Source organism: Pleurodeles waltl, chromosome 3_1 (genome assembly GCF_031143425.1).
Source record: "Pleurodeles waltl isolate 20211129_DDA chromosome 3_1, aPleWal1.hap1.20221129, whole genome shotgun sequence".
Classification (NCBI taxonomy): Eukaryota; Metazoa; Chordata; class Amphibia; order Caudata; family Salamandridae; genus Pleurodeles; species Pleurodeles waltl.
In genome coordinates, this window is record NC_090440.1 from 872649715 (window position 1) to 873724464 (window position 1074750).

The window sequence follows — 1074750 nt, forward strand, 5'->3', positions numbered from 1 at the left end:
GTTACAGTTCTGTAGCCGGTGTGATGGCGGTGGATTGCTGACAGCAGGAGACCATCACCAGATCCATTGGCCATTGTACAATGGCAGTAGTGACACACTTGCACTGTACCGTAGCCATACGTGTCCACCTGCACAACACACAACATACACACTACTATCCATTGCCCTTCCACCACAACGAGACAGCTACATGGATAAAACACACATTGCCATACATCCATGATACAGCATACACACACTATTGATACTACACAGACATAAGCATACAACACAACCACAACAACCAATACTATGACACACCCATCTACATAAACACACATGCATAACAGCACAATTGCACACATTACAACAGCCACCTCACAACAACACACACCTGATGTTGCACACAGGTACACAACACACAATCCAAAAAACACAACCGACATCAGACGCACATGCATGTGGCACACATACAGACACAACCACATCACCGACTCCATCTCCCTCCTCACCGACCAACTAATCCAATCTCATACACACATACACGTACTGACTCACATACACAACTGGACTCACAATATCACAAGTATAGGTTCACTTGCCATGTGCACACGCAGACATGGTGACAAGTGTGATGCTATCAGTATTGTGATGCCAGCATTCATTTGGCAATGAATACTGACACCACAATAACAACTGTGTATGTGTGCGATATGTGTCTTGTACCACTGTGTCCCCCATCAATCTCTGATACAAATGTGTTACCGACATATGTATGTCAGAGGTATTTTAAAACAAATACCTATGGCATGTATATGTCTGCAGAGGTCCCAAGCTCATGTGCCACACAACGTACACAGTTCATTCAGAATCCGTACCCTCGAGTCTGGCCGACGTCAGGTGACGTCAGGTTCATGTGTCTATACATTAATCAGTACTCCATTAGGCACTGGTTAAAATATTACTGGTAAAAAAAAGTGCACCGTTAGGCACTGGTTAAAAAATTACCAGTTTAAAAAAAAAACATTTCTTTATTGTGTATTCAGATAGGATATACATAGTATATAACAAAGCGTTGTTGATATTGTGCTTGTACCTATTGAACACAGAGTCAAAACAAGCCCCTGGAAGTTAAGTTGACTGCATGTCGTTCCTGAAAGTCAGTTTCCTCCTGTCCCTGTTAATATCCCCTACACACTGCAAGTCTGCTCTACGGGAGTAGAAGCAGCATCCAATCCAATGGCATTCATGAACAAGTGCACACAGACTGCACCCGCACATTAGTGGTAGCGACAAATGTCACAATAATGGCCATGACAACAATAAACCAGAACACGAAATGGGAGGTATGCCAGTGACTAAGAGTGCACATTTGTAATGCCATGTGTGCTGTTGTCATCCGCCTCCTCCACAAGGAGGTGTAACCCCTCCAAAGTCTAATGCTTTTGCTTTTGTTGCTTAGAATGGAGAGGGAATAGCAAATTTAACCCTGCAGAAGTCCTACACTTTCCCTATTGTTGCATAAACCGGAGTGGAAATAGTATATCTAATATTTCAAGACTCTAATACTTCTCCTAATATTGGTATTTATCACTTTTTGTTTATTTTTTTAATTGTATATTATTTGTTTATGTATATAGTTTTTATTTTTGTAATAATATTTCTTGTAAATGTGTTTTTTATCCTTAAAAATGTGTATATTTTATTAATTTGGTAATTTATTTAATATTCTGTAACTGAATTGTTAATATTGTTATACTTAACTTAAATATATATATATATATATATATATAAATATATACATATATATATATATATATATATATATATATATATATATATATATTACCAACTGGCAGTCACCAGTAGGTTGTTATAGTTTGGAGTTAGGACCATATTTCCATACAAAAAGCGTTTTTTGACTTGCCTATATCTTTGACTCCGTTTGAGGAATCTTTACGACATTGCCCAACAAATGTGGCCAGGTGATTCTTGTTGCGCACACGAAATTTCAGGGTGATCCGTGAAGCAGGGGCCAAGGAAAAGGAGGCTCAAAAAATGTTGCATTTCCCATGTTAATTTCCATAGAACATGTCAACACATTTACAGTCCGAACCACTGGACGGAATTACACCAAATGTGGCTGACAGCTAGCTGCTGGTAGGCAGGTTGTGCTTTTTGTTATTTGGTGTAAATCCTTTCAATAGTTTAGGAGATATTTAAGGGCAAATAAATTTGTATATTTCTGGCTGTGATCAATCGCGAAATTCGCAAATTTTCACAAATACATGTGCGAAATAAGCGTTGCAATTTGCTGACCGCAACTTTACTAGGTAGTTGCGACCACCATTTTATTTCACGGGACACAGTCCCTGGGGGTAAAAATTCAAATAGAAAGTGCATAAGGGGTCAGGATGAAGGTACCCTAACCCCAGGATTGTGATATAGGTGTGTTTTAGAGGCAAATTATAGGTTTATTGTAATTTTGTATCATGGTGCAAGATATTTGTGAATTTCTGTCAATTATTCCCAAAATATTAGCAAATATGGAAAATTTGAAAAAAAAACACAGGCTCATTCATACACTAATTCATTCACTCATACATGCACTCAGAGGCTCAGGTGCCCACCAACACACCCACTCAAACACTCACCCACTCACTCACACATCCACTGACAGAGACAGGCCTTGTGGCCAACCTGCGGTGCGCATGGCCAAATGCAATGCATAGCACGGGGTTGGGAGGTTATAAGGGCTTGGCTGCGAGGCCTACCTGCAAGGCCGGGCCTTGCGACACACCACTGAAAAAATAAAAGGTTGAAGTAACGTTGTAGTTAGGTGAAATGTTCAGTAACAACGTGACGTTTTAACCTCTAAAAACCACAGAATTTCACTTGTTTTAGTTATCTGACGTAACTATGACTCATGCCCTAAGAAAACTATAACTTGCGCTCCTGTCATGCAGTTTTTTCAAATGAGTGATATCATATGTGGGGTAATTAGTAGTGTGTGGCAAGGGTGTGAGTTGTAGTTACCTTAGTACATGAACCATAGTTATTTGAGATAACTATACATATAACTGATGAATTTCTGTGTTTTTTAGAATTTAAAACATTACGTTGTTACTGAACATTTTGCCTAACTATAACATTACTTTAACCTTTGTGTTTTTCAGTGACTTTCTAGTTTTTTTTAATGTAACGTAATAATTTATTACCATACGCAAATCCAACACCCCAATGCACGTGGCCAACCACCTGCATACAGCCAATCCCATGCTACGCATGGCCTTTAGACGTGCATGTGCCTGCACCCAAGCTGTGTGGCCACACCCAACAAGGGCAGCCAACCCCACGCTGCACAGGACTTTCGGCTGTGCATGGCAGGAGGTTGGCTGCCTTCAGCTCTCTGTGCTGGGAGGGTTGATCGTTTCCCACGTGGTGTAGGATTGGCCTTTGGGCCTCGGGACCCCATCTCCTGGGGCCAAATACAGTTAAACAGGGGATTGGGCATGCTGCTCCCCTCCCCAAGCCTCTTGGGCCCCATCCCCCAGGGTACTATGGGGGTCATTATGACCCTGGCGGTCCTGCCCCGCCACACCGGCGGTGGCAGCCAGACCGCCGAAAGTGTGGTGGTGCAGGACCACCAAATTATGACATCGCAAGAGGGGTGGGACCGCCTGGCCGAAGCTTGTCCACCTTTGACCCGGCAGTCCACCTAACACCGCTCGTGGTATTTTGAGTATATTTTATTGCCAGGGATTCCGTGGTGGCTGTCCCCACTACAGGACTCCCCAACCCCCCACTTCCATGTAGGAGCCCCCCACCCCGACCCCTTCAGAAGCCCCCCACATCCCCAAGCAGTGACGCTCTCTCCCCGATCCCCGTTCTATACCCCCGCCCCGATCTGTACCCCCTGCTATCCACGCATGCACGCAACACAATTGCATACATGCAAGCACGCATCCAAGCAAACTCATTCACACACGCATGCACATACAGCCACGACATGCCCCGCCCCCTGCATACAACCCCGCATACTTGCACACAAACACACACAACACCCCCACCCTCCTCCATTCACACACACACACACCCATTCACGCATACAACACTCAACACCCCCCCTTCCCCTGTCGGCCGATCGCCTTACCAGGTGGTCGCGGTGGTTGTCCGGGAGGGAATGGGGTCCATGGTGCTTGGTCTGCTTCCAGCGTCCCGCCAACATAACACTGCCACACCGTCTACAATGTAGTAATAAGGCTGGCGGTGTTTTGGTGACATGGCATGGGCGACAGAGCAAGGTCCACTAGACTGCCAACAGCCAGTATGGCTGCTGGCAGATTGCCCGAAAAATAGTGGCGGAGAGCAGCCAGCAAGCCATAATATGGCGGTCATGTGGCAGGTGTGACTTCGGCGGTCTAAGAAATAGACCGCTGAAGTCATAATGAGGGCTTATGTATTTTAAAAGGGAGAGCAGCTAGATGGCCCTTGTCCCTGAGCCTTCTAAGGACGTGGGGACCACAACCACCAGGGCCACTTTTTTTGTTGTTAAAGGGGATGGAGGCTGCGTGGCCCCCTCCCCGCAAGCCTCATTATGCAATGGGGTCGCCATCTCCAAGGGCTGTATCTATTTTAAGGGGAAGTTGGCCACGTGCCCCGAGCCTTATTAGGTCCTGGGGACCCCAACCACAGGGCTGTTTTTATATTTTTAAAGGGGAGGTACATGGCTACCCTCTTCATACCCCAGGGCCTTTTTTTATTAAAGGGATGAGGGGGCACGAGCCCCTCTCCCTTAGCCTTATTAGTCACTGCGGACCCCATCCCCTAGGGCCACTACTTAAAATAAATGGCAAAATGACCTAAGGAGGGGGCTGCGCATCCCCCTCCCAAACAAATAAATGTGGGCCCTGGGTAATGGTGTCCCTGGCCTAAAACGGCCTGGCGAGGGGAACTGCAGGCCCTGGTGGATGGGGACCTAGAGCCGACAACAGCCTGGGGAGGGGGGCCACATGCCTCCCTCCCAATTAAAAATTAAAATTATGTCTGTACCCTGGGCCCTTGCCCACCCTGGGGTTTAAAAACAAAAAATAGAAGCACGGGAGCCTGAGGTTCTTTTTTTTTTTTTAAATGCTGCAGATTTGGGGATCCCCTGCAAATTCAACGACAAAATTAAAATAAGTTTCTGCCCCAGTCTGGGTCCCTCTGGGACCCCACCACTACGCCTAGGGAGTCATGGTATCCCTACCTGCCTCACCTATGTCTGTTTTTTTGCATTTGTTTAGGACTTGGGACTGAGCGCCGAACCCTAGGATGGCTGCCACCACTTGCTTGTTGATGTGGCGGCAGCCAATCAGATCTCAGCGGGAGATCCACAGAGGCTCTGCATCCGTAGATCTACAGCATTTTTTAGCATTAACTGCTCAAAACGTACTGAACAGATTTACACCAAATTACAAAAAGCACTCTTTCTGGACCAAGATCTAGCTTTCTGCTAAATTTGGTGTAAATCTGTTCAGCGGTTTGGGCTACAGTGATGTCTAAATTTTCTATCAAAAAATGAATGGGGGAAACACGTTTTGGGTCCCCTCCCTTTTTGTCAGCCCTCGCTCGATGGATCACCCCAAAACTTTCTATGTGCAAACTAGTCAAAAATAGAACTTTTAAAAAAAGAGTTCTGTGCCATTCACCAAACGAGGCCAAAGTTATTAGGAAAAAAAAATGCATTTCCTATGGAAACATGAACCTAGTTATAACTATGTGGTGCTGTCACTATTGTATGCTCTATAGCTACCATCCGATTGAAACGTGAATCTAAATATAAGTGGTGGTGCTGTCACTAGTGCATGTTCTATAGCTACCCACTCTGCTGCTCCATGTCATCCACTGAGAAATATTCAAACTGCAATAAGTGGTGTTCCAAGTGGTATAACTACATGTCTGAAAATCTGAGCCCTCCAGCTCAATGTGTAACCTAGAGGGTTTGAGGCAGGGTTTTGTTCCTGCCCATATGAACTGTTTAATCTTCCTATTGTTTGGAGTAGGCATTTGGATATAGGGAGCAGCAGCAATTTACCAAGGTTTTATCGGATTACAATAAATACCATTACGATACATGCCAACCTTCCCGATTCAGATGGGAGACTACAGATTTTAAGGCTAGCCTCCTGCCTCCCGATTCCTGCATATAAAAACCTGATTCCTCTGTGAGCTTCAGCTGACAGGGCCTGGTCTTGTGTAACTCGGAGTATGCACTGCCAGCAACCTGCTCCTGAAGGACAGTGCTCTGCACTTGCATCACGCTCTCTCTGTCTGCCATAGCATTTTCTCCCTGCTCCTGACAGGTAAGGAAAACAAGCATTTGCTATCCAATAGATTTTGCATTTGCGAGAGTTAAGGCTACTGGCGTTGTAAATGCATAAATTGGTCAACCCTGCCTCATAATTTGTTTTTCTCCTGCCACATAATTCCGCTGGCCCTGCATATAACTAAAGCACTTCTATTTAACTTCTTCCTCTATTTGCAGCAAAAATAAAAAATGTTTCCATTTAGCATCCTAATTCAAATCAGCCATGCTAATTCCAATAGAATGCCACTTTCACCACCCCACCATCAGAGCTGCTGGCCGGCTAACACAATTCCCCCCTACAAATGACACAAGACAGCCATGGAGCAGTAACAAGAGAAAAAAACTAGAAGGGTCACCCAAAAAAAATCAAGGATGTCAAGTTGGCCTGAATCATGGTCATAATTGCAATAAGGTGAGATTAATAAAACATATACAATCATCATGTAAACCCAATAAAAACAATTTATCAGAAATACACTTTTTGCATTAGACTATAATGCTCAAAACAGCCCCTAGAGAGCACCAGAACAAAAACAACATTTGGAAGAAACATGGTCATGCAACCATACAGTTAGCCTCTAGAGGGCATAACCACATGAAAACAGAATGGCAGAAAGTAATGTAGTGTAACTATATATGTAGCCCCTAAAGGGCGTAGTGCCTTACACATTTTAAGGCACATTAGAATATTTTTACAAACAAGGCCCTTATGACACAAACTACTCCCAGGTGTAAAACATAAATTACAGACATGAGAGAGCTTAAAAAGACACTGAATGGTGGGAGGGCTTATTATTTTGGGGTCCTCACTAATCTAGTGTGGGGACCCACATATGCCCTAGACAGGAAGAGTGTGCTGTGCTGAACGGTTTGGTGGTTGTCCCATTGTCCTGGGACCACCACAGGATGAGTTATGAGCAAAAATGTTTTGTAAAAGGAGTGCCCCGCAAAGCTTTATGGGGCGAGTTTCCTGAGTGCACTGAATATTATAGTATCAGCTCTCCCGCTGTGCCGGGACAGCCACTTGGTGGATTTCTGTGTTTTTTTTCTATTGAAACAGCTGCAGTTTGTATATTTTTCAACTGCTAAACCTGCGAATAATTTAGAAATGGGGTTGCAAATGTAAATAACTCTGATTCGGTAACAGTGTGATGTAAATGGTGCTTATGCAAAGTGCTCCAATACCTCCGATCGGGTGCGCGCTTCAAAATGCCATGGCTGCCATGTAGCACGAAGGGGAGAGACAAAAGAAAAATGTAAATGACTCAGACTCGTTAATAGTGTGACGTAACTGATATTCATGAAAAGAGGTGCAATACCCCCGATCTAGTTCAAGCAATATGAAACTTCAAAGGATCATGGCCGCCATGGAGTACGAAGGGGAGAGACAAAGGAATAAAGTAATGCACACACTAAAGTATATGGCTGATCATGCAATAATACATGTAACAGGGTCAGTCTGAAAGGCGTTCCAAGCAGCTTCACAGCAGGACAAATGAAAGGCGTTTACCTAGGAAATCAAGGGAATTTTGAAAGGCAGACTTAGCAAGGAATGAAAGTGATGGGCGTAGTTAAAGCCCACAGAATAGATCACAAGATGTGGAGAAGAGCAGCGCTTTCTGCGCTGCTAGGCTCACCCTATAAATGTACATTTGTGTCCCTAAAATCTGACCCTGCAGCAGCATTCTTGCAAATCACATACATAACAGTAAACCGAGTCAGACTCCAATAGAAGTCAATGGGGAAATACATTCTCTCAATTGTTTTCCAGAAATCTCACCCTTTTCTCTTCTAAACTGTTGGCATGTAAGCATTACCAATCACAATTAGCATGAGTAACAGCCATCTACATCTACAGATCAGCCTTTTTTTAAATTAGTCCCATGGCAAATGAAAAACCAGGAGGGGTAATAAATAAAAGTCACTTCAGTAGTCAAACGAAACATGCATTGTCAAAATTTCTTTCGGACAATTCAACAATAGTAAAATGAATGTTTTGCAAGAGGGAGTATACTTTACTACCCACAAGTCCCATCCTTTGGAAAAGGATGTCCTTTTTTAAAATTAATTTGTTTGACAATATCATTGAAAAGGAAATAGTAACACAGAGAGAACAATATAAAACATTCAACACCACCCCCCCCATCTTGCTAAGCTCCTCATACTAGTCATAGGTCTATCGAACTGTTTGAAAATCTAGTTTCACAAAATTTCCTCAAAATTCAATACAATAACAAAATGCATGGCAAACATAGTCATAAACCAACAGACATTTTCTGAAGATAAGAACATAACATTCAAAACAGTCCTCAAAGGAGGTTTACTTGTAGCCATGAATTCAGTATACAATACATGCAAAGTTCACAAACATGTTAAAGAAGACAAAGTATATATCACCTTGGAGCAGGATCCCAGAACATCATTCCATTCTATTTTAGAAAACATTTTGATTGAATCTGAAGGCCATGGTTAGATTACACTAAAAACTAGTCCTAAACTTTATTTGCTTCCCAAAGTACATAAAAATATGAGGGCTCAGCCATTCAGACCTATCATAACCAGTTTTAGTTTTGTGCATGAAAATGTGTTCAAATGTAATAAGTAGTATTTACAGACATTATTTGAGTCCCTTTGTACTTAAAGGGCAAACTTCACACTAGTAATGGTTAAAATTCAGAGAGCTCAAACCATTATTCTTTGTACACTAGACAAATATTATCCTTATATGTCTATTCCACAGCAAGATGGTACGTAGGTGGTTCAGGGCTCCTTCTAAATAAAACCGTCTCAAGAGCAAATTCTGTATTCTTGTTACAACCTTTCGTACACTCTCCACCACAGCTATTTTAAGAATTTTGGTAAGTATGTTTTAATGGCCAACTTTGATTGTGACCACTTATATAATAGCCCTTACTGGATCAAAGTGCACAAGTGTTTTATTGTAGATATTTTCATTGTGTGGAATCGTACACAGGATGTATTGGAATCAAAGTTTGAGACCCTTCAAGAAATTCATCTGCAGATTCAATTTACCAGTCATATGCATACTAAAGAGGTTACTATCCTTGATGTCAATGTTTCTTTGGATAACGAAAGATGAAAAATTAATTTTATAATAAAATGTCTCATCGTAATAATTTATTATATTATTTATGTTTTCATCAGAGAAGTCTCAAAGACAAGCTGCTAGGAATCATCTTATGAAGGTTGAAAGTTTAGTTAGTGTAGCAAATTCATCTTTTTCTGCGTGGTCACTCCAGATTTTGCACCTTTGTCTGTACAGAATTTTTGCTGGCTTTAGGACTCTGTGTACTGCAACACTGCTGAACAGTAGCAAAGTGTCTCTAAAACACATGCTGTGCACTGGAACTCTCTACTTGACCTATTTTTTATAAGTCCTTTGTTAATGGTGCCTTAAGTGCACCTATATTGTGTAACATTAAATGACAGGTGTTGGCTGCAGTGTATATTTACAAATATATTTCTGCCATGAGCACCACTATGCTCTGCCTAGGCTGCAGTTTAAGTGCACTGCTGTGACACATGGCCAAGAAAAATGTCTTAGCCATATAGGAAATTATACATTAATAAGTCCCCCCTAAAATTCTCCTTGAAGCCCACACGACAAGGTGCTAATATATAGACATTAAAGACCAGATAATTGAATAAAGATAGTGCATAGTACATAGTGAGGCTAGCGTACCCTCACAGTGATATAAAACCCAAAAGCAATTTCACTTTGTAGGCCTGGCTCGACCTTTCCCTCATAGGTCTAAAAAAAATCTTGATTTTCTACTGCCGCATAATAAAGGTCGAGAAAAATGTTAAAAGTTATTCAGTGGCTCCATTAATCGAAATGTGTACGCATGTTTGAAAAGTTTTATAATATGAGGCTAGGTATGATACTCCCAGAATACTCTTTGATTAGATGCAAATGTTTGCAGAAGCTGGTAAGCAACACTGATGATTCTTTGCTTTCAAAATAAATTACTCAGATTAAAGATGCAAGGAGGAAAAAACATATTTTGCTTAATTACTGTAAAATTGAAGGTACCATTTCTTTGAAGCATCATTTAGTAAATATGTTGATGCATGCTAGTACTTCCAAAAAATATTCATAACGGAAAATCACTGTATCCAGATTCAACAAGAATATGGGAAACATGAAAATAAACAAGCATTGGCACAACCAACCAATTCAACATTGGTTGCTAGTCTTTTGATTTTGTCAACGCATGTCTTGTTTTGACATTGCTTTTATAAAACATTACTGTTGTGGGAGCTGCCATGCACTCACCATTGTGAAAAAAACTGGCAAAAAGCAAAAACATTTTTGGCCTCAAAAAACATACATTGCCACAGTAGTTCCGAGTACTGAACAAAAGCTACTTTGTGAGCCAATATGCTCCCTGTAGAAGAGCAAAATGGTAACACTCACAGTAAAGCCAGCCGATAGATGGAGAGAGAGAGTGGCCCAATTCTTAAAGAAAGTCACAAAAGTACACCCATGGTATATGTATTTGCATTAGTGCAGGATTATGTCTTTCACGAATTCACAAACGTTTACAGAAGTAGACAAAGAGATAGTACTCCTGGAAAATATTTGTAAACTGTATTTTAGCATGAGCAAATATGCATGTGTAGATTTGCTCATTCAAAAATCTATTGAGCTTTTTTTGCAAGTTCACTTTCCCTCCAACCACTTTTTCCAGACCATGGAAGAACTTCCACTTCTGCCCTTGTCAGGAGTACATTTCCAACCTTTCTCAGTCTGATAAAAGTTTAGAGGAGAGCTGGTAAAAATCCTTAAAACATGCAATTTAGCAGTTTTGCACAGACTCAAAGGCATTCCAGCCCTGGAACTCTTGCTTACTGCTTCCTCCAGCCCCAGTAAGTAGATCTGCGGAAAGGTGGTAAAATAAGGACATTATTAGTATTCAAGCCCTATTATAGTATTAGCCCTGGCATAATAAGAGAGGCTATTATCAGATCTCTTATATAATGAGATTACTGCTATAATTTGTCACCGCACTACATGGCATCAAAAGGACAACTAGATTATTTTACAGGACAAGCAGATTTATGACGCAATCTATCCCATGGGCAAGTAGATATTTTATTAAATTCCACACCCTTAAGTCACAATAGAGGGAAAAATCAGTTTTGACTCTGTCAGGTAGGGGAATGGCCAAGAAGCACAAGACAGGCCTGCCTGGTGGCAGGTGAATCCCACCTTCCTGAAACCGGGGCACTTGGGTAATTTTATAGTATGGCAAAGAGGAAGTGCTGCTCAAAAAGGTGGGTGGACTGTGAGAAAATAGTAGGATTTGGAAGTTGAATTCTTGCAATCACTAGCTAATGCACAGGATATATTGGCCACATCCACCCCTACCCCTTCAGAACATTCCTGGACCTGGGGAGACTACATCTGAAGAAGAAGGACCTACTGGAAGAAGAATCCTCACTTCTTACTCCTGTAGAAGGAGAGGACTTACACTTGGACTCCAGAATGTGGCTGGAACTCAGGGACTGAAACTCACGCTACAAAGGTCTGTCTCTTTCTCACCTGTTTGTCTCAATATCACTTCCATTTCTCTTATTTTTCCTTCTTCTGACCTCACCCTTAGTTTCTTTTTCTAACCTGTCTCTGCTCCAGTCTCTAAACTGTATAACCACTTTGACTCCCAATGTGTTTATTTTTTACAACATCCCTTAAACAATGCAACAGCAGTCATAAAATTCAATAAAAGAGCACAAGCACTAAAAATAATTTAAGAAAAAAAACAATTCAACAGAACAATTAGTTAAAGCTTGATCCAAGTAAGTGCACACTCTTTTAAAACCATTAGAAATCTAGTCAGGTACACATAACATCTATGAATTGCATTTGAAATACAAATTGCATTGCTAATAATCTTGACCATATACTGTATTTTAAAAAGGTGGGGTTTTTAATTTTCCCTCACAGAGTCAAAACAATATACACAATCTAAAAGTATATGAACTTCTGTGCAATGCATCTGCAATTCACAACTGCACAATCATCTGAATTCTTGTCTCCCATTTAGCTCTGTCACTTTATCATAACTCTCTCAATTGTCTCCCTTCTTTCAGCTGCACTCTCTCACCTGTCTGCCTCCTCGTCTCTCTCAGGTGCCTTTCTAACCTGTTTTATTATTGAGCTAATCTCTCTCAACTGTCTTCTATTTGCTCTGAGCTATCTTTCCTCATTTTCTTTAGCACCTCTCTCACCTGCCTCCCCAGGCTCTGCCTCTACTTCTTTCTGAGCAGACTCTTTCTCAGTAGTCATTCACCTCTCAGCTGTCTCCCCACTCAGCTGTCTCTTTATTACTTGACTTATCTGCCCATCTCTGAGCTGTGTTTTTCTATGAAGACTCATCTACTTCCCTCCACGACTTAGTTGTTTATCACCGGCTCTCTCTTTATCACTTTTCCCACACACTTCAGTCCCTGTTGTCCTGTCTCTTTTAGCTATCTCTTTCTCATCTGTCTTTATCTATAGCACATCTCTCATGCTGTCATCCGTCCCCTCTCAGCAGTCTTTCCCTCTGTAAGGAAATGCCTCCTTGGCATGGTTACCCCCTGACTTTTTGCCTTTGCTGATGCCAAGTTATGATTTGAAAGTGTGCTGAGGCCTGCTAACCAGGCCCCAGCACCAGTGTTCTTTCCCTAACCTGTACCGTTGTATCCACAATTGGCACACCCTGGCATCCAGGTAAGTCCCTTGTAACTGGTACCCCTGGTACCAAGGGCCCTGATGCCAGGGAAGGTCTCTAAGGGCTGCAGCATGTCTTATGCCACCCTGGGGACCCCTCACTCAGCACAGACACACTGCTTGCCAGCTTGTGTGTGCTGGTGGGGAGAAAATGACTAAGTCGACATGGCACTCCCCTCAGGGTGCCATGCCAACCTCACACTGCCTATGGAATAGATAAGTCACCCCTCTAGCAGGCCTTACAGCCCTAAGGCAGGGTGCACTATACCATAGGTGAGGGCATAGGTGCATGAGCCCTATGCCCCTACAGTGTCTAAGCAAAACCTTAGACATTGTAAGTGCAGGGTAGCCATAAGAGTATATGGTCTGGGAGTCTGTCATACACGAACTCCACAGCACCATAATGGCTACACTGAAAACTGGGAAGTTTGGTATCAAACTTCTCAGCACAAGAAATGCACACTGATGCCAGTGTACATTTTATTGTGAAATACACCCCAGAGGGCATCTTAGAGATGCCCCCTGAAAACATACCCAACTTCCAGTGTGGGCTGACTAGTTTTGCCAGCCTGCCACACACCAGACATGTTGCTGGCCACATGGGCAGAGTGCCTTTGTCACTCTGTGGCTAGTAACAAAGCCTGTACTGGGTGGAGGTGCTTCTCACCTCCCCCTGCAGGAACTGTAATACCTGGCGGTGAGCCTCAAAGGCTCACCCCCTTTGTTACAGCACCACAGTGAAGCTAGTGGAGATGCCCGCCCCCTCTGGCCACGGCCCCACTTTTGGCAGCAAGGCCGGAGGAGATAATGAGAAAAACAAGGAGGAGTCACTGGCCAGTCAGGACAACCCCTAAGGTGTCCTGAGCTGAGGTGACTCTCACTTTTAGAAATCCTCCATCTTGCAGATGGAGGATTCCCCCAATAGGATTAGGGATGTGCCCCCCCTCCCCTCAGGGAGGAGGCACAAAGAGGGTGTAGCCACCCTCAGGGCTAGTAGCCATTGGCTACTAACCTCCCCAGACCTAAACACCCCCCTAAATTGAGTATTTAGGGGCCCCCAGAACCTAGGAAGATACATTCCTGCAACCTGAAGACGAAGAAAGACTGCTTACCTAAAGCCCTGCAGAGAAGACGGAGCCACCAACTGCTTTTGCCCCAGCCCTACCGGCCTGTCTCCCCACTTCAAGAAAAACTGCAACAGCGACGCGCCCCCAGGGTCCAGCGACCTCTGAAGCCTCAGAGGACTACCCTGTATCTAAAAGGACAAAGAACTCCCGAGGACAGCGGTCCTGTTCCAAAGAAACTGCAACTTTGCAACAAAGAAGCAACTTTTAAAGACCACACGTTTCCCGCCGGAAGCGTGAGACTTTCCACTCTGCACCCAACGCCCCCGGCTCGACCTGCGGAGAACCAACACTACAGGGAGGACTCCCTGGCAACTGCGACCCTGTGAGTAGCCAGAGTTGAACCCCCTCGAATCCCCCCCAGCGACGCCTGCAGAGGGAATCCGGAGGCTCCCCCTGACCGCGACTGCCTGCTTCAAAGAACCCGACGCCTGGGAAACACACTGCACCCGCAGCCCCCAGGACCTGATGGATCCGACCTCCAGTGCAGGAGCGACCCCCAGATGGCCCTCTCCCTTACCCAGGTGGTGGCTACACCGAGGAGCCCCCCACCCCCCTTGCCAGCCTGCATCACTGAAGAGACCCCTGGGTCTCCCATTGAAACCTATTGCAAACCCGATGCCTGTTTGCACTCTGCACCCGGCCACCCCTGTGCCGCTGAGGGTGTACTTTTTGTGCTGACTTGTGTCCCCCCCGGTGCCCTACAAAACCCTCCTGGTCTGCCCTCCGAAGTCGCAGGTACTTACCTGCTGGCAGGCTGGAACCGGGGCACCCCCTTCTCCATTGAAGCCTATGCGTTTTGGGCACCACTTTGACCTCTGCACCTGACCGGCCCTGAGCTGCTGGTATGGTAACTTTGGGGTTGCCCTAAACCCCCAACGGTGGGATACCTTGGACCCAACTTTGAACCCTGTAAGTGCTTTACTTACCTGAAAAACTAACAAATACTTACCTCCCCCAGGAACTGTTGAATTTTGCAGTGTCCAATTTTAAAATAGCTTATTGCCATATTTGCCAAAACTGTACATGCTATTGTGATGATTCAAAGTTCCTAAGATACCTGAGTGAAATACCTTTCATTTAAAGTATTGTTTGTAAATCTTGAACCTGTGGTTCTTAAAATAAACTAAGAAAATATATTTTTCTATATAAAAACCTATTGGCCTGGAATTGTCTTTGAGTGTGTGTTCCTCATTTATTGCTTGTGTGTGTACCACAAATGCTTAACACTGCCCTCTGATAAGCCTACTGCTCGACCACACTACCACAAAATAGAGCATTAGAATTATCTCTTTTTGCCACTATCTTACCTCTAAGGGGAACCCTTGGACTCTGTGCATGCTATTTCTTACTTTGAAATAGTACATACAGAGCCAACTTCCTACACCCTCTCTCTGACTCTCAGCTGTCTCTTTGTCACTATCTATGTGTCTATCGCTACCTGCTCTCCCCTGCCTCATTTCCTTTCAAATCTGATTATATCTTCTTCACTTCTGCCATGTGTCTCTGATTCTTTCTAAACTCCCATCTCTCTCACACACACACACACCCCTGGCTATCACTTAATCTTTCATCTGTCTCTCAGTAGTGTCCTTCCTTTTGTTATTTCCCCCTCCTTTTACTCAGTCTCTCCTCTCCACCCCCTCTCTGTAGCTCTCCCTTCTCTTTACTGTATGTATTGCTTTCTTCATGTTCTAAGGGGCAGCTGGGGCCCAGAGATGCCATTTTTACTGGGGTCTCCTCCACTTGCAACAATAAATAACGTTTAGGAAGTGTGTTACTTTCCTCTCAGACCAGGTGTCGCAAGCACAGTGCTTAGGGTCACAGGGATAGGAAAGGGGTCACAGCTGTGATCCCTGGTAATCTCTTAATGGTGTACATTATCATTGTTTTATAGAATTGTGTCAATGCCTGATTGATTCTAAGCTCAATGATCACAGGGGGTGTGGGAAAGAGGCGGACCTCTGGCTCAGCACCAGAGTGTCAAAGATAGTATTGAGAGGAGAAAACAAGAAAGATGGTACAGGCCACCAGCAGAAGGTTACAAATGAGAAATCCTTAGGGCACCATCTTCTGACAAAGAGAAAAGAGTCCCAAAACATTTCAGTGAGAAAGGTGGGAACCCAGGGGTGATGAAGTCCTTTGAGAGTGGCAGATGCTTTTACTGTAATCAATCAGGGCACAAGAAGGGAAATTCCTTGTGCCCCAGAAGTCACTCACTAGTGGTCACTCTACAGGACTGGTTAGTGTAGCAGATGAGAGTATGCCATAGTGTCCTTTGTTGGGGGGCGGACCAAGTAGGTAAGCTGATGATCCCGGAGAGTTCTAGGAACTACTTCTAGAGAGTCAGAGTAAATGGGGTCCAAATCAATACTCTGTGGGATACTGGTGCCAGCCAGACCCTGATGGTGAAAAGGCTGGTCTCCCAAGAACAGTACCAGGACGGCGGGGTCTGTAAGGTAAGGAATGTCCATGGGAGGGGGGTATTACCGCCCTATGACTATGATCTCATTAGAATGGAGGATGATAGTTGCCCAGAGGAAGGTAGCTGCATGTCCCTGCTTGCTCAAAGACAGTCCAAAGAAGTGAACTACTACAGGAAGGGACCAGTGTGAGAGAGCATCCTGGTTGCCCCACTGCAGACCTCGGAGGCTACTGGCCCTATGGTTAGGGTTTAGAGGCCCAAGAGGAAAATAAGGGTTAGGAGGCAGATACAACCCAAAGTGGGGGGACCAGTGGGTCATGGGTTAACTGCTCTGACAGGGGGGAACCTGAGAATGATGCTGGTAAGGCCATGCCTGTCCTGGAGATACTGCCTGTACTGGCAGAGATACAAGTTACAGGAGCCCTGGGCCAGGAAGCTCCCTACATGACATAGCCAGAGTGTGTCACCTTTGTTGAGGGCAGTGTGCACCACTGGAAGTCCTGGACTGTCAGTCAAGTCAGATGATGGAAATGAGAGTGATAGGAATTAATGCAGACAGTAGATTCTGATCCATTGTCTGCACTTTCAGAACTGGTCTGGGGTGGGGTGCAAGGGTGTGGAATTTAATAAAATATCTACATGTCCATGGGATAGGTTGCTTCATAAATGTACTTGTCCTGTAAAATAAGCTACTTGTCCTTTTGATGCCATGTAGCATGACGACAAATTATGGCAACAATTTCACTGTATAAGAACTCTGATAATAGCCTCTTTGATTATGCCAGGGCTAATACTATAGTAGGGCTTGAATACTAACAATGTCCTTGTTTTACCCTGTTTCCGCAGATCTGCATACTGGGGCTGGAGGAAGCAGTAAGCAGTAGTTCCAGGGCTGGAATGCATTCGAGACCGTGCAAGCCTGCTAACTTGCACATTTTAAGAATATTCACCAGCTCTTTTCTAAACTTCTCCCATACTGAGAAAGGCTGAAAATGTACTCCTGACAAGGACAGGAGTGGAAGTTCTTCCAAGGTTGTGAAAAAGTGTTTGGAGGGAAAGTGAACTTGTAAATGCTAAACAGATTTTCGAATTAGCAAATCTACACATGCATATTTGCTTGTGCTTAAATACAGTTTACAAATATTTTCCAGGAGTGCTATTTCATGGTCTACTTCTGTAAATGTTTGTGAATTCACGAAAGCCATAACTCTGCACTAATGCAAACATATATATCATGGGTGCATTTTTGTGACTTTCTTTAAGAATTGAGCCAGTCACTATCCATCTAACGGCTGACTTTACTGTGAGTGATAGCATTTTGCTCTTCCACAGGGAGCATACTGGCACACAAAGTAGCTTTGTTCAGTGCTAGGAGCTACTGTGGCAATATGTGCTTATTGAGGTCAAAAAATGTTTTGCTTTTTGCGAGCGTTTGTTAGAATGGTGCATGCCTGACAGCTCCCACAACAATAATGTTTTGCAAAAGCAATGTCAAAACAAGACATGCATTGATAAAACCAAAAGACTGACCACCAATGTTGGATCGGTTGGCTGTGCCAACGCTTGTTTATTTTCATGTTTCCCATATTCCTGCTGAATATGGTTGCAGTGATTTTCCATTTGAATATTTTGAGGAAATTCTAGCATGCATCAACACATTTACTAAATGAGTTTTCAGAGAAATGGTACACAAAATTTCACAATAATTTAGCAAAACATATTTTTCCTACTTGCATCTTTAATATGAGCATTTTATTTTGAAAGCAAAGAATCATCGATGTTGCTTACAAGCTTCTGCCAACATCTGCATCTAATCAAAGAGCATTCTGGGAGCATCATACGTAGCTTCAAATTATAAAACTTTTCAAACATGTGCGTACACATTTTTTTACTGCAATCACTGTCAGCAGTGCTGTGTGAGCTTACAACATTATTTACATTTATTTGGACTGCTCACCCTAATATTAAAGGCTTTGCGTTAATGAACCATAACTACAAGTTTGAATAGCATTAACATGTGGACACAAATATTACCTCAACTGTAGACAATTCTACTCTTTCTTGTAAACTAGCAGCCAAAAGGTTTGTGCTGCAGTGGGGCTGGGCCTACTTGCCCCTAGGACAAAATAAACATAAAAACGTATTGTCCTTGACCCCATCAATACGTCCTGGGCACGGGGTGTCTTTTGGAGGCTACTCTCCAGGCACAGTCTTTGTGTAGAGTGATGCTCCCGAATTGGAAGAACCCTGTAAAGGAGAACCATCTATAAGTGCAGACATTGGAACCAAATCTATTGTCTGCTTTGACAGTTCGAAAGTGGGACCCACTGACCCACTTGTTCCAGTTCTAAGTTTCCTGTGACTAAGGAAGGGAGTGCTCTGCAGAGTCTCAGACTGCTGCACAACCAAACCTGATGTCTACCTGACTCTAGCTTCCCATGCATGAGGGGGAACAACCTAAGTCTTGTTTTGCTGGAAGAAACTAGTTATCTGACCTTAGGTATGTCTCCTAAAAAAGGGAAGGAGCCAGCTACCTTTGCAGAAGGAGAGACTGTCCAGGAAGACCCAAGTGCAGCGAAACCCCAGTGACCATGGAGGCTGCCAGAGGAAGGAGGATGGAGAAGAGGGACCTTTGAGCCTCAAGTGTTGGCATGCTCTTCTATCTGAGGATCCAGGTGGGAAGCATTGAATGTTGGCTGACCAGTACGGCTGCAACAAGAACTGTAAGCATGGCTGACCTGTGATACTGTGGCCACTGTCGGGTCTGTGATGTTGTGACCAAACAAACTATGGCCGTGGATGATCCTGTGCCAATGTAACCCATGTGGGAGAGTTTTTTCAGGTTTATATTTTGTACATTAATAATGACGATTAGTATGATTCTTCACACTTGATTTTCCATATACATATTGGATTAACATACTTTCAGTTGGAAACACAATTCCTATGATATGCAGAAGTGTGTTTTTGAATGTTTTAGTTATGCTACATTTCTCTGTAAAGCCATTTTAAACAAGATGGGCACCCTCTCTACCGTTCACTCCCGCTTCCTCTAACCTGTGTACATCCTTTCCCCACAGACTCCATTGCAGGCAGTCAAACTGAGGTCATATTAGTTTATTTTCATTGCTGTATTATTTTGCTTGTGGATAACTTTTTTAAATGGTTAGGATGTAAGATTGCAACAATCCCATGTGTTTCTTCACTGGGTGTATTCACTGACAGAAAGTCTTATTGTTTAATGTTTCATATTTATTCGAACATCTCTGAATGACATTAGCATAGAGGATGTTGAATATTTTTTTAAGAACTGGGGTTTTGATGTGAAATTGCATTTGTCTTGTGATCTGATTTGCTAATGAAATTATATGTTTGCTCACCACTATGGTTTTGTAGCATTTCTAATATACTGTGCAAGATTTGTGTATGAGAATCCCTTGATTCTAGGGGTGAGCTGGATTTTAGAAGACTTTCCTCTTCTCCTAAGGATGCTGCCCAAATGAGTTTGTGCTCGTTTGGGACTTAGAATAATTTTTGAATTTGCATAACTTTGCATTGACAGCTTGTATGGTATATACTCTGTACCTCTTAGTTTGAGTTTTTGTAATAAAATCACTTAAATTTTAAATTGATCTACAGCTAAGTTATTGAGTGGACCTCATTACTCAATGAGCTGTTTTTCCTTTGCTAATTGATGTTTGGGGGAGAGGCTTAATGCAGCGACACACTGCCTCATGAAATTGAAGTTTAACACCATCTCTGATCCAGTAAACTAGGAGAACTGAATGAGGTTAATTTTGAGAAGTCCATATTTTGGAGCACGGGTTTGCTCCCATACCCAAAAAACCATGGCAACTGCCCTGAGGCGTCCAAAGACTGAGGCTTACCTGTAACCCATTGGGCCTAAAGAGACTAAGGCCCAACTTGAACCATTTTCACCAGGAGTCTAGTGCCCTGAAATGGGGCCTGTGCAAAGCTTAGCACTGAGATGCTGGCTGGAGTGTAGCTGTGATATGATCCATCCATGAGTGGCCACAGGAACTCCAGGTTACCTGTCTTTTTAACAAATCATTTTTTTTTTATTTCAAATTGAGCAGTCATAAAAAAAGAAGAAAACAGTTGCTTTCCAATCAGTCCCCGCTATCCCACCTGCCCCAAACCCCAGCAGTTAGAAAGAAGCAGGGACACCTGCGGATGCAGTCTCTCACATAGAAGACAAACCATAATAGTTCTACCATTTAACCCAAACCTTACAACATTTTTGAGGACAGCCTCTGGCAACATAGCTCGGTTTCTCCTGTTTAGCGCACCAGTCCATGCCTGATCGCCACAGTACCAGGCTAGGTGCATGGAGCACCTTCCAGTGTCTTTCAATGTCTCTTTTAGCTATCCACATTGCGAGACCATCCAGTGCTCAGTCGCACCTCCAAACTCATTCAGAAGCCGCAGAAGAGCCTTTTTGTTGTCAGCACAACAGTTCTGCCTAAGACCCTAGCGAGGGCCTAGAGACCTAGAGATAGGTTCCATCTGTTTGATTACAATACAGGGTGATCTGCGAACAATGCCACACCATGTGAAAAAATAGCATTGGGAGAAGAGCATTGGGAGCAACAAGGGTGGGACAGAAGACCGGCATACTAGAGGTGTAGCTGGGTTAGTCTGCACCGCACTGAAATGACAAGCTCCCAAAAAGCCATGCATGCCATCCGCCATTCCACGTCATCTAAATCATCAGCCCAAACCTCCCATCTCCACCGGAGCTGGTCCAGCTTCTGAAGAGCACTGCATACCAAGGAGCAATAACGCTGGGAGATCCTACCTCCACCCAAGCTGCCCATCAATAGTCTAGCTTCCAAGGGGCTATATTCAGGTAAGTCTGTCAGGTGTGTCTTGCAATGTCTAAGTGCATTCCTCAATTGCACAAACCTATGACATTGGATATGAGAAAGCTAGAAATGGGCATGCATGTCTGAAAAGAAGCGCATGTGAGTACCTGTCCAAATGTCTCCCAACACTGTATCCTCAATCAGGTCCCATTGGCGAAATCCCTCCATCCATGCTGTGTGCTCCAGCCACCGTCCCCTCCACATGGGGGTCTGCCGGGTCAATTTCCTGTCCCAGCTAAGAAATCTATTGGCGGCTCACCATACAAGAAAAAGTCTACTATTAAGTTCAGGAAAGTGGAGCGGAACGGGTCTACCACAAAGATAGTGCATCACCCCATCCACCAGGTTACCTGTGGAGTCAGAGGGATCTTTTTGTCTGCTCCCATAGGTTCTCTTGGCTCATCACCTAACAGGACATCTAGGCACTTGCAGATCCCGGAGGCTCATTTGAAAAGCCAGGTTTTGAGGGCCCTACAGAATTCTGAAATTGAGGTGATGGTCTGGAGTTGCGTGGGGAAGCAGTACGGAAAATCGGGGCAAAAGCAAGGCGAAAGTAGTGAAAACAAGGAAAAGCAAGGAGAGGGCACACAAAAAAATGATTAAAAAAGCAAGGAAAAAGTGAAATGAGCGAAAAGTAAGAAGGCCCACAAAAAATGGGGGAAAGCAAAGAGAAAGCAGTGAGAAAGAGGGAAAAAGAAAGGAGAAGGCACTCAAAAGACAGGGGAAAAGCAAAGAGAAGACAGGAGCAAGAGTGATGCAGCAGTACTGGGAGAGCTGTGCCTGGAACCTACTCCAACTAAAACATTTATTGCTGCAAAGAGGGGTACTGCATAAAGCAAAATAGATGGCAAATCAACGGTGAAGAACAAGAAAGCTGACTGGGATGCAGCTACCAGAAGTACCCTGTTCACTACACTGTACCTAATAATTATTGGATGTGTAGTATTTAGCTCTGTGTGTATTAAAATACTAAATCATTGGGTTAAGCAATTGTGTATTGTGCTTCTCTGTGATTGTTGAGTTCTGACCTCCCTGAGAAGCCTGAAACTGCTCGCCATTACTACCACCAAGAGTCAAGTGCTGATGAGGTTGTACTTGGCCCAGTTTGTACAGCCATAGTAAAACAAGCATGGTCATCAAAGGCAAACGACCATAACCCCCATGGTTGGGACCAGCTTCCCTCGTGGCCTCTCGAATAGGCTCTGAAAATGTTCAAGATGCTCACAGGAAAAAAACAAACTAGGTGAAGGAAAAAGATTCTTCAAAAGAACTGCCTGACAGCGAAAGGGACAGCTTCTGTGAGTTCTATACCTATTTCACACCCGAGTACACTATACTGTAGGGTAATCGTGACTCTGGAGGAAAGGAATTTAACAGGGAGATTACATCACAGAGAGAGATGAATTACGAGCCTCAGCACTGTTCTTCCATACGTGGCTGCATTCCAACACTTCTGTGAGCCTGTACGAGGTGTACTAAAGTTCCAGAGTTGACCCGTGGTTACAACTGATGTCTGTGTTCATGTTTGTTTTTTGAAAAGGTGACATTTAAATAGATGTAGACTTCTTCTGGCAGGCTGTCTCTCACATGTCTACCCATGAGCCTGCAAAGCTTAGACAGGTCAGCTCACTAATAAAACCAGGTTTCTGCACTAAAAAAACATCATGAAAAAAATTATCCGTGCGTTAGCCAGTAAGCATAAAGTATCACCCTCTGATCCTAGCACATATTATTAGCTCTGTGTAGCATTGGTATTTATTATTTCTTTTCTATTTATTTGTATTCATGTATTATTTGTATTTGCCTGTGCTTATTGCCTCTTTTCTCTTTTACCTTTTGTTAGTATTTAACTCTGTTAGTTCCATTCCGTTCCATTAACAGAACTCCTATGTTAAGGTTCTGTATTCTGTTGTGGGGCAGTTGGAGGCTGACTTTCATCTTGTTCAGTCGCTTCTTTGCCTGCCGTGGATCCCTCATTAAACCTTGCACTGGAATGATTTATCACGCTCCGCCTGTGAAGAATTTGTCCTTCATTACTCTACATATTTTGGTACAAGGAGTGGGGTGGAGAAAACCCTGCATTTCAAGATAATTTGCGGAGCAGTTTCACAACAGAGTTGGTGCCTGTCCAGGGATCCACCGACCGGCATATGTAAAGGCTTTACCCACAACCATTGGGATCGGTAACGTGTGCGCTTCGCTTTTTGTTAAATCTGCTTCTTATGCGTATTATAAGACTTACTTGTGTACATTTTACAGGCGCCGCCTGTCGCGAGCTCCAACTGCCGTGCTTGCGCAGCGCCTGTCTTCAGCATTTCTGACGTCGTGTCGTCACGCGCTGTTTCCCAGGATACTAGCGCGTTCACCCTGCTGACGTCGTAACATTGTGGTGGTCTCCTAGGATACTGACGCGCCTACACCTAGCGAGGATTTTAGAAGGAAAATCGTCCTGATTATACGGACTCGTCGGTGCATTTCTAGGAAGTTGATTTGCCAAATTACGTGCACCACGTGTATATTTGATTTAAGGAGGCCGGAAAATTGAAAGTGTCATTTATTTGATACACAATCCCATATTTTAACAATATAATCTGAACTAAAGTAAATTTAAATAAGAAAAAAAAAAAAAACTTTGGCATTTTCACAAAATTTTTACCTGCATTATTCTGCTGTCTCATCATGGCATCCAATAATTTGGTAGTACAACCTCCACCGTTTTTAACAAAGAGTGGCAAACCGGACATTAAGTGGAGAGAATGGATTCAAATTTTCGAGAATTACTTAGTGGCAATTGATGCCAATGACTTTCCTCCATCAAGGAAATTAGCTCTACTTTTTAATCACCTTGGTGTGGCTGGTCAACGTGTTTTGACAACCTACCCATGATCTCTCCACCTGATGAAAGTGGTGGTGATAATGTAACGTGGAACGCATATATTGAGGCGAAAGAAAGGATTGGGAAGCAGTTCTCGGATTAACACAATGTACTTTTGGAGAGATTCAATTTTGCAATGTACAAGCAATCTGTGGATGAGACATTGGACGAATATGTGGCTAATTTACGTGTGCTAGCTGCCAGATGTGATTTTGGCAATCAAGTGGACTTACATATTAGTGACCAGTTTGTGTTTCATTGTTCTTCAAAAAAGATTCAAGAATGGTTGTTAGCTTGTCGTAATCCCTCATTAGAGGAGACATTAGACATAGCTAAGGCCGTTGAGAGATCCATTGTTACTTCCAAACTAGTTTCTGGACACGTTGAAGTCATAGCGGTTAACCAAATGACAGCAGATTCTGATATTAATTATATAAAGGAGAGAACTACAAAATTTAGTAAGAATGTACCGATATGTTTCCGTTGTGGGTCACACAATCATTTAAGCAACAATCAATTGTGTCCAGCATTGGGGAAAAAATGCTTGAAATGTCAGAAAATTGTCCACTTTCAGGTTGTCTGTAGGCAACATAACCGTAATTACAAACCTGTTAACTATAATGCCAGAGTTAAAGTCAGTAATGTATATTCCAAATGTGATCAGGTGGAGGATGGTGGTGTAAATGACTGTACAAATATTCTATCTAATGTTGTGCTAACTGAGGATGTTACTACTGTTAGAAATATTAAGGGGCCCATTTGTCAGGTTGTTATTGATTCTATTGAAATTTCTGCCATGGCTGATTCTGGTTCACCCATCACCATCATTGTAGAAACCACTTACCGCAGACATTGGCCCTCAAAGAAAACACTAATTGATGCTGATATTAGTCCCAAGGCTTTTGGGAACCATGACATTAATCTTCTAGGATATTTTTCATCTACATTATCTATCTTGGGTAGGAGCACAGTGACTAAGATTTACGTAGCTGTGGATGGTAGAAATATCATAGGGTGGAAAGATCTTACTAAATTAGGCATAACTTTACGTCCTGGATTTGACAATCCTATAGTCTTAGGAGAAATGCCTTTAGAAGTATCAGAAATCAGCCTGCCCATTACCAACATTTCAGAATCTTTTACAATGAAATACCCTGAAGTATTTGCTGATGTGATTGGGGTAGTAAAAGGTTTTGAACATTGCATTAGGCTTAAGCATGGAGCCATTTCTGTTGCTCATAAAGTGAGACCTGTCCCTATCTCTGTCAGAGGGCAACTCAAAGATCTTTTAGAGAGACTAGTCAAAGATGGCATCATTACCCCCACTGATTCCTCGGAGTGGGTTTCGCCCATTGTTCTCACAAAAAAAAAAGGAGGGACTTAAGGCTATGTGTGGACTTAAGATCATTAAACAAAAACATAATTGTAGATTGTCATCACCTACCTCGTATACAAGAGATGATTGCTAGTTTGGGGAGTTCTAAATTTTTCTCCACTATTGACTTGCATTCAGCATATCATCAGATTGCTCTTAGTGTAGACTCTCAGGAACTCACTACTTTTGTGACTCCTTTTGGAGCTTATAAGTATCTCAGACTTCCTTTCGGATTAGCCTCTGCAGCGAGCGTTTTCCAGAAATTAATGGATTCTTTATTTAGTGATTTTGATAATGTATGTGCATTTCAGGACGACATTCTAATACACACCAAGAACATATAAGAACATACTATTATGTTAGACAAAGTGTTTACTATACTCAGGGACTACGGGATTACTATTAAAAAGGACAAATGTAAATTTTTGGTTCAGAACGTAGAATACTTAGGCCATTCAATTTCTGCTGATGGTGTTAAGCCTAAACAGGGGAACCTAGATGCTATCTTAAATGCACCTTACCCATCAAACAAAGATGAGCTTCGCTCATTTTTGGGCCTTTGCGAATATTACTCAAGATTCGTACATGGCTATGCTATGTTAGTGCAACCCCTTAGAAACCTCTTAAAAAAAGGCAGCAAGTTTGAATGGAGTGAACAAGTTATGGAAGCCTTTAACGCTGTTAAGAGACTTGTACTATCTGCTCCGGCCTTAAAGCCATTTATATCGTCAGCCAAATCCTTTATAGCGGTGGATGCCAGCATGAAGGGCTTAGGGGCAGTTTTTGGCCAGTGGGTGGATGGTCGTGAACATTCTATCGCATTTGCATCTAGATCTCTCTCAGATACTGAAGTCAATTACAGCACCATTGAGAGGGAGGCTCTAGCCTGTGTCTGGGCTGTACATAAGTTCAAGACTTACATTTGGGGTATGGCTTGTACCCTCTACACTGATCACAAGCCACTTGTTTTCTTAATGGAAGGGAATGGGCTAGGTAAAGCCTCTTCAAGGTTAGTAAGTCTGTTGTCCAAGTTGCAAGAGTTCAATCTAGACGTAAAATACATTCCTGGTGGGAAAAATGTGAGGGCGGACTGCCTTTCTAGGTTGCCTTTACCTTTGATTGATACTGAGTATGAGGACACTGAATGTGTCATTGGCGTATTGGAGGTAGCTTCATCCTCTGATGGTCTTTTTTCTGAACAGGATTGGAATTCTGCGATGTCTAGAGATTCAATTTTGTCTAAAGTGAAATTTCATATTACTCATGGTTGGCCCAAACATCAGAAACTTTGTGGGGAACTCAACACCTATCGTCAATTGGCTGCTGAGTTATCGTATGAGAACGGGGTGTGCATGAGAGGTCCTCTGTGCATTCCTCCCTATGATTTAAGACCATTGCTTATAAAGGCTGCTCATGAAGGGCATTTAGGCATTTCAGCCACTTGCAGAAGGTTAAAAGAAAAATACTGGTGGCCATGTATTGACAAACAAGTGTCGGATTTTGTTGATCAGTGCACCTCTTGTGTGGTGTCGGACAAGCACTGGAAATGCGAAACTAAACCCTTGCATAGTATCCCGTTTCCCAATGGTGCTTAGGAGAGTATCGCAGTAGATTTTTCTGGTCCTTTTAACACTTTACCTAGGAACATGAGATACATGATTGTTGCCATCGATTATTTTTCCAAATGGATATATTATGACTTTGTAGAACATACTGACACAGAATCTGTTATTGCATTCCTGTCATCTGTGTTTTACTTAGAAGGTCCACCGTTCAACATTGTCACTGACAATGGGGTGCAATTCATTTCTAGTAAAATAGAAGGTTTCTTGGTCAAATACAACATAAAACATTAATGCGTAGCTTTATACAGTCCTTCTTCTAATGGAATGGTGGAGAGAGCTAATCACATTCTTAAAGAGGGGATTCAAACAACCATTGCCACCAACTGCAATGTAAAAGACTATTTGAATGAAAAACTGTGGGCATATCTCAATACACCACATTCCACCACAGGTCTGTCACCGTTTGTATTACTTTGAGTGAGGGAATCTAGATCTAAATTAACACCATCATGGATGACCATCCCTAACAAGGATGTGAAGATTGATATTAATGAGTTGAAAAAGAAAGTCTCTGAGAAACAACTTATTCAAAAACGTAATTATGATTCTTGTAGAAACATGTGTGAGATAATAGTTAATGTGAATGACTATGTCCTGATTAAAAAACCTTGCAAAGTGCCCAAAGGAACTTCCAAATATTCTTTACCTGTAAAAGTTTTAAGAGTTTCTAAAACTGCTGTACTTTTAGAGGGGAAGGAGTGGTGGAATAAAAACTCTATTATTCCAATTTCTTCTTCACAAGCTGACATTTTTAAACAAGTCTATGCTGGACGTGAGGAGGAGGCTACTTCTAGCGCCACATTTATAGACAGACCTATCAACAAAGAAGACAAGACGAATCCCATGCAAAGTAATTCCAAGGATCAAGTTCTCGTTTCCCGTCATCAGGAAGGACTGGGGGTTCCTGATTTATCCTCGTCGGTTGGTCCAGCTGTAGAACCTCTGCATACACGCTGCCATAGAATTGTTAAATTTCCGTCTAAGTACAGTGATTATTGCTTATATTAGTATATATTTTCAGCATTTATATTTTTACATTTGTATGTATTACTTTTATTTAGGTATTTATTTATTTATTATGCATTCAGGTATTATTTGTATTTGCCTGTGTTTAGGTATTATTTGCATGTACCTTTGCTTAGCTGTTATTTACTTTTCATTGCTAATTTGTTTTTTTTTCTTTTGCATTGTGAAGGAGGAAGATGATGTAGCATTGGTATTTATTATTTATTTGTATTAATGTATTATTTGTATTTGCCTGCGCTTATTGCCTCTTTTCTCTTTTACCTTTTGTTAGTATTTAACTCTGTTAGTTCCATTCCGTTCCATTAACAGAACTCCTATGTTAAGTTTCTGTATTCTGTTGTGGGGCAGTTGGAGGCTGACTTTCATCTTGTTCAGTCGCTTCTTTGCCTGCCGTGGATCCCTCATTAAACCTTGCTCTGGAATGATTTATCACGCTCCGCCTATGAAGAATTTGTCCTTCATTACTCTACACTCTGTCCCCACCAATTCCCAAGTTTAAAACGTTTTAAAGATTAAAAACCACTTAAGATTTTTAGGACTAACCTAAAGAAAAGTACACAAGAAATTGACAGTTCTCAGCCTACTTCCACAACTGTTCCCAGCAGATCAGCACTGACATGATCCATCTTAATCCAGAAATGGGGTCTGGTGAATCATGGTAAGAGTCCCAAAGAACAAAAAGATCAATAAACAAATGCGCACGGCTCAAGAAAAGACGTCACAGGTGTTAACACGTCCTTCTATGTTAATTTATACACATTAGGACTCATTTAGGCTGATGAATCTTTTGACCCAGTGTTAAGACACCTTAAGACGAGGTAACTGGTCAATATGTCAAGCAATATATCAATGATATTATCAACATATATCACCACCACATATTTCAATTTAGTATTTTAATGTTTATCACCCGCCCCTCACCCGCACTTCTGCTTTTTTCATGTGTCTTCAAGGTGAATATCTAATCTAACCACTAATTGGCATCAGCATGTTGGACTTCATGCAAAACAATTTAGAACATAAATTTGGAAAACATCTAACTAACTCTTTAACCAAAAATACAGCAGTTGGTACCAAGAAAGGAAAAGCATATAGACAAATCACAGTAGCAATTGTCATAATTACCCTCCTCGGAATGAGTCAGCATACAGGATCAGTCTTCGTCTTCAGGACATCAGTTAGATCGCCGTCAATCTATTTCGTCTAAGGGAACAGGGGACACTTCCCTCATAAGGAGGAAAGTGTAATGGGGCAATCTAAGGGTGAGGGTGGTTTTATTAAGTCTCAAGTCATCAAACAGAGTGACAGAGTTTCTGGATGCAATTGATATCATTCCCTACCTAGTTCTCCCAAGTCTTCTGTGTCATGGGTTTTTATTCCCTTTTCGTAATACCTTCCCCCAAAATTCTATTGGACAGTTGCTTCACCCCACTATCTTTAACCTATCAAATTATACATTAAATAATGCACTTGTCACCCTATGATAATTTATAACACTTTGATTGGTCTTCATAATTGATGTTTTTCGTAGGTGGCATATCCGGGGTTACTTCATTTTCTGGCACGTTCTTCAGGTCAAAAGTTCTCTTTTCCATGGTCGATTGTCATTGAAAGTTTCCATATTTGTTGCAAAACGTACAAAACTTATACTAAAGCATCTAGCAAGCGGATGGGAACGGTGCATGACTTGTTACATAAAACAAAGAAAAGAACACATACTGGGTCATGGCCTTTTGCGAGTCAGCACACTGGAGAAACAGATAAATATGCTTTAATATGAGAGTTACACAGCTAAGTTTTCGACTCACGCTAACTTAAGACTTATGGATTCTAACAAATGCAATCTTAGTAAATGCAAACAATTATTTCTTATAGTCGACATTAGTATATGTGTACAATAGCAGTTTCACTTATAATTGCGTTAAGAATACATTCAAGCGAATAATATTTTGCGATCGTTTTGTATGCAGCATTGTTAAGTATAAGCATTTCACATCTAATATGTAATATTTAAACTATGCTCTCTCACAGGAAAAGCACTCACGTCACTTTCATACATTTAACCATATCCGAAGGACTGTATGTATTCAGTCTGTTACGGGGTAATATTCTGTGTATTCACCTTATGCATACTCTTCCTGGCCATTTAGACTGGAGTATGTTCTTACATCTTATACTGTTTTATGTGTGGATTCATATAGTAAATCAATTTGAAAATATAGGAATAAGTGACACGGGTGTTCTCTGTGGAAGTGCTGAGTTAGTAAGCTGAATGCGAGAGGATGTCAAACGCCATGCTTCCGCTATGGAGGTCAGCTCTTTGGTCATGCATCTTACGTTTTCATTAGCATTCTGTTAGATTAGAAGGATGTATCCCGTCATCAGAGAAATAATTTCAGACAGGTATTGCATTGGCTGATGTTAAACTTAGCGAGATTCTTATCTTTCACTCATGCCACTGCAATATTGCATTGAATGCTTCGTGACTACAGTGAACCATAAACTGCAGATATGACATGCATTTGAACAGAGCACTGTATCTGAAAACAAATGAAGTCACATGTTTTTGTTCAGAATTCAGGGCCCTTTAAATCGCCAACACAAATCAAATTGTCCACATAAGGAGAAAAAATGTTTTTGCTTACTTACCATCTATCTGTGCTTTTTCACTCTATACCTATATAATGCAAACAGTTTTGCCCCTTAACTGTGCATCACCAACAGCACATCTCATTGCACATCACCCGGTGCTCCTCTGGGATGCATCGCTGGTACCTCCTTTACGCTTATTGACTTATATTATTCCTGTGTGCACCACCATGCTCTTTTGATACAAATCACCAACTGCCCCCTGCGGCATTGGGTTATGAATGACAGTCGGCCTGTGTGCGTGGGTGCCCATTACATATTTTGGGCTTTTTGAAAGATGTATCTGTAGGTGTGTTGATATGTGTGCTTGCTTTATTTGTTCCGGTATGCTAGCAGGGCCCTTACATTTTTCAAAATTGTAGGAACGAGAAGTAGAAGTGAAACTTTTGACACTAGCGATACCATGAAAAGAGACATCGGTAAGATGATAATCTAAATGACTGTAAACCGAATAAAATAACACCAAAATCTCATTGAATTTGTCTCATGGGTCAAAAAAAGTTGTGGACGGCACATAAGGAATCTAAAACAACTCCTCCCTAAAAATTAATGGATACGCAGGAGGAGCCCCCTGAGGAGGGATGGTTTCCTAAACCTTTTACATCGCTCAGAAGCTGCTCATTTCAAATCTCTGAAGGAGTCACATTTGCAGTCAGTTCAGGTTCTAGGCCTTCTGACCAGGTGTGGCATTTACCACCATGTCAGTGAGACCTTAACTCATTCTTTAAATGTGAGCCTGACTAGCAGCGAGTGAGACGAGTTCTGTGAACAAAAAATAAACCTGTTGGCCTGTGATTGTTCCAATATTTTGTTTTCGTATGTGTTAAGCGGAACTCAAAACCTGCATACACGACTAGTTAAACTCAGCCGGCTCGAGACTCACTGTCGAGATCTGTGTCTGACCCGGAGTTAACAGTTTTTGTTGGATGCCAGCATTTCATGCTTCAAACTTCGTTAGTAGCAGATTGGCTGGGGCAATAATGCAAAAAAATAGTTGGTCCGATATCATCAAACGAAGGTTCCATTTTCATTACGACAGTGTAAATAATATCAAAATGCAACACTGTTTATTGCGTATAGCACAAGATTGCCTCCCTCACCTCAATCAAGAAAGGAAGGCATCTAGGTCTTAGCTCGCTCTCTAAATTGTGCGGTACTTCGTTTTAACTCAGCGGGTGACTTCGACAGCTGTTTGCGCTGACTACGCTCACACTTTTGAGGGGGTACTCTATCCGTACTCTTTCCTGCTGAACTGTACAACCAGGCTTAATACGTAACTGCTATAAAAGAGGAGGACAAGGGAAGTGACGTACTGAGCAGCGACAGAGAACTACTTTAGTGTCAGCACCGTGGCCAGCACAGAGTTCAACCCGAGCCGGTTGAAACGTCACTTCCACTTCAGTGTGCTGGCCCTTGATGCACTTGCGAAGCGAGACGGGAAGGAGCGAAGCGGTGACACTAGGAGGGAGTTGAAGGAAGGAGGGGTGGTTGGCATTGGCAACGGTGGCCGTTGAGTTCCAACGGGTACCAAGTGTGTCACTAGTTCCGGAGGCGGGGTGAAAAGCCGGCGTGAGCTGCAGCTAGACGGAGGTGGGCAGAGCGGAGGCGCGAGCCAGAAAGGAACGGCGCGAGCCCCGCGGTCAGATCAGCTCGAGGACAGCTGGGGAGATGGTCAGAGTGCCAGCGGCGACTGAGTGAAGCCCACCCCCACAACCTGACGCGCAGGGTCTCCCCATCCTCCTCAGCACCGGAGCAACCCCGAGGCCCGCGGACTCTGCCCGAGCCGGACGCCCAGATCCATGAATGGAAAGCGGAGCCGCAGGTGCGAGAGGAGGAGGAGGCAGAGTACGCTGGGTGGGGGGTAACCAGGGATAGTGTTTAGCTTAAGGAACACCTTCAGCAGTACACGGGTACCACCACATCACCCCTCCCTGCCCCTTCAAGCTTCGCCCTGCACTCTGGCAGCTCCTGATTCTTAGCGCCTCTTCATGGGTTCTGGCTTTCACATTGCTTCCCAGCCTCTCCAGGACCTTCCTTCATTCATTTGTTGCTGCGATACCCAGTTATTTCTAGGGCTTTCTTGGGCAAAACTATCTTTAGCGTGAAAAGCATTGCTTTTGTTTTCCTGGAGTTTCCCTTTTAGTCATGAATTGTGGTTGTTGTTTCTTGCGGGACTTTTCTGATGGAAACATTGGTCTTTTCTAGTTCATGTCGTCTTCGTATTTTAATGTTTATCACCCGCCCCTCACCCGCACTTCTGCTTTTTTCATGTGTCTTCTCTCATTGAAGATGTGGTTTTAAGACTGGAAAGTCTGGTCCCCAAATATGCAGACAAAACCCAAGGCCTGGCCACACAGCACTATGGCAACACTTCAGATGCTTTCCGTAGCCGACGACAGTGCTTACTATGTGTAGATCCTGAAGTAATCCTTAAGATGTGACCTCCAATGAGAACAGACAGCACTCTAGTCTTATGTCTAGGACTAGATATCATTCTTTGAGCATGGCCTCCAGAACCTGGTCGCAGTATTCCAGATGCAGGCTTCAGAACTGAAAGCAACACTGCGCTTAGAACTCTGCGCTCCGCAGGCGGTCCCACACCCAGCCCAACTGTAGGTTTGCAGGAAACAGAGTAATCACACGTTTTCCCTTTTACATTTAATTTTATTTCATGAGCTCCACATTCCTTTTCCTCTTTTCATATCATGCCACGTATCAGACAATTGTTAGGAAGTGATTTGCAGTATGGATAGCATAATCTTTTCTTTGCTACTTTTAGGTCATCCGGTATAATCGTCAGTAAAACTTCTCATGTTTGATGGCCTTTATGACTCAGCCGTTCACTTTCATGGCATTGCTTCTACCTGCCACCTGACAGTTTACTCTTTCACCATTTGTAAATCATGTCCTATTTTTTATTATATTTAAATCTGTATACCTTACTTCGTGCAAAGGGGCTATAACCGTTCTAATATCGCCCGGTACAAGACGGAGCGATTTGCGAATACTCAGTAACTGGTCCCCCAGCAGTCTCTATCCCAGCTTGCACCCCGACGTTGTTCAACTTCTTTGAATGTTTTGCGAGAATCTCTGCTTGTGAGGTTTTTCTTCCTTTGCTTAAGATAAATAGGGATGTTTGCGGTGAAGGGCAGTGTATGGGACCCCTCGAAGAATGACGCATATTGCCCAAATGGAATGTCTGATTTAATGAACACCCTAAATGACACGTTTATAAATAATATCCAGTGTAAATGGGAAAGACAAGTCAGGAATTAATAGATGAGTTTATTGGGAAATTGAGGAGAGCCGTGGTGCATAATGGTTTTAAGCTCAAGGCAGGATGTGGACATGTTCCATATACATATTTATCGTTTTTGTATCCGGTTTGTCCATTGAGGTAATCAAAATTGAAACCCTTGCATGCAAACATGACCTGTAGATTTCAGGTAATAAAATACATGTCTTAAAGCTTAAACATTCTACGCCTTGTCAACCTTTAAAGGCCTATTGGCTTTAACATATGCTTTTCTCAGTAAATAAGCCAGGCCTGCTGCCTTTTGTTATAACTCTTCGTAATAAAACCATGAGACCTCTGGTATCGGGCATAACTTGTTCAATTAGCCAATCAGATATATCACCTTTATCATTGGCTTGTTACCATAACCAGCGTATACCTACTGTATAGAGTGCAGTTCTAAAGTTACAAATGTATATCAAATTACAGTTGGCTCTAACAAGTTACCCTTAAATGCTTGTTTGCTTTATCATATTGTGAAAAGTATATGTCGAGTCGACTGCCCTTATTGTAACATTCTTGTCAAGTAGATCGTCTGAACTATCGGCTTGTCACAATAGCCTACTCAGTGCTCCCTTATTGAGCACAAGCTTTCCTACAAGGCAAAATGTGCAATATTAGCACTGTTTTCAGTGGAAGCACAGAACATCTGCCCTATAACATGCTGTACTCAAGAAAACCAACATGCTGGTGAAGCCTAAGCCCCTCTTCAGGTAGTTCTTTTAAGAGTTCTATTTGTATTGATCCCGTATGGCCTTGTAACAGCTGCATTGTCAAGCCAGACCATAAAAGGGCAGAGAAAACAATGTCTTCAGTGGTTTCTAGCAACTGTATTAATTGAATATGATATAGATAACCAAGATTGTGTATTTTCTTTTGTTATTCATTTGTTTATGATATAGTGCAAGTGTTTGGCAAAACAGTTAAAACATGCAAAGGTCTGTTTCTAGTCTGTGTGAATGTTTGAAGTATGCAGTGTATACAATAGAAAAAGATGGAGAAGGAGCAAGATAGATGGAGTTTTATTGGATGAGGACATGGCGAAAACATTAATTTTAGGAATAATGGTTAATATAAACAAGGTTTTATGCATTGATTCCAGGTGCATGGGTGTTTTTAGGAATTAAGGGCATGGTATACTGTGTAGCTGGGGCATGGTATGTGGAGGCCATTTATAGAAGGATAAAGTGTGTATGCATGTATGTAAATATCACGCAGTTCAGTTATACCTGTAATGAATGGACAGATGAGTCGCACCTTTTATTCAAGGATTAGTCTTAGTTTATTGACTCTTTTGTTTCCGTTTATTGCATCAAACAGTGTCGCCAGTTAACACGTGCGTCATTCTGGGGCATGTGGTTTCAATACTTAGTGCACAAAATAAAACATGAAAATCTTAAACATAAAGAATATTTTGAAACTAAAAATAATAGTGTTTTTAAAAAGTCACCTGTTCAATCAATATTACTCGCTAAGTGGTTTCTAACACACAACTGTTTTATAGCTATACATCCTCTATTAAGACCCAACATGTTTCGGTCCCCCTGGACCTTGATCATGGGTTCATTTTGTAGTCCTGCATCACTGTTTATATTCTTTGTGGATGTTTCCTTCATTTCTATTTCCCCATTCCTGGGATTTGTAGTTCCTTAAAGTGATCCTAAGTGCTCTATTTCATGAAAGTGTTTTTCATATGCAAACTAGCTATAAGTGATAGTGCTAAAACCATGCAATATTTCTAGTAAAAGTGCACTTTCAATAATTCATTATCTTATTTCATTTGTTGTTTGAAAATGGTTTGTTAATATCTTTTTTTACTGTTTGCTGCATATATTTTTATGAATGCCAAACAGCTCATGGACAAGAATAACAGACTCGTAACAATCAAGCATAAAATGACATGCAATTCACAATTTGTAGTTTACATCATCAACACATAAGAGCAGTGAATGCAAAAGGTGTGAGTTATGCTATAGCCAGACACCAGATTAAATATCAGAGCAATCGTAAATAACTAATCTGTTATGACATTGACATAATAATGAAAAATGAGCTTGGAAGCGGCAGACCCAAACAACTTTAGCAATTAGAATCTAAGTGTATATTCAGACTCTACACTAACCATTTAGGCTCAATAACGATGAAGACATGCATGGAAATCTGTAAACATATATGGTTACCTCATCCATTGGCAGAGGAAAATAAGGTGAAATTGAGGGTGGCAATTGAAAGTAGTAAACACGGTCATAGAAAGTGAATAACACTTAATATGCTGCGTTAAAAATATTGCATGGGTTTTGGAAGATGAAAGGGAAAAGGCCACTAGAGTGATGGAGTTAGACATTACATACAACCTGTAATTCCATGCTATATGTGGGATATAGGATGAAAACAGATCAAATGTTGGTATCCCTTGTCTAAAGAAATTAAATTGATGAAGCACGATAAACCTCAATCAGGCCACTGAGGCCGCCAGAGGGAAAACATTGGAACCCAATGCATAAACTTGTGAACCATGTGAATTCTGAAATACGCCATAAGACAATGTCCACTAACAATCATAAATTTGAGAACTTAATAGAGGATGTATAGCTATAAAACATTTGTGTGTTAGAAACCACTTAGCGAGTAATATTGATTGAACTGGTGACTTTTTAAGAACACTATTATTTTTAGTTTCAAAATATTCTTTATGTTTAAGATTTTCATGTTTTATTTTGTGCACTAAGTATTGAAACCACATGTCCCAGATTGACGCAGAGAAAGCAGGGTGGGCCATCTTGATACATTGGAACCTAAAGATGAGCTCACCACCCTGTCGCTTGTGAGTGACAATAAATACTATAGAGGCAAATTCCTGGAGTGTGGTAGTTGTTTGTTTTGGGGAGATATCTCTCTCTCGCTCTTTTTTTATATATATATATATATATATATTCGTTTTGAAAGGCAGGGTTTGTTATGCAAGGGTATTTTGATGATGGGGCACTTTGCAGGGAAGTGTTCGGAATGATGAGTAGAATATGTATGTGTTTTGGTAGATGCCATTATGTGTGCACCTAGGGATGTTAGAGTGGACATTGGTGTTCTAAGGAATAGCTAAGCATATAGAGTTGAGACATGCAGTACAGGCTAATATTCAGAAGGTATAATATATTGGATTGTTTTGAGGGAAGAAGCGTGGTATTGGGGGTGTACAAAAGTGAGTCGAACTCTGGCAGTATTTTTATTTTATTGCACCTGTTTTAGATTAAAAAATTTAATTTGTTGAAAGTCAGTCTGAGTCAGCGGCATGCGCGTGCCTTTTATGGCTATTTTTAATTTGACTGTCCTCTTAAGCAGTAGTGAATTGGATTACATTGACTCAGTTTGACTCCTGTGAAAGCAAGAAAAGTGTTGCACAGTTTTAAGTGTATTTAATCGTGCGTTCATTCTAAAACTTGGTGGACCTCTGGATTTAATTATGAGTCATGTCATGGTGTGTGTCATCCAGTGTTACTCCTTGTTTACTAGACTGCTCAGATTCTTCCTGTTGGATCCTTTCTTTTATTAAACTTTTTGAGTTTTGCTATACACAGCAGTAGCAAATCTTGGTGCATACCGGTGACTGTTGACAACAGATTTTATACTTTATTCCACTTGAACTTAAGTTACTGGGAAATATGCCAGAAATGGTCTTGCATTGGGCAGATATTTCAAGATTGTCTGATTTTATAAACCACTTAAGCCAAATTGATCAAAACATTTACAATCCAGCCTTTTTATTAAGGTGTCACCACTGGTTATTTCGAATCCTAATTCTTGAATTTGTTACATCTTGTAGGAACAATGGTGAGCCTGCAATCACAATAATGTAGATACATTTTCAAGCACAGTATCAGTTAGTGGAGGTGTTGTACTCCAATTCAGGATATATACTGAGGCTGTAAGCGGCGGTGTTTAGTACAGCAATCAGCTGCATTGCCTCTGAGCATGGGTGCTGTGCAATATTGCAATATTTTCAGCTTTATTTTGGTTAAAAAAACATAGAAAGCAACATACTATTACAAACATTCATAATAAAATAAATGAGATGAATAAAATTTGAATGACATAGAATAAAAAATATTTTGTTGCATACAGTACTTTCCATGTAACAGTGTTTAGAATCCACTTCCCAGACATTACAACTTTAGACCAATCCCCCTCTGTCCAAATCCTATTGATAGCAATGATTTGCTCACTGCAAAGACTATGCACAAGGTGGTATGACTCTTCAATACTCTTAGAGTATCCAGTTGCTTCCTAAATCCAAGGTTTTTGAATAGTGGCCAAATTAATTTCCTTCTCACTTTTTTGTAGGCTGTGCAAAAGAACAACACATGTGCAACATTCTCAACACATCTCAAAGTACATAAAGTGCAATTTCCTTCATCCTGTGGTCTCCATTTGGCCTATAGACATTAATATGAAATATCATAACGGAATTTCATATATAAAGTCCTGGCCTGATAAGGTTGGATTATCTAAAAAAAATAAAAAAAATCTTCAAAACATCGTGTTGATTTAAATAAAAGGAATTTAGATCAGAATCTAGCCAAATTTGGGTCTCTATTAGTCATATCTAGAATATAATTCCAATATACTTGTTTCAGTTGGGCATTTGAGCTTCATGTGAATGTTTGAGGCTGAGACCAATAAGAGGATAGACCAAGTTAACACCACCATTTCTGCACATGCCTAAGTCATGGAAAGGTTAGTCTATTGTCAGGACACATTACTTCTTCAATACCCTCTCTATAATGTACCAACTCCTGTTTCGACTATAGTTTCACCCAGTAGAGCAATGGGCAAAGATTTGCTATATGCTCTATGCGCTTGACATCCAGGTAACGGTACATAGGTGTTAAGGGGGTTGCCAAGGGTAGACCCAAAAGTTTTCGCATAAATTTGTTTCCTTCATTAGCGAAACAAGTAACATAACGTATTCCCCCTCCACAGCTCTGACCCATATAGCACAGCCGACTGCACCTTATGCTTGTATATTTCGAAAGCCGGTGTAATATGGCTGCTCACGTACACATTTCTATTTGTTAAGGATCTATGTATCAATACCATGCTGGGCTTGAGTATATGGGAATTCCACTACAACGCTGAATCATTAGTTACATCCAGGTACTCAAAATTGGGGAGAAGCCCTAAAGTTTGCCTATCAACCTTAATGTCCCTCCTAAATTTCCTATGGGGTTTTATTGCCATATAATTTGTCTTTCCAATATTTATTTCCAGCACCTTCTCAACACAGTGTACACTAAAACGATCCAATAAAATTTGTAAGCCCTTGGCGGTCTGCAAGATCAAAATAGTGTCATCTGCAAATAGCAGGGCAAGAACAGTGCTGCCACCAACGTTTGGAGAATCATGACTACATTTGCTCAGAAAGTCCACCACTTCATAAACATAAAACGAGAACGGGGTAGGCAGGAGCACGAATCCCTGCCTCACAATGCTATTTAATGGGATTGGTTCAGTCAGTTCACCATTCACACCCCAGTGAACTCTAGCATAATTGTCTTCATGCAGCCTAACGATCTGGCCAAGGATGTCCATGGGTACACATTAATTCTCTAGTGATGCCCATAGTGCCCCTCTTGGTACCAAAGCGAGCCCAGATTTTTAGATCTGTGAAGGCTACATAAATGTGTCCTCCCTTGATCCTAAAGTACTTCCGTAGGATACACATTAATCTAAATACTTAATCGATGGTACTCGTGTGTGCTCTAAACCCTGCTTGGAAGGTTGATAGGAGATTACTATTATCAATCCAGTCTCTCAGTCTATTGAGTATCCGCCTTGCGTAGATTTTCTGCATATGCAGACTGATAGGCCTGTAGTTTCCTGGTTCTTGTCTGCTCCCTTTTTTAGGGTCGAGCCTGCGTCGCATGCGCTTGTGAGACGCTTTAGTAGATACAAATGGGCTCGGAGCCCCGTCCATGTTACGTCAGTGTCTTTCATTGGTTCGTGGGCTTGCCTTTCAAAATCTGCTTGCTTTCATTAGTGGAAGGCACGCATATGTCATTCCTTTTCCGGTGGTTAGCCCTCCTCAAGCGCAGTGACCAAGTACTGAAAACATGCGAGTCTCGCTGTTTCCCGTCAGCGCTTTGCATGACATCGATCCTGTTACATAGTTAATTGCACTTTTGCCGGTTACGTAGATAATTGCACTTTTGGCAATAGGTTTCACTACGAGTGAAGTGTAGCAATGCGATCGCGTTTTTTTTTTTTCCCCCTACCTGCATGCTGTCTTCAACTGTCCGTACGAGTGAACTGTAGCAGCGCGATCACACTGTTTTTTTCCATTTAATGTGGCAAGAAAACTCGGTTGGGAGTTTACAACTGCTAATAGCTGTAACTCTGAGAAATGCGAGACCCTATTGCATTGCAAATGCTTGTTATATATAGGGACCATTATTTCCCCTTTCCATGATGCAGGTATTAATGCACCATATGCAACAGCATTCATGACCTTGTTCACATAAGGCACCCAGACTTCCTTATTGTGCTTATAAAGATCTCCTGGGATCTTATCCAGGCATGGGCTTCCCCTGTGGTTGGATACTGACTATTGCCTGTGAGGTCTCCTCTATACTATAATGGGTGCTCTTAAAATGTGAGGGTGCTGCAGGCTATAGTTCTACAGAGCAGTATAAATGACACACACTTTCTGCCTATGTGCCCAAAGTTCATCAGCTTAGTCAGTATCCCTATCAATTCTTCTGTTTTCTGTCCATTAGATTTAAATTCTTGGTTTTAGGAATTTGAATGAAAAATCTCAAATGCATAACTGAAAATTTAATCCCAAAGAACTCAGGAGGAACCCAGGACAAACGCCTCTTTTCTGCATTGCATCATGTATACCGTTCCCTTTCCATAGTCACTCGTAATCTCTTGTTTCAACGATTCACCTAAAAATACTTATGTAAAAATGTGCCTTGTCCAGATTGGGAAGAAGAGTTTGTGGACAAATCCTGAGGAAGCCAGTGTGGTAACAAAATTATCTATTAGGTCCAATTACTGGCAGTACAAATTGGGAGCTCTGCTTGGCCAGTCCAAACTTGGTTCTCTAACCACTGCCTTTCTTGAATACAGGGGGATTTTATTGAGGTAGTGTTTTTGGGTGAGATCGAACCTGCAGAAGCTAAGAGAACCTATTTGAAATTTGGTTACGGGACACTCCTGCTCAATTTCTTTTACTGCTAAATGGTTACATGAACCCAAAGAGGTTGATTGGCAATGTCCCTCCTGCTGTGAGACCAAAGAAACGGTGGAGTATGTAGTACTCTTCTGTCCAGCATATGCAGGCAGTTGAAGGAAATGGATTCTCCTGTTGCATGGCAAGTTGGGTATTAGAGATCATAGAAAGGCAATTAAGATTTTGAAATCTGACCCAAAGCAGTCCATTGCTTTTGCAATTCCCTGCTTCTTGTCGTCCACGTGGAGAGAAAGACAGAAATCAAGCACTTCCTCAGCAGACCACAGTTGCAAAATATAGCTAATAATGTATCATCTTCTATACTAATGGGCATGAATACAACTCGTTAGTAGGTGACTATATATTAAACAGCGTATAGAGCATTTATTTATTGGATTTTGTAGTTGGTACACATCTTTTATTTCCTCGATTGAATGAGATGGAAATTATAGCAGACCAACTGGGTGGTTTTACTGTATTGCACTAATTGTATACATTTTATGGATGTTTTGTTTATATGTATGCTTTTATGGCTATGTACCCGAATAAAGATATTTGTAATTATGCTGATTCACCTAATCTCCCCGTCTCTCTGTTAAAATTGGCAGCAGATTTACTATTGTGTTACCAACCTTTGGTCACCCCTGTCACTCCACATGCCTTCCTTATTGGCCACTCTATCTAGGATCTTGCCCCCCCCATTTTTCTGCCCTGGATTTTCTTGCAAGCATGTCCTTTATCTTTCAAATCCACTCTTTCTAGTAATCCCTGACCAATTTTGTCACTTTTTATGTTTTTACTGGGCCACTTAGTGGTTACACTTGATACATTTTACACCACCTAGCTTTGGGTCGTGAGGTTTTTGTAATGTCCTCCTTATGTATTGAAAATGTAACAATACACCCCAGTGTGTGGTTTAAATTGCTAAAGTTTTGTGTTGGTAATGCTATGAATGGCGAAAGAAAAATGTAAGAGGCAGACCCTGCTTCAAGGGCACAAAAAATGAAAAATATGGAAGAATTCTTTTTGGGTTGACTGATGTTGGTCTTGTGATGCATGTTTTACAAAAAGAAATATATTTCCAGCGCAAATCATGTTTTCTGTATGTGTCACCTTAAAATCCAGATAAGAAAATATTTGTTACATCTAGCAGGCACGTTCGAAAACATGCTGGACATTTATTGTGAAAATAGAAGGCTGATCTTTATTGAGAAATTCTTAGATTATCTTCATGAGTTTGATGTTATAGCAACTTTATCAGAGGAATGTTTCTTTTGAATCTGGCTTTCTGCATTGGGTGGCTTGCTTAAGGTAACCTTAAGGGCCCAATTAGGAGCTTGGCTGTCTGACTGTCGGATCGCCAGTTTGGCAGTCTGGAGGCCGCCACTAAGCCGGCGGCCTCCAGACCGCCATATTATGAATTCCCTGCTGGGCTGGCCATTGGAAACAGTGCAGCGGCATTGGCTTCGGCTCTCAGCAAGAGCTGAGGCCATAACCACTGCACTGTCGATGCCACCAGCACACTGTCTGCCACAGCAGACAGTGTGCATTCTGAGTGTGCTGACTGGGGACCTCTGAACTGCCCACAAGAGACATGGGCAGTGTAGGGCCCCCCCTGTGGCCATGTCTCTGCGTTTCCGCCGGCCTTTTCATGGTGGGGTCCCAGCTACGGAAAGGCTGGTGGAAAGGCAAGTAGTGATCCTTGCAGTGGCAGCAGTCTTGTGGCGGTTTGACCGATAGCATCATAATCTGGTGGTCTGACTGCTAGGGTTGTGAAGGTTGGACCGCCGTACTCATACTCAAGCCCTAAGTTATTGGTGTGGGGTTTCCTTTAATAGTACAATGAACTGTGAAGCAATGCCTAGACCTTGAAATGCATCAACTACAATCACCCTGTTACTACTGAACAAGTGTTCTCTCAGACAGTTTGTGCTAAAGCTACATTTTTAGATTGGATGGTGATGTCCACAGAAGGATTGCCTACTCGTAAGCGCCTAGCAAGACCTAAGAAGGCCCTGTACCAGTAAAAACAGTAGACTAAAAAGAGTGTGATGCTGTCTTGTGTGTAGCTGAAATTCTATACTAAAATGGATCTAAGAAAAGTTTGTTGTATGTGTTCGACTGCTTGGATACGTCTAAGTGTCCAAACCATTGTCGCTCCTTTTCTTTCCTCTTTGCCTTAAAAAATAAGAACTTCAGAAACAAAAAATGGGGTTTCACAACCTGGCACTTCTAAAGCACTAACAGTTATCTGGCCCTGCAGATGATCCTTCATAACCCATATATATCTGTATCATATTCATTTTTACCAGCACTGATCTCTAAAATACATGCACCAATAGTTCTTCATCATTCACTGAATTCCTTTACATTGACAATGTCATTAAAAGTAAAGCAGGATTTTCTATAATTTTGAGATAAGAATAATGATGATGATAATAATACAACTGGAATATTTTTAAGACAAAGTGTTTGTGAACACTGTTTCCAAGTTAGCTGCTAAAATTTTGGAAATGTCTCAAGCTTCTTGAAAATCAGATTATTTTTTATTATTCATGTCTTGTGAGGTATGATGTAAAAATTCTAAGAAACAGGAATTTTCGTATTGGTGATTATTTTTCTGTGTATTTGTCTTGGTTTGCCTAAAATACTTTGATTGGTGGCATGTCTTGTGCTTGAGTATGCTAGGAGCATTTTTGTATTCCTAATTCTGTTGGGAAACCGTGATAAAATATTCACCCAGAGGTTGATAGTAAGGTGATGCCACACATTCAATAATCCTCTTTCTTTCGAATGAAACCTAATAATTACCTTCCTATCCGAGCTTGTTCTTCTTGCCTTTAAAGATCACCAAAGATTCACAAAACTATATTTCTTTGAAAAAAAGAACGTGTTCTTGTAATAGCTTAGTGATTACAAAGTATGGTGCTGCCTCTTCATGATTTATTTTCCACTGCACACCAAACTGACTTTATATGTCATTTTTAATGGGGTACAACCCCCCTGTGACCTAACATGAATGTAATATTTCTTGTCATTGGGTATAAGCACAATCCGACTCAAAAATAACTTATCTTGAAATGCAGCCTTTTTATTTGTGTATTGATGCTAAATGTTGCTAATGTTGATTTGTCATAAAATGTTTTATAGCTTCCATGAGTAAACAGTCTACCTATCACACAACTAAGATCTTTACAGATGAGCTCTTCTAGTCAATGTTTTCAGTGCACCTTCTTTGCTTTGATCACTTGGTCACCCAGTGTACCATAACATGTTTTCCCTGTTGGTAAAATGGAACCTCTTTTCCTCACACATTGTGTGTCGTGTGAGACAAATTGCAAGGTAGTTGTAGGTCAGCAAGATGGCTTGTTTTGTTTTTTGTTTTTGCGCTATGCATTTGTTATTTTTTTAGCTCTGGCCTAAAGACAACTCTAGTTGGTTTGCCTGCCTCATTTATTAAAAAAGGATCATATAGGGGCTTTCGTCAGCTCTCTTCATTCACTGGTAGTCCCAAGTGGGCTTCACATTTTGCCTCTGCCCACCACAGTTTACAGCATGGGGCAGTGTCGGTCACCATCAGCCATTGCCTGTCTTTACTATGACGGACCCCATTTTGCTCTTGCATATGTGCACATATGCCTAAAACATAGTCCACTTCAGTGCCAGGACTAGTAGGGCAATTTCCCTGTTAATTTTAATGTTTTTTTTTTTTTTTTTTTTTTAAATGCATTCTTGTAATACTTCATGAAGAAAAAAAAAAAGTTTTGCCAACTTGCATGCAACCTTTTAAACAGCATTGTTTTTACTACTTAATTCATTTGCACTTTTAACCCTTTCCCTATTAGTCCTTTTCACCCCTAATGCTCAGCCTTTTTTGGCTATTTGAGGTAGCCTTCGCTTAGGCCTCCATAACTTTTTGTCCACATAAGCTATCCACGCCAAATATGCATCCTTTTTTTTCCCAACATCCTGGGAATTCCAAAGGTACTCGGGTTTGTGGATTCCCTTAGAGTGGACTGAGAAATTACCCATAACATAGCTATATTTTGGCTAAATTCTCAGCTATATTTTGTGTTTTAATGGGGGGGAAAACGCTGCAGAAGAAAGTGTGTGTTTTTTTTTTTTCCCTCCAAATGGTATCACGGAAAGGTTTCAAGTGATAAAACTACCATCTCCCCAGCTTTCGGGAACAGGTAGACTTGATTCAGAAAACAATTTTTTTTTTACACAGTTTTGGCATTTTACTGTGAGATTCTTTTCCTATTTTTTGTGCTTTCAACCTCATTCCAGATTGTGGTGGAAATGCTTATGGCACCCATGGTAGATCCCGGTAAGCTGTGCTTTTCTGAAAGCTAGGCAAATTTTTGAATTCAGCAAGGGGTCATTTGTGTAGATCCTTCAAGGTTTTCCCAAGGAAACTGTTAAAAAAAAAATATTGAACATTAGTAGGAAAAAACAGGCATTTGTGATCACGTTTTCAATAGTAACTTCTCGTCACAATTGCTGATTTACAAAAGCAGTCTACCGATACATCGGCTTGACCCTTCTGTTTGCGGGGACATATAGGGTTTGTGGTTTTCCAAAAATTCGAAGTACCCAGAGCCAATAACTGAGTTGCACCTTGAAATAGTTTTTCATTGTGTACTGGGTATAGAGCAATTCATATGGTATAATATAAAGTGTGGAAACATAGGCATTAAGGTAACCTATATATGTCAGTAGTGGGCACAAGAAATGGAGTTTAGAAGCAGTGGTTATTTGTACATCTCCGAAATTGTGTGTACCCATACTACCATGTAAATTAATCAGCATTTCTCAAAATATCTTCCTTCTTAAACACCGGCTTACAGTTGAAATCCACAAATGCCTTGAAATACAATTGGCAACAACACTTGTGCTACTATTCTTTGTTTCCCTAAGTCTCCTGATAAAAGTGGTACCCCGCTTGTGTGTGCACAGGCCTAGTGCCTACGACAAGAAACATCCCAAAATGCATCATGGATACATCACATTTTTCCACTCAAAACTGGCCCTTTTTTTAACAGTGTGCCCAGCTGTGGATTTTAGTTTATCCAGAACTGAGGGAAACCTAGCAAACCTCTACATTAGGTGACTCTAGGATGGGGTGACTTGTGCGGATCCCATGAGGTTTTGTTTACCCACAATGCCCTACAAACCCCAAGCTTCGCCCAAAATCACACATTTTCATTACATGTTTGGAATCCAGAGGAATCCACAAAATTCCTACCACCCAGCATTGGCTAAACTGTGCTGATACTAAAAGGCTACCCTTTTTGTGTGGCTGGGCCTATTGCCTGCAACAGGAACAGATCAAGCAAAGGACAATGGAAGCCTTTGCATGGGGACTCCTATTGACCTTTGTTGGATCCGTTTCTGTCACTGGCACTAGGCCCAATTGCACAAGTGGCACTATGTTTTTATTGGGCAATGCTGGGTGGTAGGAATTTCATAGATTCCAGCAGATTCCGAACCGTTTCATCACAGAAATGTAGGGAAAAAGTGTGATCCTATGTTATAATTTGGTGCAATAATGAATTCTTTGTTGTGAGGGTAAATGATGAAATGTTCATTGAACGGGCACTACGAAGTATGTCTTTCATATCAAATCCACGGGTGACAGACAAAATCCGATATGACATCTGATTAAATGAATTTTAAGTAGTATTTTCATGTCTGCATGCAGTCCTTCATTGGGAAAGCATGGACAGTGGATTAGCGCTGGCTGATACATATAAACGCTACAGGAATGTTATAGTTGGGTTCAGATTTTACTCGCACAAAATCATAGAAGTTACTTATCTCGAGAAACTATAACTCGTGCCCTAAGGTAAATGTAACTTGGGCCCCCGCCATGCATCCTTTTGTCATCAATAATTTTACTGCAAAAGTTGCAGTGATATTATTAATTCATTTTATAGGAGATGACAATAGTGATGTAATATTTGGAGTAATTAGCAGTGCATGGCGAGGGTGTAAGTTATAGTTCCTTGAGAAGAGTAAAATTTTAACTGCTGAAATGATATGGTTTGCGTGAAAAATCTGAACCTATATATAACGTCCCTGTAACCACTTTCTTTGTGTGAATTTCTAAGTTTTTTTTTTTTTTTCACTTCGATTCCCTCATAATAACATCTCTGTAACAGTTGATGTTTTTTTTTTTTTTTTCAGTGAATGTCTAAGGTTTTTTTTTTTTTTTTTTGCTTAACGAGTAATATTTAATTACCATATGTTAATCCAGCCCTCACCATGCACAGCCTTTGGCTGTGCGTGGCTGGTGGTTGGTCAGTGGGCCTGTCCTGCGGCCATGCCATGCCCTGCAGCGAACCCCCGCAGGCACCCAACCCTGCAGCACGCATGTGCAAAGGCGTGTTTGGTGGGCGGGTCGGCGTCTGGGCCTGGCATGCGGCCAGGCTCTGTGACCAGCCCCCCACATGCAACCAACCTGGGAGGGGTAGTATGCAGCCCCCTCCCTGTTCTGATTTCAGCCCCATCCCCCAGGGCCTGCCACATTTTTTTTGAGGAGGGATACATAGCCCCTCTCTCTGGGCCATAATTGGCCCGAAGACTCCATCTTCTGGGACCCATTGCTTAATTCATGGGATACGAGGGCACACAGCTTGCCTCCCTGGGTCAATATTGGCCCTGGGGACTCCATCCCCGGGGCCTATACAATTATTAATTGGGGAGGGAGGCCAATCTGCCCTCCTCTTTGGACTGATTTGGGCCCTGGGGACCCCATCTCCTGGGGGTTTGGCCACATTAATTGGAATGGGGCACACAACCCCCCTCCCTGGGTCGATATTGGGCTTGGGGGCTCCATCTCCTGGGTCCCAGGCAAAATTAGTGACGGGAGGAGAGGGTGCTGCGCACCAAGCCGATTACGGCCCTGGGGACCCCAACCCCCGCGGGCATAGCCAGTTGATGGTGCGTGCCCATGCCTTACCCAAGGCACTCGTCTCAATATATTGGAGGCTGTGGGGGAGAACCCCAATGCCCCCAGAGGCCCAGTCCGCTTCCTTTCTCCAGCGGTAACCCGCAGTGCTCCTGCTTGTAGGGAGCTGCTGCTCCGTGGGTGCAGTAGCAATTTTTTAAATCTGTTTTCCTGCCTGCCTCACAGTGGGCAGGGAAACAGATGAAAAGTCTGCTGCCAGCGGGCAGGAGCATTTTTCCTGCTCCTGCCTGCTGGGAGCAGACTTGCTGTTTGCTCTCGCCTGGCGGGAACTTTAATTTGCTCCAGCTAAGCGAGAGCAAACAGAAGCTTTCCTGTTCACATTACTGCAGGCAAGGAAGCTGCTATGTCCCGGGTTTGGCTCCCTAGGACCTAGCAGGAGCCTGACCCTTGAGGACGGGGTCCCCAGGGTCATTTATAACTCTGGGAGGGAACCCTTTCTTTTCATTACACAGCTGGGCCCTGGGGTATGGGGTCTCTAGGGCCCATCACAGCCTGGGGAAGGGGGGCCATGTGGCCGTCTTCTCTGTCTTGGTTATGGGCTCGGCTCTGGGGGAAGGGGTACCCAGGGCTGAACTTGGCTTGGGGAGGGGGCCACGGCACCCTCACCCCTATTCATATTAATACATACACACTCTGGGACCTGGCCCAACTAGGAGGGGCAAATTAAAAAACAAGCACAGGAGACCATGTTTGTTCGTTTTTAGTTTTTCAATTTTTGCTGTGGATTTGCGGATCCTTTGCGAATTCGTGCAAAAATTAAAAAACAAAACTTTTTTTTGTCCCCGACGTGTTCCCTGTGGTACCCCACTAACTGTTGTATCCACAGAGGATTCGTGTCCCTAGATAGCTATATTTCCATTTTCTTAAATAACTCCAAAACTACTGAACAGATTTACACAAATCACAAAAAGCATTGGCAAAGCCAGTAGGTTTCACCTATGCAAGATCTGTTGGCTTTGTCAGTGTTTTTGTTACATCTTGCACGAGCTACTGTGCAACATGGCTTAAAGCTATGATGTCGTCAATGCTGCCCGCATTATAGTGCTTTATTTTATTTTTTTTACGTTCAACCATGTTTGCTGTGCAACATGATTAAAAAGAATGGCAAAGTCAAAAGATCTTGGATAGTCTAAACGTATTGGCTTTGGCTATGCTTGTTAAGTCATGCTTCACAGCACTGATTTCTAACTACGCCCAGCTTAAGCATATAATTGAACTGATTTACTAGTGCATGTGGTGATATCTGCAGGATGAAACGGTTTGGTTATGCATGTCATGCTTTGATCTCTGGTTCCTTGATGCCTTTAGCAGCATCTTCACCACTTCTGCTCCTCTTTGAAATTCTTTTGGACAATAGTACCTTGCCAAGAGCAGAAGGGCCCTGTCTCAGTGGTGTAATGCGCCTTATGTTGACATTACCAAGACATTTGGTAGTTGTTTTGTTGTTGTAAAGGGAGCTTTGTGTGTCTTGACACTTTATTTTTGAGAGATTTTTGTGTTGTGTTTAGAGGATGTCCATTTGAGTAGCTAATACCCAGATAAGCACAGATGCACAAAAGATTCATAGGGCGATGGTGTGTGTACGGAGAGCCGAAGGGAGGTCACTGACATGCACCATGTCAGATGTTAGTCACTTCTTTAAGGAAAATAAATGCTTATGTGGGTTCTGTTTTATAATTAGTTCTGGTTCATGGACGCTTATTAGAGGTGATATTTTTGCCCCTCGTAGGGCGTTGCTTATAGCAGCTGATACCAAGGCCTGCCTGCCCTGCATCATACAGAGTTCAGTTGCAGGTTTGGCTTCTCTGCCTAAACAGACTGCAAATGTGACAGTCTGACGAAAGGGGATGCAGCACGTTTTGGTACCTGCCAACTCTCCCCAACCCCACGATCTGCATGCTAATAAGCTCTGGAACCGGGCGAATGTTTCCAAAATAACTTAGGACATGTCAGAGGTAGTGTTACTTCCCCCCTCAGGGTCTGTGGAACTGGAATAAGACACAATATCCACCGCTTTGTGCCAGCCTGACATAAAATGTAATACATGCGCTCATGTGGGATATTTCTGTTATGTGCACAGTACACATATTTTGGTGTCACCCTTATAGTAGAGGCCATTATAATTATGAAGCAGCGGAGGAGCATGGTATAGGGAAGGATTGATTAAATTATGCATCAACAGAAACAAATGATGCAGGGATTGTATAGCAGTATTATCTCTCTAAAATGTCCTTTCAACACATCGATAAAAATGCTGCTGTGCAACATAGCACAAGATAAATATAAACAAAGTGCTATGTCTCAGTCAACGTTAACTCCACCACATCGCTTTGTTTTTATTTACTCTTTTTTTTTTTTTTTTTTAACTCTCTCTATTAGAAATACAAACAAGACAAGTGTGTGATGTAGTCTCATCCTCCGTGTTGGTCTAATACAGTTGTGTTTCGTCAGTGTGCATCCTCCCGACCTCCCACTGCCTGTTCTCAAGCCCTTTCCCTTCCCCTGCTCCCAGACGTCTCCCAGCATGGCTTTTACAGTGTGTTGTAATCGTCAGGGTCCTCCTTGGTTGCTGCTGTACATAGCCCTTCCCTGTGGAAGTTCCATTTCCCCCAAATCTTGTGTCTTTTTTTTTTTTTTTTTTTTTGCAACCCCTCCCCTTATAAATCACTTTCTGATGGATACAACTACCTGTGGATTCCTCACCTTATGAATTCGATCCTTGCGCCAGCATCCGACGGAAAGTCTTCTTCCTAGCTGTGCACGTCGACGAGGACGTCATAATGGCACGGCTCCACATGACTCCGTCTGATGTCATCGTGCCAATAAGAGGTCCTCGTCGGCGTACTGACATCAGTTTTCCTTTTTTCCGTGCCTTCGACGCCAACGGTTTTTCTTCCTGGCTCGTTGTTAACTGTAACGCTATTTGGTGGTTACAATGTCACCTCTGAAGAAGTCCAGTTTCAAGCCGTGTAGAGAATGCGGGGGTCGGATGTCAGTGACCGACCCCCACTCTGACTGTATTTGGTGCCTTAGTTCGGAGCATGATGTGGAAGGTTGCTCTTCAAGTCAGAGCATGAATCCAAAAGCTCTGAAGGAGCGTGAGGCGAAGCTCTTTTTGGCTAAAGTTAAGAAGAAGGGCCATAAAAAGGATTCCTCCCATGCTTCTCCCAAAAAGCATAAGAAGCGGCGTCATCATGACTCTCAGCGCCGTCATGACTCTCGCCGCCGTTCGGAGCGGAGCCGGTCGAGGTCGAGGTCTCCATCTTCACAACGCCAGAAGACATGGGAGATGAGTCCTACTGTCACGCCTCAGCAGGAGAGTCCGGAGTTGTCACCGGCGCCTTCAGTTTTTGAGGTCGTTCAACGTAGCCCTCAGTTCTCGCTTGCGCCGAGGGATCCTGATGTTCAGCAGACATCTGCACAACAGTACCCTGCTTTCCCGGCTCCAGGGACGGATCCGGCCGCATTTTTTAATGCGATGTATGCCGTCTTTCAATCCATGGCCCCTGCTGGTGCACCGGCAGGTCCCACTGGGCCATTGGCGTTCAATTTGGGCTTGCCGGCGTCATACAGGGCTGCTCCATTCATGCCCTTCTGCCCTACAGAGACTGGCGGTTCGGCGCCTAGAGCCTCCCCTGGCAGGAGTCCTCCACCTGTGACTGAGGATCCGCCTGCACGTCAACCGACTCCTTCTCCGCACCATCCGGCGTCGTTGATGTCTCCATCCAGACTGGCTCCATCGCCTTCCAGCCAACGACTCCGAGAAGGTCATCAACCGACTCCGTGTCGGCGCCGGATGAGCCTGGGAGCCTTCCTGGTCCTGTTCGGAGTTCGAGATCTTCGGCGTCGATGGATTCTTTGTCGACGCCGGCCCTAGAAACACATCTTAGATCTCTGAGAGAGGCATTGAGACTTCTGGAGGAGGAGGAATATAGACAGCTTGAGGAAGGCGAGATCGAGCCTTCAGATGAGTTCCAGGGCCTTGCCACTGCAAGTGGTTTGGATACTTCCCCGGAGTGGGACATTGCGTCTCCGGGGGAGTTTACTGAAGAGGCTGCTTCCTTCCATGCAGTGGTGAGGAAGGCAGCTGAGTACCTGGATTTTCTGTGGCAGAAGTAAAAACTAACCTGCTCACAGAGGTACTTCATCCTTCTTCGTCCAGTGCTGACCCTTTGCTGCCTTTCAATGAGGCTTTGACTGAGCCTCTTTTGGACTTATGGAAAAAGCCAGTTACAACTCCTGCTGTGAACAGGGCACTGGCGAGGAGACATAGAAGTGCTCCAGGAGATCTGTTTTTTCTGTCACGGCACCCGACTCCGGAAAGCTTGGTAGTTCAGGCGTCATTTTCTGCGAAGACTGCCCCTGGAACATTCCCTGGAGTCCCGACTGATAGGGAATCCAAGAGGATGGAACAGTCTTCAAAGAAGATCTTTTCATCTTGCAGCATGGCCCTTAAAGCAACTAATTCTACCTGTGTGCTGGGCAGATACGTCCACGCCCTTATGGACTCTGCTAAAGAAATGGCGAAGGATCTGCCACAGGAGATGCAGAAATCGTTTGGGTCCCTTTTCTTGAATGCACAAGCTGCTGCACAGCAGATTATACAATCTGGCCTGGATACCTCGGATTCCATTGCCAGGGCCATGGGAACATCGGTGGCTACAAGGAGGCATGCCTGGCTAAGGTCCTCCTGGATTTTCTTCAGACGTACAATCCACCTTAATGGACCTTCCATTTGATGGGGAAAAGCTGTTTGGGGACAAGGCAGACTCTGCCCTTGAACGGTTTAAGGACTGTCGGGCTACAGCTAAGTCCCTGGGATTCCAGACCTCTACTACAACGCCTTATAGACCTTTTCGCAGGTTTCGAGGGTTCATTTGAGGTTCTGCCTTTTGGAGGTCACAGTCTTACGCCCAGCAACCTGCCAATCCGCCCTATCGTGCCTTTAGAGGGCGGGGTAGGGGTAGGGCTAGAGGGCCAGCCCAGCAGCTCTCTTCTTCTTTATCCTCCTCTGGTGGACAACAGCAGAAGCAGCCCTAGTTTTCCCCACTTTATCATCCATACTTCTCCTGTAGGGGGAAGAGTCTTTTTCTGCAGAAATGGAGGTCAATTACAACAGACTCGTTGGTGCTAGGACATGTAGAAAAGGGCTATGCTCTCCCCTTTCAGGAGTTCCCTCCTCCCTTCCCCCCCCCCGTCCCTCCTTTTGTTCAGAAGACCATCTTCTGTTGTTGCAACAGGAGGTCATAACTATGTTGGCAAAGGGCGCTATAGAGTTGGTGCCGTTGCAGGAAAGGGGTCAGGGGTGTTATTCAAGATATTTCCTGATTCCCAAAGTGGATGGTCGATTATGGCCGATCCTAGACTTGAGGATTTTGAATTTGTTCCTCAAGCAGATAAAATTCAAAATGCTGACCCTAGCGCAGGTGCTATTGGCGTTGAACGAAGGAGACTGGATGGTGTCTGTCGACTTGCAGGACGCGTACTTTCATGTTCCGATAATCAAGTCGCACAGGCAGTATCTCTGTTTTGTGGTCGGAACGCAACACTACCAGTTTGCTGTCCTTCCTTTTGGACTTACTTTAGCAACTCGGGTTTTCTCGAAGGTGATGTCAGTTGTTGCAGCACATCTCAGAAGGAGGGAAGTAGCAGTTTTTCCCTACCTGGACGATTGGTTGATCAAAGCCAAGTTTCCAGAGCTTGTGTTGTCTCATCTGCGAATGACAACCCAGTTGTTGTTCGATCTGGGTTTTTCTGTAAATGTGCCCAAATCTCACCTAGAGCCCTCTCAACGCCTCCTGTTCATAGGGGCAGTACTGGACACAACGATGTTTCGGGCCTACCCCCCGCCTCAGCGGGTTCGGGACATTCAGGTGCTGATTCCGTTGTTTCAAGTTGGAGCGGCAGTTCCAGTCCTCAAGGTCTTACGCCTGCTAGGTCTGTTTGCTTCTTGCATTATGTTGGTCACTCGTGCTCGCTGGCATATGAGGGCTCTTCAGTGGTGCCTCCGCATGCAGTGGTTCCAGCACAAAGGAGATCTCAGGGATCCAATAAAGATCTCCAAGGACGCTGTAGCGGATCTTCTTTGGTGGGCAGAGGACGGCAACCTTTCCCAAGGAAAACCGTTTTCTCTGCCTCCTCCAGTGGCCACATTGATTTTGGATGCTTCCACTTTAGGGTGGGGGGCTCATCTGGGGGACCTAGAGATCAAGGGTCATTGGTCTCCAGCGGAACAGATGTTGCATATCAATCTGTTGGAATTGCGGGCAGTACGTTTGGTGCTCAAGGCCTTCCTCCCTTCCCTTCGCGGTCAGTCGGTTTAGATCCTGATGGACAACACTACTGCAATGTGGTATATAAACAAGCAGGGAGGAGTGGGGTCGTACCTTCTCTGCAGAGAAGCCCTGCGACTCTGGTCCTGGGCTCAGGACCATCAGATTTGCTTAATAGCAAATCATTTGGGCGGAGTACTGAATGTACGTGCGGACGGTCTCAGCCGTCACTTCTCAATAGATCACGAGTGGCGTCTCCATCCTGATCTAGTCCTCCACATTTTCGGGATGTCGGGTACTCCTCAGGTGAATTTATTTGCAACTCGAGAACGCGCATTGCCTGTTCTTTTGCAGCCTCCAGTATCCGATGCAAGGGGCGTTGGGGGACGCGTTTCAGATGTCCTGGAGCGGCCAGTTGCTTTACGCGTTTCCTCCCATACCCTTGATTCCTCGAGTTCTGAGGAAGATTCGTCAAGACCGGGCCTGAGTCATCTTAGTGGCTCTGGACTGGCCGAGAAGGGTATGGTATGCAGACCTGCTTCAACTCTCTCAGTGCCCTCTGCTCCGTCTCCCTCTCAGGGCAGACCTCCTCTCACAATCGCAGGGGCAGGTTTTACACCCCCACCTCCAGAGCCTGCACCTTCATGCCTGGAGATTGAACGGGGCAACCTGAGTTCGTTTTCTCTCCCTCCGGATGTAGTGGATGTTATTCTATCGTCCAGGCGACACTCCACTAAATCCAGTTATGCTGGCAGGTGGGCAAAATTTGTGCTTTGGTGTGGAGAGAACCAAAAAGATCTCTTAAAAGCCCACCTTTCAGATATTCTTTTGTTTGCTCTTAGTTTGGCGAAGAAAGGCTGTGCGATAGCTACAGTTAAGGGATATTTGGCAGCTCTGTCGGTGTTTCTTTGCCTTCCGGACCAGCCATCTCTATTTAAGTCTCCAATTGTAAATAGGTTTCTTAAGGGTTTGGTGAATAGGTTTCCTCCTACTCCCTTTCACATGCCTCAGTGGGACTTAAATCTTGTATTGACGTTCTTGATGGGTTCGCCTTTCGAGCCCTTGCATTCATCTCCATTGAGATTTTTAGTCTTGAAGACTGTTTTCTTAATCGCAATCACATCTGCCAGGAGAATTGGAGAGCTTCAAACGCTTTCTGTTAAGCCTCCTTTTACCATGTTTTTCCCTGATAAAGTGGTACTAAAAACCAGGGCTGCTTTTCTGCCGAAAGTTGTCACTCCTTTTCATATAGGGCAGTCTATCACCCTACCTGCGTTTTACCCTCCTCCTCACCCTTCTAAAGATGAAGAGAGGCTCCATAGGTTGGACCCTAAGAGGGCCCTGAGTTTCTTCCTGGAGAGGACTAAGGACTTTCGCCTAGATGATCAACTGTTTGTTGGGTATGCTGGACAGCGAAAGGGCAGAGCGGTCCAGAAACGAACACTCGCCAGGTGGGTCATCTTGTGTATTTAGATTGGTTACTCTCTGGCAAAAAAAGTCCCTCCTGAAGGTATCAGGGCCCATTCTACTAGGGCTAAGTCTGCATCCTCTGCCCTAGCGAGAGGAGTTCTGTAAATAGATATATGTAAAGCGGCAACTTGGGCGTCCTTCCATACCTTCGTAAAACATTATTGTTCAGACTCTGAGGTGAGGATGGACGGTCATTTTGCTCGTTCGGTATTGCAAGATTTCTTGGTGTAATCAGGCGGGCACCCACCACCGAGTGCGGTACTGCTTGGCACTCTTTTCATAAGGTGAGGAATCCACAGGTAGTTGTATCCATCAGAAGAACAAGTTACTTACCTTTGGTAATGCTTTTTCTGGTGGATACACTAACTATTCCCCCATCAAACCAACTTCTTGTGAGCTTGGCTACCGCTATTCAAACCGGCCCCCCCCCTTCCACAGGAGTGTATGTAGCTCCTGATCAATGGCTCAGAAGTACAAGGCCGGGACCTGGTACGGATTGTTTTGAAGTATATAGAGGAACTGGGGTAGAGCCATCATTTGAAACCAAGCTGCCCTTCCCTGAAGTGACAACGATAGGGAGCACCATCGCTTGACATCCCCCTCTCCCCCCCCCCCCCACAAGCTGTCGTAGTGGGGGCTCTAAGTTCTGGGTGTAAAAGCTAGTGGCTGTTCCCATTATAGTGACACCCAAATATCGAAACCCTTCTGTGGCAATCCGGGCGTCACAGCCAGTCGGTAGACATGGGGCTGGGCCATATAATTTAAAAATTACTGACTTGTCCCAATTAATAGTGTAGCCTGAGTATTGACGGAAGAGCGTAAGTATGTGCATCATCCTGTCCTGGGAGGAATTTGGCTCCGAAATATATAGTAGTATATCATCGGCATATAGTGATATCCTGTCTTCCCATCCTGCTGACCACCACAGGCCTTTGAACAACGGGTCACCACGTATCCACTGGTTCCAGCGCCATTGAAAAGATCAAGGAGGATAGCGGGCATCCCTGTTGTGTGCCACGCCAGAGATTAAAGACCAGGGATGTGCAATGGTTAACGACCACCTGTGCCAGGTATACAGGAGCAGGGATGTGGAATTCCTATCGCGGGACATCTTGTTTGGGGTCAAGGGCAACACGTTTTTATGTTTACTTTGTCCTTGGGACAAGTAGGCCCAACCCCCTGCAGCACAAACCCTTTGGCTGCCTGTTTACAGAGATTTCTCTCCAAATTCTCTGCAGTTGAGGTAATGTGTTTCCAAAAGATAATGCTGTTCGAACTTGTATTTATGGTTCATTATTTGAAAGTCTTCATTATTAGGGTGAGTGCTGTAAATAAATGTTTTAAGGTCACACTTCACTACTGACGTTGGTTCCAGTACAAAAAAACAAAAAACGTGTACACACATGTTTGAAAAGTTTAGGCTAAGAGGCTAAGTATAATGCTTCCAGAATGCTCTCTGATTATATGCAAATGAAGTGTCATTTAGTAAAATGTGTTGATGCATGCTAGTATTTCCCAAAAATATTTCTAATGGAAAATCAGTGTAACCATTTTCAAGACGATTATGGGAAGCATGAAAATAAACAAACACTGACAAAGCCAACTGATCTGACATATTTTTATAAGTCTTTTAGTTTCATCAATGCGTGTCTTGTTTTGACATGGCTTTTGTAACACTTTATTGTTGTGGGAGCTACCAGGCCCTCAACATTGTAACAAACATTGGCAAAACCCCCCCAAAAAGTTTTTGAACTCTTAAAGCACACGTTGCCACCAGCGGCATAACAAAGGCCCCGCTGCCGCCCTCCAGGGGGCCCCTTCAGCACAGCACCTGCCCTGAGTGAGTCTGGAGAGGGGGCTCCTCCATGTTCTTTGCAAAGGGGCACCCTCCAGTTTTGTTACGTCACTGATTGCCACTGTAGTTCCTGACACTGAACAAAACTACTTTGTGTGGCAATATGCTCCTTGTGGAAGAGCAGAATGCGATCACTCACAGTAAAGCCAGCCGAAAGAGAGAGAAATAGAAGTTTAATAAAAACAAAATGTCTTTGTTAACACCAGACCTAATTAGGGACCAAGACCCACATGTAGGTAGCTTTTTGCATGTCGCAAACAGCGACTTTCGCTGTTTGCGACGTGCAAAAAGCACATTGTGATGCACAAACCCAGTTTTGCGATTCAGTAACCTGGTTACCGAATCACAAAACGGGTTTGCGACTCGCAATTAGTAAGGGGTGTTCCCTTCCTAATTGCAACTCGCAGTGCAATGTAGGATTGTTTTGTGAACGCGGGCGCAAACCAATCGCAGTTTGCACCCATTTCAAATGGGTGCTAACACTTTCGCAAAAGGGAAGGGATCCCCATGGGACCCCTTCCCCATAGTGAATGTCAATGTAAACATTTTTTCAGAGCAGGCAGTGGTCCTGCGGACCACTGCCTGCTCTGAAAAAATGAAACGAAAACGTTTCATTTTTCGTTTTTGTTATGCATCTCGTTTTCCTTTAAGGAAAACGGGCTGCATTACAAAAAAAACTGCTTTATTGAAAAGCAGTCACAGACATGGTGGTCTGCTGTCTCCAGCAGGCCTCCATTCGCGAGGGGGTCGCAAATTGCGACCCACCTCATGATTATTCATAAGGTGGGCATTTGCGAAGCCCTTGCGAATCACAGATGGTGTCAAGGACACCATCCTACATTCGGATTTGCGACTCGCAATTTGCAGGTCACTAATCTGAACCTACCTACATGTGGCCCCAAATTCTTAAAGAAAGTCACCAAAGTGCACCCATGGTATATGTCGTACCCATATAAAATATTTGTGAACTGTATTTTAGCATGGGTAAATACAATGTGTAGATTTGCTCATGTGAAAATCTATTGAGCATTTGCAAGTTCATTTTCCCTGCAGCCACTTTCTTCCCAACCCTGGAAGAAGTTCTAATTCTGCCATTGTCCGGAGTAAATGTCCAACCTTTCTTATTATGGGAAAATATTAGAGAGAAGCTGGTAAAAATCTTTAAAACATGCAGGTTAGTAGGTTTGCAGACTCAAAGGCATTCCAGCCCTGGAACTATTGCTTACTGCTTTCTCCAGCCCCAGTATGCAGATCTGCAGAAAGGTGGCAAAATAAGGAAATTGCTACAGTAGGGATTGAAACTCCAAGTATTCAAGCCCTACTATGGTAGTAGCCCTGGCATAATCAGAGAGGCTATTAATTGCTGCCATAATTTGTCGCCACACCACATGGCACCAAAGGGACAAGTAGATCTTTTTACAGGACAAGTAGATTTGAGAAGCAACCTGTCCCCTGGACAAGTAGATATTTTAATACATTCCACACCCCTGAGGAGACACTCAGTCTGTAAATTTTGGTCCAAACTTGAATTTTCATAAAATGTCAGCAGTAAATCCAGTCTATGGTATCAAAGGCCATCCTCGCATCAAGGAAGAACACTAGTGCTGCCTCTTATTCTGTGCGTCCTACCTATGACCCTGTGTAGGTGTAGCAGGTTCAGGGTAGTTCTGCTACCGTCATAAAGCCGGATTGTTCCAGGTGTATCAAGGAGAGGATCACTGTGACTAACCATGTGGCCAGTATTTTAGCTAAACTTTTACTTCCACATTCAGAAGCGAAATAGGCCTATATGAGGCACATTGCTCAGTCTGTTTCTCCTCCTTTGGTATCACCACTATGCTGGCGATTTGCTGATCCTAGGGCGATATACCCTTGTCCCTACTTTCAGGGTACATTGCCAGTAGGTGTGGTGCAACAGTAGATGCTGTAAGTTTATATAGTTCCGTTGGTATCCCATTAGGCCCCTCTGCTTTGCCCGAGGCCAGGTCCCTTATCGCCTGCACTATTTCATCCTGTGTTATGTCTTGCTCTAGTAGATCCTTATCTTGGCTGCTGAGGGTCAGCAGATTGATATCTGCTAATAATTCCCAGATGTCGATAGTCGGTGCCAGTGTGGTTTTGGGGTACAGAGAGGTGTAATGCTCTGCAAAGTTTTTTGCAATCTCTGGCCCGTCACTCACCCTTGTCCCAGTCTGAGTTTCAATCTCAGGGACCCATCTACTGTTCCTCTCTTTACTCTCCAGCCAGGCCAGTAGTTTACCCGTCCTATCTCCCACTTCATGTAGCTTGCGCTGCATGTCAACGTGGTGTGTGCGGACTGCTCCCATCATTGTGTCCCTATATTCTTTTTGTTTTAGCGCCAGCTGGTGTGCTCTGTCTGTGTCCAGTGTCTCCCAGCCCCACCTCTAGGTCTCTAATTTCTCTCTCCAGTGCATTTATCCCTTTCTTATGCCCCACTATCGCAGAGACCCCTTTCCCCTTTATGGCTGCCTTATAGGCCTCCCAGAATGTCTGTGCAGAGTTAACAGACCCTACATTTTCGTTGAAGTAGTTTGGAGTTGCTTCGGTCAAGTGTGAGCAGATCTGAGGGATTTTAAGGTACCATGGACTAATCACTAGCCTTTGTTCTCCTAGTGGAGCCTGATTGCTGTACAGTGCCCAAACTGGTGAGTGATCTGATATTCCTCGTGCTAAGTGCCTGTTTTCTCTCTAGTATGCTGTCTGATGTGGGAAGGTGAGAATGTAGTCAAATCTTGAGGGGCTTTCATGGACCCCCGAAAGAAACGTGTATTGTCACTCCCGTGGGTGGCAAGTACGCCACACATCGATTAACCCCAAGGCTGACATAAAATCTGCCAGCGAGTGGCGAGGTCGAGCATCCTGTCGTTGCAGCCATCTATTTTGTAGCACACAGTGTGTCCCGTTAAAGTCTCCTCTCATAAGGAGGTCGCCCTCCGGCAGCTGTAAGAGCGAGAGTGCTAAGTTCCTCATAGGCTTACGCATGTAGGAGTGGTGGAATGTACACTGAGATAATGTTCAGACTGTGCTATAAGTATGCTTTCTCTTGCGTCTGGCCCAGTCTGCAGTTTATATGGCACCTACCTCCACTCTTCAGATGCAAATAAGCCCTCATAGTTATATTAAAATAGAAGGCAGGGCGCAGTTGTTGTGTTTTTTTTTTTTTTTTTAAAGTAATTTTGTTCTAGGGTGTTATCTTTATAAGACTTATGGTTCCTGTACTGCTTGGTTCTGCTGAGCGGAACGTGCAGTTTGCTTAGGATCACACTTGTTGTCAAGTGTGGATTAAAACCTAGACGAACCCCTAGAGAGCCTGCACATGTGAGGTGCTTCAGAAGAGCGCATTCCAGACCAAGGAGTTGAAGCCAGCGTCGCTCCACTGCCTCAGTTTCATCACCCTCCTCATATGCTCTCCCCCCTTTTCATCAGCGTGCCCAGGTGATACAAAGAGCAGAAGCCAGTAAAGATGCATGAACAACCATTGCCACTGCAGTCTAGTGCTGCGGACAAAGGAAACTGTTAAACATATTCTGCAAAACATGAAAGCCAAATGCACAAGATATTTGGCATTGTTACTGTTTTTTTGTTTTTTTTAAAACTGGCTTAAACTAAATTAAAACAAAGTGCTATGGCGCGACCAATAATGACCCCTCTATAGCATTTTGTTTTTATGTGCAAGGCCTCCAAACAACATGAGGGGGAGTGTTGAAGGTGTCAAGAAACACGAGGAAGCGGGGTGGGAAACAAAGAATGTGCAGCAGGAGGAGAGCTGTGAGGTGGGTAAAGAGAACAAGTGGGGAGTTTAAAAAAAATTAAAGACAGGAGGAGGGTGGGTTGAAAAGATTGTAGGGTGGATGGGTGGCTGGCTGACATGAAGGGAAGGTGGGGGGGTATTGATACGAAGGAGAACAGGAGGAGGGTGGGGTGAAGAGGCCGAAAAGTAACAATACCTGCAGGAGCCTGCAGTGGAAGGACACTGGCCAGTGGAAGCAGTACTTGGTCCAGGCTCCACTGCAGGATGAAGACTCCAAGCCCAGGAGAAAGAAGAGAGGAGGAGGCGTTGACCAATAGGAAGCAAGGAAACAAGAGTGACCTAGGAACTAGCCAGTGGTAAGTTAAGGGAAGTAATGGGTGGGCTTAAAGCCCCTTTTGAGCTTTTTTTTTTTTTTTTAAATACAAGAGATTTCACAAGCGCTGTGCCGCGAAAACCTAAAAAGGGTTTTTTTCCGTCTAAGATCGACCTTTCTGCCAAATTTGGAGTAATTCTGTCCAGCAGTTGGGGCTGTAGTATCTGAAATTCCTATGGGAAATTGCATAGGGAAAACTGGAGCCTCCCACCCCCTTTTGTTTGTGGGTCCCTGCCTGATGAATCGCCCCAACACTTTCCAGAGAGCAGCTGAAGTGACTAGTACACAAAAAAATGTTGTGAAGATTTGTCAAACAGCTCCAAAATTATTAGCACAACAAAAAAGGTGTGTAGTGTTAGTGTTATATCTACATTCTCTCCAGTTCAGTTTCTGTAAAACCAAGCCTCTTCTTGCTTCTCAACCTGACCCTTTCAAGTTTCAAGAATGAAATTGACTCAAAGTTTCTTGGTTGTTCTCTTTCCATCACTGATAATAGCAAGCCTCACTGTTTCATTCAGCCATCTCTTCTCTAATCCCATTAAACATATTCATGCCATAGCTGGTAGGGGAAACTATCAGCTTAGTTTTGATGCATGTAATAAAACTATTCTTGTCGAACCAAGATCTCAAAAAAGTGACCCAAGCTTTAGTTCATCCGTACATGACTATGGTAGTGCTATTCTCATTGGCATTGCCAAAACTCATCATGTCCTGCTGTAAACCTCATTATGTACTGTAGCTCATTTGATCTTTAGGATTAGCTGCTCTGAACACATTTCCAGTACACAATGTGCCCTATGCTGGCTTCCTGTTTATGTAAGGGCATTATACAAACTTCCCTGCTTGATGCATACACTCGTAGCTTTGGACTACTCGCAATACTTGGTTCAGAAATTGAGATTCCCTAGGGGCTGTTGCCTCTGCTGCTTGGAATTCCTTCTGGAAATTATTGCCTTCCCCAAGAAACATTCTCTATATCAATTAATCTCTTGGTGTGACCCCCATAATATGGAATGCTGTCAAGCTGTTGCTCACTCCATATACACCATCATATCCTTTCCATCTGTCAGACGAGAACCTAAAAGATTTCTTCTTGATCAGTACTTCCCCATCCCCTCACGATCTTCATATCTATGATTTGAGTTTCACTCGTTTGTGCACATGAATCTTAACATACTTGGAAGTTTGGTTAACAGTTTATTTCATTATTTTACCCCTCCCACCCCACAACCCACCAGAATTATCTGTGTCCACCTTTGTCATCTCTGAATTAAACCTGTACGTGTATATATGAGGTTTTATTAGTGTTTGTTTGTTTATATTTGTTCAAATATTGCTCATTGTAGATACCATTTCACATATCTTTTTATCTCTACATTTTTTTACTCTTATGTACTGTTGAATTACATTGTGTCTGAAGTGCTCTCATTCTCCTCAGCCTTGTACACCCTATATAATAACACTGCATGAATAGGTTCTTGGGATTTAGTTTGGCTGTCTTTTATCCTTTGGCTGTTCAGCTGTCGTTTACGTTTTACTTTTACCCATCACAGTACACTGGATGATTCAGTGGATCAGCCCACTTTTGCCATTGCCTCTCTTACTCTGTGAGAAAAGGCATTTTGGCTGATTATGTGCACACTTTCCTAAAAAGAAGTGCACCACATTCCTAGGCCTGGTGCCCCCATAATTTACTTTACCAGTGCTTTTTTTTTTTCTTTCAGTTCTCCCTCGCTTTTAATTTTTTTTAGCCTTCCCTGTGTGTTTAAACTGCACTTTCAGGTTACATTATTTTAAAGCTAATAGCACATCAGGATAGGGAAATGGGTTGGCCCACTCCACTCAATGGAACGCTGCTTGCTCAAACAAAGGCATTTTTATTTATCATTTGTGCCCATTGCTTAAAAAGGAGTGCACTTCTATACCTGGGCTGGTGGATCAATATTTTTGCCTATTCTTTATTTTTTTTTTCATTTTCATTTTCTTTCTCCTTATCCTTGTATGTTTAATCTGTCTTCCAGTAACATTAATTCACAGCCTGTAGCACTTTTACTTTGTGCTAATAAGAATCATTTTACACTGAGCCTAGGCATGCAAGCATGCGTTTTCTGCAAGATGTGCTGTATTCAGTAAACTGACTTTGATCCCACCTGTTGCTTACAATAGGCTAAATGCAGTGTCACTCTTCTTTGCTGCCTCCTAACTGGTTCCCGCAGCCGATACATCACTACCGCTCTTTGCTGTGGAGCACTAGCCAAGTACAGTTTCCTTATGTTTTGATTGTTTCGATGTTGGTTGAAGGAACTCCTTTTTTTTTTTTTTTTATTGTTTCCTGCCTCGGCTCGTGTTCTGATGTACGTGTTTCTGCCCCAACGAGGTCTTCTGTTACACCACTACTGCGCTCACAGATACTCGCTCTCCTCCCCTGCTCGCTTGCGCTCACGCCACGCTTAGGCATGGCAGCCGCCATCTTCATGTTTCCGCCCCACGAGATGAGTCAGCGTTGCATAAAGACAGCAAGGGCCCTGGCATGCCCAGTGGCTTGGTGGCCTCACAAGTAACAACTCAGGGTCCTATACCATAAGGGCATGCCTCTCCCTCCTGCCCATTCACATCGCCGAGCATCATTCAAATGGCATCCTACTTGTAAAAATTATGCTGCCGGTCAAACTCTCGTCACTTTCTGATGTTTACTCAACACCATATATAATAATAATAATATATAGTAATAATAATATGTTGTCTTGTGGAACTATTTCGAGCCTTGGGTGGGGGCAAGTCTTTGTTAGCAACTACTGGCGCATTACATTATTTGAACATTAGGTAATGTATGAGCTGTGCTGGCGGCTTTTCATCTTTCTCTTTGATAGCCAGTAGTTTGTCCATTTCACTAATCTCTTCAATTTTCGGTTACATGCCTAATCTCCATGACTAGCACTTTATGCTCCTATCTGTGTTCAAATCTCATGAAGGCCCAAGGATGGAGCTCTGATTTATCTGTGACTTATATTTCCAGAGTGTGTTGCTAAGGCGCTATTCTTCATGTCCCTTTGGTTCAGGCACTCTTCGTATGTCAGGCCTCAACTGACACGTCTATGACAGACCCACATCTGTTTTGGTTGTGAGCAGTTCTTCCCCCTTCTGCCTGGGCACTAAAGCTTTGACCTTCTAGTCTACAATAGAATTCAGTTTCATGTGCCATATTTCTACAGCGCCATAACCCGTCTTAAACTTTGTCAATAGCAGTGTCCTGGTACCTATTTGATCCACCTGTTCTCTATAAAGTGAGGGATAATATTCGTGTTTATAGTGTGGTATTGGAAAAGCATGGTCCCAGCACTTATATTGCAGTGTGCTGTTGGAAGAGGGAGGTGCTAGCGGTCTGGTTAGTCAGTGGCTTTTAGTCCAAACCAAAACACAAGGGTAAAAGACATTATCATTTACAATGTCAATAGCTATAACCCTTGTTTCCTAAGGTGTGCATGGAAACTAAATATTTAAATGTATTATGTAAGTACACCTACTTGCTAGAAGAACCCACAATGTGCTATTAAATATTATATACGATGGTTAATTTAAAAAAGAAAAATATTGTAAGCTTATGGACGCACTGTATTTGTTTTTTTTCTTTGTGTGCACCATGGCTACAATAAAAATAATTCGGCTTTTTTTAGTGTGGTTGTCCTTTTGTGTATTTGGTGAGGAGTATGTGGTAATTTTTTGAATTCACAATTTGTTTTGGAGGTAAAAAAAATAGCAATGAAAAATATTTGGCTACTGAAAATAATGATTGACATGCGGTGTATTTGGCAAACCCTAGCATTAAGATAAATAAGGCATCCTTCCAGTTTAAAGATGATATTGGAAAATTCAGCAGGGGCCATCTGTGTCGTGTCTAACTGTAGTCACATAAGTTGTTTTTATAATACATGACAATGGCAGAGGATATGATGCCAGAACTGAAATGAATATTGTTAATTGAAATAAGTTCTGGGGAACGTCCACGTATGCTCAGTCTAGGTCAGATTGGGTGGAGATGGAAATGGTCAGGGGATAGTTTTAATTACAAAACGTGTACCAACTAATGTGCGGCTTATGCTCTCTTACCTTTTCAGTAAATGATAGCATGCAAAAATCTTGTATTTTGCCATTGCATTTAATGCCAGTTTTGATTAGGTATAATATGTAAACTGCTTTTTGTTCCAGGGCTAACATTTGTCAGGGTAATGTCTCATACCTGTGACTAGACATGGTCTTCTTCACTCTGACTTGATATGCTCTCTAGGGATGTATATGCAATGATGAGAATGAACCTTATTCCTTTATCAGAACATCATATGATAATGTCTACTATTGTACACACCAGAACCCTTAATCCTTGTAACCTTCACTCATGCAGTGCGGATGATTGCTATCCATGCAGACTTGTGTGCTTTTTTCCTTCTGGCCAGGATCATGGTTTTTCAGTACAGTACCGTCGTGGATGGGTTAATATAATTTCTGATGCCCTACTACTTTTGCAAGTACTGCATGCAAACTGCATAGCAAAGTTTAAATTTTGGTGCACTTGCAAATACTTTGCTGCGATTTTGTAGATATTTTTGTGAGTCTTATTAGAGGAAGGTGCTCAGCTTTGGCTTGACAAAAGACATGTTCTTCTTCACTGGCTTACTGGTGCCTAGTAGAGTGAATCGTGGCAAGATGATATTGAGCCTCTGTCCTGACTCTGGACAGGCCAGGCTAACATTCTGTACTGTGAGCAGCAGAACATCTGTTTTTTAGGTCGAGTGCTCTGACTTGTTATCTCTCTGAGGACTTTTAACCATGCCCACCGCAAGCCCATCACTGTCACTCGCTCGTTGACTTGCCTTTCAAAAGTCCTTTGTTATCGTTGGTAAATGCTTTACGTTTGCCCCTAATTAGGGCAGTTTTGTTACCACCTTGGCGATTAACCCTGTTACATGGATAATTGCATGTTTGCTGAAACGTTTGACTGTGAGCAAACTTGTTTTTCCTTTTGTGTCTCTCCTTCGCGCTCATGCTCATGGCAGCCATGGCGCTTTGAATCAGCTCGCTTATGTCAACTGTTTTACTTTTTAATTCATGTGGCAAAAAAAGTCCAGTTAGGAATTTACAAGGCTAATAGCTCTAACTCGAGCAAATGTGAGACCCTCTGCATTGCAAATGCTTGTTTTGCCTACTGCGCACTTCTGTACCTTGCAGGTTTTGTGATTTGTGACTTTTATTTTGGCTATTGTGTTAGTAGGGTCTGGCACTTCAATACACTTTGAAGTGGGCTAACACAACACCAATGATCAGCTAAAATCTTGGCATTGTTGCACCCAATTTATACCATCCCTATGGCCAGGCCTGGCGTTGAGCACGTTTCATGGTGGTCTTTACAATCATTCACCTTTCTGACATTTGATAAAGATATTTTCAAGGCAAGTAAAGCTAGTCCTAGATTTAAGAGCAGAAATAGTACTTCTCCCCTCGACATTATAGTTTTTCCTGTTTTTTTCTATGTTGTGATTATCAGGAACTCTACATGCATCAAATGTCAACAAATTAGTAAACTCCAGGCCCTCCTATTGTTCACTATCGCTGACACCTTTTTTACAACTGTTTGCCTGCAGTGGAATAATCTTGTGGGCCTGTCCTAACATACCATGTGTTCTTACAGGGCAGCATATGTTTTTAATCATTTCACTCTTTAGCATCAACCTGATCCATTGCATGGTTTTAACTAAAGTAACACAGTTCAGTGTTTGGGAAGCTAACTCAGTTTGTTTTGCTTTAGTATGATTAGTATGCATCATGAAGAAGCTGAAGGATGGAATGCCTTCTTGGCTGTCTCAGCACATCATGAGTGTTGATTGGGTAATCCAAATGAATCGTGCACTTTGAAAAAGTAGTTAATCCAATTTTTTTGTTCAGATTCTACTAATTGAAAGTATTTCAAAGTAATTGAATGCACCACTGGGAATTTTTGGGCAGTGCAGCCTTCCAGGACAAGCTTAGCTTCCAAAATATAGTGTGCTTCACTTGGTGCAGGTTATCAAGGAAGATCGCTAAATGCAGATACAAGGTAGATACCTCCCAATACACTTTATTTACGCTGTATTGCAGTGACTGTAGGGAGAGTGCATTTTTAAATAATTTTCCTCTCGATGATGATGCTGACCCACTATCTAAGATAAGGCTGCCCATCCTTAGAGGGATGTAGTCTGACTGAGCAGTTAATATTGACATATTTGTGAATATGGATGGTAGTGGCAGGCAGCAGTGGAGACAGACAGGTACTGCAGTGTTGTGGTGATAGTTAGGTGCAGTATTGTGTGTGTGGTGGGATTAAAGTCACTGTTCCAATGGCAGTTAGGGTCTGCGTGCACTGGCACACAAAGCAAGACTCGTCCTTAACTGAATGCAAGTTTAGGATTCTGAAGTTCTAAATGGCCATTACCCTAGAAACCGCAGGGAAACGTCAGCGAATGTTACTTGTTAATGTTTGTTACTTTTGTCCCCCTTGGGAACTTCCGGTCTAGTGTTTTAGTGGGAAAAGAGTAATTGTATTTGGGCTTAAACTCTTGTTCCGTAAGTGCCCACCAAGTTCGCCCTTATTGCCTTTTAAACATTTTACTATGCATTAAACATCAGGCAATCCGTTGTCTCTTAAATTCAAGATTTGATTCCCCTGTAGAGTGCGCAGACCTGCCTTAATTTTTCTAAGGCCATTATGATCTGGCTCGTCCCCCAGTAATGTCACCACCGTCTGCCTCTGATTCATTTCCTGCTTGGTCATTGTTTGAACAGCACCCCAGCAAAGGCTGCAATCTAAAATGCTCCTAAACTGAAACAAGCAGGAGCCCTCCGCCGAGCCCTATGCACGGGTTTGGGTTGTTGAAGTAACATACCTAGGGCACTAAAAAACCTCGAGATGAGATTTACTGGGGGGGAGGGGTTAAGGGGGGCGGTTGATGTAGATTTTCACGGTAAATTAATTTGGATTGATCATTAAAAGTTATTTTTTACGTTGCTGATGCTGTTCAGGGACTGTCGGGGGGGGGGGGGGGTTAGAAGTTCATATGCAGTTATTGAGGTTGTATGGTGGGTTAATGCGTCTCTAGTGGACACCTGCATGTTTTTGACACCTCAGTTTTCTTAACAGTGATTTGGTCTTTCATGATTACAATATATGTTAGGATGATGAAGATGAACACAATGCGTGTCAATAGCAAGATCTGTGTTTATCCAGTGTCAAAGCTGTAAGGTGTGGCAAGAAGCACTAAATAGACCAGCCTTGCCAAAGCCAATAGTTCTATCGTTGGCCAGCAACTTTTGTTGCTTTGGCAGTTCTTGTTTTGTTGTGTCATAGTTTGTGCAAAACATTAATGTTGGGAGAAGGAGCCAGACTATCAATGCAAAAAAAAAAAATTCTATGGCCAAAAATATTTTTTGCTTTGTAAAAAACAAACAAAAAAAAACATACATACTTGTTCTGTTCTGTCATAGTTTGTGCACAACCTTATTGTTGTGGAAGCAGCCAGACCATCAATCCCCCCAAAAAATATTGGCTAAAGCCAAAAATATTTTTCCCTTTTGGAAAAAAGCATAAATTACCATAGTAGCCGCTGATGCAGAAGAGGACTACTTTGTGGATGTTCTTTGTGAAAGCTATACCTGGCTGGTGAGCTGTAATCGGGTTGAAACCGGTCCTGTGTTGCTTATGTTCATTTTCAGAGAGGACAGGGCCTCATAGCTCGGGCTAGACTGTTCCCATTGGAGCAGGGGTAAGACCGATTTACATATGGCTGGGTCCAAACTGAGGTGGCATGTTGTGCAGAATAACAGCGGGTCGGGATGTGGCCCCAAGTAATTACGAGTGACTGAGATTAATTCAGGCATTCCATCCATCACTTTTTTTTTGCGTGCTTCCTTGTGAAAAGGCTGCATGCTGTAACTCAAAGTTAAATCAGCCAGTGGCTGAAAAGCCCTAACCCACTACCTTACGATGCATGCTGCGGTGGCTGGAAAAAATGTGAATGACACAACATACTAATGGATGACATCTTGGTGAAACCCCCATTATAAGTTAATATGTTCTACACACAATCGTAAAAAGATCAAAACGCATTGGCTAACACCAGACTTAAAAAAAGAAAAGAAAACAAAAAAAAAGCCAACTGGGTTGCCATTGGCTGCCAACCTCTTGCCTTTGCTAATGTTTTTTTAAATATGTTGGTAAAACTTTCTTACATGCAGTCAGACAGACTTGCACAGACAGAGGCACAGGCAGGCAGATAGACATTGCCTTGCACAGACAGACACACTTGAACAGACTGAAAGACCTAGAGGCTTGCACAGGGAGAAAGAATTGTAAAGATGGAGGTTCAAAGTTAGTTAGGGTTTGCAAAGTTAGATGGGTAGACAGAGTTGCAAAAGTTGATGGACAGACAGAAAGAGAAAGAAAGACCGACATACAGCTAGAACAAGAAACTGTAATAAATGGGAGAGATAAAATTAGTAATGTAATAGTTAAACATCTACCTAAGCAGGACATACAAGAGCACTGAAAGCACAATAGAATGCCATACAGTCAGGATTTACAGGATAAATTAGTTTATAAATATAACAGCAAACTAAGAAGCCATAGAAACAAGACATATGGACTAAATTGCTTTACAAATATAACTGTAGCCTGCGATTAAAATACATACCAGAATTAAACAGGAAACCAGTTAGAAATGCAATTAATTGCATGCCTACTAAAGAAATGACAACAGTTTCAAATGGATTGAGGTATTCTGAGAAATAGAAGTGGTCAGAAAAGAAATAAAAACAAAGGACACTCCAAAATAAAATTTCAACACCATTAGCAGGAGATAGGAACTGATAAAGCTGGAATTGGCCCTGTACTCCTCATGGAAAAGCTGGTAGAAAGTGTCCTGCTATCATATTTGACTCTAAGCACAAAGGCAACACCAAAGAAATGAAGTAGAAACAAAAACATAGGCACTGAAGAGAACTACTTTTCGTGTGGCTGTGATCCTTGTGAAAGAGCAACATGCAGTCACTTAAAGTTAAGTTAAATCAGTGGCTGAAGCGGGCTGAGCCCCTGCCCCATGCTGTAGCTGGTAGAAGCAAAATGAGAATGACACACCTACAGGATAATGGATGAAGACAGCTGGCTGAAACCCCCATTAAATAATTATCAAGACATGTTTTACCAGATCATGCCTCAAAGAAATTATATTCAAAGTTGTACAGTATTTTATTTTTCAAGTTGCAATTTTGTGCGTAGATTCTATTTTGAAAGCAATTGACAGTCTTGCTTTCAAGCTTATGCTTCTCGTTGGATATAACTCAGGAGCTTTCTAGGAGCATTATAAATAGTCTCAAGTCTTTAACTTTAGTGGAAGTGCAAACTGCAACCACTTCCAGTAATACAAGGTGCCCTGTCTGACCGCACTCCAGTGCGTTTGAGGCTCCCGTCTCCCTCCTTTTGCTCTGTTGCTCTCTTTTTACTGCTCAGTCAGGTTTGTTTGTTGTGTTGACAACTGTTTGGCACTCCTGTTTTCATGTTTGCTGTCACATTTTTCTGTTTTGATCGTTTTCGCTTTGTTTTATTTATGACACACTCACTCGTTTCTACTCTTTTCGGCTTGGTTTCTATATTTGCTTATTTCTGCTTGTTTCCACTCCTTACCACCTATGACTAATTTTTGACCATTTGCCTCCTTTAAAACATTTCACATATTTTGATCTGTTCACCTCATTTCCTTTCTCTACTGCTTTTTTTTGTGCTACTGTTGCTCATCTCAGCCTTGTTTTTGCTTTTTTATCCCACAATTTATTTTCAAATAATAGCAGCACACGCTGAAATCTCTAATTAACACAAGTATAACAGTACGTACAACAAAACAAGATAAACTATTGAAATTCTATGTAAAGAGTCCTCATCCAATCAATTCCGTTAGCAAATTCTTATTTAATTCTTCATGTACTTACTTCCAAATCCGTCACATGTTTATATAATGTTCCAATTTACATCAAAGGATCATCCGTGTCAATTTCCAAAATTTTTCATTAGTTTGGTCCATATCACACTATTCAATCTGTTATGCCATCACTTATCATTCGTCATCATCACTTGTCACTTGTCCCACATGTTATTGGTCTGTCACTGGTCTGTCAACACGTGTTTCGTCTAGGGAGTGCCCATTGACTTCTTCAGGACTTCCTATAATGTCATTTCCATTGAATACAAATTAATATTCATTATTAATGACTGCATTGACTTCCCACAACCCTTTGGTGAATATTACAAATTACATGCTCTTCATGTGGAAGCCGTGAAATTTAAATAAAAAAACTCGAAGTGAATGTGCCCAAAATGATAAAAAATTATTAATAAACTGTAATTTTGCATTATCTCTGCCCATAATCATTATTTTTAGCTCAACTCTCCAGTTTTAATCCAACTCATATGCTGTGCAAAATGCCCAAAGTGCAACGTTAGCAAAGAGTGTTAACCGATTTTGTAATAGCACCAGCACTAAAGTGTAATAAAATTCTGTGCTCAAGCCACAGCATCTGAAGGCATACCTGTAAACAATATCCAAATTCACATTACTGTCTCTTGAATTTCTCTTAAACCGATCAATGGTTTTAAGTTCGTTATTGAATCCTATCAATAAATCAGAATATTTAGTGCACACTCGTTGTTAATGAGTCCGAACAACTGCACAAATAAAGTGATATGTTGTCAGCTGTCTAGCTACTTCGAATCTCACCTTAAATTGAAACAAAGTGATGCCGCGAGTACGCCCGACATTATAGAAAAACGCCATGGTTTCCCTCGGCGTTTATATGTTCGAAAATCATGGAAATGGACAACGGACTACCAGACCCATAAAGATAGAAAAGGGACTCCTTTTTTCATCTTACTCCGACATTGTGTGCTCGGCTAAATCATAAGGACTATAAAACGATTACCCCCAATCTATTGGTTACAAAAACAAACTCATCATTCACATTTTCTTATTTTTCATGTTTTCAAAACAGTTGAGATTATAAATTAAAGTAAAACTTTTTAAATTGAAATATAATAAATTGTGAGCCACCCAAAGGGTATTATTTATCAAAACAGTTTATCTAAAGGAATATTATTCAGAATATCTATTTTATACCCTTGATCTACAAGTTTTTAATTTCAGTTTGAATATAAGAGAATATTAATCCTAGTCAGGGCACATTATATAATGTGCACTTTTAAAAATAATTTATTTTATTATCAGTCATGATGCTAGTCACAAATTATATAGAAAATCTTGTCTAATTCTGTTCGTGACTACATTCAGGTAAAGTCTTATCTATCCATCACCAAGGAAATACTCCATTTCGTAGTCTGAATTCAGACCTTGTTCAACTGCCCCTTGTCGCATTATCCAGATTGATTCCCTTCTGCGCAAAGTCAATTCTCTATTCCCACCTCAGGGATTTTGTTTGCATAAATAAAAACCCAAAAATTTAAATTCCTTATGGGTGCCTTGTTTTTCACATGCCTTCATATGGAAAGCAATTGGATATCGTTCATCTTCCTGTTTTATTGCTCTCCAGTGTTCCGAAATTCTAACTTTTAGGGGACGAATACTGCTACCCACATATATCTTTCCACACTTACAGGACAACATGTATACTACAAATTTGGTGTTTCAATCTATATGTGATCTAATACTATATACCTTGTCATTAATGTCCCGAAAGGTCTTCTTCGCAAGCCACGCCCATTTGCACATGGCACAACATCCACATTGATAGAAGCCTAAGCTATGTAAATTAAGCCAATTAGGTTTAGTTAAATCCGATAAATAACTCGGACTAAGAATACTATTGTGTGATACCCCTCCTATATGCAACCTCTGGCTTGTTACCAATGTATTTATGGAGAGTTCGTTCTTGTGTAAGTATGGCCCAATGCCTTTTCATAATCCTCAATAGTTTGTGTGAATTATCTGTATAATCCAAAATTATTCTAACTTTGTGAGTGTCAGTACCCTTACTCCCTTCATTCGTGAGACTATGATGCAACAGTGTCCTGGATCTGAATATTTTGGAGGCTTTATGTTGAGATCTTGTTACTACATCCTCCGAATAGCCTCTAATAATGAATCTCTGTCCCATATCCTTTATACATTCTTCAAAGTCACTGTTTCTACTACAGTTGCGCCTAGCTCGCACCATCTCTCCAAAAGGGATGGCTTCTATTTGGTGTTTTGGATGTGCACTCTTCGCATGTAATACGGTGTTACAAGACGTTGGTTTTCGGTACAGTCTACTCTCAATCTTATTATTTGCCACAAACAATTCTACATCTAGAAAGTCTATACAGGTCATGCTGTGTTTATATGTGAATTTAATATTAGCATCATTATTATTGAGATGGTCACAAAATCTTATTAATTTCTCTTCTTCCCCTGTCCATAGCATAAAACAATTGTCAATATACCGTCCCCAGTAAAGAATATCTGACTGCCACTCTACTGCTTCTGGACCCCACACCCATTTCTCCTCAAACCATACCATGAAGAGGTTTGCATCTGAGGTAGAAAATCTCGACCCCATTGCTACCCCTTGTTTCTGCTTATACCATTTTTTCTTAAAAAGGAAATAGTTATGGTTCAAAATGAGATCAATCATCTCTTATCATGTGTGTATGTTCCATTAAACTCACTGATCTTTTGTTGAGCATATGTTCAATACCTTGAATACCACATTCATGTTGAATTCTAGTGTATAATGCCACTACATCCAAAGTGACCATGGTCATGCCCGACTCCCACTGAATATCCGATAGTAAACTAAGTATATGTTTTGTGTCTTTGATGTACGAAGGAAGATTATACACAAAGGGTTGTAAAAATATATCCACAAACTGAGACAATCTCTCCGTCGTACCTCCTATACCTGAGACTATCGGTCTTCCTGGTGGAAATTCACATTGTTTATGTATTTTTGGTAATGTATACAAGCAGAGATATTTTGGACGATTCACCCATAGATATAAATATTCATCCTCATCTAATAAATTCTTATCCCACCAAATTTCTAAGTAGTCTATTTATCACGCCAGTTAACCACATCGTTGGATTGTAAGATAATCTTTCATAACATTCAGTATCCTGTAACTGTGTATAAATCTCTTTTTCATAGTCATCACGATTCATCACTACTATGTTTCCCCCTTTATCTGCTCTCTTTATGATTAATTTTTCATCATATTTTAACATTTTTAATGCCAAGTGTTCATGATAATTTAAATTAGGCTTCATAATAGTCCTCTTTTTAGTCTCTTCCCGATCCAAATCTCGCCACACTAATTTAAAGAATACATCTATATTATTGTCCACCGCTTGTCTGGGTATCCAAGTAGATCTTTGTTTGAGTCCACTTGTCACATGAACATCCGATGAGACATCCAGATCATGCAATACCATAGATGTGGTTGTTGGATATTCTTCATAGTCTGTGATTGACAATAACATCGTGGTATCATGTACATCCTGTATTGTTATCTCACTGAGAATCAGTGTGTTCTCCGTTGTTTTTCTTGCTGCTATCGGTTGGGTATTAAAGTACTTCTTCAATTTGAGGTTTCTGACATATTTATAAAGGATTTATTGGTTTCCCCCACCTTTTTACGTCCTTCTCCCTTTCTTTTCCTTACCTTCCCTCCTGGTGTGCTTCTTACCTATTTTCCCACTTACTGTGTACACCTCCACCCAGCACTACTACCGTCTTCTGCTCTTCTTTCCCTCCCAGGACCTACTTAATGGCGGTTGACAGTGCCAAAGCAAGCCTGTCTGTTCCTCGCCTCCACCCCATGCCAGCAAACCTGGTTTTGGTTCTCTCCCCAAACACTGCTTCTCTATCATGACCCTCTATGCTCTCAACCCCAACCACTGCTCACCAAGCTGCGGCCGTGCCACATTAAACAACATTATCTACAGATTCTCATGCACTCTCACACACCTTACTTGCACCTCTTCTGTACAGACTTGACCCAACACCTAACTGTCTCGCAAATCCACCAACCTGCCACTTACCGCAAAACAATCCATGCTGTCATGCATGCTCCTCAACACTAGCACTCTGCACTCTCACCAAACAGGCCATGGAAATCTGGGACCTGTTGCACAACCAGGCACTGGACCTAATCCTGAATTTTCCCCAAACATCACTACAGCCACCCCTCCTACCTACAAGATCATCAGGAAGTAAAGATAGCATACGTCCAGAGGCGGAATAGCCATTGTGTTCAAAGACATCTTCAGGTACACTATCCACACAGACATTTCTCCCCGGAACAATATAACACTTGTCTTTTAAACTCCATTTCACAGCAAACTTCACTTTAATCGGCATCCTCATCTACAGATCACCAGGACCATGCACCCTCTTCTTTTTCGCACCCCTCATCCTCAACTCCAGTTCCTTCATCCTCCGGGGGAGACCTAAACGTCCACTTGGAAGACTGTACTGACCCAAACTCTTCCTGAAATTCTCGAAGACCTTGTTAACTTCAGCATCACTCAACGCGTAAGAAGTCCCAGATACTCTACCCATATTTCTTCTGCATCCAGACTTCACCACCTTTGACAGCATCTCAGTCGATAAGCACACACCAATCACCTGGACAGGCTATTCCCATGTCAAGTTCATCATTACCATCTCTCGTTAGCACAGTCCCACCACCGCAAGCCTAGCCTGCAGGAACTAGAACAACATTGGAGAGAAAGAGTGGTCTTTCCCACTCATGGAACTTTGGCCCGAACACAGCAGCAACCTACTTGAATCAATCAGCAGCTTCAGCAACTGGATCGCCACTTGCACCGACACGCTGACACAACTCAAGCCCAACAAAGATACAAAATCAACACCTCAAACCACCTGGTAGACAGGGGAACACAGGATGATGAAGCGCTGCAGCAAATAGGAGTGAAGATGGAACACAAGCCCAGACAATGCAGACTGGGACACTGTTAAATGTGCTCTAAGAGGCTGCCACCAGAAGATGTGGTCCACCAAGCACACCACCTACATGGACCACATTGATACCTGCTCCAACAGCAGCAAAGATATTTTCACCATTGTGAGATTTCGCCACCCTAGTAGCCGCCTTCAACAGCATATCCACTTCTTAGGACTTCTGCAACAAGGTTTTGCTGTACTTATGCAACAAGATTGCCTCCTTGTACAGCAACTTTGACTCAGTCAGACCCAACATACCTCGTAACACAACTCGCCATCTTGCCCATAGACACAACTCTAACCACGTGGACCACCATCACCACAGACAAAACCTCTGCCACCATGCAGACCATCCACTTTGGGGCCCCAGACAATCCGTACCACTGTCACGCCATCACCAAAGGCTTTAAATTAATGGAAAAATGGTGTACTTATAAAAAATCATTACAGTAATAAACCACAGAAGCATTCTTCATTAAGAATACAAATTCAAATAAAAATTACTCATTTGTTCAAAGCATTACAGTAGTCAACTGCAAATTGTGCTCCATCTGTTGCCAAAGACTTCAACCCATCAGCACAGTGCTCATGCCAATACTGAATAGATTTATCTTGTGTGCCACATTCACGAAAACCCTGGAGCATGACACAGCCCCCCTGCTCAAAAAGTCCCCCGTGGACCGCTGCACGTTCACCATCAACAAACCCATCTACCTGCTACCTTACCTGACGAGAGTACTAGAGAAACTCCTCACCAACCATCTCAATGACTATTAAATCGCCAACATCACATAGTCCTCTTTCAGACCTAACCATATCACGGAAACAGCCCTCATCACTGCCAGAGATGTCATCCACATGATTCTAAACAGAGGGGAAACAGCCGCCCTCATCCTCCTGGACCTCTCTGCAGCTTTCGAAATGGTATCCCAACCCATCCTCATCATACACCTGCACAAGATTAAAATCCAGGTATCCGCTCTATACTGGATTTGCTCCTTCCTCATCGGAAGAACACAGTCATCCTGGCCCCCAACTTTTCAGGCAGCTGCAACCGCCTCTGGGGGGTACTGCAAAGAGCACCTTTGAACCCGGTCCTCTTCAATGCCTATTTGAGCCATCTCACTAGCATCATCCACACCCACAACACAGACATCCTTTCCTACACAGAGGATACCCAACTCCTACACTCACTATCAGAAAACCACCCAACACCCGGAACAAGTTTGCCCCCTGCGTGACCGACATCACCGATTGGATGAAAACCAACTGTCTCAAACTCAACACAGGCAAGACAGAACATGTGCTCTTTGGGAATAACCCATTTCCTTGGGACTCCATCTGTTGGTTGTCTGAACTTGGACCTACACCTACCCCTACCACCCATACCAGGAACCCGTGAAACATTATAGACCACAACATCAATGTGACCACCCAAGTCAATGCCATCACTGCCTCTGGCTTTTTCACTCTAAAGATTCCGAAGAAAATATTCAAATGGCTCTAGACCAACTCCCCTCAAAACCATCACACACAATCTGGTCACTAGCACATTGGACCTTGGGAACCCACTCTTCGCTGGGATCGGCAACTGCAAACCACCCAGAACTCTACAGCCAGAATCACACTCCAACTCCTATGTCACACACAAATCACACCGTACTTCAGAGAGCTCCACTGACTCCCAATACGGAAGTAAGCACAGTTCAAACTCCTCACACACCTTAAATGTGCATCACAACGCTGGCACAGCCTACTTAACTGTGGCATCTGCTTTCATTAGCCATCCAGACACCTCAGCTCAGCTAGGATTTTACTTGAACGCATCCCACATGTTCTTTAAACCAGTGTTTGTGTATGTAATTTTAGTAATAAAGATAACTGTTTTGTTTTTGGAATAACGTTTTAAAATGTATGTGTTTAATGGATGACGTGGAACAATTCTTTAACCCCTTCGCTGCCAGGCCTTTTCCCCCTCCTGTGCCAGGCCTTTTTTTGCCTATTCGGGGCAGTTCGCGCTTAGGCCCTCATAACTTTTTGTCCACATAAGCTAACCAAGCCAAATTTGCGTCCTTTTTTTCCAACATCCTAGGGATTCTAAAGGTACCCAGACTTTGTGGGTTCCCCTGAAGGAGGCCAAGAAATTGGCCAAAATACAGTGAAATTTTCGTTTTTTTCAAAAAAATTGGAAAAAGTGGCTGCAGAAGGAGGCTTGTGGTTTTTCCCCTGAAAATGGCATCAACAAAGGGTTTGTGGTGCTAAACTCAGCAGCTTCCCAGCTTTCAGGAACAGGCAGACTTGAATCAGAAAACCCAATTTTTCAACACAATTGTGGCATTTTACTGGGGCATACCCCATTTGTGCAATTTTTTGTGCTTTCAGCCTCCTTCCAGTCAGTGACAGGAATGGTCATGAAACCAATGCTGGATCCCAGAAACCTAAACATTTCTGAAAAGTAGACAAAATTCTGAATTCAGCAAGGGGTCATTTGTGTAGATCCTACAAGGGTTTCCTACAGAAAATAACAGCTGAAAAAGAAAAATATTGAAATTGAGGTGAAAAAAACATAAATTTTTCTCTACGTTTTACTCTGTAACTTTTCCCTGCAATGTCAGATTATCGAAAGCAATATACCGTTACGTCTGCTGGACTCCTCTGGTTGCGGGGATATATAGGGTTTGTAGGTTCATCAAGAACCCGAGGAACCCAGAGCCAATAAATGAGCTGCACCCTGCAGTGCGTTTTCATTCTATACCGGGTATACAGCAATTCATTTGCTGAAATATAAGGAGTAAAAAATTGCTATCAAGAAAACCTTTGCATTTCCAAAAAGGGCACAAGATAAGGTGTTGAGGAGCAGTGGTTATTTGCACATCTCTGAATTCCGGGGTGACCATAGTAGCACGTGAATTACAGGGAATTTCTCAAATAGATGTCTTTTTTACACACACTCCTATATTTGGAAGGAAAAAATGTAGAGAAAGACAAGGGGCAATAGTACTTGTTTTGCTAATCTATGTTCCCCCAAGTCTCCCGATAAAAATGGTACCTCACTTGTGTGGGTAGGCCTAGCGCCCGCGACAGGATATGCCCCAAAACACAACGTGGACACATCACAGAAAACAGAGCTGTTTTTAGCAAAGTGACTACCTGTAGATTTTGGCCTCTAGCTCAGCCGCCACCTAGGGAAACCTACCAAACCTGTGCATTTCTGAAAACTAGAGACCTAGGGGAATCCAAGGAGGGGTGACTTGTGTAGCTCGGACCAGGTTCTGTTACCCAGAATCCTTTGCAAACCTCAAAATTTAGCTAAAAAAACACATGTTCCACACATTTCTGTGGCAGAAAGTTCTGGAATCTGAGAGGAGCCACAAATTTCCTTCCACCCAGCGTTCCCCCACGTCTCCCGATAAAAACTATACCTCACTTGTGTGGGTAGGCCTAGCGCCCGCGACAGGATATGCCCCAAAACACAACGTGGACATATCACAGAAAACAGAGCTGTTTTTAGCAAAGTGACTACCTGTAGATTTTGGCCTCTAGCTCAGCCGCCACCTAGGGAAACCTACCAAACCTGTACATTTCTGAAAACTAGAGACCTAGGGGAATCCAAGGAGGGGTGACTGGCGGGGCTCGGACCTGGTTCTGTTACCCAGAATCCTTTGCAAACCTAAAAAATTGGCTAAAAAAACACATGTTCCTCACATTTCTGTGGCAGAAAGTTCTGGAATCTGAGAGGAGCCACAAATTTCCTTCCACCCAGCGTTCCCCCACGTCTCCCGATAAAAATGATACCTCACTTGCGTGGGTAGGCCTAGCGCCCGCGACAGGATATGCCCCAAAACACAACGTGGACATATCACAGAAAACAGAGCTGTTTTTAGCAAAGTGACTACCTGTAGATTTTGGCCTCTAGCTCAGCCGCCACCTAGGGAAACCTACCAAACCTGTACATTTCTGAAAACTAGAGACCTAGGGGAATCCAAGGTGGGGTGACTGGCGGGGCTCGGACCTGGTTCTGTTACCCAGAATCCTTTGCAAACCTAAAAAATTGGCTAAAAAAACACATGTTCCTCACATTTCTGTTGCAGAAAGTTCTGGAATCTGAGAGGAGCCACAAATTTCCTTCCACCCAGCGTTCCCCCACGTCTCCCGATAAAAATGATACCTCACTTGCGTGGGTAGGCCTAGCGCCCGCGACAAGATATGCCCCAAAACACAACGTGGACATATCACAGAAAACAGAGCTGTTTTTAGCAAAGTGACTACCTGTAGATTTTGGCCTCTAGCTCAGCCGCCACCTAGGGAAACCTACCAAACCTGTACATTTCTGAAAACTAGAGACCTAGGGGAATCCAAGGAGGGGTGACTGGCGGGGCTCGGACCTGGTTCTGTTACCCAGAATCCTTTGCAAACCTAAAAAATTGGCTAAAAAAACACATGTTCCTCACATTTCTGTGGCAGAAAGTTCTGGAATCTGAGAGGAGCCACAAATTTCCTTCCACCCAGCGTTCCCCCACGTCTCCCGATAAAAATGATACCTCACTTGCGTGGGTAGGCCTAGCGCCCGCGACAGGATATGCCCCAAAACACAACGTGGACATATCACAGAAAACAGAGCTGTTTTTAGCAAAGTGACTACCTGTAGATTTTGGCCTCTAGCTCAGCCGCCACCTAGGGAAACCTACCAAACCTGTACATTTCTGAAAACTAGAGACCTAGGGGAATCCAAGGAGGGGTGACTGGCGGGGCTCGGACCTGGTTCTGTTACCCAGAATCCTTTGCAAACCTAAAAAATTGGCTAAAAAAACACATGTTCCTCACATTTCTGTGGCAGAAAGTTCTGGAATCTGAGAGGAGCCACAAATTTCCTTCCACCCAGCGTTCCCCCACGTCTCCCGATAAAAATGATACCTCACTTGCGTGGGTAGGCCTAGCGCCCGCGACAGGAAACGCCCCAAAGCGCAACGTGGACACAACCAAAATTTTTGAAGAAAACAGTGCCTACCTGTGGATTTTGGCCTGTAGCTCAGCCGGCACCTAGGGAAACCTACCAAACCTGTGCATTTCTGAAAACTAGAGACCTAGGGGAATCCAAGGAGGGGTGACTTGCGGGGCTCGGACCAGGTTTTGTTACCCAGAATCCTTTGCAAACCTCAAAATTTGGCCAAAAAAACACTTTTTCCTCTCATTTCTGTGGCAGAAAGTTCTGGAATCTGAGAGGAGCCACAAATTTCCTTCCACCCACCATTCCCCCAAGTCTCCCGATAAAAATGATACCTCACTTGTGTGGGTGGGCCAGGTGCCTGCAACAGAATAAGGCCCAAAACCTGAAGAGATAGAAGGGAGAGGTATTTTTGCAATATATCATTTTGATGTGTGCACATACGTCCGTGATGTGCCAAACACTAAAATAGTGAAAAGAAACACACTTAGGTTATGTGAAGAAGACCCCTCACCCACCAACCAAGTTGGTGGCATGCTTCATCATCGGGGTCCCACCCGAGGCACCTAGCGTGTCACAGGTGTGCTGCGACGCCTGATTACAGCGGAGCAGGTTTTGTCATTTTTTACAACACATACTGGTTGGATTTGGCACGAGGGTGAGTGATGGTTCAGTGGATCAAATTTTATTAACAAGAGATTTCACAAAAATGAAATGCACTGCTAATAACTGAAAGGCAAAAAAGTGAACCAATGACTCACAGCTCGTGAGCTGTAAAGCCGCGACAAGGCACCAACCGCTTTACAGTCCATTCACACACCTTTCATACATGACACGCACAAGACCATTCACACCGCCAGCCACGGGCCCAGCACATTACAACACTCACATCGACAGACCGCGCCACTCAAGGGCCCATCACTTACATACGCCCACATGCCTGATACAAGAATCACACCAGCTGATGGGAGTGTGGACTGCCGTTTGGCTGGCACCGCCAGCCAAGCGCCACCCCACGCACACCGCCAGCCAAGCGCCACCCCACGCACACCGCAATCACTTTTTTTAATTTATAAACAACAAATAAACTACTAATTATAAAATAGGCACTAAACTACAAACACAAAACCTCAAACTAAATACACGACAGATGCCAACCGTGAAACATATGAAAATATAAAACAGACAGCTTACGCTCACGGTATTTCCCAAAAGTTTTTCCTTGTGTGGTAACTTCTAAAACAGCTGGGCACACACAGCCCAGGCTTTGAAGGGCATTCGGGGCAGTACATCCGGCTCTCCCTCCGGATTGATCTCCGGGCACATACTCTACATTTCTTTGTGGGCATGTCTTTTTTGGGAGTGGGAGGAATGTGATCTGGAAAGTGCCGATCTTTCAATCTAGCCACATCCTCCACCACTTCTACTCTAGGAACTCTTGCCGGTTCCACCACAATAAGGCTTTCTATCACCGACTCCTGAAATTTAACAAAAGTCATCCTTGACTCAGGTGAACAATCCTTGTATACAATAAAGGCATTAAAAGTTGCCAAATGAAATAAATGTAGGGCCAACTTTTTATACCACACATACGACTTACGAAGAGCAGTGTAAGGTTCCAACCTCTGATCTACTCTATCAACACCACCCATGTGCCTATTGTAGTCCAAAATGCACGCAGGTTTGCGCACTTCCGCAACCTGACCCCAAACAGCCACAGGGGAAGTACTCTCATCGTGGATGGTCGATAGCATGTACACATCCCTCCTGTCTGAAAATTTCATAGCTAACAGCTCATTATTCCGCAAGGCACTGCACTGTCCCCTCTCAAGTTTTTTACAGACAAGCTCCCTTGGATAGCCTTTGCGGTTAGAACGGATTGTGCCACAAGCAACAGTGTCCACCCTAAACAACTCCTTGAACAACTGCACTCCAGTGTAGAAATTATCTACGTACAAATGGTGACCTTTGTTAAACAGCCGTCTAGCAAGTTCCCACACAATTTTTCCGCTAACTCCAAAAGTGGCCGGACAACCAGGAGGGTCAATACTGGAATCCCTACCAGTGTAGACCCGGAAATTATAAACATATCCTGTACTGCTTTCTGACAGCAGATACAATTTAATCCCATACCGTGCCCTCTTACTAGGGATGTACTGCTTAAAAACTAAACGCCCCTTGAAAAGGACCAAAGACTCGTCCACACTTATCTCTTTGCCTGGAACATAGACCTCTGAAAACCGATCCACAAAATGATCAAGGACAGGCCTAATCTTAAAAAGGCGGTCACAATCAGGGTGATCTCGTGGCAAGGCTAAAGCATTGTCTACAAAATGCAGCATACGAAGAAGAAGCAAATACCGATTACGTGTCATAGTTGCAGGAAATATAGCAGTTGCCATCAAGGGACTAGTAGACCAATAAGAAGCCAGTGACGGCTTCCTGATCAACCCCATCAAAAAAGTCAAACCTAAAAACCTTTTCATCTCTTCCAGATATGTGGGAACCCAATGAGTAGCTCTAGACTGAGGCTTAAGTCTGGCAGCGTTGTCCCGCAAATATTGCTCTGCATACACATTTGTCTGCTCCACAATCTCTTCCAAAAATACATCGTCCATAAACAAGTGAAAGAATTGGACAGGCAGAAAGTTTTCCGTATTAACTCTACACCCTGGGAGACCAGTAAATGCAGGTAACTGTGGCTGCTCCATGTTTGGGGCAATCCAGGTGTCAGGTCTTCCAATGGGAAACCCTGCAGCCCCAGGCTGCTGCACTCTTGGCACATCAATGTCCTCCTCTAACACAGGCCCTTCATCTGCACTGAGAGTAGCTTCCTCATCAGAAGAATGCTCTTGGACAGAAAACTCACTTCCAGAATCTCCTGCTTCCTCCTCTGCCTCAGATGCAGAGTCAGTGTCGTAATCATGGTCTGAAGACGACTCAAAGAGCATGCGAACAACCTGCTGAGCGGTCACTTTGCGGCTAGCCATGATCCTAACAACAAATGGATTGCCAACAACAACTAGCACTAAAATAAGTAATGAACAAAGTGTAGCTTTATCACAAAGAGTTATGTACTACAAAAAACTATACCACACAGTTGCCTGAAATAGCTACTCACCAAGCAACTACTCTGCAATCACCAATGATATCCCACTAAAAAGAAAAAAGAAAAAAGCAATTTAGACATATGACAACACAAACACCACTGTGCTCAAATCTAAGGACAATGTCAAACACACAATACTGCATTTAGTACACCACCTACAAACATGTCAACAATACTCCTTTGGAGTAAATTGCGTTCACTTACCTAAAACATGCAACTATGCAAACCACTGGACAACTACTGCCAAAACCTCAAAGATCCACAGCAAAGGAAGCAAAAGCGTTGAACTAGAAGAAAAAGAAGAAATAAATTGTTATAATCACAAATACAAATACTTTGCCAGTTGACAAACACCCCACCACCAAGAACTTAGAAGTTGTCCCTGGTACCTAAGTGGATCCTGCCCCCCTCGGGGTAGATGGGCGTAAAAGAATTGGCCAATCGGACCCCAAGGGGGGCAGAAATGGGCAACACCTCTGTGCCCCCTTTCAGGGGGCGACCCTTCCCCAAGGGGTCGCCCCCAAAAACACACACAAAAAACGATATCCCTGGTGTCTAGTGGTTTTCGCCCCCCCCTGGGGGCAGATCCGCCGAAAAAACGGCCGATCTGCCCCCAGGGGGGGGCGAAATACAAATAAAAATTGCCCCGGGGGGGGGGGGGGCGACCCTTGCCCAAGGGGTCGCCCCCAAAAACAAACATAAAAAAATATATCCCTGGTGTCTAGTGGTTTTCGCCCCCCCCTGGGGGCAGATCCGCCGAAAAATCGGCGAATCTGCCCCCAGGGGGGGGCGAAATACAAATAAAAATTGCCCCCGGGGGGGGGCGACCCTTGCCCAAGGGGTCGCCCCCAAAAACACACACAAAAAACGATATCCCTGGTGTCTAGTGGTTTTCGCCCCCCCCTGGGGGCAGATCCGCCGAAAAAACGGCCGATCTGCCCCCAGGGGGGGGCGAAATACAAATAAAAATTGCCCCCGGGGGGGGCGACCCTTGCCCAAGGGGTCGCCCCCAAAAACAAACATAAAACAATACATCCCTGGTGTCTAGTGGTTTTCGCCCCCCCCCTGGGAGCAGATCCGCCGAAAAAACGGCCGATCTGCCCCCAGGGGGGGGGGCGAAATCCAAATAAAAATTGCCCCCGGGGGGGGCGACCCTTGCCCAAGGGGTCGCCCCCAAATTTAGTCAAACAGAAAATCCCTGGTGGCTAGTGGAGATTCCTGCTCCACGATCGCGGGCCCTGCCCGCGATCGTGGAGCAGGAATCTTGAGAAAACAGACACAGGGGGAAAGGAAAAACCCTTTCCTTTCCCCCCATGTCTGTTTTCTCAAACCCCCCGCCCCCCAAAAACGGAGAGGACTCACCTTAGAGCTCCTGCTCCGAAGACGCGCTGGAAGCAAATGGCTTCCAGCGCGCCGGCAACACTCGATGACGTCAGCGCGCTGAGCGCGCGCTGACGTCATCGGATTGCCGTGGGGGGGGCGGGGGTGGAAGGGGAAGGTCTTCCCCTTCCATCCCCGCCTGGGGGGGGAAGGGGGGTGCACGGGGGCGCGCTAGCGCGCCCCCAAGTTCCCCTGTGCCATGGACGAGATGATCTCGTCCAAGGCACAGGGGAACTGTAGCCTTGGACGAGATCATCTCGTCCAAGGCACAGAACAGGTTAACATCTGCTGGTAATCTAGTTTCTGTACTACTCCTCTAAACCGGTCTCCGTTTTTCTCATATGTTCCTTATAAAATTCAATACTTTCTAGAAATATATATGAAGGAAAGATGTCCTGATCTGCGTGTTACGGCGCACTTAATTCTCCGGTGGTGCTGGTTTGAGGCAGGACAACCATATTTTCAGAAAACAAGATTCTCTTTCTGTTTAAGCAAGAGAAAACCGCACTCTGTCGTTGTGCCAAAAATACCTTAACTTTTAATACATTAGTGAGATCATAAACAAACAGGAATCCCCTGACGCGTTTCGGTCTCACCGGACCTTGTTCACAGGTGTTTCCTGTGTGCTAATTTCGGCGCTTTAAATAAAGTACTCCAAGGTAACAGAAAAAATACTCAAGTTACACCACTTATCAAGGGTTACTCCATAACATCACTAAATATATACACTTTAACAAAGAAAAATTATTAAACGTTTTTCTATATGCATATTTACCAAATTGTAACAGTGTTTTAACTACAATCCAAGGTGTTTTTCACTAAGTTCCACATTGCATTCTGGTATATGTAGTTTATAGCATTTCATTGAATCAAATTATTTTTAAATATATGTCATAAAATCTTGTTTCAGCGACTAATGGAGACTTCAAAGCAATTTCTGAGGTGTGTTATATATATACATAAGTCTGCCTACCAGCATTTTTTTTTTTTTTTTTGCATAACTGAAAACAAATCTACTCTTTATCGGGTCAGTGACGACTCTAGAGCTGGAGCATTAACCTGGTAACGCTCCCAGACTTTTGTGATTTGATATGAAGTATTCAGAGGCACTGAGCAATAGCTTTGTTACCTTACCAAAGGCAGAATATATGCTGTAGGGCTGAGAAGTGAATTATATACACAAGTTCAGAACGTGGATCCACTGTATCCTCTATAGACTGGGGTTCATCCCTTTACAGTGCCGAATCAACTGCTCCTTAAGCTGTGTGCCAAGCTGGATAGGGTACTTCTCTTTTTAGTCATTGTAAAAGTTGTTTAAATAGAAGAGGTTTTTGTTGTTGAGAGTATACAGAGTTCTTTTAAAATTAGCTGCAGCCTTAACAAAAATGGTCCATGACACTCTGCCTTGTAGTTCAAATATTTTCTATTTAGATAATCTTCCATAGAAAACTTGAAAGTATTACTAAAAACAGTGAAACCAATGTAAAGCCCTTCAAAAAGATTTTGGGCAACTGGCTTTGTAGAAGAAACCTATTTGGGTTTGTGTTGTTTTGTGTAATCCTCCTCAGTCAATTGTTTGACATTGGACACACACTATCGTCTCATTAACTGCTCATCCCCATTTTAAGTTAGTTGTTTGGGATTGAAGTAGGAATCAATCTGGAGACAACAGGATTTGCCTTTGGGACTTGATGACAAGGATAAAATAGCATTATGTGCAAAGAAATGCATGTTTTAATTTTTCTTTCTCTTTCTTATGTAAGTCAGACATTTCTTATTGAGCGATCTTTCAAAGACACTTGTTCAGTATCCAGAGCTTCTAAAGTACACTTCTTAAATGGCAGTTTTGATTCTCGCCAGAGATCAGTGTTAAATGTAAAATTATCTCTAATTTACCGAAAGTCTGCTTCAACCTGTGTACTGTGCTGAGGAGGATCCCTTTAGCATTTCTTTCATAGCAACCTACTGTACCACGATGAATGATAATTCACATCATCAAGAAAAAGGTCCCTATAATAGGAAGGATTTTGCATACGTACACATGAATAGCAAAATGGGAGCTAGGATTTAATGTAGGTGATTATCTTAAACCAGGGGGTCTCTAACCTTTTTTATAGTAAGAGCTACTTACGTTTGATGTAAGTAGTCCAGAGCTACTATTATTATTAGAGTTTTAATACAGGCCATGTCTGACAAGATTACATTAGTGACCACCATATTCAAGATTACCAATAGTGATCACCTCTGTGCATCAGCCATGGTTTTCAGAAGAAATGTAAAAACATGCTTTGTCAGTGTTGAGTGCCCCAACAAGGGTCGTGGCTGCAGTGCCCCGGCACCAACTTACTATTAGTAATAGGTCTGCCCAAACATAAGCTTATGAGTTGTTAAAATACACACATTTCCCTCTCAAATAAATACTTTTCAGTTTTGGTATACATATATTAATGCAACCAAGCAAAAGCTTCTAATGTAGCAGGGTTGGGCTGCACACAGGAGAGCAACGTATGGATAGCTGGAGAGCTATCAGTAGCTCATGAGCTACTCTGGAGAAGCCTATCTTAAACCAGTGGAAGATGAAGCTAAAACATGGTTCAAGTCATGGTGCTGGAAATTAGGCAGTGCTCATCCTAGGCTTAGGCGGATGATTTCGACCGTGAGCAGTCGTGTTCAGCTCTGTTCCTTCCTGCCTGATAAAGTGATGGCAGGTTTATGCAATGAGCCAGTGCTGCGTCTGGTGGTACGGAGATGCAGCTCTGGTCACTCTGTTTCCTGGAGGCTCAAGCAGCACTAGTAGTAGCTGTGAGCCGGACAGTCTGGCGTGCTACATAGCAGCTAAGCTGTCATGGTGGGAGATACAGCTACCGAATTGCCTGGCTAATTGGAAAGCGGGCACACTCTGGGCTAGGCATGCCACCCACAATTGTGTGCTTGACTCCACACCGGGCGGAGGAAGAGGCTTTCAGCTGTGCCACACATTCCCGGCCGAAAACAAATTGAGCAAGCAGGATGATGAGAAAGCCAGGTCCAAAAGGCAGCGAGCCCCGGCAGTCTGGGAACGAGAATGACAAGGTGAGTGCTCCTACGCTATGACAGTTGGTGGACTTCGGCCTGCCATAGAAGATCTTTTTATGGCCGCAGGTGGGCTAAGTAAAGCCTCCAGTCCTTTTTAGGGGGGTCATGCACAGGACTAAAGCATGATAAATATTCAGATGGACAGTGTTCATGCCAGCAGTAGAGATGGGGTAACTGATAGTGAGGCCTGAAGGATGCCAGGGGAGGTCTGACCCTCTTCACACATTATGGCTGCTCCCTTTTGCATGATCTTTCTCTGGTTGGCCATTAACTATTGAAAAAGATGTATTGACTCAGCAACTCATTAGTTTACTGGTAGAGCCTGGCCCCCAGGTCAGTGAAATTTCTTGCCATTTAATGGAGGGGGGGTAATTTTACTGAAAGTTTTCCTTCAAGTTATGAAGCCTCTGATAGAGAAGGGGCCAGTGGGGTAATCAATCAGTCGCTCACAGCATCTTCCTCTCACCAGATTGAGAGGATTGCATCAGTAGGGTTTGTGCCCCGTATTGATTTGGTGACCCTGACTCCTTCTGCTGTACTTTCTGACTTTAATGTAAGTGGGCCAGAGGCTGAGTTTGCCCTTTGTTGCAGCACCTAGTCCTCAGTAACCTCAGCAGAAACATCAGAAGCTGCTAATGTGAAGTTACGTGGCTCAACAGGAGGTCTAAGGGGTAGTATCCCTGCAGTAATAAGGTTTCACAGCAGCAGAGAGGGTAATGCGGAGGGTAGAGATTCTTCCTCAATGGCTAAGCTGTGTGACAAGGGAATCTGAGGACAATGGCTGAATACATAAGGTGCTAGGTGAACCGTTGGAGCCGTGAGACAGATTCTTCATGTTAACTGAAGGATCAGACACCTCTAGCTTGGGAGAGGTGGTGGATGTAGACTGTTCATCAGCTGTAGGCAGCACTTAGTGTGGCGCATCCGAAAAAACGAGCCCAACAGTAATATCTAAGTGTGTGAGGTGCAATAGGAGGCCAAAAAGGCATAAGCCAGTTGGGAAAAAGGGGGAGAATGTACCGGCCCCTGGGCTGAAATGGGACAACTCAACAGGTGTATGAGGATCCATCTAATTGACAGCAGGTCTCTCCACCATTCATAAATCCGATGGCCTCATTGGGGGAGCTGACATTATGGCTTATATATTGCTCCATTAAGCAACCCCAGGAGGAGACTTGCACCGACGGTCGCAAGGAAAGAATGGCAATAAAGAAGTTGCAGGGAGCAAAGAGAAAGATCTTCACGGCCTGTATGGAAATTAGAGAAAGGATGACTGTGGTTGAAAACTGTGCTTCACCACTGGAGAGAGACGTGACGGGGCTGAAAAGTCAATCTGAGTCCCAGGAATCTTTAAATGTTGGATATACAATGGGAACGTGAGGACTTCGAGAACAGGCGGTAGAAAAACAACTTGTGGATTTTGGGCCTTGAAAAGGGGGTCGAAGGCAATTATATTAGCATATTTGTGGTTAAGCTGTTCAAGAGCGCCTTTCCCCAGCTAGCACCCTTGAATTGTGAACGAGAGATTCAAAGAGTCCATCAGTTCCCTCTTATGTTAAAAAAGTCAAAGTTAACCACAGGGAGAAGACACCTCCAGGCCCAAGGCTATTAACGTCCATTTCAGCTAATTTCTTCTTAGGGAGGCTGTCTTTGAGAAAGCATGTCCTGATGGCAGGCAGAATTTAGAGGGATATTCCTTTTTTTTTTTTTTTTTTTTTTTTTTACAAGACAGGACTTCTGCCATGTGACTGTGGAAAGACGATGGAGATTAAGACATCTTATCAAGCCTTGTCAGGAGAAGGGAGCTGAAGCTTATCTGATGAACCAAACTTGTCTCAAGATTATCTTTAAAAATAAGAGTCATGTATTTACCTCAGAAATCAAAGCAAAGGACTACTTAGATTAAATTGAAGGCTTAGTAGGAGGGGTTGAGCCATAAGGGTATATTGTTTGGCTTGCAATCGATAGCATAATGCTCCTCCTGATTTGGTCTCTTCTATTAAGTGTGATTTTATTTTATCTTCTTTGTTTTCTTTTGACGTTAGTGATATTTGTGAGGAGGTTCATGAATTTGTATTGTCAGGGCGGAGGGGTGGAGTGGATTATGCTCATGCAGTTGAATCACTAACTATATATATATATTTTTTTTTTTTAGTTTTCTCGAGCTCTCACGGGTAGCGGGGGGCTTTCAGATTTGATGAACACACAAGCTCGGAAGGAGGACCAGCATGAGAGTCATCACTCAGACCAACGGAGGTCTGATTGTTTCCAAATATGGAGGAGGGAGTGGAGGGACTGGCGGAGCAGGGTAGTGGGATCAGGAGGTGGGAGCATGTATGGGAAGCAGATAACGCAAGATGAGAAGGACAAATATTTGTTCAGAACGCAAGAGGTTTTTAGGCTTCTGTCTAATCATAGCTTTTTGACTGATGGAGATGGAATACTTAGCCTGGTAGGATTGGAACATGGACTTTTCAAATGGCACGAGTATCTAAATTTCTTGTAGCCACTCTTAGCATATGCGGCTTGAATAGTCAAGTGAAAAGAAGCATTTCGTAGAAAGGTTGAAAGTTCTATGAGCAGACAAGAAACCCACATAGAGAGCTCAGGAAAAACCTTCTGGAGTCTTTGGCCTTCACGTTTTTGGGATACACTACACAGGGCACCAGCACACACAGGTGGCAATTCTGGCACGTAGGAATGTTTGCAGTCTTAAATGTAGTATTTCTGACATATGGGAGATGGGTTATAGCTGAATGTCAGTTTGTTAGTGGAATAAGCTACACTTTGCTCTATTTATGGGCCTAGCTTAGATGACCCCACTGTATATTATTTTTTTGACTACTGAGCTGGCTGCTTCGTGGCCAACGGCAATCATACTGTATGGAGATGTAAATATAAATCTGGGTTGTGGGGCCACGTAATTTAGTAGAAAAGCATTATCTGGGTAGGAAGCCTAGGGTCTTCAGTGCGTTCCAATATTTAAACAGCAGCCAGGGTTTGGTGGACATCTGGCAGCAGGTTAAGGCTCCAGACCTTGGGTATACTGTTTTTTAATTTAAAAAAAAAAAATTTAAAGCTAGAAAGGGAGGCCTTAAAATTTGGGAATCTTTCTGGTTGTCCTTCTGAACCGCAACAAGACCCACCTGGTCAATATATATATTATGAAAATGGATAAGCTACATGTTATGATTATTGGCTGCTGTAATGTGATAAAATGTTATTTTTTACCCAAAGTTCTGTATTTTGTTTAGGGCAATTCTATTCCGGTTTGGAAAAAAAAAAAAAGATGGTTCAAGACTACAGAGGAGTTGTCTAGTAGTTTTATTTGGTCTTATACTAAGCCCACTAAGCCCAGAAGGGCTCTTAGGTTTTTGATGCTGTCTAGGGCAAGAGGTGGCTGTCCTGCCCCAGTCTTAAGATACTATCAGTAGGCGGCTGCCTTCCAATATTTGAAATCTGTTATTGGTGGAAGGCAGATTGATTTTCAGGTGGCAGACATGACCCTTCATACCCACCCAAATTATATGTATTGCTAATAGGGGATGACGCTAAGGCATGCTTCTCAAAAATAGCTGAGCCAAGCCAGTATAAACAAAATTAAATTCAAGACCCTACAAGCTGCCTTTAAGATCTGAGTGATCATTAAGAGAGAGAGATATTTTTTTGCACCCCTAGCTGGAGGTCTCTGTTGCTCTCAAAGATATTTCGTGACTCATTGTCTCAGGTGGGAAGCTAACTATCTTTAGATCCAGGATTTTTTGTCAAATAAATGTGGAGGAGCTCAGCATTGGTTGAGCTCATTCGTGATAATAATGATGACTGTAAGATAAGCCACATTTATGATTACTTGAGTGGCTTTATGTCTTGTGACCTTGCGAAAACACATGAGAAGTGGCAGAAAAGGCTAGAAACCACTGAAAGGAACTCTCTCGTTTTACTTGAACTTGGTCGTACTTTTCTTTTGTCAGTGGGGCTGCAGGCGCAACACTATAGGACACTTTCTAACTTGTATTATACTCTGGCAAAAACAGCAAGCTGGGGGAGAAATGTGGGTACCTGCTGCCCACACTTTCAAAGCCGAGAGGCAGATTTGGTACACATGTTTAGCACTTGCCCAGCACTAGACTCTCTTAAGCAAGAGATCTCTAGCTTTCTGAGGGTGGTCCTCCCTATGGATGTGGTATTGACCCCTCAACTTATTTTATTGGAGGTGCATAATAGCGCACAGATGGCATTACTTGGCAGTCTATTGTCTTTGTAGCCATGGCAGTAGCTTACGTTTGTATAGCGACAGCCTGGCTTATTACAGTACCCCCTACATTCCAGCAGTGGCTGGCAAGACTACTCTCAATGTTTAGCCTGTCAGATAGTTTATATCAATGGAAAGGCAAAAAGGTAAAAAAAAGGGGGAAGCAAATTTGGTGCTGCTTTCACGCTAGGTTTTGCATGAAAGCAGCACCAGGATTGCTGGGGAGCCGTTGCTGGAGTCCCAGTGAATGCTGGGATATCAATCATCAGGAGCAAAGGAGCGAGAGGCGGCATGAGACGGCGGGAAAAGTAAGGATTAAAAAAATATATATATTGTTTTTTGGTTTTCCCATCCCTGTTGTGCCCCCCCGTGGTTGGAAGTACAGCCAATCTGTGTTACATTGAAGAGAAGGGTAGATCAGATATATATGTGTTTTTTTTTCTCTTCTCTTTCTCAGAAGTTGCTGCCAGCAGAAGAGTTGGAATAGGGAAACAGCATTCAGCCATTGGTGCTAAATCAGTGGGCAGAAGTCGGAAGGGAACAAGATTTGCACATAATCCCTATTGCAAAATAACACTTGTAGCTTCTGATTAGTGTTCAAAGTCTCTCTGTCTGTTATTTCACCATAACCTTTTTTAGATCTTACCTACAGCTCACATGTGCTGTGTGCGAGTTTGTTATTTAAAAAACAAAAAAAAAAAAAGATAAAAACTTTAAAAGGGCTTGGAGCCCACACGTTACGTACCATTGGTTGGCATCAACTTCACTCTCATTTCCATGCTTCTCATAGCTCGGCGGGTCCTGGGATAACTTCCTCTTTTGTGTTTCTCCCTTCGATGTGAAGCATGGACCTAGCTGACCGGCCTTGACCTCCAAGTGGACATGCAACGGGACCTGCTTGCACCTTGATGGCCTCTGCTGGAGTGAGCTATTTATCCCCAAGAGGTGTCCCTCGTGTCCTGGAACTTTGGTGTGGCATCAGTGGAACTCCTTCTCAAAGTAAAGGAGAAATCCTGAAGTTTTGGGCTCTTGGTACCACAGCAACCGTCAGCTACACCCGGCAACACGAGCTCTGCACTTTGCTTTACAGCATTGACGGCCTGTGATGACAACCAGTGTGAATCTCCTGCAACTACCTTTGCGATGCCAGACAGAATCTTCACACTACATCGATGACAGTTTGCAACATCCAGCCTGCTCTCCGCGCTACATCGGCATCCATCCCCAATGCTGTTTCTTGCAGCCCCTCCATCGCAAATTGAAATCATCATGCTGGACTTTTGAAGGGAACTCTTTCATCAGGACTAACTTTGCCTCTCTATCCGGCCCACACTCCTTCGGGGTTGGCCTGACTTTGTGACTTTGACCCAGTTTTGCGCGACCAGATAACTTTGAGTGGTGCGTTATGCTTTTAGGTGCTATACCTACATGAAATCTTTAAAATTGCACATCTCCAGCTCTACCGATTGGATATTTGTCATTTTGGTCTCAGTTTATCAAATTTTACTTTATTCATTTTAAATTGGTGTGAGATTTTTCTTGTGTTTGTTTTCTCTTTATCACTGTTTGAGTCTGATATGAATACATTCACGCATTGTCTATAAGTTAAGCCAGACTGCTTTTGTTCCAAGCTACCAGAGGACTAAGCACAGGTTAATTTGCGGTTTGGCTGTGTTTTACCTAAACTGGAATTGTGGTTGCTGCTTGAAGGGTTTTACTCCCCTCATCCAGTAACCCAAATTCCAACAGCATCCTTCCGCTGTGGGGGGCTTTATTTGAGGTACTTCTTGGTTGCTTCCTTGTTGTTGCTTGACCTCACCACTTGCCACTTGCATCTGATGTGAACAATATGTATAAACTGTAAGCCTTTGATTGTTTTGCAGTTTTTTATTGCACGGATTCGACCCAAAGGTATCTGAGTGCTTTACATAAGCACCAGTTACTTGATACAAGGGCACATAGAATTTTTGAGAGACAGGAATACGAAGTGAATTGCCTAGAATCCTTGGATGTTGAGCCAACACCGAGACTCAAACCTGCTTTCCCAATTTCAAAGTCGGCAGCCCTGGCCGTTACACCACATCCTCTCCACAACGATTGCATTATTCATCAGTTAATAGTGTTGAAAAGCATGAAATATATCACAGACATATTTCCATTTACAGTAGTTTACTTCGATTTTGATAGCTCAAGTCTGTGCAGAGAAATAACTTGGGAGAAACTGCAACAGACAATATGGCTCTTAGCCATCCTCATACTGCAGGCATTCTCAGAGTGAGACTCTCCACTTCGACATGGCCACCGCATTTATGTGAACACTTTTAGGGACAGGCACAACAGTCCTTCTTTTGTGTTCAGGGCAACTGACATCAAGCTATTAAGCTTGCACATATGAACTATATTTGGGAAAGGTGGCACACTTCTGTAGCAGAATGATGAAGAGGCACAGTCTGAACATTAAGTGTCAACCACCACTTGCACTTAAAACCTCATCAACATTAGGTTCAAATTTAAGACCTCCCAAAATGGCCCATTTCATTAAGTGGGTATTGTCTGTATGTTATTCATTAATCAGTGGCACTTTACATTCTGGCTCTGTATAATAATGTATAAAATATCTGTATAATGACCTGAAAAATCATTGCAGCAAAGCATTGTTGGTTAAAAGACACTCTTGGATGGTGTTGGGCGTCACAGTACTATTTTGCCATCTATATTTAATTGTTTTCATTTCTAGGGGTAGCTTTGTGGACCGCTATACAGTACTTAAAATGGAAATAGCAACCATTGGCAAAGACAATAGGTGTCACATATGTGAGCACTATTGGGGTTGTCACTGTGTTTTAGTCATGTTGAACATCAGTATACCTGCTGTGCATCATGGCTGAAAGGAAACAAAAAAAATGCGCCATTACGCAGTCGGTGCTGGCTACATCATTGCACTTTTTTCCCCTTAATGTTTAGCTATCTGGCACAGCAGTCACACTGTTGCACAACATGCTAAACAAACCATTGACAAAGTCAATGGCTCTTTCATAGGTGAGACCTATTGGTTTTGCCAATACTTGTTTACTTCGGTACCTTTATCAAGAGTTATGGGCTCTGTTTATTTAATGTGTTTTAAATAATAAAATTGTCTTAAAACTGTTCCAATTTAGTGGCTTCCGAACTGCAGCTTCCTCTGATTGTTAAAGGTCCTATGGAGATGTGATGTTCATTAGTTACCTGCACCATTTAGCTTTGCGTCTTTGACAGCAAAGTCTCATGTCCTGCACAATTGAACTTTTCGTGCTTGCAGTATTGTTAGTGTGCACACTTTTTCAGCAGAACGTTTGCCTTCAAAAGTGGTTTCCTGCAACTTTGCTATTGGTGTTCAACTCTCCATGCCTGTGGTTGAGTTTTAATTTGTTTTTGATAAAGACATTTTTATTTCTTTCCAACAGTAAGACAGAAGATTTAGATGGTTAGGAGTCGGCACCTTATTTTCAGTTTGCAGGTACACTCAGTGAGCTTCGATCACACATATACAGCAAAAATATATGACAGGAGTGGCTGTGGGGGCTCACCCCCCATGAGCTTACAATATGTTGCCCAGCCATTTACCCCAGACTTTAGCATGTTTAAAGGGGCATGCCAGTGCTTCATAAATCATTTTCTCTTGTCTTGCACACCAGGCCACTCCCCCTTCTCTATCACAATAGGGTTATGTAAAGAAATGGCTCCCTGTTGCAGTTACCCCCCACTTTTTGCCTGATACTGATGCTGACTTGACTGAGAAGTGTGCTGGGACCCTGCTAACCAGGCCCCAGCACCAGTGTTCTTTCACCTAAAATGTACCATTGATCCCACAATTGGCACACCCTGGCATCCAGATAAGTCCCTTGTAACTGGTACCTCTGGTACCAAGGGCCCTGATGCCAGGGAAGGTCTCTAAGGGCTGCAGCATGCATTATGCCACCCTAGAGACCCCTCACTCAGCACAGCCACACTGCTTACAAGCCTGTGTGTGCTAGTGAGAACAAAATGAGTAAGTCGACATGGCACTCCCCTCAGGGTGCCATGCCAGCCTCTCACTGCCTATGCAAGTATAGGTCAGTCACCCCTCTAGCAGGCCTTACAGCCCTAAGGCAGGGTGCACTATACCATAGGTGAGGGTACCAGTGCATGAGCATGGTACCCCTACAGTGTCTAAACAAAACCTTAGACATTGTAAGTGCAGGGTAGCCATAAGAGTATATGGTCTGGGAGTCTGTCAAACACGAACTCCACAGCACCATAATGGCTACCCTGAAAACTGGGAAGTTTGGTATCAAACTTCTCAGCACAATAAATGCACACTGATGCCAGTGTACATTTTATTGCAAAATACACCCCAGAGGGCACCTTAAGAGGTGCCCCCTGAAACTTAACCGACTGTCTGTGTAGGCTGACTAGTTCCAGCAGCCTGCCACACCAGAGACATGTTGCTGGCCCCATGGGGAGAGTGCCTTTGTCACTCTGAGGCCAGTAACAAAGCCTGCACTGGGTGGAGATGCTAACACCTCCCCCAGGCAGGAGCTGTAACACCTGGCGGTGAGCCTCAAAGGCTCACCCCTTTGTCACAGCCCAGCAGGGCACTCCAGCTTAGTGGAGTTGCCCGCCCCCTCCGGCCACGGCCCCCACTTTTGGCGGCAAGGCTGGAGGGAACAAAGAAAGCAACAAGGAGGAGTCACTGGCCAGTCAGGTCAGCCCCTAAGGCGTCCTGAGCTGAAGTGACTCTAACTTTTAGAAATCCTCCATCTTGCAGATGGAGGATTCCCCCAATAGGGTTAGGATTGTGACCCCCTCCCCTTGGGAGGAGGCACAAAGAGGGTGTACCCACCCTCAGGGCTAGTAGCCATTGGCTACTAACCCCCCAGACCTAAACACGCCCTTAAATTTAGTATTTAAGGGCTACCCTGAACCCTAGAAAATTAGATTCCTGCAACTACAAGAAGAAGGACTGCCTAGCTGAAAACCCCTGCAGAGGAAGACCAGAAGACGACTACTGCCTTGGCTCCAGAAACTCACCGGCCTGTCTCCTGCCTTCCAAAGATCCTGCTCCAGCGACGCCTTCCAAAGGGACCAGCGACCTCGACATCCTCTGAGGACTGCCCCTGCTTCGAAAAGACAAGAAACTCCCGAGGACAGCGGACCTGCTCCAAGAAAGGCTGCAACTTTGTTTCCAGCAGCCTTGAAAGAACCCTGCAAGCTCCCCGCAAGAAGCGTGAGACTTGCAACACTGCACCCGGCGACCCCGACTCGGCTGGTGGAGATCCGACACCTCAGGAGGGACCCCAGGACTACTCTGATACTGTGAGTACCAAAACCTGTCCCCCCTGAGCCCCCACAGCGCCGCCTGCAGAGGGAATCCCGAGGCTTCCCCTGACCGCGACTCTTTGAATCCTAAGTCCCGACGCCTGGGAGAGACCCTGCACCCGCAGCCCCCAGGACCTGAAGGACCGGACTTTCACTGGAGAAGTGACCCCCAGGAGTCCCTCTCCCTTGCCCAAGTGGAGGTTTCCCCGAGGAACCCCCCCCTTGCCTGCCTGCAGCGCTGAAGAGATCCCGAGATCTCTCATAGACTAACATTGCGAACCCGACGCTTGTTTCTACACTGCACCCGGCCGCCCCCGCGCCGCTGAGGGTGAAATTTCTGTGTGGACTTGTGTCCCCCCCGGTGCCCTACAAAACCCCCCTGGTCTGCCCTCCGAAGACGCGGGTACTTACCTGCAAACAGACCGGAACCGGGGCACCCCCTTCTCTCCATTCTAGCCTATGCGTTTTGGGCACCACTTTGAACTCTGCACCTGACCGGCCCTGAGCTGCTGGTGTGGTGACTTTGGGGTTGCTCTGAACCCCCAACGGTGGGCTACCTTGGACCAAGAACTGAACCCTGTAAGTGTCTTACTTACCTGGTAAAACTAACAAAAACTTACCTCCCCTAGGAACTGTGAAAATTGCACTGTGTCCACTTTTAAAACAGCTATTTGTCAATAACTTGAAAAGTATACATGTAATTTTTATGATTTAAAGTTCCTAAAGTACTTACCTGCAATACCTTTCGAATGAGATATTACATGTAGAATTTGAACCTGTGGTTCTTAAAATAAACTAAGAAAAGATATTTTTCTATACAAAAACCTATTGGCTGGATTTGTCTCTGAGTGTGTGTACCTCATTTATTGTCTATGTGTATGTACAACAAATGCTTAACACTACTCCTTGGATAAGCCTACTGCTCGACCACACTACCACAAAATAGAGCATTAGTATTATCTCTTTTTACCACTATTTTACCTCTAAGGGGAACCCTTGGACTCTGTGCATGCTATTCCTTACTTTGAAATAGCACATACAGAGCCAACTTCCTACAGGTTAGCAGTGTAGGAGCCTTCCAGCCCGATGCAGTGTCTTTTGGCAACCATGAGGGCAGTACCCAAGAAGATTCGTTCCATTATTGTGCTCCCTAGACCATCCATGACTCCCAGTATCACCACTATCTGGGACAGCGTGACTTCCCAGCCCAGAATCTCTGTGAGCACCTTTAATAATGTAGTCTAATATTGCTCGATGGGAGGGCACGTCCATATCCTGTGATAGAAGTCTGCAGGAGATGTTGTACATTTGGGACAAGTAGGGTTTGGGAGAAGCCCTGCTGGATGCAACCAGTGGGAGAGAGGTACACTCCGTATAGGTAAAACGTTTGTTTGAGCCTTAGGCAGGATTGTAGTTATGACCCTCTGCGTCATTAGGGCTTCCATCCAGTCCTCAGCTTCCACTGGGCCCAGCGGTTCCCATCTAATTCTAATGTGTTACAGATCCCCTGGGGTATTACTGATCAACATCCTATATATTTGAGACACTCCCCTTTTCCTCATCGCCCCCATAAGTAGCTTAACTTCCAGCAGGCTATATTCTGGTAGTGGGCTCACGTCTGTGACGGATGTCTGCAGTGAATGGCGAAGTTGGAGATATTTGTAAAATTGAGTGTGTGAAAGTTGGTATGTTGCCTGTAGTTCCTGAAAGGAACACATATGCGCTGCCTGCTACATGTCCCCAAGTTGTGAAATTCCCAACTGGTCTCTTTTAGCAAACCCCTCTAACGCTGCTGTTTCCCATAGCCAAGTGCCCCTCCAGAGGGGTGTCTGTTGGGTCAGGGTATTTGCCCATTATCTCGCAGAGCCACCTGCCATGTGGTGGACACCGTTCTGGACCCCAGGGCCAAGTCTTTGGGAATCAGCAAACCATAGAGTATGTTGAGTAGTTGAGGAAAGCTGAGGGTGTTAAGTTCAATCTTATATGCCGGATCTCACCACCCCCCTGTGAACCAATTGTGTATGATAAGGAGTTGGGTCACAAAGTAATAAAGATAAAGGTTAGTCATTCCCAATCCCCCATCATATTGGCCTCTTTGACAGTGCTGCAGTGTGATGCGGTGTCTAGTACCTTGCTAAAGGAACAATGTTATGGTCTTATTCAGGGAATGGAACCAGGAGCGTGGCAATGGAAGTGTCAGGTTCTGAAAGATGTACAGAAATCAAGGGAAGATCATCATCCTAAAAAGTGCTATGTGACCCAACACATTCAGGGGGAGGGATCGCCAGATCCTCAGCCGCTCGCTGTGTTAATGGCCTCAAATTTAGGGACCAAGTTAGGTCCGGAAAGAGCACCACCTAGATATCCAAGTTTTTTAAACGTAATCGCGTAATAGGTACTATCTCCTGCCATGCAAAGCAGTCTGGTGTCCGTGCTAGGGGTACTAGTATCGATTTCAAAGGGTTCATTTGGAGTCCAAATGCCTCTTCAAAGCATCGCAGCAGGTGAAGGCTATGTGGGCCACTATTGACTGGGTCAGCCACGTAGAGGAGGACGTCATCTACATCCATATAGTGCTATGCAGTCTTCATGATCTCTATTCACCTCCATCCATAAATAGATAATCACTCCTAACTAGTTGCACCAGGGTGAACAGAAGGGTGGCAGGGGGCAACCCTGTCTGGTACCATGGCAAATGTGAAAGGCCTGGGACAGAGTTCCATTGATCTGAACCTTGGCTTTGGGGTTGACATACAGCTCCTGTACCAATCTGCGAAGCTGGGGTCCCAGCCCGGTCCGCTTCAGCACTGGTTGTAGATGGTTCCAATCCACCGTATCAAATGTCTTTTTGTTTCGAAATCTACAAAAAATAATGCAAGATTCCTACCCAGTTTTTTTTTTTTTTTTTTTTTTTTTTTTTTACAAAAGTCAACAAACCGGTGTGAACCATCTAAAGCTGGTTGTCACTTAGACTTACATTATTACAATGCAAGACATTATCAACACCAGTTCTATCGTGATAAAGAATTTCAACCAATGTTGTTAATAAGGGAAAATAAGAAAAAAAAAGAAAGCTTATAAATCATGCTACTAAATATAAACCTGAATCGGAGTTGGGAGATTCCCATGTTACATCACGTTAAGTATATCTTTACCATAGATGTCTTTTGCGAGAGACTGGGGTTGTGGATGGTTGCAGTTCATATACCTCTCTTAAATTTGAAATAGTGCAGTGATCTAATTCCAGGTGGGAATACAGTCATCGAGAGGCCTCTGGATAGATTGGATACTAGAGGGCTCCATTTATATTCGAAGTTTTTAAAATCATCTGCAAAGATGTCCACCATTCTTTCCGTGGTCAGTGCTCTCCAGAGACGGCTCTGCCAGTGAGTGATCGCTGGGGCTTCTTGCTTTTTCCAGGCCGCCGCTATCGCCATTTTAGCAGCATCCAGGCAAAGCCACATAATGGCCCCATCTGCGCCTGTTTGATATTGGAGAGTGTCATCTCTCAGTCCGAGGAGTGTGCAGTGGTCTGTGATTGCTATGGGATATCCCAGTATGTCCTTGATGTGGGCCAGGATTTAATTCCAAAAAGGGCGGATCATGGGACAGTCCCACCATATTTGTTTGAAATCATCTTGTGTTCCACACCCTCTCCAGCACAGATCTGATGTGGTCGGGAATATTTTCTTCAGTTTGGTAGGATAGAGATACCAGTCGTACAAAATCTTATAGTGGGCCTCTCTCAAGGCCATAGAGCGCTTGTGTCTCCGGATATCTCAGTGTAATTTCTCCCACTGTGTTTCAAGAATTTCTTCTTTCAACACCTGTTCCCAGAAGTGGTGATGGCCGGGCCTCATCATTTGGCCTGTGGTTGTTAACAAAGTATAGAGATGCCTGTAATTTTTCAAGCGAGGAGGCCATATCTGTCTTCAATTCTTCTCTTAGTTCTTTTTTAAGGTCACTCAGGGAAGTCATGAGGTCATCCCGTGTGAGGGCCATCTCACTATGCTGTGCTGTTCCCTCTTCCAGAGGTGAGAAGTAGTTGGAGACCCTGTTAGAGTTTTGTTTCTTGGGAGGCATGTGTAGGAATAAGTACTCCTGACTTCTTCTATGGTTAATTCCCGCTCTGCAGCTTCTCACGTGATCTACCGTAGTTTCCACTTATTGCTCCTACACATCAACTCCTTGCCTCATTCTCTTAAGGGTCTCTTTTCCGTAAGTTTTGCCGCTCCGCATTGTGATCTGGGCTCCCTTACAGCAAATTCACGGCTTCCGGGTGTCTAATACGTTTCTTCCGTTTGTTCTTCTCTAACCATCATTCCGAAGGGGAACTATTAGCAGTTCCTCATGTCCGATCTGGAAGTACTTCTAGATCAAAGCTATGAAGCCTGCATGCATATGATCTTTAATGGAATACGGGTAAATGTAGAGTTCAGATTTCTTTCTGCCTGTTCTGGAATCCCTGGGTCTTTTCATCCCGTGGTGGCACACTTTAATACCTCTGCACGGTCGCCATATTAGGGTCAGGCATTAGTGTGCCTGACCTTGCTTTTGGGGACCCCATAGGTGATACTCTATTCGCTGCCTGGACCAACTGCTGCCTGTTCCCCTGTTGCGGCTTGTTCTCGGGGGCAAGCCTCCCTCCGCCACCTCACCCACCTTCTCTGCTGATTCCAACGTCCAGTGTTCCTGCGCCGCAACCAAGGCCTGCAGTTCACAGTTCTCTCGGCTTCGGCAGAGCTATCATCGTCAGTGGGTGGTCCGGTTTGCTCTGCCACCCCTCACATCCCTTTTTAAGCACAATTTATGTTTCGATTATCGCTGAAATCCCAGTTTTGATCAAATGTTAGCAGAGCCGATGGAAATTGCGTCCCTGCGGTCATCTTGGCAAGCCCCGCCCTCCTTATTGGTATTTTTTATCACTTCTGTTATCAGTCATGAGTTAACAATACAACAACATAAGAAGTATAACAATCAGTGCAAATCGATAGTTCAATGAAGGGACGGTCTCATAGACATGGCCATGAGTGAAGGACAGCACATACATCCGAGGTCACATTGCCAAAAGAGCAGGGCCCCTTGCACTTCATGACACTCCGATGCCCAGGAGACCCATCGACCCACATGGAAGGGGACCATCTGGTAACATTGTTAGTCATCAAAGATCATGGTATTAAAAAATACAGTAGTGCCCCACATGACTCCCCTTCACTAGAGCCGTCCAGAGAATTGTGCTCATCCTCCTCTGTAAAATTATGAAGAAGAGACCCCCACAGCGTGATTGCCTCTGAGGCCTCCTGTCCCCCCGTCCCTGTGGGCTTTATGCATATGCACCTCTTCCATTACTCCCCATTCAAGGAGATCCCTCTGCCACAAGGCCACTTGAGGATCCTTGGCTGTTGTCCCTTTGGTCTAGACACCACTCCCAAAAGGCAGGCCAACTGGTTTAAGGGTATCGCTATGCAAGTCCTTTCTGCTATCCTTGGTACTACTGTTTTTGAGTATCCCTGAACCCCCGTGCAGGCCCAGGCCAGATGCAAAAAACGAGCATCTAGCTCCCCACATCTCGTACACCCCTCCATTCCTGTCTGGAGTTAGTCTATTGAGACGCCAGGTGGTCACATATGTACGATGCAAGAAATTAAAATGGAGCAATTTAAATCTATGATTATAGGACACTTTATTCACCAGCATACACGCTTGTGCCCAGTCTCTTGTCTCTCGCCTCGTGCAACACACTGGGGCAACACCTCATCACCTCTAACAGCTTTATAGAATAATTAAATGAGGTGTCCCTCCCCCCCCTCTCCCCAACGGAGGAGACCGCCCAACACTCGGGACTGCTGCGGGGCAGCGGGGAACCCACCCCAAACCTCCAGCGCCACACTTTCCAGCTTGGCATACTGCAGAAACTGGCCTGACACCACCTTGAAGGTTTCCTGAGCCTCCGGAAACTCGCTGAACACCTCCCGCACCCCCGTGTAGTACAGGTCCCCATCGGTCTGACAATCCCCGACCCTCCAACGATCTATAGACATGTCTGCATTGATAGCCGCTCTGTGTCGAATGGTGCCCTACCCAACACTTTACCCACAAATGCCTCCCAGAGTGCCTTGGTCTGCCTCACCAAAGAGGGAATCTTCTCCTTCAATCGCCCTCCCCTCCTCAATAATTGCGCCAATGTGTCAACGTCCAACATACTTAGGAACATCCTCTTCTCCCAGTTGTCTGACACTGTCAGCCATCACGCAGCATGTTGTATATTGGCCGCATAATAGTAGTGTTGCACATCGGGCAGGGCAGACTGCCATCTCCCATATCACATTTAAGAACCGACAAAGCCACCCTACTACGGCGTCCGTCCCAGATCAGAGAGATCAGCAGACTTTCTAATTTCTGAAAAACAGAGAGCGGGTCGGAAACATGGCATTCTGAACCAGATAAAGGCAACGTGGGAGAAAACCCATCTTCGCCACAGTCGTTCTGCCAACACAGACAAGGGCAGTATACTCCAAAATGCCAAGGACCCTTCGAGGTTTGTCATAACTCTGTCTTCATTGAGGTGTCTATATGTGTCCTCTGTATGGGTCACCCATATACCCAGATATCTAAAGCCTCCTATTTCCCAACACAGGCCGAGCTGAGGCAATCAATCAACGGGACCCGTACCAAGCTGCCCAATGGAAACCGGAGCAACTTCCCAACAGTGACCGGGAGGCCCAAAACCATGCCAAAGGTCTCAAGGAGCCCCATCAAAACTGGTACTGCCAGTACAGGTGTATGGACATACACCAACGCATCGTCCGCGTTCAGAGAGAGAACGTGTGGAGTCACCAATCTTAATCCCCCACCGCTCCATCTCCCCACGCAGGATAATTGCCAAGGGTTCAATGGCAAGGGCGAATAGTAGTGGCGAGAGGGGACAAACCTGCCTGGTACCCTTCCCCCACCTCTCACCTGGCATACAAGAGGTGCACCGAGCCACAAAAGACCAGGCCAAATCCCATTCCTCGCAGCACAGCCATAAGGTACGGCCACGACACTGTATCAAATGCCTTTTCCAAGTCAAGTGATACTAAAGCCAATTCAGAGACACTGTCCATTGTTTCATGCAATATATGAGTGAGTCTACGAATGTTAAGAGTGGTGCTGCGTGCCGGCATAAAGCCACACCGATCTTCATGTACTAGTGTGTGGACCACTGTCGATAACCGTGATGACAATACTTTACATAGTATTTTAACATCAGTATTAAGCATCGCGCGAGGCCTGTATGAAGACAGGTCGGTAGCATCTCTCCCAGGTTTGGGCAACAGACAGATAATACCCTCCTTCATTGTACGTGGCAGTATCCCACTGTCCCGAGCCTCACGAAGGACCTCTAATAATTTCCCTCTGAGTGACAGAATAGGCTCGATAAAACTCTGTGGGAAAGTCATCCCAGCCCCGGGGCTGTGGATCTGCTGAGGGCCTGGAAAGCTACTCCCAGCTTCTGCACAAGCCCAGTGGCCAGTCTGGATAACCCCACTCCATTTAGATATCTCTCAATCCGCCCCGGTGGACCCACTACCCTGGCACTGTACACTCCACTGAGATGCTCCATGAATAACCCCAGGACATCCTGACGATTAGTTACAAGATCCCCCATCAGGTGTACAGACCCGCTGAATAGAGGGGAGTTCCTGCTCCCGTTGTATCAATGCCAGGAGTTTTCCCGATTTGTCCCCCTCCATATGGAGTTACTGGCGATATGCTCTAAGCGTGCACCTGTCCAGGGAGTCCCATGTCGACTGCACTTGCCTCTGCACTTGTAGCAGCTCCTGACGCACCTCCTGCAACATCTCTCCAGAGCCCTGCCGAACGGCCAATCGGCATTCCTTTGCCCCCCAAGGTTGCTTCCAGTTGGCGCCACACTCCATATGTCGCACTCATACAAGCCCCACGCATGGAAGCCTTAAGTGCCTCCCAGCCTAATACTTTGGTGGTAGCAGAGCTCCAATTAGTCTCCAGATAATCCACAAAGGTACCTGCCAGAGCATCCTGGCATGCCGGATCCGTTAAAAAATCCGGGGAAATTCGCCAGCTGCATACACGCTGCACAGACGAACGCCATTGCAAATCCAGCAGCACTGGCGCATGATCAGCTAGGAACCGCCCCTATTGTATCACCTCCACCAAGGACTTCAGATCAGTGCCACTCACTAATATGCAATCCAAACGACTGCAAGTGTTATGCGTCAGTGAATGACATGTATATTCATGATTCTTTGTCTTTGGATGCAGATCCCGCCAGCTATCCCTGAACCCCAGATTGTGCATAACTGCTGTGAGTGAGTCCGACACCAGTGGTTTAGTGGCCAGTTGGGGCGGGTGCGATCCATCCCGCCATCCAGGATACAATTGTAGTCCCTGGCCCATATCACTGGTGTCCCAATACGGCCCTCCAATAACTTTCATACGCCTGAAGAATAATTTATCATCCACATTGGGTGCGTAAGTGTTTAGCAGTATAACCTCTCTACATCTAACATCCCCTGTACATCTCCCTCGCTATATGTGTGTCTGAAGGATACCCCACGTGTGTTCCAGATAGAGACCCCTCACGCATAGGAGGAGTAAATGGCAGAGTACTGTTGCCCCCTCCACTTCTTCCCCAACCGCTGAACCTCCTCTCCCACAAGATGGGTCTCCTGCAGGTAAGTTATTTGTATCTTATTACGAAGGAGGAATTAATGTATCCTGTAACGCTTAGAGTAGCTTCCTAAACCCCGGACATTCCAAGTTAAGATATTCTGAAATTGAGCGGCACTCAATATATCATAATAGTATAATGAGTTAAGGCTGTCCATAAATGAAATGATCATCCATAGGTAATTCACAGTGTTTCTGTAATCTTCTCAATAATTCCTGTGTCCAAGAATATTCATGTCACAATCCTTTCACATCGTCCAGTCAACACATGTTTCGTCTGGGCAATACCCCTTTGACTTCCTCAGGACATTCTACAACAAACATCATCCAATATATAACATTCCATTATTATATATATATATATATATATATATATATATATATATATATATATATATATATATATATATATATATATATATATATATTAATTTCCCCTCACCATCCAAAGTGGGCAATATATCATGTGAAAACCGTGATTCCAAGCACTGTGACCATCTCCAAATTCCCGACTATTGACATCAAGCCTTCCCATTTTAGCGTGCATGAACCAATGTGAGCAAACCCGCATAGCACATCCGTGTTTTTATACAAATATTCTACACCTCCCACCCCTCTCCCTGCTGGTAGGATCAGTACCCCACCTCTGCAACGTCTGATTGGGCAGAGAGAGAGACGACAGAAAGGAACATCAGAAATAAGTTGTACACAGCACATCTAGCAAGAATACAGTCAAGTGGCAGTGCCGACAACGCTTGCCTCCTCTGCAACAACTGTCTCCATTGGACCAATTGTCACATCTCGATGCGTCAATCTCTTCCTCAGGACCCCGGCAGCTCTGTGCTCGTCTCAGGCCCTCTGTAATTTCTCTCCTCCCGCTCCTCCTCGAGGCCCAGACAGCACGCAGGAACTCATCTGCGCGCCAGGCCCACGGCACTGGGCCAGCACACCGTGTGGGTAGAGGAGGTTGACTTCCTCAAAAGGTTGCCTCACTTGCCTCTGGCCCCTCCTGCGTTCCTCACACTCCCGGCTCTACGGCCTCGGCCGGCCCGACCAGGGAAGTCACCAATGGGCCGGCCCTCCAGGTCCTGGTTGCGGCCTCCAACTAGGCCACAAGCCCATCCAGCGTGCTCGCGTCTCTCCGCAGCCGGCATGGGCCCCACTAGACTCCAGGGCACTCAGTGGGGAGGGGGCCCAGCGATAGGCGAGTCCGCCCGTTGATCCCAGTTGGGCAGGATGAATTCAGGATTGTGTTGAGGACGCGAGGAACCTCTCAGAGGTGCGTCCTATCAGCCATCTTGCGTGGCCACGCCCCCTCAGCCAGTATATGGTGATGGGCCAAGGCCATTTGGTGCCGGCGGACACAGTGGCGCGTGCCACGATTCGCCATGAATCCACATTGGTCAGGATGTATGAGAAAGGACAACACCCGTTGAAGGTGAGATGCCAATATTGTGACACAGATTTTGATATCCTTGTTTATGAGCGAGATGGGGCTATAGTCCGCACATGTCCAGGAGAGGGGATGGGTCTTCTGGATCACCACTATGGTGGCTGTGTCCAACTTAGGTGGGAAAGTGCCCGTTCGGTCAACTTCTCCATCTCTCTACAGAGAGCCAGAAATATAGCTTTCTGATGGATACAACTACCTGTGGATTCCTCACCTAATGAATTCTCCCCATGCGTAGCATTTGACTGAAACTTCTCTCTCTAGCTCTGCACGTCGGCGAGGACGTCACAATTGCCCGACTCCACGTGGCTCTGTGTGATGTCATCGTGGCAATATGAGGTCCTTGCCTCCATGCTGCCGTCCGTTCCCTTTTTCCGTGCCTTCGCTAACGGTTTCTTTTCTGTTAACTGTTTCGTTAGCTCTTCGGAAGGGATACTGTGTGTATTTCCATGATGTCAGCTCCAAAGAAGTCGGGTTTCAAGCCCTGCAGGGAATGTGGAGGTCGCATGTCTGTGACTGATCCGCACAATGATTGTCTTTGGTGCCTGAGTTCCGATCACAACGTCCAAGAATGCGGATCCTGCCAGAAGATGAATCCGAAGGCATTGAAGGAACGCGAGGCGAAGCTCTTCTTTCGAGGTCCAAAAAGGAGAGGAAGCGGCACCATCGGTCCTCTTCTGGAAAATCGCCCCATAAGAAGCGGCGTCATCGTGACTCCCGACGTCGGTCCAGAAGTCGGTCGGCGTCGAGATCTCCATTGCCCCGGCGCCGCAAGACTTAGGAAGTGAGTCCCACGGTTTCCCCTCATCCTGCGACACCGCAGACGTCCCCGGCGCCATCAGTTTTTGAAGTTGTGGAGCCTCAAAGTCATCTGGCTTCACTGGTGCATCCGGAACCTGAAGAGTCCAGCCCGGCTCCGGCTCCACAGAGTTATCCTTCCTTCCCGGCTCCGGGTACGGATCCGGCGGCATTCCTTAATGCCATGTTTCAGATTTTTCAAAATATGGCTCCGGGAGGTGGTGCGCCGGCTGGCCCCAGTGGTCCCCTGGCTTTCGATCTCGGCGTTCCGGCTCCATATAAACCGACGCTGTTTATGCCATTTTGTTAGGCTGGAGATCCAGGTCAGGCGCCTATGCCGACAGCGCAGCCCTCAGTCGGATATCTGCGTCGGTTGCGGGTGCCTTATCCATGGCGCCGATGGATCCATCTGCGGCATCGGGTGGATCCGGAGAACCTATCATGACGCCTTCCCAGCTCCATTCACCGACACCACTGCGCTCCATGTCGACGCCGGGGCTCGAGGCCAAGTTGAGGTCACGTCGAAAGGCCCTTAGACTTTTAGAGGAGAGGGAATATCAGCAGCAATTCCTCGAAGAAGGGGAGATCACTGAGCCCCAGGGTGACTTCCCTGGGTTGGACACAGCAAGTGATCTTGACACCGCTCCAGAGTATGACCTGGCCTCCCCGGGTGAATATACAGAGGAGGCAGTCTCTTACCACTCTGTTATTAGGAAGGCCGCAGCATTTCTGGATCTTCCCTTACCGACGGCGCAGGTGAAGACCAACCTTTTGACTGAGGTTTTGCATCCTGCTACAGCCATGACGGATCCTCTTCTACCATTTAATGAGGCCCTGATGGATCCGATCAAAGAGGTTTGGAAGAAGCCAGTCACCTCTTCGGCTGTTAGTAGGTCGGTAGCCAGGCGTTCTAGATCTGCGCCTGGGGACCTAGAGTTTTTGTCCAAACACCCTTCACCAGAGAGCTTGGTGGTGCAAGCATCCTGTTCTTCGAGGTCGGCCCCTGGTTTGTTTCCGGGAGTACCATCGGACTGGGAATCCAAGTCGGATGGACCAATCGGCCAGGAAGGTGTTTTCATCTTGCAGCATGGCTCTAAAATCTGCCAATGCAACTTGTATTCTGGGCAGGTATATCCATGCAATATTGGATGCGACGAAGACTGTTCTTCCAGACATGCCCCAGGACTTGCGTGGTCTTCTTTCGGACGCTCAGGCGGCGGCTATGCAGGTTATTCAGACAGGGCTGGATACCACGGACTCTATTGCAAGAGCCATGGGGACTTCCATTGCCTCCAGACGGCATGCGTGGTTACGCACTTCTGGATTTTCATCTGACGTCCAGTCTACTTAACTTTCAAAAGCGGACTGTGCGGTAGGGGGCTTTAAAGAATGTAGGGCCACAGCTAGATCTTTGGGTCTGCAGGCTACTTCTACCCCATTTCGATCTTTTAGACGGCTGCGTGTTTTTGGAAGAGGTGCTTCCTTTCGTGGGAGATCCCAGCAGCCGGGGCAGCAGTCCTCCAGCCTCCCTTATCGTTCATACAGGGGGTGGGGTAGAGTCCACACAAGAGGGGCCACCCAACTGCAGCACCCTTCCTCTTCCTCTGGAGGGTTACCTCAAGGAAAGCAGCCCTAGTCCTCTTGCCATTGTCTCTCACACCTCTCCGGTAGGGGGGAGGCTCTCTCTTTTTCTCCCCATATGGGAGTCTATTACAACAGACTCTTGGGTCATAAGTTTGGTGACAAAAGGTTACACCCTTCCCTTTCGGGAGATTCCTCCTCCCTTCCCTCCCCGTCCTTCCTTTTGTTCAGAAGATCATCTCCTGCTGTTATAACAGGAGGTTCTCTCCCTATTATTGAAGGGTGCAGTGGAGTTGGTTCCAGAGCAAGAGAGGGGTCAGGGGTGACACTCTGCCAAGTTGGTCTATGCAAGTAGGTGGGCTAATTTTGTTCGTTGGTGTGGAGAGAAGAAAATTGATCCCTTAAGTGCCCATCTTTCTGATGTTTTATTGTTTGCATTGTCATTGGCTCAGCGTGGTTGTGCTGTGGCCACTGTTAAGGGCTATCTTTCGGCCCTTTCGGCTTTTTTATATCTTCCGGATCAGCCCTCTTTATTCAAATCTCCTTTGGTTGTTTGTTTTTTGAGGGGGCTTACTAATACATTTCCTCCCAGGCCTTTTATTATGCCGCAGTGGGACTTGAATTTGGTGTTGACTTTTTTTATGGGCTCCCCCTTTGAGCCACTTCATTCCTGCCCATTAAGGTATTTGTTTTTCAAGACTGTGTTTTTGGTTGCCATTACGTCGGCTAGACGTGTTAGTGAATTGCAGGCCCTTTCTGTTCACCCATCTTTCACCACTTTTTATAAGGACAAGGTGGTTTTGAGGACCAGGGCGGCTTTCCTCCCCAAGGTGGTGTCTCCGTTTCACTTGGGATAGTCCATAACTCTCTCGACGTTCTACCCTCCTCCGCATCCATCTAAGGAGGAGGAAAGACTCCATTGTCTGGACCCCAAGAGGGCTCTCAGCTTTTATGTCGACAGGACGAGAGAGTTCCGGCTGGATGAACAACTCTTTATCGGATACGTGGGGAAGAGGAGGGGGAAGGCCGTCCACAAGAGAATGCTCTCCAGGTGGGTCGTTCTTTGTATAAAAATATGTTACTCATTGGCAAAGAAAGATCCTCCTGAGGGGATCTGGGCTCATTCCACCAGGGCCAAGTCGACCTCATCAGCTTTGGCCAGAGGTGTTCCGATGGTGGACATCTGTAAGGCTGCGACTTGGTCTTCCCTCCACACCTTTGTGAAGCATTATTGTTTAGATGCAGAGTTGCAGAGGGATGGCCATTTTGCGCGTTCGGTGATGCAGGAGTTCCTGGTTTGACCAGACGGACACCCTCCTCCGAGGTGGTGCTGCTTTGGGACTCTATTCATTAGGTGAGGAATCCACAGGTAGTTGTATCCATCAGAAGAGCAAGTTACTTACCTTCGGTAACGCTTTTTCTGGTGGGTGTAGATTGTCGATGTTCTTTATATGTTTCAAAGGCATGTCAAAAGTGGCGTGAACTGACGTCAGGACGGCGGCGAGGACGTCTTATTGCCACGATGACGTCAAACGGAGCCGCGTTGAGTCGGGCACTTGTGACGTCCTCGCCACTTGCAGAGGTAGAGAGAGAAGTTTCCGTCGAATGCTATGCATGGGGAGGAGAATTCATTAGGTGAGGAATCCACGGGTAGCTAATGTATCCACCAGAAAAAGCGTTACCGAAGGTAAGTAACTTGCTCGTTAAGTCTCTTGAAATGTTACATAGTGCTCAGCCAGGAAACCTTTGGATCCTGGGGCTTTCCTTGAGGCCAAAGAAGAAATTGCAGAGTTTATTTCGGCACTTGTGATGGATTTATCTAGTATGTCTTTTTTGGAGGTAGATAGTGTAGGGAGACACACCTCATTAAGGAATTGGGCCAAGTTTTTCGGATCAACAGCTGAGGAAGCATTATAAAGTGATCGTTAGTATCCAGCAGAGGCTCTTGCCACCTCAGGGAGTGTGTGTACTGCGTTATTCTCAAGATCCTCAACTGCGATAATAATTCTGGATACTTGGTGGTGGGAAACCAGCCAATAGAGTAGTTTCCGATTTTTATCCCCCCAACCGTACACCCTAGGTGTAGTTGTGCGCCAGCCGTGCTTGGCCACATTCATAGATTGATTGCGTATCTCCTCCCGAATCAGTGTCAGTCCGCGGGCATCAGCCTCCCCCGGTTGCGCTGCTAGGGTAGTCTCAGGTTGGAATCCCTTCACCTCCAAGTGAGGGATTTGTGACATGCGCGACCACTCTTGGGAGCGCACAAATCCTTGGGTAAGGCCCCTGATCACTGCCCAGGGGGTTCTGGGCGATGAAACAGAGCCATCATTGATGTCAAAGTATGCCTGCAAATATTGAGTGCAGGATTTATTTTGTAGATACCAGGCATTGAGATGCCAGAAGGGATGGGCTTCTCTACCCGCAGGCCCAATACCTAGGAGAAGGTCAGAAATATCGCTTGGAAGAATTTGGATGTTAGTAAGGCACCACATTCACTGGCAGGTGTAAGAATAAGATCTATTCTGTATACAATGCGCTGCTAAGGTATGTGTGAACTGTCAGACCCTCAGATGCCAAAGTCTCCATACGTCACACAGCCTTGGAGATGCAAGCAAATCCATTATATGCCATGCCACGTGCACCGGGAGATGGAAGTGGGGGCCTGACGTATCTTTCTCAGGTCAGGGACTGGGTTGAAATGGCCGCCTGTCAGTGTTAGCCTATGGGGTAGGTCTAGTAGTAGTTTAGAGAGATCTCATAGGCAAGCCTGTGTTGCCACATGGAGGGCATAGAGATTCACTAAATTAAGCGTATATCCCTCTAGTGTGCCTATCAGACTTACATACCACCCGTGCTTGTCTCTAACAACCTTATCAACCACCATGGGGAAAGAGTGTCTTAGGAGTACGGCCATACCCCTGGTCCCTCTGGTAAAGCCGGCGTGATGTACTCTATCATAGGAAGGGGCAACACTCCCCCCCATTAGGCGAGTTCCTTGCAACATAAGAACATCTGGACTGTGCCACTGGGCAAAAGTGATGACTGCAGTGTGCTTTACCTTGTCCAGGAGGCCATTGACATTCCAGGACAGAACTTGGAAGGGTCTGACAATATCATGTGACCATATTATGTGGGAGTGTGCAGGAATTGGGGGGTGCAATTCATCCCTGCCCCGCAGCTTTGTGTCAAATCTTTGGGGTTCTCTAGTGGTGTGTGCCCAAGAAAACGTGTCTGCCTATTGTAGGTGTGTGCCCATATCCACAAAAACTCCAAAGAAAACGTGTTGAGCATATAACCAAACAACCAAAGGCATCAACTTGCCTTTCATCTTACATAACCCCCCAACTCCTGCTCCTCCCCATTCTCCCCCTGCTCAGAAGCATCTGCCGCCCGTATATAACCAACAATCTTTAGAAAACAAAAGAGCAAATTAATGGATTGTGGCTGACCCCTCTATAATGCAGGATAACAGATAGCGCTCAGATCACCTTTAAACATACACATCAGTTATATGTACTTCAATCAATCAATCAAGGATTTATAGAGCGCACTAATCACCCGTTGGTGTCTCAAGGCCCTGGGGGGGAGCTACTGGCCGTAGAGCCATGTCTTGAGGCGTTTCCTGAATGTCAAGAGGTCTTGGGTCTGGCGAAGGCGGAGTGGAGGGGAGCTCCAGGTCTTGGCGGCTAGGCCTCACCTTCCTCCGGTGGTAGTGCGGCGGATGCGGGGGATGGAGGCGAGGGCGAGGCTGGCGGAGCGAAGATTGCGGTGGGGGTTTGAAAGGTGAGTCTGTCGTTGAGGTAGGTTGGGCCTGTGTCGTGGAGGGCCTTGATGGCTAGGTGAGAGAAGGATCTTCCTCCGGCGGTGGTGCGGGGGATGGAGGCGAGGGCGAGGCTGGCGGAGCAAAGATTGCGGGTGGGGGTTTGGAAGGTGAGTCTGTCGTTGAGGTAGGCTGGGCCTGTGTCGTAGAGGGCCTTGTGTGCGTGGATGAGGAGTTTGAAGGTGATCCTCTTTGATACTGGTAGCCAGTGAAGGTCTCTGAGGTGGGGGGGAAATGTGGTCGCGGCATGGGATGTCCAGAATGAGGCAGGCAGATGTGTTCTGGATTCTTTGCAGCTTTGTTAGGAGTTTGGTTGTTATTCCTGCATATAGGGTGTTTCCGTAGTCCAATCGGCTGCTGACCAGGGTGTGGGTGACAGTTTTCCTGGTTTCGACTAGAATCCACTTGAAGATTTTGCGGAGCATGCGGAGAGTGTTGTAGCAGGAAGAGGAGATGGCATTGACCTGCTGAGTCATGCTGATTGTGGAGTCCAAGATAAAGCCTAGGTTGCGTGCGTGCGTGCGTGGGTGGTGGGTGAGGGCGTGGTTCCTAGGGAGGTGGGCCACCAGGAGTCATTCCAAGTTGAGGGGTTGGTGCCAAAGATGAGGATTTCTGTCTTGTCTGTGTTTAACTTGAGGTGGCTTGATTCCATCCAGCTGACGATGGCGTGAAGTCCGTTGTGGAGGTTGTTCTTTGCAGTTGTAGGGTCTTTCGTGAGGGAGAGGATGAGCTGAGTGTCGTCTGCGTAGGAAACTATGTTGATGTGGTGGGTTCATGCGATGTTGGCCATATAAACGTTGAAGAGCGTGGGGCTGAGCGAAGATCCTTGGGGAATGCCACAGATGATTCTGGAGGCTTCTGACAGGAACGATGGGAGGCGGACTCTCAGGGTTCTGCCTGAGAGAAATGACGAGATCCAGTGTAGTGCCTTGTCGCGGATTCCAGCGTTGTGGAGGCGTGTGCGGAGAGTGTGATTACATACCGTGTTGAAAGCTGCGACGAGGTCCAGGAGGATGAGTGCTACTGTTTCTCCTTCGTCGAGCATGGTCCTAATGTCGTCTGTGGCAGCAATGAGTGCAGTCTTGGTGCTGTGGTTTCTGGGGAATCCGGATTGGGAGGTGTTGAGTACCTTGCTGTCTTCCAGGAACCGGGATAGTTGTCTGTTTACGATTTTTTTCGATGACCTTGGCTGGGAAGGGGAGGAGGGAGATTGTCCGGTAGTTCTTGGGGTCGTCTGGATCTGCCTTTGGTTTCTTCAGCAGGGCGTTGATTTCTGCGTGCTTCCATCTTTCTGGGAAGGTGGCTGACTCGAAGGAGCTGTTGATTGTTTTGCAGAGGTGGGGGGCGATGATGATGTTTGCCTTATTGAAGATATGTTGTGGGCAGGGGTCCGATGGTGATCCGGAGAGGATGGATGCCATGGTGGTGGCGGTGTCCTCTATGTTGACGGGGGTCCAGGTGTGGAGGAGGTGGGTGTTGCTTGGACCGTTGGGTTCTTGGGTGTTTGTAGTCAGCTGGTGGGTCTGGCTTTTGAAGCTATTGTGGATTTCTTCAATCTTTCGATGGAATTGGGTTGCCAGTGAGTTGCAGAACTCCTGTGATGGCGGGGGTTCGTTGGAGCAGGTCCTGGGGGTGGAAAGCTCATTGACGATGCCGAAGAGCTCTTTACTGTTGTGAGCGTTGGTGTCGATGCAGTTTTTGAAGTGGGTCCTTTTTGTGGTGCGGATCAGTTGGTGATGTTTGCGTAGGGTATCCTTGAAAGCGATGTGGTTGGAGTTGGTAGGGTCAAGGTGCCAGGTTTTTTCCATTCTGCGACATAGCCTTCTGGATTCCTGTAGTTCTGGGGTGAACCAGCTGGCCTTGATTCTGTGGGAGGTCTTTGGGGGTATTTTGAGTGGTACGAGGGTGTTGGTGCAATCTTCTATCCAGTGATGCAGGTTGGTGGTGGCTGTGTTGTGGTCCGGGGTCCCAGGGAGTGGGGCCCGGGCTAGAGTGGAGATCAGTTGATCGGTTGATATTTTGCTCCAGTTGCGTCGGGGGGTTGTGTGCGGTGGTGGTGAGTGACTGGTTTCTGGTAGGAGAAGTGGATGCAGCGGTGGTCTGTCCAGCTGAGTTCGGTGGTGTGGCTGAAAGAGACATGGTTGCTGGCTGAGAAGATGGGGTCTAGTGTGTGGCCTGCGGAGTGGGTGGGTGTAGTGACGAGTTGCTTGAGGCCGAAGTTGGCGAGGTTTTCGATTAGGTTGGTGGTGTTGATATTGTTGTTATTTTCTAGGTGGAAGTTTAGGTCACCGAGGAGGATGTAGTCTGTTGAGGCGAGGGCTTGGGAGCTGATGGCGTCAGCGATGTCGTCGTAGAACTGCGGTCTGGGTCCAAGGGGTCTGTAGACCAGTGTTCCTCTGAGAGTGTTGTTGGCGTTGATGCGGATTTTGAAGTGGAGGTGCTCGGTGGAGTTGATGGTGTCGTGGGAGTTGGTGGAGACTTTTATGGTGTTTTTGTGGACTATGGCGATTCCTCCTCCTGGTCTGTTGATTCGGTCTCTTCTGGTAATCTTGTAGTTTTCTGGTATGTCTATGGCTACGTCTGGTTCTGAGGCGAGGAATGTGACATCGGGCGAGTATGTGGTCAGGAGGTCCCAGAGTTTAATTGCATGCTTGTGGACGGAGCGGGTGTTAAGTAGGATGCATCTTAGGCGGTTGTCTGTTTTGATTTGGAGTTTGGAGGTTAGGTTGCAGGTGAAATTGTAGGCTTTGCAGGAGAAGGGTCCTTTTGCGAGCCGGTGTGGACTGGAAACAGATGGAGGAGCGTCCTGGATTAAGGGCGTGGAGTTCGTTGGCAGTGTAAAGGTGTTCGGTGGCGCGGGAGGCGTGTTGGCCAGGGGGTCTGGCGATGGGCGCTGTCTTGGCGAGGAAGGGCGCAGACGGGCTTGCCTTTCGCGCGCCAGCGGTGCGTCCGCACTGCGGCCGGCATAAGAGGGGAGGTGGGAGGGAGTGGCAGCTGGGAGGAGGGAGGGAAACCTCCACTGGGAGGTTTCCCTCCCTCCCAGGTTAGCAATGAGCAGTTCCTGGTTTGTATTTCCAGTAGACATTAAATTGCAGGACTGCAGGATACGTTGGTGTTGCTACTTGAGTTCGCCCCGTCAGGGGAGCGCACTTCGGACGGCGCCTCCAGCACTGAGTTCTGGGCTATCACCTCAGCGACCCTCTCCACAGTGGTCGCTCGCACAGAGTTCCCTCGAAATTCCAGCAGAGAGGTGGATCTAGCTCGCTGGGGCGACTTGAGCCTCAGGGAACGTGGTTGTTTCTCTTGCGTCTTAGCCCTGTCTTCGGTGCTTTGCAAATTGCCCAGAGCTGATTCACAGAGGGGGAGCTCACCCAGGTCGGGCCAGTGGCCATTCCTTGGTAAGCCATGTCCAGGCCGAAGTCAGGTCTCAAAGAACCAGGTTTTATTATTGTAGACCACTCCGAGCCAAGCAGGGAAGAGGAGACAATATGGTATTTCCAGCACTCTGAGCTGACAGCACCTGGTGGGATTATTCAGTCGCAAACCAGAGCGACAGTCCGGTCTTCGGCATCCAGGCTTTGAACCAGGGCTCAAGGAACTCCTCCATTGGTTGGGTTTTCTGAGGCTTCAGAAATGCTGATGATGCACACATTATTGCTCCTTAATCAGTTTTGAGCATCCTCTGCATGGCGGTGTAATTCCACGATACGTGTCAGGAGGGTCGCTACCTGGGACTTAAGAGTTTTCACCTCATTCTCCACATCAGAGATTCGCGTTTCAGCTTCTATAATCCTGGCTGTCGCGTTTCGGAGGTCTTGCCGCAGAAGTGCAACATCCTCCTGACCTCCCCTATCTTATTTTTAACTGCCTCCTGTGATGCACTGCCTCCTGTGATGCTTGAATCGCCTGAAGGATCATGGCCAAATCGCCCATTGATTTAGGGGCTGTCCTGACTCCCCATGCGGGGAAGTGGTATACTGGTCCACACATGTTTGGGCCAAGGAAGAGCAGGTTGTCTTATCCTTCCCCATGTCTGTGGTGCTCTCAGTCTTAACACTCGTTCTTCAGCAGGTCAGCAGTTTAGCCTGCCTGCCACCTCTCTTGACCACACAAGCTGCTGAATTTCATGGACACTGGCGTGTTTCCTGATCAATGAACCACTGTGCTCGGGTGCTGGCTGGGGAGGTAGATAGGGTGACCTTTGAGGGCGTCCTTTAATACACCATCCAGACAGGGAGGTCTGGGGCACTATAGCACCTGTGTCTTTCCTTGGGGCCAGAAACTGTCTTGCGCGCGCCAACATTCTCCGATCGCACCTCTGAACCACTCTCGATCCGATTGCAAGAGCGGTCCCAGGGAGCGGGCTGGTTGCCACCTCTTACAGTACCACTGCCATCTGAAATTAGGACCTGAGAGGCCGTCTGTATCTAAGGTGCATGAAAACGTTTTCTGTCGAGGTTCCCAACGTGTAGTACGATCAGGCCTTCGGTATGCAGGTCTGCATTGGCCTTGTGCCCTGGTCTCGGTTTCATGAGCTCTGAGCTCACAACAATCCGCCACAGACCTCCCCCAGCAGATATTTGCTGAATGCTCCCAATGTATAGTGAGTTTTCCCTGGGCCGTAACTCAGATCCCAGTGGGGGGGCTGTGATGCCCCAGCTGACATCCAATGTTTTTTACGTTCCTTGTAGCAGGGCCGGGCTGGGCATCACTAATCACCTCAGCTCAAGCATTTCCATCCTTCCCTCTCATGTGCCAGGATTTAGACCATCCTAGCCCCTGTATTAGATTTGTATAGTATTGCTGTTAGAGTTTGTCATCGAGCCCCCTGGTAAGCCCAATCAGGGGCAGACCTTTCTGCTGCACAGTACATCCTCCATTGTCATCATCCGGGTGTCACAGCATCCCTCTTTTGACAGGGCCGGTCGCGGCTCACCTGGAGGTCAAGTCTTTCGATGGGAGGTCCAATCAGGTCAGGAGAGGTGGCGGTCACCAGGTCCCTCCACCGGGGGCCCAAACTTAGTGGCAGTCTGCTCGGTAGCACGTCAGGTTCCGTAACTCGGCGCAACCTCCCCTCGGCCAACTTCTCACCCTAAGGGCCATCAGCGCCATTTTGTTTTACTGCCTCAATCGGGGGACAGCTGCCCTCTGCAAAACCGGGCACCATCAGCGTGCTCCCCCGGAGCCACATGAATCCCGGGATCTTCCGATAGCCATAGGAGATAGGGAATGTTGGTGATCCGGGCACTAAATGAGGCAGATGACCGAGGGGTGCAACCGCCATCTTGACACCTCTGCCACACCTTGAGGTTTAGTTTAACTATGCCTATTAGAGGAATGCATTCCAGGTACTGTTTTAGATTTCCTTTGGTATTCATACAGGAGAGAAATGCTAGGTTGATGTTGCCAATGGTAGAAAACATATTCCTTTTCACTCATAGTTGACATTTTCAGGTGGCACCATGAAAGTGTATCTTTCAAGGATGTGGAATTCAATAAAATATCTACTTGTCCGTGGGACAGATTGCTTCATAAATCTACTTGTCCTGTAACATAATCCACTTGTCCCTTTGGTGCCATGTAGTGCGATGACAAATGATGGCAGCCATGTTATTATTTCAAAGCTCTCATTATAGCCTCTCTTATTATGCCAGGTATAATACTATAGTAGGGTTTGAATTTTAGCAATTCCTTTATTTTGCTACCTTTCCACAGATGTACATACTGGGGCTGGAGGTAGACAGGACTCGAAAAATCCACTGGCATTGTGAGTCTTATTTGATCAGGTCCAGCTATATTTAATATTTAATACTTACTTGTCCCTTCTGGGGAGTTGACACTGAACGTGTGTTCTGTTCAGTTGAAAATTGGAGGGGCAATAAAAGATGCCTTTAAATCTTTTTCTTATGTCACATTTGCTCTGTGTTCACACACAGAGGTCAAAAGTCAGTTTTTCTTTCAATTAATGTTCCTTCTAACTGCAGAGTTTCAGGACTTTGTAAGGTGAACTGTGTGACCTGCTGCTTAGAATGTAAAATAAAAGGATATAGGGTGTCCGTTTTTTTCTAACACACAACATTTAAATGACTTAGTAAATTGTGCAAACATTTAAAACTATATTTCAGTAGTTGTGAAAGCCCTTTTATATATTTCTGTGTGATGAAAAAATATTTTAATTGGATGAAAATACTTTACATGTTGATGTGCAAAGGGTATGTTTTCTGAAACCCAATTTTCACAGATTGTAATACACTATATAGTTTCATCAGTAAAGCTGCAAGCTAGTGGAGAGGTTTTTGGACATTTCTTGGAAAGTTATTGTGTGTAGATGACAGTATGTTACCACATCAGGGTTTAGTAATAGATTTATTAAAATTGAGTGTTTAACAAACTGAGAAACACTCCTGTCCTGATGGCAATGTTGTTGGTAAACTAAAGGAAGCTCTAGGTTATGTGGGCTAGACCTTGTACGTATGTGGGCTGGATTCTTGTGATTCATGCAGCAAACTTTAGTCTATTCAATCAAACAAAAGAGGTTTTTTTTGTACTGCAGAAATGCTGAGCTCACATATTTGAAGGTGCAATCATATGTGAGAATTAAGAAAAAGGCGACTCTCTAGACTATTTGCCTAGGATCACACAATTTGAGACCTATCTACGGGTCAAGTACATTACAGTTAGGTTACTCGACCTGCAGGTTGAGTAACATTTTTATGATTTTTCAAGCCCTGTAGCGGTAAGCAATAGGTCCAGGTTGGAATGCCCTATTGAGTGTGTGAAAACCTACTAACTTGCATGTTTTAGGGGTTTTCCCCAGCTCTCGTCTTGCCCTTTCCCATGCTAAGAAAGCTTGGAAATGTATCCCTGACAAGGGCAGAAGTTACATTTCTTCCAGTGTTAGGAAAAAGATAGTTGGAAGGAAAGTTAACCTGTAAACGCTCAACAGATTTTCCCATGAGCAAACCTACACATACACTTTTGCTAGTGCTAAAATGTAGTTCACAAATATTTTCTAGGACTACCATTTCCCGGCCTGCTTCTGTAAATTCTTGGTAATTCATGAAAGCTGTGAATCTGCACTAATGCAAGTGACATATACCTTGGGTACACTTTTGTAACTTTCTTTAAGAATGGGGACCCTAATTAGGTCTGGCGTTAAGCAAACTAGGTATTGGCTGGCTTCCTTATGAGTGACAGCATTGTACACTTTCTCAAGGAGCATATCCGTACACAAAGTAATTTTGTTCAATGCCAGGAATTCTGGGACAAAGTGTGCTTTTTGAGACCAAAAAATGTTGTTGCTTTTTGCCAGTGTTTGTTATAATAGTGAGGGCCCAGCAGCTCCCACAACAATAACGTTTTACACAAACCATGTCAGAACAAGGCACACATTGACAAAACCAAAAGGCTGATGACCAATGTTGAACCTACTGGCTTTGCCAATGTTTGTTTATTTTCATGTTTCCCATAATCTTATTGAAACTGATAACATTGATATTTCTATTGTAAACAGTGTTTGGAAATACTAGCATGCATCAACACATTTTAATAAAGGGTGTTTCAAAGAAATGGTACCTACAAGTTCACAGTAGTTTAGTAAAAGTTTTTTATCCTAGTTGCATTTTTTTGGTAAACATTTTATTTTGAAAGCAAAGAATCCTCAATCTTGCTTTCAAGTTTATGCAGATATTTGCATCGAATCCAAGAGTATTCTCGGAGCATTATATGTAGCCTCATATTGTTAAACTTTGAAAACATGTGTACACATTATTATACTTTTAAAAATAAATAAATTATTTTTAAAGTTTTATTGCATACACTTACAATATCGTACAAAGCCCCAGAGGGGACAGAGTCCCAACTTTTGTAAACAATTGTGCACAATAAATCAAGGAAAAAAGGAAGTGGGAGAATGGGTAGAACATTGGGACATTGTTAATCGTGATTGAAGAAAAACATATTGCTCTAATCAAGTCAAATGGGAGGAGGAAAGAGGGGGGATAAGAAAGAAGATATAGATAGAAATAAAAGGTATGAGAAGGGACATTAACAAATTGTCAGATTACAAGACCCTCAGGTGGGGGGGGAAGGGATAGTAGGGGGGATAAGCAATTCAACAAATGAATAACCCAGTAAGCGAGCTAGCCAGGTGGTGTGGACATAAGGATCGAAGCATCTGGCCCCCTAGATATATAGACTGGCTCTGTACGGGGTCGGCGCCTGAGTTGGGAACAAGTTGCAGGGCACCTAGACTGTGGGACGTCCGTGCCAGGCCAGATGTCTGTGCCATAAGAATTGTTGCCTCATGTGCTAGTGTACCCTAGGATATTGTGTTTGCTTGGGGGGGGGGCACGCCAGCAGAAGAGGAAAAGTGGGTCTTACATCTGTCGTCTGCACGCTGCCAGCTTCCATACGGCTCTAGTATCCTACCCGCAGCTCGAAAGTGAGAGTCTGTAAAAGGAGTCTGTTGAAGAGGATAAAAAGTAGGAGGGTCCACTATTGCTCAAATAGGATAAGATTGAGAAAAAGGAGAGAAGAAGAAAAGGAAAGAGGGGGGGAGCCAATAAGGAAAAGAGGGTGGGGGGGGTCACGCCAGCAGAAGAAGAAAAGTGGGGCTTACATCTGTCGTCTACACTCGGCCAGCTTCCATACGGCTCTAGTATCCTACCCGCGGCTCGAAAGTGAGAGTCTGTAAAAGGAGTCTGTTGAAGAGGATAAAAAGTAGGAGGGTCCACTATTGGGGGGAGGGGGGAAGGGAGGGGAAAAAGAAAACAGAGGAAGAATGGAAAAGAAGAAAGAGGGGGAGGGGGATGGAGAAAGGTGGGGTGAAGGAAGGGAAAGGGAGATGGAAGTAACATAGATTCAGCCAGGGTAGAGCTCACAGCCTCACACAGTGGTCGGACCGTTGGACAGTCAATCAGGATGTGCAAGACCTTCAAAAGACAGAATTTTAATCTTGCCTCGCGGGTACCTCTGTCCAGAGCTTCTAGAACATCTTCCCAGTCCTCTGGGTCAAAGGGCTGTTGTAACCGGGTTTGCCATTGTAAGCGCAGTTTATCCAGGAGAGGTTGAGAGTAGAGCTGTCGGGTGATTAGGTCATAAAGACCGGACATAACTCCTTTATATTGTCTCCACTGCTAAAGGGTAGGTCACTATGGGTGAGGTTTGGGACCCCCGTCGGGTCTCATCAGTCCCTTGGGAGATACAGTGCTTAAGTTGTAAGTATCTCAATTCTTGGCTAGGTTGTAGACCAAATTCCTCCCTTAACCTTGGGAAGGGTTTGATCACGTCGTTTTCCAGGATCTGAGAGAGAGTGTGAATGCCAGCCTCCCTCCACTGTGTCCAATTGAGCACTTCCCCACCTATCTGGAGACCATTGTTACGCCACAGGGGCGCCTGGGCGTGAATAAGAGGATGGGACCAAGCAATAGATGGGCCCTTCGCCAGGCTGCTCTGGTAGCTTTCAAGATAGGGTTCACTGAATCAGCAGATGGGAGGTCGTCGCGGTAAGGATCAAGTCCCTCATTCGCGGATAACAACCACCGTTCCACTGCGATCAAGTGTGGCGGGTCAGGCGTCTTGGACAATGTGTGGGACAACTGTGATAGCTGTAACGCTAGTGAATAATGCTCCACCGATGGAAGTCCCATACCTCTGTGGGAGCGACGGGCTAGGAGCTTGGCGGGCGATGATCGTGGTCGCATTGAGCCCCATATGAACTATCTGATGAGGGCATCTGTGCTTCGCAACTTATGGAGGGGCACCTGTAGGGGGAGAAGTCCCAGAATGTAGGTAAAGCGAGGTACCCTGACCTTCATTACCACCTGTACTCGACCCAACATGGACAGGCCCAGTTGGGTCCATTTTGCGAAGTCGAGTTTCATCCGTGCAATGAGGGGGTCAATGTTGTCCACCACCATGTGCGCCAGGCCCGGGTTGATTAGCACCCCCAAGTATTTAAGGTGTTTCGGTGTCCATCAAAATGGCTGCTTTTGTGGTTACCCGTGAGAGGGGGAGCGCTTCCCTTTTGTCCCATTTGATACGGTAGCCGGATAGGGTAGCAAATCCATTGATGACCTCCAATAAAGCTGGTATGGAACGTTCTAGATCCGTGAGGGTTAATAAGATGTCATCGGCGTATAGGTAAATTTTGGATAAACCTTCAGGGAGTGTGATGCCGGTTATAAGGGGGGGGGGGGGGGGTGGTCGAATGGCTGTGGCCAAAGGCTCCATAGCCAACCGAAACAAAAGGGGTGAAATGGGGCAGCCTGGCCGTGTACCTCTACAGATAGGCAAGGGGTCTGAAAGAAAACCCCCACAGGAGACTCTTGCCGCTGGCTGGTCGTAAAGTAGCTGCACTAGTGAGATAAATTTGTCTCCCAGGCCAAATCTCTCTAGGGCCGTGAGCAGGTAGGGCCACTCTGTGGTCGAACTCCTTTTCGGTATCTAAGGACAGAGCCAACGCCGTCTCCGGCTGGTCTCTCGAGGTCCATAGGGTGTGGCATAAGGTGCGCAATGGTTCCTAGAGGTGCGACCCGGTACAAACCCCACTTGTGTGTGGTGGATTAAGGACGGTATGACTTTGCGCAGTCTGTTTGACAGTATGCTTGCTAAGATTGCTAAGATTTTGATATTGCCATTTAGAAGAGATATGGGCCTATAACTGCCACAAAGCAGGGGGTCCCTCCTGGATTTTGGCATAACAGCTATCGTTGCATTGTTGGACATGGGACCTAGCGTCTGTGATGAGCAGGCTTCATTTAGGGCCTCGTGTAGAATATCTACCGCCTCTTTCTCTACCCATTTATAAAATTCTGCTGGAATCCATCCTCCCCGGGCGATTTATGGTAGGGAAGGTCGGAGATGACTCTGTCTAATTCCTGTCTGCCTATTTCCCCTTCAAGGAGGCTGCGGCTCTCATCTGATAGGGAGGGTAAGTCGAGGCCTTCTAATAAGGTTGTGGCTTGCACCGTACTGAATGTTATTTCTGGCGTGTAGAGGTGCCTGTAGAACGACGCAAATTTGTTTGCGATGGCTTGCGGTTGTGTTAGTATTTCCCCTGAAGAAGTGCGGATGGCAGGTATAGCAAGAGCAGCTGTTCTTTGGCGAAGCTGGGCTGCCAGCAGGCGCCCCGCTTTTTCGCCTTGTTCGTAGTGTCTCCCTTGTAACCTCTGTCGGGCATATTCGGCCTGCGTAGTATATAGCTTGTTAAGGGCCATTTGGGCACGCTCTAAATGTCGGCGTCCCGGTAGGGAGGGATGTGCAGTATATAGTCTAGTGATGTGACGGATATCGAGTTCTAGTGCTGCCTGCTGTTCTTTTCTGTCTCTGTTCGCCAGCGCGGCATCCCGCATGAGTTGCCCCCTAATCGAGGCCTTGGCTGCGGCCCACATGATGCGGCTAGACTCAACAGTACCTAGGTTGTCTTGGGCGAAGGTAGCTGCATGGTCTTGCAACTGTAACTTACCTTGGGGGGGATCGGTAGCGGTGGACTGCAAATCTCCAGGATTTGCAGCCCGGGGATACTAGGCCTAAACAGATGGCTACACTGATTGGGGAGTGGTCCGAGAGGCCGCCTTCTAATATGCTGTTATCGTGTGCGTGGGCCACGAGACTGTGGGATAGGAGAAAGTAGTTGAGTCGGGACTGGGTGCCATGAACCGGCGAGATGTAGGTGAATTCTTTCTCTATCGGATGGGTCAACCTCCAATGATCTACTAGGCCGTTATCCGAAAGGACATCGGTCTGTAAGGCTCTGTCTGCATTATTACTTACGTCCAGGGGTCCCGTTCTGTCCAGTATCGCGTCTCTAGTTATGTTCCAGTCACCCCCTATTGCATAGCGAGTTGCTCCTATCTCGGTCAGGAGCCGATTAATTTGTAACAAGAAGAGGCGTTTGGGACCCGTCAGTGCGTAAACGTAGCCCACACATAGTGAGGAGTCACCTATCTTCAGCTTGGCAAATACATAGCGACCCTCCGGGTCAACCCATGATTTGGTGACCACATGGGGGAGGGTTTTACGTAGCAATAATTCCACCCCGCATTTTCTCAGGGTGCTCTCCGTACTAGGTGAGGGTGGGCTGCAGCTAGATAGGACGGTGCCGACCCAATCCCGTCGTAGTTCATCAGATTCTAGTCTGCCCAGGTGTGTCTCTTGTAAGAGGGCAATGTCGGCCCGTTTGTTGTTAAGGTAAGTCAGAACTTTTTTCTGCTTTATGAAGTGGGTGAGGCCGTTTACATTCCATGATATAATCCGTAGAGGCACTGCTGGTGCCTTGTTCGAATCAGACATCTTAGTACCCTAAGGGAACGTACCTGAAGGTTTGGGCACAAAGGGCAGGACGGGGGGACGAGAAGGGGTAAAAGGGTAAAAGGGGGTAAGAAAAATAGGGACTTGGCTACGGCTCTAGAAGCGGGAAGGGAGAAAGGTGAGGTAGTGGAAGAAGGGGTAGTGGATATTTGGGGTGCTAAAAGTTGGGAAGGGGGAGAGAGGCGTCTGCGCAGAGAGGAACAAGTAAGCAAGGCTGAAAAGAGAAAGGAGAAAAGGGAAGGATAGCTAAAAAGAAAGAAAAACAAGAAGAAAAAGAAAAAAGTCAGGACTAGGGTCCCAACGATCTCGAACTGTAACCAGCGGGTCTAGAACCCAGGTCAATCGAGCACCAATGCTCGGCCAGCGGGCCCCACGTCGAGGGAGGCAGCGCATGTGCGGTGCCCGAGCCCCCCCTACGCTGATTCTTCCATATGCACGTGGGTCCAGGCTATGTGGGGGGGATGTGAGAGATAGACACGGGCACGCGGGAGGGGGAAGGGGGGTGTGTGAGGGTATCTGTTCTACGCTGCTATGCTATGTTGCCCTCAGCAGGCCTTCTTCTATACTTCCCTGCAAACAAACCCAATCAGGACATATTGACAGGGGAGGGGGGGCGGCAGTGGAACAGTTCTAACCGTACCAAGCATACCAAGGGCCGGGTGGGGGAGGGGGTGCATACCTTCCAGCCACCAGACGAGTCTGGTCGTGGGATGTGTTACTGTAAGGAGGGAGGTGGAAGTGGGGGGATGGGTTCCGGGTCTCTCCCAGGGTAAAGAGCGTGTGAAGGGTTGCATAAAAACAGGTGACTACAGGCAAGTGCAGTCATAAAAGAAAAGACAGACTATAAACAACAGCAACGCTGAACCGGGCCGGTCAGGGAAAAAGACCCACAACACTAGGATGTCGTATGAGTTCACACTCATCTCTCCGGTTGGTCTTCTCCGCAACGGGGTCTCTTTGGCTCGTCCATCCATAATGATCCAAGGTTCCTGGTGATGAAAACTCTAAGGGGCGCCAGAGTGCGGCCGGCCTCAGAAGGGGGCCGCTGTGGGCTTCAAAGGGGATCGGGATTTGTCCCTGTCTGACAACTGGGTGTACATCGCCACTGCTTGAAGTACCTGACCCCTGTCGTCATGCCTTTTTGTCAGTCTCTCTAGGTCTCTTCCCCTGTTTTGGGTATCCATGATCACTCCTCCCTCCGGGTTAGATGCGGTTTCTGGGTGACCGACTCCCAGGTATAGACCCCATGTGTCCTGGGGGGTCTGGGCTGTTGCTTCCATAGGTTGTGTCTGTTCCTGAAGTCTCTCTAAGAATATTCTCAGGTCTTCTGGATTGTAAAAGGTCCGTGATTCACTGTTCTTGGTGATCCACATCCTGGCCGGTTCGAACAGACCAAATTTCACATCCCGGTGGCGGAGGCGAGGGCGGAGGGAAAGGAAAGCTCTCCTATCTGCACTCTCTTTGGAGAAATCGGCTGAGAGTCGGATTTCCAGGGTGCCCAGCCGGAGTGGACCTTGCGCTCAGGCTGTCTGCAGTAATTGACGAGCCTGACCAAAAATGGTGTTGAACCATTACCTCAAGTCGTGAAATATGCCCTATAACAGACTTCTCCGACCAGTAGCTCTTGAGCTGTTGGTAGCTGTTAAGCTACTTGTAAGTAGCTTTTCTGTGTGCGCTCAAGCTTATCAAATTAGAAGCTTGTACATGTTTCTTTTAAAGGTAAAATTATTATCAAATGGGAAACTATAACAACATTTGTTTTCTGCATAAAGGGAGGGCAATATTGCGTACATAAAGCAATGTAGTACAAGTTTAGCGAGAACACTTTGTGCCATATTGGAGGAACATTCACTGCATTTCATAATCGGAAATCCATCAAATGAACAGCTGGGCCAGCAAATACAGAACTGAGCATTTTCAGGGAACTCCTTAAAAAAAAAAAAAAAAAAAAAAAAAAAAAAAAGAAAGGGGGGTGAGTTCTAGTAGGGATCCTTGAGACCATCAATAGCACAGCATGACAGATTAGGAGGTTTGGTCTGAGCTCCCCATTGTCAAAAGGTAGCCATGAAGGGGTTGCCAGAGTCGAGAGGTTGGGTTCTGTAAAGATGCATAGAATTCGCTAGTGGTGTCAAAAAAGCCAGGCTTTGGTCGTACGAAGTGTCTGTTGCCCCAATGAAATGCAGTTTCACGCTTAGCGAGTAATGAGGCAATGATGGTAAAGCGATGGATAGCTTTAAGGATGTCCTGCACGTATCTCGACAGTGGGTCAGGTGTAAGATCCAAGTCTATCATTTGGATCAGTAGGGAATAGAAACCTGCCAGTAGGGTTCAAAACGGTTGCACAACCATGTTAGAGGGGCAAAGTCAGCCCCAGGTGTGGCATTTGGGGCAGGCAGAGGATGTCTAGGGGTACAGGCACACCAGGAAGCTAGGTGTGACTGACATATGTTCTCTGCAAGAACTTATAATGTAGGAGTTTGTGGCGATGACTGACTGGGTGAGACAAGACATGTTTGGGCGCAACAAGCTGACCATACTTTGTCAGTGAGTGAGCATCCTAGATCGGATTCCCAGGAGCTGCTGAGTTTCTCATCATGCAGGGCAAGGAGGGCAATGCACGTTGTATAGTTTTGAAACCAATTGGCACCTGTCATCAGTGAGGTCAAAGTGGGGGTAACTCAGCAGAAGCCAAAGGGTATGTCAGAATGGTGGCCCAAAGCACACTCTGGATGCGCCGCATAACTAAGTGGTCCATATGATTGGGATTGGGGAACTGGGCCTCGCTAGATATGTCAGTCACATGACCCGCATGGAAGGTATCCCCAAAGGTGTGCAGTGCTTGTCATGTAAGAGTACGTTTTACTATTCTTTTTTTCCAAGTAATCGGTAGCCAGGGATTGGACGCCAACAGTAACAATGTTGAATCAAGGAGGTCACCACCCAGAAGACATACGTTTCCTCCATGCCCAGCTAGTTGTGGTCAGAGGCTGAATGTCCGTGGGGTCCACTAGGAGGAAGGCGGTGGGTGGGGGGGTGTAGGGCGGCCAGCCAAATCAATTGCAGGCTTTGCATGTAGAAGTCAGGCACAGCATGGAACAAGAGGTGGGCCAATTGGCATTGTGCTGCCAAGTAGTATAAAGCTAGTACCTTTGGTTTAATTAATATATGTATATCAAAATTGTAAAGCATGTATTTAAGGTGAAAATATGTGTATTTTTTCTAACTCTTTTTCACAGGCTAATGTTTTGGGGAAAAATTGTTGAACATGGAAAATATATTTAAAGCTGATATAAATGATAAATCATGCGCCGTTAAGAAGCCTTATTATTCAGATTATTACCGTTGTCCCAGGTCTTTGCAGCTATGTCTCTTATGTATTATCACCGATCTAGAGGCATTCTAAATTGATAAAGCCTTTTTTGTTACTGCTAGCAACGCTACCTGATGCACTGAGGTGATCAATGTTAACAATCTTGCATGGGTAGGTCACTAGTCTAATTGTATCTGATATGTTCACTATTACAACACTGATAATATCAGTATCTCATTGTAGTTTTCACTGAACAAAAATAGTTCTCACTACAGAAAACGTTGTAGACCCTTGCCCTATATGGTACACTAAAGTAATATGTGGAGAATGCAACAGAGAGAGCACAGAAAAAAATGATATAGCACTTATTTTGTCTAGACTGTGATTGCATCATCAGCTTGATGGTGGATAGACCACTGATGTGATAGAGGAGCTTCTACAGTTGGAATATGTATTTTTGAGGTGATCATTTTAGGTACTAGGAAAAATGCAGAATTACTTCTATGTTCTGTGCATTTGTACTTAATTTCCACCATTTGTATATTCTTGATGTCTTATTTTCTTTTTTCCTGTTTTTTTGGAGTCTGGGCTTCCTTTTGCGGTCTGGAATTCTTGTTGATAGGTGTCAAAGTGATTTGCTGATGTTGTATTTGGTTGGCTTATGTGTTTTTTATACATGAGTTCTATTGGATAGCTGCTGGCAAGGATAGATTAGATTAGTTTATTGTTTAGTGATGGATTGTAGTAGCTAGTTGATGGGTTGATCATGGTATGTAGCTGTGTATAGAATTTTTGTACATGGATGCGTGTGCCAAAGGACACTTCCCTTGTCTAATTCTTCTGAATTATACAGTTGTGTGACACCTGTCTTTAGGGGTTTGCGTTTTGAAGTATCTTTGTCCATTACTAGCTTTAATTCCTTTCTATCAGTATGCGAGTCTAGTGCGTTAACTTTTTCAGGATTGTTGGTATTTAAATTGATAAGAGGTGTATAGATGTCATTATAACCTATATAGATGTAAATTACTTGTAGTTATGTTGTGCTCATGTTGGTAGGATGGGTACTGTTGTGAGCCTATGCCAAACAGTTTGCTAATAATGTTACATTGAGCCAACTGGATAGCTTGGAGCCGTGTTGTGCACATGATGGTATCTGCTGTTCTTTAGTTTGTACCATTGGTGTGTTGGAGGTGTACTGAAGCTCATTGAATGCCGTGTTGTCCTGTGAATGAGAAGCATAGGAGAGGAAATGCAGTCTCTCCACAGTTAGAAACACAGTTCTTTGCCCAAGTGCACTTACCTCCAAAAGCACAGACGTCTTGCAGCACAGTCTTTCCTATCACCTGAGTAGTGTTAATATTTTTCACAGAAGGTACAAAAAGTTGCACACACAAAAAATAATGTATACCACAAAGGAATCACATGAAGGTACCATATCTTGGGCAAAAACGTCCCTGCAAACCTGCCTAGTACCCATGCGTTACCCATCATTGCCACTACCTATGGCGTCTGGAACAACATGCCTTTAATACCACTAACCATCAAGAAGAGGTTAGGTTCCCTGTGTAATTAAGCTAAAAGAAATGAATTAACCCACTCTTCCTCAGGTGCAATGTAAGTCCAAGGGTTCCCTACTTTGGAAACAAACTTCTCATCCCCATTGACCCATACTTTCCAGGTCTTTATAGACTTCCTCCAATTGGCTTGTGCCCTCTATATTTTTCAAAAGTCTTAATTTCATGCTCTCATCTTCTTTACTATGCAGCCTGCCACAACTTGTCTCTGCACCGCCATGACTTGTGCTCTCTGCTGTATGCCCAGTTGCAGTACCCACAAATGCAGTTAGAATGGAGATTCTCTTCCCTCATGCTCTTGGGAACAAAACAGAATGTGTGGCACGTTTGAAAGTAGTCCTTGAAAGGCGGTCCCCTGGATGAATAGAAGATGTGTTTACAAGAATCAAAATGATCACTGTGTACAAAGATAAACTATGTAATTACATTTATTTTTGTGATGCCATCCTAGGCAAAGGTCACAAATTCCTCTCCTCCAGTGGAGGACTTATAACCTACAATGCGATTTCTCATGCAATCATTTGTTAGCTAGTGGTCCTAATTCGCGAAAATCCTACTCTCTATTCGGCTGTTAACAAGTATGCGTCACCTTCCATCCCAGAACCACTGTTTAACAATTTGGCACTCTTGTCCTATTGCCCACAAACAACAGTAAGGCAAAATGTCTTAGCAGGACAGCTGTGACAAATTCTAATTTAAATTGGGGTGAAGAAGAATTGCCCTTTTTTGTTTGCAGTTTTTTCCAAGTATAAAAATTATTTTGTTTTGTAGATTTCAGTGTAATAAAATTCAAAATATATATATTTAGAAGGCACTATAATTGTTTTTTGAAGTGTTGTTTAAAGGTACAATTAGAAGTGTCTAATCATATTGCTGGACTGCTAAGAGGGTACTAAGAGAATTCTGTTGCAGCTGTCCAGTTTGCTGTGAGCGTGCGAACATTAAGGCTGGATTCTGTATTTTGATATCCAGGGACTGGAAAATATTTTGCTGCTGTGGTTTATTTGAAAGCAATATTTCGGTCTTTGAATGAGTAGCAAAAAAGATGTTTTGATTATCTTTTACGTGCGAGCAAAAATTGGTCTGAATGGGTTGGTAATAATAGTACAATAAAAAAAATGCCTGTTGCTGTTCCAGTAAGGTTCTTCGATGAGGTGGGAAAATAAAATAACTTTTTATTAGCCTCGTTTTAGCTATCCCCATATTTGTGTGGTAAACAGTTTTAGTTTATATTTAAAAAAAATATATATTTTCATGTGTTTAATGTATGTATTTTATACGTTCTTCCTATTTAGACATACTTTACTCCAAATAGATCCTTCTTTTCAGGCGTGGCGTTTTTCCATCTGGGTTATCCAGTCTACTCATCCGAGTGCTGGCTGAAACTGACGCCCACTTCAGGGAGAAACCTTTTCCATAGTTACATTCGGAGTCTAGCGGAAACCGAGCCAGAGATATTCGGTAGTTCGTATGTGGCTTCCATTGCAGAATCCGAATAACATTTATTTGTTACAGTAAAGTGGCAGCGTTCTTAAACTGTCCATTTAATGTAAACGTTATAGTTCACGGCTGTTTAGGGACATGAAGGCTTGTTTCATATGGTTCTTCATGGTTTTGTCCAGGGGTTTTACTAAATGGGTTACATTTGCTTGTGACTTTCCTCGGTTTCTTAGCGTGTTTAATGTATTTAAAGGAAACAAATAGTGTTGGTGTTTTTTACAGATTACATTAGTTTGTGTGAACTTGGTTGTTGACACCCAAGTCGGCAGGCTGCAAACTTAGTTCTCTGGTTATGCACCAACTTTTTCAAAATAACTTTTGTTTAGTATTCAAAGACTTGTATTTTCATTGTGTTCAACTGTGCACGTTATTTAACGAGCCAGAGAGATGCCTGCAGTTTTGCATTATTAATTGTCAAATATATGAATTATTTGACTGTTTGCACTTTGTAGGTTTGGCCTGGAGATAGCTTTGGCTGTTTCGCCAGCGTAACGTTTTCCAAAAAAATCATATTAAAAATGCGCACCTATATTTACAGATATTTTTGGTGCCCCTCTTCCTTAATTTATTTATTGAGCTGTCATTCACATTTTGCTTCTGCCCACAACAGCATGGACATGCGATCGACCCACTTGATTCATTGTCTGGTGCACTGTATCGGACAAAACCAAAGTAAACAGATGATGGACGGAATGAAGAATAAATCAAACATTCACCTACAGTCACAGATCTAGGTTTAATCCATAATTATTTTGCTCAACACGCCACCCCAGTTTGGACCCAGCCATATGCAAATCGGTCTGGATCCTACTCCACATGGGAATAGTACAGCCGGAACTGCCAGGTCAGATCCTCCCTGGAACGGAAACCAACACTCGGGGGACCGGTTTCTGCATTCCGTCCATCATCTGTTATTTCTGCACTGTGTATGACAGTATTTTTCCTAATCACATGCACACACCTTCCTCAAAATGAGTGTATGATATTGATAGTGCTGTGTAGCTACCTGGGTTTCTGACGCCTTTATTTTTGACATGTTTTCAGTTTTATTATATTGTACAGATTGTTATTGCATGTGTTCGCAAAGAATAAATAAAAAGGAAATTGCATGCTTGCCAAATCCAGACAGCAGATAATCAATTTTAGTCCCTTTTGTATTGTAGAGCACAAAGAGCTTAGGGCTATGTGGGTAGTTACTTATGTTCATGTAATGATTTTTGCCTATTTATGAATGAAACATTTATAGTAGAACAGCTTGATCCTTTTTGGATCTTTCAGACGCTTTTTGTATGGTTAGTCATACCGTGCTGTTACAAAGATTGACCGAAATTGGGGTTACTGGTTTGGCTCACGATCTCATTTCTTTCATAAAAGATAGAGAACAGATGGTGGTCTGTGGGGAGTCTTATTCTAAATCCTTTGCTCTCCCATGTAGGGATCCCCAAGGACCATCACTTATTCCCACACTCTTTAATATGTATGTGGCACCACTGAGTTGGTCCACTCCCATGTTTTTGCTACTGTGGCCTATGCCGACAATACACAAATTGTGGTGTCTGTATCAAAAATGTTGAGGAAGTTGCACTTAGATTTAACAGCTACATGAAGGATATCGCATATTGGATGTCCTGTAATGGTCTGAAAGTGAATTCAGGTAAAACTGAAGTATTAGTTTTTGGAAAGAATAACTTACTGGGATCTCTCTTGGTGGCCTCAGGCTTTGGGTTCACCTCCAACCCCAGTTACCAAAGTGAAGAGTCTGGGAGAAACTTTTGCTACTGATTTATCTTTTAGGAAACATACTAGTAAGTTGACATCAATCTGTTTCTTATTGCTCAGATGCCTTAGAACCGTATTACCATTCATCCCTTATTAGATGCAGATATCAGTAGTCATCGCTTTGGTTCTTTTTCGTATTGTCTATTGTAATGCTCTCTACATGGGTATCCGGCAATCAGTACTCTGTAAAATTTAGATGTTGCAGAATGCAGCTGCTCGTTTCCTAAAGAACCTTCTCAAATTTGTGTCGGTGACTAAAGCTTTGAAGTAACTTCACTGGCTTCCTGTGAAAAAGAGGGTGGCTCTTAAGGCTTTGTTTGGCTCATAAAACTTTCTTTCTCACTAAATTTACCCCATGTGCAAATAAAATCATTTGGTACACTCCAACTTGAAAACTGAGATCCTCTACTGCTTTTCTGGTTGCCGTCCCTAGGATAAAGAGCATTTCCTGGGATTTCGTAGCTTTGTGTATACCACCTGTCAGTTGTGAAACAAACTGCCAATTCACCTTAGAAGCCAAGCAAATCGTTTACATTTTTACAAAGCTGTGAACCTGGCTGTTTTCTCAGCAGCTTTAGGTTTCTGGTCAGTCATTATGCCGATTAGACTTTGAGTGCCAAGACAACTTAGGATATTAGGGCGCCTGGAAACTTAAATTCCAATTTAGTAAAATGGCAGTACATTTGGGGCCGAGAGGTGGGGAAGGTGACTGATACTAAGTGGGGTCAACTAACGATTGTACATTACCTGTAATAGCATAATGCACATATTTGTTTTCTTATTTGAAAAAACTGACAGTTAGTTTGCCCAGCATCAGAAGTTGATTAGCATCCAGGTTTTCACAGTCATCAACCCTAGATCTCAAGCTGCGTTAAACATAGCCAAGCAGGTTGATGTTGTACTCAGAGCTGTTGCTGTTCAGAGTGAGTTTTAGACATGAAGTCTTTGACTGTTCTGCATTTGAGGACTGTACATTGAAAATAGTAGTTGGTTCTGGTGTTTCAACTACTCTGATTTAAAATGTACCTCTTAAGTAACCTAGATGGAAGCAATATATGATCTTGTAGGTTGCATAAAAGATAAAGGAGATATGAGCATCCAAATTAGCCAATGAGGGTGGAGGAGAATGGAGTATTTTCTTTGATATTTGTCTTTTTGAGAAAAACATTTATCACACTATTTACACAAGGCTGCAGAAACTTGTGCAACATGTTTCTTCAGTGTAGATGTCAGCTCTATACATTGGCAAAGCCACCATGGCTGTTCCTGTCAGTGTAGGATACATTTGATGAACGGCTCCATCAAACATGACAGTCAGCTGTCAAACTTTTCCAAGTTTTTTTTATTTAAAAAAAAAAAAACTTCCAAAACTATTAAACACCACACCATTTTCTCCCTTGTTGTGGATGTCATTTAGTTTTTTAGTTTTTTTTTTTCCTGTCCGTCACTGCCAGGATACACCTAGCAGTGGCAGACAGTTTAAAAAAAGAAAAAATCAAAAAATCATTGTAAATAAGAGCAGACGTTCAGATGGCTTATCTTCAATGTTTGTCGGAGGAAGGTTATGCAGATGAAGTAAATGTTACTCAGTGCAGACCTGGCAGACTGCCCACCTCTGAATCAGGTGGGCATAATAAGAATTTTGTCAAAGAGGGTGCTCTGTTACCATTGTGACAGAGTACCCTCTCCACCAAACTCAAAATCAGACCCTACATTTTTATAGTGACTTTCATTTTTAAATTTAATAATTTAGTGTTCTAGATATCACCTTTTGGGCCGCTTTAAATTGCTAGACTCAACAGCTTGTATGGTATTGTTTTATGGAAAGCTACATTGCAGAAAATAACCTTTGTATTTTGTTTTTGAAGAAACCTCCTTAAAACGTTGCATTTTAATTGAACAATTATTCTTAATCATTCATAAACTGTATAAGTTAAAAGATGTTTGTACACAATTCACTACATTTGATACAATGTAGCTATTATGGGGTTTAAAGATTGCGTAAGTTTGCACTCTTGATTTACTAAAGACACTTTAACAAAGTTTGACTTTTGGCTAATGATGTGAGATGAGGAACCATCTTAGATATCCTTGTGTTAGTTTTAGGAATTAAAATACCTCAAAGTTGCATACTTTTTAGAAAATATTTCAATGTTTTCTTATGCTCTGTTCATAGTATGTTTTAGGATGCTACTATCTAAATTATCTTTAGGTGTGTACCTCAGGAGGACACTCAGAGTGTTGAAGGTGAAAAAGGAAGAGAGGTTTGCTTTTTTTTCAAGGTGTTAACCACTTCGCTGCCAGGCCTCCCCCCACCCCTTCAGGTGCCAAGCCTTTTTTTGGCTGTTTTGGGCAGTTCACACTTAGGCCCTCATAACTTTTTGTCCACATAAGCAACCTATGCCAAATTTGCGTCCTTTTTTTCCAACATCCTGGGGATTCTAGAGGTACCCAGACTTTGTGGGTTCCCATGAAGGAGACCAAGATATTAGCCAAAATACAGCTAATGCAATGGCATCAACAAAGGGTTTGCGGTGCAAAAAATCCTCATCTTCCCAGCTTTCAGGAACAGGCAGACTTGAATCAGAAAACCCAATTTTTCAACATAATTTTGGCATTTTACTGGGACATACCCATTTAAAAAAAATGTTGTGCTTTCAGCCTGCTTCCAGTTAGTGACAGAAATGGGTGTGAAACCAGTGGTGGATCCCAGAAAGCTAAATATTTCTGAAAAGTAGACAAAATACTGAATTCAGCAAGGGGTGATTTGTGTAGATCCTACAGAAAATAACAGCTGAAATAAAAAAATAAATATTGAAATTGAAGTGAAAAAAACAGCAGTTTTTCTCCACGTTTTACACTGTAACATTTTACTGCGATGTCAGATTTTTGAAAGCAATATACCGTTACTTCTGCTGGACTTTTCTGTTTGCGGGTATATATAGGGTTTGTAGGTTCATCAAGAACCCTAGGTACCCAGAACCAATAAATGAGCTGCACCTTGCAATGGGTTTTCATTCTATACCAGGTATGCAGAAACTCATTTGCTGAAATATAAAGAGTGAAAAATATGTATCAAGAAAACCTTTCTATTTCCAAAATGGGCACAAGATAAGGTGTTGAGAAGCAGTGGTTATTTGCACATCTCTGAATTCCGGGGTGCCCATACTAGCATGTAAATTACAGGGCATTTCTCAAATAGATGTCTTTTTTACACACTGTCCTACATTTTGAAGGAAAAAATGTAGAGAAAGACAAGGGGCAATAACACTTGTTTTGCTATTCTGTGTTCCCCTAAGTCTCACAATAAAAATGGTACCTCACTTGCGTGGGTAGGCCTAATGCTCACGACCGGAAACGCAACATGGACACATAACATTTTTACATTGAAATCTGATGGGTTTTTTGCAAAGTGCCTAGCTGAAGATTTTGTTCTCTAGCTCAGCCGGCACCTAGGGAAACCTACCAAACCTGCGCATTTCTGAAAACTAGACACCTAGGGGAATCCAGGATGGGGTGACTTGTGGGGTCTCACCAGGTTCTGTTTCCCAGAATCCTTTGCAAACCTCAAAATTTGGCCAAAAAAAACATATTTTCCTCACATTTCGGTGACAGAAAGTTCTGGAATCTGAGAGAAGACACAAATTTCCTTCCACCCAGCGTTCCCCCAAGTCTCCTGATAAAAATGGTACCTCCCTTGTGTGGGTAGCCCTAGCGCCCGCGACAGGAAATGCCCCAAAACACAACGTGAGCACATCACATTTTCCCAAAGAAAACAAACCTGTTTTTTTGCAAAGTGCCTAGCTGTGGATTTTGGCCTCTAGCTCAGCCAGCACCTAGGGGAATCCAAGATGGGGTGACTTGTGGGGCTCTCGCCAGGTTCTGTTTCCCAGAATCCTTTGCAAACCTCAAAATTTGGCCAAAAAAAACATATTTTCCTCACATTTTGGTGACCGAAAGTTCTGGAATCTGAGAGGACCCACACATTTCCTTCCACTTAGCATTCCCCCAAGTCTCCCAATAAAAATGGTACCTCACTTTTGTGGGTAGGCTTAGTGCCCGCGAAAGGAAATGCCCCAAAACACTATCTGGACACCTCAAAATTATAAAATACAAAACTACCTTTTTTTGTGGGAGGGGGCAACTGCGTTTTTGGTCTTGGGCTCAGCAGCCATCTATGGAAACCTACCAAACCCAGACATTTCTGAAAACTAGACACCCGAGGGAGTCCACGGAGGTGTAACTTGCAAGGATCCCCCAATGTTTTCTTACCCAGAATCCTCAGCAAACCTCAAATTTGGCTAAAAGATTACATTTTTCCCACATTTCTGTGGACCGGGACAAATTTCCTACTACCCAATGTTCCCCTCAGTCTCCCGGTAAAAATGATACCTCTCTTGTGTAGGTGGGCCAGGTGCCTGTGACAGGGAAGAGACAAAAGCATGTTGAAATGGAAGGGGAACCACAGCGGGTCCATAAGGGCAGTTTGAAAAAAAAAAAAATACATTTTTAGGCTGACAAGTACAGCAGAATCTTTATCGGTACAGTAGAGACAATGCTGGGTGGTAGGAATTTTGTGGATTCCTGCAGATTCTGGAAGGTTCCATCACAAAAATGTGGGGAAAATGTGTGATTTCCCAAAAAGTTGGAGGTTTGCAGGGCATTGTGGGTAAGAAAATGGTGTGGGGTGCATGTGAAGTACACCACCCTGGAATCAACCAGATGTTTAGTTTTCGGCTGTGTCTAGGTCTTGTGGATTTTTCTACATGGCTGCGTCCAAAAAGTGCAGCCCTCACCATGGGACGATTTTGAGAGTTAGTCAAGCTCTCATGGCCCAAACCTAAAACTAAAACCTAAAATAACCAAATGTCCTCTTGTTTGCTGTGGGATAAGATGCTTTAGTGTGCGAGGGGAGAGCTGAAAGACTGTTACCCCCTTCAGTTAGGGTGGGGGCATAACCAGGCCCATACCGGTTGCTAGCCAACACCCCACTATTTAAAAAAAAAAAAAAAAAAAATATATTATTCCCTGGCATCTAGTAGACTTTCTGCCTCCGGGGTGTGGATCGGGGGTAATTGCCCAATATGCCCACTGGTGGGCAGAACAACTTTGGCCCAATTTATTTGGGGTGGGGGTATGGCCATACCCTTACCCTCTTATTTTGGAGAAAAAAATCTTCCCTGGTCTCTGTTGGGCTTTCTGTCCCCCTTGGGAGCAGATGGGCCTTCCAAAAATAGGCCGATCTGCCCCCGATGATGACCAACAGTAATGTGCCCCCATGGGGAGCGACCCTTGCCCAAGGGGCTGCCCCCCTAAACAAAACACACACATACACACACGTAGTACCCACAGTAGTGGGGGCAGATTACCTTTCCAGCCCTGCCCTGGGGGGTGTCCTCGGGAGTGCCCCCTAGGGCCTATACCAGGACGTAGTGGTTATTGCCTTGGCGCCTGAGCGCCTCGCCACCGGATTTAACCACTACATCCTTGGCAGGGAAGTGGTTAAAGACTGATCTTCTGGCCCCTTCCTGCCATCTTGACCAAGGGAACAATTTGTGCCTCTCGAGAAGGGGTTAAAGACTGATCTTCTGATGGATACAACTACCTGTGGATTCCTCACCTAATGAATACTCCCATGGCGCCAGCATTCGACGGAAATCTTCTTACTAGTCTCTGCACGTCGACGAGGACGTCACTCTAGCCCACGCGACGCCGTCTGACGTCATACAGGCAATAAGAGGTCCTCGCCGACGTGCCGATGACAGTTCCCTTTTTTCCGTGCATTCGAAACGGTTATCTTCGAGGGAGCTACTGTTACCTTCGTGGTTACAGTGTATTGTCTGCTGCGTAGTCTTCTCTGCGGTAATAATGTCTCAGAGGAAGTCGGGTTTCAAGCCCTGTCGAGAGTGTGGGGGCAAGATGTCAGTTACAGATCCTCACTCCGACTGTCTATGGTGTTTGAGCTCCGACCACGACGTCTCGACTTGCGATTCATGTCAACACATGAATCCGAAGGCCCTCAAAGAGCGTGAGGCCAAGTTATTCATGGCAAAGTCAAAGAAGAAGGAGAAACATCATAAGAAGTCTTCTTCGCCAAGGTCTCACCGGCGTCATCGAGACTCCCGGCGCCGTAGAGACTCACAACGTCATTCCAGCAAGGAGTCTCGTTCGAGGTCACCTTCGGCTCGGCGTCGGAGGACTTGGGAGGTCAGCCCCACGGTCACGCCGCATCCATCGACGCCGTTGCCCTCTCCGGCGTCACCGACTTCGCCTGGTCAGGCGTCGGTGATTGAGGTGGTGCAGCCTCTTGTGTTTTCTCCGGCGTCGCAGACGTCGAGGCCGGCGTCGGGGTCGCCCTCGATCCAGGCACCCCAGTATCCGGCTTTTCCCACTCCTGGAGCCGATGTACCGCGTTTCTTAATGCGATGTATACCATCTTTCAGCAGATGGCTCCAGGAGCTGCTCCGGCTGGTCCTTCGGGGCCCTTGGCCTTTTCGTTGGGTGATCCTGCGCCTCTTCGGCCGGCACCCTTTATGCCCTTTCTCCCTTTTGGGAATGTGGGCTCGGCGCCGGTGCCGGCGTCGGTGGCCGCTCCGGTGGCTTCGGATGTTTCGGCCCCGGAGGTTGCCCTTCCGCCGAAGTCAGGATTTTGCCCTGTGACTCCGGTTGGTCCATCGGCTCCAAGACCTCGTCCTCCGGCTCCTACCTCGGCGCCGAAGCTGCCTGTGGCGCCGGACGCGGCGTCAGATGCTTCTGGAGATCGGCGCCGTTCTTCGACGTCGGCGGAGGCCATGTCGACTCCGCGTATCGAGGAGAGACTTCATTCGAGGAGGCGTGCTCTCCGTCTTTTAGAAGAACAGGATTACCAGCGAGTCTTAGAAGAGGGAGAGATTGAGGACTCTGGAGACAGACTACATGGTCTGGATACAGCCAGTGGGCTGGACACTTCCCCTGAGTGGGACCTTTCATCTCCAGGGGAATATACGGAGGAGGCTGCTTCCTTTCATGCTGTGGTGAGGAAGGCAGCAAGCTTTTTGGACCTGCCTTTGCCGGTGGCAGAGGCGAAGCAGAATTTGCTGACAGAGGTATTGCATCCGGCCTCTGCTGCAGCTGAGCCTCTCTTGCCATTTAATGAGGCTTTGCTGGATCCGGTGTTGGAGGTGTGGAAGAAGCCGGTGTCTTCCTCGGCCGTTCATAGGGCTGTGGCCAGGAGGTATCGAGCTGCACCATCTGACCCTGGCTTTCTCTCTAGACACCCTACGCCGGAGAGCTTGGTGGTGCAAGCCTCCTGTTCCTCAAAGTCAGCGCCTGGTTTCTTCCCGACGGTGCCTGGAGACAGAGACTCCAAGAAACTGGATGCGCAGTCCAAGAAAATATGTTCGTCATGCAGTTTGGCGTTGAAGGCCACCAACGCAACGTGCATTCTGGGGAGGTACATCCATGCTCTGATGGATGATATTTCGTCTTCATTTACGGAGCTCCCCCAGGGTCTCTTGGATGTGGTCTCGGACGCCCAGGCTGCCGCGACCCAGATTATCCAGTCTGGGCTGGACACGACCGACTCGGTGGCCAGGGCGATGGGCACGGCTGTGGTGGCAAGAAGACAGGCCTGGCTCCGAAACTCAGGGTTTTCTGCGGATGTGCAGTCGACCCTGCTGGACCTCCCGTTTGATGGGGACAGACTGTTTGGAGCCAAGGCAGATTCGGCCTTGGAACGATTTAAGGAGAGCAGAGCCACAGCCAAATCGTTAGGACTGCAAGCTCCTTCTTCCTCTGCCTCTTCTAGATTTTTCTGGAGGTTTCGGGGATTTGGGCGTGGCTCTTCTTCCTCTTCCTTTCGGGGGAGGTTCCAGCAACCCGCCTCTTCCCTCCCCTATAGGTCATTTAGAGGGAGGGGGAGGGGTGGGGCCCGTACCAGAGGAGCCTCTCAACAGCACTCTGCCTCTTCCTCGTCCTCTGGAGGGGTGCAGCAGGGGAAGCAGCCTTAGGCTTCCACCGTTTCCCACTCACTCCTCTCCTGTAGGGGGAAGATTACAGTATTTTCTCCACAAGTGGAAGTCTATCACAACGGACACTTGGGTTCTCGGCATTGTGGGGAAAGGCTACGCCCTTCCCTTTCGGGAGTTCCCGCCCCTCATCCCGCCCGCCCATCTTATTGTTCAGAAGAACACCTCCTGTTGCTAGAACAGGAGGTTCAAGTCCTCCTTTCAAAGGGCGCAGTAGAGTTGGTCCCAGAGCAGGAAAAGGGTCGAGGTTGTTACTCAAGATACTTCCTGATTCCCAAAAAGGATGGTCAGTTGAGACCAATCCTGGATCTGAGGATCTTGAATTGGTTCCTCAAACAGGAAAAGTTCAAGATGCTGACCCTAGCACAGGTGCTTTTGGCGTTGAACAAGGAAGATTGGATGGTGTCTGTCGACTTGCAGGATGCTTACTTTCATATCCCGATACTCAAGTCGCACAGGAAGTATCTCCGGTTTGTGGTAGGGTCGCAGCACTATCAGTTTGCGGTCCTCCCGTTTGGTCTTACTTCAGCACCTCGAGTCTTCACAAAGGTGATGTCAGTGGTTGCGGCGGAGCTCAGAAGGAAGGGGATAGCAGTATTCCCTTACTTGGACGACTGGTTGATCAAAGCCAAGTCCCCAGAGCTTGTGTCGCATCATCTGCAGTCAACAACCCAGTTGTTGTTCGACCTGGGCTTTTCGGTGAACGTGCCCAAATCTCACCTGGAGCCCTCTCAGCGCCTCCTGTTCATAGGGGCAGTACTAGATACAACATTGGGTCGAGCCTTTCCTCCGCCTCAGCGGATTCAAGATATTCAGGAATTGGTTCCAATGTTTCGAAATGGAGCGGTAGTTCCAGTCCTCAAGGTCCTTCGTCTGCTCGGTCTGTTCGCCTCCTGCATTCTGTTGGTCACGCATCCTCGCTGGCACATGAGGGCTCTTCAGTGGTGCCTCCGAAGGCAGTGGTCTCAACACAAGGGAGATTTAGAAGGTACTGTCAAGATCTCCAGAGATGCTGCTGTGGAATTGAAGTGGTGGATTGCGGGCAACAATCTTTCACAGGGAAAGCCGTTCGCGCAGTCGCCACCAGTGGCCACGGTCATAACGGATGCTTCCACCCTAGGATGGGGAGCTCATCTGGGGGATCTGGAGATCAAAGGGCTTTGGTCTCCAGAGGAACAGGTGTTTCATATCAATCTGTTGGAGTTACGGGCTGTACGTCTGGCTCTCAAGGCCTTCCTCCCATCCCTTCGTGGTCAGTCGGTACAGGTCCTGACGGACAATACTACCACGATGTGGTACATAAACAAACAGGGAGGAGTAGGGTCGTACCTTCTCTGCAGAGAAGCTCTTCGGCTATGGTCCTGGGCAAAGGACCATCAGATTTGCTTGGTGGCAAATCATCTGGCCGGGGTCTTGAATGTACGTGCGGACAGTCTCAGTCGCCAATTCTCGGCAGACCACGAGTGGCGTCTCCATCCAGATCAGGTCTGTCTAATCTTCCAGATATGGGGGTTTCCTCGGATAGATCTGTTTGCCACTCTAGAGAACGCGCATTGCCCGTTATTCTGCAGCCTCCAGTATCCGATGCAGGGAGCGTTGGGGGACGCGTTTCAGATAACCTGGTGCGACCAGTTGCTTTACGCGTTTCCCCCCATACCCTTGATTCCTCGAGTGTTGAGGAAAATTTGCCAAGACCGGGCCCGAGTCATCTTAATAGCTCCGGATTGGCCAAGGAGGGTATGGTACTCCGACCTTCTCCAACTCTCACTGTGCCCTCCGCTCCGTCTCCCTCTCAGGGCAGACCTCCTCTCGCAGTCGCAGGGGCAGGTTTTACACCCCAACCTCCAGAGTCTGCACCTACATGCTTGGAGATTGAACGGGGCAACCTGAGTTCCTTCTCTCTCCCGCCTGATGTAGTGGATGTTATCTTAGCGGCCAGGCGACACTCCACCAAATCTATCTACGCTAATAGGTGGTCTAAATTTGTTATGTGGTGTGGAGAGAGACAGATTGATCCCTTACATGCTCATCTGTCACATGTTTTGTCTTTTGCACTGTCTCTAGCGCAGAAAGGTTGTGCAGTGGCTACCATTAAGGGTTATTTGTCGGCCTTGTCAGCCTTCATTTGTCTTCCAGACCAACCATCGTTATTTAAATCCCCTATTGTTCTCAGATTCTTGAAAGGTCTTCTGAATCAATATCCTCCAAAACCATTCATTATGCCTCAATGGGATTTGTCCTTGGTCCTGACTTTCCTTATGGGGTCCCCTTTTGAGCCTATGCATTCTTGCCCCTTAAGGTATTTGGTTATTAAAACAGTATTCCTGGTAGCTATAACATCTGCAAGGAGAGTGAGTGAGTTGCAGGCCTTATCGGTTAAACCCCCTTATATAACGTTTTATGGGGATAAGGTGGTGTTGAGGACCAAGGCTGCTTTCCTTCCGAAGGTTGTTTCACCCTTCCATTTGGCTCAGACAATCACTTTGTCCACGTTTTATCCTCCGCCTCATCCTTCAAAGGAGTAAGAAAGACTACATCGCCTGGACCCAAAAAGGGCGTTGAGCTTCTATATCGACAGAATGAAGGATATCAGGCTGGAGGATCAGCTGTTTGTCGGATACGTGGGCAAGAGGAGAGGAAAGGCAGTCCACAAGAGAACACTCTCCAGGTGGGTTGTTCTTTGCATTAAAATCTGTTACTCTTTGGCAAAGAAGGATCCGCCTGAGGGCATTAGAGCTCACTCCACCAGAGCTAAGTCGGCCTCTTCGGCCTTGGCCAGGGGTGTTCCTGTGGTCGACATCTGCAAGGCCGCAACTTGGTCGTCCCTTCACACTTTTGTGAAACATTACTGTTTGGACTCTGAGGTCAGAAGGGACGGTCATTTTGCACGGTCAGTGCTGCAGGATTTCTTGGTTTGACCATTTAGGCACCCACCGCCGGGCGTGGTACTGCTTTGGGACTCTATTCATTAGGTGAGGAATCCACAGGTAGTTGTATCCATCAGAAGAACGAGTTACTTACCTTCGGTAACGATTTTTCTGGTGGATACATTAGCTACCTCTGGATTCCTCACGGTCCCACCCGCCTCCCCGTTGCCTTTTTGGTCTCTCCAAGCAATCCTTGAGTGTGCTCCTTTTGGTCTTCAAAGTTGCAATACATTTTGCATATATGATATTTGTATATATGTGTATATTTATATATAAATCTATATATATTGTGTATATACATGATTCGTATGTATAAATATATTTATTTGTTTAAAAAAAAAAAAAAAAAAAAAAAAGGTTATATTAAATCTACAGCTATTTTATTGCAATGTTGTGTGATTTACAATATTAAGAGATGTTGCTTTGCTCTTTCATTACATTGGGTTATTATTATTCTCATGCACGTAAAAAATGTTGGTACTGTCATCGGCACGTCGGCGAGGACCTCTTATTGCCTGTATGACGTCAGACGGCGTCGCATGGGCTAGAGTGACGTCCTCGTCGACGTGCAGAGACTAGTAAGAAGATTTCCGTCGAATGCTGGCGCCATGGGAGTATTCATTAGGTGAGGAATCCACAGCTAGCTAATGTATCCACCAGAAAAATCGTTACCGAAGGTAAGTAACTCGTTCTTCTGGCCCCTTCATGCCATCTTGACCAAGGGAACAATTTGTGCCTCTCGACATGGCTTAGCTAGAAAATTACAGGTTGGTTACTAGCTGGTGGCTCAAAAATGTTGTGTGAATCAGAGACTTGAAAGTTAGTCTTTTCTACTCATGGTCGCTAAACATTGCATGAGAATTATTTTGAGTGAATGCTGTACATTCTCACTTTGTGTGCTTGATGAGGTTAGATGCCCAAGCTGTGCCACCTGTATTGTTTATGTAAGACAAGAAGTACATGATATTATTTCGGTCTTGTGTGTCTATAAATATGGGGCAGCATCATGAGCAACCATTTTGAAAAACAGTTTTTCTTTCTCTTTTCAGGACCCATTGGGGCACAGCCCTTGTTCCTGGTGCCCAGGCGGCCTGGTTATGGCACCATGGGGAAGGCCATCAAACTACTGGCCAACTGCTTCCAAGTTGAAATTCCAAAGATTGATGTCTACCTCTACGAGGTGGATATTAAACCAGACAAGTGCCCTCGGAGAGTTAACAGGTAAACCCTCAGGAGCACATTTCATCAGTTTTGGATTGTATGTGCATTTGAGAGCAAATCGGCTGACACTAGTTGTTCTTATTTAAATCTTCTTTTTGCCTTTCTTTATTAAGAAATTCTGTGCAAATCACAAGGATTAGTAAAATTACATTAATCAAATTATAGTAATAGCAAATGCTGTTCTGTAATAATTTTACAGCTGATTAACTTCTTTGTCTTCCAAGATCTATTAGATCTCTCACTATGACATCAAAATATTCTTTTACTCTTATCTTGGTATGAAATTGTTGTTTACAAAGCCATCTGATATTCCTCTTCTCTGAAAATTTAAAACCTACCTTTTTTCTGAGTTGTCGTTTGAGCTATGCATTTAAACAAACTGACTTGTGCTGTGCCTTAAACCCAAAGGCAATATTTTATGTTTGAGCAGCATATACATATTTTATGTATGAATAGCACACGGATAGTACATTATCTGTGGTACTGTCATTTAAGCACAAGAGCCCACTCCCCAACAAAAATCGAACATTTGTGTTTGGGGTGGGGGTGGGGGCTCGGTCTTCTGAGACTGAGAACATATACCATCCCCATTCTAGCTTGCAAATATATCTCATAATAGATTTATTTTTACCTATATGGTTGACCAAAATGTACTAGAATACATTACTTTAAATGTCATGTATGCTATATTTAAAATTCAAATCAAACATTAACATGCATTTGCAATGCAATAGGTCTCACGTTTACTCGAGTTAAAGCTAATAGCGTTGTAGACTCTTAACCGGACTTTTCTTGCCACATAAACTGAAAAGTAAAACAGTTTCACATAAGCGAGCCGAGGGCCGCCATTAGCGCAAAGCAAACACACAAAAGAAAACATAAGTGGGCTTGCAGTGAAACGTATCGGCAAAAGTGCAATTATCCATGTAACCGCCAAAAGTATAATTATCCATGTAACAGAGTCGATGTCATGCAAAGCGCTCAACTACTGCCGAGCGAGATCACGCTGCCTATGAACTAAAGAGATAGAGAAAAAGTAGTCCAGACACCATACAGAAAACATGGAGCCTCGTATGTTTTCAGTATTTGGCTGGTGCGCTCGAGGCTGGCTAAAAACCTGAAAAGGCTTGACGTATGCATGCCTTTCACTAGTGAAACCAAGCGGATTGAAAAAGACAAGCCGACAAACCAACCAAACTGATGGGCAGGACATGGGCGTGATTACAAGCCTGTAGAAAGATAACAACAGGGACGGAGCGCTTGGCACCCAACCCTAAAAAGGAGTCCAAAATTTGTGTTCAAAATTCAGATGCACTATTCACAATGTATTTTCTTTAATACATGTGTCCACATTCATTATACAGCCACACTTGGAAAAACTGTGCCTGCCCAAATAATGGTTATAAAGGATTGGCCTTTATCATTCTTTTATTAATCTGTGTTTTCACTAGCTACGCAAATGATTTCTTGAGTTCATCTCCCAATTGGTATTGCAGCTACAATGGTTATTTGGAGCCCAATCATTTGTAGGCCTCATTTATGAAGACAATAAGTTTTTTTGTTTTTTTTTGGTGTTTTTTTAATTTATTTATTTTTTAAATAAAGTTGGATTACTATGGTGCACTTCCCGTACCTTGGTGTTGGAGAGATCTGAATCGTTCATCATTCTGTGATGGTTTTTTGTGTTAGAAGTTTTTATTAGCATTTTTATCATAGTCAACAGTACAATTCTGATGTAGTATCGGAACACAGTACAACTCAATAATTAGCATCAACTGTATACCCTTCCCCCCCTTTCCATATTGGTATTGCAGCCACAGTGGTTTGGAGCCTAGTAATTTGTAGGCGTCATTAATGAAGACTACGTTTTTTTTTTTAATAACAAAGTACGATTACTATGGTGCACTTCCCATACCTTGGTGTTGGAGAGATCTGAATCGTTGATCATTCTGTGATAGTTTTTTGTATTATAAGTTTTATTAGCATTTTTATCAGAGTCAACAGTACTATTCTGACGTAGTATCGGAACACAGTACAATTCAACAATTAGCATCAATTGTACAACCCCCTCCCCCTCCTTTCAGGCTTTAATAATCAAAAGTTATGTCTATGCACTATATACCAAAAAGCATCATAAGGAATCAGACAACTCTTACTTAATCACATCAGCGAGCCATGTTTGACATAAACCGCCTGCCTGTCCTCAGACTGTCCATGCAATTGTCAGTGAGCTATAGCTGCACACATATCTATGGAGGCAGTGTCCGGGGGATCTAATAACTCTGTGAGCATTGCTGCCCAGTCCTGTAAGTCGTTTGCTAGTTTGTTTCTGCGTGATTTGCCCATATGACTGTCTTCTGCATTCTCCCGTTCTGCCATATCTTTTAACTAATCTGATACCTTGGGCGCAATTGGGGACATCCAGTGAATGACAGTTCTACGTTTGGCCAAGACCAGGCTCTGAAGGAGGAACCTCCTACTAAGCTTCCTCTTTCTTCTAACCGTGAGGTATCCCAACAAACATCGTCCTAGATCTCTAGGGAGAGACCATCATGTGACCACACTCAGGGATTTAAGGACCGCCCCCCAAAGGTTAGCTAGCTTTGAATAGGAAGTCCACTCCTTGTCCGGAGTGGGCGGGGGGGAGGTCAGGGGGAGGGTGGCATGTTGAGGACCGCGCCGGGTATATAGCATGCAGTATGTATTGGGGTGAGATAAACCTGAAGCACCACATGATACTGTAGTAACTTAAAACTTGCATTTGTGGAAGTGGTCTTCACCCCCTTGTGGATTCGCTCCCAATCCTTAGCTGAGAGTGGCGTATCTAGCACTTCCTGCCATTTGTCATGTGCTGGTAACTTGACCAGGTGTGTGTGTGTGTGTGTGTGTGTGTGTGTGTGTGTGTGTCCAAAACAACTTCTCCTACAAAAGGAGTACGCCGTGCTCCTTTGGCTTACAGCAAAGCCACTTTATTTTAAAATGCGGAAACAAATGTTCATTCTTTTCCTGACGCGTTACGGCTAATGAAGTAGGCCTTAATCATAGGTGTATAGTTCCTCCAATTTGAAAGTGACCACATGGTAAAACAGACCACCCATATATCCTGTGGCCTTAAAGTCACAAGGTCCATTTGCAGTCTCTATACAACGCATTTGATCCTTACGTACAGCATTAAGCTTTGCCAGAGTAGTGTCAATTTGTTATGTTTCAAAATACTCTACAGATAGCTGGCTCTTTGTTCCATTGCCACGTATTCAAACAGTAGTATGCTTTATTTATATCCATTTCAAAATACACTGCTGTTCTTCCTTTAGATTCATGTTTCGAGCATGCGTTTAAGCTTGCTGTAAATTAATCAATTAGCCTTCTAATTGGCCATCTTCTTTCAGTGCCTTACGACGCATTCAGTCCACACGTAATCATTTGACATTTCCTTTGCAGTGAAAAAATTCAACTTCAAAAGTACTCTGCATATAATTGTCTTCATGCAGTTTTCCCAATTTCAAACAACAGTATCTGTTTGTCACATTTTCAAAACATACTCCGGCTGTTCCTTAACCCCTTCGCTGCCAGGCCTTTTCCCCCTCCTGTGCCAGGCCTTTTTTTGGCTTTTTGGGGCAGTTCGTGCTTAGTCCCTCATATCTTTTTGTCCACATAAGCTAGCCAAGCCAAATTTGCGTCCTTTTTTTCCAACATCCTAGGGTTTCTAGAGCTACCCAGACTTTGTGGGTTCCACTGAAGGAGGCCAAGAAATTAACCAAAATACAGTGAAAATTTCGTTTTTTAAAGAAAAAAATGGAAAAAAGTGGCTGCAGAAGAAGGCTTGTGTTTTTTCCCCTGAAAATGGCATCAACAAAGGGTTTGCGGTGCTAAAATCACTAGCTTCCCAGCTTTCAGGAACAGGCAGACTTGAATCAGAAAACCCAATTTTTCAACACAAATTTGGCATTTTACTGGGACATACCCCATTGTTACGATTTTTGTGCTTTCAGCCTCCTTCCAGTCAGTGACCGAAATGGGCGTGAAACCAATGCTGGATCCCAGAAACCTAAACATTTCTGAAAAGTAGACAACATTCTGAATTCAGCAAGGGGTAATTTGTGTAGATCCTATAAGGGTTTCCTACAGAAAATAACAACTGGAAAAAAATAATATTGAAATTGAGGTGAAGAAAACAGCAATTTTTCTCTACGTTTTACTCTTTGTAACTTTTCCTACAATGTCAGATTTTTTAAAGCAGGAATATACCGTTACGTCTGCTGGACTCTTCTGGTTGCTGGGATATATAGGGCTTGTAGGTTCATCAAGAACCCTAGGTAACCAGAGCCAATAAATGAGTTGCACACTGCAGTGGGTTTTCATTCTATACCGGGTATACAGCAATTCATTTGCTGAAATATAAAGAGTGAAAAATAGCTATCAAGAAAACCTTTGTATTTCCAAAATGGGCACAAGATAAGGTGTTGAGGAGCAGTGGTTATTTGCACATCTCTAAATTCCGGGGTGACCATACTAGCATGTGAATTACAGGGCATTTCTCAAATAGACGTCTTTTTTACACACTCTCTTATAATTGGAAGGAAAAAATGTAGAGAAAGACAAGGGGCAATAACACTTGTTTTGCTATTCTATGTTCCCCCAAGTCTCCTGATAAAAATGATACCTCACTTGTGTGGGTAGGCCTAGCGCCCTCGACAGGAAATGCCCCAAAACACAACGTGGACACATCGCAATTTGTGACATGATACAGAGGTGTTTTTTGCAAAGTGCCTACCTGTAGAGTTTGGCCTCTAGCTCAGCCGGCACCTAGGGAAACCTACCAAACCTGTGCATTTGTGAAAACTAGAGACCTAGGGGAATCCAAGATGGGGTGACTTGTGGGGCTCTGACCAGGTTCTGTTACCCAGAGTCCTTTGCAAACCTCAAAATTTGGCTAAAAAAACACATTTTCCTCACATTTCGGTGACAGAAAGTTCTGGATTCTGAGAGGAGCCACAAATTTCCTTCCACCCAGCATTCCCCCAAGTCTCCCGATAAAAATGGTACCTCACTTGTGTGGGTTGGCCTAGCGCCCACGAAAGGAAATGGCCCAAAACACAACATGGACACATCACATTTTTTCACAGAAAACAGAGGTGTTTTTTGCAAAGTACCTACCTGTGGATTTTGGCCTCTAGCTCAGCTGGCCCCAGGGGGGGCAGAAATGGCCTAAAATAAATTTGCCCCCCTCACCCCACAACCCCCCCATGGGAGCAACCCTTGCCTACGGGGCCGCTCCCCTTGCGTGACATTGGCGCAAAAACAAATCCCCGGTCCTTAGTGGTTTCTGCCCCCTTGGGGGCAGATTGACCTAAAATCGGCCGATCTGCCCCCAAGGGGGGCAGAAATGGTCTAAATACAATTTGCCCCCCAGGGGAGCGACCCTTGCCTAATGGGTCGCTCCCTATCTCTAAAAAAACAAACAAAGAAAAAAAAACACAAATAAAAATGATCCCTGGTGCCTAGAGGTTTCTGCCCCATCGGCCTAATAAAAGGCTTTGAATAATGATAAAATAATTTTAGCAGCCTTACAATTTATCATTTTTGGCACTATGATTAATTTCAGATGAATTGGCTGATACATAGATTTGAATTCTACTAGTGTAAAACGGATTAACATGATTGTTTTCATGTAATATTGTGGTGAAAGATGAGGCATGCCAGTTGTAAATATGGTGGGGCCAAGGGAGAGGAGGATTTGATAATGTTACCATAAATAATAATAATGTGTTGCCAAATGCCTGTATTTTGATACCAGATGAGGACCTTACAACAAAGAAGAGAGGGAATTGAATCCATAAGGCATCAAACAGTAGAGAAGTGTAATAGGATAAATCATAATTATAGGGTCTGTAGGAAGTTGGCTCTGTATGTGCTATTTCAAAGTAAGGAATAGCATGCACAGAGTCCAAGGGTTCCCCTTAGAGGTAAAATAGTGGTAAAAATAGATAATACTAATGCTCTATTTTGTGGTAGTGTGGTCGAGCAGTAGGCTTATCCAAGGAGTAGTGTTAAGCATTTGTTGTACATACACATAGACAATAAATGAGGTACACACACTCAGAGACAAATCCAGCCAATAGGTTTTTATATAGAAAAATATCTTTTCTTAGTTTATTTTAAGAACCACAGGTTCAAATTCTACATATAATATCTCATTCGAAAGGTATTGCAGGTAAGTACTTTAGGAACTTCAAATCATCAAAATTGCATGTATACTTTTCAAGTTATTGACAAATAGCTGTTTTAAAAGTGGACACTTAGTGCAATTTTCACAGTTCCTAGGGGAGGTAAGTTTTGATTAGTTTTACCAGGTAAGTAAGACACTTACAGGGTTCAGTTCTTGGTCCAAGGTAGCCCACCGTTGGGGGTTCAGAGCAACCCCAAAGTCACCACACCAGCAGCTCCGGGCCGGTCAGGTGCAGAGTTCAAAGTGGTGCCCAAAACACATAGGCTAGAATGGAGAGAAGGGGGTGCCCCGGTTCCGGTCTGCTTGCAGGTAAGTACCCGCGTCTTCGGAGGGCAGACCAGGGGGGTTTTGTAGGGCACCGGGGGGGACACGAGTCCACACAGAAATTTCACCCTCAGCGGCGCGGGGGCGGCCGGGTGCAGTGTAGAAACAAGCGTCGGGTTCGCAATGTTAGTCTATGAGAGATCTCGGGATCTCTTCAGCGCTGCAGGCAGGCAAGGGGGGGATTCCTCGGGGAAACCTCCACTTGGGCAAGGGAGAGGGACTCCTGGGGGTCACTTCTCCAGTGAAAGTCCGGTCCTTCAGGTCCTGGGGGCTGCGGGTGCAGGGTCTCTCCCAGGCGTCGGGACTTTAGGTTCAAAGAGTCGCGGTCAGGGGAAGCCTCGGGATTCCCTCTGCAGGCGGCGCTGTGGGGGCTCAGGGGGGACAGGTTTTGGTACTCACAGTATCAGAGTAGTCCTGGGGTCCCTCCTGAGGTGTTGGATCGCCACCAGCCGAGTCGGGGTCGCCGGGTGCAGTGTTGCAAGTCTCACGCTTCTTGCGGGGAGCTTGCAGGGTTCTTTAAAGCTGCTGGAAACAAAGTTGCAGCTTTTCTTGGAGCAGGTCCGCTGTCCTCGGGAGTTTCTTGTCTTTTCGAAGCAGGGGCAGTCCTCAGAGGATGTCGAGGTCGCTGGTCCCTTTGGAAGGCGTCGCTGGAGCAGGATCTTTGGAAGGCAGGAGACAGGCCGGTGAGTTTCTGGAGCCAAGGCAGTTGTCGTCTTCTGGTCTTCCGCTGCAGGGGTTTTCAGCTAGGCAGTCCTTCTTCTTGTAGTTGCAGGAATCTAATTTTCTAGGGTTCAGGGTAGCCCTTAAATACTAAATTTAAGGGCGTGTTTAGGTCTGGGGGGTTAGTAGCCAATGGCTACTAGCCCTGAGGGTGGGTACACCCTCTTTGTGCCTCCTCCCAAGGGGAGGGGGTCACAATCCTAACCCTATTGGGGGAATCCTCCATCTGCAAGATGGAGGATTTCTAAAAGTTAGAGTCACCTCAGCTCAGGACACCTTAGGGGCTGTCCTGACTGGCCAGTGACTCCTCCTTGTTATTCTCATTATTTTCTCCGGCCTTGCCGCCAAAAGTGGGGCCTGGCCGGAGGGGGCGGGCAACTCCACTAGCTGGAGTGTCCTGCTGGGTTGGCACAAAGGAGGTGAGCCTTTGAGGCTCACCGCCAGGTGTGACAATTCCTGCCTGGGGGAGGTGTTAGCATCTCCACCCAGTGCAGGCTTTGTTACTGGCCTCAGAGTGACAAAGGCACTCTCCCCATGGGGCCAGCAACATGTCTCGGTTTGTGGCAGGCTGCTAAAACTAGTCAGCCTACACAGATAGTCGGTTAAGTTTCAGGGGGCACCTCTAAGGTGCCCTCTGGGGTGTATTTTACAATAAAATGTACACTGGCATCAGTGTGCATTTATTGTGCTGAGAAGTTTGATACCAAACTTCCCAGTTTTCAGTGTAGCCATTATGGTGCTGTGGAGTTCGTGTAAAACAGACTCCCAGATCATATACTCTTATGGCTACCCTGCACTTACAATGTCTAAGGTTTTGCTTAGACACTGTAGGGGCACAGTGCTCATGCACTGGTACCCTCACCTATGGTATAGTGCACCCTGCCTTAGGGCTGTAAGGCCTGCTAGAGGGGTGTCTTACCTATACTGCATAGGCAGTGAGAGGCTGGCATGGCACCCTGAGGGGAGTGCCATGTCGACTTACTCATTTTGTTCTCACCAGCACACACAGGCTTGTAAGCAGTGTGTCTGTGCTGAGTGAGGGGTCTCTAGGGTGGCATAATACATGCTACAGCCCTTAGAGACCTTCCCTGGCATCAGGGCCCTTGGTACCAGAGGTACCAGTTACAAGGGACTTATCTGGATGCCAGGGTGTGCCAATTGTGGAAACAATGGTACATTTTAGGTGAAAGAACACTGGTGCTGGGGCCTGGTTAGCAGGGTCCCAGCACACTTCTCAGTCAAGTCAGCATCAGTATCAGGCAAAAAGTGGGGGGTAACTGCAACAGGGAGCCATTTCTTTACACAAGCCCCCCCCAGCCCACAGGCCAGGAGACTCAGCCAACGCTGGAAGAGTCTTCCTAGTCTGTCAGGCGAGGAAGAGTAGAGGAAATGGCTGGTTTGTTGCAGGGCCTACTCTGCCTTACATCCTCCTGTTCAGGTCATTCCCTCTGGGGAACTGACCCACTTCCACAGTGATAGGACCTAGTCTGAACTGCCTCTTGTCTGTGCTTTTTATGTCTTCACCCATTCTCTCTATTTTGAGGTCAGAGGTATCCACCTCTGCTAATCTTATCTTAGCCAGGGTCACCCCTAGCTTACCCAAAGAGGTTACCCAGAGCTGGAGTAACCCCACCATGACCAACAGGGTCAGGGGGCCTAACTTGTTATTTGGCATGGGGTCAGACCACCAGGCCAAGGATAGTGCAGCCATAAAGGCCAACACCCAGCAGAGGCCACTGACAGCTGTCAGTGCCCAGAACCACACCTTTAGCTCTTCACCTACAAGGGAAGGGGCTAAGTTACAGGCTTCTTTGGGTTCAGGGTGCCTGTCTGCTGTATTAGAGTGGGGGGTCACCACATCTTGTAGTAAACACCCTTCTTCCACTCTTTCTTCTGTTAGCTGAGGAGCCACCCACTCAGGCTTAACAGTTGCCTGACTAGCCAGGACTTCTTGTGGGTCAGGTTGGACTTTATCAGAGCCATTTTTGGAGTTCTCCCCTACTGGAGCAGAATCTCCTTGGCTTGCTGGAACCTTGGCTAAAGGTTGTCCACCTTTCCTACTCTGTTTCCTTTTCTTTTTCTTCTGGGGCCTGCTTGCATTTACTGCAGAGGCAGGACTTCCAGAATCCTTGGGAGAGGACTGGCACTGAACCAGTTTCTCTCTTGGGCTCTGACTAACCTCTGGGTAGTCATTTCCAAGGAGACAATCAAGGGGGAGGTCTGTACTGACTACTACCCTTCTCCAGCTAAGAGTGCCACCCACTTCTATGGGCACTAAAGCCACAGGCCTCTTAGTGACCCTATCTAGGCTAACTCTTACCCTGGCAGTCTCACCTGGGATGTACTGGTTTGAGAGCACCAGCCTGTCATGCACAATAGTGTGACTGGCACAAGTGTCTCTCAGGGCAGTGGTTGGGATTCCATTCACCAGTAGGTGGTGGAAGTGTCTACTTCCCTCTGGAATCTCCAACTCACCTGTTGGGCCCTGTTTCCAGTTGAAGGCTAGGAAGACCTCCTCATCTGAGGAGTCATCTCCCATGGCTACACTGGTTACCCCAGGAATTTTGTTCTGGGGTTTGTTTTTGGGACAAGAAGTGTCCTTGGTGTGGTGCCCAGACTGTTTACAGTTGTGGCACCAGGCCTTAGTGGCATCCCAGTTCTTACCCTGGTAACCACCTTTGTTTTGGGTTGTGTCTTGGGGTCCACCCACCTGTTCTGGTTTTTGGGGGCCTATAGAGGACTCTTTTTCTTTGTTTCTAGTGTTACCCACTTTCTCCTGGGGAGTTTTTGTAACCCCTTTCTTTTGGTCACCCCCAGTGGAAGTTTTGGTTACCCTAGTCTTGACCCAGTGGTCTGCCTTCTTTCCCAATTCTTGGGGAGAAATTGGACCTAGGTCTACCAGATACTGATGCAACTTTTCATTGAAGCAGTTACTTAAAATGTGTTCTTTCATAAACAAATTATAAAGCCCAACATAGTCACACACTTCATTTCCAGTTAACCAACCATCCAGTGTTTTTACTGAGTAGTCTACAAAATCAACCCAGGTCTGGCTCGAGGATTTTTGAGCCCCCCTGAATCTAATTCTATACTCCTCAGTGGAGAATCCAAAGCCCTCAATCAGGGTACCCTTCATGAGGTCATAAGATTCTGCATCTTTTCCAGAGAGTGTGAGGAGTCTATCCCTACACTTTCCAGTGAACATTTCCCAAAGGAGAGCACCCCAGTGAGATCTGTTTACTTTTCTGGTTACACAAGCCCTCTCAAAAGCTGTGAACCATTTGGTGATGTCATCACCATCTTCATATTTTGTTACAATCCCTTTGGGGATTTTTAGGATGTCAGGAGAATCTCTGACCCTATTTAAGTTGCTGCCACCATCGATGGGACCTAGGCCCATCTCTTTTCTTTCCCTTTCTATGGCTAGGAGCTGCTTTTCCAAAGCCAATCTTTTGACCATCCTGGCTAACAGGGGGTCATCTTCACTGGAGTTATCCTCAGTGATTTCAGAGGTGTTGGTCTCTCCTGTGAGGGAACCAGCATCTCTGACTATTATTTTTGGAGTCAGGGTTTGAGGGACCCTGTTCTCCCTAGATAGGACTGGTAGGGGGGAATTTTCCTCCAAGTCACTATCCTCTTCCTCTGAGTTGCTACCCTCAGAGGGGTTGGCCTTTTCAAACTCTGCCAAAAGCTCCTGGAGCTGTATTTTGGTAGGTTTGGGGCCCATTGTTATTTTCTTTATTTTACAGAGTGACCTTAGCTCCCTCATCTTAAGATGGAGGTAAGGTGTGGTGTCGAGTTCCACCACAGTCACATCTGTGCTAGACATTTTGCTTCTAAAAGTTGGAATACTTTTTAAGAATCTACAACTGGTTCTAGAATCTAATTCAAACTTTTACAAACTTTTAAACTCTAAAAGAAATGCTAAACAGGATCTAACACAAGGCCCTAGCAGGTCTTTTAAGAATTTAGAAAACTTTTCAAATTGCAAAAAATCAATTTCTAATGACAATTTTGGAATTTGTCGTGTGATCAGGTATTGGCTGAGTAGTCCAGCAAATGCAAAGTCTTGTACCCCACCGCTGATCCACCAATGTAGGAAGTTGGCTCTGTATGTGCTATTTCAAAGTAAGGAATAGCATGCACAGAGTCCAAGGGTTCCCCTTAGAGGTAAAATAGTGGTAAAAATAGATAATACTAATGCTCTATTTTGTGGTAGTGTGGTCGAGCAGTAGGCTTATCCAAGGAGTAGTGTTAAGCATTTGTTGTACATACACATAGACAATAAATGAGGTACACACACTCAGAGACAAATCCAGCCAATAGGTTTTTATATAGAAAAATATCTTTTCTTAGTTTATTTTAAGAACCACAGGTTCAAATTCTACATATAATATCTCATTCGAAAGGTATTGCAGGTAAGTACTTTAGGAACTTCAAATCATCAAAATTGCATGTATACTTTTCAAGTTATTGACAAATAGCTGTTTTAAAAGTGGACACTTAGTGCAATTTTCACAGTTCCTAGGGGAGGTAAGTTTTGATTAGTTTTACCAGGTAAGTAAGACACTTACAGGGTTCAGTTCTTGGTCCAAGGTAGCCCACCGTTGGGGGTTCAGAGCAACCCCAAAGTCACCACACCAGCAGCTCCGGGCCGGTCAGGTGCAGAGTTCAAAGTGGTGCCCAAAACACATAGGCTAGAATGGAGAGAAGGGGGTGCCCCGGTTCCGGTCTGCTTGCAGGTAAGTACCCGCGTCTTCGGAGGGCAGACCAGGGGGGTTTTGTAGGGCACCGGGGGGGACACGAGTCCACACAGAAATTTCACCCTCAGCGGCGCGGGGGCGGCCGGGTGCAGTGTAGAAACAAGCGTCGGGTTCGCAATGTTAGTCTATGAGAGATCTCGGGATCTCTTCAGCGCTGCAGGCAGGCAAGGGGGGGATTCCTCGGGGAAACCTCCACTTGGGCAAGGGAGAGGGACTCCTGGGGGTCACTTCTCCAGTGAAAGTCCGGTCCTTCAGGTCCTGGGGGCTGCGGGTGCAGGGTCTCTCCCAGGCGTCGGGACTTTAGGTTCAAAGAGTCGCGGTCAGGGGAAGCCTCGGGATTCCCTCTGCAGGCGGCGCTGTGGGGGCTCAGGGGGGACAGGTTTTGGTACTCACAGTATCAGAGTAGTCCTGGGGTCCCTCCTGAGGTGTTGGATCGCCACCAGCCGAGTCGGGGTCGCCGGGTGCAGTGTTGCAAGTCTCACGCTTCTTGCGGGGAGCTTGCAGGGTTCTTTAAAGCTGCTGGAAACAAAGTTGCAGCTTTTCTTGGAGCAGGTCCGCTGTCCTCGGGAGTTTCTTGTCTTTTCGAAGCAGGGGCAGTCCTCAGAGGATGTCGAGGTCGCTGGTCCCTTTGGAAGGCGTCGCTGGAGCAGGATCTTTGGAAGGCAGGAGACAGGCCGGTGAGTTTCTGGAGCCAAGGCAGTTGTCGTCTTCTGGTCTTCCGCTGCAGGGGTTTTCAGCTAGGCAGTCCTTCTTCTTGTAGTTGCAGGAATCTAATTTTCTAGGGTTCAGGGTAGCCCTTAAATACTAAATTTAAGGGCGTGTTTAGGTCTGGGGGGTTAGTAGCCAATGGCTACTAGCCCTGAGGGTGGGTACACCCTCTTTGTGCCTCCTCCCAAGGGGAGGGGGTCACAATCCTAACCCTATTGGGGGAATCCTCCATCTGCAAGATGGAGGATTTCTAAAAGTTAGAGTCACCTCAGCTCAGGACACCTTAGGGGCTGTCCTGACTGGCCAGTGACTCCTCCTTGTTATTCTCATTATTTTCTCCGGCCTTGCCGCCAAAAGTGGGGCCTGGCCGGAGGGGGCGGGCAACTCCACTAGCTGGAGTGTCCTGCTGGGTTGGCACAAAGGAGGTGAGCCTTTGAGGCTCACCGCCAGGTGTGACAATTCCTGCCTGGGGGAGGTGTTAGCATCTCCACCCAGTGCAGGCTTTGTTACTGGCCTCAGAGTGACAAAGGCACTCTCCCCATGGGGCCAGCAACATGTCTCGGTTTGTGGCAGGCTGCTAAAACTAGTCAGCCTACACAGATAGTCGGTTAAGTTTCAGGGGGCACCTCTAAGGTGCCCTCTGGGGTGTATTTTACAATAAAATGTACACTGGCATCAGTGTGCATTTATTGTGCTGAGAAGTTTGATACCAAACTTCCCAGTTTTCAGTGTAGCCATTATGGTGCTGTGGAGTTCGTGTAAAACAGACTCCCAGATCATATACTCTTATGGCTACCCTGCACTTACAATGTCTAAGGTTTTGCTTAGACACTGTAGGGGCACAGTGCTCATGCACTGGTACCCTCACCTATGGTATAGTGCACCCTGCCTTAGGGCTGTAAGGCCTGCTAGAGGGGTGTCTTACCTATACTGCATAGGCAGTGAGAGGCTGGCATGGCACCCTGAGGGGAGTGCCATGTCGACTTACTCATTTTGTTCTCACCAGCACACACAGGCTTGTAAGCAGTGTGTCTGTGCTGAGTGAGGGGTCTCTAGGGTGGCATAATACATGCTACAGCCCTTAGAGACCTTCCCTGGCATCAGGGCCCTTGGTACCAGAGGTACCAGTTACAAGGGACTTATCTGGATGCCAGGGTGTGCCAATTGTGGAAACAATGGTACATTTTAGGTGAAAGAACACTGGTGCTGGGGCCTGGTTAGCAGGGTCCCAGCACACTTCTCAGTCAAGTCAGCATCAGTATCAGGCAAAAAGTGGGGGGTAACTGCAACAGGGAGCCATTTCTTTACAGGGTCTTAATGATGTCATTCAAAAAGAAAATACAACATCCACTCTACTGCGAGAAAAACTGTTCACCATGAACCTCTACCATGATACAGACCCTTGTACTCATTCTGTTTTGAAGGGATTTTACCACAGCTAAAGGCACACAAGCTATAAGGAATACAACATTTTGTTGGGCCAACATTTTACTGTTATTAATTCAAAGAATACTATAGATGCTCAGAAATATGATGCTTTTAAGGCGGTCACTTTATAAGCTACTGCAAACCAGAGTTCAACATTTTGTTTCATCCTGTTTAGTGCCTATTACTGTCCTCTAACTGTAAACCAAAAATGGAGCAATTAAGCTCTTGATTTGGGCAATCTAAAAGACAGGTAAAATAAAAAATAATAAATGACCTTTTTAGGGGCGAGCGCAAAGCTCTCTGTCCCATGTTGTAATCTCTCTTTGGGTTTCTAACCACGCCCATGTCACGTCAGTCACTTGAATTGGTTCGTGGGCTTGCCTTTAAAAATTTGCTTGCTTTCATTAGTGAAAGGCATGCATACGTCATGCCTTTTCCGGTGTTTAGCCCTCCTCGAGCGCACCGACCAACTACTGAAAACATATGAGGCTCAATGTTTTCCGTCCGGTTTCTGGACTACTTTTTCTCTTTATTTAGCAGCACGATCTTGCTGGCCAGTAGTCGACTAACATAACCTCAATCCTGTTACATAGGTAATTGCACTTTTGCTGGTTACATGGATAATTGCACTTTTGCCGATAGGTTTCACTGTGAGTGAACTTTTATTTCCCTTTGTGTGTCTGCTTTGCACAGATGGTGGCCGTTGGCTCGCTTATGTGAATCTTTTACTTCACCGTTTATATGGCAAGAAAAGTCCGGTTAGTTATGTGAAACTGTCTTACTTTTCATTTTCAATGTATGTGGCAAGAAAAGTCCAGTTAGGAGTTTACAATGCTAATAGCTCTAACTGGAACAAACGCTAGACACATTGCAAATGCTTGTTTATATAGTGCTTACTATTGCATTACTATGTAAGCCATCTCTTCTTGGGAAACCACCTTTCACTGTAATTAACAGTTGAACAAAATCATTGTGAAAAATCGTCATAGAATTTAGCACAATATGAATCAGATCGACAATCAAAAAGACTGCTTCGCAGCACAGATTTGCGCTAACAGTTAGATCAAAACAAATCAGTGTCACCTCCACGCTAGAAAGAAATACAGGGCCTGTGCTTGGGAAGCCATTTCTGTATGGCTGTCTCCTCTTTTAAACTCTTCATTGATGTTAAGAAAAAAACTAAATATAATTTTCATGTAATCGAGCCTTACATGCAAACAACAATATTATATTATAATCTTTGTATATTTTATTCTACATCAGTCCTGGTCTCACCATACCCCTACCAAGCTGGACTCTAACCCCCGATCCCCCTCTCCCTCCACCCCCTGCCCTACCAACAGTTACAATTGGGCCTTTGCTGCCTGCCTGGTCCCCTCTTGCGCCTCTACTCAGTCTAGTAGCTGTGACTTTTTGGGCATTCATACAGAGTGTGAAACAAAGTTCCTTTTGTCCGCAACCCTCTAAGACATTGGTGGCTATCTAACTCCCCCATCTTGTAGTGCTGGTCCTTGTGTAGTACACCCTAAGGAAACGTTACAGCTGCACTAGCCAAAATCCCACCCGGATAGCTACCTTGCAGGGGTACCTGCATGCCTTCCCCCCCAAGTATCATCCTCCAGTCTTCCCAAGTTACATTTACTTTGTCGGACGTCTAGGTGAGGTAAAATGTGCATAAGCAGCGAGGGATATATTTGTTAAACTGCATGCTTGTGTAGGGGGGCCCCCAGTACTTTACACTCAAGAGGTGTTTCCTCCTTAAAATTCCAGCGGAGGTCCCCATTTCCCTGCCAGATGTGCTTTTCCTGTTGATTCCAGAAATATTGTCTCCCTGACAGTTCAAATTGTGTATGGAGTTAAAAAAATTGTATCATCTACCTCTTCTGCCAGACGTCTCCCACTTTTGATATTCCCAGCAGGCCCCACTTCCTGTGTCTCTCCATAAACTTCAGATGTGCTAGCAATGCTGATTCCCAGAGTGGGGTCTCTAGCATTATTCGACCCTTTCAACCCAGTGCTCTTGTTGCGTCCCTACAAAAATTCACCATGCCAGTCAAGTTGTCACGCAGTTTCAAGCTGTACATCCTGCTTAGATAGTCCACAAAGGCTTGTGTAATTTCAGCAAGAGTCTCAGCCTTGGATCTCCCCCAGGGTGGATATCCTGTGTATCCACCTCTGGCTCTCCTGCTTTCTGATACACCAAGTCAGCAGCTTGCTGGCTTTGTTTCTCAATGTGTACAACCTACCCTGCGTGCTTCTAAAGAGCTGTGTCGCCTCCTGTTGAGCCAAACTTCCTCCCTAAATGTCTCTAGTCCCAGTGCCCATTCCCTCGTGTGGTGAGATATGTATACAGCCTCCCCTTGTACCAGCTTATCCTTTAATTCCTGGAAGCTTTCTCTTTTTCCTATGTTTTCCTTGTGACAAAAGCTATCTTATACCATCTTATACACCTCCCAGACTGTCACGCTGGAGCTCACCGTCCCTACGTTCACCTCAAAATAATCTTCTGTGGCTTGCCTTATCAATACCCTCTCTGGTTTGGGCATGCTGCTGGGGCATGGTCCGAGATCCCACTTGGCATGTGTTCCATGTCCCTAAAGTCTCCCACCAGGTGGTACAGTACCAGCAGATAGCCGAACCTGGCCATTAGCCACATGAAGTTCAAGGCATAGCAGTATGGTCTCATCTTAGGATGATATGCCCTTCACAGATCGACCATCCCTGTTGCGTCCAAGAAGTCTCCCAATCGTGTATTTGCCATTTTGGGGGATCCTGAAACTATTCAGTTGGCCCATGTCTCCCGTTAAGGCCCCTTCCCACAAGAAACAGGGTAACCTCTTCCCCACCCCCCACCCCCAAGTCCTTGGGGGGGGAGGGGGAGAAGAGGAGTGCCAGAAGGCCACCACCAAAACTATGCCATTCCAATTGCCATTTACCACCACATAGCAGCCTTGGGGGTCCACCCGGGTGCTAGTAACCCGCAGAGGCAATGCTTTCCTCCTCAGGATACCCACGTCCCTCGAGGCCCTGGAGAAACATCCTTGGCCCGGGAGTAATGTAACGCCCAAGGTTGAGGAATCCACAGTTATTTCCCACTAAATTTTCCTCCTGCAACATAATCACATCAGGGTCAAGTCTAGCCAGGTATTTATTCACTATTCCCCCTTTCAGCTTGCTTCCCAGACCATTAACAATCCAAAGGATATTTTCAAAGGGAATGGCCCTCCAGTTCCATGTGTCAGGTGATCAGCCATACTTAGTCCTCAGGAAGAGCCCTTCTTTGTTGGTTGAATGGACGTGGTGTCTATCACAGTTAATGTTGTGCTGCTCCCTCCAGCCTTCAAGACCCCCTAAGACTACACTTTTGTGCTGCTGGCTTCAAACTGCCTGCTTTCTGTTTGTGGAGAACCCCCAAACTCCCAGTCCCACTTGTACTAGATGTGGGGGCGACACAGCACAACTTTTATCACAAGGTTTTGGCGTGCCCTATGTATATTCACCACTCTGTCAGCTGTCTTGAGCTAGAACCCCAAGGCATCATCAAAGGTTACACTATTGGGGCTGGTGAATGATCTGGGAGGCCTGAGATAGGACTGCATCCTGGTGGGGTTGGGCACCTTATAAACGAAGAGAGATGTGGCTAAACACTGGAGATCCCCAAAAGCCTTGACAATGAAAGTGTGAGGGACTGGCATGAATCAGTCTATAAAATTGAAGGAACCAATTTACTTACCTCAAGACTGCCCCAGAAACACCAGAAGATATGGGAGAAGTGGTGGGGCGTACTATGGTGTAGTCACTCCAACCATATGTGTCTCAAGGGGCAAGTTTGGTTGAATGGGGACACCTTCCAGCAGTGCACATGAGAACTTCTCCAAAGGCTTGTAATATGCGTGAGTAATATGTGCCTTTAAAATTCACAAAGTGTTATCAGTAAGTGCCTGCTTCCTCAACTGCCCAGGTGTCTGTCACTCCAACACTGTAAACATTTAACATGTGAAACACTCACAGCAATAATGAGGCAGTTCGTGGCTCAACTCCACCTGGGGAACTGTGTATGAGCCTTCAGAAACACCTCTCCCAGAGGGACCTCCTCCTCAACCAGTATTCAGTCAAAATTTCCCTTGCTCAGATTTTGTCTTGAGTTGCATGTTAGACTATCTCATCGGCTGTCAATGACGTTACATCAGGGGGCTGCTGCCCCGTCCGAGCTGCTTTAGAACTTCAATCCATTCTCTGATTCCTCTGCTTCCACCCCCAAGGAATCCCACTTGTTGGCCACGCCCAGTGTCTGTTTTCGTGTACAGTCCATCCCCCCGACCTTGACCCTTTCTGATTTTGCTGATAAGGGGCGCATGTGCGATCTCTGGCGCAGACGGGGCTCCTGCCAGCCCCTCAACTGGACCCCAAAACCATTGTCCAGCATCAACTATCCCATCAGCTTCCAGCCAGGCCCAAGCCTCCACTGCCATTGTGGAAAAAAGTGGGAAGCCCAGTGGTCAACAATCCTGAGCTTTGCCAGGAAGAAGAGTGCATACTTCATATTCAAGTGTTGCTTTTTGACCCCAAGAAAAGATTCCCATTGTTTCTGTACCGCCATAGTATAGTTGGCAAGGGATTCACACTCCCTTGGTAAGGATAACTGTCCTTGTTGGTCGGACGGCGCCAGAGCTCTCTTCCTATGTGACAGCCACCATTCGTGCTCAAGCCATGCATTAGAGTAGAGTGATCAGTGTTGTACATAATATTGAGGCTACAAATCCCTCCTTGGCTTTCCATTTAATTTAGATTTTGTACTGTCATGTCACAGTTGGTCAATACCCTGTTTGGGCCTCATTTTTATGTGCAAATTCTACTTGCCTTCCTCCCAACCCCAGTATTGTATTCATACCTCCCATTTGCTCTGATGCTTTTTGGGACAATCTTTGGCTTCTTAGATTGGATGCTCAAGAATGCAACAGGTGTCAGTTCCAGCCATTAAACTAGTAATACTGTGGGCTGTCTTCTGCCAGTTCTGTGCAAAATCCTTTATTGCCAATACTAGTCCTAGTCGCAGCAGGGTGGTCTCTACTCATGTGTAGCCTTTGTCATCGAGGATTTTCAGTAGTGCCAGTTTTGGGGGTCAAGTCAAATGGGTGGCCCAAGGCTGACTGTAATTCCTGCTATGCCGCCCCTAAAGGGGCAAATGATGCTACAGGACCAAGTAGTATGGGAGAAATTGTCGTCTTCCATCTGATATCCGAGGCAGGTTGGATCTGAGTGCCATAGCCGCTGCGAGTAAGATAGACTCTGTAAGATACTTGGATTGTATTGGGTGGTTCCTGGTAGAAATTGCTGCCTGCCTTGGAACATGGGCACAGATCTGCTCACCATGCCTGTCTCAGATTTGCAAATGCATCTGAAGTAGTTATGACAAGGGATCTGTATGTCCTAGAGATCGTAGCTCATCCCTGACAGGCCAATGGATTGGAGGCGGGTATCTCCTCCATGAGAGCCAAGTACTCATGACTGCTTGTCTGAGATATATGTACTAGTAGAATTGGGATTGAATCAAACCAAATTTCTCCAGCATCTGTGCAAAAGACATAACCTGGCTAGGAGAACATATCACCCTTGGGTGGATATCCTTAATTTATCCCATCCTCCAAAGCCTAGAATGGCAGCTTTCTGGGAAAAACGGCTTCTCGTGCATTCTTGTGTCACCCTTTTACATTTTTTTGCCCGATCAATCTGTGAGAGATAGGCTTGCAATAGATCAGGCACCTGCACCACTTTGGGTACTGGGGGATTTGAGAATGTTGCCTACTGTGGAGCTTGCAATTATCACCCATAAGTCAGAATTGTATGCTGGGTCAGATGGAGGGTCCTACAGCCATTTACCAAATGGGTGACTCAACATTATAAGTTAAAATTAGCTATGTCTAGTCATCCATCGTCTGTGGATTTATAGCATTTTCTCATTGCCACCCTCCTGAGTTTGTTCTTCCAGACGCGTGATCTCATTCAGGATGTGATGCCCCTAAGGAACAAGGGAGGGAGTCAGAAAGGGTAAGTCTGTAGAACACTTAAGAATTTAAGTAGGGCTATCATCTTGAACAATTGCACCCTTTCCACTAGGAATAGTGAAAGAAAGGACCAACCAGTGGACAGTGACCTTTGTAAATGATCTAGCAGAGGTAAGCTATTTTCTGCTCACTATTTGATTACCCTGACGTGTATAATGGTGCATATTTACCTGAAAGCTTGCACGATCAGTCTAGGCAACTAGATCGACTTGGTCACTAAGAAAAGAAAAGTCTGCATTTAGTCCAGTTGACAAAGCGCCAAATGATTCTAGTATTTGTATTGCCTGTGGTACCAATGCCAGGGGTTGCTTGGGTATATAAAGGAATTGTTGGCATATAGGCACTGTTAGAAATGGGGTCTCTAGTTGGCAGTCGGTTTGAATCCTGTCCAAGTAGGGACCCTCACTCTAGTCAGGATAAGGGAGATTCCCGCTCAGATAACCCCTGCTCACCCCCTTGGTAGCTTGGCACGAGCAGTCAGTCTCATCTCAGAAGCAATGTGTGAAACATTTGCACATAACACACAGTAATACAGTGAAAACACTACAAAGGACACCACACCAGTTTTAGAAATATAGCCAATATTTATCTGTGTAAAACAAGACCAAAACGATGAAAATCCAACATACAGTAATAAAGATATGAATTTTGTAAAATGTATCTTTAAGGAACTGTATTTTTAAGTCGATAGTTCCACCTGGGGGTATCACAGCATCGTGATCAACAAAACCAACAGTTCAGGCCAGCTGCGGTGTCGCTGGCCAGTTACAGTGTCGGGAAGATCCGCAAACAGTACCTTTTGGATTTGTAGGGTGTTGTGATCCTCGCTGTGAGCTCCAGGAAGCGGCGTCGCGGTGTCAGTTCCGGAGTCGGTGCGGGAGTTGTCGGGCCCTTGAAGTCACACGTGTTGCAGATCGAACTCCGGGCTGATGAAGTCAGGAGCGCTGGCGTGGATGGTGTCAGGGCTGCAGTGCGAAGCAGAACGATGTGACTTGCTGTGCTCACAGGTTACGGTGCAGGCAGCGGCTCGGTGACGGTGTCCAGTGGCGTTGGTGAGACCAGGGATGTGTGAAGTGGGCAGTGCGGTTTCCACAGGTCACGGTGCAGGCAGCGGCATTGTCGTTGCTGAAGCGTTGTAGTCGGTAGGCCCAAGCCAGCGGTGCAGGACGGTACTGTGCTTCGCAACCCTCAAGATCGGTGTCCATAGGCCACTGTGCAGGCAGGGATGCCTGGTGACGACACAGGAGTCGATGGTGCTGGCGTCGGTGAGACCAGGGCCGCGGTGCGAAGCAGGGCAATGCAATTCCATAGGGCATCAGCAGGTAATGGTGCAGGCCAGCGGCGCTGCAGTGGTTTCTCCTCTTGAACAGCACAAAACACACAGTTCTCAGTGCTGCAGGTCGAGGAAACTGAAGTCTTTGGTGTCCCTGAGGCTTCCAATAGGAGGCAAGCTCTACTCCAAGCCCTTGGAGAACTTTCTCAAGCAGGACACACAGCAAAAGTTCACCCTTTGCACTCTTTTCAGGCAAAAGCAGCAGTTGAAGGCCAGTCCAGCAAAGCAACACAGCAAAGGGACTGTACTCCTCCTCCAGCTGTTCTCCTTGCAGAAGTTCCTCTTGATTCCAGAAAGATTCTAAAAGTCTGGGGTTTTGGGTCTTCTTCATATACCCCCTTTCTTTCTTTGAACTTGGCACACTTCAAAGCAAAGTCTCAAGTGTTTGTGAGATCCTTCCTTGTCCAGGCCAGGCCCAGACTCCCACCGGGGGGTGGGAGACTGCATTGTTTGAGGGCAGGCACAGTACTTTCAGGTGTGAATGACCACTCCTCCCTCCCCTCTAGCTCAGATGGATCATCAGGATATGCAGGCTACACCCCGCCCCCTTTGTGCCACTGTCTAGAGAGGTGCAAAAGAGCCCAACTGTCAAAATGACCCAGACAGACAATCGACAAACAGGCAGAGTAACAGAATGGTTTAAGCAAGAAAATGCCTGGTTTCTAAAAGTGGCATTTTCAAACAGACAATTTAAAAACCAACTTCACAAAAAAAAAAAAATTCAATTGTGAATTCAGAGACCCTAAACTCCAAATTTCTATCTGCTCTCAAAGGGAATCTGCACTATAATGATATTTAAAAGCAGCCCCCATGTTAAGAGAGATAGGCCTTGCACAGTGAAAACTGAATTTGGCAGTATTTCACTGTTAGGACATATAAAACACACTAGTATATGTCCTACCTTAAACATACACTGCACCCTGCCCCTGGGGTACATAGGGCCTACCTTAGAGGAGCCTGACATGTTGTAGAAGGGAAGGTTTAGGCCTAGCAAGTGGGTACACTTGCCAAGTCGAATTGGCAGTTTAAAACTGCACACACAGACACTGCAGTGGCAGGTCTGCGTCATGTTTACGGGGCTACTAATATGGGTGTTACAACCAGTCCCGCAGGCCCACTAGGAGCATTTAATTTACAGGCCCTGGGCACCTCAAGTGCACTTTACTATGGACTTACCAGTAAATCAAATATGCCAATCATGGATAAACCAATCAAAAGTACAGTTTACACAGAGAGGATATGTACTTTAGCACTGTTTTGGCAGTGGTAAAGTGCCCAGAGTCCTAAAGCCAACAAATACTGGTCAGAAGATTTAGGAGGAAGGAGGCAAAAAGACTGGGGATGACCCTGCAAAAAGGGCCAGGTGCAACAGGCACACTTTTTTTCCCTCCATGTAGTTGACCAGCCCACCATCCTGCCCTACCTAGTATTGGTGCCAAGGCAAATAATAAAGGTGTTAGCAGACATCCCTGATTGGTGCCTCATCTAATAAAAGGGATCCAATAAGGCTCTCTTCGTTTTTACTCTGCTGTGTGATAACTTTGTAGCAAGGACATATAGGAGATGACGATTGGGCCGAATGCCATGTGAGTGAGGAGGACAACTAGGTAATGTCATGTGAGGTTAAGCCTATAAGCAGTGATGCTAGGGGTTCCTGTAACTTTTCCAACAAGGCTAGCACGTTGAACACTTACAGAATGTAGACATAGGTGGCTTAAAACCACTTTGGTCCAGATGGACCAAGTCTCTGATCACATTAAGGAGGTTTGCTAGGACTTTTGCTAATATTTTACCTCAGCATTAGTAAGGGAAATTGACCTGTATGAAACACATTTGTGCACCATTCGGTCTTTCAGAATAATCACAATAACTTCCTTGGTTAGGTCCTTTGGGAAGCCACCTGTCGCCTCCACATGTGTGAACACTGCATGTTGGGCAAGGGTGGTCGCCGGATATCTTTTAAGAATTAATCTGGGAATCTGTGGGGTCCAAGGTCCTTGTTTGATGACAGAGGTTTCTTAATCTGTTGTGGTGTTATTTAACAGGGTTCTCTCCCATTGTGTGCAGGTGTAGTGAGGACAAGTATGCGTTTTAGGCATAGGTCTTTAAAGTGGGGAGCAGGACTCCATGAGGGGGCTTGAATTGATGTTGAGGCTGCCAGATTCTCATCAACAAATAATTTGAATATGCACATGGGAAGAGCATACACATATGCCAAAAAACAACACAATTGTGATTGAAATAAAGGAGTGGGTGTGAGATCCTTTGTAATAGGCAATCTCTTGTCAGTCATGCCCAGGCTTGGAATAGGGGACCGCCAAAGAATCCACAATTTTTTCTGCTGCAGGATTACTCTGTTGACCCTTTTAGTGTGACGTGTTCGAAACAGCATATTGACAATCCTATTTTAACTGCATTTCAAGGTGATAATTGAACATAGAAGCAAAGTTCAAATTATTACAGATGTCAGAGTTGCCTTGTACCCCCATTTCTGATCAAACATTTTCAGCCAATCCTCATGTTTTAGCCAACAGGACATTGCATTTTGGGACTTGCAGTTTGGTATTTGACACTTTAAGGTTGAGCTAAAGAAAACCCCTATATTTCAAAGTACTTTTAACTAAAAAGTGACAGCTGACTAGGTGGGTCACACTGTCTTGGGACTAAGTGCCAGCAAGGTATGATAGTGTGACGAAATAAAAGACAAAAGTGAACATCAATTTTTGTTACAATTTTGTTGATGCCATATTAAGTCCCCTAAATGTTTTGGCTCCTTCGATTAAAGTATTTTTTTGCAATTTCATACATAAGATTTAGCTAAAGAAAGAAGTAAGACAAGATAGCGTCTGGAAAATTCTCACTCGAAATGTTTTGCTTCCTTGGCTTTACCCCCGTCATGTATGTATTGCGTGAAACTGAAAATCGCTTCTGCAACTCAACATTGTCTATATTTGCTAGAACAAATGCAGTCAAGCCTCTAAAAATCTTTTAACTTGTTTGCAGTATGTAAAATTAATAATAATTGTGAGAACTCACTTGTCATTTGGGGGCCCCTTTTAAATTATTGTACACAACAAGAGAAGGGGGTTGCAGCAGAAAAATATTGAAAACCATATTTCTGATGGATACAATTATCTGTGAATTCCTCACCTAATGAATTTTCCCCCATGCGACAGTATCCAACAGAAAGTGTTCTTCTAGCTCTGCACGTCGACGATGACGTCACAATTGCCTGACTCCCACGCAATGCCGTATGACGTCATCCAGGCAATAAGAGGTCCTCGTCGGCGTGCAGACGTCAGTTCCCTTTTTTCCGTGCCTTTGAGTAATGGTTTTTTCTTCGAGGCTCCAGGGAGCTACGGTTTCACTTTGAGTGTTACTATGTCTCAGCCACACAAATCGGGTTTTAAACCCTGTAGGGAGTGCGGTGGGCAAATGTCGGTGACAGACCCACATGAAAATTGCTTGTGGTGTTTGAGCTCTGACCATGAAGTCAAGGATTGCAGTTCATGCCAGTGTATGAATCCGAAAGCACTCAAGGAGCGGGAGGCCAAGTTATTCTTGGCGAAATCAAAGAAGAAGGAAAGACATCACCATCGTAGGTCTTACTCTAAATCTTAGAAATCGCACAGGCGTCATCGAGACTCCCGGCGCCAGCATGGATCACGACATTGTTCGAGTAAGGACCGATCCCGCTCGAGGTCGCCATCAGCTCGACGCCGAAAGACATGGGAGGTTAGACCGATGGTAACCCCTCCGCCTCGGACGACCCCTACTTCTCCGACATCTCCTCTATCTGTCTTTGAGGCCGATCCTCATCAGGATCCGGCGGGTTCACCGGTGCAGACGGAAATGCCCGAACCGACGCCGGTGTCACCTCAGGCGCCGACTCCACAGGGATATCCACGTTCCCGGCGCCAGGTACAGACCCTGCCGCATTTCTAAATGCGATGTTTAACATCTTCGCCAGCATGGCTCCGGGAGGTGGCCAGTCTGGACCTTCAGGTCCTTTGGCATATGACATGGGTGTTCCGACTCCGTACAGACCAACGCCCTTCATGCCTTTCCTTCCCACAGGAGGTGCTGGTTCGGCGCCGGTACCGATGGCGTCACCTAGAAGGCCTGGGACGCCGACGACGTCTGCTGCCCCGGCGCCGATGAGTTCACCACAACCTCAATCGACGCGGAAGAAGCCTACGGTGCTGATGGATCCGGCGTCGGATGAATCCGAGGGTCGACGCCGACCGAGGTCTTCGGTGTCAGCAGATGCCTTATTGATGCCAGGCTGCGCTCCAGGAGATTGGCTCTGAGGCTGCTTGAGGAGCAGGAATATGAGAAACAGCTCTTGGAAGAGGGTGAGATTGCAGAGCCCCTGGGAGACCTACAGGACACTGCCAGTGGGTTGGACACTTCCCCGGAGTGGGGCTTAGCATCCCCGGGGGAGTACACTGAAGAGGCTGCTTCTTTCCATTCTGTGGTCGGAAGGCGGCGGATTTTCTTGTCCTTCCTCTGCCAGCTGCTGAAATGAAAACTAACATTCTCATTGAAGTGTTGCACCCTTAATCAGCTGTGGCGGAGCCACTTCTTCCATTTAATGAGGCGCTTGTAGACCCGATAATGGAGGTGTGGTAGAAGCCTGTGACTTCAACAGCAGTGAATAGGTCGGTTGCAAGGAGGTATCGGGTGGCTCCTGGAGATCCAGCTTTCTTGTCAAAACATCGGACTCTAGAGAGCTTGGTAGTGCAGGCCTCATGTTCCTCCCCCACAGTTCCAGGATCTTTTCCAGGGGTTCCTTCATACAGGGAATCCAAGAGAATGGACCAATCTACAAAAAAGGCGTTCTCTTCCTGCAGCATGGCCAGAAGTCAACAAATGCAACCTGTATCTTGGGCAGATACATCGATGCCCTGATGGACAAGGCCAAGACACATCCTGGATTGCCTCAGGAGGTTCTGAACCTTTTGACGGACGCTCAGGGAGCGGCAACTCAGGTTATCTAATCTGGACTTGACACATCTGATTCCGTGGCCAGAGCAATGGGCACGTCCATAGCAACAAGAAGGCATGCCTGGCTATGATTGTCAGGATTCTCTACTGATGTGCAGTCAACCCTACTTGACTTACCCTTTGATGGAGATAAACTCTTTGGGACAAAGGCTGACTTTGCCTTTGAGTGGTTCAAGGAGAGTAGGGCCACAGCAAAGTCATTAGGCTTTCATGCCTCCGTCTCCACTCCTTCACGAGTATTCAGGAGGTTCAGGGGGTTTGGGCGTGCCTCTTCCTTTCGAGGGAGATTTCAGCAGACGGGCCAGCAGGCTGCCTCTACTCACCCCTATAGATCATATAGCAGAAGGGGTAGGGTTCGTACCAGAGGGCCCACCCAGCAGCACTCTTCCTCTTCTTCCGGAGGGGTGCAGCAGGGAAAGCAGCCTTAGTCCTCCATCAATCCCTTCGCATGCATCTCCTGTAAGGGGGAGATTGTTGCAGTTTCTCCACATGTGGGAGTCAATAACATCGGACTTCTGGGTCACCGATATTGTGGGGAAAGGCTATACTCTTCCCTTTCGGGAGTTTCCCCCTCCCAACCCTCCCCGCCCATCCTTCTGTTCAGAAGACCATCTCCTTTTATTACAACAGGAAGTTCTAGTTCTTTTGTCGAAAGGTGCAGTAGAGTTGGTTCCAGAGCAGGAGAGGGGTCAGGGCTGTTATTCAAGATATATTTTCTGATCCCCAAAAAGGATGGTCGGTTGAGGCCAATCCTGGACCTGAGGATTTTGAATTAGTTCCTCAAGCAGGAAAAGTTAAAAATGCTGACCCTAGCACAGGTTCTTTTGGCGTTGAACGAAGGGGATTGGATGGTGTCTGTCGACTTGCAGGATGCTTACTTTCATATCCCGATTCTCAGGTCGCAAAGGAAGTATCTCCGGTTTGTGGTGAGATCGCAACACTATCAGTTTGCGGTCCTTCCGTTTGGTCTTACTTCAGCACATAGAGTCTTCACGAAGGTGATGGCGGTGGTTGCAGCAGAGCTCAGAAGGAGGGGGATAGCAGTATTCCCTTACCTGGACGATTGGTTGATCAAAGCCAACTCTCCGGAGCTCCTGCTGCGTCACCTGCAGTCGACAACCCAGTTGTTCGATCTGTGGCCAAATCTCACCTGGAGCATTCTCAACGCCTCCTGTTCATAGGGGCAGTACTAGACACAACATTGAATTGGGCCTTTACTCCGCCGCAGCGGATTCAGGACATTCAGGCGTTTATTCCAATGTCCCAGAATGGAGCGGTCGTTCCAGTCCTCAAGGTCCTTCATATGCTCGGTCTGTTCACTTCTTGCATTCTGTTGGTCACTCATGCACACTGGCTCATGAGGGCTCTTCAGTGGTGCCTCCGCAGGCAGTGATTTCAACACAAAGGGGGTCTAGAGGAATCGATAAGGATCTCCAGAGATGCTGCAGCGGATCTTGGATGGTGGGCTGCGGTCGGCAACCTTTCTCAAGGAAGACCGTTCTCGCGGCCACCTCCAGTGGCCACAGTGATAACGGATTCTTCCACTCTAGGGTGGGGAGCTCATATGGGGGACCTGGAGGTCAAAGGTCAGTGGTCTTCAGTGGTACAGAGGTTTCACATCAATCTGTTGGAATTGCAGGCAATACGTCTGGCTCTCAAGGCCTTCCTACCTTCCCTTCGCGGTCGGTCGGTTCAAGTCCCGACGGACAACACTACCGCAATGTGGTTTATAAACAAACAGAGAGGAGTGGGGTCGTACCTTCTATGCAGAGAAGCTCTGCGACTCTGGTCCTGGGCACAGGACAATCGGATTTGCTTGGTAGCAAACCATTTGGCCAGAGTTTTGAACGTACGTGCGGACAGTATCAGTCAGCACATCTCGACCGATCACGAGTGGCGTCTTCATCCAGACCTGGTCCTTTACATCTTTCAGATGTGGGGGTTTCCTCGGATAGACCTGTTTGCCACTCAGGAGAACGCGCACTGCCTGTCGTTCTGCAGCCTCCAATATCCGGTGCAAGGAGCGTTGGGGGACGCGTTTCAGATGTCCTGGTTCGGCCAGCTGCTTTACACGTTTCCTCCCCCATATCTTTGATTCCTCGGGTTCTGAGGAAGATTCGCCAAGACCGGGCCCAAGTCATCTTAATAGCTCTGGATTGGCCGACAAAGGTGTGGAATTCAGACCTTCTCCAGCTCTCTCTGTGCCCTCCGCTCCATCTCCCTCACAGGGCAGAACTCCTCTCGCAGTCGCAGGGGCAGGTTCTACACCCTCACCTCCAGAGCCTGCACCTACATGCCTGGAGATTGAATGGCGCAATCTGAGTACTTTTTCTCTCCCACCAGAAGTGGTGGATGTTATATTATCAGCCAGGCGACACTCCACCAAATTTATCTATGCAAGCAGGTGGGCTAAATTTGTGACTTGGTGAGGAGCAAATCAAATTGATCCCTTACTTATCTTATGACATTTTGTAATTTGTGCTGTCCTTAGCGCAGAGGGGTTGTGCAGTTGTGACTGTTGAGGGTTATTTGTCCGCACTGTCAGCCTTTCTGTGTCTTCCAGACCAACCCTCCTTGTTTAAGTCCCCAATAGTTTTGAGGTTCATTAAGGGTCTCACTAACAAGTTTCCGCTCACTCTATTTGTTATGCCGAAGTGGGATTTGAACTTAGTGTTAGCATTTCTGATGGGTTCACCGTTTGAACTAATACATTCATGTTCCTTAAGGTTTTTTTTTTAACTGTTTTCCTGGGTGCCATTACGTCAGCTAGGAAGGTGAGTGAGCTCCAGGCTCTTAGTGTGGAACCCCCATATACACCCTTTCATTTAGGACAGTCCATCACACTTTCCTCCTTCTATCCTCCACCTCATCCATCGAAGGAGGAAGAGAGGCTACACCGACTAGATCCCAGAAGAGCATTGAGCTTCTTCGTCGACAGGACGAGAGAGTTCAGACAGGAGGATCAGATCTTCGTCGGTTACGTGGGGAAGAGGAAAGGCAAGGCTGTCCACAAGAGAACGCTTTCCAGGTGGATCATTCTTTGCATCAAATTGTGTTATTCTTCAGCAAAGAAGGAACCTCCTGTTGGGTTAAGAGCCCATTCCACCAGGGCTAAGGTGGCCTCTTCGGCCTTAGCTAGAGGTGTTCCTGTGGTTGACATCTGCAAGGCTGCAACTTGGGCATCCCTCCACACGTTTGCTAAACATTGTTTGGATTCTGAAGTCCGGAGGGATGGCCATATTGCATGGTCCGTGCTGCAGGATTTCTTGGTTTGACCATTCAGGCACCCACCACCGAGTGCGGTACTGCTTTGGGACTCTATTCATTAGGTGAGGAATCCACAGGTAGTTGTATCCATCAGAAGAACAAGTTACTTACCTTCGGTAACGCCTTTTCTGGTGGATACACTAGCTACTTGTGGATTCCTCACGGTCCCACCCGCCTCCCCGCTGCCTGGCTCGTCTTACCAAGATTTCCTTGGGTGAGCATCTGTATGTTGTTGATATGCATATACTGATGCAATTATTTATATATGTGTGTATAATTGTGTGTATATATATATATATATATATATGTTCGATGGCATGTGTAGCTGCAGATACACATGCTGTGCATATCCCGCCATCTAGTGTTGGGCTCGGAGTGTTACAAGTTGTTTTTCTTCAAAGAAGTCTTTTCGAGTCATGAGATCGAGGGATTCCTTCCCTTTCGGCTCCATTGCGCATGGGCGTCGACTCCATCTTAGATTGTTTTCCTTCTGCCATCGGGTTCGGACGTGTTCCTCTTCGCTCCGTGTTTCGGTTCGGAAAGTTAGTGTAATCTCGGAAAATTTGACGGTATTGTTTGCTTTCGGTATCGGGTTAGTTATAGCAGATCGACACCGAATAAAAAGAAGAGCTCCGGTAGCCCTTCAGGGCTTCTATCCCCCGGCGGGGCCTGGTCGGCCCGACCGCGTGCGTCTTCGAGGCTCATGGAACGGACCCCATTCCGCTTCTGCCCCGAATGCCACAATAAGTATCCTTACACAGATCAGCATTTGGTCTGTAATTTGTGTTTGTCCCCCGAACACAAAGAGGATACTTGCGAGGCCTGTAGGGCATTTCGGTCGAAGAAGACCCTACGGGACCGGAGAGCTCGAAGGCTTCAAATGGCATTGGCGCCGTCAGGACACCACGACGTCAAAGAAGAGGAGACTTTCTCCATTGCCGACTCGGACGAGGCCGAAAGTGAGCAGCTGGCGAAAACCGTGAGTAAAACTGCCCCGGCCAAAACTCACGCCAAAATAATGAAGGCCCAGTGGACGCCACCGCCGGCAGGCCATGGCTTAACCCGTAAACTCGGTGACCAACCATCGGCACCGAAAAAGGGCACACACGTGTCGAAGACATCTGACTCCGGTCGAGATACCGGCACAGAGTATACTCGGCACTGAGAAACTGGCTCCGACCAAACTCGACATCGAGATACCGGCTCCGAACAAAGTCGGCACCGAGAGATCGGCACCCCGAAACCGAAAAAGGTGGCTTCGGAGCCGAAAAAGACTGCGGAAAAAGTTTTGGTGCCGAAACACCCAGCATCGGAGCCAGACGAAACAAAGCTCTTATTCCGAAGAACAAGGCCTTTCAGCACAACTACAAGGCCATAAGTTCGGACAAGAATTAGAGATGGGGGAGCCAGACTATACACAAAAAGGCTCCATATTCAAAAAGATACAGGGAAAATAAGAACTCTTCCCCCTATTAAAATGAAAAGGAAACTTGCTTTCCAAGACACCGATAAACACCAAAAGCAAAAGTGGCTGAAGAAAAAACTCCACCACGTTTTTCAACACCACCATCGCCACAGCAGTCACCGCAACTGTTACCAATTGCAACACCCCCAATGATGCAACCTCCAACGCACACAGGGATGAGCCACGATGACCCAGATGCCTGGGATCTATACGATGCACCAGTATCTGACAATAGTTCTGATTGTTACCCGGCAAGACCGTCACCACCAGAAGACAGTACTGCTTACATGCAGGTGGTGTCCAGAGCAGCTGCATTTCACAATGTAGCACTGCATGCTGAACCTATTGAGGATGACTTTTTATTTAATACTTTGTCATCAACACACAGCCAGTACCAGAGTCTGCCGATGTTACCAGGGATGTTAAAACACGCAAAACAAGTTTTTCAAGACCCAGTCAAATGCAGAGCCATTACACCTACGGTCGAAAAAAAGTACAAGCCTCCCCCTACAGACCCTGTGTACATCACGCAACAACTAACACCTGACTCAGTGGTAGTAGGCGCAGCCCGCAAAAGGGCAAACTCACAGACCTCTGGAGATGCACCACCACCATACAAAGAAAGTCGAAAGTTTGATGCAGCAGGGAAAAGAGTTGCAGCACAGGCAGCCAATCAATGGCGCATTGCCAATTCACAAGCTTTATTGGCAAGATATGACAGAGCTCATTGGGATGAAATGCAGCATTTTATTGAATATCTTCCCAAGGAGTTTTAAAAGCGTGCACAACAAGTGGTGGAGGAGGGCCAAAGTATCTCCAACAACCAGATACGATCGGCTATGGACGCAGCGGACACAGCCGCCAGAACTGTAAACACAGCGGTCACTATTCGGAGAGACGCATGGCTACGCACCTCTGGATTTAAGCCAGAGATCCAGCAGGCTGTGCTTAATATGCCCTTTAATGGACAACAGTTGTTTGGGCCGGAGGTGGATACAGCTATAGAGATGCTCAAGAAGGACACGGACATGGCCAAAGCCATGGGCGCGCTCTACTCCCCACAGAGCAGAGGCACCTTTAGGAAACCACACTTTAGAGGGGGGTTTCGAGGCCAAAGCACAGAACCCTCAACCTCACAGGCCAGACCCACATACCAGGGCCAGTATCAAAGAGGAGGTTTTCGGGGACAGTATAGAGGTGGACAGTACCCTAAAACCAGAGGGAAGTTCCAAAGACCCCTCAAACTAAACAGTGACTGCAATGCCACAAATCCCCAACACACAACACCAGTGGGGGGGAGACTCACAGATTATTCCAAAAATTGGGAAGAAATAACTACAGACTCGTGGGTCCTAGCCATTATCCAACATGGTTATTGCATAGAATTTCTACAATTACCACCAAATGTGCCTCCAAGAACACACAACATGTCCAAACAGCATTTGGATCTATTACAACTAGAAGTCCAAGCGTTGTTACAAAAAGAGGCAATAGAACTGGTACCCAACCATCAGAAAGTAACACGTGTTGATTCCCTCTATTTTCTAATACCAAAAAAGGACAAAACTCTGAGACCCATCTTAGAACTCAGAACACTAAGGGGGTTATTACAACTTTGGAAGAGGTGTTAATCCGTCCCAAAAGTGACGGTAAAGTGACGGATATACCACCAGCCGTATTACGAGTCCATTATATCCTAGGGAACTCGTAATACGGCTGGTGGTATATCCGTCACTTTACCGTCCCTTTTGGGACGGATTAACACCTCCTCCAAAGTTGTAATTACCCCCTGAATCTTTACATCAAATCAGATCACTTTCACATGGTAACACTTCAAGACGTGATTTCCCCTGCTCAAACAACAAGACTACATGTCAACATTAGATCTCAAGGATGCTTACTTCCATATACCCATACATCCTTCACACAGGAAGTACTTAAGGTTTGTAATCCAAGGAGTGCATTACCAATTCAAAGTGTTACCATTCGGGATAACAACCGCACCAAGGGTATTTACAAAATGCCTTGAAGTAGTAGCCGCACATATCAGAAGACAGCACATACACGTATTCCCGTATCTAGACGACTGGTTAATAAAAACCAGCACTCAGAAACAGTGTCTTCAACACACAAAATACGTCATAGAAACCCTTCACAAACTATGGTTCTCAATAAACTACCTAAAATCGCACTTACAACCGTGTCAAATACAACAATACTTAGGAGCAACAATCAACACAAAAAAAGGGATTGCCACTCCAAGTCCACAAAGGGTACAAGCATTCCAAAACTTAATACAAAGCATGCACCCAAACCAAAAATATCAAGTAAAATTAGTGATGAAACTACTAGGCATGATGTCCTCATGCATAGCCATTGTCCCAAACGCAAGATTACACATGCGGCCCTTACAACAGTGCCTAGCATCACAGTGGTCACAGGCACAGGGTCAACTTCTAGATCTGGTGTTGGTAGACCGCCAAACACACACCTTGCTTCAATGGTGGAATCCTATAAATTTAAACCAAGGGCGGCCTTTCCAAGACCCAGTGCCTCAATACGTGATCACAACAGATGCTTCCATGGTAGGGTGGGGAACACACCTCAACCAACACAGCATCCAGGGACAATGGGACACTCAGCAAAAACAACTTCATATAAATCAACTAGAACTACTAGCAGTGTTTCTAGCGTTGAAAGCATTTCAACTACTAATAGCCCACAAACACATTCTTGTAAAAACAGACAACATGACAACAATGTATTACTTAAACAAACAGGGAGGGACACACTCATCACAACTGTGTGTCTTAGCACAGAAGATTTGGCATTGGGCGATTCACAATCACATTCGCCTAATAGCGGAATACATCCCAGGAATTCAAAACCAGTTGGCCGACAATCTGAGTCGAGATCACCAACAAATCCACAAATGGGAAATTCATCCCCAGATACTACAACCCTACTTCCAAAACTGGGGAACACAGCAAATAGACCTATTCGCAACAAAAGAAAACACAAAATGCCAAAACTTCGCATCCAGGTACCCACAGCCTCACTCCAAGGGCAATGCGTTATGGATGAGTTGGTCAGGGATATTTGCTTACGCTTTTCCCCCTCTCCCACTCCTTCCGTATCTAGTAAACAAATTGAGTCAAAACAAACTCAAACTAATACTAATAGCACCAACTTGGGCACGACAACCTTGGTACACAACACTACTAGACCTGTCAGTAGTGCCTCATATCAAACTACCAAACAGACCAGATCTGTTAACTCAACACAAACAACAGATCAGACACCCGAATCCAGCATCGCTCAATCTAGCAATCTGGCTCCTGAAGTCTTAGAATTCGGACATCTAGACCTTACACAAGAATGTATGGAGGTCATCAAACAGGCTAGAAAACCTACTACAAGACATTGCTACGCAAATAAATGGAAACGATTTGTTTATTACTGTCATAATAATCAAATTCAACCATTACACGCGTCCGCGAAAAACATTGTAAGCTACTTACTACACTTACAAAAGTCTAAGTTAGCTTTTTCATCTATTAAAATACATCTCACAGCAATTTCTTCCTATCTGCAAATTACACATTCAACTTCACTATTTAGGATCCCAGTCATAAAAGCATTTATGGAGGGTCTAAAAAGGCTCATTCCACCAAGAACACCACCAGTTCCTTCGTGGAACCTCAATATTGTATTAACACGACTCATGGGTCCACCATTCGAACCCATGCACTCTTGTGAGATGCAATACTTAACCTGGAAAGTAGCCTCCCTAATAGCTATCACATCTCTCAGAAGAGTAAGAGAAATACAAGCCTTTACCATACAGGAACCCTTTATACAAATACACAAACATAAAGTGGTTCTACGCACAAATCCCAAATTTTTGTCAAAAGATATATCACCGTTCCACTTAAACCAAACAGTGGAACTCCCAGTGTTTTTTCCAGAACCAGACTCTGTAGCTGAAAGAGCATTACATACATTAGACATAAAAAGAGCACTAATGTATTACATTGATAGAACCAAACAATTTTGAAAACAAAACAATTGTTTGTAGCTTTCCAAAAACCTCATGCAGGAAATCCAATAATCAAACACGGCATTGCCAGATGGATAGTTAAGTGTATTCAAACCTGTTATGTTAAAGCAAAGAGAGAACTGCCTATTACACCAAAGGCACACTCCACTAGAAAGAAAGCTGCCACCATGGCCTTTCTAGGAAATATACCAATGACAGAAATCTGTAAGGCAGCCACATGGTCTACGCCTCATACATTCACTAAACATTACTGTGTGGATGTGTTAACAACACAACAAGCCACAATAGAACAGGCAGTATTACGAACATTATTTCAAACAACTTCAACTCCTACACGGTAAACCACCGCTTTTGGGGAGATAACTGCTTACTAGTCTGTGCACAGCATGAGTATCTGCAGCTACACATGCCATTGAACGGAAAATGTCACTTACCCAGTGTACATCTGTTTGTGGCATGAGGCGCTGCAGATTCACATGCGCACTCCCACCTCTCCGGGAGCCTGTAGCCATTATAAGTTGATAAAAATAAAACTTGTACATTTGTAAATTTGTAAATATATCACTTTTAGTTACATTATGTACATACATACTTACTCCATTGCATGGGCACTATTACTATATACACAACTCCTACCTCACCCTCTGCGGGGAAAACAATCTAAGATGAAGTAGACGCCCATGCGCAATGGAGCCGAAAGGGGAGGAGTCCCTCGATCTCGTGACTCGAAAAGACTTCTTCAAAGGAAAACAACTTGTAACACTCCGAGCCCAACACTAGATGGCGGGATATGCACAGCATGTGAATCTGCAGCGTCTCATGCCACGAACAGATGTACACTGGGTAAGTGACATTTTCCATATATATATATATATATATATATATATATATTGTGGAACTGTGTACAGTAGGATGTTTATTTCTACTCGTTATGTTTTTCTATTGGTTGAATTAAATGATGGTATATAAGTTTTGATTGATGTGTTCATGTCAAATACGTAGTATCCGTGTTCACCTGTTCGCCTCAAAGGCACGTAAAAAATGGTGATAACTGACGTCTGCACGCCGACGAGGACCTCTTATTGCCTGGATGACGTCATACGGTGTTACGTGGGAGTCGGGCAATTGTGACGTCATCGTTGACGTGCAGAGCTAGAAGAAAAATTTCCGTTGGATGCTGGTGCATGGGGGAAAATTCATTAGGTGAGGAATCCACAGGTAGCTAGTATATCCACCAGAAAAGGCGTAACTGAAGGTAAGTAACTTGTTCGTCTAGGGTGTTTTGTAAGATGGGGTCAGAGGGTCATGCAAAGGCCTGATAATAATAGGCAAATTCACAAACTACTTATTCAGGGCAGGTTTAAGGTCACTATAATAATTTTGAAGCTGGCTAGTACATATGTCTAGCTTCATATCCATGGCTCAACCAATGGTGTAATTTGCCATCTTTGTCGCCCATTCTTGTTGCCATCCTGTTTAGGATACAAGACGTGTTATTTTGGATTCATTTAATCAGGTGTGTTGGCATTCATCTTCACCCATGTTAGCTGCTGGAGCTTTTCCTTCGAGCTGTCTTCCCAACATTTATTTTCCAACTCCTACACTTTGTTTCTAGGTTGACAATTTTTTTTTAGTTCTCTCTAATTTTAATCGAAAAACCATACTAACCATGCACCCCCGCACAACACCCTTATATGCTTCCCAGATGGTATTAGGAGAGGCTTCTCTCCCCATGCTGATGTGGAAATATTTTGTTGTTTCATTCTGACTTTGTAAAGTTGGTCTTAGTGCAGGTTACCTGGATTGGGAGTTGTTGTCTTATCAAGATTGCCACCTTGCTGGATCCACTCTGAATCTAGCATTGTAGACATCTGTTTATCCAGACCTTGAAAAATCATCGAAATGTTACTAGACCCGCAGGTCTAGTGACTTAAATAATCTACTTGACCTAAATGTGATGTACTTGACCCGTAAACTGGTTTCAAATGATGTGATCCTGTGCAAATATCTCTTATAGAGACTTCTAGTTGCAGATTCCTTTCCTTAGAATTTTCCTTGAGTGTCAGACTGGAGCCAGAGATTTTCTTCTGAGGAGTACCATTGTGCGCCATCAGGTGGCATCGGTCGACTCTACGTGTGTTGGCATTGTGGTCGCTGTGATGATGTTGCAGTCATATATAAGGGCCACCCTGGCACGCTGACGTCAGTTTCTTTTCCTTCCGCGCCACATGCAGTTCTGGAGAGAGCTTCCCTTAGTCATTTTTTGACTAGCTTTGACCTTTTTGTCATCATTTTGTTGACTTTTTGGTGAGTTGAGGGCTTTCACGGACAGTGTGTCTCCTGTCACTGAATAATGTAGGTGACAATCGGCACCTTGTGTGCTTGTGGTGTCTGGAGCGCGACCATGATCCGAAGTCATGCTCAGTGCCGGGCCATGAACCCCAAGGCTTTGAGGGAGCGGTCCCTGAAGCTCATGGCGGCCTGGGGATCGACTCCACATCACTCCTGGTCTTATTCATGAGGAAGGTCACGAGACTGCTCACGGGATCATCATCACTCTTCGTCGTCCCATTTAAAATCTTCGAGACACTCTGGTCATAAAAAGAAGTTGAAGAAGACCAAACATTCTTTGACTTCGCCCTGCCGCTCTACTGATGCAACACGGGAAGAACTTGACGCTCTAGGCCTCCATCTGCAGAGCCTACTTCTGGGTCCGGTCCGTACCTCCCCAACTTTCCAGAAGATAGAGCCACCCCTGCCCAGCTGAAGGAGTTTTATGAGGCCATGCGCCTCATCTTTGGGCAGACTGACATGCACCCCCTGTCCCTCCCCGTTGCGCCTTTGGGGCTCAAGGGATCGGTGGGGGGGGTGGGCCCTCTTGGTTTCTGTGCTGGCACTTCGGCTCTGGCCACTGAGGGCTCCTCCGAATCCGTTATCGGATGTGTGGCGACGCCGGTCTTGCCAGCCCGACCTTCCCTGGCGCCGGAAAAGACGTTGACGCTCCTGATGCCATTTGGGCCCAGAATCGACATCAACCCAATCCTGATCCTGGATGACCTAAAGCTGGAACGGCATCGCTTGATACCAGATCCGTCTTCGATGGGTTCTTCTCACCCCAGGTTGCATTCTGACCCTTTTTTTTACCAAGGGTATGGCTACAGAGAAGGTTTGGAGTGGTTGCTGGACCCTCTGGAATACCAGCTAGACGAGCCTGAATTGGACTGGGCACAGGAATTGGGCGAGGCTAGTACTCTGGCTACTTTTCCAGACGCTGGCATGCTTTCTCCCCCTATCGTGGCTACGAGGGCGGGAGCATCCTATTCTATGGTGATCAGCAGGGTAGCTGAGATCCTCGGCCTCTAGCTTCCTTCTGTGGTGGTCAGGACTAACCTCCTGCCTGGGGCTTCCACTTTGGAACCCCTTTTACTATTCAGTGAAGCCCTCACGGATGTCCTTTGGATGTTCTTCTCGGTACCGGTTCCAGTCCCAGCACAGGGACTCCAGCACAGGGGTCCTTTAAAAAGGACAATCACTTGCTGCCATTGGCCTGCGCTGAACAACCATAAATTCCTGTCTCAACACCCTACGCCTGTGAACTTGTCATCCGGGCTTCTTCCTCATCTGGTGCATTCCCATTTGCACCCCCGGATCAGGAATCAAAAAGACTCAATGAGCTTAGGAAAAAGATGTTTTCTTCCTCCAGTCTGGCATTGCGGTGTATGAACACCGCCTGCCTCTTGGGCCGCTACACCCATTCTATGGGAGACGGTTGCACAGGTATTGCTGCAGGTCCAGGAGTAGGCCAAGGCCATCATCTCCCAAGCCGTTGCTGATTGGATGGATGTGGCCAAGTTCATGATCCGTTGTGGGCTGGACACGACCGACTCACTGTGTAGATCGGTTGCGTCAACGGTGGACTTAGGCACCATGCCTGGTTGAGGATGCCTGGCTTTTTAAGGGATGTCCAACAGTCTCTCATGGACATGCCCTTCGATAGCACCAGTCTCTTCAGAGACAAAGCGGACTCGGCGCTCAAGCGTTTAAAGGAGTTCCGGCCTACAGCTCGGTTCCTTGGCCGTGCAGCAGCCCCTCACCCCAGCACAGTCTGTTTTTCGACCCATTCTTGGCGATGGAAGGGGCTCCCTCCCACTTCCTTTCCCTACCAACCCAGGGAGCCAGGGGCGTGCCCAGTCCACCCCCACTGCAACCTCCAAACCCTCCTAGTCAGCCGCATCATCCAGATCAGTTGGTGGCAGGATCCACCATCACCTGCCCCACTGGGAATCCATCAGGTGGACAGGTGGTTTTTGCAAATAGTCCTAAGAGGCTACTCCCTCTCCTTTAAGACTACACCTCTGCCCATGCCACCATCTTATGACTGCTTAGCGGAGGATCATTTGGCGCTTCTCTGCGAGGACGTCGGACTCTTGGCCAAGGGAGCCATAAAGAAGGTCCCTATGCCAGAAGTAGGTTGTGGTTGTTAATCCTGCTAATTTCTGGTGCCCAAGAAGGAAAGCGGCCTCTGCCCTATCCTAGACCTGGGGGTTGTGGGGGCTCTCAATCTCCTCCTCAGGAAGGAGAAGTTCAAAATGCTCACCCTTGCTCATGTCCTGTCTCCCTTGGACCCTGGAGACTGGATGGTAGCGTTGGACTTGCAGGACTCCTACTTCCACAGACTTTTACTTGCGATTTGCAGTAGGTCATGAGCACTTTCAATTTACTGTGCTCCCCTTCGGCCTTACCAGCACCCCTCGGGTGTTTAATGAACGTGATGGCGGTGGTCGCAGCGTATCTATGCAGGTTAAGAGTTTCAGTCTTCGCCTACTTCGACGATTGGCTGTTGAAGGCAAGCATGCCCCAGACTATCATCTCCCACCTTCAGACTATGCCAAACCTTCTGCATTCGCTGGGGTTCACTATAAATGTGGCAAAGTCACACTAGACTTCCTCTCAAATGCTCCCTTCCATTGGAGCTGTTCTGGACACAGTGCAGTTTTGGGCTTATCCTCCCAAAAAGTGAGTTCAGGATCTTCAGGCTATGATACAGATGTTTCAGCCTCTATCCTGGATTTTGGTGAGAATGACTCTGAGGCTGCTGGGCCTCCTGGCCTTTTGCATCCTGCTAGTGACACAGGCCAGATGGTATATGCAGGCTCTACAGTGGGGCCTGAAGTTCTGGTGGGCGCAGCATCAGGGGAATCTTTCTGACATGGTCCAGATCTCGGAGGGAACTGGCTTTCGAATCAGGAGTGGGTCAACTGCAGATCCCTCTCCCTTCATCACGCAGTTTTTACTGTAGTGACAGATGTGTTGCTCTAGGTTGGAGCGGCCACATAGGCGAGGCGGAGATCAGAGGCCTCTGATGTGGAGTCCAGACTCCAATCTATTGGAGCTCAGAGTGATCAGGCTTGCATTGAAAGCATTCCTTCCCTCTCTCAAAGGGAAAGTGGTGCAGGTGTTCACGGACAACATGTGGTACTGCAACAATTAGGGCGTAGTGGGGTTGTGTACCCTTTGTCAAGAGGCTTCGCACCTCTGGACGTGGCTGGAACACCAGGGCTTAACCCTGATAGTTCAACATCTGGCGGGCTCTCTGAACACCACAGCAGATAAACTCAACCGTCGATGCATGATCAATCACAAATGGCGTCTCCACCAGGTGGTGACGCAAGGTCTCTTTCAGCAATGGGGAGCTCCTTGGTTAGATCTGTTCGCCTCCACAGGGAACGTGCAATATCAGCTGTTTTGCGCATTGGAATGTCCAAGGTGGCACTCTCTCAGCGACGCTTTTCGTCTCGAGTGGAACTCTGGCCTCCTTTACGCCTTCCTGCCGATACCACTACTTCCCAGAGTTCTGAAGAAGGTCAAGAACAATCGGGCCTGAGTAATCCTTGTGGCAGCGGACTGGGCACAAAGAGTATGGTATCCAGAGCTCCTGAGCATGGCCACAGATCCTCCAGTCAGTGTACCCCTTCGGTAGGATCTTCTGTCGCAGCAGCAGGGGAAGGTTTTCCGCTCAAACCTGTCCAGTCTGCGACTTGCATGGAGATTGAGTGGCAGCAGTTGACAGCTTTCAACCTTCCGCCTAAAGTCTGTAATGTTATGTTGGCAGCCAGACATCCCTCCAGCAAAGTGGCATACGCCTGTCATTGGCACAGATTTGTGGCATGGCGTACCAACAAATCTATTGATCCCCTTACTGCACCTCTCTAATGTTCATCCTCTCTCCTGCCTGCTACTTATCTGCCATCTCAGCCTTTCTCAGATAGCCAGATCAACCTTCTCTATTCAAGTTGCCCATATTTGGGAAATACCTTAAGGGACTTGCCCATTTGTACCCACCTACTCAGTTCATGATGCCCCGGTGGGATTTGAATCTGGTCCTTATCTACCCTATGTATGCTCTTTTTGAGGCACCCCATAATTGACCCTTGCGGCTCCCCACTCTAAAAACTGCTTTCCTGATTGCCACCACATCTACTTGCAGAGTGAGTGAGCTTCAAGCTCTTTTGTTGAAGCCACCATTTTTATCTGTCCACCCTGACAAAGAAGTGCTTTGTGCGAGGGCATCCTTTTTTACTAATTTTGTTATGCCTTTTCATGTAGGCCAATCCATAATTTTGCCTACTTTTTACACACCCCCACATCCCTCTCATGAAGAGGAGAGACTCTGCTGTCTGGATCCAAAAAGAGCATTGGTGGTCTACCTCAGTTGTATCACAGATTTCCGGGTGGATGATCAACTCTTTGTGGGATATGTGGGTGCAAAGAAAGGACGGGTGGTGCAGAAGCGAACCATCTTGCGATGGGTGGTGCTCTGCATCAAAATGTGCTATGATTTGGCAAAGAAGCAACAACCTGCGGGCTGGCAGGCTGACTCCACCAGAACAACTGCTGCCACCCCAGTGTTAGCACCCAGAGTTCCTGTCCTGGACATCTGCCAGGAAGCAACGTGGGCATCCCTGCATACATTCACAAGACATTACTGCCTGGACAGTCAGGTCCGCAGAGACGGCTATTTTGGTTGTTCGGTCTTGCAGGAGTTTCTAGTATGATCTTGGTATCTAAAATACATATGACTGTTGACCTGCCTCTTAGTTTATTAACCACATTGTCATCAGGGCAGCCGGAGGAATGTTTCTCAAATTATGTTTAAAAACCATCACTTTTAATAAATACATACCTGGAGCATGAAATGGTAGCACACTTTTTTGCAATCAGCAGATTTTCCAGTGAAATGGGCAAACATTTTCACAGAAGTGGTTTTACTGATAACACTATTTAGTGCATAATGTTTGGATATCAGGTTTCTGCAGATATTTTTCATTTGCACATCACCAAGTAAAGTGTTTTTTTGCTCCTGTTTAAATCTTTGTTTTCATCACACCTCTGAATTACAAAAGATTTTTATTTTGTAATTCCTGATATATTTTGAAATACTTGTACTATTTATTTGCAAACTGTTTAAATGTTGTTTGTTAGAAAAAACCTGACATCTCACAGCCTTTTGTTTCACAATGATTGTCAGACGTCTCACTTGACAAAAACCTCTAACTGTAATCAGAAAAAGAAAAGTAAACACCATTTTCCAGGAGAAGATGAGAAACAATTAGTAAAAAGTTAAACTGACCTTTGGCCTCTGCCCTTGAATAGACAACAAATGTGTCAAGATAAAAAGTAGATCTGAAAAAGTCTTTATTACTCATTTACTTCCTGCAGCATCAGTTCACTCACCAGAATGGATGAGAAGCTGTTAAAAGTAGCTTGGCCTGATTATATCTGAGTCACCATAGCGAATGGGCGAGTAAATTTTTCGAGGCTAGGTATCTGTCTACAGAGTCATTTTCAAGCATTGCCAAGGAGGTATGTCTTTTGTAACATAAGTATGTCAACCTTGTACTGCTTTGCTGCCTTGAGGACGGCCCCCCTTTTGACTTTATTCAGCAGCCTATTGACATTCCATGTGAGACATTTGAAGTGTGTAGGAAGACTATCCAGAGGCTCTCAAACCATGTTGTGTACATATAGATAGGGATGAATAAGAAGCATTTGTTTGTCTGTTCACATGTCTAGTGCCTAAGTCAGATGAAACAATCAATAATTGTAAATGTCCTCCTCTACCCATACTTGTAATTGTGAAACATCTGTTGTGTGACTTTAAACGGCCAAGCAATTGCCTTCTAAGGATTATGGTTCCCTATGATTCTCCTACCATTATGAGGTGTTCTTGGAGGTTTTTCTAGGAACTCTAAAGTATGGCCTGTTTTTAAGAAATTGGGGACCTATCTGTCTGATGTGGTACTTCTCTAGTGTTCTGTGCAAGAGAAAATCTTTCTATGTACTTCGCGAGGTGATAATTTGTGGCATGGGTTGATCAGTGCCTTCAGTTTTTTTTACCACCTCCTTCCAGTGTCCTGTTATCTAGTGTGTGTGGTGCATCTTCTTGGAATATTCCTGGAGTATGCCAGTGATGACGGTCTGTATTGAGGCTGATACTGTTGGTGATATGACTAGTGCTGTACATGAAATGGCTGGTACCTGGATTGCTGATATCCACCTCTATAGGCAGATTTTCCTCTTCCACTATAAGGTTGAAGACGCTGCTGCCTGTGCTTCGGCAGGATTCCCAGGGATCTTGCTGTTTCAGAGTCGGTTTTATATGATGCAGTGCCTCATCTACATGATTTCCAAACAAATATTCAGAATCAAATGTCATATCCGGTATTTTACTTTGCATCTCTGGTCTGAAGGACGTACATCATAGCCATCCTTGTCTCCTTAAGACATCAGCTCAGGCACATTGTCTGAGGCGGGTACTTCATACATCCATAGATGTGTCAATAATAGTCATGAAAGATTCAGTATTGGGGAAGAAAATAATTACTTGCCTTTAATGGTAGTTCTCCAGTATTAATATCTTTAATAGGTTCACATGTAAACCACCCTGCTTCACGTGAATGGCTGACTTAACAATACTGGTCATTCCCATGAGTGCTTTCGAATCTGAAGGATGGTGGCCTTTCAGGGTGTGGTCTTCATTCTGATTCCCTCTGGTTGGCTGAAGTGTACCTTCTTTTAAAATGGTATGACTAGGCAACTTATCAACTGTTGGTACATCCTCTAGGCTATGTGCAACATGAGACCGCTATTATCATGGTACCCCGGTCTCGATGTGGGAAATGATTCAAGCATTTGAATCTATGAAATATATCAGTACTGGAGAACTGCCATTACAGGTAGGCAACTTTATTCTTCTATTACTTTAGCTTTACCTATCTGTCTCCACAGCTTATTACTGTTCAGGAAGTTCGGGTGGAAGGAGAAGCCAGATAACTTAATTGTCGCATGAGGGTCAAGTGGGTGAGAAAACAGGAACCAAACACAATCCTCCAAAACCATCCCTTGATATCACCCAGTCGGAAGAGTGATGGGAGGAACTAGCAAGGGAGCACCAGTCTAAGGAGCACTTATTACATATCCCCTCAAGCTCTCCTTCCTCATTGTTAATAAGGGCATCAGAATCTGAGGGTATTTTGGTCCTGCTGCATCTGCAGAGTGGGTTGCTGATCTTATCAATGACTGGCCTTGTGTATTGCTTTCATTGGCTGTGGACTAGCGGTCCTTCAGGACATCACAGCAGTGTTCTTCTGCACCGGGGGAGAGGGCCTCCTCCTGTACTGTGCTGTGCGATGTTGCTGCCTATTACCAGAGGGACCTCACTTCCTACTACAGCAGTAGTGGTCAGCACTCTGCCACCAGTCAGCTTCGGCGGCATATCTCTGTGACTGGCATCTGTACACCAGAGCTAATACTTCATTACTGTCCTGTGGGTCCTTCACTGTGCTTGTGCCCTCGAACTATGATTCTTCCCCTTTCAGAGTGATCACAGGCAAGCGTCTTGTGACATCACTATCATTTTCAGTGCTGCTTTGCACATCAGCCTTGCAGTGGCAGTGTTGCCATCCTTCTCAGCACACCTCTACTTCCGAATGTCCCAGTAAAGAAGAGTGCCCAGGTTTCCTGGGACTTTCCTGTTGCTGCACCATGAATTGAGAGGTGCTTTATGCAGTTTGACACTAGGATGATGTTGGTAGTTTGGGTGCACTGCAGAGCATGGTTAATTTGAGTCTGCCATCTTGGCCTGCCAAGATATCACTCTGCTGTCTCTTCTTGATATATGGAATAATGGTCAGCAGGTATCCAGACAAGCTTGAGTGAAGAAGTTGCTTTTCAATTGGTCATCTTTACCTCATTAACAAAGTAAAGTTATTTTGGGTGTGGAAGATGCTACGACACACTGCTCCATACAGTTTCTCTCTATCCATCTAGGATTTGTTTATATTTACATTTAAACTGGTTGACCACATAACATATTTAGACCAGATGTATGCTGCTGGTGCAGAAATACAGTACGATGATCTATTTAGTTCCTGAATGTATCACCTGCGAATGGCAACATCCCTCATATATATATTTAAAATTAACACCCATCTGACTTATACCACCCCAGACTGCTGGCCAGGCCTCTTTGCTTATCTGCTATCGCCAGCCACCACCAGTTGTACTTATTTGGTGTCACGATCAATGAGTAAAGGACTTGCAGAAACTGTCTTTTCTTTAGCCATATTCTTCTGTGATGCAATTTATTTTCCCCTTGCTTAAATGAAGTCTGTTCTCACATCTGGCAGTTGCTCTGCACTACGTAGTACACAGACATGCTCTATTAGAATTGTAGTTGCACAGAAATGTTTCATTGTTGCTGTAAATAACATACATGTTTTGCAGGGAGGTTGTGGATTCCATGGTCCATCATTTTAAAGTCACAATATTTGGAGACCGCAGACCAGTTTATGATGGGAAGCGAAGCCTTTACACTGCCAACCCCCTACCTGTGGCAGCAGCTGGGGTAAGGAAGCTGACGTGTGCCATAAAGGTGTAACAAAATTGGGTTTTAACAGTGGGTTAATTGATATTGTTTATATTTGAATGGTCGATTGTTGATGGTGAAAATTTGATATCTCAGTGTTGTATTTTAGAACCTTTCCTGTTGGGTGCTCAGACACATAGTGGGACTGTTTTTATCATGAAGAAGTGTGAGTTGAGTTGTAGGAATTTTGTTTCCACCCAGGTTCCAAAACTTCCCCTCCCAGAAATGTGTGGAAAATACATGAGTTCAGCCAAAGTTTGAGGTTTGTAAGGCATTCTGGGAAAGAAAAGGTAGCAGAATCCTTGCTAGTCACTTCAGCGTGGTTTTTCTTTGGTCTCTAGGTTTCAGATATGCTAGGGTTCAGAGATTTTCTTGGTTGTCTGCTGATTCAGAGCCTGAATACAACAGCCATTCAGCATAGCAAGTGAGAAGAAATAGTAATTTGACACCCCCTCCTGCCAATTTGTCACAACTATGTTTGAAAGAATAAAAATGTCCTCTCTTGTCATGGGGATGGTGTAAGCCCCTCTAGGGCAGAAAAACTATTAGGGTGTGGAGGTGCTGCCTGAAATCAGGATGGGCTGGTCCTCACCAATTTAAAATAAATAAATCCTGCCATCCGGTGAGCTTTCTGTCCCCTTTGCATAGATTATGAGCAAATCTTATCAGAGCAGCAGAGACTATTGGGGCTTTAGGGGTGGGTATTTTGCCCAATAAATACTGATAACTACCCAATTATTTTTATTTTTATTTTTATTTATTGTTTTGTAAATAAGTCCGGGTGTGGTGGTCTTTTGGGTCAGATTGCTGTGCTATGGCCATTATGGAGTGGGATTATGGTCCAATGCTTGGATGGGCCATCCTACTATTTTTATTTTCTTTTGACCATTTTCTTTGGGGTTTAGTGAGCTTTATGCACCTGGGTAGGCAGAGAGACAGTTGAGACTGCTCTCAGGTTGAGGCACAGCTAAGCCGAGTGGTCGGCACCACTCCCTTTTTTCTTTTTCTGTTTTTTTTTTCCCTGGCATCTAGTAGTGGGCTTCGTGTCCCTGTATAAAACCTCCCCATTCTGACCCCTGAGTCAGAAAGGCTGTATTGCACCTTTTGGGGTGTAAGCATGGTCCATCTCCAGGGTGTGTCACTTCTTTCCCCCTCTTTTTATACATATAGATTTCTGGTATCTAGTGAGTTTTTCTACCTTCCTACTCCCCTTCCCAGGCCTGATTAAGGGTAAACACCCCCCAGTAGCCCTCCCTCCCTCCACCACCACCAAGGAGTTGCTTGAGGTCTGTTTTGTTGTCCGGAGGCAGGGGTATGGGGAGAACTTAGCCATGGCTAGCGGGGCTGTGGGTTGGACTCTGCTTGGGAATTGTGGTGTCTGGCCAATCTCCAATCAGGGATCCACTTGGGAGATGTACTACTTGAAGGGGGATATTGTCATGTGGTACCTCTCCTGCACTTTACTGTTACAGCACCACACTGTGTGTCCTGTACATCTCACTAAACAAAAAAGAAAGAACTCTGGACCTGAGGGAATCTCTTCCGTACTGTTTTGATTTTCTTTCAAAAGAAAATGCGTCTGGTTCTTGCTCTAGAAGCATTTTCTCCATGTGTGCCTTGAACGAGGCATTCACATTCTCTGTGCTGCAGTTTGTGTGGTGGAAGTGAACATCTTGTCTACCAGACACTCAAGTGATTAAAGCCTTCAGAATGTTATTTCGTTACCTGGAATGTCACAGATTACCATAATAGGCATAGGTTTCGGTATTGGTTACCTTTCTGACAACTCCTTTGAGAGCTGATTTACAATATAGTATTCCTTCTTAGGCCCTCTTAGATGGAGTTATGTGATCGGTTAATCAAGGCTAGGATGTCGGAGAAAGGTGTAAGTTATTGTCATATGGCTTTGATTGCCTTTTGGTGTGTAGTGAGCGCATCGGACGAAGACACAACACATGCCTCTGCCGGGTGGCTCACGGCGAGAGTGTGAGAACGCAAGAACGCGATTCCCGACAGCCGACGGGACCGCCCGGTGGTAGCGGCAGGTGGCAGCACCCGCGAATCCCCGACAGCCGTGACAAGACAACCGGTAACCCGCCAGCGTCCGCAGCAACGGTAGGAGCTGGCGGCAGAAGGGCTTAAGGGGAGTTGGTGAAGGAGCTGGGGAGGCGCTGGTAAGCACTGTGACAAGGAGCGAGGGGGGGGGCTCCTCCCTTCTGCTGTAAACTCTCGGCTCTTGGGCCCAGCAGAGCCTCCCTTCCCCCTGTTCCCCTTTGCTGCAACTGCTTCACACTCCCACCCACCAGTAGGATTCCAACTGTAAGCAGCTTTGGGATCGTCTTGTGGAAGATTGCTACGAGGGAAACCCCACTGAAAGATCCCAAGTTTAGTTTGTGGTGCCGTGACGTGACAAGAGTGCGCGAGGAGGAGGGCCTGTGCTCGAATGCTTGGCCTGGAATCGCCTTGAGTCATCCCGGCGAGCTCGAACAGCCCGAGTGAACTTGACCACCAGGTAGGGGGCCAGGGCTGGGGGGGTGGGGGCCGGGGCTCGAGGCCCGAGGCTTGAGGGAAGTAAACTTGCACCAAAAACCACGCGGCAGCAAGGGCAGTGGACCGGGCCAGGTCTGAGGCCCTTTTTGAGGACTAGGAAGGAGGGGGGGACTGCCTGGGGAGCCCATTTATGCGACGGAGATCAGAGACCTGAGCTTAAGCTTTAGGCCACCTGAACCACCTGTAAACACTGGCTCCAAAATAGGCCCCCGGGCCCAATAATTTGACTGAGGATATATTAAAGGAGGGCCACACGTGCTCGTGCCCCTCAAACTCGAAGTGTGTCTATTTGGCCAGGGAAAAGAAAAGAAAAGCCTTCTAGCTCCTGGGCCCCTCATTTGAAAGATGCGGAGGCATCTTCCACTTTGTAAAAGCAAGGAGGAATAACAAAAAGAAAGACAAAAATCTACATAACGGGAGGATGAGGCCCGGGAAAGAAAGTGCTCTTCAGCCTCAACTTAAGAAAAACAAGAAATCAAACTCTCGTCCTCACCTACAACTCCAAAAGGGGAAGGGAAGTCAAAGACAAAACACCAATCCTTGATCTCCCCCATAGCCCCTTTTTTGTTAGGAAACAAAGATCAGGAAACGTTTTCAACAAAGCCGATTTCCTGAAAGACCCCTTGGATGTAATTTTCTCCCTACCCAATTGTGCTGCGACACTACCCCACCCAATTTCCCCCCATAAAAAGCAACTGTAGCCTGCTACATGAGCAGGATGACAAAAGCAGACTCATGGAAAAAGAGGGGACGGAGAAGACTACCTCTGGAGAAAAAACTAACCAAATGGAAGATAACATCAAAGAAAATGACTGGGGATCATTACAGGACCTGGAGTTATTGACCCTCTGGTCATCCTCACCTTCCCCTGAAACCTCCAATTTACCTCCACTGGAAAACCAAACCGAATTCCCCGATCTAGGTACTAAACCCCCCTTGGAGGTAAACGTTATTATTAAAGGAGCAGCTGATTTCTTTCAAAGTGAATCTTTCCTAGGGTTACAAGGCCATAGCAAAACAAATGCAATGAATCATCACTCACAATCCGAATATAACCTGGAGAAACACCAATGTCAAGATCGGGATCTGAGCTCTACCATGCTCAATTGTAAAAGGTCTTTCAATTACGATATGGGGGCGTTCCCGCAATTACATACAATTGGAACCTCAGAAATTAAAACAAATACTTCTCTTTCTAGAACCAGATCCCCAAATGCATCTCTTATATTAAAAAGGATAATAAGGGAAGATGAGGAGGACGACAATGAACAGCTAACGCTGGATACTTTAGCTTACCAGTCTTCAAAAATGGATGTCCAGGTGGACATACTGAATACTATGGCCAAATCCATAGCAGGCATTGATCAGAAACTGGCAAATTTAAATAATCTGATTAAGAGAGCTCAAAATTTTGCTGAAATTACAATAAATGACTGCACCTGTGAGCCAATAATCAACAAGTTGGCTTCCCTTCCAGAAGCCCTAAACTCATTGATTACGAACCTCAAAGACAATTTAAACATGAGACCTGATGAACAAACCACAACCGAAGTGCCACCCCTGGATCAGAGGGAGATAAGGGATTCCAGAAACTTGGGAGACAGAGCATATGGGTGCCTGAGGAAACAAACTGACAAAGTGGCGCAAGCCCAGGAGGAACTTAATGTGATCAGGTTGGAGACCATAAGGTAAATACAGGGCCCTCTATTCTCCCCGAATCAGTAAGGACTCTGTCTCAGCCAGTGAAGTCTCTTACAAAAAGACAAAAGAAACAACAAAGAAAAGCGAGTAACAAAAAAGCAATCATTCCACCGGGCCCAATGGTAAAGAAATTGCGTCCCACCCTAAGCCTGGACACAGAAGATGATCTGTCCAGGTCAAATGACTCCTCGACAACTATAAAGGGAATATTAACAACAAATAAACCTTTTCCAGTATTTAATATCAGAGCAGGCCAAACCACACGTATGACCCAAAATTTAAACGGAAAAATTGAAAACGCACAAACTTCTACTGTGGGGGATATAATAATTAACGACCAGCAAACTACACTAATATTATCTGAATTAGGCCAATCAGAAATGGCTTCTCAGGTTACAAACCTATACCAGCAGGAGAACAAAGACAAAAAAAGCCCCCCTAAAATAAGCAGGAGGTCATTTGAAGAAGAGGGCACAATAATCAGGATCACCAAATCGAGACATGCTTATCTCAAAGGGGCTCAAATTGGAACCCAACCAGCCCAATATCGGAAAACAAAAAAGAGAAATGTCAAAACCACCTCTGGAGGATGATTACTCAAACAGATTAATAACAAAGCAAATGACCATAAAGTCAAAACGGCCTGACAGAGTAGTAGAAGATCTAAGGCTCACCCAACTTGGTGAACAGGAGGACAAAATAGGCAGCCCGACCAGGTATGTCAAATGACTGTTTACAACTAATACTGGAACCTCAATACCAGTCTAGGGGGCGATTTGACATTTTTAACAGGGGAAACATATTGAAGCTACTACAAGTTACTACAACACTAAAAGATATAAAATCCACTGATATCGTCTCTATAGAGTTCGTCTTAATGGAAAAGACAAATAAAGGAGCCCCTAACGAAGCAACTTTGGTAACCTGGAGGACACCATTTCTGTCAAAAAGAGTGGCTGGTGAAAAATGTGCCTTTCTAAAATGGGGAATTAAGCTCAGCACCCCCAAGCAAATTGGTTATCCCGATCCGTTAGAGGAACACAAAAAACCATCAAATCAACAGTTCTTAGGTCGGCAATTGGAAAAACCGAGGGCTACCCTCTAGGGGGCACTCCTTTTAATATGTATCCTTTAGTACACTCTGAACTAGGCCAGATATCAGAACTAACTTATTTAGAAAAACGTCACTGACTAGTAAGTAGCAGGGCGCATAACATGCTAACAGACCGATATAATACCCCCTTTCAGGTCTGCTCATGGAATATAAACGGGGTCAGACCAAACACAAACCAAAAAGATCTATCAACCCTACTGAAGAATTTCCATATCATCCTCCTTCAGGAGACTTGGCTACAAACCCTTTTGAAATCGATGGATATATTGGGTTTTTCTCCCCAGCAATAAAGGAGAAAAAGTACAGCCATTCAAAGGGGGGCCTTTGCTACGTTCATTTCAGCAGGTCTAAAATTATTGTGTACTCGAATATATGTCGAAAACAAAGATTTCCTGGTAGTGAAGCTAAACGGGTGGCATAGGGATCATTCAAACCCCCTCCTCCTAATCAATGTTTACATCCACCCAGATGCCCAATCCAAAAAATACATGTCATCGAAATTTTGATAGATATAATCGTAACTGCCCATCAAGATCTAGCCCCCCTAGAGCTTCTGATAACTGGGGATTTCAATCAAAAATTATTAAATCCCTTTGAAAGGGATACACAAACCATTTTGCAAGATCACCTATGGGCTGTACCACAACAATCTTTGGGGGAAATCGAGAGAGGAAAAGCTGGTACGCCAGCACTCTCTTTAGTAAAAGACTTTGAGGCTCTTGGGCTTAGAATTCTAAATGGGAGATACCCTCAGGACACTCCGCCAGCACCTACCTGCTACGCTAACAAAACCCACACAATAATTGACTATACTGTGGTCTCACTATTCCTGCTTACATTAATTACAAAGTTTTTTTTATCATAAAATCAGATATGAGTGATCATGGCCAGCCATGCCTGGAAATAGGATATTATCCTCCTACTCATAACTCTGCACAAACCATGCCAGGAGACGTCACTACAATAAACTATAAAAATAACTCTGATGGTCCGAAAAACTAAAGGAATCTAAAGGGGTCCGATCAAGGGCAATTTTTGCACAATGCAACATGGACATAACCAGGGACCCAATTGGTCGTTCTTCCTAAACAATTTTGTGGTTCGTCTTCTTGTAGATCAACCACAAAAGAGATATCGAAACAAGGCGCGGGGTGCAAATACAAATATAAATATAAATTATTCAGCGCATATTATTAAATTAAGGAAATAAATAAATAAAGTACTAAAATTATACAAGAAGGACCCGACAAATGGCTGTATTAAGGCTGACTTAAAAAATCTAAATAATGCATATCGGAAACAACTATGGGAACATAAACACCAGAAACATCAAGACCTCTGGCAAAAGCCCTATTTCTAAGTAAAAAACAAAATACTCAGGGTTTTTGGAAAATGGTCAATGATTTGAATGAGGCCCGAGCACTTTGTTTAGCTCAAATATCCCGGAACCCGTCTGGGTTGACTATTTAAATCAACACTTTGATGAATCCAAGCTAGTTGATAAAATCTTAGAAGTGGCTACAGAAAAATTAAGTCCAGGGAAAATGATATCAAAATCCCCTTTTGTCCAAAAGGAAAATAAAGAAATACCTTTCTCAGCAACAGAAGTTAGCAATTTAATTAAAAAAAAAGTAGAAATGGGGGTGCTCCCGGCCCCAATGGGATCCCAAAAGATCTGTTTAAACTAGATTCGACTTACTGGTGTGAAAAACTTGCCCCTACTTTCAATCATTGTATACTGTCAATAAGTATTCCCAAATCCTGGAAAGGAGCGATAATTCACCCAATATTTAAAGGAGGTAACAAAACAAAACCCGAGAACTACTGACTAATACCTCTAATAGACGTAAAAGCCAAATAATACGCAGGTCTCTTACTGGAACACCTCCGTAGCTGGGCAACGGAAAATAGTATTAACCCTCCTAATCAGACAGGTTTTGTAAAGGGCCTAGGCACCGCTGCAAACATATTAACATTATCAATGATTATTGACAAATGCAAACACAAAAAACAGCCCTTGTAAATGTGTTTTGTGGACTTTAAATCAGCTTTTGATCTGGTCCGGCGACCTCTCTTATGGGAGAAACTAGCTTCCTGGGGAATACCGGAGACTTTATTAAAAGCCACACAGCAGCTACATATAGACACGTGGGTAATAGTCAAGGTAGGGGATGGCACCTTCCTCTCAAGGAAAATTATGACAAAGCAGGGATTGAAACAGGGCTGTGTGATGGCCCCATTCCTTTTCAATTTCTTTTTATCTGATTTATCTGTGGAATTAAACAGGGTAAACGGGCACTCTCCAAAGCTCGGCGATATGATTATTTCAAATCTGCTATACGCCGATGATGTAGTTCTCCTGAGCCAAACTAAAGTGGGACTACAGCAACTCATTGTTAAGATATTTGAATACGCATAGCAGAGTGGAATGAAAGTTAACCAGGATAAACTAAAGTAATGAGAATCAGTACAAAATCCTTAAAAATCAAATGGAACTCACAAAGGGGCCCTCTGGAACAAGTAAATCAGTACAGATACCTTGGTGTACTTTTTGACGAACGCGGCTCCTTTTTTTCCCAGAAACAGGAGTTATACATAAAAGGCCACATGCTATTATTCGCTTTCCAAACCCAAAAAAAAAAAATCCTAACCGGCCCTAGCTATCGCCCCCCGCTTAAAGTCATCACAACCAAACTAATTCCAACTCTAGGATATGGAAGCGAAGCTCTGTGTGGGAAAGACGCTACTATCCTAAATAAAATAATTACCAGGACACACCTCATTAGCACAAATTAGGCTGGAGTTTGGCTCCTTAACCCAAAGCATAGACAGAAAAGCCAGCTACATCAAAGCCTGGAAACAGTTACAGCTGGCAAAGGAAAATCCGCTCTGTCGTGCCCTTTGGAAAGAGATCAGCTCAAACACCGCAGACACAGGGCGCCGGTACTTAGACCAGGCACTAATCGACCTAGCGGCAGTGGAGTTATGGGACTCCAATATCTCTTACATTTATTTAATTTTTTTTTACATCGGATTGCAAAAAAAGGATCACTAATCATGGACAAGGATTTACTAGATAACACTCGTGGATGATCATTAATGATTACAAACTCTTAAAGCTTCAGCCGTACCTGGAGGCAGGGTGGACCAAGACAGATAAAGATCTTTTTATTAAATATAGATTTGGGATTATTCCGGGCAATGCCCACCTAGTCCAATGGGAACGCTCTCCAAAAATCCCACAGTGTAGGCTATGTGGTAACAGACATGACGATATAATTCATTTAGTTTGTATTTGTAACGTTTTAAGAACCGAACGCAAACTTTTATTGAAGTCATTATTTAATCAGAGGGGTATACGTTCTTGCCGTAAAGCAGTGATTGCCTGCCTCAAACCCCAGGACATTGTTTTTAATGCTACATTTTTGAAGTTTCTACACTTGGTATCACAAAAACTTCTAATGTTAGAGGACAATTAATATAAAAAATCTTTGCACAGGAGTGTGGAAACCCTTTTTAGATAACAATAAGTTTTGGTATGCTTTTTATCATCATATTGTAGAATGTAAAACTGATATTTTGTATTGAATATTTATTATTTTTTATAGAATAATGTGATGTATCGATGTATTGATTTTTATTAATTACCCATCAAGAATAAACTTGAAGTCATATGGCTTTGAGGATTTTTAGCTGCCTCTGGTTGCTTGTTAATAACAAGAATTTAACCTTGGTTCCAGTTACGTCAGTTCACTAACTAGGTGCAATCCTGGATGCTCCGGTTACAAGAATGTATTTTTGGGAGGAAAGATTATCATCTGTTGGTATGAAATGTCATAATCTACTTCAAACTGCTCATTCAACAGCGCACCAGATATAGTCTACTAGGATCGATGTTCTGTTGTATTTTTTGGGGTTCCTCATGCCATACTCTCCATGAGACCTCAGTGCCTAGACGGCCAATGATGTCAACTGCCCGGCAGTTAGGAAGGCAAACTCATTCCTTTCCCATTCTGCACTTTAGTCATTCCTGTGGTGGTGCCAGCTTTAGAACTTGTTAAAAGGCATCCCTTTCATCAGGAAATCTCAACAGAGACAGTCATGATAGATGCCTTTCTTGTGGAACAAAGTGCTTATATGAACCAACTTCAGGTTCAGGGAACATGGCCAGAAAAGAAGATGTCAACGTGCTTGATTTTAGAATTTGAAACCGGTCGATCTTGCTCTGAAGTATTTTCTTCCGCCATTAAGGTGAAGTACCTCATAAAGACAACAACAATGTACTTACAATCTGAACAAGCAGTAAGGGGTCACATTCCAGACTACTCTCCCTGGAATCACAAATGAGCTATAAATGACTTGTAACTATGGAATTGCTGACCACAGCTGTTAATTTTCCAGGCATACAGAATACAAAGGCAGACTTAGCAAGTTTGCTTTTTTTCTTCAAGAAAATCACGATTGGATGATGCACAACAAATCACTTCAAGACATCTTTCGCGATTGAGGATTTCCACCATTATATTTATTTGCAGACTCAGAAAAGAAGAAATGCTCAGGGTTTGTCTTCGGGTACTATCAGCTAGAGTTTGTGCAGAAGTTATGGAGATGCCTTTTTGATGAGACTGGTTAGGGATGTTTCTTTATGCCTTTCCTCTGAGCCTGTTGATTCCAGCAGGACTAATAGAACTGTCCTACGTCAATGCCAGAAAAATACTCGTAGCTAAGGAGTGGCCATTCCACTGGTGTTTTACAGATTTCTACACCTGTTGGAGGCTGCCAGGCAGACCAGATGATATCCACAAGTTCAGGATCAGATGTTGAGCTCATACAATGCAGGCATTTCGATTTGCCACATGATTGTATGGGCATTGGGAAAGAGGCAAAGGGGTGTGTCTACTAGAACATCATACTCTTTCAAGTGGAAGTGGTTTTATATCTTGACAGTCCAAAACAAATTTGCTTCATCCAGATGTCAGCAAGTGGTATTCTCTTATCTTACCAATTTATAGCGAGAGCTGGTTTGCACTTTCACAATCGGGGTACGCCTTGTGGTGTTTACTGCCTATAGGAAATCTCCTTCACAAACCTTTTTCTCTAGAATACCAGTGAGGAAAGATTTCTTAGAGGGCACAAGAGTTCTTTCCCCTACTAGGTGCTCCTTTACATCTTTGCAGTTTAACGTTCTCCTTTCTAAACCCAGGGGCTCACCATTTGAGCTGATACATAAGACAAGTTTAAGACATCTAACTTGGAAAAGTGCGTTCTTTGTAGCTATAACTTCACCTCATAGGGTCACCAATAGTTAAGCTTTATGTAGCCAGGAGCCTTACACCATATTCCGTAAGAAGACAGTAGTTATGAGGACTCATACCGGTTTTCTCCTTAATGTGATTTTCAATTTTACAGTGATTTACTCCTGCTTTCCTGGTTGCTGGGGGGTGTTGTGGTACTTACCTTTGTGCTGTCCTAGTACTCCCAGCTCCCCTCTACACACTCCACTTGTCCACGTGGGGGACCGACTCTAGCATTCCATTTTTTTAGTTTATGGTTTGTGCTCCCCCTATGGCCATTATTCCCTATTGTGATTTTCACCATATTGCACTGTTTTCTAACTGTTTTTATGCCTGTTTATGCATACTAGTGTATATAACTTGTGTATTACTTACCACCTAAGGAAGTATAACCTCTTCCGTAAAATGGTACACCACCACTGGTCCTGGAGGGGGCTACATGCCCTGTGCGATGTCCTGGGGAGTGCAAGGCCACTGTCTCTCTAGTGGGCGGTTTGCCCACTGCTTGGTCCTGGGGAGTCCAAGGCCACAATCTCTCTAGTGGGTGGTTTGCTCACTGATTGGTCCTGGGGAGTGCAAGGCCACAGTCTCTCTCTAGTGGGTGGTGTGCCCACTGCTTGGTCCTGGGGGGTGCAAAGCAACAGTCTCTCAAGTGGGTGGTTTCCCCACTGCTTGGTCCCGGGGAGTGCAAGGCCACAGTCTCTCTAGTGGATGGCTTCTCCACTGGTTCTGGAGGGGGCCTTGTGCCCAGTGTGCTTCATCCTTGCAAAGAGGGGGGTGAGTGGATGCCTTCTTCCACTGGTTCTGGAGGGGGCCTTGTGCCCAGTGTGCTTCATTCTGGCAAGGAGGGGGGTGAGTGGATGCCTTCTTCCACTGGTTCTGCAGGGGGCTTTGTGCCCTGTGATGCAGCACTCGGGGAATGCAAGGTCACAGTCTCTCACCTGGGTGTCATACCCACAAGATTTGCAGTGGGCAGGATGCATAACACTCCATGGAGGCAGTACTACAATCAATCTGCCGACGGCGATGGCTGCACTGTGGTGGCAGTGCCGGTGCTGGTGTCGGTGCTGCCAGTGGGGGGGGGAGGCTACAGCCCTTCCACTGCTGCCTCGGACGGCTGCCCACTCTGGCTGCTGATGCTGCCAGTGGTGCTGGTGGCGGTGCATGTGGCAGTGCTGCCAGTGGTGGGGGAGGCTCCAGCCCTTCACTTGCAGCCTCGGACGGTTGCCGCTCGGGCTGCTGCCAGTGGTGCTGGTGGTGGTGCATGTGGCAGTGCTGATGGCGGTGCAGGTGGTGGGGGGAGGCTCCAGCCCTTCCCCTGCAGCCTCGGACGGCTGAAGTGCCATGGTTGGTGATGGGGTCTCAGATCCTGTCATGGCACCAGGTCTCCTGTCCCTCCTTCCTGCAGGGGCAGGCCCTTTGCCCTTGGCAGCTGGTGGTGCCTCCTTGCCCTTGCTGTGTGGTGGTGCCTCCCTGCCCTTGCCGTGTGGTGGTGCCTCCTTGCCCTTCGCAGCCCGTGGTGCCTCCTGTCCCTTCCCCTTGGCAGCTGGTGCAGGCACACTGCCAGTGCTGATGGGTGTCTCCTTGGAGCCTGTCACACCTGCAGTAGCTGCAGAAACTACAGTGGCCGTGGACTGGGTGGCTGAGGGGCTGGCCTGGGTTCTGCCCACCCTGGCCCGAAGTAAAGGATTGGGAGGAGTTTGGGGGGTCAAAGGTGGAGAGGAAAAGCTTCTTAGGGACACTGGGGTGGGAAGGGGGTGAAGGTTTGGGAGTGGAGGAAGAGGAAGTGGTTGTAGGAGGTGTTTGCTGTGTTTGGGTGCAGGTGCATGGGCTGGATGCTGTTGTGAGGTGGATGGCTGTTGGGTGTCTGAGTGCTTGCGTTTGTGTACTTTGGGAGGAGGGGGCACAGACACAGTGGGAGAGGACACTGGCGCCGTGTGCATGGATGTGGGGGTGGTGACTGCCAATGAGGGGCGTGTACTGATAGGCGTGATGGTGATGGAGGCAGTGGGTGTGGATGTAGTGCATGCAGGTGTGAGTGTAGACTCTCCTGGGAGGGAGGTGGACGAGGCGGAGGAGGGGGACACAGTGGAGGTAGTGGATGTTGGTACTTCTGCATGTGGATGGTGTTTGTGTGAGTGCCTGTGGGATGATGTGTGGTGTTTGTGTTTGCCTGAGCCACTCCTGTGTGTTGTCTTGGGTGCATGCTGGTCTGACTGTGTGCTTGGGATAGGTTGGGGTTCAGGGCAATGGGATTGGGTAGGGGAAGTTGGAGGGGGGAGGCTAGAGACAGGGACAATGGCTGCCATCAGGGAGGAGGCCAGAGCCTGGTATGATCTATGTTGGCCGCCACGACAGAGTGAATGCCCTCCAGGAATGCATTTGTATGTTGCAAATGCCCTGCCAGGCCCTGGATGGCATTCACTATGGTTGACTGCCCAACAGAGATGGATCGCAGGAGGTCAATAGCCTCCTCCTTCAGGGCAGCAGGGCTAACTGTGGGAGGGCTTGAGGTGCCTGGGGCGAAGGAGATGCCCACCCTCCTGGGTGAGCGGGTAGGGGAAACACGCTGAGGGGCTGCTGGGAGGACGGTGCTGGTATGGGGTGGCAGCTGTACCTGTAGTCGGGGTGGCCACAGAGGTGTCCACCACCACCAGGGAGCTTCCATCAGAGGAGGTATCACTTTCAGAACTGTCCCCTCCAGTCTCTGCCGTGGTGCACACCTCACCTTCCGTCCCACTGGTGCCCTCACCGTCTGTGAATTCGGCCTCCTGGGCCCTGTGGGATGCAGCTCCCTCCGTCGCCAGTGCCTCTGCTCCATTGCCAGATGATGCTAATGCACAGAAGGACAGGATGACAAAATAAAAAGGGGGGGAAGAGACAGAGGATACACTTGGTCAATGCCAGCAACACCACCACCGTTGGCGTACACAACACACAAAGAGGACAGCCTTACGCACTAGGCGATGCACTACCAGTCACAATGCTAGTCACCAGGCCATGGACAGTAATACCTAACGCCAGTTGCAGCATACCTGAGACCCACAGAGCCCTGCCCAGTAGTGGATGCCCACTAGCTTGTTTGGGGGTGGAGTTCATCAGCCCCTGCCCAACATGGAACCTACCCTGCAATGTCGGGCCTGGACTAGTGGCACCAACAGGTGCACATCCACCACCCAGAGACCAACCCTCCAGGCTCCGGTAGTATATTGGGAACTTTACTCACCCCCTTGTGGTTGCTGTGATGCCCTCAAGCGCCCATCCAGCTCCGGATAGGCCACCACCAGTATGCGGAACATCAGGGGGTCAGGGTTCGACGGGCACCCCTTCCTCGTTGGGAGGCCATTCCCAGCTGGGCCTCCGCTGTCTTTCCATGCCCAGCGTCTCAGGTCCTCCCACCGTTTGCGATAGTGGGTGCTCCGCCTGTCGTAGACCCCAGGGTCCACACATCCTTGGTGATGGCACGCCATATGACCTTTTTCCGATGGGTGCTGACCTGCAGAGGAAATACACATAGAAGAAGAGTATCCGTCTTACCGTCCAGCCTTTTACACTAATGGCCCACCAAATCCCTCCCATCCCCTTACGCACATACATTGCCCACAATACATGCAGCACGCAGACCAGCACCCCTCAACCCTCCCCCCGCCTTACACAAGGCCCTCACATACAGCACTCCATGCATTCATTCCCCATGCATCGTGCTCACAGCGTACTCACATGTTGGTGTGGAGGCCCATACAGCATTCGGTACTGGTGTAGGACCCCATCCACCAATCTCTCCAACTCTGCAGCGGTGAAGGCAGGTCCCCTTTCCCCAGTGACACGAGCCAAGGTCGGTTCCAAACACAGGTAACAGCAGCACTTGCAGTGTAGGTCCTCTCTTGTTGAAGGTCAGGTAGCAAGTGAGTGAACAGATAGAAAATGGCGGTCACATCCGCGGCGGTGCATACCATCACCGCCGGCGTACATCGCCATTGGCTACTGTAACCCATAGGGCCCAATGATAACCAATGAGGAGGAGTTGCACAGCGGTACTCGACGGACTCCCGCAACGGCGCAAAACGTCAGCAGCATTACCTCATTTCCATCTGTCCATCCATACAGGACAGGTATCCGCCATTTCAGGGGGGGAGCAGGCCATGGCACCTAACTCACAGCAGACATGAGCACATTTTGGGACTAAACATCAACATACTGTTTCTGTCACAACGTGCAATGCATTGTACATTGAGGAAATGTCGGAAACTGACCTGTTGCTCATGGTTTTCCCCCCTAGATTACAGCCGCTGAGGATAAATAGGAGATGGAGCCCCTCCTGCCCCCCCCCCGTGTACAGGCCCCGGTGGACTTGGCAACAATGGAGTACAGGCACAATATCCTCACCTACAGACTTGATAGGGCCACAATCCAAGAGCCGTGTGCCCAATTGGAGCCAGACCTGATCTCAGCTATCCGTCAGCCCACTGGGTTTCCCCCTCTTGTGCAAGTCCTATCTGTGCTCCATTTCTTGGCAACTGGCTCCTTCCAAGTGACAGTGGCCTTGGCAGCAGGAATGTCACAGCCAATGTTCTCAATAGTGCTGACCAGAGTTTTGTTTGCCCTGATGAAACACAGGCATAGCTACATCGTATTACCCCAGGCGGAGGATTTGGCCACAGTGAAAGCTGACTTCTATGCAATCGGACATATCCCCAACGTTGTTGGGGCTATTGATGGTACACATATTGCCTTTATCCCCCAAACCCCCCCTCTCCCCCCCAGAGAAATTAACAGGTGTTCAGAAATCGAAAGAGCTTTCACTCTATGAATGTGCAGATAGTGTGCCTGGCGGACCAGTACATCTCCCATGTGAACGCAAAGTATCCTGGGTCTGTGCATGATGCCTTTATCCAGGAGGAATAGCAGCATCCCATATGTGATGGCTCAACTCCAGAGGCACCGGGTGTGGCTAATAGGTGAGCCCATGGTCCCCACCCAGTGTATGTTGGTATATGGGTGTGGGGTTGGCCCTAAGGGTTAGTGTCTGGCTAACAGGTATCCCTCGGTATTTGCAGGTGACTCTGGTTACCCCAGTCTCTCATGGCCACTGACCCCAGTGAGGAATCCCAGGACAAGGGCAGAGGGACGTTACAATGAGGCACATGGGCGAACAAGAAGAATTATAGAGTGAACCTTTGGTCTTCTGAAGGCCAGGTTTCGGTGCCTCCATCTAACAGGTGGTTCCCTGTGCTATTCACCCAAGAAAGTGTGCCAGATCATCGTGGCATGTTGCATGTTGCACAACTGTGCCTTATGTTGCCAGGTGCCTTTTCTGTAGGAGGATGAGGCTGGAGATGGGCGTGTGGCAGTGGTGGAGCCTGTGGACAATGACAAAGAGGAGGCAGAGGATGAGGATGTGGACAACAGAACATCTATCATTCGACAGTACTTCCAGTGACACACAGGTAAGACACTGTAACTTCACCTTCCATTGCAGTTTTGTGTTGTAAATTTACACTGGCAGCCTGCTGTTCCCACTACTTTGGCCACATACTGTACTCTTTGACATGTCTATTCACAGATATCTGTGCCCTACTCTGGCTCCTGGCGTATTGACTGCAGCACAATACAGGTCATACCTATGTATACATTACTGTACAGTCTAATTGCAATGTCTACAGAATGTTAAAGGAATACATACTTAGATCATTTGATTTACTACATACTTGTATTTTTTCAAAGGGTGTTTATTTAATTACTGAGAAGTAAATGGGGATGTGCAATGGGATTGGGTGATGGTGGAGGAGAGTCCAGGATAGAGTCCAGTCTATTTGTATCACAGGTGCATTGTCCAAGGGGGCATAGGAAGGGGAGCAATGGCAGCTCGAGGTGGACAGGGTGACAGAGTGGGATACAAGGGTGACAATCAGGAGAGTCTTATTTCCTGGTGGGGGTCTTGACAATGTTCTCTGGCTTCTGTCTGGATCGCAGGGACCGTTTGTGTGGTGGTTCTCCTTCTGCAGGGAGAGGGCTACTGGTGGCCTGTTGCTCCGGTGGCGGGGCCTCCTGTCCACTAGCGTCAGCAGAGGTGGAGGGCTGTTTATCGGTGTGGCTAGTGTCAGGCGCCCGTTGGTGTGCCACTGCCTCCCTCATGGTGTTGGCCATGTTTGCCAGCACCCCTGCAATGGTGACCAGGGTGATGTGGATGTCCCTCAGTTCCTCCCTGAGCCCCAGGTATTGTCCCTCCTGCAGCCGCTGGGTTCACTCAACAGGAATTTTTGCATTCACCTTCTGAAATGCTATCTTACTGTGCTTCGTCATCGTCCCTACTTCCAGTTCCATCAGGACCATGGGAAAAAGGTAATACCTGGGGAGGAACCACTTCAGGCTCCACTTCTGCCCTTGGATCTTCCACCAGAATCGTTAATGGTCCGTAGAGGCACTTCGGTGTCTCCTATCAGGAAGATGCCTTATTCCCAGCTGTATCTAATATCTTCTTCTGGGCCTCTGGATTTCCCCATTCCTCCTCCTATACGTTCTCCTAGAAGGCGTAAGAGGATAAGGTTGCCCTCTATTTTTTTACTTCTAGTCGCTATTCCGTCGCCTTGGATATTCCTGCACGACTTCTTGTACAGTAGTTTTACTGGAGTACTCACGTTCAAGGCAATCTCCTGCAGACAGAAATCCAGTTTTCCAGAATGTATTACATAGGAGTGCAGTGAAGGTAAATGTTCAAGCAGAAGTCCCTGAAACCTCAGCCTGTTATTATGGAGACACTGCAGCACTGTTCTGCGCAGAGACCTCTACTTCTCTCACACCCAGCTTTGCGGAACTCGAAGAAGATAAAAATCTTCCTAACACGCACAACCAAAATGACAACAATGAAGCCTCTTTAAAAATACAGACCTTCTGATCAGAGTCTGTGTTTATGCCAGGAACCTAAGTCACACTCTGTCATAGCCTCTGCCGTTGGAAGAAGCATATGTCGGCTTTAGAAACATTAGTATCTCATGATAGGGGGTGGATCCACATCAAACACATTAAAACACCTAGTAGCAATAGTAGCACAGCCTTCTAGAGTGTTATAATAGAGCCTTTTGGGAATCTTTGAACACCTTTGCGGAAGAGCTCCCTATAGTCTGTAGACTAGTTTATATGAAGCTAGTACCAGAGGGACTACTTTTGCCAATCAGGCCATCGGTGCATCTGTCTCTGAGTTCTGTCATAGCATTTCTTACACCTGAATCATGGCCATGTTTAACATCATTTAAATCTGATGTGCAACTTAAATTATGAACTTGCTGATTACTGGATCAGTACGTTTTGGATCCCACGTGGATTTTAAAAACATCTTTATTTATGTGTTTACAATGTGACACACGCATTAAAAACACAAGATAACAAAACAACTGTGACCTTTCTTCGTCAGTTCCACCAAAACGTTTGTGGTACTATCCCTTCTCTCCTGTATATGCCTTTATTCTCTCTGTTATGCAGAGTGACTTCCTGTTCCCCTTAACTGCCAATGATTTTGGATCCCACATGGCACCTGGATAACGAGAAGCAACTGGTGAAGAATAAGGCAAAAAGTCTAAAGGCTGTAGGTCTGTAAGAGGAAAAATATCTTTAAATTGTCGCAACATAGATGCCAAGACCACCATTCCCATCTGAGACAGATGGTTCAAATACCGAGTGGACTTTTCAGCCTCAGGTGAAAGGATAACAGCATTCTTCATACAGCAGGAGAGCCTCCAGAGCTGGAGGGCAACAGCAACAACCAGCTCATTTCCTCCTTGGAAGTCCCAGTCTCCTTCAAGACTCACTTGTCTACTTGCTCTCCTCTGTAGTCCACTCCAGTGGGAGGGAGTGTTTCTAATCATCCCAACGTGGTAAAACGTAACATCTGACAAATGGGGTCTTCAGATAATATAGAAGTGTTGCACTCTTTAATTTAAATCTCCTCCACCATCAGAGTGTCTGAAACCTGCACCAAAACATTAGCTGCAGTCATTATGGTTGTAATATTACTACTTCAAAACCATGTAATAAAGCCCCTTTCTTCCTTAATGAGGAAAAAGCATGCATTCAGATATGCTTGGGGGGCCAAAAACAAAGCCTCAAGCAAGAGTTCAGACCAATGGTCATCTTCGGACAAGCCAGTAGATGGATCGAGAATAAAAAATTTTGAAAGTTGGCTTTGCACTAGATGTATCCCCAGCTCCCTAAGACAGACTCTTGCCTTCGATCTAAAATCTGTACCTTGACCCTTTTAAAAAAGATCGACCTCTATCCTTATCTCGACAAGTGGTTAATAAAAACCCACACTGCCAAAGGGTCACTTTGTGACTTCACTTCTTTTATAGTACTCTTTTCTCATTTAAGACAGCAAGTCCACTTCCTCAAATCTTGACCGTTGTGCTCAAGCACTATGGGACGAGGTTAAACTACTTGGCCATATATTTAATCAACAAATACATAAATAGGTTGTCAACAATGACATCTTACAAGACAATTTCCAGGAATGGGGGTTTCCTTAGGTAGACTGGCTTGTTACTTCACAAGATGCTCAAATTTCGAATCTAGAGTATGGGAACCAGGATCATTGACCAAAGCCCTTTTGATAGACTGATCAAACAATTTTCTTAAGCCTTTCTACCAATTCGACTAATTTCAGCAGTGTTAATAAAGATGATTGCTCCCCTGTGGCTTATTGGGTAACAAGGTAGCTGTAAATCGCTTTTAGTGGAGATGTGCTCAAACAGGTTAAACATGAGAAAGCCTTTTTCATAGCATATTCCACACTCACTAGTTTCCACATGAACGGCAAGATAACTGAGTCACATTATTGTACACAAATTACCTGTACATAGTGGTATTGGGTGTATAATGTATCATAAGTGTTGCAAACCTCACAAATCCCTGAATTGTTTACATCAGTCTACCTACCATCACCACCACTCAGCTTAATGTTGATGTGTTGTGTGGGAAAGGAGCTTAGCAGGCAAAGAAAATGGCAGCACAGGTCGAGTGCTCCTCCGACTGAGAAACTGATCCTCCATAATCCTGGCGTCCTGGACGCAATGCATACCAGCAATGGCTCCTGGAGTATCACAGGGCAGCGCAGAGCCCTGTGGACGAACTGTGCGCCCTCAGACCGGAGCTGATCAGCGGGCCCTGGAGGAGGTGCGGATTCAGCGCCGGAAGAAGGGCACAGGCCGGGGCCGCTCATGGTGACGCTGCTAGGGGGATGTGCAGCACTGGCTGCAGACTCGCGGCTGTCGCCGTGGAAGGCGGGGCTGGCGCTCACGTAGATGGGGGTGCCCACTCCCTATCAGACTAGAAGTGCCTGGCTGATTATTGAGGCCTGCAGGCGGAGCTTGGCTGAGCTGGAAAAGCGCATGATGAGCCGCAGAGGGCCTGCTGGACACAAATGGGGAGAGTATCAGAGAAGAGGGGTGTGCTTGCTCAGATAGTGGACGGCCAGAGGGACCTGGTGAGAGCATGGTGAGCCTGCTCGTCATTAGCTTTTTTTGGCGCGAAGAGAGGATAGTAGGCCGGCAGTTGGGCCTTATGGCACTTGTGAAGCTGGGTAAAGGGAGGCCCCTGTGTTGGGGCAATGAGAACAGAGACCTGTGCCACGCTATTGGGGGTACCAATGTAGCTCTTGTGTGGCACACAGTCGCAAAGAGACTAGAGACTGTGTGCACGGGTAATAGTTGCAAATATGGGGAAAGCTGACCGGGTGCAGACCAACCTGCATTTTGACCAGTGGAAGACACCAAAGGCTTGCAGTGAAGGATCGCTGGCCCCACGGGAGACACAGGTGGGACCTGCTGAGGGGTCAGATACAGACTTAAAGCAAATACTGTTCTCAATGCAGCACAGGCTAACAAAAATAGATGGGAAGATAGACCTCATGTACAGGATGGATCGCATGGTTGAGAAGATGGACAATCAGGCGGAGAGACTCAATATGGTAGAATGGAGGGTGTCGGAGGCCAAAGATGAGCAGAATATGCTGGCAGCAGCGCAGAAAAAGGCAGACAAATTACTCCTTGTGCTACAGTCTAAAACGGAGGATCAATGTGAGAATCGTAGGGGTGGTAGAGTCGTCCCGCATTGACAACATAGAGCAATTTGTGGAACAATTGCTGAATAACTTGTTGGGACAGAGACACCTTTTCGACGATATTGGTGGTGGAATGTGCACATCGTTCCTTGGTGCTGCGTCCGGTCAACTGGGGCCCCCCGCGTCTCATAGTTGCGAGATTGCTTAATTACAGGGACAGAGAGCTGGGGACTCTGAGGCATGAAGGAGCAGAGATCTCACTATTCCCAGACTTTACTCAACAGATACAGGAGGTGAGGTGCCAATTTCTGCAGGGTAAAATATGACTCAGTGAGTTACAGATTTAATATAATATGCTGTATCTGGCTCGCCTCAGGGTACTAATAGACGGCAAAGCCTTGATGTTTGTGGACCCAAAGACACTGCAGCAATTCCTTGTGAAAAGAGAGGTGCAGGGGCGACAACTGCCGTGGCTGCCAGGGGACGAATATGAACAGGATACAGCCATGGATGGCATGGAATAAGGCTGCTGCGGCACATTGGAAGGGGCACTGTCCTTTCATACACCCAGTGGTGGGAGGAGGTTGATAGATGCATCTCATTGTTGTTGGACATCGCTGGAGGTGTCTAGTTCCCTAATCCATGACTTGGTTATGTTTAGACTCTGCTGCTGCCTCTGCCATTTGCCTGGGACTAACTGAGAGCCCCCCCACCCCGACTCTCAGTTTGAGGCCCCGCTCGTTCCTGCGCCTCATCCCTGGTGGTCTAGTGGCCATCACAAGTAAGTATTTTTTCTCTGTTTCTCTTTCCTCTGACCCATCCTGTGGCCCCACCCACCCCTCCCCGCAAAGCACCTTTACCGCCCTCCCAGCTGACCGCTGATCCTGCCCCCCTTCTTAACGGCAGCTGCAGCGCTGTGCTAGGGCAACTGCACTGACCTGGTCAGCATCTGCTGCCCTCTCTAGCTCCTCTGGCTGCTGCTGCCTCTGCCTTTTGCCTGGGATGAACTGAGAGCCTCTGGACTCTCAGTTCGAGGTCCCCCTCCACGCACAGGCTCATCCCTGCACCTCATCCCTGGTGGTCTAGTGGCCATCACTAGTAAGTATTTTCTCTCTGTCTCTCTTTCACTCTTGCATTTTCTGCCTTTTTTTCACTCATTTTTCCTTTTCTTTCCATCTCTCTTCCTTTCCTCTGCCCCCTCCCACCCGCAAGGCACCTTTCCAGCCCTCCTGCCTCCCAGCTGACCGCTCCCCCCCCCCTTTCTTAATGATGGACACGCGCAATAGGCAAGCCTTTCTGATGGATACAACTACTTGTGGATTCCTCACCTTATGAATTCTCCCAATGCGCCAGCATTCGACGGAAATTTTCTTCCTAGCTATTCAGGTCGGCAAGGACGTCACAATTGCATGGCGCCCCACGCCATTGTGGAAATAAGAAGTCCTCGCCAGCATGCTGACGTCAGTTTCACCATTTTTTACGTGCCTTCAAGGCAAACAGGTCAATACCAACTTCACAAGAACAATATATACCAATCCAATTACAAATATAAATCCCAATATTTGTTCATATCAAAAACACCAAAAACGTATATACATTTCTAGCAAAAGAAGTCTTGGTATGACCAGACGGGCAATGAGGAGGCAGGTGGGATTGTGAGGAATCCACAGATAGCTACTGTATCCACCAGGAAAAGCGTAACCAAAGGTAAGTAACTTGTTCTTCTTAAGGATACAACTACCTGTGGATTCCTCACCTTATGAATAGAATCCCAAAGCAGTCCTGCACTCAAGGTGGGTGCCTGACTGGTCAAACCAAGAAATCCTGCAAAACAGAACACGCAAAATGGCCGTCCCTCCTAACTTCCAAGTCTAAGCAATAATTTCGCAAAAGTGTGGAGGGAAGCCCAAGTTGCGGCCTTACAAATTTCAGAAACTAGGACACCTCTAGCCAAGGCCAAAGTAGCAGACTTAGCACTGGTGGAATGGGCCCTAATACCTTCAGGAGGAACCTTCTTTGCCAGTGATTAAAAAATCTTTTATGCAAAGAATGACCCACCTGGAAAGAGTTCTCTTGTGGACGGCTTTGCCCTTCATCTTGCCCACATATCCAACGAAGAGCTAATCATCAATACCAAAGTCTCTTGTCCTTTCAAGGTAAAACTCGGAGCCCTTCTTGGATCTAGGCGATGAAGTCTTTCCTCCTCCTTTGAAGGATGGGGAGGAGGGTAAAAGGACGAAAGTGTTATAGATTGACCATTATGAAAGAGAGTGACAACTTTAGGAAGCAAAGCCGCCCTGGTTCTCAGCACCACCTTGTCAGCATGAAAGGATGAAAAAGGAGGTTTCACACTAATAGCCTGAAGCTCACTCACACGCCTAGCAGACGTGATAGCTGTGAGGAAAACTGTTTTCAAAATTAAAAACCTCAACGTGCAAGAACGCATGGGCTGAAACGCTGAACCCATTAAAGTAAGAACCAAATTCAAATCCCACTGAGGCAGAAGAAACGGAGTGGGAGGAAACTATTTAGTCAAGCCTTTCAAGAACCTAATAACTATAGGGGATTTATAAGGAAGGCAGGTCAGGAAGGTACAGAAAGGTTCAATCTCCAGGCATGTAGGTGCAGGCCCTGGAGGTGGGGGTGTATAACCTGCCCCTACTTGCCTGGAGATTGAACGGGGCAATCTGAGCTCCTTTTCTCTCCCTTCAGAAGTGGTAGATGTTATCTTATCGGCCAGGTGACACTCCACCAAGACTGTCTATGCTAACAGATGGGCAAAATGTGTTGCTTGGTGTGGAGAGAAGCGAATTGATCCCTTAAAGGCCCATTTGTCTGATGTGTAGCTTTTTGCCCTTTCCTTGGCACAGAAGGGATGTGCAGTTGCGACTGTGAAAGGTTATTTATCAGCGCTGTCGGCCTTTCTGTGCCTTCCAGCGAAGACCACACCTCCTTCAGAGCAGCAACCGCCGCCCACTGCCAAAATATCGCAAGGAAGGAGGCATTCCAGGATCGCATGAACTCCTCCACACACAACTCTAAGGAACTCTTCTCAGTCATCAACGAGTTCACAAATCTCCTCCTCCTCCCCCAAAGCCACCAGCATCCCCCTGTCACAGGACCTCTGCGACAAACTCATCACCTTTTTCCACGGCAAGATCCATCACATCCATGACAGCTTCCTCCAGGAAAATCCTGGCACCGGAAGCTGGGACCGACCCACCCCCCAGAACCCACCCAGACCATCCACTGCTGGTCCTCGCTCACCATGGAGGAAACAATCCGCATCATGAACAGCACCCAATCCGCAGCCCCCAAGGACCCCTGCCCACCCCACATATACATCAGAGCCAGCACTTCCATCGCCCCCGAGCTCCGAAACAGAATGGACTGCTCCATTAACACTGGCACCTTCCCTGAGGACTGAAAACTCGCCGAAATATGCCCTCTCCTGAAGAAATCTTTGGCTGACCCATCAGAACCAAAGAATTTCCGGCCCATCTCGCTGCTACCCTACCCGGCCAAAGTACTGGAGAAAGCAATCAACGCACAAATATGGAATTTCATTGCTACCAACAACTCCCTGGACAGCTCCCAGTATGGTTTCCGCAGCAACCACAGCAAGGAGACCACCCTCCTGGCAGCTACCAACGACATCCGATTACTCCTAGACCGTGGCCACACCGCAGCGCTCATACTCCTCAACCTCTCAGCAGCCTTTGACACAGTCTCCCACAGCTCTCCACGCACAAGACTTCACAACATATGAATCCACAGAAGAGCCCTGGAATGGATCCACTCCTTCCTCTCCAGGAGGACTCAGAGGGTCAGACTTCCGCCCTACACATCCAGACCCATAGGAGTCAACTGCAGAGTCCCCAAAGGATCCTCACTGAGTCCCACACTATTCAAAGTGTACATGGCCAATCTCGTAGCCATCGTCAGAAGCCGATGATACACAGCTCATCGTTTTCCTCACCGAAGACCCGGACACGGGCAAAAGGAACTTCCACTCAGGAATGGAAGCCGTCGCCACCTGGATGAGAGAAAGCTGCCTCAAGCTCAACTTCGAAAAGACTGAGCTCATCATGTTCGGAAGCGCCATCTCGGCTTGGGATGACTCCTGATGGCCCACATCCCTCAGCACTCCACGTTTGCACCGACTGAGCACGCCTGCAACCTAGGCAGGCTCCTCGACTCTTCCCTATCCATGACCCGCCAGGTAAACTCAGTCGCCTCCTCCTGCTGGCACACACTCTGCAAACTTTGGAAGATCTTCAGATGGAACCCAGCAGACGTCCGCAGGACTGTCACCCATGCTTTAATCACAAGCAAGCTCGACTACGGAAACACCCTCTACCCCGGCACCTCGACTAGAAACATTAGAAAACTACAGCTCATCCAGAACACCGCTGCCATGCTCATCCTGGACTTCCCACACTGAGAACACAGCTTTCAACACATGAGGTCCCTCCACTGGCCCCCGGTCGAGAAGCAAATCACCTTCAAGCTACTCACCCACCCATACGCCCCTTTCCCCCTCCCCCCCTCTCCAGTGCCTTCAGACCCTAACAGGTAATTGTTATTAATCCTGAACAGGATAGGTGAAAAGGCTTTACCGAGACAGCCCTCAGCAGCGTCTTGTGCTATTACTGATGTTGTACAGCGGAAGGGCATGATAAATGTTTGGTCTCACTGGTCACCAGAGATCTTAGGCTATACACACTATTGACCGTTCAAGACGTACACACCTGCATTGACTATTGGTTAATATCTCGACGGTTGGCCCCGCACATAAGGGAATGTGAGGTACTCCCCTGTACATACTCAGATCACCCCCCTACTCTTATGGGATTGGATTGTGCTGTTTCCCCTCCTCCTGCCTTCTCTATGTGGTTCCTCCGAAATCTCTTCTTGATGAGGCTTTCCGGGTTGAAATGGGCCGGAACATTGAGGAATTCTGCAAATTAAATGTGGGTACAGGAGCAAAGTTTGCCACAATCTGGGAAGCCTTTAAAGTTTATATACAGGTGTCACAATGGCAAAACATGCTGGAGTGTTACGGTCGCTGCGTACCCAGCTCGGCCAATTGGAGGCTAAAATAAGCTGGAGAGAGGGAGGGAGCGACAAAACTGTATTAAGCTCTCTCCAAAGCTAGCTAGTAGAATTCCAGGAGACAGCTCAGAATGAGGTGATACATATGGGGAAATATGCAGTGGCACAGGATTATGGAGCGGGGGAGGGGACTGGAGCTACATTTGTAGCATTGTTGCATCCCAAAAGAGAGGACATCGTAATTTTTCAGGTACAAGACAATACTGGTCAAGTTGGGTGGCACAGAAGAGGTGTTGGGTAGATTTCATAGCCTATATAGGTCACGATTACAGTTTGATGATGCCACGGTTACAGATTACCTCGGACATATAGCGAGGCCCTGGCTCTCTAACGAACATGAGATCAAACACTCGCTTAAATATATACCATACGGCAAGGCGCCCGGCTCTGACGGCTAGACCGTTGCCTTGTATAAGGCTTATCAGGAGCTACTTATCCCTCATTTAGTAGCCCTATTTGAGGAGATTGCAGCTGACAGATGTTTCCAAACACCATGCGTGAGGCCTTATTAGTTGTCCTGCTGAAGCCAGGAAAGTCGGCTGACCAATGTCCATCATATAGACCGTTGTCTTTGATGAATGTGCACCAAATTGTTTGCAAAAATACTGGCAAACCGGCTGGCTCCTTTGCTGACTTGTCTGGTTGGTGTGGAGCAAACTGGCTATGTGCCTGGGCAGAGTTTATCCTTCAATCTCCGGAACCCTCTTTGGCTCTATACAGCACATAGACCCGGAGATACAGGCAGTCACAGTCTTTCTCGATATAGAAAAGTCTTAAGACTCAGTGGAGTGGGGCTTCATGAAAGACGTTCTGCAGCGAGTAGGAGTTGGAGATGCGTACCTTCAACTGATTACGGTACTTTACACAAAACCTTCAGCGCGCCTCTGCCTGAATGGTCCCTTCAGCCGAATCGCGTCAGAATGGTGCTGCTGAAGTGGGTGAATAAAAAGCACTGGATGATCTGCAATTGAGCTTCAGTGTTTTTCTTGGATGTTTAAGGACAGGATTCTCTGTTCCTGTTGAAGCCGCCCTGATGGAGTTGAGGGCCACTGTAACACAGAGAAATTGTGTTCGGAATATATATATATATATGTGTATATAAATACACACACATATGGAATGGGGATCCTTTGTGGATCTGCGACTACCTATGTAACTACAAATAGTTATTCTTATAGTTATACATATCTGAAGAAAGTATAACTTGTGCTGTAGGCCACAAGTTCGTTTCTTCAGATAAGTATAACTATAAATAACTTCTAATATTATGTGTTTTTTTTGTGGGCAAAAAGTCAATCTAACTATAACGTCTCTGTAACCTTTGTTTTTTTCAATGAAAATATATATAATTTGGTTGTGGAGATTTTCGTTTAAATCTCTCCAGAAGATAGTTGCTAATCTTCATGTAACAACAATTGTGGTCAGTATAGTAACGTATGAGAAACTTTCGCTGGAGGTTCTGTGCTACCCTGTGCAACATTTCTTCTAGACCTCAAGACTTAAACATAACTTTTCACATCACATGTAGCATCTCTATTCTTTTTCTTCAAACAAAAAGCAGGTATGTATGTGTAATTGGATCACTAAATTCTTTAGAGTATGTCAGCAAACGTGGTTATTTAATTCTATGCTCTTTCACCTGTCGATTAATTTGTGAAGTAGAACCAAGTGCGCCTACACAACTCCCTTTATCTACAATAATACGTGCTGCACATCAAACTTGTGGTATGGTGCAGGGTAGATTGACCTTTGCCTGCACCTACTGTTACTCGGTTTATACCTCCTTTGCTAATACTAAAACATTTGTTATTCCTTTTATCTTCATATTTCTGGTCACACCGGATTAGAAGACTCCTGCACATAGGCAGGATAAGAACACACGTTAGATTTTGAACTACGTAGGTTTAAAAGGACCCTTTTTAGTAAGTACAGCAGAAACAGAAACTGGTACCTGGATTTTGACAGTCATTTAAGATACCACTATATTCATGTTTGGCCATTTTTTTACTGAGAGAATGTACACTTTGGTAGGAGAGACAGGTTTCGGAATTTCTGTGTCACCTTTTAGATTGTCATTCCTAGTTCACAGCCACAGTAGCTAAGATAAAGAAAGCTTTAGTCTGCTACATGAAGGTTTCAGTAATTCTAGTATCAAGGAAGGCTTCATTTTTAACATGGTCAGGGAAAATTGGCATGTCAGGTGGGCTCTAAGTGTCAAATCCGGACGAGTTCACACTTTGTTTTTTCTACATTTGCAGGTTGATTTGGATGTTACACTTCCAGGAGAGGGGGGGAAAGACCGACCCTTCAAAGTGTCAATTAAATTTGTCTCCCGTATAAGCTGGCATTTGCTGCACGAGGTACTGACGGGACACACAATTCCTGAGCCCCTGGAACTGGACAAGCCAATCAGCACTAACCCTGTCCATGCAGTGGATGTGGTGCTACGCCATCTTCCCTCCATGAAGTAAGGTTTGCATAAGCGGCGTATAATTACACGTGCACTTGCTTTTGTACATGTACCATTACATGTCATTTTAATAGGCTGTAAACATTTACAAACACATTTACACGCAGTCTGCTTTGTATCTATGCACATTTTAAATGAGCCTATTGTGCATGTTGTTTTTTCGAGTTATTTAACTTTGTACTCGTAATATAGATAAGTGTTTGGTTGATTCATAAGTGCACAGTTCAAACATTGCACTCATTACCAGGTGGTTTCTTTAATAAGAAATTTAAGATTATGCAGATGATCATTTTGAATTGTTATCTGTGCATTTAGCAAGCAGGTTCTGTATGTTTAGCCCTATCATGTAATTTTGCAGTCTCCATATTTATAAACTTTGCCGTACTTTGTAAATTTCCTGTGCAAGCTCCGCTTCTTTGTAATGTTTCTTCATATAAACACTAATGACAAAACATATTTTTTTTTTCACGTAACCACATCTGGCTTACAGGTCGCAGAGTTTATGCTGGAATTGCTAGAACTGTTAAACGAATTACATTGCCATTACCGAAGTTATTGCTTCTTCTATAAGCACTACAGCTTGAGTGAGATGAGAGAACTAGCAAGGTCAGTTAATGTTCAGGGGGAAGAGTGGATAGAAATTAGTTTCAACTCACCTATTAATATATAAGGACAATCCAACAAAGCAGAGGCCAGAGAATTGGGTGATCGATAGGTCGCCTTCTAAGACAGTTGATGCACTTGTTGATCACCCAAATAAGCCACTTGTCCGCTCTGTATATTATAACTGTTCTAAACCTGGAGATTTAATAAAAAAAAATATAATACATAATAAAGTTTCTAAAGCTGTGGCAGAGCATAAGACTCACTCAAACAAAACAGGGTTGGATACCAAAATTCACTCCCTACAAATAAGTGTTTTCCAACCTATGATTTTGTAGGTTTTTATGATATTTTGAACTGACATACTGAAGATTATACAGAAACCGAAGGGCCTAGGTCAGGAAGGCTCATGGGATTTAAAAAGTATTCAATTTTATAACTGGCAAATAGTTTACACAGAGAACACAGAACTCACAAAGCTGCCATGCAAAAATATTAAAGCAGAGTAATACACTATCTGACTGTAGTATAACTCAACGCAATTGAGACCAAATAATATCCACAACAATTACTAAAACTTAACAGCAAACATAGTTTGCCTTCTACAAAGACTGACTCAGATCCATGGATGAAGAGGGCTCTCTACAAAGCCCTATCAATAAAGGTTAAAAGGACATTCTAATTAGGAGAACAAGGCAGTTAAAGCAGTGCTTCAAAAAACAATACCACTGACCACTGCTTACTCTTAAAGAATTAAAAAAAAAAAAAAAAAGATTTTTCCTTTGAAACACATCCAGTTTTCCTTCAAGGAAAATGGGCTGTAATTAAGAAAAAAAAAAAAGATTGCCTCATTTAAAAGCAACCATTGACATGGTGATCTGCTGACCCCAGTAATTTGGGATTACCAAATAGTGAATCGCAAACGATTATCTTTGTACATGTGGCCCTAGGAGACTTACTGTGTGTTTTTTAATGTTGCTTTGGGGGCTGCTGTACTTCTGCAACCTCATGCACAACATTAAAAAACACAAAAATTCTTGGTGGTGACACCAGGCTCCCAAAAATATGTAATAAGCCCTCGCTTATTGAGTGCTCCCTCTCTGGAGCAGTGAATAATAAATGAGCTGCTCCTGCCCCTCATTTATTATTCATTTTATTAAAACTTTTTTTATTTAGGTGTCCTGGTGCACACCCTGTGCGCCCCCCCACCCACACCTTTTTGTGTGTGTGTGTGGGTGTGGTGTGTGTGTGTGCGCGCACCCCCGAGGCTCCATGTCGAGTGCCATTGGAAGCCAGCACTTTCATTTTTTATTTTGCCTTTTTTATGTTTAAAGTGAGTGCCCTGCTGCCCGCCAGGGGCACCTACACCACAGTACATATAGTTGGGGGTTGTGAGGAAAGCCAGCCTTTTTTTTTTTTCTTTTGAACAGAGGGCACTCATAGTGGTGCGTTCAGGAGGTGGCTCACTCACTTTGATCCCTTCTTGGTAAAAGAAGGATTTTTGACTGCTTCACTTGCAAGAGCCAAGTTGTTTCCTGCCGGGGAGAGTGCGGGCAGGCAATGCCCGCACTCTCCTGAGCAGGAAACAGCAGTGTCTGTGTGGATGGGTTACCGGGACACTTCTTAAATCAAGCCCCGGGGTCAGGCTATGAGTTAGGAAGGCAGGCTGCATGCCCCCTCCCATAAGTATAAAGATATGGCACCAAGGTATGAGATCCTTGGGGGTTCATAGAAAATGATGGAAGGGGGGGTGTAGCCTTTGCCCTCTCCTCTAATTTTAAAGACCTCACGGGGTGTATGGTCCACAGTGCCTTGCAGGTGCACAGGAAGGGTCATTGTGTGCACCACTCCCGTAATTTTAAAGAAACAGCTCTGGTGAGGGTCAGCGTCTCAGATCTCAGAGAAGCTTGGAGAAGGGGGTCTGTGTGCCCCATCTCCTATTTTCAAAGATACCACCAAGGGAATGGGGTCCTCTTGGCCTCAAAAAGGCATTAGAAAGGGGTGGGTAGCCCTGGCCCACCCAGTTTTAAATTTTTTTATAATAAAAGGTATTTTTTCCAATGAGAGCTGCACGTCTTCCATGACAAAAAAAAAAGAATAAAATATGCTGTTTTAGCCCCCTCCCCGGTGCCCAGTGGGCTGTGTTGGGGATGTAGGGGACAGGGTAGATCTACCATGCCCCCTATATATTTATTTTTCATTTATCTAGGACAGGGAACTGAGCCCCGAGTCTTAAGATGACTGTAGGAGGCTGGACTGGCTTGTAGTGAGTACCAAGGGGTACTTACACCTTGCACCAGGCCCAGGTATCCCTTATTAGTGTAGAGGGGTGTCTAGCAGCTTAGGCTGATAGAAAAGGTAGCTTAGCAGAGCAGCTTAGGCTGAACTAGGAGACGAGTGAAGCTCCTACAGTACCACTAGTGTCATATGCACAATATCATAAGAAAACACAATACACAGATATACTAAAAATAAAGGTACTTTATTTTTATGACAATATGCCAAAAGTATCTCAGTGAGTACCCTCAGTATGAGGATAGCAAATATACACAAGATATATGTACACAATACCAAAATATGCAGTAATAGCAATAGAAAACAGTGCAAACAATGTATAGTCACAATAGAATGCAATGGGGGCACATAGGGATAGGGGCAACACAAACCATATACTCTAGAAGTGGAATGCGAACCACGAATGGACCCCAAACCTATGTGACCTTGTAGAGGGTCGCTGGGACTGTAAGAAAACAGTGAGGGTTTGAAAAATAGCCCACCCCAAGACCCTGAAAAGTGAGTGCAAAGTGCACTGAAGTTCCCCAAAGAGCACAGAAGTCGTGATAGGGGAATTCTGCAGGAAAGACCAACACCAGCAATGCAACAACAATGGATTTCCAGACGAGAGTACCTGTGGAACAAGGGGACCAAGTCCAAAAGTCACGATCAAGTCGAGAGTGGGCAGATGCCCAGGAAATGCCAGCTGTGGGTGCAAAGAAGCTGCCACCGGATGGTAGAAGCTGAGGATTCTGCAAGAACGACCAGGGCTAGAAACTTCCCCTTTGGAGGATGGATGTCCCACGTCGAGAAGAGTCGTGCAGAAGTGTTTTCCCGCAGAAAGACCGCAAACAAGCCTTGCTAGCTGCAAAGCTCGCGGTTAGGGTTTTTGGATGCTGCTGTGGCCCAGGAGGGACCAGGATGTCACCAATTGCGTGAGGGGACAGAGGGGGCGTCCAGCAAGACAAGGAGCCCTCTCAGAAGCAGGCAGCACTCGCAGAAGTGCCGGAACAGGCACTACGAAGTGGAGTGAAACGGTGCTCACCTGAAGTTGCACAAGAGAGTCCCACGCCGCCGGAGGACAACTCAGGAGGTCGTGCAATGCAGGTTAGAGTGCCGTGGACCCAGGCTTGGCTGTGCACGAAGGAAATCCTCGGTGAGTGCACAGGAGCCAGAGTAGCTGCAAAACACGCTGTTCCCAGCAATGCAGTCTAGCGTGGGGAGGCAAGGACTTACCTCCACCAAACTTGGACTGAAGAGTCACTGGACTGTGGGAGTCACTTGGACAGAGTTGCTGAGTTCAAGGGACCTCGCTCGTCGTGCTGAGAGGAGACCCAGAGGACCGGTGATGCAGTTCTTTGCTGCCTGCGGTTGCAGGGGGAAGATTCCGTCGACCCACGGGAGATTTCTTCGGAGCTTCTAGTGCAGAGAGGCGGCAGACTACCCCCACAGCATGCACCACCAGGAAAACAGTCGAGAGGGCGACAGGATCAGCGTTACAATGTCGCAGTAGTCGTCTTTGCTACTTTGTTGCAGTTTTGCAGGCTTCCAGCGCGGTCAGCAGTCGATTCCTTGGCAGAAGGTGAAGAGAGAGATGCAGAGGAACTCTGATGAGCTCTTGCATTCGTTATCTAAGGAATTCCCCAAAGCAGAGACCCTAAATCGCCAGAAAAGAGGGTTTGGCTACTTAGGAGAGAGGATAGGCTAGCAACACCTGAAGGAGCCTATCAGAAGGAGTCTCTGACGTCACCTGCTGGCCCTGGCCACTCAGAGCAGTCCAGTGTGCCAGCAGCACCTCTGTTTCCAAGATGGCAGAGGTCTGGAGCACACTGGAGGAGCTCTGGGCACCTCCCAGGGGAGGTGCAGGTCAGGGGAGTGGTCACTCCCCTTTCCTTTGTCCAGTTTCGCGCCAGAGCAGGGCTGAGGGGTCCCTGAACCTGTGTAGACTGGCTTATGCAGAAATGGGCACCATCTGTGCCCATGAAAGCATTTCCAGAGGCTGGGGGAGGCTACTCCTCCCCTGCCTTAACACCTTTTTCCAAAGGGAGAGGGTGTAACACCCTCTCTCTGAGGAAGTCCTTTGTTCTGCCTTCCTGGGCCAAGCCTGGCTGGACCCCAGGAGGGCAGAAACCTGTCTGAGGGGTTGGCAGCAGCTGCAGGGAAAGCCCTGAAAAGGCAGTTTGGCAGTACCCGGGTCTGTGCTAGAGACCCGGGGAATCATGGGATTGTCTCCCCAATACCAGGATGGCATTGGGGGGGCAATTCCATGATCTTAGACATGTTACATGGCCATGTTCGGAGTTACCATTGTGAAGCTACACATAGGTAGTGACCTATGTGTAGTGTACGCGTGTAATGGTGTCCCCGCACTCACAAAGTCCGGGGAATTTGCCCTGAACAATGTGGGGGCACCTTGGCTAGTGCCAGGATGCCCACACGCTAAGTAACTTAGCACCCAACCTTTACCAGGTAAAGGTTAGACATATAGGTGACTTATAAGTTACTTAAGTGCAGTGGTAAATGGCTGTGAAATAACGTGGACGTTATTTCACTCAGGCTGCAGTGGCAGGCCTGTGTAAGAATTGTCAGAGCTCCCTATGGGTGGCAAAAGAAATGCTGCAGCCCATAGGGATCTCTTGGAACCCCAATACCCTGGGTACCTCAGTACCATATACTAGGGAATTATAAGGGTGTTCCAGTATGCCAATGTAAATTGGTAAACTTGGTCACTAGCCTGTTAGTGACAATTTGTACAGAGAGAGCATAACCACTGAGGCTCTGGTTAGCAGAGCCTCAGTTAGACAGTTAGGCATCACACAGGGAACACATACATATAGGTCACAAACTTATGAGCACTGGGGTCCTGGCTAGCAGGGTCCCAGTGACACATAACAAACATACTGAAAACATAGGGTTTTCACTATGAGCACTGGGCCCTGGCTGGCAGGATCCCAGTGAGACAGTGAAAACACCCTGACATACACTCACAAATAGGCCAAAAGTGGGGGTAACAAGGCTAGAAAGAGGCTACTTTTTCACAATGACTGCCACCACATCTTTGTTGATATTGGGGCCGCCAGTCAGATCTTATCTCAAGATCCTCCATGGCGTGATATATACATACATTTTAAAACGTAATTTCTCAAAACCTCCTGAACTGATTTACAACAAATCACAAAAACCACACTTTCTGGATGAAGATCTTGCTTTCTGCCAAATTTGGTGTAATTCCTTTCAGCTGTTTTGGTTGTGTTGTCTAGTTTTCCTATGGAAAAATGAATGGAGAAAATATGTTTTTTGACCACCCCTGCTTTTTTTTTCGGCCCTGCTTGACAGATCACCTGGAAACTTCCAGGAGCTGAGGTGAATGCGCGTTTTTTTTTTTTTAAGATCTGTGAAGATTTTTCAAATGTTATTAAAGTTATTAGCAAACAAAAAAATACACGTAAGTCTAACTATAAGTACCCAGTGGCGGCTCCTTTTTTTTTGTTTTCCCCTGGAGGGCATCCTAAATCCCCAAAAGATGTGATGGAGTGAATTCACATGCTTATCTCCTCCACGACCAGTGGGGACTTGTGATGTCTGTGCACCTCAAGCCACGCTGAAGTCACAGATCAATGGGAGGGAGGGGATATCACAGGAACATGCATGAGGAAAAGATATATAAACCATCTACATAGTAACAGATTACATGCAAGAGGGAGTAATCTAAAATAAAAACCCTAGGCATAGGTTTCTAATGTTTCATTTGTTATGTTATATTTATTGTTTTGAAGCACAATATAGCAATTCATGAAGGATAAGTTGAAAGTCGAAAACATTGACAACACAAGCAGTAATTGATGGTTTTGTGCCAATATAATCAAGCTCAGCAGAGTTGCACAGCAGAAATCTGCAAAGAGTCTGTTACCTTGTCAGTTCATAATCATTAGCACCAAGTAACTGTTTCATATCTTGAGTTCCCAGTATGTATTAGTATTCAGAGTGAAATCTTGTCCTTCATCCTTCATTTGTATATTAACTTGTTCTTTATTTTTAACATTATTACCCTTATTGAAGTGGGATACTTGCTTATAGTATGTCCTCACAGAAGTGGTTGCCCTTCCTTTTCTTGGCCATGGAACGTCTCATGAAATCCACATCCTCCCTCATTCACAGTGGTCTTGTGACTGGTGGGTCAGTTAATCTATAAAGCATTTCCTTCCACTCCAAGAGATCCTCCTTTTAGTCTATGACCTTGCTATTATTCACATGTACTGCCTCAGCAGCCCATTCTGTCAAATCCCAAGTCCAAAGATCCAGATGTGTTGTGGAGTAAGTTCCCTGAGGTATTGATTAAATTGTAACATTCTTTAAAGCTGTAGTAGAGCACACATCATTATTGGCAATTGTAATATAAATGTTTTGCTGGGTAGGACTTATCCAATTCTTAACCAGACTTTGGTAATGTTTGAATACGGTGTCAGTAGGTTTTATAGGATAGCCAAATATGTACAAAACACAAAGCGTTTGTAATAAAAAAAATAAAAAAAATTACCAAGTGATTAATTGTAAAGTGCAGTAATCTATAAAACATGTACATTTCAGCAAATGGAAACCATTGTAAAGTGCATAAAGTTATACATCATCCTTGTAGTCTTTGGTTATAGGGTGTTAGCAAATGATTTGAGTTCGTTCATATGGATAAAAAGCTGCAAGTATTTTCTATAAACCTCATGTGTGTTGTATTGGAAAGCAATCTTTTCGCTTGGTATAGCTCTTAGTGTGAACTCATTGTCTATATGGTTGATGCCATCCAGCCTACAAAATTCAGTCCTCCTTAGGGCATTTACAATGTGGCAAGTGTATGGAATCCTAAAAATCTACATAAAAATAACAGATATTTACTATCATGTTTGACTAAATTTAAGTACCACAACAGATTGCATGTTGCACATCTGATCATATTATTCAACGGACCACAGATGCATCAGCAAATAGTAACTGTTAAAATCTCAGAGGCTAGTAGGGTATACAGAACCACTTGGGCCAGTGCTAAACTCTTCCCCTTCCCCCAACCAGAGCTGGCGATGTTGACTGAGGAGGTCATCTGGGAGTGGTGTAGATCAGAGGACTTTAATTTCCAGTGGAACCCCGCCTCCACATCGTTTTGTTGGTGTTGCAGGGCATATGCTTGGCGTTGAAGGCCTTCCTACCATCTGTGAAGGTGAGGCTAATACAGTTTCTAGCAGACAAAATTTGTTGGTACCTGGTACTACAACAAGCAGGGCAAATAGGTTCTTGGATAATGTGCCAGGAGGCTTTGAGCACTTGAAAGTGGCTGACTTGCCAGGGCTTTTCTCTAAACATCAACCACCTGGTGCCTGATCTGACAAACTCAGTTGTCTACACCTAGCGGATCATGAAGGCAGTTACAGCCAAAAGAGGTACAGGGTGTTTCCCAGCTGTTAGGAGAGCCTTGGCTTGATCTTTTCACTATCACGGAGCACCATGTCAGAGGGTTTGTGCACTAGAATTTCCTAAAAGGCTCTTGTGAAGTGGAGAATGGAGAGCAGGACTTGTATATGCCTTTCCATCTCTACCCCTCTTGGCTTGGGTTCTGCAGGAGGTCACGAGCACCCAGGGCCACGCCATCCCAGTGGCTCCAGGTTGGAACAAGAAGATTTGGTATTCAGAACCTCTGGGTTTGAGCATCTGTCCTCTGATCAAGTTGCCACTTCAAGAAGATCTACTGTTGCAGGAATAGCGCAGGGTCCTACACACAGTACTCCAGACTCTGCACTTCCATGCCTGGAGATGGAGTGGTTGTAGCTAATCTCCTCTCCTAGAGTTGTTAATGTTATTCTGGCAGCCAGGTGCCCATCTACGAAATCAGTGTACTCAGGGCACTGGTGCGACAAGCTTATGGCTTGGGGTGGCACGTGTCAGATTCACCCACTACAAGCTAAGCTGCATGAAGGGTTGTTTGTTTTGTTGTTAGCACACCATAAGATTGCTTTGCACACAATTAAATGCTGTTTGTCATCTTTCAGTTTTTTTGATTTTGGTGATCAACCATCTTTGTTTAAATCACCTGTTGTGATGAGATTTGTTTTGCTCCACATCATCTTTCTGCTGAAGTCTTTTTCACTGCCACAGTGGGAAATGAATATGTTTCTCACTTTTCCAATGTGCAATCCATTTGAACCGATGCACAGTTGTCCACTACGTTGTGTGACCCTGAAAACTGTCTTTGTGGTCGAAAGAAAGTCATCTGATTGCGTGAGTGACCTGCAAGAACTCTTGGTCTAACTGCCTTAAACAGCATTCTTTCCAGGCAAACTGGTGTTGCAAATTTGTACTGCATTTCTGACTAAGGTAGTAATCCTGTACCATGTCAGGCAAGGAAGGGTGAGGCAGTGCAGAAAAGAACTATGGGGGTTATTACGACCCTGGCGGTCGGTGGTAAAGCGGCGGTAAGACCGCAAACAGGCCGGCAGAAAAAAAAAATGGAATTATGACCGCGGCGGTGTCCGCCACTTCACCATTCCGACCGCCATGACGGTGAAGACTGCTGGGCTGGAGATTGCGGTCTCCAGCCCGGCGGTCGTCACTAGACCGCCGACGGTATCAAGACCCTGCATACCGCCATGGATCTCGGGTGGTTGGGAACCGCCATGAGATCCATGGCGATAGGCACTATCAGTGCCAGGGAATTCCTTCCCTGGCACTGATAGGGGTCTCCCCCACCCCGCACCCCCCACAAATCCTCACCCCACACCCCTAAAGGTGGCACCCCCCCCTCCCCACCCGACCCAAAACATGCACATATACACACCCCTACACGCACACACCCCCAACATGCACATATACCTACATGCACACACCCCCAACATGCACATATACACACCCCTAAATGCACACATACACCCCGACAACACATACCTGCACACATACAGACATGCACACCATCCGACCCCCACACATTTCCCATACACACAACACCCCCCCGCACGCATGCACTCACTCACCCCCTCTAAACTCTCACACGCACACCCCCATACACGCACACAACCCCTCCTCCCCCAACCGCCCTCCCTAACGGATGATCAACTTACCTTGTCCGTTGATCCCTCCGGTAGGGGACGGGATCCATGGGTGCAGCTCCGCCACCAGCACACCGTCACCAGAATACCGCCACACCGAATCATGGGACGTGATTCAGTGGGTGGTGTTCTGTTGGTGTGGCGGTGGAGGTTGAGCAACCTCCACTTTCCTGCCGTCCGCCAGAATGGCTGCTGGCGGCTTTCCGTACGAAAAAGGACGGCAGCCTGCCAGCGGTCATAATACGCGGCACGGAAGACCGCCACCACTGGCGGTCTTCAGCACGGCGGTCATGCGAAAAGACAACCGAGGTCGTAATGACCCCCCCCCCTATGTGTAGCAGGGTAGTCCTCTGCATAACATTCTGCTATGCACTTGCTAAGAAGCAGCCAACTTAAGGATAAGGGATAATTCCACTCTTACCAAGGCTGTAACTAGTGTGCTAGAATATGAGGTGCCTGTCCTGTGTATCAGTAAGGCTACTATGTAGTAGTTAGTGCACATGTTCACGTAGCTTTACTGCCTTGACTGCCAGGTCTTTCAAGATGAGCAGTTTGCCCGTTCAAGCCTGCAGGACATTTTTGTTTTAGTCATTTCACAGAATTACCACCTAAGGAGGTACTGCTTTGATATTTATTAAAAATGTGAGGAATTTTCAGTTAGAATTATCCATCAGAATTATTTTTATTTGTGCTACTTGTAAAGCTCATCTATGACCATGACTGGTATCCTGGTGCTGCAGCGACTATTTGAGATTGAAGAGAGGAAAAACGAAGAACCGGAGTATAGGGAACCCCCAGTCCAAAACAGAATCTAGTTGGGGAAATAGCCAACTCTTCAAGTCTTGCCTAAATATTAGTAGCTCCGAATGCGCTCTCATGTTGGGTGGAAGTGCATTCCACTTCTGAGTAGCTTTGAAGGAGAAATATCTACCCCACCCCCAGTCGAGCTCTTCGATATCTACCGCAATACCATAGAAGGTACATATCTTTGCAATTTGCATTGGAGAGGTACTGCTAGTGTGTAGTGCCCTGAACACAATGCACACTGCTTTAAAATTAATCCTTTGTTCAATGGGAAGCCAGAGCAGTTCCTTAAGGGCAATAGACGCAGGTGATTTGTGGGGTCTATTCAGTCAGTTTTGCAGCAGCCACATGGACTCTGTGGCGTTTTTTGATAAGGAGGTCTGGTGCCCCCAGAAGGATGGCATTCAGGGATGTGGAATTCCTATAGCCCGACACCCAGAACATATTGTTTGGGTTCAAGGGCAACAAGCTTTCATGTTTATTTTATTCTTGGGACAAGTAGGCCCCACCCCTTGCAGCACAAACCCTTTGGCTGCCAGTTTACAGAGGGAAACTGCCTGCAGTTGAGGTAATGTGTGTCCATATGTCAATGCTGTTCGAACTTGTATTAATGATTCATTAATGAAAAACCTGTATTATTAAGGTGAGCACTGTAAATAGACGCTTTAAGTTCACACTGCACTCCTGACAGTGGTTCCAGTAAAAAAAAAGAAAAAAAAAAGTGTACACACTTTTAAAAAGTTTAACAATATCAGGCTAAGTATAATGCTCACAGAATGCTCTTTGATTAGATACACATTTTTGCAGATGCCTGTAAGAAAAAGTGATGACCCTTTGCTTTCAAAATAAAATGCTCGTAAAAAGAATGCAAGTAGGAAAAAAAAACATTTAGCTACTTTGAAATTTTAGGTGCTATTTCTTTGAAGCATCATTTTAGTAAAATTTGTTGATGCATTCTAAAAATCAGTGTAACTGTTTTCAACAAGATTATGGGAAGCATGAAAATAAACAAACTCTGACAAAGCCAACTGATCTGACAATTGGTGTGAGTCTTTTGGTTTCCTCAATGCATGTCTCGTTTTGACATGGCTTTTGTAACACTTTATTGTTGTGGGATCTGCGAGGCCCTCACCGCTGAACCACCACTGGCAAAAAGCAAAAAAAGTTTTTGGGTTTCAAAAAGCAGACATTGCCACCAGTGGCATAACAAAGGCTCTCACAGCCCCTGCAGTGCAGGGAGGGGGCAAGGTGGACACCTCTCTTGGGGGGGGGGGGGCCCTGGGAACAGCACCTGCCCTGAATGAGTCTGGAGGGGGCTGTTCTTTGCAGGGGAGGCCCCTCCAGTTTCATTACACCACTGATTGCCAGAGTAGTTCTGAAACTGAACAAAACTACTTTGTGTGCCAGTATGATCCTTGTGGAAGAGCAGAAAGTGATTACTCACAGTAAAGCTAGCCAATAGAGAGACAAATAGAAATGTAATAAAAACAAAATGTCTTGGTTAACCCCAGACATAATTAGGGACCCAATTCTTAAAGTCACAAAAGCGCACCTACGGTATGTCTTTGAAATAGTTGATTTCATGAATTCACAAGAACTTACAGAAGCAGACCAGGAAATCTTACTTCTAGAAAATATTAGTGAACTGTATTTTAGCATGAGCAAATATGCATGTGTAGATTTGCTCATTTGAAAATCTATTGAGCGCTTACAAGTTCACTCTCCCAACCATTTCATTTCTTTCCTCAACCGTGGAAGAACTGTTACTATGCCCCTGTCAGGAGTACATTTCCAACCTTTCTCAGTATGGCAAAAGATTAGAGAAGAGCTGGGGAAATCCTTAAAACATGCAAGTCAGTAGGTTTGCAGACTCAAAGGCATTCCAGCCCTGCAGCTATTGATTACTGCTTTCTCCAGGCCCAGTATGTACATCTGCTGAAAGATGGCAAAATAAGGAAATTGACTCACACTGGTCAAGTCAATTTGCTAATGGGCACCTGGTCAAGTCAATTTGCTAATGGGCACCAATGGCTGAGAGTACAGGCAAGCCTTCAAAATCAACACATCAGCGTGTCTGGGTGGCGCTTATATGTAGCTCCACTCATTAGGTCCAGAGGCAAACAACATCAGTGCGGAGCCACACAACGCTACCTGCCAGTGCGCAAGAGTGCTGCTTTTGAGTTCATGGATCCATTCTGATACCTGTGGGAATATTAACAATTCAGATTCAGGTAATGAATCTGTGATTAGTTAAAGTATCCACCAGAAAAAAAGTGATACCAAAAGGTAAGAAATAGGTGCAAAAATGGACATTCAAGTCGTGTTTACAACCTGTGGCTAAAAGGTCACTGTCACCTTCTGAATTTTAAAATGGTTTCCGTTTGTTAAAATGTACATGTTTTTCAATATGAATTGAAACGCACTTTGAAATAAATCAATTCATAATCTTGTAAGACTGACTACACAGCACACCATTTTTGTACATATTTGTCTTTTTTTATAAAACGTACTGATATCATATCCAAACATTGTGAAGGTCTGACTAAGAATCAGTTAAGTATTACCTGGCAAGCTTTTACGTTGTATTTGCAAATCATGACTTATGTATTGTTGCAGCTTAAAAGTATGTTACGGTTTAATCAATCTCTTAGGAAATCCCCTGCACAACACACATGTACACAAGACCAGGTTCCATAGTGTTATTCAGGCTTTCCGCTATAATTACTGATCATACATGCAGATGTGGAACTAAAGTCTTGTGTGCAACGAAAATGTCGCTTCACCAGCACCCCGTCCAAAACTGCAGAGTTCCTCCTTTAATTCCGCTTTTGTTCAGGAAGAACTCCCAGCAACCGTCACTGTAGGGTTAATTTGAGAAATCAACTCATAAGTGGCTTTAATTTGTGCACCACCTTATCCCAACAAGTTTTTATGCTAGGACATATCCATGTCATATGGAGAAAGTGTGTGCTGTGTTCCTTATTATGTTGTCATAAGATTCTACATGAGGCTCAAGCGTGGCATAACCTTTTAGAGTTAATTTGAACAAACAGTGTACTCAACTCTCTGGCTTTCTTTAGACCCCTGAAATAATTGATACAAAACGTTTTGAGGCATTTTGTATTAGTTTCCATCATCAGAAATGTGTTGGTGAAAAAAACATTCGAGCTTAAGTTTTATCAATTTAATTTAAAGCTTACTAAATCATTTATTCGATCTAAATTGAGTATTGGTAATATCAGTAATGAGAACCACAGTGGCACACACTTCCCAGCACATTGAATGTTACCACAACAGGGGAGTGGGGGGGGGGGGTCAATGCTGTATAGTCCCCCTTGCATAACATTGCTAATTCCTCTCGCACGTCAAATATAGAGAGTAATAATAGCTGTTTAAAATATTTGCTATTTTCTGTCCCTAGAGAATGGGGATGAATAAAGCTACATATCCTAGACCAGTGTGCAAAAGTAGGCTGAACCGTAGCACTGTAAAACTGCAAAGTATTTGTAATGGGTTTCCACACAAATCTTCTCCTCAAATGAACAAGCAATGTGATACATGTTTATTGGCTTTGCCACTGTGTGTCTCGGCTACTGCTTTGAGGGTAGGTAGATCAACCAGGCCTTCTTTCAGTCATCACCAAGCATTCAAAGGTAATTAGCACCCTAGTGTGAGCAAATGCCCACTTTTGCATAGTTACCCTCATTTTTTTGTTGAATTTTATTGCCGTTTTTAGGTTGAGCCTGCAGGCAGATCCAGTGCTGTTTCTTTGTGACAAATTGTATCTTTAAACAAAAAAAAATCTTAAAAGGGTCTTGCAGAGCCTGCCTGTTACTTACCATTCATCATTACCATTATTTCTATCTGGCTACTAATTCGGCAGCGGGTCTCAGGCATCAGTTCCTGCATCACTTCCTTTTGTGGGGTGCATGGACGAAGTACAAAACAAATTGATTTCTCTTAATTAATGTCCGTCCGCTGCTTGTGCTAGGATAGACGCACTATGTCTTCTTTCAGAGGCAACTCTTGTGAGGAGATTACAGATGCTAATTTATTTGTTGACACTCCACTTCAAAGCAAATTGTAGGGAAAGTGAAAGTAGAAACGAACTGGAGACTCAGGCCTGTGACTGGACCTTGATTGCTTTAGACAACAACCTTTTTTCTATAAGATTCCCAGTTTATTTTGCCCTTCTGTTTTACTGTGCAAGTAACAGACAACGCCTTTAACATATGTAACATAAGAGGCGTTTATCTGCAAAGCTGTAGCTCTAAAAAGGCATATAACAAGCGCTGCATAGCACGGCTTAGCTCACAGTTGTGTGTACTCCTTCAGGTATCTTTTTCTCTGGGTTGGACCCTTGTTTTACTATGCTGTTACCAGAACTGTGATCCACCTGCACATTAGAAACGTGCAGTCCAACATATAATCTGTGATGCTCATCTGTATTGTGTTTTTTTTTTTTAAATAGGCGAGTGAACGAGTGGTACATTGGGAGTCACTGTGAAAGGTATCTTGCACAGGGTGAGTGGAAAGTGCTGGCATTTATGCGCAGGCCACTGTGAATCCTGCCAATTTAGAAAGTAGTTGTCATGTGTAGCTGTAGCTACACGTGCCCTGCCTACTCTTGCCATCTAGTGTTCGGTCCGGAGTGTTTCAAGTTGTTTTTCTTCAAAGAAGCATTTTCGAGCCACAGGATTGAGCGACTCCTCCTTTTCAGTGATAATGAGCATGGGCATCGACTCCTTTGTTAGATTGACTCTGGACGACACCCCGGAAATCTTTGGGGAGGAACACACCCAAGAGGAGCCGGAACAAGAGGAGGTCATTTCGATCCAGGACTCCAACTCCACCGTGCAGTCCGATATCAAAAGCCACGAGGTGACATCTGGGCAACCTGTGAGTACTGTGGCCCCTCCTGCCCACCCTTAGACTATTAAAAAGCCTCTTGCAGAGGTCGTCGAACTGCCACTGCCACCAGGCCATGGCTGGATTCGAAAAACTGTTTCGGCTAGCTACCCGGCCCTCCTGCTTTGCTCCAAAGATAGCCAAGATAAGACCAAACAACATCTTCGGCTTTGACCTCCGGCACCTCGGTCCGAGACATCGTTGCCATCTAGGTCCGAACTTCGACTCCAAGCTGATCAGCTACTACCTCTGCTTTGGTGCCTACTAAGTAGCACCGACCGAAATCTTTGGTGTAGAAAACCACACAACCAAGAACATTGGAGCGGAAGGACGCTAGCCAGTCTCCAGCTATGCCTTCACATTTTGGAGATGATGGGCACTTGGCAGCACCGCCTTCATGTCCAGGAGGGTACAGGGCGCATTATTGCTTCTCCGCCCGTACTTTTGATGAGGAAAAAGTCATTCCAAGAGGTGTTGGAGACTTCTCTACCTCCAAAGAAGGTTACAAAGGACAAGGCTACCAGCACACCTTACAAGTCTTCTTCACCTTCCCCTCCTCCTCCTGATACACCTTCTCCACCTCTTTCACCCGTAGCTTCTCCTCCACCTCCCTCCTCATTCACCTGCCTCACCTATGGCAGGAGATTTTACACCTCAGGGATCCCCTGTACATACTGGGGAAGATTTGGATGGGACACAGCAGGACCCAAATCTATGAGACACATATGACCCTGACCCCATATTGAGTAATGACCCAGAATTGTACTCCCAACACCTCTCCCCACTAGAGGGTAGTAAATCATACCAGCAGGTATTGGCAAGGGCAGCCTCCTTCCACATTGTAGAGCTGCTCAGGGACCCCATCAAACAGGACTTCCTGTTTGATACCCTTACATCTACCCATCGGGATATCCAGTTTCTACCCATGCTCCCTGGTATGCTTTGTCATGCCAATGACATTTTCAAAGATCCCATACGCCAGTCTAGGGTTATAACTCCTAAAGTAGATAAAACAATATAAACCTGCTACCTCAGATCTGGTATACATTAGTTCAGAGGTCCCTCCAGACTCTATATAGTAGCCACGACTGCACAAAAACATGCCAACAGCCAGGCCACAGGTGACCTTTCTCCTCCTGACAAGGAGGATAAAAAAGTTAGAAGCTGCCGGCAAAAGATTGGCTGCACAGGCAGGTAACCATTGGCATATCACCAATTCACACACCTTGCTAGCCACAATGGTTCTCCCAGAAGAGTACAGCAAAAGAGGGCAGCAAATTGTTGCTGAGGTTCAGACCATTTCTAATAACTCAATACGCTGTGCCCTAGATGCCGCAGATACAGCTTCACACAGCATTAATACCAGGGTCCTGAGAAGGCAGGTGTGGCTTCGATGCACTGGGTTTAAACCAGAGGTCAAGCAAGCGGTGCTTACCATGCCCTTTGATAAGGAGCATCTTTTCGGACCTCAAGTGGGTTCTACCCTTGAAGTTGGAAAAAAAACAGGGATACAGCAAAAGCCATGGGTGCTTTACAGTACCCCACACAAAGGAGCACTTTTGGTTACGGACCCCCCAATTCAGAGGCGTCTACCTCCCACCCAAGACAACCTTCACCTTCCTATTCTAAGGTTTTCTTTACGGGGGTCCTGTAAAGGTAAGTGCACCTTCATCTGAGGCTGTACCTCCGCTGCAAAGTAGTGACTATCTAAGTCCCCCCCACCCCACCCACTCCACACCTGTCGGGGGACAACTTTAATTTTTTTTATCCAGAATGGGTCAACATCACCATGGACCAATGGTTCCTTTCCATTATCCTACATGGTTACTGTTTGGGCTCAATACCCCTCCTTCTCCTTGTTCTCACAGACTATCCCTTGAGCACCTTTCCCTTCTCAAGCATGAAGTCCAGTCCCTTCTTCTCAAAGGGGCCATCAAGCCTGTTCCTTTACAACACCAGGGATCAGGAGTATACTTCCTCATTCTCAAAAAAGACGACTCTCAGGCCTATTCTAGACCTCAGACCATTAAACTGCTATATTCTCTCAGAAAACTTTCATGTGGCTACTCTTCAAGATGTTATTCCTCTTCTACAATAAGGTGATTTTATGACGGCCGTAGATCTATAGGGCTCCTACTTCTATATTCCCCATCTAGCCTGCACACTGAAAATACCTAAGATTTATGGTAGCAGGCAAACATTACTAGTTCTTAGTCCTGCCTTACGGAGTCACCCTTGCTCCCAAAGTCTCCACAAAGTGCTTAGCAGTAGTCGCCATACACCTCAAAATACAAAACATGCACATGTTCCCTTACATAGATGAATGGCTCATCAAAGCCAGCTCACTACCACAGTGCCAATATCACTCTCAGATGACAGTGGACCTGCTTCACATGCTGGGATTAACAATCAACTTACTCAAATCCCATCTCCAACCTCTCCAGATACAGCCCTATTTAGGAGCTATTCTCATTGCAGAGTTGCGGGCTAGCATACCCCAATCTGGCTCGGTTCAGTTTTTAGTTTCTGCTCTCCCAGTTTCAGGAGAATCGTACATACATATTCTGGAATATCATGCACCTGTTAGAGATGATGTCCTCCTGCATTGCCATTGTTCCCCATGCCAGACTCCACAAGCGACCCCTACAGCAGTGTCTGACTTGTACATGGTCTCAGTCACAGGGTCACGTGGAAGGTCTAGTGCTGTTAGACCATCCTACTCACTGCTCTCTGCAATGGTGGAACACCACCAACCTGTTGAAAGGATGGCCTTTTCTAGACCCTATGCCTCAGGTCATTCTGACCAAAGATGCATCACTGATGTGTTGGGGTGCTCACCTTTAAGACCTCACAGTACCAGGCTTTTGAGATCTCTGGCACAAATTCCTACATGTCAGTCACCTCGAGCTTCAGGCAGTATTTCTAGCCCTGAAGGCATTTCGTCATCACCTCTCACACAAGTTTGTCTTAGGCTGCATGGACAACATGACAGCCATGTATCACCTACAGAAACAAGGGGGGACACTGTCGTCTCAGTTGTCACAACTCTCTCAGACAGTATGGGAGTGGGCTCTCAACCACCACATTCACCTGGTGGCGGAGTATCTCCCAGGAACGGACAACTTTGCAGATCTGCTCAGCAGGATGCGTAACAAGTCCACGAATGGGAGTTCCACCCACAAGTCCTTCAAAAATACTTCCTAAAGTGGGGAAATTTCCAGCTAGACCTTTTTGCCACAGTAGAAGATGCAAAATGCCCAAGCTTCCCCTCTAGGTATCCACTCCCTCTATCCAAGGGCAACTCTCTATAGATGAACATGTTGGGGATATTTGCTTACGCTTTTCCACATCCCTCTCTTTACATTTCTGATTCGGAGGATCAGGCAGACATCTCTCACCATGATCCTCATAACTCCCAGTTGGGCGCATCAGCCATGGTTCACCACACTTCTGGGCCTCTCAGTCGTTCCCCACGAGAAGCTCCCCAACAAGCCGGACAATCTCACTCAATATCAAGGACAGATCAGGCATCCAGACCCCAAGTCACTCAACCTTACGATATGGCTCCTGAAGTCATAGAGTTTGGTTACTTAGGATTGTCTGCGGAATGTATGGATGGTCACAATCAGAGCATGTTATTCTGCAAAATGGAAACGTTTTGTATGCTACTCAAATGTATTAATGTCATTAAAGTTACTGTCTGAGACATTATTTTATATTTGCTCTACTTGCAGAAAGCAAATTTAGCTTGCTGTCCCATTGGCTTGCATCTCACAGCTATAGCTGCATAGCTACAGAACGGACAACATACTTCCTGATTCAGAATATCAGTCATTAAACCTTTCATGGGAGGCCTTAAAAGGGTCATTCCATCCAGAGTGCCTCCAGCACCATCCTGGAACCTCAAAGCTGTGCTTACCAGGCTCAAGGACCCTCTTCTTGAGCCACTTCATTCATGTCCTCTTCAATATCTTTCTTGGAAAGTGGCGTTCTTCGTCGCTTTCACGTGCCTCAGACATATTAGTGAGCTCCAAGCCCTAACCTTGGAAGAACCTTTCTTCCAATTTCATAGAGACAAGGTGGTCCTTGGCACAACCCAAACTTCTCTTCCAGGGGATCCTCATCAATAGTCATAAACATTGAATATTCCCGCCCTTGTGCGGGGACCCCGGAGCATATATAAAATGCACACATATTATACATGTGTAAAAACAGCAATGCAGGCTATAATGTTAAAAACAGGCTAAAATGCTTTATTTCTATGAAGTTTTTTTTTTTTTTTTTTTTTTTATATTATAAAACTACAATAGAGAATAAATATTTACCCAAGCCCCCAAAACTGGGCTTAGGAAAGTAAGCAGCAGCAAACTCTAGAGGAAAAAGAGAAAAAACTGCATTGAAAAACAATGAAGCATTCTTAGCCAATAGGCTGCATGCAGGTTAACACAGGAGAACCATAAAAACTTTGGCACCGTGCCTTTAAGACCCTGAGCACCTCCAGTATCCCACCATGCCTCAGGGGTGAAGGAAAGGTGACAGTTGGTTCACAGTTAGGTTAGTTCTTTTTTCCGGCTTCTTCTGAGAAGATCCTGGAGCATTGAGCTCTCAGTTTTTCTGAGTTTTTCTCAGAAAAATCCTTTAAAAAAGCGTTTTTTCCTTTTTCATTCGACAAATAACATCTTTGTCTGAGCTTGGCAATTTTTTCCTGACAGAAAAATGCCTTCTCTTTTTGTCAAATGCGCTGCTTGTGGGAAGAAGAAGGCCCATTCAGATCCACACTCTCTGTGTATAGTGTGCCTGCCTCAGAGTCACTGCCCTGACACTTGTAAGTACTGCAAGAATATGTCAAAGAGGACTCTGAAGGACAGAGAAAAGATCAGGCTACATGGGCTTCAGGAGAGGCAAATAACATCGTCCTCTTCACTTCCCAGACAACCAGCAGCCCATTCTCAGGAGAGAATGGCTCGGTCGAAGTCAGCAGGTAGGAAAGTACCTGTTTGTTCCCCGTCGACGTCGTCGCTACCACCGTCTCACCGGCATAAATCGCCGTCGACGGCGACACACCCGACGTCGAAGGAAACGGCGTCGAGGGAACACCATCACAGGGGCAGGTCTCCGTCGACGGCAGCCCGCCGATCGACGTCGAGCCACCGCCGGCGTGCCCGGTCGCCGCCAAAGGCTGTGCGCCCCCCGACGTCAAGAGACACGATGTCGAAATCGCCACGACGGCATGAGAGACATCCGCCGTCGGCTTCCCACCGCTCCACGTCGAGGCACACGACGGCGAGCAGATCGAGGTCCAAAGATCGCCGTTCGACGTCAAGGCACTCTGCGTCGAGACACTCAACGTCGAGGCACTCAACGTCGAGGCAAGAGCAACCGGCGGGGCGCCCTTCGACGTCGACACAGCCATCGACGTCGACACAGGTTTTACCTGTCCCACAGGGAATAGAACATCGCCCCACGCCAGACAAGGCTGCGCCATCTCCAGTGGTCTCCATACCGAGCGACTCTTCTCGGTCAAGAGCGGCATCATCTGGGCATGTCTCGCCCATCAATGTGGCTGGAGAGCCTTAACAGACCAGCGGCCTCCCCAGATTCGCAATATTCGCGAATGTACTCGCCTACTGCCTCCCTGCCAAGAACGCCATCACCGACAGCAAGAGAAGGACGGGCTCGTTCTGCTCCTCTTCAACCGGCCGCGAGGCCTAGGCGCTCTGCTACAGCGTCTCGCAGCAGGTCTCGTTCTCAACGACGATCCAGGTCTCGTTCACGAAGAAGATCACCCTCTTGGTCTTCGTCAGGTTCATCTGTCGGGCGTTACTCACCCACCCTAACAGATTCACCACCTGCTAGGGTCTCACCGGTGGATGACATTACCACGTTTAACGAGGTGCTGCTAAGAGGAGCGCAGAAACTAAACATAGAAGTTCCAGAGCCATCTACCTCCTCGTCAGTCATCTTTGAGACTCTACAACAGAGATCAGCATCAAAAAAGCTGCTGCCTCTAGTGCCTGGTTTGTTGCAGCCAACCATGGACACTTTTCTGGCCCCAGCCTCGCTCAAATCTGCCCCGGCTAGGATTCTCAAAAAATACAAGGCTCCCGAACAGGACCCTTTGTTCCTCAGGAAGGATCCGCCACGGGACTCGGTAATAATAGCTGCAGCCCGAAAGACCCACTCGGTGGCATCATCATCCACGGTCCCCCCGGATAAAGAGAGCAGGCATCTAGACTCTCTGGGGAGAAAGATATGCGGGACGGCGGCTTCGGCAATGAAAGTCTCCAGTGCTTCTGCACTCCTGGGCAGGTATGATCGTTCTCTGTGGGACTCTCTCAATAGATTCACAGAGAAATTGCCCAGAGAGGACAGACAAGATTTCCAGGAGATCCTGCAAGAAGGATGCCTGGTATCCAACCAGGTTATCAGCGCGGCAGCAGATGGGGCGGATTTAGCTGCACATGGGTACGTGCACGGAATCTGTGCAAGGAGGTCTTCCTGGCTGAGGCTCACTGGTTTAAAGCAGGAAGCACAACAACGCATCCTGAATCTCCCATTCGCCGGGAACTCTCTATTCGGTACCCATGCAGACGAGGAAATGGCCCGCATGAAGACCGAGGTGGATACCATGAGGGCAGTGGGCCTGGAAAGAAAGAAAGATTTCAGGCGGAGGTACAGGCCTTATGACAGGCGCCCTTTCCAGCAGAGGGTTCAAACCCCTCATTGGTCCCAAAGGTCACAGCAACGACAGGGACGCCCTCTTTTTCAACGACGGAACACAAGGGAGCGAGGGTCAAGTAGACCTCAACAGTCCACTCCGACAGCACCCACCAAACAATGAGATCTCGCTTCCCTCGACACTGTACACCACTCCGGTGGGGGGAAGTATTACAGCTTATCTTCACGAGTGGCACTCTATCACAAGAGACAAATGGGTGCTCAATATTGTCGAACATGGCTATTCTCTTCTTTTCAAACAGCCTCCACCACGCTTGCCACCAACCAAAGGCAATCCATCTCATCTCAGCTTGCTACGCAAGGAGGCTCTCGCCCTCCTAAAAAAGAATGCCATAGAAAAGGTTCCACCTGCGCACAGAGGAAAGGGGGTTTACTCCCGTTACTTTCTGGTGGCGAAGAAGGGTCGAGAGGGCGTTTTCAGGCCAATCCTGGACCTACGGCTGCTGAACAAATACATAAGGAAACAGAAGTTCAGGATGCTAGCGCTTCACCAGATTTTCCCTCAACTACATCAGGGAGACTGGATGTGCTCCATCGACCTGCAGGATGCGTATTTTCACATCCCAATAGCTCCCAAACATCGAAAATTCCTGCGCTTCCAAGTAGCGTTACAGCATTACCAGTTCAGAGTTCTACCATTTGGCCTGAAATCTGCCCCACGAGTTTTCTCGAAATGTATGGCAGTAGTAGCGGCGCATCTTCGAAAACAAAAGATATTCATATATCCATACCTACACGACTGGTTACTGAAGGCTTCTTCTCCGGAGCAGGCGAGAAGCCATCGGGACATTGTGCTCGGAGTTTGCGAGTCTCTAGGTCTTCAGGTCAATTACCAAAAGTCAACCTTGATTCCAACACAGAATCTTCACTACCTGGGAGCTATCATCAACACAGAACTTCAAAAAGTGTATCCTTCGGAGGAACGACTATCCTCAATAGACAGGAAGTGTCAGGACCTGTTGAGAGCCAACGCACCTACGGCACATCAGGTGACATCGCTGCTGGGCTCCATGGCATCATGCATTTTTATTGTCCCAAATGCCAGACTCCACATGAGGCCCCTCCAAGAGGCATTGGAGAGCAACTGGAGCCAAACGACAGGTCGCTGGGAGGACAGAGTGCGACTACCGGCGGTAGCACTTCAATCATTGAGATGGTGGATGCACAGACCTCACCTATCAGTGGGTGCTCCGTTTCACCAGGTACTTCCATCCGACACCCTAGTAACGGATGCGTCTCTTCAGGGATGGGGGGCTCATCTGGGTCCCCTTCAAGCTCAGGGCCTGTGGTCAGACAAGGAAAAGCAGTACCACATCAATCTGCTAGAACTCAGAGCGGTCCATCTGGCTCTCAAGTCTTTCATACCACTAATTCAGGGGAAAACTCTCCTAATACAAACGGACAATACAACCACGATGTATTATTTGAACAAACAGGGGGGAACGAGATCCCTACCCCTATCGCGAGAGTCCCAAGCGATATGGCATTGGCTCCTGGCCAGAGGAATGTCAATTACAGCGGTTCACCTGCCAGGTCAGCAAAACGTGGAAGCAGATTTTCTGAGCAGACACCTAGAGGACGCTCACGATTGGGTCCTACACGGCGAAGTCGCAGAATACATCTTCGCGCAATGGGGTCGGCCTCAACTGGATCTCTTCGCAGACGAAGTAAACAAGAAATGCCCAGACTTCGCATCCAGGTTCTACCGTCCGGGATCTCGAGGGAATGCACTGTTGATCGACTGGTCAGGGATATTTCTCTACGCTTTTCCGCCGATTCCCCTCATTCCGGCAGTGATCAGCAAACTTTACAGATCCAGAACCAGAATGATTCTTATAGCGCCACAATGGCCCCGTCAATTCTGGTACACAGATCTCCTCAACCTGTCGGAAAAACCTCACAGGAGGCTGCCGTGCAGACCGGATCTTCTAAGCAGAATGGAGGGCAGAATTCTACATCCCAACCTACCCTCTCTGAGCTTAACAGCATGGCTCCTGAATTCCTGCAGTATGGGCACCTAGGGCTCTCACTGGATTGTATGAACATCTTGAAAGAGTCCAAACGGCCTTCCACGCGGCGTTCTTACGCTTTTAAGTGGAAGAGATTCTACATATGGTGCTATCAACAAGGTCACAATCCCATACGGGCTCAGGAGGATGTCATACTGTCCTATTTGCTTCATCTAGCAAAGTCCGGTCTGCAGGTATCATCTATTAAGGTACATTTGTCTGCTATTACAGCCTATCGCAAGTCACCTTCTCAGGAATCCTTCTTTACGAAACCTGTAGTCAAGGATTTCTTAGAAGGTTTGAAAAAAGTTTTTCCGCCCATTCGGAGACCTTCTCCTCCATGGGAACTGAACATAGTATTGGCAAAACTTATGGGCCCTCCTTTTGAACCTATACATAAGGCCTCTTTACAACACCATACGTGGAAGACGGCTTTTCTAGTGGCCATTACTTCTGCGAGGATGGTCAGCGAAATCCAGGCCTTGTCTTCCAAGGAACCGTACACGGTTTTTCATGACAATAGAGTGGTTCTACGAACTCGCCCATCTTTCCTTCCGAAGGTGGTGTCAGAATTCCATATCAATCAGACTATATCTTTACCGACTTTCTTTCCCAATCTGGAGACTCCGGCAGAGAAAGCATTGCACTCCTTAGACTTGAAAAGAGTGCTGAAATTTTATCTGGATAAGACAAAATCGATTAGACACTCTAACCGCTTGTTTGTAAACTATGGTCATTTGAGGACAGGAGAGGCCGCATCTAAACGAACGATATCAAGATGGATAGTTTCTTGTATTGTTAATACTTACCAGCTAGCTAATAAACAATTACTAGCGAGGCCTAAAGCGCATTCCACAAGGGGAAAAGCGGCTAACGGCTGGCCTCCTTAACAATGTTCCAATATCTGAGATTTGTAAGGCTGCTACATGGAAGTCTGTGCATACGTTTACTAGACATTACTGTTTAGACTCAGATGCAAGAGCGGATGCCCAAGTGGGGCAGGCCTCTCTGAGAAATGTATTTGCATAATACGTATCTATTCCTGCACTTCTATCGGACAGTCCGCAGGGTTTAGGGATGGGCTTGCTAATCTATTCAATGTTTATGACTATTGATGAGGATCCCCTGGAAGAGAAGGATAAGTTACTTACCTGTAAATCCTAGTTCTCTTCCAGTGTGCCACAAACAGATACTTAATAAGTAACATTTTCCTTTTCAGAGATGCTTGTTGATGCAGCCAAAATCTGAAGTATTTCAGGCATGAGAACGCAGTGTGAACCAGAAAGTGGATTGGTTTTTTTAGAAATGTTTGTGAGTTAAGCAGAAGAGTATAACTGCATAAAATACTGTGAATAGTTGTTTCATTCCAAGGGCTGATATCCCCTATGTGATCCTGTGTATCTAGAATTCAAGGTGTGATAGTGGAGTGTGATATTGTGACAACCTGTGTACAAGGGATAATCCAACATGGGCCCTGTGCATGTATTGGGTAGGCCCCGGTTTCCCAGAAAAGTATGATTCTATAGATATCTGCCCTCTTCAGAATGAAACAAAGATAGGTTAAAGTCTCACAGTACTTGAATTCCATGGTGTGCCTTCACTCTGCTGGCAGCAGTGACATAACGCAAAACAATAGGGCATCTTCTAGAATGTGATGAGCTTCCCTGCTGAGTCTCCCATATCTCACAAACATTCATTGGCCTTGGACTAAACTGGGGCCCACTTGAAGGATGGGTCCCTTCTGCGACTAATTATTAAACTACTCCAACAACTTCAGCTAATATCGACAAAGATGCTAGCCTAAATATTGTACACACTTTAATATTTCCCAACCCTCCAATATTTAGACTGCAAGCTACTACCTTTTCAGCATCACTCTAGGCTTGAGATTTGATCCTGATGTAGTGAAAGCCAGCTCTCCTAGCAAGTAGAACAATGCACTATTGCAAATTTCATGCCCCAGAGTAGCTCAAGGAGGCAACCTGTCCATTCACGCTTTGTGTATTACCCCACCAGTAGTTTCCCCCGTCACTTAAAGCGTCTGAAGATGCAGTACCACCTCTGCAGTACAGCTGTTAAAGCCTGACATACCTTTTTTTTAAAGGTTTTTTTTTTTTTTTTTTGTAGCTCAAACTTGATCCGACTGTATTGAAGCATTTTACGTGGTCACAAGTTACATTACACAAGGTCACATTTGTTTTTTTAGTGTATGCTTTTAGGGAAAAAGGTCTGGGAGCTTAGTACTAGATTACAACTGTTCAAGGACGACTCTGTGTGTGTGTGTGTGTGTGTGTGTGTGTGTGTGTGTGTGAGTTTTGCTCTTCCCTCCATGCCACTCCACTGTAATCCACTCCTCAGTAATCCACTCCAATACAGTCATATCCCCCAATACACTCTAAGCCACTCTTATCCTATCCACTCCAACCTACTCTAATCAACTTTACTCCACTCCACTCCAATTTACTCCACTCTAATCCAATCTACTCTGATCCACTCCAATCTTCTCTAATCCATTCCACTCTAATCCACACCACTCTAATCTACTCTAATCCTCTTCTCTCTAACTCACTCCATTCTAATCCACTTCAGTTCCCTCTACCCCACCCCAATCCTCTCTAATCAACTCCACTCAAATCCTCTCTACTCTACTGTAATCCACTCCAACAACCCTCACATAGACAAGATTTATGGTCTTTGCCAATGCTTGTTTAGAATCAGCACACTGAGGCACTACTGTCCACTGCCCAGAGTATGTGCTCCCCTAAATGTATAGAAGTTGGCTAATCCCCCATTAGCATATTTAACTCTCCTATAATGCCTAAGTATGTGGTGGAGAAAATACACCCATGGCATGGAAAGTTAAATGTTACTTTTGGACTGTAGCACTTACTGTGTCATCTACTTATGTGACAAAAAAACATAGCTTCAGGTCTGCGTTTAAGTCTGACAGCTACATTTAAAAATGCAGTCTGAGCAATGCAAATCTCACTTTCTGAGAGATAAAAACATTCCTTTTAATGTTAATAAGTCACCACTTGGTAGGCTTTATACCCCACAAGGTGGGTGCATGATATTTGAAAGTGGGACATGAAGACATTGAATGTTACGATGTCTCTTGATTGAAAATCCCTGGCTGTCCTTTAAAGAAAATTAGAGCACAGATTAAAATATTACGTCTGCTACACCTGGTTTGGGATCATCTAGAACAATAGTTCAACCACTATTTTTAACATTTATTAAAAGTACAATTCAATGATGACGTCTGTTTTTTAATAATTAGCTCAGAAAACCCTTTTGTGAGTATCCACAAAGGAGGAGACTTCTCATTACCCTGGCCACACCTCTTGGTGGGCACATAGGCTCTGTGCAAGGCAATGTGGGTTTCCCTCCATCTTGGGAGTAAGGTGCACTGTGGGATTGTTTCCAATAGGGCAAACAGACACTGCTGCAAAAGTTGGTAGGGTTGCCCCTGGAAACTTTTACTCCTTGGCCAGGGAAGAGCCAGGAGTCACTCCCACCCACTAGCTGATGTAAAGCATAAATGTACGTTCAGGACCTGTGGAATAACAGGAGTACTGCAACTTCCGTTTGAGACCTGTGAGGAGACCCAAGGTGCTTGACTTGTTCCCACTTGTGCCCAAGACAAAGAAGTGGACTCCAAGGGTCAGTTGGCTGACCTATTGTGTCGCTACAGGGACACAACAAGCTTAAAAAAGCCATTTCCCTGAAGTGCCTAACAGACCAGTGGCAACAGGACCTGTGCTGGACATTACAGGGGTTTGGCTATGTTTAACTGGACTTCTCCTAACACCTCTGAAAAGTTGAGATTCTGGAGTCCTGGCACTAACCAATCCAGCTAATCTATCCAAGATGCAAATTTACTGGGCTAAAAAATTAGTTTTTGCCCACTTGGAAGTTCTGTGCAGTAGCAACTCCATTTCAGCTGGCCGTAGGCGGGAGGGCATCCAGCCTCGAAACTCATCACATACACCCTGCAACCTTGTCATGCTGGGGGATTCTGAGCTCTGAAAAGATGCTAAGTCTGAACATTGAGATTGGAATTTTGACGAGGTGAAGGCACAAAAACCATTTGGCTGACATGAACACTTGAATTTTCCTGCTCTAAGTTTTATCCCACCCAAACCATCTGCTTCAGTGAGACCAAACCATCTGCTTCAGTGGTACCCCTGCCCAACAGCTATCTTGCCTCGTAGAACTTGCCAGATACAGCATGCAAACTTGCTCCGCTGGAGAATTTAAACATCTATTTTAGAGACTACAGGATGAGCCTACTTGGTATATCCAATCCATGTTCCACCGTGGTCAGCCTGAAATCGTGCCTAAGTCCCTGTAAACTGCAACTGTAAAGTATCATTTACATTGTTTGGCATTGTTTCACTTTAAAACATTAACAATTCATATTTCTGGTTCCCCTTATTCGATTTTTGGTGTTTTGCATATTACATTTTTCTTTATTTTTTATAATTTGCAATGGCATTTTATTGTGTTGTGAGTTTGACTTTTTAACTGTTTTGTTACTTCTAAATGCCTTACACATTTTCCTTAAGTTAAGCATGCCTGCCCTTTGCCATAGCTACGAGGGGTTAAGCTAAGGTTTAGATTATTGAAACCTTTGAATGGACCTAAGAGGTTAGTGACTTTGTTACTTGTTGTGGACTTCCATCCACCCCAATTAATAATACTCTTTCTTATATTGGTGTTCAGCGATGTGATCCTGAACCTGTGTTTCCACTTAGCTTTAAGGTTTGAAACTAAAAGTCCCCAGATTTAACTGACAGCAGAAATTTATTTTTAATTGGCCTAAGGTCTTGATTGAATCACTTTTTAGTTCTTCCAGATTATTTTTAATTCCAATTTTTTCTCCTTAAGTCTAAGGGGAACATGGAGGTAGATCTGGCTACCCTGGCTAGTCTTACTGTGATGGAGATGAAGCCATGTGCTGTCAAGGAAGCTGAAGATGAGCCTGAATGCCAGGAAGGTGTACTACAAGAAGGCCTTCAGGGCTGGGGGGAGTCCTGCCAGGCACAGATCCACTCTGGGGATGAAGTGATTGAGAAAAGCCAAGCAGAGGAAGAGGCAGATAATGTTGTGTGTCAAAGAAGCTGCTCCTGCGCACTTCGAGGGCATGAAGTGAGGGCTCCTACAGCCAGAGCTCCTCACAGCTAGTAGCCGGCTGTCATGAACATTACGATTGTTCACATTTAAGTATATGCTATTTTTATTCTGTGCTTGCTTTAAGAGTTTTTTTGATCTTTTTTTTTTTTTTTTAAAGATAATGTGAAGCTTTTAGACAAAGAAATGTTGGCATCATGACTGCTTATTTTCTAGGCTGATATATGTTATTGTTTTCATCCGTGGACTCTGACATATAATCATGGATGCTGACTGTATAAGTTGACATGTTTCTATTGAATCTATTGTTTTTGGTTATAGGAGCTTATAGTGATTATGTGAATTGAGGTGATGCATTTATCACATTGTTAATTTAGTTCTGTTGATACTTTAGTGTCTCGAAATGCAGTTTTATTTTATGAATATAAAGAAAAGATCAGCGATCACATACTATTAAAAACGAGGTTTCTGACCCCAGGTTAGTGGGACTTTGAGCTAGGACTATCAAGCCAGAGTTCACACCAGTTTTCAAAACAGGCCAGCCCCATTCAGAGGCCGTGCCGAGAGCAATACTGAGAATTGGCCTTCAGCCCAGCACTGTTTGTCATTTTCCTGACAATGATGTGATAGAAAATAACTAAGTTGCTATATTTCTAGCGAAAACAGGCAGGCTTTGTGATTTATCTTGAGAAACTCAAAAATACAGGTTTACCATTTACTTCTGCTAAATTTTACCATAGCACTTAGAAACAGCTTAGAGTGTTAGTTAGGACGTTAAGAACCTGCTAACCACATTAGAAATGTCCTTGCTTTTTTTCGCTGACCATAGCAGTCACGGCTGCATTCCTTTTCCCATTATATGTGGTTACCGTTCATATTTTATGCACTAGACTAGGATTTTTAAAATAAACATTTTAAAGTACCTCTCCTGTTTTTAGTGTTATTTTGAGTGTGTTATTCTAGAATGAGAGTGTTTGGAGTTCCACTGTGTCCCTGAACTAATCTTGTGGGAATGATCATTACTAGAAACACTTCCTGTGTTTTACTTTCAGCAAATTTTCTATGGTTTGTTCTTCAACTGAATTTCGTATTGAGTCCTTGCACCATGGGTTAGCAATCCTACCTCTGTGGCTCGGGAGGTGCAAGGGAAATGTATCATTTTGGTGCTCACTGCCATGCACGGATTATCTAAATCTTTGAGTAGTTTTGATTCCAAAATAAATAAAAAAACAATCATTACAAATATATGGAGATGTCTGTTGTTGTATTCATAACGTCCATCAGGTTTTCTAGGAAATACCTGTTTACTGTAAGTTTGTCAAGCTTGACTCTCAATAGGGTTTCCCCATTCTGTGGTTTCTAAATTTTGGATCTCATGTTTATTGAATCTATTCACTGAAAATGGCAGCTCCTTTTGGAATACCAGTGAATTACAGGGTAACTTAACTCTCCAAAGACATAGGTGTCTTTTATTCTGGTGGTGCATTAACATTTGTTTTAAATGCATGCACCCCAAATGACTTTGAAATTTGTTGCTCATGGATGAAGCTTGATATTGTAGATGCAGGTCCTGGACATTTTTCCACATACACAGCTGCACCATTACCTCAATATTATCAAGCATATTGTGACTTGGAGGTAGCTCTGACCTACCAGGGACATCAAAAATAGTTTGGAAGTGACTTACATACAATAGCTATTACTATGTAGAAATAGTCCCATGGTTCATAATCTTGTGGATTTCTTGTCATAAATCAGTCCGTTATTCATCCATGAACTTCATATATTATCTTTAGGTATTCATTCATATATAAGTCCTTTTGCAGTTTTTGTGATTATTTAAATTATTTTTCATACTTAAAAATGTTTGTGATGTTACAAAAGGGTCATTTGAAACCTCAGTGATCTTTGATTTTTGTTTATTTTTATTTTCAGCCAATGTATGATTACAGATAAGCTTTTAACAACCTCAGTGCATTTCAAACCTACGGGGTCCTTCGTTGGGGGTGGGGAGAGAGATTCACTGTGAAAGAAATAAGCTATAAATTAGCATCAAATGCATCAGAATGCTTTATACAAGGAACAAAGGAATGTCCAGCAAACAGGCTCCAGCCATATTTATTCAGTACAAGTAGGTCCTATCTTAAATACAATGATGAAATCATCATGAACTACACTAAAAACAGACCAGAGAACTAACATCAGCATTGCTCCATTCGTGAGAAATCCTGTACTGAACTGCTATCAAACCCAAGGTGCAACTCCTCCACATCGTGCTTTATGAGCTGAAACTCAGATGAAAAAGATAACCTGAATATATTATATGAGCTGGCAAAACAGGACACACTCTATTCAGTACATACTTTCTATATAGAACCATAAAGTCAAGTGTGTTAATCGACAAGCTAACCAATTAAACAGCTTTTGCAACTCAGAATATCATATGCGAATGAATCTCAAACTAGTGTAATGTGAATTCCATCTCACCATGCTTTCTTTGCGGAATTTGTATTTCATCCATGCACCATGTAAATTTGGTTTGGACCCGTTTTTGCCACATTGGCTGATGTGGTACTTAGCCATCTGCATGGTCATGTGTACTATGCAGTAATAGCCACCATGTTGGAACATGCAGGAACATGTAAATTCTATCTGTGTTGTATAAAATCAAATTAATCTACCTGTCTCTTATGTAGAACACAGCTGTATAACTGAACAATGTCCTAGAGTTGAGAATTACATGTGAAATGGTGATATGGGTAAGTCATGTGTTTTATAGACGAGCATCTACAAGATAATTTGACTGCATAATCTATAGCTACTTGGAACCACAGTATCTACGAAGTCTGGTGCAAGTCTAGGTTTCAATAATTCCATTTCTAAGTCAACAACAGAAATCTTTTAAATAAAGGCACTTTGTTTGTCCGGACATATATAAATAATTACATTGAAATAATATCATAGCAGTATTCAAATTTAGGAAAAATCTCCATTTAAAAAACATTTTTAGAACCATTGGAAACAGTAACCAACCAGTTCAGACTCCACTCTATAAGGAATTAAAATCTAAGAGTAATTTCTTGTCACCCATCTCATAAAACATTGGATAATTTTGAAACTCGTATCCAAATATCTGCAACAGTTTAACTACATGATAAAACATCTTGACCAAATTACATTTAATGTATTTGGCTCAAAACAAAGATATCTCCATTCATGTGGCGGCCAAAGAAAGAGGTATTTTGATTATGGATACTGAGTCTTGTGTGGAAAACGTAAAGCTCATGTCAAAGGTAACAATGTGTATTTATTTACAATTGCTAGATGATCCCACAGTGAGTTTTCTTTAAATACACTAGATCAGATTTTAGACAAGGCGATAGAATGTGAATGGATTTTGAAAAAAAAAATAGTTTTTGCAAACCTCATATCCCAGTAGACCTTAGATGTATATACTTCTAGAGGTCCGCAAAAATGTAACTAATCCATTATTTTGATTAGTTTCCTCCTGTGAATCTATACATGAAACACTAGGTAGATTCCTAGATTCGTTTTTATATCCGATTGCTCAATATATGAAGTCCTATATTAAAGACACTGCCAAATTCCTGATCAAATTGACAACTATACAATTGACTGAATAACGAGATATGGCTGTGTGCAATTGATGTAAATGTTCTTTATATATCTATACCTCATTCGGAGGGTACAGAAGTTTTGGAACGGGTTCTATTACACACTGAAGAAGTAGGTTCCATTAAAAACTTATTATAACTAGTGCACCTCTCATTGTAACACAGTTATTTTGGATGGCAGAGGGATTTCTTTTTGTGAAAGAATTGGCTTCTGTGGGCTTCGTTGGGCCCCCAAGCTATCTCAATATCTTTATGGCTAAATCTGAAGAGGAGCGTGTATTTATAACAAAACAAATGGTCCTAAAATGTAATGACCTATTTGAAATATATTGAGGCTGTCTTCATCATGTGGAATGACCCCTCTAGTGGATTTAGAGAAAATATTGATACATTATGGATCAATTCTGTTTTATTAAATGTTTTAAAAAAACACCTACAACTTGGAGGCTGACAAGAACAAGAAATTAAAGATAAAAAGAAAAAGACCATCCCTCCTCTCTATTCCACCCCACTTATGTTGCTCATGACAATAATATGTACCTCTATCAATGTCCCTTAAACCCAATCCCATTCTTATCTTGTCCCTGTGGAAGGAGTGTCTTGTAGTGCTCAATAGTCAACATGGAGCCGCCATATCAGCAAAGCAAAATGGGGTAGTATGTGTAGTAACTTCAGATATTTAGGATATATTCACTTGTTAAATTAGGTTGAAAAAGAGTAGTATGAATGGGGACCATATTTTGTGAAACATGTCTGCTTTGCCTTTTATGCAGAGAGTTAACTTCTCAGTTCCGAGTAAATATAAAATCTTGCGGAGCCAATTAGTCTGATCTGGGATCTGGTCCGTGCCCCAGAAGGAGAGTATTCCATGACCGGCAGTACAAAGTGCCAGTGTGATTTGCCAGGCCCCTCTTAGATTTTCCTGGGAAGACGAGCCTGTCAATTAGACAAAGAATTACTTAGGCTGGAAGGTACAGGAGTTTTGTGACAAAAAAGTTGTCTTTGTTTAATATCCTTTCCCAGTACCGAGTCAGGTGGAACAGTTCCATTGGTGATGAGGCAGTGTCTCACGTGCCCCCAAAGTCCCCTCCAACACTCCTTATTTTGTTCTAAATACCACCTCCAAATTCAGGCTGTGGCAAGAAATATCTTCCCTGTCTGTGAGAGTGCATATCAGTTTCCCACCATTTCTTCTTGACAGATTTCTCCTTAAGGGGGATTGTGCCAGTAAAGAATATAATTCACATATTAAGCACTTGTCATTGCCTTTCGATAAGATCAATTTTTCAAATGTTGTCAGGGTTCTATGGGCGAATGGTTTTACTTTTGTTTGTGTACTCAGTGTAAAATCAGCAGGTATTAAATACCGTCCACCTCTAGGATACCATATTCTACTTTCAGCCTGTTTATGGGAATGATTCCCTTTAGATCAAATTGGCAGCCTATCTTTTTGCACCCAGATGTTTGCCAATTAGAGAAGTGATCTTCCTGGTGACCCAGATTGAAATCTAGGTTAGAGAAATTTTTTGATAAACACATTTTTTATTGTTTTAAAAGAGAAAGATAAAGAAAAGTGCAGAGCAGAAGGCACAGACAGTACAGGGAATTCCAGCTTCAACACGCCATCGACAATAATATTTGACAGTAATGCGGACCAGGAGGAAAACATCAAATCAGATCTTGTTACAGCAGTCAGTCGTGTTCTCACCCTGTTCTATGGCAGCAAATCCACCCAGCGTTCCCATATTTTCTCAAATTTCCGAGGGCAACCCCTGGATTCGTATACCAGTTTTTCTTGGTTTGCGCACCAGTCAACACCCCTTCTCCACTTTCGGAGCGACGGACCTTCGGAGGAGTTCCAGGCAGCAGCGATGTCTCTTTTGGTGACCAACATGGCTGTTGCAGCCAGGGCTCGCTTCGCCCGTGATCCTCCCATTTCCTCCATCACCCCTAACAGGACTAACTTCGAGGACCTCTGTACCTCCTGTCCCGGGGCCATTCCTAATTCTTGGATCACTTTGCCCCAATATACCTGTATCACTTGACAAGTCCAAACCATATGGAAAAAATCTGCAGGCTCACTCGAACATCGCGGGCAGAGGAGCGGAGACCCGCCCGGTGCAATCTGGACGGTGTCAGATATGCTCCGTGTAAGTTGTAGAATTGCACTGTGCGAAGTCTAACCGACACCGCCAGTACCCTGGGTGCCATCATAGCCCCCCTCCATTTCACTTCCTCGAGTGCCCCAACCCAAGACTCACATCTGGTTCTAACTGAGCCTAGCTCACCAGGAGCGTTGTTAATTAACATTTTATAGATTTGGGAGCTGCCTTTTCTACCCAGGTTCCCCATGAGTAGTTTGGCCTCAAGTGGTTTAAATTCCGGCAAAGGGCCTGCGGCCGGCAAGTGGACCCTCAGGGCATGTCTAAGCTGGAGGTATCTGAAGAACTGTGTCTGAGTTAGTTGAAAGTCCACTTGTAGGTCCTGAAATGATTTCATGGTAGGTCCTGAAATGATTTCATGGCCTTCCCTCTCCACACGTCTCCCACCAAGGAGATGCCCAGCAGGTCCCATTCTGCGAACCCTTCCAGCGCTGCAGTCGCGCTCAACCACCTCCCCCTCCACAGTGGGGTCTGATGGGTGACAACGGTGTTCCAGCGGGTATGTCTTAATGCGGCACGCCACGCCGAGAAAACCACCCTAGTTATCTCCTCCATGTCTCAGGGAGGGGTGCTCCGTATAGCATATCGAGGATACGTGGGAAGCCCAGGATCTCCACCTCTACCTGATAGGCCGGGTCACCCCACCCCCCGGTGAACCAATCATGGATCACTATTAACTGGGTGGCTAGATAATACAGATAGGGATCCGAGGCACCCAGGCCCCCGTCATATACCCATCTTCGGCAGTGTTGTGCTGCTACTCGATGCCTGGCACCCCTCCGGAGGAACAGCCCTGAAGCGCTTTCAAGGGCTCTAAACCAGGAGCGAGGGATTGGGAGGGGAAAGTTCTGAAATATATATAGAAGCCTTGGCAGGATCATCATCTTATATAGGGCCACTCGGCCCATCACATTTAGCGGTAGAGTCTGCCATCTCTGTAGGTCCATCCTGACGCGTTTCAACATCGGTGACAGGTTTCTGGCCCATGTCAGTTCAGGCAGGAGTGACACCCAGATGCCCAGATATTTAAAACTGAGCCTGCGTAGAGGTATTGTGTCCTGCCAGTCAAAACAGTCACGCGAATTAGCCAGTGGGAGCAGTATCGATTTGGTAGGGTTCATTTTAAGTCCCGATACCTGTTCATAGCGCCGTAGAAGGCAGAGACTTCGTGGGCCCGTTATACTGGGCTCTTCTATGTACAACAGGACGTCGTCGGCGTACAGCGCTATCCTGTCCTCTCGGGAGTGACCCCACTTCCAGCCGCGATATATTGGATCTGTCCTGATCATCTGGGCCAGAGGCTCAATGGCCAGGGTAAACAGAAGGGGGGGCTAAAGGGCATCCTTGCCGTGTGCCCCGGTGAACCTCAAAAATTGAGGACAAGGCCCCGTTGACCTGTACACGGGCTGTAGTGTTGGTGTATAACGCTTGGACCAGACGACGAAACCTCGGTCCCAAGCCCGCGCGCCGGAGCACTAAAAAGAGAAACCCCCAGTCGACCGAGTCAAAGGCCTTTTCAAAGTCGATGAGTAAAAGGGGAAGGTCTCGGGGCAGCCAGCGATGCTCAGCCAGAGCCACGTGTAATCAACGGATACAATGTCGAGTACTGCGGGTTGCCATGAACAGGTTAGAGATAATTGACACTGCTAGTGAAGGAAACAAAGTTTAACCCCTCTGCACTGTTACTTTATTCCACCCTGCCATGGTAGTTCTCCGGGACCACCAGGGAATATTCAATATATGTATGCCTGCAACTCCCTGGACCAATGTTTTTTGGGCTCCTCCCAAGCCTGTTCCACTATATAGTGTAATTGGGCATCCTGATAATACTGAATATTGTTAGGGACTCAAAGAACTCTCTCTGCCAAAGGCCTGTATGACAGTTTATGGCCAATTGTGACCTTCACCCCCAAACAAACCTGTTAATCCTTTTTTGCAGTGTCTTAATAATGAGAGAGCGTGGCTGTAAAGGAAGCGTCTGGAATATAAATAAGATTTTAGGTAATGTATTCATTTTAAGAGCAGCAGTCCTTCCAAACCAAGAAAGCTTATGGAGCTGCTCTGTGAAATTGTTGGGAAAGCAGAAAGCGCAAGCCGGAAAGCTTGGAAGTATGGGTGATGCAAGCGCGTGTAAGCAGCAGCTTGGTGTTTCTCAGCCAATGGAGCCGACAGAGACCATGAAATGAAGGGGCTTGGGGCGTTCACTTGTGTGGCCCGGCGGACGGAGCAGATCTTGCCGGTGCCAGTGACAGTGGCGTGGTTTCCCAACCTCGCAAGGTCAACGAGGCACATGAAGCGAGTAGTCAGCAGCAGCCCGGTCCTCCACGGAAGCGGCCCAGCTAGGAATGGGTGCAACTTGTGGAGCTGCTGGTGAGCCCAGCTCATGGCGTAGTGGTGCCGCAGTTGCTCCCTAAAGTCCTGAGGCCCCTGCAGCTCCCCAAGCCCCCCGCATTAGTTGACTTGGAGCTGCCAGTTCTGCTTGGTTAAGGCCTCAAGAGTCTGGTGGTCAGACATAGAGCACTGGAGTTGCGACAGTGCTGAGTCACTGAATCACTGCTGACCCATCACTGAACTCTACGGAGCAGAGCAGTGTGAGGAGAAACAGGCAGCTTTAGGCTGCTGCTTGCTCCCTTGTTTAACCTACCACCCCACCGTATTGTGCGTGTTGCATATCACTGTATGAAATAATAATAAAGCATAGCAGTCCATAGTAGTTACTCTCACCATCAGCAAATAACGCAGAGGTGTAATCAGAGTGCGCAGTAAATTTATAGCATACTTGCATGAACATGAGATCTGGATGGATACTGCAATAACCATGCCGGAGAAAAGGGCAAATCAGAGGAAATTCCCCAAGAATCCAAAAGTATCTAAGCAAACCAAAGAGGCAGAGGCAATGGAAGGGTCAGCCGATGGGGCACAGGGAGTTCAATCTGGCTGTTTAATCTCTCCCCTACTAACCTTCTTTGGAAATCAGAACCCCAGTGCAAAGTTTAATTTCTCAAAAAATCCAGGGGCAGCAATCTACATGATGCTGAGTTAAACTAGTTTGTCTTCCTAGTCCACTGACTCCTGAAAGAGTAACTCCAAAAAAGACCCAGAATGTATCAGGTTGACGCTGCTTATCAAAGAGTAAATGTGATCGAAAAATACGCTTTATATGGGAGGTCCAGAATAGTTCATCTAAAGCAGTGCCCCTGGCTTCAAGTGTCATGAGAACGGAGGCACAGATAAACGTTGTAGATTCCTCTTCAGAGCATAAATTCATAAAGGACAGCTCCCCAATTAGACTAAGTGGCTCTGTGAAAGATAAATCCCCACTTCAGTCAGGGCACTGGGACAGCTTATGTCACAGCTTTGAGAATTAAGACCCATGAGGGAACTCAGAAGCAATCAACACCCAGACTCAGCACAAGTTTGCACCATTGTCAGGAGTCGGAAATTTGCTTCCAGGCCCCTCGGAACCCTCAGGATAATTCCTGTCTCAGATCAATTTCACTATCAAGCAATGCAGATTTAATCCAGGCTATGAAAGTAAAAATTATTAACTTAGTGAATCAATACCTCTCATTGGAAAACAATGTGGAGGCCAAAATAGCAAACAGTGCTCAACAGTTCATAGCAAATGTGCCGATACACAAAGGCGGTCATGAGAATACAAAGGCAGCAAAAAATTCACTGGAATTGACCGACCACCAAAAAGTCTGGAGAAGATGTTACAATTAAAGTTCCCAAATGTAGTACATAAGTAAATGCACTTCAGCCACCATGGCCTATTCTGTTGGTAATAACTAAACCAACAGAGTCAGCCCCAAAAATAAGGGCAATAACAACTGCGCAGATGCATACACAGTCAGGACTAGGAGACATGCAAGTTCATTATAGTTCGCTGCTAAACATTTGGAAGCTTCGGTTGGAGCATTAAATATGCAATCGGATAAATTTGATATTCAGAAAATTGGTGGATGTAATAACTAGAGTACAATAAGTTCACTCACCATTATTAACCTGTGCATGTGATCCTATAATTGATAATTTAAGTATGTTGCCAACAGTTATTGCTGATTTTATAGATGTGAAAAAAACTGTAATGAAAAGGAACTGTCTAACAAGCATAGTTTGTATGACTTGCAAGTAATTGCCACAAACGAAGCACATAATAATGATCTATCTCAAGGGGAAAAACAACAAGTGATGGACGGAATGCTGAACATTGTCAAACACTCACCCCCAGTCATAGATCTGGGTTTAATCCATCGTTCTTTTGCTCACCATGCCACCCCAGTTTGGACCCAGCCATATGCAAATCAGTCTTGACCCTGTTCCTCATGGGAACAGTCCAGACCGAACTGCCAAGCCAGGTCCTCACTGGACTGGAAACAAGCATCCTGGGACCGGTTTCGGGGTTTCAACCCTAATCAGCCAGGCTAGCTTAAATCCAGTGGCATGGGAAGCACGGGACCCACGTCTGGGCATACCCTTCCCACTTAGGGCGACCAAGCAAAAACAACAAGTGATGGACGGAATGCTGAACATTGTCAAACACTCACCCCCAGTCATAGATCTGGGTTTAATCCATCGTTCTTTTGCTCACCATGCCACCCCAGTTTGGACCCAGCCATATGCAAATCAGTCTTGACCCTGTTCCTCATGGGAACAGTCCAGACCGAACTGCCAAGCCAGGTCCTCACTGGACCGGAAACAAGCATCCTGGGACCGGTTTCGGGGTTTCAACCCTCATCAGCCAGGCTAGCTTAAATCCAGTGGCATGGGAAGCACGGGACCCACGTCTGGGCATACCCTTCCCACTTAGGGCGACAAAGCAAAAACAACAAGTGATGGACGGAATGCTGAACATTGTCAAACACTCACCCCCAGTCATAGATCTGGGTTTAATCCATCGTTCTTTTGCTCACCATGCCACCCCAGTTTGGACCCAGCCATATGCAAATCAGTCTTGACCCTGTTCCTCATGGGAACAGTCCAGACCGAACTGCCAAGCCAGGTCCTCACTGGACCGGAAACAAGCATCCTGGGACCGGTTTCGGGGTTTCAACCCTCATCAGCCAGGCTAGCTTAAATCCAGTGGCATGGGAAGCACGGGACCCACGTCTGGGCATACCCTTCCCACTTAGGGCGACATTAGCAAAACAAAATGATGATGGACGGAGTGCTGACAATGCAAACACTCACCCCCAGTCACAGATCTGGGTTTAATCCATCGTTTTTTTGCTGCCCATGCCACCCCAGTTTGGACCCAGCCATATGCAAATCAGTCTTGACCCTGTTCCTCATGGGAACAGTCCAGACCGAACTGCCAAGCCAGGTCCTCACTGGACCGGAAACAAGCATCCTGGGACCGGTTTCGGGGTTTCAACCCTCATCAGCCAGGCTAGCTTAAATCCAGTGGCATGGGAAGCACGGGACCCACGGGACCCACGTCTGGGCATACCCTTCCCACTTAGGGCGACAAAGCAAAAACAACAAGTGATGGACGGAATGCTGAACATTGTCAAACACTCACCCCCAGTCATAGATCTGGGTTTAATCCATCGTTCTTTTGCTCACCATGCCACCCCAGTTTGGACCCAGCCATATGCAAATCAGTCTTGACCCTGTTCCTCATGGGAACAGTCCAGACCGAACTGCCAAGCCAGGTCCTCACTGGACCGGAAACAAGCATCCTGGGACCGGTTTCGGGGTTTCAACCCTCATCAGCCAGGCTAGCTTAAATCCAGTGGCATGGGAAGCACGGGACCCACGTCTGGGCATACCCTTCCCACTTAGGGCGACAAAGCAAAAACAACAAGTGATGGACGGAATGCTGAACATTGTCAAACACTCACCCCCAGTCATAGATCTGGGTTTAATCCATCGTTCTTTTGCTCACCATGCCACCCCAGTTTGGACCCAGCCATATGCAAATCAGTCTTGACCCTGTTCCTCATGGGAACAGTCCAGACCGAACTGCCAAGCCAGGTCCTCACTGGACCGGAAACAAGCATCCTGGGACCGGTTTCGGGGTTTCAACCCTCATCAGCCAGGCTAGCTTAAATCCAGTGGCATGGGAAGCACGGGACCCACGTCTGGGCATACCCTTCCCACTTAGGGCGACAAAGCAAAAACAACAAGTGATGGACGGAATGCTGAACATTGTCAAACACTCACCCCCAGTCATAGATCTGGGTTTAATCCATCGTTCTTTTGCTCACCATGCCACCCCAGTTTGGACCCAGCCATATGCAAATCAGTCTTGACCCTGTTCCTCATGGGAACAGTCCAGACCGAACTGCCAAGCCAGGTCCTCACTGGACCGGAAACAAGCATCCTGGGACCGGTTTCGGGGTTTCAACCCTCATCAGCCAGGCTAGCTTAAATCCAGTGGCATGGGAAGCACGGGACCCACGTCTGGGCATACCCTTCCCACTTAGGGCGACAAAGCAAAAACAACAAGTGATGAACGGAATGCTGAACATTGTCAAACACTCACCCCCAGTCATAGATCTGGGTTTAATCCATCGTTCTTTTGCTCACCATGCCACCCCAGTTTGGACCCAGCCATATGCAAATCAGTCTTGACCCTGTTCCTCATGGGAACAGTCCAGACCGAACTGCCAAGCCAGGTCCTCACTGGACCGGAAACAAGCATCCTGGGACCGGTTTCGGGGTTTCAACCCTCATCAGCCAGGCTAGCCTAAATCCAGTGGCATGGGAAGCACGGGACCCACGTCTGGGCATACCCTTCCCACTTAGGGCGACAAAGCAAAAACAACAAGTGATGGACGGAATGCTGAACATTGTCAAACACTCACCCCCAGTCATAGATCTGGGTTTAATCCATCGTTTTTTTGCTCACCATGCCACCCCAGTTTGGACCCAGCCATATGCAAATCAGTCTTGACCCTGTTCCTCATGGGAACAGTCCAGACCGAACTGCCAAGCCAGGTCCTCACTGGACCGGAAACAAGCATCCTGGGACCGGTTTCGGGGTTTCAACCCTCATCAGCCAGGCTAGCTTAAATCCAGTGGCATGGGAAGCACGGGACCCACGTCTGGGCATACCCTTCCCACTTAGGGCGACAAAGCAAAAACAACAAGTGATGGACGGAATGCTGAACATTGTCAAACACTCACCCCCAGTCATAGACCTGGCCTAGCAGTTCGGGCTGGACTGTTCCCATGGGGAACAGGGTCAAGACTGATTTGCATATGGCTGGGTCCAAACTGGAATGGCATGGGCAGCAAAAAAACGATGGATTAAACCCAGATCTGTGACTGGGGGTGAGTGTTTGACAATGTTCAGCATTCCGTCCATCACTTGTTGTTTTTGCTTTGTCGCCCTAAGTGGGAAGGGTATGCCCAGACGTGGGTCCCGTGCTTCCCATGCCACTGGATTCAAGCTAGCCTGGCTGATGAGGGGTGAAACCGGTCCCAGGATGCTTGTTTCCAGTCCAGTGAGGACCTGGCCTAGCAGTTCGGGCTGGACTGTTCCCATGGGGAACAGGGTCAAGACTGATTTGCATATGGCTGGGTCCAAACTGGAATGGCATGGGCAGCAAAAAAACGATGGATTAAACCCAGATCTGTGACTGGGGGTGAGTGTTTGACAATGTTCAGCATTCCGTCCATCACTTGTTGTTTTTGCTATCTCAAGGGGATCAAATGTCCAGCCAGTGGTGTATAGTGCCACGACAAGCCACGCCTGACGTGTTAACGCCAGCTGAGGAAGTGATCCTGCAACCAATACCAAAGCTGGAGCTTGCTGTGGTAACCCACACGGCTAATTTAGAATTGCCAGTAGGGAACTAATTTGTCATTGGGAAATCAACAAAGAGACAAAAGAGGCAAATAAGAAAAGCAAGAAATAAAAATACACCGGCTAATGTAAAGGTAACTTGCAGTCCTTACCCAATGTTTTATACATAAAGAGGTGTTGGAGCTATGGTAGAAAAACAAGACAAACAGTTAAGGTTAATTCAAAGAGATAATTTGATGATGAGTGATAAGCTCACTCATGAAGTTAGTCCGTGCACAGAAATGAATTTAACCAAACTGCCATTAGTCCAGGCCCAGGTCAGGGAATCCTTGGGTGTAACTAAGTTTCAGAACAAAAAGGTATATAAAGAAGTAATAACAAACAAAGTACTGCTTACACTCCCTCCGACAAAATATATATGGCAATCCACAACTGCAAACAACTCTGCAATTCTGGGTGCAGCTCCATATAGTAACAGAGAAATAGGTGTAGGAAGTGAAGAACCAGATCCCTCCCATCCAGTCAGATGGCAAGGTAAAACATGAGTCACTCCATCGAAGTTCCCCTGAAAACTTCCAGCTAAAGGTATTCTTAAATTCACCTCAGCCGACAGGAGATATAGAGAAAGAAGCTTCTGCATTCCAACATCGAATCACTTCTCCGACATGAGTAGCGATGGCAAGGGAAGCAAGGATGTCCTCCAGAGACCCAGACATTATCCTCAAATCATCCTCTTTGGCTCACAAGCGCAGAGACCCACCTCATATGGACTTGAATCCAGCCTGTCCAAAAATCAATTTAGTAGTACAAACACAAAATCCTCTTTGCTGGTGGATAGACCTAATGATCAAGAATGAGCCACCAGGGGCCCCAGTAGTTTAAGGATCAATTTAACCATGCATAATACCAAGTCATCACCAGAGCAAAACATTTCCCTTCTAAAATCCCCTGAGGCCGACCCATCAGGGACATGTAGTATCCGCCAAGATGTAAAGGCTAAGACGGTGAAGGATTTAACACCAACCCAAATATTATTCACTCCTGAATTGTCGTAATTTGAATCTTGCTCTAGGCAAGACTGCTGGTTCATGACAGTACTTATGCTTGTAAGCGACTATGCCAATCCTGCAAGAAATTGCAACTGTCGGCCCAACCCTCCTGGCTCCCAAGCAGCACCTCACCAAAAACCCAAATATTAAAAGGTGACGTTTGGCAGCCTTTACGCATGGACTCAAGAGTGCAACATCTCAGGGAGTGTCTTGGTTAAATGGAATTTACCCCTTTCTCACATGAACAACATGTCTCAATCAAACACACAGGCAATGAAGAAGATGCAGTAAAAGTATTAATAGGTTTTTATTAACAATACTGCAATCTACGATAAATTGCATGGGCTGCAGTAATAAGGATAATGAACAGTGCAAGGAACAGAATTGTAAAGACGAGAGTCATTTAATACAAAGACCCCCCCCAACATCTTGCAATAGTATAAAATGACATGAGATATAATTTATGTCCTAAAACCCTAACATGATAAACCTAACCTAAAGAGAGTTAGGTGTGATAGATATAATCTGCCAATGCTGTGTTCATGAGAAGAGGCCCCCAACCCTTGATACCTTGGAATGAGGTCTCTAGATCAGACGCTGTGGGAACGCGAAGGCTGGGCCAGCGTCAAGACGACGTGCAGCGTCGATGGCATCTGGTAGAAATCCCCCTGTCTTTGTTAGATGTATTTATACAAATCTGATCGGACCTCTGACGTAGGTCTGTTCCCAAACGATACATAACAAGACATGCTTGGGGTGGCAATTGCATAAACAATTCCCTCGAAGGTGCAAAAAGGGAAAGTACCTATTGTTAATATCTACAGGTTGTTTAAATTTGTCACTAGATAGTGACGCCTTAGCGCGGTGGCACTGATAACATGAAACTAAAACATTGGCCTAACAAAAAACAATGCAGCCATCTTGAAAGATATAATTAAATAATTGCTCTAAAACAGAGCCAGCTAAGTAGGGTAAAAGTCACTGGGTGACGGGGGCACGAGTCTACAAGCTAGAAGGCTAAGCTAACTCCTGCTTCCCATTAAAACAAGATAGGATTCACTAAGCTCTCCCCATTGCCGTAACCAGTATGACTCCATAGGATGACGCCACCGAAGGTGAATGAATCCAAGCTAAAAATGCTCTTGTCTAAAACAAGCTGAAATCATTAAAAACTAGCTAAAAAATCATATTTAAAAACATGTTAAGAAATAGCTAAAAACCTGCAAAGAGACATAATGTCAACCATGACAAGCACAGCAGGCCAAAGTTAAAAGGCAATCTTTGAATTTAGTGAGATCAGCCAAACATCGAATCTATTTAACAGCAGTCATGATCTTGAAGAGAGTCTTCGAAGCCATTAAATGGAAAGGCCCTCAGAAAGGAGGCCACATCGTCAGATGTTACATCGCTGACAGGATAGACAGACGGATCCATGGAGCGGTAGTGCATGTCAGTCTTTTGTGCAGGACCTCCTGCAGGGGCGGTACTCTCCACAGTGCGAAAGAGAGCCAAATTGTTCACCAAAGGCGGCTCATAAGTGGCCTCACGAATCCGCCTTAGTCTCAAGGGGCATGACTGTGAATGAACCCTCATTGGGGACATTAGCAGTGCTCGGTCTACAGAAGGTACCGGTGCAACTGCAAGGCACACTGTAGGCAAATGTTCGAAGAGGCACCACACACAGCGAAAGACTGGCGGTGCGCACCATAGGACTGGTCTGAATGACAATGACCGGTCACGCTCCAACTCTTCCAACAATGGAGCATCAAAGGACTGAACCATGCATTCACAGCACAGTTGGGCTGGTGGTAGTGGCTCCATTACTCCGCTTAGCTGGAAAGGCACAACCTCTGCGAATCAGAACCAATAGCATTAGTATTCCGCCTATTAACACCAAAATTATAGGAAAGCCACCAAACACACTTGAAAAGAGTGCATGGATGGCTGAAGGAATGACTCCGAAGACAGTCTGGAAGATGGACAAGAATCCAGACCTGACAGCCTTAAAGAAATGGACAGTCCCCATAGTGCTCAAGGCGTTGAATATTCTGGATACCAACTCTCCAAAGTGCTCAGAGAAGTTGGTATTTAATAGGGATTGTATCTCGGTTGATGACCTTGCTATCTGGAAAGCATATGTCTCTCTAGCTGAAGTCAATGGCACTTGTTTTTGAAACAATAGCGCCTTTAGCCTGCTCACATTTCTGCTGCTCTTATCTCTTGTGTTGTGAGGAGTAAAACATGTCCACAACATGTAACGACCTTAGAGACTGGAATTGTGTAGCCAATTCCTGGTTGCAAACCGCAACAGCTTTGGTTGCTCAGCACCACATAACTTCCATTTGAAAGTACATGAAATGCTGGTCGAATCAAAGGAACGGGAGTACTCTTCAGAAAACAGGCCAAGTGTGCAACCCCTGCATTGCAAAGGCCATGATTGGACACCTGTTTACATATCATTGAATAACTAACATTATTCTAGTATTCGCTTCTGCTAAAATAGACCTCTGTTTCATTGTTCAAACATTTATATTCAAAGGGCAACTCCCACTATTCTTTAATATAGCTATTGCCTAGCCGCACGTATCTGCCCACAGCAAGATGTTTCAGTCATTTCGAAAAACGAAGAGTGTAAATGGGCAGATTTATAATGCCATGTAGGAGCCACACCATTGGTGGACTTTCTGCACCTGTGAAAGGCAACTTCTCTAACTTTTCTATGTGACGCATGGTGAAACTTGCTTCCCTTTTAGCCATTGTCTGTTGTTCCTTGGATAAATTAAAAGCAGCAAACACGTCACTACCGTTAATATACTTCCAAGGAACGGAGCCATTTTTCAGTGTTTGTAATGTCCAACCTAACTGCATGATGGAACCCAGCTGACTTTGTCCATGGTATCAAAGGGACATGTCTGTCTGAATAATAGCAATTGCAGACGGCACTGTTTGTTAGGGAATAAATCCTGTTGGACAGGGTGTTCATGCCATTGTCGACAACAGCTAAAGTCTTTTCTAACTTTTCTTTGTCTATCTGCATTAAACGTGCAGCAGCTTGTATCTGAGAACTTCCAGATCTCATTATATATGGCATAGGTGAATCTTTTAGAGAGTGTTTTTCTCGGACCTAACAAGAAGTCCTGTATGTCTATATCTTCAAAAAGAGTGTTAAGATGTTCCTTAACTGTGGCTAACATGTTAATCTGTACCCACTGTTGGCACAGTTTACCCACACTGTATGTTGTAACTATACCTGTGTGCTGACCAGGACAAAGTGAGGGTCTGGCCGGCTAATTTTGAACCCCCCCGATGAATTAAAACAACGTGCCAGGCACCCATTTGTGGCTATTGGCCATACTAACCACCCGCCCGGGACTGGAAAGTGAAGAGTTATAGGTACCAGCCTGAACCATTGCATCTAGTTCTTCTTCAGGGACATTCAGGAAGGATTGCCAGTTATTAAATTTTGCCTGGGCACATTTATTTCTTTCATTTTTGCTAATCCCAGGCTGTATGTCTGTTGAACGGTGCTATTTAAAAATATAATTTGCACAGGAATAAGGCATGCTCTAGATAAAGCTTCCCTACCCTGTATTTGCCAATCTTGTGTTCCCCATACACTGTTTACATCAGCAGTGTTCTTCCAGTATTCGTAACCTTCAACTGGAAGATGGGAGACAAAGGAATCTGAGTAAATTAACTTTGTATTTGTTAGCAAAAATGTCCTACTTTTTGAAGGTGGTAATTTGAAGTAATAGGACTCTGCATTTTTTGTCTTGCCCAGACAAATAAGTAAATTCATCTGCAGAATAGTTTGGGCTCCCCACAGGTGGAGTTGAACAGTGTTCCCATTGTGTGTAGTTGAATACTGATCTATGTCTATTTGCACAGTGTATGTAGTAATGTCCCCAGTTGTTATATCAGAACATTTCCCCATAATTCTTTGTGTTGGTATACACATCATCACTTTCAAATACCGAATAGTCCTTCATTTCAGTTAACATAGAATCAACTGTCTGGACATTCCAATCATCATATACAACACCAGGTGTAATTACATCAGTCATAGATATTTTGAAGACATAAGGAATCTGAATGACCTCGGTAGGCCTGTATATATCAAATTGAATTTTGTCCCACACAGTCCCATCAGGAATTGGCACAGCTGAAATGTTCACAAGAGACAAGTCTCTTCGGACCTTATGTGAGGAATGATATGGAGTTAAGACTTCATCCACAGGCTCAACAGAGGAGCGTTCAGAAAGGTAATGACCATTTGTAAGCAAGAAGGAAACAGTCACAGAACCAGACCATAGAATTTTTTTAAAATAATGTCAGGAATAACCATGGATAGTTCCATGGGTGAATTAGATAGTTATTTTAAAGCCATATTTACAGCGTACGTGTCTTTGAAAGAGTTTCAATCGCAGGAATGGATGAAGTTGAAGAAAAGGCATTAGTAGCGATGAAGTAACGAGAAGCAGTCTCTGCAAACGCAGGAGCAGGTGCATTACGGTTGGATGGATCCACTTCATGTGGAGGCTCATAGGAGACAATATGGTCAGTTTGTGTTGTGTTGGAATAGGAGACAGCCACGTGTTAGACATGTGATATTGTTGAGGTGGTAACAGGAATCAGCAAGAGCTCATTTTTCACCCTCCCCTTGCTCAAGGAGATGTTTGTAGCTTTGGTGGCCACGCTTGTGTAGTCAGAAGTATTGTTTCTTCTTTGAAGAGGCTTGTCCTTTTGGGTAGTGATAGGTGACTGGGAACTTCCCAAGGGATCTCTGGGTCTACTGTGCAGGATCGGCCACATGGTGAAGTTTTATGTCATCAATGGAAATGAATTTATAGCTTTGGAGCCTGGCAGCTGTGGTAAGATGACAGTTCTGGTACCTTGTATTCCCAGGACTGGTTGCTCTGTTGGACGGCCAGATTCCTTCTTCACAGCGATCTTCTCATGAACCAGATCCCCAACTTTAGCAACCAAGACAGTAGAAGTTGTTGGCAAATCCCTTATTCCTAAGGTGGCAACACTGGCGGATGAATTATCACAAAATTGCTGAAGCTCCTGTAAGACAGTGAGACAATCATTTATGTCAAGTGGTGTATCTGCTGCCACCATACCAGGGCCATCAAGGTCTGGGACATACATATGTATCCCAAAGAGAACCTCATAGGGAGTGCATTCCCTCAAGGACCATCTTGGCAGATTATTCAGTGCTCTCTGGACCCCATATGGGTGATTAAGTTAACTGCAGCATGAACCTAATACTCTGGCTGATAAGGACTGCTTTAAACCTCCTCTCCATGACCGAATTTCCCTCAGGATGGTATGGTGCAGAGTAATGGTTTTCAACACCCATCGTCCCCATGTTGTCCCTGAATGCCTTGGAGGCAAAGGCAGGGCCCTGGTCCAAATGGAATGCTGCAACCGCATATGTACTGATAAAGATCAGCAAGTCTTTTATAACAGTTCCAGTGTCAGCCGACCGCTGAGGCCATACCCACAGGAATCTAGACCAAGAATATACAGCGACTAGAATGTATTTGTATGCACTGTCAGGTTGAAGGGGACCGCAACGGTCCAGGTACACACATTGTAGTGGCCTGTTGGACACTAAGAGGGATGTCTGCTGTGGGCGTTTGATGTTGGAGCCCTTAATTTGCTGGCAGATGTCACAACAAAGGACATATTGCTTTGTCTGTTTGTATAGACCTGGCCCCCAGAAGCATGTCTGTAAAAGTGTAATTGTGGCTGTGATACCAACATGAGCAGATGCAACACCCTTGTGTGCTGCTTTGATGAGATCTAATCTCTGGTCTTGGTTGGGAAATGCTCGGTCTCCAACCCCAGAAATTGTTGCGTAAGCAACCTTCTGTGCACTGCTGTGATATGAGTATTTTGTAGGGTATGCTTTTGTAATAGGCTTGCCTTCAGCCGAAGCTTTCACAGCATTCAAAATCTCATAATCCAATCTCGTCTGAGAACGAGTCACTGCAGCCACAGAAGCCGTAGCACCTGCAGATTTGGCTGCATCATCAGCCAAAGTGTTGCCAATAACGTGTACTCCTACACATTGGTGGCCCATTGTATGCACTACATGGACACAAGGTAGCTAGCCTTAAGATCAGCCACCCTCCCCCACAGAATTCTGTGTTTTATGGTGTTCCCTTTTGAATCTCTAAACCCGTTCAACTTCCAACGATTAAGATAATCATTGTATGATTGCACACAGTAGTATGAATCAGACCATCAGAGTGAGGAGCCCTGGCTCTGTATTTTCTAGCGCTAAGATAAAGGCTTTGAGTTCAGCCAGCTGGGCTGTGCAGTCCCCTATGGTCTGCGTGTAGGTATTGTGAGGGTGGAATACACCATCCTTCATCATTTCCGCTCACAGCTGCACAAGCGGCTGAGTATTGATGTTTGGTACTTACAGCTGGTTGTGCTGGTTCATCAGTGTAAATGACAGTGTGGTATCTGTCAAGATATGTTTTGAGGTGCTGGTTACTCGTGTTTGTATTGGAGAAATTCTTGTGTCTGAAGTTTTGGATCAAAGATGTAGTCTACATTGGTGGCAGTCAGGGAGGTTGCCCACTGAATGCAGAGTGGATGTAATACTTTAGCGTTAGGAACGCTTGCTTTGGTGACCGCCTCTAAGGCTGAAACTGGGGTAATGACAATAATGTGTCTCCCTTGGGCAAGTGGCCTTTCCTTAATGACAACCATCTGAACTGAAGTAAGAGTTTTTTCTGTGGGTGCGCATCGTTGTTCTGCATTGGAGTATAAATATAATTTATATGCTATGGGCACTCTGTCGCCCTCGTTAACGCTGACATAATTAAACCCGATGGCACCAGCAATTATTCTAATGACCAAATTTGTTTTGTTATCACGTGTGTGTGTGTGTGTGTGTGTGTGTGTGTGTGTGTGTGTGTGTGTGTGTAAGTGTTCTGCTTCTAACATATCCTGTTGCAATTCCCTAATGATGTGTGTATGTTCAACTGTCCAGTGTCTACTATAAAAATCAGGGCGTATTAAGTCATACAGTGGCTTAATACGTTGTGCATAGTCAGGAATGTATGGTCTGCCAAAGTTGAAGAAACCAAGTAAAGGATGTAGTTTCTTAATTGTATTTAGTCATTGGAGTTGAGCACATTTTTCTAGAAAGTGCAGGGCCAGGCTCTTGCCCTCATTTGATAGCTCGTACCCCAGGAACAATACGCTGAGAAAGGCTATTTTTGTTTTCCTAAAATTAAATTTTTAGCCAAGGGTTTCAAATCATAGATTCGACCCTGGCAAGATGAATGTTGAGGTCGTCATCTGTGAGATAGATGTCATCCACGTAAGACAACGCCTCTGGATCAGTATCATGTAATATTGATGTTACACGGGCTGAGAACAGCCCTGGACTGTTCTTGTAGCCTTGAGGCAAAGAGCAGAAGCGTTTTGTGAGCCAAATGAGAATGCACTCAGGTCCCGACTTTCGTGTGCTAAGTTTTGGCAGAAAAAAAACGTTGGAGACATCCAAGGTTGTTTTGTATTTTTACGCACTATGTTGTTAATTAGTGCTGTGCTATGTGAATTTTGTATAGCGTATGTGCGTGTTTGACTGTTTAAATGTCTATAATCTAAGACTATTCTGTATGAATGGTCGGTTTTGCAGCGGGAATACTGAGTTAGTCATTGCAGAGACGCAGGGCTCAATTATGCCCTGGTACTTAAGCTGAGTGAGGATCTCCCTCAGTGGTGCTTTTGCTTCTTGTTTAACAGGATATTGTGGCTGGGGTGTATACCTGATAGGTATTACATGACCAGGAGGATCCTTGTCCCAACCTACATGATTGCGGTACAACGCAGGTGCCAGTGCTAAAGCCCAGTTGACAGCTTAGGCATGTTTTACAGCGTCTGGAACAAGATCAAATAAAGAAGGCAAAATGACATCTTCCCCATGTGGGAGCTTACAGACATGCCAGTAGGATATCACAACTAAGTTCATCCCAGAATGTCACACTCATAGTGTGTTGTATCTCCCCCTCAATGTGAATGTTTAAATCATAAACCCTATTGGGTGGAAGGACACGCCCAACCTCAGTCCCAACTGCATTGAAGTTGCTAGTTGCTATCACATCCAGATGATACTTCAGACTCTGGCAACATATCGTGACCTCTGCTGCACTGTCTAGCAGTGTCACCGCCCATGTCTTGTTCTTTAGCAATGTTCTCAAGTGTACTGGCATTTTCAATTGACAGTGCTGCCACCTTTTTCTTTTTAAATTTTTTTTTTTTGTTTTGTTGTGGGGACTTGTCTTCTGTTTTGTCTGAAGACTGTGGTTAGTCTTTCTTGTTTCACGTATTCAGGACGTCAATCAGGACATCCCCCTCTCTCGCTACGTCTATCCAGTGCATACTGAAAGGAATGAGAGGGACGTGAATCAGTGTGTCTGTCAGAAGTTTTTATATTTTCTCTATTTCTGAGATAATATCTCCTGTCGGAGTTCTCCATGTGTGGAGAATCTACTCTCTGACTTTGTCTTTAAATTGTTTTTGTTTATCTCAGCACTTTTTAGAACCCTCCTGTGCTTGTTTAGTACCTTCCTTAGGGGTGGTAGTTTGTATTTCAGGCCTTTTCGGCTTGGCTCCCAAACTGTCCTGTCCTATACTGGTATATGGATCGGAAATAATTTTCGGTAGCTCTTTTTCCTGGTCCAACTGTGGAACTTCCTGGAGCTGCTGGCATATAGGAAGCAATGCGACCGCTTCCCCTTAACATTACTGAGTATTATTGAGGAGTCTGCGTCGAAGTTGCGCATTAGTTTCATCCCTAAATCTAGGGCTGGTACAGCCCCGTGCTCATTCTGTATTTGTTTTAACACTTCCAGTTAATTGGCACGTGTCGGGGTACCATGTGTGGTGGAGTATATTGCAGCGAAGACTGTACCCCAGGTGGCGCAGTCATCCACTGAGGGAACTGTCCCGAAAGGCAAGTACATAGTGAGATTCTATGTTTTTCCTGTGGTCCCGTATGGGGAAACACAGCTTTTAGCTGTTTTGTTTTCTGGGCTATCCAGAATGGTATTTTCTCTTGTTCTGTGGGCACTTTACCCGTGATAGAATGTACTGTTTGTGGAATAATCCCAGTAGTAGCCAATTGGTATCCAGCAGGTGCTGGTTGTGCTGGATGCGCTGGTGGAGTGTTCAGAGTTCGCATTACGAACTGAACAAGTCGCCTCTGTAATGTTACTAGCTCAATGTTTAAGTTGCGCAGATCAGCTGCCTGCATATTTTGTATAGCTGGGTGAGGTGTGTATGTGGCAAACATAGGCCATGTCGATCTGTCATTTCTTAAAGGACCTAGTCTCATGGGTTGTATTACATGTGATAGGGCGCCATTAAACTAGTTTTGATGTTCTTGATAAGTGATCGGTATTTCAAGATACTGGTATGCTTGGTACTGTTGTGGTACATTAGCTATTCTGTATTTGTGGAATGTGCGGAATCTTAGGTCTTCCTCAGGAAAGGTGACCCAAGAGTAAAATGTTTCTGCTTGGTAAGCTTCATTAGCTTCTACTATGAATGTGACATCCCCACCCTCATCTGTTAAGCCATGTACTACTAGGTGTAAGTTTAATGCTTGTCTAGCCTTCTTAGGAATGCCTATGGCATTAACCATATTGAATAATGGGTAACAGAGATGGAACACCAAATGGGGAGTAAAAAGGTCCTTTTAAGAGTTTGAGCTCGAACAACCTACAGCCTACTCAGGTGCTCCCTATTCAGCTGAGGAGGATCGTCCCTAAGTCCACCAACGTCTCCGTATAATGGCACTTAGGGTACCTGTTGTGTGTGAGACTGTGATAATCAGGGTATCCGTATATTAGTGCCTAAACACCATCGTTGGTGGCGCCGTGGCGTAGTTTGACTCTTGCTCTAGGCAAGACTGCTGGTTCAAAGATGACAGTACTTATGTTTTTAGGCTACTATGCCAATCCTATGACAAGTCGCAACTGTAGACCCAACCCTCCCGGCTCACAAGCAGCACCTCAACAAAAACCCAAACAGTAAAAGGTGATTTGTGGCCGGCTTTATGCATGGACTCAAGAGTGCGACATCTCAGGGAGTGTTGTGGTTAAACGGAGATTACCCCTTTCTCGCATGGACAACATGTCTCAATCAAACACACAGGCAATGAGGAAAATGCAGTAAAAGTTTTAATAGGTTTTTATTAACAATACTGCAATCCACGATAAATTGCATGGGCTGCAATAATAAGGATAATGAACAGTGCAAGGAACAGAATTGTAAAGTCGAGAGTCAATAATACAAAGACCCCCACCATCTTGCAATAGCATAAACTGACATGAGATATAATATACCTTCTAATACCCTAACTTGATAAACCTAAATCCTAACCTAAAGAGAGCTAGGTGTGATAGACCTAATCTGCCAATGCCGTGTCCATGAGAAGAGTCCCCCCAACCCTCATTACCTTGGAATGAGGTCTCTATATCAGACTCCGTGGGGACACAAAGACTCGGCCAGCATCAAGGCAACGTGCAGCATCGATAGCGTTGATGGCATCTAGTAGGAATCCCTCTAGCTATCTGTCTCTGTGAGATGTATTTATACAGATCTGGTCAGACCCTGACGTAGGTCTGTTCCCAAACAATAGATAACAAGACATGCTTGGGGCAGCAATTACATAAACAATTCCCTCGAAGGCGCAAAGAGGGAAAGCACCTAATGTGAATACCTACAGGTTGTTTATCTTTGTCACTTCATAGTGACGGCGTAGCGCAGTAGCACTGATTACATGACACTAAAACACTGGCCTAACAAAAAATAATGCAGCCATCTTGAAAGATATAATTAAATATTTGCACTAAAACAGAGCAAGCTAAGTAGGGTAAAAGTCACTGGGTGACGGAGACATGAGTCTACAAGCCAGAGGGCTAAGTTAACTCCTGCTTCCCATTAAAATAAGATAGGATTCACTACAGAATATGACTCACGCGGCTCGTATAACATCCTTAACAGGGTAACATTCTTAAACTCTTTCCCAATACATGCAAACTACAACATATAAAGTCTGCAGACTTGTTATCAGTAGAGTTTATCCCCAGTGATGGTCCTAAGAATCCTGGACAAACTTTAACATCATCGAGAACGGAGGATATTGCCTGTCAAACTTTGAGCCTTAAGGAAATGTTAGAAGCATGGGGTATTATAGTGCAAAAAAAAAGGAAAATCAACATTATCATTTTCCGTTCCTGCAAAGAGCATCGCCGTCACAGCCATCACAATTGAAGCTGTCCTGGGCTCACTCCGGTCTAAGGAGTGCTTAAGGCAGAATTCAGTGTGTTGAACAGCATAACCCAAACCTGCAGAGCAGAAGCATAGGTGTAAAATACTGGAGTTGGATATCCGCCAATTTAAAAGCACTGAAAAATGATTGACCGAATCCTGGCACGAGAAGGTTGTGGGAATTAAAAATCAGATATGCATATCCTTTCCCTTTCATGGAATATTGCAGGGGCTAAGCCATTGCTGCAAGAGGGTAAATCCCCTTCTGACTGAGAACAGTTTGACATCATAGCACTACAGGAAACATGGGCAATAGAAGAATTACCGCTAGACGGTTATGTCAATCACTTTGTCAAAGCAGAAAGAACTGAAAACTTTGGTAGAGCAAAGGGAGGGTTAGCTGGTGATGTATCTACAGCATTAAATGTTATCTCGGTGCAACTTCAATCCCCAGATCCAGAGCTATAACTAATTAAGTTGCTTCAGTGGCGCAAAAACAATTTTAACCCAGTTCTGCTGTTAAATCTGTATGAACATCCAAGCGCAAAGTAAAAACAAGCCCTGAACAAACTTATAATCTCAACACTAACAGACCTGAAAGTAGTAGACCCCACGTGACATCATATTAACCAGAGATTTCAATGCCAACCTCATGTACTCCAGATGAAGACGAAAGCCTAACATTAGCAAACGCCATTTGGAGTGTGATCCCACAACATAACCTGCCATTTAAGCGAATGGATCACCACAGCCAATCTCTTGTCACAGCTCTAGAGTATCTCGGTATGAGGGTCATCAGTGGGAGAACTACTGATGACATTTCTCCAAAATATATTTACTATGGGTCTCAATCACGATCCATATTAGATTATACAATCATCTCTCTAACAGTGTTCCCCCAATTAGTGAACTATTCAATCAATTTTACAACAGCCAGTGATCACAGCCTACAATGGATAATGTTAAGGCTAAGTCCCTTGCAACATGCGATACAAAAGGAGAGGCAGGAACAATAACGTCTGTGAATCTAAAATTCCTGAGGTGGTCCTCAGTTTCTTTACCAGGCCTACATGAGATGGTAAAACAATTATTGCAGGAAAACAATTATTGCAGGAAAGCAATAATACAACAAATAACGGATTAGTGTCCTGGGTGAAATTTTGTACTCCGCTGATTACTGGTGGCAGCTCGAAAACCAGACCTAACAGAGTTACCGGTACCAGGGGAACAAAAATCTCTGAAAAACCTTGCTAACTGAAAAAAGAAATAAAGCGAGCTGCTACAAACTTGAAAACATCAGATGTTGATGACATAGAGTGGGATAAAGTTAAGAAGCTGAACAAAGCTTACAAGAAACAGCTATGGGCAGGCAGGAATGCAACAAAAAAGCATTCTGGACAAAAGTTATTTACACCTCCAAAATGTCAAATCGAAGGTCATTCTGGGAAATTGTGAATGGCTTGAACAGGCCAGGTAGATCTCTTAACATCTCCAACGTGCAAGAGACTGATTGGGTATATTACCTGACAGAGACGTTGAGAGGCCGCCTTGTGCCAGCCGCATCACCAATAAAAGATGTTTCAGTAATAAATAATGAAGATGGGGATGCGAGTAGTCGCATGCAAGGAGTAGGTCTGGTGCGATCATGCAGTTTTAAGTCTGCAGCAGCGAGTGTACTTTTCATATTTCCAAGAAAGAATCGGTACAGTAATAACTAGAGGAAGAAGGGGTGGAACTGGGTGATGGAACACGTATATCTAGGAATATTCCAACAATTAAGCGTTTAAAGCAAGGGTGGGTTCTGGCCCCACCTCTTTAATCTATTCATGGCAGACTGAACACCGAAACTGGATCAAGTCAATTCACATCCCCCACACCTGGGTTCCCTCCAACTGAAGCATTTGGCTACGCAGATCACATGGTGTTGATGAGCCTAACAAAGGTGGGCCTTCAAAGATCATTAAACGAGTTGAAGAATTATGTAAAAATAAATAAATTGGAAATAAGTGTAAAAAAACAACAAAAAGCATGTCATTGGATCGAAAGGCGGGCTGTTTCAAAATCTGGTTGGATAGTCATCAGTTGGAGGAGGTTAAATCTTACAAATACTTCAGCATTTATATTGACAGCCGATTTATTTTCTGGACCAGCAACAGTATCTGCTAAAAAAAAAAAAAAGGGTCAAGCCCTGGTCATGGCCCTCCGCACACTAGCAAATAAGCTGGAGGGACCATCATTCAATCCATTGCTAACCATAATGGCAGCAAAACTTTACCCGTATTGTCCTATGCAAGTATTGCCTTACAAGGGAAAGATGCTGTTCTACTGATCAAACTTCAGACTTTTGCCTACAAGAAGGTGTTTTAAGCCCCCAAAGTGCATCTCCTGTGCAGGTACGTTTGGAATTCGGATTGATCAATGAAAATCTGGGGAGAACGTATGCATACATAAAAAAACTGCTATAAATTCAAACAAAATAAAGACCAATGTAAATTAAGCAGTGCAGTTTAGTCTGCGCTAGTCGATGCTCATAAGTCGACATATAATCCGACATATAATCAATATCAATATTTCACTTACCAGCAGTTCACGAGGATTCTTCCAGTGAAGCAGCCAATGTTTCCTCCAGAGGCATCCCAGAGAGGTCACTATGTTACCTACTCCCGCCTGTCCGGACTCTCCTTTTCCCTGCGCAGTGGGAACACAGTGTTAGATTTAAAGCCCCGATGGGCTCCAGCTGGAGCGGGCCTCCTCTCACAGCCCTGGCTACCCTAGGACAGGTAGTCCCTATTGCCAAAACTCCCCGCTCCTGTCAGGACTCTCCTTTTCCCTGTGCAGCAGGAACGGAGTGTTAGATTTAAAGCCCTGATGGGCTACAGCTGGAGCGGGCCTCCTCTCTCAGCCCTGTGTACCCTGGGACAGGTAGCCCCTATTGCCAAGACTCCTCGCTTCTGTCAAGGCTCACCTTGTCGGGGTGGGTGTCTTTTCTGTGTCCCTGCTGAGTCCTGTTCTATTTGGAACCACCAGGAGCCGCCCCCAACAAGGTCCAGCATACATAGCGGCTCTCTGGAGGCAGCGGGTTGGCCAAATAATACATCTGCCCTGGAATGGGCCCGGCTCCCCTCCACTTCACCTATTTCCCATGGCTAGAGTAGCCGCATCTGCCACCTTGATTTTGAGCGGCTGGCAAAGTACAGCACCACCTCTGCTCAGTGGATTCCAATCAAGCTCACAAGCCCAGGGGTGGGGGGGTCTGCACCGTCTTTCAAGGACGTCAAGAAGTGCCCCTAACCTTCCTACTAACCTTACCCAGTTAACTGTCAGCATTGTGCGGTGTGAGGAGCAAAAGGCACGTGCTATGTGGCTGCCAACTTGGCCCAGCTAACATTGCTATTTCGAACACAAAAACTGCAGCATGAAATTTATGTAGAACATTAGGAGAATCAACATTCCATTTCTTGCTGCAATGGTGAGATTAGAGAGCAAATGAAAATCACACTGCTGTTTTTCGAAAACCCACTGGTAACAATTCCCCAGAGTTTTCATCCAGAAACCCTTAAAGCACATTCTGTACTCAAACTACCCACCTTAAAAGGATAACATTTAATATGTTCAGTATGAAGACGTAGAAGATGACAAGCATACTATCAACAGACTCAGTGCAATTTGAAAAATTATCTCTTGAAAAAATCTGGTAGCACTAACCAATCAAGAGTTAGGTTTGTAGCTGGGGGAGATCCTACAAATGGAAAAAGATTTTTGAAGCCTTTGATCTACCATTACTTGCTTTTCAGCGCCCACAAAACATTAGAGAAATTGTTGCCAGCACAAAAAGGAATCACACTGAACAATAAAAAACAGGCACATACTAGTGTTGGAACCGTGTGCATTGTAATAATGTAAATGTGGGAAACAGCGTTAATGAACCACACAAAGGCTACAAGATTCCTATGATATGTTATGCAGCCTGTAACAACAAAAATTGTATCAATTGACTGAAGTGCCCTTGTGATGTGCTGTATTTGGGAAAGACTCCGCAAAAAATACAATTTAGGATGTCAAAGCATAGAAGCATTAGGAACGATAACAAAAAAAGTGTAGCTTTGCACTGGAATGAACATAAACACAAAATAAGTCAGTTTCATTTTTATTTGTTGTAAATTGTGGCACAAGAAGCAGGATTGAATAACTACAAAGCACTTCTACAAAGAGAGATTGCGTGGATAAAATTGTTGAACATGTTACAACTGAAAGGCATGAACGATGTGTAGAAATGGCATGCTTCCTGTGAAGCCAACAACAGCAAGTATGAAGATGGACTGATACTTTTCCACATGAAGAGACTTGTAAAATTTCTTTCATTGAGTATTACTACATGATAATTGTATCTTGTTCATTGTTGATATATGCTTACTCAACTCAGCTTTTGTGATCAGTACGGTGCACTGAACACTGTGTTTTTACATTGAATAGATAGATGCATTACAGGTGCCTGAGTGGTCCATGATTGGTAGAATTAAAATTGCACACTTTTCTCTAAGATGTATTTGACAGTTAATATTTAATATGCTAGCCAAAGCGAACATATTGTAAAGTTGGGCACATCTAACATGTTCTTCATAAACAATATGACAATTAACACATGTTATAGCAGGCACAGGCACTTGAGTACTATCTAGAGTGGTTGTAGCACTTGTAAAAACCCTCCTCAAGATGTCCGCCACCACATTACATGATGATGGATGCCACTATTTTCCCACCTTTCAGTGTTCATCTAGCGTTTTCAGTAGGATTACAGCAAAATTTACATACAGTAGATCAAGCCTTTTCCATTAGTAGGTGTGCATTTGGTAACTATTGCAGACTTGGGTGGTCATTACAACCTCGGCGGTCTTTTAAGAAGGCCGCTGAGGGACCGCCGTGCGGAAGACCGCCAGTAGTGGCGGTTTGCCGCGCGGCGTATTATGACCGTTGGCTGCCCTCCGTCGTTTTCCCGACGGAGAGCCGCCAACAGCCATACTTTCGGGCGGTGGGGAAGTGGAGGTTGCTCCACCTCCACCGCCACGCCAACAGAACACCGCCGAGCTAATCACGTCCTGTGATTCTGCGCGGTGGTGTTCTGTTGGCGGTGTGGTGTTGGCGGAGCTGCCCCCATGGCTCCCGTCCCCTCCCGGAGGATCGACGGAACAGGTAAGTCGATCGTCCGTTAGGGGAGGGGGGTGGGGGGTGTTGTGTGGGTGCATGGGGGGGTGCGTCTGTGTATGTGTGGGGGGGTGTGTGCGTGTATGCTTGTGGGGGTGATGCGTGTTTCGGAAATGTGTGCGTGTTTGTCTGTATGGATGTGTGCATGAATGTGGGTGTACGTGTCTGAGTGTGTGTGTGGATGTTGGCATGTATGTCGGTGTGTGCGTGTATGTGTGTTGGTGGTGCCTGCGTGCGTGTCGGGTGTGTGTCAGTAATGTTATGTTGGGGGTCGGGTGGGGAGGGGGCCCTGCCACCTTTGGGGGGTGGCAGGGGTGGTGGGGGGTGTAGGGGAGGGAGTCGGGGTGGGGGAGACCCCTATCAGTGCCAGGGAAAGAATTCCCTGGCACTGATAGTGTTTACCGCCATGGATTTCATGGCGGTTCCTACCACTGGAAATCCACGGCGGTAAGCCGGGTCACAATACCGGCGGCGGTATTGTCACGGCGGGCGGGCTGGAGACCCAGGTCTCCAGCCCAGCGGTCGTCTCCGCCCTGGCGGGCGGAACGGGGAAGTGGCAGATGACCATGGCGGTAACCGCCATGGTCATGATACTAAAAAAAAGACCGCCAGCCTGTTGGCGGTCTTACCGCCGCTTTAACACCGTCCGCCAGGGTTGTAATGACCCACTTGGTAATTGGTCACTAAGCACTTCTACTGTGATTCTTTGTGGTGAATCTTTGTGACTTCAGATTAAACTCTCTCCTAGTAACAGTCTATAAAACATATGATTTACATATATGACCTTTTCACATGTAATTCTCCACACTAAGACATTGTTCTATTATATAATGTTGTTCCCCCTGAGAGGCAGGTAGGTTAATTTGATTTCGTAGAACCAGGGTGGCTATTACCTCATAGTATATGTGATCACTATAAGGCTGTGATGTATCCAAACCCAATTTACATGGTGCATGAACGGAACACTAACTTCGTATGGGAAGCACTGAAAGATGGGAGGGAATTAACATTCAACTGGTTTACGATTCATTCAGATATAGGAATAGTTGTTTGATTGGTTAACTTGTTGATTAACACACTTGACTTTCTGATTCTATGCAGTATGTATGTATTCTAGAGAGGGGCTTTGCTTACAAGCTTTGTATAATTTGTTCGACATTTAGGGTATCCTAGTCATATGAGTTTTGGTCCATGAGGCACACACTTTACTTTGATTCTATACAGTACGTATGAAATATAGAGCGTCCTGTTTGCAGGTTTTGTATAATATGACCTGCTTTAAGGGTGCCCCAGTCATATGACTTTTGGTCCATAAGGCATGCTATGGGTGACATTACACCTTGAGCTTAATAGTGATTCAGTAGAAAATGTATCTTGACTGGAGCAATGTTGAAAGATATTTTCTATAGTCTGATTTTAGTGCTGTTCATGATGATCTCACCATTTTATCCAAGATGAAGATAGGGCCCATTTGCATTGAATAAATATGGTGTGAGCCTGTTTGTTGCACATTCCTTCGTTCCTTGTATGTAGCATTTTGATGCATTTGAAAGTAACTGATTGCTAGTTTCATTCACAGCGAATATCCCTTGAAGCTTTTCCTAATCACCAAATCGATTTTATTAGGTGATCGAAGGTATCTGGCTTCCTGGAGCTCATTGTTAGGTATTGATAAAACCGTATCATGCTGAAGGATACTAATCTCCGAAAATAGAGTCTATGTCCCAACCTAGGACTCTTGGCCGGCCAAAGGGATGAAAAGTATCCATCTGACAAGAGGACTTCTCTGGGCATGAAATTTTAATTTTCCTGCTCAGTCCTTTTCCTACTAAACCAACAGCTTCAACTAGACCCTGTCCAATGGTTCTGCAGTCATGTGAACTCTTTTCGGCAACTTTGCCCAGCTGGAGGATTTCAACATCCGTTTTAGAGACTAAGTCCAAAGGTAAAAATTTCTGACTAGGACAAACCTATTTGATGTATTTGACACACACTTCATCACAGTCAGCCTGAAATCTTGTCTAGGTCCTGATCAGTCGTGACCATAGACTATCAGTGTTGCTTTACATTTTCCTGACATTTTTGCACTTAAATCTATAAAAATTCATAGTTCTGGTTTCCTTTATTGGATGTGTGTCATTCTGGCGTTTTGCTTAAACCATTTTTCCTTTTTTATGAATTGGAGGGATTTTCATTGTGTTGTGTGTTTGACTTTTGGAATATTTGCTCTTTCTCATAGCTACTGTGGGTTCACCTTTGATTGGACCTAACAGGTTAGTGGCTTTATTAATTGTGGTGGTCTTTTGGCCACCCAAATTAATACGTTTGTTTTTTACATCTACTCTGTGACTGATGCAAGATTCCGTTCGGCAGTGTGTAAATGCTGCTCTTCTGTTTTTGTTGAGGCCCTGGCTTAAGCTGCACTGTGTCCTCTTCCTCCACATTTGAGCCTTCCCAAGTCATTTAAGTTCACGTTTTAATGTGGAAACTCACAAGGTGGTGGGGTCCCATACGCTTAGGGGTTACTAGACTCAAATTGTGACAGTTGGTGGTTGTTACCTGTGGTTTCCTGGGGGTAGTTTATTGATTGATCCAAACTGGGCACCAGTTACCCCACTAAAGAGAGCCTCATTGTCCTGTGCGTCTGGCCTCAGGTGAACTGCTTCACAGTAGTTTTTTGAGTCAGAAGCTTACTATTAAATGAAGTTCAGCCAGTGATCTTACTTTTAAAAAGAAAAAGGACCTCAATTCACACAAACCTATTATTAACATGACATAATGTACATAATGAAATCACGGCCTGGCTAGACCCTCTTTAACTAGAAGTCTGTTTAAGACCATTCCTCAAATTTTAATAGATTCAAACCCCTTTCCCTTGTGTTCTTTACAGCGCTCACAATGTAAAACCTCTTTCTGTTGTGTTTGTTGGGGAGTTCCAATGATAAATAAGGCCATTTTGCATTTATCAGCGAGGTCACGATGTAAACCTTTTGCTATGTATCTGTTAGAATTCTCAATGTAATCCTCCTTCTTCCTGTATTTGTCGGACAGATTGCAATGTAATACTCTGTCCTACAGAATTTGTCATACAAGTTACACTATGCAAGTCTTTAAACAGACTAACATAACTTAAGGAAAAGTGCGTAAAGTATTGAACAATACTAAAGTCATGCAGAACTCCAGTAGCACTGCCTGGAGAGCTAGCAAGCATTCTGAAAAAAATAAATATAAAAATAAACGAGCATTGGCAAAGCCAAAGGTCTTGCCTACGAGAGTGCACATATTTGTCAATTTTATTTACTCATGTTATACAGCAGCACAGCTGCAAGTGGAAAAAAGCACTATGACGTGTCAGGCTCACAACCCTTTTGTTCTACTTGCTGTCATGCAGGACAGCAGCCGTTGGTGCTCAACAGCATAATTAAAAAGCATTGACAAAGCCAATAGCTCTTTTGTAGGTGAGACCTATTGGCTTTGCTCATGCTTGTTTTCTTTACTTTCAGCCATGCTGCACACTAGCTGTGCTGCTGTATGACATGGCTATTTTTTTAAAGCTTTTTTTCTTAGTAAAGAACACGAGTGCTTGTTTCAGATACACAATGCTAAGCATTACAGGACAGGGCATTGTTACATTATTACGCTTCACAACACCCTTTTTTCCTCAGGCAGCGTAGTCCCCTGTTGAAGCTACATCCTGCTTGTTGGTATATATTTTAGTATTGCCCTGCCTTCAGTCCTCTGTGTGCTTTCCAGGGCTACCATATAACTTTTAAAAAATTGACAAAGCTAATAGCTCTTGTGTAGCCGGGACCTATTGGCTTTGACAGTGTTTCGTGGATAGACTGGAAATGTTATCAGTACAACATTGTCTGACTTCGAAAGCAGGATATTTTCAGCGTGGGAAAGTAAACAGATGAACAATAAAGTCTATTTGACTAAAATCTAATTAGATATTTGTGTGTCCTGCCCACCGGGCCTAATCTGGCAATATGGTGCCACCAACAGAAGCACTAGTACTGCTTTTAAAGGCTTTTGTTCTAGTGATTAAACAAGGCATGGCAACGGTTGTGGCTCAAGCCAGACCTCAAAGTCACCCAAATAAGTTGTGACCCAAAGGCATGAGCAAGTTGTGGAGAAGACAAGTCCATTCCAAGTAATGAGTCCGACATTTTGTCAGGACCAACACACAAGTTCAATAAATAAACCTAAGCTCAACCCCTAGTACATATGGCACAAAGCAGACTGGCTTAATGTAAGAAAATGCGTGTAAAGTATTTAACAGTACAAAAATCATTAAAAAGTCAAAACATAATACAATGAAAACCACACCACAGATTTCAAAAATAGATCAAAAGTTAATTATGGAAATTGCACAAGAAGTATGAAACTCCATTTAGGGGAACTAGAGATATTATTTTTAGGATAAAATGTGCCAAAAAAGTAAAGCTTCAATCAGAAGTCATTGTTCACAGTTCACTGGGACTTAGGTACAGTTTCAGGACAACCGTGAGGAATGGAGATCAGCTACACCAAGCAGATCACTCCGGTCAGAGATTTTACCTTTTGACTCAGAAATGGAATTTATTCCCTCAGCTGGGCAGGGATCAGGGGTTTTGGCAAGAAAACAGCAATGTGTGAGAATTCCAATCTTGCATTTGCCAAAGTTCACGCTAAAGTCGTCTTTTCGGTCAGATAATTTTCACACCTTGCTAGATCAATATGTCTACCTTCAGACTTAGTCTCTTTTTTGGAGCTCAGTATCTTCCAGTGGGGCAAGCTGAGAAGCTGTATCCAACGAAATCCTATCGAAATTAGACACGTTTGCCACATGGTCCTGCCGAAGCACCAGAGATCTTAGGAGTCCGAACTTTCTGGAGGCTCTTGGTCTCTTTAAAGGCTTCTAGGACCTGTCTACAGGACTCACTCCAGCAGAGGCCACGGCAGGGTCAGGCCGGGTCCAGCCGGGTCCAGCTGGCACTGGTCTGGAGGTCACTCTAGGAAATGACCTCTTACAGTTTGTTTTATCTCTATAGCCAACTGATCATTGGAGTCCACCTATCGGTCCTGGATACAGGTGGGAGCAGGTCTAGCCACTCTGGTCTCTACACAGACAGCAGGTCCAGTCCTCAGCTGTTTTCCCACAGGTATTGAGAGTGTTCTGATGAACTAGATGTGGGGTCCTAATTGTGTAGGATTCATAAGTTAGTAGGTGAGGGTGACTCCTCAACATTTGTTAACCAATGCTAAAAGAAAGTTCTCAGGGCAAACCTTCACAGTTTTGCAGCACATCCTGTTCCTTACTGCAAACTACCACACAATGCACTATTCCAAGTAAGATCAAACATGTCAAAATCCTTCTGCCCTTGCCAGGGGGTCAGTCTAGGCAAATGAGCAGTCCCCTTCTCAGCCACACCATACTGGTTCTGGGACCGATCCCTCCATTTGAGATGGTAAAAGGCTGCCTACACATGGCCCAGTAAAAAATAGACTTCTCTTCCCCAGGTACTCCTTTAAACTTAATTATGAATAAGCAGGCCTCTCCCTGGTCCCTCTCACGTGAATTAAGTTCCTTTACCCACACCCAACTGGTCTTCCTGAGCCGACATGAGCCACATTCTTGATAATAATCAGAATTCTTTTGATCTTGCCACCGAGGACAGTGGCCAAATCTTTTCGGGTTAGCGTGAGCAGGTCTCTTATTTGAGACTTTGAGTTCCATCTAGATTCAGAAAAGCGTGATTGGTTGGGTTGATAACTTTATGATGCAGGAGACATAGCTTGCATGACACTGTATCACTTTGCTGTAACCGCCTCATGTGAGTCTTTCAACAGGCTTTTTTGGCAAGAGCCTTTGAACATTTAAAGTGGTAAATTGTAGTGATACATTTGTATGGTGACCTGTGGGCCAGTTTACTGAGTGAGACTGCCGCATTGAAGCCTCTGGCGATATCAGGAAACACATTTTTCCAGGACAAGGTCTTTATTATCTGGTGGAGTGGTTTAATGTATGATAAAAGACTCTAGGTATTCAAGTGCCACTGATTGGACTAGGGATCTGACAGGAATAGATGCTGTCAGTGTGGATGTGGGAATCTCAAAGGGTGGATGGTATTGGTTTGTATGGGCTTGGTGCAAAGGTGAGGTTGTGTTGCTTCAGTAAATTGCTATTACGGGGTGGTCTGACAATGACCATGGCCTTCTGTAGGATGTGCTGCATGTGCAAAACAAAATGATGATGGACGGAGTGCTGACAATGCAAACACTCACCCCCAGTCACAGATCTGGGTTTAATCCATCGTTTTTTTGCTGCCCATGCCATTCCAGTTTGGACCCAGCCATATGCAAATCAGTCTTGACCCTGTTCCCTATGGGAACAGTCCAGCCCGAACTGCCAGGCCAGGTCTTCCCTGGACTGGAAACAAGCATCCTGGGACCGGTTTCGGGGTTTCACCCCTCATCAGCCAGGCTAGCTTGAATCCAGTGGCATGGGAAGCACGGGACCCACGTCTGGGCATACCCTTCCCACTTAGGGCGACATTAGCAAAACAAAATGATGATGGACGGAGTGCTGACAATGCAAACACTCACCCCCAGTCACAGATCTGGGTTTAATCCATCATTTTTTTGCTGCCCATGCCATTCCAGTTTGGACCCAGCCATATGCAAATCAGTCTTGACCCTGTTCCCTATGGGAACAGTCCAGCCCGAACTGCCAGGCCAGGTCTTCCCTGGACTGGAAACAAGCATCCTGGGACCGGTTTCGGGGTTTCACCCCTCATCAGCCAGGCTAGCTTGAATCCAGTGGCATGGGAAGCACGGGACCCACGTCTGGGCATACCCTTCCCACTTAGGGCGACATTAGCAAAACAAAATGATGATGGACGGAGTGCTGACAATGCAAACACTCACCCCCAGTCACAGATCTGGGTTTAATCCATCGTTTTTTTGCTGCCCATGCCATTCCAGTTTGGACCCAGCCATATGCAAATCAGTCTTGACCCTGTTCCCTATGGGAACAGTCCAGCCCGAACTGCCAGGCCAGGTCTTCCCTGGACTGGAAACAAGCATCCTGGGACCGGTTTCGGGATTTCACCCCTCATCAGCCAGGCTAGCTTGAATCCAGTGGCATGGGAAGCACGGGACCCACGTCTGGGCATACCCTTCCCACTTAGGGCGACATTAGCAAAACAAAATGTGTTGCCAAAGTTGCCCTAAGTGGGAAGGGTATGCCCAGACGTGGGTCCCTTGCTCACTGTGCCACTGGAATCAAGCTAGCCTGGCTGATGAGGGATAAACCCCGAAACCGGTCCCAGGATGCTTGTTTCCGGTCCAGGGAGGACCTGGCCTGGCAGTTCGGGCTGGACTGTTCCCATGAGGAACAGGGTCAAGACTGATTTGCATATGGCTGGGTCCAAACTGGGGTGGCATGGTGAGCTAAAGAACGATGGATTAAACCCAGATCTGTGACTGGGGGTGAGTGTTTGCATTGTCAGCACTCCGTCCATCATCCTTTTGTGTTGCCAAAGTTGCCCTAAGTGGGAAGGGTATGCCCAGACGTGGGTCCCTTGCTCACTGTGCCACTGGAATCAAGCTAGCCTGGCTGATGAGGGGTGAAACCCCGAAACCGGTCCCAGGATGCTTGTTTCCGGTCCAGGGAGTACCTGGCCTGGCAGTTCGTGCTGGACTGTTCCCATGAGGAACAGGGTCAAGACTGATTTGCATATGGCTGGGTCCAAACTGGGGTGGCATGGTGAGCTAAAGAACGATGGATTAAACCCAGATCTGTGACTGGGGGTGAGTGTTTGCATTGTCAGCACTCCGTCCATCATCCTTTTGTGTTGCCAAAGTTGCCCTAAGTGGGAAGGGTATGCCCAGACGTGGGTCCCTTGCTCACTGTGCCACTGGAATCAAGCTAGCCTGGCTGATGAGGGGTGAAACCCCGAAACCGGTCCCAGGATGCTTGTTTCCGGTCCAGGGAGGACCTGGCCTGGCAGTTCGGGCTGGACTGTTCCCATGAGGAACAGGGTCAAGACTGATTTGCATATGGCTGGGTCCAAACTGGGGTGGCATGGTGAGCTAAAGAACGATGGATTAATCCCAGATCTGTGACTGGGGGTGAGTGTTTGCATTGTCAGCACTCCGTCCATCATCCTTTTGTGTTGCCAAAGTTGCCCTAAGTGGGAAGGGTATGCCCAGACGTGGGTCCCTTGCTCACTGTGCCACTGGAATCAAGCTAGCCTGGCTGATGAGGGGTGAAACCCCGAAACCGGTCCCAGGATGCTTGTTTCCGGTCCAGGGAGGACCTGGCCTGGCAGTTCGGGCTGGACTGTTCCCATGAGGAACAGGGTCAAGACTGATTTGCATATGGCTGGGTCCAAACTGGGGTGGCATGGTGAGCTAAAGAACGATGGATTAAATCCAGATCTGTGACTGGGGGTGAGTGTTTGCATTGTCAGCACTCCGTCCATCATCCTTTTGTGTTGCCAAGGATGTGCTGCATGTGCCTGAATGTTCAGATGAGTTCTGAAGTCCAAGTCCAGTCTGTGAACTCCTGTTTGTTGATCCAGTGGTCTTTTGGGTAAACACAAGCAGTTAAAGGGTTGTGCCTGCCTCTGTGACTAATATATTGTCTGGTGTGTCTAGAGCTTCAAGCCACCCATCTTGGCAATTTTTCCCAAGTGGAATATGCATGATTAAAGAGAGGTTTGTGTTTTTTACTTGAGGAAGGATGTGGTGTCCCATTAATTCGTATAGATACAGTTAGTGATATGTTAAAAGGTGGCAAAAGGGATGTTTGTGTGGTTGAAGGTACTATGGCCAAGAGCTTCGACTGTAGAGCAGTAACTGCCCTGCTCATGGAAGGAAACTTTGAAACTGGCATTCCAAACTATGTCAGTGATCCCCAGTATACAAAATCTTTCATGACCTGGATATTTATTGTTTGTTTGTGTAGAGGGAGTTGTTGATTAGGCCAAATCTTTTATTTTATGTTCTATATTGATATCACAACAATGTCATGGGGATCAGATTGGAAGGAGAGACCCTTAGCTTTTAGGGTGATGCCATCAGACTTTGGTATAGATGGGTGTCCTTGAGCCTTGAGTAACATCTCCTAAACTGAGCCCAGATTTTTCGAAGCTATCTGCGTTTAGGATGATTCTGCATAAACACCAATTCTAAACCACAAAGAAGGACAAAGTCCTGCCACCAGGATGAGGGATCAGGGGCCTCTTTCTGAAGCCAAACCATAGCAATCCCCAATCTTGTGGTTGTTATGGCAAAGAAAAAGACCCCTTCGAATTCAGATGGAACGTTGGATACATAGCCCAATATGATAGTGTTGGGGTCCGGTCTATTGTCTGTTTTAAAAAGTCTGTTAATTAATGAAAAGACTGTGCACCAATATAGAGCAATAATATAATAAGTTGCAAAAATGTGAACAGTGTCTACCCCAGACATGTTAGAGTGGAAGCAGTTTGAGGAATCCCTTAAGCCCCATTTTTGTAACTTATAGGATGTATAGTATAAATGTACAGAGTTTTAAAGGAAAGGAATTGATCTTAAGCCAGGAGACATTCAAAATGCTCTGAGCCAGCAGACTGGTATGCCTAATATCAGCATACAGTGCAATTGGCGTGACCAATTAGATGGCCGAGCTGCAACTTTATTAGATATATCCCCAATACTATTAAGACTGAATAGAAGGTACGGATAGAACCGCTCCCTGAAACTATAATAAAATTCCGTAAGAATTTGTCGTGAGCCATACTTAGTTCATTTGAGGGAACGATGTGTCAAAATTTCCCTTAATTGGATGTAGCAAAAGTATCCAATTCGTGGGAGGTGGTATCTGCTATTTAGATTTGAGAAGATACAAAGAGACCATTGCGAGTGAACTGACCCAATTTCTACAATTTAAAACTACACCAACAATATACAAGATATTCTGAATACATTGATGAACATTGAGGTTATAGCCCAAGGAACTAAATTGATGGAATGGCAGAACATGACAGATCGAATATCCTGCCAGACCTTATGGAATACCACGATGGTTTTAAACTTAGGAGGTTTGAAATAAGCGGTATCACTCAAGCCTTTACCAGGCATAGTCTCCTGTGGAGAGATCTGATAGTCTGGAAATAAACTGGACAGATCACAATGTCCTGGGTTCACCATTAAAGATAGTCTGAAAACAAATGCTGACATATAGTAGTGCCAGCCCACCCTCGCTAGGCAGAAGCTGCAAAAATAATGGTTTTTTTAATTGCCATATCAATTTCTGCAAGCTGCTTTCAACTTTCTTGAAACAACTCCTTTGAAGAGCAGGGTTGGACCTAAATAGATAATGGTACTGCAGCAGGATAACCATCTTGATAATGTTTTATCTGCCAATTTGACCTAGATGTAATCTATCCCACTTTCTAAATAAAGAAGAAATTCTGTATATAAGGTTTTGTAGTTGAGAGAGTTGATACTTTGCATGTTAAAAGAAACATTCACGCCCAAGTACCTGTTGATGTAACATACTGAGCATAAGATTTTTCCAGATAAATGTGAGACACTATTTCGGTCTTACTGACGATTAGTTTATATCCAGAAATTTGCCTGAAGACCATAACCGCATCATCAGTCGCTGGCAGTGCCTTCATAGGGGATGATGATAAATTTGAAATATCATCCTCATATGCTAAAAGCGTACCCTCCCAGTTATGCAACTTCAATGAGGGAATAGTAACAGATGATTTAAGTACTCGTTTATATGGGTCTAAGTGGAGAGCAAATAGAAGCGGGGATGAAGGGCATCCCTGCCTCATACAGCGACTAATAAAATACTAATTGGCTCAGAAAGTGTATCCATACAGATGATCCTAGCAGTTAGAGAAGAGTAAAGCAGTTTACATTGTATTAAGAAACTAAGATCAACCCCACCCCAGACATGACCGCTCACGCCAGGAGACCCTGTTGAACGCTTTTTCAGCAACCAGCAGAATCATCCTGGTGGGACTCTTCAACTCACCTGCAACTTCTAACACTGATATACCTAGATTTATATGAGGTGTCGTATCCTGTGAAGGGATGAAGCCATGTTGAATGGGATCAGTTAGAGGCGTTATAATCACAGTTAGTTGATTAGCCAATACCCATATGTAGATCTTAGAGTCACAGGTAATTGATGATATGGGGGGATATGAACCACAACTGAGTGGGTCTTTATTCTGTTTGACAAATACCAATATAAACGTTTCTCCCCAAGGCGGCAGTATCATCACAAGGAATTCTGGCGAATTCACAAGATAAAGCAGATGAGGTGCGATGATTTGTTTGAACTATAAATAACATCTATTTTGAATTCTAGAGTGCTTAGATGAACAGAAGTGGGAATGCTCAGAGAGAAAACGTATTTTTCTTCTGCTGTAGAATAAAGCCTATAAAGAACAATCTCACCTACAGGGGTTCTTTATTAATATTTATGAACAGTGAATGTCTGCCTATGTGCAGGACTTTGTCTTGATGCTTTCAGGTCCCTTTCTATGGTACTGTAGAACTGCAACCTTTTCTCACTCCACATTCAGCAATTATCCACTTAATGATATCTGCTTTGCATATTATGACACTCTGGGGGTCATTCTGACCGCGGCGGACGGCGGTCGCCGCCCGCCAAGCGGTTCCCGCCGAAAGACCGCGGCGGTCATTCTGGCTTTCCCACTGGGCCGGCGGGCGACTGCCGAAAGTCCGCCCGCCAGCCCAGCGGGAAACACCCTTCCCACGAGGACGCCGGCTCAGAATGGAGCCGGCGGAGTGGGAAGGTGCGACGGGTGCAGTTGCACCCGTCGCGAATTTCAGTGCCTGCAAAGCAGCCTCTGAAATTCTTCGTGGGGCCCTCTTACGGGGGCCCCTGCAGTGCCCATGCCATTGGCATGGGCACTGCAGGGGCCCCCAGGGGCCCCGCGGCACCCCCTACCGCCATCCTGTTCCTGGCGGGAGAACCGCCAGGAACCGGATGGCGGTAGGGGGTGTCAGAATCCCCATGGCGGCGGAGCGCGCTCCGCCGCCATGGAGGATTCTCAAGGGCAGCGGGAAGTCGGCGGTACACCGCCGACTTTCCGTTTCTGGCCGCGGCTGAACCGCCGCGGTCAGAATGCCCAGCGGTGCACCGCCAGCCTGTTGGCGGTGCTACCGCCGACCTCCGCCATGGCGGTAATTACCGCCAGGGTCAGAATGACCCCCTCTATTCTTAATAGCTACATTTTGTTTGGTATTGCCACTTCTAATTGTGCTACTTTTATTAGTACCCATGTGGGCTTTTTGTTGGCATCAAGCCAAGAGACATCTACATGATATACCCTTGTGCGTCATACATTTGGGGCATTCACTGCTATTTTCAGATTAATCTTATTCATTTGTTAAGGGGTCATATAAGTAATGTGTATATATTTATAGTGAGGACCTTGTCCTTTTTTAGTGTCTATTGAATAACGATAAATATAGATTTTATTCTGAATCGATTAGATTTGTAATGCTTACTGGAAGGTACTTATTCAATTATTTATATTTTTTAAAAGCAAATCACACATTGAAAAAAAATGTAACACCTTTTGCACCAGAAAGTAAAACTTTTCTGTGTATTTAAGCCATCTAGATTGTTCCATCTTTGGGGCAGTGTTTTATCATTGATTTGAAAGACAGTCCATTTATTGGTCTTCCTGATTTGGGATATCTAAACGCTGTCTTTTTTCAATTTTACATTGGTTTTCTGTTTCAATATTTAGTTAGACTTTGATCGCAATCCATCCCTTGTGGCTCACAAGCTTCAGCAGTATTTTGTTTCAGAAAGATGCATTAACTCCATAAGTGCTCAGGCCTCCCTCTGGACTCCCTCAGTGCTGAGCCCTTTTTTGGCCTAGGGTTAGCCAAGACCTTTTGATTTTACCAAAATATATTGAATATACTTATAGGAGCTTTAAGCCAGTCCTCTTCTCCCATTGTTCTGTTCTTGTGTCTTTCACATTTTCCTTCTGCCTGCTACGGCATACATTATGGGGTAGGGGGTTAGCCCACTTCAGCTGTTGGCTAACTTCACTGTGAGTGACAGCATTCTGCCCTTTCAGAAGGAGCTCTTACGCAAGCAAATTGTTCCATTAAGTGCCTGGGACTACTATAGTAATGTATGCTTTTTGAGACCAAAATATATTTTGGCTTCTAGCCAATGCCTTATTTTTTAGATAATTGTTTTGGAACCTACTAAATAAAACAAGCATTGAAAGACAAAAGGCTGGTCCCCGAACCCCAGACCTACTAGCTTTACCAAAGCATGATTGATATTTGGAGCAGTTGATGCTTAAGCCTTCATAACTTGTTTTAAGATATCCAGTCCAAGTTTGCGTATTTTCCCCCACATGTTGTAAGTTCTAAAAGTGTCCAGGGTTTGTGGATTCCCCTGGAGGGAAACAAGAAAATAGTCAAAATAGTCAAAAAATTGCACAATATGAATGGAGTCTTCTGATGAGGGTGTTGTTAGAGACAGTGTCGAAGGCCACCGAGAGGTCGAGCAGGATGAGAGCAGCAGTTTCTCTTTGGTCCAGGAGGACTTGAATGTCATCAGTGACTGCGATGAGTGCTGTTTTGTTTCTATGGTACTTTCTGAATCCTGATTGAGTGTTGTCTAGAAGATGCTGAAGCTTGAGGTGGGTTGTGAGTTGCTTGTTGGTGACCTTCTCAATCACTTTGGTTGGATTGGGAAGCAGGGAGATGGGTTGGAAGTTGCTCAGTTCATGTTGGTTGGCTGTGGGCTTCTAAAGGAGGGCATTGATTTCTGCAAGTTTCCATTCATCCAGGAAAGTGGGGGGGGGGGTGAAGGGGGGGTGGTCGCTGATTGGTGATGTTACCAGGATGTCAATGTGGTTTTGGACATGGGTCCATTGGGTTCCTCGAGTGGATGATCCACTGGATTGCCTCTGTTTCGTTTCTGGTGAGGGCTGTCCATTCAGTCAGGTGGCCATCTTGGGGGGTGGTGGTAGGTAGGTTAGCAGTGAGTTCTCTGGAGTTGGGTTGGTGTGTGAAGTTGCTGTAGATGTTTGCAATTTTGCTGTGGAAGAAGTTGGATAAGTTGTTGCAGAAATGTTTGGGAGGCAGTGATGTTGGTGATCGTGGGTGAGGTAAAATCCTTAATGATCGAGACGATCTCCTTGCAGCTGTTGGAGCCTCCTTTGATGCTGTCCACTACTGCTTTTTTTGGTATCTCTTATTTGCTGGTGATAGCGTCTAATAGTTCTGTCTGAGGTGTTGTGGCTTACTCTCTATTTCCTTTCTAGCTGTTTAGTGTACTTTGGTGTCTCTGAAGACTTCTGTGCATCAGCTTGCCTGCTTGTGTCATCTACTATGCTTGTTGGGTTTGGTGGGTGTGAGGGAGTCTGTCTAGTTCTTGATTCAGTTGTTGATGTCCTAGTTGAGGTTGTCTGTACTGCTAGGTTGATCCATGCTGAGGTTGCTGAGCTAGTCTGCTTTTGTGATTCCTGCTGCGGCTTGAAATGCTGAACTTGATAGGGGTGTTGACTTGATGTGTGTTGATATGGAAGTGGATGATGGAGTGGTCGGTTCATGTGAGTGGTGTGGTGGAGTTGTATTTGATGCTGTCACTTGTGGTGAAGGTGAGGTCCAGTGTGTCTCCTATGGTGTGTGTTGGTTCTGGGATGAACTGGGTGAGTCTGATGTTGCTCAAGCTTTTGAGGAGTGCTGAGGAGCAGGGATCGTTTTAGTCCTCAAGGTGAAAGTTGAGGACACATAAGAGAATGTAGTCTCTAGATTCGATGGTGAGGTTTCTCCATGAATGGGATGGTGTCCCCTGTGGATGTGATGTTGTGCATTTGGTGGATTTCTTGTAGATGATAGTGAGTCCTCCTCCTGCATTGTGAAGGTCGGTCACCCTGTCGAGTGATCTTGTAGGCACTGCAGGGTTGAGCCAGGTCTCTGTCATGAAGAGGATGTCAGCTTCATTGCTACTCAGCAGGTCTCAGATTTCAGTTGTTGTGTGTGGGGGTGTGTGGCTGTCAGAGAGCTAGCAGTGGGTGCAGGTAAAGGCTCCTACCATGGTATGAGATGTGGCACAGCAACAGTTGGGGAAATGGCATCCGGGGTCTAGCGACCTAAGGAGTGCTGCAGCGTATCATTGGGCGGTGATCAGACCAGGGTTCCTGATGGTGGGCACAACCCAGACACAGATAGGCTTTTCTTTGGTGCACCCGCTCTGCGTCTATGTTGCAGCTGCCATAAAGTAGGTCCTGGGAGAGGGAGAGGGAGGAGGAGTGTAGTGTGCTGTGAAATAATTTTCTGTTCGTATAAGTTATGGAAAATTAAGTCCTCTTGCTTGGCTTCTTCTTTTAAGGATGGTTTTGTCACTTCCTTTCCAGATACATAATGGGAAATTCAGGGATGTCACTTCCTGTTTAGGTGGATGATGGGAGATCCAGTGATGTCACTTCCTGTGCTAATGAGTGATGGGAAATGAAGCCATCATGCTTGGCCTCTGTGCAAATCATCTGTTTTGAATAGGTTTATTAAAGGTTTGACACATGTTCCCTCAAACGATTTGTGAGGCCACAGTAGGCCCTTAATATGGTCTTCACATTCCACATATCATGCCTTTTGAGCCTACGCACAGTTGCTTGCTGCATTGCCTGACTTTGAAGACTGTTCCTCACTGCGATTACAACAGCTTGTCACTTGAGTAAAATGCAGTCACTTTCAGTGCAACCACCCTACACCACCTTCTTTCCAGACAAATTAGTGCTGAGCGGCCTTCTTACTGAAAGTTGTGAGTCTATCATGCATAGAAATAAAACCGTTTTTGCTCCCCCTGGCTGCTCAAAAGAGATGGGGAGGCTCCGTTGGCTGGACCTCAAAAGAGTTTTCACATTGATCGTACCAAAGACCATTGGGTAGCTGATCGTATTTTTGGTTTTCCAGAGCAAAGAAAGGGAATTTGCTGCAAGAGAGGGTCCTGTCAATGTGGCTAGTCCTCTGAATTAAAATCTGCTAGTCCAGAAGCAGTCCCCGAAGGGTCTGAGAGCCCATCCCACCAGGACCAACACTGGTACCACTTTGTTGGCACAAGACGTGCCATCCTTGACATCTGCCAGGCTGGAGCATGGGCCTTGGAGCATATGTTTATGAAGCACTACTGCCTTGACAACCAGATTCAGCGGGAAGAATGCTTCTCCGCCCAGTTCTACAAGAATTTAAGGTCTGAACTTTATGGTCTGAGTCTACTCTACAGACCCTCCACCTTGGTAAGGTACTGCTTTGGTATCTGTTATAAGATGAGCCTTCTTTAGTTAGAATTAGCCATCAAAAGAACAAGCTAATTACCTTTGGTGATGCTCTTTGTGGTGAATAATATTCCTGCAGATTCCTAACTCCCTGCCCACCTCTCCTTTCCAAGTCAGTAGTCTGTCTACTGTTACAAACAGTGGTTCAAGCTCTACCTCTGACACTGCGGAAAGGGTAAAAACAAGAAATCGATGCCATCATGCAAGGGTGCCGCTTATATATGTTCTGCTTCATCACTTCCAGAAGTGTATGGAGCAGGATTGGAGCTGCACTTACTCGCCTAACTGCTGATGGGAATACTGCTGTAAAATTATCCTGATCTAATCTGGGCCCTGGGATTTTCTGAGGTGAGGAATGTATGATTTGGCCCTGGCCTTGCCCAGCAGTAGGGAAATCTACTAACCAAAGATATTTCTGAAAACTAGATACCCTGGAGAGTCCGAGGTGGTATTAGTTGTGTGGCTTTTGCTACATTTCCAACCCAGAATGTCCTGCAGCTGTCAGACATAAGCTGAAATCATGGATTTTCCTCACATTTCTGTTAGAGAAAGTTACAGAACCTTTGAGGATCCACAATGTTCCTACCATTCAGCGTTCCCACTGTGCTCCCAGTGAAAACAGTACCCCACGTTTGCGTTTATCAATTGTGACAGGAACAGAAAAACTATTACCATATGAAGTCAACTTACTATCATGTACAGTCCCTTCTTTGGTCTGTTTCTTAAGCAGTAGGCTTGCCACATATGTGGATTATAGTTTTCATCTGGAGAAGTATGAACATGCAGGTTAGTAAGACTTTTTTCCATTCTCTTTAAGTTCCTGAGTTTGAGGAGTTGGAGAGGTGCATGCTTGTATTATCACCTATGTGAAGTGTTGCTTAGTGCAGTGATTTGTGTTACACTACTACCTTGAGCTTCTGTCTTTTGCTTACATGAGATCCCTACGATCTAGGCTAAGCTCTATCTCTTCATGTCTCTGTCTCGCTCTGACTCCTAACTAATATTGTGCTTGTGGCCTGTTGAACCTTTAGTAATGTCTCCCCATGATAGCCTGCTTATGCTCAGAAGGTCTTGTCTTACACTTTTAGCATGCTCACTGTGTTTTTCAGACACCTTCCTTGGGAGGTAATTTGGGTCCTAACCAACATTGTGAGTGCTAAAAATGCAGTAGTAAATACTGCTAAATCCTCCCCCTGCGCTCCTTGGTATTAAGTTGGACAGAATTACATGTTGTCTTGTTGGCCCATGCTTCAGACAGTATCAACATATTTACATCTGAAAACTGTGTAAAAAACCTTGGGAAGATTCTCCTAAAAAGCATATCTAGAAAGGCTAAGGAAGGTTTTCTATTTTATAATATGTGCATTGCCGTTGCCTGTAACAAACTTGTAATATGTTGGACAAATCATCCTCCATGTTCTGACAGAGAATGAGCATAGCAACAGGTCACAAGTACGTTCTTTGTGTACCTATTTACTTGTGTCCGGCAGAACCTCTCCAGTACTATTGACACTAGTCTCTCGAGCTGAAGTTTAAAGCTATCATAGCTTTTCGAGGGGAAGACCAGAGGATAGCGGAGGAGGATTGATGTAGCAAGAATAAAAAATCTCCTTGCATCAATGATATCGGCAAACAATGCAGGATATTTTCAGACCCAAAACAAATGCCAGAGTTGGGGCATCATGATACGAATTGTAGCAGCAAAGTAGCCACTTCCTGCCTTCTCCCTCTTCTGACACAGAACACTATTTAGCTCTGCAAAATGCAAATGCCCTTGACACATCCCTTGAAACTGAGATGGCTTCTATTAATGCTTTCCCCAGAAAGGCCTTCTGACTATGAATCTAGAGTGAACTTTCTGATGGAAGTCCTCCAGCTAGCTATATCCTCGTCAGAACCCCTGCTGCCCTTCAGTGAAGCGCTCTTGGATACAGTGAGTGCTGCTGGGGAGAAGCCAACATCAATCTCAGCTGTGAACCACCTGATAGCAGGGAGACACTGAGTTTCTGTGAGTTCATTCTCTCTCTTCAGAGAGCCTAGTAATGCAGGCACAACCCTGATGTGTTCCAAGCATCTCCACCCGTGAAGAAATAAAAAGAAATTTATAGGCAGTGATAAAGAAGGTTTTCGTAGCTGCCAGCCAGGCACTCTATTCCCTTAACACTTTCTACTGGGTAGATACTCCCAAGCCCTATCAGACATAGATTCATTGGTCATGCCAAACCTTCCAAAACATTTTGCCATGCTAGTAAAGAAAGAGCAGGCAGGGTGCCCCAAGACACATCTTTAGAACAGGTCTGGATAACATTGACTTAGTGGCGAAAGCCTTGGGCTCATTGGTGACCTTACCTATGGTTGACTGGCTCTGGTAAAATTAATTTTCTGGTGATTTGCATGCTGCAGTAACGGATATTCCATTCACTAGAATCAATCTCTTATGACACAAGGCTGATACCACTTAGAATAGATTTAATGTTGGCAGGGTGACACCCCAGTATTTAGGATTGGGTCCCCCTCCTGGGACTGCCGGTCGAAGGTTTTATGACATCTAAAGGGGCTTCAACTTCTGTCAGCATCTGCCCTCCCACAAAGGCTAGGAAGAATACCAGCTACGTTACCAGTACAAGGATTGTGATAATTGAGCCCAGCAGGCCTACTCCTCCTTGCCCTCCCCAAAACTACCTGAAAAGCTGCTTTAGTTTCCCCTGGAAGGAGCACGTGCGGCCTACTGGAGGGAAGCGTAGCCTCCTTTCTGCAAGCCTTGAGGGCCGTGACCTCAGCCCTATGGTCTTACACATTATAGAAAGAGTGTATGCCCTACCATTCCAGTGAATCCCTAACCTTCAGTAGGAAAAACACTTGTGGATCCTGCAGCAGGAGGCGGCAGCCCTGCCCTATAAGGGATCAGTGATGCTGTCCCAGATCAGAAAGTGGGTCAGGGGTGCCATGGTCTGCACTTACTGGTCCCAAAAAATGACCACACTCTTTGCTCAATCCTAGACCCCTAACTTGAAATTATACCTCTGTAAAAAAAAAAAAAAAAAAAAAATCTCAGATGCTGCCCCTGGTTCAGGCTTCACTAGCACTGGAAACAAAAGATCTGATGTCATCCATCCACATCCAGGGCCAATAGTTCCACATACGGATTCTGCAGTTGCACAGGAGGTGTCTGTGTTTTATGGATGGGTCCATTTTCTACTAGTGTGTGGTCCTCCAGCTGCAACCAACATCAGTGCCTTCAGACATCACCAAGGTATTGGTGGTGGTGGTAACCCATCAATGAAGGTCAGGGATCTCCTTCTTCCTATACCTAGATGACTGAATGCTCAATGCAAATCCTCCACAGATGGTGTATCATCACAGGAAAAACAACATTACCAAGGCTCACCTAGAGCCCTCTCATCACCTCCTGTTCATAGGGGCAGTACTGGACACAACAACTGTCCAAGCTTTTCCTAGCAATAGCAAGATTTGGGACATTCTGGGTCTGATTCCAATGTTACACAGAGGGATCTCAAACGCCAGTCCTGAAGGTATTTTGCCTGTTTGGTCTGCTGGCTTCCTGTATTCTTTGGGTCACATATGCATGCTGGATTGAGGGCTCTCTGTTTTGCTTTCTTCTTCTCTTGAAGGTGAAAACAATTTGTTGCTTGCTGCGCACAGCAGAATGTAAACCCTTAAAGACATGTCTGGCTTAGATCCTCGGTTTCTTTCTATGCTTGGCTCAGCAGGGCGGTGCAGTTGGATATCTTTAAGGGATACTTACAGCCTTATCAGCATTCCTCTGCCTTTTGGATAAGCCATCCCCTTTCAAATCACTAATCATGAGTTTATAGAAGGGACTGACTCACAAGTTTCTGCCAACTCTTTGTTCTTCTCCAATGACACTTAAACCTGGTTTGACATTTTTAATGGAGGCTCACTTTAAGCCTCTTCACAGTTACCAGTTGATACTGCTGACACTGAAGATGTGTATACCTGTGACCATTAACTTGGTGAGTTGCAGGAGCAGAGAATCCAACTGCCTGACATATACCTCCTTCTAGACAGGTTGGTCCTTAGAGCTAAAACACCTTTTGTTCCAAAGATGGTGACCCCTTTCTGTTTGGGGCAATCCATTACCCTTTCTACATTTTAGCCTCCACTCTTTACCTCCAAGAGGAGGGAGATTATAGCAGCTGGACCCCAGGAGAGCGATAATTTTATCAAGAAGCTGTCCAGCACCTTTTGAGGCATACAGGCAGCAAGAAAGACAAAGCAGTGCAGGTAAGTCTTTGTCCCACTTGAAAATCCTCTGTGTCATTATGTTACAGCCTTGCCAAAAAGGATCCTCCTGAAGGAATCTTTTCTTGATCCACCAGAGCAAAAACATGTCCGCTCACCGGAGGTGTTCCTGTGCCTGAGATTTGTCATGCTGCGACATGGGCTTCCCTTCACACATTGATTCTGAGGTGAGAATAGAGGGCAGTTTCACCAGTTCACTACTCTTAGATTTCATCACTTAACCTGATCTTTAGATTCACCTCCTAGGAGTGGTAGTGCTTTTGGATCTATTCAACAGGTGAGAAATCTGCAGGTAGTAGTATCCATCAGAAGAAAACATTACTTTCCTTCTGTAACATTTTTTTCTGGTGGATACTCCACCTACATTCAGATCCTCACTGATCCCACCCTCCTCTCTGATCAAAATGATGGTCATGAACTGCAGTAAAAAGTTATAAATTAGATTTTTGTCCTGCACTGCCTCAGATTGATTGCTGTTTCCTCATATCTGTCTCTAAGAGCAATGAATACGTGCACAGAAAATTGACATCCATGCTCCAGGGATGGTGCAATCTGGCTCCAGTGAGCCCCCAACTCTTGCAGGAGAGCTATAGCCAAGTTTCCAGAGACCGTTTAGCGCCTGAAGATATTCAACTGGTAAGGAATTTGCAGGTAGCTAGAGTATCCTCCAGAAAGCTCTTCACCGAAAACAAGTAACTTTTTCTTTGACTGGTATAAAGTGAAGGAGATTGGAATACACTAAATATCCTGTCCCATGTACAGGTTTTACGAGTTGCATCATGTAGTTGAAGTAGCTGGTCAATTTGATCAACTCCACCTATACTATAATTAAGTATACAGGTGGGTTTATGCATTTCAGCCTGTTGGCTCCAAAACATGACTGAATAAGTGCTCTTCTCATGAATTGTAGTAAGCACATATATTTGCTGTTCACACCTAATGGTTCCTTGCAATGTACTACACTGACCTTTTTGGAACTTTTTTTTTTTACAAACAAGTTCCTTATGGAAACCTTTGCCAGTAACTTGAATAGCCCCAGAAGCCTTAATGCCAGTGTTCAGCCACTCACTAAATAGCTGTACTCCTGTGTAGAAATTGTTCACATAAATGTTATAATCTTTATGAAAGAGAAGTTGAGCAAGATCCTACACAATCTTTTCACTAATTCCCAATATGGAAGGCAAACAGCAGAATGTATACTGGAGTACTTCCTCCTTCTCAGTTTGTATGCATAAATGTGACTTTTCGCACAACATATGTAGCTCGATCCAGTACTGAGCTCTCTTGCCTTGTATATACTACTTGAACAGCAGCCACCCTTTGTAAAGGATCAAACAGTCCTCAACCCCTGCATTCGTTAATGGAATTTAAATCTTAAGAACTTGGGCAGAGAAATTTCCCATGGAAAGACAGTTCGATGGCATCTGTCGCTGTAGATACGCATGTTCTGCAATAGCTCGCCATCTGGTGTTGGGCCGGAGTGTTACAAGTTGTTTTTCTTCGAAGAAGTCTTTCGAGTCACGGGACCGAGTGACTCCTCCTTTTGTCTCCATTGCGCATGGGCGTCGACTCCATCTTCGATTGTTTTTTTTCCGCCATCGGGTTCGGACGTGTTCCTGTCGCTCCGAGTTTCGGAACGGAAAAAATAGTTAATTTCGGAAGATTTTCGTCGGTATTGTTGCGTTCGGGATCGGCGTACTTAGAATCAACACCGCATCGAAGATCGAAGAGCTCCGGTGCCCTTCTGGGTAGTTTTTCGATCCTCCGTCGGGGCCTGGTCGGCCCGACCGCGTGCTGAGGAACGCCGATGGAACGGACCCCGTTCCGTTTCTGCCCCAAATGCCACAATAAATACCCCTACACAGACCAACACTTGGTCTGCAACCTGTGCCTGTCACCTGAGCACAGCGAAGACACCTGCGAGGCCTGTCGTGCGTTCCGGTCCCGAAAAACACTCCGAGACCGTCGAGCCAGAAGACTTCAAATGGCGTCCGCACCGACAGCCCAACGGGAGTTCGAGGAACAGGAAGAAGGTACCTTCTCGATCCAAGACTCAGACTCCGAAGGATTCGACGACACACAAACCGTGAGTAAGACGTCGAAAACCACACAAAGAAACATTTACAAGGCCCAGGGGACGCCACTGCCACCAGGCCATGGCTCCACCCATAAATTCGGTGACCGACCGTCGGCACCGAAAAAGGCCCAAACAGTGCCGAGATCGTCCGACTCCGGTCGAGACACCGGCACGCAGCCTTCTCGGGACCGAGAAAGTGCTGGAGACAAGCCTCGACACCGAGATGCCGGTGTGGACACGGCTCGACGCCGAGACAGCGGCACCGAAACAGATCGACGCCGAGAGGTTTCGGCCCCGAAAAGGAAAAAAGTCACCTCGGAGCCGAAAAAACACGCAGACAAAGTTTCGACGCCGAAACAAACTGCAAGCGACCCAGCTTCAGGCTCTTATACAGAAGAGCACTCGCTAACCTCCCAAATGCAAAAGCATAGGTTTGAGGAAGAGCTACAAGCAACTGATGTGGACCATACGCAAAAGCGTATCTTCATTCAGCAGGGGACAGGAAAAATAAGCACCCTTCCCCCCATTAGGAGAAAGAGAAGGTTGGAGTTCCAGACGGAACAAGCACCACAACCAAAAGTGGTTAAAAGAATTACACCACCACCCTCTCCTCCGCCCGTGATAAACGTTTCACCAGCACAAACTCCATCTCACTCCCCAGCTCACACCACCATGAGCCAGGGTGACCAAGATCAGGACGCATGGGACCTATACGACGCCCCAGTGTCAGATAACAGCCCGGAGGCCTACCCTACAAAGCCATCTCCACCAGAAGACAGCACCGCGTACTCTCAGGTGGTGGCTAGAGCAGCACAATTTCATAACGTAAGCCTCCACTCAGAACAGGTCGAGGATGATTTCTTGTTCAACACACTCTCCTCCACCCACAGCTCCTACCAAAGCCTGCCTATGCTCCCTGGTATGCTCCGGCACGCAAAAGACATATTTAAGGAGCCGGTCAAAAGTAGGGCAATCACACCAAGGGTGGAAAAGAAGTATAAGCCGCCTCCTACGGACCCGGTTTTCATCACTACACAGCTGCCACCAGACTCTGTTGTTGTAGGAGCAGCTAGGAAAAGGGCCAACTCTCACACATCTGGAGATGCACCACCCCCAGATAAAGAAAGCCGCAAGTTCGATGCAGCTGGTAAGAGAGTCGCAGCACAAGCTGCAAACCAGTGGCGCATCGCGAACTCCCAGGCACTACTTGCGCGCTATGACAGAGCCCACTGGGACGAGATGCAACATCTCATTGAACATCTGCCCAAGGACTTCCAAAATAGGGCGAAACAAGTGGTTGAGGAGGGACAGACCATCTCCAACAACCAGATACGTTCCTCCATGGACGCTGCAGATACAGCTGCACGGACAATTAATACATCTGTAACTATCAGACGGCATGCATGGCTCCGAACGTCTGGATTTAAACCAGAGATTCAACAAGCAGTTCTCAATATGCCTTTTAATGAAAAAGAACTGTTCGGTCCAGAAGTGGACACAGCGATTGAGAAACTCAAAAAAGATACGGACACTGCCAAAGCCATGGGCGCACTCTACTCCCCGCAGAGCAGAGGGAATTACAGCACATTCCGTAAAACGCCCTTTCGAGGGGGGTTTCGGGGTCAAAGCACACAAGCCAGCACCTCACAAGCAACACCGTCCACTTACCAGGGACAGTATAGAGGAGGTTTTCGGGGACAATATAGAGGAGGGCAATTCCCTAGAAATAGAGGGAGATTTCAAAGCCCCAAAACCCCTACTACTAAACAATGACTCACATGTCACTCACCCCCTCCACACAACACCAGTGGGGGGAAGAATAGGTCATTATTACAAAGCATGGGAGGAAATCACTACAGACACTTGGGTTCTAGCAATTATCCAACATGGTTATTGCATAGAATTTCTACAATTCCCTCCAAACATACCACCAAAAGCACAAAATTTAACAACACACCATTCCAATCTCCTGGAGATAGAAGTGCAGGCACTATTGCAAAAGAATGCAATCGAATTAGTGCCAAACACACAAATAAACACAGGAGTTTACTCACTGTACTTTCTGATACCAAAGAAGGACAAAACGCTGAGACCAATCCTAGACCTCAGAGTAGTGAACACTTTCATCAAATCAGACCACTTCCACATGGTCACACTACAAGAAGTATTGCCATTGCTAAAACTACTCGACTACATGGCAACTTTAGACCTCAAGGATGCTTATTTCCATATACCAATACACCCATCGCACAGGAAATACCTAAGGTTTGTATTCAAAGGAATACATTACCAATTCAAGGTACTGCCTTTCGGATTAACAACCGCACCAAGAGTCTTTACCAAATGTCTAGCGGTAGTCGCTGCACACATAAGAAGGCAGCAAATACATGTGTTCCCATATTTGGACGACTGGCTAATCAAGGCCCATTCGTTCATACAGTGCTCAAATCACACAAATCAGATCATACAAACCCTCTTCAAACTCGGGTTCACCGTCAATTTCACAAAATCCAAAATTCTGCCACGCAAGGTACAACAATACCTGGGAGCCATAATAGACACATCAAAGGGAGTAGCCACTCCAAGTCCACAAAGAATTCAAAATTTCAACACCATCATACAACGCATGTATCCAACACAAAAGATACAGGCAAAGATGGTATTACAACTCCTAGGCATGATGTCATCATGCATAGCCATTGTCCCAAACGCAAGACTGCACATGAGGCCCTTACAACAATGCCTAGCATCGCAGTGGTCTCAAGCACAGGGTCACCTTCTAGATCTGGTGTTAATAGACCGCCAAACTTACCTCTCGCTTCTGTGGTGGAACAACGTAAATTTAAACAAGGGGCGGCCTTTCCAAGACCCAGTGCCACAATACGTAATAACAACAGATGCTTCCATGACAGGGTGGGGAGCACACCTCGATCAACACAGCATACAAGGACAATGGAACGTACATCAAACAAAACTGCATATCAATCACCTAGAACTTCTAGCAGTTTTTCAAGCACTAAAGGCTTTCCAACCAATAATAGTTCACAAATACATTCTCGTCAAAACAGACAACATGACAACAATGTATTATCTAAACAAGCAGGGAGGGACGCACTCCACGCAGTTAAGCCTGCTAGCACAAAAAATTTGGCATTGGGCAATTCACAACCAAATTCGCCTAATTGCACAGTTTATACCAGGGATACAAAATCAACTCGCAGACAATCTCTCTCGAGATCACCAACAGGTCCACGAATGGGAAATTCACCCCCAAATTCGGAACACTTATTTCAAACTCTGGGGAACACCTCAGATAGACTTGTTTGCGACAAGGGAGAACGCAAAATGCCAAAACTTCGCATCCAGGTACCCACACAAACAATCCCAAGGCAATGCCCTATGGATGAACTGGTCAGGGATATTTGCTTACGCTTTTCCTCCTCTCCCTCTCCTTCCTTACCTGGTAAACAAACTCAGTCAAAGCAAACTCAAACTCATATTGATAGCACCAACTTGGGCAAGGCAACCCTGGTACACAACGCTGCTAGACCTCTCAGTGGTACCCTGCACCAAATTGCCCAACAGGCCAGATCTGTTGACACAGCACAACCAAAAGATCAGACACCCAGATCCAGCATCGCTGAATCTAGCAATCTGGCTCCTGAAATCCTAGAATTCGGGCACTTACAACTTACCCAAGAATGTATGGAAGTCATAAAACAAGCAAGAAGGCCATCCACCAGGCACTGCTATGCAAGTAAATGGAAGAGGTTTGTTTGCTACTGCCATATTAATCAAATACAACCATTACACACAACTCCAGAACATGTAGTGGGTTACTTGCATCACTTACAAAAATCTAACCTAGCTTTCTCTTCCATTAAGATTCACCTTGCAGCAATATCTGCATACCTGCAGACTACCTATTCAACTTCCCTATATAGAATACCAGTCATTAAAGCATTCATGGAGGGCCTTAGGAGAATTATACCACCAAGAACACTACCTGTTCCTTCATGGAACCTAAATGTTGTCCTAACTAGACTTATGGGTCCACCTTTTGAACCCATGCACTCCTGCGACATACAGTTCCTAACCTGGAAGGTGGCATTTCTCATCGCCATTACTTCCCTGAGAAGAGTAAGCGAGATTCAGGCGTTTACTATACAGGAACCTTTTATACAACTACACAAAAATAAAGTCGTCCTAAGGACCAATCCTAAATTTTTGCCAAAGGTTATTTCACCGTTCCATCTAAATCAAACAGTGGAACTTCCAGTGTTCTTTCCACAGCCAGATACCGTAGCTGAAAGGGCACTACATACATTAGATGTCAAAAGAGCATTAATGTATTACATTGACAGAACAAAGAACATCAGAAAGACTAAACAACTCTTTATTGCATTTCAAAAACCTCATGCAGGAAACCCAATTTCAAAACAAGGTATAGCCAGATGGATAGTTAAATGCATCCAAATCTGCTACCTTAAAGCTAAACGACAGCTGCCCATTACACCAAGGGCACACTCAACCAGAAAGAAAGGTGCTACCATGGCCTTTCTAGGAAACATCCCAATGCAAGAAATATGTAAGGCAGCCACATGGTCTACGCCTCACACATTCACCAAGCACTACTGTGTAGACGTGTTATCCGCACAACAAGCCACAGTAGGTCAAGCTGTATTAAGGACATTATTTCAGACTACTTCCACTCCTACAGGCTGATCCACCGCTTTTGGGGAAATAACTGCTTACTAGTCTATTGCAGAACATGCGTATCTACAGCGACAGATGCCATCGAACTGAAAATGTCACTTACCCAGTGTACATCTGTTCGTGGCATCAGTCGCAGTAGATTCGCATGTGCCCACCCGCCTCCCCGGGAGCCTGTAGCAGTTTGGAAGTTACCTTCAATTATCTATATATGTATCATCTCAACCTTAAATAGGTGCATACTTAGTCACTCCATTGCATGGGCACTATTACTACAATTCAACTCCTACCTCACCCTCTGCGGGGGAAAAACAATCGAAGATGGAGTCGACGCCCATGCGCAATGGAGACAAAAGGAGGAGTCACTCGGTCCCGTGACTCGAAAGACTTCTTCGAAGAAAAACAACTTGTAACACTCCGGCCCAACACCAGATGGCGAGCTATTGCAGAACATGCGAATCTACTGCGACTGATGCCACGAACAGATGTACACTGGGTAAGTGACATTTTCATTTTCTATCATAGTTTCTGGTCCTTTGGCATTTCTGAAGAGCTATCATTGAAAAACAATCATTGCCCCTGACAAATTGAAAGCTGAGTGTTGCTAGAATTGCAATAGAAGACCAGTAAGGCTGTCCTCCTGGTTTTCTCATTATTGCCACGAGCAGTGAACTGGGTATCCATAGGTGTGACTTAAAATGAGATGCCAGAGTGCCATGATGCCCCCCTCAAAAACTGTTAGGCACATACTTTTGTTGTTTTACCCAATTTCCATCAGGCAACACATCATCCACAAAAAAGTGTCAGGAACGTGAGTTTAAGACAGAAGCACCTTCTCAACAACTGTAAACCACAAACTTGTGAAAATTAATTAATCCATGTGAAATATTCTTTGCACGTTTCTCATTAACAAAAAGAAGAAAAAAAAGAGCTATTGAGCCGCTATTTTCTAGTTCATATGCCATGTAGGGGTATGGTTAAATTGTATATGTTTTATATCATTCTTCCCCACTCCTAGTGCATTGTTCCAAGGATATGGATCACCTGTACTCCATGACCTTTCTCGATAGTTTATTGTAATTGAGGGGCCTTATGTGCCTTCATTTTTTATTGCAAGGGTCCTCTTTCCTTGGGATGATGTGTCGGTGCCGGGGCGGTGTGGGTCTTTCCAGTTCTGGGACCTTGTGTGGTGTATTATTGGCTGATGAAATCTCTGTATCAAAAAATACATATGGAGCATAACAAAGTCGTCCAACTTTAGAGCGAAGAGGTGGGGTCACACATCAAGACTTCAAATCAATCACCAGCTCCCCTCTAATTTGAACAATTTGGGTGAGAGATGAGAGGGTTACTTGTTATGTGTATAATAAACGAGGGAGAGGAAGTGAAAGGACCAGACTCTGCATGTCAAGCCTTTATCTGATAGTGATGACCGACTCAGGAAGCTCTACTATTACAGTCATGACGCTGAACACTTAAAAAATTGTTTCTACTGATGTTCTTACACATTCCTCACCTTACGATGTATGTTTCCAGACTGGTCCAAAAATCTTTTCCCCCAGCAGTAGCTCTCCAACACTAACTGGTAGCACCATGCAGCTTTAACTGTGACTATTATGCAGCAACTGGCGTGATAACACCATTGTCTGCCTTTCTCCTCTTGATTCACACTGTCCCAGTGCAGAATCCTCAAGAACAGGCCACTTTTAGATCTACACAATTGCTTATGGTGTCTCGGATCGGACGGAGCAGGACCCCTCGGCCTGCATATCTTTTGCCTCTGTGCACCGAAAAGGCAAGAGGGAGCATGAGGCAAGCTGTTTCTGGCTAAGACCTGCAGGGAGAGGTCTGTGCAATTTCTTATGCATACAGGTTATTCCTGCAAGATCTGTCTTTGCATCTCCAACCCAGATGCCTCTTGACACGCTGCCTCCACTGGCCCTGGCCCCTTGGCCTAAAACAGATTTGAAGGCTGCTAAGGCACTGTCCCATTATATTGGAACAAACTAAAGTTTTGCTCTTAATGGAACCAATATAAGAGGAAATGATTAGTGCAGCGAGAAACAAAGTTATGGTCAACTTTAACAAGCTCAGAGACATGCAGGGATGGAGGATATATTTGGCTGTGACTCCATGCCTGTAGACCGAGCTGACAAAACTTGGCTGTATGTGCTAAAACTATTGTGTTTCTGGCAGCCTGACCCTCTGCACTGCTAATGCTGAAAGCCTCCTCGGCCGATATGTTCCTGCCTTGTGGGAACTGGCAAAGCTTACAGTGATCTATGTAGCAGGTCACATAAAATACCCATTTTTGGACATGGCCAGTGACACCTTGGATGCATCCAAACAGATCTTGAAGCTCAGCTGGACTCTGAGATCACAGATGCTGTTTGTGGGTAGGGCTGGCATGCTGCATCTGCATAATTTGGATGCACCTCACTGGCTTTTTGAAGACATCCAAGCTACATTCATGGGCATGCCTTGTAATGGCCAGTGGCTGTTTGAGGAGAAAGCCGTCTCCTCCTGTGACTGCTTCAAAAAGGGTAGAGCTATGGCTTGCGTGCTAGGGCCAGCATCCCTAATCTGATTATTCAATAATCAATCTATAGAGTTTTGTGGCTGTACCAGGGCTGATCAGTTAATGCAACAACACACTTCATAGCCTGTCCAGTCATCCTAGCAATTGTGTTTCTCCTTTTGGGGAAGTTGTGGAACTAGGGGAAAACCTCAGCAGGAGCAGCAGCAGATTTAGGGCCTCATTACGACCCTGGCAGCCGGTGGTAAGATGGCTGCAACACCGCCAACAGGCTTGCGGTGTTCCGCCAGCTTTTATGACCGTGGTGCTATAGCTACGACCATACTCCCGGCCCCTCCACTATAGGCGGGGATTATGAGTCCCCGACCGCCAGCCTGGCCAAAAGACTGGCGGTTAGGGGGACTTGGGGCCCCCTGGCATAGCCCCATCACGCATTTCACTGCCCGAATTTCGGGCAGTGAAATGCGCGATGGGTGCTACTGCACCCGCTGAACATCAGCATTGCTGCTGGCTCTATTACAAGCCGGCAGCAATGTTGATGTGACTTTTCCGCTGGGACAGCAGACGGTAACACTGTTACCGTCCACTGGCCCAGCAGAAAAGTCGAAATAGGGAGCCAGGAATACCATCAGCACTGGCGGTATTCTGGCGCCCGCTGCCTCTGCGGTCTTCTAAGAAGACCGCTGAGGTTGTAATGAGGGCCATAGTCTTTGTGGTATTCAATTTTGTCATGTTTAGGAGTAGATTATTATGAATGTGAATGGTGTGAGATGGAATGGTTGTGAAGTAATAACAATGGTATGTTGTAATGATTACAAAGGGGAGCATTTAAAGATTTGTATGGCAGAGATCCAGACACTGAAATGAGGAGCATGGAGTGAAAGCTACCTTTAGAAATTCCATGCAGAATATGTTAGCAAGGGGATGCAATTTCTATTGTTCAAGCTAGAGAAGGTTTTAGGCCAGACCTGTCTTTTCGTCTGTCCCTGATTACTGTCAAGGAAGGCCACTGACAGCCAGGTGCAAAACCTCACACTTCATTGTTCACATGTTGTGATTGCTCCTGCTTTTAGACCGTCCCAATGCTACCTGCTGTGAGAAACATCCCCTTACACAGAGGCTGTGTCGGAAGAGCTTTCTGAGAAGAGCACTTGAAAAAGAACCACCTCAAACTAGTCTACAACCCCTGTCTAGAAAGTCTCTAGAAAAGTGGGATCACTGTCTCCCAAGAGAGAAAAGACATAACCTGAAGTCTAGACTTTCTGGTAAAATAGCTGTGCATCCTTCTAGTGCCTAGAAGCCTGACTGGCTGCAGAGAGAGGAAAGGAGTAGTCCTTGTCGTGCAAGAGGAGAAACTGTTCGGAAGGACAGGCCCACAACCCCAACTGGAATAACAAAAAAATCCTATTTCAAGTATTTCCGTTGGACTTTGAGCTGAACATCAAGTGTTGGAATTTGTTCTAAGCATCTGACACTTCGCTTACCAGGCCTGCATAATATCCACTCTTGCCCTTTCTTGGATTTGGAGTTTAACCAAAATGAGAGAACTCCCTGTTCACATGTAAGAAGTTATTTCTACCGAAGGAGATGCATAACTTTATGCATCATTCCATGCTTCATTTATTGTACCCCACACTGATAAAAAGAATACAGGTTAGCACAGTTGGCTAGGTCTATCAATTGCGTGTGAAATATCACCCATTCGGGGGGCACATATAAAATGGCCAAATGTTTCCACTCATTTTTGGATGGGTGTTCAAAATAGATGAAATTAGGACCTTTGAATTCCAAAAATTGTAGATTGGACTGTGAAGTTCCATGGGACATCTATGTTTCCTGCTTTTCCAGTGTGTACTATTGCCCATTTTTGATCCCTTTAAACCACCAAATCGAGTCTTAATTTGAAAACACTTTGCTACATACACTAATCCTAAACCATGATTGAATCTCGAAAATCATCTTTGTGAAATCCTGAGGGTACACGGTGCTAGCTAATGGTATGTTTTCTTAAGCAAAAAGTAAGACCTTTACTAGTTTTAGTTACTCCAAAGGTTTTCAGTCTCCCTCTCAAGCCATCTAAAAAGTGGAAAAAACTCAACTTCATTTTGATACCACCACGGAGCAGCAAATCAGTGCTGGTATCAGTAGTTACTAATAACATCTGAGACAATGTAAGGCAGTTCTTCCCTTACTATTTCAGAAAATTGAGATATACGGTTTGACACATCCATTGACATAAAGTTAGACTACTGTAGTGCATTATGTTAGGGCTGGCTCAGTCACTCCTTTACTGGCTCTAGAGGGTACAAAGTGCAAGCCTTAGAGCCATTATCGTACTAAGGAAACAACTGTTCGTCCATGGGTCACAGACCTGCACTGGCTCCCGGACATAAACCACATCCGATTTAAGGTATCATGCCTCATTTAAAATGCCTTAATCATCAGGCACCTCAGGCCATTACCTCCAGATTACAACCTTATTTCCCTTAAAATAAAGATAAGGTACTGTTCGTAATTCCAAAATGGTGTCGTACTACACAAGGTGAAGAAGCTTTTTCTGGGCTAACATCACTAGTTTGGAATGCTGTCTCACTTAGCTTTAATCTTTATCTTTCATTTGCTGTATTCAGACGAAAATCTGTGACAAGGTTATTTGGTTAAGCAGAAGTAATAAGACCGGTGCCAGGAGATCCAAGATAGGTAATGCACATTGTATAAGTGCTGTTTGTTCTTGTTGTTGTGGTGCTACAAACAAGATTTCTCTCAGTACACATGGGGAGCTCTCTGTTGAATTTCAGGCTCATTGTTTAGGATCTTGAGTCATGATGCCAATCATCTCTAACCCAAGGGCATCTTTATAAGTCTCAAGTCATTCCCCTTCTCCTTTATGCAAAGATTATTTGAGTATTGATAGAAAAATTTGGCTCCGAGGTTCTAGCATGGCACATAAAGCTTCAAACCTGTTACCCTCCTTTCAGTCATAACAAACATTTAGAGGAAGCATCATGACAAGTGGCTGCCCAACATCTTTCCATCTCATGGTCTGTAATTAAGTCCGAGACATGGCTTTGTCCCAAGCATAGGACTAGGTTTTTGATAGTTACCACTGTTCCTTCAAACCCGTTTTTATTGATTTTGGAGAATACAGAGAAAACAAGTCAATTTGTACATGCATTTGTGGGACTACATGTGAGCCAAGATGGTGTTGCAGTCATAAGAGTAACATAAGAATAAAGAATAACAGCTCAGTATGGTGGGGGGACGATCCCGATCTGGGTGTGGAAGTGGAAAGGGTGCATGTGTAAGTGTCAGATGGATTCTTTACTGTGACAATCTGACATTTTGGGGCGGGAGACGGAAAGCCTTTGTGCAGACGAAACGCCAGCAAAGGAAGGTGGTGGGGGAGGGAGGGAGTAGGAATGCCACATCACAACACATCATATGTCGGGTGAATAGCCCTTCAAAGCGGGCAGTCATCATTAGAAACCAAGGTGTCATCAGGAAATAGCAAGGCATCCCATAGGTTAGAGATTGGGACCCGGAAAAGGCCCTGCGAGCAAAGAGGTGGACAGTGTTGGTGGTCACGGTGCCAGACGACAGATAGTGGAGAGTGTAGGATTTCCAATGCCGGGTAGTAGCTTGAAGCGCAAGGAGGAGGACAGCATGATCTAGGAATCAGGTAGTGAGCTTGGCCCCCTCAGATTGCGAGTAAGCCCCCACTAAGAGGACTCCAGGGGAGTGTCGGATTGGCCATTCTATAATTTGCGTGAGTGTAGAGAGCACACTAGGCAAGAAAGGCCTCAGCTTTTCACAGTCTCAGAGCATGTGTGTGAAGTGTGCTGGTGTCGCATGTCCAAGAAGCAACTTCAGCTCAAATTGTACATATTGTTGTACCAAGGTTGCTCTCTAGTAAATCCCCTGGGGTATGGAAAGTTTTAATAACTAGGTATTGAAAGGATTGAGATGCCCAGTGCAGACCATCTGGTCCAAATGCAACACCTTTTTTATGTCTTATACAACAGTTATTTATTATATACAATTTGTTTACACATATTGCCAATAAGAATGATTGTAATTATTATAAACAGCTCTGCAAGTAGTATTTAAACTAGGAAAAGGTTTGCTAGGCCCTTATCATATTCTATCACACATCCCTAATTCATTAATCTGTTCCTATTGTGTTATAACTAGCTGTCTAACCACACTATAATATCAGTATAGTCACATAACTGTGCCAAGTTATGTAAAAGATTCCGCACTTTCTTTATTCTTGTAATTCCTTATTTCAGTATCCCTTCAGTGACCAGTCCATGTGTCTAAGTCCTTCTTAAAACAGTGTGTCTTATGTGCCTTTCTAATGCATGGAGCTTTATGGGGCTAGAATGGGTCAAGTTGCTTTCTGCTCCTCTTTTGCCAGTAAGGAGAGAAAACAATAAATGTATTCAAAATATAGGAAGCACAGAGAAGCTTACATCTATGGTATCTCCTCTCCTTCAATCAAGATGGAATTTACACATCTCTTCTGGGAGACACATTTCAGCTGACTTGCTTATTAAAAGGTTCAGAGAATGGAAATTTGCCCTTCACTGCTCTGATAAGTGACCCTCAGAAAACATAATAATCAACAACATATTTTATTAGTTTGAAAAACCAGAATGGCTCTTGTTTGATAAACAAGCAGGCCTATTGCTCATGTCTAACATTTTAATTATGTGCTCCAGTGCATTCAATGCATGGGACAATGTACATGATAATATGTAACAAGTCCTTTTGTGTATGTGATATAATAAAAATACATAAAAAGCCATGTCATGTGGATGATGCCCACGTAGGCCTGGAAAAAAACTACCAGGCCCCCATGAAAGCCACTCTAAATGCAGCAGCCGGGTTATTCTCAGGAATAAGGTGTTTCAGTCACTTCACTCCCACGCTCACCATGCTAAACTGGCTCTCAGTTGAAGAGAGATGCATGCTCAAAACTGTGTGCATCACTTACAATGCTTTACACACCACCATCCCAAAATCCCTTGCCCAAAACTCCCCAGATCAGAGGGGCACAGTAGTTTATGCTGATCTGACTATTTACTACTGGAATCACACAGATTCAAAAAGGAAAAATGCAGGCTCATTCTGAGGAAATGCCTTCAAAATATGGAATTCCATCACACCAATCTAGGACAAATCACCCCAAAACCAAATTTACGAAAAGAGTGAAAGTACTGCTAGTTGTAAAATAGCTACCTTTCCCAGAATCATGATGAGCTCATTCTCTCAAAGCAAAATCAAATGCACTATCCATATATCCCTCGCACAGCAGTGACAATTTGCCAGGGACAAAAAGAGGTGTACACTCTTTGTACCTTTGGATGCCTAATGACTTCAGCTCTGTTTAATTCATCAAACGATGACAAGTGTGTTGGCTTCCTCCAGAGTGCTGTGACACTTACAGGCATTGACTATACATCTTAAATGAGGACATGCATCCTTTGAGCAGACCCACGCACACCAAATACAACTGTCTGTGCCAAGAAAAAATCTTACTATATTTACCTTTACATACTTAGGGCCTGATTACAACTTTGGCGGAGGGGGTTAATCCGTCCCAAATGTGACGGATATCCCACCCACCGCATTACGAGTTCCATAGGATATAATTGACTCGTAATACCGCGGGTGGGATATCCGTCACATTTGGGACGGATTAACCCCCTCCGCCAAAGTTGTAATCAGGCCCTTAATGTCTTATGTTCTGTGTAAACGCCATCAAACACTAATGTCTGTGTTGCCTTTATGTACAAGGCTGCGATACCTACGGGTCACATTTCTGCGTAATAAAACTCTATATAACAAGCATTTGCAGTTCATTAGGTCTCGCATTTACTTGAGTTGGAGATATTGGCACTGTAAATGTATAACTGGTTTTCTTTTGCCACATTAATTGGTCAACTCTGCCGCATATTTTGGTCCTTTCTGTCACATAATTCAAGTGTCCCTGCATATAACTAAAGGGTTAGTAGGATTACTGTAATATTTTTTTAAAACAAGGCCCTTGAAACACAAACTATTCCCAGGTGCAAAACAAAAGTTCCAGCCATAAAAGAGCTTACAAATACCCTGAATGGTGGGATGTGTTATTATTTTGGGGTCTCCACTAACCTAGTGTTTTAAAGGTGGTCCCATTGTCCTAGGACCACCACAGGCTGAGTTATGAGCAAAAATGTTTTATAAAAGTATTGCCCTGCAAAGTATTATGGGATGAGTTTGAGTTCTGCACATATTGTAGTATGTTGACTGTAATGCTCAGAACAGCTCCTAGAGGACACCACAATAAAAATAGTATTTCTAAGGAACATGGTCACGTAACTATATAGTTAGCCACTAGAGGGCATAACCACATGAAAATAGAATAGCAGAAACTAATGCAGCACAAGCATATATTTAGGCCCTGGAGAGCATAGTGCATTACACATTTTCAGGGTTGGCAGGCCTACTACATTGATATTACAAACAAGGCCCTTAAAACACTAACTGCTCTCAGCTGTAAAACAAACGTTCCAGCCATGAGAGAACTTAGACACTGAATGGTGGGAGTAGTTGCTATTTGGGGTCCCCACTAACTTAGAGATGATGCAGACAGAAAGAGCATGTTGTCATGAATGTTTCCGTTGTAGTCCCATTGTCCTAGGACTACCACAGGCTGAATTATGGGCAAAAATGTTTTCTAAAAGAATGCTTGCAAAGCATTATGGGGTGAGCTCCTGAGTGATGAAGTAGTATGTTGACTGTAATGTTCAGAACAGCCCCTGGAGGACACCACAATAAAAATAGAATTTCTGAAAAGCATGGTTATGTAACCATATAGTTAGCCCCTGGAGGGCATAACAAATGAAAACAGAATGGCAGAAAATAAATCAGTGCAAGCATATATTGAACCCCTAGAGGGTGTAGTGCATTGCACATTTTCAGAGCTGGCAGTCCTGCTGCAAAGATATTACAAACCAGGCCCTTAAAACACTAGCTATTCTCAGCTGTAAAACAAAAGTTCCAGCCACGAGGGAGCTTAAACAGATACTGAATGGTGGGAGGGGTTGTTATTCTGGGGATTAGTTTGGGGATCCAAAGATGATGTAGACAGAGCACATTGTTGTGAACGTTGTGGTGGTGGTCCACTTGTCCTAGGACCACCACAGGATGAGTTATGGCCAAAAATGTTTTTTAAAAGAATGCTTGCAAAGCATTATGGGGCAAGTTTCTCGAGTCAGTGAATGTTGTAGTATCCGCTCTCCGGCTGTGTCGGGAGAGCCGCTTTGAGGATTTCTGTGTTTTGTATGTAAAGCATTTATCAATTACAAATGTTTTTGTGAAAGCTATGGAGCGTCCAGGGAGAGCCAAATGAAATGACTCTGATTAGGTAACAATTTGGACACTGTGACCAGTGCTTTAATACCACTGAGCTGTGAGCGCCATGGCCGCCAAGGAGCACGAAGGGGAGAGACAAAGTTACAAAATAGTTTGCCCACAATGAACTATATTTGCAATCATGTAATAATCCACGTAGCAGGGTCAGTTTGCAAAGTGGTAACAAAACCTCCCCAAGGCGGGACAAACATAAATCATTTACCAATGACATCATGGGATTTTTGAAAGGCAAGCCCACGAATGCGTGAAAGTGATGGGCGTGGTTAAAAGCCCACAGAATACTTACAACAGGTCGAGAAGCACTTGCGCGCTCGACCTAATAAATGGTCGCAGCTGTGGTTGCTTCTTATGTTGCAGCTATGGGAGCAGTTGTTAACACTGCTGTGATAACTGGTTTGCTTGCAACTGTTGTCACAGCTGCTGTTGCTGTTTGTGGTAGCAGCTGTGGTTGATGCTGCTAGAGTGTCCGCTGTGGTCAGTCACTGCTATTACCCCTATTATGTTGGCAGCTGCTTTTGCTGTTGTAGTCTCTGCTTGAAAGAAGCAGTTGTCACAGCTTTTGTTCCTACTGTTGTGGCATATGGTGCTGTTCTCTGTGCTATTTTCACACTGTATTCACTTCCGATGCTATGCTGGTACCTTCTAATGCTGTCGAAATCCCTGCAATCTTAGAGACTTCATCCACTTTTGTGACTCCTGCTTTCCTGGCAGATGTAGTTGCTGATACCTCTGTTTTAAGGTTTGTATGTACTATATGCACTTTAATTCAACAGGTACCTTAGCACTCTGGCACTTTGGTCGTTGTTTTTTTATAGCTGCTATGCTCTCTCTGTGTGTGGATTAACGTAAGACAGTTTTCATGAACATTGTTGAATTAAGTCCCCTGGGCACCCAAGGTTCCTTGGTACTGTTCAATACTGAGCTGAAGTATATAGCATCTAAGTCACTGTCAACAGCTCTTTTTGAACTACTTGATCTAGTTTAATGCCTGTCTGAGTTGTTTGTGATGCTCTAGATAACATTTCTGCCCTGTATATGTATCCTAATTTAATTTGCACTTATTTGCATTCAGCTACTTTTCTTGTCATTTAGCTTCTATGTCTTTTTGTTTCCCTACTTACAATAGTGCATGGAATTGAATTTGCATCTCTGTATTTTAGCACTTTATTCTTCCTTAGTCTGTCTTGCTTGATTATTATGATTTTACCTGCCCAACAAAAACATTATTTAAAGAAATGCTGTCAGGGTGTTGATCACAGCTGGATAATTGTGGTATCTGTTTTGAAGATGAGTGCAGGTCTACCCAGGTGAAGTTGAGATCAGCTTTTATTCAGTTATAATTCATAGATAATAAAAACAGGAACCCCAGTCTCCACTCAAACCTCCAGCACCATCAACTGTCCAGCACAGAATGCTGTCCAGCTGAGGAAGATACTAAATGCCACAGGTGAAGCTGGGAGATACCAAACAGATCATAAATAATACAAATACTCCTAAAACATAGAATACAACCCTACACTGAAATACTACAACAAAACTCTACCTACAATATTGTTCTAGAAATAAACACAAGACTACAATAATCGACTGGGTTGAAGGCTGCAGAAAGATGACAACTAGAAATGTGGCAGTTTCAGTGATGTAGCCTGGTCTGAGGCCTTATTGGTAGTTCTGACTACATGTTCAATAATTTTCTCCATGAATGTAAAGTTGGTTGAAGGGTGGAAGGAGGTGAGGTCGGCCAGATCCATGGATGTTTTTTTTGCAGGGGAAAGATCCAGTCTTAGAGTTTCATGGTATTTTCCTTGGCTTTGTGAGGTTTTTGACAATGAAGAGAAGATATGTGAGAGATTCTCCTTGGAGCAATCTGATGATGGAAGAAGGAAGGATATCATCTTCATAGGAGGGTGGCTTGATACAGTTCAGGATAATGAAGACATCCATGTGTAAGAGTGGATTGAAAGAGGTCAATTTGATGGTAAGGTGGTGGGAGATGGCTGAAAGTGAGGTGGCAGTGAAACTGGTAATGTGTCGTCTTGGGGAAGGAGAGGTTGGTGGAGTTGCATTTGTCAATAGAATCAAGGACTGTGGGTTCTGGGAAAGGATTGGTGCAGTGTTTGATAGATGTGAAAGGGAATTTGCTTTTGTTGTCTGAATTACCGATAGTGTTCCGTAGTAAGAGATTTTAGCTGTGATGATGCAGGATTGGCGATTAGAGTAGAGTGTTTTGTGTAGAGTGCGGCCAGCCAGACTTTGGATCTTCTCCATTTATTTTCCTGGTACATTTATTTTTCCTAAGCTCTTGAGTACTTGGGGTGCATAGGAGTTTGGCTTGGTGAATCTGGTTTTCAGTGAAACATTATGTTCAAAATGAATTCTCATAGGGGTTTTTAGATGTAAAGGAGAGGATTGACATCTGTGTCATGCCGGTAGTATTTGGCAGATTGCAGTGCAAAGACTGAGAAGCGTTCCCTGCACTAAGGGATCCCCAGATGGAAAAAGGCTGAGATGGAATATCTGCAGATGGGATAATGCTCTTCTCAGTTATAAGTATCCCAATGTTCCCACACCCAAATTGATTGAGTTTAGGAACAATGGACATTATTTACCTGCCAGAAAATACAGGTGGTTTTGATAACTTTTAGAAGGTGCTGCAAGTGCATGCCTTACCAAACCCCCTTCTAAGGCATGGTGAAAGTACAAAATGCTCCTCTCTACCAGGCCATATCTTCTCCTTTCTTCATACACCCTTTCTCACTAGTCTCCTTTCACCATCCAGTCTTTATATGTCTATTGCTCACATTTAGTACGTGCTTATAGCAGGTGGTAAATATGAGTGGTTATCCCAACAGAATTAAAAATCCTGTGCCTAACTCTGCCCTGGTTTTGCACAGTAATTCCCTATTCCATGGGGGGAGGGGGTTACTTGAAAATAGGAGTAGTGAGGTACAGACTTAACTGTTGGATTTGTTAATTCCACCCACCCTGTAGCGTGACACCTAACTATATATAGCTTGTAACCTTGGCCTCAGAAGAAAGCCTATTATGTGCAGTCCGTCTTGATGAGGGGATGAGGTGATGAGGTATCTGTGTCACACAGACGCTCCTTTTGATGAAGATGTGACTACAAAGGGCGTCACTCCTATCATGGACCAAGAAACAAGAGGCCCTCAAATTCAGGGTGCCCTGTGTAGCTGTAAGCTTACGAAAGTTAGGACTCTTTGCTGGTGGCTCTCTGCACAATGTCTTGTACGGTGTACTAGGGATTTAAATTTTGGTGAGTAGGGATCCTTGGCCCAACTAAATGCTGAGACCCTTAGGGACTTGTAAGAATGGGTAGAAACATGTTGGCTTGAATAGGTGACACAAAACATTATTATTGTGGTTTCACCATATGTTTTTAACAATACCTGTTTTCCCCACTAATAAAGGAATAACCAGGGGGTAAACACAAGGTATTCTTATGAGTCTGGATCCTGGCCTTTTTATCCAGTAAATGTTCATCAAGAACTCCCCTCTGCTCAGAGGAGACAGACGGTTGAGTCCGCCCTGGTGGTATTGACTCTACCAGGGTGGGGAGTAGAAGCCAAAGACGAAGCATGACACTATTAGGTGTGTGAGGCTTCTACTTCCATAAATGGAAATTACCTTAGTGAGGCCATGTGAGCTCTGGAACTGACCTTAATAGGTGTTCATGTATGAAGAAACTGGGAAGGTGTCTTCCCCGGAGCAGCTGTATTTTTGTGTTATAGATTGGGAATAGGGGTGTTATGACTGCTCGTTTATGCTCCCCTCCACTCGTTGTGTTTTGAGCAGATCAGAGCATGTGCAGCATTCACCTATGCCAAAACAGCAGCGACCACAGCAGGGATCGCATTTGTTATGACAGCAGTGATAGCTACTGCTACCACATTAGGGACAAAGTACAAGCCAGTGGGGAGTTTCACTCTGCTGCAGTGGGAAGAAGAAAGTTTTCATAGGGTTACGTTTGAGGCCAGAGAGAATGTGAAAAGTGTCCAGTTTATGCACAAGGCGTTCAAGATCCAGGTGAATCGAACATAGAAATAACAAAATATCACCCACAAATTGGGAGACGGCATCTAGCCTATCCCCCAGTGGTATTCCCAAGGCTCCCCTATCGTTTGTAATTTGGTAGCTAAAGGCTTGGTTGCATAGACAATTGAATAAGCTTCGGAGATGCGGTGACCAGGCTTGACCCTGGCTGAGGCAAGAGGCGTACAGCAATTGGACTCACTGCAAGATCCGGTAGCCAGTGATAACTGCCACTGTTGTTGAGCTATGCATTGCTCGAATTAAGGGTGAACACTTCAAGTTTCTCCAGATGGACCTCCTCTCATCTTTTGATACAGTTGACTATTCTGTCTTGATGAACTATATCACATCATCACGGATTCCATGACCTGCCTTACTGTGGTTCAGGTTCTTTCTTTTTGGTCGGTAATCCCAAGTCGTAACCATCCACCTTTCTGCTCAAAAACGCTGCCAGACACTTGTAAAGTCCCTCAAGTGTCCAGCCAGTACCCCACCCCCTTTAACATCTACGCTCAACCGTTCAGAGCTCATCTGCTCCTTTTGATTTAAGGTACAGTCATGTGCAGAGGACATTCAACTCAACTTATGATCACAAATGTCATCCTTCGCATGGAGGAGTGTCTTTGCTATTCATTACTGGATGGTTTCCATCTTCCCAAGCCTAAAGATGACACAGCAGAGGTCCCTGTCAGTGGGTGTCAGACTCAGTATCACTAAACTGCAAATCAACCTGTTTCCTTCTCCATCAGTAGTGCTGCACTCTGCACTGACAGTGTAGATGAATAGGGATATGGCAACAAGACAAGGCATACAAGACACATTGCTGGTTTGTAGTCACACAGATCATCTTGTCATATAGAGGTTCTTGTAGATTTCTTGTACTCTCTCACTAGTAAAGGCTTATTTTGTGCTGAACAGAACACAAGTCTGCTATTACTCTCAGCTCTTTCATCAGCTTGAAGTACAGAGTTTTTTCCATTTACATCAATTTTGCATGAGTGTGGCATTCTATAGGAAATGAGACAAACACAAGATTTACTTTAACCCCTTCTGTGCCGCGGACGTAGTGGTTACGTCCTGCGGCACAGTGCTGCTGTGCCGAGGACGTAACCACTACGTCCTCGGCACACAGCCCAGAGGGAGCGCTCTCGCTCCCTCTGTGGGGTTCCCCCCCACCCCCCCAAGTCAGGGATGGAAGGGGAAGCCCTTCCCCTCCCACCCCCGACCCCCCCCAACCCCCCCTGTGACGTCAGCGCGCGAGCGCGCGCTGATTAGTCACAGGGTCTCCCCCATCGCGCTGGAAGCAGAGCTTCCAGCGCGATTGAAAAAGAAATGCTTTTGCATTTCTTTTTCAATCCCATGGGGGAGGCCCCGAGAGGCTTCAAAGGGAAGGAAATGTATTTCCTTCCCTTTGAAGTCTCTCACAGGTTTCAAAAGCTGGATTGCTTGCAATCCGGCTTTTGAAACCCCACTAGACACCAGGGATTTTTTTTTTTTTCTTGAAATTGGCAAAAGGGAGCGACCCCTTGGGCAAGGGTCGCTCCCAGGGGGGCATTTTTTTAGGAAGGCCTTTTCTGCCCCCCCTGGGGGCAGATTGGCCTATTATTAGGCCGATCTGCCCCCAGGGGGGGCAGAAACCTCTAGGCACCAGGGACCATTTTTTTTCTTTTTCTTTTTTTTGTGATGAATTCTTTTTTTTTAGGTGGGGAGCGATCCCTTAGGCAAGGGTCGCTCCCCTACGGGGCAATATATATTTAGGCCATTTCTGCCCCCCTTGGGGGCAGATTGGCCTATTTTGATAAGGCCAATCTGCCCCCAAGGGGGGCAGAAACCATTAGACACCAGGGAGTTTGTTTTTGCGCGCGAATGTCGCTCCCAGGGGGGGCAATTTATTAGGAAGGCCTTTTCTGCCCCCCCTGGGGGCAGATCGGCCTATTATTAGGCCGATCTGCCCCCAGGGGGGGGAAGAAACCTCTAGGCGCCAGGGCAAATTTTTTTTTTGTGTTTTTTTTTTTTTTCTTTTTTTTTTTTTTAGAGATGGGGAGCGACCCATCAGGCAAGGGTCGCTCCCCTGGGGGGCAAATTGTATTTAGACCATTTCTGCCCCCCTGGGGGCAGATTGGCCGATTTTAGGTCAATCTGCCCCCAAGGGGGCAGAAACCACTAGGCACCGGGGATTTGTTTTTTGGCGCCAATGTCACGCAGGGGGAGCGACCCCGTAGGCAAGGGTCGCTCCGGAGGGGGGGGTGGGGGGGCAAATTTATTTTAGGCCATTTCTGCCCCCCCGGGGGACAGATCGGCCTATTATTAGGCCGAACTGCCCCCGGGGGGGGGCAGAACACTCTAGGCGCCAGGGCAATTTTTTTTTTGTGTTTTTTTTTTTTGTTGTTTCTTTTTTTAGAGATGGGGAGCGACCCATCAGGCAAGGGTCGCTCCCCTGGGGGGGCAAATTGTATTTAGACCATTTCTGCCCCCCTGGGGGCAGATTGGCCAATTTTAGGTCAATCTGCCCCCAAGGGGGCAGAAACCACTAGGCACCGGGGATTTGTTTTTTGGCGCCAATGTCACGCAGGGGGAGCGACCCCGTAGGCAAGGATCGCTCCGGGGGGGGCGGTGGGGGTTGGGGGGGCAAATTTATTTTAGGCCATTTCTGCCCCCCCGGGGGACAGATCGGCCTATTATTAGGCCGAACTGCCCCCGGGGGGGGGGCAGAACACTCTAGGCGCCAGGGCAATTTTTTTTTTGTGTTTTTTTTTTTGTTGTTTCTTTTTTTAGAGATGGGGAGCGACCTATCAGGCAAGGGTCGCTCCCCTGGGGGGGCAAATTGTATTTAGACCATTTCTGCCCCCCTGGGGGCAGATTGGCCAATTTTAGGTCAATCTGCCCCCAAGGGGGCAGAAACCACTAGGCACCGGGGATTTGTTTTTTGGCGCCAATGTCACGCAGGGGGAGCGACCCCGTAGGCAAGGATCGCTCCCGGGGGGGCGGTGGGGGTTGGGGGGGGCAAATTTATTTTAGGCCATTTCTGCCCCCCCCGGGGGACAGATCGGCCTATTATTAGGCCGAACTGCCCCCGGGGGGGGGGCAGAACACTCTAGGCGCCAGGGCAATTTTTTTTTTGTTTTTTTTTTTGTTGTTTCTTTTTTTAGAGATGGGGAGCGACCTATCAGGCAAGGGTCGCTCCCCTGGGGGGGCAAATTGTATTTAGACCATTTCTGCCCCCCTGGGGGCAGATTGGCCAATTTTAGGTCAATCTGCCCCCAAGGGGGCAGAAACCACTAGGCACCGGGGATTTGTTTTTTAGCGCCAATGTCACGCAGGGGGAGCGACCCCGTAGGCAAGGGTCGCTCCCGGGGGGGGGGTTGGGGGGGCAAATTTATTTTAGGCCATTTCTGCCCCCCCGGGGGACAGATCGGCCTATTATTAGGCCGAACTGCCCCCCGGGGGGGGCTGAACACTCTAGGCACCAGGGCAATTTTTTTTTTGTGTGTTTTTTTTTTTGTTGTTTCTTTTTTTAGAGATGGGGAGCGACCCATCAGGCAAGGGTCGCTCCCCTGGGGGGGCAAATTGTATTTAGACCATTTCTGCCCCCCTGGGGGCAGATTGGCCAATTTTAGGTCAATCTGCCCCCAAGGGGGCAGAAACCACAAGGCACCGGGGATTTGTTTTTTGGCGGCAATGTCACGCAGGGGGAGCGACCCCGTAGGCAAGGGTCGCTCCCGGGGGGGGGTGTGGGGGTTGGGGGGGCAAATTTATTTTAGGCCATTTCTGCCCCCCCGGGGGACAGATCGGCCTATTATTAGGCCGAACTGCCCCCGGGGGGGGGGCAGAACACTCTAGGCGCCAGGGCAATTTTATTTTTGTGTTTTTTTTTTTTGTTGTTTCTTTTTTTAGAGATGGGGAGCGACCCATCAGGCAAGGGTCGCTCCCCTGGGGGGGGCAAATTGTATTTAGACCATTTCTGCCCCCCTGGGGGCAGATTGGCCAATTTTAAGTCAATCTGCCCCCAAGGGGGCAGAAACCACTAGGCACCGGGGATTTGTTTTTTGGCGCCAATGTCACGCAGGGGGAGCGACCCCGTAGGCAAGGGTCGCTCCCGGGGGGGGGGGGTGGGGGTTGGGGGGGCAAATTTATTTTAGGCCATTTCTGCCCCCCCGGGGGACAGATCGGCCTATTATTAGGCCGAACTGCCCCCGGGGGGGGGCAGAACACTCTAGGCGCCAGGGCAATTTTTTTTTTGTGTTTTTTTTTTTTGTTGTTTCTTTTTTTAGAGATGGGGAGCGACCCATCAGGCAAGGGTCGCTCCCCTGGGGGGGCAAATTGTATTTAGACCATTTCTGCCCCCCTGGGGGCAGATTGGCCAATTTTAGGTCAATCTGCCCCCAAGGGGGCAGAAACCACTAGGCACCGGGGATTTGTTTTTTAGCGCCAATGTCACGCAGGGGGAGCGACCCCGTAGGCAAGGGTCGCTCCCGGGGAGGGGGGTGGGGGTTGGGGGGGCAAATTTATTTTAGGCCATTTCTGCCCCCCCGGGGGACAGATCGGCCCATTATTAGGCCGAACTGCCCCCCGGGGGGGGGCAGAACACTCTAGGCACCAGGGCAATTTTTTTTTTGTGTGTTTTTTTTTTTGTTGTTTCTTTTTTTAGAGATGGGGAGCGACCCATCAGGCAAGGGTCGCTCCCCTGGGGGGGCAAATTGTATTTAGACCATTTCTGCCCCCCTGGGGGCAGATTGGCCAATTTTAGGTCAATCTGCCCCCAAGGGGGCAGAAACCACTAGGCACCGGGGATTTGTTTTTTGGCGCCAATGTCACGCAGGGGGAGCGACCCCGTAGGCAAGGGTCGCTCCCGGGGGGGGGATGGGGGTTGGGGGGGCAAATTTATTTTAGGCCATTTCTGCCCTCCCGGAGGACAGATCGGCCTATTACTAGGCCGAACTGCCCCTGGGGGGGGGCAGAACACTCTAGGCACCAGGGCAATTTTTTTTTTGTGTTTTTTTTTTTTTGTTGTTTCTTTTTTTAGAGATGGGGAGCGACCCATCAGGCAAGGGTCGCTCCCCTGGGGGGGCAAATTGTATTTAGACTATTTCTGCCCCCCTGGGGGCAGATTGGCAAATTTTAGGTCAATCTGCCCCCAAGGGGGCAGAAACCACTAGGCACCGGGGATTTGTTTTTTGGCGCCAATGTCACGCAGGGGGAGCGACCCCGTAGGCAAGGGTCGCTCCCGGGGGTGTGGTGGGGGTTGGGGGGGCAAATTTATTTTAGGCCATTTCTGCCCCCGCGGGGGACAGATCGGCCTATTATTAGGGGGGGGGGGCAGAAACCTCTAGGCGCCAGGGGAATTTTTCTTTTTTTTCTTTGTTTTTTTTTTTTAGAGATGGGGAGCGACCCATCAGGCAAAAGTCGCTCCCCTGGGGGACAAATTGTATTTAGGCCATTTCTGCCCCCCTTGGGGGCAGATTGGCTGAGTTTAGGTCAACCTGCCCCCAAGGGGGCAGAAACCACTAGGCACCGGGGATTTGTTTTTTGGTGCCAATGTCACGCAGGGGGAGCGACCCCGTAGGCAAGGGTCGCTCCCGGCGGGGGAGGGTGGGGGTTGGGGGGGCAAATTTATTTTAGGGCATTTCTGCCCCCCCCCCCCCCTGGGGCCGGCTGAGCTACAGGCCAAACACCACAGGTAGGCACCTTGCAAAAAACACCTCTGTTTTCTGTGAAAAAATATGTTGTGTCCACGTTGTGTTTTGGGCCATTTCCTTTTGTGGGGGCGCTAGGCCTACCCACAGAAGTGATGTACCATTTTTATCGAGAGACTTAGGGGAACGCTGGGTGGAAGGAAATTTGTGGCTCCTCTCAGATTCCAGAACTTTCTGTCACCGAAATGAGAGGAAAAAGTGTTTTTTGGGCCAAATTTTGATGTTTGCAAAGGATTCTGGGTAACATAACCTGGTCAGAGCCCCGCAAGTCACCCCATCTTGGATTCCCCTGGGTTTCTAGTTTTCAAAAATGCACTGGTTTGCTAGGTTTCCTCAGGTGTCGGCTGAGCTACAGGCCAAAATCCACAGGTAGGCACTGCTTTTTATAAAAAAATGTGATGTGTCCACGTTGTGTTTTGGGCCCTTTCCTTTCGTGGGCGCTAGTCCTACCCACACAAGTGAGGTATCATTTTTATCGGGAGACTTGGGGGAACGCTGGGTAGAAGGAAATTTGTGGCTCCTCTCAGATTCCAGAACTTTCTGCCACAGAAATGTGAGTAACATGTGTATTTTTAGCCAAATTTTGAGGTTTGCAAAGGATTCTGGGTAACAGAACCTGGTCCGAGCCCCGCAAGTCACCCCTCCTTGGATTCCCCTAGGTCTCTAGTTTTCAGAAATGCACAGGTTTGGTAGGTTTCCCTAGGTGCCGGCTCAGCTAGAGGCCAAAATCTACAGGTAGGCACTTCGCAAAAAACACCTGTTTTTTTCCAAAATTTAGGATGTGTCCACGTTGCGCTTTGGGGTGTTTCCTGTCGCCGGCGCTAGGCCTACCCACGCAAGTGAGGTATCATTTTTATCGGGAGACTTGGGGGAACGCTGGGTGGAAGGAAATTTGTAGCTCCTCTCAGATTCCAGAACTTTCTGCCACAGAAATGTGAGGGACATGGGTTTTTTTAGCCAAATTTTGAGGTTTGCAAAGGATTCTGGGTAACAGAACCTGGTCCGAGCCCCGCAAGTCACCCCTCCTTGGATTCCCCTAGGTCTCTAGTTTTCAGAAATGCACAGGTTTGGTAGGTTTCCCTAGGTGCCGGCTGAGCTAGAGGCCAAAATCTACAGGTAGGCACTTCGCAAAAAACACCTCTGTTTTTTTCCAAAATTTAGGATGTGTCCACGTTGCGCTTTGGGGTGTTTCCTGTCGCCGGCGCTAGGCCTACCCACGCAAGTGAGGTATCATTTTTATCGGGAGACTTGGGGGAACGCTGGGTAGAAGGAAATTTGTGGCTCCTCTCAGATTCCAGAACTTTCTGCCACAGAAATGTGAGTAACATGTGTATTTTTAGCCAAATTTTGAGGTTTGCAAAGGATTCTGGGTAACAGAACCTGGTCCGAGCCCCGCAAGTCACCCCTCCTTGGATTCCCCTAGGTCTCTAGTTTTCAGAAATGCACAGGTTTGGTAGGTTTCCCTAGGTGCCGGCTGAGCTAGAGGCCAAAATCTACAGGTAGGCACTTTGCAAAAAACACCTCTGTTTTTTTCCAAAATTTAGGATGTGTCCACGTTGCGCTTTGGGGTGTTTCCTGTCGCGGGCGCTAGGCCTACCCACGCAAGTGAGGTATCATTTTTATCGGGAGACTTGGGGGAACGCTGGGTGGAAGGAAATTTGTAGCTCCTCTCAGATTCCAGAACTTTCTGCCACAGAAATATGAGGGACATGTGTTTTTTTAGCCAAATTTTGAGGTTTGCAAAGGATTCTGGGTAACAGAACCTGGTCCGAGCCACACAAGTCACCCCTCCTTGGATTCCCCTAGGTCTCTAGTTTTCAGAAATGTACAGGTTTGGTAGGTTTCCCTAGGTGGCGGCTGAGCTAGAGGCCAAAATCTCCAGGTAGTCACTTTGCTAAAAACAGCTCTGTTTTCTGTGATGTGTCCACGTTGTGTTTTGGGGCATATCCTGTCGCGGGCGCTAGGCCTACCCACACAAGTGAGGTATCATTTTTATCGGGAGACGTGGGGGAACGCTGGGTGGAAGGAAATTTGTGGCTCCTCTCCGATTCCAGAACTTTCTGCCACAGAAATGTGAGGAACATGTGTTTTTTTAGCCAAATTTTGAGGTTTGCAAAGGATTCTGGGTAACAGAACCTGGTCCGAGCCACACAAGTCACCCCTCCTTGGATTCCCCTAGGTCTCTAGTTTTCAGAAATGTACAGGTTTGGTAGGTTTCCCTAGGTGCCGGCTGAGCTAGAGGCCAAAATCTACAGGTAGTCACTTTGCTAAAAACAGCTCTGTTTTCTGTGATATGTCCACGTTGTGTTTTGGGGCATATCCTGTCGCGGGCGCTAGGCCTACCCACACAAGTGAGGTATCATTTTTATCGGGAGACGTGGGGGAACGCTGGGTGGAAGGAAATTTGTGGCTCCTCTCAGATTCCAGAACTTTCTGCCACAGAAATGTGAGGAACATGTGTTTTTTTTAGCCAAATTTTGAGGTTTGCAAAGGATTCTGGGTAACAGAACCTGGTCCGAGCCACACAAGTCACCCCTCCTTGGATTCCCCTAGGTCTCTAGTTTTCAGAAATGTACAGGTTTGGTAGGTTTCCCTAGGTGCCGGCTGAGCTAGAGGCCAAAATCTACAGGTAGTCACTTTGCTAAAAACAGCTCTGTTTTCTGTGATATGTCCACGTTGTGTTTTGGGGCATATCCTGTCGCGGGCGCTAGGCCTACCCACACAAGTGAGGTATCATTTTTATCGGGAGACGTGGGGGAACGCTGGGTGGAAGGAAATTTGTGGCTCCTCTCAGATTCCAGAACTTTCTGCCACAGAAATGTGAGGAACATGTGTTTTTTTAGCCAAATTTTGAGATTTGCAAAGGATTCTGGGTAACAGAACCTGGTCCGAGCCCCGCAAGTCACCCCTCCTTGGATTCCCCTAGGTCTCTAGTTTTCAGAAATGCACAGGTTTGGTAGGTTTCCCTAGGTGGCGGCTGAGCTAGAGGCCAAAATCTACAGGTAGTCACTTTGCTAAAAACAGCTCTGTTTTCTGTGATATGTCCACGTTGTGTTTTGGGGCATATCCTGTCGCGGGCGCTAGGCCTACCCACACAAGTGAGGTATCATTTTTATCGGGAGACGTGGGGGAACGCTGGGTGGAAGGAAATTTGTGGCTCCTCTCAGATTCCAGAACTTTCTGCCACAGAAATGTGAGGAACATGTGTTTTTTTAGCCAAATTTTGAGATTTGCAAAGGATTCTGGGTAACAGAACCTGGTCCAAGCCCCGCAAGTCACCCCTCCTTGGATTCCCCTAGGTCTCTAGTTTTCAGAAATGCACAGGTTTGGTAGGTTTCCCTAGGTGGCGGCTGAGCTAGAGGCCAAAATCTACAGGTAGTCACTTTGCTAAAAACAGCTCTGTTTTCTGTGATATGTCCACGTTGTGTTTTGGGGCATATCCTGTCGCGGGCGCTAGGCCTACCCACACAAGTGAGGTATCATTTTTATCGGGAGACGTGGGGGAACGCTGGGTGGAAGGAAATTTGTGGCTCCTCTCAGATTCCAGAACTTTCTGCCACAGAAATGTGAGGAACATGTGTTTTTTTAGCCAAATTTTGAGGTTTGCAAAGGATTCTGGGTAACAGAACCTGGTCCGAGCCACACAAGTCACCCCTCCTTGGATTCCCCTAGGTCTCTAGTTTTCAGAAATGTACAGGTTTGGTAGGTTTCCCTAGGTGCCGGCTGAGCTAGAGGCCAAAATCTACAGGTAGTCACTTTGCTAAAAACAGCTCTGTTTTCTGTGATATGTCCACGTTGTGTTTTGGGGCATATCCTGTCGCGGGCGCTAGGCCTACCCACACAAGTGAGGTATCATTTTTATCGGGAGACGTGGGGGAACGCTGGGTGGAAGGAAATTTGTGGCTCCTCTCAGATTCCAGAACTTTCTGCCACAGAAATGTGAGGAACATGTGTTTTTTTAGCCAAATTTTGAGGTTTGCAAAGGATTCTGGGTAACAGAACCTGGTCCGAGCCACACAAGTCACCCCTCCTTGGATTCCCCTAGGTCTCTAGTTTTCAGAAATGTACAGGTTTGGTAGGTTTCCCTAGGTGCCGGCTGAGCTAGAGGCCAAAATCTACAGGTAGTCACTTTGCTAAAAACAGCTCTGTTTTCTGTGATATGTCCACGTTGTGTTTTGGGGCATATCCTGTCGCGGGCGCTAGGCCTACCCACACAAGTGAGGTATCATTTTTATCGGGAGACGTGGGGGAACGCTGGGTGGAAGGAAATTTGTGGCTCCTCTCAGATTCCAGAACTTTCTGACACAGAAATGTGAGGAACATGTGTTTTTTTAGCCAAATTTTGAGATTTGCAAAGGATTCTGGGTAACAGAACCTGGTCCGAGCCCCGCAAGTCACCCCTCCTTGGATTCCCCTAGGTCTCTAGTTTTCAGAAATGCACAGGTTTGGTAGGTTTCCCTAGGTGGCGGCTGAGCTAGAGGCCAAAATCTACAGGAAGTCACTTTGCTAAAAACAGCTCTGTTTTCTGTGATATGTCCACGTTGTGTTTTGGGGCATATCCTGTCGCGGGCGCTAGGCCTACCCACACAAGTGAGGTATCATTTTTATCGGGAGACGTGGGGGAACGCTGGGTGGAAGGAAATTTGTGGCTCCTCTCAGATTCCAGAACTTTCTGCCACAGAAATGTGAGGAACATGTGTTTTTTTAGCCAAATTTTGAGATTTGCAAAGGATTCTGGGTAACAGAACCTGGTCCGAGCCCCGCAAGTCACCCCTCCTTGGATTCCCCTAGGTCTCTAGTTTTCAGAAATGCACAGGTTTGGTAGGTTTCCCTAGGTGGCGGCTGAGCTAGAGGCCAAAATCTACAGGTAGTCACTTTGCTAAAAACAGCTCTGTTTTCTGTGATATGTCCACGTTGTGTTTTGGGGCATATCCTGTCGCGGGCGCTAGGCCTACCCACACAAGTGAGGTATCATTTTTATCGGGAGACGTGGGGGAACGCTGGGTGGAAGGAAATTTGTGGCTTCTCTCAGATTCCAGAACTTTCTGCCACAGAAATGTGAGGAACATGTGTTTTTTTAGCCAAATTTTGAGGTTTGCAAAGGATTCTGGGTAACAGAACCTGGTCCGAGCCCCGCAAGTCACCCCTCCTTGGATTCCCCTAGGTCTCTAGTTTCAGAAATGCACAGGTTTGGTAGGTTTCCCTAGGTGGCGGCTGAGCTAGAGGCCAAAATCTACAGGTAGTCACTTTGCTAAAAACAGCTCTGTTTTCTGTGATATGTCCACGTTGTGTTTTGGGGCATATCCTGTCGCGGGCGCTAGGCCTACCCACACAAGTGAGGTATCATTTTTATCGGGAGACGTGGGGGAACGCTGGGTGGAAGGAAATTTTTGGCTCCTCTCAGATTCCAGAACTTTCTGCCACAGAAATGTGAGGAACATGTGTTTTTTTAGCCAAATTTTGAGATTTGCAAAGGATTCTGGGTAACAGAACCTGGTCCGAGCCCCGCAAGTCACCCCTCCTTGGATTCCCCTAGGTCTCTAGTTTTCAGAAATGCACAGGTTTGGTAGGTTTCCCTAGGTGGCGGCTGAGCTAGAGGCCAAAATCTACAGGTAGTCACTTTGCTAAAAACAGCTCTGTTTTCTGTGATATGTCCACGTTGTGTTTTGGGGCATATCCTGTCGCGGGCGCTAGGCCTACCCACACAAGTGAGGTATCATTTTTATCGGGAGACATGGGGGAACGCTGGGTGGAAGGAAATTTGTGGCTCCTCTCAGATTCCAGAACTTTCTGCCACAGAAATGTGAGGAACATGTGTTTTTTTAGCCAAATTTTGAGGTTTGCAAAGGATTCTGGGTAACAGAACCTGGTCCGAGCCCCGCAAGTCACCCCTCCTTGGATTCCCCTAGGTCTCTAGTTTTCAGAAATGCACAGGTTTGGTAGGTTTCCCTAGGTGGCGGCTGAGCTAGAGGCCAAAATCTACAGGTAGTCACTTTGCTAAAAACAGCTCTGTTTTCTGTGATATGTCCACGTTGTGTTTTGGGGCATATCCTGTCGCGGGCGCTAGGCCTACCCACACAAGTGAGGTATCATTTTTATCGGGAGACGTGGGGGAACGCTGGGTGGAAGGAAATTTGTGGCTCCTCTCAGATTCCAGAACTTTCTGCCACAGAAATGTGAGGAACATGTGTTTTTTTAGCCAAATTTTGAGGTTTGCAAAGGATTCTGGGTAACAGAACCTGGTCCGAGCCCCGCAAGTCACCCCTCCTTGGATTCCCCTAGGTCTCTAGTTTTCAGAAATGCACAGGTGTGGTAGGTTTCCCTAGGTGGCGGCTGAGCTAGAGGCCAAAATCTACAGGTAGTCACTTTGCTAAAAACAGCTCTGTTTTCTGTGATATGTCCACGTTGTGTTTTGGGGTATATCCTGTCGCGGGCGCTAGGCCTACCCACACAAGTGAGGTATCATTTTTATCGGGAGACGTGGGGGAACGCTGGGTGGAAGGAAATTTGTGGCTTCTCTCAGATTCCAGAACTTTCTGCCACAGAAATGTGAGGAACATGTGTTTTTTTAGCCAAATTTTGAGGTTTGCAAAGGATTCTGGGTAACAGAACCTGGTCCGAGCCACACAAGTCACCGCTCCTTGGATTCCCCTAGGTCTCTAGTTTTCAGAAATGCACAGGTTTGGTAGGTTTCCCTAGGTGGCGGCTGAGCTAGAGGCCAAAATCTACAGGTAGTCACTTTGCTAAAAACAGCTCTGTTTTCTGTGATGTGTCCACGTTGTGTTTTGGGGCATATCCTGTCGCGGGTGCTAGGCCTACCCACACAAGTGAGGTATCATTTTTATCGGGAGACGTGGGGGAACGCTGGGTGGAAGGAAATTTGTGGCTCCTCTCAGATTCCATAACTTTCTGCCACAGAAATGTGAGGAACATGTGTTTTTTTAGCCAAATTTTGAGGTTTGCAAAGGATTCTGGGTAACAGAACCTGGTTCGAGCCACACAAGTCACCCCTCCTTGGATTCCCCTAGGTCTCTAGTTTTCAGAAATGCACAGGTTTGGTAGGTTTCCCTAGGTGGCGGCTGAGCTAGAGGCCAAAATCTACAGGTAGTCACTTTGCTAAAAACAGCTCTGTTTTCTGTGATGTGTCCATGTTGTGTTTTGGGGCATATCCTGTCGCGGGTGCTAGGCCTACCCACACAAGTGAGGTACCATTTTTATCAGGGAGACTTGGGGGAACATAGATTAGCAAAACAAGTACTATTGCCCCTTGTCTTTCTCTACATTTTTTCCTTCCAAATATAGGAGTGTGTGTAAAAAAGACATCTATTTGAGAAATTCCCTGTAATTCACGTGCTACTATGGTCACCCCGGAATTCAGAGATGTGCAAATAACCACTGCTCCTCAACACCTTATCTTGTGCCCTTTTTGGAAATGCAAAGGTTTTCTTGATAGCAATTTTTTACTCCTTATATTTCAGCAAATGAATTGCTGTATACCCGGTATAGAATGAAAACGCACTGCAGGGTGCAGCTCATTTATTGGCTCTGGGTTCCTCGGGTTCTTGATGAACCTACAAGCCCTATATATCCCCGCAACCAGAGGAGTCCAGCAGACGTAACGGTATATTGCTTTCGATAATCTGACATTGCAGGGAAAAGTTACAGAGTAAAACGTAGAGAAAAATTGATGGTTTTTTCACCTCAATTTCAATATTTTTCTTTTTCAGCTGTTATTTTCTGTAGGAAACCCTTGTAGGATCTACACAAATGACTCCTTGCTGAATTCAGAATTTTGTCTACTTTTCAGAAATGTTTAGGTTTCTGGGATCCAGCATTGGTTTCATGACCATTCCTGTCACTGACTGGAAGGAGGCTGAAAGCACAAAAAATTGCACAAATGGGGTATGCCCCAGTAAAATGCCAAAATTGTGTTGAAAAATTGGGTTTTCTGATTCAAGTCTGCCTGTTCCTGAAAGCTGGGAAGCTGCTGAGTTTAGCACCGCAAACCCTTTGTTGATGCCATTTTCAGGGGAAAAACCACAAGCCTTCTTCTGCAGCCACTTTTTCCAATTTTTTTGAAAAAAACGAAATTTTCACTGTATTTTGGCCAATTTCTTGGCCTCCTTCAAGGGAACCCACAAAGTCTGGGTACCTCTAGAATCCCTAGGATGTTGGAAAAAAAGGACGCAAATTTGGCTTGGTTAGCTTATGTGGACAAAAAGTTATGAGGGCCTAAGCGCGAACTGCCCCAAATAGGCAAAAAAAGGCCCGGCACAGGAGGGGGAAAAGGCCTGGCAGCGAAGGGGTTAATAACAAATGCTCTATGGTAAACATTCAACATACCAATGGCACAATACATTTCTCTTAGACCCAAAAGAATTGTCATGAGACTGGTCTAGTTCAGATGTCATATAACAGTTCTTAATGCTCCACAACTTGTGACAATATGAGAAACGAAGGTGCAAACAGGATCTGTATATAACACTGCAGAGGCCCAAGAAGTTGTAAAAGTACACCTCTGAGGGTGTGACAGGATCCCAGTATGCAGGTACAGGCAACATTATGGTGGCCAACAGGAGTCCCACACTCCAAATAAGTAAAATGTAACTGCCTCCCTGGTTATCGCTAATCTAAAGCATCTGAAGACAGTGTTTGGAGAGGTCAAATAGTTCCAAGGATGCAAGTGTTTGTGGTGATGCTGCAGAAGGAATTTCAAGAAACCTTCTGTGAAGAAGTTCTCAATGTGTGGCTTGAAAATAATGTCTACTGCAGAGTCAGGAACACAGCTGAAGTGCTAAGCCCAAGAAAAGCAGGGTCTGCTTCTTGTCAACCAGGAGGAGAGACAAGCTCCTGGCCGCGCCATGGATGTTAGTTTTAGATACTGTGAAGTGTTTGAATCCTTTCATTTTGGGATCCTCAAATCCTGTGGTAGATACTTAAATCCTGGGATCCTTGATTCCTATAGTGGATTATTGAATCCCACTGTAGAATACCAATCAGATGGTGCATATTAGGGTGCCTGAATGGGGACAGGGTTGACTGTACTGATGATGGAAGGATAACAAATGGGTAGCACACGTGAGAACCACAGCCCTGGGTGGCAAGACTCCAGTGCATATAACATCTTAAGTTTCTGTACTCTGCGCAAGGGGTAGAAGGAACAGTCAACTAGTCCAGTACCAGAGGTGGGTGGGGCTTAGGGCGAGCACTTAGGATACACTATGACAGTAGAGGAGATTCAGCCTCCAGGCTCACTGAGGTATGACAAGAAGCCTTGGATTCCTTGACTGCTCCATGTCCCCATGGTCAAGAACCTAGGATTTAACAATTAATAAAGACCTGTCCAGAGCAAAAATGTCATCTTTCTGCTTCCTCCAGTAGCACTTTTAGAGCAAATAATTCCTTCTCAGCACCCCCACCCATTCTCAGTTTTCCCATTGTCATACTGTGGTCATTTCCTTGACTGTGGCATTTCCTTTCATGTTTGTCCACCAACAGTGAAGTTACATCATACAGAACCTTTGCATCAGATTGATTGTTGGACATGGGCCTTTTTTGTAGGGCCATCCCCAATTTTTTTGCATCCTTCCTCCTATTGTTTCTGACCTGTTTTTGTTTTCTTTAGGACTCTGGACACTTTACTGCTGCTAACCAGTGCTAAAGTGCATATGCTTTGTCTAATTTGTATTTGTGATTAGTTTTCTCCATGGTTGGCATATTTGATTTATTAGCAGGTCTTTAGTAAAGTGCACTAGAGGTGCCCAGGGCCTGTAAATCAAAGGTTACTAGTGGGCCTGTAGCACTGATTGCGCCACCCACATGAGTAGCCCTGTAAACATGTCTCAGACCTGCCACTATATTGTCTGTGTGTGCTGTTTTAAACTGCCAGTTCAACTTGGCAAGTACACCCACTTGGCAGACCCAAACCTTCCCTTTTTCTACATCTAAGTAATCCCTAAGGTAGGCCCAAGACAGCCCCATGGGCAGAGTGCAGTGTATTTAAAAGGTAGGACTTGTGTATTTTACATGTCCTTATGGTGAAATACTACCAAATTCGGTTTTCACTACTGCCGGCCTATCTCTCCGATAGGTCAACATGGGGATTGCTGCAAAATATGTTTTAAGTGTAGCTTCCCATTTGGAGCAGATAGAGTTCTAGAGTTTGGGGTCTCTGACCTCACAATTTAAGAATACATCTTTTGGTAAAGGTGGGTTTTAGATTGTATGTTTGAAAATGCCACTTTTAGAAAGTGGGCATTTTCTTGCTTAACCATTATGTGCCTCTGCCTGGCTGCAGAATACATGTCTGCATCAGACAGACAGTTGGGCTGTTTGTGAATTCACTCTAGACAGTCAGACAAAGGGAGCTGAGGTGTGCCCTGCATATCCTGATGGGTCTTCCTGACAAGAGTGGTGGGAGGAGATAACACTTGCACCTTAATAGGGCTGTGCCTGTCCTTACACAATACAGTCTCCAACCCCCTGGAGTGTGTGTGGGGCCAGGACAGGCAGAGGCAGGGTTTTATGCACTACAAAGACTTGACCCAAGAGATGGCTAGTGTGTTACTTTTATTAAGGCAGTCCTCCAGAATTCTACGAGTGAGACTCCAGAGTGGACCAGACTTTGACCCATAAAAGAATGGGCGCCAAGCCCACTGTGTCTTCTAAGAAGCCTAACATAACTTTGTCATGGGAAAAAAAACTTGACATGAATCTAGAAAACCCTAAAAGCCTATTTAGGAACCTATTCTTTACTGCCTGGAGGGACCTTACTGAAGTGTACCCCCACACACCAGCTTCATAAGTTCTCACAGAGAGGCATTTGCTTTTGTATAACATGGTCAATTCTTTTGGGGGCTTATGACTCAGGTTCTTCGCAAACTTAGAGTGTTTCATACCCCGCCTCCATCGATTGGGACCTCTGAGTGATTAAAGGGTCCCAACTCAGACTGGCATTAAATAAGATACCCAGGTAACCAAAATTAATTGTTTTTATTATTAGTGTATCTCCAATAAAAAAACGTTTTAGAACAGGTGTTCTTTGGGTCACAAGATATAAGATTTTTTATCATTCACCTAGAGCAGTGTTTCCCAACCTTTTGATTTCTGTGGACCCCCATTTTAACATTGATGGAACCCAGGGACCCCCACTGAATCATCTTGGGAATCTGGGGACCCCCGCCTGAGTCATTACTGGAACCTGGGGACCTAATTTGTCAATATTTGTTCATATTTTTTTATTTTCTAGGCTCTTGCGGACCCCCTGAGAAGGCTTTGCGGACCCCCAGGGGTCCCCGGACCACAGGTTGGGAACCACTGACCTAGAGCTTTAGCCCCGGCATGAAACAATAGAACCCTTAAGTCTAAAACTGCTTGCAGTCCATTTTTATTGTGTGCTAAGAGCACAGCGCTTTCCACGTTCCCAGTACAGGAAATAATCACAAGCCAATTTTGGGTACATCAGGGGTACAATTACTCAAAAGGGCATTCAAAGCATTAATATAATATTGAAATAAAAAAGGGGCCAGAATGCACCCCACAGGTGACTGGAATGAGTGGCGTCTGATCTTCAAACTGAGAGTAACACACTTTCATATAGTCATCTTCATGGCGACCTTTTAAAACATCCAGCAAGGGGGGAGGGGGGCACCTGCATTGGCCATAATAACTTTTTTTGTTTATCCCTGTCCACTGAGTCAAAGGCACAGGAGAGATCCTTTAAAGCCATGCGTATGGTGCCTCTTCTGGCCCTGATGTATTTACCTAGGATCAGGAAAAGATTTAACACTTGCTCGGTGGTACCCAGGACTGGGCAAAACCCATATTACACTTATGTAAAAAAAAAAAAGTTTTCTTCTGCCTAGGCTTCTAATTTCCCGAGATAACCCTGCTAAAGATTTTCACAGAATCAAGCAACGAGATGGGCCGAGAATTAGGAAGGACGTTTCTGTCTCCTTTTTTTGTATATAGGGACTGTGACGGACTGTCTCCAAGTCTCTAGCTGCTCCCCAGTTATTAGGGCCCTACAAAATATTGCTGATCAAGAGGGCCCAGAATTCAAGATTGTGATTGAAGATGTCCCCTGAAACCTCATTTGGGCCTGATGCCTTTCTTCTTTGCAGAGTGCAAAATAGCTGTTCGCACTTCCCCTACTGAAATGGACTTGCTAAATTCTACTAGGGCCATCTGCGACGGTATCAACTAGCAGTGGTAGTGTTGTTTCAGAAGCTTCTGGGTTAAATACTTGTGAAAAATAGGAAACCCATTCCTGCTCCATTATATATCAATCTATACCTGAGGGAGTTTTTTTCAGTAATAAAGGGCCTGTTTACTATTTCCCAAAAGGCCATATTGTCTTTCAGGGATGCAGCACACTCCAAGTCATCCCAGATGTTAGCTCTTATTTCAGCCTTTCATTTTATTTATAGCTGCTTCATAATTTCTTGTAGTTACTCCCACCACCACAGGTTCTCTTGGGATAATGTTAGTAACGTATTAAAAAACTTTGTAAGTATTTGTATATTCCGAGTTAAACCAGACGGGGGTAGGTTGCTCTGTCCGAGGGTTATCAATCAGTAACATATCTGAGATTGATATACAGATCTTAGTAAAGTTGTTATGAATACTACCTGGTTCGCAATTATCGCTGAGGCAGCTTGAAATATCTGCATAATTATTACTGACCATGTCTTTAAAATTTTGCTAGGATCAACTTGTTGGCTCTTTCTGCATAAAACTTTATTGGAAGTGTAAATTAGAGGCAGAGACTCTCTGGAGATTGAGAGGACTATGGCCCTCATTATGACCTTGGCGGTCCGAAGTCTGCCAGGGCCGCGGTCTCACAGCCGACGGGCCGGCGGTGAAGACCGCCATCTTACGAGAGTGGCAGTTTGGCGTGTGCCAAACCGCCACATCCCAGCTGTTGCCGCCAGGGCAGTAGGACTTCCGGGCCAGAGGACAGCACCTCCGGACCGGCAATCCTCTTAAGACTGCCAGTGGTAGTACGTGTCGTGAAAATCTTGGCAAAAAAGCTGCTGGCTACAGGAAATTCCTTTCCTGTTGCCGGCAGACAACTCCCCCAACCACCTCTTTGGTTCCTTGACCCCCCCCCCCTTCATGAGAGCACTCCACTCCCCCACCCCCCTTCCCTGACAGTACCCCCCCACCCTCCCTGCATACAGACACATGCACCCCACATACACACATTCACCAACACACATACATAGATGCATTCACCAACACTTACATACACTCATTCACCAACACGCATACATACACTCATTCACTCACACCAACAGACACGCATTCACACAAACAAACCAACATGCACTCACTTCAACAATCACACACACATACACACACTCTTACATTCACACATGCATACACACTTACATTCACGCACACACACTCAACACCCCTCACACCCCCCTCCCATGTCAGACGATTGACCTAACTTGTCCGGCAAGGAGGTGGTCTGCCACGAAACAGGGCCCAGCACTTCCACCGCCAACAGTGCCCCGCCATCAGGACACCGTCACACCGTATTACTGCTCGTAATACAGCAGACGGAGTCCTTTTGCCATGGTGGTGACGGCTGTGGAACTGTCTCTGCTGTGCTGACCGCCAGCACGAATGCTAAAGGATTACCACCCAAATTGTGGTGTAAATCCCTCAATACTTGTAATATGGTGGTCTTCTGGTGCCCGCGGCTTCAGCGGTTTATTTAAAAGACCGTCAATGTCGTAATGAGGGCCTATATGTGCACAAGCAAGAGTGATAGTAATGGGATAATCATCACTCCAAGGGGAAGGACAGACCTTATAGTTTTTCAGCAGCAGAACCAAGTCCTCTGACAGTAAAATTTTATCAACAATACTGCCTTTACCCTACCTACAAAAGTTGGATTGTTCACAGAATTATGAGCCCTTAAGTCCATCAAAAAGGACAGATTGTTAACCAATATTACTCTGGTTAATGCTTCTCCATACATATTATGTGACAAATGGCCAACTAAGTCGCCCTGACCATTAGTGATTCCACAAACATAGTTCCCACTGAAACTACATTTGGTTATATTAAAGTCCCATAAACGTGAAGCACCATTCGGCTCTTTATGGATTAAATCAGAAAGAGCGAGCTCTAGCTCCTGAATAATGCCCAGAGGTTGAGATGCATAAAAGTTAGAATATAAATGTACTATAATTATATTAAATATATTTAAATAAGATATCTTCAATAGTTGATAATGAGGGTTAAAAAGCAAGTCTTTGACATTGATGTTCACTACTTGCTAAGGGCTCGAGTCAGACAGCCCCAACTCCCCCAAAGTTGAAGACACGGTGACCTGATTAAAAGACCCTGTATCAACTGGGGTGTAAACCACTCCTTCCCCAATCATGTGACAGTCAGACCTTTGGTGTTTGAAAGAATTATTAGACAAAGATCCAACAAACCCTCCTTTTGGAGGACCCCGCACCCTGGGATAAACAATGTACCTGCCCAGTTAATCGTTGGTGTCCAACTCTAAAAGGATGTGGAATATATTTTTAATTAGAATCCCAGAAACTTCCTGTAAAACTCTACTGGCAGGGTGTTTTGGGGGTGGGGGGAGAGTTTGGAAGGAGCCATCCCTATCGCCGCTAGGAGCAAATGAGAGATAAAAGTAACCCAATGGGAAAACAGGCACAGGTCAGGGGCTCCCTTAATCCTGCTCCTATAGCTCAATTATATCAGTTGATACCTGCATCTTACAATGATACAGTCCCCTTTCAAGGCTTTAGAAGGAGGCCCGACCCAGCCAACTCCTCACCATAAGAATATCACTGTACTTCTAAATAGCAAAAGCAAAATTTCTGGAGAGCCAGTGAGACACTTTGGGCCTCATTTCAACGCTGGCGCTCACTGACCGCCAGGGTTAAAGTGGCGTTTGTACCGCCAACAGGCTGGCGGTATGAAATGCCACATTTTGACCACGGCCAAGGCGGTTCCGGCGATCGCAATCCGCCAGCCTGTACATGGCGGTAGTCACTGCCATGGAAAGACTGGTGGTAAGGGGACTTGCGGGGCCCCCAGGCACAGCCCCATCACGATGTCAAAGACAGTGGAAAGCACGACAGGTGCTGGTGCACCTGCCGCACAGCCACATTAGGAGCCGGCTGCAATGTTACAGTCCACATACCCGCTGGGCCGGCAGGGATGTTGAAATGCGGCTGGTAGGTTTGCGGCCACATAGGTGGCTGTTTGGCCTCCGCCGCCCGCCAAGGTTGAAATGCTTGCCTTTGTTTTTAGGGCCATGTAATTCTCTGCAGCATGCGATGGACCTGAAAGGAACCCCACCAGCACTGCCATGTAAGGGGAGCAATCAGGTGACAAGTTTAAGGACTCTTGAACAGGAGGCAGACCAGACTGGGGGTATTCCCAAGGATGGCTAGAGAGTCGGAAGGCCTTTATGAATTAGGACCAGCCTGCGTTTGGGATTACTGGGCTCTGGCACTTGTCTCTTCATTGAAGCAGAAACAGGATTTTTCACTGGAGCAATAATAGAGCCAGTTGACCTCATTAAGCACTGCACTTGCTTACCAGGGTCCTTAGTTGTATTCAAACCACTGGAGTTAATTGTTGGTACATGAGGAGACGTAAGAGCTGGGGAAGCTAGGATGGACTTATGCTTGGCAACTAAGGGGGTCATTATGAGTTGGCGGACGGAAAAGGCCGTCCCCCAAACTCCCGTGGTCCGGTTACTGCCGCTGCAGTCCGATTTCGCGGGCTCCATTAAGAGTTTCCCGCTCGGCCTACAACATTGCTAAGTGCATGGGCAGTGCAGGGGCACCCTGAACCCCGTCTGCACCAGACTTTACATGGTGGGGCAGATAAGGGACTCGTAATCCCTGGGCAGCCCCTGTACTGGAGGAAAACTGGCAGTGCTGGCGGTCTGACCATGGCACAACCGCCACAGTCGTAATGTGGGTGTCGGACTGCCACCGCGGGCCTGGCAGTCTTAAGACCGCCAGGATTGTAATAAGGCCCTTAGTCTTTGCCTACCCCTTCTAAGGCACTTGGGGCCTGATTACAACTTTGGCGGAGGGGGTTAATCCTTCCCAAATGTGACGGATATTCCACCCAGCGTATTAAGAGTCCATTCAATCAATCAAATAAATTTGTAGAGCGCGCTACTCACCCGTGAGGGTCAATATTGTCAATATCATCAATATTGGGTGCATAGCAGTTGACTATTGTGATGGGTTGTTGCGCTATACAGCCCCAGATAATGGTGTATCTACCCTGTGGATCGTTCCTAGCGCCCAAAGGAACACATGGGGCGCCTTTGTGTTTTAGGATTGTTGTACTACGTGAGTAAGAAGAATAGGTGACATGTTTACTATAGTAGGACCAGCGAGTCACAAACGCAACCTGCGTTCCCGGTGCAAAGTGGGGTTCCAGTAGGAGTGCGATATGTATGCTGTGTCTCTCTAGGTACGCTAATATATGTTGCCTGTTGCACGGGTTGCCCAGTCCCCACACGTTCCATATCAAGCAATTTAGTGCGTGCCCATCTCTGGCGAATTGGTTTATTCCCTTGATCGCTGACATGTAGAGATGCTGTCAAGTGCTAGACTTGTTTTGGGAAGAAGGTGGTACGCAGCTGGTTAAGAGCGAGTGTTGTGTGCAGTTGAGATATGTGTTGATGTGACCCTGGGTAACTGTTGAACTCCCCTTCGAATCCCCCACCCCCTCCCCACCCACCTCAGCGCCCCAGTTCCTCCCGGAATTACCCACCCTTTTAAATCCCAATACATAACTACAAACTTTGAAACACTGAATCTCCAAGGGTAACGTGGAACTTCCCAGTGGGCGGCCACGTCAGAACCCCTCAGATACCAGAGGGTACCTGGGCATCGTATGAAGTGCCCAGGAATGCCTACTTTGACTAGCTGGTCATTGTTCCCAGAGTGATGCAAGGCGTTCAGTTGGCTTTTTATAGGTAGCTTTTAATGGTTGTGCCGAGGCGCCCTGAGGGGCAACTTCACTCCCAAGGCTATGATGGGGTCAGTCTTGGTCCGACATGGTAGAAGCCTGTTCTGGATAGCAGCTTTGTCTCCTCTGCAACTCTCGCCTGCAGCTTTGTTTCAAATAGTCATTGGCCTGTTGCGGCATGGCGATAATCATGCTTCTCCCTTTATGTGTGATCTTTAGGCGCGCTGGGTGTAGCATGGCATAGGGAATGTTTGCTTGTCTCATTTTCTGCTTGACAGCAGTGTACGTTTCACCCATTTCTGAGTGCTTCTCCTGGACAGGCTGGGCATCATTTTTGTCCATGGTTTCTGGAGGTGCTCTGGTAGATGTTTTGGCTCCAAACTGTAGCTTCAGCTGCTTAACGTCTGATTTCCCCATGCCAGCTGGAGTCAAGATCCAGACCTGCGATGATGTCTCTGCCACAGCGCAGAAGACAGGAATCCATTCAGACCCCACACCCCGCAGCCACTGTCCTACCAGAGCTGGTCCGCACGTGACTCCCTGCCTTGGAGGGGGGGCCCTTACCAGTCAGCGACAGGGAATATCGTGCACAGCGGAGAGCCGCTCAACTGTTTTGGCTCACATCACCCGTTGATGTGGATGCGGGTGGCAGTTCGTGCAGTTTCAGGACAGCTGCCTGGCCTGTCGTCTACTTCATCCACTGTCGCTCAGTCCCATTGCTGCTTTCCGTCGTAGCGCCACTATCGGAGTGTAGTGCTTTCCTCTTATTTAGTTTCTAAGCACTAACATAACACAACAGAAATGCACTTCTGAGGTCAAAGAAGACTTTTATTGTTGTTAATTCTTCCCCAACCACAATATTTATAAATGACGAATTAGTAGCTTTCAAGTCCGTGTTAATCAAACAAAATATATCAGTTTGCAATATACACAGCAGGTTATATTTATAAGATATTGAATGCAAAGCAAAACAAATACTTCACCGTGTGGGAACTATTCACAGCTTCATCTTTCTAAGGTCTGCAAGCTGATGACCCCTGTCAGCCGCGAGAAAGAGATTCATCTACCCACACGGGATTGCTGGCAGCTCGCGCCAAGCTCCAGCACGAGGTCCGGCAGATTCGAATCTGACTCTCTGCAGCCTGTTACATTCGTTACAAAGGTGTGCCCCCTCCTCTCAGACCTGGGAAACTGAGCAAGCCTTTTGGAGACTGGCCAGGTCTCCAAGACTACTCCTGTTCCCAAGCTCAAGCAGAGAGAACAACACCCATGTACTCTCTCTTATCATGTCTAGTCTACTGTGAGAAAAACATCTTGGTTCTCTTGTGCAAAAACACAGCTTGGAAAAATACAGCTTGGATTCTCAACTGCAATGTCTAACTCCACGTTAAAGGCAATAGGCAGCTAACCTAAATATCAAATGCAATGTCATGTTAAAGGCAATAGGCAGCTAACCTAAATATCAAATGCAATGTCTAGTGTCATGTCAAAGCCAATAAGCATCTAAGCTGAATACAAAATGCAATGTCTTATATCATGTCAAAGCCCATAGGCAGCTGAGCTGAATACAAAATGCAATGTATAATATCATGTCAAAGCCAATAGGCAGCTGAGCTGAATATAAAATGCAATATATGATATCATGTCAAAGCCAATAGGCAGAATATCTAATAGCATGTCAAAGTCAATAGGCAGCTAAACTGAATACATCATGTCAAAGCCAATAGGAATGCAATGTCAAAGCCAATAGGCGGCTAGACTGGATACAGCATGTCAAAGCCAATAGGCAGAATACAGAATGTAATGACTAATGCAATGTCAAAGCCCATAGGCGGCTAAACTGAATAAAACATACCATGTGCTACTGGTGAACATTGAGCAACTAATATGCGCAGTGGTGAAACACAAAGTCATTGGTCAAAACAAAATTTAACAAATGGCAGTACATTCCGCCCTTTGACCAATGAATTTTTGTTTCACATATCTCCGGTTTCAAACAAAAACAAAAAAACATCAGCACAAAAAAAACATTATCAGCAAGTCACATTTGAATGATCAAAACAATCCCTGTAAAGCAATAGAAGTGAATTAACACATTGATCTCATAACTTTTCACATCAGATACATCTACATAGAAAAGACTGAGCAATTTGTACTCTGAATGAGTCTCTAATTCAACAGTGTTAGCAATTTGATGTGGCATGAGTTCTACTCATGTAAAGAGGCACGGTCCACCTGAAAGGTTTTCTGGAAGGTAAGCAAAAGTCAGAGTTCCATACGAGAAGGGAAAAGAAAAAAAAAAAAAACACAGCTTAGTTCCAGTGGAAGAATGCAATCAAACAAGTTGAACTTGAACTGAAGGCGCAGTTTGCGCAAAATGGATCCATGGTGCTGGCACTTTACTCAGCCAGGTTCAGGTTGGGGATTCGGTCCCTTCCCCGACCCCACACGCACACACCGGAAGGGGGACCACACAGCACACTCAGGGACAGTGGCGAAACGTGGTAGGATCTGCAAAAGAAACAAGTATGACTTTTCTTGCAAATAACATTTTTCATTTAAACTGCACCCTTCCTCTTTCTTTCCCTGTTTTATAATCAGCAGGACGTTTTTGGGGCCCTTTGTTATATTCACTGCAGGTTCTGGAGGATCACTTGGGGCTTCAGCCCACACATCAGCACTGAGGTTTTTATCTGCTGCACCACAGCTTCCTTTTTCTTGCACTGTCAGAAGGGCTGGGGCAGACTCCTTCTTTAACAAACCTCCATTCACTGCACTTTTGCCAATTTGGGCCATTCTGTTTCCAATTTGTATGAATGAATCAGATTATTTTCTAGGTATCAGCATAATTTCGATTTTTCCTTGGTAATCTGCAGCAATCACTCTCCCTAAAACCTGATCACTTTGCCATTCCTGTCCTGGTAACGTTCCTCTCCCCAACTGCTCTGTGACTGCTTGCATGACAGATTGCTTTTGTGCGTGCTGCACAGTTTCTATCAAATCTAGGGGAATGTGCATCTCTCTCATCTCTGCCCACCTGTAAGTGGCTTTTTCTCTCAGCTGTTCACATTTCTGGGGCACCCACTTAGCCATCCCCACTAAGGCCTTGTTCTTGGTGTACACTTCTCTCTCTGCATTTTTCTCATTAACATCTGCAAGGTAATTGAACCAGTTAGGTACAAGCCATATGTAAAAACAAACAGCTAAAACATTAGCAATAAACCAAAAATCAGCGTAAAAATGACACATCTCACGTAGCTCTTGCTTTAAAATCTGACACACATTATACAACTCCATTCCTTCTCCTGTGCCAGAAAACAACATTTCAGTCAATGAATCATTAGTAAAACAAACATGCTTTTTATCTTCAGTAGACACGAATTCAAATGGTGCACACAATTTCACCGGTAATTCTTTTATCTGTGGTACTCTAGCCCTGTCTTGCAAGTACCAGATCCATTGTATGATTCTAGCTAGGGGCACTATTTTCTTTCCTTGTTCTTGAGTTACATGTACATAAGTATTTCCTTCTTGCACTGCGCAGAAACCTAAAGTCTGCATTATTTCATTTGCCAAATCACAAGCGCGCAGCTGCATATAATTTTTCACAGTGACCATATACAAAAGTGTTAGGATTTCTCTCAAATGAGGGCTATTCTTTTTCCAAAAATCAAACAAGCTAATGAAACTCGGTGTCTCTTTCCCTAAAATCTTTCGTTTTACTTGGGCATTTTGCAACGGTAACTCGTAAATCACATTCTGGTCTCTCTCGTCCGTGTTATCAGTTAAGGAATGCATTTTGGCTGCCAAAAACCCTGGCTCCCACGAAAACTCAGTGCAGCTCGGAGCTGTCTTAACCCCCTCATTACTGGAATGGGACAAGAAAGATTCTTCAAAAACAGCCCTTTTATAACTTTCAGTCAGGCTAATTTGCTCACGTAAATTCCTATTTTCATGTTCCAACTTCCTACATTTCTCCTGCATTTCTCTGTAAGCAGATAAAGGTATCCAGACCTTTCTGTCATCATTACTTCCAAAAGACACGTTTTCTACATATGTACAACAGGAATTATTTCTCAAAACACCATCAGGCATTTTAGCTACACATGCATTTTCTTCTGTAATTCCCCAAACAGAAAACAATTCACAGTTTTTCTTAGCACCATCAGGCAGTTTATCAACACATGTATTCTCAGACATGGTCTGCCGTGCTACTGTGATTCTCCAAAAAAAACAATTTCTGTAATTCTCCAAACAACAAAACAATTACACTTTTAAAGTGTGCACTTAGAAATCTACCAACTCGTCTACACCCTCTTAATCACCTCTTAATGACCGACCCCACGACTCCTGGTACCAATTGTAGTGCTTTCCTCTTATTTAGTTTCTAAGCACTAACATAACACAACAGAAATGCACTTCTGAGGTCAAAGAAGACTTTTATTGTTGTTAATTCTTCCCCAACCACAATATTTATGAATGACGAATTAGTAGCTTTCAAGTCCGCGTTAATCAAACAAAATATATCAGTTTGCAATATACACAGCAGGTTATATTTATAAGATATTGAATGCAAAGCAAAACAAATACTTCACCGTGTGGGAACTATTCACAGCTTCATCTTTCTAAGGTCTGCAAGCTGATGACCCCTGTCAGCCGCGAGAAAGAGATTCATCTACCCACACGGGATTGCTGGCAGCTCGCGCCAAGCTCCAGCACGAGGTCCGGCAGATTTGAATCTGACTCTCTGCAGCCTGTTACATTCGTTACAAAGGTGTGCCCCCTCCTCTCAGACCTGGGAAACTGAGCAAGCCTTTTGGAGACTGGCCAGGTCTCCAAGACTACTCCTGTTCCCAAGCTCAAGCAGAGAGAACAACACCCATGTACTCTCTCTTATCATGTCTAGTCTACTGTGAGAAAAACATCTTGGTTCTCTTGTGCAAAAACACAGCTTGGAAAAATACAGCTTGGATTCTCAACTGCAATGTCTAACTCCACGTTAAAGGCAATAGGCAGCTAACCTAAATATCAAATGCAATGTCATGTTAAAGGCAATAGGCAGCTAACCTAAATATCAAATGCAATGTCTAGTGTCATGTCAAAGCCAATAAGCATCTAAGCTGAATACAAAATGCAATGTCTTATATCATGTCAAAGCCCATAGGCAGCTGAGCTGAATACAAAATGCAATGTATAATATCATGTCAAAGCCAATAGGCAGCTGAGCTGAATATAAAATGCAATATATGATATCATGTCAAAGCCAATAGGCAGAATATCTAATAGCATGTCAAAGTCAATAGGCAGCTAAACTGAATACATCATGTCAAAGCCAATAGGAATGCAATGTCAAAGCCAATAGGCGGCTAGACTGGATACAGCATGTCAAAGCCAATAGGCAGAATACAGAATGTAATGACTAATGCAATGTCAAAGCCCATAGGCGGCTAAACTGAATAAAACATACCATGTGCTACTGGTGAACATTGAGCAACTAATATGCGCAGTGGTGAAACACAAAGTCATTGGTCAAAACAAAATTTAACAAATGGCAGTACACGGAGGCACAGTCGGGGCCGCCGGAGCGCCAACCACAGCACCCCAGTCTTACACCCCGACAGCTGCCTTACGCACCACCAACAGGCCCACCGCAGGCCCCCGGCGCCAACCAGTACTCACACTGCTTAGAGGCCTGTCATTCCCCTGCCGGCTCTCAGCCGCGCCGTACCTTCTGCCCACCCGCCCCACCGACTCAACACCAGGTCCACCTTGCAGCGGCTCCATGGGCCGTGCGGCCCCAGCACCCCAGCACACCACTCACCACCAGGGTCGGGGATTCTGTGCAGCTCCCCGATATCCTCCTCCGGGAGAGGTTGTCAGCGTCCTGCCGCAATGTTCAATGTCCTGGCAAGGGGACGTACAGGGGTGCAGCCAACCAAGTAGGCCCTGCACTCGCGCACCGGGATCGCGCCGGTGTTTCTTGTTGTCCTGTTCTGGGTATCCCCCAGGATTCTCCCCCGTTATCAGCATCCCCTGGACATCGATAAGTTAAACAGAACACTCCTTTTTGGTAGGATTATATCGGATTGTGTGCCCCGGCCGCGGGAGCCTCACACAAGTGCGACCATCTTGCGCTGCGGCTCCCTAGCGCCCCCCAAATCTGCTTTGACTGTTAGTACAATAACCATGCAGAAGGTCTATGTGCAAACTGGACACAGGTCGCCGTGCAAACCGGACACACTGCCTAGCGCTTGTGGCAGGATCCCCTATCTTAATTTACAAGCATAAATTTAACAGTCTGGCTACTGATTTCCTTCACTTGTTACATCTAAATGTTTCTCTGGACTACACAATCATTTTGAAAAAAGTAAAGAGGACTTTTACTTGACCATCATATAGAATGAAGTTAAATGTGTAGGCCACCTGCCACTCAAAGAGATCATCAATCTGGGATGCGTGAGTTAAAGACTGTGCTGCCCTGTCGCTCATATTTGATTGTTTATAGGAAAAGCACTTCAAACTGATTTCATGAATGTCCTAGCAAAAAAATAGTTTTTGGAAAGGCTTGGGAAAATATGTAGTTGATTAAAAAGTCTGATTTCTCTTTGCAGCTCAGTATTCGTTTTTCTAAACCGATGGGTTCTACTTTTAAGTCTATGTATAAACCCTTGTTTAAAATTTCTCTAGGAAAGTAACTTTTTTGTCAGGAATGGATTCTACAGGCAGAGTTGCCAGGAACATAGTTCTGTGTTCTTATGAGCCTTGCACAGTTTGCCATTGGAACAGAGTAGTTTTAAAGACTACACCCTTCAATCCTCCCTAATGTTGTGTAATATTTTCAACGACATAAACATCACAGCATACTTTTTTTTCTAAACCACCTCAGGCAGAAAGATTGCTTCACACAATGCATTTGAAATGGGATATTTGATATTATTGAGGCATAACTAAATACATTAGAAGTCAATTTTGGTACCCTCTGCACATAAATGGCCACATCCATCCAGCCTATGATAGGTCGATTTGTGTTCTGAATAATACACTGTTACTAAATTGCCAACCAGTCCCTTCTAGAAGATGTAGAGGTACGTCTAAGTGTGCGAAAAGCTCTAATCGCGTGCCCTTTTTAGGTTGAAGCCTACCAGACATAGCAGCTGTCTGGTTTGCTGTCCTCATCTTGGGGACATTCAGAAAGCTTCCCTGGGAATGCATTCCATCCATCGCTTACCATTGGCTGTGAGGTTTGTTGCTCACATTTTCTTGCTTTCTATTTGCTGGGTTTATCAAATTTAGGGGGTCATTCTGACTTTGGCGGGCGGCAGAGGCCGCCCGCCAAAGTCCCGCCGGCAGAATACCGCTGCGCAGTCAAAAGACCGCCGCGGTAATTCTGAGTTTCCCGCTGGGCTGGCGGGCGACCGCCAGAAGGCCGCCCGCCAGCCCAGCGGGAAACCCCCTTCCATGAGGATGCCGGCTCCGAATGGAGCCGGCGGAGTGGAAGGGGTGCGACGGGTGCAGTTGCACCCGTCGCGATTTTCAGTGTCTGCGTGGCAGACACTGAAAATTTTGGTGGGGCCCTGTTAGGGGGCCCCTGCAGTGCCCATGCCATTGGCATGGGCACTGCAGGGGCCCCCAGAGGCCCCACAACACCCGTTACCGCCAACCAGGTTCTGGCAGTCAAAACCGCCAGAACAAGGCTGGCGGTAAGGGGGTCGGAATCCCCATGGCGGCGCTGCTTGCAGCGCCGCCATGGAGGATTCCCTTGGGCAGCGGGAAACCGGCGGTACACCGCCGGTTTCCCGTATCTGACCGCGGCTGTACCGCCGCGGTCAGAATGCCATGGGAGCACCGCCAGCCTGTTGGCGGTGCTCCCGCGGTCGTTGGCCCTGGCGGTCCATGACTGCCAGGGTCAGAATGACCCCCCTTAGGCTTTCCAGGTTGAGTTTGTCCCTTCTATTGACTAAACCGTGTTTACAGAATCGTTCCCAGTTCTCCTTTTCTATAAACATACCTTTAAATATTGTTCTCATCTTGTCACATTTGCTGTGAATTCACAGGCAGAGGTCAAATTTCAGGCTTTGTCTCCCAGGGAGCTTGGTATTTACTTTCTTTTCTTTGATTTCACAGTAAGAGGATTTCCAGTGACAATCACGCTAGCTGTTGGGGGCAATTCTGGTAATTCAAAAGTGTGGTGGAAACAGATATTTTAATACCATCAAAACAGATCAATACACTAGATGATAACATCTCCACACATTATCGTTGGTGCGCTGGGTACTTTTATCAGTAAAACTGTATGTCTGTGCAAATTTAATTTAATTTGAAGGTATTGTGTCTGTAATGACAGTGCGGTACCACGCCATGCATACTCCACATTACTCAATCTCACTCTACTCTGCACCACTCCACGCTGTTGCACTCTACTCTGCACCTGTCCACAATATGCCACTCAGCAATGGGTCACTGCACTCTATGCCACTTCACTCTGTCTTCTCTACTCTGCATCACAATACTCTATTTTGCGCACTCTGCCCCACTCTACTCTACACCACAGCACTCTACTCTACTCTGTACCCAACACTCAATTCCAGTGCACTGCATGCCATCCATTCCACGTCACTGTAGTCTACTCTGCTCCACTGAACTCTATGCCACTGCACCCTTCCCCGCACCACTCCACCATTCCACTCTGCTACTTCACTCTACTTTGAAACAATATAATGTGAGCGACTCCACTCTATACCAATTCAATCTATGCTGCACCACTCCACTCTGCGTCACTCTACTCTGTACCATTCTATGCCTCCGCACTGTACTCTAACCACTGCTCTCTATGCCAATGCACTCTACAGCACTTTACGCAAAACCAATGCATTCCACACCTCTTTACTCTGCACCACTGCACTCTATGCCACTATACTCTACTCTGCAACACTTTGCACCACTGCACTCTACTCCACTGCACTGTACGCCATTGTACTCTACGTCACTGCTCTCTACCCCACTCTGTTCTACTCCACACCACTGTACTGTACACCACTGTTCTGTCACACTCCTCTGCACCACTCTACACCACTGCACTCTATGCCAGTCACTCTACACCACACTACTGTAGACCACTGCACTCTGACACTGTACTGCAACACTGCACTCTCTGCCACTGAAATCTATGAATCTCTACTCTGCCACTGTATCCACACTACTGCACTCTACAACAGTGCACTCTGACAGTAGACTCTGACTCTCCATTCCATGCCACTCTACTCTATTGGCCAGATGTAGGAATGCTTTTGCGCCTCGCAAACAGTGAAAATCGCTGTTTGCGAGGCGCAAAAGCCACATCGCGATGCCCATTCCCATTTTGCGAGTCGGTACCTGGTTACCGACTCGCAAAATGGGAATGCGAGTCGCAAATAGGAAGGGGTATTCACCTTCCTATTTGCGAGTCGCATCGCGATGCAGAATTGCTTTGTGAGCGCGAACGCGGTCGCAAAGCAATTCGCAGTTACCACCAGTGTCACACTGGTGGTAACCAATTCGCAAAAGGGAAGGGGTCCCAATGGTACCCCTTCCCCTTTGTGAATGGCCCTGAAAACATTTTTTCAGAGCAGGCGGTGGACTATTGGACCACTGCCTGCTCTGAAAAAATGAAACTGAAACGTTTCATTTTTACGTTTGTAATGCAACTAGTTTTCCTTTAAGGAAAACGGGCTGCATTACAAAAAAAAAAACTGTTTTATTGAAAAGCAGTCACAGACATGGTGGTCTGCTGTCTTCAGCAGGCCACCATCCCTGTGAGTGCTGCGACTCGCAAGGGGGTCGCAGATTGCGACCCACCTCATTAATATAAATGAGGTGGGCCTTTGCGGCCCCCTTGAGACTCGCAGATGGTGTCTGGGACACCATCCTGCATCTGGGTTTGCTACATCTGGCCCTAAATCACTACACTCTACACCATTGCAATCTACCCTGCACCATTCCACTTTGCACCTCTTCATCCTACACCACACCACAATCCCATTGTATTCTAAACCACTGTACTGTATGCAACTACACTCTGCATCACTCCACTCTACGCCATTTTACTTTAAGATGCTCTAATGTATTCTGCACCATTGCTCTCAAAGGCACTCCACTCTGCCGCTGCAGTATACAGATCTTCACCCTACTCTGAAATAATCTACTCTATGGCACTGCACTCTACTCCACTCTGCAGTACTCTACTGTACACCACTTAACTCAAAACCAATACACTGTACGCCACTGCACTGTATGCCACTATACTGTACTCTGCAACTCTTTATTGTATGCCACTGCACTGTCACTGAACCCTATGCCACTCTACCCTGCACCACTCTATTCTGTGCCACTGCATTCTATGCCACTGCACTCTGACACTCTGCTCTGCCACACTGCACTCTGCGAAACTCTACACTGCACTACTCTATGCCTCTGCACTCTACGCCACTTTGATCTACTGTGCACCACTGCACTCTACACCACTTCACCTCTCTACTCTATGCCAATGCAGTCTCCTTTACTATGCACCACTGCACTCTACACCACTCCAGTATAGCACACTCAACTCCACTCTCTACCACTCCAGTCTACACCAGTGCTCTCTACAGCACTACTCTGCACCATTCCACTCTACACCACTTTACACTACTCTGAAACAATATACTCTGTTCTAGTGCACCCTGTGCCACTGCAAACTATGCCACTGTACTTCATGTTACGCCACTCTACACCAATCAGCTCTGCACCACTCTACTCTAGGTCACTGTATTCTACACCACTTTACTCAAACCCAGTGCACTTCATGCTGCCTACGCTGCACCACTGTACTCTATTCCTCTGTACTCTACCCTGCAACACTCTTCACCATGCCACTGCACATAATGCACTTGACATCATTGTGTCCTACGTCACTGCACCTTACACCACTCTATTCTACTCTGCACCACTGTACTGTATGCCACTGCTCTCGACAGCACTCTACATCACCGCACTCTACACCTGTGGTTCCCAGTCTGTGGTCCAGGAACCCCTGAGGGTCAGCAAAGCCTCCTCAGGGACTCCGTGACTGCTTACAAAATTAACTAATATTAACAGATAAATAAAGTGTATAACATTAAAGTGAATACATGTACAGTAACATTTTTAAAAGGTGCTGTAAATGTCAAGGAACTTGAAATTGGAGGCTAAAAATGTTATTAGTAACTTCAGATCTATTTGTGGGAGCAGTGCAGGTGCATCAAACAGAATATAGTATGGGTGATGTGTGGCTTCAATTGAGTTTAGAAAATCCCCAATCTTCCTATTTAAATTTGTATCTTTTTTATTTTATTTGTTTGCAAATTAAATAAAATGTGTTGTCATTTGTGTATGTGTTTGATAGCATGCTTGTTTCTCTTTCTTTTGTGTATTGTTTTGCGGTTCAAATCATCGACAATGTTTAGGCCTGGGCCTACGACTGCCAGTGATGACTCAGTAGAGGGTCCCCAGATTTCTAATAATGACTCAGTGGGGGTCCACACAAGTCAAAAGTTTGGGAACCACTGCTCTACACCACTTCACTCTAAGACATTCTACTCTGCAAGACTGCACTCTCTGCCACTAAAATCTGTGCTACTCTCAATCTACGCCACTACACTTTGCATCACTCCACAACACTGCACTCTACGTCACTCTAATCTTCTCCGCACCACTGCTCTCTAAGCCAATCTACTCTACACCTCTGCACTCTTTCCTGCAAAAGTTCACTTTACCCTGCATCACTTCACTCTACTGTGAAACAATCTCCTCTGCGCTACTGCACTCTATGCCACTCCACTTCACCCTGCGCCACCCCACTCTACTCTGAACCACTCTACTCTTTGCCAAAGCACTCTATACCACTTTAATAATAAAGCAGTGCACTCTACGCCACAGCACTCTGTCAATCTACTCTGCACCAATGTACTTTACACTCCACCATTCTCCATGACACTATACTTTACAACACTCCACACCACTCTCCTCTATGTCACTGACTTTTAGCCTTGCTGAACAGCAGCCAAGCTGATGTACAACATGGCTAAAACATTGGCAAAACCAATAGCTTTTGCATTGACGAGGACCATTGTCTTTGCCACTGCTTGTTTAGAAATAACCCTGTTATTTGACTTGCACTGTAGTTGGTTGTCAGTTCAGATGTTTGCCATGCGTTATTGCAGATAATCTAACTAAAGAATCCAAATAGGGAGAACCAGATCTGAGATGTCTGCTTACTTAGTGGGCATGTACCTAAGCTCTGTACTCTGTCATCCCACCCAATATTATATTTCTTGTTGGCGAGGACGGTAACAATCTTCCCTTTTCATCCTGTGTTCCTGAATATTAATGAGGAATTTATGATGAACATACGTTGCTTTATTGTGATGTCAGTTCTCCATTATGGCATTATTCACTAAATTAATGAACGACCTGCTCTCCTATTTAGGAATCCTGGAGAATTGACAGACTGCTGAGAAGACTAAAGTCAAAATCCTAAGGCAACATTTAACTTCAAAACTAACATGTACACTGCGAAATCTGTTCCGACAGAGATAGCAGGGTCAGTCTGGAACTTGAAATTCACAGTACACTAGCCGGTACCCATCTGCCGAATTGCCAAATTGCTTAAAAAGAAACATGGAAGGAAAGTGGCTGCCGCCTTTGCATTGGTGTGTTCATAATTTTTATCTTTTGGACAGTCATTTGGACTATCTTAAAATAATACATGGCAACCAAGCTGGAGACAGCTATGCAACCAGGATATAAAATCTTTGGATAAAGGTCTTTCTACAGAAAGTAACAGCTAAAATAAAGAAAATATTCAAATTGAGGTGAATTAAAGAGCCATTTCTGACCACGTTTTCTTCATAACTTTTTCCATCTATGGCAGATTTTTGAAAGCAATATACTGTTACGTCTGCTGGACTCTTCTGGTTGCGGGGACATATAGGGCTTGTAGGTTCATCAAGAACCCTAGATACCCAGAGCCATTAAATGACCTGCACCTTGCAATGGGTTTTCATTCTATACTGGGTAAATAGCAATTCAATTGGTGAAACATAAAGAGTGAAAAATAGGTAGCAAGGACACCTTTGTATTTCCAAAATGGGTACAAGATAAGGTGTTGAGAAGAAGTGGTTATTTGCACATCTCTGAATTCCGGGGTTCCCATACCAGCATGTGAACTACAGGGCATTTCTCAAATAGATGTCTTTTTTACACACTGTCTTACATTTGAAAGGACAAAATGTAGAGAAAGACAAGGGGTAATGACACTTGTTCTTCTATTCTGTGTTCCCCCAAGTCTCCAGATGAAAATGGTACTTCACTTGTGTGGGTAGGCCCAGTGCCCACGACATAAGTTCTGGAATCTGAGAGGACCCACAAACGTCCTTCCACCCAGCGTTCCCCCAAGACTCCTGATAAAAATGGTACCTCACTTGTGTGGGTAGGCCTAGTGCCCGCCACAGGAAACGCCCCAAAACACAACATGGGCACATCACATCTTCCCAAAGAAAACTGACCTTTTTTTTTCAACATGCCTAGCTGTGGATTTTGGACTCTAGCTCAGCCAGCACCTAGGAGAACCTAGCAAACCTATACATTTTTGAAAAGTTGACACCTAGGGGAATTCAGAATGAGGTGACCTGTGGTTCTGTCACCAGGTTCTGTTACCCAGAATCCTTAGCAAACCTCAAAATTTGGCAACAAAAAAAACCCTTTTCCTCACATTTCGGTGCTGTAAAGTTCTGGAATCTGAGGGGAACCACAAACTTTCTTCTACCCAGCATCTCCCGAAGAAAATGGTACCTCACTTGTGTGGATAGGCCTTGTGCCCCCGACAGGAAATGCCCCAAAACACTACGTGGACACATCAAAATTATCAAATACAAAACTGTTTTTGCGGGGGCACCTGCGTTTTTGGTCCTGGGCTCAGCAGCCAACTAGGGAAACCTACCAAACCCAGACATTTCTGCAAACTAGACACCTGAGGGATTCCAGGGAGATGTGACTTGCGTGAATCCCCCAGTGCTTTCTTAACCAGAATCCTCAGCAAACCTCAAATTTAGCTAAAAATAAAAAGTTTCCCACATTTCTATGTAAGATCACCACACTGGCACAAATTACCTACCACCCAACATTCCCCTCGGTCTCCTGATAAAAATGATACCTCACTTGTGTAGGTGGGCTATGCGATTGGGCTTCAGAAATGATTAGAGAGACATGAAGGGAAAGGAAAAGCCTTTCCTTCCCTTTTCTTTCCTTTCATGCCTTTCCAATATTGCCCCCCCCCCCCCCCACGATTGGAAGAGAAATGCTTTAATTTCAGTGTGGGCGACCTCTGATTAGGTCAGTTGACAATTGTGTGCTGATGTCATCAGACGTCACTGGGGGGGCTCGGAAGTGATTTCCCCTTCCATTGCTGCCCAGGAGAGAGGGGTGGGAGGCCCACAGGGGGAACACTAGGGCTCCCCCCGTAGGCCGGGTGCAGAACAAGCTTGTCTCATCCTCGGCACTCGGCAACCATGGCCGAGGGCGAGACCAGCTCGTCCTGGGCACCCAAGGGGCTAGACAATTGAAGTTTGAAAAGCAACAACTCCATCACATGCACAAGCCTAATGACGAGGAGCTGGAATCCAAGTACAGATCAGCTGTGTCAAGCTCAATAAATGCTTTAATGGAACTGTAGTGTCAATCCCCCCCAAATAAGCTAGCAGAACCTAAAAGGCAAGCAATGCAATAACAAGAGAAACCACTATTGATAATCTTCTGTGCAACTACTGTGTTGCGCTGCTTGTTGCTGGGACCTCTCCTTCTCTCTAGAGAGCAAATCAGTCTTGTCTGTTTCTTCTTATGGCCATTGTAGTTTTGGATCCCTTTGAAGTCAGGGGAGTAGTGTCTCAAATCCTCAGAGCCTCGTGCTCCAATGTACCTCAGTGTGAACCTGCACCTTCTCTGTAGGTTTGTGTAGATATACATGCAAACTGGATGCTGAACACCGTCTTTAGGAAGCAAATAAATGTTTAAAACACAATGTTCTACTTCACCAAACACATGCAAAAACTCTCATAACTCGTTTTGGCTTTTCAAAACAATCTTGGAATGTTATATATATAAGCGTCTCTTTACTCCATCTCCCTTACTTCTATTTGAACATTTCAGATGTTATGTCCAGGGCTGCTTGAAGAGATAAAAAATGTTTTACTGAGTTTTATCCATATCATGAAAAAGACCTAGGCTAACTCCAGATACTTATCTCACAGAACTTGGGGACGTTTAGTCTATAATAGACATGTACTACCTCAGCCAATTTACCCTAATGGACACACTTTACATGTCTGTACTGTCACATTGCACTGGTAGGCATTTGTGGTCCTCCAGAATGACTACATTCATATACCCCTTACAAAGAGCAATACATCTTCATATCACCCAGAGTGTTTTCACTCAGTCTTTGTGAAAAACTAATCTACTTCAGATTTAGAAATGTCTGCTGCCTCAATGGACATCTCTTACATTGGCAGGAAACACCATCACAGCAGTTTCTGTCAGTGCATTTAAAGTGTGCTGTGTGGCTTCACCAACATAACAGTGCCATACAGCACACTTTCAATATATATATTTTAATTTTCAAAAACAAAATCCCAAAGCGGAATTATCTTTTTTGGCCCTTACTCCTTTGGTCCGTCCGAGGAGTACGTCAGCGACCAAGACAAAGTAGTAGCTGACATACTTAGGTTCTGCCCAACTCTGAATGAAGTGGGTGGAATGTCAGTTTTGCAGAGTGGGTACTCTAATAACGACGAAGTATCCTATCCATCAAAACTCTATATCAGGCCCTTTGCTTCTATGAGGGTGGATTGGAAAACAGTGCCTGCCAATGGCGTTGCATCCAATTTGGCCTCAGAGGATCTTCAGTGCTGTCCTTAAATGTGCTGTTGGTAGTGTCTTCTCATCCGCACTTACAGGGTCTGTACTCAATTCAATGCCTGCAAAATGTCATGCTGTAGAATAGTCTCAAATGTGATTCTTCTGAAGCACTGAAGGAAGGGATTGTTCACCTCATATTGCAGCATTAGGCATTAACATAGGGGCTTCAGATGCACCTGCTCATCATGGCCTTCTGCACACTTGTACACTTGTAGTTTAAGCAGCGGGTCTGAAAATGAGACAATATCTGTCTCTTCACTTAGAGCAATTAAAGCTCATTTCACTGCAAAAGAAAATGCTCATTTCAGAACAGAATGTAAATATGCCCTTGTGGAGACTTCAGGTGCCCCAAAACGTCTTGTCAATCCCTAGAGCCACTAGTATCACTGTTAAGAACTTTCGGTGAATCTTGTAATCCATGAAGTGTGACCATTCGTAAGAAAATATTGCTTCAACTGGGCTTGAAAGTGATAATTCTGGGTCTGAAATTATTTATTCCTCTTTCCCAGTGAAACATTTACAACCGTTACAGTGGATTAGGTTGTATCTGAACAAGCAGGCAAAGAGTCTATTCTGTGTGTTGGTCAACTGTTCAGCCAGTGCTGTGTGTGATTCGATGGATTAGGATGCATCCCAAGTAATTACCAGTGGCTGAGACTAATTCAAGCATTCCATCAATCACTTTTGTGTATATTTTAGTGAGTCGCCCTAAGTGGTTTCGGTATGCCCAGACATAGGTCCCATGCACACTTTATTACCGGAACTAAGCTATACCTGGTTGATGAGCCCGTTGCTAGGGCAAAACTGGTCCTGGGTTGCTTGTGTTTTGGTTCAGGGAGGACTTGCAGCTTGGCATTTCGGGCTGGAATGTTCCCATTTGAGCAGAGTTGAGACTGAATTGCATGTAGCTGGGTCCAAACTGAGATTGAATGGTATGCAAAATTACGATGGTTCGAGATAATGCTCCAAGTAATTACCAGTGGCTGAGATTAGTTCACACATTCCATCAATCAGTTTTTTTTTGTATGTACAGGGAAACAGTATCAAATTACACTTTTTGCAACAAATAAGAGAAGACTGAGTCACTCCTTCTGTTTACCTTGAGCAAATGAAGATTTTATCAGCTAGTAGGGTGTTCGATTTTTCCTAACACACACTTAAATAGCTAATACGCCAACTGTGTAAACATTTCAAAATATATTTTGGTAGTTGTGAAAACCCTTTTTTTGTACTGAGAGATGAAAAAAATATTTTAATAGGATGAAAGCAAATCTGAACACTTTACACTTTAGGAGCCTGTTCAATTAGCCTTCCAGTTCCTGCTTGTTCCAGACTGATCCAGTGACACCACAGCTGGCTGCGTTTTTTCCCCGCTGTGCTTTTCCCAACTGAGTACTTCCACTCATCGTTCTTCCCACCAACATAAGCCTCCCCTACCACCTGACCTACTTAATGCAGGCCTCAGCTCGACCACGCAGCAGAAACAAGCAGTGGGTGCGCCACTGTCACACCAAATGCACACCAAAGGCAAACCCAGCTGCACCTTGTTCACGCCCAGCACCACAACCCCTGGCCCTCCCTCCCCCTGAAGACCCTGGATGCTGCAACAAACACTGCCACTGTGCTGACCCACGCTCCATATTAGGACCTTTCACCTGCACCCACTGCCCCGTCACCTGCCAAGCACACATACACCAGCTCACCGACCAGCCCCACCCCACCCCAAACACACTGCAGACACCACCTGCTTGCATGCGTCCTTCTCAACACACGCTCACTATGCAAGCATTCCGCCGAATTATGAGACCGCATTGCCACCCTTGTGCCTGACATCGTCTTCCTCACCGAGACCTCGCTCATCTCCACATCTGTCGCAGACATTGCCACAGTGATCCCCGATGGATATAAAATCCTTCACCAGGACCACACAAACAAGCAGGGATGAGGAACAGCCATCATCCACAAAGAGATCATACCGTGAACCACCCACCACCTACAATACCACCATCCCCATGGAACATCTCAACTTCAAGCACCATGCAGACGACAAAACAACCACGACATACCTACCACCAGGCGCACGCTCCAGCTTCTGCAGCACTATCTTAGACTTCATTGTGCCCCTAGCCTTGGACTCCAAGGACTACATCTTCCTTAGCGACCTAAATTTCCACATCGACGACCCCACAACAGCATATCACCATGTTAAATACAGCCACATCACAGAACTCACATGGACTGATCACTCCATTGTCCACTTCAGCATCTCCAGGCCCCTCGCCTCCACCCCCAAGATGAACAGTGTCCCCACTCCGGAGGTGGAAAAAAATCTCAGAGACCAGCTGGTCGGATGCCCTTAACACCTCTAACCCCGCTATTGCCACCAACCTTGAACAGGGTGAACTTTAATGCCTGAATCACAAATTGCACCGACTGCATCATCCCCATCAAGAGCAACATCAGAGAAAATCCTCCAAACGGTGAGCTGGTACACCCAAGAACTCAACAGTGAAATGAGACAACAAACAGCTGGAGAGGAGATTGTGCGCCAACAAGGACACCTCCGACAGAGAAGCCTTCAAGACCTCCCTCAACCTCTACCACTGCCTGCTGAGGGCAACAAAGATGACAGCCATTGCCGCACTCATCAAAACCAGCACGAACAACAGCAAGGAACTTCAGCATCGTTAAAGACTTCTCCAACCCGGCTGCCAGCGAAAACAACATCACACCCTCACAGGAGCTTTGCAACAACCTCACCCACTTCTTTCACAGCAAGATCGCAACCATATACAGAAACTTCGAACCCCAACCCACACCTATACACTTCTGCGACAGACATGCCACCACTGTAACTGACACAAACCAAACACTAACCACCTGGAACATCCTCTCCACCCAGGACATCGCCTCCACAATGAAATCCATCCAATCGGGAGCTCCCATAGACACATGCCTGCACCACATCTTCAACCTTGAAAACCAAAGGATCGGCCAGGAACTCTCCACCCTGCTCAACTCCACCACAACATTTCCAGATGCCAGGAAACATGCTGGTGTCAGACTACTACTCAAAAAACCCTCCGCTAATCCCAGCAAACCCAAAAACTATCAGGCACTCTCCCTGCTCCCATTCCCAGCGAAGGTACTGGAAAACATCATCAACAAGCAACTCATGACATACCTGAAGCAGATCTAGCTACTCACAACGCCTCCCAATTCAGCTACCGCAGCAATCACATCACCTAAACTGCTCGACCGAGGAGAAACAGCAGCTTTGATCCTCCTCGAACTCTCTGCAGCCTTCAGCACTGTATCCCACCACATGCTGATCGAAAGACTCTACCACATCGGCATCCAAGGGGATGTGCTCTGATGGATCACCTCCTTCCTCAGCGGAAGAACCCAGATCCATCTCCCACCTTTCACCTCTGAACTCTGATCACCTGCGATGCCCCTCAGAGCTCATCTCTCAGCCCCTTGCTCTTTAACACATATATGACTCCACTGGCCAACATCGTCAAATCCCACAGTCTCAACATATTTTCCTACGCAGACGACACCTAACTCATACTCTCACTCACTGACAACCCCTCCAGACTGGATGAAGAACAACTGCCTGCAGCTGAACACAGACAAGACAGAAGTACAGATCTTTGGCAACAGCAGAAACACACGGAACAACTACTGGTGGCCATCAGACCTATGACCTGCACCCACTTCCTCTGACCATGCCAGAAACCTCAGAATCACCATTGACAACATGCTCACTGTGAAATCACTGATCAACGCTGTCTCCTCCACCTGCTTCCTCACTTTGCGCATGCTACGTAAGATCTTCAAGTGACTACCCCTATACACGAGACACACTGTTACATAGGCCCTCATCACTAGCCGACTGAACAACAGCAACGCCCCCTACATAGGAATTGCTGCACACCTCCCACAGAGACTTCAGGCCATACAGAACACCGCAGCCAGGCTCATCCTTGGCCTTCCCCGACAAACCCACATCACACCTTAACTCAGGCAACTCCACTGGCTTCTTCACAGAAGAGATGCCAATTCAAGCTGCTGACACACGCACACTAAGTTCTACACAACCAAGGATACACGTACATTAACCACTGCCTGAACTTCCACCAACTGTCCAGAAGACTACCCGCTGCGTCCCTTTCATTTGCCCATACACCCCACCTCTACCGTAGCAGAAGTGGAGGATGCGCCTTTGCTAACATTGCAGCAAAAGCCTGAAACAGCCTCTCCACGCACCTCTGGACCATCATCTCACTTTCAGAATTCCGAATAGCCCTCAATCAAGCCTCAGGGACCTGCAAGTGTCTGAATACCATACTGGGTGATTAGCTGCGATTTATAAGTCCTGATTTATTGATTTATTTGGTAATGTGCAAATGATAAATATATTTTCCAAAACCCAATTGTCACATCACAGATGATTAATAATACATTATATAGTTTTATTTGTAAAGCTGCAAGTTAGTGGGAAGGTTTTTGGCCATTTCTTGGAAATGTTCTATCTATAAATGACAGTGTGCTACTTCATCATGCCTTAGTAACATATTTATTAAAAAAGAGTGTTTAAACATAAACTGAGAAACACTCCTGCCCCTGCCCTCATGGCAATGCTCTTAGTAAAGTAAAAGGCAAATCATGGATCATGTGTAACCTTTATGTGGGCTAGATTCTTAGGGCCTCATTTATAAGGAAGTCACGCAGTGCAGCAAGTTATGCGCTGGCGCATAGCGAGCTGCCTAGCGCCAACTCAGACACGCTTGCGCCAAGGTTTTTGTGCAGGAAGGGACACTTACCTGCAAAAAAACTATATTAGGAGAATGCAGCACACATAGAAAGAGGAAGAAATGAGGAAAAATAGAGATCTTTCTTTTTGTTATGCCTTCCCTGGAATGGTGTAAGAATTTGGCGCATCCCCAGGTTTACAAGTTCTTGTAAATCTGGGGCTGCGTCAAAATCAATGAGAGATGCATGGGAACACCCATGCAACACTCATGGAACGCCTTCCCAGGGCAGAGTACCACAATGCAGCAATTTGCGCTGCATTGCACTAGTTCAGATTTTTGGAGCTACTCTGAACCGTGCAAAGTGGCTTTGCGTGACTTCATAAATCTGTCTTAAGGTTTGCTTCACTTTTGCACATTACTGCTTGGTGCAACAGGGATGCAACCAGCCTCATAAATAGGCCCCACATTATACATATAGCAAATGTTTAGTCTATTTAATCAATCAAAAGAGTTTTTTGTCCAGCAGTAATGCTGAACTCACATATTTGAAGGTGCACTCAAATATGAGAGTGAAGAAAAAGGCGACTCTGTAAAACAAAATGTTTGCCTAAGATCACACAATTTGACACCTGTTTATGAGTCAAGTACATTGCAGTTAGGTCGAGTAGATTATTCAAGTTAGTCAACCTGCAGGTCTAGTAAAATTTTTATGATTTTCCAAAGCCTGCTGTAATATGGTTCAAACATCTTCCTTTGTTCTGTGACCTATAGACATGTCCATATATTTTTCACTTCTACTTTTAGGGCAATTCAGTCCAGCTGAAGTTTTAACAGACTAAAGGCCTGATTTAGATATTGCCGGATGGGTTACTCCATCACAAAGGTGACAGATATCCTGTCCACCAAAATCTAAATCCCATTATTTCCAACGGGTTATCCATCGCCGCTGTGATGGAGTAACCTGTCCACCAATATCTAAATCAGGCCGTAAGTTGTTATTCAAGTTCATGCACCTTCAGTTTACCTGTTGGTTTGGGCACTTGGAATACATGAGTGCTGACAGGTTTGTAACTACAGCCTTGCCTCCTCTAACTCTTGATGTTTATGCTTGAGTACAGTGGCTCTGGGCAAGCATAGAGCAGGTCCAGCAATACCCAGAGGTTCCTGTTTGGAAACAATCATCTGACAAGACTCGGCAGAGTCAGCACTAGTTCTTCAACCTCTAACAGACTACATTCACATTATGGGTATACTGGCTGGAGGTTGTAGAATAGTTCTGCTCACTTGCCTTTTTGTAGAAACTTGTAAGAGGCCAGGAGACCTACTCCAGGCACAGATCGACACAAGTTATACTCCACAGTTCATTCTGCTTTTTTCTAGGCTCCTTTACACTCAGACCACAGTGGGTATGTTTCTCCTCGGACAGTCTCTTCCTGCAGGGTCATACGATCCTTCCTCTCTCTTTTAGCATGCCAGGCCAAAGGCAGATGCACCTCTCTCCAACAGGTAAAATCAGTGTCCTAAGGGCCTTGTGTAATTTATACCACCAAGTTTTTTCTTCCTTAGTTATATCTCCATTCATGTTCGGAGTATACTTCAAGACTGGTCACACCCTCCTAACTCTAACCTCCCCTCATGTTCTCCTAATAAAGACGGCCTTGTGTCATGGTATCTGTTTCATATATATATTCAGTTTCAGTAGGAAATAACATTAGCACTCTCCAATTTTGTTCATAACCTTTCGTCCACTCCCACTCTCTGCTTCTCTGCTTTTTGCAATATCTTCTATTTGGATAGGAAGCCGTACACTCCCACTTTTATGGGGCGGCTGTACCTTAACCTCCATCATGTGCTGTGTTGTCCAGCTGCAAACTCACAACAATATGGAGTCCTGCTACCTATCACCAGTTATACAACAGGCACATGATGTGCACAAGGCTTTGCCATTGCAGGGTCTTGGCAATATATTTAAGTGGAACTTTACACATGTGGGGCCTGTAGGCACCACACTTGGATTGGTCAGTATTGTCAGTCAGAAAAATGGAAGCAGCTACTGAGGCACTCTTCCCCTCAGATTTCCTACTGCATGTCATGTGTAGGGCGTCTCCCTGAGGTCTGCCCAGTTTATGTGCTCGTCCATAATGAAAGAAAACTCACTGTAGCCCTTTACTACCTACTACTTTCTACTACTGGAAAGGCATTTTGTTTTTTAAAAGGACTTTCACCCACTAGGTTTTATCAAGTGGCATGGTTCATCATTGAGTCTGCACCCACATATCTTCATGTACCTGGGTGGACTCAAACTTGAAAGTCAAGGGACCTCTTTTATGGGTTTTTTACGAGTATCTGAACTGATTAAAATTGCTTAAGGGAAGCTAAACTCTTATGCAATGTATTCTAAGGATCCTTTGGCAATGTTAAAAGAGAGATGTGATATATCATAGAGTATGCATTGCACTCAGACACCTCTCGGTCTACATGTTTCAGCCCTACAATCTTGCCTTTATGGTCAGGAGACTTTCTTCAGGACTGTATTAATTGAGAGATTCCTATAATTCTCTTCTAGGGTGAACCTCATCAATAGTTATAAGCACTGAATATTCACACCCATGTACAGGGACCCAGGAGGACATATTAGGTAGAGAACAGGTGCAATTATAGCCTTTTTTAACCAGAAAACTGCAATGAAGTGAAATGCATTGGTAGCAAATATGCTGCATTTGAAAGCATAACAGAGAAAACTGGCACCATACCTTTAAGGCCTCAGAAGACACTCTGTATCCCATCATGCCCCACAGGTGACAGCTTAGTACTTTTTTCCGGCTCCTAGTGTTAGGATCCTGGAGCACTGAGCTCTCCTATTCTTTGTCTTTTTGTCAAAATATGTTCTTCAAAAACTCCAGTTTTTTTACCTCAATCAACATCTCCTGTATTTTACCTCAATCAACATTGTCCAGTATATACTGTACAGAAGTTACACCATTCCTTCACTTTTTGTGAAATGTGTGGCTAAAAGAAAGCTCAGTGAAATAAACTAATTCCCCCAATGGAAAAAAATCCAATCACCCCCCACACTCGCAATCAATGAATCTCTCAAATGATCAATTTCAAAACAAAGGAATCTACAAATATATATTTAATATAATCCCAAATCAAAACCCAATATCATAATAATCACAAAACAAAACCATCAATAAAAACCATCTATAAAACCAATCAAATCCAGTAAAAGGGAGACAAAAAGAAGACATCTACAATAGTCTATTATAATTAAACTGTCCCAGTTATAGTAGACATAGGCCAATCGATTGCTGTCATCAATCCTTATTCGATACCGGCCTCCTCCTGTGGGTCCAGTAATATAATATAGCGTTGACGCATTTCAGTGGGCTTTCAAACCTTTTCACCACCTTCTTCAGGACTAGCTAATATGCTCCCAACAGTTATTAAATCAAACCTAAATAAACCAACAAAAAACATATATGTATATATACACACCCTTCAACATATCACAAGACCCCATATCCCACCTAAACCCACCCCAATATAAACATTTCATTCCCAAATACAACCCCTAAAGTTTAATCACACACCTAGATTCCTTTTATATCCATCGTCAATGAGAGAGATTTCATTGCCTATATTCAAAATCACTTTATACGCTAAAGCTCAGACAGATCCTCATTCTGCTTCTATTGTCTGTCTCCCTGAGACTCATCTGCCTGAGAAACACCACCATTGCCAGGAGCTGTCCAGGAGAGCTTTAAAGGACAGGGGAAAATATCTGACTGGACTGCAGAAGAGAGGTAAAATAGTTTAAGTGGCCTTGGAGGGTCCCAATCTACCTCCAAGAAGCCGTTCTCTCACTCTGAGCCGTGGCCCAGAGGAAAATCTCCAGAGAGACAGAAAAAAACGGTGATCCTGGTCGACATCGAGATGTAGGATATCGAGGTCATTGCAGATCCTTGTTTGTTCACCATCAGCGTTGATGTCAAGAATACTGTCTCAGCCAAAGCCACTCGACATCAAGGCAATCCTCGCCGGTAAGACCTTGACCTGCGTCGGAGCAGTGTCGTCACTCAACATTGAAGCAAACATCACTGTCACGGCCTCCATTGACGTCAAGGCATCGCTTGTCGATGTCGAGGCATGCATCAACAGCGAAGTCCCAGTTGAGCAAGAAACACCACCATTCGAGCTTGAGGCACCCTCCTGCATCATGGCTACATTCAGTGTTGTAATTATATTTGTGTTTTGACCACTGACTCCACGTTGCACTTAGCCTAACAGCACACCGTCACATTAGTGACCACCAAATTAATTTTGCCTACTGACTTTATTTTAGCATTAGCCACTGCCACGTTAAAAGCTGCAAGTATTTTTCCATGCTCATGTTATACAATGTGCCACTGTTTTTATTCTGCATGTTTGCATGTTCTTTCTCACCAAGGGCTTAGGCTGATAAGAATGTACTAGACTGATGTTTATGGTACAGCAGGGAACAGTTTTGTTTTGAGAGAGGGCACCTTGGGATCTTGGCCAATTCCCGATGTGTTCTTTTCAAAACTGACCTGAAGTAGCCAACATTTTTTAATAATAAACTTATGGAGTGGGAGGAGGTTTCTAGAATTCTCCTCTCTTGTTTGTTTAAAGTATATAAGAGGCCGAGACCAGATGGACCGGGGAGTGACTCAGATCTCAGACATGCTTAGGACGCTGAGGTGTGTCACCCTTCCCGTGAGGATAATTGATCTCTCTCTCCATGATCGATTCTTGGGTCTGGCAGTCTAATGCTGGTAAGGAGGTAGATGACGCAGATTACCCATGCCTCATGGTGATGCATTTTTAATTCATTATTTTCTTTGCATTGTACTATTGATACATATATTTGCTGTGTATATTGCAGCGGAGAATCATTTGTACATGTTTTCATTTAATTGCTGTGACCATTTTTAAATGTGTGCTTTCAGCATGCAAATCTCCTCTACGAACCTTGCAGAGTAAATTAATAAATGTTTCCTTTAGACTAAGAAGCACATTCCAGAGATTTTTATCAGTGCTGGAGTGTTTCATCTCAGTCATTAGTGAAGCAAAACAGATTTCGAGAGTCTAGCCCGTTCCGATGTCAAGGCTCACACCTCCGATTCAATCAACATCGTCATCCAGACCTGTGACCCCCACAGCTGCAAGCTTCATGTTGACCGCCGTCGACGTCAAGACTTTAAAGAGATGAGAGCCATTCACCATCACAAAGCCCAAGGTCGTAATCATTGGCTCAGACAATACCCTCAAATCCAGGAGGATGTTCTTTGTCAACTGACATTCACATTTTGTCAATGCAACCACTGAATATCGCATCTTGTGCACAGTCTGCACCACCTGAGATCCCAATGAACATCTCTCCATGATGGCTGAACAGTCTGCGATACAACAGAGTCTGGGATCAGACTATTCACAGCCATACTCTCCGTCAAGAGCTATTCTGTGATCACCATCCCAGAAGCCAACACCACCACCTGCGTCTCCTCTGGCTGGCTGCCCCCTCTCCTCAGAAGAGGAATGTCCCTGCACCTAGATCACCAAGGAGATCCAAGACACCTCTAAGGCATAGATTGAGTTCCAGAACAGCAAGGACCAGATCCACTTAAAGATCCCGGTAGTCGCACAGATCCCGGTTGCACATGGATGACATAGGTCTCCCACCTGGTCTACATTTTCTAAGTCTTCAGTGAGAGACTATTTGCGCACACTGACAGACACTCCACTGGCAGGAGTATCTCCAATAGATGACCTAACAACGTTCAATGACGTGTTGGTTTGAGGTGCATCTAAGGTAAACATAAACATTCCTGCATCTTCAACATCATCATCGGTCATCTTTGAGACATCCCACCATTGATCAGCTTTGAGACCACTGCTCCTTCTGGTCCCAAGCCTTCTCCAACCGGCTATGGTGCTTTTTCTATCCTGGCATCTTCTCCGAGTTGCTCCATCGCAGATCTTCAAAAAGTACAAAGCACCTGACCAGGATCTGTTATTCTTGAGGTCTGCCCCTCAACCAGACTCAGTTATCATAGCTGCGTCAAAAAAGACTCTCTGTGGTTGCCTCATCTTCTGTACCCCCAGATAAGGACACCAAGCTGATGAATACTTTGGGAAAGATAATGTGTGGCATGTCTGCTTCTGTCATGAAAGTGGCTAGCTATCAGCCTTTTTGGGGAGATACAGCAGATCTCTTTCGGACTCTTTCGGTTCACTGAAAGATTGCCTAAGGAAGATAGGCAAGACTTCCAGGAGATTCTATAGTAAGAGGATCTGGTCTCCAACCAGATTATCAGTGGGGCCTTCAATGCCTCAGTTCTGGCTGCTCATGGGTGCTCCCAGGGATTTAGCTTCAGAAGGTCCTCCTGGCTTTGCCTTACAGGCCACAAACCAGAGGCACAAAAGCAGATTCTAAACCTATCGTTCACTGGAAACTCACTCTTTGGATTGCACACGAATGACAAAATGCCTAAAATGAAAGCAGAGCTTGATACACTCAAAGCCGTCGACCTAGAAAAGCAGAAAAATTTCCATCGGAGATACAGGCCATTTGACCAATGACATTTTCAACAGAGGTTTCAAACCCCTCAGTGGGCTCCACAACAACACCAACAATCCCAGTCTCATTATCATCCTTGCAGACCGGCTAAAGGAAGAGCAACTAACTTTCAGTCACCAGCTTCCTTTGTTGTAAATGGTTCCTCACTGCGATTCAAGTCTCCTGCTTCCGTCGTAAAAGACCATCATGTCCTCAGCGAGCCCTCCTACAGGACAAAGTCACCAGTCTGCTCCAAAAGGAGACCATGGAGAAAGTCCCATGCTCCCAAAGGATGCTAAGAGTATACTGTTGCTATTTACTAGTAAGGGGAAAAGGCCTAAACAAAGAATTCAGACTCATTCTGGACTTACGACTACTAAACAAGTTCATACGCAAATAGAAATTCAGAATCCCGGCCATTCACCAGATATACCCACAACTCCATCAGGGGGACTGGATGTGTTTCATCGATCTCCAGTAAGCCTATTTCCACTTTCTATTCGCACCAAAACACCATAGGTTTCTGCCCTTCACAGTGGCATCCAAACATTACCAGTACAAAGTACTACAGTTGGGCCAAAAATCGGCACCTCGCACGTTCTCAAAGTGCATAGCCATAGTAGCAACATCCTTACGGAGAAAAATAATATTCCTATATCCCTACCTAGATGATTGGCTTATACAAAGTTCCTCCAAGACCCAAATAAAAAGACATTTCCAAATGTGCATTAACACTCTACAAAGGTGGGGTTTCCAGATCAGTTTTGCAAAATCCATACAAACGCCAACACAAAGACTCCGCCACCTGGGTGCAACTTTGGACACAAGGACTGCAAGAGTGTGTCCTTCAGAGGAGAGATTATCCTCAATAAAACTGAAGTGCCACAATCTCCTACGCACCCCGCATCCATCAGCCAGACAGGTGCTGTACTTTCTGGGATCAATGGCCTCTTGCATTTTCATCGTCCCTCATCCCAGGCTGCATATGAGACCTCTACAACAAAATATGAAAGATCAGTGGAGTCAGTTATCAGGCCACTGGGACGACAAATTGACTCTTTCACAGGAGGCAAAGCAATTGCTAACATGGTGGTCTCAGTGTTACAATCTACTGGTAGAGGTCCCCTTCCACCAGGACCCTCCCACTCAATCTCTCATTGCAGAGAGATTAGTAGAGTATTGATCCTTTGCAATGTTTTCTTTATGTCACTTTAAAAAAAACTGACCTGTTTTTTTGTGGGGCATGATGGGATACAGAGGGTCCTCTGGAGCCTTAAAGGCACAGTACAAGTTTTCTCTGTTATGCTTTTAAATGCAGCCTATAGGCTACCAATGCCTTTTACTTCTTAGCAGTTTTCTGGTTAAATAAAGGCTAAAAGGCTGTAATTGCACCTTTTCTCTCTTGTTTTCTACTTTACAGAAATGTTAATGTAAATTAATGATATAAATGAAAACTCAATTTCATTTTAGGCATTTTGTAGCCTATATTGTAGACTGCATATATGTTTTATATATGTATATGTATATATATATGTGTGTGTGTGCATGCATGTTAATATATATATATATATATATATATATATATATATATATATATATATATATATATATAGAGAGAGAGAGAGAGAAAGAGAGAGAGTACTCTGGTTAGTTCCCAAGTTTAGGTAGAGAGCAGCTCCAGTAAGGAGCGATACTCTAGATTTGCTCACCTCCAATTTTTGTTTATCTAGCAAAGTTTTTAAGCATAGGATCAGCACAGTGCTATCCACGTCGAGCTAGATAGGGACAAAGGGGGTAATTATGACCCCGACGGTGAGTGTAAATGTGGAGGTAGTACCGCCAACAGGCTGGCGGTAAATACCGCCACATTATGAGAATGGCTGGTTGGCTGCAGCCACTCATACCGACACTCGCCGGGCCGGAGATGTCAATCTCCAGCCCGGCAGCCAGCATAGTACCGCCGGTGGCATTATGAGCCTGCCTACCACCATGGTTTTCGTGGCATTAGCAACGCCATGAAAAACCATGGCAGTAGGCCCTACCGGTGACAGGTAATTCCTTCCCTGTCACCTGTAGGCGGCTCTCCCACCCCCAACACTCACCAGACACCCAGGCCCCCCTTCCTTTAAACTCCCCTACACCCCCTCCGATCCTCACATTCCCCCCTCTGATCCTCGTACTCAGCCCCCTACACCCCGCACACGCACTCACCAGCAGACACGCACCACGCATACACCCAATCACACACACTGACATACACACATTCATACATGCATACTTCCAGACATGCTTGCACACATTTTTACACACTGAAATGCAGACACACACTCACTTCACCTATCTTACGCGCATTCACTCATACGCATACACCTATGCAAACAAAACAACACATACAGACGCATTCACACATGCACTCACACACTAAGACACACACACCCCCAACACCCCACTCCCCTGTCCTATTTACCTTTGTCCAGGAGGTCTTCCCACAGGTAACGCGAAGGGGCTCTGCTGCCGCTAGCAGTGCCCCGCGAGCAGAACACTGCCAGGCCATATCAGAGGTCATGATATGTCTGTCGGCTTTCAACTGGCGTGGCGGTGCTGGTGGTAGCAGTGCCAGCTAACCACCGTCCGCCAGTATGATCACTGCCAGATTTCCTCCCTTCTTGTGATGGATGGTAGCCATGGTGATGGTATGTTGGCAGCCATCACTGCGGCGGTAGACAATTTTTACCACCATTGATGTAATGAGGGCCGAAGTCTTTTGAAATTTATACAGCAAAAACCTTTAATCATAGGATTGACACAGTGCCATCCTCGCCGAGTTGTAAAATTACGCTATTTCAACAGTCCAAAGCTTTAACTTCATTTGGTTACCTCATTAGAATACCTTCTACTTGGTGTAAAGTCTAACAGAAATACAATGCAGGCTCTTGTAAAAAAAAAAAAAAAAGGTATTTTTAGACCTTGTGAATCTTGTGATAAGCTCAGGCTATATTCTGAGGACGCACAAAAAGTTCATCTTTACTGTTTCCGTCCACTCCATCTTCCCAAGGATTGTAAATACTGCTGCACTTGGTCAAAAAATACTTTTAAAGGCAGAGAGCTTTTGCTTTAGAAGAAAACATCAAAGGAAATTCCATTATCAGGAGATAAAGGCGAGGGAGCATTTTCACTTCATAAAAGGCTTACAACAGGGAGCCTCCTAAAAAATGTAATCCTCTTGGGAAATCTCTAAAAAATTCAGAAGGGTCATGAAAAGAGACTTGCAGCAGATAAAAGTCCTTCGTCAGAAGTTGAACAACAAGAAGGGAAGAAAGACATTTCCATCTCAGTGAGAACAGAAAAAGTCAAACCAGAGCCCTCCTCACCTTTATTGAAGGCACCAACTACTTCTGCGGTGAGTAGTGCATCAATGGAACCCATACCGACAAAGCGTACATAGTAGAAAAAAATGTTGACAAAACCACCAATGTGGACAGTAGTTGACAACGTCATCTCTGTGGTATTGTTGTCAGAAACATCGACTATGACATCAACGACACAGACAACGACTGTTTCATCTACAAAGAAAATACCATAAACAAAGACAAAAACCTCATTGCACGTTGACAGCTTCGTCATTGGTGCCATCAATATTCATTTTTTACCACACACAACCATCAACGACACAGTTGACACAATCAACAAAAAGAATCTTCACCTTCATAGAGTACATTTTCTCCTCTACCTCCTGCACACTTAATGGATGTTGGGGAGTCTGAGGATAATAGTCCTTTTGGCCCTCCATATAGTCCCACTCGACAACCACATCAAATGTCAAGGTGAGAATGATAATGACACGTATTTGCAGAGGGAATACTCCTTCCAGGACCAACCTGAAAGGCCCAGATCCATCAAGCCTTTTGCAGAGCAATATACGAGGCATAGGATGTTCAAGAGTAGTACCAGGCTCAGATGATGCAGGTACTCATAGCTCTCGTCACAAATCATCATATATTAGCTGACAACTACAGGAAATTTTGGAGTCTGGTGGCTCTCCGGTAGGTTTCTCCACATAGTCCTCGATTCGGCCACACCATAGGAAGTTCTGGCTCACATCTAGAACAAATTCCACCACTAAGAATTCTTCCACCCATTACTGAAAAAGGATGTCTACAATGATGATGAAGAACAAGAGGAGGGTGAAATAGCCTGCCTACTTTTGCTGGTTCCGAATGGGAAGATTATGTGGCACCTCTTTCATCTGTGCCTACTTCACCGATGGCTAGTTTTCCTCTTGACAATATAGGAAGGTTTTATGCTCTCTTTGACAAAACGTAAAAGAGATTTGAACTCCCTATTCTGTAAAACAGACAGAATGTTTCCTTTATCATTTTAAAGAACAGCATGCAAGTCTGTTAAATCTATACTAAATATAGACCACATATGGGCAGAGGGTTTGAAACAGATAAAGAACCCAGCAAATATCGGCTGTGATTGTGCCACTTCTGAACAAGAAGTATAAGGTGCCAAATAGTTCACCGGCTTGCTTTATAGGACACCTGCATCCAAACTTCGGTATTATTGCAAGCTGGCCAGAGACATTCTAGGAACCCATCTGTCCCTTATTCCGCTCCTCCTCACAAGGAGAGAGTCAATTAGGCAGTGTAGACAAACATTGTTTGGCAGTGGCAGCTACCACCATTCGAGCTTCCAATCCCCTAACCATACTAGGCAGCTACAATAGACAGAGATGGTCAGATTTAGGAGCCTATTTTGAATTTCTGCCAGTGGACAAGAAGAATGAGGCTAAAGCGGTTATGCAGAAGGGTGAAGGAACATCGCAGAGATAAACAACACAGCCATGGATTTGTTTGCATATGTCTTTTGCCAGCTAGCAGACACAGCAGTCCTAAAAAGGCAAGATTGACTCAAAGTAACCTCCTTTTAGACTTGAAGTCAAGGCAAAGACTGTGGGTATTTCACACGATAGGAAGGCCTTGTTTGGCAGTTATGTATACGAAGCCCTCCAGACTATAAAGTCTGATACAGAAAATGCAAGATTGCAGGGTGCACTACAGCAGAGTAATTATCAAATTTTTCGATATGCTAGAGGACATATTGAAGAAACTTTAAGTCATACTGTTATCAGCCATAATATCAACAACAGGTTTACTTCCAACAATATACACAGCCTCCATGACCAAGCATGTACTTTTATTTTTTTAAATGCTGTTTATTGAGTTTTGTAATGAGGCAAACAATAAGAATGCTGCATGTAGAAACAGAAGACAGGTGTGTCAAATAGTCCATCAATAAGATCATATCAACACATTTAGCCCTCTCCCATCCTACCGAGCTTCTGTGGAACTCATCCATTTTAAAGCTATTCTGTATTTTGCTAGTGTAAGGCCCAGTAAGACCAATTTCCTGCTAAGATTCTTACCAGAGGGGGAGGGGATTAGGCTTAGTAATACTTATCTCCATTGAGATTGTCAAGTATCAGTCGCCATTATGCGGAGGGAGCCACACAGTCCCAGATCATGTGTATGAAGTCAGCTGTGAGCCTTCGGCACTGGGGGGCACGTGTCAGAACGTGTATGGTAAATTACATGTAAAGTCTTGGGAGAGAGTTAGGTTCGATGAATAAGTTATATGGTGTCAGTTTAAACCTAGCATTAGAGCTGGCTCTGCGGACCACCTCATGAACTCGTAGCCAGTCCCTCCCTGTCAGTGTGTCCAGTAGTAATCCCTCACACTTAGCCAGAGTCAGGAGAGGTCTCTTTTTTGCACTTGGCGGAGTAGTTTTTTTTAAAACAATTTTAAGAATCTGTTAGAACAAACTTTTACATGCTTTTAACCTATGTTTACCTGTGAGGCTTGAATTTGAAGGTCTTTGCTCACTTAGTGGGGGAATTCAGTCGTCTTTCTTTGAGTGAGAAAGCACGACACTGAGCAGTGCCATTTTGTGCTCTGTGCTTTCTAGTGTCCTGGAGGAGGGGTTGAGCACCTCGTATAATATGGCCACAGCATGGATGCGCAGCAGCACGCGTAGCGGCACGCAACTGGGGCTTCTAAAGCAAGCCTGTCTGTGTCCATCAATGTCCCGACAGCCCCGGCACAGGCTACTATGCAGGCCCTGCCCAGAAGGATGCCCAAGGATAGTGTATTTGGTGGCTGAACAACGAGGTATGAAGGTTAGGCATATGACTATTTGTACCCTTTCTTAGTGGGTTGTGAAGGCCTGGTCTCTTGCTTGAAGTGTAAATTATCTTTGCTGCCTCTAAATAGTATGGTCAGGGGTTTAGCAGACACAGTCACTACCCTGGGCAAATTCAATGCTGCTTTGATTAATACACGCCCCTTACACAAACACGCTCTTCATATTTACAATTTTAGGGTGGATAGCCAGCTAGATGCCCTTTTTTTTGACAGAAACATGGATGAGGGAGGACTCTTGTCCTGACCTACAACTTGTGATCCCTCAAGAATACACAGCCGACCAGTAGTACTGAATTTGAGTACAATCCCATATCATATGGTAGAAATCAGCCGAGACGGTGCTACAACAGGGGCAATCAGATTCTGGGCACAGACCTACATGGTGAAGCCACTGTGGGGAGAGATACGCCTCATGGAGGTAGTAAAGCTGGATCAGCCGCAGGCGGGAAGAAGTAGTTAGTGTTCTGCGGGCCATCAAGGCATTCTGCCAGTCATCATTTTCATGGGCCCTACTCAGTCCTCTTAATGGGATCTAAGATAAGCTAGGTCTCCTTGGGTATTAAGGATAAGTGTGTGATAGATTTGAGATATTTTCCCCTTTCCTAATGTAAGAAGTTTGGCATCTAAGAGGTTAAATTCCGGAATGGGGGTCAGTTCTGGGGACCTGGGTGTGAAGGGCGTGACACAATTTTAGGTATTTATAAAACTGCATTGTTAGTAAGTGCATACTCAAGCTGAAGGTCTCGAAATGACTTCATGTATGTACCCAACAAGACATTTCCCAATCGTGACAGGCCAATGATGGCCCACTGCGCAAAGCCCTGCAGTTTTGTGCTGTGTCACGGAGCCAGATGCCTTGCCAGAGAGGTGCTTGTTGTGTAAGTTTTGTCACCCATAGAATGTGTGCCAGGGCAGTTCTCCAGGCCAGCAGCACCATTTTGGTGATAGAAGCAGAATCTTGGGGGATCGGCGAACCATATAACGTAGATAGGATTCGGGGAAAGCTCTTGAGGGATGGATCTAAGCAATAAGCATGATCGGCCCTTCCACCATTGAACCAATTCTGGGTCACAAGAAGGTGAAACACCATATAATATATACATAAAGGTGTTAGACGATTTTAATACCCAGGTGAACAACATGGCTTTATAGAAACACTAGCGGCTTTTAACCTTTCAGTGTTCCCCATGGGCCCAACGCATAGGGCTGAGCATGCCATAGATGGAATATTGTCTAACCTTTCTGTTCACTTGGACACTCCGAGACACATACTTTGGTCTGACCATATGCTACTTCTCTTTTCTTGACCTCTACCAGTACCTAAGGAGAGCAGGGTAGACACTCAGGCATCTGCGAGGAGGTCATGAAATAGAGTAATAATTGCAGATCTCCAAATGGTTTTAATGTCCTTTAAACCAGTGCTCACAGGAGAGGTCGATGTGGATGATATTTTAATTAATAAATGGCTAGTGGATGCAGCTGAAGTGGTGGTGGCAAGAACGACCTCCTGAAAGGGTGAACAATCACGTTCAGCCCGCTGGTTCTCACATGATCTTGCTCTAGAAAGAAAAGAATGCAAAATGCTAGAAAGAACAAATGTACAGTGGCTTAACTGTAGGGATCCAGCTAACTTGTCGGAGAGCACAGTGTTGCCTATAGCCAATATGAAGTTGGTACAATTTCTATCTTCTAAGGAAGAGGAGCTGAAGGACCATCTTAAGAGATGTAAGTCCAGCTCTCCCTTTTATTCGTACCCTCCTTACATGTTAAAACAAATTGTTGAGTCGATTAGCCCAGTATACCTGGAGTTTTTGTTGGCCTCCCTACAGGCTGGGGTAGTGCCAGCCTGGTGGAAGAAGGCAAATGTATTTTCCCTGTTAAAGAAAGCCAATGCTGGCCCTAAGGTTTTTGCAAAATTTAGACAGGTCTGGCTGCTACTTCCCACCTCTAAGAGTCTTGAAAAGATTATGAAAATCCAGCTCTCTGAGTTCCTAGCTGCTGGTAACCTTTTGCATCCAATTCAATCTAGGTTCCGGGCACGACACAGCACTGAAACAGCATTACTGGAAAATACAGAAGCCATTAAGTCAGGTCTTGATTTAGGGCTTAATGTAGTCCTCATTTTGCTAGATCTGTCAGTGGCTTTCAATACTTTTTCTCGGGTGGTTGCCACCATCACCAAAAAAATGCTGAATGGAGTGGTGAGAGTAATGTGTGTGTATTAGTTTTGTAGTAAATGGCGTTTCAGAGAGAGGGAAGGTGAGTGACAGACATTTCTGAAGTAAGGGTCACAAACTGTTGCAGAGCCAGAGAGCCATAGGGAAAGTGTGGTTGGGCTGGAAATTAAGTTGAAAGTGTTTTTGTTTAAAATTGGAATGACTGTACGCAGATTAACCATTATTCCCAGAGAGGATACAAACACAGGGCAGGAGAGAAACCAGAGGAATAAAATTTGCTACCAAGGGGATTGTAGTCCAATATCTGAGGCATCATGCCCCAGATAGTGTTGTTCAAGACATGTTTAATCGTCAGGGAATGTAAATTCCTGAGAAGAAGTCAGTGTGTCTGGCTCATGCGGGCTTCTCCCAGGGACCCAGAGGGGTAGCAATCCTTGCAAGGAAAACCCCACCTTTTCAGACAGATAAGCGATAGACTGAACAAAATGGGTGCTTTATTGAAATACAAGGGACCTGGAGGAGTCAAATCATTACTATAATTAATGTTTATGCACTACCCCTGAAATTCTGGATAAGGTTGGGGCTGTATTGCTGGACGCAGATTCCCCCATATTCATACTGAAGGAGAATTTAAAAATGTCATGGCATCTAAAATTTGCAGAACCACCTGCTCACTGATGCATGCATCAAAAGCAACACACCAGTCTCATTTTGCTAGGGCATTGCACCTTACAGTCACATAAAGATTGAAGCACTCTAGAGACGGGCGGTAGGCCTACTATGTAGGGGCAAATAAAACATTTCCCAAATGGGACCATATATTTATTCCAATAACCTAACGTCCCTCAGTAGAGGCAAAAGGGATCTGAGATCTCTCACCAATGGCTGTGGTTATGGGAGCGAGATCAGGAAGGAGATCTAGGTATTCCCCACTTCCCGTAAGGGGGGAATAACTTGAGACTGATTGCATCGGAACTGGAAGACTCAATGGTTATGGGCAAGATTAAGGTAGACTCTGAAGCATACCTTAAAGAAAACGAGAGACCAGTGGATTCCCAGATGATAATATGGTAAGCATATTAGACAGTACTCTGGGATAAGATACACAATATTGTAATTTGTAAGGAAAAGCGTAAATTATAATAATAGACCAATTCAATAGAAGCCAAATTACTGCATCAGAAAACACATTGATTAATAGCCACCTTCCACCCCATCCTCCCCTGCTCCCAAAAAATAGAGACCATTGGCAACACTTAAACAGGAGTACCAGAACAGGATATACGATGTGGCATGCCAAACGTTTCAGCCAACACAAAACAAGCTCTGAGACTGGGGATAAGGCTGGCTGCCTCTTGGCCTGGCTTAGTAAAACAGAGGAAAACACTAGATGGGTGGAGATGATAACAGACAATAGGGATGAAGCTAGGAACTCTGACCTGAAAATAGCACACACTTTTGTGCAATACTACAGTGCCTTCTACGAGGCAGTTACTTTGTTCCAATGACAGCACAATGAAGCAATTCTTAAACTCACTGGATCGCCCATTGTGGGGAGAGGAGGAGATGGTGGGATGTGGGGGACGGACCAGCATATAGAGGTGGAGGAAGTCCAGGAAGCCATTAAGTACATGAAAAGTGGGAAGACACCTAGCCCCAATGGGGTGTCGCGTAGGCTCTCATTATTCTTATGAGACTACTGGATTTTGAGTGGCAGAATTGCCTGCGGTGTGGGAGACTGAGTCTGACCCACTACAGGTGACACCTGTCGCCCCAATCTGGGTTTTGGTCCTGCTAACTAGCAGTGCCTCATCTCGACCCAAGGGCAGGGATGATTGGGCAGCCGGGCGCATAACATAATTTATTTCTCAGGGAAATCGTGGTCACTCAGGTCTCAACCTTTTCTCTCAGTTACATTAGTCTCACATACACAATGACAAACAGAGGCAGTATATGTTTCAATAAGATTTTAATGAAGCGACTGCATCTTAGATAGCAAAGCATGTGCTGCAATAACCAGGACGATACAGCATGACAAGATTCAAATTGTCACAAGGAGAGTAAAGCATAGAAATAACGCTACTATATTGTCACTAGAGTCAATAGACTAATTCCTACCAAGGATATAATAGAGCACAGCATGTAAAGCTCTAATTCTGCCCTTGAGGTTCCTCTAGGAAGACATCATCCCCCATACCTGAGCAAAGGCCTAAAGTCTGCATAAGCAGCTGTAGCGAAGCATTCAGCAATCAGCATACAGTTGTGGTTCTCTGGCTGGAATCTTCCTCTAACATGTAAGGGACAGGGAAGTGTTTTTATAATAAAACAGCTGATGTTCTGAGAAAATGTCCCAACATAAGGATGTGTGTTGTTCTATGAATGTCAGAGACAAAACTTGTACCACGTTCACCGGCAACCTATCTTACTACAGCCTTGAAAGAAGCACAGAGTGAGCAAGAATGTCTTGTTTGAGAACGCAGTGCTGGCCCAGGCAAAAACAGCTAGATAGAGGGAAATAAAACAAGACCGCAAAAGTGGCTATTGTAAGAATAATAAAATGAAGCTGAATAAACAATATCTAGGTTAAAGTGCACAGCGGCAGGCCTAGTATGCTAAAATAATGTGCATGGAGCTATAACTAAAATGGCTTTACAACAGGGGTACCAGCGGAATTGTGTAAGAAACTTCCTCTGTTACTGCCACTCCACTTAGTACAGGCCTATTTTATATGGAGACCCAGGAGAAAGCATCTCTCCCCTCAAACTTTAGACGTGGAATTATTGCAGTTATCCACAAGGAAAGGAAATTCATTGATGACAGCACCTCTTACCGACAGATCTTCCTGCTCAATATGGAGACAAAAATCTTGGCATCAATCCTAGAAACAAGGTCTAGAGTGTTATAACTTCCCTTACACACAAAGATCAATCCGGCTTCATGCCACTATGCTCCACCAGGCATAATTTGTGTAGATTACATAACTGGCTGGCTCTAATACAGATCCAAGTAGAGCCCCTAGTGATAATTTCATCAGATGCTGAAAAGGTGTTTGATTCAATACATTGGCAGTTTATATTTGCATTGTTACAGCAGTTTTGATTTGGCCTGATCTTCTCCAGATGGGTGACTCTTCGTTATTGCAGTCCCGCAGCTTAGTCAAAGTTAATGGGCGATATCTCACTCATTTGCACGGAAAAGAATCATGTTGCTGGGATGTCCACCTTTCCCACGTATTTGTGATGTGCATAGAACCACTGAAATACTGGGTTAGGTCACTGGGAGAAATCAAAAAGATTCAAGGCAAACACTAGTTAAGTAGAAGAAAAGATGTCAATGTACACCGATGATATCCTACTATAAGCTGTGCAACCCCAAACTCCTGTCCCACAGATCTTCAAAATATTTGAGGAATACGGCAAATAGAGTGGATATAAAATGATTGGGAAAAATTCTTCCTTCTCTACACAATCTGGGGTTGTAACAGAATACATGAGTCCCACGTACTCCATGAGCTGGGTCAGTTGTTGGAATGCAAAATTCCCCTATTGCCAATATGTGCTCCTGGGAATTTCAAATGATATAGACCTTCCACGGGCTAAACTCATGTTATATACACTGGGACTGATAATAGCAAAAAAGTGACATAGCCAGAGTGTGAGGCTCTCCAAACGTCCCTACAAAAAGAGTGGCAAAACGGTATGGACCTGCATATGGGGGCTTAAAAAATGACATGAATACAGAGGATGTCCTAGTACATTTTTATCAAATTTGGAGATAATGGATTCAACATTATGGCATGGGGGAAGGAGAAGGAGCGATGGGCGGCTGGGAGAGAGTGGTGACACTTGTGTGTAATATTCAGGCGGGCATGAAGATATGAGACCTGATGCTCACGGGCTTCAAAATTTAAATAGGTAGTGGTACCTGGACACCACAAGACTGTGACATGCCTATTATCAGTGATGAGAACAGGGAAACTTAAAAATTAGTCCACAGATGAAAGAATCTCCTTAGAGGCCATTAGAAATTGAGGCACACCCATAAACGCTGATAATTGTGTGCTAGTGTGCCGCGTGGCTTGCAAAGTCAAAGTGTCCAAGACTTAGGACCTGATTTAAAGTTTGGCAGGTGGGGGCCATCTGCCAAAAAATAGGCCATCTGACGCACTTTATATTATCTCAGATATAATTCTCTTGGATTTTCTTAAGTATCATAGTAACATTATTTTTGCCTGGACGCATGTGTGCTTTTTTTTAAATTTGTTTATCAAAGCTATTTTTCACACAGTCTCTTTAGACAAACCCCTGTGATCCTGGACTTACAGTTCCTCAGCAGCTTCTCCTTTATTAGAACCTTTAAACTGTCAAATGTATAGTCCTGTGGTCTAAATGTTTGTTTCTTCGGCTAGTAATCTCAAACAACCTTCATTGGTGGCCAGTGGAAAACATTATTTCAGTCTGCCCTCATCTCCTTTTGTTCTAATTGCTACCTTGTTGAGTGCACTTAGTACCTAGCCCTTGGCTTACATTTTATGGAGGCACAGACGTGCATTGAGGGCAAACCATGGCAACGTGTCATGGCAAACATTGTTACTACTGTGTATACAAGATATCTGTCTTGTTGGCCATGGTAAAATATGCTTGTTTCAGAATGGCTACTGTACATTGCAATTTTCTTCATGCCACCTAATCTTCCTGAAGAACATGATGGAGACACACTTTATGCCCTGTGCTTGAACAGTATATATGTAACATGCAACAGGCATTAAGTGTTTGGTACTAACAGCAATCTTTGGAACCTGGGGGTATCTGATTTGCTTCTGAATTGATTTCCTCTATTTCTCTGTGAATCAAGCTTAAAGCAAACTGTATCGATGATTGAATTACTTTGAGCAAACCCTTGCTTTGGTATGTTTAAGTTGGTGTACTTTCCTGTAGTCACTGAGTGGTTGTCACTGCCCACGATAAGCATGGCATGCCACTTATCACAGAACATTTTTCAGAGAGCTTGGTATTTTCACAACCTGTGTTTACCTGAGGAGCATACAAGGGTTCTTACTATTGCTCTGAAAGTTTTCTGTTGTGAGGTGATTTAATTGTACATCTGTAGGTCAATGTCAGTTGAGCACCCAGACTCCTTTGCGCATGCTACACGTCTGGGAGCAAGCGGAAACAGGCCAGCCTATAGCCACAACAAGCAAAAATGTTTAGGTTGTTTTCTAAATCTTGACATCTCTTGTTCTCCAGTAGAGAACATCATTTGATATAAAAGTTCAACTATTTACTGCAGTCGCTGAGCCAAAAAATATACAGCATCTGCGTCGGACGGGTCTCAGATGACTGAGTAATCGCTAATGAAAAGCTACAATAGTAAAAAAAAAAAAAAAGTCTTGCTACATTTCTGACTTGTTTTTTGACGTAACCAAGAATCAAGATTGCTCTTGAATAGTTGTTTTCTGTGAACAAGATTTAAAAGTGTCTTTTTGACATCTGAGCACCAGCCATTATGTGCAGGGTTGTTCCTAAAGCCACTAGTGTTCACTTACTTCATAAGAAATGGTTACTTGCAGTGGGGAAGTAGGACTCTAACGTTTCTCTTTGTCAATTCTGAGTATGCTCTGCTGTTTTCTTCTTTTTGGTAAACTATTCTCGGTTAAGTTGTAAAATAATCTAGTTTTGCATCAACAATGCACAGTTTGCCACTAGTTGATTAACTGTGATTTTGGCATCCTCAGCATCCATTTGGTGATGTTGAGGATGCCGACCATGTTGGCAATCTGTACATAGAAGATGCTTTATCAAGAACCCATGTTTCAAGTAGTTTACTGGTCCTTTTTTTAATTCTAGATATACCCCTGTGGGCCGTTCTTTCTTCTCTGCGCCAGAGGGCTATGACCACCCTTTGGGGGGTGGTAGAGAGGTCTGGTTTGGATTCCACCAATCCGTTCGACCTGCTATGTGGAAAATGATGCTCAATATTGATGGTAAGTCTTATGATATTTTTCAATTAATATGTTCTTCAAAACCACCTGATGGAGAAGTACAGTTTTTTGTGTGCCTAATTGTTTCTTCTTCTACAGCCCCCTCTTGTTGGGCATTGGTTTTCACAGTGTTAGCAGTGTCAGTTTAGGAAATTGAGAGTTTCCCTCTGCATACCTTTTGTGGGCCTAGATACATACGCACGCTGGGCAGTTGAGCTTCATACTTATATAAATAACTCAAGCTCACCCACATAATCTGAATATATTTGCACTCTAAAGAATCTGTATAAGTATTTGACATCTTACATCACAAATGTTTATAATAGGTCACGTCTACTAATGTGTAAACGTTGATGATTTGTTATTAATTACTTACTGATCCAGAAATGCTTGTTGTCAATGTCTGGATAATTCTAGCAACAAAGAGTGCGTTCTTTCATTCAAAAAGTGTCAGCATAACTTTTACTAGGAGTATGTTTTGGTGCCTACAATGCATTCTTTAGATTAATCAGGCAGTTTCTTATGAGCATTTTGAGTATGTAGTCGTGTGCAAACGGTCAGTGATAGCATTAGTTCATCTGGCGAGAGATCTCGTTCAGATGTGTAAGTCTCTTGTATTATTCAAACACACTAGCAAATGTCACCAAAACAACTTATAGTGTAGTTTTAGAGCCGTATGCATCCACACATAAGAATAACATTGAGTGGCGCAGCTGCTTGAAAAGCTTCTGGAGGGAGAGGAGAAATAAACCACAAAGCCAGTAAACAAAATAGTAGGTGAGACATATTCAGTTGTCAGTGAATCTGTTTAACTCATCTCTAATTGGTTTTGAGAGAAAGTGCATCTGCTATGGGCACGGTAAGGTTAGCACCGGTCAGTAGTCTATGGATATCAAAAGTAAAATGTAGGCAAACTGATGCTATAATGCTAGTGATTATGCGGAACCTAGTTAAATATTGGTTTGTGTTCAGATGTTTACTGTAACATTGTTAACTTACTGGATAAATTAGAGTATTGTTGAAAAAAAGAATCAGCAATGTGGGGATAATGTCAGATGCGTTATTTATGTGCACTTCGGAAAATCCAAAGGCTGAATGTAACGGGTGATTATTTTAAATAGACTGAATCATGGGAGTTCTAGATTCAGTTAGCAGAGTCCCTAATTCATCATTTATGCATTTGGACATTTAGGGAGTCATTCCGACCCTGGCGGTAGACTACCGCCAGGGCCGGGGACCGCGGATGCACCGCCCACAGGCTGGCGGTGCATCGATGGGCATTCTGACCGCGGCGGTACAACCGCGGTCAGAAACGGGAAACCGGCGGTGTCCCGCCGGTTTCCCGCTGCCCTAGGGAATCCTCCATGGCGGCGCTGCAGGCAGCGCCGCCATGGGGATTCCGACCCCCTTACCGCCAGCCTGGTTCTGGCTGTTTTGACCGCCAGAACCTGGTTGGCGGTAACGGGTGTCGTGGGGCCCCCTAACAGGGCCCCACCAAGATTTTCAGTGTCTGCCAAGCAGACACTGAAAATCGCGACGGGTGCAACTGCACCCGTCGCACCCCTTCCACTCCGCCGGCTCCATTCGGAGCCGGCATCCTCATGGAAGGGGGTTTCCCGCTGGGCTGGCGGGCGGCCTTCTGGCGGTCGCCCGCCAGCCCAGCGGGAAACTCAGAATTACCGTGGCGGTCTTCTGACCGCGCAGCGGTATTCTGACGGCGGGACTTTGGCGGGCGGCCTCTGCCGCCCGCCAAAGTCAGAATGACCCCCTTAATGTCTTTGTTCAACTTTGGAAGGTCATTTGTCTCTGGTGGCTTAAATACTAAATTTGGAGACTGACCCTCACCTTGGGATTAATATTTATATTTAGTAATCCAACTTGAGTTGTATACTTCATTGTAGAAGCTGCCAGCTCTGACATATTTGTACGTGGAAATTCAGCAGAAAATGAGAGAAACAGCCAATGGGCCCTTAAGTGCTACATGTACTATTGCTAGTGTTCAGGACTCTTAGGCATGGATCCCGACCCCAGGCCTTCCTGTGAGCCTTACTACGAGTCCTCAGTACCAGAAGCTGAAATTGCCCCGCAGAGTCCTTAGGCTGTAATCTTCATAATATAGTTGTCCACAACCAATGCTCAGAAACAGTATAATAATGTTGTTGTTATTATTATTATTATTACTATTATTACACAATGATTGCAAAGCTTATTATAGGTATATGCCAAATAGCTGACAGGTCTCACCACTGTAGGCTAAGAGTAGAACGCCACCCACAGCAAGAGTAAACACTCCAGTAGCAGACACAGAAGAGAGGAGCAGATGGTAGTAGTGGGTTTCTAAAACATGTTTGTAGTTGTAGTAATCTGAATCGTAGAGGTGCAGATGTTAAGCAGGATATCACCAAGTGAAAACCGAAGTGAGTAACAAAAACAACAAAGATACATTTGAAGGGAAGACCAGGTGCGAACTGGTATGACAGCAAAGAAATCCCAACAAAACACCCAGTTGCCAGCCAAGATGTTCACAGTTGCATTCAGTTAATTTATTTCTCTTCCCAAGATGTTCACAGTTGCCCAGGTTTAAATTCTTTCTCTTCCAAACTTGACCTGGAAGTACTTCTCCACCTTCATGAATAGGGAAGTCACTGTACTTTCTGATGGGACATGTGTCCTAATGGAACGGGAAGGACGCTAACATCGCCGTATCTCTAAAGTTGCGCTGTGTGTCTCAACACTGTTCTTGTCCTCTTCTTATGCAAAAAAAATAGTAAGTCCTCCTTACAATCCTTACATTAGTGACCCTGAGTTTTTCCTCATTAGAAGAGCTCAGTGGCCCTAGCAAATATTCAGTCAAGGAAATCCTACACGGCTGTGTTAATGTGTCTGAATTATCTAAAAGCAAGCTTACCACCAAACGTGATTTGGTGGAATATATAGTTAGAACTCGTACTCCAGAGTCCTCTAAGAAATGACTTGTAAATGGAGGGTTACACTGACTGAGCGTGTGGTGATTCAGATGAGAAGCCCCCACTTATTAGCCTCACTGTGAATATGTTTTTAAAAACAGACTCCAAATACTTCCATAGAAAATGTTTACAGAATGATGGGTTCCCCACCAGGGAAGTGCTCAGTATTGGTTCTGAGGCAAAGAGTTGTGCTCCATGGGCATCCCTAACAAAGGAAATCAATATTATGTAAAGCTCTTAATGGAACTTGATGGAAGAGGTTCTGCAAAATTGCGATTTCTGCATGCTTTTCGAAGTACCTTTCATTACACTTTTTAAGTGTACGCCCAGTTCCCGGAATAGCAGTTCGAAACAGGAGAATCCATCTTGAACTCTCAACACTGAGTTACTCAATAATGCCTCACTTGGTTTTGTAGTTGATGACGACAACTTTGGGCATTTGCAGAAAAGGCCCATGGTAGATAGAAATCTCTTCAAATGATCTCATGGTTAGTGCATCTGTGATTCACCCTACACATGGAACTACGGTCACCTGTTTTCTCTTGACTCACTTTGCTAATAAGTGCAGGTCAGATAGTCCCACCTCTCTAGTGCCCTCTAACTTGCAGTATAAGGGGTAGGTCAAAAATGCAAGACGTTCTGCAGGCAGTGAACCTTGCATCTCAGGAGCTCAGCAACTTTTTCCAGAGTACAAATTTGAGCAGAATTTGACTTGTCCTCAGATCCAATGATAACAGTACAATCCTTATGACTAATGCCCATTGGGCAGAATTGATTCCATCCTCTGCCCCCCTTATCACGTGCCATATGCTGACTAATGCCTGCTTGCAGTCGCACATTCAAGTGACACTCAGGAGAGATGGCGCTCTGAGGTGCAGCACACACAATATGAGAACACACTTGGGCAATCCAGAAGCATCCACTGTTCACAGTTTGGAAGACCACGTCTCAGATTTTCTTTTTTTCAATACTTGTTCACATTTGATGGCTTTCCTCATCTGCACCACATTGTTTGATCAGGTGGTAAATAGAGTGTGGGCAGTTAAATTATACAGCAAGCCTGGTAGCGTTTTTTTCCCACCATGACTTCAGACCCACTTTTTGCTTCACAAGCTGTAAAACACTACTCCTTTCCAATGCGCCCCGCTCTCTCCTCTTACTAACCACAACTCTTTCCACCACTTTTCCCCAACTTACTTCCTCGATTCAACCGAACCACTCCTGCCCTCCACCTGTCTTTGTACATTTCCAGATGGAACTCTTCAAATACCCTCCTTCAAATTTCACATCTATCTCATACATCTCAAGCAATATGGATGAAAATGGCACTTTCCTCCCCTGCTCTCAAATATCCTCACCAAACTGCACCCTCACCACTTCTTTTTTCATTTCAACTCGGAGTTGCCTCCTATCTAGATAGTTTTACGAAACAAACTCAGGGTACACCTATTCTTCTGAAGGGCTTTTCTTCTTTTTGCAATGTGTCTTCCTGCTTTCCATGCCCTTTCTCTCCTCACCCTTATATGCTTTTCTGGGGCAGTGCTCACCAGACAGCTCCTGTGTGTGAATGCAGGTTCCCCGTGATCAGCGCCTCAACACTCCCGGATATTAGGCACTTAATACATGTAGTTAGTAAAGAAATGAAGAACTAGTCCCATGCAGAGCACTTAAACACACATAGTCAAACACAATATGTTTGTAAAAAAAAATACAAGTTTTATTGTTCAATCGGGTGAAAGGGAAGTTTATACAAAGAAAGGGAAGTGCACTTGTTACCAAGAGACAGATAGGTCCAGGTTTCCTTTGATGATATCATGAAGAAGTGGATTAATAACGCTAAATAAACTTAAGGCAGGGACCATGAACAGTTAACTTTTATTGGCATGTAAAGAGAATGCAGAATGCCTTCTTGAATGATGTTCTGTTGATGAGATGCAATCATGGGTGAGAGCCTGAAAACCCATATTTACCACAGAAGAATTCCTGGGAAACCTGTGCTCCAGAAAGGTGAAGAGGCCTCGTCCTAAAAGATGTCTATTTGACAGTGCAGCAAAAGAATACCTAATACAGAACTACTAGCAGGTAATCCAGTGCCATGTTACTTGCGTCATCCATCGATACTTATGTAGTCAAATTTATAAAAGTCATCCTTGGATTTGAGCATCAAGGAGTCTTTGACAGAGGCTTGCTACAATAAGTATGGTCTTAGGCAATAAACATATGTTGATATTAGTACAAAAAGCAACTTTTGTGTTGTTTTACTTTTTTGCCAATCTTTTTGACTGGTTGTTTTAATTTCAACGATGTTATAATTTATATTAAAAGCTGTATAGCATACACCAAAAACGAAATAGCCTAGAAGATCTCAAATAATGGTTGCTGTTGCACAACACAATGGTGCTCACTGTATTGACCTTGGAACGTTCAGAGGCAAAGGGGCTGATTTAGAGCTTGGCGTACAGGGTACAACAGTGAACCCTGTCCACCAGACCATAGGATTTCTGGTGGCTGAGCGCCAGTTGGCTCCAAGGATTGGAAGCTTACTCTGATAGCCTGACGGAGTAGGGACCGTCAGAATAAAGACATCATGCTGCTTTCTCTATTTAGAGAAGAAGCTGTGGTGTGTTTTTTTCTGTCTGTAACCACCAGGAAAGATCTAATCGTGAGGGACAGAAAAAACAATAGTGATCCCCATATCTATGAAGGAAACTGTCAGGGTTTGAGTCATTAGCTTTTTTTTTTTTTTTTTTTTAAGACACAAACCAGCTTTGCGAGTTTGTTCCTGAAAAACAATAAAATAAATCTAAAAGTTTATTGAACTTCCATCAAAACCAGTGGCAGCTGTTCACCAAACATTTGTACCATGAAGGGACCATAGAATGGTGATTCCTTTCAAGGCACAGAGATGACAGTCAGGCCGGTGCGCATCTCTAAATTTGGCAGTTGGGGTGCTATCAGGAATGCTGAGGTAATATCCCCCACCATCCTGTTGGAATGTATTCTGTTTGTCAATCGCTTAATCGGCCCCTAAATTACTATCTTGGCAAACACGCGACCCAAGCTGTATTACCTGCCTTTGGCTTACATAGTATTGCTGTAATGCTAACAATATCAAGTTGAATTGCCATGTCCTCAGTCCAGCTTGAAGACCAGCCCTATCTAGTTCCCATACCAACCAGTAGCCAACCCGAAGGCCAGCTAGGTCCAGAACGTAGTCTAGCCCACAATCCATAAGAGATTGGCCAGGCTATGCAGCATAACCGAGTCCCATTTAAATTCATTCCCTAGCCCTACCAGCACGTAAAATAGTTTTCTTGCCTGGGCCTAAACCAATCAAACCCCGAGCTGTGATCAGAGTCTGCTCCAGCCAGCTCACTCCCCTATATAGAACCATGAGCAGCCCAGAGCCTAGGCCTTAGTAATGTCTAGCTTCAGTTCTGCATTTCTTGCTAAGAAACATACTAAAATTCAGAAGTTAGTACTATCGAAATACCCATACTCTTACTGACACTTTCTTAATGTCTGTAAATGTATTGATGGTAATACTTATCCACATGTTGCCACTGAGTAGTCGGGACTGGAGTGGATTCCTAGAATTGGGTGTCATCCCATGATGATCAAGGCAGGAAACTTGCCCCACCATCAGCAGTTGGGCCTCCAAATATGAATCTTGGAAGTAGCTATAGTGTATATTACTTAAGGCACCCTAGATTTTTACAGCTGTATCGTTAACTGGCAATTGTTTAAAAACATAACTTTTCACTAGATCTTCCCATACTTGTGTAGGACAGCACTCATACCCACATCCACCATCAACTGGGCCTTTGCTATGGTAAGGTAAATATCACACTGTACAGCATTGTTGTTGCACTTTGCAAGGTACATGTTTTACTTGATGGAGTGTAGCTCAGTGATCCATAATTATTAAATAAATAAATTAATATATATCAGCACCCCGTAGCCATGAAAGCTGATTTTTGATTCAGTTCACCCCTGAGTGCAACTGGAATGGCACATAATGGGATGTTTTTGTGGAAGTAATAGGGAAGGGCTCCTCTGTTGATGAAAAATGGGCGAGGATGACTCTCAGACACCAGAATGGCTAATTAGTGGGCTAACTGAGTATGGAGTGCCACAATGGATATCTGCTTGGACGATCCTCATCATACAAGGTCACACCAGTTGATTTCTAGGAAGTCCAGAATATTAGACATCAGTGTACGTAGAAGTAACCCAGATCTACTTCAAGAGGAATTGGGTGTCTGACACAAAGTGACAACCAGCCTGAGCGAGGCATCTGTGCCTCAACACAGATATGTGGCCTGACTCATTGAAAAGCCTCTTATTTCAGAGAGGGTTGAAGCTCAAATAACTCTCCTAAGCCTAAGCTACCATTCTCCAGAAGTTACAAGTGGCTCCTTAGTGTACTTCTAACCCCTGCTGCTACACATTTGAGGCTCCACCATTATCTCTGCACACTGAGGTGGTTATATAGAATAATGTCATGGAAACATTGCTTGCACATAGTCCGTATTGTCTTTGGCATATACACAGCTACTTACTTTCTAATCCTCACAAATTGCTTTGAGGCTTTTTAGAAGTGATGAGCACTTTGCAGTAAACTAAGATGGCTAGGCAGAAGGGATGATTGAGTTCTTAAGACAGACAAGGAGCATCAAGCTAACTGACAAAAACCAGAAGAAAACCTCAGCAAAAGCTTTTTTGGCTCGAAACTGGCATGTGTTTAATGTTGCAGTCTGTTCTATAATCTGTGTACAGGGGATCATAGAAGTTGAGGCACTCTAACAAGTGCCTCCATGCTCTATTGCTGCTCTATCTGCTCTGTACAGAGGGCAGGGTGTGTGGATATTGCCGGATGGGGTATAGAAAGAAAGGGTAGGACTTCTTTGAGGCACTATAGCGTCCCTCTTACCAGGCTTTCATGCAGATCACAAAGATATTTTCTTTCTGCTCTCACAGAAGGAAAACCTGGTACAGGGAAGAGAGGGGCAGGACTACCTTCTTTTTTTGGATGACCTCCATACAAGGCCATGAGCTGATCCCACAGCTTGGTAAAGAGAACCATAACATTAGTATATTTATAAAGCTCACAGTACAGTGGAGTGGCGTACAGTGTGGTAGATTGGAGTGACGTAGAACATAGAGTCCTAGAGTGTGGTAGAGTGTAGTGGCATAGAGTGGCCTAGAATGGAATTGTGCAGAGTGGATTGGTGTTGAATGGAGTAGAGTGGAGTAGTGTGTCCTAGAGTAGAGTGTAGTAATTTAAGGTGGAGTGCAGTAGAGGGAGTTGCATAGAGTGTTAGAGTGGAACACAATTGAGTAGAGTGTTGTAGCGTGGCATAGAGTGGAGCCGAGTGCCATTCAGTGGCTAGGGTGGAGTATAGTATTGTTGAGTGCAGTAGAGTATTGGAGTTGCATAGACTAGTGTAGCGCGTCTTAGAGTGGATTGGCATACAGTGGAGTGGGGTAAAGTGTCATACAGTGGAGTGGAGTCGAGTGGAATAGTGTAGCATAGAGTGGAATAAAGTGTTGGAGTGCCGTAGTTTAGAGTGGATTAAAGTGCAGTAGAGTGGAGTGGAGTGTCGTAGTGTGTCTGAAAGTGTTGTAGAGTGGAGTAGCGTAGAGTTGATTAGTGTGTCAAAGAGTGCAGTGGAGTAAAATGGGGTGAAATGGTATTGAGAGAGTTACATATAGTGTCTTAGAGTGGCATAGAGTGGAGTAGAGTGTCGTACAGTGACACAGACTAGAGTAGAGTGTGTACAGTGGAGTGTCATTGGGTGGAGTGGAATGGTGGGGCCTAGAGTGTATAGTTTATCCTTACAATAATAAAAGACAGCCATATTGTTTAGACTGCATTAAGGCTGAATGTGGTAAAAAAGAATATGGCTGTCTTTTAATTCGGTAAAGGCTTTCATCACCCAATCATATACTGTTTTGTCATTGCTGTGTACTGCGGTGTAGCATGAAATTACCACGGTGCAACACATTCCAGTATATTGCTATAATGTTTTACTTATAACTTTAAAAGTACTGAACGTATTTAGATCTACTGCCAAAAAGGATCCTTTGCACATCATAATCTATATTCCTGCCAAATTTCATTAAAACTTGTTCAGCTATTTCAGTGCTACATCTGAGTAAAAGGTCTGTGGAAATTGCATTGGTGGGAATCCTTACTATAACTAATGCCACTCTGTAATATCCATGAAGCACAAAGGAAAAATGTTTAGGGTAGGCTAATACATCTCTTAAAGTTGCCTAACTCCCTAACTCCCTAAAGTATCTTTTTTGGAATTCTCATGTAGACAGTAACATTTAGTGAATGTACGTAAGGATTTCCATAGCCATGAACATTCTTGACCCAAGTGGCAGATGCAGCTTTACCTCTGAGGGAATGTGGTTTTGGTTTACTGGGTAAAGGTTTATTCACTAACTGATAGCAGCTTATAATACAGAAAACCATCCATCGGATTATGGTTTGTTAGATGAAGCTAACCTTGTCCGAGAGGATCATAATTAACAAATGAATGGTTAGTTTTCCTAACAGAATTGGTTTTATCTAAATAAAGTTTTAGAACTCTTTCAAAACTAAAGAGTGAAGTGATCCCTCCGCTGATGAAGTAGGATTGGGAAGAAATAATGGGAGAGAAATGGATTGATTTATCTAAAAAAATTAAACAAATTTGGGAAGAAAGGAGGGTTTAGAACTACTCTTCTGTGATCAAAAACTAAATTAGATGAAAGGACCTTTAACTCACTGACTCTTCTTGTAGATGTTATTATGATTTAAGAAAGCAACTTTCCACAAAAGATGCTACAGTGTGGCTTTACGGATATGCTCAAAAGGAGGAGCCTTAAGTTAAAAGGAATGAAATTCAACTCCCACGGGGGACGTTGCCTTTTGATGGGAGGATAGATTGTTTTTTAAGCCTTCATAAAAGTCTTTAGTGACTGAGCTCATGAAGAATGATTTTTGATTTTGTCTTGACTATAAGATATTATAGCTGCCAAATGAACGTCTGTAGAAGAACAGTTCAGCTTTGATTTTTTCCTGGCACGATAAGGCATCATAATTTTTGGCCAAAGTAAAAATCTCTTCCATTTGAAGGCATAAGAATTTCTGGTAGGTTTGATTTGTTTAGCCAACACTGTTTGACTAATAAGCTTGCTGAGTCAATATGATTCTGTCTTCCCAACTTCCTTGATGGTGTGTCTATTGGTCTGTAGTGGGTACCATAAAACTGCAAGAGGAGTTAGATCCTAGCAGAGAGAACAATCTTCTTACAGTTGGGTGTGCAGTAACTGGAGCTATTTTTGAAAAATGGAACTCCTTCTTATCCCCTGAAGGAAGCACTTCTGTTGTGGTGTTGAGAGATACTCCCGGTTAAGTTTGGATTTGAACTGGAGATTTTCACTTTTTCAAGTTTACTTGCAGGCCTAAGTGGTCTAATAATTCTACAGTGTAGTAGAAATCCTGTTGAGCTTGTGGTGCTGTAAGTTTTGTTTAGATATGGGTATGCAAAGATCTTTGTCCTGTGATGAAAGCTGCCACTATTGCTATGCATTGGGTTTTGTTGATTAGGAATCTGAGAAATGGTCTGTGTTTCACTGCAACTGGAATGTGAAAATAAACATACCTTAGATCTAAGGAACAGATCTCCTTTCGTTAGTTGGGGAAATATTTGAACTTTGACATATGATGTTTTTGTTGGCCTGCTTAGGATCCATTATTAGTCATAAATAAACATTGAATTTAATACTTAAACCACTTTTTATTACATTTGAACACAAACAGGGATTCAAATCAAATCAAATCATTAACATTTATAAAGCGCGCTACTCACCTGTGCGGGTCTCAAGGCATAGTTATGCTGCTTCTTTTATCACCAAAGTAAACAAACGTGATGGATGGAATGCTTAAAATAGTCTCTGTCACTGGTAATTACTACAGGCCTCATCCCAGTCCATCATTATTTTGCACTCCAGGCCACCTCAGTTTAGCCCCAGCCATATACCATCCAGTCTTGACACTGCTCCATTAGGAATAGTGCAGCCCGAACTGCTAGGCCAGTTTCTCCCTGAACCGGAACACAAGACCCCAGGACCAGTTGTGCCCTACTTAAGGCTCATCAGCTAGGTCCAGTGACACTTTGTGCATAGGACCCATGTCTGGGCATACTCGCTCCCCTCGGGGCGACACACTAAAGTAAGCAACAAAATGATATATAGAATCCTTGAATTACTTTCAGCCACTGGTAGTGACTCTGGGCTGCATCCTAGTCCAATGTTATTTTGCACACCATGACACCTACGTTTGGACCTAGCCAGTCCGAAGGTATTGGAGCACTTTACATGAGCACCAGTTACATTACACATGGGCACAATCATTTTTTGTTAGGCACTCGGAGAGTAAGTGATTTCACCTCAATCATAGGATGTTGAGCTGATGCTGAGACCTGAACCTGGTTCCCCAGTTCCAAAGTCAGTAACTCTAGTGATTACTCCACATCCTCTCCCCAATCCACTCTTTCACAACAATTTTCAAGACGTGGGACTATTCAACGACAAATGTACAGTTCTGGAGGAGCACACTGCATGTGGAAGTAACATGATAGGTCTTTGATATTTTTTTTCTTGCCTTGATCGGGGGAAATAAGCATGTCCCTCTATATAAAGTGCTTTCTATACCACAACTCTAAGGTGTGGCCGCCACAACAAATTTCAAATTGTAAAATGCAGGATGAGGTCAGAGAGTTCTTAAATTGGTAAGTATATGTAACTGGCAGCATTTGGAAAACAAATGTGACAGAAAAATGAAATGCCAAGGAAATATGAAATTAAACCTTTTTAAAGGTGCAAAGTCTCATATAGATGAAATAGGCACTGTAGTTATAAATTTGTTTAGGGGCTCTGTAGCCCCGGAATGCAGCAGAGAGGCAATTGGTCCCTCTGTTTATGGCGATCACCATCTTCAGGGCGCTGAGTGTAAAACTACAGTGAGTTCCAATTATGTTAGTTCTTTAATGACTAGGTAATATGGTTCCAGAAAATAAAGATAGCTGTGGTGAAGAGTTGGTTTACAAAAAAAAATAACATCTTCGCCATGGGATTCTCTTTGCTATTTATAAATGGTAGAATATCTCCGCGTATTTGTGAGATCGTAAAAGACATTTTAAGCCCTATCCTATAGCAGTTTCTGCCTTTAAAAAAATAATAATAATACTATTGGGCCAAGTTAAAACATATCAAAGTAGATTTGGTTGAACATGTCCTTGAAAAGTAACACTCAGCACTAAAAGGCAAAAACAGTAAATTGTAATCCAATACTAACTATACTAAACCGAGAAAACGGTACTTGCAGATTTAGGAATTTTGAAGACTGCACCATTCCTTCATATCCAACAGGGAATCATTTGGGCAGTTCTTGTTTTCTGCGTAGTGAGGATGACCCTGAACCATTTTGCCTTCCGTGAAGGATAGTTTTTGGCAAAGGAACGCCAATTTTGTTGCCTTGGATTTTAGCCCTTTTTTCTATGGGGAAATGTTTTAGGACCCGTTTTTTCCTGAAGGTGTTTACACACTCCTTGTTGCCTCAGCCACTATGCCTGTAGTTTTTGACATGTCCTGTCTCTAAAGAATAGGTGTCCATGAAAGAGGAGCACGATGTATGTGTGATCTGTCTTCCGGACATCAAGGACTGCAACTACATTTGTAGGAAAATAGTACACTGGTGGCTGAGAGTCAGGGAAGGTTGCATCTCAGGGCCTCAAAAGGGGAAATCACTTAAACAAAATCAATAGTCTGTTGTGTTTTTGCTTTGGATGCGAGACAGCCAGTATTTTCTCACACTCTCTGCTTTTGCCATCTCAGGAGGTGAATGGACAGCTTCTCAAAGTAGCTGCGCTCGCTGTTAAGATGATCTGGGCTTCAGTGCATGGAGATCTGAGTTTCGTTATTCATTGTTGCGGTATTCCTATGCATTAATGTCGAAGGGGTCACAGTGTTTAGAACTGATGTCTGTTGCATCTCTTTCACTGAAGACCTCCCCTTTTCAACAAATGCACTTTCTTGTTCAGCTGACTCACAATAGCAAAGAACACTGGCACTAGTTCACCAGAAGGAGGGCCATACCATCCACAGAGAATTACACCTCATTCCAGGCTCCTGTTATGCCTGTGACTTCTCAGGTGGTCAGACCTCTTTTCAAGACAGTGTCTGTCTCTTCCGAGAAATCTGAACAATCTCAGCCGGACCACCAGTTGACAAAGGGAGAGATTCCATATTCTTGGAAGATCTTCCACCTCAAGATCAAAGAGATCCTCAGCCCCTTTCCAAAGAAACTCTAAGGAGATTGGCCTTGAGGGGACATCCCAAGAAAACATCCTCGTCAGGACCTGTATTGGGAAGCTCCCAATCCCAGGAGGCAAGCATACTGCAGCAATTCTGCTGCTGAGATGGATACTTCTGAATCAGAGCCTTTCAAGGATTGGTTCACCGGCTTTAACAGAATCTGTCCGATTTATGATAATTCCAGTCATTTACCTCATTTTGTTCCACAAAATTGCAAACAGAGCTCCAAGGAAGCTCAGTATCCAAACTACGATGCCTAAAATCACTTATAAACAAGGCACACCAAATGGCAAGCAAGATTTACAATGCCTCTGGCATAGACATTTAGAGTCAATGACCGATAATTTCTTAAATTCTTTCTTGGTGAGACCAGCAAAACAGTGGATAAAGAAGTTGTTCACACCACTCAACTCAGATTCAAAATGTGTTATTGGAATCAATTGTGTTCCATCTCTTTGTTGACTGTAGTAACTAGTCCTCAATATCCAGCAAAGGATAAGATTGAGTATCCTCTCTCTGGAAGCTCAAATCATACGACTGGTATTGGATACTCGTGAGGAACATAAGACGTATAGCCATTTTTTTCCCAGTCTGCAGAACTCAAATGTACACAAATTTAGATGCTGTTTATTTGAATGGCATTAAAGGATTTTAAATGTTGAAGTACTCTCAGGAAGTCTCCCTTTTGGTATGCTACCGGATGTTGACCTCCCTAAAGAAAATGCAAAATGCAGAGATTATGCTTACAGATTCTCAGAATCTCAGTTTCTCTAGAGTTTGCTTTTTGATATATTAGTCTTGAGGAGTTCTGTATACTTTGCCTCCGATCCCTCTGCTTCTGAATTTGATCATCAAAAAATGATGGTTTTTGAAAACAGTGACTCATAACATTTAGTATGTGCTTTGGCCATTTGGGTTTCTCTTCACCTCAAGTGGAGTGGGTGTGGGGTGGACGGAATTGGAGGAGGCTTACTGTACTGCCCTGCCATTATGTTTAAATTGGAGGAATATAATTAGTTTGCAGGCTAGACAAATTACTCTTTCTATTTAAAATGTGCTGCAGCTGAATCTGTCTGGTTTTCAATGTTAACCCATCATATCCTCAGTGTACCCACAGAAAGGCAGTAGAGCTAAGGGTTCAGCATCGCAGGATAAAAACCCGTGATTTCTTCCTCCCCCCTCTAGGTATAGCCATCCCTACCAAATGAAACCAGGGATTATGGCTATCCTTTAGGAGTTTTGTAGTCCGTAAAAAAGATTTTTAAACCTCTCTCATTAGCCACATGATACACGGTCCGAGAAGGGAGCTAAAATAACTTTTGTGTCATGCTGGTCTAGCAAACCAGAGTCTATTCCCAGGGCCTATAGGAATATAGTGCATTCTATTTGTCACCCCTTTGCTAAGAGCCTTGAAATATTCTTCAGCCTTAGGCCAAAGCCCTGATGAAGAAGGGTGCATTTTCACCCCAGTTTTAATTTAGGCTGCCACTACTGAATGTCTGCCAGTATCATCAGATTTGTATTGCCATGGTTTAGGCGGGTATCTGATTCAGCTTTTCTGGTATAATTCTACACTCTCTGTGGAGAAACATAAGTAATTAATACATATTTAAGCTTTTACCTATTTAAAAAGTGTATGAACCATTAGGTTTTTCTAAACTTGGAGAAATGTATTGGTTGCATGCTGTGACCGTATTTTTGAGGCCAGTAAAGATGTTTAAGAACCAACCTATGTACCAGTAGGTTCGTTCTTAAAAATCAGAATCATGGTGGGTCGGAATCCAACCTATCACATGAATCTAGTGAAGTAGGTTGCAACTTGTGACTCACAACAATTGGAAGATGGTGACCACCTGGGGTCAGCAGACCACCATGTCTGTGATTGTTTTTTTAATAAAGCACACATTTTTAAATGAAGCCTTTTTCCTTCTGGAAATTGAGACTACATTTAAACTGAGCAGTTAACTTTTTTGTTTGTTAAAGTGGTAGCAGTGATCCCTGAACCGACCATTGCCTACTCTTCAACACATTTTTTTATATTCACAAAGGGAATGCATCGACACCGCCATTAGGGTGTCAGGAAAAACATCAATGTTTTGCAACCGGATTTTGGTTGTAAAACATTGATACATAAAATATGGATGCAGTATTTGGGGTATGCATGGCTTAGATGTTCAGGCTTCAATCCAGCAGTTCAACAAGCGTTCTTTAATATTCCCTTTGATAAGGAGCATCTCTTTGGCCCTCAAGTTGACTCCACACTTGAGAAATTATAGAAAGATACGGACACCGCAAAGGCCATGGGGGCTCTTCAGTCCCAAACACATGGCTTTTTTTCATTGCACAACATATAGAGGAGGTTATAGAACATCAACAACCTCTGACCCAAACACCGCCCTAACCAAAAAAGCCTCAACCTCTTGCTTTTGAGGTTCTTTCAGAGGGACATATAAAGGCAACAATTTCAGAGGCAGGGGTAAGAGCACTACCCCCCATGGCTCACCCTCCTTAGGCAAACACTGACTATATACATCTTCCCAAACACCATACCACACAGGTATGGGGCCGCCTTCAGTATTATCACACAGAATGGTCAGACATAACATCGGACCAATGGATCCTCTCCATTATCCATTATGGTTAGCGTCTGGAGCTTACTTCCACACCTCCAAACATTGTCCCTCACACACACATCTTGCCCTCCTAAAAGAAGAAGTACAGTCTCTACTTATCAAAGGAGCCATAGAGCCTGTCCCATTACAGTATCAGGGAACAGGAGAATACTCCCTATACTTTCTCATACCCAAAAAGGACTGCTCACTCAGACCCATACTGGATCTCAGACCCCTAAACCACTACATTCTCTCAGAACACTTTCACATGTTTACTCTCCAGCACGTTATTCCATTCCTTCAAAAAGGCGACTTCATGATGGCTCTAGATCTGAAGAACGCCTGCTTCCACATCCCCATTCACCCTGCACTCTGCAAATATCTAAGATTTCTGGTCACAGGAAAACATTATCAATTCATAGTTTCCCTTTTGGAGTCACAACTGCTCCCAGGGTATTTACCAAATGCCTAGTCGTTGTCGCAGCGCATCTCAGAAGACAAAAAGTATACATGTTTCCTTATTTAGACAACTGGCTCATCAAAGCCAGTACACTACAGCAGTGTCAACCCCACACTCAAACCACAGTAAACCTTCTTCACAAATTAGTGTTCACAACCAGTTTCCTGAAATCCCACCTACAACCTCTTCAAACTCAACTGTATCTAGGAGCCATTCTCAACTTGGAGCTAGGGTTAGCATACCCCAATCCAGCCCGTATTCACAGTTTCCAACATCATCTTCCTCAATTTCAGGAGACTCACGTTCACACAGTCATGGCTTTCATATGTCTCTTAGGAATAATGGCATCCTGTATTGCCTTTGTCCCTCATGCTAGACTCCACATGTGTCCACTGCAGCAATGACTGTCTCTTCAGTGGTCTCAGTCACAGGGTCACCTTCAGGATCTATTGTTTTTAGACTACCAAACTTACCTCTTTCTGCAATTGTGGAACTCCACCACCCTATTAAAAGAATGTCCTTTTCGAGAACTTGTGTCTCAGCTCATTCCGACCACGGATGCATCCCTAACTGGATGGGGTGCACATCTTCAGAAGTTCACAGTCCAAGGAATTTGGGATCTCAATCACCAATCCATGCACATCAGTTATCTGAAACGTCTTGCTGTATTTCAAGCCCTTAGGGCTTTCCTTCCTCAACTGTCACACAAAGTTGTCTTGGTTCAGACAGACAACATAACAGCAATGTATTACCTACAAAAAACCTTTCCAAAAGTGGGGAACTCCTCAAATAGACCTTTTCGCCACAGTAGAAAATGCAAAATGCCCAAGCTTTGCATCCAGATACCCTCACCCTCTGTCCAAGGGCTATACTCCGTAGATGAATTGGTCAGAGATATTTGCCTTGTGGTTTTCCACGTCTCCCTCTCATTCTATTTCTGGTTCAGAAACTCAGGCAGACATCTCTCATCATGATCCTGGGAGCGCCCACTTGGGCACGTCAGTCATGGTTCACAACACTCCTGGACCTCGCACAGGTTCCCCATGAGAAGCTTCTTAAAAGGCTAGACCTTCTCACAAAGGGCCAAACACAAATCAGACACCTCTCACTCAACCTTGCGATATGGCTTCAGAAGTAATAGAGTTTGGTTACCTCCAGTTGCCTCCTGAGTGTATGGAGATTCTTAAGGAAGCTCACAGGCCAACAACTATAGCATGTTACTCAGCGAAATGGAAGCGCTTTGTTTTTTATTGCCAATCCAAAAACACTGACCCCATTAAAGCATCTGAGCAAGATATTGTTTGCTACTTGCTTCACTTGCAAAAAGCAAATTTGGCTTATACTTCAATTGGATTACATCTTGCAGCTATAGCTATGTATTTACAAAACAGACAACTTACTTCTCTGTTCAGAATCCCATTTATCAAAGCCTTCATGGAAGGACTTAAAAGAGTAATTCCACCTAGAGTACCCCCAGTCCCATCCTGGACTCTTAATATAGCACTTACTAGGCTTATGTGCCCTCATTTTGAGCTACTTCATTCATGTCCTATTCAGTTCCTGTCTTGGAAAGTGGCTTTTTTAGTCGCTATTACATCACTCAGATGTGTAAGTGAGCTCCAAGCATTAACTTTAGAAGAACTTTTGTTTCAAATGCACAAAGGTAAGGTGGTCCTCCACACAAACCCAAGGTTCCAACCAAAAGTAGTTTCTCAATTCCACATCTATCAAACCATTGAGTTACTGGTTTTCTTTCCACAGCCTGACTCAGTGGCAGAAAAATCACTCCACACTTTAGATGTCAAAAGGGCACTCATGAATTACATTGACAGGTCTAAAGAATTCAGGAAAACACACCAGTGTTTTGTAGCTTTTTCAGTGCCACATGGGGTAATGCAATATCCAACAATGGCATAGCTAGGTGGAACTTTAAGTGCATACAAACTTGTTATGCTAAAGCAAAAAGACAGCTGCCACTAACTCGCAGAGCACATTCCGTTAGGAAGAAAGGTGCCACTAGGATGTTTTTGGGAAATATTCCTTTAGCTGACATTTGTAAAGCAGCTACTTGGTCTACACTGCATATTTTCACAAAGCATTACTGTGTAGATGTACTAGCACATCAGCAAGCCAATATAGGACAGGCTGTCCTAAGAGCACTTTTCCAGACAACTGCAACTCCCACAGGCTAGCCACCACTTTTATGGAGGGTCTGCTTTACAATCTATGCACAGCATGTGTATCTACAGCCACACATGCCATGGAACGCAAAATGTTACTTACCAAGTAGACATTTGTTTATGGCACATAGTGCTGTAGATTCACGTGCACCCTCCCTCCTTCCCAGATGCCTGAGCTGTTTCAGTTACCTTATAATTGTATATATTTGTACATCTGTACATACTCTTGCATAGACGTCTCTTTCTCTATACTTCTCCTATACACTCTCTCACCCGCCTGTGGGAAAACAATCTAACAAAGGATTTGATGCCCATGCGCAGTATCACCAAGAAGGAGGAGCCACTTGAACCTGTGACTCGAAAATGCTTCTTGAAGAAAAACAACTTGTAGCACTCCAAACCCAACACTAGATGGCAGAAATATGCTGAGCATGTGAATCTACAGCACTACTGCCACGAACAGATGTCTACTGAGTAAGTGACATTTTCCTTCCTTCTCATAAAATGGTATTAGTACTTAAGGAAAAGCATTTTAACCGTTGCAAATGCCGAATTGAAGCGTTTGCATCCACAAAATGTTTTGTATATCTCGCCCCATGTTAGTGTGCTTATTTGATTTTCAAAAATGTGTTTACCACTGGTATAATTTTTTTACTAAAGTTATCTGCTGCTTGATGTTAGGCCACACACTTCTATCTGAGTCGTCCTTAGGAACGTACATGTTAATACCACAGAGTTTGTTCCCTTAACATTATCTAAGAATGGAAAGTGCACTAAAGAAATCTAATGTTGTGTTCTAAAAGGCAGCATAAACTTTCTAAAACATTTGGCTTCAATCAGTTCTTATTTGCAACCTGCATGTGCACAGCTGTGGTAGAATTCCCTTGCCTTTGTCATGGCTAGATGGCTTTTTATGAAATGTTTCATTGTGCACTTTCACTTGTGATTAAAAACACTAGCAGCCATTTAACTGGTAAATTAAGAGCTGACTCTTCCGTGATTAAAGGCGACCATGGCTACTTTAATAAGAAATGTCTCTATATCTGACAGTTGTAAAACCTCTTAGTATAACAGGTTTTATAACCAAATTGTCTGTATTATAGCGCATTGCTTTATTTTTCCTTAAATGAATTTAGTTTCTTGTAACCCTAGTTCCTCATGGATAGTTTCTCAAATTACATTAAGCCCCCCAACACCCTACACCCTACCCCCTACCCCCACACCCCACCCCCCACCCCCTCCTTGGTTTTCAGGACTGCAGCTTCAATCCTGGGTCTTAGTGATTCATATATTCGCTACAGTCAAAAGCCTCACTGCCTATCTGATTATATTCTGAGCATGATGTGATAGTTCAGTCGCCAGGATTTGTAAATGGGTAAGGGCAGTGCTTCACCTTTTTAAATGTTAAATTACAATGATATTTTCAGTTAAATCTACTTCGAGTTATTTGAATTTGATTAATTGGAAATTTAAAAAAGACAGAAAATGTTGCCTGATGGGCCATGTTTTATGGTACTTTTTTTCTCAACAGAAGACATGTTTTTTAAACGTGTTTCAGAGTCTCATTTGTGTGTTGTAACAGTCTACATTTTTAGGGATTCTGAGAGAAAATTCAAGGTGAAAAATTAGGATTATAACTAAGTAACTTTTATGTGTTTCTCTCCATCATGGCATATTTATTAATATTCATGAACATTGAAAAGATTAGCAAGCTCTTCACCCCTCAAAGTAAGATAAAGATCCATACTGTAAGAATGGCAGAGAACGAGACAAGATTAAAGTAAACTATTTAAAACGAAGCAGAGACGGATTTGGATTGCACTCCGTTTCTCTTCCATATGCAAATGCAGTAACATTCTTAAATATTAATAGGGAAGCTGTGGTCTTCTAGAACAGTGGAATTAAATACTGGTTTGCCCTAACCCAAATTCAGTTCATAAATGTTTTACTGATGTATGGAACAATTAATGATAAACCACCAGCTATTAATGTACTGTGTCACAACAGTGCAGAGAACATTATAGCTATTCAATACCTAATTCAATGTGTTAGTGCTTTTCAGATTGTCAAGTCGTCAGAATTTGATTCGCCCTACAAACAAGAGGAAATAATGTTCTCTGTTAATGGTGTAAACAGAGAAGAAATGAGCATTGGCAAAGCCAATAGGCCTAGTCTTTGTGACCTATTGGCTTTGCCAGTGTTTTTTGGCTTTGTTGAGTAGCACCACACATGCACATGCCTATTGAATGACCTGTGTTCCTTTTCTTCTTTTATTTACTGATTCGAGATGGGGAACGGCATAGCTGAGTCGAACAATAACAAACTGGTTAAATGCCCAAAAGAGATTTGTGGAGCAAAGAGGAACGGTGGGGAGCATAGCAGGTGGGAGGGAAGCAAGAGAGAAATGGAAATCTCAAAGGGGCTAGGGAGCAACACAAGCTATTGAGGATGGGCACATGGAGAGCCAATAAATATATGCTAAAACATAGAAGGCAGTGATGGGTGGGAAAAGCAGTGGACAAGCTTGGAGAGGGATGAATGGGCATCACAGAGCATGCAGCAACACAGTTGTTTGGAGGGGTGAAGCAGCAAACGAGGGAGAGAGCTAAAAAACGCCTGCATACTCATGCAGTGCTGAAAGAAAAAAGTAGTTCTCTGAATGTGAGCAGTGGAAGAATACAAGTCATCAAAAGGATGGTATAGAAGCCATGCTCCAGGCGAGGAAAAACGCAAAAAAAGGAGACGAGCAGTCAAATAAGAAGCACGCATTGGGGAAGTGACAATAAAGCCAACCTTTAGTAATCAACAGACAGGTTTTAAACTCACTGTAAGTTTTTGGTATGGTCCACAACATATGGCTTTTGCCTAGAGACAGGAGGTGAGACCTAAAAACAGGCTGACATCTTGCAGACAGCCAATTCAGTATGCCTCAAGATCAGGTGGAAGTATAAATATAAGAAGGGAAAGAAAAAGGGTTGCAAAGACACACTAAAGTTAGCATGATTCCTTTCAAGAATTCTAGATGGAAACTTGGTGCTGTCCTTACTCGATGTAGTCTGGGATAGATGATAAATTACACAATGTATGCACATTATGCACAGTAGGTTGTACTGTAATACCCAATATTATTACAGATCAGCATATTTCCTCCTTGAAACACTGCGTGCAAGTGTACATGCTGACTTCAGCGATCAGGAACCAGCCTACAGTAATGAATGTTACAAAAACAAGCTTGTTCTGCAGACTAAGGCTTCTTTCCTTCCTACAGAGGTCACTCCATTTTATGCGGGCCAGTCAATGACTTTACTGACATTCTGCCCTTCTCTTTATGCCATCAAGGAGAAGGAAGGAAGACTAAAGCAACTGAATACTCAGGGCTCTTTTTTTATATTGACAGGAGTGGCAAGTTCCAGGTCGATGACCAACTTTTCCTTGGCTACTCCTTCTCCAAGAAGGGCAGGGCAATTCAGAAGTGGATAGTTTCCCTCTGGATTGTCCTGTGCATCTTGAGCTACCTCAACAACAAGAAAACTTTGAGAGGCATCAGAGGCCACTGTACCTGGACAGCAGCCGCCTCTTCTGCGCTGTCTAGGGGCACTCCTGGGTTGACTGTTTGCCATGCGGTTATCTACGCTTTGCACCATCATGTTACTAGAAATTACTTTACTGATGCCAAAGTCCGTAGAGATGGTCATTCCTCTAGATTGGCATTGCAGAAATTTCTGTTTTTATCATTTCCTCAGACATGCCACTTGAAAATTACTGCATGTGTGTTCATTAAGAAGGAGAGAAATATGCAGGTAGAAGTATCCATCACAAGAACAAGTTTATTACCTTGGGTGAAGATCTTTCTAGTGAATACTCTTATCTCCCTACAGATTACTCACTATCATGCCTGCTTGAGTGTTCTGAAGGCTGGTCAGAAGATTGCACTTTCTGTCAGCTTAGTCGGCCTCGTCGCCATATCAAAGGACATGAAAAAAATGACAATGAACTGACATTTGTGTATTGGGATGGTGCCATATACCACTCTGTGGTGTCAAATCCAAAGGGGAACCTGAAGATGTGATGGAGTTGAGGGACCACTTGTCAGTGCAGGAGAGTTCTTGTAGGTTTACAGATCCAGTCTGGAACCTGGAACAGACTCAAAAGATAAGGATGAGTAGCCACCAGAACGAATATTACTGAAGGTAAGTTATGTGTTCTTTGTTACAAAAACTCCTGATTTACCATTCAGAGGAGTAGGAAGGCTAAACAAAGACAGAAGAACTCACAGGGCGAAAACAAAATACAACTTATTTCAGAACTTGAGTCTTATTCCATAATATGTTGGGATAGCCTTGAAGCTGGAATTGAATTATTTTGTCAATTACTTACAACAAAGCCAGTTTATAAAACAGTCATCAGCTGTTCTTTTGTGTTTGAAAAATGTAGTAACTCCTAATTAATCTGTTTATGTCTGTATTTTTGTATGCATATCTGTTCACTCAGTTTTGCAGATCTACACTGAAACTATTGAGGCGCACCATGTGAGCCACTCCCAAGAAATTGAGCAACTGTAGGATCAGAAAAGTCAGATCGGCACTTTTTCCAAAGATGTACACAATTTCAGTTTATCCATTCTCAAGTATGTGTAGGCTTTGGCAACTGCTTCTGTTCCCTGTAAAAGTAACTTGCTGAAGGAATTTGAAGCAAATTTCCCTAAGATTTTATTCAGAGCTCCTGCTTTTGATGTTGCAACCGCCATACCAGCTCTCCAAGGAGGAGTACCCAGATCTTACTACTTTGGTTTAGTAGGAAACAGTGATAGTCCTTGAAAGACACTTGGCATCTGTATTATTGAACTATGAGGCCTAACCTGCTTATTTAATTTTTTTATACATTGATTGCATTATATTATCTAGGTCCTTGCAAGGATAACCCACTTTGTCTTCAAACACACATTTTATTGTAAATTTTCTTGAGAATAAATTCAGGCAGATGAACCCGAACATCACTTTACCATTATTAATCTCAATAATGCCCAACTACACTTTACAATGAGGTTGTGTGAGATCAGTAAGAATACAAAAGAGGATTGTGTCAATATTTTGAAGCATTTATTGATTGGTGTGTTTGGGCAAGTTCAAGATGCAAATTGTTTTTTAGCCCTTTCTATAGTCTTGTTAAAGACCAAACTGCACATCACTCTGTATAGTTCAGATTCCTCCCGTAGCAATTGAGCTCAAAGCGGATTCACATTCACCATTTCAGATATTGCAACTATATTGCATCTCTTTGCCTCTATTGATGGCTTATCGTCTGAATTAGTGCAGAGTAGTTCTGAGGACAACCCTCTGGTGGAATTTTCCCCAATTATTGGGCTTGTATAGTAGAGGAAATCCTTCTGGCAGGTTATACTCCATATTTTATAGTCCTCCACAAAACAACGTATTTTTCCACTACAACATAACTCTAAATCAGGCATTTACTTTGATTGTTAGCATAGTGTTTGACCGATTACTTAAGAATATTAGAATCACTGAAAATCTTTAATTTTGACACCAAAACAAGAGATGGTTGTGGTCAACACTGCAGCCCCCTATTTTTTTCCTCTCACTGGTGCCCACCTCCCTGGGTTAACCATCCCAAAACCCCATAAGAACTGAAATAATTGTTATCAGTGGTGGGGGCGGCCCACCATTATTTCAGTCGCTGTTCATTCATATATCAAAGGTAGTTCATATTTCCATTTAATTCAAATTGTTATCAAAAGGTCTGGTTCTTTCTTTCAGAAAGAGTTAATTTGCACAGTGAGAGTAAACGTTTTCTTTTTTATTGAATATTCCAAATAGTAGAAACAATCTACATTCAACATTCGCCTCAACAAAAAAGGGACTTCTTTAAAACTGTCAATTAAACAGATCTTACAAAGAACAGATTAAAAGGGTGACATATTTAAAACCCAGTCTTATTACATAAGGTAACAAACAACTTGAGGAAGCTAGGGGCTAACCTCAGAGAATACTAAGGCATGTATTGTGAAAAAGACATCAATAAGAACTCACTCTGGTTTAATCTTCGGAGTCTGTCAACATTTGCCAATCCTCTATAGTAAGTTATATGTGGGAAACAGATGCGACAAATGCACTTATGATTCATATGGTGTTATGTGCTCTGTTGTCATCATACTTCAAATAAAAGTGTATGTAACAGTTGTTCCAATTGGACCATAGTAATTATGCATGTCAAGGTTGTATATAAAACAAACCTATCCAATGTTTCTGTCTATTATCAATCATGATTTCCACATATTATCACCCAAACGTTCATCTAGTTCATGTTTACATGATCTGAGACCAATTGTTGTGTTATATATAACTACTGACCAAAATCCGAGTATTCTTTTTTCAATTACATCCACTTACTCCCAAACATATAGGACTTCCTTGAAGGCAGTCATATAATCTGCCCACGTGAGACCAAGACCTTCTTCAGCACCTACTCCAGAGCTGATGCCTCCGGCGTCATCCCCATTGTCACTCCTGACTGCAACACAGAGCCAGATGGGCATCATCTGGCGCAGACCGAGACCATGCCCTCTAGAGCCAGTGACTTTTGCCTTCGACAGGCCTGGAGAAGGAAATGAATAGGAGGGATCTGAGGACCCTTATGTATACCAGCAGCCTCTAAATGATACTGAAGACAGCTGGGGTGAGGACTGTCGGAGGCTAATGGGTTAGGCTCCTCATCGGTCACTTGCTTGGTTTCTCCTCCTACCATGGTTATGAAGGAGGGAGCCTCATTTGCTACAGTGGAGCGTAGGGCTGCTGAGGTCTTGGACCTTCAGGTACCCTCAGTGGCAGTCAAGACAAACATCTTGACAGTGGTGCTTCAGCCGGACGCCGCACCTTCCAAACTCGTGCTCCCTATTATGGTTTAAATTTCTTTATTGAATTTTCAATATGAGAAATTAAGGTTGATGCAGCACCCGCCAATCTGAAAGAAGAACAATCAACCAAAACAACCCCCAACACCTCTCCCCCCTCCTCCCAACCTCCCCCTTTCCAATAGAGGTATCCGTCATCTTCATGAGCAGCCATTTTTCGTAATTTGTAAGGGGTGTGTGTGCCTTCTCTCAAATCGAGGGGTGTCTCACCCAGTGACTGATCTGGAGGTAGCGCATCCTCTCTGTTTCAGATGGAGAATGGGTGTCCCTCAGGCTCTCAAAGGGCAGTAATCCCTCTTCATCAAACAGGTTTCCGATGGAGCTGCATGTTGGGGACGTCCAAGAATGAAAGGCTCCCTGGTTCGTACTCCCTTTTGATGAAGCCGGTACTGACGTCCTATTCAGGGCATGGTCCAAGCCCTGCACAGGGGCTCCTGTGCATTAAACAATTGCCACTGCCATTGCTCCTCTCCTAGGGACCCTAGTTTCCTTATCCAGAACTCCACCCTAGAGATGTTTGTGGTCCAAGCCTCCACCACTAGAGTCAACCCTGGTGCGTTCCCTGCAACTCCAGTGGATAGGGAATCCAAGAGGAGGCCCAAGCCATGAATTCTCAAGCTATTGTTGACGGGAGACACGCAGCAAAGTTCACCATACGATGTGGGCTGGACACAACCGACTTACTGAGTAGAGCGATTTCATCATTGGTGGCCCTTCAACACCAAGACTGACTGATGAACACTGACTTTTCAGGGAATGTACAAGCCTCACTTATGGACATGCCCTTTGATGACACTCATCCCTATGGAGAGAAGGTGGACTCGGTGCTTGAGCTCTTTAAGGACAGCAGAGCTATGGCCAAGTTCTTGGGCTTCTCCATGGCACTTTGTGAACCCCAGTCTGCCTTCGGCCTTTTCAGCACCACAGAAAGGGTTTGCACCTGGGTCCATGCCATCCCAGCCACCACAGCCAACAGGCTTTCCAGCCTTTTTGTAGCCAAGGACATGGGTCCCATAGACCAAATGAAGCAGATAGCCTGAGGTCAGGCCAATCCACAACTCCCGGCAGCTGCAGCCTCTATACTACTTTATTCTGATGGATACAACTACCTGTGGATTCCTCACCTAATGAATTCTCCCCATGCGTGGCATTCGACGGAAACTTCTCTCTCTAGCTCTGCACGTCGGCAAGGACGTCACAATTGCCCGACTCCACGCGGCTCCGTGTGACGTCATCGAGGCAATAAGAGGTCTTCGCCGCAGTGCTGACGTCAGTTACCTTTTTTCCGTGCCTTCGATAACGGTTACTTTTCTGTTACCTGTATCGTTAGCTCTTCGGAAGGGATACTTTGTGTATTTCCAGGATGTCGGCTCCGAAAAAGTCGGGTTTCAAGCCCTGCAGGGAATGTGGAGGTCGCATGTCTGTGACTGATCCGCACAACGATTGTCTTTGGTGCCTCAGTTCCGATCACGATGTCCAAGAATGCGGATCCTGCCAGAAGATGAATCCGAAGGCACTGAAGGAACGCGAGGCGAAGCTTTTCTTGGCGAGGTCCAAGAAGAAGAGGAAGCGGCACCATCGGTCCTCTTCTGGAAAGTCATCCCATAAGAAGCGATGTCATTGTGACTCCCGACGTCGGTCCAGAAGTCGGTCGGCGTCGATGTCTCCATCGTCCCGGCGCCGCAATTCTTGGGAAGTTAGTCCGACGATGTCCCCTCAACCTGCGACGCCGCAGACGTCCCCGGCGCCGTCAGTCTTTGAAGTTGTGGAGCCTCAAAGTCATCTGGCTTCGCCGGTGCACCCTGAGCCTGAAGAGTCCAGCCCGGCGCCGGCACCGGCTCCACAGGCTTATCCTTCGTTCCCGGCTCCGGGTACGGATCCTGCGGCATTCCTTAATGCCATGTTTCAGATTTTTCAAAATAGGGCACCAGGAGGTGGTGCGCCGGCTGGCCCCACTGGTCCCCTGGCTTTCAATCTCGGCGTTCCGGCTCCATATAAACCGACGCCATTTATGCCATTCTGTTCGGCTGGAGATTCAAGTCAGGCACCTGTGCCGACAGTGCAGCCCTCGACGTCGAGGGAGAGACCTTCGACGCTGGTGTCGGAGGTGATGGAGCCGAGAGGTTGGATGTCGGCATCGGATGCGGGTGCCTTCTCTATGGCGCCGATGGATCCATCTGCGGCGTCGGGTGGATCCGGAGAACCTGTCATGACGCCTTCCCGGCGCCATTCACCGACGTCGCTCCGCTCCATGTCGATGTCGGGGCTCGAGGCCAAGTTGAGGTCACGTCGAAAGGCCCTTAGACTTTTAGAGGAGAGTGAATATCAGCAGCAATTCCTCGAAGAAGGGGAGATCACGGATCCCTAGGGTGACTTCCCTGGTTTGGGCACCGCAAGTGGTGTTGATACCTCTCCAGAGTATGACCTGGCCTCTCCTGGTGAATATACAGAGGAGGCAGCCTCTTACCACTCTGTTATTAGGAAGGCCGCAGTATTTCTGGATCTTCCTTTACCGACGGCACAGGTGAAGACCAACCTTTTGACTGAGGTTTTGCATCCTGCTACAGCCATAGCGGATCCTCTTCTACCATTTAATGAGGCCCTGATGGATCCGATCGAAGAGGTTTGGAAGAAGCCTGTTTCCTCTTCGGCTGTTAGTAGGTCGGTGGCCAGGCGTTATAGATCTGCGCCTGGGGACACAGAGTTTTTATCCAAACACCCTTCACCAGAGAGCTTGGTGGTGCAAGCTTCCTGCTCTTCGAGGTCGGCCCCTGGTTCGTTTCCGGGAGTACCATCGGACCGGGAATCCAAGCGGATAGACCAATCGGCCAGGAAGGTGTTTTCTTCTTGTAGCATGGCTCTAAAATCTGCCAATGCAACATGTATTCTGGGCAGGTATATCCATGCCATAATGGATGCGACGAAGACTGTACTTCCGGACACGCCCCAGGACTTGCGTAGTCTTCTTTCGGACGCTCAGGCGGCAGCTACGCAGGTTATTCAGACAGGGCTGGGTACCACGGACTCTATTGCAAGAGCCATGGGGACTTCTGTTGCCTCCGGACGGCATGTGTGGTTACGCACTTCCGGATTTTCGACAGACGTCCAATCTACGTTGCTGGATCTGCCCTTTGATGGGGCAAAACTGTTTGGGTCAAAGGCGGACTCTGCGCTAGAGCGCTTTATAGAATGTAGGGCCACAGCTAGATCTTTGGGTCTGCAGGCTGCTTCTGCCCCATTTTGATCTTTTAGATGGCTGCGTGTTTTCAGAAGAGGTGCTTCCTTTCGTGGGAGATCACAGCAGCCGGGGCAGCAGTCCTTCAGCCTCCCTTATCGCTCATACAGGGGGCGGGGTAGAGTCCGCACAAGAGGTGCCACCCAGCAGCAACACCCTTCCACTGGGGGGTTACCTCAAGGAAAGCAGCCCTAGTCCTCTTGCCATTGTTTCTCATACCTCTCCGGTAGGGAGGAGGCTTTCACTTTTTCTCCCCATATGGGAGTCCATAACAACAGACTCTTGGGTCATCAGTTTGGTGAGAAGAGGTTACGCCCTTCCCTTTCGGGAGATTCCTCCTCCCTTCCCTCCCCGTCCTTCCTTTTGTTCAGAAGATCATCTCCTGCTGTTACAACAGGAGGTTCTCTCCTTATTATTGAAGGGTGCAGTGGAGTTGGTTCCAGAGCAAGAAAGGGGTCAGGGGTGTTATTCCAGGTACATCCTGATCCCCAAGAAGGATGGTTGTCTGAGGCCAATTTTGGACCTGAGGATTTTGAATTGGTTCCTCAAACAGGAGAAATTCAAAATGCTGACTCTATCACAGGTGCTTTTGGCGTTGGACAAGGAGGATTGGATGGTGTCGGTCGACTTGCAGGATGCTTATTTTCACATTCCCATTCTCAAGTCGCACAGGAAGTATCTTCGGTTTGTGGTAAGATCGCAGCACTACCAGTTTGCGGTCCTTCCTTTTGGTCTTACTTCCGCACCACGGGTCTTCACGAAGGTGATGGCAATTGTTGCAGCACACCTCAGGAGGAAGGGAGTAGCAGTATTCCCTGACCTGGACGATTGGTTGCTCAAAGCCGAGTCTCCGGGGCTTGTGTTGCGACAACAGTTGTTTTTCAGTCTGGGTTTTTCAATAAATGTGCCCAAGTCTCACCTAGAGCCCTCTCAATGTCTCCTGTTCATAGGGGCAGTACTGGACACGACATTGAATCGAGCCTTTCCTCCGCCACAGCGGATACGGGACATTCAGGCGTTGTTCCAATGTTTCAAGAAGGAGCGGTAGTTCCGGTCAAGGTCCTTCGTTTGCTCGGTCTGTTCGCTTCTTGCATTCTGTTGGTCACGCATGCACGCTGGCATATGAGGGCTCTTCAGTGGTGCCTCCGCAAGCAGTGGTTTCAACACAGAGGAGATCTCTGGGAATCGATAAAGATCTCCAGAGACACTGCAGCGGATCTCCGATGGTGGGCTGTGGAAGGCAACCTTTCTCAAGGGAAGCCGTTTTCGCAGCCGACTCCGGTGGCCATGGTGATAACGGATGCCTCCACCTTAGGGTGGGGAGCTCATCTGGAGGATCTGGAGATCAAGGGTCATTGGTCTCCAGTAGAGCAGAGGTTTCATATCAATCTGCTAGAGCTGCGGGCGATTCGTTTGGCCCTCAAGACCTTCCTCCCGTCCCTTCGCGGTCAGTCAGTTCAGGTTCTGATGGACAACTCGACCGCAATGTGGTATATCAACAAACAGGGGGTGTAGGGTCGTATCTTCTTTGCAGAAAGGCTCTGCGACTCTGGTCCTGGGCTCGGGACCATCGGCTTTGTGTAGTGGCAAACCATTTGGCCGGGGTCCAAAACGTACGTGCAGACAAACTCAGTTGCTTCTTCTCGAACGACAACGAGTGGCGTCTGCATCCGGATCTAGTTCTTTACATTTTTCGGATGTGGGGTTTTCCCCGAATAGACCTCTTTGCCACTCGAGAGAAAGCGCATTGTCCGTCGTTCTGCAGCCTTCAGTATCCGATGCAAGGAGCATTGGGGGACGCGTTTCAGATGTCCTGATGCGACCAGCTGCTTTACGCGTTTCCTCCCATACTCTTGATTCCTCAGGGTTTGAGGAAGATTCGCCAAGACCGGGCCCAAGTCATTCTGATAGCTCCGGATTGGCCACGAAGGGTGTGGTATGCAGACCTTCTCCGACTCTCACTGTACCCGCCGCTCCGTCTCCCACTCAGGGCAGACCTCCTCTCGCAGTCGCAGGGGCAGTTTCTACACCCCCACCTCCAGAGCCTGCACCTTCATGCCTGGAGATTGAACGGGACAACCTGAGTTCCTTTTCTCTCCTACCGGAGGTGGTGGTCGTTCTTTTATCGGCCAGGCGACACTCCACCAAGTCGGTCTATGCAAGTAGGTGGGCTAATTTTGTTCGTTGGTGTGGAGAGAAGAAAATTGATCCCTTAAGTGCCCATCTTTCTGATGTTTTATTGTTTGCATTGTCATTGGCTCAGCGTGGTTGTGCTGTGGCCACGGTTAAGGGCTATCTTTCGGCCCTTTCGGCTTTTTTGTATCTTCCAGATCAGCCCTCTCTATTCAAATCTCCTTTGGTTGTTCGGTTTTTGAGGGGGCTTACTAATAAATTTCCTCCCAGGCCTTTTATTATGCCGCAGTGGGACTTGAATTTGGTGTTGACTTTTTTGATGGGCTGCCCCTTTGAGCCACTTCATTCCTGCCCATTAAGATATTTGTTTTTCAAGACTGTGTTTTTGGTTGCCATCACATCGGCTAGACGTGTTAGTGAATTGCAGGCTCTTTCTGCTCACCCGCCTTTCACCACTTTTTATAAGGACAAGGTGGTTTTGAGGACCAGGGCGGCTTTCCTCCCCAAGGTGGTGTCTCCATTTCACTTGGGACAATCCATAACCCTCTCGACGTTCTACCCTCCTCCGCATCCATCTAAGGAGGAGGAAAGACTCCATCGTCTGGACCCTAAGAGGGCTTTCAGTTTTTATGTTGACAGGACGAGAGAGTTCCCTTTGGATGAACAACTCTTTATCGGTTACGTGAGGAAGAGGAAGGGGAAGGCCGTCCACAAGAGAACGCTCTCCAGGTGGGTCGTTCTTTGTATAAAAATATGTTACTCATTGGCAAAGAAGGATCCTCCTGAGGGGATCAGGGCTCATTCCACCAGGGCCAAGTCGACCTCATCAGCTTTGGCCAGAGGTGTTCCGATGGTGGACATCTGCAAGGCTGCGACTTGGTCTTCCCTCCACACCTTTGTGAAGCATTATTGTTTGGATGCGGAGGTGCGGAGGGATGGCCATTTTGCGCAGTCGGTGCTGCCGGAGTTCCTGGTTTGACCAGACAGACACCCTCCTCCGAGGTGGTACTGCTTTGGGACTCTATTCCTTAGGTGAGGAATCCACAGGTAGTTGTATCCATCAGAAGAGCAAGTTACTTACCTTCGGTAACTCTTTTTCTGGTGGATACATTAGCTACCTGTGGATTCCTCACGGTTCCTCCCGCCTCCCCGTTGTCTGTCTGGTCATACCAGGATCGCCTTGGGTGTGCACTTCAGTGTTTTGATTTCAATGTTTCTACTTATGTTTATAGTTCTGATTCAGATTGTTTTCAGGTTTGCAGTCCATTCATGATGGTATGTGCCCTCTTTAAAAAAAAAAAGAAGAGAATTGTACAGAAGTTTTTAGATGAAGATTCTCTATAAAGTTTATTCTTGTTAATCTTAAAGGGTGTAGGTTATCGATGTTCTTTATATGTTTCAAAGGCATGTCAAAAGTGGCGTGAACTGACGTCAGCACTGCGGCGAGGACCTCCTATTGCCTCGATGACGTCACACGGAGCCGCGTGGAGTCAGGCAATTGTGACGTCCTCGCCGACGTGCAGAGCTAGAGAGAGAAGTTTCCGTCGAATGCTACGCATGGGGAGAATTCATTAGGTGAGGAATCCACAGGTAGCTACTGTATCCACCAGAAAAAGCGTTACCGAAGGTAAGTAACTTGCTAATTTTCCCTCTGATCATCATGGGCATCCAGTGGGGGGGGTCAGGCTGTGCCCTCACCTGCACTACTGGAGGCCAGTAACATCGGACTGTTGGGTTTTAGAGATGGTTGAAAGGGGCTACTCCATCCCCTCTGTGACCAGACCCCGCCCATGCCACCCACATATGGCCATGTAAGAGGGGACGGCCTCTCCTTGCTCCATCAGGAGGTGCTTGCTCGCTTGGCCAAAGGAGCCCCCAAGATGGTACCCACATCAGAAGTAGGTCATGGTTGCTATTCCTGCTTCTTTCTGGTGCCAAAAAAAGGAAGGAGGCCTCCGTCCTATCCTAAACCTGCGCTTTCTCAATCTCTTTCTGAAAAAGAAGTAAATCAAAATGCTCATGCTCGCTCAAGTTCTGTCTGCCCTTAACCCTGGACCCTGGATGGTATAGTTGGACTTGCAGGACACATTTCCACATCTCCAACCTGCCTACTCGCAGATGTTACCTTTGGATCACAGTAGAGCACTTTCGGTTTGCTGTTCATTCATTTGGCATTACCAGTGCTCCTCTGGTGTTCACCAAAGTGATGGCGGTGGTTGCAGCTCATTTGCAGAGGTCAGGGATTCCAGTCTTTCTCTACCCCGACAATTGGCTGTTGAAGGCGGGATCGCCACAGGCAGTCATCTCCCACATCCAGACTACAGAGAATCTTTTGCACTACCTAGGGTTCACTATTGACATGCAGAAGTTATCAAAAATATCACGAACGACTGGGCCCAAATTAATCTCATGCATCCAGATTGGACATGGAGAGTCTTCCATCCCGAGCTTTTGAGCCTTAGCATTGGTCCCCCAATCAGGCTGCCTCTTCGAGGGGATCTTCTGTCGTAGCAACAGGGCAGAGTCCTGGACCTAAACCTCCTCACTCTTCATGCGTGGAGATTGAGTGGCAACTGTTGACAGCTTTCGTCCTTTCTAATGAAGTCTGCGATATTATTCTGGCAGCCAGGCATCCCTCCACCAACTTGGTGTATGCCTGCCGCTGGGATATATTTGTGGCATGGTGTGCTTCTACAAACATCAATTCTCTTTTTGCACCTCTTTCTCAGGTTCTTGTATTTGTTCTATCTTTGACCCTGCAGAGCTCTGCTTTAGGATACGGATAAAAGTTATTCATAGCCATTTCCGCTTTTTTACGGTTGCTGGACCTTCCTTCTTTGTTCAAGTCATCTGTTGTGGCTAGGTTTCTCAAAGGCTTGCAACATATGTTTCTTCCCAGGTCATTCATCATGTCCCAGTGGGACTTAAACCTTGCTCTGACTTTCTTTTGTGTACAACCTTCGAGCCCCTCCACAATTGTCTTCTTCAGTTATTGACCATCAAGCCTGCTTTACTGGTGGCTGTGACATCAGCCAGAAGGGTAAGCAAATTGCAGGCACTCTCAGCACACCCTCCCTACACCACTTTTTACTCAGTGACCACTGCATTAGCCTGCGGAGTACTTGTCCTGTTCATCTGTCAGGCAACAACGTGGGCTTCTCTGCACACATTTACCAAGCACTACTGCCTGGGCAGTCAGGTCTGTCGTGACAGGCACTTTGCCAGTTCGTTCCTGCAGGACTTTCTCGAATCAATCATCTTTGCAGGCCCACTTCTAGGGAGGCATTGCTTGGGTAGGTATTCTAAAGTAACATATCTGTGGCTGAAGTCTCTACCTGATGAACAAGTTATTCAGTATTGGATCTTTCATAGATTCACTTGCTTGAATCATTCCATGTTGTCGAAGTGGGAGTCCCACTGTACCTTAGGAAAGCAGTATGTACAAATCATTATAGGCTGTAATGTTAATGGTCCTCAAACTTACAGCCTATGTCCTTTTGAAAAAATAACAAAACTTGACTTATGACCAATCAGACGACAGCACCCTCTAGAATACAGATTTTCTACTGCAGGTCGTGTGAAGGGTGTCTTCCTGGGCTATGCTGGGTTTTTTTTTAGCTCTGAAAGCAATTTTTTCCTTCAGAAAATGTCTGATATTTCAAAAAAAGGGCCTTTTGCGTCCTTGTACAACCTGTGGCAGAAAAAGGTTACATATTGATGATCCTCATAAGGACTGTTTGTACTGCCTATATCCCACACACCAGGTGAAGGATTGCAAAATGTGTCGCACCTTCCCTGCTAAGACTCTGAAGGACAGAGAAGGCAGACTTCTTCTGTGGCTTCAATCGAAATCCAGAACTTCAGGTGAGGACAGTGACACGACTCCAAGACCCCAGAAAAGGTCAAGGTTATCTGACCAGGGGTGTTCCGAGGAGAGCAAAAAATCATGTAACAACTCTTCTAGGGATAAAAGTCTTACAGGGTCAGCCTCCTCACAACTGTCTTCACCACGTCACAAAAAAGAGTGTCATCATAGTTCTTCTTCTGAGCCTTCCATGTCACGTAAACCATCACTTCACCTTAAGTCAACAATGACTATACTGTCGATCATGCTATCAATGACCACCACAACATCTACCGTCATCACTGTCTCATCGATGAAACCTTTGTCATCAGTGACATTGACAACAACGGCCATAAAACGCTGATCTCCTCAGTGATGGTGAGTGCTACAGTAGATTTGACTTCATCACCGGCTAAGAAAAAACTCTTGCCGTTGACGACAGCCTCCAGCCCGTTGATGAAATCTTCAACCCCGCCGACTATTCATCCGTCGACAAAGCTATTGTCGACTAAAAGATCTTCATCAAAATCAACAGCAACTCCAGCGACAACACTGTTGACAGCAGCATCGTCGACGAGACCACCGTTGATGACACCACCTGTCAGAGTCACCAGATCCTCTGGGTCTGCGCACGTTCCCAACACGTCCACCACTGAACAGCTCCAAGACTCTGATAGATAAATCACAGAGGCTAAGAGAGTTCAAGAGGGGAAGAGGGGATTAGGAAGGGAAACAGCTGGGAAGGAGACCTGTAGTAAGAAAAAGGTTAGAACACACAATATGAAAATTATATCTCCTGAAATCAATACTAGACTATGATTCTAAGCATAGTCATTCTGAAAACATGAACAATCTAAGAATTCATTTTAAAATGACTAATTTTCAAGATGGCCGGATACATGTAAGGGAATCAAGATGGATTAAATGAAAACTTTCGTATTCAAGTACTTTCCTTTACATGAGAATCAGAAAAAACATTCTGACTAAATTTTAAACCAGTCATATAAATCCTTTTTTGAGAATGCATATTAAGACCATACAATAATGCATCTAGAAACTCTGATCTTCTGTGTACTCTTAAAATGTTTCAACACAAATTGCGCATATTGTAGATTTATATATATATATGTTCGATGGCATGTGTAGCTGCAGATACACATGCTGTGCACAGTCCGCCATCTGGTGTTGGGCTCGGAGTGTTACAAGTTGTTTTTCTTCGAAGAAGTCTTTTCGAGTCACGAGACCGAGGGACTCCTCCCATTTCGACTCCATTGCGCATGGGCGTCGACTCCATCTTAGATGGGTTTTTTTCCGCCATCGGGTTTGGACGTGTTCCTTTTCGCTCCGTGTTTCGGGTCGGAAAGTTAGTTAGAATCTCGGAAAAAAATCATCGGTATTGTTTGCGTTCGGTATCGGGTTAGTTAGAACAAATCGACACCGAATTTTGAAGAGCTCTGGTGGCCCTTCGGGGTTTTTCCGATCCCCCGTCGGGGCCTGGTCGGCCCGGCCATGTGCGACTTCAAGGCTGATGGAACGGACCCCATTCCGCTTCTGCCCAAAATGCCATAACAAGTATCCGTATACGGATCAGCATCTGGTCTGTAACTTGTGCTTGTCCCCCGAGCACAAGGAGGATACTTGTGAAGCCTGTCGAGCGTTTCGGTCGAGGAAGATGCTGAGAGACCGAAGAGCCAGGAGACTACAAATGGCGTCCACGCCGACAGGTCAAGAACGTTTCGAGGAGGAAGAAGAAGCTTTCTCCATCCACGAGTCGGATTCTGAAGAACTCGACGCCGAAGAAACACCCCAAACCGTGAGTAAGACGTCGAAAATCAAGACTCACGAGAAGTCCACAAAAGCCCAGGGGACGCCACCGCCAACAGGCCATGGCTTAACCCGAAAAATAGGTGACTGATCCAAGGCACCGAAAAAGGGCATGCTGGTGTCGAAGTCATCCGACTCCGGTCGAGATACCGCCACACAGCAACCTCGGAGCCGAGACAGCGGCTCCGAGAAAATTCGGCACAGAGACAGCGGCACCGAAGAATTTCGGCACCGAGACACCACGCCGAAAACAAAGAAGGTTTCTTCGTAGCCTAAAAAGACTTCCGAAAAGGTTTCGGTTCCGAAACATCCAGCCTCGGAGCCGAAAACTAGTTCCTATACAGAGGAACAAGGATTAACCTCCCAATTACATAGATTTGGAGAGGAGCTTCAAGCTGGAGAGCCTGACTACACGCAAAGAAGGCTTCATATTCATGAGGACACAGGGAAGATAACCACTCTTCCCCCAATCAAAATAAAAAGGAAACTTGCCTTTCAACAAAAGGACAAGCAACCACAGGCAAAAGTGGCAAGGAAAACAACCCCACCACCGTCTCCACCACCATCAATACATGCATCACCAGCAACAACTCCACCACTGATGCACTCACCAGCTCATACTACAATGAGTCAGGATGATCCCGATGCATGGGACCTTTACGATGCTCCAGTGTCTGACAACAGCCCAGACTCCTATCCCACAAAACCGTCACCACCTGAGGACAGTACATCCTACACACAGGTGGTCGCAAGGGCAGCCGAATTTCACAACTTCACCTTACATTCTGAACCAATTGAGGATGACTTTCTGTTTAACACCCTATCCTCCACCCATAGCCAGTACCAAAGCCTTCCCATGCTCCCAGGAATGCTAAAACATTCAAAACAAATATTTCAGGATCCAGTTAAAGGCAGAGCCATAACTCCAAGAGTGGAGAAAAAGTACAAGCCACCGCCAACAGATCCAATCTATATTACAACACAACTAACACCAGACTCAGTAGTTGTCAGGGCAGCTCGTAAGAGAGCCAACTCTCATACCTCAGGAGACGCACCACCTCCAGACATTCCACGGATGCAGCAGATACAGCTGCAAGGACAATAAACACTGCAATCACGATACGAAGGCACGCATGGCTGCGCACTTCAGGGTTCAAGCCGGAAATCCAACAAGCTGTGCTCAATATGCCATTTAATGAACAGCAATTGTTTGGGCCGGAGGTAGACACTGCCATTGAGAAACTCAAAAAAGACACCGATACAGCCAAAGCCATGGGCGCACTCTACTCCCCGCAGAGCAGAGGCACATTTCGGAAAACACCTTTTAGGGGAGGGTTTCGAGGTCAACCCACAGAAACCACAACCTCACAAACAAGACCTACTTACCAGGGTCAATATACGAGGGGAGGTTTTCGGGGGCAATATAGAGGGGGCCAATTCCCAAGAAATCGAGGAAAATTCCAAGGCCCCAAAACTCCTCAAAATAAACAGTGACTCACAAGTCACACAACCCCACCACATAACACCTGTGGGGGGAAGACTAAACCAATTTTACAAACTTTGGGAGGAAATAACAACAGACACTTGGGTCTTAGCAATTATCCAGCATGGTTATTGCATAGAATTTCTTCAATTCCCTCCAAACATCCCACCGAAAACACACAATATGTCAAAACAACATATAGATCTTCTAGGACTAGAAGTTCAAGCATTGCTACAAAAGGGCGCAATAGAATTAGTACCAAATCTACAACAAAACACAGGAGTTTACTCACTGTACTTTCTAATACCCAAAAAGGACAAAACTCTGAGACCAATACTAGATCTCAGAACACTAAATACCTACATCAAATCAGACCACTTTCACATGGTCACGTTACAAGACGTAATCCCACTGCTCAAACAGCAAGATTACATGACAACATTAGACCTAAAAGATGCGTATTTCCATATACCAATACATCCTTCACACAGGAAATACCTAAGGTTCGTATTCCAAGGAATACATTACCAATTCAAAGTGTTGCCATTCGGAATAACAACTGCGCCAAGAGTTTTTACAAAATGCCTGGCAGTAGTAGCTGCACATATCAGAAGGCAGCAAATACATGTGTGCCCGTACTTAGACGACTGGTTAATCAAAACCAACACGCTAAGACAGTGTTCACAGCACACAAAATATGTCATACAGACCCTTCACAGGCTAGGTTTCTCCATCAACTACGCGAAGTCACACCTTTTGCCGTGTCAAACACAGCAATACTTAGGAGCGACAATCAACACAGCAAAAGGGATTGCCACTCCAAGTCCACAAAGGGTTCAAACATTTCACAAGGTAATACAGGCCATGTATCCAACACAAAAGATACAAGTCAAAATGGTAATGAAACTCCTAGGCATGATGTCTTCATGCATAGCCATTGTCCCAAACGCAAGATTGCACATGCGGCCCTTACAACAGTGCCTAGCATCACAATGGTCACAAGCACAGGGTCAACTTCTAGATCTGGTGTTGATAGACCGCCAAACATACATCTCGCTTCTATGGTGGAACAGTACAAATTTAAACCGAGGGCGGCCTTTCCAAGACCCAGTGCCACAATACGTCATAACGACGGATGCTTCCATGACAGGGTGGGGAGCACACCTCAATCAACACAGCATCCAAGGACAATGGGACATACATCAGAGGCAGTTTCACATAAATCACTTAGAACTGTTAGCAGTATTTCTAGCGCTGAAAGCATTTCAACCCATAATAACCCAAAAATACATTCTTGTCAAAACAGACAACATGACAACAATGTATTATCTAAACAAACAAGGAGGGACACACTCGACACAGTTGTGCCTCCTAACACAAAAAATATGGCATTGGGCGATTCACAACCACATTCGCCTAATAGCACAATTTATTCCAGGGATTCAGAACCAGTTGGCAGACAATCTCTCTCGAGATCACCAACAAACCCACGAATGGGAAATTCACCCCCAAATACTAAACAATTACTTTCAAATTTGGGGAACACCTCAAATAGATCTATTTGCAACAAAGGAAAACTCAAAATGCCAAAACTTCGCATCCAGGTACCCACAAGATCAATCCCAAGGCAATGCTCTATGGATGAACTGGTCAGGGATATTTGCATACGCTTTTCCCCCTCTCCCTCTCCTTCCATATCTAGTAAACAGGTTGAGTCAAAACAAACTCAAACTCATACTAATAGCACCAACATGGGCAAGGCAACCTTGGTACACAACACTACTAGACCTTTCAGTAGTACCTCATGTCAAACTACCCAACAGACCAGATCTGTTAACACAACACAAACAACAGATCAGACATCCAAATCCAGCATCGTTGAATCTAGCAATTTGGCTCCTGAAATCCTAGAATTCGGGCACTTAGACCTCACACAGGAATGTATGGAGGTCATAAAACAAGCTAGAAAACCTACCACTAGACACTGCTATGCAAATAAGTGGAAAAGATTTGTTTATTACTGCCACAATAATCAAATTCAACCTTTACACGCATCTGCAAAAGAAATAGTAGGATACTTACTACATTTGCAAAAATCTAACCTAGCTTTCTCTTCCATTAAAATACATCTTACGGCAATTTCTGCTTACCTACAAATTACGCACTCAATTTCATTGTTTAGGATACCAGTCATAAAGGCGTTTATGGAAGGCCTAAAGAGAATTATACCACCAAGAACACCACCAGTTCCTTCATGGAACCTCAACATTGTCCTAACACGACTCATGGGTCCACCTTTTGAGCCCATGCACTCTTGTGAAATGCAATACTTAACGTGGAAAGTTGCATTTTTTATTGCCATCACATCTCTAAGAAGAGTGAGTGAAATTCAAGCATTTACCATTCAAGAACCATTTATTCAAATACACAAAAATAAAGTTGTTCTACGGACCAATCCTAAATTTTTACCAAAAGTAATCTCACCGTTCCACTTAAATCAAACGGTAGAATTACCAGTGTTCTTCCCACAGCCAGATTCGGTAGCCGCAAGAGCACTACATACATTAGACATCAAAAGAGCACTAATGTACTACATTGACAGAACAAAACTAATTCGAAAGACAAAACAACTATTTATCGCCTTTCAAAAACCTCATACAGGAAATCCAATTTCAAAACAAGGCATTGCTAGATGGATAGTTAAGTGCATTCAAACCTGCTATCTTAAAGCTAAAAGAGAACTGCCTATTACACCAAAGGCACACTCAACCAGAAAGAAAGGTGCTACCATGGCCTTTCTAGGAAATATTCCAATGAACGAAATATGTAAGGCAGCAACATGGTCTACGCCTCATACATTTACCAAGCACTACTGTGTAGATGTGCTAACTGCACAACAAGCAACAGTAGGTCAAGCTGTATTAAGAACATTATTTCAAACTACTTCAACTCCTACAGGCTGAACCACCGCTTTTGGGGAGATAACTGCTTACTAGTCTATGCACAGCATGTGTATCTGCAGCTACACATGCCATCGAACGGAAAATGTCACTTACCCAGTGTACATCTGTTCGTGGCATTAGTCGCTGCAGATTCACATGCGCCCACCCGCCTCCCCGGGAGCCTGTAGCCGTTTAGAAGTAGATCTTAAACATTTGTACATTTGTAAATATATTACTTAAAACTTTATTATGTACATACGCATTCACTCCATTGCATGGGCACTATTACTAGCATACACAACTCCTACCTCACCCTCTGCGGGCAAAACAATCTAAGATGGAGTCGACGCCCATGCGCAATGGAGTCGAAATGGGAGGAGTCCCTCGGTCTCGTGACTCGAAAAGACTTCTTCGAAGAAAAACAACTTGTAACACTCCGAGCCCAACACCAGATGGCGGACTGTGCACAGCATGTGAATCTGCAGCGACTAATGCCACGAACAGATGTACACTGGGTAAGTGACATTTTCCATATATGTATATATATATATATATATATATATATATATATAGTAAACACCATAAAAGGATTGTGCACCATGAATAACACAATATGGATTCAGGAAAACAAATCACATAACTTGTCAACTCGAAAATTACATGATAAATATCTTAGAATAGTGGCATACAATAAACAACATGAATTAAACTCGAGGAGAGAATCGTGCGTCTTGCCCATTCGAGTGTCACCATGTAAAATGCCAAGAAATGTTAGTACGCAATGAATATCAAAGTCAAATCATCATTAAACGAATCGCACGTCTTGCAGATTCGTAAACCACAATGTAAATGGCAAGAAATAACAGCTCACAATGAATAACAAGATCAAAGTACAATGAAATCGCGCGTCTTTTGCCGATTCTTAAGCCACCATGTAAATGTCAAGATATGGTAGCGCGCAATGAACAACAAAGTTAAAACACCATAAAACGAATCGTGCGTCTTGTCGATTCTTAAGCCACCATGCAAATGTCAAGAAATGGTAGCATGCAATGAATAACAAGATTAAATTATCATGAAACGAATCACGCGTCTTGCCGATTCGCAAGTCACCCTGCAAATGTCACAAACACTCAAGCGCATATTTCACACGTGCAAAGTTCTCTGTCAAGTCATAAAAGAATTAGGCCCAAGAACATGAGAGTTCTCGATAACGGCGTAGGGAGGCCAGCCCAACCACCGTCTTACCGCCCAGAACAAGGATCTCCAAATGAAGAATGAAAGTCAGATGTCTGGAAGATCAAATAGGCCACCTGGACAGGAGCTCAGGAAATAGCTGCTGCTCTGCACCGGGACCTCTGAATAGTGAGCACTTGGAGCTGGGCTGGCTCCTTTATATAGAGTCTTGGCCCAGCCCACAACCACACCCAGGCATGTTGCAGGGAAAGTCTCTTGAAGGCCCTGGAAAGGGACCACACTCTGAAAGCCTGCAGCAATACATTGCAAATGAACAGCATTTGTAAGCACATTAAAAATAAGTCTTCAGGATTGAACTCTGCAATGCAAAAGGTTAAACAACAACATATCAGCACAATGCATAAATTACATTGTTTTGAGAGTGCTGGGTTTTTGCATTCTAGTCGCCAATAGAGCGCGCACTGCCCTTGTGTTGACAGTACTCCCCTCTCCCAAACGCGCTCTAGGGCCTGGTTTGCCTGGATTAAGACGATGAAAGCGTCTCACAAGTACTGGAGCATGAACATCAGATGCGGAAACCCATGAGTTACTTTCAGGACCATAACATTTCCATGAGATTAAGTACCATAGATTACGCCCTCGTAGTTTAGAATCCAACACTTTCTTAACTTCATATTCTTCTTCTCCCTGTACTAGAACAGGAGCTGGATGAGAGTGGACCTGTTGGACTGCCCTTTTCGAAAGGGAAGTGTGGAAAACTGGATGAATCTGTAAGGATCTGGGCAATTGTAGTTTATAGGTTACCGGATTGATTTGCTGAAGGACTGTGTAAGGACCTATAAATTTGGGATTAAACATGTGCTTCTTCTTGAAGTCTATGGGGGTCATTCTGACCCTGGTGGTAATTACCGCCATGGCGGAGGTCGGCGGTAGCACCGCCAACAGGCTGGCGGTGCACCGCTGGGCATTCTGACCGCGGCGGTTCAGCCGCGGCCAGAAACGGAAAGTCGGCGGTGTACCGCCGACTTCCCGCTGCCCTTGAGAATCCTCCATGGCGGCGGAGCGCACTCCGCCGCCATGGGTATTCAGACACCCCCTACCGCCATCCGGTTCCTGGCGGTTCTCCCGCCAGGAACAGGATGGCGGTAGGAGGTGCCGCGGGGCCCCTGGGGGCCCCGCGGGCCCCTGCCAATGGCATGGGCACTGCAGGGACCCCCGTAAGAGGGCCCCACGAAGAATTTCAGTGTCTGCTTTGCAGGCACTGAAATTCGCGACGGGTGCAACTGCACCCGTCGCACCTTCCCACTCCGCCGGCTCCATTCTGAGCCGGCGTCCTCGTGGGAAGGGTGTTTCCCGCTGGGCTGGCGGGCGGACTTTCGGCGGTCGCCCGCCGGCCCAGTGGGAAAGCCAAAATGACCGCTGCGGTCTTTTGACCGCGGAGCGGTCTTTCGGCGGGAACCGCTTGGCGGGCGGCGACCGCCGTCCGCCGTGGTCAGAATCACCCCCTATATGTTTTGTGGAAAGCCACATTTTGTCAACTGGTTGATATTGCGTTCCCTCACAATGTTTCTTGTCATACTGCCTTTTGTAATTTTGTTTGGCTTTTTCTAAATGCTGCTGAATCAGTTTCTGGGTTTGATGCAAATGCTGAATGGTTTCTGACACAGCTGGAGTAAGAGAACTTTCTTGAGGAATTGTGATGGGCAGGGTGTCAGGATGATAGCCAAATAAACCAAAAAAGGGTGTGTTAGAAATGGGGTTTTTGGTTGGCAGTCAGGTTGCCCTCTGTCCAAGCAAGAACCCTCACTCTAGTCAGGGTAAGTCACACACAATCCAAAATCAGCCTGTGCTCACCCTCCGGTAGCTTGGCACGAGCAGTCAGGCTTAACTTAGAAGGCAATGTGTAAAGCATTTGTGCAATAAATCATACAACACCATAGCATAACACCCCAAAAATACACCACACAGTGTTTAGAAAAATATAGAATATTTATCTGGGTAATTGCAGGTCAAAACGATCAAAGTTGCAATAAGAATTTGTAAGGATATCACTGAAAAGTGATATTAAGGGGGTCATTTTGACCTTGGCGGACCGCGGAGGCCGTCCGCCAAGGTACCGCCGCTGAATGACCGCACCGCGGTCAAAAGACCGCGGCGGCCATTCAGACATTTCCTCTGGGCCGGCGGGCGCTCTCCAAAAGAGTGCCCGCCAGCCCAGAGGAAATGCCCCTGCAACGAGGACGCCAGCTCAGAATTGAGCCGGCGTAGTTGCAGGGGTGCGACGGGTGCAGTTGCACCCGTCGCGTATTTCAGTGTCTGCTTAGCAGACACTGAAATACTTTGCGGGGCCCTCTTTCGGGGGCCCCTGCAGTGCCCATGCCATGGGCATGGGCACTGCAGGGGCCCCCAGGGGCCCCGTGGCACCCCCTACCGCCATCTGAACAGGATGGCGGTAGGGGGTGTCAGAATCCCCATGGCTGTGGAGCGCGCTTCGCAGCCATGGAGGATTCACAAGGGCAGTGGTAAACCGGCGGGAGACCGCCGGTTTACCCTTTCTGGCCGCGGCTGAACCGCCGCGGTCAGAATGCCCTCGGGAGCACCGCCAGCCTGTTGGCGGTGCTCCCGTGGTCGGTGACCCTGGCGGTCACCGGCCGCCAGGGTCAGAATGACCCCCTAAGTGTCTTAAGTCTTTAAAAAGCAATAAAGTGTCTTTCAAGCACAATGTACCTGGTTTCTGGTGGAAAATCTCCTCAGAGGACCACAGGAGAAGAGATGCGTGGAAAAAGGGTGTGTGCGTCGATTTCTCCTCAGCACACAAAGACTTGCGTCGTTCTTTTCCACGCGGGGAAGTCGGGCGTCGTTTTCCGGCGCGCAGACAGTCTCTTTTCGTGGATCGCGGGGGTTACCAGATGTCCCGGGTCTGTGCGTGGATTCTCCTGCTTGTTTTCCGGCTGCGCGTCGTTCTGCGGGGCTGCGCGTCGAAGTTTCGATCTCACGGTAGGCGTCGCGTCGATTTCTCCTTGGAAGTCGGGCGGCGTTGCCCTTGCGAGGCCGTGCGTCAAAATTTTTGTCTCACGGCAGGCGTCGCGTCGATTTCTCCTCGGAAGTCGGGCGGCGTTGTCCTTGCGAGGCCGTGCGTCAAAGTTTCTCGCTCACGGTAGGCGTTGCGTCGATTTTCTCCTGGAAAGTCGGGCGGCTTTGTCCTTGCGAGGTTGTGCGTCGAAGTCTCGATCGTCCCGAGGGCGTCGTGACGATCAGCGTCGGTGTGCGGCGTTTTTCTCGCCGCAAAACAAGCTGTGCGTCGAAATTTTCGCCGCACGGAGCGTCCAAGTGAAAGGAAGAAGTCTTTTTGGTCCTGAGACTTCAAGGAACAGGAGGCAAGCTCTATCCAAGCCCTTGGAGAGCACTTCCACAGCCAGACAAGAGTTCAGCAAGGCAGCAGGGCAACAGCAAGGCAGCAGTCCTTTGTAGAAAGCAGACAGGTGAGTCCTTTGAGCAGCCAGGCAGTTCTTCTTGGCAGGATGTAGTTTCTGGTTCAGGTTTCTTCTCCAGCAAGTGTCTGATGAGGTAGGGCAGAGGCCCTGTTTTATACTAAGTTGTGCCTTTGAAGTGGGGGTGACTTCAAAGAGTGTCTAAGAAATGCACCAAGCCCCCTGTCAGTTCAATCCTGTCTGCCAGAGTCCCAGTAGGGGGTGTGGCAGTCCTTTGTGTGAGGGCAGGCCCTCCACCCTCCCAGCCCAGGAAGACCCATTCAAAATGCAGATGTATGCAAGTGAGGCTGAGTACCCTGTGTTTGGGGTGTGTCTGAGTGAATGCACAAGGAGCTGTCAACTAAACCTAGCCAGACGTGGATTGAAGGGCACAACAAGATTTTAGTGCAAAGAAATGCTCACTTTCTAAAAGTGGCATTTCTAGAATAGTAATATTAAATCCGACTTCACCAGTCAGCAGGATTTTATATTACCATTCTGGCCATACTAAATATGACCTCCCGGCTCCTTTCAGATCAGCAGCTGCCACTTCAACAGTGTATGAGGGCAGCCCCAATGTTAGCCTATGAAGGGAGCAGGCCTCACAGTAGTGTGAAAACGAATTTAGGAGTTTTACACTACCAGGACATATAACTACACAGGTACATGTCCTGCCTTTTACCTACACAGCACCCTGCTCTAGGGGTTAACTAGGGCACACATTAGGGATGACTTATATGTAGAAAAAGGGGAGTTCTAGGTTTGGCAAGTACTTTTAAATGCCAAGTCGAAGTGGCAGTGAAACTGCACACACAGGCCTTGCAATGGCAGGCCTGAGACAAGGTTAAGGGGCTACTGAGGTGGGTGGCACAACCAGTGCTGCAGGCCCACTAGTAGCATTTAATCTACATGCCCTAGGCACATGTAGTGCACTCTACTAGGGACTTACAGGTAAATTAAATAGTCAATCATGGATAAACCAATCAATAGTACAATTTACACAGAGAGCATATGCACTTTAGCACTGGTTAGCAGTGGTAAAGTGCCCAGAGGTCAAAAGCCAATAACAACAGGTCAGAAAAAATAGGAGGAAGGAGGCAAAAAGTTTGGGGATGTCCCTGTCAAAAAGCCAGGTCCAACAGGGTGTAACACCAATAGAAGTGTGGAATGAGTTATTGTAAGCTAACTCAGCAAACCAGAGCATAGATGTCCAAGAATGAAGTGCCTTTTCAGCGTAGGCACGTATGTATTGTTTCAAAGTCTGATTTACTCTCTCCGTTTGACCATCTGTTTGAGGATGGTGACTAGTAGATAGCGTAGATGTCACTTGGAGTGTTTTACACCATGTCATCCAGAAACTGGAGGCAAATTGCGACCCCCGATCAGAGAGGACAACGTTTGGCAGTCCATGATAACGAACCACTCTGTTCAGTAAAATAGTTGCCAGTTCACTAGAAGTGGGCAATTTTTTACAGGCAATGAAATGTCCATATTTCGAGAGACTATCTACTACCCCCAGAATTACTGAATGCTGTTGAACCACTGGCAGACCGGTAATAAAGTCTAAAGAAATGTGCTCCCATGGACGACTTGGGGTTGGAAGTGGATGTAACAACCCTTTTGGTTTTGAATGACTTGTTTTAATGCGAGCACAAACTTCGCAGTTGTTTACCATTGCTTTTACATCTTTTGTTAGGGTAGGCCACCAAAAATAGCGTTGGATCAGTTCAAGAGTTTTAGGAGTACCTGGGTGACCTGCCGTCGGTATAACATGCAACCAATGAAACACTATCTTGCGAAGTTTGGTAGTGTGTACGAACAAACGAGCGTCATGAAAGGGTAGTCCTTGCTTGATTGACCTTTTGGGATCTGCTTGGGCCCATGTTTGCCATTTTTCAACAGTGAAAGAGTTGCGAATTTCTTCAAAGAAATCTTCAGTTTTTACGATACATAGAACCTTGTCAGGAGCAATGATAGCTCTGGAGGCTTGAAATCCAGGCAACGTGGTAGACTCTTGATGGGACAAGGCGTCAGCTTTGCGATTATCTTTACCAGGCCGGAAGGTTACTACAAAATCAAATTCTGCAAAAAACAGCATCCAGCGTAATTGCCGAGGGGTCAAAAGTCTGGTGGAACTCATGAATTGAAGATTACGATGATCAGTATATACTGTGACAGTGTATTTGGCACCAAACAAATGATGTCTCCATTCTTTAAAGGCGTCAGGAATCGCCAGAAGCTCTTTTTCAGCAATGACATAGTTCTGTTCGGCTTCGTTCAACTTCCGAGACATATAAGCTACAGGATGAAGTTGACCAGTGTCTTTATTTCGTTGTGATAAGACGGCTCCTATTGCTACATCTGAGGCATCAGCTTCCACTATGAAAGGTCGATTTGCATCAGGATGAGCCAAGACTGGGGCAGTGGAGAAAGCTTTCTTCAAAGTCGAGAAGGCTTGATCAGCTTCTGGGGACCAAACAAACATTTCTTTCTTTCTTAGTAGCTTAGTGATTGGAGCCACTGTCTGGGAGAAATGATTTATGAATCTCCGGTAAAAATGTGCAAACCCCAGGAAACATTGTACATCACGTACAGTCTTTGGGGTGGGCCAATCAGATACGGCTTTTACTTTCTTTTCTGCCATCACCATACCTTTAGGGGTAAGAATAACCCCTAAAAACTCAACTGTGGTAACATGAAACTCACACTTGGTTGGTTTGCAATATAAATGGTGCTTTCGAAGGGCTGCAAGAATTTTCTTGACATGTTGGACATGTTCGTTTTCATTTTCAGAGTAGATCAAAATGTCATTGATGTAGACTATGGCAAATATGTCGAGGTACTCTCTAAGAACGTCATTCATGAAAAATTGAAATGCTGCTGGAGCATTACACAGACCAAAAGGCATGACGGTGTATTCAAAAAGGCCATATCTTGTCTTGAACGCTGTTTTCCATTCGTTACCCTCTCTCATTCTGACCAAATGATAAGCACCTCGAAGGTCAAGCTTCGTGTAGATTTTTGCTCTCTTTACTTGATCCAATAATACCGGAATTAGGGGTAAAGGATATTTATTCTTGATGGTGACTTTGTTCAAACCCCTATAGTCGATGCAAGTTCGAAGTTCTCCATTAGCTTTTGGAACAAAAAACAAAGGCGAAGCTGCAGGAGACTTAGAGGGGCGAATGAAGCCATTCTCCAAAAATTGATCTAGGTATTTTCGTAAATGTTAATTTTCATGTTCTGATAGGGCATATACACGACAGTTGGGAAGTATCGCATCTGGGGCTAGATCAATTTGACAGTCATAAGATCTAAGAGGAGGTAGAGTCTCTGCTCCTTTCTCATCAAATACATCTTTGTAAGATGAATACTGTTTGGGCAGCTGAATTTCTTTCTCCGCGGCAGTAGCTATGTAAGAGTTACAAACTTTTGGCACTTGAATCTTTTGGAGACATTGTTCGTTACATAGCGCAGATGAGAACATGATTTTTCATTCTGCCCAATTGATCTCTGGATTGTGATGAGTTAACCATGGCAAGCCGAGGATAATCCCATATTGGGGAGCATGGATCACGTCAAGAATGATTTTTTCTTTATGTTTCTTTCTTTGATTCTTATCTTCACAAATCATTGACAAGGGGATAGTCTGAAGAGTTACTGGACCTCCAGTCAAGAGTTTTCCATTGACGGCCTGGATGATTTCTGGGGTCTTCTTTTCAATACATGGGATCCCCCATGAACGAACCAATTGGGCATCAACAAAGTTCCCAGTAGCCCCAGAATCGACTAGAGCTTTTTTGAAATAGATCTTTTTCTTGACCTGAACTCTTATTTCCAGTTTAAGATGTCTGGATTTTGAAGGGTCCACAGTGACACCCAAGAGCAACCCTTCTCTGCATCTTGGGTGTTTTCGTTTTCCAACTCCACTGGTGCATTGGCTGCGACCTTCTGAACTGGACCTTGCTTGTTCTTTGGTTTGATTGGACAATCTTTGGCAAAATGACCCTTCCACCCACAATAAAGACATTGTCCATTTTATCTGCGTAGGTCCTTTTCATCTTTGGTCAAAGGTCTTCTGATGGTTCCAATTTCCATCGGTTCCGGTGTTCTCTCTTTCGGAGTTCTTGAGTCTCTGTTATCATGAACAGGCCATGAATATTTTTCAATCTTGCTGCGCGTTCCTTTACGTTCTGCTAAACGATGATCAAGCCTCAAGACAAGGTTTATTAATTCTTGACAGTCTGTAGGTTGTGGGTCGATTTGCGCTAAGATATCTTTTAGTTCCTCTTTGAGTCCCTTGTAAAACAAGACCGCTTGTTTTTCTTCAGGCCAGGATGTCTCGGCAACCAGCCGGTTAAAGTTGGCTAAATACGACACTAGGTCTTGATTCCCTAGGCGTAAATCTAATAATTCACGATCTGCTGACTGTGTTACAGTTCTACGATCAAAAACTCTCTCAAACTCACAAAAAAATTTCGCCAGTTGTACAACAAGGGTCTATTTTTACGCACAAGAGGAATTGCCCAAGTAGCTGCATCCCCAGCCAAATATGATAACAAGAAAGCTACTTTGGACTGGGCATCGGGGAAAGTATGTGGTCCCACTTGAACCAGGAAAGATTGCGCTTTCAAAGGGTCACCTGAGAAACGTTCTGGGGGAGCTAAAGGAATTGCGGAAGGAACATTTACGGAAATGTTTGTCGGATTACTTCCAGAAGCCTGAGAAGAAGTACCTGGCCAGGACACCCCTGTGGGACTTTGTTCCTTCTTCTCTACCTTATCTTCCAACTGACTCACTCTCTCAGCTAAGCTAGTTGTCAATTCTTTGGATGATACCACCTCTGCCTGGAGCTGGGTGATAGCCTTGACTAACTCGTCCAGCGTGGCCATGCTGAGAACATACACAAACCAGGAGGATAATAATTTGTGGGCTCACTATTCTGTCAGAGTCACCAGATCCTGGGGGTCTGCGCACGTTCCCAACACGTCCACCACTGAACAGCTCCAAGACTCTGATAGATAAATCACAGAGGCTAAGAGAGTTCAAGAGGGGAAGAGGGGATTAGGAAGGGAAACAGCTGGGAAGGAGACCTGTAGTAAGAAAAAGGTTAGAACACACAATATGAAAATTATATCTCCTGAAATCAATACTAGACTATGATTCTAAGCATAGTCATTCTGAAAACATGAACAATCTAAGAATTCATTTTAAAATGACTGAGTTTCAAGATGGCCGGATACCTGTAAGGGAATCAAGATGGATTAAATGAAAACTTTCTTATTCAAGTACTTTCCTTTACATGAGAATCTTCTGACTAAATTTTAAACCAGTCATATAAATCCTTTTTTGAGAATGCATACTGGGACCATACAATATTGCATCTAGAAACTCTGATCTTCTGTGTACTCTTAAAATGTTTCAACACAAATTGCGCATATTGTAGATTTTTATATATATATATATATATATATATAGTAAACACCATAAAAGGATTGTGCACCATGAATAACACAATATGGATTCAGGAAAACAAATCACATAACTTGTCAACTCGAAAATTACATGATAAATATCTTAGAATAGTGGCATACAATAAACAACATGAATTAAACTTGAGGAGAGAATCGTGCGTCTTGCCGATTCGAGTGTCACCATGTAAAATGCCAAGAAATGTTAGTACGCAATGAATATCAAAGTCAAATCATCATTAAACGAATCGCGCGTCTTGCCGATTCGTAAACCACAATGTAAATGCCAAGAAATAACAGCTCACAATGAATAACAAGATCAAAGTCCAATGAAACAAATCGCGCGTCTTTTGCCGATTCTTAAACCACCATGTAAATGTCAAGAAATGGTAGCGCGCAATGAACAACAAAGTTAAAACACCATAAAACGAATTGCGTGTCTTGCCGATTCTTAAGCCACCATGCAAATGTCAAGAAATGGTAGCATGCAATGAATAACGAGATTAAATTATCATGAAACGAATCGCGCGTCTTGCCGATTCGCAAGTCACCCTGCAAATGTCACAAACACTCAAGCGCATATTTCACACGTGCAAAGTACTCTGTCAAATCATAAAAGAATTAGGCCCAAGAACACGAGAGTTCTCGATAACGGCGTCAGGATGCCAGCCCAACCACCGTCTTACCGGCCAGAACAAGGATCTCCAAATGAAGAATGAAAGTCAGATGTCTGGAAGATCAAATAGGCCACCGGGACAGGAGCTCAGGAAATAGCTGCTGCTCTGCACCAGGACCTCTGAATAGTGAGCACTTGGAGCTGGGCTGGCTCCTTTTTATAGAGTCTTGGCCCAGCCCACAACAACACCCAGGCATGTTGCAGGGAAAGTCGCTAGAAGGCCCTGGAAAGGGACCACACCCTACCACACTCTGAAAGCCTGCAGCAATACATTGCAAATGGACAGTATTTGTAAGCACATTAAAAATAAGTCTTCAGGATTGAACTCTGCAATGCAAAAGGTTAAACAACAACATATCAGCACAATGCATAAATTACATTGTTTTGAGAGTGCTGGGTTTTTGCATTCTAGTCGCCAATAGAGCGCGCACTGCCCTGGTGTTGACACCACCATCGACAAGAACATAGTCAGTTGTACCAATGACTACAAAATCTTCGTCTACGATAAAACAAGCAACTTTACAATACACTGTGATGCCCACCTGTCCAGACTCTCCTGACCTCTGCACCACAATAAAAATCACAGAAGGTTACCAGATCTAACCTGCTTCCTGATGAAACATCTACCAGCAAGGTGTCAACTTTACTATCTAGTCATCTCTTAGATTGGGAAGAATCTGATGATGAAGGGCCATTTGGGAATTCACAGCTGCATGTTAAATATCAAGATAATGACGACGACGATGAGCAGCAGCAATATAAATCTTATTATACACTCCATAGACGTTATTACGAACCATCACAATATTACCAACCGCGGAAAACGGCACAGATGCCAGCTTCCCTTATTTCTGATCTTCAGTCCATGCTTCAGGACTACAAGCAAACTTTTCTGGATTCAGCTCTGGATCGACCACAACTACCTTCCCAACCACAACCTACCTTGCCAGCTACACCAAGAAACTTGCTTCTGCCCCCAGCAACACCCAGATTCACACCAGGCTCTACAATAGCTGCAACTTCTAGAGAAGACGACACCTCCGAGGAAGGAGAAGGAGAAATTATTACTCCACAGCAACCTATTGACGAGTGGCAGGCCTACAGGCACATTTTGCATGGGCTACCATGGGTGGCACAATACATGCTGCAGCCCATGAGGAACCCCTGGTGACCCAATGCCCTGGGTACCTAAGTACAATATGCTAGGGACTGCTCCAGGCACCAGGTCCAGACAAGATACTGGGGGAATCTTTATAAATCTGAACCAGTAATATGGTCCTGGTACATAAATATAATCTCAGATATTATAGCAGCTGGGGGCCCAATACCCAGTACCTGGAAAGGGGCTGAAATAATCCCCATTTACAAAAAGGGTGATGTGAGCTCCCCTTCCAATTATAGACCTATTAGTCTTATAGACAATCTCCAGAAAACCTTTGCTAAGCAGCTTTTGGACAGGCTATTGGATTGGGCTCAAGCCCATCAGGTGTTATCCCCACTCCAGGCGGGCTTTCGCCCGAAAACTAGTACGGTGGACCAGGTTTTCAGGCTGACGCTCCTATACTGGAAATATGTAGTCCATGCTAAGCAAAATGTATATGTCGTTTTTGTGGACCTCTGGTCTGCTTTTGACATGGTCCCCAGAGAAAAGTTATGGGATGTTCTGCATAGAATGGGCACTCCTGTCAATATAATCCATTTATTACAACGGCTACATGAGAACAAATATGCCCAGGTGTGATGGAGTATTCAGGGAGAATTAACAGATCATATTGCCATTCAGCGGGGGGTTCGTCAAGGATGTGTCTTGGCACCAACTTTATTCACCTTATTCAAAAATGAGGTGGTACAAGCTGTGTCTTTCTGTCAAAATGATGCCCCCTCCCTGAATGCGCAGAAAATTCCTATATAACTTTTTGCAGATGACTTCCTCCTCATCTCTAAGACCCCAATGGGTCTTCAGATTCTTGTTGACAGGTTTAAAACATTCTGTGCAGATTATGGTCTGGAACTAAATGCTAGTAAAACCAAATTAATGGTGTTTGGTTCAGGACCAGCAAGAAGATGTACCATTATTTTAGATGGGGCCCCCTTAAGCAAGGTTAGTTCAATAGACTATTTGGGAGTGAGGATCTCACACAATTTACATTGGGAGGATCAGATTAGCAAAAATGTGTCACTTCTTCAACATAGGTCAGGCGCTATCTTACGCTTTTACAAAAGTACTGCCACAAAAGTTTTCACCGGCCATTAAGATCTATTTGGCAAAAGCGCAGGGTGCTGCTGCCTATGGTGCTGAGGTGTGGGGATTTTGCAATACTAACAAATTGTCTGTGGGCAAAAATAGTTTTGCCAGAGCACTACTTGCATGTCCATGTAGCACACCCTTGATTCTGTTTTTTTAAAATCTTGGGTTTAATCGTATTTCTGATATGATAGCTCTGAGACACTTACTCTTTTGGGTAAGGATCTGGATCACATCAGAGCTTACCACCTATAGGGACTCCCTTCTTGACATCTTAAAAAGACCTAATGCAACCTCTATCCCATGGCTTAGGCATGTGTCAAAATGGTTTCGCACCTTGGGACTTGGGAGTTACTGGGAGAATCCACAGAACTTAGGAAAGGCTCAGAAACAATTCTTGAAATCCATCTATTGGTCCTATGTAAGAAATAACCATTTCCTTTGTATATCACATGGTCGATTGACTAATCAATTTCTTGATTTTAAGTGGTATTCCCAGTTTGAACCTTAATTAGATCTTATTCCCGATTCATTGGGCAAGAGCCTGTATGCCCGTTTTCGTTTCGGGTGTTTACCGCTGTTGTCTTTAACTGGTAGCTGGAGATGATCACTAACATCTGATCTATGTCCTGGTTGTAATGATGCTCTTGAATCTTTCGAACATTTTATGTTTTTTTGCCCACGATGCCCTTCCACGGCGTAAGTGGATTTGTTCAGTTTGCCGGAATATGGGCATAAGACAATGTGGCATCGCCTTAAGGACCTTGAAGAGTGATACTTGGGCTCTTTTAATCTATGCTGTTAGCAAGTTCCTTGTCGCCGCATGGCATAAACATACTCTTCTTTTAAAAATGTAGCAATTTGTAAATGAGAGTTTTTTTTATCTTATTGTAAATGTTGACCGATGATTTTAACTCCTTTTATTTTAATCATTTATTTTATATTAAATTTTTTAATCTTTGGATTATTGTTTTTTTTTTATTGCTTTGATGGTTATTTATGACCGAATGAAGCTTGTGTTAGCAATAATAATACTAGGGACTGACATGGGGACACCAGTATGCCAATTGAGGGGTGTGTAAAGTCCTAGGTTACCAAATTTAGAGGGAGAGAGCAAAAGCACTAGGGTCCTGGTTAGCAGAATCCCAGTGAAAACAGTCAAAACAAACTGACAGCAGGCAAAAAGTGGGGGTAACCATGCCAAAAAGAGCATACTTTCTGACAGGCTATCCCCATTATAAACTATGGCCCTCATTACAACCGTGGCGGTAAATGCCACATACCGCCGTGCTGACGGCCGCCAACATTCCGTGACCGTGGTGGTAACCTGCTACGGGTATTATGACCCACATAGAGAAATCCGCCACTATACGGACACCCACACAAGTCCGCCAGCCCAAAGGTCAGTGATAAAATGGCGATAACAAAACCCACACTGTTACGCCAACAGGAATATGCCCACAGTACCACGACCCACGAATCACTGCAGCAGTCTTTCAACCACGGTAAACCATTGGCGGTACACACCGCAGCGCTCAAAATACACACACACTTACAAAACTACACCACATTGGACAATTCAAACTACACACACCTGACACACATACACACACCACACCCACAACACTACAAAACACACACCCACATCACCCACAACCTTTACAACGAGAAAAAGAAATAGGAGCACCCACTCAATCAGAGGCACAAAACATCATCACCCATACACCATCCACGCACCCCACCCCACAACACACATCCCACACATCAACCCACACATCCTCACACATACCACTCACACCACATCCATGGCACCCCAAAGACACCCCAGGTTTTCAGAGGAGGAGCTAAGGGTCATGGTGGAGGAAATCATCTGGGTAGAGCCACAACTATTCGGATCACAGGTGCAGCAGACGTCCATTGCAAGGAAGATGGAGCTATGGCTGAGGATCGTGGACAGGGTCAATGCCGTGGGACAGCACCCAAGAACAAGGGATGACATCAGGAGAGGTGGAACGACCTACTGGGGAAGTTGCGTTTCATGGTTGCAAGACACCAGGTAGCCGTACAGAGGACTGGCGGTGGACCCCCACCTCCTCCCCCACAACTAACAACATGGGAGGAGCAAGTCTTGGCGATCATGCATCCTGAGGGCCTCGCAGGAGTAGCAGGAGGACTGGACTCTGGTAAGTCAAATCTTTACTACTATATCCCCAACCCTACCTGCATACCATCACAAACTCCCACCCCTACCCTCACCCCATCACTCCACCACCTCACACATACCCCAATATCACAACCCACCCATCCCAATACCAAGCCCTGCATGTAACACCAATGCATGGACCCCCATCACAGACCTGCATGTACACCCATCACCACAGCATGCCCAGTAGAGAGACTCACCCATCCTGCAAAACCACCATGAACACAAGGTAAAGCTCACAGGGAAATCACAACCATACAGGGAAACACACCCATGCACAAGATGGTATTTGCATCCCCACAGGACCCCTACTCAACGTCACCGGATAGGAGGTGCCAGTTACATCCAGTCCCCCCCATGAAGAGGCCCACAGTGACGACAGCAGGTCTGCACGCCTGGATCAGGATGACCAACCTGGCCCATCAGGGACCGCTGGACAGTCGGTTCCCCTGCCACAGTCCCAACTCACCACAGAGCCTCCCCCCTCAGGAAACACCACCACAGCACCCACCCAACTGGCCCATGCCACTGTCCCCAGGACACGTCAATCAGCAGTGTGTCCACCACTACAGGGACCCCAAGCAACCCCACAGACCCAGGAAAATCAGGGACCTGGGGTCAGTGGCAGTGGGCACACGTTTCAGGGGACAGAGGCACAGGACAACAGGGAAGCTGGGATTACTGCTGTACGACAGGGGGAGGACAGGCCCAGGGAACCCACTCTCCAGGAGGCACTCACCAACATCCTGGGAACATACCACCATTCCCAGGAGACGATGGGCCAGATACTGGCCAAGTTGCAGGAGACCCAGCGGCTTCAGGTGGACAGTACCTGGGGATCAGGGACGACCTCAAACTCATCTACACCATCCTGGTCACCATTCCAGGGGTGTTGGGTGACATTGTCAACACCATGAGGGAGGCAGTGGGACACTAACGGGCCCCCGACACTAGCCACACCGAAGAACAGCCTTCCACCTCTGCCGGCGCTAGTGGACATGAGGCCCCGCCACAGGAACAACAGGCCACCAGCACCTCACACCCTGCAGAAGGAGAACCACCCTGCAAACGGTCCCTGCGATCCAGGCAGAAGCAACAGAACATTGCCAAGACCCCCGCCAGGAAATAAGACTCTCCTGATTGTCACCCTTCTGTCCCACTCTGTCACCCTGTCCACCTTGAACTGCCATTGCTCCCGTGCCCATGCCCCATTGGACAATGCACCTGTGATACCTAGAGACTGGACTCTACCCTGGACTTTCCTCCACCATCAGCCCAGCCCATTGCACATCCCCCTCTACTTATGAGCACGTAAATAAACACCCTTGGAACAAATACAAATCTGGAGTCTGTCAAATGATTCAAATATGTATTAGTTCAACATAATCAAAGCATTGCAAGTCAAATGTACAGTCAAATATACTTCAGAATGACCTTTGGTGGGCAACAGTACACATAGCAGGAGCCAGAGTGGGCCATAGAGATCTGAAAATAGAGATGCCAAAGGGTACAGTAAGTGGCCATAGACATAGGGAAATCAGGCTGCCATATACAATGTCCAACAGATAACTGATAAGTTAAGTTAAGTTACTGTGTCTTACCTGTGTGTCATTGGAAGTACTACTGTATTACGTTGCTTCTGTTGTCAACATCTTCTTCCTCTGCCTCCTCTTCCTCACTGTCCACAGGCTCCACCGCTGCCACACGCCCATCTCCAGACTCATCCTCCTGCAGAAAAGGCACCTGGCATCTCAAGGCCACGTTGTGCAACATGCAACATGCAACGATGATCTGGCACACCTTCCTAGGTGAGTAGTACAGGGATCCACCAGTCAGATGGAGGCACCAGAACCTGGCCTTCAGGAGGCCAAAGGTCCTTTCAATAATCCTCCTTGTACACCCATGTGCCTCATTGTAACGTTCCTCTTCCCTTGTCCTGGCATTACTCACTGGGGTCAGTAGCCATGAGAGGTTGGGGTAACCAGTCACCTGCAAATATCATAGGACAAGTGTTAGACACACCCTAACCCTTAGGGACAACCCCATACCCAGACACCAACTTATACTGTGTAGGGACCTTTGGCTCACCTATTAGCCACACCCGGTGCCTCTGGAGTTGGCTCATCACATATGGGATGCTGCTATTCCTCAAGATAAAGGCGTCATGCACAGAGCCAGGGTATTTGGCATTCACATGAGAGATGTACTGGTCTGCCAGACACACCATCTGCACATTCATAAAGTGATAGCTTTTTCTATTCCTGAACACCTGTACATTTCTCCGGGGGAGGACATGTGTACCATCAGTGGCACCAATGATGTTGGGGATATGTCCCAGGGCATTAAAGTCAGCTTTCACTGTGGCCAAATCCTCCACCTGGGGGAATACGATGTAGCTGCGCATGTGTTTCAGCAGGGCAGACAACACTCTGGTCAACACATTGGGAAACATTGGCTGAAACATCCCTGAGGCCATGGCCACTGTTATTTGGAAGGAACCACTTGCCATGAAATGGAGCACTGACAGGACCTGCACTAGAGGGGGAATACCTGTGGGCTGGCGGATAGCTGACATCAGGTCTGGCTCCAATTGGGCATACAGTTCTTGGATTGTGGCACGATCAAGTCTGTAGGTTAGGATAATGTCTGTCCTCCATTGTCGCAAGGTCCACCAGGGGTCTATACACTAGAGGATGCTGCCATCTCATATTCAGCCTCAGCGGTTGAAGCCTATGGAAAGAAATGGTGATCAGAGGGTCATATTCACACTTCTATTGCACCAATGATGAATTTCTTCCTTTACAGAACCAGTATGTGAATCCAACAATCAGTTTCTGAGCCAATGTATGCTGTGACGCAGTTAGGTGCCATGGCCTGTGCCCCCCTGAAATGGCGGCTGCCTGACCTGTGAGGAGGGACAAGTGGAAATGAGGAAATTCAGCTGGTGTTGTGCGCCGTTGCGGTAGGCGGTCGATGACCACCGCGCAACTTCGCATTGGTTATCATTGGGCCCTATGGGTTCCAGGAGCCAAAGGCGATTTACGCCGGCGGTGACGGTATGCACCGCCGCAGACGTGACCGCCATTTTCTCTCTGTTCACTCACTTGCTACCTGTCCTTCAACAGGAGAGGACCTACACTGCAAGTGCTGCTGTGACCTGTGTCTGGAAGCGACAATGGCTCATGTGTCTGGGGAAAGGACCCCTGCCTTCACTGTGGAGGAGTTGGAGAAACTGGTGGATGGGGTCCTACCCCAGTACACGTTACTTTACGGTCCTCTAGACAAACAGGTGAGTACACTGTGAGCATGCTGCGTGGGCCATGAATGTATGGAGTTCTGTGTGTGTAAGCCAACTGTTTGGGGGGTGGGGGGGGCAGAGTTCAGCATGTAAGTTGGTCAATATGTATGCGTCAGGGAATGGGAGGGATGTGTTGGGCCATGTGTCTGATGGTCCGGACGGTTGACTAATTCACTTTTCTGCTGTCTTTCCCATGCAGGTCAGCACCCATCAGAAAAAGGGTATTTAGCGTGCCATCGGCAAGGAGGTGCGGATCCTGGGGGTCTTTGACAGGCGGAACACCCACTGCCGCAAAAGGTGGGAGGACCTGTGCTGCTGGGCAAAGAAGACATCGGAGTCCCAACTGGGGCTGGCCTCCCAACGAGGAAGGGGTGCCCGTCGCACCATGACCCCCTTAATGTTCCACATCCTGGCGGTGGCCTATCCGGAGTTGGGCGCTTGAGGGCATCACAGCAGCCACAAGGGGGTGAGTACAGATTCTGAATCCAGACTTTGCGCACGTTAAGTATTACTTGGGTGGGGGATGTGGGCTATGGGTGCCCCTAGGCCAGGTCGAAGATGGCAGGGTAGGTCCCTTGTTGGGCAGGCTCTGAAGCACTCCTACCCCAATAGTGTTAGTGGGCATCTACTACTGGTCAGGGTCCTGTGGGTTTCAGGTGTGCAGCTAATGGCGTTAGGCATTGTTCCCCATGGGCTGGTGACTATCTTAGTAACTGGTAGTGCATAGCCTAGTGCATAGGGTTGCTCCCTGTGTGTTGTGTGCGCCAACAGTGGTGTTGTTGCTGGCATTGACCAAGTGTATCCTCTGTCCCTTCCCCCTTTTGTGTTGTGTCACCCTGTCCTTGTGTGCATTAGCATCATCTGGCGGAGGAGAAGAGGCACCGGGGACGAAGGGAGCTGCATCCCACATGGGCCTGGAGGCCGAATCCACCGACGGTGAGGGCACCAGTGGGAGGGAGGGCGAGGGGAGCACCACGACATGGACAGGAGGGGAGACCACAGACAGCAACTCCTCCGACGAGGGAAGCTCCTTGGCGGTGGCGGACACCTCTGTGCCCATCCCAACAACAGGTACAGCCGCCACACCCTCTACCAGCACCGCCCTCCCAGCAGCCCCTCAGCGTGTTTCCAGTGCCCGCTAACCCAGGAGGGTGGTCATCTCCTTCACCCCAGGCAACTCAGGCCCTGCCCCTGTCAGCCCTGCTGCCCTCAGTGAGGAGGCTATTGACCTACTGAGATCCCTCACTGTTGGGCAGTCAACCATTCTGAATGCCATCCAGGGTGTCGAGAGGCATTTGCAACAAACAAATGCATACCTGGAGGGCATTCACTCTGGCATGGCGGCCCAACAGAGAGAATTTCAGGCTCTGGCCTCAGCACTGATGGCAGCCATTGTCCCTGTCTCTAGCCTCCCCCTCCAACTTCCTCTACCCAGTCCCAATCCCCTCAACCCCAGCCTATCCCAAGCACACCTTCAGCCCAGCATTCACCCAAATCAACACACAAATGTGGCTCAGGCAAACACAAGCACCACACTTCACCTCACAGGCACTCACACAAGCACCATGCCCATGCAGACACACCAACATCCACTGCCTCGACTGTGTCCTTCTCCTCCTCGTCATCCACCTCCCTCCCAGTAGGGTCTACACTCACACCTTCATGCACTACATTCTCATCCACTACCTCCATCACCAGCACGCCCATTCCAACATACCCCTCACGAGCAGTCACCACCCCCACAGCCATGCACACATCCCCTGTGTCTTCTCCCAGTGTGTCTGTGACCCCTCCTCCCAATGTACACAAACGCAAGCACCCACCCACCCAACCAACAGCCATCCACCTCACAACAGCATCCAGCCTGTGCACCGTGGCAACAGCTGAATTTCTGCCTCCCTCCTGAGGTGGTTGATGTCATCTTGGCAGTCAAGTATCTATCAACAAAAACTGTATACGCCTGTTGTTGGGATAACTTGGTGTGGCACCCACTAGATAGACCCCCTCCACGCCAAGTTATCTGACATTCTTTTATTTGTTCTTTCTTTTGACAAGCTAGCTTTGGCTTCGGGCATGCTTAAGGATTATCTTTCAGGCCTTTCACCCTTCTTACGGTTGCCAGATTGACCCTCGTTGTTTAAGTCACTGTTTGTGATGCAATTTTTGAGAGAGCTGAAAGGCTTGTTCCCCTTTCTCCCTTTCTAATGCCCAGTGGGACCATAATCTAGTCCTTACTTTTCTGATGTGCACTCCTTCGAGCCACTTCCCAGCTGCTTGTTATGGTTTCTTACTATCAAGACTGTGCCCTTAATTGCCATGACTTTGGCACAGTATGTGAGCGAGCTTCAGGCTCTCTTTCTTTTAATCCCCCATACATCTCCTTCTTCCCAGACATACTGGTTCTGTAGGTTCAGGCCTACTTTCTACAAAAAGTTATGTCACTGTTCCATTTTGATCTAAACATGACCTTATCGTGTAAGAAAGAGGGAAGGCTCCATTGCTTCGACCCAGTTTTTACATTGACTGTACCACAGTAAAGGCCACCGTGGATGATAAGGTCTTTGTGGGGTTTGCTGGAGCTTAAAAAGGTAAGACGGTGCAGAAGAGAGCCATCTCCTGCTGGATCGTGGTCTGCATAAAGATTTGCTATGCACTGGCCAAAAAGCAGCCCCCAGAAGGACTGTGTGCTCATTCCACCAAGCCTAAAGCTGCTATCACTCCATTAGCATGTTGAGCCCCTGACCTGGACATCTTCCAGACAGCTACTTGGGTGTCCCTCCATATGTTCACAAAATACTACTGTCTGGACAGTCAGGTTGACTGACAGGGGCATTTTGCCTGCTTGGTCCTCCGGGGCTTTCTGGTTTAAATCCATTCACAGACCCACCTCTTTATCTATACTGGTATGGTATTTATTCAAAAGGTGAGGAATCCGCGGCTAGAAGTCTCTGTCAGGCAAAAAAGTTACTTACCTTCGATAGAGACTTTATTTGGCTGCAGATTCCTCGTCAACCCTCTGATTCTCCCGGTTCTCTCTTTGGACTCGTCATGTTAATAGGATTCCAAGTCTAGGAATCTGCGCCCTGCTTCCGATCAGTATCTCTCTTGGGGCTTTGCGCCTGGGGATGTAGACAGCCTCGAAAGCAACTGACCTCAGCACACATGGGTGGCAGCTATATAGACTCCGCTCTTCAATTCCGTGGCGGAATGGTGTCAGTACAGAGCCGCACAGGACCACCTATTGTCATGTTGAGGTATTGCTGAAAAATCTTCTGAATCCAAACTGATGCCTGGGGAATATTCAAAAGATGAGGACTCTGCAGCTAAATAAAGTATCTATCAGAAAGTGCCTTACCAAAGGTAATTAACTTGCCTTTTGAATTTTGTAAAATTGTTCATGATAATCCTGATATTTCATGGCTCTTTCCTATTATCATCTTTTGGATATCTTCCAGTGAAATAAAAAACAGTGCTGTTGCTGGTAATTTCATTACTGGTAATGCAAATGCATGCTTTCTTTAGATGCAATATGGCCACTACAACTTGACCAAGCACTTATGCATCAGAACCTGCTTCTCTCATACATCTAATTTTTCCCCAAATTATCATTGGTTTTCTTTTTATCTTTTATGTAGTTGTTTCCCTTACATCTTATTTTTTTTCTCAGGAAGCTTGTCCTATATCACTCTGCCTTTAAGCAGTGCATGCGATGTCACTGACTATTTGCAGCATCTGATCTACATAGCCTTTGCATGTATTGCTTGTGGAACAGCCCTCTGTTGTTTTCTTGGGCACTCTGTGCTACTGTCACTATTAGAATCCCTCTGTCACTGCCTCGCTTACATGCTAAGTAAAGTTGCATCAGCTTGCAGGATGATGTTGTATTTAATCAATAGGAAGAAAGAGTCAAGATGTGAATATAGGGTTTTGGCCAACAGGTGAATTACAGTGTATTGCTTCTTCTGGTGAATTATCAACACAGTGACCCTACAAAAATGTTTTGAGTAACTGTGCTGAAAGTATCTCGTCTGAAATTGTTTTTCTCTGGCACCAGAAAGCATGTATAAGATGGATTCATTTGGCACACTCTACGGAAATTGTTAAAGCACCAAAGGCCATTTGCAAAGTAACCCGCTCTTGCATTGTTGACTCCATTGTACTGTTGAAGTGGGTTAAGCTCAGGTTCTTATCTGGAAGTGGCAGTCCCAAGCTGTCTCTGTACCATAAGATGAAACCAGCATTCTTGGGTGGGGTGCTGCAAAGCTGTTACATTGAGAGGTTGACCAAGCCTCACATCCTTTGTGTAGGTAGGGGGCCAAGCCTCCTGTAATCATGGTTATTCAGGAAACTTAAATGACAAACCCAGCCCATCTCCTACTATGGGTATTTGATGCAACCACCTTGAATCTGTCTCGATGCTTGTGAGGATGTCCTTGGTGGATGATGTTTTTAGGTATAGTAGTGTTGTTATCATGGTAATGAAAGGAACCTTCTTGCCACACCAGCAGCAAACTCAAAGACTCAAGGTACAGTTTAAACAGTATTGGAGGTGGTATAGAAAATTGAGGGATACCACACGGCACATCTGATCTGGTAGAGATGTGTTGACCAATCTTCACTAACTGATATTAGTTGGAAATTAAGGAGAATCATCTCGGGACCATGCTGAATTCTGTGATCCAGGTTTGTTACCTATGATGATTCACTATGTTCAAAGCGGCTGATAAGTCAAGCAGAACAAGATATGAGATGCCCCAAAATCAGCAGTCACTCTGTGGAAGTTAAATCTAAAAGCAGTTGGTATTTAGATAGCAGATGTTTATAGATGTAAGCATTCAGTTGATTAGAGACCCTTTCTGCTCAACTGCCTTCTTGAGTTAAGGCAAATTACAGACTTGTATATAGAAGGACACTAAGCTACGTTCAAGATTGGATTTGTTTCCAGTATTTCAGTATGAGACTGTTTTTTAGTGTTCATGAAAAACTCATTGAGTTAGTGTGCATTATATAAATTATTGTCTTGTTGATTGAAAGATATACATAAGTTTTAATGATAGAATGAGATGATAGTAGCTGGTGGGTTTGAATTATTTTATCGTTTTGGAGAGGTCATTTTTGGATATTGAAGAGAAAGTGATCAACATTTGATGTGTTTGCCATATGGAGCGGTTAGAAGTCTGGTAACCTGATTAGGAGTTCACTGTTATAGATCTACAGACAGTATTTCTACTTCATCATCCCAGCAGGCCTTCCTTTAGATTAATGTGTCTGAAGGTAGTCAGAAGCAGAAAATATGGCCTGAAACGGGTTATGGAAAACAAGTTGAGAACCCCTTCATGCCTTTGTTAAGGCCCTGCTACTTATTTGAACATAGAAATTATAATGAAAGGCTTTGTCTTAATGTAAGAGTCAACCCTATCCTTAAAACCAAATACTGATCTCTTCTACATAGAAATTATATCTGTATGAAAGAAAATGCAAGCATCAAAGTTAAGGTTATCAGAAATTAAACAACCCATTTACAACCTGAAAGAAAAGGGTGCAAAAGAAGAAAGCATAACAGCAACATATGAAGAAAACCATCTTGGATCTAAGAAACATACTAACAGTTGTGAGTGATTTCTAAGATGTTGGATCGCAGATCTCCTTGAACTTTCGTTTTGCAGGGTTTTTGAGGTACAAATAGTCCACAAAATTCCAGCTCATCAAGTTAAATAAGCAAAGTACGCTTTTGTACTTGTACTCAAAACTCTGACATACCAACATATGGCACAGATTTTTAGGGCAGTAATCAAAGCCTCAAAATTGTAATGGGAGATTCACAGGATTTCAGTCATATAGTATTATGCAACAGATACCTTGAAGTCAATGAGGACATTTTGCAACTTTGGAAAAAATTAAGTGTTCAAACCATGGTCGTCTTTTGCAGTGCCTTCATGATTAAAATGTTACTACTAAGGTAGGCTCCTTTTTGGTGACAACTATGCAGAACAAAAGAGATTCATTGCCAAAAATATATGGATTTTTGACTTTATGTGGATTGTTGGTGCTTTGTTTACATCGTTGTGCCCCTATGCTTTTCAAATAATATTTTTAGAAAGGTTTTGATAAATTATATTTCTAGTGAGTTGCTTAGTTTTGGTATTGATTTGCCCTTTATGATGTATTCATACCTAAATGGGGGGCCCTGGTATCACAGGAATAGGCAATGATTTGTATAGTAGTATATACATTATTTATTCCAAGAAAAACATTGAGAAAAAGAAACAACTTTGTTGTGACAGGGTCCATTGAAACAGACTTCTTTGTTCTTAGCTAAAGGAATAATTTCATGGAGACAAATGGCTGTTATGCACACAGATTTAGGAGTTACATTTTGTGACATCATAGGAAGCATTTATTCAATGTTTTTCCTTCAAGAAATATAGAGATCAATCCAGAGCTGCTCATGACCAAGGAGTCAACCGTTCATGTTGTGCCATACATCAGTCAAAATCGAAATACATCATCTGACATGTGTTTCAACTCCTCTGTAGGTTGTGCTTGGGGCTTTTCCAGTGCTGTAATTGGAACTGTACAGTTCTCATTATTAAAATATTTAGTCCATGCGAAGCACTGTCAACATGAAACGGTTGGGGGTCTCTTAAAAGGCAATACGGGTATGATGCGGTCCATCCTTCTTTTGCCCTATGATTGCATCCAACTGCATTGCAAGCCACTGGGAAGAAAAGCAGAATGCTAATGATCTCAGCACTACTGCACTATTGACGTTCCTCTGCACAACACACAGACAACTCATCAAATCAGTCAAAGCTCAGCACTATACCAACACCATCAGAGAAGCAGCCTACATAAGGATAAAGCTGTTCAAAGCAAATCAAACATTGCATTAACCTGCACTTGACTCTTCTGTTCCACAGTTGTCAATACTATCAACATCTCCTTCAATGGAAATCAAATCAAATCCGATACTACATCAAAAACATCAGGCCAACTTCTCCACTGACAAAAAGCCTTCCACATAGAATCATTCATAAAACCTCCCTCTCTTGTAGACCTCGCTAATATACTCAGCACTCTCTAAGACATCTCCTATATAGATTTTGTTAGTCTTGCACTTCATCAGAGCCCTTTCCAGAGAAGCTCTCACCCCTATTCACCTTAGTGCACACCTTCTTCTGGTAGAAAACCACATTGGTCCCAATACTCACAACCCTGTCATCATCACAAAGGTCACATCAACCATCTTCTACACAACCATCCCAGCATGAGAACACTCTGAACCTCTCAATTGCCTTCCACATCAGTGGCCCTCCCACCCTCATCTACAATCTGGAGCCTTGAGTACAATTTATTGGCAATGTCCTTTACTGGTTCTCCTACTTATCGAGCTGTCATCATTTTGTTCCCATGGGGAAGATGTCGCTCACATGCAGAGTGCCCAGCGTTCCATCCTGTCCCACATCATCCTCAACCTCGATATGTAGTCACTTGGGGCTCTACTTACTGATAGCAGCCTCAAAATTCACCTAATATGTTGCTTCCTGAAAGTTTCCTCCACTGCTGAGATCCAAAGCCTCAAACACTAACCATTTCCTCTTCCAGGCCTGAAGCTCCACCAAAACAGAATTCTTGCTATTCATTAAGAATAACAAGCAAGGAGGGTTTGGTTTCCAACATGGCCTTCAGGGCACAATTCAATAAACCATGCAGAAAGCAAACAGACAAACCACTTCATTATGCTAAAAAATGAGAAAATGTGTCACATGTTGCTTGGATGTATGGAAAACAGTGAAGCAGCTCAGTGGACGTCTCTGGAAGAGCAAGTGCACTGTACAACAAGCACAAGAGGGCCGCACCTGGGAACAAAGGACAGGAAGGCAAGGGGACTCACATTTGGGACCTCGAACAGTGTTTGTGATGATACTGCTTGAATTCTAAGCAGTGGGAGACATCTAGTCTGTAAGGTTTCCCATGCTGTGCAGCTGAGTAAGGTGAGCCATTCTGTGCTCCCCGGAGCTGGGCCTCTGCCCGTGCCCCTATTACCATATGGCTGATCGGGGCTTCGGGATTATGCGGCTCCCAGATGGTCTGCCTACATGCCCTGGGCAGCAAGAAGGAGGAACGGAGCTATCAGAACTCCTGAAACAAAAGGGGCTGATGACACCTCCACCAGATTGTTAGGTCTAGACTCTGTTCATCTCAATATGAAACATTTGAATGTACAGGATTTCAAATTTCTAAATTTCAACATCCTTTCAACAGAATTTCAACAGCCAGAGAGAGTTGTAATTTGCTTGCTGGAAATCTCGAATGCCATATATAAATGTGGCTTTGGTACCTGTGGCAAGTGCATAAAATGTTGTTTTTTCTCTGATTGGCCAACAGCTTGGTTGCAAACCACCTGCCATAACTAGAAGAGCTGAGCCTCAATAATTTAATAGGCATTTGCTCCAGGCTGGAACAGCTGGTTTTCTCTGCAGCGTCCCTGCTTCTCTTAACCACTTCACGCTTAATCAAATGACGGGGACACTATAGCTTATCTGGCACATGCCACCCAAATGTGAAAAAACAGAACTGTGTTTCCAGCTACTTCACCTCAGCAACCTTACATCCTTGTATTACTATGCCATCGCCTGCAGGTGCCTCGCCTCTCTTCAACATGATGAACCTTATGAGAGCTGACTAGTTGTCCAGCCTAGAGCAATTCAGAAAGGTACTTCAGGAAGAGCTAAAATAGATTTTCTCAGACAGGATGTGGACTCGGTTGGCTGCAGAACCCTGGAAGCGGCTGCCAGAATAGACTCTTTGGAAAAACATATGGAAATCAAATGAGAAACTGATGCTCATCAGCAAACCCTCCTCTAGGCTATAATTCTCAAATATAATGATCTTGAAAACAGGTCTTAGAAGGACAATATTCAGATCCAGAACTTTGAGGAGCTCACTGAGAGAACCAACCTGGAGGCCTTTGTAGCTGGGCTTCTCTCCACAATACTGAGAAATGATAATCTGGAAGTCCACATTAAAAGAGCTCACAGGGTTGTTCCCCAACAGACCATAGGAATTAAATGGCCTGGGGACATCTTAGTTAAACTTCATAACTTCAAAACCAAGGAGGCAATATTTTCCCAGGCCAAAAGCAAAGATTCCTTATCCTTTCAAGATGTCACATCTTCTTTCTGCCAAGACATCTTGCTGCAACAACAATTCAGATAATTTATGGACAAGCTCAGAGTGCAATGCATCAGACACAACTGGACCTTTCCTTTCAAAATTACCTTTGATTACAAGGAGAAATCTTCCTGAGGTTCACAAAGCAGCCAACTTTTATGAACCAATATCTCCCCGATAGACAGTGACAATCCACTAGGAGAAACCACAGACTGCAGAGATGAAGAAAACATAACACCCCTCAAAAGAAAACTCAAACAGCATGAGCTTTTGAAAGGGAAAAATCTCACACCACAGTGCTAAGGACAAACACAGCTGAACCTGCTAGATTATAGATTGAAACAACTGTGCTCTAAATTTGCATCTTAGGCGGGCCAGCAGAAGTCACTATAAAGCGTATTGAACAGATGATCTGGTGAGAAACATCCTATGTGACATGTAAATACTGTTGTTCTCATCTTTATTACTGATTGTGATTAATCTTGCATCCCCTACATTTTACATTATCTTTTTATACATCAGAATGTTAAACAGGGAGGTCTCTGCTGATTTCCAGGCAGGACCAGAACCTGAGCCTTCTCAGATCAAAGACCTATGTTATTTTGATTGTTATCCTTGTTCAGAGAATTAGATCTACTAATTTTCCTATGTACTTCTCAACTACCATGCACATACTGAAGCAGAAACTGAGGAAGGTCTGACCCTCCTCCTCGCCCAGTACTCAGTAAGAATTAGGTCCTCAATAGAAAGTCATCTTTCAGGATGCCACCTCTACATATACTACTACAATTGCATGTTTGTTTTTTTTTTTGTTAGTTTTTTTTTTTTTTTACCAATCAGCGCTGTATAGTACACATTGATGCATCTTTCAAGCTAATCTGCCCTAATAGTAAAGGACTCTATTCCCAAAATAAACACTGTAAAGTCTGGTATTACATCTGGTAGGTATACGTTGAAGTCATTGCCATACAGGAAACCCACCTACACAGACAAGATGAACATCACCTTAGACACATGCTTTTCTTTTTTTCACAAACCCTTAGGATTCCTGCTGCCAGACTATGAGTCTTATAAGGAGGATCGATATGCCATTGTGCTGGGACAGCTTCAGGGTAGGCTGATCACATTTGCCATGGTATGCACTCCCAACAGAGAACAGAAACAGTCCCTGCTCCCATTTCTCTACACCCTGGCTGGTTTTTCGAGGGGGAACATCATATTAACCATGGATTTTATTATGACGTGGGATCGCCATGCAGACCACTCTCATTCCTCCTCAGTGTGCTAATGCGCAAGACAGTCAAGGACTCCTTACACACCCTAGGCCTTTAGGATCCATGGAGGAATGAGCATCCACACCAAATAGATTATATCTTCTTTTCCACTCTCATAGGAGATACTTCAAGGTCAACTACCTATTTGTCAGTAAAGCTCTCCTTTCCTTGATGACAGATTCCAGGTTATGACCTTCTCCTACCACGTCCCAGTAGAGATGTCTTTTGCAGGAGGCACATCTAGACTCTCTCAGGGTCTTCAACAGTGCTCTGCTGAGACTGAGTACTTAGGGAAGATCTCCACTTTCATATTGCGGAATATTTTGAATTGAATTAACCAGGAAGTACTAGTTGCACAATTGGGATGGTTTTAAAGCCGGTTTGCAGGCCAATTGTATTAGAATGCACTCAGTTATGAAATAATTAAAGAATAAGAAAACATAAACTCCAGAGCTTGCATTATTAGCACCAGGGAAAGAACACAAAACAGCTCCAGCTAGACTCCTCTGAAGGATGGTTATGATGATGCGCAGCAAATTAAACGCTATCATAACCAACAAATCAGAAATGGCCTTATTACACTTAAAAAACAACATATGACAAAGGGCAGAAAACAAGAACACACCTGGCCAGACAATTACGTCAAGAAGAGGAACTAAAACTACTTTAGTAAAGTATCCACCCAATTTGGTCAAGTCTTCTCCTCTGCAGAGAATTAGTTAGAGGCCTCTATACCCTGCACAACTTGTGAAATTGTACCCTATGCCTAACCCCTTATGCTAGAGAGGCTGTGGCATACTCAATGATTTAAGGCACATTTGGTAGAATTTTCCACAAATCAAACCATTCTGGAACAAAATCCTAGCACATATGAAAAAGTGATTGGGGTATCCCATTCCAACTGCTCCTGAATTTATTCTCTTGTGCCTTAGCTCCTGTACCCTCTAGCACCAAACTCTATTGGATTGTTTAATAATGTGGCATTGCTTGGCGGCTGCTAAAGCCACACTTGTGGCGTACTGGAAGAAAGATGAAACCTCACTAATAACCTTGTGTGTTTTTTAAAGTCAGGGATATGCTGACAATGGATAGACTCACGTGTGATGAATGACAATTATAAACATTTTAGCCTACTTGGCATCCATTAATAGAATATCTTTCAGAAATGTGTTCTACAACTATCATGTCCCACATGCATAAGGTCCCTGAACTTATTTACTTTTTAACACTGCAGCATTCCGCCCTGATTTGATATACTGGTGACATGCATGCAAAGTTTGTAATTTCCTTTCATAGGGTGCCATAAAATATAGGCTGTATAAATGTATGTGATGCTCTTCTAGGTAGATGGATTCGAGATAACTTGGGGGAAAAGTAGGTAATTCTTACTTTGTGATGCAATGACTGAGAACAGAAATACAACATGTATTGGTGCATTAGCTACAGGATTGACTCTTGTGACGTGATCACAATATGTTGTATCATTTTTTTAAAACTCAATGAAAAACACTTAATAAAAAAAGAATAACAAGCAATAACTAGTCCAAACCTGCCTCAACAATATTAACCTTCTCCATGGTTTATAGGCTTCAGGTACTGTCTCTGTATGTGAAAGATTTAACATATCCTGTTGAGAAAAGAAAAATCCTGATTGTATAGCAAGTATGAAATGTTATTTGGTGGTTTTGCTGAGTCAAAAATAAATGCTAAAGAAACTGGAAAGATGAGTTTTCAGTGGATGGGCCTGGTTCTCTCTTTAAAGACAATATTTAAAAGAAATTGTGGAATATTTGTAATTAACAGGGAAGCAAAATTTTAAGTGGTGTCATGTGAGGCTGATATGCATGGTAGTGGGACTTTAGCTCATTTAGAGAGAAAGAAGTTTAACTTTAATGAACTAGGCATATTGACCAACATTTTTGCAGTTCATTGAAAGCTAATCTAAGCTCAGTTCTGCAGTATGCGATTACCATAGTAGAAGGTGAAGTAGATGGTAACTTCTGGCCAGATCAGATCTTGGGTTGAAAATCATCCCAAAAATATAAATCTCCTACGACCTTGTCTTGCTTAAAATCTATGTGCAGAATCCTCAAACTATTATTTCACATGCTTTTATTATTCACAGTGACGTTTCTCAAGAACTGACTTCCTTTGGACTGATGAAGTATATTACCGATCCTACACTTAAACATATTGTTATCTCAGATCATGTGTTGCTCCTAGGACCTTTTGGTATCTGAGTTCCTATATCATTAGAAGTAAGACCCCCCCAATGGGAAGTGGCACTGAAATAATGAACTGCCAGAACATCCATTTAATGGATGCATTAGTTGCATCCAAATAATTGCAGTCCAATTTCTTTATTGAACTAGGATAGGAATATCTATGCCAACTCTCTAAAATCCTTTCTAAAGTCATTCATCCCTGTTAGACCTGGCATCCTTGGTGTGGTTTGCCCCCTAACCTTTTGTGTTCAGGCCTCCTGTTTTGCTACTTTCATTTTTGCTGAGCTTAGGACTCTACTCACTTCATCATTGCTAACAATTGCTAAAGTGCTTGTGCTCCCTCCTTCAAACATGGTAAAATTGGCTTATACCCCACTGAAATATTTAATTTACTTAAAAGTCCCTAGTAAAATGGCACTACCTGTGCCCAGAGCATGTAAACTAAATGCTACTAGTGGGCCTGCAGCACTGATTGCAACAGCCAGTTAAGTAGCTGTGAAAACTTGTCTCAGGTCTGCCATTGTTGTCTGTGTGTGCAGTTTTAAACTGCCATGTCGACCTGGCAAAATAAATCTTTTTGCCAGACATAAACCTTCCTTTTTAATACATGGACGTCACTCCTAGGGTAGGCCCTAGACAGCCCTGAGGGCAGGGTGCAATATACTTAAAAAGTGGGACATGAGCATTTTAGTTTTGTGTGTCCTGTAGTGAAACACTCTTAAACTTGTTTTCTTTACTGCAATGCCTAGCTCTCCCATAGGAAAACAATAAACTTACCTTTTTATATTTATTAAGCTACAACCCCTAATTAGGACCAGGTAACTAATTTATTTTGGTTTCTTTTGAACTGTAATGAAAAATCCTAACTTATGGCGAAGTCCGATTTTAAATTACAATTTTATAAATGCCAGAGTTGTCATTTTCTTGCCTTAGCTATTTAGTGCCTGTAGCCTGTCTTTGGATCACATGACTGGTGTGTAGTTGACAGTCGGTGTTGTGTATTCCTCCTAGACAGCTACACACAATAGGGATCTTAGGTGTTGCTGGATGAGCATCATTGGCAGGATGGGACGGAGGAGTTGTGCATAGCCCCACTGGTTGTGTCCTGTCTCCACACAAAGGGCTGCATACCCACTGTAGGTAGTCTGTAGCCAAGGCAAGGAAATCAGGGCACCTGTGCACTTCAAAGCCTACCTCTAGAAGCTCCTCTCCACTTCAGAGTCACAACTGGGTATAAATACTGGACCTCAGACACCAACTCTTAAGTACACTTCTGGCCCTGTGGATACTCTGCCAGGACGAAGGGCTGCTGTGCTGCTGAAAGACTGCTGCCCTGCCAAATGAGGACACTGCAGTCCTTGTCCCTTGTGCAAATCTTTGTGGATCCAGCAGAACCGACTAATTTTCTCAGCTGTGCAGCACAACCGCAAAATTAACTGAAAGATTGCTGCCGCTGCGTGGATTTGAGCAGGTGCAAAGACTTGCTTCGGCTCAACAGCCCTTTCAGAAGCACTGCTGCAAGAGGAATTCTTGTACAGGCCCTTGTATCCTTTGTTGACAGCAGCCTCAATGACGATGCCAGACTCCACATCATAGCCTTGCAGATTCTCTGAACCGATGCATCGCCCCCAACTGTGCAAGGCATCCTCAAAGCCAGACTTCGCATTGTAACCCAGCTTTGACAGGATCCTCGACGGCGGCGCAGGACATCACATTGTAGCATCAGCGCACCTCAGAACCAAACGCATCACTTTGGCTGCACAACACATCTTTAATGTGAATCGCTGCAACACTCCAAAAACCAGGATTTAAGGTACCTTTTTTCAGTGGGCCTGAATGGTCCCTGTAGCCTGTCCGTGCTCCATCGTAGTTGGCCTGAACTTATGACTTTGTTCTGGTCCAGTGCGACCAGATATCAACAGTTAGCTCTTTGTGCTTTTTGGTGCTAATTTTGCTAAAATCTTTCAAATTAAATGGCATATCTCTGGTTCTACTGATTGGACTTTTATTGTTTGGTCTTGTTTTATTTATTTAAAAAAACCCACTATTTTTCTAACTTGGTGTGGGTTCCTTGCTGCGTGGTGTTTTTCACTTTATTACTGTTTGAAGTGGTGCACAAATACTTTACACATTGCCTGGAAGTGAAACCGGACTGCTCTGTGCTGAGCTACAAGAGGTTTGAGCACAGGTTAGTTTAGGGTTGGTTTGTGTTCACACCCCAGTCAACCAACAACCACGGGTTCTGACAAGACAGACAGTTTTACAAAAGACAGAAGAAGAAGCTGAGAAGATTGATTCCTCTTTAGCATTGTTTATTTAGAAGTGTAGAAAACTGATAATACATTCCTGGGTATTCCTCTCTGCGGTCCCAGACATAATTTTGTACATAATATCATTAACGTTGTAATGATCCTATGCAATCAATCTGTATCCGCAATTCAAACTGTGTTTCCTTTCGGACTGTTTCGAGTGTCAGAGAGGTATAAGGCAAGACTGCTTTGTTTTACCCTATCTTTTTTTATTTAAATGTCAGAGCAATTACTTGAAAATTTTAGGCACTTATCTAATTTTCAGGTTTTCAAATTAGTTTCAATTCTTTTAAGGTGCAACACATTCCGACGACATAACATTTTTTATTACTGGAGCGGAAAATCCCCTCTAAACTGTTATGAAATCAATAAGAAACAATGTAGGGTTTCTAGCTATTCATTAGATATTGTCTGAAATAAAACTTTTAAACATATATTATACTAAGGAAATTGCACCTGAATTGGGCAACAAAATCACATAAATTATCGGTTTGTATTGTGTGTGAGTGATCTGAATGAGATCATGCAAATTAATAAGAAGGCTATTCTACAAAGAATATCCAAGTTCAGTATGAAGAAATCACTTTGGTACTGGGCTTTAAGGATAAAAGAGAAGCCATAAAGATGTCCATTACTCTAATGGTCAGCTAGATACTACAAATGTTACCAGTAGAGTTTTATGAGTTCCTTTTCAAGATTATGTTTAAGAAAGGGTCCAGAATAACACTTGGGATAGTTCAGCTATATACAAATGCTTTCACTATTACTTTTCCAAATTTCCGCAAACCCCATCTAGCCTTCATAGCTCCACAAGCATCATAGTAGTTTGTGGATCGTGTGGCACATCATCAAAGTCCACAATGGCTTGAGACTGTGATGGGGAAATGCTACTCTATCTAGACAACTGTATGTATCATATATATATATATATATATATATATATATATATACACAAATATATTGTCTGTGATTAACTGTACAGTGACAGTAATTTGGAAGATTACAAGAAAACTGGTCCAGAAAATAAGTTGTTGGTTTCAGCTGTGGTTGTTAAATATTCAAAAATATTTGTACAGTTTCAGATTGATTCATAATCTATAGAGTAGTGAATATATATATATATATATCGAGAGAGGAAGAAGTCATTAAATACCATTTGAAGTGACAAAGGTTAACTTGAAGGTAACAGTTTACTCCAGGATAACAAAAGAGTGAAATTGGCTTTGATTTGACCTCTGAGATTGAAACTGACGCAGGAGAGGGGGTGAGCGCATGAGGCTCACAAGTTGGTGTGAGTATACATCTTTAATTAATTATATTTTTTAGGATTGGCTTGGCAACAAACACTCAAACTGAGGGGTTAAAATTAAATCAGACAAAGAAGGGGAAAAAGAAGATGAAAGCGCTGTAGCCGCAGCAGGGGTTTCAAACCAGAAACATAAGGGGAAGAGAAAGTGACTAGTGTCAATACAAACACCATCATCAACATTTCCAAGGCTATGTTGAGTAAAACCAAGCAGCAGATTTATTAATTAGGTTTGTCCTTTTGCCCATAGAGTTCTTTCAATAATAGTCAAAAGCGAGTAGATACCTACAAATCCATTTACAAATTAAAATTGGTTAAATGCCACCAACAAAAAGAAAACAAACAGTACTTTTCAACAGTCAAGTACGAATTCTGACCAAGAACAGTCAAAAATTTTAGCTACTCAATTAATGCAAAAGCTTAAAGAGCTAGAAAACGAAACCTTGGGTATACTACAACCAATCACAAAGCAAGATATAATTTACATCACACAATTTGACATCTACAGGAAGGCAAGTACTCCATTTAAACCAGCACCTACTTTCCTCCCAGTAACTGTTTTTAATGAGCTGATAGTCAGTGATGTTAATGAACTGCACAAGCATACTAGTAAAATTCATAATAAATTTAATCATTCACAGAGACAGTACAGTCACCTAATCAAGAAGCTGCAAACTGATGCGCAGACAGTAATCCGAAATTCAGATAAAGGGGGTAATGTTGTTTTATGGCCCCATGAAATGTATAAAAGGAGGTTTATAAGCAATTAAATAATACTGATTGCTATGTCGAGAGCAAACGAGAAGCCATGTGTCAAGTCAAGATTCAATACCATTCTGAATTGGTTGAGTGGAATAATTAGGACTACCCCAAAACACCAGTTTTTTACTTGATACTGAAAAAACATGAAAAGCCACTCCTACCTCCTGAGAAAGTGATTATTTTGATTAGAAACTGTATTTTTTTAAACTGTTCTAAATATGATGACTTTCTTTCTTCAAGAATATGTATGTTACTTACCATTGTATATTAAAAACACTGGTGATTTTCCTAAAAAGGATAAATGATACTCCATGGAATGATTATATATTGATGACACTCAATGTAACCTCATTATATGCAAGTATAATCATGGCAATGAACTGCATGAGGTTTAACATTTTTTGAGAGAGAGACAACTTAAACTGTGCAACCATACTAAAATGTTGCTATTCATGATCAAGTGGTGTCTTGAGAATAATTTCTTTTTATTTGATCAAGAGATGTTTTATCAGATAAGAGGCATGGCAATGAAACCTGTTCGCTCCCAGCTATGCTTGTTTCCTTATGGGATAGTGGAAGGAACAGTGCTCATTAATGAGTTAATTCGGTTCCATTAGCAAAACCAAGTTAATTTTTTGGATTTGCAAGTGTATATCCAAGATAATAGAATAGAAATGAGATTGTACAGAAAGGAAACAGTAGGTAATACAAACATGCATGCGCACAATATTCATCCTAATCATTTAAAAGCCAGCATTCCCTAAAGGGAGATGCTAAAACTAAGGAGAAATTGTAGTCATATAGAGAACCTCCATGGGTGTCAAAATGAGTCAGTAGCTAGATTTATAGAACTAGGCTACTCAAGAGAATCTTTAGAGAGAACAGTCAGTATAGTGAATCAGAAAAGTAGAGATACTTTACGCTTTCCAAGTGCACACAGGAAAACAACAGGGAAATTCAGTTGTGTTATTAGATTAATAACCTAATACAGCAATCAGGATAAGAGTTTACAAGCAGTTTTACAATGAAGAGCAGAATCGGGAAAAGAATGATGGCTGGTTGACGCCGCTGCCATGAGCGCCATAGCCGCTGCAAACACTCTCTCCTAGGTGTCCTGCTATCTGCCCCACTTCACCCAGGTCCTGGACTACAGTGGACAGGGCTTCTGCTTCCCAAGTTGGTTGCCCTATTTTAAAGCCTCTGCAGTCTGACACCATCGCCAGTATGCTTCAAGAATGCTAGGGGGATGGGCAGGCCTCCGGAAGAGTATCACCGATTGCTGAACTCCTGATGGAAGTAGTCGAAGCAGGGGAGCTGGGCTCATATTCTTTGCTGACTCCTCGCTCCCGGCGGGGTCCTGCAGCAATGTGTCAGCTGCTCTCAGCTATTGCAGCTACCTCGAAACAAGGTAACTGGCCAGTTTTGCTTGACTCCCACTCTAATTTCCCTGCTTTTCATGCTGCTGACGTGGATTTGATACAGAGTGTGGTGGTTGAGCACTCTGTTGGTGAGGGGGTTACTGAGACTGAGATTGAGATAGTGGGACTTGAAGGATTTTCAACAGCAATAGCAGTTACCTCCTCTTCCGAAGCATTACCCCAACAGGTGGCGGCCCCTGGGCATTGCAGGAGCAGCTACCCCAGCTGCTTTAGTTACTTCAGGCAACAATTACTACTTTGGTACTGTGCCCACTCAAATTGATACTGATACCATTGAGGGGGCATTGGGAAACTTTGTACTGTACTTAATCAGGCCGAGGGGCTCCTTGAAAAGCAAGGAAAGCAACTGGCTCAGAATGGCTGTGGCAAAGCTGAAAAAGGCTGCAAAGCTGAAAAAGGCTTCAACATGAATGGAAGCTCTCGGAATGACAATCAAGCTGTCCCACTATCCAAAAGCAGTCTTAAAGGCAGTCCTCAGTGGAACTGGGTTACTTCCAAGGGGAAAAAAAGCTCTAACACCCCAGTGATTAGTAAAACTTCCTTGGGGGAGCACAATCAATGGTTGGACACGTCCCCTGATGAGGCATGTCACTCCAATACTCCCCTCAGTCCTGATGTTAGCCTCTCAATTCCCCTGGCGGTATGCCACCGGGCCACTCTACACCCACTTTTCCATTTACCAATCCTGTGCCAACACCCAAACCATCACTATCTACAATTATACAATGAAGGTCCAATGATCAGAAGCACTGCAACACTATGCTCAAGTTAGAGCTGATAATCAGTTGTTGCAAAGTCTTTGTCCAGTGACTGTGAAGGTTTCAGCACTTACCACACAGGTGGTCGAGATTCAGCAGCGAGTCGCGGATACTGAAGAGGTTGGAACAGCCTCAGCTAGGACAATCAGAGATCATGAAAGCCAACTAGTGGTGGTTCCGTCCAATATAGAGGATTTGGAAATTTTCCCAACACCTTAACAATCTGAGGATCTTTGACATACTGGAAGGAAGGGGATGACCTTCTGTAGTTTGTCATCAAGCTGTTCATGAGAGTTTTTCTAGACCTGGCAGATTGGGATATAGACTTCCAAAGTCAGTACGCAAATTGTCTTCCATTAATACAGCATCCGGGAAGTACAAATCAAACACGTCCTTGTCCATTCCTGATATTTATGGGCAATTTTGTGCTAAGGCAGACAATCTCTTTAAAAGCTTGGCCTACTGTACCAGTTGTTATTGACTCAATGTTGGTGTTTGCTTGGTCGAACCTTTGTAATCTTACTATGGATCAGCATTGGAAGTTACGCCAGATGATTGACTCACTAAAATCTGCCAGGCACAGGTCATTCTTCAAGAACCTGTTAGACTTAAAATCATCAAGGACAGTCTGACACAGATTTGCTATACTGAGTCAGACACTGAACGGGTTCTCAGACAATGGCAGGGATTGTTCTCTCCCACTTGATTCAAAACAGCATAGGCCTAATTGTTATTGTTCCTAGTTCTTGCGTAATGCCTGACTTTGTGTATTTAATGTCTTCCTTTTTTCTGGGCTTGTTTCTTTTGTTTTGTAGTGGAGGGGTGTGGTGGGGGAGTGCAAGGGTAGAGACCTCACAGTCCTTGCTGTCCTGCCAACTGACAGCCTAGGGTTGGGATGATTTTTTCCCAGATATGAGGGGGAGGGGATGCCGGGGGGGAGGGGGATGTTTTGTTCTAATTTTGATTCCTGTTCAGATACTTTGCTCCAAGTGGGGAGTGGTGGGTGGGGGGATAAGCAAATGGTGGCGGGGAAAGAATGTTCACAAGTTCGATTTGAGTGGGTATCTAGTTGTGACATCTGCCAGTATTTGGGACACGTACATAAGATGGGCACAGTGGGTATTAACTGCTACAATGGATAGGTTGAAAGTAATGAGTTAGAATGTTGCTGGCCTCAATCGCCCTCTTATGCAACAACTGGTGAGGGAGGACATAGTACTATACAAGCCACAATTAACGTTCTTAGCTGAGACTCATTTGGCATACAAGGATCACTCATTATTGAAACATCTTGGCTGTAATACTATTATAAGCACTTCCCAGTTTGCATCAATTCGTGGGATTACTTTACTGTCTGCCAGGCGTACTGAGTGTAAGGTCCATAAAACTGCTGCTGATCCTAGGAGGAGGTGGGCAATCGCTCCGCTTCTTGGTTGGAAATATCCTGCATGCATGGTAAATGGCCTAAACACAGATGAGCTGGGGATGTTTGATCTGCTCTGCCTAGAACTGTTAGTTTGGTTGGGAGATCTAATACTAATGAGCAATTTCAATTGTATAATGGATTATTGGATGGACACCACTCATCACTTTGCTCACCACTACATTGTTGAAACAAGGGCATCTATTTTTTAAATTGCCCGATTGCATGGTCTGATTGGTGTATGAAGGGCTCTCTATCCTTATAGGCAGGTCTGATTGACGTATGGAGGGCTCTCTATCCTTTTAGGCCAAGGCATACTTTTTACTCTTCCCCTCACAGGCGCTACCCCAGAATCGATATGATTTTTGGTGGGTCACGGCTAGTTCGAGGCGCTCAAATGGAAGTCTGCCCCAAGATCACTTCAGACCATAATCAAGTAGTACTTACACTCCCATTAAACGATAGGAGAAGGGAAAGACACCATTTCACTTTTCCTCTGTACATCCTCTCCAACCCTGTTGATTGAAACTATCGGAGGCTACTCAGGAAGTTTTTAATGTCAAATTCTGGAAAGGCTTCTCCACATGTTGTGTGGGGTACCATGAAGGCATATGCATGTGGACATGTGTACGTGGGATCACTTTACAGTTTAATCTGAATAATAATAAGTCAGAGGAGGAGGGGCTAATCAAGTTGCATCAAGAAATAAGGAAGTTAGAGCTCTGGCATGCCTAAGCTATTTTAGCTAGTAACTCGGGGGAGTCAGCTATCTATCTTGAGTTAGTAGCCAATCAGTGTCTTTTAGATCAGGGATTTAGGGAAAGGGTTGCTGCCAATCATCATAAAAATAAAACACTCAAGTATGAGTATGGCAAGAATTTTGGCCTATTACTAACCCATCAGATTTCTGAAAGAGGATCTAGATGCTAAACCAAAGTATTAAAGGCAGTGATGAAGATCTTCATACTAGTCCTCAGGCTATCATTGAGCGGTTTACTGCTTTTTATCAGGATATTTATTGTCAGCCTCAACCAATTAGTCAATCTGGTCTCTTGGAATACTGACATGGATAATGTTTACCCTGTTTAGAAGACAGCAGGCGTCTGCTTTAGAGGAAGACATTTCTATGTCTGAGGTTGAGGCCGTAATAAGGGCTCTGCCATCTTGAAAGGCAGTTGGGAAGGATACCATCCCGCTTTAATTTTATAAAATATTAATTGATATTTTTCTCCTGGAATTTATGCATCTGATAGATCATATTGATAGAGTGGGATAGAGTCAGGGTTCATGGAATCTTACTAATAGCATTGTCTTTTTGAAGACAGACAAACCACCAGAGGATAGAGATTCTTGTCGGCCTATCTCCCAGGTTAATTCTGATGCTAAGATTTTTGCAAAAATTAGCTACTCAGCTTGCCCCTTTAATTCATAATTTGGTTTAACCCCTACTCAATAAGGATAGTACAAGTCACATAAATACGGCTATTGCCGTATTTGATATTGCGAAAAGATTGGGTGAAAGGGTCAGCATGATCCTATTGCCGAGAAGGCTTTTGACCGGGTCATATGAGAATTTCTTTGGGTAACTATGAGAGTTCTCAGTATTGGTGGAAGATTCATTAAGTGAGTACAATCTCTCATTATAAGAATTCTATGGCTAAACTAGTTTATGGTGGGAATAGCTCTTCAGCGTTCAGGATTTTTGTGGGGCACCCTACAAGGATGCCTGATTTCCCCTCTCTTGTTTGCGATATATATTGAGCCTTATTTAAAGTCCTATTAATCAATGCCAGTGATAACTTATGGCTTTGAGCTTAAAATTACAGCCTATGCTGATGACATGGCCATTTTTACATCAGACCCACTTGCAACTACTGATTTAGTTTCAAATGAAGCATACTTCTCTAGGTATAAATGAAATCTAAGTAATAGACACATATTGCTTACTTTTCAGCCAGTGAATCAAATTCCGGGGACAGTGTTGATGGCTGGGTAGTAGAGTTGATGGTATTTTTTAACTGAGCTATGAACCTTTCCTGCAATCAGTCACTGTTACTTTGCGCTTATGGAATCTACTCCCAATCAATATATTATGCGATTGCAATATCATAAAAATGAATGTTTTACCTAACTTTTTATATCTATTTCGAGCAATAATCAGGCCCCAGATTATTTTTTTAAGGGCTTTGGGGGTGCTATTGCTAGCTTTATATGGGGCTAAAGAAGGGCCGGGCATTCTATTGCTTGTTTGAAACTTTAATATAAACAGGGGTAGGGGTGTCAGCTACCTTACTTTAAGCTTTACATTCGAGCTCTTTTGCAGGCTGCATGCAGAATTTGCAGAATCTGTATATTCTGAACTATGAAAATGATCTGGCATGAGGTTCTTTTTTCATATACTTCCAGATCCCAATTACTACATGTGGATCCGGTTTAAAATTATTAATGATGATACTTGTATTTAGAGGGAAATCTGCTTTTACTACTTACCTACCTTGTACATACCTACACCACTTTGGGGGAACGTGGCACTTCCCTCAGTTTTTCATGATTCAGTGGGCAAGGCTTGGGCAGTGTCAGGGGTGAAGACTGCTGGGCAGCTGTATGATAGTAATTGGTCTTTTCATTTGCTTCTCTTCAGACCTCCTTTAATTTTCCCCATCAATTTATTTTAAATACTTACAGCTGTGAGATTTCTTTCTGCTTGGATGTAAGGATCAGATAACTCTTGAAGACTCTGACATCCTGTCTATACAGGGCACCAGGAAAGGAGTTGATCAGGGCATTACACCAGATTCTTGGTGCTTATAGCACCGTTTACAGCTTACTGTTGGCCTTCAAATGGAATAGGGTGCTCTACTTGGATTTTTCCTGAATGAGATTGTGAGTACTTTAGAGATTATTGACCATCCTGCCCATTCTGTTAATTTAAAACTTCAGCAGTTCAAGACTATCTGCATGCTTTATTATACCCCTGAAAGAATTTCTAAATGGACTACAAGCCACGGTTCAGACAAGACTTGCTGTCAAAAGTGCGGATTTCCTGCAGCAGTTATCGTACATACGTTTGCCTGCTGTCCTGCGCTTCAGGAATTTTAGTCAGGGGTGGTTAAATTATCAATATCCCATTTGGGATATGATCTTCAGTTTTCTATCAGAGAGATTATGTTGGCCTACAAAATCGAGCACAATTCCAGTCGCAGTTTGCTGATGTCAATCATAATTATTACTGCTTAGCTATGTATCACTTGGTCGTGGATATGCGTTGGGGCCCATCCATTTTTTTAAAGAAATCAGTCACAGTTGAAACGTTCCAGCATTATTGGCATTGTAGTTGTCTAACTCCAATAGAAGTTGGTTATAGTAGTCATTGACAGAAAGACCAAAGGTTCTAAAGAGAGCAGCTAACAAGGCCATGTACACGTTCAAAAGTGTAGCGCTTGGGAATGAGGCCTAAAGCACTCCACATGATAGTGACTATGAAATATGAGCGATAATGTGGAAGAGAGCAGTGAAATGTCAGCAGTGTCTGAAGCTGCTTACAGATTCAAAACAATCAAAGTAGTGTCACATTCTCTGTCCAGCGCTAATTTGATGCCATTTAAGGCCACAGTGAGAGATTTCTCTGTCCCATGGGCTGATCCAAAGCCAGCTTGAGAAAGATTGAAGATGTTGACCCTCTCTAGGAAGGATCACAGTTCAGTAGATGTTAGTAAAATATTAGAGATTAGGGGCAAACAAAAGATGCCCTTGTGGTTCTTCACTTCTCAATGACACGCTTGCAACTTTTTAAGAGGAGCACATTAGCCTGTTTAAAAGAAGACATGTGAAGGGAAATTCGCAAGTTGCATTTGTTCCTTTTGTCAAACTGATTGACTTCCAACCTACAAAGTGTTTTCCACATATTTTGCTTCATGGAGTAAGAAAGAAGTCTCAACCCCCACTGGAACACTGACACGCTTGCAACTTTTTAAGAGGAGCACATTAGCCTGTTTAAAAGAAGACATGTGAAGAGAAATTCGCAAGTTGCATTTGTTCCTTTTGTCAAACTGATTGACTTCCAAGCTACAAAGTGTTTTCCACATATTTTGCTTCATGGAGTAAGAAAGAAGTCTCAACCCCCACTGGAACAAAGAGATTGAGCAACCTAGATCTCCTCTGTTTCCTTGGTCTAAATATCGGTGGCAGTGAGATGAAGGTTTTCAGTGATTGATCTTAGGTTCTAGAATTATTTTACATTAAATATTGGGCAGTAGAGATACTTTTTTAGGAGCTGTAAAGATCTTCCTTTTTAAACAGTAGTAGGCCATTCTGATTTGAATAATTTCAAGCTGATTGCCATTGGCTCTATTGGATGTCTTGGCACCTAGGAGCAATTTAGATGATTACACTGTCTGCATATAGATAGCTTGAAAATATAAATATACTATTTCGCTTGTTGCGTTGAGTTAATTGGGTTATCACCTGTCTCTGTATAGAAAATGGGTTTCCGACTGGCCTTTTAAAGACCACATACTTCATATCACTCTCCTCAACTTCAATCACACAGATTCATGTTGAGGAATGAACAATTAAGAAAACTTCATGAAGTTCTTCTATTAAAAGAATTGGCAGAAGTTGATTTTTAGTTTTATCAGTGTGTAAAATGCCCTAAATTTCACAACATCCCACTTTTGAAAAAGATTACTATTTTGTGACACTTTCATTTACTATCTTATCAAGGCATGGTGGATGAGGCCAAGAGACACTTGTAACAAAAGAACAAAATGGAAAAGGCAAATTAACATAAGTCAGTGATATTTAAATGCTGAAAGAGTAAAACAGGTTTTTGTTAGTACTCTTGTCTCCTTGCCGTTTTGTTCAACGAAACCTAAAGAATATGAGTTCAAAAGACACAGTGAAGACCTTAAGCAGTGAATATAATTGAAAAATACATTATGTGGTAGATAACTTGAAATATCCTTAAAACCAAATAAATTGATTGTTTATGGGCAATGTTAAAAGCTGTTCTTAAAAAGGAGTTTGTTTTTCCCCAGTTTCTGCCACTGCCTTCTATAAAGCACAACCTGTTATCCAGTTCATGTGTGAAGTGCTCGATATTCATAACATTGATGAACAACCTAGACCTCTGACTGATTCTCATCGGGTTAAGTTCACCAAAGAGATAAAGGGTGAGTCAAACAGATGCTTGTTATTGTTTGCATATTGTCCTGTTGTTTTCATCACCTATACAGATTAAGCTTATTAGGTAGTTATTAAATTTGGTTTATGGTGTAGCTTCTTACTTTGAGATGTATAGGTCTCTTAAAAAAATTAATCACATGCACACATATACATACATGCTTTCTCTCACTCACTTCTACTGTCATCCTTACGGACTGGATCTTTAGAGATTTCAAACTGATTAGTGCCTCCTAAAATCATTGATCATGGTAGAAAGAAATTTCTTTAAACTGCACACTTGTGGACTAGAGCATCTTCAACATAGCTCCAAGCTTATCAGTGCCCAATTCAATTACACACCTCAAGCATACCTAATGCCTATATTTTCTGAACTTAAAAGGACCATTGTCTTCTACACAGTACCAGCCTAGACGCAACCTTGTAGACTAGCAACTTGAAGTAATACACCTCTTGCCTTACATCAGATCACACATCAGTATCTTCTTGCCTGTTGTGCCTGCAGTAAGGGCATATCTTGAGTCTTCAGAATTAGTTTCTTCAACTTGCTTCATGGCCTAATGTTCTTACATACATCAAGCATATCTACTACCTGTATTTTCTGAACTTACCAGGATCACTGTCTTCTACACATCACCAGCCTATATGCTGCCTGGAAGACTAGCAACTTGAACTAATACACCTCTTGCCTTACAGCTGGATAGTACGTCAATGTAAATATACCTGTTGTGCCTGCACTAAGGGCATATCTAAAGTCTTCAAAATTAGCCTTTATAAAGTCCTTTGCAGAAGAAACAGGTGTTGGGTGTTGTGGTATTACCAGGCTGCTTCATGTACTATCCATTTCATTTGGTACATATTGGTTCTCTAGAGATAAATAACAACTTCAACTCATTTCAACCACGGACTACAGTAGACTTTTGCTCAATCACTGCCCTATGACTCACTCTTTTTGCATGCTCTAACCTCTTTGATTTAAATGTTAGAAAGGTGCATACTAGCTTCCTGCAAAGCAATGCATTTGCAACATTGTCAAGGAGCAGACAAGAGAACAACCAATAAAAGTAATTAGCTATGGTTCTACACTTGAAGGTAGTAATGAACCCTCATGATTTACCTCATACATGACTTATCAAAGCACACATTGTTGTTAATTTGGCTTATAAATTGGACGAAATTGGGAAAATGTACTTCTGTGTCTATGCAGACGTTCTTTAACTATTGCTTGGGGATTGATCTTTTACAGTTCCACATCTTATTTTATCTGGACTCATATTTTCATTGGCCATCATGTAGACACCTTCAGAATTGTTGTTGGCTTTTAAATGGTTTGATATCTTAACCTTATCTTAGCACTGTTCAGTGATATATTATCATATTATTTAATATTATAAATCTTTTTTCGTTATTTCAAATGTTGTCATCAGTTTCTTGTAGGAAAAATGTTTACAGGCTTAGACAGTTTTATGCATTGCTTACAAAGAATTGAATTGTTACAACCTGTTTGAGACTTCTAGCTGCAGATTCCTTACCTTTGAATTCTCCCCAGGCATCAGACTGGATCTGAAAGATTTTTTGTGAGCAGTAGCCCTGGGCACCAGTAGGTGGCATCAGTTGCCTCCCCGTTTGTCATCAGCGTCGTCCACACCGGAAATGACAATTCAGTTCTTATACAGGGGTGCCAATGTAAGTTCTTTTCTTACTGCGCCATCCACCACAGATCCCAGAGAGAGCTACCCCTCAGTAATTTTTTGACTCGCCTTTTTTTACTTTTTGTCGCTCTTTTTTGAGGTTTCCTACTCCTGGTGTGTCAAGATGTCACGTAAGATGAATTTTAAGCACTGTGGATCCTGTCCTCCGACGATGTTGGTGACGGATCCGCACCTCATCTACTTGTGGTGTCTGGAGAGCGACCACTACCAGAAGTCATGCTCAGGGTGCCGGGCCATGCATCCGAAGGCTTTGAGAGAGCAGTCCTTAAAGCTGATGACAGCCCAGCACACAACTCTGCGTATGTCGAGGTCCTGGCGCTGGCTGCAGAGTCCCAAATCATCGTCGTCCCACTCCAAGTCCTCGGGGCAGTCGGATAAGTCGAGGCACAAGAGCAAGAAGTCGAAGCGGTCTTTGAATCCTCCTCATCCGACAGTTGATGCAACAAGGGAGAGTCGGCATTCGAGGCCTCGTTCTTCGGAGCCTGTGGCGGGGATGACTCCACACCTCCCTGGTATTCAGGAGCCAGATTGACTCCTGCCCAGTATAAAGAATTGTATGAAGCCATGCATCTCATTTTGGGCAGACCTGCCCAGCTGGCATGCCTTCAGGCCCATAGGGTCACAAAAGGGCCCCATCGGGTTCTGCACCAGCGGCTTCCGCCATGGTGCCATTAGGCTTCCAGGGATCCAGTCCTGGCTCCAGACCAGTGCCGATTGTACCACCTCGACCTTCCCCAGTGCTGGTCCTGATGCCACGCTCCTGGCGCATCCCTATTGTCTTCCACGACTCAAATATGGAGCTGGATGGGCGTCGCCCGATGCCGACTCTGACGCCAGCAGAAGCTTTGCCTCCTAGATCAGATCCTGAGCCCCTATTCTGCTAGGCTAGTCCTCAGGGAAGATTGAGAGGGGTTGTTGGACTCTTTAGAATACCAGTCCTACGAATAGAAAATGGACTGGCATGAGGATTTGGATGAAGCCAGTGGACTGGACACATCTCCAGATACTGGCATGCTTTCTGCCCCTCCCGAAGCTATGGAGGAGGGAGCTTGTTATGCAATGATGGTGAGAAGGGTGGCTGAGGTTCCGGACCTTTAGCTACCCTTGGTGGCAGTCAAGACTAAACTCTTGACAGAGGTGCTTCAAACGGGAGCTTTCACTTCCGAACCCCTGCTCCCGTTCAAAGATGCCCTCAGGGATGCCCCTGTGGGTACCTGGTCAAAACCCAGCACAGGGGCTTCTGTAAATAGGACAAGTACTTCTCATGGCGCCTTCCCTACCTCTCCCCCCGGATAGGGAATCCAAGAGGCTGGATTTATTTGTGAAGATGTTTTCCTCTGCCATCATGGCATTGCGGTCTGTGAACATCACATGCCTTTTGGGCCGTTATTCCCACACTTTGTGGAACACGGTTGCGCAAGTGCTACCACAGATCCTTGAGAAGGCCTGGACTGTATTGTCTCAGGCAGTTGTCAACAGGAGAGATGCAGCAAAGTTCACGATCCATTGCAGACTGGACTCGACTGACTTGCTTGGCAGAGCGGTTTCAATGACAGTGGCTTTGAGGCTCCACGCCTAGGGGAGAATGTATGGCTTTTCAAGGAATGTCCAAGCTTCCGTAATGGACATGCCCTTCAATGGCACCCGTCTCTTCGAAGACCAGGCAGATTTGGTGCTCGAGCGCTTCAAGGATTCTCCGGCTACAACCAGGTCCTTGGGCCTCATGTCGGCCCCTTTCCTCCCAATCTGCCTTTCACTCCTTTTGTGGCTATGGAAGGGGCTTCCAACTGCGCCAGTTCCCGTCAAGCCACTGTGCTACGCATTCTGCCCAGCCTCCGAATGGCCGAGGGCACAGGACCCATCAACCTTGTTGGTCAGGTGGTCAACGGTCTGGTCAGCCTGCCACCGCCCCCTCTGCAGCAGCCTTTAAAACCTCCTAGTTGGCCTCTCTACTATCAAGGGCACCCAGCTGAAGGCAGGATTTGCTGTTACCTGCCCCACTGGTGATCCTTTACTTCGGACAGGTGGGTTTTGCAGATCGCTGGCTCTCTTGACCAAGTGAGCCATAGAGAAGGTTCCGTTGCCAGAAGTAGGCTTTAGTTGCTATTCTCACTACTTTCTGGTCCCCAAAAAGGACAAGGATATTCCAGAACTTTAAGCCCTCAAACTGTTCCTCAAGGAGGAGAAGTTCAAAATGCACATGTTGGCTCAGGTCTTGTCTGCCCTGGACCCAGGAGAATGGATGGTAGCATTGGACTTGCAGGACACTTATTTTCACATCCCTGTCCTGCCTGCTCACAAATGTTACTTGTGGTTCACTGTATGCCACAAGCACTTCCAGTTTACAGTGCTTCTCTTCGACTTTACCAGCGCCCCTTGGGTGTTCACCAAAGTTATGGCGGTGGTTGCGGCTCATCTGCGGAGAACAGGGATATTATTCTTCCCCTATCTCGACGACTGGCTGTTGAAGCGGTACTCACCCCAGGCTGTCATCTCCCACCTCCAGGCTACCGCTGAACTGCAAAAGACCTGCAGTGGTGGTTAACAAACCGTGTTTGGGCCAGAGGCAGATCCCTTTCCCTTCCACTTCCCCAACCAGACCTGACAATAGTGACAGATGCGTCACTCCTGGGATGGGGCGGCCATCTGATAGAGATCAAAGGAATCTGGTCTCCAGCATAAGCGGGACTTCACATCTACATTCTGGAGTTCTGTGTCGTCCGACTGGCATTGAAAGCCTTTCTACTCTCTATTAAGGGAAAGATAGTGCAGGTGTTCATGGACAACACCACTGCCATGTTGTACTGCAACAAACATGGCAGGGTGAGGTTGTGGACTCATTGTCAGGAGGCTCTTCACCTCTGGACATAGCTGGAACAGCAGGGCTTATCTTTGGTGGTTTAACATCTGGCGGAGTGGACAAACTCAGTAAAAAATGCTTAGCGGATCACAAATGGCATCTCCATCCGAAGGTGGCGCAAGGCCTCTTTCAGCAGTAGGGAGAGCCTTGGTTAAATCTGTTAGCCTTTGCTGAGAACACGCAATGTCACCAGTCTTGCACGCTGGAGTTTCCAAGGTGGCACTCACTTGGAAATACTTTTTGTGAAATTCAGGCCTCCTGTACACTTTTCCACCCAAACCACTCCTGCCTAGAGTTCTCAAGGATATTAGGAATGACCGGGCCCAAGTAATCCTTCTGGACGGGACACGGAGAGTCCTATATCCCGAGTTGCTAAGCATGTCCATCGATGCTCCGTTCAGACTGCCCCTTCGGAAAGATCTTCTTTCACGCAGCAGGGGAGGGTTTTTCACCTAAACCTGTCCGCGCTCTGCTTTCTTGTGTGGAGATTGAGAAGGGGTAGTTGACACTTTTGACCTTCCTCCCGAAGTCTGTAACGTCATCTTGGCATCCATGCGTCCCTCCACCAAAACAATTTACGCCTGCCATTGGAAGAAATTTGTGGCATGGTCTGTTAATCCCCTTTCAGCCCCTCTTTCTGAGGTTCTAGTGTTCATTCTTTCCCTTGTCCAGCAGGGCTCTGCTGTGGGCACTCGTAAGGGCTATTTATCTATTTCAGTTTTTTTGCGGTTGCCTGATCAACCGTCCTTGTTGAAGTCTCCAATTGTACATAGGTTTCTCAACTGTCTAACTCATTTCTTCCCTCCATCTCCATTAATTATTCCCCAGTGGGATCTTATTTTGGTTCTGACTTTTTTGACATGTGCTCCTCTTGAGCCTCTTCACAACTGCGCACTCAGGCGTCTAACATTGAAAACAGCCTTACCTGTGGCAATTACATCTACCTGCAGAGTGAGTGAGCTGCAGTCCTTATAATCTAAACCAGGGGTTCCCAACCTGTGGTCCGCGACTGCATAGAAAATTAAATATTATTAACTGATTATGTCCCCAGCTTCCACTAATGCCTCTTTTTGGGGGGGGGGTGGGGAGGGGGGGGGGGGGGTCCTGGATTCCAATAATGATACAGTGGGGGTTTGGGGGTTCCTGGGTTCCAGTAATGATAAAGTGGGGGTCCACAAAAGTCAAAAGATTGGAAACCACTGATCTAAGCCACCCTACCCCTCTATTTAGCCTAAGTGGTGCTTTGTACCAGGACCTCTTTTTTGCCAAAAGTGGTCCTGCCTTTTCATGTAGGCCAATCTATCACCATGCCTACTTTTTACGCACCCCCACATCCATCTAAGGAATAGGAGGGACTCCACCGCCTGGACCCAAAAAGAGCATTGGCGTTCTTCCTTGATCGTACCAAAGTGTTCTTGCTGGTCAACCAATTCTTCATGGGGAATGTGGGTGCACAGAAAGTTTGGGCTATGCAGAAGTGCAACTGAATTAAGATCTGCTATGCACTGGCCAAAAAGCAACCTGAGGGCATGCAAGCTCATTCCACCAGAGCTTAAACTGTGACCACTGCGTTAGCATGCGGCGGTCTGGTCCTGGACAGCTGTCAGACAGTGACATGGGCATCTCTGCACATGTTTACCAAACGCTACTTCCTGGACAGTCAGGTCTGTATGGACAGGCACTTGCCCGTTTTTTCCTGCAGGATTTTCTCATTTGAAATTGGTTTGCAGACCCTCCTCCAGGGATGGTATTGCTTGGGTATATATTCAAAGGTAAGGAATCTGCAGCTAGAAGCTTTTATCAGATGGACAAGTATTTACCTTTGGTAGCACCTTATCTGGTAGGGCCTATATCCAGTTGCAGGTTCCTTACTGACCCACCCATCCTCCCCGCTCTGTGAATGGATTTCTAGTGCTCTAGTTTTGACACACCAGTGTTCTTCATGGCTCCGCGCTTCTGGCTTGGAAAGCCATGAAAATAAACTCATGTTGGCGCATCTGTGTGGCGTCGATATAGGAACTATGACATCATTTTCTATGTGGATGATGCCGATGACTAATGTGGAGCTGCTCGACACCCCCTACTGGTACACAGGGGTACTGCTCACGAAAAATCTTCCGGATCCAGATTGACACCTGGGGAGAATTCAAAGGTAAGGGATCTGCAGCTAGAAATAGTCTCTACCAGATAAGGCATTACTGAAGGTAAGTAACTTGTCCTCTAACAATACAACAAGAGAAAGCAGATCTTGTTTTTCAGATTATATTTGCTGTTCAGGGACTTAAGAACTAAAGTTCTTCAAGGTAGTTTTACAGCATACTAGATCTATATCAAATCATATTAAATATTGATAATGCCAACGCCTTGCCTTCTACTCACACGAGGTACCTACAGGTAAAGAGGCATCATTTTCCTTTGCATTCTAACGGTGAGCTTTTAGGGCACTGTGATTATAGGCCTGTGAGTGGGATGTTTGTAGAACACAGCTATGGCAGGAGAGTTTTAACCTATATCAAAAAGGCAGACTTGCATAGCTGAACAGAACACCCCTAATGGGCTAATTCCTCAGCAGCAGGCTTAATGAGAAAAGGTAAAGTGGAATGTTTTAACAACCAGTTTAAGGGTGAAAACTCTATATCATGGATAGCTAAAGGGGATGTTAAAGATAATCATTGCTTATGTGAACAAAGTCCCTTGCGTCCCAAACTGTTAATTGCCATATTACTATTGCTAGCATCTGTAACGTATTTCTTCCAGTCTGTGCTTTATTGACATAAGTAGTGGTTGTGATATTGATTTGTTGAGCCACGAATACAGGCATATCCCATTGCAGAAACAAAAGACCGCAGGTAGACTTCACAATCTTATTTGAGTCATTCTAGAATTCATTGCTGGCACCCATCGCAAAATACATCCTCTCATAACATTGTATATCTCTGCTCATGAACAACGTTGCACTGAATTTTACATACAATTTAAGTGCTTATCTGCAACAAATATTAACCAGGTGTATTTATTGTTTCCTTTTAAAATTATGCCAGACCTACTGAATAAAGTGAAGGGGAATACAAGGTTATTTTAAGTCCTTAAGACTTCCTTTTTTTAAAATAAAAAATCCAAAGAATGCAAGAGAAGTTTTCTTCAGGATATCAGGGAAACAACAATGCCACTGCCATACAACATATATTAACATTTAAATCTTCAGTTTAATAGTCCTGTCTCTCATGAGCAGGATCTCTGAAAACTAATGGCCTTTTCATCTCTTCTTCCTTAGAAAATGTAACGCTTCTGGAGAGTTTGTGCTTTTGTTCAGGATCTGAGTGTCTGCTTCTTCATCAGTGATTTTCTTAAGAAGACCTTTTTTTCAGTGTTTCCTTGCTATATTTGCTCTCCACCGCATGTATGTCTTCACTTTTGCCTAGTGTCTGTCCTGTGGTAGGAATACTATTGAAACGGCCTCCAAACACTATTATGTATTACGCCTAACGTGTTCTAAAGATGTGACTGAGTGACATTTTTCTCAGTAAACATCCTGGAAGACCAAGAAATGCCATGGCCATATGAAACATCTTCGAACATTGGAGGCCATCAAGTTGTATCCCTGCTCTAATGCTGACTGTGTTTCAACCTCCTAATATACCTAATATTTGGAATCCCACCATTTCAGATCTTGCTGTCCAGTCGCTGACCTCTATTCCCTCAAAAGACACATAGGAAAAACAGAATTGTCTTTATAGCATTTACACAATTTTCCAGTGAGAAAAACATCTCTAGCCACTTGCTGTACATCTAACCATATCACATTGAAAACATATTTGATGTCAAGGCTCCCTTTGCTGCCAAGGTATAGGCTGTTGAAGAACGCAATGTCACAAATATAATCAAAGTTGAGATATTCTTCTCAATCTACAAAGTTCATTTGTGCCACGGGATCCCATTACTAAGAGAAGTTCATTTTTTCTGCAGAGGAAGAACATATTGCTGCCCGTGTGACACAATAACGTCTGAAGCTTCCTTGTAATGCCCCGTAAAGGTGAGGATGGAAGCAACATTGCATCCAAAACCAAGAAAACCACTTAGTGAAAATGACCATTTTTTAGAAAGAGAATACCTTAATTTGTAACAGACTGTCCCAGAAAAAAGAGGACATCCTTTAATCTGGAGCCAAATCAAAACCAAAAGTTTTTGGCAGAGGCAGAGCAATACCACTGACCTGGTCAGTGCACTGCTCTGCCTCCCGTGGTCCCACCTTGCAAGTAGAGCTCTTTCCCTGGCTCCTCTGAACTCCTGACCCCTGTCAGGAGTTCGAGGCCCTCCTCCACCTGCAGGCTTCTGCCTGTGCCTCATCCCTGGTGTCTAGTGGAAGAGCTCTGCTTTCTTACTAGGCTACCTTCTGCCTCTCTCATCCTTTCTCTGCTTTGCGCTCTGCTCTGCTTCACTTATGTCCCTTTGTGCTCCTTTTGCTTTGGGCTACTCCCTTCTTCGTTTCTCTCTCACTCCGCTCTCTCTTTCTCACTTTCGCTCTCCCCCCTTCTCTCCCCTGCTGCCCCTTTTTTGCAGCCCCCCTTTTTTTGTGCCGTTTTTCGCCCCGACTCCCAGCTGTCCTCTCCTCCCCCCCACCTCCCTGCCTAATGGCGGCTGCTGTGCTGGCGTGCCGAAGGCAAGCCCGTCTGTGCCTCTGGCTCCTGTCCCCCCCACCGCCGCCACACATGTCTTTACTACAACGACACCACCCTCCGTGCTCTAAGCACCGGCTGCACTCCCACCTGCCTTCAAGCCTCCCTCAGACCATCCGCAGACCCTTCTCCTGCCGGAACTGCACCTTCACCAGCCTCCACGCCAATGACCCACCCACAAAGGCAGGACGCAACCATCTCAGATGTATCCTCCTCAATACCCGCTCCGTCTACAAGCACGCAGTAGAGCTATCAAATCTACTCGACTCAGCCTCCCCAGACGTCGCCTTCCTGACCGAGACCAGGATGAACCCCTCCTTAGCGCCTGACATCGCCATAGCCATCCCGGATGGCTACAAGATCACCTGCAGGGACCGCTCCAACAAACCAGGAGTAGGCATCGCCATCATCCACAAGAACACCCTCAGGATCACGACCAGCACCGAAGACACCTTCAGCACCACCTAACAGCTGCACTTCCAGATCCACACTGACCCAAACACCACCCTCCGAGGGGCCATCATCTACAGGCCCCCCAGCCCCCGACAGCAGTTCAGCGACTCCATCACCGAAGTCATCAGCATGCACGCTCTAGCATCCACTGACTACATACTCCTCGGGGACTTAAACTTTCACCTCGAGAACACCATTGACAACAACACTGCCACCCTGCTCGACAACCTCTCCGACCTCGGCCTCAAACATCTCGTCACAACACCGACTCACTCCGCAGGACACACACTCAACCCTATTTTTTCCACCAGCAATCAGGTCTCCTTCAGCCACACCACCGAACTCCACTGCACTGCTGCATCCACTTCTCCTTCAAGAAACCCACAACACACCACCCACAACACACCACCACCCACAACGGATCCCCCACCGAAGTTGGAACAAGGTCACCGAAGACCAACTTATGGCAACCCCCTCCTGGAACCCACCCATCGACGCCACCGACACTGATGCAGCTGCCCGCAACTTCAGGCAAAGGGTCGACACCTGCGCCAATACTCTTGCCCCAATCAAGAATCCTTCCAACAGACGCACCAACAGAAAGGCCTTCTGGTTTACCGCCGACCTCCACGAATCTAAGCAAACCTGCCGAAGACTCGAAAGAAAGTGGCTCCAAGATCAGACTCTGTACAACCACACAGCCTTCAAAAACGCCATCCGCAGACACCACCAACTCATCCGAGCCGCCAAGAGAACCGCCTTCAAAGACCGAATCAACAACAACACACACAGCCACAAGGAGCTCTTCAATGTCACAAAGGAACTCTACAACCCCAGCTTCAACGGCAACGATATCCCACCATCCCAAGACCTCTGCGACTCCTTAGCCTCCTAATTCCACCGCAAGATTGCAAACATCCACGACAGCTTCAGCACCCAGACCCCCCAGGCAACCACCAACACCATAGATTGACCTCCGACCAACCTCCAGTTCTCCTGGACCCCCGTCAATGACAAGGACACCATCAAAATCATGAATACCATCCACTCTGGCTCTCCATCTGACCCTTCCCTCACCACATCCTCAACAAAGCAAGCTCCGTCATCACACCCCAACTACGGAAGATCTTCAACAGCTCCTTTGAGTCCGCCACCTTCCCGGAGAGCTGGAAACATGCCAAGATCAACACCCTCCTCAAAAAACCTAAGGTGGACCCAAAGGTCCTCAAGCGGCCTATCTCCCTGCTCCCCTTCCCGGCAAAAGCCATTGAGAAGGCTGTCAGACAACTAACCCACTTCCTCAAGGAGAACTGCACCCTGGACCCTTCCCAATCCAGATTCTGGAGCAACCACAGTACCGAAACCGCCCTCATCTCCGCCACCAATGACATCAGAACCATACTGGACAGCGGCAAAACCGCGGCCCTCATCCTCCTGGACCTTTCGGCCGCGCTTGACACAGTCTGCCACTACACCATACGCTCACGCCTCAGCAAAGCAGGAATCCACAACAGAACCCTGGACTGGTTCACCTCCTATCTCACTGACAGAACCCATAGAGTCCGCCTCCCCCCATTTCACTCGGAAGCCACCAAAATCATCTGCAGCGCGCCCCAGGGTTTGTCCCTCAGCCCGCCCTCTTCAGCGTCTACATGGCCCTGCTCGCTAACATCGCCTGATACCACGACCTCAACATCATCTCATATGCCGACGACACCCAGCTGATCCTCTCCCTCACCAACACCAACCTCCACGAAGGAATAAAGGCCATCGCCGAATGGATGAAGAGCAGCTGCCTCAAAACTCAATACCGACAAGATGGAAGTCCTCATCTTCGGCTTCACCCCCTCCGAATGGGATGACTCCTGGTTGCCTGCCACTCTCAGAACCGATCCGACTCCCACCGACCACGCACGCAACCTAGGATTCATCTTGGGCTCCTCATTATCCATGACCCAGCAAGTCAACGCCATCTCCTGCTTCAACACCCTCCGCATCCTCCGAAAGATCTACGAATGGATACCCACCGTAACCAGAAGAACAGTCGCCCAAGCCCTCGTAAGCAGCAAACTGGACTACGGCAATGCCCTCTACGCAGGAACCACGGCCAAACTCCAGAAGAGGCTGCAATGCATCCAGAACGCCTCCACACGCCTCATCCTGGTCATCCACTGCCACATCACAGACCACCTGAGAAACCTGCACTGGCTCCCAGTCAACAAGAGAATAACCTTCAAGCTCCTCACCCACGCTCATAAAGCACTGCACAACACCGGACCAGAATACCTCAACAGACGGCTCTCCTTCTACACCCCGACCCGGCATCTCCGCTCCGCCGACCTAGCCTTCCCAACCGTCCCACGTGTCCACAGAACTACAACCGATGGTACCTCGCCGCCAAAACGTGGAACACTCTTCCCACCCACCTGCGCCAGACCAAAGACCTCCTTACCTTCAGGAAACTTTTCAAGACCTGGCTGTTCGAACAGTAGCAGCACCTACCCCTTTTTCCCCCCCTCCCCTCCTCAGCACCTTGAGACCCTCACGGGTGAGTAGTGCGCTTTACAAATTCCTGATTGATTGATTAATCGAAAAGTTCCTCATCCTGTTCTTTTTTAACAATTCAATTGTAGGTAAAACTTACAGTTCATCAACAATACATTACCTCAACAATATACTACCTCAGCAAAAGTGGGATGTAAAGTGAAGAAAAATGTCAGTCGAAGCGCACACCATTTGCCAATTACTGGTAGTGCAAATGTTCATAATAGCAGTTGAACCCTTACAGGTGTGAAGAATGTGTCAACCAGCATCTTGATCAGTATCTTCAAATGGCGCCACAAATGTGTGCTACAGGAGTTTATGAGCAGTAGTTTGGGAACCACTGTGCTAATACATACTTCAGAAGAGGAGACAATCTCCCCCCCAGTGTTCTACTTACTGTGGAACACCCAGATCTCCTATAAATAGGAGTATACATTTCAATTTTTTGTATGAATGGCAAAATAGTATCATCCAGGTAGTTTAACTGGATCAAGCTAAACCAGTCTTGCCTATCCCGGAATGCAAGGCTAAAGGCGGGGAACACAGTCATCAGATAAATTGTCATAAGCCAGCACCAAACCTGCAAAATGGAAAAAAAGTCACAAGTTAGAGGTTGAGGTCCACCTGTAAAACCACCATGTCAGCCGTGGAAAAGAAACATAAAAACTTGCTCAGGAAAATAATGAGCTCAATTTCTCTCCTGAATTCTTCTCAGGCACCCCAACATAAACTAGCAGAAAATCCATCTAACCATATTTTAATTCAAACTTCTCACTCATGCATACAAAGCCCTCCACAATGCCAGACCAGAATACCTCAACCAAAGACTCCACTTCTACACGCCCATCAGGCACCTCCGCTCTGCCGACCTTGCCCTCGCCGACGTCCCACACATCCGGAAGGCCACAGCCAGTGAAAGGTCTTTCTACCACCATGTCGCCAAGACCTGGAACTCCCTCCCTATCCACCTCAGAAGATCTCCCACGCTTTCACAATTCAGAAGGGACCTCAAAATGTGGCTCTTCATTTGATCCCCTCTGACCTTCGCTTAGTGCTCCCCCCACCCCCCAGCGCCTTGAGACCCTAGTGGGTGAATAGCCACGCTTTACAAGTACTTGATTGATTGATTGTCCCTACATTGAAAGTTAGCTAGTTGTGTAACTGGATTTCAGAAATCCGAAAACGGTCAAACTGTACACAAAACTTCACAGGTATCCAGCTGAGGTAGACTGGACAACCCATTTTACGAATGGCCTTGAAGACCAAGTGACCATCTATACAGTGAGTTCCCGGATTTGGCATCTCCTAGTCTTGTGTAACAACCAGAAGAAATGCAGCACTGCAAAGTTGGCTGGAGCGAAGAAGAATTTACCGTAAGTTTGCTCTGTCTTGGCCCATCCTCCATCCGAGGGTTGCAACATTACGCCGCACTGGGAGCCTGAAGACTTCCAGAAGTTAGAGTATTGTTATGTTGTAGGAGTTAGAGTCTGATTGATGCAGAATATTGGCGATGAGTTTGTTGGGCTTTTGAGAGGGGGAGGGAATACACACCAGAGGTCCCTGTTACAGTGCTGGGTTCATAAGCCTTTTGATTACATTTTTCAGCCTAAATATGAAAGGTTTGAATTCGCCAGCTAAGCGTTTAGTTGACATAAACCAATTACAATCCCTGAAAGGTACATTTGTTTGATGCAGGCAACGCATCGGTTGATTAAAGTTTGGCAAAGATTGAAATCCTAACGGTTCTCAAAACCAAACTTTGCTTCAGGCCTGAACAAGATGGGAGGGGGGACATCCTTCTCAGCAAGAACATTCGGGAAGGCATTATCAAACAGTGGAGTAGCGACGACGGCCGTCTCTAAGTCCAAAAGGATCAGTATTTATATTCCTTCACAATGATAGTGTAATACCAAGATTATCCTGAATGTCTTGGACAACGTCCACAGAACAAAAAAAGCGCCTTTCTAAATACTTAAGGTACATTAATAAGCTTCGGATTGAGGCCTGTGGCCTTTATCTACGTGCCGCTCATGGTATTTGTTCTAGGAGCAATATGTAGGAGCTGGATGTAGAGCTATTATCAGAATCCCACAGTAATGATTTGTGCCAAACACTGATGTCCTTCGGCTTCAATATTGGCAAAGGAACAAGGTTGGGGTACTTCTTCCCTAATATTTAACCTGTCATTGCTGCCTTTAGCCACAAAATATCAGAAGCTGAAGAGATATAAAGGCAATCTGTATTAAGCCGTGTAAGCAGAGATGACATCATGGTGACAGCCACACAGGAAGATAGCACGTGGCCGGCTTTCATGACTGGATAAGCGTCCTATGGCTAAGTCTGTTAATTCCCGGTGAACCTGGACCAGTCACTGGCCCTGAGCAGCATACTACCCAGTGAACAAGTGAGTGATCGTAAGAGACAGAGGACCAATCGTTCGTCAAATACAGACGATCCTTATCAACACCGTTTAGCCTCTCGGACCTTGCAGAAACCAACCAGAGAAGGGGAGGAGTTGGCATTGGAAGTAATAAGAGATGTTATCGAGCCACCTTAAATGAGAAAAATGTATTTAGTGGATTAAAACGGAATGAAACAAAACATTGATGCTTTATGGACCAAACGGGTAGAAGTGTATATTGATCATGTCCTGTGGATGCCCAGGAAGAATAGGGCGTGGTAGACTGTAATAACTGGGGGGACAGTAGAAGTATAGGACAGATTAGCAGAGAGAGGGCCAGTTACCATGTTCCCTTCTCCTCTGACCCTGCTACTATGCCAAAAACAATAGTTTTGAAATATGGAGACATACTGATGCAAGAGACGTGGAGAAATATTTACGGGACCAGCGGGCAAGACCTTTATGGACATAAGATCTTAATATGGCGAACCTGAATCTGAACACTTACAGTACACCCAAGTAAAACACTAGGCCCTGAAGCCCACGTTCAGGGCCCTAGCCTGTAGTCCTTTCACTACATTTAATCCTTTTTCTACATGTAATCCTTTCTCTAAATGTAAACATTGGATGCTATCCAAGGAGAATAAGAAAAATCGGTCTCTGGCATTTATAAGATGCTAATCGCTGAAGCTCCACGTCTAACATCCCAGACCAGAAGAAGTGGGAAAGGGAATTAAACAAAGAGTTATCCAGGATGGTCACTATGGCTCATAATAGCACAAACCTTTAAAACACAAGAAGCACTGAATAAAATAGCCTTGTATTGGTATATTACACTGCAAAAAAGTGGGAGTGGGATAAATGTAACTCCTAGACATGTTGGATGAGGTAAGATGTCAATAGAACCTTAGTCCACCTTTTTTGGATATGCCCTAAAGTGCAGCAGTACTGGAGGACTGTCCTGAATGATGTAGACAGTGTCTTTCAGATCTAGCTCCCCGCTCTCGACGTGTGCAATCCTGGGTGCAGACAACGACCAAACTTACTCACTGCACTCCAAGAACGGCAAATTAATGTAATTGTGTAGCGAAAAAGACAATAACTATCATCTGAAGCACAGTATAATACAGTGCTATTCATCAGAAACGAGAGAACTCGCCTGCCCCAAGTAACTGATAGCGCTGAGGGTAGTATATGAAAACTGACCCACCGCTATCACTTATGGAAGGCTTAATATGCAGTGGTAGTTATTATAATGGCATGAAAGGGAATGATTACTCTAGTGTTGGTTAGGGGAGGGTGGAAGTGACCAATCGTCATGCTACCACCATGCCTGTCGGTACTATGTAAGTAAGCGTGCGTCTATGTTGCAACCGTTATAATAACATATTTGAACCTACCAGTCTAGTTATTTTTACCTTTTTCTTAAGTCCTTCCTTTCATAAAATGATATTATTCCAAAGTGTGATATTAATAGCCTTTTATAATTATTCCACTAAAACTAAGGACATCTGCACCCCATCTAAAACATTCAGTCTTTGGCCTCCCCAATCCAGCAGGCCAGTGGTTCCAGAAGGGGTGGGGACAGGCAGCACTTCTGTCTGATCCCTCTACTCAGCCATTGGATTGGAAATGTCATCCTATTAATTCTCACTTTTGCCACAGGATCTGAATTGAGCAGCCAAGCACATGCACTGTCATGTCTACCAATTCCAAGCTTTTTCAGTACCCCATCTAATATGATGCAATGCCTTTTAAACATCTAGAAACATAGGGCCTGTTTTATATCTCGTGTTACAACAGCGATGAAGAATTCTTAACACCAAGACTCTGTTCTGCATATCTTTGGTTCAATCACAGCAGAGACTACTCCATCTCCATCATAATTAAACCCCTCCAACAGCCCGACGGAGTAAGAGCTGGTGAAGGTTGACCTTTAATTCTGTCCACCTTATTTAGCTGGGTGGAATTAGAGGTCAGTTTTCAGTGCCCGTCACCGCCTGGAAAACCCTGGCGGCAAGGGGCAGTGAAAACTACAAAGTACTCCCCTCCCATGCAAAGGGAGCATTATATTTTTTGTTTTTAAAAAGAAAATACCACTTTGGAATTTTCGTTTTGAAAATAAAACCAAAAACTGTTTGCTGTATGGCTCCATCATACTTGACGGAGCTGTACATCAAATTGGAAACAGCATTGACAGGAACCGCTGTGATGATATTTCTTGCCAGTGCTTCATAAATGACTACCAGCTAGGTAGTTGTTAGCTCTGGGATCCTTGGCGTGGTTTCCTCTGACTTTTGGTCTTCTGATCTCCTGTTTTGCCTACTTCATTTTTGCTGGCTTTACAACTCTGGGTACTTTACCACTGCTGGCCAGTACTAACGTGCATGTGGTCTTTCCCGAAAACATAACATTGGCTGATCCTCAATTGGCATATTTAATTTACTTATAAGTCCCTAGTAAAGTGCACTACCTATGCCCAGGGCATGTAAATTAAATGCCACTAGTGGGCTTGCAGCACTGATTGTGCCACCTAGTGCAGTAGCCCTTAAAACATGTCTCACGCTTGCCATTGCAGAGTTTGTGTGCACATGTTTAAACTGCCATGTCAAACTGGCAAGGCAACCCTTTTGCCAGGCCCAAACCTTATGTTTCAATACATATATGTCACCTTTAAGGTAGGCTCTGGACGGCCCCAAGGGCATGGTGCAGTGTAAATTTTAAGTTTTGCACGTCCAGATAGTGAAAAAGCTCTTAAATTTGTTTTTCAGTAGTGCAAGGTCCTTTTATTCAATAGGTTAACATTGGGATTGCCTTATTACATTTTATAAGTGTAATTTCCACTTGGGAAGAGATTAGACCTCCAGGTTTGTTGTCTTTGGAATCACAATTTAAAATCACAACTTATGGTGAAGTAGAAATGTAAAGTGGAATTCTGAAATTGCCACTGTTAGAAAGTTGTCATTTTTTTACTTTAACTCATCTAGTGTGTTCAACCTGCCTCTGAATACACGTCTGGGTGGGTGACAGCTGGGCTGTTGTGTATTCCCTCCAGACAGCCACATACAGTGGCAGCTTATGTGTGACTGAGAGGCCATCTGTATGTTGATAGGCCATATTGGGCAGGATGGGAGGGAAAAGCTGATACTCACACATGAATGGGCTATGTCCTGAGTACACACAAAGGGCTGCATTAACCCCCCCCTGTAGTGTGTCTGGAATGAGAGCAGGAAGAGCAGGGACTCAATGCACTTCAAAGACCTCTCTTTGAAGTCTCCCCCACTTCAGAGACACCACTGGGAATAACAATTGGCCTTCTTAACCCACCAAATCATTACCCTTCTGGACCTGAGGACATTCTGCCAGGAAGAAGGACTGCTGTGCTACTGAAGTGACTGTCACTCTACTGGACTTTGCTGGACTCCTACTCCACTGTACCTGCCCTGCTGCCTGCTGCCCTCCTTGCCTGGGAGTGAGAAAGGCTGGACCTGCATCTGTACATCCCCAGAACCAAAGCTATTCTAAAGGCTTGCTGGCTTGCCTCCTGTTCTGAAGTCTCAGGGACATCAAAGATTTCACTCAACCCTGCTACAGCCTCAGAACTCTGCCATCTGTGAATCCTATGTCTGCCAAGCAGTGCCAATCCAGTCCTGGGCCCTTAGAAGTGGGTTCTTCAGCCGGTCCTGGAAAGAATCCATGTATTGCTGTGATTGCGCTGGTTGAAACCAAAGCATCCCGTTCAATGCAGAACCATCACAGTTTCAGAAGCCATTGCATTGCCGGGTGCGTGGCTTGACGATGGCGCATCGCGTACATCTGGGGGGTTCAGCAGCAACGCATCCTTGATTGTGCAGTTCAGAACAGACGCATCGCCTGCATCGACTCGACTACTCCTCACATCGCTCCTCGCATTCTCCCTTCATGGTGTCGCAACCCCGAATCAAGGGACTGTTTTCAGTGGGCCAAAGCTGATCCCCATTTCTGACCTGTGCTCCATTGCCGTCGGCCTGACTTTTTAGACCTGACCCGGTCTAGCGTGACCAGATCACCCCAGTTGACGCTTTATGCTACTAAGCACTACAGCTAAGCTCATACTTTAAAAAATCATATCTTGACTTCTACTTATTGGATTTATGTTGTTTTGTTCTTTAAATAAAGCTCTATTTTTCTCACCTTGTTGATTATTTTTGTGTGGTGTTTTCAGTGATTTACTGTTTCACAAATACTTTACACATTGCTCCTACGCTAAGCATACCTGCTTTGTGCCAAGCTACCAGAGGGTGAGTACAGGTTAATTTATGGTGTGTATCTGACTTCCCCTGACCATGTTTGTGATTTCTATTTGGATAGGGTGCATACCTCTGCCAACCAGAAACCCAGTTTCTAACAGTGGCCATTTCATAATTTGGCGGGTGTAGGTATACTCAACACGACATAAATTACAAAGTAAATTATTTAGTTGTCCTGACTGCAAAACCTCCGTCTATCAAATTATAAATTGGCCCCATAATCACTAAAGAAGCCCTCCATGCCTCTGTTTGCCCATCCATTTATGCAGTCGCCTACTGTCCCATTGTTTGTGGTTGTGGTGGAGTTCCTATTTCCCTTTAAAGCCTTACATCCTCCTCTAATTCCCTCATTTGCTCCCATTTTTTCCCCAGCTATGTTTGTATTTGTACTATCTCCTTCCCCCGATAACTGATTGATATCCCTCCCGTAGAGTTTTCACTCAACTGATTACTGACTGATCCAGCATTTTCTTCAGAATACCAATCTCTGGCTTCTACAAGTTTTTCAGTTATTTGTTATCCAAGGTATTGGGTCTCCAACCCTTCTGCTTTTTCCTGGTCTCCCTGCCCTCTGTAATAACCAGTGGTGAATGACATGAGAACTCTATTGCTATGTATCCTGTTCCCACTATTTTGGTGAGTAACATCACAGTGATATATAGGTAAACCACCCCAGAGAATTTGTGGTGCACACCTGATAAGTGCAAATGTTGCCATACATCTATCAGCCCAAAGTTTTGGGCAAACCTTTCCAGCACAGTTTTGTTGTCTTCCCTCTAACGTTCCCCCTTGACTAATCCATCCCTGTACCCATCATGTCTGTTGTTTGTTTCGAGTCAAGGGTGCATAGTAGCAGTGGGACCGCCATACACTGGACACTCCACTGCAGTTTTGGAAGTCTGAAACACTGACTATTGTATATCTCTAACACGTGCATGTGCCTAAGATTGCTGCTTTGCAGTGGCTTGGTTTGGACCGCACTTTGTGTCTTTGTCACCATCACCCCTACTCCACGTGACTGTCAACTAATAGCCACCATATGCTAGAAGCTGGTATAGACTGTTGTCTGGGAATCAACCCTCTTCCGTGTCCTGTGTGTCAGTGGTACATCAGGCTTGTTTCTTCTTAGGTATGGGCCTTTCTGTCCGGCTCCATTACAAGCCGGTGTCAATGTTAAGGCCCTGTTCACTGCAGGGCCGGCGGGTGGAAAAGCTGTTTCCACTCGCCGACCCTGCGGTGAACTCTTCATAGGGCGGGCGGTGTTCAGGCCGCTCAGGCAGTATGAGTTTGGCTGGCAGCCTCCACCACCCGCCAAACTCATTATGGGGACATTATTTTAGCAAATTAGGCCTGCCGTCGTGGACATTAACCCAGTTACATTTTATCCAGCATCGCTTTATTTTTCTAAGCAATAGCCACATTTGTGGTGTTGTTTTATTTTTCTCTATCTACTTGTTCTTCCGCCTAGGAAAGCAATATGTTCTTATTAGGAAATTTTTCACTTTGTGCTTTCTTCAAGGCTACAGTCAGATAAGTTGCCGGCAAAAGTGGTACACTCTGTCTCCAACATTCGCAGAAACATACACGCTCATATGTGGGGACCATTTCTTAGAAGGTCAACAGTTTTATTATAAAAACACTCCTTTGTCCTATACACGTTAGAAGGAGATTCCAGCCAGATGACCACAACTGTATGCTGATTGCCTCGCTACAGCTGCTTGCTTAGACAACCGAAACCCTGACCCACATGGGGACAGTGTCTTTTTAGACTACAGGCTTCCTCACTCAGGTATGAGGGATGATGCCTACCAAGGGGGAAACATGAAGGGCAGATTAGGCTTATTATGCTGTGCTCGAACATAGCGTAGGTAGGAAAACTATATCTCACTTCTAGTGACAGGATAGTTTTTCACTCTCCTTGTTACCTTCTTGCTTTTATTGTGTTTTATCATCCTAGTTATTGCAATACATGCCATTCTATCTAAGATGCAGTTACTTCAATAAACCATTATTGAACTATATCCTGCCTCTGTTGTCTTTGCCTGTGTGAGACCAATGTAAGTGAGAGAAAGAAATGAGATCTGACCGACCACGATTCCCCAGCAGAGTCTTCTTTGTCATGCGACCGGTTGCTACAATCATCCCTGCCCTTGGGTGGAGATGAGGCGCGGCTAGTTAGCCGGAAAACCCGGATTAGGCCGACAGGCGTCACATGCTGTGGAATTGTGCTTAGTACCGCAATGCAATTCTGCTGCCTGAATCCAGTAGCCTCATTAGCATAATGAGAACCTACGCAACAATATGTCATCTGCTTTTCAATATAAAAGACCTGTATCCTAGACCTTAGGTCACATGTCTGTCACCCCCATCTTTTTGCCTAACACCTCAGCCTTGCCCACCACTTTTCCTGACAACTTATTTCCTATTAGGACTCAAACTTCCACCAACTACACCCTTCTCACACTTCTATACTGTGGGCCTAAAGCCATCCCCGTCCCCATTGCAGGAAACACCTGCCGCTCATCTCCCTGTAAATGTAACTAGGCCCAGAGCTTCTAGCTTGCTCTCCTAGTCGCTTAACAGCACTCATTCTTTGAGGCTTAAAATTACTCTTGTCACAAGAGCTCTGTATTTCATTTGTGTGCTTCATGTTCCCAAGTGTCTGGGTGTTGGTTGTCCTTATTGAAGTCATTGAAGTCTAGCCACATCTGTGTCTGTTTCAGCTTCTGCCTCTTTTGTAAGCCTCTTTGCTTTTCGGTGTCTGTGTCTTACTCTGTTTCCTCTCTTTCGGTGTGGCTTCTTGCTCTTTTCAGGGTCCTTCCCCTACCATTCCTCCAGATCTTTGATAAGCCTTTTTTTATTGATTGATGATTAATTGATAAATCTTTTCGATTATAGAATTATAATCATAAAAGAGCATAAAAACACAATAAAAAAACAAACACATCATAAACACCTTTAAAAAAACACATAAAACAGATAAAATCATGCAAAATCCTACGCATTAAAAATTCATGACCTTGTGCCAAGCCCGGGCACCCTTCAGAAATGAACGAATTGTCAAAGCCACCCTTTCAGAATTTAGCAATTGTGAAAACAAAACAGCTGGCTTAAACTGCTGGAAGCCCCAGGCCTTCAGGATTGGCAACAGAAACCTGCGTTGTTGCAATTCATAATAGCTACAAAGAAAGAAAAACGTGCTTCAAGGTCTGGGGGTGAACAACCATCACAAAGACATATCTGAATCATTTTGGGTCGTAGCGAGCCAGTGGGAAACATATCAGAGTACGGATAGAGCCCAGCTGAAAAATTGTTAGGAGAGATCTATCACAGGGGCGCCTGACAAAACTAAGGTAGGGCTCTGGGCCAGCCACCATTTTCAAAAGCAAGAAGCTGGTTTTACAAGAACATCATTTTCCCTCACTTTACTTGCATGAGTCAGAAAAGCTTCCTTGATGGATATTCTGTCCCTCCTAATGACACACCGGGGCTTGTTCAACATCTCTGGACAGACTAAAGACTAGGTAACAGAATGGATATACCTCAGCCAGAGAATCTTTAGACCGTACTGACACCCCAAACAATCCTCTATAATGTCCTTGTTCAGGCCCGTAGCATCCCCACTTCACACAGATATCCATAGTAACAGTGGGGATAACTTCACCTGGTACTGTATAAAAATCCAAGCCCAGATCTTCATGAACAAAGAACATCGGGCTGGAAGGGCCCACTCCCAGGAGTATTCTGCAAAACCAATTTTTTTGGCTCTGCTGTTACTAATCCTCCAGATGGCGGCTCTATACATCAGCACAGGGAGACACTTCATTCTGTATACCTGCAGTAACGGTAAGACTGGTTTACTTGCAATGGTGAGCGCAAATTTAAACAAAGTGCCACATGGCTGACTAAAGCGGGTACATCGATTTTGAAGACAGGGCCGCCAATTGCCACACTGGTCAAATGTGACACCCAAATAGGAGAAAGATGCCGCCCTTCTAATGGCCTTACCCTTAATTTTTGAATTCTCTTACCCACACACCATGTAGTGAGTATGAAATGTTCGTATCTAACCCCAACTCACCTATGAAATTAATGGGTCAGCTAACCCCTTAAGGCCATTTGCGGTACGGGCCAGTAAAACTGCATCATCCGCGTCAACAGAGAGGGGACAAAGCTGGATGTAACTCTTGCCAGGTCTTTCCCATTCATAATCAAATGATGATTTAATCCATTGACATAAAAAAGGAAAAGAATAGGGACAAGAACACAACCCTGCCTTACCCCGCGTGGGATATTAAATGGTTCCATACATTCCCCCCCCCCACTCCATACCCGACAGAGGCATTAGCCTCTGTGTGTAATGCTCTTAGGAGGTCAACCAGAGAAATAGGCATCCCAAGGGCTACAAGATTGTGCCAAAGCTTGGACCTAACTACATGGTCAAAGGCTCAGCTGAGGTCCATACAAGCTATTAAAAAAAACAATAATAATTAATTGACCCCTGTTTAGCCACCACATATTTACCAATCAATAAGTTCAAGTTCAGGCACTGCTCCATGGTGCCCTTCCCCATCCCTGAAACCAAACTGAACCAGGCACAAAATGTTTTTGGCACTGACCAATTCCTCTAGTCCCCGCAGAGTAACGTGCCCCAATATCCTTACAACAGAGTTTAACAGAGAAATGGGGCAATAGCACCTAGGGTCTTGAAAATCCTCCTTTTTAAAAACAGGAACAATTGTCGCAGTTTTACATGAAGGGGGGATTTCCACCTGTACAGCTGCATTTAAAACATTAGTTAAAGAGTGACCTCCCCTCTATAAATGTCCATGGGTATCCCATCGGGACCAGGCACTTTATTTGAAGGGCTAGCTAAAATGGCAGCCCGTACTTTGGAAACATCAAAACTGATGTCCAAAGGGAATTAAAGGTCTGCCACTTCATTGTTTCCCGACCCTACCTCACTTAGTGCATTGACCCCCAGAAAATGGGACACCCACCTCTTGGGAGAAATAGAGGAACCAATGTCTTTGGGTGCAGCCGCACCAAGCTGCTTCCCATTGACAATGCGCCAAACAACCCTAGAATCCCCCAGTTTGCAGGTTGATATTAATTGCTCCCAGGAAACCTCTTTTAATTCTAATTAAATTTTCCGGATAGCCTCCTTGTATGCCCTCCTTGTTATTACGATGTCTTAATTGCCTGGGTTAGAATTTAGAGCCTGCTGACACTGCCTGTGAGCCACCCTACAGGCCCTGTTAAACCATCCCATATACATAGGTCTCCTCCCACAAGACATTTCCCTCATGATGTTGTTTACTGAAGTCTTAAGGTCACAAAAAGCTTGCAACACTAATGAGGGTAATGGATCAATTTAGAGTAAGGGTTTAGAGATGATGGCTATGTTGGACTTAACCACTGATTCTGTCAATCTTAGAATCTGGAGACTATGCCACCTTACCATCAATTCCTAATCCTGTAAGGACAGATCTCTCGGGCCTGGTACCCCTTTTGGACTATTTCTAATAGGGAGGGCCAGCCTTACAGCAGTGGGGTTATGGTTGCTCTTGCATGACTGAAAAACTTGCCCCTGACTGGCAATACCTATTACAGACCTAGAAGTAAATAGGTCGTCAGTAATAGAGCCTCCTCTCCCTGCCCACAAAGGTAGAAAGATGGGTCAAAGAATCAGGCCCATTGGAGACCAAGTTATACAGGCCCACATCACCCAGAGCCTTCAATAGCTTTCTCCCCCTATAGTCAGAGGATACGGAGCATAAAGGCAACTCTTTCCCCCAAAAAAGAGTTACTGAACATTTGATTGAGGCTCAACTTTGCATTAAAATCTTCACCTAAAGTGACATGAAAACACTTCAGTAGGCTAAGCGATCTGGCCCCTAGAGTCGTTAGAACTTGAAAACCAACCTCAATCTGACACCCGTTGTCCCTGACTGAGTTATAGAAATGTAATATGAAAGAATGAAACTCCCTAGTAACTACCACCCAGAGAATCGGGATCCCACTGTGATTAAAAGGGACGGGAATCATTTGAAGGTTAGTGGCAAAATGAACCATTACAGCCATGCCCCACATGCTCTACCCCCAATAACAGGTGTTGTTGCAATATGGTAACTATCATAGCTCTTTCATGTACACCTTTCTTGGCTACAGGTCTCTTGCAACATAACCATATCAAATATTGTGACCATGTTGAGCTATTCTGGGTCCTGACACTATGACCTTACCCCTGCTATATTGCAAAGAGAATCTTCAGAGACGAGTCCAAAGTTTGCCCTGGCCCAGCCTTGTCGTAGTTTGACTCTTGCTCTAGGCAAGACTGCTGGTTCAAGGATGACAGTACTTATGTTTGTAGGCGACTATGCCGGTCCTACAGGTCGCAACTGTCGCCCCAAACCTCGCAGCTCACAAGCAGCACCTCACCAAAAACCCAAACAGTAAAAGGTGATTTGTGGCAGCCTTTAAGCATGGACTCAAGAGTATGACATCTCAGGGAATGTCATAGTTAAACTGAGATTACTCCTTTCCCACAGAACAACGTCTCAATCACACACACAGGCAATGAAGAAGATGCAGTAAAGTTTCAATAGGTTTTATTTAACAAAACTGCAATCTACGCTAAGTTGCATGGGCTGCAATGATTAGGATAATGAATAATGCAAGAAACAGTATGGTAATGACAAGAGTCATTAATACAAAGAACCTCACCATCTTGCAATGACACTAGATGTGAAATATGTCCTAATACCCTATTATGACATACCTAATCTCTAACCTAAGAGAGAGCTAGGTGTGTTAAACCTAATCTTCCAATGCCATGTCCAAGAGAAGAGCCCCCCAACCCCTTTTACCTTGGAATGAGGTCTCTAGCTCAGACTCCGTAGGGACACGAAGATTGGGTCAGCGTCAAGGTGGCATGTGGCATCGATAGCAACAATGGCATCTGGTCGGAGTCCCTCTGACTGTCTGTCTAAGTGAGGTGCATTTATACAGATGTGCTCGCCCCCTGACGTAAGTCTGTTCCCAAACAATAGATAACAAGACATGCTAGGGACGGCAATTTATGTAAACAATTCCCTTGAAGGCGTGAAGAGGGAAAGTACCTAATTTGAACACCTACAGTTTGTTTATCTTTGTCACTTGATATTGACGCCTTAGCACGTGGGCACTGATAATGTGAAACTAAAACATTAGCCTAACTAGAAACAAGGCAGCCATCTTGGAAACATATAATTAAATAAATGCGCTAAAACATACAAGTTAAGTAGGGTAAAAGTCACTGGGTGATGGGAGTACGAGTCTGCAAGCCAAAGGCTAAGCTAACTCCTGTTTCCCATTAAAACAAGATAGGATTCACAACAGCCTCCTTCGTCAACTGTGGGGAAATAGGTAATAAGGACCCACTCCCCATTCAGGGGACTCAACCTCAAGGACTTGTAGTCAATCAGTCATATCCAGAGTTGTCAAAGGGAGGAATCTATTGGATAGGGCTACCTGGGAGCATTCTAAATGCTACACACTCACAGAATCTCTAACTACGGGCCTGGGACACAAATGCCTATAAATAATAGTCAAGCGGGTGGATTCTAACTCCCAAGCCTCTACCTCGAGACACTTTACAGCTGCAAACAAGGCATCTAGCAAATGAGGGTGTGTTACAATTTATAATTATACAGTCCCCGGCTATAGTCTTCTTCTCTGTGCCCACCCACCACACCCTCCCTGCAAACAAAATATCTGGTGTCTTTTTCTTGGCCTGGGGTTGGCAGATGAGGTGAATTGCAATCAGGCATCCGATTTTGAACCAAAGGAGTTGAACTGGTGAAGTAGTACTTCTAACTGGATTCAAGTGGACTTGGGTGGCATTCTCCCGTGATAAAGCCACTTGTGGGTCCAGCAGGATTCCGGGGCCATCTTCTATTTCCAAAGAAAGGATACGCTCCACCAAACCGATCTCTTTTGCGATCACACCGACCGCGTGGGCTAGAAAAGATTATAAGAGTAGTAGCAGTCGAGGCCCTAGGAGCAGAGTCTTTAACGCCCCCCAGCTTTTTTTTCCCCATCGTGCTTTGGGGTGTTCCTTTGACTGCACACTCCTGTGGGAGACACACAAATAATATCCTGCCACCCTGGCTCCCAATCAATCAATTCAAACAAGACAGCAGATAAAAGAAATCAAAATTAAGCAGTAGGCTTACCCTGAACTGGTCCCAAGTAAGCTCCCAGGGCGACGAAAGGGGGTGGGCCTAGCCCAGCCGCTACCAGGCGATCATGAGCGAAGACGGGCCATTTTTTCGGATGCCCAGTCTCTAGCTTCATCTGGCATGCCGAAAAAGAAGGCCTTTTAATGTTTTAGCTGCAAATCGAAGCATATAAATCATCCACCTGGCTTATTTCCTTGAAGGACTTTTTGTGTTTTAGCACATGCCTAAGAGAATCTGTAAAGACCCTAATATGGGCTAATTAAAACATGACTTTGCTGATGTTCATAGCTGCCTTCAGGGCTGTGAACATTTTGGCTATCATTGCTTTGAAAGGGTGGGTATGAGGGATGGGACTCTGTGTTCTTGTTCCTCCACAAAGCATTGAGAGACCTCTTCTTTTGTAATATTGTCCAATGCCATTTTTTCATGAAGGCTGTGGCTGCATGCTTTCTGCCGCCTCTGGGACTACCACTACCAGGAGATTGCTTTCTGAGCCTTCAGCTTTGCATCTCCTCTAATTTTTCCAGGATTTTGGTGATTACTACTAGTTGCACTGCTTTCATGTTTAGGTCCCCTATCATATCTTCTTAGACTCATAATCTCTCTTCCTCGTTCTGACACAATCCACTACAAGGCGTAGATCCATACAGTGTTAGTCCCAACTTCTGATTTTGTTTTCAAGGGTCGCTTGAGCATCTTCTCTGTTCCTAGTGAACTAGCTGCTGCGTGTTTCAAGGGGTTTGTTATATTTATGTTTCCTATGACATATTTGTCCAACTCTCCCATTTTTGGAGGGTAATTTCATTTGTCTTTTGTCATGGCTGATTCTTTCTGCATAGGCTAATGCTTGGGCGGGTATTTCTGATGTATCAGATGCAGCTATCTATCTTCTGACCTGCAACAGCGTTCCTTCTCAGTTTGTGTTGGGGAGTGCAACTCCAGAAGGAGAATGGAGGCGGCCTCTCTGAACTTTTTTTTGTTTCATTTTGTACTGGAGGTGATTTCCTCCTCTTCTCCCTCACCATTCTCCCACTGATTTTACTTACTTTTCTCTCATTTGTCAAACTTTCAATACTCCGTGGCATGCGATGGCAAGCGTTATCTTTTTCCTTGCAGTGTTTTATCAGGCGTATTGTCCCTCTTCCTTGTGCCTAGCTTCATGCCACCACCTATGCCCCTGGCTAAATCCATCCCCATGGCCACTCTTGTTTTTATTGAGGATTCCGATAGATCGCTTGTCACCAGTTACACCTTTACACAACTCCCTCTCGTGGGCTGCCCGCCCTGCACCTCTCCAATACCCAGCACCTCCACTAGGTTACTATCTTATTTAGGCCTCCCCTGAAGGCCTTTGATGTCTGGGGTTACATTCTCGAACAGGACCCCTTTTTTCACTTAGGCCCTCCCCTCATTCAGCATCCACTCTCCCCTCGTACTTCCTATGGCCTCCCCCTGTCTCCGTTTAAGTTTGTCTGCTTCGTTCTCTCTGTATTCCTAACTCCTGGCGACTATTCGGATGATCAGACCTTGATTTCAGCAGCATCTTCACCTTTACCTAATTTCCCAGCGGCTAGCAGTTCTGTCAAAGAAGCCTCTACCCTGAGAAAGCCTCTTCACTGAGGAGGGGAAGGGCCCTGTCGCCCTCCGGCTGGTTTCTCACCCTGTCCCTGTTTGCTGTGACTCCGGACCCTAGTCGCCTCGGTGTAGGGAGCTTAAGCAAAAGGAGCACCAAGACAGCAAGGAAGTAACACAGCCGTTTGATCTGGGCCCGCTGCCTGCCCTACTCCATCTTGATTTACAATCCTCATAGCTATTTCTTGTCCTCGACTGGGGAGACTCCGGTCTTTCTGAACATCAGGCCCCCAGGCATTTCCGTTATCATTTGCTCACCTGGATTCATGTAGCTCGCTAATCTCAGGCCTTTCTTATCTGTACTCCTCAAGGCCTCTTCGTTAACATGGACCCCGCCCTTCCCCTAAATTCCATTTACCAGTCTATCTCGGGGCACCACACCTCCGTCAGACAGCGGGCCAGCCACACTGTCCTTCAGGTGCTGTCACCCGTCAGTATTGGATCAAAATCTTGCTCCCCCATCTCAACTCACAGCAGTGTTTATCGCTTTTTCCCCACACAATCGTCTTCAGTGCTGCCAGCAGTCCTTGGCAGCTGCAGCTGTTCTCTTGGTCTATTAATGACGTATTTGCCGCGTTGGTCTTTGGTGTTAGGCCGATCCCCACTAGCTCACACTCCACTTATTGCTACCTGGACTCCTGCTTATGGTGATCACTTGGCATTGAGGCAAATTCTGGACAGGACTGTAAAAAAATTCAGGACAAAGGGTCAAAGTTCAGGACAAAAATTCAGGACGGAGGGTCAAAATTCAGGAGAAAAAGTCAAGAACAAACGTCAGTTTTACAGACACACCCAAGAGAGGCCATACCCATTTCGCTATCAATGCATTTATTTACTCTTTTTTAACATAGCACTATTTATTCATTGTGATCTTTTTGTGATTGCCTCCTGGTATGCTACATTCAGGTGTCACATTATGTCCTTGTTCAGTAGTAAATTAATGCTCTTCAGCACTGTGTAAAGGCCATCACCCTTACCCAAATCTACCCAATCTTTCTTAAAGAGAAAGTAACAACATTTTGATTATGTTTCTCAACATTTAAAAACCTCTGGCAAACAGTTTGGGGAACATTAAGGTAATGAACCTTATGCTAATTTAAACAAATTGAACAAAAACATCTGGCTCACCCCAACCGCCCATGGACTTTCAACCTAAAAAAAATAATTAATGAGGCAGGGCAGATGGTGTGGGTGACAGTCTCACACCTAATGTCACGATGTGAGGTACCTAGAACTTGTCTGTAGTTTCACAGCACTAGAGTGTATGTCTGGGACTCTACATTTATCTCAGAACTGGGAGCCTGTGCTACCAATCAAAGATAATAAAAGAGAATGATGAAATTGAGATCAAATGGGAGGTTGTTGGTAAGAACCGGATAAATAAGGAAGAGAAGAACAAGGTTGGACAATTCCGAAAATCAGAAAGATGACTCCACAAAGACTACCAGAAGGTATTGGGTACCTGGGGGGTTGTCTCTGCAGACAGAAGAGAAACAGAAGAGGCATTGTCAAGTGGTTCAACAAGCAGCACCCACCCACCTTGGCAAACGCTCCTGATGCAATGGTTCGCTGTTCGTGCTTTTGAAGGGTGAGCAGGGGCCAGACCCCTTGCAGGGTTGTGCAAAGCAATTGCCTGCTTTGTCCATGTCTTGAAATGGTTTTGAAATTGAGCAAAAGCCAAACTAGTGATCTGGGTTATCCCTAAGTGTCAAATACACATAGAATCTTCAAGATATTTGAGATGTAAATTGCACAAACAAAATGTAAAAAAAAAAAAAATGTAGTTAGTGTTTGTTTAACATATGGCACTGTTTTCCCCTTCATATACCATTAGACCTCAGATTGAACTTGGGAGCCAGTTACCTTTTGATACCTAGTGGCCCTCATTACAACCCTGGCGGTTGGTGATAAAGTGGCGGTAATACCGCCAACAGGCTGGCGGTAAAAAAAAATGGAATTCTGACCACGGCGGAAACCGCCAGCGCCACAGCGGTAGCAACAAACACCGCAGTGGTAACCGCCAACAGCTAGGCAGAAGACAATATACCGCCCACAGCATTACACTGGGCCTATCTGCCAGCTTTTCCGGGGCAGTACCAACGCCATCAAAAGCACGGCAGAAACAGTACCCTGAAGTGAAATGACTCACCTCTCGACACTCAAGGAAGAACTACGATGCCATGGAGCCAGAGGTGCACATTTTTCCAATGCTGATGTACCTCCTCATACACCAGGAACACGAACACTGGCGAAGACGACCACTGGGAGTACTGCACCTAGCACACAAGGGAGAGGGGGAGGAAAAAGAGAGTGACACACACACACACGCAACACCCCCACCCTCAACCCCGACACCATAAACACAAACAGATGCAACAACATTCCATATACTCCACGTAACCCTCAGGAATAACGCAAGGACAAAAGGAATGGATTAAAATGAGTGTAATAGTACAATTTTAGATCAATACGTACTTAAATCAATAAACAGTATGTACAATATATACAAAAGGAGGGACAATGCCCACTCCAAAATGTCCTTGGCCCACGTGGCCATAACACATAGGCCAAGGCCACATTTGACTCCTGCCTCAATACGGAGAGAGCACTGCAGGGGCATCAGGTCGAAAAAACACAAGCACCTCAGGGAGACAGGTGATGGGGGTACCTCAGCCGGAAGATGGTAGAACGCCACTGGCCTGGAGGGGGCTCCATGCCCACTGCTTGGTCCTGGGGAGTGCAAGGCCACAGTCTCTCAAGTGGGTGGTTTTCCCCACTGCTTGGTCCTGGGGAGTGCAAGGCCACAGTCTCTCAAGTGGGTGGTTTGCCCACTGCTTGGTCCTGGGGAGTGCAAGGCCACAGTCTCTCTAGTGGGTGGTCTGCCCACTGCTTGGTCCTGGGGAGTGCAATGCCACAGTCTCTCTAGTGGGTGGTCTGCCCACTGCTTGGTCCTCGGGAGTGCAAAGCCACAGTCTCTCTAGTGGGTGGTTTGCCCACTGCTTGGTCCCGGGGAGTGCAAAGCCACAGTCTCTCTAGTGGGTGGTTTGCCCACTGCTTGGTCCTGGGGAGTGCAAAGCCACAGTCTCTTGAGTGGATGGCTTCTCCACTGGTTCTGGAGGGGGCTTTGTGCCCAGTGTGCTTCATCCTGCCAAGGAGGGGGTGAGTGGATGCCCTTTTCCACTGGTTCTGGAGGGGGCTTTGTGCCCAGTGTGCTTCATCCTGCCAAGGAGGGGGTGAGTGGATGCCTTCTTCCACTGATTCTGGAAGGGGCTTTGTGCCCAGTGTGCTTCATCCTGGATGGTGCAAGGCCACAGTATCTTACCTGGGTGTCACACCTACAGGTGTTGCAGGGGCCAGGACGCACTGCAGCCCATGTAGTCACGACTTCACACTGCTCGCCGGCAGTGGCGGCTTCTCAGTGGATGGCAGTTGTGCTGCAGGTGACGGTGCTGTCAGTGGTGGTGGGAGGCTCCAGCCCTTCCCCTGCAGCCTCGGACCGCTGCCCACTGGGGCTGCTGCTGCTGGCAGTGGTGCTGCTGGCGGCGGGGCAGGTGGCTGTGCTGCCCGCGGTGCAGGTGGCGGTGCTGTCAGTGGTGGGGGCGGCCCCAGCCCTTTCCCTGCAGCATCGGACGGCTGCCCACTGGGGCTGCTGGCAGTGGTGCTGCTGGCGGTGGGCAGGTGGCTTTGCTGGCAGCGGGGCAGGTGGCAGTAATGTCAGTAGTGGGGGAGGCTCCAGCCATTCAACTGCAGCCTCGGACGGCTGCCCACTGGGGCTGCTGCTGCTGGTGGCGGGGCAGGTAGCGGTGCTGGCCGCGGTGCAGGTGGCGGTGCTGTCAGTGGTGGGGGGAGGCTCCAGCCCCTCCCCTGCAGCCTCGGACGGTTGCAGTGCCATGGCTGGTGTTGTGTGCCCCTTCCTGCCGTTGGCAGATGGTGGTGCCTCCTTGCTTCTGCCAGCTGGTGTTCCTTTCCTGCCCATGCTGGCTGGTGGTGCCTCCTTCCCCTTGCTGGCTGGTGGTGCCTCCTTCCCCTTGCTAGCTGGTGTCCCCTTTTGCCCTTGCTAGGTGGCGGCCCCTTCTTGGCCTTGGCAGGTGGTGCTGGCACACTGGCTGTGCTGATGGGTGCCTCCTTGGAGCCTCTCACACCTGCAGTAGCTGCAGAAACCACAGTGGCCGTGGACTTTGTGGCTGAGGTTCTGGGCTGGGTTCTGGCCACCCTGGCCCGAAGTGAAGGATGGTGGGGAGGAAAAACTTCTTTGGGACACTGGGGCGGGAAGAGGGTGAAGGTTTGGGAGTGGAGGAAGAGGGAGTAGTTATAGGAGTTGTTTGTCTGCTGTGTTTGGGTGCAGGTGCATGGGCTGGATGCTGTTGTGAGGTGGATGGCTGTTGGGTGTCTGAGTGCTTGCGTTTTTGTACTTTGGGAGGAGGGGGCACAGACACAGTGGGAGAGGACACAGGGGACGTGTGCATGGATGTGGGGGTGTTGACTGCTAGTGAGGGGCGTGTAGTGATAGGCGTGCTGGTGATGGAGGTAGTGGATGAGGATGTAGTGCATGCAGGCGTGAGTGGAGACGCTACTGGGAGGGAGGTGGACGACGAGTTGGTGTGTCTGCATCTGGATGGTGTTTGTGTGAGTGCCTGTGGGATGAAGTGTGGTGCTTGTGTTTGCCTGGGCCACTTCTGTGTGTTGATTTGGGTGTATGCAGGTCTGAAGATGTGCTTGGGATAGGCTGGGGTTGAGGGGATTGGGACTGGATAGAGGAAGTTGGAGGGGGAGACAGGGACAATGGCTGCCATCAGTGAGTTGGCCAGAGCCTGGAATTCTCTCTGTTGGGCCGCCACGCCAGAGTGAATGACCTGCTAGACCCTGGATGTCATAGAGCATGGTTGACTGCCCAACAGAGAGGGATCTCAGGAGGTCAATAGCCTCCTCACTGAGGGCAGCAGGGCTAACTGGGGCAGGGCCTGAGGTGCCTGGGGCGAAGGAGATGCCCACCCTCCTGAGGGAGCGGGCACGGGAAACACTCTGAGGGGCTGCAGAGAAGGTAGTGCTGGTACGGGGGTGGCGGCTGTATCTGTAGTTGGGGTGGCCACAGAGGTGTCCGCCACCGCCAGGGAGCTTCCATCGGAGGAGGAGTCGCTGTTGGTACTGTCCCCTCCGTCGTGGTGCTCCCCTCGCCCTCCGTCCCACTGGTGCCCTCCCCATAGGTGGATTCGGCCTCCAGGCCCATGTGGGATGCAGCTCCCTCCGTCGCTGGTGCCTCTGCTCCTCCGCCAGATGATGCTGATGCACACAAGGACAGTGTGACAAAACAAAAAGGGGGGGAGAGACAGAGGATACACTTGGTCAATGCCAGCAACAACACTAATGTTGGCGTACACAACTCACAGGGAACAGCCCTATGCACTAGGCCATGCACTACCAGTTACAATGCTAGTCACCAGGCCATGGGGTACAATGCCTAATGCAATTAGCTGCACACCTGAAACCCACAGGACCCTCCCCAGTAGTAGATGCCCACTAACATAATTGGGGTTGGAGTGCATCTGAGCTTGCCCATCATGGAACCTACCCTGCCATATTCGCCCTGGCCTAGGGGCACCCACAGCCCACATACCTTAATGTAATACCTTAAGACGTGCAAAGTCATGATTCTGAATCTGTACTAACCCCCTTGTGGCTGCTGTGATGCCTTCAAGCGCCCATCCAACTCCGGATAGGCCACCGCCAGGATGCAGATCATCAGGGGGGTCAGGGTACGACGGGCACCCCTTCCTCATTGGGAGGCAAGCCCTAGCTGGGCCTCCGCCATCTTCCTTGCCCAGCGGCGCAGGTCCTCCCACCGTTTGCGGCAGTGGGTGCTCCGCCTGTCAAAGACGCCCAGGGTCCGCACCTCCATGGCGATGGCACGCCAAATACCCTTTTTTTGATGGGCGCTGACCTGCAGAAAAAGATACATAGAAAAAGGTATTAGTCCTACTGTCCGGACTGTTATACTCATGGCCCACCATATCCCTCCCATCCCCTTACGCACATACATTGACCACCATACATGCAGCTTTCTGCCCAGGGCCCCCCTCCCTACACAAGGCTTACACACACACAGCACTCCATATATTCATGCCCCACGCATCATGCTCACAGTGTACTCACCTGTTTGTCTGGAGGACCATAAAGTAAAGGGTACTGGGGTAGGACCCCATCCACCAGTCTCTCCAACTCCTCCGAAGTGAAGGCAGGGGCCCTTTCCCCAGACACTCGAGCCATTGTCGCTTCCAGGCACAGGTCACAGAAGCACTTGCAGTGGAGGTCCTCTCCTGATGAAGGTCAGGTAGCAAATGAGTGAACAGATAGAAAATGGCGGTCAAATCCACGGCGGTGCGTACCATCACTGCCTGCGTATATCACCATTGGCTCCTGGAACCCATAGGCCCAAATGATAACCAATGTGGTGTTGCACGGCGGTCATCGACCGCCGACCGCAACGGTGCACAACACCAGCAGAATTACCTCATTTCCACTTGTCTCTCCTCACAGGCAAGGCAGCCGCCATTTCAGGGGGCACAGGCCATGGCACCTATCTGCGTCACAGCAGACATAGGCACATCAACTGACTTACAAGTTCACATACTGTTTCTGTAAAACAAAAATTGCATATTAATCTGAGTATATGTTTGAATATGACCTTCTGCTCACCGTTTTTCACCCTAGAATTCAACCACTGAGGATGACTAGGAGATGGAGACCCCCCCCCCCGTGTACAGACCCCTGGTGGACCTGGCAACAATGGAGGACAGGCACATTATCCTACCCTACAGACTTGATAGGGCCACAATCCAAGAACTGTGTGCCCAATTGGAGCCAGACCTGATTTCAGCTATCCGCCACCCGACAGGTATCCCCCCTCTAGTGCAGGTCTTGTCAGTGCTCCATTTCCTGGCAAGTGGTTTCTTCCAAGCGACAGTGGCCATGGTATCAGGGATGTCACAGCCTATGTTCTCAAACGTGCTTACCAGAGTGTTGTCTGCCCTGATGAAACACATGCGCAGCTACATCGTTTTCTCCCAGGTGGAGGATTTGGCCACAGTGAAGGCTGACGTCTATGCAATGGGACATATCCCCAACATCATTGGTGCCATTGATGGTACACATATTGCCTTTGTCCCCCTCTCGGAAAAATGAATAGGTGTTCAGAAATCGAAAAAGCTTTCACTCTCTGAATCTGCAGATGGTGTGTTTGGCGGACCAGTACATCTCCCATGTCAATGCAAAGTATCCTGGCTCTGTGCATGATGCCTTTATCTTGAGGAATAGCAGCATCCCATATGTGATATCTCAACTCCAGAGGCACCGGGTGTAGCTAATAGGTGAGCCCATGGTCCCCACCCAGTTGATGTAGGTATATGGGTGTGGTGTTGGCCCTAGGGGTGAGTGTGTGGCTAACGGGTATCCCTTGATATTTACAGGTGACTCTGGTTACCCCTACCTCTCATGGCTACTGATCCCAGTGAGGAATACTAGGACAAGGGCAGAGGAACATTACAATGAGGCACATGGGAGAACAAGGAGGATCATCGAGCGCACCTTTGGCCTCCTGAAGGTCAGATTCTGGTGCCTTCATCTGACAGGTGGATTCCTGTACTACTCACCCAAGAAGGTGTGCCAGATCATTGTTGCATGTTGCACAACCTGGCCTTGAGACGCCAGGTGTCTTTTCTGCAGGAGGATGAGCCTGGGGATGGTCGTGTGGCAGCGGTGGAGCCTGAGGACAGTGACGAAGAGGAGGCAGAGGAAGTGGATGTGGACAACAGAACTACAATAATTCAACAGTACTTCCAGTTACACACAGGTAAGACACTGTAACTTCACCTTCCATTGCAGTTTTGTGTTGGACATTGAACTTGGCAGGCTGATTTCCCTATTTCTATGGCCACTTACTGTACCCTTTGGCATCTCTATTTTCAGATATCTGTGCCCCACTCTGGCTCCTGGTGTGTTTACTGCTGCCCACTACAGGTCATACCTATGTAAATATAACAGTACATTTGAATTGCAATGTTTACAGCTTGTTAAACTAATACATATTTCAATCACTTGACAGACTCCATACTTGTATTAGTTCCAAGGGTGTTTATTTCAGTGCTGAGAAGTAAATGGGGATGTGCAGTGGGCTGGGTTGATGGTGGGGAACTGTCCAGGATATAGTCCAATCTTTTGGTATCTCAGATGCGTTGTCCAAGGGGGCATAGGAAGTGGAGCAATGTCAGTTAAAGGTGGACAGGGTGGGACACAAGAGTGACAATCAAGGGAGTCTTTTTTCCTGGCGGGGGTCTTGGCAATGTTCTCTGGCTTCTGCCTGGATCGCAGGGACCTTTTGCGTGGTGGTTCTCCTTCGGCAGTGGGTGGGGTGCTGGTGGCCTGTTGTTCCTGTGGCGGGGCCTCCTGTCCCCTAGCGTCGGCGGAGGTGGAGAGCTGTTCTTCGGTGTGGCAAGTTTCAGGGGCCCGTTGGTGTCCCACTGCCCCCCTCATGGTGTTGGTAATGTCTGTCAGCACCCCTGCAATGGTGACCAGGGTGGTGTGGATGTCCCTCAGGTCCTCCCTGATCCCCAGGTACTGTCTCTCCTGCAGCCGCTGGGTCTCCTGCAGCTTGGCCAGTATCTGGCCCATGGTCTCCTGGGAATGGTGGTATGCTCCCAGGATGCTGGTGAGTGCCTCGTGGAGAGTCGGTTCCCTAGGCCTGTCCTCCCCCTGTCGCACAGCAGTCCTCCCAGCTTCCCTGTTGTCCTGTGCCTCTGTCCCCTAAACCATGTGCCCACTGCCACTGACCCCAGGTCCCTGATCGTCCTGTGTTTGTGGGGTTGCCTGGGGTCCCTGTAGTGGTGGACACATTACTGATTGACGTGTCCTGGGGACAGAGGGATGTGTCCGCTGGGTGGGTGCTGTGCTGGTGTTTCCTGAGGGGGGAGGCTCTGTGGTGGTTTGGGAATGTGGCTGGGTCACCGACTGTCCAGAGGTCCCTGATGGGCCAGGTTGGTCATCCTGATCCAGGCGTGCAGAGCTGCTGTCATCACTGTGGGCCTCTTCTGGGGGGGACTGGATGTTCCTGGCACCTCCTCTCCGGTGACGTTGTGTGGGGGTCCTGTGGGGATGTAAATCCAGTGTTATTGTTCCTGCGTGTGTCAGCTTGTGCATGGGTATGTTTTCCTCTATGGTTGTTATTAGCAAGGCAGCTTTGGCTTGTGTGAGTTGTGATTTGGTTGGCTAAGTGATTGTCACTAGTGTGCATGCTGTGGTGATGGGGTCCATGCATTGATGTTGCATGCAGGGCTTGGTATTGGGATGGGTGGGTTGTGATGGTGTGGTATATGTGAGGTGGTGGAGTGATGGGGGTGAGGGTAGGCATTTGTGATGGCATGCAGGTATGGGGGGTGATAGTAATAGAGATTTGACTTACCAGAGTCCAGTCCTCCGGCTACTCCTGCCAGGCCCTCAGGATGCATGATCGCCAAGACTTGCTCCTCCCATGTTGTTAGTTGTGGGGGAGGAGGTGGGGATCCATCGCCAGTCCTCTGTACAGCTATCTGGTGTCTTGCTACCATGGAACACACCTTCCCCTGTAGGTCGTTTCACCTCTTCCTGATGTCATCCCTTGTTCTGGGGTGCTGTCCCACGACGTTGACCCTGTCCACGACTCTCCGCCATAGCTCCATCTTCCTAGCAATGGACATCAGCTGCACCTGTGATCCGAATAGCTGTGGCTCTACCCGGATGATTTCCTCCACAATGACCCTCAGCTCCTCCTCAGAGAATCTGGGGTGTCTTTGTGGTGCCATGGGTGTAGTGTGAGTGGTGTGTGTGACGGTGTATGGGGTGATGTGTTGGGGTGTGTGCTGTGAGGTCCATGGATGGTGTATGGGTGATGGTGTTCTGTGGCTCTGGTTCTGTGGGTGCTCTTGGTGTCTCGCTGTCTCTGTTGTAGTTTCTTTGGAGTCGTAAAGGGTTGTGGATAGTGTGTGTGTGTTTTATAGTGTTGTGTGTGGGTGTGGTGTGTGTATGTGTGTCAGGTGTGTGTAGTTTGAATTGTCCAATGTGGTGGTGTTTTGTTAGTGTGTGTGTATTTTGAGCGCGGCGGTGTGTACCACCAATGGTTTACCATGGTTGAATGACCGCTGCGGTGATTCGTGGATCATTATGCTGTGGGCGTATTTCTAACGTAACGGTGTGGGTTTGGGTACCGCCAGTTTATCACTGACCTTTGGGCTGGCGGACTTGTGTGTGTGTCTTTATAGTGGTGGATTTCTATGTGTGGGTCATAATACCCGTAGCGGTATACCGCAGCGGTCGCGGTATGTTGGCTGCAGTCAGCATGGCGGGAAGCGGCACTTACCGCCAATGTCATAATGAGGGCCCTAGTGATTACTATCCACCATTCTCCCACTGATCTGCAGGATGGAAATCTCGGCAGAGCGTCCCGGTCCCTCCAAGCCCAGTTTGCTTTTTGGTCTTCTCTTCTGCTTTCTGTAGTGGGCCACATGGCACTAGTGAAGATAGTGTGCTACACCGATGATAGTATTATTTTGCAAACTTTCCCCTGCTCTTGCTTCTTTCCTTCTTCAGACTTGCCACACATCTGATTTGGTCGCTGGGGCGCCATCGGGTACCTCTTTCTACTCTAAAGCTACCTGTGAATGTTGGTGGATTAGGCCTTCTGGACTTAGAACGCTAGTATTCAGCTGCACAGGTCCAATGGATGGCTCACTGGCTTTTTGTCTGCCCCCCCTGCATGAGAATGGGTTTATCTGTTAGGACTTTTAAGGAGGGCTTATGCACTGCTCATTGTTTCCTACGGACCATTCTACAGATCAACATCCGTGGTTATCATGCACAGCTTTCTCGCTAGAACCTGTAAACTCACTGACACAAAGAAACCCTGTGCTCCTGCACTACCTCTGCTAAGCTTTCCCACTTGCACAAGGACGGCTGTGCTCAGAGCAACTTCATCAGTGGCATGCTGCAGGTGTCTTAAAATTGGGGGATTTGTTTCCGGACGGCGAGCTACTAAATTTCCAAACCCTTGTGGCAGACTATCATCTTCACCCCGGTCAACTCTTAACTTACAACTACCTTAAACAATCATTAAATGCCCTATTTCATGTCTGTTACCTAGCACTAATCCTACATGAGGTGTGCCAGAAGTTCTACACCATAGGGACTGGTGGCAAATTGATAGAATTGGTGTACAGACCTTTCCTGCAGCATTGAGACCACTCCAGGTCTTCTCGTCATACTACCTGAGTGTTTGATGTAACCAAACCTCTGCAAGATACGGACTGGACTAAAATAGTCGAGTTTCCCCACAATGTATTCCACAGCTGTCACTTTAAGTACATTCATAGAGCTTTCTTGGGAATGAATTCCGCCCGTTGCTTTCCACTGACTTTGTGGTTTGAAACTCACATTTTGTTGCTTTCAATTTGCTGGCGTTATTTATTTTAGTGATATAAGAATAAAAACTCCTTGAAAGGAAATATCATATTCTAATACCACAGTGTTGTCTTATCAAACACACACACACACACACACACCCCAATGAGTGGCCATAATAAAGGAATGTAAAAATATATATATATTTTTTTTAATGATAATCAATAAGAAATATAATAATAAATGCCCCCCACATAAATGCTATTAAAAAAAAGAAGTGAGGTAAAATTAATTCTGATATTAAAATTCCCACTAACTCACATACACATTAGTACCCACCATAAAATTAACACATACAAATTTATATTAAGAATATTTCATACCCAAACCCCGTGGTATCCCACACCCTAATAGCATCACTAGAAGCTCTGCACCCTGAACACTGGCATCAGAGGAAGATAACTCACAAGACACCCTCCTTTGTCTATCTCATACAGCTGTCCCACTTAGGTATCAACAAACCAATAGATTAGAGCACCCCGTTTGTCATCTGATATTGGCAAAGTCCAATGAGTCCAGCTATTACACTAGCGTCGACATGTTTCAATGGTCTTTACAATTTTTCTCCACCTTCCTCAGGACAAACATATGTTCTCCCAGTCCATTAGTTCATGTCTATTTCCAAAATACATCTGTCATGAATCAATCACATTTGGATCCAGAGAGTATGTCCAACTTTTTGGTTTCAGTACCAGACTCTCATTTCAATTCCTCTGGTGCATTGAATTCAGATCCTTTGTTAGGGCTGAGAAATGTGCCCCCAATTTGGTTCACAGTACCAAGTCTTTTTCCGGGGTCCTTCTTTTTGTCCCACCTTCTACCGTTTTAGGGTGCAGAGCTTTTAGTGATGCTATTAGGGTGTGGGATACCACAGAGTTTGGGTATGAAATATTCTTAATATAATTTTTAATGTGTTTATTTTATGGTGGGTACTAATGTGTATGTGAGTTAGTGGGTATTTTTAATAACAGAATTAATTTTACCTCACTTCTTTTACACTAGCATTTATGCGGGGGCCATTTATTATCATATTTTCCATTGATTATCATTAAAACTGTATACATGTATTTTTTTTACATTCCTTTATTATGACCGCTTATTGGGGGGGTGTGAGTGTGTTTGATAAGAGACTAGTGTAGTGTTAGAATATATTTCCCTCCAAGGGTTTTTTATTCTTATATCATTGCAATTTGGTGCCCTGTCCCCTTGGCGGATAGGTGGATTGTGGGTCTTTCTCTCTTCTTTTATTTGTTTTAGGCTATGCAGCTTTAGTTTGTCTCTTACCTTGCCAAAACCTTATTTACAGTATCCTTCCGAGTGCTCCCTTTTTGTAAACAGGCCTGTAAATCTTTTTCTTATCTCATCACATTTGCTGTGCATTCAAAGAACAAGGTCAAATGTCAGGCTCTGTCTTGGGTGGGAACTTAGTGTTTACTTTGCTGTCTCTGACTTCAAAGTGAGAGGACTTATGCAACAATCTTGCTGGATACTGGGGTTAGGAAAGAGCTTTTTTCTATCACATGACAACATTTAAATAAACCAGAATATATCAGAATTAGGAGAACAAATGAAGGACATTTTTGTTAATTCTGAACTGTGCTGGAAACAAATACCTTTATATGATTAAAACAAATCATTGCATTAAGTAATGCAATTTCCACACATCGTCTGTCCACTGTATAGTTTTATTTGAAAAACTGTGAGTCTGTGCAGTGTAATGGTCATTTAAATCAAAAACATGTTGTCTGTAATGGCACTGTGTTACCACACCATGCATAGTCCACTCCACTCCATTCTGCTCAGCACCACTCCACACCACTGCACCCTACTCTGCATCACTCCACTTTACACCCCTCCATGCCACTGCACTATGGGACACTGCACTTTTCTCCACTCCATGCCACTGCACTCTATGCTACTTCACACTACGCCTCTCTACTCTACTCTGTACCACTCTACTCTATGCCAATGCACTTTACGCTTCTCTACACCACTGCGCCTCTGCGCGCTATACCACTCCAGTCTAAGCAACACCGATCTGGTCCGCACAACTCCACTCTGCAACACTGCACTGTACGCCACTGCACTCTATGTTAATATACTCTATGCTAGTGCACTTTACTCTATAACACTCAACTGTATGCACCTGTACTCTACATCATTACACTGTAGTCAGTCTAGTCTACTCTATGCCATGGCACTCTACACCACTTTACTCTATGCCATCACACTCTATGGAGCTCTATGCAACTCCACTCTACCCTCCACCTTTCCACTGTACTCTACTGTGAAATAGTATACTTTATGCCACTGCACTCTACCCTACCCCTCTCCACTCTATGCCACTGCACTCTACTCTGAAACAATCTATTCTATTCTATGCCACTGCACTCTAAACTACTGCACTGTACTTCAATGCACTCTACACCACTGCACTGTAAACAACTGCACTGTAACAACTGCACTCTGACACTCACTCTGCAACACTGTACTGCATTCTGCACCAATACACTCTATTCCACTGCACTCTATACTACTCTACTCTGCATAACTCCATTCCACATCACTGCACTTTGCAGCACTATACTCTGCTCTGCACCATGCTCCACTGCTCCACTCAGCACCACTCTACGCGACTGCACTCTGTGCCACTCGAGCCTACTCTGCGCCACTGCACCACTATATACTACGGCACTCTCTGCCACTCTGTTGTATGCCACTCTACTCCACTGCACTCTGCCACTCTACTCTGCCCCATGCCACTCTATGCCACTGCACTCTACAGCAATGCACTCTAAACAACTGCTCTGTATACCACTGCCCTTTACTGTGCACCACTGTACTCTACGCCACTGCTCTCTGTACCACTCTACACCACTGCACTGACACACTACTCTGAAACACTGCACTCTCCGCCACTCTACTCTACACCATTCTACTCTGTACTACTGCATTCTACGCCACTGTACTCTGTGCCCCTGCACTCTGCCACTGTACTCTAGAGCACTGTACTAAACTCTGCACGGCACCACTCTACACTACTCCACTCTGCACCACTCTATGCCACTGCACTCCAAGCCACGTGAGTCTACTCTGCACTCTATGCCACTGCACCACTCTGCACTACTGCACTCTCTGCCACTCTTTTGTATGCCACTCTACTCCACTGCACTCAATGCCACTCTACTCTGTCCTACGCCACATCATGCCAGTGCACTCTACGCCAATGCACTCTAAACTGCACTGGCCTTCACTATGCACCACTGTACTCTACGCCGCTGCTCCTATGCCCCTCTACTCCACGCTACACCACTATGCCACTAACTTTTAGCCATGCTGAACATCAGCCACTCTAGTGTATAACATGGCTAAAACACATTGGCAAAGCCAATAACTCTTGCGTAGACGAGACCTGTTGGCTTTGCCAATGTTTGTTAGTACTATGAGGTACCAAGGTACCTGAAAGAACTGTGAATGTGTAAGTCCTTATTTTAAACATGCATTACACACATCATAATATAGGCTGCTACAAAATTTGTGAATACATCTCCGTTAAATAAATAAAAAGTCCTTCTAAAATACAGATTTGAATATTATACAGTTTATACCTAGTACTAACTTTTTTTATAACACTCCAATAAACCCACACACTTCACAGCTCACCTTGGAACACCCTTACAGTACCTCTCTAAAAGAAAATATCTTTGTCATCATAAAGCTTCAAATGACTCCTTTGATTAACCCCTACAGTGCAGGCGCACACTACCTCTGTGGTGCGGGTCACGACCAGTGACCGACATCAGGGAGGGGGTTAAAAAAATACCCCGGGAGACACAGAAGATCTCCCGTGTCTCCCCCAAGCCCCCTACCCGCCCCTTTGTGACGTCAGCGAGGTGCGCTGACATCACTGTTTGTTTTCTCCACCGGAGCAGGAAGCGGCCTTGCGGGCGCTTCCTGTACAGTGGGGAAAACTGCCCCAAACGGCCTTCCCGACGTTCGGGAAGGTCTTGTTTGAAAGGGGAGACTCTCCCCTTTCAAACTAGGCCTTCCCGAACTCGAGGGCCAGGAAAACCCCATTAGACCCCACCCCCTCACTCCTTCCCGGGGCATATATATTTTTTTTTAAAGGTAGGTTTACCCATGGGGGAAGAGGAGGGCGTGATCGTGCCCCGCCACCCCCAGGGGTGTATACGTTTAAAAAAAAAAAAAAATGAAATCTACAGGGAGTCGTCCGTGAGCAGGGCGACCCCCTGTGAGGGCAATCTTTTTTTTTAACAGCTGTATGGTTTATACAAAATATATATATATATATATATAGATATATATATATATATTGATCTATATATTTATATATATATTGATCTATATATATATATAGATATATGTATGTAGATATATATATATATATATATACATAGCGATCACTTTGGCTGGGACCGGCCGCCAGGAAAACCACACCCAAATATAAAAGTGATCTCTTTACATATATATATATTCAACACCAGTTCTCTTGCAGTTGCAGCTTGCGTCTTCAAAGCAATGCACATACTTAACTGACGCGTTTCAACTGTAGCCTTTAGGCAGCAATAAAAAAAAGTCAAGTAACTCTTGTGAATATGTTTCTGCTAGAAAAGGATCTGACTTTTGTCTAGTAGCAGTTTTGATGCCATAAAGTAGCGCAGAAGATTTATATGCCTACTAAAAGGATCAAAACTTTATTATATGTGAATAGCTGGATGGATTAGTAAAGCCAGCCATTACCTGCGCTATAATACAAATGAAATGTATGTGTGAGGGGGGCCATGGAGAGATTGAATGCACAATTTTTGCTGGGTGGTAGTGAGGGAATCGGAGGGGGAGGAAATGGGAGTGGGAGAACCAATAATGATTGTTAGACTGGGCGCTAGAGGCGCTAAAGACTGTGACGATTGGTATGTGACAAGGTGATGTGTAATAGTGTGTCTTTTTGTTTTTTTGAGTGTCTTGAGAGAACATACTGATTGAGGGAAAAAGTGAAGGTAAGGTGACCTCTACTGTTGCAGGTATCACACACACACCCACCAGCAATTTTGTGACTGTCTACATTGGCCTGTGTTTTAGAGCAACAGTTTAGCCAGTAGCAGAGATGGCATCTCGCTGGATGACTGCTGCTCAAGCCCTAACTCGGGTTATAAAGGACAGCTCTGACGTAGGATCAGAGACAGTAGATACTGAGACAGCATCTGAGGGATAGGGCAAATGCGCAGATTCTGGGAGTAATTTTTCAGTCGGAAGAGTCCCATTCGATAACTCCTTTTCCAGTGATTATGGTGGAGGTGATGAGGACAGTCCTGCTGTCCCTTTGCAAGCACAGTCTGTACAGCGAGACTATAGAGGGTTAGCTCAACCCAGAGAGCAGGTGTATGCGGCGGCAGGCAGAGAGAGAGTGCTCTCTTGGGAGCTCCCCAATTTAGTTCAGCCCCAAATTCCACCGCCCAAATCGTATTGTGGAGACATCAAAATTATCTATCATAAAACAAACTGGTTTTGTAAGGCAGGCACCTACGTTTTTGGTACTGGGCTCGGTGACCATATAGGGAAACATACCAAACCCAGACATTTTGGGAAACTACGCATCCGGGGGAGTCCACAGAGGTGTGACTTGTGTGGACTCCCCAAAGTTGTCTTACCCATAATACCCTGCAAAGCTGAAATGTTGCATAAAAACACTATTTTGTTCTTGCATTTCTGTCACACAAACTGCAGAAATATGTTGGGATCCACACAATTCCTCCCACCCAGTGTTTCCCCACCTGTCCTGATAAAAACACTACCCCACTTGAGTGCCTGTACCAGGAATGAATCACCCCACAGTTGCCCTCATGTAAGGACCAACATTAACCATTGTGTGATCTATTGCTATCGCGGGCCCTAGGCCTACCCACACAAGTGAGGTACCATTTTTATCAGTAGACTTGGGGGAATGCTGTGTGGAAGGAAATCTGTGGCTTCTCTCAGAATCCAGAACTTTGTATCACCGAAATGTGAGGAAAAAGTGTTTTTTTAAAACAATATTGAGGTTTGCAAAGGATTCTGGGTAACAGAACCTGATGAGAGCCCCACAAGTCACCCCATCTTGGATTCCCCTAGGTGTCTAGTTTTAAAAAACTGCGCAGGTTTGGTAGGTTTCCTTAGGTGCCGGCTGAGCTAGAGGCCAAAACCCACAACTAGACACTTTGCAAAAAAACAGCTCCGTTTTCTTTGGGGAGAAATGTGATGTGTCCACGTTGTGTTTTGGGGCACTTCCTGTCGTGGGCACTAGGCCTACCCACACAAGTGAGGTATCATTTTTATTGGGAGACTTGGGGGAACGCTGGGTGGAAGGAAATTTGTGGCTCCTCTCAGATTCCATAACTTTCTGTCACCGAAATATGAGAAAAAAAGTGTTATTTTGGCCACATTTTGAGATTTGCTAAGGATTCTGGGTAACAGAACCCACAAGTCACCCCATCTTGGATTCCCCTAGGTGTCTAGTTTTCAAAACTGCACAGTTTTCATAGGTTTCCTTAGGTGTCGGCTGAGCTAGAGGCTAAAATCCACAGGTAGGCACTTTACAAAAAACACGTCAGTTTTCAATGTAAAAATGTGATGTGTCCATGTTGCGTTTTCTCTCGCAGGCATTAGGCCTACCCGCGTAAGTGAGATATCATTTTTATCCGGAGATTTGGGGGACCACAGAATAGCAGAACACGTGTTATTGCCTCTTGTCTTGCTCTACATTTTTTCCTTCCACATGTAAGACAGTGTGTAAAAAAGACGTCTATTTGAGAAATGCCCTGTAATTCACATGCTAGTATTGGCACCCCAGAATTCAGAGATGTGCAAATAACCAATGCTTCTCAACACCTTATCTTGTGCCCATTTTGGAAATACAGAGGTTTTCTTGATACCTATTTTTCACTCTCTATATTTCAGTAAATTAGTTGCTGTATACCCGATATAGAATGAAAACCCATTGCAAGGTGCAGCTCATTTATTGGCTCTCGGTATCTAGGGTTCTTGATGAACCTACAAGCCTTATATATCCCCGTACCCAGAAGAGTCCAGCAGACGTAACGGTATATTGCTTTAAAAAATCTGACATCGCAGGAAAAAGTTACAGAGTAAAACATGGTGAAAAAATGCTGTTTTGTTCACCTCAATTTCAATTTTATTTTTATTTCAACTGTTATTTTCTGTAGGAAAACCTTGTAGGATCTACACAAATGACCCCTTGCTGAATTCAGAATTTTGCCTATTCTGGCCTTCTTCTGCAGCCCTTTTTTCCCAGTTTTTTTGAAAAAACGAAATATTTGCTATGTTTTGGCTACTTTTTGGGTCTCCAGGGGAACCCACATACTCTGGGTACCTTTAGAATCCCTAGGATGTTGGAATAAAAGGACACAAATGTGGCATGGATAGCTTATGAAGGCTTAAGTGCAAACTACCCCAAACAGCCAAGAAAGGGCGCCACACTGGGGGGGAAGGCCTAGCAGCTAAGGGGTTAAAGTCAATGCAGATTCCGAAGCCCCTTCACATTTGCAGATTTACCAGTTGCGGACATCTGCATTTCTTTAGGGAAGGAGACACCCTGGCAAGAAGACCTTTCCTTATTTGTCTGCCCCTCCTTCTCTCAGAGCACAGGAGACTCCCTGCCTTTCAGTCCAGCTGGGGGAACTGATCTGCCCTAATTACATTTTGTCCTTTAGGTTAAAGGCTAAAATTATGGACAAATGCTGTCCGTTAAGCCTTTCACCACGGACAACGGACTGCAGGGCGAAATTACGGGCAGTCAGTGAAAATTACGGACGGGTGGTCACCCTACTCCTGCTCTGTCTTTTCTTTGAGACATTCCGCTCAGCACCCCAGCGGATATTTAATCCTTTTTCTCTAGGTGGAAGATGTTGTACTAAAATGTCTGATATTACCTGTTAACGAGGTCATCGTGGAGCCTTGGCAAGGCACAACCACCTTTTGCCCAGCCAGGTCACACCTCGAGCTTGCTATTTTATACGATTATTAGGACTATCAGTCAAGATTTCATGATGGAAAAAGAGAGGTTATTTACTTGTAGACCTTTGTTCTCCATCATGGACATTTTTATTGAATCGATAAACAGCCCATCCTCCTCACTTATGGCTTTTATGGTATGCTAACAGTAAAAGGATGAGGATGCTCTTACCTGTCAAACTAACTAAGGATTCAACTAGTAGTGTTGTGAATTGTGGCATAGTGGATCACGCTCCTTCCCTACAAGAGCAATGTTCTTTGAATAGATGAATGAATGACGAACTTAAAGGCGCAACCTTCACCTACTAGATATGTCGGTGCGACAAATGAAAGTACTTATGTGTGGTATACAAGAAAACAAAACAGATAATAGGGAACTGTAACATAAAATCATTCAAAATGATAGGTTTTAATTTTATTTTCCAGAAGACACTGTGCTCCGTTATGGATCGCATACCAACAAGTGATTGATGCCAGGCCTTAGATACTGAAAACAGATAAGACTTCTCTCAAAGGCTATATTGTCTGAAACAAGTGACAGCAGTCAGAACGCAATGTTTACTCTGGGTGATACATGGTGATCTGTGATTTAACTAGAGGATCCTTTGTTGCACTGGTATCCATAACCACTGCCTTCTGGCTTCCCTAGTGTGGTCAAACTTAACGTAGTCTAGTTATGAGTTTAACTCCTGAGTTTTGAATCATTAACTACTTTGCCAGAAGGGTGGTTGAAACGTAAAGGTAACAAGCTTTGACACAGCCCAGCTTAGAAAGCATGGAGGCTGCTACTTCATTTGCTTTACACTGAGGGATAACCTGCCCGCAGATACGCTATTTACAAACTAAATATGTATAGGTCATTCAAAAGATAATTTCTCTTTGCTAAAACGCTTAAGGAAGTGTTACACGAACGGAGCTGTTCAGTGTTTAACTTCATTAAGTGTTACCATTTTGGAAAGCTGAGATTCCAAGCAACTGTTTTTTACAAGAATTTGAACATTTAAGTAACGCTGGTGGGTGTGTTGAAATTAAACTGAACGCCAACGTCTTTCCTATTTCCACTTCTTTATTCTTGCATGTGTTACCCGTACCCTTTAAATCAAAAGAAGCTGAACAAAACAGCGAGTAGGAACGAGGTCAGATCATCTTGTACCATTCAGCAGAAAGTCATATGTGTGAAATTTCTTAACAATGCTAGTGTGATATAATTGTTCATTTTTGAATTTTTTGCATTGCTGTAGGTCTGAAGGTGGAGGTGACTCATTGTGGAACGATGAGAAGGAAATACCGTGTTTGCAATGTAACAAGAAGACCTGCTAGTCATCAAACGTAAGCTAATTATTTTGATAATCACACAAGCACATCTCTGCCACTCAGATACGTAACTGGTAACAACCTACAGTGTTTTCTTATATTGCCATTGAGGAATTATGGTAAGATCATTAGCCTCAAGACAGAAAGCTGAGCATCTACATTTATGATCCGAGTCATAAACAGCTGGCCCCAATACCTAGTTGCCTCAGTGGTGCGGAAATTGATTGAGGATTAGGGTTCTCCTGCTTTTTAGGTCAAAGCCTACCAGATAGCGCAGCTGCGTGGTTTCCTAAAGACAACTTGGGGACATTCAGAAAGCTTCCCTGGAAAAGCATTCCACCCATTGCTTATCATCAGCTTTGTGGCTTGTAACTCACATTTGCTTGCTTTCCGTGTGCTAACTGTGTTTTTAGGCTGTCCAGCTTGAGTTCATTCCTCCTGTGGAGCTTACTCTGTTTTGCTTGTTTTCTGTAAACAGGTCTTTAAGTCTTGTTCTTATCCTGTCACATTTGCTGTGCATTCAAAGACAGAGGTCAGATGTCAGGCTCTGTCTTCCGTCGGACCTTGGTGTTTAATTTTTTTTCTCTGACTTCAAAGTGAGAGGATTTGTGTGACTATCTTGCTGTGAAAGGAATGGCTTTTTTCTAGCACACAACAAAATGTAAATGTTTGTGGTTTTCTAATTCTCTAATTCTGATATACTGTGAAATATTTGCACAGTTCATTTACAAGTTAAGCATATTGTTTGTAATTGAGAAGTGTGGTGGTAAAAGATATTTTAATACAATCAGTACACTAGTAGAAAAGGTGATGACATTTTCACACATTACCATTTGTGTGCTGAATATGTTTTTATCACTAAAACTGTGTGTCTATGCAAATGTAATGGACATTTCAATTGAAAATGTATTGTCTGTAACAGCAGTGCGCTATGGCACCATACATACTCCACTTTACACCATGCCACTCTATTCCACTACAGTTAGGCCACTCCAATCCATGCCTCTCAACTCATCGTCACTGCACTCTAATGCTACTCCACTTCACTCTACGCCTCTATCTTTTTTTTTTCTTTTCTTTTTCCTAAGGAATTATAAGATCAGAGTGTAGACTCTAACATGTCGAGAACTAACAAACATATCCAAACGACATGATGAAAAAGTATTCAGGGACCTGCTTTTACATTTTATCTTCACGTTGGATTATTGTTGAAAGAAAAACATAAATACATTTAACTCACTTTGCTCACAGAAATGCAATCTGCGACATTTTGTATTTACCGAGTTGGCCGCATAAAATCCTTGTTTATGTGCTAGTCCCCCACACTCGTGTTTTTGGGAAGTGGTGCTGAGTGATGTGCAGTCGATGCATGAAATCTGTCATGACTGATCCTTTTTTTCCTAGTTTCCCATTACAGTTGGAAAACGGACAGACTGTGGAGCGGACGGTAGCACAGTACTTCAGGGAAAAGTACAACCTTCAACTGAAATATCCGCACCTTCCCTGTCTGCAAGTGGGACAGGAGCAGAAGCACACCTACCTGCCTCTAGAAGTAAGTGTTTAGCTGTTGGTCTGATTCTATGTTTTATCGTGGGCAGTTAATGGCCGACACAATAAGGAGTCTTTCCTCAATGCTTACCACAATAGCCTGGCACAGTACTAATTTGTTTTTATTGAACACTTCAACATTTCTTTTTTATGTGTTAATTTATGACACAAAAAACATAGAAAACACGAGTGCTAGAACACACGTAGGCGCATAATATATATTTTTTTTATACCTAATACCATACAGTACAATTTGATTTACCATACATTTTCATACAGATAGTAAGACACTGATGTTAAAACTGTTATAAAAGGTACATTGTCTTATTTCTTAGTTTTATTAAATCTACAATCTAGTAACTCGACAATTATGTATACTTTGTGTTTTACGTAATCCTTTTAATTCATATCCTGCTGCAGCCACTTGTTGGTAGGTATATTATCAGATGTCTGTTGGTCTATACTTTGGGAGCAGCAGCTTAGAATACTCGTCCCTATTTATACTGCACCATCAGTTTCAGACTTGGATAAAAGATAGGCCCAGGCACCAAAATAAAAGTGGCCCCCATTAGCTAACCACATAGCTAAAAAAGTGGCCCATATTTGCAAATCAAGCCAGTTTTGACTTTGTAAGGATACGCTGTATGGATATTTTACAAGGAATGAGAGATTGCATACATTTATGTTTACTGCTAGCAATGCTTGTGGTAATATCAGGGAAATCAACACTTAAAAACTGCCCACCTTGCAATACACCAGGCCTACAAACTGAGCTATAAGACCAGGCCATCGGGCACTGCCTGGTTCCTCTATATGTCAGTCCGACGCTGTGCACCATGCCATATTTTGTACCCATTATTTTAACTTAGGAACATGGCCTCTCATCCATCTCATCGAACCTGCCGTTTAGCAGGCAGTAGTAGGGTCACCGTATGTTTTCTTAAGGATTCAGCAATATTTGCTGTGCAGCCCAACAAGGGACTCGCATGGGAATTCATGCTCCACTATTTGGGATATTTCTCATATTATCAGTCACAAAAGTGGTATCTCTCTGGGCTTTTCCATGCTGAATGTAGAAAGTCAGCTTGTAGGGTTCTCTATCTTGTGCATTCATGATCTTTATTAGTTTCTAACTTGTGCAGTCGTAATTGGGTAACATACATCTTATGTAGGAATTTGTGGTGTTATATTTTGTTTTTAATTTGACAATATGTGTGCTCTTTGGGAGAAGCTATAGTCTACTTTTCCACTGACTATTGGTCACCTAGGTCTATCTCCCAAGATTTCACCGCTTGTATATCTCCCTCTCTTACATTACCATTGCACCAGTGATATATTTCAGATATATAGCCTTTCGTCCCTAACAATCTAATTATTTTCGTCAGTGGCGTTAATTGTGTTGGGTCTTTGGAAAGGATGTGTATCAGGCTTTGATTGCATGTTGCAGCCGGAAGTAGAAGAATAGGTCTAACTGGCTGTCTGCTTTCAGTTCTTTGAACCTCTCGATGGTTATTAATTCTTTTTCATCATATAGTTTGCCTGTTTGTTAGTTCTTGACATATTAGAGTCTACAGTCTGGCCTAATGTTGGGGGTAGCGTGTGATTGTATAGTAGTGGAGTTGCAGGTGACTGTAGATCATGGCAGCCTGATTTCCTGCCTGTGATTCAGCAGGGTTTCTTGGGCGAGGCAACAGTGCTGTTGTTATCTATTGGGTAAGGTATGTCCACAAAGGTGGTGATAGTCAGGGAACAGCAACGCATTTCTTTGGTTTCAGCTTCTGTATGCGGTATGAGAAGGATGGGGTATTACCTGTGTATAGCGTAATGGGTTTGACCTGCCTGGTTATATCGAACAGAATCAGGCACATCAAACCCAGCTTTACCATAGGGTAATGTTGGTTTATCCCATTTATATCTGACTTGCTTACTTGGCCAGATTAGTCAGGTAAGTAGCATATGAAATAGTGTAATAGCAGTATTGGAATGCTAGCAAACATATAAAAAGCATTAGGTAAGATTACAATGTTGATTAATGCAACCCTGTTTGCTTGTGATAAGTGGATATGGTCAGTTTTTCGAATGCGGGCCCATAGTTATCTATAGTAATTGCTTTATAACTTTGGATTTGAATTCCTAGGTAGAGCATACATTCATTTTTTCATTTTAAAGAAAACTTTGTTTCAAATGGTTTGGTGCTGGGGTTTGCTTCAGTTTATTTTTACACCCAATAGAGCTTCGTTCATTAGCTCGCTAATCACTGGGTGCAAGTTAGTATTCGGATGCTTAATAAATAAATTCCAAAATTAACCACTCTATATCATTGCTGGTTTTCTTCAATAATCCCTTCAATTTTGGGATGTAAAGTGAGTATTAAAATGTTACTTTTACAGAGTTAAAACAAATTACAACTATGGAATAATCTGAACTTGTTTGGCTCCATCTAAACCAGTAGTTTCCAATCCTATGGTCCAGGGACCTCTGGTGGGTCTGCAAAGCCTCCTCAGGGGAGCCGTGACTGCTTAGAAAAATAAATTATATTAACAAATTAATAAAGTGTAAATAAATAAAGTGGCCAAATGTACAATTGAAATTTTTAAAACGTACTGTAAATGTCAAGAAATTTGAAATTGGACGCTAAAAATTAAATTAGTGTCCACAGATTGATTCTTGGGAACAGTGCAGGTGCATCAAACAGAATACAGTAGGATGATCTGTGGCTTCAGGTGAATTTAGAAAAGCTCCAACCTTCCTATTAAAATTATTTTTTAAATATTTTATTTATATTTGTTTGCAATTTAAACAAAATGTGTTATCATTTGTGTATGTGTTTGATGAATGCTTGTTTCTTTATTTTTTATGGACTTTTTTACAGTTCAAATCATCAACAGTGTTTAGGACGGGGTCCCAGGCTTCCAGTAATGACTCAGTCAGTCCCTGTATTCCAATGATGATTCAGTGGGGGTCCCCAGGTTACAGTGGTGATAAAGTGGGATGTCCACAAACGTCAAAAGGTTGGGAACCACTGATCTAAACAATCCATTTCTAGATGAATAGTTTAATGTGTTTCCTTATGCTGTCAACTTGCCAACAAGCCTGTACACAGTAATCTTTAGGCTCATTCCTCATAAGGGAAAGCAGTTACCACTACTGGGTTGACAAATTGTCAAAATGTTAACCATATGTAGAGCAGCTACACGGAAGTCAGTACATATTTTCAACAAGCATTAGGTTGAAGATTGTGGGAGGACTCCTTAGTTGGCCAGGCTGCTATAAAACATCTTTTTGGATAAGGTACTTCTTATTAGTTAGACTTTTTTCCATCTTGTACTTTCTTCCATCTAGGGGTTTGGGACCTTTTTGTTTGTTGCAGCACACGTGAATTTTCATGCTGCAGTGTTTGTTTAGTCTAATAATGTTTGAATTAAATATTTCCACACAAAACTGACCTGTTTAGGCTATGGGGTTATTCTTGCATTTTAGAAATGACATGTTTTCACATCTTACAAATAACTGTTTACTATTATTTTAGGGGTATGAAGTGTTCTCTAGTTCTTGCAGGCAGGCTGAATATTCTATGGTTATGACCTCTGTAAAGATGTAGAACTAGGATTACAGGTTACATTTTCTTACCATAGCAACTAATGTAATCATAGTCTTTCTACATTTTCTGTCATACAATACAGGCCCGACCCCCACTTTGTCATAATATACTTCTATTTTCAAGTGGTAAAATGAAAACTGGGTTGAAAGGAGCTAGGTGGAAAGAAGGGGAGAAGAGGTAGTGTGTCAAGACACTGCCTATCTTCTATTCACTCACAGAGCTAAGGCATGTGCTTTCATGATGCCCCAGGTTAGTACATCCATACGTAACCATGCAGGAGCTGAAAGATTAAAGTTACGCTTGTTAATATGCAGATTGACATTTCTGTTTTTATTCACATGCTGGCTATTGTTTGACATGTTACTAGACCTCTGGTGTTCAGAGCAGTTTTCATTGTGCTTTGTCAGGCTGTACGATTTATCGCTTTCCGAGCAGCTCTCAGATCCGTAAAGAGCATTAGAATAACATTTTAATATTTAAGACGCATTAAAGACATTCTTTGTTGTCTACTTGCAGGTGTGTAACATTGTCGCAGGTCAAAGATGTATCAAAAAGCTGACAGACAATCAAACATCCACGATGATCAAAGCAACAGCAAGATCAGCCCCAGACAGGCAAGAGGAGATCAGTCGATTAGTGAGTTTGTGACGTATACAGTTTTCTTACCTGTAAATAGCTGCAGCTCTTGAGACCCCAGTAAAAAAAGCTGCATCTTATTTAATGGAATTGTGTTGGAGAGGTTGACCATGAAAACAGCATTGCAAGAGCAAATGTGAAGAGCATAGCTGTTGTCTGTACACTGCAAGACAGGGCAAGTGGAAACATTGTTTAGACAGTCTGGTACATACCTCCTAGCTCTCTTGAAACATGCTTGGCACCACGACGAAAACCCGTACAGTGTGTTGACATTATGCAGGTACCTACCGACACAAGATCTGAGAATCCTACAAGGTACTAAATACAGCTGAAGCCAAAGGAGTCCAGCATATCTACTACAGCTGGGCGCTTTCCAGCACCAACAAAAGGCAAGATTTTCCAATTTGTTTTTGTTTTTTTGGCTGCTTAAAAACAAACCCCATCCCAAAACTAAATTACAGCACATATAAGCGCATACTGCTTTAACCTTAAAAGAACTTAAAAAAAAAAAACACATTCTATACCTTTAAAGACTCCTGTGGCTTCCATATCCCATGATGCCGACACTAGCAGTTGCCTCACCGAATAAGTTCTTTTTCCTGGATTGTGAAAGTGAGATCTTGGAATACTCCTAGGTGTTTTCTGCCCCTTTTCTGGCAATTTCTCTCAGAATCATGATGCTTTCAAATTCACTTAGCATCTTTTGCCTTAATTTGATATTACAGTTCCTTCACTTTTCATGACATGTCCCTCATGTGCAAGAAAGAAAGATGCTACAAACACTCGAAATGTGTGAGTGGTCTGTGTCCTAGTTTCTCAAGTCTATCAAAGATTAAATATTATATATTTTGTGCCAAAAGTACACTTGAGGACAGAGAGCACATCGGGAAGGAAGATAAACTGGAAACCTCAGGAGAAATGTGACAAAGAAGAAAAGTAACAAGGCCACCAGGGAATAAACAGCTTTCACTGCCATCACACCCTCTATACCTAGGAACTCCAACAGACTTAGATCCAAGGGAAAAAAAATAAGAAAAGAGGGAAAAAGGGAACCTTATCATCAACATATTGTTGTAGTCACTCCTGTTCAACAGTGATAATCATCAACATGTTTTCCAGAGGCATCAACATGTTTACCATTGAGGGCGATTTCCATTTCAGCACTGAAGCATTACTTATTGCTCGGCATCATAGAATTCTTTGATGTTGAAGTACTCCATACCTCATAGCTTGACATTGCGTGCATACACACACACACACACTATGCCAGTCTGATGAACATCCTTCATCTGTCGATGCTGATATTAAACATAAGATAATCATTCAACTTCTCTTAGACCGACTCAGAGAAACTCAACATTCATCTACTCATTGGTGTATACAAATATGCCAAAAAAAGGCTGATAATGTCTCCCTTGCCTGCCGATTTTCTAGAGCATCTCCAAACTCCTCTCTTCACTATCTCTGTGGCTGAACCAGTGCAAGTCCTAAATCAGCCATATGCAACTTTTTCCTTCTGTAATGCTGAAGTCTGTGTTGGTGTCTAGGCAGATATGGAGGTTACCAATAAGGATGCAGTCTCCTTCTCTTAGACTGTCATGGTTCAAATCCTTCTATTGGTGATGCATCTACCTTCTCCAGCACTTGACACCAACCTGGATGGGCCTCCTCGAAAGTTTCCCTAACTTTGCAGTTCGTATCCAAAAGGAGCAATGCTGACATCCGCACCTCTCTCGGGCTATTAGTGACCATGGAAAGGATTAGTATGGCAGTCAGCAATATATGGGGAAGAAAGGCGAATAAGACAAATATGATAGAGAAACAGAGACACTGGGTATCTTCACCTAGCATGTTTTTCCTGTGGCTCTCAACCTGCACTTCGGAGAAGTAGATATTTACAATATGAAAATCTTTTTTTATTTCATACTTTTGAAGGTCATAATTTACTAATTCTACTATGTCACACTTTATACTTTGTAATACTCTTTGCATTACTTCCAGTCTGGGGTTGCTGAAAGCTCTGAATTTTGAGAGCTGGAAAAAAGGAATACACTTTAGAAACACTAGGTTAAATAACCTGGACTAAAATACTTGTTCTAGTCTCTATACCTACCTACCTACTTTCCTCATCTTGGGAGTCTGATCTGTGGTTTGAATAATCCTGAGTTCACATGGACCATTATCTTCAAATTAATAATTATACATTAGTATTTTGTGTTTTGCTCATGATCAAATGCAATCATTTCCCCACCTTTAGTTTATACCTCACTACTCCATATGAGACAAGCAAACTAACTAAGCAATCTCTGTTGGCCTGAAGAAGGACTTGATGTCCACCAGGCCAAGGCTACGTGTTCACTCCAAATTTAGAGATGACTGCCAGATTGGGAATCTCATTATGTAAGAGCTCTGATAATAGTGTCCCGGATTATGCCAGGGCTAAAACCATAGTACAGCTTGAATAATTTGCAATTTCAATCCCTACTATAGCAATTTCCTTATTTTGCCATCTTTCCGCAGATCTATATAATGGGCCTGGAGGAAGCGGTAAGCAATAGTTCCAGGGCTGGAATACCTTTGAGACTGCAAACCTACTAATTTGCATGTTTTAAGGATTTTCCCCAGCTCTTCTCTAATCTTTTCTCATACTGAGAAAGGTTGGAAATTTACTCTTGACAAGGGCAGAAGTAGCAGTTCTTCCAGGGTTGAGGAAACAAGTGGTTGGAGGGAAAGTGAACTTGTGAGCGCTCAATAGATTTTCGCATGAGCAAATCTACACATGCATATTTTCTCATGGTAAAATACAGTTCACAAATATTTTCTAGGAGGAAGATTTCCTGGTCTACTTCTGTAAGTTCTTGTGAATTCATGAAAGCCACTATTTAAAAGACATATATACCATAGGTGCACTTTGTGACTTTCTTTAAGATCTGTGTCCCTAATTAGGTCTGGAATTAACCAAGACTTTTTGTTTTTATTAAACTTCTATTTTTCTATTGTCTGGCTTTACTGTGAGTAATTGCATTTTGCTCTTCCACAAGGAACATATTGGCACACAAGGTAGTTTTGTTCAGTTCCAGGAACAACTGTGTCAATCAATGGTGTAACGAAACTGGAGGGGGAACCCTGCAAAGAAAATAGATCCCCGGAGGGGTCCCCCACACTGCAGGGGCCGCAAGGGCCTTTGTTCACACCACTGATAGCAATGTCTGCTTTTTGATACCCAAAAACATTTTTTTTTTCCAGTGGTGGTTACTATGGTTAGGGCCTCCCAGCTCCCACAGCAGTAAAGTGTTACAAAAGCCATGTCAAAACAAGACATGCTTTGAGGAAACCAAAGTAATCAGAGCAAATGTTGGATCGGTTGGCTTTGCCAGTGCTTGTTTATTTTCATGCTTCCCATAATCTTGTTGGAAATGGTTACACTCAGTTTCCATTAGGAATATTTTTTGGAAATACTAGAATGCATCAACACATTTTACTAAAATGATGCTTCAAAGAAATAGCACCTAAAATGTAATAGTGAAATGTTTTTTTCCTACTTGCATTCTTTTTCTGAGCATTTGATTTTGAAAGCAAATAATCATCACTTTTGCTTACAGCATCTGCAAACATTTGCATCTAATCAGAGAGCATTCTGGGAGCATTATTCTTAGCCTCATATTGTTAAACTTTTCAAACGTGTGTACACTTTTTTTTACTGGAACCACTGTCGGTAGCGCAGTGTGACCTTAAAGAGTTTAGAGTGCTCACCCTAATAATAAAGGCTTTTCATTAATGAACCATAAATACAAGTTCGAACAGCATTAACGTATGGACACACATATTACCTCAACTGCAGACAGTTCCCCTCTCTGCAAACTGGCAGCCAAAGGGTTTGTGCTGCAGGGGGTTGGGCCTACTTGTCTAAAGGACAAAATAAACATGAAAACTTGTTGCCCTTGACCCCAAACAATATGCTCTGGGCGTTGGGCTATAGGAATTCCACACCATTGCTAAAAGCAATACAGAGGTCACAAACAGGTTTTACGAAGAAAATCACAAATGAGCTATAGGATATAGACCTGTTCACTACACATCTGAACACCAAATGGCCAAACTTTCCATCCAGATGATAGGAACCTTGTTCTCTAGGAATTGCCCTTTTGATGAACTGATCTCATACCTTGCTTTACAATTTTGTGGCAATTATTCTAATACTGTTGGTTCAATTGAAACTTCAGGGCTCCCAAGCAACAATGATCATAGTTGTTTGTGAATAGTGGTTACAGGGCCTTGTTCAAATGTTGTTAAAATCACACAGGAGTTTCTGTGGAAACGAAACCTACTGACCAGCTTTTAGGGCTAGATGTTCCATCAGAACCAGATGTCATTGTTTTTTCGGCATTACGGCTCCTGAGATCAGATTGCATGGACATATAAATCTGCCCCAATCATACCTAGAGACACAGTAAAGGAAGTAAAACAAATGTAAATTAGAGCCTTTTATGAGTGTCCATATGGTGTCGGCTCTGTTCTCTCCTACCAAGAGGAGGTCGTTTGGCCATACTAGTACCTCTATGAATGTGGTGCTCTCTGATGTGATGCCTTCTCCATTTGATCCCATTCTCAAGGCATCACAGTAGCAACTCATAAGAGATGATCATATTAGTGACTATCACATCACCATGTAGGGTTCGTGAGCGTGAGGTCTTTTAGCTCTTGAACACACTTCAGGTTTCAGTCTAATGAGGTAGACATGAGAAATCTGCATTCTTTTTTTAATCTAAGGTAGTTCTGAAATTCAATGTAAACAAATCTAATAGTCTGCCAGTTTTCTTCAGTAAGGTTCTCTATCCTCTATCCTCAGGGCAGTTTTGCGATTTTAACCTAGCCAACAGAAAAAATATCTTGGCTTATTAGACGCTCCTATTTTATAGCAGCCACCTGAACATCTCATACTTTTGTAATTTTACAGGCCATTGTCTTGATTCTGATAGCAGAGCTGGCTGTATTGTGAGTCAAGGTCCTTTAAGAAATCTATTCAGCTTGATTTTTGTTTTACCTTTGAACAGCTAGAGTGAATATTTTATAACTTATATTATTTTTCCATAAGGCAGGATGCCACAGGTATTGAGTAATGTACTTGATACTATATTTTAACATTTATGACTATTAATGAATGATTCTATGATGTAGAAGAATGGTTTGGCGTCCCAGTTCTGCTTTGTAGGAATCTTCATTGAAAGTATAACTGACTCTCCCTGGTTTTTTTCTTCTGTATCTCATGTAATAAAACACAGGTGTCGTTTTCTCATTGTCCTCCAAAAAGAACTAACTCAGTGAGGCATTTGGTGGGGCCTGGAGTCTTAAAGGGAGAGATGCCTTTTTAGCTCTTCTAATGTTAAAGCCATCCAGGCTGCAGTTTTACTCACTACTTGGAGATGTTAGGTGACAGATTAAGGTAGAGGTGCGGCAACGTAGTTTTATGAAGGGTTTTATTTTTCTAAACCGTCATAAGAAAACATTTGGAAAATCTTTCCTTTGATTGGCTATGGAGCACATTCTTTTGCATTGGACATGGTGGGCTTTTCATTCCCCATTGTATATATTTGGATGTAAAGTGTTCCGGGGTTCCTGCATGCACTAGGGAATTATTCTAACATGTATAACTTCAATGAAGTTTTGTCCAGTGCAGGACTAGAGTTAAAAGTAAGTAACCATTTTTTGTTATCCGAGTCTAATTTTCATATCACAAGAACTTTCATGATCATGACTCCTGCCTACAACATAGGTTTTTACCAAAAAGATTGAAATAATCTTAATCCAAAGGTGACATACAGTGTGGGCCAGAAAATAATTTTTCTGATGTCCCAAACTGTAGTTTCAAATGACATTTTTTTTGTATATCACAATCTAGTGCATCATTCAGCAGGCTGAGGTATTATAAATGTTAACATGCGAATCTAGCTCTTAAGTCATTTTCACCAGAATGCTTGCATTTTATAACCTCCATATATATATATATATATATATAGTTTCAGAGTGAGTTGTCAAGCAGGGATCAAGAAAAAGGGGGGGAATCCCATAAACATGCTTTCCCCATGCAGTTTTCCATAGGAACTTTAGACAACGCTACAGGCAAAATGGCTGAACAAAATCACACTTAATTTGGCAGAACGCTAGATCTTTGCCCGGAATATGTGCTTTTGTGTTTTGGTGTAAATCTGTTAAGTAGTTTTTGAGAAATTTAAGTTCAAAATGTATGGATATTACAGGCTGCAGTATCCTTGCAGTACAACCGCAGAATACTGTGGAGCTGTGCGTTCAAAACATGCATGTGAAGAGAAATGTTGCAGCTGTCATTTTAGGGCTCAGGGACTCAGGCCCTCATTCCGACTTTGGCGGAAACTGAACCGTCACGCCGGCGGCGGTCTTTTGACCGCTGCCAGGTTGGCGGCGCAGACCGCCGAATAACGAGTGTGGCGGTTTGGCCTGTGCCAAACCACCATATTCCAGTTGCTACCGCCAGGGCAGCTGGGCCCGCCGGGCTGGAGATAAGCATCTCCAACCCGGCGGGCCACCCAATACCGCCGGAGGTGTTCTAAGTCCCTGTTCCGCAAGGGATTCCATTACAGGAGCACCACCGCAAAATCCCTAGCAGAAAGGCTACCGGCAACAGGAATTTGCATTCCTGTTGCAGGTAAATGCCCCCCCATTCCCAGTAGTGACCCCCCCACCCTTCCCAGTAGTGACCCCCCCACCCTTCCCAGTAGAGACCCCCTACCCCCAATCCCCATACTGAACCCCGCCTCCCAAATACACACACGCACACAATTACACACAGACACACACACACACACTCCCCTCCCACCCCCATGCATTATATGCATACACACACTCACACACACCCATTCACACACGGAGGACACTTACCTCGTCCGATGAGGTGATCTTCCTTGAGGGGATGGGACCTGGTTCTCCCACTGCCAGCCCCACACCGCAGTCAGGACACCGCCAGGCCGTATTAAAGGTCGTAATACGTCTGGTGGAGTCCTTTTGGCGGGGTGGAGCCGGCGGTGGGCCCGCCTCTGCACAGCCGACTGCCTGCACGAATACTGGAGGATTTCTGCCCAAATTGAGGCGGAAGTCCTTCAGTACTCGGAATATGGTGGTCCTCTGGGGGCCGCGACTTCTGCGGTCTCACCAGAAGACCACCGGAGTTGGAATGAGGGCCTCAGTTTCTGTGTCCTAAAAAATTTATAAAAATAAAGCATAAGGGGGCAGGATAGGGTTACCCTGACCACCTGGGTGTTTGGGGAAGGGTGTTGCAGTGGGACCTCTTCCCCCAGGCTTCAGTGCAATTTTTCTTTTTTTTGTGGCACTGTGGCACCTCCGCGCACTTGACACGGTCCTGTGTATTTTTACTGACATAATGGGGTACCATGGCACCACAAAAAAACAACGTTGTGGGGTGGGTGCCTGTGGGGCTGTCTGTTGACAACACACCTTACACCCAGACCCACATAACCACACCCACAAATTCAATACCCCCACTCTCAGGTCCTGCTTTCAACCTCACAGTCCACACAGCCAAAGGCTGTGCACGATGCAATGTCAGCTGCCTACACATTCACTGAGAAAAAACAATGGTTAAAGTGTGGATCACAAAGGATGATACATTTCCTGTTGTGGAACTTCATTTCTCTTTGGCATTGATTTATTTATATATGCTTCTGATTAACTGATTGCTGTGTTTTTATTCTTCACTTTTCGGTTGGTGACTAGCACAGAGTGACCATGTGACATTTTAAATAAAAGAAAAACTACTGAAATCGACCAGTTATAACTACCTATAGCAACTATAACGCATGTCCTAGAGTAACTACAACTCACATCCCCGCCATGCTGTCTTATCATCAGTGACGTAATTTCAGGTATTGCAGTGAGGTCATCAGTGGTGTCATAGAACATGTCATGAGTGATGAAATGTGTGAGGTAACTAGAATTGGATGTCAAGGGTGTGAGTTATAATTTTAGTTTAGGGCACCAGTTATAGTTATTAAAGATAACTATAACTGGTAATTTTCAGTGTTATTTTTTAGTTTAAAACATTATGTTGTGGCTGAAATTTTCACCTGACTATAACGTTACTTTAACCTTTGTTTTTTTTCCCTATGAATTTGTAAGTTTTGTTTAATATAAAACTAAGATAAAATTACAATTCCTAACTATAACTACACTTTAACCTTTGTATTATTACCATATGCAAGCCGACCCCCTGTGCACACAGCCTTTCCACGACATACAGTGGGCTGCATGGCATGGACTGCAACCACGCCCTGTGTCTAACCGTTGTCATACAAGCAACCCTATGCCGCACACAGACTTTAGCCAATCCACTCCACGTCCAAACCTCCAGGAACAGGCTGTGCGCGGCGTGGGTTTCTGCACAGGGCCTGGTCTGTGGCCAGGTACTTCATCCAAACTCTTGTTAGCAGCAAGCGCCACTCACAGCCTTTTGTTATGCACAGCGTACAGTTGGTCTCAAAGGTCCTGGCTGCAATCAGGCAGATTTAATGACTTAATGGGCCAAATTTAGATGTTGCTGGTGTTACTGCCAAGCCATGTCAGCGGTAACCCGAAAAGACCGGTGTTCGACCCATTGTATTTATATGTCTTGCAGCTGCGCCTCAGACCGCCACGACGGAGTGTACTCTGTCGTGCCATCTGCATCCCCCAGCTGACATGGGAGACTTGCAACGCTGACGAATCGTCCACCGTCGCCGTCTTTACAGCATGATCCTGCAGAGCCTATTTAAATAACACTGTCGTACTGGTGGTGTATCAGCGGTGGTCCCACGACAGCCGGAGTCCATCACGAGATCCGTTCAGTATAGTACCATGGCTGTGACCATTGGTTGGATGCTAGCAGCCCACGCCATTTGCATATTGGACAGTTGTGAACGCCTGCAAACCACACTATAAATCACACTCCATTTCAGACCATGATCCTTTGCCATCACGCTGTAGCAGACCATTTTCCAGCAGAAATTGCCACACATTTTTTCTGTGTTTCTCTTCCTCTTTGTGTTTTGTTAATAGTGCATGTTTTTGATTATTCGTCATCTTTTGGGCCACTAGTTTTTTTTTTCACAATTAATCACAATCGCAGGGAGGAGAAATCCATGTTTCACAGATGGAAAGTTGTCTGTCACTGTGGATGAAATCATTAGGGTAGAGCGATAATTGTTTGGAGCACAAGTACAAAATACAACCTTATCTCAGAAAAGGCAAATGTGGGCCAGAATAGTTGACTGAGTGAATGTTGTATCTAACAACCTGTGCACACAGGAGGAGATTAGGAAAAGGTGGAACAACCTGCAGGGGAGAGTCCATTCCCTGGCCTCCATGGTCACCTGGAGGCCCAGAGGGCTGGGGGTGTTTCTCCCAGCCCCCCTCACAACTCTTTCCCTGATAGGAGGAGTAAATCTTGCACATCCTACACCCTGAAGGCTTGACATGAATCCCTGTTACAGTGGAGAGTGGTATGTTGCACTTAGCAATGTCTCAACAGTCCCAAATTGAGTTCTGCCCTTAATTTAGACATTTAGAATGGTCCAAGACCCTTTTCAAACAGATATACCTAAACTTGACTCCACAAAATATGTGGTTTCATACTAGTCACTAGCATCATGGTTGTATCTCTTTTTAACAATTTGCAATATGTTTAGTCAGATTGTGTGTTTTTCCCCATGGATCATCCTTTGCCTTTGCTTATTCCCTTGCTTTCTATCAATGTATGTTGTTGTTCTCCCAAAACCAGGTCCAAAATCCATCCATTTATACATGAAGCTATACTGCTTGTAAGTGGTAGTTTCACTTATTCACATTTGTGTGTGCATGTTGTAAATGTGCGTTCATCTCCACTACAGTTAGTGAAATAGGTATGTGTAACTTACTTTTCAACAACTATTGTCTACAACTACCATGATGCCCTGTTTTTTATCTGTAAAACAATTGTGCAATATAATTAATGTTGCTCTACCTTCCTTTACTTCCATATGTGCAAACAATTCAAACACTTGTGCATTTGACAGTCACCATGTCATGCTGTGGATGAAAATGTCAGTTGTGTACCTCAAGAATGCTGACACCTTATCATAGCTACATTGGAGTGATGTAAATGCTCACATAATTCATAGTCTGTTGAATCCAAGATGTCTTACCATATGATGTGGCATGCTGAATAGAAGTAGTATCCACACACACTTTGCTTTGCACTGTCCATATGATGACCAATGTCAGTTTTACTATTAAGTTGAACCAGAGTTTGTCTAATGTTTTGTAGCTTGGTTGCCTTTGGAATGGTCCAGTACTCTAATCTACTCATCACTGTGTTGGGTTGAATATCTGGTACATATAGGGCCTGATTCTGACCCTGGCGGCCGGTGACCGCCAGGGTCACCGGCCACGGGAGCACCGCCGACAGACCGGCGGTGCTCCGAAGGGCATTCTGACCGCGGCGGTTCAGCCGCGGTCAGAAAGGGTAAACCGGCGGTCACCCACCGGTTTACCGCTGCCCTTCTGAATCCTCCATGGCGGCGGAGCGCGCTCCGCCGCCATGGGGATTCAGACACCCCCTACCGCCATCCTGTTCATGGCGGGAAACCTGCCATGAACAGGATGGCGGTAGGGGGTGCCGCGGGGCCCCCGTAAGAGGGCCCCGCAAAGTATTTCAGTGTCTGCTACGCAGACACTGAAATACGCGATGGGTGCCACTGCACCCGTCGCACCTTCCCACTACGCCGGCTCAATTCTGAGCCGGCGTCCTCGTGGGAAGGTTGATTTGCCCTGGGCTGGCGGGCGGCCTTTTGGCGGCCGCCAGCCAGCCCAGGGCAAATCTCAGAATCACCGCAGCGGTCTTTCGACCGCGGTGCAGTGTTCTGACGGGGTTACTTTGGCGGGCGGCCTCCGCCGCCCGCCAAAGTAAGAATGACCCCCATAATGTACAATTCTGAAATAAAATGTTGCATTTCAGGACACCCCTACAACATCATCACTGGAGTTTCCATCTGTGTAAATCAGCCTGTATGTGCAAAACTATGAAAATAACACAAAGGCCTAATCATTCTATCAGTCTGATTGTACTTTTTTTTTTTAGTTTGCCCCATTTGTAGCTAAAGACAGGTATGATGTACAAACCAGATATTATTTTCATATTGTTTGTTTTCGTCTCAGGTCCAACCCCCCGGGCCAGTGTTCCACCGTCTGCCACTCAAGAAATCTTCACTCCAGACCAGGATCGAACCTTCAGTGATGACTCCACAACTGCATGTCCGGATGATCGGGAGCAGCCTGGCCCATCTGGTCTGTTTGGTCAGACAGCTCCAGTGAGTCACTCGGCCTACACCCACACCTTCTATCCCAGTTGCAACCACATCTCAGCATCAGAAATACCTCCACTTCCCGTGTACCAAGGAACTACACACCAATCTCGGGACCCTAGTCCTGGCTGCTGTTGAACCAACACCAGTTGTGCCTGGACCCAGTGGGATGGGGCACGCTGCCTCCAGGGCACAGGATAATGGGGGTAGGCACCGTGGGAGGAAGTGAGGCCACTGATGTCTTTATCAGCCAGACCACCATTGATCAAGTCTTGGGAGTAGTACAAGAGTCCCAAGATGTGATGGGCCAGGTCATAACTGAGCTCTAGGAGATCAAGGAGGTGCAGAGGGAGCTCATGTTGGAAAAACACAACCACAATGACTAAATTAGCTCCCTAAATGTGTTGCTTTTCCATATTTATCCCACATGTGCAGGGCTTTTCCCAAACTATCTGCCCCTGTCTATGGTCCTTCTACATCTGGACCAAGTACACCACTGTCAGCCACAGACAGGGAGGCTCTGCCCCATGAGGAGCCTGACCCCAGTCCCTGCACCTGTCTCCCCTCCCTCTCCCCCCACCCCCCCACTCCTCCTTGGAGGGGACAGTCATCCGGACCACCAGGAGAGGATGGCAAGACCTCCATCACCACCTCCAAGAGATGCAGATCCTAATTGCTTCCAGTGTTTACCATTCACTCTGTGGACCATTTCATGGACACATTTACCTTTTGTGGGGACAGCTACATTTTGTACATTGGACTCCAGACTGTTTTTGCCTCTACTACTATACTTTCATCTGCTGTGATAGACTTTTTTTTTTAGTTTATTTTCTCATTGTTTGAAACATCTTTCTGTTCCCTTGTATTATGCAAATAAATAATTTGGACACAAACTAAAAGACTGTTATTGCATTTATTGCGGTATTTCATTTTTCATGTCTGTCTTCCATCATCATGTTGTCAAATCTTTTGAACAATTATTTGCAAAGGAAAATTAGAAATGTGTTACCCATTTCAGACCTGAGTTTCAGAAACCATGCATAACCCCAGTAGTCTGTGCCATTTAGAGGTGTGCACCTCACAACCTTGACACCATTGAAAAAAGGGAACATTGTATGGGATCACAATAAATAGGTAACCTATCATTGATGCATGACCTCGGCTGGAGCCATACACCCTGCCTTCACCATAGGAATCCTGCATCAATAACACCAATAGTCTACATCATGGCAGTAAAACAATTAGAGGCCACATGACCATTGCAGGTCATTGTGGCAGTATCTGGTGCAATGACAACCACCATTCAGTGGTGTGCTAAAAGAATTTCTATCAACTATGAAGAGAACAATCAACAGCTACCTTCACTACAAATTGAAGATTTAGCCAATGTGAAGGAAGAACATTATGCTATGGTTTGACACACACACATATGGTTTGAGCATGTTTAGTGGCACATACTGCCTTGATGGAAACATCACAACGAAAACAGGTCTGATACAATCTTCTGAACTTCCATTCAATCAGAGTGCAAGTTGTTTCTGTACAAGATCTGTCCATCCCAAGTGTATGTCTGTCCCAGGATCAACATATGTTCACTTTGTACTTTCCAACAGCAACATGTCACTGCAAATGTCACAACTTTGAAATGTCCAAATGAAGATGACATGGCGAAGGACCCTGAAACAGAACAACAAGGGAATGATTTCATTTATTAAATCTGACTCAAATGACAAGTTAGGAGGAAACATATATTTAGCACAAGCAAAGTTAATCTATGTCAATAAACACAGTAGGCAATGTAGGGAAACTCTGATCCACTAACATCTTTGCCTTGAACTTTCCTGAAATGACCATTCCTACCAAAATTCCATTGCAGACAGATATATTCCCTATGTCACAAGTTGTTCTGACATTGGAGGTTACAGTATGTAAAGGTAAACTCACAGCCAAGTGAAGAAGTGGTCAATAACATCTTGATGTTGGTCAATACCTTCTTCACCACTGTCATCTTTCTTGGGCATTTCAACATCCTCACGCGGTGGCTCTTCATGGTCCCCATCTGCTGCGATTAATGGGATGTTCTGTCACAGTGCAATGTTTTGGTGCGTGCAGCAGGCAACCGTGATTTGTCACACCATATTGGGTGAATAGAGGAAGGCTCCACTGGTCTTGTCAAGGCACCTAAACCTGGCCTTGAGGAGCCCAGAAGCCAACTCCACTGGCCTCCATGTTCTTCCATGGGCCTCACTGAAGCAAACTTCACCTGGTGTTATATTCCTCAGAGGTGCTAACAGCCATGGTCTGTTAAGGTAAGATGAGTCTCCTACACAGAAACAACATATCAATTGATTAATATCATATCAAGCCATTGTACCTTCCTAAACTAGGATTCAAGCAAACGATCCTCAAGTCGTATTGTACTAACCAACAAGACAGGCCCTCTCAGGTCCAGTTTGTGACGTGTAGTGGGTATGGTGCTGTTCTGTAGTACAAATAAATCATGTGTTGATCCAGTAAAGTGGGCACACACACTTGAGATATATAAATCCAGCAAGCATACAACTTGCACATTGATTGACGGGAAGTTCTTTCCATTGCAGTAGACCTGTTCCCTTGCATGTGGTGTCACCAAAGCAATATGTGTGCCATCTATTGCTGAAACCACATGTGGTAGTCCACCCAAATCATAAAGTTTTCACTTCAGGGTGGCCAAATTCTGTTTTCGTGGGAACTGAATGTAGCTGTTGATGTGTCTCAGCATTGAAGAAAGGACGTCTTGTAGAAAGCCACTGAAAGTTGGTTAGTACATAACCGCAGATACTGGCAGTGTGTTGGAAAGAGCCATTGGCCACAAATTGAAGTACTGCCATGGGTTCTACTATTGGAGTTGTATCTGATGTATTCCTACATTGAGGCAGGAGATCAGGCTCCAGCTGGTGACACAAATCCAGGTTAGTTCGCCTATTTAACCGGATCATTTTAATTACACCCCTTTCCTCCATGGTGGCAAGGTCTGGCGATGACTGGAAGACCTGAGGCCATCATCTCCTACCCATGCCTGGGTTCAAAGGTCTGCATGCATGGACAAGAAAATAGCTTAACTGGTCACACCATACTTTGATGATCAACACACAGCTTAAGCCTTGGTAACGTTAGGAATGGCACGGTGTCATATATGTGCACACATTGTTATCAATTATTTTATTTAATTTACACCTCATTTTTACACATCTATTTCTATTAACTATTTGAAAATAATACATTTGCAATGTAATTCCCCCCCCCCCCAAATAGTCAATGGAGATATTACTCTCCCCGCAGCACTACAGATGTCAAACACTGTCGCCATTCATTTTTTAATGTGTCATATCGTGCCAAAAACAGTGTTGTTGGTATCTGACATTTGTATAGACACTAGCTTCCATTTCGAGTGCTGGTGACACTGTCAAAATAAAAATACACAGCTTCACACCCTAAAATGGTGCCTGCATGACTTTGCCGTCAGGACATTGGCTACCCGACGGCTGTCGGTGGAAGTTGACAGCATAGTAGGTGGAACAGTCCGCAACGGACCCTGCCATAGGCTAACGTGTGTGACAGCTACGCATGAAAGCCAATGGCTGTGTCCATCACATATCGTGTCCACCGTGTACTTGTACTTGCTGCTGTTACTAACCTCTGGGAGCCAGGATGCTGGGCAAAGCAGGTGACAGGGCCCTTGCCTTCTCTCTGAGGAGCCGGAGCTCCTTACCAGGGAGGCCCAGTCCCTCTACAGCCAGCTGTATGGGACTCCAGAGGAACAGGTACATGTTTGAGTGGGAAATGTTTGCCAAAGTAACTTGTTTTCTCTTTGTCCACAGGCTATTTGGTCCCTTTTTGTTCATGACTGAGGTGTGGTGATTTGAGGGTATTAAACTTAGTGATTTCGCTAGGTACAGGGAGTTGTTTGAGGATGTTAGAAATGTCTGTGCACTGAAATGAGAAGTCACCTGTGAGAAATAGCTGAGTTTTAAGTGCATGTTGCTCACAATTCCAGGTTTAATGAGACAAAATGCAGGCCCCCTTACTTCCAGTAGATAGTAGGCACTGTACCACTAATTTAAGTGGAAACATACGGCCCTGGTCAAAATAGTAAAAATCTAAAATCCAAGAAGATTTCTCTGAGTTCTAAAGTTGTCTGATGCTGTTCTGTCAAGTGAACGTGCAGGCCATAATTGGGAACTGGAATAACATTTTGTTTTAAACATGTCATGGTGCCACATATGGGGAAAGGTTTTTTTCTGTGCTGCCAGTCTAAATAGCACAGGTACACAATCAGCCATGCAAGTATGTCCCATTACTACACACACCTGTTCAGACATCCCCCAAAACCATGCTCTCACTGACACATTGCAGGTGTTCCATATTGCCCTTAGTCCCTGAATGTGGTACAAACCATAGTACCGGACCTTAGAAGGTTAGGTATGAAGCCAATGTACCTGTGCATGTAGTAACGTGCACATGATATACAGGTTGCTTAGCCTATATTAGCTCACAATGAGTTGAAGTAATCCGGAGTGGGTTTCACTACATGACAAGCTTCCTATCCATGTTTTAGATGGTGTTTGTGTCCTGTATTGGTAACACGAGGTAAAAAATGGTGAGGCTACTCTACAGACAACCAAAATCATTCAAAACCTCTTATTATTATTTGTTCTCATCCATAGAAGTCAACACCCATGGAGTTCTTCAAGCAGTACAGCCTGCATTGCAGGAAGAGGTGAGAGGACCTCCAACTCTGGGCCAGGAAGTCAGCACAAGTCCAGCTTGTCCAGACCTTCCAACGAGGCAAGCGTGTGCACTGCAGCCTGACCCCCCTAATGGCCCATATCCTTGCAGTGGCCAACTGGCCTCTTGATAGGCAGTTGAGGGCCTAACAGCAGCATCAAGGGGTGAGTTATTGTATGTAACTATTCTTGTTGTTTAACCTTTTTTATTTACAGCAATGTAGTTTGGCATCAACATGATGGCTGACACATCCAATGCAGATGAGGATTTTTGGATGTGTAAGTTTATCTGATGGCGTCTGATGCTGTGTTTGGAGTGTACCTTTGTGCCAGAGTTTGTCACATGATTCCTCATTGCAAGCCAAGTACCATCTAGAGCAGACACAAGACAGCATGTGAAAAAAGGCGTACCTGCATTTTCACCATGTTATGAGGGATATTTGTACCAAATATGCCACATTTGAGGATTGTTTAAGGTGTGATGCTCCATCACAGATGGGAGTAGGTAATGTAGATCCTGTTACTGGTGACATGGCATAGTAAGCACTTGTGAGACAGTTGAAGTTTCAGACTTTTCATTGGTAAGTTGGTACAATGGAAATATGATCATGAGCAATTGCACCAAGAGGACTGGAAACATGTACAATGGCATCATCCTGTGTCTGAAAACTGATAAATGTTTAATAGCTAAAATCAGTTAATTTCATTTGTAGACAGTAGCAGGTAGTCATGAAGCCTCACTCCTCCCCAAATGTGCATATAAGCCAGTCTGTGTCAACCAACCTAATTATTCATGCCAGAATGCATTGATTGAAACAGACAGTAATGTGTACACATTGGTGACAGTTACTCATAGCCCAAATGACATGAAAGTGTCCTTTGTTATGTCCAAATTGTAAAGCAATGATGGTGAGCAAAGTGATGCTTAAAATGACAATTGCAGATGGGAGGTTCCATCACATAGATGTTGGTGTATCCCATCTTGATGAGTCAAAATCTGGCCCATCAAATGTCTCTTTTTGATATGCCGAAAAGTTTTGCTCTGTACTGCAGTGGTTTAGGAATGTATCCAGGCCTATTTATTTACTAATGCTGTCTAAGCCTTTTGTCATGGAGCAAAATAAAAGTGGATAAGGGAGATAAGGGAGAAAAGGCAGATATGGTATGGGATCTTGCATGGCGAATTTCTAGACTGTGAGTAGATGGTTTGTGGAATTCTTAACACATGCATGAGATACTGATGATAAACAAGTCAAGTTTGAGTACCCTGACGCTGGTGTAATATGTGGACTTGGCAAATGTTTTATGAACAAAGTTAAACTCAATTTACACAGATACCCTCAAACTGTTGTATCTGTTTTAACAGCATCATCCAGGCAAGGCGAAGATGTCCGCGACCACAGCGCCAGAGAAAGAGCTGTGCACTGTGACCCTGATGCAGACACCACCAATACCGAGAGACACAGTGCCATTGAGGGTGAGGTGACTGGCGCAGAGGCCACGAGTGACTCATCATCTTCTTTGGAGGCATCCACAGATGACCAGTCACTAGTGGTGGCGGACCGTAGTGCAACAACACCATCTGCATTGTAGTCCGCCTCCCACATTCCAGTCTCCACCCTCTCTCTTGCTCCCCAAACCTCCAAGTGGGCTGTAGCCGCTCCCCTAAAATGGGTGCAGTGACTTTCCCTGCGGTCACCTCCCTCCCTACCCCAGTCTCCTAGGCTGTGCTCAATCAGATGGCTGTTGATCGTTTGAGGACTATCGCTGTAGGCCAGACTGCACTATTGAATGCCATCCAGGGGCTTGCTGGTCAGAATACGCAGATGCCGACTTACCTGGATGGTATTCACACGGTGCCCAGTCTGGCCTACAGCAGCCATTCCAAGGTTCGGCCTCCTCACTGACCGCAGCCTCCCACCCACCTCAACCTAGTGCCCCAAATCCCACCCTTCCACATTCCAAATCCCAATTCGCAGCCCTATCTAGCTCATAAGCACACCTTTACATATACCCATCCTAAAACCCACAAGCAGCACACCCTCACATCGACATCCCACAAGGAGCACAGACACACATGCAGACACCGCACACCCCACCACACCTACATGCATACCCACAGAAACCACTCTCACCATGACACAAACATGCACACCTACCAGCAGCACACCTGCAGACACCACATCCACCACAAGAGACATCCACACTCACCTCCAGAACACCTGGGGACACCACACAAACACCAACACACCATCAGCACACCCATAGTCACCACACCCACCACTACACAAACACACACCACCAGCACACCCGCAGTTACCACACCCACCACGACACACATATGTACCAACACGTCCACAGCCTCCACAACCACACATACCACCTCCACAACACACACATCCACACACCCATGTACTGAACAACAAACACCCACACCGACTGACAAAACAAACACCCAGTAAAAAACACAGAGCAAAACATACACCAAATACACCAGACCCTCAGGCACGCCCACCATCAGCAGACACATACACAACAGCCACTGACACTCCCTCTGCCTCCCAACCCCAACACCCTACCTGTTTCTCTAAAGAGGACCTTTTGTTTGCCCGGTCCTTGATCCCTTCCTTATCCTGGACCACCCCACCCAAACATCTTTGTACCCCTTCCAAATCCCATCCCATCCTATCCAAATCCCAACTCAATCCTCCCAAACTCATAACCACCCTTCCCAAACCCAAGGACCCCCCTTCCAGTAAGATCATTGAGGTGCGTGCTCTCTGCCCCATAGATGCCCCTTCCATAGGAGGTTTATTTTGGCAGTAACATTAAGAAGCAAGTTGTGGGCATGCACCCATACTATGGACTAATGGCCTAGCATTTTTGTTTTTTTCCGTGCAATTGTATGTAATTTACTTATGAAAGAGTTATTTCATTTATATAAAACATTTTTGTTTTGAGAATACCTTTGTCCTGGCCTTATTTTATGATTGTTACTAATTGTTTGCTGATTATGGTATTTCTGCTAATGTGTGTGCTATGCACATACTCTCATTTGTGACAGTGACAAGCACAGGTTGTATACTTTGGAGAATTATATAATGTATACATTAGTCTTCTACATTTGTGATGGAGAGATTAATTTGTCTGGAAGCATTCATCTTGTCACTAGACACTTACACTAAAATTATATGTGTTACTGTGACTGGAGGACATGTGTGTTTATTTTGACACAATGTGCCAGTAATATGCACATATGCATTACACAAGGAACCTGGCACTTTCCAGTTAAATGACATATAATGCTTGTCATATATTGCACACACCAAGGGGACATGTGTCCTGTATATATCTTTGCCGAGTTTGGAGTTAAGTTTGGTGGTACATTCTGTGTACACCCACTTGTAGCAGGTTGTAGTGACATTGCTACATTATCATGGGAATGAGTAGTTCATATAGGGTGTACCGTTTATGTTTATGATTTCAAATTCATTGGGACTGTATTGCACACACCTGTATGGACACATTTCTGTTTGTGATTGCTGTGACTTTTTGTGTAGATGTCCATTGCCATAAAGGCAGTTAGTACCAGATTGGTGGGTGCTGTTAATATCTCGAGGTGTGTTATGATACAATTTTCTAAATATGACATTATGGACATATGCATTGTCCATCATTATGGTGTTGTTTGCCAGACTTTTTTAAACATGCATGAGTCCAGTGCTACTGTACAGAAACAATTCTGAGGATGACAGGTATAAAAGTGACTTACCTTCTGTTCTGGCAACAATGGGGTGAAAATGCCCAATTTTCCTTAGCTGAATGACTGTTCCATCAAGGAAAGATTATGCAGATAGTGTTGGCCACTTGCAAGCAAATCATTTATTGTTCGATCTGGGCTTTTGAACAATTTGTTCAAGTGTCACTTGGAGCCCTCTCATCGTGGCCTTTTCATGGGGTTGTTTCTGGTTATTACGTCACTTTGAGCCTTCACCTCTCTCCAGAGGATTTGACACATTCAAATGATGATTTCAATGATTCCAGAGAGGTTTCAAATTCCAAACCTGATGGCCTTACATCTGCTAGATCTGCTGGCTTTTTGCATCTCTTCCTGGTTACATATGCACTCGGGCATATCAGGGCTCTCCAGGTGCGCCCTTGCAGGCAGGGACTTCACGGGGGCACAGCTTTGAATTTGGCTTGGTGGGCAGTGAAGGAGAACTGATCAAAAGGGATGTCTTTCCACCGCACTTCAGTAGTGGCCATGGCCTCTCTCCACTGTCTTCTCAGGGCAGACCCCTTTTTCCCAGTAGGTAGGACAGCTCCTGTACCACAACTTCTAGAGTTTCTATGTCATGCATAGAGATTTAGTGGGGACACCTAAGCTCATTTCATCTGCCAGCTGAAGTAGTAGATGCCATTTTGTCTGCTTTCTGTGTATTTTGGGAGATGGAATAGATTTGTCATTTGGTGTGCCCATAACAGTGTGGATCTCTTGAAGGCTCACCTGTTGAACATCTTCAGGTTCAAACTCTTCTTAGCCTGGCAATGGTGTGCTGTACATACCACCAAGGAATGCTTGTCAGCTTTGTTGGCTTTTCTCTGTTTTCCAGATAAACCATCTCTATTTAAGTCACACATTGTCATTAGATTTCTGAAGGACTGACCAATACAGTCCCACCATGTCTCTTTGTGATACCCCAAATGGGACCTCAATTTACTTGTTTAACATTAATAATGCAGATATTATAGGGAAGAGATTCAGCCAGGCATAAGGTTTGACAAGAGGGGCTAAGCTCGAGTGCCAAGCTCGAGTTTCTTGCCTTAACATGGACATTAATTACTCATTCTACTCATGGGATTAATGTGACTGACAGTTAAAAATAATTCTCTCTGTCTTCAGTAGATGCCTTTGTACTTTTCAGATATTAAAAATTATATTTCATAAAATGAGAGCTATTCAAAGTAAGACCAGCAGAACTTTGATAAAGCGCAAGTTGACCTGCGAGACGTGGTAGCAATGGTTCTGCTCAGTGATGGAATACAAGATAATTAAATTCTAGTCTGAAAGTTTCCTCTATCACTTCCATTGTATATGCTACCATTTGAATGGATAGATTGGTAATGTATATGAAGAGTATATATTACCTGTGTGGCACACAAGTCTTTTTGATATAATAAATAATTTATTGTATATATGTTCAACTTTTCAAGTGTGATATTTTGTTATAATCACTGTTTAATTACTCAGATATGTTTATATGGGTGCTTCTTAGATGTTGCAGAATTACTTTTAAAGTTTTCAGTGGTATCTTCTCTTGAACCTGTCCGTAGTTGCCAGTTGAGGCTCTTACCATTAAGAACTGTTTTCTTGAGTGCGATCACCATTGTGAGGCTGGTCAGTGAGTTGCAAAGCACTGAAGGTCTGATTTCCTCTTACTTGTTTCTGGACCAGTCAGTCACTCTACCTTATTTTTATGTACTATCACATCCTACGAAGGCAGAGGAAAGGCTTGATCTCACAAGGGCTGTCAGTTTTTACATTGACCGCACCAAGGACTTTCAGACTAATGACCAGCATTTCATAGGGGTTGAAGGCAACAAGAAGTGCTAAGCGGTCCAGAAAAGGACACTGTTCAGATTGATCATCTTGAATATAAAAATGTGCTGTGCCTTTGCACAGGAACCACCAGAGGGTATCTGAGCCCATTCCACCATTCTGAAATGTACTTCAACATTAGAAAGGGGTGTTCTTTTGGTTGCAATATGTAAGAGAGCATGTGCATCCCTTCATACCTTTTCAAAGCATTACTGCTTGGATTAAGAGGTGAGAAGAGATGACCATTTGGCCTGCCTGTCCTGCAAAATTTAATTGTCTGACTATCATTCAAAACCTTCCATCTTATGGGGTATCTCTTAGGGCATCTATTCAGAAGTTGAGGAGTCTGTAGCACGAATTATCCATAAGAAGAGAAGGTAACTATCTTTCAGTGGGTATGCTATATGCCTGCCGAGTATTTGCTGATCCCACCTGACTCCCCTATTTGAAGGATGGTCCTATATGTATCTATAAATAGCACTAATAAGGTTGCAAGTAACTTTGTTGGACCATGGCTTGTAAAAAAAATGTATGTCATTCTCATTGCCTCATTGGTGCATAAAAATTGGATGGTAAGCTGATGTTAGGACGCCACGTTGTGTGGTTTATGGTTCCAGTGATGTCATATTGTCGTTTCCAGCACCTATATAGAGCTGGCTGCGGTACCAGCAATAAAAAGCTATTGAAAATGTTTTCAGGTCCAGTCTAGCACCTGGAATATTCAGAAGTTGAGGAATCTTCAGGTAGATAAAGTATCCACCAAAACGTTTTTTCATAAATATTTCTCTCTCTCTCTATACATATATATATATATATATATATATATATATATATATATATATGTATGTATTTTTATATATAGTCACCAAAAAGATATTTTTTTTCATAAATGTCTTTCTCTCTCGAAATATATACATATATATATGTGAAAAAGTGAAGATCGCAGAGTCTTTAGCCTACACGCGGCAGACGGAGACAGGGTCGCGACCCTCAATACTTTAAAGAACGAACATCCAAAACACTCAGGGACCCAAGATACTTCGCCCCGAGTGTAGAAAGACGAGTCTCCGTCAGTCTAGAGAGCTGAAATAGAATTTTACTTGGCGAGGTAACCCAGCGCGTTTCAGAAAATGAAATTTCCTTGATCACAGGTAACAGACCCGGTCACCTAATCATTTTAAATACACCTACTGCACAATACAAGAAACAAACAACATCAAAAACAGACTAAGGCTCAACATCTCCTGAATTCATCCTGGAATATGTCGGCCATTTTGAAGTGGCTGAGGTAATAAATAAATACCTAAAGATCAAATATTCTTCTATACAAAAAGCGCAACTAATGGACATCATATCTTTATAACTTACATCCTCATAATAAATGTTATATTTATATAACTTCACATCAAAATTATTTTATCACAATTTTAGATATTTTAAAAATATTTTAAATGTCATCTGATCAATACGATCTATAGGGGAATTAAATATAAATACATACGTATACAGTCACATAAAAAGAAGCTGAAACAATGTCAAGTACATGATAAAAATAATAAAGTATGACACATTCATGTCGTATACTATACAAAATCTTCAATCCATTTCTTATGTATTTCTTGTAGAAGTAATACGTACAATAAACCGAGTTGATGACAATATCATGTTTACAATTTTTTATCTCCCCAAATGAAGACATATACTATTACAGAGAAGTTAAATATAACAGGATATAAATAAATATATGTAAAAAGGATATAATAGCTCCTTTGCTTTATCGAAAATGGAGTAGAACGCTCATGATCTTCCATATTTAATACATTCCTATAAAAGACACCTACAAAAAGAATGTGAAAATGTAATTAAAATAAGATTAAACAAATACTAAACACTACAAAAATTTAAAAGAAGAGATGCAGCATTAAACAATATATATATATATATATATATATATATATATATCAACACTTTCTTGTTGCTTCAAAGAAGATCGGCACTCCAAGGCAAATTGTAGCTAATATTTATTTAACAGTTCACAGGAACGCGTTTCGGCATCTTTGCCTTTATCAACTTGTCACACGCCATGTTTGTTTACAATTTATAGTATCACATGATCAGACAGTCTATACTCATGGTTAAACTACATTCTTATTCAAATTGAAAATGGCATAATTTCATTATATATCTAATTCTAAATGTGTACCATGTATTATATACAATTTTGCTCATGTTCTAATATTCTCATTTGTGAAAGCGTCCAAAGCAAACATAATGACAAGAATAGTTACATAATTTAACCATCAAATAATCTATACTAAATGTAAACATTATCAATATCGAAAAGCAATTACTTTGCTAATCATTATAAATTAATTCCTCAACTACATTTACTATCGATTGCTCCCCAGTGGGCTCACTCAACTGTGCTTTTGTTACGCCCATGAGTCTAGTTGGAATACAGATTAAATGTACACAGTATCATAGTATTATATAAAAGAAACGATGATGTAATTGCTTTTCACAACAGGCTTAACATTTAAAATTTGGTATGAAAATCATGTATTTGGACGTTTTGGTCGGTATTGGTGCTCCGAGTGCCCGGCCACGCACCCGAAGGCCTAGAGGGAACGGTCCCTCAAGCTCATGGCGGCCCGGCATGCAACTCCGTGTAGGTCCCGGTCTCGCTCGAGGGGAATGTCTCGAGACCACTCACAGCGCCACCAGCATTCTTGTTCCTCCAAGTCTTCAGGCACAGGTAAGAAGAAGAAGGAGGAGAAGAAGTCGAAGCGGTCCGTCACCCTTCGACTTCACCCCATCGCTCGGCTAATGCGACGTGGGAGGTGCGTCGACGCTCGAGGCCTCCGTCTTCGTAGCCTGCTTCTGGGTCCGCTCCGCACTTCCCCGAATTTCCAGGAGCCGGCGCGACCTCAGCCCAATCAAAGGAGTTTTATGAGGCCATGCGCCTCATTTATGGGCAGGCTGACCCCGATATGGCGCCTTCAGGCCCAAGGGGTTCCGGGGGGGGAGGGGGGTTCAGCCTTCGGGTTCCACGCCAGCAGCTTCGACTCCTGCCCCTGAGGTCCCCTCCATGTCCATCCACACAGACGCCGGTCGTACCACTGAGCCCTTCCCCGGCGCCGGTTCGATTATCAACACTCCCAGCATCGGTGGTGCCCACCATCGACCCAATCCTCGGCGAGTCGGAACGGCATCAGCCGCCACCACCTCTGTCCTCAATGGGGCCTACTCACCCCAGGTAGGATTTGGATCCTTTTCCTTATGGTTACGAATTCGAAGAAGGATTGGAGGGGTCCCTGGACCCTTATGAATACCAGGATGACCCTACTTTGGACTGGGCACAGGAGTTGGGCGAGGCCAGTGGCCTGGACACTTCTCCAGATGCTGGCATGCTGTCTCCTCCTACCGTGGTTATGGCAGAGGGAGCAACTTATTCTATGGTGGTCAGTAGTGCAGCTGAGGTCCTTGGCCTTGAGCTGCCTACTGTACAGGTCAGGTCACATCTCCTGCCTGAGGTGCTTCAGCCGGGGGCTTCCACATCTGAGCCCCTTCTGCCATTCAATGAGTCCCTCACTGATCTCCCCTTGGGTACTTGATCCAGACCCAACACAGTGAACAGGACTATCACACGCCGCTATCGGCCTGCCCCGAACGACCCTAAATTCCTGTCCCAACACCCACGCCTGAGAATCTTCCAGGGTTCCTCTTCTTCAGGTGCATTCCCTTCCGCACCCCCGGATAGGGAATCAAAAAGGCTGGAACAATTTGGGAAGAAGATGTTTTCTTAGTCTCGCACTGCGGTCCGTGAATACTGCATGCCTTTTGGGCCGCTATACCCACGCTCTATGGGATACAGTTGCACAAGTTCTGCTGCAGATACCGAAGGAGGCACGTGCTGTCGTCTCCCAAGCTGTCACTAATCGGAGGGATGCGGCAAAATTCACGATCCGATGTGGGCTGGACATGACTGACACTCTGGGCAGATCGGCTGCTACAACGGTGGCCTTGATACGCCACGCCGGATTGTGTACTTCTGGTTTTTCGGGAGGATGTCTAACAGACTCTTATGGACATGCCCTTAGATGGCTCCTGTCTCTTTGGAGACAAGGCAGACTCGGCCTTGGAGAGGTTCAAGGACTCCTGGGCTACGGCTCGGTCTCTTGGCCTTTCTGCTGCCCCTCACCCCCAACAGCCCGCCTTTCGCCTTTTTCGTGGCCATGGAAGGGGCTCCCTGTCGCATCCCCAACCCAGCCACCGTGCCACCCATGTTGTTCAGCCACTGCATGGCCAGGGGCGTGGAAATCCACACGGGCGTGGGACAGGGAACTAGAGGTCTGCTCACTCCACCCCTGCCCCGCTGCAGCCTCTAAATCCTCCTAGTCCATCCCCTCACTCTGATCCAGTTGGCGACAGGATTTGCTATCACCTGCCCCACTGGGAATCCATCACTACGGACAGGTGGGTTTTGTAGATAGTTCTAAAGGCCTTCGAATCTGCCCCACCAGCCATGCCTCCATCAATCGGCCATCTTCCGGAGGATCATTTGACACTTCTCCACCAGGAAGTCGCAGCTCTCTTGGCCAAGGGAGCCATAGAGAAGGTCCCTGTGCCAGAAGTAGGTTGTCGTTGTTATTCCGTGTCAGCTGTTTTGCGTGTTGTAGTTTCCAAGGCGGCACTCGCTCGGAGACGCTTTTCGCGTTGAGTGGAATTCCGCCCGCCTTTCGACCTATACTACTTCTGCCCAGAGTTCTCAAGAAGATCAGGAACGATTGGGCCCAAGTTATCTTCGTAGCTCAGGACTGGGCACGGAAAGTATGGTATCCAGAGCTATTGAGCATGGCCACTGATCTGCCACTCAGACTGCCTCTTTGGGCGGATCTTATGTCGCTGCAACAGGGGACGGTTCTCCATCTGAACCTGTCCAATCGCTGCCTTAATGCAGAGGCAGTTGATGACTTTTGATCTTCCACCTGAAGTCTGCAATGTTATCTTGGCATCCGGGCATCCCTCCACCTGTCGCTGGCATAAATTTGTGGCATGGTGTATCAACAAATCTGTTGAACCCCTCTCTGCTACTCTATCTGAGGTTCTTTTGTTCATTCTTTCTTTGGCCCAGTAGGGCTCTGCTTTGGGCACCCTTAAAGGGGATTCATCTGCCATTTGGTCCTTTCTTAGGCTACCTGACCAGCCCTCACTCTTTAAATCTCCTATTGTCAATCGATTCCTTAAAGGTCTCACCCATTTATTTCCTCCCACTCCATTTATCATGCCTCAGTGGGACCTCAATCTTGTAATTACTTACTTAATGTGTACTCCCTTTGAGCCGATGCACAATTGCTCTTTACGGCTCCTCACTTTCAAAACTATCTTTCTTGTTGACATCGCTTCTGTTTGCAGAGTGAGTGAGCTTTATGCTCTTTCTTCAAAGCCTCCATTCTTGTCTGTGCACCCTGACAAAGTGGTGTTGCGCACTAAGACTTTCTTCCTTCCCAAGCTTGTTACTTCTTTTCATGTAGGCCAGTCCATCACCTTGCCTACTTTTTACGCACCCCCACATCCTTCTCATGAGGAGGAGAGACTCCACTGTCTGGACCCAAAAAGAGCATTGGCATTCTATCTAAATCGTACTAAAGATTTCCGGGTGGATGATCAACTCTTTGTCAAGTATGTGGGTGCGAAGAAATGGGTACTTCTTTGCATCAAGATGTGCTACGCTTTGGCCAAGAAGCAACCCTCTGAGGGCTTGCGCGCTCATTCCAGAGCAACTGCTGCTTCCACTGCGTTAGCACATGGAGTTCCTGTCCTGGATATCTGCCAGGCGTCTACGTGGGCATCCCTGCACACGTTTGCTAAACATTACTGCCTGGACAGTCAGGTCTGTCGGGACGGCTACTTTCATCATTTGGTCCTGCAGGAGCTTCTTGTATAATCTTGGTTTGCAGACCACCTCCGAGGATGGCATTGCTTGGGTATATATTCTAAGGTAAGGAATCTGCAACTAAAAGTCTGTATCAGATGTACAAGTTACTTACCTTCGATAACAAAATGTCTGGTAGACATATATTCTAGTTGTAGATTCCTTACCGACCCACCCATCCTCCCCGCTTGCGAACTGATTCCCCCTTCAGGTCCTTAGCTCTGGCGCACCAATCTCAGTGTTCTTAGCAGCTTTGCGCTTTGGCGTGGAAAGTCGTTAAAAGAAACTGATGTCACTGTGCTGAGGCAGCGTCTAAGTACTACTCCCGACATCATCACGGCGACTACGATGCCAACGACACCCACGGAGTTGACCGACGCCACCTACCGACGCACAAGGGTATTGCTCAAAGAAAAAATCTCCAGATCCAATCTGACGCCTGGGGGAAAATTCTAAGGTAAGGAATCTGCAACTAGAATATGTTTCTACCAGATATTTTGTTAACGAAGTTAAGTAACATGTACGATAACCCCTCATGCGTCTTGAAGAAGGCATGAGACTCTTGGGAAAGTCTTTTTCACTACTGTTTATTAACAACAAAAAGCAAATGACTCGTTATATAACTTTGCTGCCGTTTGAGGTATCTTCACAAAGTTTTCCCAAAAAAGTGTCTGACTGTGTCTTATTGTGCACGGTAAGTATTGTGCCCTAAGGTAACTATAACTAATGCCCTCGCCATGCACTGCTACTTACCCTTGATATTACTTTACTCATAACATCTTCTATGATATCTTTGATAATATCACTAACATTTGCAGTAAAATTATTGATGAGAACACTGTGCAGGGTAAGGGCACGAGTTATAGTTATCTTAGGGCACGGAATTTTAGTTACGTGAAATAACTCTTAACAGCTGAATTTCTATAGTTTTGTATGTGTAGAATCTGAACCTAACTATGACGTCCCTGTAACCTTTGTTCTTTTTTTATTTTATTTTTTTATTAAACAAAACAAAGGTTTACAGGGGCATTAAGGTTAGGGTCAGATTTCACACACACAAAACAATAGAAATTCAGCCGTTATAGTTATCTCGAGTAACCATAACTCATGCCCCAACGTACTTATACATCATAGCCCAAGGTAACTATAACTCTTGCCCACGCCATTCACATTTTACTCATCAATAATTCCACTGCAATTGCTGCAGTGATATTATCAGTGACTTCGTAAAAGAATTCATGATTGATGTAATATGTGGGGTAATTAGCAGTGCATGGGGAGGGCTTGAGTTATAGTAACCTTAGTGCACTGGCTATAGGTCTAGGGCATCATGGTATTCCTACCCTGTCCCCTTCTGAGTTTTTTTGTGTTTTTTAGGACTTGGGCTGAGACCCGAGTCCCAAGATGGCTGCCTGCACTTCCTGGTTGAAGTGCTGGCACTTAATCAGATCTCAAGCAAAGTCTAACAAAACTTTATTCAGCTTAGGCCATAAAAGCATGGCATGCATCATATAATACATTAACATTTCTTCATTAAAAAACATCTGCCAATTAAAAATGATGTAATCATTATGCAAATAATTTGCAAAAATTCCACAAATAAAAAGTAAGTACAACCTACACTAATGATAGCTATATACTTTATATTTATATTGTCTTATAAGATTCATATCTTTTCCTGATACATAAGGCTAATAATTTATAATTTAAAAGGGCATAACAAATTTCAGGAGTTTCTAAAGAAAATAAAAATTATTATCATTATAATAACTAAAGCTCGTATTACACAAAAGCAGCGTCCAATGTCTTGTTTCTGAGTACAGGGTGCAAAACAAAATAACATGGCTTGTGCATTGCATAGCAGTATTGTCACACACACAAGGCGGGAAAACTTGGTGCCATGACCCTGACAAGGGAAAAGCAAATTTACAGTGCAGCGTACCCAGTCTAAAAAGAGTTAGCCAAAAATGATTGATCCGTATCTAGGGTGGATCCTGAACCTCACCAATGTCACATGTTGTTGAAACTGCTGCATATTTGGCAACTGATTCCTTAAACTGGGCCTCTCCTATGCAGGTGTTACTACAGTATGCCAAATAGCGTTCTTTGACGTGTAACTTGTGTTCTGACCCAATAATACGGACTTTTTATATATCTCAGTTAAACCTACTTTTTGGAATGATTTTTTCAGATATGAAAGCCACATAATGCAGTCTGACCTATCTAATGACAAGCAGTTAGTAATGCATGTTCTGGTTCAACCGGCCTCAGGTGTTCCCCAGAGCAGGAAGGGTGCCAGGCCAATCAGGTCTTCCAGAAAGTTTGCCCCAGTGCCTTGTGGTATAGTAGGGTGGCTGTGTCTCCTGGTACTTACACTAGTCTGTGAGGAAAGCGATTTTCTGCTTGATTTGAAGGATATCGGTATTACTATAACCCCAAAACTAGTGCCGTAGGTTCCCACCGAGATGCACATACTCCTATAAAGCCTCAGCATCTCTGCAGTTGGTTTATTTTTTTATTTCTGGGGGCAAATCTAAAAATAGCCTTACTATTCCTGTTAAGAGACTGGAGTCTTGATGTTAAACGTAGTGACCAACTACGGGTTTGAGTAAAAAGAATCCCTAAATAGTTAAAACTCTTCACCTTTGGGAAGTTACACTTCCCATATAAAAACGCTGGGACCTTGTACTAGGGTAACCACAGATCAAAATGTATGATTTTGCATAGTTTACTTTGAGATCTGGATCATTCATATGAATTGAAAACAGGTCCAAAAGAGTCTAGATACCATTTGGTGTGCAGGCAATTAGCACTGCATCATCCGCATGTAGTAGGATGGGAATAAGCTTATCCTCTATACGGGGACATCCTTCCCCTTTTTCGGTCAGATAATTATTAATCCCATTAATGTGAAGCAGGAAGAGAAACGGTGCCAAAACACATCCCTGCCTAACACCCCACATAGAACAAATGTAGGGCAAGCATTCTCCCGAAGGACCATACCGTACCCTAACTGTGAGATCTTGATTTAGGTCCCTAACAAGTGTTAGAAGTTCAGTCTCCACCCTCATCCTCTCCATTTGATCGTGTAGCTTAAAGCAGTTAACCAGGTCAAAACCACTTGATAAATCAATAAAAGCCAAGTGCACAGAGTTATTTTCCACCTTGACATATTTGCCCACAATTAGAGGTTTAGGCATTGTTCAATTGTCCCTGTACTGGGCCTAAACCTGAATTGGACATCTGCCAAAACATTATTGGCCAGGGCCCAATCTTCAAGGTGGGACCATAAAACATGTTCAAGAGTTTTGACGCTAGAATCAATAAGATAAATAGGCCGGTAACAGGTTGGCTGCTACCGGTCCCCTTTCTTTAATATCGAGACTAATCTCATTTTGAGATCTGTCGGCTCCTAGGACCCTCCACGTCTCTAGATATACATAATTATTGTTTCTTTAATAACTCCAAAATTACTGAATGAATTTACACCAGATCACAAAAATAAATCTTTCTGGACCAAGATCCATCTAGCTGCCAAATTTGGTGTAATGCCATTCAGCGGTTTGGGCTGCAATCATGTCTAAAATCCCTAAGGGCCCCTTTTTCCCAGCCCCTGCTTGACGAATCACCCCAAAACTTTCAAAACAGCCATTGAAGGGAGTGCCAAACTAGTTTTGAAAATTGTGAAGATTCATCAAATAGCCCAAAGTGGTGAATTTCTATGATTTGGTACGTTTAAAATGTGAGCCTAACTATAATGTCCCTGTAACCTTTGTTTTTTTATGTGAATTTCTATGGTTTTTTTTTTTTAACATATAATAATTTTAATTACTATACGTTAATCCAACCACTGCTGCACAGGCCTTTGGCCATGCACTATGGCAGTTGCCAACAGGCCGGGCCACAGTCAACCCCCAATAAAAAGAGGTTGCCCGCAAGACCTGGCCTGCAGCCAGACCCTGCGGCCAACCCCCCACACCACCCAACCCTATGCTGTGCACGGCCCTTTGGCCTTGCGTGGCCGGAGTTGGCTGCAGCCTCTATGGGTGCAAGAATAGGTATGAGAGGGTGTATCTGGTGGCGAGAGTGGCTATCTGTCTGGGTGTGAGAGTGCATACATCAGTGACGAGGGTTTGAGTGCATACATCAGAGACGAGGGTCTGAGTTGGGTTTCTGAGTGGGTATGTGAGTGTGTGCACAAGTGTCTGAGTGGGTGTCTGAGTACAAAAAAGAGATTGAAAGAGAGAGAGAAAGAAAGTGAGAGGGAGAGAGATAGAGATTTTTTTAGTCTTTGATGCACGATATAGTTAGAATGAGGTATTTCTGCACAATTTAAAAAGAAAAATTTATTTGTCATTTTTTAAAGTAAAATCCCCTTTCATGTGACTGTTAAACATTTTAAGTCTTTAAAAAAAAAAAAAATTAAAGAGGGAAACAAGTCCGGCTGGACTCAAACCCTCAGTACTCTGTGTGAAGGTCTGTGACCTTCAAATTGAGCTATTCTTTTTTTTAAATTATTAATTTCGTTTTTTAGCCCTTTATGGGCTATCTGGGACCACCCCCACAGTCCCTTCATGTTTCTTTATTTTTTAACATTTTTAACAAAATTCCCTTTACGCTCTATCTGGGACCACGAGAGAAGCTTCAAAGCCTCTCCTGCAATCCCATTGCTTCAGCAACAAAGGAGCTGCTTTTAACAGCAGCTCTGTGGATGCTGAAGCAAACCTTTCATCCCTTTCCCTGCCGCTTTCAGACAGAGGGACCTGCTTGACAGGTCCCGCTGTTTGAAACTGGAGTATTTGCAATGTCCTGGCTGCAACTTCAGAGCAGCAGTCAAGCCACAGCAAACAGCTATGCCTGGGTAAGGAACCCTGGGACATAGCATGAGGGGGGCAGTTTCAGGGCCATCAGTGGGTCCTTAAGGGAGGCCACCATGCCCCCCCTTCAACAATCATAGCTCCCAGGAGGTGGTAGTCCCCAGGGCTTGGGGTGGTCTGAAACAGACCACCTATCTTTTTTAAAATAGCCGCTGGGAGGTGGTGATCCCCGGGGCTGCAGGGGGCCATGCGGCACCCCGCATCAAATTTAGCAATTGCCCCGGGGAGGTGGTGGCCCCCGTGGCTAGGCGGACCGGCCTACCCACACACTTAAAGCAATGTGCCTCATGGAGGTGGTGGCCCCGCCCGCATACAACATGAAAATCGCCCAGGAAGGTAGTGGTTCCCCTGCACTCATAAAGAATGCTCACAGGACTTGGCCCACCCGGAGGAGCCAGCACTTCAGGTTTTATTTACAATTTTCACTGAATCCTTGGATCAGCCACAAATCATCGCAAAAATTTACAAAAATGCTTTTTAGGCCTGTGGCGGTCCCTCTGGGACCCCACTACCAGCGTTAAGGGGTTAGGGCAGTGGTTCCCAATCTGTGCGCCGCGGCTCGCTGGTGCGCCATCAAAACTAGCCAGGGGCGCCGCACACAGTTTGGGAACCACTGAGCTATTTATAGCCCTTGGGCCAGTTCGTACAAAATAAAACTACTCAGTTGTAGCAGCTCTTTTTTAATTTTGTCCTTGAGCGCCCTCTGGTGGTTAAACACAACTAAAGGGATTCTACATTTCACAATATTTAAACAGTTATGTTATAACTACATAAAAATGAGACCTGCCCATTTTACTAGGGTTACCGTCAACCAATATTTTCCCCTTACTAAAAAACCCTATGCATGCTGTAATTAAACAACTGTTACATTTTTATTTTTTACAGTTATATATAGAATTACAATACCTTCATTGGCGTCATCCCAATTCTTTTCAGGGAGAAAAATGGATGTACTCCCTAGGCCAGGCTTACATCCCCCACCCGCCAACAAAAAGTAACATAATGGGGAGCCGCAGCCAGTGGCCAATAGATCAAGGGAGCCGTGGGTCGAAAATGTTTGGGAACCACTGGGTTAGGGTGACTTTACCCTGGCCCCTTTTCTTTTTTCACATTTTTTTTGTGTGACTCGGCTGCGAGTCCCAACACTTCCTGGTTGAAGTGTTGACAGCCAATCATATCTCAGCACAAGATTGGGAGGGGTCACAAATCCTTTGCATCCCAAGATATAAAAAATTTTCCCCTTAATTCCTCAAAAACTACTGAACGGATTTACACCGAAACAAAAAAAAGGTCGCTTTCTGGACCAGGACCTACATTTTTGCCAAATTTGGTGTAATTCCATCCAGTAGTTTCTGTGCTATTGCTGTTCAAAATCCCTATGGGAAAATTAATGGGGGAAAAGTGTTTTGCCCCCCCCCCCCTCTTTTTCTTGGCCCCCCGCCAGGCAGATCACCCAGAAACTTTCCAGACAGCAGCTGACACGTCTGGCAAATTTGTTTGAAAAGTTTCGTGAAAATTCGTCAAGCGGCGCCAAAGATATTAGCAAGTAAAAAAACACTTTTTATAGAGAAACTAGGTCATAACTATACCTACCTAGTGGCGAACAACTCTAGGTAATATATATATATATATATATATATATATATATACTTTAAAAACAAAGGTTACAGGGACATTATAGTGGGGTTCTGAATTTATTCACACAAAACCATAGAAATTCAGCAGTTATAGTTAGTTACTTCAAGTACCTATAACTCGCACCCTATACCTCGCACCCCTGCCATAAACATTTTTTTCTTCAATATTTTGACTGCTAATGTTTCATTGATATTTAAATTGACGTTATAAAAACTGTCAAGAGTGGTGTATATCTGAGGTAATTAGCAATGCATAGCGAGGGCAAAAGTTATAACTACTGTATGGCGCTATAGTTACTATAACTGTAACTGCTGAATTTCTATGGTTTTGTACAAGTAAATTCAGAACCTAACTATAACGTCCCAATAACCTTTGTTTTTTTAGCTGAATTTCGGTGTTTTTTAATTCTATTTCCTCGCTATAATGATTTTATTTCAGTGAATTCCTATGTTTTTTTTTTTACAAAGTAATTTTAATTACTATATATAAATCCAAGCACCGCTGCTCATGGCCTTCGACTGTGCATGATGATGGTTAGCCGCAGGGCATAGCACTGCCCCCCTATAACCATCCAACCCCACAATGCGCATGGCCAAAGTCTGTGCGCGGTGGGTGTTTTTCTGTCCACAGGATATTGAACGAAAGCTAGATCTTGGCCAGGCCCGCAGCCTACCCTATGCTGTGCCTGGTCTAAAGCTGTGCGTAACGTGGGGTTGGCGTTATGTATTCCAATAAAATATTACTTTACATTTAAAACAATCCTCGAAATTCATTGAAAAAAAAACAAAGGTTTAAGTGATGTTATAGTTAGGTATTGTAATTATATCTTACCTCTTTTAGGAATTCATTAAACGAATGAACAGTTAAAGGAATGGTATAGTTAGGTAAAAATGTCATTTGAAACATGCCATTTTAAACTAACAAAACCACTGAAATTCACTAGTTATAGTTATGTCAATTAACTATAACTCATACTCTAAAGTAACTATAACTCACACCCCCACCATGCAGTGTTGTCATCAGTGATCTCATTTCAGATGTTGCTGTGGTGTTATCAATGATGCCATTGAACATGTAATGAGTGATGTAATATGGGAGGTAATTAGCAGGGCATGGTAGGGGGTGCAAGTTAAATAATTACTTGATTTATATATGCCGGTGTAATTATAGTTAGGGATGACTTTCCTTAGGAACACCGTTTTTTATTTTGTATTCTGTAATAACATTGGTGCTGTTCAATGAATCTGCATGAAAATCTCAAACAAAAATGTTAATTCACTTCAGCTCCTTTATTTAATGTTTTTTGCTGATCCATCATGCGGGGAGCCAAGAAAAAGTTGGTCCCAAAACATTGATTTACCATGTCAGTTCCCATTGGGAACTTTGCAATCCGATGCTGAAAAAACAGCTGGTTAGAATTGCACCAAATTTGTCAGAAAGGTAGAACTTCTTCTAGTACCGTATAGAAGATTACCCGGACGACAACTGGAAGTCCAAAAATACTTTAATCACCAATGCTTCCTCCCAGTACAACGCGTTTCAGCCGTAGCCTTGCTCACGTACTGATATATATACGCACACATACAGTCACCACTCTGTAGTTATTGTTAGGATTATGGTCCTGATCACGAACTTGCCGGATGGGATTACTCTTTCACAAATGTGGCAGATATCCTGTCCACCATATTACAAGTTCCATAGGATATAATGGAATTTGTAATACTACAGGCAAGATATCCGTCACGTTTGTGATGGAGTAATCTACTCCACCAAGATCGTAATCAGGCCTTAAGTTTCCATAGTAAAAGGCTTTGGCACAGTTTGACTACTGTTCGTAAAATCTTCCACAGAACTGCTCCTTTTTCCTTAGGTCCTTCCTGGAAATTTTTGAGGTGATCCATCAAGCAAGGGCTCAGAAAAGGGGAGGGGGTCCTAAACTGCAATTTCCCCATCCAATAGCCATAGGGATTTTTGGAAAGGGCTACAGCTGAGTGGAATTACACTGTTGGCTGTTGCTTATGCACCCTTCTGCTGTGCGTGGAGAGGAGGTGGCTATCTGCCGGCAACTCAACCCCATGGTCGGCCGAAGACCCTGTATGGTGGGAAGTTGGCTGCCCGTGGGGGTTGGATGTAGAGTCTGGCTGCAGACCAGGCCTGTGGCCAACCCCACAATGCGCATGGCCAAAGTCTGTGCGCGGTGGGTGTTTTTCTGTCCACAGGATATTGAACGAAAGCTAGATCTTGGCCAGGCCCGCAGCCTACCCTATGCTGTGCCTGGTCTAAAGCTGTGCGTAACGTGGGGTTGGCGTTATGTATTCCAATAAAATATTACTTTACATTTAAAACAATCCTCGAAATTCATTGAAAAAAAAACAAAGGTTTAAGTGATGTTATAGTTAGGTATTGTAATTATATCTTACCTCTTTTAGGAATTCATTAAACGAATGAACAGTTAAAGGAATGGTATAGTTAGGTAAAAATGTCATTTGAAACATGCCATTTTAAACTAACAAAACCACTGAAATTCACTAGTTATAGTTATGTCAATTAACTATAACTCATACTCTAAAGTAACTATAACTCACACCCCCACCATGCAGTGTTGTCATCAGTGATCTCATTTCAGATGTTGCTGTGGTGTTATCAATGATGCCATTGAACATGTAATGAGTGATGTAATATGGGAGGTAATTAGCAGGGCATGGTAGGGGGTGCAAGTTAAATAATTACTTGATTTATATATGCCGGTGTAATTATAGTTAGGGATGACTTTCCTTAGGAACACCGTTTTTTATTTTGTATTCTGTAATAACATTGGTGCTGTTCAATGAATCTGCATGAAAATCTCAAACAAAAATGTTAATTCACTTCAGCTCCTTTATTTAATGTTTTTTGCTGATCCATCATGCGGGGAGCCAAGAAAAAGTTGGTCCCAAAACATTGATTTACCATGTCAGTTCCCATTGGGAACTTTGCAATCCGATGCTGAAAAAACAGCTGGTTAGAATTGCACCAAATTTGTCAGAAAGGTAGAACTTTACTCTGAAAGCAAGTTTTTTTGTTAATTTATGTAAATCTGTTCTGTAGCCTTCAAGACATTTGCTTTTAAAGAGGTGCTTAGGTTGGTCATGAAGGAATTAATCTCCAGAAAACATTGATGATGGCTGGACCTCTACTGTAGCCTTGCGAGACTTATGTGATACTGAAAAAAACCTCAAATCTCATTGGCTAAGGAAGCATTTTCTCTTTATCTGCCAAAGTGGGACCTGGAACATTATGGTAGTACTTTGTGTTTTACTCAACAAGGGGCAGAAGCTAAAAAAAATGCTGTCTGTGGTTGGCGTACAAGTCTCAGGGACTCATTTACTGTCTTCCAAAAGAGTTTTGAAAAAAAGCCATAAGGGGGTACGGTATGGACACCTTCACCCCAATTAAATTGTGGGAGGTGGCCAAGAGGAGGGACCGCACCCTCCCCCAAAAGATTAAAGTTCTTAAAATTATGTCACACATACCACAGTACTCTCAGAGGACCCGGTGCAGCCCTCCTGTAAGGTACCACAGTACTCCAGCTGGAGCAGCCGCTGAAACTTAATTCCCACAGTATTGCTGTACTGTGCAAGCTTCACCAAGGAAGCTTTCACACTACCACGGTACCATGGGGTGAAGCTTGCAAGATGGGAACCACAGGAGTACCCCAAAAAGACTTTAAAAAATAAAAGGGAGATTAGGGAAGTTAGCAGCCATACCGCCCCCTTCAAGCTGTTCATGTCATACTAGTCCATTTAACAGATCCCCCATTTAGGTTACATAAACTAGGCATCCAGGAAAAAGTCCTCCGGACAGAGGAGAATACAACAGGACTTATAGCATTATCAGTAACTCCATGTTGGCCCCAGCTACCTAATCTTCACCACCCTCCTCTCGCACTCTGTGGGTGGCAGAATTTCTGTGTTCTGTGAAAGACATAACTGATAGATGGGTTTTGAACTTGGTGAAGTATGGATACACCCTCAAATGAGTACAAAAACCTTTGCAAATGTGTTGCAGGCAGGAATGGTGTCAATGATTCATGAAGGTACCCTGGAACCCATTCCCAATCCCAGGGAAGGAAAAGGTTCTATTCCATGTTTTTCTCTGTCAGGAAACATTTGTGAGAGTGGCATACTACTTTGGACTACTCACAACTCAACTACCTAAGGAAGCAGTCATTCAGAATGATATGGCTTTAGGAAATGTTAGAATTGTTGCATGAAGGTGACTTTATGGATTGTCTAGGCCTATAGAACTCCCATTTTAACACACCAATCCATCCCAGACATCTCAACTTTCTGAGATAGCTGAGTGCCATTATCAGTTCAAGGCTCTTTTCTTTGTTCTCGAGTCAGCACCACATTATCCACATAGTGCATGGCACAATTGGCAGTAGTCTTAACTTCGTCAAAGGAATCAAATCTTTCCATATTTATACGACTGAGAAGCAGACACATTGACAAAGGAATGTATGAAAATATTTTGCAGTCTGGGGCTGGCCATCAACCTGACCAAATCTCAACCTCAGCCACAACATGAGTCCATGTTTTAGTGGCTGTCCTCAACAGGGCTGGCAAAGCTTTCCCATTGAGGGAAGGAATTGCGCAACTTAAGCCCCTTGTGCAATAGTTTGAAAAGTTGGAAACATCTTCTTTATTACTGTTCAAGCCATTGCTGGGCATGATCTAATCGTGCATTTCACTGGAACCCTTCTGCAAGCTATGGATGCTACCTCTGCAAGAGAAGTTGAGTGCTAAGTGGCTCCAAGTGACTGGGTGCTTCAGTAATCCAACTGAAGTCACAATCAAGATCAAAGATGCCTCAGCTTGGTGGTTGCAGCGATGAAATCTCACCAAATGTTTACTCTTTCAACTGCAAATAGCTCACTTCCTCATGACATCAGACACCTAGCTGGAATGGTGGGCTGTCTACCGCCAGAAACTGAAAATAAGGGGCCATTGAATGATCCTGGAGCTCAGAACACTTAAAAAATAATTATACATGCAAACAATCTTTGGATCAGCTCTTAATATCCTTCTGCAGTAAGGGCCCCGCTCTAAAAACAAGGGATAGCAAGCTCGATTGGTTATTGGTTTCTGTAATCTGAAAGCTGGTTGTCCCTTGCATTCTAGAGTATCCGCTTACTCAACCAGAAGTATGCAGCTACAGCAGTGCTTTTTTTCAGCAGTCCAGTTATCACACGTATGCTGGGCAGCTGCATGTAGAAGTTGCTATGCCATCACAAGGCATTACTGTGTGGCTACTGGTTCACCGCAGGCCTCAGCTGTTAGCCAAGAGGTGAGACAGCATTTATTTCAATATGGTGAGCCACCCTCCTTAACTTAGGTTTCAAAAACTGTTCTTAGTATGATGTGCATTACATATATTTGATCTATGAAAGAGCTAGTGCTGGAGAAGTACAAAAAAAGAAATACTTTCTTATAACTAGGTTTATCCAGCCCTGGGATTTTTCATAGTTTCACATATGTTGTTACCCCCTTCCCATTTAAAGGTTCTGCTTATCATTATTCTTTTACTAGTGTATTAGAAGTCTGAAATCTTCTGGTTTGAGTGGAATTCAGTGCCCTTTTACCTCATTGGCTGGAGTTTGGGTTTCTTCTAATAAGGTGGTTGTGCCAGTGTAGCGACTTTGTATTGTTTTCAAAGAATTACTTTGATACGGCTAATGAAAGATCACTATAGTAATCATCGATAAAGGGGAATGATTCAATCATGTGAGTCTCAGAAAGATACCAACACTGTAGCGCTGCAGTTATACTTAAGTAATGGTATTATTTTGGTGTTTTTCATATAATGAAAAGAGCAATAAATGCTGGTTCAGTTTCTCAGCCTAGTGATTGCAGTTGTGCTCTTGTTTTTCACACAAATTTGTATTAAATTGTAGTAGATTGAAAATTAAGTCTATAAGTGAAATGTTGGCAAGATGGTCTATTAGAATGTGTGTTAATCCTACTCAACCACAAAAATTGTGTTCCTCTCTCATTCAGAAAGGGGCACGCCAGTACTTGTTTGAGGGTAATAACAAACAGGGTTTCGAAATTCAAGCTCAAATTGTGGATTTTACATTATAAATATGTTTAGTTGCTTATTTTCTTTGCATTAGGTAAGAAGTGCAAATTATGATGATGACCCATTTGTGCAAGAGTTCCAGTTTAAAATTCGAGACGAGATGGCTCACGTGACTGGGCGGGTTCTTCCAGCACCCATGTTGCAGTACGGTGGAAGGGTGTGTTTCCTCTTTCTAAGTATAAAGCAATTGTTTTTGTTGTATATTAGTTTCATTATTTGCTGTACTGTAGTAACTTAGCACAGTTCAAAAACATGCAGTCTGAAAGTTAGCCAGCAGATAAACCGGTGCCATATCCCAAACAGTAACCTCTTTTCTATTCCTTCAGAATCGGACAGTTGCGACCCCCAGCCATGGAGTGTGGGATATGCGAGGGAAGCAATTCCACACTGGAGTGGAGATCAAAATGTGGGCCATTGCTTGCTTTGCAACACAGAGGCAATGCAGAGAAGAAATCTTAAAGTAAGTGTCACCACTGCTGAAAATTTAAGCAGATCCCATTGTTTCTGGGTTCACAAGAATCATCATGCCACATTTGCCATCTTGCCGACTTTGGCATTCTTATTAAGTGAAAATAGGCACAGATAAAAAAGCTTGGAATATTTCCATTGCATGAGTTAATGGATATGTTTACATGCAAAGAAAATCCATGCTTTTCTCAATACGAGTCTTTTACAGAAATGATAGGATGTTTAATATACTTTTCTTATGAGGCTTTGGGAGGATAAGACCACAGGATCTCCCCAAGTAGATGTGTTGTGCATTGTTGGTCCAACATGGAAAAACTGTTAGAACATTTTTTTATTGAAAGAAATATAGCAGCAAAACATTTGTATCCTGGCTTATGTAGCTTACACTGAGAACTCTGAGTCACTGGCCTTTATTTTTAGATCTGTCTTTCCTCTATATCCGTATACTGGAAGGATTACTTTCCAGCTTCCTTGTTCTGAACTTGGAAAGGTATGTATTTATCTTGTCAGACAAAGCCATGAGCAGTAGTGAAATAAAAAATGAGATGTTTTGGATAATATGAAGCATAGATTTGTACTTTTACTGAACACAATGGATGAAAAGACATTGTGATACACTTTTTAAAGAGAAAGGCAAGTGTTAGGGCCACAAAGCACTAGGATCAAAATGTAATTGCCTAGTGGATTTAGAAGTACTAGTATGGTATCTAATATCTAGTACATGGATTGGGCCCACTATCCCATACGGATAATGTATTTTTTCAGGAGAGGAGTGTCTGAAGTACCAAAATCTCAAGATTAAAAAAGATTTTTAGAACATACGTGAGTAGTAGTGATACATTTACATTTACAGAAAAATTCCAATGAACATTATGAAGCACAAATATATTTATTAGTTTCAGTTACAACCTTAACAGAATCATGTATATTTGACCCCAGTTTAATTTTGTGTAGTTTCTTGAAAGTATATTGTTCAGCTTATTAATCATTTGCTCGGCCAACGTGTTCTAAATGGCGAATCAGCAAGGATGTGGTGTGGGCCCGTTGCAGGAAAGTTTTGAAAGCACAGATGATTCACAACAATCATCAATTACTAAGGCCTTTACTTGCATGTCCTTTAATGGGAGTGACTTAAATGCACCCATCAAAGGGTGGTGGTTCTTCAGACTATGAAAAGAGTCAGATATGATGCAAGAGACCCATTTGCAAGAGACTCATTTAATGTCTTGAGATACATGGAGACTTAGATCACACATGTTCTCTGCACAACCTTGCCTCAGCCAGAATAAAATCAGAGAGTAGTCATTGTATGCATGTTTTTGCTGTGTACTTCTTTCTCTTACAGAGTAGGTCAGTTGATCTTGTTTAACAGGTTATGAAGGAGCAAAGCCATATGTATACCAGCTACATAAACACAATCATGACTGGAGGGCTTTCTTGAACAGACTATGCAACAGACTGCCTAAACGATTGATCACTGTAACAAAATGGCTGCTTATTATGGGAGGAGTCTGGAACTTGACATTAAATGATCAAAGGGATAAAACAGGAAATGGGAAAGAAGGGTATAGTAGTCTTACAAGAGTCTGGACTTGTATTAATTTGGAACTTTCTACATCCACATGAGATAGACTACTCACACTATTCAGCAGTTCACGAATCCTATACCAGGATTTGCTTGATTCTAGTGAATCACACCTTACTTAGCGCTCTACAGGGATAAAATCATACGACCATCAAATTGTCAGATCATGCACTAGTTATTTTGCAAACTTCTTTATAGGGCTTTGGGTGAAGCTGGGCAACGCATAGCATCTAAATGACTACCATCAAAGATCTGGTCACCAAACAAATAATCCTTACCCAAATCAAAGAATCCCTGCTTTTTAATAATCGAGGAGAGTGTGATCTTGCAGTAATTTGGTGCTACTTAAAATCAGTACTGTGAGGAAATTGTGCAGAAGCAACTAGATAGTACAGATTAAGAGAGGAGGCTCACACTGCCATTGGAACTAGAAATGAATGCAACATAAGGCAACTTTATCGCAGAAAATGGGCCCAAGGTCTAGGCGATTAGAGGGGAGTTAAGATTGATGGAAATGAGTAGAACAAAATATGTAGTAGCAAAAATGACTCAAAAATATGAGCGAGGAAACAAAGAAGGGAGTTTACTGGCACCAAAACATAGGAGAAAGCAGACCCAAACTTTTATCACAGCTATAAAGCAAATTAATGACACCAAGTCAACTCAGGAAAAGGACTTCCAAAGTTACTATAAACATTTAAATGCCAGTGAAGATGTGATATCTGAAAAAGTGACCGACAAGTCAGGAGAGCAGTGTTAGAGAAATCCTATGTCCCCATCACTGTTAGAAAATGGTTGAAGCTAATAAAGCCTTCAACACTGGTGAAGCTTTGTACCCAGGCAACATTATTTTCTCCTTCTGTAGAACATGTTAGCCTGGGCTAGTGGGGACACAAACCTTGATATTCCACCGTTTCACCAAAGTGGCTTTGTAACGCCCTCAGTAGTTCAGGCTAGTGTATCTGTCTTGTTCTGAAATTTGGGACGGACCCACAAGAGTGTGGCTGTTACAAATCCGATATCGCTCTTGAACATAGACATCAACATATTTGCCAAGATTGGCTCTGTGTGTGGAGATGATAATTCCATCACCTGATCCTCCCTAACCAAATATTATTTATAACAAAACGACAGGTGAGGGAACAATAAGAAATAGATACTTCTCTTGATAGGAACAGTGTTCCCGGTTTCCTCGTGTTCGCAGTGTCTGTTGCTAGATGCTGAGAAAGCATTTGACCCGGTAAACTGAAGCTTTCTCAACAAATCAACAGTAAAAAATCCCCATATGTTCATAAAGAAAGGGACTAGGCAAGGCCCTAAGTCCCCACTGCTGTTTTGTGCTATCCCTTAAGCCCTTTGCCTAAAACATTTGCTAAGCAGCGGACATAGAGGAAGTGAAACTGGGGACAAATACATTTAAGATAGGGTGATTTGCAGGTTACATTTTTGTCTTCCTAAATAACCTAGTAAGATATTTTCATGCTCAGATGAGGGAGCTCCAGAAAGTAAGTACTGTTTTTGGCTTTTGAATCAATATTCACAAATTAAGGTTCTGAATGTGCACATGCCAAAGTAGGACATGTACTAGCTAATGGCTCATTCATAATTCTCCTCCTTAATGTGAGGCTTGGGGATGTTGACTTCCGACAGCAGTCCCAGAGCAACACACAGCTTCACCCACTAAAAACGAAATACTGGGTGATCTTAGAAAGTGGCGCAATCAAACGTTCACATAGTTTGGGATCATAGCTACCATCAAAATGGTAGTCTACCTAAGTTGTTCCTCTTTTGGTTATTGAGACGAGCTTTTGTAGTTAAAATTCAGCAGATGTGTGGAAGCTTTATTGAATGACAGTAAGGAAAATAGAGAACTCAAGCCAAAATTGTTTGTTTTTTTTGTCCTAGAAGGGGAGGGCTGGGCATCCCAATAGTTTTATATTACAAGGGACTCAGCTAAGGTATATGCTAGAATGGGCAAGAGCTGAGACAGAATGTCAATGATGCTTTATGGACCACACATTAGACAACTGTGGGAGGCCCCCTTGCTTTCTCCTAACAATATGCCTATAGATATGTTATGATTTCCAAAGAAATGCCCTACGGCGTGGGTTTAGGACCAAGTGGCAACCAAGTTACGGTTAACAAGCTTTTCTTTGTGGTACCCACAATCCTGGGAACCAAGCATTTATTCCAGGGTCTGACAGAAGGACCTTCAGCAGATGGCAACAGGTGAGATGCACAAAAATTGGTGATATGTTTGTGAAGGGCTGTGGAAAGAAGAGAGGTACTGTTATGTACTGGTGAGATATTGGGTTGTGGTTCCAGTAGTTGAAGCAGCAGCTTTCACTTCCTTCGAAAAACCATTGCATAGTGAGTGTCTGATCTAGTTCTTATTCACACCCATCTTTAAATCGCCCTGTAAACGTCTTTTGCCTCTCTTACAGCAGTGTGTATATTTTATGAGATTAGGTGGGAATGTCAAAAATATAAAAACTCCTGCAAGAGGAGCAAAATACTTACACAGGTTGACTTCAAGCTGGTAAAAAATAGAACTAGATTTTAGAAGATAAGTAGGGAGTGATTATGAAGTTGCAGAGAAGCATCACTAATGCCCAGGTGAGGGAAGCAATAAGTAAGATCCAACTTAGATTGCTCTTGTTTTCTACATACCATCAATACAAATAAGTAAGGGAAATGCTGGGCAAGATGTGTCAAGTGGGAAATAGTCACTCACATTTTATGGAGTTTTAGGAATGTATGTTTGCAAAACTTTGGGCAACGATTTTGGACTTTTTTGGCTACAAACTATAGGGTCTTATGTGTCAGAGGCATTAAGAGCAGTATAAAATTGTGCAGTTCCAAGCAGACCCTTATTTCACAATTTCCTACATAATCCTTGCCTTGGGAGAAGAACTTGGTGACCTATGCACTCATTTTCTTCCCTATTCGGATTTGGTGGGGTATTATCAAGGGGATGAGATGGAGAAGGTTATGCACCATTGAATGTTGATGTTCGATAAAATCCATAACTTTTTAAAAACCGTATAAAACACATTCAACTGTATTTGATCTTTCATTAATTCATTAGCTTGCAATATTTCCCGTTGTTGCTCTGGGAATCATCAGCAGTCAATGTTTATATAGTAGTATGTATATACATTAAATTACGATTCAAAAAGCCCTTATGCTAATTGTGGTCAGTTAATCTCCTTTTGTGACCTGGACTCATGGCGAATGAGGAGAGACTCCGAGTACAACTTCCCTCATATGCTCCATCTTCTTAGCTTAGCTCATATTTAATCTTTGCCTTTTTTCTGCATATTCTTTCTTGCACTTCAGCTTCACTATCACAGAAGGATGGTGGTTTTGACCCTTCTTTGTCTGTCAAAGCCCGAATCAGGAGGACTTTTCCCCAGAACTTAGCACAAACGTCTACCAAGAAAGCTCTGTTCAAATCCTGCAAGAAAAAGATTTATATACATGACCCGCTGTCGGGGGGGATTCTGGGGACGAGGACAGTCAGGAAGAAAATAGCGAAGATATTCCATGGATAGAAGAAGACCGTTCGTCCAAAACGCCACATGAACCTGTTTCTGGTTTACAGGCTGACGATCAGTATCCATGAGGACGAGGTCAGGCACATCTGGTTGGGACATCTGGAAGTGCTTCAGCCTCTGCTTCCCCTGACTGTATACGGGAGGGACCCACCACCAAAGTAGCAGGATGGGATCCCTTTAGGAGGGAGACTGAGGCAGCAGCAAGTGTGGCATCTACAAGGAAGATGCATGGAGATCGCGAAGTCGAGTGGAGAGAAGTAGAGCTGTGCAGACAACATCGCAGACAAGATCCATCCATAAGGGAAGGAACTGACGAGCGGTGGTTAAGAGACTTCAGAGACCGATGTGAGGGCTGAAGTCAATGAGGATGGAGGCGTCAGGTCGGAGAAGGAACCTCCCGCTGGGATTCCAAAGCCAGGAGGCGACCAGCAGGATACTCCGCCCCTCCACGCTCCAGGATGAGTGTGGCTTAGCCAGGTACAGGCTCATTTATGTTCACAGGCTGGGAGGAGGGAGGAATCCGGGTCACGCTCAGGCTGGGGACTACGCTAGGGATTCTGATAGTCCCGAAGAGCATGCCATAGTGGTAGCTGTAGTGGGAGCTGTTGAATTATCTCACCGAATTCTTTACTTTGTCACTTGGTGTTTCTGCTACAAATACTTATGGTAGAGCGGGGCATAGATAACGCCCTGTGAATAAACCACATTCTGAGTCCCTCTGTTTTGTTCCCACCCTTTACACTCCCAATTCCCGGTGATGGTGGCACAGACATAATAGGTGAAAAGAGCACCTTTGAACTATGCCCATAAATAAACTAAAAAAAACACTATCTCATATGAAAGTACATAGGGCATAAAACACTTACGTCTGGGTCTTTTCATTGTAATGAGGGGCCACCAGTTAAGCCGGACCTCTGAATGCCTAAAGAAAATGGAAGAGACAATTAAGAAGGAGACTTGAGCAACCTTATCAAGACCTCATTGTCAATATACATTAAAGCCTTATGAACTTAAAGCCTCGTTGCCACTTATTATCCTGCGTACACTGACATATGGTGGAGACTGTAGGCATATGTCCATTGATAGATAATAGATGTAGCTATTCAACAGCTTATACATGGACAAAAGAAACTAGAAGGGTCTCTCGAACAACAAATGTCCTCAGCCAAGGCAGATCGTGAAGTATTTCGAGAAGCATGCAGGGCACAACATGAAAGCCTTCATAAAGTGTCAGAAGATTAATATCAATTTACCTCTAGTTTGGCAGGAGGTAGAACATCTATGAATGTTTCTAATGTGTCACTAAAGAAGTTTGTTACGGGGGAGGACCCTAATGCATTCCTCCTGAATTTTGAGGGAGTAGCCAAGGCTTGTTGGTGGCGTAAGGAAAAGTGGCCTTTCTTTCTTGCACCCGTCTTGACCAGAGAGGCCCAGGCAGCCTGTCAGATCGCAAATGGCAAGGGGAATACGCCCTATGATGAAATTAAAGTTATTATACTGGACCATCTAGGGATTGATGAGGAAACAGAGTATGACTCGGAAAGGAGATGGGGAGACAAGCTAAAAACCCACTTTTTTTTTTAACTGAAGGTGGCTGCAGACAAGTGATTGAGACCACAGGAAAGTAGTAAAGAGGAAATAATGAACCGCATATATATGAAACAATAACTGGAAGCCCTACCCCTATCCACCCAGCAGTAGTTTAGGCAACTCTCTAATATCACGATGGAACAAGCAGTTGAAATGGCTGCAATTTTCACCCGAGCACACCAAAGGGGGGCTAATGGTGGGGGATAGGGAAGAGGAAGAAAGTATTCCCCTAGGCAAAGCTTATCCACACTCTCACTCAGTCACATACTCAACACAAATCTTACACTACAAAAGAAACCTTTTATACAGTACCACAACAATATAAGGCTCACAACTCTGTTACAAAAATATATGCAAAACCATTCATTTAGTAGTTAATAATCAGAATTAGTATCACTAAACATAGTACATCATAAACCTTATTTTCAACCCAACCTATTTAAAAAAAGAAAACAAATATCCACAACAGAGTTAGCAACTCCCCCACCCCCTTTTTTGTTTAATAAAACCAACCTAGCCAGGAGACAAACACAACAAAATATATGTTTTTGTCACTGATGGGTCTAATTGTTAAGCACGTTATTAGAAGAAACCTTTTTCTATCTACAACAACATGCTACAAAACAGATTCAGTGCCATTTTTATGTCGACCTTTTTCGGTGGTATACGATGAGACGCCACCTTCTCCAGTACACAACAGAATAATTCTCCCAGTCACAGTCAAAGTTTTTCCAGGACTTGTTCAATCCTGTTCCAACCCTGGGGTATTCTACTTTAAGTCAGTTTATTCAATCATTAATCATACCCCCCATTCATATGTGAACTTTCTCGCATATCCTTTTGTTCCCGCAAGCATTCAGTTTGAATCAACAGCCTTCAAAGAAGCACTTTTTCTTCTCTATTGATAACTACTTACAGGTTCAATTTAGCTGGTGGTTGTTGCGTGTGACGCTTATCCAATAACTCCTACGAACATCCACGTCTATTAAAAAACCTTGCTTTCTGTGAACAGCGTTGATATAATGAAAACAGCTGACTCTGTGGTGCACCTTGTATACCAATACTGCTGGTGCTGATCGGTCAGGCAAAGAGAAGAGACACTGTGCCGCTTCCAGTAGAGGGGTCTTGAAGAATGAGAGAAAACCCAACAAAGCCCCATACGAGAACACTTAAGGACCGTATACTGAAGCCGGAGGTTCAAACTATCCCAGTCACCAGTCCCCAGTGCTTACAGTGTGGGAAACGGGGACAAATATCCCGCTTTTGTGTAAAAAAAAAAAATCACGGGAAAAACATCTCGGGGTGAACTACCTGCCTCGCTCCATCCTGTATACTCAGGAAATGGGCACCTGTTTCTACGCAAGTGGATGGGTCAACAATAAAAGGGTCGCAGCATTACTTGATTCAGTGTGCAGACAGTTGGTAACACAGCAGGATTTAGTCAGACCCTCTCAAGTACTCCCCAAAAGGGTTGTTGAGATTAGATGTGTACACAGGGATGTTAAGCCCTATCCCATGGCCTGTCTTCAAGTAAAAATAAAGCTAGGACAGGTCTTAGATGCCACTTTAGGGGTGTTACACAGTCTCCCAGAGAAAATCATACTTGTATGGACAATCTGGAGTTTCTAGACATGTCTATGGCCTTCCTGACAAACAGCGATGTCCTTAAGAGTCCCCCCACCAAAAACCAAGCACACAAGGTGCACTAGTAACTCCTGTATCCTAAGAGATGCACAGGAAGGTCTTCACCTCTCTTATCCAAGTTTCATAATTAATAAAGGGCTGTTGTTTAGGGTAAGTAAGGAGGGAGACAACCCCCAGTTGTTGATCCCTTCTGAATTTCGGGACCAAATCCTATTTTTTGCTCATTCCCATTTATTGGGGGGGAACAAACAGGTGCTTTAAAAAACAGTCCGCCCAACCTATGCCACTTTTATTGGCCTGGCAATATGGCAGCCATAAAATATACTGCCAAAGAGAAAGGTTTACCAGAAAAACAATCCCTATCTGCCACCTGCTGTATCCTTGTAACCTTTCACCATCATTGAGAAACCATTCAAACGCATAGGCATGGATCTCATTGGCCCATTACCCAGAGCCAATATGTATTAGTCATAGTGGACCTTATGACCTGTTATCCTGTCGCCATCCCATTGAGGTCCCCTACTACCAAGAATACAGCTCCAATTCTAATTGAGATATTTTCGAGAGTTGGGTTTCCCAGTGAGATCCTTACAGATCAGGGGACCCCATTTGTGTCCCAACTGATGAACGAAGTCTCTGAACAGCTAAATATTAGTCACATTCGGAACTTGGTTTACCATCCCAAATGGACGGTCTTGTATATTCTAGTAGTCCCGAAGAGCATGCCGTAGTGGGAGCTGTGGCGGGAACTGAATTCTTTACTTTGTCACTTGGTGTTTCTGTTATGAATACTTACGGGAGATCAGGGCATAGGTAGCACCCTGTGAACACACCACATTCGGAGCCCCTCTATTTTGTTCCCAGCCTTTACACTCCCAATTCCTGGTGATGGTGGCACAAAGACGTCATTGTTGAAAAGAGCACCTTTGGGCTACCCCCATAAATAAACCAAAGAAAACACTATCTCGTATGAAAGTATACGGAGTACGTGCCCCTCGGTCATTTTAAGTCAGTTAAGCCGGACCTCCGATTATCTACAGGAAAAGGAAGAGACAATTAAGAGGAAAACTGAAGCAACCTTAACAAGACCTTATTGTCATTATATATTAAAGCCTTATGAACTTAATCAATGCCTAGTTGCCATTTATTATCCCGCATATACTGACACACGCACATAAAGTATATCTAATGCTTAGACTGGAATCATCACTCCAGTAAATTTGACATTCACCTCACATTTTCTGCCAAAACTTTAAAATACAGGAACAGGAGACTAGCCCTAGCTTTGTTATATGAGAAATAGATATCTTTGGGGGATTGTTGTTATTAGCCATAAGTACTCAATTCTCCAAACCATGCAGAGGGACTGAAGATCCCCCTTTAAAAAACAAAACGCTAATAAAATGAGTAGTTACATGCTTTCATTTAAAAAAAAGCCAGGGTTTCTAATAAAAAGAAATTATATACAATAACATATGAAAGCCTATATTGTCCAAATTTATAAACAGAAGTAAAGTTGCTAGAATAACGTAGTAATTAGGAAACTCTTACACAAACCTTTCCCAAAGGGAGGGTTAAAGAAAATGAGTCTGAATCCTGAAAGGCTTGGAACTGTATTGCTCCTTTATGGAATAACATACCACCAGTATTCCATCATGCCCTGTAGGTTTCTACTGAGCAGATGAGCTCTTGCAGACGACGACATGCAACATATGAAGTCCAAGCTAGGGATCACTAAAGCTTATGGAACCTGCAAAAGCATAAGTAGAGACCTTCAGCTGACACTACCAACAACAGAAGGTTCAAACCTTTCTTGGTGGCCATAGCAGTACAACAGCAATCTTACCATCAGATATCCTTTCAACCCCATTATTCAACTAAAGGAAATGTGAATAATAAACCTAGCTGCAGCATTGATGCCAAGTAGTGAATCCATGTTTTTCACTCTTCTGTTTACCTCTTCTGTAGAGGGAAGCATCTGCAACTAGCAAGACGAGTGGAGAAAAATAACATCAGACACTTTGGTACTAAATATTGTGCGGAATGGCTATTCTCTGACGTTTGATCAGCACCTCCATCCATGTGTCCCCAAGTAGACACCTCAATACCTTCTTAATTTGCTTTTTGTAGATGTCTGCACTCTCTTAATCAAAGAAGCAGTGGAACTGGTCCCTCTCCCCCAGAAAGGAAACAGTGTTTACTTATTTTACTTTCTAGTTTGAAAAAAGGACTGAAAATGGAAAACTGCCCTTGACAGGGCAGCACACAAATTCATAAATGGGAGAAGTTTCAAATGTTTGCACTTCACTAGATTTATTTCCAGGCCCATCAAGGTACTGGATGTGTGCCATAGATATACAAGATGCTTATTTTCACATCCTTATCATTCAAAAGCAACATGGGAAAAGTACCCTGAACTTTTTGAGATTCGTGGTAGGTAAAGTCCTACCTTTCAGCCTGAAGTCAGCACCGCAACCTTTTTTCAAAGTGCAAGGTGGTGGTCGTAGCCCATCTCAGAAAAATGTAAATCTCTTGTCCCATAAATTGAGCAATTCTTCAAGAAGTCCAGAGTGACTACAATTTAGCATTTTCAGAAGTTAAATGCCTGGTGCTCAGAGTCAGTTACTCCAAGACTATGGCTACTCCAGTGCAATTCATCCATTACATGGAAGCAGTTATAGACACTCTATCATCAGTATCCTTTGAAGGAGAGATTTTGGTCAGTCATCTGATACGTCTAAAAATGAAACATCTGATGGCCCATCAGATTTCATAATTTCTGTGCTGAATGGTGTCCTGCACCTTTCGTGTTCCACTTGCTCATCCGCAAACGTGACCATTGCAACAGTGCCTGGAAGATCAGTGGAGTTGGCTCTCAGGCAATCAGGAGGGTAAGTGGACAATCATATGGGCTGCAATCAACTTCCTTCCTTAGTTGTGCCAGTTTGCAAACCTCCTGAATGGTGTGCCCCTGCAACCAGAGGATCCATCTCAAACTTTTGTGATAAATGCCTCACAGCTGAGTTGGGGAGACCACTCAGATTGCCTTCTAGTCCAAGGACTGCGACTGAAGAAGAATACTTACTGTATCAGTCTTCTGAAACTAAAGGCAGTTCACCTGCCGAGTCCTTTCTACCAAGTTTCAGAGCTTCTTCTCTGTTTGTTCAAACAAACAGAAGAACAGCAATGTATTATATCATCAAGCAGGAATGCACAAAATCCAGAGCTCTGACTCTAGAAGCCCAAACACTCTGGAAGTGACTGATTGTAAGAAAAACCTGCACATCACAGCAGTTCAGCTGCTGTGCATTCAATGTGCGGAAGCAGATTCTCTCAGCAGATCAGTCTGAGAGAATCATATTTGGGTCCTAAACAACGAGGTTCTGCACAACATCTAAGGTTTTTCAGATATTGATTTATTTGCAAATGAAGCTAACAAAAATGCCCAAAAGTTACTTCCAGCCGAGAATACTCTTTTGATCAATCTTTCAAAGAAGTTTATCTTCATGTTTCCTCTAATCTTACTGTTTCCAGTGGTGCTCTTCAAGCTGTAGAAGGATAAAGTGTGGATTTTACACATTGCCACGACAGTGCTAGCATACCAACCTTCCACACCTATTGGAATGATAATACAAGATATTCAGGTTCGAGGTCCAGAATCTGGAAAGGTTTGTCATCCCTTAAGGTGACCTAGTCCACCGCAGGAATCTACTGTGGTTTTATCTAAATCAGCGTCTCCTTAATTTGAGCCTATTTGAAAGGCTTCTCTTGGTCGTAACTTCTGCTCATAGGTGCAGTGAGATCCAGCCACTCTTTTTTGTAATCATACATGGTTTTCTGTAAAAACAAAGTAATGAGGTGAATTCATCAGAGTTTGCAGCAGAGTGGTATTCAAATTCCATCCGAATTAAATAATTTCCCTTTCCACTGGAATTATTCTTATCCAGCCACAAGGGTTTTACATTGAACTGCTTGTATAAAGAGTTTTGAAATTCTGTTTAGATAAGACCAAAGATATTATGTAAATTGACCATTCATTCGTTAATGTTGGCCCAATAATAATACGGTTAGCCATATCAGAACAGTTCATCGCTTGATGAATTGCTTCCTGCAATTTTCTTTCCTACAGCTGTGCTGACAAATCCTTGTCGGGCAGAACCTGAGGCCATTCCACGAGAAGCAGTGCTGCTACTGAGGCACTGTTGAAAAAACAATCCGTTGCTAACATCTGTAACACAGCCACATACAACTTAGAAGTCTGTACAAACTTTCACAAGACATCATTGTCTTGACACAGATTCTAGAGCGGATTTCCATGTGGGCTAAAATTCTGTGTGACATCTGTCTTTGTTTAAGTTCTGTAGTAGATTTCCCCTTTTGCCTATTTGTTTCTGCTTTGGAAGAGATAGGCTTATTGTTTCATAAATTACTTTTTGCTAACAAGGATGATCCCCTGGAGGAGAAGGAATAATTACTTGTAATTCTAGTTTCTAGATTCCAAGGTAATCTTATTTATATTTATAAGCAACCCTCCTGCCTCGCCAGAGAAAGAGCAAGTAGAATTATCATCAGTTCCACAATGATCCTTCCTCTCTGTAAAAAAAAAAAAAAAAAAAAAAAAAAAAGAGGACTGACTGAGCTGTCACCTACAGAGAATCATGGGATACTGGTAGTAAGTTATTCAGCCCATTAGGCTACATTGTTCCTAACTTCTCCCAGCTTTCTTTTATAAAAAGATTTTTAAGCAAGTTTTCTAGTCACTATCCTATTGTAACGAGGTTGTCTCTATTTAGAATTATTTGTTAGAATTATATAGCAGAACATTGGCCAATATAACCTTTCACAGGCTGTTCTATTATCTTTCTTTGCCTTATAAAAGTTGGCTTTATTCAAAATAAATTCATATGTAATTTATTTAAATGTGCTTTGTAAAATTTCAGTGCTTAGAACTAATAATGAAGAATTCCTTGGAGGAGAACTACAGCTAAGCAATGTTCCTTCATCAGCATCCACTTCCACTAAGCAGGAGGAAAAAACACCTACTCTTGTTGAACTTGTAAATTAAGTCCTCATCTCAGGATGCAAATGTGGCTATTGTACTCTCTGTGGTTAAGACTCAAATCTCAGGTCTGTCAAATACTTTGGGGTCATAAGTTCTTTATTATGTAGTACCCTCCAACTCTGCTTCTACCACAAAGCCATCCCACTAGCGCAAAGACATGACAGCATCCAATAGGTCACTTTTTATGGGCTTTGACATTTCTGTCAAGTATTCCAGTGCCAACAAGGTCTAGGCTGGTAGTTTCAATGCCATCAGCTGTTGTCTAATCTTCTTCCACCTCATTCCATTCATCCATGAGCCTCCTACAACCCTACAACCCTGCAATCTGTCCCAGCATCGTCTGCTTCCGCTGTGTTGTTGTTTGTTTGACAGCCGAATGCCCATTAGGCAGCTTAGACATGTACCTCGTTGGCTATTCCCTCCTCAGGTGTGCAACTTTTTATAGCTCCTCGCTTGTTTCTGCATCCTTAATTGCTGAGCTTTTCTCTTGGTTACTGTACCTCCTGTTCTGCCATCGACTGGGAACCTGCTGATTGTTCCATATTAGTCGCTCAACTTACTGTGTTCAATTTTCAACTGTTCTCTCCTTGGTTGTGAAACAGTCAATTGCCTATACCAGTTGTTACCTTGTTGTCTGCATTGATTTCATCATCTGCCCAATCTCCAATTCTGTCTGATCTCACTATGCAATCTTACATATAGCTCTACTAATAAAATTACACTGCAGCATTCAGACATGTTATTACAGGAGTCTGTCTTGCTTCAAACCACCTGACACTGAAGGTGATGACCCGAAGGAAGGTGAAGCGGGAGATGTGGAAATGAGAGAAGGGTTTTTCAGGAGGGCCAAAATGATCTAGGAGCCACTACTCAATACCTATTAAAAATGACATGTATGACAACAAACATCAGCCTCATTATGTTGACTACAGGCCTTCACATTATTTCCATTCACCATGGGCATGACAGGAGGTGTAATATACCTTCTTCCATCCTGTGATTCATTTACCTAAGAAACTTTTAACATCGCTGTAGGGTATGATTGAGACACTCGCCTAACCTTTCCAGGTAATATTGCCTGATTTCTCTGGCACAGCCTACAAAACAATGTTTAAATTTAAGCCTCAACCAACCGTACCAGCAGCTTTTAAGCCACAATAATACAACTATTACTGCATCAAGGCCATGCCCATGTCTTTATTATGACGATGATGATAATGATGATGAAAGGTACAATGCTGATTAAAGAAAGTGCCATAATGACGAAGATCAAACCAGAGGAACCTTCACACTTCAGAGTACTAAAATGGGATGCATGTGTTGTACAAGATGGTGCTAGCCTAGAGACTGCCCCAAAGGATTCTCCTCCCGATTACACTGGGTGCATTCTTGCCCTACTCAAAGGATTATCTTGGAAATTTTGCTTGCCCGCCTTTTGTACTGAGAACCCCATCTTCTTTTTTATTTTATGGAAAAGTACAGAAAGAGTATTCAAACTGTTACTATTATTCCTTTATGGAAGGAGAAGCTCTCACAGAAAGAATCAAATGTCTGCTTACATAAATAGGTCCCATCTACACCTTTTACTGAAGTAGGCTGTAAGTAACACATGATGTGATAAAGCAACAATTTTCTCTTAGTGACTAGTGTTAAGTTATTAAGCTCTTCAATGATCATTGCTTGATACAATCGGCAGCTTTGCACTTGGACCCAATGTTGGTGACATTTTCAGAGGAAGACACATTGAAAGCTCAAGCTTTCCTAAAGGAGGGTGGGCAGATTCCCTAAGTCTTAATCATTCTCTCCTTTTATGATGCTTCTGACTGATTTTAGAGAACAATTCTGCCTACGGAGGACAGGCTGGGTAAAACCACTTCTTTAATGCTGAAAGTGGCAGCTAAAGTGTTGGATATGTTTTGTGACACAAACAATGCATTTGGGAGGTGTATTGATGAGGTACTCTGAGAAGTAAAGCCAGACACTGACACAGCTAGCTCATTGAGCTCCTTATAACACCACCTACGTCTTTCTGGATACAGATAACAAATGCAGTATACAGACACACGTGTAGCAGAAGTACGTTTTGCATATAGGGAATATTTTGCTCCTGTTGATACTATGGTCGGCATGGGCTTTTGTTGAAGTAATCCCTAAATACAACCAAGACTTTAAGGTGAACCTGGATAAAGGAGTGGAGGTCAATCTTCCCACCCACAAACCAGTATAAATGAGCCTGGCTCAAGCTTGTCTTCTACCCCATCATAATTTGGCACTTCTGGTTTGGTGCAAGCTTCAGTTTTCCATCACAACTGGCAGGTCTAACAATGAATGGGTGGGTTTGAACATAATACAAACAAGACATGCCTTGGATTTCCTACAAACTTGTTCAAATCCACCAAGACGAGAGGTTCACAAGCAATGTTAGGAGCTTAAGCACAGAATCCTCTAGTTACTTCTGAAAAACACCCTAGAAACTTTGCCCTTATTGCAATGGGTTCAGGGATTTTATTCCAGATTATCATTTGTGCTGAAGAAAAATGGGGAATGGTGAGCCACTCTATATTCTCACAGACTAAATATTTACCTGCCGATGGGTTACTGTATGGTCCCTCTTCAGGAAACTCTCTTCACTGAACAAGAACTATTTCTTATCATTGATCCTTACTGTTGGACCTGGCCCTTTTTACAGGGTCATCCCCAAATTTTGTGTCTTCTTCCTCCTATTAGTTCTGACCTGTTTTAGTTGGTTTTAGAATTATGGGCACTTTGCAACTGCTGACCAGTGCTAAATTGCTATTGCTCTCTGTTTAAATTGTATTGGAGATTGGTTCCTCCATGATTGACACATTTGATTTACTAGTAAGTCCCTAGTTAAGTGCACTATGTGTGCCCAGGGTCTGAAAATCAAATGCTACTAGTGGGCCTGCAGCACTGATTGTGCCACCCACATGAATAGCCCTATAAACATCTTAGTCCTGCCACTGCAGTGTCTGTGTGTGCAGTTTGGAACTGCCAGCTCGACCTGGCAAGTGGACATGCTTGCCAGGCCCAAACCTTCTCTTTTACTACATGTAAGTCATTCCGGCTCACCTCCCAACTCTGTGCAATGTCTTTGTTTCCTTGTATCTAAGGTACTGTGCCTGGGGTATTTGCAAATCCATGACCTGCACCACACTCCCTCATGAGGGGCGTCTGACTGTTAGGAACGACTCAGTCAACGACGTTGTGATAGCCCCAGTTGGAGCTATTGTGTTTCTAAGCGCTTTATTGGGATTAATTTTTAAAAAATGCATATCTTTGCTTATGTATGTTGGATTTTTGTCGTTTTGGTCTTTCTTGTTTTACTTAGATAAATATTGACTATTTTTCTCTGTGGTGTCCATTTATAGTGTTTTCACTGTGTTTCTGTGCCTGGGTAAAACTACTTGACACCTTGCCTCTGAGATAAGCCTGACTGCTTGTGCCAGGCTACCAAACGAATGAGCAGAGGTTATCTTAGGAGTGTGACTCCCTTACCCTGACTAGAGTGAGGGTGTCTACTTGGACAGAGAGTAAACTGCCTGGCAACTAGAGAACCCCATTTCTAGCCCTTACTTTCATAATTCCGAAAATATCTGCACTTCAGCATTTTATAGCAGATGGGCATCACTGCCAATTTTTGGCCATACCTCTTAGGACACATGAACAGACACTCACACTCTCACTCTTCCTGCTACAGCCCCCACATCCTGTAATTCTTTGACCACACTGAGAGCATCCTTTAGAGCTGTACACAGAAATTTACATGTTTCACAATGCGGGGACACTCCAGGACCCAGGATCTGCTTTTGATGACCCAGTTCCAGCTTCCACCTAAGCTCTTCCATTTAGTCAGATCATGGCTGAAATGAACTTAGACAGTGAGCAAAGGGACAGTGAAATCAGATTGTACCCTGTGGGAAGCGTTCAACACAATTATACCTGGGCAGGCAAAGACCCTGATGGGGGATAAGGAAAAAGAGGAAGAACTCCAATACAACACCATTGATCAAGACATAAGCCCTCATTTCAACCTTGGCGGGCGGCAGAGGCGGCCCGCCAAGGTTGAACCGCCAAACGGCCGCCTATGCGGCCGCAAACCCGCCAGCCACATTTCAACATCCCAGCTGGGCCGTAACATTGCAGCCGGCTCCTAATGGAGCCGGTGGCAATGAGGCGGTGTGGCGGGTGCAGCAGCACCCGTCGCGCTTTCCACAATCGCGATGGGGCTGTGCCTGGGGGCCCCTGCACTGCCCATGCCAGGTGCATGGGCAGTGGACAGGCAGGCGGTAAGGGGAGTCAAAATCCCCAGGGCAGCGCTGCACGGTACCACCGCGGTCAAAATGTGGCGTTTCGTACCACCAGCCTATTGGCGGTACGAACGCCACTTGAACCCTCGCGGTCGGTGACTGCCAGGGTTGAAATGAGGCCCATAGTGTCCCTTGAACTTAAGGCTCTCACAGATAGAAGGTCAGACCTTTGTCACCAAATCCGACTTAAACAACAGGAACTCCGGAACCTGGCAGAGGACAAAACCCATAACTTTGCTTTGGTGACTGAACGCCTGCTGTATGGTGTAGGAAACAAAGCCAAGAAACTACTAGCATGGCTGGTCAGAAGGGACCAAGGGTGCAACTGGGTACTGGAGGTGCTCGAGAGAGACAGAATGCCTAGGTGAAACAGTGCTACAATCGCAGACACTTTTGCTACATACTATGAAGAGATTTACACCTCCAAAACTAAAATGTCAGCGGCGGACCACTGAAGACATAGACCAGCTGATGCTCATGCACAAGGATAGGGAGGGTCTTAAAGAGGACTTGAAGGCATCTGAAATAGCAGAAGCGGTCCAAAGCTTCCAATCGAGGAAGGCAGTAGGGCCTAATACTAATACAGTTATACAAAGGCATGGCAGACAAAATTGCAGACCACATGCTGACCATGTTCCGGGCAGCGAGTAAGGAGGGCCAAAGATTGGCCACCATCGTAGTCATCCCAAAAAAAGACAAACCACCAACAGACTATGGATCTTACAGGTCCATATTTCTCCTAAACATGAAGCCAAAGTCCTAGCAAAAGCCCTACCCAATAGACTGTGTAAGGTCATAGCATTGATGATCCATCCGGATCAAAGAATGTTTATTCCGCCCAGAAGCACTTGGTTCAACCTGAGACACCTCTATGGAGTATTGCACAAGATAGGACCCATGCACCCATGATTGAGTGCTCTGGATGCCACAATGTCATTCTATAGCATTGAGTGGAACTACATCTTTGCAACATTAGAGAGGCTCGGATTTGGCCCTAAGTATTGTGGGTGGGTAAGGCTCCCATACCAAAACCTGTTGGCAAGGGTGAAGGCCAACGGGGCAGTGTCCAGAGCGTTTGCCCTGAAGAGGGGTCTGAGACAGGGATGCCCACTCTCCAACATTATATTTTCGCTAGTTCTTCAACTGCTTGCGGCTTGGGTCCTGGAGGACTCCCTCATACAAGATATACATAGTGCAGAGGGCTGGGAGGAATGCATATCCCTATATGCGGGTGACATTCTGCTATACATCAAGCAGCCCACTCTCTCAAGAGACCGAAACCTTCAGATATTTGATACCTTTGGGGACTACTCGGGCTACCAAATAAATTGGAAGAAATCTTTGGTCTTACCCATGAGTGGGGGCACCCCGAACCTTCCCTTCTGTTGCACGACGCCCATGGTGCTGTATTGCTTCTTGTACCTTTGGGTATATATCAGTCAATACTCAACCAATTTCTTAAATAGAAATCTGTTTCCCCAGCTGGACAGACTGCAAAGGGATGTGTACCATTGGAGGCACCTGCCACTAACCCCCCGTGGGTAGAGCCACTTTATTTAAAATGATAACTCCCCCATGCCTTTTATACATACTTCAAAACACACCGTTCATAACCCCTCCCTGAATTCTTCTGTAAAGTTGACCACAAACTCAGAGTACTATTATGGAACGGTACCAGCTCCCGTATAGTATTATGCAAACTCCAGAGAGGAGTATATGATGGGGGACTTAGTCCCAGATATACTTAAATACTACTGGGCATCCCAACTGGTGGTGGTTAACGACTTGAAGTTTGCTGACCATACTGAGCCGGCATGCAGGATAGACAGAGAGGCTATGGATCGCAGAAACCCGGACATTGTCCTCTATCGGAGAGCAAACAAACTTGCATTACCGATACACACCCAAGTAGTAGTCAGTGCGTGGAAAGATGCCAGTAAGATCGTAGGCTCGGAAGGCAAGCTTACTAACTGCATCCCACTATGGGATAGAGACCTCATAAGGGAAGAGGGCAATCTCTCAGGCATAGAAACTTTGAGAGTTGTTTACAGAGAGCAAGCCTTCACCATTTTTGAGGACTTGCAGGAATACGACAAGTACCTTCAGTTGGTACATGCACCGAGGTGGCACATAATAGAGGGTAAACAGCTACCAGAAGCTCTCACCGAGAGATTGTGATTTGGACCCGTTTTAGGCTGGTCCATCTTAGAGTCCTTCATAGGTCCTATTACTTCAGGGTGCACCTTCAGAAAATTCTATGGGGCTGCCCAGTGATACTGTGCTACTGTTAACAGATGGTACAAAAAATGACTCAAGTAATGGTAGCAGAGGTCATCCTAGATGCGAAATGGCTCCTGTTAATGGTAACAGGGGAGACTTCTTGGACACAATATCAGAAGCTATGGTTAATGATTGCAGCGGGAGAAGCTAAGCGGGATCTTGCATGAGCTGGGGCAAGGCACATCCACCATAGGTGGAAGACTGGAAATCAGATCTGGATTGGTGCCTTTTGGCAGAACAAGTTGTCTATCAAAGTCAGAGATGCACCTATGTGGGAAAAGGCGTGGGGTGGCTGGTGCTGTTTCCGATGACAGTGAGTCAGGGAGAAACACGGAGAAGGGTGGGGGTCATAGCATTTCTCTGACCTGTTGCGGGTTACTGAGTTCAGTTGTTAAATTCGAGATGAATACATTTCAAGTATGAAGATTTGTCATAAATGTACTGTGCCTTATTCCAAACAAATGTATTGCAGCATAATGGTGTAAAGCCATCTCTACATCCACTGTATATTGATAATTGTTTACTAAATAGATTAGTAAAAAAAAAAAAAAATGGACTAGAATTAACTTCCTTCGGTTTGTATCTACTGCCATTTCCAAATCCTTGAGAACACCAAATGAACCGTCCTTACACTCAAGCATAATATATGTGTTGATAAGGACTGTTTTAAACTTTTCCATGAGTTACGAAACCCACTCCATCTTGGGCGCTTAACAGTGTCCTGTCAGCTTTGACAGTAGCCCCTTTTGAGCTCATTCATAATGCTTATATTCAACATCTTTTAGAAAATGGCCTTCTTGCATGCCATCATCTCAGCAACAGGTATAGGAAAGATGCTAGCTTTTTCCATAAGAGAAACGGATCTTCATTTCTACACGGCAAAAAATAATTCTCAAAGCCAACACAAGATTTATCCTAGATCAGTTTCATAGGCAAATATTACAGCAGAAAGAATTCAACAATGTCTTGATGTGGAAAGATTTTTAAAGGTCTAAATATATGAAATGCAGGGACTTTCAGGCACCAGACTATCCTTTTGTAGTATTTGATAAAACTAATATAAGCAAAGCATTGGTGAAGCACCTGCATCACTGCAGCTCACTCGCTGGTGGGGTTAGAGCCTGCTCTGCCACATGCAAGGCAGCAGTTCTCCTCACCAAAATATCCTAGAAAGGCAGTTGTGGAGCAGCAACGTGGAAAACGTCTTACACTTTTTCCAAGAACTACTGTAATAAAGTGCAGTACAGAGCTGAGTCAACAAGGGACAGACAGAACATTGAAATGTATTCATTGAAGATGTGACATAAAGACTGTAAGGCCTGACTCCATTTTAATTAGGCTGAATCTCCATTTTTGTGTATTTCTGTGGAATCAAAATGTATGCCTTGGACGCAGATGTCTGTCTTTAACTTTCCAAGAAATGTGAAAGTGTCAAGTCACTCAGATATAGACATCAACAAGACACCAAATACGACGTCAGTCTAGAAAAAGTGCCTTATCTCAATTTCAAGGTCTAACAAGAACAATAGCCAAAACAGTGTAGTCTGAACTGTCGTATTTTTACCTTATTTGTTTAAAAGAATGCATCTTAGTCTGGCATCTTGATGCACATTGGTTATACCAGAAATTCCTAATGTGATGTTGGAAATTCCATGTTAGATAATATATAGTTTAAAAGCCTCTGCTTAACCACTTGTCAGGAGAAGTCCTTTGACCCAGATTATCAGGCAAGATACAGCCAGAGACGATCTTGACTGCTAGAGATGGTTCCCTATCGCTCTTTCAACTGAAAGCTTATATCAAGCTGCCGAATCTGGGAGGAGACGATGCTGATGTGACAACCATTTGCCTTTCAGAGGAAACACGGCTTCCCTGACTATTAATAATTAGAGTTTGGTTGTAAACAGTTATGCAATGCATTAATTCCTCCTACAAAAATAGAGATGCAAGTTATGCTACTACATGCTCTCCTAGTGTGGTGTATGGTGTATAGAAGTAGGTTATAGAGTGCTAGGTTTTTAGATGGCACTTTAACCATGGTAAACATGTTCATTTTGTTTGTGTTGTTCACAGCATGCATTTGTGCTGTTTTATTTGCATTCTGTGTGATTGTTTTAAATGTGCTAAGCCACAGGGTGCACTTGTTGAAATAAATACGCTTTATAGCTTTGGTGTCTTTTTCTTAGTGTAGTTTGTTTGTGTAGTATGTGGGTATGAAAACAATCCTTGAGCCAGAGACTCAAAGTACACAACAGATGACCCTCATTTCCCCTCTAATGATGCTTCCATGTCACTTACGTTTTTTATATGAATATTTGTATTGATTTTTACGTATTTAAAACAGAGTCACAGAACAACTAGCAGATAGCGCAATGTCATGTAGGTACAAACAGCAAATTGTGCATTTTTAACATAAACTGTCTTGTATAATGCTCTCTACTTACTTTTGGTGAGATCAATAAATCTGGGAAGTTAGAAATTTAGAGGGCAGTTGAGATTGTCTCTCTCTGGATTATTAATAGGAGTTTGGCTCACAAAATGAGGTAGATAGACTACATGTTTTATTGTTATTTTAATGTATATGTACACTGCTTTCTAAATCTTGACAATCAAGAATCCTCAGTCTGGGAAGGGGGAATAAATAAATCAAGCAGGTGAGTCTGTAAAAGGTCCGAATACTGGAGAACTGTAGTTACAGGTCAATAAGTGTTTCTTACATTTTATTATGCAAACAGCAAGCTTTTTTCTGTCATTTGCACAAGTTAAATTTTTTTTTTAACATTTGTATTGCGTAAAAGGTATTCAGCTAAATTGTATTTGTCATATGTTTTTAACTTATTCACCTAGATCCAAAGAAGTAAAGTAATAATTTCCTTCCAACTCTCACGAATGCTTGTGCTTTTGTCAATAAATTACTTTGATTGTGGCAATCATGTCACGCCAAAGTGACCTAAAGTGCACACTTGTAGCAGGGAAGCCTTGGATTGTAAAGATTCAAAGAGAAAAAAAATTGATTTTTGCTTGAGCTTTTAATAACATAAGAATTCTTGAGTCACAGGAATGTGTGAATTCCTCAAGAAATGACTTAATTATTTGGTGGAAATGTTCTACCTAATTTTCCCCTTCTTTTAATTCTACCACTGTGCTGCAGACATTCAGATCCATTTAGTCACCAGTGCAAAATGCGATCCAATTAAAAGGTTTCTTCAGCCCTTCAAGCACCAGTTCAGTCACACAAATCAGGTCTGTTGATTGGAGAAGAACTAAAATTGATGACTCAATACAAAGTGTCTGTAGGGCCAGGAGCGTCAAATTATAAACAAGCATGGAAAAATATTTTTACAGGCCCTTGGGCATTGTCATTTGCTTCTCATGAAGATTGAGAAATAAAAGTACAGAATCTTCATATGTTCAATGTAATAGAAATGTTTCCATTCAAGTAGAAGTAGGGAGGATATAGGTTTATTTAAGTATTCTGCAGTAAGGAAATACACTAGAGGAGTATCTCTACACCATTCTAAGCATCTTCATCTTGATCCCAGCCGTGTGTGGAGGTCCCTTTAAACTATTGCAGATCTTCAGTTGATTGTGAATAAACCTGAAGAAGTAGTGGTCTTTGGAAGAAAATACTGTGAAATTCCTAGTTAGAATCTTAGACACATGTATTTTAGCAATTGGTTTATCAGGGTGAAAAAGAGGGTGACTTTAGGTTTATTAACCAGGTGTGATTTCTATCCCCCTTAGTATATTTTGAAGTGTAAAATATTCCTGCTATCAAGGTGATTTTTCTTGCATGAGATCCATTTTAGCACCAGGTAAAAGGCTGCAAACTACTCAGTTACCATCTTATTATATTTTCTGTATATAAATTAAGTTATTTTGATTGTACATGGTTTTAAGTTACTTGTACAATAAAGAATGTACTATCTTACTCAATTACTCAGACGATACAACAGCCTTACTTTAAACTGACAAGGAACAGGTAACCATTTCAAAGAACTTTTATCAGCGGGGAATGGATCTCCTTTTTTGAGCTATTTAGAGAACCATTTAGTCATCAGAGACTCTTGTTTATTTCACATTTTTATAATGCTGAGCCAGATAGATATCTCTGTGCTGTATATCAGAACAACGCTGGAATGCATGGCAGGCCCACAGAGAGAAATCACATCGAAACTATTGTAAGGAAATGGTCATAAAACATCCATAATTAAATAATGTCTGCAGAAAGCTTGGATAAATGGAGTTCAAAAACTAATCGAATCGGAGCAGGTTTGGAGACACATTGGGAGGAAAAAATGACTACACGGAGAGAGGCAAAAAATGTCACTGACAACTGAGAGGGGCAGATGGAAGAAATACAGATTTGAAGCTTGTAGAACGAGATGTGGGAAGCAGGCCGAGTATGTGGTAACATGAGAAGTAGGGGAATACAAGAAAGAGGGTATGAGGTTCAGTGAGCAGAGATTAGGGGAGGAGAAGAGCGGTAACCAAGGAACAGAGAAGAGACTTGGGATAAAATCATCAGACTATTCCCAAAAGTAAACATCTATGTGTTTAGTCCTTTGCAAAACATATTTTGAGCATCTCGGATCAACTTGCAGGGAATTGCAGATGGAAAGTGTCAGAGAAGTATTGTTTGGCCCCTTTGCAAGGTTTGTTTTGTGGGTTCAAGTCTCAGCTTACCAGTGCTTCTCGAGTTCTCAAGCATTGGATCTTTCATAGATCCACATACTTCAGTCATTCCCCTATTGTCATAGTGGGAGTTCCTCAGTGCCCACTTTGTTAGCACATCTACCAGGGGCAGCTCCTCCATAACCCCTCTGATTTCTACCACACATTGCGCAGAAGGGTGTTCAAGAGCTTTCGCTGTTCTTTAAATATAGCTAAGTGAACCGTTGGCTTTTTTTCTTGAACTTTAGGTGTATGCCTTACCCTACTGCCCCAAAGAAATGTCAACTAGGGAGAATGAGAAATCTAAGCGCAGTCTCTTTAAGGCTTGCGACTCCTGGGGAAAAATGAGTTTTTTTACTATGACCCCCACAGGAGATGCATCTGCCTCTACCCATACCACAATGCCAAAGACTGCAAAATCTGCAGACCTTTTCTGCCAAGAACCTCAGTGACCATGAGGGAATACTACTCAGGTGAATCCTAAAGAATAGAGCACCTGAACACTTATCTTCAGAGGATGAATCTGAAGCTAGTTCCTCTAAATCTGGGGAAAAGAAAGATGAAAGAAGAAAGCCTTATGATTCAGAATCCTCAAAGGCCAAATCTAGGCCTAAGGAATTTTCCTAAAGAAAATGTGAGGAAAATGGCACAAATAGGCTCTTAAGAAATCTATAGGTATGTAACTCTCTGGAGAAAGAACAGAGAAAGAGGCACTCTTTAACATGAGTGTCTCCACCGTTGAGTGGACAGAGAATACTATGACTGCCACAATGAACCTTATGGGTCTGTGTATGAAAACTATGAACAAAGGTTTATGATGAGTGTACCAGTGGACCTTGTTAAAGTTCTCTTGCATATGATGGTAGACTATTATGCATGTTTTCTGACTGGTCCACAACAGGGATCTATATCTGTTCCCCCTTAGCAAACACTGGGCTCTCTAGCAGTTGCACCACGAACATCACAAAAAAGCAAACACTATCTGCCTTAGATGCTATGTCAACCCGTGCAACAATTTTTAGCCGTACCTCAACCGCCCAGCAAGGTAGACACGTCTGATGACGATCAATATGCAGATGGACAAGAGGGTGAAATAGACCCCACAGACCTGTGAGCGGAAGACAAGTGAAAAGATTACATGCTACCTGTTGCAAACCCTCCAACTCCTCTTCTGGTGGATTTACCACCAAATGATATTGATAAGTTTCACTCTTTTGTTGATAGGGCTGTCAAGAGGCTTGAATTACTCACAACAGTGAAAAACAGACTATTTCCGTACAACTTCATTCCCCTGGCGGATCATATTTGGTAAGAGGCATGAAACTGATGCTAACACTGACTACCGTGGCAGCTGTTCTACTGCGAGTTGACAACAAAATACTAAATCTCTGAGAATTCACCTATATCCCTCCTGGGACACTCTAAGGCAGATTCCATCATTACGCAAGCCAGCCACAGAGTGAAGCTCAAGAAACCTGATGTCATCTTGTACAGCACCACTTAATCGAGAAGGCCAAAGAATGGACATGGCGGGTAAAAAAGTTTCCTCCAAGGGTGCTGTGTTAATAAAGGCTTCTAATGGCATGGCAGTTGAAGACAGATATGACAGGCACAAGTGTACCAACATAGCCTAATATCTGGAGTTGCTGAAAGATGTTAAAAAGTAGGACTTAAAAGCTGTCCTTCATGAGGGAGAAAAATCATTGTCTGCAATGATGGACTCAGCAATGGACGTCTCAAATATTGGATTCGAACAACTAGCCAGTGCAGCCTATTACACAAACAAGGATGAGTAAGAGCCACCTATTTCAGCCCAGGGGTTCAAAATAAAATCATAGGCATGCCATATCTTGGAGAATGGTTATTTGTTAAGGTTGTGGATGACACAGTTGAAGGCATTAAATATGAGGTGCAGACAGCCAGATCTCTGGGAGCTCTCCAACAACTAAAGCCTCAATCCTTTTGATGAAGATGCAGAATGTAGTTGTAACAAGTTGTATACCTCAAATATAGGTACACACCATGCCATCCAGCTTACACAGTGCCACCAGAATTACATGTTCCATCAGCAACAACTATATTGCTAGAGGCAAGGACATCAGCCATATTGAAGGCAACCTCCTAAAATGTAAAGTTGACAGAAAGGTCAGGATGCCAGGTATCACTGACAATGCATCCAATATCAAGAAACACAGCTACAGATGAAATAGAGGGTAAAATACACCCAACGAACCTGCCAGTGGGAAACGAATGAGAAGATCACATGCTACCTATTGCAAACTGAAAAAGCAAAATATCAGAGGGCGGAATCTCTATTTTCTAAAACAACTGTGAGGCAATTACTACAGATAAATGGGTACTGGATGTCATCCAATATGGTCATAAGCGGGAGTTTATTCAACATCATCACTGACTCCACCGTCTCAGATAAAGCGCAAACACCTGCATTTGTTGAAGGCAGTTTTTCAAACTATGACCTTTGCTACAGAAAAGAGCAATAGAACTGGTCCCAAAACATCATCAAAATGTAGCGTTTTTTCCAGGTAGATCCTTGTAAAAAAGAAAACTGTCAAAGAGTGGAGGCCCATTCTACACCTATGCCAGCTCATTCTGTCTGAGAAAACAATCATTCAAAATGGTCACACTAAAAGAGGTTTTACCCCTACTAATGAGGAATGAGTACAAGGCATCACTAGTTCTCAAAGACACATAATTCCACATTGCCATTTACAGGAAGCATTGCAAATCCCTTAAATTCGAGGTAGCCGGTTGCCACTACCAGTTTTAAGTGCTTCCTTTTCTCCTTCGATCCATACCCAGAATCTTTACCAAATGTCAGACTCCAGTAGCAGCCCTCCTTTGACATCTACGTCATTAAGTCTACTCCTACCACAAGTCTTTTCCCACATAGGTAACATGATGCTCAAAGGCTTGTCTATAACGTCTACCAGCAAACTCGATCAAAGACTGTATCGAGCTCTTCAAGTCTTTATGATTCCAAATAACCAAAGACAAATCTTCGTTAATCTCCTCCAAAAAGATTAACTTTTTAGGATCAATACTAGACATGGCAAAGACAAAAGCATTCCCATTGAAAGAGAGGCAAACAGCTTTATCAACATTGGCAAAACATAAGGATGGGAATAAAGGTGCACCTCCTAAAAAGAAAAGTAGGCATGAGGTCCTCCTGCATAGTGCAAATACTATTCTATAGAGAACACATGCAGCCTCTATAAGAAAAGTGCGACAAACAATGGACCCAGATATGTAGTTACTTCAAATACTAAGTGATGGTAAATGCAAGGATGAAACAAACACTTCCCTGGTGGACATTACAGGGCAATATAAAGTCAGGCCTTACATTCCTTCAACCACAATGCCAGCTCACGGTCACCACGGACACCTCTGCGGATTGATGGAGGGCATGCCTTCAGAGGACTGAGAGGTGTGAGGTAAAAGGCACTCTTGCCTCATTGGCTGAACTGTGGACTCCTTAAAATGAGATGGATATGCCAAAAAAGTGGGCACCGTCTATAGCCTTTACAGTTGCCAATATATTTTACTGCTGTTGTGAATCTATGAAGGGACCCCCACTTTAACGACTGGGTAATTATTCAAGCAAGCAAATAAACATGCACATCTATGAAAGATGCCAACGCTGAAGAACCACAGTTACAGGTAAGTAACTTGTGTTTTTTAAGAGAAGCTCCAAGGTATTACTGGTATTTGTGTGTTGAATTGTAAGTGATATAGAACCAACTTGAATTTTATTCTGACATCTAGAGTAAGCTACTGGAGGTCTTTTAGTCTCGGGGATATGTGATCATACTTTGTATTTCTGGAGAACTAGAAAGTTCTGGGAAACAAGACCAGATCCTGGTCACTAATCATAGACTTTATTTGCCGGTATGGAGTTGGAATCCTTGAGAAAATCGAATTGCCATAGTGCAGCCATGCAGGGGCATTGGGCTCCACAGTGATGTGTACATTCTTAGGATGCAGGAGGGATGGAGTTTTTTTAACGAGCGAAGGGAGGCTTTTGTTTCATGTGAAGCAGTACAAGCCAGATAGTGAGTTCATTGATAGGTGGGTAAACGTCCACAAACTGAGTAATATACCTCCATCTGCCATGAAAGGAGGGATGTAGAATTTAGATAGTCATTTTTGGGTCCGGCTTGACAGTACAGCTGTGAGAAAATAACATTACGTGATCAACAGGAAAAAAATAATTCAGAAGCACTACTGAAGATGGCTTTGACTCTGCCCACATGTGAGTCCATTAAGTGTACCATTTATTGGGCAGATGCTGCATGCTTCTGCTCAAAGAGTGCCTGCATTGCACTTTTTGCCTATTGAGAAAGTGTTTGCTCAATACAGCAGAACTTCATGGTTATGGCCCCAATCCATGTTATAGTTGTGATCTATTTAATATTTAAAGTTACAACAAAGGCAGACGCCTGGTGCATTTATTCTGAAAAGCATATGTTAAAACAAGTAGGCATCTAACAGTAGATTGGCATTCAACTGTGTTAAATAAAACATGTAGAGAGGTAATTTCTTACATGGAATGTTACAGAGTGCTGTAGTAGGTAAGGGGTTTGGTGTACCTTACCCGCTCTGCCAAATCCTGGGGTAGAAGATTTGCAATTTGATAATCCTTGAGGCCCTCTTAGAGAAACTTATTTTGCTGACTGTAATTTAGTTTCTATTTATATTTTATGACTGTAAGCCTGGTGGTTGCCTTGTGGGAAAGTTAATGTTCAATACAGTAAGTCAGAGTTGGTTATGGTAAACCAACAGATGAGGCAGTGCGTCTCATTGGTTCAGTGGGGAAAGTCTGGTACCATAGGTCTGATCTATTGATCATAGGAAGTTATTACAAAGGCAATAGGCTTGACGTATTTATTGTGTAAAGCATAGTTAAAGTCAATAGGACACTAAGGACAGATTAATATTAGACTGTGTTTAAGCCTGTTAAGAGCCATTTAGAGCAGCTGTTGTCTCATCCAGTTGAAAAGCTATATTGAAGTTTGCATTTCCAATCCAGTGACATCACTTTCACTTGCAGGAGGACAATAAAGCATTTTAGAGTGAGCTATCCACTGGTTGGGTCCTGTGTTGGGAGCCCAAGTTCTTCTTTGGAACTTTGTATGATTAACTTGATATAACTGTTTTCAAAAACATCTGCCTACTAAGGTCCTTAGGTTTACAAACCAGCTTCTCACATGTTTCTATTTGTAAGTCATTCTTCCTTTTGCAATGCCTGTTTATTGTCCTTTTTGCATTTCGCTCTTTTGTCCTTGTTCCTTGACGATCATTTCAAACCTTTATTTAACCTGGTAGATTCAAATTAGCTTTAAGAACAGGACTCTCATGTTATTGCCCAGCTCTACAAAAGCCACAGTGATGTCAGATGGACTAGCATTTGATGAAAGCTTCGGTACATAAGATCCTGTTGTCTTTGTGGAGGGTTTAGTGCTTCTCACAGCCAAAACATTTGTTTTAACTTTTGGGGTTGGTAAAATAACACCAAGAGGATTATGATCACTGTATACACCAGCTTATGTAGCACCCTTCAAAATATGGTCACTTTCATTACCTGATTTATAAGTATAGTCATGAATGTTACTTCAACAACTACTACAAGAGGAAACAATGCCAAAGAATGCAGCACTCTTAGTCTTAGTAATGAATTTATTAAGGCACTTCCCAGATATCAAATGAAAGCACACAAAAATAGGAAAATTAGCATTTAACTTGAAAGCATAAAAACACATGTAAATGCCAAAATACTCACAGCAGTTAAATGACAGACAGAAAATGACAGACCAGAGAGTCCCTCCGGATCTGCGCTGGTCTCACAACTGACACCTTCCCTGACACCGGCAAAGTTGTCTGTGCACCCGATGTCTGTTGGGCCCATAGTCGACGTCGACCCGATCCTGATTCTCGACGAACCAGAGCTGGAGCAGCGCCAGCCGACGCCGCTTCCGACTGCAAAGGGGGCCTAGCCGCCCCAGGTTGGATCCAGACCCTTTTTTCTATGGGTATGAATGCAAGGAAGGATTTGAGGGGTTGCTGGGCCATTATGAATACCAGCAAGTAGACTCAAACATGGAGTGGGCTCAGGAGTTGGGCGAGGCCAGTGGTCTTGATACCTCCCCAGACACTGGCATGCTGTCTCCTCCTACCATGGCTTCAGCCGAGGGAGCTTCTTACTTCATGGTGGTCCGTAGGGCAGCCGAGGTCCTTGGCATTGAACTGCCTACTGTTGCAGTCAGGACTAATCTCCTGACGGAGGTGCTTCAGCCCGGAGCGTCTTCTTCAGAGCCGCTCCTTCCATTCAATGAAGCCCTCACTGTTGTCCTTCTGGGTACCTAGTCAAAACCCAGCACAGTAGCTCCTGTGAATAGGGCAATCGCTCACCATCAGCTCGCTTCGAATGACCCTAAATTCCTGACCGAACACCCCACGCCTGAAAGCTTGGTCATTAAGGAATCTTCGTCATCTGGCGCATTCCCTTACGCTCCCCCGGATAGGGAATCAAAAAGACTGGACCATCTTGGGAAGATGATGTTTTCTTCCTCCAGTCTGGCATTGCGGTCGGTGAACACAGCATGCCTCTTGGGCTGTTATACCCACTATTTGTGGGACACGGTTGCGCAAGTTGTGCCGCAGATCCCGGAGGAGGCATGTACGATCGTCTCCCAGGCTGTTGCCGATGGGAGAGACGCGACCAAGTTCACCATTCGATGTGGGCTGGACATGACCGACGCTCTAAGTAGATCAGTTGTGTCAGTGGCATTACGACGCCACGCCTGGTTGAGAACTTCTGGGGTTTTTTTGGAGGATGTCCAGCAGACCCTGATGGACATGGCCTTTGATGGTTCTCATCTCTTCGGAGATAAGGCGGACTCTGCACTGGACAGGTGTAAGGACTCACGGGCTGCGGCTCGGTCCCTTGGACTTTCCACTGCCCCTCGCCCTCAACAGTCCCCCTTTCGCTCTTTTCATGGCTGTGGGAGGGACTCCCTGTCGGGTCCCTTCCCCAGCCTCCGTGCCCCCCATGCCATTCAGCCTCTGCGTGGCCAGGGACGTGAAATCCCATGGTCTTGTGGGACAGGGAACTAGAGTTCCCAGTCCACTCCTACTGCAGCCTTCAAACCTTCCTAGTCTGTCTCCCAACCTCCAGCAAGTTTGCGGCAGGATATGCCATTGCCTGCCCCACTGGGAATCCATCATGACGTGCAGGTGAGTTTTGCAGATCGTCTGAAGGGGCTACTCCCTCCCCTAAGAGAGTTCCCTGCCGGCCATGCCTCCATGTTTTGGTCACCTGACGGAGGATTATTTGGCACTTGTCTGCGAGGAAGTTGCGGCTCTCTTGGCCAAGGGGGCCATAGAGAGGGTTCCTGCGCCAGAAGTAAGCTGTGGTTGTTATTCCCGCTACTTTATGGTGCCAAAAAAGGTCAAGGGCTTACATCCTATCCTCGACCTCATGATTCTCAGTCGCTTGCTTACAAAGGAGAAGTTCAAAAAGCTCACCTTGGCTGAGGTCTTTTCTGCCTTGGGCTCAGGAGACTGGATGGTGGCTTCGGACTTGCAAGACTCTTATTTTCATATCCCCGTCTTGCCTGCCCACTGGCGTTATCCCATTTGTGGTAGGCCAAAAGCACTTTCAGTTTACCGTGCTTCCCTTCGGCCTTACGAGCGCCCCTCAGGTGTTCACGAAAGTGATGCCGGTGGTTGCAGCTCATCTGCGCAGGTCGGGGATATCAGTCTTCCCCTACCTCGACCACTGGCAGGTGGACAGGCCCCAGAAAGTCATCTCCCACCTTCCTACTACATCGAACCTCCTGCACACTCTGGGGTTCACTATAAACATGGCAAAGTTACACCTGACCCCCTTTCAGATGCTCCCTTTTATCAGAGCTGCTCTGGACAAAGTGCAGTTTTGGTCCGATCCTCCCGATCAGTGAGTCCAGGATATTCAGGCTATGATTCTGATGTTTCAGCCTCTGTCCTGGGTTTCGCTGAGAATGAGTGAGGCTACTAGGCCTCATGGTCTTCTGCATCCTGCTAGTGACACATGCCAGATGACACATGCAGTCTCTGGAATGGGACCTGAAGTTCCAGTGGGTGCAGCATCAGGGGAATCCCTCCTACATGATCCAGATCTCGGAGGGGACTGCAAGAGATCTGCATTGGTGGCTTTCGAATCAGGATTGGGTCAAAGGCAGATCCCTCTCCCTTCCTCAACCAGAATTTACTACAGATGCGTCACTTCTGGGCTAGGGCGGACACATGGGAGAGGCGGAGATCAGAGGCCTCTGGTCTCTGGCAGAGTCCAGACTTCACATCAACCTGCTGGAGCTCCAGGCAATCAGACTTGCGTTGAAAGCATTCCTTCCCTTATTAAGGGGAAAGTGGTGCAGGTGTTCACGGACAACACCACTGCCATGTGGTACTGCAACAAACAGAGCTGTGCGGGGTCCTGGACCCTTTGTCAAGAAGCGCTGCTCATCATGGCATTTCTATGGTGGTTCAACATCTGGTGGGCTCTCTGAATGCCAGAGCAGAATAACTCAGCTGTCGATGCATAGTTGATCACGAATGGCGCCTCCATCTGGAGGTGGTGCAAGGCCTCTTTTAGCAGTGGGGAGAGCCTTGGTTATATCTTTTCCTTTAAAGTATTTCCAAGACACAGGGGCAAGTCTCCAAATCCTATAATGACAGCCACATCATTTCTGTTTATGTTACGGGATGTGTCTCTAAAAAACCCTCATGCCCAATCGTAACTCTTGAATTTTTTAATTGAAGCAAGTCAATACATCTCTATTTATTTAACTTTATTTTCTCTAAAATTATTGACCGGTTTTACACCACATCACAAAGAACACGCTTTCTTGTTTGATTTTGTCATTTTGGTGTTTACTAAATAGTTCTTTATTTTTCTAAGTAGTAGACCGCCAGATAGAGATATATATATATATATATATATATACATATATATATATATATATATGTTCGATGGCATGTGTAGCTGCAGATACACATGCTATGCATAGCTCTTCCGACATCTAGTGTTGGGCTTGGAGTGTTACCAGTTGTTTTTCTTCAAAGAAGTATTTTCGGAGTCGCGGGATCGAGTGACTCCTCCTCTCGGTTACAATGCGCATGGGCATCGACTCCATTGTTAGATTGTTTTCTTTCCGCTGTTGGGTTTGGACGTGTTTCCTCTCACTCTGAGATTTCGAATTGGAAAACCTATTTAATCGGTATTGTTTCAATCGTGTTTTCCATCTAGCATTGAACCAATAGTACCGTTGGAATCTAGATTTCGCCCTTCTGGGAGCGTGCACCCGACTCATGCCTGTTCGGGCCTACCGCATGGAAGCCTGTTGGATCGGACTCCATTTCGATTCTGCCCTCGGTGCCACGCGAAGTTCCCATACACAGACCAACATCTGGTTTGTAATTTGTGCCTTTCTCCAGACCACCGAGAAGAAGATTGCGAGGCCTGTCGATCGTTTCGATCCAAGAAGACCTTAAGAGATCGCAGTGCCCAAAGATTAGAAATGGCATTGAAAAGTACAAAACATCTCGACGTCATGGAAGAAGAACAGGCGCAGACAGCAGTCTCCATCCAAGACACCGACTCCGAGCAAGAATTGGAAGAAGATAGGCCTATCATTGCTGGCCAGCATCTGAGTACGTCTGCCCCTACGCCCATATATAAAAAACTACCGGAGGCCTTGGGTACACCACTGCCGGAAGGCCATGGTTCGGCACGAAAAAAGACTTGTCTTGACCGACCTTCAGGTTCGGAGCCGAAAAAGGCCACTCCTCCATCCACTTTGGAGTCGAGCAAGTCGGTTAAAAGTTCCACTTCGGACTCCAGTAAGCGTCCTCACTCCTCGGAGTCGAAGATTCGACGCCCAGCTTCGGAGCAGAAACAGCCGACTTCAGTTTCGGGACCAAAAAAGATTCAGACTTCGGAACCAAAAAATCATTGTACACAGAGGAACAAGGACTTTTGAGCACACTTAAACAAATCTCGAAGCCGATGCAAGAATCTTACAAGCCTTCTGATGAGGACACTGAGATTCAGCCAATATTGGAGGTTATGGATGAAAGACCATCTAGAATCCTTATACATAAAGAGACTGGCAGAATTATTACTGCACCTCCTTTAAAAACTAAAAGAAAGCTGGCTTTTCAAGAGGAATTAGACTCTGCTCAACCACCAGCAAAAGTTTAAAAACAAAAGGAGAAACCAGCACCTGTCCCTACTTCTCCTCCTCATTCTCCACAGCTTTCTTTTTTACCTCCACACAATAGTCCACCATCATTGCCTTCTCCACCACACTCCCAATACTCTCATGGAGATACAGTGGATCCTTGGGATCTATAGGACCCAGATCCTATTCCGGCTAATGATCCTGACCTATACCCCTCCAAGCCTTCTCCACCAGAGGACACTATTGCCTACACTCAAGTTGTTTCTAGGGCAGCTGCTTATCATGGGGTGCATATGCACACTGAGCCCCTAGAGGAGGATTTCTTGTACAACACTCTGTCTTCCACTCACTGTAGATACCAGTGCCTCCCCATGTTACCTGGAATGGTCAAACATGCCAACCAAATTTTTAGTGAGCCTGTCAAAGCTAGAGTAATTACTCCCAGAATTGACAAAAAATACAAACCTGCTCCTACAGGCCCAGACTACATCACACATCAGGTTCCTCCAGACTCAGTAGTGGTGAGTGTGGCTAGGAAAAGAGCCAACAGCCAATCATCAGGGGATGCTCCTCCACCTGATAAGGAGAGTAGAAAGGTTGATGCTGCTGGCAAGAGAGTAGCAACGCAAGCGGCAAACCAATAGCGAATTGCAAATTCGCAAGCACTTCTTGCCAGATATGATAGAGTCCACTGGGATGAGATCCAAGAATTCAAACAGCACCTCCCAAAAGAGCATCAAAATAGAGCACAACAGGTTGTAGAAGAGGGACAGGCCATAAGTAACAACCAGATAAGGTCTGCCCTTGATGCTGCTGATACAGCTGCAAGGAGTGTAAATACTGCCATTACAATAAGAAGGCATGCATGGTTACGCTGGTCTGGTTTTAAACCAGAAATTCAACAGACAGTACTTAACATGCCTTTTGATTAAAAAAACACTTATTTGGGCCTTAAGTAGATACCACCATTGAAAAACTAAGAAAAGACTCTGATATTGCCAAAGCAATGGGAGCATTATACACAACACCATATAGAGGCTCCTTTTGCAGGTCACTGTTTAGAGGAAGATTCAAACCACAGTCCTCTGAAGCTTCTACCTCCCTGGCAAAGCAGGGACAACAGCAGCAACAATCTCAAAGAGAGGGGTTTAGAGGGTCCTATAGAGGACAATATTTCAGAAACAGAGGCAAGTTCCAAGCCTTAAAACAAGCCACTACACCATCCAAACAGTGACTTCTTTCCCACCCATCCACCACACACATCGCCTGTGGGGGGGGGAAGACTACAGCAATTTCACTCTCATTGGCAAAATATCACCACAGACAATTGGGTGTTATCAATTATCCGCAATGGCTATTGCCTAGAATTAATCTCCACCCCTCCAAACATTCCACCACGTTACCACAAACTGTCCCCAGAACACAACGTTCTGTTGCAACAGGAGGTACAATCCCTACTAATAAAACAAGCAATACAATTGGACCCACATTCTCAGCAAGGAACAGGAGTATACTCACTATACTTCCTCATTCCCAAAAAAGATGGTACTCTAAGGCCTATCCTAGACCTCAGGCCTCTCAATCTATACATCCTGTCAGAACATTTTCACATGGTAACTCTGCAGGATGTCATTCTACTACTAGAGAAACAAGATTACATGACTGCTTTAGACCTCAAATATGCGCATGTCCATATACTCATCCATCCAGCTCACAGAAAATACCTCAGGTTCGCCATAGCAGGAAAACATTACCAGTTCACAGTTTTGCCGTTCAGCATAACAACAGCTCCAAGAGTGTTCACAAAATGTCTAGCAGTAGTAGCAGCCTACTTTAGAAGACAACACATTCACGTCTTTCCATATCTAGACGATTGGCTAATAAAATCAAGCAATTTTACACAATGCCAACAACACACTCAGTATGTAATAGAAACCCTGCATACACTAGGGTTCACTCTAAATTATCAGAAATCACACCTTCAACCAGCACAGGTGCAACCTTACCTAGGTGCTATTCTAAATACTCAAAAAGCCCTAGCATATCCAAATACACAAAGGACACAGGCTTTCCAAAATCTCATCCCACACATACAACCAAATCAACAATACACTGTAAGATTTATCATGAAACTTCTTGGGATGATGGCATCTTGCATAGCCGTAGTTCCACATGCAAGACTAAACACGAGGCCTTTACAACAATGCTTCTCACAACAATGGTCTCAGGCACACAGTCAACTTCAAGATCTAGTGTTGATGGACAACCAAACACATACGTCCTTTCAATGGTGGAATCTCAGCAATCTAAGAAGGGGCAGTTGTTTCAAAACCCTGTGCCTCAGACCATAATAACAACAGATGCATCAATAATAGGTTGGGTAGCTCATCTCAACAATCATACCATTCAAGGGAAATGGGATCCCAAACAGAAACAATTTCACATAAACCACCTAGAATTATTGGCTGTGTTTCTTGCCCTAAAAGCGTTTCAACCCCTTCTCAAACAGAAGTCTGTAAAACAGACAACATGACGACCATGTATTACCTCAAAAAACAAGGCGGGACACATTCATCTCAACTTTCTCTGCTAGCCCAGGCAATATGGAAATGGGCAATTCACAATCATATTAATCTATTAGAAGAATACATTCCAGGAATAGACAATCAGTTAACGGATCTCCTAAGCGGGAATCACCAACACACTCACGAATGGGAGATTCACTCCCAAGTACTTCAAAAGTACTTCCAAAAGTGGGGAACACCAGAAGTAGACCTATTCGCAACAAGCGAAAACGCAAAATGCCAAAACTTTGCATCCAGACACCCACATCCCCTCTCTAAGGGCAATGCCCTATGGATCAGTTGGTCAGGATATTTGCTTATGCTTTTCCCCCTCTCCCACTCCTTCCCTTTCTGGTCAGCAAACTACGACAGACATCTCTGACCATGATACTCATAGCCCCAACATGCTCACGTCATCATTGGTACACAACACTCCTAGACCTGTCTGTAGTACCTCATTCCAAACAGACCAGATTTGGTAACACAGAACAAAGGTCAAATCAGGCACCCAAACCCCAATGCTCTCAATTTAGCAATTTCGATCCTGAAGACATAGAATTTGGTTACCTAAAACTTCCATCGGAATGTATGGAAGTGATTAAGCAGGCACGTAAACCTACTACTAGACAATGTTATGCTAACAAATGGAAAAGATTTGTCTACTACTGTCAATCCAAAAACACTGATCCGCTTACAGCATCTATACAAGGTATTGTATGCTACTTAATTTGTAAAAATCTAATTTAGCTTTCTTATCCATCAAAATCCACCTTACTGCAATATCTGCGTATTCACAAACTATTCAACACATTTCTCTAATCAGAGTTCCTATTATTAAAGCCTTCATGGAAGGATTAAAACACATTATTCTACCTCGAACACCACCTGTTCCTTCTTTGAATTTAAATATCGTACTTACCAGACTCATGGGCCCACCTTTTGAACCCATACACTCTTGTCAAATTCAATTTTTAACATGGAAAGTTGCCTTCCTTGTAGCTATTACTTATTTACGAAGAGTTAGTGAAATACAAGTGTTCACTCTTGAGGAACCTTTTTTCCCAAGTACACAAACATTAAGTTGTGCTTAGGACAAATCCAACATTTCTACCAAAAGTAGTATCTCCTTTTCACATTAACCAAACAGTGGAATTGCCATTCTTCTTTCCACAGCCAGACTCAGTTGCAGAAAGAGCTCTTCATATTCTAGATCGCAAAAGGGCTCTTATGTACTATATCGACATAACTAAAGATTTTAGGAAACAAAACAACTTTTCGTTGCTTTTCAACAACCACATAAAGGCAATCCTTTATCTAAACAAGGCATAGCAAGATGGATTGTTAGATGCATACAAACATGCTACATCTAAGCAAAAATACAACTTAATCACTCCTAGAGCACATTCCACAAGGAAGAAAGGTGCGTCCATGGCATTTTTAGGAAACATAACAATGGCTGATATATGTAAAGCAGCCACATGGTCTACTCCTCATACATTTACAAAACACTATTGTGTTGATGTTTTCTCACTGCAACAGGCTACCGTAGGCCAGGCTGTCTTAAGAACACTATTTCAAACAACTTCAACTCCAACAGGCTAGCCACCACTATGTTTTGGGAGGACTAACTACTTTATAGTCTATGCAGAGCATGTGTCTCTGCAGCTACACATGCCATTGAACGGAAAATGTCACTTACCTAGTGTACATCTGTTCGTGGCATGTACTGCTGCAGATTCAGATGCACCCTCCCTCCTCCCCAGAAGCCTGTAGTCGTTTAAGTTTACCATTTGTCCATATGTAGATACATTTACATTTGCATGGACATCTCTTTATATTCTTATACTCTATCACTCCTTCCTTCACCCTTTGCAGGAAAACAATCTAACAATGGAGTCGATGCCCATGCGCACTGTAATCGAGAGGAGGAGTCACTTGATCCCATGACTCTGAAAAGACTTCTTCGAAGAAAAACAACTTGTAACACTCCGAGCCCAACACTAGATGTCGGAAGAGCTATGCATAGCATATGAATCTGCAGCACTACATGCCACGAACAGATGTACACTGGGTAAGTGACATTTTCCATATATATATATATATGTATATATATATATATATATATATATATATATATATATATATATATATATATACACACACACACACACACACACTACTAGCGGTCGCCAGTAGGTAGTTGTACTTAGGACCATGTATCCATAGAAAAATAATTTTTTGACTTGCCTATAACTTTGGCAACGTTTGACGACTTCACGAAATTTCGCAAAAAAGGTGTCCCTTGTTAATTCCCATAGGAGCTTTGAACACGACTACAGCCCGAACCACTGGGCGGAATTACACCAGATTTGGCAGAAAGCTAGCTTTCTTCACTTATTTGGAGTGAATCCATTCTGGAGTTTACAAGAAATTAAAGAAAATCCAAATTTGTATATCTGAGGTCACAAATAATTCACAAATATTTGCTAATTTTCTCGAATGGACATGCAAATAGAAGCCCTGAGCAGAAAGTTGTGGCCTCCATTTTAAGGTCCCAGGACCCAAGGGCTGGTCCCCAGGGCTGAAAAACAAAATGAAAAGTAGCTCAAGGGGTCATGGTGGAGGTACCATGACCCTAGGAGTGTGACATAGGAATGTTTGAGGGTCAAAGTATGGGTTAAAATTATTTTTTTTCACCATATGCAGTATTTGCGAATAATCAAGATTAATCAAGAATAAGCACAAAAAAAAACATTCACAGACTCATTCATACACTAATTCATTAAGTCACAGATCCAACCAGACTCATGCGCCCACTCACACCCACTCAGACACTCATACACCCACTCAGACCTCTCATAGAATCACACACACACTTTCAGACCCAATCAGACGCTAACGCACCCACTCAAAGATCCAGAGACAGGCCCTGTGGCCAAGCCCCTGTGGCCCAGGTTTGAGTGGTTACAAGGCCTTGGTTGTAGGACCTGACCGAAGGCCTTGTGCAGCTGTGGTTGGATTAATGTATAGTAATTATTAAAATTACTTTACGTTAAAAAAAAACCATAGAAATTCACTAGAAAAAAACAAGTGTTACAGGACCCTTATAGTTAGGTTCTGAAACCCCACAGAAATTCATTAGTTATAGCTAGAGTTATTTCAAGTGACTATAACTCGGGCCGTAAGGTAACTATAACTTGCGCCTTCGCCATGCACAGCTAATTACTCCACACAGTATTCCACTAATAACACCTTCTATGGCATCTTTGATATTATCACTTCAACATTTGCAAAAACATTATTCATGAGAAAACTGTGTATGGTGAGGGTGCGAGTTATAGTTAGCTTAGGGCACGGGTTATAGCTGCATTGCAGTGCATGACCAACAAAGGGTGGGAGCCCCCCGGCATCCACCCCACTATATTTGAGGCCGCTGGGCAAGCTCCAAGGTCCCTTGGCCCAGCAAACTCCCACCTCCAACGGAAGCGGGCCTTGCTCCCGGCCAGAGGGAGCATCTAAAAATGCTGCTCCCTGCGGGCGGGAGCAATCTTCATATGTTTCCCTGTCTACTTCAGTGGGGGCAGGGAAACAGATGAAGTCAGCTCCCAGTGAGCAGGAGTATTTCATGCTCCTGCCTACTAGGAGCGGACTTAGGCTGTGATTAAGACCCTGGTGGTCATGAGACTGGTAGGGCGCTGTGGACAACCCCCGCTGTTTGGAAGTGGACTTTACTTTTGCTTGGTGGGGGCTGTGTCCCTGGGGCTGGTCACACCAGTACATGGCAGATGCCAGCCCTGGAGGAGGCAGTCCCCAGGGCCATCTTTGGCTCCTCAAAGGGGGTTCTGCGGCCCCCCCATCCAAAGTTACACAGCCCAAGCGGTGGTGGTCCCTAGGGCTTGAGGGTCCAAAATGGCCCCCATTCATTATTTTTATTACAACCCGGGGAGGTGGCGGTCCCTGGGATTGCGAGGAGGGCACCCGTTTCCCCGCACCATATTTCAGTAAAGCCCCAGGGAGGTGGTGGTGGTCCCCGGAGCTGCGGGGTGGTGCGCGACCCCCCGCATTCAATATGATAAAAGCCCCGGGGAGGTGGCAGTTCCTGGGGATGCAGAGGGATGCCCCCTCCTCATTAAATTAGCAATGCCCCCAGGACTAGACCAACCTGGGGGGCTTCAGAAAAAAGAAGCTTGGGAGCACGGGCTTCGTTATTTTTTTTAAATTGTAGTCCTCTCTACGGATTACAGTGAAAATGCTATTTAGCTCTTGGTGGGGGGGTGGGGGTGGTGTTGGGTTGTCCTTCCAGAGCTAAGGGGGTCAGAGTGACTCCAGTTTTATTTATTTATTTATTTTTATGGGACTCGACTGAAGCAGAGTCCCAAGATGATTGCCAAAACATCCTGGTTTGAAGTGTTGGCAGCCAATCAGAGCTGTGCATTTCCCTGCATAAGCTTGTCTTTTTTCGCGATGTTGTCACGGCCAGAGATACACAGATGTATTTTCCCATTAATATCTCAAAAACTAATGAATGGATTCACACCAAATTGGCAAAAGCACAATCTGTGTACTGATAGCTAGCTTTCTGCCAAATTTGGTGTAATTCTCACAAGAGGTTTGGCTGTAGTCAAGTCTAAAGTCTATTTGAATTAACATAGGAAACACAGTTTTTTTGGATCCCCCCACCCCCCTTTTTCTCGGCTCCCGGTTGACAGATCATCCCGAAACTTTCCTTGCGGAACAAGAATCACTGGTACACTTTTTGGAAAATTTTGTGAAGATTCATCAAATGGTGCCGAAGATATGGGCAAGTTAAAAAAAAAAATGCTTTTTCTGTGAAAACATGGGCCTAACCATAACTACCTAGAGGCGACCACCAGTAGGTAATTCATATATTTCTCAAAGTCTACTGCCAAGAAAAGCAGAGAAATATTTAGTAAACACCAAAATGACAAAAGCTAATAAGGCCAACTGGAGATATGAGTTTTTAAAATTTTAGGTGGAAATAGTGCCAAGTGCCAATATAGTCAGTGGTTGCTATAGAACAGAACTTAGGCATAATGTGATGCTGACTGGGATGGAGTCTAGGTCAGATACACCAACCAAGTTCACCCTGGGCAAAAGATTTTATCTTCTGGCTTTTGTCCTTTAAGTCCCAATCCACCACATCTAAAGCCCCCCAGGGCCTGGAGGAAGGCACTTGGTGTCAGGTAGAGTCCATTCTATGTCTAATTGCCACTAATCAACTCGGTAGGTGTAGGAAAGGCCTCTTGTAGCGTGTTATATCACTGTAGCTTGAACAGAAGGTCAGCCTTATGACCTTTGGAGTCCACGTCTTTGTCCGTGGTATAAGACGAAGAGCAGACCCAGTCTTCAAGGACCTTCTCAGGTCTCTGACAGCAGATTAATAAAAAAAATCCAGGAGTGTTCTGAAGTGGAGGTCGCGAGATGCCACATCTATGCCTGGCACAGGTTAGTGGATGGGAATTACCCCTGGGACCATCCTAACCAACAGTGTAAAGGTTCCCGGGACAACGCCTGATCACTGTGGCCATTTTCAAGGTGGCTGAAGTCTTCAGCCACACTAAGCTTGGGCTATGAGGACTGGATGTGTGTATGGGGAGTATACTATGATAATCTTATTGTTCTCCCACAATTAACACTAAAATCCAGTTTGATGCAGGTCCTGCACCCCATACAACCTCAGAGACAGAAGTCTGGTAGAACAAAAGCTGAGTTTTCAGCAACCAGACAGTGGATACACACAAATTATTTTGTCATCTTGTTTTCTCCCTTTGACGTGCACCCTAAATGTTATATGTAAACTCAGCAAACCAGTCAAACAAGCTTTGACACTGTAACGTCAAAATTAGCACTTTAGTGATTGGTCCAGTCTGGCTGGGAGGGGGACAAAATAAGTGCCCTGCCCAAGTATCAGCTAACATTAGTCTGTGACAAGGGAAGCCTCTTTCAAGTGGCCCCAATTGTCATATGAACAAATCTAGCAGACTTGTCAAGCAGGATATGTCATTCAAGCAGGGTTTGACACTTTAATGTCAAAACAGATCCTCTCAGTCCCACCCTTGATATTCTGTCAGATTCAGATGGGTCATCTCTGCCCATACAGGTCAGCCTGTTTGCTAATGGAAGCAGGTTAACACCTTAGGAACACCAGTTCAAATGCTAATTACTGGCTGGCGTAAGTAGGAGAGCGAAGTGCAGATTTAGCTGCCAGGGTCGTCAGGCACGGCAAACATAACTTTGTGAAGTGATCTTTCCATGATATATATTACACATCTGACTCCACCAGTGAATTGTGATCGTAATAAATATGCCAGAAAGTAAAACAATGGCATTTGTAGCTGTTTCTTATCCAGAGATACCATTCATTAAATGTAATATTGTATCCCAATACTTTCCTATAGAAAAGTGAATCCTGGTACAGTGAAAATAGATTTTAGAGTGTTTTCACAGCTAGGACATGTTTTAACATTAAACTTTTAAATATTCGGCTTTTAAATATCATGCACCCTGCCTTATGGGCGGTAAAGCCTAGTTAGAGGTAACTTTTTAATGTTTAAAAGGAGCGTTGATGCCTGTCAAAAAGGGGTGATCTTGACAGGTTGATTTTACAGCCTTAAAACTGCACATCCACACTACAGTAGTATACCTGGAAACAGGCCTTACAGTGCTACAGCAGTGGGTGGCACAATGAGTACTGCAGCCCACTGTTAGCATTTAACTTACAAGCCTGGGAATACTTAGTAGCATTTACTATGGAGTTATAAGTAAATAAAATGTGCCAACAAAGGGTATACTAATCTTACATGTTGTAAGGAGGAGAACATGCACCATAAGATTGGTTAGCAGGGGTAAAGTGCGCAGAGTTCTATAGTCAGCAAAATTAGGGTCCAGCAAAAGAGGCAATAAAATCTAGGGCGACCCTGCAGAAAGAGTACATTTCCAATAACAACCTTCTCCTGTGTCTGAGGCAGTAGAGAGTTATCTGCTAATTGTAAGTTAGGCACATATACTTGTATTTGTTCCGCCTTTCTTCTTGCCTCCTACATAGCTATATGAATGTACATTTCTTATGCATTTGTTGAGTAGGCTTGGGAAGTAGAATGGATAGTATCTCATGTACCTTTCTCGACCTGATTGCTTTCCATTCCTAACTTATGTAATGTTACGTAATTGTCAAGTTTAAGCCGTATGCTGCTCAATGGGACTGTGCAGAGAGGGGTTCTCTTTCCATGTCGGGTACAGCAAAGCCCCACTTGTTCTAAAGGTTATATAAGACTATCCCATTCAATTCTGGGATGCCTCTCAGCCCATACGAATCGAGAAATCAAGGTGGAGAGTTCAGTGATGAATGATTTATCAAGTATAATAGGTAAATTAGTGCAAATATATAAAGATTTATAGAGAATTGTCATTTCTATTTTGGCAATAATTCCATTAAGAAGTGAAGACTTAGTCACTTTTTTTTTAGTTTCCAATTCGATTACGACTGTCCCATGATTGTCTTTGATCATTGTCTCCTTGTCTCGATTTACTTTCATGCCCAAGTGTTTCACCGATCAAGTGGCGGCTAGCTTGAGTGAGTATTCACTCTTGATGTGTGTTGTTACAGAGGTCGAAGAATTGTTTTTGGGGTCTGGTCCAGTTGATGGTAATGCCTGAGTGGGTCCCAAGTTTATTAATTTCTCCGATTACAGCTGGGAATTTTGTGTTAGGAAATGTAATAAAAATAAGGAGATCAACATATTCCTTGTAGAGAACATAATGCCCCTGTTGTAATGTCACCCCCATCAAGCAGCTAGCTTATGGCTCCATCATAAGAGTAGAAAGTAAACTGTCTAGTTCCCCTACATAAAGGATCGGGTCCCATTAGGTAACCATTGAGTAGTATTCTGCTGGTTTGGGTTTACGTAGAGGAGAATTAAGTATCTTTAGAGACTCACTCTATCCAGTATTGACAATAAAAAAATGCAACCTTAGTGAATTAAATGCATTTTTGGCATCCAACAATAGGGCAACACCCTGAATGTCTGAACGTATCTGGGTCATTAGTGAGAGAAGACGCCAAAGGTTATAGATCTACCAGATATGAAACCAGACTGGTCTGTCAAGACTAGCTTGCTCAACAGCCCAGCCAGCCTGCCTGCAATTATTTTAGCTAGTATCTTCATATCTAGTTTAATAAGAGAAAGGGGTTGATAAGATCGGCACAACTCTTAACCCTTTCCAGGTGTCAGCAGAACTATGACCACTGCTTCCCGTTTGTGGTCAGAAGGGAGGCTTTCTCCAGGCTCTTGTGTTACGTATCTAGCAGATGTGGGTAAAGCTAGTCTTCCTATACTTTATAAAACTTGTCTGTTAGGCAATTATAGCCTAGTATTTTATCACCAGCCAGGCTATTGATCACCAGTTAACTATTTAACTGTGATTTCCTCCACTAAGGGTATTCTCTTGCCATTGTTAACCCATGTTAGCATTCAAGATAAGCTTAAGAGGGTGCCGTGGTGTGAACCATTTATAAATGTAACATTGAAGCTAAAAGTCGCAGAGATTCTAGCATTGGTAGCATGCCTGTTCTCTAAATGTGATATTTTACATCTAGTTTTTGCACGGCAGCCCTAATAGATTTAAGTATTGTTATGCCTCTTATGTAATCTTTAAAAGATTCCCAGACTGTGTGCTAATTAGGGACTGAACTTTTATTTATCCTTAAGTGTTTTTCAATGTTGGATCACAGTACTTCTCTGAACACTGCAACCAGAAGCCGTCTAGATGGGAATTGCCATCCTGCTAAGTTGCAACATGAGTACGGACATCGAGCCATAGGATCACAAGGGAATGGTCGGAGAGAGGGCTTGAGAAATAATCAATTTTGGAAGCCCAACGTGCTGTATATTTGAGTAATATAATAGTGAGCGAGAAGGAATCGTACACTATTGAGTAGAATAAATATGATCTTTTTATCTTATTATGCTCCCTCCTCACGTCTACAAACTCCAACATATCTTTAATTAGTGTTAATGCGTAAGACGCTCTGGGAGATAGTGTGCTTAGGCCTTCAAGTCAGTTCAGTTTAATATCTAGAGCATAATTAAATGTGCCTCCCCACATCAGAAGGGTGATCTCATGTTTAACAAATAGAACATATATGTCAAAGGACTTGGGGAAGCCTATATTTGGGGCATATACATTAATCAATGTAACAAACATCGTACATCACTCCCCCTTAACAACAGGACCCTACCATTTGGGTCTACATAAGCATTGCTACACCCAAGAGTATGTACTAAAAGTAGAAATGTTCTTGAGAAGGCTCCATTTTGTAGTATACCGGGCAAAGGATCTAGGAGAAGTGTGTACCTCTTGAAGAAATGCAATATCTCTCTTATGGCTATCCAAAAGTCTGAACATTAGTCTAGCGATTTCTTATTTTTAAGCTCTCTGACATTCCATAATTCCAATTTAGGTGTGGGTTTCATAGAGACCGAAAGTGATACTCTATATAGTTTAATGCACCCTTTTATCTGTCCTGTGAATTGTCTTGTGTACATTGTTACAGTGTGTTCCTTCTGTCACTGTTCAGCAATAGTGTCAAATTTGGTTCCAATCTGTCCTCCTTACCACTCGCTGTCCCCTCCCAAAAAAACTGCCTTTCCAAACTGTCAATGTATAATATATGAAAGCCCCAACACAGCTCTAACAAACTTAGCATATCCATTAAGTGGTGTATACATATGAGGGCGGGTTGTGACCCATAACCCGGATGAAGTCTAAAGCATACCACTTGTAAGTTATGCATCTTAGAACTTAACCATGTGACTAGAATGTTGAGGAATTGGTGCTGAAAGACTTCCAAAAATGTGTGGCACAGTGCTAAAGGAGTGTATCCGCCATCAATCTGCCTATTCAAGTGTATTCTGGATCTATTAAACCACAGCAATGTTTCAAGAAATAGACCATGTATTAATCAGTATCACTTGTAGGGCCTTCATTCGGCAAGTTGTCTAGAGTTTCACAGGTGAGTTACTTTGCTATGAGCTATTTTGGTATGGGACAAACTTCTTGATGAAGCGTGTTACATCTGCTGGGTTTCTGAAGGACTTTCTGATGTAGTCCACCTTCAGCACGGCAATACAGCATGGCCTTTTTAATTTCTGTAGCTATCAGATTTTCTTTAATTCGAAGAAGACATGTATCTCTACTTGGTTCCCAATTGTGAAATCTGGAAAGGTGGACAGTGTGTTTCCTTGGTAGCTCAGTACTTCTTTCGCTTTGAGCACAAGACCGCAACTCTCTAACTTAACAGTCTTATTGTTACAATTATCAGGCGGTTGTTGGCACCATGTGCAGGTCTAGGGCCAAACAGGGATTCAATGTAAGGTTCATGTTTGCCCATTGCAGTGGCTTCAGTAATTCTTGTAATGTGCGGATTGTTGAGTCAGGATCTCGCATCAAGATCTTCATTCTTGGCCTTCAGTCAGTACTTTGCTTATCGTTTCAACAGTCACTTGTTATTCATTCAGCCTCTCATATTTCACTACATAATTCATAATTTAGTGATGGATCACAATTTTTAGATGTGATGACCTCTGTGATAGACTTCAGAATGCTTTGAGGGTGTGGATGCAGCAGTCTTCTGGTGGATGCCCTTCTTGACTGGGCAGTTTCCCCCTTTTCCTCTGAAAAGAAAAGTTATGTTGGAGGTACACTAGAGCAGCACATGCACTAGGATTGTGATGTCCCCCTTTTGGCTGATTCATATATGGTTTTATCTGAGAAAACAGATTGTGCTTCCTCACTCATCTCTGTCTATTTAAGAAGACCATTTACCTTAAGAAGTCGAGAGGACTCCTCACCACTCTCTGGCCTGCATACTCTGTTCTTGAGTCAGTTGAGGAACGTCTACAGTTCACAAAAGATGTGAGACTCAACAAGGGAACAGTAAGAAAACTAAGCTGGTATGGCTCATTTAGTGAGCTTAAGAGAAGAGTTTTCCTTGTTTGAAAATCATTATTTTCAGAGTAGATTTTTTATGGCTTTTTCAGCAGCAATGTTCGCCTCAAGAAACACTCCAACCGAACTGTTCCTTTATCAGAATGAGGTCGGGAAAAGACATTTTACAGATCTTCAGAATTGTTTCCGCTGGTCAGAAAACCTATTCCTATGTAGGGAGTTTTGTTTAAAACTTTTTATTTAGTTATTTTAATACACATCCCATTGCCTACAGCCACTGACTGGTAATGTGAGCTGTTTGAAGATACTTTTTAACCCCCGTCAAGGTTGATGTAGTTCCCTGTAATCACCTGATAAGATAGATTTGTACGACATCTCATACGATTTGTGGTGCTGCTCTACATACTGTTATTTTTCTCCTTGGCTAAAGTATTCCACAATATACTGATCAACTCAGAGAAGGTTATTGGCATTGTCTTGGCCCAGGCTGCAAGTACGGGTTGAATTTCCACAGTCAGTGCTGTTGCTGATTATTTGCTTCTCACCAATTAATGTGGTCTCCCTCCCGGGTATGGGAGGTCCCGTAGAATAACTTCAGGATCTAAGAAAATGAAGATTTCAAATACTTTTTCCAATTCATCACAGTATCTCCCCAGTTTTGGGCCATGGCACGGCAGGTAAGACAATGAGCCGGTTGGACCTCAATCTCAGCAGCAACTTTCCAACTATCTTGTCCGGGTCCGCAGTCTTTTGTGGTGTTCTATACATGTGCGCAAGAATTGTGTATTGCATCTCCCTAATTTTACAGCCAGTGCTGATATCCGAGCCCTCTTGCATAGTCTATGCCATTCTCTGTTGAAAGGTATTTCCCCAGTTCATTTTAACATCTCTTCTTTGGTGGCATCTTATGCTTGGTCTGAGCCTCTTCCAGGAACTTATACAGCCTTAGTGGCATGTTTGTCTCGAGCCCCTCCCTCCACCCCCACAAAAAGTCCTGTTTGAGATTTTAATGTGTTTTCGAAGGCTGTTGTTCATACACCTTTTGACCCTACATCAGACCTAAAACTACTCACCCAAAAACAGCTTATTGTCAGTTTCAGGAAGGGGCCTTTATGTCTTGTTATCAGGAGACCCATATAAATGCTTTAAGAGATAAAGTAAGCTTACATCTCTATTTCTCACCTACGGCTGTCTGTGAGTTGAATTTAAATACGTTCCAATCGAATCCTTCGTCCGAAGTTAAAAGTTGTTTTTCACGATATGAATGAAAAAATTAGCCCCTTGCTTGTAGGTTAACAAATAACAAAGTGATGTAAGGAATGCTTGATTTGATTTCAGGCATTGGCGATCGCTCTGGCTAGACTCCAGACCATCGTTTTTTTCACTGTGCCATTCTGAACTGGGTCGTGTGAGCACTGCCGCCATGTCTGGACATGCGCTGGTGTACTTAGCTCATGTACAGCAGTAAAATGATGAAAAGAATCATTGAATTCATCTCAGTCACTGGTGAATCCACGGGCTATATTCCAAAACAATGTTTTCGCTCACTATATTACTCTGAACAGAGATTAGCAAAATGCAAATCAATCGCGGTCATCTTCCAGTAGGAAGAGCCCAGGTCACAATACCAGGCCAGGTCCCTCCCGTCCCCCCCAAGACGGGAACCCAAGGAACCCCTGATCGGGTTTGGCCCTCAAAGGTATAACTTGAGTCCATTCGCACAGTCAGGCACAGGACCCACGTCTGAGCTTGCCTCACTGATGAGGCCTATGTAAATTGAAACAAGGGAGTAGCCAGAAAATTAAAATGCCCCCTACTTTGATCAATGCCATTGGGTGAGCGAACCGAGTATGCCCTACCCACTCATGCATCCATCTTTCTGTCCATCTTTTCGTGCTTCCATTCATCCCTCCTTTCACCATTCCATCTACACTCTCATCATTACAGTCTTCTATACATCCCTCCCCTTACACTTCCATCCATCTTCATCCAACCTTTAATTCACTTTCCTTTTATCAATCCACAAATCCATGCTTTAACCCTTCCATTTAGAGGTACATTCATCCATCCACCCATTCATCCAGCCAATCATCATTCCAGCTAATGTCTTTCTTTCATCCACCGAGCAGAGTACCCGATCCATTTTTCAGATTGTGAAGTCCTTCACTTTGCCACAATCCTGTCAAGGAGCGATTGTTCCTTCCCAACAGCGGTGTAGTGGACTGGCAACATATTTTGAAACTACATTTCTGATATTCAGAAAAAATAGCCTACCTTGGAGACTCCTCCTCCTGTTGGCCATTCTGTTCTGGACAGTCGCAGCTGTAGGCTTACTCAATTTAAGCCCATATTCTTGGAGTAGTCAAGGGCTGCCATCCTAAAATGCAAATCAGGGTCTTCCCTTAATGCCAGTCCTCCGATGTTGCTTGCGGATGCAGTGAACATTGTTTACCCAGTTATGAATTCCATTTTCAATCTTTCCCTTTGGTCAGGGGTTGTGCCTACTGCCTAGAAGCTTGCTAAGGTGATCCCTCTTCTTAAGAGGCCTGCATTGGACCCTATCATTTTCTGCAATTATAGGCCCATCTTGTTTCTTCCATGCTTTTACAAATATGCTGGAAAAGTTCGTTAACGCACAGCTCTCTGAATATCTTGAGGGAGGTAAACTGTTACGTCCTAGTCAGTCTGGCTTTCGTCCTCGTCATAGTTTGCAATCAGCAGTTTTGGCAATATCTGACCACATTAAATGGATGTTGGATGCAGAGAAAAACACAGCTTTGATTCTTCTTGATCTCTCAGCTGCCTTTGACACTATCTCACACTCTACCCTCTTGCACCGTCTTTTTGTCCTGGGTGTGTGTGTGGGGGGGAGAGTTCTGCGTGGGATTGGTGTAAATCATTTCTGACTGCCAGAGGCCATTCGGTTTGGCTAGCTCCTTCTTGCTCGGATTTTGTTGAAAGCCTTAGCTATGGTTCACAGGGCAGTGTTCCTCTCCAGCCCTAGTTACTTGGCAGAAAGATTCACTCAGTATATTCCCTCCAAAGCGCTGCGCTCTGCTTCTCTTTTGGTTATCCCACGCTTTAACCGTGTTGGAAGGTGCAGTCAGGCTGTTTCCTTCTTGGCTGCTAAAGCCTGGAATGAGCTTCCAAGTTCATTGTGTTTGATCTCTTCTGAGCTTACCTTCCGAAAAAAAACTTCAAACCTGACTTTTTTTATGGGGGAAAATTAAGGTCCTTGTTGTGGGGCTGCATACCTGGACTATATTTGTTAGCTTTGGGACACTCTTCGGAATAGTCATGGTCTTTACAATTTCGCTTATTCATTCATTCTGGTACTCCCACGATGGAGAACTAGGATTAAAAGTAAGTACCTTTTCCTTCCTTGGATGCTAGTCCATGAGTTTGGTCAAACAAGGCTATACAACACATTTGATTACTCTTACTTAACACAGATTCTCCTTTCTTCCAATGTAATTTGGCATGTTTAAAAGCCTGCCAGTTCCTAGGACTCAATTGAATAGGATGTGAGAATACGTATAGGCTACTCACCATTGTAACTATTATATTGTTAGTCCATCAGTCCCTTCAGATATGCTACCCTCTCTCCATCATTGCTGTCCTTGGCCTAAAATAGTGCCACGAAAGGTGGACAGAAAAACGTAGAGAAATGCTGGAGCCAGTTGGGGTGGCTGCAATAACAAAACCTTGTAGTTGGCAGACATGCATACTCTCAGGCTTCTTCAGCATAGCCTCCTAGGCGTACTCTCTCGGCTGCCATCCTAAAGTACAACGTGCTATTTGTAGGACTGAAGGGCCTAGGAATAAAGTAGATACTATGGTGAGAAACGTTTACTGTTCTACAACTATTGGAGTGCTTGGACACATTTTGTGAGAGATGTAACATGTTGACAATGAGAAAAGAGATGGCTACAAGGTTTTCTGTTATTTTGTAGGGGGTTTACTGACCAACTGAGAAAGATTTCAAAGGATGCTGGAATGCCCATCCAAGGCCAACCCTGCTTCTGTAAATATGCTCAGGGTGCGGACAGCGTCGAACCAATGTTCCGACACCTCAAGAACACATATTCAGGGCTCCAACTTATCATTGTCATCCTGCCAGGAAAGACACCTGTGTATGGTAAGGAAACACGCAAATAGTGTGCTGTGTAACTGGATTAGTGAAATTCACTTTCTTAGCCATTATGGCTACAGTTTTCGGGCATTCAGATGTGGTTAAAAGCATATGTTGTGGTTGTTTTGTTTCTCTGTGAATATCGTGTTCTTGCTGCTGCAGAATCCCACTTTGTGATGTACTTTCGATAGACGACAGTGATTATTGCCATTTGTTAAATAAAGGAAATCTAGGTATGACTTAATAACAATAATTTATTGTGACTATTGAGGAATCTTATTGAGGGCCAGATGTCTCCGTTCAACCACTATGTCAACAGTTGTTTTGGATACATTCCCACTTGTGCCCTTATTGCATAGTTTGCTCTGGAGCATTTGTTTTGCAAACCAATGGCACTATTATTCTATTTTGTGTAATAAAAGAATGGATTAAACTGATCTTTTTCTCTGGTCTACAGTGTAAACATTTTTTGGGTCAGGATAAAAGTGCAGCAAAGGAATTTTTAAACCTTTTTAAAAAATAAATCACTTCAATTGCCTTTAAATTATTTTACGTGCGTAACATATTTAGAAAATGAACTCCTTTGCCCCATTTTTCGTTCATTAGGCATAAGCATAACAAAGTGCTGAATTAATTTGATAGCTTTGTTTATCTTGATGTAAAACGTAACCTAATATGTCACATAGTATTTTAAATACAGATTTAAATTCCATTCATACTGATAATTTGGGAGACTAGTCTTTCACATTTTATTAATTGACCTTTCCTATCAAATATGTGCACCCTATGATTTATGAATTCGAGCTTATATGTACTCCTGAAAGAATATGTTGTCCTTTATATACTCTCTTTCACTAAAGTCTGTCTCTTGTTATTTGTGACATCTCCTGTTTCAGCCTCTTTTCGGCCCAATTACCACAAATATCTTTTTGTTAAATAGTTACGTACCTTTTTATCTAAATCAGTGCCATCCTTTTCGGTGTTGTGAGACATTGAATATATACATAATCTTGCTATATCCTTAGTCATTAGATTGAAGAATTTCGGAAAACGTGGTCTTCAAATTTATTATTTTTATTGTCTTTGAGGATAGAGGACAGATAACATTATTTTCCATATCCTTTCAACTTCACATACCCTAGTTGACCATGTTTACCTTAACTTTAAGCCATCAAACATGGGCATGACACAAGGCCACATGATTGAGGGGTCCGACCCAAGTATTTTTGTGTTAATGGATGTTACATTAGGTCATATTCTACCTGGAGGCGTTGAACACTTTAAACTTTGTTGCTGAGCAAATGCTGATTTGTTTCCTCACAGAAAATGTTTACTGTTCTTTAAAAAAATGCAATGATATGGCTACCGATCTTTTTTCAAGTTTTTACTTAACACATCAGGAAGAAGAAAGCAAGGTAAGGAGCAGTGAAAATAAATCATATTAAAACTTATTCTGGAAGTTTGAGGAGGGAGCGATGTTGAAACGTTAACCATATAAGTCACTGGGGCATCCCAACTGCATTGGATTACATTGTGTTAAAACATTTGTTTAGTGCCTTTATACTTAAGAAGGGCTTAAATTGCTTCTCAGGATAGTCAACTAAGTCGCTGCTCTGTTTGTTAAGCCTGGTTAACAGTAGTGCTGGAGGTATAGTGTAGATGTAGTATGTTTATGATAAATACATCATCCTCACTTTATAAATATCTTCAACTCACCAGACTTGACCCAGAAACCCCCCTCACCCCAGCAATAACTCTCCAGCATCGTCAGATGGTGCAATGTGGCCTCATCCGTAACTCTAACCAAATCGGATGTGAGGACATTAGAGTATATAGGGTACATTGACATCAGTTGCTGACCATCTGGGAACTGCAGAACAAGATTTTATTTTCCAGTGTCTGCAGATATGTGAAGAAGCGTTCCTCCTCACCTTGAGATAAGTCCCCTGACTGGCAATGATAAAAAGGTCTTACCAAAAAACAGCTACAGGAGGGAAGAGTATTCTTTGTGGAAACTTTCTTGCTCCTGCAGCCATTAGGAGTCTCAGTGCCGTTCTTTGGTGCTGGGCTCTTCCTTCTCATAGATTATTCTGACACTAAAAAAGATGAATCTGTAATTTCCAACTTGAATGCCTACCCTGTGCAGGTCAAAGCCTTGCAACTGGGCCATGCTACATCTTTTCAGGACTTCTGCAGTATCCTCTGGGCCGGCCATTCACCAAGGTTGGGCCTGATCTTTAATATTGCTGACTCCAGCAGTCCGAGACTTGAGGTCATATGATGTTATGTGAGTGGTAAAAGAAAAAGTAAAGGCCTTTTTTGATGAAAGACCATTAAAATAGCCTTTTCCCAAGGCCCTGCGATTTATCTGGATTGAAGAACTTTCACAATCTGATTTTGATGCTCTTGTTATACCCGACACTGGCCCTTATCTGGGTTTACTAAATGCAAGCGTTTTGAACATGTAGCTCTTAAACTTCTCGCCCTCCTTCAATGGAAGTTTCCCAGTACAATTTGATGGAGCGAAAATCAGCAGAAACATTGTTACTAGCAGTGCGTCCATGGAGACCAACTCTTTTTTTTTAAAATTCTTTGTATGAAACACAAATATGAATCTGAGGAGTCATAATCAGGGGATCTCGCAGACAAGAGTACTTCCCCCCCCCCCCCAAAAGGGAGGGGAAGGCAAGCAGCTGCCTACTGGTAACCCGGTTCCCATGGGCACCACTGAAAAGTACAAATCATCGCTATCACTCATCCTCCCTGCTGGGAGAGTTTACGTCCAACTACCCTCTGCTGTCTTTGCCACGTAAGTAACTCAGGTACAGTCCCCAGGGATCTCTAGGGCGACTCTGGAGTGGTAGTAACTCGTTGTACATGTCTGTGTGGTTTTATTTTTCCAATAAACCATATCCGCATGTCAATCCTTAAGTGGTGGCGGAGGGGGCCACAGGCCCAGCTCATTGCGAGCGACCCTGCGTCATCGACAATAGTCTCGTCGGCGGGGTTGTCGACGATGGGCTTGTGGGCAGTGTAGTCATCGATGATGGTCTCATCACTGGCCTCGTCAATGAAGGATGATTTGACATCGAGGGTATGGATGCGTTGTCACCCGTCGTTGTTATCATTCCAGTCGACGAAGGCCTGGTAGAAGATACCATGCTCAACGTTGCTGTCGTTGTCATCATTGATTCTGCTGTCAACACTGAAGCTGTAGTCTACAGTGATTTTGTAGTCATTGAAATCTGTGGTGGGCTGAGAGGAGACCTTTTCGGAGGAGTTTATTTTGTTCTCTTATTGTAGGCTGTCTTTGTGATGCTTCTTTAGGGCCTTTCCAACCCTTTCAGAAGTCCCTTGGTCAGAGGATCTTGCCCTTTTTTTGATGACCTCCTCAGAAGTGGTTACTTTTTGGATCTTGGACTTCTGCAGCCAGATTCGTAATCTCCCCTTTCTATCTTTAAGAGTCTTTGCGGAAAAGGTTCTACATCCCTTACAGTCCTTTACTTGGTGGTTAGGGTAAAGGCAGTAAAGACATTCTTTATGTGGATCATCCACATGTAGTCTTTTTTTCCCAAAGGCCTTGCAAGATCTGAAGAGTCCTTTTTTGTAGATATCAGCTATCGTTATAGGAATTCCTGATTGAAGCAAAGGTAAAACTGAGTAGAGCTCAGGGAGGTTCCCTTCACACAACATGCAGTAGAAAATATGAGAGAAACTGCCTCTCTTGTGAGTGTTATAGAGGGTGATGTCGCCTGATTGGTCATAGTTCAAGTTTGGTTCCTTTTACAAAAGCATGTGGATATGTTGTTAAATAGATGGCCCATTGCCATTAAGGCCTATGGTGATGATGCATACTGCTATTTTATGGTACTGTGGGACTCCCACATCGATGACGGGAAATGATTTGAGCATGTGAATCTATGAAAGATACCAATACTGGGTAACTGCAGTTACAGATAACTCATTTTCATCTCTGTCATACCCCAGTAATGCAAGCATTGGAGTGTTATTTACCGATATCACCATAATTGCTCCCAGCTCAGCAAAGATTGCCTGCCAGTACTTGGGTGTAGCGGGGCAGATCCATGCTGTATGTAGAAATCCTGCCTCACCCACACCACATCTCTGGTAATTAGAGTTTTCTCTCAGACTATACTGGTTTAGCCTTTCCAGGGTTAGTATACTTGGTTAACATTTAAAGTGAACCAGCCTGGGTCTGCCATTGAGGGAGACAGCTGTGATGACAGCACAGCAGTAGTGCCATTGCTCATTGACCTCCCTGCCCGTGCAACATCTCACAGCCAGAGGGCCATTTTGTCAGCATCGCCTATGCCTGGAGCAGAATGTCCAATGATGCATTAATAAAAAAGAACAGTGATTTAACACCCTTTAAGGACCGTACACATATGAGAACTTAGTTAACGAATGGTGGATCGCCTGACCTGATTAAGAAAGTTTAATTTAGTCAAATCATGTGCACTAAGCAGGTCATGTCACAAGGCCACAGAATAAAGTAATAATGATACATCTATTGGTGTAATGTGGCATATTGACCAGCCAATCATTAATGAGAGGGCCAAACTCAAAGGATTTAGGTGTCTTTTCCTTTGGCTGGCGAAGAACTGAGCGAACAACTTCTACTTCCCAAAGCTGACCTATGTTTAAAGAATTGTTGAAGCATTTTCGGGTTGTTGAAGAACAGTGCCTTGCCGTCCGCCATGACGCCTAATATAGCAGGGGACAGCATGCTATACTCTAGATTTAGCTCCTGAAGCAGTCTCAGCTGCAGTGAAAAGGCATCTGGCTTCCCAGACCTGCTGAGTAAAGTCTGGAAACAATGAGATCTCAGAGCCGTTGTGGCGCAAGGTTCTCAAGTCCTCGCCTTTTGCAGAGCAGCATCGCACTCCCTATAATTCAGTAGTCGGGCTGTTACTGGGAGGGAACTGGCACCCGGCACCGGGCGAGGGCCGAGCGACCGGGGGACCCGCTCCACTATGAACATCTCTGAAAAGGTGTCTCGCCCCAATAAATCAAAGTAGGTGCTCCACATATCTCTGCATGTTGTCAATATTCATGGATTCTGCCAGCCTACTATGCGCACATTGTTCCTGCGCGAGTGAGCCTTTAAGTCTTCCGTCTTGTCCTGCAGTGATTGAATAAGATTGCCCAGCCTTTTATGCACAGTCGAGATTGCAGTCCGCCTATCTTCGGTCGCAGTCACTCGCCTCTCCACAGCCTCGAGGCGCCCCGCATGTTTGTCCAGGCACTCGGACATCCTGTCCCTTCTAAATGAGAGGGCGTCGATCTTAGCTAGACTGTGTTGCATGGTAGTGAGAATAAGCTTCAGGTCAGACTAGCTATCTATTTCCGACTCCTCCTGCGTGCAATGAAAACTCCCCGCGCCACCATCACAGGCCTTAGAGGCCCTGCGGAGTTCGAGTTGCAATTTGGATTGGATCTTTTCTATTTTGGCCATCTTGACCTTGGTAGAGGGCAGGAGATGTAAGAGCAGCTCACCACCAGTGACAAATGGTAAATTTGGTAGCGCAATGTGCTAAATCCAAATGCCAAGGCACTACCTGTCACCCCAGATAAAGCCCAGCAAGGACACTACCACCAGATCAGGAGCACAGGCCCAGTAGCCTTATGTGGTTTGTGAGCCAGTTCACATTGCAGTGGAACAGTGCTGAGCTGGGGTGCAGCCCAGACCACAGCAGACCACTTATGGCTGCATCATGGGTTATATGGGCATCGTGGTGGTCATTCCTGTGTGCATTGCAGCAGTTTGCCTGGCGTGCAGGGCCTCAGTTTCTGCTCCTCACAATAGCGAGGAACCAGCAACAGGGAAGAAGCTATCCGCGCAGTGTACTGCCTGCCGGTGCAGTCCTTGATGGTATGCAGAATCTGACAATGGCCTCGACGGCTGCTGGGTGTATGCACTCAATGTTCTGCTGATTAGGGTTAGTAACAGGAGCTGCTCGTCAGTGGGGACGGCACCGGGGGTCCTCAGTTTCAGCTCAGGATACAGGGGGTTGGAAGCATCACTCCCTGCAGCCTTCTGCCCTGAGATCGCTCCCCTAGAACACCGTCCACTCAGGCCTTTCTGTGGGGTCCCCACATCGAACTGCTCACACAGCTCTCCGCTCACCTCATTTAGTTGAGCCGGCCGCCTCTCCACTCATCTGCTTCGGTGGTCCGACCACATAGCCCCCTGCGCGTAGCTTCAGTCCTCGGAGATGGATCGCTCTCTCTCTCCGTCAGGCCCAGGGTAGGCCACAGGGTGCCAGTGCGCAGACAGTGGTCACGGTCACTCACTCTCAGCCCCACATCGATAAGCGATATGTGTTGCAGTGTTCGTCGCTGTGTGTAACTCTACTGAGTTCAGCTTTCAGGCATAAGGATATTGTTGGATCTGTTGAGCGGCCAAATACTATTCCCATGGCACCTTCAGAACAAGAGACTAGAGCTAGACTTTGTGTGCTGTAAAGCTTTTACCTCTTGCAGTCATGTCCTCCACATGGCTAATGCTACGGGCCTCCTGGGTTTATATATATATGCTTTTGGGAATTGGCAAAACTGACTGTTATCAGACACCCTGACCACTTAAGGCAGCTCTTCTAAGATCTACTCACAATTGTTTTTAGGCGTCTAAATAAGTCGTGAAGTGTGGCCTAGATTCTGCATATTTCATGGCCAGATCTTTGAGCACTGCTGTCACTTTATGCAATCGCACTCAAGAGTGTTCCTCTGGCTTATCTGGAGATGTCCAATCCATACTCGTGGAGATGCCATTCAATGACTAGTCGCTTTTCTGTGACACTACTATCTCCTACTTGGAATGCTTCAAGTATAGCAGAGCTACAGCCCACTTGTTGGTTCTGTCGTCCTCAATGACGCAATCCCATCAACAGTACAGGAAACTTCAAGGCTACCCTGGGGCGCACCAGTCCTGGCAGCAACTTCCTTTGCAGCCAATACAAATGCTGCTTCTTTAAGAGCAGTGGTGGATCTAGCAGATTCCTTCACCAGCAGAAGAAGCAGTAGATCGTGTCCCCGGAATCTTCAGCTTGCTGTACTGCCTCAGAAACTCTCTAACTCACCCATCCCCCTTACAACACCAAGGTCTGGTGCGAAGAGGTGTTTTTCAGTTTTTCCACAATTGATAGCTAGATTATTTAACTAATCTGCAGGAGCTATGCCCTTTCCTTTCTGTTTTCTGTTCTGGGCTGGCCACCTTCTATGACACTGAGCTCTGTAACGCATTTGACCATTTCGTGCTCTGCTGAATAAAGGGGTTAATGTCCATCAATGTATTTTCACAAAAGTGCTGGCAGGTGTGGTTACAGCCACGGAAGTCGGGAGTCTTTGTATTTCTGTACTTGAATGACTGTCCTACAAAGGCTGGGTCTCTGGTCTTCAGCACACCTCGAATCTTCTGCATGACTTGGGTTTTACAATCAACACCCACAAGTCTCATTTTACACCCATTTGGATGCTGACTTTCATAAACCAGATAGTGGACATGAACCGCATAAAGGTTTTTTTTCCTCAGAGGGTTGTAGATATTTGGGATATGATTCCCACGCTTCTGACTCAAACATGGATCTCAGTCTCTGCATCCTGTTGATGCCACAAGTTAGATGGCAGATGACAGCCCTTAAGCGGTGGTTGAGAAAGCAATGACTTCATCATCCGGGAAGTCTCTTGGCTCAAGTGTAGATCTTCAATTTAATCCTTCACTGGTAGATGTCTCTTTCAAATCTGTTGCTGGATCGTCCCTTCATCCATTTGTAGGTGCAGGCTACTGTAGTCACAGATGCCTCCCTGCTGATCTGAGTTACCCATGTGTGTGACATCACGGCATGGGCCTTGTTTTGCTGTTAGAACAGGTCCAGCACTTATAGCTTTAGAACTGCAGGTGATCCACCTTGCCAAGAAAACCTTTCTTTCTCCCTTTTTTTCGGGGATTACTATTGAAGTTGAGCCTGGCAACATGACTGCTGTCTATGTGTATGGTATTGTGAAGCTTGTGTTGTTGGGCTCCACAATGGGGCATTTGCCCAGTGGTGGCATTCCTTGCAGACCGCCTCAGCATGAGAGAGAAGCAGAAGTTTATGATATGATCATCTCCACTTTCCAATGTCTATGCTTGGGTATTTTTAGCATGACCAGAAGAGGAAATGTCCTTAGTGTTGTGCCAAGCTCTTCCCTCTGAATGGCTTCCTAGGGGAATCCTTCAGGCTGCGTTGGCCACAGAGCCTGTTGTATACTTTTCCACCATTTCTTCTTCTGTCAAGAGTCCTGCGGAAGGTGCAGGAAAATAAACAACAACTGATCTTGATTGTGCCACACTCCCCAAGGAGGATTTGGTACACCAATAGGTTGGCACTCAGCATTTTTCCTCTTTCATACATAGTTGACTTGTACTTACAGCACAATGGTCAGATCCTTTACCCCTAGCCTCAAATTCTGCAGTAGCACGTGTGAAGCTTACGTAGTGCCAGCTAGAGTTCTTTTGCCTGCCACCTGAAGATGTGGGTGTGATCATGGCACAAACTCCATTTATGTGGACTCCCTTTAACAAGTTTCTTCTGAGGTATGAGTTGGAAGGGCTGATCTAATATTAGTCACACATTTCTGATGTTCTGCATTGTCTCTTGCCCAGCAGATCCTAGCTGTTGGTATAGTAAAAGGTTATTTAGCTACCCTATCTGCTTTCATTTGACTCCCTACCCAGCATGTTCTGTTTAAGCCACCATTAGTGGTGCAATGTCTGAATGGTTTACTGCATTTGTTTCCTCCCTCACCATGCAATGTTCGTCACTGAGACTTGTATCTTGTGTTGGCATTCCTCAGGGCATCCCCATTTCAACCAATGTGTGTGAGTCCAGTTTGCTTTCTCTGTTTAAACGCTGTTATATGGGGGACAAAGACTTCAGCCTGTTGCATCGGAGGACTTCAGGCCCTCTCAGTTCTACCACCATTCATGGTATTCTGTCTGAAAAAGTGGTTTCTTCGCATCTACTCACCTACTAATCTTAACACCCTGAGCGGCACCTTTATTTCACATAGGCTAGTCAATTACACCTCCATATATCTTCTCTTCTCCTTATCTCATCCAGGAGAATTTGTAGCTGCATAGATTGGACTTTTAGGTGTGCGGTATCCTCCTACATGCATGAACCTGACAGGACACAGTGAATGATCAGTTCGAGAGACTCTCCAGCTAGAAATCTTTACTACTCCACTAAGGACTTTGTGGCAACACTGACATCCTTGTATAACGTTGCTAAACATTACTACCTCACAACCTATGCCTGCAGTGGTAAGGGGTTTGTTGCATATCTGTCTTGGTTAACCTGTGATACTCAATACACCCTTCAGCAAGGTATTACTTTGGGATTAATTTATAATATGAGGAACCTGTGGAAAGATGTATCCATAAGAAAAAAATACTTCCCTTTTGTAACAATGTGTTTGTGGCATGTGTAGGTGTAGATGCACTTGCTTCGCCTTCTCCTGCCATTTAGTGTTTGGCTCATATGTTTGCAGCAGCTTCTTTGAAAATGCTTTTGAATCACTCGATCTGTTGTGACTCCTCCCTTGGTCCACAATGCACCAGAAATATGACTCCACCTCAGATTATTTTATTCTGCCATTGCGTTTGAGTCCCAGCTCCATTACATTTGTGTTTTTCACTGGGAACTTCGGGCCTGGCTTTTGGAACTTTGACTCTAGCAATGAGAAAACAATTACTTACTTTTCCAGCACGAGCTGCAAAGACCTTTTGTCATCAACTGAATATGATGCACCTGTAGACTTTTCACCAGACCGCGACTGTAGGCCCATTGCTTAGACTGGCGTAGACTGGTCATCGAAGAACTTCAGGTCATGTTACATAGATTGGCTGTCAGTGGGTATTAAGGATCACTTCCCTTTTCAATTACACACTACATGTAACACAAAGTACACTGGTCGGAGCAGCACATGGTGTGTAACCTGTGCTTGTTCCCCAAGCAAAATCGGGCCTCAAAGGGAGAGATACTGGGTGCATCACACGAAGTAGTGTCAACGGTCATCTTAAATTCACTACAGCTTTTGGCACGAAAACATCTAATGCACCCAGGGAGAGAAAGCTAGCCATTTGGACCTTCCAGCCATGCAAGAGGGAGAGAGTCCTGATGTGTTGACTTTCAGAGTAGAGCAGGAAGAACCAGTGCCTCCAGCCTTACAGTGTTCAGCACCAAAGACTAGAACCACACCCATTGCCACCGTTACACACATAGAAGAATGTCAGTCCCAGCCTGGGCAACCTCAGAAGCGTCCTCGGACCAAAGTAGAGCAACACTCTAGAAAAGATTGGGATTTGAGCCTGAGGTTCAGTTGATATGGTAACAATCAGTGGTCCATGTTTCCTGAAGGCTCAGAATCACAAGCTGCTTAACAGAGGAGAGCTAATCAGATCAGAATTCTGGATTCTGTTCTTAATGCTGGCTACATTCCAAAAGAAAAACTCATCTTACTTTCAAGATTTAAAATAGATTCAGAGGTATTTGGAGCTAACTGATTTAGACTGCTTAGACCACAAGTAACAGTGGTCTGACAGATAGCCTTCTGTGGTCCTGTAGATCTTGATATGTCCGAGTTGGGGTCTGGAAAACTCATTATTAAATACAGACCTTCTGGGTTCCTTGTCACTAGGGATGCCCTTCTGATCAAACAATGTTTTAGAACATGAAATACAAAGGTAAGAATGAGACTCCTGATTCATGAAAGCTTTAAGCATCAGCACCTGGATATACCACAGCAAAATTCTAACAGTCATATTCAACAGAGCCGTTTGCACTTGAGAGTGGTAGCATTTCGGGTCTCCCATTAAGCTTCACAGTATATTGCCCAGCCATTTCCCCCACATCCTGGCATGCTTCTGGGGGCAGCCCCTTGCTTCGTAAACTGTTTTCTCCTGATGCGCACACCAGTCCACCACCTTTCTCCAGTGCCTAATGGTCGGAGGTGTGGCCATTTTCCACCCCTTTGCAATGTCTCTTTTGGCCACTGGGAGGGCCGTACTCAGAAAGATATGCTGCCATTGTCGTGTCTCTAATACCCTCCATGACCCCCAGAAGTACCATCTTCGGGGACAGTGGGAACTCTCACCTCAAAATCTTGGTAAGTTCTTGCAGTAGCACGACCCAGTAGCGCTGTATAGGTGGGCATTCCCATCTCACGTGGTAAAAGTCTGCAGGAGTAGTGTCACATTTGGGGCAGCCCGATGTAGCCTGTTGTGGGAGAATCATACCTCATACAAGTAATATATCTGTATGAAGTCCTTGAACTCATCAGTGCATACCACCAATCTGCTCCCACTAGCATACTCAACCATTGTTCCCACCTCGCTCTAACGTGGTGCAAATCTCCCAGTGCATTATTAATCAACATTTTATATAGTTAGGACTTCTTCGAAGCATCGTAATAGATGCAAGATGCATGGGCCACTATCAGCCGGGTTGGCCAAGTAGAGGAGGAAATTGTCTGCATAGAGAGCTATGCGATCTTCATGGCCACTGCTCCATCCCTTAAACGAGGGGTCGCTCCTGATCAGTTGCACCAGTGGTTCCATTACCAGGGGAGATAAGAGGGGGAAGACGGAACAACCCTAACGTTGCCCGCACTAAATGGGAAATGCCTGGGATAGGGTGCCGTTAACCATCACTCAGGCTTCGGGGCTTACATACATTGCTTGTATCCACCTGTGAATTCTTGGGCCCAACCAGTTTCTGCAGCACCAAACATAAGTATTTCCAGTCCACCGTATCGAAAGCCTTTTCAAAATCAACAAAGAATAATGCCAGGTCACCAGGCAATCAATGACGTTGGGCCAGAGCTATGTGACACATACTATGGTTCAGAATAAACCCACATTGGTCTGGGTGTAGAGGGGGCGTGGCCTGCAGCTGATAGAGCTGCACGTTTAGTGCAACGCTCCGGGCCGTGAACTGGGCCCAGCACACGTATATCCTGTAAAAAGCGATCGGAAGGACCCGAGACTGATGGACCGGCTATTGGAAGGCGGTCTGCACAGAGGGAGACCTCTGCAACAAGAATTCACTGAGTGATATGGAAGAAATAGCCCGGCCTGCCCCGCGACCACCGGAACTCAAAATGGCGGCCGTGACTGCACAGTGACTCTGCAGCGGCGAGGGACGACCTTGAGCGCACTGCACACCCTACGCGGAGAGGAACCCTGCGTCCACCGCCAGTGCTAACCCACAGCAGACAGTGGAATCCGCTTCCGGCTTGAGGGCTGGCGGTGAGTCGCGAGAAGTGGACGGGCGCAGGGAGGTGCAGCGGTGCGAGGAGAGGACTACTGCGCCCTCTGGTTGTCGCGGCTGTGTGAGATGGTTTACCACCTGGGGAGCCAGAAGGAGCAACGGAACCAGACTGACGGGAGGGGGGGCCTCGCTGCAGTGGATGCTGAAAATAGAGCGGATAAGCAACACTGGGGTGCCAGTCCGGCACCAGCTACACAAGAGCACGCTGCCTGGGGGTATCACCCCTTGAAGTATGCCTTTTCTCCTTGGAGACGGGGGGAAGAAGGCCTAACCACTTGTTGCCTACTCCACTCGGGAAATATCCACTACTATCTCGGGCACTGCGTGACCTGATCCCTCTCCCCTGCCCTCTCTGCTGCAAAACCCCTTTGTCTGGTGTTCTCCACAGAAACTCTAATACCACTGTAAGCCTCTGAAAGGAAGGAGAATGCTAGCAACCTAGCGCTGCAGTCCCATAAAAGCAACCATTGAGAGTGGCAAGGGTAACTGGGCACCATCAGGGTGCTAATCAGGCAGCAATAACGAAAAGAGGATCATCTAGTACTATTGGGCAGACATCATTTGCGACCAGCTGGTTTGTCTAATTCAACAATGGGTAAACCCAAAAAAAGAGCCGAACACAACACAGACGATGCCTTAGTTGCCAACCAACTGCGTCAGCCCCCCGCCATTGCCCCACCTACTGGCCAGGCATAACAAGAGACAACCCTAGATACAGTGTTGCATGCTATCAAGGAATCCCGCGAGGCGCTTGAACTAAAAGTTGACAATCTAACAATAGACCTTTCCCTGCTGTGAGATGACCACCATAAATTGAAAGAGAAAGTAGGAACGAATGAAAAAACTATAGCCCTCGTGTCCACGGCACAGAAAACATAATCTTCTGAACTTATGGAACTAACATCCGGGTCAAAATACTAGAAACCAGAGTGGAAGATGCAAAAAACCGGGCCCGAAGGAGTAACCTCTGACTGGTGGGGGTACTAGAAGGGGCAGAGTCCTCCGCAGTCCCTATGGAAACATTCCTGGAACAATGGTTAAGAGACACAGTAGCTCCCGAAGGCCTCTCGGCATTTTTTGCAATAGAGAGGGCTCATAGAGTACCCAGCAGACCCCCCCCCCACCCATCTTGCAAGAAGACCGAGACCAATAGTGGCTAAGCTGTTACATTATAAGGATAGGGATCATATACTATCACAATCCCGCATGCGAGGGGAGATTACGATGAACGGCCAGAGAATCATGATATTTCCCAATTTTACCAAGGGAACACAAGCGCAAAGAGCCTCCTACGCTGAAACTAAACGTATCCTGCGCAAGAATGGCATAAAATATGCAATGCTCTTCCCGGCCAAGCTCAGAATCGAATACGAGGGTGAACTCACTTCTTTTTAACGGCACAAGCAGTGGAGAACTGGCTAGAATCCCGAAACCTCACCAGTAAAGACCACCGCAACAGTAGCTTCCGCACCCCTGCAAGGAAGCTCACTAGATCTGTGAAAAGAGTCACGGAGGCGGCCCCTCCAAGACACCAAGCTCTACGAGAGATGAGGGACGCTGTGAACGCTGCGACTGCACTGAGTGGAGGGTATCCCCTCATGTCACAAGCCTCTCGGAATATTTCGGATGATGCTTCAAGCTGCGAATATTCTTCAGTGTCGTCACGAGACACCCTAAGCAGCCTACCACCAGTAACTCCAAGAACAGCGGATGAACTTATAGGACTACCTCTTGAGTGGACGGATTGACCTGGGAGTACTAGCCTGATAATAGCTCCTCCATCATGGTGATCACCTGCAGAAGTTTTTGGAACGACTATCAAGTTGAATTCCTATGTAATCCTTCCTGAGCTGCAGAAATAACCATGCTGGGCCCGGGGAACGGCCCGGTGTCCTGGTTCCCGGTCTCTGGCACGCCTTCCACCTATAGAACTCGAATAAGATTGTTATAATGGTTTGGACGGGGAGAGTTTTAGGTACCGGTCCTGGGGAATGGGAGTTGGGAATTGCACTAGTTTATTTAGGTATAGGGGTATTACGAGCACAACTAAACTATAGCCCAGACAGTTCTAGTTTTAACATCTTCTCATGTAACTGTACGGCTGGACGTTATAATGGGAGTTCACACCTGTTCTATCTGAAATTACTAACCTGAATTATGACCACAAAATATAAGATAGTAACCTGGAATATTAGAGGCCTCAATAATATGTCAAAACAGTACAAAGTGTACAACTATCTTAAACGGAGGGGAATACACAGCTCTCTTGCAAGAAACGCACATAGTAGAACAGGAGGTTAATGCTCTGAAAAAACATTGGAGGCCAAATATTTGCTACTGCTCACTCGGCGTTCGCAAGGGGGGTATTAATATGGATCCGCCCTGGGGTGCCCTTCCAAGCACTACACAGGATAATAGACAAAGAGGGAAGATATGTAGTGGTCACTGGTAGATTGGAGGGAAGAGAAATAACTTTTGGCGGAATTTATGCTCCAAACCACGACCAAGGGAAATTCTTGGACCGGTTCTCACGTGAAACAAGTGCACTTCTCACAGGCCCAAAATTCATTGGTGGTGACTTTAATTGCATAACTAACGTCGATCTGGACAGGTCACATCCACCATTATCACAATCCATGATCCGAAAAATGGCCTCCCTGTTTACAAGGTGGCAAGGACATTGGCAACTCGTAGACTGCTGGCGGCAGCTTAACCCCCACAACAGAGATTATTCATATTATTCGATGGTTCATGACTTGCATGTTAGGCTAGACGCCTTCTTGGCATCACACGATGTGCAAAATGAGGTGGTGATGGCTGAGTACCTTGGCCGCACCATCTCTGACCATAACCCCCTGTTGCTTTCACTGGCCTGGGGTGGAGAGAGACCCCTGATTCCAATGTGGTGCCTTAGGGCGGACTCCCTCGAGGACGAAGCATTTAAAACCCTCATGCATCAACATGTCAATGAATATTTTAGGCTCAACACTGGGACAGCCTCCTCTAGATCCATTGAGTGGGAATCATTTAAAACAGTCATCAGGGGTAATTGCATTAGTGAGAATATTGGAGTCCGGAAGGTACTAGAGACTGAGCTCAGCCAACTTGAGGACTATCTTAGAGATATTGAAAGGAAACACCCTACTCAGCCAGACCGATCGCCCTTACTGGACGAAACCAGAGCTAAAATAGTCGAGGCGAATATTAGACTTTACCGCTTCGACTATAAACATTACTGAAGCAGACAACATGCAGAGGGAGATAAAACAAGTGCCCTCCTGGCATGGTTAGCCAAACCACCTAGGCAACAAACTATTGTTGTTGAAATTGAAGTAACCCCAGTTAAATGTGTATATGGACAGAAGGAGATCAATTGTAGCTTCTGTAACTCCTACACAGCTTTGTATGCACCCCCCATTGACGTGCTAAGTGATTCCCAGATACAGGAGCTGTAAACCCTCGCCCTCCCCAAACTGGGAGCCAAGGAAAGTGCGGCTCTGGTAACACCAATATCAATTACAGAAATTAAGACTGCGGTTCAGGGCATGGCTAGGGGCAAAGTCCTCCCGCTGGAGTTTTACTTCATATACCAGGATCTACTAGCCCCGCAACTTTGCACAATGTACTCAGAGGCATGGAATAATGATAGCTTACCACTATCTACCACTGAAGCTATAATGATACCATAACTGAAACCCGACAAACCCCCCAACCGATGTCCGCTCATACCGACCGCTGTCTATGCTTAACTTAGACTACAAAATACTTAGCCGGGTGTTGGCTAATAGGTTACTACCGCATATGGCCTCGCTGATACACCAAGACCAATCAGGATTTATTCCACAACGTAGCACTGCTCAAAATATCAGACACCTGGTTTCTGTGCTCCAGGCCGTGCCCTTGGCGTTGTCCCACACCGCGATTGTCTCAATGGATATCGAGAAGGCTTTCGATAGCTTGAGATGGGACTATCTAGAGCAGGTAATGCTGCAGATGGGATTGGGTGCGGGATTCGTTAGATGGACGAGACACCTCTATACAAACCCCACAGCTAGGGTATGTACGGGTTCTGCGGTGTCTGCTCCTTTTTCAATAGGCCGGGGTACCAGGCAGGGCTGCCCACTATCACCCCTACTCTTTGCAATAGCGGTAGAACCACTCGCCCAAATGGCCAGGGCCCGAAGGTACTACGAAGGTATCTTAATTAATAATTGGACACATCATATTGCTCTATACGCAGACGACATGTTACTTTTTTTAAGGAACTTGGAAGTATACCTACCGGGAGTAATCAATATGCTGGAGGCCTACGGAATAGCCTCAGGACTCCGAATTAATTGGAGTAAATCTTCCATCTTTCCAGCTTCCAGGGGCGCTGCGGAGCCTCTAGACACTAAGGGCCTGCCATGGTCTCCGAACACATTAAAATATCTAAGGGTTAATATATACCACACCACAGAAGATCTCCTACAGGGGAACATCCATGGAGCTCTCAGGGGAATCAGGGCTAGTATGCGATTTTGGCAGACACTCCCACTGACCGTTACTGGGAGAGTTGCGTTGCTCAAGATGATAGTGTTGCCCAGACTGTTATACTACTTCTCCACTATCCCTCTCATAGTGCCAAGAGTAGTATTCAAGGACATAACCTCTATGGCCACGGGTTTCATATGGGGACCAAATAGACATAGAATTGCATTGCAAACTCTTCAGAGACCCACCGTAGAGGGAGGCTTAGCTGTCCCTGATCTGGAACTTTACTACTGGGCGGGACAGCTTCAATGGTTGGTGAAATTAATTAAGGAACCCCCTGTGACAGAGGAATTGAGAGTCCCTCTGAACTGTTCACTCGATAGAATCCTGGGTATGGTACTGAACCCCAAAAAGCAGAAACAATCACTACCGGTAGAATGGGAGTCAGCGAGGTACTGCTGGGAGCAGTGCCTTAAACGTACCGGCTCCAAGTCCCCATACACACCAGAGGCCCCCATAGCCTGCTTAAAACATATGATAGTAGGAATCACCAAATTAGTGACATATAACGTTACAAAAATAGGAGATCTGTATAACAATGGGAAGCTTTGCACCTTCAGGGACTTGCAAGAACAGTTCGCCCTCCTCACTTATAATGCACTATCCAGAACTATCCAAAAGCGATGGGGAATGGGATTATTGGACCCGCCCACACACCAAAGCTGTAGTCTTATCTGCACGATTGAAGAAAGAAAGGGGATGATCTCCGGAATATATAAATCGTTACAGAATAGCACATGTCTACCCCTAATTAAACTCAAGACCAAGTGGCAAGGGGAATTAGACACCATCATAGACGAAGTGCAGTGGGCTAGGATTACATCTCACGTTTACACAGTCTCAAGAAACGCAAGATTTAAATTGATAAATTTGTATATTTATCATAGGGCCTACTTGACCCCCCAAGTGCTAACCTAAATTTATGGTGCGAAGGACTCCCGTTGTCCTCGATGCGCTGAATTGGCGGTGGGATTTTTACATATGATATAGAGCTGCCCTCAAATTAGGGGGTACTGGGTGGAGGTCTTTGGGAAGATCTCGTCCAGTACAGAAAGAACACTATCCCCATCTGCCATTGTGTTGGCACTGGGGGATTTTCCACGTCCAGTAGCGCATAAAATCTCTAACAAGTTCATTGATCTGGCTTTGATACTAGCTAGAAGAGAGATAACCTCACATTGGAAAGACCCCAGTGGCCCACAGGTTATTAGATGGCAAAACGCATTGGAGAAATGGGCGGAAGCCGAGGGAACAGTGCTTTTGAAAGAGTCTTTACACGGACAAAGGCCTAGAGACAATGTCAAACAATGGAACTTAATACTGGAAAATCTGAGAGCAATAGACGCCTCCGCGTTGGAAGCGGATGATACTGCTTCGGAACCTGAACTTGACTAGTTCTCCGTATGGTCGATATAAAATGTTACGTGGTTCAGTAGTACTGATTATATAAGAGAATTGTTGTACTTACAACACTTACAAACATCATACGTGCCATTTGGGGGGCGGAGGGTTAAGTTGATCAAAGGGACTTTTACACAGCACAGTACTGTTTTTGAATATGTTATATTATTATCATAAAAGGAATAAAAGATATTTAAAAAAAAAAAAAAACATTGGTCTGGGTGTATAAGAGTTGATAGTACTCGCTTAGTACTCGGTTGCCAGTATTGAAGCAAAGATTTTAATATCCCCATTTATAAGTGAAATAGGGTGATACTCTGTACAGGCCTGGGAAGGAGGCTGGGTTTTGGGTATTACCACTATGGTCACCATGTCCTACATTGGAGGGAGGGCTCCAGTACAGTCCACCTTTCCATAGAGGGCTAAAAGCCTAGGTGCTAGAAGTTCTCGGATCTTGGCATAGTACTTCGCTGGGAAACCATTGGGCCCCGGCGTTTTCCCTGTGGCTAAAGCAGAAATCGCCAATTGTACTTCAATGATGGAGATGGGCTTGTCTAGGACCTCTCTTTCAGAGGGAGGTAACGTGGGGAGTGAGACCTCCATTAGGAATTGGACCGAGTAGGTAGGATCCACTTCCGAGGATGCTTTATAAAGCGAACCGTAGTAGTCAGTAAAGGCTCCTGCCACCTCTGGGAGCACACATACCTTGGCCCCTTGTAGATCCTTCATCTCCAGAATAATTCTAGATAGCTGGTGTTGGAATACCCGCCAGTATAACAGCATTCCTGTTTCATCCCCCCCCAACCATATATTCTGGAGATGGAAGCGCGCCACAGTTGTTTGGTCGCCTCCATGGATTGGTTGTGTAACTCCTCCCAAAGCAATGCAAACCTCTGGGAGTCTGCCTCCCCGGGGTGCGTTGCTAAATTTGCTTCAAGCCGCAAAGCCTGAGCCTGCAGATGGGTAATTTGTAATAGACGCTTTCGCTCCTGGGTTAATCCTTTGGTTAGGCCTCTCATCACCACCTTACTAGCCACACAAGGTTCCGGTGGAGAGGACAGTTCCTTCATTAATGTCAAATTAGGCCTGCACCTCTGCTTGCATGTATTCAGTACAGGTTTTGTTTTGTAGATGCCAAGCGTTAAGGTGCCCGAGAGGGTGGCTTCCACCTACCTCCGTCTCTACTCGTATGAGGAGAGGGACGTGATCGGAGATACCTCTTGGAAGGATCTGAATGTGATTTACGGTTTTACAATCACTAGCTAGTGCCATAATGAGATCCATTCTCAAGTGTGTGTGGTGTGCTGCTGATGTGCGAGTAAACTGCTGGGCCCTCGGGTTCCTTGCTCTCCAGATGTCATTTAGTCCTAGTGATACAATCCAATCTGTTATGTCATGCTGCTGTACGTCTGGAGTTAAAAGGGGGACCTGACGTGTCTATGTTCGGATCTGGGACTGCATTAAAGTCACCACTGATCAATGTCATCTCCTGTGGTAGGTCGAGAATCCCCCTGGAGAGGTCCCACAAACAATGCAGAGCCGCCGGGGGGCATAGACACCAGTTAAACTTATAGAGCGCCCATCTTTGTCTCTAGTGACCTTATCCACCCTCATAGGGAAGGAGTGACATAGCAGGATGGCCACTCCACTAGCTCCCCAGGTGAATCTGGCTTGATAGATTCAATCATACCCTCTCCAAGTCAGGAAGGGGCAACACTCTCCCATTAAGTGTGTTTCTTGTAGCATTAGGATTTCGGACCCGTGGTGTTGGGCAGATGTCAGCACTGCAGTACGCTTTATTTTGAGCAAGAGCCCGCTAACGTTCCAGGACAGAATTACAAAGGGTCTTACCATACTTGCAGTGGGCATAGTGAAAGGTTACTTATCAGCCCTTTTGGCCTTTCTATGTTTGTCGAACAACCATCCTTGTTTAAAACACCTGTTGTGATGTGTTTGAGTAAAGTTTTGATACATATGTTTCTTCCCAAATCATTTGTAATACTCCAGTGACCTTAATCTGGCTTTGACACACCTTATGTGCACACCTTTTGAGCCTGTGCACAGCTGTTGCGTAAGGCTCTTGATGATGAACAGTCTTCCTTATTGGAATCACCTTGGCACGCTGTGTGAGTGCTCTGCAACCTCTGTTAGTAAAATTGTCCTCTTCCGCCTTTTTGTAGTCAAGTTGGTGTTGAAGACTCAGACCAGTTTTCTGCCTAGGGTCATGACATCAATACATGTTCCTCAGATTATGACCTTGTCTGCGTTCTTTGCTCCGGCTCATCCCTCTAAGGAGGAGGAGGAGAAGGAGAAGCTCCATTGTCTTGATCCAAAGCAGGTGTTGAGCTTTTACATCAGCCTGATGAAAGATCTTTGGTCAGATGATCATCTGTGCATTAGCTTCTCAGGTGCAAACAGGGGCAGGGCAATGCAGAAGATGACCCTGACAAGATGGATAGTCCCCTCACCAAGATCTTCCACGCTCTGGCCAAAAGCAGTCCCCTGAGAGCTTGATCGCTGATTCCACCAGAACAAAAGCTACGACGACTGCAGTGGCGTGAGTGGTGCCTGTTCTTGATAATTGCTAGTCTGTGACGTGGGCATGGGATCATACGTTTATTAAGCACCACTAGCTTGATAGCCAGGTCCAATGAGCGGGTCACCTTGCTCACTTTTTGGTCTGAGTCTACAACCCAGATTCTCTACCTTTGGGAAATAATGCATCTTTCTAAAGGTGGGAAATCTGCAGTTACTAATATTCATGAATTGAACAAATTACATAACTTTGTTAATTCTCTCTTGTGGATGCTCTGTGTAAACAGATATTCCTTACACTGACTTTCCTCCTCTCCTTTTTGTGGAGTGGCCTCTTTAACATCTAATAAGGTCCCAAGTTAGAGAAGAGCACACTGTCACCAATAACTCTTGTAGCACTCTGTGTCTGAGAGTGCGGAAAGGGTAAAAGTAAATTGACGAGTGCAGGGCTGACACTTATGCAGCTATGTTGCATCACATCTGGGGTGTTCGGAACCTACTTAGAGCCGAATACACTATATTCCAGCCGCTATAAGAACTGCTGATAGAATTCTCTGTATCCAGTCTGGCGCCTGAGGATATTCTGAAGGTGAGGAATCTGTCGTTAGGTAGAACATCCACCAGAAAGAGAGTTACTAGAGAAAGCTGAGAGAAAGGAATTAAAAACTGATGTCACCAGTATGGCAGCAGAAGCTGTTTTGGGAAAATCTTTTTGAACATGTTTGGGGAGCATGCACATGGGTCTTCGGTTGTACAAGTGAGATTGATAACTTTAATTAATTGATTTCTATTATGGAATGCTAGTTGGAAAAAAACATATTTTTGGTTGTCTGGTGGTAGGAGCGGGTTAGCATGATTGACAGGGGAAGCTCGTCATGGAATACTTTCAAAATACGTTATTTAGTCGGACATGTTGCATCAGTGCTCAGTTTTCTTGATGGTTGCTTTATAGATTCTGAACTGACATATCAGCCAGTCTTTCAGTTTCCAGTAGTACATTTGCCTCCAGTGTCTGTTGAGGCATCCTGTTGCCGTTTTCTGTAACACTGTATCTGAGCTGAGCCTGCCTAATTGCAGCGTTTCCGGTATTGTGATAATTTTAGTATCTAAGGCAGTGGTTCCCAACCTTTTGGTTTCTGTGGACCCCCACTTTAACATGAATGGAACCCAGGGACCCCCACGGAATCATCATGGGAATCCGGGGACCCCCGCTGGTCACCTAGCAGAAAAAAAGTTTTCAATTGCAAGTCCGACTTATGAAGTCCTTTCCTATGAATGAATTTACTGACAAAGATACACTGAAAGTATATTTGGAATGCATTTATTATTATGCACAAGAAAGAACCCTCTGTCTTCCCTATGACGAATCCAAGCTAAAGCATCATTCTTACTTTGTGGTTTTCCCCTTTCTGCTGTATCTTTACTAATTTTGTTTCCCCATTATACAGTTGTGAGATTGTGGTGCCAAATATTTATTCACCTTTCTGGGGCCATTCTGACCCATCCTCTTCGTCATTCAACATACTTCCTATCATTGAAAACAGCCATAGACTATATTTAGTCTATCCTCATCACTGTTTGACCAAACTCCGCAAACTGAGGAGTGGGTGACCCTGCTCAACTACCGCTAGCGTCACTAACTGCCAGATTTTAGACCTCTGCTAGATTCAGAGTTTTAGACTTTTTGTTGATTTGATATCCTTCCTGTATTAAGAAAGCTTCACTTTCAGAGAGGAGGTTTTTTATCTAAGTAGGATTGAAACTTCAAAAAACGCGCTTTTTACAGCTTTCTCTGTTTGCAAGAATAATATGATTTACATGGAGAACTTGCACATTAAGTGCATTTGCTGGGCACCCTTACATTGATTCCAGAAATTTAGATCTGCATTTCTTTTTTTTTGTCAAGACTTTTTAGTTTTTTTAGACAGTTAGTAGTTACGAATTGATGAAGATGGTTAACCTTCAGTGATCTTCATTGTTCATGCGATGCTAACCATCAATATTGATTGATATAAACTCCTATAAAAATTCATAGTTTAGAAAACAAATCTACATCAAAAAGGCAGAATTTCCTGTTAGCAAAAACGAATTTCCATAGTCAATGGGCTTGTCAGCTTCCAATTCTGTTTTTATACTGTCAGTTGCCATATCGTTGTCAGTGCTCCAGCTGACAACTCTCATCCCCATGTTGTCTTGCTGTCAGTTAAAACAATGCTGGCTTTAGTCTTGTCCTCTTTGCAGCAGTCAGCTTGATTGGTGTCAGTGCCCGCACTGCAGGCTTCTGTTCTCACTGTTTACTTCCTCGTTGGTTTTGTGCCGATCAGCACTATAACAGTTGCCTCTATATTACCTAGATTATCAGCTGCCTTACCAATAGTTGTCATGCTTTGGCTGTCATACCTTTGGCTTCTCATATTTAAGGGTTGTGCTGATGCTGGTTGCAGTTTCATCAGTCTTCTTCATGTCAGCTGAAAGACAGTTATCTATTCAAGAGTCTGTTGTTGCCACGTCATAGCGGTATAGTCCTCTGCCATATTAACTGATTCACCCATGACTCTTAAACATACTGGTATAACCGTCTAGTTTACTACCTCATGAGCTCTTTTTAATTTGGAGGAGGAAGACTTTCAAGGGCAAATTACTTATAGGTTAAATACTTTTTTTTTTTAGCTCTGATGAAGATCTGGGTGACCAAGGAGCAATAGCTCTTCATAAATTCAACATAAAAAACACCCTTAAAGAAAACCCTGATTAGGGTGACTATCTTTACCAGCTTTACGAACATCAAAGACATCTCAACATCCTTCAGTCCCCAACTTCCCATCAACATATTCATCAAAGGAAGTGTGACTCACCGTCAGGCCCACAAATGATTCAGGTTCTAATTGATATGCTGACCTCTTTGTAAAGCATGATTAAAAAACATGTGCACAGCACTTCACAATTGGTTTTGTACCACAAGCCTTACCTGTGGCACTGCCTCCCATGCTGCTGCCACGTCCATTAATGATTCCTGCTGCATAACTAGCGGCACAGACACTCCTAGCTCCACAGCAGCTATTTACTATGTTTAAATGTCCAGTATTTGCAGAGTAATGTGACAAAGAGGGTGATGACGATGAAACAGCAGGGGGAAATGTAATGGTAGTGATAAAGACAACCAAAACAGCAATCATCTAGGACAGTGGTTCCCAACCTTTTGACTTCAGTGGACCCCCACTGAATCATTATTGGAATCCGGGGACCCCCTACTGAGTAATTACTGAAAACTGGGGACCTAATCTGTTAATATTATTTAATTTTCCAAGCAGTCACGGACCCCCTGAGGAGGCTTCGCGGACCCCCAGGGGTCCCCGGACCACAGGTTGGGAACCACTGATCTAGGAGACCCATCTTTTCCTGGGGGTCCCTAATGGAATTTGCATTTACTGTCAGATCTTGCTAGGCCAAAACCTGCACAGAGGGAGTCTTCTCCGAATGACATAGGGCGTTTTCAAGCCTTTGTGGAATAATCTAAAAAATTCAGACTGTTGATTGCTTCAACATAGGAGTCATATTTCTTATTTGACTACAAGGGAACAAAACAAGAAATTCTATTCCGACCATTCCAGTTCTTGACCATTTGTGGAAGGAGGGCCTCTACCACATGCAGGGGTGGTTTCTCCTTTAGGGCTGAGGGGCTGCACCCCTCTGAACTTCCAACACATTTCTAGCAAAAAAATAATAAATAGATTTGTTCAGATATGTGATCGTAACTCTTAAAAAAAAAAAAAAAAAAAAAAGAAATCGATGCATTCAAGTCTGAGCTGTCTGTCCCAGGCTGCCTCGCCTCGAAGCAGGAGACGGAAGCCAGGCAGTAAATCAACGTACTACACTGGCGCACAGCTCAGGGCTGACTGTTCCAAAGCCTTTCATTTCCATTGTGGTCAATGGCAGGAACCACTTAAGGACAGTGGCGCTTTTAGTGCCATGGTTTCGGGAGTTGGAGTCTTCATCCCTGTATGAGGGCAGCCGTCTGTCATTCACAGGCATAGATCCCACCCTTTCTCCACTTGTCTCGCAGTAGGAATGGATGCAAGCATGTGTGATTTAGTGCCTTGGCTTCGGTAATGGTAAGTGTTATAATGCTAATCTTGAGTTATTGTTATTCTACTATTCTACTGATACCCCTTGTCACACTAACCTCCCGTCTGTGACATCTCAGGTCCTGCTTCAGGTTGGTGGCTTTGAGAGCACTGGCGCTGAGGCTGAAGCCAAAGTAAAGTGCCTGTCATTGCGTGTTGGCGTCTCTGCAGAGCACACAGAACAGTGGTCACGTATTCCAATTATAATTGAAATTCAGTGTAAATGTGTGTGTGAAGTGGGTGCACAGAAGTCAAAATATTTAGAAGGCAAAAATCAAAGGAAATAAAGTGCTTGAATGAAGGAGTGCAACGTATGTTTGGGGTGGTAAAATGAGGAGATGCGAGAAAGTGCATTCAGGCAAGAGTGAAAAGAGGATGCTGATCAGGAGAGAGGAGGTTGAAAATGTGCAGATGGTTGAGATGTGAAGAGAAAAAGGGCAAACATATGTAACATGAAGCACACATAACTGAAGGTCCTACTCCTTACACAAGCCTCAATAATATTTAATTCACAGTCTCACAATTTCAGAATTGAAACAATTCCAATGTTAAATATTTATAGCTAATCATTGTTGTTACTCATTTATATTAAAGAGATAACAACCACTGACATAGCCAACAGTACAGACAGGTTTTAGGTGTATGCCTGTTGTGTTATATTTCTGGATGCTGTAACATCTCAGAGAGAAACCAAAATACAGGCCAGGTGGCACATTATGGGAATCACAGAAATTTATTTTGCATGGTCCCTTTTAGAGAACCCCCACTTTTTCAATCCCACTCAAAGACCGGTTTGCACCTATTTCTGTATGACTGATTGCAGCCAGCAGCTGTGGGTGATTCCTGATGCTTGGGTAGAGCCAAAGTTGATGGTGCATGCAGTGCAAGACACTGGGTAAGCACACACTTTAAAGGGCCTGAAGTTGAAGCAAAAGGGGAACGTATTAATGCACTAAAATATGGACCAGTTTTTAATGTGTTTAGTATTTCAAGACTATACATTCCCGCTACTTTATAAACCTTCCTTTCTCACTAAATGTATTTCCTTTCAAATGCACCATTTGTCAATTTTTTTTCAGTTTTTTCTTTGGAGGAGGATCCACCCTGGACCCCACGTTAGTCCAGTGAGCTTGCTTCACTCACTACATAAAAGTCGTACCCGGACTTTTACGCCCCACCACTTTCAAATGTCACCAGCCGCCACTGATCACATGATAGATTCAACCTCTGCATCAGTGATAATGAACATGCCTTGAAAATAAGTAGTACAAGGCTCATAACGCGTGGCCCAGTGACCTTGATCAGAATCTTCAATACCTTGCCTGGTTATCTGGACAGGCAGGGATGCAAAGGGACAGGAAGGCCAGGAATCATCACCCTAGTGGCTGCTAGTGTCAGTGTTGCTACTCCTCAGCCTTTATTGCCAGATATGAAAGACCGCTTTGACATGTCCTTACTCCGTGTTCCCCAAACAAGGTATCAGATGTCGACAATTCGAAAGCTAAGGCTATCTTAAGTGAGCAAAACGTCTCAGCTTCTACTCTACAGTGTACTCAGTATCTTTTGGTTTTAGCCAGTAGGCCACAAGAAGTTATGGCTGTCAGATATAAAGCACTTCCTTTAGACCGAAAGTTAAGGCAACAATTATGGGTATGGTATTAACTTAGACACCATTTTGAAAAGCAGATTGGCAAGATATTGTGGACCATAGATGCAGATACAGCTAGATCCTTGTAATAATTAAAAAGTCACCAGTGTTTCTCCACATGCAAATGTCAGACATAGCTCAGAGGCTACGCTGATCAAGAATGGGATTTTGGCTCCTAAGAAGAAGATGGGCTTGGCTACTATTGAAATTACTCATATGAACCGCTTCAACAGCAGCACAGAAGCCAATGTGTAGTAGGGCAGAGAAAGAGAGGAAGTCGCTCATTGTGCCATCAAACCAAGCTAGGCATGCTTACCTTCATCTTTCTTCGAACCCCCTTTTAACCCTCCCAGTGGAAGCAAAATTCATTATAATGTGTAATTAGAGCCGGTAGGTCCCACTGCACTCACTTTTCGTGATTGTCACTTATTTTTCCTCATGAAATGTTGACCACAAGCTACAAAGGGAAAAACACACAAACAGGAAACAGTGGGGATGAGAAAGACAGAAACAACTGGCACAAAAGGAGAAATCAGGCTCTGGCATGAGTGAGATCAAGGAGTAGCAGTGTCTAGTGGTGGATTAAAGAGGCCTAATATGAATTTGACTACACAGCCTTGGTATTTGGCATGCTGATTATTAATAGCACAGCGGAGCAGAGCTTTGAGCACTGTCACTCATAAATTTACAAATTAAGCACAGATTCAATACATCACAACTGGCAGGAAGTAACACCGGACATTGTACAACATGTATTGGAATCCACTGAGAATGATTCACAAATGCTTATGAGAACTGTAGAACAAAATCCTCAAATTTCTCCTGAGGGGCATAGTAACAGTGCTTTTCTTGGTACAGTGGGTCTGGGATTTTATTCCAGATTCTTGGCCATGTTACAGTGAAGTACAAAATGATTTTAGAGCTTCTACTGAAAAAGAATCCCGAATGTTGCCTAGTTCTAGATATATGCACCCTGAACAAATGCAGGAAGAATTTAGTTTTCTGCATGGTGTCTAATCAGCAAATCCCCCCTTTCATCAACCAGGGCAATTTACTCGCATCAGAAGGAGGCATACTTCAATGTTCCAATTTACATGTGTCATAGGAAATTCCTGTGCTTTATGGTAGACAGCTAGCACTAACAAGTCAAGGCACTCCCGTTCAACTTCAGATCCACACCTTGCATCTTTAGGAAGTGCACTGCTCTGGTTATAGCCCATCTGCAAGCAGAGAAAGGACTGACAGAGTATATGTATCTAAACACTTAAAAGTCTTCATTTTGTTATGCAAGTTATTATTTCATTGTCTATAGTATACCTTATGTGGAGCAATTGAATTTGTATAAAATGGTTAAATATAAGACTGAAGGTCATAATTGTCTTTGTATTGGTTGAGAAAGGAGACAATAAATTAAGAGCTAATCAGTACATTAATAGATTGAAGATAGGAACATGTTTGTAGGTAATTCCAGAAGAGTATTCATCCAAGCAGTTGTTAATCACAGTTCTTATTCATTCCTAAAAACATTATTTGTGCTTCACGGATGAAAAGGTTAGCTAACACATGTTTCGCCCCCTGCGGTCTTGCAGGCCTGGGGCTTTTCAAGGCTTGTGGTCCTATGCAGAAATTGAACTTTACAGGTACTCTAGAGTCAGATTTTCGAATTGCAGTCTGAATGTAGTCTTTATCCTTTGGTTACCTAAATGACTGGCTCACCTCAGCGTACAACTTCCAACAAGTAGTTCAATCAGCCTATCGGCTTCTGTAAGCTGTGGGTCTCTTTATCAGCTCCATGAGATTAATCTTTTTCCCGGTAAGGGACAGTCTTCTTGAATAACAGTATTGTTACGAGCAAAGAAAAAGTGTAGCTGCTCACAGAAAGAGGACACAATCTCTTGGCCTTAGTTTGTCCTATTAAAACCCAAAGTGAAGGTACTGTCAGAACACTAAAACAAAACGGAAAATTCTCTCTGGTTGTATATCTTCTTGAATCAAGCTTTTGCTCTTCACCACTCAGTATGAGGCCAGTTCAGGGGCAACAGAACAATTAAGTGATCAGGTCACTTAAGCCTGGGACTACAGCCTCAGATTGACTCTGGGCGCTGAAACTGAATTTGACGATCTTTAAAGTGTAGCTCCTGATAGAGATAACTCCAAGCTCTTCAACCTGTTGGAGCACAGAGAAGTTAGACTTGCTCTCAAACCATTCTGGACACAGGTACAGAATGCTTAGTTACAACTCACTCACAGAATACAACACATGCTATGTCAGAACTCGAGGTGGAATAATTTCTCTCCATCTGGCATTGAACACTTCTCACTTATTTCACTGGGCGCTCGGGTAGAGTGTGAGCTTATCAGCCATACCTATGCCAATGGCGGACAATGTCTGTTTTTTGTTTGTTTTTTGGAATCTTTTTATTTAGATTTTCTTCAGAGAAAACAGATAACATAACAGTCCACCCAACTGATTAAGGCATGTGAGCAAGCATATATCAATCATTGTACAAAGCTTCCAATAATATGGATTGAATCTGGTCATTTTGCAGTGGCTCAGGGTTCTTCACTCCACCATATAAGCCCTTCATTTCGCATAGTAGCCCATGCTGGACCTATTCCCCGGCCAAATCTTCTCAAATTTGCATGGGCAGTCTCTCGCTTGGTACACCAATTTCTCTGTCCCTATACAGCAGGCTATGGACAATGACTTTCTTGACTCCATCATCAGACAACAAACATCCAATAATGAAATTGGCCAATGGGCAACTAACATTCCAGTACAGAGAGAACCCACAGTGTGACTTTTTTGCAACTGACCAGACCAGCAAGTATCTCCTGTTCACCAGGACGTGTACCTGCCTGGCATTTCAGGAGGGAGAAGTAGTCTTCTCATGAGCTCGTACAACATGTTTTGTAATGTATTTCGTCCATTCTTTTCAATCCTCAGGGCCCAGTGCAAAAAGAAAAGAGAATGTTGCACGATGATCTGGGAAGCACTAGCAGTTGTCCTTGGAGCTGTGGGAAGTAACTACAGAAGCGCTGATCCAATGCAAGCAAGACCCCTCTGTTGTAACGAGACATGAAGCAACTATCGAACCATAGTTCACAGTCCTTGCAGGTTGAATGTGTGAAGAGTTTGTCTCTTTAGAACTCCAGGGCCAGAGCACGCTAATTAAAAAGGCAGGCAGAGTGCGCTGAGATCGTATTTGATGAAATGGGCACATTATGTAGGCATGAGCCTTGCTTTTGGATCCACCCTCCATGTCCCAGCACCAGTACCTTTTGTACCTCCGTCATCTAGTCTAATCATGGTGGAAATACTCTTTCATCAGAGCACACCTGGTAGCCATTTTCAAGAAAATAGGAAAAACCATAGCTATCATATTTATTCCTGTCAAGAGCAGTTAAGAAGTTCATAAGGGGACTCTTGCTCCTTTCTGTTGGCTGTGACGCTATCTTGATTGTGTGAACCCAACATCGTCCTGTTGGATTTGAGAAAGGCCTCCTTCATGCTTCCCCGAAGGCCATCTGTCCTGTAAAACAGCCTTTTTGTTTGAGTTCAACTTAGTCATAAGGGTAAACAAAATGCAAACCTTCACCATAAAGGAGCCACCCTTTATATGGCCATAAAAGACTATGGGCCTCATTACGAGTATGGCGGTTCGAGGACCGCCACACTTGTGTTGCCAGTCTGACGGCCCAGTTACAACCCTGGATGGTGGACCCGCCAGGGGACAGCCATCCCCACTCTGAATATTTTTCTCAGCGCCACCTGGCTGATTACAACCTTGTTCAGCCTTTTCATGGTGGTTTCCCCACCTTGAAAAGGCTGGTGGAGAACAAGTACAAGGTGCCAGGAGGCCACAGCCCACCTTCCCCTTCCCCTTTGCACCATAAGAATGTGCACTGTGTGATTTGCGGACAGTGCGCTTCCGAGGGTGCTGTTAGGGCCCCCCGTGCTACAAGGTAGATCTCGGCTCCTTTAATGAATACAGGAGAGAATGCCGTGGTGGTGTCCTTCCTGCAAGTTTGGCGGTCACGCATTGGGATCACCCAACTCATAATGAGGCCATAAAAGTCTGATATAGATCACGACAGATGGAATACTCAGTCACAAATGTGACAGATATCCTGTCCACCATATTATGATCTCCATAGGATATAATCGGATCGTAATACTGTAGACGGGTTATCCGACACGTTTGTGACGTAGTATTCCCCTCTGCCAAAATCTACATCAGGCCCTAAGTAATTCAAATGGGTGCTGTAGTTCATCCTGAATGTAACCTAATTGGTCTACTTCAAATCAACATAACGTTTTTCAACAGCCGATTTCCACAGCTTCAAAGAACAGTTACACTTGTCTGAATTTTTCCTCTTGGGGGAAAAAAATCTAACACTTTCATCAATCAGACCAATGCTTCATAGCCTTGAGACTGACTGACAAAAGTAAGGCCTTTCTGAAATAAGGCATATCACATTAGAATTATCCCTGCATCATTACAACTCAGTCTGGTGGAGAGATCACTCTCTGGTGTGTCAAAGTCACTTGACTAGAGTCATGTCCGTTGCACTGCTGGGTATGTCGGAGTATCTCTGAAAGACATCTGCAGGGTGGAAATGTGTACAGTTCAAGGACAAGTCAACAGTGGGACAACTGCACTTCAAAATTTGTTCTTCTCAGAGAAGACTCAAGCCGCTCCTCCACTATGCGCTTTGAGAACCTTAACTCAAGTATTTTGATGTTAACTTTGTGTAAGTATGATTTCCTACCTCTGTGATCTTTTATAGATTCACATGAGATCCACCATCCTCCACTTTCCTGAGGCTCTGAAAATTACTGTTGATTAGCTCTAAAAGTCTGTCAGGAGAGGTGGAGTCTCTGAGGGGAATTGAACTTTGCCTCGATACACCTCATTGGTCACAGTTCAGGTCACATAATGTGGTGGACTGACTATGTATACTTTGGTTTAATTGTATGTTAAACGAATGTGCACACTGCTATGTAAACATTGACCTCCAAAGGTTCTTTGTCTGACTGGGAATAATTTAAGCATGTGAATCTTTGAAAGCTACCAAAACTGGAGAAATGCATTTAAAATGAAGAACATATTCTCTTATGTTTTAGTCAAGAAGACACGTACCCTCATAAGAGATATTTGGGTGAAGTAGAAATTGTTTTCAAAAATTGAACAATGTTAAATTTTGAACTACAGTATTTGTAGTTTACTCTGTTTACTGCCCAAAGACTAATCTTGTGCTGAGAGCTTTGTAAACGCCTTGTGCTTTTCTGTGTCTGGCTGATCACCCGCATCAGTGGATATGCAGCATTTTATTTGAAAAGGCTGGCACTGCCTTCTCTCCCAGTCTCTAGCAATCTTGTTTTTAAACAGTCTTTAAAAAATATGAAGATTTAGCAACCTGATAAGACTAAAGCTGAACTCAACAAAAAAATGGGAATGAGATGCAACATAGATCTACTGAATTATAGCAAAACTTCACTGGACTTAAAACAGACTAACAAATTATTATTGATGTGCAGTGCTAGGGTTTTCTGTCAGTCAGGATTCCCTACATACAGGGCAATTTTTAGAAGGGTCTACAGAGCTAATTCTTTGCATGCATGAACATCTTATTTGCAACCACAAATTGCTAAATCTGAAAAATTTACCTTTGGATTGTTTTAAATTGCTAAATATGTTAGGGTACATAGACCTTATACTCTGTGGTCAGGCATCGACATTTGACTCACCTTCACATTTCATGAATCAGTATGCTACTCTGATAACTCTTTTCTGCAGCTTTGAATCCTTCATAAATTTGCATGCTTGAATTCCTCTGTAGAACACTTGCCTTCACCTACAGGTGCCTGGACCCCCTTTACAGCCCATTTGTGACCTTGTTACTAGTACTTCATCAGCCGATAACAGCCACTTTGTTGACAATGTCTCTGTGTATGATGTTCCTAAAGTGACTTTTGTGATGTCCAAAACTACTGTCACTGATGCATTTTTTAGAAGATTCTCCACCTTGCCGTCAAAGGATCTTGTTAATGATCTCCTTGTTTGTGACAGGAAAAAAGCACCTACAGCCATTAATTCTCCAAGGCATGTTAAGTTGATGACTTCTCTCTCATTGAGTACACTGTTCTCTTCAGATTTGACACACTGTGCACAGTCTGTGATCCATTTGGTCTATAGTGCAGAAGGTGATGGAGTGTTTTCCCCACCTTCATAAACAACACAGTTTTTCTACTCCTGAAATAAATCCTCAGTCACCGTTGCCTGAAATACAAGCCTCATTCCTTCAGGGGAACCAAATTCATCATATCTCTTGTCCACTGCAGCACCTGCATAGTCAAGCAGCAGCCATTGGTTGTTTCCAATTAAATAGCAGTGGCCTGCGCCTTTACAGCATTTTAAGCATTCACCTTCACAATGAAACATGTCTAAGGTAATAAGGAAGGCTGAAGAAATGTCCCTTTTTCAGGCCAAGCAAAAGGAGGAAGAGTGAGAGTAGAAAGAGGATGAATTTGGTGACAATGAGGGCCTCAAACACATTAACTTGGTGGATAGTCACCTAATAAGAGGAAGGACTATGTCTTCCTAGAAGTGGGCTCAAAGGACAAACGTTTGTGGAGAAATTATCAAGTAAATACCCAATGAATGAAACCTTACAATTAATGGATGAAATAAAAAGTAGGAAGACAAAAATCATCAAAACAAGCATGTTGTTTAGCTGCAAAAATAAATAATTGTATATTTAATCAAATACCTCAAAACATTAATAAAGCCGGACATAATAATGGTGTAAAGAAACAGCACGGTTTTGACCTCCAATATCCCACAGCCTTTTTCCAGGAGATCTGTAGGTAAACAACTTCCCCTGACATAAAAGTATAAATCAAACAGTCCCATTAATTTCTGTTTTCACAGTATTCCAGACACTTAGAAATGGACTGATGCTATTTAATGCTAACATTTCTGTCATGGAGGGCCTGTAGTCTACAGTACAGTCTCATAAAGCAGGACTCCGTGTCGACATGGAATTAAACCTGTAAGTACTAGGAAAATATATTACAAAACCATCAACATACTGTACAAAAAAATACATGCAAGACAGACAGTATCACCTGCTCACAAACCACTAGTGAGTAAAACAAAATCTAGCATGCAAATACACTCTAGAACCAAAAGCCAAGAAATGAATTAAATCTCCCCCCCCAAATGATCAACAAAAACATCATTCCAATCCATATGAAACCAACACCTAGTTGTGTAGCAAAATACCTAGGCCCAACTACCAAGCAATCTAGGGTACCTGAATATATGACCATCACATGGTTCTTTGGGTGGTCAAGACTCACGAAGAATGGTGCTGTAACACACCAAAAACAGAGTCAGCACTCTTGTCACATAATCACCAACATTAATGTGCAGAATAAGCTCCAGAGCCAAGATCTAACCAGGAATCAAAAACATGAGAAATAGTTTTGACGGAGGATTCAGTGGATTCAGCAATTTGCATAGCCAATAACAAAATGTATACATCAAGACTACATTGAAACAAGAAAGCTTTCAGTCAGAAACACAACTGCAATGAGCTGGACAAATCCACATGCATAGAAGAACTTCCTTCAAACAAACTGGCCTCCGATCATACACTTCAATATGTCTGGAGAAAACGAGCATACATGACCAAGTTCAAAGAGCGGTAGCCTCCCAATTCCAACTCCTCCTCAGGCACCTGACCAAATCAGCATCTATAGTGCACCCAGATGCGGTCATCCAATTTACGGGTGCCACTCAGTATGAGGGATCTACTCAAGGTCACATGCAATAGCTACCGTACTGTGGCGGCCATTCTGAAAGAATCCAACGTCAACGCCAGTGTAAAGGTTCCAGAGTGAAAGACCCAACAGAAACTCGTAGAGGTGGAACAACGTATCTATCTCATATGACCAAGTACTAACCGTATGGTAAGGCAAATTTACGCGTACTAAAAAGACATCATAATGTAGTAAAGCCACATGGTATTAATAGCACAAGGCATCGGACATATTGGAAGGTCCCTCTAGCACCTAAGAAGGGGGTGAAGGAGACAAAATTACTTCAATATCACATCTCAAAGGTGGAACAGCGTGTCCAACTCTTAAGTCAGTAGTCACAGTGTAACGTGACAAATGTACTACATGGACGTCATAATGTACTTAGGTCACATCATATTAATAGTACAACGCATCGAGCATCTTAGAAAGTCCTTAGTTAACCCCTCAAAAAGGAAACAAGGGAGACAGACAAAATAACTTACATTTCACATCCCCATACATTATATACTACAGCAAATATGGATCAGAATGACAAAGATGTATTAGCAAGGCAAGCTGCATGCAATACATGACAGTATGATTGCTTTTCATAACGGAGTATCCAGATTATTAAAGGTGGGTGCACCAGATCGGTCATGTGTGAATCCACCCAAATGAAATTTCCATCCCCTAATGAGCTTGGACAAAAACTGATTTACCTATGACAACCAAAATGCATATTTCTTGTGTGACTTTATGGAACATGTCAGAAAATAGTTAAAACCTCTGAAGTACTTGAACATGTAGGATTGTCAACACAACAAAAAAAAATGAAAAGCCAAAACACTGTCTTCTATAGTATCAGATAAACAAACCAAACTTACTGTTTGCTGCTACTGACCAGCACTGCTCAAGAAACAGTGTCCTCACAGCCCATTCCAAAAGGGAAGGTTGGCAATTTAATCCCTTTAGGAAGAAAGTCAACACTGTTTGGTGGTTTTCTGCTTGTTTTGGTGGTTTTCCACGCATTTAGGAATTTCGGGAACTGATGTCCTTGGCCAGACCTTTCTGCAATTTTATTAAATAAGGGGGAAGCAAGAAATGTTTTAGGGAGTCATCCTAGTATTGCCTCCCTGCTTCATGTGTATATACAACATGGACCAGGAGGCTCAGTGAGAGGAATTTCTACTCCATCTAATGAACTTTCCTAAATATGTTATTAAAAATAAAAAAGGTACCCCTCACACTTGGTGAGATGCTTCAGCATAGGGGCCTCCTTCACCAGCACCATCATGGTGCAAGGATGGCTCACTATAAGCCCTTTTCATGAGATCCTATTTGTATTTTTGTGTTTGAGAGTTCTTACTGAATTTAAACTGTTAGGACAGGGTTATTAATAAATTTGATTTGATCTCATCCTGACCTATATAAGATTAAAAACGGAAGTAGATAGTGAGGGAATTTACAATGCTTAGGGTTTCTCCCTCGCCACCATTTTGGTCAACGTGTTTCATCTTAACCCTAGTACTTCACATATGTGTAGGCTTTCTTACGGACCCTATTGCATAATCATCATAAAATTCTTTCTCCTAACAATAAGTGTGAGGAAGCCAAAAAATGATTAGTCACCAATCACTTATTTTTTAATCCTGTATATATCTATTTAGCCTAACTGACTTCTCACAATGGAAAGTACCTCGGCCTACCCCATGCTGTACTGTATGGTTGCATACAATATGCTGTCTTTGCTATCAGTGGTCTCTCCGTCATCTGGGTCTTTGCTTCTCATACACAACAAAATACAGAACATATCTCCGTAACACCTCGGGTGCCTCGGACGTAATGGTTACGTCAGGGCAGCACCACTCGGGTGCCCAGGACGTAACCGTTACATCAAAATAGGGGCCATTGGGTGAAGCACTAGCACCCCCCCTGGGACCTCGCACCCCCTCTGCTGGGCAGGGATGAAGGTGAATCGCCTCCCCTTCCACCCCTGCCTCCCCCCCCCCCATGACTTCCCCGTGGCATCTGATGACATCAGCGCGCAATCGCACGCTGACCTCATCAGAGGTCTTCTTCCAGCGCTGATCAGAGGACAAATGCGAAAGCATTTCTCCTCCGACCACGTAGAGGGGCCGAAAAAGGCATCGAAGGAAAGGAAAGGCCTTTCCTTTGATGTCTCTCTCTGCATTTCTGCTGCCCGATCGCAATGCGATTGGGCAGCAGAAATGCCACTAGACACCAGGGATTTTTTTTATTTTTTGTTATTATTGAATAAGGGGAGCGGCCCGTTGGCCATGGGCCGCTCCCCAGGAGGGCAATTTATTTTTAGGCCATTTCTGCCCCCCCGGGGGCAGATTGGCCTATTATAATTAGGCCGATCTGCCCCAGGGGGGTTGAGGGGGCATAAACCGCTAGACACCAGGGATTAAAAAAAAAAAAAAAAAAAATATGTGAGGAGCATCCCCTTGGGCAAGGGTCGCTCCCTTGGGGGCAAAATTTCTTTTAGGCCATTTCTGCCCCCTATTTTTACTAGGCCAATCTGCTCCCAAGGGGGGCACAAACCACTAGACACCAGGGAATTTTATTTTTTATTTATATTTATACATAAGGGGTGCGGCAAAATATTTTTAGGCCTTTTCTACTCCCCTTGGGGGAAGATCGGCCTATTTCTACTAGGCCGATCTGTCCCGGGGTGGGGGGAGGGCAGAAACCACCTAGGCACCAGGGATTGGTGTGTGTATGTATTTTGTTTGGGGGGGGGGGCATTCCCTTGGGCAAGGGTCACTCCCCATGGGGGCACATTACTGTTGGCCATATCTGCCCCCCTCGGGCAGATTGGCCTATTTATGGAAGGCTCATATGCCCCCAAGTGGGGCAGAAAGCCCACCAGAGACCAGGGAAGATTTTTCTTTTTTTTAACAAAATAAAAGGGTAGGGTTATGGCTATACCCCCACCCCAAATAAATGGGGCCAAAGTTGTTCTGCCCACCTGTGGGCAGATGGGGCAATTACCCCCGATCCACACCCCAGTGGGGCAGAAAGTCTACTAGATGCCAGGGAATAAAAAAAAAAAATAGTGGGATGGTGGCTACCAACCAGTATGGGCCTGGTTATGCCCCCACCCCAACTGAAGGGGGTAACAGTCTATCAGCTCTCCCCCGCACACTAAAACATCTTATCCCACAGCAAGCAAGAGGACATTTGATTATTTTGGGTTTTGGTTTTACATTTGGGCCAGGAGCGCTTGGCTAACTCTCAAAATCTTCCCACTTGGAATGGTGAGGGCTGCACTTTTTGGACTTTGGGACACTGCCATGTAGAAAAACCCACAAGACCTAGACACATCTGAAAACTAAACATCTGGGTGATTCCAGGGTGGTGTGCTTCATATGCACCCCACACCATTTTCTTACCCACAATGCCCTGCAAACCTCCAACTTTGCTGGAAAGCACACTTTTTCAAATTTTTTGTGATGGAACCTTCCGGAATGTGCAGGACTCCGCAAAATTCCTACCACCCACCATTGTCTCATCTATACCGATAAAAATTCTGCTGCACTTGTCAGCCTAAAAATGTTTTTTTTTTCGAACAGCCCTTTTGGACCCGCTTGGGTTCTCCCTCAATTTCAGTATGTTTTTGGCTCTTCCCTGTCACAGGCACTTGGCCCACATACACAAGTGAGGTATCATTTTTACCAGGAGACTGAGGGGAACGTTGGGTGGTAGGAAATTGGTCCCTGTGTGGTACTCCCAAACAGGAATGTGGGACAAATGTGATTATTTTTAGCGAAATTTGAGGTTTGCTAAGGATTCGGATTAAGAAAACATTGGGGATCCATGCAAGTCACACCTCCCTGGATTCCCTCGGGTGTCTAGTTTTCAGAAATGTTTGGGTTTGGTAGGTTTCGCTATATGGCTGCTGAGCCCAGGACCAAAAACACAGGTTCCCCCCTCCCCCCACACACACAAAAACAGGTAGCTTAGTATTTGATAATTTTGATTTATTGGCTCTGGGTACCTAGGGTTCTTGATGAACCTACAAGCCCTATGTATCCCCACAACCAGAAGAGTCCAGCAGATGTAACGGTGTAATGCTTTAAAAGATCTTACATTGCAGTAAAGTTACAGAGCAAAACATGGAGACAAAATGGCTGTTTTGTGTCACCTCAATTTCAATATTTTCTTATTTCAGCTGTTATTTTCTGTAGGAAACCTTGTAGGGTCTACACAATGACCCCTTGCTGAATTCAGAATTTTGTCTATTTTTCGGAAATGTTTAGCTGTCCAGGATCCAGCATTGGTATCACACCCATTTCTGTCACTAAACGGAAGGAGGCTAAAAGCACAAAATAAAAAGGAAAAATGGAGTATGTCCCAGTAAAATGCCAAAATTGTGTTTGGAGGTTTGCAGGGCATTGTGGGTAAGAAAATTAAGTTTTCGGATTCAAGCCTGCCTGTTCCTATAAGCTGGGAAGCTGGTGATTTTAGCACCGCAAACCCTTTGTTGATGCCATTTTCAGAGGGAAAAAAACCACAAGACTTCTTCTGCAGCCCTTTTTTTTCCCCATTTTTTTTTTTTTTTTTAAACAACATTTTCCTGTATTTTGGCTAATTTCTTGTTCTCCTTCAGGGGAACTCACAAACTTTGGGTACCTCTAGAATCCCTAGGATGTTGGGGGGGAAAAAAGGACACAAATTTTGCTTGGGTAGCTTATGTGGACAAAAAAGTTATGAGGGCCTAAGCGTGAACTGCCCCATACAGCCAAAAAAAAATGCCTGCCACCTTATGGGGGAAAAGGCCTGGCAGCAAAAGGGTTAAAACAGCTCATTGTGAACCCACTTTACACCACGATGGTGGCGATGAATAATGCCCTTATGATAAAGCATGCCACCAGGTGCGAGTGAGAGGTACCTTCCTTTTTTTAATAATATTTTTCGTAAAGTTCATTACACGGAGTGGGAACAAAACATTTCCTTTTGGGAGTCCATGTTGTGCACATAGGTCTTTATGCTGGCATTTCATCATGTTCCCCTGTTTCAGCAACTGGAGCTGTTCGGGTGCTGCCCAAATTCCATTGTTGCTCCTGAAGTTTTCCATATCTAATCCGATATCTGGACATATCGTAGGGGAAGGCAGAATGTAATTATATTTGGACTAATTGTTAAGGGCTTCCAGACTAGATGTTGGTAAATCAGTTTGCTCTGTTTTGTTTTGTCACTGCCTTAAAACTTTTTCTGCAATATGCTGTCTGGTACATAACCGGCCACAGCATTGTTACACTAAGTATGGGGCACACTAAGCTCTGCTGTGTCACCTTTATGCTGAAATTATACACAGAGCGGGTTTAGAAGCTTTAAACTACCGTAGTTTCAGGGTAACTCGGTACTGGAATGTTGAGTTTGAAAATGTTGTCTTAAGAGTTCCCATTCAATTTTTATGCTTTAACATCGAAAGTATGTAATTCCCCGAAGACAGTATCTAACTGCTTGCTTTTCACTGTGCTCAAATTACTTCTCTTTAGGCTGGATCTTCCGTCCTATTTTAAACTAGTAAACACATTTATTAGTCTCTTGTGATTTGGTCTCTTAACCCTCTTCATTTTAATTGTTATTTTATTGTATTTTCTATCAGTTCTCTTTGAACGGGCTTGCACCCATCTGATTTATGATGCTATATTTTTTTAATGTAAAAATGTTTTAATGTGTTTTGTAGATCGCCTTGTTACATCCTTGATCTTTGGAGGTGCTATATCAGATATGAAAAGCAGAAGAGCCTTATTGATTCATTTTGTTTTAGCATTCTGAAATGTGAACAATTTCCTGAAACTTTGCAGAGCTATTTATGAATGAATGACTTTGGCAGAAGCTGCTGTTCGTTAAGTGCTGAATTGTACCACAATATTGTGGCCTAAACATAGTCTGTCAAAAATATCCTGTCCTAAATATAATTTTCAAAACTATTGGCGTTAATAACAAAGTTTAGACCCAGTGGGACAATCATTTCATTCAATATTTATTGTAGACGATATTTTGTTATGGTATTCTGATGTACCACCAACATACACATCAAGAACAACGTAAATAAACTCCTGTTCTAACCACATTTGTGTATCCCTTCATTTTATAGTGCTCATGTTGCTACCTGGTACTTTAGCTAGACAATTGCAGGTTCACAGCAAAGTCCGACAAGGATTGTGTTAAGGTAGAATGTTGCTCTAGAGTCCCTCAATGCATGACTAGTCTACTGGACTGAGTTTGTCTGTTTGGCTTTCAGAAAATGCCATAAAACTGGACTTCTACTCTGTAGTCCATATGCTCAGACAGACGTAGTATGTGAATATGTTTTTGGTTCACTCAATAGTCTATAGCTTAGCTTGTCCCGGGGGCAGGATTTATTTGTGATGACTAGATATTTTGTCATAACCGGTTTTTCTTTGTCACATTTTAAAATAGATACTAGACTATGTACTAGATCTATGATTTTAGTTTGGGTTATGTGGTCATTATAAGGAGCCACTTCAAAGTTCCTAAAAATGTGGGCATCAAAGGAGCTGTATAAATGAGAGAAACTTTCACTTGCATGGAACTTGGTCCATCCATATTAGTGCTCTGCAGAGCCACCTAAGAGTAAGGATGTTGAAACCAAAGTAGGAGGAGGGTCACAGGGGATGAGAAAATGTTTGAGCTATGTCTCCCTACTTACCTCACAAAGTGAACTTAGGCCAGCTGAATGCTTTCTAGAACAGCCTGCGCCCTTAAAGTGTCAATGTTAAATTATCATTTAGTGGCTGTGTTCTCTGCTAACCTCATTTCATTCATTTGTTTGTTTTCTTTCAAAGAAAGTACAATGACATTTTGAATCATGTTATGGACTTAACCTTCATTTTTGATTCTGTCACTTTCACACACAGCCACGTGTTTAATTTCATGAAGATACCAACATGTGATAACTAGAATTATAAGTAAGCAGCCATTTATTTTAGGACTAGAGAGACATTTTGTTTTATCTGGAAACTGTGTTGGTAGTCCTACATATGAGTGGCTTATTCTGCGCTCATGTTAGCTCCGGCAAATTGTTTCCTGTGTGACAGAAAGATACCATGAAAGCACATCACCATGAAGTGTGATTTATTTATAAAAAAAAAAAAAAAAAAAAAAAACACACACATTTAGTAATAATTTCTTTATCAATATGCTGTATTACTCCCCAAATAAGTATTTGAGCAAAAGCTTCCCTGCCAATATGGTCAGGCATTGTTTCTCCTCATTTTTCAGTCTTTAGGAGTCCCACGTTCTGGACGTAATGAAGGCTTGAAAATGACGACAAACTGATTGTCTTCTTTGGAAGGGAACCAGTTCTATCCTTTCCCCCAGGAGCTTTTTCTTCATTGAACCTTTGCAAAAACTCTTATGAAATCTAGGCCATATTGTTCTTTCTCAGCTGAGGTGAAACGCGTCGGAGATACGCTGCTGGGGATGGCTACGCAGTGTGTTCAAGTGAAGAATGTAATTAAAACATCTCCTCAGACCCTTTCAAACCTGTGCCTAAAAATCAATGTGAAACTGGGAGGCATCAACAACATTCTCGTACCTCATCAACGGTAGGTCTAATTTTGATAGCTGTGTAATGTACTGTATTCTTATTTGTGGTGATTGTCTACATATTTGAGGTTGTAGACGCTATGGAAAAGGCTAGCTATCACTTTCTTGCATGACACTCCAAATACCCTGAGATACTCGAAGGCATACATCTTTTATCCAAATTGGAGCCATTCTGTACATTATCGACCTTGTTAGCTCATACAGGGGGATTTGTGTGTAGGCTAGAGCATCCCAGGATGCTATTGCCACTGTTCATAATATACCCTGAATAGTCTGCCCAAACGCATGACCCCCCCCCCCCCCCCCCCCCCCCAGATCTGTATGAGGATAGGATTATTCAGTGTTTGATTTAAATGAAGAGCTAAGATTACAATATGTAATCTTACTAAAGATAGAAAAAAACACGGGGCCACTGAATTTCCCCACCATATATTTCTCTCTACACCTACCCCTTATTCCTGCCAAACTTTTTCAAAACATGCATTAGCTAGGAGAGATACAGTGTTATAGACCCAACAAGAATCATGCTGCCAGTTTTAAAACTTTGTTTTTCTTATTCAGGATTACAAGTCATAGTTTACATAATAACGTAACTTAACAACATCCACCTACTGCACCAAAACAAAAATGTTTAACAGTATTCTTGATGGCATCATCAGTTTTTTCTTTTTTTTTTTTTTACAAAAGAAACTGCCATTTTTGCAAGCTCAGCTTTATTTTCAAATTCCATATTTACTAATTCCATAATATTCTATTGCAAAACAATTTTTAACACTATGTTTTAACACAATATTCTTTTTGTCATCATCAGTTGCTTAACAACGAAATTGCCATTTTTGCAAGCTCAACTTCACATTCAAATTCCATAATGTTCTATCGCGAAACTATTTTAAAGACAAAGTTGGCAGTTCAAACTCCCCTAAGTACAGAACAGCACTTCAGTCAACTATGCCATACATTCTTGTCGATTCACGCACACCAGTAATGAGTCTGCAACAAAAATATAGCAACAGTGGAATGTATTGTCTAAAACAGCTTTTTTTATTAATATATTTGTGGTCATGAAATTTCAAATCTACTGTGCTTAAGCATTGTTTCAGGCTTCCACATCATTTTTGCAGGCAGTCTTTAGGACAAAATGTACGTTATAATTTCAGTTCTAGAGATATTCACATTTTCACAAGAGTTTTTTAAGAACCTGATGAGGATTCTAGAAAAACATGTCAACATTCATCATTTAAAATATCACACTGGTCAAGGGTATAGTGACTCCAGTTATCTGACTATTCATGGTAGATCATAAAATATCGACTCATGAGCGGTTCCATGTTTCACTAAATGCGTCACATAATCCTCCTCAGAACATGTCAGCTATTTGGAAGACTATTTGCACTGGGATGCCCATCTCGTGATTGTTGTGTTAATTCCTGGTGAGCTTCATAATAGGGAGACTGTACAATCGTCTACACTGCCTTTGTTTTCACAGGATGCGGGACATGCTAAGCTGAATCTTGGTGTCTAAAAGTACCTACCTGAACTGGAGACTTAATGCTTTAATCAATTTGAAATTATCAATACCAGGGTATCTCAGCTAATTAACGCATGTTTTTTTTTTTTTTTTTTTTAAAGGGTTGGAATAAAAATAAAGGACGATTATAGTGTGGAACTGGGATTAAAATTCAGTAACATTTCCCTTTTCTAATATTTTCTATTCCCTGTTATTCTAAATGCAGAGCTTTTGGGGACTGCTGTAATTTTGTTATACCGTGACATCAGGCAATCTCTTCTTTGAAAGTACTTTGGTGTTATTGATGGAACCTAACTTCCACCCCTTTCCCTCCTTTCACCTCAAGAAGATACAATCCTCTCCGTAGATGTTTGTGAGGAAAACATAAGTTTAGCAATAAAGTACATTTTTACAGAAACATTCAGGATTACGGCCTCCTTAAAAAAAATGCAATAAAGACTAGAGAAACTAAAACAGAAAAACATTAATTTAATAATATTTAAAATAATGTAATAGCTTTTCTTTTTACTTTATTTAATCTAATATGCATGGAAATATGGCTTTTTCATTCTGAGTTGTATTCTTTTGACATGCAATTTTTCCTTACCCATAGCTAAGTGTTCTGACTGGAAAAGTGACGTTTAAGGAGGCTAGACAACAAAGGTAAATCAGTGCCCGTTCCCACACCTGAATAGAAGTGTGCTGCACTTTATACAAGGTGCATGTTAGTTGTTCAGACATTGTATAAAAACAAGCAAGGGCAAAATTTAAAATCAAACAGGAACTTAAACTATCAGAATAATTTCAGCAGATTCATGGACCACAAGGGGCAAGGTGCATGACAAAAAACAAAGTTTTTGTCATATTAAACAAGCCAGAAGAAGTATTCTACAAGTATAACTTAAATGTTTTTTGCTGGAGAAAGTTTCTGTGCAGGTCTGTTTTCTCTTGTTAGCCTCAGCAAACTGTATGCAAAAATGCTTTCATAATTGCAGATTTAAAGGATTATGAAGTCTTTCGGTTACTTTAAAATGAAATACATAAAGATTAGATTTCAGTATAGCTGCCTAGAGACGCTGAAGGAAGACCCAATGCTGAGTAAATCAGGCGTAATGAAAAATGTTCTGCAATGAATTGGTAAATGCTTACTCCTGCCCTTATGGCAGACAGTTTAATGCCAGAACACTGAATTTGTTGTGTTAAGTTATTCACAAGTTACACTTTTGCGTACATTGTGAGGATATCATCTAGTGAGGCACATGGACAACATAAGTCATTGAAACTGCTGGTCATGGATTAATTGAAATATATGACAGTGGTTAATATAAAGGTGTCTTCAGTGAAGCCTTTGTACGATTGCAGGTATGAAAACCATTTACAGCCGAGTGAAACTAAACTGCTTCTTGTACCAAAAACTGAGATTGGTTTCATGGAAAACATATGGAAGGACAGTGATAATCGATGGGAAAGTCAAACATAGTCACATCTAATACATCATGTTGCACAACCCACATATTAGCTATTTAAACATAATGGCAATATCCAGTAAGGTTGCCGGGATAGAAGATAACTAGAAAGTCTGACTGACTACTAGAAGCTGTGGCGGTAAATATCCAAACTCAACTTAGTAGCACAACCCAGCATGTCATACACCATGGTCAAAATCAGAAATTTACAACTGTAGGTTTGCTCCTACATGTAAACCATATTTTTTGTATGTATGGTATGCACCAACAATCGGGCAGTATGGCTGTAAAGCTATATCGGGTGTAAAGTTCCAGGAGTACTTAGTGTAAAATAAAGTGGTGCAGAAGTTCCAACTGGTGAATTTTTTAGGCACTTTAATTTTTTTATTTATAAATGATTTCCTGTGGAGATAACATTCCAACTGCAGTCTCAGAATCAGAAGGGGTTACCTCCTTTGTCCACTTATCAAAATACATTTAAAAGGAACATACATGCATGCATTTCTAGCTAGGAAAGCTCGCAAAAAATATACCTTTCAAACTTGTCAGTTTTTGCATGTTTATATATACCCACAGAGTGCCACGCCCAGGATGCTGGCAAGCTGCCGTCCTTTGTTCTGCATTTACGAATGTGGAAAATGCACTGTACTGGTGCTATTTCCACATTTGTAAAGGCCCTTTGCAAATGTATAATTCAAACAGTCATAGATCAGTGACACCAGGGTTCATATTTTATATCGGAAAGTGAGGCTTGAAAAAAAAAAACATGGAAATTTGAGCCTTGTGAATCTTAACTGTGATGTGACTCCAGAGAAAGAGGACGTTACAAGAATCAGTATTTATTCGGTGGCCAGAATAGGGTAAAGTATTTTTAGTTTTTCAGCTCCGAATACAGTTCACATTTTTGTAAATTCTGACAGAAGCTGCAGATTAAGACATGTTATACATGCAGACATATTTAATCTGTTGTCTACACTTCTGAAATTATTCAGATATAGGACAATGATTGAATCGTAAATGGTATTGTAGCTGATTTGGTATTCATGATTAGTTCATCTGCAGAAGATGAGTGTAGCTAATGCATTTTATATCATTTTTCATAAGACCGTCTGTGTTCCAACAACCAGTGATATTCTTGGGAGCAGATGTCACTCATCCACCTGCAGGTGACGGCAAGAAGCCCTCTATTGCTGCTGTAAGTCATCTAGCTTTGTTCGGTTTGTGATTTGCTGATCCTGTGTTATATTGTCATTCTTGAATTTACTGCTGTCCACCAAAACTTGCTTTCTGTACTGCACTGTTATTTGCCACTAGTTCAGTGACGTGCCGTTGTTTTGTGATACACTGTTCTCCACTAGACTGTATTTTAGTGGCGTGCTTTAGAATGACATTTTTAAACAAAGCGTTATTTTGTGACAAGACATACATTTTGTGAACTGGTAATGTTTGCTCATATCCTGGAGTTTTGTAAAAAAAAACATTTAGTTTTTGTTAGAAAATTAACCATCATTTTTATATTATGTATGGGGGTTTAATCATTCATTTTCTTGTCTGAACTTTATTTTTAACTCTCCCGTCTATGAAATCAATTCAATTAAATGCATGCAATTTAAAATCACTGCCAGAGTACTAATTAATATGAAGGTAAACAGCTTGAGTTGCCTTCTTTCAATACTGAAGATGGGTTTTGAATAAATATCCAGTCATAATTCATTGAGAATACAAGTAATCACTATCATAAATGAGCTTGTGCTGGCATTCTGAGTTCTCACTTCCGGTGTCTGTGTCCAGGACTTAGTTTCGTGTATTTTATGCAGCCACTCCAATATCAGTAGCACATTTCAAGCGCTCTCTTCCTCCCTTAACTATTGTATTATTGTTTGCAGTTATTCATCACCTCTTTAGTTTTATTACGCATTTTTCACCCTTATAAAATACAGGCATGTGATGGGCTGTGGTGAATTACTGAACTAAAACTGTCCTAATCATCCATAGTAACGCAGTTTTAGAAAAAGAAGAAAAAAAAGTCACTGTTCTTCCAAACACCATACTATTGTAAAGGATGTCTGCGTTCTGTGACCAAGGACATCTTTTGGACATGTTGTGCACTGTAAATATAAAAAGATTGGGAGTTCTTTAGTGCTCCACCACGGAAACATCCTAATAGTTGTGTGATCCGGTGACTGACCAATCCTTCTATTCACTTGCTCCTCTCATTGTCTTAATCTTAAGAGGTCAGGGCTTTCTTTTTTTCTAGATTCGAGGGCACCGAACCTACCTTTTAAAAACAGCCACTTTTGCAGTGCAAAAAACGAATTTTGGAAAACTGATGTTGGAAGTGCAGAGCTGTCGTTCAAGTCTCAGGGTGTTGTGGCCTGCGTAAGACTTTGCTGGCATTCAGTACTATGTAGAAAAATAACTGCTACAAGTACCTAAGGTGTAATAATCGTGGGTTGGACGCATGTACATTGTACTTCAACATTGAGAACACAGTCGTTACAAAAATAAATCACTCAAAGGGCACTAGGGTTTTTTTGTTTTGTTTTTTTAAATCGGCTTCCCATCTATGTTGTGAACTGCTTGTATTAGTGGCCGCTTTACCCTCTTGTAATTTCCTAGCACTATTCAACCACCTTTCAAAAAAGTCTTAATTAAAATATTGTCTATAAATTGGTCCTTTTCATTCAAATGTGACCTGTTTTCACCAGCATTTGAGCTTTCATAGATTCAAGTGATTTTGAAGTAAAACCGTTCCTCGACTGGGAAGCCTAGCTCCAGTAATACAGTAGTGGTTTATGAGCATCCACTTTGTTGACTGGGCTGCTAATTATCAGCCCATGAAAGCATGGGCCCCTATCCTTGCCAGAGAGGAGCAAGTCATGTTCTTTCACTAACCATCAAGTGTGGAAGGCATTGGTAGAGCTCTGTATTTTATTTTAATTTAAAGTATTGGAGAAAAGGGACTTCAAAATGTTTTATTTTTAAACTATACCAAGCGTCTAGGTTTGCTCCTTGGAGAAGGATCATTCTCAGTCAAATTGTGGCTATCCCAAGAAACATGAGGAGTTGCATCATAACTTCAATTTATTGTTCCTGTCCTGGAAGAAAATGTAAGAGACTCAGTAACAAACCAATGGACACAAATATCTGTCTGTAAGCTCTTCTGGGTATGTAATGCATATAGTTTTAGGAAAGTCAGAAAAATCTTGACTAACGATAAACCTGAAACTTAACTACTGGTTCGATCAAAGCACAGAATCTGCTCAAGGTACACGCACATCTTTTAGACTGTTCCTTGTCCTCCAGAAATATTTTATGACAAAGAAAATACACCTTCTAAGAGGTGAACAGAGTGAACTAATCTACTTTGACCACCCCAGCAAAGCCCCATGTGGTTTGCGTGAAGCTATTCCAGACAGCTGTGATCCATAACATCTGTATTTGCTGCCTCGTCTGTGGCTTCAGAAACAGTTCTTGTAGTATCAGGGACTGAATTCTCCTGAATCTGACGAGTGATGAGGAACTTAATGAGGACATTGATCACAACAATTGGGTGGACCGTCCCTTAGGCAAAGGGTCAGAGAGACTAACCTCTTCTTCTACAGACAGATTTTTGAAAGCACAGAAACACAAGAAAAGGGTAGCCTAAGCATCACCACTCCTTTGAAAGGAGGAGATAAAAAGTCATGTTTGTTTTACAACATGGAGGAAGCAGAAAATATATCCTTTACAAATATGGAAGCACTTAAAACACAGGCGATGATGATGATCCTTCCGCTCAACTGGTGAAACTAGGCCAAACTTCTTCGCAGTGGCCAACCAGAGACCAAAAAGTACTTCATGGAGTCCTCTGTTGATAACCATAAGCACTCATTTGTCCCACCCATATCCAGGACCTGCAGCATTTCAAAATATGAATATAACAACAATCCTTTACAAAAGCCAATTTATAAAAATAAAACATCTTGACAGACTACATAGCAACACACGTCCAGTTTGTTAATTTCTTTAATTATAAAAAAATAAAAAGGCAATTTTCACTTAATAAAATTATATGAGAATCACTGACAAAATGTTTTTTTTTTTTTTTTTCTTTTTTTAGAGGAAAGAGGACAAACAAAGAGGAAACAAGTAAGGAAATAGAGCTAAATAGTCCGAGGCCACAGAGGCTGGAAAACATCTCTTCAGTCAGTATCATATGCTTCCAGTTCTTTTTTCCTGGCAAGAACATCCTAGAGGTGTGACCTTAGATGTTTTTTGGGGGTCTCCTCCAAATCTTATATTCTTTCAACATATTTTTAACTAGAAATATAGAAAAATGTATACTCTCTTCATAAAATGCCAGCTGTTTCTCGTGTGAAAGAATGAAGGCCTTCACAGACCCCGCAAAGCAGATTGTATGGCTTGCCATTCTGAGTGTCATTGCCCAGATAAGTGCACACTGCATTAAAATGTCAAGAAGGACATTAAAGGATAAGAGAAATCTGGCTTCTTGGCCTGCAACAGGACCAGCAGGGATGCCTGGGATCAACCTCAGACAATATGAAGAGCATGGACAGGGGGACTTCCTTTGCCACCGACTCCTCTATATTACGCCCCAATAAACGGAGAGCTGTAAAACATCTAGTGATGAAAATCAATAATGCTTCCAGTCAGAATCGAGGATTAACCATAGAGGGTGGGCTCACCATCAGTGCACTATTTGACATTAAAGACCGGATTTGATGTTGAAGCCTAAATTAATGGTGTAACTTGCGTCAGCAGCAAAAAATACAGCACTGAACAAGTCTCTTTACCTGTCAGCTGACTGGGTGTGCAATTTGAAGAGAAAAGGAGGGCATGAGGCTTCATTTGCACCAGTTGTTAGTTTCAGGGAGAACATATATTCATAAGCCTCTCATATATGCACGTCTTCAACAATTTCACATATTTTGCCTACAGCTACTCCACAACTTGTGGCTACTTTACCAACACTTCTCCTGCCTGTATCTCCAGCTATAGTTACGGTGTCAAAACCACCAATATGTGTTACATTCTCTGGAAAAGCATTGTTCACCATGGTTAAGACAGTGGTTCCAGACATTCTGGAAGGCACGTCTTTACACTGAATATATTTCACTATACAAGTTTGTCATCCTCATTGGGTTGGGGGTGGTGGGGGGGGGGGGGGGGGGTGTGTGTGTGTGTATACACACACCTACTCTTACAGTAAGACCTCCTTCCGCAGTTTCTCTGATCATTGACATTAATATATTTGATGACATTCTTGGAAGAAGCCCTACCAAGCTTAACCCCTTAGCTGCTGGGCCTTTCCCCCCCCAGTGCTGAGCCCTTTTTTGGCTATTTGGGGTAGTTCGCGCTTAGGGCTTCATAACTTTTTGTCCACATAAGCTAACCACGCCAAATTTGCGTCCTTTTTTTCCAACATCCTAGGGATTCTAATGGTACCCAGAGTTGGTGGTTTCCCCTGGAGGAGACCAAGAAAATAGCCAAAATACAGTGAAAATTTTGTTTTTTTCCAAAAAAAATGGGAAAAAAGGGCTGCCGAAGAAGGCTTGTGGTTTTTTCCCTGAAAATGCCATCAACCAAGGGTTTCTGGTGCTGAAATCACTATCTTCCCACCTTTCAGGAACGGGCAGACTTGAATCAGAAAACCGAATTTTTCAACACAAATTTGGCATTTTACTGGGACATACCCCATTTCTACTATATTTGGTGCTTTCAGCCTCCTTCCAGTTAGTGACAGGAATGGGTGTGAAACCAATGCTGGATCCCGGAATGCTAAACATTTCTGAAAACTAGACAAAATTCTGAATTCAGCAAGGGGTCATTTGTGTAGATCCTACAAGGTTTTCCTACAGAAAATAACAGCTGAAATAAAAAAATATTGAAATTGAGCTGAAAACAACAGCCATTTTTCTTTATGTTTTACTCTGTAACTTTTTCCTGCGATGTCAGATTTCTGAAAGCAATATACCGTTTTGTCTGCTGGACTCTTCTGGTTGCGGGGATATAAAGGGCTTGTAGGTTCATCAAGAACCCTAGGTACCCAGAGCCAATAAATAAGCTGCACCCTGCAGTTGGTTTTCATTCTATACTGGGTATACAGCAATTCATTTGCTGAAATATGAAGAGTGAAAAAGAGGTATCAAGAAAACCTTTGCATTTCCAAAATGGGATCAAGATAAGGTTTGGAGAAGCAGTGGTTATTTGCACATCGCTGAATTCCGAGGTGCCCATACTAGCATGTGAATTGCAGGGCATTTCTCAAATAGACGTCTTTTTTACACACTCTCTTATATTTGTAAGGAAAAAATGTAGAGAAAGATAAGGGGCAATAACACTTGTTTTGCTATTCTGTGTTCCCCCAAGTCTCCCGATAAAAATGATACCTCACTTGTGTGGGTAGGCCTAGTGCCCGCGACAGGAAATGCCCCAAAACACAACATGGACACATCCTATTTTTTTTATAGAAAACACAGCTGTTTTTTCCAAAGTGCCTACCTGTAGATTTTGGCCTGTAGCTCAGCCGGCACCTAGGGAAACCTACCAAACCTGTGCATTTCTGAAAACTAGAGACCTAGGGCAATCCAAGGAGGGGGGACTCGCGGGGCTCGGACCAGGTTCTGTTACCCAGAATCCTTTGCAAACCTCAAAAAGTGGCTAAAAAAACAAGTTTTCCTCAGATTTCGGTGACAGAAAGTTCTGGAATCTGAGAGGAGCCACAAATTTCCTTCCACCCGGCGTTCCCCCAAGTCTCCCGATAAAAATGATACCTCACTTGTGTGGGTAGGCCTAGCGCCCGCGACAGGAAACGCCCCAAAGCGCAACGTGGACACATCAAAATTTTTGGAAGAAAACAGAGGTGTTTTTTGAGAAGTGCCTACCTGTAGATTTTGGCCTCTAGCTCAGCCGGCACCTAGGGAAACCTACCAAACCTGTGCATTTCTGAAAACTAGAGACCTAGGGCAATCCAAGGAGGGGTGACTCGCGGGGCTCGGACCAGGTTCTGTTACCCAGAATCCTTTGCAAACCTCAAAAAGTGGCTAAAAAAACAAGTTTTCCTCAGATTTCGGTGACAGAAAGTTCTGGAATCTGAGAGGAGCCACAAATTTCCTTCCACCCGGCGTTCCCCCAAGTCTCCCGATAAAAATGATACCTCACTTGTGTGGGTAGGCCTAGCGCCCGCGACAGGAAACGCCCCAAAGCGCAACGTGGACACATCAGAAGTTTTGGAAGAAAAGAACGAGTTACTTACCTTCGGTAACGACTTTTCTGGTGGATACATTAGCTACCTGTGGATTCCTCACCTCATGAATACTCCCATGGCGCCAGCATTTGACGGAAATCTTCTTACTAGTCTCTGCACGTTGACGAGGACGTCACTCTAGCCCACGCGACGCCGTCTGACGTCATACAGGCAATAAGAAGTCCTCGCCGACGTGCCGATGACAGTACCAACATTTTTTACGTGCATGAGAATAATAATAATAACCCAATGCAATGAAAGAGCAAAGCAACATCTCTTAATATTGTAAATCACACAACATTGCAATAAAATAGCTGTAGATTTAATATAACTTTTTTTTTTTTTTTTTTTTTTTTTTTTTTTTAAATAAATATATTTATACATACGAATCATGTATATACCCAATATATATATAGATTTATATATACATATACACATATATACAAATATCATACATGCAAAATGTATTGCAACTTTGAAGACCAAAAGGAGCACACTCAAGGATTGCTTGGAGAGACCAAAAAGGCAACGGGGAGGCGGGTGGGACCGTGAGGAATCCACAGGTAGCTAATGTATCCACCAGAAAAGTCGTTACCGAAGGTAAGTAACTCGTTCTTCTGATGGATACAACTACCTGTGGATTCCTCACCTCATGAATAGAGTCCCAAAGCAGTACCACGCCCGGCGGTGGGTGCCTAAATGGTCAAACCAAGAAATCCTGCAGCACTGACCGTGCAAAATGACCGTCCCTCCTGACCTCAGAGTCCAAACAGTAATGTTTCACAAAAGTGTGAAGGGACGACCAAGTTGCGGCCTTGCAGATGTCAACCACAGGAACACCCCTGGCCAAGCCCGAAGAGGCCGACTTAGCTCTGGTGGAGTGAGCTCTAATGCCCTCAGGCGGATCCTTCTTTGCCAAAGAGTAACAGATTTTAATGCAAAGAACAACCCACCTGGAGAGTGTTCTCTTGTGGACTGCCTTTCCTCTCCTCTTGCCCACGTATCCGACAAACAGCTGATCCTCCAGCCTGATATCCTTCATTCTGTCGATATAGAAGCTCAACGCCCTTTTTGGGTCCAGGCGATGTAGTCTTTCTTCCTCCTTTGAAGGATGAGGCGGAGGATAAAACGTGGACAAAGTGATTGTCTGAGCCAAATGGAAGGGTGAAACAACCTTCGGAAGGAAAGCAGCCTTGGTCCTCAACACCACCTTATCCCCATAAAACGTTATATAAGGGGGTTTAACCGATAAGGCCTGCAACTCACTCACTCTCCTTGCAGATGTTATAGCTACCAGGAATACTGTTTTAATAACCAAATACCTTAAGGGGCAAGAATGCATAGGCTCAAAAGGGGACCCCATAAGGAAAGTCAGGACCAAGGACAAATCCCATTGAGGCATAACGAATGGTTTTGGAGGATATTGATTCAGAAGACCTTTCAAGAATCTGAGAACAATAGGGGATTTAAATAACGATGGTTGGTCTGGAAGACAAATGAAGGCTGACAAGGCCGACAAATAACCCTTAATGGTAGCTACTGCACAACCTTTCTGCGCTAGAGACAGTGCAAAAGACAAAACATGTGACAGACGAGCATGTAAGGGATCAATCTGTCTCTCTCCACACCACATAACAAATTTAGACCACCTATTAGCGTAGATAGATTTAGTGGAGTGTCGCCTGGCCGCTAAGATAACATCCACTACATCAGGCGGGAGAGAGAAGGAACTCAGGTTGCCCCGTTCAATCTCCAAGCATGTAGGTGCAGACTCTGGAGGTTGGGGTGTAAAACCTGCCCCTGCGACTGCGAGAGGAGGTCTGCCCTGAGAGGGAGACGGAGCGGAGGGCACAGTGAGAGTTGGAGAAGGTCGGAGTACCATACCCTCCTTGGCCAATCCGGAGCTATTAAGATGACTTGGGCCCGGTCTTGGCGAATTTTCCTCAACACTCGAGGAATCAAGGGTATGGGGGGAAACGCGTAAAGCAACTGGTCGCACCAGGTTATCTGAAACGCGTCCCCCAACGCTCCCTGCATCGGATACTGGAGGCTGCAGAATAACGGGCAATGCGCGTTCTCCCGAGTGGCAAACAGATCTATCCGAGGAAACCCCCACATCTGGAAGATTAAACAGACTTGATCTGGATGGAGACGCCACTCGTGGTCTGCCGAGAATTGGCGACTGAGACTGTCCGCACGTACATTCAAGACCCCGGCCAGATGATTTGCCACCAAGCAAATCTGATGGTCCTTTGCCCAGGACCATAGCCGAAGAGCTTCTCTGCAGAGAAGGTACGACCCTACTCCTCCCTGTTTGTTTATGTACCACATCGTGGTAGTATTGTCCGTCAGGACCTGTACCGACTGACCACGAAGCCTTCTAAATCTCCCTTGTGTTGAGACCACTGCCTTCGGAGGCACCACTGAAGAGCCCTCATGTGCCAGCGAGCATGCGTGACCAACAGAATGCAGGAGGCGAACAGACCGAGCAGACGAAGGACCTTGAGGACTGGAACTACCGCTCCATTTCGAAACATTGGAACCAATTCCTGAATATCTTGAATCCGCTGAGGCGGAGGAAAGGCTCGACTCAATGTTGTATCCAGTACTGCCCCTATGAACAGGAGGCGCTGAGAGGGCTCCAGGTGAGATTTGGGCACGTTCACCGAAAAGCCCAGGTCGAACAACAACTGGGTTGTTGACTGCAGATGATGCGACACAAGCTCCGGGGACTTGGCTTTGATCAACCAGTCGTCCAAGTAAGGGAATACTGCTATCCCCTTCCTTCTGAGCTCCGCCGCAACCACTGACATCACCTTTGTGAAGACTCGAGGTGCTGAAGTAAGACCAAACGGGAGGACCGCAAACTGATAGTGCTGCGACCCTACCACAAACCGGAGATACTTCCTGTGCGACTTGAGTATCGGGATATGAAAGTAAGCATCCTGCAAGTCGACAGACACCATCCAATCTTCCTTGTTCAACGCCAAAAGCACCTGTGCTAGGGTCAGCATCTTGAACTTTTCCTGTTTGAGGAACCAATTCAAGATCCTCAGATCCAGGATTGGTCTCAACTGACCATCCTTTTTGGGAATCAGGAAGTATCTTGAGTAACAACCTCGACCCTTTTCCTGCTCTGGGACCAACTCTACCGCGCCCTTTGAAAGGAGGACTTGAACCTCCTGTTCTAGCAACAGGAGGTGTTCTTCTGAACAATAAGATGGGCGGGGCGGGATGAGGGGCGGGAACTCCCGAAAGGGAAGGGCGTAGCCTTTTCCCACAATGCCGAGAACCCAAGTGTCCGTTGTGATAGACCTCCACTTGTGGAGAAAACGCTGTAATCTTCCCCCTACAGGAGAGGAGTGAGTGGGAAACGGTGGAAGCCTAAGGCTGCTTCCCCTGCTGCACCCCTCCAGAGGACGAGGAAGAGGCAGAGTGCTGTTGAGAGGCTCCTCTGGTACGGACCCCACCCCTCCCCCTCCCCCTCCCTCTAAATGACCTATAGGGGAGGGAAGAGGCGGGTTGCTGGAACCTCCCCCGAAAGGAAGAGGAATAAGAGCCACGCCCAAATCCCCGAAACCTCCTGAAAATTCTAGAAGAGGCAGAGGAAGAAGGAGCTTGCAGTCCTAACGATTTGGCTGTGGCTCTGCTCTCCTTAAATCGTTCCAAGGCCGAATCTGCCTTGGCTCCAAACAGTCTGTCCCCATCAAACGGGAGGTCCAGCAGGGTCGACTGCACATCCGCAGAGAACCCTGAGTTTCGGAGCCAGGCCTGTCTTCTTGCCACCACAGCCGTGCCCATCGCCCTGGCCACCGAGTCGGTCGTGTCCAGCCCAGACTGGATAATCTGGGTCGCGGCAGCCTGGGCGTCCGAGACCACATCCAAAAGACCCTGGGGAAGCTCCGTGAATGAAGACGAAATATCATCCATCAGCGCATGGATGTACCTCCCCAGAATGCACGTGGCGTTGGTGGCCTTCAACGCCAAACTGCATGACGAAAATATTTTCTTGGACTGCGCATCCAGTTTCTTGGAGTCTCTGTCTCCAGGCACCGTCGGGAAGGAACCAGGCGCTGACTTTGAGGAACAGGAGGCTTGCACCACCAAGCTCTCCGGCGTAGGGTGTCTAGAGAGAAAGCCAGGGTCAGATGGTGCAGCTCGATACCTCCTGGCCACAGCCCTATGAACGGCCGAGGAAGACACCGGCTTCTTCCACACCTCCAACACCGGATCCAGCAAAGCCTCATTAAATGGCAAGAGAGGCTCAGCTGCAGCAGAGGCCGGATGCAATACCTCTGTCAGCAAATTCTGCTTTGCCTCTGCCACCGGCAAAGGCAGGTCCAAAAAGCTCGCTGCCTTCCTCACCACAGCATGAAAGGAAGCAGCCTCCTCCGTATATTCCCCTGGAGATGAAAGGTCCCACTCAGGGGAAGTGTCCAGCCCACTGGCTGTATCCAGACCATGCAGTCCGTCTCCAGAGTCCTCAATCTCTCCCTCCTCTAGGACTCGCTGGTACTCTTGCTCTTCTAAAAGACGGAGAGCACGCCTCCTCGAATGAAGTCTCTCCTCGATACGCGGAGTCGACATGGCCTCCGCCGACGTCGAAGAACGGCGCCGATCTCCAGAAGCATCTGACGCCGCGTCCGGCGCCACAGGCAGCTTCGGCGCCGAGGCAGGAGCCGGAGGACGAGGTCTTGGAGCCGATGGACCAACCGGAGTCACAGGGCAAAATCCTGACTTCGACGGAGGGGCAACCTCCGGGGCCGAAACATCCGAAGCCACCGGAGCGGCCACCGACGCCGGCACCGGCGCCGAGCCCACATTCCCAAAAGGGAGAAAGGGCATAAAGGGTGCCGGCCGAAGAGGCGCAGGATCACCCAACGAAAAGGCCAAGGGCCCCGAAGGACCAGCCGGAGCAGCTCCTGGAGCCATCTGCTGAAAGATGGTATACATCGCATTAAGAAACGCGGTACTATCGGCTCCAGGAGTGGGAAAAGCCGGATACTGGGGTGCCTGGATCGAAGGCGACCCCGACGCCGGCCTCGACGTCTGCGACGCCGGAGAAAACACAAGAGGCTGCACCACCTCAATCACTGACGCCTGACCAGGTGAAGTCGGTGACCTCGAATGAGACTCCTTGCTGGAGTGACGTCGTGAGTCTCTACGGCGCCGGGAGTCTCGATGACGCCGGTGAGACCTTGGCGAAGAAGACTTCTTATGATGTTTCTCCTTCTTCTTTGACTTTGCCATGAATAACTTGGCCTCGCGCTCTTTGAGGGCCTTCGGATTCATGTGTTGACATGAATCGCAAGTCGAGACGTCGTGGTCGGAGCTCAAACACCATAGACAGTCGGAGTGAGGATCTGTAACTGACATCTTGCCCCCACACTCTCGACAGGGCTTGAAACCCGACTTCCTCTGAGACATTGTTACCGCAGAGAAGACTACGCAGCAGACAATACACTGTAACCACGAAGGTAACAGTAACTCCCTCGAAGATAACCGTTTCGAATGCACGGAAAAAAGGGAACTGTCATCGGCACGTCGGCGAGGACTTCTTATTGCCTGTATGACGTCAGACGGCGTCGCGTGGGCTAGAGTGACGTCCTCGTCAACGTGCAGAGACTAGTAAGAAGATTTCCGTCAAATGCTGGCGCCATGGGAGTATTCATGAGGTGAGGAATCCACAGGTAGTTGTATCCATCAGAACAGAGGTGTTTTTTGAGAAGTGCCTACCTGTAGATTTTGGCCTCTAGCTCAGCCGGCACCTAGGGAAACCTACCAAACCTGTGCATTTCTGAAAACTAGAGACCTAGGGCAATACAAGGAGGGGTGACTCGCGGGGCTCGGACCAGGTTCTGTTACCCACAATCCTTTGCAAACCTCAAAAAGTGGCTAAAAAAACAAGTTTTCCTCACATTTCGGTGACAGAAAGTTCTGGAATCTGAGAGGAGCCACAAATTTCCTTCCACCCGGCGTTCCCCTAAGTCTCCCGATAAAAATGATACCTCACTTATGTGGGTAGGCCTAGCGCCCGCGACAGGAAATGCCCCAAAACAGAACGTGGACACATCACATTTTTTCATAGAAAACAGTGCCTACCTGTGGATTTTGGCCTCTAGCTCAGCCGGCACCTGGGGAAACCTAGCAAACCAGCACATTTTTGTAAACTAGAAACCCAGGGGAATCCAAGATGAGGTGACTTGTGGGGCTCGGACCAGGTTCTGTTACCCAGAATCCTTTGCAAACCTCAAAATGTGGCTAAAATACCACGTTTTCCACACATTTCGGTGACAGAAAGTTCTGGAATCTGAGGGGAGCCACAAATTTCCTTCCACCCAGCGTTCCCCCAAGTCTCCCGATAAATATGATACCTCACTTGTGTGGTTAGGCCTGGTGCCTGCGACAGGAATAGATCACACAACGGTCAATGTTGGTCCTTACGTGAGGCAGCTGTTGACCCTGGGGTGATCCATTCCTGACACAGGCACTAGGTGTAGGCACTCAAGTGGGGTAGTGTTTTTATCAGGACAGGTGAGGAGTCACTGGGTGGTAGGAATGTTGTGGATCCCAGCATATTCCTGTAGTTTGTGTGACAGAAATGCGAGAAAAATAGAGTTTTTTCTCAACATTTCAGCTTTGCAGGGTATTCTGGGTAAGAAAACTTTGGGGAATCCACACAAGTCACACCTCTGTGGACTCCCCCGAATGTCTAGTTTCCAGAAATGTTTGGGTTTAGTGTGTTTCTCTATATGGCCGCCGAATCCAGGACCAAAAACACAGGTGCCTGCCTTACAAAACCAGTTTGTTTTGCCATAGACAATTTTGATGTCTCCACAATATGATTTGGGTGGTGGAATTTGGGGCTGAACTAAATTGGTGAGCTCCCAAGAGAGCACTCTCTCTCTGCTTGCCGCCGCATTCACCTGCCCTCTGGGTTGGCCTAACCCACTATTACCCAGTTGCACGAACAGCTTGCGAAGGGACAGCAGGACTGTCCTCATCACCTCCCTCATAATGTACTGGAAGAGGAGTTTTCGAATGGGACTCCTCTGACTGAAAAATCACTCCCAGAGTCTGCGCCATTGTCCTATCCCTCAGATGCTGTCTCAGTATCTGATGTCTCAGTCTCTGATCCTATGTCAGAGCGGTCCTCTATAACCCGAGTGCAGGCAGCAGTCATCCATCAAGATGCCATCTCTGCTATTGGCTAAACTGTTGCTCTAAAACACTAGCCTACGTAGACAGTCACAAAATCGATGGTGTGTGTGAGATACGTGCAACAGTAGAGGCCACCTTACCTGCGCTTCTTCCCTCAATCAGCACGTACTTTCAAGACACTCAAAAAACACCTTGTCACATACCATTCGTCACAGTCTTTAGCACCTCCTGCGCCCAGTCCAACAATCATTATTGGTGCTCCCACTCCCTCCTCCTCGGATTCCCTCATTACCACCCAGCAAAAGTGCCCTTCATCTCTCCATAGACTTTACTAATGTACTCAGCTATTTACATAAAATACAGATGTGCTCTTTGCAGTAGGCATATAAACCTTCTGCGCTTCTTTATGGCACTAAAACTGCCACTAGACAAGTCGGACCCTTTTCCCCCCCAGGGAAACCACACACATATTGACAAAAGTGATGTATATATGACAGCCAACCACCTGAAACTCAACTCAAGCAAAACCGAAATAATCCTCTTTGGCCCTCACCAAAAAAAACCTGGGACCCCCCATGGTGCCCCACCACGCTAGGCCCTGCACCCACCCCCGCCAACTACGCACGCAACCTCAGCATCATCCTAGACTCCTCCCTCTCTATGACCCAACAAATCAACGCTCTTACCTCCTCATGCTTCAACAAACTCCGTATACTGAAAAACATTAAAATGGATCCCCACAGAGACCAGAAAAACTGTCACTCACGCACTCATCAGCAGCAGGCTTGATTACAGAAACGCCCTCTACGCCGGGACCACTCTAAAACTCAAGTGCAAACTACACGCATCCAGAACTCAGCAGCACGACTCATCCTCGACCTCCACCGACACGAACACATCTCTCCACACCTCAAATCCCTCCACTGGCTCCCCATTGACAAAAGGATCACCTTCAAGATCCTCATCCTCACACACAAATCACTCCACAACACAGGCCCTGCCTACCTCAACGAGAGTCACCTTCCACACCCCCACACGAAACGTCCGTTCAGCTGACCTCTCTCTCGCCTCTGACCCCCGCATCAAACACACCACCACCGGGGGCAGATCCTTCTCCTACATTGCACCCAAAACATGGAACGCACTCACAACCCACATTCGCAAGACCCAAAACCTACTTCTTTTCAGGAAGGGCCTCAAAACCTGGCTTTTTGAACAGTGAACCTCCTAGCCCCTTTCCCTCCCCCCGTTCCCCCCCCCCAGCGCCTTGAGACCCTCACAGGTGAGTAGCGCGCTTTATAAATCTCTTTGATACAGATCTACCTATATATATAAATATATATCTACATAGATATATCTATAGATATATCCATGTACCTAGATATATCTATCTACATAGATATATATATATATATATATAGATATATACATATATTTTTTTTTAGTTGTTGTATGGTTTCCTTGGGGGCCAAAATGGCCCCCAGGGAAACCCTACAACATCTAAAAAAAAAAATTGCCCCCACAGGGGGTCACCCTGCCCACGGGCGACCCCCTGTCATTTCATTTTTTTTTAAAAAAAAATTTTGAGAAAAAAAAAAAATCCCCTGGGGGGGGGGGGGGCGCGATAGCGCCCCCCCCCCCCCTCCCCAGGGGGCACCTACCTTTTTATTTTTTTAGGAAAATTATCCGGGGGGGGGGGCGGCCCGTTTTCCGGGGGGGGCTGCCCCCCAAAAGTGAAATCCCTGGTGTCTAGTGGGGTTTCCTGGCCCCCGATCGCAGCTGTGCTGCGATCGGGGGGCCAGGAAACCGTTTCAGAAGGCCTCATAAGAAAGGGGAGACTCTCCCCTTTCTTACGAGGCCTTCTGAAACTGTTTCTGGCCCCCGATCGCAGCACAGCTGCGATCGGGGGCCAGAAACAGTTTCAGAAGGCCTCGTAAGAAAGGGGAGAGTCTCCCCTTTCTTACGAGGCCTTTTCAAAATGTTTCCTGACCCCCCCGATCGCAGCTGTGCTGCGATCGGGGTAGCCAGGAAACCTGAAAGTGTTTCCTGGCCCCCGATCGCAGCACAGCTGCGACCGGGGGCCAGGAAACACTTTCAGGAAGGCCTCGTAAGAAAGGGGAGACTCTCCCCTTTCTTACGAGGCCTTCCCGAACGTGAAAAAGGCCGTTTTCCCCATGAAAGCAGGAAGCGGCCGCAAGGCTGCTTCCTGCTTTCATGGGGAAAACACCTTTGCAACGTCAGCGCGCCTCGCGGCGCGCTGACGTCACAAAGGGGCGGGTGGGGGGCGGGGGGAGACACGGTAGCTTCCGTGTCTCCCGGGGGGGGGAAAAAAATAAAAAAAAAATCCTCGGGTGCGACGCACCCGAGGATTTATTAATGCCCTTCCTGGTGTCGGCCACTGGTCGTGACCCGCACCAGGGAGGGTGTGTGGGCGTCGGCCAGTGGCCGACGCCCGCATTTAAGAGGTTAACATACATCATCTGCACCACTGGCATCAACTTGGGAATCTTCAAGATCATAGATCACTGGTCTTCCTCAAGACCTTTACATCTCTTAGCACAAGGTTTATTGGAACTAGCAATAGAGCATTTTCACACTCTGGCTTCAACTAAATATGCTCTGGCTAGCTTATATAAAAAAAAAAAAATAGGAGTCTGACCCACCACAGCAGGATCTGATTTTTCTATGGATTGATCTGCAGACATACTCCTCTAAGGTGTCAGTCGCTATAAAACACTATGCTACAGCTCTAGCCTCCAATGTAACTCCAGGAGAGGGGGTGAATCAGACACAATGAGAAGAAAGGTTTGTGGGAGCTCTACAACAGCAATGAAGCCTGCCAGTGCTACTGCCTTCCTAGGCAGATATCACTGATCCTTTTTTGTTTCACCGACAAACCCACCCGTAAAGATGGGCAAGACTTCCAAGAAGTACTGAATGAAGGAGTTATGTTATCCAACGAGGTAATTATTGCTGCACATTAGGCAGATCTGACTTCTTAGGGCTAATGGAGGGGAATGCCATTTGATCAAATCTTCCTCCGATACCTTGATTCTGTTGGTTATCCTCAACCGACTGCAGCTCCAAAGGAAAGAAAATCCTTGTTGCGCTGCAATGGCTACACGAGTGATGGCTCACTAATCATCTTCACTAGTTGGAGCAACCACAGTTCAGGGTCTCTTGCAATACCATTTGTCCTCCACATGTTCAAGGGCCAGATCCTGCACCCCCAACTTAGCATCCTTGATCTTGATGTAATGGCTCCTTCCTAAACTCAACTTCACAAGCTTACCTACTATACTTTGTGTAGCATCTCTCTTCCTTAAAGGTACTTTTTTCTCCTGTTACAGCTTACAGATAATGCCTTTCATAAATCTCTCTCCTCTGCTCGGAGCCCTTTTATTGAAGATTTTTTCCATTGATTATCTTTTTGGCAACTCAGTGTGGTCCTTTCGAAACGCATAAGACCCCCTACTTGAAAAAGTTTGAAGCATACTTTGTGGAATACTGCTTTCTTATACCCTCATTATGAGTTAAAGGCTATAAGCTAATCCATGAGGAAACGATAATAATCACACCCTCACAGATTTCCCTGATAAATGCCTGCAGGTCAAACCTTCTGACATTTGTCAGGGAAAAAAGGCCCAGAAAAAAGGCAAAACATGCAGAATTCAGTGTTTGAAAAGCGATTCTGCACATACTTTTTTTGCCTGTTGTCACCATTAACAAATCTGATTAGGTCTTCTCATTCATCGTTCAGACTTACATTATGTTTTGTTATAGTGAAATAACTTCCCCAACTGCTCTCCACTTCCTCTGTCCAGTCAGGTAGCTGGGGGACTCACCTCCGATGCATTGCCAGCAGTGACTTCTAGATAGAAAACAAATTTCAGCAGATGCCAAAATGGTGAAGTGGGCACTCCAGGAACAGTGAGAAAAATCGCAGATTTATCGTGGAACATGGAACCCAGCTGCTACCGAAGAGTTTCAGCTGAAAACAGCCTTTAAAGGTGATTGTGCCCAATTTCCATAGCAAATCAACACAACACCTTATAATAGCCATTGACAAAATACTACCACAGCACCCATTCATCCTCATGCAAAAACAGAACTCTTGCCCATACCTTCAAATAACCCTAAATTTATGATAGTCATAACATTTATTATGCCATAATTACTAAAAAAAACAAAAAAACAAATACACATAGAAAATAAAGATTATAATACTATATATATATATATACACACACACACACACACACACCTATATATATATATACACACACATATATATATATATATAAAAAACACACATCTTTGGATCGTCTCATTTGAGTCAAACAGACTTTGAGCCTGTAGTCTAAAGGAATAGGTCACTTCACTACAGTCTCCGTTTTGTGTAACACAGGTGGCCATACTGTGAGAAAATCATCCTTGTTAATTAGCTGCCCAGATAAGCTCTCCATCACCATTCTGTGCCAGATTTGTTTTATACCAGAGACTAAGCCCAATAGAACTACTCCTGGATCAGCCAGGATTCTTTCGTCAGATATGGTTTCTTTCTAAAAGATAGACACCTTAGAGCAATGCCCCCCAAATGTAATTTGGGGCTTCCTGCAAACCGCTCTGCACAGATGTCTCATGCCCCTGTACATCTTGTTACACCGTTGAGGCTTTAAGGATCAGAAAGACATCACATTAAGAACCATGTGGGATGGATTTATGGTTGGCCATGTTATTTCTTCACAAAACTCCCATTATCTGGGTTCCATTTCCGCATCTAGCATGGTTACGTACCTTTTCAGAATTGTCCATTTATGGCATAGGGGATGATAGAATTCTGTACATTTTGGAAACACTCATCATTGTGGCTCCCCATGATTATGAACCGCTTCTCAGAAAGTTTGTCTACTGTCTTGTTGTTGGTATCTGAATCTCTCCTTTTCAGATATCACAAATATTTGTTTATAACTCTCAAATGTTCTATTCTGACTGGCTTCAAGTAGGTCCACTAGAATTTTACATTTCCCCTCCTGCCAGCTCCTATACCAGTGCCAGTGATGAGTTTTTGCTACTTTATCAGCAAATACAACCCAAACTAAAATCATCTGGCAAAGTGCAGGTACAGCCAATTTACCAACCGGAGCCAGGGAATCTGGCGGACTTTAACCCACATTGCCGGAGGATGGTTTCTAAAGGTCAACAATCAGCCCTGCAAGACTACAGGCTTATTTATATTATTGTTGACTTCTGAATTTCTTTTCCTCATAGATGGACTCAAACAAGAAATTCATGCTGTATATTTAAAGCCTTTATTAAAAAAAGAATGCCAGAAATCTAGTGCAGATTACATGAGTATATGCCCCTCAAAAAACAAAGGCAAAGAAAACGATTAAAGAACAATATATTAAAAAGAATTGCAACATTTTATGACATTCGAAAACCACAGCATTAAATGATGAAACCGGTCTTTGGTAAATAACAGCTTCCTTTTAGCCCCAGTCTAAATGTTCATAGCACCAAAATGCCAATCTGAGTGTTTAAGTGGCCTCTAACTCACCTATCTTCACTGTAGAAGAAAAAAAGTTTCCACTCAGCTGATGTGCTTTGAGAAGGTCACTGTCTCGGATATGCATTCCCAAACCAGGTATTCAGTAGGTATTGGCCTGTTCTATGGAGCTGGTCGCCTTTGACTACAGTGGTTTGCAGTACACAGGCTCCTTGGAAAGCTTATAATGTGCCTCCAAGACTTATTAAAATACAGCACGCATTTATAAACGAAAAACGCGGCCTTGAAAACATGAGATATAATGCAGAGCACATAAGCAGGAAACGCAGAGCACACCTCATCCCCGAAAAGATAGGGCTACAATTCTAATAGATTTATGTACATAAATCCGTAGGCTTTGAAGAATGAAAAAGCTAGACAAAAACCTTGTGCCTAATCCGATTATATTGCATGGTACGAAACCAAAAACATATGTATGGCATCAAAGGCTGAGTCGAAGGTGCAATTGCAGCAGTTGGGTCATTTTGAGAGGTGACACTGTGTTGATCAGAGAATGACGATATGTGCAGTCTCACACTTTCTTCACAACAGCACTATTAAAATAAGAATATCTAGTTTGAAAATGTTATAGCTGCTATCTGGTGGTGTACTACAATCCTTCAACTACATGAAATTATATACACCTCCATTTGGCTGTTTGATTAATGAATATAGTTGTTTCCATAAGGATTGCAACAAAATAGTTTCTGGTGATCATCTGCACTGAGATATGGATCACCACTAACGAATTCAGTTGCAGTCAAGGATTGCTTTAGTGTACCATTGGCTCACTAGACCACAGCATTCAATACTGGATGGTATGGGTTATTATGGTAATGATACTCCCAAAGCAGGTTTAGCTTCGGTAAATGCCTTATCTGAAAAAGCAGCACTATTGTCGGAATTGTTTTCATTTCTGCTAGGCACTGCAAGAGTTTTATGACTCCTCCAGCATTGGCAGTCTTTTGAGGCCACACCTAGGGTTCCATCATAACCAATATGTACTTATATAGATGGACTGCTGGCAATGGGCAGACATGGTTGAGGAAAACAGCACTGAAGGGTTTACCAGATATTGTAAGAGGAGTAGGCACTGGTATTACAGCGGTGTATATGGAAGAAAAATCATCAAGGTACTTTTTCCATTTTACTGTTTACATTGCCGCCATTGTGTATACATTGATCTTCCTTTGAGATCGAGCTACAGCAGCAAGGCTAAAAGTTTGCACTGCACTCTTTACAGCAAAATCAGCCTTAGTTTGCTTTAGTGTGAATTCCTTCATTTTTATGGGTCATTGTATATTGTACATGGACCAGAATATGTTTATCCTGTAAGGCAGCCACCTGGCACTTCAATGCAAGCCATGAAATATTTTTGCTTAGAGCAGATCGCAGTCTGCGCAGAGTCATCTGTATAAAACATTATTTTATATGCATCTATAGGTAATGTATATAGGTTTTATGGGATTGCTTGTTGATACTGTAGGAATTCTTGTCTCCTAAGTGTAGAATCACACACGTGTTCCTTCTCGCTCTTTGGTTTTCTATGATACTTAGTTTGTCCATTCCTTTCTGGCCATCTTCTCTCCCTAGTGTACTACGACAAACGGCTTTCAGTATACTGATATAGCTTCTTAATCTTTTCAAAAACCCTCAAATTGTATCTGCCCCTTTCAGTCTCTTGCTGTGGAGGAGATTCAGCCCGGTTTATCTTTATACTTTCCTTTGTATCCAATGCTGTCCCCTCCACTGAACCTTCAGACTCATTTTTGGCTTGTGTTATAGTTTTGAAGTATGAGTTCATAAAGTATCTCTACCCGATTTTAGGTAGTTCATATTCTGATGGATGCTTAAAACCACAGATTCCTCCCCTTTAGAATATTTCCCAGACACCAGACTATAGCCATAAGATTTCACAGCAGTGTTCTCGCGGGTTTATGTGGCTCTGTGCAGCTGGGTTAATTTTGTTCTGGCCTGGAAGTGATGAAGCAGAGCTGCATGTGAGCACTAAACAGGTACATTTACCATGTGTCCTTTAACCACTTCACTGCCAGACCTTTTCCCCCTCTCTTGCCAAGCCTTTTTTTTTGGCTGTTTTTTTTTTTATTTTTTTTATATATAAATGGGGAAAAAGGGCTGCAGAAGGCAGCTTGTGGTTTTCCCCCTGAAAATGGCTTCAACAAAGACCTTGCGGTGCTAAAATCACCATCTTCCCGGAACAGGCAGACTTGAATCATAAAACCCCATTTTTCCAACACAATTTTGGCATTTTACTGGGACATGCCCCATTTTTACTATTTTTTGTGCGTTCAGCCTCCTTCCAGTTAGTGACAGAAATGGGTGTGAAACCAATGCTAATTCCCAAAAAGCTAAACAGTTCTGAAAAGTAAACAATATTCTGAATTCAACAAGGGGTCATTTGTGTAGATCCTACAAGGGTTTCTTACAGAAAATAACAGCCGAAATAAAAACATTTTGAAATTGAGGTAAAAATAAAACAGCCATTTTTCTCCATGTTTAATTCTAACTTTTTCCTGTGATGTCAGATTTTTTAAAGCACTATACCGTTACGTCTGCTGGACTCTTTTGGTTGCGGGGATATATAGGGCTTGTAGGTTCATCAGGAACTCTAGGTACCCAGAGCCAATAAATGAGCTGCACCTTGCAATGGGTTTCATTCTATACTGTGTATACAGCAAATCATTTGCTGAAATATAAAGAGTGAAAAATAGGTATCAAGAAAACCTTTGTATTTCCAAAATGGGCACAAGATAAGGTGTTGAGAAGCAGTGGTTATTTGCAGATCTCTAAATTCTGGGATGCCAATACTAGCATGTGAATTACAGGGCATTTCTCAATTAGACTTTTTTTTAATTTTTTTACACACTGTATTACATTTGGAAGGAAAAAATTGTAGCGAAAGACAAGGGGCAATAACACTTGTTTTGCTATTCTGTGTTCCCCCAAGTCTCCCAATACAAATGGTACCTCACTTGTGTGGGTAGGCTTAATGCTCGCGACAGGAAACACAACATGGACACATCACATTTTTTTACATTGAAATCTGATGTGTTTTTTTGCAAAGTGCCTACCTGTAGATTTTGGCCTCTAGCTCAGCCAGCACCTAGGAATACCTACCAAACCTGCGCATTTTTTAAAACTAGACATCTAGGGGAATCCAAGATTGGGCGACTTGTGGGGCTCTCACCAGGTTCTGTTACCCAGAATCCTCGGCAAACCTCAAAATTTGGCCAAACACACACTTTTTCCTCACATTTTGGTGACAGAAAGTTCTGGAATCTGAGAGGAGCCACAAATTTTCTCTTCCACCCAGCGTTCCCCCTCCAAGTCTCCCAATAAAAATGGTACCTCACTTGTGTAGGTAGGCCTATCGCTTATGACAGGAAATGCCCCAAACCACTATCGGGACACACCACAATGATCATACACAAAACTACCTGTTTTTATCGTTTTCTTTTAAAGGGGCGGGGCCATGGGGTAACGTGCACGGGGGGGTGGTAAGTCCTCATCACTTCCCCCTCACGGGACCTGTGTTTGGTCAGCCGTCTTGGGCCGTCCTAACACACATGCGCTGTAGGCTCTCTCCAGCCCAGCAACAGTTGCTGGGCTGGAAAGAGCCTACACGGGCTCCCAGTCTGCCTGGGAGCACCCTGGCTGGGCGCTCCCAGCCAATCCCGATTCTGCTCTGAGCAGCATGAGGATTGGGGCAGGGCAGGCTGGGAGCCCGCACCTACAGAGGCACAGGAGCGTAGAGGGACAAGGAGTGGCAAAGGAGGAGGTAAGTGTTTTTTTTTTTTTAATTTAACATTTATTCCCTCCCTTCCACAGTCCACTACTGCTTATACCTAACAAACAGGCACATTTAACATCCTTTAAACTGGGTAGTAACTGAAAAAGTGACCAACCTGGGCTGAACAAAAATTTGTGGTTTGAAAAAGAAGAACAGTGGATTTATAAAATTGTCCACTAATGTAGTCGGTCTCAGTAATGACATTCTCTGGACCAGGCTATTCTGAATGATTATGTTCCCTACAGTAAAAATATACAATTGGTAATCATAACTTTATTCTAAAAATATAAAGTAACAGTGACTACCTGATGTGGGTATTGTGTACTATTGCAGAGTTTTTACATTTGACTTTTAGAAATAACCGTAGCCTTGCCTGGATCCATCTGAGAGACAGTGCAGACCCTTTAAACAAAACAAGCACCCGGAAAGCCAATAGGACTCAACTATTCAATGTGTTTTTGCCATATTGTATTCCAGTGTTGTAGATTCGATTTGTTGGAGTAGAGCGTCACTCGAATAGCGGGGACTAGAGTTCATGGCTCAGTGCTAGAATGTCAAAGTGCAGTGTTCTGGAGTGGCACAGAGTGGAGTGAAGTAGTGGGGTGGGTTGAAATTGGGTGCATTGGAGTGGAGCGATAAGAGTGGATTGGATTGGATTAGGGTGGTTTGGAGTGGGGTGGAATAGACCTGACTGTGTGGATGGATTGGAATGGGCTGGACTGGATTGATTTGAGTAGGGCAGAGTATTTTGGAGTGGGACACTGTGGCAGATTGTTTAGGACTGGAATGGGGCAGATTGTTTTGGATTGGTATGGGGCAGGCTGTTTTGGAGTGGGGCAGAGTGGAATGGAGCAGAGTGGGATGACTGAAGTGGGGCAAATTGTTTTGGATTTAAGTGGGGTGGATTGGGCAGATTAGAGCGGATTGGATTGCAGTAGGTGGATGGACTGTAGTAAGGTGTATTGGATTGTGTTGGGTGAACTGGACCATGATGGGGTGGATTGGATTTGTAGGATTAGGGTGGATTGGAGTGGGGCACATTGTTTTGGATTGGACCGGGGAAGATTGGAGTGGGATGGTTTGAATGGGGCAGACAGGAGTTGGATGGATTGGAGTGAGCAGAGTGGAGCAGATTAAAGTGGGGCATACTGTTTTGTAATGGGGCAGCTGTTTTGGTTTGGAGTGGGGCAGATTGCAGTGGGATGACTGAAGTCGAGCAAATTGTTTTGGATTGGACTGGGGCAGACTGGATTAGGGCAGCTTGTTTTGAATTGGAGCATATTCTTTTGGATTGGAGTAGGGCAGATTGGTGCTTGGCAGATTGTTTTGGAGTGGAGTTGATTTGATTGCGTGGGGTGGATTACATTAAGAAGGGTTGATTTGGGGTGGGATGAACTAGATCAGGGGTGGACAGGAGTGGGGCTAATTGTTTTGGATTTAGTGGGGAAGATTGTTTTGTATTGGATCAGGGCACATTGTTTTGTACTGGAGCAGGGCACATTGTAGTGGGGTAGTTTGATTTGGATTGGAGTGGGGTGGACTGGGGAAGGAGTAGGGTGAACTGTGATGGAGTGGGTTTGTTGGGGTGAGGTGAAGTGGATTGCAGTGGAGTGGGGCAGATTGTTTTGGATTGGAATTGGACAGACTGTTTTGGATTGGGATGGAGTGGGTGGAGTGGGGTTGATTGTTGTGTGGCACATTGTTTGGACTGGAGCAGAATAGATTGGAGTGGGCAGATTGTTTTGGATTGGAGTGGGGCTAGCTGTTTTGAAGTGGGACAGAGTGGAGTGGGATAACTTTAAGTGGGGTGAATTCTTTTGGATTGCAGTGGGGTCAATTGGATTAAGATTGTTGAATTGGTGTTGGTGGGATGAACTAGACTGGGTGGGTTTGAGTGGGGTAGATTGATTTGGCTGGATTGGAGTGGGTCGAGTGGAGTAGGGCTAATTGGAGCAGAGCAGATTGTTTTTTATTGAGTAGGGCAGATTGCAGTCAGTAGCTTTTGGGGGTAGAATGGGGTGCTCCGGGTAGGTAGTGGGGTGGATTTGATTGGAGTGGATTGTGGTGAATTGGAGTGGGGTGTGTGGGATTGGAGTAGAGTGGGGCAGATTGTTTTAGATTGGAGTGGGGCAGATTAGAGTGGAATAGCTTGATTTGGATTGGTGTGTGGTGGATTGGACTGGGATGTATTGGACTCGGAGGTGGGTGGTTGTGGTGCACTGTAATGGGGTGAATTGGGATGAGTGGGTGGATTGGAGCGAGGCAGATTGTTTTGGATTGGTGTAAAATTGGACTAAGGCGGATTGGTATGGGCAGGTTATCTTAGATTGGAGTGGGTTGGATTAGAGTGGGGCAGATTGTTTTGGATTGGAATGGGCAGGTTGCATCGGGGTGAAGTAGGGCTGATTAGAGCGGGGAAGATTGTTTTGGATTAAGGGCAGATTGGAGTAGGGCGAGTTGGAGTGGTGCAGTGGTTTGGACTGTAGTGGCATGGAGTGTTTTGGATTGGGACAAATTGTTTTGATTGAAGTGCAGCAGATTGGAGTATTGCAGATTGTTTTTAGAATGGAGTGGTACAGATTGTTTGGGATTGGAGTGGGGCAGACTTTTGGATTGGGGCAAATTATTTTTGGATTGAGTGAGGCAGATTGTTTGGATTGGCGTGGGGCCATTTGTTTTGGATTGGGGCAATTGTTTTGGTTACAGTGGGGAGAATTGGGGGAGGCAAATTGGAGTGGGGTGGGAGGTTTGGAGTGTGGTGGACTGGAATTAGTGTTTTGGGTTGGAGTGATGTGGATTGGATTGGGTGGATTGGTGTGAAGCAGATTTGAGTGGGGTGTAAATCATGATTATATGTTAAAGCATTTCAAAAATTACACATAAAGAAACAATGTATTTGCAATATTTAGAACAAGATAAGCCTCATCTTTTGAGAACTGCACCCACAAGCAAAAACAAAGAAAATATGAGTGCGTGGGGGGGGGGGGGGGGGTTTGGGGGGCCAAGAGACTTGACAAAATAAAAGAAAGTTAACTATAGAAAATAAATCTTTGCAATTAAGATTGTCCAGCTGGGCCGGTTTTTGCTAGATATACGCTTAGTTTGCACGACACAAAAAGTTAATTAAAAAACAAAGTGGTACCGCAATCAGTAGTCATAGTGCACGGACCGCAATTAAGTTGAATCAATCAGTGCTTGGTCCCTGCTCAACAGAAATGATGCTAGGCCTGCAGTGACCAAGTAAGAGGGTGTAAAGAAGCGTGCCAGGAAAGCCAACAAATGGTAAACAATGGCCGGGCTCCAAGCTCTTACTGTTAACAGCAGGCTTGAATCGAACAATCAAGTCTGACTATGTAGTGGCTCATTGGGTATGCACCATGTGATGGTGACGTAACCTTTTGAACGTGACGCATCACAGCACACGCTCCACACTCCCAACAACATGTTACGCAGACTGGTGAGGCTGGATCTGGATACAGATAGATGTGCTACCCACATACCGTAACATGAGGCGGAAGATAACATGCAGTGGATAGGCAACAAAAGGCATAAAACGCTGAGGGACCTTTGATGTAATACTGAATTTTTTAATTTGTATGTCCATTGTAAATAACGATGTAGAGAAACTACTTAATTATAGTTACTTTTTATTTAGAGTGTGTGACTACAAGGTTCGCCCATCTCTTATTGCCTATGGGGCAATCTAATCAGACATCAAAAAAATATATAGTCTTTTATTGATAAAACACATCGTGCATGCATGAGTAAGCATACTACAAAGGCAGACAATTACATACTCATGACATTATATGAACTGTAGTTTTTGCCCGTTTTTGACAAATCGATTTAGAGATACTCATTTTTAGGACGAATCAATCATTCTAATTTGTAAACGATGATTTATGAAGGAATACTAAACACTAACGAGGCGCATGGTTTTAAGTGAAATGAGATCATATTGCACAACATCGTTATTGCGTATGTAAAAGCACCATTGATAGGACGGAGGCAACTAGTTTTTACACACAGGTTTACATTTTCAGAAGTGGGCAATAATATTGACAAACAATAGCCACGTGTGCTGTGAAACACGATGGGATATTTTTTTTTTTTTTTAAACACACAGCAGATTACGTTTTTTGAGAACGCAATATACATGTTCTCCAAAAAAAAAAAAAAAAAAAAAAAAAAAAAACACGTGTGCCTTCAATCACAGATGACACGCGAATTCTCAAAAAGCTGATTACGGTAATTGAATAATGTTGTTCTGATTTTTCTCTGCCCACACACAAAAGCCTGAATGTGGTGGATGCACGAATCAATGTGTCTACCATAAAAAAAAAAAAAACTGAGCATACACAAGTAGTAAAACAGTCAGTCAGTCATTCTAGTAAAATTAAAGGGATCTTTTAGGTACTAAAGAAAGCTGGGTGACCCGAACAGTCAGACACAGGCCAGCTGCAATATGCAGAATTTCTAAATAGATTTAGGAGAACTAATAATGTCCATAAACATCTGCTGCTGGCGATTTTAATGTGCCAAGGACCTTTATATTTAAAATATATACATATATTACATATCGTAGAGTTCCCTTTTTTTCCAGTTTTAATGGAAGCAGTGGATACGGTTAATGGCACCTCCCAAAAAAAAATGCAACGCAGGAGAAATAACATGGAACACAGTGATCAAGTAGCTATGTAGGGGTCGTATGCAAGGGTGCTACATAGGCCCCACTCAAAACTATAAATTAGTAGTAATTATATGAATAAACAAACATCTGTAGGAGATGTAATAAAGCAAATCTACTTTTTATTAGAGTCCTCAAAAGTAATGTTTAAAATCTGACAGGCATCCAAGACCAACGTAGAGGTTTGCATAATGAAATGTATATGTAGAAAGAAATCAACAATGAAATATTTCAACCAGATGTAGTTGAAGAGTTTTTGAAAAACAGGTTTTAGTTCTGTGGTCAGATGTGTACAATGGAAGACTTTTTATAAGAATGTTAGAGACGACATGTTTCAAATCAGAGACTTATTTCAAAGCTGTAAGATATACATGAATGTTATCATTAAGAGAGTTAAAACCGCAAAGAAGCAAAGATTAGAGGGAGGCAGTCTTTGTTAATGAGTAAAATAGGAAGATATACGAAGATGAAGGAGTAAGCCTACTAAAGCTTGTTGCACCCTTCATCCTTTTATCCTGTGTTCTGTCACTGGAGGTTGAGTGCCTAAGGAGGTGGATGGAACATCAGGGAATCTCCCCGATTTTGAAACACTTGTTGGGATCATTGTACACCAGGATGGACAAGCTCAGCCAGCAGCACCTGGAGGACCATGAATGGCGGCTACACACCGAGGTGACAAGATGACATCTGAAACTGGGAGAAGCCTGGCTAGATCTTTTTGTCTAGGCTGAGAACGCACAGTGCCCCAACTTCTGCACATTGGACTTCCCACAACGGTCCTCTTTAGGAGATAATTTTCAACTGGGGATGAACACCAAGCATTGAAGCACAAGCTGGGCTGAGTGGATGCAAATAGGTGGAAAACAGTGTGCTCCCCAGGATGAATGTGTGACTACGAGTGCAAGCTCTCCGACTCCCCCTGAGAAGCACAGTGAATACACGAACTGTGAACCAGGACAGAGCTTCATTATACCAGGCAAGTTACTTGGCTCCCTCCATGTATTGCACTTTCACTGTTTGATTACACTCACTGATGTGACCTGTAGGTCAGGGACCTATGTTACTACTAAACTACACAGTCTGATGAAAGCGAAACTAACTGGCCTTTTTCAAGGGCTGAAGCATGTCAACAGTATCTAAATTAGGGTCATAGGACCATAACATCTTAGCGTACCCCCATTATAATATTTGCTTTAACTATAACCACTATCACAATCAATAAAGGGATACCTTTGTGAATAGTGAGGTATTTTTAATCTTTAGATCCCCAGCAGGTTATTTTCAAATTATCCTGAAGTCAGATTGAGTCCACTTCAGCTTTTAGTGCCTGGGGTGGACCCGATGATGAAGCATTGCACTGTTAAAGTGGGTGAGGGTCAATATAAAGAAAAGTATTTTTTTTCTTTATTGAGCTAAAATTGGGCTGGATTTCAACATGTCACTCTGGCTCATTCAGATTAGGAATACTTAATGGTTGGACACGGGACACCTGTAGGTCTTACCACTTCTGCCTCTGAAGATCACAAACAACCGTGCCCAAGTCATTCTAGTGTTCAGCATTGGGCCATGAGTGTGGGGTACCCAGAACCTCTGAACTTGCGTCTATCATCCAAAAAAGCTAATTGCTCAAGAAGATCTTGTTGCAGTAGCAAAGTATGGTTCTCCTCTCAATCTTGTGTAATCTGCACCTCCATGCATGAAGATTGAGCAGCGGCAGTTGACAGCATTTGATTTGCCAACCATAGTTATGGTTGTCATCCTGTTTGCAAGGCACCCTTACAAAAAATTTAAGCCAAGGGCCTGGACAAATGTTACGCAGTCCACAGGACAATCCTCCTGCAAGCCAAGCTTTCAGATATTTAGTTACTTGTTTTGTCTTTGGCCTTGCAAGGTTTTGCAGGGAGCATTATTATAGGTCATTTATTGTCCCTTTTGGCTTACCTGTGTTATTAGACCAACCATCCATGTTCAGATCATCTGTTGTGATGCTGTTTGTCCAACTTTTTTCTATAAAGAAACATTAGCCTCTAGGCAACAAAAGTTTAATTAAGCACTGCAATAAGTCAGAGTACAACTGACCCAGAATCGTTAAGGTCAGTTTTTTTAGACATTTCCTTAGCATCAATGAATCCATCAGTAGATTTGTAGAACACTACTTGTCACCCGTGAGGGTATCCAGGAATTGACAGGGTCCATTTGATAAGCCCAAACACCTGGGTCTTCAGGGACATTCCAAACTTTGGAAGAGATGGGGAGGTCCATAGATGAAAGCGTAGCTGATTCCAGGTCTTCGCTGCTAGGTAGGGGAAAGAACGATCTCCGCATGAGGAGGGTTAGAGAAAGGGATGCCAAGTAGAGGTGCCTTTGGGCTGATGAAGTTCAGGCAGTGGTCAAGTAGGCGGGCCCTTGGTTGTGTAGGGCCTTGTACGCATAAATTAGGAGCTTCAACTAGGATCTTTTCTGTAAAGGTTGCCAGTAGAATTCCCTTGAGGTAGAGGGTGATGTGGGTTTGTCTAGGGAGAACCAGGGCAAGTCTGGCTGCAATGTTCTGTATGGTCTGCTTGAGATGAAAAGAAAGAAAGGAAAGAGATTTTTAGGTAGGAGTATGTCAGAGTTTGGAGGGCCACCAGGCAATGTCCCAGGGGGAGCTTTTGTGTCCAAAAATCAGTACTTCTGTCTTGTCTGTTGAGCTTCAGGCAGTTTTACTTGATCCAGTTGGTGACATCTGTCATGCAGTTGTGGAAGTTGGTCTTGGTGGCGTCTTTGGATATGGAGAGGATGGCCAGGTGTCATGTAAATGTTATAGATACTTGGGCTGAGCAAAGATCCTTGGCATACTCCACATATTTCCTTGGGTTCAACGGTGAAGGGGGGGGGGTTATATCCTTCTGGTAGGGAAAGAGGTGGTTTAGCTCAAGGTGGCTCCTTCTAAGCCTTTGTTGTGCAGCCTTCTGATGAGTGTCTGGTGGAAGACTGTATCGAAGGCTACTGAGAGGTCTGGGATGATCAGAGCGGTAGTCTTTCCTTGGTCAAAGGGGCTCAAGGTCATTGGCAGCTGCGATGAGAACTAGTTTGGTTCCGTGATTGCTGCGGAATCTGGATTGGGAGGAGTCATTTAGCAGATTCCAGATCAACTGTGAGAAGAGTTGTTGGATGATGGCTTTTTCTAATACTTTGGCCTTGAATGAGAGCAGGGAGATGGGTCAGTAGTTGTTGCGTTCATTGGGGTATGCTGATGGTTTCTTTAGTAGGGCATCAACTTCTGCGTGTTTTCAGTCCTTAGGAAAGGTGGTCGTGGCAGTTGAAGTGTTGAACAAGGTGGTGTGTCTGTGGCGGATTCTGCCTTCGCCTAGCTTGAAGATGTAATGAGGGCGTTGGTTGGGGCCCCCCCCCCCCGCCCCCGAGTGGACAGAGTACATGATGGAGGCAGTTTCACGTGGGGAGAGCTGGCTCCATTTGGTTAGTCGGAGTGGTAGCAGGTGGTTGTGTTGCTCAAAGATGTCAGTGGCCTTTAGCTGGGGGAGTTGAAGTTTCTGTAGATGTTGGTGATTTGTTGTGGAAGAAGATGTTTGCAAGGTTGTTGCAGAGTTCCTTGTGAGAGGGTAATGTTTGTTGCAGAATTCTTTGATGTTGAAGATTTTTGCCGTTATTGGAGCTTGATTTGATGCATGAGGCTTTCTGGCGCACCATTTCATTGCCAGTTGTTTACAGTGTCGTTTAGCAGTTCTGAGGTCTTCAGTGTACCAGCTAAGCTGCTTGGTGGACCTTCTGTAGGTTTTGTTGCCAACAGGAGTGACTGTCAGTGCAGTTTGTGATCCAGTTGTTGGAGTTTGATGTTCTGGTTTAGGTTGTTGGAGGAGATTGGGTTAGTGGTGTTGATTCATGTGCTCTTTGAGGCTTTGCTCTAGCTGCAGTAGGGGGTGCTGGGCAGAGGTCAACGAGCTGGTGATGTTGAAGAGGACAATGGAGTGGGCAGTCCAGGTGAGTTCTGTGGTGGTGCATCGCTGGGGTGAGGTCACCATTTGTGGTGATGCATTAGATGGATCACTTGTGCATCATGGCAATCAACCACCGCAACAGCATCAACAAGCCTGTTTGAGGGATCTTGCAGCCTTTAAGTATCGCAAGGCAAGTGCAGCAGTAGGATTGAGTCATGTCTCAGTGAGGAAGAGGACGTCAGTTGTGAGGCTGGAGATGAGGTCCCAAATCTCAGTGGTGTGTTGCATAGTGAGCATGTGTTGAGAAAGGTGCATTTGGGTTGGTATTTTTGTTCAGGTGGTGTCTTGGTGTGTTCAAGGTGGGGCTAATCAGTGGGCTGGTGTGTGGTGTGGCAGGTGAAGTGGTAGAGAGTGCAGGTGAAAGGCCCTACCTTGGAGCATGGGTCGGAGCAGTGGCAGTGTTTGCTGTGGCATCCGGGTCGAGGGTGGCAGGAGTTGTGGTGCTGAGCACAGTTCAGGTGCAGACAGGCCCAGATGGGCTTGTCTTTGGCACACCAGCAGCGCCGCAAGGTCGTGCTGCAGCCTGCATTAAGTAGGTCCTGGTGTGGGCAGGGCTTCTGTTTGCAGGAAGAACAGTTGATGGGAAAACTTGGGCCACTGCAGTGTCACTGAATCAGACTGCAACAAGTAGGAACTGGAGGCCACAGGACAGTTGCAGGGGAGGTGTGCAGGTGCCTACCTAGCCTCCGACCTGCAACCCTAAACATGTTTACCAATAAGAACAGATCCAATAATGGCCATTAACATAGTCATACATACATTTCATGGATCATGTAGTAAATAAGCGCAGTTTGATAATATAAAAGTTGAACAATCTATAGGACATTTATGTATGAATATGAAATTCTTGAGTTTGGTCCAATTGAGTGATCAGGTTGGTGTACTCACAATCGGACTGTTTCCAACCTTGTCCATAATATGTGTGGCTCAGTGAAAGTTCCCAACTCTCATTTCTCCTTGTTTTGTTTGCTTGCTCAGATATGAAATATTCCTTTTCAGCCATTAGTGGAACAAGTACATTAGATTTTTGTGGGTGCAGTACATTTCTGAGCTAAAGTCAGACATCCTTCTTGCTATATGGGATATTAGCTGAGCAATGTTTCTACGGCTAAACTAACAGTGAAGAGTAAAAGCAAGGTTCTTCATCCTCTATTCTTGTCACCTCATGTCAGATTATTAATCAGTGTTTATCATCAATACTCTGTCATTATAATTTTCCCCTATTCTCTCCCCCAAACCCCCCTTTTTTTCAAATGTCAAATTTACAAACACCAGGCACCTTTGTTTCCAGTGGTCTGTAGACTCAGTACCATATTAATACCAGAAAAATACAACCATTTGTTTAAATGGGCAGAATTTAGAGTGAAGAAACTTGTTTCATAAAACATAATTCGCTTAATTGAAAGTGGAGAAAGATATTAAGACTTAATGGTTCCATAAATATTTTTCTTTAAATTTTTACTGTTTTTCAGTTATATTGCATAGTGTCTACAACTGTGAGCAATAGGCCTGTTTGTAAGTGTGGCACTTTGGGAGAAATATTAAATGAAGTGTTAACGTAATCATTAAGGTAACTTAATTTTATTTTTCTCCCATATAAAAGCATTCAGAAATTTTTCTCTTGCTCCAATAGAGTTGACAAGGACTTTTATTTAAGAGTTAAATGCTTCAGTTCTTCACCTGTGTCCCAGCCTGAGCCATAAACCTGACTGAGGACTGCTCAGTATCAGGCCTTGTTCTCTGCAGCGTGATAATATAAAATACACAGACTTCCCTTAACTTTCAAAGGCAAATGTGACCCAGTGCTTAATTTAAAAAAAAAAAAAAAAAAACACTCAAGACTGATCTACTCAGTTGGTGTCTGAGCTGGAACTAGGGACCCCATGATATCTAATGCCGTTTCCTTCGGGACTGCTCTTTTGGGCCTGTGGAATGCAGGTTTTGTATTTTGGAGACATGATACAACCGAAGTATCACCATTCCTAGGAAACCTATCCCATATCAGCCTTTCAGCAGAAAGAGCTGGGCACACTGTCTACACGTGTTGAAAAGTCCTTTGTATCACTGAAATGGTGGGTGGGGACTTATAAATAGGTGTTGGCAGTGTATCACACTGTCACACTTATTCTTACCTACCAGTATTGTACTCCTATTACGAACACACACTGGGACCTGTATCCCCGACAGGAAGGATTAAAAAATAATGGTACTTTTATATTCTCCCCACATTCCCTGGAGCAATTTTTAATATTTCCCTAGTGTCCCTCCCTTTCCATGTTGCACTGGGGGAGGGGGGGGGGGGATGAAGATACAGTCTCTATTCTTGGGAACTTCAAAACTAATGTTCATCAATAGTGCTCGATACTCTGAAGTTAAATTGTTTGCTGTTACATGATACAAGCCAGAACCCGGCACAGTATTCTGAAATATGAGTAAATAAAAAAACATTTTGACTCCTTCCTCCCGTTCTGATAAGCAAGAAACATATTGGGGGGGGGGGGGGGGGGGGGGGGGACTATTGGCTTCTTCCCAGTGTGCCCATACTCATTCATTTTGTGTTCATCTGGTTGTGCAGCGTCCATTATGCTATCATGCACCTCAGCTCCAGATATTATGGCTGTTATCACAGCCAGTGTTGGATATGTAGTCACAGTTCCTGTGTTCAGCACATAATTTACCTTGTTCATTTTCTTTGCAGACTAGCCTCTTGTCTTTATTCAACAAGAACCTTTAACCATAGAGCACCCAAAGGTTACTGTTTTGTATGTGCCCTGGATCTGGTCTATCAGACTGTTGCTTGAGTGCCAGGAGAGTTAAGGGGGTCTCAAGTTATGAGTGTCTTCTTTGTCCTCCACAGAGTAGTTAGTTGGCTTTTGAGTTGTCTATGGGGCTGGGGCTATAACAGTCTTTGTATGTGATGCGTGGATCCAGGGGTGCAGACCAGCACACTTCACAAATGTCAATGTTGTTAGTACTATCTAAAAAGGCCCTATCCAGCGCCCCTTGAAGACAATGTTGTCTGCTGCAGCTTTTAACAAACATTCAGCCGCCTCGAGTCATATGAGCCATCCATGAGGCAATGTCTGTTCCACTTTCTGATAGAAAACTAGCAGTATCTTTATTAGTTCTTAATAGTACTGTAAACCCATAACATCAATCTTTGTGATATCCGCAGCAGGAGGGACAGGAAGAAGCTGCTCTATCAATATATTGCGAGGACTTACTTTGTTATCCTGTCAGGTGTTTATGTTCATTACTGCCAGGGGTGCTGAATTTATCCTTTTTTTTTTTTTTTTTAGAAACAATTTTGGTTTCATAGCAACATAACCACCACATCCGGTGACTCCAGATTGACACTACAAAACAAAGCAGTATTACATATGTAGTAGCAATCCACTAGGACAGTTCTCCACACAGATTACAGCAGACCCAAGACACTCCCACCACTTGCCCCAGATCTTGGCAAGTTTGAGGGCATCCTCTCGTCTCGACCAGTTTTTCCTAAAGGGCACAACAACCCACTTCCATGCGCCACTGAGATAATGAAGGTGGATTCGCAGATTTCCCTTTGCTGGCCATGACACTGTGGTGGCCACCCATAGTAGTGTTTAGTCAGCCCTCATGCCCCCACCACCTCAAAGATGCCCAGAAGTAACAAACTTTGTGGCAGTTCCACTGTCCACCCCAACACTCCTGACAACTCCCCAGTAATAGCTATCCAAAACTTTGTAGTACTTGGACATGTCCAAACCATATGATAATAATCTGCAGGAGCATTCAAGCACTTGAAGCGGGTGGTAAGTAAGCATGCTTTGTGTTAGCAGGTGGGGGTTAGGTAGGCATTGTGCAAGTAATATGTCTGTACCAGCTGCAGCTTAGAAGAAATCACAATGGTGCAGGGGGCCACCAGAGCATCTCAGTGTTCTTCATCCAATTGTCCCACACATTTCTCCCATTGTGCCCTTAAGTCAGTGGTCTCCAAACTTCTTAATGCCGCGCCCCCCCCTGTTGAAAAACAAAAATCTATGGGCCCCCCTCAGAATTTTTCACAAATATTTTATACAGATGGCAATGTTTAAGTATGTCCAGATCTATTTAAACATTGCAGTCAGGTGCCGTTACCTTTTTAAAAATGCAATAGCATGCTTTTGTTTAAAACAAAGGCCTGTTATCTGTATAATGCTTCTTTTGGCCAGAGTTTGGCGCCCCCCCGGGACCACTTGAGGCCCCCCTAAGGGGGCCTGCCCCCCAGTTTGAAGACCTCTGCCTTAAGTGTAGTAGTGTATCAGGGGCGTTGTGCATCAGCAACTGATAATTTTGAGAACCACCACCTTTTTGGAGAGCACCCATCAGGAGCTTAGCCTCCATGGGACTAAATTCCAGGTGCTTGGTATCTATCAAGACGTGTGAATTCAATGCTTATCTCAGTTGGAGGTACTAATGAAACTGGGTGTGCAATAGAGTGTATGTGGTCTAGAGTTCTTGAAAATAGCATATTAGAGTGCCCGACCAGACATCTCCCAGCAGGGCAATGCCTATTGTATCCCATTGCCGAAACCCCTCTAGCCTAGCTGTCTTGTAGACCACTTCCCTGTCCACAATGGCATTTGTTGGGTGAGCTTGAATCCAGACAGATGTGGTGAAGAGCAGCCCGCCAGTTTAATAAACACACAGGTCACTTCTGGACGAACATGCAGATGTCAGGCACCATACAGCATGCCCAAGACCCTTCAAATTACAGCGAAGACAGCTCCACTATATACCAGGTCTATCCATCCACCATTAAACCACACACCCCACATTAAAAGTACTCCACAGTGCACAGTATTATAAAGGAGAAGAAGGAGTAGTCACTCCACGGCCCCAGGCAGACTCCCCTCAGGAACAGTTAGTTCACAGTATCCCCCTGGGGGTGCAGTATGTCACAAGAATGGAGAGCCCAGGTGGTCAGTTCCCAGCTCCGAAACCCAGGTCTAAAAGGAGCCCCCAGAGCAGTGCAGCACCGTGGTAAGGTCACCGTGTGTGGGCCTCCCTTCTAAGAGCCCAACCCCTTAGGCCCAGTGCGTGGTGTTTTAATGGAATAACCCAGCTCAAGGTGCCCTCATGCCAAGCACTTTACACTCACCTGGGAGTCAAGTAATTGGGCAGCAACTCGCAGAGAGCACTTACAAGCCGCAGCCACCAGTTAGCACTGCAGTTTTCAGGGTGCAGCTTTGCGCTGCAGTTTAATCACAAGGGGCAGCACAAGAGAGCGCAGCACACAGTCAGCGGATCTGAGGGTTGGGAGCCATAACCAGTTAGTGGCGCTTTGGCCTCTAAAACCCCCGGCCCTCATGGTGAGCCCGATACCAGGTCCAGTGATGGGGGCCCACTTCCTCTCTGCTGCGGGCAGTTCCTCTGGCCTAGTTAGAGGGACCCCGGCTCTCTGCCATGATGGTCAAGTCGGTGGCTCTGTATCAGGCATTTTTAAAGGGCTGAGTCTCCCTCGAAAAGCAAACCCCAGGTAACCAAAAAAACTCACTAAAGGCTCATCGTCAATGAGAACTTTGTTGTTAGGGTAATCAGTGACCATACAGTTAACAGAGGCATAGTTGCCCAAGTCATTATGGATGAAGAGGTACAAAAAGCCTTCGTGGAGTCAACAACTACTGTGGTAATGTCAATGGTCACGAAAGCAACAACCACATCTTCAACAATAGCTTCTTTTTCTACACCGTTGACTATAACCTTACTAACCACTATCCAATTTACTTTACCACGTTCAATGAAACAGTTGTACAATCTTAAATCTCTGTTGACAATTTTACTGCCGGCAACAGCATTTTGTCAAAAAATAAAAAACTGTCCTCTCCTAAGACTTAAAAGAAACCTCAAATCCTGCTAATATCAGAAAAAGGCAGTGCTACTATTCTAAATCCAGAACATGCATTTACTGTAATTCCAGAGTGTAGATCTCCCAGTAAGGTGTTGCCAAATCCTCCACAACACACTCGAGTCCCAAAAGTCTGAAGATTACTGTATGTGTTGGTCAGCTCATAGGCCAGCACAGGCCAATGTGAACTATCAGGACCTGCATGATTATTTTTTTTTTAAAACACGTTATTGAGGTTTTGTAGTTAAGATGGAGGCAGAGCATTAATGCAACAAGTTATTATATCCCTCTACAACATGTTGTCCCACTATTGCTGCAGAACACCACGGCCTGTGCTAGGTTTCGTCCTCACCCCTCCCCTTAGATCTTCGGGATGAAGGGTTCTGATACATTGGGGGGGGGACACGGTTAGAGCAATAATTTCCAGGCTAGGCACCAGCCAAGATGCCAACACATTAAGGCTGTTCCATGATCGCTGCCTAATTATCCCTACCGTCCCTCTAATTCGGAGACTCTACACACCATCCAGAAGTGGCAGAGACTTACAGATTAAGCTGCGGATGGTGTGCTAGCAGACTGGCGCTAGCCTCCAAGAAATGAGATGACAAAGATGGCAGCCTGCGGCACGGCAATCCACAGCGATTGGAGATTGTCCCCTGCGCAATCCCTCCCATCTCCTAAAATGGAAGAGATCACCCTGCCGAGCGGTGGAGCATAAACCGCAAACCACCAAGATGAATGACTGCTGATCGAGGCTTGCTGATCAAGGCTTGCTGAGTTGCATATCAGGACAGCCGTTCACCGGCTGATTGTGGCCGTACTGCTCCTTAGTGGCAGCCCAGCCTCATGGCTGCTTGCAAAGACTGCACATTGGCAGAGCCTGCCGTTCTACGGTGTGCCCATACAGCAGCAAATACTAGGTGAGGGGACACCAGCCTTAAGGGAGCTCAGGTGGCTGCTCGAGAGTAAGGAGAAGAGAGAATTGGCTAACTGGGACCTTGTGGTTCTCCTGCTCCTGGGGATAGGCTTCCCCCTACATCCGCACGAGGGCACTGGGGTGGCGACTTCTGTCAGGGCCTTGAACTGATTCTGCCCAAAACAAAAAGGGGAGGGGGGAGAGGCTTTGCAACTTTTGACACATTGTTGGGCCCGCGCAGGAGGTGAGCTGCGAGACTTTTGGGCCTTACTGGGAGCAGTTCAGTTGAGCGCCAAATAACTTGGCTTATATTGACACTGTAGGTGCCTATTTTCCTCTCCCCCGGAGACTAATTTATAGGTACCTACGCGGCGCACCGGGTGCGGTGGCTCAGGCAGTGCCGGACTCCTTAAATGTAGACTGCAACACAGCAGATGACACCCCTGAGAGCTGGTGAGCCGCATAATTGACTGAAAGAGGCCTAGCGTCAAAAGATTGTAGGAAGTGCAGAGTGCCGAAACTGGATCCAGAAACTGGGGCCTGAAGCTATCACAAATCAATAGCTTAGATAAATATACAGTCTCCATGGCAAGTTCTGGCGCAGTGGGTGGTTTGCTTCAGAGGAGGGCCCTGGGGGACAGAGTGCAAAAGATCCATCTCTTCATGAAGTCCTAGAAACCAGACAATTCCTGAAGGGGGCCACAGAGCCTAAATTAGATGTAGTTACTGTGAATGTGAACCTCCTGCAGGAGGACTTTAGAAAGATCACGGAAAAGATAATGGTTGCCGAAAATCAGATAAATGGGTTACATTCGACAAACAAACTCCTTGAGAAACAAGTACAGGCTATGATGAAACAAAATGCTGCCATTGCAGCCAAGTTGGAAGACCAGGAGGGTTGTGCGAGATTAAACATCCCTGAGGGTGCTGATGGCCCCAGTACTGAACTCCTTATGGAGAATCACATTTTGAACACCCTACGCCCTAAGAGACTTACTAGTTTTCTATTGAAAGGGCTCATAGGGTGCCAGCCCTGTCACCCTGACCAGGTGCCCCATCACAACCACTTACAGTCAAGGTGTTTAACTATAGGGATCAGGCCACAATCCTTCAGGCTGTCCATGTCTGTGGAAACTTGCAATATGAGAATACGACTGTCCACTTTTTTCTTCACACTACTGGTTCAGCAGCAGCAGAGAAGCTTTGAGAAGGTGAAGGAGCTCCGAAGTAAGGAGATAAAGTACATGGTCCTTTATTCAGACAGTGGAAAAAAATCCTGGCACTTCCTGTCCGGAAGAAGCATGGAACTGGCTTGAGGGGTGGTGTTGTGAGCTGGAAAGTAGTGCAGGCCCAGACTGTTGACAATGAACATGATGCAAGAATGGAAAAAATTAGGGTTATATTATGTAGATGCCAAATCTAAGTGATTGATATAAGGGATGTATTACTGCACTAATGCGTGGTCTAATGTAACTTGGTGCTGCAACACTAGCCTACCCATTGAAGTTTAACAGTTCTGGGGCAACAGGCACTTTATTTATTTATTGGATTTATATAGCGCACAGCTACCCGGAGGTTTCCCGGCGCCGAGACAATGCAAGACAAAAGGCAGGGTCAGGAGATCAACTTGGGCGATTACTGGTTAAAAAGCCATGTCTTAAGCTCCTTACGAAATCTAATGAACACCCTTTCGTGCCGTAAGTGAAGAGGAAGAGAGTTCCAAAGAGAGGGAGCTAGGAAGGCAAAAGAACGTCCCCCCATTTTGACACGTCTGAATCTGGGCACCTGGAATTTGTGTTGATTGGAGGATCGAAGAGAACGAGAGGGCCGATAGAGTTGGACCAAAGTTTTAAGGTAATTGGGAGCTAGGCCCATAGTAATTCTATGCATATAGCATAGAGCTTTGAATTTGATGCGATTCTCAATTTTCAGCCAATGTAGTTCACAAAGTGCACCAGAAGTGGGAGCAATTCTGGGAAGTTGACAAAGAAGCCTGGCCGCAGAATTCTGAACAACTTGAAGTTTGTGTAGTACTTCTTTATTTGCACCCAGATAGAGCACGTTTCCGTAGTCCAGTCTAGAAGTAACCAGCGCTTGGACCACAGTTCTTTGAGCAGCCACAGGAAGCATCCAAAGAATTTTACGAAGCCACTTTAGGATAGCAAAGCAGGTAGAGGCTACTTTGGTCACCTGCTGTTTCATAGTCAATTGGTCATCAATAATGATGCCCAGGTTACATGCAGAAAGAGAGGGGATTGGGGGGGGGCACCCATCTCAGAGGGCCAGTGTTGGGGGGCCCCAGAGTGATTTTTTTGTCTCCAAAAATAAGGAGTTCTGTCTTTCCTCCATTAAGTTTGAGTTTATTAAAATGCATCCAGTTGGCTATCTTAGATAATCCTATTTGCAAAGAGGGAGAGTTAGAGGCTTCTTTGGAAGAAAGTGAAAAAATAAGTTGAGTATCATCAGCATAAGAATAGATAGTTAGACCAGCTTGTTTTGCTATGCTTGCCAAAGGACTGACATATATATTAAAGAGTAGTGGACTAAGAATGGAGCCCTGAGGGACTCCATAAGGGGATGCGTGAATCAGAGAGGAAGCTGTGTGAGAGAAAACCTGAAAAGTCCTATTGGATACAAAGCTGGACAGCCACAAGAGGGCTTTGCCGCCAATACCCTTGATGTTAAGAGTTTTTAAAAGAGAAGAGTGAGATACAGTATCGAAAGCTGCGCTTAAATCCAATAGGATAAGAGCTACTGTTTCTCCTTTATCAATTTGTTGACGGATATTTTCAGTCACACCCAGTAGAGTCGCCTCCGTTGAATAGCCGCCACGAAAACCAGATTGAGAAGGATGGAGGATATTACTGGTTTCTACAAACTGGGTCAATTGAAAATTAACATGTTTTTCCAGGATTTTGGAAAAAAGGGGGAGAGAAATTGGGCGAAAATTAGAGAAAATTTCCGGATCAGAGTTAGTTTTCTCTAATAAAGGAAGGACCATTGCGTGCTTCCATAAAGCAGGAACATAAGTTTCCATAAGTGACATGTTAAGGAACTGCATAATGGAAATAAGTATGGGAGGGTCTAGCTTTTTAAGTATCGTAATGGGGATAGGATCTTGCGGGGAGCCAGACTTGATGCTTGTAAGGATCTTAGAAAAAGAGGCAGTATCCATGGGGAGCCATTCATTAAGTAAATTAATATTATTAACTTGAGTCATTTCTTGAGTGATAGGAAAAGATAAAAGGTGGTTGGATTGAGGTTTAATACTAGTGCTGGGATTGTTAAAGTCGTTGTGGAATTCAGAATAAATTTTATCAATTTTATCCACAAAAACATTTGCCAGATCGTTGCATTTTTTAGAGTCAAGATCAGGGGGCTTAGATAAGCGGGAATCACCAGAAAGTTCCTTAACTACTTCAAACAGCACTTTGGGGCAGTTCTGAGATTGTAAAATAATCTCGGTGGCATGTTCGGCACGGGCGATGTTACATAGTCGGTGATAGTTAAGAAGGGCTAGTTTGTAAGTGGATTTCCGGTCAGGATCATAGTTTTTACGCCATTTCCTTTCCAAGTTCTTGCACTTAGTTTTTTCTATTTTGAGTATTTCTGAGAACCAGGGGGCGGGAGGATGCTGGTAGCCCTGTTTATTCTTTTTATTAGATAGAGGAAGACATTCATCAATTGCAGAGGTTAGCCAATCACGGATAACCCCGTCATCTCTTATACTCGTAGTCGATGGTAGGGTTTTTTTCAACACTAAATTCAGAGTCTTAATATCTAAATTTTTCCAGTTTCTGTAGGTACTGGATTTGGCAAGGGATACGGAGGGAGTAGGACCCCGTGATTGTGCAATCGTAAATTCCACCAAAAAATGATCCGACCATGGAATAGGAGTGGCTTGTTTACATGAGATGGTATCAAGATTGGAAAAGATGGGGTCTAATAAATGTCCTGCCTTATGCGTGGGGCCTGAATTATGTAAGAGAACATTTAATGCCGCTAAGTTAGGTATAAGAGTAGAGCTCGTGGTGCAAGATGTGTCATGAGATGTAAATTCAGGTCACCTAAGAACAAAAAGTTGGTGGTTTCTAATAGAAGAGGAGCAATCAGGTCAGGAAGGGTCGATGCCCAAAGACCCGCAGGGCCAGGAGGACGGTACATAAGGGCCCCGGAAAGAGTAAAATTAGGTGATAGGTGAAGTTTAAAAAACCCAGCTTCACAATTTTTAAAATCCAGGTCTACCCATTTACATACATAGTCAGTTTTGAAAATTAAAGCTATAACCCACCAGTTCGGTCAGTACGATTTCTTCCATGATAGGTATAGTTGGGAGGAAGCGCATACGCCATATCGGGTCCGGAACTCTCATTAAGCCACGTTTCAGTTAGAAAGAGGGCATCAGGTTGTAGCTCCATAAGAATATTCAGAATATCGCCCTTATGCTTAGGTAGTGAGCGGCAATTAAGACTGAAAAAGGTAAAGGGAGTAAGGGATAAGTTAGTCTTGATGGTCAAAGGAGGAGTTCGACTAGACTCATGGCGAATGGAGCTCCAGTGAAGGGGGGGGAGGGAGGGTAAAGCTACAACACAAGCAGCTGTGAGGATGGGTGGGTAGGAGTAGTTCAGGACCTATGATGCACAGTAGCAGGGAGTAGGAATATGTCAGGTAGGGGTATTGTTTGGACGTTATTTGTTTTATTGCTCACAAGCCGTGGAACGACTGGATAGTAATAGGTGATACAGACTGTTGGGGGGGGGGGGGGGGGGGGGGGGACTGTGGGACCTTGAAGGCCTAATGTCTGGGTGAGATAGACAGTTACCCAATCGTTTAGTCCACTGGTCCAGAAACAGGGTCACTTAAGTATACTGCTATGGAATGTCAATGGGCTGAGGAGCAAAAGTAAGCATACTATAGTTCTCCAGTACCTCCATTATTATAGGAAATGCATGTACGGGGGAAATCACTATAAGGCCCTAGATAAGTTTGGGTATTTCCTTGTGGCTCATACTGGATATACAATGGATGCAGGGGAACAGGTATTCTTATTAGGAAGTCACTCCCTTTTACACTGTGAAATGTGGTCGAACCCCCTTGACCGATATGTGGCTCCAACTGGACATTGTGAGTGTATTCTCACAATGTCTGTTCCTTATACATCCCACCGCATCTCCATGGTACAACTTTTCAAGAGGTGAGCACCTTTTTTTGGCGATGCAGTCTGGGATCCTGATTTTGGGGGGGGGGGGGGGGGGGGGGGCGGTATGAATGCAGTGGCAGACCCAGAAATAGAATGAGTTAAGCCACTTTCCAGTGTCGGTACTTCACAGATTTAGTAGGCCTGATAGAATTGGGGTGTGCGCTTAAGCCACACCAAAGACAATACACATACTTCCCACCTCCTCACGGGAGCTTTTCTCACGTAGGCCATATAACACGTAGGCAAGTTTGTTGATGCGTAACACCAGCCGCATGGGATTTCTGACCACCCACCTGTTGTAGTGGTGCTGAGGGGCCCAGCTCAGTACTTAAAGCTAGATCCTAACCTCGATACAGGATACCTTAGAGACAGTGACCTTAAAACGAAACTTAATGGGCAGACTGTTACTTCAGAGAAAATGCAGCGACAGTGGACTCAGTGTGCGTTTTGTGGGAAACCTTGAAAACAGCCTTTCATGGACAAGCCCAGGCCTTAATAGGGGCTACAAGGAAGGAAAATACACTACAGTAAAATTACACAATACAGAATGGTGCACCCCAGTCTTAGAGTCAATAATCTCAATGTCGTAGTATGTTCACTTCCTTTATTTCATTAATACAACACCAAAACAGACAATGCGTTTTTGACTTTGAACTTCATCAGGGCTGTAAATATGTGCAAAAATAAACTTATTAAAAACGATACATGATTCTCCCCCCCGCCCCCAACTACCCCCAACCAAATATGATTAAAATGATAAGTGACTACTATTCATTACTAAAGTAACCATGCAAAAGTATGACCATTCCTATAAATTCAACAAGTACCATCATATCCACCTTGTTAAAACATTTTTTTTTTTTTAAACACACACATTAAAGACATACTCCAAAACAGAGCTTGTTTAAATACATATCATATCCACCCCCCACTGCCCCCCCCACCCCAAATCACAATTTTCTTTAACCAACTGTGATCACCTAAACAATAATGTATATTGGCAAGGCATAGTCCACACCCAACCCCAAAAGGGCTCTATCTGAATATGGGGAAAACATTTTAATCTTACACCCTTTTTCACAAAAAAGCCTCCACACACACACTGTCACAAACAAATTCATGAGTATAATGAATGACAATTCACAACAAAGGCCTACCAAATCATGATTAACTGAGCCCTACCCTCATTATAAGCGACAGCATAGTATGGACAAACACACATTTCAACATCATAAATAACTCCCCATCGTTCCACTCATTCATTAGGAATGCATAGCGTACCTCTTGATATGACTACATGTAGTTCTTTCACAATTAAATGGATATTTCACTTTGTCACGCTGTAAGTAAAGAGGGGATTATCTCCCCCACAGCAGACACCTGTAATAGCCAAGACACCATAGTTAGTAATCCATCCATCTCAATATCAAATATTGCATCAAATGTTATATATATACACCCCCCCCCCCCCCCAAGTTCTCATGGCTTATAATCACATACACCACCATAACTTAACCGACACCACTAGTTAACGTCATCATACGTATTATGTCATCCACATATTGAGGTTTCGTTCGTGAGAGGGAAAGAAAAAAAAAAAAAAAAAAAAAAACACACGTATCTACCACGTGTCCTCCTTTGTTTGCAGGAGTCAATGTTGCACCGTTCCGCATGAAGCTCCCCGCAAGACAACCCAACCCCCACCCCGGGTCACTGTAAACACATATTACCATCATCATCCAACAGTCAAAGCTGCATCCCCATATCGTTATCCAACTAATGGATGACGCGTTACTGCGTATTGGGGGGGGGGGGGGGATCAAGAGTTACCCCACTCGTTATTTTTAATAGAACATCATTAACACGTTATTTGATAACACAACACACCATCAAACTCCATTGTCAGGTAAGCACTGTCTCACCATCATCATTTCCATCACCCACAATTCTAAGCGCTACGAGGCAGTACTCCAACTTGTCATAGTTATTAAATACAAAATATCACTACATCGCCATCTCTGAAGCCTTCCACCGGCAATTACATTGAGATTAGCCACCACCGTACTCCATGCCCTGCGTTCACAGGAGAAGGACCTTCCCCGGCCATCAATCGATCCATCCTTCTCTGGTCATACTTTAAAACTACATACCAAGCCTTGTCCGACAGCGAAAACGTCATACTCCGCGTGTTACAATCACCACGCCCAACTGTTCTAAGCACCCACGGCTACTTCACAGGGAAACACTTCCGCCTCCTGTACTTCTGTTCTCTCCGCATAATTAATGTCCGTAGCCTGTGATCCAAAGTCCAACCTCCCAGCAGGTTCAAAGAAAAAAGAGATGTTAGCCGGACGACTGCTCTCTTAAACACAGCCTCTCTAATCAAGAATGAGCAAAACACCTGTGTTTGGCCCGTAGGGACCTACCCAAAGGTGCTGCTCCCCGCGATGTGCGTAGATATTTAGTAAATTACACAACGCATCACCGCTATCAAAATATAAGGGCAAAGAATCCTTATTTAGAGTCCGCCCCAATCCAATATTCCTAAATAACCCACTGTACTGTTTGCATCCAGCATACTCAGCAAACAGAATCCAATCACAAAGTGCGTTCAATAACAAACAATGCTGTGCCGTCGCACGCCATCTCCCAGAATGCATCTCACATATAGTTTGAGTCACGCTCCACTCCCTTCGTCAAGTGTGTTCAGTAACAGAATGCTCTGCAATCGCACTCCATTTTCACAGAGTGCACCTCATACGTGGTTTGCAAATATGTCCTCCTCCCAATACAACAACTATAAACCAATTTAAACTGAGAAAATGATTCGTCAAATATGTTCAATAGCAAAAATGTTCTGCATTCGCACTCCATCCCCCAGAGTGCACTTCACCTGTAGGCTGTGAAGATATTGGAAACCTGTCATAGAGAATACTCAGGGGAACCGTGTTTATGATGTTCAGGGAACTAATTTGGAATTAATTCAGGATACACCATAAAGTGGTCCTGAGAAATTATTTTTTGGCTATCACGGGATGTATTCCCTTTTAAAGTTCATATGCGCAAGGACTATGTTATGGAATAAATGTGATTGAGACTCTCTCAGTTTAAATTAGCCTATCGTAGCTGTTCTGGGTGGATGGTATATTAACAAACCGCATAAGAGGTGCACTCTGGAAAATGGGGTGCAATTGCAAAGTGTTCTGTTATTGAACACACTTGATGATTGGAATGGAGTTTTTTCAGGGGCCCGAATCTACAAATAGACAAATCAACTCGAAGGTCACTGTATAATTATATTGAGGGAGACATAGGGCCTTATAATGACTTTGGAATTCCCGACAGGTACATTACCGCCAATGCAGCAGCCTTCCTGCCAGGCCCATTACAAATTTCCCGTTGGGTCAGCGGGGGAAACAGACTTTCCGCCCGCTAGCCCAGTGAGAAACAGCCTACAGCATTGTCTCCAGCTCATAATATAGCCGGCGACAATGCTGTAGTGCGTAGGGTGCAGCAGTACCCGTCACAATGTTCACTATCTGCAAAGTAGACAGTGAACATTGCGACAGGGCCCCCCGGGGCATCCTGCACCCCGTCTCTGCCAGCCTTTTCATGACGGAAACTGCTGGCAGAGAAGGGAGTCGTAATCCCAGGGAGGTGCTGCTTGCAGTGTTGCCCTGGCAGATTAGGACCGCCAGCACAACCAGACCGACGTTCAGTTGTAATCTGGCGGTGCTGGTGGTCCGATCGCGAACCTGGCAGTCATTGGACCGCCAAGGTCTTAATGAGGGCCTTTGAGTCCATGGAAGCACAGCTCTTGACAGATGACAGTGCTGCCCTTAGACACCAACTTCAACTGTATTCGGCAGAGCTGCGCACACTGGCAGAGGACAGGACCCGTAGCTATGCGCTAGCAACACAACGCAGACTATACAATATAGGTGACAAAGCTAATAAACTGCTGACATGGCTGGATAGGGGAGACATGAAACGTCACTGGGTATTGGAGGTGCTTGATAGTGACGGTATCCCCCTTAGAACGAGTGCTGCAATAGCGGATAAATTTGCTGCATACTATGAGCACCTATACACTTCCGCAACTATTATGGCGGCAGAAGACTGCTCTGACCTCCTCAGAGATATAGATCTAATGACACTCATGGCAGAGTATAGGGTGACTCTGGAGGAAATAGGAGCAGCTATTTGTGGCCTTCAGTCGAGGAACGCGATGGGTCCCAGTGGCCTCTCAGGTGAATTGTATAAGGGATGGTGTACAAAGTTGCAGAACCCATGCTGGCCATGTTCTGTGAGGTGCGTAAAAATGGAGGCCTTCCCGAAGATCAATAATTAGCAACTATCATAGTCATACAAAAGCAAGGGATGCCATCAGCAGACTGTGGGTCGTATCAGCCCATCTCCCTATTAAATGCAGAGGCCAAAGTGCTGGCCAAAGCCTTGGACACTAGGCTGAGGAAGGTTATCTCCTCGATCGTTCATCCAGATCAATCTGGTTTTATGCCACATTGGAGCACTAGGCTTAACTTGCGCAGCCTATATGGAGTCCTCCACATGACTAAGTCCCCACGAGCTGAGTACGTGGCGTTTATGGCCCTATATGCCAAAATAGGATTGGAAAGTATTGAGTGGAACTACATTCTTGCTACTTTAACAAGGTTGGGATTTGGCCCCCATTTCTGTGACTAGGTCATACTCCTCTACCAGGACTCACTGGCATGAGTTAGGGTCAATTGTGCAGTGTCGCACTCGTTTCCCCTTTGGAAGGGCACAAGACAAGGATGTCCTCTATCACCCATGATATTTGCAATGGCACTGGAGCCGCTTGCGGCATGGGTGCGTCATGATCTACTCATTAAGGGAATCTGGAGTGACGGGAATTGGGAGGAGCTTACCTCCCTATATGCAGACGATGTGCTACTTTTTAATATTAAGCCGACCCTCACCATTGACATAATAATACAGGTGTTTGACATCTTTGGGAACCAGTTGGAATAACATTTCAATTGGACTAGGTTCTTCATTTTTTTCTCTGATGGGTGGCACGCTGAGGCTTACCCCTCTGCAACGGCCCCTGGTACTTGATGGCTTTCAGTATCTTGGGATCTATGACACTCGAGATCCATCAGAATTTGTGCAAAGAAATGTTCTCCCACAACTTGATAGACTGCGAAGAGATGTGGAACATTGGAAACACCTTACTCTCATGCTTATGGGTAGAGCTGCCCTATTTAAAATGATGACCCTTCCCCATCTCCTCTGCATCTTTCAGAATACACCTTTTAAAATTTCCCAGACAATTTTAGGAAAGTAGAACAGGAGGTCAGACTACTGCTCTGTATAGCGTTACACAAGCTGCAAAGGGGAGTGCATGTGGGAGGGCTGGCCATCCCAGATTGTCTCAGATATTACTGGGTGACACAGCTGATGGTGGTGAATGAGTGGGTGTTTTCTGACTGTGAGGAATCACCTTGCAAGTCAATAAGGAAGTAATGGACCACAGGGAGTATGAGGGGATACTGTACAGACAAGCACAAGAACAGGCACTGCCCACACATACACAAAAAGTAGTGAGAGTGTGGAGGGAAGCCATGCAGTATTTTAGATAGAACAATAGACTGACTGCTCTAACCCCACTATGGGGCAGCAATCACCTGTGAGAGGCGGCACCTTACTGAAATTCTCAGAGTAAGCCCTTATATGCACTGAACACCTGGGGGACATTTGGAGGGGTACTGCACTAAATTACTTTTGAGATCCTGCATCAAAAATTCAATTTGGCAGACACCCAAAGATACAAATATCTGCAATTGGGCCATGCCCTTCGAAGGCACATAATTGAAGGAGAGCAGCTGCTAGGGGCAACGCGATTGGAGGACCGCTTCTCACAGATTGCATAACAGACCACGCCACCTTTGTCTGTAAAAAAATAGTCAGTAATTCCCCAGATCCCAAGTTGGCCTTGAAGGGAGTGTGGGAGGGGATCTGGGAATCCTTGATGATGATGACTGGGCTTACCGCCACGCCGGCAATGGCAGTAGTACCGTCACCAGGTTGGCGGTGAAGACTGCCAAATTATGACCATGGCGGTGATCCCTCCCATAGACAGCCAATGTACCACCCGAACCGCCAGTGCAGTCCATCCACTGACCACGGCGATAGGCATCTTCAGGCTGGCAGAAGACAATGACCCGCCCACCATATTATAACACAGCAGACCGCCAGGATTTCCAGGGCGGGACCACCACCACCAAAAGCCCGGCGGAAACACATCATATAAAAGGAGACACTCAACTCCAGGGACACAGAGGACTCCGCGGCCCCCATGGAACCCGAGCTGGAAGTCCTGCCGATGCTGTACCATGCAGCAACGATGACGGTGAGTACAGCCACCTAGCACACAAGGGAGGGAGGGGAGAGTGACACACCCACACGTACAACACACACCATACACACATACCACACATGAGAACCATCTGCAGAATTAATCAACATCAACATAACATGGGATCAAAGAAAGCCAGGACACATACCTCTGGTCCAACCACTGTATTTATGTGGACTTGGGTTTGGGATGGGACGGGTCCTTACTCTTTTGTTTAGGGGGCAGAGGAGTGGGCTTGGAGCGGGGGGCGGAGTGGTAGTCTTGTGCCCCTTGCTGATAGGTTTTGCTGTAGGGGGAGGGACATGAGAGGACTGGGGGCTGGAGGTACTGGGCTTGGGGGGAGGGATCTTTCTCTTACGGGCAGGACGGGGGGAGGAGGGAAGAGGTCAAGGGGGGGGAAGGAAAAGTTTCTTAAGTCCAATGGGGCGGGTTGTGGAGGAGATTTGGGAGTGGAGATAGAGGGAGTGGTTGTAGGAGGAGTTGGTGTGCTGGACTTGGGTGCATGTGCATGGAAAGTGTGCATGTGTGAGGTGGATGACTGTTGAGTGTCTGAGTGGGAGCGTGTATGTGTTATTGGGGGGCAGACAGGGTGGGAGAGGAGACAAACAGGACGTGTGTATGTATGTTGTGGTGTCTGCAAGTGAGGTGGGTGTGTTGCATGTGGATGTGATGGTGGTGACTGTGCATGTGGTGTATGGGGTACTAGTTGCGAGTCTGCTGTTGTGGTGACTGTGGGCAAGGCTGTACAAGTGGCAGGATCTGGGACTGATGATGCAGTGCATGCAGGTGTGAGTGTTGATGTGGCTGAGGGAAGAGGAGGAGGGGGAGACGGTGGAGGCAGTGGCTGTTGTTGTATGTGCTTCTGTGTGTTGGCTGTGTGTTTGCTTGTGGAGTGAAGGGTGGTGCTGTGGTGCCTGGATTTGTCTGTGTGAGTCCTGTCTGTTGTTTTGGGTGCATGCTTGTCAGATTGTGTGCGTGAGATGCATTGGGGGAGAGGGCTTTGGGACTGGAAACAGGTAGTTGGAGGGGGGACGGAAGAACCAGGGAAACTGGCTGCCATGAAAGAGGAGGCCAGAGCCTGAAATGATCTCTGTAGGTCAGCCAAGCCCCAGTGAATGCCCTCCAGGTAGGCATTGCATTGCTGCATCTGGGATGCCAGCCCCTGGATGGCATTCACTTTGGTTGACTGCCCTACAGAGATGGATCTCAGGAGGTCAATAGCCTCGTCACTGAGGGCAGCAGGGCTGACTGGGTCAGGCCTGAGGTGCCTGGGGCAAAGGAGATGCCTACCTGCCTGGGTGAGCGGGCACTGGGCAACTGGATGAGGGGCTGCTGGGAGGGCGGTGCTGGTACAGGGTGGCAGAAGATCTTTTAGCTTGGGTGGTCCCAGAGGGGTCTGCCACCACCAGGGAGCTTCCATCAGAGGAGGAATCAGAGTCAGTAGTATCAGCTCTTGTATCCCCCGTGGTGCTTCCCTCGCCCTCCAACCCACTGGTCCCCTTGGTATCGGTGGACTTTGCCTCCTGGGTCCCATGGGCTGCAGCTCCCCCACTCGCTGGTGCCCCTGCTCCTTCGCCAGATGATGCTAATGCTCACAAGGACAGGATGAGAAAAGGAGAGAGGGTGGGGGGAAAAGAAAGGGAATACAGGGTCAGTCACAGCAACAATAGCACATATGGCATACACATCACAATCATTCACTGGGACTAACACTGCAGTATGGACCACAATGCCAAACCATTACCTGGGTACAACAGCAGTAAATAATCCAAACACTACCATCTGCACACCTACTGGGACCCACTAAGACATGTCTGCCGTGGTATGCTAACTACTTACCAATACCAAATATACATAGCTCCCTACATTGCTAAGCAGGACCACCCAAGAATAGCTAAACCGGCATATTGGGGCATCCACTGACCAAAACCTTACACCCAAACCCGTGGCAGACAACAAAAACAAGATACCACTTATCCCCTTGTGGCAACTGTGCTGCCCTCAAGCGCACATCCATCTCAGGATTGACCACCGCCAGTATGTGGGCCATTGGGGGGTCAGGGTCCAAGGAGCACCCCTCCCTCGTTGGGAGGCCATCCCCAGCTGGGCCTCCGCGGTCTTCCGGGGCCAGCGCCTCAGGTCATCTCACCGTTTCCTGCAGTGGGTGCTCCGCCGACTATGGACCCACAGGGTCCGCAAGTCCTTGGCGATGGCACGCCACAACCCTTTATTCTGATGGGCGCTTACCTGCAGAGGAGGCACAGACAGAAGCACACCATGAACTCAACGCTCCATTCTGTAACAGAAATGGCTTATACTGCATAGAACCCTCAGTAAGCACACACATGTCCTGTACCTCTGCATACACACTGCATGCAGCCAAACAACCCCCCCCCCAAATGACACACTGCCAGCACACACATATATCTTCATGCAGCCATGTTGCATCAAACTTCGCCATGATGTACTCACCTGTTGGTCTGGAGGCCCTTACAACTGCCCATACAGGGGTAGGACCCCATTCACAAGCTTCTCCAGCTCCTCGGATGTGAAGGCTTGGGCCCTTTCCCCGTAGCACGGGCCATCGCAGGTTCCAGACACAGGACACAGCAGCACACGCAGTGGAGATGTTCAACCGCATAGAGTCAGGAATCAGGTGAAGTGGTACAGAGAAAATGGCCAGCGTTGATCATCATTGGTTCCGCCATGATGCCAAACGCCGGCGAAGAGAGGTCACTTCCACCTTTCCCTGCATACAGGACAGGTGGTTGTCATTTCCTTATGCTGGTACTTATGTTGGACAAATGTAAGTGCGTCATAGGTACCAATTGTACACACCAAGACAATTCCAGTTTTCTACGTGCATACATGGTCTGTGTACTGTGATATTGTGGGTCCATACTTTCTGTAGTCACACACATCGCATGCATGGTTTACTTAGATACCTACCACTGCGGAGGAGGAGGCAAACACCTGTGTACAGACCACTAGTGGACTTGGCTACACTGGAGGAGCGGCACATCATACTCACCTATCATCTGGACAGGGCCACAAATACTGAGTTGTGTCAGCAATTGGAGCCATATCTGATTCCTGCTATCCGTAGCACTACAGCAATACCCCCTGTAATACAGGTACTGTCTGTGCCCCACTTCCTGGCAAGTGGTTAATTCCAGGTGACAGTGGCCTTGGCAGCAGGAATGTCACACCCAATGTTTTCGATTCTGCTTGGAACGGCTTTGGCTGCCTTGCTCAAACACATGAGCAGCTACATCTCATTCCCCCAGAGTGAAGATTTGCCACTGTGAAGGCTGGATTCTATGCTTTGGAACACATACCACATGTGATTGGGGCCATTGATGAGACCCATATTGCCTTGGTCCCTCCCAGGGAAAATGAGCAGGTCTACAGGAAGAGGAAGAGTTACCACTCTCCAAATGTCCAGATGGTGTGCCTTGCTGATCAATACATCTCCCACATCACTGCCAAATTGATACCTATGTGTTGAGGAATAGCAGCGTCCCACAGGTGATGGCACTACTACAGAGGCACACAGTGTGGCTCATAGGTCAGCTTGAGTCTTCATACAGTGTATGTCAGTGTATGCCAGCTGGAGTTGTGCTCCATGCCATTGTACATGAGTAATGTGTGTCCCTCACTACTTCCAGGTGACTCCGGATACCCAAACCTATGCTGGCTGTTGAACCCAGTGAGGAATCCGAGAACAGGGACAGAAAATCGGTAGAATGAAGCACATGGTCATGCCAGGAGGGTTGTTGAACGCACCTTTGGTCTACTGAAAGCCAGGTTCCGGTCCCTCCATTTAACAGGTAGATCCCTATGTTATGCCCCTAAGAAGGTCTGCCAGATAGTGGTGTCATGCTGCATGCTGCACAATTTGGCCCTCAGATGCCATGTGCCCTACCTGCATGAGGAGGGGGGAGACAATGCACCTGCGGCAGCAGAGGACACAGGTCCAGTGTCCATGTTGCCATAGGAAAAGGAGCAATGGCAGTCCAAGGTGAACAGGATGACTCAGTGGCACACAAGTGGGACATTCTGGAGGGGCTCATTTGCTGCTCGTGGTCTTGGCAACAGTCTCTGGTGTCTGTCTGGGTCACAGGAAATGTTTGCGGGTGGTTCAGCTTCTGCAGGGGGAGGGGTGCTGTTGGCCTGTGGGTGGTGTTGTAGGTCCTCCTGTCTACTAGCTGCAGCAGATGTTGATGGCTGCTGAGTGGACTGGCTAGTGTAAGTGGGCCTCTGGTGTGCTTTGTTATCCCGCATTATGTTGGCCATGTCACCCAGCAGCTCCGACAATGGAGGCTATGTTGGCATTTAGGCCCTTGAACTGCTACATGACCTCCTGCAGCCGCTGGTTCTCATGCATGATGGTGATCATCTGGCCCATCCTGTCCTGGGATTTTTGGTATGCCCCCAGGACATGTGTGAGTGCCTCCTGGGCAGTGGGTTCCATGGGCCTGGCCTCCCCCGGCGCGCAGCTGACCTCCCATTGTCCCTGGTCCCCTGTGCCTCTGTCCCCTGAACGGTGTGCCCACTCCTACTTACACCAGGACATTTACCATCTTGCTTGTGTGGTGTCGACTCAGGTCCCTGTACAGGTGGGCACACTATTGTTCGACGTGTCTTGGGACGGGGCTTGGGGACATTGGCTAGCTGCTGTGGTGTTGGAATCGGATGGGGACCCTGTGGTGGACTGGGTGTGATGTGGAAGCCGACTGACCAGTGGTCCCAGATAGGCCAGGGAGTTCACCCAGCTCGGGACATCCAGAGTTGCTGTCATCACTGAGGGCATCTTCTGGAAAAGGACTGGGTTGGGGTGGCATCTGCTCGCCGCTGACATTGGCTGGGGTACCTGTGGAGATGTAAGTGATTTGTTAGGGTTATTGTCTGTCACATATTCCGCATTTTTGGCTTTCCCTATGGGTTTGGTCTTGTCCTCCCACCTTTGGGTAGGTATGTCGGGTTGTGGGATTGGTAGTGCTACATGCTGGCCATGCATTGCTGTTGTGTGTGCATGCAGAGCTGGGAGGGGTGTGCTTGCAGTGGGTAGGGCATGCAGGGGTACACAGTTGTGGGTGGTCATTGGGGTGGTGCACTGTATGGGATGGAGTGGGGTGTAGGGAGTTGGGTTGAGGGGGTGACATGCCATGCAGGCATCAGTGGAGGTAGGTTAGTAATGGTGACTTACCAGTGTCCAGCCCTCCAGCGACTCCTGTGAGGCCCTCAGGATGCAGGATTGCCAAGACTTGGTCCTCCCATTCTGTGAACGGTGGGGGAGGAGGTGGGCGTCCACTGCCAATCCTCATGATGGTGACCTGGTGCGTTGAAGCAATGGATTGCACCTTTCCCCGTAGGTAATTCCACCTCTTTCGAATGTCATCCCTTGTGCATGGATATTGTCCCACAGAGTTCACCTGGTCCACGAACCTCCGCCATAGCTCCATCTTCCTGGCAATGGAGATCTGCTGGACCTGTGCACCAAACAGCTGTGGCTTTACCCTGATGATTTCTTCCACCATCACCCGCAACTCCTCATCAGTGAAACAGGAGTGCTTTTGTGGGGACATGCCTATTGTGTAATGTGTGTGTTGTGCAGAGGGTGTTAGGTGTTGAGGTAGTGTGTGTGATACATGACAGGTGTATAGGTAGATGTGGTGTGTGTGAGCAGTTCTTTAAGGGTTTGGCCTGGCAAGGTGTAGCAGTCTTTTTGTGTTTGCCAAGGATTGTGGGTTATGTGGGAGTGTTTTTTATTGTGCTGCTGGTGTGTGTGTATGTGTCAGGTGTGGGTTTTTTAATCTGGCCAATGTTGGCTTCTAGTGCTGTTGGGTGCCAATGGCTGACTGCGGTTGAATGTCCGCTCTGGTGATTCTTGGGTCATAAATTGGAAGGCAGTGTATTGCTGGAATAGCTGGGAGGGTTGTCGGTCCGACAGTTTTTCACCTTTGTTGGGTCTGGCGGAATTGTGGTTGTGGCTGGTTTCTGTCGGTTTTGTGTTTGTGTGTCAGTATGTGGCAGGCGGATTCTTGCCTCTGTGGCGGCTGTCAACACAGTGGTCTTCAGAAAAGACCGCCAATGTTACAATGACCACCGTAATCTGTCTGGTCAGCTGTATACAATATGATAGCTGCAACCTGCCAACTGTATCCACTGTATGCTTAGCGTTGTTCAATAAAAAGAGTTTGAAAAAAAAGAAATCTCTAATATCTCCACAACAGAAAGATGGAAATCCTCTACCTCTAGAGTTTCTTTCCATACTTTTCAGAAACACAAACAAAAAAATGGTCCTACAATAAAAATCTTTTTGAGGATGGCACGGGTCTGTGGCCAGCATATGATTTAGGTTGCAATACATCTTGTTAAATACCTCCTTTAATTCCTAATCAATGTATACAATATTCCCTAAACCAGCCCCACTTGCTCAAAGATACCAAGTTTCTCCATTAGCTTCAGCAGCATCTGCATTGCCACCAACCAAAACCACCCCTCCTAGAACACCTAGTACCAGTCAGGCTGCCTACCGGTTCACTCACTGACAGCATCCCATGCTTTACAGTCAGGACAGCCTGACAATGACAATGGCTATATAGATGATGCACAAGAGGAAGGGGAACTTCCATCTTTTTCAATTTTTCTCAAGATTATACTGACCCTGATTGGGATGACTATCTCGCTCTGGTAGAAGGAGATACAGCACCAACTCCATCAGACAATCCCCCCCCCTTACCTCTCACTGTTTGGCAAGCAATTAAAACAGCCATGAACACAGCACAGTCTTTATGATTGTTACAGCAGTGATTAACCCAGCCCTTTCGAGGAGCAAGAGGTAAAGCAACTTAACTTTTAGAGGTGGATATAGGTACCGACCCCGTCAACCTCATCAATAGCCCTTCTGTCAGCCATACAATCCACTTTTTAGGCCACTACCACAAGTGTCTCTCCAAATACAACCTCCTGGCCAAAGACCCAGACATCAGGGTATGCTACAGAAGCTTTCAGGCATCAGTGACAGGTTTCCCATCTCCTGTAGGCAGAAAAATGTATTGTTATATCAGCTGCTGGAAACCGTTAAGATTGATGGGTTCTAGTCTCATAAATCTGGGGCAAACATTGGAATTCAGACAAAAACCTCCTCCTTCGTTAAAACACTAGAAAATGCATCAACCTCTACATCTATAACAAGCAGAAATATCCATTATGATAAAGGTGCCATAGCACCAGTGTCCCAATCACAACACAATATAGGTTTATTTTCTTTCAATTTAAACAGAACTCTGGTGTATGAAGACCAATCTTAGATCTCCATCAATTGAACACATTTAAAAAATAAGCAACCTTTTGAATTTCCAAATAAGCAAGCGTTTGCATGGCTACAGTACAGATTTTATGTCCACTCAAGACCTACTGGATGCATACTTTTATATTCCTAACCATCCGAAATACAGAAAGTATCTCAAATTCAAAGAGGGGGGGACACTAATATATTATTTTTTAAACATTCTTTATTGATTGTCCTTTCCAATCATTAATACATAGGATAAATGCAAATTAAACACAGAAAACACAGCCGTGTTGCAGCAATTTTCGAAAGCCGAAATGGAGGAAATAGAAACAATGTGGAAAGAAAAACGATACGCACCCAATGTAAAATAATCAACTGCAATCCAAAAACAGAACAAAATCCCACCTGCAACACGTAGAGCACATCCACACTTCTGCAGATCATTGTCATCTGTTACCAACAAGAGAATCTGAACCGAGTCGCGTCGGGTAGGACCGGCAGCACTACTAACTAAAATTCAATGGGGGCAGCCTAAGCTGGGGCAGAATCAAAAGTCACGGCAAGTCTGGCCGGCATCCTAGGTCAGAAACAGTCCTTAATAAAAGAGCCCCACACTGCATCAGAAGTTAGCAGTTTATCATTGATCTTATATATCAGTCTCTCAAAGGAGGCTATGCCATACAAGTCCTCTATCCAGAATTCGAAAGTCGGAGTCACTGCGTTTTTCCAGTGACCTAAGATTCCCAGTTTGGACACTGTGAGTTCATTAGAAAGCCATCTACAGGTAAGTTTAGTTAAGGTGGGCTCTGAGATGTCATGTAACAGGGCAGAACGTGCATTTAAATGAATCGTCCTGTGGAGTTCCCCTTTCATATGATCCCATATCTCACACCAATAGTTACAAAGCAATGTACATTCCCATAGAACGTGTACTATGTAACAGCCAGGTTTGGTGCACCTCCCAGCAACCTGAGTCAGCACCAAGCCAAACTTTATACAATTTCTTTGGCAACCAGTGCCATCGGTGGACGATTTTGAAAACACTATTATTCAATCACGATTTTTGGAGTCCCTTGTAGTTATCTGCTAGAAGTAAGGCAAATTCATCGTCCATAAGCCTACATGCATGGAAGGAAGTCATCCCACTACTCAAGATTCCACAAACAAATTGGCAGCTCACTACACAACCAAGGCCGACACATTGGACTCCTATTTTAAACAGAAGAAAACCATCAGCACCAACCCCTTTCCTAAAATACCCTCTAAGAATAAACCATCCCACCCTCTACAGTCCTTCAAACAAATATCCCAGGATGAATTTATGGATTTGGTCAAAGCAAGCAAACCTTCTGGTTGCCCCTCTGACCCTTGCCCACCACAAATCTTCAAGAACATCCTTCTATCTACTTCTGCTGCCACACCTGTAAGAAGAATCATCAACAACTCTTTAACTTCAGGGACTTTTCCTGCAGTCCTGAAAAAGGCATACATACAACCTTTATTAAAGAAAACAAACCTAGACCCGCAAGACCCCAACAACTACAGACCAATCACAAATGGACCTTTCCTGGGCAAATTGATAGAAAGAGCAGCATTCGCCCAGATGTCACAATTCATTGAAGACAATTCTATACTTTCAGACTTCCAAACTGGATTCCGCCCAGGAAGAAGCACTGAATCGGCACTCATGGCAATCTGGGACGATCTTAAAAACACAGTCGACCAAAATGGAGTTGCTGCACTACTTCTCTTGGACCTCTCAGATGCCTTTGATACGGTTGACAATGACACCCTAACTCAAAGACTCCACGAAGCCGGCATACAAGGGATTGCTCTCGACTGGATTACTTCCTATCTTCAAAAAAGATCGAATATCATCCACTCGCCCCCCTTCTCGTCCGAACCCTACCTCACAAAAGCAGGGGTCCCCCAAGGGTCAATCATCTCACCTTTGCTTTTCAACATCTACATGATATCTTTACCAGAACTGATCAATGATTTCCATCTCACATGCTACAACTATGCTGATGACACACAAATACTACTTAAATTAGAATGCGCCAAAAACATTGAAAACTCACAAAGTTGCCTCAGAGCCTTTGATCAGTGGATGACCTGGAGCCATCTCCTCTACCTCTACCGTCATACCTCTAAAACAGAAATACTCATATGTGGTGACTGGAAAAATTATGACCTTCTGTGCGTCTGGCCTGACGAACTCGGACCACCTCCTCAGTTATCCAAGGAAATAAAAAACCTAGGAATCACCATGGATTCCAAGTTAACTATGAATGCCCAAGTAGACAAATTAGCACGCACAAGCTTCATCAGCTTAAAGACTTTACGACGCATCTTCCCCCACCTCGGATTTCCACACAAGGTGCAAGCTACTATCTCGCTTGTACTATCCAAACTGGATTATGCCAATAGCCTCTACCATGGATCATCTCTATCTGTTATGAAAAAACTACAACGTATCCAGAATTCTGCAGCCAGGCTACTATTACATATAAAGCCGCAAGCCCACATCTCCCCTGCCTTGAGAGCACTACACTGGTTACCCGTTGCCAGAAGATGCACTTTCAAGCTGCTTTGTATCACCCACAAAGCTATACATGGAACAGGACCGCTTTTTATCAGAAAGAAAATTACCAAATACATCCAACAAAGAACCCTCCGCTCAAGATTGGCACCCCGCCTTAGAACATCACCATACAAGAAAAAGACTATAGGTGGTACATCTTTCTCCGTCCAAGCAGCCAAACTATGGAATTCATTAGCCCCAACTATAAGAGCCACAGATAACTTTCTTGTCTTCAGAAAACTACTCAAGAGTTGGCTCTTTCCTTCATAACCACCTCATTCAAACAACTATGAACTGCATATGCCTATGTTGATAAATATTTTTTCAGATTATATGTATATTTCTATTTATTTATAGTTTCTTTAGAAAATATGTATTGCTACTATGTCATAACAATAAAATACACACACACTCTTTAAACCTGTTTGACTAAGTATTTTTTACCCATGGTTTTAATTATGTATTGTATGTGCATATGTGTGTGTATTCATGTATATGTGTGTGTGTGTATATATATATATATATATATATATATATATATATATATATATGTATGTGTATATGTGTATATGTTGTTTCTGTGCTTAGCATGTTCGTAGATCATTGCATGGCTCCTGTGTGGGTTGTTATACTAGATATCTATGAATTCCTGCTCTCATCTTATCACACTTATCTACTCATCACTCTTATGTCATGTCTCTATCAACCTATCCTCCATTCTCACTCTGACTCATCCCAAATCCCTTCTACCACTTTCATCTCCTAAATATCTCTGCCTAAGCTCTTCCCTCCTCTTCCACATCTAACTCACCAACCTCACTCTACTACTGTGACCTCCCACACAACCCTACTAAATTCTCCTGCATTTATCTCACCCTGCTACTATGCTCTCTCTAACCCTTCCACATACTCTTCCCCCTCCGCCCCCCTTTACTCATCCCGAACCTTTGGGTTGAGTAAATGAAGGATATACTCCCAATTAACATTTCTGGATTTCTTTCCTCTTCCACCCCTCCATTACTCCATTCAATCTAATTAACAAACTCTCATATCCGCGGCTCAAATTAACTCATAATAATACTAAAACTGTACTCATTATTTAACGATACTAATCCATCACTAATTCTTGTTGGGTTCCAGAGTAGCGTGCTACTCATCGAAAAGCGCTTCGACGCCTCGTCAGGGGTAGTAAGCGTTATATAAATACGATTACAATACAATACAATACAATACAATTAGTTGTGTGTTCTACCAGGTATATAACATGGATGCGTTTTAGATAGAGAAATAATGATTAATCAGTGCGGTTTATATCTAATCCTATTTGTTTTCCAAAGAGACCTACTGATTTCTGCTTCCCCTGTCGTGACATCCACAGTATGTCATAACAGCACCTTGGAATGCAACCGAATGGGAACTATCATCAGATTGTTAGCCCTCTGCCAAGCCCACCTGGACAAATATATGATAGGGTTGGAACTGGATGTAACCGGAGGCTGTGCAGTGTAATAAATGACAAGGTCCCTGCCAGCACCTAAAATGTTTCTTTCGATTATCACCCAGTGGATGAATGTCCTATGAGAGGGTGTCATATTTATGGAATGTGCCAATTGTGGCGCCATCCAGTAGCTCTCCATATGTGGCAGACACAGCCCCTCTTTGTCTGTGATGGCATGCAGTTTGGAACCTCGTAGTCTAGGTTTATCTGTCCACACATGAATTGAGAAATAGTGTGTGATATCTTTGAAAATAGATTGTGAGATGGGTAAGGGTATCATGCCAAAAGCTAGGTGAATTTGGGTGCAAAGTTTATTTTGATGACTTGGGCTCTCCCCTATATTGAGAGATTTGACTATGTCCATTTATGGAAGTCCAGCTTCATCTTCTCAATGAGTGCGGTAATATTATCATTGATCATATCCTGTAACCCTCACTTAATGTTGAGCCCCAGATATGTTAGGTTTTTGTGGAGTTATTGAAAAGGGAGATGTTCGAAATAGAGCTTTGTGGTGGATGGTGCTAAGGGCAACACGTGGCATTTGGTCCAGTCTGTAGCCAAGCACCAAGCTGGATGATCAGGGAGATTACAGGTTTCAAGGGGTGAGACAAGGTCAAGAGGATGTCATCCAGGTAATAGAATGGCTTTAGTTCCCCAGTGGATGTGTGTATCTCCTTGATATCTTCATTAGCTCCTAGGGCAATCACCAGGGGTCCTTCATACGCTACTTTGAATTGACAGCCAAACATGAACTGGCCGTAAACAATGCATAGTTGGATGCCCTAAGCACAAAATGCAGACAGTGCCGTGAGTTGAAAACTACATCGGATCAAGTTGAACAACATCTTCAAACTCTGGGGAAAACTGAACTTTGACCAGTTTGTGACTGATCAGACAGATAATGCTATTACTATTCCAGCGCAACTCTACCATGATCATGGGGGAATGTGTTTTCGATGGCCGGGTAAGCGTATTTTGTTTACACTTTTCCACCACTTCCTCTAATCACAAAGTCCTATGCCAAATAAAGGATGAACCCTGATGGATAATACTAATAGCCCTTTGATGGCCAAGATGGTATTGTTCACAGAGCTTCTTCTCCTATCAAAACAACTGTGCACACAATTAACACCTCTTCTGAATCTTCTTTCTCAAAAACAATGGCAAAGTCCTCCATCTAAACTCAGTGTGTCTAGGCTTATCCGCATGGTTACTGTACACAATGTTTTACCACTTAGAAATTCCAAATGGTGGTAAAGAAACTCTGGCAAAAGCTAGAGGCATTTTCACAAATAAGACCTACACAGCCACTTTTCTGTATTCGGGTCTTCCTCATGCATCAGTGAAATTCCACTTGGCAGCTTTCTCATGGTACAGGAGGAGACAATATCAACTTTCTCTTTGGTCAATCAGGATTGTAACCAAATTCTTTAAAGGACTTTTCAGAGTTTTACAGCCAGTCAATTAACCACCAAGTCATTGAGAAGTTAATACAGTGGTTTCTTAACTTACAAAAAATCAGTTTGAACCAATAGATAAAACTGACATAAACATTTTGGGGGTCATTCTGAACACGGTGGGAATCCATGCCGTGTTCATGCTGGCGGTCTTATCACAGCCCGCTAGCCCCCTTGAGAAGTGTTTCCGCCAGCCTTCCCAGCAGAATGCTGGGCCAGGACATTGCCGACGGCTCCACATGGAGCCGTCGTCAATGCCGATGTGCGGCGGGTGCAGCAGCACCCGTCACGCAGATCACTGCCTGTAAATCGGGCAGTGACCTGCCCGATGGGGCACTGCACGGGGGCCCCGGAGCACCCCTTCTGCCAGCCTTTCCCTGGTGGGTGAACCCGACAGGGAATGGCTGGCGGAACAAGGATTCTTTATCTGCAGGCCAGCGCTGCTTGCAGCGTTGCTCTGTCGGATGAAGAATTCCGCCATCGTCAGGCTGCCTGTCGGCGGTAGCCTGGCAGTGGTGGAAGGCCACCTGTGGCGGTCCCCACTGCCTTCAATATGTGGCGGTTGAGACCCCAATGCCGGTGGCGGTAATTTCCGCTGCCACCGGCATTGCGGTCGAGACCGCCAAGTTCATAATGAGGGCCTTTATGATGGAAACTGACACTTCTACCATCTTTAACCTCTGTGAGAAGAGTAAATGAAATTGAAGCCTTTAATAGAGAGCGTGAGAGAGAAAAAGCTTTACCTACAATTCTGTGACAGTAGAGTCATTTTAAGGATTAATACAAGCTTTACACCTAAAGTACAATTGTACTTTCGTTTAAATGAGACTATAATCCTTAAAACGTTCTTCAAAGGTCACAACACTGCAGCAGAAAGGCCTCTTCATTCATACTCTAGACATTAGACAATGTCAAAAATGTTATGTAGACAAGCAAATTCAGAAGATCTGATCTACTACTAAAGCTTAAACTTCTAGAACATGGTACTTGCATACTTGCAATTTTCCCAAGGGCCAAACCATTTTGTCAGTTGTGTGACCAAGGGCCACATTGATGCCAGCAGGATGGTGGAGAAGGGTTAAGGGAAGCAAAGTATGTACGTGGAATGGCTGAATTGTCCACTGTGAAACCCGAAAACCTGGGATCAATCCCGGCTTCCCCACTTGACCAAATTGTGGGATCCTAAGCAATAGTTTTATTTCACTTTCCCTTCTTTTTCTTCATTATCACATATAAAAGGACCTTACAATACATGACTTCAGGGTGTGTACTGTACGAACCTCTCTCCTGTGTTTGATTTAATAAACTATTAATGTGTCCGTGTATTATAGCAACCCAGGCCACCTAGAGAGTGCACATGACAACCAACTTGCCTCTTAGTTCACTCTTGGCATTGTTGTCAGGGTGAGTGGAAGCATGAATGTTTCTAAATTCATGTTTGAAAAAATACTTCAATGCACTGATTTAATCTGATGTACTTGTACTAAGGTGAAACGGTTCTACATTTTAAAGAAATACACTTTTAAAATTTTGAGGTAGCTTTATCATATAGCAATACGTCTTTAAAAGTGAAAGGTACTCCTACAGTTAAGCAGTGCAGGGCCCCCATGTTACTGCCTGTGTTTAACCTATAAACCAATGCTTGCCATTATTACTCAGTCGAGGGGGTAGAGGGCCACGTGTAAAAGTCTGGAGAGCTGCATGCAGCCCCTGGCCTGTTCTTTGAGTATCACTGTCCCAGAAGATGGCAATCTCCATCAAAAGAAACTATAGTTTGCTGGGTGTGTGCGGTTGATGACGATGTTCGGGAATGCAATGCTACCAATAGAGATCAAGACGATGGCCACCAAGGGGAGCAACCATTTAATGACTGACTATGTTTTTGTATGGGTGGGAGCTGGTGTTTGTCTTAAGTTTGCTTGTGTGATACCTTTTCTATATCCACTAGTACGTATTATTACCCTGACAAGTAACTGACATCATGCATCAGTGATCTTTCTTAGCAAAGATGCTTTCTGCGTTACCAAGAAATGTTTGGATTGTGTATAATTAGAGGTGATTCTCTCTCAAGTGTCCTTCACAGACTACTGTTCAGACAAAGCCTTTGTGTAGAGTGATGCTTTTGACAGTAGGTAATCTGGAGCTATCTTAAAATAGGACCATGCAACACACTGTAAGAGAGTGAGGGTAGGAAAACCTGGTTGCGTCATCCCTGAGTTAGACACAAAACACAAATGCAATCAAGTCTCAATTGATGGTCATTCCCTTAAGTAAAATCAAAAGAGATTTTGGAGTAGACGCCTCACCCACAACTTGTCATGACATGCTTCATCATGGGCATCTATCCATACCATAGTAGGCCGATATCTTCGTGGCAGACTCAACAAAATGTGGGAGTTCTTAGATAAATCACTGCTGGAATAGGCCCACCCACAATATTGTCATAATAAAGCATTACGTTTATGTAGCTGTCTGTTGACATTCTCTCTCCAGTAGTAATCAGGGACAGACAAAAGTGCAGATCTGACGTATAAACTTACCCACCTTGCTCAACTAAAACCATAGTCCTATCTTTCACGCCATCGTCTTCCTAACTGCTCAGGAAGAGCTAATTAGCAATCCATTGCAAACAAAGTTTTCATCAAATTTATAAAGGTAGCCCTGTCTACATCCTCCTCAATTCAGTGTCCGAATCCCCCACAATCCATCCACATGAATGTAGGTGCTACACTTCCACTGTGTAGTAAGCTGTCCTCATCTTCCATTTTGTGTCAGGCTAACCCAAAGGCGTCCAAAATGGATTCCACTAGTTTTACTGCTCGGACACAATCAGAGTCCTACTACTACACGTCATAAACACTAAACATGCACATGCACTATACATGTACACAAGAGGTCAGTGCAAGGTTATGGGTTTTCACATAACAGCTGAACTTTACATATGAGGGGTCTGTAGGCCACACTCTTGGAGACACAGATAAAAGGTCCCACCGCCGCCTTCTTGTGTGCTGAGCTATTGACAGGGACAGTAATCCTTTGTCCACTCTGACGGCATGCTTGTTGTGCCCATCAAGGTCACTTGATAGTCTTGGACTTTGCGTTGTCAAGGACAGTCCTACGCCTCTGCACACACTAGATTAGATTAGTGTGACCTCACAGCCAAAAATAATCCATGATGCCAGACACACATGCAGTTGGTTGGGCACGCAGGGCAAGGGTACACATCTGTATATCAAGCAGGGCACATCCCCACCCATTCAGAAATCAATCATAGCATCAGACAGACCGTTTGCCTGATTCCGATGCCTATAAAAATTTGATATAGCAGTAGCTTGTGTGCAAATAATGCTGTTTTTATTCTACAAATTCGTTTTACAGTTTCACATCCTCTAATTTCATGCTATACCTAAAGTCTAGTCCCATAATGTTATAAAACCTTGCATGAAAATCCGAACGTAACTCAAAACTTTCAAATGTTTCCTCTTTTTGTGATTGACACCTTTTGACCTCCATCATACACCTAGCGCCTTTGTTGTATTTCTGAAATTTGCTTACACCTCATTTGTTGGACCTTAACCTCCCCTTATTTAAAACCATATCCATACAACCTAAAATAAAAGTACCCAATCTCGTGCAACCCATCCACTCATTCACCATCCATTTACAAGAACTGACATAGCCCCTACTCATTTTCACACCTAACTTCTTTTAAATAAGCTCCTACAAAGAAACTGGAGCAAATGCATTTCATAATAACTTGGAATAAAAAGCTAATTCTGACAACTAACAATAATACCTACTGGACTGGCCCCTAATGTTGGTTCCAAGGTAGGGTGTAATTAGCTGTAATGCGCTTCAGTGCCTCGCCAGGGGTAGTCAGTGCTATGTAAATTCAAGTACAATGTAAGTACAGTTATGTAGCCACAGATGATGCAAGTCCCGAGCCTGTCCTTAGGGATTCATCTACAGATAATATTTATAGGTTTCATATTTTGAATGACCATGTGCCTCAAATGTTCAGCATTCCACTGGCAAGCGTTGTGAGGACATCCTTCCTCTTTTTCTTATTCAACATTGGATATTTCGCAGATTCACATACTTGAATTACAACTACCAAAGCAGTATCACAATTAAAGTTAGACTATAAGGCAGAAAATGGATCACTTTAGTGAAACTGGTTCCACAGCACTGCATGCCCAGCTGCCATCACATTATTTCACACGAGTGATGGCGGAATGTATAAAATGTCTTTCTTGATGTCTAACAAAAGTACACTGTGGCAATGGTACACTCAAGAAGAAACATGGCAATGATGTTGCAGCTGCCTCTGAGTACACCATGCATTTGTTCAGAGGAGCCACAAACCTTTGAGAACAATTGAGCACACACCAGTCAGTCCAGAGCACAAATGTAATGGAGACAAGTGATTCAGATGAACTGTTACACTTCAAGAAAACACCACACTCCCACCTTACCAAGGAACACCTCTTGCGTAGTGTTCTAATTCAAAAGCAGGTGATTCTATAAAGCATTCAGTACTGGAGAAGAAGGGTACTTACATTAAGTAAGTTAATAACGTTTTCCAGTGGTAGCCGTTTTTCATAGATTAACTTGTGACCCACCTCCTCCTTAGTGAGGCTGGCTCATGTTCTTGAGTGTACACTTTCTCTTCCAAAGACTTCTTTAGGATGGGGATTATTGCCCATCCTCTCACTCAGTGGAACCAAGCAGCCTCGAGAGAGGTGGAATGGCCTTTACTGCGTGTAAGAAATTTAATTATTATTCCGGGTGGGTGACTACCCACCTCAAGGAATAATCACAAGCATTGTTAGGGTAAATCCTCAAAGTCAATAAATTAACTTTAGCTGTACCCCCGTTTGCTATGGCACAGAGCAGACAGATTGAACCTATGCCAGTGTGTAATTTATTTATGTGGTACCAAAAAAGTAAAAAAGTCAAACTTCAAAACAATAAAAATCCCAAACGAAATTAGAAAAATAGATTAAAATGTAGGGGGAAAATGACACCAAAATGAAAAAAAAATCAATAAGGGAAACCAGAGATATACATTTGTAAAGTTTTAAGTAGAAATAGCCCCAAAAAGCACAAAGCGTCTGTGCTAGTCAATGGTTGCAGTAGACAAGGATCTAGAAGCAATTTGAGGCTGACCAGGAGGAAGCGTGGTTCAAGTGCACCAACCAGGTTTGTCCTGGTCAAAGATTTTAACTTTGGACTTAGGGCCTGATTACAAGTCTGGTGGCCCAGTGTCCGCCAGACGCGCAGTGATGGTTGAACTGACGCACTCCAGGCAGTCCATCCACCACATTACAACTCTAGCGGGTGGACCTGCCAGGGGACCACTGTCCCCACCAGGAACATGGTTCCTGACGGGCTGACGGTGGTCTGAGTTGTACTCAGCCACGGCGGCGCTGAACTTAGAGCCACCTGGATGATTACAACTTAGCTTTCCGCCAGCCTTTACATGTTGGGGACTCCACAATGGAAAGGCTGTCTGAAAGCTAGTGCCCTGGGCCACATGGGCCCCCTGCACTGCCCATGCCATGGACAGTGCAGGGCCCACCCTGCCCAGCACCATTGGGATGCGCACTGTCTACTTTGTGCTTTGCAGACAGTGCGTGTTCCGATGGTACTGGTGTACTATGAATTTGGTCTCAGCTCCCTTAAAGGAGCTGAGACCAATATCGTAGCACTGTTCCTGCAGACAGTGCGCATTCTGATGGTGCTAGTGTACTACGATATTGCCATCAGCTCCCTTAAAGGAGCCAAGGCCAGTATCGTAGCACCGTTCCCGCTGGTCAGCCCCGCAGGGACGCATAATACAATGTGACCAGCGGGAACATTGTAATACGCTTGGGGAAGAATGCCACCAGTATGACGGTGGTGTCCTCCCCATGAGTGTGGCGGTCGACTTGTCCGACTGCCAAACTTGTAATCAGGCCCTTAGCCTTTTAAGTCCCAATCCACCATAGGAGTACACTTCTAAAGCCCCCAGGGGAAGCACTTAGAGACTTATAGGGTATCAAGCAAAGGCTAGCAGTAGGGTCAAGTTCAAGCTATCACTGGTGCTTCCAGGAAAAGGCATCTTGCAGCTTGTTTTCTCCCTGTAGTCACAAAGGACATCAGTCAGCCTGACCCCTGGGTCTACTTATTTGCCTTATGTTCAAGGGAGAAGAAGACCAGTCCTTCGGAGCTCTTATCTAGTCACAGACAACAGCAGTAGTCCGCTTCTGATCGTCTGCAGGTCCAGAAAGTGTTTAAAAGTAGATGCCTGAAAGTACCACATTTATGCTTGGTGGGTGTGACTTCTGACCCCTCCTGAACCAATGGGATAAAGGTTCCCAGGGCCAACCTTACCCACTTTTTCACTAGTTCTTGTGTGCCTTATTGCAAATAGGCCCAAAACACCATGTGCCAGGGCATTTTCAATGTAGTATATGGGGAGCATACAATGGTAATCCTAGTGTCCTTCCACATATAGCACTAAAGTCCAGTTTGCAGCAGGCACTATACCCACAACTAACCTAGAGACAGACATCTGGTAAGACACAAAGAGGCTCCTCCTGCAACAGGACAGTGGATACACAAGAATTATCTTGGTATCCTTTTCTCTCGCTTTCAAGTATACCCCAAGTGTTACGTGTGGCTCAATGGAGATGTCAAGCAGGGTTTGACACTGTAATGCCAATATGTATGCCCTCAGCCCTCACCTTGCATAATCTGTGGAGTTCAGAGGAGTCATTTCTGCCCGTTCAGGTCAGCCTATTTGCTCCTGGGAGGAATGTCACACCTTTTTCACATCTATTCACTGGCTGGAAGAATACAGAGAGCCGATGCAAATTACCCTCCAGGAAGGTCAGGCAGGAAAAAGCAACTTTCTAAAAAGTTACTCTTTCTTAATATTTATTAAAAATCCAATTTCACCCCTGAATTGCACCCATAATAACTATCACAAATAGTTATTTAATTACTTTTATAGCTGGTCCCTCTTTCCAGGTGCAGTATTAGTATTTTAATATGTACGCTCGTTTTCTACATAGGAGAGCTAGGTCTGAAACAATGAAAATAGCTTTTGGGTGCTAGTCACTGTAAGGTCAAGTTAAACTAAATTTCAACATCTTCTCCTTTTAAAAACCATGCACCCTGGCTTCTAGGCTACAAGGCCTACATAGGGGTAACATAATAATATTTAGAAGGAAGGTTTTTACCTTTCAAAAGTGGTTTATTTTGACAGGTGACAATGCATGTTTTGCACTATTACAGTCAGGCTAAAGTGCTAGGCCTAAAGCCAGGTTTCACTGCCACTATAGTGGATGGCACAATAGATGCTACAGTCCACTAGTGGCATTTAACTTCCAGGCCCTTGGGTACACTTTATACCATATACTAAGCACCTATTTTGCAAATTAAATTGACCAATGAGAAGTATGCCGATTAGACCATGGTTAATGATGAAGCACAGAAACAGTATCACTGGTTAGCATGAATAAAGTGCATAGAATTATAAAGCCAGCACAAATATGGGGCCAGCAAAAGGCGCAAAATCTGAGATGACCAAGCAGAAAGAGCAGATTTCCTATACTGTGCTTATTAACGCAATGCTCTTATGTTAATGTATTAAGCATTCTCAACATGACAATCACTAATATTTTGAATACATTTGATTTTATGATAGAAACCACCCCTGAAGCACTTTGTTTAGCTCGGTTTAGCATCTCACATACCTTTCAAAACCATTTAAAAATAGTTTTACCCACAACGTTCATTCTTGCTTTAAACATTCTTACATGACTATGGCCCTCATTATGAACACGGCAGTCGAAACCACTGTGTTCATGCTGACGGTTTTCCTAGTGACGCCAGCTCCCCCAGAACCTCGCCGGCCGTATAATGGACATTCCTCTGGGCCGGCGGGCAGAAACATTGTTTCTGCCCGCCGGGCCAGAGGAATGCCTGGCCGGGACATTGAGCCGCCGCCAATGCCTCTGTGCGGCGGGTGCAGCTGCACCCGTCGCGCAGATCACTGCCCGTAAATCAGGCAGTGACCTGCGCAATGGGGCACTGCACAGGGGCCCCTGCATTGCCCATGCCAAGTGCATGGGCAGTGCAGGGGCCACTGGGGGTGCCCAGGAGCACCCCTTTCGCCAGCCTTTCCCTGGCGGGGAAAGGCTGGTGGATTTGGGATCAAGCCTGCCCTGACGGATCATGGTGCCGTCCACCGCCAGGCTGCCTGACGGAGGCAGCCTGGCGGTGGGTGTGGGCCGCCTATGGCCGTCCCTCTCTGTCTTCATTATGTGGCAGTGTGGGCCGCCATGCCGGCTGGCGGGATTTCCTGCCACCACCGGCATGGCGGCCCACACCGCTATGTTCATAATGAGGGCCTATATCTGATAGAGACTTCTAATTGCAGATTCCTTACCTTAGAATTTCCCACAGGCATCAAACTGGATCCGGAGATTTCTCTTCAAGCAATACCCTTGCGCATCAGTAGGTGGCGTCGGTCAACTCCGCGGGCGTCATTGGCGTCGTAGTGGCCGCGATGACGTCGGGAGTAAGTACATAGACGCCGCCTCAGCGCAGTGACGCCAGTTCTTTTCTTTCCGCACCACGCACTGATCCGGAGCTCTCCTGGTCTCTTTTTGACCAAATTCAACCATTTTGTTGAGTTTTCTAGTGAGCTTTTGGCACGTCGAGGATGTCCCCGAAGACCGGTTTCAAGCCGTGCGAGGACTGTCACTGCATGATGTCAGTGACGGATCCGCATTAGGTTTGTTTGTGGTGTCTTGAGCGCGACCACGACCCGAAGTCATGCTCTGAATCCCGAGCCATGCACCCAAAGGCCTTGAGGGAGTGGTCCCTCACACGCATGGCAGCCCGCGCCGACTCCGCGTAGGTCCCGGGCTCAATCGAGAGGAAGGTCTTGAGACCATTCGCGGAGCCATCACATTCGTCATCCTCAAAATCTTCGGGTGCAGCTAAGAAGAAGAAGTCGAAGAGGTCTTTTCGCTCTCCGACTTCACCCCGTCACTCGGCTGACATGATGCGGGAGGAGCGTCCACGCTCAAGGCATCCATCCTCGGAGCCTGCGTCTGGGTCTGCTTCACGGTTCCCGAGTTTCCAGGAGCCAGAGCGACCACCCACCCAACTTAAGGAATTCTAGGAGGCCATGCACCTCATCTTTGGGCAGACCGACCCCTATACGGTGCCTTCGTGCCCAAGGAGTTTGGTTGAGAGGCCTTGGGGTCCCGCTCCAGCGGCTTCGGATCCGGCCATCGATGTCCCCTCCGGATCCGCTTGCGGATCCGCATCCGCGCCGGTCGCACAATTGAGACCTTCCCTGGCACCGGGTCGAATTGTCGACACTCCCGACGTCGGTAGTGCCCACTATCGGAGTCGAAGCTGCGTCGGCCAACGCCACCTTTGTCTTCAATGGGGCCTATTCACCCCAGGTCAGATTCGGACCCTTTTTCCTATGGGTACGAATTCGGGTAAGGATTGGAGGACACTTATGAATACCAGGATGACCCATCTTTTGACTGGGCACAGGTATTGGGCGACGCCAGTGGACTGGACCCTTCTCCAGATGCTGGCATGCTGTCTCCTCCTACCGTGGCTACGGCAGAGGGAGCGACTTATGGTATGGTGGTCAGGAGGGCAGCCGAGGTCGTTACCCTTGAGCTTCCTACTGTAGAGGTCGGGTCCAACCTCCTGACAGAGGTGCTCAAGCCAGGGGTTTCAACATCTGAGCCCATTTTACCGTTCAATTAAGCCCTTACCGATGTCCTTTTGGGTACTTGGTCCAAACCCAACACAGTGGCTCCTGAGAATAGGACTATCGCAAGCCACCATCGACCCGCTCCGAACTACCCTAAATTCCTGTCCCAACACCCCACGCCTGAGAGTCTTGTCATCCAGGCTTCCTCTTCTTCAGACGCATTCCCTTCCACACCCCTGGATAGGGAATCAGAAAGGCTGGAACAATTTGGGAAGAATTTGTTTTCTTCCTCCAGTCTCGCGCTGCAGTCTGTGAACACCGCATGCCTTTTGGGTCTCTATACCCAGTCTCTGTGGGAAACGGTTGCGCAGGTCCTGCCGCAGATACCAGAGGGGGCCCGTGCATTTGTTTCCCAAGCTGTCAGCGATGGGAGAGATGCGGTGAAGTTCACAATCCGATGTGGGCTGGACATGACCGACTCTCTGGGCAGATCGGTTGCTACGACTGTGGCCTTGCGACGCCACACCTGGTTGTGTACTTCTGTTTTTTCTGGGGATGTCCAACAGTCCCTCATGGACATGCCCTTTCATGGCTCTCGTCTCTTTGGAGACAAAGCGGACTCGGCCTTGGAGAGATTCAAGTATTCCCGGGCTATAACTCGGTCCCTTGGTCTTTCCTCTGCTTCTTGCCCCCTGCAGTCCACGTTTCACCCCTTTAGTGGCCATGGAAGGGGCTTTCTGTTGCATCCCACGCCCAGCCATCGTGCCACCCATGCTGTACAGCCGCTGCATGGCTGGGGACGCGGAATCCCACATGGGCGTGGGACAGGGAACCAGAAGTCTGCCCAGTCCACCTCTGCCCCTGCTGCAGCCTCCAAGCCCTCCTAGTCCGTCCCCTCACTCCCTTCGAGTTGGCAGCAGGATTCGCCATCATCTGCCCCACTGGCAATCCATCACTAAGGACAGGTGGGTTTTGCAGATCGTTCGAAAGGGCTACTCCCTCCCTTTCGAATCTGCCCTACCAGCCATGCCTCCATCCCTCAGCCAACTCCCGGAGGATCATTTGGCACTTCTCCGCCAGGAAGTCACGGCTCTCTTGGCCAAGGGAGCTTTAGATAAGGTCTCTGTGCCCAAAGTAGGCTGTGGTTGTTATTCCCTCTACTTTCTGGTCCCAAAAAAGGACAAGGGCTTACATTCTATCCGAGACCTTCGGGACCTAAACTACTTCCTCAAGAAGGAGAAATTGAAAATGCTCACCCCCGGCTCAGGTTCTGTCTTCCTTAGACCCAGGAGACTGGATGGTAGCGTTGGACTTGCAGGATGCTTATTTTCACAGCCCCATCCTGCCTGCCCACAGACATTACCTACGATTTGTGGTGGGTCACAAGCGCTATCAGTTTACTGTGCTCCCCTTCAGCCTTACCAGCGCCCCTTGGGTGATTACGAAAGAGGTGGCGGTGGTTGCAGCTCATCTGTGCAGGTTAGGGGTATCAGTCTTCCCCTACCTCGACAACTGGCTGTTGAAGTTGGACTCTCCCCATAAAGTCGTCTTCCAACTTCAGGCTACGGCGAACCTCCTGCATACACTGGGTTCACTATAAACATGCCTTTCATTGGAGCTGTTCTGGACACAGTGCAGTTTCAGGCTCATCCTCCCGAAAAGCGAGTCCTAGATATTCAGGCTATGATTCCGATCTTTCAGCCTCTGTCCTGGGTTTCGGTGAGACTGACTCTGAGGCTGCTAGGCCTCAAGTCCTCCTGCATCCTGCTAGTGACACAAGCCAGATGGCATATGCGGGCTCTGCAGTGGGACTTGAAGTTCTAGTCGGTGCAGCATCAGGGGAATCTCTCTGACATGGTCCAGATCTTGGAGGGGACTGCGAAAGACCTGTAGTGGTGGCTTCTGAATCCGCATTGGATCCACGGCAGATCCCGCTCCCTTCCCCAACCAGATCTCTCTAAAGTGACAGATGCGTCACTTCTGGGTTGGGGCGGCCACATGGGAGAGGCAGAGATCAGAAGCCTTCGGTCTCCGGCAGAGTCTGGGCTCCATATCAATCTTCTGGAGCTTCAGGCGATTAGGCTTGCGTTGAAAGCATTTCTTCCCTCTCTCAAAGGGAAAGTAGTGCAGGTGTTCATGGACAATATTACCGCCATGTGGTACTGCAACAAACAAGGCGGAGTAGGGTCCTGGAGCATTTGTCAAGAGGCCCTACATCTCTGGACATGGTTGGATCATCAGGGCATTACCCTGGTGGTTCAACATCTGGGGGGTTCTCTCAATGTCAGAGCGGACAAACTCAGGTGTTGATGCACAGCCGATCACAAATGGCGTCTCCATTCGGAAGTGGCGCAAGGTCTCTTTCAGTAGTCGGGAGAGGCTTGGTTAGATCTGTTCGCCTCCGCAGAGAACGCGCAAGGTCAGCTGTTTAGGGCGTTGAAGTTTCCAAGACAGCACTTCGGCTTCCTTTTGCCTTTCCGCCTATACCACTTCTGCCCAGAGTTCTCAAGAAGATCAGGAACGACCGGGCCCAAGTTATCTTTATGGCACTGGACTGTGCATGGAGGGTCTTGTATCCAGAGCTATTGAGCATGGCCATCGATCCTCCACTCAGACTGCCTCTTAGGGCAGATCTTCTGTCACAGCAACAGGGGACGGTTCTCCACCCGAACCTGTCCAATCTCCGCGTTCATGCTTGGAGATTGAGCAGCGACAGTTGACGATGTTTGATCTTCCACCCTAAGTCTGTGATGTTATCTTGGCAATCAGGCGTCCCTCCATCAAAACTGTATATGCCTGTTGTTGGCATAAATTTGTGGCATGGTGCACCAACAAATCTGTTGATCCCCTCTTTGCCCTTCTATCTGAGGTTCTTTTGTTCATTGTTTAGCCCAACAGGGCTCTGCTTTGGGCACCCTTAAACAGTATTTATCTGCCATTTCTGCCTTTCTTAGGTTACCTGATCAGCCCTCACTCTTTAAATCCCCTATTGTGAGTAGGTTCCTAAAATATTCACCCATTTATTTCCTCCTACTCCATTTATCATACCTCAGTGGGACCTCAGTCTTGTCCTTACTTATTTAATGTGTACTCCCTTTGAGCTTATGAACAAGTGTCCCTTACGGCTCCTCACCTTCAAAACTGTCTTTCTTGTTGCCATCACCTCTGCTTGCAGGGTGAGTGAGCTTCAGGCCCTTTCGTCCAAGCCTCCGTACTTGTCTGTGCACCCTGACAAAGTGGTTTGGCGTACTAAAGCTTCCTTCCTTTCAAAAGTGGTTACGCCTTTTCATGTTGGCCAGTCCATCACCCTGCCTACTTTCTACACCCCCCCACATCCTTCCCATGAGGAGGAGAGACTCCACCGTCTGGACCTAAAAAGAGCATTGGCGTTCTAACTTAATCGTACTCAGGCCTGCTTCACACCATTATCTTGATTCTTTTTCTCCAAAATCGTTTTTTAAAGAAAACCATATTTGTCCTAAATGCTTTCTTGCCCCAAAAATATCCACCACTTCGGTGACACCACACACTTAAGTTCACCTAGGTGAATTTAATTGACAATGGAAGGAAATCCCTCTTTAACCTCAAAACATTTTTTCTTTGCCTAATTATTATTTCAGGTGTGGATGATGTGTTTAATTTGTCATATCATTTTACTTTAACTTCTAAATGTATGCACTCGAAATACTGTTGTAAGAATTTTATCGGAATAAGCTACCTACTTTCCTTGTAAGAATGTTGTCCCAATAAGCTAGCTACTTTCTTTGGACTGCCTAATCTTCTGCTACATTTGGTGAGAAACTAATCCACTGTACACCTAAAGATTGTTTACTTTGTTTCACACTTAGCGCAATCCAGCCTTGTTATTGTGTTCTCAGTTACTAAGAAACACGAGTTTGTGCTGTATTTCACCTGAGTACTGCGGTAATAAAACTTAAAAAAATCCACTGAACATTGAGTTGATCTTGTCTGCTTTGTTAATTGAGTGAGCATGAGCAATATTTGAAAATAATGGTTGGTTCATGATTGAGCAATGGCGAGTGTTTAAGTGTGATCCGTTCTGGGTCTAGGTTGTAGGGAGCATGGATGCCCACCCAAGCAGGTACTGTGCTACAGTCCGGGTACAGCGGCCCCGGCAGGAAGTCATCCAGGATTTGTCATCCATGGTGCGGGAGCTTCTCATCCAGTTCTACAAATCAACGCGGTTTAAACCCACCCGGATTATCTTCTACCGTGACGGTGTCTCTGAGGGCCAGTTCCGACAGGTTAGTGTGACCTGGACTTTTTATCTTCTAATGAATTACAGAGTTCTGCTGACATTTAGCCGTTGCTAATAAGTTCTTTCAGTGAGAAATTTAGTTTATCCAACTTCATTACAGAGAAGAACAAGGATGTGTAATTCTGCTTTTAAATTTTTGAACACTGTCAACAGTGAAAGTGGTATATGCCTTTTGCCATCCCAAAGGAATTTATGTTTGTTTGTTTGTTTAGATGCAGTTTACGTGCATTGGTAGTGGTTTTCCTGTGCTTTTGATTCATTCTAGCAGAACCAAGATGGACTAGAACATTTTGTAGCACAAATGTCTTAGTATGCAGCTCCAGAATGCATACACTTGCCGTGCCTCACTTGTATATTCTGCTCCCTCTTTTTATGGCACTTGAGTGCACGGTGTTACTCCATTTTTATTTGTCATGGATGCAAGCTGTGTCCATTGCACGTGCACCCCCTGTATCTTTTCATGACAATATGCCATTTTTCTCACCACTTAACACGCGTCTCATAATCTAAAGACAGCAGAGGATTCAAAGGCCAGTCCCCGGATTCTGAAGTGTTTCAAGAGTTTGCCTTCTTCTGCCTTGCACCTGGCAGCTACTATGTCTTGATTGTCACCTGAAGATAAATAAACTACTGTCATTAAAATAGCATTAGACAACTTGGGATCTCAGCAGGTTTGCCAACTATCTATAACTATGCTAGAATTGCTCCTTAGTATTATGGCAATGGCAGGCAGTACACTTAGATATACTGGGCTTCCGCAAACCGCAACACCATACCTCCCACCATCCACTAAAACCAGCTCTGTGACCTAAATTTTTAAATGGTCCATTAATTGGTTTCATCTCATTTCTGCAGTACTGGCCTATTCAACTCACCCACACTGATTTGAGGTAACTAATATTGACCTACAATAATGTTGCATCCGCTTCATCAACCTATCACTACATTGTAAGTTGTGTATATGTATAATATTTTTAGGTTCACCCATTTTTATTTAGGGAAGTTATTTTAAGTGGAATAGTAATTATATACTTCCCTTACAGTGTAACGATAGGTGGATGTCATACTATTGTCATGCAGTGTAACAAACGTGACAGAGTGATGCACCACTCATGGGAATACTTAACACTAACCACCCTGTTGAGAGACATATAAAGAGAGCAACATCCACAAAATTCCATTTAATTGTCCTTAAAATTTGATTTCACAATTTATATTAATTAGGTTCTTGCAAAAAATGTAACAAGTTCCATGCAGGTGACCCAAATATTACTTACAAGTGTATACGACCAAAATGAATCTGTATTATTTAATCATGAATTATCTCATAGTAATGCCTAAAGGAATTGCAGTAATCTGCCCTGCAAGAGATCCACTCAAGATTTATAATCTTGTAATAAATCCCACTCATTATGTTGGACCTCAGAAAAACGTTTGTCATTTTAAAATTTATTTTTTATTTAAAAACGTTTTCCCCATTACAAATGTTATCATTTTTAAACTGAAAAATAAAAAAGCTACGCTGCAGCACCAATCAAAGAGTGCCTGCCCTTTAAAAATGATTTCTACTGGAAGCGGGTCCTAGCTCGGCTTAGAGCTAAGTACCAGAACAGCCATTTTACCATGGTTCTTTCCTCCTCGCTCCAGGCTCCGTTAGAGAGTATTTTGGAACACTTGCTTGCATTTTCTAGCCTTTTTCCATTTCACTACATCTTTACTTCATGTCTCCCTTGCCATGTTGACGTTGTTTTTATTCTCTCACACAGGAAAAGACCTTGTCAGACTTAGGGCCTCATTACAACATTGGCGGTATTGACCGCCTACCGCCACGGCGACGGCTGACAACATACACCGCCGTGGCTACCAGCCGTCTACACGTATCATGACCGCCAACGTTATTCCGCCAGAATGCTGGCGGAACTCCGCCGACGGTCATGGCGGCGGACGGCAGTAAGGCGGTGGTGCTGACAGCAGCACCGCCATGCCAGCAAAACACCGGCGACCGTATCATGAGCAATGATACGGCCTGACGGTGTTTTGCTGCCGGCGCTGCTGCTCACAGCAGCGCCGCGGACTGTTTCCAGCCTAAGGACCCCCTGCAAGCAGGTAAGTTGGGTTCTCCAACCTGAGAGGGGGATGGGGGTGTTGTGTGTATGTGGGTGTGTGTAGTATGCGTGCATGCGGGTGTGAGTTGCGTTGGATGCATGCGTGAATGAGTGATTGTGAGTGTTGTGAATTCATGTGTGTGACAAGCTATGTTGGTGTGTGTTGCGGTGTGTGGGTATGTATGTGTGCATGTGTGGGTGGTGGTGGGTATGTGTGTGTGCATCTGTGTATATGGGAGCGCATGTGGGTGTGTATATGTGCAGGGGGACAGGAAAGGGAGGGCGAGTGTGGGGGAGGACTCTGGGAAGGGGGAGAGGGGCGGGGAAGACCCCTATCAGTGCCAGTGAAGGGATTCCCTGGCACTGATAGTACCTACCGCAATGGTTTTCGTGGTGGTAAGTTTGGCATGAAAACCATAGGTGTAGGCCGGGTAGTAATCCAGAGGGTGGGGTCGGTTTGTTAAAGTGGCAGTCTTGGATGGCGGTAACTGCCAGAGTCCAAATCCCATTTTCTTTACCACCAGCCTGTTGGCGGTATTACCGCCGCTTTCACACTTACCGCCAGGGTTGTAATGAGGGCCTTATTTCTTTGCAATTCCAGTCATCCAGTCAGAGATTTTTAAAAAGGCTCAACAAAGTGTTTTCCTTGAGGAGGGACCAGTTTCTCTTTGTGAATTAAATATTGTATTGTCCAAGCTCAAGGGTCCATCTCTTGAACAACAAGGCTTCATTGCAGTGTTTCTTCGATTTCCTAATTGTGATTACATTGGGCCCCTGAGTAATGGAAATACAGTGCCATAAATTGCTATCCATAGACACAGGGTGGTCTTAGCGACACATCTGCTGCAAGCTGTATGATGTAAACATAAATCAGACCACTTTACATGACTTGTGACCAATAGACACAGCGTTCTTCATATTAGATGCCAAGGGAGCACAAAGATTCTATCTTAACAAAGCTTAACAAAGCTAATGATGTCAGGCAATTTCAGCAACTGTTCATTAACTACAATCTGGGTCAAAATTAAAAAACTAAATGGTCATACAGTGATTGTTTCGTAAATAGTACACTTTTTCCAAACATCTACCAAGCCTCTCACATGAGAACCTAACGCTTACTCTCTTAGAGAAGAGGCATCAATAGCCGTATTGTAAAGCTAGTCAGTGGAGCTGTGGTATGTGATGTCTTGAACAGTGCATTTGGGAGACGTATGGTTGCCTATCCCTGTCGTTTGTAGGGCGCCATACCATTCTTTCAAACTGAAGCTTCTAGGGGGTTATTTTTATAATTTACACGTTAATTCCTGATACGAGCATATATGTTAGCTCCTAGACATAGTAAAACACACTGTGTAAGTCCTCTGCCCATGGACATAGTGCACGAAGTGCAGGGAGTGGTATTTGAACATTTTCTACCAGAACATTGCTTGGAGATGGTTGTTGAACAGTGATGACTGTCTGCCAGGATATCAGCCTCTTTATAATGGTGATGAGATGTTTTGTGGGAAATTTAAAAGATGTAAAAGACCATGATCTATTAACCTTCCAAAGGCAGACAACAGAGTTTCTGATAGGTTCTTCTAACCACAACTTCCTCACCTTTTGAATATCTGCAAGTCCCAGACTAGATCCAGAAAACTCTGCAATATGCTTCTAGAATGCTCGCAGGTGGCATCTTTGGTCTCTGTGATGGCTCTGTCCTGTCTATAAACCTGATGACACAACGCAGCATAAAGGCATGATCCCTGCATGTTGACATCAGTTCCTGTTTTTCTGCAGTATTCAATACTGATCTGGAGCTTTCAATTATTTTGGGATTTTTTACAAACTTCTTCAAAAAATTAACAGTGACAGTGTGCAAGCATCTCACATGGAAAAACACCAGGACCAAAGCATGCCACACTTGCAGGAAACAATGGTTAGTCATGGACCCCTGCGATGTCTGTCTTTAGTGTCTCAGAACCATACATGATTCAAGTCCTGTGACTAATTCTGCCTGATTCCTCTGAAGAAAAGCTACGTTTTTTATCTCCAAACACCAAAGAAGCAGATAGTCCCTGATCCAAGTTGCAGGATAATCCCAGTCCCATTTGCCGCCCTCTGATAAGTCCAGGAAATGTTGCGAGAAAAGTCCCTACTTCAACATAAGAAGTTAAATCTTGGTTTAATGCCTTCCTGTTGCTCTCAGGAGAAGTTGTGTAGTAAGCGATCCAGGTAGCTGATGGAAAGGCCTGACTCCACCTTCAACATCTAATTCTCAGCCATCCAGCACCCTGTGTTTCGTAGGCCTTCGTCAACTCTGTATCAAAATGGAGTCTGCGGAGAGGCTACCCTGAAACTCTTTAAAAAATAGTTCTGGGTCCTTATAATGCACCTCTGGGCTCCACAAATCTGCCAGGCCTCCAGTCACAATTCACCGGCATGACCTTCCTGCTGATGCTAGATTCCAGGCTTATAAAACTTTCCTCAAGAAGCACAAGGTCAAAATGTGGTAGCATGCCCAGGTCCTGTTACATTTAAATCTTGAATACTGGATGGCAATCTTGGCCTTGCCGGGCGCATACTTTGATGTGCCAATTCTGCAGTCCCACTGGCACTGCCTTTGGTTTGTGGTTTGACTGGAACATTCCACTGTCCTCTGCTTTATTTGCCCCTCCTCCCAGTGTTCATGAATGTGATGTTGGTGGTGCCAACCCATCTCTTCAGGTTGAGAATGCACATATTCAATGTACTTCGATGACTATCTGCTGAAAGCAGGCGCACCTCCGCTAGTTTTGGACCACTTGCAGGCAGCACTTTTGTTGTTGGCCACCCTAGGGTCCTCAATCAGCAAACCAAAATCACCTCTTTGGCCCATGCAGAAAAGTCTCTTTATAAGGGCCATCATGAACACATTGGCTTTGACGACATTTCTGTCCCCACAATGAGTCCAGGGCATTGAGGCTATGATCATGATGTTTTGGGTACAAGCCCTTATTCAAGCCTTGATGGTACTGAGTCTTCTTGATCACCTGGCATTGGGATACTGCTGGTGCCTATTGCCCGTTGGGACATGCATGACTTGCAGTGGAACCTTTGCACTCAATGGTTGCAACACTGTGTGTATTGTCAGAGGACATCTGCCCAGGACCTGTAGTGGTGGATACTGGGCACCAAACTGAAGGGTGGCAGACCATTTTCTTGCCTCATCCAGACAGTACTGTAGAGGTTAGTGCATCAGCTCTGGCCCTGGAGGGGGTGAGTGTTACCTGGGAGAAGTGAGGATCAGAGAACAGTAGTTCTTGATGGAGCAGCCTTAGCACATCAGTGTAAGGAAATGCCTCCTTGGCATTGTTACCCCCTGACTTTTTGCCTTTGCTGATGCCAAGTTATGATTTGAAAGTGTGCTGAGGCCTGCTAACCAGGCCCCAGCACCAGTGTTCTTTCCCTAAACTGTACCTTTGTCTCCACAATTGGCACACCCTGGCATCCAGGTAAGTCCCTTGTAACTGGTACCCCTGGTACCAAGGGCCCTGATGCCAGGGGAGGTCTCTGAGGGCTGCAGCATGTCTTATGCCACCCTGGGGAACCCTTACTCAGCACAGACACACTGTTTGCCAGCTTGTGTGTGCTGGTGGGGAGACAATAACTAAGTCGACATGGCACTCACCTCAGGGTGCCATGCCAACCTCACACTGCCCATGGCATAGATAAGTCACCCCTCTAGCAGGCCTTACAGCCCTAAGGCAGGGTGCACTTTACCATAGGTGAGGGCATAGGTGCATGAGCACTATGCCCCTACAGTGTCTAAACAAAACCTTAGACATTGTAAGCGCAGGGTAGCCCTAAGAGTATATGGTCTGGGAGTCTGTCAAACACAAACTCCATAGCACCATAATGGCTACACTGAAAACTGGGAAGTTTGGTATCAAACTTCTCAGCACAATAAATGCACACTGGTGCCAGTGTACATTTTATTGGGAAATACACCCAGAGGGAATTTTGAGATGCCCCCTGAAAACATACCCGACTTCCAGTGTGGGCTGATTAGTATTACCAGCCTGCCACACACCAGACATGTTGCTGGCCACATGGGGAGAGTGCCTTTGTCACTCTGTGGCTAGTAACAAAGCCTGTACTGGGTGGAGGTGCTTCTCACCTCCCCCTGCAGGAACTGTAACACCTGGCGGTGAGCCTCAAAGGCTCACCCCCTTTGTTACAGCGCCACAGGGCATCCCAGCTAGTGGAGATGCCCGTCCCCTCCGGCCACGGACCCACTTTTGGCGGCAAGGCCGGAGGAGATGGAGGATTCCCCCAATAGGATTAGGGATGTGCCCCCCTCCCCTCAGGGAGGAGGCACAAAGAGGGTTTAGCCACCCTCAGGGCTAGTAGTCATTGGCTACTAACCTCCCAGACCTAAACACACCCCTAAATTGAGTAATTAGGGCCCCCCCAGAACCTAGGAAGATAGATTCCTGCAACCTGAAGACGAAGAAGGACTGCTGACCTGAAGCCCTCCAGAGAAGACGGAGACACCAACTGCTTTGGCCCCAGCCCTACCGGCCTGTCTCCCCACTTCAAGAGAAACTGCTACAGCGACGCGTCCCCCAGGGTCCAGTGACCTCTAAGCCTCAGAGGACTACCCTGCATCTAAAAGGACCATGAAACTCCAGAGGACAGCGGCCCTGTTCCACAAAGACTGCAACTTTGCAACAAAGAAGCAACTTTTAAAGACCACACGTTTCCCGCCGGAAGCGTGAGACTTTCCACTCTGCACCCGACGCCCCCGGCTCGACCTGCAGAAAACCAACACTACAGGGAGGACTCCCCAGCGACTGCGAGCCCGTAAGTAGCCAGAGTTGACCCCCCTGAGCCCCCACAGCGACGCCTGCAGAGGGAATCCAGAGGCTCCCCTTGACCGCGACTGCCTGCTTCAAAGAACCCGACGCCTGGGACACTGCACCCGCAGCCCCCAGGACCTGAAGGATCCGAACTCCAGTGCAGGAGCGACCCCCAGGCGGCCCTCTTCCTAGCCCAGGTGGTGGCTACCCCGAGGAGCCCCCCCTTGCCTGTGTGCATCTCTGAAGAGACCACTGGGTCTCCCATTGAAACCTATTGCGAACCCAACGCCTGTTTGCACTCTTCACCCGGCCGCCCCTGTGCCGCTGACGGTGTACTTTCTGTGCCTGCTTGTGTCCCCCCCAGGGCCCTACAAAACCCCCCTGGTCTGCCCTCCGAAGTCGCTGGTACTTGCCTGCTGGCAGACTGGAACCGGGGCACCCCCTTCTCCATTGAAGCTATGCGTTTTGGGTACCACTTTGACCTCTGCACCTGACCGGCCCTGAGCTGCTGGTGTGGTAACTTTGGGGTTGCCCTGAACCCCCAACGGTGGGCTACCTTGGACCCAACTTTGAACCCTGTAGGTGTTTTACTTACCTGCAAAACTAACCAATACTTACTTCCCCCAGGAACTGTTGACAATTGCACTGTCTAGTTTTAAAATAGCTTATTGCCAGTTTTGCTAAAACTGTACATGATATTGTGTTGATTCAAAGTTCCTAAGATACCTGAGTGAAATACCTTTCATTTGAAATATTACTTGTAAATCTTGAACCTGTGGTTCTTAAAATAAACTAAGAAAATATATTTTTCTATATAAAAACCTGTTGGCCTGGAATTGTCTTTGAGTGTGTGTGTGCCTCATTTATTGCCTGTGTGTGTACAACAAATGCTTAACACTACCCTCTGATAAGCCTACTGCTCGACCACACTACCACAAAATAGAGCATTAGAATGATCTCTTTTTGCCACTATCTTACCTCTAAGGGGAACCCTTGTACTCTGTGCATGCTATTTCTTACTTTGAAATAGTACATACAGAGACAACTTCCTACATTGGTGGATCAGCGGTGGGGTACAAGACTTTGCATTTGCTGGACTACTCAGCCAATACCTGATCACACAACTAAATTCCAAAAATTTTCATTAGAAACTGATTTTTGAAATTTGAGCTATTTTTCAAAAATTTTAAAAGTCCTGCTAGGGCCTTGTGTTATTCCCTGTTAGCATTTCTTTTAGAGTTTAAAAGTTTTGTAAAAGTTTGAATTAAGTTCTAGAGATAGTTTTAGATTCTTAAAAAGTATTCCAACTTTTAGAAACATAATGTCTACTACAGAAGAGATTGTGATGGAACGCAACCTCACCCCTTACCTGCATCTTAGGATGTCAGAGTTAAGGTCTCTCTGTAAAATCAAAAAGATAAAGCCTGGTTCAAACCCTACCAAAGTACAGCTCCAGGAACTCTTGGCAGAGTTTGCTAAAACAACCCCTCTGATGATGCCCTCACAGAGGGGGACACTAGTGAGTTGGGGGAACTCCCACCTCCAACCCTAGATAGAGAGACCAGGGTTTCTCCAACCCTGACTCCACATGTGATAGTCAGAGATGCTGCTTCTCTCACAGGAGAGTCCAGCAACTCTGGAAGCATTGAGGACAGCCTCAATGATGATGACCTCCTGCTAGCCAGGTTGGCCAAAAGATTGGCTTTGGAAAGACAGATCCTTGCCATAGAAAGGGAAAGACAAGAGATGGGCTTAGGTCCCATCAATGGTGGCAGCAATATAAATAGGGTCAGAGATTCTCCTGACATACTAAAAATCCCTAAAGGGATTGTAACTAAATATGAAGATGGTGATGACATCACCAAATGGTTCACAGCTTTTGAGAGGGCTTGTGCAACCAGAAAAGTAAACAAGTCTCACTTGGGTGCTCTCCTTTGGGAAATGTTCACTGGAAAGTGTAGGGATAGACTCCTCACACTCTCTGGAAAAGATGCACAATCCTATGACCTCATGAAGCCTACCCTGATTGAGGGCTTTGGATTCTCAACTGAGGAGTACAGGATTAGGTTCAGGGGGGCTAAAAAATCCTCGAGCCAGACCTGGGTTGATTTTGTTGACTTCTCAGTCAAAACACTGGATGGTTGAATTAATGGCAGTGGTGTAAGTGATTATGATGGGCTGTACAATCTGTTTATGAAAGAACACCTGTTAAGTAATTGTTTCAGTGATAAACTGCTTCAACATCTGGTAGACCTAGGACCAATTTCTCCCCAAGAATTGGGAAAGAAGGCGGACCATTGGGTCAAGACTAGGGTGACCAAGACTTCCACAGGGGGTGACCAAAAGAAAGGGGTCACAAAGACTCCCCAGGGGAAGAGTGTTGAGACATCCAAGGGTAAAAGTAAAGAGTTTTCTACAGGGCCCCAAAAACCTGCTCATGAGGGAGGGGCCAAAGCCTCTTCACAATCCAATTTTGGGTACAAGGGTAAAAACTTTGATCCCAAAAAGGCCTGGTGTCGTAGCTGTAATCAGCAGGGACACCAAACTGGAGACAAGGCCTGTCCCAAGAAAGGTTCCACTTCAAACTCTACTCCAGTTTGCACTGGAATAGCCAGTCTCCAGGTGGGATCAACAGTGTGCCCAGAGCAAATCAGGGTTCACACTGAAGCTACATTAGTTTCTGAGGGTGGGGAGAACTTAGTCACACTGGCTGCCTGGCCCCCTAATATGCAAAAATACAGGCAGCAACTCTTAATTAATGGGACTAGTGTAGAAGGCCTGAGGGATACAGGTGCCAGTGTCACCATGGTGACAGAGAAACTGGTTTCCCCTGGTCAATACCTGGCTGGAAAAACGTATCCAGTCACCAACGCTGACAATCAGACGAAAGTACATCCCATGGCTATGGTAACTTTAGAGTGGGGAGGGGTCAATGGCCTGAAACAGGTAGTGGTCTCCTCAAATATCCCTGTAGACTGTTTGCTTGGAAATGACCTGGAGTCCTCAGCATGGGCTGAGGTAGAACTCAAAACCCATGCAGCCATGCTGGGTATCCCTGAACTGGTGTGTGTCAAGACAAGGGCACAGTGCAAGGCTCAGGGTGAAAAAGTGGTGTTGGAGCCTGGAATAAGGGCCCAACCCTCCAAGAGAAAAGGAAAGAAGACTGGGGAACCAGCTTCAACAAAAGGAAAAGAACCTCTCTTCCCAGGAGGAAACTCTGCCCTCTGAGGGAACTGAGCCCATGGAGTTAGGACCTTATCAGGTTGAGGTCCTAGGCCCAAGGGTACCCACAAGGGAACAGTTGTGTAAGAGGCAAGAAACATGTCCCTATCTTAAAGGCCTTAGGCAGCAAGCTGCTGAAGAGATCAAAAGAAAAATCACTTGAACACGTAGAGTCTACTGGGAAGATGGACTCCTCTACACTGAGGCAAGAGATCCCAAACCTGGTGCCACTAGGAGAGTGGTAGTGCCTCAGGAGTTTAGGAAGTTCATTCTGACCTTAACTCATGATATTCCACTTGCTGGGCATTTGGGACAAACCAAGACTTGGGAAAGGTTAGTTAACCATTTCTATGGCCCAACATGTCCCAGAAGGTAAAGGAGTTTTGTGTCTCCTGTGCCACCTGTCAAGCCAGTGGTAAGACAGGTGGACACCCAAAGCCCCCCCTCATTCCACTTCCAGTGATGGGGGTCCCCTTTGAAAGAGTGGGTGTGGACATAGTGGGTCCACTTGAACCTCCCACAGGCTCAGGGAATCAGTATATCCTAGTGGTAGTGGATCATGCCACTAGGTACCCTGAAGCAATTCCCCTTAGGTCCACTACTGCCCCTGCAGTAGCTAAAGTACTCATTGGTTTCTTTACCAGAGTGGGATTTCCTAAGGAGGTGGTGTGTGACAGGGGTACCAACTTCATGTCAGCATACCTGAAACACATGTGGAATGAGTGTGGGGTGACTTACAAACTCACCACACCATACCATCCACAAAACAATGGTTTTGTAGAAAGATTTAACAAGACATTGAAAGGCATGATCATGGGGCTCCCTAAAAAGCTCAAAAGGAGATGGGATGTCCTCTTGCCAGGTCTGCTTTTCGCCTACAGAGAGGTGCCTCAGAAGGGAGTAGGGTTTTCCCCCTTTGAACTTCTGTTTGGCCATCCTGTCAGGGGACCACTAGCTCTTGTAAAAGAAGGCTGGGAGAGACCTCTTCATGAGCCTAAACAAGATATAGTGGACTATGCACTAGGCCTACGTTCCAGGATGGCAGAGTACATGGAAAAGGCAAGCAAAAACCTTGAGGCCAGCCAACAATGCCAGAAGATGTGGTATGACCAAAAGGCTGCTATGGTTGAGTTTCAGCCAGGGAAGAAAGTCTGGGTTCTGGAGACTGTGGCTCCCAGGGCACTTCAGGACAGATAGAGTGGCCCTTACCCAGGGCTAGAGAGAAAGAGTCAGGTCACCTACCTGGTAGACCTAGGCACTAGCAGGACCCCCAAAAGGGTGATCCATGTGAACCGCCTCAAACTCTTTCATGACAGGGCAGATGTGAATCTGTTGATGGTAACAGATGAGGACCAGGAAGCTGAGAGTGAACCTCTCCCTGATCTCCTCTCCACTGACCCTAAAGATGGCTCAGTAGATGGAGTGATCTATTCAGACACCCTCTCTGGCCAACAGCAATCTGACTGTAGGAAAGTCTTACAACAGTTTGCTGAGCTCTTTTCCCTAACCCCTGGTCAGACACACCTGTGTACCCATGATGTGGACACAGGAGACAGCATGTCTGTCAAAAACACATTTTTCAGGCAGTCTGACCAAGTTAAGGAAAGCATCAAAGTGGAAGTCCACAAGATGCTGGAATTGGGAGTCATTGAGCACTCTGACAGCCCCTGGGCTAGCCCAGTGGTCTTAGTCCCCAAACCTCACACCAATGATGGTAAGAGAGAGATGAGGTTTTGTGTGGACTACAGAGGACTTAATTCTGTCACCAAGACAGATGCCCATCCGATTCCAAGGGCAGATGAATTAATTGACAAACTAGGTGCTGCCAGATACTTAAGTACCTTTGACTTGACAGCAGGGTACTGGCAAATCAAAATGGCGCCAGGAGCAAAAGAAAAGACAGCATTCTCCACACCTGATGGGCATTATTTGTTTACTGTTATGCCCTTTGGCTTAAAGAATGCCCCTGCCACCTTCCAAAGGTTGGTGAATTAAGTCCTTGCTGGCTTGGAGTCCTTTAGTGCAGCTTATCTTGACGATATTGCTGTCTTTAGCTCCAGCTGGCAGGATCACCTGGTCCACCTGAAGAAGGTTTTGAAGGCCTTGCAAGCAGCAGGCCTCTCTATCAAGGCATCCAAATGTCAGATAGGGCAGGGAACTGTGGTTTACTTGGGACGCCTTGTATGTGGTGGCCAAGTTCAGCCACTCCAACTCAAGATCCAGACTATTCTGGACTAGGTAGCTCCAAAAACCCAGACTCAAGTCAGGGCATTCCTTGGCTTGACTGGCTACTACAGGAGGTTTGTGAAGGGATATGGATCAATAGTGACACCCCTCACAGAACTTACCTTCAAGAAAATGCCTAAGAAGGTAAACTGGACTATAGAATGCCAACAGACCTTTGACACCCTGAAACAAGCTATGTGCACAGCACCAGTTCTAAAAGCTCCAGATTACTCTAAGCAGTTCATTGTGCAGACTGATGCCTCTGAACATGGGATAGGGGCAGTTTTGTGCCAAACAAATGATGATGGCTTTGACCAGCCTGTTGCTTTCATTAGCAGGAGGTTACTCCCCAGGGAGCAGCGTTGGAGTGCCATTGAGAGGGAGGCCTTTGCTGTGGTTTGGTCCCTGAAGAAGCTGAGACCATACCTGTTTGGTACTCACTTTGTAGATCAAACTGACCACAGACCTCTCAGATGGCTAATGCAAATGAAAGGTGAAAATCCAAAACTGTTGAGGTGGTCCATCTCCCTACAGGGAATGGACTTTATAGTGGAACACAGTCCTGGGACTGCCCATGCCAATGCAGATGGCCTTTCCAGGTTCTTCCACTTAGAAAATGAAGACTCTCTTGGGTAATGGTTAGTCTCATCCTCTTTCGTTTGGTGGTGGTGGTGGGGGGGGGGGTTGTGTAAGGAAATCCCTCCTTGGCATGGTTACCCCCTGACGTTTTGCCTTTGTTGATGCCAAGTTATGATTTGAAAGTTTGCTGAGGCCTGCTAACCAGGCCCCAGCACCAGTGTTCTTTCCCTAAACTGTACCTTTGTCTCCACAATTGGCACACCCTGGCATCCAGGTAAGTCCCTTGTAACTGGTACCCCTGGTACCAAGGGCCCTGATGCCAGGGAAGGTCTGTAAGGGCTGCAGCATGTCTTATGCCACCCTGGGGACCCCTCACTCAGCACAGACACACTGCTTGCCAGCTTATGTGTGCTGGTGTGGAGAAAATAACTAAGTCGACATGGCACTCCCCTCAGGGTGCCATGCCAACCTCACACTGCCCATGGCATAAATAAGTCACCCCTCTAGCAGGCCTTACAGCCCTAAGGCAGGGTGCACTATACCATAGGTGAGGGCATAGGTGCATGATCACTATGCCCCTACAGTGTCTAAACAAAACCTTAGACATTGTAAGTGCAGGGTAGCCACAAGAGTATATGGTCTGGGAGTCTGTCAAACACGAACTCCACAGCACCACAATGGCTACACTGAAAACTGGGAAGTTTGGTATCAAACTTCTCAGCACAATAAATGCACACTGATGCCAGTGTACATTTTATTGTGAAATACACCCAGAGGGCATCTTAGAGATGCCCCCCTGAAAACATACCCGACTTCCAGTGTGGGCTGACTAGTTTTACCAGCCTGCCACACACCAGACATGTTGCTGGCCACATGGGGAGAGTGCCTTTGTCACTTTGTGGCTAGTAACAAAGCCTGTACTGGGTGGAGGTGCTTCTCACCTCCCCCTGCAGGAACTGTAACACCTGGCAGTGAGCCTCAAAGGCTCACCCCCTTTGTTACAGCGCCACAGGGCATCCCAGCTAGTGGAGATGCCCGCCCCCTCCGGCCACGGCCCCACTTTTGGCGGCAAGGCCGGGGGAGATAATGAGAAAAACAAGGAGGAGTCACTGACCAGTCAGAACAACCCCTAAGGTGTCCTGAGCTGAGGTGACTCTGACTTTTAGAAATCCTCCATCTTGCAGATGGAGAATTCCCCCAATAGGATTAGGGATGTAGCCCCCTCCCCTCAGGGAGGAGGCACAAAGAGGGTGTAGCCACCCTCAGGGCTAGTAGTCATTGGCTACTAACCTCCCAGACCTAAACACACCCCTAAATTGAGTATTTAGGGGCCACCCAGAACCTAGGAAGATAGATTCCTGCAACATGAAGACGAAGAAGGACTGCTGACCTGAAGCCCTGCAGAGAAGATGGAGACACCAACTGCTTTGGCCCCAGCCCTACCGGCCTGTCTCCCCACTTCAAGAGAAACTGCAACAGCGACGCGTCCCCCAGGGTCCAGCGACCTCTGAAGCCTCAGAGGACTACCCTGCATCTAAAAGGACCAAGAAACTCCTGAGGACAGCGGCCCTGTTCCACAAAGACTGCAACTTTGCAACAAAGATGCAACTTTTAAAGACCACACGTTTCCCGCCGGAAGCGTGAGAATTTCCACTCTGCACCCGATGCCCCCGGCTCGACCTGCAGAAAACCAACACTACAGGGAGGATTCCCCGGCGACTGCGAGCCCGTAAGTAGCCAGAGTTGACCCCCCTGAACCCCTACAGCGACGCCTGGAGAGGGAATCCAGAGGCTCCCCGTGACCGCAACTGCCTGCTTCAAGGAACCCGACGCCTGGGAAACACACTGCACCCGCAGCCCCCAGGACCTGAAGGATCCGAACTCCAGTGCAGGAGCGACCCCCAGGCGGCCCTCTTCCTAGCCCAGGTGGTGGCTACCCCGAGGAGCCCCCCCTTGCCTGGGTGCATCTCTGAAGAGACCCCTGGGTCTCCCATTGAAACCTATTGTGAACCCAACACCTGTTTGCACTCTTCACCCGGCCGCACCTGTGCCGCTGAGGGTGTACTTTCTGTGCCTGCTTGTTTCCCCCCCAGTGCCCTACAAAACCCCCCTGGTCTGCCCTCCGAAGTCACGGGTACTTACCTGCTGGCAGATTGGAACCGGGGCACCCCCTTCTCCATTGAAACCTATGCGTTTTGGGCACCACTTTGACCTCTGCACCTGACCGGCCCTGAGCTGCTGGTGTGGTAACTTTGGGGTTGCCCTGAACCCCCAACGGTGGGCTACCTTGGACCCAACTTTGAACCCTGTAGGTGTTTTACTTACCTGCAAAACTAACCAATACTTACTTCCCCCAGGAACTGTTGACAATTGCACTGTCTAGTTTTAAAATAGCTTATTGCCAGTTTTGCTAAATCTGTACATGATATTGTGTTGATTCAAAGTTCCTAAGATACCTGAGTGAAATACCTTTCATTTGAAATATTACTTGTAAATCTTGAACCTGTGGTTCTTAAAATAAACTAAGAAAAGATATTTTTCTATATAGAAACCTATTGGCCTGGAATTGTCTTTGAGTGTGTGTGTGCCTCATTTATTGCCTGTGTGTGTACAACAAATGCTTAACACTACCCTCTGATAAGCCTTCTGCTCGACCACACTACCACAAAATAGAGCATTAGAATTATCTCTTTTTGCCACTATCTTACCTCTAAGGGGAACCCTTGGACTCTGTGCATGCTATTTCTTACTTTGAAATAGTACATACAGAGCCAACTTCCTACAATCAGTCTTCTGGACTGCCTGCTATCCATCTGGTTCTCCAAGTTGTTCGCATTCCATCAAGGGCAGGTCTGTCCAGATATTACAGATAATACAAATTCGATATAGTAGTGCCATAAGCAGGGGGTATGGAATCACAAACCCTTTAGCCCTCAGACTGTAGAGGTGGTGGCTTCTTCTTCAGATCTAAGTCATTTGGCCATTCCATGAATGCCAGAGCATATGAGCTCAGCAAAAGTTGTGTTTCCAATCACGAGTGACGCCTGCTCCACAGGCCATTTTCTTTGCACCCTACAGTTACGTTCTCGAGGTTCTCTAGGAGACTCGTTCTGCCTTCGGTGAGACTCCAGCTTCCTTTATGTACCCACCACCTTCTCCATGGGGTCAGACTAGAAGAGTATGGTATTCTGGCCTGCTGTGTCTGAGCATATACACTGTACTCCAACTGCCTCTTTGGAAAGACCTACTCCTATCCTAACAACAGGGCAGGGTGACACATCCAGACCTCCACACTATTCACCCCATTTGGTGCCCTATTGTTGGACAGGAAGATCGATCTTCTACTGGCTAAGCTGTCTGATATTCTTCCATTTGTTTTGGTTTTGCTTGTCATAGGTTTGCTGTGTGCACTTGTAAAGGTTGCTTTTAAAGGTTACCAATCAGTCCCTTTGGCTTTCCATTGTTTGCTTGATCATTCCTCTATTCAAGCTAGGGTAACAGAGTGGAAAGCATACGTGGATGGCAGCTACAGAGAGTGTAAAATGGAGAAAACCCAGTTGAAGAATGTTTGGTGTTATTACATACAAATTTCACTATGCTTGTTCCATCTAACCAAGAGCCTTCAAATTGTGGCAAAATGGCAACATAAGAATTGCTCTACAGACTGGTTTGCAAGCTCAGATTGATTATTCGTTTGTACATATCAGATGGTGGACAGTGCCTTCGAAATCCCCAAGAGAACTGAGAGTGCCCTCCAGAATTTGGAGGTTAACTGGGACTCCCGTCTCAGACAGTACTGACTGGGTGACCATCAGGGCGTAGTACCTTGTCCAAAAACAGAGGTGATAATCGAGAAAAAGTTGAAACACCTTTACAGGGAATAAACTGGGACATTTTGTTAGGTCAGTCTACAACTACTAAGAGAGTGTTATAACATAAAACCGATACCAAATGCACTAAGAAATCCATTTAGGCATGCTCTCAGGGCCTTTGTGGACTTGGCATAGTGATAAATAATCCCTGAGGTTTTTGATGGACTGTCAACCCTTGAGCACAAATGCTACTTTGAGCTACAAACTTCGTCAATCCAGATCTTGTCTATTTGCTTAGCTTTGCTACCCCTGGATGTCCAGCTAATGGATAATCAAGACTCCACAATGTATCTTGGTGTCGCAGTTCCTTAGTTGAATGTCAGACCAAATCACTCGCAGACGGGATGGGATGCCTTTTGAAACCTCTGAGTTTTTTTTTAGTTTTTTTACCCTGGTTTTGCATCTTTTCCTTAGATGGAATTTCCCTCAGATCTTTCAGCAATCTCTCCTTTTGAATTGGTGCTGCAAAATCATCGAATGAAAGGATCGGTTTGATCTGTCTTTAACTTTTGTTTGGTTGTCATGTCTCGAAAGGTGTAGTTAGCCTTCCGATTACTGGTCCTTGGACAAAAAGTAATTATAAAAGGACACTGTGGAAAAATCAGAGACCAGAATAGCTGCCTTGTAGGTAATGTTTTAGACAACTTAAAACACTTTAAATTATGGCGATCTGTGAACGCTGTGGTTACATTGGGCGTATGAACTATATAATGTCTCCAAGTGACAAACGCATCCTGAATTGCCAATAGTTCTTTATCTCACAGGAGATTACAAGACAAGGAGATACAAGAATGAAATGCAGTAGATGTAATTCGGAAGTTCTGGGATCTCTGTAATAAAATTGCAGCAACTGCAGAATCAGAAATGTCAGCCTTCACCTCAAATGGCAATTCATGCAGTGGGTGTAACAACACAGGTGCTGTAGTGAATGCTTCTGACTTCCACAAAAATTGTACTCCTTTTCACAATACTCTGGTTACAGGAGTGACCATAGCATAAAAAGTATTGATAACCCACCAGTGGAAGTTAGAAAACATTTACTGGTTTGGGGGTTGGCCATTTCCCTACCGCACTAACCTTCTTTGTATCCATCCAGCTGATAGAGATAAGATAAAATCGAGGAACTCTATGATAAAGTGTAAACATCTAATTATATCCTCTAGTGCAGTGGGGGTTTGTGAGGCCTCCTCAGGAGGTCAGCAACTGCTTAGAAAATTAAATAACATTAACAGATTAATAAAGTGTATGTAAATAAAGAAATAAAGTGTACAACTGAAAATTGTAACAATTCTGTACATGTCACTTTTGGAATTGGAATTGGAGGTTAAACATTAAGTAAGTATCCTTAGATTGATTTATGGGAGCTGTGTAGTGCATCAAACAAAAGGGTATGAATGATGAGTGGCCTCAATTGAATTTAGAAACTCTCCATCCCTTCTATTAAAATTAAATTTAGCTTATTTTTATATTTTTTTGTGAATTAAATTAAATATTCATAATTGGCGTATTTGTTTGTCAAATCACCTATGTGATCTGTGGCTCCGGGACTGGTCAGAGCCTGAAGTCATCGTCCTCCCATTCCAAGACCTGGAGACGATTTGGTAAATTAGGCACAAGAGAAGAGCAAGAAGTTGAAGCGGTTTTCGACTTCTCCTTATCTGTTGGCCGAGGAGCTGAGGGAGAGTTAGCAATCTAGGCCTCGTTCTTAGGAACCTGTGTCTGGGCTGGCTCCACATCTCTCCTACTTTCCAGGAGCTGAAGCAAACACTTTCCAACTTAAAGAGTTTTATGAGGCCATGGGCCTCATTTTTGGTCAATCCGACCCCATTGGTGTGTCTTCGGGCCCCACCGAGTCAGAGGCGGCCCCATCTAGATCAGTGCTGGCGGCTTCTGCCTCAGCTCCGATGGGCTCCTGAGGATCCAGACTAATGCCGGTCATACCATCTTGACCTTCCCTCAGTGCTAGTCTCGATGCCAACACTCCCGGAGCCCATCCATGGCGCCACCCCCATTGTCATTCCCGACTCTGACATGGAGCCAGATGGCCGTCGCCTGACACCAAGTCCGATGCCGGCTGGAGCCTTACATCATAGATCGGAGCCTGAGCCCTATTCACTTGGGCTGGGCCTCGGGAAGGACTGGGAGGGGTCGCTGGACCCTTTAGAATACCAGCCCTATGAGAGAGAAATGATTGGTGTGAGGATCTGGGTCATGCCAGTGGACTGGACTCCTCTCCAGGTACTGGTATGCTTTCTCCCCCTACCTTGGCTATGGAAAGGGGAGCTTCCTATGCTATGGTGGTGAGGAGGGCTGCTGAGATCCTAGACCTTCAACTGTCCTCAGTGGCAGTCAAGACTAATATCTTGACAGAGGTGCTGCAACCAGAAGCTTCCACCTCCAAACCCCTGCTCCCGTTCAATGATGCACTTACCAACGTCCTTCTGGGTATCTGGTTGAAACCCAGCACAAGGTCTTATGTGAATAGGACGATTGCCGCCGCCATCGCCCCACATCTGTGGACTCAACCTTCCTCACCCAGCACTCTACTGAGAGCTTGGTGGTCCAATCCTCCACTTCCCACAGCACTTTCCTTACCTCTGCCCCGAATAGGTAATCCAAGAGTCTGGACTAATTTGGGAAGAAGATGTTTTCTTCTGCCAGCCTGGCATTGCGGTCCTTGAACACAGCATGCCTTCTGGGCCATTATTCCTACACTCTGTAAGACACGATTGCGCAAGTGCTGCCCCAGGTTCTGGAGGAGACCTGGGCCGTACTCTCCCAGGCTGTTGCCGATGGGAGAGATTTAAGCAAACATAACAGATGATGGACGGAATGCTGAACAATGCAAACATTAACCCCCAGTCACAAAGATCTGGGTTTAATCCATCATTTTTTTGCCCACAACACCACCCCATTTTGAACCCAGCTATATGCAAATCAGTCTTGACCATGCTCTCCATAGGAACAGTCCAGCCAGAACTACCAAGCCAGGTCCTCTCTGGTCTGGAAACAAGCATCCTGGGATCGGTTTCGGAGTATCAACCTTAATTAGCCAGGCTAGCTTGAATCCAGTGGCACAGGGAGCACGGGACCCACGTCTGGGCATACCCCTACCACTTAGGGTGACAAAGCAAACAGAACAGATGATGAACGGAATGCTGAACAATGCAAACATTTATCCTCAGTCACAAACATCTGGGTTTAATCCATCATTTGTTTTCCCCACAACGCCACCCCAGTTTGGACCCAGTCATATGCATATCAGTTTTGACCATGTTCCCCATGGGAACAGTTCAGCCTGAACTGCCAGGCCAGGTCCTCTCTGGATTGGAAACAAGCATCCTGGGACTGGTTTCGCTGTATCACACCTCATCAGTCAGGCTAGCTTGAATCCAGTGGCCCAGTGATCATGGGACCCATGTCTGGGCATACCTCTATCACCAACCCAATTTCAAAATCCAAGATTATGCAAGCTATTAAAAACATTCCTTCAGGCAAGGCCCTAGGACCAGATGGCTCACCGATTGAATTTCATAACTCTTTACAGCCTCACTTATTGATACTTTAGAAACAACCCTTGCCCATTTTGTCTCTTTGGGCTTAGGATCCGGGATACTTCAGAAGCGACTATTGTAGTTATACCTAAAAAGTGGAAAGACCACTCTGACCTCAAACATTTTAGACCCATCTCCCTCATTACCTCATTATTATGGAAGCAAAAGTTTATACTAAAATCCTCACCAATAGTTTTACACCACTGATCCCAAAATTAGTTCCCTCAACACAATCTGGCTTCATCAAAGGCCGATTAGCTAGCGACAACACTCACCTTTTTTCCCCACGTTATAGAGAAGGCCACTAATTTGCTCTTCCCCCCAGTGGGGGGCATCACTCTTGATGCGGAAAAGGCTTTTGATAAAGTATTGTGGCCTTCCCTTAAAACTGTCCTCCCAAAACATAACCTGGGAGATGAATTTGTCAAGATGGCCATGGCCCGTACTCAAATCCCTCGGCTAAAATTAGGATAAATGGAGCTCTATTCCAATAATTTTTCCGTCAACAAGGAACACATCAAGGCTGCTCCCTATCCCCCCTATTGTTTCTATTTGCCATTGACCCCTTTTACTAATGGTACAAGAGTCAGTGAGCAAACAGACATCTTGTTTATTGACATCCCGTATAAAACCGCAGCTTACGCGGTTGACATCCTTATAATTACCACCTCCCCAGACCTTGCTATTAAATCCATCCTGGATATTATTATAGATTTCGCTCACTTCTCTGGCTTTACCCTCATTAGGGATAAAACAGAGATTATTCCTCTGAATATAAACTTCCACCATTCCATAATTGGTTCATCAAACTTCCAATGTAAGAACAATATTGAATACCTTGGTATCTGGTTCTCCAGGGACCATGCTGAATCTGTTTCCATTAACAAAGCTAAGTCACTAAATAAGATTAAAGACCTACTTAACACGTGGTCGCCTAAACATATTTCTTGGTGGGGCAGGCTTGAAACCATCAAGATGATGATTTCACCCCTGCTAAACTTCCTAACCAGCATGCTCCCTCTTCACTTGTCGCCCGAGTTTTTCTTAAAAATAGATAAAGGAGTCTCCATCTTTCTCTGGAAAAACAAAAAAAAACAGGCTCAGCCTAAAAAAACTGAGGTCTCCTCTCAAAGCTGGAGGCTTCAACTTCTCTGACTGCATTGTTACCAAACTGCCTATTTGGCAACCCAGGGGGCTTGTTGGCTTATTACTGACAACACAAAAAAACCTGTATGGTTGCCTATAGAGGCTTCAATCTGCGCCCCCTACTCACTACTTGCCACTGTAACAATGTCATACCGTCTCTTTATCCAGTCTTGAAAGATCATGAATGACACTATTCAGACAATATTATCCCTAGACACTGTATTGGATACCAAAATACGCTCCTCCCTTTCTCTTTCCCTTTAATAAGAAACTATAGACTCCCAATTCTTCAACAATTAGACCGATATGGGCAGCAAAGGAAATTTCAGCTACTAGCAACCTGTACGACCACACTGAACCGTTTACTTTTGCCGCCCTAAAATACAAACACGGTCTCCTGAACATTGATTTTTATGACTTCTTACAAATCAAGACCAAAATATCTAAATTTGGCCTATTCCCCGACTCTACCATCTTCCACAATCTACATTCCTTTCTCTTGCAAGGCCATATAGCGTCAACATTTTATAAATTACTCACATTCATGAAAACACCTCGAAATCCACCACTGAAAGAGAAATGGGCCTCATATTTCTCTGCTAAAAATCTCACCCTACCTAATGAGAACACCTGGTCACAAATAGGCTCAAACCTATTGAAACACAGGTTGATCCGTTCCGTAACTCAAACCAAATTCTTTACTGGACTCCTCCTATATTGGACCCCTTCAAAACTATTCTGCTTCAAACTGGTGGATTCAAACTCCTGCTGGTTATGTGACTCCTCTCCAGGTCACAAAGGACACATGTTCTTCTCATTACCTTACCACTACAGAAAATCTTTAATAGTCTCATACTAATGCCCTTTCCCCTGATCATACTGGGACCGCATTACCATTAACCCACTACTAGAGCTTTCTGTATCGGATACCCACCTATTAGATCCGCTGCTCACCATTGCTATTAAAGTGATCTTTCTTGACTGGAAATCTATTAACAGTGTCTCATACCACATTTGGTGGGCATGGGTAACCTACTTAAGAAGCACACATTTAAACCAGTCTAACAACAAAAGACTCCCCACAACTTCCTGTTATATATGGGACTCGCTCGACCAATTCTGCTCTGGGCCCCTTAGTTAGTGGGAATCCTACACTAGGACCTTACTTTGACCTCATATATCTGCTACTGAACTTCTGTGCCTCTTTAATATGTCACTCAACCTGTGACTAGGTCATGTAATAACAGTAGCTTCACATCTGCTAGCGTTTATCTCTATAATATATTTTTGTTTAAAACTCATATCTTTTTCACAGTTTCATCATTACGTGACTAAATGGCTGTAAAATGTAAAACTGAATTAATGGAATAAGCAAATATAACATGAACGTATATGTCTCATGTTACAATCTCTTCTCCCTCTTTTCTGTTGTTAGCCCACCCCCATGCCCTACTGGTCTATATTTTTCCTTCTGTATTATTTTGATAAAAAAACCAATAAAAATGTATTGAAAAAAAGTGATCCTAAAATACAAGTAGGTACATAGTAAGTAATTGTTAGCCACAGGCAGTGGTGTCATTCCATGTAAGAGCCTTGAACATTAAGCAGAGTGTTTTGATTTACATCATTTGCTTCACCGGGGACCATTGAAGCTCTTCTAAAAGGGATGTCATGTGGGATCTCCTTGGCAATTTAAAAATGAATTGTGCAACTTTATTTTGCATCCCTTTATAGTCTAAGTAAAGCATTATTTGGGTAGTCCCAAATAAATGGAGTTTGCACAATCTAGTTTAAACTCAAAAAGAACTATGAATGCCATTTCAGTGCTTCCATGGGGTGTTAGCATGATATTCAGTCTCAGCAGTAATATGCATTTTGGAACTACAACATCAAACTGACGTTTCATTAAAAACTGCTATCTGTTATCACATCCAGACTTTTGCAGAGTCCCTGGATATAAGTGTGGAGCCAGTTTCCAGTGGGCAGTATAGATGGGTCCAGAGGTTGAGTCAGTGCTACCATTGTCTTTCTGCATTTAGTTTCAAAGTGTTGTTTCTCATCCAAAACCATATGAAATGTAATGTGTTTTGACAATTATGCTGGAAAGAGGTTTTGCCATCTAAGCAGAGTGTTACCTGAGAGTCATCTGCATGGTTAAACAACATGTAGCCTCTTGTAGCTGGTTCATTTGTTCAAGTGGGGGATAAAGAAGAGCCTTGAGGGGCTCCACATTTTACAGATACCCCACCTGCCAAGAAAGGTGAGAGTTTAACTGCTTGGGCCTGGTCTTTTAAAAACGATTTCACCCAGTTCAATGGGGAAACGCCAAGTCCTGCCACCTCTAGACGGTCCATCCAAATGTTATGTTCGACTCTGTCAAAGGCGAATGATAAGTCCAGTAATACAAGTTCTGACACTAATCCTTTATCTATATCAATTGCTTCCTCACCTGTTAATAATAGTTACATAGTTTCTTTGTTATGCCCAGGGCGAAAGCCTGTCTGGAGATGATCAAGATAGTTGGAGGCTTGAAGGTGACTGCTATTCTCTTGGCCAACATGGACTTTAAAAATGTTGGCAGCATATTGTAATAGTGATATAGGGTGGTAATTCCTAAAGATTGCTGGATAATCACCCTGTTTCATAATGAAACTGCAGTAGCACTTAAGAAACATTTTGGATTTGTGCACTGTGTGAGTTACTGAGGATGCTCATTAAAGGTTCCACAATTACTGGAGCCATCTTTTTCATAATTGTAGGGGCGGCACAAGTCCAGTGGAGACTAAGGCTTAACTTCTTTATTTAAGCATTTCAGCATATACATATCTATTGACTGAAATATGGATAGGTGAGTATAAATGATTTAATTATCTACTGACTGCTTGAATTATGTTTTGATTATCTGTGATTGCTGCTACAAAAATAAAGCTCAATTTTTCACTAAATTGTGGTTTGTAGTTCGACCTTTATGAGACTCTTTCTGATATGAAAGTTCATTGATAATTTTAAAAACCTTTTTCTGAGTGTTGGAGGTTTGAGAAATCTTCTTAGAGTAATAGGCGGTTTTTACCCTTAATAATTTACATCTATAGTCAGTCAACCCTTGTTTAAATCTGTTCTTTACCTCACCATAGTTCCTAGGTCATTACATTCAAGTGTCTTTTAATAATTATTGAGAAAACCAAGGAGCTGGTGTACTCTTTTTGTTATTTGTCTTTTTACCATCGGGAAATGTAAATTTCTTGCTTAGTCTATCCACGCAGTAAATTCTCGCTCTGCTTCGTCTCGAGATGGAGAAATGTAAAGTGAAAAAATGTTGATGAAACATTTTCTGCATTTAAAATTTTTCCCATTTAAAAAGCGATGGTATTTTTCAGTTATAAATATGGTAGCATGTCTACCATCCACTATGAGCAAAATGCCTGCTGTGTGTAAATGCCGCACTTTGAAATGAGAGAAAACTCAACTGAAGAGTTAACTTTGTTTTTGTGCATTCTATATAACTCATAATTTTGATTTTCTCTCATGTCAAAGTGTTGCATTTACAAACAGCAGGCATATTGCTCCCTGTGACATGTAGAGATGTAGTTGTATTTATTAAATGGGAGGAATTTAAAGTTAAGAAACATGCTTCATAAAACATTAAGACTTAATTGGCTTAATGCAAAGTAGAGAAAAACATTAAGACTCAGGGCCTCATTACGAGTCTGGAGGTCTCTTGGGCACCAAATGCAGTGTTGCGAATGGCACATTATGACCGCAGCCGCCGTGCAATGGCCAGAACACCAGCACTGCCAGGATTAATCGTCCTGGCAGTCCTAATCTGCCAGGGCAGCAGTGCAAGCAGCACTGCCCTGGGGATTACAACTTCGTTCTCTGCCAGTGATTTCATGGTGGTAACACTGCCATCAAAAGGCTGGTGGGGAACGGGTGCAGGGGGCACCAGGGGGGGCCCTGAACTGCCGATGCACCTGGCATGGGCAGTGGAGGGCCACCCCGGCCAGCAGCGCCTCAATGTTCAATGTCTGCTTTGCAGAAAGTGAGCATTACGAGGGTGCTGGTGCACCCTGCATCCTACAGCATTACCGCCAGCTCGATTACGAGCCAGTGACAATGCTGTAGGGTGTTTCCCACTAGGCTGATGGGCGGAAACTGTGGTTTCTGCCAGCGGACCTATCGGGAAACTCTTAATGGGCTCGGCGGGGAGACAGCCATTATGGCGCAACCTCCCCGTCGGAAGTTCGGCAGACAGCCAAGACTGTCCGCCGAACTCATAATAAGGCCCTTAATGTTTCATGAAAACATTTTTCTCCACTTTAAATTTCTTCCATTTAAAAATAAAAAATGGCTATGTTTTTCAGGTAGGAATATGGCACTCAGTATACCAGCCACTGAGAGCAAGATCCTGCTGTTTGTAAATGTGACACTTTGAAATGGGAGAAAATTAAAATTAAGAGTTAACTTAATAATTAAGTTAAGTTAACTCTTCATTTTAATTTTCTCTCAGTCAAAAGCATTTGGAAACATTATTTTGTTCTCAGCTCCAATACTGAGTTGATGATCACTTTTATTTAAGAGTTAAATAAATCTTTGCTTCAATTCTGAACCTCTGTGGCCCACCAGGTTCATAAATCTGAGTGGAGCTTTTATCTAACTTTACAAGGAAAATACAACACTTATTTATTACAGTTCTTAGTTAAAAAATGAGCTGAACGCTGGGGGCTACTTTGAAGGTTTCTATGAGCAACTGGTAGCTCACGATCAACTGGTTGGAGACCACTAGATTATATTGTATGTTAACCTCCAAAACTCATAAGGGTCCTGAATTAGAGTCCCAATGCTACAATTTGACATCATCTGCCAGTTTGAATATATTGTCAGACATTTCACTGAATATATATATAATTGTGGGTCGAGAGGGATCTAATTTTGCACATTTTTAAAACATTTTTAATAATAATAATTTTTGTTTTTTCATTGAAGGTGTTGTATTACGAGCTGCTAGCAATACGAGAAGCATGCATCAGCCTGGAGAAGGATTACCAGCCAGGAATCACTTACATCGTGGTGCAAAAGCGTCACCATACAAGGCTGTTCTGTGCCGACCGGACTGAGCGGGTATTTCATATTTGCCACGTACTTTTTTGATTGGCAGCTCCTTGGCATCATGGACCCACTGTGTCTGATTGCACAGTCTGCATTCATCAGTGTTGTAGGGTAAAATATCTGCAGTGGAAAAAAAACTGGTAGTAGAGAAAGCAAGAGCAATCCAATATGCTAATAAGAACAAGTGTAAGTACATATAAGAAAGAGAGTGGTTTACCATAGACTAATTTGGTACCCTCTTGCAAGGCATTAATAAGCAGTTCAGTAGCTGTGCACAATTACAGTAAATCATGAGACTGGAGACTAGCCTTAAATAAATAATAATGTAATCCATAAGAAAATAGCGCAAAAGAAGCACAGCTAAGTATGTATTATGTATTACACAGCTCAGTCCTTCACTAAATGAAAGAGAACCTATTATGTTTGCTGCAGGGTAGACAAGGTTTTGAACTTAGAGGCTACTTTAACGGTCATCAGCAGGACAAAACAATACAGTAGACCTGCAAATGTGCTGACTTTAGAGAACCAATCAGAAAATTTGTAGTAAGGTCAAGGTGCAGTATTAATTGTAATATTATTAACTGGTAATTGCTAGGAGTAAGCACTTTGCACTGCTGACCGTGTAATTTAGCTATTCAGAGCAGCCCCCATGTCCATCATTTGATTCTTCCTTCTTAGGTGTCCTGTATTGTTTTATTCTGATGTCCCTTTCACTTAGTGAAGCACTGGGCTGTATAATTCATAATTACAGTCATACTTACATACCCAGCTGTGCTGCCATGACCCAAGTCATTTGCTTTGTATATACAAACTTATATTCACTGTTACAGTTGTTACTCAGCATGTGATTAATGTGTACATTCCAGTACTTGAGTTACTGCCTTTGCGCTATTTCCTTCTGCATTCCATTAATTATTTTTTTGCTCTTAGGCTAGTCTCTGTTCTCATGAATTACATTAATTGCATTTAGAAATTAAAAATTAAATTGTTTATTATTACGTTGTAAAAGTGTACTAAATGAGCTCACAGTGAACCACTCTCTCCCACATGTAGAAAAAATACATTAACAACTCAAACGTTCTGCTTCCAGTTTCACAACATGATCCACAATCTGAACTGGTCCTCAATGCTCTTTCACTTTCTGACTTTGCCCATCTACTGTTGTATGTCCAACATTATTTAATGCATTGCAATGCAAGGCATACTTTTTAAGCCTCTAATCTCTGTGTGTAAAGCAATAGGTTTATTAGTTGTCATATTGTGTGTTGTATTCTCACGGTTCTAGCTTCTATACAGTGCAAGAACCATTTTCATATTAAAAAAGGTGTTCCAGACCTGTTTAGATGTCCATTAGAATTGGAGAAAGCATTTGGGTGGTTAGAAATAAAATATACAATACCTCATTCACAATGAAATGGACCAACCTATGAGGCTAACATATTCTTCCCTAACCCAATTATTGTGCTTTGAGAAAATTTATGTAAGATTGGCATTTGTCTTTTATATACCTAGCTAAAAACCAAACTGTGCTTTGGAAACCCTTAGGTATATGCAAAGTTTATATTAATCCATTTCTTGAATGATGTGCTCTGAATTTCAATCTGCAAAGCAAACCACTCCATTTGTTCTGAAGGAAAGCATACACCTAGTTAATCCTCACCATTAATACTGTCAAAGAAAATATTTGTGATGCTTGTCAATCTTTCTCAAATACACAACCTAGCAGCCACATCTGTATGCTTGATACCTTTGGGCTTTTTCTTCAGGTCCTGAGTCAGTCAATGAGCTGTTACTGGAGAATTCTCTGTTGTCACTGTTGCCGCACCCTCCTCATATGCTGATCTGTAGAAATATTCCTGCAGGCCAGCTGAAATGGTGGAACACTTTTTCAAATATAAATTTAAATTCAACTTTGTTTGAAAAGCCAAATACAAACATTTGGAATTATTTGTTTGAAACTAATATTAACATAAATTGCAAGGGTAAGAAGAAAAGTCTCCTTTAAGGTTCTCAGTGTTGCAGCAGACATAATTTCCTGCTTCATGCACAATTCTTTTTCTGTTCAGTCCTCAAAGGAACCGAGAGCACATATGCTCTTTTTTGAAAGTTTAATACTTGAGAGTTGCTTTTTTCCCCTTTAATTTATTTTCCTACAATTGCTCATTTTTCTTGCTTGATTTACAAGAATGATAAAGCTTTTCATGTCTCCAAAGCTGAAAAATGTAAGCAAATGTGGGAGAATGATGACCAAAGAAGACTGCCCTTTTATTTGCATTTTATGTTTTTCCAACTACCATTATGTTGACAATTGTAAACGCTGACAAACTCTAAAGTATGAAATATTTAAAGGAAGAAGAAGACTAAACGATCATATCCTATTTTCACCAGCACCATCATGACTCACATCTTCAAAACCTTTATAGAAGAGTTCCAAACACCCTATAGAAGAATACATTAATTGATGTTGGATACTTCTAACTGCATTTTTTTCCTCTTTTGAATTACCTCAGATGCCAGACTGGGTCCCAAATGTTTCCTAGCAATTGCTCCCATGCTCTGACAAGTGATGCCAGCAGGCTCCATGGCAGCCTCTCAGCACCTTCGGAAGATACAGCATGAAGCAGTATATAGGTGCAATTCCTGTGCACGCACGTCAGTTACTTTTTTTTCTTCACCCTCAGACATGGAGCTTCAGTCCCACACATTTTGTGGTGTTTCACCAACCCCCTAATCGTTTTCCCAGACAGTGAGGTAGGGAAATGTCCTGCTCCCCTCAAAGACCACGGACTTTTAACCCGTGCTAAGACAGCCAGAAGCAGATGTTGGTTATGGGTCCGCATGAAGTCTGCCTGTGGTATCTAGGGTTTAAGCATTACTCGAAGTTGTGCAGCAAATGCCCTCTTAAGCAGCCAAGGGCCACCAGGGTGCAGAAGTCAAAACTGTATTTCGTTGAGCACAAGTGGGGCATGTCATGCTTCGAACAATGAACCTGCTGCAGGTCCCAGTCATGCTCCTGTTCACTGTCCTCGGGCAAGTCCAAGATGAAGTCAAATGACAATTACAGGCAAAAGTACCAGAAGTCCAGGTAAGACCCAATTCTTCCCATCACCCAGGAAGAAGAACGTGTCTGTCCTGCTCAGAGCCTACTCCAACACTGAGCCTGCACCTTCCCAAGCTGTCTTGACACCGCAACAGGCAGAGGCCTTCAGGAACACGATTCTGCAACTTTTCTGGATGATGCCAGATTTTGCTGGAGTGCCTTTGGGCCCTGTGATTTACAAGGACCTCCAGTGGGCCTTTCCTGGTGCTGACTGGCTCTCCTGAGGCTCCACCCCACCAAATTCCCCTTTCCAGCCCTGAGCCCTGCCCCCAATTTAACAAAGCCCTGTGCAAAAGTCCTCTTTAGTCTCAGTGTCTCCAGTGCACGCCCCAACTCCACTGGTGCCTACTCTGAATTTTAAGCTGATGTCTGTTTCTGAAGAGGATCAGATGCCTGTCTGTGCCAGAGCTGTTTCCTTCTATGGGAGCTTTGATTTTCTGTCCTATCATCTTGGACATTTGGTAGAAGGCAGAATTGGTTTTTACCTTCACGGCTGGCATGCAATTATTTCATATCAGGGGATGCTGCATGTTGTTTAGCATGTTTACACCCTCCCATTGATATACGCCCCTTCTGCTGTCCTGCTTGTTTTTATTCAGAATTCAGCAGTTCATGCCTCCCTTTCTGTTCAGGAACTCATGAAGTTGTCAATGCTGACCAAAAAGATTATAGAGAGAGATCCTGAGACAGTAAAGGGCAGGGGGGAGTTGTTTTTAGTGCTATCTGGTGCCAAAAAAGACATAGGACTCGGGGCAATTCTAGATATTCCATTTCTGAACACCTTTCTTCCAGAAAGACAAGTTCAAGAGGTTGACACTGGCCTGGGTTCTTTCCAATTTAGATCCAGGAGACCACATAAAGACCTTGAACTTGCATGACTCGTACTTTAATGGCATGTGCCTATCCTGAAGTCCCACAGATGCTTCCTTAGGTTCGTGGTGGGGTTGGGATACTTTCAGCTTACCATCCTTCAGCCTTACCTTAGCTCCCAGAGTGCTTACAAAGATAATAGCATTGGTTGCAGCCCCTCTTCTTAAGTCCAGGATCTCTGTTTTTCATACCTCAACTGGTTGTTGAAGACGGACTTGAGACAGTTAGTTGCGGACCACTTGTAGATAACATTTACATCTGAGATTTTCCATCAAGGAGTCAAAAACCCAACTGCAACCTACGCACCAAATTCCCTTCCTAAGGGCAATCCTGGACACTTGGGATTCAAGTCTTTCCTCCCCTTTAACAAGTCTGAGGCATTTAGATTATGGTATTGATGTTTGTATTCACTCCTGGATTTCAGCGCAGATGAAATCTGAGCCTTTGGTCTTGTCTTTCCTGCATTTCCTCTCATGCCTATTGGGGGTGTAGGACGGAGATTGCCTATCAGGTACCAACTGTATCTCAGAAGAGGCAGCCCACAACCTTTGGTTATAGCTATCGAACACTGATCTGTGATGGGCCATACTCCCAACCATAGCTCATAGTAATGAAAGATGCATCACTGCTGGGCTGGGCTGTCACCTGGGAGAAAAAGAGATTGGGTGCTCTTCTTCCCTTGTGGAGCAGGGACACCACATCAGCCTTCTGGAGTTTCATGCCATGCAGTTAGGTCTGAGGACCCTCCTCCTATCAATGAAGGGGAAGTCACCACCATGTGGTACTGCAAGAAGCTGGGTGGTAGGGTTGTGGGTCCTGTGCCAGGAGGCACTGTGACTCTGGAAGTGGCTCAACTGCCAGGGAATCTTGTCGGTGGTCAGTCATTTGGGGGATGGGGTGTCTCTAAATCAAGGGGAGACAAAATCAGTATATGTCTTCTGGTGAATCATAAATCATGTCTGCATCTGTAATACATTTCAGGGAGCTTTGCCAACAGTAGATATTTTTGCCATCACCTAGAACTCAGGTGGGACAATATTACTGAGGGCTGGAGTTTCCACCTAGAGATTCCCTGAGAGACATATTTGGTTGTAATGAGAGTCTCCTGTTTGCCTTTCCACTTCTGCACTGCCTTTTCCTCCATAGAAGGCCGGGAGGGACCAAACTAGCCGGAGAGTGCAGTAGCCTGGTTTGCTAAGATTGAACATTACCATTCATCTATCTCTTCCTTCTGTTTCAGGAACAGGGGAGGGCCTGCAGAAGTCGTGGATGTAGCATTGTGGCTTGGCATCCATCTAAAAAAATGGATGTAATCTGCTTGTTGTTCGTAATTCATGGCCTGGTGCTGACCTTCATCTGGCTAAGCTGTTTGATGTTTGTTTTGTCACTAGCCTGGCGAGGCATTTCGGTGGGCACCATTTGTCAGCCCTTTCACCTTTTCTGCATTTGCCTGACCAACCTCTTTTATTTCAGTCAACTGTTGTGATGTGCTTCTTAAAAGGACCCTTATGTTCCTTCCTGCACACTTTTTATGTCTCAATGAGACCATGACATGGTCCTCAGGTTCTTGATGTGCATGCCCCTTGAGCCACTGCACATTTTTTTTACTAAGATTGCTGGCCAATGAGAAGGTATTTCTCAATGTAATTACTTCTGAGTGTGACAGTGAGCAACAGGCAGTCACTGTAACCTCCTTATACCAATCTCTTCCCTCACAAATTGGTACTGCAAACTTGCACTTACCATGTGCTGAGGGTGGAGCTGTCCTTCCACATGAGACAGTCTACCACTCTCCCTGCCCAGTTTGCTCTGCCACACCTCTCTAAGGAGGATAGAATTTACTGCTTAGACCTAAAAAGGATCCCTTATGTTTTATATCAAGCATATTAAGGATCACTTAGTGGCTGACCAGCTTTTTATCAGCTTTGTCTAGCTGGATCATCCTGTGCATAAAACATGCTATTCCCTTACCGAAAAAAAGAGTTTTCTGAATACTAATGAGCTCATTCCAGCAGAGCCATGGCTGCCACTGTGGTGTAGGCTAGGGATATTGCAGTGTTGATATTTGCTAAGCTGCAGCATTTGTACTCAACTTCATCAGACATTACTGTCTGGATATTCAAGTCCACAAGTAGGACATTTTCCCCACTTTGTCCTGCAGGACTTCCTGCTGTAAAACCACTCCACATACCATCCATATTTTGGGAGGTACCTGTTTTTATATCTGTTACAAATGGGGTCTCTAGTTGGCAGAGGTAAAAACCCTTGTCCAAATAGTGACCACAATCCTAGACAGGGTAAGTCACAACACAATTCAAATTAACTTGTGCCCACCCTCCGGTAGTTTGGCACTGAGCAGTCAGGCTTAACTTAGAAGGCACTGTGTAAAGTATTTGTGCAATCAATCATACAGTAACACAGTGAAAACACCACAGAAATACACCACACAGGTTTAGAAAAATAGATAATATTTATCTAAATAAAATAAGGTCAAAACGACAAAGATCCAATAAGCACAAATTTAAATATCACTTTTAAAGGTTTAAAAGAGTCTCAATCCTTAGAAATAAACAGTTGTTTCTTTGTTACATGCAGTACCTGGGATGTGTCAAAAATAATGACGCACAAAGACAGCACAGGAGGAGATGCATGAAAAAATAAGGTGTTGCAACGGATTTTCCGGCGTGGCACAGATGATGCGTTGTTTCTTTCTACGCTGCAAGGGGGTTGCGTCGTTTCTCGGCATGCAATCTTGGTTCCTCACGGACGATGTATTGAAAATCCTTGATGCGTTGAAAGAAAGAGCAGGTGCTGCATCGATCCGGTAGGCGATGCGTCAAATTTTCCATCGCAAGAAAGGCGCTACTTCCAACGTCCAGTCAGGAAGTCGTGCTGTTTCTTTCTGGTCAGGCAGGCAGCAATTTCTCAGCCTTAATGGCGTTGCTTCGATTTTCGACGCACAAGGTGAAGTCTTTGTTGGCCCTGAGATTTCAGAAATAGTAGGCAAGCTCAATCAAAGCCATTGGAGAGCACTTCAGGGGAAGGCAGAGTCCTTCCAGCAAAGTCACTGGCCAGCAGGGCAACAAAAGGGCAGCAGTCCTTCCCAGCAAAGCAGTCCAGATATGTCCTTTGGGCAGCCAGGAAGCTCCTCTGATAGGGTGCAGGTGTAGGTTCAGAAGTGTCTGATTTGGTGGGGTCAGAGACCCAGTTTATATACCCAAAATGCCTTTGAATTGGGGGATAATTCAAAGAGTGGTTTTGAAGTACTCAAGTTCCCCTTTAAGCCCAGTCCTGTTTGCCAGGATCTCTGTGGGGGTTATCAGTCCTTTAGGTGAGGGCAGGCCACTGGCCTTTGAAATGTAAGTGTCAGACCCTTCCAGCCCAGGAAGACCCTTTTTTTAGTATGCAGATAAATGAGAATGTGACTGAGTCTCCTGTTTGTGGTTGTCTAGGTGAAATGCACAAGGGAGCTGTCAACCAGCACAGACTAGATGTTGTTTGGAGACAGGCTGTAAGGCACAGATAGTTTTAAGTGCAGAGAAATGCTCACTTTCTAAAAGTGGCATTTCTAAAATAGTAATATAAAATACAGCCTCACCAATAAGCAGGATTGTCTATGACCATTCTGGCCATACTAAATATGACCTGGTTACCCCTTTTAGATCAGAATCTCCCACTCAAAATGTATATGAGGGCAGTCCCAATGCTAGTCTAAAATAAATGTTAACTACCAGGACATACAGAACGCATATGTACATGTCCTGCCTTTTACCTGCATAACACCCTGCTATATGGGTTACCTAGGGCCTACCTTAGGGTTGACATATGTCTAGAAAAATGGGAGTCTAAGGCCTGGCAAGTACATTTAAATGCCACTTCGAAGTGGCAGTGAAACTGCACACACAGACCTTTCAGTGGCAGGCCTGAGACATGGTTAAGGGGCTACTTATGTGGGTGGCACAAACAGTGCTGCAGGTCCACAAGTAGCATTTAATTTCCAGGCCCTGGGCACATGTAGTGCACTTTACTAGGGACTTATTAGTAAATCAAATCTACCTATTGGGGATGAACCAATATTACCATGTTTGAGGGAGAGAGCATATGCACTTTAGCACTGGTTAGCAGTGGTAAAGTGTGCAGAGTTCTAAAACCAGCAAAAACAGTGTAAAAAAATGGAGGTGGGCAGGCAGGCAGAATGTTGGGGGGTGACTCCCCCTCAGGATGTTAGGTCTAACAATATCCATTTAAAAAATGAGAAATCTGCTCTTAGAAGTATCCATCGGAAGAATAAGTTACTTTGGTAACTCTCATTCTGGTGGATGTTCTATCTAACTGTACATCCCTTGCCTTTCACCCTCCTCCCTGTCTGAAGTGGCTTTTACTGTTCTACAATGGTCCCAGGTTAGATTTACACACAATCACTGTTGCAGATTGTCATGGTTGATCTGTGTCTGAGGGTGTGGAAGAGTTTCACAGAAAAACTTACCTCAGCGCTTAGGGGCGGCACCTGTAGACTGCTTTGTGCTGTCACTTCCATGGTGGAGGAGGCTGATGGCGCCACCTATTAGTGCATGGAAGCAACTACTAAGAAAAATTTGGGCTCCAATCTTTGGGGTCTCAAAAGGTGAGAAATCTATGGTCAGATAGATTATGCACCAGAAAGAGCATTATTGAAGGCAATACCTTTTTTTGTCAAGTCATCTTTTGGTGCGGCCTCAGAATTTTCCCTTGACAAAGTCTTCAGCAGTGTTGTCAGTGCGTAGTGTTCTCCTGCATTAAATATTTTATAGAGTGACACACTTTAACTGTTCCCAATCAGACTGAAAATCCAAAATAGTCAATGGTAAAATACATTCTGAGAAATGTTGGAGAAAGACAACTCCCTACAGACACTCAGCTGTTTTTATGGTTTTGCAGTTCTCCACCTTAATCCACTCCACCGCACTTCGAGTTGTCAATGCCACAATCACCTCATTGTGCACCATCTCCTTAGCCAGAATCCTCTGCTCTGTCCTGAGCCCCTCTAATTGACACCCAACTGCAGAACCATAAGAACAGGACACTGACTCTGCAGCTGATGACAACACTTAGAAGCACAATGGCACTGATGGATGTCAACATGATGGCCATCAGGGAAAGTAGTCCCTAGAGTAGAATGGTTATTTGCCCATGGATGATCCACAACAGCAGTAGGGTATATGACAGTTGCAGAGCTCAGAAAAATACAGGGCCCCAGAATGAACCACATGCCTATTTCTTGAACCAGGCCAAGATCAAATTCTTTATTGTCATGCATAATGGTCCACCAGGTCGTGAGAAAAGTCACTTGGACAATATGGTGGAGAGAATCAGTGCTTGAGAGGTAACTCCATCTAGGTGACTAATGCCAGCGGCCTCTTGCCCAGATAGGACAAAAAGCTGTGGTCATCAAGTTGCCCTTCCTGGATAAATTGCTTGATGAGTACCAGGCCCAAGGTAAAGCTAATATAATGGTAGGAGAGTTTTTCTACTCTTCGCTGTCAGTGCTTCCTGTTTCTGATAGATGGGTGTAGAGGCAGTCATACAGTGGTGTGACTGACTAAAGAGTATATCCTTCTACCCAAAGTTTAGTCCAAGTTTATCAACATGCTTTCCAACAGCCAGCATCTGTTTGGCATGCATGTCGACGATGTCTTGCAAGCAGTTAAGGATAGCACCAAGATGGTGGGATTGCTCTGCACCTTCCAACAAGGGCATCATTTGTTATCCTACTGATGCCAGTTCTTGAGGTGTAGGATCTCATACCAGCCTTTTTTTGGCCATCTTTTGTTAATACCATCAGCAGGGCTTCTATAGACAGCCTTCTTCTCAGTACAGGAAGGAACCTCACTCTGGGAACTAAATCAAACGTAGGGGCAGAGACTCCTCTTCAGGGAGTATCCATCTTGACTCCTTAGAACACTTGTCCCTTATATCCATTACAGGTGTTAATGAAGATATGACTTTGTATCACCTCAGTTTGGTGGATCCTGAAAATAATGTGGTATGGTCATGCAGTAACATTTGTCCCAAGCCCCTGCTTAAACCCACCTAGGAAGGACTACCATCACCATCTCCACCTTCTCATATCCTGTAGGTGGATAATCTAAAACTGCTTCACAAGCGCTTGGGAAGGTACCACAGTGCCTGGATACAAAATAGCCACTTAATGTTTCTTGAAGCTTGTGGGGCCAGAACAGTCTATCCTACAAAATCACCCCTAGAGAACCATAAATGCCAGGATTGACACACAATGGATTTTAAAGACTGGCAGCACAGACAATCTGACTAAAGGATATCCATGAGCCTCTATACCACAGTTGGGGGAGGAGGAAGCTGCTCCCCTCCCTTGGACACAATGGCGGCCCGTCCCAGTCTATGTGGGGCCTGCCAGGTTTGACCCTGCACAAAAACAGCTGAGATGGTATATGGGTTATGATCTGGACACACTGTGTGGATGGTGGAACAGCTGTGAGGATGAGATGTGAACCCAGTAAGTTTCAAACTCAGGGAAGACAAGCAGCAGTGACAGCAGCTCAGCAGTTGGAGCATGACAGCCAGTGCAGTTAAGTGGAGAGACTCTGATACACCTGCCGAAGATCTGACACTGTGTATGGACCCTCAGAAAAGGTGGTGGATTGTATGCCCCTGATACAACTCTTGTGCCAATGTGCACAACAAGTTGGTGGGAAGTGGGTTAGTTACATTTGATCGCCAACAGGATGCCCAATGGATAGAGCCATACCCATGATAGTGCACAACAAATGAACATTCAAAAAACAGTGAGTAAGCAAACTGGGTAGCTGAGGGCGGTAAATTTAGCATCGTCCAGATGTCTCTGGAGAGAGGGGAACGCAAGTGGAAGTACAGGAGCAGTCATGCCGAAAGCTAAGGAGTAAACAGTCACATGTCATCACAACATAGCAAGTGAGAAGGCAATGGCCTGATCTATATGTAGGGGGGTCCATAGGGTGTCGGACACAGGCCACCCAGGTCCAGCAACTTTGTGTCAGACCAGAGCCATGCAGTCCACGGCAGCACCCTGTGCTTGCGTCATTGATCAGTCGCTTTGCATGCGAAGCACATAGGTATCCCGCATGGCAGTAGCTTCTCCCCCTATGAGCAGGTCATGGTCTATGACGTCAGCCTCAGCAGTCGCACATCATAGTGCCGTCCGAAGCCAGCAGTTAATCGAGGGCGGCTGTGCCACCTTCCAGGACATAGCTCTCAGGCACCTGAAAAGGGCCATAGCTAAGTCAGCTAGTTTCAGGTAGTGTTTGGTGTGCTTTATGATGCCCAGGAGATGGAGTAGGGGGTCAGGCGATAACTGAACTTCCACAATTGCCAAGATATGCGCCATAACTTGCCTCCATATCTGTGCGAACGGGGGACAGTCCCACACCATATGGAGGAAAGTGGTGTCATTGTTCCCACCTGTAGGATACACTGAAGTCACTCCCAGAAGCATCCTGTAGAGGCGGTAAGGTGTTAAATAAGTGTGGTGCATGTAGTTGAACTGGGTATACTGCAGACGGGCATTGCAAGAAACTCACCTCACCTGCTCAAGTGCAATCCCCCACTGTTTGACCGTTATGGCTGTCCCGAGACACTCCTCCCTTCTGGGTTTAGCAATTAGCGCAAGACCTGCGCCTGCAGTCTGCAAGGCTGCGTATAATACTGTGATCCTTCTGCGGCCCACGCCATGGGTCAGTCTGCACTGCACAGGATGAGCTAGACATTACAAATTTTTTACAAGTCATGAAAAAATCTGTCCACTATAGAAGGAAAATTTGACATGTTGGCACTCTACTGGGAAATAATAGAGGGACTGGATAAACATGGTGCATACACCAATAGAGCAGAACGCAGAATATCCAGCAGAGGTTGACTGAATAGTACGGAATGAAAATTAATTGTAAATAGAGAAAGCCTTTGAATTGATCAACGTTAAAAAGGAAGATTTAAGGAGGCATTCAAAGTAGCAGTACAAGGGCACTGCATTTTCTAGACCCCTGGTAAATAAACTCACTCAGAACAGAGGGGATGGAAAACGTGCTTAAAAACCTAGGGAGGTCCCACAGCAAAGGCCTCTACCCTGGGAGAATTCCACAGCAGATTAAGAGAGTTTAAGGGGAAGCAGTCATTGAAATTTAATTTATTGTCAAGCATGTTGCTGCAATGATATTTGGGGGTGAGGGGAGGGACACTCAGGTAACATTTTGTTCAGTCTAATCCGGCCACCGTGGCTGGCATATTATATTGTCCAACAAATCACAGAAGAGGTTTAGACAGTACATGAATCAGAGCAGATCATTGATGAGGTTTTCAAATACTGTGCAGAATTACATTAATTCTTCATATTCACCAGTGCACAAGATCTAAATAACTACTTGGACCCAAGATAAGTTTTGCATGTTTGGAAGATATGGAAGGAGAACACATACGTATTTTTTTGTACACAGATTTTATTGGAATTTGAGTTCAACCTTTACAAGTATACAAGGATGAAAAAAAAAAGAAACGCCAATAGTTTCATGCCACATAAGATGAGGATCAACAGTACCGTAATTCACACAGCCATATCTTATTTACTATTGTGCAATCCTAACAGTGTTGAAGACTCTCCAACAGTTACATATGTTAGACAAGTCTCTTTTCTCTCAGTGGTGGTAGGCTCCATATGTATGAGATAAGAGGGGAAAAGATAGGCATGGTTATTCATGGCTAAAGTGCTGTAGAAAATAAAGGGCCATCTAACTCAGCTCATAACTAACTTCCACCTCCCACCCTCGCCCAAACTTGCCTTAAGTAGGAGTATTATGTAGTGTCCGTGATCATGTGGTTTTAGGAGTCAAGCGTGGTGTCCGAGTCTTGTGCTTCGGGTTTCTACTCTGTTGTCCCAACAGCCCTTCCGATATGTGGGTGTCAGTTGATGGGTGCAGTGGTTGGTCCAGGTCCGCCCGCGCGAGGAGACAAATATTCTTCCTGTAACGCTATAGTGATCTGCTCCCAGACCTCCTTCATCTCGGGAGAACCTTTACCCCGCTCGAGCTCTGTGTGCAGCACTGATCTTTCACTTTCTGCCCACCTCTTGAGCTCTCTCCTCCAATCTCGAGGGTTGGGGCCATTCGGGCTTTTCCAGTTCTTCGTCAGTTCTCTTTTAGGTAAGATATATGCAAGGTCTTGAAACCTGCTAGTTGCTCTATTTTTTTGGGGGGGGGAGTGGGAACCAATGCAGCAGGCATCGAGCAGGTGTACATGTAATATCAGTCTCTATGATGTTCACCACCAAAGGAGAGCACATACTTCTTGGTATCACTAAAATAATGAAGTCCTTCAAAGGCATGATTAATGAGCAGGCACCGAGTAATGATCGCCTGATGATAGAATGTTATAAGGAGTACATTTGTTTACTTGCTACTTACCTATTACAACTATATGAAGGAGCGCTGACCCTTGGTATACTGCCCTCTTAGCTAAGAGATGCAGTTGTTATTACTCTTCTAAAACCAGACAAGCATCTCACTATAAGTGAGTTGTGTCAACCATGATCGCTTATGAATACAGACCTTAAAAAAATAGCTAATGGTTTATAGTGCATAGATTACTACCCTTTATGCCAAGGCTGGTGCCACTGGACCAGGATTGTTTTTGCAGCCTATAATTTCCACACAATGTTCTAAACAGTGCGTCAAATTAATTTAGAACTCAGTGCTTCCACTGTCTTTTTACATGCAGCCAATTATGTAATCACAATGCTGACGAGAGTGAGTGTGTCGGAATTTCTCTGGTGAATTAAGCTGTTACATTCTAATCCTACAGCCAAGGCAAGAGCTAAAGAATTAGCATCAGATCATTTTCTGTTAACCAGGTGACCTTAATAAGACACATAGGCCCTCATTACAACCCTGGCAGTAAATGACGCTTAGTGCCGTGCAGAAGACTGCCAACACACCGCTGCAGCAGCGGAATTCCGCTACAGCTATTACGACCCACAGCTCGGAATCCGCCAAAATCCAGACACCCACACAAGTCCGCCACACCAAAGGTCAGTGATAAACTGGCGATAACAAAACCGACACCATCACGCCAACAGGAATACGCCCACACTATCACGACCCACGAATCCACGCAGCGGTCTTTCAACTGCGGTATTCCATTGGCGGTACACACACATTTACAAAACACAACCACATTGTACAATTCCATATACACACACCTGATACACATACACACACCACTCCCACACACCCAATCCAATATAAAGCACACACCCACATCACCCACAAACCCTTACGACCAGAATTGCGATAGAAGGCCAGAGAGAGACACCACCAGAAACAACACTAGCATCCACAAGCACACATCATCACTCATACAACATCAACGCACCTCAGACAACACATAAAAACACATCCCCTCACACATCATAACTAACACCACCTCACACATCACCCACACCACATCATGGCACCTCTAAGATATCCCAGTTTCTCTGAGGAGGAGCTCAGGGTCATGGTGGAGGAAATCGTCCGGGTAGAGGCACAGCTATTCGGATAACAGTTGCAGCACACCTCCATTGCTAGGAAGATGGAGCTATGGTGGAGAGTCGTGGACAGGGTCAACGCAGTGGGACAGCACCCCAGAACACAGGATGACATCAGGAAGAGGTGGAACGACCTACGGGGGAAGGTGCGTTCCGTGGTCTCCAGACACCAGATTGCAGTACAGAGGACTGGCGGTGGACCCCCACCTCCTCCCCCACAACTAACAACATGGGAGGAGCAAGTCTTGGCAATACTGCATCCTGAGGGTCTCGCAGGAGTAGCAGGAGGAATGGACTCTGGTAAGGAAACTCTTAACTATAATATCCCCCACCCTACCTGCATGCCATCACATATCCCCACCCTCACCCTCACCCCCATCACTCCAACACCTCACATATGTCCCACTATCACAACCCACATATCCCAACACCAAGCCCTGCATGCAACACCAAAGCATGGACACCCATCACCAAAGCATGTCCACAACAGATACCCACACAGACCCCAAACCAAATATCACACAAGGACCTAGACAAGAATGCAAGCAAGGGGTTATAGGGTCACTCATCCATTGCACACGATGGCACACACAGATGCAATAATAATGCCTTTACACCCCTGCAGTACCCCAACCCAACGTCACCAGACAGGAGGTTCCAGACATGTCCAGTCCCCCCACAGTGATGACAGCAGCTCTGCACAACTGGATCAAGATGACCAGCCTGGCCCATCTGGGACCTCGGGACAGTCGGTTCCCCTGACACTGTCACAAGCCACCACAGAGCCTTCCCACTCAGGAAACACCAGCGCAGCACCCACCCAGCGGACCCATCCCTCTGTCCCCAGGACACGTCAAGCAGCAGTGCGTCCACCACTACACGGAACCCAGGCAAACCCACCACCCCAAGAAAATCAGGGACCTGGGGGCAGTGGCAGTGGGCACACGGTTCAGGGGACAGAGGAACAGGAAAACAGGGGAACTGGGAGGACCGCTGTGCGACAGGGGGAGGACAAGCCCAGGGAACCCACTCTCCACGAGGCCCTCTCTAACATCATGGGAGCGTACCATCATTCCCAGGAAACAATGGCAACAGTACTGGCCAAATTTCAGGAGACCCTGCGGCTGCAGGAGGAACACTATCTGGGGATCAGGGAGGAACTCAAGTCCATCAACACCACCCTGGTCACCATTGTAGGGGTGCTGCAGGACCTTGTCAACACCATGATGGACACTGTGGCACAACAAGGGGCCCCTGACACTAGGCTGGATGATGAACAGCCCACCACCTCCGCCGGCGCTAGTGGACAGGAGGCACCGCCACAGGACCACAACACCAGCACCCCACCCCCTGCAGATGGAGAGCCACCCCGCAAATGGTCCCTGAGATCCAGGAACAAGACAGAGAACATTGCCAAGACCCCCACCAGGAAATGAGACCCCCCTGAATGTCATCCTTCTCTCTCACTTTGTCACCCTGTCCATCCTTCAACTGCCCTTGCTCCACTTCCTATGCCCCTTTGGACAATGCACCTGTGAAACAAATAGACTGGACTCTGCCATGGACATTCCTCCACCATCACCCCTGACCATTTTACAACCCACTCCACTTATTTGCACAAAAATAAACACACATTGATCACAAAACAATGTGGAGTCAGTCTGTGCTTTCACAAATGTGTAATTGCAATTACTATGGAATATAGCGATGTCAATTTAAATGTCAACATACCGATGTAACACAGCTCTAGTCCATGAGGAAATATAGCAGAGGTCACAAAGTGGGACCCACATCTGTTAAATGGAAAGGCAAAGTGACAAGTCAGGGTCCATACAGTGGGTGAAAATGACAGACTTATGATAGGTCAAACAATAGTATGAGATGTGGGAGGCAGTGATATCTTCTTACCTGTGTCTCACTGGAAGTATTGCTGGATAACGTTTCTGTTGTCGATATCCTCTTCTACTGCCTCCTCTTCGTCACTGTCCACAGGCTCTGCAGCTGCCACAAGACCTCCAGCTGGACCATCCTCCTGCAGAAAAGGCACCTGTCGCCGCAAAGCCAGGTTGTGCAGCATTCAGCAGGCCACGATGATCTGGCACACCTTCTTTGGTGAGTAGTAGAGAGAACCACCTGTCATACGGAGGCACTGGAACCTGGCCTTCAGGAGGCCGAAGGTTCTTCCTATAATCCTCCTAGTTCGCCCATGTGCCTCATTGTAGCGTTCTTCTGCCCTTGTCCTGGAATTTCTCACTGGGGTCAGTAGCCATGACAGGTTGGGGTAACCAGAGTCACCTGAAAATATTGAGGGACAACTGTTGGACACACACTAACCCGTAGGGACAACCCCAGACCCAGATAACTATTCACAGGTTATAGTGTCCTTGTCCTCACCTATTAGCCACACACGGTGCCTCTGGAGTTGCCCCATCACATAAGGGATGCTGCTATTCCTCAGAATGTAAGCGTCATGCACTGAGCCAGGAAACTTGGCATTCACATGGGAGATGTACTGGTCGGCCAAACACACCATCTGCACATTCATCGAATGGTAGCTCTTCCAGTTTCTGTACACCTATTCACTCCTGCGAGGGGGGGTTACCAAGGCCACATATGATGTTGGGGATATGTCCCAGGGCATAGTAGTCACCTTTCACTGTAGGCAAATCCTCCACCTGAGTGAAAACGATGTAGCTGCGCATATGTTTCAGCAGGGCAGACAACACTCTGGACAACACGTTAGAGAACATTGGCTGGGACATCCCTGATGCAATGGCCACTGTTGTTTGAAAAGACCCACTTGCCAGGAAATGGAGTACTGACAGGACCGGCACTAGAGGGGGGGGATCCCCGTGGGATGGCGGATAGCTGACATCAGGTTTGGCTCCAACTGGGCACACAGTTCATGGATTGTTGCACGATCAAGTCTGTAGGTGACTGTTACGTGTCTCTCTTCCATTGTCGACAGGTCCACCAGCGGTCTGTACACCGGAAGATGCCGCCATCTCCTCACCTGCCCCAGCGGACGTGCCCTATGGACGTGAACAGCAAGCAGAGAGTCAGCCGACACTGAGGTATTACAAAATGTCATTTGCACACATTTAATAATCCGCAATGTGCATGTTACTATGTGTATGCAAGGCCTAGATAGGTGTGACGCAGTTATTATTAATGCCATGTGGCCCCCTGAAATGGCGGCTGCCTGACCTCTAAGGTGGGACAAGTGGATATGAGGTAACTGCGCTGGCGTTCAACACCGTTGCGGTAGGCGGTCGAGGACCGCGGCGCAATCCTGCATTGGTTAACATTGGACCCTATGGGTCCCAGGAGCTAATGACGATGTACGCCGGTGGTGGCGGTAAGCACCGCCGTGGACGTGACCACCATTTTCTGTCTGTTCACTCACTTGATACCTGACCTTCGACAGGAGAGGACCTACACCAGAAGTGCTGCTGTGACCTGGGTCTGGAAGCGACGATGGCTCATGTGTCTGGGGAAAGGGCCCCTGCCTTCACTTCAGAGGAGTTGGAGAAGTTAGTGGATGGGGTCCTCCCCCAGTACACGCTACTCTACGGTCCTCCAGTCAAACAGGTGAGTACACTGTGTGCATGCTGCATGGGCCATGCCTGTTTGAAGTGGTGTGGATGGAAGATACATGGGGGTGGGGGACTGAGGCCTGCATGAGCGGACGGTGAGTGTATGTGCGTCAGGGCAAGGGTGGGTACGTGGACCGATAAGTATGACGGTCCGGACGGGTAAACATTTTCCTTTTCCCCTGTACTATTCCTCTAGGTCAGCGCCCACCAGAAGAAGGATATTTGGCGTGCCATCGCCAAGGACGTCCGGATCCTGGGGGTCCACCACAGACAGAGCATTCACTGCCGGAAAAGATGGGAGGACATTCGCCGCTGGAGCAAGAAGATGGCGGAGGCCCAGCTGGGGATGGCCTCCCAACGTGGGAGGGGTGCCCGTCGCACCATGACCCCCCTGATGTTCCGGATCCTGGCGGTGGCGTATCCGGAGTTGGATGGGCGCTTGAGGGCATCACAGCAGCCACAAGGGGGTGAGTACAATCACAATCATCTGACTATGTGTGCATTACGGGGTGTCTGGGTAGGGGAGGTGGGCAGTGGGTTCCCCTAGGCCAGGGAGAGCTTGGTAGGCAAGGTCCCTTGTGAGGCAGGCTCAGTGGCACCCCAACCCCACTAGTGGTTAGTGCCATCTACACCTATTCAGGCTCCTGTGACTTCCATGTGTGCAGCAATCAGGCTTAGGCCTTGTACCCCATGGCCCTGTGAATAATCTAGGAACTATAAGTGCAAGGCGTAGTGCAGAGGTCTGCTCTGTCTGTAGTGTCTGCCATGGCAGTGGTGTTTCATGCACTGAACTTGTCTTTCTTCTGTCTCCCCCCCTTTTTGTGGTCTCCCTGTTCTCGTGCGCAATAGCATCATCAGGCGGAGGAGCAGTGGCACCGGAGCAGGAGGGAGCTGCATCCCACTTGGCCCTGAAGGGCGAAACAACGGAGTCTGAAACCACCAGTGGGACGGAGGGCGAAGGGAGCTCCACAGTGGAGACAGGAGGTGACAGCAGTGACAGCGACTCCTCCTCTGATGGGAGCTCCCTTGCAGTGGCGGGCCCCTCTGTGCCCACCGCATCAACAGGTACAGCCGCCACCCGCCCTCCCAGCAGCCCCTCAGCGTGTGTCCCGTGCCCGCTCACCCAGGAGGGTGGGCATCTCCTTCGCCCCAGGCACCTCAGGCCCTGCCCCAGTCAGCCCTGCTGCCCTCAGTGAGGAGGCTATTGACCTCTTGAGATCTCTCACTGTTGGGCAGTCTACCATTCTGAATGCAATCCAGGGTGTTGAGAGGCATTTGCAACAAACAAATGCATACCTGGAGGGCATTCATTCTGGCCAGGCAGCCCAACAGAGAGCATTTCATGCTCTGGCCTCAGCACTGATGGCAGCCATTGTCCCTGTGTCCAGCCTCCATCCTCCAACTGCCTCCACCCAGACCCAATCCTCTGTACCTCAGCCTATCCCAAGCACACCATCAGACCAGCATGCACACACATCAACACACAAGGGTGGCTCAGGCAAACATAAGCACCACACATCCCACAGGCACTCACACAAGCATCATACCCATGCAGACATGCCAACATCCACTTCCTCCACTGTGTCCCCCTCCTCCACGTCTTCCTCCTCCCTCCCAGTCTCGTCTCCACTCACACCTGCATGCACTACATCTTCAGCCACTACCTCCATCACCAGCACGCCCATCACCACACACCGCTCACGTGCACTCACCACCCCAACTACCATTCACACATCCCCTGTGTCCTCTACCAGTGTGTCTGTGAGCCCTCCTCCCAAACTACACAAACGCAGGCACACACCCACCCAACAGCCGTCCACCTGACAACAGCCTCCAGCCCATGCACCTTCACCCAAATTCAGCAGACGTACACCTCCTACAACCACTCCCAAACCCCCTCCATCTTCCCGTCCCAGTGTGTCTAAAAAACTTTTCCTGGCTAATATTGACTTCTTCCCTACACCTCCCCCCCCCAGGGCCAGGCTTTCAAGGTCCCAACCCAGCACCTCAGCCACCACATCCCCAGGCACAGTGGTGCCAGCAACAGCGGACTATTGGAGTGTGCCAACCATCAGGGCTGCCAGTGTGCCACTGAGCGAGGGTAAGGACATTCTGCCACCTGCAAAACTAAAAAAGTTGCCCACATCCTGGAGGGAGAAGCAGAAAACACCTGCCACCAAGGACTCAGGGAAAACGAAAGGCGATAGTGGCAAGACAGCAGCGCCACCATCCAGGGTGGGGAAGGGCCAGAAACTGAAGGGCAGGTCAGGAGAGGGCATGGTGGCACCGACTGAGGGACCAGTGTCACACCTTCTGTCCATGTCGACTCCAACCTGTACGGCTGAGAAGACCGCCACCTGCACCTGCTTTGCACTCCCCAGGATAAAGCAGTGGGCAAACCACCCACTGGAGAGACTTGAGAGACTGTGGCTTTGCACTCCCCAGGATAAAGCAGTGGGCAAACCACCCACTTGAGAGACTTGAGAGACTGTTGCTTTGCACTCCCCAGGATAAAGCAGTGGGCAAACCACCCACTGAAAAGACTTGAGAGACTGTGGCTTTGCACTCCGCAGGATAAAGCAGTGGGCAAACCATCCACTGGAGAGACTTGAGAGACTGTGGCTTTGCACTTCCCAGGATAAAGCAGTGGGCAAACCACCCACTTGAGAGACTTGAGAGACTGTGGCTTTGCACTCCCCAGGATACATCAGTGGCCATGGAGCCCCCTCGTGGAGAAGTGGCGTTGTGCGTTCATCAGGCTGAGGTGCCCCCCCCTCCCCCTGAGGTGCCTGTTTATTGTGCATCTGATGTCCCTCCAGTGTTCTCTCCGTTTGGAGTCAGGTATCTAGTGTGGGCCTCGCCCATGCATTTTTGGCCCAGTGGTCCACGGACAATGATTGGTGCACTATCTGGACTTGTGTAGTTGGTGTACATAATTGTATATACTGTATTTAGAGTTTTGACTACTGGATTTTTATTGATTACAATCGTTACAATCATTTCCTTTTGTCCTTGTGTTATTGAAGGGGAGGTGGGGGGGGTGTATATGTAATGTTGCAGCATGTATTTGTGTGTATGGTGTTGTGGGAGAGTGTGGGTGGGGGTGTTGCGTGTGTGTGTCACTCTCTTTTCCCTCCCCCACTCCACTGTGTTGTAGGTGCAGTACTCACGTTGTCGTAGCCTCAGTCTCTGGAGCTCCTGAGAGAGGAGCAGGAAGACCATCGCCGGCAGGATCTGAAGTTCTGGCTCCATGGCATCCTGGTTCCTCGTGGGGTGTGGAGAGGTGAGTGGTTTCCCCTTCTGTGTAGTGTTTCTGCTGTGTTTTTGTTCCCATTGGTTCCGCCCCGGAAAAGGTGGCGGATTGGCATCTTGTGATAGGGTGGCGGTACATTGTCTTCCGCCTGCCTGTTGGCGGTTACCTCCGCGCTGTTTGTTTGTACCGCCGTGGCGGTCGGAGTGTTAAAGTGGCTGTCTATGTTGGCGGTTTCCGCTTTTCCGCGGCCTGTTGGCGGTATTACCGCCGCTTTAATATCGACCGCCAGGGTTGTAATGAGGTCCATAATCACAAATATTGTTTGCTCAAGTGATTAAACCATGGGTCAGACTATTACGAGAATCTCACTTAAAACGGGCATTGCATTTCAGATCTTGCCGTATGCTCCTTGTTAACAATAGAATATTGCTTGTATAAAACCCAGACCCAAATCTGGAACCTCTAGTAAAAAAAAATATTGGATATGGAAGCAGAGGTGGTCTTACCAAATCGATGTACATTCCATTAACACAGACTACAAGGCAACTCGAGTTGGAATTCCATCTGAAATGGTAGATAATTCTGGTACAGTACCTCAGCCATCGAGTTCCACTGGGATATGGAAAATATTGGTATAGTCAAGGAAAATATCGGAGTCCCATTGGAGGGATGGCTATCTCATCAACTTTCAGTGGCCGGTCACATTGTACTCAGGAAAATGTTGATATTGCCAAAGTTATTTTTTTCACACTGTGCCAGTTGTCCTTACTAGAAAATTCCTTGGTCAGCTGTAATAATTCATGATTAAGTTAGTGCAGGCAGTAAAGCAACTCTGCATTGGCTGGGTGATATTAGCATTGCCATATAGAGTGGGTGGATTTTCAACTCCTAATTTTTAAATATATTATTTGATAGCACAAGCTCAATATGCTTGTCACTGGCACCGCTCTGACCCATGCGTATTGCATGTAAAGGTAGGAAAAACCAGTCCCACCTCAAGAAATATAAGGCACTCCACTGGGAACATCAAATATTGAAACAAATACAGATATGTTCACAAACTGGGCATATTATAGATTGTCAAGACTTCATAGGCTATATCAGATAAATTTCTACACAGGTATAACTATATGCTGCAAGGACTTAAAGGCATGGGCATGAGAATAGACACAACATTTGTGTGATGCAGATTCTATAGAGCAGAAATTATGTATTTATCAGGGAGGTTGCTAGATGTCAAGCAGTACTGGACAAGTGCATATGTAGCACTGGCTAAGATGTTAGAGTTTGAACTCCAACATTCCCCACTTGAAGCATTATTGTATTATACCATGTACATACTTACATCGAGGAGGATATTTACAGCCTTGGCATTGTCAATCGCCAAACGAAAGGTGTCACAGAGATGGGCTAGAGGACCATGAGCAAACATATAAGAATGGCTTGCAAGACTATGCAATGATAATACAGAAGTATATTAATCTGTGCTCCCCAAAATGTCTACATGTAGGGACAGCTGGGTTCTACTGCAAACACACGTGTGGAGACAAGAAGACTGGGATATAATGAGTGAAATACATGCAGGGGTGGTAAGCAGAGATACATAAATCATGCATAGGTTATGTCACATACCCAGAGAGTATAGGAAGTGGAAGAATGGTCACATAGATACCCCACAAGATTAAATATTGTTATGTTATTATGTAGTGTGATTTAACTTGTATACAGCCAAAATGTAATATTTTGCATCAGATGTATGTATCACGATAATGCATTACATCTTATGATTAATGTTATGTCTAGCAGTGTCTAGTTATGGTACTTACTGTGTGCTGACTCCATAAAATGAAATGTAAGATAATATTTTTTTTAAAAGCAGCTTCACAAGCTGGCTGTAGAACCAGTGCTGAACGCCCAGCAATATCTGGGATTCTCTCAAGGGTCATCCTCATTCACAAGAAGTCAGGAGACTGGTGCCCCATCTTGGACCTTTGAGTGATCAACAGATTCATCAAAAAGATCTTCAAGATAGTCTCCCTCCTCATCATCATCTTCAGCCTATCAAAACCTGATAACACCATTTGACAATCCTTTGCCAGGGGGTAGTGGTGTCTTGGGATACTGGGAAAAGCACTCTCTGTACCATGGTCGCTGATCTTTGCTTATACTTTTCTCCTGTTTCACCTCATCCTGAGGGCCCTAAAGAAGGTGAAGGGGAAGTGATGGAAGCTATTTCCTGTAAAAGAGTAGGACAGATAATTATGCTTCATGGACCTTTGGGTTCCCTCAGTGGACAAATCAACAAACTCAGTGCTACCTCCTCGCAAACAACTAAGATCAATCCAACATCTTGCAGTTGACACCTTCGGACCTAGAATATGGATCACTATACATCCGTCTGGACTGCCAAAAAATTCTGCAGTCAATAAGGGCAACCTCTAGCGCTTAGACATACTTGCCAAGATAGAAGCAATTCTGCAACTGTGCAGCTTTCCATCAAAATATGTCCTCACAAAATTCTTCTCTTCCTTGTCCACTCTGGCTGAGCCTGCCCAGATACTACTCAATAAGGGTTCACCTGGCAGCTATCGCCAGCTATCTCAGAACACACAGTACTTCATGTTTGGTCACCAAAAGTGTGGTAAAGGACTATATAAAATACCATTTTGACTTTACCTCAATATAAAATACCATTTTGACTTTACCTCAAAGAGCCAAGTGACCACCTGTTTCAGAAGTGAACACTCTTCTTGGGAGTCTCATGTAAAGCCCCTTCGAGCCTATCCACAAAGCTTCCTTCCAGATGCTGTCATGGAAGACCAACTTTCTCCTGATGATAACCTCAGCCATTAGGTGTGGACAGATCCACGCATTTTCTGTCCAGCCACCCTACATCAAATTTGTAAAGAACAAAGTGACATTCTCCAACATTGGAATCGTTCAACATTGTCCAGTTGGGAATTCCTGGTAACTAAACAGCAGCAAAACTGTTAAATTGGCCCTCGGACTCCTCAAAAGTATTTGTTTAGTAGCACATCTACCTCATTTGAAATAACCTGAACTTCAGCCAATGAGGTGTAATTGCTGAGCTCTGTTACTCCCCCTAGAGGCCACTATAGCTCTGATTTCTACGGCACATGGTCTGTAAAGGAGTCCCTTGTATTTATTTACTTTTTCCACTCATAATGCGTCTCACAGTGGCATATATAAATCTTTCTTCAAAGACTCTTGTAAGCATAGGAAGGAAGTAGATTATTTACTGGTAATGAAGACCATTTTCCATTCCATACGAGACACCCCTTTTCTTTTCAGATTATTCAGTGAAAAGTGCCCAACCACTTCCACTAGGGTGGTGCCAAAAAAGAAGCGTTTGGAGCTTCCTCAGCTGGAATTTACTTCAAACACATCTGCAGCCACCTTCTGCAAGTATTGGGCTGAGCCTTCCTCAGAAAATGGTTATAAAAAGAGGCTGAAAATCACTGGGCAAAGAATTTGTGAAAATTGAGTGATTCTGATATCTAATACCTACGGAATTAGATTATTAACTGGGTTGAGTGACAACCCACCTCAAGGAATAATCACTACCCTTGTCAGGATGAATCACTAAAGTCACTAAATAAATCTGAGCTTAACCCTTTGGTAGTAAAGGCACAGAGCAGGCAGGTTTAACATAGAAGCAATACGTAAAGTATTTATGCAGCACCAAAACAGTAATAAAGTCAAAATGCAAAACAGTAAAAATCCCAAACTGATTTAGAAACATAGAGTAACAAGTAATACAATTACACCAAAATGAAAAAAAAATGCAATAAGAGGAACTAGGGATATGAAGTTGTAAGTAGAAATAACGCAAGAAGCATAAAGTGCCAATGTTAGTCAGTGGTCATAGTAGACCTGGACCTAGAAGCAAATTGAGGCTGGCCGACATGGAGCACAGGTCGGATACACAAACCAGGCTTATCCTGGTCAAAAATGTTACCTTCTAACTTAGTCCTTTAAGCCCACATCCACCACAAGAGTACACTTCTAAAGCCCCCACGACCTTAGGGAAGGCACTTAGCAGCAGGGTCCAGTCTAGGCCCAGGTTCCATTGGTCAGCTGGGCAACCATAGGAACAGCCTCTTGTAGCTTGTTGTAGTCCTGTAGCTTGAACTAGCGGTCAGCCTTCTGACCCTTGGAGACCACTTCTTCATCATAGGTATGATAGGGAGCAGCTGTAGTCTTTTAGAGCTCCACTCAGATTACAGACAGCAAGTGCAGTCCTCATCTGTTCTTCCACAAGTTCAGGAGTGTTCTGAAGTAGGTGCAGGACATTCCACATTTATGGCTGGAACAAGCTAATAGGTGTCAATTACTCCTAGGCATGCAGTGAAAAAAAGGGTACAAGTTCCTAGGGCTAGCCCTGCCCACTCTGAGCATTTTCAAGATGGTGAATGTCTTTGACCACTCTAAATTTGCACGGTGATGGACTGGGTGTGTACATGTGGAGTTTCTTATGGTAATCCTAATGTTCTTCACATCTAGCACTAAAATCCATGTTGAAGCAGTCACAGTACCCCCAATAAACCCAGAGCCAGAAGTCTGGTAAAACAAAAGTAGGGTTCGCGGGTAACTAGACATTGGATACACAGGAACTGTTTTGGAATCTTCTTTCCATTCCTTTCAAATGCACCCATGGTTTTATGTGTAAAACCCAGAGACAGAAGTCTGGTGTGACAATACAGGTCCTTCAGCAGCCAGTCAGTGTATATACACATATTATCTTGTCATCCTGGTCCTTGCCTTCTTGTGCACCCAAAATTGTTATATGCAACCCCAGCAGACTTGTCAAGCAGACGTTGACACTCAAGCAGGATTTGACACGCAATGTCAATAAGAATACTCACAGACCCCACCCTGCATATTCTGGGAGGTTCAGATTTATCATCTCTGCCCATTCACATCAGCCTAGTGTTTGCTTCTAGGAGGCATTGACACCTTTTTAATATATATTCAAATGTGAATCAGTGGCTGGTTGCAGATTTGCCTCAAAGAACTTAAGGCAGGAAAAAGATAACTTTCTAAAAGTTACCTTCCCTTAATATTTATTAAAAATGTGACTTCATCATTGTATTAGGCTTTTAATAACTATTGAAAATATATGTTTAATTATTTTCCTAGCTAGTCCCAGTCCTGAGAAACAATATTAGTATCTTTAATATATACTCTGATTTTGTACATAGAACAGCTAGTTCTTCCACATTAAAACATAGCTTTTGGCTCCTACCTATTGTAAGGACATGTAAACATTAAATTTCTACATGTTCTACATTTACATATCAAGCACCCTCCCTATTTAGTGCCTGAGTCTACAGAGGGATGACTTATTAATATTTAAAAGGGAGGTTTTGACCTGCCAAAAGGGTGTATTTTGACAGGTCAAATTGCAGTTTTTTGCAATGTTATAACCAAGCTACACTTGTAGGCCTACGCCATATTTTAGTGGGTTGCATAATAGATGCTGCAGTCCACAGGTGGCATTTAACATCAGAACTTCCTGACCATGGGTACAGTCTTTACTATTTACGAGGGACTAATAGGTAAGTTAAATATGCCAGTTAAGTGCATAGCAATTTCATCATGTTGATGACAGAGCACAGGCACTTTTTCACTGGTTAGCTTGGATATAATTCAGAGCTCTACAGCTAGCAAAATAGTCTAGGCTTAAATCTAGGGGTTCACCACGCAAAAGATGGTCATTCCTACACACTCCTTACCGCCCAAGTCTTCGACAATCGTAACTCCATCAATGATGAGAGCAACACCATTGGCGATGACCTTTCTGTCCACATCCCACTGTCAATAAGCAAGAAGCTGTCAACAATAACAAGACCCTCATCGATGATTAGGATGTTGACGGCAATAGGAAATCTGATGCTGACAATGTGCCCACTAGCATCAGCAGTAACTACATCTTTGATGACAGGAATTAAACTGTAGCCTTTAACTTTTCTGCAGTCACTGTTGAAGATTTATGCACACCTACCAGTGTAGAAACTGGATTCAGGACTAGAGTTAGGCACCAGGAGGCAGCTTCAGACACACCTTAAAGTCAATTAGATGTATGCCCATCACCTGAATTTGAAGAAGAGCTTTATGAGGAAGAATATCAGTAGTAGCATGAGTATCAACTACAGGTCTTCCAGCAGCTATGACTAACCTTTTCCATTAAGTCCCCACATGGACCCACCAATGATTCAGTGTCAGTGGTATTTATGAGCACGTTCTGACAGATGGTGGACACATTTCAAAGGTTACTTAAATACCATCCATTAGCCTCCACTAATGTATCCTCCTTGTCCTCTGGTGCCAGCATCACCACTGCCTCCACAGGAGAGACCTAGCCCTCCACCTACACTTGTCTTACACCAAGGGTCTTGGGGGAACAGAACACCTTTGAGAAGGACCAGATGTTAGGCAGGAAAGAAGAGGGCAAACATTTCTGGGAAGGACAGGATGATGATCATGCACTTAACAAAGAGCAGGAGTACTACATTCGGACTAGAAATGGCGATAAATCTTCAGCACAGTCGGATTCATCCCCAGATCACACCCTAGTAGAAAGAGCAGCAAACAAGTTTGACCTTTCCATGACTTTTGTAAAACGGCAATGTTAGCTACATGAGTGTAAGGAGCATTCTTGCAAAACTAATGTATCCATCCAGAAAAAGCCTGGTTAGAAGGTCTTTAGCTGATGCGTAAGCTGGCCACAGTTCAGGCCGTTGTGCCCTGCCCTTTAGAAGAAACACAAAATGCCAGAGTCTGTGTCTCTATGCTTGATTAGCAATCCCAAACCTGATTACATCTTCATGGCTGTGGCTCAATGTAGATAGAATAATCTGACCTCAGTGCCTCTAGACACGGATGGCAGACACATTGACAACTTGGGTTGCAAGATCAGCTTGATGGCTGCAATGTCCGTCAAAGCAGCAAATGCCTTCGCCATTATTGAATGATATCATTGCCAGATGTGGCAAAACATGTTGCCCCTCAGCAGAGAAAATGCTAAGACCATTGTCAAGGAAGGTGTAAATGGATGGGCTGCAATTCTAGAAGCAGCAATTAATGTTTTTAGTGCTGGTTAGCATCAGCTTGTAGGAGTAGCAGTCTTATATAGGCAGGGATGGCTTTGCCATCCACCTGTAGTTCTAGGCAAACATTTTAGACATGCTTAATGATGGCTAAACTTTATTTTGGAAACATGGACAACACTCTATAAAATGTCATTATGGACACATACATGCTTCCTTTCATGGCTCAAGAAGATCCCAAGCCAATAGAGTAGGTGTCTTCCAATATGGAGACCAAGAAAGCCCATAGTGCCCTCCAAGACAAGATGGATACAATCAAGGCTGCTCTTCAGATGGAGCCCAATGCTGTGGCTTTGGCAAAACACCCTTGAAGAAAAGGAGAACATCCCACCTATGTTTCCAGAATAATCATAAGAGAGCTTGACTGTCAAAAACTGCCCCCACTTCCAACACCGGTACTTCCAGTCAGAGAAAGGATCTCTTCTTTTTGGCCACTGAGTACTTTAGATAGAACAGTCTGGAGATTGTAGAGAAACCACCCACCCATTGCCGCAATAAAGAACATCATCCACATTTACAAGAGTGACAGTACAAGATTTTTCTCCTCCTAAAAGGAGAAGGTCCCTAGGAACTAGAAGGTCCCTAGGAACTAGAAGAACCTGTATTCTCCTGGATTCTTTCTGGTCAAGATAAAAGTCAGGAATATGAAACCACTACTGACCCTCAAAAGTTGAACAGGTTCCTGATGAAATAATCCTTTCAGATGGTAGTCTCTAAGAAGCCCTTCTGATTCTTCAGAAATAGGAGTACCTCCCCACCCTGAATCTTCAGAATGTATATTTACGTGACCCAACACATCCAAAACACAGACAGTGCCTGCAGAAGGGCAGCACAACCAAATCAGGCCTCTTCCATTTGGGCTAAAATTTGTGTCCCATATTACACAATATGTCTGGTGCCAGTGGCTGCCTTCCTTCGATAACAAGGTCACAAAGTATATACGTGCTTGGAAAATTGACTTGTCGAAACGCCATCAAAGAAGGAGGCTTATATCTCTGCAGCTAACTGTATCAGCCTATTTCACAACCTGCGATTGACTCTAAATACCAAGAAATCTTCCATCCATTCTCTGACTAGATTGTAGTTCCTAGCAGCAGCTCTAAATACTCAACTGGAAAAAGCCTATCCCTCAGAGGAAAGATTGACAAAACTTTAGGTCACAGAACACACACTGTTCTCCAAGAACATAGCCTAGTCAAGGCAAACAATTCCCTCTTTTTTTAACCATCTTTATTGAGATTTTACACAATACGGTACAATAGGTGTAATCATCAATTAACTCTGTCAATAGTAGTATTGTCTGTATGTTGTAGCATGACTCTGTGCATACAAACATTCGTACATTATGTCACGGCAGTACAGATTTTAAGGAGCAAAATAACTAAACCAAACCATGAGCCCTGAAGAAAGCATAGCTGTCATATAGTGTGCAGTGATAGTACAATATTTGCCTGCTGCCCATCCAGAGCATTGGAGGAAATACAACATTATGAAGTATGTAGCACAGCAGTGCCTTGTGGCTGTGTGATAGAAGTGGGTAATGGCGAGGTGGGGGGGGATATAGGACAGGACGCCAGTCAGGAGGGAATGTAGGGCCCTTCTGGTAAGAGTATTCTTGATTGCCAGCTGTGTAATGTGTTTTTTACGAATTTGAAACAGTGTCACTATCTGGCATGCCCTAAAATGCAGATAGTAGGTCCTCCCATGCAGCCACAATAGGGTGTTTTCGTAATCCACGAGCCTCCTCGCAGTGGAGCGCTATGGCCTTGGCCCTGCCCCATTTAAAAATCGCCACCTGCCAGTTTAACGTGCTAGGGAGTACGCTTGCCTTCCAGTGCATTGCAATCATACATTGTGCCATTAACAATCCTAGATCAATAAAGCGGGTAGAGGCACCACCAGTTTTCTGATATTCATACAGACCTAACAGACTTCTAGCTGCATTGTTTAGGTCTGTACGACTTGTTACTCTGACAAGGGTGTCTGTGACCTCCCTCCAAAGGGCTTCGTGTTGGGGCAGTCCCAGAACATATGTAGCATGTCCGACTCAGTAGCGCAGTAGACAGTAAGGTGGTGTCGGAGGATACATTTTGTGTAGTTTGTCCGGGGTAAGGTTTGCCCTGTGTAGAATGTTCTGCTGTATATATTGAAAACAGGTGTTGTGTGAAACCTTTCGTGGTTACACCAATATTTTATCCCATTCTTTTTGGGCCAGTTCACGACCTGTGTCCGCCGGATCTTCGTCACAACAGATCCTTCTTAGGTTTCATGTTGTCTTTCATTGGCTTGATTCCCTTCTGCAGAGTCTGGATGAGGCCTAATGAGCAGGAGGTAGATTACCAGTGGAAGCATGTGACTGTTCATGGGACAACAATGTGCACGTTACCAGAAGGCTCAAACAAGTCTTGATTTGGTGGAGGTTCCTTCAAATCTCAGAGCAGGTCTTCCATTCCAGCCTTCTATGAACAGAATGATCCTGACGACACATGTGTCAGTGAAACTTTGGGGGGGCTCATATGCAAAAGCTTTCCACAGTGGCAGAGAAGTAGCTCAAAATAAACATCCTGGAGCTACAGACCATCAGGTCAGGCCTTTAGTAATTCCTTCAGAGATTAGCAAACAAGCTATGTTAGCAAGGGGGACAACACAACCTCAATGAAATATATGCAAATCAAGGAGGAGAAGATCGTGTTCACTCCCAGAACAGGCACAGATGCTGTGGGACAGGGCCATCTCCAACGAAGTGGACATCACAATGGAACATCTTTCGGGGTGCCAGAATGTCCCAGCCAACATGCTCAGCCGCTCCCTTTCAGATTGTCATGTCTGGGACCTCCATCTGAACCAAATAGAATACATCTTTTGAAAATGGATCCCACCCACAGTATTTCACTAGCAGATTCAGTTATCCGGAATCTGAGGGCAATGGCTTTTCGATGACCTTGTTGAATGTTTTCACTTACACCTTTCTGCCTTTCCCCCCTTCCCCCCTCATTCCCTGGGTTCTGAGGAAGGCAAATGTGGATCCACCATGATTTCTGGTCACTAAGCCTAATGGCATGGTTCCTGACCACTTAAAGTGCAGCCATCTGGACATCTCTCAGACTGCAGGGGCATCTTAGCTGAGGCAGTGAGCAATCCACAACTAAGAGCCTGATTGAGAACTTGGTGGATGGGTTACCCCGTCACAAACGTGACAGATATCCAGTTTGCCGTATTACGTTTTCCATCGAATATTATAGAATCGTAATATGGCAGACAGGATATCTGTCACGTTTGTGACGGTGTAATCCCCTCTGCCAAACTCTAAATCAGGCCCTAAGACTTATAACCATAAGTCCAAACCCTAATATCCATGCAACCCCATTAAGTGTTCTGTATTTGCTGGAGCTACCCAGGAGTGTTTGAAAATATGTATTGATCAGGGTGCACTTGGCCGCAATGTTCAGATTCTGGAAGACCCTTCCTCATCCTTATTCTCACAGAGGACTATAAAGCTATTGATAAAAGGACTATTTAGGGCCTGTGCTCCAGTCAGGTGTTGACCTGTTCAATTGGAGTTAAACACTGTGTTGAGCTAACTCATGCTCCCTCCTTTTGAACCCGTTCATCGAGCACATCTGGAGATCCTTTCATGGGAAACCACACTTCTGCTTGCTTTCACTTTAGCTAGGAGAGTTGGAGAGGTACGTGCATTCACCATAATGGAGCCATATCTTTGTTCCAGTACAGACAAGGTGTTTCTACGGACCAGTCCAGGATTTTCACCAAAATACAGTTGTTCACTTGAATGAACCTGTTATCCTGCGCTCTTTATTTTATAATCCATCAACTGCTATAGAGAAATCCTCACACTTGTTGGATAAACTCAGATGCAACACTTTCTACATGGACAAAATTAAGGAGTTATGTTCCTCGGGTGATTTATTTGTCTCACTGTGCCATCCGAGATAAAAACACCAGCTATACAATCAATTCCTCACACCATGGCAGTCTTCCTGTATTACTTTCTGCCACAATAAAGCTAAGAGTCCATTCCAGGGCAGAGCTTAGGCACACTACCAGAAGCATGGCCACGACAGCAGCACTCTATGTTGGAGTTTCTTTGCAGGACGTTTGCCATGCAGCCACATGGAAAAGCAAACATGCCTTCGCCAAACATTATTGCCCAGATGTGAATGCCGCAGGCGAGTCTGCAGTGGGACAAGCAGTTTAATACACCCTTTTTCAATAAGGTGAGCCTGCTTCCTGCTTTGTCCAGATGTTACATACTGCTTGGTATTCTGATTCAGGTATGTGACTATATGTATATGGATTATTCAAGGCAACTTCAGTTCTCCAGCATGTGTATCTTTCATATATTTACATGCTGGTCTCTCTCCTTCCCGGTCACAGACACACTTCTGCCATAGGTACTCTTCAACTCTAATTAGGGCAGTCCTGTCTTGAAACAGGTTATTACCACAATCTGGATAATAGTTTGCATTGCATACTGTCTTATCATGGGTGAATGGCTTCTGTGAATCAAAAAAGGGAACCACTCCACTAAAGGATTAGCTGCCTTTTCATTAGAGTGCACATAAAGGATGTATTTAAAACAGCCACTTAGGCCTCAGGTCCACCAAGCATTACTGCCTCAAATTCATTCAAGATATGAAATCTCAATTGACAAAGCAGTCTATGTGATCTGTTTCACTAAGGTGAGCCACATTCACACCTTTCAGTAGATTGTGCTACGGCTTTTATAATTGGACAAACATGGAAATCTGTGAAAGATACAGTGATGTAGTCTAAAGTTACTTACCTGTAACTACACTTCTGATGAATACCTCTAATCACAGATTCTTCACCTTGTTGATACCCTCCAGACTGGATCCATAGAATTTTCTTCAGCCATTCCATCCCACGTTGATAAGTGGCATTGTGCGGCTCCATGATGGATCCATACCACTCCAGATGGATATCTGCAATCCTACATACTCACAACCTCTGCACCCTGACATCAGTTCCTTTCTTTCCATACCCACTGACACAGATCTGGAGCTTGCTTTCTCGAATTCTCTCAGGCTTGACAGACAGTATTTTCAAACTTTCTTCCCGTGCCCATTGGACATGTCTCTTCCAAAAGCAAAAAGGCTGAAAATTGTAAGGATTGCTACAAACAGATGTCAGTGCCGGAACCCCACGAGGTCTGCCTCTGGTGTTTGGGCTCCTCACACGACTCTGCTGCTGTGACAAATGCGCTCAGATTAATCCAAAGGACATCTGTAATCACAAGGCCAACCTCTATGTCGTAGAGCATCACTGAAAGACACAAAGGGCCCTGTCCTGCTCAAAGTCAAGGCCTCAGACAGGTTCTTGTTCCTGAGGTTGTTCTTGTAAGCGCTCGTCCTCCATATCAAAATTGTCAAGTAAGTCTAAAAAGAAGAAGCATAAGAAGTCAAAACATGGCTCCCCTTTCGTCCCCGCAATGAGGAGGTCTGTGACCTTCCAGGGTACTCCCACACCACAAACTCTCTCTCCAATGCCTGAACTCATCTTGGCCCTGAAACCAATGCAGACAGAGTTTCTGTGTCCATTGGTGATTCTGTGACGAATACAGACCTTTAGAGAGACCATGCTGCAGCTGTTCAGTACTCCAACAGATGCCTCTGCAGCACCTTCAGGCCTTATGTATTGAAGGGGTCTCCGGTCAGTCCACCTACAGTGGATTCATCCCCAACACCTAATGTGCTCGTCAGCCCCATTCCAGGCCACAATGAAATTATTAAAATGTAACTGGTTGCCATATAGCCTGTGCCTCTTCTAGCGAGGATGTTGTGAGGCTCCATTATCTTGTTAGCTCTGATTCTGGGCAAGGCTTGCCACAACACAGTGATGAAGATGGTAGGGATGATTTACCCTTTCATTATGATGATGACAATTTTTACATGTAATTACAAGAGGCGGGGGCCTGATACTTCCTGATAACCTGGGCTAGCCTCATCTGAGCCCTTGCCCCCTTTCAATGAGGCCCTCGCTGACCTTTAATAAGCACCTAATCAAAGTCCTGTTCTTGCTCACCGGTGAATAGGCAGGTGGCCAAACATCACAGCCTGGGACTTGGCAACTTTGATTTTCTCACTAACACATCAGACTTCAGATAGTCTGGTTGTTCAGGAAGTCGTGGTGATGGAGAGAGAACCCCAAAGAAAGAGGTTGACAGAGATAGTTGGGCCGGAAGGGGTGGGTTGAAAATGAAGAGAGCGGTACACATAAGCATATGTTGTTTTTTTGGGAGAGAAAGGGAGAGGGGGGAGGTCATGTTAGAGGAAAAGGGTGTAGAGAAGTAAAGGTTGGTAGAAAGAAGTAAGATATTTAGAGAGGTGGAGTAAAGCGACCAGAGTTAAAACTAGAGAAGGAGTGGGGGAGAGGTGAGGTGGTCAACTAATGGTGAGCTAAATTAAGAAATTAGAGAGAGCGGTGTGGTATAAGGAGGTGAGGTAGTGAGGGAGATAAAGAACTTCGGATCTCTCCCGCTGAAACCATTCAGGACGGTCATGATACGGCCAAAAACTTGATCCATGTTGGCCTTGGCACCATTGTGGTACTCCGCCATCATGTGTGGACGTGCACCACAAATTTTCTGGAGACTTACAGGTCTCTCTCATGGATATACGTTTTGATGGCTCACAATTATTCAGCGAAAAAGCAGACTCTGCCTTAGAATGTTTCAAAGAAGGTAGAGCCACGACACACACAGCAATTTGCTCACTAGTTTAGGAAATTCCTCAAACCTCGCCTAAAACCGTGCATTTTCCTCATACTACTGAGACGTAAATGTCTGAAATCTGCAGGGATCCACAAAATTACAATGAACCAGTGTTCCCCCACTTTTCCTGATAAAATCACTATCCCACATGGTTGGCTTGCCCTAGTCCTGCAACAGAAACTGGTCAAAACAGGGTCAATGAGAGCCCTCAAATTTAAAAATGCCCACCTGTTGATAGAAGATAAAAAAACAACTATGTTTGCACGCACAGCAGGTGTAACTAATCACATCACACAATTGGCAACCTGGTGTCTGAACAGAAAATAAATAGATATACAGACCATAGTGTCAATTTCTTTTTACTCTAATGGCACTGGGGGCCCCACTGACTAAGCAGAAACAGCAGGGAGCAATGAAGTCAATGAAAACTGCTTTTTCTGGTACTTCAGTAGGTAAATTCTTGCCAGTATATGAGGAGGCTCTAGAGAAAGAGATACTCCCTGATACCATGAGAGAGGCCCTCATAGTCCAGATCCTGAAACCTACTAGGAACGTCATGGAGGTGGGCTCTTATCGCTCACTATCAATGTCGAATGTAGACCAGAAGATACTCAGCCATATATTGGCAGCCAGACTGCTACTGTATCGCCCGTGCTTGATCCATGCAGGTCAGTCGGGTTTTGTTCCCCAGTGGAACACCTTATGCAATATCGGATGGTTGATGCATGTGTTACATTGCCCTGATCTGGCAGATGATCCCTACGTGTTAGATTTTCTGGCTATAGAACAGGCGTTTGATTCAGTATGCTGGGACTATGTCTAGCAGGTGTTGGACGCAGTAAGACTGGGTCATACCTATATAAAGTCGGTGAAACTGCTATATAAATGTCTGATTGCAAGGGTCAGTACTAGCCTTTGTGTGTCTTCTGATATTTTCCCACAACGCAGCACACATCAGGGGTGTCAAAAGTCACCCCTGTTATTCACCCTAGCAATGAAATTCCTGACCTGCTGTCTGCAACATGCACTACGGGGTTGAGGCATACGAGTGAGGCACACGAAGCATGTGGCCTTGCTATACGCGGATGATGCTATGATTTACCTTCGTCATCCCGACCTGTCCTCCCCTATTTTGCTGAACATGATGCAAGAATTCTCAGGCCTTCAGGTTGGTAGGGCTAAGATGACTTTGTTTCTGATAGGGTCGCTGACAGAGGTACCACTTGATCAGGTGCCATCAGCAGTTATTCAATGGAAAACGGATATAGTATGGTACCTGGGCATTTACATTAGGCATGATGTGCAACCAGCCTACGAATTAAACTTACGGCATGTGATTAGTAATTTGCTCTCCTCCATTGAGTTTTGAAACACATTACACCTGTCCTTATTGGGTAAGAAAGCCTTATTAAAATGGTTGTATTGCCTAGGTGTCTCTGTGTCCTGCAAGGCTTCATGTAGGAAATCTCTCATCAGGTTTTTAAGGACTTGGACAGGCTTCTAGTGCAGCTGTTGTGGCCTGGGAAGTGCTGTAGGGAAGGGGTGGCTACCCTTGAGAGAGAATGGAGCAAGGGAGGCTTAGAAGCCCAAGACTTACAACTCTACTATCTAGCTGCCCATCTCCAACATGCAATGCACTGGCTGGACAGAGAGAACACATGGGAGAGGTCTCTCCTAGCTGGCTCCCATGATGGATACCAACTGGGTGAGCTCCTAATGAGGGGCAGGCATGTTCCAGACACATTACTCCATGTGATCCGGATGATATACCACCTGTGGAACAGGACTATGAGGAGGGTGATACAACGGGCTCCATGTGCTCTGGATCTAGATATGTAGATTGTGCGTCCTTTTGCCCGAATCGCCTAGACAATGTCGACTGATAGATGGCGGGAGGGCAGCTGCATTATATTCTATGACATAACCAGGAGACCGTTTATTACCATGCAGGATGCCTTTGACACATTTGGACTCGGACGGGAGCAATTTTTACAGTATGCAAAGTTAGCCACCACTGGCAGACATTTCTGACCATCGTTTCCTGAGGTCCCAGAACCCACACAGACGCTAGTTACTATGTTATCCCTCGCTGGGGGTTATAGTTTGCTAACTTACCTGTATCGGGTGCTCCGAGCGAACCAGCGAGTGGTGTTGATCCATGTGGAAGAAGTATGGCAGTAGGTGAATGGGGTGTCGATTACACCTAGGGAATGGGGGAAGTGAATGAATAGATAAAAGGGGTATATCTGAACTCCTGCCTTAAATTGATACAATATACTTATGTTCACATGGCCTACCCCCCGCCCAAAAAACTCCATGCTATCTATCCCAACAGGGCTCCCACATGCGCTCGCTGTGGTTCTGTGGAGGCTGACTTTCTGCATATTGCATGATGGTGCCCGGTTGTTACACTCTATTGGACTGAGGTATATTGGCCCATATCAAATCAGTGACAGGGTGGGTGGTTCCCTGTGCAATTAAGCAGTGCCTCCTGGACTTATTACTGGAATACCCCAAGAAAAAGTTGAGCAGGAAGTTCACGGAGCTGGGTCTCATAGTAACCAAACAATGTATAGCAATCCATTGGCTTAGTGCTAGACCCCAGTGATTCAGGTTTGGAGGGATGACCTGATGGAATAGATGACCTGAAGAAGCGCACCTGTGACAAACTATTTGCAGTGACATGGTGAAAGACGACCTGCTTGCATGGGGAAGGATGGCGCAGACGTCGATGGCCATAGTGGACGATACCACGCGCTCTTGGGTATAGGATCTACATGTAGAGTGAAACATAACCCGGATCAGAGCAATTCTCACAGGAAACTAGGAGCACTGTCCACGACCACTCCGCAAGCATCACAGTTTGAGTCACACAATATGGCGTGTGTGAAGCCTCATTAAGTCCCTCATTAAAACCCTGGCGGTCTTTGACCTCCAGGACAAAAGTGGCGGTAGTACCGCCAACAGGCTGGTGGTACTACAGCCTGCATTATGACCGTGGCGGTCTTGCCACGGTCATACCGCCGGGACTGCCATGGCGGTCCCAGCGGTTGTAATCCACCAGGGCAGCGCAGCAAGCAGCGTTGCCCTGGGGATTACAAGTCCCCATCCGCCAGCCGTTCCATGGCAGTTAGTATCGTCATGGAACAGCTGGCGGAATGGGTGACTCGTGGGGCCCCTACACTGGCCATGCACTTGGCATGGGCAGTGCAGGGGCCACCATGGACAGACCCATCGCGCAATCCACTGCCCGAATTACGGGCAGTGGATTGTGCGACAGGTGCTGCTGCACCCGCCGCACCCCCACATTGCCGCCGGCTCCATTAGGAGCTGGCTGCAATGTTATGGCCATACTCCCCACTGGGCCGGCGGGTGGAAACTCTGTTTCCGCCCGCCGGCCCAGCAGGGATGTCAAATTACTGCTGGCGGATTTCATGCCGCATTGGAGGCCTGCTGACCGTACAATATTGGCGGGCGGCGGAGGGCCTAAGTCTCTTCTTGCTGCTTAATAATCCAACCCTTTTGGAAACTGGTAGGATTGAAAAGGTTGGGGGCAGCTGTTTTGGGTATACAAAACCTGCACAATTATTATTATCTTTGGTGAAAATTTGTTGAATTAAACAGGATGGCAGAAATTATACCTGCAATTGAGATATGATGGGTGATGACAATATGATACACTGTTGTTGGTAAATCTGTGCCCTTATCATCCATGGGGGATGATGACTAATTGTTGAAATTTCATAAAATAAATGAAACCAAAAAACTTTATGTTCAAGAACAGGCCAAATCTTGAAGAGACGTTCACAGTCAATATGATCTTGTCTCAAGACTGTAGTTATATCTACAGTATACAGCATCTGCTGCAGAAGCATATAATGATCTTGACGCATAGTTGGTGGAAAAAAAGCAGTAGCCATCAAGGAACTAGCAGAAGAATATTAGGACAATGATGCTTCCTTAGCAATCACATAAAACAACGTAAACTCCAGAACTGCTTTATCTCATGGAGATCTGTGTAGTCTACTGAGCAGCTATAGAGTGGCCCTTAATTGTGGCACTGTTGTCCCTCGAAAACTGTTCTGCATATTAATTGGTCTGTTCAAAAGTATCCTCCAAAAACACATGATCAATAACGAGAGGGAAGAAATTGATAGGCAGAGTCCTCTGTATTAACTAACTCTACACCCTGGAACACCACTAAAGGCAGGCAAAACCGGCTGCACCATGTATGGGAAAATCCTGGATCAGTATTTCCTCTGGAAAACCTTCCAGTCTCTGGCTCCAATCAAGCTTGCCCATGCTGTACCACAGGCACATCAACGGCCTCTAAATAAGGGGCTTCATCAGCACTAATGGTGGATTCATCATCAGATGATTCTTCTCATGCAGAAAATCACTGCCAGAATCTTGAACTTGGTACTCTGCCTCAAATGCACGAGTCAGTCTCAGAGCCATGTTTGAGGCAAACTTAAAAGCAAACCAACATCCTGCTGGGTGGTCAGACTCCTAGCTGCAATAATGCTTACTGTTAAAAATTTCACAAAAAACACAACAACACTGCATCAAATTAGAGCTCAGCAAACTGTGGCTGTATCAAACAGTAAATACAACAATTGAAATATACTGACCTAAAAAGAAACTATCGCTACTAATCACAAAATTAACTTTCAAGTACATAAAGATACCTAGATACCTCTTACTTATCACAGACAGCTAGAATGAGGATGAACTGCACCTCCTCTGCACTGACACAACAAGCCCAAAGATATCCCACTAGAAAGGAAAACAAAAATAAACACACAAGACAACATATTATAGATCTTGCACAAATCCAAATATGAATTTGAAAGACAATAAAACATAAGGTAAAGGTGTTAAAATTATCACAGCAGTAAAAAGAAATTCAAGCAGTACAGTGATACCCATTTGAAGTAAAGATTACAAAATCTTTCCGTACCAGACACAAACTACAGATCTACCAGTGCAGAAACTGCGAGCAGGATGTTCCACCAAGAAATTCGAAGGCTTCTCAGTACAATAAAAATAAATACATGAAGATCACAAATTCACATGATAAAAAATAAAACAACACAGCAAAGTCTGCCTGAGGGGCAGACAGGAAACAAAAAAGACTGATCTACCCCAAGGGGCAACACAAAGCCAAGTACCCTAAAGGGGAGAACCTCTTATTACGGAGCCAACCTCAAACCACATACATAAACGTATTCCCTGGTGTCTAGGGGGTTGCTGCCTCCGGGCGCAGATTGACATAAAGAATAGCCAAGGGCCCCAGGGGAGGGCGGAAGCAGAAGGTAAATTCCCCCATAAGGTAAACAACCCTTGCCCATGGGTCTCCTCTTCATAAACATAATTATTATATTTATCCTTGATGTCTAGTGTGTTTCAACCAACTGGGAGGGGAGCAGATCAGTCTAAAAAACAGCTGATCTCCCGCTGAGGGGAGCAACAAAGGAAAATTGGCACTTTAAGTGGAGCAATCCTTATCCCCCAATATACATAATTAATAAATTCCTCCCTTGTTTCTAGTGAGTTTCCACCCCTCCCAAGGGGCAGATTGGCTTATAAACCAGTAATTTGCCCCTGTAAAAACATATGTGGCCCAAAATGGGAAGCAACCCTTGACCAGGGGGCTGCTCCCTCCAGGACAAAATATCTCTGGTGGCCTAGTGGGTGCATTCCTGCTGCGTGACAGGAGTCCCACCGATGATTCCGCAGCAGGAGTGTACTCAAGAGACACCAGAGAAAATGAAAATCTCTTCCCTCCAGAGTCTCTGTTCCTGCCAGATTCTACCACCAGGGTGAGAGGACTTACCATACATGTCCCCCTCGTCCAACACACTGGAAGCAGATGGCTTCCAGAGCATCCCTGGTGAGTTGATGATGATGTCTGTGTGCCGTGGCCATGCTGAAGTCATCATCACGGTTGGGGAGGGGTCAGGCATGGCAGCGAAAAGTGCTTACTGTCATCCCTTGTGAAGGCTTTTGGCTGGGGTCCACTAAGGAAGCTCCAGTGCTTCCCCCACGGGTGTGTGCTAAGACGTGCTGGATGCTTCCTTGGCACCTGTGAAGCGGTTCTTAGGCTGTGACCAGCACATCCTTAGCACCCAAGGGTTTAAGAGTTAGCAGAGGCCTACAGAACTTTGTGAATGTTTCAACTTGATTTTCATGAAGGGAAGAGAAACATTCTTTCAATATGTTTTAGTACTGATGTTTAAAGGAAACAATACATGTGTTTAGATAGGTTGGGCACACTATTATCTACAAAGGCAAAAGGGGTGTTGCACAGGTTGCTTGTCTGTTTCTCTAATGTGAGTAGCAGCTTCTTTCTTTGAGTATGATGCTTTCTGCATGTTCAAAACAAATAACAGGTTTCGTCTCTTCCTGGCAGGAACTAGACATAAAAGTTAAGCTGTTAAATTGATATCTTCACGTATCATTTGCGTGTGCTTTTTAACAGAATTGCAACCAGATCCCATTTCCAGTCTTGAAACTTTGTATAATTATCTTCAGGAGCTAACCAGATATGCAAGTCTGCAGCGATAGCAAAACACAATTTGTTTGCTGAATAGTTTCACTGAGGCAAATAATTTCTAATGGATATAAGCACACAGTAAATAATGCAGACCCTTTTAGTTGCCATGATTGTGTTCCCCACACACTAGACACTAGAGTAGTAGCATACCACTATTTAAATACTTGTTCTGTGAAGGATTCAAGGAACTGAAGAGAATATACAGCTTTATGAAATGTAATTAGAACTGTTAGCAACAGCTCAAGATCTGGCAAATAAAAAGAAGCAAATGAAGAAGATCATCTATGATTAATATCAAAGTTGCTAAACTTTTCCTGGAAAGCCTTTGAACCATCAGCAAGGAGGGTTCAACAGTACGTTTTGAAATTGTGATGTTCCCTTTGGCTATTTATTTGTTGAATGCATTGGTGACCATAATGGCAGAAGTGTGAAGCTCATTCATCGTTTCTGGAAGATGCAGAAACTGTGAGGGCTCCTGGTTATCAACCTTTTTAAAACTAACAATCCAGGGCGGCACAGCCAAGATGTCTCTCTCCTGACTATGTAAAAATTAACATTGATCCCCTGCCCAGCTGGCATCTGGACGTGGAGGGACTCCTGGTGTGGCGGGCGCCTCTCCCTGGGCACGGAGCCGGTCTCCGGGCCTGCTGTTCAGGCATACCGGTGAGGCCTAGGCAAAGAGCGACCCCTGCTACAAATGGCGGCCATCATCTCATGCTGACTGCAGCGGGACAGTGGGATTTCCTTCCTGGCAGGAATTGGGGCCTAGGCAGGCACCACGATTTGTCGTAGCAGACTTGACTACGGCAACGTACTCTACACAGGCATCCCAGCAAAAGACATCCAACAACTCCAACGCATCCAGAACGCATCCGCCCGCCTGATCCTCGACATACCCCGCCGATGCCACATCTCCCACCACCTGAAGGACCTCCACTGGCTCCCCGTGGACAAGAGGATCACCTTTAAACTTCTCACCCACGCGCACAAAGCACTACACGACGCCGGACCCGCCTACCTGAACAACAGACTCAACTTATACGTCCCCTCCCTCCAACTCTGCTCTGCGAACCTCTCCCTCGCCATCGTTCCCCGAATTCAACGCAAGCCCTCCTGCGGCAGATCCTTCTCCTACCTCGCCGCCAAGACCTGGAACTCACTCCCGACCTCCCTGCGCCAGACCCAGGACCTCCTCACCTTCAGGAGACTCCTCAAAACATGGCTCTTCGACCAATAGCAGCTGCTTTCACACCCCCCCCCCTCAGCGCCTTGAAACCCTAGCGGGTACGTAGCGCGCTTTATAAATTTATTTATTGATTGATTGATTGGCGGTGACCTCCAGCGGCAACGGTCCTCCGCCCCAGCCTTCATGCCACGAGCCTTACCCCCTTCTGGCTGGAGCGGATGTTTGGCCTGCCGTGAGGTAACAGGGCCGCTGGGGGAGACCGCTTTGCGTAGGGTCTGCGGAGCTGGGCTGGCCCTGGGGGTGCAAGAGAGGCAAGTGAGAAGCTCCTGGGGAGCACCGGAAGAGGCTTGCGGGAGAGGAGAGGTTGCACGGCCTGCCAACACGCACCACTCCAGCGCCTGGAGAGACTAACTTGAGGAGGCTCACGGCTGTGCTCTCTGCTGGGCCCCTGCCGATCGACCCTTACCTGGGGACGAGGTGGGTGAGACCTCGCGACCCCACGACGGCCCTCTAACGTGGCAGCCCCACAGTGTATGCCTTTAACCTGCATCCAGTGACAGCACCCGGAGCCGACCACCTCGCGGTAAGTCAGGGGAAGCTGACCAGTGTTTAGTATGCGTTGAAGACTGTGCCAAGCGCCCGTCGAGACCGAGACTGACTGGGCCTGATGGGGCGGCAGAGAATATCGGGAGCCTGCATATGGGCCCGAGTGCTGGATGGAGTCGTGGCTTTTGTCTAGAGGCAGTGGACGAGCCCAGTGATCCCTGGAGGGGTGCCTGCTCTCCCACCCTCGCTACTTGATTGCTGGGCCAGATTACCTAGCGGCTCGGGCCCTGGATGCTCCCGCTAAACTTTGATAGTTCAGGCCACACATACACTATATATACTTGAGCCCAACAAGGACTGGTCACTTTGAACATTTGCGCCCATTGTGTACTCCCACTCGCATTCCTCCACAGCTGAGGCCTGGCCTGTTGGGACCCGGAGCAGTGACCAGAGACTAAAGACTACCCTCCCTCGATAGTATTTATGTGCCGAAGCACATTCCTCCTTGGTCCCCCAGGGTGCTGGAGTCCACCCAGCCTGCACAGGACGACAGTGACAGCTCTAACTTCAGCCCTGGGGGACAAGTAGGAATAGAGCTGCTGGAGGTGGGCGCCTGACCTGGTGGATGGTCCTGCCGCTGGGGCTGCCCTGACGGACTCAAATCCCTAGACCTCAGGGGCCACAATACAAGCTTCTCTCCTTTGCGGTCACACCATACTTCACGATCCATCCAAACTACACAGTCCACATCCAACAAGGCCGCAAACATGGCAGGAGCAAGAAAGATCGCACACTTAAAGACATGCTCACGCAGCCCATAGGAGAGCATAGGGAGTGCCCGCCTATCCCCATCTCTGGGGACTTCCTGGTTGGAGATGACGGACCTGAAGGCCCGATAACCTGCTCCTTTATGGAGTCACTCTTCAAGTCTCTAATAAAGAGGCGCTTCACTCGCTCAAGAATGAGCTATCCCAAGACTGAAGACGATCCGGTGTGAACGTGGCGGAACTAGGAGACAGGGTTGCTGCATGGAACACCAAGAAAAACCTAGAGATTAAGAGATCGAACAACTAAAAGAGGTCCTCCACCTTACGGAACAACACACAAATCTTCAGGCCCATGCAGAAGACCTTGAGAACAGGTCTAGACTTAGCAATATCAGAATCAGGGAGCCCCGCAGGAAGCAGAGAATGAGGATGTCGATTCCTATGTACAAGCCCCATTTGCCCAGGTCCTGGATACTCAGGAACCACGATCAATCCAGATAAACAGAGTCCACAGGGTGGGACACCCTCAGGCTGGAGCGCCACACACCACTGACATACTAGTATGGCTAATATAACTTCCCACTGAAGGACCAGATATCACGCAAGGCACAAGACCAACACCCACTGAAGTTCAGAGGCCATACGGTTACCCTATATCAGGATCTCTCTGCACTCAGATTTAAGAAGCGCAGAGACTTCTGCCCAGTGACTGCCTTCCTTCAGGAGCACGGCATCTCTTATTCGTGGGGCCACTCGTTTAGACTTACATTCAGATGGGAAAACTCGCTTACCAGATACGATATCTGAAAATGGCATGTGTGGGAATCGATCTGGGTACCGCAGGAGACACTCCCTCTAACTTTGACAAGTCAGACGGCAGGAGAAGAACTGGCAATCGAAGGTTGCCACCTTCACCAGGAGGTCTGCGTCCAGATCCCAATACCATGGCCCAGTAGTAAAGAGCAGTGCTGGAGTCACTGCAGAGAGATTCTGACAGCAGATGACAGAGGGCTCCAGAGTGAACCCTGTGTCGCACTAAGGTACCGGGTGGGGGGAAGGGGGACAAAAGCAGGAGACGAGACCAAATGTGAGCCAGCACCACAAGGAGAGACTGGAGGCGACAAAGGTTCAGACCTGGAAATTAACCACTGGGAGGCCTAGTGCATCACCCAGGGCATTGGTCTACCTAGGGACAATTACCTGTTTTGTTACTAGTTAGTTTGAGGGAATTTCTTTCTTGGTTTATTTGGGTATGTGTCCAGAGTGGTGTAGATGGACTAACTTAAACAACATAAGCCATATCTATAGTTAATACTCTAGCCATACTAAACTGATTGACTGGCAATGCTTAGCAACATATGTAAAAGGTTGACACAATGGTTAGACTGTGCATACTCACACTGAATGTTAAGGGTTTAAATAACCCTGTTAGGAGGAAGGCTGTACTTTCATATTTAGAGAAGTTAGGGGCAGACATTTGTCTTTTACAACACACCTAATCTCCAGTGACTGGCACCACCTTCAGTCCAAAGCGGTCCCACACCAGCTCGTCTCCTTCGCAGCCTCTAAGATAGCAGGGGTGGCTATCGTAGTGGCCTGTACGTTTTGGGGGGGGGGTCATTGGAGCTAGGGTGGTGGAGGTAAGGGGACATTTGCTAGCCCATAGAGTTCATATACAAGATCACACTTTGGGCTCCATGTACTCTCCCAACGAGGGCCAGGAGCCTGTCCTACGCCGTGCGATAACGGAAGTCCTGACAGCCTGAGACAGGCTAATATTGATAGGAGGAGAACTGAGTATAGTTTTTGACAATTCTCTTGACCGCTCCACCCTGAGACAGTGAGGGGTGGGAGAGTTGACAGGAGACTGCAAAGGCTGGCTTCATGAGTTGGGTCTTAGAGACCTTTGGAGAGGTAGCCACCGACCACACGGGATTACACTTACTACTCACACACTCACAAAACCTATGCTAGACTAGACCACTTCCTGGGTACAGTAGGGGTACAGTGCATGTCCCCGGACTGTGACATAGATGCCCTGTAACTGTCAGACCATGCTGTGTTGCTGCTGGGTGTAAACCTCCCCCCGACTCAGCGCACATACCAACCCTGGTGCCTAAGGGAGACCCTCATTTACAAACTAGAAGTGCTGCAGCATATCACAACAGCTTTGCAGAACTTCTTCACTACTAACGACGGTCCTGACGCCCCTATCTCCCTTCTTTAGGACACCAAGAAAACTGATGAGGAGGGAATTTATTGCCATATCCGATGTAGGCAACAAAGCAAGGAAAGAGCAGTACGCATCCCTTCAGGCCCAGGCGCGAGAGTTAGAGCACAAGCAACATCGCACTGAAGCCACTAGGGTATGACAGAAGTTGGAAACGGTACGAAAACAACTAGTGGGGTTAGACATAGGTGTGGCAGAATTCTCTCTATGACGCCTCAAGCATACCTTTTACGTGAGGGGAGACAAGAGCGGATGCCTCCTGGCCAATAGTTACGTGCCCAAGGCTAAAAGGCGAAGATGAAGCCCTAACTGGGAAAGAAGGGTAGCACATCACAGACGATCACCACATTGCAGACACCTCCTGGGAATTCTACGCTCAACTATACACTGCCCAGACGCTTCCACCAGAGAACCGGCGCAATATATCCGCAGCGCTCACATCACCTGCCTCACTCCAGACCAAGCTCTCGCTTTAGATGATCCCACACACATTGAAGAAGCCATTGCAGCAATATCCCAACAAAAGCTACATACATCGCCCGACCCAGACGGCTTCCTGACTCTTTTTATAAAGACTTCTGCATTGTCCTAGTGCCTATTCTTACTAAACATTTCAACTCCTACATCTCCCAGGCGATGCTAGAAGCTTCAAACAGTGTCATCCCCAAACCAGGGAAAGATCTAAAACAATGCAGATTGTATTGACCGCGTATCTCTTTTGAACAACAACTTTAAGGTCTTTACAAGCATACTGGTAGCCTGCATGAACTCTTTAATGCCAGGTCTTATAGGCCATGCACAGTCAGGATTCATTTCCCAACAGCAATCTAGTGATAATACAAAACGGCTGTTATACATCCTAGATAAAGCACCCTGGTCCCGGAGGCAAGTAGGGCTATTCTCGGTAGACACCGAGAAGGCGCTTGATTAGGTGCACTGGCCATACCTAGAGTCAGCAGTGCCAGATTTTGCTTTGGGGAGTGATTCTGTTATTGGATCTTGAGCAACTATAGCCTCCCTAGGGCCACTATTCGGGGCAACTGCATACCTTCAGCCCCCTTTATAATCGGTAGAGGGACGCAGCAGGGCTTCCCTCTTTCTCCATTGCTCTTTGCCCTTTACATAGAGCCATTCGCACAGAGAGTATGGGACAAACTGGATATAACCGTGATCTGCTTCGGTGGGAAGAGCATGACATTTGCCTATATGCTGATGATGTGATTGTTGCCCTCTATAACCCCTTAGCAGCGCTCCTGGCCTTTCTAAAAGAGGTTGAATGGTTCGGCCAAGCCTCAGAGATTTCAGTAAATGTCCACAAATACCAAGCCCTTAATATTACGGTCATGACAACCGCAGTGGAAACCCCTGCTGAACGTTTCCCTATGCAATGGCAGGCAGATTCCTTTTCATACCTTGGTATTCAATTGTCCACCTCCACAGCTGCCATAGCAGCTCTCAATTATAACACGATTCTTAAACAAGCCAACAAAGATCTGAATATGTGGAGGTCGTACCACCTGTCGTGGCTGGGTAGAATTGCAGCAGTAAAGATGATGGTTCTTCCAAGAATCCTGTTTCTCTTTCAGACCTTTCCAGTTGACCCCCTGGCTGGGATGATTTCTTCACTTCAAAACGCCATGCTTTGCTTCGTATGGGCCGGCCAGCGTCCACACATGTCTGTGGAAAGGAGCTATCACCCCAGGGGGAAAGGAAGACTAGGGATTCCGCACCTTCACAGATACTATCAGGTGGCCCAACTTAGCTACCTAGTGGAATGGTAACAGTCGGAGAAACATTGGCTGTTTATGGACCAGGCCATTGCAGGCATTCATCTGTGGAATGTCCTGTTCCTCCCATGCCACCAGCGAAGTAGGGGGTTCAACACCGCTCCAGTCACGAGGGTAACCTTATGGGTATGGGACTTAGTCGCCATGCATAAAGGACTGACGACATTTCGCCTTTGACCCTTCTTTTCGGAAACACTGACTTTACCGCAGGCCTTGATGAGGCGGCATTTCATTGCTGGCTAAAGGCCAGATGTCATTCTATAGGTCATTTTTATGATGAGGAGAGTCTCATGACATTTGACCAACTGAAATTCCATTAAGACCTGACGTAAATAGAGAGATTGCGTATTTCCAGCTGACTGGATTTCCCATATTACAATTAAAAAGGGGGCTTGTCGCCCGTTGACGAAGTTCGAAAAATGTCCTCTCCTAAAGAAGACAGACCATAAGCTGGTATCAGAACTATACGCCCTACTCCACCCACCACTCACGCCAGATAAAGCCCCCTCTCAGAGATGTTGGGAGCAAGAACTGGGCAGGTCGTTTACGTTGGAGAAATGGGAGGACATTTATTTCTGTGTTAAACACACATCTACCATCACCGCAGGTATTGAAGCGGCCACAAAAATAGTGACATACTGGTAGCTTATCCCCCTCAGATTACACAGAGGCAATCCGAGTCAGAGCCGCGACTGTTGGCATCACTGTGGACAGAGAACTACCCTGTTCCACATCCTCTGGGAGTGCCCTAAGTTAGCCCCATTTTGGGAAGCTGTTTTGCAGGATATTGACACATTCCCAACACATCCTTTCCTAGATTCCCAGCCTACAGCATACTAGGCCTGCCTACCCCTCCATAACTGCCAAATCACAGAGGGGCTGCCAGATAGGTCTTGCCTTAGGTGCAGCACACCAGACTATTCTGGCGATGTGGGGTACCAACAGAACTCCTGTACACAGGCTGTGGCTACACAAGCTATGGAATGCCCTGGTGATGGAAAAGCCTACCCTTACTGTCACAGAGCGCACTGATGACTTTAGGGAGACATGGGGGCCTCTTTATTGCTCTGCTACCCGCAGAGTTTCATGAACTAACTTGCTCTAAGTATTTGAGACTCTTGCGCCTTGCTGACCCTCTCACATAACGTTAACTAGCTGCACGATTCTCATGCACCGTCACTCACTCACCAATAGAATCCATAAAACATGCCAACCTTGGGCAATCTCACTCAGGTTGTGTTAGGGAGGCGGATGCTGTTAAGGGGAAATGTTTATTACAACAGTATATGTTTGAACTTCTATTTGGCTTCTATTTGCTTCTGCCGGCCAGCGGATGTAGGCAGTTGTTAGTGTATGTTTACTTTCAATAAACAGAATTGAACTATAAAACTAACAACCCAGCAAAGATCATTTGCTGGTTATGATGAATGAGATTCACACTTTTGATGACTGAATACCGTAAAACTTATTATATATAAATGTGAAATACGTGCAATTGTGTCAGCTGTCTCCTACTGTACAAAGCTTACATGGAGTCTAAAGTGGTACATAGCCTTGTTAATTGTCCCTGGTCTGGAGATATTTTGTTTGTAAAACACGAAAAGAGAGTACTGGGAGTATTGCTATCCCACACCACCTCCCAAGAAAAATCTATATAACCACTAAGGGTGTGGGGTAGTAGGGGTTGAGGGTGGAGCTGGATCAGTGTTCCCTCAGTAGGCGGTATTAATTTGGTCGTTTTGAAATACAAGACGGAGAAAGCATGAATGAAGAGTGTCTCAGGAAAGAAAGACTGTATTGTCCTGGGGGGGGGAAGAGGGGAGAGTTCCCTTACGGACTAGGTGGTCTCACACACATAATAGTGTCTTGCTTCATCATTTGACCACCTAGCCCCACCCAAGTAAGATGGTACTACTTGGGCGGACTCAACCTCTTGGTTAAAAGAACCAGAGGGAGTGCTGAAATTAAACTGGCTGGATACATTACAGGGATCCAGATGAGGTGGAGATAAAATTACCATACATGTCACTGATCGCTGCTAGTTAAGTTTTAATGGGGGTGCATGTTGGTAAGATTAAGAACAGGGGAGAAGACTCACTGGAGAATTATGAGGGTCATTCTGACCCTGGCGGCCGGTGGCCGCCAGGGCCACCGACCACGGGAGCACCGCCAACAGGCTGGCGGTGCTCCCACGAGCATTCTGACCACGGCGGTTCAGCCGCGGTCAGAAGCGGAAAGTCGGCGGTCTCCCGCCGACTTCCCGCTGCTCGGGGGAATCCTCCATGGCTGCGGAGCGCGCTCCGCAGCCATGGGGATTCTGACACCCCCTACCGCCATCCTGTTCCTGGCGGGTCTCCCGCCAGGAACAGGATGGCGGTAGGGGGTGCCGCGGGGCCCCTGGGGGCCCCTGCAGTGCCCATGCCAATGGCATGGGCACTGCAGGGGCCCCCGTAAGAGGGCCCCACTGTGTATTTCAGTGTCTGCAATGCAGACACTGAAATACGCGACGGGTGCAAACTGCACCCGTCGCACCCCTGCAACTACGCCGGCTCAATTCTGAGCCGGCGTCCTAATTGCAGGGGCATTTCCTCTGGGCCGGCGGGCGCTCTTTTGGAGAGCGCCCGCCGGCCCAGAGGAAATGTCTGAATGGCCGCCGCGGTCTTTTGACCGCGGTGCGGTCATTTGGCGGCTCCCTCCAGGCGGGCGGCTCCCGCTGCCCGCCGGGCTCAGAATGAGCCCCTATGTCTCTTAGAGTCTAAAAAGGAATACGTATGACCAACATGTTTCTGCCCTCTCAAAGTGCTGGTAGGTCAGGGGCATTTGTCAGGGTCTAGGATCCCGGAGCACTAACAATAAGTGAGGTGCTCAAATTGAATCATAAAGAGCCTACCTGAACAGGTGGTTCATGGTGTGGTAGGACTATAATGGCCCGGGGTAGGGGGCGACTACCCTCTGGTCTGGGTAGCGCCGGTGGAGGGGTATTCCCTTGTAGTCACACTCACTCCAAAGGGATTACCGTGGAGAGTACCTATATGCCGGTGCCAGACCGCTCTGGTGATATTTTGTTTGTAACATGTATGCCTGTAACCCACATAGAATGTCTGTAACCCACACAGAATGGCTCTGTGAGCATCAGACCAATTTTTCTCTGAAAGAGTGGCTGTTATCAGTTCACATAATATTTGATACTACCTTCATAGTCCAGCAGGTATGCCTTCTAAACGTCAGAAAGCTCATCATGTTTCGAAGCTGTAGGGTGGTGACACATTTCTGTAGAAATTATGGAGTAAATCCATTGTCATCACTGGATAGTTCCTGTCCTAAAGTTATGCCATTAAGGAGGTCAACATTTCATCTATTAAAATTAATTTTGTGTCCATTCTTAGCTAGAATAGTCCATATTCTGCCCATTCTTTTTAAGTTTTCATGTAAATCATCATCTGAAATATAAATATCAATCATTTATGATAGTACATCAGATCATCTTGCCACAGCACAATTATTCTTGCAGCCTAAACGAGGACTATTTTATACTATTTTATAACCTTGAGGTAATCTCCCTAAAGCATAAGGAGCACCCACAAATTTGAACATTGTAAAATATTGTGATTTCGATTAAGGATGTAATCCATCTAGAATAGGCCCATTCATGAAAAGTAGTCCCTGCACCCACAATAGCATAAGAGACAAAAGTTGTTTACTTTCACTCATATCATTTGTTTTGTCTGTGTACTACCTCAGTGCTGTTGGTTATACAGAGTGCCAAATTTCTCAGGAATATGGAATTTGAATTTGAATGTCCATGGGATCAGCCTATCTCAGAATCTCTTTTTAAGATGGTCCAGATAACCTATTTTCCACCTTTCCAGAATCAAACACCTACAGAAATTTAGGTTCAGTGATCATTCCTTTTTGCTCAAAGACTTCTTTATCAGCAATCACTTTTTGGCCCAATATGCAGCCTCAATACCATGGATCCTAAGAAAGAAATCTCTTTGTCTAGTTGTTGGTCTCTTTGAGGCAGGAGAAATACAACAAATATGGAAGTGCACACAACTTTTCATCTGACAGATTCTGCAATTATTATAGCTAAAACTTGCCACATGTAGTCTGCTGCAGCCCTAAATTTTCTTAGGGACTGAGAATTTTACTAATGACAATTTTCAAACAAAGAAAAATACTAAAATGCTATGAGGCAGTGCTATATTGTTTAACAGTACCAAATGATTATCATTCACTCATTTTGTTAAGTATATGCACAGGATCCTAGATAAACTAGAAAAAATTGCCACAAGCTGCTTTTTAATTCCTTGGACTTTATCAGACAAACTGTAATTGTCTTCTACTACAATTCAGTTAGATTTATGATAGATTTATGAGCTGGTTCCAAGATGAATTTGTAGGCTTTTCAACAAGCTGCAGTTTAAAACTTTGCACTTTATTAGATAAGCTATCATTTTACGTGATTTTTCTATGCTACAATTTTTAGTATAAGAACAATTGAGATCAGATATAGAAGCTGTGCTAAACTGATTTAACAAAGATTTTCAAGGAATATTTTTGGTAGAGTTACACATAGTATTAAGGGTGAGACTGGAGATTTACTATAAGCTCCTATTTAGCACATTGTACTTCACTGGTCAATTTGAATTCTCTCTGTATGTGCTGCAATCTATTAGTGGGCAAAGTCATGAAAAAGGTTTATGTTGATCAAGCCAAGCTACTGATATGGCACCAGCGAAAACCCATACTATTTTAGGCTGCTTTTTCAGTCTTCCATCAGTAAATAACCATTATTTTTAATTCACTTATTTGATTGTTTTTTTAGTATTGTGTGTGTCTTTTTTTGCTTCACATTTTAAGATGGTCTGTTTCATACATTATAATAATTTTATTACCTGTATACAGTATGTTTTTTAAATTATATATTCCTCAATGCTGGGGTAACATACAAGTTAGATTAAGATTGTTTTGTGTTGTGGGTTTAGAAAAAAATAATAAATATACTGCCAGATTTAGATGTAAGTCAAAAAGTAGCTCTGAAAAATATTTACTTTAGTATTAGTTCAGGCCTTTTTTTATAATGCCTAAACTAGTCTTTTCAGGGAATTGTATAAAGTCTGAATGCCTCTTATCTTGTGTAAAAGTGGCTAGGATTCAGCCATCAAGGAAATAGTTTCAGGTGACATAGTTTAGATGTAATCTCAGGAGTGATTTGAGAGCATTCCAGAGCTATGGAACATAGTGGTGTTTTATGCATATATTCCTGTAATAGAGACAGAGGGCCTTATTACGACCTTGACAGGGGGGTGGTTCCTCAGTCACAAATGTGACGGATATCCCGTCTGTCGTATTGCGATCTCTATTGATTATAATGGGATCATAATATGGCAGACAAGATATCCGTCACATTTGTGATGGAGGACACCCCTCAGTCAAGGTCGTAATAAGGCCCGGTGTCTTTATCCTATTAGGCCTAGTGCATTTTAGGAAGGATTTACAACTTAACCCTGTGCTAACCAGGAGCCAGTGAATACATTTTAGATCATGTGTTAGGTGGTCTTGGCTCTTTAAATAGTGGGTCAGTGTTGCAGTTGGATTTTGAAGTCACAGTAGTTTATATTTGAGATTACATGAGAGCCCAGTGTACACTGAGTTACAATTGTCTAGTCTGGCAACGTCTACAGTCTTGGTAAGCACCATTCTATACCCCATTTTGAGGATAGGGGTTGTGTTATCTGGAATTTGATTCTAATGACTACTGTACTGGAGGAGGTAGAAGGATAAATCAGATTCAAGTAGAAAACCCAAGTTTCTGAAGTTTTGGGAAGGATCAGAAGATAGACACAGGAAGGCTGACCAGTTGAAAGGGACAGATCTATCTACAAGACCATTTAAGGTGAGGACCTGCGTTTCTTCCTCTTTGAGGCATAAATATATGTTTCTTGTTTAGTAGAAGATGTGATCTAGCTCACTGGCAAGGTTACTTCGATTAGCTGGATATTTTTCTAAACAGAGGAGAATTGGGATATCATCTGCAGGCTTCTAAAACTCGAGCAGGTAACTGCTGATTAGGAAATCATCTGTATATTTCTTGAACTCCAGCTGCCGCTGGCTGATTCACTATAAAGGGCCTGCAAGAAGATGTTAACTAGCAGAGGGGACAATGATGGGCACAAGGGGCTGGTCGAGTGCAGTATTTAAACAATCCTTTCAAAATGTTCTGAGTGTGGTTGTTTGGTAATGAACAAATCTAGTTCAGAGTACAATCTGTAATTCTTGTCTACAACTTAAACTACATACTAAGAAGTCTGGTGTAAAACACTATAATATAACATTCCCACTGCTGGAAAAATGGAGATCTGTCACATGGCAATCACGTCACATTTGTACCACACATTAATGCACTTATTCTGATGCAAACACGGATTCACTGATGTGGCAAGCTGCCCTTAAAGTTGTTTCCAGTTAGCAGATATCTGTCCTCCTCCAGGTACTCCTTCCTTTTACTGGTACGGATTGCTATTGCATTTCAACAGTCATCACATGATAAGGATTATATTGAAGAAGTTAACTTTTTTTTACCTGTAATTGTGGTTCACCATCATGGGGATACCCCTCATTACTGACTTTGCTGCCCAGACTTTCTTCTATGTTGGAGACATCAAAGATTGTCTCAGAGAGCTTCACATAGATTTAAGGTTTGTGTCTAAAGTAGGGAATTGTGGGTGCTACAGATCTAGAGGCTTAAAGGGACATCTTATTCCGTATGCAGTCTGTTCAAGATTATTAAAAAGATTGAGGAATGCCGACTTTGCAGAGACCACAGTGATGAAAATGCGAAACAAGATATAGAACAATGGGGCAACCTGATAGAACACTGGACCCTGACAGCAATGGTGCGACTGAGACAATAGACCCTGACTCCCTGTCAAATACAGACATATTGACTCATGGGATGGACCTCGCAGACTTGTGACTGTTGTCTAGACCCTCCGCTCCTGCAAGGGACTCAGGAAGACTAAATGCCCACCTTGGGTAATATGGGGCTGCAGATATGTAGGAGAGTGGTATTTCCTTATTCCTCACCGGCTAACATTCCCCTCTTGCCCTCATGCCCAGCAGCTGGGCGAACCTGGCTACTTCTGCCACCCCCCATTCAATGTCCGTCATTCTGATGACATACCCACCGCAGACTTCGACAGGACAGGGACATGAGTGGCCAAAGAGTTTTTGCCTCCTAACCACCCTTTATCTTGCTTTAGTGGATAGGAGACACCACTGAGTCACGTACTGCTATTGTTTAAACTTTATTGTCCTCATCAGGATGTTACTATGCCAGTTCTGTTCTTACCTTTTTTTAAATAAATAGACATAGGTAAAATCCGAATAAATACTTTTAAAAAAAAAGTTATTACAAATATTGTTTATTCTTATATTAAAAATAGTTTGAGTACAGTTTATTTTTTAACATGATGCTTTAAATGTGCTCTCAAATCCTTCTGGGCCAGCATGATTTATTTCTTTCATCTTTTATTAACACTGAAATTTCGTGTAATGGAGAAGAAAAAGTTAGTTACCTGTGATACTCCACTGTGTAGATACTCTATCTATCCTCATATTACTCACTGTAAAATAATCCCAGTTGTCAGTCTGGATCCAGAAACTTTGAAGCTCTCATGTCATCAGTAAAAGGCGCTGGCTTTGTACCAATACTGGAAGTGCCATTGGATGACGTCAGAGAAGCCATATAGCACCAAGCGCAGTCTCAGTTTCCATCCACTTTTTCCAAGCCTTTGAATTGAGCCAATGAATGGCATCGACATAGAGTAGAGTATTGCCGAAATATTTGTGGATCTCATTAACTTTCCCTAAATGCATCCATCAAACAGGGGCGTGGATGGGTCAGTGAGAAAAGTGCAGGTAGATAGAGTGTCCACTAAAAAGATCATTACCGCAGGTAAGTAACTTTATCTATCTGATAGAGACTTCTAGTTGCAGATTACTTACCTTTGAATTTCCCTAGGCGTCAGTCTAGATCTGGAGATTTTTCTTCGAGCACTACCTCTGTGTGCCGTCAGGTGGCATTGGTCGACTCTACGGGCATCGTTGGCGTTGTGTTCGCCGTGATGACATTGTGGTTGTATATAGGTGCCACCCTGGCACGCTGACGTCAGTTCTTTTCTTTCCATGCCAGCCTACGCGCAGATCCGGAGAGAGCTACCTCAGTCACTTTTTGACTATGATTACACTTTTGTTGAATTCTTTTTGACGAGGTCGTGGATGCGTTGAGGGATGTCCTGCAAAACCGGTTTTAAGCCCTGCGACTCATGTCACTGAATGATGTCAGTGACGGATCTGCACCTCGTGTGTCTTTGGTGCCTGGAGTGCGATCACGACCCAAAGTCGTGCTCCGAGTGTTGGGCCATGAACCCGAAAGCTTAGAAGGAGCGGTCCCTAAAGCTCATGGTGGCCGACACTCGACTCTGCAGTGCTCACTGTCTCGTTCAAGAGGAAGGTCTCGGAATTGGCCGCGGAGTCACCACCACTCTTCGTCCTTGAAGTCATCGGGACATTCAGGTCATAAGAAAAATAAGTCGAAGAAGGAAAAGCGTGCTTCGACTTCACCCCTTCGCTCGGATGATGTGGCGGGGGAAGAGCGTTGACGCTCTAGGCCTCCATCCTCAGAGCCTTCATCTGGACCCAAGCTTCCCCGACTTCCCAGGAGCCGGAGCCACCCCTGCCCAGCTCAAAGAGTTTATGAGGCAATGCGCCTCATTTTTGGGGAGACCGACCCATCTGCGGCGCCCTCGGGCACAGGTGAGTTGATGGGGCCCCCCTCGGGTTCGAAGTTGTTGGCTTCGGCCACGACCCCGTAGGGCTCCTCCGGATCCAATCGCGGATGCATCCGGACACCCGTTGTGCCACAGCGACTTTCCCCGCTTCCGACGTTGGTTGGGCCCACAATCAACAGCGATCCCATTCTCATACCTGACGAGCCGGAGCCGGAACGACGTCACTCTATGCCGATTCTGTCCTCTATGGGCTCTCCTGTCCCCGTGGTTGATCCAGACCCTTATGCTTATGGGTATGGATACGGGGAGAGTTTGGAGGGGATGCTGGACCCTTTAGAATACCAGCTTGACCCCCAAATGGACTGGGTGCAGGATTTGGGTGATTCCAGTGGTCTAGACACCTCCCCTGACACTAGTATGCTCTCTCCTCCTACCGTGGCTACGGAGGAGGGTGCCTCATACACCATGGTGGTGAGAAGGGCGGCTGAGGTCTTGGACCTCAAGCTACCTTCTGTGGAGGTTAGGCTTAATATCCTAACCGACGTGCTTCAGCCGGGATCTTCCACATCAGAACCCCTTCTTCCCTTTAATGAGACACTGACAGACATTCTTTTGGGGACTTGGTCCAGAACCAGCACAGGGTCTCTTGTGAATAGGACGATTGCCCGCCGCCATCGGTCTGCGCCAACAGACCCAAAATTCCTCACACAACACCCCACGTCTGAGAGCCTTGTCATCCAGGCTTCCTCTTTATCTGGTGCATTCCCTGCCGCACCCCCGGATAGGGAATCAAAAAGACTGGACAACTTGGAGAAAAAGCTGTTTTCTTAAAACAGTCTAGCACTGCGGTCCATGAACACCGCATGCCTTTTAGGAGGCTATTCCCGTACTCTCTGGGATACGGTTGCAAAAGTATCTGGGCAGATTGGTCTCTCTGGGCAGATTGGTTGCATTGACGGTGGCGTTGAGATGCCATGCCTGGCTGAGAACATCTGGCATCTCAGGGGATGCCCAGCAATCCTTCATGGACATGCCCTTTGATGGCACACGTCTCTTTGGAGACAAGGCGGACTCAGAGCTTGAGCTCTACAAGTATTCCCAAGCCGCGGCCCGGTCCCTTGGCCTCGTGCCTGCTCATAGACCCCAGCAGTCCGCCTTTCGCCCCTTTCGTGGCTACGGAAGGAGCACCCAACCGCATCCTTTCCCCCCGACCATCGACCCGCTCATGCTGTACAGCCCCTGTGCGGACGCGGGATCTCACGCCCCCGGGAATCAGGGAGCCAGTGGGTCGCCCAGTCCACCCCAGCCCCCGCTTTAGCCTACAAACCTTCCTAGTCCACTGGTACACCATGAACCAATTGGCGACAGAATTCGCCATCACCTGCCCCAATGGCAATCCATTACCACGGACAGGTGGGTTCTCCAGATTGTCCGAAGGGGCTACTCCCTTCCCTTTGAGACACCTCCTCCAGCCATGCCACCTTCATACAGTCACATATCAGAGGATCATATAGCACTTCTCCATGAGGAAGTCCTAGCCCTTTTGGCCAAAGGAGCTATAGAGAGGGTTCAGTTGCTAGAAGTAGGTCGTGGTTGCTATTCCCACTACTTTCTTGTGCCGAAAAAGGACAAAGGTCTTCGTCCTATATTAGATCTTCTGTCCCTCAACCTCTTCCTCAAGAAGTTCACAATTTTTACATTGGCTCAGGTCCTATCTGCCCTGGATCCCGGAGACTGGATGGTACTGTTGGACTTGCAGGACGCATACTTCCACATTCCCGTCTTGCCGGCCCACAGCCGTTACCTACGATTCGTGGTAGGTCACAAGCACTTTCAGTTTACCGTGCTCCCTTTTGGCCTTACCAGTGCCTCTCAGGTGTTCACAAAAGTGATGGTAGTGGTGGCAGCTCATCTGCGCAGGTTAGGGGTCCCAGTCTTCCCCTACCTCGACGATTGTCTGTTGAAAGCGAACTCGCCCCAGACAGTCATCTCCCGCCTCCAGACTATGGCAAGCCTTTTGTATTCGCAGGAGTTCACTATCAATGTGCCAAAGTCACACCTGACTCCTTCTCAGACGCTCCCTTTCCACTGAGGTGTTCTGGATACAGTGCACTTTCGGGCATATGCTCCCGAAAAGGGAGTCCAGGATATTCTGGCTATGATACCGATGTTTCTGCCTCTATATTGGATTTTGGTGAGAATGACTTTGAGGCTGCTGGGCCTGATGACCTCCTGCATGCTGCTAGTTCAAAAGACCAGATGGCATATGCGGGCTCTGCAGTGGGACTTGAAGTCCCAGTGGGCGCAGCATCAGGAAAATCTCTCAGACAAGGTCCCAATCTCGGAAGGAACTGCGAGAGACCTGCAGTGGTGGTTAACGAATCAGGATTGGGTCAAAGGCAGATTCCTCTCCTTTCCCCAACCAGATCTTACAGTCGTGACAGATGCGTCACTCCTGGGATAGGGCGGCCAAATGGGAGAGGTGGAGATCAGAGGCCTCTGGTCTCCTGTGGAAACTGGGCTCATATCAATCATCTTGAGCTCCGAGCGTTACGACTAGCATTAAAAGCATTCCTTCCCTCTCTCAAAGAGAAAGCAGTGCAGGTGTTCACAGACAACACCACCGTCATGTAGTACTGCAACAAACAAGGCGGAGTAGGGTCGTGGACCCTTTGTCAAGAGGCTCTTCACCTCTGGACTTGGCTGGAACATCAGAGCATTTCCCTGGTGGTTCAACACCTGGCGGGCTCCTTGAATGCCAGAGCAAACCAACTCAGCCGACGATGCTTGCTCGACCACGAATGGCGTCCCCATCCGGAGATGGCACAAGGTCTTTTCCTTCAGTGGGGAGAACCTTGGTTAGACTTGTTCGCCTCCATAGAGAACACGCAATGTCAGCTGTTTTGTTCATTGGAGTTTCCAAGGTGGCACTCGCTCTGTGGCGCTTTTCGTCACGAATGGAATTCAGGCCTCCTGTACGCCTTTCCACCCATACCACTTCTGCCCAGAGTTCTGAAGAAGATCAGGCAAGACTGGGCCCAAGTCATACTGGTGGCTCTCGACTGGGCAAGAAGAGTCTGGTATCCCGAGCTGTTGAGCATGGCCATAGCTCCGCCGATCCAAATGGCTCTTCGGAAGTATCTTCTGTCGCAGCAGCAGGGGAGTGTCCTCCATCCGAACCTATCTACCCTCCGCCTCCTTGCGTGGAGATTGAGCAGTGACAGTTGACATCTTTTGACCTGCCACCTGAAGTCTGTAATGTTATCTTGGCAGCCAGGCATCCCTGAACCAAAACTGTATACGCCTGTCGTTGGAAGAAATTTGTGGCATGGTGCATCGACAAATCTGTTGATCCTCTATCTGCTCCTCTTTCTCAAGTCCTCCTCTTTATTCTTTCCCTTGCCCAGCAAGGCTCCACCCTGGGCTTTCTTAAAGGATATATTTCTACTATCTCTGCTTTCTTGAGGTTACCAGATCAGCCTTCTTTATTTAAATCTCCTATTGTTCGGAGGTTTCTTAAAGGCCTCACACATCTCTTTATCCCTGTCCCATTCATCATGCCCCAATGGGATCTAAACCTGGTATTAACATACATTATGTGTGCCCAGTTTGAGCCGCTTCACAACTGCCCTTTACGACTCTTAACCATCAAGACTGTCTTTTTAATTGCCATTACTTCTGCCCGCAGAGTAAGTGAGCTTCAGGCTCTTTCATCTAAGCTACCTTTCCTGGCAATACATCCTGACAAAGTGGAACTTAGCACAAGGGCTTCTTTCCTATCTAAAGTACTGACACCCTTCCATGTCAGACAGTCCATCACCTTGCCTACCTTTTATGCACCTCCACATCCCTCTCATGAAGAGAAGAGACTCCACCGTCTGGACCCAAAAAGAGAGTTGGCATTCTACCTTGATCGTACCAAAGACTTCTGGGTGGATGATGAACTCTTTGTTGTATATGTTGGTGCGAAGAAGGGGAAGGCGGTGCAGAAGAGGACCATTTATCGTTGGGTGCTCTTATGCATCAAAATGTGCTACGCTGTGACTAAGAAGCAACCTCCTGAAGGTTTGCATGCTCATTCCACCAGAGTTACAGTTGCTACCACAGCGTTAGCACGGGGCGTTCCAGTCCTGGACATCTGCCAGGCAGCAACGTGGGCATCTCTGCACACTTTTACCAAACACTACTGCCTGGACAGTCAGGTCCGAAGGGACGGCTACTTTGGCCGTTCAGTCGTGCAGGACTTCTTGGTGTGAATTTGGTTCACAGCCCACCACCGGGGATGGTATTGCTTGGGTATCTATTCAAAGATAAGGAATCTGCAACTAGAAGTCTCTAGCAGATGTACAAGTTACTTACCTTCGGTAACAATATATCTGGTTGAGACATATTCTAGATGCAGATTCCTTACCGACCCGCCCATCCTCCCCGCACTGCGGACTGATTTCTAGGGACAGGAACTTCCCCTTAAGTGCCCTAGTTTTGGTGCACCACTCTCAGTGTTCTTCATAGCGCCGCGCTACTTTTGTGGAAAGTCGTGAAAAGAAACGAACATCAGCGTGCCAGGGTGGCGCCTTTATACGACCATGACGTCATCGCAGCGAACACAACGCCAACGATGCCCGCAAAGTCGATCTACACCACCTGACGGCGCGCAGAGGTACTGCTCGAAGAAAAATCTTCGGATCCAGATTGGATCTTGGGGAAATTCAAAGGTAAGGAATCTGCAACTAGAATATGTCTGTACCAGATATACCATTACCGAAGGTAATTAACTTGTACTTTGATGGATGTTTTACTTGCCAATTCCTCACCTGTAGGATAGATTTTAAAGCAGTGCATTTCCGAGGAGAGCTGATGGATGATTAGATGAGGAATTCCTGCAAAATTAATCTGGCGAAGAGGCCATCTCTGTGCACTTTGGAATCAAGGCAGTAATACTTAGCCAGGGTGTGTGGTGACGCTTACTTAGCTGCCTTGCAGATGTCTGCATTCAGAACTTCTCTGGCAGGAACAGAAGTGGTTAGTTTGGCTCTGGTGGAATGGACACTGATCCCTTCCTTGCTAAATCATAGCAGGTTTTGATGCAAAGGATGAACCCCTTGCTAGAGTCTGCTTTGCCTTTCTTGGCAGCAGACAACCACAAAAAGAGGGGGTCATCCAATCATATATCCTTGGTAGGTTCCAGGTAGTAGTTGCCTGTCTAGGATCCAACCTATGACCTCCCCCCTCCTTTGTTGGATGGGGTAGAGTTAGAAGGTCAGATGCAAACCACTGTCCTTCTTGGGAACAAGGAAATAGCTGGAGTAATATCCCTGTTCTGTTTCTTCCTCGGCACTAGCTCCACAGCTTCTTTCCATAGGAATGCAGCCACGTCTTGCTGCAGGATAGAAAGGTGATCTTGAAGGGAGAAGAAAGAAGGGGACAGGATGAAGGGTGGAGCCTCTTTCTATGATTTGAAGGACCCACTGGTCTGAAATTATTGCTTTCAAGGCTGGTAGAAACGAAGACACTCACCATCCCACTGGCTCAGTGTGAACTGGGGAAGCAAACTAGTTCTGCTTTCCTGGTGGTGCAAAAGAGGAAGAGCGGGAGGAAAATTAGAGGGTTTGCTGGCTCTTAACTCTGGCCTTTCTCCTGTATTGACAGTACTGTGGGTTCTGGGGCTGCTGAGCCTGGGGCTGGTATAGTTGAAGGTGACGAAAGAAGAAACTCCTGGAGAATCATAAAATGTGTCATAATAGATGAGGGAATTTAGGGGGGAGGCTGCTGGAGACCCAAAGATCAGGCCTTTGCCTTACTGGCCTTGAAGCACTCCAGGGCAACATCAGATTTGTCTCTGGATAACTGACGTCTGTTAGGTTGGCCTGTAGATCTTTTGAGAAGCCAGAAGTCCTGAGCCATGCATGGTGACGACTAAAGACAAAGGTACCTATGGCTCTTGCCACAGAATCAACGTTGTCCAGAACCAACTTAATGATGTGCCATGATGCATCCTGCCCTTTCTTCATGAAATCCTGGAAATACACTTGCATGCCCTCCAAAAGATGCAGGCTGACTAGCTGGGCCATGTCCCATAAAGGTGTGAGTGTAATGAGCTAACAGGTAGGTGGCATTTAGGGACTTTAATATCATGCTGCAACTGAAAACATTTTCTTCCCCCATGCTTCCAGTCGTTTAGATTGCCTGTCCAAAGGACCTTTGGGGAACCTACCTGCCACCTGACCAGAGAAGCAGGAAGCTTGAATGACTTAGCTCTCCAGTAACAGATGTGGTGAGAGGAAGAGAGGATCACCCGGAGCATGTTGATAGCATCTAGCTACCAGTTTATTCACCACTGCCAATGTGTCAGACTTTCCCTAGGCTACCATGACAGTTGCTATCAGGTCTTCATTAACTGGAAGCAGAAGTTGTGACACTGGAGCTGATAGAAGTAGAACCTCCATGAAGACAATGGTTTTCACATCAACTGATGGTAGCTGCAGGTCCAGCATTTTCACTGCTTTCTTGACCACAGAGTGGAACAACGTAACCTCTTGGGTTGTGGGTTCAGTGGGGCACTTCAACTCTGTCTCTGGTGAAGTATCAATTCCAATGGCAAAGGACAAGCTTTGCAGCTCATTTTAGTGTTCTTCTCCTTCATCCCCAAAGGTGTATAGATTTAGGGGTTTGTCTATGCTCATTTTCTTCCAAGAGCCTTTGGGCTTCCCTCCTGGACTTGTTCTGAAGGTGGGGCTCCACAGGTGAAAGAGGCTGCGTGGAAGGCATTGAACTCGACACTAGTGCAAGTGTTAGCACTGGAAGCTTCTGTGGTGGTGCCGGCCATTATGCTGATGGCAGGACCAAATAGTTGTATACCAGAGTGCAGACAGGAACAGACCCAAAGACCCGGCCTGATATGGCTCCAAAGGCAGGGACAAGGGAAGACCAAAAGGAGGTCCAATGGCGCACAATAGGGAGCTGGCCCTGGCAGAAACAGTGAGCATAACAATGAGAAATGCCACAGGTATGTACAGGTGTGGCTTGAGAAATCTAGATAAGATAGAGGCAACACCAGGAATTCTGCTGGAGGATCCAGGAGTGTTGACGATGGCACCTGCAGAGGTCCGCTCGGCTCTGATATCGGGTCCAGCTGAGGCACTGGCACCGGCTCTGAAGATGAAAATGCTGTGGGAGACACAGTATCAGCAGGGAATGTACCGCTATGTTTTTTGTGTTTTCTGTGCTTCTTTTTCCCAGAAAAATTACAGGAAGGCGATTTAGAATGCAGCCTCAAGCGACAATGGCTCTGCCTGTCATCATGGGACTAGGACATGAAGAACTTGGCCTCCTTGTCCTTGGTTGCCTTAGGACGCATATTCTGATATGAGTCATAGGAATTGTGGTCAAAACCCACTCAGTCTTCCTGGTATAGGTTTTTAACAGTCTTCTGTCAAGCGAAAGAGGAACCGATGAGAAAGCTAGAAATGGATTAGGTATGGAATGATCATATTCCCTTTGTCCCAGTTAATTATCCTAATTATCTGGTTTCAAAGACAACACATCAGTAGGTTTGAAGCATAGACAGTTACTATTCATTCGAAAATGTCACAAGTCACAAATCTGTTTTAAAAGGACCAATAATAAACACATATATTGAACAGGAAGGGATGTAGGATGAAACAACGCATGCCTTTACAATGCAGTAAATACAAAGCATGGTCATTACCACGCATGCACTTACCACAAAATGTTTTTACCACGCATCTTACCACCTATTAGGTCTTGTTCATGGTTTTATATAAATATATATATATATAAATGTACACCTTTCCACCCAAAAACTCTACCCACCCTAAACCCTAAAAATAACCTTACCACCCCAAAACCCTTACCCACCCTAAAACCCAAACACCCCTTAACATCCCAAAACACATGCTCACCCTAAACCCTAAAAATGCCTTCACCTCCCCAAATCCCATCCCCACCCAAAAACCTAAAAATGCCATTACCACCCCAAATTCCATACCCGCCCTTAAACCTAAAAATGAAATGCTCTTATCACCCAAAAAAACATTACCAGCCTAAAACCTAAAAATGCCCTTACCATCCCAAAAGCCATACCCACCCTAAAACCTAAAAATTCCCTTACCACCCAAAAAGCGATGCCCACCCTAAAACCTAAAAATATCTTTACCGCCAATAACCATTACACACCCTAAACAACACACACATATATATATATATATATACAGGGAGTGCAGAATTATTAGGCAAATGAGTATTTTGGCCACATCATCCTCTTTATGCATGTTGTCTTACTCCAAGCTGTATAGGCTCGAAAGCCTACTACCAATTAAGCATATTAGGTGATGTGCATCTCTGTAATGAGAAGGGGTGTGGTCTAATGACATCAACACCCTATATCAGGTGTGCATAATTATTAGGCAACTTCCTTTCCTTTGGCAAAATGGGTCAAAAGAAGGACTTGACAGGCTCAGAAAAGTCAAAAATAGTGAGATATCTTGCAGAGGGATGCAGCACTCTTAAAATTGCAAAGCTTCTGAAGCGTGATCATCGAACAATCAAGCGTTTCATTCAAAATAGTCAACAGGGTCGCAAGAAGCGTGTGGAAAAACCAAGGCGCAAAATAACTGCCCATGAACTGAGAAAAGTCAAGCGTGCAGCTGCCACGATGCCACTTGCCACCAGTTTGGCCATATTTCAGAGCTGCAACATCACTGGAGTGCCCAAAAGCACAAGGTGTGCAATACTCAGAGACATGGCCAAGGTAAGAAAGGCTGAAAGACGACCACCACTGAACAAGACACACAAGCTGAAACGTCAAGACTGGGCCAATAAATATCTCAAGACTGATTTTTATAAGGTTTTATGGACTGATGAAATGAGAGTGAGTCTTGATGGGCCAGATGGATGGGCCCGTGGCTGGATTGGTAAAGGGCAGAGAGCTCCAGTCCGACTCAGACGCCAGCAAGGTGGAGGTGGAGTACTGGTTTGGGCTGGTATCATCAAAGATGAGCTTGTGGGGCCTTTTCGGGTTGAGGATGGAGTCAAGCTCAACTCCCAGTCCTACTGCCAGTTCCTGGAAGACACCTTCTTCAAGCAGTGGTACAGGAAGAAGTCTGCATCCTTCAAGAAAAACATGATTTTCATGCAGGACAATGCTCCATCACACGCGTCCAAGTACTCCACAGCGTGGCTGGCAAGAAAGGGTATAAAAGAAGGAAATCTAATGACATGGCCTCCTTGTTCACCTGATCTGAACCCCATTGAGAACCTGTGGTCCATCATCAAATGTGAGATTTACAAGGAGGGAAAACAGTACACCTCTCTGAACAGTGTCTGGGAGGCTGTGGTTGCTGCTGCACGCAATGTTGATGGTGAACAGATCAAAACACTGACAGAATCCATGGATGGCAGGCTTTTGAGTGTCCTTGCAAAGAAAGGTGGCTATATTGGTCACTGATTTGTTTTTGTTTTGTTTTTGAATGTCAGAAATGTATATTTGTGAATGTTGAGATGTTATATTGGTTTCACTGGTAATAATAAATAATTGAAATGGGTATATATATTTTTTTTGTTAAGTTGCCTAATAATTATGCACAGTAATAGTCACCTGCACACACAGATATCCCCCTAACATAGCAAAAACTAAAAACAAACTAAAAACTACTTCCAAAAATATTCAGCTTTGATATTAATGAGTTTTTTGGGTTCATTGAGAACATGGTTGTTGTTCAATAATAAAATTAATCCTCAAAAATACAACTTGCCTAATAATTCTGCACTCCCTGTATATATATATATATATATATATATATCACTCAACCCACTTAATACTTGCCTTTAAAACCTTTACCACGCATACACGTTTACCATTCAGGCCTTTACAACGAAATTTGTTTTAAAGGCATGCGTGCTAAAGGTATATTTGTGGGACAGGCATGCGTGGTAAAGCCATGTGTGGAAAACGCATATGCGTGGTAAAGGCACCATGGTAAATGCATCTCGTTGCATTTGCCCGGTTGTAAGTGATGTTTCCCACAGGAAGTAACAGACACAAAGGAAATTATGGGAGGATCCTGCCTATTAGCATATTAAAATGCTATATTTGACCAATTAAATTAATTTCCTTTAACAAAATGTGAGTTAAATGGCAGAAAAAGTCACAAAAATAACAACAGGATAACCTTTCACAATCGGAAACAGAAAGGAAACTACGGCACTGTTGTAGAAAGGCTGCAAACTCCAAAGGCAGGAAAACGGGCACTGCTCCTTTAAAGAGGAACACTCCACCTCTCTCAATGGTAGTTATGATAGGTCTCCTTTCAAGGTCCTGTGAACAGACTCCTGAGCACTGACCTCTTCCTTGTTTGCCTTTTTTATATCTGGTACGCCTTCCAAGTCTCTCAATGTGTGGTTTATTCAACTTCTTCCAAACCAAGAAGTATTTTAATTCTTGATTTCCTAGCAGGATTTTTTTTTTCTTCACAAAATGGATCTCTTTTTATTGAAATGCCCTTCTATTGTAGGAAGGAGGCACAAACAGGTCTACATCCTCTCTACAGTATATGTTTGCCAGAAGATCCTCTTCCTGAAGTCTGTGAATCCTACACGAGGAAGTCCAGAGGAATTTGCAGGTCAGGGAGAAATTTCATATGTGCGGCCTGCTGCATGATCACAGATAGTAAGATTCTGCTTCATGGAGCAATGAAGAGCGAGGATAAGGGGGCCCTTCTATCATAGCTCACTCTGCTTTCTGCCGGAATTTCTCCTCATAGGGAACTATAGAGACCTGGGTAGGTGGAACACTATTGTTCAATGTGCTGATCCAGCTACCCTAGAGAGGCCAATTCCTAAGACACCTGCCACTCATAAGCAGTCACGAACTACACACAGATGCCATTCAAGAGGAACACTCCAGTCCAGACAGTCCAAAAGGAGATCCTGTATGCCTCTTAGCTTTTATCTTGAAAACAAATGCTTCTTTTTACTGTACTTCAACTTTAAAACACCGTGACCTATTGATGACACCAATCCTTCTAGTGAAGTATTGCTTTAAAAAGCTCCAAAACATTAGGGGGCATATTTATACTCCGTTTGCGCCGAATTTGCGTCGTTTTTTTCCACGCAAATTCGACGCAAAACTAACTCCATATTTATACTTTGGCGTTAGACACGTCTAGCGTCAAAGTTCATGGAGTTAGCGTCATTTTTTTGCGTGAACACCTTCCTTGCGTTAATGATATGCAAGGTAGGCGTTCCCGTCTTAAAAAATGACTCCGATGCATATGCGTCGTATTTATACTCCCGGGCAAAAATGACGCCCGGGAGTGGGCGGGTCTAAAAAACCCGCATTAGCGCCGGATTTTAGCTCCTGGGTCAGGGCAGGCGTTAAGGGACCTGTGGGCTCAGAATGAGCCCAGAGGTGCCCTCCCCTGCCCCCAGGACACCCCCTGCCACCCTTGCCCACCCCAGGAGGACACCCAAGGATGGAGGGACCCACCCCAGGGACATTAAGGTAAGTCCAGGTAAGTATTTTTTTTTATTTTTTTTTGTGGCATAGGGGGGCCTGATTTGTGCCCCCCTACATGCCACTATGCCCAATGACCATGCCCAGGGGACAGAAGTCCCCTGGGCATGGCCATTGGGCAAGGGGGCATGACTCCTGTCTTTGCTAAGACAGGAGTCATTTCAATGGGGAATGGGCGTCGTAAAAAAATGGCGCAAATCGGGTTGTGGCGATTTTTTTGCCTCAGCCTGACTTGCACCATTTGTGGACGCCCATACGCCATTTCCCCCCTACGCCGGCGCTGCCTGGTGTACGTCGTTTTTTTTAACGCACACCAGACAGCGCCGGCGGCTAACGCCGGCTAACGTCATTGAATAAATACGGCGCCTGCATGGCGCTTTAGAATGGCGTTAGCCGGCGCTAATTATTTTGGCGCAAAACTGCGTTAGCGCAGTTTTGCGTCAAAAAGTATAAATATGGCCCTCGATACCAATGCCCGTTCCTCCACTGCCCACCTCTGTCATCTCCGAAACTCTGCCTCGCAGCTCTACATCAAGGTTACTGCTTCTGCTGGGACCGGGGCTCTTTTAGTGCCGACTTTAGCTAACGGGTTCAATCAGGCTCCTAAAAACTACAAGCTTTCAGAGCAAGAGCCTTTCTTTTTCTTTTTCTGTACAGATCCACTGCTAGATCACTTGATTGTTTCAGCAGCCAGGAAATATCATGCCACGGTTCCCATTTTCACAGTATATCCGGATAAACAGGGTAGACGCCTTACCTCAGTAGGTAGATATTTGCATGTGGGACTTCTGCTACTGTAAGGAAGGCTGTCAGTGCCACTACCTTGGTAGGCAGGTGTACAGGTCTATTTGGGATTCACTGCAGTAGCTTTCAGGAAAACTATACATTAATACAAAGCAGAGTTTCAGTAGATCTTATATTAAGGAATGCTAGTCTCCAGTCAAGTAATCAGTGTGGTTTTTTATTCATCTTAATTAGTAGAATGTAGATACAACCATGGACAGGCTAAATCCTGGTTCGGACTGACTATTTTCAATCTTATCTCCTCAGTCATATTCCTATTTGAACCACTTGCGGACAGTGACATGCGTTGCATGGAATGGAGACACTTAAGGTAGTGGGTATGTCAAAGGAGTAGAATCCTCTTGCCCAGCACTATTCACACATGGAGCATTCAAACCCCTTAATGGTTTCAGTGGCATTAATAACAAAGCCTCTCTTACCAACAATGTAAACCTGCCAAAGGGATTAGTTGCCATCAGCATCAGGAGGAAAACCTCCAGCGAAGCAGTGACTCCGCACTTCACACTTCCATTGGTCACTCAAGTGTAGGCGTTACATGGACTGGGAGAGGGGATAGAAATGTCAACTATCATCTGAAAGAGTTGCAGAAATAACAAGAGAAAGATGGGTGCTGAATATTGTGCAAAAATAGCCATTGACAGCAGGTTGAGCTGGAAGTTTATACCCTATTGCAAAGGAGGTACCTCATTGCCAAAAACGAAATGGAATTTATTCCCGGTACCTTCTGAAAAAGTTTGAACAACTCACTGCTAAACATGACACAACAAGCTCTGAAATTTTCAAATGTTTGCATTTTAGGCATTCCATTAGATGCTATGTTGAAAGAGATGTATCCATGCCAGTTGGATCTCCGCTTGAACGTATTTTACCATTCGACAGAATATTGAGAAATGTGGTTTCACAGATGTGAGATTCTGGTCAGTAACATGCCAAAAGACCCAAACTGGAGATGGCGCAAGATTGGTAACATACTTGGGTGATATAGATGACGTGGGATGGGAAAGAAGCCTTACAATACCAGAGGGTGCGACCTTAAGTGCGAAATTCAAACTGAATACAATTAAAGGTCCAAAATAGAATACACTATACAACACAAGGTCAAATACAATGGGGAACGGCCCGTAGTACATTTTAAAACTCAGCCTTATGAAACCCACAATAAAGTAGGCCCATGCCTCGACAGCTCCTTAGAGAAAAAAACAGAATCCGACAAAATAAAGGAGTTTCAGACCTTCTACCAATACCTGTATAAAACAGGGACATGCCACTCTCCTAAGAAAGAATATATAACTTAGGCTGATCTCACTAAAATTCCACCTGAACACGCTGAGCAATTTAGATGCGCCCATATCAGAAGATTAGGTAAACTCTGCAATATCCCAACCTAAGATGGGCTATAGACCGGGCCAGTGTGTTTTTACAGGAGCATTCTGTAAGGTATTGGCATACAAGGTGATTCCCAGACTTATATCCCTATGCAACACATTTCCAACGACTGTGGCAGTGACGCCCTCCACGACAGAAGCAGTTATTTCTTTAGTAATAAAAACCGGTAAGTATCTGCAGAAATGCTCTTCCTACAGGCCATTTGCTTTATTAAATTACGACGTCAGGTTGTACTCAAAATGCTAACAAATAGCCTGTAAAACTTAATTTCTGGGATTATCCTCTCGGACAAGTCTACTAAAAGGCTGTTAAAAAAAAAAAAAAAGCCTCTGCAGTACCGGTCTCTAGACGCAGAGAAAGCCTTCAGTTGGATGGACTTGTAGTAATGGCAAACTATGATGCCCTTAAGTCTGGGTAACTCTTACCAGTCAGGTCTTGCAGATGTTCCAGCTGAAATGGAGTAAATGACAGGGATGTCTGCCTCTGTTTGCTTTCAGTATCGAATCTCTGGTATCTCACGTTAGAGGGTTGGGGGAAATAAATACAGTAGATATAATTTGGGACAGAAACACACAAACTGGTCCTGTTCGTGGACAACCATCTCCTGACTTTGGAGGACCCATCCCGCTCACTGGAATGTGCACTTAAACAGCAGCTAATTTCGAAAAAATGTGGGGTTACAAATTCAGTATAGATAAATTTGAAATCCCGAACTGAAATCTTCCTCGTGAGGAGGGGGAGGATCTGCGGTTTAGAGTCCCCTTTCGTGGGTCTATATCACACCCGAAGCACGAGACCTATATAGAAAAAATTATCTCTCCCAAGTGTCCGAAATTAATCGTGATACATAGGTGGTCAGCCCTATTTCTTTCTGCATAATGTAGTAAAAATGAATGTCCAGCACGGATTTCTGTGCTGCTTCCAGTTCTGGCGAAGGAGAACTTCTGTGCTAACCCCCAGAAAGCAATGGACAAGTTTATCTCAAGAGATACTCGGCCAAGAGTCCCTCTTTAGTTATTTCATTAAAGTAAACACCAGGAACTCCTGGCTTACCCTGACTTTAGGCTATTCCTTTTGGCAACTCAATTACGAAACATAATAGAGTTGTCTAAGGAGATAGATATAAGGTGTTCATACATGCAACAGACAGTATGAGACCCTTAGGAGAGGTGGTTTCGTTACGTAAGTCCCACAGACTGGAAAAACAATTGCACAAGCACTCCTGTTAATACCACACTTCATGTGTGGGACACTTGACTTTTATATATATTTTAATTTAGTTTATACATTCACATATTTCATATTTAATGGACTAACATTCCCGAATTCCTCCCTCCTTTTGACTGCCCCCTTCCAATGCCACCCGAATTTCTTCTTTTGATTGACTCCACTATCCTGGTCCAGTCTTTTCCCCGGTTGGGGTCTGGTCAGCCAAGCTGTACTGTATCACTTTTCTGGTGTTGGATTATAGCTTACTAATCATCGAATTTGGAGGTTTCCAGTACCTTTATTATGTTTCTTAGGGCATGACAGCTCTATGGAGTCTTTGATTAAAAAAAGAAATCGAGGAGGTGGCCCCTTTGTTTTGTAAAGTCATTTCCTCGCCTTTGATACTTTTGGATTGTTTTTCCATCACCAGGATCCACCGCACTCTTTCTGTCCACCTGAGTTCGGTAGGGGCCCAATATTGTCCTCAAAGGGAGAGCATCGTGTGGGACATTTTAAGTGAGAGAGGTTCCCTGACCTCCCATCTATCACCGTACACTCAATTTTTTTAACCACGAAAGCACGAAACCCAGCGCCATTCAATAGGTGGCAAGAGGGGGGTGTAGTTACTTTGTATATTTGTTTCACAACTGGATAATTACATGTTTCACACAATGCAAACTGGACTTCATGTTAACGGAGTCGTAGACACGACATTTTGCTCAGATGTGACACTGGATGATGCACCCAGAGGTTAATAAAAGAGAAAAAAGCACCTCTTGAGGGGGTGCTGTCACCATTCCTGTCTCTGAAAGGCCTTGTCTCTAAACTGTATGCAGTACTTTCAGATGATAAAACTAACCCTAAGTAGGCTTACCAGAACAAATGGAACAAGGCGCTTGGCAGAGAAATTTCCACTAAAGAATGGGAGAAATTATGGGTGGCTATCCATAAAAGCTCAATGTTTATGAAGACGTGAGACATACACTATAAACTGCTTCACGGATGGCACTTCCAGCCCACTACAGTTCATAAAATGTTCCCTACTGCTAGCTCACTGTGCCTAAAGTATAAAGAGGTTCTTTCTATCACTTTGGTGGGAATGCTCAAACGTAAAGCCCTTCTGGAAAGAAATTGAGAAGGTATTTAAAGAGATTTTGGGCTTCCCTCTGCCCTATATGCCAGCACTGTTTTTGCCTGGCCCTTAGAGAGAGCTCAGATATGTGTCAAACAATTATAAGTCAATCATGTGAAGCTGTTTGGGGGCGGCGAAATTAGTATTAGCTATGTGGTGGCTGTGTAGTGGAAGAGAAAAAATCCTCCCCTCACTTCGATTTTCCAGTGGTATAGTCACCTGTTGGACATAGCACCTTATAAGTAATGTCAAGGGGGGGGACACTTGAATTTTGGTGCACTTTGGTCCCCTAGCATAGAATATCTATCAAGAGGTCATCCAAATACTGTCTGTCCATGGCTAGTAAGAAAAGCCTACCATATTTTTTAATGTGCTGATTTACCCATGGGCAATATAGGAGCAGTATTCTAATGTTTTTTTTGCGGATGAGAGGAATCTGTTAAATCAGTGCATTTGAGGCTATTTTCTATTTTGTGACAAACAGATGTTTGATCATAGCTAGCTGGGGAGGGCAGGGAAGATAGTGGTTGTGTGGGAGGTTATTAATGGGTTCTACATTTTCTTTTTATAATTTGAAAATGTTTTCATTATCTCTTGAAATATGAGACCACTGTTACCTTATGTAAGTTGAATGATGCTTTGTCAGTGTGAACGCTAATAAACTTTCTAATTAAAAGCAAAAACGAATATGAATGTGTTAGTACTCATCAGAGGAGATATGTAACAACCTTTGTTTGATTCATGTGCAGTTGTTAAAAAAAGAATACAGACAAGGGTGATGCCTTGGGTATTTGAGGTGATAACGCGTCCGTCTATGTTAATTTATACACATCAGGACTCGTTTCAGGCCGATGAATCTTTGGACCCAGTGGTGAGACACCGTAAGACGAGACAACTGATCAATACATCAAACCATATGTCAATAATATTGTTAATATATATCACCACAATATATTTCACTTTAGACATTAATAAATCTTCGACGCAACCATGACCTTTCAGTCATGAATAACCACACCTTATTGAAGTTTTGTGAATTTTATTCCCTATTGATTACAATCTAATAGCAAATGTATTAATCTCAAAACCAAGAAGCAAAGAACATTATCACAAAGCGGCGACTATGATAAGTTTTCATCAATGCAAAGATCACAAATATAAGATAATCATATGAAGATAACAAATCAAAATACATAGAACCTCCTAAAGGTCTTAGTTCAGCATAGCACCATGTCAGTCACTTCAGTTACGTCAGTTAAGATGAACACCTCATCTAGCCACTGATTAGCATTAGCATGTTGGGCTTCATGCAAAACAATTTAGAACATCAATTTGGAAAACGTCTAACTAAGGTCTCTAATCAAAACACACAGCAGTTGGTACCTAGAAAGGAAAGGCAAAATAAATGAATTTCCATTAGCAACAGTATAATTACCCTCCTCGGAATAGGTCAGCATACAAGGTCAGTCTTCGTCTTCAGGACATCAGTTAAATCGCCATCAGTCTATCTAAGCTAAGGGCAGGGGACACTTCCCTCATAAGGAAGAAAGTGTAATGGGGCAGTCTATGGATGAGGATAGTTTTGTCTAAGTCTCAGATCCCCAAATAGAGTGACAGAGTTTCTGGATGCAATCGATATCATTCCCTACCTAATGCCGTTTGTTCCTTGTGTCATGAGTTTTTATCCCTTTTTCGAAATACATTCCCCCAAAATCCTATTGGTCAGTCACTACACCCCACTATCTGTAACCTATCAATTTATACATTAAGTAATACATTTGTCATTCTATGATATTTCTCGTGCTTCTAAGTGGTCTTTATAATTGACGTTTTCGTAGGTGGCACATCCGGGGTTACTTCATTTTCTGGCACACACTTCGGGTCAAGAGTTCTCTTCTCCGCGATTTAATGTCCTTAAAAGTGTCTATGTTTGTTGCGAAGTCCATAATTTTTATACTAAAGCTGCTAGCATGCGGATGAGAAAAATTAGCATTGTTGCAAATAAGTGAAGAAAAGAACAATTGCTGGTTCATGGCCTTTTGCAAATCAGTACACTGGAGAAACAGAAAAATACGCTTTAATATGAGAGCTACACAGCCATTTTTCGATTCACGCTAACTTAAGGCTTATGAATTCTAATAAATGCAGTCTTTTAATGTTTTCAATTAATCATAATACAAACAATTATTGCTTACAATCGACATTAGTTTACGCATGTGAAAAATTCTCCACGTTTAAATACGTTTCAATTAATCATATTATTAATACAGCATTTGTTAAATATAAGCATTTCACATCTAGAATAGGTAATATTTAAACTACGCTCTCTCAGTCTCTCCTCTGATGACGCTCGTCATCACACAATCTTTTGATCTTAATTTTTCACCTTGCGCATAATACGCATTTCAACATCTTGCCCTTTATGTGAGCTTTCCCATATTTCATTGAACATTTTCTCTCTTTCACTTTCTTCATTTCTTTTGGTTCTTTTAGTCCAATTTCTTTTTACCTTGTCATTGATTCTACATGCTCCCCATAATCCTAATAAACAAATTAAAACAATTAATAGACCCATCATAATTTTTGCAAGTACCCCATTCCAAATGTTGGTAAACCAGCTTCCCACTCGGGCAATTCCTTTTCCAAATTTTTCCCAAACACCAAGTTCTTTGAGATCCTTCAAATCTGTACTATCTCTGGTAAGGTTAGTAAGCATGTTTCTAATTTTCTTACTGTTATCTGGAATAAATGAACAACAATGACGCTCATTAAGCATTTTACAAACACCTCCACTCTTTGCTAAAAGAATGTCTAAAGCAAGCCGATTTTGAAGAGTCATAGCTCTTTCTGCAGCAAGTTCAGTATCCATCAGGAGTATAGCTCCTGTAAAATTTGTCAGCATGTTATCCACAATAGTAGAAAACTTTTGAATTTTCATAGAATTTAAGATAACCCCTACTGATGGGATTATGGCTCCAAATATATCACCAATGACAGCCGCCACTGATTCTCGTTTTTGTCTGGGATGTTGTAATTCAGACGTTTTAGGTATTTGTTTTAAGTCATCAATCTGGTATATCTTTGGAAATACTATTCCCAAATAACATGTCCCATACCATCCCTTAGGAAGACGGTAATATGCATTCAGTCCACAAATATAATAGATTCCAGGGATTGCTGGATCTTGTCCATTTAACATAAAGGTCCATTTACTCTGAAACAAAAACACATGCCTACATTCACTCGTACCCACAAACAAATTGTCTTGATCGGATTTTGGTCTATATATACATAGTCTATCTACATGTAATGCATCTATAGCTAATTTGCCTTGAGTTTTACTTGCAGTATAAGCATAATCATTTGTATAAGTACGTTTTTCTAGGCCTTTTTCTAACCTTTCTTTCAGTGCCTTGCGTCTATCATCTGTGTGATCTAAAAAACTTTTCTCTACAGGAGACAATAAGCAAGTCAAATTATTGCGATGTGCATAAGCAGTTCCAAATGTAAGTGTTGGCTCAAATAATCCTCTAACTATTTTAATATCATGCTCTTTAGCTAATTTATTTAGGAATTCAATCACAGGCACAAAAGAAAACACAACCTCCAAATTTGAATAAAAGTATTGCACATGCTCTTGATTATAGAATCTTGTTAATAGCAAGCTGCAACTAATTCCATAAGTAAGAGGGAGGCTATGATAAGTGACTCCCTCCTGCACAGACGAAGGAATTTTAGGACATACATAACAATCTTTCGCATCCATAGTTTCCACATACTCATTTAACAAGCAATAGAAGACGTTAGTAGAAAGTTCCCCTTTTGCATTAGTTCCCTCATGCATATGTCTTGCGTCTTGCTCAAACCTCTCCCACGGTGATAGTTTAGTAGTGGTAGTTTCAGGTTTCGAAGTTGCATTAATAGTTTCTCTCTCTCTCCATGGCATTCCCACAATCACTCCCACAATCATTACTGCACATACAACACCTATTATAAGACCTAACCAACCACACACCTTACTTCCTTTGCTACTGTAATCCATGTTTGTATAGAATCAGAATAGCAGATCAACAATCAACTTGAGAAGAAAACTCTTTTTTTTTTTTTTTTCTTTTTTACAGCGTCTTCACTCACTCCAGGACCCTTTTCGTCAATTCAGGTTAGCAGCTTGTCGTAATTAGGTTTCCTTAAAGTCAAATCCAGGTTTAGTGTCACTTTCCGGTAGTTTCTAAAGACTCTTTCTCTTTTCAGTTTTCACGAATTCATTTTATCCGAATTTTCCCTTTGAATATCTTCAGGTACCGTAGTATTGGCCTGGTATTTCTCGATCAAAGCAGAATGCTAAAAATTCTTGTTGCCATTCAGAGGTTGTAGCATATGCCCATTCAGGACCTGTATATCTTCTGTTTACTATTCTCTTCCTTTTTAGCCTTCGTTCACCTTGTTGTTCTCCTTCACTCAGATCATCTGCTTGTGAAGTATCACTTTCTTCTATTATTGTCTCGTTTGATACCTCTCTTATTTTAGGATGTGACTTGTCTGGCCAATTATCGCCTCTGTGTGTCTTGGTTTGATGTTTCCCTTCAGGACGTTGGACAGCACCCTCCTCTTGTGATATGGTGTTTTCTCTTGACGGACCTGCAACTGGTTCAGGAGACTCTGACTCGTTCTGATTTGTATCTACAATTTCTCCGTCTCTTTCGTCTTCCTGTTCTATGCTGAGTTCGGGCTCTAAATCATATTCGTCTACTTCTGGGAGAACCTCTTCTTGACTTAGTTCTCCTGCTGCCTCAACTGAGATAGGCACTCTGTCACCTCTCTCGAACTCATTGACAGTTTGAGGGACAAGGCTGTTCTCAGTGGGCTCTCTGGTAGTCTCAGTTCCTTCTTGACTGATCTCTGACTCTGAGAGTTCTCTTCCTGAAGTTGGTGTACCGGAGACTTAAATTTCCTCTTCAACAGGACTCGTTACCTTTCTTGTGTGACTGGCATGTATCCAGTTGGGAACCCCGGCACACTTCACAGCAGTGGTGGTCGTCAATATTACTTGATACGGCCCCTTCCAGCGCGGCTCAAGACACGATTTTCTCACGTGCTTCTTGACAACCACCCAATCTCCAGCTTGCAGAGAGTGTCCTGGTTCGCCAATTGGTGGCAACGTGTTAGCTTCCACCTGGTGAGAGAAAGAGCGAATCACGTCAGCCAAACCTTTGCAGTAATCCAACACCATATCCTCTGTAATATTCACTAGCGCATTTGCAGGTACCGCTGGTAATCTCATTGCTCTGCCCATGAGGATTTCATGGGGGGACAGTCCTGTTTTCTTATCTGGGGTGTTTCTCATAGACATCAGTACTAGAGGTAAAGCATCTGGCCACTTCATGTTTGTTGCAGCACACATTTTTGCTATCCTTGATTTTAAGGTACCATTCATCTGTTCAACTAGTCCTGATGCTTCAGGGCGATAGCTACAATGCAGCTTTTGTTCAATGTTGAGTGCGGCACACAGAAGTTTAATCACCTTATTGTCGAAGTGTCTCCCCCTATCTGATTCTATAGAAACCGGAAACCCGAACCTTGGTATTAATTCTCTGAGTAGTAGTTTTGCAACTGTAAGACTGTCATTCCTACGTGTGGGATATGCCTCAATCCAATGACTGAAAACACACACAATCACCAACACGTACTTCAATCCTCCACAAACAGGCCTTTCGATAAAATCCATTTGCATTTTGTTGAATGGACCTCCAGCTCTCCCAATGTGGCTCAAAGTTACCACAGTTCCTTTTCCAGCATTCATCTGTTGACAGATGACGCACCTGTGGCAAGTGATTTCTGCGGCATGTCTGAATTTTGGATTAAACCAATCAATCTTAAAGGATCTGATCATGGCATCTCTTCCTAGATGGGCCTGCCCATGGTATAACCGTGCAAACTGCGACAAAAGACTATTTGGCAGAACCAGTTTTCCATCTTCTGAAACCCACAGATCATCTGCCCTTTGTACACACTGCATTTTCTGCCAGGAACGTTTTTCTTCTTTGCTAGCACGACTTTGTAATGTCTTTAGTTCATCTAATGTATCAACCACTCGTAATGCTAGACTTAAACTCGTGTCGTTTTCAGGTTGTGGTAATAATTCCCACTGCTCCTTAAATGATATACAGTTTAATGCACAAAATCTTGCAACTTGATCTGCATAGCCGTTTCCCATTGACACAAAGTCTTGTGATCTGGTGTGGGCACTGCACTTTACCACAGCAATTTCAAGAGGTAACTGAATCGCATGTAACAAATCTCTTATTTGTTCACCATTTTTCACAGGAGAACCAGAGGAGGTCATGAAAGCCCTCTGTGACCAGAGTTGGCCAAAATCATGCACGATTCCAAATCCATATCTGCTGTCAGTATAGATAGTGACTTTCAAATTTACAGCTGCGTGGCATGCTTTTGTAAGAGCTATTAATTCTGCCACCTGTGCAGAAAACACTTTCTCGAGCCAGGAGGCTTCGACAATGCCAGTTATGGTACATACTGCGTAACCGGCTCTCAATGTTCCTGCTGAATCTCTTAGACAGGACCCATCAACAAACATAATGCAATCATTTTCTTTTAACTGGGTATCCTGTATGTCTGGGCGAGGTTTGGTACAGAGCTCAGTCACCTCAAGACAATCATGCTCAAATTCTTCCCCATCTTTGATTTCTGTATTTTCATTGGGAAGTAAGGTTGCCGGGTTCAGCACAGTGCATCTCTTTAGTGTGACATTTGGAGACCCCAGTATAATCGTCTCATATTTAGTGAGTCGTGCATTTGTCATGTGTTGTGTCTTAGTTCGTGTCAACAGAATTTCAACTGAATGTGGAACCATTACTGTCAGGGGGTATCCCATGACTATGCCTTCACATTGTGAAAGGCTTTGACCAACTGCTGCAACTGCTCGCAAACAACCCGGTAAGGCTGCTGCGACGGGGTCCAAAGTAGCTGAAAAATATGCTACAGGGCGATTTGCATCTCCGTGGACCTGTGTTAAAACAGACAAAGAACAAGCATCACATTCATGACAGAACAACAGAAAAGGTTTTTCATAATCAGGCATTCCTAATGCTGGAGCCCTGCACATGCATTCCTTCAATTCTAGAAATGATTCAAGCTCCTCTTTTGTCAAAGTGATTGTGTATGGTTCGTCCTTGACTTCTTTTCCTGTCAATTTTATTAAAGGTTTTGAGATGATCGAGAAGTTGGGTATCCACTGGCGACAGTAGCCCACCATTCCCAAAAACATCCTGACATCTCTTTTTGTTGTTGGGGGATTCATCTGCAAAACAGCTGTTATTCTTTCCTTTGATATTCTTCGGGACCCTTTCTCAATCAGATGTTCGAAGTATTTCACTTCTTTTTGACAGTATTGCAACTTTCTGGGTGACACCTTGTGTCCATTCTTTCCCAGATGATTCAACAATGCAATGGTATCATATTTACAACTGTCTCTGGTTTTAGATGCAATCAGCAAATCGTCAATGTACTGCACAAGAGTCGAATTAAAAGGCAGCACAAGAGGTTCCAAATCCTTTTTTAATATCTGATTGAAGATGGACGGTGACTCAGAAAACCCCTGAGGAATTCTGCACCAACTGTACACCTTATCCAGGAATTTAAAACTGAACAAAAATTGACTGTCTTCATGAAGAGGTATCGAGAAGAATGCTTGTGATAGGTCTACTACAGTAAACCATTCAGCATCACATGGAACCTGGAACATTATTACTGCTGGGTTAGGTACCACAGGGCAGCATTTTATCACAATTTCGTTTATTTTTCTCAAATCCTGCACAATTCGAACTTTTCCACAGGGCTTCTTCAAACCCATAATGGGAGAGTTGCACGGACTACTCAAAACTTCTTTCAGGACTCCCTGTCTGAGAAAATCTGCAATTATTTGTGATACCTCAATGAGGACATCTTGGGTCATGTGGTATTGTGGCACTTGTGGGAACGCTGCATTCGGCTTTATCTGTACCTTGATTGGTTCTACTCCCTTGATTAACCCTACTTCTTTCCCAGTCAAATCCCACACTTTCTCTGTTACAGTTCTTTGTAAATCGACAGATAGGTCGATCAAAGTATGCATTGGGAATAAAGTAATTAAAGGGTAATCTTCATTAGTCTCTCCTCCTTCCTCCATGAATTGACTCTCATCTCCCTCATCGTCACTGTTTGTCTGTACCTCTATTCCATCATTGCAACAGGTAATCGAATATTTTGTTTTACATAGTAAGGCCCCCATTCCAACATTGACGGGCGGCGGAGGCCGCCCGCTAATGTTGCGCGGCAGAAATACCGCTCCGCGGTCCAGAGACCGCGGAGGGTATTCCAAGTTTTCCCATGGGCTGGCGGGCGGCCGACGAAAGGCCGCCCGCCAGCCCAGGGGAAAACAACCTTCCCACGATGAAGCCGGCTCGTAATCGAGCCGGCGGAGTGGGAAGGTGCGACGGGTGCTACTGCACCCGTCGCGTATTTCACTGTCTGCTATGCAGACAGTGAAATACAAGCGGGCCCTCTTACGGGGGCCCCTGCAGTGCCCATGCCATTGGCATTGGCATGGGCACTGCAGGGGCCCCCAGGGGCCCCGCGACACCCCCTACCGCCATCCTGTTCCTGGCGGGCGAACCGCCAGGAACAGGATGGCGGTAGGGGGTGTCAGAATCCCCAAGGCGGCGCAGCAAGCTGCGCCGCCTTGGAGGATTCCAACGGGCAGCGGAAAACCGGCGGGAGACCGCCGGTTTTCCTGCACTGACCGCGGCCAAAGCGCCGCGGTCAGAATGCCCTGCGGGGCACTGCCGGGCTGTCGGCGGTGCTCCCGCCAACCGCGAGCCTGGCGGTCACAGACCGCCAGGCTCGTAATGAGGGCCTAAGTCTCTTCCTAGTAAGGATACTGGGCTTGAATCGCATACAACGAATCTATGCAGGCCTTGGAAACTACCAATTTCAACCTGCACTGGATCAGTAATCGGATTAGTCAGATATTGGTTTGCCACACCAACCACTCGTATGGTACGCCCTGAGAGAGGTAATCTCGGTACTTCTGCACTTCGAACTGTAGAGCGTGTAGCTCCTGTGTCGACCAAAAATGAAACCCTATAGCCCATTACTTTTCCCTCTACATATGGGCCTCTCTGATCCACCTCTAAAGATGCTGCAAGCCTGCACTCTTCACTGTCTGAGCTGTCATCTGACCAATCTCCATTCATGCCACTTTCACCTCGTAATGGGAATTGTTGCACAGTGTTGTTTTGGTTGGTTACCTGACCTGTGACCTGCTGAGGAAGCATCACCTGTTGCTGTCCCATCGGAGCCATGGGTAATTGCATTTGCTGTCTAGGCACCATAGGAATCTGCTGCTGCATTGGTTGCACTGATACTGACTGGAAACGCAACATTTGCATCTGCTGCATGGGTTGTACCCCTGGCATTGGTACCAAATTATTCTGAAAATTCGGGTTTTGATGTCTCATTTTTGGACCTCGTGGATTTTGTAATGTACCGACATTAATGCTTTGCTGAACTGCACCATCCTGCATCATATTCGGACAATCCCATTTCCAATGCCCCATGCCCCCGCATGCATGACATGGTGACAACTTTTTCACTACCTGACCGTCATTTTGAATAATAACATTATTCATGTCCGAACCACGGTTCACAAATCCTCGACCTCTACCTCTCGGCTGTGCCTGAAACACACCATGCATTTGCGGTTGTTGCTGTATCATTTGCTGAACTCCATTCCCCTGTATTCCAGCTTGTACAGCCCTTATCTGCATCACCATCACTTTCTCCTTCAACTTTTTCTGCTTTAACTCAATCTCATCACTACAGTATTTTGCATACTGTAATACTTCATCAATCGGTTTAGCTTGCCAACAAATCAAATGATTCTTAATCATCTGGCTGACCTCCGGCCTCAGCCCTTCGACGAACCTAAACACAAGATGATTCATGTCCTTCGGTTCGATAGTCTCAGTACCACTGTAATGTTTGAACGCTTTTAATAATCTCTCGTAATATGCATGTATTGACTCTTTAACCTCTTGAGAGGTCCGGTCGATTTTCTGCCAATCGGTCACCTTCGGCGACACCTTTTGTTTCAAAAACTCAATTACTTTATGATAATATTTCATCACCTCTTCTGAAGGTGCTCCAGTCACCTTATCTCTTGCCGGCTCCTTCGTGGGCTAATCTACCCCTCTTTTGCACTCAAGCCACAAATCTGGCGGAACAATGATCTCAAACAAAGTATTCAAGTCTTCCCAAAGACACTTTGCAAGCTTCACAAACCCATCTGTCTGTTGATACCACTCGATCGTTTTTTCTCTTAACCTAGGGTAATCATTCGTAAAGGATAAAATGTCTCCTCTAGTCCATGGCACATGCACTAAAACACCACCAGCTGTCTCTCTCATAGGTAAGATTTTCACTGTGCCTAGATTAGGTGTGGTCCCAACTTTATTTGACCCTGGGCTATCTCCCTTTCCCTTATCTCTTTTCTTTGCCCATCGGCCTTCCCATTTCTCTAATGTACCCCAAATCTGTGCACTTTGCAACAGTTCTTTCAGGTGTGCCTTCATGCCTGCAGATCTCATGTGTTCAAAATCTTTAGAGTCAAAATCTAATCTGTAGCTTCTTTTTAAATGTTTAGTGTTTCCGATATCGATATTGTATTTGTCTGCCAAATTCGCTAATTTCTGATGGACCTTGCTCACCTCTTTGGTAATCTTGGGGCACAAGTACCTCAATTCTGCCTCAGTGTATGATTCCAACCTATTTACTCCCATTGTTCCTTCCACTAACTCGGCAGCTTCTGCCCCTAGTCGTACAAAATTCAAGTATTCATTTTGTTTTTCTTTCTCAGGTTCAACTGTGGTCACTGTAGTCTTCTGTGAGGTACAAGTTTTCTCTAACCACTCATTTAGCTGTAGTACTGAAAAACCCTGCAGTGAAATGTTCCCTGCATGTATCATTGGAGAATGTGAGGTATTCGTACTCATAGTTTGGGGAGTCAAGACTCCCAACCCTGCTTGACGCATCGCTTCGAGAGATGCTCCTACTGGACTAAGGTCCATCAAGGGTCTCGGTTGTTCATATACTTGTTCTCCCGGGGCCATTATCTGTGGAGTTCTCATAGGCCCTCCTCTTATCGCTTCCTGAGTCATAACTCCCTGTTCACATGTCCCTGTTTTATCCTGTGCATACAACGGCACCGGGGGACCAACAGTAATAGGTAGCGATATAGCGGCAGGTGTCTGACCTGATCCTAAGCTTCTTGGAGCTGCAACACCATAGGTCTGCTCCAGTGTACCTGGTACAGGTACTAACGGTGGTCCTGCTACAGGGTTATACCTAGGTATCAGCTGTGGCGGTTGAGACACTAGCTTCGGAGTCGACTCAATCTGTATTAACCTTGGCTTTGTATATATCGGGTCTGGCGGCACTACCAAGTTCGTGGTAGTCGCAAGCACTGGGACATCAGGGTAAATTCTTTTTATCTGCGGTGGAGGCTGCAACTGTATCGGCAAGTCTGGTGCAGTGGGTACACTGACACCATTCTGTATCGAGGTTGTATCGCTAGTCTGTACCGTATCAGTAACTCCCTTCTCCTGCGTCTGGTTCCCAGGATCCAAGCTAGTACTTGGAGCACTGTCACTCACCGCATACAGTGGCGGACGATCATGTAACAATCTATCCATAAATTCCTCATCATCTGAATCATCTTCCTCTTCCCAGGACCTTTTATTTTCTTTAGTTTTGCCTGAATCTTTGTCGGTTTTGCAGGAGGCTTTCCTTCCCTGTGTCTTTTCACCCTGTGTTATTGCCGGAAATAACTTCAACCCATCTACAATTCCCCGTCTCCACATTTTGTTCTCATTGTCCCATCTAGCTTCTGCATAGGATTTTTCCACCCTTTTCAGTCTTCTCTGAAACCTTTCTTGTCTATGTTTAATAGCCATCAAGTCCCAGATCGCCAAAGCCTCGTATTGTGCCGGTCTCGGAGGTAGTTTCTGCGTACTTAACATCCACCTCAAATTTTCTAGCACCTTTGGATTAAATGTCCCATGTTCTGGGAACGCTAGACACCCCTCTTTCTCTGTTAATTTGCACCATTGTTTCATCCATAAACAAGGTGCAACACCCTTTTCTTCCATAACTGTATAAGCTGGAGTACCCTCAGGTGGTGTAGGTTCCCCATCGGTTGCAACAATATATACGTCTCCTTTTAAAGCGCTTTTGAATGCCTTGACAAAATTCATTTTTGCAATTCTTTATTTCGTATTCAATCAGAAATGGCTTAGTTCCCAGGACGCTCTTCACCTGCCCTTTCTCAACCTATTGCCTCTCACGGACAGCAGCCAATCCGTGCGCGACCCCTCTCGAAATCTGACCTATCTCAGCGCGGCACCACTGACGTCACACTCACACATACTGCAGCTGACAAAGTCTTGCAGCTCGTCCACTCTTCACTGACCCCTTACAACTCATACAAACTAATGCGAATTATTGCGAGCACCTTAAAATGACAACACAAATCTGTCGGTTTACTACAGGAAGGGTAACACATTCGCTTCAGAACTTTACAGAAATTTCACTTGAAGCCTCGGCCGCTACTCTCTCCTTCTCAGTTCCCACATACGCAAGCAGAATTCGACCTGCAAATCCTACTCTCGACTTGTCAATGACTCCTTCTAGTGCACTTTAGAATTTGTCAAATCTCCATCGAAGGTTTCACACATACATCATAACTCAAAACTCAACTTGTCAACCACGCCCGATTGACCTATTAAACCTCACAGATTACAACATAAACCACATTTATCATCATACTCCGGAGTCTTAGACCTCAACAGGTCCATACACAACAACCAACCACATGGATAATTTTGAGCAATAAGCGCTACATTCATATGAAGTACGCTGACTTCCCTACTCTCATACTGTGGAGTACGCCCACTCCTGCTAAACAACACTTAATTTGGCCTAAATACACGCAAATTTTCACAACCACCTGCAAGATGCATAAGCTTAGGTAAGCGCAAAGACTCTAACCACACATACTATGGCGCAGAGAACATTCCCAACTCATTTAGGCAGGCTCCGAGATCCCAGGAAAGCCATGGCGAACCTAGCAACCCATCATCTCCCCAAATTGCAGTATCACAGAAAAACAAATTAAACAATGAAACTCCGTCCTAGGGCCCCCAAGGGCCAAATCGTCGCTCTGCTACCAGAACTGATAACGCGTCCGTCTATGTTAAATTATACACATCGGGACTCGTTTCAGGCCGATGAATCTTTGGACCCAGTGGTGAGACACCGTAAGACGAGACAACTGATCAATACATCAAACCATATGTCAATAATATTGTTAACATATATCACCACAATATATTTCACTTTAGACATTAATAAATCTTCGACGCAACCATGACCTTTCAGTCATGAATAACCACACCTTATTGAAGTTTTGTGAATTTTATTCCCTATTGATTACAATCTAATAGCAAATGTATTAATCTCAAAACCAAGAAGCAAAGAACATTATCACAAAGCGGCGACTATGATAAGTTTTCATCAATGCAAAGATCACAAATATAAGATAATCATATGAAGATAACAAATCAAAATACATAGAACCTCCTAAAGGTCTTAGTTCAGCATAGCACCATGTCAGTCACTTCAGTTACGTCAGTTAAGATGAACACCTCATCTAGCCACTGATTAGCATTAGCATGTTGGGCTTCATGCAAAACAATTTAGAACATCAATTTGAAAAACGTCTAACTAAGGTCTCTAATCAAAACACACAGCAGTTGGTACCTAGAAAGGAAAGGCAAAATAAATGAATTTCCATTAGCAAGGGTATAATTACCCTCCTCGGAATAGGTCAGCATACAGGGCCAGTCTTCGTCTTCAGGACATCAGTTAAATCGCCATCAGTCTATCTAAGCTAAGGGCAGGGGACACTTCCCTCATAAGGAAGAAAGTGTAATGGGGCAGTCTATGGATGAGGATAGTTTTGTCTAAGTCTCAGATCACCAAATAGAGTGACAGAGTTTCTGGATGCAATCAATATCATTCCCTACCTAATGCCGTTTGTTCCTTGTGTCATGAGTTTTTATCCCTTTTTCGAAATACATTCCCCCAAAATCCTATTGGTCAGTCACTACACCCCACTATCTGTAACCTATCAATTTATACATTAAGTAATACATTTGTCATTCTATGATATTTCTCGTGCTTCTAATTGGTCTTTATAATTGACGTTTTTGTAGGTGGCACATCCGGGGTTACTTCATTTTCTGGCACACACTTCGGGTCAAGAGTTCTCTTCTCCGCGATTTAATGTCCTTGAAAGTGTCTATGTTTGTTGCAAAGTCCATAATTTTTATACTAAAGCTGCTAGCATGCGGATGAGAAAAATTAGCATTGTTGCAAATAAGTGAAGAAAAGAACAATTGCTGGTTCATGGCCTTTTGCAAATCAGTACACTGGAGAAACAGAAAAATACGCTTTAATATGAGAGCTACACAGCCAGTTTTCGATTCACGCTAACTTAAGGCTTATGAATTCTAATAAATGCAGTCTTTTAATGTTTTCAATTAATCATAATACAAACAATTATTGCTTACAGTCGACATTAGTTTACGCATGTGAAAAATTCTCCACGTTTAAATACGTTTCAATGAATGATATTATTAATACAGCATTTGTTAAATATAAGCATTTCACATCTAGAATAGGTAATATTTAAACTACGCTCTCTCAGAGGCACAGGGAGTAACAATAGCCTTTTCGTGTTTATTGGAAGCACCCTTTTGTGCTACAGAATGTATTTGTGGAAGGCACCATTTATGGCACATATACCCTACATGCTCACAACACGTAAGTAGAATCACAGATTTACAGAGAGGCAGGGAGCAGGTGAAAAACCTATTCTCTTGCCTATCAGAATGCTAACACCAACCATTGGTTTCCCGGTACCCTTCTTAGGGTACAGTCACCCTTCAAAGCATGCACATAATCTACAGCCTCATGAAAGAAGTGATGGAGGTCCATCACCAGTCTTGAGATTGATGACTTGTTGGAACAAAAATCAGAGGAAAAGGCCATGGCATACCAAAGTGAGATTGTCTGATGTCCCAACAAATGTAAACAAATATAAACAAAGCAAATTACCCTAGTGCACATTAGAGCAAAATGTTGATTTAATATCCATTTTTCTATTATGTTAAACGCAAGCCATAGAGTTTACTTTTAGGTTTCAGCTTGGCCTAATTAACCTGAGCGTGCATTCTTATTCTTGTCATCGTCTTTATAATTTTGTTGCTCTTCATTTAAACTGTACCCAGGTTGGAAGGAGTGGGAACATACCAGCTGGAACAACAGTGGATACAGATATCACCCACCCCTACGAGTTTGATTTTTATCTCTGTAGCCACGCTGGAATACAGGTAAATCAAGTGTCTGATAGTTGAATATTGTCCAACTAAGTGTCTTGTCTCAAATCACTTATATTAAGATGAAACCTCAGTTCTAAATATTTTTTTCCCACACGGATGTCCGGAGCAAAAGTTAACTACAATTATTTACCATTTTAAAACAACTAAATCAACATTAGGTATTAAAGCAATTTAATGTGCCTGAATCTGCATTTTCTAATTCTTTTTTTTTTAAAGGAAAACAAATATAAATGTACGGAATTGGAGCTAGATAGACGAAGGATGACCAAGGCCTCTGTGTGTACTTGCATAATGACTTTCTTACTTGTACCCGACGCACAACAGCATTGCCGCCAGCCGTATTACAAGCTGGCTTCATTGTTGTTGTGCGTTTCCCGCTGGGCCAGCGGACGGAAACAGGTTTCAGCCTGCTGGCCCAGCGGGAAACTCATAATGGGGCCAGCGGGAAGGAGACCACACTGGCGGGAGTTTGACGGGTGGCCTTTTCCACCTGCAAAACTCCTAAGGAGGGCCTTAGTCTCATAACTGATAATTGTCTTAATTGTTGTTTCGGGTGCCACATTTCTTGTCTCATCAAGGTAATGTCTTAGAACCCTTTTCACATCAAGCGAGTGAATGGTCCTTTGCACCAGAGAGGAGGAGTTAGGATAAATGTGGACAGAACTACAGCTTGATCTGCATAAAAATCCAAGGTAAAACAATCTTCCATCAATGGATATAAGCCTGTGCACAGTTCTTTAGATCATTGATTTCACCAACTAATCGTGCAAACTTAATGCCAACAAACATATGGTTAAAACTAAATTTTACAGAGTGGATGTTTTCAGGGACCCAAGAGCAGGACTCATAGCTTAGACAGATAATATTTTGATTTTAAGATGAAGCAAGTTTCTTGATAGGAAATAAATATTTAAGATATTCTAAAAAAATCTTTAGTCACAAGGACAGTGAAGAAAGATACTTCAAAATAACTTTTCCTGTAGACCTTGATGAGTGGTTGGTGAACATCTATAGAATTAAACAAGAATCTTGACCTAGTTAATTCTATGAGATGGGTACCAGTGTGTTTTATTGGCACTTGATAGAATTAATTATTTGTTTTGCACAGCAGATGCAGAGCCTTGTTCGCTTGAGCCTCTGGCTGCCTCAGGATGTTCATGCAGTCTGGTGGCAAATTCAAATGAATGTATTTCATGAATTTATGCCACCGAGATCAGTGACAAAGGTACGGTGCAGGATTCTCTTCTTACACTGGACATCAGATCCTGTCTGCACTGCACACTCATGTGGTTGCTAAGAATAGTTAAAGAAAATATGTGAACCATTAATGGCAAGGCTACTTGGGTGCTTAATATTAGCTAGCCTTGGCCTGGCTAACTTCAGCTTGATGAACTTTTTTGCTGTCTCTGGGAACAGAGTTTAAGTGCAATAAAATGAATTTGGCCAGCCAGTCATAAACAAATTAATTTCCCTCGGATCCTGTCTTTTGTATCTTGACCTGCTTCCTTAGAGAGGTTCCCCAACTTATTTTCCTCCCTCATTCTACAAGTAGTGGCTGTGTTGTCTATCTGCATCCACACAGAGTTGTTCTTTTGGGCTAGGCAAAAGGATTGTAGGGTCAGATGCATTGGCTTAGGTCTAGCTTATTATCTGCTAGAATTATTCCCTAGATGATCACATACAGTGGATCTGAATTTTCTAAATGAATCTCACCTCTCTGTTAGGGAGACACCTTTCCCTATGGCATAGATTGAAACAGTTCTCCTTTAATAAGGCTTTATATACCCAATGGGGGTAAGGCTTTAAGGCTGTATACAGTATTGATCTGTTTCCCCAGTTACATAAGCACTCCCTCTACTACTCCTGTATGCCATCTTACAGAGGTCACATTTGCAGTATCTTATCTTGATCACAATCAAAATACATGATGCCATCGGTCCTATGAGTGGGCAGGCTTTTGGACCATCAAATGGGTTTTCTGATTATATGTGTCCACAGATCCTACTATAGGATCAGCTTAATGTGTGGATACCAAATATTTACTGATGCGTTGACTATTATTGAACAGGGCACCATAGTGAGATGCCTTAGAGGGCCTTGCGGAAGACACCCCAGTAGCACTTTGATAAAATCCTTCTCACCGATCGGCTTCTTCAGACAGACACTGAGGGATTCCATTGAGAATTATTTTAAGAAAAATGAGGTAGGTGATTTAGCCCCCACCTTGCTGTGGGATGCCTTCAAGGTTTTCAGAGGTTCAGGTGAAACAGAAAATCACTGTGTGACAGCTGTGAAGCAGTTTTAGCCCTCAAAAACGTGTTGGAAGTCGAAATTAGAAAGGCAGAGGCTCATCACAGACAAACGACATCCCTAAAGGCCTGGCACTAAATGGTGGCATTGCAGGAGGCGAATCAACTTGCCCGCCATAGAGAAGGCAGAAAAAATGCTTCTATACTTACGGCAGAAGTTCTACGAACATGGCAATAAGTTGGTCCAGTGGATATGGCACTGTATGATAGAAGACACCATCCCTACCATAGTGGGGGGAGAGGGCAAACTCTTGAGCGACAACATGGGCAAATGTGGACCTTTCAGCGACTATATCCCCTTTGGCCAATATTGTGGAACCTTACGATCTTTCCTTGGTATCATATGCTGACGACACTCAGTTGGCACACTCTCTTTCCACCAATGCCAACGCAGAACTGGCTAATCTATCCTCCTGTCTTTCAGATGTAGCTAGATGGATGGGCAACTCTAAACTCAAACTCAATGATGATAAATCAGAAGTAATGTTAGTTGGGAACTTCTCTCTCCTCAAGTCCCTGGCCCTGGTACTGGAAGGATTAAAAGATCTCCCTCCGCCTAAAGAAAATATAGAGTTTAGGCTTCTGGTTAGACTTACGTCTCACAATGGATTGCCACTCCAAAATGTTGGCCGCAACTTGTTTTGGCCTATGAAGAACTATTAGAAAGATTTTTAAAGTTCTTCCATCCTTGGCCAAGAGACTTTCTCTCAGGCCTCGTATTGTCTCGTCTAGACTATGGAAATTCTCTTTTCCTGGGCTCTCCTGGCTACATAAAAAAGAGATTGCAGGTTGTGCAGAATGCTGCTGCCCGTCTGCTTATGAATATTCCCAGACACCTTTCTGCTAAACCAGCACTGGAGTCGCTCTACTGGCTTCCTAAAGAACAACGTATTAATTTTAAAGCTATTTGCATAGCACAAAGCCCTTCATAATAAGGGTCCGATATTTCTTAGGCAAATTATAACATCTTATACCCCTCAGAGGGCACTTAGATCCTCTTCCGCCTTGCTAGTTAACACTCCTCGGGCTAAGAAAGCAAATATGGGGAGGCAGTTCTTTTGCTTTTAAAGCTGCCTACCTCTGGAATTCACTCCCTCTGGAACTTTGTCAAGAGCATCTGGAATCCACCTTTCACAGGAAATTGGAGACGTTGCTATTCTCAGCATAGGCACTTCCTAGTTTAGTGGTTCAATTTTTGACGCTGGGAAGCCTTCGGGTAGCCACGCGCTCTATAAATGCAGTAAACTAAACTACTATAGGGCCCTTTATTTGGAGGAGGCAATACCCAGGGGAGAGGCCAACCTCAGCTGCTTGACATGGGCCAATGCAGATAGCATGAAGGAATTGATCACTAAAGATGAAGTCCTGAGAGCAACAAAAGATATGTACCCTGGTAACCGCTTGGCCGGACGGGCTCACCAACTGCTTTTATAAATATTATGTGCCTGAGCTGGCCCCACACTTGGTTACATTGTTCCACTCCTTCTGCAGTGATGAACCACCACACCTTCGATGACCCTTGCACCCATCACTCTCATACATAAGGTGGAAACATCTGCAAATAATGTAAATCCTATAGACCGATAGTGCTCCTGAACTCCGACTTAAACAATTTCATGGGAGTGCTGGCTAATAAGCTTCTACCACACCTCCCCCATCTTATCAGTCTGAACCAATTAGGCTTAATTCCTCAGGGACAAGCTGTGTATAATATCTGGGGCGGTTCTGCACCTGATTAAGAGGGTTACCAATATGCAGATCCCCATGGTGATCCTGTTCCTTGATGCTGAAAGGGCATTCAACAGCATCAGCTGTGACCAAATGTTTCAGGTACTAGAGGCGATAAGGTTGGGTGCAAACGTGCTCATTTGTAAACAGATTGTTATAAAGGTACCACCGTAAAAGTCTGGGTAAACATGCTGTTCTCAGATACGATTCTCCTGCCAAGAGGGAGCACAATAAGGTTGCCCTCTGTCACCTATTGTTTTGTCCATTTAACCCCTGGCGGCTATGATACGACGGCATCCGAATAGACTGGATATGCCAATGGAGATGATCACCACAGAAACAATCTATTCTCAGATGATGTCCTGTTGACACTGAGAGACCCTGAGCGTTCTACCCCTCATGTGAGGGAGGCATTGGAGGGGTATAGGCAGATAATACAGCTTTAAAGTTAATCTCAGTAAATCAGAGATTCTCAGTGTAGGCATACTGACACTGACCAAAAACAACATTCTTGAGGTGACTTCTTTACGATGGGCGGAGAAGCAATGTAAGTACTTAGGGATATATATCACGCTGACACACCACTTCTTATTTGCAGCAAACTACCCTCGCCTAGTCCATGCCATCACTAGTGATCTACGCAAAAGGAAGGTCTCCTGTTGTGGTTGAGTAGGGTAGCAGTAGGTAAACAGAATGTTCAGCAACGCTTACTGTATATTTTCCAGGCATTCACGGTGGTATTTCCTAATGCAGGCATAAAGGCCCTCCAAATGGAGACAGATGCCTTCTTACAAGCCAGCAAACGCTCCAGACGGGTGGGTCTACCAGATGTAAAAATGTACTACCAAGCCACCCAACTCTCTTCTTGGTCCCTGTATGAAACAGAGAGACACTGGATCCATGTAGCCACAGCGATGGTGAACCACCCCCTTCCCCAATGCTGGTTGGCAGTGAGCTGGCTTCTCTAACATGAAAGGCCACAAGTTTGCTACTACTCTGACTCCTAAAGCCATAAATAAAGGTGTGGGACTCTCTTACATAGAAGCTGATCCTCACTTCCTTTTCCTCCCCATACGCACCTCTATTGAGTAATCTGGACTTCATACTTGGCTTGGTTAAAGGAGACTTTGAACACTGGTCAAAGGATGCTGAAAGATATGTTACATGCAGTTGATATCAAACCATTTCTTCCGTGCAAACACGAGCATCAACTCCAGGAAACTGAGCACATCCAGTAGTTTCAGTTGCAACACTGGGCCCTTCACCCAAATAACAAGGAAGCAATTTTCAGCCTTTAACTTCATGGAAAAAGCTATTCCATACGTTTAGCGACCCAAAGGACCTTATATCCAATATCAATGCATTACTATAGGTAAATCACCAGCATGGACCATACATGGTGCAATGGCAGAAAGCCCTTGGAGAAGCAGAACTCACCATCTCAATGGGGAAACTTGAGGGGGATATCCCATCCTTGAGCAAAAGTGTTCAGAATAGGGAAATAATGTATAAGACAATTATGGGATGGTACGTAATGCCTGAAAATGTGAAATATATGCATAATACGGCTGATGGGTTATGTGGTCAGGGTGCGGACAGGTGTGCGATATGCTGCATAAATGGTGGAAGTGCCCACGACTGACACTCCTCTACAAAGATATTCTCAGAGGCATTAAGGGGGTGATTAGCTTCCTGTTACTGACAATGGAAAAAAACAATCTGAGGGCTACTAATGGAATGGCACATAATTATGAGGAGATGTGGGACCCTGTAATATTTTATTTACAGGCTAAGTACTTCGTCTATGGCTGCCGAAATCGTTACGGTATTTGTGACTCACAAGGCAACTAATGATTTTTAAGTATCTTATAGTTTACAGTGTGTTTACTTTGTGAGCGCCTATTGTGCTATCATTGGCCTGTCGGAGGCAACTAACCGTGATATTTGAACCACATGTGTAGTCCGGTGGGCGTGGAGGGGAGGGGTTGGGAGGGCAGTCAGGCTTGGCTTTGGGTATGCTGTTGAAACTTGACTCTTTTGATGGTTTTCTTGTGACACCAACTGAAAACAAACAATAAAATATCTTTGAAAGAAATATTTCTATGTAGCTACAAGACCTTCAAAAGGTTATTTGTGATCTGAGGGTGCATCCTAATATGCTATAGAAAAGTCTTTATACTCATTCTGAGTGAGATAGGAGATAATATACAGTAATTTTCAGTCGAGCTGTTAAAAAGGATAGCAGCACAACACAAGACATTTTTGAGACCATATCAATAGAGAGGGTGAAGGGTCCATCATGTCAAGATGTTTGTGAGCACCTCAGAAAGCATCCTACATGCAGGATTGTCTAAAAATTTGAATATATGTTATACTCAAAAAACCTTTTCAAAACTATAACACCACTTGCTGCATACATGTACAAGTAATGTGGAAAAGTGCAGCCTCAAATGCTGTTGTCATAAGAATTAAATAAGCACCCTGTTCTTTTAAGGCTGTAGAGTCTTCCACTACACATGATGCTTTTCGTGTTGACTTGGTTACCAGTCTCCTTCCAAGACTCATACGTCAACAGAATCCTATGCCCTTACCTGTTTGTTATTGAGAATTGGTTTGACATTGATGCGAAAACAGAGCCATTCAATGACTTCAGGCCCACTTGATGTAGCGTGGCATTCACCTTCTGTGCAGACGTTGTCAGTATACCATTTGGCGTCACCTAATTCAGTGTTGAGGTTTTATGACATTGACTTTACAATGGAGAAATATTTTACTGCTATTCCTGCAGGGGATTGATTGCAAATTCCATTGCAGACTCTTATTAATTCTCCTCTTCCATTGATGATGTCAAGTAAAGCCTCTATGTCTCCTATATGAAAATTACCTTTGCCTCCCAGAACATCTTTGTAGGGCAGGACTCTTCTTAGAATTCCTTAGTCTCCTTTGAGGTGTTCAGATTCTGCACTGTAGGATCCTCACTAATAGTAAAAATTTGAGAATATTCCCACCAACACGTGGAGACTCCGGAACACTAATTTTGCATAGCATAGTAAAAAAAATCTTTAACATTTCAAAGTTAGGGGGTGATTCTCACCCTGGCGGGCGGCAGAGGCCGCCCGCCAGAGTTCCCCCCTCCAAAATACCGCTCCGCGGTCGAAAGACCGCTGAGGGTATTTTGGGATTTGCACTGGGCTGGCGGGCGACCGCCAAAAGGCCGCCCGCCAGCCCAGTGCAAATCATCCTTCCCACGTGGACGCCGGCTCAGAATTGAGCCGGCGGAGTGGGAAGGTGCGACTGGTGCAGTGGCACCCGTCGCGTATTTCAGTGTCTGCAAGGCAGACACTGAAATACAAAGTGGGGCCCTCTTACGGGGGCCCCTGCAGTGCCCATGCCATTGGCATGTGCACTGCAGGGGCCCCCAGGGGCCCCCCGACACCCAATACCGCCATCCTGTTCCTGGCGGGCGAACCGCCAGGAACAGGATGGCGGTATGGGGTGTCAGAATCCCCCATGGCGGCGCAGCAAGCTGCGCCGCCATGGGGGATTCCCAGGGCAGCGGAAAAACGGCAGGAGACCGCCGGTTTTCCCTTTCTGGCCGCGGCTGAACCGCCACGGTCAGAATACCCTGTGGAGCACCGCCAGCCTGTTGGCGGTGCTCCCTCCAACCCTGGCGACCCCCTTAGTCTTTTATATGTCATCTTCATAGAGATCAGCAGGAAGTCTTTTGCCGAGTTTTTGTAACTGGAATAGCAAATTTGGAGAGCTGGAAGAAAGGCCACATTTTAGCAGCGAATTTTAAAGGAAGGAAGCCTGAAAAACAGGGAAGGCATTCGCCTGAGATGGTTGATGGGAGATTAAAAGGTCGGATAGGAGAGAAGGAGACACAGGAAGCAGGGCGAGGTTAATTGTGCTACTGAACCTATGCATTCCATAAGAAAAGGCGCCTGTGAGGGGAGATTTAAAGATAAGAGGCGACATATACATTATCACCGTCTTTCAAGACATCCCGGAGGTCACATGAGCACTGTTTGATGTTAAGGCATGTTTCGGACCCAATATTTTTCCGACTGGCCCTTAAACCATTAGCAGTGATAACTTTAAGGTGATTGTTTCTTTGACGCCAGGCAGATAGCCATCAAGATCACTGACATTGAGGCTTCCATGTTTACTGTTGTGATATTCACTGCCACCTATAAAACACTCATTCATTGACCTTGAGGTACACGTTGTCTGAAACATCTATGTCCAGGCACTTTTCCGTTGCTCCTTTAAAGCCACAAGCAGGACTTCCCTCTTTCTCAAGCCTCATTTCACCTCTTCCAGCTAAATGGTAAGGATGGTGATTTCTGCTGCTGCCCCGTTTCAGAATTCTTTACCATCTCTGGATCTGCCTTTAAAATCACAAGAGGTTCAAAGTAGGACATCACCGTCTCCATTAAGGGAGATGCCTTTGCCAGACATTCCATTCACACTTATCAATGACCCAACACCATCTCTTCCAGTAACACTGAATGGGCGAAAATGGAGAAGATTACCAGATAGATCTCCACCTCAGCTGGTGCATTTGGTGTTGAATTCTTCCTCAACATATATCCCTACCTTTCCCTCAACTTCTCCTATGTTTTAGTCCCAGTAGATGATATTAATACATTTCAGAATATATTAATAAGTGGTTAAACAAACTTAATATCCAACTAGAAACATCACAGTCTTCAGTTTCCATTATTATAGAAACACTTCATCCTAGAGCGTCTCCAAGACTGACCTCGCCATCGGTACCAGGCTTTGCAGAGTTAAAAGAGGAGTATTGTACTCTGTGACAATAAAAATGGCAGTTCCTAGATTACAAAAGATGTACAAAGCATCAGAGAAGGATTCTTCATATGTACGTCAAGAGCCAAAATCGGATTTAATTATTGTTTCAGTGGTGCCTAAAAAAACACCCATGTGCCCCTGAAACGTCAACTCCACCAGGCCAGAGGAAGTAAAAAGGATGTTGAAGTTGCCCTAAAAACTGCTAGTGATACTGCCGAAAAACTCAGGCAAGACCCTAACAGTTACAAATCATGAATCTTCTATTCTAAGGGCCATTTCCGGCACACACACATGTGATGAGATGGAGAGATTGAGGAAGGAAGCAGAGACACGTAAGGTGATGGGTCTTGTAGAAAAGAAGACATTTTTCTTATCTAAATATCGACGGCGACACTACCGTTTTCAAGATGGGCAGATAATTCTATCCTCTCTACAGGCCTGTTGCCCTTGTGGTCAGCAGCAACAACAATAGGAAGTGCCCCAGAGCCAAGTGGGAAGAGCCCGTGATCAGCAGCAACATCAGCAGTCCTCTTGATCTGGAAAATCCTGACGCCAATTTAAGCAATAAGTACTTCACTTCTGTTACCCACTTCAGTGAGAGGGAGTGTATCAAAATACCTGGAAGAGTGTAATAGAATTTTAACAGACAAGTGGGTCTTGCAGATCTCAAAATGGTACAAAATTCAGTTCAAAAGACCTCCCTTGATGATTCCACCAAAAAGTGTGCCAAAACATCAGCTACTTGCTCTAAGATAGGAGGTAACATCTTCAAAAACAAGTAATAGAACCAGTTTTCCACAACACTGAGGGAAAGGTATTCATTCTAGATATTTTTGAAAGAAAGGCGAGAAGTGTTTTCATCCCATTCTGTATTAGAGGCAGGTCAACAAGTACATCAGAATGCAAAAATTGGCCTTAGAGATAATTGATTCCCACTCACGAAAGGAGATTGGATGCGTTTGTTGCATTTGCAGGACACCTTTTTTCATATTCTGATTATACAAAAACACCAGAAGTTCCTAAAACTCACTAGGGGGGGAAGCTTGTTACCAGTTCATAGTGCTGGATTTATGTATATCCATACCTAGACAACTGGCTAATAAAAGCTCATTCCCCAGAACAGGTTCAGCAGTATAACACCACTACCATAACTCTTCTCTCTGTTTAGGTCTCCATGTCAAATATGTAAAGTCAATATCAGATTCTAGACTGGTTCAGATTCTAGACTATTAGGACAGGCTTCCCCATCAAGTAGCTCGCGAGCTAGTGATAACTCTCCAGCTACCAGTAAGTAGCTCTGCTGTGTGGGTCCAGCCTACTAAATTAGAAGCTTTTTCTTGGTTGATTTAATATATGTATACAAAAATTGAAAAGTGCGAATTTGAGATGAAAATGTGTATTTTTCATAACTTATAATGTTATGTTTGGAGAAAAATGTTTACATTTCTAAAATGTATTTACAGTTAATATTTGAGTAGTAAATACTGCATGCTGGGTGCCATTGCCATTCCAGCTATGGTTGTTATCTATTATACACATAAAGGCATTCTGAATTGCGAAAACCTTTATTACATTACTGCAGGTAACCATGGCTGATGCACTGAGGTGATCTCTGCTATCACTTGCACGAGGATGGAGGCCCCTGACTTAGAAGCCACTCGTAACACAAAAAAAGGAAAAGTGTCTCCTTCGGGGAACAGGGCCTCCTACTGAAGATTCCCTCTTCCAAATTGCGATGGATTTTGTCCATGCTGGGAGTAATGGCATTGTACATTTATTTAGTGCCCAATGCAAATCCAGCAATGCATGGAAGACCAATAGATTCAAGAACAGAACAGCTGGCAAGACAAACTGATACTAATGCCACAAGTCAAGAGTCAATCAGATGATGGTTCAAGATATAGAAAGGAACTCTGTTTCTCTGTAGCCTACCGTCTCAGACCATAGTAACAGATACATCTCGGTTAGGTTGGGGTGCTCTCTTCCAAAATCTGACAATACAGAATTTGTGGTTAAAGAAACATCAATCAATCCATATAAATATACTGGAATTCAAAGCCTTGCCTCTCGCTGGCGCAGAAGCAAAGAAACTGGCAGTCTGCCCCTTATGGCAGCCCTCTGGAGGGGAGAAAGGGGTTTCTATTGACCCCCCAGACATCCCCTTGCAGGCGGGTGCAGTCACTCACTGCACCCGCCTGCAAAGAAATCTCTAATCCCCCTTGAAGGTGCAGGTCTGTTGCCTCCTGCACAGTGAAACACGGAGAGACTGCTTAAAAACGGCTGTATTTTTCACTTGAATGCGCTGCCCCCAGGAATCATCACTGAATTCTGAAACAACCCACCCTCCTTCCCAAATACCACTTTATTTGTTTAATAGCTTGAAAATCCTATTCTACCACTACAAAAAACCTAAAACTAAACTAAACCTGCAAAGCAGATTGCAAGTACAGTACATCATGAGAAAGATAAGCTGCTGAGCTCTTCATGGAGCAGTGTCCTCTTTTTGACCTGGTCCACTTTAACCATGGTAGACTTTCTTTCACTTAATTTTTCTCTATGTAAATGCAGGGTTGTACATGTTTTTAATATGTGAACGTAACATGTTACAAAGTAGCATTTTTTCTATTCTCTAAATTAGCTATTTTGTGAGACAAACTCAACAAAAAAGTTCCTGCTCAACTCCACGGAGACAAAATATAATTTACTTATTTTTAAATGTCTGCCTCTAACAAAAACCTTTGTTTAATATGCTATATAAAAGAAGTGTTCCGGGATCTCTGTATGCTGCCAGGAATATTCAATGTTTTTGACTTCATTGAGGATTCCTATGATGCAGAATTGGAATTGGAAGTAGGTAACATTTCTTTTCCTAATATGCCAAGAAAGTGTAGGTGAGTCTGATCTCCTTCGCTGTCAACATCTCCTTTGCACACAGATTATGGGAACACTTCTAGATCTCCTGCTCAATCACTTTCAAGTGTCTCCCCAGGTGACATCACCACCTTCCATGATGTTCAAGTGTGAGGGGCCTCAAATTAGAAATACCCATGGAAACACTGCAAACATCACCTGGATATAGTGCCTGGATACCCTCCCAGGTGAGATGTACACTCTACAAATGGTCATAACAAACATCGACGTCAGTCACAATGACAACTCTCCATGTCAGGCAATTGCTAACTCTCGCCATAGTAAAAGCTGTGACTCCTCATCTGTTAAAGAAGTACAAACCATCTCCATAGGTTGCCAACTTATTAAAAAAGCAGACTCCGTAATAGTCTCTGCAGCAAGAAAGAGGCAAAGTTCAACACCTCCTGTAGGGGAAAAAAAGAGGATGGATGTGGTGGACAATATGATATGTGGGACCACTGCAACAGCACTGAAGCTGCTTCTTATGGCTGGGAATTCTGGGAAAGCCTTAAATACTTTGCTGAAGAAGCGCTGGGGCATCGTAGGCATGACTTCAGGGAGGCTCCCTTGTCTTGAGCCTGCCAATTTACTCAGCAGGGCTGGCAGCATCTGTCTATTGGCATGGTTTCACAGTGACTTCTCTTAGGCCTCATGTTCAGCTTAAGATTGCTTACCACCTTCAGGTTCTTCCCTAATCAGACAACACTCCGGAGAAGAGATTGCTATAATAAAAATGAAGTATGGACTCTGAAGGCAGTGAGTCTAGAGCAGCAGAAAAGGCTCTTCAAATCTCAGTATGGACAGAAATACAGCCACTATTATTATCACCAGAGGATTCAAGCCTCCTCATTAGCCATATCAGCCTCTTTAGCCCAATCAGTCATAAGATACCACTTTACCAGCAAAGGAGAAGAACAACACAGGCCAATTCCAACCTGACCATTTTTTCAGGGAGATGGTCGTTTAGCAATTGCTAATGACACCCTCCCCCACCCTTGCACCCTGATCCCCTTTAGTTTCATTAGCCACCGGGGTGCAATATCTCTTCAGCTTGAACAAGTGAGAAAAAAATGGCAGATGTGTGCTGACTATTATCACTTTGTTTCTAAGCACCTAATTCAGGCATTAAGGGGGTCATTTCAACCTTGGCGGTCTTTTCACAAGACCGCCGAGGGACCGCCGTGCTGAAGACCGCCAGTGCAGGCGGTTTTCCGCTCGGCGCATTATGACTGCTGGCTTCCCTCCATCCTTTTCCGGACGGAGAGCCGCCAGCAGCCATACTGACAGTCGGCGGGGAAGTGGAGGTTGCTCCACCTCCACTTCCACCGCCACGTCAACAGAACACCGCCCACCGAATCACGTTCTGTGATTCGGCGTGGCGGTGTTCTGTTGACGGGGTGCTGAAGGCGGAGCAGCCCCCATGGATCCCGTCCCCTCCCGGAGGATCAACGGACCAGGTAAGTTGATCGTCCGTTAGGGGAGGGGGGTGGGGGGGAGTGTTGTGTGTGCATGGGGGTGTGCGTGTGGGTATGTAGCGGGGGTGTGTGAGTGCATGTATGCATGCAGGGGTGTTGTGTGTTTGGAAATGTGTGCGTGGCTGTCTGTATGGATGTGTGCATGTATGTCTGAATGTGGGTGTGTGTATGACTGTGTGTGGCTGTTGGCATGTTTGTTGGTGTGTGTGCGGGTATGTGTGTTGGTGGTGCCTGCGTGCATGTCGGGTATGAATCTTTAATGTGATGTTGGGGGTGGGGAGGGGGGTCCTGACACTTTTGGGGGTGGCAGGGGGGGTGGTGGAAGGACTCGGGGTGGGGGAGACCCCTATCAGTGCCAGGGAAGGGATTCCCTGGCAGTGATAGTGCTCACCGGCATGGATTTCATGGCGGTTCCCAACCACATGAAATCCATGGCGGTGAGCCGGGTCATGATACCGCTGGTGGTATTGTGACGGCCACTGGGCTGGAGACCCAAGTCTCCAGCCCAGCGGTCGTCTCCGCCCTGGCGGTCTGATCGGAGAAGTGGCGGATGACCATGGTGGTAACCTCCATGGTCATAATTCCAAATTTTTTACCGCCAGCCTGTTGGCGGTAAAACCGCCACTTCTCCACCAACCGCCAGGGTCGTAATGAGGGCCTAAATGCCACGATTCCCTCCATGCGCCCTAGTGACCTTCACCAGGGAGCCTAATTGTGGGACTTTCCAGTGCTCTAATAAGCTTCCAAACCTTCCCCTGCATGCATATCCTGACTTTCAGCAATTTGGATGCTATTTGCATATTTCCATCCATTCCCAATCCATGCCGGGTTTTGTGGAAGCCAGTCTGCTCATGCTCGGAACTCCATTACCTAGAATCCCCTAGTCAATGCTTCATCTCCACCCTACTGGCCAAGGATGGGTGGAGGAATTCAGAACACCTGTGGCTGGCTGCTGTTTGCCTGCTCACACCTGATGCATGTGAGTCCTGTGAGCCCTTTTAAGACTCCGCTTCCTTCAGGCCAGTGTTGGTCATTGTAGCTGTATTCCGCTGAGACTAACCCTTGTTTCCTGAAGTTTCTGAGCCATAGTTATTTCTGGTTCCTGTTTCTGAGCCTTTGCTATTCCTTGTTTCTTGAACCAGCACTGCCTGCAGTGCTACTTTGACTCCTGAGCCTTAGCTAACCCTTGTTCCTGATCTAGCACCCCTTGCAGTGCTACTTGACTCCTGAGCCACAGCTATTCCTTGTTCCTTGCACTATTTCTGCCTGCTGTATTTCCTTGTTTCCTTGATTCCTGCACCAGCACTTCTTATCCCCCCTTGAAGCCTTTCTTTCTGTATTTTCCTTTTACCAGTCCTTGCCTCTCTTTCACTTTCTTTTTTCCAGTTCCTAGTTTGCTGTTGCCGTGCTGTCTTGCTTCTAGTCTCCTTATATGTTTGTTACTTGCTTACTGCAAAGTGTGCCCTTGTTTTCCCCTCTTTCCTGTTAAGCACTCCTCCTTGCTATTTCCTTGTCTATCGTGGTTGTATTTAGTTCAACACCATTGCTGTTACCGCCTTGCATGTTCCTGTTTGATCACCAGGGTCTGTGGGCTCAGCTGACAACTTAGTCGGTATTTCTTGTCCACTGTGAGTATTGTTTTTCAGTACCTTTTATAACACCATAGGGTTCAGCTCCACAGACCCTGCCTTTGCATGTATATCGAATATATGGGTATTAGCAGACAGAGGGGGTTATTCCAACTTTGGAGGAGGTGGTAATCCGTCCCAAATGTGACGGATTTACCACCAGCCGTATTACGAGTTCCATAGGATATAATGGACTCGTAATACGGCTGGTGGTATATCCGTCACTTTACCGTCACTTTTGGGACGGATTACCACTTCCTCCAAAGTTGGAATAACCCCCAGAATCTGTAACAGCAATTGTGGGTGAGGAATTTACTGAGCTTCAGTCTTACCGTGTGGAGCTTCTGAGTGCTTTACCTCACATTCCCTTTATTGTTAATGTTGTATAGATATATATATTTATCTTGCATGTTCGTCCTGGGGTGTTAGTCTTGATGCCACATGCTTGTCCTTTCTGAGCCTTAGCTCTCTTATTCCCTAGAATAGAGCTTCCCATTTGGATCCCCTCTCTACTCTGACTCTCTGTATGATCTTGGGGAGCTCTGTACCCAGTATTCTGCCTACTTGCTTTCCGTGCCATCAGTCTTAGCCAGCACCCTGACAGTTCCTGACATTGAAATCGAAGTTAATCAATCACAGATGAATCACAGATGAAATGTGCAGTAGAACCAGTTCCTTCCTCCAAAATGAGAGTCATTTACTCAGAATTGTTCCTGGTTCAGAAACATGGTGCAAAGAAGGAATTAATGTCAGTCTTAAGTCTGTGGCTGGTTAAGAAATGGATCAAAGGGAACAATTCTGTATATTAGCACTCCATTAAATTGTTCTGCTTCTCAGGAAAGGAGACTGGATGTGTGCTGTAAATTTGCAAGATGCAGATTTGCAATTTCTGATTGCTAAATGACATAGATATTTACTGTGATTTCTGTTATGCATCACACTACCATTATGCAAGGCTTCCCTTTGCGCTGATGTCCAGTCCTCAGACATTCTTCAGATGCATGGCAATAGTGGCAGGCCATCTATGACATTGCATTTTATTATCTTTTCCATGTCAGAACATCTGTCTCATAATAGCTCACCACAACACTTGGTAACAATGATTTCACTGTTAAATAGATTAGATCTACGGATCAGCAGCCTCCATAAGTCAGTTACACCCCACACACAATTCACTTATCTGTGAGCAAACCTGGACACAGTGCAAGGAAAAGTGTTTTCATAGGGAAAAAGAGCTTCATTTGTCTGACAGAAATGCCATCTTCTTTTGAAGGCTTCCAGTGCTACAGCTGACCAAATATCCTAAATGGGTTCAATGGCCACTTATATTTGTATTCTTCTAAATACAAGGCTAAACACTAGATATCCCCAGCAATGCCTGGGAGCTCAGTGGTGTCAAAAACAGAACACTGGGTGGTTGGGCTGTTCATGTTAAAAGGAGCAAAGCAGTCCCTCTCCTGGTGGTGGAAAAGGGCCAGTCAGTCTACAAGGTGTCCCTTTTCAGCAGTATCTTCTGACGCAAACAATTGCAACAAAGGTCTCTTTTTCATGGTGAGAAGACCATGTAAGAGCTCTTTCTCTGTAAGGTCATTGGTCAAAGACTTGTCATCACATCAATTTCTTGGAAGACAGATCAGTCCATCTGGCTCTCAGCACCTTCCTACTGCTGGATGACGCACAGGGTCCTGATTCAGACAGACAACACAGCAACAGTGCACTTCTTGAAGAAACAAGAAGGCACAAGATTAAAACTGTTATCAGCGGAGACGCAAAAAATCTGGATTTGGCCCCTGTCCATAGGATGTTCTGTGAAGGCAGCTTTCTATAACTGCAATTCAATTAGCAGGAATCCAGAACCAACAGTGATATTTCCTGCGCAGGTTTTACGAAAAAATCCACACAGGTGTTCTACACTGTGGAGTTCTTCAGTAAATCTTCGTAGAATGGGACGGTCAAAAACAGATATATGCTAAATCTCAGCTCAAAAAATGCTTCCACAGTCAAACTCTCTGGGCAGTGCTGTTTTGGTGAATGGTCAAAGACCCTATGCTTTTCAATAAATATCAACAGTGGCCCAAACAGTGGTGGATTCCAGATCTGCTGCAAATGTCAGGGAAGCCATACAAGAGATTGATATGCTAACCAAACCTCCCCACCAGATTAAAGTGTCAGATATTCTAATAGAACCTGAGATCATTGCCTCTTGAGGTCAGACCTTATGGTTATCTGAATCTCCTGCAATCTTGCAAGGATATTCAAAGAGAAGCTAAGCATCCTTCAAAAAGAACTTGTTACACACTCGAATGGAAGAGGTTTTGTTTATGGTGTCGCCAACAAGGGCACACCCTTATACCCTGCCAAGAAGTGATTCTCCTGTACATATTGCATTTAGGTACAGCAAAGCTGCAATTCTCTTCTATTAAAATCCACCTAGCCTCTCTACCCCCTTACGGGAAGGGACCTAATCAAACAACCTGTTTTAGAATTCCTCTCATAAAATATTTTTTGGAAGGTATAAAGAAGGCCTTTCTTAAGGTATGAGGACCTTCTTTAGATCACAGTTTGATGTGGCCGAAATTAATAGGTCCACCTTTTGAATAAATTCACAAGGCTTCTTTACAGTACCTGTCTTGGAAAACCACCTTCCTAGTAGCCATTACTTCAACTTGTAGGTTTAGAAAACTTCAAGGACTTTCAGCATTTCAACTCTGTATGGTGCTCCATGCAAACAGAATAGTAATGAGAATGCATTTCACTTTCCTCCTGAAAGTGGAAACAGAATGTCATAATATACTTACCATTAGCCTCTATACTTTCTTCAGCAATCCGTCTTCACCAACCAAGCATTCCTTATACGCTCTGTGTGCCAGGAGAGCCCTTTGCTTCTATTTAGACAAGGCATGACATACATAAATCTAAGCCGCTCTTTATCTACAGTCATATGTACCCAAATTTAGCCATTTCAAAATATTGCATGTCTTGTTGGATTATTGCCTTAGTTTCATTGGGTTATCAATTGGATACTGATCTCCTGCCAGGGAAACCAATGCAGATTTTTCTGAAGGGGGAGTGTCTACCACAGCCTGGCTGGAAAACATTCCCCCATCGAACATTTGTAAGGTGGCTACTTAGAAATCAGCCCACACTTTAACAAAACACCACTGTCCTCACTTCGATAGAAAAAGCGGACTTAGGGACTCATTATGAACACAGCGGGGTTCATGCTGGCAGTCTTTTCATACACCGCCAGCCCCCTTGAGACCCCGCCGGCCGCATAATGGACATTCTGCTGGGCCGGGACATTGATGACGACTCCACATGGAGCCGCCGTCAATGCCGCTGTGCGGCGGGTGCAGCAGCACCTGTTGCGCAGAGGCAGTGACCTGCGCGACAGGGCACTGCATGGGGGCCCCTGCACTGCCCATGCCAAGTGCCTAGGCAGTGCATGGGCCGACCAGGGGGGCCCCGGAGCACCCCTTCCACCAGCCTTTCCCTGGCGGGGGAACCTGCCAGGTAAAGGCTGGAGGAAAAAGGGATCATTATCTGGATTATTTTTAATGTTTTTTTGTCAGGTTTAACATGGCTCTTAACTGCGCCACAACAACAATAATTAGTGTGGACTGAAGTTGTTTTTGATCATTTATTATAACAATACAGCAAAGCTTTGGTAACTCTAGGCATTCAAACTGGTAATGAGCAGTGAAATTGTTTTTGGCATTCTTCCATATAATTACTTTGTGATGGTGTCCTGCAGCTCTTCATCCACAATTTCCCCCATATCTATACCTTAATATTTCCTCCATGATCCCCAAATCTTATAAAACATCTTAAGGCAATCTTTGGCGTTGTATATAACTTTTTCTGCTGCCATATAGAGGTCAGTTTCTCTTTTCCATTCCCCAGTCGTAGGTGGCTCGGGGATTCCCCAGTATTTAGCCACTTTCCTCTTGGCCACCATTAATCATAGATTACTCGAGAGAAGTTTAGGACGTGAGATATCTATGTCAGTTGGTATTCCCAGGATCACATATATGGGCTCTCAAGGGATGTCTACTTTTAACACAGCCCTCATCTCATCCATGATTCTGGACCAGTATGATTGAATGACTAACATTCCCAAAGTGTGTGAAGTAAGGATCCCCCCTCAGTGTTACATCATAAGGAGTTGTGAGAAATTGCTTTCTCAATTTTGTGCAGGCTAACCCTGTCATAGTGTACTCTGTAAAGGATCTCAAATTGTATAAGTCTTAGCTGGGCTTTGATCACCACCTTCCTTGGGTGCACTAATGCTGCAGTCCAGTCTGTGTCGTCTAGCTCCCTGACCTCGTTTACCCATTTTGTTCTCTGTTTCTTTACGGAATCGGGCATATTATTAATCACTTTGTAGGTCCTGGAGACCGCTTACCCCTCTATTTCCCATTGGAGTAATCTCCCCTCTAGTGGGGCATAGTCCGGTATGTCAGTAGGGTCCAGCCTCTCTGCCTCCAAACGTGTTGTAGCTGTATGTATTTGTAGTGTTGGTTCTGGTTTAGTTGGTGGTCTCTGTGTAGTGAACTGAATGGAATGAGTTTCCCATCTTCCAACAGATCTCCTAGCTTGGAGATGCCAATCACGTCCCACTGTCCAAATCCGCGTAATTCCCCTATTTCCCTCAAGTGGGTCTCATCCCACAATGGGGTTTCCCTTGTTAGTCATGTGGCCCATCACATGCTTTCCCCAGCTCCTTTCCAGGTGTCTTTGGTTAGTTGTGTTGCTGTCAGTAAAGTTCATGCTCCCTTCCCTCCATAAAGGTACGGTGGAAAAGATTTAGGGTGGAATTGGCTTCTCTCTAGTGTGTATATGGGATGATCTCCGGGTACTTAGCCCCATTCATTGAGCGCTATTAAATGTGCTACCCAGTAATATGCCCATACGTCTGGGAGAGCGATTCCCCCGTTGTATGAGTTATGTTGCAGGGTGTGGGTTATGAGATTTTTTAACTTGCTGCTCCATATTACAAATTTAGGACTATCAATAAAGATCCCATGATGCAGAAGACATAATTAATTATTTGTAGTCCTTGTTTTGCATCGTAGGAATCTTCATTGCAGTTAAAAACAACCCTCCCTACTCCCAGCTTTATTTTGTGGGAATGCAGTATAAAAACTTCTGAAATGTTTATCCTAGTCTGTGAAGCAATTGCTAGTACAAGGCATCATGGGTAGTGGAAGCCCCCGGAGCCTTAAAGTGGCAAGGTGTTTACACTTAGTTTGAAATATATTTTGCATGTAATAGACCTTTCAAGGGGAGTCTGCAACATCTGGACATGTTGGACTATCTATCTATCTAGTTAGGTCTCGTAATGATATTTTACATTAAAATAACTCAGAAATTCACTGAAAAATACAAGGGTTAAAGTGATGTTACAGTTAGATAAGTTACTAAGATTTTAGCTTACGTTAAAAAAAACTCTAGAAATTCAAAGAAAAAAACTGATAATGGTTAAAGTGGCATTATAGTTAGGTCTTGTAATAATATAAAAGTAAGATTTCTGAATAAACATCTAGTTTTTACCAAATCTAGTGTACTCTGTTTATCTGTTTTTTTTAAATAGCTGTCTAAAATTCATATGGCAAATTACATGGGGAAACAGAATGTTCGGGCTGCCCCTTTTTCTTAACTCCCACTTGACGGATCACTCCTAAATTTCCCGGATGGAGGTGAGGTGGATGAACCTTTTTTGCAAAGTTTTGTAAAGATTCGTCAAACAGTGCCAAAGTTCTTAGTGAAACAAAAAATTGAATCTCTGACCTAATTAGAATTACAAAGTGCCACTGTGTAGATATATACAACTTCGACATATGGACACCAAAAGAAGGATTCTTCACTCCTGGGACACTTTGGCGGTCATTCTGACCGCCGCCCGCCATGCGGTCACCGCCATTTGGCTGCTCCGCGGTCAGATGACCGCGGAGGCCATTCTGGCTTTCCCGCTGGGACGGCGGGCGACCGCCAAAAGAGCTCCCGCCGGCCCAGCGGGAAAGGCCCTGCAACAATGAAGCCGGCTCCGAATGGAGCCGGCGGAGTTGCAGGGGTGCGACAGGTGCAGTTGCACCCGTCGCGATTTTCACTGTCTGCTAAGCAGACAGTGAAAATCATGGTGGGGCCCTGTTAGGGGGCCCCTGCACTGCCCATGCCAGTGGCATGGGCAGTGCAGGGGCCCCCAGGGGCCCCATGACACCCGTTCCCGCCATCCTGTTCTTGGCGGTAAAAACCGCCAGAAACAGGATGGCGGGAAGGGGGTCGGAATCTCCATGGCGGCGCTGCTTGCAGCGCCGCCATGGAGATTCAGCCCATGCAGGGGAAATCCGGCGGGAAACCGCCGGATTCCCTTTTCTGACCGCGGCTTTACCGCCGCGGTCAGAATGGGCTGGGAAGCACCGCCAGCCTGTTGGCGGTGCTTCCGTGGTCCCCGGCCCTGGCGGTCTTGGACCGCCAGGGTCGGAATGACCCCCTTTGTTTGGCAAATTCCATTCTCAGCAACTGCGTCTCAGTGAAAAAGACTTGTTAGTCGAAACACGTTGGTTGGTGTGAGATTCTTCTATTTAGACATGCTGAGAATAGATTTTGACGAAGAAAGACTCCCAGGAGTGCATCGTCCTTCTTTGGGTGTTCAGTTTAAGATGGAGATCCGGTCAGAACTCTGACACTTGCACCGGCAGTGAGCACGCCGGCATGTATGACCGCTTTGTGGAGTATATGTATATATGTTTGTATGTATATATGTGTATGTATGTGCGTATGTGTGTGTGTATGTATATATACAGTATATATATACATATATGTATATATATATATATATATATTTTATTTATTTTTTCACTGAAAAACTAAAGCAAAAGTAATGTTATTGTTAGGTGTGATAAACAGATCTGTTTTTATTTTTTAGCAATTAATTGAAAAAAAACAAAGGTCAAAGTAACGTTACAGTTAGGTGAATTTGTCAGTGACAACATTAACGTTTTGAGCTAAAAAAAACTACAGATATTCAGAAGTTATAGTTAGCAGAGCTATCTATACTTTTTGCCTCACAATGCACTTCTTGTGACCTCACATATGACATCATTCATGTCATATTCTATGACATAATTTATGATATCATTGATGACATCATCCAGTGAAGCTGTTAGTTTGTTTTATAGTTTACATTGCGGCGAGTAACTACCAAATTACTTTTCTACCCTATTTTGTACTGCTGGTGTCCATCTAATCAATATGAGTGTTTACAAAATGCATGTGCTTCTAATGCACCATAGGTGTGCAGAGGTATTGAACATGTTATAAGTCTTTGTATTGAAGAGTAACTCTGTGCAGGTGACAGTTGACGTGTGTTCATTATGTTCCACACAAGTGTTTTGGTACTGCAGAAGAAGTTTCCAGCAGGGCAAACATTCTACGTACTACATACTAAGTATTGTAAGCAGCCTTGAGTTATTAGACAGAATTGTCTCAGCATGGCAATTTCTACATAACATAGAAGCCTGTGTGCACCAGTTATTAACCTATGTACATGCGCTTGTTTTGATTCAGAAGATGGGCTTTCTGAGGAGTTTTCACCACAGTATGAAGGCTGCAGGTAGTATGATCTTTTGAACCTTCCCATCTTGGTTATTTTAAGTGAATAGTCGCTCTTTGGATAAGTTTTGCGTTGAGTATACACAGTGCTTAGTAGATACTTTTTAATACTCTGTGATGTATTTCTCATGAGAGGTTCACTGTCTGCAAACGAGTGTGGTACAAAGTAAGCTCTCTCCATTAAGTAAACACTGTTAACAGTACTCACTTTTCTACTTGTATCCACCTCATTTCTCAAGGTAGATGTAGTGACTGTCAGGGGTTTGAGTCAGGTGGAGTGTGCTTGTAGTATGGCATTAGTTATGTAAATGCCCTGCTCCCTGGCCCGATTTTAGCCCCGGGACACCACCCGCAGGACCCGGCGTGATTTCCAGGGGAGTGGGGCACGCAGCCCGCCTCTATGGGTCATTATCTGCCCCAGGGAGTCCATCCCAAGGGGGTTCTCACACTTAAAGGCACCCACTATACCGTTGTTGGAGGCCACTAGAGGAGCCCCCGCAGCGCCAGCCAGCTCCCTGCATGCAGCAGGTCCTGGCATTGCTTCCACCTAGAGGGAGCAGCTTCTAATGCTTCTCCCTTCGGGCGAGAGCAATATTATGATCTGTTTCCCTGCCCGTGTCAATGCTAGTAAGGAAACAGATCAAAAGTCCACTCCCACGGGGCGGGAACATTTTTAAAGCTGAGACTGAACTTGCTGTTTTTTCCCACTTGGCTGGAAATTCAAAAATGCTCCCGCCATGTGAGAACAAACATACGCCGCTGCGGGCAGGGAAACCGTTGGGTCCCAGGGTGGGCTCCATAGGTCATAGCTACCGAGCCGAGCATGGGTGATGTGGTCCTTAGGGCCATTTATGGCTGAAGGAGGGGGACCCTGCATCCCTACCCTCATTTTGTAAAATTTTGGCCCAGGGGAGGGGGGCTTCCTGGGGCATTTGAAGGCTCAGGAGGGGGTCTGTGCAGGCCTCTCCCCATATAAACAAATTTTGGCTCTGGAGGTGGGATCCCGGGGCATTTGGAGCATCGGGAATGGGGGCCATGCAGCTTCCCTCCCCTTTATGAATATAGCATAAGCTATATAAATGCTGCCCGGCTGTCATTTTATTTTCCTGATCCCACGGGATTGCAGCATTTTTTTAGGAACCAGGGGGGACCCTCTGAGTCCCCTCATTGGGCCTAGGGTGTCACAGTATCCCTACCCTGTCCCCTTATATTATTAATCTTTAACTTCAGGACAGATGACTAAGTCCCTTTCTCATGTTGCCTGCAGCCTCATGATTCTGACTCCTGCAGGACCGAGATGGCTCAAGAGAAATAAAGCTGCCTGGGCCAGTCAGAACTGCTGAAATGTGCAATGTCAGCACTTCTGCACCTTAGAGCTTCCAGGGCGCCTCTCGCTCAGAGACATATTTCTTCTTGAGTGGAGCTCAGGACTCCTGTATGCCTTTCTGCTGATACCACTCCAGGCCAGAGTTCTCACAAAGATCAGGAACTACTGTGTCCAATTCATCTAAGTAGCTCTGGATTGGGTAAGGAGAACCTGGTATCTCTAACTCCTGAACATGAGCATCGGTCCAACGATCAGGCTGCCCCATCAGGAGGATCTCCTGTTGCAGTAACAGGGTACGTTCTTGCACTCGTACCTGTCCACCCTCCACCTACATGCTGGGGATTGAGCTGCCACAGTTGAGGGCATTTGACCACTCCCCCGTAGTATGTAAGGTCATCTTGGCAACCAGGCGTCCTTCCACAAAACCTATTTACGCCTGGCAATGAGACAAATTTGTGGCTTGGTGTTCTACCAAATCCATTGTTCCTCTTGTCTGCATCTTAATTGGAAGTTGTTTTGTTTGCCTTATCCCTTGCCTGGCAAGACCTTGCTTTGAGCAGAGTTAAAGGGTACCTTTTTGCCATGTCTGCCTTCTTTCAATTGCCAGACTAACCTTCCCTGTTCAGGTCACCTGCTGTGACTTGTTTCCTGAAAGTGTTACAGCTCATGATCCCTCACACACATTTCATCACGCCGCAATGGGATTTGAATCTAGTTCTCACATTCTTAATGTGTTCACTTTTTGAGCCCAAGCACAGCTACCTACTGAGATTGCTCACCATCTAAACAGTCTTCCTTGTGGTGATGAAATCTGCCAGGAAGGTTAGCAAATTGCAGGCACTTTCTGTATATAACCTTTTTCCTGCATCAGGTGGTCCTTACGACCTGTGCCTCCTTCTTGCCTAAGGTGGTCACACCCTTTTAGATCAGGCAGAAAACCAACCTGCTCCCATTCTTCACCACCTCATTCCACCAAGAAAGAGGAGCGACTCCACTGCCTGGATCAAAAAAGAGCATTGTCGTTCGACATTGATCGCACAAAAGAATTCCAAGTGGATGTTCAACTCTGTTGGATTTGTGGATCCAAAAAAAGGAAAGGAGGTTCACAAGAGAACAATCTGTAGATGGATTATCTTCTGCATATAAATCTGCCAAGCAGTGGCCAAAAAACAACCCCCTGAGGGCTTGAAAGCTCATTCTACCACAGCCAAGGCTGTGACCACCGCACTAGCCAGAGGAGTCCTAGTTCTGGACATCTGTCAGACAGCTACATGGGCATCGCTGTACACGTTTGCCAAACACTACTGCCTAGACACTCAGGTCCAGCGAGATTGCCATTGTGCCTGTTTGGTTCTCCTGGAATTTTTTATATAAACGGGCCGCAGACTTACCTCCAGGGAGAGATTGCTTTGATATCTATTCTGAGGTAAGAAATCTGCAGCTAGAAGTCTCTATCAGATAAACAAGTTAGTTAACTTTGGAAACGCCTTATCTGGTAGAGACTCTGTCTAGCCTCAGATTCTTTACCTACCCCCATTCTGTGAACTTTATTTCTCATTCCACAGACATCCTTTAGGACCTCGTCTTGGCACACTGGTCATTCCACCTCAGTTTAGCTCCGTGCTTCTGGTGAAAAAAAACGGGCATGACTAAGGTCAGCTCTAAGGGTGGTGCCTATTTAGGCACCACGCACGTCACTTCCAGTGCGGACAACACCAATGATGCCATGCTTAGCCAAATGACACCACCTACCAGCATGCAAGACGATTGCTGAAAAAATGTCCTGATCCAATCTGATGCCTGGGGAATATTCTAAGGTGATGGATCTACGGCTAGGTAGAGTCTCTACCAGATAAGGCATATAAGCAAATATAGGCAGATAAGGCATAACTTGTTCTTCATGGACACTTTGTCATCCAACCAAATGCCTCAATTACTAACAGAATGAAAAGGCCTCAGATAGACACCCATTAGCTATAATTGGTGTACTAGATTCATGGATGAAGACTACGTAGAAGCTATCAACAGTTTGGTTTTCTGTGGGTTAAGTTTCATCTGGATGGTGGACATCTACTTGCAGTTGGTGGACAGAGATATGACCATAGGGCGAGGGTTATATCGTTGTAAAGGGGTGTTGTTTGCTAATAGGAAGATTGTTGTGAATCATCCACATACATATAAAATGAGGTTCCATACTTAGGCAATAATTTGCAAGAGTTAGTATATATATATATTAAACATAAATGGACAGAGTATGGAACTATGGAAGACACCACAGCTGCAACGTCTGGCATGAGCTTTCTGCGGTGTGAGGGCTATAATCTGTCTTCAGTGTTCTAAAATGCTGAAAGCCACTCCCACATAACTTTGCCTTGCATGCAGACGTTCAACATTCTAGATATCATTATGGCATGGTCCTTGGTGACAAACGCAGCTGATAAATCAACTAACACCAATGCCCCTGCTTCACCCTTATGCACTATTAGCAGAAGCTCACCCTCTGCAGAGAGAACAACAAGCTAGGCACTCCTACCTTTACGAAAGCTTCCCAGCAGTGTAAACATACAGTCCTCTCCATAAACTTCCCATTAAAGGGGAGCAAGGAAGTAGGGCGCTAGATTGCCAATATTTTCGGTTCCAAGTTTTGTTTTTTCAAGATAGCTTTTAGAAAGCCAATTTTCCAACTTTCTATTCTAGAGACACACTAAACAGACATGCAAATACATTTGGGTTTCCAGCAAAAGTTTTTTATCCAACTGTCAGGGCGTAAGTCTTCCGGTGAGCTTAAAGGCTCTTGGGTAACAAGCCGATGAGTGATTAGCAAAGTGGAGCAGAATAAGAAATTCAGTTTATAGTGCACTTAGGGCTAGGTACACATTCTGCTTCTATCTCTTGCTTGATTTTTTTGTGTTTTATTCTCGAGGAAAGTTGCCAGTTTATCACGAGATGGTTGTATGGTAGTTGTGCTTGCTTGATGTGATTGGATTTCCTCTGAAATTCTAAAAATTTCTTTAGACAGATTAGGGCATTTTATTATCTGCTTTAAAAAATATGCCCACCTAATCTCACCCTTATACATTTTCATTTGTCATTGAAGGGCCTGTTTAAGAGAGTGATCATGGCTGATGCACTCTGAGTTTATATTTAAATTTTCTGAGGAGGGAGTTTGTGTTCTAAGACCTCCTTTAACGATGCACTTAGGCTATCTAAGAGTTAGTGTGGGTTATATAGTACGCTTCCTACCTCATATGTTCTATGGTTTCGACCAACTCACTTGGCAACGGAGTTGAGAGAACATGACTTTCAGTGTCTACCTAACTGGTTTTGTTGTATTGTGTCATTGGAATTTTGTTTTTAAAATGGTGATTACAAACTATGTGATCTTTAATCAGTACACCATCTACTGATGAGAAAATTGGATGGAGCAGGTTTCCAGACTTGGGTATGCCCAGACGTGGGTCCGGTGCTTGCTATGCCACCAGATTCAAGCTAGCCTGGCTGATGAAGGGTGATACCCTGAAACCAGTACCAGGGTGCTTGTTTCCGGTTCAGGGAGGACTTGGCCTAGCAGTTCGGACTGGACTGTTCCCATGGGGAACAGGGTCAAGACTGATTTTCCAATGGCTGGGTCCAAATTGGAATGGCATGGCAAGCAAAAGAACTGATGTATTAAACCAAGATTTGTGACTTTGGGTAAATGTTTGATTTGCTCTGCATTCCGTCCATCATCTGTTGTTTTTGCATTTGTCCCCACAAGTGGGAAGGGTATGCCCAGACGTGGGCCCTTTGCTTATGTGCCACCATATTCCAGCTAGCCTGGCTGATGAAGGGTGATAACCTGAAAACGGTCCCAGGATGCTTGTTTCTGGTTCAGGGAGGGCCTGGCCTAGCAGTTTGGGCTGGACTGTTCCCATGGGGAACAGAGTCAAGACTGTTTTGCATATGGCTGGGCCCAAACTGGAATGGCATGGCAAGCAAACAAACTGATGGATTAAACGCAGATCTGTGACTTGGGGTGAATGTTTGATTTGCTCTGCATTCCATCCATCATCTGTTGTTTTTGCATTTGTCATGCCAAGTGGGCAGGGTATGCCCAGACGTGGGTCTCGTGCTTGCTATGCCACCAGATTCAAGCAAGCCTGGCTGATGAAGGGTGATACCCTGAAATCAGTCCCAGAATGCTTCTTTGTGGTTCAGGGAGGACCTGGCCTAGCAGTTCGGGCTGGACTGTTCCCATGGGCAACAGGGTCAAGACTGATTTGCATATGGCTGGGTCCAAACTGGCATGGCAAGCAAAAAAACGGATGGATTAAACCCAGATCGGTGGCTGGTGGTGAATGTTTGATTTGCTCTGTATTCTGTTCATCATCTGTTGTTTTTGCCAAGTATCCATCTCTCATACAAATACAGTGCTGCCATGAAATGAGGCAAGTTTCTCACACAATATGGCAGCCACATGCAGATCAAATATTATTTAACTACAGGAGTGCTGTCTGGAATAAACTTTGTGACCCCTCCCCCTTTGTGAATGGATGCAAAAATATTTTTTCCCAAGGACCACTGCCTGCTCTTCCTGGAAAACGGTTTGCATTTAAAAAACAAAAATTGCTTTATTTAAAAGCTGTCACAGACATGGTGGTCTGCTGTCCCCAGCAGGTCACCATCCCTGTAAGTGCAGCCATTCCCAATGGGATCGCAATTGCAACCTGCCTCATGAGTATTAATGAGGTAAGTCATTCACGACCTCACTGGGAATCACAAACAGTGTGAGTTACACTGTTGTGCATTTGGTTTTGCAGCTTGCAATTCGTGACGCACAAATGAGTTGCAAATTGCCAGTTGCAAAACTCAGGGTTGTACATCTGGCCCTAAAAGTGGTTTCAATTTGCGCACTAACTTTTAGCGAATCCAATGGTATTTTGAGAATCTACCTATGTAATAATAGGTCGGTTAACAAACCACCGAAAAGCAGTGGTTTGCAATTGAACCTACCTCATGGATATTAATGAGGTTGGTAGCAAATTGCAACCAACTACAATTCACTGCCATCACAGGAATGGTGGCCTGCTGGCGTCAGCAGACCACCATGTCTGTAATTGTGACCAAAATCCAGCTGCAAAGCATTAATATTTTACCAACACCCCACAGGAGTTGGCAACCCACTCCCAAACAGGAAGAGGTTTCCAGGCACCCAGTTCCCTTTGTGAATGGTCTAAAAAGCATATTTTAGGAGTAGGCAGTGGACCATAGGACCACTCTCTACTCCTAAAAAGGTGTTTAACAAACATTTCTCTCTTTTTTTAATGCAGCTGTTTTCCTTTAAGGGCACATTTGTTAAAAAAAGGATTCCTTTACTTTGCCCAATTACAGACCATTGACTCAACAGAGGTCAAACCAAAAAAATAACATCAAACTTTCCTTTAAATACATTTTGCACAACAAAAATCACAAACTAATCTCTCACCCTACGACCGCCACAGCCTACTTCTTGAGTGTATTTCTGTAAAACCTAGTCCACTCCCACGCTCCAGCTAAAACACACAAGTACAAGCTGAACCATTCAGCACCCTGGTACTCCAAGGACCTTTCTGACAACAAACATTACATCCAGAGACAGGAAAGAAAAATGAAAAAACAGAACCCCAATGGCCTCACACTGTCCTGAAGCTTTTCCTTGCAACACACTCATCACATCAGCCAAAGGTATGTACTATACCAAGCCCTTCATTGACGCTGCCACAAGAATTGGGATGCTTTTCAAGACAGGTACTGCATCAACCCTCCCTTTAATCCTCATTTGTCACTCTCCACAGACAAGCAAATTGAAACCATTCCTCTCATAATTCTCCAGTGATAGTGGAAAAAGCACTGCTGTGGTGATCTGGGAACTTTAATAATTACTGATTTAAAACTAAGTTCAAGTAAGGTGATCCAAACCTTCCCTCCTGGACTGAATTAAAACTGCCAAACAGTTTCTAACCTTACATGTTTATATATAGTACACTTGCAATTGACATCTGCTTTGCCTCCTGTAAGTATTTCCTCCTCCACATACAGTAGGGAGGATATACTTTTCATGGTTTGCCACTGGTGCTAGCCACACTCCCATTCATCTCTGGTGCTGGCCATTATTGGCCACCCATTCCACACCTTGCTCAGCACATTGCCTCCCACAATATCATCCACAGTGGTGTGACAGGAGTCATGCCACCCAGGGTGGTGCCTTCTCCATGTACTGCCCATTGTAACCTCTATCACCAGCAAAGCCAATTCAGTTGCTCAGCGGATACCCCAAAAGCCACGAAAGAATGCCCCATCTGAGTGGTAAGCTACAGTGGGATTTGAGGATATAGATAGGATTCAAGGATCTGCTGCAGGTTTCGAGGATCCCACTGTCTATGAAAGCTACTCCCAGGGCATGGTAAAATGGTTGGTTTTCCCTCTCTGTTGATGAGAAGAAACCTCTGCTTGGGCTCTGCTCTTCACCTGAGTTTTTGGCTCCCCAGCTAAAACAGTCTTTACGCCTGACATAGAGTTCATTTTCTGAGAAATGTTCTGCTTGTTGCGCATCTTAGAAAGTCTTCTGCACTGCCCCTTCGAAGAATTTCCTTGCAATAATGGAACTCTAACACCTCTTCCTCCACCGTATTCAGAGGCCTCAAGTTAGTGTTTTGCTACGGAGTGATGCATTTGTTTGGTTGTGAAAGTACTATTGGATCCTTGAACTGCCCCTTGCGCCCATGTGCTGAAACTCTTCCTCATCTTCTAGGTTGTACTGTAACAACTGCCCATTGGGCCAGAGTTGCTAACAATTAGTGAATGAACCTTTGTTTCTGTTTGGTGACTCAAGTTGTGGAGCTTTAATATTGGGTATAGGACATCATAATTAGATCAGTCTCACAACAGTTCCTTTAGCACTAGCAAGATAAAGGGTTGTGTGTCATTGATAATAAGTGTTTACTGTACTGCACCTGTTGTGAGAGTTATTATTGGGTATTTTTTCAGTGTCTATAGAATGTCACCACATATGTGAAATCCGTGTGAAATATTAAGCTGCATGCAATTAAAAGTGATGTATAACAATTGTGTTCTTTTCAGTGCAAAAATGTGGTCACTCGTGAGAGACTGCAGAGTACCCGAGAAAGCCTCCATTTATGGAGACAAGCAGTATGACTACAACCAGGCGATTGTGTACCATCTCTCATATACTCGTGCCCCCCATCCCTTTGAGTCAGTATCAAGCACAATGTTGGACAGGCCCAGTATTGTCAAGGGGGAAGGAGAATGGTGGGTTCTTCTGTACTGCAGCAGCATTTGGTTTTAAGGATCATTGGTAACTTGGGTCTGACAAAACTGGCTTTAGTTTAAATCAGAGCTCTTCAAATTAGGGAGGCACGGCTCCTGCGGTGGTTGAATTGATGTTTGACGGGCGGGGGTGCCAAGCACTGGACAAGAAAAGCTTTTCATGAGCACCTGGAGAGCACAAGTACCCATGCTAACAAACAGCATAGTGACTTTATCAGAAGAAAGGCGTGGAGGTTAGCTACTTTGTAATTGTCAATCAGTGACATTTGTCAGTCATGTCTAGCCCGGGAGTAGGTGTGAAGGGGGCTCCATATAATCCCACCACCTCAATTCTGATAAATGATCAAGCTGGTAACCCTTTTATGTGACAGGTCTTCCAACAACATATTGGGAATCATGTTGTTAACTGCATTTATAAAAGAAAGGGATAACTGAACGTAGAAGCAATGTTTGGATAGTTAAATATCTCAGAGCTGCCTTGTCACACATTTCAAGTGGAACATCTTCAGCCAGTCCTCGTATTTTGGCCAACAGAACGTTGCATTTCGGCACTTGCAGTTTCATATTCAACACTGTGAGGAGGGTCTCACAAATTCTACCTTGCAAAGCAAATTTTGTTAAAATGTATTTGGCGTCCTCTTAAGCCCCTTCCACGTTTTGGTTTGATTACAGTATTTTTTCAGTTACACATATAGAATGTATGCTAAAAAAAATGTAAGACATAAGATACTGTCGGGAAAATTCTTACGTGAAATGTTTGGCTTGCTTTGTTTTACTCTTCATACCTCTAGTGCGTGAAGTTGAAAAACACTACTGCAATTTAGCTCTATCTATGTTTGTTAACAACTGTGTGCGCTTAAGCCCCATAAACTTATTTAACTTGGCATGCTGTAGTTAGCATTTTATAGAATAATTGTGAGAACGTATTTGTTTTTTGGGGTGCCCGTTGAAATATTTTTACACAAGGGTGGTGCTGCAATAAAAATGTTGAAGACCACTGACCAAATAGCTTTTACTGGAACGTCAAGTGTTATGAGTGTTTTTTTCCTCATAAGGTTTACAGCACATGGACAAAGATTTCAGCATCCACAGTGTTTTTTAAAGGTTAACGCAGCTCGTTTTGGAGCAGGACACCACTTCATTTTGCAGATGTTGATTGTCAAGATTTCCGTAACAGGTCTTTTTATTGCTGACGCAAAGATTATCAGAATTAAGTCGCTTAAAATCAATATAATTATTAATAGGGTCAAATTATAAACAGCCATGGACATTGTAGTCTCATACAACTTTAAAACAAAAAAATTGAATAGTCTGAGAATGACTGTCAAACAACAATGAATGAAGTCAACATTATAAATATGTATAAATGAATAAGCCAGTGTTTAAAAATGAAAACAAATGCTAAATCTTACTCAGTGCTACAGCAATACAGCCAGCTCATCTGGTGAAAAAATGCTATTATGGGTCTTACGATACAACACAAATACAACTTTTGGCGGTGAGCCAAATTACATTCGTATCTGTTGTTCCATATGATCACAGCAAGGTCAGAGTCCCAAAAAATCGATGTGACTTTTCAACTCTGATGGTTTAATTTAGGGGATCGTCATCAGGCACGTGTCAATAACATTTATCTATAGCAGCACACAACGAATAAAGAGATGTCAATGCTGTGCTGTGAATTCAAGCTATATGACGAGGACGGCAGTGAAGAGTGCTTACCTAATCAATCTTTTCATAGGGCAGCAGAGTCTGCATGAGCAAAAGCGGTGGGGTGCAAAAGCCATCAGTATGCTAAAAGGACTATTGTTGTGCAAGAGAAGTGGCACGCAAGTGGCCACACGTTACAGCTGTACATGGAGAAAACATTTTTCATTGCCAGAGGACTTTGAAACTGAGGACTTCACAGTAGCATTGAGAACAACTTTTCAAACCCTAACCACTATGGGATTTCACTCAAGAGCCAGGAGCCCAGTCATATAAGAATGACTAAAGTGGAGGGAAGGTATGGAAGAATACGCTGTTTAATGTTTGCCCCATTTGCAATCACAGGTTTCTAAGGTCAGACTGGCAGTGGATATACAACATGTGTCTAAGGACCACAACAAAAATGTGTTTGGTGTGCAAGATCATTTGACACCAATAGGACAGAAGCTGAGCACCTTACTCAGTTATGCAGCACAAGGATTTTACCAAGACTCCATTTAGGCACAAATCTCGCTGAGGATGGCTTTGAGACTTCTTGATCTCTTGGCGTTGTGCATCCTCCTTATAAAGCAATGCCAGGAGGCACATGCTGGTCCTGCAATGGAATATAAAATCTGCAATGGAATATAAAATCTCAGTGGGCCCAACACCAACCCATTCCATCTCCAGCCAGGTCTCAAAGGAGATGTCCTAGGATCTGCAGTGGTGACTGACCGATCACAAATTGTTCTGCGCCAGGTTGATTACCCTTCCTCAACCAGAGCTGATAGGGTTTTTTGGGGAGGGGGATGTCACCTGGGTAAGGGGAAGATCAGAGGCTCGACATCAACCTTCTGGAGGTGCAGGCCTGTCATTTGGACCTGAAAACGTTCCTGCTGCCAAACAAGGGGATACTGCGCAGTTTCTCATGTGCAACACTACTGCATGTGGTATTGCAACAGTGGGGTCCTATGTCAGTAGGCTTTGCATCTCTGGAGGTGGCTGGAGCAGTTTAACATCTTTATAGCCATCAACCATCTGCCAGGGTCTCTGAATGATAAACCGGATGACCTGAGCAGATGATCCCTGACCGATCACAAATAGTGCCTGCACCCCACGGTGACACAAGATGTATTCGATTAGGGGGAGAGCCCTGGCGGAATCTCTTCGCCACTTTTGAGAACATGCAGAATAATTGGATTTGCACATTGGTGTTTCCATGAAAGCACTCATTAGGGGACATACTGTACCTGTAATGAACAAAGGAACTCCTATAAACTTTCCCACCGCTACATTTCTTGCACTGAGTTCTTTAAAAGGGCCCAAGCCATTCTAATTGCCCCCAGATTAGGGCAGAAGAATGTGGCACCCAGATCTCTTGTGCATGAGCATTTGTCCTTCATCAGGCAACCAATTCAGGATGACTTGTCTCAGTAACAGGGCAAGGTGGGAGCAATTGACTGTGTTGTTGAATTTCCTTTTCAGGTAGTGGATGTCATCTTTGCTGCCAGATACCCGTCTTCAAAATCTGTCCATGCTGATTGCTGGGACAAATTTGTAACATGGTGTGTTTCTAAGGAAACTGACTCCTCTAACAAATGAAGGTCGAAGAAATCCTTTTATTTGTTTGTCATTAGTCTAACAAGACCTTGCAATGTGCAGTGTAAAAGGTTATTTGTCAACTTAAAAAAAAAAATCTATTATTATTATTTTTTTGGTAACAATCACGAGTGAAGCCAGGGGCACAATATACATTGCATAAGCAATATTTGTCAGCCCTTTTAACCTTTCTGCTTTTGCCCATCCAACCATACTTGTTTGAGTTGTGATTCAGATTACAAAAGGTTTGACAAACATGTTCCTTCCCAAGCTGTTTGTAATGCTCCATTGTGACCTTAACTTGGTCTTAATATGGCTAATGTGTACACCCTTCAGGCCTATGCATAGTTGCTTGCTCCGTCTCTTGACACTGAATGCTGTCTTCATCATGCAATTACATCAGCTCACTGTGTGAGGGAACAGAAGGCACTTTTGGCCCAACCTCACTAAACCAACTTTTTCCCAGGCATATTGGTGCTTAGGACTCAGGTGGCCTTTTTGCCTAAGCTGGTGATTTCAGGTTGGGCAATCGTCACTCTGCCAGCGTTCTTTGGTCCCTTCACTTTTTGTAAGAGGAGGAAAAGCTTCATCATTTGTACCCCAACAGCCTTTGTGTAACATTATATTATATTGATCATATCTAGGCCCATCATGTGGACCATTAGTTCTTTGTGGGGCGAGGAAATGGAAGACTGTGTAGAAGAGGACCCTGTTGCAGAAGATATTTCTCTGCATCAAGATCTGCTATGCACTGGCCAAGAAAAAGCCTACTGAGGGTGTGCGAGCCCACTGGACCAGTGTGCCTGTCCTTGCTATTTGCCAGACTCCAGCTTTGGTGTCTAGGAAATATGGCTGCCCAGGTACTCTTTTCTGTCTCAGATGTCCATTCATCCACACGTAAACCCATTGTTGTGCCGAGATGTGCTCAAACAGCATTGAGGCCGGTTATAGCATCCTAATCTCAGATCAGTCATCTGGATGATTTATAATTTTAGGTAATAACATTTAGGTATTTGCAAATCCCGGAAGAATGAAGGCAAATTTTAAAAGAAGCTACAAAAACTACTACACAGGCATGTTATGAAGTTGAATGTAAACTCTTTGGGCCTAATTTAGATGTTGGCTGTATTACCGCCAAGCCGCGTCGGCAGCTGGTCCTAAAAGATCGTCACGTTGATGATCTCCCGTCTGCCGTATTTAGATGTTAGCGGTTGGGAAACAAACCACTTTGGCAGCAGTTTTCCATTGCTGGCCAATTGGACTCCGCAGCTGTCAGGCTGGCGGTGTACCACCAACCTGATTTAGATGCTCCCGCTGTACCGGCGGTGTGACAGCAGTGGTTTAGCGACGGAGGGGGGTGTCCCATTGCATATATGTGTTGATATAGGTGTGTTGCATACAAGTATGCGACAACCTATGTCAACACATATTCCAACCCCAAGAAAAAAAAACATAATTACATGTATGGTAAAGGTCAGGTTGCGTTTGCTGGTAAAGCATCACCCCTTCATGTACATGTCTCATGTACTGGTTACCTTTGTGTTTGACGACAACAGGGTCGGTCTCCTTCATGCTCAAGTGTCAGCAGCATTGGCAGGGGTCCTCAAGCCGTGTTCCTGTGGAAAAGGTAAAAGAAAATGGGTGAGTAGGAGGTTTTTCCAATCCTCAAGCCTTGGGTTGGAGGTATACCCGTCACAGTTGGCCTGGTGGGAAGGCAGATCGGAATCTGTTTGGCGGGAACGGTGGCAGCAGTCCTGTTGCCAGCCACTGTTTCCCATTACTCCGTTGACGCGGGATCCCAAGTCTGGTGAAGTGGGCAGGACTGTGGCGGTCTTTCATTGATGGTCCCGCCAACATCTAAATAGGGCAGGTGGGAAATCTGACGAAAAAGCAATGGCCTGAAGGTTACCGCTAACACCTAAATCAGACTCTGTTCTTTATTGTTCAAATCACAACCTACAACCCTTAGCAGTCACAGTTCAAAACTGTGTCTGCTACCTACTACAGCTACAAAAGAGAGGCCAGTTCACACTTCCATATGGCTGCACCTGACAGCAACAGCAGCATTCCTCCAGAAAAGACAATATCAATATATTTTCAATATATTTTCAAAGTTCCTGTTATTTAAGTCATTAAGAGTAATCCCTCCAAGGCTTCCCCCTGTCCTCTTGTGGGACCTTCCTATTGTCCTTTCTGTGCTTATAGGTGGGCCCTTTCTGTCTCATCATCCTTGTCCTCTACAGTTTCTCTCCTAGAAAGTAGTTTTTCTTGTGCTATACCCTTTTTCAGGAGAGGAAGTGAAACCTTTCTGTCTTAACTTTAAGACAGTGTTGTGCTAAGCAGCCTCGTTTTTTTTTTTTTTTTTTACCAAAAGGCCATCTTGCCATTCCATGATAATCAATCCATTGATTTACTTTTCTTCCTAAAATTAACTACAATCATTAGTAGGAAAATCACTACACACCTTAGACGTGCACAGAGCCATCATGTACTATGAGCACCAAACTTTCTCCATCATAAAAAACGTACAACTCTTTGCTGCGTTTACCCAACCACACACTGACAACCCCATCTCAAAGGCAAGACTTGTTAGGTTGGATTTTAGATGCATTCAAGTTTTTTTATGCTAAGGGTGAACCCACCCTACATAAATAAATAAATCCAGGACTTTTGAAGCACGGCAATTCACCCATGAGGGTCTCAAGTCACTGACTTGTAGTCAAAAAGAGATGAAGGCCCTCATTACAACCCTGGCGGACGGTGTTATGTTGGCGGTAGGACCGCAAACAGGCTGGCGGTAATTACCGCCACATTATGATATTGGTGGTTTGGCATATGCTAAACCACCAACGTACCACACTGCCCGGCACGGCGGTAACAACAACGCTCTCCAGCCCGGCGGACGTCACTAGTCCGCCTGCGGGATCATGACCCCGCATACTGCCATGGATTTCGTGGTTTTTGAACCGCCACGAAAACCATGGCGGTAGGCATTGTCAGTGCCAGGGAATTCGTTCCCTGGCACTGATAGGGGTCTCCCCCTCCCAAGAGTCCACCCCCAACACCCACGACCCCCCTACCACCCCAAAGGTGGTAGGGCCCCCTCCCCTGCCCCCGACCTCCATAGGCCCCCCCAAACATACCCCCTACTCACGCACGCACACACCACTCACACACATACATGCACACATACATATATGTTACATCCCCACTACACACATCACACCCCCGCAAACATACACGCACCCACACACCCCCTCTACACACTCACCCCCCCATTCACGCACACACCACACAACACCCCCCCACCCCCGTCGGATGATCACCTTACCTGCCTCGGTGGTCCTCTGGGTGGGGACGGGTTCTATGGGGGCTGCACCGCTGCCAGCACCCCGTCACCATAACACCGCCACGCCGAATACTGAAATGTAATTCGGTGGGCGGTGTTCGGATGACGTGGCAGTGACGGGGGAGCAACCTCCACTACACCTCCGACCGCCAGTATGGCTGCTGGCGGCTCTCCAACCAAAAAATGGAGGAGGGTTGCCACCAGTCAGAAAATGGTTGGCGGAAGACCACCAACACTGGCGGTCTTCGGGCTGGCGGGACCTCGGCGGTCTTCAATGAAGACCGCCGAGGTCATAATGAGGGCCTAAGTAATTTGCCCAGAATCACAGGATGTTGAGCTGGCGCCGAGACTTGAACCTGGTTCTCCTAGTTCCAAAGTTGGCAGCTCAGGTCGTTACACCACATCGTCTCTACATTATATGCCAAGAGCATATTGCACTTGAAACAAAGGAACACAGTCGTGTTCACGAGTAATATACCACTAGAAGGCTTAAGCTTGCTGCTTGGTTATCTGTCCAGACATTTATCAAACACTACTGTGTGAACAGCCATGTTAGAGACGATGAAAGGTTTGGGCAGACCAAATCTTGTTCTGCATTTTCTTGGGAGCCTTAATTACTGCTTTTAATCTTTGTACATCATTTGATGTACAGCAGCCCATACTGGAAATGGAAAACATTACTGACCTGAAACAGCTGATTTACTTCTTGTATTGCTGTAGATTCACACCCACTCTACCCTCTTCTCAGGATGCGAGCACACAAATATCTGTCACTCATACTATGTTTTCGCTTATCACTAAAAACATGCTGCTCTTTTCCCAATACAGAAACCTTGTAATGCTTTACCACTCCACACATGCATATACACTTGGGCCCGTATTTATACTCCGTTTGCGCCGAATTTGTGTCGTTTTTTTCGACGCAAATTCGGCGCAAAACTAACGCCATATTTATACTTTGGCGTTAGACGCGTCTAGCGCCAAAGTATGAAGAAAGAGCGTCATTTTTTTGCGTGAACGCCTTCCTTGCGTTAATGAGATGCAAGGAAGGCGTTCCCGTCTAAAAAAATGACGGCGACGCAAATGCGTCGTATTTATACTCCCGGGCAAAAATCACGCCCGGGAGGTGGCGGGTCAAAAAAACCCGCATTTGCGCCTGAATTTAACGCCTGGGTCAGGGTAGGCGTTAAGGGATCTGTGGGCTCAGAATGAGCCCACAGGTGCCCTCCCCTGCCCCCAGGGACATCCCCTGCCACCCCTGCCCACCCCAGGAGGACACCCAAGGATGGAGGGACCCATCCCAGTGAAGTACAGGTAAGTTCAGGTAAGTATAATTTTTTTTATTTTTTTATTTTGTTTGTGGCATAGGGGGGCCTTATTTGTGCCCCCCTACATGCCACTATGCCCAATGACCATGCCCAGGGGACACAAGTCCCCTGGGCATGGCCATTGGGCAAGGGGGCATGACTCCTGTCTTTACTAAGACAGGAGTCATGAAATGGCGTCTGGGCGTCGAAAAAATGTCGCAAATCGGGTTAAGACGATTTTTTAGCGTCAACCTGACTTGCGCCATTTTAAGACGCCCTAACGTTATTTTTTCCCAACGCCGGCGCTGCCTGGTCTACGTGGTTTTTTTCCACGCACACCAGGCAGCGCCGGTCTGATTGCGCCGTCTAACGCCATTCCATAAATACGGCGCCCGCATGGCGCTTCAGAATGGCGTTAGACGGCGCAAAATTTTTTGACGCTAAACTGCGTTAGCGCAGTTTAGCGTCAAAAAGTATAAATATGGGCCTTGGTGTTGGGAGAAAATAATTTGAGTTGGAGTCTGTGTCATTGTGGACCTCAGGGGATGTATCATGAGTCACATCGAAACCGAAACCCCTTCTTTGAAGAAAAAAACTTCTAACATTCCAAGCTCAACACTACATGGCAGCAGGTGACTCTACAACACCACAACTTGGAAAAATATCACAAATTAATATATATTTTCTCTTATTATGGCCTTTATTTGTGAGTGGCACTAGTACAGCCTTTAGCCACAAGAGCGATAGCACTAATGTATTGACAGCGGTATTGAATACCTTTGTTAGTTTAGAGCCCAAATTATTTGATTGAATTCACAAACTCCTGGTGGCATATTAAAGTGACTTGCCTTTGCATTCCTACTAGGGTACAAGCCGTCCTTCACACTATCATGTTTTGTGGGATGATAACTGTTTTACTGCGGATGAGCTTCAACTCTTGACATACCAGCTTTGTCACACTTATGTACGCTGCACTCGCTCTGTCTCCATCCCTGCACCAGCCTACTATGCTCATCTTGTTGCATTCCGAGCAAGGTATCATCTTGTGGACAAAGAACATGACAGGTAAGAAGATACAATTGAAATGCAGCACTGAACTATTTTTTCCTATAGTCCCTTCTACTGTGAAAAATATGGCGGTTGGCAATATTTGACTGATTCCATCATATTGTTTTGCTTTCATTGATTGTTTTTTCATTCAGTTTCATGGTTTTCAATTTAAATGGAAAAGTTCTTCACCAAGGGAACTTCATTATTGTTCATAACCATTGAGTTGTCCTGCCCACATGCGATATGGGTGAGTGTTTAGGTATTTAATAGTGATACACTTTACAGGGAACTGGTGTTACAGGTAAGTACATTTTTCTTCTCCAGCACTTGATGTTTTATGGACTCACTTGCTTGAATCATTCCCAGTCGTCAAACTGAAAGTACAACAGTTTAAAGTAACTTTAAACACCATGCCCACAGAGGCCACACTACCTCAAATTCTACTGCTTGTGTTCTGTGAATTGTGTCCCTTTGCGCTTTACCCAATTATCTTCAGATAATTGGCTGGTTACATTTCTACTGTGGAGCTCTTGAATTTCTGTCCTTCTGGGCTAGTTATCTCTGGAGTGTGGACAAGCCACATCATCCATGTCAGAGTCTTGTAAAAAGGCTTCTTTAGCCCTTGATGGTGGAATGCCGATGCTTCATTCTAAAGATCTTTGTAAGCACTGCATTTACTATTTACACCAATCTTGGGGCCAAATGACTTACAAATTTGCAGAAAGTTTACATCAAAGAAAGACTAGAAAGATCACATTTTGCTTTGGATGTAGAAGTGCCAGCCAAAGGATATCCCATTGGGAGTGATTCTGATAAGACTGCTCATCATATGCCAAAAGTGCTCTAAAAAGAGGGACTTCAGAGCAAAAATCTCATAGCTACTTTGATGGAAGAGATCCCATTGACATCCAAGAATCCCCCTCAAAATGCTCAGAAAAATGCTGAGAAGAAAAGTGCCTAAGGTCACAGTCTACCCCTTGACGTAGTCGGCGTGACTGAAATGTTACTGCTTCCAACATCTAAGCCACCAGTACATTTTAGGATGTCAGCACATCCCTTAGTTTCATATGTGAGTCTCTCACCTTCGTTGGTGACAATGGAAAAAAGTACACCAGTTCAGTCTACGTTATTGCCAACAATTTCTCACACGTCCATGGGTCTTCAGCCTGTACACTTCAGCTAAGACATTGACAATCTCCTTATCGATTCTATCACTTCCAATAGGAACTCCATTGATGACAGCATTGTTGATGACATCCTTCATATAACCTCAGAGGTTTCATTAATTTCAGAAAAAAGATATTGTCAGAGTCCTAAATAATAACAACAATTCATCAAGCAAAGGTATTGTCATAGTCACTACCTAAGCTTCGGGACACTGAGGCAGGAGTTGAGGCCTGATCCAGTTGTAGGTACAATACCAATAACAGGATGAAGAACCACATACTATGTTCGTGGATGCTGAAGAGCAAGGTGGCAATAAGATTATCCCCCCCTTGTCAACATTAACCATACCATGAATTTCCAGACAGTGGAAGTGGCCTTATGATCCTCACTGTGATATTCACCATGATAAGTATTATGAAGAAGAGAATGCCATGTACAACCCATGGTACAGATCCTGACAATCGTGGTCAAGGAACATTGCAAATGATGGTGAACTATCATTTGAAGTTCCATTCCCCAAAAGGTCACAGGCCTAAATGCCACTTGTTCTATCCTTGCCCCTACCATCAAAACAATCACCTCTGATGCAAACACAGTTGGTTCAGTCACTATTGCCAACAAAACCACATCTACCACAATCATAGATGGCAAAGCTGCAACAGCAACTGCATCATCATCCTTGTCAACCTCTGATGTCTGTGAGAACTGTCCTTTTTTTAGATGAAGGTGATACAACGCACGATGTACAGGAAGAATGTGAGGTCAAAGAGGATATCCCATGTGAATTGTCACTGAAAACTATATTGTGCCAGCCACTGCCTCTTCTCCTCACCACTCCCTGATTCACAACTAAATTACATTAGGGGGGTTCTTCTTCCTAACAAAGAAAGCATTGAAGTGACTTGATCTTCCTGTCTCCAGCAGGGAGATGGGTTGCTTTCTATGCAACATTATAGATTCACCACAAAAAACTTAACAGAGCCATTTCTGTTGTGGATCCCATATGGAAAGGCTTCTGGAAAGTCGTGAAGGCACAGGCATCAGCAATGGTAACTACAGTGGTACTTGCCTTGACAAAGTTCTGGTTAGCACATCTGCATACTTCATTGGACACCTTTAAGCACATCAGGTAATCAAGCACATCAAGTAATCAAGTAAGCAACATAAAGAAGATCTCAGAAACCTACCCTCTCATGCTCTGCACCTGTGGCAAGGGAGAGGAAATGTCTGGGTAATAATGGAAAGAGAGTGTCCTTTATGGCTCTGATGTTAGCAAAGGGAGCCAACTCAATAGAGATTGCTAAACAGTACAGTAGACAAATGTGGTCTGGAATTGCACTGTTACGGGACCTCTTTATTAGAGGACATTCTAATGGAGGCTTAAAGGATTCTGTGGGAGAGAGAGAGGGCTCCTCAGCCAAAACTCATTCTTCCATGGTTGTTGCCACAGTAGGTTTTAGGCAACTGGCAGGAACAGCAGTACTGCACAAACAAGCCTGACTGCTATTTACATGATTTATACCAAAGGTTCAGAGCAGAATCCTGGACATGCCACTTGATGGAGATTCCATATTTGACAGGCATGTCAACAAGCCTTTCCAGAATATTTAAACATACATGGACATAGTAAGGTTGCTGGCTTTGCTTCAAAGCTTTTATTTTACAGGGTTCCAGAGGTAGAGAACAACTCTCTTATCAAGCAAGATATTAAGCATGCCACTATCAGCCCTAACAGGCACAGCAGCAACTCTATGGCCAGTACTATTCTCAGCAGCATTACATAGCTCCAACTGCATTGGCCTTTCCAAAACAAAGAACACACCAAAAAGGTGATAAGTAGTCCACATGACAGGAAGCTGGCAGAGAACACTGATGCCCTGTCACCATTGGCTATGCCCCATCTCTCCCAACACAGGGCCCTTGGGGAGGTGAGAAACTATTTCTTTCTTCCACAAATGGCTTTCCATCACTACAAATCAGTGGATCCTCGATCTGCTGCAGATTGTATGAAATGCACTACAAATTCACTCAGAGACCCCCAACAACTCATTCTGTTGGAGGACACATCAACATCTATGCCTAGTGCAAGCTGAGTTCAGTACCATGGTAAGCAAAGATGCCATTGCACCTGTTTCCACATCCCAGTAAGGCAGAGGTTCCTAGTCAAGGTGCTTCCTAAACACTCCCTCTAAGATATTGTTCACATTGGAATGGGCTTCCGGAAGCTATGACTAAGCCTAATGGCTGGGACCTGGCATTAGGTGTTAGGAGCTTAAAAGTGATTTCCTTTGCCTTGATCAATACTCTGTGTTAAAGCGCAGTCCTGAAATCTGCGAAGTAATTACGGTCCAGAATTTAGATTGTCTCTTCATCACTAAGTCCTGGCCAAGAGATGATTCTGGCCCGATCTTGTTGCTGCAGTCCCTTCAGGTTACAATATTGCTAGGCTGGACAGCTCTCTGCATAGACGGGGAGGGCTAACTATGATTTTTAAAGAGCATTTTAATTGTATTCTAGAACCAGTTGGTTCGGCACAATCCAGTATTTTTGAGATGGCCTATTTTAGAGTTACAGTTAACCCTAACTCCATGTTTGCGGGCTTTTAGTGTATCGCCCTCTGGGCCCTTGTCCAAAACTCCTTGAGATATTGAGCTCAATACTGGAACCCTACATCGCTTGCCCTAATTTTTCTTTTCTGGGGTATTTACATTTTTATTTGGAGGACACTGCTTGTGTGGATTCTATTAGGCTTCTGGATTTTATGGAGAACTTTGGGTTCCCACAAGTGGTAAGATCTCCTGCCCATAGTGCTGGACACACTAGATGGGACCTGTGTCAATCATGGATCCATAGTGCCAGGACGTTCTCTTCCCTTCTGCTGGATGGATCTCAGTCCGATACTTTTTTCTCAGAATTATGGCTGCCAGCCGCAGAGGACTATTACCAAGACTAGGAGATGGAATAAACTCGCCGTTGAGGATCTTGATGGTGCATTGAGCAAATCCGTAGACAGGTATGATTTTTCCTTAGACTATACTGCAGAGGATTTTCATAAGTGGATGGAGAACACTATGGATGAACTTTCACCGCTTACCCATAAGACAGTGACCTGATCAAGAATTTTCACTCCTTGGTTTTCAGAATCACTTAAAGAACACAGATGCATATGCATGTGGCAGGAACGGAAGTGGCAGCTCTCCTCTTCCTTTGAAGATACAGAGAAGCATAAAGAACTGATGCTCAGTAACAAATATGTTATTAGACTAGCAAAGTTCTCTTACTTCACTATTAAAATCAGGTCGGCTACTAATGGCCCCTAAGAACTTGTGAAAGTGATAAAAAAAATCTCTCTGTTCACCCTGTCCAACAAGCCACTGAAAGCTATGAGAATTTTTGTAATAAGGTGGCAGATCATTTCCAGAATACAATTCTGAAGATTGTAGCTGGTTTAAGCATGAGGATTAGTGGCCCCTCTTAGATATTGGTGATAAGGCTACAAATAGCTTCCCTACAGTCACTATGTCTGTTTTTCCCTCGGTTTCTGGTATCCAGGTGAAGCAGCTCCTTCTTTGGCTGAACTCGGTTCCCTAAATGACCCTTGCCCTCCCTGTATTCTGCAGCTAGTCCCAGATCAGATATCTGGTTTTCTTGACACGGTCTATAATCGTATTTTTCCCACACAATCTTTTCCTCAATCCTGGAAGGAGGCGATTGTGGTTCCCCTCAAAAAGAAGCCAACCAGAGACCCAGAAGATGTGAATAGTCTTCACCCTATATCTCTTCTCCCTGTACCATCTAAGATACTGGAGAAATATTTAAATCAAAGGTTGGTAGCATTCTTTGAGTCTCAGGATCTCTTGGATTCCTTGCAGAATGGCTTTCACTGGCACCATTTGTCAGGAGGTTGACTAGGAAGGTTCTGCCATTTTAGTGTTGTTGGATCTTTTAGCCACATTCGAAACGGTGTCCCCTTCCCACCTAGTACACAGATTGCGCCGGGATGGGTTGAGGGACACCTCCCTGGCTCTAATAGAGTCTTTCCTTTCTAATGGTCAGTGTAGGTCTGAATCTTCTCAGTTGTCTTGTGGGGTGCCGCAAGGCTCTCCGCTTAGCCCGACCTTGTTCAGTTTTTATGTGCCCCTCCCCCTCTAAACTGATCTGATTCTATGGCTTCCAGGTGTTATTGTACGCTGATGACATGCAAATTATAGTGTCTATTGCTGACGATATTCATGTAGTGGAAGAGAGGTTTAACAGTGTGTTGTAAACATAAATTATTGGATGAAGGAGAATTGACTCAAATTGAACACCGATACGACTGAGATCCTGGTGTTTGGGGAGCGAAATTCGTAATTGTCATAGGTGGCCTGAGATCTGCGTCTCCCTCCCGCTCCTAGTTACAGAAGCAAAAAATCTAGGGGTGGTTCTTGATACTTCACTATCTTTCGAACCACAGGCGAAAAGGACTGTTAGTTCCTGCAGCCTCATCATTAAGATCCTAAGGAACGTTTTTCCTTTCATCCCTGTTGAGCTCAGGGTCATTGTAGTCATTGCGCTTATCACTTTGTGCATTGACTACTGCAGTGCTCTGTATCTCAATATTTACAGAGGTACTTTAAATGGACTCCAGTTGATTCAGAATGGAACCGCCTATTTAATTTTGGGTGCCCCTAAACATCTGTCAATTAGAGAGAGAATCCGTTCCTTGCACTGGCTGCCGATTGCAAAGCGTCTGAGGTTCAAGGCCGTTTGTTTGGTTCACAATGCTCTTCACTGCCAAGGGCCATTACATTTGAGAATGTCCTTTAAATGGTATATTACCATGAGACAGTTGAGGTCTGCCTCTCTTAAGAAGGTAGTTGTTCCGAGATTTCAGAAAGTGAGGTGGGGGGAACGTTCTTTTTGAGTAGATGCTGCCAGATTATGGAACTCCCTGCTTAAGTCTTTCTTCTCATGAAGCCTTTCATACGAATTTGAAAACCTGGCTTTTCTCTTGTGGTGATGAATAGGTCTTGCTGTCCCTCTGATGGGGGTTCTCTGTTTAATTGGCGCTTTGACACCTTCTGGTATAATGAGCTTTATAAGCTTTCAAAATTCTAAACAGAAAGATGTCTGGAAAGTGGCACCCAATTCTGAGCCTAAGACAACTGAACAGATACCTCAAAAAACGTTTGTTTCATGTGGTTTCACAGCAGGAGATCCCTTTAACAAAGAGGCATTCATGGTATTGCAGGATCTATAGAACACTTGCTTCCACACTGCCATCCATTCCAAACATTGTAATACCTATGTTTCAAAGTGGCTGGTTGCCATCACCAGTTCTGTGTACTTCAAGTTTGTCTCAGGTCTGCCCCAAGATTCGTCACAAAATGTATGTCTCCAGTGGCAGCCTACTTCAGAAGACACAGGGCCCGATCTAGAGTTTAGCAGACAGTAATCATCTGTCACGGTAGCAGAGGACATTATGGCCCTCATTACGAGTCTGGCGGTCTCATGGCTGCCAGACTCGCGGTGGCAGACCCACTGCCAACAGGCTGGTGGTGGGACTGCCACATTATGACCGTGGCAGAGCCGCCACGGTCAGACCGCGACACTGCCAGGCTGCCGGCAGCCTGGCGTTCCCGGTGGTTTTAATCCGCCAGGGCAGCGCTGCTTGCAGCGCCGCCCTGAGGATTACTAGTCCCCATTCCACCAGCCTTTCCATGGCGGTCTACACTGTCGTGGAAAGGCTGGCGGAATGATGGTGTCGGCGGAGCCCTGGGGGTCCCTGCTCTGCCCATGCACTTGGCATGGGCAGTTCAAGGGTCCCCATGCACAGCCCCATCGCGCATTCCACTGCCTGAATTACAGGCAGTGGAATGTGCGACGGGCGCTGCTGCACCCGCCGCACCGTCACTTTGGCGCAGGCTCCATTAGGAGTTGGCGTCAATGTTAAGGCCCTGTTCACCGCTGGGCTGGCGGGCATAAACACAGGCAGCCTGAAGGTGGAAAGAGTTTGACGGGCAGCCTCCACCACCTGCCAAACTTGTAATTAGGGACACTGTCTTCCACCCTTATGGACATCTATTCACAAAATGCCATTATGGCATTTCCTGTCTAGATACAAAATGTTTGGTGGACAGCCACCCTCAATTGTGACGGCCACCCACCAAACTTTGATAATGTTTTTATTTTTTCAAAAAACACTCCCATTGTGGGACATTGTTGCTGAAAAACAAAAAAAATGATGACCCCCCTCCACCCACACCCAAGTAGTTTTTTTCCTGGGGTCAGAGGTCAATATTTGTTTTCTGTATCCCTCGCTGCCAGGTTTTAGCTGCCGGAATTGAGTGCCTTGTCCGACAAACTATAAATCACTCCTAGAGTCGCTATGTGTTTCCTTGTCTGCACGACTGAATGATAAAGTGGTCTAATTCCAGTCCACCAAAGCATCCACCAAAGCAAGTCAGAAAATATTCACCAGATTGGGCCTTTATCTCATTGTGGAGAAACTGTTTCCATGAACACTGTCACAAGGCCCATTTGAATCTCTTTGTTTCAGCACGTACTTACAAGCTATTTTCTCTTTCTATTAGAAAGTGTGAAGTTTAGACATGCACATGCATCTTAGCATCATGTCTAAACAGACATATTTTGTTGTAATATGTAATGGTCGCTGCCAGGTTCATATGGATGTTTACAGTGGAGGCTAAAATGTTAACGTGCGAATCAAAATGACACACTTACCACTATACTTATTTTGTCTTGTTGGGACTTTAGTGTTGCCGAACGTGTAAACATGGGATAAAATCGGCAATCAGATACTATAAAAACTCAGGTATTTCACCATTAATTGGAGAGGCTTCATGATGGGGATATGAAGGGATAGGTCACGCAGTTTTACTACGACAAACCAGCCACAGATGGAGGTTGCTCTGAGATTGGTTCAGAGAAGTGGCCTTCAGCCTGGCACTGCTTATCGTTCCCAGGACGGGTGTACTAGAGGATAGCTAAATGGCTATTTCTTAATAAGAAAAGGTATGCTTCACAATCAATCTTAAGAAACTAAATTTATAGGCTTGCTATTTTATGCTTCTGCTAAATGTTAGCATAGTGCTTAGAAGTAGCAATAGGCTGCTGGGAGACCAGGAAGTTATGAACCATTTTAGGAAAGATTATCTTGTTTTTTGCTAGTCATGTTGTTAATTGCTGTATTTATTTTCTTCTACTGTATGGCTAGTGTTCATATTTTATGCACTAGACATAGAAATGAACATTTTAAAGTTTCATCCTGTGTTTCTTAGTGCTACTTTGAATGTGCTATTCAGTTACGAAAGAGAATTTGGAATTCTGCTGTGTCCCTCCACTCATCTAGAGGAGCTAATTGTGACCAGAAAACACCATCCACACTGTATATCTTAGTGGATTGTGTACAAGTCACAGTCCAACTGGGCTTGTAATATATGTTGGTGCATTGAACCAAGTCCTTGCTTCAGGGGATTGGAAATCAGAAGCTTGCATCTCTGAGGTAAACTCCCAGATCGTGACATCTTAACTTACTGTATCCAGTTCCTACTTACCATTCTGAACATTGACAGAGGGGAAGCCTTTCTCATATAAGCTGAGTTTTTGGCTGTGCTACCTAACCCTAGAAACTCAAAAGCAAAAGACAGTTCAGTATATCTCTTCAAAACTTTGTGATGGATGATGTCCTCCTACTTCACTCTCATTCTTTTAAGGTGCTTCATGATGACACTGCTTCAAGTGTAAGTAAACAAACAATGGCTTCAAGGTACAGCATCCATTGATGACCAAGTAAAAGTCAGTCATCAGATGAGAGTAGCTTTAGGCAAAGTGACAAGACAGTGATTTGGCTCCCTTTAAAGAAAGAGAAAGGTAGCTTTCTCTTGACAACATGTGCCTCCAACAAATGCATGGAGGGACAAGGTTGCTTATTCTCTCCCCAGGTAGCCAGAAGCTGTGGTACGGGACCATTCCTCATCAAGATTTTCTGATCGCAGAACACCTGCCAAGGATATAATGACAATTGCACGCCAGCAGGTACACGCATCCAAAATTATGGGGGAATGTGTTATCGATTACATGGTGATGGATGATTGCTTATATTTTACCTCCATTTCCCCTAGTACCGAGAGTGCTGATGAAAATCAAGAGTGAAGCATGCAGTGTGAACTTCTAAGTCAGTATTGTTTCACTGATGATCTTCTTTAGCTTTTCAAGGTGCCACTTATCTAGGCATCACTGGATCTCCTAACTCAGTGCAGCAGCCAGATTCTACATCACAACCTGCATACAGGAACTTACCAGTATGCCTCCAAAATACAGTGAGCTTCTGATGGATACTTCTAACTGCAGATTCCTCACCAGTAGAATAATTCCAGGTGCTAGAAAGGATCTGGACACTTCAAAGCTCCCACGTTGCCTGTAGGGTCTGCTGGCTTGAATCGACCCTGAAAGTGACATCAGACAACCTCACCTAAGCCATATACAATCCACCCTGGTGCAACAATGTCAGTTCCCTTTTTTCTGTGTCGTCGACGCGGATCCGTGGCTTATGTTCTTTGAGAGTTGTGAAGTTTTCCTCACTGAAGTTTGTTAGTGCAGTGCCATGTCACCTTCAAAGCATTTAGACTTTAAGCCTTGTAGGGACTGCAAGAAACAGAGGTCGGTCACGGACCCACACTCCATATGTCAATGTACCTGAGGTCTGACCATGATTTATGTTAATTTGAGTTGCGCCTTAGTATGCATCCAAAGGCAAAGAAAGAAAAAGAGCACAAACTGTTTATGGCCTTGGACACTTTACTGTCTCTGTTCATTGGATTCTTTGTTGGCCCACTACCCCAGAGGTTCTGCCTCTTCTTTCCGTGATCAAGGAAGCAGTTGAGGTGTTGGACCTAAACGGCACAACAGAGTCCTTGTTGCCTTTTAATGATGCTCTGGTGGAACCTGCTGTAGCAGCATGGGAGACACCATTTTCTGCACCTGCAGTTAACAGAATGGTGATCATTTCTTTCTGCTCACCCCTCTCCTTAGAGTCTAGTAATTCAGGCTTCCTTTTCCATGGGGCTGACACAAGGCATGTTTCCTTCAGTCCACTAGACAGTGAATCTAAAAGGTTGGAACTATGGGACAAGAAGATATTTTCGGCTTGTAGCATGACCCTGAAATATGTAAACACAAATTGCCTCTTGGCCCATTACTTGCATGCCCTGTGGACATGGCCCAAATGATGGTACCTCATGTTACTGAGGAGATAATAGGACATTTTCAGGAAATTCTGAATAATAATCAGAAAACCTCTAGACACATCATAAAGTCTGGACTGGAAACAGTGGACTACATAGCATGAGTGGATAGACGATTCCATCACACTGAGAGGCCATGCCTCGTTCAGACCATCTGGCTTTTCATCTGATGTACAGTCCAATTGACGGACCTGCTCTTCGATGGAGCTTGTTATTTTGGGGACAAAGCTGATGTCACCATGGAAAGATTTAACACTAACAAGGTAACTGGACATTACTTCAGACCAGTGGGTCCTTCAGATAGTGGAAGGAGATTACACTCTTCCCTTCCTTCAGGCTCTTCCCCACAGCCCACCTTTGTTTTCCCTCCCCTCTGTGGACCACCTTGCCATACTTAAGCAAGAGGAGGCAGCACTCCTGTCAGTGCAGTGTGCACTTCTTATTCAACCGTTTACCAGTCAGAGGGGATAGTACTGCACCCAATCTCCGAGGACTCCACCTACATACCTGGAGCTTGAGCAGGGACTTCTGAGTGCCCTTCACCGGCCATTGGAGCTTTCTGCATTTTCCTAGTCAGGCAAGCACATTGGCACTTGAGCCTTCTGCAGTGGGACCTCCACAAGCAGTGACTACAGTGCAGAAGGCCTGTCAGACTCCATCGCAGTCTCTACTAGTTCTGTGACGGAAATGGCTTGGTGGGGGAACGAGGTAAATCTCAGTTGCAGGATAGACTTCACTCCTCCTCTGACCATGACTATGGCGGTGATGAATGTCTCCACCTTAGGGTGGGAAGCTTATCTGGAGGATCTGGATATCAGATACCGCTGGTCTACAAATTCTTCACATCAACCTGTTGGAACCACAGGTAGCTCAGCTACTGATCTAGGCATTCTTCCCCTCCATCCAGGGTCAGTTGTCTGTGCAGTGTGGACCTCTTCTTCAATTGTTGAGAGAATAGTACTGCACCCAATCTTCGAGGACTCCACCTGCATTCCTGGAGATTGAGCAGGGACATCTGAGTGCCTTTCAGCTGCCATAGGAGGTGGTCAACATCATTCTTTAAGTGCATTACCGCTCTACAAAATTGACTCGCTCTGGCAGATGGAGTGCCTGGTGCGCAGTCAACAACGTAGATGCTTTGCAGGTCAAGCTATCCCAGGTTCTACAGTTTACACTTTCCGTTGCCCAGAGGGATTGGGCAATTGGTACTGTTACAGGGTATTTAGGAGCATTGTCAGCATTCCTCTGTCTGCCAGACTAGCTGTCCCTATGCAAATCCCCCATTGTGGTGCATTTTCTGAAGGGAATAACAAATTTGTAGCCTCCAACTTTCTCTGTTGTTCCCCAGTGGAACCTTAATAGAGGGTTAACTTTTCTGATGGAGACTCCGTTTGAACATTAAAAATGTTGACCTTGAAAATAGTTTTTCTGGTACCAATAACCTAATTTGCAACCTTTTACCGTGAGTGGTTGCATAGACTGGATTCTAGACAGGCCGTCATCTACTACCTGGATCTCACCAAGGACACACTACTGAATGACCAGCTCTTCGTAGGGTACTGTGGTGCCAAGAAAGGCAAATTGGTGCAAAAGAGAACTCATTCAATGTGAATCATCCTCTTCATTAAGACCTTCTCAACGCTGACCAAGAAGGATCCTCCAGAAAGAATCAGGGCTCATTCTACCAGGGCCAAAGCCACCACTTCTGCTCTTGCAAGAAGAGGTTAGATTGCATAGTATTGCAAGGCAACCACTTGGGTGTCTCTGCACAGATTCGCCAAGCATCACTGTCTGGGCTGAGAGGTATGTAGAGATGATCATTTTCCCAGATCTGGCTTGTGAAATTTTGTGGTATAACCATCCATCAACCTTCCTCGTAGGTGGGTGTGGCTAAAGAATCTATTCCGAAAAGCAGGCCTGGCATTGCAGACGTTTGCCGCTGTGGCACAAAGATCCAGTCTGTTATCGCAGATGGTCGTTGCTAGACTTTCACATTGATGGTCACCACGGACTGTAGCTGCTGTAGCACAAAGTGCGAATCTTGCGTAGCATTTCTTTACCATTCGATTTACCTTAGTACATCACATTATGTCAGTACATTAAGCAGTATTTATTAAAACTTTTTAAACATAAAGTTAGATACATTCCTGACCCTTCCTGTGTCCCACTGACAATACCATTAATGAACTAAGCAAATTGTCAGTTGTCATGCACACCTTGTATGGGGTGTATATTCTTATAAAAACATAGGCTATTAAATCAAATACAATATTTTTTTGTACAGTGCACATCCTATATTCATGTGTTTGAAGGTTCTTTCATATATGATTATATATCTTCAGTTTGCTCCCAGCAGACACCAGAAGGACCGTCACACAGGCCTTCATCACGAAACAGACTTGACTACGGAAACATACTCTACGTAGGAATCACAGCACACTTCCTGAAGAGACTCCAGACAATACAGAACTCAGCTGCAATACTCGTATTCGACCTCCCCAGAAGGACCCACATCACACACCATCTCAAAAATTACAGTGGCTCCCAATTCAGAAGAGATGCCAGTTCAAGATGCTGACCCATGCCTACAAAGCCCTACACAATGAAGGACCAGCATACATCAACAAATGCCTGACCTTCCACCAACCAACCAGACACCTCTGAACAGGTTCCCTCTCACTCTCAGACACCCCACGGATCCGTCAAGCCAACAGCGGAGGACCCTCCTTATCGCATCTGGCTGCCAAGGCTTGGAACAACCTCTCCCTGCACCTCGGGACCACACCGTCACTCCAGTGATTAAAAAAAGAACTAAAGTCTTGGATATTCAAATGATCATTCCTCCATGCTGTAGCATACAACTCCAGTGTCTCGAGAGCCTCACGGGTAACTTGCCACTCTCTATAAATGTTTGATTGAGTGATTGATTGATTAAAGGAAAAAGAGGTTCAATGAAATAAAATATTTGGCTAGGATCACACAATTTGGTAAAGCTGGAAGCCAGGATTGATCATAGGTTATCTGGTTACATTTATGGAATTGAGCCACTAGGTGGCCATCTCTGAATATTCTTTTTAACATCAAACTTTTTTTGATTTGTTTTTAATTCACGGGGCATTAGTGCAGAGTGTGGGTGACAGGCAGAAACAACATGAAAGCTTGGCTTGTTTTGGGCTCAAGGTCTAAGAGGATCTCGAGCTGACCCAGAGCCAGTACTCTGACATGCGCCTGGATGGCTCCTTCGGTAGCTCGCCCACCTTTACTATTGACTGGGCAACAAATCCCCTAAAAGATTCAAGTAGCTGTGTTAATTGCCAATAATGCTGTTGACAATATTGACTGACTGCAAATAAATTTCTGAAGGTTACTGGGACTGTTCTTCAGCATTGGATCATTCAAGATTCGCAAGATTGAACTATTCCCGGTCATCAGAATGGGAATCCTTGGTTGTCAATACTTACATGGAAGTGTACATAAACAGTCAATTAACATTAGAATAGCCAAATGCTACTTGTAGTCTAGCCACCTCGGTATGTGAACCAGCCCCTCAATCAGTGAGGTGAAGAGACAAGTCAACTCCTACAGAGGCTCAACTGCTTCTACAACTTGTCAAGTAAATCCTCTGGAACTCTGTTCCCAAATTCTACAGGTTTCACCTCTATTCAACCTGTATTCTTCTTTAGGGAATTCCTAACTATAAAAAATTTAAGGATCTTGACATGTTACCCACATGTCTGATCAGCAAGATAAAGACTGATTTGTTTATATCAGTGGTAGCCCAGCACCAGTCCAGGATTCCATCCACCACCTCCAGAGAAAGAGGAGGTAAGTGGGATAGATTGTGAAAATAGTCAACGCCCTTGCAGCCAGTTTCTCTGCCATCCTCTCTCCATATGACCAGCAACTTTGGCATACCAGAAGACAAACTGCAGATTAAATCTACCTTCAGAGATAGTAAACATACTTCATCTGGGCTGATTGATGCCTCAAATATTCCTGAGGGCTGAAGAGCACCACTTTTAGACTTGAGGTACAGGCAAAGATAATTAACATGGCTTTTGATGGGAACAATAACCTTGACAAACAGATGAGATGCAAACAAAGCAGACACAGATATAAATGTGGGCTCTCTGCCACATGGTTAATGTTATTCTCCTATGGAGATCTCCATTGATAATTCTGCACACTAAATAGAACCACTCACATGCACAATCCCAGAGGACTTCTTTCAAAATATATTCTTCTTTACTCTAATATCATCATACCTTAGGAAGATCGTATCTATTTATGTAACATTAAACAGTGTAGTAGCCTATTAATTGCTGAATTGACCAATCCCATTAATATACTTTACAACCTAAAAATATATTTAAAAATACAAAAGTCACTAAATAAACTAGATGACTGAAAAAGCCCACTTACAAACCTTTTTAAAACATTTATTAAAAGGAAATGAAGGGAAGGGAAAACAGGACAGTGTAACAATATTGACTGCAGCCATGTTAGGTTGAAAACAAATGACACTTTGCCTTCAAGGGCTACAAGCCCTTTAGTATCCCATCACGCCCTGTAGGTGACAGTTACCTCAGTTATCTTTTTTTAGTTCCTGGTTACAGGATCTTTGAGCAATGAGCTCAGCCTTTTTTCTCCTTTACAAATCTTCTGTAAGACAATTTCACCTCATGTCATCTCTTTTCAAAAATGGTCATACCTGTGGAAGAAAAAATACTAAAACAGATCCTCCTAATCTACATATATGTTGCTTTCCAGATAGCTTCTTTACTGTCAAATGTAAGCACTGCAGGACTTTTTCCAGATGCATCCTGAAGGACAAGGTGAAGATTTGCCTTCATGCGAAGGAGGAGCATCACAAACAGCAAGATTCCTGCCAGGCAGATCTGAAAGGTCTAAGGAGCGAGGCAAGGGTCATCCTTCTTCTAGAATTCCGCTTGCTACCTCTGAGGACTCCCTCACAGGGAGATCCAATTGGAGACACCGTCTAAGAAAACTAAGACGTTCCTGGTGGACATTGAGGATGTTCACATCAAAATTTTACTACGCCAACCCTTTTCACCATCATCGGCTGGTCCAGTGTCAAAGTCAAAATATTCAGAGTCGAGAGTCTATAGCATTGAGGCATCTGTTGATGTCAAGGCACACTGAATCTTCTTTTTCCCACTGACAAGTCCGCTGAGTGGCTTAGGAAGATAAAGACGAGAAGGTCACACCCATCCAAAGACTGAGTACGCCAGGGCCTATTCACCATCCAAGCCATCATCTCCAGTGGTCATGCTGGATCCTCCAGTTGTGCAACCCCTGCCTTCTCCTCAGCCTTCAACAAGTCTTCTTTCACCACCTCCTTTTCAACATCTGACCACACCTATGGATCCATCTGGATTTCTGGCACCACTGCCCTCATGGATTCCACCTCCTGCAAGACCACTTATGGCACCAAGAAGATCGGACAGTTTCTCCTTGTTCCAGATCTTGTTACAGATGAGGAACAAGATTGAAGTCGTAGCATCACACTCATCATTACAGACCTACCTCCTTTTCCAGACGTTCTTCTAGACAGATACATCATTCTAGAGAATGCTGGCCTCCTGAGGGTCTTCAACAACTTCTGGGTATTGTCCAACTTTGACAAACTCTCCTGCTAGAATCTCTCCACTTTCCTACAGGTTCTCATCTGAGGGGCAAATTAGTTAAACATTTCTCTGCCAGCACTGACAACATCCACCTGGTGTTATTTGAAATTTCACTAGAAGTGAACCACCATACATCTACTTCCACTGGTTCCTGTCCTCTTGGAATTAGCCCTGGACTTACATTTGACAGCAGCCTTGTCTAAAACAACTCTTATCAGGCTGCAGAAGAAATACAGACTACCTGATCGAGACCCACTGTTTTGTGAATGCGTCTTCCTCCTGATGTAGTAATAGTTTCAGGAGCAAAGACATATGCCACTGCTCCATCATCCACTGGCCCACCAGACAAAGAGAGCAGGAAACGCGATTCGGTGGGGAGAAAGATGTGCAGAACTTCCACTATCACCACGAAGATGGCAGGTGGCCCTGCCGTTTTAGGCAGTTGTGATATATTGTTGTGGGGCTCAATCCAACAATTTGCAAGTGATCTGCAAAGGCAAGGCCAAGAAGACTTCATTGAAGTTTTTAATGAAGGCATGATGGTGTTGAATCAAATCATTAGTGTGGCAGCGGGCACATCTATACTAGCTGCCAGGAGTGCCTGGTGTTAATGGCCAAGGTGGGCATCACCCAGTGACCCTGAGGACAGAAGCATCAAGAAGAAAAGAAACACTGAGCAGCTGAAAGAAATGGCTAAATGGCTACTTGCTGCTTGGTGGTGCAATGGGCTGGCAATCAGTGTGTTTTATTTGGGTGTAAGGGTTTGGAATTTGGACGTGGCCTGCTGCGCATGTGCTGAATGTAAAAGCTAGAGCAGTGATGTCATAGAGGAGGGTGTGTATGAATTACAAAGGGATACACATAAGGTTGATTTCAGGTGCTTATACAGTGGCCCTGGGAGGCATTTACTGATGTTGATTTATTTAAATGCCTGGAAGCAGGGCAAGTGGATAGGAACAATAACAGAAGTAGGTTGCAACAGTTTTCTCATCACCAGGAGAGGGTAGGCTGTAGGAGGAGTCCAGCTGCTCTACAATGAAGCTCCAGTACCAGCACATGCAAAGAAGCAAGACACAGGCAGCAGGGGCATATCTCTCATTAGTGCAGCAGGTGGAGTGGCTCCAGGTCTCAGAAGCCTGAAAGGCCAACTGAACCCTTATTATTGCTGTGTTTTATAGCTGAAATAGCAGTCAGTGGAACCAAGTGCACTAGGGCCCGTGACACCACTACTGTCAAGCTGCTAATGGATACATGGCCACCTGATCTAAGTAATCTGCATCAATCCTAACCCCTTCGCTGCCAGGCCTTTTCCCCTCCTGTGCCGAGCCTTTTTTTGGCTATTTGGGGCAGTTCACGTCTAGGCCCTCATAACTTTTTGTTCACATAAGCTACCCACGCCAAATTTGCGTCCTTTTTTTCCAACATCCTAGGGATTCTAGAGGTACCCAGACTTTGTGGGTTCCCATGAAGGAGACGAAGAAATTAGCCAAAATACAGCGAAAATTTCGTTTTTTAAAAAACAAATGGGAAAAAAGTCCTGCCTCGTGTTTTTTTCCCTGAAAATGGCATCAACAAAGGGTTTGCGGTGCGAAAATCACCATCTTCCCAGCTTTCAGGAACAGGAAGACTTGAATTAGAAAACCCCATTTTTCAACATAGTTTTGACATTTTACTGGGACATACCCCATTTTTACTATTTTTTGTGCTTTCAGTCTCCTTCCAGTTAGTGACCAAAATGGGTGTGAAACCAATGCTGGATCCCAGAAAGCTAAACATTTTGAATTCAGCAAGGGCTCATTTGTGTAGATCCTACAAGTGTTTCCTACAGAAAATAACAGCTGAAATAAAAGAATATTGAAATTGAGGTGAAAAAAACAGCCATTTTTCTCCATGTTTTACTCTGTAACTCTTTCCTTCGATGTCAGATTTTTCAAAGCAATATACCGTTACGTCAGCTGGACTCTTCTGGTTGCGGTATATATAGGGCTTGTAGGTTCATCAAGAACCCTAGGTACCCAGAGCCAATAAATGAGCTGCACCTTGCAATGGGTTTTCATTCTATGCCGGGCATACAGCAATTCATTTGCTGAAATATAAAAAGTGAAAAATATGTATCAAGAAAACCTTTGTATTTCCAAAATGGCCACGAGATAAGGTGTTGAGAAGCAGTGGTTATTTGCACATCTCTGAATCCCGGGGTGCCCCTACTAGCATGTGAATTACAGGGCATTTCTCAAATAGAAGTCTTTTTTACACATTGTCTTACATTTGGAAGGAAAAAATGTAGAGAAAGACAAGGGGCAATAACACTTGTTTTGCTATTCTATGTTCCCCCAAGTCTCCCGATAAAATGGTATCTCACTTGCATGGGTAGGCCTAGCGCCAGCGTCAGGAAATGCCCCAAAACACAACATGGACATATCACATTTTCACAAAGAAACAGCTGTTTTGTGCAATGTGCCTAGCTGTGGATTTTGGTCCCTAGCTCAGCCGGCACCTAAGGAAACCTAGCAAACCTGCACAGTTTTGGAAACTAGACACCTAGGGGAATCCAAGATGGGGTGACTTGTGGGGCTCTGACCAGGTTCTCTTACCCAGAATCCTTTGCAAACCTCAACATTTGGCCAAAAAAACACGTTTTCCTCTCATTTTGGTGACAGAAAGTTCTGGAATCAGAGAGGAGCCGCAAATTTCCTTCCACCCAGCGTTCCCCCAAGTCTCCCGATAAAAATGGTACCTCACTTGTGTGGATACGCCTTGCGCCCGCAACAGGAAATGCCCCAAAACACAATGTGGACACAGCACATTTTCACAAAAAAAACAGAGCTATTTTTTGCAAAGTGCCTAGCTGTGGATTTTGGCCTCTAGCTCAGCCGGCACCTAGGGAAACCTAGCAAACCTGTGCATTTATTAAAACTAGACACCTAGGGACATCCAAGATGGGGTGACTTGTGGGGCTCTGACCAGGTTCTGTTACCCAGAATCCTTTGCAAACCTCAAAATTTGGTCAAAAAAACACTTTTTCCTCTCATTTCAGTGACAGAAAGTTCTGGAATCAGAGAGGAGCCCCAAATGTCCTTCCACCCAGTGTTCCCCCAAGTCTACCAATAAAAATGGTACCTCACTTGTCGGGTAGGCCTACTGCCCACGAAAGGAAATGCCCCAAAACACTATCTGGACACCTCAAAATTATCAAATACAAAACTACCTGTTTTTACGGGCAGGGGGCAACTGCGATTTTGGTCCTGGGCTCAGCAGCCATCTAGGGAAACCTATCAAACCCACACATTTCTGAAAACTAGACACCCGAGGGAGTCCAGGGAGGTGTGACTTGTGTGGATCCCCCAATGTTTTCTTACCCAGAATCCTCAGCAAACCTCAAATGTAGCTAAAAAATCAAATTTTTCCCACATTTCTGTGTGGGATCACCGCACCGGGACAAATTTCATACCACCCAACGTTCCCCTCAGTCTCCCAGTAAAAATTATACCTCATTTGTGTAGGTGGGCCGAGTGCTTGTGAGAGGGAAGAGCCAAAAACATGTTGAAATAGAGGGGGAACCAAAGCGGGTCCAAAAGGGCAGTTTGGAAAATAACATTTTTAGGCTGACAAGTGCAGCAGAATTTTTATCGGTATAGATGAGACAATGCTGAGTGGTACTAATTTTGTGGATTCCTGCAGATTCCGGAAGGTTCCATCACAAAAACGTGGGGGAAAATGTGTGATTTCCAGCAAAGTTGGAGGTTTGCAGGGCATTGCGGGTAAGAAAATGGTGCAGGGTGCATGTGAAACACACCACCCTGGAATCACCCAGATGTTTAGTTTTCCGATGTGTCTAGGTCTTGTGGATTTTTCTACAAGGCAGAGTCCCAAAGTCCATAAAGTGCAGCCCTCATCATTCCAAGTGGGACAAATTTGAGAGTTAGCCAAGCTCTCATGGCCCAAATGTAAAACCAAAACCCAAAATAATCAAATGTCTTCTTGCTTGCTGTGGGATAAGATGTTTTAGAGTGCGGGGGAGAGCTGAAAGACTGTTACCCCCTTCAGTTGGGGTGGAGGCCTAACCAGGCCCAAACTGGTTGGTAGCAACCACCCCACTATTTTTTTTTAAATTCTCTAGCATCTAGTTGACTTTCTGCCCCCCCCCCTGGGTGTGGATCAGGGGTAATTGCCCCATCTGCCCACTGGTGGGCAGAACAACTTTGGCCCCATTTATTTGGGGTGGGGGTATGGCCATACCGCCACCCTCTTATTTTGGAGGAAAAAAAAACGTCCTTGGTCTCTGGTAGGCTTTCTGCTCCCCCTTGGGGGCAGATGGTCCTTCCAAAAATAGGCCTCAAGGGCTCATTATGACTTTGGCCGGCGGCAGAGGCTGCCAGCAAAACTGGCAGAAACAGCATTTCTGCAAGCCAGCCCAGCTGGAAACTCATCACAACATTGACACCGGCTTGTATTCGAGCCAGCAGCAATGTTTCGGTGCGTCAGCACCTGTTTCGCTTTTCACTACCCATAATTCGGGCAGTGAAAAGCACGACTGGGCTGTCCATGGGGGCCCCTGCACTGCCCATGCCAAAACACCCCTTTATGCCATGCAAAGGCTGGCAGAAAGGGGACTCGTAATCCGTAGGGCAGCACTGCTTGCAGCGCTGTTCTGACAGATTACGACCCCCAGGCTGTCGACCGGCGGCAGCCTGGCAGTGCCGGCGTCGGATCGTGCCAGCTCCGCCACGGTCATAATATGGCAGTCAGACCACTGCTTTTGCAGTGGTCTGACCGCCATCGCAAGTCTGGCGATCCCAGAACCACCAGACTCGTAATGAAGCCCTCCATGTTGAAGATAAACCTAAATGGGCGTAAAGTACAGCTAAGCCAATGCGCTAAAACAGGAGTTAAAAACATAAAAGTGTACTGCTTGCTCACAATAAAACACCTGTGCAACATGTTACCCCCCCTACCTAGTGATGGATGACCCCAATAGTGCATAACGGGAGCCTATGACACACCCAGACTTCTGATGTGAAGGACTACATGCCACAAAGTAGTAGTTGTTCGATATGAAAGTCTTACCAACGTGTACAGACAAGACACATCAATCCTCTGTGTCTATAAAACAGAACAAAACAATAACCAATATCCATTGGCCCAATCAACAGCTCCACAAACTACTTATCGAGGAAGGTCTCGAGACTGTTCGTGGAGCCACCACCGTTCGTCTTCCTCCAAATCTTCGGGTACAGGTAAGAAGAAGAAGAAGTCAAAGAGGTCCCGTTGCCCTTTGACTTCTCCCCATCGCTCGGCTGATGTGACGCAGGAGGAGCATCGACGCTCAAGGCGTCTGTCCTCAGAGCCTGATTCTGGGTTCGCTCTGCGATTCCCCGAATTTCCGGGAGCTGGAATGACCCCACCCAACTTAAAGAGTTCTATGAGTCCATGTGCCACATTTTTGGTCGGACCGACCCAGATACGGCGCCTTCAGGCCCAAGGGGTTCGGTTGAGGGGCCTTTGAGTTCCAGCAGCTTCGGCCACCGAGATCCCCTCCGGATCCGCTCGCAGATCCACACCGACGCCAGTCGTACCACTGAGACCTTCCCCGGCGCCGGTTCGATTGTTGCCACTCCCAACGCCAGTAGTGCCCACTATCGAGGTCGACCAGATCCTTATCCACGACGACTTGGAGTCGGAGGGGCATTGGCCGACGCTGCCTCTGTCCTCGATAGGGCCTACTCACCCCAGGTCGGATTTGGACCCTTTTCCCTATGGGTACGAATTCGGGGAAGGATTGGAGGGGTCACTGGACCCTTATGAATACCAGGATGACCTATCTTTGGATTGGGCACAGGAGTTGGGATGGCAAGTGGACTGGACACTTCTCCATGTGCTGGCATGCTGTCTCCTCCTACCGTGGCTACGGCGGAGGGAGCGACTTATGCAGTGGTGGTCAGTAGGGCGACTGAGGTCCTTGGCCTTGAGCTACCTACTGTAGAGGTCAGGTCCAATCTCCTGACAGGTGCTTCAACCTGGGCCTTCCACATCTGAGCCCCTTTGCTATTCAGTGAAGCCCCTCACGATGTCTTTTTGGGTGTTTTGGCCCAAACCCAACACAGGGGCTCCTATGAAGAGGACTATTGCACGCCACCATCGGCCCACCCCGAACGACCCTAAATTCCTGTCCCAACACCCCACGCCTGACAGTCTTGTCATCCAGACTTCCTCTTCCTCGGGTGCATTCCCTTCCGCACCCCTGGATAGGGAATCAAAAGGGCTGGAACAATCTGGGAAGAAGATGTTTTCTTTGTCTCGCTCTGAAGTCCATGAACACCGCATGCCTTTTGTGCAGCTATTTCCACTTGCTGTGGATACGGCTGCACAAGTTCTGCTGCAGATACCAGAGGAGGCCTGTGCTATCGTCTCCCAAGCTGTCAACGATGGGAGCGATGCGGCAAAGTTCACGATCCGATGTGGGCTGGAACGATCGACTCTCTGGGCAGATTGGTTGCTACACCGGTGGCCTTGAGACGCCACGCCTGGCTGCATATTTCTAGTTTTTTCGGGGGCTGTCCAACAGTCTCTCATAGACATGCCCTTTGATGGCTTCCGTCTCTTTGGAGACAAGGAGGACTCGGCCTTGGAGAGATTCAAGGACTCCCGGGCTACGGCTCGGTCCCTTGGTCTTTCCGCTGCCCCTCATCCCCAGCAGTCCGCCTTTTGCCCCTTTTGTGGCCAAAGAAGGGGCTCCCTGTTGCGTCCCCCACCCAGCCACCGTGCCACCCATGCTGTTCAGCCACTGCGTGGGATGCAGAATCCAACGTGGGCGTGGGACAGGGAATCAGAGGTCTGCCCAGTCCACCCCTGCCCCTGCTGCAGCCTCCAAACCCTCTCAGGCCATCCCCTCACTCCGATCCAGTTGACGGCAGGATTCGCCATCACCTGCCCCACTGGGAATCCATCACTACGGACAGGTGGGTTTTGCAGATAGTTTGAAAGGCCTATTCCCTCCCTATCGAATCTGCCCCACTGGCCATGCCTCCATCATTCAGCCAACTTCCGGAGGGTCATTTGGCACTTCTCCGCTAGGAAGTCGCGGCTCTCTTGGCCAAAAGAGCTATAGAGAACATCCCTGTGCCAGAGGTAGGTTGTGGTTGTTATTCCAGCTACTTTCTGGTGCCGACAAAGGACAAGGGCTTACGTCCTATCCTAGACCTTTGGGACCTCAACTTCTTCCTCAAGAAGGAGAAATTCAGAATGCTCACCCTGGCTCAGGTTCTTTCTGCCTTAGACCCAGGAGACTGGATGGTAGCGTTGGACTTGCAGGACTTTTATTTCCACATTCCCATTTTGCCTGCCCACAGACGTTACCCACGATTCGTGGTAGGTCACAAACACTATCAGTTTACCGTGCTCCCCTTCGGCCTTACCAGCGCCCTTCGGTGTTCACAAAAGTGATGCCGATGGTTGCAGCTCCTCTGCGCAGGTTAGGGGTCTCAGTCCTTCCCGACCTCGACGACTGGCTGTTGAAGGCGGACTCGCCCCAGAAAGTCATCTTTCACCTTCAGACTACAGCGAGGCTCCTGCATACCTGCAGGGGTCCACTATCAACGTGCCAAAGTCACACCTGACTCCCTCTCAGACGCTCCCTTTCATCTGAGCTGTTCTGGACACAGTGCAGTTTTGGGCTTATCCTCCCGAAAAGCGAGTCCAAGATATTCAGGCTATGATTCTGATCTTTCAGCCTCTGTCTTAGGTTTCAGTGAGACTGACTCTGAGGCTGTTGGGCCTCATGGCCTCCTGCATCCTACTAGTGACACATGCCAGATGGCATATGCTGGCTCTGCAGTGGGACTTAAAGTTCTAGTGGGCGCAGCATCAGGGGAATCACTCCGACATGGTCCAGATCTCAGAGGGGACTGAGAAAGAACTGTAGTGGTGGCTTTCGAATCCACATTGGGTCCACGGCAGATCCCTCTCCCTTCCTCAGCCAGATCTATGTATAGTGACAGATGCGTTGCTCCTGGGTTGGGACGGCCACATGGGAGAGGTGGAAATCAGAGGCCTTTGTTCTCCGGCGGAGTCTGGGCTCCATATCAATCTTCTGGAGCTCCGGGCGATCAGGCTTGCGTTGAAAGCATTTCTTCCTTCCCTCAAAGGGAAAGTATTACCGCCATGTGGTACTGCAACAAACAGGGCAGGATAGGGTCCTGGACAATTTGTCAGGAGGGACTACGCCTCTGGACAAAGCTGAAACATTAGGATATTACCCTGGTGGTTCAACATCTGGCGGGCTCTCTCAACACCAGAGTGGACAAACTCAGCCATCGATGCAAAGCCGATCACGAATGGCGTCTCCATCCAGAGGTGGCGCAAGGTCTCTTTCAGCAGTGAGGAGAGCCTTGGTTAGATCTGTTAACCTCCGCAGAGAACGCACAATGTCAGCTGTTTTGCACGTTGGAGTTTCCTAGGTGGCACTCACTCGCTTTTTGTCTTGAGTGGAACTCTGGCCTCCTTTACGTCTTTTTGCCTATACCACTTCTGCCAAGAGTTCTCAAGAAGATCAGGATCGACCGGGCCCAAGTCATCTTGGTGGCTCTGGACTGGGCACTGAGAGTATGGTATCCAGAGCTATTGAGTATGGCCATCGATCCTCCACTCAGACTGCCTCTTCAGGCGGATCTTCTGTCGCAGCAGCAGAGGACAGTTCTGCACCCGAACCTGTCCAATCTCCACCTTCATACGTGGAGATTGAGCAGTGACAGTTGATGACTTTTGATCTTCCATCCGAAGTCTGTGATGTTATCTTGGCAGCCAGGCGTCCCTTCACCAAAACAGTGTACACCTGTCATTGGCATAAATTTGTGGCATGGTGCACCGACAAATCTGTTGATCCCCTCTCTGCCCCTCTATCTGAGGTTCTTTTGTTCATTCTTTCTTTGGCCCAGCAGGGCTCTGCTTTGGGCACCCTTAAAGGGTATTTATCTGCCATTTCTGCCTTTCTTCGGTTACCTGATCAGCCCTCACTCTTTAAATCTCCTATTGTGAATAGATTCCTAAAAGGTCTCACCCATTTATTTCCTCCCACTCCATTTATCATGCCTTAGTGGGACCTCAGTCTTGTCCTTATTTACTTAATGTGTACTCCCTTTGAGCCGATGCACAATTGCCCTTTATGGCTCCTCACTTTCAAGACTGTCTTTCTTGTTGCCATCACTTCCACTCGCAGGGTGAGTGAGCTTCAGGCCTTTCGTCCAAACCTCCATTCTTGTCTCTGGACCATGACAAAGTAGTGTTGCGCACTAAGGCTTCCTTCCTTCCCAAGTTTGTTACGCCTTTTCATGTAGGCTAGTCCGTCACCCTGCCTACTTTTTACGCACCCCCACATCCTTCCCATGAGGAGGAAAGACCCCAAAAGAGCGTTCGCATTCCATCTTAATCGTACTAAAGATTTCCGGGTGGACGATCAACTCTTTGTCGGGTTATGTGGGTGCGAAGAAAGGGAATGCGGTGCAAATCGTACCATCTCTCGATAGGTACTTCTTTGCATTAAGATGTGCTATGCTTTGGCCAAGAAGCAACCCCCTGAGGGCTTGCACGCTCATTCCACTAGAGCGACTGCTGCTTCCACTGCATTAGCATGCGGAGTTCCTGTCCTGGCTATCTGCCAGGCAGCTAAGTGGGCATCACCGGACACACTTGCTAAACACTACTGCCTGGACAGTCAGGTCCGTTGGGACAGCTACTTTGGTTGTTTGGTCCTGCAGGACTTTCTAGTATGATCTTGGTTCGCAGCCCACCTTTGAGGATGGCAGTGCTTGGGTATCTATTCTAAGGTAAGGCATCTGCAACTAGAAGTCTCTATCAGATGTACAAGTTACTTACCTTCAATAAGGAAATATCTGGTAGAGACATATTCTAGTTGCAGATTCCTTACCGACTCACCCATGCTCCCCACTGGCAAACTGATTTCTAGGGACAGGGATTCCCCCTTCAGGTCCTTAGCTCTAGCGCACCAATCTCAGTGTTCTTATCAGCTCTGCGCTTTAGCGTGGAAAGTCTTTAAAAGAAACTGACTTCACTGCGCGGAGGCAGCGTCTATGTACTACTCCCGACATCATCACGGCGACTACAAGGCCAACGACGCATGCAGAGTCAATAGACGCCACCTACCGACGCGCAAGAGTATTGCTCGAAGAAAAATCTCCAGATCCAGTCTGGCACCTGGGGAAATTCTGAGGTAAGAAATCTGCAACTAGATTATGGGGGTCATTACAACATTGGCGGGCGGTAACCGCCGCCCGCCAAGTTGTAACCGCTGTGCGGCTGCCAATGCAGCCGCACTCCCGCGGTGCCCATTATGACATCCCCGCTGGGCCGCAACATGGGAGCCGGCTCCAAATGTCTGCTATGCAGACAGTGAAAAGCTGCACGGGGCCCTGTCAGGGGGCCCCGCGACTCCCCGTACCGCCAGCCTTTTCCTGGCGGTTCAAACCAGCAGGAAAAGGCTGGCGGTACGGGGACTCCTTATCCCCTGGGCAGCGCTGCAAGCAGTGCTGCCCTGGCGGATTATCACCACCGGGGCAAATGTGGCGGGAAACCGCCGGCCCCGGCGGTGCGACCGCAGCGCTACCGCCGCGGTCGTAATCCCCTCTGAAGCACTGCCAGCCTGTTGGTGGCGGTGCTTTAGTCAAAACAGCCCTGGCGGTCTTGGACCGCAAGGTTTGTAATGAGGGCCTATGTCTCTACCAGGTATTTTGTTACTGAAGGTAAGTAGCTTGTACTTTAAGGGGTGGATGTCTGAAAAAGAAAAAAAGAGCGAAAGAAACATTCATATGGGCCCCATGCTCAGTGTTATTACAAAATGTTCAAACCCCTCAGTGGCATCAAGGTCCACAACACCGCCATCAAAGACTTTTCCAGCATGAGAGGTGCCACTTCAAAGGTAGTGAGGTCATCAATCACCTGGAGCATCAGGTAGACCTCCCACAGGGACCGAACAGTGACTCTCCACTTCACTCTCTTCTATTACCCACCCTGGTGGCAAGAAGCATTTAAAAACAAATTGGACGAGTTGAGTTCAATAACAAAAGACATAGGTGCTGAACACTGTTCAGAATGAAACATCCTCCAACTGTGATATTACCAAAGAAAGAAACCTCCTAACATATGGAGATACTTCAGCAAGAAATAAACATTTCCTAGCAGGCACAAACGGTGGTGAAAGTGCCACTTTCCCAGAAAAAATAGGGAATTGATTCTCAGTACTTTCTGGTGAAAAAAGGGGGCCCAAGAGAACATATTCAGACCCATTTTGGGCTTAAAACTGGCAAACAGATGGATATAAAAAATACAATTTAGGATGCTAGCATTCAGTCAAATCTACACATAACTCCATTAAGGAGATTGACTATGCTCCATAAATCCCTAGGATCCATATCATGTGCTCATTACCAAGAAAAGTCAAAACATCCTGAGATTTGTGATTGGAAACAATTGCTGTCAGAACAAGATCCTTTCTTCAGCCTGAAATCTGGTCTGCAGACCTTCTCAAAATGAATGGTGGTTGTCACAATGCATCTTAGGAAACAGAAAATCTTCGTCTGTTCCTATCTATGCATCTTTTTGATAAAGCATCAACATCTCAGTTAGTGCTTCAGCATTTTCACCCAACATCCTGTACGGTCCACCATTGAGGACTGCACATCAATCATGAGAAATCTACATCAACTCCAGTGCAGTCATGCACCATGGTTCAGGGCACTTTAAAAGTGTATCCTTCCGAGAAGAGACTTTCTGTCCAGCTAAATGCTTCAGTCTTCTGCAATGCATTCAACAGCAAGGTAAGTAATGTTCTCCATTACAGAGACATTCCCCTCCATGGAAACTGCATAATGTCCTATCACAGCTCATGGGTTCACCATTCAAACCAACCCACAAAGCTTCCTTGCAACACATTTCATGGAAAACCCCTTTCCTTGGGGCTATAACATCTGCATGCAGGATCAGCAAAATATAGGTCCTGTGTTTCCATTAACTATACACAGGGCTCCATGACAACTAAGTGGGAGGTCATAAAACACATCCAAAATTTCTGCCCAAGCTAGTTTAAAAGTTCCATGTGAATCAGACAATTACTTTACCAGTGTTCTTCCAGAACCCCTCTTTTATGGCAGAAAGATCAAGATCTCACAATATTAGGAGAGTTTAAAAAGTCTATCTTGATAAGACTAAAGAAATAAGAAGATCCAAACAATTGTTTCTGAGTTATGGTCCTTTAGCTATGTCCAAGCATTCAGTGTCCAGATGGATAGTTTCTTGTATTCTATTATGATGTCAGAAAGCAAATATAACTTTACTTGACAAGCCAAATGCCAACTCTACCAGAGGTAAGGTTGCTGAGAAATGTTCCTGTTACTTAAATTTGCAGCACCTAGAGGTCTGTGCACACTGTTATGAGACACTATTGTCTCTGTTCAGATTCTAGGACGGATGCCCAAGTAGGGCAGGACACACTGAACTGACAAATCTGTTGTGTAGTTTATTAATTTATTTTGATTTGTTCCTTTCGACCACAGTTATTGGAGAGGGACTTGCTTTTCTATTCAGTGTGTATGGTTGTCAGTGGAGCTTCCCTAAATGAGAAGGAAAGGTTTCTTACTGGTAATCCCAGTTCTCTTTCAGGTAAATCTCTATTGAAATCATAAGCAATCCTCCCTCATTCATGGTGGGAGGGATAAAGATGATTCATGTTCTTTATGTAATTTTATCTATGGCTGCCAACCTAATAAAGAAACAATTAAGGGTAACTGGCCCCTGTGAGAAAGTGGATTATAAATTGGGGTAGAAGGTAGGACACCACAAGTATTAATGTCACTATTTTTGTAAAGGTTTCAATAATTCAGACCTGAGCCCAACCCCTGGTAGGTTTGACACATCAGACATGTTTAAGGTAAGGAAATGTGTAAAGAATTTAGAAATACCCAAAACAAATAAAAGTAAAAGACACAACACAATATAAATCCTACTCCAAATTATAAAGATAGAGAACATTTTAATGACGTCAACATGACAAAAGATCCGATAAATGTAACCCACAATATGAATTTGTAAAGTTTTAAATAAAAATAGTGCCAAAAAGTGCAAAGCACCAACCACAGGTTTTTGGTTTAACTATACCGTGACAAGGGTAAGGTTTGAGGTCGACCATATTGGAGCGTGGGTCGGATAAGAGTAATAGGTAAGTCCAGTCAAAGAGTTACTTTCGGACATAGATATTATCTGAGAAGATAGTCTCTTCAACGTTGAGCTGCATGCTGGATCTGAAAATGGGATTGTTGACGACGGGTTGGTGAAGGACAAGGTCTCTGTGGATCCATCGTCAAAGGCAGGAAAAGCTCTGAGTGGGAAAAGTCCAGAGTTCATGCCCAGGAGGCTTTCAACATCGATTGAATGCTGCTCGGCATTGGGCCTGATGAAGATTTTCACTTTCTGACACGGACTCTTTTCTAGACGTTGGAATGTCACAACAGAACAAAGCTTCAGGATGTAGCTGAGGGTTCAACGTTGTCGGATGCCAATAGGATTCCCAGTCTGTGAATCCTTTAAAGCTATCTTTAGGGGTCTGGTAGATGCCTATAAATAAAAAATAACTACAGAACACTGTAAGAGAATACTGGAGGTACAAAAGGCTCTAGGTGTGGCTGTAGAGACTTCAGTAATAAATCCAAACGAACAAGCTAGGAAAAAAACACAAGCTCTCTAAAGAATCCCAGAATCTTAGGGACTTCTTCGTGGCAGAAGAAATATGTAATGAGAACACTATTCAGCAGAGAACATACAAAGAGAGCCTCACATTAGAAAACTCCTTACCTGGTCTTCCAAGATTAGAAAGAACAACAAAATAATCTAGATGATCCTTAATCCTGGTGCTAAGGTTCAAACAACCAATACCAAAGAAATTGGGAAGATTTTTTTCCAGCATTATAAGGATCTTTACCAGAGAATAGATCAAGTCCCTACGACCACAGTAGAGCAATTTCTTAGCTCGCTCGAGTTACCCACATTATTAGAAGCAAAAAAAAATAGTCTTAAAGCAAAAATTAGGTCGAGAGGTTACTAAAAGTAATGACTAATGCAACAGCAGGGGCAAATGACCTTTTTCAGGCAGAAATATACAGGGAATTCTCTGCAGAACTGGTACCTTTTTAACCCAGTTATTTAATCATATCATGACAGGAACTGATATTCCCCATCCTTTTGCAGAAGCAATATTAGTCAGATTTCTTTAAATAAGACAAGCCGCCACATAATGTTAATTCCTATCACCCAATTAGTCTTTTAAACTCTGATTACAAATTATTTACCAAACTACTAGCAGCACAAATGACGCCTGTTGCAAAAAGATCCTCCATTAGGACCAGAATGGTTTCATAGCATTCTAATCTATGGCTGCCTATAGAAGTTACTTGGTCCAGTATTTTTATAGCAGTGAAAAGTGGCAATTGTAATGATTAACACCAAAAAAGCTTTTGACTTAGTGAATTGGGAGGCATTATTTTTTATATTAGCAAAGTTTGACTTCCCCAGGTAATTTTTATTAATGCTTCACAGTACTTATAATGATGCAGAGGCAAGGATAGTGATAAACTTGAAGGAGATAGGTTCGGTGGCAATTAAAAGTGGCACCCATCAGGATTGCCCAATGTGGCTGGTCTTATTTATGTTCTTCATTGAGCCCCTAGCTATCAAGCTACGTAACAATCTTTCTATTGCTCCTCCATTAGATGGAATGTCAAATGTAAAGCTCTTTGTGGATGATATTATTTTATATTCGAAAGCAGAGAAAAGGAATAGTCATGGAGCTTTGAGATGGGTACAGGTGGGAGCAGGTCCAGCTCTCTGGGTTTTCCTCAAAGGTCTCAATAGCAGGTGTAGTCCTTCTTCAGTCTTCCACAAGTCCAGTAGTGTTCTAACGAGGGTGCCCACTTATGATGGGCAGTAGTCCGTATGTGCCTCCTGACCCTTCCCTAACCAATAGGGAAATGCTTCCAGGGTAACCCTACACACTTTTGCAGCAGTTTCTGTGTACCCCACTGCAGATAAAACCATAGTGCTTATCTTAACCTAAGTAAAACATGGCAGAACCTTTCTTCTCCTTTGCAGAGCTTCTGTGTCCTCCCTAGTGGTGTGGCCAGGTAAATCCGCAAACCCTCCTCTGTGGTTACCCCAGACCAGTTGGGATCTGAGGGCAGCTCTTCTCTCACTGGGATTGGTGCATTGCTGGACAGAAGGACAAATGAGGGGCCAGGCTCAGGTGTTTAGCTTCAACTGCCTGCGGCAAGGTTGGCTTCTTCGAAGATAATTGAGTTTGTGGGCGCTACCCAAATGGTCATCTGGTCAGAGGGATAGTACAGCTCTACACATTCGAGGCCTTTGTCTAAGCTCTGGGCGCTAGTTCACAACTCATCAAGGAGCCGTTCAGCTCCTGGGTGACAGTTGGAAGCTCATGCAAATGGGCTTCTATAAGCTTTAGGCAGGCAAAAGATGACTTTTTAAAATAACCTTTTGTAGAATATTTACTACAAATATGACTTTACCAATGAATTAGGTTTGTAACAAATATTTTAAACAGTCTAAGAATTAACTTTTTAGCTGGTTCCAAGATGGAGATAATATTATTTCATTTTAATGTTATACCCCAGTGCTTTCCTATGGAACAGCTATCCCCTGTCGCATTAAAAATAGCCTTTTGAGTTCTTATCACTGTAACGGCATATTGTACATTAAACTTTTACATGTGCTACTTTTAAACATCATGTTCCTTGCCTTATTGGGCCTTAAGGCTTACTTAAGTTGTGCCTTAGTAGCATTTAAAAGGCGGGTTTAGGCCTGTCAAAAGGGGTGATTTTGACAGGTTATTAATCAAATGATGTTAGGAACTGATATCATGTTTTCAGACAAGCTTACCCTAAAGGAGGACTAGTGTTACAGGTAACAAAATGTTCCTTCTCTCTACAAGTACCAACTGAAATTTAGAAGGAGGCTGAAGTATCAAATACTGAACTTTTGTCTGGTCTCTGGTTAGGACCTAGAAGAGTCCGGGACCTTCAAAAACTCCTCCCTCTACCCCAGCTTATTCAGACACCTATGTTCAGACTGTTAGTAATCATCCCATGGTCGTTGTACATTTCCTGGATTATCAGCAAGACTTTACCATAATACCTACATTAGCAGATTGAAGAATTGCCATCTCACTGAAGTTTCCACAAATGTATGCTTCATCAACAAGCATTTGTTTTGTCTGCAGCCTTCTGTTCTTTCCCACTCCGTATGATCTAATGTGGCCCCAGTTCAGTGACTCCCTTTATAAGTGTAATAAAAAGAGCGCTTATGTGGACTTTTCACAGGTTGGTGGTGAATTTAGAAGCCCCATAAAGAATTCCTTTAACAGAGTGGACCTGTGCAGGAGCTGTTCTGGAACCCCCATATCACATCATCTTACTGTAGAGGATGGGACCACAGGCCAGGAGGTTGCACTGATCTCCCGCTAGCATTCCTGATTTTCCAGCAGGGCCACACAACGCTACTAAATGACACTGAGTGGTGATTCCTCTGGGGACACCATGCTGGTGACATGATGTGAGGCCTAGTTCTGCAACACTAATGCTTAGTGTCTGGCTTTGGCTTTGAACCACCTTTAGCTACCCTGCCCTAGGTGGGGAGGGGCATGCCTCTGAGAGACCCTCATCTGGGTGGGGACTGAGTTGCTCCAGTAGGGATCCCAAGGGTATGCCTCTGCTATTGACCTGTGTGGGCTGTATGGCATAGCTTGCAAAAACTTTCCAGAGGCCTTGCCCGCGACCAGCAAGGAGAAATACACCGAGTGGTGATTCCTCTGGGGACACCATGCTGGTGATATGATGTGAGGCCTAGCTCTGCAACACTAATGCTTACTCTCTGGCTTTGGCTTTGAACCACATTTAGCTACCCTGCCCTGGGTGTGGAGGGGCATGCCTCTGAGAGACCCTGCATCTGGGTGGGGACTGAGTTGCTCCAGTAGGGATCCCGAGGGTATGCCTCTGCTATTGACTTGTGTGGGGGCTGTATGGCATAGCTTGCAAAAACTTTCCAGCGGCCTTGCCCGCGACCAGCAAGGAGAAATACACCTTGGAGCAAATGATAGACTGTGCACATGTGGGCCTTGTAGCTGACCAGCCAATAGTCCCTGATGCTTTTGAAGGCCCATCTTTATACTAAGTGGCCTGACACATTTGAAGGGATTTTATCCTGTTTGGAGTTATCAGATCTTTCTGGGCTGCTGAGCAGCCCCAGGCAATGGACTGCCCAATTAAGGGGGAGAAAGTGTTCCAAGCAGTAAAGGGAATCCGTTATAAAAAAATCTACCATAAGCTTTTATAAGACCATTGGAGATATTTTCACTCCTGTATTGGCGAACCTTCTGACTGTTTGTTCTACAGAGGAAGGGCTAATGCCCGCTATGACTGATTCTGACCTCACTCTAATTTCAAAGCCAGGGAAGGACCTGAACGAAGTGTTCACCTTAATGCCCTATGGCCTTGATCAATTTGGATGTCAAGATCATTGATGAGATCTTGACAAACATACTGAATGAGTGTATTTCCGATCCTCTTGCACCTCACCAGTCCCATTTTGATCTAGGAAGCCAAAAGTGTGATTATACTAGATAGATCTTACAAAGAAAATTCAGTGCAGGCACCTTCCCACAAGCCTTCTTTCTTTATACAGGGAGAAGCTGTTTGATTAGATCAGCTTGTCTTGCTTTTTTAGGTTTAATGGACTTTGGAGAATCCTAGATTTATTAGATAAGGGCTAACTATACAAATCCTAAACCCAGACTACTGCTTAATGGGGGTGCTTCCAACTTTTTCTCTATATACTTAGAGGTGTTCCCTGTCTCCACTCTTGTTCGCCTTGGCAATTGATTTTTTTTGCCAAAACCATGAGACTGAACCACAGTGTTGTTGGGACTCACTTTGAAGACATCTATAAAATCAGCCTCTCGAATGATGCTGACCTTATCACCTTGAAGACCCAAGAAGGTCCCTAGTAGCCCACATGGTAGAGCTGTACACCTTTGTGATGGTGTAGGGCTTCAGTGTAAAAAGAAGTTTTCAATCTCTTCCTATGCCTGGTAGAGGCTTTTCTACTGAAGGACTGTATCCTGTTTCAATGGGACGAAAAATTAAGTAAATAATTAACAAGTCAGTTGAGACTCTGCTGGGAACTAATAGGTTGAAGTTCAAGGTTGAAATTAAACATAATTTAGAGAAATGTCTACATATCTTGGCTGACTGAACAAATGCAATGATAACAATTGTACAATCCCTCTTCTTATCTAGCCACTGCACAAGTGCGCCGAAAGAATTGCAAGCATAACAATACATTTTCAATAAATATGACTGGCAAGGGAAGAAATCCTAACTGACTTGACCGCTCGGGCTCAGGAAGGGGTCTGAAAGGTCCTAACATTTTGAGATATTATTATGCAGCACTTTTGTGGCAGTTGGGTGAGTGGACATCAGCTATCCAATAAGTAGTTGGTACATTTGTTTCTTGAAGTTGCAGGTACATCACTCTGGTATCTCGTATGGTCATCCAAGGAAGACATGCTGCATAATCTCAGAAGATTTGTTGCATAATCTTGTAGCTTGGTCACTAATGTGGTTGTAGGCATATTGTCCATCTCACCTATTCCTCTGCATTTTAATCTGCAGATTTTCATCTGGTAAATAGGAAATGGGGAGAAGGGAATTGGGGGTTGGATAGGAATCTCTTTATAAGAGGTGTGTACAAGAGATTTATGCTTTGCACAGGTGATATGGGATGGCAGAGAAAGACATATGTCACTGTTCTCAGCTCCGTCATAGACCCAGTAATTTGACTGGCTTCGACTAGAGAGCTAACCTCATGCAACACATTTCTGAAGTCATGTGCTGAGGCAGATACGTAGATCTCCTTCTTGTTTCGCCGTTCAAATATTACATGGATGAATTAGAGATGGAATAATCAGATAAAGTGCCAAATGGATTTAGGGATATCATCCAATGAGGATGAGTGATTGGAGCTCTGAAGATACATTTCAAAGAACTAAAAAGGTCTCCAATATGGAGGACCACTGTACAACGTGGAATGTGGAGCTTCACCAAATGTTCCCTAATCATAATCAAAGGGGCAGGTGTTGGGGTTATGTACTTTATTTTACATATATCAATCTTGTCCAAAGATACATGTTTTTTGGGAAGTAGTGACAACTGACTTCATTAAGATACTGCTATATTCTATTCCTGAGGCCTCTTCAATGCCATTGCTAAGCCTTGAGGATTGTGCTCTTCATAGCTGACCCACGTACAAATGTATACTATTAAATCATCTACTTAGAGCCACGTAAATTCTTGTTGCAGGGGCCTGGAAGAAATTGGCACTTTTAATGTAATGGTATCTTATACTCTGGTAATACTTAGCCATCGAAACTGTTGGACTTGGCCTTCTCTGAAGAGTCACCCTCAAGCTTTTTACCTTATCCCTTCCTGTTCAGCTGAATTTGTTTTTGTTTTCCTTATGACTCTTTGAACCTTACCACTGCTAATCAGAGCTAAAGTGCTTGTGCTCTCTCCTTTAAACATAGTAATATTGGCTTACACAAATTCCCACATTTAATTTAGTTATATGTCCCTAGTAAAGTGATACTACATGTACCTAGGCCTGTGAATTAAATGCTGCTAGTGGGCCTGCAGCATTTATTTTGCCACCCACTCAAGTAGCCTTTTTAAACATGTTTCAGGCCTGCCATTGCAGCCTGTGTGCAGTTTAAACTGCCAATTTGACCTGGCAAAAGGAACCCCTTGACAGTCCTACACCCACTTTTTATTGCACATGTCACCCCTAAAGAAGACCCTAGAGTGCAGTGCATTTACAATGTTTGACATGTTCTATTAAGTTTTACATGTTTTGGTAGTTAAAACTCACACATTCGTTTTTTACCACTGTGAGGCCTACGTCTCCCGTAGGATGCCACTGGGTTACCTTATTACATTTAATACGTGATAACTTTTGTTTGGGAGCAGGTAGCCATTCCAGGTTTTGTGTCTAAGGAATTGTAATTTAAAATCCTCTTTAAAGGTACAGTTGGATTTTAAGTCACAATTCTGACAATGCCGTCTTTAGAAAGTTGACAATTTCTACTCCTAACAATTTGGTGCATGCAGTCTATTTCCTGGGTTTCATGGCGAGGTGTAGGTGGCAGTTAGCCTTCGTGTATTCCCCCCAGACAGCCACACAATAGAGGGACTGGGTGCTGGCAGGATGGGTCATCCTAGCAAGATGAGGGGGCAGAGCTGTGCACAGGCCTACTTGCACCTCAAAGACCTTGCCTCACCTTACACACAAAGACTTTTATACTAGTCTGTCGTGAGTACAGACAGACTGGGAGTAGGGCAGGAAGGCAGGAAATTCCAGACACTTCTGTGTGTGTGGGGGGTGGCGGTACTCCAGATATTTCTTCCACTTCAAAGCTGCCACTAGGTATAAAGTTAGGACCCTCATACCCACTCTTGTGTTCACTACTGGACCTGCAAAAGGGCTCTTTGAAAAGAGGACTTCCCTTCTGCCTGTAGCCTGCTGTGTACTTCAGAGGACTTCCCTGCTGCACCAAGAGGACTTCCCTGCTGCCCTTCAACCTGTCATGCGCCCTCAGAGGACTGCCCTGCTGCTTGAAACCTGTTTGAGCCCATGACTTCCAGACTGACACTAAGGGGTAGTTGGCTGGCCTCCTGATCAGAGCCCCAGGGACAGACAAGGCTCCAACCATGTTGATCCCACACCTGGACCCAGCATGAGTGAGTCCTATGCCTCCATAATGTGCCCCTCTATTTCTGGGCCCATGGAAATGGGGCTAAATGAGACGAGATAGCCCAAAACCAAAATGTGGGACTTAGAAGATTTTCTGCCAGAAAGTAATCTGAGAACCAAGAGAAGACCAGGACTTACCTGCTCGTTGTGCATCGCTGGTTGCCCTGATTGCCTAGCAACTCCTGCTATGTTCTTCTCCACAGCAGCAAATCCTGTTAATTGGTTCTTCACAGAAGGGGTTTCTAGCCTCGTGGAACCCTCTTTGGCTACAGCCTGCAGCTTCGTCCTGCTGGACAATTTCGACTTACATGAAAAAGATATACTAAGTCCCAACATAGAAATCTTCACCGCAACTTTGTCCATTGGCCTCCTCATGATGACGCCTCCTCCTCGGAAACTGCTGGCTGCCTTGCTGTACTGAACTTTACTTTCTGAGACTTTTTCTTTAAAATGTATTCAAAGTTTGAAGGTAAGTAGTAACTGGCCCAATTCACTTTGTATAACCAAACCATCTCGGTCACCCATCATTTTCAACGTTGCCCCTGTCTTGCATGGCTAGATGACTGCGTTTGTTGCTTTGATCTTTTTGGTGCTATTTTCCCCTAATACTTACAAAATTCATAACTCCGGTTTTATTGATTGGACTTCTGTCATTTTTATGTTAATTTATTAAAATTTACTCTATTTTTCTAAATTAGTGTGGGATTTTCCTTGTGTTTTCACTTTATTACTGTTTTAGTGCTGCATAAATTATTTACACATTGCTTCTAAGTTCAGCCTGACTACTTTTGTGTCAAGCTACCAGAAGGTTAAGCACAGGTTAATTTAGTAACTCTTTGTGGTACAGTCTGACGAGGACTGTGGCTTTTGCTTGAGTAGAGTTTCACTCCTCTCAACCAACAACCCAATTTCTCGCCACCAAGCACTCAAATCATATATAGTATGGGGTTCACTGTTCTGGTACTTTGCTAAGACTGATTCAGCGCCTTCTTTTCCCCCAAAGGCTGGTAATGCAAATGTCCCAAAAAGCCTGTGCAGTGTTTTGTACTAAGGGAGACTGTCTGATTATGTGCTGTTTCACAGATCCAAGTGGAAATAGTGATGGAGGGAGATTTGTGTTGTTTGGGAATTACTGGACAGTTGTGTGAGCGATCTGTACTCCGTTATTCTCTTGTTGAAAACTCCATAAAAATATGGACCGTAAGAAGGGGAGGGAAGAAATCTTCAACCTTCCCAACAACAAGGATGCAGCTACAGCTTTTATTCTAAAAGCCAGCTGCAAAGGCAGCATAGAAATGGAGGTAAGCCAGAGCAGAGAAAAGAGAATGGCAATCCTCTCACCCACTAGATGAGCACATGACAGTTTGACTTTCTCACTGTCCACCAATTTGACCTGGCCAAAAAGGGGCAAGATGTGGCGAGTTATTTAAAATTGCCATGATATAACAACAGGCATGTGAACTCTTGTTTTCATCCTTGAGGGGTACAGCATGGAATTCATAGAGCCATCCTGTGCCCAAATCACAGAGGGGCCAAGGATTGTGCTCCAGATTCTCCCTCATGCTCAAGAAGTTGGCAGAGTTGAGCGCCATTCTAAACCAGGTCTAAATCAGTATCTGAAGAAGCAGGATTTTGTGTGGTCATTCTGCAGGAGAGACTTTCATCAAGAAGGATGACCTTTAGTGTTGATAAGTCTACAGGATGAGTACTTCAGTATTCCTGAATCCCCACCCACCTACCTGAAAATACCTGCACCAATTCATTTTAGACTGGCACCATTACCAGTCTGAGGTTCAGTCCAAAGTCCACTCCTTCTTATTCACAAATTGCTCTCACCTGCAAAGGCAGAGGTTGGCAGTATACCTGTAGCTCAACATTGATCAGAACATGTTTGTTATTCCAGGCAAAGCAAGCAGTTCAGTTCAGCTGCTAGTAATGCTGACCTCACTCTCACCATCAGGAAGTTGAATTTTGGTCCCTGCATGTACATACATTTTCTGAGCACCACAATGTCAGCCTTGAGGCAATAGTATTCCTTTGAAAGAAAGAAGGTACACGATCATGGCTCTGGCTTTTTGTATTCAGTCCCAACCTATTGATCATCAGAAGACTCAAACCTGCTTCTGCTTCCGTGCTGCCCATCTAAGAGGAAAATACAGGTGCAACTGACTATCCAATGGCAACATATCAACAGCAACTGGGATGACCTTATCATGATCAATCCATACTTAAGGAAATCACTTCATTCGTGCCTCTACAGCAACAATATGTTTGCGAGCAAGGTGTTATCTCCAACGTTTCACCAACTGTTCCTCACAGCAAATGCTTTGTTGTTGGGTTGGGAAGCATGCTTTCAGGACAACTAAAACCAGAGGCTTATGGTCCACTGCAGAAACCATCTTGCACCTAAACCTGTTGGAGCTCATTATGGTCAGGGTAGCCCTTAATTCTTTGCTTTCATGTCTAAAAATATCTCAGGTAATGTCTCGTTTGGACAGAAATACACCCATGTATCACATTTGCAAACAGATCCAAGAAGCCCAACACCTATGGGACTAGATCCTGATATTAAATATGGATATTGTGACTGAACATGAGGAAATCAGTGACAGGCAACTATCCCTGAAATAGCAGCATTGGTACATTTTGTAATGGGAGCTTCTGATGATGGATAAAAAAAAACAAATATGTCCTGTTTGTTAGTAGCAGATTCCTTGTCAGTAAGCTGGTTTGACAAGTATCTTTATGCCTTTCCTTTGATTCAGCTGATCCTAAGATTCCTGTGCAAGGTGTGACGAGAACAATGCCCTCTCATCTTAATACCTCCAGCCTGGGCAAAACAACGCTGGGAATATTGATGTTGACACCGATTCGGATGAAGCCAAACTTCATCTGTATTATCGAGATGGGGTCAAGTTTTCTATATCAACTTGCAGTCCCTTCAATTGACAGCAAGGCTGTTTAAGTCTTTGATTTGTGTCTTATGGTATAAAATGGAAATGCATTACTATAAAGGCACAATTAAAAATTCTGTATCTACTTTTCATGTCTCCACATGAAATGGTGCCTTTACTTTTTTGTATAGCCAGCACTGTCGTCAAATAATAGTCAATCAGTAAATATCTGCCTACCATGTTGAGACACCTGAGTAGATCAAACAGTCATTCTTTAATTTATTTAAAGATAGGTTCAGTTCATAATTTTTTTTAATCTTTTCACATCCAATAAAGCTCATTTGCATCTTGGGAGTTGAACACACTGCTTAACCGGTTTAATGAGCACATTTCAAACCAATCTGTAGGGCTTCCTCTCACAGTCCTTTGTGAAAAACAGCTTTCTTACCATCCCATCTGCTAGACAAATAAAGCAGCATGCACGCCATTTCTATAAACTAACTTTATTGGCGTTTCCACAAAGACTAGTAATCATTATCAATGCAATTTGTTCCTAAAATTCTTTTGTTTTGCTGAGACCAAAAAAATAATTCTACAATTTTTACACGTGCTACAACGATCACAAGGTTTGAAATTCTACCTGTAAAAGGCCAAAGACTTTCCTCGATCCACCCATCTTTTTATGGCCTTTGATCGGGCAAACAAGGTCAAAGCCTATTGAAGAAAGATATAGCTTAATGGATTGAATCCTACATTACTACCTCACACTCTGTTGGGCAGAGATTGAAGAGTGGCAACTTGAAGGATGACTGTCGCCTTTGCCAAACAGTTCTGCTCTGATGGCGACCGTGGGAGAGACAATATTTCAAAAACTGTTTGCATAAGAAGAGTCTCATTCAGACATGTCACTTTTTTCACTGAAAGTGCTGTTAATCTTAATTGAAGCTTGTGGATCTATGAACGATCAAGTGCTGATAAAAAATTGCTTACAGCTCTCCAGCATTGGCATCTCTAATAAACTCACATGCAACCCGCCAATCCTCCCCTTTCATGCACCTCTAAATTTACTTTCTATTGATGAGGTTTGAAAATCTGAGCAGTTCACTGATGGGGAGTTGAATTTTTACACTGCATTGTCTAACATTTGGGTCAACTAATAAGGTGGATATACTGCAAGTAGTATATGGCATTTTAGTGTAAACTCCTTAACTATCCCATTGACATTTATATAGACCATGAAAAGGTATTGCTAAGATGCCCTTATGACATATACATCAATAAGTAAAAGCCCTCCTCCTCTCCCCCACCCCACCCTGTGCACGGCAGCTGTGTTTTTTTCCAAATACATTTTGTTCCCTCAATCTGTGACAAACTCCTCCTGGTGCTAGGGGTACTTGTAAGGAGATTGCCATGTCCAGTTCCTCCTGGGCGCATCTCAAAATTCCCAAATGAGTCAGTCATGTGCTCACTTCTGGGCTGTCTCATGAATATGCATGTGACTTCACTTGTGACTTAACACACATATCAGATAGAACTTGGATCTGAGGATGAAACTCAGGGGCGGGATTAGGGACAGTTTTTACTGCTCCCAGCTCCTCTCGAGCCGTACCTATCAGACTGATGTTGGTGGGGGCTACAGGGTGGGCAGGAGGTCAAGAGGAGCAACCATGATCCTCCCACTGACCTTCCTCGACCCCTTCAATAGACGGAATGCCCTAGGAAGTGATCATTGGAGGAGGAAAGACTAATGTTGTTCCTAGTACCTCCCATTTCAATCTACCCTGTCTGATTCGTTTCACACCGCTCCTTTGCCTCCGAATGCTTCTCCGCCCTTGTCCTAGAAAGGAGCTCCACAGTGATTGGATTTGTTCTTGGTTAGGGAAAAATCCAGTCAGCATCTGGCTTCTTGCTGGGTCACAGACCTGTGTCCCTCAGCTATCAATCAATCAATCAAGGATTTATAGAGCGCACTAATCACCCGTTAGGGTCTCAAGGCGCTGGGGGGGAGCTACTGGTCGTAGAGCCATGTCTTGAGGCGTTTCCTGAATGTCAAGAGGTCTTGAGTCTGGCGAAGGTGGAGCAGGAGGGAGTTCCAGGTCTTGGCGGCTAGGTGAGAGAAGGATCTTCCTCCGGCGGCGGATGGAGGCGAGGGGGAGGCTGGCGGAGCGAAGATTGCGGGTGGGGGTGTGGAAGGTGAGTCTGTCGTTGAGGTAGGCGGGGCCTGTGTTGTGGAGGGCCTTGTGTGCGTGGATGAGGAGTTTGAAGGTGATCCTCTTTGACACTGGTAGCCAGTGAAGGTCTCTGAGGTGGGGGGAAATGTGGTCACGGCGTGGGATGTCCAGAATGAGGCGGGCGGATGCGTTCTGGATTCTTTGCAGTTTTGTTAGGAGTTTGGTTGTTATTCCTGCATATAGGGCGTTTCCGTAGTCCAATCGGCTGCTGACCAGGGCGTGGGTGGCAGTTTTCCTGGTTTCGACGGGAATCCACTTGAATATTTTGCGGAGCATGCAGAGAGTGTTGTAGCAGGAAGAGGAGATGGCATTGACCTGCTGAGTCATGCTGAGTGTGGAGTCCAAGATGAAGCCTAGGTTGCGTGCATGGGTAGTGGGTGAGGGGGCGGTTCCTCGGCAGTCAGGGGCCTTTTTTTATCCTAAGGATAAATCCAAAAATAATTTCGCTCCTGTCTGAGGCACAGACACTCATTTATGTGCCCTAGCCACCGGTCTTTACATTTGTTAGATGCTTCTGAAACCCACAGTGGCCAGAGCCAAGAATCGAGCTATTGTTTACAATGTTTTTTTACTCTGTAGCAATCACTTTGATAATTAAAATTATAATGTGTATTTTTCAAAATATTCTGCCTAACCCATTATGCTAGGTAATACTGCAAAATTATTTTTAGAAAATTGTTCTTGCACACAATAGGAAGCGGATATATCTATGAACAATCACAAGATAACAGCAAATGTAAAACCATTCTGCATTCCCACTCTTCTGATTAAAACGGTACCTCACAAGTATGTGTGGGCCCTAAACAGCAATGGGGTAAAGCACAAGAAAAGCTTAGAATTGGGTTGAATTTGACCAACACCTAGGGAATAGTGCCAACCCCAGACAATACTGAAAACTATGCACCCCAGTAAGTTCTGGAAAATGTGGCTTTTGTGATGCCCCCACTTTTTGTACTACCTTTTGTACGCAGTATGCACTGCACATATCAAACTTTGGTTCAAAATCTGAATTCCCTCACATTTCTGTGATGGAAAGTTCTGGAGTTTGTGGGATCAGCAAAATTCCTACTACCAAGTGTTCTCTTAACTATAAAAACTGTACCTCACCTGTGTGAGTGCCTATCGTAATGGACAGGAGCGGGCCAAAATTGTGCCAGTGTTGTCCGTTTGTCAGCGCCTGTACCCTAAATAAAATTTATAAGCAAGATCATTCTTTGAGAATTAGCTTTTATTCAGCTGTATGGCATGGTAGTTCCAGGAACTCCAGAAAGATATCTGGCAAAAATCTCTAAGCACAGATAGGTATACATTCATACAGCAATGGAAACTTACTCAGCGGTACATTTCGCAGGCTTGGCAAAAAGATGTGCATTCATTATACATGTAACAGCTTCTTCCTGGTACATTAATAACACTTTTTAAACAGTATACTCCTCCAATTTCAGCTGCAACCTTGAGTGATACTTGCAAATGCCAGAACGAGATCATCATATTTCACTCCCAAGCTTTCCTGTGCTATCCGGAGCGGAGCTCTGAAAAAAAGCCTTAATTATTAGTTGTTGAAGCTCATATGTATATAAATCCTGAAGCACTGTGCTCAAGTGACACAAGCAAGATAAAGTTGACATAGTTTTTGCATTGCAGCCTAGGTGCCCCTTAGTACTGTTAATGTGGTCTTCACATGGTCAAATGTTTGGTCTATTCCTGTTGTATGCAATAGTCCCACCTACACATGTTGGGTACCGTTTTTAGCAGGATAACTTTTATCATTTATACTTTAAGATTTGCGGGACATTCTGGGTAATCAAATTTGCTGGGATTCATATTAACCCATCACTCCGGATTGCTCTTAGTCTCTACTTTATGGACACCTATGGGGTTGGTATATTTTTTCATGGTCTTACCAACTCCATATCCAAATACTGCAGAAATCCCCTATAAAAGCTCCTCCATCAGAAATATTCCCTGCTGTCTAGTGCGTGGATGCCTGCTCACACCCATGCATGTCTGCCACACCCATCTTTAGGAGACATCGAAGAACACAGACTTGGGTCAAGCTATGTTAGGAAGACCATTATGTGTGAGGAAGACAGAAGGGAATATCATGTTTTAGGAAAACAAATAGCTGAAAATCGTCATGTTCAATGCTTTGTCCTTGCCAGTCACGCAAGGGAGATATGGCATCGAGCAATTGAAGCCTTAGGGTGTGTCAATAGTAAATGCATTTATACAGTGATTACTACCCCTGATGATCTATTGAACACTTTACACAAGACATCACACTGCTCCAGAACCCAAGGTTAGTGATTAATTCAGAGGTTATTTGGATTAGTCTGGTGCTTTCAAAGATACGATTCCATGCATTTACTTCAGTTTCTTTGTGATGTATTAGATTAGTAGGCTTTAAGTAAGATCATTAGTTAGGGGATGTGCGAGTTCATGCAGATGGTAAGTGGAATTAGTATATGAGAAAGAGGTGATTAGGTATCACAAGGTTGCAATATACAGTATGGCAAACATCCACGTGACTTAGGATAGGCTGTACTCTAAGCAAGGAGGCATGCAGAGTATGAAAGGTAAGGAGAGGGTCGTTCAAATAAAAAAGGAAAGGGGTAACAATCAAAAATTTTAATGCAAGGTAAAACTCTTCAAGAAGTAGTTTAAGAACATAGATTAGGTGTTTGAGTTAGCATGCACTATAAGAATGCAAAGCTGTGCAAAAAAACATAATTATTTGCATGTGAGATTGTGTTTTATTAGGTACTTTTGACCGGCCCTGGAATCAGAGAAACAGCCTATCTACTGCTGGGCTGTTGAAAGACCCCTTCTTCAGGATGGACAGCTGATCAGCTCACGGGCTGGAAGCATAAACTAATGGTTGGACACATACGTAGGGAACTATCAAGAGCTTTAGGCTGCGCTAGACTGAAGCAGTCCCCTCACAATCAAAGCAACATTAGAGAATATGTGGGTAAATAAAGCAAGCATTTAATGCAAACATGGAAAAGGATATTCTACAGATGCTGGAGTAGCTGCCATCTTATGTTTACCTTTTTAAAGTTTGTCTCACAGAATTAATTACCAAAGCAAATTGGGATCCAATTAAATGGCCCTGTTTTACCATGGTAGAGGCTGAGGGTGAGAATATTGTCACAGATTGTAAAAGTGTATTGACAGCATTCTTGTAGCTGAAGGGGGGAGACCCAGACTCTAAAGGGTCTGGGTCTCCTCCCTTCAGCTACAGGAGGGAGAGACCAGGCTACCTTTAGAACATCCACAAGGCCGTCTGCTTAACAAGGAGATGATTTGTCTTCCTGAACACAGCCATTTAGTAGATGGCAGGGGTGAGAGGTGGGACTGCAGTTTCTGTTTTTGAAGGTGAGGAATTTTGTAGATCATGCTGTCCTTTCTCTGTCATTGATGAGGTAGGCTGGCACAGCCAGGTGCTGAGAGGTCACACGTCATTGTGCTCATGTTGTGGGTGCTCTAGCTTGGAACCAGTACTTCCTACCTGGAGAAGCATCACCGTACATAGACTGTCTCAAGTGCAGCCTGAGAAAGAGAGTTGTAGGAGAATTGACAAAAGTTCACTCTGCCATGTAGGTACTGGATATATCCTGGTAATCCAACAAACCCTGTAGACTCTTAAACTATTTATTAATTAGTCTTAGAAATAAATTGGTGTCTCCAGCAGCAGGATGCAAGGATGAAACTTGCACAATTGAGAGTCGTCCCCAGAAATAATACAGTATGAGCGTGCAACTTTTGTGAGCCTTGTTGGGTGTATAAAGACGCTGTAAAATGCCCTATTCATGATGTTAAATAGTGTCAAATAATAGGTATTGATTTCACTGCCTCTGTCTCTGCTATAAAGCAGTGTTTTGCCTGCCTCATGTGCCTTTGTTTCTCTTTCAGTGCCGAAGGAAGTCACGTTTCAGGACAAAGCAATGGTCGAGACCCCCAGGCCCTTGCAAAGGCAGTACAAATTCACCAGGATACCTTACGCACAATGTACTTTGCTTGAAAGCAAATGATAGAGCAAAGAAATTTGACCATGGAAGCATACCCTCAGAAAGGAAGAACTGTATGAAAACAGACTTAAGCCACATGCGGTGTGTGTGTTTGGTAGTGTCAGATGATGGGGCCTTGTAAGCATGCAGTACTGGCCACTGTGCTGGGAGGAAAGGGGCTTTTCCTTCAGCTGACCTGAGTGGAATGTTTACTTCACTGAGGAACAGAGCACTATTATGCAATATGAAACCAGCCAACTGCTTTTTCTGCGGTCTCCCGATGACCGTGGTCGTTTTTTTTTTTTTTTTTTTTTCGCTTTCTGTGTTCCTCGTAGTCTAACCCTTTAAGCCTTTACCTCAATTTGCTTGGGCAGCGCAGCAATCTTTCCAACTATGACTGCGTAAAATCACAAATGAAAGACGAACTGTGTGCTGCAAATCTACAGGCACAATCTAAAGGATTGTGGCGTAAGTGTGCAAAGAAAATAAGCGAGGGTGCCTTTTTTATTTACATACTTTGCACGGCGGCGGGAGTCTACTCTCCTGTTCCCTGTAGTAATGGTGACATTTAACGAGAAGTACGTCTGGCAGTTTTGACTGCAGAGTATTGCCTAACTGCACCCGTCTCCCCATATGTTTGTGCCTGTCTTCTCATTTTATTATGTTTTTTGCGCACTTCCTTTAGCCTGTCAAACTGAAAGAAGTGTAGCCCGCTGCTGCCTTGATATCGTCATAGTTCCGAGTTCCTAACTCGAGTAGTTGCCTCGCCAGAGTTGGTCGTTTGTAGCTGAAAAACAAGTGCTGCATTCAGACTGCCCTCTGCTCACCTACGTGTTTACCAAGCTGCTGCTCAACCTATCAGAGTTTTTTGTACTGCGTTTCCAGCCCGCACAAATACTGGGCTCTTGACCAGCTCTGATAGTATTTTGTACTGACGTCTGAAAAACACTGGGGTGACCCAAAAATATTTGCCAGCGACCAATGTTTCTAGCCACACTCGAGTTGAGGTCTCCAGCATAATACAAAAAAACTATGTGTATAATCAACTGTTTTTGTATAGTTGTCTGTCTGGCCCTTACACCGTAATGTGATACCCTATGTTTGTTGTGTGCTTTTGGCGTTCAGTTTCCCTTTTTTATATTTATTAGATTAATAATAATGCTTTAATTTAAATATTGCAAGACACATTATCGGAAACATTATTTTTTTTAAAGAAATATCAGTGTTTCTTTATCTTTTTTAACTGACATTGGCTATCTGTTAGTGCAATAAGCCGTTTTTACAGTGAAACTCTGTCCGTTTAGCTGTGCTGAAGAAGTTGTTGTACCACTAGTTTGTGGGAGAAAGGACACCTCCATAACTTTTCAATGATAATGTATGAAAACGTAAAGGAACAAAAACTAAAGCCTTAATGTCGAAGGAATGTTTTTCATGCAAATTGTTTGTTTGAAATTATGTAATAATGTAACAGCCTTTTTTAAATCAAAACCACGCCCACCATCATGTGTTTTTTGATCTGTCACCGTCCCAATAATCTGATTTTATTATTATTATTATATATATATAATTTTAAGGACTAGCTTGTGGAAAATTGATGTCTTACTTGAGAGAGTGTTGCTTGACAATTCCAGAAACCTTGACTTTATTGCTCAACCCTTCATTTGGAGACTCATTTTCACAAGTTTCTAATAATTGAGTCAAATTCAGACAAATTTCAGAATATCCACACTAAATTAGTTAGTTACTCAGAAATATCGTGCAGTTGCTGCTTTGTGGGACTAGAGATCAACACTCCTAAAGAGGATAATTTTATGTCTGAAGAAATGTGCATTTATTATGGAGTCCTTACATTTTGTAAAAATCCAAGCGCATGCTCTCCAGGAAGAGTTAGTTTGCTACATTGAACATACAGTGTCCAAATACAAAAGTATGAATTTACTTAAGTATATTTTCAAGAACATTGAACAAAAACACAGAGCTATCTCCCCTTTCTTGTCCAAATCCTGCAAGCACGAAAACACACAACTTTTACATCCTATAATGTGATCAACTAGTTTTGTGATAATATTACCACAGTGGCCAGGTGGTTTGTAACTGTCATCAGAACTCTGAGATGGAATTATAGGGCCATGATATCCAGCTTATCTGTTCCGCATTTCATGTTACATATCCCTGTTTAGGCTTCCTTTTGATTGCAACTTCATCATTTAAGAGAATTACATTGTATTCCATAATTGATAGGCATGATGTAAGTTTGTATGAACCACAGTATTTGAAACCAGTGGGGATTTGTGAAATACCAAAACAGAAACATGCGTTGTACACACAAAGACAGTCTGAAGCAAAAATATTGAAAAGTCTTTAACTGGAGCTCTGACATTTTCTGGGGAAAAGCTAGCGTATTAGTCACTGTTAATTCATTTCTTAGAGTACTGAGTCCGATGAAAGAAATCACTATGTTCCTAGGTCTAACATACTGTGTTGGATATTAAGAGAGTTCTGTGCTAGTGCTTAGATAAAACTGAGCACATCTTAAAATGTAAAAAAAAAACTACTCATTGGCTATCATCCCATCCATACTTGGTTTAGTAAACAAGCAGGTTACTGCAAAGTGGAGTGTTTTATGTATTATTCAATTTTTTGAAAGTTAATGAACCTCTTCCACTAAAGCCTAGGAACACTTATATTTATTCAGACTCCAGAGCTGACGCCCATGTGGGTCCATTCCCTATGTTTTACCCCTTATTCTCAACTTACCCTTTCAACAATCTGCCATTCCCAATGTCACTATGTTCCATATTACCTTGTTCAGGTGGTGCTTGGCTGTCAATGAAGATCCCAGGATAAAGATGGACGTTACTATTAATTGTAGTTCTCAATCATGTGTTTTTTTTCATGAAAGTGAAGAATGGCCCAACCTTCCTCGACTGATGGCTGCAGCTGGATGGAACAGGCAGGTCTTACCGCTCCATGAACTAGAGCGTATACTGCAAGGATTTCTATTTGATCCATTGGTCACAAGTTTGAATTTCAGCATGTCTACTTAGCCTTTCCTTCTCCTAATGCCAATCAAATGAGTACAATTGAGCTTGGATAAAAATAATTATGTTATTCAACCCAAAGAATTCCACAGGTGAACGTCGAGTTTATTACTACACCTTATTTTATAGTAACAGCTAATGAGTGAATATCCTACTGCTGCATTGCCGGGCGGTGAAGCTACCGGACCTGATGCTTTTAACTGTCTCTCTTCAAGTCTTTCAGCCGGTTGCCAAACTGTTACCATTTTCTTGTATTTATCTAATTTCTGCATTGAAAAGGGAACAGTAAGGGCAAATATGAGCTTTAACTTTAGTTTAGCGAATAATGCTGACTGGCTCAATGGTGAAAGAAAAAACAGTATTTACTGTTTATGTTGACTGCACCCAAGCATATATGTGAACTGATATAAACTATTTGTAGGAGAGAAAGTCTCCTTTTGATAATGCTCCTGGGTTCACACTTGAATGGAAATGTTAAGTGTCTGGAATATTCCCATCATGGAGAATTAGAAATACAAATATTTTTTCCTGTAATCCCATTTTTCCATCTCTCAGTTCAGGAATGTAATAAGAAATTGGTTTTAATGGGTCCATAGTCACTCTTCCCATCAAAATATACTGCCTAACTGACAGTATTGTATATTCTGCAACAGTGGAGCATTTAAATTTACAAATCAAGATGGTCATGATCAAAATGTGTTCTAGGATCCTGCATATAAGCAGAGATAATCCAACAGTGAAGACGCCAATGATGTAGATCTAGGATTACAAGTATTTTTTCTTCATTCAGACACCTGCCGTCCTCAGTTATTGGACTAGACCTGTAAGCCAACCTGCTGTAATGTTGCTCTGACCTAAAGGTGGTATTTGAAATCCGATAAATCATCAGACAATAGGTTAAAGGGGACCCTGGCCCCACTTGAATCATCATCATTGTTCAATTAGAGTGCCTAATTTCCCAAAAAGAGTACACTTAGATCATCATTAGCAGTATCCACTTAATTCTGATGTGCCCAATAATGGCAGTTACTATCCCCATCATAATTATGAGACCAGAAGGAACACAGCTGAACTGTTTAGTTCTCCACTGTTGGATCTTCCATATATTCACATGCTTAAATCATTCCTCATTGTCAGGCTGGGAATCCTGTGTAACTTAAAAACAATATTAATCTGTGTCAAAATAGCCATATGATTTAACAACAGTATTTTTTGGAGCACATCCACCTTATTTGAAACAATTCAAACTTTGGCCAGTGAGATGGGCTGGAAGCTCTCCTACTTCCCCTAGAGGCCACCATACCCTAGATTGCTATAGCACGTCATGTGTAAAGGAATCCCTGGGAAGAGCTCTGCTCTAACCTTTCACTGATCTTATCCTGATACTTTTCTGGTCTGCCCTGGGGCTTAGCCAGGCCCACATTCAGCTTTCAGGGTGCTGTAATTTGTTTTTGGCATTATTTTCAGAAACATCTAAATTTTTCTGGACCAGCAAGAACTTTACTCTGAAACCAACTGGGGTCGTAACTGACAGAGAGAGAAAAAACCCTTTTCAAATGCTACTCTTCCTGCAGTCAGAAAAAGATCTGCAATGATGAGCCACATGAGCAATGCATTTATTGCATTTACTCAATGCACAAGGCTTCAAGCTACAATATTTATAAAACATTTCTTTCAAAGACCATAAAGGGATAAGGAGAGGAGCTTGGCCCTATATGTACTAGAAAGAGGAAATACCATCCTTGTAAGGGGGTGCCCCATCATCTAGGGGTAATTCAGTGAAAAGCCTTCCACCAAGCACTTCAGTGAAGGCAGTGAAAAATCATAAACATCTGGAGTTTCCAGAGATGTACTTGCATCCTAAAACATCTGAAGCCATTTCTTCACAGAAAAAGTCTGTAGTTCAGAAAAACGCTCCAGACAGGATGAACACCAGCCTGCGCAAAAATCCATTAATGTCCTGACTTAAATCTAGTCCCAGACAGGGCTTCCTGTCATCATCGTCTCCGATGACGAAAAAAACACCATTGTCAATGACACTCCCATTGTCACATATGTGACAAGCGTCATCGATGTCTATGAAGAGATCACTATCGATGAGCAGCCCTATGTCTATGACATTAGTGCCTTCGATGACAAGACGGTAGTCGACAATGTCACAGAGAATGTGTCTAATCACGCCATTAGCAGTGACCCTTCTTTCATCATCTAAAACATGAATGTCATTGACAACACTGTCCACTGTGGTCTTTTCTACACCAGTCACTTTTTCACCTGTTAAGGTGACAGCAAGTCTTTTCATCCAAATTCTTTCTGTATTGGAAGGGGACTTCACCGACCAGGTCACCTCTGAGACTGCCTATAGCACTATGCAGTTGGATGTGTATTACATCCCGGAATTTGAGGTAGATCATAACCAGGAGAAGGACTTTCAGACACAGACTTTCGTAACCGATAACCCTCCTCAGTCCTATGCAGCTCATTGTTGCTATATAGACTGTGAGAGCATGAATTTGCCAACCTTACAACAAATGATGGACACCTTTCAAAGACCGCTCCCACAGCGGCCAGCCAGACAAATTGTGTCCACCTCCACTCTACCACCACCTCTGTTATAAATGCCTCCTCCAACACCTCCACTTCTTTTACCTCTGAAAGACCAACTTCCAAGGGCTGTCACTGCACTGCTGATTCCACCAACTCCTAAGAATACAGGCAATGAGAACTGATCAGATTCAGTGTATTCTGATTTGGAAGAAGATGGTGAACTATTTGACAATGGAGGTAATTAGTAGTGTAATGATTATATCATACCACATAAACTCACTTGAGGACGACATAGCGCCTTTCCATGCGCTGATGGAAAGAGCAGTTAAAAATTAAATCTCCTAATGAACTTGGTGCAGCAGCAATGCTTCCTTTATGACTTCAAGGAGCAGCCACTGAAGCTATAAGATCCATACCTGTACTGGACATTTGTCGGTCAGAAGGCCTAAAATGTATTAAAATGCCAGCCACAGTTTCAGCAGAGGTGCCTGGTGTATAAAAGAAGTACAGGGCCCCAAACACTGCCCCTGCCTGCCCTATGGGCCATCCCAAACCAGACTCTGTTATCATGTCTGTGTGCCAACGCAGATCAAAGAACCCCATCACACTGCATTGGCAGTAAGATTAATCAAGGTCTGGCAATGCCTTGCCAATTTTGGACTGTTATGATCACCAGATGTGGCCTGGCATCTTGTCACTAATCAATCTCAGACAGAGAGTAAAAGGGAGACTGCCAAAACCATCATCAAAGATTGTGCAGCAATATCAGCATCAATCATTGATGCTGTAGTGGACGTTTCAAATGCAGGCTTTTGCCAGCTGGCTGGAACATATGTACTAAGAAGATAGGGGTGGCTCAGATTTACAGCTTTCCATCCAGAAGTTGAAGCAAAAATACTGGATATGCAGTTTGATGGAATAATCCTATTTGGAAAGCACGTAGAAGATCAAAACAGGCAATCATATGGCAAAATCTCATGGTGCCCTCCAGCATCATTGTCCTAGCTTAACAACACTTTGTGGCTCATGAAGATACCAGGTCTATAAGGAATGCTTCAATCAGTATGGAGGTTAAGGCCAGCTTTATTATTTTCTGGGCAAAAGAGAAGCGCCTCCCACACGTGCTCCCAGGACAACCAAAAATAAGCTTCATTCCTCGCAGCTGCCCCTTTAGAAGTCTTATCTCAAGTGAAAGTGGGAAGAATTTCTTTTTTTGTGCCTCTGCCTGGGAGTCCATAACTTTGGACCTAACGGTGCTGCAGATTGTACATTCGGTCATACGTTGGATTTCCTACAGAAACCACTTGTCTGCGCACCCTTAAAGGAACATCATCTCACTTGAGGGAGTTGCAGCAGGAACTTCTCCTCCTTTCGAAATGCATAATAAAGACAGTCCCGAAATCCCAGAGAAATCATGGATTTTATTCCAGAGTCTTTCTGATAAAGAAGAAGATAGGACTAATGAGACTTGTTCTGGACCTCGGGAAATTGAATGTTCTTAGAAAACAAACCCTTTGTATGGTAACTTTCCAAGAAGACATCCTGCTGCTGCAGAGAAAGGCTTATCTAACGTCTTTGGATCTCCAGAATGCATAATGCCTCATCCCCATACGCTGGAAGCACTGGAAATATCTCAGTTTTTCACTGGTGGGGCAGAACTACCAATCAAGGCACTTCCATTTAGTCTCAAATCTGCAACACAGGTGTTCACCCAGTGTCAAGCACTGGTTGCTGTCTTTCTCAGGTGGCAGGATTATCAAGTGTACTCATCCTTGAACGACTGGCTTGTCAAGGAAGAGGAAAAGGCTTCTACATGCACCTGCATGTCTCTCTTTGTCAGGTGAGGACTGACATGGAATGGCAAGTTCTCCATGGAACCACAGAGAAAGCTGCAGTTTTTGGGAGCGATACTGGACACAAGGTTAGGAACGGCTTTTCCTTCAGTCGAAAGTCTGATGAAGCTTCTTTCTCAAGCAATCGGTCACAGTCAGACAGTACAAATCTCTCCTGGGCCTGATGTCATCCTGTATATGTTTAAAACCATTTTGGAGGCTCTGAATGAGACCCATTAAGCAAGAATTGAACAACCAGTGGAGGCAAGTTCACACAACGTGGGATGACATGGTCCCCGTCACAAGACGCCTGAAACAGGCAGTCATGTGGTGGGGGTGCTCTATGAATCTTTACACATGGCTTCCATTCCATCCTTCAATGGAAAGAGTGGAACTTACAATGGATGCATCCATACAGGTGTGTGAAGCTCATTTGTAAGAACTGTCGACAAAACTTCTCTGTTCTGATGCAAAAAATAATCTCCTTATCAATATCCTGGAGGTCCTTACCGTAAGACCGGGTCTACAGGAGTCTACAGGAGCTCCCAAGACTTGCAGGTCAAGCAGTCCTTATCAGATGGACAGTACGACATCCGTGTTCTACATCACCAAGCTGGGGGGAACAAGGTCCCGACCTCTGTAGGAAAAAGAGCAGATGATAGGGCACTAGGCCATTTCCCATCAGGTGGACAATACAGTGGAATATCTCTCTGGATGCCAAAAATGATCAGGCAGACGCTCTTGGTCGAACAATATCGGATTGCCATGAGTGGGAACTCCACCAAGATCAACAAGACTACATCTTCCACAAATGGGGTTGCTCCACACTGTACTTGTTTGCCATCTACAGCAGTAGGAAATGCCGGTGCTATGCCAGACGGTTTGGGCAACCAGGACCCAGTGGCAATGTTTTATTCATCCGGTGGTCCAACGTCTTTGCATATGCCTTTCTGCCATTTACCTTGATCCCCAGGTTCCTAAGGAAAGTGAAGGCAGAACATTGTATTCTGATTCTCACTGCCCCAGCCTGGGCACACCAGTAGTGGTCCACCGAGCTCCTGAATCTATCTGTACTGCCAGCATTTCCATTAAAGATGCACTCCAGGTTCCTCTCCTGGCACCAGGGAGAGATTCTCCACCACATCCTCTGGTCATTAAACCTGACAGCATGACACCTCATGACCTACAGTTTGGTCATTTGAATCTGACAGCAGAATGCAAAAACATCCTTGCACAAGCCCAAGCACCAGCAACAATGAAGCCATATCCTACCAAGTGGAAACATTTATGTGTCTGGTGCAAAGCCAAAGGATTCCATCCAGTGACTATAACACCCATCAAATGCTTCCATATTTCCTGACCATAGCCCAGAGTGGTCTAAAATACTCTTCAGTACAAGCCCATTAGGCAGCAATCTCATGTGTTTTAAGAACAAGGGACAATTCAACCAGTTTTTTTCACAGTGAATTTAAAGCAATTTATGAAAGGGTTTTCAGAGTATTTCCTTGTGTACGGTGCCCACCAGTACCCTGGGAGCTTAGTACTGTCCTCAGTCTCGGCATTCTGGCTCCATTCATGCCCATTCATTAAGGGAACCTACATTAGTTTCCAAGAAAACAGCACTTCGCTTGGTGCTTACTTCGGAGAGTGGGAGAGATTCGACCATTTATGGTGAAAGAACCCTTTCTCCGCCTTACAATGGACGTGATTTCGAATGGTTACTCCATCACAATGGTGACGGAGTAACCCATCCATCAAGCTCCAAATCAGGCCCATAGTCTTCCTGCGGACCAATCCTACATTCATACCTCAAGTCTCTACTGACGTCTACTTGACTGAGCCTGTCATTTTGTGCTTTTTCTTACCAAATCTCACAACATCTGCAGAAAAGTCTTTGCACTTGCTTGATGTGCACAAGTGCATCACATTTTACTTGGGCAAGACGAAATACATTTGCTCTGGTGACCAACTATTTGTGTCCTTTGGTCATCAGGGTTAGGCCAACCCCTGCCAAAAAAGGGAATAACACATTGGCCGTTAGCCTGCATCACCTTTTCCCACGCAGAAAAGGTCTGCTCCAGGGAACAGTGAAGTCTCATTCCACCAGGAGCATGGCAACAACTGCAGCACTTTATACTGGTGTGCCTTTCCAAGAAATCTGCTGTGTGGCAGGCAAACGTTTACAAAGCACTACTGCTTAGTTAACAATGTAACAGCCGATTTAGAAGTGGGACAGGCAGACTTCCACAACCTGTTTCAGTAAAGGTGAGCCTGCTTCCGACTTTGTTATACTTTATAGGTACTGCTTACTATTCTGATTCAGGTATGTGAATATATGAAAATTCCAGTGCTCAGTAACTTACCTGTAACTCCAGTTAGCAAGCACTGGTATCTTTTACAGGTAAGTAACTTGTTTCTTTCAGCAGAATATTTTGGTTTCATGAAAGCAACCAAATTCTCTGCTTAAGTGTCTGGGCCAAAATGATGACATATTTTGGAATCAGACTAAGAATTATTGATTCCCTTGGTAATTGCTAATTTCTTAGTGGCAGTTTGGGTTCAACACATAATGGGCTGTATTTTCCTGCACATGAAGTTGCTGATACCCCCGGTAGTGATAAATCTGGGGGTAGAGAAATACCAGGTAATTTCCCAGACTACTATAATTAGGGCTCAGTGCACTTTGCTTTAATGTTAACAAAAATGAATACATTTAGATTGCCCCGTACCTGTAAAAGAGTCAAAAAATGTCTCCCATCTTTAAACAGTGTGGTGTGGCATAGCAATATAAAGAAAAAAACACGATAGTTTATTTCTCTTTCAGCGCTTAAATCAACCACACTGGCATATACAAACAGACACTGTAATAGCTGATGCTACGCTACATGTACCGAAATCAATTGTACTGTTATCAACTTCGAAAAATAAGTATACACCCATTCTTACAGTACATGCCTAAATATCCTGCACTATTCCAACAGTTTTGCTTCCTTTTACAAATCGCTTTATTTCTGGTTTTTTTCAATTTAATATAATCCAAATATTTACTATTATTTCCTAGCTAAGGTGTTTCCCTTTCAGCGGAGTGAATTCTGTCTCAGTGACTGCTCTTTATTTATTGAACTTTAAAATAAATAAGTAAATTTGAGGTACCAGGTTCCTTTTATGGGATCTTCACTAATATTCAAGAATACCGAATATCTTCACCTTTGTGGTGTGCACAGAACACGTTTCAAGATAAATCTCTTCTTTTTGATAGATATATTCCTAATTAAAGAAACGCTTTCTTCCTTTTTTTACTGTAAAGCAGTATTTGAAACCTTTACGGCAAAATCAAGGCAGTTGCATCCCATCCATCAGGAAGCTTCCGTTTAGAAAGAAAATAGCAAATAGGCAGTGCAGCTTTGCATGGAGAAATGTTATGCTTTGTCTTCTTTGAGCCCAGATGCTGACCATCTAATACAAGACAGCAGTGTTGTGGCATTCTTTCCAGCTGGTTTATGCCCATCTTAGATAGCTTGCAGCTAAGTTTTCAGTTTAGACATTACAAAGCACGAGAAGATGTAGTTTTTCCATTCATTTTTGCAGGATACAATGCTTTTGTTGTTTGTGAAGTACCTTCATGTAGCAAGGACAAAACCGAAAAAGATCAATGGGACATTGAATAAGAACAGCGATATCTCAGTCCTGACGAAAACCATTGATTCTTAGTGGCATTGAATGATTGGCTGAAACATGTAGACTACATCTATGGGGGATGGTAGCGTGGTAATGCCCTAAGAACATCCAGATGGGTTTTAATCCTGCCTGCAGAACCCACAAATAAATATATTAGCATTAATAGAGTATCCTCAAGACAGTTATAATTGTTTGAAATAGCAAGATCCCTATCTATGAAATGAGCATTGGAAAAATACTTCTGCCCCTGATGATGGTGACACATGGTGTGTAGTAGCAACCCTAAGATGAAGCATGCCACTAACCAGTGGATGAGGGCACTTCTTGTTACCCCAAATTGAACTCCTTATAGGGCAGCAGGTTTAGAACATTACCTTACCTTAAGTAGTCTATTATGGGAGAAGGGTTAGTGAGTTGATACCTCATGCCTCTTTGTGTGCATTGTGCATGCCAATGTGAGAAACCAGGCTTCACAAGAACAAAGGCATGTATTTAAAGTGCTTACTAGTGCACAAAAAGGGCCCAACGAGAAAATATGCTCCCCTTGGATGTAAAACAGTGAACAAGTGATTGTGAAAAGAAAGGTTTAGGGTGCTGGTACTTCATCAGATTTTCCCACAGCTCTCTTAGAGATTGTATGAAATGAGTAAGCAGTCATAAAGTAAAAAGTTATGAATGGGTAATTGGCAGTAATGTTCTAGGACAAACTTTTCTTCCTTGGAGATAACAGTTTCAAAGTGTCCCAAAACACAAAAGGTCAGAACTTTGTGTTAAGGTAACAGAAGGCAGCATCGAAGAGAAATACATATTTGGTTACAGAAAGGCACCTAATCTTTTCTGTCATTACACCTGATCTGAAAAGTAATCACCAGGCTGAAATAGGCGAGTTAAGAATGGTATTTGTCCTTTTTGCCTAGCCATTGGCGGTTCACAGATCTTCTTCAGACGTCAAAGTAACGACATATGAGAGCTATGGAAGCCTGATGTGATGTCCAGAGCAAAAAACAGAATACAGAATCCTGCACTACAATCTAGTTTATGCACTTGGCAGGCTGGCTCCTGAACTCCTTTAATATAGATGTAGTATCCTGCCTTAAGCTGCTTGAAAGGAGTAATGAAGTCTTCCATTAGATCTTTATGCACGTTCAGAAAATTAGGTTTTCTATGTGGCTGTCCAGAAAACATACTGACTGCATGCCATGCGTCTTTATGTTGTGCCCCACAGTCTTATATTTGGGAAGGTTTGGTTTGCAGTTTTTGTCTTTATGGGAGTCAGTGTCACAAATTGTGCAGAAAAATACCTCCCCAATCTTTAGACAGTACTGTAAGATTACAGTTATTTTAGAGCATTTTAGAAACATCTTTCCCCAATCCAAAACCTGCTTCAGCAATACCATGGGCACTGGCACACACATTTTTACAAATAAAGCATTGAGTAAATCAGAGTATAATTTTCCTGCCTTTCTTTCAAAAACCTTCATCTCTGGTGGAAAGATTGTTTCACACCCCAAATGTTAAAAGGGATTTTCCAAATTACCCAAGCAGGACAAGATTACAAAATCTAATCAATTCCCTTAAATTATGATTCCATCTAACAGGTGTGGTGGAATGAAAGAAGTCTATACTTTCCAGATTTCATCTTGTACCACGAGGCACACCAAAAAGCAAAAATATTATTTTTATGAAGACCTGGGTCTGATTCTCCAGAAGGAAAACGAGATATAACAGTTCTTTTGAGAAATTCACTATTGTTGAAGTTTTCGGAGGTGGAGGTCATTTTACAAATTTGCAAAGCCCTGTTGTCTAAACTTTAACCTTGAAATAGATGTCCATTTGGGTCAAGCTTCTCTGTGGACTATTTTCAATTATCTGGTCTGCATCTTCTAAGTGTCCCATTTTGTTCCTAGCTCCTGCTTTTTATGTTTGCACTTGAGTTGATGGGAATAAACTAGCTATTCTCTTGAGGGTTCTTGAATATAAGTGGCAATCTCACAACAGAGAAGAAAACACTTTGTGAAATCCTAGCTCTGTATCATTGTAATCGTCACTAAATTAATAAACAACTTTGCTCCTTTCCCAGGAAGCCATAAGAATGGATCAGGGTCTAGCTTGCTTTTCAGGTCCATACGTCCTTTCAAGCTTCTAAATGTGCTATCAAACAACTGGTACAATAAAAATGCTCACCAGGATTTGAAGGCCAGCATGAGTATTAAAAGACAGTGACCATATTTTTGCTTTGCAGGGGTGCAGCCTGTTTGCTCACTTTCCTAATGTTTCTATTTTTAAATGGCACTATTATGAAAGTTCACATGTAGCTCTGCCTCTCCGATGTTAGAGTGAAGGTTTTAATGGGTTCCTTTAAAACAAAATTTTAAAATAATGTCCCGTTAATTGGCATGTGTGTTACAAACTGACATTTTCTTTAAAAAAAAGTATTTCAGTATCCTACACACTGGAGTATTTCTGTGTTCACGATTCTAATAAGGAGTGACAGATAAGTAATATTACAAATAAATATTTATTTAGCTTTTCACCTTAAATTATCATGGTATTCCTCTTGTTAATGCTAATGCACAACCTCTGGTAAACTAGTTTTGATAAAATGAAGGGCACAAAGGCAGTGCTAATGTATGAGCTTAATCACTTTAGAAGAAGAAACTATTACATTTCTGATGATTCTTTGGCTGTCATGAAGAGTTCTCCACCTCGAAACCAAGATTTCTTTATGGGTGAAGGTCGAAACTTATTTGCACTGCTTCCATCACTAACGTCCTGTTTTTTATGGGGATGTTACTCAAATCCCAGCCCCTCAGTGCCCTGCCTACAAACCATTTAAACAAAAATCAAATTGCATCCATTTTTTTTGTCTGGAATCGGAAAAAAGCTGTAAACAATGATTCTTCTGCCGCCCACCATTTTTGCTATTGTGTTCTATATTTGAAGTTTTCGAAACAGTTGTGAAAAATTGTTGTCTGCTGAAAGTCAAAACACGGATTCCGTTTTTCTATTGCTGTACTGCCTTTAAGCAGAGAACACTCTAGAACTATTCTCATTACTGTCACGGTCTCTGTACTCATGGGTCTGGATACATTTATAAATAAATGGTGTCTACGTAAACGGTAGTTGGGTAGAAAACTACTAACAAGGCAAAAATATATTTGTAACATTTCTATTTATAATGTATTACTCGAAAAAGTTATGCTATTCAGGCCGACTCTGCTCTTGGGGGGGGGGGGGGTATTTTTTGTCTGCCAGTTGGATTTATCTCAAAGTTTTGAAAATAATATTGGTTACATGCCTTCTTTGTTAAGCAAGCTTTATCCCACTTACCAGTTGGTAAGTAGATTTGAAACCAAGATTTGCCTTTTCTACATATTGGGGCCTGCCATCATCTGGACTGAATGATAAGGGCGTACAATGATTACTGAATCAGCAATCTTGACACTGAACTTCCCCCCTCTACTTGTACAATTCACTGATGTTGTCCCTCATGGTTTGACACATATGCATAACATAGTAGGACACGTGTTGAAAATGGCCAAATTATTTTTGTCTGCTACAGAGGAGGTTGGGGAGGGCATTTATATTGTATATAGGCCTTGGTGTTATTAAACACTATAAATAATTGTTCATATCTGCCTAATATTTCTCCGCTTCTCCCACCACCAACTGTAATGACAAATAAATATTTTATTTATATCTTCCCAATTATTTTCTTTGGTGTCGTAGAAAAAATGTTTTGTTTAATTATTGATAATTTCTCTTCTTCCCAAGAGACCTGTCCAAACGTTTAATTTCACAAATGGCTTTATTTGCATGCTGCTTTGACTCATGATGATCGTCCAACAGACATTTTGTGCTTCAAAAATGTAAAAATTCTGCAAAATGTTATGCTCAGAGGGCCTGGTGAAGGAATTGTATGATTGATTTCTCTCGTCCGTTTGCATATTTACAAAAAAGTATTGTTTAAATATTTTCGTGACGTTCCTGGCATTATGCAAACTTGTAAAGCTGCTATATTTGGAACGTGAGTTACTGCACTAAGAGGCAAGAAGAGAAAGAGCAACTGAAGCAGAACCTTAAGAGTTGTGTTCTCTCCTCCCCACCCTTCCTAAATAAATAAATAAATAATACCTTCCTGGAATGAAAAAATCCAATTGCTTTTAAAGGGTGCTGTCACTTAATTTGACATGAACTATCATGCGATTATTCTTTTTTTCTTTTAAGTATATTTTTTGTATATGTTTAACAAAATATCCATGTCTATATATATATATATATATATATATATATATATATATAAAAGATGTTTGAGAATAAAGTTCCTTGATATTAGTATAGGTTTTTCGAGTCAGTGGATTTTTTATGCCTTCTGCATCGGTTTCACTGTAATTACATTTTCTATTTTGTAAAATTCACCTTTTACATTTGTGGAAGGGGTTGAACGTTCTTTGTCACAACTAGATTGTAATGGGGTTGTTTGTGGGGAGGGTGCGGAGGATTTTTGTGTGGTTTACAGCAGGCTTGTGTATAGATCCTCCACTTAAGTGGCAGACTTGCTGCCAAAGATATTCACTTAATGTCTTTGTAAAACCAGACTCTAGGGGGAGAGGGAGCGGTGTTTCTTAGCTCCACCACACTTATCAGTCAAAGAAGAGGCGGGGCACTACTGATTTAATGCCAGCTGGTCACATCACTGTGGCAATGACACGATTAGACAGGAAGGGGAAGTACACTACACACGCTAAAACTTCCGGATATGACAATTGCCATGTCCCATCGAAAAACGTTTTTGTTTAAACATATTTTTGGGGTTTTCAGAAACGGTGTTTCTGAGGTACCTAAGGGCTAAAGTAGATTACCTCCCGTCCCTCCCTCGCCTTCCTTTTAACCAATGAGGCCTCCCGCCTCCCCCCTAGACCCTCCCTTCCCCTTTCAAAAACCCCCCCCACCCTTATCCCCTCCTGTTCTTTTGTCTAGCCCACGCTAGACGGTTTTCTTTCCCTTTCTTACCTGCACGGCGGGGCCTGGAGGTCGTCGATGGAGGCACTCCTCGGGACGCGGTGCTCCGCGAGGAGTGCTACGGCTGGGTCACGTCTTGAGCGAACGGCATGGCTGCTCGAGAGGCGTGTACTGGGGGCCGGCTGACGGGGTCAGCCGGCCCTCTGTGGCTGGGGCGTTAGTTTCCGGGTTTCCGCGCCGCGGAGCCGCGAGGACCGAGGAACTTCAATTTTTGGATGCTGGTCAGGTAGGACGGGCGTTCTGCCCGTGGTTTTTTGGATTTTTACAAGGATTGTGACCTTTTTAGGGTTTGGTGGAGCCCTGTTAGGGAGGACCAGGGTCCTATATGTAGGGTAGTGTTTTGGAATGAAAGGCAGTGTTATTTTGGTTACCATGCCTAAAGCTCCAGCAAAGAGACGTGGTTGTCTCTTCTTCCTCCTCGGAGGTGGGAGGGGAGGGTAGCATTGCTCTTCCTGAGAACCCACAGGTACCTGGCAGGGGTACTCCCCTCATGTCTAGTGAGGAAGTGCAGGATATGGGTGAAATGGCTGTCACCAGGGCACTGCAAGCTGGCGTGGCCAGGACTGATCAGTCTAAGCGTGCGCACTCATCGGTAGCGGCAAGGAAATCCTCATCGGAGAGTGAGGATGAGGCCCCATCAACGTCATCTGGGGGGAAATAGGTTTCCAGAAGAGGTAATGTGGGAAGTGATGACACATGTTCGGGACAGTTTAGGTTTCCCTGTGTTTCAACCTACAAACTCAGAGTCTCATTTATTTCCTCAAATATCAGACGCCTTTTATGTTTGCCATGCCTTTCCAGGGACCTGTGAAGGATATGGTGTTTCGTGAGTGGAAGGATGTGGAGAAGGCTCAGGTTCCACGATTCCTTCAGAAACTTTACTTACTTGAGGGTGAGGGGGTTTTTCCTCCTTCAATACGCCTGGACTCTATTCTGGCTACTCTAATTGGCAAAACGGCAGTCAATCCGGAGGATTGTGTGCCTACGTATGCCACAGACCGTAAAGTGGATTCAGGTCTTAAGAGGGCTTTTGCGGCGGAGAATCTGGCGCTGAAGGCAGGGATTTATTCTGCTTATGCGTCACAATCATTGGTTCAAGGCTTTGATAAACTGGCGGTGGCTGTACAGGAAGGGGCGGAGTGTTCGGAGCTCCTGGCTGGTATGGAACAGCTGGCCAGATTATTGGCGGATGTGTCTTCAGATATAGTCCGTACTTCGGCTCTGGCATCTGGGTCTTTGATTGGGGCTCGTAGGTCCCTCTGGTTGCGTTCATGGAAGGCTGATCCAGGGGAAACGGCGGCCTTGTTGAGACTGCCGTTTGAGGGTTGTAACTTGTTTGGAGAACTATTACCATCCATACTTTCCAAGGCGTTTAAGGAGCGGAAGCATGCCTTACCTTATAAAGGGGTTTCTTCTTCGGGTAAAGGGTGGAAGAAGCATTCCAGATCTTCTCCTACTAGGGTTGCTAAATCCTTTTCGTTTAGGAGACGGCGTTTTCATCCGCGTTTTTCACCTAAGAAGTCTACTCCTGAGACCCGGGGTGGTTTCAAGAAGGGGTCCTGGCATTCGCTGTGGGCCTGGCAGAGGGCCGGTTGGGGGATGACTGTGTCACTTTCTTTCAGCTTGGGAGGACAGTGTAACCGATCATTGGGTACTAGACATGGTGACCAATGGTTATGTCATAGATTTTGTGGCGGTTCCTCCAGATTCCGGGGTGCATCCCACACCTCTGCCTTCAGAGGGGTCTTGGAGTGGAGCATTATTGGACGGAGTGCGGGACTTACTGGTCATGGGGGCCATTTCCCATGTTCCGCTAGACGACCGAGGTCAGGGCACTTATGCGGTCTTGTTTCTTGTGCGGAAAGTTTCAGGGGGATTTTCAACCGGTGCTCAATCTGAAGGAGGTGAATACCTGGATCAGGACAGTGCATTTCCACATGCTGTCCATTCGGACTATTTTTCCATTGGTCAGGCAAGGGGATTTTCTGGTGTCACTGGATCTGCCGGATGCTTACCCACACGTACCGGGGGCATGGTCCTCTCAAAAGTTCCTGAGGTTTGCTGTGGGGCAGGATCATTTCCAGTTTTGCGTTCTGCCTTTCGGTCTGAAATCTTCTCCCCGAATTTTCACGAATATGCTGGCTCCTCTAGTGGCTTTGCTTCATTCAGAAGGGGTGTTTCTGCACCCTTATCTAGTCGACATTTTGATTCATGCCCATTCACGAGACCTTTTGCAGAGGCAGGTGGCCCAAGTTCTGGGGGTCCTGCAATAACACAGGTTTTTGATCAATTGGGTGTAATCAGACTTTGTGCCGTCCCAGGATCTGGTTTTTCTAGGGGCTCGGTTTCAGCCTATTCTAGGGTTGGTGACTGTGTCCGAAAAAAAAAAAAAAAAAAAAAGGTTGGAGGCTCTCCAGGCTTTGGTAAAGAAAGTATGGTTACTGTCTGCTCCCCGAGCTCTTCTATGGTTGCGACTGCACATTTGGCGTCAGTGATATTTTGGGTTCTTGGGCACGTTTCCATCCCCTGTGCTTGATGACGTGGTTCTTGAGTAGGTGGGATCCAGGGTCCGGTTCTCTGAAGGACGGGGTTCCAGGGTCCGGATTGATTCACAGAGAGTTGCAATGGTGGTTGGATGCAGACCACCTGAGGGTAGGGGTGTCTTTGTCACCTCTGAGACCCGTGGTGGTGACGACGGATGCCAGCCTCTCCGGTTGGGGGGCATGGATGGGGTCAGCTCAGATTCGGGGGTTTTGGTCCCCTCGGGAGGCGAGTCGGTCATCTAATTGGCGAGAATTGCGGGCTATATTCCTGGCTCTGGTCCATTTCCAGGATTCCCTGAGGGGGTTGGCGGTTCTGGTTCGCACAGACGACTTAGTGGCCGAGGCTTATGTCATTCGGCGAGAGTGGTAAGTGTTCGGGCGGATCTACTGAGCAGAGTGATTCCTTCCTCTCAACTTTTCTCTCTCCGGAGGTCTCTGTTTCGGCATCTGGTTCGGCTTTGGGGTCTTCCAGTGCTGGATGTGTTTGCGTCAGTAGAGACTGCGATAGTGGAGTGCTTCTGCTCCCGGTTTCGGTGTCCCCAAGCATGGGAGGTGGACGGGATGTCATGTCCTTGGCCGCAGGGCCTTTTATATGCGTTCCCTCCGTTTCAACTATTCAGGGCGTTTCTGTTAGGTGCCAGTGGCTTTGAGTTCTACCTTGCTGGCTTCATGGAGACGTTCAACTTTGCTTTCTTATGGTAGACAGTGGAAGGTGTTTTCGTCTTGGTGCTTAAGTCGTGAGTTGGATCCTTCCTGCGCTTCTCTCTTTGAGGTGATGCAGTTCCTGCAGGACGGTGCTCGTTTAGGGTTGTCAGTGGCTTCTCTTCGGGTACAGTGGGCGGCTATTCAGGCATTTAGGGACCATGGCGTAATCTTCAAGTTGAAGGGCGATTGATGCCTGGATTTTTTCAGGGGCTTATTAATTTATTTCCTCGCCCGGTACGTTCTTTTCCCTCATGGGATCTGTCCTTGGTTTTGGATGTGTTGACGGGGGCCCCTTTTGACCCACTGGGGGACTATGATTTGCGACGTCTATCTTTGAAGACGTTCTTTTTGGTCGCCATTACTTCGGCTCGTCGGTTGGGGGAATTGGGGGCATTGGCATGTTCCTTTCCTTTTTTGTAAGATTTTTCCCGATAGGGTGGTTCTGGTTCCGGTGCCTTCCTTTATTCCAAAAGTCAATTCTTCGTTCCATTCCAGGCAGGCGGTCATCCTTCCTTCATTTTGTCCGGATCCCTCATCAGGGGAGGAGGTCCGTTTGCATTTGTTGGATGTACGTAGGGTTTTGTTGGAGTATCTGCGGGTGGTGGCTCCTTTTCGTACAGGGGATTCACTGTTTGTTACTTTTGGTCCGGCGCGCTAAGGTGAGAAACCTTCCACGGCTTCCTTGAGTCGGTGGGTTCGATCTTTGATTCTGTTGGCCTATTCCTTGAAAGAGGTGGTTCCTCCTCTAGGGATTCAGGGGAGGTCTTCCAGAGGCATGGCGGCGACGGTGGCAGAGCTTCAGGGGACTTCAGTGGTGGATATTTGCAGGGCCGCCACTTGGGCTTCTCCTTCGGCGTTTGTGCGTCATTATAGGCTGTCGGACTTGGGTGGTTTGGAGTCGGTGTTTGGTCACCGGGTCTTATCCTCTATGAGATACTGTTTGGGATGTTCTTGGTGCAGGATATTAAATAAGGGTCTTGCAACTCGATGTCCGTCTCCTGTGTGTTTTTCTTGCTATGTCTCATTGGTTAAAAGGAAGGCGAGGGAGGGCCGGGAGGTAATGCTTCCATTTTCTTACGATAATGGCATTACTCCTAGTCCTACTCCCTCGCCTTCCTTTTCCGTTCCCTCCCACCATCCCGGTACGGACTGTCCGAGTTGCGGCTTGGGCTTGGTTTTTGTACAGGAGGGGATAAGGGTGGGGGGGGTTTTTGAAAGGGGAAGGGAGGGTCTAGGGGGGAGGCGGGAGGCCTCATTGGTTAAAAGGAAGGCGAGGGAGTAGGACTAGGAGTAATGCCATTATCGTAAGAAAATGGAAGCATTACTCTGTCTCTATGTTTTAGCAATCCATGCAGTCTTGCTACTATGTATCTTTGACCACAGTTTACGTTTTAGCACTTACACCTGCTGCACTGCTGAAGTATGTGTGAAAGAAAACAAAACCTGAGACCTGCTTTATAGGAAACCAAATCATCGAAAAGTAATTTTAAAGAAATACAGATTAAATTAAAATTGATGGCCACATTATAATGGAAAGTTAATTTTAAGGAAAAACTACTAAACCAAAAAGTACATTAAAAAGGAACAATAGAATAACTAAACAATATTATTTTGTTACACTTACAAATTAGAAACGACAGTAAATCTGCAACTTAAGGTATGTTAAAAATTGGAAGAAGTAGCTTCCCTCATATTATATCCGAGTTAAGGAATGAGGTTTCAAAATTTTGAGATCTTCTAAATTTCGCTACATTATTAAAATGTATTGTATGTCACTAGTGATTTTCAAATGAAATTGCCTACGAAAAGACATGCAACTCTACTATATCTACACACACAGCTATATTATACAAGGTATGTGCACACATAGGCGTAGTGTAATATGGTGTTTATTACCATTGTTGACAGTGGGGAGCCTCAGGTGAGTCACAGTGCCCCTCTTCCCCCTCACCCACATTAATAAACATGATATTGTACATAGTAGATCTGTGTGTTGGAATTTTTTCGCATGTGCTTGTTTTAGCAACAGATATTTAAAGAAAACCAGGATGCAAAGGGTTATATTTTGCACTATGGTAAAATCACATTGAAGAGATTTTGGGACTATTATGATAGTTGTTTCCCGTTCTAAAGTAATTGGCACATATAATCTGTGAGGCAGTAAAATGTGTTTTTCTCATTTTATTTTTGCTGTATTGTGGAATTTGACTATTGCACTATAGTAGGTATGAAACCGTGTAGTCGCTCCTAATAACATGTTATTGGGCCACATTTATTTTCACTGCTTTAGCATGCATGTATATAGAACACTTTTTCGATTTTTTGCAATTGCATCATTAAAACAAGTATGCAAAAAACTATTTAAAAAGAAAAGCATTCTATGAATTTGGTTGAAAGGGCTTCACAGTAATTGTATTCTATAAAATAGTTGTTCTATGAAATCACACTCTTTTGTCCTTTATTGAAGATACAGTGTTAACCGGAACACAGTGCCTACTTTACCACTTACAGGGCAAGAACCAGAGTGACTTTTTATGCTTTCCCTTTGTTAGCAGTGATGTCTATCTTCCTCAGCTGTTTTTCTTTCCTCAAAGGCACACTTTCTATGAAGAAATTGCCTTTCTCTCTGTCAAGCTGTGCATTGCATGAGGGAAGCAGTTCTTGGTGGTCACAAGACCAGCCAAAGGTGTTGGGACTAGGAGCAGTATTGGAGTCAAAGTACTGTAAGAAAATCACCATTCCTTTCCCTGGATCTTCTGTCCCTCATCCAGGAAGTACAAATTCCGGGCCTGTGCATTTCGAAGTCCCTCTTTGAAGGAAAGCACCAAAGCACAATGCCGATCTGCAATACCAACAACCTGCTCACTCCTCACCTAAAAGCACTGTTGATGGGTGTTCCTGACTTAGATGTCCAACAACCAGCCTGGAGCTTGCTGGCATTAACCAGACTTTTGGAGACAAATTCTCAAATTTTTATACATTTTTGGACAAACCTCTTACATTGGATATTGTGCTGGGTTCTCCATAGGGCCCTAAACAGCCCCTAGGGCAGGGTGTATTTAAAAAGTTGGACTTGTACTTTTAGATTTTACATTTCCTGGTAGAGAAAAACTCACAAATGGGTTTTTCACTACTGTGAGAACTAATTCTCTAGTATGATAACATTAGTTTGCCTTATTACCTTCAATAAGTGATAAATCTTGTTTGGGAACAGGTAGAAATGTATGTTTGATGTCTAAGGAATTGTGATTTAAAATCCTCTTTGATGGTAAAGTCAGATTTTAAGTCACTATTTAGAAAATTCCATATTTAGGTTGGCATTTTCTTGTCTTAACCATTTGGTGGCTCTAGCCTGTTTCCTGCGCAACATAATCAGGAGTAGTTGGCAGTCCACCTTTGTGTATTTCTCCCAGACAGCCACACAATAAAAGGACTGGGTGTTGCCAGGTTGGGCCATCCAATCAGAATGGGGTGGGGGTCGGAGCTGTATACAGCCCCTCTTGTCCTTCAAATACAATGCCTCTGCTCACACACAAAGGATGCGGCCTATTGTGATTGCAGACAGCCTAGGGTCAGGGCAGGGAGGCCAAATATTCCAGAAACCTATGTGTTGGGGGGGTGACTCTAGATGTTTTTTCCACTTCAAAGCTGGCGCCAAGTATAAAACTAGCACCCTCAAACCCACTCTTCAGTTCACTTCTGGACCTGCAGAAAGACTCTCATAGGACTGCCCTGCTGTCTTTGGCTTGCTGTGTACTTCAGAGGACTGCCGTGCTGCACCAAGATGACTGCCCTGCTGCCTAATGCCAGGTTTCAGCCTTCAAAGGACTGCCCTGCTGCATTACATCTGCTTCCCTGCTTCAACCCAAAACGTCTAAAGTGACTCCATAGGCTAGTTAGCTGGCCTCCTGGTCAGAGCCTCAGGGATAGAAAAGGACCCAACCATTTTGAAGCTGAACCTGGACCCAATCTGAGTGAGTTCTGACCCTTCACGTGGTGCCCCTCCTTTCCTGGACCCTTGGAAGTAGCACTAAATGTGCCCAGCTGGCCCACATCTAAAACTTGGGACTTCGAACATTTTCTGCCAAAAAGTGCTCTGAGAACTGAGAGGAGACTGGGGCCTTCCTGCTAACTGATCTGCCCAAGGTGTATCGCTGGTCAGCCTGACTTCACAGCAGCTACTGCTACTTTCTTCTCTGCAGCAAGTCCTGTTCAGCGGTCCCTCGCAAAAGGGGTATCAGGCCTTGTGGAGCCCTCATCGGTTACAGCCTACAGTTTCGTTCTAAGGAGATTTTCGACTTCCATACAAGAGACTAAATCCGAATGTAGAAATCTCCACTGCAACTTTGTGTAGCAGCTCCCCGATGACGCTTCTTCGGACCCTGCCAGCCGCGGTCGCCCAGCTGGGTCCGGCGGTTTCCCGCCGGATTACCCCCGGCTGGGAGAATCCTCCATGGATTCCGACCCCCTTCCCGCCAGCCTGTTTCTGGCGGTTTTCACCACCAGAACCAGGATGGCGGGAACGGGTGTCGTGGGGCCCCTGGGGGCCCCTGCACTGCCCATGCCACTGGCATGGGCAGTGCAGGGGCCCCCTAACAGGGCCCCAGAAAGATTTTCACTGTCTGCATTGCAGACAGTGAAAATCGCGATGGGTGCAACTGCACCCGTCGCACCCCTGCAACTCCGCCGGCTCCATTCGGAGCCGGCTTCATTGTTGCAGGGCCTTTCCCGCTCGGCCGGCGGGCGCTCCTTTGGCGGGCGCCCGCCGGCCCAGCGGGAAAGCCAGAATGGCCTCCGCGGTCTTTTGACCGCGGAGCGGCCAAGTGGCGGTTCCCGTTTGGCTGGCGGCTACTGCCGCCAGCCAAACTCGGAATGAGGGCCTTAGTGTATTCAAACCACACTCCATCACAGGCGGCCATAACTTTCGACTTTGCCCAGGTCTTGCACAACTAGATGTCCGCGGTTGACACTTTGATCATTTAGCCACTATTTTTCACTTTAAACTTAAAAAATTCATAACTCCTGTTCTACTGCTTGGATTTTTGTTGTATGTCAAATAATGTATTCATTTTTACACATTTTTTTTAAATTAGTGTGGGATTTTGCTTTTGTTGTGTTTTCACTTTATTATTGTTTAAGTACTGCATAAATACTTTACACATTACCTTTGAGTTATGCCTGACTGCTTTTGAGCCAAGCTACCACAGGGTTAAGCACGGGTTAATTTAATTACTTTTTGTGGCTCACTCTGATAAGGACTATGACTGTTGTTTGAGAAGTGCTCACACCCCTACTCTCAACCAACAGCTCAATTTCTCACAATGGTGATCAGTGGTGGGATTCATAACTTGCCTTTTTGCAGTACCATGCAGTGGTTAGCGTAACACTAAAATCCCATTACAGATAATGATTCCCATTCATTTTTTAAAAATTCTTCTTAACTGGCCATTTTTGCTTTTTCCAAATTTGCTGCCATTCTACCTGACTGTCTGTAACTCTACCTGCAAGTATGGAGTTTGAGCTCAGCAACACTGCAACTGAGCTCAGAGGATTCTGCAAGTAGAGAGGGCTTCTACGAAAAATGAGCTCCAAGAAGAAGCAGCTCCAGAGTCTAGAAGGAGACCCAACAGTTGCAAGCCATAGCAGAGGAGAAGGATGAAGAGGCTATGGAGGTGCAAGAAGAGGACCTGGGCATCGGTCCTGGGATGCAGCACCCTGAAGAGAAGGAGGAAGGCTTGCCCATAGATAGGGATTGCTCTGCCAAGGCAGGATGCATTGAGTCTTACAACAGTCTGTCCCCAGAAGAGCTGGAGTACAGAAAGGCTTAAAGGGAATTCAAGCTGCAGCTGACTAGATTAAAATTGGTAGTCAAGGAGGAGGCCGCTGCCAAGAGAGCTCTAGAGGAAAGGAAACTGACTCTAGAAGAGAAGCTAGCTGAGGAAAAGAAGGCTGAGAGAGCCATTGGAAGAAACAAAGGTCTTGTTGGCCCATGAGGTGAGCATAAGGGAGCTGGATTTCAAAGCTAAACAAGCAGCAGAATCCAGCAGCAGTGGTGGCAGCGTACATTGAGTGTTCATTGAAGAGGTGAAGTTCCGCAAACCACAAGACCTGGTGCCTAGCTATGCAGAGGGTATCTCATAGACAAGTAGTTTTCTGCCTGTGAGGTAACCTTGAGGATGCACGTGGTCCAGAGTATTGGGGGGCTAGCTTATGAAAACATGCCCACAGTGGGAGGGGCACCTTTCTTACACTAGAGGTGGGGGAGCCAAATGAAGTGTGCCCCATGAAGGCCATTCTTGCGCCAAATTTAGGCTGACAATAAGAGGTACCACCTCAGGTTCAAGGACAGTCACAAACTCCCAAACCAGTTATGAGTAGATTGCTTGGACTATTCCAGAAAGGCACTGTAACAACACAGAGCTAGATTTGTAATTCTTGTATATTTATTTCTGATACACTGGAGCAGCTGCTTCTCCCATGCTCAGTTTTATCTACCCACTTTTCTTTTCAAACCTTAACATTCTATGTATGGCAATGACTACATGCCACATTCTAAATTCTATGTGACATCACTAAAGGCACTGAGTACTTGGGTGAGGGGCAGCAAATTTGATGATTTTGCTGCACTGTACAACATTATTTTGAGGAAGCACATCGGGGGCGGCTCCTGTAGGGGCAAAGCGGCAGGTGAGGTCACAACAACATAAAGAAATGACAAAAAATGAAACTTGCTTTCGTAGCTGCCTGTTCACTCTTCTGGCTCCTGCTCCTTTTGCTGCAGGCACAGGCTCCCAGCCTGCTCTGCGACCAATCCTAATGCTGCTCTCGCATGAGCGCAGTGTAAGGATTGGCCGGAGCGCCCTGGCATGGCTCTCCGAGGCAGAGTGGGAGCCTCTGCCTGCTCTCTCCAACCCGGCAACACAGTGCAGAGTTAAACAGAGCCCAGTGCACATGTGTGTTTGGACGGCCCGAGACAGCCGGCCAGACATACATGCACACTGCACTCCCCCCTCTGTCCTTGTCATTGCCCCTGGCCACACCCTCCTGAAAAATAAAAACGATAATAAGCACTTTATTATCATTTTTATTTTTCATTTTGCAGCTCCTGCGGCTGGCAGGAGGGCGACACACCTCCGCCATATTGGCGGAGATGCACCTGGAGCGCATGCTCAATATCTTTACAGCGTTTTGCCATTATCTGGTTGACAGTAAGCTCACTGACCCCAAGGAACTTGTTAAGGAGGCAGACCTCTAAATCACCACCAGAGATCCCAAAAGGGGATCGGGGGGAGGGGCCGGGCGGGAGAATTCCCAAAAGGGTGGTCAGGGTCTTCACCAGATGAAAGAGGGGTGTGAGAAGAATAAAAACAAGGAGTTCGTTCAAGGCTCTGAAAACAGTTCACAGGGGAAGGGGATCAAACCCCATTTTGACCAAAAGAGCAATGGCTTGTTTGATAAGAAGACAGCTAAGTTTGTCTCCAAGTGCCCAAGAGAGCTACAAATTTGGGCATGTGGAAAAGTATGCTAAGTGTCCCAAGAGGGAACAACCTCCCACTGGTGAGCAGACCCTGGGTTGGCTAGTGTAGTGCTTGGGGAGCGGACTGTCCCACTTAGTGTGGGGGAAAGAGAACAGGGTACCCTAGTGTCTGTAGGTGACAAGGAGGTAGTGTCCAAAGCCAACATCCTTTCTAGTACTTCCAAGTACACGCAGCAGATCACCATTAATTTGCACAAGGTGGAGGCTCTAAGGGACACAGGAGCCAGTATGACTACTGTAAGGTGTCATCTGGTGTCCTCAGAGCAGGTGTTATCCTGTACATTCCTCCAGTTTGTGGTAGCAAACAACTGGGAGTGTCCTTACCCAGTGGCTCTGATTCCCTTTGAGTGAGGGAGGGCCTTAGGTTCTTTTAAGGTAGCTGTGAGCCCTGTCATGCCTGATAGGCAATAATTTAGGGCACACTCTATGAAACGAAGTGAGGCTCTGGTCACACCTAGAGATGTTAGAGTTGCCTGAATGTGTCTACATGATCACACAGGCCATGTCTGCTCATGAGGGGAGCTAAGGAAACCTGGAAAAATGGCCCAACCAGCTAACAAGCAAGGGAAGGGCAGAGGCGTGGGCAACCAGCCCTTGATACTCCCAAGGTTCAGGTTCATAGGACACCTGAGGAGGCCACCCAGAACACTACCAGAGAGCACATTGCTGCCCTTTGAGATCTGCCTGAGCTTGCTTTGGAGAATTACCTCCTACATAGTGAACCAAAGGTTCCTGCACCTGAGGCAGCACATATGTTGATGGTTCCCTAGTTGTACACGGCCTTCCTACTGGGACTGGCTCATGATATACTCCTGGCAGGACATCTGGGATAGGACAAGAACCTTGCAAGGCTTGTCACCCACTTCTATTGGTCCCGGATGAAGACAGCCTCAGATACATTCTGTAGGTCATGTTGCACAGCCAGGCCAGTGGGAAAACAGGGAAAAAGCCCAAGGCTCCATTAGTTTCCTTACCTGTCATGTGCACACCCTTTTAAAGGATTGACATCAACATTGTTGGGCCCTTGGACCCCAAAACTGCCTTAGGCAACATAGTTATCCTGTGTTTGGTGGACCATGCTACTAGATACCATACCCCTGAGATCTGTGACTGTTTCTGCGGTGGCTAGGACCCTAAGTTGAGTTTTACCCGACAGTAGTGTCTGACATGGGCACCAACTTCATGTGTTGTGGGATGAGTGTGGGGTAACCTACATGTTCCATACACCTTATCATCCTCAGACAAATGGGCATGGTTTTGAGCCTGCCTAAGCCCATGACACAGAAGTGGGTTATTTTCTTGTCATGTCTGCTCTTTGCCTACAGGGAGGTACCACAGAAGGGAGTTGTGTTTAGCCCATTTGAGCTCCTTTGTGGCCACCCTGTTAGAGGACCTCTCAGTCTGGGAAGGAGGGGTCGGAGCAAGCTCCCAAGAAGCCCCTCAAGATGTGGTTAGCTACATGTTAGCTCTCAGAAACTAGATGCACAAGTTCTGGAGAACTTAGAAGCTGGCCAGGAAGTCATGAAACTCTGGTATGACCAGAAGACCGCTCTGGTAGAATTTCAGCCTGGCAAGAAAGTGTGGCTGGTGGAGCCAGTGGAGCCCAGGGCCCTCCAAGGAGATTTATCGAGGCCTTATGAGGTGAATGAAAGAAAGGGAGAGGTCACCTACTTGCTGGACCTTAAGACCCCCAGAAGCCCCTTAACACTATATGAGGCCTGAGGTTGCCATGCTCCTGGTGACAGATGATGGGGAGGAGAAAGAGAGTGAGCTTCTCTCTGACCTTCTATCCTCCAGGAAGAAAGATGGGTCAGTGGAGGGTGTCAATCTCTCCCCTACCCTGACCCCAGAGTTACAGAGGGGGTGTCGCTAGTTATTGAGACAGTTTGCCTCCCTGTTCTTACTCACTCCTGGGCTTACATGCTTGTGAGACTGTACAGCTGTGTAGAATCAAATATACAGGTTGTCAAAGTGAGGGCTAGCATTAAGGATGAAATCTCAAAACACTTGGGTTGAGAATGATTGAGCATTCCAGTAGTTCCTGGTTCAGCCCAGTGGTGCTGGTACCTAAAGCCACCCCACCGTGTGCCACCCCAGAACTCAGGTTCTGCGTGGTCTACAGGGGGCTTAACTAAGTCATCAAGACTGATGCACACTCCATCCCCCGAGATGACAAACACCTTGACAGGGCGGGAGCTGCCAAGTTCCTGAGTGCCTTTGATCTTACATCAGGGTACTGGCAATTTGCCCTGACTGAGGGGGGCAAAGAGAGGTCAGCATTCTCTACCTCAGAGGGCCACATCCAATTCAGGGTGATGTCCTTTGATTTAAAGAATTCCCCTGTCACCTTCCAGAGGTAGGACAACAGGGTCCTAGCTGGGATGAAATCCTTCACTTCTGCTTACCTGGATGACATAGCTGTCTTCAGTAGCAGCTGGGAGGACCCCTTGAACCACCTTCAGAAGGTAGTTTAGGCTCTGCAATAGGTAGGTCTGTCTATCAAGACCAGCAAGTGCCAGATAGGACAGAGACCTGTGGTGCATATGGGAATCCTAGCGGGTGGGGGCAAGGTGCAGCCCCTCCAGACTAAGATTGAAACTATCCTGGTCTAGGAGCCCTCCAAAACACGTAGAGAAGTGACAGTCTTCCTGGGCTTCACCAGATTCTATGTGAGGTTTTTAAGAGCTAGGGCACAATTGTTGCCTCTTCAACAGAGCTGACTTCCAAAACGCAGCCCAAAAAAGGTGATCCAGACAGAACATGACTTCTACCTGGAATTTATAGTGCAGGCTGATGCTTCAGAGCATGGCATGGTGGCTGTGCTGTCACAGTTGAATGAGGAGAGCCTAGATCAACTAGTAACCTTCATCAGTAGGAGATTACTTCTCAGGGAATAGAGGCAGAGTGCTACTAAGAGAGAGGCTTTTGTTGTGGTCGGGCACTAAAGAAGCCGAGGTCATACTTGTTTGGGACACTCTTCCAAGTTGAGACAGACCACAGACCCCTTAGATGCCCATGCAAATGAGGTTGAGAATCCCAACCTATTGAGGTGACCCATATTCCTACAGGGGATAGACTTTACGATGGAACACTGTCCTGGGTCAGATCCCTCCAATGCTGATGGTCTGTCCAGGTTCATTCCAACTTCCACAACAGTTCTCCAGTACAGGGAGAAAGGTGCTTCCAGAGGTTGGATGTGCCAGGCATTCACCCCCATTGCTGCCATGATACCCCTCCAAAACACTTATGTTTGACCTCCAAAGAACATCACTACTCTGTGGATGGAGAGGTGATGTTCCTTCTGGATCTGCAGAAAGGCACTTTTGTCAACACCCCACTGATTCCTCTAACTCTATCAGCACCTCCCTCTCCACACATCCACAATTGGATGAATGAGATTCCTTGTTCTGCACAAAGGGCACAAATAGGAAGGGTCTGGCCTCTTATTTTCATTAGTTCCTGTTTCCCAACAAAGAAGGAAGAATAGAGCTGCAAGTTGACACTAGTAGTTCTCACGCTTATCAATACTTGAGGAAAGACAACTTTGAGACGCTGTCACTGGCACAGATGTTGTAAGCTTGTAATCAGCAAGATTGAATAGTGTCCTTAAACCTCCAAGACACCTGCTTCCAAGTTACCGTTGTAACAATCACAGGTGTTACCTGCAAGTCTGCTATTTGATCTGACATTGGTCCCATAGGTTTTCACCAAGGTCTTAGCTGTGGTGACTACATATCCACGAAGGTCAACAGTACCTTTCTCTCCATACCTGTATAATTGGCCCATCAAGGCAAGCTTATCAAAGTTGGTGTCTGGCCACCTGTCTCAGATCAGCAGGTTATTATTCTAGCTGGGATTTTCCATCAATATTCCACTTGCCAAATTTAACAGCCTCAAACCACATCATGTTCATTGGAGCAGTGTTGGACACAAACGTTCAAAAGGCCTTTCCACAGCAGCAGAGATTTTGAGGCATTCAGTCATGATCCCAATATCATATTAAATGGTTGTTCTTATGTTCCTCAAAGTCTTCAATTATGTCTTAAATTGGTTTCTTATACAAAACTGAAGGTGTTGGGTTTACAGTACTGCAATTGATGCCCATCGGTTTGTTATATCGACAATCACTTGGTACTACCTATCTTTCTTTTACAGCCATTCTTCTCTGGTTAATGCACAGGGGCAATTTGCTGGTTGGACAACCCTTTCTTCCTGCACCTTGTTAATTGACACTCTTGGCAGATGCTTCGTCCTTCAGTTGGGGAGGCCATTTGGGAGACAAAATGATCAGGTGCTTTGGTCACCTCATGAACAATAACTACGCCAACTTATTTGAGTTGAGATCTATTTGTTTGACTTTGAACGCCATCCATCAAAGGAAATGGTGCTTCAAATGCTTACGGACAACACAACTGCCACATGCTACATAACCAAGCAGAGTGAAGTGGGGTCCTGCCTTCTTTGTGGAGAGGCACTTAGGCTCTGGCATTTGGCCTAGGGTAGAGGATGTGGTGGTGTTATGGGCTGAGATGCTGACTTTGGACCTGGGAAGCTGGGTTCGAGTCTCCACGTCATCTCAACATAAAAAATGTATGTGATCTTGTGTAATATAACTGGTCCTCACGTAAGGCCACCCTATATCTTCGGGTTGAGTTCTCGCTATATAAAACTGCAAATAAATAAAAAAATAACCCACTTGAGGGGATCAATCAGGGCGTGACAGTAGACACTCTTATGCAGTAATGAGTGGGAAACCCATCCCACAGCAGCTCAATCTGTATGTGGACCACTTTGCCACCGCAGCCAATATAAGATGAGAGCTTTTTTTCGATGACATGAGATACAGCCTGAAGTAAACAAATGTACAGCCTAGCGATTGGATTCATGTGAACGGCCATCAGAGGAAGTCTGCATTTCTGCCCCACTGATGAGGTGCTTACCAAATCTTCCTCACCATGAACACTGCTGTAAAGTGCAAGGATTGCCTGTCTGGATTCATACATCGTACTACAAGTAGACCTCCGAATCGAGAGACTCCTAACAAACCAGCCAGCTACCCCTGCATCTACTCACACTACCTAAGAAGAGTTTGAAATTTCACCTACTGCACACCTGACTACATCTTCAGCTGATTGCTGAACTCCTTCCCGTTACTTGGAGGTGCTCCTGCCAGTGCTGGTTGGCTGTATAGATGTCTTAATAATGCAGCCTCTGCTGCTTCCCACAGCTATGCCCAATACTGAAAAGTCTGCCCCCTACCGGATCCCTTGATAGAACTGGCCTTCCCTTTTTGGCTCAAACCTCTCTTGTTTGCTGACCATCAAGAAGTGAAAAGCACTCAGCCTGCTTCCCACCTCCAGAAAAAATGATCTATTTACTTTATAACATAATCCTACAATTCTTGATGGAGGACAAAAATAAAATAAACCTCTGTTCTTTCTGGATATGTGCCCCTCTATCCACTGATTCCTATAGGGGAATTGCCCCTGGTCCCAATCACCTTTGAAGAAGAAAAACAATGCCATGACCTATCCATGGGCTGACCTGTGAAATCAGGAGCAGCAGTATATTTATGGGACATAGTGAATGAGATATCTCCTTTCCCATTATGACTAACTCAGTTGCCCAGCAATCCGAAGGTTCTTCTTGAGTACTGCTCACCTGCTGTGGCACAGCTCATGGATCGGGTACCTTTTCATGTGCAGAAGAAGCACGCCTGGCTGTACAGTATAGAGACTGGTCAGGACCTTGTTATTCCTTTTACGTTGTGCTACCAATCAGACATGCTGCAAAAAAACAAAAACAAAACACAAAAAAGAGATGATCTGCAAACCCTTCACAAGTTGGCTAGGTTATACCTACCATTACAGAATGCCACTGTCTCCTTATGAGATATGCTAGAACCTTTCCTTATGTGTAGCCGAACAGATTATAGATTGTAATGGGGTTACATTTTGTCTTTGATTTTAAAAAAAGTGCTGTGGAGGATGGGGAATAAAAATTCTTGAATGTTTATTAATTTGTTTCGGTGTCCTGCTGATTGTACTTTCATGTAAAGATCTTTATTGCATCTTTCTTACATCGTACTAGATACAGACGTACCACCCTAACTTATCTGTTGTAAACTTTAGATAAGATAATGTATGACAATTGGAAATACGATTAGGGTTCTGTGGATTCTTATGAAAATAATATGATTCCGGAAGTAAATTGATTGATGAGCAATACAATATCTTGAGTGGAAAAGGAAGGGGCTGAGGATAAAAAATAATAATATTTGCATTAGCCTAACTGTAACCTCTGCCAACATGTTTTCCTGTTCATTCTAACAATGCTGAAACCTCCCTTTCACATGTTGGCTGTCAAGACAAGAGTGTGTTGATTAACTTGTTAAGCCAAAAACTATGGCCCTCATTATGACATTGGCGGTAAATCCCACTTACTGCCATGCCGACTGCCGCCAACATAACAACGCCACGGCGGTTAACCGCCAAGCATATTATGAAACACACATACCAATCCGTCACTATACAGCCACACACACAAGTCTGCCAGCACAAAGGTCAGTGATAAACTGGCAGTAGCAAAACCCACACCGTTACGCCAACAGAACTACGCCCACAACATTATGACCCACAAATCACCGCAGCAGACATTCAATGGCAGTAAACCATTGGCAGTACATACCACTGCCCTCAAAATACACACTCATGCAAAACTACACCACATTGGACAATTCAAACTATACACACCTGACACCTATAAACACACCACACCCACACCACTATAAAACACACACCCACATTACCCACATCCCTTTACGACTAGAAAGAATAGCCACCAGAGAGACATACAGCAAGAGCACCCACACAACCAGAGCCACATAACATCATCACCTATACACCATCCACGCACCTTACATCACACATCCCAATACATCACCCCACACATCCTCACCCACACCACTTACACTACACCCATGGCACCACAACGACACCCCAGGTTCTCAGAGGAGGAGCTAAGGGTCATGGTGCAGGAAATCATCCTGGTAGAGCCACAGCTATTTGGATCACAGGTGCAGCAGACATCCATTGCTAGGAAGATGGAGCTATGGCTGAGAATCGTGGAGAGGGTCAACACCGTGGGACAGCACCCCAGAACAAGGGATGACATCAGGAAGAGGTGGAATGACCTACGGGGGAAGGTGCATTTCGTGGCAGCAAGACACCAACTTGTTGTATGGAGGACTGGCGGCGGACCCCCACCTCCTCCCCCACAACTAACAACATGGGAAGAGCAAGTCTTGGCAATCATGCATCCTGAGGGCCTGGCAGGAGTAGGAGGAGGACTGGACTCCTGTAAGTCAAATCTCTATTACTATCACCCCCGTCCTGCATGCCATCACAAACCCCCACCCTCACCCTCACTCCCATCACTTCACCACCTCCCACATACCCCACCATCACAACCCACTCATCCCAATACCAAGCCATGCATCCAACACCAATGCATGGACACCCCTCACAGACCTGCTGGACACATATCACCACTGCATGCACACTGGAGAGAATCACCTAGCCCACCAAATAGCAGCTCACACAAAGGCAAACAACAACCATAGAGGGCAACACACCCATGCACAATATGTCACACGCAGAAACAATAACACTACATTCACATCTCCACAGTTACCTCAGCCAATGTCACCAGAGAAGAGGTGCCAGCAACATCCAGTCTCCCCCCAGAAGAGGCCCTCAGTGATGACAACAGCTCTGCTCGCCTGGATCTGGATGACCAACCTGGCCCATCAGGGATCTCCGGACAGTCGGTTACCCAGGCACAGTCACATACCACCCCAGAGCCTCCCCCCTCAGGAAACACCACCACAGCACCCACCCAGCAGGCCCATACCTCTCACCTCAGAACACGTCAATCAGCAGTGTGTCCACCTCTGCAGGGACCCCAGGCTACCCCAGGACGATCAGGCACCTGGGGTCAGTGGCAGTGGGCACACGGATTAGGGGACAGAGGCACAGGGAAGCTGGGAGGACTGCTGTGTGACAGGGGGAGGACAGTCCCAGGGAACCGACTCTCCAGGAGGCACTCACCGTGATCCTGGGAGCATACAAGCATTCCCAGGATTTGCTGAGCCAGATACTGGACAAGTTGCAGGAGAACATGCAGCTGCAGGAGAGACAGTAGCTGGGGATCAGGGAGGACTTGAAGGACATCAACACCATCCTGGCCTCCATTGCAGGGGTGCTGGAAGACATGGCTAACACTATGAGGGAGGCAGTGGCACACCCACAGGCCCCTGATACTAGCCAAACTGATGAACAGCCCTCCACCTCCGCTGCTGCTAGTGGACAGGAGGCCCCGCCACCTGACAAACAGGCCACCAGCACCCCTTCCCCTGCAGAAGGAGAACCACCCCACAAACGTTCCCTGCGATCCAGGCAGAAGCAAGCGACTATTGCCAAGACCCTGCCAGGAAATAAGACTTTCCTGATTGTCACCCTTGTGTCCCACTCTGTCACCCTGTCCACCTTGAACTGCCATTGCTCACCTTCCTATGCCCACTTGGACAATGCACCTGTGATACAAATAGATTGGACTCTATCCTGGACTTTCCTCCATCATCAACCCAGCCCATTCCACTAGCCCCTCTACTTCTTAGCACTTAAAAAAACACCCTTTGAAAAAATACAAGTATGGAGTATGTCAAATGATTTAAGTATGTGTTTGTTTAACAAGGTTTAAACATTGCAATTCAACTGTACAGTAATGTATACATAGGAAAGACCTGTAGTTGGCTGCAGTCAACACATCAGGAGCGATAGTAGGGCACAAATATCTGCAAACAGAGATGCCAAAGGGTACAGTGAGTGGCCATATAAGTGGGAAAATCAGCCTGCCAGTGACAATGTCAAAAACAAAACCGTAAATTAAATGTAAATTTTCACTGTCTTTCCTGTGTGTCATTGGAAGTATTGACAAATTATTGCACTTCTGTTGTCCTCATCCTCATCCTATTCCTCCTCATCTTCACTGTCCACAGGGTTCACTGCTGCCACACGGCCATCTCCAGCATACTCCTCCTGCAGAAAAGGCACATGGCGACGCAAGGCAAGGTTGTACAACATACAGCATGCCACGATGACCTGGCAGACCTTCTTGGGTGCGTAGCACATGGATCCACCTGTTAGATTGTAGCAACAAAACCTAGCCTTCAGGAGGCCAAAGGTCCTCTCTATAATTCTTCTTGTTCGCCCATGTGCCTCACTGTAACGTTCCTCTGCCCTTGTCTTGGGATTCTCACAGGGGTGAGGAGCCATGAGAGGTTTGGGTGACCAGAGTCACCTGCAAATATCGAGGAACAACTGTAATTCACACACTAACCCTTAGGGCCCACACCATACCCATAAACCAACATATACTTGGTGGGAACCAGGGCTCACCTATTAGCCACACTCTGTGCCTCTGGAGTTGAGCCATCACATTTGGGATGCTGCTATTCCTCAGGATAAAGGCATCATGCACAGACATGCGTTGACGTGGGAGATGTACTGGTCCACCAGGCACACCATCTGCACATTCATGGAGTGAAAGCGATTTCAATTTCTGAGCACCTGTTCATTTCGCCGGGTGGGAGGGACAAATGCAATATGTGTTCCATCAATTGCCCCAATAATGTTGGGGATATGTCCCATTGCATAGAAATGAGCTTTCACTGTGGCCAAATCCTCCACCTGGGGGAAAACGATGTAGCTGCACATGTGTTTAATCAGGGCAGACAACACTCTAGTCAGCACTATTGAGAACACTGGCTGAGACATTCCTGCTGCCAATCCCGCTGTCACTTGGAAGCAGTGCTTAATTTGTGCTTGTTGTTTCCGGTGCTGAGCATCAGCACTTATTTTTGAGGGCCGACGCTTAGTCTTCTGCCTCAAGCATTTGCTGCGAGCAAAAGACACAAATGGGAAAGACGGAGGAAGAGGAAAACGAAAAAGCTTCAGAAAGGTAGAAAGCAGAAAGCTGCAAGCGTGAGCTGAAGGGGCAAGGAGTGGCTTTAAATGGCTTGAAGGGGCCGAGATGGCTTTAGGATTAGGCTGCCTCAGTATTCTGTGCTCGCACATTTAAATGCAGCAGCCGCGTGTTTAAGAGGAGGGCTTTGGGAACCGGCACGTTTTTATTTACAAATTAAGCACTGCTTGGAAGGAGCCAGTTGCCAGGAAATGGAGCACCAATAGCACTTGCGCAAGAGGGGGGATCCCAGTGGGGTGAAGGATAGCAGAGATTAGGTCAGGCTCCAATTGGGCACACAGCTCTGTGATTGTGGCCCTGTCCAGTCTATAGGTGAAGATAATGTGCCTGTCCTCCATTGTTGCCAAGTCCACAAGGGGTCTGTACACAGGGGGGATGTCTCCATCTCCTATTCATCCACAGTGGTTGCAATCTAGGGGGCAAAATGGTGAGCAGCTGGTCATTATCTCTTAATTCCAACGACTACAGTTCAATGCATGTTGTGATTGTAACGTTATTTTGTTGGAGATGTCCAAATGGTGCATTTGTGTACTGTGTCGCAGTTAGAATCCATGGCCTGCCCCCCCTAAAATGGCGTCCGCCTGTCCTGTATGGAGGGACAGGTGGATATGAGGTAATTCCGCTGACCTTGTGCGCCGTTGCGGGAGGCGGTCGAAAACCGCTGTGCAACTCCTCATTGGTTAACATTGGGCCCTATGGGGTACAGTGGCCAATGGTGATGTAGGCCGGCGGTGACGGTATGCACCGCTGCGGACATCACAGTCATTTTCTATCTGTTCACTCACTTGCTACCTGACTTTCAACAGGAGAGGACCTACACTGCATGTGCTGCTGTGACCTGTGTCTGGAGCTGACCATGGCTCGTGTGACTGGGGAAAGGGCCCCTGCCTTCACCTCGGCAGAGTTGGAGCGACTGGTGGATGGGGTCCTACCCTATTACTGAATGCTGTATGGGCCTCCAGACCAACAGGTGAGTACTCCGTGAGTACGATGCATGATGCGTGAATGCATGGAGTGCTATGTGTGAAGCCCTCATGTAGGGGGTGGGTGGTGGATGGGCCCTGGGCAGCATGCAGCATGTATGGTGGGCCATGTCTGTGCTACTGGGGGTGGGAATGAGCATGGTGGGCCATGAGTGTAACAGGCAGGACGGTCGGACTAATCGCTTTCCCTGTGTCAATTTCCCTGCAGGTCATCGCCCATCAAAAGAAGGGTATACGGCGTGCCATCTCCAAGGACGTGCTGACCCTGGGGGTCTATGGCAGGCAGAGCACCCAGTCGGAAACGGTGGGAGGGCCTGAGACGCTGGGCACGGAAGACCACGGAGGCCCAGCTGGGGATGGCCTCCCAATGAGGAAGGGGTGCCCGTTGAACCCTGACCCCCCTGATGGCCCGCATACTGGCGGTGGCGCATCCGGAGCTGGATGGGCGCTTGGGGGCATCGTAGCAGCCACAAGGGGGTGAGTACAATGCCCCACTATACAACTTTCGCATGGTGGGATGGGTTCCGGGTGGGGGGGTGGGGGCCCTGTAGGTGCCCCTAGGCCAGGCCTGGTATAGCAGGGTTGGTCCCATGTTGGGCAGGGTACTGATGTGAAAGTACTCCAACCAAGCTAGTAGGCATCCACTACTGGGCAGGGGTCTGTGGGTCTCAAGTATGCTGCAATTGGTGTTAGGTGTCCCTATCCATGGCCTGGTGACTAGTATTGTGACTGGTAGTGCATTGCCTAGTGCGTAGGGCTGTTCCCTGTGTGTGAGTGTGTCTTGTACGCCAATGGTGGTGTTATTGACACCATTGACCAAGTGTATCCTTTGTGTTTCCCCCCTTTTTGTTTTGTCACCCTGTCCTTATGTGCATTAGCATCATCTGGCGGAGGAGCAGAGGCACCGGCAATGGAGGGAGTTGCATCCCTCAGGACCCAAGATGCTGAATCCACCAACGGTGAGGGCACCAGTGGGATGAAGGGTGAGGGGAGCACCACAGCAGAGACAGGAGGGGACAGTTCGGACAAGGATTCCTCCTCTGATGGAAGCTCCCTTGTGGTGGCTGACACCTCTGTACCCACGTCATTTACAGGTACAGCCGCCACCCCCGTACCAGCACCGCCCTCCCAGCAGCCCCTCAGCGAGTTTCCAGTGCCCGCTCACCCAGGAGGGTGGGAATCTCCTTCGCCCCAGGCACCTCAGGCCCTGCCCCAGTTAGCCATGCTGCCCTGAATGAGGAGACTATTGACCTCCTGCGATCCATCTCTGTTGGGCAGTCAACCATTGTGAATGCCATCCAGGGGCTGGCAGCCCAAATGCAACAGGCAAATGTATTTCTGGAGGGCATTCACACTGGCATGACGGCCCAACATAGATCAATCCAGGCTCTGGCCTCCTCTCTGATTGCAGCCATTGTCCCTGTTTCGAGCCTCCCCCTCCAACTTCCTCTACCCAATCCCATTCCCCTCATCCCCAACCTATCCCAAGCACACAGTCAGATGAGCATGCACCCAGGACAACACACAAGAGTGGACATGGCAAACACAAGCACCACACTTCATCCCACAGGTACTCACACAAACACCATCCAGAATCAGACATACCAACATCCACTGCCTCCACTGTGGCCCCCTCCTCCTCCTCGTCCACAGCCCTCCAAGTTGCGTCTCCACTCACACCTGCATACACTATATCCTCATCCACTACCCCCATCACCAGCACACCTAACAGCACGCGCCCCTCACTGGTAGTCACCATCTCACTTCAATGCACACGTCCGCTGTGTCCTCTCTCACGGTGTCTGTACCCCCTCTTCCCAAAGTACACAAGTGCAAGCACTCAGACACCCAACAGCCATCTACCTCACAACAGCATCCAGCCCATGCACTTGCACCCAAACACAGCAGACAGACATCTCCTACCACCACTCCCTCTTCCTCCACTCCCAAACCATCTCCCTCTGCCTGCCCCAATGTCCCTGAGAAGCTTTTCCTCTCCACCATTGACCTCTTCCCTAGCCCTCCCCCGTCCCTCACGTCAGACCAGGGTGGTCAAAACCCAGGCAAGCACCTCAGCCACCCAGTCCACTGGCACAGTAGTGTCCACAGGTACTCCAGGTGGGAGAGGATCCTGGGCACCAGGCAGCCACACTGACAGGGTGCCTGCACCAAGTGCTGCAAGGAAGGGCAAGGAGGCACCGCCAGCTGCTAAAAGGAAGGGCAAGGAGGCATCCCCAGCTGCTGAAAGGAAGGGCAAGGAGGCACCCCCAGCTGCTAAATGGAAAGGCAAGAAGGCACCCCCCAGCTGCTAAACGGAAGGGCAAGGAGCAATCCCTGGCTGCTGAAGGTATGGGCAGGGGGCCTGCACCAGCAGGCAGAAAGGACAAGATGCCTGGTGCTGAGACTCAGTCGGAGCCCCCACCTCCAAACATGGTGGTTCAGCCATCCGAGGCTTCAGGGGATGGGTGGAGCTTTCCCCCACCACTGCCAGCACCGCCACCTGCACCGCCACCAGCACCACTGCCAGCAGCAGCAGCCCCAGTGGGCAGCGTCAGAGGCTGCAGGGGAAGGGCTGGAGCCTCCACCCACCACTGCCAGCTCCACCAGCAGCACCACCACTACCACCATTGGGCAGCCATCACCGCTGGCAGACAGTGTGTAGTCCTGCGGCCATGGGCTGTTGTGCGGCCTGGCCCCAGGAAATCCTGTGGGTCTGACACCCAGGTGAGAGACTGTGACCTTGCACTCCCCAAGATCTGCATCACTGGGCACAATGCCCCCTGCAGAACCAGTGGAAGAAGCCGTCCACTCACCCCATCCTCCACAGGAAAAAGCTCACTGGGCACAATGCCCCCTCCAGAACCAGTGGAAGAAGCCATCCACTCACCCCATCCTCCACAGGAAGAAGCTCACTGGGCACAATGCCCCCTCCAGAACCAGTGGAAGAAGCCACCCATTCACCCCATCCTCCACAGGATGAAGTTTACTGGGCACAATGCCCCCTCCAGAACCAGTGGAAGAAGCGATCCACTCACCCCATCCTCCACAGGATGAAGCTCACTGGGCACAATGTCCCCTCCAGAACCAATGGAAAAAGTCACCCGCTTGAGAGACGGTGGCCTTGCACTCCCCAGGACCAGTCAGTGGGCAAATCACCCACTTGAGAGCTTGTGGCCTAGCACTCCCCAGGACCAGGCAGTGGGCAAATCACCCACTTGAGAGACTGTGACCTTGCACTCCCCAGGACCAGGCAGTGGGCAAATCACCCACTTGAGAGACTGGTGCCTTGCACTCCCCAGGACCAAGCACAGGGCATGCTGGCCCCTCCAGGGCCAGTGGTGTTTTACCATCTTCCGGCTGAGGTGCTCCCCCATTCCCCGTCCCCCTGAGGTGCCTGTCTATTTTCGACCTGATGCCCCTGCAGTGTTCTCTCTGTGTTGTTGCACGAGTAAGGTGGGGCCTTGGACTATGTGATGTGGCCTGTGGCCCACGGACATTGAGGACTGGGCAGTGTCCCTACATTTGAAAATACGTATATACTTGTTGATTTGGATGCACGTATTTATAGTATATTATCTTATTACACTCACTTTAATCAATTCCTTTTGTCCTTGCATTATTCCTGAGGAGTACGGGGTGTATATGTAATGTTACTGCATCTGGTTATGTGTATGGTGTTGGGGGTGGGGCTGTTGCATGTGTGTGTCACTCTTTTTCCTCCCTCCCTCCCTCCCCTGTGTGCTAGGCGGCAGTACTCACCGTGGTCGTCTTCGCCAGCGTTGGTGTTCGTAATGGAGCAGAAGATAGAAGATCATGGGGAACACATGCAGCTCGGGCTCAATGGCTGCATGGTTCTTCCCTCAGTCTCCACAGGTGAGTCCTTTGCCTTCTGAGATCTGTTTCCGCCAGGCTTTTGATGTCGTTGGTACCGCCCCAGAAAAGGTGGTGAATTGGTGTCTCATCATTCAGTGGGCGGAACATTGTCTTCCGCCTGGCTGTAGGCGGTTACCGCTGTGGTGCCTGTTGATTTTGCCCTGGCGGTCGGAGTGTTAAAGTGGCTGTCTGTCTGAGCGGTTTCCGCCGTGGTCATATTTTCATATTTACTACCGCCGGCCTGTTGGCGGTATTACCGCCGCTTTATCACCAACCGCCATGGTCGTAATGAGGGCCTATATATTCTTGTTACGTTTGAAGGTTGTATTCCCCCTTTCCCAGGATCTCAGACTTCTGCACTTATGTTGCCCCTTTTTAGGTCTCGCCTACAGTGTTTGCAAGACGTATAGTTTAATAGAAAGGGCTTGGAGCCCGCCTTTGCTTCCCAGTCATTGTTCATTGATGCTATTTTCTACTGCCTTCTCATAGGGCAGCAATTGCCACTTGTCACTTCCTTTTGTGTCCGCAGCTCATGGACCTAGAATGGATTAATTAACTGTGATTTAGTGACCCTCTTCTGGACATCTGCTGCTCGCTTTTTCATTTAGGTACTGTTTGCCCTATGACTTTCAATTCATGCCCTCCCGTTCTTATTTTACTTTTCCCTTCCAGCCACCCTCCCGGCCCTATTTTCCAACCCACTCCCATTTGTTAAAATGTTCACCCACTGGAAGGGGCACAGGAAGCAAAGTGATATTTTATGCAGAGTACTACTCTGGTGCTTCTTGTCGGCAGAAGTTTCTGTAGGAAAGTACCATCTTGCCTGGCATGTTACCCCCATATTTCACTGTATACATGTTGTTTTAGTCTATGTGTCACTGGGACCCTGCCAGGCAGGGCCCCAGTGCTCATAAGTATGTGCCCTGTATGTGTTCCCTGTGTGATGCCTAACTGTCTCACTGAGGCTCTGCTAACCAGAACCTCAGTGGTTATGCTCTCTCTGCTTTCCAAATTTGTCACTAACAGGCTAGTGACTAAATTTACCAATTCACATTGGCATACTGGTATACCCATATAATTCCCTAGTATATAGTACTGAGGTACCCAGGGTATTGGGGTTCCAGGAGATCCCTATGGGCTGCAGCATTTATTTTACCACCCATAGGGAACTCTGACAATTCTTACACAGGCCTGCCAGTGCAGCCTGAGTGAAATAACGTCCACGTTATTTCACAGCCGTTTACCACTGCACTTAAGTAACTTATAAGTCACCTATATGTCTAACCTTCACCTGGTGAAGGTTGGATGCAAAGTTACTTAGTGTGTGGGCACCCTGGCACTAGCCAAGGTGCCCCCATATCGTTCAGGGCAAATTCCCCGGACTTTGTGAGTGCAGGGACACCATTACACGCGTGCACTGTACATAGGTCACTACCTATGTACAGCGTCACAATGGTAACTCCGAACATGGCCATGTAACATGTCTAAGATCATGGAATTGTCCCCCCAATGCCAGAATGGCATTGGGGGGACAATTCCATGATCCCCCGGGTCTCTAGCACAGAACCCGGGTACTGCCAAACTGCCTTTCCGGGGTCTCCACTGCAGCTGCTGCCAACCCCTCAGACAGGTTTCTGCCCTCCTGGGGTCCAGGCAGCCCTGGCCCAGGAAGGCAGAACAAAGGACTTCCTCTGAGAGAGGGTGTAACACCCTCTCCCTTTCAAAATAGGTATGAAGGCTGGGGAGGAGTAGCCTCCCCCAGCCTCTGAAAATGCTTTGATTGGCACAGATGGTGCCCATCTCTGCATAAGCCAGTCTACACCGGTTCAGGGATCCCCCAGCCCTGCTCTGGCGCGAAACTGGACAAAGGAAAGGGGAGTGACTACTCCCCTGACCTGCACCTCCCAGGGGAGGTGCCCAGAGCTCCTCCAGTGTGTCCCAAACCTCTGCCATATTGGAAACAGAGGTGTCTGTGGCACACTGGACTGCTCTGAGTGGCCAGTGCCAGCAGGTGACGTCAGAGGCTCCTTCTGATAGGCTCTTACCTCTCTTGGTAGCCAATCCTCCTTTCTAGGTAGCCAAACCTCCTTTTCTGGCTATTTAGGGTCTCTGCTTTGGGGATCTCACCAGATAACGAATGCAAGAGCTCACCAGAGTTCCTCTGCATCTCCCTCTTCACCTTCTGCCAAAGGATCGACCGTTGACTGCTCAGGACGCCTGCAAAACCGCAACAAAGTAGCAAGACGACTACTAGCAACCTTGTATCGCTTCATCCTGCCGGCTTTCTCGACTGTTTCCAGGTGTTGCATGCTCTGGGGGTAGCCTGCCTCCTTCTTGCACCAGGAGCTCTGAAGAAATCTCCCGTGGGTCGACGGAATCTTCCCCCGGCAATCGCAGACAACAAAAGACTGCATCACCGGTCCTCTGGGTCCCCTCTCAGCACGACGAGCGTGGTCCCTGGAACTCAGCAACTCTGTCCAAGTGACTTCCACAGTCCAGTGACTCTTCAGTCCAAGTTTGGTGGAGGTAAGTCCTTGCCTCCCTACGCTAGACTGCATTGCTGGGTTCTGCGTGATTTGCAGCTGCTCTGGCTCCTGTGCACTCTTCCAGGATTTCCTTTGTGCACAGCCAAGCCTGGGTCCCCGACACTCTAACCTGCAGTGCACAACCTTCTGAGTTGTCCTCCGGCGTCGTGGGACTCCCTTTTGTGACTTTGCGTGGACTCCGGTTCACTCTTCTTCCAAGTGCCTGTTCCGGTACTTCTGCGGGTGCTGCCTGCTTCTGGGAGGACTCCCTGACTTGCTGGGCGCCCCCTCTGTCTCCTCATCCAAGTGGTGACATCGTGGTCCCTCCTGGGCCACAGCAGCATCCAAAAACCCTAACCGCGACCCTTGCAGCTAGCAAGGCTTATTTGCGGTCTTTCTGCGTGGGAACACCTCAGCAAGCTTCTTCACGACGTGGGACATCCATCCTCCAAAGGTGAAGTTCCTAGTCCTCTTCGTTCTTGCAAAACACCAAGCTTCTTCCATCCAGTGGCAGCTTCCTTGCACCCTCAGCTGGCATTTTCTGGGCTCCTGCCCACTCTCGACACTGTCGCGACTCTTGGACTTGGTCCCCTTGTCTTACAGGTACTCAGGTCCGGAAATCCACTGTTGTTGCATTGCTGGTGTTTGGTCTCCTTGCAGAATCCCCCTATCACGACTTCTGTGCTCTCTGGGGGTTGTAGGTGCACTTTACACCTACCTTTCAGGGTCTTGGGGTGGGCTATTTTTCTAACCCTCACTGTTTTCTTACAGTCCCAGCGACCCTCTACAAGCTCACATAGGTTTGGGTTCCATTCGTGGTTCGCATTCCACTTTTAGAGTATATGGTTTGTGTTGCCCCTATACCTATGTGCTCCTATTGCAATCTATTGTAACTTTACACTGCTTGCATTACTTCCTTTTGCTATTACTTGCATAATTTTGGTTTGTGTACATATATCTTGTGTATATTTCTCATCCTCATACTGAGGGTACTCACTGAGATACTTTTGGCATATTGTCATAAAAATAAAGTACCTTTATTTTTAGTATATCTGTGTATTGTGTTTTCTTATGATACTGTGCATATGACACCAGTGGTATAGTAGGAGCTTTACATGTCTCCTAGTTCAGCCTAAGCTGCTTTGCCATAGCTACCTTCTATCAGCCTAAGCTGCTAGAAACACCTCTTCTACACTAATAAGGGATAACTGGACCTGGCACAAGGTGTAAGTACCTCTGGTACCTACTACAAGCTAGGCCAGCCTCCTACAGTTACCTAACCAACAGAGGTCTTCTATATGCCTCAGCCTCAGCCTTGGATGCTGCTCACTATCCGGTGCAGGTAAGAGTCAGAGCCCCCTGAACACAGCAGTGGTCCGTACGCTTAGCGTTTCTCACCTCATGCACTTATGAACACCTTAGAGCACCTGGGGGGTTTGTCATTAAAAAGTTTGAAAACCACTGCCTTAGAGGCACAGCTATTTGGTGCTGAGCCAAGTCGCAATATGAAAATGGTCGCCAGGCATCTCCTGCGTTTTACCATCAGCTGCAGGTTGAACACAGTGTCACTGACATTGCAATTATGTGTTGTGCTTGCTTCCACGCGTCATTTCAGACTTGCTTGCAACAAATGTTTTTGTGGCACGCAACTTCTACAGTTTGCACGAGCCTGCCTCTACCCTCTGAAGGGTCGCTACTCAGCTATGAAAAATATCAGACTGGTTTCAGTGCAGTGCATTTGAGCATTGGTAGTCTTTGTGTCATCTTGAACACTTTCCTTCCACCTGAATTGGGAGTGTAGTGTCTGCAGCTTTCCACTAATGAGTCCCAAACATACATCTTCAGCAAAAACAGGCTGTATAGACCTTTCTCCATGTTAAAACTTTCCTCAGTCTTTCATCATGTTCTTTCTTATTAGTTCCAGATACTAGAATATCATCCTGAAAAAACTTCACCCCACATTGTTTCCCAAACAACTTATGCATTAACCGTTGGAATACTGCAGAGGCCGGCTCTAAACCAAACGGCATGCATTTAAATTGATAACAACCAAAATGTGTGATGAACGTAGTATACTTTCCAGACTCCTTTGTGAGAGGTATCTGGTGGTATGCTGCAGAAAAATCTATTGTAGAAAACCATGTAGCTCCTTTAAGAGATAAAAACATTTCTGTGATTTTTGGCAGAGGAAATTGATCCACAACAATATTATTGTTTACGTGGCGTAAGTCTATAGAGAGACAAATCTTTCCATTGCTCTTGTCCGCTTCTACAATTGGTAAAATCCACTCCAAACTTTCAATTGGTTCAATTACATCCAACTCAACCAGTTTCTCTTACTCTTTCGATACCTCTTCCATTACTACCATTGGAACTAATCTTACTTTGTGCATTTTTGGAGTTGTGTTACTTTTAGAGTACAATATTGTGCTCAAACCCCTTCAACATTCCTAAATTTTTAGTGAACACATTGGGAAACTCATCAGCCATAGCTTTACCCATCATACTTCCACCGTCCACTACTAAAACCTTTTCCTCACTGTTTGGATCTAGAATGATATGTAGATTCAGTTGGTCCACCCAAGCCAGAACCGATGGTTAATGCTTTGCCAAATAAAACTTTCCTCTTGTGTGTCTGTCCTATGAAAAAGATAACCACCTGAATCCTAGAATGTCAATCTTTTCACCCGTAAATCTCTCTGGAGTTATATCTGACGGTAACAAATATGATCCAAGCTTCTCACAAAAAGAATTGTTCCAAACCGCCTCCCTCCACAATGGTGAATGGCGATCCAGAATCAGCATAAATCTCTATTGCCACACCACCTATTAACATATTGCACACTGGTTTGCTTTTACAATTGCTTCCATTGATGTAAAGCACAAATTTTTCTTGTAAACTTTTTATGCTGTCTGGTTTTAGATGCTCCTCATCTGTGTCACTACTTTCAGAACTGTTCCTTTCTAAAACACATTTGACATTATTTTTTTACACACTCTCGAAAAGTGTCCTATTATTCCACAATTGCTGCACTTTTGTTTTGCTGCAGGACAATCTTTATTATATCCAAGATGGTCCTTACTATCACAACGATAGCACCTCCTGTCATCTTCTACTTTATTTCCTTTAGTATTATTTTTTTGCTCCCTTCTTTGTAATTTATCCTTTATGTTTTGCAACTCATATACATTTTCTGATTCTTTATCTATCTGTTTCATCTCTGTAACACATCTTCCTGAGATCTCTGCTTTACGTATAATTGCCAGTATTTGTTTTAATGAAGAATCTCCATTAATCCACAACCTTTCTTGGATATTAGTATTTTTGGTATGCCTGACTAATTGATCCCGTATTAGTTCATCATGCAAACTCCCAAATTTACAATCAATGGCTAGTTTTTTTTAAATTCAGCCATGCAGTCATCCACTGTTACTGCCTTTATTTTGCCTTTGCTGGAAAAACTTATATTGAGTAATGCCCATACACACTTTAGGTGCAAAGTAGGTATCCAAATCTCGTAAAGCTACCTCAAAAACATTAATTTCACCACATATTACTTCATTTGACATGCAGGCATAAGTTTTCAGTCCTACAGGCACTAGAGAATGTAAGAGAATACATTTTTTTCTAGCATTCGCGTTAAGAATTTTTCAATTCTATTAAGGACACGGAGGCGAGGATTATGCTTCTCTTTCCATGCTTTATTTTTTACAGCAGCCAATGAAAATCATGGAAAAACAAAAAACTACATATCCCAACACTTGATATGTCATGTGATGACCATAGAGGAGGAAGCCCATAAAGTGTTGCATCACACCCAGCCACTCCTCTTTCTTTGTCCAATATTCGCAACAGATAAAGTCAAAGTCTTAACATGAAACTTGTAAACGCAATCCTGAAAAAGGAAGAACTGCATACCAACTTGACTGGAAACTTGAACGGTGCCAGAACGGACCGAAATTTACTTCTCGTCATTTCCTAGGAAAAAAGAAAATTCAGGCCATAAAAACTGAACATCATAAAATGATACTTATATCTACTACTAAATAGGGTGGGTTAGCACTGAAATACAGTAAACTTGTACATGAACTTCATAGCAAAATTATGTACCATAACACAACATATACAACAGTGCGGCCGGATAATCCTCGCCTCCGTGTCCTTAATAGAATTGAAAAATTCTTAACGTGAATGCTAGAATTTGTTTTATTCTATGTCAGGACCGGAGGCTAAGATTATGCTTGTTCAAAGCTGATTCACAACCACTGATGCAATATCCACAATAGGTTTACAATAGAAAGTTTTAAAAGTCGAAGGATAAGACCAGTCTGCTGCCCTTAGAATGTCCTCTAAACGAGAACTCAAAGCAAAAGACTTTGAAGCCATAGCACCTCTGGAAGAGTGTGCACCAAATCTCGAAACATCAATGCCTGCTTCATTCAGTAACCATTGCATCCATCTAGCAAGGGAGGCTGATGAAACAGGATAATAAGGCTTAACCAACGAAATGAGCAATTGACCCCCCATATCAGAACGAAACTCTTCTGTACTCACCTCGTAAGCTCTAAGACACTGCACAACACATAGTTTGGGGTTGTCCACAAAACAGGGATAAGAAACAGACTTCAGATTGCATTTAGTTCTACGTGAAATAGAAAAAGTAACCCCATCAGGGGAAAAAACTCTCCCAGCCAAATCCAGAGCTCTAACATCTGAAACCCTCTTACATGAAATTAAACATAACAACATTGTGAGTTTAGCTGAAAGTTGCTTCCTAGACAAAAATCTGTTGGAAGGCCATGATTCCACAAAACGAAGAACAATGTTCACATCCCAAAGGGAAGAATAACGCAGACAAGGAGGGTTAGCCAATCTGATACCTCTCATCAATTTACAAACAATGGGAACCTCCCCAATGGGTTTGCCCTCCACTGGTAAATGTCCTGCTGAAATAGCAGACCAATAGTTATTAATGGACCGATAAGCTAGACCTGATGCTGCTAGAGAAGATAGAAAATTTATGACCAGACAGCAATCTGCTGAAGAAGGATTCGCACCCCTAGCACTACACCAAGAAGACCATCGCTTCCAAGCCGAAGCATATCTCTTGTGAGTACTGGAGGACCAGGAACCCGCAATGAACTCGGAAGACTCTTGCGAAAGTCCTGGGATGTTCCATCTTTCCCTGAAAGACGCCAAGCCACCAGGGATAGTTGACCCGACAGGATCAATGGATGCAAAATACCCAGAGGGTCCTGGAGAAGATTCTCCCGGAAGGGAAGTAGGATCGGATGATCACAACTCAACTCCATTGCCAACGGAAACCATGCCTGAGATCTCCAAAGGGGTGTCACCAGAACCAACTCCGCTTGCTGACGTCTGATCTGAGCCAATACCCTGGGTATCATTAAGAAGTGGGGAAAGGCGTAACCCTGTTCTTGGAACCAGTCCTGGAGAAAAGCATCCGTCTTTGATGCTTCCAGATCCGGCCTCCAACTGCAAAATCGTTTGACCTGTCGATTGAGGCGAGACGCAAACAGGTCTACTGAAAAGGGACCCCACCGAGCAGCAATCGCCCGGAAAACACTGGGGTGTAACCTCCAATCGCTGTAGTCCCTCAGGTGACGCGAGTTCCAGTCCGCCACCAAGTTGCTGGCTCCTGGAAGGTACTCCGCGACAACTGAAATCCTGTGCTGAAGGCAAAAATGCCAAAACTCCTTGGCTATCTCCGCCAAGATGCGGGAACGAGTTCCCCCCAACTTGTTGACATATCTCACCGCTGCGATATTGTCCATGCGAAGGAGAATACAACAGTTCGCCCTGGGAGGAGAGAGACTCTTGATCGCAAATGAGCCGGCTAGGAGTTCCAAACAATTGATGTGGAGATTCAACTCCGTGTTGGACCATCTGCCTCCCGTGGACACTGATCCGCAACGGGCTCCCCATCCCCAACGACTGGCGTCGGACTCTATCACTACATCCGGGTAAGAACTGAAAATAGCTCTGCCGTTCGAGGCTTCTATATGTTCCAACCACCAATTCATCTCTGCACGAGATTCCTCTGATAGGAGAACCTGATCCGCATAGCTGAGACCTCTCTGAAGATGGGAGATCTTTAAACGTTGTAGGGCTCGGTAATGTACGGGGCCTGGAAAAATCGCTTGAATCGAGGAGGAAAGCAGGCCCACCATGCGGGCAATCGCCCTCAATGATACAGTCTGTGTGGATAATAGAGACCTCAACTCTCTCTTGATCGAATGAATCTTCCCAGGGGGAAGCACCAATTGAGATAGTACTGAGTCTATCCGGAACCCCAGAAAGTCCATCTGCTGAGAGGGAGTCAGAATGGACTTCTGGGCATCGATTATGAAACCCAGACTCTGAAGCAGCGACACTGCGCATTCCAGATGTGAAAGCAGCAGATCCTGATTCTGGGCCATGATCAGGATATCGTCTAGGTAAATTATTAACCGAACCCCTTGGGAACGAAGAAATTCCACGACTGGACGCATTACCTTCGTGAAACACCAGGGGGCAGAAGATAGATCAAAAGGGAGAACTTTGTACTCGTAATACTCGGTCTCCCATTGGAACTGACGAAATCTCCGATGAGGAGGAAAAATAGGAATGGTCAGGTAAGCGTCCTTTAAATCTAAACGGATCATCCAGTCTCCCTCTTGGAGAATAATCTCTCAACAAATGGATGCCCTCCATCTTGAAATGACGATACAGTTACAAAACGGTTGAAGTCTTTTAAGTTTAGGACCAGGCGAGACCCGCCCCCTTTCTTGTCCACTAGAAACACTGGGCTGACAAAACCAGAAGGGTGATGAGGTACCTTAACGACGGCACCTTTCTTTTCCAGAGCCGCAATTTTTGCGGAAATAAGACTGTGTTCTTGATGGGAAAAATATGCTGGTCTGGGTGGACACATCTGAACCGGGGACTCGTAAAATTCTAGTTTGAACCCCTGTACGGTCTCTAAGACCCAAGCATCCGAAGATATCAGACGCCAAGATCCCAGAAAACTCTGAGTTCTGCCCCCCAACATTACATCTGAACTTACAACAAAGCTCACCTGTGCCTCCCGACTCCTGGGAGAAAGATTGATGGCCTTTGGATCTCCCTCTGCGGAATCTGCCCTGACCAGATCTTGGCCTTGATGGGTAGAAGGTAGAAGAGGAGGAGTCGTACTCCTGAAAACCTCCTCTTCCTTGCTGGTAGTAACCTCGTTGAGGGCCTTGTTGGTTGAAGCGGCCGAAGGCACGCACTCTGTAGCGTCCGGCCCCTCTAAAAAGTGGACACAGCACTCTTCTGATGGAACCTTGTGCCTTGTCCAAACTGGCGTAAGCAGAAACAAATTGTGAAAGCTCTTTCATAAAGGGGGATCCAAACAACAAACCCTGGGCCACAGGGCCTGATTCAGAGGTAGCGAGGTCTGCCAATTTGGGGTCTAACTTCATCAATACTGATCTGCGACGTTCAGAAGATATGGCACAATTGGCATTGCCCAGGAAGCAAAGTGCTCTCTGAGCCCAACCCACTAGAATGTCAGGGTTGATAGGCTCACCTGACTCCTTGGCCTGAAAAGCTAACTCCAAAATCTTTGTTAATGGACCAGAGACGTCCAACAGCTTATCCTGACATCCACGCTAGGCACGATCTATACCCTTCTTTGGGTCCTTAGCGGATTTCTTGAGAAAAGTGACCAGAGTAGGGTCTAATTCGGGAGTTTCAGTCACCTTAGAGGTGAAATCTGGTCTGGGACATTCAGACCTCAACCTAGAACGGACCTCCTTATCGAAACTGTGTCTAATGTGGGATTCCACATAATCCACCACCTCAGGGGGTGGTAACCAAAGTGAAGACCTGGGGTGCACAATGTCTTCGGGCTCGAATGTCAGAACCTTAGGGGCAGGTGCCTCCTGATGATGAACCTTCTTCTTACGCTTGCGAGGGGGATCATCTCCCTGCTCGGAGGATTGCTCAGAAGAAGAAGAAACTGGGGCCCATATTTATACTTTTTGACGCTAAACTGCGCTAACGCAGTTTAGCGTCAAAAAGTTTTGCGCCGGCTAACGCCATTCTGAAGCGCCATGCGGGCGCCGTATTTATTGAATGGCGTTAGCCGGCGCAAGCAGACCGGCGCTGCCTGGTGTGCGCGAGAAAAACCACATACACCAGGCAGCGCCGGCGTAGGGGGAAAATGGCGCATGGGCGTCTTAAAATGGGGCAAGTCAGGTTACGTCGAAAAAATCGTCGTAACCCGACTTGCGCCATTTATTTTCGACGCCCATCCCCCATCAACATGACTCCTATCATTGTAAAGATAGGAGTCATGCCCCCTTGCCCAATGGCCATGCCCAGGGGACTTCTGTCCCCTGGGCATGGTCATTGGGCATAGTGGCATGTAGGGGGGCACAAATCAGGCCCCCCTATGCCAAAAAAAATTATTAAAAAAAAATAAAAAAATACTTACCTGAATGTCCCTGGGGTGGGTCCCTCCAGCCTTGGGTGTCCTCCTGGGGTGGGCAAGGGTGGCAGGGGGGGTCCCTGGGGGCAGGGGAGGGCACTCTGGGCTCATTTTGAGCCCACTTGTCCCTTAACGCCATGCCTGACCCAGGCGTTAAAAAGCGGCGCAAATGCGCCGTTTTTAGCCACGCCCACTCCCGGGCGTCTCTTTTGCCCGGGAGTATAAATACCACGTAAAGGCCTGGGAGTCATTTTTTAGACGGGAACGCCTCCCTTGCATATCATTAACGCAAGGAAGGGGTTCACGCTAAAAAATGACGCACATTCCGGGAACTTTGGCGCTATTCGCCTCTAACGCCATAGTATAAATATGGCGTTAGTTGGCGTTAGTTTAGCGTCGAATTTGCGTCGAAAAAAACGACGCAAATTCGGTGCAAACGGAGTATAAATACGGCCCTGGGGCACTTATAGCTTTCTTTTGTGATCCTGAATTATAATCATGTCCCCTTGCCATATTCCTGATAAGGGATTCAAAGTCAGCAGAATGCGGATTAGTACTCTGATTAGAAGCTTGGGTGTTCGACGGAAGGGGAAGTTCCCCAATGGGTTGGGTGCTCGACAGAGCTATCCAGCCTTGTTGCTCCACAAAACCCAAGAGATGGTGTTTAATGGGCTGAATGGCTTGCGCTAAAGCTTGATTAACAGTATAACGCACTCCTGCGTCAAGCGCTTATACCAAGTCTTGATCAAAGGAACCAGCCGGTTCATCCAGGTAATATAAATCTTCGGCTTGGTCTTCATAGCCAACCATACTGTAAAACAGCAGATGAGCTCCAAAGGAGCAGTAAGAAAAGTTGTAATAAATCAGGGCAGAAAAAAACAAAATTAGGACATGGAGGGAGCAGCCCTGAGATGAGAACAAACACACCCTTGGAGCAGGCCCAGCCTGAATAATAATTTGTTGCAACCCCAGTGTACAGGCACTGGGGTGTAGGTAGGGAGCTGAGCCGGTGAGGATTTATTGTTGAAAATAACCACGCTCCAGTCCTGAGCGTGTAAACAAGGAAACCTTTTCAATCCTATGAAAAAACGCTCAACGAGCGTGAAATTGCAATAAAATGCTTAAAGTTGTAATCTTTGAAGTCGCTCTGGCACGAGCGCTTCTAAAGAGGGCCCCCCGGGGCAAAGTAAACATCAAACTCGGCCCGGCACACCAAACGCTCGGGACGCGAGTAAAAGCTATCCAGTCCCCTGGGGCAGAGTAAACGCTCTTGCGGCTCTGAAAGCAGAGTCTGAGAAAACAAAGCCTTCGGGGCACAACACTCCGGCAAGAGACGCGCACTAAAGGAGAGGCGCTCACGCAGAGAGCGTGAAGAATATATATAATAAAATAGATTAAAGTACCGGCAATAAAGAGAGGACTGCGCAGGAAAGCGCGAGTCCTCGCTCCCAACTCCACAAATATAAAAGCGATCCAAACGGACGCTTTTAGGGAGGGAAACACCGCTCCCAGATACAAATCAGATAACATACAACTCATGAGAGAAAATAGGAAACACCACTTAACTGGCTGCGAAGAAGCAAAGAAAGAGGAGTGGCTGGGTGTGATGAAACACTTTATAGGCTTCCTCCTCTATGGTCATCACGTGACATATCAAGTGTTGGGATATGTAGTTTTTTGTTTTTCCATGATTTTCATTGGCTGCTGTAAAAAATAAAGCATGGAAAGAGAAGCATAATCTGAGCCTCCGGTCCTGACATAGAATTCTCTTCTTTTGTTCCGGTTTCACGTCCTCTTTTTCATCCACAGCATTTATATGGTTAATAAAATAGTCTCTCCATTCTCCCCACTTCATAGTTGGTTTAGAATTTGATACCCACAATGCATGTGGTGGACTAATTGTAAAAGTTTGTTGAGCCATTATGCTTTACAAACAGATATTTGACAGTGCTAAAATATATCCTTCCTTGGTTAAACGACTCTAAAACACAAAAATAATTATAATTTCCACTAATGTCACTAGTAGTGGTTTATATAGGGCTAAGATGTACTCACCTGGTTCCTGCATGTTACTAACGTCACCCATCTATTCAAATGATCTTTTTTTAAATGAAAAACAAGCATAATATAATTATCGTTGCCTTTGGTGAACTTCCTTGCAAGTGCAGTGTTTCAAAATAGCCTCCTCGTAAGGTCATGTTGCGTGACCTGGCGCATAGTGACGTGCGCGACTTCGTCAGCACTGCCTCGTTTGCCTTGCATTCGTCATGCTCATCGGAACGGTGCTGCATCACAATGTGGCCTTCAGAACACTGCTGCCACTTGAACAATGCAAGGTTTCCAATATATTTCAATGATAGGCTTGTTGTTTGGTTTTTTTTCCCTGCACTTTTCCAGCACCCTTTCAGACACCGATTGTGTGGGCACAGTTTTCTTTTAACAGTGGGCTGTTTGTCGCTTATTTCAGAAGCTTAGATACTCTATGTGCCAAGCTTTAACATATTTTGAGATTCTATCTTTGGCCAAGCAGTGTCTCACCTTAGAGACAGGTAAATGCTAGTTAGAAACCTAGTCAGCATGCTGCAATTACCATTTCAAAATTTATTTTTTAAATCTCTGCTGGTGGCCTGTTTTCTGAAAGGAGTGAATCTCACCATAATGCCATCTCCCTTTGGAACGTTTCTAATAACATCATCCTCAGAGCAGGTACATAGTTGTTCTAAGAGACTGCTGACATTGAAGAAGGTTTCCGTAATGGCCATTATGTTTAAAGAAAGGGTAAGCAAACTTCTGGCTGTAACAGTTACAGTTGCATGCATGCTGTTTCTAGAAAAAGATGGGTCCTACACATTTATGCATTTCTCTTGGCTACATTTATTTCTTCTTTCCATAATAATTCAAACCACTACTCCCCGTATGCTCTTCCTTCCTACACATCTTTCCAAAAATAAGGAGAAGTTACATAGTCTGGATCCTGGTGGGGCTGTCACTTTCTATGGAGCTAGGACCAAAAATGTGTGTGCGGACGACCAGCAGTAGATTTTTCTTTTTTTCTGTTTCCCAAATATATATATATATATATATATATATATATATATATAGTTTTTTTAGATAGCCACCTTCTTCTGATGTGAGAGAAAAGAACCAACATGGATATCTTAACATTAAAACTGAACAGCATTAAAAACAGATGAAGTCAACCTCTTTCTTCCCAGTCACAAACTTTCATTCAGTATACATTGTAAAGGACTTCTGTAGTTAATGCGTCACTTTATACACTCTTAGGTAAATAATTCAGAAGCAGTTCATCGCTGGAAAGTATTTGCAGTGCTCTCAAAGACCTTGGGCAAATGAGACCACCACAGTCCTAATCAAAGAAAACCAGAAGTAAAGAGCAGTCTTTCTAGAATGTTTTATCCTTGTTGTTAATGGAGTAGGTGATTTTGTCTATGGCTAGTATGTGTCATAACCAATGATACCATCAGTAGTGACTGGTGACATTTGAAAGTGGTGGGGCTTAAAAGTTGGATATGAGTTCTATGTAGCAAGTGAAGTGAGCAAGCCTAATGGACAAACCCGGAGTCCAATGTGGGTCCTCCTCCCAAGAAAAAAACTGAAAAAAGATGAACAAATGGTGTATTTGAAAGCAACTTAATTAGTGAGAAAGCAAGGTATATAAAGCAGTGTGAATGTATTGCCTTGAAATATTAAACATATTAAAAACTGCCCCATATCTTACTGCAATAATAAGTACAACAGTTACTTTAATGTGCAAATTGTACAGCGTGACAACTTCAGGCCCTTAAAAGTGTGTGCTTGCCCAGTGTCTTACACTGCATGCCGCATCAGCTTTGGAAGAAAATGTTCTAACCAGGTATTGCTGGCTGCAATCAGTCATATGGAAATATATGCAGACAGGTCTGAAAGTGGGATGAAAAAAGTGGGGACTCTCTAAAAGGGGCATGTGGAATAAGTTTCTGTGATTCCCTTAGTGTGCCACCCAACCTGTATTTTGGTTTCTCTCTGAGATGTTATTGCATCAAGAAATATAACACAACAACTGACATACACTTAAAACTTGTCAGTCCTATTGGCTTTGTCTATGGTTGTTAACTGCTTAAGATAAATAAGTAACAACAATATTTTTTTTATAAATAATTAACATTGGAAATGTTTCAATTCAGAAATTGTGAGACTATGAATTAAATATAATTGAGGCCTGTGAAAGGAGGATAGCCTTCAGTTATGTGTCTTTATGTTAGATATGTATGCCCTTTTTCTCCGCAGATCTCATCCATCTGCAAGTTTTCAATCTCCTCTCTTTCCTCTTCACTGCCCTCTTTTCACTCTCACTTGAATGCACTTCCTTGCATCTCCTTCATCTTACCATCTCAAACATACACTGCGCTTTATTTCCTTTTGCTTTTGCCTTCTAAATATTTTGACCTTTTTGCACAACTTTCACACACATTTACACTGAGTTTCAACTGTAACTGGACTACATGACCATTGTTCTGTGTGCTCTGCAGAGGCGCCAACACACCGACAAGCATTGTGTTTTGCCGGCTTGAGCCTCAGTGCCAGCACGCTCAATCAGAGCCCTTTATAAATACCTGGCACAAGTCAAAATATGCACTATACAAAAGTAATAAGATGCACAAAAATATCACAGAAACACAGCATGATGAAACAGCTAACTCTCTTGGGGAATGCAATATTAAGTAAAACATGAAAAAGAGGGGGCGTGGCCAACAGCTGAAGAAGGCGGACGTGTGAGCAAGGTGCTCCGCGGCCTGGGCTCCGGAATCAGAGTGAAACTGTGGTCACAACCGACTAGAGAGCTCATTGTGGATGCCCTTAATACAGATTGGCCGTGAGGCAAATAGCAATATCTAAATTGGGGTCCATATGGCACCATAACAGCGCAGATCGCCGCAGTAAGCAGGGCTGGTGGATTCCTAAGATGGCGGGCAAGATGGGAGCAGTGACTAAGCTGGCCGCAACGAGGAACAGCAACAGAGAACGCAGCAAAGCCAGAGAGTGAGGTGAGTGAATTGCAACTGGCGGCTTAACACTTCCTCCCGATAACTCTTCCTGCTGTGGCTGCAGAATGGTGCAAGCGAGCCTGGCGTCTTAGGCCTGGAACTGGGGACCGAGGCACAGAGAACCAGGGTGCGCAACACACAGATGGAAGGCTTGGAACCCACTGTGCCGTGGCCCCACATACCGCTCGGGACTGATAGCCATGTGTGCACACGAGAGGACCGGGGGTGTCCCGACATGAGAGCCCTACACGGTTGGCCTCTCAGCAAGGCACAGGGCTGAGACCAGGAGAGCATTCAGCCTGTCGAACCCCCCTTGGGCCGTGCAGCGGAGGGAACCAAATGAACAGAGGAGCCTGCTGAGACACGAAGGACCCTGAGGACTGCTGGCACTGCCTTGAGTTGGGGTGTTGTGACGCCCAGTGGCGCGTGAAGGTGCGGTGGTTGCAAAAGGAGATCGAAGGCCTCAACAGAATGAAAGAGGACCAGTAGATATATGAACACATAGTGCAAGCTTCTGTTTAATGGCACGACTAATAGACTGTAAAAGAAAATTGCACTCCTGGGGACCCTGTCCATTGTGCAGCGCCGGTAGGAGTGCTGTGATGCAAACCTAAGTGCGAAGGAAGGAGAGGCTCTGAACGGCTGGCCACTAACGAACAGGTCATCACCAGATCCACCCTCTACGAACCTTAGAATGTCGTCCCTAACAACATTTGGAATAACATTCATATGAGAGAAGGGGAAATGATAACTGATCAACGGTCACAGCTGGCCCAAAAAGTGACACAAAGGTAGAGCTTGCTCTGCTGCGCAAACTGAGACACCTGGAATAAGAATAGGGTGGACAAAGGCCAGACAGGAACAGGTATCACAAGAGCCGATACTGCAGTCATTGCAGTCTGTCAATTCAACTACCCCAACGCCCTCCCTCATGATGCCCACTGAGATGAAGCCCCTACGGGAAGATAAACTAGACCTCATCTTGAGAGAGATAAGAGACTCCCAAGTGCTTATGAAGCAAAAACTAGGTGCGATCACAATATAAGTAAATTTGCTCAGAGATGACCACCGCAAATTGTGCGAGAGAGTCAAGACCACAGAGGGAACACTTGGCACATGGACACCAAGACAAGAATACCTGATGACAACGGTCACGCAACTGCAAAGACAAGTGGAGCAATTACTGGAACGCGTCGAAGATGCTGAGGGTAGGTCCCGCTGCAATAACGTGCGAATCTTGGGGCTGGCAGAGGGCCTGGAAGGACCGAATGCAACACACTTTATTGAGGTCTGGCTGCAAACAGTAATTGCCCCCACAGGTCTATCATCACACTTCATAGCATGGAGCGGGTGCATAGAGTACCAACTAGGAAACCGATCCCAGGTGCAACCCCGCACCTGATACTCGCCAACATATTGAACTATAGAGATCAGGACCTACTACTGGAGGAAGCACGGATGCTCGTGCCCATAACAGTGGAGAATACGAAAACATTGTCTTATTCCCAGATTATACATTGGCAGTGCAACGCAAAAGGGCCTCTTACCAAATGGGCAAACGACTGCTTCAAAAAGCAAATATCACATATGCCCTCCTCTTTCCAACGAAATTGAAAATCTGCCGTAAACAACAGATATTCTTTTATGATTCTCCTGAAGAAGCACTGCAATGGCTAGAACAAACCTATCCAGAGGTAACTGCTCAGGACAGAAGAGACCCTCCTGCTACTATGGCTTGACGGGCCCCTAAACGCCTGCAGCACCAACCCAACAGGACCCACCTGTTGCAAATCAGAGGAGCACCAACTGCCCAACAGGGATGGAAAGCAGACAGGGAGCATTGAAATCGGCGACCACCCTTGGGGCACTGCGCCCGCTAGTTAGTACAAGTACCTCTCAAGAAAGCGTCTCTGAATCGGAGACAAATGGCAGCAAGGCACTATTCCCCATGGTAACGCCCCAAATAGTAGAGGCACTTCAATGAGGACCATCAATAATATAAAGGGTGACAACGAGCATACGGGAACACAATCACTGACTGCCTTTGAGACAGCTGCTACCATTCTCATTACTTAGACCTCCACTGCCATGAACACTTGAAGGAGAACCACAAAAGAAATGAGGAGAACCACATCCAGTAACAAAAGAGACCTCACCAAATTTGGAGAAACTATCATTAGAGCAAGGAGCGCCCTGATGAGGCTGAGGCCTGGGCACTGGGCGATCTAATGATGTACAAATTGCCCCGAACTGACCGCCACAAGATGAACGTGACTTGTCTACTAAACCACTGACCACACTGATGCAAGTGCTATTGGTTCACTATGATGTTTTTTAAGTTGTTCCAACTATGGTAACAAGTTTGGTCGAGCAATGGTTTCTTGCTGGACCCTGAATTTAGAAAAAGTTTTAGGTTACATGGCTGTGTCATAGTAAATAAAGGGAGGGCAAGATGCTCATATAGATTCGACTAGGGATTCTCCTATAGCACACTAACAGACCCTGACATCAGTAGTAAAAGAATATAAATTAATAACCTGGAACATACGGGGATTGAGAAACATTCAAAAACGCCATAAGATTCTAGCACAACTTCATAGACCGCAGGCACATGTTGCCTTCTTACAGGAAACACACCTTCTTTCACCAGAGGCCGCTACGTTACGAAATAGGTGGAGAGGCCAGATACTGCACACTTCATACTCTGCTTATTCAAGTGGCTCTGCAATATGGATTAGGGCGGGAGTACCGTTCAAGGATATTGAAACACAAACAGATACCTAAGGGAGATATGTTATAGTATTGGGATCTCTGGATGAAGAATCACTTGTCCTTGGCAGTATCTATACGTCTCATATGGACCAAAAAGCCTTTTATGCCCATTCATCCACGATATTATCAGACTGAGCCCAATATTCCTGGCTACTAGGGGGGAATCTAAATGCAGTTTTAGACACTACTTCAGCTAGATCGCATCCCCCCTTCCGGGGACGATACCAGCGCTTCATGCTCATATCCTAAAACAATGGTTAAATGGTTGGAATCTCTGTGATAAATGGTGGGGCTGCAATGAAGGATTAAAGGAATGCTCATTCTACTTACTTTACATTCTAGGCTGGATAGATTTGTATGCCACAACCAGATGCAAACACTAATTACAACTGCCTCTTACTTAGGTAAAACCATATCTGATCATAACCCTCTAGAGATTACAGTGCAATGGGGATGGGTTCCTGCCTTGATTTCCACATGGAGATTAAGGCCCTCACTACTCGAAGACCAAGTAGTACCAGAAAAAACAGCAACCACTATCACTACATATTTCACCGAAAATATGAATACTGCTTCCACCCCAATAGTGGAATGGGAATCATTCAAGGTGGTGGTACGCGGTGTGATCATTGGCATGACATTAAGGGCCACTCATGTGATACAACGGAAATTAAAGGATATAGAAGACTCACTAGGCCCCCTGGAACAGGCGGCAGCACAAGACCCAGAAAAAGCCCAGCAACTGCAGGACGCCTGCATTCAATATGCAGAACTACTGGAGCACCTCAGGGTAGTAAACTATAGCCACTACACTAAAAAAATACACACCGAAGTGGACAGGCCAGCCACTCTACTGGTGAGATTAATACGTCCGCCACTTAACCCCATGTCAGTCATGAGGGTAGACACCCCATTGCAGAACCCAGCCACAACATAGAGCAGAATCAATATGGCCTTTCAAGATTACTATAGGCAGTTATACGCCGCTCCCCATCCAGATCCAGAGAGACTCACTATGGAGATTCTTAGACCGAGCACATCTACACACAACACAACCCACAGACAATGAACTGCTAGCAGCCTTACTCACACAGAAGTTAAGGAAACCCTTAAAACCTTAGCATGTAACAAAACCCTGGGGTCCGGTGGCTGGCCAGTAGAGTTCTATAATACATATGCTACGCAATTAGGTCCACAACTACTGTGGTTATACAATGCGTCACAAGAAAAAGGTCTGCTCCCTTCCACTACTAGGGAAGCACTGGTGACATCAATCCTAAAACAGAATAGGCACAGCATGGATCGGTCATCTTATCGCCCCCTATCTATTCTTATAATAAGGACTACAAGGTTCTCAGCAAACTCCTAGCCAACAGGCTCTTACCCTTGCTTCCCTGACTGACCCATGTAGATCACAGCGGCTTTGTCCCATGCTGCAGCATTTCACTCAATATTCACTGCCTTTTTCAGATTATGGATGCCAGCAAGGTCATCTACCCTTGCACGGGGTGTTTAACACTCGATATACAACAGGCCTTCAACACTATTCACTGAGATTACATGGTGGGAGTGCTCCAGGCTTATGGGATACCACACAGCTATATAGACTGGGTTAAATTTTTATATAAAACACCCACAGCTAGAGCATGCATGGGCCCCTGTATATCACAGGCGTACCCAAATGGGAGAGGAACCCGGCAGGGGTGCTCCATGTCCCTGATCCTACTTGTATTGGTGATGGATCCATTCGTCCAGATCCTTAGAATGGAAATGACGCATAGGATTATCCCCCTGGGAGGATCCGTCCATATAGTATCCCTATATGCAGATGATATGCTGATATACCTTAAAGATCCTCATGCTGACCATGTGGACTTGGCACAACTTCTCTACCTTTAATGAACTATCAGGCCTCCATACTAATACTGCCAAATCTCGAGTATACCCCTTTGTTGACATGGCCAAAACAAATGCACAACATTTCGACTACACCGACTGCACCGACTACCTTCTGCTATCTTGGCATTCAGGTATACCGAACAAATGAGGACGTATTGGACAGGAACCTAATACAAACAATTACTGCGCCAAAGTTGCATATAGCATTGTGGTCTAAACTCCCACTGTCAACGACCGTCAAGATAGCACTGGCCAAAATGGTGATAATCCTGCGCCTCTTGTATTACTGTGTAAACCTTCCCATTGTAGTTCCTATGGCAACATTCCACTATCTCAATATGTTACTGACAGAACATATCTGGGGATAAAACTGCTCTAGAGTTAGTTTGGCTAAGCTGCAACTGCTGATAGAACGGGGGGTTGGGAGTACGAGATTTCAAGGCCTACTGTTATGCAGCACAACTACAATGGAAGTCCTATTGGCTGGCAGGCTGCAATTTAATTCGAGATTAACTACACTGCGACACATTAACCAAGGCCACCTCCACCAACTCCTCTATTATGAGACTCACCAAGACCATTCCCACCCACCGCTTCTACGCCTAGCTCTATGGTATTGGCGATTGGCGAAAAAATATACCGCAACCCAGGCTCCCTATGCCCCTAACATTCACCTGCGCGGCTTTCCTACAGCAACAGGAATCATAACAAAACGTAGAGTAGGGGGGTGGGAAAAAGAAAGTGTAACCACAATGGGAAGCTTATTTACGGAGGTGACATTAATGACGCACAATGGCTTCATAAATGCACATAAGCTCCCGAATACACATTTTCTTGTACATGCTAGTATCATCAGACTGGTACAAAGGCAGTGGGCACCCGAGGGACAAGAACCTGAAACACATGAATTAGTGAAGTCGATACATCTGATGGGTGAAGATCGACACTTAGTGAAATAGCTCTATAGAGACCTTAGATTGCACCTTGGGGTTTCCCTGTCACAGTTAAAGAGGAAATGAAAAACTGACTTAGACAGAGAAATTACGGATAAAGAATGGACAAAAGCTTTAGAGTTCCCTGAGAAACTTTCTCGTAATACAATACTTATATTTTTTCAGTTTTCAGTACTGCATGGAGCCTATTTAACACCACAGCTGATCAATAAGATATACCCCACAGTAGCAGCAAAGTGCCCTCGATGCCAAGAAGATGGGGCAGACATACTACAAATGTTATGGACATGACCCAGGCTGGTGACCTACTAGGTAAAGATAACACAGACACTTACTGACTTAGTGGGCGTAACGAATCTGAAACGCATAGAACGCTGTCTGCTGGGCACACCAATAAACCACAGGGAGGTAAAGACAAACATTAAACCGAACCCCTTTATATCTGCTAAAAGAAATAAGCATCAAATTACCAGGCTCTGATTGGTCGGTAGACCATGGACACAAGACGTAAGCTTTAAGTCTACATGCAGAACAAGAGAATTACCCGCACCAAAGTCACTGGCCACACAGTATGACACAGCCAATAGTTTGTTGTATTTTTTTTGTGGCTTTTTTCTTTTCTTTTCTTTTCTTTTCTTTTCTTTTCTTTTCTTTCTTTCCTTTCTCTTTCTCTTCTCAGGAAGGTGGGGGGAGGAACCTTACTCAACAAAATTATGTTCTGTTTAGAAATAATAGACTAGGAAAACCCTACCCATGACAGCATGGTAACCAAGATGTACAGTACATATAAATGGAAGCATATACTCCTAAATAAACGTGTTGAATGTGCTTAAAATGAAATAAAGATTGTGTTAAAAAAAAGTTAAACCTTCAAAAAGAGAGGAATGAAATCACTGACACACATTACCTTAAGGTTTTTAACATTCATTGTTCGCAAATCAATCCATGTTTTTGGCATTAATGCTAAGGCAGAAAGATAGGGCCAGTTGTAACGCCATACAGCAGATAACTGCCTTTCCTGTAAGCACATATTTCTCGCTTTGAGCTTGATTCGGACATGTGGATAAACTTGCAAGGGAAATCAAAAACCTGCTCGTCTTTTGGAACAATTTAGGGGAGGAACAAATAGAGCAGCTCCACTACTGAAGGAGCCAGTGGTCTGCAGCCAGGGCCTGGGGTGTCAAAGTGGGGGAGGTTAAGGTGACAAGGGGTCTCAGCACAATATAAATAATTCAAGACTAGCATTATAACACTCACAATTACCGAGGACAAGGCACTAAACCAGATGTGCTTGCATTCACTCCTACGATGTGAGGAATGGGAAAGGGTGGGATTTATGCCTGTGAATGACGGATACCTGCCCCCATGCAGGGATGAAGACTCTAACGCCCAAAACCATGACGCTAAAAGTGTCACTGGCCTACGGTGGATACCACCATTGACCACAATGCTAAGCCCTGCGTTGTTTGGATCCCCATTTTGTTAGAATTGTTTGTTCTGCACATTGAAGCGTTATGGTTATGAGGGCTTGCACAACCTCTTTTATTTTTATTAATTTTACACTTTTACATCAGGGGTATTTACATATCCAATTAGTTATGTCAAGTTTATATAGTACAAACAATGCAATGCCAGTCATTTAACCATAGAATCTTATTGCATCATACATATTTCAACAATTTTAAACATTTCAAACAGGTGCAACCTGAACTTCACCCATGTACTCTTCCATCCCACTCCTGCTCCTCTCTTGGTGGGTGAACAGCTGTTTGAATACGTTGAAGGTGAAAAGAAAGGGCAAGCTATTCAAAATCATGCCATTCCTCGCTGGATCATTCGCTAAAGTACAAATAACATTTGCTTCTAGTGCTTTAGGTAGAATCAGACAGTTGTATTTAATCTAAAGACCTGCAATGGAGTATGTAATGCATGTATGGAAAGTTTTGATCATGTAATGGACTAATATTTGACATAGTATATCTCTTTTGGGATATATCTAAAAACATTCTTAGCTGGACTCTGTGACCTTGAATCAGGAGTGAAATAAAATGTATGAGATTATATAACACAATGGCTGTTCACCATCAAAATTATCAGTGTCATTTTATTATTTTCATTCTTGCCTCTCTTCTTTAACACCATATTTCTTCTTTTTCCATCTTTTCTTTATCCTTTTTTGATTTTCTTTCTTTTTGTTTCTTTGCTCTTTTTCTCCTTCCATTTGTATGTTTCTTCTCTCCTTTTTTATATTCTTTCCTGTACTAGTCTTTACCCTTGTTTTCCTTTGTGTGCTGTTTTAAAAAAAAAATTATATGACGTTTGTATTGCATTTCCTCAATGAACAGGAGGTGGAAGAACCTCTGAGGATAGAGTGTGGCACGGTTGCTGCCGCGATCCCCGGAGGAAGGAGCGACCCGGACTCGATGCCCCTTTGGGACATCGGAAAATTCATTTCCCGGAAGGCTTGAAAGCTTCTAGGTGACAACAGGATTGGGAGGAGCTGGCGAGATGAAGGTGACGCTCGTTGCTTGAGTAGAGGGAGAAGACGGGGGAGGACAGCTGCAGCGAGACGAAGGCAGAAGCGACAACGCTGGACCTGAGGAGGAGAAACAAAAGAGAGTAAGTAAATGGTGCGAGGAGGGCGATGCGAAAAACAAATGACTAGAGACCAGCCGGGAGACACTAGGGGGCATGGGAGGACGGAGAGCAACTGAAGGCTTTCTGTACCTGCCATGTCCCAGGAGAGACATGGCTAAACAAGGTACGGTCCTTGTTTAAGAAACACCGCCCACTAAAAGAATAAAACAGTGACAGGGAGTGGGCCTGCATCAGTTTTGTTGCAGGAGCACAATCAGGAGCAGGTATACTTCTCCTTCCCATAATAGGAGAAGACTTTGGAGGTAGGAGGAGACAGCATGCCAACGTCTGGAGAAGTATCCAGACCACTGGCGTTGCCCAATTCCTGAGCCCAGTCCAAAGATGGGTCATCCTGGTATCCATAAGGGTCCATGGACCCCTCCAATCCTTCCCTGAATTTGTGCCCATAGGAGAAAGGATCCGAATCCGACCTGAGGCTAATAGGCCCCATCAAATACAAAGGTGGTGTCGGGGATAAGTGGGCACTACCGACCTCAGGAGCTCCGACAATCAACCCGATGCCGGGGAAGGTCTCAATGGTGCGACCGGCGCTGGTGCGGATCTGCGAGAGGATCCGGAGGGGACCTCAGTGGCCGGAGCCGAAGCTGCTGGCACGGAACCTGAAGGCCCCTCAACCGAACCCCTTGGGCCTGAAGGCGCCGTATCAGGGTCGGCCCGCCCAAAGATGAGGCGCATGACCTCATAGAATTCTTTAAGTTGGGTGGGGTTCGCTCCGGCTCCGGTAAACTCAGGGAAGCACGGAACGGACCCAGATGCAGGCTCCGAGGGCAGAGGCCTTGAGCGTCGACCCTCCTCCCGCGTTGCGTCAGCCAAGTGATGGGGCGAAGTCAGAGAGCGATGGGACCTCTGCAATGACTTCTTTTTCTTACCTGCACCCGAAGATTTCGAAGACGACGAGGGGTGATGGCTCTGCGAACGGTCTTGAGACCTTCCTCTCGATCGAGACCGGGACTTTCGCGAAGTCGAGGGCCGGGCCGCCATGAGCTTGAGGGACCACTCCCTCAAGGCCTTTGGGTGCAAGGCCCGGCACTCAGAGCACGACATCGGGTCGTGGTCGTGCTCGAGACACCACAAACAAACCTGATGCGGATCCGTCACCGACATCATGCAGTGACAGTCCTCACACGGCTTGAAACTGGTCTTCAGGGACATCCTCGACGCAACAAATATCTCACGATAACTCGACAGAACGGTCGAATTCGGTCAAAAAGAGACCAGGGTAGCTATCTCTGGATCAGTGGTTCCGCGGAAAGAAAAGAACTGACGTCACTGCGCAAAGGCGGCGTCTATGTACTACTTCCGACATCATCACGGCGACTACGACTCGAACAATGCCACCTACCGACGCGCAAGGGTATTGCTCGAAGAAAAATCTCCAGATCCAGCCTAACGCCTGGGGAAAATTCTAGGGTAAGGAATCGGCAACTAGAATATGCCTCTACCAGATATTTTGTTACTGAGGGTAAGTAACTTGTACAATAAAGACAGTTGATAACAACAGATGAAACTGGATCTTTGTTATTCATAGTGTTAATAGGACCTGAGCCACATCCACACCTTTTCAAGGAGATACATAGTGCCAAAGCTCAGATAATGAGAAACAAAACACCAGGAATCAATGGCCTACAAGTATTCTCTAACTCCAGTTACATTTGCATGGGCCCTGGAGTCTCTGGCCTGCTTGCCGCCTTCAAGGGCCCCATATTGGAGCATAGAGCCATGTGGCAGGTGACGTCTTTATATGAAAATGATGCACTCATTCACCTCCGTGATCCAAGAAACTCCCTTCTAATATTGATGTCTCTCATAGATTTGGTCAGGGAGATATCCAGCCTTAAAATGAACTGGATAAGTCTTGTCTGTCCCCCCTGTGTCAACCAATCAACGAACGATCACAATTATGGCCTGTTTCCTGCAAATTTCAGGTTCAAGCCCAACATGTTTAAATACCTAAGAATGCATATTTATCACAATGAGGGAGATCTCATTGGTAATTTGAAGAGAGCCCCTACATCTACTTGCCAGTCGCTTCCAACCTGGGAGGGTTTCCCATTCTCCCCTATGGACCAAGTGGTGATAGCCAAAATGCTACTATTGCTGCAAAATCCTGTACTTCTTTGCAGCATTATCCGTGACTCTGAACAGAATACCCTTGGTATAATTGCATGATATTCTCTCAGATCTACAATGGGGTACAGGTAAGAAAATAGTGGAGCTACATACAACATAATGCTTGGTGGGAGGAGGGGGGAGTGGGGCTCTGAACTGCGCGGTTGCAGATAGCTATTGTGCTGGCTGCGGGAAGCTCCCGGTCCCAAGAGGTCTGACCTGATCTAGGAGCTGCATGGTGGTGTGGTCATTGAGTGGTTGTTGGGCCCAATGTAGGGTGATGCATGGAAAGCCACCTTGCCAAAGTGCCAAAAAATCTTTCCTATATGTACCTTTTCGCATAGTGACGGCATTTCCCATATGTTCCCTAGCTGCCACCTTATTCGCTTCCTGAAATGAAAGCCTTAATGGTAGTACACAACAAGATAAAATAGAATAAATTGGGGTGGTGTTGGTTGGAGACTTAAATGCAGATAACATTTTTTACATATTCTCGGAGCTACGTGAGACATATGGTATAAGGTAGGGCCAGTTTCTTACATATATTGCTAAAACGCATAAATTGCACAAGAGATGAAGCTCTACAGGAACCTGAGACATCTGGGCCCCTGCAGTGACTGCTAACCCATGGATATGGGAAAAGGTGATCACTACACTGTACAATGCACTAATGGCACAGGCTAACATTAAAGGCTCAAATGTCAGAGATAAATGGTTAAGGGATAAAGGTGAACATTTGATGGATAAGCAGTGTGTGGTCTCTCTGGAATACGTAAAAAAGATTTCTAGAAACTCAAGGTTCAGGCACACCCTATTTAATTATCTGCATCAAACGTATCGGTTACACATATTCATTATATGTTGAGGAAGCATCTTCCGAGTGTCCCAGATGCAGGCAGTTGAATGCAGGATTGTATCATATGGTATGGTAGTGCCCAGTGATATAGAAAGCCTGGGTGGAGGTCCTGGAGAATGTATCAAAACTCACAGGCTGGAGGATGCCCCCTACACCTGTGTAGCTATTTTCACAATAGGGACCCAAAATATGTTTTCATTGGTCTGCAGTTTTCCTTTCTTTGTCCTTTCTTTGGTTTGCTTCTCTTTCCATTCTTTATTTTGTATAGTCTTTTAAGCCTCTTATGACATTTTTCTTAGAATTTAATTTGAGTTTTTTCATCATTCTAGAGCTTTGGATTTTTTTTCCTTTTGGTCCATTCAGACCCTCCCGGTTTTTATATTAGGACTTTTGTGCCCTGATGAAGGTACCCCGCAGGTGACTGCGGTTTTACCTAAACGCACATTGGCACTGGTCAGAGGTGCAGCAAGATCACAATGTCGAAGTTCAATCCTATATTGCAGTGGATGAGACTCTGAAGTTGTGGAATTGTATTGAAACTGCAGTGATTTTTTTTTACTATATACATATAGACACACATATAGGCATTTAGGGGCATATTTATACTCTGTGCTGAATTTGCGTCATTTTTTTCTCGCAAATTTGGCACAAACTTAACTCCATATTTATATTTTGATCCTAGGCCTGTCTAGCGTCAAGATATAGGAGTTAACGTCTTTTTTGGATGCGTGAAAGCACCTTGCATCAATGAGATGCAAGGTAGGTGTTCCTGTCCAAAAAATGACTCAAAGCCCCTAGCGCCTTATTTATCCACCTGTGCAAAAAAGGTGCATGGGTGGGAGGCAGGCCTAAATAATGGCTCTAAGCCTTCTTAGCGCCATTATTTAACCCCTGGGTCAGAGCAGGCGTTAGGGGACCTGTGGACCCATTCCCATGGTCAAACATCATGGAATAGGCCCACAGGTGCCCACCCCAAGCCTAAGGAATACCCCCACCCACACCAGAGGGACACCAGAAGATGGGGACCCCATCCCAGGTAAGTAGGGTAAGTCTAAGTATTTGTTTTGTTTAATTTTTAAGTGCCATTGGGAGCCCTGAAATGGGCACCCCTGTATGGCACAGAGGGAATGGCCATGCCCAGGGGACACTGGTCCCCTGTGCTGGCCATTGGGGTGGTGGGCATGGCTCCTGTCTTTTATAAGATAGGAGTCATGTGGTAAGGATGGTTTTGCATCAGGAAATGATGCTAGGCAGGTTAACAGCATTTTTTTAGCCTCTAACCAGCCTAGCGTCATTTTATGAGGCAAAACCCCCTTCCCCCGTACTGCAACCTCCCCCGGCTAACATAATTTTTCTAGACGCTAGCCCACACTTAGCGCCGGCTTGCAGGATTCCATAAATTTGGCATCCTGCTGGCGCTTAGGAATGACACAAGCTGGCGCTATACTTTTTGCCACAAAACTGCGTTTGCTCAGTTTTGTGGCAAAAAGTATAAATATGGGCCTTAGTACCATCTGTGATCATACAAACTTTTGCTGAAAACCAAATTGTGTGTCCTAAATAATTAACAATTTGACCTTATTAATGTAATGACGTGAATAGCAGTGTTTACCAATGCTGTTGTGACTTATGGGACCTGTTTATGCTCTAAGTTGATGTTTTTAAAGATTGCGTGCAGTATGTATGCTGTATGGATAATGTATGGTTTGGTGAGTGTGTATTGACTTTCAAGGTAGTGGGTGAAAAGTTTTGATGAATTCTTCTGTATGTGTTTTTGAACAACAAGATACATCATAATTTGAATTGAAATAGAATGTATGTCATATTTGCTCTACATCAGGAGATGTTGGTTAATATTAAAAGATTAGCAAAAATTTCAATAAATATTTCAGTAGTGATATTATTTGACATATTAGTTGGTAATGATATATTTGGCTCCAACATTAATCATTATAGATTGAGACTAAATTTGATATAAGTGTGTCTGCAGAAACTCTTCAGGTGCATGCCCCCCAAAGCTGCCTTTTGTTTAATGGGCTTAATGTCATGGCAGAAGACTGATAAATAATGATGTAAATTAGTGGATTTGGCACTTATATTGTTTAAAAGTTGTTTTTCTGTGTCACAGAAATCTGCTGGTGCCCTTGTTATCAGGAGTTGGCTCAGAGACCTACATAAGAGAGTGCTGGCTGTGACAGAGGTACTATCACAAGCCTGAAAGTGTGGGTCTGGAGGCCCTTGTGAGATCATTTGGCATACATATGTCACAAAATTTGAGGCCAAAAATTCCCCACAGCAAAGGGCTTGCAAATAAGGTGACCTTGCACCTCACCGCAGTGTTCCATGAGGCACTGACAAACTGTCAACTCCCTGTTGATCAGAGAACAGCAACAACTGTAGTCATACGTAAGGCAGGGAAGCTGGCCACGGCGTGCAAATCTTACCAACCTATATCCTTACTGAATGTGGAGGCAAAGGTGCTAGCTAAAGTACTGTCAAATCAGTTGCAGACAGGTATTTCCTCTGTAGTCCACCCTGATCAATCGGGCTTCAGGCCCCATAGAAGCACCTGACTTAATATCCGTCGTTTGTACGGAGTGCTCCATATGACACAACCTCCGGGGGGGTGCCCCGGCAGCCTTGTTGGTCCTGGATGCAAGATGGCATTCAATAGTTTGGAGTGGGGATATATGTTTGCAACACTAAGGAAGATAGGATTCGGCCCGCGGTTTTGCAAATGGCTCAAATTGCTATACCAGAAACCCCTGGAGAGGTTGAGAGTAAATGGGACGACTTCCCGGACCTTCGAGCTACAGAGGGGAACGAGACAGGGATGTCCGGTTTCCCCAATGTTCTTTGCGCTGGCCCTAGAACTGCTGGTGGCTTGGATCTGCCAAGACCCCTTAGTCCAGGGTATTCCGGGAATGGAAGTCTGAGAAGAGCACATCTCCTTATACGCAAATGATGTGTTACTATATGTCATGGACCCAGTCTTCTCCATAGATAGGCTTCTCTAAATCTTCCGCATCATTGCAAAACATTAAGGGTACAGTATAAACTGGGATAAGTCCCTGCTCTACCCCCTTGCGGGGGAGCTTCCACGCCTCCTTCCCCGTATTACTATCCCGGTTGCATCTGCTGTATTTAAATACCTTGGGATATATATCACGCAAGACCCCCAAGAACTACTCTGCTGGAACTTGTCTCCACAACTAGACAGGCTTACTAGGGATGTAGAGCACCGGCGGGAACTGCAGCTCACGCTCATGGGCAGAGCAGCTTTGTATAAGATGATGACCCTGCTCCGGCTACTATACGTGTTCCAGAACTCACTGGTGGTGGTCCCAGCTGAGGTCTTCTGGAAAATCGACCAGGCCCTAAGATCACTGCTGTGGGCAGGAGGGCTTCCGCATATTTCGTTGATCAAGCTCCAGAGGGGGTCTACGATGGAGGGCTTGCAATCCTGGATGTAAGGCTGTACTACTGGGTGACCCAACTGGTGGTGATTAACAAGTGGGCCTTTGCGAGCCCAATGGAGCTGGCTTACCGGGTAGACAGAGCAGCAATGGATACTGGGGGTTATGAGAGGGTTCTATACAGCTGGTGGGGTGTCTGACATTTGCAGACGCACACCCAGATAGTGGTGCAGATTTGGAGGGCTGCTAGTCGCTTCCTGGGTGAGAGGAATCCATTCCCCACTATGGACCGGTGATCACTTGAAGGAAGTGAGCAAACTGACGGGCTTCTCCAGGTGGGCGCTAATAGGGATAGAACACTTGGGGGTTGTTTGGAGAGACAACGCCTCTATACTCTTTGAAGGCTTACAGACAGAATTCTATTGCAAGAGACAGAGCACTATAGGCACCTGCGGCTGGGCCAAGCACTCCGTAGACACCTCCCAAAGAGAGAGCAAATTAGGGACACAACACTGCTAAAGGACACAGTGCTTACAGAGTTGCTGTCGGAGCAGGCAATCATGACAATCTGTAAGAAACTGATAAACAACTCCCCTGATCCAAATGGGAGGTTGAGAGTGGCATGGGAGGAGGATGGGAGACAACTGGGTGGACGTCCTTAAAAGCACCAGTGAAATCGCAATACAAACCCGCTTTTGCCTAATGCAGTTTTGGATAGTACACAGTTCATACCTCTCCCGGGTGCGGCTGCAGCGGATGGGGTGTTCCACGTCGGATGTATGTATGCAGGGTTGCAGGATGACAGGGACATTCTATCACATTCTCTGGGACTGCCCTCAGATCCAACTGTTCTGGAGTGAGGTGGTGAGTGAAATGTCACGGGGTATAGGAGAAACAGTCTTGCAAGACCTAAGGAGGCTCCTTCTGTTAATAATCGTGGATTCTTCATGGACAAAATGTCAACAAATATGGCTATACTTAGCAATGGGGGTGCCAATGAGGAACGTGTCTAGGGCATGGGGTGTCCCCCAGTGACCAAGAGTGGAGGAATGGGTTTCAGATATGGACTGGTGTTGTAGAGTGGTGAGGGTGGTCTACCAAAGCCGGGGTTGTCCTAAAAATGGGAAACAGTATGGGGCAAGTGGAACCCACCCAAGGAATGTGAAGAGAGTGGGGGGAAGAAGGGAGGTAGGCAGCACCCTCTCGGGGAGGGGGTGAGACCAGAGCAGGTAGTTTAGGCAAGTGGATGGGATAGAGAATGTGTCAATGTTGATCCTCCTTGGATCTGTCCACAGCGCGCACTGAGCCCCGATGCACACGTCCACAAGATGATGTTTCAAGTCTCTGAATTGTATACTATATGTTACGCTGTGTTTAATAAAAATATATATAGATATTTTTTAATCCCCACGGCCACAGTGAAATTGTGGTACAGATTATCTCTGGAAAGTTGAAAGTGGTGCCCTTGGGGGGATGTCATGGATCTTGCTGCGCCTGAACCAGTGATGTTCCAGGGAGATACGTCAGGAAAGTAGAACTACTTTCCCCATATGTGAACATGTTTTAGGGCTTTGCTGGGCTATTTGGGTGGCTGGCCTTGCTGATGGTTCTGATATATGGTTTATGGTATATTAAATGAAAAAAATATCTCCAAGGAGCTCTGGACATGTGAACTTGTTGCTGCTGTTCCTAAATGCCATGTTCTGTAGCTTTGTTAATGCTGATCACTAACATTGATTCAACATAATCTGTATATACCCCTGGGTCTTCTGTTATGTCCAAATATTGGCTGCGAAGTTTGATATTGCTACCATTGCTTAATGATCCTAATGTACTGACATGTTGAAACAAAATTACAAATGACAATAAAGAAATATAAAAAAGAAAATCCTCAAATTTCTTATCTATGGTGTTTATTCTATTACCTATATGAGGTGAATAACTTCTTTTGAGAGAGGCTTTTACTCTTTGTACCTCACTTAATAATGAGTCAGTAACGTCATAACTCTTCCCCATTGTGAGTTACAGAGATAAGGTGGGGTAATATTGTCCTGTGTGCCAAGCTGTAGGAACTCCCTCTTGCCCCGAGCCTTGCATTTTTGTTGCTCTGATACTGATTAGGTCATAGTCTAATGCTCAGTACTTCAGAATATTAACCTAGGGTAGATTTACAGAGTAACAAGAAAGAGTTAGCAGCCATATTCACAGAGTACCTGCTGTGACTGGCCAGACCTGTCAAACATATCATTGTTCACAACAAAAAGTACTTTTAGTTATGGAGAAACTGAGCCAGTACTGTGACTGAAAAGAGGAAAAAAATAGGGATTTTATTAGGGGATGATAGTTTTTGCAGCCAATTTTCTAGATTTCCCAAAGAGACATATTCCACATGGCTCTTTTATTATATTGGGCCATGATTTCAGCTGTCCTATGAATGGGGTGCTAGATAGTCTTGTGAACTGCTAATTCAGACTGACTAGGGCACATTGACAGGTGTTTAATCTCTGCTGTATCGCAACCTAAAAGATCCTTGAGGTCTCTTCAACCTGACACTAAGAGACTACACACTGTCATTGGTGGTAAAATTTGCCCACACAAGGAAAAATAAATGCAACAAAAAAAATCTTTAAAAAGGAAGAAGGTTTTCTTAATTGATATTGAATTACATTCCTTGAGATCTGTTACAGCAAAAAAGTCTTAAATTATTCACCATTTGACCAGCTTCAGACTTCTCTTCAGAATTTACCTGTTGCCTCCACATTTGTTTCTTTTTAAAATTCCAGTTCCTGCTTCTTCCAGACTGATCCAGCTTCCTGGGTTTTCCTGCCAGGATTTTCCTGGCTGGGTTTTCCCACTCACCGTTCTTCTCAACATCTCAAGCCCCACCCATCCAAGGACCTATTTAATGCAGGCCGCAGCGTGACAGCATGCAGCTGGCGCACCAAATGCAAGCCGGTCTGTGCCAGTCCACGCCTGGATCGTGCTCCGTACCATGAACCCATGTCCTCCCTCCTCCCGAAGATACACCATTACCGAGCTCTACACCTTTGACCCCAGATGCCGCAACAAACACTGCCAATGTGCCGACCCATGCGCCACGTTAGGACCTTTCACCTACACGCACCGCAGCACACACACCAGCCCACCGACCAGCCCCACCCTGAACACACCACAGACACTACCTGAACAAAAACACTAACTCACATTCACCCTTCTCAACTCACACTCACTATGCAAGCATTCCATTGAATTCCATTCCATTGAATTATGAGACCTCATCACCACCCTCCTACCCAACATTGTCTTCCTCACCGAGACCTGGTTCAACCCCACATCCACCCCCAACATTGCCACAGCGATCCCCGACGGATATAAAATCATATCACCAGAACTGCACCAGCAGGCTGGAAGGAAGAAGAGACCATACAGTATACCACTACCACCCCCATGGAACATCCCAACTTCAAGCTCAATAAGGATGACAAAACAACCATCAGAGGCACCCTCCCATACCGACCCCCAGGCCCGTGCTCCAGCTTGCACAAACACCATCACAGACTTCTTTGCATCCCTAGCCTTAGACTCAGAGGACTACGGGGGTGATTCTAACCCTGGCGGTCGGTGATAAAGCGGCGGCCAACCCGCCAACAGGCCGGCGGTCCAAAAAATGGAATTCTGACCCTGGCGGGAACCGCCAACACACCCCGCCACATTAACACTCCGACCGCCACGGCGGGACCGACAAACAGCGCGGCGGTCACCGCCAACAGACAGGCGGCAGACAATGTACCGCCCACACTATTATGACCGGCCAATCCGCCACTTTTCCGGGGCGGGAGCACCGCCGATAAAAACACAGCGGAAACAGACTATGAACGGGAAAACGCGCACCTCTACGCACTCCACGAGGAAGGAGGACAGCATGGAACCCGAATTAAACATCCTACCTGCTCTCGTCTACCTGCTCATCTACCACGAGTACGAACGCCGGCGCAGACGACAACGGTGAGTACTGCACCTACGACACAGGGGAGGGGGGAGGACGAAAGGTTACGTGCACACACATACGCGATACACCCACCCCCCCAAACCATGTACACACCAATGCAGAGCAACAAGTCACAGTGACACCACCCAAACCCCCGTAAAAAAAGCAAGGACATAATTAAATTGTGACTCGACATTTTTGGGAAATAAAAACCACTGATAAGTCACGGTCAAATAGCAATAACAATTTTAAAAAAACAATTCAATATCCAGTGCATACGATAAACCGAGGCAATAAGTCCTGCACATCTAACGATATTCCAAGTGTCCGTGGGCCAAAGTGTATCAACACAAGGGCAAAGCCCACACAGGAGACCTGAGTCCTTTGGAGAGAACACTGCAGGGGCATCTGATGAAAAAACTACAGGCACCTCAGGGGGAAGGGAATGGGGGGGGGCACCACAGCCACATGAGTCCACGACGCCAGATCCACAAAGGGGCCACCATGCCCACTGTGCCATCCTGGGGAGTGCAAAGCCACAGTCTCTCAAGTCTCTACAGTGGGTGGCTTGCCCAGTCGGCCATCCTGGGGAGTGCAAAGCCACAGTCTCTCAAGTCTCTACAGTGGGTGGCTTGCCCACTCTGCCATCCTGGGGAGTGCAAAGCCACAGTCTCTCAAGTCTCTACAGTGGGTGGCTTGCCCACTCGGCCATCCTGGGGAGTGCAAAGCCACAGTCTCTCAAGTCTCTACAGTGGGTGGCTTGCCCACTCTGCCATCCTGGGGAGTGCAAAGCCACAGTCCATCAGGTGGATAACAGTCTCCACCGGTCAAGGAGGAGGCATGGTGGGCACAGTGAACCGTGAACAGTAGCTCGAGACAGATCCGGCACTGTCATTGTGCCAGTGGTGCTTGAGACGGCGGGGCCCAGCGGAGCGGTGCTTGAGATGAAGGGCCCAGTGGAGCGGTGCTTGACAGGAAGGGCCCAGCGGAGCGGTGCTTGACAGGAAGGGCCCAGCGGAGCGGTGCTTGACAGGAAGGGCCCAGCGGAGCGGTGCATGAGACGGCGGGCCCAGCGGAGCGGTGCTTGAGATGAAGGGCCCAGCGGAGCGGTGCTTGAGATGAAGGGCCCAGCGGAGCGGTGCTTGAGACGGCGGGGCCCAGCGGAGCGGTGCTTGACAGGAAGGGCCCAGCGGAGCGGTGCTTGAGATGAAGGGCCCAGCGGAGCGGTGCTTGAGACGGCGGGGCCCAGCGGAGCGGTGCTTGACAGGAAGGGCCCAGCGGAGCGGTGCTTGAGATGAAGGGCCCAGCGGAGCGGTGCTTGACAAGAAGGGCCCAGCGGAGCGGTGCTTGACAGGAAGGGCCCAGCGGAGCGGTGCTTGAGATGAAGGGCCCAGCGGAGCGGTGCTTGAGACGGCGGGGCCCAGCGGAGCGGTGCTTGACAGGAAGGGCCCAGCGGAGCGGTGCTTGAGACGGCGGGGCCCAGCGTAGCGGTGCTTGAGACGGCGGGGCCCAGCGGAGCGGTGCTTGAGACGGCGGGGCCCAGCAGAGCGGTGCTTGAGATGAAGGGCCCAGCGGAGCGGTGCTTGAGACGGCGGGGCCCAGCGGAGCGGTGCTTGACAGGAAGGGCCCAGCGGAGCGGTGCTTGAGACGGCGGGGCCCAGCGGAGCAGTGCTTGAGACGGCGGGGCCCAGCGGAGCGGTGCTTGACAGGAAGGGCCCAGCGGAGCGGTGCTTGAGATGAAGGGCCCAGCGGAGCGGTGCTTGACAGGAAGGGCCAAGCGGAGCGGTGCATGAGACGGCGGGGCCCAGCGGAGCGGTGCTTGAGACGGCGGGGCCCAGCGGAGCGGTGCTTGAGACGGCGGGGCCCAGCGGAGCGGTGCTTGAGATGAAGGGCCCAGCGGAGCGGTGCTTGAGACGGCGGGGCCCAGCGGAGCAGTGCTTGAGACGGTGGGGCCCAGCGGAGCGGTGCTTGACAGGAAGGGCCCAGCGGAGCGGTGCTTGAGATGAAGGGCCCAGCGGAGCGGTGCTTGACAGGAAGGGCCAAGCGGAGCGGTGCATGAGACGGCGGGGCCCAGCGGAGCGGTGCTTGAGACGGCGGGGCCCAGCAGAGCGGTGCTTGAGACGGCGGGGCCCAGCGGAGCGGTGCTTGAGATGAAGGGCCCAGCGGAGCGGTGCTTGAGACGGCGGGGCCCAGCGGAGCGGTGCTTGACAGGAAGGGCCCAGCGGAGCGGTGCTTGAGACGGCGGGGCCCAGCGGAGTGGTGCTTGAGATGGCGGAGCCCAGCGGAGCGGTGCTTGAGACGGCGGGGCCCAGCGGAGCGGTGCTTGAGATGAAGGGCCCAGCGGAGCGGTGCTTGACAGGAAGGGCCCAGCGGAGCGGTGCTTGAGATGAAGGGCCCAGCGGAGCGGTGCTTGACAGGAAGGGCCCAGCGGAGCGGTGCTTGAGACGGCGTGGCCCAGCGGAGCGGTGCTTGAGATGAAGGGCCCAGCGGAGCGGTGCTTGAGACGGCGGGGCCCAGCGGAGCGGTGCTTGACAGGAAGGGCCCAGCGGAGCGGTGCTTGAGATGAAGGGCCCAGCGGAGCGGTGCTTGACAGGAAGGGCCCAGCGGAGCGGTGCTTGACAGGAAGGGCCCAGCGGAGCGGTGCTTGAGATGAAGGGCCCAGCGGAGCGGTGCTTGAGACGGCGGGGCCCAGCGGAGCGGTGCTTGAGACGGCGGGGCCCTGTTCAGCGGTGCTCTCCTGCACGGCGGGGCCCTGTTCAGCGGTGCTCTTCTCCACGGCGGGGCCCTGTTCAGCGGTGCTCTTCTGCACGGCGGGGCCCTGTTCAGCGGTGCTCTTCTCCACGGCGGGGCCCTGTTCAGCGGTGCTCTTCTACACGGCGGGGCCCTGTTCAGCGGTGCTCTTCTCCACGGCGGGGCCCTGTTCAGCGGTGCTCTTCTGCACGGCGGGGCCCTGTTCAGCGGTGCTCTTCTCCACGGCGGGGCCCTGTTCAGCGGTGCTCTTCTGCACGGCGGGGCCCTGTTCAGCGGTGCTCTTCTCCACGGCGGGGCCCTGTTCAGCGGTGCTCTTCTGCACGGCGGGGCCCTGTTCAGCGGTGCTCTTCTGCACGGCGGGGCCCTGTTCAGCGGTGCTCTTCTCCACGGCGGGGCCCTGTTCAGCGGTGCTCTTCTCCACGGCGGGGCCCTGTTCAGCGGTGCTCTTCTGCACGGCGGGGCCCTGTTCAGCGGTGCTCTTCTGCACGGCGGGGCCCTGTTCAGCGGTGCTCTTCTCCACGGCGGGGCCCTGTTCAGCGGTGCTCTTCTGCACGGCGGGGCCCTGTTCAGCGGTGCTCTTCTGCACGGCGGGGCCCTGTTCAGCGGTGCTCTTCTCCATGGCGGGGCCCTGTTCAGCGGTGCTCGTCCAGTAGGTCAAGGGAGCCAGACCTGGCCTGGACTCCCTGCTCAGTCGCCCTCCGACCGTGCTGTTGCTGGACCCTTCGGTGACGGAGTCCTGGGCCCTTTGGTGTTCTTCCTAACACCCGGGATGGGGCTTGTGGGCCCCTCCTGCTCCACGCTCCTGCTGGCTGACTTTTCCGCCCTGCTGCCCTTTCGCTCCTTAGATGGGGCTCTCGGGCCCTTGCCTCCCCTAGATGTTGTGGCTGGTGAAGTGGGCGAACTTTGCTCCTTGGGGGCAGCCGTGTCAGTCCTCTCACGGCGGCCCTTTAGCTTCCTGGTCTTCTTGCCTGGTGGGGGGCTGGCTGTCCTCTTGCTGCTGATTGAAGTGTCACTGCTGGCAAAGGGTGGGCTCCAGAACCCATGCACCACAGTGACACTCGAAGCTGGGCAGGTGGTGGCTGAGGTGCTCTTGGGACTCTTTGCAGATGGAGGGGGTGGGTCAGTGGAGGGAAAGAGGTCAAGATTAGCAAGGAAAACTTTCTTAGGACCAAGGTAAAAGGTAGGAGAAGTGGTGATGGAAGTGGAGGAAGAGGATGTGGTTGTAGGAGAGTCAGGTGTGCTGTCTTTGGGTGCAGGTGCTTGTGCTGGAGGCTGTCGTGAGGTGGATGGCTGTTGGGTGGGTGTCTGCCTGCGTTTGTGTGTCTTGGAAGAGGGGGTGACAGACACAGTGGGAGAGGACACAGGGACGTGTAAATGGTAGTGGGGGTGGTGACTGCACGTGTGCGGACTGGACTGGAGGGTGTGCTGGTGATGGAAGCACTGGCTTATGGTGGTGTGCATGCAGGTGTGAGTGTAGACGTCACAGGGAGGGAGGAGGGAGACGAGGAGGAGGGGGACACAGAGGTGGTAGTGACTGTTGGAATGTCTGCATCTGGGTGTTGGTTGCGTGAATGCTTGTGGGTTCTGTGGTGCTTGTGCCTGGATGAGCTGCCCTTGGGTGTTGAGGTGTGTGCAGGCTGGTCTGATGGTGTGGATGGGATAGGCTGAGGAACAGGAGACAGAGACAGGCTGGAGGCAGTCAGAAGAGGGAGGCTGGAAACAGGGACAATGGCTGCCGTCAGTGCTGAGGCCAGAGCATTGAACGATCGTTGATGGGCAGCCTGACCCGAATGAATGCCCTCCAGGTAGGCATTGCTCCGATGCACCTCCCTTTCTACCCCCTGGATGGCATTCAAAAGGGTAGTCTGCCCAACAATGATGGTCCTCAGGAGGTCAATGACCTCCTCACTGAGGGCAGCAGGGGTAACAGGGGCAGGGCCTGAGGTGCCTGGGGCGAAGGAGACGCCCGCCTTCCTGGGCGAGCGGGCACGGAGCGTAGGCTGAGGGGCTGCTGGGAGGGCGGGGCTGGTGCGCTGGGTGGCGGCTGTACCTGTAGAGGCGGGGGGCCCGGATGTTGCCGCCACCGCTAGGGAGCTCCCATCCGAGGACGTGTCGATGTCGCTGGTGTCACCACCGGTCCCCGTTGTGGTGCTCCCCTCGCCCTCCGGATCACTGGTGCCCTTGGTGTCTGTTCCTGGTCCCACCGGGGCCTTGTGACTTGCAGCTCTCTCGTGCTCCGATGCCAAATCTCCTCCGCCTGATGATTCTAATGCACACATGCACAAGAAGATGAAGAAGAAGGGTGGGGGGAGAAAAACGAAGACCAGGTTGAGTGCATGCAATGTCAACACCGTTGGCGGTGAGGACAGACACAGGAGCCTCATGCACTAAGCTGCGCATTCGGGGTACACTACTCAGTACTTCTGACTAGGACAACAGGTCTAGAGACGACAAAGGCGCACATGTGTGATGCTGGACCATCGATAGCTGTACTTGTCACCCTACAGAGGTGGGGGCCGGGAGCACAGGGCCATGCCTAAAGGAGAGGACTACACTACAGAAAGCGCCCTGGCCTAATGTCACCCACAACCCTCCTCCCCCACCCAGACGCCTCCACTGCGCAGAGAGATAGCAGAATGTGCTGATACTCACCCCCTTGTGTCTGCTGTGATGTCCTCAAGCGCCCATCCAAATCAGGGTAGGCCACCGCCAGGATCCGGGACATCAGGGGGGTCAGGATACGACTGGCACCCCTCCTAGGTTGGGAGGCCATCCCCAGCAGTGACTCGGCGGTCTTCCTGGTCCCGCGGTGGATGTCCTCCCACCTCTTGCGGCAGTGGGTGCCCCGTCTGACGTGGACCCCCAGGGCCCGGACTTCCTTGGCGATGGCACGCCAAATGTCCACTTTCTGATGGGCGCTGACCTATTTGACATGTACAGGGTGGGAAGGAAAAATCATCATTTTTCTGCATGTTAGATGCGATTGGCCCCCCCTCCCCAACCTTGCCATATGGCACATGCTCTCATCTGTCGTGCGTTGCACTCCTCATTCGCACCCCACCCCACCAACTTACATCCACCCCACTCCACACAGGCATAGCCCATTCAATGTGCACCCAGTGTACTTACCTGTTGGTCTGGAGGACCGTAGAGTAACGCATACTGGGGGAGGACCCCATCCACAAGTTTCTCCAACTCCTCAGACGTGAAGGCAGGGGCCCTTTCCCCAGTCGCAGCAGCCATTGTCACTTCCAGACCGAGGTCACAGCAGCACTTGCAGTATAGGTCCTCTCCTGTGGATGATCAGGTCTCGAGTGATTAAGCAGATAGAAAATGGTGGTCACGCCCGCGGCGGTGCGTACCGCGGCGGTGCATACCGCGACCGCCGGCGCACCTCGTCATTGGCTCCTGAAACCCATAGGCCTCAATGTTAGCCAATGCGGCTTCGTATAGCGGTCTTCGACCGCCTACCGCCACGGTGTGCCACGCCAGCGCATTGACCTCACATCCCATTGTCCCACTTCACAGGTCAGGCAGCCGCCATTTCAAGGGCCCACATGGCATAATTTGTACTGCGTCACACAGGCCTAGGCCTTGCATTGCCACACATACACGCCTTTCAATACATAGATAATCGTGTGCTATGCATGCAGTGGTGAACGTACCTGTGATTTGCTTGACTCTGTGCGCCATGTTGTCCTTCCTAGGCACCGTCCACTGGGACTTGCGAGGAGAAGGATGAATCCTCGCGTGTACCGACCGCTGGTGGACCTGTCGACAATGGAAGAACACCACATCATACTACGATACCGACTTGACCGAGCCACTATACATGAACTGTGTGCCCAGCTGGAGCCAGCCCTGATGTCCCCCATCCGCCAACCCACAGGAATTCCCCCTCTAGTGCAGGTTCTGTCAGTCCTCCATTTTTTGGCAAGTGGCTCATTCCAGACAACAGTGGCCATGTCATCTGGAATGTCTCAGCCTATGTTTTCAAAAATCTTGTCTAGAGTGTTGTCTGCCCTGACGAAACACATGCGGCGCTACATTGTATTCCCTGAGGAGGTTGATTTGGCCACTGTGAAGGGTGATTTTTATACCCTTGGACATATCCCCAACATAATTGGTGCCATTGATGGGACCCATGTGGCTTTAGTACCCCCAAAAGACGATGAGCAGGTGTACAGAAACAGGAAAAGTTACCATTCGATGAACGTCCAGGTGGTCTGTTTGGCTGACCAGTACATCTCCCATGTGAATGCCATGTTCCCTGGGTCAGTGCATGACGCGTATGTGATGCGAAATAGCAGCATCCCTTATGTGATGGAACAGCTACAGAGACAACGTGTGTGGCTAATTGGTGACTCTGGTTACCCCAACCTGCCTTGGCTATTGACCCCAGTGAGGAATCCCCGGACCAGGGCAGAGGAACGGTACAATGAGGCCCATGGGCGAACTAGGAGGATCATTGAAAGAACCTTTGGCCTCCTGAAGGCCAGGTTTAGGTGCCTGCATATGACAGGGGGATCCCTGATGTACTCACCAAAGAAGGTGTGTCAGATCATCGTGGCCTGCTGTATGCTTCACAATCTGGCATTGCAACGTCAGGTGCCCTTCCTGCAGGAGGATGGTCCAGATGGTGGTGTTGAAGCAGCTGTGGAGCCTGCGGAGAGTGAAGAGGAGGAAGACGAAGAGGACGACCCAGACAACAGGGACAGAGTTATCCAACAGTATTTTCAGTAGCACACAGGTAGGAATCACCCACGCCATTTAACATTTACTGAAAGCCCCCTGCATCTTTACTTTGTGTATTTCCCCCAGTTCTTTTAAACTGATGTTTGATTTTCCCTTCCCTTTTCAGTGCTGTATGACCCACTGCGTGACTTCTGCTTGGTTAGCCCATGGACTAATGCTTATTGACATCGGTATGTTGTCATCACATAAATAACAGAACATTATTGATAAGTAATGTGTTATACATTTGTAAATAATACAGGCTGACTCCAGAATGATTTCAGTGCAATGAGTGATTTATTTTTAGTGCTATATATTGGTACATGATATTAAAACGGTGATGGGTGAGGGTGGAGTTATGTCCATGGCAGAGTCCAGTTCTCGGTCGCACAGGTGCATTGTCCATATGCCTGTGGAAGGATGGAGCAGGGGCAGTTCAAGGTTGGACAGGGTGACACTGTGGGACAGTGGAATGACATCCGGGGGGATATTAGGCTGGCGGGGGGCTTGGCATCCTACTCTGTCTTCCTTTGAGATCTCAGGTTCCTCTTGCGGGGTGGTTGTTCTTCAGCAGGAGGTGGGCCGTCGTTCTGTGGGGGCCTCCTGACCACTAGCGCCGGCGGAGGTGGTAGGCTGTTCCTGGCTAGTGACAGGGGCCCTTTGCGGTGCCACATGGTCCCTCAATGTGGTTTCTATCCGGTTGAGGGCCTGGACTATGGTCCCCATAGCGGTAGCGATGTTCCTGAGTTCATTGCTGAACCCCATGTACCGTTCCTCCTGCTGTGCCTGGATCTCGGTGAACCTGGCCAGTACCGTCGCCATCGTCTCCTGGGAGTGATGATATGCTCCCATGATGGTGGTGAGGGCCTCTTGGAGAGTCGGTTCCCTGGGCCTGTCCTCCCCCCCCTGTCGCACAGCAGCCCTCCCAGTTGCCCTGTTTCCCCGGGCCTCTGTCCCCTGGACGGTGTGCCCACTACCACTGCCCCCAGGTCCCTGTTGTTGTTGGGGTGTTGGGTCAGCCTGGGTGCCCTGTAGTGGCGGACACACCGCTGATTGACGCGTCCGCGAGACAGAGGCATGGGCCCGCTGGGTGGGAGCTGTGCTGGTGTTCCCAGAGGGGTTTGGGTCTGCTGTGGCCTGTGTCTGTGTGTGGGGAACCGACTGTCCAGAGGTCCCCGATGGTCCGGGCTGGTCGTCAGGTTCTAGGTCGACAGAGCTGCTGTCCTCGCTGGGGGCCTGTTCTGGGGGTGGGATGGACAAATCTGGACCCTCCGTGGCGGTGTGTTGGCGTTCGGGCCCTGCAGGGGTAAAGGAGTATGGTTATTGTTTCTGTGTGTGCCATGGCGTGCATTTTGAGTGCCCTTGTCCCCCAGTGCTGGCATTCCCTTGTGGGAGGTGTTGTGAGGGTTGGGGGGGGGGTGTATGGGTATGTGCAATGGTCATGCTTTGGTGGTGGCTGTCTATGGTTTGTGTTGGCATTCAGGGGTTGGTGTTGTTTAGGGTGGGTTGTGCTGGTGAGACATTGGCAGGGAGGTTGTGTGCTGGGGGGTTGAGATTGGGGGTGAGGGGTTGGCATGCTGGTGGTTGGGGGGGGGTGCAGTAGTTGAGATTCGACTTACCAGAGTCCATTCCTCCGTGTACTCCAGCGAGGCCATCAGGATGCAGGATGTTTACCACCTCTTGCTCCCATGCTGTGAATTGGGGTGGAGTGGGTGGGGGTTCGCCGCCAGTCTTCTGCCCAGCGATGTTGTGCCTGGAGATCATCGAGCGCACCTTCCCCCGTAGGTCGTTCCATCGCTTTCTGATATCTTCCCGATTTCTGGGATGCTGTCCCACAGCGTTGACCCTGTCTACGATCCTTTGCGATAGCTCAGCCTTCCTTGCTATGGTGGTGTGCTGCACCTGTGTGCCGAAGAGCTGGGGCTCAACCCTCATGATTTCCTCCACCATGACCCGGAGTTCTTGGTCCGAAAACCTTGGGTGTCTTTGGGGTGCCATGGGGTGGTGTGGATGAGGTGTGGGGTGGTGTTTGTGGTGATGTGCGTGGTGATATGTGGTGATGTGTGCGTAGATGTGGTGTGGGTGATGAAGTTGGGTTCCTGTGTGTGTTGGGGTTTTCTATTGCTGTGCTCGCTCTCTCTATCTCTATCTCTCTCGCTCTCGCCTTCGCTCCGATTTCCAACTAGTGGGGGTTTGTGGGTGATGTGGGTGTGTGTTTTATAGTTGATTGGATGTGTGGGAGTGTTGTTTGTATGTGTCTCAGGTGTGCGTATTTCAAATTGTCCAATGTGGCTGTGTTTTGGAGCTGTGTGTGTATTTTGACCGCGGCGGTGTGTACCGCCAATGGAATACCGCGGTTGAAAGACCGCCGCGTGGATTCGTGGGTCAGAATGGCATGGGCGTGTTTGTGTTGGCGTGACGGTGGAGGTTTGGTCATCTCCAGTTTTCCGCGGCCCGCGGATGAGGCGGCCTTCCTTGGATGTCGGATTTTTGGCGGTTTCACAGTTGGTGGTCAGAATGACCGTGGCGGTTTACCGCGGCCGCGGCGGTAGAATGGCAGACTTCTGACCGGCGGTAAGGGCCTTTTACCGCCGAGGTCAGAATGACCCCCTACATCTTCCCTTGTGACCTAAAATCACCAATGACATCAACAGCATTGTCCCCACCAAGAGTAACATCCAAAGAAAATACCTCCATAAAGGCCAGCTGGTACACGCAGGAACTTAGAACAGTGAAACAAGACCGCAAACAGCTGGAGAGGAGATGGTGCACCAGAAAGGATGCCTTCAACAGAGCTGCCTTCAAGACCTCCTCCAACCTTTACCAATGCCTGCTGAGGGCAACAGAGAAGACAGCCCATGCCACATGCATTGAAACCAGTGGCAACAACACCAAGGACCTTTTCAACATTATTAAGGAATTCTTCAACCCAGCTGCCAGTGAAAACGACATCACACCCCTACAGGAGCTGTGCGACAATCTCGCTCACTTCTTCCACAACAAGATCGCAATGATGTACAGAAACTTTGAACTTCAACTCACACCTATGGACTTCCTTCTTTTTGGAAGCCGTTACCGAAGGACTGACCGTGAACAACTTACTACCTTGACAGATTCTTCGGGACTGTTGAATTACTTTGTATTAGCATTATCCACTCCAAACAATGAAGGTTACAAATTTGGAACAAGTTAAAAAGACAAAGCCTTGATAAAGTCCCTCTTAGGACGAAACACGTGTCAGCTGAATTTGGATGATTCGGACAATCCTTCTTTCTATTGGATGAAGATAAATCCTTCCGCTTCCAACTCATCAGAGTGGATATCTTCCATCCTTCTAACCAATTTGTTGGACTTTTTATGATCATGTTAGGGGATGAACCACTCTTTGGTTGTGTCAATATATCTATTTGTTCTATTTCTGTTGAACTATCTTCATGTATGGATAGGTTATTTGATATGAAACTTTAGTTATATTGTTAAAAAAGTCTTTGGGAATAACAATTCCTATGTTACACATTAAACTTAATGTATATGATTTATTAATCAAAATAACTTTTTTTCTTCTTTTCAACTTTTTAATTATTATACATTATATTGATACCACTTTTGCAGAAACTCATATTACGGTCCTCTTATACAATTAAGTGATTCATAACTACTTGAACATTGCCAATAGGATAATACTATTTCTCTGTGTGCTCCATTCTCATTTCCTTATAGATTCAATTTGCTGGTACAAGTTATCTTGTTCCGATACACGTGCTTGACAACAGGCATGTTTTGAATGTATGAGCACCTAAACAACACTCTGCATTATAGGAATGTGCGGCAAGCCTAGGTTTTCTGTTGTCAATTTCCTCTAGTGAGAAAAAGAAAAAACCTCTGTAACTGATACGAACCACACACTGACCACCTGGAACATCCTCTCCACTCAAGACATCACCGCCACCATGAAATCCATCCACTTCACCAAATCATCAACAAGCAACTCCTGACATACCTGGAGCAGAACCAGCTACTCAACACATCCCAATACAGCTTCTGCAGCAGTCACATCTCCATACTGCCCTGATCATAGCCACTGATGAAATCCGAACCCTCCTCAGCTAAGGAGAAACAGCAGCTTTGATTCTCCTTGACCTCTTGGCAGCCTTCGACACCATATCACGCCACATGCGGATCGAAAGATCCCACCATATCGGCATCAAATGGGACGCACTAGGATGGATTACTTCCTTCCTCAGTAGAAGAACCCAGAGGCTCCACCTTCCACCTTTCACCTTTGAACCCAAGGAGATCACCTGTGGTGTTCCCCAGGGCTCAACCCTTAGCCCCAGGTTCGTCAACGTGTATATGGCCCTGCTAGCCAACATCTTCAAATCCCAGGGACTCAACATAGTTTCCTATGCAAATGACACACAACTCATCCTCTCACTCACTGACGACCCCTCCACCACCCGAACTAACTTCCACAGGTGCAATTCAACCCTGGCTGACTGGATGAAGAACAACTCCCTGCAGCAGAACACAAGCAAGACGGAAGTACTGATCTTTGGCAATAGCAGCAACACATTGAATGATTCCTGGTGGCCATCAGACCTAGGACCCACACTTCCTTTTTCCAACCACGCCAGAAACCTCGGATTCATCATTGACAACAAGCTCATGAAATCACAGATCAATGGTGTCTCCTCCGTCTGCTTCCTCACTTTGTGCTTGCTATGTAAAATCTTCAAGTGGCTACCCCTACACATGAGAAACATGACATAGGCCCTTATCACCAGCCTACTGGAGTATGGCAAAGCCCTCTATGTAGGAATTGCTGCACACCTCCTACAGAGACTTCAGACCATACAGAATACCGCAGTCAGCCTCCTCCTTGGCCTTTCCTGATGAACCCACATCACACCCTACCTCAGGCAACACCACTGGCTCCCCGTACAGAAGAGATGCCAACTCAAACAGGTGGCCTACGCACACAAGGCTCTACGCAACCAAGAACCCACATACATTAACCTCTGCCAACTGTCGAGAAGACTACGCCCAGCCTCCCTTTCTCTTGCCCATACTCCTTGCAGCTACTGAAGCAGAAGTGGAGGTCACTCCTTCTCTCACATCACAACAAAAACCTGGAACAGCCTCCTTATGCACCTACGAAACAGCACCTCACTTCTGGAATTCCGAATGGCCCTCAAGACCAGGCTGTTCAAGTAAGCTTCCGCGATTTGCAAGCACCTGGATAACCTATCAGGTGATTATCTGCACTTTATAACTCCTGATTGATTGATAGATCATAATTACTTTTGCTGGGAATGCCTTATATATATCCTTTACTTTAATAAAATAATCCTAAAAAGTTAACAGGATTGTTTTTGGGCAACCATTAGATTTCCAAGGAGTAAAAGGCACACAATGAACACTGGTAATTGTGATGTCTCCTTCAAAGCTGCACAGACGTTATGGCAAATAAGACCCTAAACTACCGAAATCACGCCACCATGTTTTTCTCCAGCTTCTTGCAACTCTGGAACCTCACAAGTCTTAGGTTGCAGTGGTGCAAGCACTTTTCAAGATCTTCATTTTCATTTTTATGTACAGTAGTTGCAAGCCTGATTTCTCACTGAGATCTTAGATATTAGAGGCTTGATGTTCCAGTTCACATGTTCTGTTCAGAAAACCTTCTAATTCTTATCTATGGTGTTGAATTCTCCGTACCTACAGAGATTATCTTTTTTTGAAAGTTTTTAGTCCTTGTTGCTCACTTCATATATAGTTCAGTAGTGCCATATCTCCTTCCGCAGTGAGTTACATAGATCAGGTGGAGTAATTTTATCCACAGGGTCCAAAATCAGGCACAGGAGCTCTCTTTTGCCCAGAGTCTTACATATTTGTTATTCTGATGCTGACTTGGTCATAAATTGTGGGATGCTCAGTACCTCTAGGATCATTTAATAGAACACTGGATGCCACCCCAGTACTGATTTCTTCTCTAACAGAGTACTCACTGAAGGACCCAGTTAAAGAGTAACAAGGAAGAATTAATGGCTCGATTAACTTTCAGTGAGAATACCAGCTGTGAAAGGCCAGACGTGTCAAACATATCCTTGGTCACTTCTTCTGAACATCTGGTTGTGAAGAAAATTACTTAATTTTGTAAAAAAAAAAGGAAAAAGATGGTAGGGTCTAAAGAGTGGATGCTAGGTTTTGTAATTGATCCACTAGATTTCCCTTGAATCACTACAGATTTTTATCAGTCATAGTCTTATTAAAATTGTCTGCAAATGTGCACATAACCATAATTTCTTAACTCACCTTAAACTCATTCCTGTTGTTTCACTCTTGATCTGAAGAAATAGTCAAAGCATTGACAAGTTTCTGTTTCTTGAAGAATGTTGTCTTCTAAAAATAACTTTTATTGTTCAAGCACAAGCTGGTAACAATGAGTATGAAAGTATGAGTTCTGAAAACTCCTAATTGAGCATGAAAGTGCCTGCAACACTTTCCAGTAAACCCACAGCCAAAGAGAACATTGTTTTTGGCCACCCACTACTAACTGTAGTTAATGATATTGTGGTAGGCTTAAGATCATTAGAGCTATCCTTGGAATGTGTGGCCAACAGGAGCAAGATAGCTGGCGCATGCTGAGAACACTCCGATCTGTGACCCCGTTATCCGGTAATTTCACAGGCATCAACGGGCTCACTGGATGCTTGCATCAAAGGCATTACACTGAGTTTGGCGTGCTGCTGCCTTACATCACCGCAGCCCATATATTTTTTGCAACAAGGGGCATGGAGCCGAACACGTGGTCGGCTGCGGCCCACACTCACACACAGGAGGCGGGTGACTTCTGCTGCTGCCATTCCCTATGGTAGCTGGGGAGCTGCGACGGGTGGTGGCACGTCCCTGCTTGCGAGTGCTAGAGCTTTTTTCAGGCACAGCCTGCGGTCAAAGGTGGCCTGAGGCATGCAGCAGAATCTGCTGCAAACTGACCGGATCTGAGAGGGCCCATGGCCAAGGACTTGCTGTGGGTCGCGGCGGAGGGGATTGGTGCTGAAAAGGGCCCCTTTTCAGGGAGCTGGAGGTTGCACTGTGATCACTGGGCAGACGAGAGGCACAGGTGAGCCTGAGTTTGTCCCCATTAGGTAAGATACAATACACCTCTGCTGCGGGAATGGGGGGCTTGGGGTCATATTGGACCCAGGCCTTACATCACACTCCCCCCCACTATAAAGGACACCGGCTGCCAGGGTCAGCCCCGCATGGACTGTGGGTTGCCCCCAGGCAAGTAAACCCTGTATTGCTGCCAGTGGGCTTAGTGGACAAAAGGCACAGAACCTGGGAGGGACCTGGGTGCCAGGGCCCCCTCCAGTGAAGTTAATCACAGCAGCGTGCCAGACTACTTTTCCCTCCGTTTCGTTAGGCCATTCTCCAAACGGGCAGGAACCTGACGCAGCGTGGGGCTCTGAGGCGGATGAGACTACACTGGTACACCCATGCTGCCCCAGCCCCATGGGGAGATAACCTTTAGCTACAGCACCCGTGTATGCAACTGTATAATGGGCAGTGCGCCAGGAACCACACTGTAGTGTTGCGCCAGTGATGTGACTGGTCGCTGGGCACTACTATGTGTGAAAGGACCGGAGGGGTGGCGACAAGGTCCATTCATGGTATTTCCCCTCGGGGTTTAGTGTCGATAGTCCTCACCTGTGGTCATGTGACCTAGTTATTAAATAAAGGTGTGGTCGCGTGTGTGGCGGTTAGAGAAGACGGCGGTCGGATGCACGAGAGAGTCTCCGTGCACAACGCCAGACTAACGCCGCACGCCGCTGCACACAGAATCAACCCAGTGTGTCCAGCGTAATTATTTGGTAGTGCCGGCCACCTCCGGCACTACAATTTCGGTGACGAGGGTGTCACTCACACTGCGCTCCGCGCCCCGTGGCGGCCGTTCTGATCGCAGTACTCGTGCCACATGGGCTGCTATGCACAGCCTGCCCTCAGACCGCCCCGCCCTGCTGCATTGACGCTGCTGACAACGCCCGCTTGCACCCCGGTGAGTGCATATATATAGCGTGAAGGCTCAACAGCCTGCCGCTAGGAGCCTCGTCCACGTGGTCCCCAGCCTGTGTTTTGTCTCAGCCTACAAGGCCCAGCCACGCCCCCAGCTTCGCAGATAGGACGCTGTAGCTCACATCGAGTGCTACACGTCGTGAGTTATGTTGAGACTCGCCCCAAGTGAATAATATGCTGCTCACTGCGCAAACTTGTAACAAAAAGTGCCAGTCTCCTGTTTGCTTTGCCTCCCTACAGACCAGAACCTGAACTGCTCCCACAATTTTTTCTCTCTCAGAAAACATAGCTCACTGCCACAAGTGACACTCGTCGACATCGGCTCACACCCTCCAATCAGCAACTACGCCCACCCCCATACCCCATGTCGATCATTCCGCCTGTTGAACCTTTCGTAGTGGAAGGAGCCCCTTCTGCACAAGCTCCAAGGTGAAGAGAGTGGGTGGAGAGGGTCCTACTGTTTTTTGAGGCAACAAAAGTAGAAGATGCACAAAAAGGAGCCCTGCTTATTCATATGGGGGGAAAAGACATCTACAAAATGTCAAAAAACCTCATTGAAGACGCCCCCAAGACACACACCACGTTATAGCAGCCCTAAATAGACATTTTGAGCCCATGGCTAATACTGACTACGAGCGGTTCGTTTTCAGACAAACCCGACAATACACGGAAGAGTCAATCAACTCTTTCCACATGAGGCTGCGTGACCTGGCCAGCACCTGCAGATTCACATATGAAGCAGAAGAGATACGGGGCAGATAATACAAGGGTGTGCATCGCCAAAACTCACGGAACAGATCCTCGAAGAGTCTGGGAGGTCCCTTGGCGACATCCTCATGATGGGACGCACGAAAAAACTATCAAAAGCTCGAGCGTCGCATATGGAGGCAGCCTTACAAAGGCCAGTCAAAGAGGAGGCTGTCAGTGCAATAGCCATGCCCATAAACAGGGCAAAACAATGCACATACAAACCACCGACGAGACCGCGTGGACACTGTGGTGTTCCACCATACAAGCTAACCAAATGCCCGGTGAAAGGAAAGAAATGTGTTGGCTGCGGGAAATTAAACCACTTCATCAAAGTGTGCAGGTCAAGTAGAATCCGAACTGGAAATGCGTCAATTAACGTAACGACAAGCAAGTCAGAACATGGCAGTGACATGGACGATGACGAGGCAGAGGAACATGTCATTCACTCCCTGTTCACAATAGGAAACACGACCCAGTCATCGCAGAAACTATCCAAGTGTCAGATCAAAGTGGATAATCATAACATTCTAGCAGTTGTTGACACAGGAGTGTCAATAAATATCCCTTCGGCCAATGAGTACGGCAAAATGAACCCACCCCCAACTTTGAGCAAAGCAAAAGTCAGAGTATACGCATACGGACAAAACACGCCGCTAGCCCTAAAAGGAGTTTTCCAGACTACCATCACCTATGAGTCTAAAACCGTCCGTACAAAGGTATATGTGGCTGAAGAGGTACACGGAATGCTATTGTGTTGCAAGACAGCAGAAGAACTATAGGTAGTTACATTTGCTTTTGGTATACACCAAGAGTCAGTGGAAGAGCTCCTCACTCAGTACCACAAAATGTTCAAAGGAATAGGGTGTTTGAAAAACAAGGAGGTGAAGCTACACATTGACAAAACTGTCCAACCAGTCGCGCTTCGTCACCGACGCATAGCATTCCACCTCAGACGACAAGTAGAAAAGGGGTTAGACCACCTTGAAAAAGCTGGGATCATCGAGAGAGTAACGGGGCCAACACCGTGGGTGTTGCCAATCGTAGTGGCACGAAAGCCAAAGCAACTCGTGAGGTACGCATCTGCGTTGATATGCGACTTCCCAATGTAGCCATCAGACGAGAAAGACACTTAACACCCACGATAGACGACATAATTAGAGAACTCAGCGGGTCGTGCTGGTTCTCAAAGCTCGCCCTACGGTCAGGATACCATCAGCTAGTTCTGTCCAAAGAGTCACGCTACAGCACAACCTTCTCCACACACGTGGGTTTGAGGCACTACAAGCATTTAAACTTTGAAATATCCAGTGAGGCTGAGGTATTTCAAAATACCATGATGGTTTCCGTGTAGTGGCGTAGCCGAGGCCTGTTGGCCCCGCCCACCCCGGATTCCGGACGCCGTCAGTTTTCAGCGCGTGGGACGCGGAGCGGTCAGAGAGAAGCTGCCCTCCCTCCATCGGCTCGCCAGCTTCTTTTACTGCGTTCTGTGAACCGAGACGAATTATGGCAACGGCAACGGCACCCGATCGCGAGGGCCTGTGCACACAGGACTGAGGAGGATTTCTGGAGCGGTGTGCTCCGATTGCTGTTACCGCTGCTGTCACAATAACGCTGGGCTCACCACCCGTGTATCTATCCATGAACGTTGGATTCAGCAGGGGGAGCGCTACAAAGGAGGATGTCCTTCTCGCTCCTTCCCAGCACCTGTGAAATCAAGTAAGAGGAGGAGGGAAGGAAGGTGGCTGGACTTGCTGGGCCCTAGACAAGACACTAGGGGCCAGATGTAGTAAACTAAAATTTTGCGACTTGCAAATAGCGAGTCTGACCGACTCGCAATTTGCACCTCGCAAAATGGGATGCAGAAAGGTGTCTCAGACACCTTCTGCGACTCGCTATGGGGTCGCAAAGACCCACCTCATCAATATTCATGAGGTGGGTCGCAGTTTGCGACCCCATAGCGAGTCCCTGCACTCACAGGGATGGTGGCCTGCTGTAGTCAGCAGACCTCCATGTTTGTGACTGCTTTTTCAATAAAGCAGTTTTTTTTTCTTCATTTTGCAGCCCGTTTTCCTTAAAGGAAAACAAGTTGCAAAATGAAAAAAATTACAAAACCATTTGGTTTAGTTTTTTTTCAGAGTAGGCAGTGGTCCATAGCATTTTTCGCAGTTTGCGACATGCAAAAGGCTTCCTACATCTGGCCCTAGGTGCTTTAATGGACTTAATTCAGGGGCAGGCTCTTGCAGTACTCACCCGAACTGAACTGTTTTGTTTTTCTAAAGCAGACTAAGCAAACTATAAAATGCTAAATATTAGAAATTGAAAACGTTAAAAACACTAAAACACTAAGACACCTATTAAGCGAATTATTACTGAGTAATATCCGAAGCTGTACTCCTCTCCTACTACAGGGTCATCTATTGTGGGGTATTTCAATCGATCGAAGACGAAGTACCAGGTGTCAAGTTGAAATATGCTTTTTTCAAGGACAGTGTTTACAATCTAAATGAATGTTTAGTAGCTACAATGTTATTTGTTACCCAGCTTGGCACAGCTGGCTATCCTTGCACTCCTTATCAGCCAGCGAGGTGTGCTATCAAAAGGGTGATACAGAACGTGATAACAGCAGTAATAGGACTAGCTGGATTAGTGAGAGCATTTCCTTACACCTTGAAAATAAACATGACACCAAAAACTGCCCGGAACTCTGGCGATAAGACTGATAATACGCATAGGAATGGATAAAGGGGATTCAGCTGGAGCAAGCAGGCGCCCTACCTCGATAATGGCCAAACCAAATGGGAAAAATCCTACTGGCCTTGGGAAAGATGCCAAGACTGACAACAGCATCACTCCCCTTTTGGAGGTTAGGGGGAAAGACAAAAGTCAGTCTATTATTAGTCTTTTCTTGCAGTGGGGGCACAAGAAAGTTGCACTGGACGCACAATCCCCCCTCCTGTAAATAATCAGCCTGTAACAGAAACCATATCCTTGGGTACCTACAGCGAGAAGGTTCTTACCGAGATTAAGGAACCCCTTATAAAAGCTGCACAAGGCGATGATGGTCTATCAGGGGCCCTGGATAGCAGTGTGGTGACAAGAAAGAAGAAGAGTGGTTCCCCAATCAGTAAAAAGGGGCTTCAAGCACAGCAGTCTGAGACCCTAACCGGGGGAGAGGCTGCAAGTGATCTGTATAATATAACAGCTACATTGGGTACTGAAGCTGTGCAATATGTGCCTCCAAAACTGATGGGAGGAGACAAGGAAACCGAAAGAGGCCTGAAACCTCCGGATTGGGCTAAAGAGAGCGGTGATAAATTTTATTCCCTGACAGAGGAATCCGATCTTACTAGCGGTGAGCATAGTGTAAGCAAATCCAGTATCAGTATGTCCTCCGAGACTGGAAACATATCATCAAGCAACAAACCCACAGTACGGCAGCGGCAACGTAAGTGCACAAAAACGCGGTCTGGCCCCCACGAGGGCACTGAATTCTCTACATCTAGCGGTAGCAAGACTCTTAAATGGGATTACTCTGGCATTAGACTAACAGATATTCCTACTGCGAATGGTCAACAGAAGGCTAACAACAATATGGAAGGAAGTACAGGAGGTCCGATAAGTAGCGTATGTACGGTTGGCGCTGATTCCAGGATGTTGCAATCGATACACAACTCAATCAAAGAACTCCAAACAGAGACTAGGATCAAAAATCGCCTCGCAAGAGTTGCTACAAAGCGTTTGCAAGGAACAGTTCGCAAAGTTGCAAAGTCATGTACCGAAATTTAAACTAAATTGTGCTCTATGGAGGAAAGGATAGCAGCAGTTGAAGTGGACGTTGATGCCCTAAGAGAACAGTGTGTTACGCAAGATGACCAACTGACTGATATAATGTGGAAGCTGGAAGATTACGAGAATCAACAGAGAAGAAATAACCTGCGTTTCTTGGGCATTGACGAAGAGTTGGAAGGGAGTGATATTCAAGCCTACATGATTAAGCTCTTACGGGGGGCTTTCCTGGAATTGGCTAACTGGGACTGGGAAACTGAAGTTCAGCGTGTTCATAGGTTTCCGGCAGTTCCACGGGAGGGAGAGCACTCAGCAGAACCTAAATATCCTAGAGCCATCCTAGTCTTTTTTGGTAATTACTTGTTACGGCAGGCCATTTTCAACAAAGCTCGTCCAAATGCCCCATGTAGTGTGGAAGGAGTTACTTTTTTTACTCGGCCTGATTTTTGCCATACAACTGTTGAGCGCAGATGGCGGCTCCAACAGCTGTTTAAACCATTTTTGGATAAGGGAGGGGAAGCTTATCTGATGGCCCCTGCTCGCCTAAAAACGGTGGTAAATGGGAAAATAAGAGTGTTTACATCAGAGATCCAAGCAATAGAATATCTGATGGGGCTCAAAGATGGGGGTCAAATATGTTAAAATGAGTTCGGGGGCGGGCGGGCGGCTCACATCTATACGACACCAACATTCAGGCCAACGGTGGTCTGATTGCTCAACAGGATGGGGGGGCTGGCTGGGAGAGGGAGAGCCCAACCAGTCCTAGTGGGGGATGATGGGGTGGATGGGAGTGGTGTGGGGAGGGGGATGGAAGAGGGGCACGGGAGGAGGGTGAATGGGGGGGAAGAAAAAATGGGAAAGGAAGGGAAGGGATAAAGAGAATTGCGAGAATTACAAGGGCAAGGGTGGAAACGGAGGATGGAAGAATACCTAAGATACCCGAGATATCACTTAGCCAGGTAGAAAAGCAATTGAAAAGCAACTGGAGGGAGGAAAAATAAATAAATAGAAAATGACTAGACTTCGAATAGCCTCAATTAACATTTTCAGATTAAACGATCCCCGAAAAAGAAGAAAAGTTACAGAAGACTTAAAAACTCTTAGGGCTGATATCTGTCTGCTACAAGAGACACATGTGGAATACAAGAATAGTAGAATTTTAGGGTCACTTGGTATGAGAACGATAGTCTGCTCAGAACAAGATGTTAAAACTAAAGGGGTGGCAATATTGGATCGGAGCAATAGACTAAAATTCGCCAGACAGAAGGCCGACAGGAATGGTAGATGGGCAATCGCAGAATGTCGCTATGGAAAAGGATGTTTTACTTTATGCTCTATATATGGGGTAGTTACTGACGATCCGGTAGTAATGGATACCCTGGCAATAGAACTAGCAGGATGGTCTCCCCCGTATATTCTTTGTGGGGATTTTAATTTTAATGGCCCCTGGGATGGATTGCAGGATTTATTAACACCCGTAGCTAAGAAATATCAGGGACGCAAGCCTCGCGTATTCAATGCAATGGTTGGCATTCAGAAAGAGCTAGGATTGGTGGACGCCTGGGTAAAGCTATGTGACCCAGATCCTGGATATACTTATTTCTCGGCCCCTCATGCGAAGCTGGCTCGGCTTGATTTCTTCTTGACATCCCCTGAACTGTTAAGGCATGCGAGCATGGAACTATTCCCACAGATTATGTCAGACCATAACCCATTAGTATTGGACTTGGATTTAGATGGTCTCGAGCATAAAGTCAGGAGGTGGACCTTTGAAAGAGGGCTTCTTAAGGATCCTGAATATTGTGACTATATGAGAAACTAGATAGTCAAATTTTTGGGGATTAATCAGGGGTCGGCCCCATTAGAAATGGTCTGGGACACTTTAAAAGCAGGAGTACGGGTGGAAACCCTTAGCTTTAGCCTTAGGAAACAAAAAAGTACCCAAAGTAAAATAAAGGACTCGCATATGAAGCTCAGGGATGTAGAAAGGCAGCTGATTATAGCCATAGAAAAGGGAGAGGATATATACAACATTCAGGAGCAGATCACTATAGCAAAGGCAGCAATAAATGAGGTTACTGCAAAAAGAATAGCAGAAAAATATCTGGCGCGACGTTCTGAAGGGTACGAGTTTGGAGAAAGATCCGGGCACCTGTTGGCGGTAAGGGCATGCCATAAAGTAGCAGCTGGGAACATCGGAGAGATTAGGGACCAGCAAGGACAAATAGTAATAGATGCAGATGGGATCAGGAAGGTGTTCCAGAGATATTATACAGAACTATATAACGCTACATCTACATTTTCAGATGCAGAGATGCTAGAATTTCTAAACTCTATCGAGATTAGTAAATTGTCAGAGGAAGATTATCTGTATCTGGAGGGACATATTGATAGTCTAGAACTAGACAAGACATTGAGTGAACTTGCCACTGGGAAAGCTTCTGGCCCTGACACGATCCCCCTAGAGTTTTATAAAACTTTTAAAACACTACTGCTCCCTCTGATGATGGAGCTATTTCTTCAGGTACAGAATGGTAGCAAAACCCCGCCATCTTCGGATATGGCCAACATAGTGGTTTTTCTGAAGAAAGGGAAGGCCCCACAGAGCCCGGGTGCATATCGGCCAATCACACTGATTAATAGCGATGTTAAAATCTATTCAAAAATACTTGCTGCTCGACTATCTTTGGTGATTAAGAAATTGGTAACACCTAGACAACATGGGTTTGTCCTGGGTAGAGACACTACTGAACATATTTGAAGAGTCATCACACTCTTCGATTCTACAGAAGTGGCGGAGGAACCTATGGCAGTCGCAATATTAGATGCAGAGAAAGCATTTGATCGGGTAAATTGGAAGTATCTGTGGCAGGTTATGGAAAATTATGGTTTTGGGAAGATATTTATTCTAGCAATAAGAGCTATATACAGGTCGCCGGGAGCGAGAATACAGCTAATGGGAGGGCAATCCGAGTGTATCCAAGTAGGGCGGGGTACTAGACAGGGATGCCCATGCTCCCCGCTGTTGTTTGCTCTCTATATAGATTCCCTGCTCAGACAGCTTGAAGGGAATAATAGGATTCCGTCGCTGTGCAGGTATGGATGGGACACAAAAGTCTTAGCAGACGCGGATGATATAGCCATTATAACTTCTAACCCAGATCTACCATTGAAAGAAGTCGAAGAGGTGACGAGCAAATTTTGGATGTTTTCTGGATATTTGCTAAATAGAACAAAAATGCAACTGCTGATTAATCGATATGCGAGCACTCAGGATAACCGGAGGGTTGATCATGCAGTATATCTGGGTATCGACATTACTCCAAGAGTAGGAGAAATTATCAATTTGAATCTGCCCCCAATACTGGTGAAAGCCAAATACGATATGAATAGATGGAATAATTTGCATATGACTATAATGGAGAGGTGTAATGTGGTTAAAATGATTCTCCTCCATAAATTATTGTACATCTTCTGCGCTATACCACTGAGCTTCACAAATTCTCGGTTTGAGGAGATGGATCGGTTAGTTATGAAATTTATTTGAGCATATGGCAAGTGCAGAAGAGCGGGTAAATTTATGTCTCTACCTTGGTGTAGGAAGTTGGCTCTGTATGTACTATTTCAAAGTAAGAAATAGCATGCACAGAGTCCAAGGGTTCCCCTTATAGGTAAGATAGTGGAACAAAGAGATAATTCTAATGCTCTATTTTGTGGTAGTGTGGTCGAGCAGTAGGCTTATCAGAGGGTAGTGTTAAGCATTTGTTGTACACACACAGGCAATATATGAGGAACACACACTCAAAGACAATTCCAGGCCAATAGTTTTTTGTATAGAAAAATATATTTTCTTAGTTTATTTTAAGAACCACAGGTTCAAGATTTACAACCAATACTTCAAATGAAAGGTACTTCACTTAGGTATCATAGGAACTTTGAATCAGCAAAATAGCATGTACATTTTTAGCAAAAATGGCAATAAGCTATTTTAAAACTGGACACTGTGCAAATTTCAACAGTTCCTGGGGGAGGTAAATATTGGTTAGTTTTGCAGGTAAGTAAACCACCTACAGGATTCAAAGTTGGGTCCAAGGTAGCCCACTGTTGGGGGTTCAGGGCAACCCCAAAGTTACCACACCAGTAGCTCAGGGCCGGTCAGGTGCAGAGGTCAAAGTGGTGCCCAAAACACATAGGCTTCAATGGAGAAGGGGGTGCCACGGTTCCAGTCTGCCAGCAGGTAGGTACCCTCGACTTCGGAGGGCAGACCAGGGGGGTTTTGTAGGGCACCAGGGGGGACACAAGTCAGCACAAAAAATACACCCTCAGCGGTACGGGGGTGGCCAGGTGCAGAGTGCAAACAGGCGTCAGGTTTGCAATGGAGTTCAATGGGAGACCCAGGGGTCTCTTCAGCGAAGCAGGCAGGCAAGGGGGGGGGGCTTCTCGGGGTAGCCACCACCTGGGCAAGGGAGAGGGCCACCTGGGGGTCACTTCTGCACTGGAGGTCGGATCCTTCAGGTCCTGGGGGCTGCGGGTGCAGTGTCTTTACCAGGCGTCGGGCTCTTAGAAGCAGGCAGTCGTGGTCAGGGGGAGCCTCTGGATTCCCTCTGCAGGCGTCGCTGGGAGGCTCAGGGGGGTCAACTCTGGCTAATCACAGGGTCGTAGTCGCTGGGGAGTCCTCCCTGTAGTGTTGTTTCTCCGCAGGTCGACCCGGGGGCGTTGGGTGCAGAGTGCAAAGTCTCACGCTTCCGGCGGGAAACGTGGAGTCCTTTTAAAGTTGTTTCTTTGTTGCAAAGTTGTTTCTTCTTTGGAGCATAGCCGCTGTCCTCAGGAGTTCTTGGTCCTTTTAGATGCAGGGTAGTCCTCTGAGGCTTCAGAGGTCACTGGACCCTGTGGAACGCGTCGCTGTTGCAGTTTTTCTTGAAGCGGGGAGACAGGCTGGTAGGGCTGGGGCCAAAGCAGTTGGTGTCTCTGTCTTCTCTGCAGGGCTTTCAGGTCAGCAGTCCTTCTTCTTCTTCAGGTTGCAGGAATCTAGTTTCCTCGTTTTTGGGGATCCCCTAAATACTGAATTTAGGGGTGTGTTTAGGTCTGGGAGGGCCGTAGCCAATGGCTACTGTCCTTGAGGGTGGCTACCCCCTCTTTGTGCCTCCTCCCTGAGGGGAGGGGGGCACATCCCTATTCCTATTGGGGGAATCCTCCAAAATCAAGATGGAGGATTTCTAAAGGCAAGGGTCACCTCAGCTCGGGACACCTTAGGGGCTGTCCTGACTGGTGGGTGACTCCTCCTTGTTTTTCTCATTATCTCCCCTGGACTTGCTGCCAAAAGTGGGGGCTGTGTCCAGGGGGCGGGCATCTCCACTGGCTGGAGTGCCCTGGGGCATTGTAACACGAAGCCTGAGCCTTTGAGGCTCACTGCTAGGTGTTACAGTTCCTGCAGGGGGGAGGTGTGAAGCACCTCCACCCAGAGCAGGCTTTTGTTTCTGTCCTCAGAGAGCACAAAGGCCCTCACCACATGGGGTCAGAAACTCGGCTCTCAGCAGCAGGCTGGCACAGACCAGTCAGTCCTGCACTGAACAATTGGGTAAAATACAGGGGGCATCTCTAAGATGCCCTCTGTGTGCATTTTTTAATAAATCCAACACTGGCATCAGTGTGGGTTTATTATTCTGAGAAGTTTGATACCAAACTTCCCATTATTTAGTGTAGCCATTATGGAGCTGTGGAGTTCGTTTTTGACAGACTCCCAGACCATATACTCTCATGGCTACCCTGCACTTACAATGTCTAAGATTTTGCTTAGACACTGTAGGGGCATAGTGCTCATGCACCTATGCCCTCACCTGTGGTATAGTGCACCCTGCCTTAGGGCTGTAAGAGGGGTGACTTACCTATGCCACAGGCAGTGTGAGGTTGGCATGGCACCCTGAGGGGAGTGTTATGTCGACTTAGTCATTTTCTCCCCACCAGCACACACAAGCTGGCAAGCAGTGTGTCTGTGCTGAGTGAGGGGTCCCTAGGGTGGCATAAGACATGCTGCAGCCCTTAGAGACCTTCCCTGGCATCAGGGCCCTTGATACCAGGGGTACCAGTTACAAGGGACTTACCTGGGTGCCAGGGTTGTGCCAATTGTGGAGACAATGGTACATTTTAGGTGAAAGAACACTGGTGCTGGGGCCTGGTTAGCAGGATCCCAGCACACTTCTCAGTCAAGTCAGCATCAGTATCAGGCAAAAAGTGGGGGGTAACTGCAACAGGGAGACATTTCCTTACACTTGGGAAAAGGGGGGGTGGTCTCTACCAAATATGAAACTATATCAACTTGCAGCAGCTTTTCAGTATATGCGCCCATTATGGGGGGGAAAGACAGAAGAGACTGAGGTAGAGTATTGTCCAAACATCTATGAGCTGCTTGTAGGATCAGCAGCAAACGGATGTTTGTTAACGTTTCATGAACCTCGGTATTACAGGAAAGCTCGATATAAGGTACTAGAGGCGGCCTATAAATGTTGGCAGTCATGGCGGAAGAAGAATAGGTTGGGAAGATTCAATTATTAAACTATAATAAAGAACAACCCGTCGCTCCCTGAAATATTTAAGGATAATTAAATGGTAAAATGGGCTTCTTTAGGCATAGAAAGGTTAGGAGACTTTTTTGATGATCTCGGGGTTAAAATGTTTAAGAGTGTTCAAGAACAGTATGGTCTAGAACAAAGGGATTTTTTCAAATATTTACAGATAGAAGACTTTTTGGGTAAAAAAACGGGGGGCACAGGGATTCAGAAGTAATCTGCTGCTTAAGGATATCTTGGAAAAATCTAATATAACAATCAAATTAATTTACTCATCACTGATGGAAGAACAGCCCAATGATTTGGAGAAGTATAGTGAGAGGTGGAAGGGCAAGCTGGCCGATAGAAGTATTAACTTTTTCAAATCATTAGAACTGGGACATACCATGCTATTTTCTTCCTCATTGCAAGCACAACATTTTAAGACAGTGTTTGACTTGTATCATACACCAGCTCATCTCACCAAGTGGGGTGGTTCACTAGGGACAAACTACCCAAGATGTGGGGTTTACGGAGCAGACCTCGCTCCTATGTTTGCCACCTGCGGGGAATTGAGGGCATTGAAAGATGGCTTTCAACTTGTGTTAAAAGGGGTAGTGGGATATGATCTGGACCTTAACCCTGAGATCATGGTCTTGGGGGTTGCCAAGGAAACGAGGGGACGCCATAGAGCGTTCATCTTTCTTGCCATGGCGGTTTATCGATTATGCATCTCCTCTGCATGGCTGAACCCACGACCACCATCATGGCAGCAGTGGCTGGGCAAATTATTGTCTGTGTATCATTTGGAAGCTGCATTGTATGAACGTAAGGGGAGATCGGCCAAGAAAAAAGGGAAAGAAATATGGGGACAATTTCAGGAATGGATCCTGGCCCATTAATGTATGACTAGGTCAAAGCTTTGCCCTCTGACATAATAAAAACTCAGTTTCTTTAGGTTAATTAGATTATGTAATAATTTTCCGATCTCTTATGTTATGGGTAAATTAATGTATGATTGTAATTATTTCTCTTTCTTTTCCAAAGAAAAAAAAAAAGAAAAAAAAGGAAACACGACCCAGTCGTCGAAGAAACTACTCAAGTGTCAGATCAAAGTGGATAATCATAACATTCTAGCAGTTGTTGACACAGGAGCATCAATAAACATCCTTTCGGCCAATGAGTACGGCAATATGAACCCACCCCCAACTTTGAGCAAAGCAAAAGTCAGAGTATACGCATACAGACAAAACACGCCGCTAGCCCTAAAAGGAGTTTTCCAGACTACCATCACCTATGAGTCTAAAACCATCTGTACAAAGGTATATGTGGCTGAAGAGGGACACAGAATGCTATTGGGTTGCAAGACAGCAGAAGAACTATAGGTAGTTACATTCGCTTTTGGTATACACCAAGAGTCAGTAGAAGAGCTCCTCACCCAGTACCACAAAGTGTTCAAAGGAATAGGGTGTTTGAAAAACAAGGAGGTGAAGCTACACATTGACAAAAGTGTCCAACCAGTCGCGCTTCGTCACCGACGCATAGCATTCCCCCTCAGATGACAAGTAGAAAAGGAGTTAGACCACCTTGAAAAAGCTGTGAAAAATCTGGGATCATCGAGAGAGTAATGGGGCCAGCGCCGTGGGTGTCGCCAATCGTAGTGGCACGAAAGCCAAAGCAACTCGGTGAGGTACGCATCTGCGTTGATATGCAACTTCCCAATGTAGCCATCAGACGAGAAAGACACTTAACACCCACGATAGACGACATAATTAGAGAACTCAGTGGGTCGTGCTGGTTCTCAAAGCTAGCCCTAAGGTCAGGATACCATCAGCTAGTTCTGTCCAAAGAGTCACGCTACATCACAACCTTCTCCACACACGTGGGTTTGAGGCGCTACAATCATTTAAACTTTGAAATATCCAGTGCGGCCGAGGTATTTCAAAATACCATACAGGAGCTGCTAGTGGACTTGCCAGGCACCATCAATGTCAGTGACGACATACTGATTCATGCACCAACCATAGCGGAACACCACTCCCGGCTCAAGAGTGTTCTACTGAGGATACAAGAGTCAGGTTTGACCCTTCACCGCCGGTAATGTGAATTCTTAAAAAAATCTGCTACAATTCTTTGGATATGTATTTTACGCCGCTGGAGTAGCATCTGACCCAGCAAAGGTGCAGGATGTCAAGAACGCCCCTCCCCCTCCTGTGTAACAGAGATCCGAAGTTTTTAGGGATGGCAAATTATTATTTTTTAAACATGTTTTTATTGATTTTTCAAAAACGAAAGCCATACATTTTCTTGCATACAAAGTCATTGATAGCAGTTTGTCATTGGTTGCAGTCTGTCGTCTGGCTCTCCCATATTAAGGTCAATATATATAACAAACTATTAAGAACTTGTGTGCACTTCCCGGTCCGCTATTTCTACCCAACACTTCCGAAGTTGCCGCCACGTAGGACAAAGCGTTCAGTTGTAATGTGGTTCTATTGCCACTGGTGACAGGGGCCCTCATCGCCACATGGGTGAGGGCGGGGGGGGCAGAGGAAACAGGGGGGGGGGCAAGGTGGAGGGATATGGCACAATGGATCATAGCGCTGGTGTCTATTGGTTGAGTGTGCAGGCCTTTTGGTGCTGTGGCATGCATGCATTGGGGGGGCTGCTGTGCTATCAGTGCTGGCAAGGCATTGATGATGGATATGTTTGTGTCCCCAAGTGTAGTATTGCCTTTCTGCCGGGGGCTGGGCCCGCGGCCTTCCAGGTGGGTGCAGCTGTCTGTGATTCAGGGGGGTCTTTCATCATTTTTGGCTTCTAGACTGGACACCAAGACGCCCCAGGCCTCGCAGCCCGCCTGTCGCAGTCCCCTACGAGCTAAATTTGTTAATACCTGATGCTCAGCGCGAGCCCAGCGTAACGTGAGGGCAAGCCAGACTTTTAAGTCGGGCGTGTTGCGAGCCTTCCAGTTCATTGCTATCAATCTTTTGTACATTGCATACGCTAGATCTATAAACCTGTGCAAGTGTTTATTTATTTTCGTCCTTGTCCTTAGTCCGAGTAGACAGGATTTGGGATTCGTGTCCAGGTTGAGCCCCGTGATTTCCGCTAGGGCTGTGACCACCCCCTCCCATTCCCCCCGTAACCGCGGGCACTCCCAGACCATGTGATAGAACTGTGCTGCTGGTGTTTTGCATCTGGGACAGGCTGGATCCGACCCGGGGAACATGCGTTTAATCCTGGCCGGCGCCAGGTATGTCTGATGTAGATAATTGAACTGTGTATATCGGAATCTGGGGTTTCTTGAGACCTCACGTGTGTGGCACAGAGCTTTTGGCCATTCTGTCCCTGAGATCGGAGTGGGCAATACGATGTTCCACCTCTCCCTAGCTTTCTGCAGGTTGTCTTCCGGGGGTCTTTTCAGAAGTTTATAAAGGTTTGAGACTGCTTTTCCTTGGAGGTCCCAGTTCAGCATGTGGTGCAGGGTGACTGAGATATCAGGCTCTACGTCGCCAGATGCCCACGTTTTCCTGATTGCATGGCATATCGCGTGATATGCCAGGAATTGCCCCGGATTGATCTCTGTAAGGGCCTGTATAGCTTCGAAGGTCATTAATTTCCCTTCCTCAAAACAGTCTCCTACTGCACTTATACCCGCGTCTAACCAAGTTGTAGGTGAATATGAGCCGGCTTCCACCCACCCGGGGAGCCGATCCAATGGGAGGAGTGGTGAGTAGGGTAGTTTTTTAACTCCCTTTTGGATATACTTCTTCCAATATGTGTGTGCCACTATCATCAACGGGTTTGTGCATGTGCTTTTGGTCTGCTTATCCAACAACCAAACTAGTATGGGAGTGCCTTGGAGTCTGGATTGCAGCCATATAGTTTCTGCCGAGCTAGGTCTATGGAGCCAATTTAAGATCCACTGCAGCTGTGCGGCCGCAGAATAGAGCTCAAAGTTTGGGGCGCCCAGTCCACCCATTGCTACCGGGTGATGCAGCGTGGTAAGTGCAACCCGCCTTCTGCCCTCGCCCCACACCAGTTGTAGTAGGATGGAGTTCAAGCCAGCGAAAAAGCTTTTGGGGATAATGATTGGTAGGGCCGCAAAATAATACAACAGTCTAGGCAATATCAGCATGTTTGCTATAGCTACTTTACCCAGTGGTGAGAGTGGTAATTTATTCCAGAAGCGTATTGAGCTCTTAACAGAGGAAACCGCTTTCCCCAGATTTCCATTCCTTAGATCTTCCGCCCTGTGGTAGACGTTGATCCCTAGGTATTTAAATGTGTCGAAGCACCATTTTAGGTGGCCTGGTGGGGCACTTTCTTGCCTCGCAGGGGGCCAGCTGGTTAGTGGGAATATACAGGATTTCCCCCAGTTAACTATTAGACCAGATACCCTTCCGAACTCAGACAGCAGCGACATCACTGGGGGCAGCGACTCCTCCACTCTGCATATGTATATCAGGGCATCATCTGCGTATAATGATATGGAGTGGAGAGTACCGTTCCTTGACACCCCCCATTCTTCTTTTTTGGCACGGACGCGTGCAGCTAGTGGTTCCATCGCTAAGGCAAATAGGAGGGGGGAGAGGGAGCAGCCCTGTCTTGTTCCCCTGCTAATCGGAAAGCTTTCTGATATTACTCCTCCCGTCTTCACCCTAGCCTGTGGGGCAGTGTACAGAATGAGTACCCAGTTTGTGAATTTTGGACCGATACCCAGTAACTGCATAGTGGCAAACAGGAAGTCCCATTCTAATGTATCAAACGCTTTTTCTATGTCGAGCGATATCACCACCTCCTCGAGTGCGGTCGGGGGGGTGTCACCCATCACACTGAGCAGCCTCCGGATATTTAGGAAGGTGTTGCGTTGCGGGATGAATCCATTCTGGTCATCGTGTACCAGGATATGCATGTAGGGAGGTAGTCTGTTAGCCAGGATTTTGCCAAGTATCTTACAGTCTAGGTTCAACAGTGAGAGAGGTCTGTAAGACCTGACGTCAGTGGGGTCGCGCCCCTGCTTTGGAAGGACCACTATCATTGCCTCTCTCATTGAGGGGGGCAGGATACCGTTGGTCCCTGCTTCTTCAAACGTTTTTAGGAGATGTGTGTTAAGGTGTGTCGCAAAAGTGGAGTAGTATTCTGATGGCAGGCCGTCTGTCCCTGGGGCTTTATTCTTAGGTAGTTGTTCGAGGGCCTTATTCAGTTCCCCTAATGTGATGGGGGCTTCTAGTGTCTCTCTGTCGACGTGCATTAGTTGGGGCAGGGGAGAATCTGCTAGAAAGGACTCAAGCTGTTGGGTGGTGCATGATGTGCTTTTGGTGTATAATTGTTTATAATATTCCCTAAACGCATCGTTTATTTTTACCTGTGTGGTAACTATTGCGCCTGCGTCTGTTCCTATCGCCCCGATTGGAGGGCACCGCGGTCCTCCCGCAGTAGCCATGCGAGCAGCCTACCAGATCTGTTGCCTTCCGACTGTAGCCTAGCCACGTGGTGTTTGTGATCGTGAAGGCGTAATGTAGCATCAGCCTTTGCATGTTCCGCGCGCGTTTCCTTCAGGGCCGTGTATGGCGTTTCATTGTGGGCAACTGCGTTTTCTAGTGCTCTTAGTTTCTTCTCCAGCTTGCTAACCTCTGCATGGAGTGTGCGCCTCACCCCCCATGTAGTGGAAATACAATGTCCGCGGATCACCACTTTGTGTGCGTCCCACTCCATTTCTCTTAGTTTCGTGGTGCCGGTGTTTAATTCCCAATACTGTTTTAGCGCTGTTCTCAGTGAGTCTGTGAATGCAGGGTCGTGTAAGGCTTGCGCTTGTAGCCTCCACGTTGGAATAGCCTGGCGCTTCCTGCCCCAGTCCAAAACTATTTTAAGCGGTGAGTGATCTGATAGTGTCTTGGCTAGGTATTCTATTCCACTGGTCCCTGTGCAGATCTCCTGAGTGCCCCACATCAAGTCTATCCTGGTGTGTACCTTATGTGGTGCTGAATAAAATGAATATTCCCTATGTCGTGGGTGTTTCATGCGCCATATGTCATGGAGGCTCATGTTACTAGCCCATGTCGATAATGGGCGGCTGAGGTGTCTGATGACTGTTGAATATGTGGGGGGATTTGACCTGTCCAATGCTGGATCTGGCGTGCAGTTGAAGTCACCTCCCCATATGGCGGGTGTTTCGGGGTTCGTTAGTAACGCTGGAGTGAGTGTGCTCAGGAACTCCGGCAGTGCGCTATTGGGAGCGTATACCCCTATAATTGACAATTGTTTGCCGTCCAGTTTACCCTCCACTACCACATATCTGCCCTCGTGATCTATCTTGTGTGATGTTTGGATAATGGGGACATTCCCTGCTATCCATATGAGTACCCCCCTTGCGAAGGTTGAATAGGATGTGCCCACAATCTGACCCCCCCATTTACTACGTAGATCCTGCAGGTCTGGGTCCCGCAGGTGAGTCTCTTGTAGGATTGCAATATGTGTGCCATGGCATTTGAGTCGTGCGTGCACCCTGGATCTTTTGCCCGGAGTCCCCAGTCCCCTGACGTTCCAAGTGACTATGTCATATTTGTATGTGCTATGGGTTGTGGATTGGGCCATATTCAATTTGTGAGTATATGTCTTGTTCCCCGGATCCCGGGAGGCCCATTGGGTCTCCGCCGCCCCCGCCACCCCTGCGGGCGGGCCCCTCGTCTCCGGGCACTTATCCAGTGTTGTGAGCAGACCGGTAGTGCACAAACTAATAGTTACCCTCTTTCCCTCCCCAACTGGATCCCAACCCCAACTGTGAACTTGCAACAGGCTACACACCCATTTTAGGTGCGGGCTAAGTTGTATCCGTATGGATGTCTGCGGGGGAGCAATAATACTGTCCGGATGCGGCTCATTTTAGGGGCTCGCATCCTTCTGCAGACACGGTCCGCAATTGGCTTGGGGCACTCCCAGGGCACGTCCATCCGCCCGCCACCCCCCCCCCCCGCTCTATGCCGCCAGCTGTGCACAATATGAATAAAGGAGTTATCTCCAGGAGCAAACGTGCAAGGATACATAAGTTCGGGTGATGTGACCACCCACTTCAGGAGGAAGTCGCAAAGTTCAATTCTGTACTCCGGCTGTGGCGGTTGGTCCCCCCTAGGGGGGATAGTTCAGTAGTGTTTGTTCAGAGTGTGTCTGCGGACCTGGGGGTGAACTCCGGGCCCCTCAATGCCTCCATTAATGTAGAGTCCGAACTGATCGAGTCAGATTCCGAGCCTTCCACTGGCTGGGTCCTGAGCGTCTCAAAAGAGTTCTGTGTTAGTAGGGGTGTTTCTTTAAGGGCCTTGGCTCTCTCCTCTGCAGCCTGTTCCACCGTGGGTTGACCCCTGGCGTGCCTCTTGGATCGTTTCCTAGGTTTCGTCGTTGACCAGTTCTCGTCGGCACCGGCTGCCTCGCGGGGTTGGGTGATGCCTTTGGCATGCATCCACGTCCAGGCATCTTCTGGTGAGGTGAACACATGGATGCGTTCATCTGTTATTACACGTAATTTAGCGGGGAACATTAATGCGTTTTTTATGTCATATTCCCGGAGGCGTTGTTTAACTTGGGTGAAGGAGTTATGTTGCCTTTGCACTTCCTGAGTGAAGTCTGGATAAGCGTGAACAGTCGAGTCCTCATACCTGTATGGGCCTTTGCTGCAGAACTGTTGGAGTATTGTGTCCCGGTCCCTGAAGTTTAGAAACCTAGCTATCAGCGGTCTCGGAGGTTGGCCCGGTGCCGGGGGGCGTCCGGGGATTCTGTATGCTCTTTCCACTGAGAAGAATTTGGATGGGGTTCCATTCAGGACCTCTTTAATTAACCAGTGTTCCAGCAGGAGCTCTGAGCTTTGATCCAGTGATTTTTCAGGAACCATCTGCCCTCCGCCTCCTCTGCTCTTCTCAGCAGTGACTTTACTTCTGCATCTAGGCGGAGAATTTGTTTTTGGTTATCCGCTACCGTGGGGGCCAGTTCACTTAGCGCCGCCTCCGTTGTCTTCACTTTTTCAGATAGTTTGCCATGGTCTACTCTGAGGATGTTCAGATCTTGCGATACCGTGTCTATCCTGGTCTCCAGTGAAGTTTTAGTGTCCATGATTGCTTGTAGTACTTTCTCGAATTGCGAGGAATGTGACATGAGCGTGGACTCCAACAACTGCAGAGAGGGCGTATGCTGCTGATCTCCGGGTGCCTGGCCTAGCGTGTTCCGATCCTGGTTTTTAGCTGATTTGGGCCTTCCGGCCATTTTGACTTATTTGTTGCGACCTGATTCCTCCTAAAATAACGCGCCCACCTACGTTCACTGGGCCCTGCAAGCGAGGAGGGCATATATATCCCCGCGGGGCCACGCCAGTGCAGACTTCAATTTTTGAGGTTTCGGCCCTGCTGGTGGTCCTCTAAATGAGATCTTATTCAGGCGGTCTAGTACCTCCCGTCGCTAGGTCCACACGCGTGCCTCGAGCCGCCGGTCGGCAGCCAGCTCCAGGCTCTAGGTCCTCTTTCGGTATGAAGTAGAGGAGTGGCGTTCCCAAGTGTATTCGCTTAGTGTGTTACGGGCTTGCACAGTTCTTTAAGCACTGTTCCACCCTGTGGTGCAGGTCGGTGCCATTTAACAGAGGATATGGCTTAGCTTGATCCTGACCGACCCTGCGTGATCCACGTCTGTGGTGGCTTGGATATCCAGCTGCAGGTCTAGAGACGACTCCCGGGATGGGCGCTCCACGCCATCAGACATGAGATAGGGAGGCACCCCCAGTGGCCCACGTCAGGATTTGTCTCCCGTCCTTCATCCCCCCATGTGGGCGGGAGGGGGTAGTCAATGGAAGGTGAAGGCAATGGCTCCCATTTCCCTTCGCGGCGGTCCCCGCAGATGCTGTACGCCCGTCTCGCCGTCAGGTCCTCCAAATCTGGTGCAAAACCTCACCCCAGGGGGAGACGGCGCCAGCAGCCTCCTGGAAAGGGCGCATCTGCTGTGGCCGAGCTCACAGCCGTCCGACAGGCCTCGTAACCATGTGTAACAGCTGGGGGGTCCAGGGAGCGGGTCCCAACCCGCTCATGGAACGAATTCACCCCTGGCCTGTTGTCATGGTCCCACAGGGCCTTTCGCGGAGGGGGAGACGCGTCTCTCCGCTCGTCTCCAGCCGCGGCGGGGGCACCCACCCGGGGCCCCTGCAGACCCCGCCGTTAATTCGCCGCTGCTCCTTGGAGCTCCCCGCGCCTGGTGGGGGGGGGGGAACTCCGGCGGCCGATAGGCGGGCGAGGAGGGGGGGACACCCAGGGCGGAACTGAGGCAAAATATGGGCTTAACGCCCTCGCGAGGTGGGCCGCTCTCGCTTCCGCGCACCCACCTCTCTTCCAGTCTTCAGGGCGGCGTCCAGCCCGACACGGCCGGCAAAATGGCGGCCGCAGCTCCCCGTTCTGATCCGCTCTGCGGATAGCTCCTCCGCCTGGCCGCTCGAACTCGCCTGGAGCCGTCAGCAAGGGGAGAGCGGTCACAGCAGCGGATCCCGCCACAGGGATGTGGCAGCGGCGCCCCAGGAGCGCCCCGCAGATATTTACGTCCTAACCCGAGAGGAGCGCTTAATCAAGCGTCCTTCCCGGTCGCCATCTTGGCTCCGCCCCCGAGGGGATGGTGAATTATTGTGGTCGTTTTATTACTTTTTATTACTAGCATCACTAACTCAACCTCTCCGAATTTTGACCAAATCATCAGAACCGTGGATCTGGGGCTCAAGTCAACAAATGGCATTTGAACGGTCAAAGAGGCTTTGTCCAGCGATACCATCCTAAGATACTTCGACCCAATGAGAGGTACCAAGGTTGCTGTTGACGCCGGCCCAAAAGGCCTGGGTGCGGTGTTGTTTCAGAAGCAGAATGACGATGACTGGTCCCCGGTAGCCTTTACAGGTAGGTCCCTACGGAAATTGAGCAGAGCTACTCCCAAATCGAAAAGGAAGCTATTGCGGTCCACTGGGGATGCAAACACTTCCACCTTTATATATATGGCCACTCCTTTTTGGTCACCACTGACCATAAGCCTCTCATACCTCTGTTCAACGGCACCGCCTCAAAGCCCCCTCCAAGGATCGAAAAGTGGATGCTCCAATTGCAGGACTACGGGTGCCAGCTGGAGTATCGCCCAGGATCAGACAACCCTGCAGATTACCTATCCAGGCATCCCTGAGCCGCCTCCCACCATGAGGTATATGAAGTGGAGGAAACTGAAGAGTACGTCAAGTTCGTCTCCGACAGATCCAGACCACTACCTCTGTCAGTGGAAGAAGTAGTCCAAGCGACAGCCAGTGATGAATGCCTCCAGAAGGCCCTGCAAGCTACAAAAGACAATCGATGGTTCCAAGTAAAGAAACAACTTTCGACCATGACGATCACTGCTCAGCGTATCCTAGGGAGTTTGTATCATGTACGAGACAAGCTAACAGTGGATGCTGAAGAATGTCTCCTCAGAGGGTGCCGGCTGGTAATCCCTTCATCTCTCACATCCAGAGTAGTGCAACTCGTCCATAATGGCCACCAAGGAATAGTTAAGACCAAGAGCCGGCTAAGGTCCAAAGAATGGTTTCCACTCATGGATGAGCTAGTGGAAAGTACAGTAAAGGCCTGCGAGTGGTGTCAAGCCTCAGGGGAACCCAGCCGACCGACTCCAGTAGAAACGGAGCCGGGTCCCACATCACCCTGGGTGTCAGCCAGCCTAAACTTTGGGAGTCTCCCGGATGGCCGGCATACCATGGTCATGATTGATGACTTTTCAAAATATCCTGAAGTTGAGGTCCTTCCCTCTATCTCAGCTGAGGTAGTTATACCACGTATTGAGAAAATCAAGGCAACTCATGGACTCATTGCGGAAATCAAGACAGATAATGGTCCACCATTTCAGAGCCGAGAATTGGCTGGATACTTTAAAAGCGCTGGCGTCCGACATAGACGATCACCCCACGGTGGCCACAATCCAATGGTGAAGTCGAGCGCTTTATGAGGACCTTGAATAAAGTGATACAAATTGCACATGCCAGCGGGTAGCCAGTTGAGCATGCAATATACTAGTTTCTAAGGAACTACCAACAGACTCCTCACTACACAACCAATAGAGCACCGGGGCATGTGTTTTTTGGGAGAGCGGTCTTCGACTCAATACCACATCACAAGTCCTGGATTCCCAGCTCTTTGACTCTTGACAAAGTTCATGAGCGACGGCTGGCCACCAAACGATATGCCAGTCATCGTCGACGAGCTCGACAGTCGGACCTCAAAGTGGGCGATCTAGTACTGCTCAAGGAACTATCTCCGGGCAGCAAGTTCCGCATGCCTTTTGACCCTGCTCCATGGCTGGTTGTTCGGCGACATGGATCTTCAGTGGTGGCTCCACGCGGCACGGACCTTGTGACACGTAACGTGTAACTGTTTAAAAGGTTTCATTCCACAACTGCACCTTGTCTGGAGTCAGGATCCTCAGAATCAACAGATGATCACCCATCCATGCATGACGCCGATGACAGTGATGCTCCATGTCGTGAGGCGATCAATAAAGGCCCGCACATCCCATCATCGGACGTTGTGCCTGCTAGCGATGGGACACTCAGTGCTAGCCAAGGAAGATCTGGAAGCACCAGATACAATCTGCGCAGTAACCCTGCTCCCTCAGTGAAGCTTTGTGACCATGTGACAGATGGGTAACTGTTTGGGAGTACTTGCAACTTCTACATTTCTGTGTTTTAAATTTTTAGGAGGAATGTAGTGTTGCACCAGTGGTGTAACTGGTCACTGGGCACTACTATGTGTGAAAGGACTGAAGGGGTGGCGACAAGGTCCATTCATGGTATTCCCCCTCGGGGTTTAGTGCTGATAGTCCTCACCCGTGGTCATGTGACCTAGTTATTAAATAAAGGTGTGGTCGGGTGTGGCGGTTAGAGAAGATGGCGGTCAGATGCACGAGAGAGTCTCCGTGCACAATGCCAGACTAACGCCACAAGCCGCTGCACACAGAATCAACCCAGTGTGTCCAGCGTAATTATTTGGTAGTGCCGGCCACCGCCGACACTGCACACACCTCCCCCTAGGTATAACAAGAAATCTTTGCCTACGAATGTGACGCCCTAGTGCAGGGGCGAATAGCCACCCCAACTGAGAGCTGCATCATAGCTATACATCTTGATCTTACTCTCTCAGGCTTGCACACGTGCCTGCGTGGTGGCCCATCATGTGGAAATGGTCGTGGGCAAGCCCAGGTCACTAGCGCTCCGCACAATCAGCATCATCCCGATTTTGCTCTGTTCAGCACTCCAGAAGGCTGCAAACACGACAAACGAAATTCCCCTCACTAATCGCCTGATACAGCATGCTTTCCAATTCATAACTGGTGCACCTACAGCTATTTAGAGACTCATACTACTATTGCCCTCCTTTCACCCGCTGTATAGCTTGATTCAGCTGGGACCACTGTCAGAGCTTGTTTTTGACACACAGCCTTTAAAGTTCAGCTGTTGGCCATAGGCCACTCACGCAGTAACACACGGGACTCTGCAATGTATCCATCGTTGGCATCCTCCACTGCTGGTGTGGGAAGCGTGCTGGCGGGAAGCCCCTCCCCAATATATGTCATTGGAAAACAAGCTTAACTCTGAGTTAGCTGTAAAAGAACAGATCAGAGTATCACTGGAATCCAAAATCAACAGTGTGATCTCAGATTCAAAATGACTACATGCGGACCACTGCAATTGGCAGACAGATTCACTCTAGCCGATCAGACCCTCACAAACCTCAAACCACAAGCCAGCAGTGTGGCTTCCTCTCTGCAATCATTGCAAGAATGTGGAAAAACCCTGCAGCAAAGGGCCAAAGATGCAGAAGCGAGATCAAGGAGAATGTAGAAGGGCAAGATGCAACTCAGTTTATGGAACGCTGGGTGAGAGGTCTTCTCCCCCCCACATACACTGTCCCTGTACTTCACGCTTCAGCGTTCGCACTGGCTCCCGTCCAGAAGGATCCCGCCAGGCACTGGTCCCCACCCAATGATGCTGCACTTGCCACACCTCCAGGACAGGTACTCCGTCCTGAATGAGACCATAAAAATCCCAGAAATCAAAGTGGATAACGCTCATGTTATGCTCTTCCTGGGTTACACCATAGTGGTCCAGAAGCAACATAGCTCATTCCTGGCAGTGAAAAAGAGGCTCTGAGAACTAGACTTGAAGTATTCCCTCCTGTTTCCTGCACAGCTTCATGTGATTGCGGGAAACACCACCCTTTTCTTTGATTCTGCAGGAAGCGCTTGGGAATGGCTGGATACACTTGACACACACGCTAGCAGATCCTCTACATCAGGTGCATTCATGAATGGAGAAAAGACTGGTGGCCATCACTGCCGGCGCCAAGCTGGTGGAGACTGGCCCAATGAACCTAACCTGGCGCAAAATCTGGAGGAGATCATCACGGAGGGTTGGCGGGGGCTGCAACACACTGGCACATTAACAGAGAAGCCTCAGCTGAATGGTCCTGAAGATGACCTGCTTCGCTCCTCCAGTGATGAGAGTTTGGTGTCAACCTGGACTTCCCACACTGAATTGGGAAAACCCCCAGAGGTTACCTCCACAATCCGCTGACAACATTATATAACCCCCTATTGTACATTGTGCAGCAAGTCAAATGTTGGCACACTGTGATGCATGAACCTCATCTAAAAGAACGTTTCTAATTAACGACCATATACCCAGCGTGCCGTATACATGCCAAATGCCTTCACATCATTCCAGAACAGGAATGGTGGGGAGGTGCAGTTGCTTACCTCCCAAGACTGTACGTCTTAGCCCATCGATACTCTATCCAGTTAGTAACTAGGTGCCTTTCAGCATTAAAGTCTGTTGCCTCCACCCCTCCACCGGTCACATAATATTTGCATAGACTGTTGCATGTTTGGTACTCATTGGTTTGGGTGGGCACTTGGTTGGTGCACTGCTCCTATGGTATTAACTGTTTTGCTTTTGTTAATTGTTTGCTACATGTTTTATCATGCACATGCTAAACATATACACTGCTCCTTCCCTCCTCCTCCCTGCAACTCCGTTATCACACAGCACTACAGGTTTATTGCAGCACAGCTTAGCACACCCATTACATATCTACTATCGCTGCCATGGCATCCATTAAGGCATTGACGTGGAATGTCCTTGGGATCCACACCCCCAAGCGCAGATATGCTATTTATTCATACCTCCAAAGGCACTCTATAAATATTGCCTTTTTGGAGGAGTCCCACCTGACTCATCAAGAAGTTGTTAGACTGCAGAGGCGATGGCATGGCCAAGTATATTCAACCGGATATTCCTCATACTCCCACAGGGCGCTTCTCTGGATTAAACCAGGCACCCCATTCGCCTCAGATGAACTAGTCAAGGACCTGGATGACCGCTGTGTGTTTCACAGGGGTAGGCTGGATGGCCATTATATCCTGTTGGGAAGTGTCCATGCCCCTAATGTAGAACAAGCGGCCTTCCTGCAGTCGCTTTCACAAACTCTCTAGCATTGGAGTGATATTTCACGGCTCATTGGAGGCGATTTTAACTGTGTGATTGACACAACAATGGATCGCTCCTTTCCCCCATTACCTTACACTGTCACCTCCTCTAACACCCGCATGTTGCGTGACTGGCTCCGCAACTGGGAATTAGTAGATATCTGGCATCACAGCAATGAAACTGCCAGAAGTTATTCGTATTACTCGGCTCCACACTCTGTGTGGATTGACATTTTGATGTGCACACGCAACATCCTCCCCAGTATCACTCAGACAGACTGTCTAGGCCACACCCATTCTCACCACAACCCCCAATATTTACACATAGCCTAGGAAGCGAGCACGCCTCAAATCCCAGTATGGCATCTGCAACCAGCAGCCTTGGAAGACCACACTTTTCACGAACTGGTTGCCGGGGCGATCACTGAATATTTTGACCTTATCACAGACACTACCACAGCGTGCTCCACAGAATGGGATGCCTTGAAGATCACACTGAGAGGGCACTGCATGGATCTACCCTGGAATATAAATATAAATATAGAAACTGACACAGTAACTGTCCTTCTAGGCAAGGCGAGCTGGCTGAAGGAGAACGTCTCACTTTGCTACTTTGCTAGAGTGCCTGCACTTATAATTATGCTGCCCTCTCAGACAAGACGCATGCTACAGCTGATAAGGCAGGCAACCATTTGGCACGGTTGATTTGGCAGGAATGCCCTGGAGGGGCCCATTGCGACACTCCGCTGCCCCACAGGAAAGATGTTATACATACAGCATGAGATACCTCAACAGCTGACTAATAGATATACCTCCCTATATAACTCCACCATAACGTCCACATCAGTGGATATTACCTCCTACTTGTCCACTATACCCCTTCCGTCCCTCACTCAGAGCCAACGGGAGGAACTGGACAGCCCAATCACGTCCCTTGAAATATGTGAAGCAATCAGGATACTAGCGATCGGTAAGACTCCGGGCCTGGGCTGCTTCCCGGTGGAGTTTTATAAATGCATACGCTACACTCTTGATGCCACGGTTGCATTCACTATACGCATTGGAAACAATAAAGGCTTCCAGCTTCCCTAAACAAGGCGCCCCTCATCTCTGTACCTAAACCGAACAAAGAGCCCACCTCCTTGAGTTCCTATCGCCCACGGGCTCTCTTGAACATGGACAAAAAATATTGGCAAAAGTACTGGCGGACCACCTGTCCCCGTTGGTGCTAACCTAGTGCACTCCAATCAAAATGGGTTTGTGCTAGCTAGAAACACATCACTTAACTTGAATCACCTCTTCAGTATTAAGGAGTGCGCCCCAGCAGCATGGCCACAGGTGGGATACCTGGTCCTCGATTTGGAGCAGGCATTCGACTCCTTGGAGCGGGAATACTTTATTTAATCTTATGTCCCAATATGGGATTCAGGAGCGATTCTTGAAACTCATTCATTTGTTATACGCATCTCCAACAGACAGTGAGGACAGGCCAGCTGATCTCAGACCCTGTTCATGTGAGTAAGGGCATGTGCCAGGGATGTCCGCTGTCGCCTCTACTGTTTTCACTGGCACTGTGGTTGCGAGATGGCTCGCTGGGGAAAAACTGGTAGAGACAGCTACATTGTTGCCGGCCTGGACTCATGATAGTTTACTTTGGCTGTTTCATCCCTGCAGTCGTCCTCCTACGCCTCAGCCGACCTTGCTACTAGTGGTGCACTGATGCTTTAGGTGTAGCTTGTACCGCACAAAATCACCCTTATGCCCCAGCCCTGGCACTGCAGGTCACGCCACGAGGGAACTGCTTCACACCGTGGCGAGCTTGCCTCATGGACAGAGTCGAGGCTCCTGACACTGGGAGACTTGCATGAAGAAGGCGCACTCTTACCCTATGATGCATTAGCAGAGATGGCAGGCTTACCTCCCGGGCAATTTTTATTACATGCAACCCTTGCCAATGCACTGAAGCAGCAGTGGGGTATGATATCCAGCAAGCCACCCATGCACTTAACCATGCAATATCTCCATGTTGTGGGCACGGGTCAGCATTTAGTGGGCTGGCTCGCTGGTTCGTAATGAACAAACACTGCACCATTGCTCACCTCCTTACGCCATAAGTTGGAGTTGAGCCTTTCTCATCCCTGAACTGACAAGGAGTGGTCTATCATACTTGAGAGGCCCACCTACTTCCTGAAAAATGTGAGCTTCTGACTAAATCCATTGGATATCGTGCACAGGACATGCCTCACACCCTTTAATGTTAATAAGTACTTCAACTCCTCAAATGCCATGCGAGCTGACTGATGCAGACATAGGGCCTCATTACGACCCTGGCGGCCGGCGGTAAGCTGGCAGTAACACCGCCAACAGGCTGACGGTGTTCCGCCAGCTATTATGACCGTGCGCAATAGCCACGGCCATACCGCCGGCCCCTCCAACATACCGCCAGGCTTCCGCCTAGCGGTCATAATCCCCGGGGCAGCGGTGAAAGCACCACTGCCCTGGGGATTATGAGTCCCCGACCGCCAGCCTGGCCACGGCGGTAAACACCACCACGGAAAGGCTGGCGGTAAGGGGGGATTGGGGGGCCCCCAGGCATAACCCCCTCGCGCATTTCACTGCCCGAATTTTAGGCAGTGAAATGCGCGATGGGTGCTACTGCACCCACTGCACATCAGCATTGCCGCCGGCTCTATTATGAGCTGGCAGCAATGTCGATGTGACTTTTCCACTGGGCCAGCGGACGGTAACACTGTGGAAAAGTCACAATAGGGAGCCAGGAATACCACCGGCACTGGTGGTATTCTGGCTCCCACACCCTTGGTGGTCTTTTTAAAAGACCCCCAAGGTTGTAATGAGGGCCATAGTGCATATGCAATGGGCCTGTTCCCCCCGCAGCCATATTGGGAGGAGGTAATGCGTTGTTTGGGGCATTGTACAGACAGAGCCATCTCTAATATGTGGGAGGTGTGTAAGCAGGAAGCATAAGCTCACATCTCGCTTCATTTAGCTGGGACTGCTCCTAGCCAAACGATTGATCACGCTCCAGTGGAAGTCACCTGACCCTCCACATTTGATAGCCTAGATTTGCTCTTTCACGAATTGGGCGCAAGCTGAAAGTATGGAACTGCGGCATGAGGATGCTATGGGGCTACTTAGGCAAACCATGGCTAGCGGTGGAATGCTACAATGGCTTGCCTTCACACAGACTCCCCTGCTGCATCGGAACCACGCGACACACGGTCAACCCCTGCAACTCCGGTCCGAAGGGGACATTAATCTAAATGCTATCTCATGCACTGATGTTGCTTCCTGATGTGCACTGACACTTTCCACACTACATCTGAATGTTCTTTGCTGCACAACCCTTAGATGGCACAAGTTTATTCTTATACAAAAATGGGGGGGTAGAAATGTAATGTAGCATGTATCGGAATGACGGTTATTGTTAAGTTCATATCTATTCACGGTTGGAATAGATTGTTGTAAAGTTTCTTTCACACACACGATATGCTGTACATTATTGATTTTGCTTGGAGACATACACCGTTTCCTCGCTCTGACACACCTGCTCGAGGTGACTGTATGGTTCGCCGAATGCCGTGCAGTGCTGTTGACTACCTAGAGCTTGTGCCAGAGGGAGAGGCAATATGGCTAACAATGCCCGTGCCTCAAGGTGTTGTTTGAAGCCCTGCAGTTTCTATACAGTGCTCCTGTTTTCTAATGCACAGGGTACAGAATATTGTGGCATGATTTGCAAACTGCATATATAACTGTATGTTTCATATTTACAAAATAACAATAAACAGATTGAACCAAAAAAAGTTCATTAAAGCTATCCTTTGTTTGGCCAAATGCATAGCCCTTTCCCAGCCCTTTTCTGTTTGGTGGAAACATGTGTATAGCCCAGAGAGGTTTTCATCTGCTCCTCTTCAGATCTTTGCAAGTGCTATGCTGGAGGCAGCAGCTTGGTTTGGCGGAATACATAAAATGGCATTGAACACCTGTGAACCTCTCATCTTGGCCAGAAGACAATCAACAAAAAGCCAAGCATTTAGAGCAGCAGTTCTTACCCTGTGGTCAGAGGACCCCTGGAGGTCCATGACTGCTTCGAAAATTAAATAATATTAACAGATTAACAAAGTGTATAAAAGTAAACAAGCCAAATTAAAAGAAAAGAAAAATGTTCTGTAAATTGAAAGGAATATTAAATTGGAGGCTATAAATAAAATGTGTGTCCACCTATTGATTCGTGGCCAATACAAGTGCATCAAATAGAATATAGGCCCTCATTCTGACCTTGGCGGGCGGCGGAGGCCACCCGCCAAAGTCCCGCCGTCAGATTACCGTTCCGCGGTCGAAAGACCGCGGCGGTAATTCTGACTTTCCCGCTGGGCTGGCGGGCGGTCGCCTTCAGACCGCCCGCCAGCCCAGCGGGAAAGAGGCTTCCACGATGAAGCCGGCTCGGAATCGAGCCGGCGGAGTGGAAGCTGTGCGACGGGTGCAGTTGCACCCGTCGCGTATTTCACTGTCTGCGCAGCAGACAGTGAAATACATGTAGGGGCCCTCTTACGGGGGCCCCTGCAATGCCCATGCCAGTGGCATGGGCACTGCAGGGGCCCCCAGGGGCCCCGCGACCCCCCCTACCGCCATCCGGATCCCGGCGGTCCGACCGCCGGGATCTGGATGGCGGTAGGGGGGGTCGGAATCCCCGCGGCGGTGCAGCAAGCTGCGCCGCCGCGGAGGATTCAATGGGGCGGCGGTACACTGGCGGGACCCCGCCAGTGGTGCCGGTCCGACCGCGGCTTTACCGCCGCGGTCGGAATCCCCATTGGAGCACCGCCGGCCTGTCGGCGGTGCTCCCGCGGTCCTCCGCCCTGGCGGTCAAAGACCGCCAGGGTCAGAATGACCACCATAGTAGGGACAATAGGTGGTCTCGATTGAATTTAGAAAAGCTCTAAACTTCCCATTAAAATTAAGGCCCATATTTATACTTTTTGACGCAAACCAATGCCGGCTCTGGTTTGTGTCAAAATTTTTACCGCCGCACAATGCGGGCACCTTATTTAAGGAATGACGTTAGCCGGCACTGCGGGCTGGTCTGAGTAAAAAAAAAATTCTCAAACCAGGCAGCGCCGGCGTAGGGGAAAATGGGGGTTGTGCGTCAGAAAATGGTGCAAGTCAGGTTTGTGGCAAAAATCATGCCTCAAATCGGGCTTGTGCCATTTCTTGACGCACAACCCCCATTGAAATGACTCCTGTCTTAACAAAGACAGGAGTCATGCCCCCGTGCCCAATGGCCATGTCCAGGGGACCTCTGTCCCCTGGGCATGGTCATTGGGCACAGTGGCATGTAGGGGGCCCAAATTAGGCCCCCCTATGGCACTTTAAAAAAAAAATATACTTACCTCAACTTACCTGTACTTACCTGGGATGGGTCCCCTCATCCATGGGTGTCCTCCAGGGGTGGGCGAGGGTGGCAGGGGGTGTCCCTGGGGGCAGGGAAGGGCACCTCTGGACTCCTTCCATGGTCAGAGACCATGGAAGTGAGCCTACAGGTTCCTTAACGCCTGCCCTAACCCAGGCGTTAAAAAACGGTGCACATCAGGCTGTGCGCCGTTTTTTAAAGGCCTGCGTCAAAATGACACTGGAGTATAAATAAGGCGCACAGGCCTTAAAGTCATTTTTTGGGTGGGAACGCCTACCTTGCATATCATTAACGCAAGGCAGTTTCCCGCATCCCAAAAATGACGCACACTGAGGAATTTTGATGTCCGCGGGCGTCAAAGTTTAAATATGGTGCACGGTTTGCGCCGAATGTGCGTCAAAATGTTTGACGCACATTCAGCGCAAACAGAGTATAAATATGCCCCTAAAGTTTTTAATTTTCTTAAATATTTGCTCATGTATTAAATATTTCTTTATTTGTGTATTTGTTTAATGAATGCTTATTTCTGTATTTCTGTGTATTGTTTTGTGTTTCAAATCATCGAAGTTACTTAGGTTGCCTACATTCCAATAATAATTTACTGGGGGTCTCCAGATTCCAATAATGATTCAGTGCAGTGTCCCTAGATTCCAGTAATGATTAAGTGGGGATCCACAGACATCAAAAGGTTAATGACCACTGACTTAGAGTGGTAAAGGTTTGATAAGTCTAGGATGTTTGTGGACTGTAACAGCACAGAGAAAACACGTTTTGCTTTCTAAGATGCATCTGTTAATAGACATAATACATTACTGTTAAGTTGCCAACCAAGTCAGTGGTGGCTCACCTCCTCACTGGCTCCTGCTCACCTGGGTATTCGGCTACTCAAAATAACCTATGGTTTTGCACATTCAGTGGGGAACAAGAAGCAGAGTTGTACAATCCCTGGGGTTCATGAGCACACATACTACAGCTTTGAGTATGATGTCTATCTGGTAATCTGGAACGACTACAGCATCATTACCTTTAGGATCATCATATCTATTAAGACCAACACTTCAAAGCCTGCAACAATTACCAACAACAAATGCAACAACAAATGCACATACAGAACATAGGATCTCAAAACCACCCTAAAAATGTGACTCAGAACATACCATTTACAAATGGTTCCCCACCTCATTTGACAACCAGATACCAATAAAGACCACATTCAGGGTTAACCGCAAAGAGAAAGTCATATAGATTAATATCGTCAGAAAATGAAAATGCAACTCCACATTCTATGACAGAAGTGAAGAATATCAAGAGATGAAAAAGAGAAAATTATACTGTGCCACAGAGCATCCAAAAGAGACACTGGAACCACAAAAAGGCTACAATGAAGCAGATGCGTAGTTGAAGTTGACTGCCCTTCTAAGGAAGAAAGAACACAAGCTTTCAACGGAATTCCACAAACCAGAGATCAAAACATGAAAACATCACTATTGCAAGTTTTCTGTGACAAAAGCTCCATGAATCTAAAATATAACAAGATTGATCATTACCGTAAGGATAACACAGCTAACACCCAGACAAGCACATGACTCAGTCACCATAGAAAGAGACAAAAGTGATCCTCTACCACTTAATGCTTTTAATACCCTCTCAGAAAAAGATATTCTCAGTATTATCATTGCAAGCAAACCATTAAGAGCACCTTAAGACCTAAGACCCCTAGAAAATCTTTAAGGAGATCCATTGCACAATCTGTGCAGGGGAGGTAGCTAAATGCTTACTTAACAAGTCCTTGGAACTAGGGGCCTTATGTACAAAACCATTTTGTTACACTAATCAGTCACCAACTGAATATCGGTCACAAAATAATGAAATCGGAATGTAAGAAATGCATTTACAGCCCTAAATTTAATCTCAGTATTTGTGACTCCAAATGGTGATTTGCAAATTAGAAAACCATATTTGTGAATCACTATTCATATGCTCATTACAGGCACAAATAGTGAATAGTTGCAAAAACACAATTTTGCACATGCAATTTACCACAACCTCGATCCAGGCAGTAATCATGTGCAAACTATATAATCAGCCCCAGAATGCACCTAATTATTCCAAAATGCCTGCTCTATACCTCATGGCAAGGATAAGGAGGAATTTGGCTGGTTTACAGAAAAGGCACAGAAGACAGGAAAGACTCTTCAGTCTGAGGGATGCCTTTTTTCAATAAACAAGAGGAAGAGATATACACCAAGTATAGGCTAAGCAGTGCATTATTCCCTGATCTAATTGCTCATTTAAAGCCTCAGCCTAAGAGACAAAGGGCCACATTATGACAATGGCTGTAAAAACCGCCTACCGCCGCGGTGACGGCCGCCAAAAGACCGTCACTGTGGCTACCATCCGTCTGCCAGATTATGACCACAGCCGGACTTCCGCCACAAGAAGGGCAGAAATCCGGCTGTGGCCATACTGGCGGATGGTGGTAAGGTGGCGCTGCTACCACCAGCACCGCCAAGCCAGTAGACCGCTGCCCGCCGTATCATGACCTGTGATACGGCCTGGCAGTGTTCTGATGGCGGACGCCCCGTCCCGTTCCCTGACAGAAGACCACCTGGATGAAGGTAAGTTGGGCTTCCGACAGGGGAGGGTGGTGGGGGGTGTTGTGTGTGGGGTTGTGTGCATGAATGTGTGAGTGTGTGCGTGAATGCGTCTGTGTGTGTAGTGTTGTTTGCGTGGGTGTATGCATGTGTGTGAATGCGTGTAATAATGGAAATGTGAATGCGTGTCTGAATGTCAGTGTGAATGTGTGTACGGATGTGTGCGAGCATGACTGATGTATGTGTGTATGAATGCGTGTGTGACAGGGTGAGTGAGTGGGTGTATGCGTGGTGCTCGTCTGCTGGTGCGTGCGTGTATGGGGGGACCGGAAGGGGGGTGCGTGGGTGGGGGGCATCTGGGGAGTGTTTGAGGGGTGGGTGAGCCTCCTACCAGTGGCAGGGAAGGAATTCCCTGTCACTGGTAGGGCCTACCGCTATGGTTTTCGTGGCATTGCTAAAGCCACGAAAACCATGGCTGTAGGCTGGCTAAAAATGCTGCAGGTGGTACTATAGGGGCCGCCGGGCTGGAGATTGATATCTCTGGCCTGGTGGCTGCTACCGCCATGGCGGTCATAATGTGGCGGTATGTACCGCCAGCCTGTTGGCGGTACTGCCGCCACATTACCACTCACCGCCGGGGTCAGAATGACCCCCAAAATGTCTGCAGTAAGTTCATCCCCACCTATGTGTAAGTGTTATGCAATTTGCATCTATTAGCATCTGGTAGTTATCAAGACGTGAATACAGCACCCGGTGGTGTGTCACAGAGTTCACTGTTGCGTTTTTTTCTGTACATTTCTATGTGCTGTGGTAATGCACATTAAGAGATACATACATTTCCCTAGAATTTCACAAGAAGTGTGTACTGCCAAGATAGATTTTTATTGGATAGCAAACTTTCCCAATGTCAGGGATGTGTATATGGTACACATGTGCCAATCTACCCACTCTCTGCCATTGAACATTTATGCCACAGCAGGAAAAATACTCATTCATTAAATAGACAAGTGGTGTTGGATGCTAAACATGTAATTACAGACATGGGGCCTGATTGCAACCTTGGTGGATGGGATACTCTTTCACAAACATGACAGATATCCTGTCCGCCGTATTACAAGTTCCATTATATCTTATGGAACTTGTAAAACGGTCGGCGGGATATCCGTCACGCTTGTGATAGAGTATTCCATCCGCCAAGGTCATAATGAGGCCAATAGCCACATGCTTCTTGGGGAGCAGCCATGATTCATTCCTGTTCAGACACTGTGGCATTCATGCAAGGCTACAAAGAGGAGAGTTTAATGATGGATTTACTTTGTGTAATAAGCCTA

The 1074750-nt window shown here is 45.1% G+C and overlaps 1 protein-coding gene across 1 annotated transcript; it reads left to right on the forward strand.

Moving 5' to 3' along the window:
* The first annotated feature begins 32444 nt into the window (after positions 1-32444).
* LOC138284720 (protein argonaute-3) lies at positions 32445-949224 on the forward strand. Its single transcript, XM_069223834.1, has 19 exons — positions 32445-32871; positions 148216-148387; positions 194542-194662; positions 222767-222975; positions 389248-389384; positions 474626-474760; positions 524310-524397; positions 525787-525934; positions 530048-530167; positions 570503-570625; positions 570795-570928; positions 623380-623564; positions 665383-665542; positions 669621-669711; positions 746001-746195; positions 772717-772851; positions 861439-861540; positions 901467-901666; positions 947632-949224. Exons 1-19 carry the CDS (start codon positions 32853-32855, stop codon positions 947738-947740), a joined length of 2583 nt encoding a protein of 860 aa, XP_069079935.1. The 5' UTR covers positions 32445-32852; the 3' UTR covers positions 947741-949224.
* The last annotated feature ends 125526 nt before the right edge of the window (positions 949225-1074750 follow it).

What these genes read in the sequence shown, in the direction of transcription:
- LOC138284720 (XM_069223834.1), top strand. An exon ending in TACCTGTGGCAGCAGCTGGG is followed by an intron (nt 194,663 to 222,766) that starts GTAAGGAAGCTG and finishes CTACATTTGCAG; the next exon opens with GTTGATTTGGATGTTACACT. An exon ending in TGTTGCAGTACGGTGGAAGG is followed by an intron (nt 570,626 to 570,794) that starts GTGTGTTTCCTC and finishes CTATTCCTTCAG; the next exon opens with AATCGGACAGTTGCGACCCC.